The following is a 1,132,728-nucleotide window of genomic DNA, read 5'->3' as shown; positions in this document are numbered from 1 at the left end:
GTGGCACCAGTTTTTGAGAGCACTGTGGTTGCCACAGAAAGGACGAATCCTGCCCCAGGGCCCATGGGTTGCTGACTATTTTTAGGTTATGAGCTGCACGGCACGAGGCTGCCCCCAACGTGCCCCTTCCCATGGTATCACGGGCTGGGGGCTGCAGTGTCCCCCTGGTGTGTGTCCCCCAAAGCAGGAGCATTCCCTGAGATGGGCTCTTCCCTGCAAAGAAGCATCCTGCAGCCGAGCATCCCCCAGGACAGGGGTGGGGGTTCGTCCAGGACAGGGTGTTCCCCCAGAGGAAGCATTCCCTAGAATGGGGTGTCCCCTGCCCAGGGATGTGCCCTACGGTGGCAGCCTGGCAGTGAAGGCAGCCAGGTGCCCCACATGCCCGAAATCCCCGTCTGGGCACAGGTGTGTCCTGGCCAGGTGAAGGCTTTACCTCTCCCTGTCTGTAAGTCGGGGGATCCGAGCCGAGTTGTGCTGCTGCTCACCGTGTGCCGGCAGGAATGAGACCGATGCCGAGGCGACAAGGCCCGGCCGACCCTGTGACGTGGGGCCCCCTGGCACTGCCGATCGGCTGCCACGCCACGGCCCAAAAATAGCCCCGTGCGCTCCTCGGGGCCCTGCGGCGGGGACAGCCCTCGGCGTGTGGGAACACGGAACTGCGTAGCCTTCAGCCTGCGGGGACATGGGCATCTGCATGGCCTGGTGATTGCCCGCAGGAGGTGCGGGGCTCCCTCTGGGCACAGTGAGAGCCCCGGGGTGCGGGATCACCCAGTACACACCGAGGCTCCCCGCGGTGCTGGGTCACCCCGTGCGCAGTGAGGCTCCCCGGGGTGCGGGGATCACTCCATGCGCAGTGAGGCTCCCACAGTCAAGGGCAACTCCGTAAAAAGTGAGGAGCCAGAGTGCGGGGTCACTCCGTGCCCGGTGAGGTTCCCGGGGAGCGGAGGGGTCACTTCGTGCCCGGTGAGGTTCCCGGGGTACGGAGGGGTCACTCCGTGCCCGGTGAGGTTCCCGGGGTGCGGAGGGGTCACTCCGTGCCCGGTGAGGTTCCCGGGCTGCGAAGGGGTCACTCCGTGCCCAGTGAGGTTCCCGGGCTGCGAAGGGGTCACTCCATGCCCGGTGAGGTTCCCGGGGAGCGGAGGGGTCACTCCGTGCCCGGTGAGGTTCCCGGGGAGCGGAGGGGTCACTCCGTGCCCGGTGAGGTTCCCGGGGTGTGGAGGGGTCACTCCGTGCCCGGTGAGGTTCCCGGGGAGCGGAGGGGTCACTCCGTGCCCGGTGAGGTTCCCGGGGAGCGGGGGTCACTCCGTGCCCGATGAGGTTCCCGGGGAGCGGAGGGGTCACTCCGTGCCCGGTGAGGTTCCCGGGGAGCGGAGGGGTCACTCCGTGCCCGGTGAGGTTCCCGGGGAGCGGGGGTCACTCCGTGCCCGGTGAGGTTCCCGGGGAGCGGAGGGGTCACTCCGTGCCCGGTGAGGTTCCCGGGGAGCGGAGGGGTCACTCCGTGCCCGGTGAGGTTCCCGGGGAGCGGGGGTCACTCCGTGCCCGGTGCGGGGTGCAGGGCACGCGCACCGCACGTGCCGCCCCCCCCCCGCTCCCGGCCAGACCGGCCGCTCGTGTCCCCAGACCACGCCCCCGTCCGGCCCCGCCCCCGCCCGGCCCCCGCGCTCGCCCCGCCCCCCCAGGCATCACTGTCCGCTCGCAGCCGCCCTGCACGGGTGCGACCGGAAGCGATCGACGCCGTCGGCGCTCGGCTGGGACGGGCCGAGCGTGGTTGTGCGCAGGCGCGCGGCGCGCGCTCCCTTTCTGCCTCGCGCGGAGCCGCCATGGCGCCCGCGGTGAGTGAGCGCGGGACCGGCACCGGCCGCCACCTCCCCGAGCCTCCCCCCGCCGCCACCGAGACAGGCCCCGACCCGCCCCGACCCCCGGCATCCCCCGCAGGCCCGCCGCCTGTCCCAGCCGCGCCGCCTGCCTCCGCCCTCTCTTCTCCGCGTGGGGCCAGGCCCGGCCCGCGCCTTCCCGGGGCCCCACGCGACGCCCGCCGCCCATCCGGATCGTGGAAGCGGGCGGCGGGCGAGTCCCATTCCCACCGCGCTGTCCCTGATCTCGATCCATGCCTGGGCCCTTCCCCTCTCGGCCAGCCCGGAGCTCGGCCTCGGCCCCTCCCCGCTGCCCGGGGTCGGTCCCTCACGGCGCTCTCCCTCCCTTTCTTTCTCACTCTCTTTCACTCTTTCCCCCTACAGCAGAAGAAGCCTGCGGCGAAAGGTGGCAAGAAGAAAAAGCAGGTTCTGAAGTTCACGCTGGACTGCACGCACCCCGTCGAGGATGGCATCATGGACGCCGCCAACTTCGTGAGTGCGGGGCCTCCCTGGAGCCGTGATGGCTCCACCGCCCTCGGGGGCCTTCCCACGGTGATGCTCGGCTCCGATCATCCCCGGCTATCCCGCGGCTCTGCCCTGCTCCCTTGGGGCTGTCCCATGGGCAGAGGAGCAAGGCGTGCTGGGGTTGGGCATGAGGCTGGGTTTGGGACGCTTCGTAATTAAGCACAAACGTTGTCCCTGCTCATGTACAGTTTTCCTGTCCATCTCTGCTGGGTGAGTTTGTGTCGTGGCAGGGATGTAGTAAGGCCAGGGATGCTGAAGTCTGGTGTCATGAACCTATGCCCATCCAAGCCCCGCTCCAGCATGGATCTGGGCAAGGCTCGGGCTGAGGGGAGCTCAGACCCTGACCCCACTGTCCTGGCTGTCCCCTTGGAGGGCAGGAACATCCCCAACATGCCAATCCGATATGTTCATGCTTGAGCATCTCACCCAGGTGTGGCTCTGATGGTGTGGATTAGCCTGGCCTGAGGAAGGGGTTCTCCCCTGCTCTCCTGTGCTATGGGGGCACTGGTGTCTGTTCCCCAGCTCCAGAGCACCAGGCACAAGCCAGCCTGTGGGGGCTGTGTCTGGTGGGAGCTGTGGCCCCGGCTCACGGCTGTGTTCCTCCTGCAGGAGCAGTTCCTGCAGGAACGGATCAAGGTGAACGGCAAAGCGGGAAACCTGGGCGGGGGCGTGGTGACCATCGAGAGGAGCAAGAGCAAGATTACGGTCACATCAGAGGTGCCGTTCTCCAAGAGGTGAGGTGGGGTAGGCCCGAGTCCCGCCGGGTCCCCTTGGTCAGTGTGGCCGCAGGTGGTCCTTGGCAGGGGATGACCAGTGTATGCTGAGAGCCTGTGGGCAGGAGGAGCTGGCAGGGAAAAGGTCACAGTGCAGGAGTTGTGCTGGAATTTGTGCTACCTGGCACTCGCTGAGTGGCTGCTCTTCCCAAATGATATATGAGAGAGGAATGTGTTTGATATTCCAGCTGGGAAGGCTGCTGGGCTGGGCAGTGAGGGGACCTGCAGCCAAAAGATGCTGAATGGAGAATTTAGGAGTATCTGCAGCCAAGGTCTCCCACGTTGTTTCCCTCATCTTGTGGGGTTTTGGTCTTTCTTGGGCCGGCATCAGCAGAATGTGGTTGTGCCAAGGTGTCCCAGATTGTTCCCCTTCATCCTGTGGTGCACTGGCCCTCTGCCCACTTCTGGCTGCCTGTCCTTGTGCTGCCGTCGGCAGACCAGGGTTGTGCCACGGCAGAGGTGGCTCAGGAGCTGGCTGGGCATGCAGAATGGTGAGAAAAGCAGAGCTGTGTGGGCAGTGGGCGTGCCCTGCCCCGTGAGCACCCAACACTTTTGCTCCACGTCGGTGCCACACCTGGCACATCCCAGCCCTGGGTATTAACCATCCCAGTGGAGATTCCCTCTGGGGTGGGTACAAGGCACTGGGCTTGCAACCTTGTTGGGCCAAGAATGATTTCCCAGTATTCCTGGCAGGCCATTATGGTGTTATTTTCCTGGTTACAGTGTTTCCTGGCAGGAGCTTTGCTAGGAGGTGGCCAGTGGGATGTGTTGATCCTACTGGAGGTGGGAGCCTGCGGGAATAAGGATATTTTAGCCAAAATTGGGGGACTGGCAGAGGGCAGAGGGGCACCACTGTCAGCCATGCCTCTCCCACAGGTACCTCAAGTACCTGACGAAGAAGTACCTGAAGAAGAACAACCTGCGGGACTGGCTGCGCGTGGTGGCCAACAGCAAGGAGAGCTATGAGCTGCGCTACTTCCAGATCAACCAGGACGAGGAGGAGGAGGAGGAAGAGGATTGAGCCCCACCGCCGCTGACGGCCATTTTGTACAGTTTCGCTTTTCTGGAATAAACAGCAGCAGAGTTGTTCATAGCCCGTGCTCGGTGGCGGCTGCGGTTCCGCTGGGGGGATTTGGGGGGATTTGGGTGTTTTCGGGGAGCGGCGCTCGGGGGGCGTGGCCAGGCCCATGGGAGGCGTGGTCAGGGGCGTGTCCTCCGCAGGGGGCGGAGCCGGCTCTCGCCATCTTGGCGCGGAGCGGCCGCGCCCGGCTCGGCCCCGGCGCTCGGCCCGGGGCGGGCGCTGCCCCGCCCGGCATGCGGGGCCCGGCGGCCGCCCGGGAGCTGCTGGACGACGCGGACAACGAGGAGGACGTGTCGGGTAGGCGGCGGCGGGCGGGGGGCACGGGCGGGGCAGTGGCATCGCTCCCCGGGTCGGTCCGGCCGTGCCGCGGGCCATCCCCGCTATCCGGACCGGAGGGGTTTGTGCTGGGTCCTCCTCAGTAGCCGGTTCGCTCCCGGGCGGTGCCTGGCGGCCGGCTGGTTCCCCGGGCTGGGCTTGGTGCAGAGATGCCCACCCTGTCAGACCTAAACCAGCACAGCGTGAATCAGTGAATCACGGAATCGCAGGATGGTTTGGGTTGGGAAGGATCGTAAAGACCATCCAGTTCCACCCCCTGTCACGGGCAGGGACACCTTCCACTAGAGCAGGTTGCTCCAAGCCCCGTCCAACCTGGTCTTGAACACTTCCAGGGATGGAGCATCCATCCACAGCTTCTTTGGGCAACCTGTACCAGGGCCTCACAGAAGTCGAACAAGCAATATGTCCTGACTGCTCCGAAGTGATGTTGCTGTATGACCTCAGAAGTTAAAAATAAAGACATGGGTCTAAAGCCGTGTGGAGACTGGCTGGGATGCTGGGATGCATTGTCTTTGGGGACATAATGATGGGAAGGGGAGTGTGCACTAGCATCAGTGCCTCTGCCTAGGGCTGGGTCCCTGAACTGGTGTGAGCAGCTCAGAACAACCTGGCAGCTGTGGCATTGTGGCACCCATTTTCTTCATGAACCTTTCCGCTCCTCCACTGACTGTGTTTGTGAGCTCTGCCTGGGGATTGGAAAGGTAAAAGCCAAGTGCTGCCCCAGTGTCTGCAGGCCCAGGTCAGCAGGAGCAGCAGCACACGGGGTGTCCCCATGCCTCTCTCTGAGAGTGCAGTGTGAGCTGCCCACACCTCCGTGCTGGGTGTGAGTGGCAGGAGGATCTGGGCACGGGAAGAGCTGAGGCTGGTGCTGCTGGGCAGGACCCTTGAAGGGCAGCTGCTGGTGTGTGAGTTTGCAGGAGAGGCCACAGAGCTCTGTCTTGTGGCCTGAAGCTGCTGCTCAGGTGTGCTCCTCTGTCATGGTGAGCACAGTGTCTTATGCCTCTGCAGTCTGTCCATGTGAGCTGTCCCTTTTGTCCCCAGAAGAAGATGATGGGGTGCTGGAAGGATTGGATGAGTTTTTTGCAGAAGACCAAATTGTGGTACAGAAAAAGAAGAAATCCAAGAAGCTGAAAGATGGCAAGGCTGCCAAAATCAAGAGGAGGAAGAAGGAGGTAACACTGCATTTTCTCACACTGGGTTGGGGTTCCTCAGCTGTGGCACAGAAGCAGCAGCTCAGAGTGTTGCTGGCAAGCACCTCTTGCATCTCTGGATGGAAAAAAGGGTCATTATTGGGGTTTTCCTTCACTGAGCAGGTGCTCTCCCAGCCCTGGGAGGTGACCCTCTTGCCCCTGATGTCTCTTGCCCAGCCTGGTTGCTCAGGAGTGGCAATGTCCCCTGCAAGTGGTCTCTGGGGAGCAGCTGTGGGGAGAAGGGGCCTCCATGGTTTCTGGCAGCGATGCAGGCACCTACCCCACAGGAGCAGCTCAGCTCTCATTGGGTACATCGGTGTGTGCAGCGGTGCCGTCCTGCCCCATGTATTGAGTCCTCCCACCCACACCACAGTGCAGCATCCGGGGGCAGCAGTCAGTCTTGCTGATGTGTGCTGCACTAACTCGGTATCTGGGACTCAAGTTCCCAAGGAGGGAGAGGCAAACCACCATGTTGGGACATTGGCAGGGCTTGGAGGTTTCTGTGGATACTGGTGTGGGCTGCACTCATTCCAGCTGTTTGCAAGTGGGATGGTCCAGGGGCCTCTAGGATTTGGTACATGGAAAGACTTCTCTTGCCTTCTGCAGGAAAACAAAGGTGAGGATTTGTGTCCTCAAGGGTCAGGCCCTGCACTGGAGGTGTGCTGCTGGGTTGAGAAGGCTGGCTGTCTCTGCTCCCAGAGCCCTACTCACTGATGCTGTGCCACTCACTGTCCTGTCCCTAGACAGTGCTGGACACAAGGACAGGAGCAGACATCTTGTGTGCTGGCCCTTTTCCTGCCTAAATGTAGACAGGCTGCTGGGAAGAAAGGGAGCAGTGACAGTTCCTCAGCCCACTACTTCCCCTGCTGTGGCTGAGGAGAAATTGCTCACCCAGCACAGCCTTGCCAAGGCAGAGCTGGGTGTTGCTGATCTCCCCAAGGGAGCTGTAAACAGATCAGCTGGATGAGGTATCACGTTGAAGTGCTTGTGGTACGGGTAGAAGTGTGATGAGCTGCTGCGTTAAAGACAAGTGATCCCATCCTGTGCTGCCTCTTGCCATCGTGGCCCTGAGCAAGCTTGTTTCTGTTGTGGCCACGGTGACGTTCTCTTTCTGCAGACACCACACAAAGCAGGCTCAGGCCCTCTGCCCCCTCTACCTCTCCCATCATTAGGCTCAGTTTTTTCCCTATGCTGTTTTCTGAGAGGGGGAAAATAAAACACAACCCCAAGTTATTTTCACCTCTGCCCCTTTGCTTTTGCTGCTGACCTGCCTGAGCCCTGCAGCTGTGTGTGCTGAGCTTGGCTGCTGCTAAGCTGGGGGTGGGGAGGAAATAACGGGCTGAGAGCCGTCCTGTTTTTTAATTAATGTTTTGTGTGGGCAGCTCTAACCAGCTTCTGCCTTTGGGAGACTGTCCCCTCATCTGTCAAATCCAGGGAGAAGCTGGTGCTGGAGCTGTCAGTTGACATGAAGCACACAGGCTGCCCTCAGGGTCAGGGGGTACAAGATAGAGGACCTTGAATGAGGCTTCCTTTTCCTGAACTTCTCAAGAGTTTTGGGGGCAAATGAACCTTACCCCTGCTAGAGGCGGGTGGGAGTGAAGTGCAGGCCTTGGTGTGAGGCCAGTGCCTGTCCCCGCTGCAGTCCCTGGGCTTTTTTGGGGCTGCCGTGCTGCACTGCCGCGGGAATTCGCCGGCACCAGCCGCAGTGGAGCTCGAGGCGATGCACGAATCGGTGCTGCAGCCCCCCGGAAAAAATCCGCGCGGAACAGCCAGGCTGTGCTTGGAACCTCAGCGCAGGCAGATGAAGGTCCTTGGCAGGGAAGGCAGCGGAGAGGGAGATTCAACCTGTACTGCAGCAGTTCCCATGGAAACCAATTATCCTGTGCCCAATTCCAGCTGTTCCTAACCCCGCTGAAGGAGAGGCGCGGGCTGCTCCGAGCCCCGGCAGTCAGCGGCCGGGGCCGGGGAGGTGGCTCCGGCAGGAGGGGCACGGGGAACCGGGGTGGCTCCGGGAAGGGCTGGCGGGGCTGGGCGCTGTCCGCCGTGCTGGCAGGAGCCGGTCCCTCGGCTCTCCCCGAGCCCGGGTGCTTCTCGGTGCCCCCAGGGGACCCGATGGCTTCTGGAGGGAGCTGGAGAAGCTCGAGGAGGGGCCCGTGGGAACCTCGTGCAGTTCAACAAAACCAGGTGCAGGTGCTGCACCTGGATCACGGCAACCCCTGATACCAATCCAGACTGGGCAGTGATGAGATATCATCGAGATATCCATCGAGGGCAGCCCTGCTGGGAAGGACTTGGGTGTGCTGGTTGGTGAGAGGCTGGACATGCCCTGGCAGCCCAGGAAGTTACCTGAGTTCTCTGCCCATCAGGCATCCACATTCCTTGGGATGGTAATTCTGTTACCATCCACGTTGTGCAGTGGGTCACAATTTCTCCAGAAATAAACAAAAATATCCCTGGGCAGTCCCTACTCTGGCTCTTCCAGCACAGTGTAGCCGTGGAAGCTTGCTCCTTTCTGACTGTAGTGAAGCAGAGTGCATCCCTCTGCTGGAGACTGGAGGTTTCATGTGGGAGAAGAGTGAAGTGGGGATAGGCTTGTTCTTCGCTGTCCTTTTCTGTTTTAGGGGAGCAATGATGAAATGTCAGAAAATGAAGAGGAGATCGAGGAGAAATCAGAAAGTGAAGGGAGTGACTATTCTCCCAACAAAAAGAAGAAGAAAAAACTGAAAGACAAGAAGGAGAAAAAGCCAAAACGGAAGAAGAAGGATGAAGAGGAGGATGACAATGAGGATGGAGGTTTAAAGGTACAAAAGACTTCTCTGAGCTGGTGCTAGTGTCCGAAGCCAGACTTGGATAAGGGGAATTGAGGGTTTCATGAGGAGTTTGCCTTGGGTTTGGTAAGGATGAGGTTGCAGGTGAATGACTGGGACAGGAGAAGTTCTATTTCCTTGGTGTTTATCTTGAATGCAGGGAGAAGTTGAGTTTCTTGCAGCTGTGAAACCTGCCAAGGACTTATATAATGTTCCATGGTGGAGAGCATTTGCATGGTGCCATGTTAATTTGTTTTTGGGACTGCATGAAGCATTAATTTGTTAAGCACTTGCGTGTGCTGTTTCATAAATCCCAGAAACAAATCCCTGCATATCACTGACGAGGGAGATATGGAGCACATGACAGACCCAGCCTTGTGCTGCTCATCTGCAGAGCTGTGGCTGTTTGCATTAATGATGATTCTCTAAATCTCCAGGAGCCCAAGAGCTCAGCCCAGCTCATGGAGGAATGGGGTCTCGATGACGTAGATTACGTTTTCTCAGAAGAGGATTATCATACTTTGACGAATTACAAGGCTTTCAGCCAGTTCCTCAGGTAGGGACTGTCAACCTGGTGGTTGAGGTTTGGGCATTGCTCAGTCAGCAGATGAAGTTGTGAAGTCAGTTCTGCATTGCCAGCTCTTTGTCACTTCTTCCTCCCAGCTCCATCCTCAAAACTCCATTTATTTGCAGGATTAACTGGAAACAGCTGAAGCATTTGCCTCTCCTGCTCTCCAAAGCCCTATATTTTGTGTATGCTTATTTGAAGAGTTTCATGAGAAACACAGTTTTAATGAATTTCTGCTTGTACCATGAGCCTTTCAGAGCACAGCAGGTATTTCAGGGAACCGAGGTCTCTGAGGAGGTTTAGGTGTGCTCCCCTTGCATATATTTGCTTAAGGAAGCTCTGGGTTTCTGCTGCCTCCCCATGAAACTCCTGCTGGGAGGCACCACTGCCACGTCGTTTGGGCTGAAGCACCAGAACATGAGGGCAGGAGCAGACACAACACAGTGCTGCTGACACGTGGTTCTCCCTCTCCCCTGCCCTGCAGGCCCCTGATTGCCAAGAAGAACCCCAAGATCCCCATGTCCAAGATGATGACAGTGCTTGGTGCCAAGTGGCGAGAGTTCAGTGCCAACAACCCTTTCAAGGGCAGCTCGGCGGCGGCGGCTGCGGCAGCTGTTGCTGCAGCTGTGGAGACTGTCAGCATCGCCCCGGCGCTCCCCGCCAGCCCCCAGCACTCTGCCCTGCCCACCGTCATCAGGAAGGCCAAGACCAAGGAGGGGAAGGGTGGGTGCCACTTGTGGGGGGCTGCTCTTGCCAACAGAGCTGACATGGGGGCTGCAAAGCACAAGCTTCAGCAAACTGGGGAGCAAAAGAGGGTGCCAGAGGGGTGTATGCCCTTGCAGAGGTCCTTGAGAGGCATGTGGTTCTTGAACCATGGCAGATCGAGCCTCTGGGTCTGCTGGATGTTTGGCAGTTTGTGGCAATTAAGATGAGCAGTAGTGGGAAAGGGAGGGATCTCCCTTTGTGCTGTGCTCCTCCTTGGGAAGTTGCTGTTCCACTGTGCTGGGGGGTGATTTGGGTGACAGTTGTTTGCAGAGTACCAAACAAGTTTTCAACTTCTTCAGGTCCAGGTGTACGGAAGAAAATCAAGGGCTCCAAAGATGGGAAGAAAAAGGGGAAAGGGAAAAAGATGGGAGGCTTGAAATTCCGGTTTGGAGGAATCCCCAGCAAAAGGAAAAAGGGCTCCTCTGTAAGTTTGCAGGGCTTTGGGTCTGGGAGGGAAGTTCTGGGACAAGCCCTTATTGGGGATGGCACAGCCACCCCATGCCAGGGGTGTCACAGCCTCATTTCTGCCCCTCTGTGGGGCACCAGGCCCCAATCAGCACATCCACTTCCACCCATGTCCAGACTCAGATTTGTGAGACTTATGTGTTTTTTGCTAAAATCACATGACCCTGTTTACTTTCAGCAGTGCGGGTGATAATGCCATCATTTCAGATTTCATTTGCAAAGGAATTCTTCAGGGCTTGCACTGCAGCTGAACTGTGCATCACAGAGAATTCTGGGATGCTTTAATTGCACTAACAGGGCCTGCCCACGGCAGCTGGGATCCTGTGGCATTGCCTGAGCTGCTGGAGCTGCCCAGCCAGAGCGCACTGGGCTCTTCTCAGTGCACCAGTATCAGGCATGTTTCAAGGAATTAGCAGCATTTTAAAGACTAATTTCCTTAGTTAACTAGTGACTGGGGGTGGGGCCCTTCTAGGTGTTGATAATGTTGGATAACCCCCTCAGCTCACTGTGTTGCAGTTCTGGCTCCAGTTCCCATAACATGTCCTGTTTGCAAGCACATCCACGTGTTGAAGGTTGAAGAGCAGGAGCCACTCATTGCTGCAGATTTTCAATCATGTGTCACAAAAAATTCCTCCTCTGCTCTAGATTCACACATTCACCTTCCACAGAGTCACAAAGAGCTCAGGCTGCCTTCTGCAGCTGGAGCTTGAGCAGCTGGTTAGGAGTGTGCATGCTGGGGATTTTCATGCTTGAATCTCCCAAGTAAGAATTCAGATATCTTATGTTTTGACTCCTTTCATGCTGTGGGAATGCCAAGTGTGAATGCCTGAATTCATGGGAACAGGAGGGATGGCACAGCTGAAATGGGTGTCAAAAGAGAGAGAGGCTGCAAAGTTCTGCCAAGTACTGGAAAAAGGGGCCTTTGGATGCACAGGGTGGGAGTATAGGGTTGTTCTTATCCAGGAGAGCAGTGTCAGCAGTGGAATGACAGCTGGGATGCCAGCACTTGGACTGGGTGTGCTTTGCTTTTCCCTCTCTGCAGAGTGAAGAGGAGGAACGGGAAGAATCCGACTTTGACAGCGCCAGCATCAACAGCTCCTCCATGCGCTCCGAGTGCTCGGCTGGCCTGGGGAAGAGAGGGAAGAAGAGGAAAAAGAAAAAGAGGAGTAGGCCATCCTTTGTTCTTATTCTGGGTGAATTTCCCTGTTCAGATGGTGCTTCCCTGGCCTGTGCAGGTCCAGGCTACGTCTGGCACTGGCTCGGTGGGAGAGGATGTGCCTGTGCCTGTCTGTGTGCCTGTGCCCTGCTGCTGGGGGCTTGTTCCACCAAGGAAGTTTCAGAGTTTGTGGGGTTTCCAGGGAAGTGGTTTTCTGAGGAGCAGCCCCCGGAGAGCTGTGGCTTGTGGCAAGCTCCCAGCAGAGCAGGGCGGGCTGTGGGTGAGACTGTGTGAAGATGAAGGATGGTTTGTCTGTGTGAGGTGTGCAGTCAGGCAGGGGCAGGTAACAGAGCTGTGGTAGCAATGCAGGGACAGGGAGGCACGTGAACCATGGTGGGAAGTATCTGTCAGGATCTGCCAGTGGCTGTGTGACCACATTTGTGTGCATGTCCCTTTATCACTTCCCGGGTGGATGTTGTGCCATGGCACCTCTGTCCTCATGCTGCTCTGGAGAGCAGCCCCCTGTGCTGAGCACGTTGCCTTTCTGTCTTGTGTCCTTGTTTGGCATGAGATATTTCAGATCCAGGTGCATCCTTTGGCTTCTTAGCTTTTCTGATCATTTTTGCTTCCAAGAAATGGAAGGGTGGCTTCTGGGCTGGGGGTCATGTAGGGTGTGACACCAGCCAGCCTCCCCATTGGTCAGCGAGGCTGGGCTTGCCAGCTAGCCCTGTGTCTTGTGTGTGAAGGGCATTGCTTGTGGCGTTGTGAGGGCCCTGGTGCTGGAGGTAGGCAGCTCCTGCTGCGTGCTAGAGGAGTGGAAGGTTGGAGTTCCATACCAGGAGTTTGTGGCAGAGCTGGGAATTGAGATGAGCCATTCCGGCACTTGCAAGGCCTCGTTCCTCTCCTCCTTTTCCTGTCCATGCTGTGTTGAGAGTGCTCCTGCCTCTGTGCCGAGGAAGAGCAGAGTAGTCCCAGGAGAGGAGTCCTGTCCTTGGCCGTGTCACCCTTGCATGGTGCGTTTGCAGCTGGTGCTGGTGCCTGGGGAGGTTTCTCTGACCGGCCTCCCTTGCAACCTCTCCAGGTTCTGGCATTCTCCATTGAGAGCCTGAAGGAACCAAAGGATGATACAGTGTGGAGAGAGAGACAGAGGTGAGATGATGCTGTGTGCAAAGGTGAACTGTGGTGCTGAGGGACAGAGAGGTAGTGGGAATTAACAGGAGGGGTCTGAGGTGAAATGCTGTCCTTATTTCCTTAACTGTATGGTAGAGGAGCAAGTGTCCCATTCCCTCCGGGAGAGCTGGCTGCTCAGCCACCCCTCTGACTGTCACCTGTCCCTTGCTTGCAGTCGAAGAGGGGGACGGGTACGAGACGGACCACCAGGACTACTGTGAGGTGTGCCAGCAGGGCGGGGAGATCATCCTGTGCGACACCTGCCCCCGCGTCTACCACCTGGTCTGCCTGGACCCCGAGCTGGAGAAGGCCCCCGAGGGCAAGTGGAGCTGCCCCCACTGTGTGAGTGGGGTTGGGGCCCCGTGGGAGTGGGTGGGCTGCTAGTGGAAACCCTCGGTGTTACACTGGCTGTGCTTCCCCAGGAGAAGGAGGGCATCCAGTGGGAGCCGAAGGAGGAGGAGGAGGAGGAAGAGGATGGTGGTGAGGAGGAGGAGGATGACCACATGGAGTTCTGCCGGGTCTGTAAGGATGGAGGGGAGCTGCTGTGCTGTGACACCTGCCCGTCCTCCTACCACCTTCACTGCCTGAACCCACCGCTGCCGGAGATCCCAAACGGTGAATGGCTCTGCCCACGCTGTACAGTGAGTGTTACTAGCATTCCCATTCCTTACTTTGTCCCTGCTCCTGCACCTGCCTGGCCTGCAGTGGCTCTCATGGCTGCTGCTGCCCCTCACAGCCCTGCCCTCTGCCCCAAACCCCTCCCTGAGGAGTGTTGCTGGCAGGTGCATGTGCCTGAGGGGGCAGAGTGGTTCTGGAAGGCTCTGCTGCCTCTGTGATCTCCCTGTGGGAATTGCTGGCTGGCAACTTCCCAGCCTGGTTTCTGATGGGATGTCAAGCCTTGTTTGATATGTGGCCTTTTCATCCTGGTGGCAAGGCCCATCCCCATGGGGGATGCAGAAGTGTCACGAACACTTATCAGGCACCCTGTGCTGGCTGCTGTCCCCTTGGCATTAAGGGCCCCCTTCTGCCCCCCAGTTCCCTGCTCTAGCTCCCCATGGCCCCAGACAGGGTCTCACCTTAAACTCTGTACTCTTGTCTGTTCGCTTCTGTGTCCCCAGTGCCCTCCCTTGAAGGGCAAAGTCCAACGCATCCTGCACTGGGCCTGGAAGGAGCCGCCGGCCGCCGCGCTCCCGGCAGCGCTGCCCGCCCCGGACCCCGAGCTGGCTCTGCCCCCACCGAAGGTGCTGGAGGGAATCCCGGAGCGCGAGTTCTTTGTGAAGTGGGCAGGCCTCTCCTACTGGCACTGCTCCTGGGTCAAGGAGCTGCAGGTGAGCGCCCGTGGCATTGGTGTAGAGCCCCTGCCTGTCCCTCTGCCCCGCTGTCTGTGGGCTGAGCGTGGCTCCTCCTGCTGCAGCTGGAGCTCTACCACACCGTGATGTACCGCAACTACCAACGGAAGAACGACATGGATGAGCCACCAGCCTTCGACTACGGCTCTGGGGACGAGGACAGCCAGAGGGAGAAGCGGAAGAACAAGGACCCCCAGTATGCCAAGATGGAGGAGCGGTTCTACCGCTATGGCATCAAGCCTGAGTGGATGATGATCCACCGCATCCTGAACCACAGGTGAGGAGCCTGTAAGGGAAATTGTGCCATCCTTCCGCAAGGCCGAGTCCTTGGGCTGGTGGAATTTCAGCTTCTGGCCTGTGCTGAGGTCTCTGTTGCCTTGGAAGTTTGCTCCCAGGGTGAAGCTGAGCCTGGAAGGGGATCCATGCTGCCTTATTTTCATTTCTGCTATGTTGCACATTAAAAATAGACTTACAGCAAATTTTTCCTAAGGTGGATGCACAGTGTTGTTCCACTCTTCCCAGTCATGCTGTTTGGGTCCTGTTAGAGCCTGACCATTCTGTAAATTCCAGTGCTGAGGGAAGAGTTGGAGCATGTGGCTTCCTAACAGAGCTTTGACATTGATGTTTCTTTTCTGTAGAAGAAATTCCCTGTGAATGGAATGTGCTGTGCAGATGGGCTTTCTGCATCGAGTGGTTGGAGACATGTTTTTGTTGAATTTCTACATTTCAAGTGGCAGCTTGAGATATCAAGCAGTAGCAACAGCTCTGCTGGAAGGCTGCGTGGCAGGAAAGAACTACAGCTGGTTGTTTGATTTTCATGTGAGCTTTACCTTGTCCACTAACAAGGCAGCAGGTTTCCCTGTAGGCACAGAGTCAGACTTGGAAGTGTGTTTATTCTGTTTTTAGTGTAAGCAGAACTTCCTAGAGTGGTGAATGCTGCAGGTGAGAGGGGAAGCACTGGTATCAATCCAGGCCTGGTGAAACAGGGAAATGAGGTTGTTCAGTGGAATGGAAAGCAGCCTGTAAAGCTTAATGGTTTGACACACTTACAGATGAATAGGCATTTCTGCTGGAAGTGTTGATAATTTATGTTTTTCTACCTCAGCCTGGGTGTCCTAGTCTGTAGGTGAAGGCAGAGGATGAAGCATCCAGCTCTGTGGAAGTAGATCATGGTGAGCTGCTCCCAGGGGCTGGTGGCGTTCACTGATCAGCTTTCTGTTCCCGGTGTTACAGCTTTGATAAAAAGGGAGACATCCATTACCTGATCAAGTGGAAGGACCTGCCCTATGACCAGTGCACCTGGGAGATTGATGACATAGACATCCCTTACTATGAGAACCTCAAACTCCTCTACTGGAACCACAGGTATGAGCCCACAGCCAGGGGAGCTGGGCAGAGCCACGGCAGCCCGTGTGGGTGTTTGGGACAGGGGGGACACAGAGGTGCCCCCCTTTTGAACACACTGACACCTCTCCCAGTGACTTCTCTTCAAGAGCAGTGGCCCAGCACTGGTGAAGTCTGGCCCTCCTGATGTGCCGTTTCAGGGCTGCCGGGCAATACCACCTACTCTTTTCCAGCTTGTGTTCCCCTTCCCCTGTGTCTGCACTGCCATGACATTCATGGCCTCCATGGCCATGCTGCCTGTTTTGGGGGAAAACCACAGTACTCCGAGTTTGTTGTTCTTCATTCTGGAGACTGTTGTGTGGACTGTTGTGAGGGAAAAATCAATGCCCTGTGAGTGCCTGTGCTAGCTGGGCCAGAAGAGCTCCTGTGGGGAGAGGGGCAGTGGAGTGTGGGAGGTGTTTCTGTCCCTCAGCTCAGAGCTGAGAGAACAGTGACCCTCTGCCATCCCTGATGTGTCTGGCTGTCGCAGGGAGCTGATGCTGGGGGAGGACACGCGCCCTCTGAAGAAGCTGAACAAGAAAGGGAAAAAGCTGAAAGAGGAGAAGCTGGAAAAGCCTCCAGAAACACCTCTTGTGGATGTGAGTGAGAGTGGTGGGGATAGTATGGTGGCATGGGAATCTAGAGGGAGGGTGAGCTGTCTGTGCCCTTGTCCTGTGATGTTGTCCTCCTCTGGTCCTCCTTTGGGGACCCTGTTTTCATTGGAAATTCTGGAGTGGTGTTGCTGTGAAGTGCCTGGGTGCTGGGCTGTGCCAGGGACCATGTCTGTGTCCCCCTTGGAGCTGTTGGATGTTACAAACCTAAAGAGGGATGTGCTTGGCTGCAGGGGAAGGAGGGGCAGGTGGTTTTTACTGCTCTGTGCCATGGCTCTCTTTTCAGCCTACAGTGAAGTTTGACAAGCAGCCGTGGTACATTGATGCCACGGGAGGCACGCTGCACCCTTACCAGCTGGAAGGGCTGAACTGGCTGAGATTCTCCTGGGCACAAGGAACAGATACAATCCTAGCTGATGAAATGGGGCTAGGGAAGACAGTGCAGACTATTGTGTTCTTGTATTCCCTGTACAAGGAGGTGAGTGGAGCACCCAGCGGTCCTCAAGGTGGCTGAGAGCTGCTGAGTACGGGGAGAACAGCCTGGGCTCTGTCTCCCTGAGCAGGGCCACTCGAAAGGGCCATACCTAGTCAGTGCCCCCCTCTCCACCATCATCAACTGGGAGCGTGAGTTTGAGATGTGGGCACCTGATTTCTACGTTGTGACCTACACGGGGGACAAGGAGAGCCGGTCGGTCATCCGGGAAAATGAGTTTTCTTTTGAAGACAACGCCATCCGGAGCGGGAAGAAGGTCTTCCGGATGAAGGTGGGAGCTGAGTCTGTGCCTGCCCCATCGCTTTACCTGTCAGTAAGAAGGGGAGAGGAGAATTTGACCTGCAGAGGGAGGCTGGTTAGGTCTCTGATCAGCTATGTCCCACAGAGGGAAGCTGGCATTGTTTACAAACAGGAGATTTGTGATGAGCTTTACAGATTTCTGCCAAAGCTTTTCTATTTCTGTAGTCTCCTGCTTGGTTCTTGTGTTTGGATGTTCTGCTGGCATGACCCAGCCCTGCTGTGGGCTCTGTGCCAGGCAGTGCATCCCTTCTCATCTTGGATCACATGCAGCAGCTGCAGCGAAGTGAAGGCTGTCCTCTTTGCTGTTCCCTTATCCCAGCTTTTCTCTCCCTCTGCTCCTCCAGAAGGAAGCCCAGATCAAATTCCATGTCCTGCTCACATCCTATGAGCTGATCACCATTGACCAGGCAGTACTGGGCTCCATAGAGTGGGCTTGTCTGGTGGTGGATGAAGCACACAGGCTGAAGAACAACCAGTCCAAAGTAGGTGACAGGCATTTGTGAGTGCTTTTTCTTCAACATCCTCTAGCATTATTAATATTATTAATATATTAATATTATATATTAACATCCCTTCAGCAGCAGGAGAGGCAGCAGCCTGGCTGCCTGACAGTCCCTGGACAGGCTATTGTGGAAGGGAACTGATCCCTCTCCTTCCTCTCCCCTTTACCTGAGGATCAATGCAGTCTCCAGCTCCTGGGATGTTCAGTGTCCCTGGTGCAGGAGACAAGTGGTGTGACCCAAGGACACACAGGATTGCTGCCTGTGCTCAGTGGGAATGGCTGGGGGCAGGACATGCTGGCACCCTGCTCGTGCATCCTGAAGAGTCCCACATTGGTTCCTCGCAATCTTTGTCAGCCAAACTTATTTCTTTTCCAGTTCTTTAGAGTACTGAACAGCTACAAGATCGATTACAAGCTGCTTCTCACAGGGACTCCGCTCCAGAACAACTTGGAAGAGCTCTTCCACCTGCTCAATTTCCTGACTCCAGAGAGGTTTAAGTAAGTTGCACTTACCTGGGCCATTGGGCCAGCATTATCTCCTCATGTGCCTTGAGAGCTCTGCCCTGGATTTTAAGTCATAAAGCAGCAGATCCCTTCGCTTTCACCTGCCCCTGTTGCTTAGTGCCATGGGGGTCTGGCTGCTTCCACAGCAACCTGGAGGGGTTCCTGGAGGAGTTTGCAGACATCTCGAAGGAGGACCAGATCAAAAAGCTCCATGACCTGCTGGGTCCCCACATGCTGCGGCGGCTCAAGGCCGATGTGTTCAAGAACATGCCAGCCAAGACGGAGCTGATCGTGCGAGTGGAGCTGAGCCAGATGCAGAAGTGAGTGATTCTAGTGAATTCCCCAGGGGTGTCTGGCTTCTCCCAACAGGGTGAGGTGTCAGTGGGGCTTGAGGGGTCAGATGCACCCCACTGGCCTGGGGCCTGCTGCAGGAAGAGTGGGAGTACTTTGTGTGTCACCAAGGGGTGTGTTCCATGTGGTTGAACTGACTCTCTGCAGTCCTGGGGACATGGGAGGCTGGCAGTGTGGCTCTGCTGGATCTTGGGGCACAGAGAAAACACTGAGGCTGAATCCCCTTCTCCCATTCCTGGCACTAGGACATGGCCTGTACTGCTGGTGTGCCTGGGTCAGCCTGGAGCATTGCTGCTGCCCCAGCTCTGGTTCTGCAAGGCTGACCTCTCCAGTGGCATCTCTTGCAGCTCGGGACACCTGCAGGAAGGGCCTGTCACTTCTTCCCTGCCTGGTGGGCAGGAAGGCTTGTCTGGCACAGCAGAGGGGGGGTGGAGGTGCTGTGCCCCCCAGTCTATCCCACTGCCAGGGCTGTGATCCCCCCAGAGCAACTGGAAAGACACAGCCCTAGGTGCTGAATTAGTTTTGAAACCCTCCAGATCTCCTGTTTGCATCTCCAGTGACCCTAGGGAGGTTTAATTCAGTCCCCTCCTGTTTGTGCCAGTCCCACAGCTGCCCCAGCTAACAGTGTCTGTCCCGTCCCCCCTCCTCCAGGAAGTACTACAAATTCATACTGACAAGGAACTTTGAAGCCCTGAATTCGAAAGGTGGTGGGAACCAGGTCTCACTTCTCAACATCATGATGGACCTGAAGAAGTGCTGCAATCACCCATACCTGTTCCCTGTGGCGGCTGTGGTATGTCCCCTGCCTTTGCACCCTTGGGCATGTCTCAGAGTGTTGGGTGCCACCTGCTTCCATGATCCTGCTTTGTGGGTTTCCATGAGAGTGGTTTCACACAAGGACTTTTGTTTTTTGTTTTGGAAAAGCAAGTGAAGTTCTCCATGAGGTTAATGCAGGTTATCCTTGTGGGCACTGACCATGCTGCCTTCACAGGAGGCTCCAGTGCTGCCCAATGGATCTTATGATGGGAATTCTTTGGTCAAATCTTCTGGGAAACTGATGCTGCTCCAAAAGATGCTGAAGAAGTTACGGGATGGGGGTCACAGAGTTCTGATCTTCTCGCAGGTGAGAGCAGGGAGGGATAATAATAAATTTTTTAAGGAATTTTTAAAATTATGTATGGTGAATTTGTGCTGGGAACAGACAGAAATAGGTGGAATAGCTGGTGACAGCTTCTCCCCCAGGCAGCCATGGCAGTAATAGTGGAAGGTCTGTGTCCCAGCTCGCTCCTGCGGGAGCACCTGTCGTGTTTAAGAGCTCTGTTAGCTCGGGATAGAAAGGAGACAACAGTCACGAGGGTCCCCTTTGGGGAGGGACAGTCAGACACAATTCCTTCCTGCTGGCAGAGTTGTCTCTAGGAGATGAGATGTGAGTGTTCCTCCTCTGGCAGCTGCCTCTTGGCTGTGCTTGCTTTGCTGTGCTGCCACCACTGAGGCCTCTGGGCTGCGGGCAAAGACCATGCTGGGGCAGGGCAGGTCCCCAGGGGAGGCAGGAGTGTTTGGCCATGCAGACCCTCTCATGCCAGGGTCACCTTGCCCTGTAGATGACAAAGATGCTGGATTTGCTGGAGGATTTCCTGGAGTACGAAGGCTACAAGTACGAGCGGATTGACGGGGGCATCACCGGCGGCCTGCGCCAGGAGGCCATCGACAGGTTCAATGGTACTCACCTTCCCACCTTGCTGAGGGGTGGGCATGGGGGGGATGGCAGTGTGTGGCCAGCAGCAGGTTGTCTGCCAGTGCCCAGAGCTTGTGCCACGCTTGCAGGTCTGGCTTCCTGCGGCACGGGGGCTGCTCGTACCAAGCCTTTAAGCCCTTTAGTTGGTTCCCACAAGGAACCGTGAGTGTGCCAGCAGCTGTTCAGCTGGAAGGGCTCCTGCCTTTCCCTCCAAGACCTCAGCAGATGACAGAGCTTCCCCTTTGCTCTGGAGCTGGGTTCTGCAGTACCTGGTTCCCAGGGAGTGATGTGTTTTCAGTCCTTGTCACCCCTGCCTCTTGCTTGTTAGCTTTGGAAGCTGTTCTGTCCCTCCAAAATGGTGCTGCTCTTCTCTGTGAGCTGTGCTTCTTTCTGTCTCACCTGTTCCCACCTCTGGGTTTGTTGTTCTCAGCTCCTGGGGCTCAGCAGTTCTGCTTCCTCCTCTCCACCCGTGCCGGTGGTCTGGGCATAAACCTTGCTACGGCCGACACTGTCATTATTTATGATTCTGACTGGAATCCCCACAATGACATCCAGGTTTCTGACTTTCCCTTTTCCTTCCTGTATAGTAAGTACCTCTCTGGCTCTGCCCTCTCTTTGCACACCCGCACTGGGATTTCAGTATCTTCTCTTGAGAGCTCCTGTGTTTGTGGGTGTTTCTGCTCAGCGGTCCCCTTCCCGCATCCTCTGGCCTCATCCTGGTCTCTCTGCAGGAGAGACCTGACACATAAAACTGGCTCTCCCCTGTGGCATTCTCACTTCTTCCTCATACTTGTCCTCAACTGATTGCCTCTCATGCAGCTTGGAGGGTGAGAAGCATGGCCCTCTTGTCCAGCTGGCACCGTGCCACCCTCACCAGCTCCATCCTCTCCCTGCAGGCGTTCAGCAGAGCTCACCGCATCGGGCAGAACAAGAAGGTGATGATTTACCGCTTCGTGACCAGGGCCTCTGTGGAGGAGCGCATCACCCAGGTGGCCAAAAGGAAGATGATGCTCACCCACCTGGTGGTCCGCCCAGGGCTTGGCTCCAAGTCGGGCTCCATGACCAAGCAAGAGCTGGATGACATCCTCAAGTTTGGGACAGAAGAACTCTTCAAAGATGATGTGGAGGGTGAGGTGGGAATGCTCTGTGTGAGGCAGGGCCCTGTCTGAGCTGCTGGGGCTCACTCTCCTCTCCTTGTGCCACAGGCATGGTGTCTCAGGGACAGCGGATTGCCATGCCAGATGCTGTTACCCCTTTCTCCGACACACTGTCAACAAAAGGGGGTGCAGCAACCCCTGGCATGAAAAAAAAGCATGGTGGCACCCCACCAGGTGTGTATGCCCTCTTTGCTGGGGTGACTCATCCCCCTTCCTGTCCCCTCACCTGACCTGACCTTGCGTGGCTCAGGAGGGGACTGTCCCTGATCTGCGCTGCTGTTCCACTTGCTTTGCTCTCCAGGTGACAATAAGGATGTGGATGACAGCAGTGTGATCCACTATGATGATGCTGCCATCTCTAAGCTTTTGGACCGAAACCAAGATGCGACTGATGACACGGAGCTGCAGAACATGAATGAGTATCTCAGCTCCTTTAAAGTGGCTCAGTATGTTGTGAGAGAAGAGGATGGTGTGGTAATGTGATCAGTATCATGTCTTATAATCACCCCTTTGTACATCCCTCCGTGTTCCCTCTGCTCCCTGTCCTGTCCCTGCGAGTGCTTGGCATGGGGCAGGACCCTCCCTGCTCTCTCTCTGTGACTGCTTGAGCCCCTTGTCTCCGGCTCTGCAGGAGGAGGTGGAACGGGAGATCATCAAGCAAGAGGAGAATGTGGACCCTGACTACTGGGAGAAGCTGCTGCGGCACCACTATGAGCAGCAGCAGGAAGATCTGGCCAGGAACCTGGGAAAAGGGAAGAGAATCCGCAAGCAGGTCAACTACAATGACACCTCTCAGGAGGACCAAGGTACAGCCACAGGTGCTCGGCTGCTGGCTGAGCTCACGGGACAGACAGAGCTGTCACTTGGTGTCTCTCTGCAGTTGGTAGATTGCCTGGATCTGTACTTCCCAGATTCCTAAACTTTCCAGTGTAGAAATTTTCAAAGATTTTTTTTTTTTTTTCTTTTTATCAGTTGATCTGTAAACTCTGGTTTTGCTGGAAGAATCTAAGAAAGACATATCTGTGGGCAAAATATTTCAAACTGGGTTTTTGCTGTATAACAGAATGCTGATTCTGTAAAACCTGAGAACATGATTTCCTGGTGCTGTGTCCCCCTCTCCTGCTGCCTGGCAGTGAATGCCTGTCTTACCCTCAAGCAGGCTCTGACCTGTTTAGCACATCCCACCCAGGGAAGGTCTTCTAACCTGGCCTCCCTTGTGTTCTGCAGAGTGGCAGGACGAGCTCTCTGACAACCAGTCAGAGTATTCCATTGGCTCTGAGGATGAGGATGAAGACTTTGAAGAGAGGCCAGAAGGCCAGAGTGAGTTGGGATTTGGAATCATCAGGAATGTCTGGGTTGGAGGGACTGGTGTGTCCAGGGCTTCTGTTCAGGGGACTGTTTCCCTGCTTTCTGTCAGGTGAGGAGCTTTCCAGGGCAGGAAAGGCAGCCTACTTCTTCCTTGGCCTCTGCAGGACTGTAGTCTGGTCCACCATGAGGACCTGGCATTGTTCCCCTTTGCCTGGGAAGGGCAGAGGAGTGTCCTGGCCTGGGGAGTGGTGGCTGGAAGGGACCCTGCAGTCTGGGCAGATGCTCTGGTGGGTTCTGCTCCCATCAGGAGGAAGGGCGGGAAGCCTGGGGCACATGAGGTGTCTTTCCTGGCTGCCTGGCCCATCCATCACTGAGGCTGCTTGGCTCTAGGTGGCAGAAGACAATCCCGGAGACAGCTGAAGACTGACAGAGACAAACCTCTCCCTCCTTTGCTGGCAAGAGTTGGGGGGAACATCGAGGTGAGCCTCAGCTTCAGCCAGAGCATGGCCAATGCTGTTGTGCCCAGGCTGCCCGTGGGCTGCATCCCTCTGTATGGAATCACTGGCACATTAGTCCTGGTCCAGCAGTGCCTGTCACGGCTGTGAGGCTCCAGGATGCTGCTTGCTACTGAGGCCACTCTGTGATCCCAGCAATGCCTTTGCTTCCTGCAGGTTCTGGGCTTCAATGCCCGGCAGCGCAAGGCATTCCTGAATGCCATCATGCGCTGGGGAATGCCGCCCCAGGATGCCTTCAACTCCCACTGGCTGGTCCGGGATCTGCGAGGGAAGAGCGAGAAGGAGTTCAGGTACGGAGGTCCTGGCAGGCAGGCAAGGTAGGGAGCCTGCACCACTTTGCCCTGGGCTCTTTTTGGGGAGGCAGTGTCTGTTTCATTGAGATGGTGTCTCTTGTTCCTTTCCTGGGTGTGAGACTTCCCTCATCCATGGGTGGCTGGGGATCATGTATGTGCTGGGTTGAGGACTGAAGTCTGGCTCTCCTGGCAGGGCGTATGTCTCTCTCTTCATGAGACACCTGTGTGAGCCTGGGGCAGATGGTGCTGAAACCTTTGCGGATGGCGTTCCCCGGGAAGGGCTGTCACGCCAGCACGTGCTGACTCGCATCGGTGTCATGTCACTAGTAAGGAAGAAGGTGGGTGAGTAAAATGATGAATGAGCCTTTTCAGGAATGTTCTGGAGACTTTTCCCAATGGGGTAGGTGCAGCAATCCTGCCACTTGGTCACTCTGTGAGTGAGCAGCCTGGACACACTGACTTGACACCAGCTGGGAATGTCCCCCCTCTGTTTGACCTGATCATGTGTGTCTGTCCCAGGTCCAGGAGTTTGAGCATGTCAATGGGAAGTACAGCACCCCAGACCTGGTTCTTGAGGGCCCAGAGAGCAAGAGATCCAGTGAGGTTGTGTCTTCAGATCCAAACACACCTGTCCCGGCCAGTCCAGCGCACACACACACGGGACCAGGGGCCCTTACAGGTATCCAGGGGGTTGTGGCTGTGGTCTGACTTGGCAGGGAGGTGGGCCAAGACACCAGGAAGTTTTGCAGGTGCTTGACCCATCTTGCCCTGCTCAACAGCTTCCTGGCTTTGCTCTTCTTACAGACAAAACAGAAGCACAACTAGGGTTCCATGAGGAAAAGGACCCAGTGGAGCAGAAGCCCAGAAAGGTGTCTGACAGCCAGGTGAGGTGGCTTTGTTCAGCATCTCCTCCAGGAAGTTTCCCCTGCTCTGCCTGGGAACTTGGGGTACTCCCTAGGGAAGGGAGGGCTGGGCTGACCTGGAATGGGTGCTTGGCATTTAGGTGCCTGCAAGTGCTGAGGTGGAGAGCGAAGAGCACCCAGAAAGCTGCGACAGCAAGGAGAGGCCAAGGGAAGAGAAGCAAGAGGATTGTGAGAAGGCTGAGCCTTCTTCTGAGCCCCTGGTGAAAGGTGAGGCTGTGTATCTTCCCTGTATTGCTATGGGAAACCTGAATGTCAGAAAGTCCTGCAGAAATTCCTGAAATAACAAGTTGTAAATTGCATGAAATGGTCATTTTGGGGGGCATTTGTTCCTCCAGATGTCTCAGGGAAGAGGGAAAATGAAATACATTTATTTGATAATATGCAGAAGAATGTTCTGTTTAAAGTTCTTTGAGCATCTTGACTATACAAACCATATAGCTACTTTACCCTAAAAGGGAAAGTCTGTCTGGATAAGTAGGTTGTTCTCTGCAGAACATTTTCCATGTCAGGCATTTCTTGTAGGCCTATTTCCTCCTGCAGATGAGGGGATTCAAGAGCAAGAGAAGCCTTTGGAGAAGGCGGAGTTGAGCAGCAGCCCAGGGAAGGGGGAGGATAAAGAAGTCAAACCAGGTGAGGCATGAGACTTTGGAGAGAGAAGAGTGGGAAGAATTCCCAGAGTGAGGCCAGTGCCTGGCACAGTGACAGAGTGTGCCCACAGTGTGGTGGCAAAGCTGCCATCAGCACCAGCACCACTGGTGCTCAGCAGCCACGAGTGGGAACAAGACCCTGTTGGGGTGGGCTGTGCTAACAATGGGACCTGCTGGGAGGGACTGGGGGCTTTTGCAGCAGTGACTGGCTGTTGATGGGGCAGGGGTGGCACCAGTGGGTCCAGTGGTGGAGCACAATTAGGCCAATTCCTTGTATTTGCCAAGCAGAGGATGGCAAGGAGGAGGAGAAGGAGCCAAGTGATGCCCAGCAAAATGGTGACAAAGAAGAAGAGGAGGAAGGAAAGAAGGATGACAGAAGCATGAATTTCAGATTCATGTTCAACATTGCTGATGGTGGCTTCACAGGTGAGAGTGAGAGACGAGGTGTTAGCCTCGTGCAAAGCTGCTGCAGGGGCTCTGAACCTGTTCAGGGGATGTGACCCTTGTCATGGGCCATGCATGGGCTGGTGCTTTGCTGGCAGCAGCAGACCTGGGAATGTGCTGTGCCTGTGGTCCTGGGAGGTTCCATTGCTCGCCCTGCCCACATGCTGTGCATTGACTTGCAGTCCAGCTGCCCTGACCAGGCTGTCTCCCTTCTGCTTCCACAGAGCTGCACACGCTGTGGCAGAATGAGGAGAGGGCTGCCATGTCCTCTGGCAAGATCTACGACATCTGGCACCGCCGACATGACTACTGGCTGTTGGCAGGAATTGTCACGTACCCTTTGACCTGGCAGAGCAGGAGGCAGTGAGGCGAGAGAGGCCTCTGGGGGTGTGGGAGCTGGGCTGGCACTACAATGATGAGCAGGGAGAGGGTTTAGGGCCACAGTGTTGCTGTGGGGTGGTGGGCAGGCTGTTGGCTGGCTGATTCTGCCCTTGACACTTGCCCCACACCAGTCATGGCTATGCCCGCTGGCAGGACATCCAGAATGACCCACGTTACGTGATCCTGAACGAGCCCTTCAAGTCAGAGATACACAAGGGGAATTACCTTGAGATGAAGAACAAGTTCCTTGCCCGGCGGTTTAAGGTGAGTGGCAGGTCCAGGGCTGGTGAGTCCTTGCTGGTGGGAGGACCAGAGCAGCACGTTGAAGCCTGGAGGGAGGTTGCCAGCATCTTCTGTGAGTAAAGTGGGGAGTGGACTTTGCGAGGGGCACTGTGATTTACTGGTTTATAGTGGGGTGGGGTTTGGTCCTGAGTCCTTCCCCTCCTGCCCCTCCCAGTTGTTGGAGCAGGCCCTGGTGATCGAGGAGCAGCTGCGGAGGGCGGCGTATCTCAACATGACCCAAGACCCGAGTCACCCGGCCATGGCACTGAACGCACGGCTGGCAGAAGTGGAGTGCCTTGCCGAGAGCCACCAGCACCTCTCCAAAGAGTCCCTGGCTGGGAACAAGCCTGCCAACGCCGTCCTGCACAAGGGTGCGTGCCTGCAGGGCTGGGGGAGTCTGCTCTGAGGCTAGGAAGCATTCCCCACCCTCACCTGGGGAGCCAAGCAAGGAGGTGTCCCCATCTTGTTCTCTCAACCAGGAGCTGCCGGCTCCTCTCAGCTTGCTGGCTCTGGCAGGCATCCCCCCATGTACCTCCTGATTTACTTGTAGTGCTGAACCAGCTCGAGGAGCTGCTGAGTGACATGAAGGCTGATGTGACACGCTTGCCCTCCATGCTGTCCCGCATCCCGCCCGTGGCCGCCCGGCTGCAGATGTCAGAGCGGAGCATCCTCAGCCGCCTGGCCACCCGTGGAGGGGATCCAGCTGCCCAGGTCTGTGGGGACGGGCACAGACCCTTCTCTGTGAGGGTCACGGTCAGGTCAGGGCTGCAGGCCCGTGTCTTTTCTCCCTCCATGTCTCCCCAGGGCTCCTTTGGCTCAGCCCAGATCTTCAACAACAACTTTGGGCCAAATTTCCGTGGTCCTGGGCCGGGTGGGATTGTCAACTACAGCCAGATGCCTCTGGGACCCTATGTGACTGGTAGGTTGGGGTTTTGCTCTTGGGCAGAGAAATTCAGAGGGTGGATTTGGGCGTTCCAGGAGTGCTGCCAAAGGACAGTAGTGAGCAAGGTGTTTCCTCTGTCACCACAGATATTTAGCAGTTCCCATGATTTTCCCCTGCAGCTCCCACTCCTAGCCGAGGTAAGGTTGCGCTTCCCACCCTCTGTGCTCTGTTTGCTGGGGAACATGAAGGGGGTGGGGGGCTAAATGGAGACTTCATTTTGAGCTGCCCCCCCCCAGTGCCAGTATCTGGCAGTGGCCTGACTCAAGCAGCTGCAGTAGAGGTGGGAGCAGATCCTTCCTGCAGCCCCTCCCAGGTGGGGTTGGCATGTGGGGAGGGTCCAGATTTGGCTGGTGGGCAGCCCTCCCCTCTTCTCGCAGCAGCCCTGGGGGACAGTCCCCTGTCCCTGGCCATGAGCCGCTGTTGCCAGAGGTCAGCGGGGAAATTGTGCCAGCGTTGCCTGCGTGGAGGATGAGCTGCCGCCGGTGCTGCCGCGCTGTCCCGCTCCTGCTTCAAGTGTGCTTTGCCTGCTGCGGCCCCCGTGGGAGCGGCGGGGCTGGGGGTTTGTGTCCGTGTACATTTTTTGCACTTTCTTATTGAAGACTTGAAGAGTTTGTCTGGGCAAGGTGGGCTGAGGGGAGGGAGGGAGGGCTGGAGTTGCGGTGTTTGTCTGGTTGTGTTGGCAGGTGTGGGGGTGAGTGGAGGCCAGTGGTGCCATGTCCCAGCCGGCTGTGCTCCCCAGCTTCCCCCTAAGGGCCATCTCTTCATCCTCGTGGTGTTTGAGCAAGCCCACGCCTGCTGCTGCCCTGCTGGAATCCCTGGCACTGCTGTGGTGTGGCTGGAGTTCCACATGTGCCGGGCTTGGGGCAGGCAGATGGAGGGGATGTGGGTGGGACAGAGGGGACAGCTGGAACTGGGATGGGGATACCTCGAGCGTGGTGACACCGGCAGCCGTAAGCAACGCCCCTGCATCCGCTTCGTGCTCTGTGTGTCCCGGTTTCTGTTCTGTGTTTTAATAAATCCTTTGGGAAAGACGCAGTGGAGTCTGGCAGGGAAGGGATGGTGGTGCAGCCTTGGGTGGGGACTGGCCATGGTCTTGGTACCCCTGTTGTCCTGCACACATCTCCACACACACACACACGTGTCCACAGACACAGACAGATGTCTACACACACGTGCATGTACACAATGTGTGCACGTGGAGACACAGGAACATGCATACATGGACACTGAGAGACCTGAGAATGTCATGTGTATCTGCACAGATACTGTAACCTCTGCATGAATGCACATATATGTAGGTATGTCTACATCACCCCCACACGTGCCTCTTCATATACAGCATGTGTGGATCTGTGTACACACCCATGCAGATATACAGAAATGTAAATTTTAGATTTGTGTGTGCATATATATCTTTATGTAAGCATACAGAGCTAGAAATACTGATTTATTTAGGTACTGCTATGTGGGTGTGTATCTGTACATACACACCTGTATATTATACATGTCTATATAATGTATTTGTGGTTTTAATGCATGTGTATTTGTGTACATATACACTTGTGAGTGTGTGTAGACACAGGTATGGGTAGATAATGGATATATGTAGATAGATCTATACGTGGTATGGATGCATAGATCTATATTTAGATGTATATATACACATACATATACATCTGTATGTAAGAATACACATAAATGTGTGTTTTTGAGTATATGCACATGCATACACATACGTGTGTAAATGTATATATCTACACATCTCCATATCTGTATCTCTGTATGGCTATATAGGTGTATTGATCTTTGGGTATGGCTATACAGGTGTGTGTATGTGTACACAGACACATGTATTTGTAATTTTGATATATTTATACATAAGTGCAGGTAAATCCATGTACCTAAAGGTATAGGTGTGTGGCTGTAGGAGGTATTCACACTGACTCTCAACCATATATAGAGGGGAGCTGTGATGTCGTGAGTGGGGTCAAGAGACACCCTGTGTTTGTACACACACACACATTTATAGTGGGCTGTAGGTGCAGCCATGGCTACACAGCAGATAAACACACACATTGTGCACAGAGCTCTCATTGTGCAGAGCTCAGTGCACACATCTCACACACACTCCAGAGCTCACGTACACTGTACAAAGCTCATACACGTGCCCAGAGTGCACAGTTTACACAGTGCACAGAGCTCACACACACCGCACAGAGCTGAGGGTTTGCACATACATTTACAATTTTTGTATTTATGTGTGCACAGAGAGAGGAAACTGTATAAATGTATGTGGATATGGATACATATATATATAGGTATTGGCAAAATGTTTGTTCTGCACAGAGCACACAGAGAGCTATAAAGAGATACATGTAGCTATAGTTATATTGTTCTCTCTATAGCTTTATGTATCATCTATCTCTCTGTACCTATCATATATGTATCCATATATATATAGCTATAGCTAGACATACAGCTATATATATATAGCTATATCTAGATTACAAATATCTGTGCCCATGTGTATATATGGCATATGTTTATAGATGTATAGAGACGTGAGTGTATAGTTGAAGAGCTGGGTAGGGCTATAGAGATATCTACACTGATATCTGTATATACACATCTATCTGCATATACACACATTTAAGTACATACCAGTAATTTTCATGTGTGCATATATCCATACAAACATGGGTGCTGCTCTAGCAATATATTTATATGGATATGCATGCATCTATACATTACATATATCGATCAATACATGGAACCATGTATGTCTATATATGCAAGCACACGTGTCTACATGTGTATGCATATACATTATATATATAATTTTCAGAGGTGTGTGTACACATCTACATACAGGTATCTGTATATGTAAATAGGTATTGATCTCTCAGAGGCTGATATCAGGGAGAGAGGTGGAGGTAGGGCTACATCTGTATCTACACCTGTCCGCGTGTGACTGTGTGTGTGCGTGTTTGTGTCTGTAGACTCCTGTAATGGGAGTGTGTGGGTGCATGTGTAGAGGCTTTCAGTAGCTTTGTGCAGATACAGCCGAAGGCGTGTGTGGGCTGTGTTCACCTCCACAGCTGCTGTTTGCAAATCCACACGTCTGGACGTCCCCGCATGTCTGCACGTCCCTGCGTCTCCGCGTGTGTCCGTGCCCACACACACTCCCCCGGCCCGGCCCCTCCCGCGGCAGAGCCCTGCCCCGTGCTCGGCCGGAGCACCCTAGGCTCTTCCCGCAGAGATCTCCCTCCCTGCCGGCATCCCACGCACCCCTTCCCCGGGATCAGGCGCTCCGTCCCGCAGCCCCGCGGTGCCGGCGGCGCAGGGCAGAGGCGAGGCCGGGGCGCAGGCTGGGGAACAGCTTCGTGTTGTCGGCCTCGTGGGCGTACAGCACCCGCGTGCGCCCCGCGCCCGCCGCCAACGCGGAGGCAGAGGAGCCACGCATGCAACGGGTCCCCGCGGCGGCTCCGGCTGCGGGCAGGCCGGCCGGGCAGCTCGGGGCTCGCCTCCCGCCGGCCGTCCCTGCGCCGCAGAGCCGGGCCGGGCGGCCGCGGCGCCATGTCCGGGGCAGCGCGGGCGGGAGCGCTGGCTCTCGGCGCTCGCGGTGCAAACCACACTCTCCACTTTGCTCCAACAAAGCGTAAGCAAGCGAACGGGCGGCGAGGGCTGCGCGGCGGGCGGCGTGCTCGGGCGCGCTTAGGATCTGTAGTCCTTCTTGCTGTATGGTTTGTTGCCCAGGATGCTATCGATCTCGTGGACGATGGAAGACGACAGCTTTGGAAGGACCTGCGGGGGATGGGGACAATGCTGGGAGTTGGGATTGTGACCCCGGTGTGCGTGGCAGGATGCTCTCCGCCTCCACCCCACCACGTTCGTGCCACAAGGCCCAGCTTGCCGGCTGGGTGACCCACTTAGGCAGAGCCTGAGTCAGGCCCGACCCTGCCCCCTCAGCCCAGCAAAGCCTTGTCTCTGCTTCTCGCCTTCACGACAAGCAAAAGCTGTTATGGAGCCGGGTTTGCAACCCTCTTTTCCCACACAGTGCAGCAGAGCAATGAGTGCTGTGGACAAATGTTGCTCCTGGGAGCACTGACCTGTATTGCTCCAATATTCTCCATCAGCTGGTCGGCATTGGAGGCCCCCAGTAAGACGGAGCTGACACCCTCGTTGCGCAGGCACCAGGCTGGGACAGGAGGGAGAGCAGAGCTTGAACAAAGCCCAGATAACCCTGTTTTCACCCCCAGCTGTCCCACACCGTCCCCCATCTTCTTACCGATGGCGAGCTGGGGCAGGGTGCAGCCCAGGCGCTCAGCGATGGCCTGCAGCTCCTTCAGCTTTGCCTGCTGCCGCCGGCCCTCTTCACTCAGGATCTTGTCCTTCAGCCACTGGTATCCCTGGGGAATGGGAAGGGGTGTTGTGGTGGGATCAGGGTGCACCAGCACCTTTCACAGGCAGGGCATCCCCAAACTCCCTGGGTTGTGGCTCCTGGAGCTCATTTTCCTGTAGGGACTTCACAAGGCCCCCAGCCCTACTCCCCCAGCTCTGTCCATCCCTGTGTGCCCTCCCAGCCCTGGTGCAGCTCACCTTCAGCGAGGCACGGGAGTAGGGGGGGATGCCCCCATCGTACTTCCCCGAGACAATGCCACAGGCCAGTGGGGACCAGGTCATGGCTCCAACACCTGGGACAGAGCAGAATGGGGGGATGACACTGCTGCTCCCACCTCCCCCAGGGGCCTTGGCACCTGGCCTCAGCAGCACTGGGCTTGGGGAGCACTGTGCTTTGGGGGGCTGTGGAGAAATCCCCACTGTCATACCTATCTTGTGGAAGAGCTCAGGGAGCTGCACCTCCACCTTTTCCCGCTGAAACATGTGATACTCGGCCTGCTCACAGATCGGTGGAATCAGGTTGAACTGCCGGGCCACCGAGTACGCCTCCTGCAGAAGAGGAGCCAGGACCCTCAGCGCCCTGCCGCTCCCCCTGAGCCCCCTGCTGAACCCCCCCAGCCAAGTCCTGAGCGGCCGCCCCAAAAAATAATTAAGGCTTAAGTGCATCTGCACACGCTTGGCTCCCAACGGCTGCTGTCTAATTAAATCAATGTCAGCGGCATCGCTGGGGCTGCTCTGCTGCAGCCGCCCCGGTCCCCTGGGCCCCTACCATGATCTCCATGGAGCTCCAGCGCGAGGTCCCCCAGTACATGGCCATCCCCTGGTTGATGACATGGGTCATGGCTCGCACTGTCTCTGCCGGGAGGGAAGGAGAGAGTGGCAGGTGGGGTTTAGCAGGGGCTGCACTGGCAGAAGAGGGCTTGCACCGCGTTGATGGCTGGCGAGCATCCCACTGCCCAATGCTGCGATGGGAACTGGGTGGTGTCCAGGGGATGCTTTCAGAAAAGCAGGATGGGGACAGAGGGAGCAGCAGCCACTCAGGATGTGCCAGGGACCACAGCTGACCTGACATGCTCACACGGTGCCAGGCTCTCCCTGCATGGAGAGCAGCCTGAGGCTTCTGCCAGTGGTCCCATGCCCTGTGGGGTTACCAGCACTGGCACTGCTGCAGGGGGAGGGACTGATGCATCACCCACACACAGAGACCCACACAGAGCCTGAACCCTGTGTGAGCCACTCAGGGGTCTTGGGGGGAGCCAGCCCTGAGCCATGCGGGCTGGGGCCAAGCCAAGGTGTACTCCTGCAGCCAAAGGCGGGCAGCGGGGAGGGCAAGGGGCACGAGGCTCGCCCGGCTGGCACCGGGGCACACACCCCAGCATGCTCATAGCTGCCCTGGCAGGGAGGGACCCTGCTGCAGACCCCGGCATGTGCCAAGGGCACCCCATGGCAGGACCCTGGGGGTGAGAGCCTCTCTGCTTTTTGTCCTTTAAACTGCAGTACAGTCTGAAGGGCCAGGGGTGTGTCTGTGTTGTGCTGCCGCTGCCTCTGCATCTCATGGCGGGGTTTGCTTGAGAGGGTGGAACAAGGATGGGGGATCACAGAGGAGTGGGGGCTCTGTCCCAGGAAACACCGCTGGGACAGGCAGCGGCTGGCGGGCAGAGTGCGGGCAGGGAGTACCTTCTACGATGAAAGTCCTGGACTTGGAGGAACTAAATGGGTCCCCTGGTGATAAAAGAGAGATTTAGAGAAAGTGGAGTCACCGCTGCTGGGATGGGGGCAGTGACCTGCCACCGCACCGCCAACCCGCCCCGCCGCAGCCCGAGAGGGTCCTGGCACCGGGCAGGGGTGGCAGAAGTGTGGCACGGGCCGACCGTGGTGGCGGAGGAGCGGATTCTGCTCAGGAGGGAAAATGCCCTTGAAACACAAGCCTGGCGCAAACCAACCGCAACAGCGATGAAAGGCGGCGGGGAGGAGCGTGGCACCGCGGTGCACACCCACCTTCCATCGGCGTGTTGGGGTCAGGCCGGTTAGCAAACACCACATCCACGTACTCCAGCTGCAGCCGCTCCAATGATGCCTTCAGACCTGCAGCATGGATGGGGCTGTCAGGTGAGCTGAGCCCCATGCTGCCAGCAGTGAGGCAGACGGTGAGGCACAGCCTGGCTCCAGGGCCAGCAGCACTGGGCGAGTGCCCTCACCCCTCCCCCTACCTTCTATGATGTGTTTTCGGGACAGGCCCCTCTCTGTCTCAGCCCTGGAAAAGGAAAGGCAGGTGAGAGCCTGCGGTGAGAGCCTGACCAGTGCCAGCTGCTCTGCTAGAAGGTTGGTGTTACCTACTTTCCTCCCCAGAAGATTTTGGTGGTGATGACCAGGCTGGACCGTCTGCAAGGAGAAAGAGAATCACTGGTGGTGGCACTTGCAAAGTCTCGTGCACTTTGCCTGGGATAGCACACTCCTTCCCAATGCTTCTCCACCAGTTTTCCCCAGCCCATTGGGACTTTTGCCAAATAGGGGTGGTATCTGGCTTACCTCCACCCTTTCTTCTTGATGATGTTCCCCAGCACCACCTCAGCCCTACAAGGGAAGGGGATATCAGCCATTGGCACCTGTGGCCATGAGGAGTGGTGGCAATCAGCAGGGACAGCCCCAGACCCCAAGAGAATAAGAGGCAACTGCAGTTGGCTGTGGGGACACTGCCCCTTGCTGTGACACCCAGAGCTGAACTGCCCCCAGTGCATGAGCTTGCTAATTTCAACTGAATGCATGGGCACACGCCAATGCCCCTGCGCCAGCGTGCCCTGGGTACAGCTGTGCTGGGAGGGTGCATGGCTGCACCTACATGATACAGGCCACCACACAAAGCCACCAGTACCACAACTCGCCCCGTGAGCAAGAGCTCAGAGCCCTGTCCTGGAAGCTGCTTTGCAGCTGGCAAACCTGGGAGATTCCCAGTGCCACTGTGATTTGGTGGGAGTCAGGGTGTAGGGTGAGACCTCTTTGGCACTGCCAAAGCAGGATACCTACTTGCCAGCAGCATAGACTTCTGCCGTATCGAAGAGATTAATGCCGTTGTCATAAGCTAAAGTCATCAGCTGCTCCGCCATCTGCGAGGAGAGAGCGGGGTCGGTGAAGGGGGTGGCCGAGAGCCGGGGCACGGGCGCGTGCGCAGAGCGCTGGTGAGCTCCGGCATGCCTCGTGCACCCAGGCCACAGCCACAGCTGTGCTGGCCCCATCCCTGCCCCACTCACCAAGGAAAGGCTGGGGAGGGTTGGGGTGAAGGGATGCAGCCTTACCTCATCTGTGATCTGCCCTCCAAAAGTCACCCATGTTCCTGCAGGAGAGAGAGAGGTGTGTGCATGGTGAATGTGGTGAACAATGAGCGCCGCCACCTCAAGCCCCTGGCCACCCACCCTGGCTCCCTCAGCACAGCTGTGGCACGTGGTGGCCACAGCTGGCCCTGCCGCGTGCACTGTGGTGCTCCCAGCATGGCCCAGTCGCTTCCTATCGTGTCAGAAAAAGAGAAAATAATTTGACAATTTCTGGGCCGTGACTCAAAACAGCCGCAGGGCTGAGGAAAACCCTTTCCTTCCCTTTGCAAACATTGCCGGGGCAAGCAAGTGCTGCCCTGGCCCGGGAGTGCCGGCAGCTGCTGCGGAACTGAGGGGATGCCGAGGGGCTGTGGCAAACCCTGGCACTTACCCAGACCCAGGCAGGACACACGTAGCCCAGACTTCCCGAGGTTCCTGGAAGACAGAGACCATTAGGAAAGGTGCCAGAAAGCCCCAAAAGGCTGTCTCATGCATCCTGCATGCCACCAAACACACTGGGTGCGAGGACTGGGAGGTGTGGTGGTGGCCCCTGGTCCCCATCACCACCTGGGATGGTTCCATGGACTGGTGAGTCCCTTCTCAACTGATTAAGCAGCCATCCCAGGCTGGGCATCCCACAGCTCGGTAATGGCACTGCCTGCACCTGCGCAGCGATGCCGTGCCTGGCAGGGTTATAGGGAGAGCAGTGACCTCGTTAAAGCTGCTTCCTGTGATGAGGCTGGGGTGTCTGGCTGCTCTGAGAGTGCCGCTGGCACTGGGGAATGAGACTGGAGGAAGAGGAGCTGGCATGCTCATGGTCAAGACTGAAGCATCGCATACATGGCATGAGTTGTGCCTGCTCTCTGCATCGCACAGGGAAGCACAGGGCTCGCACCAGGCGAGGGTGCTCGGGAGTAGAGCAACATCCTGGAGAAATGGAGCACCCCAGAAAATCTGACCAGCACAAGGAACTGGAGAACAGCTTTCGGGAAGGGGGCCAGGCTGGCAGACGCCTTCGCCGTGGTGATGGAGAGCCAGTTACTTGTTAAAAATGACAAAGGCTCAAGAAATGAGCGTTAAAATAAATAAAGTGTAGGTGAGCCGCGGCAGCTCGCCCGCGCGGGTGTCGCATAGCAACCGGAGGCACCGCCACCGCCGGCACCGCCGACACGGGCACCGGCAGCCGGGCAGGGAGTGGCTGTGGCCCGGCCACGGGCAACTGTGGGCTGCACCGAGTCAGGGCAGCATCCCCCTGTGCTGCCAGTTATTGCCCAGCATCTGGAGGCAACAGCGCTCCCCCTGTCCTGCGGTGTTTTTAGAGCTTTTTGTGGCAGGGAGAGGTCATGGCCGTGGGCCAGTGGTGGTTCAAGCCCCCATGAAGGTGGGTTGCCATGTGGAGTAGAGAGCACCTGCCTCATCCTGGACATTCCAAGAGCTTTGCTGGGGTTCCCCATGGCAGGTGGCCATCACTGCTCTTGGCTTTACAGCCCAAAAGTGCTTCGACAGGCTGCCCAATAGAGATACTGGCAGACCTTGTGAAGGCCAAGCACTCCCCCACACTGTGCGCTATGGCCTTCCTATCCCATCCACTTGCTTGGAGAATCCCCCTGTGCCACTGTCCCTCCAGCAGTCACCAGTGGAGACTCCTGAGCTGATCACCCATTGCCTGGGAGAGGCTGTTGCTGGTATGCTCCTCCTCTGGATGAGGACATGACTGTGGGGCAGGAGCACTGAGCCCTGAGGATGCCACCACACATTGCCCCGGTACTGCTGTTACCACTGCAAGGGTTTGGTGTTTGAGAGCTGGACAGAACAGGACCAGCCCCCTCCCCAGTGCCCAGGTAAGGGGACTTGGCTGATTTGGATGACACTGGTGGGTGATGGCCAAGCTCACCCCAGCGCTCTGCTGGCCTGACACACTTTGTTGCCTAATGCTGGCACATCTGGGCTGCAGCGGAGGCACGCGGCCGCTGGCAGCTGGACCATGGCGTGCAGGCTCATCTGGGGGGGGGCTCTACCCTGTCCTGGGGTCCATGCTCATCCGGGGGAAGCCCCAGCCCCACACCTGGGTGCACACTCAGCCTCAATGGGGGAAACCCTCAGTGCTCTGCCCAGAGCCAGGACATGGGGTGTGCGAGCCCTGTGAGTGCTGGGCAGGGGAGCCCCACATACACACACTACCCCGTTTCCAGAACAACCATGGGCAGCCAGAGCCGCTTATGGCTCTGCACTGGCTTCTCAGGGTACTGAGTCTCCGGCAGCACCGAAAGGATGCCATGGCAGCCCGGATTAACGCTACCGTGACTCCCAGACCCCCCCGGCTCGGTAGCCAGCCCGGCTTGGCAGACACTGAGGATGCTACTAATCCTACCCTTAATTTTAGGGTCCCTTCTCTTCCCCCATCCTGAAGATTTTACGCGCGGCTGGATCAAAGCTGCCCTAAGGGGACAGGAGCAAACAGCGAGGAGGCGCACGGTCAGCACTTTTAGCGACGAGAAACCGACAGAGCTGGACGCAAACCGGCGATCAGGGGAGTGCGGCGCCCCCGGCTCCCTGTCCCCCCTCGCCACCCCGATCACAGTGAGGAACAGGGAAAGCCCCAGGAGTGCCCGTTTCCTACCGGTATTTCATCCCCGGCTGCTTGACGCTGGAGTCGCTGGAGGAGGGGGCGTTCTGCACCGAGAGCTGCCCCAGGCTGCGGGCCACCATGGCCACCGCGCGGAACTTGCCGCGGGTGCCGAGGCTGGGGCTGCCGGCATTCTGTCGGTTCAGGCGGTCCTCCGCGCTCCGGCTCTTGATGCTGTGCTCGGAGCACACAAAGGAGACCTGCATGCTGCTCCGGCGGGCAGCAGCGCCAGCTGCCTAAATTTAGCCGGCGCCCCGGGCGAGGCGGGGAGCTCCTCCCGCGCGCCGCCAACGTGACGGCGGGGGGCTGCGAGGCGGCGGGCGCGGAGCGCTCCCGTCAGCCCTCCTGCCCTCAATATTTGATGAGCTCAGGAAGCGAGCGAGCGAGCGGCACGCGGGCAGGTGGGGGCAGGAGGGACACAGCCGCTGCCGGTCCCCTCCGGAGTGGCCGTGGCGGGGCAGGACTCCCCTGCGCCCCGCTGGCCATCCTCCCGCGGGTACGGCTGCTGGCCCAGCCGCGGTTTAGGGCGCGGCGAGGGCTGAGGCTGCGGAGGGAAGAGGTCTTTCCTTGCCTCCCTCCGGCCACGCACAGTAAAGGTTTCCATACACGGGTCCGAAACCAAACCCTCTGGCAGCAACGCGTGTGCACCGCCAACCCCACGGCGGGGCGGCAGCGCAGGTGGCGGCGATGCCGATGGCTCCCGCGGCAGAGCCCAGCTGTTTGCCGAAGTTGTCGACCTCGGGGCCACAGCCCCAGCAGTACATTCCCCCTATTTTTCCCAGTGCAAGCGAAGTCGAGTGAGGTGAATCCCAGCCTAGCACCTCCTGCCGAAGCAGGGACACAAGTCAGCACACTACAGCACCGTCCTGCTGCCAGCAGCACCTGCCGTGCCCCTCAGGATGGAGCAAAATGCAGCGACGGGGCTTGCAGGAAATTATGCACATTTCCCCCAAACCAAATGAAAAATCTTGTAATCTTCTCCACTTCCCTCTCTCACAAAGCTCCTTAGCTGGTAATCCTACCAGCACCAGTGCCAGCTCCAGGGCGGGGGGGACCTGGCAGCAGTTGTCAGCCCCCAGAGGATGAGAAACCCCACAAATTTTGGTGGCAGCAGGGACATGCCCAAAGAAGGAGCACCTTTGGGGTGTCTGTGCCAGCTGCTCCCATCAATAAATAATGTCTCCATGAATATTAGATGGGCTCTTGCCACTGTGTAAATGTTATCGCGGTCATTGTGAGCGGAGGGGAACCTGACTCGCGGCGCGGCACGGCACGGCACAGTGCAGCATGGCAGGAGCTGGCAGAGCTGCCAGCTCCTGGGGGCTTCGCTGCAGCAGGGGACAAGGGCCACCCCCTGTCACTGGAGAACAGGCACTGTCCTCAGCCCTGGTGTCCCCCAAAGCTTGAGCTGGGTTGCTGGGGGTGCTGGGCCCTGCACCTCATTGCCCCACCCGCAATGCCAGGGGAGAGCAGGGAGGGGTGTGTTGGGCAGAGCAGCCCTATCCCTCTGAGGGGCTGTGGCCACCACTCCAGCTGCCTGGAGTGTCCTCCTGACAAGGACATTGGCTGAAATCCTGATACACCTTGCACCAGGACCCACATGCAAAATTAATGAGGCACCCGCTCTGTGATGCACACCCATCAGGCAGAGATGTACCTCTGTCAGACGGAGATTTACAGCCATCAGGTGGAGATGAACCCCTGTCAGCCGAGATGTACCCCCCCAGTCATGCAGAGATGTACCCACATCAGATGGAGATTTACACCTCTGAGGCAGAAACAACTCTTTGGCGGCTGTTTCCTCCAGGTGCCTAATCTTTAAAGCTCAGAGGATGTTTGCATCTGCAAATGCCCAAACAGCAAACAGGAATGTCAAGTGAGAAGCTCAAAGATCACCAAGTAGGAAAGTGCTAACGGCGCTGATCGGCTGCCGCCTCTCCGGCGCATGCCGTGCCAAGGGCATCGGCTCCTCCCAGCCTTGGCACGGCACAGGGGAGCCGAGGTGAGCTTAGGTGAGAGCCGTTCTCCTGACGAGGTGTCAAATCAGAACCAAGCAACGTCCCCTGTGTCATCCCCTCACCTTGGCCCTCGCCGCCCTCGCGGTGCAGCCTTACCTGTACTTCATGCCAGTGGCGCGGGCGGTACTGTCGGCCAGGGAGAGCCCGTGCATCCGCAGGAACTCCTCCAGAGTCTTCACCTGCGCCGCCGCCCGCACGTCCCGCAGCCGCCGCAGCTCCAGCCCGTCGGCCGCCCGGGGGGCTGGGGGCAGCCCCCACTCGGGGCTGGGCCGGCTGACCACGCTGCGCAGGCTCTCACTGTAGGTCATGGAGAGCATCCTGCCACCCGAGCGCGGGCTCTGCAGGCCAGCCACGCCACCAAACACTCTGTGGTGCTACGGAGAGAGCTGGGAAAGCACAACATGGGCTCCCTTGCCACTCAGGGCACAGCCCTGCCCGCATTGCCATGCTGGAGTGGTGGGACCCACCCTTGCCAGGACAAAGCCGGTCTCTTCAGCAGAGCAAAGCTTGGTGTGGGAGCTGAAGCACAACAGGAGAAGCAGCAGGACAGGGATGTGGCACAGTCCGTGTCTGAGGCTGCAGTGGAGCCTGCCACAGCTGCCCCAAGCCACGATGCAGCAGTGTGGCCCGCGGCCCGGCTGTGCTGGCTCCCAGCTTGCACTGTCTGGGCTGCACTGGTTTGCATCCCTGCAAGGGATGCAGTGGGCCCCAGGAACTGGCCAAGGCATGGTGAGCAGCTGGTGAGAATCTGTCACTGTGTGCCAGTGGGCAAGGAAATTCGGGATGGGAAACGGATCCCCGTAGGGCTCCCTGGAAAGGGTGGACATGGGCAGAGGGTCTGTGGGCACTGGGTGCTCACTGTGCCTGCGTCACGCTGCCGCAATGTGCGCCACCAGCCAACACCTTCCCCATCACCGCGGCAGCGACCTCCCAGCCGGTGCGGCTGCCGAAAATAGCCTGCCGCAGGGTGGGCTCCTCGCACACCCGAGTCCTTGCTGTCTCTATGGCTGGGACCTCACTGGCAGTGGCACCGGCATTGATTTCTGTGCCTCTCTGCAACTTCCCTTGTTTTCAGTGTCTGCAGGGAGCAGGGACTGGGGCCAAAGCTGTGGCATTGGTGCCGGAGTGGCCACTGGGGATGCACTGTGACAGATCTGCACCAGCATCAGGCTCCAGCCAGGCTCCCACTGGTGGTTTTTTCTTTCCCTGTGAAGCTCAAATGGACAGTTGCAGGAGCCAAAAGTGAAATGCTCTCTGCCACTGAGGTGTGACCACCAGAGGAAAGGAGAAGGAAACACAGAGGATATGGAGTAGCAGCTGGCCAGGTATGACCAAAACCCTGGGGGTCTCCTTTGGCATCCGGTGCTGCCAGAGACCACTCTGTGCACCTCCTGCTTTGTAGAGGGGCTTGGGCCTGGAAAGCCAGGAGACATGGAAAGGAAATCTTTTCCTCTGTTGTGGCAAAGCTAAACAGAATCCTGGTCATCAGCCTCTTCCTGCCACACCTCAAAGCTGAAGACTGGACCCAGCACCTCCAGCACCAGCCCTTCTCCGTAGCTGGTAGCTTCAATTAGGGCAGTGCCGGCGGCTCCTGCTGGGTATGGGCATCTCCTTGTTCCCAGTGGGATCTCCTTGCCCTGGTAGGATCCTCTCACCTGACAGCAGCAAGAAGAAACCTGAGCAGGCTGCATCACTGCTCTACAGCAGCAAAACGGCTGCAGCAAGCAGAGCTGGGGGTTTGATCTGTGCTGCTCTGAGGAACGGGGTGAGAATCTACTGGCTGCCCTATCTTGACACTTCCCTGATTTTTGGCAGAACAGAACTGGATGGCTGAGAGAGTGCAGAGGTGGTGGGTGCCTTCATGGCCATTCGATAGCAGAAATCCCAGCGCCCCTGGGATGAGGGGCAGCAGGGCTGCAGGATCTGCCAGGGATAAGCTGTGCCATGCCCAAGCAGGAGAGGCTGTTTTGCGAGGAAGGGGCAGGGATGGGGGACAGAGCGCAGGCTCTGCGGGATAACGGCACTGTTAGCAGCGTCAACAAGTGGGTGACAGGTGGGGCAGCTGCCCGGAGAGATGTCTGGCCAGCCTGGTTTGCCAAGCTGGGAAATTGGCAGCCACCAGCCTGCCTAAAGCCAGGAAAGACCCCAAACTCCGATAGAAAACCACCCTAAGCCATCAAATCCCAAGTCACCCTGCACGGAAAATCTTCCCTGCTGCCCGCAGCGGCTGCCCCATGACGGTGCCCGTCCCCGCTCATCGCCCACCGTGCCCAGCCCCGCTCGCCGCCCGCGCTGCCGGCTCCGACTCACCGCGGCGGGGAAGCTGCTCAGCAGCAGCGCAGCTCTGGGCGGCCGGGCTGCCCCGGGGCAGATATAAGAGCCGCGGTCGCCGCGTTGTTTTGCATTAGGGGAGTGTCGGAGCTTGGCGTCCAAAGCACTTGGCGGCTGCGCCGGGCCCCCAGCGCCCGGCTTCTCGCCGCGCTCCATTAGCCCTATTAGGGGATTTTCTTCCTTGCGAAGGGGAGTTAAATTATTCATGGCGCTTCACTAAAAGCCCGAGGATATGCCGCTGCTTTATCAATGCTGGCACCGCCGCCCCTCGCCCTGCGGTGACAGGTCCCCCGTCACCAGCACACAGGGCAGTGGGGACAGCTCCACACTGGGGTCATCAGGGAGCTGAGACAGTTCCCTGCAGCAGGCACAGCCCTCCTGTGGTCTCCGCGGCAGTGGAGTCAGAGCTGGGCTGAGACAGGACTGAAAGGCAGCCTCCGCCAGGCGGGAGCCCCGAAACGGAACTGAGTGATGAACACAGGTGGCTGCTGCCTGAAGGCAGCCTACAGACAAGCTCCTGCCTGCTGGCCTTGGGAGCCTTTTGCACCAGATGTGTCCAGTGGTTCAGGCCAGTTTGGCAGCCAAAACTTGCCCGTAGCCAGGGCTCAGCAGTGCTGGTGGCAGCACTAGGATGGATGCTGTCAGTGCCACTGAGCCATCTCATTGCTGGCTGGTCTCACCTCCTCCCGTCAAGTGTGGGATGGAGTGGGGAGGGGACATGGTTCCATCAAGGGGCAGCCCCTGGTCCCCCACCCCACAGCAGCCAGGCCAGACCCAGTCCCACACCACTGGGCTGCTGTGGCCCTGGGAGCACTGGAGCAGCTGCTGGCAGAGTGTGTGAGGAAGCGCCGCCCTCACTTCAGACGGTAAAAGGGTGATGGGGGCGATTGTTGCCTCCTGTACCACTTAATGAGACTGCTTCTAATAGCAGGAGCTGTGGAGAAGCTGGCTGGTTTCCCAGAGCTGCTCTTGGGAAAAGCCGGGGCTTCTCCAGGCACAGCACTGGCATGGGACGCTCCCCCCAAACTGAGCAGAGCCCCACACCCCACAGTAGCTGCCCCCCACAGCCATGTGGGCACACTCTGCTGCTTGGACAGACCATGAGGATGGCCCCCCCCACCCAGCCACACCTCAGGGTCCCCACATTGCACTCCCGAACCCACGAGCAGGTGATGAGATGCCACACCTGTGATGCCCATCCCACACAGAGGGACCCTGGCACACTGGGCAGGGCACGCTGTGCTGGCATTATCTGGGTATGGCACATAGCCACTTGCTGGGGGGATTTTGGGGTGGGGGAAGGGCCTGGTTACCTGTAGAACTGGAGCTGGCGCTTGGGGCTCCCGTATCTTGCGCTTCCGACAGCAAAGGGGAGAGAGAAGAAAGATGCTACAAACCCCGTTAGAAAGGAGGAGTGGGGGTAAGTGGCAGGGTCAGTGGCTGTGGGAAGGGTCAGTGGCACCCACCCATGTCACATCACAGTGGACACTGCAGCAGGCACTGGCATGACCCTGAAAGTGCCCCCTATGCCCATAACAGGCACCAGCGCCCAAAAAGCTGCTGCTGCTGCTGCTGTGTGGGGATTTTGTGCTGGAAGTTTTTGCATGAAGCATGCCGGGGCAGTTTAGGAGTAGCAGGGCAGTTTCAGGGAGTGTGGTGGTTCTGGGTTGCCACAGGCTTGGGTTTGAAGCCCCACAGAGTCGCCCCAGCACTGCTCTGCACCCTTACCTGTAAATCATCCCTGGGGAGCCCGTCTGCCGCAGCGAGAGTCGCGCTGGGGAGTCAGTGGTGGATTCGGGATACATGGAGCCAGCCTGGGCTCCCCGGAGCCACTCGCCGCCTCACCCCTGCCACAGGGGAAGAGGAAAAGAGGAAGAAGTGAGTTTTTTTTGGGGCACGCGCATGACAGCGCTTCCTGTTGCAGGAGATCTCGAGCTGAATGGGCATGTAGCATTGGCAGAGACATGGGCACAACAGCTCTGCCAGCCTCAGACCCTGGGGCTCACACCCTGACCCACTGATCCCAAAACCACCTTGCCTCAGGCCTGTCCCTCTGACTACCCAGCTTGGCTGCTCTCTCCAAACTTCTGGGGTTCCCAAGATCTCAGGAAATGGTGAGGAAATATGGGTCTGAAAAACAAAACATTCTGAAAACCCCGAAGCTATCCCTGAGGGTCCCTCTGAAAAGGAAAAGCTAAGGGGAGGAAAACAGTCTGGCTTTTCCTGCAGCCCACATGTGACTGTGTGCACAGGGGTGAGTGAACTCTAAGGGAAAGGAGGGCTCACCCCCAGGCACCCCTGACCCTCTTTGTCCCCGTCCCCATGCCAGGGGCATCCAGCATGACGCCCTGGGAGCTGTGCTCCTGCTCCTGCAACACTGTCAGCAGTTTCCAGTATCACAGAAAACAATGACACTTCCCTACAGAACTGGGGCTGGGATTTAAATTTATCTCATCTTTCTTTAGGCCACTGAGATGCCATCTTTACACTGCAGATCACAAGCTGCTCTGTTTCCCACATGGGGACTGAGAGATCTGTGGGCTCACTCCCGGCTGCCCTGGGCTCAGCAGGAGCATGGCCTTACAAAGTGTGCTCATGTCCTGGCACGCATCCCGCCTGCATCCTGGCACAGCATGCCTGCATCTTGCGTCCTTCCCGCATTCTGGCACAGCATGCCTGCATCCTGGCACGGTGTGCCTGCATATTGCATCCTGCCTGCATCCCAGCAGGACATTCTTGCATCCTGCATCTACATCCTGCATCCCTCCTGCATCTCAGCACAGTGTGCCAGCATCCTGCATCCCTCCCGCATCCTGCATCCCTCCGGCATCCCGGCCCGGCGTGCCTGAATCCCGGCGCAGCCCCTGCAGCCCACGCAGCCCAATGGCAGCAGCTGCGGCAGCCGAGCCCATCCCCGCGGAGCCGCCCACCGCAGCTCCCGGCCGGGCTGCAGCCCCCGGCACAGATCCCCATCGCCCTCCTCCCGAGCGCTGCAGGAGTGGGTCTCCCTTAGCCACAGCCGCGCTGGAGCCGGAGCCCAGGCAGCTTCAGTAAAGCCGGGTTTATCTTCGATAAGTCAGGAGGGAGCTGCTCTCTCCCGAATCCGCAGAGCTGACCTGAGCCCAGAGCAGGACCCTGCCGAACCCTACAACCAGGACCCAGCTGAGCCCCCCAAGCCCTTATGACACCCCGGCTTCTCCCGGGTGCTGCGAGTGTTGGCTCCGCAGCTCCCGCGGTCTCGCCTGGCAGTGGGCAGCTGCCTGCAGCAGCGCTGGGTCAGCAGCCACCACCGGCCGGGCACTGTCCTGCCCGCTCATGCCAGCTGCGCCAAACTTCGTTAGCCTCGGCAAAACAAAGCTAAGGGAAGCTGGGGGATGCCTGCAGGGGGGACAGCCGGACCCCCGTGTCCCAGTGCAGCCATGCAGCTCCTTGCTTGCACTGCCACAACCCTGGACTCCTGTGTGGCTCAGGACTGGCCGATTCTGTATCCCAGGGGGCTGCGGTGCCAGGAACTCAGATCTCTGCAATTTTCAGCACAACCTGATGCCTCTTCCCTGCTGCCTCTCAGCAATGCTGTGGGGACCAAGTGCAGTGGCTGGCAGTGCTAGAGGGACTTTGCTGGCAAGCATAGCTGGACCACGGGCACACGGGTCAGGGCTCTACACCCTGAAGAGCCAAAGTGTGACTTGGCCTTTGGGCCAATTCATCCCTCTGTGCTCTCTGAGCCAAAGGCATTGCCAAAAATCCAATGCCCTCTGTGTCAGCAGCTTGGTGCTTCCCTGAGACTGCTCCTGCACCTTCGGCTTCCTTATGGCACAACTCAGCTGTGAGTTTGCAACTGCAGGAGTTTTGGCAGTGGCCTGAGAGGGAAGAAAAGTGTTTGCTTCTACAGGATGCACCTCGGAGCCAGGTGAAGGAAACCGGCATGATTTGTGCTCCCACCAAGGTCCATTCCCATCCCTGGTAGCACAGTGTGGTACAGGAGTGTGGCTGCTGCGACATGCAGGGAAGCCCCCAGGAGCTGGGCCAGCTTGGGGAGGACTACATACTGCAGCCTGCCAGAGTAAGAGCGGGTGAAACTGGACATGGAATTAATGTGAATGTAGGGACATTGCTGCTTCTAGTGATCCTGATCCTCCAAGGGTGAAGCCCTGGGGCACAGAGAACTGGGGGACCCTTGCCCTGGGCACCCCAGCATCCTGCCCAAGTCAGGTGAGGGATGCAGGTAATGTCGCAGGGAGCAAGTGCCTGTCACCCTTATTTCTCCCCCTTTTCCACCGTGTTTGCAGCAAATGCCCCCCTCCACGCCACGGGGAAGGTGACTTTAGCTCAATGACTCACGCTGCCCTGCTCTGTCGCCTCGGCACCCCCTGCCACCTCCTACCGTCACCTCTGCGCTCATGCCCCGTGCTGGTCCCGTGCCCCCCCTCCCCGCACCGGCGCCGCAGGGATCCGCAGAGCAGCAGCCCTGCCCCTTCCTTTGGCCCGGGAGCCTCTGTTGCGGCGCAGCATCTCCCAGCCCACCGAGCCCCTCCGACCGGCCGGGTGGGCTCCCGCGCCTTGCGCAGCCCATCCTCACGACACCGCGGCAGGCGGGCGCTGGGGACTCAGCTGCGACACGTGAGGTCGCCCGTGACCGCCGAAGCGCCGGCACCGGCGCTGCTCAGCTGCCCGAGTCAATGACACAGCCCAAAAGCACACGCGGCATGTCGGCCGGGGTTATTCCGGCTTTGCCGTCATGCACACCAGAGCCAAAGTAACGGGGTCCATCGGGCTGCCCGCGGGTCCGTGATGTGCGACACTGCCCGTTCCCCGCTGCGCCGCGGCGGCGGTCCCGCCGGCACCCAGCACCGCACCTACCTGTCTCCGGTGCTCGGACGGAGGGCGATGAGCGGTCGGGAGACACAAGGCAACGAGTCTAACCCGGCTGCCGCCGGGCTGCGGGCTCTGCGGGTCTCGGGAAGTGGCGCCGGTGCCGGCGCAGAGCAGCTGCTACAGCCGGAGGCAAACGCAGCGGATGACGGTTCCTACCCCATTCCCGCTCAGTCCCCGGAAAAGGTGTCTGGCAGAGGGGGAAAGCGAGCCCTCCGCGCCTCGGGATGCGACAGCACCCAAGGATGCTGCAGAGCCTTCCCTGCCGCTCTCACATCCTGACTCGGCAAGTTTGGCTCCGCCGGTGGCTGCAGCCGGCTCCCGATCCCGCCGGTGCCTTAACCGTGTCGGCGCCGCAGCCCGGCACCGGCAGCGCGTGGGCGAGCAAGCGGCTGCCACCAGCCGCCCCTGCGCAGCTCAGGCGGGGGATGGCTCGTCCGGGGCCACGGGGAGCCTGGGCAGGAGCTGCATCATCGCTGCTTTAAATCGCGCCGGGTGCGCTTCTCTTAAAATAATCAAATACAGCGTCGGCAGTGATGCTGCGGGGCTGCCTCCAGCACCAGGGTCACCCGGCTGCCGCGTTCTGCCACTGGCCACCCATCCTCCTCGCGCCCATCACGCCTTCTCAGTGCCTTTGGCTTTTTGGCTATCTTGGGCAGAAAAACCACCCCGGAGCGTGCCACCTCAGTAACTGGAGCAGGCTGGTCCCTGTGGCAGCACAACTCAATGATCCCGCAGTGATAACAATACCAATGCAGCTGGATCTAACAGGAAAACTAGAGGCCAAGCCAAGCAAAAAGGGGTCAGGGTTTGGGACAGGCTGCTCATGCAGTGGTGCTCTGGCAGCTATAAATTAGGGAAACCTGGTTCCTCTCCCTCAGCCGAATCCTGTTCAGCTTCACGGCAGCATCTTGGCACTTCTTCTGCATTTCAGCATGGTCCTGGCAGCGATGGGGCCAATAAACACACTGCCTGCTCCAAACCATGCTGACACCGACAGGGACCACTCAGCACTGCCAGGGTGGGTGATCCCAGCAAGCTGTCTGCTTTCCATGCCACAGCATCTCCAGGAACAGCCAGTAATGGGCAGGGAAGGTCATATACCCCATCCCATTTGGGGACGCTCCCAGCACCAGCCCATCAGTGGCTTTGCTACCCCCACAGATGGTGGGAGCCATGTGCCAAGTTGATCTGCTCCCGCTCCATGATGCATCTGACCCACAGACCCGCAGGCCATGAGCGGGAGGTGACAGCTGGCCCTGCCACCCTCCTCATCAAAACAATAATAGTAATAACTAATAAAACCAGCAGCTCTCTTGAATACGCCATTGGCAGCTCCGTGTAGAGGCATTTTCTGCTCACCAGCTGGAAAATCACTGCATATATGCAACAGGCCTGTATAGGGGATGTGATAGAGACTGGATACATCTCGCCCAGCCTGCTCTGGCACTCACCCAGGGTGCTGTGCCGCGGCTCCCAGCAACGCTTGGGGAAGAAACCTGTGGTTTTGGGAAGCAGGCTAGGCGCCCTGCCCACACCTGCCAGCAGCACAGACCATGTCTCACCTGGATGAGAGCCTGCAGTGCCCGTGTGAGCAGTCCTGTGCTGACCGCAGGCTAAACAGGGCTGGGGGCCTAAGGGGATCCCCATAATGAGGAAAACAGCCCCCAAAAAATGGAGGCTGGCAAAAGAGAGGCTCGTGAGTTTCGGGCCTGGCAGAAGAAATGGTGAGGCAGCGGCAGCAGCATCTGGGCTGCGAGGGCTCGGGGCTCCTTCCATCCACAGCGCTGTGGTCACCGCACCAAAGCGAGACAAGGAACGGACTACGAAACGGCATCAAACTGAAGGAAGCTGAAGGAACTGCGACGTTTGACTCACTGTGCGCAAATCGGCTCGGGGGAAAATCCAATATTCCCACCCCCGTGTCACTGGGGCTTTGCCGGCAGCTGACACCGTGTCACTGGGGCTCCTACCCTGCCGCTCCCGGTGTACGGTGACAGGCCACAGGCCGCAGGCCACCGGAGCATCACGAAGTGTTCACCTGGCCTTGTTGTAGGATGAAGGGACTGCCGACCTCCCCCCGCCCCCCGGCACAGCCCAGCGTCCCACTGGGCCGAGAGCAGGCGGCGGCGCGAGAGCCCCTCTCTCCGCATCAGCGAGCGTCGGGAGGGGCGTGCGACGTGGTGGCCTCGCCCGTAGCCCTGCCCGCGGCCCTGCCCGGTTCCACCATCCCCACCATCTCCCGGCCCCGGCCCCGGCCCCGCTCCCCCCGCGCCCCCGCACCTGCCCCGCGTCCGCCGCTCCCGCCGCTCCGCCGCCCGCCCTCGTGGGGGGCGGCACCGCCCCGCCGCGCCTGGCCCCGCCCCTTCCACCGCCCATTGGCCGCGCCGCCCGCCTCTCGCGCCGCATGCAAATGACGAGGGCGCCGCGCCATCCCCATTGGCTGCAGAGCCGGCCGGGCCCAGCGCGAGGACCCGCCCCGCGCGGTGCGGCACCATCGCCCTAGTAACCCGATGTTGAGCCGGGCGCGACCACCAGCGATGGAGGGGGGAGGCTGCCGCTGCCGCCGCTGCTTCCGTCCTGTCGCCGCGCCCCGAGCCGGTGCAGAACCACTCCGGAATCGTCTCGCCTTTGACTGTCTCCGCTTTCAGCCGGCGATGGGCCGCGGGAGGTGGGCGGCGGGACGGCGAGCGGCAGCAGCGCGTCCATTTCCCCCCTAGGGCCGGCGCGCGTTTGGTTGGGCCCAAGAAGATGGCGTCGGGGCGCGGTGAGTGAGCGGGGGGGTGCGGGCGCTGAGGGACGGGGCCAGTCCCAATCCCAGTCCCAGTCCCGCTCCCGCTCCCCCGCACCGGCAGCCCGTGGGTGCGTGGGCGGGCCGCCACGGGCCGGCCCTGCCATGGCTGTACTCGTGCGCATCCCCAGGCGGGTGCGGGCCGGGCCGGGCGTGGGCAGCGGCCGTCCCCAGCCACGTGTGGTTGTTGCGCGGGGCTGTGTGTGCTGACTGTGCGGGGTCCGTGTGGCTGTGTTCCCGCAGGGTGCGCGTCCCCTGGTGTTCCAGCCCCGCGCCCGCCGTAGCCGGTGCCGGGAGGCAGCGGCGACCCCCGGGAGGCGATGGGCGAGTGGGACCGGGTGTTCCGGCAGTACCTGCCGCTGCCGCCGCACCCGCAGCGGGGCCGAGCCCGGCCCCCGCCCCGCTCCACCGCCTTCCGCTGCGTCCTCAAGTACCTGCACGGCGCTGCCCTCTCCCAGGTAGGGGCGATCGGCCCCGCGAGGGGACCCGGGCAATGTCTTGCTGCACCTGTTGTTTCTGCTGACTCTCACTATTCATAGAATCATGAAATAGTTTGGGTTGGAAGGGACCTTACAGATCATCTCCTTCCACCCTCCTGCCATGGGCTACCTTCCACTAGAGCAGGTTGCCCTTTCCAACCTGCTGGCTTTGAACGCTTCCAGGGATGGAGCAGCCGCAGCTTCTCTGGATGACCTGTGCCAGTGCCTCACCACCCTAACAAGAAAGAATTTCTCCCTAAGAGCAAACCTAAATTGCTCCTCTTTCAGTTTAGCCTCCCCTTCTCCTTATTCTGTCGCTTTCTGTGGGTGTACAAAGTCACTCCCCATCTTTTTCTAAGCCCCTTTCAGGATTCCTGTCCATGTGTGTGGGCCTGAGCTCCCAATGGTGGCTTTTAAAGCAAGGTGGTTTTGGGGAGAACTAACTGGAAATCTCCTGGAAGCACAAAGTTGTTTCAATCCCATGCCTTATTATCTGTAAATCTGAGTTGAATTAATTTTTCATTTAGCTTTTTGTTAGTTAGGTAAGTATATTTAAATTGAATTTTCTGGATAGCACTTTAACATCAATTGCTTCTTTGTTCTATGCTTAATGCTCAATTTTCCCACTTTTCCTTTGCTCTGTCAGCCTCTGGCTTGGCAGCAGGTTCTGCAGCAATGCATGAAGCTGTCTGTGACCATGTGCCTGAGTTAGGCATCCCTTAGAAAACAGGAATTGTATCTCATACTAAAGTGTATCCTGAGCTTTGGGGACGCAGAGCTGACCTGTCCCCGAGCATCCCCAAAGCCAGTTCGTTGTGCCTTGCAGGGAGCCGAGTACCAGCTGCGCCTCTCCCTTTTCGATGCCACCTACCACCACTTCTTTGGGAGGACGTGGAGGAGCAGCTGGCGAGTTGCCAGTGCTGTCCCGCCACGTTCGGCCAGGGCGACGTTCAGTGAGGTGAGGGCTACCAAGGGTCTGGGAAAACGCCCATCACTCATCCCAGTGCTTCCTGACTTTTTCCCCAGGGTGCATCCCAGACACTGCCCATTTATTAAGCTTTATGTATGGTTTATTGGGGAAACTGGGGTGCTGGGTTTCCTTTGAGGCTGGTGCCACCGTGGGAGCAGCGATGTGCCACCACCTGCCACCTGCTGTGTTCGGAGCTGGCGGCAGAGAGCAGTGTTTCCCCACAAGTGGGAAAGAAGGGAAGGAGCAGCTGCCCACCCTCCTGCACAGCGCTTCTCTCTGCTTATCTGGGAACTAAACTCTCCCAAAGCCGTGTTTCCATCCGCTGCTGATACCAGCAAATCAGGGTGTCCCTTAGTGGGGAGATTCCTGCTGCCCCATAGCATGACCCATGTTTCCCAATTCATAGCTCCTGTTTCCACTTCCTCAGTGCCGCAGGTGAAGTGAAGCACAGCTCGGCCTGGGCTCTTCCTTCCTTTGTACTGACAGTGACATTGAGGGGCGTTGATGTGTGTGTTTCTCTCCCAGGTGTTTCAGTACCGTCCCACCCTGGCTTGTTTTGAAGAGGGATGGATTAAAACTAGGGCAGAGAGTGCTGCAGAGAGAGCTGAATGCTGGGAGGAGCTGCCTTTCCAAATACATTCCCACGTCTGCAGGATTCCTGAGTGTTTGCCATGTAGTTGGGAGCAGTTGGCAGGAGTTTTGGGGTGTTGGGTGGCTGAATTGCCCTGCCTGTCCCTGCAGCTGCAGGGCTCAGGGTCTGACAGATGGGTGATCTGCATGCGGGGTGGGATCTTCCAGGTGTGGGAGAATCAGCAGCTCATTGTTAGGAACAGTTCAGGTGGAGCTGGAATTGATTTGTGACAGGTGAGAGAAGGCAGAAAGTCACGGCTCCCCTGCCTGTGTGTGCTGCGTGCATGCTTGCCAGCCTCACCAGAGCAGGAAGGTGTGAGGACAGGGATCAGAGTCTGTGTGGTGGGTTTTGTCCTCAGGGTCTAGGGGAGACGAATGCAGTGACAAACTGCTGTGTACATTGAGGAGAGGCCCTCGAGCTCAGTGGCACAGGGGATCTCCTGTCAGGGCTCCGTGTGCCTTTGCAGGGTGAGCCTTGCTCTGCAGGCACAGTGGTCAGGTCGTTAATCCAGCACCTTGCAATAAAGGCTAATGGAATAATGATTTATGTCGTGGGGTAGATGTGGGAATGTCTCTCTCTGTTATTCCTTCCTGATAGCCCATATTGTAGTAAACGTTTTCCCTGAAACACTGGGGTAATGAGTTTTTAATAGAAAGATTAACCTAGCTATAAATTCTGTTCTGGAGAGGTGACCTGTGTTTTGTCCCCTCCTGCCCTTAGGTCTAGGCTACTCCCATGTCCCTCCCCACTGCAGGAAGGTTTCCAACTCCTTTTTCGTGCTTTAATGCTGTAGGTCTGGGATTCATGGACGCCCCGCTTATTTGGGGTCTGCAGCCTGCAAGTTATTCTGGAAAATAGGTGTTGGCAACAAAAAGAGAGTTAAAAAACAAAAAGATGATGCTTGAGACTTAAGGGCTGAGATTTTGTAGCAGTGCCAAAAGTAATTTGCCTTTAGCTTCTGTCTGGAAGTTTTAATGGCTGTTCTGGTTGTGCCACTGAGTATCCCAGTACAAGAGGTATTGTTCTGCCTGCAGCTGCTGCTGCCAGCTCTGAAATAGCCCATCTCTCGCCTTTCCTGTCCCAGGTAATTTATTTCCACACCTCCTTGAACCACCCTGGCATTGCTGCTGTCGTGGAAGTGGTAATGATGGCTGGGAAAGGGGATGGAAGCTCTCCGCATCTTTCCTGTGGCTTTGGAATTATTCCCCTCTTCCACAGCGGATCAGAGGTGACAGACCCAGCCACTGAGGACAGAGCGTAGGTTCCCCTACTGCATGTGCCTGGTCACACTAGGAATTGAGGTGGCAATGTGCATGGCTGCTTTGAGGGGGGGAGAAAGGATGGTTTTGGGGCTGCAGAAACAGAGACAGCATTTAGAAACCTGGAATTCTTCACTCTGGGGAAGCAGTGATGGGTTTGGAAGGAATGCCTGTTCCTTCCCTAAAGGACAGGGCTTTTCCAGAGTGGTTTGGGCGGGTTTTGCTGCTGAGCAGGGGCTTTGTGGAAGATGGAGATGTAATGGAAGATGGAGATGAGCTTCAGGGTGGATTTACTGAATGCTGCACATGTGCTCCTTGCTTTCAGGCTGAAGCTGTACCATGGGACACCACGTGCCCTATTGCACCCGCGCTTCCAGAACCCCGTGGAAAGTAAGCAGCAGCCAGACATGGCATCTTGGTCCTTCTTGGTGGCTTCTCTTACCCAAATGTGTGTTGTATGTGTCTGCTTGATCTGAGACATGGTCAGTGTGCCCTGGTCCTGCTCAGTGGATGTGCCTTACTGCCAGCTGGGAGTGGCCTGGCTGGGCAAACATAGGTTTTCCTTAGCTCCTAGCATGTGTGTTTACAGATAATGATTCATTCAACATTGGGACTGTGAAGCTGTCTCCCCAGTTTTGGTCATTTTGGGATGTTTCCTTCAGAGAACAAATACATGACAGTGATGGAGAAGAGCTACCTGCAGTATGCCTTGAAGTCCCACCAGCCCCTGGAGGCGATATTTCACCTCCTTCCTGAAAACCTGCTGATATCTGGGCTACAGACTGTTCCTGGCTTGCTGCCGGCACGTGGAGACACAGGTAAGGGCTCTTTCCCTTTCCCTCTGCCTGTGCTGCTCCTGCTTTAAGGCAGTGGGTCCCTGGGAGGCTGTGGCAGGGCAGGCAGGGCACTGGGATGGGATTTGTGGGGGCACAGTGGTTTCTTTGCAGTGTCTCCCCTTGTCAAGAGCATCTCCCCTGTGTGGGGGCACAGCCCTCACACTCAGAGCTCGGTCTGGAATCGGTCAAAATGGCTCAGTCAGTTCCCTGTCCGTTAATTGCTTTGCTCCTGGGAAGCTGCTAGGGATAAGTGATGGCTGGTTTAATTACAGTCATTCAGCAGAATCTTAGAAACAGCTTTTGCGGCTTGTTTAAACTTCTCAGAGGCAGGTTCAGCATCGCTGGGGCCTGGCAGGTTTGGGGGGATGAGCTCTTGCCTGCTTGGCTTTTGTTAATCTCTCCCTATGGCACATTGCCCTTTGAGGTTCTGCAATTAAAATAACGTGAGATGAAGATTCAGAGGGTAAAAAATTCCTCAGAATTCTGCAGCTGAATTATTCTCCAGCTTCCTGCCTGGAAAACCTGATGGCTTTGGGGTAGTAAATGTTGGTACTGAAGCTGAGCAAGGTCTTGAAAGCAGCTGAGTCCCTGCAGGTGCCCAGGCCAGTGCTCAGAAGCTGAGTTGGCAGAGCCACTGCTGGCACTTCAGGGCACCCCATCACAGCAGTGGTGGCTTTCTGTTTGCTTGGGAAACCTGTGGCCACCACCTTGTCTTTCAGGCGACTGCTTGCAGAAACCCCGGCTGATGAGGACGGTCACCTGCTATCTGGAGCGGCTTTTCATCCAGTTGTACCCTTCCCTGGAGGAGTTTGAGGAGGAACTGCTGGATTTACTGAACGGTGATCGCTTACTTCAGGTAAGTAGAGTGCTATGAGGGTGGTGGAACCCTTGCACAGGTTGCCCAGAGAAACTGTGGACACTGGAAGTGTCCTAGGCCAGGTTGGACAGGGCTTGGAGCAGCCTGCTCTAGTAGAAGGTGTGCCATGGTAGGGGGTGGAACAAAATAATGCTTAAGGTCCCTTCCAACCCCAACCATTCTGTGATTCTAGGTACTGCCAATGTGGTTGGGGCAGGGGAAGGCACAGTGTCGAACAGTAATTCTAGTGTCTGGAATTATGGGTGGGGTGAAAAGTGTGATAGTCATGCATTTGTTTCTCTTGGAATCTCCAGTATTTTTTTTGCTGTGGAAGCCTTTAGCTTGTTTCCTTCTTGGATTAGTATGTGTGTGCTCTGTGTGGGCTTTGTTTTGAATATCCGGAGCTCATAAGCAGAATTTGGAATTGCTTTGCTATGGGAAATGCAGAGATGAGATGGAGTGAGTATTGAGTCCATCTCTTTGGAGTGGCAGCCACTGGCCAGGTCCTTTCTTGCCAGATTTTTACCAACTCTGCCATAAAGACAAAAGACTTTTGTACCTCTCATCTGCTGGGGGAATAGATCCTGCTTTTTGAGTTTCTGAAGGGTTGCCTGAATTCTTCTGGCTGTGGTCAGCACAGGGAGGGCTGCCCAAGGTGGAAAACATTCCTTTCACAGGCTAACACTGGGCCGGATGGTGAAGAGATGGTGGTTCGGGAGCGGCGGCTGCATGTTGGTGTCCACAATGGCCTGCACTTCGTCCAGGCACCGCAGGTCGCTGTGCTGGTGCCAGGGGCAGAACTGTCACCGAGTGGCTGCCAGAGGGTGCCCAGTTCTGGAGCCAGGTAAGGGGGAGCCCCTCTGCTGCCGGTGCTGCTTCCCCCCTGCCTTGGATGCTTCCCACAGCCACTTCTCCATCCCGCACAGGGATGCAGGTCAAGCCCTGGTGCTGAGGAGCCGCATCCAGCTGAGTGAAATGGTCCCTCACCCGGCATTTGGGGTCTGTTTCCAGCTGGAATATGTCTTCTGCAGCACGGGGAGAGCTGGTGGGAAGGTAGGGCTTGAGAGTGTGTGTGCCTTGTCTCTGCACCTTGTCTCTGTGCCTGTGAAAGAGCAGGGATCCATTCTGGAGGAGTGAGCCTTGCTGAGAAACTCCTTCCTCTGCCCCTGTTTCACCATCCTGCTCCTCCAGGTTGCTGTAGCTCCTTGTTGTGTGGCTGTGCTGTGTAAAGCAGGGCCCTACAAAGTGTGCGGGTGCCTTCCACTGCACCGCACAAAACAACCTGCATGGCTTGGTGAATTATTTTAATTACATGTGGTTGTATTTCTCCACTGTTTATATGTAGATGGGGGAATGTAGCCTGCAGCATTCCTACAGTGTTCTGGCAAGCTAATTTGGAGAATTTCAGCTTTTTTTGTAATATCAAAAAGGCTTTTCTTTAGAATTTGTCATTTATGCTGAAAAGAGGTTAACCCATCCCACTCCTTTTTTTTGTTTATTTTTGCCCTGAATGCTGAGGTTTTTCTGGGTGCTTCAGGCTGATGTTCTCAAACTGTAAAGGCAGGAGAAATCTCTGGGGGTGGTCTCTGCAGTCAATATACTCTCAGCTACTTACTGATAATTTACTCACATCTTAGTTTAACCTTTCTGCAGGTTAAACCCAGCTCAATTAGTACTGTGTATCCCCTCCAGAGACCTTGTGCTGTTGAGCCATCAGCTCCTTGCTGGCTGAGTCGATGGCCAGGCATTTGTTAGGAGGCTTTAATTGTCCTGCTAAGATGTTCATTGAAATTGTAGCAAATGCCTCTTATTAAGCCGTCCAGAGCCAAAGTAGGGGAAATGGGCATTTATAAAGCAGATGCAATTGCCAGACCAGAGGGATTTGTACTGAGAAGGGAGACACCGAGCTGTGCTGTTGGAAGTTGTTGTTGGGTCCAGCTCTGTTGGAAAGCTGAAGCCCAAGGTCCCACGGAGATTTGGGGTTCCAGAGGCAGATCTGTTTGGCTCTATGGGGAGCTGTCTGGGGCAGCAGTGGAGCCAGTCCCTGTGGTGCAGCCCTGGGGCAGAGTGCTTAATCCCAAAGCTGCTTGCAAAGCTGATCACCTTGTCCTTGTCCTTGGTGCCATAATTAGCTGTGAGGGGGATGGTGGGTGCTGGCAGAGCCCTCTCTTTTTTCTGTGTCTCTCCTTCAGTTTGAGGGAGGCTGTGGATGCGCTGGGTAAGTGGAAACCTTTCCCCTCTGCCAGGGATGGGGGTCCAACACGTATCCCTTTGTGCAGCTGCTTGAGGGAGGGGTTACAGAGGCATAAGGTCCTGGAAAGTGAAGTGTCTCCAGAACGAGATGAAGAGCAGTGGCTTCTGTGATGCCAGAGCCAGGTGTGAGGAGGCGCAGAGGGGGATGAGAGCCAGTGCCTGTCTGGCAGCACCCATTCCCGGCTCCTGGCAGTGGGGTGGGGCTGCCTGGTGCTCACTGCGCTCCCCCACCCCAGGCCCTGTCCGGCAGTGCCCGCAGCGAGGCGGCCGACATGCGCTCGGTGCGCTGGGCTGTCTGGAGCCCCGTCCTGGGCACCGGTGACACGGATGTTGTCCTGCCCCTGCGTGGCGGTGCCCGCCGTGGCCCCTGCCAAGCCTTGGTCTACCGGACCCCACCGAGCTCCCGGCAGGTAAGGGTGTGCTGGCCCCTGGCAGCTTTGCCTCCGGCGTCAGGGCGAGGGGGCCACTGTTGGAGGCACGAGGGAGGCTGCGTGTAACACACTGTCTGAAAGCATTTTCGTTGCTAACTTCAGGGGAAGCACGTGGAGTCTGGGACTGTCCAATTCCATGTTTCCACTGATTCGGAAGAACATCTTGTATCTGCTGCGGAGCTCCTATGTAAAGACAGGGACGAGTCGAAGCAGCCTCCTACGCCATCACTGAGTGAGTGTTTTCCAGATCGCTGACATTTAAAATATAGAGTGTGGCACTGGTGTCTGCTCGGGAGAGAAAACAAGACTTCAGTGAGTTTCAGTGAGCTAGTTATGAATTACTGGAGTGAAGCAAGTTTTTGTCAAGTTGAATTCAGCTCTTACTTTTTAAGTTGCAAAATTCCCATGTGATAGTATTGCTGAGCCATGTGCAAAATCCCCAGGGATTGGCAGCACTGCCCCAGCCGGCTCCAATTCCAGGTCACCCGGTGCAGTGGCCACACCAGCAACACATTCTCACTGCAGGTACTGCTGCTCCTCTCACTGGACTCAGAGTCTCTCCAGACATGAGACAAGAGAGATATCAGTCATAGGCTGGGGAAAAGTAATCTGGTTGTGCCACCATTGATGAATGGGTTGGGTTAAGTTTGCCCGGGTTGGGTTGATGTGTGCAGGATGTGCTGGTGTCTGGCTGAGGAAGAGCAGGCAGCATCTGTGCATCTGCACAGGTGCATCTGTCTATAGTTTTGGGGGCTGTGTGGTTGTGGTTCCAGCACCCCTCTGCTCTATTGGAGGTGGAAGGAAAAATGCTGTGGGCTTGGGTTTGGGCATGAGGTTGTGTCCATGCACTGTGCCCCTAAAAATCCTCTTTGGCTTGTTTATCTTTCATCCCTTTTTGTGATTTTTGGGAAGCAAACTCCCCTTTCTTTGCAGTGCTGCTCCTGCTGGGGTCCTAGGCGTGTCTTGGGGGTGATGCTTTGGTCACCAGGCAGTGTTTCAGTGTGTGTCCCACAGCTCTCTGATATCTCCCCAGCTCTCTGATGAGCCACTTGGTGCCAACCCACGGGCCAGGCAGTGCCCACTACGGTGGGTTGCTGTTCCCTGCTGGCTCCAGTGCTGTGGTGCCTTCCACGAGATGGCAGTGGCACCACGGCTTTGCTATGACAAATCCTGTGTTTCTGCTGGTGAGGAGCCAGGATTGTTCCTGGGAGGGGCTTTGGAGAGGAAAGCTTTAGGGGGAGATGAAGGGGTCTGGTGATGTCAGGGTATGTGGGGTTGATCTCCCTGCAACACACGCTGCATCATGACTGGTACCTTCCCGGTGCTGCTTGAAAAGTTTTTCCTGGTGCCTTTCAGCTGTAGGTGGCTGGGATGCTGATGGGAGTTGTGGTGTGGTGAGGGGAGAGGGAAGCAAGTGCTGACACTGAATTTCCAACCTGGTGATGGTCTGGAGTGCTCTGGCTTGGGCAAGTGTGCTGGACTGTGGGCTGTGTCCCTTGTGAGGGCCTATCCCCCCATCAAGGTGATTTTCAGGGACAAACTCCCTGGCATTTCCCAGCTTCAGGGGGCTGATGGCGCCAGGGAGAGCTTGCAAGTGCAGCAGTGGTCCCAGAGCTGTGCCCCTCCAGCCTGTGTCCCAAGGGCCTGAGGAGACTATTGGGTTAACTTTTTGTAGAGCTCTGTTGAGAAACATGCTGCTGCCTGGCCCAAGGAAGGCCAAGAGTTTCTTCTGTCAGCTCAAATGCTGGTGTTGCTGCTGTGTCTGTCCATCCTCTTCTTAACACCAGCCAAAGCCATCCTAATTGGAAGGAAACAAACAGTATTTTAGGCATGAGGGAGGCGGGGTGGTTTCCTTTACACAGCAGCCAGCATGGAATAGCTGGGATATATGTGGTGGGCGAAAGCAAATTAAGGTCTCAGCATCACGTGGATGCAGAGATGGAACATCTGTGCCCCTGCTCTGCTGTGAAGGACCCGCGGCTCCACGGCACAGTGAGCTCAGCTGTGCCGGCGCGAGAGAGCAGCCGAATATAAACACAATAAAGCTCCCACCGTTTCGGGGCACAAATGCTCGAGCAGATGAAGGGAGTGACAAAATATAACAGAGAAGCAATGAAAACCTTAAGTATCCTAAAACTTTCACGTCTCATTAAGCATCCCACTTAGGCAGCACCGTGTGGCCGTGGGGCACCGCGGAGCTGTCAGGGGATGGGGGAGCTGCTGTTTGTGGCAGAGTTAGCCTGATTCACGGCAAAATAACGTATGGGTCTGGAGATGTGCTGTGTTAACCCTGAAGCAGCAGTCTTATTGGCAGATAAGTCAAAAGAAATGTTTGGGTGATGGTAAGCTGCTTCACTGTGCTGCCTTTGCCCCTAAAATTGAAAAGGGCTGGTGGAAGGACAGGGCAGGTTTGGTGGCAGTGGGTGCAGCTGCAGTAATGGGGCCTGAGGGTGATGGCTCCTCTACTGCTTCTCTCCTGTCCCTCTCCACAGGAGTGCCAACCCCACGGCGAGTGCCAGTCTCCCCACGGGGACCAGGGGTAAGTGCCTCATGCACCAGTGGATGCGGGTGGTGGGCAGCAGCATTCCCCAGGGGATGACCCACGTGTAGGATGTGCTTCTGGACCCATCCCCTGCCTGTTTTCCTGTCTGCTGCAGCCAAGAGGCACTAAGTGTCCTCAACTCCACCTCCTCCAGGCAGTTCCTGCCAGTGATGTGCTGGGTGAGGTTCCCTGTGCTCTTTTCACACCCCAGGAGTGAGGGCAGCTCTGATTTTTGACAGCCCAGATTTGCTGGGTGCTGTTGTCCCTGGTATGTGCTGACAGTGACACACAGTTTGTTCATGCAGAGTTTCCAGGATTTAAGGAGAGCTGTGAATACTGAGAGCCCTCTTTATGCTGTTTTATATCTTGATGCAGGAATCAATGCACACAAATATTTTTGATGAAATGAAATGCTTCATAAGGCCACATTAAGCAGTTTGATCTTCCTGCTGCATGTGCTCATCCCTCCTCTTGCCAGGGAACGAGCACTGGGGAAATGGGAGCAGAGGTGCAAACCCTTCTGTGGCCAAGTTGTACCACTTCTTGGTGGAATGACCCCTGGGGCATGTGGTGGCCAAGCTCCTTTAGCACAGAGGGAGCTGCTGGCTCTGCTTGGCACAAGGGCTGCCTCAGGAGGCTGCCTTGGGGCTGTGGGTGCTCACGCTTGCGGCTCTCTCACCAGCTGTCGGTGTCCCAGCTCGTGGCCTCACCACGGGGCACAGACCAGACCCTGCAGCAGGATGGGGGCATCACCCACCTGGAGGCCAACCTGGGCTCACCGGACACAGAGCCCTGTGCCAGCGACCAGCTGCGGGCGCTGCCCTTCACCCCACTGCAGCTGCCCATGGCTGCTGTGGGGCTGCAGGCATGCAGGTGATGCTCGGCTGCCCCTCCCCAGGCTCCTGTGGCCCCATCACCTGGCCTGCTAGGGTCCCCATGGCCCCTTTTGTGGAGCTCACCCCTATTTCTCCATCAGTTTCCATGTGTCCCTCTCTCGTGCTGCACTGGCACGCCTGCACGCTGCCGGCTTTCCAGACATCCTGGACCGCAACCAGGAGCCAGTGGAAATCTCGGAGCCAGTGGAGCTGGGCAGTTTCAACCTGCAGCTGGAGGAAGCTGACCCTCTGCAAGGCAATGAAATTGTCCTGCAGTTCCTGGCTTTTGACAGGTGGGATAGCAGTTCATGGTCTTGTGTGGGCAGATCCCAAAGGCCTCCTGGACAGAGTCCTTTCCAAATTCCCCCAACCCTCTTCCCTGCTTGGGCAAGAGACATCTTTGCAGAGGTGTCTCCTCTTTTAGCACCTGCTTTTGTCCTTTCCGGACACTTTTAAGTCATAATCCATTTTTTTTAAATTGGATCCATGAGCTACAATATGATGTCAGAGCTCATTAATGCAGGGTTTCTCCAGAAATGCAAATGGAGTTGGCAAAGTTGGCACCCAAGGGGTGGCTTTGGCTGCATAAGGCCCCACTTCTGTTTCTTCCATGGCTGGCAGTGTGCTGTGGGAAGGTAACATGCTGCCTTTGCTGGGCGCCTCCATCACAGCATATGGCAGGAGACAGCTGGAATTACAAAGCTTTTTGGAAAGTTAAGGCAAACCGTATGGCCGCTGTCTTCAGAAAAGTCCAAATACTTGTGGTGCTGCCAATCTTCTCTTGTTCTTCTGCTTCTTGGCATGTGCCAAATGCATGAGGAGCTTGTGACAGGGTAGCAGTGCCGTGCTATAAGTGACCCAAACCCCTCTGTCTTCTCAAGGGATGCCCAGGGCAGTGTGGAGGGGCTGTGGCCAAGGACTGTCTTCCTCACCTTCCAGTTCTACCGTTTCCCACCGGTCACCACGCCCCGGCTGCAGCTGGTCAGCACAGACGGGGGTCTGGCAACTGGGCTGGCTGTGCCGGCACAGCTCCTTTTCCGTGTCAACGAGGATGGGACCCTAACCAGTAAGCTCTGGTTTTAGCATCCATGTATGGCTGCTCCTCTTCTGTTGGGTGGATGAGGGCTTGCTTCTGGCCCAAGGGATGGGCTGGTATCTGTTAATAGCAAACCTCTGCTGATTTGCACGTCATGAAAGACATTCAAATCGTCCAGTGTTTGAAGCAGAACACAGAATGTCAGTTGTGTGAGGTGCACATTGAGGCTTCTCACTAAGCCAAGTGCCACATCTGTGACGGTGTGGTGCCTTGCAGAACCACCAGGCTTGCAGCTGAAGTACATGGTGGATCCGGCTTTCCTGCGGCCTGGGGAGCAGCGCTGGTTCCTACGGTACCTGGCCGAGCACAGCCTCCAGATTGACGTCTGGGATGGAGACTCCCTGCTCCATGTTGGGTCTGCTGCCATTAAACTGGAGGTATTGATTAGATGGAAGGCCTTTTCCCATGGCTGGTAATGGTGAAGGTCCCCCTGCCCGTGTGGAGTGCTAGGGCAGAGCCCAGCTCTCATTTTGGTCCTGTGTGCAGATGCTATTGCATTGTCCTTGTGTCTTCAGTAATGGAGTAACTGTCAATCCCTCTGTGTAACCGAGTCTGGTGTCAGCTTGACAAGCCCCTAATCACAGGATTTGTTATCTTTTCCTCCAAAGTGATGACAAAGCATTAACTTTCTTCGCCTTTCCCTGGAACTCTGGCCATATTCTAGCACTAAGCTCTGCCGAGCCAGGACATCTAGTGTCATTCATACTCAGACCCTTTGACCCCTCTGGGCCAGATTCCCCAGTAACTCGTTACACCTTGTCTGTCCTTGCCTTGTCCCCAGCCCCTGCTGCGCCAGGGCCAGACGGCTGTCAGGACCTACCACGAGTTGGAGGTGGCCACGACTGAGTACGAGCCGGACGGGACGGTGATGGGCCGGGAGGCTCTGCGGCACGGCGCCCTGCGGCCCCTCGGTGTCCGTGTGGCTGTGAGGGGCCGCCTCCACCTCTGCCTGGCCAATGTTGGTGAGAACCCACTGCTCATGCGGCCCAAAGGCTCGGGTGGGGCACCCAGCATGTGCGGGGCTGTACCTGAGTGAGACCCAGGCTGGCGGGGACGTCATCCTTCCCAGAACCTACTGGTTGCTTTTATGTATTTAATTCTGTGTCCTATAAATGTTCAGTGACTCCAGGTTTTAAAATCTTATCTTCAGAGGGGAGATTAGCTCCATATAAGATATCTTAAATCATCATTTCCATACTTTGCCTGCAAAGGGCTGATAAGCTCCTGGGAAGGAGAATCTGAGATCCACAACCCAGGGAGTGGTTTAACTCACACCCTGACAAAGAAGAGGGAGGGAGGAAGTGGAGCCACTGTGCCAGGACAGCAGCTGCCCTTTGATTGGTGTTTTTCCCATCCTCTGTTTTTTTGAAATTTCAAAACACTGTTAGAAATAGGGTGGCAAAGCTTGGTACACTTTCCTGAAGGATGGGGATGGGATGTGTAGGCTGGGAAGATACCTGGTGGGTTTAGAGCCTTGTGTGGCTCCACTTGGCACAGCCTTTGTGGGAGTGGGGAGATGCAGCAGGCCATGCTGGGGGAGGCAGAACACAAAAATGAAAGCAGGAGCTGGTGAGTGGCTCAGGATGGTGTGTGCTCTTGGTGCTGCTCCACTCCTGGGCAGGTGACTGTGTGACAGAACAGGCTCCAGGGAGCGTGTGGGGCTTTTTGGGCATCACTGGTTTCCAGATATTCCCTCCTGCTTGTGTAAATTGGCTGAACAGAACAGCAGGGATGTAAAAATCGGCAGTAGATTTTTTAACAGTGAAAATAGATGGTTTCCACTCACTCCTGTCTCCACTTGTGGCAGGTCACCCGTGCGAGGGGGCCCCAGGTCAGCTGCCATTCCACTCCCGCATTGTCACTGCACCAGACAGCACTGTCACCACCCCAGGTGGTGGCTGGAGCTCCCTGAACACTCCTGGTGGTGAGTCCTGCTGTGGCCTGGCCTGTCCCGTGTGGGTTGAGGTGGGGAGAGTCTCTGTTGCTGCAGTGCCAGCTGTGGGTCAGCTGCCCCCTCTGGTGCTCCCCTTTCCAGCCCTGCAGTATTGCAGGGCTCTTGGGGGCTGCAGTTTTTGGGGTGTCCATCCTTGGTGCCACGGTGGTCTCTCCCCACAGGCAGGAGGACAGCGTGGGCCCGGAGGCTGGTGGATGTGGACAATGAGCTGGAGGCTGCACTGCGCAGTCGCCGGCCAGAAGTGAGCCTGGCCCCAGAGTCACCCTCAGTGAGGCCATGTCCACCCACTGGCTGCAGCAGCTGCTGGTGGTGTGGCTGCCCGTGGGGGCTGGTGGCAGGAGGCCTCATGTGGGGCCAGACTCCTGCGTGTCTCTGGGCTCACGGTTCCTTCTCTCCCGGCAGGGCTGGCCAAAGCAGCGTGCCTGGGACCTGCAGGTCATTGATGCCTACCGGGATCACATCAAGGGAGAGAGCATCTACCAGATGCTCAGCCAGGCCATCACAGCCACCCGCACTGTCCATGCGGTGCTGGGCACAGCCGAGTTCTTCGAGTTTGCCCTGAAGAACCCGTACAGTGTCCAGCACACCGTGACCATCGAGGTCAACGACCCTGAGCTCAGGTGGGGGCTCCCCTGTGTGTGTGGGGAGATGCCAGGGTGGTACCAGCTCCCTCCCAGTCCTCACCAGCACCTCTGCTGCTCACTGCCCCAGTGTCATACTGGACCCGAGGGAGTGGCGCCACTTCAAGGAGCTGACCAAGAGTGTTACACCGGTAGAGGAGGATATGTTCCATCTCCGTGATGACCTCAAGCCTCAGGTCTACCTGCGCCCCAGTGAGACTGTCCACATCCCCTTCAAATACCAGACCTTCTCTGCAGACCCTGCCGTGGTTGCAGCACAGGTAGGCACGGGCCCCTGTTTTGAGCTGTTCCAGTACGAAGTGTTCCCCTCGGCTGTGTTTGCCAGTGCAGAGCAGGCTGGAACAGCCATGGGGAGCAGCAGCAGCTGCAGCGATGCTGCACCCTTAGGGAACTCACTCTTTCACCCTGCAGGGGCCGGCTGGGCTGGGCACCGGTGCCAATGGGAACACTCACTCCCTTGGGAAGAGCGGGGCCAAACAGACAAAGCTCATCCAGGTTAGGGAACCAGGTGAAACGCTGCTTGAGGGGCTGTGCGGGAGGAGCAGGATCATTGGAAAACCCCATCCCTCTCCTGCTGGCCCCTGGGACAGGTCACCTTCCAGGTGAGCGGGGGGAAGCCCATTGCACTCCTGCGGGTGAAGGTGGAGCCGCAGCCCCATGTGGTGGACCAGACCTTTCGCTTCTACCACCCAGAGCTCACCTTCCTGAAGAAAACCATTCGTCTGCCTCCCTGGTACACCCTCCCTGGTGAGTCTGTGGTGTGCCTGGCAGGGCTTGGGCTCTTCCCTGTTAGTCATCATCCATACCTCGTGGAGCCTTTCTGAGGCACAGCAGCATCCAGAGAGCACATTGCTGCTTCCTCACCCCTTCATGGCCCTGGACTCCTGGCTTGCTCTCCATCCATCTTTCTCTGTTAACTTCAGTCCAAATTTCCTACACCCGCACACCCTTGTGGTTTGCTGGTCGTCTAGCATGAGGGGTTCTGTGTGCAGCTGTGTGAGGTGCAGGGGAGAGGCACAGGCAGAGGAGAATCTGAAGGTGTTTTCCACGGTCCCTTGTCCACAGGCACACCAGTGGGGGTGCCAGGCGGGCAGCCTGAGATGTTTGTTCGCTGCAGCGACCCCGACATCATTTGTGAAACCAAATCCTTGGTATGTTGCACTTTGGCATTGCTGTTCCTCATGTCCTTCTGCAGATTGTTTGGGTTGGCAGAGAGCTGCCAGTGTGGGTACAACCACAGAGCATCCCCGTGTACCAGCCCATGGCAGTGACACAGTGGCAGCGTTGAAGCTGGAATTGCTTTTTATTCCCAATTAAAAGGAGCTGCATTGTTTTGGTGGGGGAGGCTGAGCGTTGCCCCTTATCGCATCATGCAGCAGCCTGTGCTTGCTTGTTCTTTTGAGCAAGTACCAGATGATTCAGACGCTGGGGAAAAGCAGCCTTTTGTTGGGCTGGGATAGACCTTTCTGCTGCTTGGGGTATCCACAGCCGTTGGCAGCGCGTGGTGGGACGGTGTGTCCTTGGGGTGCACAGCAAAGCCCATCCCTGCTGAAGGATGCTGGGGTAGTGGGGCAGCTCCATGCCCAGCCCTGCACCATCCCACTCCCTCCCCAAGCAGGAGGCTCTCCTGGGCTGGCTCCACAGCAGGAAGGGGTGGAAGGGAAAAATAAGCTTAGGCATGTCCATGCAAATGGCGACGAGGGATAGTTGCTAATTGCTGTTGTGGAAATGCGTTAGTATGGTAATTGGATTAGGGCTTGTTAGAAAACTTGCAGAAAATTTGCCAAAATTTGATTACAGATACAGACCTGGAATGTGATAGTCATTTGTATCCTCTTTTGTAATTAAAAATACTGGGGGAGCTCAGCCAAGCTGTGTAATAACTTAATAACGTAGTTTAACGAGGTACCCAAAGCATCTGCTTTCATAAGGCCATTGCTGGTAGTTCCCCCGTTAATGGGAAGACACCCCTGGGCTCCTCATTAGCTGGTCAACTGCTGGGACAATATTCTGTTGTCTATGCAGGGGCCTGGTGAGCCACAGGACATCTTCCTCAAAGTAGCTGGAGGACCGAGCCCGCAGATCAAAAAGTTCTTTGTTGCTATTTATATGTAAGTAGCAGGACCCCAAAAGGGTGGGGTATGTTGATTCCCATGCTGTGTGGCAAGCCCTGTCTGTCCATGCACAGGGACACCTGGCTGGCAGCACCTGTCCAGATCTGGCAGTTCTACCTGCACTCGCTGCAGCGCCTGGACGTGGCCTGCACAGCCGGGCAGCTCACCCGCCTCTCCCTGCTGCTGCGTGGCACCGCGGCCCCGCGGAGGGTGCGGGCCTTCACCTCCCACCCCCAGGAGCTGGAGGTAACCCCCGTGGTGGGCTGGGGGCTGACTGGCCTGGGTCAATCCAGAGAAACCCCCTCCGGAAAGCAAAAGGCAACCCACGCGGAACTGTGAACAACTGAGAGCCGTAAAGCGTTTGTGATAATTATCTTTTGATTAGAGCTGTCATGTGTAGGATCATTGGCGCGAAACCCCGGAGGGCAAATTATCTGCGTTAATGAGACTGTCTGAAGACTCACAATTTCTTTAGAATTCGTTCGTCCGTAATTGGAAATGTGAATAATAAAAGGCAGAAAAACTCTGCTGCTGTCCTGTAAAGGAAAGGCAAAGGCTCCCCAGGCAAAGCCTGTGTGGAGAACCCCTGGGCTGGGGAGGCCCTGGGTGTTCCCGAGTGGCTCTTGTCCTTCCTGACATGAATTAGTCCCAGAGTATCCCTGGGGCTGGGAAGTACGGGGTTTAATAGTAGTGGAATAGGGGTACAGGTTTTTAAGAGCAATTAGGTCTAATTGATGCTCCAAGCTGGACTTTTCAGGGGTGTGATCAGCCGTTATGGGTGGCTGTAGCTCCAGGTGTTGTTCCACAGATGGATCCAAGCGGTGCCTTCCTCCTCCCCGCCAATGGCATTCAGGACCTGTATATCGGCGTGAGGCCACGGCGGGCTGGCAGCAAGTTCATCTACCTCAACTTGGTGGACGTGGAGTCCCACCAGCTGGTGTCCTCCTGGCTGCTCTGCCTGTCCTGCAGGCAGCCCCTCATCTCCAAGGTATGTCAGCTCTCACCACTGCGAAACGTGGTGATGGCACCGGATCAGTGGTCTCAGTTCAGCCAATAACCTGGGGCTGTCTCCTGCTTCTTCCTCTCTTTCCATCTGTGTTTTTTTTGGCGCTTGCCACCATAAACACACATTTAGCCCTTTGGGTACTTGAATAATCTCACTGAAGCCCCTGGTAAAATGTCTTTTAGGCTGTTTTGGAGGCAGCCCCACGCTGAGGAGCGGCAGCTCGGAAGTATTCCCAGTTGTGAAATTAGAGCTGCAGCATGCTGCTTTCGATTAGCGCTGTGCTGGCAGAGGCCTTGCCTCAAAGACAGAAAATTAGATTTCCTGGCTAATGTGTTCCTTCTAAAAATGTTTTCCTGAACCCCTCGGTACTGGGAAAGGTTCAGATTGGCATTTACACTGATGCCCCATTGTCCTGCCACATGCTGCTTGTGCTATGGGGTGTTAAGAGAATCAGAGTAGTTGGGGCTGGAAGAGGCTGTTCAGGGTCATCAAGTCCATCTAGTTATCTGAGCACCACAGCTCATTCTGGGAATGAGAAGGAACTGGCTAGTCTCTGCTACTGTCCCAGCCCTTTGTTCTTCACACTCGTAATTAATTGTTGCTGCTTTTGATCAGAGGTGGGTTCTTTCTGCTGGCTGGCAGAGCAGATGTGAATTGTGGGAGGGGAGGGCAGTGTGTGGGAGGCAATTCTCTGTAGTGGGTTTGGGGAGTGCCTGTTGTTGCTGCTGCCCACCCTGCCGTCTGTGCCATCTTGCCACGGCCCCTGCTTGCCCCACAGGCCTTTGAGATCTCGCTGCCTGTGGGAGGTGGGAAAGGCTGCAACAAGCGCATCACCTACACCAACCCCTACCCCTCGCCCCGGCTCTACTTCTTATGCACCAACCGCCCTGACCTGCTGCAGTTCAAGGAGGATTCCTTCGAGGTACGTCCTGCTGCCAGCACTCCCTCCTTGTCAGGCCCCTCATCTTGCCACACCAGGTGATGCTGGGGGGGTGCTGGCCGTGAGGGCCACCCTGGCTGGGGGAAGGTGGGCACATGAAGGGGCCTGGGCAGGTGCTGCTGCCTCCTCCAGCGCTCTCTCCTGCAGGTGGCTGGAGGGGAGGTGTACACCATCGGGCTGCACTTCGCCCCGAGCCAGACAGTGGGGGAGGAGGAGATCCTGATTCACATCAATGACCACGAGGACAAGAACGAGGAGACCTTCTGCGTGAAGGTCCTGTACCAGTGAGACTGCCTGCCCATCACTGTGAAGCTGCAGGTTCCTGTGCCAGCCCAGCAGCTTCATCAACACCACCTCGGGGGTGCCTGTGTCTGTCTGAGGGTGGTCATGACCCCCATCCCCTGGCTGCCACCTTGCCAGGTTGGGGGGTGTCTCTGTCACCAGCATTCCCAGACATTGCCCTGAGTGCCAGGCGGCTCCATCCGCACAAATTGAGACGAGTAGATGTGTTTGTTACAGCATTTTGTGACTGCAGGATCTGTATTTTTGTTAAGTGTGATGATATTTTAAGCACTTTGAATCTTTTTTTAACTTAAAAAGTTTGCAGATTTGATTCTGCAGAATATTTTTAAAGTATTTTATATTTGACAGTGAGTTTTGTACACACTAAGGCAGTTTTACTGGATTTTTGGTACTTTTTACTCATCCTTGATCCATAAAAATTACTGCACACAACCGTCAGAGTGTGGCAGCATTTTCTTCCTGGGGAGGTGGAAATCCTCAGCATCCCTGCCCTGTGGAGATGAGTCCTGGAGGTCTCCTGCATCACCCCTGTCCCCTGGACCATGCTAGGGGTCAGGGCAGGGACCATAAATGGGACTGGAAGCTTAGGGCAGCCCACTAGCTCTGGAAATGCTGCTTCACTCTCCACAGGCCTGAGGCTGGTGAATTAGTGGCCCCGATAAAGTCAGGTGCCGAGTTCCTCTGCCTCCCTCACACTGATGGGAAATGACAGCTCATATTTTAGAAATTATTATACTGTCTGCAGCACAGAGAGGCCCTGAAGTTGGGTTATTAAAGTAGATTAGCTGAATAATTTTTATTACATTTTCACAGAACGATATTTCTTGAGGCTTATGAATGAGCTGGTGCTGTACCTGCAGCACAGGCAGCTCGAGTGGTGAATGATGTGCCAGCATTCAGGGGACACCAGCGCAGGGACTCGAGCTGGTGCTTGAATGGTGCTGCCTGCTCCCCTGCAGCACACGTCTGTAGCCCAAAATCTACAGAACTGTAATTTTAAAAAGTTGATAAAACTTTCCCTGTAGGAAATGCAAATGCCTTGTGTCCCAGCTGCTTGGCATTATGGCCATGGCCCTTGGAGTTGCTGCTGCTGCCTCTCAAACTCAAGACAAGTCTAGGGACAGCTTCCTGGGTTCCCACTTGTTAATGAAGTCATCCCTGCTAATGACAATGAACTTGAGCACCCGTGCCTGGCATGCAGCTTGGTGTGCTCTACCCATTTGCATTCATGTCAGGAAGGAAGTGATTCCAGTAATGACAGAATTAATTTGGCCTAAAACTCTCAGTTTGCGTCTCATCACTGAGGTGTGCAGGGAGGGGAAGGATTGAAAAGCCCATCCCATGGGTTCAGTAACTCTTGGGGCTGTTGTCCCTCTTGGAGCAGATGCAGATGAGACCTTCAGGGGGCTGGAGTGTCACTGCCTTGGCAAAAGCATTGCTGGAATGGCAACAGAGGAATAAGGAGGGCAGGGAGACCTGGCCCCAGCAGCTGGGCTTGGGAGGGGCGACTAAAAATGGCTACTAGTAATGAGGAAATAAGGTAAAAAAAAAGAAAAACCAACATGGGAGTTGGGGGCAAAGCTCCTGCAGCAGCTGAAGGCCCTTGGGAAACTGGCCCTCAGGATGCCTGAGCCTCAGCAGGGTTTGTTGCCAGCCCAAACTTTTAAACCCAGCTTGTTTTCCCCATTATGAGGAGGAAATTGCGATTGCCTGAGAACCCTCTAATTAAACAAAGCCTCACCATAATATTTGCTGGGAGCTCGCCAGCCCTGTAATATGACATTACCAGGCATCTTTATTAGCTGAAATGAGTATTTAGCGCCTCTGCCAAACTGAAAGCTGATTGAGGCGCATGGAAGCAGCGTGGCAGCATCCAGCAAAGGCTCCTGTGACCTGCTGGTGAGGCAGCATCAACCTGGGGGGCTTTCCACTGAGACAAACCCTTTCTTGGTAATTTCCATGTCACCCAAATCTAGCCCAGCAGCCCCAGCATGGGTCTTTGGGAGGTTTATTCCCTGTTTCTTCCACTTGTCTCTCTGAAAGCGCGTCACCGACTTGATAAAACCTGATTTAATGGTTACAAAACCCAGAGATAAAGCTGCTCTTAATGGATTTCTTTAAGATCAAGGCTGTCAAATAGGAGGCTCAGAATCCTTTCTGCGGTGAGAGTGACTATATTAAGTGCACTCAATCACACCCAGGCGAAGGTTCCCTAAGTGAGACACTGGCTAGAGGAAATGCATTTTATTAGCATCTCCGGAGAAAGGAGTCTGGCAGGAGGGATGAGGAGCCTGTGAGCTGCAGTGGCTGTGCTCCTGTTCAGCTGCAATGGATGGGATGTGAAGGACTTTGCAAAGCACATTCTCACTCCCTGGTTGGTCCTGTGGGGAGGAGGGTGATGGCTGCCATGGTGACATTGCAGGAGCTTGCCTGGGGGAGAAGAAACCCCAGGGAACAATGCTCACCTGGAGATAATGCTCACAAAACACACCTCAAAATCCACCCTATGGAACTCAGCTCCTGCAGGGTATGATGGAGAGTGGGGCATCCAAGGGGGTGATGCTCAAAGGCTTTTGGGGGTGTCAGATGGGACTCACCCCAACTGAAGGCAGGGGTGGAAGGAGAGGGGCCTTGGCAGCTCTGGGCAGACCAAAGCTTAAAACACAGATTAGTTTTTCATCACAATTTGCAGCTCCATAATGAGAAATTTGCAGCAGTTCTAAACTGCCAGTTGCTTTTAAATCATTTCCCGTCTTTCTGTCTCAGGCTTGACATTTGATGATGAATTGAGTCTCTGTGTTCATTTACCCACTGATTTACTGTACGGAGGTGGGAAACCTCAGCCACCTTAGTGAAGGTCAACATGGAGCATTTGCCTGTAATTTCCAAATACTATTACGGTTTTTAAATAAACTGTGTGGGCGCTGTAGGCAACGAAGGCCCCTCTTGCAAGGCTGATGCTGCAGCAGATTCTTCTGGGTGGTGAGAGTGGGTTTGTGGGAGCAAGAGCAGATCACTTGGTTCGTCAGCATGAGGGTACATCAGACTGCACCCCAAATTCATGTTTAGCACTTGATTTTAGGGGCACAGCAATCTGGGCACTGACAGCAGCTCCTCACCTCCCAGCCCAGATTAGTATTGGGTTCTCATCCTGCTTTCCCATGCCTTGCTGAGCCCTGCACTCAGCCCTGGGAAGCTGGAGTTGCCCCACGGCTTCCCCTGAGATGCCGGCTTTGTCTCCTGCTGCAGGACGCGGTTGTTTGCGGCTGTCAGTCTGTTTGGCGGGGGAGAACAGGAGTTTCGGCTGCGCAAATGTCACACAGATCTTATCTCAGGGGAAACATCCTTCAGTAATTACACTAAATGAAAAGTCCTGGAAGCAAAGCCTTGGAGGCTGCAGCCTTCTGTTTATTTCCAAAGTCTGAAGTATGTGTGGAGGGAGCTGGGAGCAGGAGGTGCCAGTGGCTGCAGTCCCCGTGGTGTGGGGATGGTGTCAGGGTTTGCCTTCATGCAAGGGGCAGGCAGCAGGATGCTCTGAGCTCTGCCTGCATCAGCCATCTGCCCCCTTGCTGCAAATTAATAAGTAAATTTAGAAAAAAGAAAGAAAAACAAAGTCTCTCTATGGATAATTTGTGCACAGAAAAAGGGAAAAATGAATTAAATAAATCATTTGCTGCTACACTGGTCCCATTTGATTTCCTGCCTTTCGCAGCATCTTTTCAAGCCTAATGGTATCAGATACCCTTTTGGCACCCATTTTCAGAGCCACAGTCCCTTCCTGCTGCTCTTTAATGCAGCTCATCTCCTGCCTATGGCTCCCAGGGCCTCTGCCAAATCAGCACTTCAAATTAAAGTCTTCCCCACCTCTCCCTGGTTTCCATGGAGATCCAAGTGGATGCTCCCTTCCTTCTTCCTCTTGAGCTGATGGAGAGGACCCTCCCGGGGACAGCCCTTGTGGGGCCTGGGAGTCTCCGAGCATCCAGCAGTTCTGCAGCTGGCTTTGCCATGTGCAGCTGCTGGCAGGCCTGGTGGCTACAGTCCTGGTGTGCTGGTGACCCTCTCCCAGTGCCTCATTCCACAGTGGAGCATCCCAGGCATGCCAGGAATGGGTTTCCAGTATAAGTTTTCCTCCCATGTTCGAGCAGATCCCACCTGACTCCCCAGGGAGCTTGGCCAGCAGAAACTCTTCTCCTCTGGTGGGAATCACCTCTACAGCTGGATGAGAACCAGGCTGGTTTGTTTGCAGCACCTTTATGTAAACTATGTGTTGACTTCTGTAGTCTGCACACAGATTTCCCAAGCACTGCCTGGGGCTGTTTGGCCAAGGTGGTGGCAATGGTGACGGGAATGCCCTTGCACATGTGAGTGAATGGGCAAATAGCTGCGAGATCTAAGGAATGACAGTAATTATGGAACAAAATTATTATTAATGTACTAATTTACCTGGGAGCCAGGCTGGATGTAATTACACTCTGGGATCATGATAAGGTTAATGCATTTACCTTCCTAGGTATTTATAGACACTTGGAATGGTTCTCTCTGTCAGAACCACATGTGCATGTTCCTGGCCTATGTTAGTCTGGCAGCTGAAGGGGGCATGGGAGGTTTGTTGCTCTTTGCTAATACTGCTCACAGGGGGGTTTGGGGCAGCAGTGACCCCAGCTCAGTGGCTCTGGGGAATCCCAGGGGATGCTGACCAGAGGGGATGCATTCTGCTGCTTCCCAGAGCCTCTTGGTCACGGCCAAACAAATTTTCTGTGGGGTGTATATCTGAGGGAAACTGTCCTGGGGGCCACCAGCATCTGGCATTTGGCTGCCTGGAAATCCTCCTAACTTTTGGGCTCAGCAGTGCTGCAGCAGCTGCTCTGGCTGGCAGAGGGACTAGCAAACCCAACCTGTTCGTGCTTAACAAATCAGAACTTTGCAAACACCTTGGAAACTTACCAAGACTGGCAAAAAGTCTCTACCTGTGAGGATGCTGTTCGCCACGCCAGGTCCGCGTGTGTCCTTTTGGCAGTCACTGCTCAAACTGCAGTGGACACGGGTGCCCCAGAACTGCCAGGCTGGAGCAGGGCTGCTCACCCGCACGGCAGTGGGTGGGAGAGCCCAGGGGCTGCTGCCACGGTGCTGAGCATCGCTTTGGCACGGGTGTGAATAAGGAACAAGCAGAGCAGGATCAGACAGACCTCAGAGTCCTCCTCCTCAGGGATGTTCTGGCTTCTCCCCAGTGCCTCGGGAGCTCCCTGCCCTGCCCCAGCCCACCTTTATTAATGTCACACTGGGAAATGTCAGCCGGGTTTGCTGAGCATCCCACGGCGCTAAGCCCTCCCGGCTGCACCGGCTGCCGAGCCCGTGCACGTGGGGCCACTCACTCACAGGCCAGGCGCGCACGGCCACCAAGTGTCACCGGGGATATTTCTCCTGGTGTCACGTGGGGAGGACAGCAGCAAGATGCAGAAGGTCAACGCAGCCCTAAAAATATGTCTCTGCCAGGGCACAGCTGTATTTTTGGCTTCTGCAATATCCAACAGACACATTGCTAGTGAAAGGCCGGAGAGGCCAGGGCACAAGTGAGGGAAAGGCTTAATAAGGTTACGGGAGGCCTTGAGGACCCCTTGGCTTGGCCTTTTGCTGATTTACAGGGAAATAATGTGTGAGTGGTTCAGGTGAGCCCAAGGCTCCTTTTTCACTGCAGACCTCTGCAGCAGGCAGGTCAGAAAGGGAATTGCTGGAGAGGAGCTAACGAAGCCCAGCAACATCCCAAATATTTCTCCAGAAATCAATGCGAAGGTTTATTCCTCTCTTTAGAGAATGGGGAGGGGAAAAGAGAAGGAAAAGGGAGTGAGAAGGGAAAGGGGATAGGCAGAGGAAGGAGAAAGGGAAGGGGATTTTGAACTGCCTGTCAAGGCCTGTTTAATTGCATCATGTAACCCATTCTTACAACAAACATAAGTTTGAATTATGTGTGTTATTTTTGCAGACTGTTTGCACATGGCTGAATTTCATGATGACAGAACTGAGTTACTGCACAGAGTTATGCAAATGAAGTACTTAATTAAGTAGGAGTCATACAAAATAAATTACAGCTCCACCAAATGCCCTCTGTTCTTCCTCTGAGTCCAGGTCGCTTCCAAGAGATCGGCTCCTGACTGAGAAACTTCCCGGTCAGACAGTGCTGCTTCCCCACCTTTGCTTGAGAGGAGGAAGGAAGGAGGCATCACCATCCCTGGAGCATCCCCCAATGACCATCCCATCCCATCCCATCCCATCCCATCCCATCCCATCCCATCCCATCCCATCCCATCCCATCCCATCCCATCCCATCCCATCCCATCCCATCCCATCCCATCCCATCCCATCCCATCCCATCCCATCCCATCCCATCCCATCCCATCCCATCCCATCCCATCCCATCCCATCCCGTCCCGTCCCGTCCCGTCCTAACCCCACCAGCATGACTCTGTGCCATGCCACCCACCACTCTCCTTCCTCCAGCCCCATTAATCACCCTCGAGGGCTCCTGGTATGTTATCAGGCCCAGATGTTTCCTGCTGTTTGCTACAAATGTTAATTATCTCCTAATTACTTCTAAGCAGAGGCTGAGCTGGCAGAGAGCAGGGAGAGAGCCAGCCAAGGGCATTTACAGCCCAGGGCAGTGGGACATGGAGCAACAGCTGCTTCTAGCAGGGAGTTTGTTAGAATTCCTTATTATTCCTCCTAATTCCAAATACTTATTGACAAGTTACCTGGGCAGTGCCCCAGGATGGAGTTGCTCTGTGGGGATGCAGGATGTGATGGTGTGGAGCCCTCTCTGCCTCTCAAACCCTCAGGCACCAGCACTTTTGTCAGCCTGCAACATTTGGGTGCTGGTGGTGGCCACAGGACATATTCCTGGGGCTTCATGCTTGGCTGCAGAGATGGAAAGCTGAAGGGCTCAGGTGTTGTTGGAAAGCTCCTGTGAAGGTGGAGAATGGCTTCTTTGGGGGAGTTGCACCCCACATTCATCCATCTGTGACTCCATGCAGTTTCTTCCATCCGGCATGTCCCCAGACTGTCCCTAGTGCCATTCCATCTTGCCATGGCCACTGTGCTCGTGACAGTGCTGTGGTCCCACATGGGGACTGGGCAGAGCATCACTGGGATGGCCCCTGCATGACTGGAAAAGTCTCAGCCTTGCCAGCTTGGGCAACACGAGGCAAAAACAATTTAAAAAAACCCAGCCCAAGCCAAGAGAGAGCAGGAGAACAACTTTGTGGAAGGTTTATTTTTAGCTCTCTCCAGTGTAAAAAACAATTAAAGAAAGTGTCAAACCCCGCTCCCGAATGCGAAGAGCTGGAAGCCAAATGTCACCCCAGCTTTGATCCCCTTGGAGGCAGCAATGCTGCTATCAGTTTAGAAGCATTAATTTGCATATTCATGTCCCCTAATTTGCTCTTCGGGAGTTGGAGTCTAACAACTAATGAAGAAAGTCTTCCTGTGCATGCAGAGGAAACCTGGAGTCTGTCGCAGATGTGCTGGGAAAAATAATCAGACACAAGTAAGTGTCCATCCCAAGGGAAAAGGGTGTCCAAACCCAGAAACTTTGCAAAGGCCAAACTTTCTTGCCTGCATGTCCAGGGAATGGGGTCCAGGGCACATCCTGGCCACCGAGTCCCCAGTGCCAGGATGTGCCCTAATTCAGGTAATGCTGGGAGGGATGCTGGGAAGAGGATGAGGAGAATGTTGAAGCAGCTGGAGACCTGCTTCCCTGTACAGCAACAATTGAACCATGGAATGGGAGTGGGCTGGTTTTAGGGAGTATTGGGCACCCAGGGACATGCCAGGGCCATCAGGAGCTGTGTCAGGAATCAAAGCGCTGCTGGTGGCAGCTGGCCAAGCAGGCAGCATTATCAACCACACTGCCAAGCGATGTGTCCCTTCTGCTTACCCTTAATTCAATTTCTTTCAGCAACACAATAGCTCAGTTTTATGTCTGCCATTCATCAAGAATTAAACTTTTTGCCATCATTGTTGGCAGGGTATTGATTTTGAGATGGCACTGAGGCTTGCAGGAGGTGGCGACTGCTCCGCATCTGCAGCACGCCCGCTCCTCATCCCACAGATGGGAGCACAGGCCACCCCTGTGCCTGTGTCTGTTGGAACTGATGGGATGTGCAGGGATCCTGTGTGAACACAGGATGTCATATGAGTTTTCTGTGGATTTGGAAGGTCAGCACTGAGGAGGGGGCTGGGATTAGGGCCTAGATGGCCAAGAGCATCACTCTCTATCATGTGCCACTGTTGGAGCAGAGTTGCAGTTATATCAGGACAAGTCTTGGATCATGCAATGCCCTTTATTCCTCATGGTGCCTGGAGAGCTCCTTCTATCTGCTCTGCCGAGGGCTGCAATTACAGCTTTGTTGTCAGTAGCAGATAAAGAGGATATTGTCAAAAGGCTGGGTTAAGGCTGCTGCCCCTGGCAGGAGCTGTGTGGAGAGGGGGAGTTACTGGAGGGATGATGTGCCCCTGCTTTGGCCAGAGCTGGACTGTCAAAGCAGCTCTGCTAGCTCAGCATTGTGTGCCAGCAATGTGGCTGGAGAAAAGCAAGCCAGAGCACTGCTTCCTGAGGAGGCAAGGAGTCATGGAATCCCAGAACGTTTTGTGTAGGGAGGCACTTTAAGAATCGTCCAGTTCTACACCCCTGCCATAGGCAGGGGCACCTCCCAATAGACCAGGTTTTCACAAGTCACACCCAACCTGGCCTTGAACACTTCCAGGAATGAATATCCCAGGTTAATACTGTGTGACTCTGAGCTGAGAAAATGCTTCCCAGCATTTCGATGTGTCACATGGCTTGTTAGCCTCTGGTGCGGTTAACCTCTTGATGGTTTAGCATTACTAATTCCTTTGGTAATTACAGCAATAACAGTAATCCTGGGAAGCTTGTTGGGCTGCAGTGCATATATGTGCTGTGCTGTTCCATGCAAATTCCCCTCGGGAGTGTGGCAGTTAATGGGACCTCTCTGCCTGGCTGGGAAACTCCTGTGGGATAATGAGGGCTGGGCTGGCAAGGCACAGCGCTGTGATGGCACAGGGAGCAGAGCTGCCTGGTGGGTAGCTCCTCTCGTCCTGCCTGCTTCACTGGGGCTTACACTGGTGGACTTTTTCCAGGCATTTCCTGCCCCAGCTGAATCCCATATTTCACTGAAAGTCAGGAATTTCAGCCTGAGCTGCGGGACTCAGTTTGAGTGGTAACGTCAGAGGCGAGTTTGCTGCACTGCATTATCTGCCTCTTACATCAGCTCCCCCTAAGAAATCACAAAGAAAAAATCTTCCACATTCTTTTCTTTCAGCAAATGCATTTTAAATAAATTACAGGATTAAAAAAGTTAAAAGTTTAATCGGCTCCCCCATTGTGCGTGAGTTCAAAAGGAACATTTATCAGGCTTGAGGCTGGGCCTCAGTTCATCTGTGCTGCTGGAAGATTTTTAATTTGCTCAACTGGAAACGATGAGAAAAGTTGATTAGATGGGAACTGTAATTTATTCCCAGCTGTCAGGAGTTCCAGCACCCTCAGGGGTCTGGAACCTTGGGGCAGCCACAGCAGTTCTGTCCCCTCTGGGACTGGTCTGGGGTGCCCCTCACCAGACCTGAACGTGTTTGTGGTCATGGCTGATGGTGTGGCTCCTTGTGCTTCATGAATCACTTCCTGTCCAAGAAGCTGGATGAGGAAGCCTGTCACATCACGGATTCCAGGTCTGCAGCATGCCAGGGCAGGGATCAGGCTTCCTCCTGGATTGCTCAGCTGCCTCCCAACACATCTGGGTTCTGCCACCACTGTGTGCTGGAGGAGCAGCTCTCCAAATACATTTGGTGTCTCCAGCCCCTCAGACAAAGGATGCAGTGCACGAAGCCAAATCCACTTTATTAGCCTTATCAAGAAAGTGAAATCCTTTTCCATAAGTGGTTCTGTGTCATTAACAGCAAAATAAGCAACTGCTGACAGCCAGGCTGCTCTGGAGAGCAAGCCCACATCCATCCTAGAAACTGGGACATGCCAGCGTGGTGATGCCCCCTTTCATCTCCTTTTTCCTCTCCTGCCAGTCCACTGGGGACCCTGGGAACACTGACAGCAGCAGCAGGCAGCTGTGGAAGAGTTAAGGGTCTGTTTTCCACCGCCACTCTTCCTTCTCAGGGAAGACAAATGATTCATTATATTCCCCATCATTTTCGCTGATGCCTGGCTGCCTCCCGTCGAGATGTTGGGCTTGTGCCATGCAAGTCGTTAGCGTGATCCCCAAGAAGAGCCGTGGAGAGCCGTGTTCCCTATTTGTCTGTGGTGGCTCCTGCCAGGGGCAAACCAGCGTGATCAGCTCTAGTTTTCTTTCACATCTTCACAAAAATGCCAACACACAGCCATGTGGCATGAGAATATTACAGTGACTTCCAACTTTTCCTGGGCAAAGCAGAGGAAACTGTGGCTGCAAGAGGTTTTGCAAGCAGGTGGATGGGGAAGCTGCCCCTGCCTGCAGGCACGACTGGGACGGTCACAGCCTGCCCATGATGAGGGTGTGATGTGGGCACTGCCATTTCCAGCCTCCTTGAAGGTAATCATCTCAAGGAGATGCCTCCTCATCTCCTGGGCAGTATTTGCCTCTCAGATCCATGGATGATGGTACTCAATTTTTCCAGTCAGGCAGTTGCAGGCTGAGTGGTACAAACTGCATGCCCACTGTTGGAGCTGTCGTGCTCCTCACAGCAAGAGGCTGAGAGGGATCTGTCAGGAAACCATGGTCCGAGTGGACTAAAATTGTTCTGTTTTCACTCATCAGTGACCCACTGCTGAACTGCACATAGGACTGCGAGTAGGACTGTGAGTAGGACCACAAGTAGGACTGCACATAGATTGGAGGATGACAGTGATATTTGTAATGAGGCCTGTATCCAAATCCAGAAGTTTTTCAGATGACACAAGGAAGCTTCCTTTTGTACATGAGTCGGACAGATTCATGGAAGTTGTGGGAGTCTCCAGCACTGATGGGATCAGCAAAGGACCACTGTGCTGATTGAAGTCTGGGTGTGAATCATGGGATGATGAGGGTGCCAAGCAGCAAGAGGACTGATGTCCACAAAGATCCAAGACTCCAGTGCAGATCCTACAAGCCCATGTGCTCCTCAGCACACTCTGAAGCTCAGCCCTGCCTGGATGGAATGTGTTTCTGGCTGGGAGAGGCATGGCAATAACAGAGAATCAACAGGACCAATGAATACATAAAGAGCAATGTGTATTTTAGCTTCTTGCCAAGGGGATGTGTACTGTAACTCCTGTTACCATATTTTGGCCATTGTGTTATTCCTGTTAATATTTTTAATAATCGTGTCCTGCTCAGGGGCACTGGGGCTTGAAGGGAAGCAAAAATGGCTTGGCTTAAGGCACTGGGCAGAGTGAAAGTGGTTGTGACTGCTGGGGCAGAGAGGGAGGAATTAATGATGGAAATTAGGGACACTCTGCCTTTGGCGCTAGTGATGACCCTGGTACCAGCTGGGACAGCAGCCCCTCAGCAGGCCCTGGGGCATTTAGCTGCAAGCAGTGCCAGCTGCAAGTGTCAGGAAGGAGCCAGCTCCCTGCATGGCACTCACTGGTTTATTTTGATAGGCAGGAGCCATTCCTGTTCACAGCCGTTTAATGTAATGTGGGAATTGGTAATTTGGGATTGTGGCTGAAATCACTTTTGAATACATAAAACATAAATACAGCAAAAGCGGAGAAATGAGCCATAACTCTCTCTAATGGAGCCCCGGACTCTCTGCTTTCTGTGGCACAGGGAAAAATGGTCCCACTATTTTCGACCATTAATTCTGTCTCGGCCTGAGCCATGCTGCTCCTGGTTTCCTGAGCACTTTTTACAAAATAATGAGGCTATTTATTAGCAGCAACGAGGCTGCACAGAAAAAGGTGTTGAGATAGTTTCTATAGTAACTCCCTGTGAAAACATTTGGTGCTCAACCGTCCGAAGCTGCTCTGCTGCCCCGACTGCCGGGCGAGCAGAGGAGCCCCAGCTCAGGTCTTACCACAGAGCCTGAACTCCCCTTTCTCCATCCCTTACAAGACCCATATGATGGGCTCCATATGAGAGGATGCAGGAGCAGCATTTGTCATTTGGGGGTTTATTTGGCAACATTTCCCTGAGAAACCCCACTGAGCAGGTGGGACAGGAGGTGGGATCCTGCTGACCTGATGCTGAGTTGCTCAGTAAGGGTACCTGCAGCAGCCTCACGCACTGGCTGTCACCCTGGCGTGAAACCCAACAGCTCTTCTCTCTCCCTGCAGTGTTTTCTTATCTTCCTCAGCTGTAGGTCGCATTTTCACTGGGCATTTAGTCTGTCTTCTCAGCTCCCTCCTTGGAGCAGGAGAGGAGCAGGAGTGCGGTGGGATGGCCTAGCACAGGCTCGTGAGCATCCTGAAACTACTCAGGAGCAACAGCCTCTCTGGCTGGAAAGAACTCAGAGCTCAGGTTTCTCTCTGTATCACAGCAGAATTTCCAGGAGTAATTTGATTTGGCCATTCAGTTATTTCCTCAAATAACAGAAAATTCAATTGTTCACATTCGCCAGTTGGATGCCACAGGAACTAAGCACAAATTCCATTGTTCTTAAGCACAGTTCTCCGAATGGCTTGTATTGAGTAATACAAACAGTATTACAGTAATTCCCCAGCACTGCTCAATTCCTACATTCCAGCACATGCAGTGACGTGGCAGCCCTTTCGAGGGGAGTGTCTGAATACCCACATTTTCACGCCATACAGTTCTGTGTGAGTACTGAATAAATTCCAGGAAAGCAGGGGTACCTGAGGATTAAGAGGAGACTAAATTTACTGAGGAAACACTTACTTGGCCCTATCTGGCAGCTGGACAAGCAGGGCTCAGGAAAGGAGGATAAATCAGTCCCAACACATCAGTGAGTGCTGGAGGAACGGAGCATCCTCCAGCCCACGCTCCGGTTTGCCAGTATCTCCCATCCCCCATGAAATCGTTATTAAAGCTGGCAAGCCATCATGAGAAATAAAGATTTATCGTGGCGTAATTTCCCAGGAGGGACAGAGATTAATGCCGAGGAGAGGGGAACCAGCAGCCGTTTTCTGTTTGGGCAGCGGATGAGCTTTTTGCTCCCTGGGGCTCTGTGCTCCTGCTGGGAGCCGGCAGCAGTCCAGCCGGGGATGCAGCCTCAGGGCTCCATTCCATCCCTGCTGGTATCCAGCCCATCCTGGGGATACATCCCAGGACACCTCTGCCTTTTCCCTTATAAAATTTCTTAAATTTCCGTACTAAATTTCACCTTTTCAAGCCAGGCAGCCTCTGTCAAGGGGCTCTCTGTGCACCAGCAAGACCCTCTGCACAGGGTACACGGAGCACAGGGAGAGGAGGAACATGAGGAAAGCAACAAAGAAGAGGGACAGTGTAGTGCTGTAGTGTCTTTTGCAAAGATAAATATAAACTGTGGACTGAAGAAACTGAGTCATACAGAGACTCTCACAAAAGGCCCCTATTTTTGTTGCTGCTTTGCCTGGACGTGTCACGGGAGGAGGGAAGGGATACAGTAACACACTTTTCAATTTTGGCTGCAAAATTTTCATCATTATCATTTCAATTAAAATTGCTCTTTGAAGCAGTTTGTCTTCAGGCTCAGCCACACAAATCTTTGCTTTTAGGAACACAGAAAACTTGAAAAATAAAAATGACCCTATTTTATTCAGCCCTGGTTTCAAGGACAGGGCTTATGCTGGAGCACAGTGACAGGATGGGATGGAGTGGGATGTGGAGTGTGGTGTCCAGGCCCTGGAAGCATCCCCAGCTTGCTCCAGTGCAGGGAATTGCTCCTGGAACAAGGGGAATGCTTGCATGATGCTGAGTGAGGTGTACAGAGCCCCATCACTTCCCACCTTATGCAGAGTTAAATGAAGTGGAGCTGCCAGTGCCTCTTTGGATTCGAGCAGTGCCCAGTGTGCGACAGAGCAGCCATAAATTGATGGGAACCCTTGGGGATGGCAGAAGGACAAGTCCTTGCTGCCAGCACTCACCAGCCTCCCCTGCCTCTTCTGGAATCCTGGGATGGGCTATGAACACCTATGAGGCGGAGATTATGCAATGCTTCCGTAAAAACAACTGATGTTCAACACTAATTTATGGATATACTGAATTATCTAATGCAAATGTGAACAGGATTTACGAAGAGATATCAGAGAGGCACCTACAATCAAGTCAATCTTCTTTGCAGAAAAGCAGAAGACAGAACGTGGAAAAGGAGCCTGGTAATTTATGCATTTGCGTGTCCCATTCCGTCCTCAGGAACGTGGTTACCAGTTCCTGCGCCTGTCCTTCATAACTGCTCCCAATGTCATCTTTTTAATGAAAATTAAGTGCTTTGGTTGTACTCCACAGAAGCTGCGCGGACATGACTAATTGCAGCACTGGGAGATGGCAACCTCATTTGAAAGGAAGCGAGTCCCGGGAGGATTCAGCGCGGACTCTTCCAAACAACAGACGCCATAGACTTAGAAGGACTAAAAATATTTCCCCTGCATCTGTGCAAGCCGTTTCATTTCCTCTTCATTTTCTCTAATTTTCTTTGTCTTCAGCTTTAACTGATTTGATGCATCCTAATTACGAGCACATCTGTCTGCTCCTGTGGCATTCTGGCTGACCTGTGCCAGCATCCGGGCTGGTGAAGAGATGGAGAAGGGATGGACAGCAGGACTTGCTCTCCAAGGGCCTGTGGACATCCCTCAAGCCCCGGATGCTGTACAGACATCCCTGAGGAAAAACTTCTGCATGCCAACTTTCCTGTGCTGTAGTCATGTGTTGGGATGCCCAACTATTTTTCCACAAGTACAATTTCCCAGAGGTGTGCTCAGGATTGCACCGTCCCAGCTGGTTCTTGGGTCCTGTGAGTAGGACTGGGGCTTGCTTTTTCAGGTTAGCCATCGCTTAGGAAAATCCTGTGTAAATCCAGCACGCAGAAGTCGTTTATTCTGCTGCTAATTTATGACAGTGTTTTTCATCCTGATCTTAAAGAAAATCCATCCTCACATTGGGGCTAAAAGCAAATCCCTGGCAAGATTAGGTTAGCCTAGAAAAACTCAGCCCACAAGCAATTACCCAACGCTTCCGAGGTGTTTTGTCTCCTGTGCAAGGAAATCAAAATCCCCAACCAACGATTCGTGGGAAGAAGTGGCTCCAATACGAGAACAAGATGCGTGTTGTGTCCTTTCTTTAATCAAGCTAATGGTCATCATTTTACATGCTAATGTCTCCTCCGTGGTCCATCAGCCGTGCAGCTGCAGCCGCCTGCAATCCGCCGTGTTTTACCTAAGAGACCCAATTACTGCTCGGCTCGGCGCGGGCTGACGCGGAACGCTGCAGAGCGGCCACACCGGAGCCTCCTCTGGCATTGCCCGGGCCAGGAGAAACATCCTGAGGGTTCGGGTAGAAAAACAAGGAGCAGAACAGAAGAACAGCGTGTGTTCTGCTTCACTGGGTTACCCAGGAAAGCTTGGGAATGGGAGGAGGCTGTGGGGCACTGGGGTACTCTGAGTGAGGGGCCAAGATCACTCTCCAAGGGGTTGCCCCAAGAGCCAGAGGCTGTGCCAGTGGCAGCCTTGATGCCCCTAGACCACTGCCATTCTCATTTCCATCTAGTGGCATTCACTCACAGATGCTTTTATACTTAATTTTTCCACTCCAAAAGAATTGGTAATAAATAAAATAACCCAAATTATAAATATAACAAACATATTAAGAGATATATTAAGATATAATAGTATGATACAGTCATTAATTATTATTTATATTATTAATATATAATAAATATAAGAAATAAATATGTATTTGATAATAAATAAAATAACCAAATAACCAAACCCAAATGTTCCATATTTTTCCTCATAATCTTCACGCTTGATGGAGGCGCTGTGCTGGAAGATGCCAACAGAAGGCAAAGCAGAGGTGGGCAGTACCACGAGGGATGCACCAGTCCTCTGTATTTGTTACCAGGGACCACTTCCATCTTCCCCGAGGGCAGAGGCACCCACCCCCATGCGGGCAGCCTGGCTCGATCGCTGGCTGGAGCATCCTCCGGCAGGGCGGGGGGCAGAGCAGGAGCCGTGCCCCGGAACGCCCGATCCCGCCACGAGCGGATGGATGCAGCTCCCTGCCGGCTGCTCGCAATCTCCAAGGGCTGAGAGATAAGGGGGCTGTCAGGGAAAAGCCGGGCCAGAGAGATAAGAGAGCTTATTCCGTTCAATTATTGGGCAGATAAGGAAGCACAGGCAAGCCCGGCTCTCCTAATTCATCCCAGCCATCCTCAGAGTGCCGGGCCCTTCCCCTCGAGCAGCGCTGCCCAAGGGCTGGGAATGCTCCCTGCAGGCAGAGCCGGCTGCCCCGCTCAGCCCTCTGGAGATGGTACAAACTCAGGACTGCTCGGGCTTGTATTTCCTTTGAAATATGGCCCTGGCATTTCTCACAACCTTTGCACAAAGGTTAGGAGGCAGCGTGATGAGATTTGCTTGATGACAGGGAGTTGGGGTGTGCTGTCGGCAGGGATGATGGAGCACTCCCTGGGGAAGCAGTGGCCTGCCTGTGGTTTGTGGGGCTGGTGAAGAGATGCAGTGGGGGACTGACCCCAGCATGAGACACAACCCCCTCCCAGGAGGGCTGTGGGAAGGAGTCTGCAGCCCTCTGTGCTGTTCAGAGGGTGTTTGGAGAGCTGTGCATCCAAACAAGGATGGAAGTGGTGGACAAAGTGTGTGGACCAGCACAGGAGAATGCAGGATTCAAGGGGGGAAGTGATGCTGGGAAAGGTCACTCATACAGGGAAGCAGCATCAGCCTTTGGGGGCAAACACCAGTCCCTGACACCTTCCTTGGTGAGGGGACCAAGCTCTGCTGGAGCACCCTCACCTCCCAGGGTGGGCAGGGATGGGCCAGTACCAGGAAGGAGCAGTACACAGAAAATGGCCTCTGTCTGTGGTTTCACCTGGGAGCCTCTAATTTACTCGCACAATTAATTTGAACTGTAAATCTGCAGCTGCAGTTACTGTGCACACAGGACTGGAGATGGGTATTAAAGCCTTTCCTGTCTCCCTGACTGGTGGCCATTGCTGGTCCTGGCTCATGCAGGCAAGGGCAGAGCCAGACCCTGTCCTTGTCTTGGCTCTTCCTCCCCAGTTGGTGGCTGGTCATTCCTCATGGCACCTTCCCTGTGGCACATGGAGCCAACCACACATAGATCCCAAAATGGGTCCTGTGCTCCCTGGCACTGCCCTCCCTGCAATGATAGGATGGTGATGCAGTTTGCAGAAGGTGCCTTTTCAGTATCTCTGGTTGGGTCTTGGATCAAATTCTTCTGCCTCACTGTCAGCTGCAGGAGTGGGAGCAAATACACCCTTAAATTCCCCAAAGTGTGGCTGGGCTGATGGGGAGGCAGAGCTGTGGCTGGGCTGGGACAGCTCCGTGCTTTGGGGAAACTTCCTCAGATTTTTAATTATCACAGGCAATTAAGACTTTAAATCTGCCAGGCTCCAGCTGCCACAGCTGGCGCAGCTCCAGCGGCACCACCGTCCTCTCCGAAGGCAGTGGGGATGCTGGGCATGGGTGAGGAGCTCCAGGAGGGGGGCTTGTCACCAAAGCCAGCGACAGAACCAAGGTGATGCTGCCCATGGGGGCACAACAGCAGCACCCAGAGCTGGAGGAGCAGCTGGAGCCTGCTGGGATTCTCCCAAGAGCTGCTGGGACACCTGCGAGAGGAGTACCTGGAAAATGCTGACGATGCAGTGAAAAGTCAAGTGTTTCCCGGAAGGCAGATGAACGAGGAGTAAAACCCAGGGCTGCATTAAAAACACCTCAAGGTGCAGGGGTGAGAGAGGCGGCTGGGAAATGCGAGCCTGGCTGAGGAGAGGTGGGTACAAAGGAGAGGAAGATGGAGGGGGAACATTCAGCCAGGTGAGGATGGATAAACAAACTACCACAGCCCCCAGGGAACCACGAGGTTCTGCTGTCCCACAAAGCCATCTGGAGAGCCCTGGAGAAAATGTGGCAGCACAGAACCAAGCTCTTAATACACAGAAACATCATTAAGTACTCCAGGTCCCACTGCAGCAGCTTTTCTCTTTCCATGGTGGAAATTTATTCCACAGCTGATACAGGGAAAGCCGATGCAGCCATGACATGCTCACAGGGGAACATGTCCCCACAGCTGCCTTCTGCCTTATTACAAATAAATATTGCTGCAGAACATGGGGAAAGCGTGAGCTCGGCCTCACCTGGTGTCCCACTATGTAATTAGTGAGTGCAGATCAACTGGAGGCTGAAAGATGGGATAGAGGATCTCACTCAACGAAATAGAAAAAAGAGGAGCCTCACCCAATGAATGAGCTCTCTCTAAATATAACCAGGGCTGCAAAATTGTGTCAGGGAATAATTCATATGCAGAAATAGCTCTAAAACTAAATGGAAGCGTGAGAGCTGGATAGAGCAAACCCCAAGGAGCCGTAAGGAAACAGCACAAATTTGGCGGAAGTGTGGGAGCAATCCACGAGCTTCCATGATTCTAATCCATGATTAGAGGTATCCTGAGACAATTCCTGTATGCCCAACCTCCCTTTCTCCCCTGCTGAGCCCCGGGCTCTTCATGCCAGCAGCACAGAGGTGATTAATTCCCACAGCTCCTGACACTGGCTTGTGCCAGCACCAGCACCCTCAGCACTTTGGGGCTATCCTGGACACTTAATTTAATATGGTGTGATTGGATTTGATTAAAAGCTATTGATTGGGAGGACAGGGGCTGGTAAGATTGTGGCCATTTGTCAGTGGCTGGGCAGTGAAATCTCTGGGCTAATAAATCAGGGCTGGTGCTATTGGTGCACATTGATTGCAATGCAGGATGGGCTCCTTCCCCTGGCACCAGGGATGGACTAATCCCATTAAAAATTATGAATGTTTCCAACACGGAGGTGCCTCTGGGGAAGAGCCGTGGAGCTGGAGGGTGGGTGCTGAGGTACCCAAGGCAGGGGTGGCGTGTGCCACTCCAGGTTCAGGGAGGATGCCCAGTGCAAGGCAGCAGTTTCAGAGGCCAGCACAGCCCGTCTTCAGGGAAGCTCCTTGCTCCTTGCCTTTTCCTTCTCTTGGGCAAGAGGGGCAGCTCCAATACACTGCCTCTGGAAATGGCTGGGATGGAGGGAGCTGCTGCACCTCCCATAAGGTGCTCCAGCATCTCCCAGGGAATGTTGTTGCCACCTCCACACGCTGCTCCCAGACGTCGCTATGGCTGCCACTTTGATTTAGAGGCACTGTCCATGGGCAGCTCCTTCATCAGCTCTGACACACAGGAAAGTTATGGAATGACACTGGCCAGCTCTTTAGCAGAGTATTGACACAATGGAATGATGAGATGTGAGACTTCTGATGCATCTGTATTATTCCCAGCACGCTATCACAGCTCCCAGAATGGGGATGTCAAATGGCTTCCTCCGAGCATTTTGTATGTCTTTAAAAATGAAATGGGCTGTGCTGATGCCTTCAGATGTCTAATGGGTGATGCGAGTGTAAAAGCGCCACTTCATGCTTTGAGATGTCACTACAGTAAATCAATCCCATTTTTGCTGCTTTTATAAGCTGCAAATATTTTCTCAGGGCTGCTGAGGAGGGAGGGGCACAGGAACCCGAGACTGTCAGCAAAGACAAGTGTGGGCAGGTCAGCCTCATGGTCCAGTTTGGCTGGTCCCTCATCCCATGTGTGAGGGGCAGTGGCTGTGAGCTCCTGGCTCTTGCCTGGGCTGCTCGGCATCCTGCACCATTATCTCCTGCCTCGCCCGGCTTTCTGCACCACCCAGCAAGACCTCCCTCTGTGTATCTCTTCTAAGTCCTTTGTAAAAGCTGACACCAAGCCAGGGGAAGCTTGACAGGTCGGCACTGTATTAAAAATGATCTACGATAATAAAAGGGGAGGAAAAGAGGCCGCTGCCTTACAAGGAGTCTGAAGGATGGAAGATTAGCAGAGCTGCTGCATTGCACAGGCGCTGTTTGGCTTGGGGAGAAAACTTCTGTGCCTGGGATTCCTCTGTGCTGGTGGTCAGTGCTGCCAGGAGCTGCCAGGAGCTGGCACCTGCTGAGCTGAGCAGCAGGATGGTGATGCCCACGGGGTCCCTGATGTCACCGTGAGCGTTGGAGCTGTGGGACCCCTGGGGTCCCAGCAGCCGAGTCCAAAGGTTGAGGGAATGGGGAACTTCTGGAAGGGCTCAAGGAGGCCTGCCAAGGGGGAACCTGCAGGTGAGGCCAACGGCCTGGTCTGGATCACAGGAGTGCAGGAGGATCCCCCACTTCTTACCTCCTCAAGAGCCACACCCGTGGCCGCTCTGCGGTGATTTACGCATCTCGGTGACTAATGCAGTCATAATCAAAATGGACCATAATCATCACGGCAGCAAAACAATCCTTGCGTTCTCCTATTTACTAATCTTCAACTTCTCCTTGTGACCTTTACTTCAAAATGTTTCCATATAAATAATGCACTTCTGTGAATATATTCTTCTGATTATTTCCCAAAGCTCTGATTCTCCATGTGCGACGGTCCCTGAAGTGGTAATTTGTTCTCCTTCCTGGTAATTGCAATTTTAGAAATAGCTTTTCCAAATGCTCCCAGCCTGAGATCTTTTTTGATATCTTTCCTTCATTTTCCCCTCTGCAATAAAGCTGCTTCCTGGGATGGGGAGAGGGTCTATGTCAGGGGGTGCCCCAGGGCAGTGGGGGCTCTGTAGGTGCCTCTTACCACTGATCAAGAGGTTTGCGTTGCCAAGGGGAGATTTCGTCTTTCCATTAGGCCTCTGCTAATCTATTAGGGCATTAGTTAGGGGTCCATTCATTAATCTCAGATTAACTGTTACTAATTCCAGTTGCAACTAAAATTTGGCTACTGTGGGATGGAGTGGTACAGACAGAAAAGAGCCTGGCAAGAGAGATGGCAGTGGGAGAGCTGAGCAGGGACCTGCCCTTCCAGCAGCTCATCCCTGAAGCACCTGTTCCAGATACACATCAGTCTGGGAGTTAATCAAATGCTCATTCCCAAATCCAGAGATTTGGACTCTGGATCCAGGCAGAGTGGAGCAAGAGGGGAGTGGAACCTCTCAGGCAACCTCATGCTCAGGGGCCACCCCCCACCAGAAGGCAGCTCCCCAGCTTGGGCACATTGCCTGCAGATGAAGCACTTGCAGCAGCTGGGGTCTTCACTTTTGGAAGGACAGGGGGGCTGTGGCATGGGCTCCTTCTCCCAGGGGAGATGCCATGGCATGGCCAGCTCTCCTTTTGGCAAAGCCACAGCCCCCAGCTCTAACCTTGTGCAGCCAGTTCAGAGAAATTGTTCGTGATGAATTTAAGCTGAAGGTTAAGAGCCAACATAAGCTAGAAAGTCAATGACTAATCTATTAAGCTCCCCAGTAACTTAATTTACATGTTTTTAATGATTACTTCCTACCTGGGCACTCTGAAACCTAATTGGACTTGAATCGTTAAGTGCATTCAGAGGTGGACTCAAATTAATAAGCACCACTCATGTCTGCTTTTAGATGCAAGAGAGAATCAGAGCTGGCTCTGGGGGCTTTCAGACTCCTCCTTGCCATGCTGCCACAGCTGCATTCTCTGGTCTGGGGGTGTATTTGGGCTTTTCAAATAACCAGATCTGCTGCACCCACTGCCATTTAGGAACTAAAACCCCTGTTAAGGGCTTGATGCACTTTTTGGAAACTGAGTTTTTTTCATCCATTGAAAGATTCAGATTTCAAATGGGCCCTGGGCCAAGCATTGCTTCCAGTTAGTCAGTGGTGTTCTCAGAACTGAGGGGCTGGTGAAGCTGGCTCAGGGGTTTCTCCACTGCTGGGTCATCAGCTGGATTCCCTCCTCCTTTTTCTCCTCTTCACCTGCTCAACTGCAGATTTCATCAGCGCTGGTCCCAGTCTCACTGCTCCCTCACAGAAAATATGGATCTCAGCCTCAGCAAGTTAGTGGAACCCCAGCATCTGGCTCCTCTCTCTATCACTGCATTCCCAGAGGACAGAGTGGGCCAGGAGGCAGAGGGGACCTGGGCTCAGCAAGGGGTGCCCCAAGGAATGGGGTTGTTACAACACCCTGTCATGCTGAATTTGCCAGGAACCTGTACGAGAAAAACAGCTGAGATGTTTCTGCACAGGCAAGGGAGGCTCCTGCTCTAGGGAGAGCAGCCTGGCCAGAAGGGAAGGAATGTGGCTGGAATGAAAAGCACCTACTTAAGAGATAACCTGGAAGCCTTTTTAATATAATGTAATGGCAAAAGGCAAAATGAGGCTTCAAAAGGCAGTGCTGGCTCCCCACCTAAGGCAAGGATGAACACTTACCTTGGACCAGTCCACAAAAGGCAAAAAATACCATAGTGGTATTTATTTCCCTGAAAAGCTTCGCATTTTTGTTAGCGCTATGAGATACAAAACAAATTCACCCAGCATCAGTTGTGTAGGGCTGGTTTTGGGCAAAAAAGAGAGGCAGTTGTGGGGGACTTGGCCCCTATGGAATGGTTGGGGGTTGAAGCCAGCTCTCTCAGCACCACTCTTTGTGACATCCAGTGCTGTCACCTCTTGCTCCAGCAATGGACTGACTGCACCAAAGCATCAGCATCAGAATGAAACAGAGGATTTCACAGTTTGCCATCAGCTAATAGCTGAGGAAACAGAACACAGCGCTGGTACTGGGGAAGATGCTTCCCCCTGAAGAACAGTTCTTTTAATGAGGCTCATCATAATGCTCATTAATTTGTGTACATCTGGATGTTCAGGTTGGCAAATGCAGAGGCAAATAGCTTTGTATTGTGTTGAGTCACACACACAATTGCTTCGCTACTCCTTCTCAGCCTCATGTGGGTCAAGGAATATTTGCTTTACTGAGAAAAACTTGCTTGGAAAATGTCCCACAGCTGGCAGATCCTGGGGCCTCCTGGGCAGATACAGGGCTGTGGGGTCCTGCACCCCTCACAGCTGCCTCCCCTCCCCTCTCACCCCACTGAACACATCCCAATATTCCCTTTCTGAGCAGTGAGGTTTGCAGCTCAGCTCTGTGCAGTGGGAACACAGCTTTTCCCCTTTGTAGGAGCTGTCCTCTTCATCTGTGCCACAGGCAAGGTCCTTGGGGACAACCTGGCAATGCCCCCACTATGCTGTACCCCCCTGGGCCCTGGGTGCTCAGGGAAAGTGGATTTAGGGTGAATGGTTTCTCCCTGGCATGGAAAGCAGGGAGAAGCCTCACTCCAACCTGCCAGGCTTCCCTCCAACACAAACAGCGGCTCTGCTGGAGAGAGCTGGGTTCCCTCACTGTCCCTGGGGACTGAGCCTTTCATCCTGGGCTTTTTCATTAGTGTTCCATGCTGGAGTTACGCAGCTGCTGCCTGCTCCCCGCCAATGGCAAGGAAATTATGCACCTGGGCCAGCAGCCAGGATGCCGAGGATTTATGCTTTTCAAGGTCTTTTATTAACTTGGCAACATATGGCTCTATCCTCAGAGCATCTCCTCCACCCCCTCCTCCTCCTCCTCCTCCTCCTCCTCCTCCTCCTGCTCCTCCTGCTCTTCCTTCTCCTCCCCAGATTGCTGGGGCTGGACTGGGGCTCTCCCTGGCTCCCTGTGCCCTTCATGCTGGATTTGTTCATCCTTGGGGAGACAAGCCCTTTAGGATGGGTGAGATGGTAACAAAATGACAAGAAACAAGGTTCTTATTAAAAGTGTATTTCAATTCCTTTCTCTCTCACAGATCAGTCTTTAAAATTCCAGCACTGAATATTTAAGACATTGAAAGCTGTTTTCTTTTTGGCATGTACCTGGATTTGAGTAGAGACCCTAAGGAGCCAGGATTGCTGGATGCTACAGTTGCTGTGTGTATATGAGTGCTTGGAAAGGGCTCCCCTTTCCTCACTTGATTTTTGTCTTTAAGGCAGCAGCCCCCTTACCCCCAACTTCCCATCTAGTGAAACACAGGGATGCTCTTGGAAGTGCACCATGGGGGCAGTGGGGCCATGGGCAGGGAAAGCCATCCTCTCCTCTAAAGGTTTGGGTAACTCCAGGAGCAAAACCAGGGGCTGGGTTTGGGCAGGTGGAGGAGCAGGAAGGAGAACTGCCAGGGAAAGACCTCGCCAGAGGTTTCTGTGCATGATACATGTATGAGGAATGTCTAATGATGCTGAACTTCAACTGGCTGGAAGAATGTCTTGCTGCTGCCTGGCAAGAGCTGTGTCTCTTCCCTCTCCGGACTACTAAAGCATTGCTGGGCTGCATCCAGCTAAATCTCTCCTTGCCTGTGGACAAACCCAAACACCAGCAGCAATGCCAATCCTGCTGCAGGGTGAATTGGCATCCAGCAGGGCAGCACGCATCCCACGACATCCAGGGTGCTCTAGTGACAGGGCTGGAAATGCCATCAGGAATGGAGGGGAAGTTGGGAGCTACCGTTTACACGTTCATGAATGTGCCAAGTGCTGCAATACCTGGCACAGTCCAGTGTGGCATAGTCAGACCTGCTGCATCTCACCGAGCCACCAGATCTTCCATGCTCTCAGGAGAGCAGGTTCAGCTTTTTCCTTTGAACACCTGCACATTTTCCAACCATCCTTTCCTGAAGCCACAGCCTTGCACACTCAGACCTGCAGGATGAGTTTGTTTACTCGCGTGCAGCAAAGTGCGGAGCGTGAGGCTACAGTGGCATTCGAGTAGCGTCAAGTGCTTTCAAGAAGATTACACTCGCTGAAGTAGTAATTAATGTTTGTTTTATTATGTTCTGGGGAATGATCGTCCAACAAGATAATTCAAATAAAGCCGAGCATGTTCCGAGTGAACGCCGCTTAAAAGCTGATTCATTGCAAACTGGCCTGTGCAAAGGACCAATAATTAAGAGAAAAGGCACAAGTAGGAGCATACTTGCCATTTATCTGCCTTTTATGTAATTAAAATGATGGAAATTATGGCTTAATGAGTGGAAATTGGATGTGCTCTTGAGAGTTTTGCGTGTCTTATTTTCCTACAAGCATCAGTCTCCAACAGTGTCCCTCCAGCCCTGTCCCCAGCCTGGGGGCAGTGCAGGATTGCCAAGGGCCACTTGGGGACAGAAAGCTGGCAATGAAAGTGCTGACAGAGCTTCCACCTGCTGCACCCAAAGGTCTGCACCACCCTGGGTCAGGGAATGAGGGCTGGGAGTGAGGCTTCTTGTGCCAGACCATGGCCAAACACTCAGCATGAGCTCTGCTTCCCATGATTAACTCCTTCCTAAAGTCTCATTAAATTACATACAGTGAAACCACTGTGTCACATTATATGGTAAATAAACCTGACGAAGGCAGCACATCCAGCAGCCTGAAAACCGCCTGGTTTCATCCCATAGCTGAGAGGTACAACGGCAAAAGGCTGCTGTGATGGTGGGAGCTGGCGGTGACACTGCCAGCAGAGCCCTGGTGGCTCCACATCACAGCCCGAGGCTCTGCAAGCTGGTACGGCGCGGTGTGTCGGATAAATGATGAGAAGAAAATTGTCCTCCATCTGTTGAAATAAATTCCACCACATTTGCTCCTCTCATTAGCTGTACAGGGCCGGAACGTGGTATAAAGTCCATGGAGGCAGAGCGGGTTAATCGGGTGCCAGCAGGTGCCAGCACAGCCACCCTGTGAGGACTCCCACGCTGGCAGTGCCAAGTGGACCCCCACACATCGGCTCCCACGCCAGGGGGTGGCTTCCCACTTCAGCTCCTCGGGGGAGCATCTTCCACAAGATGGAGCCTGTGGGCAAACGATGTGCGGCCGGCAGGGCGCTGGACAGCGAGCGGCAGTCTGTCAGTCCGGCCGCTGTGACACACAGGGGTCTGTCCGTCCATCTGTCTCTCAGGTGATGCCTGCAGAGTGATGCAGAGTGGTCTGTCTGTCCATCTGTCCATCTCCCACGTGCTGCCCTGAGAGTGATGCAGAGCAGTCTGTCTGTCTGTCTGTCCATCTGTCTGTCTCCCATGTGGTGCCAGACAGTGATGGAGAGAGGGGACCAGGCAGCCCTAAGGCCAGGGATCCCATCTCAGGCATGGTGACTTCTGCGTGCACTCAGAGGGCACAGAAAGCTGCCCCTCGGGAGTTTTGAGCTTCCCATCCCTCTCATGGGATGCCAAAGTTGCCTCAGTTTCCCTCTCAGCCCATGGGCTGTGGCTGATGCAGGGGCTCTGGTTTGGGTGTGTTCACCCTTCTGTATCAACATCTTGCCACTTTGCCTGTTAATCCTGACAGGGAAGTGCAAACCCAAGATGGATCAAAATAAATGCCAGGGCCCAAGGAGAAATGTCAACATCTGCCAGGGGGTGTCAGGAGTTAGGGGCTGGGTGCCCCAGGGAGGGCTCCCACATCCCAGCTCACCTTTCCAAAGGAAACCCTCTCGGCATGTGTTGAGCTGGAGAGTCCTGGGAGAAAGGCTGGTGCTTGCTTGAGGGGGTTCCCAGTCACCCCTCCATTCCTGGGCTCTATCCTGCCTTCCCTTCTTGCTGGGAAACCTGAGGCAGAGGGGGGCAGCTCAGCTCAGCTCTCCACGCCATTTCCACATTATGATAATGCACAGCTGTTGAATCCTCCTTCCCAGCATGAATTCCAGCAGGTCCTTCCTCCTAAGTGGGAATTACTTCCATTGCTGTTTTTTTTTAATTATCCAGTGCTTAGGAAAGTATCTCAGTGCATGGGCTGAGGCAGCCTGGTGATGCTTGGCACAAGCAGGACCCCATGGCAGGTAGTGCCAGGGACCTTTTGTTGATGCCAAGGACTTTTTGGCGAGATGCTGAGGCCTGAGGAGCTGGTGAAGCTGACTGGAGCATGAGACAATTCTGGGTGGCTGAGGGGGTGGCGGTGCTAGGGGACAGCAGCAGTTCATTAATGTCAATAGAAATGGAAAGAGGATTTGGAGAGAGGGAAGGGACAGATCAGCAGTGACAGGGAATATGGAAACAGCTGACTTTTGTCAGCCTGACGAAATCAGTACAAAGGTACTGGAGATGCAAAGAAGAGGGCCATGATATGAGACACCCAGGCTGGGGACAGCAGTGCCAGCACCACACCAGGGTTGATGAGACCCAGACCTGCTCTCCTGCCCATCATCCCTGAAATCAACCTGACCACACATACTGAAATGGCAATAAATTTCAGGGATTATGTCTCTCTGCTGTTCTTTGGAGAGGTCTTTTGGTTGGATTTGAGGAGAATTCTTATTTGAACAATAGGTCAGATGTGAATCCACCTTGCTGCAGACACAGGAGCCCCAGTCTGGGAGTCTTTTAGCCCTCTTGCAGAAAGAGAAAAGGAAGAAAATCCTTGCTGTCTAATTACACTGGTTACAGGCAATCAGCCTCGCAGCCATATTCCGATGACTTTTATTTGACACTGATTGATCACACTTTAATCACCACCAGAGGCACAAGGAAAAACCCTTGTGAGCAGAGAAGTTTTGGAGAGTTACAGTGAGCAGAGGGACAGCTGCTGTGGGTCACAGCCAGTGTCTGAGCCTGGGAATTGCCTTCACAGAGCTTGGCTGAGAGCTGGGGATGTTCTGAAGGGAGTGGATCTCTGCCTGATCTGTGCCTGGCTCTGTGTCACAGCGCCTGCGGACAACAACCGCAGGCAACAACCCACTGGGAATGGAGCTTCGGAGGGGGAGAGGAGCAGCCAAACACACCTTTGAACGTGTTCCAGTATCTTTTACCGCACTGTAGCACTCCTCCAGCTGATAGTGGAGCAGCTCTCACACAGAGAAGCGTGATGCCACTGATAAAAACCGATTAGGATTTTTAAGATAGAAAAGTGCATCAATTCTGAATGCAGACGCTGGATTTATCGCTGCAGAGAAGTGTTATACTCACAGCCTGACCATCCTGTGCCTGCTCCCAGCATCTGCAGAGCTCAGCAGAGCCACAGCAGCATTTCATGGGTCTTCTCCACACTCCAGCCATGCCAGGCAGGAAAACCTCCCACTGCAAAAGGAATGGAAACGTGTGATGAGGAATTCTTATGTTCTGTGGAAATTCTGGTCTTTGTACACAGGGACAGTACAAACAGTTGAGGACCTGCTTCAGAAATGGGCAGTTCAGCCCCCTGAGCCTTGGGAGAGGTCTGCACATCCGAAGCTGTTTCCCACACACTGAGTGCTGAGGGTGATTCTCTCATGTGGCCTCTGGCCACTGGCAGGGCAGCACAGTGATGGGTTGAGGATCACCCTGGCACCCTGGCCTGAGTGAGATGTGTGGGCAGCACCCAGTAGGAGCAGGGTGTCTCAGTTCCACAGGATAAACTTCCTGCAGGGAGGAGCTCAGCTGACATCAGAGCAGGTAGGAAAGAGCACCAGGATCTCCCAATGTGAGTATGATAAAGGAAAATCCTTCCTCTCCCCCAGCTGAAACACCGCATTTTCAGATTTGTGTCATTCAAATGACAAAAGGAGACAACCCTGGCACCTTTCAGTAACTGTGCCTTTAAATCTTCATCCATAAATGCATTAAATATCTTTTAATGCAGCAATTGTTTGGGAAGAAGTCCAAACTTTTAAATATTGTGGCCAGGACATCACGGCTCAGACTCCTTGTGCCATGCTCCAGTGGAGGACTTGGAGCAGACAATCGCTTCCTTCCATGGGAAGTGTCAGCAGGGTCAGGGCTGATGCATTGTAAATCAGTGCCTTGACAGAACAGCACCTTGTTTTACTCAGCCTGCTCTCGTCAGGTTGAAACTCATGTATAATTCTACCACTCGCTGCTGGGGAAGCGGCTCTCTGGGTGATAAGAGTTTTCCTTTAGCATCCAAACATGAACAGCAAAGCAAACCACAGACTGCTGCTATGGCATCCCCACACTGGGAACCCAGTGATGTGGTGGAATAAAAGAGTTTTCTTCCTCTCCTGACCATGTGGCCAGCTCTGAGGACTTACAAAAAACATGTGTTCAGTGCTTTATCCTTGCCGTCCCTGCACTGGCACAGGGCTCCTTGCTGGCACAGGTGAGTTGGTGCCAGCACTGCCCTGTCCCTTCCTTGCTGTCCCTCCCTGTTCAGTGGCACAAGGTGATGTTTCAGGTATCAGACAAAAAAGCCAAGAGCCTGAAAAGCTCAGACCAGGCCACGATTATAAAATGAATATTCAGCATCAGCTTTCAACAGTCAATGTTCAGCATCTCACCTTGGTCTTGGTGCAGTCCTACCTGGCTGGGGCTGCCCCTGTTGCTGTGTCAGGATGAAGAGCTAAGGCAAAGCTAACCTAGAAAAAGGATAAAAAAAAAAGGGAAGATCTCAGCTTTGTATTTAACAAACAGCAGATGATATGGCTGTGTCTTGTTTGCTTGGAGCCAAGTGAAACCCTGCTGCTCTGGAGCAAAACGGCGAGTTATTGAGGTGAGAAAATGCGTGGGCTGGAAGCTGACCCGCGACATCCTTCCCCTCCCGCCCACGGCTGGGTCCAGCCACCACAGGGACAGACCAGCTCTGTAACGAGCTCACCAGAGCCATTCCTCAGCCTTAGGCAAGGGAAAAAGAGAGATGAAAAAAAAATAACCCAGAGAGAGAATTTAATTGTGAACTCCTGCTGGTGAAGGCGAAGCATAAACCAATAAATGGCAGAAATACGTCTGATAAGCTCTGCGAGGTGAAGATGAGAAATGTGTTGGCTGCATGTGGGAGTGTGTGGGATGATGAAAGGCTTTGGAAATACCTACAGCAGGAGGAAGCCCTTGGGGAGTAATAAACAGGGTGCTTAGCAAAGGTTTAGGGGAGCTTTAGGCATCGGTCGTGGTGATGCTCTCGTCTTTCCCTGTGGGGGAGAAGAGCCGGGAGAGACAGACTTTGCTTGCAGGGAAAACACAGCAAGAGGGATCCAAGAGTTCAGCATGGAGCTGGAGGTGTCCACAGAGGAGCCTTTGCTGATGCTGACTGCAGGCATTGCCTGCCAGCAATGGGTGTGCTGTATTTACTACAAGTCAGGCTGAGTCTCTGAAGCTCTGCTGCTGCCCTGGATCCACCTGGAGCACAGCAGGGACTCCAGCCCTGGCTCCATGAGGGGAAGCTGCTGGAGCTCTGCACCCCAGCATCCCTGGTGGCAGCCTCACCGGGACCAGAGAAGGAGACCTCATAATAACCAACCCACTTTAAAAGCAGTATCAAGTACTTTTGGTTATCTGCAGCTGGGAACACACCCAGCTTCAGATATTCCAGTCTATGTAATTGAATTATTTAGGGGCTGGCATGGCGTGATGAAATAGGCTTTCTTCCTATTTTTAGGTTTCCATCTACAGGGCTGGAAATTACAGCCATTAAAATGTTCTATTAGCAATGATATATAAAGGGGAAAAAACTGATCAGACTTTTCTTGTGCACATAGAGCATTAGGATATCATTAATTTTAATGATAGAGCCCAAAATTACAAAGCTATTACAGTCATACTTGAAGTTTCCGGAAAAAAAGAGAGAGAATCAGTCTAAATTGTTGTTAATGAGTAAAAAAATATTTAAATCATATTTAACAGACCTTACAATTATGGCTGATGTCTCTGTGGGCTGATGATGGCTTAGACTGGGGTTGTTCCCTGGTGCTGACAAAACAAATGTCTGGCACAAGGCAACAGCGAGGTGAGTCCAGGAGGATTTGCTGAAGTGTTCAGGAGGGGAATGGAGAGAGGCCACATTCCTTGAAAGGCTGCTTTTGGCCCTTTATTCCCATCTCTAAGCTCTTGTTACAGGATTCCTGCTGCCCTGGAGGAAGTTTCCAACTCCGTCAGATACTGAGCAAAAAAAAATAATTCCCAGCCCTGTGCACTGTGAAGTAGCAGCAATTAATGGCCCTTGGAGGACTGGAGATTTTAATCTTGGTTTTTCTTTAAAAAATAAATGACTGAGGAGGAAAGTCCTTTGGGAAAGTGGATGAGGGAAAAGAAGAAAGGTAGAAAGAGGAACCTTCAAGATGCTTTGTGCTCCCTGACCCTCTGGTGTGAGGGGAAAGGATGTGGCACCCAGAAAGCAGCTGGGATTTCCCTGACCTGCCAGTCCAGGCGAGGGGACAGTGTGCTGTGCTGATGGGAGCTGGATCCTGGATTTATTGAGGCATGCTTGCAATAATTCAACAAGCATCCCCTGGCCCAGGAGCAGCGACACAGCCAAGTCCCTCCGGAGCAGGGCTGTGACCGAGGGACAATTTACTGCCTTGTCCTTGACAGCTCCAGTCATCTCTAAGTCACCAAACCCTTGACTTCCTCATGGAAGGAAGGAAAAGCCTTTTTCCAAAGGAAAAGCCCTCTCTGCTGAACCTCCCACTGCTTCTGTTTGCTGGCAGCTCTCCCAAAGCCCCCTGAAACACCTGAGCAGAGCACCTGCAATAGCTGCACAGGCTCATAATGCTCTGTGTGACATTAGAGCTATTTTCCAGGTTCTTGCTACTTGAGACACTGCAACAGTAGGGTCAAAAACTTTTCAAATTCATTAGGCCTCAAAATAGCTGCCTCGTTAAGCACCGCGGAGACGGCCGATAACGGGAGGCGAAGCAGAGCGCCCCGGAGATTGGATGTGCACACCAGGCTGATAAATGGCTTCTCTGTGGCTATTCCAGAGCCGGCAAGGGGAAAAATGCCATCCCACGGATGAACAGGTCTGGAGTTTAGTACGACAACTCTTGGAGCTGCCTTGGCTGCTATGAAACATCTCTGCCCTTGGCTTGAGGCAGCAATGTGACCTTCGGGAGAGGGGCTGCAGGAAAGCAGCCAGAAGCCAGGAGGAATCTGCCTGGGATGCAGAGCCTCTCCATCCTGCCTCTGGTACATTAAAGCAGCACCTGCCCTCGTGCCTTTGCCTTGGACTGCTGTGATCTCTGCACAAGAGCTGTACCTGCATGCCTCCCATAGGTTTAAATAAACCTATGTGCCAATCTGACCTCTGCAGCACGTGGGGAGGAACAATGGCCTCGTGTCCTGCACCCCCAAAGGGTTTCCACTGAACTCAGCTTGGTCAGCAGAGGCTGCAGGTCTGGGATGTGCAGTACACCAGGGCAATGAACTGCTATCCCCTTCCTGATGGATCAGAGGGAGGATGAAGACAGACGGTTTTCTCTGACCAGGGTAATAGAGTCAGCAATTCCACTTGGATAAGCACATGGATTTTATGTCGTCCCTGCGCAGCGCTGAACAAAACACGCTGGTGGCAGAAGATGCACAGTGTTCTCTGCGGAACAGTATTCCCTACACGGCAGCTTGCTGTTTAGAAGAAAGCACTTGAACACTTTGGAAAATAGGAAGATCCCAAAGCTGAATTTTAGAGTGCTCATCTTGCAGCTCCCAAGTTCATTACCAGCAGCAGCGAGTGCTAGGTGGCACCGTTCCAAGCAGCGCTTAGCACACACATTACTTGGAGTGGACCCACAGTCCCAGAGTAGTTGGAGGTGTTACTCATGTCCTAAAAGTTCAGCATCTGTCAGAGTTTTTAGTGTTGGTGTTTCTTTCATTTTCTTTTTAAGCCCAAGACTGGCACCAGCTTCATTCTCAGACTCACCCTGTCCTTGAGAGGCAGCTGAGGCTGGAGGACCCATTGTCCCTTACAATCCTGAGACTCTTCCTTGGGTTCTGCCAACATGATTTCCCCACTTGTCCTCATTTCACAACACCAAGGTGTTTTCCAGCTTTTGGAAAGCAGAAACTGAAATAAACATCCCCCACCCATGCACGTCCTTCTTGTGATGCTTCTCCTGCTCCCACTGTTCAGTGGTTTGGGCATTTCCTTTGGTGAGTGCTTGGACAAAGAAATCATTTTAAATGAGAAGGCTGGGGGAAAAGATGATGTTTTGAGCGATGCACATGGGAGAGCTGCCTGTCTCTTGGGGGGAATAGGCTCCCCAGGCAGCCAGTGGGAGCAATCAGGGACAAAGCCTGCCCTCCTGGAGTGGCTGCAGTGGACAGGTGGGGAGGAGGGAATGGGAAGCCAGGGAGACTTTGGGGTTCTTGCAGCTGCACTGAGGCTTGCCTGGCTGCAGGCTGCCAAAGGGCATCTGCGACTGCTTGGATTGGAACCAGCCAGCAGCGAAGCTTTCTATCCAGTTTTCCCGAATTTTGCACAGCCCATGCTCCCGCTGTCTGCGGTCATCCCTCCAAGTCGGAACACCTCCCCCCAGCATCCTTCCCCGCGGTGCTGCGCGACCTCCTGACAGCGCCAGCGTCCTTGTCAGGGAGGGAAGTGTTAGTCTCCTCTTCCTGCCCTTGCCTCTGCTGAAATTCAGGTGGAAGCTGATTTTGGCATGCAGCAGGGCCACAGAGAACACCCTGGCTCTGCTGCCCTGTCCTGCCCTGCCTCTCTGGGAGCTGTGGGGCATCAGCCCGAGCAGCCACAGCCGAGCACACGGCTCAGGAGTTCAGCCCAAACCTCCTCTGGTTCACCATGCGAGCGCCACAATACCTGCAAATTCGGGCTGAGCTTCGCCAAATCTATTTGCTTGATCAGATTTATGTAGCAATTCCAGGACGAGGTGAATAATGAAAATGACTCATGAATATTTCATTCTTATAAATCACATAATTCATATCTATTCACAAATATTTGCTTTGCCTTATAAACTGGATGAATAATTTACAGAAATATGGAGCAACTATTTTAAAGGAAATATGAAATCCATTGACTACATTAATCAACAAATATTATTCAACTTTTACAGGTTCAGCTTGCTGACAGGCACATTCCCTGTTTATGAGAGGAGCTGGAACAGCAGATGACATTTCCCATACTAAAATATGTGGAGATGGAGCTCAGTTATTCCCATGTGAGGGTATTTCCACGCTTACCTGCTCAGTCTTGGCCACGGCAGTCAGGACAGGAGCCCTGAATTTGTGTTACCAGAGGGTCTGTTTGAGGGGAGAGAGGAGGGTGAAATAAGTACTTATTGATCCCACTTTTTCTTGGCTGGCAGCTCTGACAATAAGTAGTAAATAAACTGTTAATTTTTCTAATTTTTCCAGTAATTCCCTCAATTATTGAACTTTTTAAAAAACATTAGCTGCTTAAACAGAGTATTAAGTGACTGCATTAATCCACCTGTATTTGGATGATAAAGTGATTAATCTGACTCATTTAAATACTGTGATAGTTTGGTGATGAAATGTCCTGATGGCAAAAAGGGCTTGATGGCCAGGCAGGCATGGGGGATGCATGGGGACAGGCACAACCCCCATCCTGAAAAGGTCACCTTGACCACTCCAAATTCATCATCAAACAGCTCCATGGCGGTGGCTCGCGGCATTCCCATTCTCCTTCACCTTGGATGCTTGATCCTGGGAAACTCTCCTGGACTGGAAGCAGAGGGGATGGCCAGTGCTGGAGGCACCTCACATCAACACATCACATCCACGCTGGAGATGCTGTGGAGGAAGACAGTCCATCAGGGACAGTCCATCGGGGACAGGGCAGGAGCTGAGGGTACAAGGACGTTGTCACCTCATGTTTCTGCAATCCAGGCACCAAAGCATCCGGGGGATGCCAGCACCTGTGAACTTGCAAGGGAAGTCATGGGGAAACCTTGCAAAGGGAAGCCCCCTCTGCCCCCCGAAGGTGCCACTCACTGCTCCCTGGGGAGTCTGAGTGCCTGAGACACTTGGTGGGCATCCTGGTGTGGGGAAACTAGGCTTTCACATGGGAAAGTGGGAAAAGCAGAGAAAGAGCCTGGTCTGCTGCTTTCTCTTCTCCTTTGCAATGCAGTAACAGGGTGAGGAGGGATGGGGAAGCTTCATGATGCCTAAATTAAGCAGCTCCTAAGAGCCCCCCAGCCTGAGCTAAAGGAGGAATGGGGTTCAAATGTCTGTTTGAGCTGGGTCCCTGAGGAGTGGGGCCAAGGCCAACATGGATCCTGGCATTTCATGCTGGTTTCTGCACCCCAAAGCAAGCAAAACTCAACATCCTTTTTAGTATTCCTACCACTGGCAGCCTGTCTTCCAAACTACCCATCTGTAACATTTGTAGGGCTATTAAGAGGGAAATACAATTTCATAGTCACAGATAGCAGATTAGACAGATCAATTCCTCCCTGCCACGTGGGCTGGGAGAGAAAGCTCAATTCCAAATTGCAGTGGAGGTTTTTGTTCTCCTGCTTTATTGAGCTGTGGGTCCTGCCACCAACTTTCCCGGTTGTTTCCTCATTAAGAGCAACACGCTCATGACTGATAAGACAGGCAGACGTGAAGATGGGAGGGACCTGGCTGTGGGGAATCCTTTGGGATAAAGGAGGCTGAGCCCGCCTCGGCAGCCATCCATCTCCTGCTTTGAGGCAGCTGTGGCAGAGTGCCTTCTTCCCTTGCCCTCTTTCCCATCTCCAGGGTTCGAGCTGGGAATGATTCCCCCTGGGAGGGCTGTGGCTGCCCGATGGAGCCCGTTTCAGCACGGGGAGCACGCGGTGTGCTGGCACGAAGCACATGGTGTGCCGCGGCGGCGAGCCGAGGGGACTGTTACCGTACAACATGTCACACTGTGCTAGGCTGCGAGACAAGAGGCTGTCAAAATATTTAGCGGCAGAGAAACTGAAATCTCTCCATCCGAGGATGGGGAATTCCACACAAACAGCTCTCAGAAAAACCTCCAATGTTTGTGGAAAGGGCTGGCAGAGGCGGGCAGAGCCTGGCGTGACCCACAGCCAGGCAGGGACGGCTGCTCTCCAAGGTGCTCAGTTTGGATCTAGACTCCAGCTTTGGGGCAGAGCAGTTTATGCACAGCTCTTTGGAGGGTGATGGGCTCGGCTGGTTGGTTGTGTGGTCCCAGCACCCATGGAAAACCTCTGGCTTCTCCCAGCACCACTGGCAAAGGGTGCTGCCAATAGCTCCTGCAGCAGTCAGGGCAGTGGGTGATCCGGGTGCAAAGGGAGAAAACAGAGCCAGTCCAGAAAGGCTGGCAAAAGGACAGGGACACTGCTAGGAGAGCTGCAGGATGGTGAAAGGGCAGCAGTCTCCCAGGACCTGAGTCATGCCAAGGCTCCGTGTGCTCCTCACACCTGCACACGGCAGCTCTGTGCCGGAGAACCCTGAATTATTTATAGCTTGTTATCATCCCCCAGGTATTATTTGTGTAACCATTAGTTTCTGTAAAGTGTATGAAAGAAGCTGTAAAACATCAAGCATCTCCTCACTTCACCTGGGAGCTGATTATTTTCTTGCCTGATTTACCAAGCTTCAGCTCAACAACTTTAACCCTTTGTGACAGAGGCGTGCGAGCACTTCAGCATGCTGTCAGCCCTCAGCTGCTCCCCCAAGCAAAGCCTGGATCTCTGTCTCTGTCTCTGTCTCCATGCACAGGGCAGTGTGGGACACTGTTACCACTGCTGTCACTGGTGGAAGAGTTGAACCAAGCAGGAGTAGCTCTTGACTGAAAGGCTGTGGCTCTTCTCTGGATAAATACATTTTTTTAAATAATGATTTATTCAACAGTATAATGAATTCAGTGCCTTTTAAATGTGACAGTGGATAAAATACATCGGCCTTCTGCAGGCGTAAATGTCATCTGGAAAGATCAGGCTTTCTCTTCCCTCCCCCGCGCCCGTGGGCAGTCCTTTAATTCTCTGCTCGTTTTCCAGGTGCTGAGGGCAGAGCAGGACTGGTGTGGCTGTGGGGCACAGCATCTCCACATCCCTACATCCCTGAACCCCTGCACCCTCACATCCCCACACCCCACGGTGTCCCTGCCCAAGCCTGACAAAGGGGAACTGGGGGAGAAGGACTCGGGGGGTGAAAGGCAGACCCCACAAAGCTCAGGGGGCTGCCAGGGAGGTGAAAGCTTTGCAGGGGATTTCAGAATATGGCACCGTGTTTCTCTTCATGCTCAAGTCAGCAAAACCAAACACAATTACACTTCAGTGTACGTAGAGAGCAAACCAAAAAATAAAATAGAAATGACAAAGCTGACTAGCAAATAGCCCTGAAACTCACTTAGTACCGACGTGACAAGGGGCTTGGACAAGGCTTGAGAAATAACTCTATAAAGTGAGCACTTTAGAAACCAAATAAACTGTTCCAGAGACACAAAACAATTACCCCAAGCAAGATCATATCGATTTCAGGCACCAAGCCAAACTAGCAGCATGCAGGCCCTCATGCCAGCAGTGCCCACTCTGCACCCGCTGGCCCCAGCAGCTTCTCCACCACGTTCTGTCAGAGAGAGCAGGCTAAAATCTGAGGAGAAGACAGGTGACAGCAGCGGGAGACAGGGGCAAAAAAGAAACCACAGGAGAAAGCAGAGAGATACAGAAAATAAGGAGAAAACTGTAGAAGCAGCAGCATAAACATGATCAGGCACTGCCCAGTGATGCTGATAAGGCAGAGTCCCCACCTCTGACACCCCCATATATGATCTTTTGGGGTGTTATTTCTCATGCAGGCACCATTCCCACGAGGCTAGTACATTTTCCTCCTTCTCAAACTGTTTTTCTTCTCCTTTTGCTGCCAGGGCTGATGTTGGCATTTTTGCAAGGATGATTTTTCTGCCATCCGTGGTGATTCTTTTGCCATCATTTCCCACATCAATCCCCTCCTTGCTCTGCAAGGGGCTCTGCGTTCAACTTACCCACTGGAAATTGCTGAAAAACTGCTGGAAATAGAAAGCTCATCAAGAAATGTGGAAAAAATAACACTTTTTCTCTAATATAATTTAACTGATTGGATAAATAGCCATTGGCCATCCCAGGGCTGCAGGGCAGTCTGGCCATCCCAACCCATCACCCAGCTGGCCAGAAAGCTGCTCGTTCAGTCACAGCTCCACAAAGCAGCCTTTCCCTCCCTTGGAGAATTGAGGACCCTTTGGAAATGCACACCAAAGGCACAAAACCATGGGAAAAGTTCTCCAGCCTTCATGTGGGTGGGTTTGGGAGAGGGTAGCAAAGAGGGAAACAGCACGTTGGGCAGTGCTGCTGGCACTACAGACCTGGCTGAAAACAAAAATAGCATAAAGCCTCAATTTTCAGCTTTTAGTGCCAAGGGAGAGGGATGAAAAGTGGGATGTTCACAGGCATCTCAGCTGTTCCCCACCATGGCAGGGAGGGGATGCCCTTGGCACACTGGGCATCGCTCCCCGGGAAGCGCATCCGCACCGCCGGCCGCCCGCCGAGCAGCTGCCCTGCCAAAAGCAGCAGCTGGTACACGGTAAAGAACAAGGAAAAAAACCCACATTAAAATGTTTTTCTTTCAGATTATTGAAGCAACTGTAGCAAAAACTTCACATTTAATATGCGTGACCTGCTCCGTGCTCTCCGCTAGAATAAATTGGTGGAACATCCTGCACAGCCAAAGCATCAGGGGGTGGGGCCAACTGAAAATGCCAGGGGAAAAAACTCTGAGTAAAGTCAGCACATAAAACACGGACCAATATTCTCATCTTGGCCAATGGACTTTAGATGGGAAATCTGATCATGGAGAACAGAACATCTGGGAGTTGCTGTGGTCCAAGCCAGATCCATAAGGGAAGGGGGAAGTGTGGGGAGCACTCCCAGGAACACAGGCAAAAGCAGGAGCCTTGATCAGCTGTTCCATTGAAAATCTGCTGCCTAACATCGTGTTTTCCAGAGCTCCCATTTAAAGGTGTGTTGTAGCTTGCAGTTTCCTAATTACCTTGGATGTTCTGCATAATTTTTTTTTTTTAATTTCAGATGGGAAAAGACCATAAACTTGCTAATTAATTATGTTTTAGCCCTGGCGTATCAACTGAAGCACACACTTCACACAGAGCATCTCCTCTCGACAGTACTCCATGGGAAATCTCCTCTGTGCTGAGTGCTCCAGCAAGTGACTGTGTTTGCAGGGATTTTACCAAAAACCCTAGGAAATGAAGGAAGGAGAGAACAAGGAGCCTGTTTTTGGCTTTGGCAGCAGCTGTCCACCAAATGCAGCCCCTTGCACTGCTGCGCCCAGCTGTGGGGGAGGCTGCTCAGGGCAGGGACAGTGGCAGGGGGACATCAGCTGGTGATCAATGGACTTCACATTTCAAAAGCCTGTGAGCTGCCCAAGAAGAAATGTTTAGGGAATCTAAAGCAGCCGGAAGCAAGCCCAGGGTAAAAATAATAAACTCAAAAAACAAAAAGGCAGAAGAAGGAGTTGGCAGAAAGGATTGCCCGCTCCCAAACCCACCAGCCAGGACTTGTTCCTGAGGACTCCAGATGCCTCAGTAGATTTTGATACTCTGTACCTGCTGTTCCTAAGCTCTCTGACAACTCCTTTCTCCCTGAAAACCTCCAGCTTGGGTTCAGCTGATCCCATCATGGTCCATGTTCAATGACCTCTTAGTTAAAGGCCAGGCAGGATGATGAATCGAGGGGGGAATTCAAACTACCTGTGCAGGTGAGAGAGTGGCTGCTTGGCACACTGAGCTGGGGATTTTTTTTCCTTTGCTTTTTGGAATAGCTCATATTTTCAGCAACTTGAAAAGCAAACAGGAAAATATAAACAATGGGATTTTGAAATTATGCCAAAACAGATAAGGTTTAATTTCCTTTAATTCCTAATGAAGGGACTTAAATGAGAGGTGGGAGCTCCATGGCCAGAGCAGGGGTAACAGGAGACACGTCTGGATCACTGATGAGAAGGGAATCTGAGCCCAGTCCTGTGTGGGGATGCCTGGCAGTTGCTATCCCATCTCACTGCAGATGTGTGATATCTGGATTTGGACGGCGAGCAGGGCTGGGGAGAGCTCAGGGCTGTGAGTGAAGCATCTGTCAGGGAGCCCCTGGACCACAGCTAGTCCCTCCTGGCACCCCCTGCCCTGCCCCACGTGCTGCCTGAGCCCTGTAAGCTGTTTATGCCCTCGCCCCTCATCAATCATTTTTTCATACCTTTGGAAGATTAGAGCTTCTTATACACTACCTCCAGTCCAGCTTGTCACGGGAAAACTCTGGGGAGAAATTCACAGAGATGTATTAAAGCCATCCAACACTTTCTCCATGGCAACTGGGACCAGCACAAATCCCATCAGCCCTGCCTGGAGCAGGATGGAGCCTCTGCAGCTCTTCCAGCCTCCCAGATAGCGGCAGATACAGGGGGAACATCTTCATTAGTTGGAGAAGCCTCGCAACCCTCACACACAATAACCTTTGATTAACGCCAGAGCACTTACCGCTTATGGAATACATCTGTCTGAGGATCCCTGGCCTTTTCCCAGTGTGTCTGAAGGATCCTGTGTTCACAGGAAAAGCTCCGACAGCTCGAGCAGGCAGGGAGGGGGGAGAAGTGATGTAGGTGGGCAGGGTGTGCTCACAGGGGCTACTGACCTGCCTGGCAGAGACCTGGTGAGAGCATGAATATACCAACACACAATTAACACCTCTGTGATCAGTTTTCAGAGCCTTGCTCTCTTTGAGGTGCCATCCTCAGCATGGCCGGGAGCCCCTGGACCAAGTGGGAGTTCCTGTTGCAAGGAGAAGATTTTTAATGTTTCATACTAAAAGTAATGGCCACAGTGGGTGCTGAAAGGTCTTAAAAATAGCTCGAGGCCTGTGTGTACAGCGAGAGAGATGTCCTACATTTCCCAGCTCTCTTAATCCCTCTGCCTGATGACAAAATCCCTGCTCATCCTCCGGGCAGGTGAGCTCCCGGCTCTGAGTTGGAGAGGAACCTTCCTGTAATTCAGGGCACCACGGTTCCCAGTTAGTCATGGGTTTGGGGGTCTCACAGGGTACCCCAAGCAGGGCACATCTGGGGTGCTGGAGCTGGGTGGACCAGTGCTCTCTGGAGCTCTCAGCTCTCTGGAGCTGGGCTGGTCTCCACACACATGCCAGGTGTAACATTGCCATGCCACCACCTCCATCCTGCTGCTTGGGCAAAGACACTGGGACGAGGGGATGAAGAGGGAGGCTTGGCTGATGCTGCCCAGCCCAAATCCCTGCTCTTTGAGGGAAGGCGGCTGTTTGAACCACTGGAACGAACGTTCCTGTGACTCAACCCACACCAAACTGCGCGGGAGCCGAACCCTTTGAAGTCTGCCGTGTCCAATCCATTATTAATCACTGTAAATCTGGTATAATCTCTACAAGCATATTCTGCTCCCTACAAACAGCCTGGTGCCAAGTTGCTCCAATAAATCCTGCATCAGGGCAGCTATTGTGTCTGCTCCTCAGGCAGCATTTCCCAGCAGAAATATTTAAACAATAACACTCTCTATTTGGTGCAGTCACTTTTGTTTCAGAAGATTACGGTCTAACGTGTAACAGATTTAGAGTTTATGGAAACGCTGGGATTTACGGCATGCTTTCATTCCAATGCATTTTGTATCTAATAATCCCTGCGAGGCATTAAATGTCTCCATGTGGGTTCCTCACTTCATGCTGAAGCAAGAAAACTCTGTTCTCCCTACCTAAAACTTTGTGGTAATTTCTGATGAAAAGGAGCTTTGCTAAAGAAGCAATGACACCCTTGCCCATGGGCTAGGAATGAATTGCTGATGCCTCTGGAAGGCTGGGGTGGCCCATGGAGAAAGAGAGGAAGAGCACATGCACACAAGGAGCACTGGGCAAGACTGGGTGTATGGATCGAGCAGTTCCCCATCAGCAAGAGATGCCAACCTGCCAAAGCACCCCAAAGTGAGAACAAGCCCAAAATTCAATCCCAAAATAGTCACTGGCCAGAAAGAGTCAAACACAAGAAAATGGTGCCCCAGATTTTGCAAGAGGAAACAGTCATGTTTATACCAGGAGCTGCTCTATATAAACATGAACAGGAATTTACCATTTCCATCCCAGCCTCCTCACCCATGTGAGCACATGCCAGTGTCTGCTTTGAGCAAAGCTGGTGCTCCAGAGAAACAGAGAAACTCCAGGATTCAACAGACATCCTGATCCCACCCGAGTGAACCTTCTCCCACAGGTTTGTGGCTCAGTGTGCCAGCCTCCTGTTGCACCAGCAGCCCTGGTCTCAGTGCTGGCAAACATTGGCACTGACCAGCCCCTGGCAGCACAGCTTCCAGGGAGCGGGGAGAGAATGTGGGATGCTCCAGGGGATTTCTGGATCTGCTGCCTGGGGCACAGCAGCTGGCCTGGGCATGCTCAGCTGCTGTAACCCAAGGGCCAGCTCCAGATGGGTCTCTAGGGAAGGTTTAACTGTTGCTGCTGGCCACAGGGCCAGCACTCATCCTCATCTGGGAATGCCTGTGAGCTCAAGCAGCTGGAAGGACACTGTCAGTCCCAGCAACAGCTTGTTTGCTCTCACTAACAAATGAGTTGCAGATCCAAAAGCCGTTTAGTCTGGGCCCAAAGCATCGAGGACCTGTGGCTGGGGCCGAGGTGTTCCAGGGGCCGAGCAGAGGGCGGCTGTGGCAAACTTTGCTTCCAGGCACTTGGTTCTCACTTGACTTCCTCCTCTGGCAGCTCACAGCCAGCTTAACACTCTCCAAGAGAAGCGGTGAATTCCTGCCCGTGCCAAGGACTCTGGCCAGAAAAGGCTTTTTTCCTCCCCTGATGCTGCTCATTAATTTTGTTTGTTTTCTTTTTTTTTTTTTTTTTTTTTTTTAAAAGCTTTTGCTGGCTCCCCAATTAGGAGAGGATTAAAAAGCAAAAGAAGGAAAACTTGAGGCACAGAGAATTCAGCTGGATCCCTCATGGGGGCAGTGGGGATTGCTGAGACACCAAACCCTTTCTCGGTGACAGTGTGGGCAGCCAGGCCACCACATCCTCACCTCCCTCCTCCTTGTGCCAGCGTAACTCATGCTGTGCCTTGCCTGCATTGATAAATCAGCAATAAAATTGTGCAGGAACCCCAAGCTGGATCGATTTATTTCAATATTTCTGACACAGCTCCTGCAGGAGCCGTGGAACCAACAACACAATTTCCTACCAGAGCCAGTGAGATGTTGGGCATAAATTACCCTGAAATGCCATAGATAACAAGGCTGCACTCAGGAAGGTTCCTCTCTGTTTTACTCACATTGGAAAGACTCCAAGATGGCAAAGTGATGTAGGAGCATCATGGCAGAAGCTTTCCAACAGGATCAGAGGTGGTTCCTCCACTGATGCTGTGGGGATGGAACTGGGGTACCCAACCTCAGAGCTGTGTTTTCCTCCCTCACTCCCCATCTCTGCAGCTCTGAGGCCAAAGCACGTGTCTAACGACTGAAAATCAGAATATTAATGTTCACCTTTCAGGGAGTAGTTGGAGGTGCCACTTCCAATGAGGAAGGGTATTAATTTCAATGCTCGTAAGAGCCGTCTGAGACAGTTTCCATCATGATCACGGAGCTCTCTGCTGGCAGCCAAGACCAAAGAGTAGATTTTTCTTTCATCATTTGCAAAAAGACAAATACACCTCTTACTGCTGTTCCTGTGGAGCAGATTTCCAGCTGGAGATCATCACTTCTTCCCACTCCTCTACAGCTGGAATCCCTCTCAAATCCTGATTGGAGCAGTGATTTTGGTAAATAACCTGCCTGGGGTATTCCCTTCAGTTCAGCACGTGCAAAACCATTTCTAATGATTCAAATCAGGATTCCCTGTGGTGCAGCAATGACTAATTGCATCTCCTGACACTCCCCTGCTTCAACCCCGACTACCTGATTGCAAGCACCTCGTTAGCTTGCTCCCCCAGTCACACCTGATGGCCTGGGGAGCGAGTAAAACTGGCAAACAGGCTGCACATCCCATCAGGTGGGACAGGGACCCCAGCTCAGGAGTGCCAGGGTTCATCATCCAGGGGTGCCACCCTGCAAGGGCACACCCCCTCTCTTTCTTGGCACTTGACAAGATTTATGTGCAGAAGTAAACGAGGGGAAGGCTGGAGCAGGGGCTGCAGTAACGGCACGGATCGGCTGCAGTAACGAGCTTTTCCAAAAATATCTCTCCTCGGTCAGAGACGCTCTATTTTTAGAGCTCCAGAGTATCACAATGACAAGCAGTGGGGTCAACGTGTACCTTTTAACTTCCGAAATGCCTTTGCCCTTGCACAAGCACCTCGCTGTTCCAGCTGGATATCAGACATACCAACAGACACCTCTGGTGAGTGTGGCCAGGACACCTGGCTGTCACCTCCCCCAGAGCCACGTGGGCAGGGCAGCTCAGACATGACTGGACACCGTCTGTCCCATGGGTCACTGACACCTTTATCCTGAGCAGTTGACACAGGTCTGTGAAAAAAATATCTGTGATTGAAAACCCCACAATGAAATCTCCATGTGGGGAAATTGCCATTCTGTGATTTTTGTATCAAAGACATCAGCACTTGGGCCAAGAAGTGTCTCCCTGGGTGTCTGGATCCCTTCCCCTGCTCCAACAGATGCAGCAGAAAAGGGCAGGCCCATGAAATCACCATGGATCTGAGAGCTGCTCGACAGCAAAAGAAATAGGGAAGATGACAATCAGAGCTGTTGGACTCCTGTGTCTGCACAGTGAGCTGAGCACATAGGGTGTAAAATTAAAAATCCAACAGTTCTATTGTTAGGAGTGGAAAACTGTCATTTGCATGTTAAAACACCTCGACTTACAGCAGCAATTTCACTCTTTAACTTTCCTGGTTTACCCAGTTCCCAGGATGAATAATGCAATGGAACTCCTCAGCAGCCACACAAATGAAAAAATTCAATAGGATTCCTTTTTCCCCTCTAAACCTACAAATCTTCTGCAGGAAGCCTTTCCACTGAGATGTGGAAATCCCTGCTGCCAATGCCTCTGAAAGAGTTTTTTTTTAACAGAGAAGGCTGGGGAGGAGCTGCCAGCCCCAGTGATAAACCCTGTTTGCCCAAATCCCAGCACAGCCTCTGCAGAGTCATGTTAACCAGACCTTGCATCGCTTCCTTTAGGAATAAGCAAATTAGCTCATGGGGGAAAAAAGATTATCGTCAATGCAGGCCTGACATCTGGAAGCAGATTACATCAAATTTGAATAATCTAGGTGACATTTCAATTTAAATTGTCCTCACGTCTGAAGAGGAAAGGGAATTAAGTGCAAACTCATCGATCGGTGCCTCGCGGCCGAGCTGCTGCTGCAATGAGCATCCTTGGACCCAGCAGACAGGAGTGCCCACCCGGCTGCTGCACCCCCTGCATGCCCCCACACCTCACCTCTGCTTTGCTCAGCAGCTCTGCCCATTCCTCACCCACTCCTGCTTTTTCCCAAACTGCAGGAGCAGCTCAGCTGCCATCTGGGGGAAATGATGTCCCCAACAGGGAGATGCAAGGAGAAAGGCTGGTGCTCTTTGTGGGAGGGCAGGGATGTGGTGTGCCCAGAGCCCACCCCATTGTCACTCATTCTGGGAGATATCCTTGCCTTTTTCTCTACCACCAAATCACTGCAGACTCAGAGGGAAACACAGCTTTCCCTGGGCTTGGCGACTTGGTTTGGTGAGGAAGATGAAGGCCTTTTCACTCTGAAATGTAGAAAAAAAGGGCATGAAGGCACCAAGGAGCAGCTCAGACTCTGAGGAGGGGATTTAAAACCTCAGTCTCTGCCATCTGAGCAGCTTCCCCTGCAGCTGAGTTCAACTGCTGCACCCACTCACACAGTCCTGCTGATCCTGCTCCACAGCTGGGCTTTGTCACCTTCCCACTGCTGCATGATGGAGGCTGGGGCTGGGCAGGGTTTTTTCAATGTGGAAAGCGACCCACATATACAATTATATGGAATATTTTGGGTTCCATGACCATTAACCCACAAGTAAGTGATCTTTGTGTAGGTGTTAAGTATGTAACCTTCTCACCAGAGGTAACAATCCTCTTCTTGTTGGCATTTCCCAGCATTTAGTGCTTTTAACATTTATTATGCAAAAATCTTCCACCAACCTCAGTGAAAACACCTCACTGGCTTTAACCAACACCTATTTACAGAAGAATATTGTGATACTCATGGCTCAGAATGATGTGACAAACATTTTTGAAAGCAGCACCACACCAATATGGAGAAGCCACCTTATCATTGCTGTCACCTCCACAGAGACACCTCAAGGACACAGCAAGACCTGACCTGAGCCTTCCTGCAGCTGACAGTGTGAAACAGTTCACTATAACAGCACATCTCAGTGCCTGGGATGTTGGGAATTCCAGCAAAAGTGAGAAACTCCATTTGCAGGAGGTTGAGGACCCAAGGCCCTGGCTGCGCCGCACCCAGTGCTGCTCCAGGAACAGGCGTTTTCTATCAATGCAAATTTTTTGCTTGCATTAGAAAATAAAATAATTTCCATTTATACATGTTTAATGAGAATTTCAAAAGCATATAATGCAGCTTCCAGTCTGTGTTCAGGCATCTGGAGCTGGAGATGAGGGGGTCTGCTGCGTCGCTGGATGCCAGCCCACAGCTGGCCTCTCCTGTCCCCTCCTGGAGCGTGGCCTCCCAGGCTCATCACTTAAGATGTGAAAAGCATCTGGGTTCCTGAGCTCCCCCTGCCCAGCTGCCTGCAGCAGCAAAAGGGTGAGTTGGCTCAGCTATAAGACCAAAGCTCACTCATTAACAAGCTGTTAAATTATTAATAAGTTTATATGTAATTCCTTGTGTGTACATAATCTCACATTTTTCAGAAAACTATCATCGCTTTTCAGTTAGTTCCACTCGAGGAAGCAGTGGCTCCTGCTTTCACTTGAGCAGATGAATATTTATGTTGAGCTTGCTCTGTCTGGGGCTGAGGAAAACCAGATTATTTGGCTTCCCAGTGTGGGGAAGGTTGGTGGTGGGCATGGCACATGCTTGGCTATCACTGGTGCCCATTGGCCCCTCCAGACCTTCCACCCCAGATAATGTGTGCAACAAAGTGCCTGAAAATTTGGTCAGAGAAGCTGTTGATGTCCCATCTCTGGAAGTGTTCCAGGCCAGGTTGGATGGGGCTTGGAGCAAGCCAGTCTGGTAGATTTTCTGATGCCATTACCATAAATATATGAGACCTATATGAGATCAGGAGTGCTCATCTGTTCTACTTTGGAGGAGCATCCTTCACAAAGGCCCAGCTGCCCAGTGCTATCATCATTTATCCACATGCTGCTGAAATGAGCCACCAATGAAGGGCTTTATGGAGTATTTTAGGTGCAAAGAGTCAGAAAAAAGGAAGGTTTCAGAAAAGCTTTGTTCCCTTGGGAGTGGTGGACGTGGATGGTTCCCTCAGGGGGTGCAGATCCTTGCCTGTGGAATGATGTGACTTGATGCTGTGGCAGCTCAATGTCAAAGCAGCCCAAGCTGAACAAAAACCTTTTGATCTCAGAATATTCCTCCCTGTTTTAATGCCACAAATTTGTGGCTTGCTGCTCCTCAGCTTCCATGCCGTGACAAGTCCTTCGGCAGCCTCAGCTTGCTGCGGAAACCAAATATTTTGACTTTGTTGTTTATTCCCGGTTTTTAAAGTGTGTTTTGAGTGAATAACAAATATGTTTTGTGAGGCAGCTGGTGCTTCTTCCTGTAATGTACAAGGTAAGGGAGAAACAAACATATTTGCTTTTGCTCCATCTATTTATCCAACAATTGTAGCTGCTGTTTTAACGGCACAAAAATGTAATTACCTCACGCGTTCTCGCCAGCCCTAATTAGCAGCATGCTTAAGCATACGCTTAGAGACACTGCTGCTCCATGGCAGCATTCCTGTGGGATCGTCAGGGGCTGATGGGGCCTTGCCCCCATGGATCACCTTGTGCCGATCGAACACCGGCATTTGCACACCTTGAAATCCTGGGATTTATTTTTATCCCAACCAAGTGTGGCCATGGGAATCCCAGACTCGAAGAGTTGCACCTTCCCCAGAGACCATTGCGTGTTGGAGAACACCAAAGGGATCCAGAGCAACAGACAGTAATAGAGCTTTACAAAGGGTAGTGTCCCTCACTTGTATGTAATCGAGGATTTGCTAATCCAGGAGATTTTTTATCTTTTCTCCTTTTTTCCCTTTGTATTGGCAGTAACAGTAGCTCAGTGAAAGCATCATTAATGTAATTAAGTGAGCAATTTGCTTATTAACAGATTGCAACCTTTTCAACAAACTTTGCTGCATTTTCCCTTTTTAAATGCCAGCTTCTCGAGCTCAGGAAGGAAAGGTTCCTGTGAAGAGGGGGTTGAGCTGTGTACCCCAACCTCTGCTCTGCTCCATCAACAGGACTCATCTCAAGCTCAGTCCCCAAGGCTGAGCCTACTGCTGGTTCTGGAGCTGCCATCCCCTTGGCCCCAGATTCCTGGCTGGGGCTCCAGGAAGGCTGGTGTTGAGCAATGGGTAAGCTGCTCTCTCATTTCAGCCCTCAGGAATAAGGGCCACTGGGGCTGGTGAGGCAGGATGTGAACAGCTCTGACATCACTGGATAGAGAGTTAAAAACTCCTGGGAGAGTTTGCCACAATTTTTCACTGTGCATTCAGGAAAAACAGCTTGTGCCCAGGAGACCTATCTCTGCTCTGGAATCCATCCCACGTTGCCCTTTCCTGCTCTGAATGTAGACTAGTCTTTTATTTCTTCTTTCAGTTTTCTCAGTGTGTTCCAAAGTAGGTGTAAGAGAAGTCAGGAGTGGTTCCTTCATGCAGTGCAAAGCAGGTTGATGCTTATTCTGGAGCCTGTGCTCTCAACAGCTTATTCCAATGGGAAACTTCCACCGTTCTCACCAGAGAAAAGCTCTTCGTATTTTTCTGGGGTGGTTTTCCCTTCCACAGTTCTCAGTTGCCTGGATATCTTATACTGTGGTATTAAAAAACATAGATAATTATTACTGTTCACCAGCATAATAGTTTCAAGGATCAGTATCCCTACTTTTCACAAGGAACACATCCCCAGGCAGTCGCCTTTGCATATGAGCGCACAAAAAAAGTTCAAGTGAGAAAAAACCCCTATCAGCAAAGCACATTTATAGAGCTGAACTATTTGGAAAATTTCTGAGCATCCAAACTCTTTGCAGAGGATTTGAATTACAGAATTATAAGCAACAAGTTCATTTTGACCCTCTGGGCTACAAAGTTATAATTAGCTCAGGCACCATAAAACTGGCTTTTAATTAAATCAGCCTCGGAACAGAGGGAGTTCTGCAAGGTCCCTCCCTCGCTTACATAAGGCAGCCGGCCTGAGCGGTGGCCGTGGGGATGCTCTGGTGCTCCGAGCCTGGGAAGCCTTCTGCAGGATTTTTCAGAGAGGAAATGGGAAATGGGGCAAGTGGGGAGCCCATGGCCGGCCCCAGATCTCACGCAGCTTTGGGCCAAGGAGTGATCACCACCGCATGAGCTTCAAGGACGGTTTGTGTGGGTGAGTTGAGCGGCGTTTCTGGGTCTGCGGTGCCCCGGGTTATGGTGACAGCAGTTCAGGGGCAGCCCCAACACCCACAGCGTGGGGTGGTGTAGCCACAGGGCATCAGTGCCTCCCTGGTGGGAACCAATCCCACTCATGCTGGGAAGGGACAGCTCAGAGGCCACTGGTTGTACTTTAAAGCCTCCAGAACAGCCCAGCAATATGTCCTGCTACCGTTGCTGGTATGATAATGGGCTGAGTGTGTTCCCAAAAAGCATATGCTGCGGTGCTGAGCGTGGCGGTGCCAGTCTCACAGTTGTCTCCTTCTTCACACTTTCAAAAGGCTGTAGGAAATGATGACATATGGCACCCCAGCGTATGGTGGCTTAATCGACACAGGTAAGGCCAGGGAAAACAGAGCTGAGTGGCATTCCCCAGGGAGGACGCCTGTCCTGGTCCCACTGGGATGCTCCGGCTGCCTCCCATCCCCACAGGTGCCAGGTCTGGCAGGTGTGTGCGATGCCAGTGCCAGCCCAGTGAAGTTTCAGCCACACCGGGTGGATCAAATGAGGCAATTAACAGGTGCCTCCCCATCAACACCAAAGCTAAACTTCTGGTTCTGCAAACATATAATTAAAGCACAGTCTCACAATTATAGGATTCTCTTCCACTTGAGCGAAGGCGGAGGGCTGGCAGGTGCTGGAACCAATCCAATTGTTTCCACTCACTCTCCTTTCCTCTGACGTGTGGCACAGCCTGGGCATGGGGGTGAGGGAGGGCGGGTGGTGCCTCTGAGGGTAGAGCTGTGATGCCTGGTGGAGGCTGCACCAGTGCCCAGAGTGGGTGCTGATTCAGGCTCTGGATGTGGGAGTGCTGAAGGCAGAGCTCTGGTGCTGTCTCAGGGTGATTGAAGTCACGAGCAGTTTCAGGAGTCAGTGCTGGGAGTGGAGTCTGTGCTGGATCAGGAGGGACGGGGAAGGCTGTCAGCACAAATACCTTGTGTAGCTGGGAAAGAAAATGCTGCTACTTTCCCTTAATATCCAAAATTATCTGCAAATGCCATTGCTATCATGTTCTATAAATACTGGCTGTTCCCAAAACCTCCTGCTCTACAGTCCTCCCCAAGCTCACTTTCCCCTTCAGACCATGCACAGAATCGCACTGTTCCCTCCCCAGGGGCCATGAAGGTCCATCACAGGAACACCAACACCCAGCTCATCGTGTCAGACCTGGAGATGGAAAACTGGAAAAGTTCCAAACACGGGGAGGACATGAAGTTCCATGGACCATGAGAATGCATGTGTCTCTAGGAAAGCACCCAGGGGATGATGGACATCTCTTAATGCCTGCTTGGATAAAACAAAAAAAAGTTTTTCATCCCAGTGCTGAGCCAGAGAGAACTCTGAGAAGCTGGGTGGCAGTGGGAAGGCATCGGCACTGGAGCCAAACCTGGAGCAGCCACAATAGCAGCCAGCCAAGTGTGGGTGGGAAGCATCACCTCCGGAGACCAAACCCACTGCTGTCCCCCAAATAGCTTGAAGATCCAAGGGGAAGGGCACAGTGGGAATCCCTGCCCAAGCTGTTTTTTCCCCATGTGGTTTTGGGGGAAAATTGGAGTTAAGGCTCCGACCTACCTCCTCAGGCACAAACCCACCTCCATACCTGTGTGGGCTGCTCAAACTGTGATGCTGGAAAAGCCAATGGAAAAAATCTTAACCACGCCAACCTCTTTCCATGCCCTTGTCCCTTCTCCAGGGGAACAATCACTGCTGAGGATCTTTGCCAAAATTAGTTCCTTTAAGATCTGAGGGATCTTTCTGCTATTGCACCGAGCAGTGGGAGTGAGCCCATAAATCCAGTTAGTCACAGTCACTGGATTACATCGGACCTTGTCCTTCTGCCTTTAATAACATGATTGTTTGCTGCATAAGGAGCTTTATGTAACTGGGAATCAGGGGTGATCCGCAGGACTGCCCAGGCTGGAGCTGTCAACCCTCCCTTCTCTCTGTGTTCGTGTGAGTCTCCTGCTGCCAGGCTATATCTGAGAAATAAATAACCTCCTTGCTGTGGCAGTTAAAGGTCTGACTCTAGCCCGCTGCAGCAGTGCTCTTGGCACCAGATTTCAGTCTGATAACACATGGGTCAGTATCAGAGGTGATGCAGGGATGAAGCTGTTTCCCATCCCACTCTTCTCCCTTGAGGACAGCCCTCAGGTGCGAGGGGAGATATTTAGGCTCCCTCCTAGTGCCAAGCAGAAGACCACCAAGCCCCAAAGCCATTGAGACTGTCTGGGGACAGCAGTTACCAGCTCCTTCATCTATGAAGGGCAAGTACTTGGAGGCGAAGGCACCGGACCTGCAGCGTGCACTGCCCGTAGCGCACAGCTGTCTTGCCCAGCACCATTAAATCTCTGTTTTATTGCAACAGAGCAACCTCTGCACTCCCCACACGCTCTCTGCATCCCTTTTTCCTCTCCATCCTTTTAAGTGACTCCGCCAAACAGTGCCTGCATAGCCGAGGCCAAGCACTGGTGCTGGCAGATGGGCAGCATCATTAACGTCTCTAGCAGTGAGCGGCATCATTTTGGGTGAAGAGCTGCTCTTAAAGGACGAGTTGGGAGTTTTGACACAGCAGCACGAGTCTGAAATTCCTTTACAATTTCCCAGCCATGGCCCCATGCCACCACTGCATCATTGCAGAGGGCTCAGCTGGGTTCCTGTGGCTGTGTCCCTTCCCCAGGCAGCTGGGACACACCACCTGCACCACTCCCCTCACTGGACCAGACAAGCAAAAGCTCTGGCATGTGAGAACCTTTTCATTTGAGCATGCGCAGCCTTAATCCTCACACAGAGTTAATTTGTTTATTATCTTTTGGTTTACCTATCAAGTGCTAAAAAATGAATGTATAGCCTTGTTGCCATGCCACCACCCAGCCTAACTCTCAGGGCCAGCACGTCTGTCCGACAGCAGGGCAGCATTATTCATGCAATTAGGAAAAGGAAGGCAGGTGAAGCTGCCAGAGCATCTCCTGGCTGAAGGCAGCTTACAGGGAAAACATCGGAAAAACAGAGGAAAAGCACTGGCTCAACCTTATCCAGCTACTGGAGGAACTGCTGTCCCCCCAAGTCCGCCTGTCCCCGGGGGCTGCTGCCACCCGACGAGGCTTCGTGTCTGCCCCAAAACCTCACTGGTAGATCCAGCACTGGATTCTCTGGACAATGTTCACTGGCTTGTCCTGTGGCCAAGACACAAACTCTGAGCTCCTGGTGAGGTACCTGTGGGGGGACAGAGGAGCACTGCTGGTCCCCAAAACTTGGCAGGGTGAGAGCTGGTAGCTCCAGAGGTGGTCACCGGTGCCAGCTCCTGACAGTGCAGCACACCCTTGACAGTATCACAACTCCCCGAGTGAGACTTGCTGGATTTTTCATGAGTTCGTTCTGCTATTGGGAGCCGCACCCTTTAAGAAGATTGGATGCATCTGGAACAGAAGTCATTTTTATAGTGAATAATTTGTTTGAAAAGCTGACTCTGAATATCTCGGTGCAGAAAGCACATCTAGGCTCCCTGGAATGATTCTGCAGGGACACACTGAGAGTCAGGTGTGCCCCATGGCTCTGTCCAAGGAGAGCTGCTCTCCTGGCTGCAAAAACCAGCGATTCCTGAAGGAAAAACACACTGAAGTAGAAGTTTCATGTAGATTCTCTGAGTGTTTGGGGAAAGGCATGGACCCTTCCCAGCCCGGAGGCTGGCTTGAGTGACCCATTCAGTGCTGCCGGAGCTGGATCCATGTGGATACGCAGCAGGAACTTCAGGATCCTGGTGAAACAGCCAGCACAGTATTTACTTTTGTGCTGGGTTTCAACTATGGATTTAGATATTGATGGAGTCTGCTCCTCCAAGCAAAGAGCGCTAATTAGCACTCGCAACAGAGAGCCAGCTTTTAATTAAACACAGCTTAGCGAGGGGGACCTGTTAGAGACACTGTGCCACGTGCGACAGTGACGTGTGCAGGAGGATTTCGGAGCAGGGTTGAGCCTGGCAGGGCTCAAGGCACCGGGATGAGGGTCCCACAGGGTGTGAGATGGGCAGCTGCACTCAGAGCAGCCTCAGGGTTCCTGATGCCCACATTGTCTTCTCCACCAAGAACCATCCCATTCCTGTCACCGCAAATAACCAAACAAGCTGCACGGAGAAGAGAATAATATTAATATTAAAAAGGCATTTATAGTTTTAATCAAGCTGGGGGGGGGGGGGGGGAAAGACAGCTTAACACAGCACTTTACACAGTTGATAAAATGTTTGACATTTACTGGTGCCTGTAATGAATCTTGTCTCAATTTTCTCTTTTAAAATGCCACTCCAGATACTCTATCTATCTGTAGGGTTTAAAAAGCACTTATCCAACAAAGCGTTATCACGATGGAGAATATGAAAGGGCGTCTTGGCAGACTAGCACCAGCTCTAGGTTTTGCTGGCACCCAAGCAGGCCCTGCGTGGGATGGACAGAGGAGAGAAGATCAGTGTGGCTCCATGGCTGTGCTGCAGCCCAGCCCACCAAAACACCTCCATTTTCCCACTGGTCACAGCACAGAACACGAGGCTCAGCTGTCGACCAGTGTCAAGTGCCTGGGATACAGCAAACCCAAACACTTTGGAAGCAGAGGAGGCTGGAAGTTTGCTTTGTCCCAGAAGAACAGACCTTGGCTGCCAGTGCAGTGCATGGCAGGACAGTGCAGGGGCTCTGGGTGTTATCAGGGAACCACAGTTCTCCTGTGCAAACAGAGCTGCTGCTCCACAGGTGATGATCTGAGGAGCGTTCCTGCTCCTCCTCTGGAAGGACACTGCGGAGGGAAGTATCAGCAGTGAACACAGGCAGCTGCTGGCCTGGACTTCCCTTTGAACAACCACTCCAATGTCCTTTGCTTCTCCCTTTTTTCTTTGCTTTTTTCAGAGGAAGGAAATGAATTATTCTATGGAAGTTAGTGTCTGTCTCAGGAGCCTGGTATAGAAAATTAGGTTTTAATAGCTTTGAAATTGAAGCTCTTTGGGTCAATAGGACAAGATTCAGACAGTGAAATCACAGGCCCATAAAGGGAAAAAAAGCAAATATTTTGTTAGTCATCAGAGAGTCACAGTCCAAAGATAGCAGGCAGGAGCTTAAAATACTGCTGTGCTCGTCAGCTCCCAAAGTGTTTAGTCATAAGCTCCTTTTTTCTCTTGTTGTCTTTCTATATATTAGTTTTGGGAATGCAGAATTTGGCTTTCCGTCCTTGGACGTGCCTGGGAATTCCTCAAGTCACCGCTGGAATTGGAAAGTTTACTCTGAGCTAAAAGCACTGTAAAGTCTGTGAGGTAACGCAAAGAGAGAAGCCACTAACTCAGGCACCACTTCAGATCACACAGGATGGAGAACTTCAGAGAAGTTCTGCCAACAGGCACTGGAATTATTTGACTCATTATTAAAGGGATGAATGGGTTATAATTATTCCTAATTTCATATTCAGAGCTCATTACCACTCCTAAGAAGGGTAGGTAGGGAGCCCTTGAGATCTGGCAAGTTACTTTAAATATTCATACAGCTGAGAGAAATTTCTCATGGTTTGGAGCTGTGATGGGGAAAAGGGCCAAATGGGCCAGGAGTCTCCCCAACTATGGTCAATGCTCCCCAAGGGAGCCCACACTGACAGGAGCACCAGCCCAGCACTCAGAGCTAAGACACTGTTAAGGGATCATCCACTGGCAAGCAGGAGATGGACATCTCGGCATTTCATCCAGGTCACTCACTGCTTTGTGGCTATTCCAGGTTCTAGCTGCAGTGAGGTGAGGCAGTGAAAGGCCTTGGGAGCTGCACTCCTCCTCCGACCGTGGCTGATGGCACACGAGGCAGCACAGGCGGGGACTGGCGACGCGCACCCCGAATATCGCCCACGGCACACGCCCCTAACACATGGAAATGTCACATTGCTTCAAGTGGTGCACCCAACTTCTGTCCTCCAATCAGTGCCCAATTTCCTTCCAAGGATGAAGCCGTACGTTATTTTTGGCTGACCACTCCAGCTCAGGGCACTCTCGTTTTCCCCCGTGCACTCAGAGGACAGACGCTCCCCGTGATTGCCTCAGAGCAATGACAAAACAAGCACATTCCTAATGGCTGGCAGAGCACGTATGAAATATATTAAATGTATTAACTCTGGCACTTGCTGGGTCTCAGAAGGAGCTCTTGGAGCTGCTCCTGTGCTTCACCTCCACTCCCTCGGCTCCTTTATTCTCTCCCCTTCTGCTAAGAAAATTCCCTGTCCCCAAACTGCGGCTGCCTGGAGGTCACCCACATTTGCCAGCAGCTCGTCTGTGCCCCGCCGGGAGCGGCCCAGGCCTGCGAGGTGAGGCTGGCAGATGGCACTCAGCCATCCCATGCCACAGAGCAGCTGAGCCGGGCCAGCAGTGCCTGGGCTGGGAGATGCTCATTGCTCCCAGGGGCTCGCACGACCCCGGAGCCAACTCACGGGCAGAGCAGGGAGCACGGGAATGTGTCCAGGACAACACGACCAACTGCTCTGTTGGCTCAGGAACACCCAGACTCATAATGCCCAGATGCTTAAAGCCTGGCTGAGACTCACTGCGGGCTGTGCTGCCGGCAGCCAGGCTCTGGGAGGAGCAAGGTGAGGGACAAGGAAAGTGGGAAGACGCCTTCTTGTCCCCACACCGGGGTGAACCGCCCAGCTGCCGTGTGGGACAGACCACCCCAGGATGCCTGGCAGGAAAATATGAGAGGGCTCCTCTGCTGTGCCACCTGCCCAGGGTGGAACTGTGTCTGGCACTGGCCATGGGGCGGCCACCCACAGCAAACCCAGACAGCTCCACGTGGGAAGCGCTCCCGGGGGCTCACTCCCTGGCCACACACAGCATGGAATTTGATTATGTTTTCAATAAAAGAAGTGCTGGAAGATAACCCCCCTGAGTGGCATCTGCCATGTGGGCTGCTACTGCCAGGATGGGAAAATTGCCCTTTGTTCTTCTCAAATAAATCTGAGGGAAAGCCCGTTCTGAGCAGGCGGCGTTCTCTGGGGGCTGCTGAGGACTTTGCAGGCACTGCCATGAATAACAGTTTATCTAGAGCTTCGTTCAAAATGAAGCCTCAGACACAGCCTAAAATTATGGGGATGCTGTGAAAATGGCTTTATAAACTATTGCTTTTTCCTTTCTGAGCAGCAGCAAAGTACAGGCCAGACAAAAGCCAGCCGAGACTCTAACTGTCATAAATAAGTCAGCAGAGCTGATAAAAATAAAGGATGAAATATAATTCAGCCATTCAGTGACAGATCCCATCTTAGCTGTGATATAGGGTCTGTTGAGACTGTCATTGCTTCAGGAAATTAAAGAATGAGCCCATTAGTGAGGATATTTAAAGATGTTCATATTAAGATTACGACTTCCCAGACTCAGCCTGACCAGGGAACTCACTCAATTCCAAAGTAATTTCTCACAGTCCCTTTTCAGTGCTGCTCCAAAGGACCCAAAAGTGCCATGGGGGGTTGTGGGATGAGGGGGAAGTGGGGGCTGTGGGTGACAGCACCAGCTCAGCTTCTCTGTTGCTGTGGCAATGGGAATACCTGTCCAGAGCCTCAAGAGGCAGCACAGAGGGGACACCTGGTCCTGGGAGAGGGATTGTAACCATTCCTCAGCACCGCCGCTCCTTGCACGCACGTGTGAGCATCTCCACACTCCCTGGAGCTCCTCTTGGAGACAGGAGCAATCACTGCCGTTTGCTTCCTCTCCTGTCTGGCAAAGCAAACACAGATCGTGGCAACAACGGAGCAAATTGAATCATAAGAGTGGGTGCCCTGTGAGAAGAAGCCCCAGGGAAGAGGAGGAACAGGGAGCCACAGGTGCTCATGGATGCCGGTGCCTGAATTGATGTTGGGTAAAAGAGAAAAGCAATGCAAAAAAAGGTGAAGATTCCAGTCCCGGGATGTTGGGAAACTGATGGATAATTGTAATTAGCTTTCAGAATTTTTAATTATAGAAGGGGTGTAAATAATCACAAAGCACAGCTTCACTAATGAGAGTCCTTGTGCTCAGAAACACAGGGATGCATTTGTTAGGGAGACTTTGAAAGCTCTGCTGTTAATTAGGTGTCTCACAGCCAGCAGGGTTTCGGGAGAAGGAGAAACATGTATACATTTAAATCAGGCTCATTGTGAGAGGTACCCAACATCAATTATGGGATAGCAGGGTGCTAAAATGAACGAGCTTTGTAATTAGAGAGTGGATCTGAACGGCAGAGAAGAGCCTTTGCTTCCCCTTAGGTGTCTGCCAAAGGCGTTTAATGTTGGTCAGGACACAGGAGGAGGAGATGTGACCTGCCTACCTCACCCAGGAGATCATCCCATGGCAGTGACCTGGGTTCCACGTGCCCTGGAGGACAGTGACCTGCCCTCCTCATGCTGGAGATCATCCCAAGGTGGTAACCATGTAGTGCAGACATCCCAAGGCATCAGAGCTTCATCAGAGATCACTGCTGGGGCTCGTACAGCCCCATGTCACTGCTTTTATTGGAATAGAAGCAGAAGGGGAGGGGGAAGGCTATATTAGTTTAATTAAGCATGGGGGAACAGATTGCATTTCCCCACCCACAAAACCAAACAGGGCACCTCGGGAGCTGCTGGCCCTGCTCTAGCCTGTACCCAAGACTGGAGGGAGGTCCAGCCTTCCCGTGATTCCCCATGGGTGCATCAAGTAAAACAGCATCTAAAGAGAGCAAGTGAGGATGTTTTCTCCTTCCACTTCCTTTCTGGGGCCACCTGGTGTGTTTCTTGGTGGTTATAAACAAGCAGAGAAGGAGATGACAAAGACTGAGAGACACTTTTTGAAGCTGTGTCTGTTCTTGGCTGCTCTGAAAGCAGCAGTGAGCGCAGACCCCGAGGCCAATCTCCACTGTTCCTCCTTACATTTTCTCTTTTGGCTACAAATTTCAAGCTCTGCCACAGGAGTTTATGTAAGTAATTACGTTTAGTTGGTATTTGGCTAAATCTAATGAAGCAATGATAAACAGCTCAGCGTTTTCTTCCCTGATGGCTAATGAATATTAATTTATCTGTCAAAAAGGAACCTCTGCTCACTGCAAAAGATTAGATTCCCATGCTAAAACTTGGAGAAGGGGTAGAAGATCACTGGAAAGGATGGAGTTTTGGGAAAGCCTGCATCTGCTCCTGTATGGAGAGCAGCAGGCTGGATTCAGGTGCCTTCACAAGGAATGGCCATCAGCTCCTGTCTAACCCATCCATTTGTTTTGGCACAAACCTGTTCAAGCTTGAGCTGTGGGGATGTGTCAGGTGCTGACAGTCCCATGGCACAGGTAGCAGTGTCCCCAGGAATCCTCCTGCAGCCAGGGAGTGTCTTTGGCAGGAAAATGGCCCCAAAGTCTGCTACAGGTGATTTTCCTCACAGCCTGTGGCTCTCCCTTTCTGGAACTGTTAAGGTAGGTGTTAATCTGCCACTTGATGGTCATTTCTGGCAGTGTGGGAAATGTGGTGCTGCTGTCACCACGGGAACACTGGTCCTGCAGATGACTCTGCACTCCAGCATCCTGTGGGATGTTCCTGATGCTGGCCCCATGCCAGCCTGGCAGTCCCAAGGGTTTGGGGTGCTTACCCCAGCTCCCCATGCTGCTCCGTGCTGCCTGAAGTGACGACTCAGCGCCAGCATCGTGTTAAACTGTTCTAACTTTAATCAGCTCGTGGGCTGCAGTGAAACACAGCTCACACATGATGTGAGGGGAGCCATGTGGCAACTCCCAGGGAGGGGGCAGCGTGAAAATGGATCTACCCAGGTAGGCAAGGGGCAGCAAGACCCAGGTGGCCACTGTAGGCCCCTGGCAGGACCCCTGTGTGGTGATATTTGCCAAGCCATCTCCTTCCAGCACGCTGCTGGCTGGCATCCCTCCTCCAAGGAGGGAATTGTATCTTCTTCCCAGCAGCTGCCCTCAACAGCCCAGTAGGATGTGTTGAGTTTCTTGGCATTGCTCTTAAGCATCAGCACACTGTGCCTGAGGTGGTGCCAAGGGCTGGGGAAGCATCCTGGGTGCAATGGGGTTTGGGTCTGCCTGGTTTAAGTGCCACAGAGAGATCAGGGCATCTCCAGGGCACCTGCATCCTCCCTGTTGACATCTTGACGAGGTTCAAGGAAGCTCCTGCAGGAGCACACCCAAGCCAAGACACTGGAAAGGACTGGAGGAGCAGTGCAAGGTTTACTTAAAAGCAGATGCTAAATTTTGATCTTGACAAAAGGAACCAACTTCAGCATCTGCTTGAGGAGATGCCCAGGCTGGGGGATGTGGGAGTTCCCAGAGCCCAGCAGCTGCTTAACCAAGCTCATTTTTGCTATTCATTGTTGTGCAGCTCAGAGACAACAGGAAAATCACCGACAAGTTCACCCATTGGGAACATTCATCCCAGCATGGGCAGCTGGGGTAAGCACCCCAAGCCCAGCTTAAGGTGCTTCAATGTGTTAAAATGTTTGCCCAAATTGTGGAACTTTGTTCTCTGTGATCCAGTTTCCCAGTGGTGCTGCCACCCACCGTGCTCAGTACTGCAAACCTGCTCATCTCTCCAGAGCCAGGCTGGGAAAGGGATGCGAGTGGCAGCTGTTCTGCCACTGGCGGGTACAACTGAGTATTCCTTAGAACAAGAAAGAGGGGGAGAGGAAAGGGTGCCCTGTGCAAATACCATCTGCATTCAGATTCAAATAAAATTATAGCAAATCTGCAGCACTGGAGATAAAAATGGTAATGAGTTTTAATAGTTCCCTTTGATTTCTGCTATTGAAATTGACTCTGGGAGGCTGATATTGTATCGGGAGATGTTAGATCCCTGGCCACACATCAGGCAGCTGTACTGCTTCCAGGAGTGAGGGAGAGGGAGTGGAGCCACTCTGGAGCATTGTGGTCATGGCAGGAGCGGAGAGCTGTGAGAGGCAGCCATTGGAGCAGCCATGTAATTAGTCCAGCCATCGATCGTTAATACACTTTTAATCAATAATCTGGGCAAAGCCAGGAGCTGGATTGATATTGCAGGGGTGTGCAGTATCCATAAAACTGTCATCTGAGCACCCAGGGAGGTGAGTTGCTTCTCCACTGCTGATTAGCTGGAGGGGGCTGTAATTGGCTAGGGAAAGGCAGGAGGTGATACCAGATTATTCATTCCGAACTGCAAATCCCTGCCTGACACACACAATCCCGTCAGCACCAGCTCTACACCCCTATCCCTCTCTGCAGACCACCATTACAGCTAATTGTGTGTGCTCATGCATGCTCATCAATGTCAAAATCCAGGATTTGCCCCCGTTCTCTGATACTGAACTCATTACCTATGCTGCTGATCAATTAACGATCTCGCTGTCCTTCGTGAGCAGCCACAAATCCAGATGGAATGATGGACTTGGGGAGGAAGTGCCTCTGCATCCCTGCTGGTGAGAAGGGCCTGAACCCCAGTTTTACCAAAGGAGCCATGGCCTCACTCTGAGTCAGATCACGTCACCGCCACGAGCTGTGGCTGCGCCAGCAACTTCACTTCTGCCAAATGGAATTCTCTCCTGCCGTGGGGCTGTGGCTGCCGGGAGCTCGAGACTGGTGCCCTGGGCTCCGGATGAGCCCTGTGTGCTTTTGAGGAGCCATCTGGGTCAAATAGCAGGAGGAAAGCTCAAAATCTCTTTTTTTTTTTTCCTCCCTGAAAGCTCAAGGGCAAAATTTGAACATCAGAGGCAGGGACAAGTCTTCCTGGGCTGATTTGTGAACATCTTGGTAAGACATCCAGGATCAGATCCGAGAATATTTTAGTGATGCAGAGAGTGATTCAGAGTCATCCGGGTTATCCCCCCTCGCTGAGGATGCGATTGAAATGTTTGTGGCTGAATATCACCTGGGAAGAGCTGAGCACTCACACAGGCACACAGACTGTCATGTTTATATCCCAGGATCTCCTCAGCCTCCCAGCAAGGCTGAGAGGAGCATCCATCATTTTCATACCCGGGCTCTGCGCTGCAGGAGGGCTCCATCACTCAGTGCCACTCCTGGATCTGACCCAGCTGCTCTAGGAGGGTGGGCCACAGCCCCTTCTCTGGCTCCCCAGGTCCAGCCAGGAGGAACAAGATGCTTGTGGGAAAGGCGAGGGATATGCTGTGGCTCAGGAAAAGCTGATCCCTACAGTTTTTACACCAGAAGTTTCAAGTGCAGGAGATTAACTTTTGGAGCCTGTGGATGCAGCTCAGCCCGGGGGCTGCAGCAGTGGTCAGGGACCACAGGCTGTTTATGATGACCAGGTCTCCCCATCTCCCATCCCATGGCAGCATCCCCTCAGTGAGCCAGCTGCAGGAGCGCTGGCTCCGAGCGGGAGCAGCCATCCAAAGGAATCTCCAAGCACCTTTCCAGCGGGTGCCGATTGCTTCCCGGTGCGCGGATGAAACGTTGCCTTGTTTCTTCCCTCGGTGCTAGCCAGCTGCCCAAAGACAAACTGTCCTCCCTTGGGGGGTACATTAGAAATGCTTAAGCAAATTAGCCATAAATAGAAAATGTAACATATGGGGCTGTAGATAATGTTTCATTATAAATTATCATATTCTCCAGGGAGATACGCCTCTTCCCTTCACACCAAAGACTCTGGGTTTCTTCTTCTGTGCAGATTTTGAGTTTCTTCTTTCTTTTTTCTTTTTTTTTTTTTTTTTTTTTTGGTATGTGTTTCACAACGATTGGACTCAGTAGTTGATTTCCTGGGTGTGGAAATTGGGATCTGTAGCTCACTTCTGCAAATCCTCTCAGATTTAAAATTCCCTCATTAAAAAAATAAAAGAAGTGAATACAGTCCTGATGAAAGGTGCTTGAGTGAAGGCCCTGAAGATTAAATGGGGCTGTTTATCCACCACAGAGTCGCACCAAGGACAACAAGGCTGCTTTCCCCTGCTCTGTCCCAGTACTGCTGGCACTGCCAGACCACAGCCCCAGTTCTCAGCCACAGGAAATCAGGCAATTTCCAAAACAAGAATGCCCACAAATTATTCCCTTCTCCTGCTCAGGCTGAACAGCTCAAGAGAAAACAGCCCAGTGGCTAGAATCAGCTGATGGGCATCCTGGTGGGCAGCACCAAACTCCTCCCACCTTGAGTAAATATGAGAAAACTGGTACTATTCATCCAGCTACAGAGTCCTTGAGGGAACAGATTCCCCAGACAGCCCAAAATTCATCTTTAACAGCTTGAAAATTGATTGCTATGGGTTTTTTTCTGTTTTACTTATAATTTCATAAGTTTGTTCCCAGAGTGATCCAGAATTAAGTTCCAGTGGCCACTCAGAAGATCCCATCTTGCTCTGGGTAGGTATTTTTCTTGCTGAAACCTCCCTGAGCTGACCCCCACTGGAGTCTCAATCCTCACACAGATGGCAGCAGAAAAGAGATTTTTTTTCCCCCCAAAATATTATTGTGTATGCAAACACAGACTGTGCTGGCAGAAGTACAGGAAGTAGTTTTCTGCTGCACAGCTATAGGTGCATATGGATGTTGGTCTCCAAAATCCAGAAACTGAACCCATTAGAATCACTTCAAGTGAGATTATTGCAGATGCAGAGATTTACCTGCTGTAATTGCAGAAATCTTGGCGCTTGCATCCTGGAGCTAATGGATGTCATCAAAGCACTGAATGAGTCCTGATTTTGGTAGTTACAGTCCCACCTGGCACCTCCGCCTCTCCATAATAACCACAAACTTAAGGGAAAGGAAATGCAGAAAGGAACATCTGTTGCAATGCAAATATTTGGGAGGACAGTGGCAGCTCCTACCAGAGATAGTTTCCCTGCCTCGTTGCACATGCAACATGTCCATCCCTGGTTTGTCAGCATCCTCCTCACCTTCTGGTGGAATGTAGAGCACTGGAGCTCATGTACCAGTAGGATGCAGGGTGAGCAGCAGGCATGTTGGTGGGTTGGCGAGCTCTGAAGCATATGTACTGGTGGGATCCTGTCCTTCCCAGGACCAAACTGAACCTGGCAGGGTGGGATGTGGCTGTTGCAAGCAGCTGGTGGGATGCTTTTGTTGTTATCCCATCCCTGGTGTGCTGTCAGAGAGGATTTGCAGCGGTTCCCAGTGGCACAGAGGGGTTTAGCGGATATCTCGTTACGCTGGGGACAGGTGACTTAACTGGGTCAGCATGCTTTGCTCTGCAAAGGCTTAAACCTCTCCATTAGCTGCCTCTGTGTGTCTCCTGCAAACTTCAAACCAGAAGGAAAAATGCCTTCAAATTTAGGTGGAATTTCATTCTTGACGGAAGCCGGTGGAGATGCGCCCTTGCCTTGGCATTGCCAGACAGAGATGGGGTGGTCCTACCTTGCTCCTCACAGGATGCTCACATGGCACTGGGCTGGAGGAGACCCAGCAGTGCCCACATCCCTCTGCCTCACCATCATCACTCCCAGGAAGATGGAGGTGCCATCAGGAGACACAAACACTGGATTGTCTGGCTCTGGGATCACCCCTGTCCCCTGAGGCTTTCGTGCTGTATGGACCCTCACAAGGACCTCAGAGTGTGGTGACAGTGGTGGGGCCAGAGTCCCTGTTAAATTTCCTTTGAACATTTGAGCTGGAAGCAGTGGCTGTCATGGCTCACGAGGCTGGAGAAACCTTCTGCCCAAGGAAATATTGACCTTTCCTGCAGAGCAGCAGAGCGCAAGGATGAACAGAGCTGCGCCCTCAGCACCCGGCTGAGAGCCGAGCATCCCGCAGATCAGCCCCGTCAGTTAAAATAAACAACAACTCCAATGCATCCCTGCCAGGGCAGAGCTTCAGCTTATTGTTCCAGTCAAAATAGAATTATCACCCTGAGGCCTTGGAGATCAAAAAAGGGGGAATGAACAGTGAAGGCAGTGAGGGAATTGCTGGAGCAGTGATTTTCTCGCCAGTGTTGGGAGTTGATGCTGGATTCCTGTAGACGCAGGGAATGATGCACTGCTGAGGGCTGCAGTCGTATCCTTCTCGGGTGCTTGATCCTCTCTTTCACTCTTCACCAACCTCTGGCTTTCATAGCCTTCAACTTAGACTTCTGTTTTTTGAAAACACAGATCCATTGCTCATTTTCTTGTTGCGGCATGATGCACTCTGTGCAATAAGATGGACAAATGCAAGGGAGATCTTGAGTGTGGAACAGCACAAGCCCTTGCCAGCAAACCCTCCACAGTCAAAAACGTTGGAGTCCTAATCCTAGTTGGAACAGGAGAGGGAGTCAATGGTCTCTGGACATCTTGGTCTCCTCTGGAGGCTGTGACACGCTCTGGGGGAGGCAGTGATGCCCTGAGCACACAAAATTCCAACCAGGCGGGAAACTGAGGCAAAATCTGTCTGGTGTGCTCTGTGTGCTGGTGATGAATTATTCATCCCTTCCCAGCCAACACTTCCAAAAAGAGCCACCTTAACATGAAGGACAGAGGAGGAAGGTGGCAGGGCCGTGGGTCCTGCAGGAACACCGCGCACTTCCAGGAGCGGAGCGGGCGCGTCTCCCGCACGTCTGCGCAAAGCAAACACAGATTATGCCGTTTCTTCAGGCCTTTCATTTCACACGTCATTTTTTCTATCTAAGTATAGGTTTACACGAGAGGTAATTACCATCCTTTCACAGCTCTTAGTGCAGAGCAAAATGAGACGGAGTATTACATTCGTAATCTAATCGTAAATAAAAAGGGCCGTAATAACCTCCAATTAGCACATTAAAGTGTGTCGAGGACTTGTTTTACCACTCCGGTGTAAACAAGACCCCTGGGAACACCTCACACTGCTGAGGCAGAACTGGTGGGTCCCTCTTCTCCCTCTCGGAGCCAAGTTATGCAACACCCTGAACACCAGCTCTTAGTTGGAGTCAGACATGGATTTTTCATGAGGATAAATTAATTATGGGCAATTCTGTTCCCTCTGCTGACACATCTGGTGCCAGGCAGGGAGGAGAGGGTTGGAGTCTCCTCTTCAAAACTGTTGGGACAGCATTGCTCGTTCCCCTTGGAAGGCCGTGGGGAAGTAAATAGAGATGAAGCAAAAGGGTAGTATAAAGATGAAGGTCAAAAATGACCAGGAGCCCAGTGCTGCTCTTAGAATTAGGCACTGAACACAGAATTGGATGAAAAAATATTTTTCTCACACTCCAGGGTGGGCAACGGCTGAGGTGGGGCTGATGGGGCCTCCACCCCTGGGTCAGACCTGATGGAAGTGCATCAGCCATCCAACAGAAGATAGTATATTTTATCCCCTTCTGTAAATACACGTAAGGCAAATGGGCTCAGGCCTTTCCCAAAGCTGTGATTGCAATCCCCCAGGGAAACTCATTTTCAAATGATCTTGTTAGACATTGTTAGGAATTGATATATTTGCATAGCATGAATGTTAAAACTCAGAAAGAACTCAAATGCCAATTAGAACCATGGCGGTTTTTTTCCCCCCTCATTAATCAGTCATAAAAGAGCAGCTCCAGGTGTTTTTCCCTGACTAAATGCCGGCAGAACCTACCATTATTAATCTTGATGACCCAAGTGCCATCACCATACACAGATTTCAGCAAAGTGATGGAAGAGTGGGAACGACACAAGACGTGAGGCGTAAGTGCAGCCATGGATCACTCCCGGGGCCTGGGGACCAGCACTGGGATAACGGTGCTGGGATAATCCCGCTGGGATAACACAGGCTTGGAATGCAGCCTCAGGGATGCTGCTGGGATAGCAGCGTGGGGATGGCCTTACGCTCTGCATAAAATCAGCAACAAACCCTGGAATTTCGTTTCACAAACAGCGAGGAAGTGATGAGTCAAGCAAGACCAGGCTGAGAAATTCTTGTGCCAATGCTCCAAGAAGGAATACTGCACTCAGGTGAGGGAAATGCCATCTGGAAAGTAAAAGGCATCACAAATCAAACAAACATGCAGATGGGGTTTGTTATGGCAGCTGGCACTGCGGGGAGGATCTGTGGTGAGTCACCCACTTGGCAGCTGGGCACCCAGCGTTTGCTTGCTGGGTCCGAGTTCCTTCTTTTGTCATCACTTGTTTTCCTTGCTGGGCTTCGAATGGCACAGCCCGCCATGGGCTCACTGGGGCTCCACGGCGGCTCAGCCTCGGTGGGCACTGCTTATGGAGAGACGGACCTTGGAAGTGAGCGGGGAGGGGGGGGATTGAGGCACATCCCAGCCTTGTGGCCATCCCAGCCTAAGGCAGTCGGAAGGATGTCGCCAGGCTGTTCTGAGCCCTCCCAGGAGGAATTCAATCAGCTTCACCGTGATTAATTACCCGGCCATAGCCTCAGGTGCAGCGCTCCCCTGGGACAGGACAGGGCAGAGGCACAGCCCTGGCACAGACCCCCGCCTGGGAAAAAAACCTGCATGGGATCAGCTGTAATTAGCAGCACCCAATTATATATCCCACTACAAATGATGATGAAAAAGCAAAAACCCCGAACTAAAAATATCTCCCCTGGGAGAAGTGTGGCCAGTGTTTAAGCTGATAAGACAGAGCGAGGAGGAACATGAAGCAGCAAACTGTCCTTCCACATAAAAGGTAGGGCTTCAGATATGCAGATTTTCAATAAGCTTTTGAAATTCTCTAATAAAAATACTGTTAAATATTAATTATATTGCTATTTATAAATCTATACATAATTAATAGGAAAAAATTAATGGAGCAAGGATCGGTTAAGAACTGTCTTCTAAATATTTGAATAGTGAAACATAATTATGTTTTGATGTGAAAATGTCAGGAATACACTGAAGTGTTTTTATATTATTGAAATGAGTGAAACTTGCTGGGAACTGCAGCCCTGGGTAGGGGCTGTTTCACCTTGTTCCACTTCACCCGCAGAGTTTTTGTGCACTTTGCTGCCTCGGGATGGTGAACGCCACTGACAGTGAGAACTGTTGACACAAGAAATTGTGGTTCATCCCTATTTCGGGCTACAAACACCACCATGGCCCAGCTGGAGAGCCCCTGAGCGCTGGTGGGGAGCAGCACCCTCCCAGCAGAGTGGGGACAAAAGCACAGCAATGGCCAAGGACAGACCGCACGCGTTGTGGGAACCTTGTGGAGATATCCAAAATAGTTGGCTGCTTTGCCTCCTCTTGAGGATATTTCATGGGAAAGAGATGCCAGGCTGTTTCCTCAGGAATTTGTGAGCTCTGCCGCATTTCAAGTGAAAATGGGGTGGAACGACCAAGGAGGGGCAGGAGAGATGGAGGGAAGTGCTCAATGTGATCCCAGTCTTGGGCAGCTGCTGAGACCTGGAGCAGGGTTTCCTGGGCTCCCCAAGAAGCATTTTTGGGACTTTTTTGGCAGATGCAGCACTCACCACCCTGTGCTGCATCCCTGGGCAGGACGAGGGTGCAGCCACCCTTGGTGTCTGCAGAGCCCACCCACAGCCCTGCCCTGTAGGTTTGGGAGGGCTCTGCACTAAAAGCAATGCAAATCACATGTTTTTCTTTACAGAACACAGTACAAGCTTTTGCACTTAAGTCAAAAGGCTTTTTTACATTAAAAGTGTGATTTGCTGCAAGGGAACAATGAATTCCAAATAAGTTTTATTTCTAAATAGTCTTATATGCTGGCTTGCTTTGTCCTGAAAAACTTCTTCTCAGTTCTGTTCTCTGTTTTTGTGTTTGCTGATGAATAGGGTCATTGAGAGATGGCTGTGATGGAGGGCAAGCCCTTAGCCAGGCTCCCTGGCTTGCAGCAGGCGAACTCTGGCCAAGGAGGTGGATGCTTGGGACCTCCTGCTAGGGAAATGGCATCTGTGAAAATCAAATCCAGCTGAAGTCTGAGCATTCAGAACAAGTAACACTGCCTCCATCACAGTCTTGGATCTGTCGTGGTGCTGGGGTCTTTACCCTGTGTCTGCTCCCAGCCCCTGCCCCTCTGGCTGGTGATTTGGCTCCCTGGGGACTCCCAGAGCAGCACAGCAGCCGGAGCCTCCTGTGCTGTGGCACGAGGACAGAGCCATACATCACTTCCGTGGCACCAGGAGCTCCTCTGTAAATGTTCTAGAGGTGTTACACAACCCAACAAACCTAGCGCTGTGAAGAATGTGGAGCAAAACACAAGGAATTTAGTAGAGCATGTGAAAGACATTACAAACCCATAAATTTTCCCCTAATGAAATCCTTATGCAGATCTGGGCACAGGGCTGGGCCCTCTGTGCCATCACTCACCCTGACAAATGAAACTTTCCCAAACTTTTGCACATGAAGGAAATGTTCACAGTTTGGTTTCCCGGTTTGCTTGTTTTTAAATGCGTAACATGAGTGATTATGTCTCAAACCAAATGTTTCAAAGGCCTTCTAACTTTCTGGAAGATGCATGGCACAGCTTCCCCATGTTTTTTGAAGAGGAAAGTACATTTATTTATTGCACTTTAAGGGAGAGATAGTATCTCTCAGCCAATTCCCTAAAACAGCTCTGCTGTCCTAAGGCACTTACCGAGTATTGCTCTGCTCAGCTAATATATTACTATATAAAAAGGGAACAAATGACCTTAAAATTCGGACATCTGTCTCTGATGGGTTTCTCTGTGGTTCTCAGAAAGAAGTAACAGAGACAGACCTCCCTCAGGCCTGTGCAGAAAGCAGGAGCTATTCTGGCTGTCCTGCTGCTCCTGCCAAAAATCTTTGGCTGGAACAATGCCTGAGCATCTCTGTGTCAGCACAGGGAGAGGTGCCCTCTGCAAGGACCTGACCCAAAGGCATGTTCTTCTTCATGACTTTGTGGACTCAGGACTTGCCCCATCCCTGGGCTCTGCCCCCCATGAGGCTTTGGGACACAGTGACAGCACCTGGTGGGAGGCCAGCAATGGCTCCCAGGTACCCCTGTGCTCACACCCAGCTCACCTGGGTTTGAACACAGTGAGCACCCCCAGCTCCCTGCAGGCACTTCCCTTTTGGTGGGGGATGCTGAGGGCTCTGAGCCTGAGCGATGCACCAAGTTTCTGGCTCTTGGAGGTGGATGACATCAGTCCTGAGGCAGCACACTGGCTGTGTGTGGCTGTGCCTGGTCACCATGCTGTGCCACAGCTGGATCCTCCAGTCTCAGGCTGAGTGTCTGCCCAGTGTCATCCCCGTGGCAGGGCCCCGAGGCCAGTGGGTACATGCTGAGCCACACGCTGTGGCCCGAGCTGCTGGAGGCAGCAGTAACCCCTCTGTCCTTCTGATCTCCCCCAACTCTTCCTCCCCGTGCTGCAGGTGATCAAAAACGGGCAACAAACGAGCAGTCAGCATTTGTGCTTGAGATGTATTTAAAAAGGTTAAAGCAAAACAGATCAAAACATCCTTTATTCTACAGCCTTTTCCCCAAAGTAACACGTTAGCCCTAAGGTAAAAATCAATGTTCAAAGCCTGTACCAATTTTCAGAGAGATAAATGCTGTGTTTAACACTTTGCGTTCTCGGTGTGCGTGAGGTGCTGCCAGTGGTTCCCAGTTAATGTCTTTGTACTGGTGAGGAGGTTCTGCATATTGAGGAGAGAAAGAGCTAAACCAGGCACTTATGAGAACTCCTTTCACAGCATTTCACACTGAATGACTTTAGAGGATGCCGACACTCTGGGTTTGTCAGCCACATCTCCCCGGGACAAATGCAGGAATTGGGCTTCCATGCCAAATCAAGACAGCACGTCCCTGAGGATGTGCCAAGCATGCACAGCCCAGCCCCCACATCCCACTGGAAGAGCCTCACTGGGAGCAGCACGGTGCTGGGACATCGCCGAAACCAAGCACGTACCAGTTTTGACGACCTTCTCAAGTCTTTAAACTCAGGAAAAGAGGCAGCACCTCGCTCAGACTTGCAAGGAAAAGATTGGGTTTGTCCACAGGAGCCTTTCAGTGTTTATGAAAGGTCAGTGGGGGATGTGAAACTCGCCATGGAACCACAGTGGTTTGTTCAATTTACAAGCATCATTCGTTTCAGTGCAACCAGAAAGTTATTCAGGTCCCTGCCTGCAGCCCTGGCCGCTCTCACCAGAGGCTGGGGCTGGATCAGAGCATCAATGTCAGCCCTGCGCTGGTGGGTCGTGATGCCCCGGCACAAGATGAGAGATGCCAACAAGGCTTCTCATTATCCCACAGCAGTTTAATTGCTCGTCACATGGATATCTCCTCAGAGAGAGGACAAGGGGCATGGATTCTTGCTGCTTCTTTCTAAGCAAATACCAGGGATCTAATTCCTAAATTTTCAGACATTTTCCTGATTAGGGACTGCTCCAAGTGCCAGGGAAAAGCCAGCAGTGGAGCAGAGGTTCAGGTGCCTCGTTGACCCTTGCTCTCCACAGTGATCCTGGCAGCGATCCTTGCTTCCCATCCCTGCAGAGCCGCTGCCGCTCCTGCAGGCACTGGCTCCTTCCACACAGAAAGATGTGGCCGATCAAACATGAAGCAATAAAAAATTCCTTCAGCCCACTAACACCTTCCCCAGTCAACTGGGCATTTTCTGAGCTAAAAGGGCTTTTTTCTTCCTTGATGGATCCCTAGAACGATAATTGAACGATTTGCTGTAATAAAAAGTTAAATTGCATAAAATTAATATTGATCCAAATTAAACCATTTGTCTCCCTTCCCTTTTCGGCTCCACAAACACGATTATTGCTTTGGCTGTTACAAACCAAATACAATCACAAGTTGCAATCACAGCTTGTTTTCTGCCCTTTGCTCCCCCTCCCCAGCTCCCTTCTCTTGCAGGAGAGAAGGCAGCACCTGGGCCAGTATTTTTTTGGATCTTCCTGAGCACCAGGATGCCTTTTTGGCCCTGGCCAGGCTGTGGCACCTGCTCCAGCCTCTAATGTTTGCAGGAGGGACCACAGTGGACAAGGAAGGAGGAAATACCCCATTGACGGACTTCAGAGCCAGTTTCCTCCTGTTTTCTCTTCCCCTCCATCATTTTCTCATGGCACTAATTGGAAAGGAAGGAAGGAGCTATAAATACCTCTGGAAATTAAAAGGAGCATGTATAGTCTTGGCAGAGAGGGAGAATATCTGGAGGGTCTCAGCTCCTCTCCCCTACACCTACTGGAAAGTGTTTACTTTGAAATTTTTCATTTGTCTCCTCTGGGATTACAGGCAAAACAATATTTGACAGCCCAGGAAAACTGTGGTTTCTATGGAGCCAGGGATGAAAATCTGGCTCAGACTAAAGCAGGCACAGGAAAGCAAGGTCTTAAAAATGAGTGAGCCTCTGCAGTGAGGTGCAGGAAAAGATGCCCCCACTGCCTGCAGTGAACCTCAGAGCAGGGATATGGTAACCAAACCACGCCTGGTTGGAGCTGGTGAATGCAGCCAGATTCCCAATGTCCACCTGCAGGTGAACACAGCATCGGAATTCCCAGCATCCGCAGCACCACAGAGAATTCCCACAGCGCTGCCCAGACAAATTCTGGGTTTCCTGGAAAACCCCCTGGCTGCCATCCCCTTCCTCAGGAGCAGCTCAAGGCAGCAGCCTCGCCATAAACCTTCTCTCCACAGGCCAGGGAGCTGCTGTTCAGTGGTTCTGGGACATCACTGCTGGAAGCAGAATTTGCTGGGGCAGAGTGAAGCAAAAGGAAATCCAGGCTTGCCTGGGTAGGAAACACATTTTTGCTGCCTCTGGGTTTGTTCCAGAGCAAGTCCCTGAGTGCAGGGCTGCTTGCCAGGTCCAGACCCCAGCCTGGGAGGCAGAGAAAGTTCATGGGACTAAAGAGGTTTCAAACCAAACACTCCTGGCTCAGGGAAGCAGGGCTGTTCCTGCAGAGCCATTCCAAACCAGCTCCAGTGCCAAACAGGTTTATTCTATAAACTTTGCAGATGTCGAGGCAGGGCACAGTTACTGAAATAGCTCTCAGTGGGCAGGTTTGGGGCTAAGCTGCCATGTAAAACTCCAAGGAAATATTCGAGGTGAGCAGCTGGGGCCAAACTCTGCCAGAACTCAGCCCAGAGCATCACACAGGACCAGGGACAGCTCCCGACTACAGTTCCTGGTGTGCTGGATTTACCAGGACCAGGGAGGAAGGAAAGGAAAGGGAAAGGCAATTGCACATTCAGCTCAACCCTGGACTGTTCTTTCACCACGTTCAGCTGAGCTTTACAGTGCTTAATTTAAAGTGCTGTTCCATGTGGGAAACTTGTAAAACAACACGATCCATATTTATTAACTCTTGATGATTCTGACTGAAGTCTTCCCATTTTGTGAGATTAAGTGGAGGGAGAAAAGGCTTGTGCTGCCGTGCCAGCTCTGCCAGAGGGTTGCACATGGGTCTGCAAACTGACCATGCTTGCTGTTCTGCTTGTCCACCTGCACAAGGAAGAGTCTGCAGAAGACACTGCCCTTGCCAACATCAGCCTCCTGCCCCTTATCTCCCACTCCTTCCCCTCCAGGAAAACACAAACCAGCAACTCACAAAGCCTTGGAGAAAGGCTTTTGAGCTGCTAGGTAGAGCCCAGCAGCTTAATCAGTCCTGTTCCCTGGGAATCCACCATGAGCAGCTGCCCCAGTTGTCCCTGTGCCTCGCAGCCTCTCTCCAGCCGAGCTCTGCTCCTTCCTATTCTCTGATGCCTTGTTGTCCTCCAAAGTGAACATGAATTGCTGCCAGCTCAAATTAGCGTCTTCTCACACTTGGCCAACTGAGCTGTTGAAGGAGGAGAGGGAGTCGGGATCATCCAGCCTTTGGAGTGTGTTCATCTTCTGTTACACACTGCCTGATTGCCGAATGGCTGAGACAGCCTTTGGAAATTGGGTCTGTCCATCTCCTCTCAGGTGGGGACCCCGCTCTTCCCGGAGAAGCCATGGAGCAGACCTCTTGCACAGGGATCTCAGACAAGGCTCTGAGGAGATTAAACTTTGTACACAGGACAGAGAAGCAGCAGCAGTTGCACCAAAGGTACCAAGGGCAGGGTTTCAGCAGGAGATGCCGAGGATGGTTATAAAACTGCAAACCAACAAACCAAACCAATCTACAACAACGAACTGGCCCCAGAAACAGCTCAGTGATCTGGCTGCAGCAGCAGTCTCTGCAGAACATCCTGGAAATGCCTTGTGCAGGAGGTGGGGTAGGGGGGGATTCCCATTGCATTTCTTCAGAAATGTAAACTCCAAGGACTGAGCTGGATGAAGAAAACCAATGGCTGTCACTGTTGGACACGAAATGATTCACACAGATGCAGCTCAAAATGTGATGAAAGAAGAAGGAAGTTTATTTTGTTCTTTCTGTATTTATAGGTTTTCGACAACGACCAGGGATTGGATAGTCAGGTCACCACCTTCCCAATCACACTGGCCGTGAGAGATATCCATCAAAAGGCATATCTTTAATGGAATGTATAAACATCTATGTTTATAGTTATTTTCCTGGGAAAGTGGCTAGAAATTATGAAAATAGTATCAAAAAGCCTGATTCTCAAGGCAACAAATGGCCCTGGTGAAAGGTTATTTGACCGTGTGGGATTGATTGCTTTGGCTTCTAACTGCCACACATGACATCCCTCTGGAATGGCATTTGGCTTCTGCCAAAAAATGAACAGAAAAAAACCCAGCTCAATCCAGATACTTCTGCCTGGTTATTTTTGATTGTCCTCCCAGTCTGCTCGCAGACCCTGTGGAGGAGGGTAGGCTTTTTATTGACCAGATAGCTGTGGCTGTAATCTCTCTGAAAATGCACATTAAAGGAATTTTAAAATCGAGATTATCTCTGTGAGTAGTCCTTAATGACTTCTTTGCAGCTGTTACAATGCTTATGTAAATATTGCCAGTGAATATTTAAGGCTCTATTAAAGAGAAATTTACTGTGCTGTCCATAATTGAATCTCTACATAAATCCCACTGCACAGGTTGGCCCTCCAGAACACAACCACTGCCTCCCTCTTCAGCTCAGTGTCAGGATCCTCCCCTCCTGATGCCTGCAGCATCCTCAGAGAGACACAAGCCCCTGGAGGGGACCTGCCCCCCAACTCCAGCAACTTTAAAATCAAAATGTAGGAATAATGTTTAAGTAGGGAAAAAAGTTAAACTAGGAAGATGTAACAAAATGAATTCAGTATAAATTAATATTGCAGGTGGGAACAATACACGTGTATGTATGCACAACTGCCATCAGCTCTTTTGTTCTGAAGCTGGAGGAGCATGAAAACAGAAACTCGTCTCCTATCCGAGCTCAAACCTGCCAGAAGTAGCTGAGACATGAGAAGAGGCTTTAGTATTTCTCTGAGCTCATGAAGAGAAAGCCAAATGAATTCAGATTCATCTGCACTTGAAAAGCCACTTCTCTGCAGGACTGGAGCAGCAGATGGATGGAGAACAGGAGCACCACGATCTTCCAGAGCATCTCCCACCACCCAGCATCACAGTGCCCAGGGCAGGAGCTGAACCACAGAAATCCCAGCTTCCCCAGCAACACTGAGAGATCATTACAATAAACTGAGCAAGATGAAGTTCTCTGAACCAGATGGGCCTTTTCTTCTCCTTCTCCATTACCAGGTCTCAGTTTGCCCACACACACCTGCCCCTGTGGCAGAGGCATCCCCCGGTCTCAACCCACAGCCACACACCCCCGGGAGATAAACAAGAAGAGGAAATCAAAAATCACAACTAGCTGAACCTTATTCTTCTTAATAATTATTATTATTGAACATTTACAAGCAAATATAGCATCAGGATCTTAGGAAGATTTAATGGAAAAAAATTAATTTTCCTAAACTAATGAAGTACTTGAGCTCCAGGGCAACAACTGCTAATGGTGCTTCTATCTCAGCTGAAGAGGCAAAAAAAATTGTATTTAATAGTAATTTTAAATATAGATTTGAGGTTCTTTCCCATAAATCATGAAGTCAGATAAGGACTGTGCATAATAACTTGTCAGATTACATAAACAAAACTGATTTCAAATACTTTAAAAAACACTTTCATTCCATTTACAAGGCTGAACGCTTGCAAGGAGACTTCACATTTGCATGAGCCACCATACACTTAACCCTTCACTCATGGTAACTCTTCTCATTTAACAGCACCAAACGTAGTCATCACAAGCCTTTAAAAAAAGAATTAAGTTGTATGGACATGAATTTGTCCAGGGAGGGATCCTGGCAGGTGTGCTCAAGGAGGAGAGCTGCATCCCATGCAGGGGTATTGGGCACCTGTGAGGAGCCAGAGGGGACCTGGTATGACAGCAGCCCAGCCAGGCACCAGCCCAGGAGATCCTGGGGTCAAAAGCAGCCAAAACCTCTGTTGGTAGCTCAGGGTTGCTTCTCCTCAGGCTTCCAGCCCCAGCAGCCTCCCAGTGCCTGCTCACAGGAGCTTTGTCCCTCCACCAGGAGCCCTGCATGTCAGGGAAATGCAGCGTCCATCAGTTTTATTCCCCATGTGCTGCCCTGGGACACCTCTCAGCTGCTGCTGTGCTGAGCTATTACTCTGAATGCAAGTAATGGCCCACCCTGCTCCACTCCCTTGCAACAGGTATTTTTTTAATGCCTCCCTCCTTGAATCCCTCTTCCCCCAAGGACCACAGCACTGCAGGCTGCTGCCTTACTGCAGTGGGACCTCATCAGCAGAGCAACCCCTGCTGGCTCAGCACCTCCAGGTCTTTCACTGAGGGAGCAAACACTCCTCTCTGTTACACTGAAAACGTCAAGAGGATCATTAACATCCTCCCTGAACCTCTTCTCCCTTCAGTAATAGGATGCTAGGGGGAAAAATCCTCACTGACAAAACCTGAACTAGCACTTGAGGCTCTGTAGACAAATACTGGGGGATTTGTACCACAAGCCCTCCAACTTCACCATCTTCTGGTCTTGGACCATCCCTAAATCCCTGCTGCCAGGACACCCATCCATCCACTGCTTGAGGGCCTGTTGGTTACCATGAGTTACCACCAGTTTGTGTTGAACTGAACATTCCTATGAGGGAACGATGGGTTGAACCAGTGGCTTACACTGAACCCTCTGTCCCTGGCCAAGGAGCCCATGCATGGAGCACGGAGGGAGCAGGGCCACAGCTGCCAGCAGAACCACCTTCAGGTACCATTGGGAACTAGGACTCCTTGGGAAGCCCAAAAATGCTTCTCTTCTCTGGAACAACCAGAGGGACCAAATATCTCCATCCCAAATGCCCTACCCTTTTCAGTGCTTTATAAACTTTTTATCCAGCTGTAAAATTTCTAATTATCTGAGGTAACTAACCAACGTTGCATGAACTCAAACCGAGACTATTCCAGTCAAATACATAATTAAAAATTTCTGCTGTGCTGGTTCCTTCCCCCAGTTACATAAATTACTGTGCAGGGTACAGCACCACAGCAGGAACCCCAGCTTGGTGATCCTGCTAAATGCCAGGACCAGGAGGAATGAGCTGCACCCTGCCCTTGCCCCCCCACTGCAGTAGCACTGGCTCTCCTGGCCAGCATTCTCAACTCTCCCAGCCATCATCCCCTGCTCTCTTTGTCTGCACTCGCTTTGGAGAGCCACAGGCACTGGGAGCTCCAGGCTGCAGCCCAGGAGCAGGCTCAGCTGGCAGAGAGGGTGCCAGAATTAGAGCAAAGCACATCCTCAGCTCGCCCCTCCTCAGAATCCACTCTGGGAAACATTGCTCTGTGAGGAGCCAGCAGCAGCTGGAGACTGACAGTTTGGAAAGCCACAAAGAGCAGGGAGAAGCTGATGCTCCCAGCTTCTCCAGGCTACGCATGTCCCAGCTGCTGGGACTTCAGCGTTTGCATCTTACCGAGCATCGGGAAACTTCTGCGTCTCCTCAAGCTGTGCCAGAAAACCTGATATTCCTCCTAATGATTCACCTGCCTCCACACTGCATCAAAGACATCAAGTGGGTCTCATAGCAACTGCCAGATTAGCACTTCTCCATAAGCCAGGCTTATCACCAGGAGCGGGAGGGCTGGAAGGGAATGTGCACGATGCCAGCTGGGAAACAGGAGCAATTCCCCCCGGCTGCCACATACCTGCTAGGGATGAGCTGCCACTGAGTTCCTAGAATGGACGAGCAGGGACTGAGCCCCAGGCAGCACTGGCTCCTTACCTGGCTCTTAAATAACCTCTCCCCTGGCCTAATCAAGCCTGGGAGGCTCCTGCCCCACAGGCAGTTGCCTTCCTGCACACCTGCCTGTGAGAGGAGCTGACTTTCATAGGTCTGTTTTGGCTCAGCTGTCTCCAGCTGTAGCCTCTGGCACATCCATGTGTGCCGTGTTCAGGATTCCCTCGGCTTCTCACAGTCCATGTGAGCAGGGAGGGGGTCTGCAGCAGCCTCCTGTGCTTGTGTCCATGCTCCATGTGCACTTGTGTTTGATGTGGGAGTGCTGACAGCGGATGTCAGCCCCGTTCAGCTGCAGGAAGCATTTAGAGCCACAGAATCACAGAATGGTTTGGTTTGGGAGGGACCTTGAAGTTTATCTTGTTCCAACTCCTTGCCATGGGCAGGGACACCTTCCACTAAACCAGATTTTTCCACGGCTCCTTTTACTCCAAGGGTCCTACTGGAACAGCCCCAGCCCAGGCTGGCTGGCTGGAAGTGCTGGTGGCAGAGGGAGGCCAGCCATGCTAAGTGCTCCTGGCAGTGAAAACGCGGGTGGACAAGCACATCCAACTCCACTCCAAATCCATTTTAGATCAAAGGCGTTTGACTCTGCCTAATTGCAAAGGGCCATCCCGCCTCCCCAGTCCAACTGCAAGGCTTCCCAGGCTCAGCCCTAATCCTGCTGCTGCCCCAATGCTGAGTGTGAGCCCTGCCTGTGGGTGCCATGAGTCCCATCTCCTTGGCAGTACCGTGGCAAGAGGGGATGAGTCCAGAGCAGCCCAGACATTTCTGTGGCTTTTTCGGAAAGGACTATGGAAATTCTGTCCTTCGGTCTCACTGCTGCTGCTTTGCCCGAGCATTCTCAGCCTCTCCTTCATCTTTGGGATTTTCCCTGCTATCTGCAGCACTGATCAGCCGTGCCAGGCAGCATGGCAGGACCTTGTGACTCCTTGCCTATTGTGCCACAGCTCTGGGGATTTTGCTTGCCAGGGCAGCTGGATACAGAGACATCTCCAATGGAAGTGTTTAACAGCTCCTCACAACAGATATTGGAGGGTGTTTTAAACCCCAGGGCCATTATCTGAGCCTAATTTTCCGTTCGAGCCCCTAACATTTCAATTTCCCCCTTCACTGATCTCTGGCTTTAATGGCTCTCCCAAACTTTCCTCAAGTTGAGAAGTGCCCATTTGGTATAGTTCCTGGTGCATCCTACCAAAGCTTCATCTTCTTTCTTTCTCCTACCCCTTTCCCTTTTCTCATCCTTTTCACCTTGAAAACACAGCCTCAATGTCATCACTTCCCTGGGAATTGTGGCCCTGGCCCTGGCCCTGCTGGGGATGCTGCACTTCCCCTCTTGGCTCCCTCACAAGGGGCTGCAGCTGGACCCTGGGAAGGAATTTCATGGAGCTTGGGAACCTTCACTTCCCCTTTTCTTTCATCTCTTTGCACGCCAGGCTGGAGCTGACACTCCATGTCTCTCTGGCGGGACCGAGGGCGGCGCTTGGCCACCAAACCGCTCCAAATCCATTCAGTGGGACCCAGCAACACTCGGTGGTCTCCAGTGGCTCGGGGGGCCCTTGTCCCCCTGCTTTGTCTGCTCTGTCCATGTGCCCAGGGCTCTTGGCTGGCTGCCACTGTCCGGTCTCTTCCCAGCCCCCTGGGGATAGGATGCTGTGGGGCTTTGGCAGCTGCTGCTCGGTGTCACTCAGCTGCCACTGCCTTTGTCCCTGCCAGCAGGCTGTCTCCCCAGAGAGGGGCTTGCTCACCCACTCCCAGTCTGCTTGGCACTAAGCAGCGCTGTGGGCTCTGGAGAGAGTTTTCTTGGGCTCTTGGCTGCTTCTTTCCCCATCCTGCAGAGTCGTTCCTCAGGCAGAGCCGGCTCTGGGATGTGAGCACAGCCCAGCACTGCTCTGCCCTCCTCTCTGCTCAAGGAGAGGTGACCTCAGTGCCTTTGGGAGTCAGTTATTCAAAGCCAGACAATTCTAAAACCTGCCAACACTCAGGGAAAGGGTTTTATTGGCATTTAAGCTATTAGTCCTGCCACCTGGTTTTCAGCCACGCTTCCTGCCAGACTTGGAAAAAACTGGTGGGACAAGGGACACTGAGACAGTTTCTGCCCAGGTGATGTGGGACACACAGGCACAGCAGAGCTCCATTATGCCAGTGTCTGCCCAGGAGGGACAGGTTTTGAAGGCTCCTGTCTCCTTAACCCCTGGGAGAATGCCAGGGCAAATATACCAGCCCAACCATTAACAGCATCTAGGGATGCAGAATGGTTTTGGCCAAGAGGCTCTTGGGGCTGATTGAAAGCAAATTGGTGAATGTGGGGCTTTTTCTCTCCCAGGGGCTGAGCACGGCTAAGTGCTCTGACAGACAGCTTTATGGACTGTTACATGGATATGGCTCTTCCCATGGCTTCACAGACCCATTTCACAAATGGTGCTGGCTGCAATCCACTGATCTGTGCCGAGCTGCTGGTTGGGACATCGCCGCGGAGGCTGAAGCGACGAGAAGGAAAACACGGATGAGAAGTAGATGGGGAAAAACAAATGTCAAGCTGTGCTTTTTATAGTGCGAGGGCAGAGTACTGGCTGGGCTTTTAAGAAGAGAAGGATGTGCTGGTAATTGGAAAGGCACTGGGGGGAGGATGGCAGCCTGGCTCCTGTACCTGCAAGCACTCAGGACCCCTGGCCAGCCAGCCCTGGGCTGGGGTGCTGCACTCTGACTGCTCACATTGAGCCTGACTGAGACCAAAGGCACTGTGTCCCTCACAGTGCAGCCTAGGCATGGGCCAGTTCTGAGCACCCCAGCCATGGAGCCTGCAAGGTTAGAGAGAGGAGACTCAGAGGAAAGGACTGAGCTGTTTTCAGGCAGGGTTGGCCCCATGACACCACAAGCAGAACAGTCCTCTGGGTTAGCAGAGAGCTTGGAAACACTTACTGGCAGCCAAAGGCTGCATTGGTGCTGCTTAACTCTGGCTTTTTCTGGGAAACTAAACCCCCAAGGCCACATGTGGCCATACCTGCTAGTGCTGCCCATTGCACACATCAGGCGATGTGCTCCCGCCAGTGAATCCTGTGATCTATTCCTAAACACTGTGTTATTGAAGGCCAGAATGAGTATCAGGCAGAGAAATCAAGTGTTCCCTGATCTAAGCCGACTGGAATCAATTGCTGCAGGGGGAAAGTGCGGTCAGCCACCTTGGAGCCCTCTGACAGGTCAATAAATACACCTGAGAGGACACGCTTGCCTGCAGAGGTGGACGTGTTTCCCCTGGCATTGCTGCTTGAGTGATGCCCTGCTGTGGTCTGCTGCTGCTGACCTGGGTGTCACATGGACTTCACACTGGGATGTCACCTTGCCCCCAAGTGCCACCACGGCTTTTGCTCCCACCCCTCCTGTGCTGGTCCTGCTGTGGCAGAGGTGAGGACTTGCATCCCAGGACACTCACAACCAACTCCCGCCTCCGTCCTCTGTGCCAGTCACAGCACTTATTCATGCTTGAAAATTTGCAAGGGAAAGATAATAACCCCCCCAAGAAACTCTGTCCTGGTTTTGGCCTGACAAGGAACTAAGATAAATGTCAGTTTTCAGTTAAAATCATACTCGGAAGATGAGCAGGAACAATGGTGATTTAATTCTCCTACGTTTATTAAACACATAGAGACATGTCAGTGCTGACAGAGCCAAGCAGGTCCCACAGCCCTGGGGCTCAGTCCCTACCAGCATCAGAAATACCCGGGATTAGATCAAATACAAGCCTGACATTTGAAACCTGGGAACTGCATCCACATGCGCTTCCTGAGTCCTTAGAAGAAGTCCCACTGGAAAGCCAGTCCACAGCACAAGTCATGGGCAGCCACCTCCCTGCCCATCCCAGGTGGAGATGGTGGGCTGAGCCTACTCTGGACTGAGCCCCCCATGGACAAGCCCCACCACAGACTGAGCTCACCACGGGCTGCGCCTACATGTGCCATGCAGGTCTCCTCCACTGCGGCACCCTCAGGGCTCTCCTCTCCAAGCCCTCCTGCCATAACTCATCTCTGCTGAGAGGCGTCGCTGCCTCGAACTGCTTATTAGCACAAATTGCCTGGCAGAAACAAACTGCTCTCTCAGCGCTCGTCATTCATCGGGCGCGCGTGGCCGCGGCCAAAGTGCGGCGATGGAGCCGGGCACATCGACAGCTCACTCTGCTGCAGGGCACTTTGGGGCTCAGCACGACCCACGGGCTGCTCCAGTGATGACAGCAGTGATAAACCCTTGGTTATGCAACAGAACTTACTGATGGGTCAGTTAATTCCAACTCTAATAAGAGATTTTGTTCAGACGTGCTTGGGCCATGCCGTTCGCCGGGAGCTGGACGTGTGCTGGGGGTTGGTACCTGTCTGGGGAGGGGGAAGCAGGGAGTAGGGATGAGCTGCTGGGAAACCTGATCCATCACTGTTCCCTCTGCTCTACCACAGAGCCACTCTGCCTGCCAACACAGGCATGTGGCCCCCCATTCCTGTCCCCCATCCACTTGGGGACCTAAGGACACCCAGAGGGGTACACAGCATGGAGATCTTGGCTGTGAAACCTACCAGGTGGGATGATGTACTTACACTTTTAATAAGAAATAGCACTTGATATAGAACCGTTCCAGCATTTATTGAACCGAAGTGCCTTCCGCTGCTTCAGTGCAGAGCCCTGAAGCCTGTCCTGGATGATTTAAGAATGATCCATCTGGAAAATGATGCAGACAATTTGTTACATCCAGCCAGAGAGCCATAGAAACCACCATAACAAGCTTAAATGATTTCAGCATCACTACATCATCCAGCCCCAGCCAATCTTCCTCAGAGCCACCACTGAGCTGGGGCTGCCCATCCCGCATGGCTCCTCTTCCTGAAGCTGATGCTGCTCCTGCAGCCCATCCTGGTGCTGAATCCAGGCTTCTAGTCAATGCTTAATGGGACATGGGGACCCCTTTTCACCTTCCCACTGCTTGTCTCACCCTCTCAAATCCCTATTTTAAGACAGGAAGCTCCAAGCAGCTCACAAACCCTCCTGGTGGGCTCCTCTGGCTGCCAGCAGCATGGGTGCCTGTTGATGGTTACCACCTCGCCCTGGGTAAATCAGGGCTTCAGTTTTCAAAATAGCGTGTTGATTGAAGCTTAAAATATCCCCAGCAATTACTTCGCCCCGGTATAATTATAATAATTAAACTTGGATAATGCTTAGTCCTACTTTTTATCAGAACTGTGTGCTGCGGCACCAGTGTGTGGTGTTTTGTTTCCAGCCTCATTTTCCAGCCTCGCCCCGCCGAGCAGTGCTGGAAGGGACATGAGCTGGCAGTCTCCAGTGCTGACAAGGGGACGGTGACCCTGTCACGGTCCCTCCAGCCCTGGGGACCACTCATGGCACTGTTTAACCCAGGGCATTGTGTCTGGTGGCCGTGCCCTGGCCCTTGCTGCACGGCAGGATGAGCAGCAGGAGGGGATGCTCCCAGCTCCATGCTGGGGCAATGGGTGCTGGAGGGAGTAGGGATGCTGGTTCTTCCCCTTGGCTGCTTGCCTTGTCCCACCCCAATCCCTCTCCCACAGCTCAGCACAATATTTCTCCTCCACGCTCCCAGCAGCGACACTTGGAACAGCTCAGGCTGGTGAGTATGTTTCCGGCTGTGATAAATAGCAGGGAAAGGAATGAGAGCCTAACACTGTATTTCATGCCCTGAAATCCCACTTGCATCTGGAAATGAACAGAGTTCTCCGGCTGATATATGCAGCTCTAAGGCCATTCGCATCCTGTTCGCTTGTACACATTGTCTCAGTGATTTAAGCTGGCAATTTGGCCCTAAAATGAAGAGCAGCTCACTTTGTCCCTCCCCATTTTTCTATATATTTTCCTGCAGAATGGAGGTTTTGGAGATTTGGCTGGACTGGGCATCATCTCGCACAGAAAATTGTGGAGGGTCTTGCACAGAAAATTGTGGAGGGTCCTGGCACTGTGGGAAAGCTGCTGCCACAGGCTGGGAATGCAAGTGGCAGGTGGCTGTGCTGGTCTCTGCCTTCCCAGGCCATCCCTCTTCAAAGCCAACATGGACACCATTGAAGGCTTTTCCCCCTTTCCAGGTCACAATGCATTGTGAGGATGACAGCCGTGCTACCCCACAGTGTCCTGGGGAAGGGGGATGGCGGCTGTGGGAGCTGTCCTGCTGCCTGGCAAGAGCCCTCCTTGTGCTGCACAGTCTCCACACCTCTCTGTCCATCTCTCTGTCCATCTGTTGAGCAGCACAGCAGCAGGGTCAGCCTGAGTGTGATCCATCGTCACTCACTCCAAACACAAAGTGCAAACCAGAGCCACCACTTACCAGGGACCTGCTCACGACCAGGACTCCTCCTTGGGTAAAAGATGTAGTTGGGTGAAGTGATTTCATAGCAGAGCTGTTTTTTAAGGCATCATTAGTGATGTTTAATTAACTCCCCAACAGCCCTATTCAATGGCTTCCTTCTTCCAAGCAGCTGTCACAAGGCACACAGGGTCCCCTCAAAGTCCTGGGGGACACTGGGTGAGCCTGGGGACCTGGCACCCTCCTGCCTGTGCCACAGGGAGTGGAGGTGGTGCTGCTGTGCTGGGGACTCCAAGGGGATGCACAGGACCCTCTTCCCAGGACAAAGGCAGAGCTATTTCCCCACTGCTCACCTGAGGTGTGCACAGCTAGGAACAGGGGGATTTCTCCAGGGAAGCTCTGGACTCCTTGCTGAGACATGGATCCTCTGGACACCAAACCAACGCTGTCCCCTCCCCAGGGACCGTGTCCGCGCGCGGAGGAACCCAGTCACCACCGTCTGCGCGGTTCTCATATCAGTTTTAATAGCAACATCAGAGTACTAAATATACAGAGGGCAAGGGGACAGGGTGGCATTTACAGTGCTTCCAAATACACGGCTTCCACGGACAGAGACAAATTAAAAACCGCTCGGGAAGAAAAGGTCCTTTTGGCACTGTCCCAGCTCGCGCTGTGGGCGGGTGGGGCAGCCACAATGCCAAAAGGCGACAGCGCTTCCACCGGATGCCTCCTGGTGCAGGATTTTCCCAGGAAAAGAAAGAAGTACTCAGTGATGTAAAACCGGTTACAAAGTAAAACTGTCTCATGTTAGAAAACGGGTTTTGGCAAAATAAAAATAAAGTGTAAACTTCACTGTACATGTCCTATCAAACAAAAAAATAAACCCCTTGGAACCTAAAATAGAAGAATCTGGGTCAGAAATCTGTGCCCTTAGTGTGTATTTTTGTGCAACATATACTTTTTTCAAAGTAAATATTATCTCCACTTGTGACACTATTAAAAATGTACCTACAAATGTTGAGAGTAATTCTTAAAAATGTGTGAGAAGCGTTAGATGAGCTCGGGAGACCAAACCCACAGACTTGGAAATGGCAAGGGATTTCTTGCTGGTTTTGAAAAAATTGCGTACAGATTTAATATCTGGTTGAATGAAAATTCCAACCACATTCATCCTGAAATGGGCGGGCTGAGATAGGATAGATATATTTTTGTTCTATTTTATTTTTTAATTTTTTTTTTTACAAAATATATATTATGTGTAGAATATCTACTATTTAACTACCGTTTCAGCTGAACTACCTTCCTTCGCAACAAGCTGCCAGTGGAGAAGAGGTAACCTGAAATCTGTCCCCGCGCTGGCTCTGCCATCGCTACGGTGACCTCCTGGCAGGCTCGGTGCCCTTGACCCCACGGAACTCTGGAGCCCCATGGAGCACTGGTGTTCTCTGGAGCATGGCTCCTGCCACCACCACCGGCTGCCCTTTCTCCAGCTGGGAAGACAGAGTGAAGGTAAACGATCGGATCTGGAGAGACGGGCGGCTGCCCAGGACCGGCTCTGCCCGGGGTGCTGTGGGGTGAAGCTGCCCTCGGGGGACCCTGGCTTCCAAAGGTCAGGGGGTTGAGGACCAAACCCTGCTTGCCCTACCTGTTGGTGCCATGACATGAGAGCTCGGACCTGGAGCCCCAAACCAGCTCAGTTTGGGGCAGGATAGAGCACACTGGTGCTTTGACTCCCTGGCCCGGTGGGAGCGGCACATCCTGTGGCTCCTGCTCAGGGTTTGCAAGGAATGTGGAGGGAAGAGAATCCCAGACAGCCCTGGGAAGCCTGGGCTTGCTGCAGGGCCCAAGGAGAGACAACCTCTCCTTGCCATGGGTGGCTTGCCCTACACCACTTTCTCTAAGACAGAGCCACAAGTGACACACAGACACTCCATGACATGTCTGGGGAATGTGGCAGCCTCTTGGCTGCCATGGTGTGTCTCTCAGGGACTATTCAGGGGCTAAGGAATCTGGAAAATGAACTGAAAGGAAACAAGCAGCAGTGGGCTGAGGGCTTACAGCAAAGCAAGGAACAAAACTTTTCTTTTTTCAAGCTTCCAGGACCTCAGGGTGAGATGATGTGCCCAAAACATGAAAAAGCTCCCACAGGAGCGTGTCTGAGAACACCATGCTTCCCTGCTTTTCCACGGTGGGAAGATCTACTCAATAGACTATGCCATGGAAATGTGACTTTCTATTTTCATTTCTTTCTTGTTTTTTGGCTTTCATCAATAGGAGGGAATGAAATCACCACAGCTCATTTCTCTTCACTGTGCAAGACCCTGGCATGCCTGGATCCTGCCTTGTACATCACTGCATCAGTGGCTCCATCCCAGCCCTTCCTCCTCCTCCTCCTCTCCCTCCACCACAGTGGCCCAGCATGGATGGGGGGAGGTTTCCTCTGATAAAGTGCAAGTGCTGTTGGTCCTTATAAATAAGGGAAGATTGTGCATCTACTTTTGTTCCCTGGTTCACCGCTCAGCTCCGGGGAGACCAGGATATGTCCTGCTGCAGACTGGGGGGGAAGCTCATGCAAGTCCTGCCCTCTGGAACCTGTGCCCATCCTTGGGGTCACAGTGATTCACCTTCCTTCTCTCTCTCTCTCTCTCTCACACACACACACACACACACACACACACACACATACTCACACGCTTTCCCCTCCTCTTCCCCAGCTCCACAGGGAATTTCCTGCGAGCCAGGTGCCTCTCCATCACCACAGCCATCATCACCACTGCTTGCACCAGTGCTGCCTGTGCTGCCCTGGCATCTCCCAGCTCTGCCTGACAACTTCTCTGTGGGCAGCAGGTTCCATCCATGCAGAAACACAGAATGCTGCTTCAAATGCCCTGCAAAGAGTGAGCTGAGATATATTTGTCATACTGCTACCATGATTACACTGGAATACCTGTGGGAATTAAAGAAATAGGAAGATTAAGGGGAGAAGCACAAGGAACATGGCTCAAAGCTGGCGCAGATGGACTCCCATGAAGTCACAAAGGGAGGAGAGCCTGTGGGCAGGGGCTGACACCAGTGTCACAGGAAAGCCCCAGGACACGGAGATGACCCTGGAGCAGTAGCTCAGACTTCATGCTTCCCAAGGACAGACACTCCCCATGTTTCCCAGGGACAGCTAAAGCTTTGGGGGCCACTGCTCTAGCAGGGACACTGTCCCCTCTCCTCCCTGGAGGCATCCAATGCTCTGGAGAGCCGGACACGAGCCACCCAGGAGATGCTGCTCTGCCCAGGGGATGGTTGGCTCAAGTCCGCAGGTAATTGTCAGGGCTGGCAAGGAAGACTTCTGTCTGAGGCAGCGTCCAAAAATTCAGGACAAATAATCCAGACTGTGCAATTCCATGGGAAAAGGACAGAAAAGGACACGGGAACAAGAGACCACACGCGTGGCTATGCGCAACACCACAGGGTTCTACTTTTTTTTTTTGTTTTTAAACTGCACGTTCATTATCATAAAGAAAAGGAGCTGAGTAATCAGTGGGGGAGTAGAAACGTGGATCTGGACAATTCTAAAAAACCACTAGTATTTACCAAGGGCAGTTTACAAAAAGAACTGGAGGACTTTGGTCTGATCTCTGCTGTCGTTTCCACCCATTTAACATTGAAGGGACCCGAGCAAGACACATCCCAGTGTCTGATGTGCAGCACAGCATGGCAGCACCGGACTCCATGGAAAGACTTGGACAGAGGGTTTAGGGTCAGCACCCACAAACACCACCCACCCCAGCATGAGCTGGACGGGCATGGATGTGTTTCTAGAACACACCAAACTGGAGCCTGCAGAATCATGCTTCCCTGGCAAAAATTCCCTTAAAACACTATGAAGAGATCTCCAGGATTGTGGACAGCCAGCTGTGTCTTCTCCTGCTGCAGCAGAGCCAGCCAAGACAAGAACAAAGGAAGAAGCTCTCTCAATCCCACAGCCCCAGGCTGGGTCAGGGGGCAACCAGCTCCTTCCTCTTGTATCTCTCACAGGGCTGAGTAACCTTTGGTGCTGTGGCTGATTTAGGAGCCATTTTCCAAAAGCCTTCTCACACCCCACTCCTAAAATTTTCTTCTGTGCCAAGAGAGGCCCATCTTTTGGAAGTCCACCCCTAAAATCTGCCCCGTCCAGCCCCGAGGTATCATGCCTAGCAAGGTGTAGATCACAGCTCTGTGGACACGGGGCAGGCCCAGGCTTTACAGCTTCTTCCCATTGACCTTGATGGTGTACTGGGATACAGAAGCCTGGAAATACCTCCAGCACTGCCTTGAGCTGTGCTCTGGATGGTTTTGGGAAGCTTTTTCTCTGCTTCCCACTGGCAGCACAGCCCCAGCTGTCTCCCACCACGGTCACGTCGCGACGCTGGAGAAGCATTTCCAAAAAGAACCAAAATTATATATATATATGTATACATACATATATATGTCTATACATACACACACACACGTATATATATGTATATATGTCTACCTATATATACACATATAGGTTGACAGGCAAGCTGCCAAAGTAGAAAACATCAGATCACCCAGTTTGCATGATGCGTGTTAAAGAAATGAGACTTTTAGCCCATGACATCTTCTTTAAAAATGAGTATTTAAGATCTTCAAAAATTGCTACAGTACAAAAAGTGTTTGTGTGTGTATATATATATATATTTTCTCTCTACATATACCATATGTACGCGTATGGACCGGAATGGATGACCCCACCAGAAGAGATGCCCCACTCGTCCTCCACAACATTTCCAGGAGTTATTGACTCGGCTCTGCAAAGTCTTTGCATCGGTTCATGGCACATAATGGTATTATTGGCACAGGTTCAGAGTCACCGTCCATGGCCGGGCTCCAGGCGCTCATCCTTCCCCTTTCCATCCCTTGCTGGTTCCTCCTCCTCCTCCACGGGATTCTTTGCTTGCACACTTTCCTTTCTCTCCTCCCAAAAACGTGCTCCTTGACAACGCAGTTACCTATAGGCATGTTCATTTTTATAAAAATATATTTGGCCCATAGAACGCTGCTCTTTGAGTCTCCTACTGGTAAACAGAAATGGTAGGTACAGGTAACCCATTATTTTTTTATATTTTTTACAGGTTCACCAATGGAATCCTGTTGAGGACGAGAAGAAAAAGAAAGATTTAGTCATGACAGGGAATTTGCACTGCATCACTGCTTGGATGATCCCCCACAGCCTGGAGGTTTCCTCCTCCTTCCCCTCGGCTGTGGAGCTGTGGGATTCCTGGGGGAACAGAGCATGGAGGGAGCAGGGTATCAATGACCTCTTCCTCCTCCACAGCTGCTGGTCTGTGCTGGGGATTGGGATCACTACTTCCCTTCCTCGGAGCCTTTTCCAGAGTGGGATCATCCCTGCGTTCTGCAGCTTCTCATACTCGGGCCTCAAGCAGCGAGTGCTCTGGCGGACGAGTAGATGATGACAAGCACTAACAAGATTTTCTAAAGTTAAATCTAAAGAATCAATAGGGAATTGGTTAAGCACCAAACCAGAGATCCTATCAAAGTCCTTAAGCTATTTATTTACCATCTACTGGAAAATGTCTCCCTATGCAATCTTGGACCCTCAGTGTGAAGACAATCACTCCCCATCACTGGCGTGTGGCCACTTGCTCTACATGTCCGTGAGCTGTAGCATAGCTGGGTGTGCCAAAGACAGCTGCCAGCAGGTACCTACACCCTATACAGCAGTGCTCAGGATACACATTCCTAATCCACACATCCCTAATCTGTGCCCTCGGCTGGCTGGGATCAACATCCAGAACACAGTGTGCTTTTTGTCCCATGGTTCTTTCTCTAAAAACCCGCTATTTTTAAGCAAGATGCCCAATACACTATCTCCAAGAACAACCCTGATGTCTTAATTAGCGAGACAGATTTTCCAGAGTCCTTAATCTCCTGTGCCGGGGCTGTGCTGGGACTGTTGCTACTCCTCTGAAGACAAGGCGGGATCTTTTATGATGACTCATTATCTGTTAATGTTAACACAAACCATTTGCTGTTGTTAGGCAGAACGCAGCCAGCACAGCAGCTGCTGCCGTGTTTGAGCGCGGCATCACCGCACAACGCTGTCGGCTCTCACTGCCCTGTGCCAGGGCAGGGTCAGGCTGGTGCCACCGAGCCAGGCACAGCTGCTGGGCCCCAAACTGTCCCCTCCCTGCCAGCGGTGCCGAGTGTCCCGTGGCTCTGGGTGAGCTCTGGTTAACACACCGTGGCAGGATGTACAATTGGTATTGTATCCCAAATAGCCTCTTTGTGCAAAGTAGGTCAGCGCTTGATCAACCTTACAGATTTTTGTATAATCTCATTCCATGGGGTTTTTCAGTCAAAGAGAGTGGGATTAAGGACAAGAATAATGCAGAATCTCGAACTTCATTTCAGAAAGCCCCAAAGCCAGGATGAAATCAAGCCAAACCAGCCACCCTGTGCTGTGGTGCCACTCAAGTCTTTGGCACATGTCCCGTACTGGTCTGCAGAGCAGCAGTGCTCCTGCCTCTGTCTGGGTGCTCCTCTGGCACTACTGGCACCAGTCAAGAGAAGTTTTCCTTTTCATCCCTCACTTCTGACTCCTGAGAGCTTCCACTGACTGCTCCACTCTTCACCTACCCAGCCCAGGGCCACACTGAGGCTGCACTTCTGCACTGGGCTGCTGCAGACAGACAGATTTCTCTGCCTGCAGGAGAGCTGCCAGCAGCCGCTGCTGAGGTGTGACATCCACTGAGGTGTGACATCTACCAAGGAGCTGATGCTCCAGTGGGGCCCAGCACCGGCACAGGCAATCTGCTGGAAAGCTCCACCAGCTGCCTGCCATGGGCAGCATCACCTGCTGTGGGGAGGGACAGCGTCCTGGTGGGGACCACGCCTGCAGCACAGGAACCCTCCCCATGGCTCCTGCTAGCACAGGAGGAATCTGACCCCAGGAAATAGCTTCAACATCTGCTCCCCGTATATCTAGATGAGTTTCACCGGGTTTCCTGACACAACTGCAGTGCTGCCTGCAGCTCTCTGGGCTGGAGATGCTCTGCGGTGCTGTCCTTTATATCTGCTGCCTCAACTGCTCAGCCCAGCCTGGTGAGGTTGCTGACATCACCCAAGGCCTGGGTGCCAGCTGGGCAGCACTATGGTCAGTCTTCACAGCAGGCTGATGGACTGTCAAGTTCATATTAAATTCCACCTTGGTTCTCTGTGGTCATCTCAACAAAACACCTGCAGCACCTCTGTCGTGCTATTCCTGTCCTGGGACATGCCACCTGCCTTGTGCCTCCAGCTCTGGCCCCACACCACCAAGAGCACTAATGTGCCAATGAGACAGCTCAGAGCTGTCAATTAAAATTTGTAAAACACTAGGAGAAAGGGGCTGTGAGGAGAAAGCTGCATGTAGCCCCTCCAGCCAAAAAGCTGCACATGCTCCAGAGCATCCCTCTCCTCTGCTGTAGTGCAGTGGGTCAACAGCAACTGTCCCCTTCAGGTGACCTTGCTGTGGCTGTGGATGCCAGCCAGGAAACACTCATTCCCCCGGAAGCGGTGCAGCCCTAGCAGCTGCATCTCCTTTTCCACCAGCCTCTCCCCTAGAAACAAGAGCTGGAGAGGCATCCTCCATGCCTCCACTCCTCTGTTTCCCTCCATCCCACTGCTCCTCTGGCACTTGGCAGCTGGTGACAGCACAAGGCCACCACGGTGGCAGGGACAGCCTAGCAGGGAGCTCATCTCAATGCCATCTGCACCTTCCACAGTGACACATGAAACTTGGAATGCTCATTTCACCTGAGGGATTTCCCGTTGGCACCTGGTTTCCACTGGGACACCACCACTTATGCAAGTGTGTCCCAGAAACACGCTGGTGCAAACACACCTATGCAGAGTAAACATGCAGAGAACAGGTAGAACAGGTTTGGGATCAATCTCATTTTGTTATAGTTAATGAAACCAAACAGCAGCTTCCAGAATTGCATCTGTAATTGAAGTGCCATTACAGAGCTAATGCTCCAGGTACGAGCCGGATAGATTTTTCCAGAGCGCATCAATGTGCATTTTATGGATTCCATGAAAACGGGTCAATGAGAATTTCAAGGATTTAATAAGGCGTAATGGAACGGCTTCAGGCTATTTAAAGAAATCTATGGAGGTGACCAGGGCACAGTCTTTCACCCAGGGTTTCACAGGACCTGGGGCAGGAGCAGTGGGATCCACACAGGATTCCTACAATGCTTCAAGCTGCTCCTTCCTTCCCCCTACCTGAGGCATGGAGAGCTGTAGATGGCATTGAGTGTAGCTGGCTTGCTTTATGTGTTATTTCTTTTTCATTCACTTTAAGCCAATGGAAAGACATCTCAAACTACAAAACTGAGGGTGGAAAAGGCTCAGTGGGTTATTGCTGAGGCTAGTGTTCCCTGCAAATCCTCCATGATCATCCTCCTGCCTGTGTTCCTTTGCCCTCTGTCTCCTGAAACAGTGGCCACAACAATAGAGTCAGAGAAAAAACATGAGGCTATCAGTGGATGGGGAGTGAGAGCCTTTCACCTTCACCAGTGAAGCTGCTGCAGCCAGAAGAGACTCTGGGGGGGCAGTGGGGACATGCCAGATGAATCTCTGCTCTCTTCCCCACTGCGCTGGCACACACCTCACCTGCCCTGTCTAGACACCGCCAGCCCCAGCACGGCCGAGACCATTAACTTTTTATTCCCTTCCATTCTAATCTAATTATATTTCTGTGTTCAATAGCTGTGCATAATGTTAAACAGGCTATTCCAAGTGAGCTGCAGCCAGGGAAGGCTGGAAATTTCATTTACACTGAATATATGATTCATTACAGCAGGGACTTGGGACAGAGCAATTAATTCACCTGAGCACGTGCCTCAAGCGGGCATCGCTGCCCAGGATGAGCTGGCACACACAGACCTTTCCTGCCACTGCTATCAGCTGTACCACCTTCAAAAGCAACACAAGCAGGTGGAAATGGCTCAGACCATCTCAACAAAAGAGAAGAAAATCCCCAGATTGTACTCTTGCAACCAGAACATCACTGCACTCCTTCAGTCACAGCAACAACCCAGGTGTGACCGGCTGCTGGGAACTGTGCTCGAAGGGTTGGCTTTGCAGAGCAGCAGCAGGAGAAGGAGGGGAGGGGGGGGGAGGAGGAGGACCCCAGCGCCCTTGCAGTGAGAATGGAAGTGTTCATGACAGCAAACATCACCAAATGAGCTTTCAGATACTGGTGGAGCGTGCATGCTGGACGTGTGGCGCTCCGACGAGGCGGGCTGTCCATCATGCCACCAGAGGTTAATTACAGATCAGGACATTTCCCAGCACAGAAATTACTGTGGCTTGTTGAGGTTTTAGAGGTGGGCTGGAACCATGGGATCAGGCTGAAGTTCAAGGCTGCCCCAGGGACCCTTTGCTTTTGAGTCCTTGTCCATCCCAGTCCCTGCCTGTTCAAGTGGGCCTGTCTGCAATTAACCTCTCTGGAAAAGCCATTTGGCTCCCAATGCCCCATCCACGGCATGAATTATATCCAGTCACACTGAAGGAAGTGCAGACGGGAGGATGGCACCAGGCAGGGTAAGATGGGCACAGTGGGAGCACAGGATGGATGCGGGATGGACGCAGGGAGCGCGGTACGTACCAGAAAACAGCCCGCTGGCGTCTGCCCTGCCCCCAGAAGTCAAACAGGCTTCGGCCAGTCAGCAGGAGATTTCAAACCATTTCTCAGACACAAAGGCCACGGGAATAAGATGCCGGTCAGAAGAAGAGGGTCTGCGGTGAGCAGAAAGAGGGGCTTGTACACGCTGGTACGTAACACACACAGTGCAAGCCGGGGTGGCCTGCTGCACAATCAGCTTTTTTACATCTCTCTAGAGTGATGCTTTGAGTGGGCCTGGGTTCACCAGGCTGCCTGGAAGTGCTCTGAGATAGAGGGTCCCAAAAAGCATCCCTGGACGGTGGAAAAGCCATGATCTCTGCCAGCCAGAACACAGGCACACTCTATCACCTGTCTGGAGTTCATATCAAACCAAGGCTTATGGACACTCAAAAAAATGCTGTGACAATCCCTGCCAGTTCTTCACCTTCTGAGACGTGTAGAAACCCTGGAAAGTGCAGATGAGCAGAACCCTGCACACACTCAAGAGATGCTGACTGAACAGGCATCAATGAAGTTTTTGGCTCCAGGCCTGTCCTTGGGGCAGGCAGACATGGGCTGTGGCTGCCACACATGTTGTGATTCCTTGAGGCTGCCTGAAGCATCAGCTGCTCATTTTTTCCATCAAAACTCTCTACCTGGCTTCCCCTCTACCTTTGGTGGGGGCACACATTTACCATATGGTGAAACCACACCAGCACCAAGTGAAAGAGCTCTGGAGACAGCCTGTGGTGGGGGAAACATCGGTCCCAGCCCCATCGCTCCTGATCCCCTCCCTCTGGGCAGGCAAGGGGCTGGCAGAGCATGGCCATATCCCTTGGCTGCCAGTGATGATCCTTGTTAACGCTCTGCCGTTATTTCACAGCAGCCAAATGGTTCATTTGGCTCTAGCTGCCTGCTCCTCCATTAATCACCCGCTTGTTTGCAGCCCGGCAGCTTTGCCGATGCCACTGAGGAGACAGCACAGGCGCTGGAAAAATGGATCCAGTGGCATTTTATGTGCTGGCAGCAGCAGCAGCAGCAGCTGGGAACTGAACAGCGTGTGGTGCTGAGCTCGCCCAGTCCTGCAGGGCCAGGGGTGGCTGAGGCACCCACCCAGCCTCCCAACCAGGACTGGTGGCCCAGGGGGCCAGTCCCACACTGAAATACGAGTGGGTGAGCACCCAAGAGGAAGGCAGCTCTGCCAAATGCTCCCACAACATCACCCCTGAGCACCAGAGCCCCATCACCACAGCAGGATGGTGCTCCCCACCCACTGGGAAACCACGGTGCCCACCTCACCTGTTTCCATTGAAGGTCGTTTTATAATCCCCGGGCGAGTGCAACGTGTCCTCTGCATAGACGGGCACGGGGGTCCGGACGCACTCGTGGGAGCACTGCAGCGTCTCATTGTAGGCGGTGAAGATGTCGAGGGCGCTGGGCACGCGGGCGGGGGCGAAGTCAGTCAGGTTCTGGCAGCTCTCCTCCTGCTGGTCCAGCTTGCGTTGGTGGCTGTTGCGCCGCGGGCGTCCGCTCTGTGCGCAGCTGGGAGAGGGGGAGAGAGAATCAGACAATCATGGGATGGTCTGGGTTGGAAGGGACCTCAAAAACCCTACAGTTTCATCCCCCTGCCATGGGCACAGACACCTTCCACTAGATCAGGTTATTCCAAGCCCTGTCCAACTTGGCCATGGACACTTCCAGGGATGGGGCAGCCACAGCTTTTCTGGGCAGCCTGTGCCAGGGCCTCACCACCCTCACAGGGAAGAAATTTCCCCTAAGATCTAACCTAAGTCTTCCCTTTATTGAAAGCCACTCCCCTTGTCCCATCCCACTGTCAGTCTGTGTAAAAAGTTGCCCGCTGTGATTTTTATAAGTCTGTGACAGCCTGAAAGGCCAAAGCAGAAAGGATGGGAGGCACAGTGTATCCCTGAAACTTGGCAAGGGAACTCACCTGACTGACCAGTCATTACAGAGTGCTCAATACTAGATTAGCATTCAAAAATTCCAATTCCAATTCAGAATTGGAAAGATCAGCCACAAGCAGTCATTTGTCTCAGTGCTTTTTTTTAAGAATCAAATTAACATTTTAGACACAAGCTTTTTCCCATCAGAGGAATGACTTAATGAGTCACACATTTGTACCTGCAGGAAGCAAAAGCCTTTTCTTAAGTGAAAATATGTAGGTGAGAACAATGAAGTGAAACCCTTTCCATTTGGGAGACACCAACAGATTGGAACTTCTCAGGATAAATGAGCTCAGGACCTGGTGTGACACAGCAGAGGGATGGCTGGCAGGGCAGGCCTGCTCTCCAGGGGCTCCTCCAGCTCCGGAGGCTTCATCAGGATCTCGTGGCTGCACAACACTTCTGGCTCAGTACGTCAGAGATGAGGAGAACCCCAGCTCACAGGAGCCCTCAATCAGCCTGGTCCTATTTCAGGGTCTAGACACTGATTTAATTAAGATGCCTCTTTTTCCAGATGGGATTGACAGCGCCTTGCAGAATGCTGGAGTTTTGGGAGGTGGCAGCTCCGAGGGTGGTGGGAGCTGCGGATGCTGGCACTGTCTGTGCAGGGGCACCCCTGGGGACAGGAGCGTGGGGCTCTCCGGGAGCAGCGCTGGCCGGGCTGGCAGCATCTGCCAGCTGCAGGGCACTGCCAGCTCCGCTGGGTTGATGCAACTGAAAGAGACAGCCCTAAACCAACTGCTGTCTCCCCACGGCACGTGTGCAGGAGGAGCAGTGACAAGAAGGACGCTGGCTTGGCACGCAGCCATCGCTCACCCGTCCTGCTCGAGGGGGACAAACGCCAGCCGAAGGACAGGGACGGCGACTGTGTCCCTGCTGGGGACGGGGCCAGAGCGTGTGATGTGGGTCAGCCCTGCCACGGAGCACCCACATGTGGCCCAGGGTCACCCAATGAACCGAGGCAGTTTGGTTAGAGTTCAGCAAACTCCCAGGTACTGTTTCTTCCCCTGGGACAGACCTGGGTGCTGCCCACATTCCCCTGCCAAGGATTTTCTCTGGTGATTTCTCAATTTCACTTACTGTAACGCATTTCTATTCTACACCGATCACTGGATTTATTTTTTCCCCTTTTTGGCTTCAGCAGCAGTTACTGAGCTGTTCTGCCAAGCTGTGGTCAGCCGGATCAATGACTCGTACCGCTCACTGCTGCGACTGGAGACAAATCCCACAAGTGTTTTATAAACTATTTTCCCTGCTCTTTCACTGAAACAGCGTGGCAACCAGGGAAGTTTACTGAATTAAATCCCACTTGAGATACAGGAGGGAGTGTCACTGGCTGCTCCCCAAAGCAAGTTCAGTTGTGGGGCCAGAATCTCAGCACTTTTGGTCAGCTGCTATGCCACATAATGGCTTTGCCAAGATGAGGATGCCTCCATAGCCCTGCAAAGGGCTTCTCCTCTCATCCCAGTTAGCCAGCAGGCTCCTCATCAACCCGGTGTTGTAACTGCCTCCTGGCTGCAGGAATCAATTTGCTCGCAGAGCTCGGCCAGGCCAGAGGGAAGAGCCACCGGCAGAGCCCCGCGCTGCAGCCGTGTCGCTACGCCAGCAACGCTGACCTCAAAGTAGGCCAGTTTCCCTGGGAAAATAGGTAAAGTGAGGAGCGCCCGGAGCGAAAGCTAACCTATTTTGCCATACGCCCAGCCATGCTGAGAGAATAAACGGGAGCAAATGAAACTGGAGGAGCACAGCAGTGCCCTGGGGGTTGGGGCACACTTCAAACCATGGTGCCTGAGGGGCTTCAAAGGTGCCCTTCCGTCCCTGGGGTCCCAGGGAAGGGCAGGAGATGCAGCTGCTTCTTGCCAAGCCAGGCTGGGCGTTTTAGGAGCAGGATCAAAGCTCCTTAGGGAAAGCGGTGGAGGAGCTGCTGCTGTCACCACGCAGATCCTGGGGACACCCGCTGTGGCCCAACACACGGCTCTGACCTCTCCAGGTGGCACCGTGCTGAGGCACTCAGCCCCCGAATGGCAATGTGCACGTGTCCCACGAGACTTGTCCACCCAATCCCAGCCACGTGCTGGTCCCTAAAGCCACCAGCCAGGGGGTATGAGGTGGGGAAGCTGCAGGGTCACAGCTGGTGCACCAACCTCCTTTGGAGGTTTTGGTGAAAGTCCCCCATTTCCTCCTGCAATGCCTTTCCCAAACTATCCTGGCAGGTGCCACGGGCTTTGGCAGCTCTAGCGGGATGGGCACCTCTGTCCCCACCCTGTCCCCATCCCACACCACTCCCCAAGTCAAGCAGAGCAGGAGGGACCTTACCAATTTTTTAAGACAAGAGTTGTTATCAGCGCAGCTATGACCATGATGAGGGACACTGTAATAGTGATTATCTGATGAACTGCCAGACCTGCAGACAGAAGAAAAGAGACAGTGGGGATGGGAACTGAGGGGACCCCGGCAGAGCCCCCCTCCCCACACAGCCCCCCACCACCCACTCCCAGCCCTTCCCAGCGCAGGGCCACACACAGCCCCTGGCAGTGGTGCCGCAATCCTCTCTCCTGCCTTACACAAAATAATCTGTAAGCCAGGCTCCTCATTTCCTATCCTCTCAAGTATGTTCCTTGTCAGCCCGAATTAGGCACGAAGAACGGAAGAGAAGTGAAGACGTCTCCCCTCTGGGACAGAAAGGGAGACGAGCGCAGCCTTGCACCGGGTGTGGGATTCACCAGGGATAATAATTACGGCACTGACGGCTGCTCGCTTTGCAGGTCGGGTGGGCTCATTTCCCCCTCTTCACCTTCCACGGGGTATCATTTTGGCTCGTGGATCATTCCTAATGAGCAGTTTGGAAACAAAAGCAGCTCGCTGTACACTATGTTTGTGATTTTGTGCTGCCTTACAGTTGCAATTTCATAATGAAATGATTTTTCCTGGCTGCAGCCCAAGGATGTGCTATTTTTCACAAACAGATGTTGCAGCTCCTGATGGATGGTAGTTTTAATAAATAAATAAGTCTAAGAATGACAGGAAAATAAGCAGTTTTATATATATATGTGTCTGTGGCAAGGACGGTGTCAGTGCCAGGGCCACGGCTCAGCTGGAGCTGGGGGTGCCTAGGGGCCACTGAGCAGCACTGGGGCAGCCACTGCTCATGGGGAAGGATTCACTTGTGGCCCCCGTGCTGGCAGGGTGGACAGCAGCCAATTCCAGCCAGAGCCAGAGCTCACTCCTTGGCTGCTGCACCTCTGGGTTTCATCTCCCAGGGGAATTCACAGGGAAAATGCCACATGGGAGGCTCCCCACCTCCCGCTGGCACCCCACCTCCTGAAGGTGAGGCCTGGAGAAAGACTTCCGGCCCCATGCTATGAGCTCCCAGAGGGTGTGACGATGGGAGCATGTCCCGACGGGCGCGAGAAGTGCGGTGGCAGCTCGTGCCCACGCGTGCCAGGTCAGGAGTGACGCCCACCCTGGCAGCAGCCAGCCCGGCCGCATCCTGCATGGCAGTCTTGGAGCAGCTCCCAGTGGGACGCTGCTGAAAAAGATAAAAGGAAAGACTCTAAAAATAAAATCAAACCAGCCCAGTGCCCGATTCCTTTGAAAACAGAAGCGGAGTCGGGGACGAGACCTTCATCAACACTGGGAGCTGAGGCAGTGGCGGCAGGGCCGCGGGAGAACCTAATGATGCAATTAATCCTTGCATTTACGTAATGGGAAAGGCACAGGCAGAACAGATTGCAGGTGGCTGAGCACTGGGAAGGATGGCAGTTCCTTGGAGCAGGACACATGGATTTTAAGAAAGGCTGGATAATTTTAGACTCCATCACACACATAAGTTGCCATATGTACCGGCACAGCAAAGTTCCTTTGCATCATGTATTAATTCTGCACCAGAAGCCAGGGGGATTTCAAGAGGACGGCAGATCTTTGTTTCAATGGTGGTGATGAACACAGGGAAGGGACCCGACAGGTGTCCTGTGATGGTTCCCTGGGAAGCCCTATAGCCATACCTGCTGCAATAAACACTACCAGGTCTTTATTCCTGATTTACAAATACAGCAAATCTTTTCCTCTAGGCCTTCAAAGAATGTAGGGCCGTTAGGAGCAAGATCAAGCAAATATCCAATCTGTGAGGGGTGAGGTTAATGGGTGGGGCACCCCTTGAGAGGGGAATGTCCTGTAAGGGACATAAAGCATCCTGGGGAGTGAGTGGAGATGGAGAGAGATGATGCCAAGGGCAAAGCGGTATTTTAGGCACAGTCCTTGAAGCCCAATTGGATGGAGGAAGGGGATTTGGAAGATAAAACCAATAACTCATAGAGCAAAATCCTCCTCCTCCAGTGTAGGAAGCTGCCTGGCACAGGCATAATTCCCCCTGAGAGCCTGTGCCCCCAGAGAGAGACCGTGGGAGCAGGGATTGCAGTGTCTGGGTTTTGTTTGCTCATCTGCATGGCAAAAGCTCCGATCCCAGTAGGTCACAGAACACGGCAGGCACGTAATCACACGTTATTAACCATGGAAACAGGGAGCTGGAGGGAGGGCAGAGCAGGGAGGGACACCCAGCACCGGCCCCCGCACCTGCGAACGCCTCAGCCCTGTGAGGGCCCGGCGAGGGCTCCCCCTGCCAAGGCTTTTACCAGGCAATTTGACGCAGTGACCATTTAACTGGAGGGTAATTACAGGAGAAGTATTTAATGGAGCCGAAAGTGTGTCCAAGCCTCTGCGCTTCTGCTAGTGCAGCAGAATTCCACGTTGCCGCCTGCCAGGAGGGAAAGCTCTTCAAAGGCGCTCTCTGAACCCTCGGAAATGCTGAAATATCTCTGGGTTTTTCCACTCTCGTGCCATCCGTCTCTGCTCTCACTGGGGCCTCTAATCCCCCCGGTGGGGGGAGAGGGGCCACAGAATCCCAGCAGGCAGCACAACCCAGCTCCCGATTCCCCACATCCCGGGCAAAACCCCAATCTTCTCAGAGCAAGCCAATGCCAGGGCTTTTTTTTTAATCTGTTATTTTAAAGACCATATATTTGCTGCTGAGATGAAAGTGCTGAGGTTTGGCCTTTCTAGCCACCTTTTGAAACGGCTCCCGGACAGCTCTGCATCAATGGAATTAATTCCATGAGAAAATCCATTTGAGACTAATGTCTTGCTACTGCAGGAGCGTGCAATGGCAGAGAACAGGAGATATAAGCTCTTAATTAAAAACAAAGAGAACCTCTATCCCCCAAGGCCTGTATTTCAACAGCTCTGGTTAGGGAGCCTGTATTTTTCATTTTCCCAATAAAAACAGCTACGAGCTGCAACTCTTTGAAGACCCTCGTCAAGGCCTTGAAGCTGCATAAAATTAGAAAAAGGAGAAAACAACTCTATTTCATTTGAAAGGGAGAAAACTGGAGTTACTCTTATGGGCCAGATATGGCTACCCCCAGCCTCTTCCCACACAAATGCTGTGTGGATCTCCCTCTCCTCAGCATTCCATCCTCATCCCTGCCACGTTCTCCCTTCCTCTGTTCTCATGTGCCCTGAGCACCAGGATGTCAATGCCTCCTCCTGAGCATTGTGGAGAAGCTGGGGCAAAGCGGCTGGACTCAAGAGGCTTTACGACTTTCCCAGCCATCAGAAATCACATCTGAGCCCCAAAAGCCTCATCCCCTGATAAAGCTGCTTGCGGACAGAACAATTCAATCAGGAGCGTGGTGTGGCCTCCCTGCTGCCACCACTGGCCTTTCCCAGGGGGGATCAGCCAGATTTGGCCGTAACATGAACCTACTGCTGGTTAATAGCTTGTAAGGAAAATAATTTACAGAAGCCACAAGGGGCTGATACAGGGGAGGAGACATAGAAGAAGCCTTGTTGAAAAGCCTTGTTACAGTACACAGCCAGTTCCTGTGCTGCCCAATCCACCTCACCACAAACCGCCTCAGGTCTGCTCTTCTCAACACTTTCTTGCTGGCAAAGTTGGGGTCAGCAGAGCTGCCTGGTTTTCCACCTGGTAAATCAGTGATGTCTCTGAAACCCAGCCCAGAGGGTGTTAGTCAGCCTGAGGTGAAAAGGTAGCTTTTCAGCAACAAGCCCTTCAAGGTTCCTGGTGACTTCCTGGTATTTTGAGCTGGACTGATGAAAGCAGGAAAACATCCTCCCTCTGCTGTTGCTGCTGCAAAATGCTTTTGCCAAGAAGGAAGATCCTGGAGGCTTATGCTAAAGACACTGGGACTTATCTTCTCAGGTGTTACAGCAAGTATCACTGAGCAATAAATACTTGGAGAGCAGCATAGGAGAGTTTCTGGCTCACTGAGACGCACGTGGGAGGATGTGCTCAGGCACGTTCGCCATCCGCGCATCCCGGGAGTGTCCCGTCTCCCTCGCAGGGAGAGCTCAGCTGGTGGCCACGCTCCTTCCTTGCTTCCACTGTCATCCTCCACGCCCCAGGAGAACTGCAGCTGATGCACAGCCCTACAAGGGATCCTTTGGGCAGCTCCCAGGAAGGGTAACTGGTGGTGGCAGCCCAGGAGACACCAACCAGCTCCTTCACCTCCTCTCCATCCCCCAGCTGCGGCACCTCCCCACGCCTCGGCACGGCGGATCAAAGAGGCAGCTCCATCCTCACTGCCCAGGGTTTTCTTTTAAACACATTTTATCTTTAATTAATTCCTTTGAAGCCTTTTGCATCCACTATCTCCTTGCCTCCAGCACCCCCCTACTGCACCCTCTTTCTGGATGCAGGGTCATCATCAGGGGGAAGCAACGCCTCTGTTATTATTTATTCCCGACATGCTGCTGGCTGACAGTGGGGAGAGAGCAGTGAGTGGCTTGGGGCCACCACCAGCTCAGATCCAGCTGCCAACACCCACATGGCCCCCACCTTCCCTCCAGGAGAACCCCAGCCCTGGCAAAGGGATGTCCCTGAGCATCAGCTCTGCCACAAGCTCACAGAGTGCAGTGCCAAATGCACCGTGACTGGCCATCAAATACCACTAAGAGCAGCAGACAGCACATGGAGTTTTCTGCCTTATAAAGCACTTAAAGGTTTAATTAAAGACGGCTTTATCCTAAAGCTCTTGAAAGGAGCCTCGGACAAACCAGCAAGTGCAATTGCTGCCTTGCTCTGACAGCTCTGATTCATTCCACTCTTCTCTGCTTTGGCTGAGGCAGCGGGACCCAGGGATGCTGTGCCTTGGTGGAGGAGCCCAGCCCACGTGGAGAGTGCCCGGTGAAAGCTCCTCACAGCCCTCCCCACTTACAGCATGCTGGAATTTTAATTATTCCTCCTTCCCTGCTCCAGAGCAAAATGATTATGACAGCCCTGAAGAAGGAAGCACATTTTTGAAAAGCACAAGCATAAACTACGCCTGGGTGAACATCTTGCATGCCCAGCTGATGCCAGCAGCGCTGTGCTGTGCGGCAGGGGTGGCACCAGGACAGGAACACCTGAGCCGCAGGTCACCTGAACCCCTGCGGCAGCACACACCAGGCCAGGGCACGCGCCAGCCTCTGCTCTCATCCCAAGTGTTACCCTGCCATCACTCCTCTGCTGCCTCTCCTACCTGTGAGCCGAGTAATTCCTATTCCAGGGGAATTTTTTAAAGCTTGTTTTTGCTGTCAGCGACTCACGGAGGCATTGTTTCTGGCTTTTTTCTCTCGCTTCTCAGCGAGGAGGAAGGGGGGCGAGAGGAACATCTGACAGAGCAGAGCTGCTCCCATTGCTCATCTCAGTGAGCACTGCTGCCTCTGCTGAAGTGGTTCTTTTTACCACCCCATGTGCACCCCAAGGGCCCCACGGTCACACAGAATCACCAGGGAGCCAGAGGCAAAGCATGGAGGGGTACAAGGACGCAGCACAGGAGGGACATGGGGGCAGCAGCACAACAGCAGCCACCTGCTCCGATGGAATTGAGCACGGGGGACTCTGCGTGGCTCCAGGAGCCCTGGGACAGCTCTGCCAGCTCCCAGAGCGACCCCAGCTCCAGTGGGTGCCACACACAGGTGGTTCCACCCTGACCCTCCAGACATGTGCCAGGGACAGCCGAGGGATCACAGGCAGCAAGAGCAGCACTGTGTGCCTGCTGTGGGCTCCCGTCAAGGCACCTCACCAGAAAGGGACTGGCAATGCTTGCTGAGGCAAATAAACCGTACAGGCAAGTTACCTCATCCTCATTTGTAGCCATATGTTTTTCCCAGCAGAGAACAAACACTTCCAGCCGCTACAGCTTATATAACAGAGCGGAGCAGGGTTGGGAAGCTGCACGGCTTCGCACAGGCGCCACACCAGCAAAACTGGCACGGGCACAGACCCTGCTTTGAGACAGTGTCGGCTGCTCGCTCCCAAAATGCTGTCCCGAGGCACAGCAGGGGCATGGAGCTCCCACTGGGATCATACTGAGAGCTCTCTTGGGTGCTCTTCTTCCCCAGCACTGGAAGGAAAAGCGGATCTGGAGCTCAGGAGCTTTTCAACTGAGGGTGTACGAGCTGGGATCAAACAGGGCCTTTAGACCCGGGAAAGAGTTTATCACATTCACTGCTTGAAGAGAAGTTAATTAGCAAAAACTCCAATCCTGGAGAAAGCCCCTAATGAGAGCTAAAGCCTGCAGATTAAAGCAGTTGGCCCCCTGGGAGCTGCTGGGGCTGCAGCTCCCGTTGTTCCATGGCCATGCAGGACCGCAGTGGTGGCACCGGCGGGTGGGTGGCATCACTGTCAACTCAACTTCGCCTAATCAAGGCAGCCCACACCAGTAAGTCCCAGAGCCCCAACACATGCCAGGAGCCATCCTCCCACAGCTGGTGCAGGCAGAGGGGCTCCTGCAGCTGGCTGATGGCAACAAGTCAACTGGACCTCACCTGCCTGGACTGGATGATGCTACTCAGGCCAGAGGAACTGACCATGGCAGGCCTGGGGAGACCAGGCTGATGCTCTCATCGTGCAGAGAGCAGCAAAAGCCTCAGCCCTTATCGATACTCCTTCACGGATCTATACAGCCAATTCCAGCATTTTGTAAAAGGTGTGTAGGCTGGGAGTCATTTTTCGGCTATAAATAACTCCTGTAAGTCAGGAACAACATCCTGGTTGCATCGTCTCTTTCTGCCAAGAAAGGCAGGCTGGATAAATTAATTGGGATTAAGATTAGGCCGTAAAATTCCTTTTCATTTCGACTAGAAAATCACAGTGGGCTCAAAGCAGTCGATGCACAGTGAGTAAATTCTGTAAACTATCCACCGGTATCCCACGGTTTAATATCAGCAATAACAAATATAATTTGCAATAAATGGGAAGCAGCTTTCCCATCCATGTCCACGCAGCAGCCGGCACTGGGGGAAGGCATCGCTGCGCCGAGCGTGGTGCTCAGCGCGATTACGGGAGATGGGCTGTGGATAGAGGCTGTAATGGGAAAACACAGCAAGTGGCTGGAAAACGCCTCGGATAAAAGCGATAATCAGCACTGCGTTCTTCTCCGAGCGCTTTAATGTCACACTAACTCCTGTCCCAGGCAGCGCTGCCATCCGGACATTCGTGGCGTGGTGAATCCTCTGTTCCAGGACCCGCCAGGCCTCCCGATGTCCCCGCCACCCCCCTGGCCCCCGGCACACCCTACCTGTGCTGTCTCCCAGCCCACGGGGCGGGCGAGCGTCCTTGCCTCCGCTGCTGTGGCCGGCGGCCGGCTCGGCGGTGCTGGTGCGGCCGGGGCTGCTGCGGGGCACGTCCCCGGCGGGTGCGGGAGCCGCGGTGCTGGGAGGCAGGCGGGGCGGCGTGGCAGCCGTGACAGAAGTGGCAGCGGCGGCGGTGGTGGCGGCGGTGGTGGCGGCGGCGGTGGTGGTTGTGGTGGCGAAGGCGCTGGGCAGCGTGCTGCTCTCCAGGGAGTCCTCCTCGCCCGTGGGGCCCCAGACGATGACCTCGGGCAGCGCCGTGGGCCGCCCGTCCCGTGGGGCGAAGCCGCGGCCGCGCAGGTGCCGGCGGCCCCGGCGGGAGCGCGGCCGGCGCAGGGGGCGGCCGGCGGGCAGGGGGGCGGCGGGGGGCGGCCGGCGGGAGCGGGGTCTCTGCAGTGGGGGAGCGGGGGCGCAGGTCCAGGGGGGGCCGGGGCGTTGCAGCTCCTCCCCGCTCCCCGTGCCCCACAGCGAGCCACGGGACAGTCTGTGCCGGAGCGCCGGCCGTGGCGAGAGCCTCCCCGCAGCGCCGGTGGCTGGGGGCTGGCAGCTGGCAAGGTCCATGGCTAGGTGGAACATGGCTATTAAAATCCAAGCATGGCTTCCGAGCGGGCAACCTGACCTGTGGACAGACGGGGACCGTGTTAAGAAGGGCAATGGGGCAACCCCGCTCTCCCTCTCAGTATGGCACACCCTAGGTCTCCCAGCCCAGCCACCCAAAACATCCCCCAGCTCCACGGAGATCATTGTCCTCCCTGGTTCTCCAGCCAGAGTGTCCCAAAACGTCATCGTAGGGCACCCTACACCCCCTCCCCCTGAAAACTACCACCACCAACATGGCAAGCTGAAGATCTCCATTCACAATTGTGACTTTTCAGTTGGTCTGGGAATGATGGGAATCACCTGAGAATGGGTTTTACCCTGGAGGAGCGGCCAGTGTCTGCTTTGTCCAAACTCGGCCCTTCTGGATGAATTTTCCAAAGCAGACCGCACACTGGAGCTCCAGCAGCACAAGCTTTCACTCCAGGGACGCTGAGATGCAAGGGTATCAGAGATCCCATCCCTGGATTCCCAAGCCCACAGGCAGCATGATGAATCCCTCCAAGGACTGGAGCAGACGAGTCGCACGTGTAGCCCATCTCCCACTATGGCAGTCACCCATGCCGCAGCAGGAACATCCTCCCACGGAGCACGGCACGTCCCCTCCCACGGCATGGGGCAGCCAAGCTGAACATGACCCTGCAGCACAGGGAGGGCAGCAGGAGCAGTCACTTCTGCTGCCCTTTCTGACACAGAGCAGCTGGAACACCCCTGAGCTGCTGGCAGCTTCAGCAGTAACAATTTTGCTTTCATGTCACCATCACGTCACACCACGTCACAGCCCTCTCCCTTCCCCAGTGGCACCGCACTGAGGCTCTGCTCCCCTTATGTCTTCTCTACGATGCTGCCCCATGTAAAGTGGCAAGAAAATCTCTGATAGGCAAATTTTTGTTGCCTTTCTTTCTTCACCATGGAAAAAAAAAAAATCCTTAGGCCAAAGCCCAAAAATCTTTACTCCATTTTACTTAGCTTTTACACGAGAAAGACTTTTGTCGAACTCAGCAGGAGTTAATGAGAGCTTTACATGGCTAAACGGGCTAATCCTCTGCAGCGGCGCCGCACAGTCCTTGGGAGCACGACAGAATGTGCATCTGGTTGACAGAAGCATTTGTACACTCCCTCTGTGCGTGAGCAAGCGAAGCTAAAGGAGCTGACCTGGATACTCCCAGGCACAGGCTTTTTCTGCTCAGAGGATCTCTGCTTTTTTTTCCTAATTGGGTATTTTTTCAAAGCGTAACAACATTTATTTTGGGGAGGGAGAAGGCAACGCAAGGAAAGAGCGCAGAAGGAGAAAGGGAAGAGCCAGAAACAGACAACAGAAACCAAAATAGTTCAGGCTGGGGGAGGAAGGATTTCAAGGCTTCAGAAAACCACAAACCACCCAAACTGTCGTGGTGGTGGTGGGTTTTTTTAGAGGCCGACAGAGTGGTGGCAGCACGAAGAGTGTCCCCCACGTGCTGTAGGCAATGCCGTGTTTCCAGTGGTGAGGAGCCACAAGCTCATGCTCCAGCCGGATCATCAATCACTTTGCAATGCTCAGGATCACTCCCGTAGCATGTCAGGCTTGATTTCAGCCTCTGCCCAACTCTCCAACATCACCTGAAACATCTCCTTGCAAGGAAGGAAAGGTGCTGGGCACCTCCTGACATGTCACTCACTCCAGGTGCCACCTCTCACACCATCTGTGCCACCCCCAGACCTCGTCCCCTTCCCAGCTCTCTGTGTTGCTCACACTCAGAACTTTTATGAACAGCTGCTGAACAGAGCAAGGGAAGATGTACCCAGCCCAAACTTGGTGCTTGCTGCTTCCCAGCCACTGCCTGGAAACTTCTGAAAGACAAAATGCCTGTCCTTGATGCTTGGGATTGGCAGCCCACAGGAAAAACAGATATTTCCCCTGCTTCCATCTCCTCCTGTCTCCTTGTGGCACTTCAGGCTGCAGCGATGGCAGCATGAACTTGCAGGGGCTTGCTCCTGCAGAACCTGCCTGGCATGGCTGCATCGTTCATAGCAGCATCAGAAGGATGTGTGGGCAGAGGCAACATCCAGCCCTTGTCTTCCCCTGGGTCATGCTGGAAACTTGTGTCCCAGCATGGCCAGGCAGCACCAGTGACACCCAGCACCAGAGCGTCTCTCACTCCTGCCACCGCTCCCCAGGCCAGGGGCTCTGGGATGGGGGTGGGACACAGTAAGGGACACCCAGATGGGGCAGATCCCACTCTGTCCTCAGGACAGCTTGGGACACCCTCCCACCGACGTCCCGTCAAGTGATGCCACCCAAGGGGCTGTCACCCCAGGAGTGTCCTCCTGGCCACCACGCTAGCTGGCACGTCCCCAGGAGATGGCTTCAGGGACAGAAGCAGCGAGTCTGGTTACCTCGGAGGAATTTTGCGTGGCATGCGATCTTCTGAGGGCTTTGCAACAACAGATAAGAGCAAGTGTCCTTCAGAATAAATAGCAGCGTGTAGGAGTTGCCGTTGTCCTGGCAACGCAGCGTGATGTGCCTGGCGCGGCGGCGGGGATGGATGCGGCAGCGCGTGGCGCGGCCAGAGGCAGGACCACCCAGCCCTCCCCTGCCACCCCCGCCCCACACCAGCACCCTGACAAGGCTGGCAGCGCCAGCGACACGTCCCGAAGGACACCCAGAGAACGGAGATACATCCCGCCCGCATCTCCTGCCGCCTCGTCCTTGCCCCAGAAAACCTGGGCTGTCCCAGGAGAGCCCGCCGCAGCTGGCACAGCACGGCCCGGCCTGGCACAGCGCCCCGGGAGTCCCTGTGCCTCACAGGCAGGACAGCACCGCGCCTCTCCGGAGCACAAAGTCACCGCTGCTCGGAGGCCCGGAGGACGCTCCTGCTTTGCCGAGACATCAAACAGCTCAAACACCTCTCCAACGGCACGAGCTGCTCCTCAGGGACAGCAGGGCGAGGCGGAGGGCTCTGGCATAGGGGAAGGAACACATCATCCAGACCCACACATTGCATCCATCTGCCTCAGTTTGGGAGCACGGAGCCAGCCCTGGCTGGAGGTACACATCGGCCAGAGGGATGCATCAGGCAGAGCTGTGGTTACACTCCTCACTCGAGAATCAGGGCTTTGGTTCTTCCTCACCCCCCTACAAGCACACACAACCTATTTTGCAAGGAAATTTGAGGAGCGTGGGCAATTTTCACATTACTTCTTTTCCCATCTTGGAGGTGAATGGGAATGTTATCCCAAAATACTGTTCAAACTCCAGGAAAAACTCAATAAAACTCTGAAAGTGGGTTAGATAAAGAAACGCAGAGTGGATGTATTTGAGAAAATGAAATCCCGTCCTTGATCTCCTCATCCGAGGCCTTGGCTCCCACCAGCCACAAATCCGCTCCCTCGGCTGCATGGATGGTGAGGCGGCTGCGCTTGCACACAGGAAATGGAACTCCTATAAATATTTACCTGAAAGAAGCATGAGAGCAGATTTCAAGGAAACTGCTGGGCTAATGACATGGATCAGGCACTCCAGAACTATTTCCTGAGCCCATCCAAGCCCATCCTGGTTCCAAAGGTGATGGAACAGTGGGTGCTGCACTGGAGCCACCACAGCCTCCCTGCTCAACACACCTTTCAGGGTCCTCCCCTGTATGAAACCCCTTCCTGAATTTTTCCAGGTGCAGCCCTGTGCTTTGAAGAGGAGGACAGTTGGCACTTGAGGGAGAGATTAATTTCAAGGATGCTGAAGGAGCTCACCGTGGTCCTCGGCAGTGGGGAAACTTGGCTGCTCCCCCCAAACTCCACGTGCAGGGAGGGAAAGCAGGGGCATCCAGCATGGAGGGGACAGAACGACGCCTGCCCCAGTCCTGGGAACCCTGAGGGGTGGCAGCACCTCAGGCAACCCTGACACTGCCAACAGGACATGGATTAATCCAGTGCACCTGCTGTGCTCCCAGAACCACCCCCCCCCCCCCCCCCCCCCCCCGGCTCTGGTAATGTGTCTGAAAATTAACTGGGATCACAGCTCTGACAAACATCAAAACACCACCCGTCAGCACTAACCCACTTCCCCAAAGCCTCAAAGGCTCACTCAAGTGCAGTCCCTTTCATAAGGTCCTTTTTTGCTCTCCAGCATCAGCCCCTTTCTCCTGTGCCTGTGGAGACACTTCACAGGAGCATTAACTGTAGAATAGGCTGATTTTTAATGCAGAATTATACAAATGGAGCCATTCTTCCATTCTGTGCCCCCTGTTAGGTAATCTATTGGTATTGCACAGGGAATCAAGGTTATGTCCTTGTTGGGGTGATTTACGAACCCTGAGCATTCCATATCTCCGAACACCAAGTGAAGCAGAGACAGAAACATTCCTGTGAACGCCTGGAGCAGGAGCCGTGGTCAGACAGTTGGGGTGATGTTTCCTTGACCCAGGCAAGACAAAGCAGGAAAGCAGGCACCATGCTCTAGGAAAAGCATCCTTGGCAGCGGGTCTGTGTGTCCTACAAAGGCATTCGGAGCGGGGCAGGTTATGAGAGTACATGCAGGAACTCACTGGCTCCATACGAAATAGAACGAGGCCGCTGCATCCCAGTGGGTGACTTTCACACTGGAGCAGGAAGAAGAGGGGAAAACTTCAGTGGCAGATACTTGGCCCGCAATTGTGTGTCCTCGCTGAGGTGGGGACTGCAGCCGCCGCCGCAGCCGCTCTCCTCTCCATCCCGCTGTCCTGTGTGATGATCCCTGCAGTGCAGTGACTGTCCTTTGTTGTCACACTACCAACCATCACCATGGAAATGGAGCACTGCCGTTCTGCACTCTGGGCTGGACCAGGACTCTCCCCAGGGCTGGGCTGGGAGGAGATGAGTGTCCTCACCATCCCATGTGAGGACAGAATGGATGAGTGCCAAAAGGCACGTGGCGAGTTTTGACATAGGATCAGCAGGTGACCTTGGGGACCACTCCCACATGGTGTCCACTATGGGCTACCCCACACCCCAGGCATCAGCAGCACCATGGAGACCTCTCTCCTGAGCCATGTTCTGCCATGGGATGAGTTTTTCTGATCCCAGACCCAATGGGAATTGGAAACATACAACCCACTGCTCCATTCTGTAGCCCCAGCTTTTTTCCAGATAATTATAAATTTGTGAAAATATGGCTGCCAAGCTCTTTAAAGCCAGGACTGGGACTGAAGGCACAAAGGCTGACACACAGTAGCACCTAAGTAAATTAAATGTGCCACATCACTACCTATCTATATTACAGTCCTGAGCTTCAGGATTACCTGCTAATAAAAGTGATATTTAAAACAAGTCCTAAGTTCCTCCGCTGCCCCCTTCTCCCCACAAGTAATTAAACTGATGCCGCTTCCTGCAGCGGAGGGGATGGGATTTATCATGGAGGGAAATCAGCAGAGGGTGAAATAGGTTGAATCCTCCCCGCCACGCTGCTGCGGCCAGGCAGACAGCAAACATCCACTTCCCTGGGAAAACGGGGCAGAAAAGGGTTGGGTGGGGCTGGGAAGCCACGGGTCCCCCCAGGATGGAAATGTCAAGATGGAGGCAGCTGGATCCATCCCTGGCTGTGCTTGGGGAGTCGTGAGAGGGGGGGCAGGAGGGTGGCCATGGCAGGGGGGAGCCACTCACTCTTCTGCCTCTGCCTTGAGCTCACCCAGCTGCAAATAAACAATTTTACCATTTGAATAGCCGCGAGTGCGGAAGGCATAATTAATACCCAGCGGTACCATCAGCCAATGTGCTGATGCGGGAGGTGCAGCCCCTGCCAACGCCGTCAGCGCACAGCTTTGGCTCCGCAGCATGCAGCCCCGGCTGCTCTCGCCTCCAGGCCCGTCCTTCGCCAGAGGCAGAGGAAGGGCAAAGCCCCAGCGCAGGCACCTGGACCCCACCAGCGCAGGACCTCTCCGATGTACCCCGCACCCACACCACAGAAAGAGTCGGGACCTGTCAGGGCAGTGTGGGGAAGAGTAGAAAGGAGTGGGCAGAGAGCAGGCACATGTGGCATCACTGCCGAGGCAAGAGCTGTGCCTAGTTGCTGCCAAAGTTGAGCCAACCTTTAACTCTGAGTTTCAAGTTTGGTTATCTCATATTTTAAAATACACTGACAGGACAAAAGGCCCAGTGCCTCCAGCCAGCCTGAGGATGAGTGTGAGAGCTAACACAGTGAGCTGGCCAACACTGTCCATTACGGTCAGCCCGACTTAGCTTGCTCTAGAGAGAGCAAGGACATCTGCTTGAGAGAGTTCTCCCTGGTCTTCAGGGATTATTTCAAACAGGATTTGAAAATCCTAAAGAGTGGGAAGCCCAAAAGTTTGCATGCATCTTCAGACAAAAACATGTCTCTTGTAAATTTCTGTGCAATACCAGTGCCTGGTAGTTTACCTGCCACCACTTGGGCAGCAGGAGCTCTGAGCCCAGTCTGGCACCCCTGGGAAGACTCAGAGTGCTGCAGGTTCATCTGCATGGCATGGTGTGACATGTCCCAGCCAAGCCAGGGAATGAAACTGCCTTGAGTGCTCCCCAAGGGGGTCAACACAGAGCATCCCTCCCAGCAAACACAGTGTGGGTACCACTGGAGCATCCCTCCCAGCAAACACAGTGTGGGTACCACTGGAGCATCCCCCTCAGCGGGCACAGCACGGCTGTCGCTTCCCCCACCGCCGCCCGGCCGCCCCAGCCAGCAAACACTGCGTGCATTTAGTGTGGCAGGGCTGGACAGTGGGGTGTTTCATCAACCCAGCAGCGATAACACTCGGCTTTTGTCCCTCCCGGATAAAGGAGGTTTGTGAGCACTGGCTTTCCAGCCCAAACTGGCACCTGTCGCCAACTTACCCCATTCGTCCCCCCCTTGAGTTCCGCACCAGCGCTGGGACCAAGCAGCAGCAAGAGCTCCAGCTCAGGCACAACTTGCTGGGAAGTTTCAGATTTCCAGATCCACCAAAATCTTGTAGAAGAGCCACAGTCTCAAGCTCTGCTCTTGCTGATATTAAAAACAATCCATAAACCTAAGGAAATCAAGGCTTTCCCTCCTTATTTTAGCTTCTACCTAAACCTCCTCATGTATTCCATCTCCTCATGCACACCACAGAATTGCTGCCCAGGCTTTATATCCTGACAGTGACCAAGGATATGGCACACAAGACGGTTCTGCCTTCTCCCATCCCCATCACAGCAGTGGAAAACACTGTCCCATGTACCAAAATCAGTCTGCTGAGGGAACAGGGCTGTGACGTGTTAAAACCAGAGCTCAGAGATCATCCCTGGTGTTAATGCTGCCCACAATAAATAAGGCCACTGGCTGAGCTGAGTGGCTCCCTGCTGTGGACACAGGCACAGGCAGGACAGTGCACTTCCCCACAGCCACCATCCGAGGAATTCCTGCTTTTCCTGCTTTGCTCATGAATTTTCTTCCATTGCCACACATCTACCCCCTGTACAACCAACTGCAGGATGATCAGGCCTCCCCCTTGGATAAAAGGCCTGCAGTGGCATGTCCAAGCAGGATGCAATGCCCAGCACTGTTGGATGGGATGGGATGGAAGGGGATGGCATCCCCAGCAGGATGGCAATAGTCCTGCCAGATCTCAGACCAGAGCCGGAGCCTTATGAAGGGTTTTGTTCCTCTGAATGCATATCCACAAAGTGATTCTAAGTGATTGCAACTTAGTCAAGTCAGCCCTGGGCACTGAAGGACCTACAGAGAGGAGAACTGTGCCACAAAGCTACAGCTTATGCTGCCCTTTAACCCCACTGCTTTCCAGATAAATAACCCAGCACTGATCGTATTTTCTAAATTAATGTGCTCAAGGGTGTCATTACAATGAATGCAGGAAATGCTTTGATCTAAAAAAATAAGTTGGCTCAGTACATCTAAAGTAGCAGCTTAACAAGCTTTAAAACAAAACAATTAAAAGAGGTCTGTGGTGTCTTTGTAACACAATGTGTATTTGCAGGAGCTGCGCATCAGAGCCCACTGTGGTATCCGCATCAACGGGAAACACCTCCAACCATGGAACACACCCAGGGAGAAAATACCTCACAATGGGATTTTAAATTATGACCTCCCAAAGTGCTCCGCTTTCCCAGGAGCAAAGACAAGCATTGGATGCATCTGGATGACCAGCACAGGGCCCAGCCAACCCGTCCCCTTGGCAAAGGCTGGATGTCCACACAGGGAAGTCCAACTAACTCAGGTCTTCACTCCAGCACCACAGTCTCCGGATGGAGCTGCTCTCAATTCAGCCTGCAGTGACAGATCCAAATGTGTCTCTCTCCTGGGAAGTCCCCAGCAGCCCAGAGATGCACAGCCTGCCCAGAAACCTCAGCAGCCATCCTCAGGAATGAACACAGGGAACACGTCAATAATTTCAAAAGCTCCATAAACTCTAACAGAAATGGAGAAGATGAGAGGAATGAAGACTCTGAAAGCAGAAAGAGGAACAGATGGCTTTTATGGAGCAAAAAATACAATAGGAAAAAATGGAGCACCAGAGCTCTCTTTGAAGGTGTGAAACGTCAGTAGGGAAGCCTGGAGAAAGCCAAGGCGCAGGAGCTGGGAGCTCAGTGCAGGGCACTGCATTGCCCAGCCGAGGCTCTGGCTGGTGGTCCTGGGGAACCCCCAGCCCCCCTGGCTCCTGAGACAGCACCGGCTCTGCCCAGCCCCACCACAGGGACATCCTGCTGCCAGAGAAGGGTCAGCGTGACACTCAGCATGGAGAAAGAACAGCCCAAAAAGATGATGAAAAAGCCAAGCTAAAATAGAAAGCAAAGGCAGCGGGAATGAACTCTGGGGCAAAGACTCTTGATCCTGTCACAGAGTTTTAAATCCCTTTTAGCACCAAGCAATTTCTTTGCCATGGAGAAGAGCCTTTCTCCCTGGCATGGCCATCTCACTGTGCATACAGCAACCAGGCAGCTCACAGGCTCTCCCACTACAGCCATGGCAAAATCCTTGCGGACTGAAGTGACAGTGAGGATTTGCTTCCAGGACCTCAAAAACACTGTGCCATTGGGGGCACAGCAGCCCCTTGGAGCCCAACAGCCAGTGTGTCAGGGATCACTGTGCTCTGCATCTCATTTGAAAAAAAACAGTAATCCCCTTTTCAGGAGAGATTAAACTTTTGCAGCATTATCTCCAATGGGTTTGCAGCAGGGGTTGAGCTGCATCCCTCAGTATCTCAACTTCCTTCAAAGGCACCTGTGCCAGCAGCCTTACTTCCATCCTTGTCCCATCAAAATTAGCAAAATTGATTTTGCCAGAGGATATGTCAGTTTGACAGGAACCCAGAGAATGCCATGTCAGATGATGCTAAAGTAGAGCTTCTTACAAAGACAAAAAACAAGATGAATAACTCATCCTTATCCTTTCCATGAAAAACTTTGTAAGAAAACCCATGAATGACAGATACTTGTAGAAAAAAGCTTGATTCATTTTGGAAGTTCTTCCTAAAATAACACTTGCAGGCATCCGGAGTGGTCACACTTTCCCTACATAAACACCCCACTGCTGAGGACTCAGCCAAGCTTTGGCTCTGGCCGGGAAGAGGCAGAGCCAACCACGCTCCCGGAGGGATGTGCAGCTTCATCTCCTGGCATTCATCACCCACGTTCCAGTGGGTCCTTAAGTGGATGGCCTCGTCCATGTCAATTAACTGATGCTTCATTACTCAAGTCCTGCAAAGAGAGCAGAGATGCTATCGCAGGCAACGGGGCAGGGCTGGGGTCACACACGGGACTTGGGCAATTACGGAACATGTCCCTGAGGAAGCCGTGTGTGCTTGTGCTTGCTAGGCAGGCAATTCCCAAGGGGGACAACCAGGGCTGCCCCTGACTTTGTCACATCTTCAACCTGAATGGCGTGCAGTCAAGTGGCAACATCAATTAGCGGCGTTTGCTCTTACCGGCACCTTGAACGCTGCTGCTGAGCAGCGAGTCCCCAGCCTTCCCACGCTGAGCACAGCAGCTCTACACAGCTCCTCAGCTGGCATAATGCAGCCACATTCCCCATCTATAGGGCTATAAAACATAGCTGGAGTTTCTCCTGACCGTCCCAGGATGCTGCAGACAAGGCACAGCCAACACCCTCATGGACAGGAGCCATCAATTCTCACCAAGCTGTAGCTGAAAGCCACAAATCCGCTCTCCTGTGTGGCACAGCCCAGTTCCTCACGCGGCGTGTGCTGTGCTTGCCGGTGTCCTGCGGCACACGGTCACCCCTGTGCCAGCACGTCCCCATCTCCACGCTTCTCTTGTGCTAGGGCACGTGCCCTCGGGTGAGCTCCAGTTTTTCCACCTCAAGCATCCAGACTTGCCTCCTGAAGGAAGCGCCTTGCCGCTCCCAGGCTACGTGTTGTTTTTGAAGCAGCTTCTGCTCAGCCTTTATTTGGAAGTCAGTGGAGCTGGCAGTGCTGGCATCGCAGCCAGGCCAGCAAAGCTTCACCGCTCCCGCCTCACCACAGCTAAGCCTCATCCTGTGGATGCTTCAGCCAGGGTCTGGAGCAGCTCTGCAGCCAAGGCGCTGCTTCTCCTCCCTGCCAGCTTCTGCAGCAGGAGCTGAAGAGTCCTTTCCATACCCACAGAGATGCTGTGCCAGGGAACAGCTTCTGCTCCCAATGGCTCTGGCTCGTGGGGACACAGCAGCCATTGGCAGCGGGGACACAGTGCCCCTGGGATGCTCCAGCACTGCCAGGAAAGCGGAGCTGCCGAGAAAGACCTTCAGAGCAAACTTCAACAAAAATCATCGCATGTCAAAGCGCATCTCCTGCCTACGCATCATTTCCAAGTCACAAGGAGACATTTTGCAGATCGGAGTTGGAAATGAGCACTTTGTGAATGACTGGCTTTATTTATTTTTATAAGTCCTCAGGCGAGTCCAATTGGGTGCTCTGGCCTCCTGCCCCAGGCACCCAGTGCCTGCTGACCCCACCCCTGCTCATCTCCATGGAGTTGCTCATCCACCTCCAGCCAAGCTGGGCTGTTCGTCCTTTTCTCAGTGTTGCTTGGATCTATAAATGCCAAATCTCTCAGCACTGATGGGAGGACACTCCCACACAGCTGCACTTGGGCAGGTCTCCACCCTGCTCCCAGAGCATCACACCCAGCATCCCTGGCCCCACATGAGCACCGCACTACACAACACTCAGCCCTGCCACCACACCACAGGCAATGTGGGTGCTTTGCCTCCAGCTTGGGCAGAGTTAAAGGGGCACTGGGAGGTGATGGAGCCAAAATGCCCATCGGTCCACACTATGTCCCCAGTGAAGAAGCTCAGCACTGCACTGAACGGAGGCTTTAGTGCAGCTTCGCCTTGCAGAGCTGCTGAGGCCAGAGAAAGCAACTGATAAACCCAGAAAGCAGAAGAGATTCAGCAGAAGACAAAACCTCATTTCACAAGGAATCCTCATAAAACCAAATTAATGTTGAAGGATGAAGGCAGGTAAACCTCCCACGGTTAAGTTCAGGCCACTGAGACTCAGTTTAAATCTCTCAGCAGTTCTGATTTAATCAATGCATTTCCAAGTGAAATTAGATGAAGTACATCTCCATCACAGGAAATTATATAAGCTATCAAAGTCTGTAGGTGCAAGTCCCAGTAAGAAGAGCCACAGGAAATATTCATATCAACTCAAATTCCATTTTTAAGGAGTCACTTCAGGTCCAAAGTTTAATGTTCTTTTTAGTGGGAAAAAAAAACCAAACCAACCCACTCTGATGAAAACGGTGAGCCAAGGCAAGGAGGGGCCAAGCAAGCAGGTTCAGAACAGTCCCGCATAACCCATAGTGGCTGCTGGGATGCTGGCCTTGGCCAGGAACCCCCTCCCAGCAGCACCACCTAACGTGGGAGGAAAGGAAGATGGAAGGGAGGAAGGATGGAAGGAAGAACAGAAGTAAACCCCCTTTGTTTTAAAGGAGGGGGTGAAAGCACCGACAATGTCACACCATCCAGTGATCTCACCCAACACACTCAGCCTCCAGGAATCATCTTGCTAGAAGAGTGCTGCTGTCAAACCCAAACTCGGTTGGGCTTGAACTTCTGTTGCCCACTTGGACACCACCAGCCCTCAAGGAGAGCAACAGGTGCCACAGCCCAGAGCACCAGAGCACAGGAGCTCCTGCTCCTGCTGCTCAGCACAATGGGGTTCCTGTAATCCTGGTAGTCTTTCCTCCCAGTCCTTCTCCCGTTAGCTATATTCAAAGGCTTAGGCATAGATACATTTTCAAAACAAACCTCAGATCTGCTGGAAGTCCCGTGGCTTATTCACACCCTATGGAGCTGTCCTTGGGAGCTGCCTGCAGCACCCACCACTGTCCTGTATCCATACATACCTACAGACAATGAGGTAAATAAGGCATACTGGGAGAGCCTGAGATCAGATTGGGTGAGGGAAGTGGGAACAAGGTTGGAGAGCTGTTCTCTGCCTGGCTGCCCCTCCCTGTTACAGGCTGAACTCCGAAGGAACATTAGCAACTCCTTCTTTCCAGCAGATGACCATTACGTATGGCAGAGACAAGCTGTGGTGCTCTGGCCCCAGGGGCAGCTCACCCGTCCTGTGTCCCATCTGTGGAGGGCTGGCACAGAGCTACCACATAGGGCAGCCCCCAAGCATCCTGGCCAAGTGGCAGCACCACAACGACTCCCACTTGCCACCCCTCTGGACACACCACAATGACAAGGTGGTGTCTCTGGTGTTATTACAACAGTTATTCATGCTCTGGGATGCGGCTGCTGAAGCCCTGCGCCGCTCCCCTCGCCTCATCTGGGAAATTGCTGCCAGCATGGAGGTACGAACCGCTGCATAAAAGTGGGGTTTATTCAAGCATTATTGTGGCTGTTAAGTATCAAAGCCAGTGACACCAGATGAATTTCTGTGGCAATCAATCCACCCGAGAGCAGCCAGCTCAGCCCCTGTGTGGATGCAGGATGAGTAAGGACTCCTCAGTGGAGGCCATTAACTCCCACTGCTTACTGCTCTCATTACTTCCCAGACTGCAAGGCTTGCATCTTTGACGAGCGGCTGAATCTACATTTGACAGTGTGAACCTGATGAGTGAAATTCATGGAAAATGTTTGCTTTGGCAGTAACTACAGGGCCCATAAAGTTTCCACGGAGCCAATGTGCAGGGATGTATGCTTTTAATGAGTTGTTTTATACAATCGCCGAGAAATTGCAAACGGTGGTTTTACTCCTACTGCAAATCACTCCGGAGCTCAATGCTGTAAAAACTGTGGCATATTGTTTAAAACATTATATTCATAGCTATGGAGGGGAAGTCCTCGGCTGCGCTGGAAGCCTGGCACGCTGCAGAGAGCTGCCGTGCCCTCGCAGGCGGGCGCAGGCACTGACGCAGGCATGTGCACGCACACGAATGTCTGTGCACACTCAGAGAGTGACAGAGCCACTGCCACCTCCCCAAAGAACAGATTTTGCCCCGCAGCACCCACACCTGCCAAGAGCAGAGCGAGGCTGGAGCATCCCTGGGACTTCACAGGGGCTTTCAGGGCAGCGCTGCTCGCTGAGCCCCGCTCCGAACCGGGGAGCGGCAGCTCCCCTTCACAGGAAGCGAATAATTCCGAGCAGTGCATTGCACAGGTCCTGCCCTCTCCGGCAGAGGAGCGCAACTCACTGCGAGGTCAGGCACTGCCACCGCCCCGGGCAAAAGGGATCCGACTTGAAAGGAGCAGCACGGTAGCATCTCCCCGCCGCAGGCAGCCGCTCCAGGCAGAGGCTGCGCGGGGTGAAACGGGCGCTGCAAAGCTCCAGTGCTTCTCCTGGAGCTATTTTTCTAGTAGTCTTCGAGAAAATGAGGAGAAATGACATGGGAAATGTCAGAAATAAAGCCAGAAGCAATTAGAGTAAGAGAGAAGGGAGAGCAGCAGGCAAGGTTAGCAGTAAAGTTATCTCTTATTAAAAATAAAACACGGAGGGACTGGCAGCTGATGAGGTGGCAGAAAGGACAGCCTGGTGCTGGGGATCCAGGATGCACAGCACAGAAATTCACAAGGCGAATGAATCGAGGAGGGAAGCAAGCAGAGGGCTCCTGTTTCCATTGCTAAACTCTCCTCAAAAATAACAAAGCAGAGGGCGTCCTCTGTTCCCAGCATTACAGCCTTCTGCCGCGCCAGCCTTGGGAAACGGCCCTCCAGTTCCACTGGGCTTTTCACCTGACACGAAATAAATCCAAACGCGTGGCACCCTGAGAAAACCCTCAGGTGCTTTCACCGGGAGGAATTCCTAAGGTCACTACATCACCACAGACTCTGTCCTTCCCACACGCAGCAGCGCATCCTCGGCTGAAGGATGGACAGACATCTCCAGCAGCAGCGTGAAGGTGCTCGTGTGCCCGGGCTGTCGGGGTGCAGCACTCAGAGGCACGGGACAAGGACGGGGGGCATTGGAAGCCGGCTCGCCACGTGCCTCTGGAATCTGCGGCGCGGCGCGGGAGTGTAACAGAGAGGCCAAGGGCCTCCCCCAGCTGCTCAGCACAGACAAAACCTCAGTTCAGGTTTCACCCTTCAGGACTCCATCCACAGCCCGGGCAGAGGGACAAAGCCTGCAGCGATTCCCACGGGGGGCGGACAAAGGCTCCTCGCATCACCACTCGCTGTCCGTGGTTTCGGGGGGCCGTGCCCGCCTCCCTCCGTGCCCCCAAGCTGCAGCCATGTTCTGCCAGAGCGCAGGACGCGGGGGGCGGCGCGGGTTGATGGGCTCCCCGAGGTGCTGCGTGGGGTAGGGCTGGCGGTGGGGGCTGCACCCACCCATCCGCTCACCCCGCAGCTCCCCTGCCCACCCAGTCCTGCTCCCCGGGGAGCAGCCACAGGGCCCGCTGCGAGCTGCGGGAGTGGGGTGGCCGCTCGGGACTCCTCGCCTTGGGACCCCTCTCCCCAGCAGCAGGTGATGCGCCGGAACCACCGTCCCGCTCGGTTGGAGGGACGTTTAGGTCTGACCCCTGCCCAACACCACCGCTCAAACCCAGGACTTTCCAAATACAAAACCGGGTCGGGGAGAACGAAACAGATCGTGGATTTCACTTCTCCTTAGGGTCTCACTTGTTTTACCCACTGCTGCTTTCACTCGATTCCACTGAGATGGGCTCAAACCACTGAAACCCAGGTAACACTCTGCTCCGGGGCTGCACACAGGCAGGGGCCGGGGCCAGGGCTCTCCAGCCACAGCACCATGGAAATAACAAGATTTCGGCTCAGATGACTTCGCAGCGGTAATGAAAATGTGTTACGTAACACTTTGCCTCCGTCTCCTCTGCTTTGCAATTCTCGATTAATCTCCCAAACACATCCATCCATCTATCCGTCCATCCATTCATCCATCCGTCTATCCATCCATCTGCCCGCGTCCCTGACGCCCCCCCAGCCCCTTCCCCCGAGCGGCCCCCGCCGGGGCGTCCAGGGGGGAGCGAGCAGCCGGCGAGGGGACCCTGACCGCGGATCCATCTCCTGGGCAGGGCGGGCGAGCGGGGCGGAGGGAACCGGGTGGGGGGAGCCCGGCACCGCGCGGAGCGCGGACCGGCCGCCTCCCCGGGCGCCGGCAGCCGGCGGCTGCACCGCGCGCTCCCCGCTCCGCTCCCCATCCCGCACCCCGCTCCGCTCCTCAGCCCTCTCCCCACTCCCCGCTCCAAGTTCATGGTTTAACTCCGCCGGTCCCCGAGCGCGCCCGGCGGCGGGATGCCCCAAGCGCTGCCCCGCGGGGCCATCGCTCCCCGGTCCTACCTGCTTCCCGGGAGCCGTCGCATCCACATCGTCACGTCTCGGCCCGGCCCGGCCCGGCGGGGCTCAGCGCCTCAGCGCTCCATCCGGGCGCGCCGCCCCGCGCCCGCGGCGGCGCTCAGCGGCGGGGCAGGCGGCGGCCGGCGGGGCGGGCATGCCCGGCGGCGGCGGCGAGGACGGGGCTCTGTGCTCCGGTGCTCCGGCCCCTCAGCGCCGGCGGGGCAGCTGCGCTCCCGCGGAGGCTGCGCGCCCCATGCGCGGCTCGGTGCGGCTCGGCGCGGTTCAGCGGGGCTCGGCGCGGTGCGGTTCAGCGGGGCTCGGCTCGGCGCGGCTCGGCGCGGCGGGGCTGGGTGCGCGCGTCTCTGCGCGCACCCGCGGGGCGGGGGCGGGGGGCCGCGGCGCGGGGAAGTTGCGCGGGGCGGAGGCGGGGGCGGAGCGCGGCCCCTCCGCGCCGCGGCCGAGCGGGGGTGGACCCGGCTCGGCACCCGGACCCCGTTCCGACTCCGTCTCCGTGGGGATCGCCGGGCAGTGCCGGGACCCCGGCGGAGAACGGCCCGTCCCTCCCTGGGACGCCGACTCCGGCAGCCGTTTCCCCCGCTGGAGAGCTTCTTTCCCCGGACCCCGCGAGCAGCCGCTCGTCGGCGGCCCCGGGGATCGAAGCCCCCGCTCCGCCGGTGGGCACTGGCCCAGCAGCTCCGCGGTATCGCCGCGCGGAGCCCCGGTGTCCCGTACGGCCCGTCCCTGCCCAGCGGGCAGCAGGGGAGTGCGGGTTCAATCCGTGCTTTGCGGGCGGGGCGAGGGGTACCCCGCAGTTCTGCAGCCCCCGGGAGCCCCGGCCCGCTGCCCGGTGGAGCGGGCCCGGCTGCTTCTGCAGCGGGCTCCACCAGCCGGCCGAGCGGGCATCCTGCTCCCGGAGCGGGCATCCTGCTCCCGAGCCAACCCTGGGAGAGTTTCCATCCCGGTCTGCACAGCTGGCCCGCAGGTACAATGTCGGGCCAGCGGGAGCGCGGATCCGCCACCGCCGCCTGGGGCCCCCGCACCGAAAGATACGCAGCCACCACCGAATTCCCTTCGGCTGGAAGTGCCTTTCGTGCTCCGTGCTCGCCCAAAGACAGCCGAGCACAAAGGGGAGCGTGCGGGGAGAGGCGCTGGTTATTTTGGGAGGTGTTTCATCAGAGCCTGATGCGTTTTCTCTCTTTCCGGGGGTGCTGCCAGTAAGGAGCGACATTATTCCTGGTGTACTGTAAGAAAAGTGTGTCTCTCAAAAGCCGAGCTGCCTTTCTGTTCAGTTGCTGCAATAAAATAAGTTTTTGTGTGCATTTGGGGATAGATTCTTCAAAGCTGCTCCCGGCTACAAGCGAGGAGCAGAGCCGTTGTGCACAGAGCCAGCACTGCCGGGCGTCCCTTCACAGGGACAAACCACCTGCAAGGAAGGGGCATGTCAGTATCCACGGCTTGTTTGGCTCTGAACAGTCACAGCAGAAAGCAAGGCTTGTGTAGAGATGAGTCTCTCTGCTACCTTTCTGACTCACCGGGTTTCTTTTCTGCCTCCAGAGAAACTTACTCCTCAGAGGGAAGAAGCCTCCTATGAGCAGGGCAGCTGGATGGGAGGTCAGCGCTGTCCCTTGGACACTGTGCCAGCCCCTGCTCCTCCTGTGTGCCCCTGCTGGATCGGCTCCAGCTGCTGCTAGAAGTGCTGTAGTTCAGCATCCAAATCCCCACGTTCCTCAGAGCTGGATTCCTGGTCAGAAGGAACCTCATGTGGGAAGGATGAAATGCTGGAGGCTGAACTGTGGACCAGCTTGTCCTAGGAGGTGGCAGCTGGCTGGGGAACAGATGTCTCCCACCCCAGCCCAGGCAGAACCAACCCTACAAAAGTACCTAAATAATGGCCGGGCAGTGTTTGGTTTTCACTAAGCACAATCCTCACCTGTCAGAGTGGTTAGGGCTTGGTTCCCTCATAGCCACGGGTGAATCCCACCTTTGGTGGCGCCTCAAAGCCGACTGTCCCCTCCTCACCTCCTGAGCAAGGCCAGTTACAGACTGGCTGTGACTCTGTCAAGTCTGCCTCTGGGGAGGAAGGAGCCTCGAGCCCCAGGGTGTTCATTACAAAAAATCCCATTATTACAATGCTCACAGCTGCTGATTAAGGCAGCTTCGGCACAGAGAGGTAACAAAACTCAGGGTTCACCTGGGCACACCTTTCTGGGGGCTGCATATGCAGGGACTTGAAAGAGAAAGCTCAGCTTTACTGCAAACCCATGGACTTTATCAGCCATTAAACCCAGCTCACTAACATGAAAGATCCCGAGCGAGAAAAAGGGAAGAGTGTGTGATTGTCTCTTAAGAGGCTGAGAGAGATACTGGAATGCAGTTAAGTAAAAGACAATCAATTAAGGCTTAAATAAACCCAAACGAGCAAACGTTAATGAGAGCTATCTTGTATCACAAACAAATCCTCTTAACTCAGCCCCACTTAAAAAAATATTATTTCCCCATTTGTGCCAAACGCGTGGAGCTGGTGGGCGATTGCAGGGAGGACCATGCTGGGGATCTGGGGCCTGGCAGTGCGGGATGAGCTTCTGAATTTTTTTGCTATAAATATCTGTTATAGTCTATACACCTTGGTCAGACAAGTGACTGCAAGCATGGAAAGGCCCCGTGCCCTCATCATCAGCCTTCCTCTGGCCCTAAGCCTCTTCTCAAGCTTCTGGCTTCAATTCCACATTGCATCATCACTGGCCAGAAGCTTCCAGAAACAAAAGAGATCAAAGGAGAGCTGAGGTTTTCGACAGTATCAAAGCAGGTGTGCAGGCCAAGCTTTAAATGCAGGCAATTATTTGGGTTCAGGGCTAGTTTGTGAGGTTTGGAGCGGAAAGCTCACAGGGAAGGAGATACCTGGCCGGAGTGTGGGCATCACTGCTGGCCTCCGGAGAGCCCTGCCTGTCCCTGGCCCAGCCACACGTGCAGCATTCACTGTGCCTCCCGAAAGCAGCCAGCACAGCTTTTTTCGTGGTGTTTGAAAAGGCGGGCGGTGCCACTCGGCAATCTTGGCCCCCTTTGTCTCGCTCATCTCCTCAGCAGCGCTGCCGGGGCCGCCTGCCACGGGCAGGCGATGGAGCAGCCCGCTGCGGGAACCATGAATTATCCCCCCATTTAAGTAGGAGGGAAGGAAGTCATTAGCGAATTCATTTGTCTAACTTGTTCTTCTCAGTCATGGCTCCGATAAAGTTCCTGATGCTGGTGCAAAGCTGCAGGCGCTGACTGGGGCTGGCTGCTGTGCTGTGGGGCACAGATGCTCACACAGACCTGTGTTCGGGGAGAAAAGAGGGTTTTTCCCTGCAATCGGGTCTGCACTTCCCAGGTTGTCCCTAAGAGCCCTTGTGTGTTCACCTGAGCTGGGCCAGGTGTGGGCACCCCAAGGGTGCTGTGAACCACAGCAGGGGAGCGTTGCCAGCTGTGCTGCACTTCACCACCGTGTTCTGTGCAAAATCTGTTAATTTGCCTCTGAGTGGAGAGAAAGACGCTGCCCCAGCTACACTTGCCAAGGAGGAGTGAAAATTGTCTCTTCAGTAGAAGTAGGTTGTCATTACCCATTTTCCTTTCATACGGGAGAAGCAGAAGTGTTACTTGGAGCTTGTGAAGCACAGAGGAGTATAATGCAATTTCTGCCTCCTTGTAGCATCGTCCTTTCGTTTTTCAGACCAGTGCTGACAGGGAATAGGTCACCCCAGGGATTTTATACACTGAGCAGCTCTCTTGAGACTCGTATTCCCTTCAGAAAGCATCCCCCACAGCCCCAAACTCCTCTAATGGGCTAAGATCGACTAGCAAGGCAGAGGTCCTACCTGGCATGCTGGACTCCCTGAAAGAGAATCAAAGGACCCCTGGAAAGAGGCACGAGAGTGGGAGGGGAGGGCTGAAATGGGGAAAAGCTGGATGGGATTCCATCCTGCAAGCCCAGAAGAGTCATCCAAACCCCCAGAGCCTCCCAGCTGTGGGGACTGCCTGCCTGGAGGTGTCAGCCGGCTCTCCAGCCACAGCTCACTTTTCCAGGGAGGTGTGCTGCCTCTGTCCCCAGAGTCCTTCCCCAAGGAGGGGAGGCAGAGCCCACCTCACATCCCCAGCTTCAGGAGCCCAGAGGTCTCAGGCTGGGGCCCAGTGAGGGAGGGAGGGAGTTGAAAATGGGGCAATAGAGGTTCTTGTTAACAGGCCCCTTGGGACAAATCAGAGTGAAATAACACTGAATGACCAGTGTTTTTATATGTATATATGTATGAGAGGTTTATTTTAAAACACTTGGTTGCAATGGAAAGGGGATATGAACCCGTTTTGGTTATCATTAATAAAAATATAGCAATATGAAAGCATAAAGATATCACTTAAGAAAATATATAAGGAAAAGAAAGAGAGAGCAAGAAGGGATAAGAGTAGATAGTGGAAAGGTTCAGCACCTGGGGATCCAGTGACAAGACTTGATTGTTGCTGTTTAGATGTCTGTTGTTTGAAGGGGTGGTCTCAGTCTTGATCTGCTGGGGATGGGGAAAGCCCACAAATCCCAGAGTTCAATGTGTTAATATAGGCTCAGGTTCAGGTGGGAATGCCCAGGTACCTCCCCCGATGGAAGTTTTATGCTGAGTGCTGCAACACTGTGGGTCTTGCGCAGTCCTCTGGTGGAAGACCCCAGGAATGAGTCTGTGGGGGACTTTGGAATGGGGACTTTGGGGGTCTTTGATGATTTATTTCTCTTTTTAAGACACAACAGCTGCTTCTCATGCACCTGTAGCTAAGCCCCCAGAGTAGGAATGAAGACCCTCAGGCCTATGTGTGGATATCCTGATACTTCCCCTGGGGAGGCAGAATTCTACACCTGAGCCTCATGCAAGGGAGGACATTACCCTGATAAAAAAAACATTATCACACCTCGTAGGATCTGCTTCTTACCAGCCTTTTCCTTTTTCTGGCTCCAAACCCAGCTTGTTGCCAAACAAAGATTGGTTTGGCGTGGTCATCATCCTGTGGTGACCCCCTCTGAACCTGGGCTGCTCTTAATGCATATCAGAAGTTTAGCTACCACACTCCCAAAACCTTCCCTTCTTCCCTTTCGGCTGTGGGCTGCAAACCTGGCACCTGATGCTTTGAAAATGGTGCATTGTTTAAGTCAATAACCTTCAACATTTGAGTCTCTCACAGAGCTGCTCCCCAAAACTCACATCTTGTGTAGTAATTGTCTGGCCAGGCTGCTCTCATGCAGTTTCTTTCCTTTTCAAGCTAAACATCGCTAATCAGCTTCTTCAAGCTCCAACATATGTCCTATAAATATCCCTTGTGGAAGCAAAATCTGTCTCGTGTGTGTATGCAAGACAAAAGAAAAAATTAGAAAGCGTGAAGCCCTGACTTAGCAGCCCGGCAGCAGAACTGCGCTAAAGCCTTGGGACCTAATGACAGCAGGGAACATGCCTGCCCCTGCATCCCCCTCCTCCAGCCCCAGAGTGAGCCGAATCCCCAAAAGCTCTGGCTCTGACAGCCCCAGAGCTTGCCCAGGTTCTGGTCCTCACCCTTAACTGCCTGCAGGTCCCTTAGGAGCCAGCCACAGGCTGCTGGATGGGAATGGAGCTGGGGAATGCTTTGTCCTTGGAGCTGAGCAGGGAGCTCAGTGCTTCCTCTTCTTGGTATTCAGGAGCAGCCCTGAGGTTCTCCTACACTCCTATTTCCAGCTCAGGCTTAAGAAATTTATGAGCCCCTGGTTGAGCTGAGGGCAGTGTGGGATGCCACGATCCTCAGCATGCCTGTGTGTGGGGTGCGGACACACTCCTCCTGTGAGATATCTCCAGGTACAAGAATCCTGAAGGCAGGTCCAGGACTGTGTTGATGGAACTATTCAGGCTCTGCCACTCTTCCAGCATGGGTGATGTGAGCTGATAGGAGTGAGGGCTGATAGGAATGAGCTCAAATCAGTCATCTGTCACTCACTGGCTTCCTTGGCCAGGCTGCAAAGCCTTGGCTGAATCAAGACCCCGAGGACAGATGAGTGAGCATCCTAATCACCTTCAGCACAGGCAGCAGGAATCCACCTGCCCACCCTGCACACTGTCCTCGGGTACCTTTTATTTTGATAGAGACACAGGCAGTGCTAGGCTGGATTCATCTCTGGCACGTGAGCTGCAGAGCCAGGGTTGTCAGGCAGGGAATTGAGAGCCCAGGGGGGCCAAGCACGGTCTGGAGAGCCTAGGAGGATGAGAGAGGGGATGGAGAGACCGGGAGCACTGTCTGGGGTCAAAAACAGGTGCCTAAGAAACAGCACTTGCAGGAACCTGGGAGCGGTGCTTTCACCAGCAGGAGAGGTACCTGCCTTTGTTACCTCTGCTGAAAAATCCTTGGCGTCATTAGAAGGGTGACACTGGCCTCAGCATTGCCATGGTTTCCCCAGGTTTTCCATTGAGCTGCTGCAAGTTGGAGCGAGGCATCTCTCCTTCACAGTGGCTGCCGGCTGGGAGATGTTAACAGCCTGGAGAAGTGAAGCTGAAGCAAAGGTTTCCTTTGCCCTGTGAAGGAGAGGAGCTATCACAGGGAAAGGAAAACTAATCCCCTCCTGGTGTGCTACACAGGCTGAAGTAAAGAAACCTATCCTGCCTCCTAGGACCCTTATCTGTGCTGAATTTTGGGGTTTCACCTCGATGGGGTGCACAGTACCCACAGGTTGAGCCCTGCAGTTCCCATGCAAAGAGGTTTTTGTAAGAGCAGAGGTCTGACACTGATCTCAGCTTATCTCCAGCCCCAGCACCAGTGTCCTCATCCTGCCCTCCTGGCTGATGAACTTTCCCAGCTCCCCATTGCTGGGAGGTGGCTTGGAGGGGGATGAAATTATAGCACTGGGTTTCATGAACAGTGTGTGGCTCTTAAACCCTGCAAGCATCTCTAGCAGGGCTGTTATAGATTCCCTTTGCTTTGGCTGTATTTGTCTCATCAATCTCAGTGATGCTGACAATTGGGCACGGTTTAATTCTGCAAATCTGAGGAATGATCAGGCCAATTTAGTTCACATTTAAAGCATTTGTGTTCACATGCTGGAAAGCCTTTTTTCTTCCTTGCTCCTTGCCCAAGGCCCTTATTATCTGCTGGTGCTATTTATCAATGCACAGCAGGTATATTACAAGAAGGTCTCTTTTGTAAAGCGATACAAAATAATCATTCCTGTTCCTCGTCTGCTCAGCAAGAAAAGTGAGCCTGGCTCTCCCGCCTGTCAGCATTCCCGAGTTGCAGCATTTTTATATTACTGCAGGAGAAGTGATTTAACTCAATAAGCTTCCCTCATAAATAGCAATAGTTTGATAAAATAAAAGGAGCGTGTCAGTGAACACGGTGTTCCCCTTCAGCTGAGTGGCTTTGCGTCCTGCCCTGTGTGTGGGACACTGCAGGACACCCCAGCAGCCGCAGAGCTCAGCCCTTCTCCAGCTCTGATCTTGCAGTGGGATGCGCCTGGGACTGGGAAAACTTCTATCAAACAGGAGATATCTTACTGGGGCAGAAAACTTCCATTTTTGCTCCTGAAGTGAATGAGATGGAGGATCACTCTTTAATAATGGCTCATGCTTGTGAAAATCTCCCTCCTCCTCCCCCTGCCCCACCATGTAGTGTGTCTCCTCACCCCCTCCCCAGTACCGATTTGTCTGGGTTTAACCGGTTTTATCCCATTTCACTGACACAATTGCACGGATTTGCACTGGATGCTGATGCTTCACAGCAGCGACTGGAGCTGTCTGAGCCGGGTGCCTCTTCGTCTGGCATGTAATTAAATCCCTGGTGAAGTGGCTGGGGATGCCTGCACACCTGGAAAGCACTATGGAAAGCACAGTTAGGAAGGAGGATCAGGTGGTCCTAGGAGCTGGAGAGAAGCAAATTATATGGAGAGCAGAGAATGCCAACCTGTGCGCCCTGGAACCTCAGGATGGGGTCTGTGGGAACCCTGGAGGAGCCAGAGCCCAGCTCTGCCCTTGGAACAATGGCCTCTGCAGAGCAAAGGGGTGATTTAACATGCTGCCATTCCTTGAGCGCTGGGACTGTGTGTTTGTTTGGCTTTCTCCTCCCCCAGGGACTCAGGTGTAATATCACCTTCCCATTAATTTATATGAGAACATTTCCAAATAGTAAACTGCCAATAAATTAGTAATGCTGATCTATAAAAGGGAAAAAATGGCCTGTTGTGAGTTTATAGCCGTGTGGAAAAGACATTAAACAGAGGCTTCCTAAGCATGAGCACTGGGAGGAGCTGGGGGGGAGAGCTCTGGGCTGAGACCCGTCTGCATGTGTTTTGTCTGGCTGCTTTTTAAACCTGTTCCCCACAGCATCCCTTTGCGAGACCCAGTCAGGGAAAAAAGCACTAAAAGATTCCCAATGACCAATCCTAAGGTGATGAAAAATGAATGAGAGGATGGTGCAGCATGGAGAGAACAAACAAACTACCTGGAGCAAATAGTTTATTTTAAGATGCTAACAAATTTGCTCCAGAGGCCTGTGGAAAAAAGTCTGGTACCACACAGCCAACCTTTCCTTTATTTATAGAATAATTGTGATGATTGATTAGCTGGGATCAGAACTATATTTACGGCATGGAAGTTTTCAGCAATATTTCAAGTAATTTACCTCCTCACACAACTCCCTGGCGCTGTCATCCCAGCTTCACTTTTTCTCCCTGTGAAGCCTGCTTGCACCAGGATTTATGGCTTTGTTTGTGGGAAGAGAAGGTGTCTTGCTCCAGAGAACAACAGAAAAACAAGAGCTCAAGGGTAAAACCCCAGCACTGCAGCCCCCCCAGCAGCTCCCTGTGCCAGCGAGGGTGGCCCTGCCTGGGTCCCAGGGTGGGCAATGTCCCCTGGCGCATCACTGCTTGTGCTGGCACTGTCCTCTGGCAGAAGAACACGGCTTCTCCTCAGTCCCCCACTGCTCTCCCCAGAGCACTCCCAGGCACCAGCTGTTCCAGCAGCATCCTGACCATCCCACGAGGCTCCTGGGCTCCTCTGCCCCTGCACCCGCTGGGCAGGGTGGATGGAGAGGTGACAGCCAACATCCCACCCTCTGCAGGGCTCTGGGGAGCCAGAACAGCCAGGGAAAAGCTCTGCATGTCCTCCTGTTCCTCATCCACCCTGCTCCTGCTGCTGGATACACTTGCTGATTTCAGCGCAGAGAGGAAACACTCCCAGGAGAATAACAAATGAAATGAGTTTAGGAGAAGAGCCTAAATATTAGGGCTATTCCACAAACAAAGCACTTAACACTTTTTTTTTTACTTTTTTTCTTTCTTTTTTTTTTTTTTTTTTCTTTTTTTTCTTTTTTCTTTTTTTCCCCCAGGGGAGCAGCAATGAGGGAAGGAAAGCAGTGGGGAGGACAGGGCAGGACAGGGGGCTCAGGTTCCTCATGTTTGCCTCCAAAAGGATGCCCACTTGCTCCTGGAGTCAGTGCCAGAGGCTTTGAGGTGCTGGCAGCATGGGCTAAGGCTGCAGACAGACAGACAGACAGACAGATGGGTAGGAACTGTTCACCAGCCTGGAGATGCCTATGGCATCTCCTGCCTCTTCCCTGCTGCTTTCCACTGCCTCCAGCCTGAGATGCACAGTTTTATTTAAGCCCTTCTCCACTCCCGCCTTGTCTCCATTTCTTTATCTCACAATAAAAGTAAGCTGTTATTTCCCTTGTGTTCCAACTGCCCTCATTCATCCCCCGGTACCCGCAGGGCCAGCAGCCAGAGACTGTGCCAGCACTTGAATACTGAGGGGAAAAAAGACATCCTACAGGCTGGAGGCCCTCAGAAGTGAGGGAAGCTCGATGCTGCTGGAAATAGAATGTGCTGCAGCCAAGGTCCTGCTGCAAACCAACTGATCCCCATTAGGTCATGTTTGCTTCCCTGCACGGCCTCAGGACTGCCTTATGGCACAAACATCCCCTCCTGCTGCCTGGCTTCTCTGGGCTTTTCTCCCGCCAGGACCTGCCATGACCTGTCTAGGGAGGTTTAACGCTGCTTTTAAAAGGCAGTGGCATTTCACCTCCTGAAACACTGGATTTACTACAAAGCTGGGATCTCAAACTTCATAAAAGGGGATTAACCCACCCCCCCAACAGCTCAGCCACCACCGGGCAGTGCCAGCTCCCTCCTCCTGAGGGCATGAACCTGGGCAAGGAGGCAAGAGGCAATTAGCCATCATTAATTGGTCCCTGAGCCTCTCTTCTGCCCCTTTAAAAACCTGCTGTGGGAAATGGCTTCCAAGGGGTTTTACTTTGCACCTTGTCAGAAGAATGTGAATTTCATGTGCCCAGGACCAGACACAGAGGCTGACACCATCAGCATTAGTGACCCAGGACCAGGAACAGCTCCATTATAGTTTGGGAATTAGATGTACCTGGGAGCAGCCAGAATATCACTTGGCTCATTTGTTAACACAACATCTATAAACAGAAGCCTCAAGCAAGCCCATTCTCAAAGCCCCAGAAGACAGAAAGAAGGATGGCCCTTGTCCCAGCAGCATTTGTTTTCATTAAGTGGGTGGAAGGGCCCTGATGAAGCCAGGGAGCCTGATTGTCAGGTGACCTTGCTGACTCTGGAAAAGTCGGAAGCTTTCAAACCGGAATTAGCAAACCATCTTGATTAAAAAGAAATAAAACCCGACCTAAGTCTATGCTTCCGTATGCCTCAGCATCTGTCCAAACTCTGGCTTTCCCCCAAAGCCCACCCACAGAAGAAGTATTGGTGTGGTGTGAAAAAGGCCTTGCCAAGCCAGGGAACTTTTGGAAGTCCTTGCACAGATGGAGACCTGGACATTGGAATTTTCTTCATTAGGGGCAGCCATGGAGAGAAATGTTTCATTCCTTAGGCTTCTTTGCTTTGTGTTTGGTCCCAAGGCACCAAAACTAAAGGAATTTGCTCACTAAAATGATTTAGAAATTTATGACTTTTTATATGATGCTTTCTCACAGCATTTCTTTGACATCCACTTTCCATCTACTTTTCCCAGAAGCAGAACGTTCCAGTCTCTTTTTGGAATGACACATCTTTCCTCAGCCCTAAACCACCCAGAAATGTTTGCTGCACAGACTCTAGCCCTGCAAAGGGAGCTGTTGGATGCTCCTGTTCCTTGGCAGGCTGATGGGGACATCTCAGGAACTGTTTGGGATCTGAGTGTCCATCCCTGGCTGGTGGCAGGAGCAGCCTGAGGAGGACTGGGGGTGGGTGCAGCAGAGAGTGGCCTTGCTGCCAGCCCGCTGTGCTCCTCACTCACTCATCTCTGCTAGAGTTTGTCAGCACATCCTCCAAAACTTCTTGGCAATGAAGCTGTTCAAGGCAGTTTAAACCACTTTTCAGAACAGGTAAAGCTGCCCCCAGCCCTTTTGCCTCCTTGTTATCAGTCCTCTTCCCTGATATGTTCAAGGTCGTGGCTTCTGTCCCCCTGTCCCCGTTAGACCTGTCTAATTATGACTCCCAGCTTATGTGCTCTTTGACTAGTCTGGCTTATCCACCCATGCTTGCTGTGCTGTGGCTCCTAATCGTTACCTCAAGCGGCTGCTGCAGGAGCCTGGAATGCCCTGCTGTGGTTGCAGGCAGGATCCTCATCCAGGCAGGAGACAGGGAGCAGGGAGAAGCTTTTCTTAGAACCAGAGAAACATTTAAGTTGGAAAAGACCTCTTAGGATCATTGAGTCCATCCAGTTTTGCTCAGGCTGAGAGGATGTGCACAGTGCAGAGGGATCAGTGACCTCCAAAGATCTACATGCAGGGCATGGGGTGATGGGAGCACAGAGCCTGCTGCTTGTCCTCTCCCTGTATCTCTGGGACACTTCCCTCCTTCTCTGAGAAACATTCCCTTTTCCCCATTTCTGTGGGTCCAGGCTGCAGCACTGGCCCTGAGCATCCTCTCAGAGTGGCTGCTCCTCCTGCTCTGGCTCCTGCGGGATCCATCCCCTTTGTCACAGGCAGCAGCTGCCCATGAAAGTGGCCCTGAGCTGCTCAGAGCCCTGTCCTTCCTCACAGCAGGGCTGTTCACAGTGAGAGAAAAGGTGCCTCACTGCAGGCTCTGCCATCTCGTCCCTCTGATGCTGGAGATTGTTTTGATAAGCTCCTTGTTTCCCAGGTACAGAGCACAAAACTGTTTTTCTTGCACTGAGCAGACAAGATGTTGAAATGTTTTTTCCTGTGATAACTGAAAGTGGAAGGAATCCTGCCTGCGATTCTTGTCAAGTCGAGGAATCTCTTTGTAGTTCAGTGAATCATTTCATCCCCAATGTTAATTTAAAAGCAAACAAACAGAGCTGAATGCATTTGATAGTAGAATTATTTCCAGTACATTTCAGGTTTTGTTGCTGTGTGTTGTAAAACACCACGGCACGAGCACTGCATGGTGGAACCGGGGGACTGGAGGCTCGGCTGTGCCCCACTGAGCCCCACTGCCCCCCACTGAGCCCCACTGCCCCCCACTGTACCCCACTGCACCCCACTGTACCCCACTGAATCCCACTGCATCTGCATCATGCCCGTGCTGGGAGAGCGGAGCACCCACTGCTCCCCAGGAGCATCCCAGGTGCATCCTCTGGGAAAGGCTCTCATCCCTGGCACAGCCACAACAGCAAACCAGGAGTTAAAAACTCCCCTTGAAAACAGGAGCTGCAAAACATCAGCCTCGTTCCACCTCAAAAGAGCAAGAATGAATTGGAAAAGGGCAAAGTGCGTGAAAGGCTGAATTGTAATAAAAACGGTGTTTAAATGTGCCACCGAGAATTAATCGCTCCTTTCTTTGGAGCGTCCCCTTTGAGGGCTATTCCTAGGAATTTGTGGGAGGAAGCAGGAACAAGGAATCAGTTTTATTTTGCATGTAGGCTATATCAGGTGGGGAACTGCCCTGGTTTTAGAGGCACATGATTGCGGAGGGGCAGCCGGGGTGCTCAGCCCTGCACCACCAGCTTAGGGGCTCTCAGAAGGGACAGGTAGTCCTGGAGGGCAATTTTGGCTCTCTTGGAGGCTGGTGGCCCCAGTGACTCCCTGGCAGTGGTGGAGGCTTTCCCACCTGTTTCCATGGTGGCACTGGGAGAGCAGGAGGTGGCTGCAGTGCCAGCCCAGCTCTGCGGGGACCCGGCTGCCCTCCAGGCTCAGTAACTGCCTGGACCTGGGAATGCTTATCCCTGTTGAGTCAATGACCGGCAGTAACGCTTCCCAGTGAGAGGCAAAGTGCTCCATCTGCTCCACTCATCCTGAAGGAGTCAGTGGTGGCTTTTTGGCTGCCTGGAGGAGCAGCGGGCACAGAGAGGCTCATGGTGCCACGCTGGGTCCCAGCCAACCCCTGGCAGAGCTGCAGGGTGGGCAGTGAGGTGAGTAACAGCAGAGAGCCCAGGGACCTGGTGCTTTTCTTCCTCCTCATCACTTCACCTCCCCTTCCCACTCTGTTCCCTGAGTTTTCCACAGTGCCCGCTGGCCACTAGCTGTGTGTGGCAGCGGCACACATGGGATCAGTGGGACGATCAGCACCAGCAGATCTTTGTCACCAAGCTCCCGCTCCCTGCAAGCCCAGGGAGCGTCACCTTTTCAGACACACAAAATCAATGCTGTCCTACATCCCAAAACCTTTCAACATCAGACAGGCAATTTGTCTTTGCTGATGGTGGTTGAGCATTGAAAGGAGCCTGGCCAGATTAAATAAACCAGCAATAGCAATTTGAGGTCATTTTCATCATATTAATGGGTTTCCTGCCTATGGTAAAAAGGGAGTCAAGGAGATGGCCTTGGATCAGCTCCACAATGGCATTGCTCTTCTGTTGAGAAGCAGGTTTTGGTGGTCACTTGAATAGACTGGAAATGATGGGAGAAGAATCAGCGATGGGTCTGGGCACACACAGAATTGCTGGGTCCTGCCAGGGATGGCACAGCTGGGTGAGGATATGATGTGGCCTCTGTGGCCTGTTCCTCTCCTCAGCCAACGAGCCAAAGGGAGGAGAAGCATTTGACACTTGGCTTTTTTTCCCCCTTTTAATCAAGAAGTAAACAGAGTCAGACCTTTATGAGTCTGTTTGAGTGTTTCAGTGCCAAGATGCAGCTCAGTATTTTCTGAGAGGTTTGGGTAAGGAGCTCTGTGATTATGCACACAGCACACCTCCCTCCTCCTCCTCTGAACTGGGGGGGAAGGGTGGGGAGGAGCTGAAAGTCTGAGTGTTCCTTAGAAACAGAAAGGAAATTTGAGATAACATGAAAAACATCATTTGACATATCTGAAAGCCTTTTGTAAGCACTTTCCAGGAATATTTTATGGCCTCAGCTTCATTAGTAGCAATACCTGCAGGAAGGCACCTCTCAGCGTGAGCGCTCAGTGTTCAGCGCTTGCAAATGTTGTATTACAGATTCCGCTGTAAAACACACAACGTGCACTGTGAGATAACTCCCATCAAGAGTGGGAAGAGCTGTGTGTGGCTTGTGGGATTCCCCAGCTTCACCAGGCTGAGAAACCCCTCAAAACTCCCTGCCAAGGGCAGCCTCAGAACTGGGTTTGTTTGCAGAAAGGATGTTGGTGTAGCTCTGCAGAGTGGCATTTACACGGCGCAAAGGGCAGCTCATGGGTTCTGGGGGAGGAAAAGGTGCTCTCCTGTGTCACCAATCCTGTGCATGCAGTATGGTTCACAATTTCCTGCAGAAATTCGGGAATAACTGTGGCTCCATCTGATAACATCACTGGCTTCTCACCAGTGACTCATGAAGACCAAGAGAAACAGAAGTTACCAAATATTCGACTGCTTGCAGGGGTTGAATTGAAGCCATGTACCAGCAGAGGCTGCCTGGGGCTGTGTGGCATGACAATGGGAGGCTGATGCCCAGTGAGGATCTGGGTCCCAGCCCTTCCCCAGCTCCCTGGGCAATTTGTCCTCAAGGTTTCCCTGCTTCAGCACATTGCTGAGAGAGACAGTGACAGATACAGGAGAAGAGCTCCACATAACCTCGATTACCCAAGGATAATGAGGCCCAGTGCACCCACATGCTATCAGTAATATTTGTATCTATTCAGCTTTTTCAGCGCTAAAGATAACCATTTATATCCATTAAAAGCAGACAACTGGATGGCAAGCGGGGCTCAGCTCTGGCTGCCTCTTGATGGGCAGCATCTATCACACCTTGTGTCCTCAGAGATCTCCTCCACAGCTCCCGGTGCCGCTGGGCCCTGCCGATGTCACGACACCCTGGAGAGCTGCAGTGACACACCGGCTTTGAGGCCATCCCACTGCCCGTTTGTGAGCATCCCCGTCCTGCCCAGCTCATGCCCTGTGTGGTGCCCAGCGGAGTCATCACTGTCCCACCCGGCTGTGATTGCCACAATAAATTCCCTTCATCCCTCAGAAGACAATGCCAGGACGATCCCTGCCCAATGCTGTCCCCACAGTGGCCATCACTTCTCTGTCACCTCCTCCCAAGTGCTCTCACTGTGCAGTCACAGCCAGACCCGTGGCTCTCACTGGGCCGTGTCCCCATGGATGCTGTGTGGTGCTGGTCCTGCTTAGCACCTTTCCAGCTGCTTCCTGTGGAGGTATTCTGACATGGAACCAGGCAATCCTTTCCTTTGTCTTCACAGTTTCTAACCCAGCACTATAACCCTTGATATGCTACTTTCAATAAGAGGGGAAACATCGTTAAGTCAGGTAATCTTCCCAACAAACTCCTGTTTGATGGCTGTATCACACTGAATGGGGTGAGATGGTTTGTAGTCACACCCCTCCAACACCTGTCCAGAGTGGGCCTGGCTAGAAAAAAATACTGGACTTCCTCCCATATTCATTTAACTGGATGAAGAAGTAACATTTTTTTTAGCCTATGAAAATAGAAAATTACATGTATTGGTGCTAATTCCTTTTGTTAATTGAAGATGGTGTAAGAAATAATAATCAGAACTCAAACAATGCAGAATGCTCCAGTTTCCTCAACAAATAGAGAACTTGGTGATGAAAACAGACCATGAAATCACCAGCCTAGGTACATGCTATCACTTTTGTTTTTTCCTGGAGGTCACATAATGTTTGATCAGCCCTTGTGGACTGTCCTTCGGATGCGATACACAACCTCCCTCAGGTAAATATTTGGCCAGTGGATGGGGTTATCTTCCTCTTTGCAAGTCTCTTATCTGTCCCGGTGCAGCCCGGGCCGCTGGCTCCCGCATCCCACCCCGATTGCTATTCCACCGGCGGCGGAAACGCTGGCAGCGGCGGAGCTGGAGGATGGCAATAACAGCCATACGCCTGAAAGTGATATTGCTTTCCTCACGGAGAAGGTAATTGCTTCAGCAGAAGAAATTAAGCATTATAATGAAACGACCATAAAAAGAGGCCCCTCGCTCACTCCCCGGATCGCAAACACCGCAGATGTTGCACCCAGCCCAGCTGGGCACGAGCAGCAGCGACTCTGCCAACACCATTGTGGCTCTAGGGCACCCGTGGAGGGTTCGGATGGAACCACGCCATAAACTTGCCTCTTTCTGCCTTCACTTGCTTCTCAGCTTTCTCCTAATTCCCAGTGTCTTGGCTGCCTTTTTCTTGGCTTTGTTTCCATGCTTTGAAAGCGAGTGAGGGCCTCAGCAGCCCTGTGTGCAGCTTTAAAGCCTGTGCTGAGTCTCCCAAACCTGGGAAGGGAGGAGACATCCTTTTCCAGAAAAGCCACACATACCCGAGCCTCGGTTTTGACAGATCACTTTACTGAAATGGGCAAAAGCACAAAAGAGGTATGAAGGCTGTTTTATCAGCTGGAGTCTTGCAGCAGTCCGAACTGGGACAGGGCTGGCTGTGGCTTCCTCTTTTCGCCTTTCTCTCCAAGGTGCACAAAGTTCTGCCCAAAGTGTCCTCCTATTATTTCCAGCCTGCATTTTCTTCCTCAACCTGTCATTCCTGCTGGGATGTTGCTGTAACCATCGCCAATGCATCAGCTCCCACCTCACCAGCTCTGAGGAAATGAGTTTTGTTCACTCCAGAGGTGCCCTCGAGGAAGGGCCAGCAGCCCCTTCACTGCAGGGAATCCACTCCAGCATCACCTCGCCCATTCATCATCTCCTTGGACATTACAAGAGAATATGTCCACTTAAAACAGGATTATTTCTGGGTGGCAAACTGCAAAGTTAATTTGGCTCTAATCCCTTTAAACAGAACCAGTAATTGGAGTGATAATGACTCTCCTGGAGGGCTCTCCTTACCAGGGCATGGGAAGGTCTGTGGGCAGATGAGCCTGACCTCCTGCCTGGCACAGCAGGGACAGCATGGGCACGGCACTGGTGAGGGCACCAGGATGAGCAATTCTCCTTCACAAGGGGTCACAGCACTGGGGCAGGACCCCCACTCACCCCCAGAGCAGCAGGACCCTCCTGCCTGCCCTGTGTCCCTCACTGCCTGCTTCCAGAGAAAGAGCCTGAGAATAAACAGCTTTAATCATACAATCCCCACTTCCTCTTACTAATAATATTATCATCATGATATTAAGCCAGTTAATTCTTTCTCTCAATTTATTTGCTTTTGTTTTTGTACTCCCATGTTGTAATTTTCAATTTAATTAGTTTCAGTGTTTCTGAGGGCAATAGGTCTTGGTTTATCTTTGCAGCTAATAGTCCTAATTGTTTACCCTTTCTTTGGCAATATCTCATTAACTTTATGGGCCATCATTTCCATGGCACCTCCAGAATTAATTCCCTCACTCTTTGAACCATCTTCCTAAAATCTTCATGGCTTTTTGCTTCCCTAATCCTGCCTGACCTTGCCCATCCTTGCTGGCTGCTCTTGTGGCTCAGCACTGCTGAGTCCCACCAAGCCCCAGGGCAGCAGGTGGAGGATGGACCTCTCCTCTTTACAGGGAAACCTCTGGCTCTTACTCTGTCCTTGGGCAGAGCCCTTCATCTGCCACCTGGTCACTGTGGTCAACTCTCCTCTCTTTGTGTCCTCCCACAAGGGCTTCTGTTCCTCTAGACTGGTTTTGGTCATTGTTTGTATCTTTAGTTCTTGAGTCACTTATCCTGCTGAGGAGGGGACTGGATATTCCCCTCAGCTTCAGTCACTGCAAAATTTCATCCTTCTCTTAAGCAAAGGAAAAGCTGCTGGGAAACCAAGGCATTCCGTCACTCTGAGGCAGCTGATGAGGTGCAGGTTCATTAGCCCTGCACTGGCCCCTCCAGAAAGCTTGATGTTGGGATTTGGGAGAGGTGGCCGTGCTGTTGGGCACCCCTTGCTCTGGGCAGAGATCACAGACAGCTTCCCTGCCCCAGCTCCTGCCTTCAGACCCCATTAATCACACTCCTAATGACTTTGTGTTCACAGATGAGATGCTTTTGGCTGGAGAGGCAAACTGCAGATGATATCTCCCATTGATTGTTCCACCTCGCTTGAATGATGTGTACCAGGAAATGAGTCTGAATTTTCAGCTCAAATCATGTTTGGAGGGTGGGCTTGGAACCTGGAGGGGCCCATTTGGCTGTAGTGATTGCAATGCCATGGGAACATTCCCTGTTCCACAGTCAGCTTCACCCTCGGGTCTGGTCTCACCGGTGTCAGAGGGTGGTACCACTCCTGGCTGCCCACCCTGCTGGGGGGGCAGAGCAACACAGGCTTTCCTGGCTGTGGGAGAATGCCAGCAATCTCTCTGGGTTGCAGCTGCCTGCTCAGCACCAGAACATGATTTCCCATTAAGCAGACAGGGAGGGATCTGCTGGTGGCCGCTGCGAGGGCACCTGAATTATTGATTGGAACACAGCTCCAGCAGAGGCACTGAAGGCAGCAAGAGCAGCTCCTTCTCCGCAAACCTCACCCAGCTTGCGGCAAATTCACTGACCAAGCCCCCCAGGTGCTGCCTGCGCAGCCCAGGCTTCACGGGGAGAGTTCATGGAGGGCAAAGGTCATGGCAGGGAAAAGATGGCTGGAAATGTCCCTGATGGTCACAGACATTTGGATAAATGGCTCTGAGGAGCAGCCGAGGGAAGGAGAGCATTCCTAAAGCTCCTCAGTCTGCTACAAGAGGATTTTGCTGGGGCTGAGGCTGGCACTGGCGTGCAAAGTGCACGGGGGCGAACAAACACACATTCGTGCAACATATGGACAGACACACACACAAAGTACAAACCAGCCATATGGGCACAAGCTGCTGCCAAATTCACTCCATGCTTTCCTTTGGTTATTTTTGATCTTCCATGGGCTGCTCCAAAAGTGCTGGGTCTCCATCCTGCAGATCCCAGGCCCAGCACTAACTCCCACCTCGCTTGCTGTAGGCCAATCTGAGCATTTTCTGGATGCTTCCATTCCTTAAATTTCGTTGTGTTTGCCTGCCAGCTTGCACAGGGTTTCAAAAAAGGTTTCTCTAGGGTTGGTGGGTGGGCAGGCAGACCTGATCCAAACTGGGAGAGGTGGCAGTGCCAGGGAGGCGTATGGAGAACGAGCCAGATGTGGCAGCAGAGGATTCTGGAAGGGAGCCCATGGCAAGTGGCAGCATTTCTCTAACCCCATATTGACTTTGGCATCCAGAATCAATTTTCTTTATTAGCTGATGAATCTCCTCAAAAGACTTTCTGTACTGAATCTAGATAAATTATTTAACCAGTAAATTCTTTCTGCTCTAGCACTGCTCCAGCACTGGGATTTCATGGGGAAGAGTAGCAGAGAGGGGTGAAGGGCCAAGGTCACTGCCAGCAGAACAGCAGAGCAGGAATGGGTTTGCTAATAAGTGACCAGCTGAGAGCAACTGTAAAACAAGCCATTAATAAGAAACAGGTTTTTGACAAAATGCTGGGATTAGCAGTGAATACAAGGAGCAAGTCATGGGAGACTGTAGCCTTAATTATTCATGCAAGCAAATTGCTGCGGATGGAGGGAGAGCACAGTGCTGATGTGGGCAGGAGCAGGCAGCGGACGTGAGGCGGGTTGTCACCTGCTCTGGATGAGCTGCAACCATGGGAAGAGATGCTCCAGCCTCCACAGGGATACAGGGATGGGCAATGCCACGTGGTGTCAGGGGTGCTGCATGTGGGAGGACGAGCTCCATGGATTTTGGGACCTTGACTGCCCACTCGAGCATTCTGGTTGCAGCACTGTGAGCACCTGGATAACCACCTGGAGAGCACTGGTGAGGGCTGGCACGGGTAGGGTGCTCCACCCTGTTGCCCTGCCTTCCCCAAGGCCTGCTGTGAGTATCTCATTTGCTGTGTAAAATCGGGCTTCACGTGCTTGTCAGGGCCAGGCAGCTTCAAGGCCAACACTAACTGATGAGCCACAGAGCAAGAAATAATTCTGCCTCCAAGAATAATGCTGGCTCACGAGGTCAGAGTATTCCAACATATTTATAGCCAGTAAAGAAAACGATTGTGTTAAACGGCAGCTGAAGTACACGGAGACCCAGCCAGAGCTGCTGTCTGTGGCCATTCGTTATCCTACTGGGAGCACAACCATGCAGCTCCCTCACATCCCGAGGACTTCACAGCAATCCCTCTGGGCAGCCACTTTGGGGATCAAAAGGTGGATGTGTATTTCCTGCAGAATGAAAGGAGGCTTCACCTCCCAGGCTGCCCTGGGGCTTGTGGGGATTGGCAGGTGTGGGGCAGTGATGGTGCTGAGCAGAGGAGTGGGGGGGTCCTGCAGGTGTGCAACTCTTCTGTGTACATCCCCCCATTTTCCATCACCACTGTGTTTATACACAGCGCCCGGGACAGGCAGAGGGACTCAGAGTTCCTCACCGCCTGTCTCCTTATGGAAACCACACTGAGATGAGTTCGACCTGGTTCCAATAATCAGCTATAAATAGCAAGCTCAATTAAGCCAACCAAACAAAGGCAATGATGGATACCTGCTGGGGAGCCTCTGGGGGATGGGGGGCAGGGAGCCTGGGCTTTGCTTGTGCAAACACCATGTTTTTATGTAAAGCTACCAGCAGTGGGTTAGGCACAAGACACCAACCACACACACACAAAGCAAACTGCAAAACATCCATCCCAATGGGGCTAAAGTGGTGCAGTGCCTGGCCCTGAGCATCACCCACTGGGTCACAGCCCAAGTCCAGCTCATCTTCAAAGCCCCTCTCTCACTGCTGGCAGTGGCTGTTGTCCCAGCCTGTGGATCACTTGGGATCAGAGCTTTGCTGTCTATGTAAGCAGCCTGGCAGCCCAGCTAAGGAGCACACAGGTATCAGTTCTTTGGTCTGCAGGGAGCAGAGGTGCAGTGGTGAGTGGCTGCAGAGATGGGTGCTTGGCTGGGTCCCTCTCATCCCACCAGCATGCCCTGGCCACTCTTAAGGGAGCTCATCAGTGTTCCTATTTTCACCACAGCAGCCAGAGTTTGGAAGCACCAGGAACTGAGCAGATAAATTTGAAGTACACACAACTCACAGTGTGTACACCAACCCCAATTTATTCAGAATGAGCAGCTCAGACATGCTTGTAGCAGCTTCGAGAGCATGTTTATCAGCCAGGCTACTTGGGAGATCATTGCCATTGATTGCCATGTCATTGTCACTCCTGGGGCACAACGGGAGGCCAGGGGAGTGAGATGACATTGTTGGCAGGAACCAGCGAGGTGGGGAGCTGAGGTTTCCTAGAAGGGCACGTGTGCTCAGTCAGGCACAGCTGTGATGCTCCTTGGTGCTCTGAGCTGCCTCATAGGGAGTGGAGACCCCAAAAGATTCTGAGCTCTGGAGACCCAGAAATGACAGCATGCCTGGCCAAAAGCATTTGTTTTCTATTTCTATTTGTGTATGGATTGCTGTAGTGCCACCTGTGAGGACAACACAGGGGGGTTTAATAAGGAGAGAAGAAAATCCCACCTGATGGCAGCAGAAACAAAAAACGCTCTGCAGAAAGGAGTCAGACAAAGGTGAGCTGAGGACTGGAAAAATCTCTCCCCGAAGGGAATTAAAGAGCTCAGTCTGTGAGATTATTAGAAAGAGCAGGAGCAAGAATTTGCCCCGGGCATGGAAGTCACAACCCTGCAGGGCTGCCAGGGACAGGGGAGCATGAAAAAACCCAAAGGATGGGACTCCCCAATTCAAAAGCGAGGCCTTTTCTTCCAGTAGCACCAACGGGCTGTTACTGATGCTGAGAGGAGTGATGGTCAGTGCCAGCCCGAGGAGGACTCTTTCAGCTCTCCTGACAGCCGAGCTGGCAGGGAGGGCTCAGCCAGGAAGCAGGGAAGGCACTGGTCAGAACAAGAGGCTGTGGGTGCTGCTTATAGCCAGAAAGGATCAGCCACAGAGCCCTTTAATCTTTACTCAGACTCCTCATTCCTAATCCCGACCTTCTGGGTGCAGCTGTGGATGGGCAGGTCTCCAAGGATTGGATCACGCAGGTTACTCTTGCTGTCCCCTTTTTGGGAGACCAGCAGGTTGAAGGCAGTGCTCAGCTATCCAAAAATTAGGCTCTAAATAACCTGGCAAGCAGGGACATGGGGGGGCAGGGTGTCATGACCCGAGTGTGATTGTGGCCAGGGCAGCCTGGCAGCAATTCCTCACTGGTGGAGCAGCAGGAGAGACTCCTGGGAAAGGAACGGAGCCGCAATTCCTCTTGGTGAAACTCGCACCAAAATGACTCGGTTTGTAGTCACCATGGGCTCTGGCTTGTTTGCCTGTTTGCTCTCTGCTCATTGCATTTCCAGCTGCTCTTGTGTGTATTTGCACTTCGCAGGCTTTAATTGGGATGGCTGAACAAAGCCCGTCCGCAGCCGGCAATGCTGCGGTGATAAGTAACAGGAGGCACAAATTAGAACAAATAAATCTGAATCCAATTCAATTCCTTGTGCAATCAGGAAGATCAACACGTCAAATTGTGGGCACTATAAATTAAAAGCCGCCAAGAAGACAGTGGAAGGCGCTGCCTGGCTGCTGTGGCTGGCGTTCAAAAGGCTTTTCTTCCTTGCAGAGTGAGTGAGAGCCTGTGAGATGAACAGCGGGATCTTCCCTCCACCACCAGGAAGGCTTTTCACCACCAGAAAATTTCTTTCAGCAGATATGAAAAGCCTCTGCTGCGGGTCACGGCGAAGGTGGGTTTGTGCTGCTGAGGGAGGCACAGGGCGGGCCGCGTCGGGTGAGTGTGGCACTGGTCTCCTTCCTGCATCATCACTAGCTGGTTTTAGTCCATTCTCCTGCAATAAACAGGTGTGCACAGGTCAGATCTGCAGTGCATCTCCAGAGGTTGTTTTTTCCCCGAGCGTCGCATCCCAGGGCCTCCTGCACAGAGAAGAGCGGATGAGGCGGGGATCTCACCCCTGATTCAGAAGTTAAGGCTTTTCTGGTTGATTAGTGCACTTCAAAGGGTGAAAATGTTCCAAAATACTGTGAAAAAAATTCAAATCAGTGTATTGCAAAGGACACACAGGCAGATAAACACCCAGGAGGCTCGCAGGCGTGCTTGGTGCTGCAGCATTTTTCATGTCCCTTTGGCTGTTACCTGGCTCTGTTTGATCCATGAAACTGTCTCTGCCGCAGGGCCCAAAACACGTGGCACATGGGGAGGAGGGGTAGAACACACCTAGAGCATAAGCAGAGCTGTCATCTGCTGAGAGCTGTGCCCACCTCCAAGCTATGAGCACTTCCCTGGTCATTGCTTCCGTGCCCGCCATGTGCCGTTGGCTTTTTCACCTCTCAGCTGCCATCTGAGTTTTACTGGATTCTTGTGTTTAAAATTACAAGCAGGTCCTTGGAATTGGCATTGGCTGTTTTAAAGATGTGCTGCATCTTCGTGTGTCACGCCAGCACGAGCCAAGCACATTAGAAGCTGCTGGATAATAGGCAATTACTGCTCTTAAACAGACGAGGCATTCACGAGCGGAATGGGCTGCATCTTAAATCATCCATAAATCCTCTAATAGTGCTTCTATTAATACCTGGTTTCTGGCACATTCCTAATGATTGCATTCCTTATCAAAGCACTGCTTTTCCTTGGTTTCTGGGGAGAGGAGGTGAAGGCAGGAGCCAGTGTGGAGCTCCATGAGGGAAGCCCAGGCAGCCCAGGCTGGCGCTGGCTGCATCATCACAGGCAATGGCATAGCTGTGCCACACTGGAGGGATGCCCCCAGACCAGGGGGCTGCAGGAGTGGACAGGCAGGGTGAGGGAAGCTCTGCCTCCACCCCACGGGCATCATCCTCCTTCCACAGCATTGCTGGGGTCTCTGTTTCACAAGGCTTTCTGATGTAGGGCACCTCAGCTCTGGCTTCCCCATGGTGCCACTGCACAGGCAGCACCTTTGGGATGGGGATGAGGCTTTAGAGCCAACACAATCTCCCTGGTGTTCTGGCTGGTGTCAGAGGAGCCCAGAGGGCACCCTGAAGTTTGGATTCTCCGTGGACACAGCTGCACTTGGCGTGTGGGACTGGTTGTAAACAGCGCTCGTCCTCCCTGCTGAACCATTACACACTCCAGAGGACGAGCGTGTACAATTCACGTCTCATTAAAGTTTTTTGAAATATTATCTTTTTCTTCTTCCCTGCGTTTTCCCCCTATTAAGCTGAAATTGTGCTTCCTTTGGAGAATACGAGTCATTTGTTACCATAACAACTCTTCATCCTGAGCGTGGCAACGCTCCCCTCCCTGAAAAACACATTGGCCCTGGTGCAGGCAGGACCCCTGGTGTGGGCAGGACCCCCAGCACTGCTGCAGATCCATCGTTGCCAGGCTTCCACATGGTCATTTATGACCTGGCTCTGAGTGTTGGAGGATTTGAGCTGCCCCTGGCATTGCTGGCACAGAGCCCCATGTGCAGCATGTCCTTGGCAGAAGCAGGTCAGCATCTTCACCTGCCAGCCCTGCCCCAATCACTCTGGTCCCACAGCATGAGACTCTTCATTTCTGGTGGTTCAAATTATTTTTTCCCTTGTCCCAAAAGCTGACCTGACCCCAAAGGAAAAGCATGGCTCTAAGAACCTTCTCCAGGTGCTGCCTTTTGGAAAGTCCCCATCCTGTTTCTGGATCTTTGCTGTGCCGGGGTATAACTCTGCCATGTTCATGTGAAAATTAAACATGAGAGATGAAGCCATTAAATTTGATTCACTTCCATACATCAAAATAGCCCCTGGAAGCTCAGTCCATGGAAAAAGTAGGATTTTTCAGAAATGAGAGTGGTGCACAGTGTTAATGCCCCACCTTTCTGAATCTTCCTGACACCATTCAGCTTTACTAGGTCCATAAAAGAAATTAAAATACAGTTAAAATGGATTTCTTAAATGGGCTTGTAAAAGCTTTTGATGGAAGAACCACTTTATCCTTCTAACTTTTTTATGACATCTATTCCCACTTTTCCTTTCACTATGAACTTTTAATGACTTTGGATTTTTTTTACAAACCAACTCATTTGTAACTCCCTGCAGACACCTTTACACTGTGGTGTAAATCCTGTAGCAAAGCCAGGTCTCAGAGACACAGTTAGGACAGATCCCTCAGGATCCTGTGCCAGGATGTCCAGGGACTGGCTCTTCAGGCTGCTCCTTCCAGGAGAGCTTGGGATCGACCACCAGACACCTTCAAAAGTGCTAAATATTATTATTATGATATTACCAAACTACACTGTGTGTTTCTAAACTTATCCTAATGTCGATATGACAAAGGTGGTGATGATGATGATGATGATGATGATGATGATGATGATGATGATGATGATGATGGTGATGGTGATGATGATGAGGATGTTGGCTGTTGCATCTCTTCAGCTGTGCCTCGGTAGAGCATCAAGGAGGTGATAGGTCCTCAGTGGTGCCAGGGGACAGGAAGGGTTCAGGGCTGGGGTGCCACCCATCATCTCTCCCATCCAGGCAGGAGACATAGTCCAGCTGCTCAGTGCCACAGTGCTGAAATAAAGATGATTAAGGAGATATTCCAGCCTCTTCTTTTCTCCCTCTCCTCAGTAAATGTCATGCTTCAGGGGAGTATAGCCAAGAAAAGTTCAAAGTAATAATATCAGAAATCTGCTTCTCTTTTCCTTTTGACATTTTATTGTGATATGAAATAGCAGGGGATAAAAGCTCTAATGGGGATATTTGGTTCTTTCTTTCGGAGAGCATTTGAAGCACTGGCTGGTTATGACTCACATGGATTATGATATATGCAAATCTTTAAGGGCCTCATTCACAAAGCTGAGGCAACCACGCCGCTCTTCCAGAGGATTTACTCAACGGGAGATAAAGCCTGGGTGACTGATGCCCAGGGTCCCCACTCTTCACCAGGCCTCTTCCACAGGTCTCCAGCTCTTTGTCCCAGCTGGGAAGGCTGATCCCGAGGATGGTGGGGCTGTGACTGAGCTCATTAGCACAGCAGTGCCCATGGAGAGGATGGATGGCTCCGTGGGGAAAACCAGCCATCTCCCACCCTGCCTTCCATGGGAGAGAGCTGCACCCAGCACCCACTTTCTCCAATTAAGGCACAAGCTGTTTCTCCATGGACCGCTTTGATGATATTTCTGTGTCAGCTTTAAACCAGATATTTCACACTCATAAACACTGGCGAGTAACCAGGCTGTAAAATACAACTTTAATAATGTTAACTGGGAATGTGCAGGCAGTCTTGTTGATTGGTGTAGGGGAAACCGGGTTGATTTAAAAAATATAATAACCCCCTCGTTCCACATTGAATCCTCTCGTAATTAGAAGCTGTTATTGCTCTCCAACAAATAATCTTCCGAATGAAGTCCATTCCACAGAGAGTGATCAAAGGGTGATTTAATTAAATTTTCATGTTTAATTTTCCTTTTTCATTCCTGACTTTTTCGTTTTATTCTCTTGCAACTGCTGTTGGAGGAGAGAGAGGGGCAGGTGGGAGCATGGGTCCTGCCCTGCTCTGGATGGGGCATCCTCCCTCTGGGTGTGCCCGGGTGCTGACATTCAGTTGGGACCTCATGGTATGAACCACCAGAGCGCAGGTTTCCTCTTCGTGGTGTCTTGGTTTTAGTTATCTGGTCCACAGCCAGCTTAAATGTAATACTTAATTTAGAGCAATAACACTTAAATTATGAATTGTCTGCTGTAAGTATAAATTATACATTTTGGAGATGAATATTCAGGTCCTAATTCAAAGCAGCAGATGTGGCATGGAAATGTTTGCATGCAGACATGATTCCAAGCCATGATTGGGTTTGATTTTCCCCGGGAATCCTTGGCAGATCCTCCCTGGCAGAACTGGGAGTCCATTTGGCGCCTCCAGGACTACCCCTCGTGACCCCAGGTTTGTTTGCTCAGTGCCTTTGGAGGGGGGGATTGGTTTGGGGGGCAGCACGGCCGGACACGGTGGGAGGTCGGTGGCTGTCCATGCGTGGTGATGAACCGATGCTATCGGGGACATGACTGTCACGGGGCTGAACAGCACCAGGTAATGTAACACCTGAGCTGAACTTGGCCATGGACATCCAGGAGGGACCTTTGCCAGCTCTGAAGGGGCCATTTCTGGGAGAAGCTCAGCCGTGCACCAGCGCTCCTCCCATCAGCACGTTCCGTCTCCAGTTTGTGCTCACGAGGAAACAGGAGATTGCAGATTAAGGCAATACACACAGGCTCTTCTCTGGGATAAGACTCCTCCGACCCAGCCTGTGCTGCTGCTCTGGCTGAGCCAGAGCCTCCCTGCGCTGCCACTGATGTTGCTAAAGAATTCATCAAAGTGACAAGGCTACAAAAGCCGCGCGTTACCGCTCCTCCGTTCCCTTGCCACTCACCGGAAAATAAGGCCCCTGCTGAGCTGCATATGATCCGTTTCAATTATTTTTTAATTTTCAACGTGTTAGTCAAACTCCGACACGCAGAGAAAAAGGAAAAATTCATGCAAAGTACCCTCGAAAACTCCTGTTCGGGTAAAAAGCTCTTCTGCTATGAATACGCAATGGCTCCTGGAGCTACTGGTGAGTTAGTGTGCATTTACAGAAACTGCATTTACATACAAATATGATTTCAGCCAGCATTTGGAGGTGGAGAGGGATCTCCTTTCTTCCCCCAGCCACGGACTGATTCTGCTCTCACTGGTTTAGATGCTTGCATTAAGACATCTGCTGACACGCATCTGTTTCATAAGAGCACGGATAAGGAGCGTGCTTTGCAGCCTGCAGCGTTCCTCCCCCTTTTTTCTAATCATGCAAATAATCTTTCCTCAGGGACTAACTGCTGTGTCCGTGGGCACCGGGATGTGGGTGGGAAGGAGCTGTGGGTGGGATGGGGATGCAGGAGGAATGGAAACGTGCGTGGGATGGAGATGCAGGTGGGATGGGGATGCGGATGGGGATGTGGGATGGGGATATGGGCAGCAGCTGCTCCTGGGCCTCGAGGAACATCTGTGCCAGCCAGTTACGCAGAGCTGGACTGGTGCTGTGTGAACTTCAGGGGTTTGCATTCAGCTCTGGGGCTGGAAACAGCCTCATTCTACTGGTGCCAGAGATGGGCAGGAGAGAGCGTGGCAGCTCCTCATCCCCAGGCTGAGCCCAGCTGTGGCTTTCTCCAGTGGTCACACTGGCAATGCTCAGCTGCTGGAACACAGAGCAACGGAATCCCAGTCCAGCCTGACGTTTGCTCACAATGCTGGAGCTGCTCTGCCCAGCCCCTACATGGCCTCTGTGAGCCAGAGCACCCTCTGCTCTGCCTCTATCCCCAAATTTAGCAGACACTGAAGGGAGGTCCCAGCTTCCCAGCACATCTCCACAGTATACGGTTCTGAGCTACCTGTGGAACCATCCTGTGGCAGGGAGATTGCCCTTTCTCCACCACTCTGCACTGGGTTTTCCAGATCAGACTGTGTCAGTGTTAATGCCAGTGCCAGCCTGCCTCCCAGCCATGGCTCTGGGGCTTTGCCACGTGCTGAAGGACACTGGGTGTTCATTGTGCTCATCTCACACCACACCCTGCCTGCTCCTTCTCCCTTTCCTGGTCAGTTCCCACCAACCACTCACAAGATACATTCCTGCCCTCATGCTCCCCACAGTCTCAGCTTCTTCACAAATACTTTGCTGATAAATAAAGGAAAAACCTTTATTTTTAGCTTTGCTTTTTCACTGAAATACAGAGAATTCCCCTCAGACCTCTCAGTAATGAATAGCAGAGAAAGTTTCTCTCCAGTTCATCTGAACGATGCTCAACTGAGGGGGTGGAAAATTACTGAAAAACTTTAATAGTAAGTAAGAAAAAAATCTTAAATTCATCCTTTATGGCATTTTTAATCACATTGGGCATGATTCATTTCACATGCAAATCCAGCCCTGCGCTCTCTGTGCCGCTAAAGCATCTGACTTCAAAATATCGCAGCACAAAACCGCTTCAGCAGATTCAGATCTTCACCAAAAAGCAGCCGGAATTCTAATTTGACTTTGAAATTGGGGATTCCTTTTGCGAGGGGGAAATAGTGGGCGTATCAGACCCTGACATGGCACCTCTCCCTCTCCAGCAGTGGGTCAGGACAGCTCTCATCACTGCAGGGGTTTGTGTCTCCTGTTGCAGCAGCAGCTTGCTCTGTCTGGGCCTCCCCAGGTGCTCTGCAGGTATCTTTCATCTCAACATTGGGCAATCCAGCAGCTGCCTCTCTCCATTCACCTCTCAAGTATAAATAAATAGGTCACCCTGGGACGGGTGGGAGCAGGGTTCTGTGCCGGGGATGGGCTCCCTGAGGCAGCGTTGGCACCATGCTCACTGCCTGTGCTACCTCCCAGCCCTGCCTCATCCCAGGGCTGGATCTGCCCATCAGTCCATCCCCAGGTCCTGGGTGCAGGGGGATGACTGCCTGCCTGGGCATGAAAGCCCAGAGCTCCACAAAGCTCTGCTGTGCTCAGGCTCCCCTCCCCTGGAAGCACAGACCTTCCTTTCCTCACTGCTCATCACATGTGCCAACACCGAAACTTTGGCCAAGAAGGATTTTTATCAATTTCTTTTTGATTAAGAAAAAAAACCACTCAAACTCTCTCAAGGCTCCTCTGATGGGGAAGCTGGGTGTAGCAAGGCTTTTATCAGCTCATTTTTCTTCCTTAGATTTTAGTCCAACCTGATTGCTCTTTGCTCCTGCAATGCTCCTTCCTGTCTGTGGGATAAATAAGGCATGAAGCGTTTAATTGATCAATAGGGACATAATGAAGTGGCCACCGTGCCCTGACAGAGGCTCGGTCAGAGGGGACCACGGGCTCTGCACAGTCCAGTGTCCGTGAGGGACGCGGCTCCAGTGTCCACTGCGGCTGGAGGCTCATCAAACACTTAGTGAGGCGCTCTCAAACAGACCTGAGGTAGAAAAGGGAAATGGTGACCTGCATCTGAGCTGCCCCACAGCACTGATGTAAAAAAACCCAAATCCTTCAACTCCAGCAGCACCACGGCTGGAAGGATGAGGGGAAAACCAGCCCCTTGCTGTGAAAGGTGTGGATAAAGCCACTGACAGCTTTCTTCAGCTGAAGGGAGGTGGGGATGTTTCCAAGTGTCAGATTTTCTGTCTTACTTGTTCTCTTACTGCATTTCCCACCTCTTTCTTCTGGAAAAATACCATGAAAGGAAGAAGATTTGTTCAATGTTCAGATTTGCATTGAAACCCCAAGAAGAGGTGACAGGCCGGGCTGCACCCAGCTGGGAGCTCGCCTGAGGGTGAAGGTGTTTCTCTGTGCGAAGATGAAAATGGCATTTTTTACATCGGTTTCGGCTCTGATTTGGACACAGTTTCCCATAAGGAGATAAAATATTTAAAAACAAGTATATGAAAGAGAAAGTCAGCCTTTATTAAAATGACTTCATCATTTGAGACTGATGCTTTCAAGTACTCTTGTAATTCATCCTTATAGATATAAAATTATCATCTGAAGGAAGATTGTTAATAAAACTGACACTTCCCCATCAGTCAACTTAATTCACAATATCACATTTTCCAAATCCAATTATGCCTGTCTGATGACTGACGTTTGCTTCAGTGTTATTGTTCATGTGGAAAAGTGGATACAGAAGTCACATGCAAGGAATCTGGGAAACGCTGGGACAGCTCTCTCTGGATAACTTCAACCACCCCAGTGTGAGCTCTCCAGGACCTTTGTCTGCCCAGCGGTGACAGATGAAGGTTCTGAGCAGCCAGCACGGGTTTCTCAAGCTTTTTTGACACTGGCTTGATAATTTTCCATGAGTGATCAAATACTTTACCCAAGCCACTGGTTTCCTACCAGCTTCTTGTGGTAATGGAATTTTTAATTTTTACATTTGGATCTAAAATGAGGAACTTACATTCCTATAAAGGACTTTTTGTTCAAACCAGAAGAGTTGGTTATCTCACAGAGTAACTCTGATCCTTCACAGGGGGACAGAAGGCATTTCTGTGAAATTGTTACTCCATCAACTCCAGGAGCACTGAGACACAGTGACCGACTGCATCCTGGGCATCGACCAGGAAAGGTCCAGTAGCCACTGAAAAACAGGTTATAGATATCTTCCAGGCCATGTTATGTGTGGAAAACTGCATTCTCTGCAGGGCTCTGTCTGACAGCTGTGTTCTTCAGTGGGATGGGATTCTGGGAAGGACCCTGCCAGCAGTTTGGGGAGTGTGGGCTTCATTTCTGTGCAGCATCTGCTTCCCATATTCATTGCAGACTGGGGCAGCTCCATTGTCAGGTTCAGACCTCCAGGTTGCTCCCTCTTCATTCCCTCTCCCCATCAGCGGGAGCCCATCCATCCTGTCCTCCTTGGGGACCCCAACACAAGCGCATCCCCTTGGGAAGAGCACGCTTGACTGAAGTCAGGCGGATGCAGCACCACAGAAGCGATCGCATGGCAACAATTGCCAGGGAGACCGAGCTCGGCTCTGCAGCTCCGTCAGCAACTTCACTGAGGCCAGGATGGTCCCAAATCTCCCCGCTCTGTGAGCCCCAAATCTCCCTGCTCTCTGTGCTTTGTGCACCTTCCCGCTCGGTGCAAAACCCACGAAAAACAAGATAACAGAGGAGCATCAGGCATCTGCAGAGTCCCAGGATTGGCAGGAAAGGTGTAACTCACCTTTCCCTACCCTTCAGCTCCAAGCATAAATAATTCCAATTGGCACAGCCGGGTACCACCTGCCATGGGAGCAGGGAGTACATTTGGGGTCACAGCTGCTCAGCTTGAGTTTTTCTCTCAGTGTCAACCAAGAGTGATTGGAAAATGACAGGGAGCCTCATACACGGGGAGACTGCTTTTGGAACTGTCCTGGGGCTGTATTTTATCAGTCTCATCCCCCTCATGTCCTTACCCCACCTGCAGCATCCCAGCAGGCCTGGGGTGAGGGTGGCAGTAACTGTGCTGCTGGCACTGCTCAGGGACCCTGGGCAGCCACAGACACCACAGAGCCACAGTCTGCCCTGAGCACCCAGCCGAGCTGCCTCTGCTTAAGGCAGGGGATAAAACCCTAAATTCTTGCCTCAAGGACAGCATCAGAGAAAGCTGAATTCACAGGAGTCATGGCTATGTCTGCCCTGTGCAGGAGAAACTAGGGATGGGCATTTCCCAACAGCAAACCCCATGGCCTTGCAGCAGGAGAGCAAACGGGGCCTGGCACAGGACTCAATTTACTTGGAAAGGCTGTGGGGCCCAGAACACACGAAGCAGATGGATGGCTGGAAGAGCTGAGCTCGTTTGTCTTGCTGCCCTGCTAAAAATATCCATGTGTGCTTCTCTGGAGGGTGGAAGAGCTCCCTTCCTGCACAGTGGTTCTGAAATTAACCCCTTGCAGCTGGGTCTGGCCATGCATGGTCCTGTGGGCAGCTCCAGCTCATGCTACCCACTTCCTGAAGGAAGCAGGGAAAGCTGGCGATGCTGTGGTGTGCACCAGCTCCATATTTGGCATTCTGCAGTTGCCATGGAAACCAAAGATGCTGCTGACAGCACTGCCAGGGCCAGGGGTCAGCATGGGGCCTGTCCCAGCGGAGGTCTGTGATGGCCGGAGAGCACAGGGCTACAGGAGGGACAGACAGTCCTTAAGGCTGAGGGGAGCTGAAAGACCTTTCCTATGGGTGTTTTCAGGGCGTGTGTAATTAGGACAAAAAAATCCTGGGGTGTTTCCCAGCCACTGGCCAGCAGTGCATCCAGGGCTGAGAGCTCCCCTGAAGCCTGGCAAAGCAGCTGTGGGCACTCATTAAATATCATCTTCCCTGGGATTTCAACTGTCCTGTTCTGAAACCACATTATTCTCTTCTTTTTATCCCTCCTCAAGAAAATACCGGGATCAATGAATTTCAGCAGCACAGGCACCAAGATCCCTTTCGTGCACTCAGCGACAAGCCTTGGGGACCACTTACTCAGATTATTGAAAGAACTTGCTCTAGGCAAATATTAGGACCCAGACACCCAGCTGATTAGGAATAGGAGAGCTTAAAAAAAGAATTAAAATTCCCTTTTCATCCAGATGCTGCATTCAGGGCTTGAAGTGACAGCTTGCCTGCTGATGGGAAGGTTTGGTTCTGCTGATGTCAGAGGGGAGCAGGCACAGCAGCACACACTGTTTATGCCTGTGCGATGTTTAACTGACAGAATCAATCTTCACTGCTTAGCACTTCCACAGTACGTATCAGTTTCCTATTTGGTCCTTGGAGAAATCCCAAGCAGCATCTGCGAGCTGCCTTAAAGCACCATTAGACCTAAATAAAAGGCAGAAGAACCCCAGTCCTTCACAGATTTACAAAGCTATAAGCAATGAACAAGTGATGCCCCATTTTCCAAAGCCCCTTGCACCGGCTCCAAGTCAGGAACCAGACGCTGATAACTCATATGGCATGGATGTGACAAACAGGAGGGAAGCAGCCATCTATCATGGCAGCTCCCGAAGCCTCCCAATAAAACAAAATGCCAAATGGAATTCTAAACCACCGCTGGTGCTTTCGTGCCGCTGGGAAGCCACAGCATAAATAACAGAGCTGAAGGGCTCTGATCTGGGTGCACGCAGGCCGGTCTGTGCTGCTGCAGAGAGGAGCTGCTCGAGCCTTCAGGGATCCTCCACAGCAGAGCTCCGTCTGTTGCTGGAAGGATGCTCGAGTTTGAGGAGGGACCATTTCAGCTTTTCAGAAGAGCCTGAGTGCCACTGAATCACCACAATCTTGTTTTTTCTTCTCTTGTTTGGCTTTTATTCAAATGTTACCATTCCCTTTGCTATTAAGGCTAAAGCGGGGATCGATGAGGCCCATATGCTCCCAGCTCTGTTGCAGGAGCCCAGGACTAATTCCGATCTTGAGCCTGTCTTTGGGCCATCTGTTCGCAGCATCATACACGACAACGTCTCATTATGGCCAGGAATTTGCATAACCACTGTGGAGGAATTGTGTCCAACTCCATTCACACCAGCCACAATGGGTTTTCTCACACTGTAGGAAGAGGCTGGAAAAATGAGAAGCCAATGAGCATCACATCCACATTTCCAGGAGGGGCCCAGCCAAAGAGCAGATTGAGGATCCAAGGCATCCCTTTGAGCTGCTTGGGCATCAGCAGTGCCATCGTCCTCCACCTGTCCATCCTCTCATCCCACTTCCAGCCGTGATCTGACACGCAGCAGCAAAGCTGTGCTGCAGGGCAGAGTGCCGGCGCCTCCAGCCTGCCTGCACACCACATTCTCCACGAGGTTAACACATTAATTCTCCCAACTATGACATCAAAGGCTTAAATAACAGCTCACGCTGTAGAAGGCTTGGAGCTATGCGGTGCTCGCTGCAGCCCTGGGCCCTCTCCTGTTTGTGCTGCAGAGGAAGAGATGCCAGCAAGAGAGAGAGAGGGGGCTGCAATCCTCCAGCAGGCAGAGATCTCCTTGCTGGACAGCAACCCTGGCTGGGGAGCCTTCCTTCGACAACCCATTTGCAGTTTCTTATGCCGCCTACCACTGCTGATATTTGGACAACATCATCACAGTGGTGTGCCAGGACCTTCCCTGTTGCCAGAGCGGGCACGGGAAGGGAGCAGGCAGGCTTCAGCCCCAGCCCCACTCATCGTCCCCTTGGCAAGCAGGGAACCAGCCTGGAAAGCCTCACCCACTGCCTTCATCAGCGCCAGGAGCACAATAGTCCTTTAACGATAATTACAGGCTTGCAGCAGCTCTGCTGGTGCGCGGGGCTGGGGCTCTCTGGTACTGAGAGGTGCTGTTTAAGTACTCGAAAGAATGGCACTTAGCAGATGTCTTGGGGTAAATGGTAGGTTAATCGACACCGAGAGCACTGGTGGAACGAGTGCTAATTTGCACTCACATGATTCAATTTGCATGGTTAATTCTATTTAAAGCAAACATCCAGCACCCGCTGGAGCTCCGGAAGGACCATGGTTCTCATTTTGTCTTCTCTGCAATGCTTCGGAGAACAAAATGGTTGGATAATAAATCCAGCCAACACGGATGTGCCACGGAAGAAGTTTCCTGAAGGTGTTTCCCCTGAAGAGCATCATGTCTCTCTGCTAATGTCACTGTGCAGCCACTGCCCACTGCAGAAGGTGCACTGCCACAACTTGATGAGATCCAGCATGTGTCCTTCAGCCATAGCAATCGTTGAGATCCAACCTATTGCCCACACCAAACGTTCTCTCAGGATATGAAACTACCCACCAGGATGGGCCCAAAGCCCAGCAGCAGTGCCAGGGAGAGATGCCAGAGATGCCCGTAGGAGGAAGAAGTGTAGAGCATTTTAGTAATAATTTAATTACATGGGTCATATTATGTGTGGAATTGGAATATCTTTAATTTTTTCCTAATTAAGATTCTTCACAACTTACCATAGCACTATGGCTCTTTGCCACCTGGATTCTACTGTCCCTATCTTGCCCCACACAGCCTTTTCCTTGAGGCTTTTCCCCTCCAGTCTGACACTGGAAGAATGGAAAACACTGATTCTGGTTGGTTCTTGGCAATCAATATTGCTTCTTAACTGAACAATAGCAGCTCCTCATCACAACACTTGGAGTTCAGCAGAGAACAGAAGGCCTGTAAACGTCCTGGATGAGCAGAAAAGCATAAATTACCTTGGAGATAATAAGCCAAATACAAACAGTATTTACGGCTGGTTAGAGCAGCGATGCAGAGCGTGCAGGGGAACACACGGGAGCAGAAGGGGAAGGCGTTCAAACGTTATTTCTTTTCAACTTGAGAAATGTGAAAGCAAAACATCAAAAGAGGTTTCCCAGCACTGTCCTACAGAACATCCATATCAGCACATGCCGTGGTTTTCCCTTCCTTTCACAAGGCAGAGGAAAAGCTTTGCTGCACGCCGGCAGCCGAGCCCAGGCGTGATGGGGGAATCACAGGCGGTGAGTGCTCAAAAGCAACGATCAGAAGAAATATTTCACACACAAGCAACGGGGCTGAAATCTGTCCAACCGAGAACAAATTTGTAAGATTCCAAGCTGGCACCTGGGCTATTTGTGAGCAGCAGAAGGAACCAAAGGCAGCAACTGAATTGCTCGCTGCAGAGCAGCTCGTGTGGTTTGAGTAGTTCCCCAGTATCACCAAGCCTCCTGCAAATTGCTAGGTAACTACGCTGAACAGAGCCAAAAATAATCCCTCCCGTGACTTGCTCTGACAGTGTTTGGAAGAGTGAAATAACAGTGTTTCTGCACAGAACAGCATGATACCAGCTCTGCAGGGCAGCACCAAAGTGGCTCCATCCATGGCACATAAGTCATGTGCTGGCAATGGAGGTGGCCAGGATGTCCAGGTTATGCAAGGGGCCTGGGCTCCTCCATGGTGGGAGGAGGGAGAAGGCAGCACATGGACTTTTCAGACAATGGCAAAACAAAGGCCAAAAAATGGGGTTTTCCAGTTCCTCCCCAGGAGCAGAATCAAATGATGCTGGGAACAACCCGCATCTTCTGACCACCAGTGACTCACGGGAAGTCCTTCCGAAATACTGTGTGCACCAGGGCTGTAAATAATGCCTAGCCAGCTCCCAGGTACTGCTTGAAAAATGTCTTGTTATTGCCACGGAAGTTGAGGAAATTTCCTGATTAAATCAAAAAGGCGCCATAAATTGACAAAGTTAGAATTCTCTGGGATGAAAAAAGAAGCAATTTTGTCCCCTGTCAGCAGAATGGAAATGAACGGGCTGAATGAATTAGTGCACGATAAACTTTTTAAAAGCCAAGTTACAATTTAAAGCAGCAGCGAGAGCTGGGGAATGATTTAAGAGTTATAAAAAAACCTAAGTACTGCTCTATCGCTGTTCCATCCCAGTCTGCACAGCGCCCAGAGCAGCTGGGACACCTTCTGGGCAACACATCGTTGTTGGGTGACATGGTAATGCCTCTGGCTGGTTCTGGCCACGAGGATGATGACACCACTCAAGGTGCCTGTGTGGGAATCCGTCCCAAAGCCCCAAAACTGCTTTGCTTCTGGAGAAGGTACTGGCAGACCATGCATCAACATTGACATGGGAGAAGACGCCTGGAGGTGAGGAAAAGCACCCACCTGGCCTTGCCAAAAGGCTGTCTGTGGGGGCAGGCAGGACATGCTCAGCTGGGGACAGCCCTGCCTGGCCCCCAGGAGGGGCCGAGCCCCCAGCACAGCCCCACGGTCTCACCGTAATTGCTTTGTGCAGCTGCCGGGCGCTTTATCAGCACCGTGAGATTTCCCCGGCGCCTCGCTGCTGCGCGTAACGAGATTAGCCACAGCCCCCCGACAAGGGAGGAATAATAATTGCCTTTGTTTTGTTTTCTGTAAGCCACAATGACTTTGCTGATCCGAGCGATTAATTCTGCTCCGCCGTGATAAACGGGTCGATGGCCATGTCAGCCGGGCCCCCCAGCCTGTCCTTCCCCGCCTGGTGAGGCAGGAACGCTGCGTGCTGGCGGGAGCCTTCCCAGCACCCAGCATGGGCTGCTCTGGCAGCGAGGATCCGCAAGGATTAATCCAGCCTTGGGTACGATGCTATTTTGGGGAGCTGGCAGAGTGCTGCGCATCGCCTGTCTAGCGCCTGGTCCAGCCTGGCACCACGGAGCCTCTCGTGGAGGCTGGGAAACTTCAAGGCTGAGGATGCACAGGAGGTTCCACTCCAGCCCCAGGGGGAGAGGGAACACAGCCCGTGCCTTTCCTCTGGAGAAAGGCACCACGTCTTCTACAGCCATACTGCCCAAAGAGCTCAGCAGCACCTCCACTGGAATGGGATGAGCTTTAAGGCCCCTGCCGACCCAATCCTATGAGTTTATGAAGAGCTGCCCAACCCTGCTCTGCTCCTCCTAGCTCAGCCTCAGGCCTGCAAGTCTACAAAAAAGCAAAGCCCTGTTCCCCTGTGACGCCCTGCCAGGGTCTGAGCATTGCCCTGGCAAAGCCCCACTGAATCACTGAACTGCAGCCCCCAGCCTTCTCTGAGGAGCCCAGGAGCTGCCCCCTAGGGCACTGGTGGGGAGGATGAGCGCTGCCTCCAGCCTCCCTGCCAAACACAGGCGCTGGCATGAGTCAGTAATTGCAGAGCTCATTTTTAGACAGCGCTGCAAATGTGCCTATTAACATCCGCTCCCATCTCCTCTGAGTGATTTACCTGGTTCATTTTATTCAGTGAATTAAACACAAAAATAACGGTGGTCTGCAGCGATCCCGCTATCGACCTGCTGGAAATGGGCAGCATCCATCACTCCCCCGCACAGCAGAGCAGTCTGCCCTCGGAGAAAAAGCAGGCAGGGCAGGGGCTGCATAGGGGCTGCTCAGCTCCACGGTGCCCATCTGCCTCCCCAGCAGCCAGGCATCAGCCCCGAGTGATTGTTTGGAGAATGAGATGTTTTATTGTCCAATTCTTGACATCTCTCGCAGCATGCCTGAGACATTAATGTTCGTCTAAATCATTGCTGAGTGTAGTATTTTGCCACTGATACCACACATAATCTTCACGTTTGATATTCCTCTGTTATCTAATGGCACTTTGCAGAATTACAGTGATGCTAATGCTCACCACCCTTACTGAAGGGAAAAATCAAATTAAAGATGAAGTATCATTGACTTTGTTGGGGGCTCCGAGGGAGTCAATTGAGCTTTCCCAAAAAAGCCAAGAAGGTAGAAATGTTTTTGTTAGTTTTTTTTATCCCCTTCCTCATATTTAGTGTAGTTTGTTTCAGTAGGATTTTTACCCCTTGCTGGCTTTCCTGTAGTAGATTTGTTTCAGTAGAAGTGTAACGTGAACAAAGCAACACGGCTTTTTGCAGGTAAAATAGGGAAAATTTCCCAAACAGGTGAAGACAGAGATGGCAAGAACAGTCCACCAGCACTATCCACACAATTGGGGATGGAAAAATATCCCAGCAGGCACCATGGGTCTTGCTCCAGAGACCCCAGTCTCTGCCCCACCCGCAGTATCAAGGGAACCTCTGCATTTTATCCCTTTAAATCAAACCCACCTATCCTGGACTTCCATAGGGGCAGGCTTTATGAAGCTGGAGAGGTGTTGGCATCCCTATGCCCTGCAATTGGAAGCTGCTGCCACCATTTATAGAGCCTGAAAACCTCTCCTTCGTGCATCATTACTTTGTTGAGAGCATTCTCAAGAAACTCATAGCAAAACGCAACAAGAAAGAATAACTTCATTATCTGGCTTTGCACCCCTTGACAGCCAAACCTTCCTCTTATTACAGATGGAAAACACTTTTTCTCCATGAATGGCCTGAGGCTCTACAAATTTGATTAACCACAGGACTGCTGAAGGATTCATGTTTACCAAGAGCTGTTGCATCATTTCCTTCAGCCCAGAGCCAGCCCCAAGCACGTGCTCCCCCAGCATGTGGGCATGGGGTGGGCAGAGCCTGCAGCTGAAGCCATGTGCCAGCACCCCAGCACAGCTGGAGCTCCAGTGAGGAAATCCAGCTTCACCTGAGCAACCAGAGCCCACACTCTCCACTGCAAGAGTCGTGCAACCCTGGGAAACCATGCAGACCACCTGCACCCTCCTACCTGTGTCCATCCCTCCTGGCCTTCTGACACTGCAGCACATCTTGCTTCTCAATCAGAGCATCTGGAGAGGAGGTGAAACACTTGCTGGTGCCTCCCATTATTCCTGCAGCACAAAGGGTCACCCTGAATCTGGTGGTGTCACTGGTAACATCATAAGTACCCAGGTTGTGGTTTCTTTCTTCCTGCTGCCTTCCACAGCACCCACAACAAAGCTGATCCCTCATTACATGGAGAGCAGCTTTATCGCTGCTGATTGCATTAACCTAATAACACCTGCACAAAGCAATCACAAAAGAGACTGGAAGGTTTTGTGTTTGTTTGGGTTTTTAAACAAAGACCCTGTCCATGAAGTATTGATTAAATTAGAGGGTTAGATTAAGCAGTGATTGAACCGAGTGCCAGGGCTTACGAGAGAGTCTATATACAGAACACTGATGCTGAAGACCTCGAGGGAACAGGAAGGGTTTAGGAACCCAGTCTGGATGAGAGGAGCACAGGATGTTCTTCAGAGGACAGCAGGACAGGCAGGAGCAGCTCAGCTGAGGCAGAGGACACATCCCTCAATCATAGCTACATCCATACACAGCTCAGTCACCCACCCTTGCATTTGCAAGCTTCATCTCCCTAGGAAAAAGGAACCCTACAGGCTTTCCTTGATTTCAGCAGCTGGCAGGGGTTAGGGTTAGGCACATTTCTGCAGGGGATGCTCACCAGCTCTCTGTGGCACCTGGCTTCCAGCTGGGCACAACTGTGGCACGTGGCACCTGCAGCTCACAAACTCTGTAATTGCCACAGGGCAGGAGCTCCTGTGCACCTTCCACGAGTGCCATTAGAAGGTGTTAAAGTGCTTTGTCAGCCACGACCCTGAGAAATTGCTGCTTCTGTTTTTATCTGTCCTTGAGAAAATTCTGATCCCACATCAGAGATGGAAGTTGCATCATCTGGGTTTGCAGTGAACTGTTTGTTATGGTTATCAGCGTCTCCTTTGCTCAGGCAGGGCCAGCCCTACTTCGATAAGATTGTCACCAGAAGACAAAAAAAAAAAAAGAGCATCTTTTCAGCTGATACAAGTTGGCAGATCCCAATTGAAGTCAATGGATTGATTTTACCTTCCATTATCCAAGTACCTCACTGGAAACTGTAGCATCCAGACTAAGAAATTCTCTAAGAATTTATCATTTCTGATAAAGCGAAAAATCAAGGGAGGTTTTGTGCTTTATGATGAAATTAATATTGACACCTCTGTGCTTTACAGAAGGCTTCAAAGGCAGCAGCACAGGCTCTCCTGTTCTTCCCACCCTGCTCAAGGCTCATGTATAGCTCTCCTGCGATAGTGCTCCTGGAAGGGGAGGATTTAGAAAATCCCTTGGGCTAACCAGCAGCTTTGCCATTAATCCCATGAGACCCAGGAAAACATGTAATGTAACATTAGCACTTGTAATTCTGCAAAAACAAGCACTGACCCGACCTTGGCTGGAGGGACAGGGTAGCTCCTGCCCACAGCACTGCTCGGGAAGGTGCAGCTCCAGCTCAGGCTCTCTTCTCCTCCTCCAGCCAGAGCTCCTAGTGCTCCTGCCACCCCTGCCACCCAGCCAGGACAGGCACAATAGGGAGGCAGAGCCCAAGGCTGCCCATGGAGCTACTCCACACCTGGGATTACATCCCTGCATCCTCCAGGCAGATCTGCCCACCCATCCCAGGAAATTCTGGCTGACTGATCCGCTGGGCTGCCACAGCCCAAACAGGACAGGAAGGTGGATACATCTGCCCAGGTAAATCACGGCAGCCTGGCAAAGGGAATGAACTGCTTCCTTAAGGAGAGGAGCAGCGAGTGAGCTCAGGACTGGTCAAGTCTAGATGCTGCTGTTGGAGTGTAAATGTATCTGACAGGCAGCAGGCGGTGCCAGCTGAGGCTGGAGTGCCCGGGATTCCCCATCCAACAAATTAAAGTCAGAATAGGCCAGAGGCTGACATGGCACTGCCTGCGGCCAGCGCTGCCCTGCAGGCGATGGGGGTGAGTGCTCCAACCCAGTGGTGATCTGTGCCTTGCTCCTGCCCCCCGTGCACAGCTGGATTTTCTCCAGAAAGACACAAGAAGGGACAGACAGGGATTCTCCAAAGCCGGATCTTCCTTGCAGCCCCTCTCCGTGGTACTGAGGTCCAGAGCCACTTCCAAGTGCTGGTGGCACCGTTCCTGCAGCACCACTGAGTGAAGTGTCTAACAAAGATCTGGGGAGCACACAGAGCTCCGGTGCCACCTCCAGCCACTGAGGCCCACACCTGTCATTAGGAAGCTGCTTTCCTTGCCAGTGCAGTAACTGATAAGTTGCCTGGAGCAAAGAATCTGCTCCCTGTGTTGGTGAGGATGGCAGGTGAAATATTCAGAGACAAGGAGCCAAGAGCTTTCCTCAGAAATGGTCCTCATGGGCCAGACTGGAGACAGCTGGTGACATGGAAAAACCTGTGTTACATCCCTCTTTCTGTGGCTCATTAAAGGGCCTCTTCCAGCCTGGCACTGATACCAGCACTTCATTCCCATTTTAACACAGATGCCAGTTTGTAATCTTGCTGCCTGGCCTGGAACCACACTCCTCTTCTCTGTGCTTTGAAGGGAGAATAGTGTTTTATACCAACTTCCCATTTTTGTTTCAAGGGTATAAAGAAATGAAACATTGATGGAATGTAGACAATGAGCCGAGCTACTATTCACCAAATTGTTCCTGTTCATCCCTGGGAAAGGAGGGAAAAATAGGAGCAGGAATGAAACTGTGCCTAGAAACATCCCATTTCTCCAATGCATGCATGGCTGACAGCCACTAAGCACAAATGAATAAATATTTTATGTGCTTTAATTTCCTCATCTACGAGCTGATGTTCTGAGCCTTTCTTTGCTTTATTTTGCTACTTCATAAATGTTAAAAACGTTTATCCTCTTATTCTTTCCAACAAAAGTAAGACTTTTTCCAGTCTCTGCTCCTGTTCCAGTTGCTTTCATCTCTTTATTAGCATAGCAAAATAGCACATCTCCTGCAGGTTTCTCCCTCCAGTAATTTCTCCTTTCTATTTTTTCCCACCTTCCTTCCTTCCTTTGGTCGCCTTATCATCACCTGCTCTCCCATCTCTATTATTCAGGAACCACGGTGTTTGCAGGTTGTTTTTTTTTTTGTCCCAGCTGCTCATTGAACCCTACAGTCTATTGAGATAGAGCTTGGATTTCTCTTGTATTTATTTCATTTCCCTTTTTATTATTATTATCTCCTCTTCCTTACTCTGCCACCCCACATTGCTCTCCTCCCTGCTCCCCAGTTCCCTGCATGCCATGGCCAGGGATGCTGGGATGTCTCAGGGCTGCCACCCTTCTTCCCTTGGTATTTTCCATCTTTACCCTTCTCTCAAAAACCCTCAGTTTCTGGAAAATTCCTACTTCCATATTCCTTAAGAGCCCAAAACTGCCACCCTCACCATTTTCTGTTTGGGGTCTGGACCAAATCCTGTTCTCCTGGAAGGGAGCTTCCATCTGCAGCATCCCACCTGTCCTCTGGGAAGACTTTGAGCTGTCCCAGAAGCCTCAAAGAGCTGGCAAGCAGCTCTGTGATGATGCAGTGATGAAGCAAAAAAACTCCCTGCAATTAAAAGCTTAATCCCTCTGAAATGGAGCAGCCACAGGAAAAGGGGCAGGCAGGTGAGGATGGATGTCACTGCACAGGAAAGCGATAATGGAGAACAGAGAAAAGTGAGCAAGAACAAAGATTAATCACAGGCAGAGTTCAATAGGAAGGTTTTAAGGTGAGGTAAGATAAGTGGAAGTGTCTCCTGAAATGGATAATTGTCAGGAATTTGGAGAATTACCAGTGCTGGCTGTGTGCTGGAGCGCCAGGGCTGCATTAGCCTTTCCTGGTGATTTGCTAAATTTATTCTTCTGTGATTCCTAACAAAATTCAAAGCTCATCAACACCCGGTGGGTTATTTCCATTTATCTGCTTTAGAAGTGGTTTTAAAAAACCGCAGATACTTTTAATTAGCTTTAAATTCCTCTGTTCTTTCCCTCAACCTGTGATTACTGTTTAACCCAACTCTATTGTCTTCCCTCCCTCCTCGGGGCAAAGAAATTCCTGTTTCCTTCAAACCAGCCACTGCTGCTGAAAGCTCTGCAGTTGGGAGTTGAGCTCTGGGAAGAGCCTTGGCTTTGTCTGTCACGACGGACCCGGAGCTCACGATGTGAGATATCCTCGGCTCCTCCCAGAGCGGAGCCTGTTCCCGCAGCAGCCGAGGACGCTGTTTCGGGAGACCCTTCTCTCATCGGAATGAGCAGCAGCGCTTTGCCGAGTGTTACCCCGCAGCTGTGCAATCTGCAGAGGTGTCACCAGAGGCAGGGCTGCTCCTGCAGCCGGGGCAGTGCCCGATGTGCCGGGCTGCTCCTGCCCACCGAGCCCCAGCGGGACCCTCAGCCCTTCACCACCTCAGCCTCCAGCTGCTGCTTCGCATGGATGACTCACTGGAAGTGAACCCACTCATTTTGACAGGATATGGAATTTCGGGTCCCTCTGAGACCTCAGCCTCGATCCCCAGCCCGAAATTGGATGGTTTCTGTCACGCTGCAGAGGCGCAGGCACTCGGGATGCTCAGCAGCCTCTGTACACAGAATCCTACCCATGGCCTGTGTGCCTGAGCTGGAAAACCATCACGGACTGCATGGGATTGAGATCAAAGCTGCCCAGCGGTGCCGATTACTGACTATTTTTAATTCCAGGAGTGGCGTGTGCCTGTGTGCCAACCTGCGAGCGCTGTCAGTTTGCGGGGAAGTCAAATCCGATTAGCACGGAAAATATGCAGGGAGGGTAACATGGTGTGAACTGACATAACACGTGTTGGTTAAGGTGCTATCCTGTCTGTTTTCTGGATGTTATAAATCCCACAGCAGCAAAGAGACACACACATCCGACAGTGATTATTTGCCATAAGCCCCTTGAAACACATTTTCCAGGAGAGTCCTAGATAGGAAGTTTCCTTATGAATGTGCCTTTTCCCAGGTGGGGTTTGCACCCTGTCTCTCCTGTGGGAGCAGTTAAAGCTGTGCCAGCTCCACTGAGGATTGCACAGGGAGACCTCCTGCACACACACGCCGGGATCAAGTCCCTCTCCATTGCCAGGGAGCTGTGGTGGCACTGGGTGCTGACACCCACAGAAACAGTCCAGGAGCAGGGCATGGCCACACCAGGGTGGGATAGGCAGAGGGGAGGGCAAAGGGCTTCACCCCGGTGTTTAAAAGCCACGGGAGAGAGGCAGGGAAAAGGCACAGAGCCAGCAGCTGCTGCCAGGAGCCGCAGGCCGGAGGCTCAGCAGGCTGAGCTGAGATCTGCCTATGGAGGCACCTCGGAGCCCTGCGGCCCCACCGCTCACACAGCCAGGCCAATTAATGATCCCAATCAATAATCCTGACCCAGAAATTTCAGACAGGAGCTACAATCAGAGCAAGGTCTCCCCAGAGGAAGCCTTGCAGGCAGGATCTCACAGCATGCGAGGGGCGAGACTCTCAGCCAATTTTCCCGGGTCCTCCCCTGGACTGTGGGTTGCGGGATCAGCAGTTTAAAGAGCTCCTCTGGGGTAAGTTACATCATTGACATGTTTGATAATCACCGGTAATTGCCCCTGCATTGCACTGGGCAGCTGGAGGTGGCACACGCACGCTGAGCTGGAAAGCACACGCAGTTCTCCGGGACTCGCTTTTAAATACGGATGGAAAGCAGAGGAGACGAGCGATGCCGGGCTCAGCGCAGAAGGGAGCAGCTCCCTCCCCCTCCGAAGGGCCTCGGGTGCTGCTGTCAAAGCATTAGCGGCAACAGCAGCGCAATTTGCGATCCCAGAACAAATGATACCTGCTAATGCAGAGGCATCTCACTCCCCCTCTGAGTAATTACCTTACTGGTGCTCGGAAAAGGCTGCGGATGACATGTTTATCCAGCAGGGCAAACAGCCTGGTTCCCAGCATACTGACAGCCAGGAGAGAGACAGATCTCGCCGGAGAGAGAGCCTAGCTCTCACCTGGGGATGATCACCAGAGCGGGAAAGCCCGGTGCCATCGGGTGTGTTTCACTACACCCCCAGATGTTGATGTGGGCTCAAGCGGTGTTACTGAACCCGGGATGAGCCATGTGGGGGGAACAGACGAGATGGGAAGTGGAAGATGAGCTTTGTGTTGGAGGGTGTACGGGTGAACACAATAAAATCCATCTTTTAGTGTGGAAAAATAGTGGTAAAATGTAAAAAATGAGAGGTCTGTAGGAAAAAAGATCAGCTAAGGAAGCTGCTGCAGGGAAAGGGGAAGGGGCAGGTGGCTGAGGCCAGGGTGAGGGCAGGGGATGAGCTGTGCAGTGGTTTTGAGAGACCTCCTCAGCAGCTGCATGAGGGCATTTCTGTCCACCAAATCTGTGCTTTGTTCTGAAAATTTAAAATCTTTTCAACACGAGAGAAGCACTCCCTCCTTAGAGAAGGCTTTTATTGACCCAGCAGATCCAAAGCAGAATGCGTTATAATGTCAGAAGTACTTTCATCCTCACGGTCAGTCCCTGGGCAGGGCTGTGGCTCTGTCCATGTCCTGCACAGCTGCTCTCACTCCTGGGACCTGCAGCATCCTTGGAGATGCTCCACACGTCAGAGGGGTGGGGGACCAGGGCTAAGGGTGGGCTCTCTGTGAGGAGCAGCCAGGAGAGAAGGGGTTAAGTGCCTCCCTCCCATGACCACACCTGGGAGGAATTTGTTCCTTCTGAAAGGTTGAGGACAGGGAGGGAGATCTTCAAAGTTTCTCCACAAGCCACTGAAGCTGAATTTTAATGGTGAAGAAAACAAAAATATGAAAGTGAACAGAACAAACAAGAATAAATTATTTATGAGGATGAAAGTGAAGAAAGGGAAGTTAAGCGAAACAAAGGGAACCACGCATTTCCCACAGCTGAGGTAGCATGATCAAAGCTCTCACGAAACCAAAGCCGATCGCTGGCACCCGCCGTGGCGATAACACCGCGGCTTTGATAGCGCTCTGTGAACAGCACACGGCACAGCCAGGCACCCAGCCCGGCACCGTGTGCTTCCTGGGAGCTTGGAGAGCTCCTCTGCCACCTGTACCCAAAAGGGGACACCTGTCACCTCCTGGGAACAGACTGGAGCAGAGGAAGGGACCGTAAAGCTCATCTTGTTCCATCCCCCTGCTATGGGCAGGGACACCTTCCACAGGCCAGCTTGCTCCAAGCCTGGGGCTGGAGGGAGTTGTGCCTCCCTATGACTTTGCTGCTCAAATAATCTCTTTTGGGTAAATGAAAGACAAACTGTGGTGTGCCCAGGCAAACATCTTCTCCTTAAATATTTCAGAGCTGTTACCCTCTCCCCACACTCATCGTCATCTAGCAGGTAATTGAAATGGCTTTGCCTAAGCAGAATTTTTGGGAAATCAATTATTTACTTCCAGCAGAAGGGTCTGGTTTCAGGCTTGTTTACGATGCAGCTGTTGCTACCGCTGGTTCCTCAGCCTTGTTTATCCCTAAGCAGATAAAAGCTGGCTGATTGGAGATAGAGTTCTTGATTTTCCCAAAGTGCCTGATGGATCTTGTTGGCCACACTTGGAAATTGGGATGCAATGCCTTCATTACGCTGTTGTCTTCCCTCAATTGCTGTTCTGCAAATAAGCAACAGGACGGTGGAACAAGAGAAGAAGAGCTGGTGTGGAGACAGGAAAATCCACTTTGATGTCTCACCCTGAATAGGAGCAGCCATGGATGCACAAGGACGTGCTTCTCCTCCCTGGGAAGTCTCCCTGCCCTGGATTTGCCTTAACTTTTGCTGCCCCAAAGGCAAACAGGGAACGTGGGAAGTCTGCTTGGGAGGGAGGGTGAAGTGCGAGCAGATCTTTCACTCCATGAATAATGTAATTACCAAGCAAGGCCAGTATGGGGAGGGTGAACGTGCATCGACACCAGGGAACAGCACAGGGTTTGAGGAGGGGGCTGGAGGTGTGGGAGAGGCTGTGGCGGCTCTTCTTATGGGCTTGCTGTGCTGCAAACAAGCTGTATTTGACCATAAAAATGGTCTTATTCAAAGAGGAGAATTAAGGTAATAACAGTTCTCCAGAAAGGAAAAGGAATTCAATTTCAAAGCCAAATTAAACAAAGCTTCCAATTAGAGCAGATAATGTTTGCAGTGAGCTGAATGGCCTTTCTTCCAGCTCAGCCTGAGTTTAATTTTTCTAATCGGCTCTATTTTGCACCTCAGTTACTTCAAGGTGGCCAATTTCTTAGGAATTGGCAGGTATTGACTGAGGATGCTGGGCTCAGAACTGGGTTTTTTCCTCCAGCACCGAAGTCTTTGATCGCTCGCACGCTGCTGGCACCCAGCTGGGCTTCTAGCACCAAAGCCAGGCTGGGATCCCAGCACCATCCCCCAGCTGGGATCCCAACACCGGCACCCAGCTGGGCTTCCAACACCAAACCCAGGCTGGGATCCCAGTGCTGGCACCAGCTGGGACCCTGGATGGGATCCCAACACCAGACCCTGGACAGAATCCAGTGCTGGAACCTAGCTGGGCTTCCAACACCAGCCTGCAGCTGGGATCCCAATGATGGCTCCCAGATGGGCTTCCAACACCAAATCCTGGCTGGGCTTCCAAAACCAGACTCAGACTGGGATCCTGATGATGGCAGCCAGCTGGGATCCCAATGCCAGCATGGTCCCGATCCCTGTGGCACAGCTCTGATCCCTGTAGCACAGCTCTGATCCCTATGGCACAGCTCTGATCCCTGTGGCACAGCTCTGATCCCTGTAGCACAGCTCTGATCCCTATGGCACAGCTCTGATCCCCGTGGCACAGCTCTGATCCATATGGCACAGCTCTGATCCCCATGGCACAGCTCTGATCCCTGTGGCACAGCTCTGATCCCCATGGCACAGCTCTGATCCCCATGGCACAGCTCTGATTCCTGTGGCACAGCTCTGATCCCCGTGGCACAGCTCTGATCCCCGTGGCACAGCTCTGATCCCTGTGGCACAGCTCTGATCCCCGTGGCACAGCTCTGATGCCCGTGGCACAGCTCTGATCCATATGGCACAGCTCTGATCCCCGTGGCACAGCTCTGATCCCCGTGGCACAGCTCTGATCCATACGGCACAGCTCTGATCCCTGTGGCACAGCTCTGATCCCTGTGGCACAGTTCTGATCCCTGTGGCACAGCTCTGATCCCTGTGGCACAGCTCTGATCCCCGTGGCACAGCTCTGATCCCTGTGGCACAGCTCTGATCCCCGTGGCACAGCCCCGATCCCCGTGGCACAGCTCTGATCCCCCTGGCACAGCTCTGATCCCCGTGGCACAGCTCTGATCCATATGGCACAGCTCTGATCCCCATGGCACAGCTCTGATCCCCGTGGCACAGCTCTGATCCCTGTGGCACAGCTCTGATCCCCATGGCACAACTCTGATCCATATGGCACAGCTCTGATCCCCATGGCACAGCTCTGATCCCCGTGGCACAGCTCTGATCCCCGTGGCACAGCTCTGATCTCTGTGGCACAGCTCTGATCCATATGGCACAGCTCTGATCCCCGTGGCACAGCTCTGATCTCTGTGGCACAGCTCTGATCCCCGTGGCACAGCTCTGATCCCTGTGGCACAGCTCTGATTCCTGTGGCACAGCTCTGATGCCCGTGGCACAGCTCTGATTCCTGTGGCACAGCTCTGATCCCCGTGGCACAGCTCTGATCCCTGTGGCACAGCTCTGATGCCCGTGGCACAGCTCTGATCCCTGTGGCACAGCTCTGATCCATATGGCACAGCTCTGATCCCTGTGGCACAGCTCTGATCCCTGTGGCACAGCTCTGATCCCCGTGGCACAGCTCTGATCCCTGTGGCACAGCTCTGATCCCTGTGGCACAGTTCTGATCCCTGTGGCACAGCTCTGATCCCCGTGGCACCGCTCTGATCCCTGTGGCACAGCTCTGATTCCTGTGGCACAGCTCTGATCCATATGGCACAGCTCTGATCCATACGGCACAGTCCCTATCCCCGTGGCACAGCTCTGATCCCCGTGGCACAGCTCTGATCCCCGTGGCACAGCTCTGATCCCTGTGGCACAGCTCTGATCCCTGTGGCACAGCACAGCATCTCCCTGCACAGGGCAGTTTTAACCCCAGCCGTGGGTCCCAGGGCTGCAGCAGGCAGCTGCCCTCACTCCTCCAGTCCCCACATACAAGCCCCAGATTTGTGTCATTACAAGTGACCCAAAGAGCTTGCTGGGTTCATGTAGATGAAAATATCGATTTTTTCCTTTCAGGAAAAAGCCCAATTAAGAAGATCTAATGGAAATGCGACCCTTTATCCCCTCTTTGTCTTATCTACCAGGAGCCAATATTACACTGTTTCAATGAAGGAGAAAATCTGATCATTTTTCCTCTATTTCCCTCTTGCTGCTTGTGGCAAGAAAGACTTGCTGAGCATGAAGGAATTCACCCCAAGGACACCTGACCTGCTGACTGCTGTGCTGTGCTCCCAGGGGAGCTGCTGTCTGAGAAACACAGGTGGGATGGGGAAAAGCAGCCCCAGTACCACAGGGCAGCTCCAGTCACCCCACAACCATTACTCCTGTTTGCACAAACCAAAGTGTAACAGGAAAGAGTCATCAGCCTCGTCCACTGATCCCCGACTCGTGTTCTCATTGATTTCTCTCTGGACTACACGACAGAGATGCCACTTCCCAGTAAAGAAGGGCTCTCCTGAGAGCTCATCCACACTCCTGACGTGATTAGAGCTTCCCGCTCTGGCCGTGCCGGGGGAAGCTGTCACGGGAGCAGGGCAGAGCAGACAACATGATTGCCTTAATACGCGTCTTTAAGCAACTCCGCTCGCTGGGGAATTGCGTGGGGCTGACAGCAGAAAGCATGATCAGCTGCACTGGCTCTCCCACTCCTGCCAGTGGGAACCTGTGGCTAGGAACCTCATCCCAAATCCAAACATCTTGCAGGGCTCCTGTTCATCAGCTTCCAAATCTTCCTGTGTTACACCGGCACTGGAGGGGTCATCCCAGACTCGCTTGGTGTGAAGCTCTGCCCACCACAGCTTCTCTAAGGAGCAGTTTTGGGGGGGTTGCTGCATCCAAGGCTCTTCTTCCTGCTTCTGCTGCCTTGGGAAAGGCGTGATGGAGCAACGCCAGAAGGAGGGCAGGACCCAGGGCCCCCTTCCTGCCCCTTGATTAGGAAGAGGAAAGCTTGAGGCTGCAGTCCCAGCACCCGTTCTCAGCCCTCAGACTGCAGTGCTTAAACCATCCGGGGCCAATCTCTTCACTGGTTAATTATGTTGGAGGATTACACTTATTAAAACTTCCCACTTTGGCAGCTCATCTGAGATGAAATCCTCCGGCTTTGCAAAAATAATTCACATCGGATCTGCTGCCTCATATTCCGAGCTCGCTTGTTAACAGCGAGCTGGGCGGGTGCCAGCAGCCGTCATCCCGGAGTCTCTGGGAAACGGATGATTTCCTGAGAATAAGCTGGTTTAATTTCTCCTGAACTGCTAAAGCACACACGCTCTGGGATTTTCGTGCCACCTTCAGCGGAGGCAAGGGAAGGTTGGTTTTCAGATGGATCTGCCTCCAGTGGGAGCGCTGGCAGCAGGAGCTGTGTGAGCGGGGGACTGTCCTGTCCTGCTTCCCACTCCCAGGGCATCTCCCCAGCCCACCGGGCAGGAGCCCTCCCTGCAGGGTGGCCGCAGTGTGTGTGGCATTGCCCTCTCCTGGGAGGAAACAGAATTCCCTGCAGGAATTATCCACAAGAGCGACAGTAAGCGCCAGGAACAGCCCAGCTCCTGGAGGCACGGGCTCACTCCTTTTCCTCTCTTGGTCAGGTGGCCATGGCTGGCACATGGATTGATTTCTGCCTGGGGATTCTGCCAGACACGGGGCGGTGATAACGGGGGTCCCAACACAAGCAGGACCTGAGAGGCCCCGGCTCCTCCTGCAGCTCACAAGCCACTTGCCCACAGGTCAGATTCCTGGAGGGATTTGGCTGGGATGCCAGCAGGGAGCCAGGCTCCAAACTGTAGCTGCTGGACCACCTGCCCAACTTCCACATCCCTCCTCTTTTTTTTTTTTTTCTTTTTTTTTTTTTTTTTTTTTTTCCTTTTTCCCCCCGATCTTTTGCAGCTCCAGCGCTGGTTCCTTGGAGCGCGGCTTTGTCAGGACGGAAGGGCTGAGCAGCTGCACGGCGCATCCCAGCAAAGCTCTCCCCGAGGAAAGGCAGAGCTCCGTGAGCCCCGTGGCAGGCACCTGCCTCCTCCCCAGCACCGGCACCGTGCGGGAGCCGTGCCGGGAGAGGCGCCGGCACCTGGAGCAGCAGCTGCCGATGCCTCCAGACGAGACATCCCGTGGACCGGAGGATCTGCTCGGCTTTGCTTCCAAAGGATGGCACGGAGCCTCCTCCTTCCTATAGGAGGGAAAGCCAGGGGCGAGGAGCTTCTGCTGCTGCGCATGGGGTGAGGGCAGGAGTCGAAGGGCTCAGCCCCGGGGTTATGCTGAGCTCTCTCCCTCCTGGGTGAGTTTCTCGGCACGTTCAGAGCCTCTGCCTAAACGCGCTGTTGTTCCAGCGAAGCCGCCCTCGCACGGCTGCTCCGCCAGGAAAAGTGATTTGCAATTAGTTCAAACGCAGGTTTATCTCCTTCCTGCACAAAGGGGGCTCGCACAGGGCTTTGAAATAAATATTGGAGAGAATAACCAGAGGCTGATAGAATAGAGCCGTCTACTCTGTATTTTACCTCTTTCAGGAGAAGAGTGTGAAATATGTTTATAGTCCCAACTCCCAGCCATCCCTAGGAGTGGCTCCGTTGGGCAAATGGAGCTGATGAGCAGCGGGGATAAATCACACTTTCCCACTGCAGTCAATAAAGCTCCATCTCAGGCTGCTTAAAGCCTAACGGGGGATGGAGCCCGGCTTAAATCCAATCTGGATCCGGCGGCTGGGAAAGCTGAAGGGATGTGAGCTGTATTGATTCTCAGGCTCTGCACTGGAAACACTGGGAACCTCAAAAAGACAAATGTCTGTCGGGAGCAGATTTGGAAAGTGGAGGCCTGAAAACAATAAATATGCCTCATAAAAAAGGTTAAATGTGTTACTCATATCTGTGTGAGGCAAACCAGGTTAGAGCCTGCTCAGAAGGGATGGCTGGCAGAGCAGAGCACGGCTGGAATATGGAAATTCCTGCTAAGAGGGACGGTGATGGATAGACCTGAAAGTGAAATGGAAGAAATTGGTGAAATATGCAGTTCCTGAAGTCCTCAGGAGCAGTTTAGCTCCCAGGTGTGAAAGTTTTGAGAATGCAGCCAGCACGGCTGGTGCCAAGGCCTGGGCTGGGCTGGAATGGGAAAAAGCATCCCCAGTACTGCAGGAAGATGGGATGAGATGAGATGAGACAAGATGAGATGAGACAAGATGAGATGAGATGACAGAAGATGATGAGATGTGACATATGAGATGCTCCTCATGTGCTGGAACAGAGGCAAGAACAAAAAATGGTGGCCTGGTGGCCTTGGGGTCAAGGTGTGACTCGCTGTGGCAGCTCAGGCAGCGCATTCTGCCTGTCACACGTCACTGCCATGAGATGAAGCTGTCTGGATGTTCTGAGGTCTCTCCTGTGCTCCATCATCCTCTCCTCCTCTGAAATGCTAATGACATTAACATATTTATCATTAACAAACCTTTTAAGTCCCAGAACTGGATCAAACTGCTGAGTCGTAACACCTCATTTATAATTTTCATCCCTGAGGATGCCTTTGGATTATAAATACCCTCCCTGTTCCTAAAAGCACATGGAACAGATCTGGGCTCTCAGGAACACAGTGGTGGCTTTGGGGAGTGGGGGGAGCTCGGAGTGCCCCAAGTGGAGCAGCAAAGCCTGGTACTGTGGTGGGATGAGGCTTCAGGCTGTGATGGATGAGTGACATGTTGGGGTTGAATTAGAAAGCAGGTAGGAATGAGAGCAGCTCAGCACAGTCATCCCAGATGTGCTGGTGGCACGAGAGGTCTGGGATTTCCTCTTTTTGGGGGTTTGCAGAGCAGCAAGAGACCTCTTCCAGGGCTTGACCCCTTGAGGGTGGTCAGGTGATGCTCTTGGGATCACTGGGGTGGCTGGTGTGGCCTCTGGGATAGGGCTGCTTCCATCACACAGCTCATGGGAAGAGGATTCCCTGCCACCAGCAGCCTATCCCAGTAGGGATGCTGCTGGCACTGCAACATCACCTCCTCCTTCTCCTCTCAGGATGCAGCTGGGTCACAGGGCTAGAGATGGGCTACAGCTCTCGGGAAGGGTTATCAGGATAATTATCACTGCTCAGAATTATTGAGACAATGAGGAATAAACACCAGATCTATTTATAGAAATTACAGGGAAATCTCGCTCTAGCCACAAACCCCCTCAATTGCGAATCTGCACAGATGTTTCCTTTGAATTTGAAAAGTGATAAATAAATAAATGAGAGTAATGCTTGTTTTGGCTGAAATAGAGTAATAAATAATGTCTGCAGCACTTCTTTACCAAAACATCCCCAGCACCAGGTGAAGGATCTGACCTGGGGCAAACAGCGAGAGCTGACAAGAGGGAAACAATTAACACCAGGCTCAAGCCAGGAATAAACTCAAGTTTATTCAACCACAAGTGGCTGTGCAGGAGTGCCCAGGGCATAGGTAGGACATGGCACCTGGATCCTGGCACCCCATGGCTTCACTCTGCCTCTGATTTCCACACCACAGGAACCTCCCCTGCACTCCCCGCTTTGATCCCCCCTCTTCAAACCCCTGGCAAAGCCAGTGTGTTTACTGTGCCGCTCGTGTTGACTTTTTTTAATTCATGCATAATTCAGGCTATATCTGTAATTCCTGGGTAAACACAGACATAACTTTTCTGTTGACTATTCCTTGACCCACTTACTGAACAAACATGCCTTGGAATGGAGCAGCACTGGAAAGGAGAGACCTTCAGAGGCATTAAGGGCTCCCAGGGGGCCGGGAGAGCGTGGCCATGCAGTGCCAGTGCTGTGTCAGTGCTGTGCCAGTGCTGTGCCAGTGCTGTGTCAGTGCTGCTGTGTTGGTGCCCGGAATCTGCCCACAGTGCTGCTCCATCCCTGTCAAAGCCAAGGCATTCCCAGGGCTGAGGGAATGACCAACCAGCTTGGCAACTTGCAAAACTGCTGTCAAATCCCTTCGGGTTTCCACTGAAATCGGAGCTTTTGTATTAATTTGTATTGTGATGAAAGCATGTACCAGCACGTATCGCAAACACAAACAGGGCAATCTTATAAAAATTTCATCTTTATCTATTTTGGGGAGAAATAGCCGTGTCTGCCTAATTGAAGCATCTGTCATTCTGACATTAAATAGTGCATCCATGGCTCTTTTATTGTATTCCCTTGCATTTCCCATACACTGTTAAATTGAAATAACACCGGTGGCTCAGAGATAAAGGGAGATAATAGGTATTTTATAATGAGCAAAGAGAAGGATTCATCTTCAGTCAAAGCCGAGAATTGCTTTAGGTTCTTTTTTTTGTGTTGTTATTTTTGTTTGATGTTATTTTGCCACCCTAAAGTGGGGATTCTGCCACTCAGCTTTCCCAGTGCAAGGAGGAGCAGTTATCCACATGGGAAGGGATGCGAGCGCCAGCAGCTGCTCATCAGCATCTGAAGTGACACCGTTTTGACTGTGCACAAAATTAAGTTTAGTGAGTACCACTCCTGTCAAGGAGAAGCTGGGGCAAACCAATACAGCCTCAGCTTTGCACGGAATAAGTAAAAGTGGATCCAAAGATCCTCACACTGTCTGCTCCGTTCTCTGCACCAACACCTGTCAGGTCCCCTCTGGGACAGGACTGCCCCAAGGACAGGGACACCCGGGCCAGACTTCCCCAGCTGCAGCTTCCCTCTGATGCAAACGAGCCCCAGAAAATTGAACCGTGTGGTGCTTTCCCCATGTGGATTCTGTAATTAAATCCCATGAAAAACGAAGCAATTACCAAAAAAAAGGCACTGTGTGAGTACAGATAATTATCAGCATGGAGGCTCCCCAGGTAGCTGGCACAGAGGCTGTGACAGCTGCTTGCCCTGCCTGGTACCCACCCACAGGGATGCTCCTGCTGCCAGGGAGGGGTGGCATGGCCAGGTCACCTCATTGGCTTTGGGTGGTCCCCACTTCCAGAGCTCCCTGTGCATCCCCATGGCTCCAGCTGGATCCACCAGTGGGCACAGGGAACTGTAGGGAAGGAAACGGTGCTTGGGGAAGTGAAGGAATAGCCACAGCTCAGAGTAAAAGCACAGATATCTAATTGGGATTTCCTTGAAACCCACTGGAAATAATTAAAATTGACTTCTAATACTTTGCAAACTAATTAGGAGTATTGGACTGGATAACTACATTGAAGTATAAGTGGCATTTAATTGGGATAAACTGAATCATAATTGGAAATAAATGCAGCCCAAAACAATAAACAGCTTGGTAGGAGAGGTTATGGGCAGCTTGTTTCAGTACAGGGAGTGTGGTTCTGGCTCAGAGGCTGTCCAAGGCTCTGGGACATCTCTCATCAAATCACAGAATCTGCTGAGATAGAAGGGACCCACGAAGATCCCCAGAGTTTAACCCCAAGCCCTGCACAGACCCCCCAACAACCCCACCCTGGGCATCCCTGGCAGCTCTGTCCAAACACTCCTGGAGCTCTGGCAGCCTCAGGGTTGTGCCCATTCCCTGGGGAGCCTGGGCAGTGCCAGCACCCTCTGGGGGAAGAACTTTTCCCAAAATCCAACCTAAACCTGCCCTGGTACAGCTCCAGCCATTCCCTGGGTCCTGTCCCTGTCACAGGAAGCAGAGGTTGGAGCTGCAGAGCCTGATGAGGTCTGACCTCAGTCTCCTCCAGATGAACACAGCAAGCACCCTCAACTCCTCATGTGGCCCCTCCAGGCCCTTCCCCATCTTCGTAACCTCCCATGGATATTCCTAAATGTGATCTCTGCTGGCATCTCTCTGGCACACCTCTGCCAGCACAGGCACATCTCTCCTGGCGCATCCTGAGCAGAGCACAGAGCCAGGGACCCCCATGCCAGGGCTGCCAGAGGCACCGGCTGCAGTCAGATCCATCACAACCCCAGAGATGCTGATCCCTCTCCAGAAACCCCAAGCTCCATTTCCGGAGCCCGGTGTGTGTGAGCAGCCCCCAGCCCATGCCTGCTGGGTTATTTATCTGAGCTTTAATAACACCACCCTTTCAGTGGTATCAAACAGCCGTCGCTGCCTCGAGCTTCTCATTCCCCTCAATGAGCTGGGAACAAATGAAGTGGGTGCAGAGCTGCCGGCCCTTTGTTCTCCCTCATCTGCTCCACTCATTACTTTGAGGAGTCCTATTTTCCTCTTCTTTACTGCTTTCTTCTCTCGAACAATGGGCTCTGAATGTATTCAAGTAACTCTTTTATCATTCACTTCTGCGGAGATCTTTAAGTTCTCCACCTGAACAGTTGGTATTTCTATTTATGAAAACTTTCTTGCTGACTGCTGAAATTGGGATTTTACTCTTGAAACTACTGGTTTGTTCAATTATGGCCTGTTTTGTTCCCCCCATTTAGATTTAATAGCTACAATTTATAAATGCCAGCCTTCCCCCTCGTTTCCTCACCCCCCACTCACTGTCAGCAAAGCCAGGAGCCTTCTGATCTCCCTCTGATGGGGATCCAAGGTGGCCAGGACATTTTTTGTACATTTTTTGCCCTACTCAAAGAAAACAAAACAAATTCAGAAAACTCTCAATGCATTCCCTCCCTTTTCATCATTTTGCCAGCAGCAGACCTCACAAAGTGCTTTATGGGATGCAGGAAAGCCCTCACTTGCCTGGGAGCCCCTCGGTTCCCTGGTAATTCAGAGGATCTCCTTTTCACACGGTTGTTTGTTCTTCCATGCCTGGCGCAAAATATTAAAAAGCTGAATGGCTTTTTCTTCTCTCATTCAATTGGACAGCTCCTCTGAAGATTGTTCTGCTTCTTCCTCGTTCCTGGGAGTTTTCCCTCACTGGTAATTGCTGTTTGCACTTGTGGCTGGACAGCGCCTGAGTACAAAACCTCCTGCCCTGCTTTTCGAATATCAGCTTTTTACAGGCTGTGCTGACAGCAGGTGCTGGGTGCTCTGGGTGCAGTGACAGTGCTGGGTGTCCTGGGTGCAGTGACAGTGCTGGGTGTCTTGGGGGTAGTGACAGCAGGTGCTGGGTGCCCTGGGGACAGTGACAGTGGGTGCTGGGTGTCCTGGGGACAGTGACAGTGGGTGCTGGGTGTCCTGGGGGCAGTGACAGTGCTGGGTGCCCTGGGTGCAGTGACAGTGCTGGGTGTCCTGGGGGCAGTGACAGTGCTGGGTGTCCTGGGTGCAGTGACAGTGCTGGGTGCCCTGGGTGCTGGTGGCAGGAGTTACTGGGTGCCCTGCATGCCCAGGGTAGCAGTGGTCACCATGGGTGACATTTCCAGAGCATGGTGTGTGCTCTGGGCACTCTGGGTGGTGATCACAGGGGGTACAGGGTGTTCCACGTGCCCTGACTGGCAGTGGCAGTGATGATGGCAGTGCTCAGTGGCTGCACTGGGTTTGCCCAGAGAAGGGGCATGTGGAGCCACGGCTGGAGTCCATCACAGCATTCCCACCTTGGGGCCCCTGCAGCACTGAGAGGAGCTCCAGGGCTGCTCATACTGGCTCGTGGGCCAACCCAGCTGCTCAGCTGGAAATTATGTCCTGGTTAACTCCAGCCCATCTGTTATCCCTCTCCTTTGCTAACAGAGCCAAGGCTCTTTATGGTTTATTAATATTTATTTAGTCTGTTTGAAACCTAAGCCTGTTGCAGGAGACTTGGGATACATCTACAAAGATTTTATCTCCCAGCTCAGGTGCTGCTGCACCATCAGAGGGCAAACAGGGTGTGGCAAAGGGATTCCCCTTGGAGGTGGTGGCTGGTGCTGAAACCTAAGTCCTCGTGCTCCTGCACTGAGGTCACACACCACACCCCACCTGTCCCCAGCGTCTTCTCAGCACAGGTCTGCTTCCCACCATCCATGCCCTTCCATCTTTAAGCATCCACTCTGGATAAAACCTCAGGGGCAGCAGGGGGCTTGTGCCAGGACACAGAGGGAGCAGCATGTGGCAGGGTGATGAAACTCTGACCCACAGCAGGGTGAGCCCACAGCACCAGCTCCTTTAGAAAGAGCTTGTCAGTGCCCTGGAAAAGTCAGGGATGGGAAAGGAGATTAATAAAGGAGATTTTCCATGAGTTTGATAAGCACTAACACGCTGCAGGCTCGAGGTGAGCCGTGCAGACGCTGGCTATAACGAGCTGAGCGGCCTCTCAGGAGGCTACAGGAAATCAAGTTTAACATCAATTTTTAACTCTTGCTCTGCATTATTTAATAAGTGGTTTGAAACCTGCCTGGCATCACGAGAGGTTGAAACTCATTCCTGCACTGAAAGGAGAGAAAAAAAAATTGTTTTGCAATTAAAAGAGCGTCCCCTTGGCCGCAGAGGCGGCATTGATCGGCTCAGCAGCCCGGGGTTTATAAAGAGCCCCCGGCAAAGCTTTTCTGCTCCTTTAATGAGATCAAGCAAAGGTGGAAGATTCAGGAACTAATCTGAACCAGGGCACCCTGTGCCTGTGCCCTTGGCTCAGGCACACACTTGGAGAGGTTTGGAATGGCCAAAAAATGAGTGTCCTGTCCTGCCTGGTGCCCAGTGAACAGAAGCAGCCCTTGCTCTGTGCTTCGCCTTCACATGCACTGGGACTAATCACACACCCTCGATAATTTACTTCTGCCAAGTTGTTACAATGTCACCCAAAACTGCTCTCTGAATCATTGTACTGGGGTGTTTGATCTGTATTTTCCCTGGCTGGTGGCTCCTCCCAGGAAGGAATGCCTGGCTCTTTGCTGTCTGCAGCTTGTCATTGCCAAAACCCCATGTGGAGAGTGCAGCAGTTCACAGAGCTGCTGAGTTGACCCCAAAACAGGATGTTTTTGGCAAAGGGGTATCTTCCTGCTGGATCAGACCAGGGATGGTGAGAGGAATAATGTGCAGCATCTCTCCTGCCCCCAGAAAGCTGGGGTGTCCACGTCTCCCCATCACCAGGCAGGACACAGGCTCCTCTCCAACTCCTGCATGTGAAGAGTTTGACTTTTCAAAGATCTCCAGGTACTTCCCAGTTGAAATAAAACTCACCTTTAACATTTTATGGAGGCATCAAGCCATTCAAGCTTTTCTATCCCTGTTTTAAGGGAAGTTTTATTAGGTTGGTCCATGGATTTTTCAGTTAGAATAATTGGTGTTTTACACCATGAGCATCAGTACAAGTGTAAACACAAGCGGGAACAGCAGCGGCAGCAATGTGTGTCCTGGGTTTGGCTCCCTGGGCTGGGCTGGTCTCAGGTTCTCTAAGGAGTGATAAAGGAGTGTAGAATGGGGCTGACCAGCTCTCTGTGGGTCTTCACCCCAAAGCCCACCCTGTGCTGATCCTGGAGTTCTCCTGTCCCTGCTGGGACCTGCGAGGTGTGACAGGACCCGTGCTGGTGGCAGGAGTTCTGCTCTGAACTGAGGGGACAGGGATGGGTACAGCAACCACTCTCAGGTTGGGAGGGCTGAGCAGCTCTTCCATCCTCAGGAAAGAGCTGGATAATAGCTTCCAGCAGCTTCTGGAAGCACAATTCCAGTTGGAATGTCACACCAGGACATGGCATTCACAAGTACCAGTGCATCTCTCCCTACCTGGGCAAGTGAACTCACACTGGGCTCTCTGGCAGAGGGGGAGGGAGGCTCTGTATGCTATTCCATACTTCCTCCTCCATTTAGATGGATTAATTGACCTTTAAAAATGTGCCCAGAAAATAAATGACCTAATAAAATGAATTATCCTCTTCCACAGTGCTTGAAATCCACTGTAACTTGAGAAGAGACTAATGAAACATTGAAAGCATTGAAGAAACGACTAATGAAAGAAATAACCCTAATAAAGAATAATTGATTACTCATTTGAAAGCACTGCAAAGCATGGGGTGAAGGCTCAGCTGGGCCACAGGCCCAGGGTGGTGTGGACTGGCTGGCAGACCCATTTTCTCCCCATTTCTGTTTCTCTGATGGCAGGCAGGAAGGTGGGAGCTGCTGCGGAGGCTCGTGTGGGACCTGACTGCCACAGCATGTGCTCATCTCAAATTATCCTTCCTTGCAAAAAACTGAGGGTTAAAGAAAAGCTGGATGAGACTTCTGGAACTGCTGCCACTTCTTTAATTGTGGTTTCCAAGAATTCAGCAAACTGAACAGGGAAGAGGGAAGCTGGCACTGCTGCCATAGTCTCCTTGGGCTGGAGTGTCTTTGTGCTTGGTTTTTGGCACCACAGAGCCCTTATCTCACTGACCAAAGCTTTAATTTTTATGAGCTCCTTGGCGAGGCTGGTGGAGCAGAACCACAGCAGTATATCCCAGCTCAGTGAGGGGATATTGTTCCCAGGATGGGAAATAAAGGTGGAAGCGTCCGCAGTGAATTTACAGCTGGCCATAAGCAGGTTTTCACCAACAGTCCCCCAGCAAATTCTGTTTATTGTCAGCTTCTCACTGCCTGGAGCTGCATCCAGGACAGAACAATTCAGTGACACTGCAATTGTCTCCCATCGACCTGTCCTGTGCTGCCTGGGAATGCTCCTGCTGCTCCCCCCAGCCTCCCTGGCAAAAGATGCTCATCCCAATGCTCATCCCTCTGGAGCAGTGACAGGACCAGGGAGCCTCTCCCTGAATGCCTTCTCTCATCTTGCTAACCCCGCTGAGCCGGGTGAAGAGGAACATCTCTGTCCTGAGTGGTATGGTGCTGGAGCTCCCTGTGAGTGACACCTGACACCGCGTTCTCCTCGCACAGGATATTCCAGAACTGTGTGTGGCACCGGTTGGGTACGGGGCTGCAGCCTCTGGCTTGGACTTAAACAATCCCATTGGTCCTGGCAGAGCCACCCCTGCAGCGCTGCCACGGGCAGAGCACTCGGCGTTACCAGCACAGGCTGCCAAAGCACGGACACATATTTACATATTTTTTTAAGCAGTCATTAGAAATTCTGCAAAAGAAGGTCCTGATGAAGTGCTCATTAATAATCCCCCGGCCCGCAGGTTGGCGATGCAGTTGTTTGCACAAGCAGCCATGTTCCACAATCCCAGTAGGATGTTCTCCCGCGATGGTGCCATCCATAACTCTGTATTAAAAGTGTCACACGCAGCGTGCTCTCGTTCCTCAAACCTGCGCCTTCTGTTTGTTTATTTGTTCTTTCAGCACAAAACAATTCAACCTCCACAGTTATTTTAAGCAAATCAGGTTTCGCTCAGCGTTTCATTTCCATTTTAAAATATGTCCTTGCAGGAGCAGCGGGAGGTGCGGGCGTTTCCAGCAAATCCATCCATCCTGGTTGAACCGTTTTTGTAAGGGTGTTATTAGCACTGGCAGCCAGAAATGGGCTCGACGGGATGCCAGCCCGCTCTCCCACAAGATGCCAAATGTGGCAGAAAGTGGGGGCACGGGAGCAGCCAAGCCAGGGAATGGAGCCCTCACTGGAACACAGCTCCAGGCACGGCACTCATCATTTCCCCAGCCTGATTTTCTCCTTGTCCCAATCACCACTGCCAGATTAGCTGGAGGTGAAAGGAATATTAAAACTTTAATAAAGTCGTCAAGACTGAGCCACGTCTGGGCTCTGCCCTTGTCTGAGTGTTACCTTTGGTTAGGATTTAAATTTTTATAAAAGATGTCAGATCCAGATGGAGCTGGGAGGAAGAAATCAGGCTCTCATGTAGTTACAGGTATCCCAAAAGGGAAGTGCAGCAGCACGAGTGAACTCTGTACTGGGGGTGGGAATGCAGCTGAGTCTATCCAGGGATGCTTCTATGTGAGAAAAGGCTTTGCCCTCTGCCCTAAAGTGTCCACAAATCCCTGTAAATCTATACTTTTCATCAGTCAGGGCATCTGCTGGGAAGATCCATGGCCTGTCTGCACAAGGCCCCTGAGAATTGGCTATAGAAGGCTCTGGGAAGCAGCTCCAGCTGCCAGATCAGTGTCCATAACTTCAGTCCTTGCCATTGATTTTCCTCCCGCCTGCTTGGCACATGATGTATCTGGCTAATAAAAGCTAAGTGGGAGCTACTGCTCATTCCACAGAGCCCCAGCGCTGGTATCCCTCAACATCCTTATTCCCAGCTCCTGGTATCTCCAAAGTGACTCCATTGACATCTCCTGCATCTCTCCCCACGGCTGGTGAGAGGCATCACAGTGCCAGTGATGCTGACTCTGGGGTCTCATGAGGTGCAGAAATTCCTCAAAGCTGTTATTAGACCTGAAGATCCTCAAGCCTGTTTGGAACTAAATCCCGGCCTTCCCCAGAGGGAAGGGAGCCATCCTTCTGCAGGTCTGGGATGTGCTGGCAGGGTTTGGGATGCAGCAGCTCCAGGTGCTCGAGATGCTGAGCTGTGCACCCAAACACCCTTCCCTAATTCCCCTCCACATCCATTTGTGCAGCCCTGGATGTTCCAGGCTGGTGATTAATCATGTGCTGAGTCTCAAATCACAACAAGCAAAAACTGAACCGTAGTTCAAAACCAGCACTGAGGTCATGGTTGGAGGTATTGAAGAATTGTCTGTGAGGCACCATAAATCCTAATCTGGGTTTGTTAGGGCTTTATTAGGAGGGGACCCTCTTGGCTGGGGTGTTGTGGCTTTACTGCTGCCCATGTGCCTGCTCTAGGCTCCCTAGGGAGTGGGAGAATTCCCTAGCCCTTCAGAGCAAGCACCAAGCCCTCTCCATGTGGCCTCAAGTGGAGACTCCTTTTATTTCACACAGCAACTCATCTTAAAATCTCAGCATGACGAGGGCACTTGGCACTAATGAAATGAAAAATGTTTCTGTTAAGCAGAGAAATGGTTAGGACAGCTTGAAGTATTGTGCTCCTCTGTCAACTCCAAAGTGGACCAATTTTCCACGAGGTTCTTATATATATTTGTTCTTAACCTTAAGAATATGATTGCAGGGATAATAACTCAATCCTGTGAGCAGGAGGGAGAGCAAACAGAAAGCTGTCCCGCTGTTTGCCTTGGGAAGGAAGAGCCCAGAGCTGCAGCTGCCTTTGCCCTGGGCATCTCCTGAATGCAGAGCTGGAGACCTGAGACAGCCTCTTTGGGGGTCCCTGGCTGCTGCCCCCCTTGGCTGATTCTCTGGGGAGAAATGAGTGTGTTCTCTGTCCTGGGGTGAGTAATGCCATGAATGTAGGCACAGTGACAGAGCCTCACTAGAAATGAATCGAGATCATCCACCAGGTAGAGCGTAGGTAGGGAGCTCCTATTCATCATGATGGAAATGACATTCCAATGCAAATTTCCCAGCTCTGTTGGCAATTCTTAATTGGCCAGTCTATCAAAACAGGGATTCCTGTTCCATCCCAGGGATATGATACTTCCCTCCAGCTCTCAGAAGTGGCTTTATGTGTTTTCCAAATTGTTCTTCAGCTTTGAAAAACCTAATGTAGCCTGAACAGCTGAAATGAAGGGCTGCGAAAAAGAGTGCTGGCTCCGTGCAGGATCCAAATCCCCAAGCAGCAGCATCCTGGTGGCTGGGGAGTGATAGCACAGAGCAAGGGTTATAAATTACCCAGGATGTCCTGCTTCTATTTTTTTCCCCCCCTTTTTAGCAAAATGTGAATTTATGAACACGGACTTTGAATTATTACCCCAAAAAGGCACATTAGGTATTTTACAGCATGTTTCATGTAGTTTCTCATCTAAAAAAGGCAGACAGGCAGAGGAGTGTAAAGAACAAACTGTTCTTCACTAATAAAGTGTCGCCAAAGATAATCGGCAATTTCCTTTCACTGTAGAGCCTGTACATGGGCTGGATATTTATAGTTCCTTGTTCTAAGGTGGTCCCCTCTGTGCTCCCCCAGTTCCAGCCACCAGCAGCCCCCTAAGTCCGCTGGCTTCACTTGTGGGGGGAAGTTTTCCTTTCTCCCAAGCTTCTCCAGGGTGACAAAAATCTCTATTAAGCCCTTCAGCAGAGCCTAAAGCCTGTGGATCTGCCTGACATTATGATATAGCTCGGAACAGCTCAAAATCCACCCTCGCAAAGTCCACGGGAGTAAGAGGATTAGAAGTGATGGGAAATTAAATGCCAGTTTCTCCAGAAGATGAGCGGAGGAGTCTCTGCTGGTGCCCTCCTGGCCATGGGCTCGGTGCTGAGAGATGCTGGTTAACAAAAATGTCCTTCCTGGGAGAAGGAGCCAGCATTGATTCCCTGAACTGTCCCTTCCCTCTTGCCCTTGGGTCTGTCCCAGCTGAGCCTGGCTGGGTTTTGCCTCTCCCAGACATGCGGCCCTGGCATTTGGCTTTGCCTGCCCTGCCCAAGCTGCTCCTTCAATGTGAGGGGACAAGGTTTGTCTAAATATGTGTGGCTGAGGAGCAAATGTAAATTGGATGTATCCATCTGCCATGAACTACTTGACCTGGAGAAGAGTTATGGTGGCTTTGGGAGCTCCTGGGGAGAGGAGAAACATTGGGTAGAATGGTTGGAGCAAATGGTAACGAGGATTTATGGGGTCTTCTGGTGGCAGGAGTTTATCTGGGCTCCTACAAAGTGCTCCTAAGAGAGGGGTATGGATGTGTAACAGGATGGCAGAAGCCACCAGAAGCGATGCTCAGCCCATCATGGACACAAGCCTGAACTGGCCTCAACAAGAAATTAATGAAGGTACAAGGCTCACGGTGTCTTCTCCACAGGAAAGCTGCTCACTTTGGGGTCCTTTAGAGCACACACAGCACACAAGCACCAACTGGGCTGGCTGCAGCTGCCAGCACTGGCATTTCCTTCTGCTCCTCCGAATCATGGCCACTGGAATCCGCCTCCCCATATGTGGCAGCTTCCCAAAACTGTGCAATTAAACAAGTGGCTGGAAATGAAGCAGGAGAAGGGGCAGCTCTGCTGTGGATGTGGGAAAGGAAACAAATGTTTTCATATAAAGGGAGTTTACACTGCATGTAAATCTGAATGCCAGAAGCTTAATACATTGTGGACAGAAGCTGTTCCATCATTCCAGGGCTATTAAATTTTTTAATCAAACGCTTTAGCTATTAAACTGCTGGGGGTTGGCAAGGGCTGGCTCTTCCTGTGGGTTAAACCCAGTGTGGCCCAAACAAATACAGAATTAATTCCAGGTGCCAAAGGAATGGAGGAGTCAATATAAGAGCAATATCTCTGGGGCCTGGCTGGTCCCATCCCACCTGCTGTGAGGTGACCTGAGGTTTGGGGGCCTGTCTGTCTGTCCACCCAGGGAGCATGTGGCAAATCTTTGCAAGGACTGGGACTCTCCTGCCCTGCCCTGCCCTGTCCTGCCTCCTCCCAGCGGGAGCACCTGGGCACTCTCAGGGGGATGCTGACCACGGCTGTGGCTGACTCCATGCTGTGACCCCAGTGTCACATCTGGGAGGTCTCACACGAGGAGGAGAAGAGCTTTTCCTGGATTGTCCCAGCCCAGGGGAGGAGCTGCTGCTGCTGGGGGCTGCTCTCATCTGCAGCTCTGCCCTTGTCAGCTGTGCTGCACAGCTGGATGCCCTGCTAACCAAAACATGCCTGTGAAAGTCCAGCTCCCCTGTCCAGCAGAGCTCCAGCAGGGCCGGTGCCTCAGGAGAGCCTGTGCTGAGCCCGTCTGTCTGGCAGCTCTGCCGGCAGCCGGGGGCTCGCTCTTCCATCCGCTGAGGAGCCGCGAGCTGAGGGCACTGACATCCTGTCATGGAAACAACCAACACAGAGGAAGCACTGGGAGGAAAATATCTGCAGCCTGGTGGTTAAAGCTGGTTTTAAGTATACACACAAAATTCGTGGTGGGTGAGAAATGTAGAAGTTCACCTTGATTAAGTCACCTGAAACACAGTGGCTTGCTGCACTCCTGCTCTGGCAGCCGGGCTGGTCATTACTCCTCATGACACTTCCCACATTTCCTGAGCTGAAAAGATGCTGGGAACAGCTCTCCCACCTTGAGATGTGCCTGCCTGGCCTCTCTGCTGCATGGCCGAGGCAGGAGCGTGCCCATCATCTCAGTGCCTTCTCTCCCAGAATAACCCCTAACTGATGGTGCAGCAAAGTTTCAGGGAAGGAGGCAGCAGGTAATTATGAATTCCTGCCTGGACCTCGGCTTCTTCCCTCACATACTGATACCCTTGCAGGTTTTCCCTCAGGCAGAAGTGTAGCTGTGGATTTGCTCTTTATCCCTCTAAACACATAATCCACCCCAAACCCCGCTGGTCCCTTGCAGCTCATCCCGACAAGGCAGCACTGCATGTGCTTAATAACCCATTCTTTAAAAAAACATTTGATTTTATCCTTTCTAATTGTTTTTCCCTGCAATCTTGGGGGGAAAAAACCATGTAAAGCTGCCAGCTTTCAAGCCTAAGAAGCTGGATCTTTGAGCTCCTCGAGTTCAGGAGGGAGGTCAGGTGTGGGATGGATGGGTGGACAGACAGATGGACATGAACAGAGCTGAGCTGTGGGGCACGCTGCCCCATCTCCTGATGTTTCCATGGGCTCCAAGCCCGTCCGGGTGCCCCAGCAGCCCCAGCAGTGCTGGTGTGGTGCAGCAAAGACACATCTGGGATGTCACTGGTGATGGCCAAAGTCACTTGTTCACTACAGCTGCAGGTAAAGCAGGAGGCTGGGGCTGGCTCCAGAGCCAGCTGCACACCACTCCTGTCAGACTGCTGACTTCTTTTTTCCTTGCTGACACCAAAATGTATGTCATTCTGTGTCTTTTCACACACACACACACACACACACACACATACACACACACACACAAAAAAAAAAACTCAAAACTTTTTGTCCTAGATTTTGAGGCACTGAAATAAGTGTGGAAAAGATTAAACCTCATTTCAAGGTCTCCTGGGTGGAGGAGTTGCTTTCTTTGCCCTGAACCTTTCTGCGAGTGCTCAGCTGTTAAGTTTTAAGTTGTGATCCTGTGGATCCAACGCTTCCCTTGGCCATGCTGGAGAGCCCTGCAGTTGCTGTCACATCCCGATGGTGCCACATGGCACCTTCCCATCCAGATCCCATCCCCCATCCCTGCCCCTTTGGCGCTGACGTGTTCACCGCTTTCATTACATCCTGTACAATTAAGCTTAAAAAATGTAGAATGTTATCAAATTAGAATAACAGCCAAGAATAGACAGAGGCACTTAGCTGGGAAATGGAAGTGTGAGTGTTACGGCGGCGCGGAGCAGAGACAGGCCCTGCAGGAAATTGAGCTGAGTTTCAATCACTGTAATGACACCTTGTCCAGCCACACAGGGAGAGCGGGAGATGGAGCAGCCAGTGCACAGAGAACAGCTCTGAAAAACGGCTCTTGGTTATGGGCAAATGGAGGGATTACCTGGGGAATGCAGGCAAGGGAGTTGAGGATCTTGGACTGGGAGCAGATTTCCTTGTCCTTCCTCTGGCATGCAGAGACCTTGCCAGTGCTCAGCACCCCCCGAAAGAAAGGTCACTCAAGCATCAACGTTTTACCCTTTATGGACCAGCCTGGTGAGCATGGACCACCTCGAGAACCAGGCTAATTCCTGGAGGAAATGTCTTGGGAGCCCTGAGATGGGTGAGAACAAAGATGGTGGCTGTGTGCTTATCCCTGGAGTGGGAACATCCAGGGGTCTTCTGGATCATGCAGCTCTTGGGTCTGAGTAGCTGCAGCAGCAGAAGGGGTGATGCCCTCAGCTCTGGGGATCAAATGAGGGAAGGTTCAGAGCACCTTGAGCTGGTGTCACCATTTTACAGGTGACACTGGCTGCTGTTCATGGCTCAGGAAAACAGGGCACTGTGTAACTAGTGTGTGCAAGGAGGGTGATATGGTTGCTGCTTATCAGAGATCTCTGGCTGAGGTGATACACATGGCTTTAGGGACAGGGGAATATTTGTCTTTTAAATAGCAGCACCTACATGTTTAATTTAGGTAGTACAATAACCATAAACCCTAGAATGCAATTCTTCATTTTAATAATTCATCTCCCCAAGTTTTATTGTGATTGATCAAAGATATTAAATTTAATAAGAGAATTTATCAAGGTTATCTGATGTCAAAATAAAAGGGTGTCAGGGCTGTGTTCCCTGGCCAGGGGATGCTGTTTGTTTGTGTGTGTCCACATTGTATATCCAGGCATCACATGGGGGAGAAGGAAAAGTGAGGTTAAACTGCTGCAGCTTCTTGGGAGAATCCTTCAGGAATGTCTCCTTGGTAGAATCCTTCAGCTCTGGCTCCAGCTTCTCACCCAGTTCCCAGTGGAGGGGCTGAACCATGTCACCTCTGGCTGCAGGCTCTGGTCCTGGTGCTAATTTTGCATTAAGGGCGGACCCCTGCAGATCCAGTGTGAGGGTGTCTGCAGATCCAGCAAGGAAAGGAATATCTCAGGAAATGATTGGGAGAAAGGGCTGGCAGCGCTGGGGATGCTCACAGGGGCAAGGGCAGCAAGGTGCAGTCAGGAGCTTTCAGGGGGCAGAGCCCAAGCTCTCCCCTGGCACTCAGAACTGGAAGAGGAGGAGAGCAGGAGCAGAAATCAGGATCCCTAATTAATTGCCCCAAGCACTGGCATTGACACCAGGAGTTTGCATCCATCACCCAGCACTGGTGGTGATTACCATCATTTTGCCTTCAATGCTGTAGGTGTGACTCGATTACGGAAGGGAAACCCCGCAACTTTAATGCAGTTATCAATCTGAATTACATCAGGCATTTTTAATCATATAGCTCATTCCAGGAGACTTTCCATGCTGGCTTTGGCATCATCATCCTTCCTGTAGTTCTAAAAACAGCCCAAAAGGAAGAAACAAGCAGAGCCTGTGTTTGCCTGCACAGCAGCCCAAGGCAGGAGGGGCCAGGTTGGGTGACATCAGTGATGCCCCTATGCTGGGCAGAGCAGCTCCCTGCCGTGCTCCTGCCTGCACACTCAGCCCTGACCAGGAATTATTCTGGTCATGAAAAGGCCAAATTACATTTTATATTTCTTGTTAATGCTTCATCGTCTCCTTGAGCTGAAGGATAAGCTCCCTTTATGAACGAGGTTCAAGACCCATCAAGAATTGTTCAGACAGGTCAAGTGGGAACTGATGTATTCAAATAATGACTGTAAAAAATGTCCATTATCTGTAAATTAAAGCCAGGATGGACACAGCTCCCTTCACCCCTCTGCCCAGGAGCAATTCCGTTTTGGAAAGTCACATCTTCCAGCCCAGGAGTGAAAAAACCCCCTTAATTTGCCTTTCTACAATATTGAATTACCATTACACCGCTGAATAAATAAAGAATGTGGTTTCTGGAAATTCCCATAGATCACCATAAAATGCCTCATTATTGTCGATGTGGCTTATGACAGGGGCTATTAGCAGGGAATGGATTCAACAATGAGAGGAAGTGTAGGGAATGGGCTGTGATGGGAACCACACAGAGAAAGGTGGGTTTTAGGGTCAGGCAGGGGGCGGTGGGTGGATGGGTGGCTTCCCTGCTCTGCCACCCTGCACCCTCCAGTCCCTAAAACCCCACAGACAGAACCGTGCATTGCTGGCAAGTGTCAGGTGACAGCAGGCTCCAGGCAAAGCTGCTTTTCCAGATGCAGGAGGGGGAATTTGGGGGGACACCCTGGGCACCTTTGCCAGTTCACCCAGACAAAGGCAGAGCATGGCCCAAGGCTTCCCAGATGCAGGATGTTTTCCAAGGAAGTAGGACCGCTGGCCAGAGAGGTGGAATCATTCATTTCAAAGACTAAAGTACATTCTGCTAATCAGGATTACAAAGAACAGGGATAAAGAAGGCAGCAACAACTCTGTCCTCTAAGTGCTGCATTTGCCCTTGGACACAAAGAACAAATTGATAATTATTGTTCTAATTCTTTTCCCTGAAGGCCTGTCTAGAGAATTAAAGCCTTGAGCTTTCTAGAGACTGAATACCCCAATTTATAATTTGCTGCTTTCCAAAGCACATTGTCCTGCTTGCTCCAACCTTGGCTCCATCAGCTCCTGCCACACTCATGCCTGTTAAGGGGTCACAAGGAGCCCCTTCTAATATTTTCTGTGTTATAATGAGTAAATAAACTCAGCTGGTGATCCAGAACATGTGGAGACGAGGGTGAGCACAAAACCTGGCCACAGCATCAGGAGAGGAGCTGGGAGAGGCACTGCAAGGGCAGGATGCTGGTGACACCGGGGAAGGGCTGACCTCAGCGTGTCACCAACAGGCAACATTCCTGTTCTACTCCTTAAAAATCTTACTTTGAGAGTCATTCCCAGACCCACCACTCTTGCAGAGTGGGGAACCAGGTGCATTAATCTCACCCAACCCAGAGGGGCTCAACGCTCCCTGGGTGCTAACAGCACCTCAGGATGCTTGGATGTATGGCACTCCCTTCCCCTGCCCAGGACACTTCTTACACCAGCAGAGGAAAGTGCTGCTGAAATCCAGTTGCTTTTCATATTAAAATAGCATCTCCAAAGTGTGAATTAAGACTGGCTTAAAACCCCTGGAACACAAATGCTGAGGTGGCAAAGCACCCATGGCTGAGTGACGGTGAGGACAGCCCCATCCATCTCCAGGCTCAGCCCCTAAAACCCGATTGGGGGTGTTAAAAGACAGTAGATTTGAATGATATGCAGAGCTCAGTATTATTTAAAGCCTCATAAGTCAGTAATAACACTTTAAAATCCTTCCTAAATCTTGCCAGCAGCTGGAGCAGGTTGGTTTAAGGCTGGGAGAGGATGATCTGCTTTTGTTGTGCTGTGAACAGGGATGGAAAGGAGTAGAGAGCATGGTCAGTGACTGGAAGCACCGGGGTGGGGAAGAGAGAGGAGTCTGAGAGTCTGTGGCCAGCTCCTGGTCTGTGTGGGACAGGCTGTGCTGGCAGCAGATGCTGATGTGTGGTCCCAGCTCCTCGGCACCCTCTGCCAGAAGAGTGTCCAGCTCGGTGTTCCCAGCGGCTGTGACTGTGCCCTTGTGCTGAGCACAGACTCACGGGGACAAACTCATTTTCCTCTGGGCTTCGGAGCGCTGCCACCGCCGGGCCCATCACCGCGGTGACCCGGCTATTTATAGCCTGCAAAGGATGTCAAGAGCCTCAGAGACAAGGGACAACGTCTGGGGATGGAAACAATACGAGTGCATTATGTGGCCTCTCTGGCAGCCAAAGCTGTTTTTTCTCCAGGGGACCGAGGGCAGCAGCTCCTCGTGCTGTGCCCGCGGGCGCTGCGGTGCCGCCGAGGACCGGCACGCGCGGCACAGGACACGGCACGGAGCCAGGCGGCTGTCAGGATCCTCACCGCCGCGACTCGCTCGTCACAACGTGGGCTGGAGATGGGAGATCTGTTTTTCCTGGTTAATAAGGTTTATTTTTGTTCTGAATGAATAATACATGATTAGTGTCAAAATAAATTACAGTCCTTCCATTATAAACCACTTTGCTGTTCTGTATCTTCTCCTCTCCCTGTCGTTCTGTTTCTTTCAACTATCTTTCTTTCTCTTTGGATTCTTCTCTCTCTTTAAAGCTCCCTCTTCCTCTTGTCACCGTCACACCATTCATTTCACAGCAGCAGAACAGAATATAAATGCACTGCCTTAGGGCTCGTCGAAGTTAAGCGCATGTTGCGTGAGGAAGCGCTGATTGGCCTAAATTATGTAAGAGCAACCCAAAGCAGCTGGGAATTCTCTTCTTTGATAGAAACAATAACAATTTCAAGATTTAAATGCCTGCATTTTCCAGCCACACTGGGGTCCCAGGCTGAGGGAGGGAGCAGGGCTGGGTGCTCTTTCCCACATGGAGCCCACCCAAGGGCTGAGTCCCCCAGGGTTGGAAGCTCAAGTGCACATGTGGCTCTGGTGGCATCCTTGAAGCATCCCTGGATCTGCCCTTTGATAGAATAATGAAATCCCAGGATGGTTTGGGTTGGAATGGACCTTAAAGATCACCCACCTCCCTGCCATGGGCAGGGACACCTTCCACTATCCCAGGCTGCTCCAAGCCCTATCCAACCTGGCCTTGGGCACTTCAAGGCTGGGGCAGCCACAGCTTCTCTGGGCACCCTGTGCCAGGGTCTCCCTATCCTCACAGGGAAGAATTTCATCAATTTCTTCCCCCACTTCAGTCTGAAGCAATTCCCCCTTGTTCTGTGACTCCAGGCTCCTCTAAATAGTGTCTCTCTGTCTTTCCTGTAGTTTCCCACCAGGCACTGGCAGCACTGCTGCACTTGTGTCCCCACAGCCCTTCTCACGATCTGGGGTGCAGAAAGTCTGTCTGGAGCTGAGGGGACACACTTCCTCTCCCTGGAGCACACCATCATCCACCAGGAAAGAGATCCTAATGCTGTTTGGCCACTTTTGCCAAGGTCATTACCTGCCTGTGCACCAGGACCACTGAGGCAGGAGGGAGCCAGGACATGGAAGACTTCAATCAGAGTCTGATCACTTGGGCAGCTCCGAGATGTATAATTTAACAGAGGATATTCTGTTGCGGACTCCTTGGTAGAATGCCTGGAGAAGGTGACTCAGGTACTGCAGGCTCCAAGGTGGGATTGTTGCATTTCCCACCTGTCACTGAAGGGCCAAGTGGCCGTATTTTTCTTTATTCCACCATTACAAAAAGAAGCAGCTTCATAAAATATTTATATTTCTAAAAATAATTGATTTCCTTTTAAGATCCTTGAAGTGAAACCTTAGGGTGGTATAGGAGCTGTCCAGGTCACATTCCAAAGAGAACAAACCATAATGAAACTGCTGGCACAGCCACTTCAGAGGGAGGACTGACGGCTTTATTTAATTACTTTATTCAATCCAGGCTCTACTTCTCAGCCTCAAACAATGAGAAATGATCAGAATCTCTGCAGGGACCCACAGCTCAAGGCTGGTGTAGTTCCTGATTGAGCTGCTGGAGTACATGGGGCTTCAGCAGCTCAGGTAGGGTGGAAGAAGGGGAAAGACAGCTTGAGAATTTGGGAGTCTGAGGGGAGCTGGGAACCTCTGCCTGGCCAGGGGGAGCAATGAGGTGGAAACACTCATGTATTGATTTGCTCCAGGAAAGAAAAAAAAAAAAAAAAAAAAAAAAAAAAAAAGAGAAAAAAAAAGGGAAAAAAAAATTTCCTTTGGGTGATCTGAAGTTTCTTCAAGTTTCTCAGTTTTCCCACCTTTGGGGGCTGACTGGCACATGGCTGGCAGCAGGTGCTGAGCACACCTTCTGTGAGAGGAGCACAACACACAGACACTGCGTTAGAGACTTTCTCTGCAAAAAGTGGGCTTACATGACTTGGCCTCACCTAGCTTTGCCCACACCAACTTGCCCAGAACAGCCCTGTCCCGGTGAGGGCAATCCATGCCTGCTGTATGTAGAAAACCATGGGATTCACAAGGCTGCCACGGTAAAATGGCATGGGAGCAGGTTCTCTGTAAGGCTGAGGCCCAGCCTCACTCTCCATCATTTTACCATGAATTTCCTTTTACCTAAAGGTTTTCCAAACAAACACTCTCTCAAACCCCAGGGCAGCCACCCTTGGTCTTTTGTTCTCCATAAAATGAGGCACACTGTGACCTTTCCCTAAGGGGAAAGAATCTCCGTTTGATAAATTCCTGGGAACAATGCGCATCTCATTCCGGTTTATTACCCTTGTCAGAAGGTTACAGAAACGCTCGCTCAGATTATGGTGCTTAACCCACTGCCAGCCCCAGCCATAAATCCCAGCCGCTGCCTGTGCTGGTACCTGGGGCAGGGTTTGGGCATCAGATGGATCTTCGGAGCATTGGGAAGCCTGAGCCAGTGAGTCAGAAACCTACTGCTGCTTTAACCTCACTCATCCCAGTAAATCTCCTTTAGGGCATGAGGACACCAGAGCTGAGTGGTTTTTTTACAGGCATGGTATTTCTGCCTTCCTGAGGTACAAACCCAGCCAGGGAAACATCTCCCAGGTTGATTTGTGCCAACAGCTGAGTCATTTAACTGGTGGGATTTATACAGGCAGGGACAAATTGGACACCTGCGCTGAGAAAGCGGAGTTCAAGCCAAAATAAAAATCAGCCCCCGATTGTTCGGAGGTGGCTCTGCTATTATCCATCAAGGGCATTGTCTTCAGGGAGACAATTCCTGCTCTGAGTTCGTCCCCACATCATCTGTCACAAATTCATGTCCATTGTTCGAGATGACGACATGTACATAATAATCCTGTAAATTCCAGCGCGTTTCAGCTTTGCTGTTTAAGCATCAGCAGCCGGTGAGGGATGAAGGTTTAACACACGGGTGTTATCTAATGTAGAGCTCTTGCTGCCATGCAGTTGGGAGGCAGATGGTTCCCAAGCTGCAGACGGCTGTGGACTCGGCTGTGCTCCTGAATGGCTTTTTTTGAGGATGGCTGCACTGCGGTGTTGGGCAGGAGATGAAAGGTGCCAATGACTGAGTCTTGTTCAGAAAAAATAAAATATCAAGGCAGAGAGTGGTGGCCCCAGGCTCTGATTTCCCCTGCAGCCGCACAATGGGCTGAGCAGGCTGGAGGATCCTGTGTGGGGCACAAGGTGCTGGTGCTGGGTGAGTCGGGGTCTCTGGGGTCTTGTGTTTCCAACGCACAATGGCTCCAGCCTGGACTCCCCACACCAGGGCTCCTTGCTTCCCTTTTAATCAAACTTCAAACCCAGGGTAACGACTTAAAAATCCGCAAAGGAAGCAGCCAAGGGAGACATAAGGGCTTGTTTGATCTTTTTCTGAAAGGATAGTAGGAATCAATTCCTAACAGAAAATGCATAAAGACAGTGCTGGAAGGAAAAGCCAGAACAGAGCTGGGACCAGTCACACAGGGTGGGTTTGTGCTCCCAGGACACGTTTGGCACCTTGAGGGCAGCAGCCAAGCAGGTGGCATGATGAGGATGTGAGTTCAGCATTCATTTCTCCTTGGATTGCATGTGCAGGCAGGGGAAGCTGTGAGGGTGAGGCCAAGTCCCCCTGCTGGAGTGGGGACCCTACCTGCTGGCAGGCATGTTCATGCCACAGCCTTCCAAAAGCTGCTTCAGCAGGAGCTGGGGCTGTGTGGAGGAGGAGGAGGAGAAGGAACAGGAGGAGGAGGAGAAGGTGGAGGAGAGTAAAGCCCACAAAATGTTGATTCTCACTGGTAGAGAAGCAGTGCCAGTTCCCGCGGCTGTCCTGAACACATCCCCTGGGAGCTCCTCGCCGGCACTCCTGTCTCCACCAGCGCGAGCCTCCAGTGCTGCCTGGGGTGGTGCTTTTCAGTGCCAGGATTTAAAAGAATGAAATCTAAAAGCTGGCAAGAGACATGAAGGGAAGTCGCTGCCTCCAACAATAACAGCATATTTCAGTAGCTGAATTGAGTGTGACCCTTCCTATGCAGCAGGTCAGCAAACAAAGCAGGGGATTAATTGCTGCTGTCGATACATATCTCAGCAGCATCCAAACATTTATAACTGTGAGTTAGCGCTGTGGTCACACGGCTGGAGCTGGCGTGTCCAGGCCTGGCACCAGCAGCTTCTCCTGCTGCTCTCAGGGACGTCGTCTGGGTCACTCCACTCTGCTTCTAGCCCCACGCTGCACTGTGCTCTGGTCTACTTCCAGAGCCAGACATGCTCAAGACAGGGTTTTCCCAAGCTGTTTTTGGCCCTGGATGGTCCTCTCTGCTCACTGCATGCCCACAGCCCACAGCACCTCGGTGGCTGTCCCTGTGTCACCCTGCTAATGACAAGGCTTTCAGAAGGGGGTGGATAATAACCACAGCACGCTGTTTCTCACGTTCTCCTTGGCTGGCAATCTCTGCCAGCAGCCTCAGCCGCTACGTCAGAAGCAGGAAAAGAGCAGAGATGGCTCGGCTGTGTGCTCCGAGTGGAGCTGTGGGCTGGGGAACAAGGACACTCCGGAGAGCACGGAGGGGAGCCGGGGGCTGAGCTGGCAGTGCCAGGCTCTGCTCCACTGGCAGCCCACCTCCATCCCTGTCCCCATCCCTGTGAGCTGGCCTCTGCAGGGACAGGGACAGTAGGGAGCCCTGGCATGGCTCTGCCTCCTGGAGAGGGGCTGCAGGCTACAGGAAGACAGTACTGCTTGCCTTCATTATTTTAATTCTGCACCTTAGATTGTATCGCTAATAAAGCCAAACAGTATTGAACTGGAAACACTGTTTAATTATTTTTCAAAAATAGACCAGGGAAGGGCACTAAATGGAAATACCAGTGAACATGGAGCACGGTGCCAGTCTCACAGCAACAAATGGGGCCCCGGTCTCAGGGCAAGTCAGCTGTGACTCCATCGAGCCACTCGACTGCAAATTATTCCTGTCCTCTGGTGACCGTCGTCAAGAAATCACAAGTCCTTCTGCTCCTGAAAGAGCTCATAGGCAGCTAGAATGACCTGTTTGTATTCATATATTCAACATGGGGATTATTAATTAATATGCTTTATTGGTTTTGTTAAAATCACCTGGGCTAATTTTAGGGGGGATTTCGGCAATATCATTGCATTAAGGGCAAATAACCTGGAACTAAGGGATTGTATTTGTGAATGTGGATATTAATGCCTCTCCTGGAGCAGTGCTGTGGTGGGGATGGGAGGCATTAATGGTCCCATTATGCTGTGTTACACAAATGGCATGTTGCCCTCGTGGAGGGGATTTAATGGCTTGGTGCAAAAACAGGCTAAAAGCTGGTCAGAGTAAGATAATGAACTGTAAAAAATAGATGTTTATTGACACTTTTCCTCATTGTTTGGATTTCTGCAAGGTGAGTCTCCTCAGTGTGCCACACGATGCTGTGTGGGAAGTTGCCAGCACAGGATAAGACTCCTCCAGTGGCTGGAGCAGGTGGGAAGGGCCCTGGCACGTGGCCCCTCTGAGCTGCACTTGCCAGGCATGATCCAGCTGGGAAGCTATGGCAAACTCCTCCATGTAGCACTGAGAGGTGCAATGAGCCCCTGACTAAGATCAGATGGATGCAGTCCACTAACTGCGGGGCACAGCTCAGGCCCTTGCACTTTCACACAAGGGATGATTGTCCATCTCCAAAGGAAGAACAGGTCCTGATCCAGTTTTCCTTCCCTCTGCACACCCAGGGAGGTGGGAAGCAGCCCCAGCCCTGTTGGCAGCCAAGATCTGGCCAGCTCCTCCTGCAAGCACCAGCTGACACTGAGGAGAGGCAGCCTGGGGAACTTGTGAGATGAGTATTCCAGCACAGGCTTTAAACACCAACTTAGTGAAGAGCTGTGACACCACTGGCTCCAGGTCCTCAGAGCCACTTGATCATCTCCTTGCCAAAACACAGAGCCTCCCAAATCACACCACTGTGGGCGAGGAGATAAAATCCCTGCTAAAGATTCAAAACTGTCAAATCTCTCCTGCACAAGGAGATGTCACCACTTGGCCTCCGAAGCCCAAGATGCATTTTCCAGACTTATCCAGAATGAAATTTTGTTTAAAGTCCCAGTTCCTGGGCTGCACTCCTACAGCATATTTCCTAACCCATCCATAGAGTCTTCCACCACTGAGGTCCAACTGCAGACAAGGGTGTGTTTGTCTTCACCTTCTGAACATGGGGTTACGAAGGAAAGAAGTCACTTGGCTGCTTCCCCAAGCAAGAAAGTGCTCTCCCAGGGCTCCCCTGGTCCTGACAGCTCTGGTCCCAAGCCTGGAATCTGTGGTGGAGCATTGGAGATGTCTGTAGCTGTGCAGTGTGACACAAGCCAAGGGGTGGGAGATGTCTGTGGAGACCTAGACAGTCAGTGATACGGCACTTGTGATGATTGTTCTGCCTAGAATCTCATGCATGGGTAATTATTACTCTCCTAATTCCATTATTCACAGTTGTGATAGGTGGTTTCACCTCTATTTCTCTCTCACACACAAAACTCCTTATTAGCATTCCCTGCAGCGAGAGTATTCCCCACCCTGCAGCCACAACAAGCCAGGAGCAGGCTGGTGCATAAGATCACCGTGTCACTGTTGCCCTTCTGTGGCTCCCTTCTCCCATCCCTGCTCTGGGGTCAAAAGTGGTGTCCTTGGAGGGTGATGCAGGGCCATGGTACAGATGTGGGACACGTGTACCTTCCCAGGGAACCAGCAGCTCCCCTCCACCTGTCACTGTTCCCTGCTCCAGACCACACCAAGCCATTCAATTTGGAGTGTTTGATCTGCTTCCAAAAAAATATAAAAATGGGAAAACTTCCACTTAGCCTTTCTTATGATCCATAAAACCCTGCTGGAGGCTGAGACAGCTGCTGATATTAAAAAGTTACATTAGGGAAGGAGAACTTATTGCAGCTGCATGGGATGCCTGGGACTATGGATGTCTGGGACTGTGCATGTGCTGGGCTGCTACTGCTGGAATAGAACACTGCTGCTGCTGCTGCTGCCATCCCCAGATGTGCTCCCAGAATGTCATGTGCCAGCAGGGCTGGGTGTCTTGGGACTGCAATGGCATTCATGTGTTTCTGCCTCCCTGGCTGGCATGTCCAGTGCAGTCAGCACAGTCACTGCAGAATCACAGACTCAAAGAATAATTTATTTTGGAGAAAGCCTCCAAGACCATCTCCATTCCCACCCCAGCTGGAAGGGGGAAATAGTGGCTGTGTGGAGGCTGAAGGAGAATCCTGCCACCCACCTGAGTGGGCTGGAGGTGAGGCTGGGCAGGCTACATGCAGCTCAAGAAAAGTCTCTGCAACCATCCCCATTCAAATCGGGGAAGTCAGTCGTCCCCAAACTCACATCCATGATCACTTTGTTTTGCCTTCTGGAAACTGCAGAGGGGGAGGTATAAGGTGGGAGGAAGGGGTGAGTGGAAGACTAATTGCAGCTACACCTGGGGGCCTTGGGCACTGCAGGTATTTCAGATGGAAAAAAGTAATTTTCAACAGCAAATTGGTATCTGGCTCCTTAATGTCAGCCTTCAGCTCCAGAAAGAACAGCGACCTGTGGTGAAGCCTCAGTATGCTGTGCCAGGCACGGAGCAGTACAAGCCCCTGCAGCAGGGCAGGACCAGGACCAGGACCAGGACCAGGACCAGGACCAGGACCAGGACCAGGACCAGGACCAGGACCAGGACCGGGACCGGGACCGGGACCGGGACCGGGACCGGGACCAGGACCGGGACCAGGGCCAGGACCGGGTCCTGTCATTACTGAAGCTCGCAGGGGGCTCGCGATGCTGGCGGAGGCCTCGATGCAACAGTTTAACAGCAGCGTTTAAGGAGAGGAGTTGCCATGGCAACTGCTACCCGGGATTTTGTGTCCTGGTACAGGAGGTGCTGGCGCTCCGAGGGCCCGGCAGTCGCCCTTTCCCTGCCGGCGGTGCCGCTGCGCTCCGGGCACAGCCGCGGGGCTGCTCCTGGGCTCTGCGCTCCGCGGGCTCAGCGCACAGCGACGCTGCCAAAGCTCCGAGCACGCCGGGCTCTTCTCCGAGCTCCGGTTTCCTCTATAAACACTTCCCTGCCCTCCCAGCTTCCCAGCTGAGCACAGCGGGGAGAAGTTTGCACTCTTCAGGACACGGTTTTTTCCCCCTAAAGCAGCGTGTGTGCGTGTGCGGGTCCCCAGCCGCTGCCCTCAGCACGTGGTGACACGAAGGCAACGGGTTATTCCCCATTTGGAATTACCTTGTGAGCTGCGTTAACAGTTTAGCTGCTAACTAAGAGTAGATCTCTGGTAGTAATAAAAGCAGTCCCTTGGTGGGTGGTTTTTGGCATTTCATCTCGATTCCAAAATGAATAATTTATACAAGGCTTTACTGGAGCCCAGAGTTATACAATAAATGTTCCATGCAAACACGCTCACATATTTCAATGTTAGTATCTCTCCAGTGAATTTGCCTGGCAGGCCAAGCCAGGCTGGGATTGCCACATTGCTTATTTACGTAAAATATCATAATCTCACTTTTATTTGCATTTCTGAAGTGCCATTAGGGTGATTTGGAACATATGAGCCCAGCCAGTCGATTGCAGCTGCAGCTCCTGGGCCAGGGTAGGAATGACTCCATGGCCAAGAGTAGGAGTGGGTTTTGGCAAGCTGGTGCTGCAGGGAGGCAGAACCCACGGGGTGAATGTCAGGGTACAGGGGATGAGCATTTGGGGGTTTTTAGGGGTGGTGTGTTTGCATGGGCTGAGCAGATGGAGATGGGAACAGTGTGTGTCACTGGGGGCTGCTGCCTGAGCCTCCTCCTGTCCCGCTTTGGGGAACGAATCCTTACACACAGGTTAAATCAAAAGCAGTTCTTGAAAGAGAAGGGCGGCAGCTTTTGGCAGCAATGGGTTGCAATCCACCCCTCCCGAAACCAACTCTTGAGGGATTTCTTCCTTTCTCAGTGAGGTGAAATAGAACCCATCCCCAGTGATTTTGTTGCTTAAAACCTTGTTGTAGCCTCCAGAGACTAATTACTTTCTCCCTGCATTTGCATCGTTTACATTCAAGTCATTTTAAGGGATGTGTCATGTTTTGGAAGGAGATGAGAAACTCAGAGGCAAAAATCTTCACAGAAGCAAAGGGCTCGGGAGGAGGATGTGGGAACAGGCGTGCTGTGAGTGCAGCCATTCCGTGAGGGCTTCCACCCTCCCTCCTGTCAGGACAGGGCCAGGGGAGCTGGAGGAGGATGAGTGTCCCTCAGACGAGCCCTTGCACTGTTCCAGCCGCAGAGGAGGATTCTCCAGCGGGAGCGGAGGCGTGCGGCGTGTGCTCCCCCACATTCCCCGGCAGGAGCTGACAAGCACCAGCCTGGCGGTGCGGTGCCTGTCTGATCCCAGCTGTCTGGCTCCCGCATGGAGCTGCTCTCACAGCACAGAGGCAGCTTTGAGACAGACAGAGATGATTTCCAAGTTGCTGCTCTGGGCTCTGCTGCCCTCAGCCATGCTGGCTGCTGCTGCTGGGGCTCTCTGACATTCTCTGTGAGACGGCGGTTTCATCTGAGCTCAGGGACATGCAGCCACAGGTGATGGGGAGGAGGGGACGGTCCCTCCCAGCCAGGACAGCTATGAACATGACCTCTATTCCATTCTGCTCCAAAGCAGGATGCGGCAAGGATTCTCCAGGTGTCTGTGCCTGCCATCCAAACCTCCAAACTTCCTCCGTTATCATCTGTTTTCCTTCTGTCTCTACAAATTCTGCGTGGAGACGATGATCCAGCTCAGAGCTTTCCTTGCTCATGGAGTGAAGGCTCTGCAGAGTGAAAGTGGCAGAACTGTCCCCTACTGTGCCCAGCTGGGTGACCAGCAGCCCCCTGGGACACTGCAGCTCCGCTCCTCCTGGCTATTGTGGCTCTGGGGAATGGGAACTTCAAATGTCATGGGTGAACTCCATAGGATAGATTCCAGTAAAAAGCAGAAATGGTTGTTTGAGAAAAATAATTGAATTTATTTGACAAATACTTGCAGATCCAGGGAGTAAGTGCACACATACCTGGAAGAATTGCTTCAAAGAAAGCCTATTGTGCTGCTGCTGCTTGTTCTACTCCTTTTTCTTTTTTTTTTTCTTTTTTTTTTTTTCTCTTGGAACTGCTCTGAGCCAGAGAGCTGGTGACAGAGGAGTGCATTTCATCCACAGCCAACCCAGCAGCACACGGCCTATTCCGGAGGATCTCCACAGGCCATCATTGTCTGGCCCTGCCGCTGTCTGGGCAAATTTAGCACATAGCCAGTGGGCTGCTTTAATAGGAGTTCTGCGATTTCAGGAGAGCTGAAAATTTATATTCCCCTGTAATTGCCACAGCACACCTTAGTGCTGCTGCTGTAGCAGGAAAATGGTTCTCCCTGGTGCACTGGGGACTCAGCCGAGATGCTGGCACAAACAGGATAATGAATGCTAAGGTACCTCGCGTGTCGCACAGGCTGAGCTTAAATATTGAACGAGCAGCATTCCTGAAAGAGCCACATCTTCTCCTTGGAGAGGGGCAGAATGTTATCTTAAACCTAGGGAACGTTTTGCCCTCTGCACACTGGGATTTGCACTGGGACCTCACTTCAGTGATAATGAGATTTGAGAGTTTGGAAAACATCTTAATGCACTGCGTCCCTCATATCTCTTGTCTAAGTAAAATGAGTTTGAATTTTTCATTTTAATTGCAGACTTGTGATCTGGAATAGAGATTCTTGTACTGAAAAGCATCCGCTTTTAGATCCACTCCTCGGGGCATATAACGACACAGGCACCCCCTGTCAGGCACTGTCTGTCAGAGCACAGCTGGATCCTCGAGGTGGGCATGGCTCCACAGGCACTCCAGCCAGGCGGAACAGCTCAGGAAAGCCTCGTGGCTCGGGAATGGCTCCCCTTCTCTGGACAGGCAGATTCAAGCAGGGTTTTTTGTGCCATGATTGACTGCTGAGCTTGGAACAGCATTCTCAGTGCTCAACCAACCCCAGTTCAGATGAATGACAGAATCCCAGGATGGTTTGGATTGGAAGTTCATCTTGCTCCAACAGTCTGATGTAGGCAGGGGCACTTTTCACAGTCCCAAGTTGCTCCAAGCCCCATTAAATCTGGCCTTGGACACCTCCAGGGATCCAGGGGCAGCCACAGCTTCTCTGGGCAGCCTGTGCCAGGACCTCACCACCCTCACAGGGAAGAATTTTTCCTAATATCCCATCTAACTCTGCTCTCTAACAATGTGAAACCATTCCCCCCTTGTCCTGTCACTCTGGGCCCTTGTAAATAATGTCTCTCCATCTTTCTTGTCAACTCCCTTCAGGTACTGGAAAGCCACAATTAGGTCATCCCAAAACCTTTTACAGGCTGAACAATCCCAGTTCTCTCAGCCTTTCCTCAGAGGAGAGGTGTTCCTTCCCCAGCGGGGAGCAGCAGAACTGTTGCATGGTGAATGGCACCAAGCTTGGGGATTCCCCATCCTAGGCCAGCCCCTGGCCAGCTGTACTGTGTTGGTCAGTTCCTCATATCCCTTGGGATCACACTTCTCTGTCCTCAAAAGCGAGCTCAGGGACTTGGCTGTTGCTTCTGCCCTGTGAGAGTCCTTAAAGTTGCTACTCTACTGGAATAAGAAGTTATCTCTAACTCTGTGGGGATTTGGCAAAGATGCTGGCACGAAAATAGTTTGTAATGAGCTTTAAGACATATTAATGAAGAGAAGTATAATTATTATTACCGAGTTCAATTACAGCCCTTGGATTACAAATATTCTCCCACAATCCCTCAGGAAAGCAATGCATCTTGTCTCCGCAATTAAATAAACTGCGTACCAAGGGGAGGGAAGAGGATTAAACTACAGAAGAAAGAATTGCTTCAGCTTGACTGTGGTGGCCCCTCTCCTCCTCCTGCCCAGCTCTCCCTGCTTTGAGGAGAAGAATCCTCACTCAGCACAGCCCAATGGTGATAAAATATTCCTTGAGAAACTGGTGGTTGGCTTCCTTCCAAAGTCTCCAGCATCTGTAATGCAGCAGTTGCCATGCGAGTGGAATCTAATAAACTCCTGTCTGCAATACTTACAAAGTGCACACCTGTACAGTTCTGCTGCCCAAAGATGCAACCTAGGCACTCCTTAAGGGTTTTTTCCTTCCGCAGTTACTGAGCGTGGAGATAAAACCAAGGGATGTGCCTGTTCCCTGTGCAGGAGTGTGACAAAAAGCACGAAGCCCTGAGAACTGCAGAGCTGCAAACGCAGAGATCGCCGCGGGTCAAGTGCGGGGAAGCTGCACACAGAGCGAGGGAAGCTCGACCTTGGCAACACAGCAAGAACGTCAGCAGTGGTAAAAACACTGCTGTCCCCAGGGAATAGCACAATCCAGGGGCTGCCCCAGCCTCCTGACTTCTTGGCTGGAGCAGTTTGTCTCTGGAGAGCTTAGAGGGGAGGAGAAGCTGGTGTTCAGCTGTGTGAGAGCAACAAGGGGCACTGCACTGCTTTCCCTTGCTGGAAGAAATCCATTACAGAGAGGATCACCCTGCCATGGATGCTGGCTGGCACAGGGCCAGCCTCACTTCCAGGGCCAGAGCAGCTCTCCTGGCTCTGATGCTGGTGGAGAAGAGCCTGATAACGTCTGGAATGTGGAACGGTCAGTCTCTAGGTGGGACGGAAGTCTGGGAGGCGGGACAGGGAGTCTGCAGGTGGGACAGGAGGTCTGCAGGTGGGACAGGAGGTCTGTGAGGAGGGACAGGAGGTCTGGGAGGTGGAACAGGAGGTACATAGTTGACAGCGCTGCTGCCTCTGGCCCCTGGAGCAGTGCAGGATGCTCCAAACTGGCCAGAGCAGAGGTTAGTGCTTTCTCTCTCTCCCGCCACTAAAATCTATCCTGAAACACTTCTGATACCAAAATGCACCAAGTTAAGCACAGGAGCAGAAGTCTCTGGTGATGTGGCTGGGTTTTGGCAGGACATAGACAAGCAATGACAAACCTTGGCATGTGGATGGGCATGGAAACCATGCCAGTTGTGCACAGGTAAGTTACCTACCACCTCCCTGGGCACTGCCTAGGAACTTGGTTTACTTATTTTCCTATTTAAAAGGATAACAAAAGCACAGACACACAGTGTAGGAGTTTCTCCTTAAACAGTGCTATTGTCTGCAGATGAAGCAGGGCCAACGCTTGTTTCAATTCCCTCAGAACCCTCTCTCTGAATGGGTTTCTTGTGCACCTGATTGTTGTTCAATCTCTCCTGCCCAACCTGGTGTACACACAGTTCCGGGGCTCGCTTTTGATCGTGCTGGCTGCAGGACACTTGTTCCTCCTGTGAACCCTGCTCTTTTGTTCCTGACAGTGTGCCACCCACGGGGAAACCTTTGTCCAAATAATCTCAGATTCCCTGAAGAGAGAGAGCTGCCAGCTTTGCTTTCTAGTTGATGTGACAGCAAGGAACATATAGATTTATTCTTCTATTCACTGGTGGCTTTCTATTCGTGTGTCCTCGCATCAAATCAAAGTGTCAAAACAACATCCCTGGTACTCCAGCGGCAGCTCCCGCCCACCAGACGGACATGTGAGGAGCAGGTATTTTTAGCTGAAAAGGATAACCAGCAAGGGTCATGTAGTGAAGAAAATGACCCAAGACAATGGCAAGAAGAAACCAAGGCACTTCTGGAACCTGTGGAATTGGTATTACACCAGTCACCCCTCTGCCCTGGGAAGAAGTACAGAAAGGGACAGGAAGATGTGGCAGTCAAGTTTCTGGCTCTGTGACAGTGTTATTACAATGCCCTGAGCCCTAAACCCTCCTTCAGAGTGGTTTTTAATTCTGACTCTGTGTTAAGCATTAAGCACTATCAGTGCATGCAGAAAAGAGCCCTAGAAATGCACTGCTTGAGCAGGAGTGCCTGGCTGAAGTCTTTCTCTGCTTACATGATTAATCTGTCTCTGAAGAGCAGCTATTACACACTGGGACAGTGTCTGGACAGTTGTGTGACATCTTCTGTGCAGGATGTGAGCAGTGCGGATGACAAAGGCACGCAGCTGGCCCTGTGGAGAGGTAGGAGATGACTCAGAGCTGTGGCATCGTGTAATGGAGCTGCTCCTGGAAAACCTGCTTCAAAAGAGTCGGGACACAGGAGATCAGCAGCAATGCTTGATGGAGGCAATACCTGATGTAGGAAGTACTTAAGCAGATTGTAATGAGGATGTGGGTGCATTACCAGAGCCTCCCAGGGCTGATAACAGAACCGCTCCTGTTGCACTGCAGTCCCCAGTTGGAAGGAATGCGTAAGAGCGCAGCGCTCCGGGCCACTGGAGCCGCTGTCCTAGCGTGATTCCTACCAATGGAACAATATTGCTTGCTGTTGCATGAACAGAACATGTCTCCTCTGATTGTTTTTTCCTGCTCTTTTGAAGACAGATGCTGTCTGAGGATCCCCACTGGTAGAAGGTCCTCTCTGAGGTGCAGTTACAGCTCTTTACATGTAACCTCTGGCACTGGGAACCAGCGGTAAAAAGAAATAAATCCAAGTGGGGATCTTTAGGCACAGAGCTTGCTCTGGTTCTGAAAGAAGTCATAAGAGTGGACAAGAGAATGACCTCAATAGCCTGTTCCATGGCCCTCCTCCAGGGTGTTTCATCTGTAATTATCCTTTTTAATTCAGGGAGCTACTGAACTGTGATGAGATTCCTGGAGTGGCTTAAACTCCCCCTCTTGTAAGATACCAGGGAAAGAGACACCTCTTCAGGAAAATGCTGATGGCTTCTTGCTCTGCTAAGAAAATGCCACCTGGCCCAGCTGCCTTCTCCATCTCAGGTGCTCATCCAGGGGAACATGCCTTTGCTTGGACCAGCTTTGTCCTGGGAGATTTCATCTGCCCAGAAATTGGCAACTCTTAAATTCCAAGAATTAAATTGTTGAGGGGTTTTAAACTTCATGTATTGAATTATCGCAAGACAAGTGACAGAAAGTGAGCAAGAGTTAATTATGTGACAGGGAGAGAAAGTGCCACTGTGCAACAATCCTTTCAAAGGCAAACAGAAATATTTATAGACTCAGGACTGCACAACTTGCTGCGCTCTGACTCGAGATGTGCTACTGATTCATGGGGCAGCACTTTCGGATGGGGCTCTGGTGTGGGCCACAGCTCTGCTGAAAGGTAGGTCTCACCTCAAGCCGTGTTCAGAGGCAAGTGCTAATGAGAGAAAATCTGGTAGGATTTTGTCAAATCAGAGTTTAAAAACATCCTGGTGATGTCCTCTTTTCAGTGCCTCGGTGGATTTCCTTTCTGCATGGCTTGCAGAGCGGCTCTGAGCGCTCGCTGAGGTGACCCCAGTCCACACCACAGCACCAGCTCTGTGGGGACAGTGCCCTGGCCCCTCCAGATCTGGGGCACACGCACAGCTTGTGCAGGTGCTCATTTCTCAGGTGATTTCCCACCACACCACAATACTCCTGTTCCATTCTGCCTTCCAAGCAGAGCTGCAAAGTGCAGAAGCTGGGAGAAGAGACAAACACGAGCCTGAGATCAAACGCAATCAACATCTGCAAGCAGCCAGCCTGCAGTCACCCTCCTGTGGGACACTCCCTGCCCTCCCACGCTGCTCCCAAGGGTTATCCTGTGCAGAGCCACCCTTGCCGGGCACAGTCTCAGCTGTGTGCCCTTCCACAGCTCTGGGCCAGGCCTGGGCTACTGTCACTATTTTCAGGAACTGACTAATCCTGACGAGAGTGGGAAGAATCTGCTGTTACCTGCAGAGGACAGAGGGAAGGAGATAATTCATTCCCATCCCCAAAGCAATCCCTGCAGGCAGGTTTTGAGTCAGATTTCCAATCATCTGCCTTTGGAGACCACCAAGCAGATTTTAAAGAAATCTTTATCTTTTTAGCAGTAACATAATAGTGGTGGAAATTCAATAAAATTCACCATCAAATATTTATCCCATTACATTGGCTTAAGTAATTTAGGATGCTGAAATCAACATGGTGGGTTTATATTTAATGAGCCTTGTGTAAAACAGCCACTTCCATCCTTGTCAGGTGTGTAGAGAAGACACTTGCATTCACTCAAAGAATTTTTATCTCCCCAAAGATATGGTGTTAAATAATGTACAACACTCACCAAAATGTTACCTGTCACTGGTGGAAAATCAGGCTGGGGCTCGGTGAGCCTGATGCTCACTGGCATGTAGGACAGAGGAAGGGCATTTTAAAATTATTATTATTTTAAATCTAACGAAGCAAATTATGCTGAGAGCAGCCTGGGCTCAGCTTTTGGATGAAGTTCAGCCTTGCTGAGTGTGGTGTTCCCAACCTGTCCCTCTGACAGCTGGGAAGGGTGGCAATGCCAGGACCAGGCTCAGCTGTCTGAAGGCAAGGGGGGGCTGGAGGAAACAGGGAGAAGCTGTTTGTTCCTAAGATCCCCTGTGCCAGCTGGGAGCAGCACACTCAGAGCTGCAGAACACAACTGCCCCAGCTCCCTGGGGTGCCCAGCAAAGCAACTAGGCAAAATCTGGACATCTGTCCCATGGAGAAATGCTGGGAGAACTGAGGGTATCCAGCCTGGAGAACAGGAGGTTCTGGGGAGAGCTTAGAACCCCTTCCAGAGACTAAAAGGGATCCAGGAGAGTTGTAGAGGACAATGGACAAGGGCATGGACTGACAGGACAAGGGGGCATGGCTTTAAACTAAAAGAAGGGAAATATAGTTCGATTTTAGAGAGAAATTCTTTTCTGTGAGGGTGGTGAGGGGCTGGCACAGGCTGCCCAGAGAAGCTGTGGCTGTCCCAGCCCTGGAAGTGTCCAAGGCCAGGTTGGGCTTGTAGCAGAGTGATCTAGTGTCTGGTGTCCCTGCCCACGGCAGGGGGTCGGAACGGGACAAGCCTTAACGTCCCTCCATCTCCAACCATCCTGTGCCTCCCTGATTTGGTTCTCCCGGCAGGAGGGCGGATAGACTTGGTGGGGGCTGAGCCTCTCCCACGAGAACCGGAGAGAACTCTTTGTCTCTCCTTTATCTCGTGTCCTTTATCTCGCCATGTCCCCCCGTATCTCCCCGTGTCGCCCATCCTGCGTGTCCCCCGTGTCCCCCGTGTCCCCCGTGTCCACGAGCGGCGCGGCCACACCGCCGGTCTCACACTGACCCCCAGCGTCGGGCGGCGGCTGAGCCCGAGCTGCTGCCCCGGCCGGGGACTTCGATGGGAATTAAACCCTAATTAAACCCTAATTGAAGCCTGTAGCAAAGCGACGCGACAAAGCGGGAAATGGAGGGGCGGGAGCGCCTGTTCCCACGGCTACAGTTACTGCAGCCGTTAAATTGAGCCAGAAAAAGGTTTCTGTAGCTGATGCTTTTTAACAGCCAGGCCAAGTTGCCAGTAAATCATTAAAATCCAAGTAATCAGTCTCCTGAAGCAAAGGTAAGGATTTGGACCCAGTGAGATGCTTTGTGTTGGGAGAGATTTACTTGTGGTTTGTGAAACACTTTAAAAATCAATATGCCAGGAGCAAGAGGAGTTTAGGGAGGGCAGGAAACCTGGGGCAGGTGGAATTCACTGGGCAGTGTTCGGAGGTGCCTTGGGAAGGATTTGCCAGGTGAACACCAGAGATTGTTACAAGAAGTGCATCAATAACAGGGAGACAAGACCATGAGCAGCAGGGCTTCAGGCAAGGGTTTGGGGAAGAGTCCTGGCAGGGTTCCAGTGTCTCCAGATGTACCCATCACAGGAAGCCTGGTGCCAAACAGCCCCTCAGACAGGTACTGCATCCCCCCAGCCTGGGCTGGGTTCTCTGCACTCACTGTTCTCCGATGTTCCTTATGGTTTATCATTAACGAATGTCACAGGTTTCCTCTTTGTTGCTCTTTCTCACAAAGCCCACGTACAGCTCTGTCGTGTTAATTAATTTCTTCACATACTGCCTTTCCACATTTGGTCCTTGATAAAACACTTGCAAGAAATCCAAAATAAGACTCAAAGAGATTTCTCACATGGCAAGCATAAAGTTTCATTATGTACCGTAAATTCCCTGTGATTTCTGAGTCAAGGTTCACCAGCTCCTGATGTGAGCACTCCTCTGTGATGGAAATGAGGGGTTTATTCCATATAAGTGGTGCAAAGGTCTTCAGGTCAGCAGTGCTCAGGGCAGCTGCATCAGAGGGCTGAAGAATCTTGTGAACGTTCAGTTTTAGGTGGGGTGTCAAATCCCAGAGAATTTCCCAGGACAGTGCCTCTGTGAGCCCAAAACTTGCAGTTCATAGAATCATGGAATCACAGAATGGTTTGGCTTAGAAGGACCTTAAAGATCATCCAATTCTAACTCCCTGCCATGGGCAGGGATACCTTCCTTAGACCAGGTTACTCAGAGCCCCATCCAGTCTCAGTGCTCACCAACATTACCTGAGCTGGCACGACAACACCACGTGATGGAAGGGAAACATTTTTAAACAGTTAAACATTTTTTCTTCAAATCTTCAACACAAGACCAACTCTTCCTGCTGAGGAGGCAGAGGAGGCAGCCAGAAGGATGTAGCAGGGAGCAAGGCTCCTGGTACTGGTTATTGGGAAATGGGTTCTCCTCCTGCTTTCTCCCCTGAAGAATTCAGCCACTTGAACTCAACCCACCTTTCCCATGGCAGGAAAAGGACAGCCAGCACTCCTGACGGATGGCTGTTCAGTATGATAGACCTCACATTCAACAGTTAACAGCCAGCATGTTTACAGGCAACATTTTTTTTGGCTGCTGTCCCTGGCATGTCAGTCATGTTTAGCCAAATGAACTGGGAGGATTATAACAGACAGGGACACTGGTGCAAGTGACAGGCGCGGAGACAAGTGCTGCAAGAAGCTCATTTGCACATCGAGTTTCACAGCCCGGCTCTCCCTTCCTGCTCCATAAGCTCATCAGCTGCTGCTGCAGAGCCGCCAGTTTTCACAGGAATGATGGAGCTCACAAAACCCTCTTTTTATTTTTTCTTCCCTGTTGGCTTAGACAACAGATTCTAAAATAACCCATTTTTTAAAATATTGAGAATAGGCCCCCTTTTATGTGGAAATGCGGGTTTAATGTAAATAGCTCGTGCTTCTCTGATTCTCTCTGAGGGCTGTTGGCTGTTGGCAGTCCCCCTGTCGCCTTTCAAGTCACTTGGGAGTCAGTGCTGCTGAGATGGGGATGGATCTCAGAGGGATTCACAGTCTCTCCCGGGTGCTTCCTGCGCTATGTGACAGTTTTTATCTCAGCCGTATTTCAGAATATGCAGCAACATCTGCAGCTGTGAAATTGTCACCACCTACCCCCAAAATGATGGGGGAAATAGGATGAGTGTGACATGAGAGTTCTGGAGAGAGCCCTGCCATCCCAGCTCCATCTAAGCTGCTGTGTCCCTTGTGAATATCCAAGGCCACCCCACAGAGCCTCCTTGTTGTGTACCTCACCCCACATCAGGCCACCAAAGGTTATAGGACTGCTCAGGGCTTTGCCACCCCGTTCTCAGTGCTCAGTCACATCAGCTTTCCAAAGCAGCATAAAACGCAAGCAACATACAGTGTTGTGAAAAGTATTTATTAGAATTGTCAACATTAAATTTTCCTCACAATTTTCAGTTTGTTGTGGAAATTAAAACAAGAACCACGTTTTCCAGCTGCAGAAATGCTCTTTTCAGCCAGTTTTAGTCTGCGGCTGTTTACAAGACAGTATAAGTTTTCACTGCCTAATAAAAACAATCATCTGTATTCCATGGCTGCAAGCAACAACACTGTGAGAGAGTGGAGCAAGGAGGTTTTGGAGAAGAATATGAATTATCTCACCCAGAGAACAAAGCACAGACGGACCCTGAGCACGGAGGGAAATTGCACAACAACGTGCAGACTAGTCTCCAAACCTGCATGGTTTAACTGGGGGATTTTATACTTTTGAGAAAAAAATGTATTTCTTGAATATCCCCATAGGTACAGTCTTGCTACTTATTTCTGCGATTTAAATTGTTGCTTCTGTTTTTTAAGGCCAAGCTGAACGGACAAGCATTTAATCAGCCAAGTTGGATGGAGGAGCACAGGTACCACTGAGACTCGTGGGACGACTCTGCAATGAGCAAGAACATTAAAGGCTGCTATAAAGAAACAAGCTCCTGTGCCCTCAGATGGACAGAATTATAAAAATCCTCACAACATCCCCAAAGCACTGAATTAACTGGAGAAGGAGCTGTGTTTAATATGATGGATGGAGCCCATGGGCCCCATCGTGGGGATGTGGCCGTCAGGGCACCAGTACCTGCCATTGCTCCCCGCAGCACCTCCCTGGGAACATCAGACAGGATAATTACGTACTTAAATCTGGGTGCTTTACTACACAGAAATTCATCTGCTACCCTCAGAGTCCTTGAAGTTAAAGAGGGATTTGAGTTACTGACATAATTTGTTCCCCGAGGGCTGTGGAAAGCAGAGAGAAGCACATCTGAATAATAACTCTCCAACCACGTCTTGAATGGGAGCAAGTGCTGCTCCAGAGTGAGACACAATGGGAAGCAAATGATTTCAAATGTTTATAAGCTGCATAGTTCTCAGGCAGGATGGGGTTGGGTTTTTCCCCAAGCAGCAGCTGGGAGGGAGGTCAGTAAGTTCCCTTCAGAAACTGTAATTGCAGCCTTCCAAAACTTGAAGGAAACTTATAGGAAAGATAAAGCAAGACTGTTTACTGAAGCATGTAGTGACAGAAAAAGAAAGAATGGGTTCAAACTGATAGAGAGTAGGTTTAGATTGGATATTGAGAAGAAATTCTTGGCTGTGAGGCTGGGATGACCCTGGCACAGGTTGCCCAGAGAAGCTGTGGCTGCCCCATCCCTGGAAGTGCCCCTGGCTAAGTTGGATGGCACTTGGAGAAAACTGAGAGAATGAAGCCCATGGCAGAGGGTGGAACTGGATGATCTTCAAGGTCTCTTCCAACCCACCCCATTCTGTGACCTGTGATGAGCTGCTTTGTGCTCACATTGCCAAGACTTCCGTTAGAGTGACGCTGTCTGTGGTCCAAGCTAGGGGCTGCTGTGTGAGGGGCTGCTGTGTATGAGGGCTCCCCGCCCTCACTAGGTGGAATGAGGCTGCCCTTTGCCCGGAGCCCTTTCCGCGGTGCCCGGAGCCCTTTCCGCGGTGCCCGGTGCCCTTTCCGCGGTGCCCGGTGCCCTTTCCGCGGTGCCCGGTGCCCTTTCCGCGGTGCCCGGAGCCCTTTCCGCGCTGCCCGCACTCGCCCCGGGGCTCCTGAACCGAGCTCCACAAGATGGCGAGCGCGGGCCCACGCGCGGCCCAAGATGGCGGCGGGCGGCGCGGCGCGGGGCCGGAGGCGCTCGGACACTCGCGGCTCCGCTCGCCCGGCCCGGCCACGGCACCGGCACCGGCACCGGCACCGGGCCCGACGCTCCGCGAAGGCGGCCCCGGCAGCCGACCCCGCACAGCCCGCGGGGGAAACAGCCGACACGGCGAGCCCGGTACGGGGGACGGGGCCGGGTGGGATGATGTGGGGGGAGAGAATGGTCGCGGGGCCGGGCTATCGCAGAGTGCGGGATCGCAGGTAATTATTAACAGCTGTAATCTGAGCATCACCATGTGGGAATTATCAGGAGAATTGAAATAAATTTATCGCCGTTCCTGCTCCTCCCACGTCGTTGTGCCAGTGCAGAAATACGGAGCAGCGGATTTAGCCGCTGGGTGATGACAGGCCTGGCGCAGTAATTCCCATTAGCATCATCCTTAAGAAAATAAGGACATGGTGGTTGACCTCGTACGGTGCTAGTTTATTCTCTAAGCAAAGTATTTTTTGCTTGCTGGTGATGGACTGTACATTGTAGTTTATGTAAGCTGTCTGCTTCTCTTTTTCTCTCTTTACATGCACTTTCTGCTAATTACTTTTGGATCAAAATGCCACTCGTGTGATGGGGCCCTTCTGTTCTAAAGCAAGCTTTGCAACTAAAGAGATAAGGTGATTTTATTCTTTTTTTCAAGCGGGTTTTAGGATCTTGTCTTTTTTTCTAACAGTGTTCATCACATGAAGCTGCTGAAGGACAACCTGCGAAGAGGATGAAATGCGAAGAAAGCAGTCTAAAATCAGAGATAGAGGGAGTCATGTGTGAAAGTGGAAACCTTGCTGCACTGGGGGAAACACCCAAAACATCTGATGGGGATGGAGGTGTAGAAGATCCAGGAGACAGCAGTATAATCCAACAGGAAAAAGATGAAAGCATTCCAGAGACTGATGGAGGGAAGCAGGAAAAGGAGCATGGTGTTTCCCTGGAGCCACACACAGTGAAACCCAGTGATGCTCCATTAAAAATAGGGGGGTATCTGCACCACTATCACGTGTTCAGCGAAGAGGAGAGCAGCTGTGGGAGCTTCGATGGGGCCACCTCGGAGGATGCAGATCGCCCGCGGAGGCCGATGCTCCTGGAGCACAGCAGCGGCCTCTCGGATGAGGACAGCAACCAGCCCATGCCAGTGCACAGGTTCTTTGGAGATGTTGAGCTGGTGAGATGATAAGTCTGTTCCTGCTTTAGGCCCAGCCCTGGTCTGCTTAAAATTTGTCTCAAAACTCTTGGTGAATTTGACCAGTGTTGTTGGGCCCTGTACCCCAGATAAAATTGTCTCCATCAGAGATGAAATTACTTGCCCAGCTAAATTAATTTAGGTGTAAAATCTTTCTTATTTAGACTTTTTAGTCCAATTCCATGAGATAGGTATTTTTACTGATAGTGACATTACGGAGACACAATATTGTTGGCAAAATAGATTTTTGGTGGTCTTTGGTTCTTAACAAAATCATAGAACAGCTTGGGTTGGAGGGATATTAGAAATCACCCAGTTCCAGCCCTGCTGCATTGGGATTGTTTGGAATGGAAACTGGTTTCTGTCTACCTCAGCTTTTGAACTGATCCAAGGGCCAGAGCTTTAAATTTGGATCCCTTTAACAATCATAATTTTGGAGCAAGTGATGCTGCCATCTTTTAGGTGTTTTTTGTGGTCTCTAGGGAGCAGTGAGGATTTGGTTAGGGAGCCCTTCACTGTCTGCCAGTTCTCTTCACAGCAGTGGAAGGAATGCCGGCCCTGAGCCTGTCCATGAATTTGGTTTGGGCAGACTTCCCTCAAAGCTCCACACTTTAGCTTTGGGTTTGTGCCAGTGCTCCCAAGTTGTGTCACCTGAGGGAGGATGAGTGCTGGTGGAGGTAGGAGTTCTGCCATTTCCCACCACAGACTTTCCTTGTTGATTTGATCTTTTCCCTCCAGCATCTCCCAGCAGTTGTGCTCCCGAGTGTGACAAGGAGCAGGCGAGAAGCCAGGAAGCTCCATTTCATTGCAAAGGAAGATGATGAGGAGGAGGAAGAAGAGGATGTTGTCTAACAACAAACTGTAAACAAATGAAACCATTCTTTTCTTTGCAACCACATGGCAATGGCTGTGTCAGTAACATGAGGTCCTTTTCTCAGGGAGAGAACTGGGAGAGTTTGTTTTGCTGGAATTGGCAGATACAGTATTCCAGTGATTATGTGGGGCAAATACTGAATTTTCAGTGATTTGGAAATAAAGTATAATTTAGCACTTTACCACTGATATTTAGGAAAAAAAAAACCAGGGAAAATAGAAGTTCATATTGTTTTTTTGTAAATTTGAGCCTCTGTCTTGAAGTATTTGATTTCATTCCATTTTTTTTTATAAAATGGTCAAGAAAAGGATGTTAGAGCAAGGTTCTTTTTCATTTAATTCTGTGATGTCCCTGGCATCCAGGTAATAAAGGAGAAAACTGACTCCGTGGTACAAAGAAGGTCAAGGGTCTCCCCTTATGTGGGTTGTTTACACCTAACCCAGGACCAATTAAACCTCTAAAATGCAGTTCTGCTGGCAAAATGAAATGCAGGATGTCAGAGTGAGTTCAGTGTGCTCATCTTTGGGAGTTCAGCACGTTTTCATTGCACATCAGCTCCCCAAACACCCACCCCATGGTGCTGCCTCCTCCTTCCACCTGCTGCTCTAAGTTGTCCTTTATTGATTTTCAGCTTGTTTCCAGCAGGAATTTTGGAAACAAATGCTTTGGTGGTGATACACAAGGAATACCATCCCTTGGATTTGATGGACAGAGGAAGATTGCTAAGGCTGTGGGGCAACCCCCTCTGCATGTTTAAAAAAAAAGGAGCAACCTCAGCCACTTCTAGGAACTGTTAATTCACCCAGTGTTTGTGGGAATATTTCTTTGAAAGTGTGATTATGCAATAAGATTCTAGATATTTATTGTTATAATTCCTATGTTTCTAAAAATAGAGAGAAAATGTTATCAGCAGATGGTTTAAATAAATATTAATTTCTGCAGCTAGAGCCTGTTAAACATTCAAAAGTTGTAAGGCAAACAAATTGCATATGTATGGCATGGTAATGCATTCCCATTTCCACTCCAGCTGATGCATTGTTTCTGTCAAAGATATTTCTTGGCTCCTTTTCACTCTAATTCTGTAACACGGAAAAATCCAGATTTTTTAATTGCATATTCATAGTTCCAGCCCAGCTCTGTGTTGCAGCAGCTCCTCCCAGCATGCCTTCAGTGCTGCGTTTGCTGCTGGCTCTTTCTAGCAAACACAGTTTCACACACAGACATTCATTTCACTGTGCAAAATGCATTTTCAGTTTGGGAGACACGTGCCACACAGGTGACACTGGGTTTGTCAGTAAATCCTCCAAGTGCTGCCCTCCCCCGTGTCAAACAATGCAGGAAGGGAAGCTGGAAGGACTGATTGCATGCAGTGGAATTAGAAATCCTGTGTTTAAAATGCACCTCTTTGCTTTTCTGCTTGCAGTGTTTGGGAGGGGACTGAGTTTGTTGTTTAAAGTAAATCAATACTCTGTAGCAAAGCTTCCAAGACCCAGTAATTTGGGGCTCAGACAGAAATACCATATCCACACAATTCCATGTGGAGTAACTGATCCAGAACCAACAATATGAGGGAAAATAGAGTATTCCCTAGTTATTTACAGAGCAATAAAATAGCTGGTGCTCAATTCATAAACACATTTCCCTTCGTGCTCCATCACACCTGATTAATCTCTTGGTGCTCCTCCATGTACTCACACACACACAGATGTGGGGGCACTTTTTTATTTAAAAAGTTCACACCATTTACATTGACAATCCCAAAAGTTCAGTTGCTATCAGCTGGCATAAAAAAAAATCAAGTAAAAAATTGAACTATTCCTGATTTGTTGCTGCCTGAGGTAGGAAATGTTTTACCAAAGCAATATTCTCCAAGGCAGTGGGTAAACATTACTGTAAACATGATCATTGTAGCTGTCCTTGCTGGTGGTGTGTCAAGCAAACTCAAGCTGAAAAGGCAGAAAGGGTAATTGGGGAAATCAGCAAATTTGGGGAAGATGGCAAACAAAGGTTGGAAAAGCTGAAATGTGAAGAAATGCCATGGCCTTGCTCTTCTTTCTGGGAGATAGACATCTGAAGCAAAGGCAAAGGGGCACGTGGGCATGAGGGTGGGAGTTTGGCACAGATGAGGTGGCAGCTCTGCTGCTGAATCACCTTTGGCACTCCTGAAATACAGTGGTTGCTGCCTGTGAAAGATAGAGGAAAATATGATCCTAAATCCTTCTTAGTTTGGCTTAATCTCCAAAGGAATAGGTATCTGTGAGCCCATGCAGGTTAGTCTGTAAGAAATGTTTTGTCCAAATTTCATTTCCATGTACTATGAGTTTTGGGCCAATGCTGGCCAGAGATGACATGGTAGAATCAGTATCAGCCTTTGGCTCATTTTGTACCTTTATCACACTTGATTTGAGCTGAGGGAAGCTTGTAAGGAGTAGGAAGGCAGGAGAGGAGAATTAAATGGGATATTGGAGTGTGCTTTGTGAGGCTCTGGCTGGATTACCCAGCCAGTCTTGTGCCAGGGACTCTCAAATAGTTCTTATTTAAGAAATTGGAGCTATTTAAAAACAACAGACTGACATGATTGAAAAAAAGCAGAGACAGCACTAGGAAATCTCATGGGTTTGCTTCCTCTTTCTGTAAATTCTGGTTTTGTCACAGCTGAGGTTATGATTGGTTTTCTTATGGCAAGCAATATGTACGAGTTTTAAATTATCCAGGGTAAACAGCAGCTGATAGAAGTATTCCCAGTTCACTTCTCTCCCATCTCGTGTTTTGACAGCTTCTGCCAGTTCTGGGACAACAGCACGTTTCTTCTCAATTCTTGGGGACACAAAAGAGAAGACAATATTGCTATCAGGAGTCTTTTCAGAATAATCAAGCCTCCATCTTTCTTTCAGAGCCAGGCAGAACTGGAATTCTTTCTCCATAACTAGGCATATGACTTTTCCCCCCCCCAAGGAAATTAGTTTAGCAAATCTTGTTTGCTTCACACCAGCATTTGAAATGGGTCAGAGGGGGCTTTGCCAGAGAGGAGAATTCACACAGATAGTGCAGTTTGCTTCTATAAAAAAATCTGCACAGAAGCAAAGCAGCTAATGAGAGGCAGCATTTCATCTGTCTTCGGGGTTTTGTTCTCAGAACAGCTGCAGCATCCCAGCACTTTTTCTCACAACATATTCACAGCAGAGCTGACTGCACAGCGGGGTGAAAGGACTAAGGCTAAACCTTTCTGATGAAGCTGAAGGCCACAAAGCAAGTAGGTCTGGATTAATACTTGGTACATACATGTGGTCAAGATTCCAGGTGCTGAAGAGGATCCTGCTTTCCCTGTTGCTGTAGGGGTTGATGGAATGCTTACACGAGCAAGCATCTCTGTCAAAAGGTCCCTGTGAAAGGTGTTACGCTTGTCACCCCAGCATGGTATGCTAGTGAACCAGAGAGATCCTGCACCCCACATCCCCCCCAGCCCGACACTGCACCCAGAAAGCTGTTTCCTTCCTCTGATGTTGAGGAGGGAATGGGATCAAACTTAAACAAGGGGAAGTTTAAGTCAGGTATACAGAAGAAATTCTTCCTTGTGAGGCTCGTGAGGCCCTGGCACAGATTCCCCAGAGAAGCTGTGGCTGCCCCAGGATCCCTGGAAGTGTCCAAGGCCAGGTTGGATGGGGCTGTGAGCAAACTGGGCTAGTGAAAGGTGTCCCTGCCCATGGCAGGGGTGGAATGAGATGATCTTTAAGGTCCCTTCCAGCCCAAATGATTCCATGATTCATCAGGAAGGCTGCAGGTACCTGACAGGAGAACCACCCCTCTGCAGTGCACAGGCGTGCTGCCTCTTCCTTCTCCCTTCTGTCAAAGTAGCACCCATTGTATTTCACAGATTTCAGTTTATCTGCCATTAGGTCGATTATCCCTCTGTAGGCATCTTGTGCTGTAGGATGAACGTTTGAAATAAAACCAGTAACCTAGAGGGGGGAAAACAGAACAATCATTCCTCGGTTCCTGAGGCAGCCTGAGGCTCTTTTCTACAATCACAATATTACACTGTAGAATTACTTTATATTAATATAATAGTATAATTACTTATACTGCAGCCACAGAATTACTGTAGCAGCTTGACATAAGTTACTTCAACAGAAACTTTTACCTCTCTCAAGTAACCGCGCATTCTGCTCTCACAGCTGTGCCGCAGGTAGCTGGATTTGTTCTTGAACCGAGACTCCAGCCCTGGAGGAAATGAGATTATTTTGTACCTTAGCACAGCTTCTGCCCAACTGGGAGTTCATCCTGACTTTCCACTAACTCAGGTTGCAAAGGCTTTTTAGTTTCCCATTTTTATTTTACTGTTTCAGGACTACCCTGCTCTTAAGCACTTAAAAGGATGCTGTAGAGGATCTGCTCAGAGAGCACTTGTGGTATTGTTATACGTTTCTTGTTACTGTGTATATGCGGAACACCAAGAAATTGTGAAAGGAAAACAGAATTGTTGGGGAAGAACTGCAGTAATGGCTTTGGAATGGGAAAGGAGACTTGCAGAGTGTAAAGAGAACATAACACTCAGCTGTCAGAGATGTCCAAGTTATCCATATACTATTAGCAAATCATTAAAACATCATAAATGCAGATTGTATTAATGGGAGGAAATGTATTCCAGAGCTATCTTTATTAAAGCAATAGGGAACACCATTTAAAAAAAAACATCATCTGATGGTAAATGTGCATATACTTTAAAGAAACCTAAACACACGTGCTAAATGGAAGGGATAACTAAACTCCTGACCAAGTACCCAATCCCACCAGCCAGAAGAGCTCCCAAACTTTGCTTTAAGAGCAACAAAACTGACAGAAGTGACTTTTCAGAGCAGAGATGACCTGGGAGTCCCGTAGCAGCTTCCTACGGCAACAAAACACACCTTCAAACCATTTCTTGTCGTCTTCCTTGTCCTCGGCCAGGATGTTTTCGCTCAGGTTGTGGATGAGATCCGCCAGCAGCTTCTGCCTGTGAGGAGCCCGCTCGTCCGTCAGCAGCCTCCGCGCAGCCTCCACCACAGCGCCCTGCTGGCTGCAGAACGCGGCCAGGAGCCGCTCGATGTCGCTGGCACCTGGGGCAGGTGAGGGGGCACCGGCTGAGCCCCCGGGGCCGGCGCTGCCCCCGCGCCCCCCGCCCGGCCCCGCACTCACAGCCCCGCCAGCTCTCCCCGGGGCCCAGCAGCACCAGCTCCGTCTGCGGCGGCAGCGCTCGGAAGTAGCTCTCGGTCAGCTCCGTGCCGTCCTCGTAGAGGCAGAGGCGACTGCCTGCCAAGGGAAGCTGCCCCACGGGCGGGTGAGATGCGGGCGGGACCCCGGCTCCGGGCAACCCCGGCCGCAGCGGCTGCAGCTCCGCACGCGTCAGCTCCAGCCCTGGCCCGGAGCTGCGGCACCCGGCAGTCCCGCTCCCGTCCAGCATCGGCAGATCCGCCCCGCATACGTGAGTAGCATCCCAGTCTGGTATGGTATCGTCCCGTCCCGTCCCGTCCCGTTCCTCTAGCCCCCGGCAGCCCCCCGCCCGTCCCGCACCATCCGCAACCCGGCAGTGCTCGGTCCGGGCCGGTCCGGTCCGCACCTGCAGCAGCCGGCAGCCCTTCCTCAGCAACCCGCGCAGGCTCCCGGCCGCCACCCCGAACTTCTGCGGGCCGCCGCACCCGCGCAGGCGGAAGGGCCGCAGCGGCTCCGCCATGGCCGGGGCCGGGGCCGGGGCCGGTGTCGGTATCGGAGCTGGAGCCGGGGCCGGGGCCGGGGCCGGGGCCGCCCCGCGCAGGCGCTCCGGGGCCGGCGGGGCGGTCGCGCCTGCGCGGCGGGGCCGCGTTGCCATGAGAGCGGCGATGGGGCCGCGCTGAGGCAGGTGGGGCCCGACCCGGCCCGGCCCGGCCCGGCCCGGCCCGGCCCGGCCCGGCCCGGCCCGGCGCGGCGCTTCCCCCCGCCCGCCGCTCTCCCTCCGGTCCGGGGATCCCTCGAGGTCCCGGAAGGCCCTCGCGTGCTTTGTCCGCCGCTTGTCCTCGCTGTTCCCCCGGAACCGTGCGGTCGTAACCCTTCCGGGCCTGCGCCTCCTGCGGGGTTGGGGCCGGCACGGGGAGGGAGGGACGGGGCCGGTGTTGGTGCCGTAACACCGGCACGGCCCGGGGTGGGAAGCGGTGTCCCCAGCAGCAGCCGCAGTGGATGCGTGGCTTTCCCAAAGAGACTTAATCTGACAAAGAGACTAATTGTGCTTTTCTTTTTGTTCCTCTGACGCCAACACATAGCATGGTGCAGGTACAGGTTGCTTCTGTATGCATTTGGAACTTTTAGTTTTCGAGGTCCATCTTGGATTAGCAGTTTTACTTTATTGGCAGACTGCTCTGCAAGGGATCTAAATCCTCGTTTTGCTCAGCACTAATCAAAGCTGCACCAAAAGAACATTCGTGGTGCCAATGTTAATTAAAGGGAATATGTATTTGCTCTCATAATTTACTCACTTGACAGACCACAGAATGCAATTCTTTAACAGTAGTGCCTTAGTGGATTTTTGTCATCCTTCCAGGCATGAGTTTAAGCTTGAAGGCTGTGGCTGTGACCAGCTCAGCTCCCCAGGATGCCACACAAGATTGGTTTCACTGTGGTCAGTTCGTCGGGACACGAGGATGGGTTCAGTGCTCGGGAGCTGATGGTTCACGCACCGACGGTGAATGGGTGGCGTTCGCCCAGGTACTGTGAGGGGATGGTCTTGGAGCACTAAATTTCTGAAGCGCCAAGTTTAAAACGAGTGTACCACGCATGTACCGTGCATGGTCAGAGCAGTTTGCAGTATCCTAAACCAAAAAAACAAACTGATAAAGCAAAAAAAGTTACTTTAATCCCATGAAACCCTCATCTGGGGGAAAAAAACACCTTGGTTAATGCCTAAAGGCACTGCGTTGTATTTAAATAAAGTCCAGGAAAATGAAGATGAAAACTGGTTTTGTTCTTGTCAGTTTTGGAGTTTGCAATTGCTCTGGCTCTTAGTATGAAAAGTCCATTTGACTCAGCACATCTTCTAAACGTGTGCAGGACATACCTGAACCCATGCATGCTGTAAAGGGAAGGGAAAGGAAAAGTGTTTCCACTCTACTCCTGGGATTCTTACAATATTTGTAATGTTTGCTTAAAATTAATAACTTGAAAGTTCCATAATTAAATGTTGCTCAAGTTGGAAGTGAAGTCTGCATTAAAAAGATGATTGAATTCAGAAACTGTGTCTCTTTCAGGCTCTGTCAGTACCCCCAGGAAATCATCCTGCAGTTGGTGGAGAGGTGTCGGATCCGGAAGCTGCAGCTGCTTGCTCACCAGTACATGATTGCAAGCAAAATTGAATTCTACATCAGTGAAAGTCTGCCTGAATACTTTGCTCCATATCAGTCAGAGAGGTTTCAGAGACTTGGGTGAGACAGAAAATTCTGGATCAGTTTATTGTCTTAACCAGAAAAGCTTCAGGGAAAATAATACTGACTATGGGTTGTGTGTGATGTGGACATGCTGTGTGAGCAGCTGAGAGATCCTGATTTGTGTAGATCTGTGACAAAGCTGGAGATGCAGGTGAATTGCCTTGCCAGCTGACAGCACTTTTTGTTTCAGTTATGAGGGAGTTTTAAACCTGAGGGTCAGAAATCCACCTGTGTGTTTGGATGTATCATCTGCCCATGTGTTATGTTTTCCTTCCCAGTTATGTCCCGCTCTCAGACAATGAGAAGACTGATTTCAGAGCTCGAGAGTTGAAATCTGTGTACATGGATGCAGTTGGCCAGTACCTCAAGCTGATTTTCCATAAAAATTATGTCAATAAATACAACTTGTATGGGCAGGTGAGTTAGAAGTCCTTACCTGGTAACCTAGGTGACACTTCTGTAGTAAAGAGCAGGCACAGAAATCTGCTCCCTTGATTTGTAGAAGCAAAAAATGTTGGTTGAAAGCCTCTGTGTTTATTTTAGTTTATTTTAAAGCACAAAAACACTAATAACAGACTAGAAGTGAGTTTGGATCACGTGGGTGCACCTCATCCAGAGCAGAGTCAAGGGCACATTCTGTCACTCTTGCTGTGGTTTAGCCCACACAGCAGGGTCTGTGTTGAGGACAAAGAGCTCCCTCTGAGAGCAGCTTTGGGGTCCCAAGGCACTCTGAGTGTTTTGGACCTGTTGTGGCATTAAGTGAAGATGTTGCACAGCCACCATGGTACAGACACACAAACACCTGCCTCAGTTCTGCTGGCACTCATTTCAGCAAAATGGGGTTGTAGGTTTGGTGATCCATTTTCAATGGAGCAGGGAAGCACATTTAGCACTCTGCTTCTCTCTGCTTCCATATCGCACTCCTGACCACAGGCCCTGTCGTTTTTGTTCCAAGAAAAGAGGAATGATCTTACACATTTAATTTTCTATGAATTTCTGCAGGTTGCCCTGGTAGCTGTCAACATCATCGGGGATCCAGAAGACTATGACAATGACAGCATGAGCAGTGTAAGTCCAAAGCATCCCTGTCCTTTTACTGATGCTCCATTTCTTCAAGTACAGAAAAAGTACAAGTTACTTCCTGGAGTAATGGGATTAACTTTTTTTGTGCCAGTTCTGTGCTTTAGCAGACCTGTGTAGTACTAATTTATTTTTAATGTTATCTTGAAGCAAGAAAGTCGAGCCTAATATGGGAATAGAAAAAATAAAATAAAATTAGTTGGGATGTTTCATTTTCAGTATCTCCAGGTTCTCTTGCTTCAATGTGCCCCAAAACACAAGTGCTCTGTGTTGCAGAGCTGATGTCAGAATTCTGTCTTGAACACACACCTGCTGTTGTGGCATGTGCATTAAGATGTTTTTCCCCCACCTTTCCAAAGCCTTCCAGAGAGAAGCTGATAGATCACTACTTGGGAATTAAATTGGATGACCCTGCCTTAGATGGAACTTACCTTGGGTAAGGATGTTCTTTGCATATACCCTGGCAAAACTTCTGCTTGGTGTAAAGTAGTTGTTGATCTGTGTTTTGTTGATTCCCTGCTAATGAAAAGAGAAACCTTCCTTACTGTGGTTTGCTTTATTCATTTTATGCCTTCAGGAAACGTGACTCCATTTCACCTCTGGATGATCTGGCCTTTGACATGTACCAGGACCCAGAAGTGGCTCAGATAATCCGGAGGCTGGATGAGAAGAAACGGGAAGCTGTGTGTCTCGAGTGCTACGACCATGCCAAGAAGCTCAAACAGGCTATTGCAGACTTGCAGAAGGTGTTGTTGGAATATCTTTGATACTGAAGTGCAGCAGAGCTCCAGTGGCCCATCAGGGCCTTGCTGTTTGCGTGGAATTGTAATGATTTTCCATATATTTCCCAAAAGAATAATTTTAAAATCAGATAGCTTGATTGAGTAATTTGGCTAGAAGCAATGAAACAAGTAGAGTAAGATGATTCCAAGAAATGCTCAGTAAAGTGATTCCAAGAAGTGTTCAGTAAGATGATTTCAAGGTGATTATACCAATCCTAGGTGGGGGAGAGACTTGGCCGGTACGAGGTGGAGAAGCGTTACGCTGTAGAAAAGGAGGATTATGACCTTGCCAAGAAAAAGAAGGAGCAGATGGATGAGTACAGGCTAAAGGTGTACCAGCAGCTGGACCTGCACGACCTCCTGGATGCAAAGCTGCTGGTGGGTGCTGTTAGTCCAGCAGGGTGTTCTAAATAGAAATGGCAGAGCAACCAAACTTCATTCACAGGTTAATGGAAATTTCGAGATTTACTGAAGATTTCAGTTTGTATTGTGGATTTCTCCAACCTAAGACTCTCAGTGTGTTGTTTTATGAACGTGTTTAGTTCTCCATAAATCCTGTTACACTGTTGAGGTCTCAAGAAAATGGCATTAGAATTTTGAATGTTTTGCATATTTCAAGACTACCTGATGCAGATGAATAAGGTACTTTCTCGTATTTTGGAGGGTTAGGGGAGGCTTAGGCTGGTATCAAGGCTAATAATACAGAATCCATGTGATTTTTTATATACATACAGTCATGTAATGTTCTCAGAACATGAGGTTTTATAGTCTCTCCCCACACAGAATTATTTTCTGACTGTTTCATAAAGCTGCATCCAGTGGGAATGATGACACACCTGTGAGCCAGGTTCAATATTTACTTGAAATCCCCAGAAGCCCATTGACAGGGCTGTAGATGTACTGACTGATTTTAGCACACATTTTTAGCCTTGCTGTAAAAATCTTTTTCCCTTTCTCAGATCCAAAAGACACCTGAGTTGCCTTTGGGATCTGTGAGTAGCACTGAGATCCCCCAGAGCTCCCCTCCTGAGCCTGGAGACCCACCCCAAGGAGAGCCCCGGAGGGCAGAGCCTGTGCTGGAAGAGCAGTTGGTGGATCCCGCTTCTTCTGAGCATGTTGTTCCCTCCCAGTCCCCTCTTTCTCCTCGGACTCAGCCCACAACCTCCAAGGAGGTGTTTTCCAAGGAAAATGTGAGTAGTGTTCCCTCTGTTACTACAGAAACCTGTCAGAGCAAACAATCTGATGTCCAGCCTTCCAAATAATGTGGTTATTCTCATGGTTAACTGGGGAGTGATGCTGCTTTGATGGGAGAAAATTGCACTGAGGTGAATCCAATTAGTGATAAAACCACTTTACATCTAAGACATTTCCAGAACAACAAATTTTATCTTTTCTGCTAGGCTGAATTTTTACCTTATGATGAGAGACCTCTCCCAGCCATCTGCAGGCAGGTGGATGAAGCTGTTACCTACCTTGAGCCAGAGGTGACTGAAGAGGGCATGGGTGATACTCCAAGGACTGGCAATACTGAGGAGCCTGAACTGCTCACAAAAAAGGCACTGAGAGAAGCCAGCCCTGTTGTGGAAGTTTTTGGAGAGACTTTGGTAAGAGCCCAAAACCCAGTAAAACAAACCTATGAGTTATTGTGCTCTGTGTTGAGAGGATTTTTATGTGCTCAGAGCTGCTGTTTTGAAACCTGAGCTTAAAATTTGACCTTGGCTCTATGGATGCCTGTTTACAGCATTTCAGCAAATCTGTAGCTTTGATGATCGATTACGTGATGTGCTGATAAACAGACAGGATCCAGCAGACTGCTTTAGGGTGTGAACTTAGAATACCCATAACTTGCCACTTTCTTTTGCAGGGAGAGAAATCCTCACTGTGCCTGGAAGGGCTCCACGAGCCTGACCTGTTAATCCCATTTCACCCATCACACTTCAAAATGTGTGCTTTTAATAAAGCCAGATTCCTGTGGGGAACACCTGGGGATTTCATGCTTCAGTTCATGTTCTTTGAGGCTGGTTCTCTATGTAACTGTTAAATATGTATTGAAATACCTGTAGGGATCTTTTAAGAGATAGACTTGTTCTGTGCTCAGGTTTCAGGAGCGTATTCCAGAACTTGGTCGTGTCGAGAAGAGGCTTTACTGACTGTGTACAAGAAGCTGATGGAAGTGTCAGTGGACACTCCAAAGGAGGATTTAAGGAACATGCTGAGGGCTGCTGTTTTCCTTGTGAGGAGGGCCATCAAAGACACTGTGTCTTCAGTAAGTTGGGATAGGTTTGATGCTCCAGTGGACTGGCAGCCGAAATTGCAGAACTGAGAGTTAGATCAAATAGTTTATAAATCTACTGTTAAATAAATCCAAAATGAAAACAAATCCCCTCATAACTCCCAAAACAATTAGGCAATGTCTGGCATTGAACAGATGGAAAAACGCTGCCCTGGGCTGAGCCATGAGCTGATGCAGTAAATGTGCAGTGAGGTTGATTCTTTTTCTTTGTTAAAGCTGAAATACAGCAATGAATTAACTTCTAGTTTCCAGCTCAAGGGACTGCACTTAGCTGAAGGATGCTTATATAAGAAGAAGAAAACTGAGCTGTTACTCTTTATGAAACAATTTCTGAAGCTTTTTACCAAAGTCCTAGCAACAGGTTTTCTGGAAAACAGTTGTCTGAAGAAGCTTCCATTAAAGGGTGTTACTGTTATTCCTGACTAAGAATAGATTTTACTCTATTGTCTGAAAACAGGGGTCTTTGTGTTATTTTTTCTCAGTGCTTCCTTTTTCTTTTTAACTTAGGTTTTTCAGGCTTCCCTGAAACTTCTAAAAATGATTATTACCCAATATGTACCAAAACACAAACTAGGAAAGCTAGAAACTTCTCATTGTGTGGAAAAAACCCTGCCACATTTGCTCTCTAGAACAGGAGACTCTTCATCCCGTCTTCGTCTTCTGGCTTCAACCTTCATCCAGGTGGGTGTTTCCCTTCAAATCAGGGAGCTCATAGGTGAGAAACACCTGATCATAGTGGACTGTGAGACCAGGCTCGGCTGCTGTGAAGCGTTACAGCTTATCACAGAATCTTATCACAACTTATCACAGAATAGGTGGGGTTGGAAGGGCCCTCTGGAGATCATCCAGTCCAACCCCCTGCCAAATCAGGGTCACCTGGAGCAGTCTGGGGGTACCTGCTGCTGCTGCAGGTGTGACTCTCGTGTTCTCTGCTTCAAGTGACCTACAGAGATAAGAAAACTCTTCTTTGCAGAGACAGGTCATTGTCCTCATCCAGCATCTGTGTACTCACTGAATCTGTGTGTTTCTAGGAAATGGCACTGTGCCCTGAAGTAAAACCTCTCCAGATTGTTCCAGTCCACCTGGTTAAAACATTAAAACCAAACTCCCCAACACACCTGGCAATGAGTCATGTGGAATTGGTGGAATCTCTCTTGCGAGCCATGGGGACTGAAAACTCTGGGTTTACCGTCAACAACGTCATGAAGGTAAGAGGTTGAGGTTACAGCACATACAGGATCTTCTGATGGTTTTCTGGGGGCTTGCCTGGCTTTTTTGGTGTGCTTGAGAATTCCTGTAAAGGTGTATTCCCCTAATCAACAGTGCTGGTAATTTTAGACCAGGTTGGACAGGTCTTGGAGCAAGTAGGAAGGTCTAGTAGGAAGCGTCCCTGCCCATGGTATGGGGTGGAATGAGATGGACTTCAAGATCCCTTTCAACCCAAACCATTCTGGGATTCTATGAGGCGAGATGTTAATATCTGGAAAAAAGAGCCAATGGGTTAATAAGTGTTTGCAAAAGCGTGTCTTGTAGGAAGATTTCTTTTGCTGCAGGAGAGTCTTGGACTAATAATATCTAATAAAACTAATAAATCCTTAAAAATGCAAGAAAATAGAGACATAATTTTTTTATAATTATTTCCAGTTTGCCACGGGAGCTCTGGAGCACAGGGCTCATGAGGTGCGTGAGGTGGTACTGCGGATCATCTTTGCCATGTACAGGGAGCACAGGGCAGCTGTGCTGGAATATCTCCCACATGACGATGCCAACGCCCGCAAGACCATGCGCTACAAAACGCTCTTTGAGGGGTTTGCCAAAATCGATGGGAAATCTTCTGAAACTGAACTGAGGGTAGGTAATGAGAGGCAGAACATACAGGGCCACTTAAGACATGGCATTTGGCTGAGTGGCATCCTGATTTCATGGCTGGATTGGACACTGCACAGGTAGCAGAGTGTCTTCAGGTGTGTGGTTAATGTTCCTTAGCGTGGAATGCTGAGTGTGTTCCCTATACTCACTCTTGGGAATAAAGCCAGCAAGGAATACTGAGATGGACAAGCAGTTTGGAAAACACAAATGCTATTTTCTGCTGTCAGTCCTTAGGAACAATAAGCCAAATGGCTTTGCTGTGTGTTCCTTTCAGGTAGTGCAGAGGAATTCGGGAAGAGGGAGGTGTCACTGTATCACACCCATCACTTAACCAAGCAGGACATTTCCTGTTCTGTATGAACCATGAGTTCTGTGCTGATGTGTTTTGCAATCTCTTGTGTATGAGGGATGGTTCCAAAGCTTTTGGAACTGACAGAGTATTTCCTGCTAGGCACAGAGAAAAGCAGCAACAGAAGCAGAGAAACAGAAAAAGGAAGAAATGAAAGTTCTAAAAGGCAACCCAGCAGCTTTAAAGTTAGAGTTACAAGCAGAGGTTGAAGCTGAAGAGGTGAGCATGTTTCAGTTTAAGGTTGTTTTAATCCTTTGCTTCTTGGATATCATAGACTTAGATAATGAACATTGGTGTTGTCTCATTTAAAAGAGTGAGAAACTCCAGACATACACTGGGTGACTTTTCTCCTCAGCAGTCCAGCTTAAAATCTGGGTGTTGTTTTTCCTAACATAACGTTAAATTTGGATTCTTTATTATAATATAACAATATAATAATACTTTTATAATATAAAATAATACCTTAATACAAGAGATTTGCCATAGAACCAGAAGCACAAATGTTGTAGTGTGTTGGCTCTGCTTCTAAATTTTAAATTCCACACAGAAGTCAGAATGTAGTGTGTGCTCTTTCTCTCTGGAAGGCAAATTTCTGAGTTAAATTTCTTTGTTCAATAGGAGAAAGAATCCGATTTTCAGAAGACAGAGGGTCAAGGTAGGTAGTTTCAAATAAGAGTTAAGAAATGTAGATGAGTTAAAATGTGATCTTGGTTTAATAGTTCTCTTTTTACAGGTTACCAGGAATACGAAGGCCCCCGGGTTACAGCAGCAAAGATTCAGGAGGAACTTTCCTCTGTTGCAAATTACCTAGATAAGTAAGTGAGATGAGCCTCTAATCACCTTAAGCCCTTGGTGTCACCTGTGAGCTCCTAACAGTAATAACGTTTTTCCAGTAAATCAAAGCTAGTACCCTCAGCAGTGAAACAGTAAAGACTAAAATCTCTTCTAACAGATTTGGAATTATCACCAGGCAATCCTAGGTGCCTTTTTTTTAAGTTCTTGGATGGTGTGACTTTGTACTTTTTTTTCTGAGTATTTGCTTGTGGGATAAGAAATAGCCATAGTTTAATGTTCAGCTGCCAGTGTGAAATAAGGGGAAAATACGGTGTGGCTTTGCTGGATGTCAGAGGAGGAGGGCATAGAAGAGGCCCTTGGAAATTCTGGAGCCAGGTAAGTCAGTTTTGGTGGGCTGCTCTCAGAGCTTCTGTGGAATTAATTATTCTATAAGAAAAAATGTTCTATAATTGTATTTACCCTACAGTTAATACCCTACAATCCATCCTCATCCTAAGCTCATCTCTACACAGGGAAAAGAAACTTTTCAAGATACTGTCTGTTCTTGAGAACAGCTTAGAACAGAAGGAACAGGACTCATCCATTTCTCTGTGATGTCACTGATACTTGCTTTTTTTTTTCCCAGCTTGTGTATTTTTTGTGGTGAAAGGAATGAGTCCTTCACAGAGGAAGGGTTGGATCTGCATTACTGGAAGCATTGCCCCATGTTAACCCGATGTGAGCACTGCAAACAGGTCAGCCTGAACTTCCCAGAGCTACTAAGTCATGGACTGTTGTTATTCTGGTTTAGAGGTGTTGCAAGATATTTAACACTTGGGCAGGTAAATTCTGAATACACCTGTGTGATTTGGGTGGTGCTTTTGGAAAAGAGCGGCATTAGAAAATGAGTTAATAAGGGGACTGCAATTGAATTTTCCCTTTGTCATTTTGGAAGCTGAGGCTAAACTGATGGTTTTTTAATCCCATCCCTGTTTGCTCAGCGCAAACCTTGCTGGCTGTGTTGCAGATGCTGGAGATCTCCAGCCTGACGGAGCACCTGCTGATCGACTGTGACCAAAGGGACAGCTTTGGGAGGTGCCCACGCTGCAGAGAGGCAGTGCCCAGGGACACGCTGCCCAGACACATAAAGAGCAGGGTTTGCAATCGTGAGTAGCTCCAAACAGGAAGGTGGAGTATCAGAAGTTCAGACTTTTAAACACCAGGGATCTTTGGCAATTCTGGCTGCTTGTGCTTTGGACTTAGGGATCTAAGTAAATTCTCAGAAGGGAATAAATTTGGGATACATACCTGAGTTTTCCAGTGCTTGGCCTCTGTGAATGTGTGTGGGGAGGGTGAGTGAAAAGACTGCAAAGTCTCTTCCATATCCTTGTAGATTAAGCAGTATCCCAGCACAGAAAGGACATGGACCTGTTGAAATAGGTTCAGAGGAGGCACCAAGTTGATCAGAGGGATGGGTCGCCTTTGCTATGGGGAAAGGCCGAGAGGGCTGGGATTGCCTGGAGAAGAAAAGACTTTGGGGTGACCTAATTGTGGCCTTCCATTAGGGACTGAAGGGACTACAAGTGGAGAGAGGCTATTTGCAAGAGTCTGGATTGACAGGATAAGGGGGAACTGGGTGATCTTTAAGGTTCCTTCCAGTCCATGTGATTCTGGATTCTGAGACTCCTTTTGATCTTGTTTTGATGAAGATGATTAAACACAGGACTTCTTTGGGAGCAGTTAATGATAACAGGGTGGGAACTGGGTTAGACATGGGGTAGTTTTATGCACTTGCTATGCAAATTCTCTTCTTGTGTCTGAAATTAGTCTCTCTTTGCAATTCTTACATTATTTCAGCTGCCAGACCAGAAAATACGGCAAACCACTGCCCTTTGTGCCATGACAACTTTCCCCCTGGAGAGGAGGTGAGGCCACCCTTCACATTGGGCAGATGTTGTTGCAGGTTGTTTTAAAGTGATAGACCTTTCAAGGTATATTAAAATAATGGAGATACTAATTTGCATTTCATAGCAATTTTTTTTTAAAAAAAGCAGATTAAAGTGCTGTTGATATAAAGTCTGTACACAATTATCATTTTGCCCATGTGATATTGACTAATTTTGCTGGAGTTGTATTATCCCTTCTTTGTAATTCACTTCAGGCCTGGAGATGTCACCTGATGGGCAAAGATGGCTGTAAAATGAACCAGCGAAGGACATCCCCCATGAACAAAACCATTGTGGTGCAGCCTGGTAAGACATTAATTAATGATAATAACATTTATGCTTTTTACCGTGTTGCCTTTGCGTAAGGAGAGTGTTTAATCTCCCAAGATCTGAGTCTGTGCAACTGGTGGTTTACATTGGGGTGATCTAAGTGACAGTTCTTGGGCTGGAGCAGTTTGCCTGGGGAGCAAATTCCTAAAATCATGCAATAACGATCATGTTAAAAGGAGGACACAAGCTCAGCTGGTGTGGAAAACTGGCAGATTTGATAAGTTGATCAGTTCAGGGTTTTTTTTTAGTGGAACAAGGTGACCATGAATAGAACAATCAGCTGAACAGTGTTCTGGAAAGCTCCTGAACGCTGACACAGGGAACCAGAGCCTGATTGAGCTTTTAGCATCCAATCAAAGGTTGCTAATCTGATCCTAATTACAGGGTAAACTGAACAGTGAGTGCTGTGCACTGCTTTTCTCTTCCAGTCCAGACTCAGGAACCTGACAGATTTATCATTGTGCAGCTTTTTCACCATCAGAGAGACATTGATGATGTCAGGTGGTGGTTTTTTTCAACAGTTGCCTTATGAGGAACATGGAAAATCTTTTTATTTCCAGAACACAGAAGTTAAACAAACTGCCTACAGCACCGGAACTTTTGGTCTGTAACACCCAAACTTTTCCTCCTTCTGACTCTTTGTAGTTTTTTAGTCAGCTGTGTATTCAGGGTTCACCTGCTCTGAGCTGTGCTCTGCTCATATCTGCATGTCACTATTCCAGGATCCTGGAATGAGCTGTGGAATTTGCCATTCCAGCTGACCTAAGTGAATCATAGGGTTAAACTCAGCATTATTTGTGTTAAACTGGATCCACAGTCCTGTCTGTCCTCAGCTTTGCTGTTTGTACTGGCTAACGAGATGCCAGTCAGTTGTTAATTTATTGCTGCTTAGAATTGAAACCAAAAGAAAATCCTGCCTGGATAAGCTCTGATTCGAGAGCTATTTCCTAGAGATAGGAAAGAAGCCCTGACCATTCAATCTGAGCACTGCTGGTGTGGAACATGATGAGGCTCAATGCCTGCCAGCTTCTGGTTGCTTCAGTCATTCAGACTTAGCAAATCTTGGAAATCAAAATGGTGGATTAAATTTATTCCTGGGACTAGATGCGTTTGCAATAATGATCTGTTTTTGTCTTTGCAGCCAAAGTGGGTGGCCACTATTTAAGGAAACCAGGTCCTTCAGGAGCAAAAATTCAACCTCCTTCAATAGGAAGCAAGATCAGAACCCGAGAGGGCCCAAATAAAAGCAGTGGCAAAACATACTCAAAGCGATGACAGGACAAGTATTTCTTCCTTTGTCTGAGTAACTGGGCTGTTCAGAGCTATTTAAAAATTGTGTGCTACTTGTATCATCTTTTGTGTGGACTGTTTTTAGCCTTGAGCAGTGCCTGGTGTGATCCCCACAGCTGTCACTGCAGCACTGGGCTTTGCTCCTAGGAATGCTCATGTTGGAAATACAAAATGTTTTAAGACAAAACCATTATTTTTACAGATAACTGTGCTCTCTTTTCCAATCCCACATCTGTAATTTAATTAAATTCAAGCACATTAATTATGTCAGGGGAGAGAAGTCTCTTCCCTGGGTCCCATAAGGTGCTTGAGGAACAGGAGCCACTCCTGGAGGAAGCCTGGCCTCATGTGTATGTCAGATTTAGGGTTCTAAAGGCAGCAGAGCTATACCCAAAGCGCTGCTCAATCCCAGGAATTGGCACCAAATGGAAAAGCCAGAGGGCTGGTTGGATGTTTTCCTGTGCTGTGCCACTCTGCAGGAGGTAACAGTTCATTGTTGCCTCTCTCACTGTGCACCAAGTGCCTTATGAGCCCACTTGGCAGGAGGGTTAAACTAAACCCTCCAAGTCTGTATCCCCAACAAATGGCCCCTTACAGAAATGAAAAAAATAATCTTGGTTGGGCCTTGAAGAGCTTGAATTAGTAAATTTAGACCTTTTTGCCTGCTTTAGTGCACTTTCAGCTCAAATACTGAGCTTCTCTATGTAGATATTGATTAAAATTACCATCTACAGACTGGAGTACATCTTTAACAACTTCAGAGAGACAAAGTCTGTTAAGGCCCAAGGCAAGAAGCTTTGTACCAAAGCAGCAATTCTCACATCTCTACCTGTAATGTTCCAGCTGTTGCTTTCCAGTGTGGAATTGGTACCATGGGCACAAGAATGAGTGATCATGATAATATGAGGGGAAATTTGGGGGTTTTTGCTCCCATGGAGTGACTTTGTGGTGTTGTTTTGTATATACAGAGCTGATTTTGTAATACAGTTTTTCTAGTTTGCCTGCAGTCTGCCTACCAGCTTATGGGTTTTCCCACATCAGTGTGCTTGGATTTCAAAAATATTTGTGTAAATTGTTTCTCTAACTCTTCCAAATACATATCTCAATAATTACACACACATTAGGAGCATATATATAGGTATTTTTGTTTTCCCTTTGGTGACATGGGTTCCTATTTGAGAACCTGATTCTGTATGCTGAATAAATAGTAAACATCTCAAAATAACCATTAATCTTGCTCAGAGGTGTAAGGATGAAAACTGCTCTCTGGTACAATAAGGAAATAACCTAGCAATAATAAAATGGCAATTTTTTAGAATGTGAAAGGACCCTTTTGGAGTACAGTAGTACCCACCAGTGTCATGTTTAAAGGTGGATTTACTGAGGTTGCTCCTTAATTAACAACCTGGGTTTGCTGCAATGGCAAAATAAACACTTGAATGAAGAACACTGTGAGGTTTGGTGCTGTGCCACCAAGTCTTGAGCAAAATATTCCAGAGAAAATCCATTGCACAGGTGTGGATCTGGGCACTGAAAGAAGGTCTGCAAAGTGTTGGACTGGATCCTGGATTTGGCAATAATGTGGCCTCAGTGGGAAAGCAAGGAAAGAGTGTGATCCCTGTCCATTTGAGCTGTGCCTGAGTGTCAGCTGAGGTGTTTTCATGTGTCACTGCAGAGATGATTCCAGAGCAGCCCCTGTCCAGGCATGCGGGAGTTGATCTCATCCCAAAAGACCTCTTGGTGTTCCACTACCCCAAGAGAGCAATTTATAGCGATTGGATGTTCCTAAGTGCTAGATGAACAAATCAGATATTGAAATCTGGGAAATTTTATCAAGAAAAGGAGTCACTTGTGTTAAATGTAAGTTATTTTTATTGCACATATTTAATAAATTACTTTAGCCAGTCTGGAGAGTACATCTGCATTTTCCACCTGCTACAAATTGGTAGAGGTGGAGTGAGGCTGTGGCTCCTGCAGCACCTGTGGGTACCTGCGAATGAGCCCTGCCTGTGGGACCTGGACCAGTGTGTGCTGTATGTGTGTGAGCTGTGCCTGGACCTGTGTGTGCTGTACCAGTGTGTGCTGTACCTGTGTGTGCTGTGCCTGTACCAGTGTGTGCTGTACCTGTGTGTGCTGGACCTGTACCAGTGTGTGCTGGACCTGTGTGAGCTGGACCTGTACCAGTGTGTGCTGTATGTGTGTGAGCTGTGCCTGTACCAGTGTGTGCTGGACCTGTGTGTGCTGTACCTGTGTGTGCTGTACCTGTGTGTGCTGTGCCTGTACCAGTGTGTGCTGGACCTGTGTGTGCTGTACCTGTGTGTGCTGGACCTGTACCAGTGTGTGCTGGACCTGTGTGTGCTGTGCCTGTACCAGTGTGTGCTGGACCTGTGTGTGCTGGACCTGGACCTGTGTGAGCTGGACCAGTGTGAGCTGGACCAGTGTGTGCTGTACCTGTGTGTGCTGTGCCTGGACCTGTGTGTGCTGTAGCTGTGTGTGCTGTAGCTGGACCTGTGTGTGCTGTGCCTGTACCAGTGTGTGCTGGACCTGTGTGTGCTGGACCTGGACCTGTGTGAGCTGGACCAGTGTGAGCTGGACCAGTGTGTGCTGTACCTGTGTGTGCTGTGCCTGGACCTGTGTGTGCTGTAGCTGTGTGTGCTGTAGCTGGACCTGTGTGTGCTGTGCCTGGACCTGTGTGTGCTGTACCTGTGTGTGCTGTACCTGGACCTGTGTGTGCTGTGCCTGGACCTGTGTGAGCTGGACCTGGACGTGTGCGGCACCGCTGGGGCAGACCCCCGGCTCAGCAGCGATGCGGTCCCGCGGTTTGCCCTTGTTTAAGGCATCACTGCATCCAGGAGCAGCGCCCAGCCCCGTCCCGGCGGGATGGTGTCGCCGCGCTCCCGCTGCTGAGCGGCCGCAGCGGGCTCAGGTCGGGCCGGACCCTCCCCGAGGGCGGGTCCCTCCGAGGGCGGCCCTTGGGCGGCGGCGGCGGCTGCGGGCGGGGCTCTGGGCGCGATGGCGGCGGCGGCGGAGCCGTGGCCGGAGCTGGAGGCGGCGGCTCGGGAGCGGCGGCGGGAGCTGTCGCTGGCGGGCGCGGCGGTGGCCGAGCGGGTGGCGGCGGGCGGCGGGCGGCTGCCGGAGGCGCTGCTGGCGCTGCCGCTGCTGCAGTCGCTGGAGCTGAGCGGCTGCGCGGCGCTGCGGGAGCTCGGCCCGGGCGTGGCGGCCGCGCTGCCCGCGCTCCACACGCTGGTGCTGAGCCGCAACGCGCTGGGCCCGGCCGGGCTGGGCGCGGGGCTGGGCGGGCCCCTGCCCGCGCTCCGCCTGCTCGACCTGTCCGGGAACGGGCTGGAGGCGCTGCCCGCCGCGCTCGGCGGGACGGGGGACGGCGCAGGGGACGCGGCCCCGGCCTTCCCGCAGCTGCGCAGCCTCAACCTGAGCGCGAACCGGCTGCGGGAGCTGGGCCCGGGGCTCGCCCGCGCTGCGCCGCAGCTGCAGGAGCTGCTGCTGGCCGGGAACCGGCTGCGGGCGCTGCCCGGCGGGCTCCTGCCCCCCGCGGGACCCCCCGCGCCCTTCCCGCTGCTCAGCCGCCTGGACGCGGCCGACAACGAGGTGGCTGAGCTGGGCGCGGACATCGCGGCGCTGCCGGCGCTCAAGGTGGGAGCCGACCCCGCCACCTTGCCCGGGTCCCCGTCGCGCAGCCCTGACCGAACCATCTCTGTCTCCTCCAGAGCCTGGACGTGGCCAACAACCAGCTGCGGGAGCTGCCCGCCGCTCTGGCCGACTGCCCCCGGCTGAAGGAGGCCAACTTCAGGGGCAACCAGCTGAGGGACAAGCGGCTGGAGAAGATGGTCAATGGGTGCCAGACGAAGGCCATTCTGGAGTACCTACGGGCCGGGGGCCGTGGGAAGGGGAAGGCCGAGGGTGCCAGAGAGGACGTCAGGAAGAAGAAGAGGGAGAAGCAGAAGAAGGACAGTGGGGATGGGGAGCAGGATGAGGTGGAAGAGGCGAGCAAGCTGCTGGTGAAGGTTCTGCACGTCTCTGAGAACCCTGCGCCTTTGGTGGTTAAAGTGAGCCCAGGTGTCAAAGATGTTCGAGCCTTCATCGTGTGCTGTGTGCTGAAAGGAGTGAACTTAAAGCCGGGAAATGCTCTCAAGAGGTTCCTGACCATGCAGGTAACAGCTGCAGCCTCATGATACTCGTTTGGAACAGGAATATTGCTGGCAGAGTTGGAAATAAACTGTTCTAGGCCCCTTCCAGCAGATGTGTTTGTGAAACTTAAGGTGAGCTCCTCACCCAGCAGGTATGAGGGTACAGGGTGAGTGGTCCCTGCCAGCAGCACATGCCCAGTCAGTCTGAAATCAGCAGAACTGGTTTTTAGGAAAGACCCATCAGAGCTCAGGTATTGCCATGAGGGCAATGGACGCACTCACATTTGTGTTGGGACTGTAACAGCAGCTTGTTAGTGCTGTGGAACCTGTTAAAAGCTAAAAATAACCCCGTGTCCATGTGTAGAGATCCCCTGGATTGGCTCCAGCTTCCATGATATATGTTAAAACCACGTTACACACCCAGCTTTGTGACTGAGGTATCCTGCCCACAGACCTATCCCTGGGCCTGCTGTTCACCTCTCCCTTAGGTGGCAGATAGGAGCTGCTTTCAGTTTACCAGATTTGAGTATTTGGGATTGCTTTCTGACAGGAAACTTGGTTTCCTTGTGGAGAAATGTGTCACATGTTGTTAGGCTTAGCTGCCTTTGCATTTGGGCTGTAATGGAGATACAGGTGATGGGAAGGGCTGTGTTTCAGCCACCTGGCTGGTAGTGCTGCCAACATCAACTATAGAAGAATCTGCACATAGGAGGGATAAATCACATTGACTTTTTGATCTATTTCAATGGCATCCTGTATGTTTCAGACTAAGCTGCATGAGGACATCTGTGAGAAGCGCACAGTGGCCACCATTGCCACCCACGACTTGCAGCTGGTCAAAGCTCCTCTGACATATGATGTTCAGCCTCCTGATGAGCTCAAGGTAGGGCTTAAGGGTACTTTTTTACCCCATAGAGCCTAGAAAACAAACTCCAGGAACTTTAGCAGTTGTACTGATTTCCTTGATGTCCTGCTGTACCTGGTGCCTGGTTTAGTACTAGCGACTGAGCCTGTTTTTCAAGTGGGTGTTACAGCAGTCCATGTGAAATGGAAAGTATTTCCATGCTGAAAAGGGCATGACAACATGCAGGAACATTGTTTAATTATTGAGTTGCTTACAGGGGAGTGTTGTAACCCTGGTGTTTGAGAGAAATTGAATTCAAATGTTTTGTTTTCCTGTGTGGTGCAGATCATGCCCCTGGGTCGGAAGGAGATCAAGGCAAAGGACCTTCTCCGCCAGCTGCAGCTGGAGGCTGAGGAGCAGCGGAAGCAGAAGAAGCGTCAGAACGTCTCTGGGCTGCACAAGTCAGTACCTTGTGGTTTTCTCATACATTTAAGTGACTGCACTGGGGATGTGGCAGATTTAGAACAGCAGATAGAAGGGAAGCAGAGAGGATTGAAAGGTGTGTGGTGCACATGCTGAGAGCTAAGGGAATCAGACATGAGGTAAACTTGACATAGTAGCAAATGGGGTGTAAAGCAGCATGTGGCCCTGCCCTGTGCTGTTCACTGCTTGTGTAGAGATCACACACTAATTCATTTTTGTCACTATTTCTTGTCATTGTGTCCAGCAGGTTTCTCTGTTGCTCACTTCTTACTGCTTTGTTTCTCATGGCAGGTACCTGCAGCTGCTGGATGGTAAAGACAACTACCCGTGCCTGCTGGATGCTGAAGGTGCTGTGATTTCCTTCCCACCAATAACCAATAGTGAGAAAACAAAGGTACTTCCCATTCATGGAAATACATTAATAGCTAAGCAGTGTTTCTTTATATTGAGAGACTCAGAGACATACACAGTTCTGTGAAACTTGTGCTTGTAGTCCAAGTATAAACCCTTAAAGCCTGCATCATATGGGCTCTACTCTCAGACTGAGAGGGATCTGGGAGTTACACTTTTACTTCTGGAAATCTCATCCAAAGCACCAGCCTGCCCGTGCAAAGGATTTGTCGAAGGACAAGAATATTGTTTTTGACTTGTGAAGAACAGCAGAGCTTTGCCCCTGAATTAAACCGAGTGAAAGCCTTCAGCTCTCTGTACTGGGAGGTGTCCAGGGGGCTGTGGGGCTCTTATCTGACTTGCTTCATCTCTGAAACTCTTGCAGATTAGAAAAGAGACACAGGACCTGTTTCTGGAAGTGACAAGTGATACCAGTTTACAGATCTGCAAAGATGTGATGGACACCCTTATCCTGGTAGGGAGTTCAGGAAAATATCTTTCTGTTCTTGGGGGGGCTCCTACCAAACGTGTCATTGCTCACATGCATTGAGAAGCTGATTTGTGTTTTAGTAGTATTGTTACTCCCTCTCATTTGATCTGTGCCACAGAATTGATGTTCTCTGTATTTTGCTTCTAACAGAAAATTGCAGAGCTGAACAGATCCACCTTGCAGAACAAGGAAGGCTCTGGTTCAGATACGGAGTTGGATGCTCTCTGTGGACCAGGGAATTTGAACCTGCCCTTGGTAGTGGAGCAGGTGCGAGTGGTGGACACGGATGGGAACTTGAAAGTACTTTATCCTTCAAAAACTGACCTGGCTACAGTTTCCTCTCTGCTGACTGTGATCCGTTAGCAGCTGCCTGAGCTGAAAGAGGATTCCATTTCCTTTTTTTTTTGGTTTTTTTTCCACATATTCAACAATGCATCTGGTGCACAGTGAGATGGTTTGGGTTTTTAAAGAAAACATGTGGAACATCTTTTACTGGGAAGGCAATGGCTTCAGAGTTTGATGAGCTACAGCAAGGAGAATTGGGATCTTTCATGCTTAAAAGAGATCATCCATGTTAGGCCTGAGCAGAAAGAGCAGTATCTTCAAACATGGACTGAAGGCAGAGAAGGTGTAGGATGTCAGAATGCAGTAGAGAAAATCATTACGATGTTTAAAACAAGCACAATCACATATTTCTGCAAGATCACTTTTTCCTCCTGGTGTTTCATCTGGATCATTATTTTGGCAGCAAAGAAATGCAGTAATTGACAGTGTGGAACTGAGGTCCTCTGCTGGGTACAACCTGGAGTCAGAATGCCAAAGCACTTTGCTGACGTCTCGTTCTGCAGAATTTTATTTTTATCTGGAGTAACTGTGAACATTTATTTGCTGTCAGAAGCATTTAATTGCTGTCAGAACTTGAGGGATGCGTTTTAAAGTGACGGTTTCTGTGTTTAGGCATGAGTACAGCTTCCATTTTTAAGGGATTTGTTGAGTCAACTGCAGGGTTTGTGTGTCCCAGTGCATTTCAGGGCCATCCTCCATCCCTGTGGGAATTGTGACTTTGTGTGTGCTCAGAGAGTTACTGTGATTGAGCACTGGCTTTGTTCTTGCTGAGGAGGTTCAGAGCTATTTGGAGCTGCCTCCAGCTGACACTGCTGACCTCCTCATCCCCCCAGAATACAGGCACTGATGCCCAGAGTGACCCTCCTGGAGCTTTTTTGCCCCACCCACATATTTTTACCTTCCAAAATACAGGCAGTTGGAGCAGTTCTCATTGAGCAGTCTGTGGGTGACCTATATATGTAGGTGAGCACACATGTGGACTCACTCCTTTCCCTAAAGTGACCCCCAGATTGACTCTCTTCTGGTAAAAATGATATCTCAGAGCTCTAACTGAATGCTGCTGTGTCAAATACATGCCCATGTTGGCACTTGCACATGGAATGGAAAAATAAAACAGCTTTTGCAGTCCTGGCACTGTCCCTTGTTTTGGCATTGGTGGATGTTGAGTTGTGTCACTTAAAAAAACTTCCCAAAGCAAAAATGGGAATTTATACACTTCTAGGCAAGCCATCCTTGTGCTTCAGGCTTCTCTGGGAAGTCAAGTGTTACTACAGACCAAGGAATTAAAGTGACTTGTGCTCTGAGTTGGCTGAAACAATTGAATCAGATACTCCCACAGAACATGGTGTCAGTAAAATGAGTTTAATTCACTGTAAGGCACCAGCTCTGAGCCCAGAACCCAGAGCCTGAGGCTGGTGATGGGTTCTGGCTCAGCCATCAGAGCCTTTCTATCCTGGAGGAGGTCCTTCTCCTTGCAGGTGATGATGTGCGGCTGTCGCTGCTGAGCAGTGACATCTTGCTACCCTTGTTCTTCAGCATCTGCTGGAACTCCGTCCGCTCATTAATGATTTTCTGAAAATCAGCAACATGTAAAGAGGTGGGAAGGCTGAGAGAAGCACTGCAAAGTGTTCTCTTACCTCAGCAGTCCCTTCCTGGCTGCTGTAAGCTGTTTGGTAGAGCCACATACCTGCATTGCCTCCAGCACCTCATTGTCTGTGAGCTCGGCCGAGGGGCTCTGGATGCCCTCCACGCTGAACGTAGCCTGGATTATTTTGTTTCGATACCTTTCAAACTTAGGGTAAAAGAGGAGAGCAGGTGTGTTCAGTCTTTATGTGCAATTCCTTGGCATTTGCATGGACTTATGGAGACTGTGCTGTCAGGCTTGGACAAAGGACTAGTGAATGGTGATGTGGAAAGTGTTTAATGTGAAATTACAGGCAGTTTGGGCTTCACTGAAAGTGCTGTGGTAATTATGTGGGTCTAGATGGGCCAAGGCTCTTCCCCTGGCAGCAGGCACATCTGCCTGCAAGAGATGACTTTAAGGTGGTTCTTGTTACCTTGGGTCTGGAAGGATGTTAGAAATCTGGTGATGTAACTCAACTGAACTCATTTCTCAAGGGTTTCTGGTATCTGAGGTCTGTTTTCTTTTTAAGTGGCACAAGAGCTGCTTGCTCCACAGCTAGAAAGCAAAGGGACTGAGATTCCTAAGTGTGCCATGAGGGGGACAGGGCTCTGAGCTGAAAGAGGCTACACTTACCTTGCTGCTGATGTGCTCCAGTGCCACTCTAGTTTGCAGCTCCTTGTGCTGCAGTGCCTCAGCCTGGCTCTGGATCTCCTTCTGGGCCTGTTTCTGCTCCAGGAGGTGAAGGTGGGTGCTCACAACCTCGGCCTGCAGCTGGCTGATTTTCCCGTGTAACTCACTGATGATCTTGTTCTGCTCAGCCAGCTGGGATTCCTGTTCTCTAACAACCTGAGCAGATACAGAAATCCAGCTGTCACTGGGGAGAAGAAAGTGAACAAGTTTTGGCCTCATTTTCCCACTATTTGGTCCAAATGCTTTCTGGGCAGAATCTATGGACTAACAATCTCACTTGTACTGGTAGCTGTTATTATTTGGTGTTTTCTCTAAAACTACTTGGATTGAGTAGGAGTTTTGTATGCCAAACTCCACCAGCCCTAAAACCAGCCCAGTGAAGCAGAAATCATCACTTTTCTGTGGAGGCTTTACACTAATTTACCTGTTTAAGATTACGGTTCTCCTCCTCCATCATCACCATGATTTCTTCTTGCCTCTGTTCTTCTGTCAGGCTGCAAAACTGGAAGGAAAATATTCTACACTTCAGTTTTGCAGCTACAGGTGCCCTGTGCCTGTGAGAGAGGGACGTGTTGCAAAAATCCCAAATTCCCAGCTGCTATGTATCCTGCTAGCCATGGCCACCATGCTCTTGGGCTATACCTTGTCAGACAAAGCTTGGAGCTGGACTTCTCGCTCTCTGAGCTGCTTCTGGAGAAATTCCTTTTCAGATCTGATTCTCCGAAGCTCGGATTCTTGGATCTCCATCTGTCTTTGCAAGGAAGAGATAGCACCTGTAAAGTGGGAGAGTACTCTGTTAGCAAAGGAGATCCCTGCTGAATGTTCTGTGGCTGCTTTTTTCAGATAAGCATAAGCAAAGCCACTGTGGGAACAGTCTGGGAACAGACTTGGGTCACATTAATGCTGCAGCCATAGTGATTCTGGGTGATAATGTGGTTTGTGGTGCTTTGCTGGGATGAGGATTTGTACAGCCTGAAAAAGAAAAGGTTGTTTCACTTCAGGGTGACCTAATTGTGGCCTTCCAGTACCACAAGGAGCTGACAACAAAGTTGGAGAGAGACTGTTTGCAAGGACCTGGAGTGACAGGACAAGGGGGGATAGCTTCACACTGATAGAGAGCAGAGTTAGGTGGGATATTAGAAAAAATTCTTCCCTGGGAGGGTGGGGGGGCCCTGGCACAGACTGCCCAGAGAAGCTGTGGCTGCCCCTGGATCCCTGGAAGTGTGCAAGGCCACGTTGGATGGGGCATGGAATAACCTGGGATAGGGGAATGTGTCCCTGCCCATGGCAGGGGGTGGGATTGGGTGATTTTAAGGTCCCTCCAACCCAAATAATTTTGTGATTCCATGTGTATTAAACAACCCGACTTTGTGTGAGGATAGGCAGTGTCACTCTGCTCAGGGCTTTCTCTGCTGGGTTTTCTCATGTTCTTCACTTCCAAGGGGAGAAAAAAAAGTGTTTTCAGAACAAATGGCTTTTCAGCTTGTGAGCAACACCCTACGATGTTTTCAATGTCAAAGGAGCCGAACTGAATGAGACCCAGGCAGGTAAAGGTGTGCGCTGGTCACCTCCCACGGTACCTATGGCCATGTTGTGGTCATCCTTGGCTTTCCGCAGCTCCTGCTGGAGTTGTCCCATGATTTCGGTGGGCGCCGGTCCCTGCGAGCCGCCACAGGCTTCCATCGCCCGGGGCTGGGGCCGGGCCGGGGCCTCTCCCGGCGCCGCGGGGCTCGGAGCGGGGCCGCTGCCGGGCAACGGCGTGAGGCGGGCGGGCCTTCCGCTTCCGAGTCAGCGGGGCCGGGCCATGGGGCGGAGGAGGAAGACGCTGCACGACTACGCGGCCGAGTTCTCGGAGCTGTCGGTGCGGCGGGAGCCGGCGGGGCCGAGCGCGCCGGGCCCGGCCGTTGCCGTGGAGACGCTGTTCTGCACCCCGTGCCAGCTGCCCCTGAGGGTGCGCCGCGACCGCATCCTGGAGCACCTCAGCTCGGGCCGCCACTGCCGCAACCGCCGCCTGCTCCGGCAGCTCGGGCTGCGCGCCCCGGGGCTCCGGTGAGGGACCGACCGCTGCTCGGGCTCAGCCGGCCTTTCTCTGCCTCACCCGCCTCCTCTCAGTCTCACCCGACCGACCGCTGCTCGGGTTCATCAGGCCCTTTCTCCCTCACCCGAGCCCAGAACTGTGTCCCCAGCTGGATCGGAGCAGTGGCCGTCCCCCTGTGCTGGGCACTGCTGAGGCCCAGCGAGTGCCGTGTCCAGTTCTGTCCCTCACTGCAAAAGAGACATGAGGAGCTGGAGTGTTCCCCATGGAGCTGGGGAAGGCTCTGGGAATCACTCCTGTGAGGAGTGACTGAGGGAGCTGTGTGTGGCACTTAGTGCTGTGGTTTAGTTGACAAGGAGGTGTTCAGACAAAGGTTTACTCTGATGATCTTAGAGGTCCTGTCCAACCTTAATGATTCTTTAATTATCTGTCTTATCTGACCCCACTCAAGAAACACTTGGACAACATCTTCAGACGTATGGTGATCTTCTTGGGGTGTTCTTATGCAGGGTGTTCCATTCAAGAGTTGGATTTGATGATCTTTGTGGGTCCCTTCCAGCTCAGGATATTCTCTTATTCTCTGATCTCTGTCTCCCCAGCTCTGCAGGTCCTGACTCCAGCCTGAGCCTGAGCCTGCCCCTGCCACTCGACGTGCCCTCCTTGCTCTCCCATCCCTCCTTCCTCATCACCACTGGATCCAGCACCGGCTACAGCATGGTCCCATCCCCGCCCTCCTACCACAAACTGCTGATTCCCCACCACCCCATTCCCACCACACACAGGGACGACCCAACGCCCTCCACCTCTCGCAGCCACCCCTCACTGCTGGCCACCTTCCACACGAGGATTGAACCTCTTGGCCAAAGTGGGCCCACACCTGATGCCTCCAACAGCCCAATGCCCCCCTCATGTCACGGTAGCAGTGGCATCGGCCTCGTGCTCTTCGGTGCGGGGCTTGTGAGCAAAGCCTTGTTGCAAAGCCTGGTGGAGGAGACGGGCTGCTGCCTGCTGTACGTGGTGGAGGATCGGCCAGAGGAGGTGGAACGTGCCTTCGGCACCAAGGTCCCAGCCAGCACCAGGGTGCTGCGGCAGCAGGACGCCGCCATCGCGCTCGGTGATCCGCGGTACTGACCGCCATGAGCTCCCGTGTGGGGCTCTGCTCAGGGCAGGGGGTTCCATACAAGCCTTGCCTTCTCGTCTGGGAAACTCTGTAGCAGCCCCAGACTGTGCCTCTGGCCATCCGTGTGGGATTGAGGGGCCCTTTTGTCACCTACCCACGGAGTCTCTGAGAAGCTTAACTGGACTTACATGCCCAAATTAATGGAAACTTGGAGGTGTTCAGTTACAGGGAGTTTTGTTAAATATAAAAAGACCATTTTCCTCCATTCCCACAGAATAATAAATGATGCTTCCCTGCTGCCTGCCAGTTTTCCTGTCTCAGAGCAGTCAGCTGAGTTTGGTGACTCTTGGAACTCTGAGATAAGCAAGGGTTGGTGTCAATAGGAAAGGTTGCAGCCTTTTTACTGCACAGTTGAACTGAACAACTGTAACATCACTAAAGTGCTGTTTAGACATGATTTAGACCATCAGGTCTAAAATATTGCAAGAGGAAAACGCAGAGGTTTTAGGAAAGGCTGATTTGATACTAGGAAGTAAAGAATCACAGGAAGCTAAGATGCATTGATCAGCAGCTCTACCACATAAATACTTCGGATTTCACTGTGTGTGTTAACTGACAGGATTTAAATCCTTTTTGAAGGAAACCTTTAAAAGACTTTCTCCTTGAAGATGCAGGAAAAGCAGTGCAATTCTTTTGTGCCACTTGTAATTTTAATCTATGTCTGTCACTTTATATATCATCTTTGAAGCTGGCACTGAGTTCCTTCTATAACCCAGCTGGCTCTTCCAGAGCAATGGGGTTTTAGGGTTTTTTAACTGTAACCAAATTGAGCTTTTGAGCATTGCTTGATCTAGTGAAAACCTCATCCTCACTGAAGATCTCTCGATTCCTGCAGAGTCTCTGGAGCCATTATTTGTTCCCCACCTGATGAAGCCTCTGAGATGGTAAGAGATGCCTTACGAGCAGGTAAGAGGAGCAGCTGCACATTCAACTTTTCCCTGTGCCCGTTGATGTGCACTTGTGAGTGTGTTTGTGTTTCAGCAGCAGCCCTGGAGCTGTGCAGGCTCTCTAATTGTGTCATTGCAGTGACTGAGATCACTGCTGATGTGAGTGGCTGGACACCAGTGGGGTTTGTACTGTGCTGGTCCTAGTATGACTGAGCAGTGTCTCATCCTAAAATCCCACCAAGCCTCACAGAAAAGCTGTCACCAAAACAGTCCCACTCCTGGGGTCTGGGACAGATGAAACCACAGCAGGCAGGCAGAAGGGGGTAAATGCCATCAAAACCAGAAATGTAACAAGCTGTGTACATTACTGCAAGATCAAGGGTTTTGTGCAGCTGTGTCTCCTCTGAGCCCTGTGTGTGTCCTGTTTTGCACAGGTAAAGGTGTGTTCTGCGAGGGGCTGCCCAGCTTGGACAGACAGACAGCAGAAGCCTGTTTTGATGAGGCCAGCAGGTGTGGGAGGCCACTTGTATGTGGATTCTACAAGTAAGACCAATGGTTTTCCTGTGATTAATTCTTGATAAAATCACGTGTCTGGAAGCAGCACTGATTCCTCAGGCTTTCCTGACTTTGTCCTTAAATCAGCTTGGTTTCACCTCATTCCTTGTTTCCCTTGTAAGGCGCTTTGACCCAGCCCTGCAGTTCTTGTACAAGAAGGTGCGGGACAGCCAGGCGCTGGGCAGGATCCACCGGATATCCACCATCAGCAGCCTCTATCCAGCAGCCTCTCTGAGCCTGCTGAAAGCCTCAGGTACCCAGCAGGTTCCTGCTGAAGAGTCTAGGTTTGACTCAGAGTCATAGAATGGTTTGGGGGGGGAAAGGACCTTTAAGCTCATTTGTTCCACCCCCTGCCTTAACCAGACCAGGTTGATCCAAAACCTGTCCTGCCTGCCCTGGAAATGTTTCTGTGTTCTGTGGGAATTCCCCTGAGTTTGTATAGCCTTAAGATCCATGGGGAGGGGTGTTTTTTGAGGAGTGTTTTCTTTACCAAACTTAATTTCTTTGCATGTTTTTGTCCCTTTAGTATTAGTTTCTTCACTGTGGGGGCTTTTTGTATCATCTCTGTGCAGTTCAGAAATGTTCATTGGCTGTGGGTTTCAATATGGAGACCTTAACACTCAGTTTTGGTTCTTCCAGGTGGCATTTTTTACAACGCTGCTGTGCATGACATAGATATTATCAGTTTGTTGTTGGGAGAGAGTGTGCCAGATACAGTATTTTCCCTGGGCCATGCCTTCTGTGCAGGTAAGAATGAGTCTTTTGATGGTTTATTGGGTACCTCTGGACTTCAGTGTTAAAACTGGGAAGAAAGAAGGAACGAGAGCATGTTAGCCATGACATAGTTGTTCCATCATGGAGCAGTTGAGTAAACAGGCTGGTGAAACAGAAGGCAGGTTCCTTGGGGGTACTTGAAGATCTCTGAATCTGGTGAATCTCCTGCTGATGTGAAGCAGGACATCATTGAACATTACTCTGCAGGACAGCAGGTTTGGCGCCAGAGTGCAGAAAATACTGAGCAAAGGTTTGAGCTCACAAGAATGTCGATGAAATGTTAATCCTCTGCTTTCTCTGGCCCTTCCCTGTGGATCCCAGCACAAAGCTGTGTGTTTGCTCTGGGTCATGTTGGGCTGACATGCATGCTCTGGGTTACCACACTCATTTAAACAAACCATAAAAGGTGGAAGCTGCCATTTTTTAAATGGAAATGCAGAGTTTTAATTAAGGTAATTGCAGCAGCTGCCAAGCTTGGCTGGCTGGGGTGAGGAGGGGCAGGATGCAGCGCTCAGTGGCACAGCATTGAAATGCAGCAAACAAGAGCCCTCCAGGTAGGTTCTGTACCCTCTGCCTTGCTCCAGGAACGTGCTGGAAGTTGCCTGATCCTGGAAGCAGAGGTGGGTGCCCTCATTAGGGAGAGCTGCAGGCTGGGAAGGTGGAGTTGGGCCTGGGGCTGTGTGTTCCTGCAGAACTGCCTGTTCTTCATCAGGAGTGCTGGTGAAGCAGCTGGAGTGCTGTCATCAGGATGTCCTGTGGGAAGGTGTCATGAAGCCAGTGTCAGCTCCCGAAGGAAGAAGAGCAGTTTGTAGCTGTAGAATGTGCTGGTTTGCTGTTCCTGGGGTGAGCCAGGCCTGTTTTGTTCCCAGACACGAGCTGCCTGAGGGATGTGGACACGGTTGCCATCAGCATGAAGTTCCCCAGCGGGGCCATTGTCACTCTGGATGTCAGCCAGCACTGCACCAGGAGCTGTGACCAGCGGCTGGAGGTGGGGTCCTGCTGCTCAGTCAAGTCTGTTTTGGCTCCACAGCCCAGCACAAGTTTTCCCCTCTGAGTGTGCCTGCAGCACATTTCCCAAAACCTCTCTATAACAGAATCATAGAATCACTGAGGTTGGAAAAGATCTCCAGGATCATCAAATCCAACCTGTGACAAATCCCCACCTTGTCACCCAGAGCAGAGCTCTGAGTGCCCCATCTATTTGTTGGGCTGTTGCCTCAGCAGCGGCTTCTTCTCCTTATTCCATCTACAACCTATTTTCTCTTTTCTCACTCAAATTTTCCCTCTCTTCCATGCATTCTGTGGTGTTATGAGCTGCATGAATCATACCAGAGCAGGATCTGGTGCCAGCTCTCCTGAGGCTGAAAGCAGATTTCTTTTGTCCTTTCCAGAGTAGTTTCAGGTGTGTAGCAAGAGTTCAGCATATTGAAGGGGAAGAAGAGTATAAATTCCTGCAGTCATGAATAATTACAGCTGTGGGGGCTGGTCTTGGGGAGGAATTTCTGTTAAACACTTAGAAAAGGGGCTTTGCTCAGGTGAGGTACCACACAAGTGGAAGCCACTGTACTGCAGCACATCCATGGTGTTCCTGCTGTGTCTGAGCCAAACCATGTCTGGCTGGGGCAAGTGTGACTCCTCATTTCAGACCTTTTGTCTTGATTTTACAAACCAGGGCTTCTCTAACCTGGCCAGGCGTGCGAGATTGAAAATGTGATAACTTAAAAATGTTCTTTCTTCCCTGTTTTGCTCCTTCCCTCAGGTTCATGGGTCTCAAGGGACATTAAGGGTGGACAACCAGAACCCCCTGGGCATCACAGAGCATGGGACTTCTGTGTCCATCTGTCCCCAGACCCAAGCTGAGCGCTACAGAGATGCATACAGGGAGCTCTTCCGGCACTTCCTGAGAACCCTGAAAGGTGGGACAAGGCTTAAATTGATGGCTGGTGTTGCTTTGGATTGGGTTTGTTGGGGGATGCACTGTGTCAGGTGATTGGGAAGGGTGGGGGATGATCTGAAACTCTGTGCTGGGAAGAAATGAGAGTTGGGAGGGGAAATTGCCTTGGACCTTACTCTCTTTTGTGATGAAAGCAGCTGTTTGTGACAGCCAGGAGACCCTTGTCTGGGGTAAAAATCACAGAATCATGGAGTGGGTTGGGTAGGAAGAGGCTTTGAAGATCATCTAGTCCAAGTAATTTTGTTCAACAGTATTTTAGTTGTGGCTACTTTGACAGGGCAGGAGGAGGGGGCTGAAATGTTTTAAATCCTGCGGCTGCAGCACCAGGAGCTGCTGTGGTGGGATCTGTGCTCACAAGGGACCATGGGTTCCATGCAGGGCTTTGTTCCTGTCCCACAGGTCAGGAGCACCCCATGGTCACCAAGGAGCAGTTCCTCTGGACGATCCAGGTCACTGCAGCGGCTGAGCAGTCCTGGAGGAACAAATCTGCTGTGGATTTGCACAGTAGTGCTACGGATCCAGCTGGAGTCAAGGCTGAGCTCGTGTGACAGCCACTCAGCTGGATCACAGGGAGAACTTCTCACCCAGTGCCTCAACAGAAGCCTGGATGGCAGTTTTGATGTTCCCACTGGGAATGTCCAGCAGACAGAGGCACTTCTGAACCAGGAGCACTTGGTGCTGGGGCAGTGCAGGGCTCCTACCACATCAGCCAGAGCCTGCAAGAAATTCTGTGTGGTTTCATCCAGGTGGCTTTTCCTCCTAGAGAGTGCTGCTGGCCATGGAGCTCTGTTTTCCTGGGAGAAGAATGATGTTCCTTGGGCAAGGCAAGGTGGTGTAGGACCACCGATAGCTGGGATGAGGGAGAAGTCTCCCTTTGGAGAGGGAACAGCCACTGCCTGCCTGGAGAAGTCACAAGCAGGCGCCTTCCCAGCAGTGTCACAAGTGAGGTGATGTAATGCTCAAAAAACCACAAGAGCATCTGGTCTGTGAATATGGATATATGGAAGAAATTCTTCCCTTTGAGGGTGGTGAGGGGCTGGAGTGGATTTCTCTGAGAAACTGTGGCTGCCCCATTCCTGGAAGTGTTCAAGGCCACTTTGGACTGGGCTTGGAGCAAGATGGGATAGTGGAAGGTGTCCCTGCCCATGGCAGGGGGTGGGATGGGACGAGCTTTAAGGTTCCTTCCAAACAAACCAGTCGGGATTCCATGATCCTGTTTAGGACACAGGCCCCAGCAGAAGGCAGAGCCACAGGCCAGTCAGTGTTTCTGCCAGGAGCTTTGGACTTTTGTCATGTGTGGAGCTCACTGCAGGTGTGTGGCTCTGACTGTTCCTGTATGCCTGTCACATGGCAGTTTTCAAGATCTTTTGAAACCTTTTTTTTTTTGTATTTTTACTGAATTACAACATTCTTGATGTCTTCCATTTCAAGGCATTAGTTTATAAACTTCTTGCAAGGACCTTTAGTTCAATCAATTTCCAGTTCCTACCTATGCAATATATTCTCCTAACTAGAAATAGTGGTGAATTTGTGTTCTCTTTGGGAAATTGTTTTTAACAGTGTAATTTTTCAAGCTCAGAAAAATTGTGTCTTAATGCTTTCTCCATTTAATTCACTATTTCTTAGCCATTTATTGAAAAAAAAAAAAGTTTTATATATCTGGAAGCTGCTTTTTGCCTCTCTGTACTCACTGTAGAAGTTTAGTACTCAATGGTGGGTTTCTTTTTCATTTCAGTAGCTTCAGGTCCTTTGATGCCCTACAGGTGAAGGTTTACTCTGGGTTAGGAAGGCACTTTCTGTCCAGTTTTAATTTCCAGATGCAGCAATTGCCACATGTGCTTTTATTGTGTTAAAAACAAACAAACAAAAAAAACCCCAAAACAAAACAGAAGAGAAACCACAGCTATAAAAATAACACAATTTCCAAAGATAACATTACAAAAAATACAATTCCTACCACAGAGTGATCCATTAATACTGCCGGGAACAATCCCAGGAATGCTGGAAATGTGAGTGGTTGTTGCAAAAGCTTTAAAGCATTAAAGTGCTTTACTGAGCCATTTCTTGGGGACACAGATTCACTGTCAGCCATGCCAGGGGAGTTCCCAATCCCAGAGATTCCCAATCCCTGTGTTGTGAGGGGTGGGATGGCCTCAGGGATTGTGACTGCACCTGCAGCTCACCAGCACCTGAGGAAGAGGAGGGACAGGAGGTCACCTCTGTGTGCTGAAGGCTCGGAGCTGCTGTGGGACACCCAGAGAGGGCCCTGGGGGAGGGTGCTGGGCCCAGGGCTGTGAGTGCAGCACGTCCAGTGGTCACACTTCTGTCACCCTTGGAGAGGGAACAGCCACTGCCTGCCTGGAGGAGAAATCACATCTCAGGTGAGCCCTAGTGGGACTTGAGCTCTTCTGCTCTTGCTTAGAGGGTCCAGGGCTTTGGGAAGGGCACCCAGCCCCCTCCCCAGCCTGGGGGTTCAGGTGCAGGGCTGTCTTTGGAGGCCTCCAGAGGGAGAGTGCAGCAGTGGGAATGTGCTGGGTGGCGTCATCTGTGCAGGTTTCCTCAGGCTGCCCAAAATCTCAAGTGACTCAGGGCTGAGGGGGAAGATGCAGCAGCTCCCTGCCCTCCCTCTCACAGCAACAGCTCCTGTGACTTCCAGTGCCTTTCCAAGACCTGGTGTGGGACACTGCCTTCCCAAATGCGTAGGGAATAAACATTCAGGGAGGGAACACACCTATTTGTGTCCTTGCTTTCTGTAAAGGCTTTTTTCCCCTGTCTGAATCAACAGAGAAATTACAGCTGGGAGAAATGACCAGGGACAGAAGAGAATTGGGCAGCCAGTCCATGCTGTCCTCCTGAAAGATGGAATTTACACCATGGCATTCCAGCTTGTCAGGTCTGACCTGTCAACAAAACTCCCCAAAGGAGCAAGGAGGGATTATTCAGACCTCTGACTTCTCAGGACAATCACTGGCTTTCCCCCTCCTCTACAACTGCATGCAAGAGATTCAGAGGAGGAAAAAAAATGAGTTTTGAATAGATAAGACTGGAGACAGGCTTCTCTGCATGTTTACATGCTACAACATGAAATTAATTTAGTTGACACTGCAGTATCTCAGGAGTCAGTATCAATTTTTATAGCTTACATGAAAATAAATCTTTCTCCTTACAGCACAATGAGCTTACTGTATATACATTCTGTTTATATACACCAACCTTTAAGTACAGGAACACATTGGTAATGGACAAACAGGGCTTTTCTGGCTCTACAGAGGGCTGAGGGAAGGGGTGTGTTTGGCAGTCCATGGAAAAGCAGGATGTCTGCTTCGCACCAGTCCCTGGCAATGCCTGCACAGGTCAGGGCTGAGTCTGTGTTGCAGTGACAAAGCCCTCTCAGTTTGGGACACCACAGAGAACATGGACAATGAGCAGGGATGAGAAAATGTGCTGTCCTTACATGGCTGGATGCAGGGATGCTCCAGGAAAACACAAACCAGACAGTGCCTCCTGTGCCACGGGCAGGCAGCAATCCTGCTCCGGCTGCTGAGCTGGCTCGGCTGCCCTCCTCCTTTTCTTCGTCCTCCTCCTCACCTCCAGTTTCCTCCCCAGGGCAGGCACCTCCTGCCTGGCTCAGGGCCTGCAGTTCCCCTGGATAACAAAATTAAACTTCTCCAGGTGCCCAAGGCTGCAAATAGATTTCAGGGGAGCGCGGTTTGTCACCCCACCGGTGTCTCGCTGCCACCTCTGGAGCCCCTCAGTTGATCTCTCCCTCCGTGAACTCCTCCTTTATGGACTGTTTGCGGGATTTGCAGTCCGGGAGGTCGAAGCCGAAGTCGGCCCAGTCGTCGGCCGCGCCGCGGTTGGGGATGGTGATGGTGTGGCGCACGCGGAAGTGCACGGCCTCCATCACCCGCTGCCGCTGCAGCTCGCCCGAGCTGCCGATGGAGATGGTGGAGGCGTTGCTGCTGGAGCGGATCAGCTGCTGGGCCCCGTAGTCGTGGCTCTGCTTGAGCTCCTGCAGACCCCGCCAGATGATCATCCGGTACTGCTCCGGGATCTTCAATGCTCCGAGATCCTGCAAGGACAACATGGCTGAGGCATAGCTGGCAGAGATGTGCCTGTACCAGCAGGAGAGAGCCCTGGACCCCCAGGTCACGCTTTTGGGGGGGACACATGGGCACGATGCCCAACGGAGCGGGGCTGGACCTCCTGCCGTGGCCATGGGTGCATCATCCCCTGGGTTATTTCTTGTTTGTAACCCAGTCACTCAACCGCATCTCTGCAGGTTGGAGACTTTTTGTTATTGTTTTGGGAGGGGTTCACATCAAACTGATGTGGAAATAGAAGGGAAGGAAGGGATCATTCCCCTCGGACACAGGTTGCAGAGCAGCGTGTGGAGCATCCTTGTGCCTGTGCACTTGAGATGGCCTCTGCTCTGGCCCTGGCCCAGGAGGCTGGAGCAGCACCAGCATCGAGCATTGAGGTGGGTGACACCAGGAGAGGTGGGTGACCTCAGACTGGGGACACACACCAGCACAGGGGGGAGCTGCTAGGGATCCATGTTAATGCCAACACAGAGACTCACGGGAGCGTTAACTGGAGCAGACAGTGAGTATGCAATTAGTAGCTACAAATGCCGACTCAGACACACAACTCTGCCCTGACACAAGTTTTGGCGATTCCTAAACATTTCCTTGGACAGCTGACACACGGCCATGGAGTTAGTTCAGCAAATGGTGCAAAACCAGGCTCAGGTTACACAACTGGCCCCAGCCACCAGTGACAAATCATCATCTCTCCCGCAGGATGTTGTAGCTGGCAGGTAGAGACACTGCTACAATTGCCTGGGGCAAAACGGGGTCAAAACAGGGTTGGGCAGGAGTTCTGTCTCAGCCAAAACACAGACTCCAGGATTTACAGGGCTTGCCACAGCTCAAAGAGTTCAGGATTATTTTTTGTTTTCCCTTTTCTTGTTCCTCTGATGGGCTGTGGAAGCCCTGGCTCCAGTGCTGCCCCTGTTACCAGCACCACAGTGTGGTAGCCGCAGAGACTGATGCTCTGGGCACACACAGGTATTTCCAGCATCCCTTCCATGCTTTTTCTGACAGCTTTTGCCTGACCTGGGCTATTTTGTTCCAGAGTTCCCTTAATAAAAATGCCCTGGGCTCAACTCCCTTGTTTCAGCCTTTTTCATCTTAAAGATTAGCAGGGAAAGAGGTGAGACCAGATTAAATCTCCCTGAAGTGCAGTGGGGTTCCCTGCTGGCTCCGTGGGATTTGGGGTGTTCCACTGAGCACCTCAACAGTGTTCTCTGTGTTAGGTGGAAAATGTCCCTGAGCTCTGGCCTGGGAATCTTTGATCTCTCTTGTTTCTGAGAGTCTGGAGGAAGCAGCTGAGGCTGGCTGTGGTTTTTTGGGACTGGCTGTGATTTTTACCAAGGCCTGAGCTATAGCCTCTGAAGGACCATCAAGGGGACAAGAATGACAGGTGTTGATCCTGGGAACACATGTTCTGTGTGAGGGGTTGGGGCACAGGTTTCCCTTCCTCCAAAGCAGTTTGGTTTTGCTTTTCAGACCAACAGCTGCTGGAAACAAGTGGTAAGAACAGATCTCCCCAAAGCATTTACCTCTATGGACAGGTTCTGCAGGTGGTAAATATTCTGTAACCCTTGTGAGGTGAAATAGTCGATGCAGTTTGGACACCCCAATCCTGTTAAAAAACTGCAGAGAAAGTTCGGAAAATAAAGTGGCATTAAGTTCTCATGAACAACAGCTGTGTCCCACCTCTGTGGGACAGATGATGTCACATGGGGGATGTAGACAGCTCCACTGCCACTAAGGTCAAAGCAAAATGTGGGGCTATGTTCATTCCTAAAACTACAGATGTTTTCTCCTGATTGTCTGATATTTTGGCTCAGAACTCATATAATATGAGGGAGCTCAATCTTCTGGGGAGGGGGATCAGGGCATGCTCTGGGCTCTGCCCTGTGTGGATGCTGGCCCAAGGTCTGTCAAAGCATCCATGGTCTTTTTAAAGGCCAAAACATTAACAATCTGCAGAGCTGTTAATGCATTTCTGATTGAAATAATCCACATGGACCCATTTCCAGGTGTTGCTTGAAGGGGAAGGGGAAGCTCATAGAGTCACATGCCATTGGACATGTAGGACAAGACCCTCTTTTGGATGTATTTAAATTTCTAATTGATCAGGGACAGATTCCAGAGAGGTTTATGAGGGCAGTGGGGGTTTCTGACTGATTGGTAGCTGGGTTTTGGTTGCTGAGGTGAGAGGAACAGCAGTGATTTCTCAGTTGGGGCCAGTGGCCAGTTGACCAGTTGCCAGACAGATGGGAAGGTTAGAGCGGGGGACACAGCAAGGAACAGAGGACAAGACAGCCAGGACAGCGGGTGCCTGCCCTACCTGACAAGGCTGGGGTCAGGGTTGTAGGGTGGTGGGGGTGTGCAGTGTGAGCCGGACACCATGGACTGGGATGAGTGGCCCCCGTTCATTTCTCCATTGGTCTGCATGGGGTGGCTGTTCAGCATTCCGGGTCCTGGGCAGTGGCAACAAACACACCCATCAGACACCACCCAGACCCAATTACCCCCACTCCTGGGCAGGGAGAGCCCTGTGCTTGGCCTGGTGACGCAGGACGTACCCATGGGGCCCAGGCTGGGTGCAGAACTGGAGCTGTGCTGGGCAGGCTGCCCCACCAGCTGGTTCACAGAGGGCAGCTTGTTGATTCCTCCGCCATGGACTTTATTCATGGGGGAAAGGACGGGGCCGTAGGAGGATGGTGTCTGCAGCTGGCTCCTGTTTGGGAGGGGAACACACTGGTCAGACTGGGGTGAGTGGAATGGAGCTGCCCTGTTCTGGCCTGGAGGGAGCTCCAGTCCATCAGGCCTCCCTACCAAAGGTGCTCAGGGGCTGTGGGGTTCTCGAGGGGCTGCAGAGGTCTGGGGGGGCTGTAGGGCTCTGGGGCACTGGGGGGATCTTAGGGACCATGGGGGTCTTGGTGATGGCAGAGTTCTTAGAACTGTGGGGGTCTCAGGAGGCTGCAGGGGCCTGGAGGACTGGGGGGTTCTTGGGGACTGTGGGGGTCTCAGGGGTTGTGGGGGGGTCTCTGGGACTGTTAGGGTCTCTGAGACTTTGGGGGTCTCATGTGCTCTGATGGTCTCAGGGGCTGTGAGGATCTCAGGGGCTGTGGCAGGACTCACTGCCTCTGCAGGAGCTGCTGCTGCTGCTGCCGGTAGGAATCCACCAGCTGCTGTGGGACCAGCTCCACCAGCTCCAGGCTCTCCTTTATCTTCATCAGGATCTCAAAGTTCTCCCGGCCTCGAACCTGCAGGAGAGAACAAGACCAGGATTTTGCTTTATTCCTGTCCCACCTGGCCAATTCCCCATGCTCCCTTTTTTCCACCCAGACAGACTGTCACTGTGGCCAGGGACTGTGTGGGATGCCGGAATCCCTTGGACATGTGTCCATGGATGCTTTTGCTCCTATTGCCAAGGCCCCTGATGTCCTACAAGAGCCTGTGCAGCCCCAACCTGCCCAACATCCCCTCCCCGAGGTGCTTCTGGCAGAGGGGATGGTGCCACTGCTGTCCCAAGCCAATTTCTGACCTAGTTGCAGCACACCCACACTTACAGGCACGTAGTACATCTCCTCCTCCCCGTGCCTCCGTTTCTTAATGCCAGTGCCCAGCGCTGGGATGCCCTGGGGGCTCTGCTTGAAGGCTGGAAAGGAGAGGGGAAGAGAGTTGGTGGAGTCGTGGGAGATAGGACATGGCAGGGAGCACTTCAAGCTGTGCAGGACGCTAAAACCATTCTCTTGGGGAGAGTCCCTTTGCTATTGTCAATAATGAATAAAAGTATCTGGCCACAAGAGGCATGCACAGGTATCTTTGGGCTCTGTGGAGAGAGGGGCGGGATCCAACTTATGAGGTTTAGTGGAGAAAGGTCAAAACATCATCCCTGAGTGTGGATTTGAGCCCCAAGGTCAGGAGTGCAGGGATTTCGGGTGCCCTGAGCCCCCCACCCGCTGACAGGGGACTCACTGCGCTTGTTGGCATTGCCGTTCTTGGCCGTGCTCTCGTTCAGGGCTTGCTGCTCTCGGAAATGATCCTCGTCGGCTTTCCGGTCCCTGCCGGGACAGGCACAGATCCGCCCCTCGAAGGATCTCCTCCCCAGGACCTGGCCGCTGGGAGAACAGAGCAATCAGTGACCCTCCTTCCCCTTGGGAAGGGCACCGGGACTCAGTCCAGGCAGAAACCAGATCCGCGACCCTCAGGGAGCAATGGAGCCCCTCAGCAGCTGGCTCCTGGGGAAGAGGCGCTCCTGGGGCAGAGGAAGGCTCCAGCTGCTGGGCTGGGTCCCTGGTCCCTCCGTCCAGCCCTTTTCCAAGCTGGCAGAGGGGAGCATTCCTGTGCCACGAGCTGGAGCTGCCCTGTCCGGTTCCCTGGGGGTGCTCCCTGCAGGGGAAGGTTACTTCCCCAGCCCTCCCGCAGTGGGATGCCCATCCCTGCTCCCGCAGCCACTCACTCTCTCGTCTCCAGGGTGATGATGATGAGTATGGGCCTCCTGTTCATCCCTCCCACGCAGCTGCTGTTGCACATGAAGTTGTACAGGATGGTGGTGAACTCGGTCCCCACCTGCCCAGGAGGGGAGAGCAGGTGCTGAGCGGGGAGTGTGAGGAGAGACAGGCTGGGATCCCCGGGGAGTGGAAAAGAGGAGGGGAGGCAGGCTGGGGTTCCCCAGGAGTGAAGAATCAGGGCTGGACCCTCTGGCACAGGGCTGGTGCTTCGGCAGGATGAGCAGGGGAACACTGGGGATGGTGTGGGGAAGGTCCCAGCTGGAAAGAGGGGACTGTACAAGGGCTGTGGGGGCACCCGGGGCAGGACTGCAGGGGATATCCCATTACACTCCACTTTCCAAGATCAGGCTGCTCTGGGATGCTTCACAGGGCTGGGAACTGCAGGTTCTGGAGTGTAGCTGCCACCACTTGGGGGCGAGCACAGAGATATGCCAGGGCGAGGGGGACATTGGGCCAAGCAGCCCAAACCAGGGAGGCAGGGGCTGGTCCTTCTCCCTGCCTCCAGCAGCCGGGTACCTGTGGTGGCTCATAGGGCACCATCACGCTCTGCCGCCCCGTCACCGGGTCATCCACGTACTGGGACAGGTTGTTGCCTTCCACCCGGATGAGGTGGCTGGCAGGGGCTGACTGGCCTGCAGGGCAAACCTCCAGTTAGAGCCAGGGCTGCTGCCCAGGGCACTCATCCCGTGTGCACAAGGGCTGTGACACAAGGGACGTGTGTCCGTGGGCACAGATTAGAGCCCTCACCATCATTGAAGTCGCGGCCGAGCTCGTGGTTGGGGCAGCGCTTCACCACCTCGGTGACGTGTTCTGCCTTCTTGTAGACAGGCATGGCCCGGATGATGGTGCCTGGGGGCGGCGAGGTGGACACCTTGATCTGGATGGGGCATGTCTTGGCAATCTGACAGTAGAGCTTCTTCAGCAGCGGGGAGTACTGGAAAAGAGGAGACATCCCTCAGGTGAGCATCACCGGTGGGGTGGAGGGTGCTCCCCTGGCCAGCCTCAGCTTCCTGTGCTGCTCTGGTGTAAAGGTGTTTCCTTTCCCCTGGAAATGTTGAAAACTGATTATTTCACCCACATTATGTGGTTTCTGCTTTCCACATAAATCAGACACAGCCACCTCCTGGGGCAGGGAAGGGTTTCCCAGATGGGCAAAGGCTCTGGCAGAGCAGGGCACAACTGCACTGAGACAGAGGGAATCTCACTGAAAATCAACAAAACCATCATTCGTGCATCACTCAGCCTGTTTTGGAAACATTCCCAAGTCTGTTCTCACACAGGGCTCCTGACCAAGGGTGACACACCGCAGCCTGAGGAAATCGTGCTTGATGCCATTAGCAGTGTCACAGCTGATTAGGCAGGACCTGGGAAACAAACCCACAGACGGGTTTGTCCTGATCCTGACTCAATCTTTTGCAGCAGCAGTGGTTCAGGGAGAGGACGGGGTAGGGACATGATGGGCACCGCTGCCTGAGCTGGCTGTGGGAGGAGGATGCTCTGTGGCAGCTAGAGGCAGTACCAACCGTAACTCCTGACTAGCAAATGGTTTGTGGCCACCAAATTCCTCCCTGTGAGGGCACAGTGGGGTTTTCTCAGAGGCAAACTCCTCTCAAAAGGCCCTTGGATGGGGGAAGCTCTGGGGTCTGCAGTGTGTGTGCCTCCAGAGCAGGGCTGGGGAAGGAGAGCCTGTCCTTCACCTTCCAGGAACTGCCCAGGTGTGGGGATGTGCAATTCCCTTCCACCTCAGCCATGCCATGCTGTTTTCCATCTCGCAAGGAATGTGTTTGCTATACACCAGCCCACCCCTGTGCTCAGAGCAGCCCGTCCCTGCATGGCAGGGCATGTTCCCGCTCCAGGTATTTTATCTCATCCCCACAACACAGCACCCGCTGCCAAAAAAATACCACCGTGCAGAGCATTTGTGGGGATGTTAAAGCTTGTCCTGAGCCATCCAAATACAGGTGTGCCGAGGGGAGGCTCTGCTCTCCCCATGCCAGGCGGCTGCTGAGTGGGGGCTGCCCAAAATGGGGGCTCCGCACAGAGCTGGAGGCTGTTCAGGGGCTGACAGTGATGGCTCAGTCCCCACTTTTCCTGGCCATGAGTGTGTCCCAGTACAGCTGTGGATCAGGCAGAAGGATTTGTGTCTCCCAGTCCTGCTGCCCTGGCTGCAGGAGATCTGCCTGTGGCTGAGCGAGGTGCTCCCACCACCAGGACTGGTAAATGGCAAACAAGAGAAATATTTCCAGGTTTGTCTCATTTAGGTGGTCTCTGGGGAAGTTCTGGGGAGACATAAAGGGCAGAGGCTCTGCCAAGCAGCTCCTGCAGCACTGGACTGGTTGTAGCCAGCAGCAGGTACCAGCTCCTGGAGGTTCAATGGGGTGTCCTCAGTGTCCCAAGTTCAGAATCTGCTCAGGACTGGGGAGAGCAGGAAGATGCTGTGGTTACTGGAGGATGGTGAATGAGCTGTGTAACACACACTTGAACCCGACAACAAGAATTAATCCTTATTTTTGTAGGCAGTTTGACTCGCCCAACAAGAGAGGATACTTGGAAACATCCACTAAAACCCCCAAATTTGCACTCATACCGGATGATGCTGACTACACCTTGACTCCATGGCCAGGTTAGCTTCCTGGGCGTGATCCTGCATCCCCAGCAGGGATTCTCAGGGATCAGGCCTGAGCTGGAAGCGTGGGCTGCACTCACAGTGTGGTGACCCTGCTCTGCCTGGCCAAAACTCCCATGTGGCTACAGACCATGGGACTCACCCACCACGATGGGGTTTAACACCCTCGTTTAGAGGAGCCACCATGGCAAAACAAGGGTTATTTGGAGGGGGCTCTTCCTTGCCAGGTGTTAAAATACTGACAACTCCTGTCAAAGGATCTTTTCATGTAGACATTCCCGGGCAGCCCTCAACATGCCTGGGAACTATAACTGCTCTGGAGGAGCAGAGGTGCATTATGGCAAGTTCTTTGGTAACAAATTCTCTCATTATACCATGTTATGACATGGATAAATCTCTGTTAAATAGCAGAGTGATGCCCCGCAGGGGGAAGGCGGCCGCTCCGTGCAGACTTGCCTCCGCTGATAACCTTATCGTGTCCCAACAGCTCCAGGATCGCCTTCAAAGATCTCTCCACAATAACAAACTATTCTTTTAAGGAACTCCCTGCTGATAATTCTGGGCAAGAAAAGCCCAGGCTGTGTCCTGGGCAGCTGCACTCCTGATTCCTCTCTGTGTAGAGCCATCCTGTGCTGTGTCTCCAGCCACAGCCAGGGCTGAGCGCTCCCAGCCCTGCAGACCCACACTGCTCAGGGCCACCAGGACAGCCAGCATCATCTTTTTGAGATCCCAGGAGGTTCTGCATCCCCAGCTTGGCAGTACACTGTACGAGATAGCAAAACCTGTGCTGAGTAGAATGTCCCTGGGCAGACACCCCTCTCCTCCATTATCTGTATTTGATAATTTGATAATTATCTGGCCCATGCACATCTCTGCCAGCCTGTGCTGCATCACCTGAGGCCCAGGTACCTCCCAGCACAGCCATACCCTGCACAGCACCCTGCAGGGACCACAGGCACCATGGGCTCTTCAAGTGTGACATGAGGCAGTGGCAGAGCAGAACTCAGAGATCAAAACGCTGGGATTTAATCGCAGACCAGCGCCGCCGCATTGCTGCTTCGGCTCCCTGTGTGTCATGGCTGTGTTCCTGTCACCTGCACTGGGGGAACCTCAGTCTATTCACCCACATCCTTCCCATTCTGCAGTGTTTGGACAAACTGACCTCTCAGGACATGTGGCAGCTGGGTCACAGCCAAAGCTCAGGTCACTAGAGCTGTGGCCAGCTTGCTGTCAGCACAGGAACAACATCTTGGGGCACCTGAACCCCTTCCTGGCATGTCCAGACCTCAGCTCCAGGATTTCTTTCCCATGTACAAAGAAGCCAGGCTCCTGCCTTTGTCTCCACACCCTGCTCTGCCCTGGGGACCACTGGTGTCTATCTCCACACTTACATTAGGACTCAGGTCATCTCTGTTCCTGTAGGACATCGGAGAGTGTCTGTTATTGTGTGCTACCATGTGTGTGAGGAACACAATGGTTTCTGTGGCTTGTGGGTGCTGGGTTGCTTGAGTCAGCACAGAGCAGCAGCAGCACTGACAGTCTCCCCTGGAGCCTATGGAAACACAGAAGCTCTATTTCTCTGAGATTTCCTGCAGCTGCCAGTGTCACCCTCAGCTTCTGAGCTGACACTGTGATGCCAGCTCTGTCTCTGTCCCTCCCCTGCTACTGCTGTCTGTCCAGAGTGAAGAGATCCTTCCTTAGCGACAGAGGGGTCCCATCGGGGAGAAGGAGTGCAACACCAGAGCACTAGGAATAAGCCAAAAAACGGAGAAGACAAATTATTTAACTCCTAGCAGCCTATCCGCTCTAAGCTCTATTTTCCCAAGAGCTTGGTACCACAAAGAGTCCTTGGATGCCTTTGAAACGCAGCTGCTTTTCAGTGAGATGAGATCACTGTGGGGCTTCACCATGGTTATCCTGGTGCTGCTGCCCCAAGGAAGTGTTCTGGACACCAAGATTCCACTGAGTGAATGTCCCACAATGGCTCATGGATGCAGCAGTGATGTGGAGTCTCAGCATCCATCACTGCCCACCCTGAGAGAGGATCAGGAGATGGCTCCAGAGGCCATCACTGCTCCAGGGCTGCCTCCCCACGCAGGAAATCAGCAGGGAGAGGTGGTTTTCCCTTGATCAAAAAATAACCTAAATCCTCTGCCTGGAAAGATCTCCTGGCGAAGTCCATCTTGCCCGGCTGTCCCTGGGCAGCAGAACCGCTAGGAGGATGTGTCCCAACAGATTTGGAGCTGATAAAATCTTATTTATCTTCAACTGTTGACACTGAAGCGTCTAGACTTGCCTGTTGGGGAAGGCGCAGCCAAGGCCTCCTTTCCCTCTAGAAGGAAATGATTTGCTCAACAATTGCTTTTTCCACAAATCCTCCCCCCGTCCCTACCAGCTACCTCCTCCTCTTCTCCTACATTCCAGGCTTCTCATTAGCTTTACTCAAGACGTGTCCAGGACTGCAGTCAATGGATCCCCAATAAAGCCACTGGTCTGGCAAGGCAGAGAGAAGAAAAGTGCTGCCTCCGGCTGCTAATTTCCTTGCACTCCCCGGCAAGCAGCTGCGGAGCTGCATCCTGGGACAGGTTGGGGCAGATCGCAGCCGAGAGGTGATAATAACGTGTCTGTCATCTTCCCCAGACATGTAGCATCTTGCAAACCGCAAATACCGTTAACCGGCTCGGACGAATCTGTTACGACAGATCCTGGAAGACGTGCCGGCGGCACAGCTAATTTTTTTTCTCCGTCTAATTTTTTTTTAATAACCATTTTTTAATCACCGGCCTGTAAACTCCTCACTGAGCTGGAAATTCTTCCCCAAGCTACTTTGTTGCTCATTTACTATGAGCCAGGTTTGAGTATGGCTGGTGCCTGAGAGAGGAGTGTCCAGTGGGGCCTGAGGTACCTGCCCAGCACACAGGTGGGCTGGACAGTGGGGATATTGCCCTGGGGATGGCTGTAGGAGGTACCCTGGTACCCTGTGCCTCCAGTCCCTGCATCACAGCAGTGATGGATCAGGGTCATAAGGGACGCCCCAAAGCCCATCTCCCCATGTTCCCAGTCCCTGCACCACAATAATGATGGGTTGGGATGATGGTCATAAGGGATGCCCCAACACTCACCTCCCTGTGCCTGTGGTCTCAGTACCACGGCAGTGATGCCTTGGGGTGACTCCGGCCACCACCAGCTGTGCCCAGGACAGGGGGTCTCAAGGCACTCAGCAGAGCTCCCTGATCACCCCAGCCATCATCAGCTGCTGGGGGCCTCTGTCCCCCACAGGTCCCCCAGCCCTACAGACCACTGAGGTCTTGGGGCCTCACAGTAGAGCAGCACAGGGAGGCTCCCTGTGCTCCAGCTCGTGTTCTTCTACCTTAATTAGCATGCTATTACTGCTAATTAAAATTCCTTGGTTTGCCCCCAAAGGACTCCTCTCCCAGCCTTCCCCAGTGAGCACATCCTTAAAATAACTTCCAGCTGGGACCTCTCTCACTGCTGATCCAGCACTGGCACTCTGGGGGTTTAATCTCTTCTTGTGGATCTGTGTGGTGGATACTCAGATCCCCTCAGAGCCCAGAGCTCCCTCCCTCCCAAAAAGTGAAGCCACAAATCCGGCAAGGAGGTTACTTCACACCGCCAAGGATGCAGGGAGCAGGCTGGGAGGAGAGGGAAGGGAAGAGGAGGCTGAGCTGGCCTTGGGAATTGCTGCTGGGGAGGAAATATGAAAACCAGCACAGCAAGAGCAAGATTTAGGGGGGCTGGCTCTGGAGCATCCCAGGAGGGCTGTGCCATGCAGGCGGGGCTGCTCCTCTGCTCTCTCAGCCACTGCCTGCAGTGGGCACGGGCAGTGAGTGGGTTTGCCAAGGGCACACCAGCATCCTTTCCCCCTGCCATACACTGGAAATCAGGGCTCCCAACCCTCTCCCACCTCTCCTGCCAGGGAGCTTTGCCTTCCTGATGGAGCAGCATTGCCAGGAAGCCATTCCCTTGACCTGTGCATACCAGACACGTTCAAGATAGTGGAGCTGATAGCGGGATCGTGTTGGAACATCACACACCAAATTCCTTTGCCTTTTTTCTTAATTCCATTGTGTCTGGAGCTCCTGGAGCCTCATCCACACCCTGAGAGAGCTGGTGGAAAGCCTCCAGTGGGTTTGCTTCCATGGGCTCTGGAGCAGGCAGGTGCTGGGGTTGATTTCCAACTTCTGGCACACCAAAATATCCACTGTGCTCATCTGCACAGCTATTCAGTGTTTTCAGCTGTGTGAGGCCCAAATCATCTCCAGGCCATGGCTGTTGGACAGCAACCTCCCTGGGATATGGAAAGGTGCCACCTTTTCACCTCCAGAGAGTTTGCAGAGGGGGTTCTTGGTACAGAGATGCTCCTGAAGAATTTTCGCTCCTCTTCGTATCTGCCTCTACCCCAAAAAGCCATGGACAGCAACCGGCAAGGAAGAACCTGCCTCACAGCACACCAATCACCCCCATCCTCCTCATTCAGTCAGGACCAGAGAAAGCATTTCAGCTCCCCAGTGCCCATGCTCCAGCTGCAAGATCTATCAAGCAAGAGGAACCAGTCCCACGCTGCCATTTCCACTGGCCGAGCACTGGGATGCAGGCTGGTTTGCTGTTTGCCATCTACGGGAGCAGGAGCAGCTCCCCTCGGCTGCGGACCTGTCCAGCCTTTCCCTCGCAGGCTGTCTGCTGCCCCAAACAGCATCAACACCCTGGGTGTGGTTCAGACCCTCCACGCCTGTGTCAGAGACCCCCCCTGCCTGCCTGCTCGGCGGTTTGTCCATCTCCCCCCGGCTCCAGGGGCTCCGTGTGAGCCCAGGCAGCTCCCCCACACCACGGCCTCGATCCCCCACGCCCCTCCGCAGCCCGGCCGCGGGAGGCCAAAGACCCCATTAACGCCTCTGCAGCTCCGGCACCTGCGACAGCGTCCGGCCGGGAGGGAGCCCCGTTCCGCCGCCAACCCGACTTGAGAAAAATCCTAATTATCCGTCAGTTACCAGCTGGCTGGCGTGGCGAGGGGCTGCGGCGAGAAAAGCGGCGCGATGGGCTGCGGCTGCAGCGTGCCCGGGCAGCGGCGGGCAGCGGGGCCGCGGTGGCTCCGGGATGCCGGCGAGCCCCGGCTTGCAGCTCCCGGCCCGCCCCGCCCAGGGCCTGCCCGCCACAGGGGGGCTTCCAACCCGCAGGGAAAACCTGATTTTCGGCATCTGGCCGGTGCTCTCTGCGATAAGAAGGCCATTAAAAATGAAAAGGGAGGTGGCAGCAGCCTGGAGGGCTTCCCACAGCACGGGCAGGCGCGGCTGCTTCTGTCCGGAGCTGGGGATGACACTCAGAGCTCAGCCCGGGGGTCGGGACAGGGTCACCCACAATGTCACCCAGCACTGCCCAGAGTCCCTGCGAGGACAGAGCTGGGTAATGTCAGCCCCAAGGCTTCACCCTTTTCCATTCACATCTTTCCTAAATTAGAAAATCAGCATTTTGAAGCAAGAGAGAGCAGCTGATGATGTTCTGGTCCCATTGTCCACACTGCTACCCTCAGACCCCTTCCTCCTCCTCCTGCACTGAGTCAAGGGTATCTGCTAAAGCACATATTATCTCTGGAGAGATATGCAGACTCCTCATTTGAATCCTTCAGGAGCTGGGAGAATCCACCACATTCCTTGGTAAATTGTTCCTATGGTTAATTATCCTCACTGCTAAAAAAAAATAAAATAAATATTCCTCCTTGTTTCTAGTCTGAATTTGCCTGGCTTCGGCTTCCAAGTGCTGGATCTCATTATGTCTTTTGCTATTAGATTAAAGAGCTGGCTGCTATCAGGAACTATCTCCTGGGCATACCATGATCGAGCCCCCTTGCTCTTCTTGGGGAGAACTTCCATGCAGAATATTTCTCTCGTATTGCTCTACAAGGAATCTATTCCATACTGTTCGTCTTCTTCACATCTCCCTCCCAGGCCATGTCTGTTTTGTCAATAGAGGGTTTGAAGTGTGGACAGGAGCACTGTGTGTGGGCAGGGCTTGGGGACACTTAGCTCCCCTGCCCGGGTGACACTGATTTGCCCAGCCCTGCAGAGCAAGCACTTGTCCAGGATTATAGAGGGGCCAGCTCATCTGGTGCTTAGGAGCCTCCTTTTCTAAGTGAGGGAAAATAGGAAATGCCACATCTCCCAGAGGGATTCTAGTCAAAACCCTTCAAAACCAGGAGGCCATTGAGCTACACGCTTCCATCAACCACAGCTTGTGATTATATCAAAATATGATGCCAAATCTTTTGACAAGATGACTCACACAAACCATTTGTTTTGGCATTGCCTGCTCACCAGCTGTCCTTTCCTCTGTGGCCAGATTCTCCATGGTTCAACCCCAAACTGCAAGAGACCTTCAGCTGAGATTTCTTCCAGTGCAGTGGACCCCTCGTTGCTCCAAAATGCTGCATTGGCTCTGCCGAGCTTGTGGTCAATGCTTGTGGAAATTGATCAACAATCCTGGCATAAATTATTGGGTGCAGCAAAGCTCAGCATATCCAAAAGTCATGAGGCTTCCCCAGGGGGAACAGGCTGGGTTGGCTCTTCCTGAGTGCTGCCCCAAACCATGCAGGTCCTGCAGAGCACCAGGATGGTTGGTGCTGCTGTGCTTGGTGTGACCATCACTGCACTGTCAGACGTCCCTTTCTGTCCCCAGACCTACTGAACAGGCACTTCCCAAGTGCCTGCATTTCCCAGTGGCTTTTCCTTACATTACATGTGTGTTCCCAGCTCCTGTGGAGGCTCACAGTGTCCCATGCAGTGTTATTTGTGTGTTCATTCACAACATAGAACACATTTGTTTTGCTGAGCTCCTTCCCCTGTTAAACCAGGACAAACTCTCAGGTGTGGCACTGCAGAGCTCACAGTGAGTGGAAGGCAGTGACCTTATCTTCCAGCACCGACCATGCCTGTGACAGCCCCAGCCAGGAGGACAAGGGGTGACACCAGCTGTCACTGCAGCAGGACCATTCCTCATGTGGCACCTTGGAAAGCCGGACATGCTGCACCTGCCTTGACAATCCCACAGGAATCTCTGCTTCAAATGAAACATTCCCTGTGCTCTCCAGGGTGCCAGATTCTGGCAACCCACTGCTGCTCTCCATGAGGCTCAGCTCCAGTGTAGGTGGGCACTGGCCCTGCAGCCCCCCCAGCTCTGGGGGATGCAGCCACCCCAGCATCGTGGCTCAGAGGGTCACACACCTCTGACTGCCTTCCCTAGTGTTAAAGCCACTTCAGGCATTCAAGTCCTCACTCTGGACCTTTCCCAGGACCCATCCTTGCAGCCGTGGCTCCCTCCACAGAAGCTCCCAGCTCCCATCCCTGGAATGAACGCGTTCTCCTGGTGGCTCCTGGGTCCCGCTGCTCCCCCAAGGCTGGGAGGGCATCGTGTGGCACTGCCTGCCCTGATCTCCCACAAAGGCTTGGGAAAAACAGCCATATCCTGTCCTGGTGAGCTGAGCTGCCAGTGGGACACAGCTACAGGAGAACAGTCAGCTCAGGGTGATGCGAGATAGTCGAGCTCCCTTTAGTTAGAACCGTGGAAAGATCCCAGGGGAATGGGATGGCTTTCAGGAGGGGAGCCCTGCTGCGCTGTGTCTGCTCCACCCCAAAGCCATCCCACTGCACTCCTAGCTGGGGACAGTGGCAAGCGAGCATCAGACACGTTCTGGCCCCCATCCCTACGTGCTGGAACAAGCCACCCTCAGTGCCTTGTTTCGGTTTCCATTGGGACGCTTTAGCGGCACGGGAATGTGCAGCTTTCCCGTGTGACTGATAGGAGTTATCCATCCCCCAGCAGGGATAGGAGTGGGCTGGAATCACATCCTGCCCGAGGACCTCCGGTTTATTCAGTTCCTAATGAAATGCATCCCTGAGCAACAGCCCACAAGGCAAGACAGAGGAAAGAGTGGAGATCAACCACTCCTGTGAGGGCAAGTCGTGTTTAACCACGGCGCTGTCCCAAGTCCCCTGTCCGTGCGAAGCAGCAGCCACCGGCCGCGGGGAAGCTGCTGGACTGCACCAGCCGGGAATTCGGCTGCGTTCAAAGCCCGGATCGCTGCTGGCTGGCTGCTGCTTTCCCTCTCCACGCACCCCTAGCAGGACACAGCCCCAGCGCTGCGGCCGCTGCCGGAGCCCGTCCCCGCCCGCATCCTTCCCAGGGCAACCGAGAGCATCCCGCCGGGGTGTCCCTGCACGACAGCATCCGAGGATGTTTTCTGTCTCCCGCAGGAAGGACTGTCTTGGCAATTAAACACGTCACCTTCCGCAAACAAAGGTCATTATCACACACGGGGCTTAAATATCGCTGGGCTGCTCTGCCCGTTCCATGACAATGCCAAACCTCAGCCCCGGAGGAAACTCTGCTGCTCCTGCGGGGTGTCAGTCGTCCCATCTCAACCTTCCTGCTCTGCCAGTGCTTCCTGGAGGAGAAAACCCACCCGGCTCAAGCGTGGTGAGCTGTTCTCCCGGGCACTCCAGAGGTACCCGCTGTGGGATTGCCACTTGTGGCACTGGCAGCAATTGCTGGTTCTCCTTAAAAACGCTGGGCTGAGCCAGCAGCAGGGATGAGAATTTAGGACTTTTTGCCACAAAAAGCAAAGCAGCCCCGCTGCGCTGTGCCCGGCCCCCGGGTCCCTGCTCACAGAGCTCTCCTGTGCCGGGCAGCAGGAGGGTCGGAGCAGCCGTGGACCAAACCTGCATCCCAGCTCCCGAGCAGACAGCAGGACCTGTGCAGCCGTCCCTCTATGCATCAAAACCTACTGTGCTTAAAAACCTGCTCTGTTATTTGCTGTGTCTTGTAGGGATTAAGTTACTCCTCTAATACGGGATGGAGAAGGACTGTAAGTGACAAGCAGGCATTTACAGCACAGCTGGGAACGGCGCCGGGAGACACGAGCAAAGGTCCCTCTTGCCCACGGCCTCGTCTCTGACAGCACCCGCTGGCAAATACGCCGGGAAGCACCGTGAGAACAAGGCAGGTACTTCCCCAGGGCATTTATTTTTGGAGGACATTTACCAAAAATTTAGGGAATTGAGGTGAAAGAAGTGACATCCCAGCCGCTGTGCTTCACACCCCTTTGGGAGAAACCCCCTGGAAAGCAAGCACTGATGTTTCCAGTACTCTTTGCTTCTCAGGGCCACCACCTGTGCCGGTGAAGTCCCCATCAGTGGTGGCTGCATCCCGCAGCTGCCCCGTGCGAGCCTCCCCACCACCGCCGCATTGGGTGTTGGCCGTGAGGACGCGCTCAGCGGTGCTGAGCATCTCCCTAGCCGAGGTAGAAGAATGCAACTTACTGTCCAGGTGGCTGACTTGGCGGTGCTGGATTGCTGGAAGGTCACCTCGAAGTGGTGGGGACCAGGGTAGTCGGTGTTGGAGGGGATGACGGGAGCTGGGGACATGGCGTCGAAGGTAGAGCTGGGCTGCGAGTAGGGAGAATGCGTTGGGACATTGGAGGTGTGCTCGGAGCTGTAGGGGCTGGTGGAGGCTGCTCTGCTGCCGATGCTCTGATCCATGCTGTTGTTCAGCAAATTGAACTGGGACTGGAGGAAGGGAAAAGGGGAGGAGGGAAAAAAGAAAACACCAGCCAGTTTAGAGACAGGGAAACCTCAGCCACCTTTCTGCAGGGCTGGGGTGTCCTGTTACAGCCTCCTTAAAGGGCCAGCGTGCGGGAGGGGAGCCAAAAGAGCTGGTCTGGGTGGCTCGGGATTTCCGACAGGTCACCACTTGTGTGAGGGATGCACTCCGTATGCTTAAATCAGCCCCCTCGAGCTGCTCCATCCTCGCTGGAGGCAGCGCGGTGCCACAGTCCTGGATTCCTAGCGCACCTGCCTTGGGAAAGCCTTGCTTCTGACAGCGGAGAGAAGGCAGGGATGTTGCGGGGTTTGCTCAGGGTTGGGAGATGTCCCGCTGCAGGCAGGGAGAGACAGCCCTGTTCTGCACGCAGGGCTCTGCTCCCCGCTGTCCCTTCCAGCAGCCAGTGTCACCGCTCGGTGAAGCCACCCGGCCAAGGTGAGCAGCAGTCCCTGGTGATGGCATCGCTCTATCGCAACGGTGATACCGAGCGGCCGTCCTGTTTTCCAGCCTCTTTTCCAACCTGTCCCTCATGTGTTCACGGACACACACCCACACACCACTCCGGGCATGCTTCCCTGAGCCAGCCAGCCCCAAGCAGTGGTTTGTAGCTGGTTTCCCAGCGGAATGTTTGCTCCCAGTGCCTGGTGCAGCTCTAATTTGGGAAAACCTCAAACATACAAAGCATACGGCCGCGATGCAGACCACTGCAGGAAAGTCATGGGGCAAATGGACCCACTTAGGCAGGTCCTGGCTCTTATTCCAGACCCATTGGACCAAATAATGTCTTTTGTCATTTTTTTTCCTTATTCCTTTTCTGAGCAATTACTGTCAGATTCTTCCAATAAGAGCTGGCAGCTCCTTTACCCACAGACACAACCCAAGCACAGTGACATTCCCAGGAGCTGTATGGCTAAAACGACCTTAGTATTTCATTAGAAAATCAGACTCAAATGCAACCATTTCTCAGTTGTAGTGGGATTTTTTCCCCCCAGAAACCTGCAATTCCTGAGTTGCTCGGGGATTTCTCTCACCCTGCAGCCCCAGAGGCAGTGGCAGTGCTGGTGACCATGTGCAGTGTCCGGTGCATTGCTGTGTGTCATCCTGGCTCCCTGCACTGGAGCAGGGACACAGCCCCCCTCAACTGCCCTCATGCCTGGCAGGGACTGTCCCTGTCCCCAGCACCCACTGGGACAGCTCTGGGAAGCCAAGAGCTGTGCAAGCAGCCATGGGCACAGCCAGCAGGCTCAGCCTTCTCCAAAGGGCTGCAAGGCTCACGGCTCAGGAATCAGGAGACGTGTTTTAACTTGGGATCCCAACCTCACCCAACCCTCTTCGATGTGGAATGGTTTAAAGGCAATCATCCTTCTCCAGGGAAGTTCTCCTGTTGCCTACATCTCTCACAAGGTCGTTGGAGCCTGTGACTAACTGGAGGAATGCTGAACAAGATCTGGCTTGCTTTTACGCATCCAGCCATTTTCTCCCCTAAAATATTTGCCTAAATCCCTCTATTCCTCCTTGCCACTCTATAAATAGCCCAGCCAAAGACAAGCCAAGCTTTCCTTAATCCAGGCTTCACCTGGAGAAAATCTTACGAGAAACTCTGGCAAAACAGGCATGTTAAGAAAGCTCTTGCCATCCAACTGGGAAATGCAGCTGCTGCGGGGTCTGTGGGCAGGGCAGAGCCAGTGAGGTGGCACAGACAAAACTGAGGGATCAACCAGGAGAACAGCAGCAAGGGAAAAGGGATTGCTGCTGGATGGGGCTGCTTGCAGCCCAGCTGATCCAGGAATATCAGGACTGAGCTGTTTTGCTGCTGTGCTGAGAGACAGGATTGTTCGTGGCTGAAGCCTGTGGCTGTAAATGGGAAAGAGAATGGGGACCCACCACGGAACGGAACATCCCAAGCTCTGCATGGGAGAAGACTTTCCCTCGGGAAGAATACAGAGATACAAGACCCAGGGTATCACCTCTACCAGCCAGGCTGGCTGCCCCAAGCTGGGCTGCCTTAGTACAAAGCAAGAGGCAGCATCCTGAGTGCCCAGACTTTGGGAATCTGCTGGCAGAGAGACCTAGAGTCAGGTGACTGGGCAAAATGAAAGACTAAAGACTGTTCAAAATTGATGAAATTGTGGAAACATTTCCCTAAAAGACGAATCGAAGACAGGAGTGTTTGTGTGTGTGTATGTAAATATGTACATACACACACAGGGACAATTATTCACACAACTGCAGCACCGACCTCCCATGGAACAGCCCCAACAATGGACACACAGGCTTGGTACCAGTACACTTAAGGTAAAACCAGGAATGAAGCAATTTGCTTCTCTCTCTGACTCCCTCTGTGCCTGTGCTGGACTATTCTGAATGCCAGGGACAGACACAAATCCCTTTTCCCTAAGGAAACAACCTTGACACTTGATGACAGGGCTGGAAATGTATTACCTGCAGCACAGGTATTGTTTCACCTGCCCTGCCATCCCAGGGATTTCCACCAGGGAAGCCTGCCTGAGGAGGCAGGTGTGTGGTGTGGGCTCAGCTGAGGAGGTCCCCAGTGGATGACAAAGTGATGCTGGTGGTGTCCAGCACCTCCAGGTGTTCCTTGGATGGATGCTCTGGCTAATACCCTTCCCACCTGTGCACACACAGGTAAGGAACCCTGCACCCCTGGCACCTGAGGCTCAAATCACACCATGGGCTCTGCAAGCAGCAGATGGGGAAAAGCAAGAGGAAGAGGGACCGACTGCCGAGGCTGCAGCATCCTGCTCCAACACGGCTTGTGAGCAGGGCTGGACCAGCCCCAGTTCCCCCCTGCAGCCGCAGGATGGGCACAGGCGTGCACTGGGACAACCCCTGGAGCATCCTGAGCAGCAGCACTCAGGCTGGGCAGGCAGAGCCAGAGCAGGTGCCCCAGAAGAGGAGGATAATTCTAAGAAGAGCATCAAAGCAAACCCCGTCCATGGCAAGCAGCACCTACCGTGGTGTAATGCTGCATCGGGTCACTGATGTAGAGCATTTTAGTTGTCTCGGGGTTGACGGAGAGCAGGGAAGCCTCCTGCCACGGGAGTCATGGGGTCGGGGCAGCGGCCGGGGTGCGGTGGCGGGTGGGAGGAAGGAGCGCAGGAGCGGGGCCGGGCGGGCAGCGCCAGGGATGCTGCGCTGGCCACCCGTGTGCCGCCGTCTGTTGGCTTTTTTGCTTTTTTCATCTCCCTTAGTTCTGTCAACTCGCTGCATCCAACAACAAAACGGGGCCCACCCCTTCTGTCCCTCATGACTATTCATCAAAGCACAGGGCAGGCCCCAGCTTGCCCAGTGATGGACTGGGCGATACCAACCATTCCCACTGCAGGGAGAGCAGGGGTCCAGCTCCACCATCAAACCTGTCTGGATCCCACTCCCAAAAGCTTCTTCCAGCCACACAGGGCTGGAGACCTGCTGGGCTGATACCTGTCACCAGCACACTGAGGTGCCCACCCTCACACTGACCAGGCAGTGCAGTGACTCTGTGAGAGCTCCGTGTGTGGAAGATGAGGAATTATCTCTGTCTGGATGGACAGATGCACATGGGTGAGGATGAATGGAGGGAGGGAGGGAGGGATGGATGGATGGATGGATGGATGGATGGATGGATGGATGGATGATGGATGGATGATGGATGGATGGATGGATGGATGGATGGATGGATGATGGATGGGTGATGGATGGATGGATGGATGGGTGTGTGGAGGGATGGATGGATGGATGATGGATGGATGGATGGATGGATGGATGGATGGATGGATGATGGATGGATGGATGGATGGGTGTGTGGAGGGATGGATGGAGGGAGGGAGGGAGGGAGGGAGGGAGGGAGGGAGGGAGGGAGGGAGGGAGGGAGGGAGGGAGGGAGGGAGGGATGATGGATGGATGATGGATGGATGGATGGATGAATGAATGGATGGATGATGGATGATGGATGAATGGATGGATGGATGGATGGATGATGGATGGATGGATGGATGATGGATGGATGGATGGATGGATGGATGGATGGATGGATGGATGATGGATGATGGATGAATGGATGGATGGATGATGGATGGATGGATGGATGGATGGATGGATGGATGGATGGAGGATGGATGGATGGATGGATGATGGATGATGGATGGATGATGGATGGATGGATGAAGGATGAATGGATGGATGGATGATGGAGGATGGATGGACGGATGATGGATGGATGATGGATGGATGATGGATGGATGGATGGATGGATGGATGGATGGATGGATGGATGGATGGATGATGGATGGATGGGTGTGTGGAGGGATGGATGGCAGGATGGATGGATGGATGAGGAATAGATAGGCATAGTTAGCAGTAGATGCCTGACAGAGCAGGGTGACCTGCTCACTGCCACAGAGCATCAGCACCACTCTGGCATCAGTATGTGCCAAGAACATGGGAATCAGCACGGACTGAGTGGTCCCTCCACAGCCTCTCCCGTCTCCAGCCTTTCCCTCAGGCCACTGACATCCCGTTACCAGAGCACTTCTTGTTGTGCACCTCAGGCTGCTCCAGCCCCGCCAGGCTTGGCTTTGGTTACCGCAGGAGAGAGGGGAAAGGTGAGGGCTCACTCAGCGAGGGGCACAGCCCCAATTAGCAGCACTCTGCCCAGCTGTGAAAGGCCAGGGAAGGGAGGGAAAGCGAGTGGAAAGAGAGGGAAAAGGGGTTGGGGGAGGGGAGGCAAGCTGTCAGTGAGGGAAACGGTGCCTTTCTGGAGGGAAACAGGGACTTTCTGGAGGGAAACAGGGACTTGCTGGAGGGAAACAGGGACTTTCTGGAGGGAAGCAGCAGCTCTCCGCAGGAAGATACAGCAAACAGCCAGGGCAGCCTCAGGGACGCTCCTGGGCACCACTGAACACGCACAAGCAGCTGGGATGTCTTGCATGCCTGTGATGCTTTCCCAAGACTTTGCCTCAGACAGAAGCAAAGGTTTCTCTCAGGAAGGGCAGCGGCACGGACCTGGGGCTGTGGTGGGAGCAGAGCTGCGAGCACGGCGTGCCCCTCCAGCAGCTCTGCCTCCGCAGCAGCTCACAAATGGCTTTATTTCCACACTGTTTGTCACAGTGAGAATGACACTCTGCTGCTGTCCTGGTACTCCCCCAGAGCTCTGAGGCCCCACTGCTGCCTGCACTGATGTTATCTAACAATACGTAGCCACGGTTTTACTGCCCCTTGTGCCACTGATTACAGGTGACCAGACCCTGCACCACCCCAGTGCCTTCCCCAGAGCCCCCAGAGCCCCCAGCCCTGGGTTTCCTGCAGGGAAATCAACCCTGTGCTGGGTTCAGATCCTCATTCCTGCTTTCTGAGCACACTCACCATCACCGAGTCGGTCATGCCTCGCATCTGGAACACATCCATCGTGACCTCTGTGCGGTTGGAGACCTCATTGCTGCCGGTGGGGTTGGCTGGAGGGAGGTCGAAGTAGGTGCTGTCTGGCTCCCTGAGGAGAAGGTGAGGGCACAGTCATCTTCCCAGCTCTCCAACGAATCCTATGCCCCCCCAGCAACACACAATCCCCTCAAACCTTGCCCCTTTCCAATCTCTTCCTCCATCTCTGCTTTTATTTCCACATGGCAGAGCAGGCTTTACCTGGCAGGTAAAGCAAGCAAAGATGTAGGAAATTTTGCATCCACCCAGCTACTCCAGCATATCTGTCACCTGGGGATGCTCTTATGTGAGAAGACCAAGGAGGGAAGAAGATTAAGTGAAGCACAGTCCTTCTTCCTTGCTGGATTAGAGCATGAGGCCCAAAGGCCAGAAGACTTGCAAACATCTTGGTGGGGCTGGAAGATGTTTAATTTTAGAATTAAGGGTCCCAGTTTGAGGGGAGCTCTGCTCTGGCCCTGACACTGTCCCCATGCTGCCCTGGAGCACTGCAGCCAGGAAGGAGCCACCCATGAGACAGACAGTGCCATGTTGTTTGGCAAAGGGAATGCCCTGAGCAGAGTCTGAAACCAAGGAGCAAAGTTTGCCAGGTGGCAAAGGTGTCTGTGGAAAGCAGAGGATGCAAAAGATTTGTCTTTGGCTAAGAGCCACTGCTGCCTCCAAACACCCCCCGTGGGGATGATCCTACTCCACTTACAGTGTGCTCCAGAGGTGCTCGAACGTGGTGCCTTCATCAGCTGGGGATGACTGGGACATCTTCACAGCAGGGGAGTCTGACAGAGGGTAAATCACTCTGGGGGCAAAGGGAAACAGCAGGGTTAGCTCTGCCAGCGTGCTGTGCCATGCTGTGCTGTGTGTGCCATCTCACTCCAGCAAAGCAGCTGTCCAAGGGCAGCCATCCCCCAATCCCAACTCACTCCCAGCAGCATGGCAGGGACCACAGAGCCCCAGAGCCCATGGTAGGGGACAGAGAGGTCAGGGACCCCTTGTGGGGGACACACAGGACCAGAGAGCCCCAAACCATCGTGGGGGACACACAGGACACACAGCCCCTCAGAGCCCATCATGAGGGACCACAGCACTGGACACCCCCATGGCCCATTGTGGGGGACAATGCCCACACCCCCAGCAGTGCAGGCCCGCGCAGAAGGCAGAGATGACCCAAGCTCAGTGAATTAATCTGTTTTTCAGCCGAAGACTCCTGGATGCTGCTGCACGGTCATAACCAGATCCACACTCAGTCCAGTCCATTCCCCTCACCCTGCACAAGGATTCTTGGCCTCTCTCAGGCACGGGAGGAAAGCAGCCCAGCCCAGCTCTCCCTGTGTGCCCAGAGCCTCTTGGACCCAGCAGCTGGAGTCGGAGGTTTCCCAGAGCCATCCTGAGCCTGGTGCTGCCTTCCCCTATGAGAACCATCTTCCTCCTCCCTTACCCTTGCCCTGCAAGCAGCAGCACCTCTCCCCTGCCCTGGCTGACACCCCTAGGCACATCTGGCTGCCCCTTTTACCCACGCTGGTGTTAGCATCCCACCTCAGCTGCGACATCTCAGAGCGAAAACCCGACACTTCCTGCTTTTTGGGCGCCAGCTGCCAAGTTGAGGGCAGCTGCTCTCTGAGTGAGGGATGCTCGGGGTGGCCCTGGCACCTCTGACTCAGCTGGGGACCGGGAGGCTGCAGGGGAGGGAGGTAAAATGAAAGCAGGGAAGCTTTCCCTGTCAGTAGATCCCATGAGCTGCTTTCTACAAAACACAGCATCCGCAGCCACTCTGCCTGGAGGAATTCCCACGGCACAGGAGGGCACAGGAGGGTTCATCCCTCACGGGTCCCGTGTCAGGGACAGCTAACAGGCAGAGTCTGTCCTCCCGTCCGTCCCTCCACATCCCACGTTTGACACACAGGGAAATGAAAGGACCTACGGGCAGCTCTGAGAGGAAGAAAAGCCTAGAACAGATGCAGATGACAGAATAGGACTGGTGACGGCCTTACCCTTCTTCCATGCTGCTTTCCCTGGCCCAGAGCAGCTCCAGGAAGTAGTCAGGCCTTTTCCTCCAGAGGAGAAAGCACCTCCGCACCGCCCCGGCTGTGTGGTCATCATGGGTGACACCAGCTCTAACCACGTGGCTACTCTCGTTTTCAAAAGGCAAGAAACCTGACTATTTTAAGGCTGTTTTGGAAGTTCCCTTTCACTCTTTCAAAGCACAGCCTGGGTGTGCAAAGCCAGGCTAGTGTCTTCTCATGTTTGAGCTCTGAACTAAGGGGTACAAAGGGAAACTCGGGTGGTTGGTGTTGTTAAGGCACATCCCTGCTGCTCTGATCCCTGCTCATCCTGGGAAAGCACCTCTGCAGCAATAGTGACAGCCTGGTGCCAAGCACCTGGGTTGGTAAAGAATTTACCAATCAATTTACCTACAAATAGTTTCCCCCAAATTTGCCTGGTGCTGATCCAATTCCCTCTGGAAGGAGGTGCCGTTTAGAGCCCTGTTTCAGGGAATGCTGGAGGCTTTCGCATTTGGGAAGGTGGGAAAGTGCTGTGATGGTGAGGTCCTGCAGAAGGAAAAGTCACCCCGTGGGAAGCAGTGGGAGCTTTGTGCAACATCAAAATCAAAGGTAAATTGGGAAGAGCCTTGGAGCCTAATTATGCATTGCTCTGGAAGCATTCCTAGTGCCATGGATGCAATTCCCGTGCCCAAGGCTGAGGAAATGGCTCCTGCGGCTGAGTTCAGGACCAGACACAGCCCAGCTCAGCTCCCTGTCCCTTCCAGCTCCCCAGTTTTGAGCCTGTTCTGCCTGTGCCCTGACTGTGTCAGCTCCCTGCTGTCACCAGCTCCCCACACCAGAGGGAAGACCTGGGGTTTCATCCTGACTTCTTCCAGCAAGAATTCTCCAGCCACACTCCATCAGGAGGATTCTCACCTCCAGAGACCCCAATCTACTTATTAAAGTGGAGATTTGCTAGCCATGGGGAAAGGGTGCAGGAAGGAATTCTCCATCCCTTCTGCCTCGACGCGGCAGGAAGGCAGTAGGAGATGCTTGGCACGGCTGACACAGCTCGAGAGGGACCTGCACTGGATTTATTACAGGTTTCTAAGGGAAAAAAAGACCAAAATGTGCAAACCAGGGAGTTGGTGCTGGGATCCCGGGTTGCCGGTGGGATTTACCGGCGTTCATTGGGAGAGCTGCACTCCGAGCCGGCTCCAGCGTTCCCTGGATTGCTGCTTCCCTCTGTTGCTAGTCAGGGCATTGCAGGGAACCTGCACACGGGAAAAGAGCCCGGCAGGGGGGAGAGAAAGCCTGCGAACAGGTGATCCCCCACCTCTGCTCCCCGCAGGACCCGGTTCAGCCCGCGGCGGGGCTGCCATCCCCGGGATACGGGACCCGGCTCCTTCTCCCCATGAAGCTTCCCTGTGAACGGCCCCTGAAATGATTTCCAACGATCAGCATGGAACAGCTCCACATACTCAGTTTTCCACGGTGCAGTGGAAAACCCAGCCCCAGAGACAGAGGAAGAAGGAAAAGCACGGACCAAGGTCCCTACAGCCACCTCAATTTGGGAGAACAACTCCCTGGAGAAGCAGAGCAGATGAACCTCCGTCTATCGAGCCGTGCTTCACTCACGTGTTGTGACCACAGAGCCACAACAAATTATTAGAATGATTATAAAATCAACTTTTTTCATCACAATGAGGATGGTGAAGAGCACCGTGGGCTCTCAGCCCTGCTGGGAGCACTGTCTGCCCGCTGAGTTTCTGCACTCTCTGGAAAGAGCATCTTTATCTCACTATCAACTATCAACTCAGGTTTAGCTCCAGAAATGCTCAGTTTTTGTTGTCACTTGGTGATTCAATGCTATCCCGCCGCTCCAACAGCCCAGAACGAAACATGACAGCGTTTTGCAGCCACCTTAAAGGGAGATAAATGCACAAACCCTATGTAAAGGGTTATGACTAATTCCTAAGGGCTCTCTGGGAGAGCAGGACTTCTGAGAGCCGTTTCCACCTCTCACACGGAGCTGTTTCATGACTTGGGAACTGACCCTGGACCTTCTCTCCTCCGCACAACGAGACCCATCAGGCTCATCCAGCCCACAACAAACAACTTAATGTTTGCAAAAATGCCAGTCCCACGGTGCTAATGCCCTGTGCTATCATTCATTTGTCCCGGACTGTTAAATTCACACCTGCAAAATGAGGTTTGTAAAAGCAATAGGGAGCGAGTGAACTTTCATGCAGCACACTTGTGTACCCTGTGTGGAGTCCAGCAGCTTATCAACAATTTTCTTTCCGAGGCAGGTTGGACAGAAATCCTCTGGCTGCAGTCACTGACAGCAGCTCGTGATGGGGAGGAGGCTGAGGCCGCTGCTCCCCCTCCCTCCTTGGCAGCCCAGCCTCAGCCCTGCACAGGGGCAGCCAGCCAGCCCCTGCATCCCACCGGCATCCAGCCCCTCCGTTGCTTCCCCCGTTCAAGGCTCCTCCAAAAGTGCATTCACTCCAGAGTTAAGGCACTTGGGAACAAACTTTCCAAGACGCTTTAAATTGCGTCGGAAGCCCATTAAGTAAAGCGGCCGCAAATCATCTTCCAGCCGCTTTATCGAGCGCTCGGGGGAGGGTCGTGCCTAGAAACTCACACACACACAAAGCAAGCGGTTTCTTTTTATAGTTTGGTTTTTTTGGTTTTTTTCCTCCTACCTGCGTTTTGAGTTCCCCCGGAGGTCTCCCGCAGACAGGAGTGGCCTGGGATTGAGGATCTACGTTATTTACTGCACTACACTGGAGTAGCGTCCCGGTCGCCAAGGCAATGACATTGGAGCTGCTGAAAGCTGTGTGAAAAGTGAGGCAAAAGCTCTTGCGCTCCTTCCTGGAATAGGAGGCAGTTGCAAGGGGGTGGGGAGTGCTCAGCCAAGCGTGCCAGGGAATTAAAGCTGGTCACCACCGCCGAAGTGACGCCGGGGCAAGTTGGATGCGGGAGCTGCAACAGTGGCGGCCACCCGGGAGCACCGCTGGGCTTCAATCAGTCACAGAAACAGGGAATAACCGGGTTGTGCCGGAGGGGAGCTTAAAAATCGTCTCCTTCCACCCCTGCCATGGGCAGGGACACTTTTCACTATCCCAGGTTGCTCCAAATCCCGTCCAACCTGGCCTTGGACACTTCCAGGTTTGGGACACCCAGCAAAGGACGCTCAGCGTAGATCAAGGGGGTTCTTCCCCTCATCAGATTGGTGGACTGAGCAGTTTTTGTGTTTGCTTTCAGCCAGGTGACCGGATCATCTCTCCTGGGGTGGCCGGGACCCCCTGCGGGATAGGGAAGGGCTCCGGGATTCCCTGCGCTGCTTCCCCCGGGGAACAGCGACTTGCCAAGGCACACGGAGACGGGCAGTGGGTGAAGACTGAATATTTCTGATTAAAACTCATCACCCGCAAATTATGAACTCACAGACACCGTGTCACACTGACACCCCTCTCACAAAGTCCCGTGTCGCTGCTCACTGCCCTCGGTCACGCAGGAAGGCAGCGAGCACAGCTCATCCTTGGGCAGTCACTGCTTGTGCTCAGGTCCCCTGTCCCCACTCGGGGACCAACACACACCCCCTGCCCACAGGCACCCCCATATCACACGTGGGGCAGATGGTGACGGCAGAGCAGCTGTCAGGTCTGTCCTTCTGTTGTGGGGGCAGAAAATGCATTCACCCCCCAAAAAACATCGGTGGGGCTGGAACCAGCTTTTGGAACCCAAATAATCCGCAATGAAATCAAGTCTCGAATCCTCAAAACCTCTGATCGTGAGGCTTCTTTATAAGTGATGGCGATTGTGGCCCCCAAACTGGGAGGGAGGGGGTCCCATCCGGGCCGTGCTGTCACTGGGACAGAAGCCAGGCTGCCACAACCCAAAAATCCCGGGGGTACAGACCGTGGGGACAAAGGGAGGCAGTTGTGCAGCCCCCTGGCTGTTCAGCCCGCGGGACCAGAGGGTTCTGGGGACATTGTGTTTTGGGAACACAGACACCCCTGTCACCCTCCTCGTTCCCCCGTGCTCTTCTGCTCTTTGGCAGCCGGCTGCACGGGGAGGGGGCTGTTTCCCAAAGGAATATGTCCTCTGAGAGGGGTTATCTGGGATCTGCCCCTCCCCTGGTGTGCCTGTATTTATTTATTTATTGATCGACTGATTGATTCCAGTCAGTTCACATCCTTTTTGCTGGAGTATCTCTATTGCATTTTTAGTTCCTCTGTCCTGTTCGGGGAATCTAGCGGGATATCGCACCTGTGCTCCCATTACTGTCGGTAATTAGCCGGCAGTAGTGATTAGCCCGAAGGGCTGATTAATTAGCCAGAAGGGTTGATTAATTGCCCTGGGCTGTTCTGGGCGCGGGACGCTGCCCGCGGAAAGACGCCAGATAAGGGAGGCTTCCCTGAGATTAGGAAGAGGAGGGGGAAGGCGCTCCTCAGCTCATTAACCGCGTCATTACCCAGCTCATTAGCGGTACATTTGCATACCAATGCGGCTCACGCGGCGCCTTCCCGCGCTCTTCCCGCCGCCGGGCGCCCCCTGCCGGGCCTGCGCGGGGACCACAACTCCCGGCGTGCCCCGGGGCGGCCCCCCCCGCGCGGCCCCGCCCCTTCCGCCGGGCCCCGCAGGAGCGGAGCGGAGCCGAGCGGAGGGCGGCGGGTTCGAATCCCAGCGCCGCCGCGCCCGCCATGAACTTCTCGGAGCTGTTCAAGCTCTCGGGGCTCCTGGGCCGCTTCTCCCCCGACGGAAAATGCCTGGTGAGTGCCGGCCGCGGTCAGCGGGGCCGCGCGGCCCGGGACAGGGCGGTTGGCGGGGCCCGCCGGGTCGGGCCGGGCTGAGGGCGGACACGGAGCGGGCAGGGATGGAGCCCCGGAGCCTGCGGGCCTGAGCTCAGAGGCTGCTGCCGAGAGGCTTTGAGGCAGTAAGTGTCAATACCAGAGCCCTGAGTTAGGTTAAGTTAATCAGTAAATTAATTAGTACTTTAAATTAATTAGTACCTGAAGGGAGCCTACAGGAAAGATAGAGGGGGACTTTATACAACGGTTTGGAGAGGCGGGACAAGGGAGAAGAGCTTCAAACTGCCAAAGAGCAGGGTTAGATGGGATATTGGGAAGGAATTCTTCTTTGTGAGGGTCCTCAGGCCCTGGCACAGGGTGCCCAGAGAAGCCCCTGGGTTCCTGGAAGTGCCTTCTGGCCAGGTTGGACCGGGCTTGGAGCAGCCTAGGACAGTGGAAGGTGTCCCTACCCATGGCAAGGGGTGGCACTGGATGAACTTCAAGGTCCATCCCAACCCCAAACCATTCTGGGAGTCAATGAAATAAAATAAATTATAAGACAGAAATTTTTTAAAGACTGGCATTACTTACCCAGCAGTGATGGAATCAACAAGGATTATATTTATTACTGTAAAACTCCCTTTCCCACTGGGTTAGTTCTTACTGTACTTTGCAGTGGAGCTCAATGCATACAGAATCCTACACTGGTTTGGAGTGCAATTACTTTGAAGCTCATTTAGTTCAAAGCCTCTGCCACTGGCAGGAACACCTTCCACTATCCCCAGTTGCTCCAAGCCCCATCCAGTCTGACCTTGGACACTTCCAGGGATCCAGGAGCAGCCACAGCTTTTCTGGGCAACCTGTGCCAGTGGCTCACCACCCACAGGGAGGATTTTTTTGTTTTTAAACATGACATTGACCCTCTCTGAACTAAACCTGGGATCATAGTGAGCCTGGCAGGGACAGCCCTGGTGCTCCATCCAGGATCCTTCCCCAGCTGAGCCCTGTCTCCGTTCCCCCCAGGCCTCCTGTGTGCAGCACCGTTTGGTGGTTCGGGATGCGAGCTCCCTGCAGATCCGCCAGCTCTACACCTGCCTGGATCAGATCCAGTACATCGAATGGTCCTCAGACTCCCTGTTCGTCCTGTGTGCCATGTACAAGCGGGGCATTGTCCAGGTGAGGATGAAGGCAGGACAGGGCGTGTTTCCTGCTGGGATTTGGCTGTAATGTGAGAGGTTAATAGCCAGGACTAGTCTGAAGCTTTGCAGAAGCACCTGATGTTATTGATGACACAGTTTGAGGATAGCCCAGCATGCCAGGATTTTGGAAGCAAAATATCTTAGTCTGAAAAAGAATATTCAGGATAAAAATTTCTAGCAAAACAGATCAGAATTGGAGATTATCGTACCAGTTTCTTACTGCAGTAGGAAAGAAATAACATGCAAGCTTGTTAAATGGACTAAACCTATTTAAATGTTGGATATTCAGAATATTTTTCACTGAAAAAAAAAAACAAACCCGTCATCATTTGCCATTTCCATGATCACCCAGAGGTGTGGGACTCACTTTTGCAGCGGGATCCAGCGCCAGTCCTTCATGGCTGTGGGTGCTTGGGTGTTCCTGAGCTCCCTGAGGTGGGATGCAGGAGCCTGTTGTCAGCTGCAGGGAATCCTCCTGAGCAGAGGTTTGCATGAGCTGATGCTTCCTGCTGTGTCTGGTTGCTCCCTGCCCCAGGTCTGGTCCCTGGAGCAGCCGGACTGGCACTGTAAGATCGACGAGGGCTCCGCGGGATTGGTGGCTTCATGCTGGAGTCCGGACGGGCGTCACATCCTCAACACCACCGAGTTCCATGTGAGTGTGGAGGCAGGGTTGCTCCCCTTGGTGTCAGATGTTGCTGTCTGCCCTTTGCCTCCTAAAATAACCCAAAGCCCTTAAAGCTGCAGTGGTGGTGGAGAGCGCAGATGCAGCTCTGTACTCCTGTGTGTAGCTCAGGTTAATTCCAGGTTTGGTGTTTGTTATTCCACTAACATTTTGTCCTCTTGCTTCTGGTGATAAGATAGAAAATGAGCACTTAAATTTGAAGGTAAAATTGTGTGTTTTAGAACATTTCCTGATGTTTTTGATGTTGATGGCATTCATCTAAGCAGTCTTAGAAATCCAATATGTTGTTTGCACGGTGTGAAAAGCTCAGGATTTCTAGTGAACAAAACCCAAACCGTAAATGTTTCGGAGTGATTTTAAATTTAAACTTACAGGCTTATGTTTATTGACCTATCAGATGCGATTTAGATCCAGATCCTGAAAATATTTTCCCAGTTGTTTGATCTGACACACAGGACCCAGATTGCTGGTGGAACCACTTCTAAAATTAAAATTATGACACCTTTAATACTTATTAAGACCAATATTGGGGAATGCTACTAATGTAGAATCCAAACTGGTTTATGGATGATCAGTTTGTAGGAAGGCTTGTGGATTGTGACTCTTCCACCTTTTGGATTAGGGCTGATAATTCCTCTTATTTAGTACAACAATGAAGGGTCAGAAAATAGCCAAGAACAGCATATGAGACACTTTGCGTTTACTCTTTCCAAACCTGTGGAAGGGTTTTAGGTGACAGGATCTTGTGCCATAACTGGATAGCACAGAATTCACGTGCTTGCAGTGTAAGATTTCCCCCCTTTTTTGTGCAAATCCCAGTGTTAGTGGGATATGTCTGTGGACTCAGCCGTGTGTGTACAGACCCACTCCTCCATCCCTCTAGATAGGAGTGGTAAGTCTAGGCCTTGGTTTTCCCAGGTGTGAATTGCCCTGATAGCAGCAATAAAAATTAAAAACAAGCCCAGAATTCCAGCCTGGAGGCAGTGCAGCCATCTCTGCTGGTGGCAGGTGACAGGCAGCAGCGGAGGAGGCAGAACTGCAGGCTGGGGCTGTGTCAGGCTCCCAGAGAGGATCTCGTGGCACGTGCGTGTGGGGGTGGACCAGCGAGGATTTATTGCCTCCCAACAGAACTCGATTTGACCTTAGAGGATTTCATTAAGCCTTTGCCAAGTTGGCATCTGTGTTGGGATAAGTTTCCTTTCCAGCTGTAAACAGGTTGCTAAATTAGCTGTTGTCAGACAGCTGCCGAGGCTGTGCCGTGGTTGGAGCTGTGTTTACTCCCTCCCTGCTAAATCCACAGTCTGGGGGGATGGCTATGGGCAATGCTCAGGATATTTAATATCAGTGTGTTCTCAAATCCAGCAATTTCCTGGAGGGTTTGGGGGTTCCCTGTCAGCCAGCTCAGCTGGGCTTTGGTCATTTCCAAACAGCACCAAGTAACCACTCGTTATTCCTCAGGTCAATGTGTGAACTCCACTGAGAGCTCACAAGGAACTTTCTTATTCACTGAGTTTTTTAAATGTTATGGTTGTGCTAATTTCTTTCTAGCAATCTATACTTACCAGTGCCTCAGAAAAATCATTACAGAATCCCAGAATAGTTGGAGCTGGGAGGGGACTCTGGAGATAATCCAGTCCAACCCCCCGCCAAGGCAAGGTCACCTGGAGCAGGTGACACAGGAATGCATCCAGGTGGGTTTGGAATGTCTCCAGAGAGGGAGATTCCATGCCTTCCCTGGGAAGATGTTCCAGTGCTCTGCCTTCATCCATGGAAAGAAATTCTTCCTCATGTTGAGGTGGAGCTTGTTGTGTTTTACTTTATGGACATTACTCATTGTCCTGTCACTGGCACCTGAAAAAGGAGTCTGGCACCATCCTCTGACACTTGGAATTCATCAGCTAATTTGTAGGATTTCTTTGTGGTTAGTGTTCCTTCTGTACTGAAATCCTCCCTGGGAGGCAGTTTCACATTATCATTGTGTCCTATGGAAGGTGTTGGAACCCCATGTGACTCCTTCCAATGCCATCATGCCACCAGAATTTACAGGCACAGGTAAAGCTTAACCAGCAGCTGCAGGTGAAGAACTGAAGGAGAGAAAATGGATCCTCTTCACATTTCTGAAAGTGCTGAAAGCCAGGTTGGACAGGGCATAGAACAACCTGGTCTAGTGGAAGGTGTCCCTGCCCATGGCAGGGGATGGGATAAAATGAGCTTTAAGGTCCCTTTCAACCCAAGCCATCCTGGGATTCTGTGATTCTCTGCTTCCTCATGACCTGGGATAAATAGCGTGAAGACATTCTGGAGTGTTTCTCTTAAGAGCTGTGCTTATAAACTACATGCTTTATCTCATTCCATGTCAGGCCCTTAAGCATCAAGGAGCTTCTTTGGAACTCCAGCAGCAGGGAAAAGTGTGTGTTTCTGTGTGTATCCCAGCTAATCCTTAGTAACTGTGTGTGGCTGCATTGGCTGAAAAATGCTTCCTGGCGAGGAATGTACTCCGAATAATCTTCTGAAATCCGGTGCTGACAGACACTGCTATGTAAGGGGGCTGAGTGACCCAGTCAAGTCTGGGACAAGAGTTGACAGTCATTTGAGCTGTAGGTTGTTTAAAAGTGTGTTTTTGTCTGTTGAAAATCACCAGTTCTACACCTGCCTGGAGCTGTCAACATTGGGCCGTGGTTCTGGGCCTGGCGCTGGAGACTGTTTATCACGTTACCATCTAAATACGTTTTATTTCTCAGCTGTTTTTAGGCTATTCTAAAAATGTTTCTGCTTTTGGTTTGTTTTTCCACTGCAAAACAACAGCTGAAATCTTCTCAGACACCATTATTGTGAGGATTTGAGTGTGACAACTCCACTCAGTTGAGTCATCTATGCTGAAGAGAAAGTATCCCCCAGAAGGAGCAGTGGAGAAGGGCTTGCTGCAGGCTTAACTGACCATGGGCTGTTCTCCTTCTATAAAGCAATTGTCCCTTCTCCATGAATTCCCTAAAGGCAATGAGCAGCAATGGAAATTTCCTGTCATTTTTGAAGCGTTTAGTTTATTTTCTCACCCTCTGTGTTTGGTGTTTCTGTTGCTCCTGATCCTGTCTGCAAGCTGTGACATAATCCTTCTAATCTTCTTCATCTCATTTATGCTGGCAATTTAAATGAGATTGTGGAATGTTCCAGGTGGGAATATGAAGGTTTTCCCTTTCTGTCACAATTCAGTTGTAAACACAATATTAAGGGAAGGCAGTGTAAAATCCATACATTAAGCACATAATGTGAGTTTTTCTGTAGGAATGTCTGAGTGGGCACAAATGGAACAAGGGAAAAGGATCCTACTTTCAGGAATCAAAATGATTTGGTTTTGAATGTTCCTACCACTAGGCCAAACCATCAAGTTGTATGAATTGGGTGAGAGGTGACAATGGAATTATAGAATGCACCTGTGTGCTTCCCTCTGAGCCTGCAGCCCTTGCAGGGGAGAGAGTGGAGTTGAACGGACAGAGAATGACAGGATGAGAGGACACAGCCTCAAGCTCTCCCAGGGGAGGGTCAGGTTGGACATGAGGAAGAATTTATTCATGGAAAAGCTGGTCAGGCATTGGAAGGTACTGCCCAGGGAGGTGGTGGAGTCCCTATCCCTGGAGGTGACACTCGGTGCTCTAGGCTGAATAACAGGGTGGGGATGAGGCACAGGATGGATTGGACTCAATGATCTTGGTGGTCTTTTCCAACCTCAGTGAATCTGTGAACAGAGGATTTTAAACAAGATAATTTTTATGTGTGAAGGTCTCTTCCAACCCAAACCATGCTGTGATTCTATGATCTTATTAGATGTTAAAAGTGTGTTGTGTCTGATAGATGGAGTGAAGATGAAGGCTTTGCTTGTCAGACACGTAGAGGCATCTGATTTAGTTGTAGTCTGGGTTTTTGCAGGTGTATTTTTGTGTGTGTGACTGTGCCATGTGCTGGCTGTGCTCTGTGGGCTCTCCCCAGTGCTGCAGAGGCACTGGGGCAGTTTGGTGTCCATGTTTTGGGGCACACGGGGCAGGGCAGTGCCCCCTCAGCAGCATCAGGGTGTGATGGCAACAAAACATCCAATGCCAGGAGCACATGCTCAACAGTGAAGAACAGGAAAACCGTTATTGTCATCCTTGAGGAGTCACAAAGCTTGACCCTTTTGGAGAAGCTGCTGTTTTTACAGCAAAAGGAGGTTTAGATTGGATATTAGGGAAAATTTCTTCATGGAAAGGGTTGTCAAGCATTGGGACAGGCCCCTCAAGGGAGGGTTAGAGTCCCATCTCTTGAGGGATTTAAAAGACATTTAAATATAGCACTTTGGGATGTGGTCTAATGGTGGTCTTGGCAGTGCTGGGAAAATGGTTGGGCTCAGTGGTCTGAGGGATTTTCCATCCTATATGATTCTGTGCCTCCATGATGGAGAGGGATGTAAAAATATTTCAAAACAAAAATGGCCTTGCCTTTTCTTTAGCTGAGCCTCAGGCAGGGCAGAGGCGACAGTGGGAACTCAGCATGGGTTGTGCTGTGTCCCATCTCCAGAGATTTGTGTGCTCTTGAGATCAATGTGAGCAGCAAGGTGTTGCCTCCTGAGGCTTGGAGCAGCCAGTGTGGTCCAGGATGGAAGTGTTTGATGCCCAGCAGGCCAGGGGAGCTGTTCATGAGGCCATGTAGCAGCACTCAGATGCCTTTGTCAGGAAAAATGATGGTCCAGCCCTCAGCATTCGAAGCCTGCAGCTGCTAAGCTTGTATTAAGTGGCTGGAGAATGTATGCTGTGTGTTTTGCTCAGGGGAGGCAGGGCAGCCAGTGCATTTAGGGCTGCAATTAATAGTCCCCAGCAGTATTTCAATGCTGCAGTTGCTGCAGAAGAATGTGTGGAGGCATTGTGTTGGTATTTTTAAAGTAAATCTTGCCTGAGGAGCAGACTGACAACGCTGGGTTTGGGTGGCCGGAAGTGAGTGGCCCCAGGGATAAAAGTTGATGAATGGTCATCTTGTGGATTCCCCCAGGAGCTGCTGAACTTAGAGGAGGAGGTTCTGTCCCTCTGCCCTGGCCAGGTGAAACCCCACCTGCAGAGCTGTAAGGTCCCTGCAGAGCTGCCTCCAGCCCTGGGGCCCCAGCATAGGAAGGACCTGGAGCTCCTGGTCATGAGAGGGATGGAGCAGTTCTGCTGGGGGGAAAGCCTGGAAGAGTTGGGATTTTCCAGTCTGGAGAGGAGGAGCTTTGGGGTGACCTCATTGTGGCCTTGCAGTGCCTGAAGGAAACTTACAGGAAAGATGGAAAGAGACTGTTTCCAAGGGCCTGGAGTGACAGGACAAGGAGGAATGACACTGACAGAGGGCAGGGTTAGGTGAGATACTGGGAAGAAATCCTTCCCTGTGAGGGTGGACAGGGCTTGGAGCAACTTGGTCTACTGGAAAGTGTCTGCGTCCTTGGCAGGGGGTGGGGCAAGATGAGCTTTAAGGTCGCTTCCAGCCCAAATTATTCTATGATTCCATGGAAAAAGATTTCTGTGCTATTTCTTCAAATCTCAGAAGTTTGTCTGATGTGTAAGGCAGAAGGGACTGTTTGGGATTCCATGGATCTCTGATGGGGAGGCAGTGTTTACTGGAATTCTGAAGCTTGGTTTGAACCCTGTAAATCCCTGTATATGAATTGTGTTTCCCACCAAAACTGATCGTGTCAGCAAGGGAAAAACCTCCAACTTCTGTTGCAACACAGAGCCTGCAGTATTACCAGTGAAGCAGATCCACAGGCTGCTCCCTCAGGATCCTTTGTCACCATTGAACAGTGCCAGGTACTTCAGGGAAGGATAAGGTGTGTAAAGGACAAACCTGTAAAAAGGTGTCTGAGAACTTTCCTCCCGAGACTGCTGCAATGCTGCTGGGCTGTGTGGGATGTGGGAGGAGGGGGAAATGGGGACAATGCTGGTGTTTTACCTAACAGATCAGAATTAATTTTGGTATTCAGTAGTTGAGGGAAAGGCACCTTTGTGATAGAGGTGCTTCATTGCTAAAAGTCATACCTGTAGCTCTTCCTTGGTGCAGTAAAATGCAGGAAAACACAAGTTAAAAACCTGAGCCTGGAAACATTCCTTGCTCCAGCTCCAAATGCAAAGGTTCACATGCTATCCTGGTGAATGCCCATGTGGCTGGGGCTGTCGTTGCTAAGGGAGAGGGAGTATTTGTTTTTAATTGGGTAATGTGCAGATGGCAAGGCAGAGCCTGGAGTGCAGCTGTGACCTTGGGGAGCTGTGGGGTGGCTAGGTTTGCAGCTGCCTGCCCTTTCTGCAGCTCTTGGTGCTTGTGGAGGCACAGTTCTCCAGAAATCCCCCAAACACCAGTGTAAAGCCTTGCTTTGCATAGCAGGTTTTGGGTGTCTGAATTTTTCAGTAATTCTGTATGGGTGCCTCATTGTGCCTGAGGAGAGAAGAGCAAAACAAATCAGCCATCAAAGCTGAGGGTTTCTAAATGTTGTAAAATACAGCTCAGTGTTCACACTTGGTAACCTTTTCCCAAGGGATACAATGTTCTGAAGGGACTGTAACTTGTCATCTATTCATAAAAGCAGGAAACTCCCCACCTCTCCTCCAGATTCTGTGATGAATCTGTTTTCCCAACTGCAAAGTGACTCTGGGCAATAGATTGGGAAATATTTGTCCTAATGTCAGGAACTTCAGTGTTTGTGAAGAGTTTTTCTCCATATCAGTGATGTGAATTTTGTATCCTCATCTAGAGTACTCATGTAAGCTTGGGGTAAATTCCCTGCTAACTGCCAGAAATTGGGAAAGAATTCCTCTTAGCTGCTTCCCAGGACATTGTGTTGCACAAAATAGCTGCAGAGTTAATTAATCACAGAAGGTTTATTGATCCACTTTGTGTTGCTGAATTAGGTTGATATTTTCCTATTAATTACTATTTTTTCAATCTACAAAAATAACCAAAACCGTTCCCTGTCTCTGTTCTAGCTCCGAATCACGGTGTGGTCCTTGTGCACCAAGTCTGTGTCTTACATCAAGTACCCCAAAGCATGCCAGCAAGGTAAGTGTCACACACCTACCTGGGAATGGTCCTTTAATGTGACAGAAAGGGAAAATTAATGTGATGACCAACCCCATGTTTGGGAACAGGGTCTGGTCCTGTCCCTTCTGAACAGCACCTGCAGCCAGGCTGTGTGAGTGATGGATTCCAGCTGATCCACGTGCCTGCTCTTCACATGTGCATCTGTGTTGTGTTTGCTTCTGAGGGATCCTTTAAGGCATTAAATTATGCTGGATGTGCTTGTGATAAAAAACATTAATTCAAAGGGACTTTTGTCATCTTTTGCATATGGAAAGGCTGGAAAGGGATTGTGTCAGGGCTGTAAGACCACATGGCTGTGGTGTGCAGTTTCCTGCCCAAGGCTTGTATCCCAGAGATGACAAAGACAATTATGTATTCCATGTAAAATCCGAGAGGATGGGGAGCAATGCCTGGGAGTTGGTGGAGATCTGATGGTTGCATAACTGATCCATTTAGCCAGGCTAAATGAAGTGGTTGTTTAAAATCTGTTTGGTTTATATAACAACTGTCAGTGGTTAGATGTGTTTTGAAGCACGCTGGAGCTCTGCATCCTGAGAAATTGTACATTCTGAGCTTAAAAATCGCTGACACAGTAAATCAGTAGCACTGTGCTTTGCCTTGATTAATGTGACCTTCTGTGAAGAGATTCTGTCTCCTCTTTTATTTCTGCTTTGAATTGGGAGTAACTGTTCCTCGCTGAAGCCTCATCAGCTCTTCTGCCTTGTTGTGTGATTTCTATTTAAGCCAGGTTTAATTAATCTGTCCCGTGGCAGGGGTGGCTTTCACCAGGGACGGGCGCTACATGGCCGTGGCGGAGCGACGGGACTGCAAAGATTTCATCAGCATCTTCGTGTGCAGAAACTGGCAGCTCCTCAGGGTAAGCTCTGCCCCTCCTCCTACTCTGCTGTGGAAGTTACCTGCACGTACTGCACACTACTCCATTAGAAACAGTGGGAGTAGCAAGTGCTTGGTACTTGGGACGTGTGATTAAACTGTTCACACATGAGATCAGTCCATGGAGACTGCCATTGGCCACAGGCTGGATCTGAGCAATTAAACCTCACAAAAAAATTTGTCTGTATGTTGTGTCACCTCTAATTTGGGAATTCTGAGCCTCACCAGAAGCTGAGAGAAAATTTGGGAAATTCCACTTAATGTTTGTCATGTTCCTGAGCTCTTCCCTAATGAACCTTGTAGTGGAAGCTGAGGCTGCCCCATCCCTGGAAATGTCCATGGCCAGGTTGGATGGAGCTTGGAGCAACCTAGGATAGCGGAAGGTGTCCCTGCCCATAGGAGATGAGCTGTAAGGTCCCTTCCAGCTCAGACTATTCTGGGATTATGAGATCCTGTACTGGCTTTAAGACAAGGAATTCCTGAATTTTTGATTTATTCAGTGTGACTAATTTAATTTTCATATGAAATGTTGTTCATTTGAAGGTATAGAAACTTTTAGCTTTTCTGTAGAGGGGATCAAAGATCCGTTGAATGCAGCATGTGTTACAAGAGGAAATATTTTTGTTGCTACTCTGGCATACAAAAAGCTCATTTGTGTTTGTGGTAGCCCTTGAAAGGTTAAAACTGAACCTTCTGTCAGCTTAGGTGTAACAGGATTTGTTGACATATTTCAAATGGTTTTGTGGTTTCTCTTTTGTGGGCAGCATTTTGACACTGAAACCCAGGATCTGTTTGGGATTGAGTGGGCTCCCAATGGCTGTGTGCTGGCAGCATGGGACACGTGCCTGGAGGTAGGAGGAAAAGCAAATTCTTTTCTTAAAGAGTTCAAGTTGGTCTTTGGCCATCATGTATAAAGCAGTGACTAAAACAATTAGTACTTAAAATGTTTCTTTTAAACATAAAAGGGTGTGAGTCCAGCTTTTGTTAAATATTACACTTGTATTGGGGATGGGTGTCCTTGCAAGTGGATGTTACTGTTCTGTAAACCCTCAATGACAGCAAATTATTTCTAATTTATTTTGTAAAAAAATTGTAAACATTGTAGAAGATGGTACTGAAATAATGGAAGAATGTAAGAGTGTTCTACAGCTTTACTGACATTGCACTGCACAGTGATTTTACAGTTTACTCATCCAAAAAGAGAGCAATGAAGCCTCTTAACTCAGTGCTAAGAGACCATTTGTACCTTTGTATTGAACTTGCTGCATGTTAAACAGGCAATATTTGGCAGGGATGATTTGCCTGCCTGTGGTTTTTAGCACCATTGCTGGATTTTAGAGTGGCTCTGTCTGTGTTTCAGTACAAGGTCCTGCTGTACTCCCTCGATGGGCGGCTGCTCTCTTCCTACCGTGCCTATGAGTGGCCCCTGGGCATCAAATCAATTGCCTGGAGTCCCAGCAGCCAGTTCCTGGCCATTGGCAGCTTTGATGAAAAGGTAAGAAATGGTTTCTGCCTCTTTTATCTAAACCATTTGGAGAACTTTGCCCTAACCTTGCCATGCTTCCTGAGCCAGGTGCGTATCCTGAACCATGTGACGTGGAAGAAGATCACGGAGCTTGACCATCCAGCAACCATTGCCAGCAAGAAGACTGTAAGTGTGGGTCCTAAATTCATGGAGTCCTTAGCAGAGCTTGGATGCTGCTGTTTGTATCTCAAAGATGCTGATGAGTCCATTTCATTCTGGAGGCTTTGGTTTTTTTTTCCTGATGGGGCTTGGGAAATACAACCTGGGAATATAACAAAAATGTGGGAATCCTTTCAAATTTGATGGAATATGTCTGTGGTTGTCTCTCTTGAGCAGTAGTAGATTCTCAGATGCTCCTGTCACGTGCCAGTGTATTTTGGTGTAGGTGGTGGCTGCATTACACATTTGGGTGTGCAGCCGATAGCAAAATGGAAAGCTGAACAGGAGAGATTTGTCTCAGCTTTATACAATTCTTAACTTTAAACAGTGCTGGAACTGGATTGTGTTCAGATTTTTCATCCTGTGTGGACAGGCTCATCCAGCTCACTTAAAGGGCATTTCCTGGAACATCTGTCAGCATTGATTTTTATCCTTTATACCTGTACCTGCAAGGCCTGACAGATTCTGGGCTGTTGGCAGCAGGTGCAGAGCTGCTGTTCCCAAAATCCCGAGCTGATCTCATCCCTGGAGGTAACAAGAACAGTGTGTAGTGCTCTTTGCCATTGCAGAGGGACTGAACAGACCTGGAAGAGTTTGTGTGTGGATTGTAAGCCTGCAATATTCACATGACTCTGCCTCTTAACTAGAAGCAAGGCACGAGCCATTAAAGCACCTCAGCAAAGCTTCTCATGGCTGAAGAATGCCTTAACTTCCAGTTAGGTGTAAAATATGTCATGGAAAACAAATGGAAATAGCTCTGTTAATCTCCACTACACAGACAGGAATTGCAGTTGCTGTGTTTTATCCTGCTGCTTGTGTTTGGGAATATATTGCAGGCACACTAAAATATTTTTGCTATTTTCCTTCTGCGGCGGTAAACTTTGTGATAGAATCAGATTAAAGATTTTTGGTTGCAAAAATGAGATTCATGTTCCCACTGTAATTGGGGATGATTTAATTTGCTGTCAGAAATAATGGATGAGGTGCACTCCCTCAGACTTATTCTTTGGAGTGTTTCCCTTATCATGGTTCCAAATGGCCCATGATTTACTGGGAATACTGGATTCCAGATCTGCCTACTGAAGCCCTTTCCTCTGCTGATGAACCAGGGGATGCTGAGATCTACTAAATGTGCAAATGAGCCAGTGGGATGTGGGTATTTGGTAACAGTCCATGTTCAAACTCTCCGAGGTCCTTCTGTAGAGCTCTCACTTGTTTCTTTGTAGATTGTGTATAAAGAAGTGGAGAAATCCCCAACTGTTGACACAGAGAGACTTTCTTTCCCTCCAACAAGAGCATTGGCTAGTTCTCTCTTCAGCACAAAGAGTAAATGTAAGCCAAAGTTTACTCAAACCAGACACTTGAGTTTGCCTTGGGAAGTTTTTAAATAAACATTGTAGGTGAACTCTGCCCCTTGGATGGTAGAACAGATCCTCTGGATGTTCTTGAGGGCAGTAAAAATCAGTCTCAGTCTTTGTGGCACTATAAATCACCTTTGGTTAACAGTGTTTGAAATATTAGTTAAAAGGTAGTAAAAAAATTAATCTCTAATTTTCCTGATTTAATCTCAGGAATCTCAGGCTGAATTTTCAGCCTTTCCTTTTCTGTAGGAGGGCAAGAATAGTAGTAGGGTGGCTGTGAGGATGTGATATCTTAAAGCAATTGAAATTTTGAATGGAACATCTTGGAGAAGAATAAAATACGGTCCTATCACTTCAGAGATGAGGGGTTTTAACAGTTGGATGTGAATGCATTGTCCACCCAGGCTCACTTAGTGAAATACTTTTATTTCCCATTCCAGATGACATTTCCCAGGTGCCAGTTTCTTTACAGTACATCAAACCAGTTGCTGACAGGGCAAATCCCAAAGTGGGAGTTGGGATGTTGGCCTTCAGTGCAGATAACTGTTTCCTGGCAACCAAAAATGGTAGGTTCCAACTGCCCTGCCTTAGAGGGGAAACCATGTGGGGCATGTGGGGGGGATTCCTTAGCAGAAATGATCCTTTGCACTATAAAAAGAGTCATGGCCCTGTAAAATCAGCTCTGTTGTGAGATGTGTAACTACAGAACAATCCCTGCCTGTCTTCTAGTGTGTGTTAACTGTCGTGAACTGCCAGAACTGCTGATCAGGGCATGAACTCAGCCTTGGCTCTGTATTTAATGAAAATAGTGGGGTTTTAGGTTTCTTCAAGTTTGTGTGAGCTCACTGTATTGAAAATGAAACAAATCTTCCCACCTACAGCCTGAGTCTCTTAAGAGGCAGAATTCAGCTCAATCTATAGCAGGAGGAATTCTGACTTCCTGAATAGTGAAAGTCATGGAATTAATGTTCAGTTTTTCCCTTTGGTCCTGAGGGGCTGTTTGTGCCTGGGTGCCAAAGCTCTGGGTCAGGTGCAAAACCCATCAGACAGACTAATGTGATGAAAGCTAGAGACAGACTGGGAGATGAACTAGATCACTTTTATCTTTCTTTGCAATATTTCCAAGGCTGAGTATTTCCTGAAGGCTCTGCTTGGCAAAATTCAAGTGGTGCTAACCCTGGGCTGTTCTTAAAGGTTTGCATTGTATGAATTTGTTTGTTCCTGTGCATTTAGAAAAACCAAGCATGATCCTTTTATCCTCCAGCTATCACACACTTGCTGCTTCCTCTGCAGATAACATTCCCAACGCTGTGTGGATCTGGGACATCCGGAAGCTGAAGCTGTCTGTGGTGTTGGAGCAGCTGTGCACGATCCAGAGTTTCCAGTGGGACCCCTGCCAGCCCCGTCTGGCTGTGTGCACAGGCAGCAGCAGAGTGTACCTGTGGTCCCCAGCTGGCTGTGTTGTCGTGCAGGTGCCTGGGGAAGGTGAGCAGCAGCTGCCACAACCTCTCAGCAACTGCTCAGTGACAAAATATTATTCCATTTATAAACTGATCTGAGTGTTATCCTGGAAATAGCTCAGGTGTGTTCTTGGAGCTGCTTAAAAATGGGTGTTTTCACCCTTGGGAAAAGAGGAGTTCATAGTGAGACAGAGGAAATGTCTCAAGGACAGCACTGGGCCAGGAGGGATTTGCCTTTTCCTCCAGCAGGAGCATGGGCTGCCACCTCCTTGCTGACACACTCTGATTTCTTCCTGCAGGTGACTTCCAGATCACATCTCTCTCCTGGAATTCCAATGGGGACTCCATGCTGCTCCTGAGTAAGGACAACTTCTGTGTGTGTTACTTGGAAACAGAAGAGGTAAAATAAAAGAACTAAAATGCATTAAAAACGCTCCCAAGTCTGGGGAAGAAAAAGGAAAGGAGTCAAAACCTATTGCCCAGTCTGAAGTGTTTGTATTTATAAGTTATTTATTTGAAGGAGCTCCAAGCTCAGTGTGTGAAATACTGTGACTGCATTTGAATGAAGTGATGTAGCAAGTGAAATGTAAGGAATGAGTGTCTATTGCAAGAAAACATGAATATTGGTGGAGTTGAACATCTCTTTTTCAACACTGAACCCTTATTTTCTAAGACTGTAGCTCTGTGTGTATATAATGTATAGCTATTATTTAATTTTTCTATTTCCAATAAATATTTTGATAGTTACAAACTATAAACCTGGATCTCTTCACTTGAAAGTTTGTTTCAGTGTGATCAGTGATGTGATGTAGCAATTCATCCCAGCACAAGGAAACTGTTACTTGCACACAGATAATTTTGGGTGACAGTAACTGTACCTGGGCCACCATGGATTTATTACATAGAATCTTTGCCAGAAGGATCACAATTGACACTTCAAGATGCTGAATTATAGGTAACCGAAATGTGAGTTTTTGTCCCAACTCTGGTGCCAAATAGGAGTGGATGGTTTGGCAGGGAAGGAGCAGTTGCATATCCTTCCTTGTTTTCCTGTGTCCTTCTGAGGAGGGAGCGTCTTGTTTAGGAATTTACTGGATATTTTTTCTTTTGCTACCTAATTTCACAGCCTCAGTCTCCAGAAAATGAAGAGCAAATACCAAGTAAGAGTTAAATTTCAACTTTACTGCAAGGTTAATGAAAATTGAACAGGTAACTTAGAAAATGCATGGAAAAGCTTGGAAAGCTGGAGCCAGGATAGACTGCAACAGGAGTTTCACAAACACTCACCTACATTAAGGTCAAAAAACCTCACCAGTGCAGCACAGTGTTCATCTAGAAGATAAATGCTCTGATGAAAGGGCATGGAGAGAAGGTCATGCACAAGGAAAAAGCTTGTTAGAGTCACCTCCTGAGCAATTACAGCTGTAATCCCTTGGGCTGCTTCTGAATTTCATCCCTGGATGAGAGGTTCAGTGCAGGAATGTATGACCCAAGGCTGACACACAGTGCTGAAAGTTTTCTCTGTCTCCATTAAAAAGTCCTGGTCCAAACTAGAGTAGATTTAAGAAAAATGGCTAAGAGTATCAATCTAACCAAAATAGAATTCCTTTTCAGTTCTACAAAGAACAGCTTTGAAGGCAAACGTGTTTGTGAGGCTTTTGGCAATGTTCTCTCACAACAGTCTTTATTCTGTGACTGCAGCAAAGAAACAGAAGTAGAGAGGAAGTTCCAGTAGGTTCTTAGAGGGATTTTTACAAGAAGCTCAGAAATGCATATTGAGTTCACAAACTGCTGCTGAGCTGGTGGAACAGTGCAGCTTTAGCAAAAGCCAGCAAATACTGTTAAAGACTGACTGACAGCTTTGAAAATTCCTAACAGGCATTAATCAGAGCACTGAGATCATGGCGATTGGAGCAGCAATTCCTCTTAAACAACACAAAGCAGTCCCAAGCACACGACAGGATTTGACACCGTACACAGGGATACAGCAGGGCCGTGGCACAAAGGTTCTGCCGTGCACTGGGAGTTTCAGCAGATTCCAATGGCACTTCATGGACTGGGAAGAGCAGGCACAGGGACACAGAACACACCACTGCTCATTCACCCTGCACAAGGACCAGTGAGGGCTGTAAATCAAGTACAAAATACAAGACTGACACCACCCTGAGTCTGCTTCAAATCCAACCTGTGCATTCCCAAACAACCTGGGAAGTGTTCTACAACCTCCCCCTTTCCTTTCCTTCCCCTGGCAACTTTGCTTTATCAAGTGCTCTGCCCTCAGCACCCTCTCCCCAGGTTACCACCAGCAACTCACTTGCCCTTGAACAGGTGACTCGCAAGGGGGTTTAAAATCCAATTTTGCCTCTTGTCATGGAGTAGCCCAGCTTGGCCTCGTTGTTGATGAAGGACATCAGTCCCAGGTAGGTCTCGATGAGGATGGGCCGCTCCAGCACCAGCACCCCGTTAGCACTTCCTGGCACCGGGCCCTCCTTGTGGGCTTTCTTCACAGCCTGGATCAGCTGTGTTTGGAAGTTTTCCAGCTGGAAGAAAAGAAATCCCCTTGCTTTTGCATTGTTTTACAAACTCTTAAGACAAGCAGCTGCTGCTAGGGAATGGTGAAGGGTTAGCATTAAAGCTGTAGCTGTCAGGGCTCTATGGGCTGTGATAGTCACAGTCTGATATTTAACCTCAATGATTCTGTTAATTTCACACAGGACACTGCTGATGTGTGACTTAAACAGGGTAAAGATTCATCAGTGACCAGGTGTTTATTTCTGAATGTGGTTCTGCCCTGATCACTGATGTGTTACGCTTAATAATGTTCTAATTTTAGGCAGACCTTCAGAGGGAAGCACCTATTACAAAAAGAACTGAGAACCACCTTGATGAAGGTTTTCAGTGAGCAATTAAACCATCTGTTAATTAGCTGGCAGTCCTAGATGAAAAGTCCATCATCTGACAGGTAAGTAAAAGCAGAAGCAGCCCAAGATCCATTTGCTTTTTGGTTTTACAGGACTCTGCACCTTCAGAAGTTTTGGCTTCCTCTGTATTTCAGCCAGTTATGGGTGGCTGGCAAAAGTGGGCAGTGGGGTCACCCTGCAAGTCAAAATTTGGAGACTGGGAAGATGGAGCTCCCAGCTCTAAATTCTACCTTGATGTAACCAATTTTGTTTGATTAATTTATGCATTGCTTTTAAATAAAGCAAGTTATGCCCACTCTGAGCTCAGTGAGCTGCCTGGAGCAGCAGAGGCCGTTCCTTACCCGGCACAGGGATGAGATCTTCTCGTCAGCGTCTGCCATGGGGTGCTCGGTGAAGGTCATGTAGGGGATGTTGGTGGACCAGGGGTTCCACCTGTTGATGAAGGAGGCACGGCTTTGCTTGTCCCACTGAATGCGGATACCGACACCTTCCCTCCTGATAGCGCAGAATAAACAGGGTAAAATTTCCCAGTCTTGGAGCAAGGTTAACTAAAAATGTTCTGTCTGGAAAAGACCTACTTGAAACTAGAAGCTATCTTGAAATACAAGTGATGGTAAATTTTACTGTAGGCAAGAAATGCAGTAATCAGCCCCTGAAATGTGCAAAGGGACATTCTTATGAGCTGGGAGCAAGAAAGTGAAGCACCTGGGACACCATGGCCATCCTTCACAGCCTGTGACAGCCCCTGTGTACAGGACTCAGCTTTCTACTCATGCTAAGGTGGTGTTACTGCTACTTACTGTATTATGTAATGGTGATGAGTTCCTGCTCCCAGATCTACTCATCTTATCTTGAAAGTCCTTGAGCTGTTAGTGCAGCTATTCCACCACCCCAGCAAACCAGCAGCTACCCTCAGGTCTTCCAGTAAAGCTTCAGGAATTGTTTGCACAGTTAAGCAAGCAAAACAAGAATTCTCATTCCAGTGGCCAAGCTGACAGCTCAATCTGTTCCCAATAACTGTGGAAGACTTACATGTGACTGTATCTGCTTACTTGTTCAGAGATTTGGGTGGGAACTCAAACTCCCCCACGGAGATGGTGTCCACGGCACTGAGGGCAATCCTGGTCACATGCTGGCACTGCAGGCTGATGAAGTTATACTTGCAGACCAGGAGGGACCAGTCCGTGATGAGGACGAGCCGTTCCTTCTCATTATTCCAGTGATCGATTCTGGGGAGAGAACATGACTGAGCTTTAAGTGGTTTTGACTCCTGGCTAGAAACACTCATGGGCTTGGCAGACAGCAGAGTTGCTGAGGAGAAGAAATTTGAAGTCTTAGTGATGCTCTATTTTCTGTTACAGCCTCTGCTTTGCATCAGCAGGGCCAGTGCAGGGCTGAGGGTCTGTGCTTTGGGTTAGTTTGTTAAAGCTACACCCGCACTTTACTGCAAGAGTGGGTTCTCTGTGGGACTGGGTTTTATAAGGGGTTGACTGGGGAGGGTTGGTCTGGATCTGGAGAGCTGGCTTATAAAGAAATGATGAAATAATGATGGCTGCAGCCAGCCCGGGCCATTTCGGGCCTTGTGCGCGCGTTAATATTCACCAGGTTTAATACAGAAAAGCGCTGATGTGGGACGTGAGGCTCTGGAGCAAGCCCGCGGGGCCGGGGCTGCGCTGGCTCTCATCACCCCGCCCGGAGCGCCCGTGCCATCCCGCCGCGGAACTCACTCGGTGAGCAGCCACACGCTCTGCACCTCCCCGTCCTCGGCGGGCAGCACGACCACGCGGATCTCGCTCACCGCCTGCTCGATGGTGCCGGGCTGCGGGGGGAGAAGGCAGAGGTCAGGGCGTGCGGGCCGGGGCCGCGGCTGCCCCCGCGCCCCTCCCGGCGCGCACCCGGAACACGAAGTACTGGCGCAGGCGGCCGGCGCGGCCCGCGGTGCGGACACTCAGCGGCCGCAGCGTCTGCCGGGCCGGCGGCGCGGCCGGCTGGAAGGGCGGTCCGGCCCCACCCGGTACCAGCGTGGCGGCCCCGGGGCTGCCGGGGCTGCCGGGGCCGCCGGCCGGGCCGGACTCGTCCGCGTCCCGCAGCTGCAGCATCGCGGCGGCGCCGGGCGGGCGCTCGGAGCCTTCCGGGGCGGAGCGGGGCGGGCGGAGCGCCCGGGGCCGCCTCTCGCTCCGCGCCGGGCCGGGAGGCGGCACTGCAGCCCCGGACGGGATGCTCGGTCGCTACCCGGGCCCGGATGCGGGGCACGGCAGCGCTCCCCGCTCCGCCGGGCCTGCCTGCCGGGTGTTGTCATCGTCACGCACCGGCGGCTGCTGGGACCGTCACCATCGCACACCTGGGGCTGTACAAAGTGGTGGCTGCTGTCATTACCGCTTGCTCAGAGCTGATTAGGTACCAGGTACCATTACTGTCACATGGCCAGGGCTGTGTCAGGTGCTGTGAACATCGGACAGCTGGCTTGTACCTGTGTCAGGTATTGTCACCATCATACATCAGGGCTATGCCAGGCGGTGGGTGCTGTCACTATTGCCTGCTCAGAGCTGTGTTAGGTACCAGATGCCATCACTGTCACACACTGGGGCTGCACCAGGTACTGGGTATTGTCACCATCACAAACCTGGGGCTGTACCGGCTGCTGGCTGCTGTCACTGTCCCTCACCCAGAGCTGTATCAGGTACCAGGTGTCGATGCTGTCACACACCTGGGGCTGTATGAGGTCCCAGGTGCCACCATGGTTTCACACCCAGAGGTGTACAAGGCCTCTCTCAGCTCTGCTGATTTTCAGGGCAAAGACAACCCACACACATCACAGAATGAACAGTGGGAGGCTCTGAGCTCAGCCAAAACGATGCTCTGCTCTGCCCAGGTGGTCCAGGCAAGACTCATGTACCCACAAAGGAACAAGATTTGTGGGTCTGCAGGGGCCAAGCAGAGCTGCTGTGAAGCAGATCCGGGTCAGATATGCAAGATCCTTAAATATCATCTGGACAGAGCTCAGGAAGGTACCAGAGCAGTGTGAGATAGGGACAGGATTGTGCATGGAGAGCCCTGGCTCTCATATCACATCCAGCACTCTTGATAGCAAAGATTAAATAATGCTGGGGAATGAATGGCATGTTAATGTTTCAGTTTCTGTGGTCTCTGGCATGATTGCAGATATTATCATCAGTATTTATGGAACTGTATCATATCTTGGACCACTTTCAGGGCTGTTTTACCCGGAGCCAGAGGATGACATCCTCAGCAGGCGGCTGTGCTGGGAAATTATATAAAATTGAAAACATACTAAATTGACTTCACAGACAGGGTAGGCTTTCAGATATCTGTCTTTCACATGTATGCCATGAATTCTCTGCTGTTCTCTCCACAGCCCTTGCTCACATGGGCCTCTTTAGGTGGGAAGCCTCACTGCTGTTTCTAAAGGGACTTTAAAAGGACTGCAGAATTGACTTTGTGCTGGGTCACTCCTCAAAGTGCAGCTTTTCCCGTTGGACCTTCCCCTTCTCCCTGCAGGCAGCCTGGCCGGGGTGGCTGTGGCTGTGACAGTGGCCATGCCAGGCCAGCCAGGACCCCGCAGTGAGTTGTGTCCTGCCTGTGTGACAGCCAGGATTGTCACCTGGGACAGCGTGGGAGCTGTGGCTGGACAGATCAATCCCCATCCTTGGCCTCGAGCCGTGTCCTGGAGAGGGAGCCCGACTCCCGGCTCTGCCCGGTCCCTGCCCTTTGGGAGGAATCCCTGGAAGTCTAACTGGGAGCAGCCTGTTTCCTACTGTAAGAAACGTTTTAATCCCAGAGAGAAAAAGAGAAGCCTGGATTTATTGTATCCTGGAGCTCTCTCTGTTGTTATAAAACATCTTTATGTAGCTGCCTTTCTTCTCGAGGAAGAATGAAGGATGTTTTCTTCCCATCCGTTAGGCTTGGCTGATATTTTACTGCTAAGTGGAAGCATTAACACCCCTCACCTGCTCTTTTCTCTTTCTTGAGGATTTATGGCACTGCTGTGACCTTGGGAGGGTTCTGGTGTAAGGAGCAGCTGCTTCAGCTTTTTCCAAGAGCCAGCAGCTTTTGGGCATGGCCCTTGGGGACTTTAGTCTTGATTAATGGTTGTCCTTCAGCCGCAAAACATGTCCCTGAAACTATCCCAGCCTTCTTCCAAGCCTTCGTATCCTGCTTCTCTGATGGAAATCAGCACCTGCCCCAGTCCAAGTGAGCCCTGGAGTGCTCCGGGGCAGCTCAGAGGTGCCCGGCTGCTGCTCTTGTTCCTCCTGGCCCTTGGGGAAGGTTTGCTGGCAGGTGCTTGAGATGTTTAGTGCAGCATCCCTGCTCTGCTCTGCTCTCCTCCTCCTCATCCCACTGTGCCGGCTGCTGTGTGCAGTTGGAGGGAGGTGTCCCTGCCAGCAGAATTTCCTTGGGAAGCGATCAGTTTTGTTATCTGTTGGAGTGCATGGGGGAAGATTGAATCTCTGTGGGATGTTTTTCGAGCTTTTGGGAAAGGGATTTGGGGTGGTGTGTCCGCAGCTGGCCTTGGGTAGTGCAGAAGAGCTGCCTGTGGAGAAACAGCCCTGAAGCACCGCTGCTCCATCCCTGCGAGCAGGGCCTCCCCCTCCTCTGCTCGGGGCTGGGCACAGCTCGTGGGAGGGATTTCTGACTGACAGCGAGGAAAGAGGCAAGGGAGCATGTGAGGGAAAGGAGCTGGACCTGGGAAAGGCAGGGGGAAGTTTTGGTACTGCCCCGAACCGCAGGGAAGCGGCTCCGGTGCGGAGTTCCTCGCTCCCGGCTCCGGAGGAAGGCGCGGAGCTGCGGCAGGAGGATGCCTGCACCTCTGTGGATGGAGTGAAGGATCACCCTGCCTGCTTCGGGAAGAGCCCCTGCGAGGTGAGGTTCTCCTGCCAGAAGAGCACCTCTCCTTTTTCCTTCCCCTTACCAGGGGCTGGATTTCAAAGTGCCTTGGGAAGGGGATCGCAGCTCCGGAGAAGCTCAGCCCACACGGGGCTGCACTGCTGGGCATAACCCAGGTCTTGTGAGCACCCAGGTCCTCGAGCTTTGTCAGGAAGCAAATCCCAGAAGGAAAAGTCACTTCAGTGCATTTCACTGCCCGCAAACCAGCATGAGAAGCCAGGTTTGGTTTGGGGAAAATCCCAGCTGCAACCTGCGCTGTAACTTCCAGTGGAGTGAAGAAAGTCGCTGAGTGGAACCCGAGAGGGAGGAAGCATCCAGGAATAAATCCGCTCTCCCCCTGCGAGGACTCCCCTGTGCCCCGGTAGCTTTGTCCTTCGCAAGGAGAGACACCGGCAAGCTGGGAGCAGGAGGCGGCAGGAGCCTGTGGAGAGGAGGAAGCGGCGAGCTGTGCTGGAGGAGGCGCTGGGATTCCCGGGATAACTTCTGGAAGCACCTGGAGGGAGAGGAGCAGCGATGGAATTTCCTGCCGTGGCACTGTCACTCATCGTGGCGCTGCGAATGTCTCCGCTGGCTGCTGGGAGCAAACTGCAGCCCCACATGTGAGTAGGAAGAAAGAGTTCCGGAGGGGTTTTGTCAGGCAGGGAATGCAAAAAGGAGCCAAATGCAGTGTTTTCAAATCAAGGGTGAAGTGAGGAGCAGAGAGTGAGGGGGGTAGTGGGAGGAAGCTGTTGTGTGATTCTTTATTTACTACTAGATGTGCAGAAAGGGAAAGAGAAAACTGAAAACCTGTATAGTGAAAACCTGTATAGTCTTTTCTTGTAGGAGGGAACTCCTTGGTTTAGCTGGAAGTGTTGCCTGAGTGCAAGAAATGATTCCTGTGTGAATACTTTGCCCTTTCTTCCGAGACCTGCTGCTTTTATTTCACTTCACGAGTCTTTCTTATTCCACGTTCCTCCCCGCCCGCTGCTGTTACTCCAGCAGCACGTAGGCTGCTCTTTTTAATTACATTTTACAGTTACAGTTTGGTGTTAATCATTTGGCTGCTCTGGAAAACTTCCTTGAAAATTTGGCCTCCTGCCAGAAGATGGTCTCTCAGAGCCAGGGGATCACTGTAATTCCCTTTGTCTATGGAGCTGGTGTGGTGTGGGGTGCAGACTCCAAGCTGCCCTTCCCGAAGGGCTTAGTTCTTAAAAAAAAAAGGGTGTCCTTTAGAAGCTAAAGGTTTTGGAAGAAGCAGCTTTTTTTCCCCACCTCAGGGTTTTGTGCTCCTGCCCTGACAGTTACTTTCAGGACTTCTTGGACGAGGCACTGGAGCAGAGCCCTGTGCCAGCACTTTGGGGTTGGAATTGAGTGGCCTGAAGCAGTTGGATGCCAGCTGCGACCTCTAAGCTTCACCACATCCAAATTAGTAACTTTCACTTCTTTTATAGAAAGTATTTCTGTAAAAACTCTGTGTCCCCTTGGAAGCAGCAGAAGCAGCCCCAAATACCAAGTGGCTTGTGAAGTCAGGGACAAATGTCTCCCTCTTCATTCCTAGTTAAACCCACTGACATGTGCTTGGAGAAAGAGTTAGTATTAGAGAAGAAACAAAGTACATTACTTTGATTTATTGGAATTAGCCTTGCAGCCCTTAGCTTTGAATGAGCAAGAAACCACCCCTGTAGCTGGTCGGCCTGGCACCATTTCTTTTCCCTGCAGTGATTGAACTCATTGAGGAGGTGGATGTGAAGGGGTTGCCCAAGCTCTTCCTGCCCTGTCAGCAGGAAAATCAGGCAGTGGGAGCGCTGCAACCTTCACAGCTGCGACCCTCTGGATTCCCTACATCCCTCACATCCCTGCCTTTCTCTGTCCCAGGCCGAATGTGTGTGCGGAGCAGGAGCTGGGGGTCGTGGGGCTGCGGCAGCCGTGTGTGCAGGCGCTGACCCGCGCTGTCAAGGTGTGGAAACAGGACTGCGGGGGCCGCCGCTGGTGCACGGGCTACGAGCGGAGGTAGGTGCTCTTCCCTTCACCTTGGGCTGCTCCTTGTAGAAGGAAAAGTGATTCCTGCTGCTCAGCAGCAGCAGGGAAGTGAATTTGGTGCACACCGGCAGCGGCTGCGCAGTTGGTGAGGGATGGGCACAGCTGCTGTGTATCCATCCTGCTCCCCTGGCTGTGTTCTGGAATGGAAAACAGCCAGGGGAGTGCCTTGGTGCCCTCCAAGGAGTCTCAGTGATGAGACACTGGATGTCCCACAGCTCCCAAGGGAAAGAGGAGGAAATGCCTTGGAGGAAACTCTTGGTGCCTGGCATTTACCTGGCTGGTGGGAGGTGTCCTTGCCTGTGGCAAAAGATTGAAACTAGATGATGTTTAAGGTCCTTTCCAACATAAACTGTTCTGTGATTCTGTGACTCTGTGATTCTATGATTCCATGATTTTGTCATTAGGGGACAGAGCAGTTCTTTTACAGGTTGATATGAGCAGTCCCATGAGCAGAGATGTGGCCCTGACCCCACAAACTGCCAGTAAGGAATAGAGCTACCTCACAGGATATTTTTCTTGGCTAAAAGCAGGAGACCACAAGAGCTTGGCAAACCCTTTGGGCATTCTGCTGGATGGGCTTCTGGTTCAACCTGGCATTTTTGTGACGCTCAGAGTTTCTAAGCTTAGAAGGAATTCCCAAAGAGCTATCTGTTGTTTTCATTGTGAAGAAGCTTTGTCCTCGTGGTGGCTGTTTCCCATCTTCAGACAATGTATGACATCTGTTTCCTATGATCCAGCCACGTTAATGGAACGACTTATTCTCATCACGTGCACTATTCCTGTATCTCTAGATGTCTCCTCCTCAAAGCCCTTCAGTGCCTCTTGGCTGACAGAGCTGGTGGCAGGAGCTGGGGCCAAGTGAGGGCTATTGGCTGAATTAACAGTAAATGTGGCCATGGTGCAGGGGATGGGGTGGTGCAGGACCACCCGTGAGGGCAGGGACTGCTGGGGTGGTGGTCAGCAGGATTTGCTGCAGAGCCACAACCTTCCTCTCACTCCATGAGCTGGATCATGCTCAGGCCAGGAAAGCTTGAGCTGGGCTTGCACAGGTGAGCACGGGGTTGGAGCATAGCCTGAGTGTTGTCCACCTGATCATAGCATCCCCTGAGCTCCCAGCTGGCCAGGGATGGGAGCCTGGGCAGGAGGGCTCTGAACACGTGGAACAGCACAAAAAATGAACTTTTCTTACCTACCCAGCAGCCAAACTACAATGTGCCCAAGCTGCTTCCACCTGCTTTTCCGGCCTCATTAGGGAGTTACAAGCCTTTGCAGAATAAAAATGATAGTTGTCATTTCAAAGAAACATCTTGGACTCAAGACAGCTTTTAAGTCCTGACTTTGGGAATTCCTCCTAACCTGTAATTGCCAGTAATTACCCTGGTGATGAGATCTGTGTCCTGGTAACAAAGGAGCAAATGGCCTGACTCCTGGCTGTATTTTCAGCGAAGGCTTTGAAAGGACGGGTGCATTGTCTGCTTCCACTTCAAAGGCTGGGAGCTCTTCAGCCCCAGTGGTCCCTTCAGCTCTTTAAAGGGTGGTTTGACGTCACAAATCAAGAGACTGAAGTAAAATAACTTTTTGTTCTGCTTCATTGCAAATATCAGAACAGCCCAGTGCTAAAACTGCTCCTGATGGAAGCACAGAGGGGAAGCCAGTGAGGGATTTCACCCCAGGAGTTGTGAAATTCAGACGGGGAAAGGACTATCAGCAGAACATTCCTTGGGCAAGGTTTTGTCCCAGATCCCTTCTCTCTAGACTTTTGGGAGTTCCCATTGCAGGAAGCTTTTCCAAGAGCCGGGAGCTGTCCTGCCAAGCTCCCTTGTGCTGGGCAGCCGAGGCGATGGAGCGCGCAGTGTCGGCACTCGCAGGGATGCTGGAACTGCTCCAGTTGGACCCAGCTCTGGCAGCTTGGGGCTTAGGAAGTGTATTCACAGCTCCAGGATCTAGCCTGAAATTGGCCTCAGTGCCTTTGAGTTCCTGGGGGCGACTGGGAAAAGCAGCATCTGCTCAGCTGGAGCATCCTTGGGCTGCTCTGCTCCGTGTTCCTGGTGAAGGGATGGGTTTGTGCAGCTTCCCAGTGAGTAATGACAGCAGGTAGCTTTGCTCAGCCCTCCATAACCAAGCCTGAAGGAATCACAATGCTGTAAAAGAGGGGCTGGAAGGAGATTTTCCAGCAGCAGGACACAGCAGGATTCCCTGGGTTCCATTAGTTCTGGCTCATTCCCCATTTTCTTTGCCAGGGACTCCTTAAAACACAAAAGAAAAGAGAAACACTGAAGATAAAGTATCTCCTGTGTGGCTCTTTCCCGTCTGCAGCATCCAGATACCCAGAGGCACCGAGGCTGTCACAATATTTGCCTGTCTTTGAGAGCTGCCTGGAGTGGCTGAAGGGTCTGGAGCTGCCCAGGAGGGTGGGACTGAGGCTGCTCAGGGCACTGCTGGGGCACCAGGAGCCCTGAGCTGTCCTACATCACTATTTCGAGCTTTTCCTCCCCATCCCTGAGCCTCCTTGTCATGTTCACACCACCCTGCATCCACCATCTCTCCTTCTCCTTCCTGCTGAGCTGGAGAGAGCTGCTGGTGCCAGGAGGATCCTGGTGGGCTGGAGCTCGTGCCTGTGAATTGCTTTCTCAGCTGCTTCTGCAATACAACAATTTCCTTCATAATTTGTTAACAACTCATACAAAAAAAAAATAAAAATTGATATCTGCTTTTATTTCTCTCAGCTGTGCTTCCATGTGCTGGTTGGCACGCAGGAGTCTGAAGGTTTCCTTCCCGGGGATTAACAGTTCAGTTATTTGGTTTTTTTTTTGTAGGAACATTCAGACAAAATCAAACAAGTTGACTGAGTTAGGATAAATATTTTCAGTGGACATGCACAACATATCTGCTGTGCCAAATATTTGTTGTTGTTTGCCTGATTTGCTTTGGTGGAGCAGTTTCATGTTCTGCCAACGGAGCTTTTTAAAAATCAGCTTCAGAAGTATTATCTGTGTTTCAATTCTCACAAACACACAACACCAAATTTCCGGGGAAAAAATGTGTCGCTTTTATTTATTTACGCTTCAGATCAGTCCCTGCTTTGCTCCCCCAGCTCCCACTCTGGAGGGAACTACTGGGAGTAGTTAAAGGGACCCTCAGTGTTCCCTGCCAAGCTGTGGAGCCTTGCTGTGTCCAACATGATTCTTGGAGTAGCTTGGTGTTGTCATCAGGATTTGTCGATTTTTTAGCTCACCAGCCCCCTGGAGACACCTGCTCCTGCTCACTAAAGCAGAAATACCTGTTCTTAAAATATACATTTATTTTGTGAGCAAGTAGTGTAAAGGAGGAGCTTAGAGCTGTAAGTAGTCTAGAAACGGAGAAAAAAATAATCTGGGGTTATGAAGTTATGAAGACCTGGGTATTGTCTCTTGTGTTCCTAATTAGAATAAATTAGGAGTATTTTCTTAGCATCAGTGACCACTGCCAGGCTGTGTAAAACAAGGCAGCACATTTGCAAACCTGATTCCTCATTTTATTTGCACCCACAGCTACAAATTCTGTCCTTCACAGTCTCCCTGTCCTGCAGGAGCTGACTTTGGCTGGGTTTTTGTGTTTCAGGGTTGTGTATTACACAGGCTACAGGCAGGTGTACCAGGTGAGGTCCCAGACCACATACAGGTGCTGCCCAGGATGGTCCCAGCTTGCAGGGGATGCTGGCTGCCTGCACAGTAAGTGTTGCTCTACTTGGCTCAACTTCCTTGGTTTTGGTTCATTTTAAATCCTTTGCCTGCAGAAAATGCTCAAAAAATGTCTTTAAAAGTCTTTAAAAATGTGCTTAAAAATAACTGTCTTTTTTTTTTTCCTGGTGGTACTACTACTACTACTACAATTAGTAGTACTAGTATTAGTATTATTATTACTACTATTATTATGATGATTATTTCCTTGCATCAAAAGGATGGTGCTCTGGCTTCCTGGGAAGCATTGTGAGGTGCTTTCCATTTCTGGAGAACTTCTACATTCAGGGTCTCAGCCATTCATCCACTTGCCAAATGCTACTAAATGTTTAAAATCAAGGCAAATTTGATGTTTCAATGGTGCCACTGGCAGAAGCTCTGGAAGCTCCTCTGGAACCTTCCATCAGAAGGTTTGTCAGGTGCTGGGTTTGTTATTTTAAGACTGTTTGAGCTGCCCCTGTGAGAAGTTTGGGATCTCTGCACCCACCCTTTGCTTGCTCCCGTATCCAGAGGGTGAGCTGGGCTCAGGGAGGTGATTCTGCAGTGTCAGCCTGGAGGAGGGGACACAGCCACAGGGGAAGGGGTGCCACAGGTCAGTTCTGGAGTGGAGACACAGACCTTGAGGCTTTGGGATTCTGTGGCTGGATTCCTGCTCTCTTCAATTCCCTGCCAGACAGGCACGGAAGCGTGTCCTCCCCAGCTGTGGGGGAAGCTGCGAGATGTATTCAGGTTTGCACATGATGGGGATGTGCAAATATCAGCCTATAAGATGATTTTATGCTGTTGTTGCAGAAGACAGAGGCAGCTTTATCCCTGTGGGCCCCACATTCCCTATTTCTCTCCAGATTCTCTGCCTGACACAGGAGGCAGCTGCTGTGTCACTCCCGGCTCCTTCCCCTAAACCCTGCAGCCACATCCAGCTGGGGAAACATTTAACTGAAAACTGCTTCTGAGGTGTTGAGAGCAAGGAAAAACCTCTTGAACTGAACCAAACTTATGTGTAGAACCAAATATCACCTCGTGCAGAGCCCTGCACACTCCTTGTTCAGTGGGATCATTCCCTGCCTCAGTGCCTGATTCTTTTCTGATTTGGACCTTGGAGGTGCTCTCCACCTTCCCTATAGAAAAGCAGCTTTGGATTTAAGTGATAGGCAGGAGAACCAGAAGAGCATTTTGGGATCTGATATGCCCTGCCATCAGGGGAATGTTGTGGAGGCAGGCAGGGTTGGGATTGACCTCTGAGACAGGAAGATGTCTCCCACAGCTGCTCGCCTTTTGTTCTGTGGAGCGGCTGTCTCTGCCTTCCCAGGACTTTGATGCTTGTAGCAAAGGGTTTTTTTTTTAAAAAAGGGATAACAAGGTGTGTCAAACAACCAGTCTTTATTCTTCCTATTCCAAGCTGTGGCACAGGAGAACAACCCACTGGGGAGAGGAAGCTCCACGGGTGCCTCGTAACCCCTGTCAGTGAGCAGATAATAACCTCGGCTGAACTCAGAAAAGCACCTTCTGTAATGATTTTTCCTGCCAAGGAAATGAGTAATTCCATGCAGGAAGGAAGCAGAAAAAAGGAAGTAGAGCTGCTCAGGGCACGCTCTGAACTCATCCTTCTCATCACTGGGGCTGGGAATGGTCCTCAGGGACTGCTCACTGCAGGGTTGGGCTGGAGTGAAGAAGAGAGGGACAGCCAGTGCCAAAAGCAGAGTGACACCAGCCCAAAAACTCCTGCAGGAATTGCTGCTGAGCTGCTGGGGAGGTTGAGATGGATCCTGACCTGGAGATGGTGAACTCTGTCCCCATTCAACCCTTCAGACCCAACTGGATACCACTGGGTTCACACCCAGGACATACTGTAACCTTGTTTCTGGCTCAGAAAAATAGGTATTAATGTACCTCAAGTGCAACAGGCACAACAGGGAGCTCATCTCTGCTGGCCCTTAGCACAGGCAGGGGCACTTCCAGGGGCAGAAAATAAAATCACATTGCTCTGTGGATCATCTTCTGAGCCCCTGAGAGCAGCAGGAGAACAGCCACCAGGTTAGGGCTGAGGTGGGCAGCGGGAATTGTGTTCCCTGTCTCCAGACCCCCACAGGCAGCAGCTGGAGGAGCATCCCATGGGCAAATGGGACAGCTCTGCCTGGCCCCTGCAGGTGCCCCAAGCCAGGGTGTCTGTTCTGATCTTTGCACTGTCCTAGGGAATGTGTCTGGGCTCTGTGTAAGTAAATCCTCATCCTGAGGAGCTCCTGAGTGTTGGTTTGCAGGGGTGTGATGGCTTTTCCTGCTTTGGCCTCAGCACAAGAGTGTCCTTCTGGAGCAGAGGAGGTGTAGGAAGGTCTGGCAGGGAATTGTCAGTGCCCATCAGTGAGGTGCTGGGGCAGGGGAACATAGGAGGACATTCTTTATGGACATTGGAGCTTCCTCTGGTTGGTGTGGAGCAGTCTGGGGTCAGGCTGTGCTTGCTGCTGTAGCTCTGCTGAACGCCACAGAGCTGTGCCAGAACATGTCAGCGGGATCTGTGACCCTTCCTATCTGCCTCCAGAGATCATTGATCGTGTTCCAGGAGCGCTGAGCAGGGGAAGGGCATCTCTGCTGACAGTTTAATTAGGGCTGTTATGCAGTAGAATCTCTCCAGTGAGGACATCTTTCTCTTCCTTGGGGACTGGCATCTCCTCACTGTAGGGTTCTGTTTGCTCTTTGCTGGTCTGCATTTCTCCTTGAAAATAAAAAAAACCTCCAGCCTATGTGAAAGGAAATTTTCAGCACTGCAGGCTCTCAAAAAATCCACAAAATCACCCTAAATCAGGCTTTGGCATTCCTGAAATAGCCCTTAAAATTGCCTCAAGAATCACTACAAAATTGGCTTTGGCATTTCTGAAAGCCCTCAAAATCACCCCCAAAATACCCTGAAAATCACCTAAGAATTGCCTCAAAACTCCCCCAAAATCACTGGAATTCAATCCAAAATTGGCTTTGGCACCCCTAAAGTCACTCACAAAATTTTGTGAAATTGCCCAAGAATTGCCACAGGAAACCCCCAAAATCACCCAAAAAATTTGCTTCATCACCCATAAAATTTCCCTCAAAATCTCCTCTAAAATCACCTGAAAATCAGTTTTGGCACCCCAAAAGCCCCAAAATGGGCCCCAAAATTGCCCCTAAAATTGCCCACAAAATTGCTCTTAAATTCACCCCAGTATTGTCTTTGGGACTCCCAAAAGCCCACAACATCACCCAAAATCACCCAAGAAATGCAAAAAAAACCCCTCAAAATCCCCCTAAATTTGCTTTGGTACCCCCAAAATCCCACCGAATTGCCCTCAAAATCACCCTATTGCCCCCAAACATTCCCAAAATCACCCTCAAATTGGCTTTGGCACCCCCAAAATCACCCCCAAAACTGCTGCTGAAATCACCCCAGACTTGGCTTAGACACCTCTAATTTCCCCCAAATGCCCCCCAAACAATCCTAGAATTGCCCCAAAACACAGCCAAGGCCACTGCCACCTTCTTGTCTGAACGTGTCGATAGTGTCTGACGTGGATGGTGACCCTGAACACCGTGATGGGATGGGAGGTCCCAGCGCCCCCTCCCAGCTGGGGAGGTTGGTTTGGGCTCTCAGAGCTGTCCTGGTGCCTGGGAGAGGAGTTTGCCTTGTTGCAGCCACTGCACTGCACTGTTGGCATAGGTTGGAGGCTGGCTGTAACAAAACTGGAGTGTCCTCCCTGTCCTCAGGTGCAGGTTTGTGTCTCTGAGCCCCTACAGGTGAAGAAATGTCCTCTCTACAGGGTTGTAGGGACAGTACTGGGAGGGTGTGGGCTCTGCTAGGAGCAAATAGCTCAGAAAGAGATGGAAAATTTTGTAGGAACAGGGATCTCACTGGTCTTACAGGATGTTTGGATTTGTTCCCTCTGAAATTGTGACAGCTAACCTTGCTCCTGCCACCCTCAGGGCTGTCAGAGGTGAAGGCAGGGAGCCCTGACCCTGGCAGGGTTCTTTCTTTTGTCCCTTCCTTCTGGTGGTAGCAGAGGGTGAGGATTTGTTGCCTTCCACTGCCCTCTGTCCTGCACTGTTCATCTCTTTAGGGAGGAGGAAGGTCAGAAGTCAAGGCACCCTTTGCGTTTTTAGGATGGCATTTAGGTTCTTTCCCTGTATGATTGCTGATAGCTTAACTCTCAGACTGAGCTGCCTGGTTTCAAGTGGCCTCTGAGATGCTACTTAAACTCCACCTGGGTTCAGTAACACGGGTAAAGCCCTCAGTGATTAGGTGAGGGGCCTGCATGTCTGGTAATCTCTGAGATCTCCACTTTCAGCCAGAGATGTTGAAAAGCTGAGTCCCTCTGAGTCTGTAACTCTTGATGCACATAGAGGAGCTGCAGCTGAGCCACCCACAGCCTGTCTGTGCTCTTGGACCAGCCCCTGCCCCCTTCAGAAAGGACATGGTGAGGCAGAAAGGCACCAAGGAGAGCTGTAAAGAGGCTAAAGATGAGTCCATGTCTAGATTTAGTGTGGGTGACTGTCACTGTTGTGATGTGGCCTGGAGGAGCTCAGCCTGAGCTGCTGGTCTAAAGCCAGTCAAAGTTGTTCTGAACTCAAGTTTTTATCCAGGTGAGGTCCTGCTGTCGTCTGATTTTCAGCTCAGGTGGAGGTAAAGCCTGGTCCTAGGTAGGAAGGAGAATTGATGCTCGTTTAAGGGAGCATGAGACACGATGAAAACCCAAGGGATCATCCCTAGTGCTGAGCAGAAAACAGCTGAATAGCAATTGCCCCATTAAAATGAAAAATGTCATTTAGTCACAAATGGTCTATTTAAAGGCTGCCCCACACTGAACTGGTCTTCTTTCTGCCAACTCCACTGAGTTTTTACCCATCACCCGGCGAGAAGGAAAGGAGTGCTCAGGCGGACCTGCTGTCCTTGCTTCATGGCACAACCATGGAGCCTGGCACAGTCTTTGAACCTGGCACGACCATGGAGTCCAGCATAGCCCTGGAGCCCAGAACAGCCCTGGAGCCCGGCACAGCCCTGGAGCCTGGCATAGCCCTGGAGCCTGGCACAGCCCTGGAGCCCGGCACAGCCCTGGAGCCCAGCACAGCCCTGGAGCCCGGAACAGCCCTGGAGCCCAGAACAGCCCTGGAGTCCAGAACAGCCCTGGAGCCCAGCACAGCCCTGGAGTCCAGCACAGCCCTGGAGCCCAGCACAGCCCTGGAGTCCAGCATAGCCCTGGAGCCCAGCACAGCCCTGGAGTCCAGAATAGCCCTGGAGCCCAGCACAGCCCTGGAGCCTGGCATGGCCCTGGAGTCCAGCATAGCCCTGGAGTCCAGCACAGCCCTGGAGCCCGGAACAGCCCTGGAGCCAGGAACAGCCCTGGAGTCCAGAATAGCCCTGGAGCCCAGCACAGCCCTGGAGCCTGGAACAGCCCTGGAGTCCAGCACAGCCCTGGAGCCCAGCACAGCCCTGGAGCCCAGAATAGCCCTGGAGCCCAGAATAGCCCTGGAGCCCAGCATAGCCCTGGAGCCCAGCACAGCCCTGGAGCCCAGCACAGCCCTGGAGCCCAGCACAGCTCTGGAGCCCAGCACAGCCCCAGAGTCCCACCATGTGCAACATCACGGAGCAGGCAGCTCAGGCTTGTGATCCAGGCTGGAAGCCTCGGCAGGAAATGTGTCCGGCTGACAGTTTAATTTCCCTGAGAGGCGGCTTTGCTTTGTCCATCACCTCCTGGCTGCTGCAGCCTCATTGTTTAGTCAGCTGAAAAACTGTGACTGAACTCCTGAACCTCTGATGGAGCTCAGTGCTGGTTAAAGGTCCATCGTGGGCTCCCCTGGGAGCTCATCTCTGCCCAGGCAGGGGGCGGCCGGGCTGTACCTCAGGGAGCCCAAACGTTGCTTTTCTTCATGGCTCTTCCTCCTAAATCAGTCTCATATCTCCGACTTCCCGAGGATCCCGCCTCGCTGAACCCTCACAAAGGACACTGCCTGGCCTCTGAGCAGAAGGCGGTGATGCTTCCCATAATTTATTCTTTCTCTCCCGTTTCCCCTAACAGTGTCATTACCCTTTTCCCAAATTTCTTCGCATTAAACTCTGTCGCTCTGAATTAGGAGTTCGTTTGCAGGAGGCCTGGAGGGCACAGAGGGGGAGACCCGCAGCCCCCACCCGCCCCTGGGCTGGGAAGTAGGTTATTATGATTTCCACTCGCTATGTGCCAGCCTACAGCACAGAGCAGGGAATTGTCCAGCTCATTCAGGAAATCTGGGGCACTGCCAAGAATAACACCCCTGTCTTCTAACCCCTGATTTGTGTTGCTGAAATTGCTTCTAATATTTTCCATTGTTGTGCTCTGGGTCTCGCTGAGCTGCTCTGAGAGCTGAGTGCTGCTGTTGAGCTGGGCTCCCTGGAGCCAGGGCTTGGCTCTGCTGGGACCCTCATGAAAATGTGGGTTTTAGGTGTTTGAGGTGAAAGATTTAGGAAAAACCAAACCACCGTGTAATTTGGCCAGGCAACCATTCTCTCCGATGGTACTGAGGCCCGAAGGAAAGGACTGAAAGAAAAGACATCTCCTCTTGCATGATCAGAGCTGGAAAAAACTGGAGGCTGCAGCCCTAGGACACCTTGGCACACACCTGGAGATGGGAAGTTATTCCTGCCTCGCTGTGCAGGGAAGTATTTGCACTCCACAGGCGTCACAGCTCAGCTGAGCAGGATGCTTGGCAAAGAGCTTCCCAAGTTCCAGTGCTCTGCCAGCACGGGATTGATATGGGATCACTGCAGTCCCCAGGGATACGTGGCCATGGAAAGCGACTAAAGCGACTAAAGCGTTAGATGAGAAGATAACTGGCTTTGTGAAGCAGCATTTCATCACGGGTTCATTAGCTCGAGGAGACGAGTGTTTGGGCTTCAATGCTACCTTTGTGTTGTAAATAATCTTCTCTTCTGGAGGGAGGAGGTTTGAAAAATCATCAGGTCCTTAAAAGAGCCAATGCTGAGGCTCGAGGATTTTGGATCTAGTGCTTCGAAGGTGCAAAGTTTGTGGAGTCTGGCCTAGCCCAGGGTGTCCCTGTGTGGTAAAAGAATTGATAGAAGAAAGGCCCTTTAAGCAGGTACATAGCTCTGTCTGGCAAGAGGGTGTATTTTGATGGCAAATGTGAATATTTGGAGAATGGCACATTCACCTAAACCTTTACCAAACCTCCCTAATCACAAAACCTCCCTAATCACTAAACAAGGCAGTGCAGCCTTGGCAGAACATGTTGTGTGAGCCAGGAGCAGGATTTAGCACAGAGGAGAAATCAGGAAGTCAATTGTGTTCCTGTAGGAAAAAACAGAGCCAATATTTGATATATGGGAGATTCAATAGTGGGAATGCAGTAATGTGTTTGTTAGATTTCCATGTACAGTGGGTTAGAACTGATTTTTCAGACGTGACAAATTGACACCCACCAGCTTTGGGTTCCTTTTGGGAAGGTAATTCCTGCCCTTTCCCAGCTTGGATTTCGTGTGGCTGCCTCAGACTTCTGAGTCGTCTTTGACAATTGATAACTTTGCAGATTTATCTCCTGGTGTGCACAAGCTGTCCTGCCCCAAAACTGCAACCCCTGCCTTGCTCTGTTTCCATCTGTGATCCCTTTTTCTCTGAGTGCACAATTAGTGTTTTGGAGCCGGCACAGGGGGTTTTGTGCCAAGAATTTTGGAGCCATTTTGGAAGCCTGCACGGGGTGCCAGTTATAATGACACAAAATGAAATGTGTAATCACAGACCTGCTTTTTCTGTCACTAATTAGTTACAGCTTTAGCTGGAATAGGAAGAGAAGCCAGGGGGGCTCCCAACTTGCAAATAGGAGGGAGAAGCTGCAGCCAGCACAGCCCACGTGCGTGGGGGACCCTCGGTTCAGCGAGTGTGGCTGTAATTGTTACCAGGTGGCCCCAGATTGTACTAGGGGTTGTAATTTAATCACAGCTTTGTATGTTTAGTTGGTAACTGCCCTGAAGGCCCTGTGACACCATTGGTGGCTGCAGTGTGTTCCTTCCTGGGATGCATCAGCTGGAATAGATTGGTCCCCTTGGCTTCTCTTAGCCCAGGGCTCTGCTCAGTCCAGCCTGGGCTCAGCAGAGGGTTGGGCTACATGAGTGGGAGCTGCTGGACCAGGGGCCACCACTGTGTATCTTGCTCTGTGTCATCAGCTGATGCTCTTTGCTCCAGGTTTTTCAGGTTTTTGTGAGATATATTCCTACCAGTCCCATTGCTCTTGGAGTTTGGAGCAGTCTTGTTCAATGAAAAGTGGGAGGAAAAGAGGAGGTGAGGGAAGAAAAATGAAGAGAGGAGCTGGCTGTCACCACAGCTCTGTCCAGATCAGTGAACAGACAGAAAATTTCATTGTGCAGATCTTTAAACAGATTTAAAAAGGAAGATGGATGCTTGTTCTGCATCCTTACCCCCTGACAAAGCACCACACACATGACAGTGCCCCTGCTCACAACGTTTCTGCTTTTGAGATCAGCATTTCCCAGGGGGAAATATAAACCATGGGCTGTGTTTCATGACTTATGGGAAGTACACACTCCCCTGGAAAAACCATAACCTTGTTAGTGGATTTATGGGGATGATTTGGAAAGGTGGATTTCAGAAGCCTAATTGAGCATTCTGTGTCTCCGTGTCCATTTTACACTCCGCTGGGTGAGAACAGAGAAATGTGGCTGCTCAGGCTTACTTACAGTTTAGCTCCATTTCATCCCTTGGGCCGCCCGAAGGTGACGCCACGATGGGGTAGTCAGCTCCCAGGGAAGCTTGGTGCAGAGGTGGAAGCAGCTCTCAGTGGATAGTTCTAGAAAGATCCCTCCAAATTTCAACACAAGTAACTTGTATTTGTTGCCTCGAGATCTTGAATGAGTTGTTTTCTGACTGTTTTACCCTCTTGTTGGCTGGAAAAGCATCCTTTCACCACAGCCCTGGTGTTTTCCTGTCATTCACAAGGAAAGCCCTTAGACATTCCCTGAGGTAATTTCCTTCTACCCTAAATTTTGAGACTTTGTCCATTGAGCGCTGCACTCTCAAGCAGAAGAAAAAATCAGTTTTCCAAACTGGTTCAACAGTGGTTTTTTATGACTGTTCAAATGTTCTCTGGGGCTTTGGGCATGTCACCAGGAATGGGGTGTTTGCCCTTCTGATGGTGAATGTGCGTATCTTCCTCTTCCTCCTCCTTGCAGCCGCCGGTGGTTACGGTGTTTGTCTCAATGCTGGGTGTTGCAGAGAGGAATTCTCACAGCTCTGTCACTGCTCCTCTGCCTTCCAGGGCCCTCACTGCCAGCACGGTGAGCAGCCCTGCCAAATTCATCCTTTAATTTTGAGCTGGAAGAGGAGAGGCCTTGGAGCGAGGGATGCCCTGATTTATTTACGCTTTATTGTCACCGTTGTTTTATCTGTAAAACTCCAACAATCTCCTCTTGGCTTTCGTGGTGTTTGGGGAACTTGGATGTTTGGAAAGGAAATACTTATCATGACTTGCTGTGAAGAACAGCTCCATGCTGTACAATAGCCTTTATTCCTGGCTGCCATCCGCGGCGGGATTTGCTGGAATTGGAGAAGGAAGCTGATTAAAGTTGGGTCAAACAAAGGAACCCTGGGGTCACGGCCCGTGGGGCGAGCTGGGCCCGGGGCAGTGTGGCACTGAGTGCCACCTCAGAAAGGAATGTCCTCCTATCTTTGGCCAGGCTGCATTGTGGGGCTGCTAAGATTTATTTAACTAACCTTTGTGAGATATACGAACTCTCTCTTGAAGGTTATTGAGTTTCCTGTATTTTTAGATATATTCCTATATTTGGTGGCTCACAGATGTTCTGGTTGGGGATCACGATAGTCTGTAGCAAACAACCCCTAAAAGCTGGGATGTTCCTTGGGCTGAGAACACACTCCCTGGGCTGCAGGGTCACACGGTGGTCTCTCTCCTCCCTCTCACTGCTGAGTGTACAAGGTCCAGGGCAGTGGTGATTGCTCACATAATCTTCAGATGATGTTGACTTATAGCATCAAATTAAATAATGAGACTTTTATCTTTGCCATCCATGGTTGTGTCTGTTCCTTCTGAGACCCTCAGTTCTGTCTTCTTTTGAAACCAGACATCTCTGGTGTGGAGGGAGTGGAGCTGACCTGGAAGGGCTGGAGAGGAACATTTTACCAAAACCTTGGACCCCCTAACCCTGAGTAATCAGAACTAAGGGCAAAAGGGTGAAGTGTGGATCAATCAGTGCAGGGGACACGCACATCTTCTCTCATCCAAGCTGATGGGGTAAATGTTGGGTTTTTTCCTGTGCAGAACCTGAGAAGTAAAAAACATTTTCACACTTGGAAACGTTTAGCAATTCCCACAGTTATAATTTGTTGCAGCTTTGAAAATTGAACACACATTTTGGAGAGCCCCAATATTTTATTAAAAGGGTTGACTTGAGTTGGAGGAGAGGAAAATGCTGGAGTGGCACTGACATTACTCACCTTGCACAAGGGACCTGAAGTTGGAGCTTTGGGTCTAACATGCCTGTCATATTTTAAATAAATGTCTGAGATCATGGCTATCTGTTGGCAGATCCCACTGTCACCATTTTGGCAGAGTGCTGGGAATGGGCTGTGATTAAGGGATGGCCAAGAATACACAAGGACACAAATTATGGCTCCGCTACCTGAAGTTAAAGGAAGAAACCAGTCCAAACTCTGGTTTTGGAGTGAACTAATTACAAGGAACTGGGAAGAATGTGAAGTGGAGGGGATAAATCATTCTTTGTGCTGTTTGTCCTGAGTTTGTAAAGCATTAATTGCCCTCTTGCCTCCCAGCAGAGGAAAGCTCAGCTGAACCAGGAACATTCCTCTGCATTTGCAACCTCAAATTATTTTCATTCCTGGATGATTTATATTTCACACCCAGGGCAGAGATGACCCCCCGCCATCCCATTCCCTGCCATCCCCTTCTGCCTGACAACAATTTTCAGTTTCCCAGGCCCATAATTTGTAAAGATTTGAGCATTTTCATTACCTGCAGGTAAAGAACAGATACAGACACAGGGGACTGGGAACAGTTCATTTTGTGAGCATCTTCAGAAAGCTTTCCTGACTTTCCAGTTTCATTTTAACTTTGGTTTCCATCCTGCTTTTAAAGAGATGTTGCCCCTACAAAATTCCAAAAGACCAATGAGGCAGCTGTATTAGCCTTAGCTTGCAGAAATTTATATATTTTTTCTCTGTTTCTTGATGCCTTTTGTTATTTGTAGCATTTTTCAAAACTCACAGTGCTTGCAACAGTGTGCAGATTGAAGGCCCAGGAAGACCCCAGTCACAAGATCATCCTTCCCTTCATCTTAATTTCTTACTGACTGTGTCAATGGTTCTCTTTGGTAAATATTTTTTTTGGACAAATTTTAGGTGAAAAACCTTATTGTCTGGATTTTCATCTTCTCTTTCACTGTTAAAAGTGCTCTGAGTGCTTGGCTTTGCTCATCAGTCAACATTTGTGCTGGATTTTCCTAATAGGATGAGAGGCTGCTTTGGGGAGGGACACCTCATCAGTGACTCATTCTTTCCTTATCTGTCACCTGCCAGGGGAACTCTCCTGTTTTTGAGATGATGGTTCCTCCTTGAGAAAGGATGGAGCTTTGGAGTACTGGGCTGGAGTGGCTCTGGATATGGGCAAGACGAGGCTGTTAGGTGAAAAGAACATGAAAATAACGCAAGTGGGCGAAGCTGTGGTGTTCCATGTGTCATTCGTCTTCAAGAAGTCTGGGTCTGATCCGAATGGAACCGTTTTTTCTCGCCTGGAAAGAAATACAGATGTGTTTGCTTTAGAGGCAGGACGCTCCCTGTCCTGGCCAGACTCCTATCAGAGCTTTCAGCACGGGATATTTTTGCTGGCCAGCCCTGAGCAGCAGCAGCCGGGTGTTTACCCTGGCTGGGCAGCCGCCGGCTCCCCAGCGCTCGCCTTCCAGGGTGAGGTGCTGTCCTTCCTGCTCTCCTGAGCTGCTGACAGGGAGAACATTCACTCATTCCCTGAGTTAAATCACCTCGTGGTGAAGGCACAGCCCTCAGTGGGGCTGTGAGAGCTCTTGCAGGAAGCTCTGCAGAGCATCGTGTGTGCCCATCCAGGTTTCAGCACTTTTCTGTTGCCTCTGAGTGGCTTTTTGATCCTGTCAGATGCTGTCAGTGTAGAAACTGACTTTTTGTTTTCTCTGCTCTGCTTGTCCACCTGCCATCAGATGAGTTTTACTTTGCAGCAAACTGCAGCAGAGGTTGAGCTGGACAATATTAGTGACATTATCAGTGACCACAGAATGGTTTTGAGCTGAGGAAGCAACTGGGGTGCCCTGAACTCCTTTGGTATCTTCCATCCTTGGTAGATGAAAGGGCTGTAAATGGAGTATTCAAAGTTTGGGGTAAAGCTTCCTTTAGAGCTCCTTTTTGGGGGCTTGAATGTAAATGACCTTTCAGTGCAGTCTCGTTGCTGGGGGGAGGGGGTGTTGGAGAGCCTGGGCTCTGCTCCAAGCCTGCCCAGTCTTCCTGGGAATCCTTGGGCCACCCAAGGCTGGTGAGCCCATCAGACCCCAGCGAGTGCAGCAGAACGGGACCTGTGTGAGGGAGGTGAAGATGGGTGTTATTTGCATGTCCTGCTGTGAATCAGCTGCTCAGCTTCACCCTTCGCTTACTGAACCTCCCTGCAGAGTGGATCGTTTCAGCAACACTCAGGCTCTGGGGGCTCTGATGTGGGAACTGCGCCATGCCAGGGGGGCCAGCACCGTTCCTAATTAGCCCGGCTGTGTTTTGAAGCATGGGCCAGCCCAAACCTCCTTTGGCTCGGCACAAAGGAGAGGTCAGCTGTGTCGAGCAGGGCCATGATTAGTGTCTGAGCCTGGAGGCCAGCTCGGGTGGCTTTGTCACCCACCGCTTCAGGAGACCATTATTGTCTCCTTCTTTTATAGCACTGCCCTCATTTACCCAGCCTTTGAGGTGCCCTCCGCATTGTTTGATTGACTAAGGACCTGATTCCTCCTGCTAATCTCTCCCAAGATGTTCAGTTCTCTCTCCCAAGCTGTTCAGTTCAAAACCTTTGGATTTGTTAGGGCTGGGAGAGAGGGGTTTGCTGGAGGCCAGAGGAACATGGGAACTGCTAAACTCAGAGGTGCTGGAAGTCAAAATGGGAAAGGTTTAGTCTTTGGAAGAAAAGGAAAGCACAGGCAGTATTTTCTCAGATCCAGGAGCCAGATGCTCTTTCCAAGACAGAGAGACTCGCGTGACAGTGCCAGTTCAGACTCAGGTGACTTCCCCAGCCCAAGGAGAGCCTGGTGCAGACTTCAGAATGACGGTAGCAAGATACTGTGATCGATGCTTCCTGGGCTTGCAGTTCATGAGGCCAATTTAAAATCCGTTTTGTGGAATTAAATGGCTGCAATTGTTCTTCAGCTGTCAGTTCATTGGAGAGAATCCACAGTTAATAATACCAGGGCTAAATTAAGCAGAGCACTTCTCCAGCAGCCAAGAACTCCGAATACTTTTATTTATAAGCAGCCTCCTGATTCACAAGGTTAGCCTTCTGCTGGGAGGGGAGAGGAGCCGGAGGCCAGAGGAGATTCCTGCTGGGATTTTCTTGTATTTTGGCTCAGGAAGGCAGTGGAACAAGGGCGGCTTGTGCAAAGCTCGGCCGCGTCCTGTGCTATCGGCTTGTCCATCAGCCAAGCGTGGTATTTAGGAGCTGGCAAACAGGTAGGGCTGAGCTCTTTGAAGAAATCTGTGAGAGGAAACAAGCTAAGGCGGTGCAGGGGCTTATTCAGCTAAAAACCGTATTTTGTAAAGGGAGTTTGGAAGTAAAGAGAGAATGTGCTGGAGCCAGGGGAACACCTGTTGTTGTACCTGCAAAAGAAGTGTCCTGGGACTTGGACTTGTGGGGTGACCCCAAGCCCAGAGTCCCTGAGATGTGTTGGTCAAACACAGTGCCGTTCATCACACCCGGCACCACCTCCAGCCTCCACATAACTGCAGGGCAATAACTCTGTCAATAACTGAGTGGTTCACATGATTTGTGTTTGTAAAGGTGAACTGGAGTGCAGCAAACAGCCCTTTGGATGTGTATGATGTTGTCCTGCTCTGTCCAGCTCCGTCAGTGAGTGATGGAGCGCGTGCAGAGGCAAAAGTACTGCTGGCCATTTGTTTAAAGGAACATGATAGTGGGGGAAGCAGAGCTAAAATCTGATGGGCTTTGGTGGATTTGAAGTATGGCTGGCTTTGTTCTTTTCAGGCTTTTTTTGGGCTGAGCTCAAGAATTAAGGATTTCATGATAATTTAATAGAGATTATCATATTGGGTGGAAGAAAATATACGGCTCAAGTCCTTTGGATGAGTTGTAGCCCTCTGCTTAGGTTTTGGCAAATAAATCAGAGTGGAATCTTTTCACTGGCATTGCACTGATTTGAAACATCCACACAGATCTTTACTGCTCCCCGTGTTAAGATCTGCCAAAGGTAAAACTTGGAAGGAAATGATTCATTGAGCCACCTGAAGAAGACAAACACGCTGCTTTTTTGTGAGGGATGGGTACTTTGGGCCAAGTCATGTGAAGTTGCTGGATGGCATCTTCAAAGCGCTGCATCTCCATAAGTGAGGGCTGGAGCTCCCCAGCACCTCCTGTGATCCCTCCTCTGCCATGGCAGTGCCAGTCCCGTGGCGGAGCTCCCGCTGTAATCTCCCTGCAAAGGATTTCCTTGGAGCTTCCCAGCCAGCTGTGACCAATTAAACAGGGGCTGTGTATGCAAAACCGCAGCCACTCACAGAGCTGGGCGAGGGCTGTGCAGGGTTTATGGCTCTGAGAGCAGCAAACTCTGCCCGAGGTGTTTTCTTCCCGTAAACCACGTGGGAAAAGCCAGGCTTGTGAGCTCGGAGGTGAGTTAAGGGACATTTGTGGAGGAGAATGGATTATTTTCCAGGCAATGTGAAATGCTCCAGTGTAACTGGACCACTGGCATCCCATCGTGTGATTGGTAATAAGAAGGCTTTGCTGCACAAATGCAAAGGAGACTGAATTAAAGCTGAATTCTTGGATCATTTCTGGAGAGGATTGAGCCCATCCCTCTGGTCAGGTAGCCAAGAACCATTCCAAGCTCACAGTTCCTCACCAATTACTGGTTTCTGGCAATGAGAGAGAACATGATTGTGAGTAAAAGACTAAAACCTTCAGGTCTTCAGTGGATTCACAGAAGAGAAATGACAGGGAACAGCTTAACTCCCTGACTGTGACAGAATCATCGAATCCTTTCTGTTGGAAAAGACCTTTAAGACCATCAAGTCCAATAATTCACTGAATCTGCCCTTGTTTTCAAAGGATCTGCTGAAAATCAGTGGTGTGGGAGCCACACTAGCCATGGGCACAAGGGCCAGGTTCCAACCAAAACAGGAGAATTGGTGAGTGAGATGAGGAGTGAGCGCCACAGCAGGAATGAGAAGCATTGCTGCAAAGCTGCCTGGAACTTGTAGAATTAATTTATGCTTAAACACACAGCCCACTCTGCAATAAATCGTTGCTATGTTATGCTTTCCGTTTCTGGGTTTGGAAAGGTTGGAGAAAAAATTTTTTTAATTCATTAAGTGCTGCCTTCACTGAGGCATCGTTTTAAAGGCATATTCTCTGGCAGGTGATAACATCTTTCAAGCAGCCTGTGAAACGCCTGTTCCCCACCTCAGTAACAGGTTTGCCTTTCATTTTTTCCTTGTTTGTTGTGTTTCTGTTTCATCTCCCATGCTGCATGGGCTCAGCACAGCAGTATAATTGGTTTAATAATTGAGAAACAAACACATGTTGAGATTCCAGTCATTACAAATACCTTTTTTTTTTGGGAAGATACTCAGAGGGTTCCCTCCTCAGAGGTCTAATCCAGGTGAGTTATGTGAGGAAAGGAGGACACTTTCCACACATTCTTGATCCAATCAATGCGTGTGAGTTCCTGAAGTGTTTTTCCCTTGGGCTGGAGCTTGATATTCTGGGCAGCTTGGATCCAAACTAAGTTGTTTGATAGTGGAGAAAGAAGAAAATCTCCCACTAACAATCCCCATGGAGAAATCCAGGCGGCACCAGCCAGTGAAGGAGTCTTTTATGATCACTTCTTACTGTTTTACAAAGTTCAAATGGAAAATGTTACCTTGGAAAATGGGACTCCTCTTGCATCGGTGGCACCAGGATCAAAGCACCAGCTCAGGGAGTTTGTTCCTCTGCAGCTCCTTTATCATGGAATTATAGCATTATAGAGTATCCTGGGTTGGAAGGGACCCACAAGAACCATCAAAGCTGTGCCAGGGCTGGAGCTGTGGCCCTGGGTCTGGTTCTCCCTGCACATTCCTCAGCAGAGCAATCTCTAGACTGAAAGGAGAGTCCAGGGGACCCTCACCATTCTGGGCTGAGATTCCCCAGCCCCAGCGTGGCTGGTTTCCTCCCAGACACACTTAATTTTATGGGGGTGCAGTTTCCCGTGGCTCAGCTTGCAGACAGTGACACATGTGCTGTGTGTAACGGTGTGGCCGCTTTTCCCTCGCATGATTCAATGTTTGTGGGGCCTCTGCAGCCCCTCAGCGTTCCCGCTGGCCACTGGGGCACCTGTTGGACCCTCGCTCTCTGTAAACCAGCCAAAACCCAGTTCTGGAGGCCAACAGGTGTTTCTAGTTTGCGGTACATTAATGGGTACTGACTGCCTGTCTTCCTGCCTCTCCAAGCCAATAAACCCGTGGATCTGGAAAGCCTCCACTCCACGCTGGAGCAGCAGGGCTGCCGAGAGGCCAAGGGAGCTCCTTCTCCACGGCAGGAGTCCTCAGGCTCACGGGCCGGGCGCCGGGGCTGCTGGCCCCGAGCTGCACTCTGAAGTCATTCCTTTGTGTTTGACTTTCCATTCATCTCGGAATATTGGCTGGAAAGCCTGGCACACTGCAGATTTTTGGGCACTGCCGTTGCCGTTTGGTTTTGTCTTGCATGGGGCCATCGGCTGGTCCAGCCCCGTGAGTGGCCACCAGCCACTGGGCTGGTGCTGGAAGCAGGTGTTGGTGGTTTTCACCCCACTAAGGGAATCTGCCCTTCCCCTGTGCCTTCAATCATGGCATCTCCACGAGGTCTTGTAGGTGGCATGACCTTGGTTTGAGGTGGGACCCCCTGCAGATGGGCTCTGCTAACGCAAAAAGAAGTAGAATAACCGGTGTTTGCTGGTTAAAATAGGGATTCTTTTCCTTTAGAGATTTATGTGGCTCACTTAAAGACTGGCTAGACCACTCCCAGAGGTCCAATCCAGCTCTCCTTGCCAGGAGCTGTTTCAAATCACGGATAATGGAGTCAGTTCTGTGATTCATGGTCCTGATCTGACTATCAGAGATCAAAGGGCCAAAATAACCGAGCCCGGTGTAAGAAAGGCTGCGGCCAGCGGGGGCTGGGCTCCCCTGGCTGGGTTAAGTGGTGAAAGGGGCAGGAGGGCTCTTAGCAATTGAGGAGGATCCGAGGATGTTGTGCCTTTCCTTGGCATGCCGTTGTGTTGAGTGAGGGGTGTTGGGTTTCAGCCCCGCAGATGCCGAGGCGATGGATGCCAGATGTGTGTCATTAGAGGATACCTCTCCTTACCAGCTGCAAATTGTCCATCGCTTCCTCTGCTGTTTTCATCGGGAGAAGCTTGAATTCCCACTATTTCCTGCCATCTCAGATATTGTCAGGCTGCTTTTTAGCTGTCAAGTCATAGAATTGTGCAGCCCAAACCAGTCACGTGTGGCAAAGTCAGGCATTGTGCGTTGATTTGTATTTTTTCAGGAGCTCAGTTAGTATTTGCCTTGATAAACTTGCCCAGAAATTTCCATTTTGCATTTAACTTGCAAACTGAATCCCCAGAAAACTCCAAGGATTTTACTGGAAGAATGCTGGAGATGGTTTTGTACTTATGTGAGAAAACATGGCTTTTCACTTTGTGGTCTCTGGTGCAACAGGATATGCTCCTAAAAAATGTGTGTTTTTAAACTGAAGAAATGGTTAAAAAATAGGAATACAGAATGCTCATGGTTAGGGATAAATTCATTAGGAAAATGTTTACACTTTACCCAGGCTTTTCTTCAGGAGGAATCTGAGGTTTTGGTGAGGTTCCATGTGTTTGATTCCTCGCTGTAGGGCACTTGTTGAGTTCTGTGATTATACCATTTTCCAGGCCCTTGGAAGCTCATTCCTTCCTGCCTGTATCTCCCCAACAGAACGCTTTAGCAAGCTCCCTTCTAGAAATGGCCTGAAATGTCTTTTTTATTTTTTCAAACCTAAAAGAAAGGTTTATTATAAGGAGAACAAGGGCAGCAGCTCCCTTTCCTGAGCACTTCCCATGGCCTTGCCTTGGGGCTGTGTCTGGATGAGGAGGAGGAAGATGAGGAGCATTTCATGGGCTGCTGTGGCAGAGATGCAGGAAAAGAGAGGAAAAAGGACCTGGATCTCTTCTAAGGAATGTGTTTGGAGGTACCTGTCCCTTCCATGCTGCCCTCCTGCCATGTTCCATGGCTGGAAATGCAGTATTGGCTCTGACCTTTCAGTGGAGAGCGAAGGTGCTTGAAATGTGTAGGAAAACAGATGTAGAAAATGAGTTTTGGGAAGCAGCAGACCAGGTAATTTTTCTGGTTTAAAATGATTTAGGCATTATCCCCCTCCATACGGGCTGGGAACCTGCCCTGGATTGCACAGCAGAGTAGTGACTCCTGGCAAAAAAATACATTATTTCAGCCTGCTTTTTCCCCAGTTGCTCAGGATCTCACCTCATTAATAGTGGAGATTTTGGAATGTCAGATATTTGGCATATCTGGCTATTGGAGCTGTACAATAGGTCCCTGTGGCTGGCTGTCACTGAGCCCCATCTTACTGTGGGAGGTGTTTGATCTGCACCTGGTTGTGCTGGGAGTGTCCCTGCCCAGGAAACCTCTCCCACCTTAAACAACTGCTCCTTCGAGGAGGTGAATTTCCAGTTTAAAACATTACATTTATACTTTCTTATTTTTTAAACTGATGAATCTCCCCAGAAGCGAGTAGCCCTGACCCTTTCATTAGAGACAAAAGGGAGTGTGTATAAATGTCTTTTGTGGCTTGGCAGTAAACTTGCTGAGGACGACATAAAACGTGCTCATTAAATGCTCTTTACCCAGCATTGCTTTTTGTTTTCAGCAGCACTGTGATGTTTCATCCCACCATTAATTGCCTAATACCAATTATGGCATAAACAAGCCATTTGCTAGTGTAACTTTTTCCATTTATTTTCCAAGGTTCTTACTCTTGACACCTATTATGCATCTGGGAATATGAGGGGCAATATTTGTGGGGAAATATAAATAATGAGATCGGTGATCGATAGTTTTACACAGACCTTCCGGTGCTATAAATGCAACCGTGGTTCTTGAGAACCTTCCAAAACACTCCCCCCACTTGGATGCTTTGTTGTATTGAGCTTAATTATATGGAGACAAAGAGACTTGGAGAAGACTCTTTTTTCCCAGGGATGTGCCAGTTTTTCAGCGTAAGACACGGACTGTTGTTGTGTGCTGGCAGCCGAGCGAGCGGCCTCGAGGGAGAGGTGGGCATTGCCTGGGTGTCACAGACACCCCAAACGCTGCCAAGTGCCTCGAAAGACTGGGCACAGGCAGAGGGGCAGAGCTGACCCCTCCTTACAGCCCTTCTGCATGAGGTCATTGTCTTCTTTATGGCATTTCAGCTTCTGACTCTGTTCCAGCCAAAATCTGGGAGCTGGCGACACAAGCAGCAGTGCTGCAGCATTTTGAAAGGTACTGGTTTAGGATTCCCTTTGGGATAAAGAGTGTGGCTTCTGAAGCTTCCTATTCACATGAGTGAGTTTAAACCTGATACATCTGGATGTCACACTGACTCTTGCCATGCCTGTAGCTCTCATTTCTTGCTCTGATAGCAGAGATTTATCCTTTGTCACTGCTGCTCCTGGAAATACAGTGTCAAGCCTGGTCCCTCCAGTGCAGGGATGGGCACTGACAGGCTCCTTGTGTTAGAAATCATAGCTACAAGGACTCAGGAGGTAGAAGAGACTTTTGATGTTTATCTGGAGAAATGGTAATGAGCCAGGGTTGTGAGCCCTGGCTGTGGGAATGAGTCCAGCGATATGTCTGGAGCCCAGACCTGCAGCCTCGGGCATGTGTGGTGCTCAGAGCCATCCACTCCTCCAGCCCCTGTCTGAACCCTTTACAGCTCAGCCTGGTGCTACAGCATTTCTTCTGAACCCTCCAACTAGGTCTTGCTAATTTTCCCCCCTTAATTCTGTGTGAATCTCTTTGGCTGTATAAGTGATGAGAAGGATGCTCCATGCTTTTCTCTCTGCCATGCTGGCAGCAAGTCTTGGTCACTGCTGTCCATTCAGAAGCCACCTGCCATGGGAACACACCACTGAAGGTCACCAGCTGCCTGGTGGGCACAGAGCTTCACCCTGGCATGGATTTTGCTGTGAGAAACAGCTAAAAATGGGACAAACCTGCTGGAGACACTCAAACCTCTTGATGCTCAGCCTTGGCAAAGCCTCTGTGATCTCACAGAACTGAGGTTGCTTCAAAGGGTTGGAAACTTTGAATGACGTCTCTTCACCTTCTCTGTAAGAGGAATACAGGTTCTTTCCCAGGAGAGTCATCTTCCCGTCTTCCTTTTAAATACAGTTCTGGCCTACAGTGGAAAAAAATCATCAAAGGCCAGCCGGTGCACTGAGCTCCTGAAGGGAAGCCTTGGAAAGCCTCGGAAAGGCTGCCAGGCACAGTATATTTTTTATTGCATCCATTATATAATGTGTCAAAAAAGAATTCTCTCCACTATGGGGAGATATTTATAGTCCATGGGGTTTTATGGCTGAAGTGGAGTGTCTCAGGTTACCCTGGCTAAGCCAAGCCAGACTGCTGCCTCTGGCTCCAGGGGAGCAGGTCTGGGAGCCTGAGGGTGACCTGGGGAAAGGAGCAGCTTCTCTGGATGTCATGGCCTGTCCCACCTCTGCAGCTCCTGAGAGCTTGGGAGGACCAAGCAGAAATTCCCAAATTATCAACAAATTGGGCAAGGCAGCGGGTAAAAACCAGTGGCAAGATGTGGGAGTGGGCAGGAAGAGGAGGAAGAGGAGGTTCAGAGAAGTCCCTGGCGAGTCTGCCTGAGGCTCATATTGGTCAAGGAGCTGAGGAAACAACAAATGATGTGACATCCATAGGAAAAAATGTGTGATCTGAGTGGAGAGGGGACATTTGAGGGACATCTTTGCCTCGCCCATTAACAGAAACTGTGTGAAGGACACCTGGCACAGGTATGGGTATACTCTTGGATCCATGTCAGCTGGTTTCTCTTGGAATGTTCCCCCAGAACATCTGCACAGCCTAAAGCAGCACCTTGTGCTGGCCTGGCTCACACATTGATGGGATAGAGGCAGATGAAGAGGTCACAGATGTCTCCTTTAGGTCAGAAAGACCTAAAGTGACCCCAGTGGCAGTTTCACTGGAAGTGTGGTTACCTCGCCTTGGAGGAGGCAGCTGGAAAGGAGATGAGCAGAAATGTTTACCTGAACTGAACCACTGAAATATTTGAGCTCAATTTTCCTCTTCTTTAAAAACTAAATACCTTGAAGACCAGACAAAACCCTTCACAACTTTTCATGCCTTAACCTCTGTGTCAAGGAGTTGAGTTCCAAAAGACCTGCAAAGTTTACAGACAACTTTCTTATGCAACTTTTAAGCTCATGAGGATTGAAAGCCCTGACTGTGGTATTGATTAAACCTTATTTGGCCATCTGATATTTTTATGTTTGTGAGGAGTTTAGTGGGAGCCAAGCCTGATAATGCAATCACTCTAGGGAGGCTGGCTCACAAGAAAGAGGGGGTGTCAGATTGCACATGCACAGCTGGTATGTGTGGGAATGATACCACTGTGATAAAGTGAGCCTGTGATCCCTTCTCCATCTCTCCTGGGACTCCCCAAAACCCAGACAGAGCACGTACATGAGTGTGTTGGTGCATGTGGGATCTCTCCACGTGTGGTGCTGTTTTTCTACATCCACAAGGCTTAACAACATCCCAAAATTATCTCATGCTGCCCTTCCTGCCTCAGCAGGTACAGCTCTGGTCATGTATGAGGAAAACACCACAGAATCACAGAATTATTAATTTTGGAAAAGACTTTCAAGATCATCGAGTCCAACCTGTGCCCAATCCCCACCTTGTCACCAGCCCAGAGCCCCGAGTGCCACATCCAGAGACAGGGACACCACCACTTCCCTGGGCAGCCCCTTCCAAGGCCTGACCACCCTTTCCATGGAGAAATTCCTCCTGATGACCAGCCTGACCCTCTCCTGGGACAGCTTGAGGCATTTCCCCTTGTTCCCTGTGAGCAGAGCTTGACCCCCACCTGGCTGCACCCTCCTGTCAGGTTCAGTGGTAAACAAAAAAACTGGAAAGTGCCAGATACGTCAGCAGCATTTGATAAACTACACAAAGATGACAGATGACATCAGTTTGGATGGGAAATTTAAGAAGAAATAAGGGGTGAAGGAAAAAGCCTGTGGGAAGCAGTGCCCGTGGCACAGAGTCAGCATTATCTGAGCACCGCAGGAAGCTGCAGAGCTGTGACTGATAATCTGCTCCCTGCAGACCATGCAGCTCCCAGCAGGCACAGGCTCCTTTTATTCCCAAAAAAAGGAGATTTCCTGGAGGTGCTGTCTGTCACGGCTGTTTTATGATGTCTCTGTTATTGCAGGTCAGGAGGAGCCAGGCTGGGCTTGTCTCAGCATTTGATATAATCCATAGAAAGCCACTGGGTTCACAGAGTCTTAGATTAATAAGGAAGAGAATCTGGATAGGAATTCTGGAGATATGGGAAAATCTAAAATATATCCTTAGAGTTTCTCTTTTTCACAACTCTGGTTACACCTTTGTATCTTGCAACGTGTCTTTGCCACCCCTGCTGGTGGATCTCCTGGAGGTGTCATGGGAGACAGGGATTGAAATACCATGGTGCCAGATCCCAGAGGGTACTGAGCTGGAGAGAGGGGAAACGACACAAAAAGGAAGAAGGAAAACAACAAAGAAACAAAAACCCCACCGAGCCTGGATTTTGTGTGTAATCCCTGTGTGCTGGCAAACTTCAGCAGAGCCCCAACACTGGGAGGATTGTGCAGCCCGGCCCCGGCTCATCCCCCTGGCACAATTTCAGAGAAACATCGGACAGGCTCCTCTTTCATCCCAAATTCAGCCACGCAGAAGTGCCTGCAGGACCCACAGCATCCTGCCAGCCCTGTGCTCAACTCCTTGCATTTTAGTGCTGGAGAAAGTGAATTATCTGATTTCCTTTAGGTTATCAGGAGGGCTTGTCTTGAGGGAATACTGATGAGTTTTTAAGGGGTCAAATCCCCAGGACGTCACAACCTTTCTCCCAGCACAGCCGGGTTCAGGAAGATGTTCTACAGCAGCCTCATTTTTAGGGAATAATTCCCCAAATCTTCTCTCTGAGAGCCTGATGCAGCCGGAGTCTGTGAGGTGTCCTCTCGGCCAGAGGGAGGGGGTAGAGCATCTCCTCTGGGCTCTGGAGCTGCTCTCTTTGCAGTGCTCCCGTCCAAGAGCTGCAGGGTTATCCCTTTGCAATGAGAGAAAAACAGTTTTGCCCCGGTTTTAACCATTTTAGTCTGTATAAACTCTAGTTTTTGGTTTGCTTTTTTTTCTGTCAAGCAAAATGCAGAAACTTTTGTTTACTTTTTTGTCTTATGAAAAGTTACTTCCCTACAAGAAACCCAACAAAAAATCAACCAACCAACCAACCAGCCAATCAACCAAATAAGCCAACAAAAACAAATAAACAAAACCCCACAAAATCTCAAACAAAGAAACAACCTCCCTCCCACACCCCCAAAACCAACCAACCAGAGAAAAAAGCTTTTTAAAGATTATTGAAATTTTAAAAAACCCAAATATTGCAGATAAGAGTTACCTATATATATATATATATATATATATATGTATATCTACCTATAGATAAGAGTTGTATGTATGCAACACTGAAGATCTAAGTGCAGATTCTGTTGGAAAAACTGATTTTCACATGTTTTATTTCGTTCAGGACCATCCTTTTTAAGAAATTGATCTGGAAGGGCAGCCTCCAGCCTTGCTGGCTCCAGGTGTGTGCTGGCAGCTCAGGAGCCCTGACCTTTTTGGAACAATAATCCTGGGGATGAACACTTGGTTTTGGACTCCCAGAAGATCTTGGGGTATATTCCTATTTCACTATAAATCTGCCTTCATAGGATTGCTAATGGAAGAATCCCAGCAGCAAGGTGGCTTTCCCTGAATATCGGGAATTAATCCAATCTGCGTGCTCCATCCAAGGTGAGGAACCTGCTGGGATGGGGTCGAGGCAGGCACACTGGCATCAGAACTTGGACCCTGCTCCTCCTTTCCCAGGGAATTGGACCCTGATCCTCTTTCCCAGGGAATCGCGAGCATGTGGACGGTGGAGGTGCTTTGTGTGCTCTGGAGCTCTCTCCAGGATAATGCTCAGCCATTCCTTTTCCCGGGGCTCGGCTGCGGTGTGTGATCGCTGGCACTCTCTGGGAAAGCTGGGAACTCGTTCGAGGGAAAGCCAGATGCTTCCAAACTGGGGCCTCTGGCATTTCAGCTTCCTTCAGGCCTTTTTTAGCGGAGCTGTAAAATCACCTGACAATGGGCCATGAATATTAATGGCTCTTAGCCCGAAGGCAGAGGGAGAGTGGGGGTTTGTTATCGGGTTAAAAGTGGACGGCTGCTTTCATGTGGGAGTGTGTAACCTCCATAAATAAAACACCAGATGTGCCTGGATTCTGTTTTCCTTTAAACGACTAGGGAATTCTCATAAAGAGCAGGAATACCTACGGCTAGCAGGAGTTTATTTCAAACCTTTCCTTGAGCAGGGGGAGCTGGTGAATGCCCGGTCGGAGCAGCCAGGTCTGTGTAGGGTGGGTACCACCTCCAGGCGGGCCCTGAGGCTCTGAACCCCCCAGATTAAGCCAGGTTTACCTGTAAATCCTCCGAAACCGGGCCTGTCTGCTCACAGGAGCAGGATGTTGGTGCAGGTGTTCCTGCAGGAGGATGCTGGTGCATGGACCACGGGACAGCCCCAGGGAGGGAATGATGCTGTCAGTCCCTTCCTTGGGAGGGATTTGTACTCAGAATATATTTGAAACAAATCTTGAACAGGTGTGAGGCTGGAGGAGCAGGATGGGATTCTTCCAAAGAAGAATTTTTAATTTTTAAATGAGCACAGATTATCTGGAGAAAAATATGATGCTATATGGGTGAAAGTTCAGAGGAATGTTCTCTTTCCTAACTCTTCCTTGAAAATGAAAAAGCAAATGTAGGTATTTCATGAGCAGATTATTTGAAACAGTTTTGACAAAAATAACGGAGGAAGTTTTATACTGAATTTATGTTTCCATGGCATTTTGAATCAAACTAAGAAGCTTCCCAGGAGCTCCTTGACATCCACTGTGTGTGACCTTGGAAATCAAGTATTGGTGGAGCCTGTGGGGTGATTTGAGGTGACCCATACTTGGTTTCAAGGGTCTCTGGGAATCTCAAAGAAGAGTGAACAGTGCTCTGTGCCTGCTCCAGTTGCTGCACGAGTCCTTTGGTGTCTCACCACGATGAACATGTGAGCACAAGAAAAACCAACCCCTCACTGCTGAGGATTGAGGCGGTTTGGTAGCATTCTTGAATACTGGCTTGTTTTGTTTTGAAAAATCACCTGAAAAGTTATATTTCTGGGTGATGTGAAGGATAGGAGTGATCTGGACACAGCAGCTGCACCTGAGTCATCTGTGCCATGTCCAGGCCAGGCCAGGGTCAGCCCCTCAGCTTGGATTTGAACTGCAGAGTTTGTCCAAAGCTCACGGAACTCAGGATGGCCAAACAGCCCTAAAATCATGACAGGAAAGTCCTCACCCTCAGCCAGCAGTGATGCCGAGCCTGTGGCGAGCTGGGGGATGAGGAACACTCCTCGTTTTATTTATGGATTGTCTGTTTCGGTCACGGAGGAAGGAAGTTCCTTAATGCTTTGATAAATACAAGCTCTAGGGAGCTGCAGGAGTGTTTGCAGAGCCCAACCACAAAGCTTATTTTGACAAAATGTGGAGGCAAGGATCATTCTGGCTCTGGCTGTATCTGCTGGAGAAACTCAGGGCTTACGGGGAACCTGCTGAGACTGGGTCTGTTTGAAAGATTAAAGGGAATTTTATATGAAAGCTGCAGTTAAATGTAATAATAATAATAATAATAATAATAATAATAATACTTCAGGTATGCTGGGCTTCATCTGGATCCACACCTCCCCTCAAACAGACCCTACATTTAGGCACTTTCTCTGCACGAAAATCATTTAGGCACTTTCTCTGCACGAAAATGTAATTAGAATTTATGGATTTATGGAATCCATACTTTGAAGACCTGCAGAGTGCAAACTGCCCAGAGTGCTGGCCAGCTCTCCTCCAGCTCCCTGCCTGGACCCTGCCCTCTGGAGCCCTTGGAATGAGCTGCTGTCTCCCAGTGCCGGCAGGTCGCTGTGGAGAGGGGATTAAGCAAATATAAACCCTTGAGGATTTCGTTAAGCTCTAGCAGGTCTTAGGATTTCTGAAAAGTAAAACAAAACTTGCACGGTCTGGTGTTTCCGAGCAGCCAGGGCGCTCCGAGCCCAGACAGGACCGAATTAGAAGAGGCTGAGGGAATTAAACGCTGGGGCTCTTTGATCACATCAGCCTTGTTTTGATTGCTGTCCTTCTCCAACTCTGTTCTTGGCTGGGAATACATTTAATTCTTCATGACTTGACAGGTTTGTGCACTGCCCGCAGACACCTTTCACTGCTGTTATCCCAGGGCTGATCTGGGGCCTGCTTTATGCTGAATAAAAGTGTCACTTCCAGGGATGGCCCTGCAAGGCCCTTCCTGTCACCATCCGCGTCTCTGCCACCGTTCCCAGCCCCACGGATTGCACAGGATTCCCTCTGCAGCTGGCCCTGGAGGCAGCAGAGACCTGGGAGTGATGGGAATGGGGCTGGCTCTGGGTGAGCAAGGGAAAAACCAGGATTTATCTGCAGTAGCAGAAGGAAACCCGGAGCACGGTGTGGCTGGAGCACGCTCCTGGCACAGCTGCAGCCCATTCTTCTTCCATCCAGCCCAAGTGCCTTCAAACCCTATTTGTCTCCATTTTTCTGCTCTCGTGAGAAGGAAATGCTGCTTTACAGAGCAAAAAAACCCAACTTCTTAAGCACAGATACATTTTTGAAGTGCCTTGTTCAGTGCCAAATGTCAAAAATTTGCCAGCAACTGATAAATCTTTTTGAAACCTCCCCTTGTATTCCACACATCCAGCTGAAACTTGGAATTTCCTGATCTTGAGGTGATTTGGATCTGTATCCGAAAATATTGGAGTGGTCTAGCAGTGATGCAGGAGTGGAGAACACCTCTAGTGCTGGTTCATGACTTCCAGCGGGATTTTGGGGAGGATGGAGGATGCTTCAGGGGAGAAGCCTGGGTTTGAGCTCCTTCAGCTCCCCAGTGGAATCCGTGGGAGTCGCTGAGGAGGGGAGGGAGGGATCCGGTAACAAGGGGGTGGTGATTCCTCCCTTCTCACCTGGTGATTAGTCACTCCTCTAATAAAAGGTAATTTGAGAAAAGTGCTCTTTGTGCCTTCAAGGTCTGGCCCACACCCTGCTCAGGGGTAGGGAGATCTCTGGTTTCAGTGGGGTAACATGTCTCATTCTCGACTTGAGTTACAAAAGTTAGTAGAAAATGCATACAAAGTGTCTATTTTATGTTTTTCAACCTTTTAGCTTAGATTTCTGTGGATTAATGCTATCCAGGGTACTTGTGTGTTTTTATTTGAAGGAACTTTAGTGGAAAAGGATGACAGTTCTATGACAAGAACATAAAACTTCTAAAACAGGTCTATAATGCAGAGAAGTTTAATCTTCTCATTTTCATGAACAAGAGACAGTGAGCCAGAGAATTGGGATAAGAGGTGTGTTCTTATCCATTCCTCCAGCAATCTTTTGGGTAACATCTGGAGTGTTTGGGCAAGGAAGGAGGGGGAATGTTTTGTACCTGTTAATGTTGCTTTTTCTTATTGGCCCTGAAAGCTTAAAATGGGAAAAAGTGCTGCAGCAAAAGCAGTTTGGTTTGGCTTTGTGCAGCATCACAAACACATGGTGAGCAAGGCAGGGGATCATGGCCATGCCTTGTATTTTATTGCTCCAAAAGAGATGAGATTTCTCCTTCCTGGTCTGTGCCACTGTTCCCTGTTCTGCCTTAACCCTGCTCCTGAAATGGAAGAGAAGCCCCAGTGTTTGTCTGTAAATGGAAATGCTCAGTGGGGCTTGTGAGCCCAGTGCCAGCTGTGCTGCAGCTGGAATTCCCACAGCTGGAATGTGCCCTGCTGTGCTCCAGTGGGATCTCCCCAGCATTCCCCTCTCTGAGAGCGCTGCTGGTCCAGCTCAGAGTCAGAGAAATGCAAAAAGCTCTTTGCTCATCAGAGCCAAGAACAAGATGTCAGTTTTTGGATGGTGTCACAGCTCTGGGATTCCTGGGCAGGTCAGGGAAAGCACCTTCCCCAGGCTCCTTCAGAGCAGAGCCCCAAACCCCCAGATTACCTGAAGAGACATTGAAACACCCGCCCAGGGCTCACTGGGGGATGCTTTACATGGTCATGGCTTTGTGGCAGAGTTCTTGCATATTTTCAGCGCTGGTTTGCTTAGCAGAAGGCCAAAAGTATTTAAATAATTAACAAAGATTGCTGACGAACAGGGAAAGAGCTGTTTCTGTGGATATCGGTTCGGACATTAAAGAATTCCACAGAAAAATGTCACTTTCTTGCCAATTTGGTACATTCGTCTTGTTTTGTTGAAAATAACTGAAAAGTATTTCCTGGCTCTGTACCACTGTAGAGATGTGTGAAATAAACAGCTCTCCCCTTATCTTAGCCAAGCGAAAATATTTCCAGTTTCCCCAGAATTCCCCTGATGAGGATTAGCTTCTCTGATGATTAAGAGGTTCAGGATTTTGGTAGAAACAAGCAATCCTTTAAAAATTTTTTCTTTTCCCTTTTTTTTTTCTTTATTTCTTACGCTTTTAGGGAGGACATTGTGAATCCCTTTGCACATATTCTTGGAATAATTTGTAGCTCTTTGCTCCCTGTCTCTCCCTCGTTGCCTCTGACTCCGTGTCTGGGGGCAGAGGGTGCCCTGAGTGCTATCGTCCTCCTGGAGCCCCTCATCCATCCCGTGTGGATTTGCCCTGTCTGCAGGTCTCATCATGCCAAAACAGGACACTTAGGGAAGATTAAGCCCTGAATTAAGTGAGAGAAGATTTTGCACTGGGCTGCCTCACTCCTGCTTTGCTCGAATGTAAATCTTTTCACCCCAGCAAAGCGGGTGTTGAGTTATTCCCCCGTGGCTGCACTTCTCAAACAACCCCACTACTGTGTCAGCTGGGGGGATCCTGCTGTCCTCACCACTTTTAACATTAATGTCTATTTTTACATCAGATAAGAAGCTCTTTCCAGACTCCCCACATGCTCTCACATGCTTTCATGAGTGGATGGGATTGGATTTGTGTTTGTGCAGACGGGGAGAGTTTAAGGCACTGATTAATGTTTACAATTTACAAAAATATTCAGCTTGTGTTGGTCAGAGTCCTGATGGAGCCTGACTAAAGCTGCCTGAGCTCCAAACCACAGGGTCAGACATTTGGAGCCCAGTGTTGGCTGGGAGGGTTTGGAGCTCCCACCTCTCCTGAGGGTGGCCCAAGAAGAGGAGCTGTGGGTTCAGGAGGTCAGCAGTTAAAAGGCTTCATCTTGGGATTTGATTCCTGGCTCAGAGTGACATCAAGCTGGGACTTTCAGAGTTCTCTCTGAAGTGTCTGCTAAACAAACTGCTCTGCAATAGCATCAGCTTTGTGTGGGGAGGCAGGAAAATACCAGGGACCAGAGTGTGCTGCTAATTTAATAGAGATTTTGAAGGGAAAAATTTCATCTTGGCCACTCAAGAGTTTCCTAACCTTTGGTCAGAAGAAGGATGTTGTAGCTCAGTGCCACTTTTCCTGCCCAGAATTGCCTAAATTGTGTTGATTCACTCCCAGCAGCAGCAGGCAGTGGGTGGGGAACCATTGCAGGACCACAGGGCAAACCCAGGAGTTCCTTTTGTGCCAGGGTTGTGCTTGCTTGGCTGAAGTCTGGGACCTCAAAGGAAGGGTGAATCTGAGCCCTGTAAAGAAAGGCAAAAAACTCTGTGTTTGGCTGTGGGAGCTCAGCAGACTTGTCAGGAGAGGTGGGATGGCCACATATGACACCTTGTGAGCCACAGGGCCCCCTGGCTGGTCCCCACCACACAGGGCTGGGGTCCATGTCCATGTGGGTGTGCATTGCTGGTCATCCCTCACCTGGCACCTTGTTCTGCAGTGATTCCTGCCCTGGAACAGCCTGGCAGCAGCAGCCTTTGCCTTCCCAGTCTGTTTTCCCTTCTGAGCCAGAGGGATCACAGTTAGCAGGGATTTATCCAGTGCTGGGCTGCTTTGCTCAAGCCACCACGAGAGGAACTGGTCAGTGCTGTGCCATCAGGGTTTGGTCTGAGAACCGCCCTGAGTGCTGGCACCAGCTCCCATCTTTATTTACCAGCTTGGAGTTAGTGATCCAGAGAGGCAGAGAAAGGCAGTTTATGTGCTGATAATTCTCTTTTATGAATACCAATAGTATTCATAAAAGCTGATGAAGTGCTGGTTCACCCCGCAGAGAGGAACACTCTCAGAAGAATCACAAATGCAACAAGTTTGGGAGAAATTCTTAAATATTTGGTCTCTGCCCCAAACAAAGCACTTCATACCTTTTTATCTGCTGCTGTTTTCCAGGTGAGCAATGATGAGGGAAGAAAAACAGCTGGGGGAGGAGAGGACAGGCCTGGGGCTTGACAGCCCTTGTGGCTCCATCCAAAGGGATGCCCTGTTGCTCCTGGAATCAGTGCCAGGAGGAGCCACAGCATGGTCTGTATTTCTAATCTGATCTCCAAGAAAAACTGTCTGCAGAGCGATTTGGGGACGTCATATGTTGGGTTTTTCACAGGAAACAAACAGGTTTGCTGTGTTACAATGGTTTTTGAGGCAGGTTCTAGGGGAGCTCAGGTGTTGATGTGCTCTGGGCTGTGCCCCAGCAGCAGGCATGTTGGAGCGGCGCAGTGGAGAGCTCTTAGAAAACATCATAAACCAATCCCTAAACCACAATTCTCACAAGCTCTTGTTTATTTTATCCCTCTAAGCACCACTTGACATAGAGAAGTATATTTGTACTTCTCATGGCCTTCATAGGACTAGGGCATTAGCTCCAAAAGTAAATGAAAATTCACATTTTAGCTGGATTGTGCATAATAAACCTGATTGAGCATAGGAGGGTCTCAGTTTAGTTCCCAGCTAATATTACACATAGAGAAATTCAAAAACCTGTCTGGAATATATTTGAGCATGCAGCCCAGGACATGCTGGCTCCAAATCACAAACCTCATCCTTCAGCTTCTTCCTTTCCTCACCAATTCTATGTCCCATCTCCTGCATGTTTCTGCTTTCCAGGTCTCCATCTGGCCATTTATCTGAAGTCCTTTTTTTTCTTTTCAATGTCAGAAGAAACATGATTCAGGGTTTGGCTTGGGTTAGGACGAAGATTCCAGCACTCCAGTTTACCTGAGCAGGTTGACTGTGTCTGTGCAGGGATGAATTAATGCCAGGGCTTATGATGCTGTTGAGCTGGGAATCACCACATCACCAGCTTTGATTTGTTTGGGTCCTTACAAGAATTTTAAGACTGAATCCGAGTGAAATTCTGTGAGAGTCAGGGGTTTAGCCCATTTCAGTCCCTGTTAAAGGAAGTTGGTGCTCTCCCAGCAGCAGTAACAAGCTGCTGCTGATCCTCATGTGTTGCCATACTCCAAACAACTCTTGGTACTTAATCAGCTGAAGTAAATTAGGTGATGATGAACCGGCTCCAACCTGACCAAGCACAACTTATTACATAAGCAGGGCTCAGTTTGTATTCAAGCCTGATGTGCTTTTGCTGCCTGTGCTGTATCTCTGAACCGTCTGGAGGAGTGTGAGCCTCTTGCTGTGGTGAGGTTTTTATCACAGCCCAAGGAAATGGGACTGAGCAGGTTTGTCACAGAAGTCACACTAGTTTTGTGGGCTGAGGAGTGAGCACTCTTTGTTGGGAGCTGCAGGAGGAGTTCCAAGGTCACAAAGCCAGCAGGAAAGGTCCCTTTGGTGGCTGCCTGAAGAGTTAGGGAGTCCCTTGAAGAGCTGCTCACTGTGGCCCATCTGCATTCCAGGCAAGGATAATTTAAGCTAGACAAGTCTTGGTAACATTTCTGAGCAGAAGGAGCCGGCCTGGCCCATTTTTCACAGTTCTGTGGCAACGCTCATTTCTGCTTGTCAGCACCTCCAGAGACGTTCACGGGAGCGGTGTCAGTGCTCCCCATGGCAGTGCCTCGGGTTGGAGGCAGCGTTCCCAGGACCTGGGCTGGGCTGGCAAGGACAATCCACGTCTTGCCACGGGGTATTTTGGAATGGGTGAAGTATTGAAGAGGTTTGAGGCGGCTCCTGGCAGGGTGGCTCTGTGTCTGTGCACAGCGAGGGTTCTTGGAAGGCAGCGCAACAGGGCAGGGGCTTCGCTGTGGGACATGGGCAGTGCAGATGGAATTTCTGGTGGCTCTCAGCTACCCCTCTGATGTTTCCCCTTCTCCTGTCCCTCCTCTGCCTGTCTCTTTTCTCCCTTAGTGCTGAGCATCTCCCTGGGGACTCTGGTGGACCCACCAGGCAGCTTGAGCAAGGTGTGCATGTGCAACACATCAGGCTGGACTTCTCCAGACCATTTCCAAACATTCACAGCATCCTTCAGAGGTCACTTTTTTTTTTTTTTCCTCCACAGAGTAACTGACCCAAAAATTTGTCTGTTATTTTTCTTGAAATCAAAATATTAATGAGAAGCATGTGGGCTGTTGCCTTATGTAAACATTAACAAGAGCTGAAGTGGTCCCTGAAATGTTAGGAAGCTGCTCTTGGAAAAATCAGCGAAGGGTGCTCGTGACTGGAGTCCACCTTCCTCTGGAAATTGCTGCAGCAATAGCATGAAATCCCTATTTTCTTCCTGGATTCAGCTTGTTTCAAAATTTCTTTGTGGAATGCTATTCATTGCAGCCTAAACCACAAGTTTTAATTTGGAATTTTACTATGGCCAAATAATACTGTGAAAACGTCTCAAAGTAGCAGGGCCTGCTCCCCCCCAGCTCAGCCCTGTGAGCACATTGTTTCAAAACATTCCAGAAAGTTAAATGAGGCTTTTGAGCTTGCCTCTGGAAAATCCAATAAGCTATTCCTACTTCTTATTTAATGAAAAAGGTAAAATAAAATTCTCCATCTTGCAGGAAATGGGAATGAGCATTATGGTTTTCTTTGGAGCAGTTGCAGTGGCTGTTCCTCATTTCAGCTTAAATTTGGTGATTAAGGTTTACTTTTTGTCGTTATTTTAAGAACAGGCCAGCCCAGATTTAGTGCTGGGTGCTGTTTCAGCAGCTGGCGTTGTTCTGGGGGAGGTGTGACGGTAACGAGGCACTTTCACAGCGGAACACTCCCTGTTTGGTGTAACCCCGGAGCCCCCCACACCAGCCTGCTGCTCCAGGGGAGATCCTGATCACCCCTGTCCGCCTTCCATCCCTCCTCAGCCTGCTTCGGGGCAAATCCTCGGGTTTAAGGCAGGGTGGAGGATCAGCCCGAGCCAGGCGGATGCTGCCGTGGCTCACTCTGGTCGGGAGGGTCGCGTTGCTCCGGGCGTGGGCAGCTCCGGGGCCGTGCAGCCCGGTGTGTGCTGCAGCGCCCGGGGGAGCTCCCGTTCAGCCCGGGATGGTTCTGCCGTGCCGGGGGGGGTCCGGGGCGCTCCTGGGCCCGGCGGTACCTGAGGGGGCGGAGCGGGACCGCCCCCAGGGCTGAGCCGCCCCGCACCGCCCCGCGCATCCCTCTGCTCCGTCCCGCTGTGGCCGCGCTGTGCCCGCGTTCCGTCCTTTCCCCGTCCCGCTCCGTCCCGTTCCGTCCCCGCTCCGTCCCGTTCCATCCCACTCCGTTCCGTCCCGCTTCGTCCCTGCCCCGTCCCCGCTCCATCCCGCTCCGTCCCTGCCCTATCCCGCTCCGTTCCGTCCCGCTTCGTCCCTGCCCCGTCCCTGCCCCATCCCGCTCCGTCCCTCTTCATCCCGCTCCGTCCCTCTTCATCCCGCTCCGTCCCTCTTCATCCCGCTCCGTCCCTCTTCATCCCGCTCCGTCCCTCTTCATCCCGTTCCGTCCCGTTCCATCCCGCTCCGTCCCTCTTCATCCCTCTCCGTCCCGCTCTATTCCTGCCCCATCCCGCTCCGTCCCGCTCTATTCCTGCCCCATCCCGCTCCGTCCCGCTCTATTCCTGCCCCGTCCCGTTCCATCCCCGCTCTATTCCTGCCCCATCCCGCTCCAGCCCCGCTCTATTCCTGCCCCGTCCCGTTCCATCCCCGCTCTATTCCTGCCCCATCCCGCTCCGTCCCGCTCTATTCCTGCCCCATCCCGCTCCGTCCCGCTCTATTCCTGCCCCGTCCCGCTCCATCCCCGCTCTATTCCTGCTGCCCCGTCCCGTTCCATCCCCGCTCTATTTCTGCCCCATCCCGCTCCATCCCCGCTCTATTCCTGCCCCGTCCCGCTCCAGCCCCGTTCTGTCCCGCTCCGTTCCGCTCCGTGCCGCGGTCATGGGCCGGCCCTGGGCGCTGCTCTGGTGCCTGGGCTGCCTGGGCGGCATCCCGGGCTCCTCCGGGGAGCACTACCGCTACCTGTGGAGGAGCTGCTACCCCTGCTACCTGGGGCGAGCGGGGTACCCCGACCTGCGGCCAGGTACGTGGGGACCAGGTGGCCTGGGAAGGTCCCTTCAGAACCAGGCTCTTCTCGGATTCTTTGTAGCCGGGCTGGGGCTCCCTGCGGGGCTCTGCCTCGAGGGATTTGTCCCCAGATACCCCAGATCCTGCCGGGTGGAGATCTCAGGCTGGCGGCCACCCAAGTGACAGACTGGTGACCTGACTGTATATACTGTGCTTTGTATGTATGCATGTGCCTCTGCTTTGATGATTAGACTTCTTTTTATATTATTATTTTAATATTATAGATAATATATAGTATATTATTATCAATATTGTTATTATTATTGTTGTTATTATTATTATTCAGTGCATTTCTTACTCTGAAAAAATCAGTTCTGGCAGAGGGGGAGAGAAACAGGAGTTTCTTCACATCTGTTGCTGTCCAGCTGGGTTAAAGATAGCTCCTGTGCCACATTCCTTAAAAAGCCAAATGCATGTTTTTTGGTAGGGTAGGTAGATTTGGTTTTTTCCTCAGCTCCAAAGGATCTCACCCCAGTCAAGGGTAAAAAAAAGAAATTTGATAAGTTTTTAACGTGAAAAAGTGGTGCCTTTCTCTGTGGGTTGCTGGGGCTGTGCGAGCGCTGCTCAGTAGATTCTCATACAGGTCAGGGATCAGTTACTTGGGTTGGGTTTTGTGCACGGGGAATCCTCTGGCAGCAGTGCCCGGAGGCGGGAGCTGGGCACGGCTGGGGGATGCAGGCAGAGGAGCCGTGTCAGGGATCACTGCACTGGAACATTCAGCCTCAGTGTCTTTTGGAAGCCAATTCCCAGCCTGCTGCAGCGTGGGAAGCGCTTGGCCAGACTTCCCATGGAGCAGGTGGAGGGGATGGAGCCCTTGGTGCTCCCATTGCATGTGGCTTTCGTGGGGTGGGAGATGGGGACACAGAGCCTGGTGTGAGTTCTGCCACTGCACCCCCCTTCCCTCTGTGTGTGTGCTTGGCTGCCTCCACAGCAGGAAAAGCTTTGGAGATTTAGGAAATAATAGAGAATATGTGAAGATTGCTAAAGACTTGGGATGCTTGGGCGTAATGTAGACATCAAGGAATGCATTATCTCATCCTGAGATAATGCTAATAAATAAATGCCCCAAGCAGTCGGTTATAAAGTGATATCAGAATAGTTGTGAGATGTGCCAGACCTTCGGAAAGGGGTGAGTCGCTGCTTTGTTATTTATAGATCAGATGTTTGTCTCAAACTCAGATCGTGTTTGCTGTTTCCATCCAACTGTGTTGGCTCAAAGTGACTCTCCAAGACAAGCTTCTGAGATCCAGCTTTGTGCTGAATCCAACCTTCCCTAACGCAGAATTCATCAGATCCTGATCCTGGCTCTGCTTCTCTCAGTTCCATGGACAGGTAGCTCTGTGCATCCTTGGCTTTATCCTTGGTGTGAGGTACCTCTGAGGCTGAGGGGTTTTCTCACGTTTATCCATCTCGTGACTCATCCTAAACTGGTGTCACTGCAGGTTTGGTTAATTTGGTAAATTTTTCCTTCTCTGCCTGAGCTTCTCCTTGACAGGTAAGAGGAGTTCTCTTGGTGTGCTTTTAGAGTCTCAGACTTGTGTTGGTGTGTTTTTTAGGGTCTGTGTGCTGGTTTCCATGTTTCCATGCAGTCCCCACAGCCGTGTCCCCTCAGCAGGCAGCTGCCGCAGCACAAGGCTCTGCTGTGTGTGCGTCACCGGCAGCTTTGTGCATGACAGGAGAGTGAGGAGGTGCTTTGTGCAGTAATGTTGTGGCTTTCACAAGGGTCTCGGGTGCCTTGATGTGCCCCGTGTGCACAGCCAGGGCTCTGCTGGGTCCTGGTGTCAGTGTGATGACCGATGGCAGCGCTGGGTGTTGTGTTCTGACACAGCCACCCTTACAGGAGGAGCTTTGTGCTCTGCTGGGGACTTGCAATCCATCATCACAGTGATGTGGGCCTGGTGCTGTGATATCCTCTCTGTGAACCTCTAAAGCAGCCTGAAACCAGCAGAGCTGTTGTTTGATTATATTCCATTAGCTCCTTCAACAGCGACCTGGAGGTTTTGTTCCCAGGTCTGTGTCTGGGAATCCATTGGCTTCCACGGCATGGCACAGGGAGATCTTTCAGCCAGAGCGACAACCTGCACAGGGAACAGGGTAAAACAGTGATGAAAGGAGGCTGCAGAGGGTGAGAGCAGCAGCAAGTCCAGAGCAAGTCCAGGTGCTTGTTGCTGCGTGCACCTCTGCTCAGTGCTGACTAATTCCTAATTGCAGCCCCATCCCGAGGCAGATGGGAGCACAAGTGGGAGCTGGGAGACTCTTTCAGCCCTGGTGCTCGGGGGCAGGAAAAGGTGAGCTGAGGACAGAGCCAGGGACTGAGGCAATGCAGTGTTTTCACTCCATCAGATTGTTGTAAAGCTGATGCATCCATTCCCCAGGTGCCTTTGGAATCTGCTGCTGACGATGGCAGAGGTGGTGTGGGAAAGCCCTGGGCATCTCCCACCTGCACTGGCCTCAATAACTCCCTGCATCTCATTGAGTGCTTTTGGGGCTTTCTCAAATGCCTGGTTTAGGATGAGATGAAAGCTGAGTGCTCTGACTGCCCCAAATGGCCTTTTTCTTCCCTCCAGTGAGTCACTCACCCTCCCAGCCATCCTTCCCCAGCCTAGGGAAGGAAAAAACATTCAGGGTAGCAGAGAGGGGATGAAGCATTGTCCTCTCCCATGGCCTCCTTGCACTGTTGGACCTTGCCATGCCTGTTTTGTCTGCACACAGGGGGTGTGGAATAACAGGGCATTCAAATTCCTCAGGTTATTCATGTTGGGACTGTGTGAAACATGCAAGAAATTAAGTAATGCAGAGGGTTTTTTCATTCTAATCTGTCCATAGTGTGGGATGGCTGTGCTCCCCTGCCCAGGAGCAGAGACTGTTGGGTCCTCTCCATTCAGCCTTTTTACTTCTTGAAATTGCTGAATTGTCTTCAACAAACTGGTACTGGAAAGATAAACTCAGTAAATCCCACACATGCTCATCTCAATGGATTTTAATTAGCCTTTTCCCTGCAGCCCTGCTCTGTAATCCAGGCTAATTGCTGCAGGGATTAAAGCCTGGCACTGATGCTTGGCCAGACAGAGCAAACCTCTGCAATGTTCCTCCTGCCTGTGCTTCCAGCTGGGATCCATCGCCTCCTCCTCAGCCCTGCAAGGAGATAAACTGCCTCTGTACCAAATATCTAATACTTTGTAGAGCTGCTATTGCCACTTTCTTCCCCCTGACATGTAGCTCTTGTTGGAGATAAATCAGTATTCCTTTTGGAAGGACCTGTGTCTGTTCAGGGATCCAAAGCCATCTCCTCACTCTGTGCCCCTTTTTTTTTATTTTGGTTTTGTGTTCATCTTCCCTATGTTTGATTGCTGTATTACCTATGTTAGTCCATGTCGGTATCTGAGGTTCCAGGGAGTGTTTCTGCTCAGAGAAGAGGCTGGGATGAGCCTTCCTTACAGAAGACATGAATCCCAGTTTCTTTACACAGCAGAGATATTTCCCTGCCCGTTGATTCCAGCCCTACTCGCCAGCCCTTGCTGCATTGGGCTCCTGCCTCAGTTGGCTTTGCCTGGTACCCACTGCCCTGTGCATGCAGAGCAGGGCTTGGCAAACTCTGTCCTGGCACGGCTCTGGCTTGCTCAGAGTCAGCTGAAGAGAAGCCTGTATGCTTCTCATTTTCTTTCCTTTGGTAATTCTAATTTCAAGCAGATTTTGTCAGCTCTCCAGTAGGAAAATTACCCCGCCGTGCCACGAACCGCAGCGCACGCAGTGTCACGTAGGGCTCTGGCTCCTGCTGCCAGGACCTGTACCAGGGGCAACGTGACCCTTCACAGAGCTGCTCCTCGTGGCCCTGGGAGCAGCTTCTGCTGCTTCCCAGTCCATGTTCCCGGCTGAGTCGCTCGCTGGTGAGCCTCAGGCGCGCCTGGAGATGCTGCCGCTGCCAGGGTTGGCTGGTGGATCTGCCCCCTGCCTGCCCCTGGGCACAGTTTTGTTTTGGTCACACCACTGTGCAGGGTGTCCCAAAATCTCCCTGGTGCTGCAGAGAAGATCAGAAGGACTCCGGGAGGGGGTGCGTTACGTGGAGCCAGGGGAGGTGATGGGTGATTCTACGGCCACGGCACAAGGAAGGACTGGCTGCTCTCCCAGAGCAGGAGGGGGTTGGGGTGGGGACAGTTCTGGAATCATGGAGATTTAGAGGGTGAAAAGTACAAAGGGGGAAGAGGAGACATGGAGAGAGGAGATGTAAAATTACTGAGTATGAGTAATGGGGTGAAAGTAAGAAGTTTACTCAACACATCACTAAATTTCTTGGACAGTAAATTCTCTATGGTTTCAGATTAGAGTAGAAGGGAAGCAGTGGAATAGTCATTTAAATTCAGACCAAAAAACTTTATTATGCTATGTAAAACCTTCCCAAACCCCAGTTTTCCTGTTCTTGAGCTGAATAGAGCCAGTTCTGTGTATTAATAGCTAATCCTGCCTGCTGCCTGGCCACAGAGATGAGTAGGGAGTGCCTCAGGGCCTCTAGGGCTCTGCAGTATCCCAAATGTGTGCAGAGGAAAATGATTTAATCAGAATTAGGTTGCTTTCACCAGCATCTCAGACTCATGCCATCACATTTTTCTCCTTGAAAAGCTGCTTTGGCTCACTCTTCAGAGAGCATCACTCAAAGCTTATGTTTCACCTCAAAAATCTATTCATTTTCCTTTCTTTCATTGCTAAGTGTCTGTCTTGGAAAAAACAGGAAGAAAATACTAGAACCTCCTAAAAGGTTCAGTCCACTGAATAAAGGGCTGGCATTACAGAAATGAGCATGTTGCTGGAGACCACAGCTGCAGTGGGAGCTCTGCAGGAGGAGCCCAGCACGGCCAGTGTAGCAGGACACCCCAAGACAAGGTTGAGGGTTCTCTGGGAATCACTGGGACAGGAGGGCTTTTTATGATCTCTGAGCTTCAGGTTTTAATGTTTTAAGCCTTGCTAAGAAAAGTGTTCTGAGAAAAGAGTAATTCTGTATTATCACTGCAGAGCTCAGAAACACCAACTCAAAACAGGCGTCACCTTTCCCACTTCGCTTCCTATTCCGTCCCTGACCCAGACCTTCCCTTGCTGCTGGCTGATTTTCTTGGCAGTTAATCTGACGACCGTAAAAATTGGCTCAGCCAAGCCACGTTTCTCCTTTTCTGTGTGTCCTTTGCCTGCCCAGTGGGAGCTGTGGGTGAAGTGGGGCTGGGTTGGGGCACCGGGCGCAGGGCTGGGCACGTTCCTGCACCTCTGGCGTGCAAGGACACGGCCGGGCCCCCACCCTGCCATGATTCACTCAGGAAATGTTTCTTTATCTTCTTAGTAACAGTTGTGGATGGGACGGAGATGGGAACTCGGCTCGGCTCGGGGCAGTCCTCACTGGGAGGGGCATGGTGAACTGGAGGTGCAGAAAGTGCAAAGAGAAACACGAGAAGACCCAAAGTTGCTGGAGTTTTTCTCCAAAGGGAATGGCTGGTTACGTGCTGTGCTGTTCGTGTGGATCTGGATCCCCCCTGTGATCCTTTCCAGTCTCAAAGGTGGTGTAGGTGCACACCTGTGCACACCCACAAATGGCAGGAATTAAGGAACTGTGCAGCTCTGTCCACATCATCTCCAAATTTCTGATTATGGCACAGGAAGAAATCTGCCCCAGAAATTTCCTTTGACGAGCGAGGAAGTGTAAAATGTGAATTAATTCATTATTTTGGAGTCAGTGGGAAAGGTGACCCCTGTCAGGTGATCAGATGAGGATGGTTTGTGCTGACTGACAAGTAAGATGGGGTTTTTGTGGTTGTTGTTCACTAATTGCAGGTTTGTCCCTGGAATTCCACCAATAGCTTATCTGACTGAACATAACAAATTGGGGCCAACCTTGTTCCCTTTGCTTTCATTCCTCAGATCCGGAGCTCAGCAACAGAGGATAAATATTCCTGAGCTTAGACACCTTCCTGTCCACTCGCCTGAGTTTTTGACCACTCTTGCCTTGCTTTTTTTTTGCAGATGTTGACGAGTGCCAGGTGCACAATGGGGGCTGCCAGCACCGCTGTGTGAACACCCTGGGCTCCTACTACTGTGAGTGCCAGCCCGGCTTCCGCCTGCACACGGACGGCAGGACCTGCCTCGGTAAGGCTCCCCTGGGAATTCCTTGGGAACCTCTTGTTCTCTGCAGCCCTTTTCCTACCAGTAAATCCATGGCACTGTACAGAAATCCTTGATTTCCTCACTCCCACCCATCCTCTGCCTGGAATATGAAATGATGCTGGTGGGTTGTGTGTTGTTCTTGTCCCTGTGTTTTCCCTCACAGTTTCTCTCCCTGGGTTCAAAACATTTGCTGCTCTTCCATTGTAGTCATGTGCATCTGGGGCTGCTTTGCTGGCCCTGAGTTTATTCTGGTTCAGGAGAAGTAACTCCTAAGTGCTTTGGCGCCCCTGTTTTTGATACAGGGTAAGTCAAATACGACATTCTCAGAACAGATAAATAAATAAAATTATGAGAAATCTCAAGTCAGGCTTCATTTTGACCTCAGTATTTTCCCAGCCCATGCTGTGGGCAGCAGATGTGATGGACAAGTGATAATAAATGCGGCTGTGTGGGGAATTGAGGCCATAATAATCCAAAACCTTCTTCTCTGGGATGGTGGTCATGCATCCTCTTGGATGGTGCTTGTCCAACCGTCACCATCCAGGCACCAGGTTTGCCCTGCAGCTGATCCTGGGGCCAATTCCTTGAAATGTTGTTATCTGCCAGCCCCAAACTGGAGGCTCAGAGTAGAACTCAGATGCCTCCAGCATTTATGGCTGTTTTAATTAAACCATTTCTCCCCCACAGCTTAATTTGACACATTTTTCCATTATTTGAGGGTTATTTTCATGCAAGTGGAAAGAATTCCTGGGCGATGGTGTTTGCAGAGACCATTTGCTGGGTTTTCTCGGAACACAGTCACTCTCCAGAGTCTTCTGTGCGAGCCTGTGTGTTCCAGTTGGCAACGGCTATGTGAGCAGGAAAAATCCATCCAGGGAAGCTGTACCCACTGTGCCCAGCTCTGGACTGGCGCACATCTGGCCACAGCTGCCTCCAGCACATAATGACACCCAAACAAGTGAGATTTAAGGTGCAAGATCCCCAGGCACCCCATATTTCACTGGAAAAAAACAGAAGGAAAAGGATGGCAAATAAGGGACAAAGCCAGCCCTGGCAGCCCACAGCTGCTCCAGCCCTGAACTCGAGCGCTCATGTCGGGGTGATGTGCTGCTGCCGCTCACATGTAAGGAGCTGTGGTCTGTCATCTCCTAATTGGCAAATCTGGAATATGTTGCTCCCTTTCTTGTGGCATGCAGCAATCCTGCAGCCGCCTGCGCTTTGCAGAATAAAATGTGGGACAGACTGACACGGGGAGTTCCTGGCAGCACCAGCCCCAGAAGGAGGAACAGTTTTCAAGGAAAGCATAAAATGGGTCGCTATAGGGAGGAATCTCTTCTTTAAGAGGAATTTCCATCATTTTCTTTCACTCTCCAGGCTTCCCTGCTGGTGTAGCTGAGCATTCCCACAGGATCCAGGCAGGCAGGGCTGCCCTGCTCTGGCTGCCCGTGCCCAGTGCTGCAAACCTGCTTTGCATTAAACTTGTGAGCAAGTATTTGCCATAATGTGCAGTGCTGGAATTCATCTGCCAAAAGTAAGGGGTCTCTGTTCATGAAATCTGATCCATAGGAATGAGTGGGGCAGTTTCTGAAGCTGTGGGGAGCAGAGTCTGCAGGATCTGATCTGACCTGCAGTAACTTTGTGGTGCTGGTACCCTTGGGATCCAGAGCACCCAGGAAATCAGAGAAGACCAGGCAAGGCAAATAAAAACCTCTCATTGCCTAATTATCTAATAATGTTTCTAAAATATCAACAGAGCGAGATCTAAAATGGGGCTTTCTCATTTCAGGACTGGTGGCTTTTTCTCTTTATGCTTTTGTGCCTGCCCATGTGTATACGTCACACCTTCACAGAGCTCTGTACTAACCCATTAAACCAGATATGAGGAGGGGTGGAATATCTCTTCTTTCCAAGAGCTCAAAACAGAGCTCAGGCTCAGAGGTGACTCCTCTGCTGGTGTTTGTGGCTGTCCTGTGGTCCATTCTGAGGGATTTGGGGTAACTGCTCAGAGCTGCTTTTCTCTTCAAGCTGGGATGTCCTCTCATTTTCTGTAGAGATTCTGTGCTGTTAAAACACAAAATATTTCCACTACATATAGGGAATAGGCCAGGAATGAAAGGAACTGGAGAAAGTGACCATCCCATCCCATCCCATCCCATCCCATCCCATCCCATCCCATCCCATCCCATCCCATCCCATCCCATCCCATCCCATCCCATCCCATCCCATCCCATCCCATCCCATCCCATCCCATCCCATCCCATCCCATCCCATCCCATCCCATCCCATCCCATCCCATCCCATCCCATCCCATCCCATCCCATCCCATCCCATCCCATCCCATCCCATCCCATCCCATCCCTCCTCCATCCATGTCCTTCTGCTCAGGGAAGCTTGTAGCTCCACACTGGGACAAGCACAAATTTGGGCTGTAGGAAGCTCCTGACAGCCCCAGCGAGAGTGTTCTGGAGACAGAAAGAGGCCTTTGCAGTCAAGTTTCTAGTTAAGGGCTGTCAAATGACGGACCTAATTCTTTAAATGCTTTCTGGTGCCCACAAAACCCACAAAGGCTCTGATGATGGATTGGCAGTGCTGAGCTGGAGCTCCAGAATTCTCCCAAAATGCGCTGGCGTGGCCAAGGCAGCTCTCCAGGGTTAGCTGGTACCTGGGGCTGTGACTCAGGACAGCACAAAAAATGGCTTAAAATCCCCTTCCTGTGCCCAACTGTCAGCCTCTGCTGGAGCTCTGCAGCTCTGTTGTGCAGGATCCTTTTGTTGTGCCTTTGTTCAAATTGCTGCTGAGAGAGGGAGAAAAGGAGCAGCCGCTTCCATTGTGAGTGAAACAGAACAAAGAGAGGCCTTGGGCGTCCTGAAATTACCTCTTTCTTTATCAGAACCACATGGGCAGGAGGCAGGAAGCTGACATCTCCAGGTCCTTCTCCACTGTTTCAGCAGAGGGATGCAGGCCAGGCCAAGGAGTTTAATGGGAGCCAATTGCTTTTGTTGGCCCGTGGAGCAGAGAGATGGTCTGGATTAACACACAACATGTTTCTGGAAGTTGTCTGAGGTTAGGATAAATCAGTTTGGGATTACATGATGGATCCCTATTTATATTAGGAGAACTTCAAATGAAGAAATCTCAACGATAGGGATGATATAATGAACAGAAGGACCATGCCAGGAGGTTTGTGTGGGCTTGAACTGTGTGTGCAGGGAGTCAGTGACCACGTGTGCTTGCTGGGGCTTTTCATTTTGCAGACAACTCACACATTTTAGGGAATTTGACTTTTTCTTTGCCCAGTCACACATTTTTCAGCCTTTTCTTAGAATCGATGGGGTTTGTGTGATGCTGCAGAAGGAACATCCTGCTCAGTTCTGGTTACAGCTGCTCACAGTCACTCTCCTGCTTCTGGTGGAAAACTACTTGAATCTGAAGGAAAGGTGAGAAAGAGGAGAAGTGAGAAGAGAGAGGAAAAGTCAGAAGGGCAGCCGGAGGGTGCAGAGATCAGGTATTAAATCACCTCCTGTGTTAGGCTGCTGCTGCACAGATCCACTTCCTGGGTGCAGTCAGCAACAAACATCTCCTTCCCATCCCTCTTTATCCATTTCCCAGGCCTGAGAGGGTCAGAATCTGGGAGCAGCATCTTCCAGCAGCACTGCACTCCCCTCAGACAGCGGGGCTGGAAGGAACCTCCCTCTCGCAGACACTGAAATATCATCTGTGGAAAATCTGTCTGAGCTGTAATTACAAAAATCTGTGTGATGTACAGGATGACACTGAGCTTGGCAGCCTTGTCACAGAAATGTTAAGCTCGGCAGAGCATCTGGGAATGGAAATATTTTTAGAGTGGTTCTGTAAACAGAATAAAAATCCCGAGCAATAATTAAAACAAGGCCAGCAGCAAGATCTGCTGGCTGTGACTCTGCGAGGAGCCAGCTAAGGAGACCCAGCCTCACACAGGCTCTCTCTCCTGAAATCTCGTGTGGAAGAACCCAGACTTTCAATTTGTTTCATTTGTCTCATAGGAGTTTGTAAGCAGGCTGTTATTTAGATTTCAAATTCACCCGAATAACTGCATCCTGGGAGGTTGTTTTAGACCTAAGATCCATTGGCTTGTTCCATGTTGGCCCAGTGCTTTTCCTGGATGAAGGAATGTTTTGGCAGGCATCAGCATTGTTTGACTTCTTTTCTTTTTTATTTAAAAAAAAAAAGCTCTCAAACAAGCACATTATTTATGCCTATTTTTGAATATATGTTATTAAAGACTTAAATATATTGGAATATTTTTAAATGGCCACCCATCTCTGCTAGAGTTTGAGTAGTGTAACTCTGACCCAGAGCTTTTCAGGAACGTTGAGAATTTCTGTTGTTTCCTTGTAAATGGATTAAAGGAAACAATGCCAGCACAACTAACATAAACCCCAAGTTCTTGCTCCAGCCTTATGTTTTGTATGGCAAAATTTTGACCCTGTCAAGCTTCTATAATTCCCCCAAATGTTGTTTAGCCAGTTAGAGGCAAAAAATGAGAAGCTGAGTTTTTTTAACATTTGGAAGGAGGGTGACCCACAGCTCTGAGTTAAAGCATTTTTTTTTTTTTCAGGGGAATGGTGTGCAGAAAAAAATGAAAACATATATTTTTTTGCCTTTTTTTTTGTCCTGAGCCAAATATTTGTTTTCTCTAATGTACAAAAGCAAGGACCCAACTTGCCTTGGGATTCAGAGGTGTGCTATAAGCAGAGACTTCTGCTGGCAGCTGCTTTCCAGGCTCTCCTGCTTCCAAAGCTCTGGAGGTTGTGGAGGGCACTGTGATCACCTGAGGGATCAGCCTGGGGAAAGATGGTTTTCATTAGAGATATTTTTAGCTTTCCTATAAGATTCCTCTGAGCCAGCACATTAGTTTATTCTGGAGTATGAAAAATAGGTCAGAAACATGTGAGACCACAGCTCATCATTCTGCTCTGCTTATGGGAGCTAGGGCTGGGTTTCCATCCTGGACTGGAGCCAGCTTGAGCCATGTTCCACCAGCCCAGAGGCTTGTGACACTTTGGTGGCTTCTAAGAGACAGAACAGGGTTTAAAGGCCAATTTCCCAATTCTCATAAGAGACACCTCTCTTTGGAGAAGCTCAGTGCATAAAGAGTTGGGGGGGTTAACTCGGGAGACATCCCCCTCCAGGAGGGTACTTGGATGGCTTTGGAGGCAAGCCATTATCCCACAATGGCTTCTTTACCAGAGTCCATGAATCCAGCTCCAGAAAGTCCTCCCTTATATTGATTCCCAGCTCAAATTCCTCCTGGATCCAAGGCCGATGGTCCTGGAGAGCTGCAGTAAAAACAAAGCTTCTGACACATTCCCCTGGCTGCTCGCAAGGTGCTCACATCCCAGTTAAACATCCCGCTCCTCTGCTGATCTTGCAGAGACATCCCAGATTACAGGAACAGGAGGAAGCTGTTCCCAGGCTGATTAATGATAGCAGGCTTGTGAGGAGCCCACATGTTGGGTCACGGGGTCTGTTTTGTGCCGTAGCCCAGGCAAAACCTTCTGTTTCCCGGATCTTTGGAATCCGCTGGGCTCCTTGCGCAAGGCCACACAGAAATGCTGTGGCATGGCCAGGAACTCCAGTTTGGAAGCTCAGTTCCCAGTCCTGCCTGCACTGAGGGTGAAATCAGAGCTCCTGCTGCTGTATGTCTGTGTGCTCTGTCTGGGGGACGCTGCTGGTCACAGCATCAGGGACCCTGCGTGCCCCAGGTTCCACACAGAAATCTCCTGGTCAGAGCCCTGAGCTGGGGGTTGTTACACCTGGCCCAGGTATGGACACACAAGATGCATCTTAAAACATTTTTCCCAGAGTGTTCCCAGCACTGGCAGTGCCTGCTGGGCCTCGCCCTGTGTGATTGGTGACTTTTGCACATCATGGAGCCAGAAACTCAATTTTTGTAACAGGAAAACCTGAATGTGCCTGAGCACAGCTCTCTGAGCAGCAATGGCTTGAACCAGCTGTGCCACTGCACCTGCAGAGACTGTCCTGAAACAAAAGGATGGGAATTTCAGCAAGAGCACAGAAGCCTGGCTGCTGACACGGCACCCCTCAGAGAGGGCGGATGCCTGGGCAGGAAACCTGCTTCCCTCCCATGTAGTGCTGGACAGGACCTGACCCAGCTCTCTGTGTCCTGGAATCACCTTCAGGGAGGGTGCTGGGGCCTCTTATGGTGGGAAAGAACCATTTTAAGTTCCTACCCAACACTGTTGAGCTGATCTTGCCTTGAAAGAGCAGGGTGCCCACCGGGCGCGTGGTGGGTGGCCTCTCCTGCACTGCCCACAGGCTTTTGCAGCACCATCTCCCACTTCACACCCTCCTTGCTCATCAAATCAGCCATGGACTTGTCACTGAATGTGCTCCAGGCTTAAATTCTCACGAGTTTTAAGCATGTGCAGTCTGTCCTGGTCCTGTGCAAGGGGTGCCCTTTGCTCATGCAGGTGCCATCCTTTTGTGCCAAACCTTGTGTCCCTTTGCCCCGCAGCTCTGAACTCGTGTGCCCTGAACAACGGTGGCTGCGAGCACGACTGTGTGCAGGTGACCCTGGCCCAGCACCGCTGCCAGTGCCGGCACAACCACCAGCTGCACGAGGACGGCAGGCGCTGCGTCCGTGAGTCCCGGGGCGCGCCAGGGGGGCTGGGGAGCTTCCAGCTGGGAGCTGTGGGATGGGGATGCTCAGATGTCCAGCAGATCAGACCGGGGGATTTCCAGTAAAAACTCCGTGTGTTTTGTTGCCATGGACATATCCTGCAGCTTGTTCCAAGGGATGGGAAGAGCTGGAGGAGGGTAGCCAACAAAAATGAAATTGTATGGAGCCACAGGCTGCTGTGGGAGTGGAGGGACAGCAGAGTGTGGCAGCAGGGTGGGATCCTCTCCCTCCCTGGCTGACCTACTCCTGGCTCAGGAGGGAGAGAAGCTGAAGGGGACAGAACACAAGGTTTTTCTCATTCATAGCAGCTGGCATTCAAAAGGCAGGAAGGAGGGAAGTCCTGAGCTGTGAAGTTGCTACAGAAAAAGGAACCACTGGGATGTTACAAACGCAGCAGTCAGTGGGGTTTGGAGCATCTGTCCAGGTCCTGGGGAAGGTCAGAGACTGGCAAAACTCTGGGTAGGAGCACGTGGAGCAGATTGCCAGCACTTGCTCTGTAATCTCTGCAGAGGGACGTGCCCGTGCCAAGCCTCTGCTGGAAGGGTTTTATCTAGCTTAATGCCAGCCTTTTGCAGGATCTCACACCTTGTAAATCCTCCTGAATGGGTGGAGCAGGGACTCTGCCTGGTGCAGAAGAGGTTTTCACAGACCACAGGCTTTCCTGCTGCTCTGTGCCCCGCTCTCCCACAATGGCACAGGAGGCAGGAACCGTGTGGGATGAGCGGGCTCTCTCCTCTGGCTACAGTGAGGAACCCGTGTGCTGACAGGAACGGGGGCTGCATGCACCGCTGCCACAGCCACCGCGGCCGTGCCCGCTGTGACTGCCACCCCGGCTACCAACTGGCCCCTGATGGCAAGGCCTGCGAAGGTGAGTGCCCTGCAGAGCTCCTGTGGAGGGAAATCGCTGTGTCTCGTGGGTGAGGGAGTGCTCAGTGTGAGCAGAACAGAGGGAAGCACATGCCTTCCCTTGGATGTCTCGGGTGCTGTCTGTGCGAGAGCCCTGCTCGAGATTCTGCAACAACAGACAGCTGCTCCAGGGGAGGGGTAGGCTGGCCACTGGGGGGAAATTCTTCCCTGAAAGGGTGATCAGGCATTGGAATGGGGTGTCCAAGGAGGTGGTGGAGTCACTATCTTTTATTCTTTATTTAAGAATAAACTGGATGTGGCACTGACTGCCATGGTCTGGTGATAAGGTAGTTTTAGCTCATAGATTGGTCTTGATGATTTCAAAGGTCTTTTCCAGCCTAACTGATTCTGTGATTCTGTGACTGTCCCACTGTCATGTGATCCAATCTCCTGAGAAGCTTTACAACAATTCCAAATTCTTAACTTGGTGTCTTTTTTGGTCTGTACCCCAATGAAGGGTTTAGCATACAAAAAACCGGTGCAGAACTCAAATATCGTAACAATAGTCTCTTTGCAAGGATATTTAAGGTTCAGCCTACTTATCCTATGGCTTTGTCCCTCTCCCAGACATGAATGAGTGCCTGACGGGGCTGGCCATGTGTGCACACCAGTGCCTCAACACCCGGGGCTCCTTCAAGTGCACCTGTAACCCGGGCTACGAGCTGGGGGCGGATGGCAAGCAATGCTACCGTGAGTACCGCGGGCTCAGCCCTGCCCAGCAGGACAGGGCACAGCTGGGCTGCTGCAGGCACATGTTTGCCACTGCCCTCTGGGAATTGCCAGCTCCAAGCTGTGGCAATCTCTGCTGAAGGATTTCACAAGCAGTTTTGAGGCGGTTTACTCCCCCACCAAGATAAAAATCTTGGTCTAGTCTTTAAAGTCACCACAAAGCCACTTTAGCTGGTTAAGACAATTGATTTGGAGCCATTTGGCTTCAAATAAGCCAAGTTCTGCTCTTGGGGACTCTGCTGGACAAGCTCAGTCAGCTGCAGATGTGTCACTGGAGGAACTGAGCCAGTGGAGGGATCACATCAAGGAAAGAACTAAATTCTGTGATGCAAGAGTGAGCCAGACTGTCCTCATGGCTTTGTGCAGCTGGTGCACCCCAGCAGGGCCAGGCTGAGCCAGAGCCACCAGCCCCTCACAGATGACAGCCACCGTGGCATTCCCAGTGCTGGCAGCTGGTGTTACTGGGGGCTGTGAGAGTTCCCTTGCAGCTGCTGGAGCTTGGCAAGAATATGAGGACCAGGCTTTGCAGGCCATAAACGGGTCTTGAAAGGCATCAGACAGAGCGATTATAGGGCACCGGGATGATGACATGAGATTTAAGAGCCTAAGTATGTGCACAGCTTTCTTCTCAGAGACACAGGCAATCTCACACCATAACCACCGATGTTGCCCTGGGGTCAGCAAAGCAGCCTTTCCACATGAAAGGTGTTTCTCCCTGCCCTTCCTAGCATGTTTCTTTTAAGCATAACCCTGTTTGTGCTGCTTTAATGAGAAAAGGGAAGAGAGGGATGAGAATCATGTTGTGAAATCTGGAAAAAGTCTTGCACTGCACAGCTTTTGTTTTTGACAAGCACAGATCCATTGGGAAGCATCAAGCTCCCTTTCTTTCATCCTCCGTGGGTCTGAATGCACGAAAAACTCAGTGTTCTTGAAGGCAGAAATTGTTTTCCTGAGGTTCAGGATTGAGTCAAAGCTCCATGAAACAAGTTCCTTTTAGTTTAAGAAAGCTTAATTAACTAGACAAGTTTACAGAAACCTTGCCAAGCTCAGATGATCTATGGCTGCAATTGATGTTTGTGCCGACCACTTTTGACATGTCAGGAGCTAACGATTCTCGCTGTAGGCATCTGGATGTTTCCCTACTTAGCTGTGTTCTGCTGCTCCCATTTCTCCCTGGCACCAGAACAGCTCTGCTCTGAGGCTGAGCCAACTTTTGGTTGGCAGCACATGCTGCTGCTTGGCAGGAGTGGGAGCAGTTTTATCCACAGCCTGTTCATCCCAGAGATTGTCCAGAGCCTGCTCCATGACCCTGTCCCTATGAGGCTGCGTGAGATCCAGAGGTTTCTTTTTATACCCCACTTCCCAGCCCAGCAGTGGCCTCTGTGCTGAGCTATTTCCATCCTTTCCCACTGCAGATCCCCTCTTCAGCAGGGATGCAGTGCCAGGAGCTGGTGGGGGCACAGCACCGGGGGCAGGCAGGGGCCAGCGGTGTATGCAGATGTGTCCCACAGGATCCTAACCAGGCTGCCTTTTCCAGGGATAGAGATGGAGATTGTGAACAGCTGTGAAGTCAACAATGGGGGCTGTTCCCACATGTGCCATCACACCAGCTCTGGCCCAGTCTGCACCTGTAACTTTGGCTTTCGGCTGGAAGAGGACCAGAAGTCATGCACTGGTAAGGAACAGGAAAAAGCCAGACCTTGATTTCCAAACACATCCCAGGTAAGGGTGAGGATCCCTCTTGGGATCTTAGGTCAGGATCCCTCTTGACTACCGTGTATGTGCACTTCAAACAGGCTAAAGAGGATAGAAACTGATGGAAAGTGAGAGCAGATGAAATATTGCTCTGCTCAAAGATATCCCCAAACTTCTCTCAAGATATACTTGGACAGCACTTATGACTTGGACAGCAATTATGTCTTCCAAACTAATTGATTTTTCCTGGATGAAACTGCCCTAAGCAGGAGTCAGTCAGCTGGAATCACCCTGCTTGTAAGGACACAAAACCTGTAACCACAATCCCCAACTGGGAATCACAATGAACTTCCCGCAAGGACTCAGGATTCCTCCCTCGATGGGGAGCATGATCTGTTAACACAAAATTCCCTGATTTCAAGAGGAACTCGAGAATCCTGGCTCAGCATTTGGCAGCAGATCAGTAAAAGTTCACCAGAACTAGTCGGGGAGCAGTTTAACAGTTCCTGTCACCACTCTGCAGTGTATTAACATGCTTTGTTTCTCATTTAGATATCAGTGAGTGTGACACCGGTTCTCACTGTTGTCAGCAGGACTGTTACAATTACCCTGGGGGCTACGAGTGCTCCTGCCATGCTGGCTACAGGCTCAGCACAGACGGCTGTGGCTGTGATGGTGAGTGCCAACAGCTCACTGGGCTCCAGGCACACACAGGGAATAGGTCCCTCCACTTCTAATTTGCCTGTTGTCACTCTCCTCCGTTTGTTCAGGGTTGGGCACCTCAGTTCTAACCCCTACACTAAGCCCAGCCCAGCTGGAGAGGGGCAGTGGGATTTTTGAACATATCAAGGTCAGATTGGGCTAACTCAGAGCGAGCTGGCCCAGGCTTGACCCCATTAATTCACAAAAACCATTTGATGTTCAACCCCAGAGGGCAACACTGCCCATCACTTTCACCCAAGGGATAAAGATAAATAACAGTGTCTGTATAATACACAGCCAAGATGGTGACTAATGAAGCTTTTAATTAGAAGAACAAGAAATTGTCCTACCTGGTTGCCAACAGCAAGGCATTTCCTCCTAGTTCCTACCAGTTTTCCTGCCAGCTTTCTGATGAGCCACCTTCTCAACAAAAAGAATGTGGGGAAAAAAACCCCTAATAATTGTTCTCACTTCCAAAGCTCTCAACAACATTTCCCAGGGGAAGGAGCCAAACACACCCACCTGTTCCTACACAATTAATAATGGACGGGAACTGAAGCCCAGCACATTTTTTGTTGAAACCCAGGCATCCCTAATCTCTGAGGTGTTTTAACTCCATTTTTAGAGTCTATGCCTTTACGTATTTAGCAGAGGAGGCCACCAGCCTATTACTGCTGCATGGCCAGGCATGGCTGGGTCCCTGTCACTGCTCCTGTCCCACTGGAGTGTCCCATCCTTTGTAGATGTGGATGAGTGCTCTGCAAACAACGGTGGATGTGAACACACGTGCCAGAACCAGCCAGGGTCGTTCCAGTGTGGCTGTGACATTGGGCACAAGCTGGATGAAGACAGAAGGAGCTGCATTGGTAAGTGCCTCACCTGAGCTGCCTCAGCCCGGGCAGTGGGTCCCTCCTCTGCCTCCTGTCCCAGCCAGGAGCAGCTCCTTCGCCCTGCACCTCACCTCTTTCAAATCCTTCCCAGCACCTGAGCAGTGGCAGTGCCCCACCCCAGCCCTGGACATCTTTCCCAGACAGGACCAGTCCTGTTTCAGCCTCGTTCACAGCACTGTCCAAAGAAGTGTAGGGAGTTTTGGCACAGCTACACCTCCAATAGCTACACTGCCTGCAGTGATGGCTCCACGTTAAACACAGAGCCAGAGCCCTTTCCACAGTCACCAGCCTCTACAGCTTTTCCTTATAAGAAATAATGGATTGTTTATTTGTAGCACTACAGAGATCTTGAGGTCACCTATCTGCCCTGGGCCCACTCTAGGCTAAAAAGTCCCCTAACAAACAACCTGGGAAAGTTTTAGAGGTGTCAAAACAGGGTGGGATCAGTGCTGCAAACTGAGACCCACAGAGAATTCTGCTTTCCCTTTGCTGTTGCAGAGCTCCTGTCCCACTGTTCACCCCCCAGAGACCTTGTCTCCTTCCCCACTGTGATGCTGTCACCTCTGTCCCTGCTCCCCCAGCCACAGAGGACACGGTGGAGGCCCTGGATGGCCGGCGCCCCATCGTCCGCCCCATCCCTCACGTTGCCATCCTGCGAGATGAGTTCACCCAGCTCTTCAACGATGACTACGAGGAAGAAGAGGAAGAGATGGAAGCACGAGGGGAGCACACGCTGTCAGAGAAATTTGGTGAGCATTTTGCAGCAGCAGTCAGTGCCATACTTTGCTTGGAGCTCTTCAGGAATAATGGTGCAGGCTGGGTTTGTTTGTTTGGTGAACACACCGGGCCTGTTGAGTGTCTTTTCTGTGCTTATCTCTGCCACAGCCTCCACATGGGGCTTTCTCTGCCCAAACTCCCCAGGATGCTGCAGCAGCCTTGGGGAGGTTCTCACCTGTGGTGCCTCTCGTTGCAGTCTGCCTGGAGCACACGTTTGGCCCCGACTGCAGCCTGACCTGTGACGACTGCGAGAATGGAGCCACCTGCGGTGCCGAGGGCAGCGGCTGCCACTGCCCGCCCGGCTGGACCGGTGTGCTCTGCAACCAGAGTGAGTGGCAGCCCTGGCCTCTGCTCTGGGGCGTGCAGTGGATGCAGCCCTGCGAGGCTGTGGCCTGCCTGAGCCTCATCTCCCTCTCCCTCCCCAGCTTGCCCAGCCGGTACCTTCGGCGGCAACTGCAGCCAGAGCTGCCGGTGCCAGAACGGTGGCACCTGTGACCCTGCCACCGGCGCCTGTCGCTGCCCGCCCGGCGTGGCTGGAGAGCTCTGCCAGGACGGTGAGTCCGGTGTCCCCTCACCCTCCCTGCGATGCTGGGGGCCATCCCTGTCCTCCTCCTTCCTGGTGTCAATGTCTTAGCAGAGATTTGCCATCACTGGATAAATGGGTGTTCTGGCCATCGCTGATGCTGCTTTCAGATGTTCCAAATGTGCTTCTCTGAAGCCTGGAAGTGTTTGCTATGGGGTTCCTTACACTGGTCCTTTTGTAGCTGTTTGTTAGCCTCTTTCAGCTCTCTTGTTGAACCATCCCAGGGAGAGCAGCTCAAACACATTCCTGCTCCATCTGATTCCATCAGCCACTGGGTCTTTTGTGGAAAAATGTAATTTTAAAAAGCAAATGAAGTGGTAAATGGCACTCTTCCCCCATGAAACGGTGCTCCAGGTGTTCTGTCTTGTCTTTGCACTCAAAGACCTTTGCAGTCCCTGTTCACTGCTCATCCATGACTGGGGGCAGAGATCTCTATTTCGTGGGACATTCAGTGGCAGACACAGGAAAGACTGTCAAACCCACAATTTCAATGATTAATTTCCATGGAAACTGTGGAGGCATTTTCCACCCAAAGCATTGGAAAGCTGTGACTGCAATAGTTACCCAAAGTACCCAAAGGAGTGGTGGTGATGCTCATTTCTCTCCCAAAGGGTTAAAATTTGGAGGACATAATTTAAATACCAGAAAGAGGCAGACAATCAGATTCAGACAAAAGGACTTCAGTCACATGTTGGGAGCATATGGGAACTATTACTGAAGGAGGAGAGTGAAGCAGAATGCAAATGAACACAAGAGATACCTCGACCTTTTCTTTCTGTAGGAAGTAGGTGATTGAGTGGGACAGAGAGAAAACAGGAAGGTAAAATTAAAATAAGCAATACAGAATTGCTCCGTTGTCCCAGGGTGGCATTTCCTCTGCTCCTCTGTTCTTTGGGACAAGGCACGTGCTGCTGGGCAGCTGCTGACCTGAGCATTCTGCTGACACAGCCTGTCTGCCATGTGCTTCCAATATTGAGATCTTTAGCATAACAGAGAAAAAACAATAATTTTATTCACTTAATAGTGCAAATATCCCTGTGGCTTTTCAACAGGAGCAGCCTCATGGGTTTCTTCCTCACAGAGGATGGCCTTGACCTCTCGAAGCCCTGTGGGTGGGTTATTTCTCTCCCAACCAGCAGAGTTGCTAGTCACAGTGAGGGCAGAGCTGCTGGGTTCCCTGGAGCACCACGATGAGTGGCAGCAAGTGACACCCCGTGTGACACTACACAGCTGATTTGGAGCTGGTGCAGGGAATCTGATCGCTCTCCCCATGGCTGCATCACTTCCATCGGTGCATCCCTGGCCTCACACAGCTCTGGTTCCAGTGTGTTTCTCTCAATTTAAATGATCTGCTGAAACCGGCTCATGTTCCCAGGAAACCTCTCTCTGTTCCTAGGGTGCCCCAAGGGGTTTTTCGGGAAGCACTGCAGGAAAAAGTGCAACTGTGCCAACCGGGGTCATTGCCATCGGATTTACGGAGCCTGCCTGTGCGATCCCGGCTTGTACGGCCGCTTCTGCCACTTGGGTACGCTTGTCCCCATCCTCGCAGTTACCCTTGGGTTCCAGCCTCTCTGTGAAGGAGCTTTCTGCCCCTCACCCTGGGTGGCTGACCAGCTGTTCCCTGTCCCTGCAGCGTGCCCTAAGTGGGCGTTTGGGGCCGGCTGCTCGGAGGAGTGCCAGTGTCTGCAGCACAACTCGCGGGACTGCGACGCCAGGGACGGCTCCTGCCGCTGCAAACGCGGCTACCACGGCCAGCGCTGCGAGCACAGTGAGTGAGGCGCACGCTCACACACACCTTGCAGGTCATCAAACCCAACACCACCTCATCACCCTGACCACAGCACTAAGCACCACATCCAGGCTTTCCTTAAACATCTCCAGGGACCGTGACTCCACCACCTCCCTGGGCAGCCCATTCCAACACCTGACCACTCTTTGTGAAGAACTTCTTCCTAATGTCCAGCCTGAGCCTCCCCTGGGACAGCTACAGCCTGTGTCCTCTCCTTCTGTTGCTGCTCCCTGGGAGCAGAGCCCGATCCCCCCTGGCTGCCCCTCCTGTCAGGGAGCTGTGGGGAGTGATGGGGTCTCCTCTGAGCCTCCTCTTCTCCAGGATAAACACCCCCAGCTCCCTCAGCCGCTCCTCACAGGACTTGTGCTCCAGACCCCTCACCAGCCTTGCTGCCATTATCTGGGCACACTCCAGCCCCTCCATGTTCGTCCTAAATTGGGGGCCCAGAACTGGACACAGCACTCGAGGTGTGGCCTCAGCAGTGCTGAGCACAGGGGAAGAATCCCTGCCCTGCTCCTGCTGGCCACACTGTTCCTGATCCAGGCCAGGAGCCATTGGCTGTCTTGGCCACATGGACGCTGCTGGCTCATGCCCAGCCTGCTGTCCATCAGTGTCCCAGGTCCCTTTCTGCCTGGCTGCTGTCCAGCCACTCTGTCCCCAGCCTGTGGTGCTGCAGGGGCTGTTGTGGCCAAAGTGCAGGACCCAGCACTTGGTCTTGTTAAACCTCATATCCCTGGATTTGTCCCATCTATCCAGCCTGTCCAAGTCCCTCTGCAGAGCCCTCCCACCCTTCAGCAGATCCATATTCGCACCCACCTTGGTGCCATCTGGTGTCATTCTGTTCCCATGAAGCACCCTCAGAGCTTTCTCCTCCCATGACCTCTTTTCTCCATTAATTTTCTCGGGGGAAAGCTCTGCTTGCTTTCCAGCCTCCCAGATGTCTCACCTCTTGCTCACTCAGGAGCACACCGTGCGAGAAATTTCAGAGCTTCTTTCTCTCTAATTATGGTTGTTCACAGGCTGTGACCCTGGATATTACGGGGATGGCTGCAAGAAGAGGTGTAGCTGCCCTCCAGGCGTGCCCTGTGACCCTGTCACTGGGGAGTGTCACAAAGAGTGTCCCCCTGGCTACCACGGCGAGCACTGTGACCAAGGTAAGGCAGTGCAGCTCTGTGTGTGCTGGAAACTCACCAGTCCTCACAGTTTTGCTTTACAAAATGACACAAAAGCACTTCCAGAATCCCCTGAGAACCCCAGCCCACTGCAGATGATCTCATGTGTGGCCAGTAGAGACCTCAGGGGACACAGGAGCTGCCATCCACAGGTCTCTGAGACACTGCTGCCTCTTTAAAGTGGGAGAGAGAATTCCTTGTATAAAACGAGCCTGATTCAGAAAAGGAGAATAAGGTCTCACTTCACCCTTCCACTGGACATCTCTGTTAGTAGATGGAGGTGATTGGGGTCTAATTATCTTTCCCTGGCCTTGATGTCTTCTCCCTTCCAGGCAATCCCTGCCTAGCACAACAGTATCATATTTTCTACTCTGTTCTCCATTCCTTATTGAAACTCTGCTTCATCTGCAAGTGAAAATGAGTATTTTACATTTAATTTACATTAGGATTCAAACTTCTGCCTCTGTATGAACCTCCTAGAGCAGTTTTGTGCTCTTCCCATGAAGGGCCAGTTGATGGGATGGTGATTGAACTGCCCAGCTCTGTGAATGTCTAACTGTGTCCAATACTCAGGCTCTGAGGGTGCAGATTTCAAGATCCTGGGGTGGTTTGTGTGCCAGAGAATTTAACTTTGGGCAGACAAAGGTGCTTTGAGAGAACCTAAAGGCAGTGAGTCATTGGCATGAGGTGATGATTACAAAATATGAACACAGTGCTTGGAAAAGAGTAAGTTCTGCCAACCACAGAGCTGAATGGTGACTGAAAAATCAACCCACTCCTGCTCTTGTGAGGCTGGGGCCTCCTGAACCCACTTCAGCTGGTTGGGTCCTGCAGAAAATGCAAAAGGTTGGACACTTGAAGACAGATTGCAGCAGCAGAAGACACTACATGGAGAGGTTGGAAGTGGCCAGCATCTGGATTTGGACTGGAGCATCCAGGGAGTTTCTGCACTAACTGATGTTTATCCAAGAACTGCCTCACCCCAGCCCAGAAGTTGAAACCATCAGCCTCATTGATCTGCCAGCACAGGGTCATGGTGCAGAGCCCCATCTCTGACAGGGCTTGGTCTGAACAAGAGCTGCAGAAAGCAGCAAAAATCCCAATGCGAGCGCTGCCATAGTGCTGGCAGGAGAGATGAGAGCAGCTCCTGCAGGGCTGTGCTCCCTGGCAGGGTCTGCCAGCCCTGAGCCCCCATGCTGGGATGCTGTGGCCCCTGGAGCCCCTGGAGCCTTGTCAGGCTGGGTGCTCCCGCTCGGGTTATTTTTAAAAAGGGTAAGAAAGGAGCTGAAGGCTGTAGGGGGGAGTCACAGGAAATAACACAAATATTTGTATAGAAATAGTAGGCTCTTGGCTGTTGTTTGGATCTGGAAATTATTAAAGGGTGAAGACAAACATCTGCCATCAATTAGCAAAGAGGAGGAATAACAAAAACTCCACTGTGTCACTGGAAATCGAGGCGCTGCATTTCCTCTGCGGTTTGTCAGTGCTGGTGTGTTCGCCTCTGCTGAAGCTTTACAGAACCTTGGCTTTGGTGAGCATGGAGCTCTTGTGGGGGACTCAGAGAGGATTTAAGGATCTTTGGTCTGGGGCCCCCAGTTTGCATGTCACCAGCTGGTTGCTAAATTGTGGCAGTGGATACAAAGATCAAACTGAACTGGGATCAGCAGAGCCATGCTGGCATCCAGAGCAGGGAAGGAAAAGCATTTACCCCTCCTGTGGAGGAGGATTGCCTTTTTCCTGCTTTCCATCTGTGTCCTACTGCAAACCTGGCTGCTTCTTAAAATCCTGTGCTCAGATCCTGGAGGCATTCAGGCAGGGAGGTAAAAGCCCTCACAGTATCTTGGAAAAGCCAAGGGCTGGTTTGGTGTGGGGCTGTGACCCCGGTGTTCTGCACCCCAGCCCAGAGACAGCAGGGTGGCTTGGGCAGAGTCCTTGTCCAAAGACTGGAGACCAGTTTGGCCTCAGCTTTTGGGATGTGAGTGGTCACTCCTGCATGAAGAAATACTTGAAAGGACACACAAGAAGAGAGAAGTGTCAGGCAGACAGAGTAAGGCAATGCTGGGGATGGCCAGTGTGGCTCACGGAGTGGTCACACCCAGGCTCACAGAATCATTAATGTTGGAAAAGACCTTCAAGACGACCAAGTCCAACCTTTGGGCAAACACCACCAAGCCCACTAAACCATGAGCACAGGTGAGAACCTCTCACAGCTGGGCTATTCCCCACACACCCAGAGGCTCCTTTAGCCTGCAGGGCAAGCTTGGGAAAATGCTCTTGGGCAGCTTGGGGGGGGAAGTTCTGACCTGGCTCTTCTTCCACAGAGTGCCCTGAGGGGACATTTGGGCCAGGCTGTCGGCATCCCTGTGCCTGTGGAAAAGCATCCTGTGACAGGAGCACAGGGCAGTGCCACTGCCCACCTGGCCGGACAGGACATGACTGTGCCCAAGGTGAGCAGGGGCAGCAGAGCAAGCACTCAAGGATTCTGTTGTAGAGGGAGGGATTTAGGTGTAGACCTATTACTTTTCTTTTACTAAAATTCATTTTATAAACACCCAGTGCAGTTAGAATCATCTTAGTGGGAAATTAGAAAAAGTTGCAGCTTTTGATGGTGAGTCTTAAACAACATGATGAAAAAAGTGAAGATGTTTTTGGTTGTCACAGTCCTCAATGTAGGAGAGGAACCTTCCTTTATTGATGCATGTTTTTAATTGCCTTCACCAGATTACTCTTTAACTGCTAGAAAACTAGAGAGTCTAAAATTGAAAGCTTTTGCATGATTCTGCAGTATTGCAGCAGCTGGAAGGTATTAGTCACATAGAGATGTCCTACTCCTAAGAGTTTAGCTGAGCAACGAAACTATGTGTGCACAGTGCTCACCATACATTTCAAGCTGCCTTTTTTTCCAGGCCCTGGAGCAGCTTAGGACCAGTTGGAAAAGGATTCTTTCCCTGGTTTTAACAGTTTTAGCCTTTTGCTCCTTCTCTACAACTCCCAGGGGGTTCTGGAGCAGTGACTGATGTGCTGTCCATGGTGTGACGGCAGCTGTGGAGTCCCTGTGCCAGCAGCAGCATTTCCCACTCAGGAGACCTTGGAGCTCCCCACCAGTGGATGCAAATCCAAAATTGGCATGAAAATCCTGGAGTGAGCTCAGAATAGCACTTAGAGAGGGCTTGCACACTGCCTGTGGAACAGGCACGGCCGTGCTGTGCTCTCTGGCAGCCACATGCTGTGAACAAAAGTCCACGTCTTGCATGAGCACAGCAGTGAGGGCCAGAGGGAACCCCAAAGGTCAGACATTTCCCTCTGCCACCTCGGCTCTGATCCCGCTGCCCTGTGTTCTCTGTCTGCTCACTCTCCAGCTTGCCCTGAGGGTCTCTGGGGACTGGGCTGCCAGGAGATCTGCCCTGACTGCGCCAACAATGCCAGCTGTGACCCTGCCACTGGAGCCTGTCTGTGCCAGCCTGGCTACACTGGCCAGCGCTGCCAGGATGGTGAGTGCAGGCTGGGGTGGGTCCCTCAGCTGGGATGTCCATTTCCAGCTGGAATGGGGCTATTTCAGCTGAGCTGTAGCATCTGCTGCAGCAAGTGGAGCATCCAGTGACTGACCAGGCACTGCCACGTGCAGCAGGGCAGGCTGAGAACTGTGCACATCTCTGTTTCTTCATTCGTTGGAATGCAGACTGGGCACTTCAAAGTCTCTCTAGCCCCATTTCCACTGGGGTAACTTCTGCAGCAGGAGAAAGGGAGGCAAAATGCTGAGCCCTTCGTCCCATTCAGCACCTGCACTCGGGGTGTCAGAGCTGTGTCAGTGCTCACAGCTCTGCTGAAGCACTGTGGTACCCAGTGGCTTCTCTGAGGGCCAGGGTTCCACCAGCCACCTGCATTCCCTCCCTGTTTCCCTTGGCAGTGTGTCCACCCGGCTGGTTCGGCCCTGCCTGCCAGCTGAGCTGCAGCTGTGGGAACGAGGGGCATTGCCATCCAGTGACGGGGACGTGCAGCTGCCCGCCCGGCTGGACGGGGCACCACTGCCAGCGAGGTACGGCTCCTGTGCTCCTGGGCCACTCTGACCTGTGCCAAGCTATGCTGCCATTGCTCCATTCTCATCTTCATGCTGTGCCTCTGCCAGGGAAATCACTCAGAAATCCCTTTGGTTCCTTCACTCTGTCTGTCCGGTGCTGGCAGTGTCACTGGCCTCTCTGCAGCCATGTTTGTCCCTGTGCCCAAGGGATGTTGTGCCCAGTGGAAAAGGCAGCACTGTGCCCATGCTGTGCTCTCAGGTACACACCAGTGATGGGCTCCTCCTGTGCTTTTCCAGCCTGTGACCTGGGGCACTGGGGCCCCGACTGTGCCCACACCTGCAACTGCAGCAACAGCGACGGCAGCTGCAGCGCCGAGACCGGGCAGTGCCTGTGTGAGGCCGGGTACACGGGCCCCCGCTGCGAGCAGAGTGAGTGCTGCCCTGCCCTGCCCTGCCCTGCCCTGCCCTGCCCTGCCCTGCCCTGCACTGCCCTGCACTGCCCTGCCCTGCCCTGCCCTGCCCGCCTTCACACCCAGCCACGGCCTCAGGTGTTCCAGGGAAAGGCATTGCTCCAGCCCAGTCCCCTGCCTTGGCTGTGATGCTGATGCTGTGCCCAGGGTGGCTGGGTGATGTGGGTTCACACCTGTTAGTGGCAGGTTAGAACCAACCAGTTGTTATAAAAAAAACAGCTGCCAGACATTTTTATTCCATTCAGAATCCAAGCCCCTGCCTTAGGGTAGCTTCTGCGGAACCCAGGAAAGGACAGACTCCTCAGTCTCATCTCTTTCAGAGTGCCCAGAAGGGTGGTTTGGGCTGAGCTGTCGGCACCAGTGTCAGTGTGACAATGGAGCCACCTGTGACCATGTCAGTGGGGCCTGTACCTGCAGCCCAGGCTGGAGAGGAACCTTCTGTGAGCACGGTGAGTACCTGGCCCTGGGGACCAGGGCTCCATCCCAGAGGGTTTGTGTTCCTGTGTGAATTTGTTATCCCGTTACAGCAAAGAGAATTCCTCAGGATGGTCATGGGGGGGAACAACAAGTCTGCAAACTGCTGCCTCTGGAGGGAAAAGGTCTAGGGGGAAAAAAAAAAGGCTATGAAAATGTAAATAATGGGTGACCCAGTGGTTGCACAGCTGCCGTGGTCACCCAAGTGTGCACATGTTGCACACAGGGTCTTGGAGAAGCCTCTTGGAGGGGTCCCTGGATGCAGGGATCCAGCTCCCCCAGCAGCCTCTCTGTGGTCAGAAACCTCAAGCTGTCACTCTCTGATCCACCACTGCCCTCTCCTGCACCTGGAACGTCCATACTGGGCTCACATCCAATATCTGCTGCCTTTAGCAGTGGCTGTCACACTGGTGCAGCCTCACACCGGCCACAAAGGCCACCAAGGGGCAGGCACCTTTTCACACTGGGAGGTCCCCAGCTCTGCATTTTGTGTGGATTTCTCCTTTGTTTTCCACAGCCTGCCCTGATGGATTTTATGGACTGGAGTGTCGACAGGCCTGTGACTGCCTGAATGGTGCTCACTGTGACCCTGTGACAGGACAGTGCCAGTGTCCCCCGGGCTGGACCGGCCCTCGCTGTGCCCAGGGTAGGTGCCGGTGCCCAGGGTAGGCGTCTGTGGGAGGTGCCCACCCTGCCCTTCATGGGCACTCTAGAGCCAGGGCTGTCTCTGCTGCCAGGTCATAAGAAATGGAGGTCTGAGTTGTCCATTCCCCATTCACCATTTTCTCGGTGTGGAATGTAATTTGGGTTCAGACTGGGGGGCTCTGCCTGAGCAGGTTGTGGTTGGATGCAATGAGGGCTTGGGCATCCAGTAAAACTGCTTCCAGATAGATAAAGGATGTAACACTGATGGTAGCAGTGTCTGTGTTCAGATGTCAGGCCTCTAGGACACATTATTTCCCTGCAACACTACAAAACCCCTCACAGAGCAGCCAACCCCCACTGACAGATCCTCTCCCAGCCCTTGGGAGGGTTGGTAGGAGCCTGTCTGCTGTAATTCCCACCCATTGCCCACCATTGCTGCCTGCTCTGCTCCCCTGCAGCATGCCAGGAGAACAGGTACGGCCAGAACTGCAGCCAGACCTGCCACTGCTTCAACAATGCCACCTGCAGCCACGTCAGCGGCCGCTGCCTCTGCTCAGAGGGGTGGACTGGACCCTTGTGCCAGCAAGGTAACACTTCCCAGCCCAGCCTGCTTCCCCTGCCAGCACAGGAAGGAATGCCATTCCTCGGGGTGGGTGGAGTGCTGCTGCCTCTTATCTGAGCAGGTGAAATACCAAAAGTTGTTTTGTGGGCAGCTGAGAAGCCTTAGGGGTGTCATTGGCTCCTCTTGCATCAAAATCAGTGTTGCTCTGTATCAGACCATCCACCCATGGCTCTGGCAGCGTGTCACGAGCCTCCAGAGCTGTGTCCTGACTGAGATGTTTGTCCTGTTTCTCCCTCAGCCTGCCCAGAGGGTTTTTACGGGAAGAACTGCCAGCAGCGCTGCCTCTGCCAGAACGGCGGCACCTGTGACCTGGCCACGGGGGCCTGTGCTTGCCCTGCAGGCTGGACAGGGCTGGCCTGCGAGCTGGGTGAGGAAGCAGCCAGGGAAACGGCTCAGGGGCAAACAGATCCTGGCTTGCAATGGTTTTCCTGTGGAGGTTGGAGGTGGCGTGGAAGGGGTTGGGGTGCAAGGTCCTTCCTGTGCGTGTGTGGGGCGGTGGGAGCTGGGAGGGTGGGTGCCAGGACAGCAACTCACCCTGTGCCCCTGCCAGCCTGTGCCCAGGGGCAGCATGGCCTGGACTGCCAGCAGCGCTGTGAGTGCCAGCACGGGGGGCTGTGCGAGCGCCAGACCGGGCACTGCCTCTGCCAGCCCGGCTGGACCGGCCACAAGTGCGAGAGACGTAAGTGCTGCATGTGGGGGCGGCTCTGGGCATTGATGGCTCTGGCAGCAGCAGCTGCTGCACAGGGAGGGTCTGAGGGCTTAAGGAATGACAAAATTCAAATTTCAGCAAGCAGGGAGCTGTAAGTGCCATGGTTTTGGCTGTGCCCCAGTTCTGCCCGCTGCTGCACTTTCTCCTTCCATTGAATCACAGAGGAGTTTGGGGGGGAAGGGACCTTACAGATCATCCAGTTCCAGCCCCACCTGGTTCCTGTCGTCTGAGGGCTGTGCTGGTGCACATCCAGAGCAGCCTGTGGCAGTGCTGGTGGGAGGGAGGTGGGACTCCCAAAGGCACAGACCCCCAGGCATCAGTGCAAAACCACAGGCTCCAAGCAGGGATGAAGGCAGGGCAGCAGCCCTGCATGGTGAAACCAAAATGCCAAGGGAGGACCTTCCACTGCCACGATTATTTTAAGGGTAACAGTGGATCATCCCTTTTCCAGTCTTCCTTCTCTGTCCTTGCATCACACTGACCCTCAGGGCTGTCCCAAGCCCCATGGTATCTGTCCCTTGGTAACTCCACGTCTGCTGTATCCTTAGATGTGATGCTCACCCTGGCGATCTCCTTCCCATGAGGAAGGGTTTGAAATGGCTCTTGGCCTTCAGAGCAGTGACAGGGATCTCATCACCTCTCAGCACACCAAGCAGAGATCCACAAGCTTCTTCCCTTCTGGGGTCATGACTCCTCCGCTTGGCACATCCTTCAATCAGGGTGTTAAGTCCAGTGGCAGCACTTGCCAGCTGACTTCTGGCACAGGGGAGGTGCCATCAGAGCCTCAGCTGCCACCAGCCACTCTCAGGTTTCCTGCTGGGAATGTTTTTCCCTCCAGGAGGCTGTAAACAGCTCTGCTGGCAGCTGAAGCTTGGCCACACAAATCACCTCACTGGATCCTGCCACATCCTGAGGGACAGTGTCCCCTCCCAGCATTGTCCCATGCTCCCAGAACCCCCCACAGCCTCAGCAGCACCCAGCACCAGGCAGTCTTAAGCACTTCTATAATTTCTTACAATATAAATTAATGAAGAAACCCATCCAGAAGGTAGACATTATGTTGTTTCTTTAAAAAAGAACCAAGCTAGGATCCTGTCAGGTCCCAATGCCTGTATTTCAAGCTGCCTGTGTGCACAAGAGACAAAAAAACAAAGGAAAAAACCCCAAAAAGTCACTTTTTTTGTGCAAGTTGTCCTTTCTGCTGTGTTTTCGTCCCTGAAGCTTGTCCGGAGGGGCGGTTTGGGGCACTCTGTGAGGAGCTCTGTGACTGTGGGGACAACGTCTCGTGCCACCACATCACTGGTGCTTGTGACTGCCCCCGTGGCTGGAGGGGCCAGCGCTGCGAGAAAGGTGAGGAACCCCTGGGTAAGGGAAACTCAGGGAAACATTGGATGTTCCAGAGTCTGGGAAGAGGAAAACTTAATTTTTAATGAGAATTACAAGTAGTGGCAAAGTATTTTGAGGCTGTGACACAAGATGCTTCTGGGCTGGCTCGGCACTGGGGCAGGAGCCCCTTGGGTTCTGATGCCTTCCAGGCACTAGCAACAACTTAAAATCCAGGCAGGAGTCTCACATGCCACTGTTTGTTTTCCCACAGCCTGCCTGCCAGGTTTCTTTGGGAAGAACTGTGCCAGTCGCTGTGCCTGTCCCCTGGGAGTGCCCTGCCACCATGTCACCGGCCAGTGCGGCTGCCCGCCAGGACTGACTGGCTCTGGATGTGAAAAACGTATGGAGACGGGAATGATCCATGAAAGATACAGCTCTGCTGACAGGCTCTGGGAACGTGATGGGTCAAGCAATTCCTACAGAAAATAGAAGGGGGGAAAAAAAATATAAACAAGGAAAAACAGCCCAAGAGCAGAACTGTGCCAAGGAGCAACTCCCACTCTGGCAGCTGGGTGCATGCCTGCGGAATGTTAGCGGGGCAGAGGGAGCCAAGTGGGAAATCAGAGCTGGGTATTTATCCAGAGGATTAGCAATAAATCACTATTAAAATGAGCTCCTGTGGGTATGAGCAAGTCTGGAAGAGACAGAGGTGTGTGAGAACATTCCTTATGGAGAGGACAGTGCTGGGTTTGCCATCTCTGCGTGTGGAGCTTGCAGAAATGTGAGGGCAGGTAGGGCTGGCACAGGAAAAGCATTCAATGCCTTTATGTACTTGCCTTTCTTTTCAATCCAATTATTTCCTGGATTGAAGGAACCTTTTGCACGAGAGTCTCTTTGCTTTTTGGGTGGTGGAGAATTTTACTGCCATAAAAGGCTCTCTAAATCCTGGCTTAAAATAAAATATTAAAAAAGAAAGCCTTGCAGAGAGGGGTGGGATGGCTCCTGAGCCACCTTGGTGCCCTGTCTCCTCACAGCCTGCCTGCCAGGGACCTTCGGGGAGGGCTGTGCTCAGATCTGCCAGTGTTCCGGAGCCACCCAGGAATGTCACCCTGTCACCGGGGCCTGTGTCTGCCCCCCTGGCTTCCACGGCCCTGCCTGCCAGCTGGGTGAGTCCTGCTCTGGTGCCACTGTGTCCCCTTTGCAGGCTGTCCCATCTTGGGGTCCTGGTGCCATGAGGGATGTGTGTGTGTTGAATTCTGGGTGCTGTGGGGCTGCTCTGTGTGACAGAATGGATCAGAACCCCACTGATGGTGGCAGCTTGGCACATACTGCTCCTACCAGAGCTCTCTGCCTCCTCCCGAGTGAAACATCCATGCAAATCCACCTGATGGGTTTTCCCAGGATGTCTGGACCTTGTTCTCATATTTTTAGACACTGAGGCTGCTGTTTGTTGTCCCCTCAGAGTGCTCCCCGGGGTGGTACGGCCGTGACTGCGTGAGGCCGTGCCAGTGCAAGAACGGGGGCCGCTGTGACACTGCCACGGGGATGTGCCACTGCCCACCGGGCTTCATCGGTGCTGACTGCAGCATTGGTGAGCACTGCCTCAGCCACAGGGGCTGGGAAAGCAGGGGAGCCTCCTCAGGGGCATGTGAGGGGTGGGAGATGCAGACCCGGCCCACAGAAAGGCTGCTGACCCTGTGGTCGATAAGCAGCAGACCAAGGACTGACTCCTGAGGAGAGCTCCTTGTGTCCTTTGTCCACCTGGCCTGGCAGCAGTGTCCTCCTGCTGTGTCCCAGGGAATGAGCCTGCAGATGACCGTGTTTGCTGTCTGCCTTAGCCACGGAAACGTTTTTCTGCTCTGTTTATTTTATTATAAAGCGATTTCTCCTGTCACCGTGCCCTCGCTGTGTTGCTGTACAGCCACGGCTGGGCAGGGCTTGGAGCAACCTGGCTTAGCTGGAGGTGTCCCTGCCCACGGCAGAGGGATTGGAAACAGATAACCTTTAAGGTTTCTTCCAACCCAAACCATTCTGTGATTCTGTGGCACAGCAGGGCAGGGCTGGAGGCTCTTTCTGCCTCCCATCGCTCAGCTCCAGTGCTGTGCAAAACTTTCCCTCTCCCACCTCCCACCTCCCCAGCCCTGCTTTGGCCTGACCGAGGTTTTCCTCCCTCCAGGATGCCCCGCTGGCCGCTACGGCCAGGACTGTGCAGGGCTGTGCCCCTGTGGGGCCGGTGCTCCCTGTCACCCTGTCACCGGAGACTGTGTGTGCCCTCCCGGCAGAGCCGGCCCCACCTGTGAGCAAGGCAAGTGTGGGCCGTGCATCAGGACCGTGGGGCAGCACGCTGGGAAAGGTGCTGGAGCTGATTTCCCTGCTCTCAGCTCGCGGTCGCTGTGCCCACCGCCAATGCCTCTGGCCCCGCAGGTTGTGAGAGGCACCGCTACGGGCTGGGCTGCCAGCAGCCGTGCTCCTGCCGCAACGGGGGCCTCTGTGACCCGGCCGATGGCTCCTGCTCGTGCGCACCGGGCTGGACGGGGAAATCCTGCGAATCAGGTAACGCCGCTCCGCGGGGGCTGTCCCGCACCGAGCCGGGGACTGTGGAGCTGCTGTTATCCCTCTCTGCCAGCCCTGCCTGGGCGCAGCCCTCTGAAGCGCCGGTGTGGGGCTGCTGAGCAGCTCTGCCGCTCCCTCTCTCCCGCAGAATGCCCTCCGGGAATGTTCGGTGCCTCCTGCCAGCTGCGCTGCTCCTGCCTGCACAACGCCACCTGCCACCCGGCCACGGGGACCTGCCGCTGTCCCGCCGGCCACTACGGGCCCCTGTGCGAACACAGTGAGTGGTGGCGGCGGGGACAGCCTCGCCTGGGGGCATGGGGGCGTCTCTAAAGCTCGTCCGGAGAGCAGGACCGCGGGGCTCTCTCCTTTCCCAAGGGTTTCCCAGCGAGCACTTCCCAGGCAGCAGCGGCAGAGAGGTGATTTCTGGTCCCCGCAGCGGTTCTCTCCCAAGGCACACACGTGCCCGCTGCCCGGAGGTGTTGGGGACCGAGCAAATGCCGCGCAGCTGAACGCGGGGCTCTGCGACCGGCCCTCGGAGCGCCTGGGCATCCGCCGGGCAGAAAGGCTCTCTGCTTCTCCCTGCTGGGCTGGCCGAGGCTCTGCTGCACAGTTCCACCCACCCGTGCTCTAATGAGCTTTTCCCGTGCCAGGCTGTCCCCCGGGTTTCCATGGAGAGGGCTGTCGGGAGCGCTGTGACTGCGAGCACGGGGCTGGCTGTGACCCCGCCACCGGGCGCTGCCGCTGTCCCCCTGGGCTGCGGGGCGAGCGCTGTCACACAGGTACCGCCCGTCCTGCTCGCCCTTCCCGGGGATCCCGAGGGATGGGCACGCAGGGCAGGGCTGTATCCCGTGTCTCACACAGGCTGCAAGGAAGGGACGTACGGCGAGGGGTGCCAGCGGCTCTGTGACTGCCCCAGCGATGTGCCCTGCGACCCGACCACGGGGCGCTGCCTGTGCCCTCCGGGCAAAACCGGCCCCGCGTGTGCTGCAGGTGAGCTGAGCCCCAGCTGGGCAGGGGAGGAAGGAGGCTGTGTGACGGGGGTTTTGATCCCAGGAAGCTGGAAGGGGCTTTCTTCTGGTTTGTGGCACCTCCTAGAGAGAGAGGGGCAGCGGCACTCACCTTTCTGGACCCTGCTCCTAGTCAGATCAGAACAGAAATTCTCCCCCAGCCTCTAGAGCCCGTGTTTTCAGATTGACACAGTCAAAAAGCTGAGGATCAAAGACTGAAGGGAAGTCCTGGTGGCCTGGGGATGCCCTGATGTCCTGTGACACCACAGCAAACATCTCTGTACCTTATCCTGCACCCAGCACCCAGCTGCTCTGCCTGCAGCATCCCGGGAAAACTCTGAGCGTTCCTGCTCGGCTGCTGCCACAGGCAACAGCAGCCTGAGCAGCTCTGTGCCCTCCACAGACTGCCGGCCCACGCAGTTCGGCCCCGACTGCCGCCTGCCCTGCCAGTGTGCCCCCCGCAGCTCCTACTGCAACGCCAGGAACGGGCAGTGCCTCTGCCTGAACGGCCACACGGGACCCACCTGCCGGGAAGGTGAGGCCAGGGAAGGGACAAAGACAATGCTGCTGGTGGGGTATCCCGGGCCAGAAGCTGAGGGGAGGCTGTACCTGTGCTCAGGCTGTGGGTCCTGCCCCAGGGTTGGGTTTGGTAGCAGTAAATCAGCTCAGTCCGGTCACTTATGTAGCACCTGCCTCTTCCCAAGCCCCTCTGTTGGTCTGACCAGTTTGCTGTCGCTGCAGCCATGAGGGAGGCTTCTGAAGTCTCAGAAACAAACCTGACCCCAAATGTGCCCCTGGAAAAGCCAGGGCACTCATCCCACTCTCTAATGAGCATGCTGGAACAATGATCCTGTGCACCAACCGCAGTGGAAAGCCCCACACTCCTCACCTCTGCCCAAACCATCACTGAACCTGTTGGCTCAGAGTGACCCCTGTGGGTGCTGGGCAGGAGGGTCTGGCTCAGAGTGACCCCTGTGGGTGCTGGGCAGGAGGGTCTGACCCAAACCCACAGACTGGGACCAGTGCTCCCACTGGGGAGGGGAGTGGGGAGCAGGCTGTGCCCCCAGGCAGGGCAGCCGTGTGGAGGATACAGCCCTGCAGCAGGGGTGCAGACAGCAAGGACTGACCTGTCCTGTCTTTCCCTTCCAGCCATGCCATCCCTGCCACCCACCAGGCCACCACCACCCTCGGGGGGGCTCCGGCCGGCAGAGAAGTAGGTCCTGCTCCAGGAGCACTCCCTTGGTTCAACCAAGCAGCCACCTGAAGAAGCCAATGACCTGTAATGAACTCATTTATGAGCCACATGAGCAGCTCTCGTCTCCTAACAGCCCCAGCTGCTGCTTTTGGGGTGGTCTGAGTGAGGCTGAAGTGCCCAGTATAACCAGTTCACTGTGCCAGCGCGGGCTGGCCGTGAGGACATGTGTGCCCACACCAGTGCATGCCTTTGGCCAGAGACCAGGTGACCAGTTCAGAAGGGATCACTTCTGGTCAGGGGACAGTGGACTTTGACAGCTTGTGACACATTGCTGGCCTTCAACTTTTGGGTGCTGGGCTTGGGGAGGGGGCTGAAATCGTGGTCCAAATCAGGTATTTATGCATCAATATTTATGGGAAGCTGCACCACAGCATTGTCAGGACTGACGGCTCACAGTGCCCAGCTCTCCTGAGACTGGGCCTCCTGTGGATGCACCACCTCACTTGAATTTATTTTTTTTTTAAATTTGAACTTTCTGTGGTGTTTTACTGTAAATGACCATTTGCCAGGGGAAAACGTGAGGGCTCCAGCACTCACCTGCAGAGCTGCTGCCTCCTTGCCAACAGAACAGGCTGCGCTGGACAAGCTTGGGAGGGGCCTGGAGCCTGTTCTTCATGCCAGGAATTTGTCAGTCTATGGTGCTGCCCTGTCACTCACTCCAAGAAGAAGGAAGCCCAAATCAAGTGTGGCAATCAGAGATACTGCATGGATGGAGACAAAGTGCTTACACATCTGGTCAATGCAGATCCCAGCTGGAATGATCAGACCCAGACTTGAATCCTGTTATTTTGCCATTCCAGTCAGAGACAGCAGCTGGCCACCTGCAGCAGCAGGGAATGTCACCACTCCAATGTCACCACATCACCTGGCCAGGGCCCAGGGCCCCTTTGACTGTTTGCACAAAGCTCCTGGGCAGGTGAAGCCACTGCCAGAGGAACCCCAGCTCTGCAGAGAAGAGGGACAGCCCCATCCCCATCCCCATCCCCATCCCCATCCCCATCCCCATCCCCATCCCCATCCCCATCCCCATCCCCATCATCCCCATCCCCATCCCCATCCCCATCATCCCCATCCCCATCCCCATCCCCTGCAGCACAGCCCTGCCCAGGTGCTTGGCCTTTAAATTATTCCCACAGGGGCCAACTGAAAATAATAATTCTTTTCCTGATGGAATTTATTTTAATCTGTATATAACTTGGCATTTTGGGCTAATTCCTTTCTTATTTTATTTCTTCCTTAACAGTATTTTCTTATTACATTAGATATCATTCTTGTGAAGAAATCATGTTAATATAAGTATGTAGTGAAGGACCAAAATTGTGTTGTTGAGGTTGGATGTTGGGTAAACAGGGAGGAGGAAGATTTTGTCCATGTGCCAAATAACCCCAGTCAATGCTGCCAGTGGTGCTGCCAATTCTCCAGACAATCATCCCTCAGCTCCCCTTTGTCTTGAAGCTCCTAGAGCCTTGGAGGAAGGTTCCAGCACCTGGGAGCAGCACAGGAGGAGGAGGAGGCCGGTGGAGGTGCCCTGCCTCGATGGCCCTGCTCCAGGAGAACATGGAAATAGCCTTAAACCTGGGGATGGATCCATCCTGTCCCATTCCAGCAGCAGCTCAGTGACTCCTGGCAGCTGCTTGGAGCAAACCACGTGTCTGAGCATGGGACTGCAGCAGCCCTCTACCTGTGTTTTTATATAACGTTCTTTTCATGTTCATATTTCTTAATCCAGTTTGTTTGCTTCCTCTTTTCTTGTACTGCCTCTCTTTATGGATCATCTTTAATTTAGCACTGATGAAAAATGTTACTTTCTCCACAGATAAAAGAAATAAACAGAAAGCCTGGCTGAGTTTTTACTTAACTTGTCTGTCTCAGTCAAATGCACCTGACAGCTGCTCCAGGTGGCAGCAGGCTGGCAGGGGCTCTGCAGGGTGTTTCACAAGATGCACGTGTTTTGTGAGAACATGCGGAGGCCACAGCAATGCCACCAGCAGAATGAAGCTTCTTTTTAGGGCTCACAGTTGGGACAACCTGTCTCCTTGGAGCTGTCATGCTCAGGGACACTCACCACTAACAGAGAACACATGGTTCATTGGTATCCAAGAATTTATTGTTACCTTAATTTACAGTTTAACAGTTTGATCAGAACAGAAATCAATGCTGCCCCTGTGAATGTGAAGTTGGCAGTGTATGGGGCTGGCTCACCCCAAAATTGTAGCTGCCACATCCCCTGCACGAGGTGTGAAGGGATGAGCCCTGGGCAGAACACCCTCCCCAAGCTGGGAGGAGGGAAAGGCAGGTGGGAGCTGCAGCACTGCTCCTCATCCTGCCCCTGCTTCCCCCTCTGCCTGGAGCATATCTCCTTCCTGGCCCCAGAGCTGAGTCCATGGGAACAACTCTGGCATCAAGTATTTTATCAAGGGACTGAAAGGTGTCTGGCATCACCTCACCTGTGCAGGGCACGGCTCTGCCTGAAGGGCACAAGAATTATTGTTGGGGGGAGGGCCAGAAAAAAGAAACAGGAGCAAAAACTGGGTTGAGGAATAAGCCAAGCACACGGATTTCAGCTCCTAACAATCCCTGACTGGGGTGTGCTCTCCCCACACCAGGTGTGCAGCAGGTGCTGGCCCAGCTGCCAGCAGGGATGGAGACGGTGGCATGGGCACCTCAGAGCCCAGAACAGCTCCAGCCTTTCCAACCTGAGTCAAGCCCTCGGCTGCTCCCGGGGCCTGTTCCAGGTCACCGGTGCCAGCGCTGCCAGGAGTGCCCAGCGCCAGCTCTCACTGCAGCAGCTGCTGTGTCCCAGCTGCCACACAGACCTGTCCTGGCCGATGGGATCTGCCACCTGAGACAAACACAACTCAAGAAGAAAGGCTCTGCTGCTGCCTCCTCTCCGTGGGCTCAGTCTGCAGAGGTCTGGAGCTCCCTGAGGCAGAGGGGTCCCTCGGGGCTGTCCCTACACGTCGGTCTCGATGCGCAGCCGCTCCATGCGCCGCACGTTGCCCTCCGCGGCCACGCGGCTCGTGATGGGCCGGGCACAGGCCTGGGGGAACCAGCCCCGCTCCCCGTCCCGCAGCCGCTCCCCCCAGCACCAGCCTGCGAGAGAACAGAGCAGCTGACAGGGCCAGGAAGGGCCATGGATCCTGTGCGTGCACCACTCCCCTCCCTTGGAGGTGCTGGTTAGAGACATCCGGAGATGGCAGGGGAGGAGGTTTCTGATTTACTGCCTGTTCTGGGGGGTGTTTTCTCTCACTTCTGAGGCCTCTGCTGCTGGTGCCAGCCACATCCTGCACACAGGAGCCACCCCAAGGAACACAACAGCTGCCCATGGCAGTGCCACCTCCCTCAGCCCCCCAGGACCCACTGTCACCTGCTGAGACACAGCACCAGCCAGTGAGTGCCATGAGTCTCATCAGCAGCCAGGGCTTCCTGGAAGCTTCTGCAATTACTAAAATTCCCGGGGATCACTGAAGGTTGCCCCTGCCCCAGCCCCGTGCTTGCTGGCACTCACCATCCTCTCCCCCCAGCACCAGGACTACATCTGCTTGCTGCAGGGACAGCTCATCCGCCTCCTTGGCCAGGTAGGCACGGGTGATCTCCACCTGGCTCAGGTCTGCAGGACAGGGGACAGCAGGGACAGTGAGGCACAGCCCCTTGATCAGCCATGACCCCCCAGCCACCCACCCAGTGCTCCACCGCACAGCATGCTCCATTCCCTCCTGTCCCTGCCCCTTATCCCTCCAAGCTTGTCAAACCTCCTCTAACAACGGCTGAAAGCATTCCTGGAATTCCTGTGCCTCCCAGGAAATGTATTTAAAGTTAATTGTGACTGATAACTTCCTGGGAGGCAACTCCTAAGGAGCAAGGCTGGGGTTTTCCTCTCCATTGGCAGGAATAGAGGAGAACCAGCAGAAACCTGGCCCTGCAAATACTCCAGTGTAACAGGGAATGCCAGCAGAGCCAGGCTGCCCTCTGGCACACGGTACCTCCTTTGGGAGTGGTGTCGGGCTTTTCCTTCTCCCTGTGCATCAGCGCCGCGATCCACCGGGCCCGGTCACTCCTGCCAGAGGAAAACACCAAGAAAGCCTTGGGACAGCATCCCTGTGGCCAGCAGTAGCTGGGACATTCCCAGCAGGATGAAAGCTTTCCAGGGGAGTCAAATTGGACAAGCATTTGATCAGACTATTCAAGGTAAGGACACTTCCCAAGTGGCACACAAGGCCCAGCTGCTTCACTTCACTTGGACAGGGGAAGCTGATATGGGAATTATATGGGAAATGTAAGAGAGAGGAAGGAACAGAGCCTGGGAGAAGCCTGTGCACATCCCCATTTCTGGGAGAAGGAGCATGGGGATAAAGGGAGATTTGCAGAAGCCTCAGAAGACTCCCAGGGCACCAGTTCACCCCAGGAACCAGAGCAAAACCCCAGTGTAGCACTCACAGCGTCTCTGCTGACAGCACCACCTCTTCCCGCCGGCCCTCACTGTCCTTCTCCAGCACCACTCGGAGCAGGTGCCCACCGGCCTTGCCAGGAGGAGGGGAGGGTGGATCTGAGCTCTCCACCTTCTCCACGGTGACCTGGTCCAGCGTGGCGTAGTTCATGACTGTGTAACTCTCCTCGCTGTGGCACAGACGGGATCAGAGCCTCAGCTGTGGGGTCCAGGCCACTTCCCAGCTCCCAGCCTGGCACAGGAGGCTCAGCAGGCATTTCCAGAGCAGCCTGGAGTGATGCTCAGGGTGGGACATGGCTCTGGGGACTCGTTGGCCACCCACCCACCGAGGCAAAGCCACCAATGGGACTGGGCGCTACTCTTCTGGCTGACAAGGGTGTCACCAGGTGAAAACGGGAATCTCACGGATTTCTCTGGTACATGCTGCTCGGGAAATTGGGGTTTAATCCCCTAGCTGTCCTCCAGGGGAAGGCAGGGCCCTCCCTGCAGCCTCACCTCTTCTTCTTGGTGATGATCAGGACGTCATTGAACAGGAAGAGGTGGCAGAGGCGGCCGGCACCGCGGCGGAAGATCCCGGCCTCCTCCGAGAGCAGCAGGTGCAGCTCCCCCCGCTTCAGCAGCCACCGGGACACCGAGATCAGTGGGAAAGGCTGGAACAGCACCAGGAACAGCCTGAGTTACTGCCCTCCTCACCAGCAGCAGGCAAAATCAAGGCAAGAAGTGAACCTGCAGTGGCCCTGGGCTCAGTTGGAATGGACACAACACGTGTGTTTAAGTGTCTTTTTAAAAGGGTTTTCCAGGGGGCGGGTGGAAGGCAGAGCAACCATGCACCCTGCTCCAGTACACCCAGACCCTGGATCCCAACAGCAGGTGACACTGCCATGGCTTTACTACACCCTTTAAAAACTCCTGCATCCAACAGCCCGGTCCAGGCTTCCCAGAAAGATTCCCAGCATTGTTCTCACCTGACTAAACAGGCCTCAGAAGACTTCCCACCACCACTTCCACAGGACCTCACCTTCTTCTTCCCAAATTCCAGCTGTTTCTGCAAGGTGTACATCTGCTCTGTCCTCTCCATAGCCCGAGCTCCATCATTGCAGCTCTTGACCAGCTGGGAAGAGAAAAATATCCCAAGGGAAGCGGGGAAGAGTCAGACACTGAGCCCACCCATCTCCCACACCACCCCCAGCACTAGGGACTGTCCTGCTGCCCTGAGCAGGGCAGACAGACAAATCCTGGCACAGGCTTCATGCCAGGTTTGGGAAAAGACAGTGGGATGCTCTCCTGGACAGAGATGGCACATGGGCTCTGCTTGGAGAAGGACTCAAGTGAACCTGCACCAAAACTGAGGAGCAACAGGAAGAGGAAGAATTAATCATCTGAGAAGAGCTCAAGACAGGAGGGAGGACAATCATACAGAAGGGAGAACTCTGGATGTGAGAGCAGGACAGATTGGGAGCAGCAGGAATGTGCTGCCACAAGAGCTGCTCTTCAGGGGAATGAAAGGAAGAGTCACCACTGGCACGGTGGTGGCCGCAGTCTCTATGGCCCTTTGGCTCTTGTGACTGACCAGTAGATGGGAAAACACAGGGAGATGAGACTCAGGAGCATGGACACTGCTCGTGACTCCTGCACTCCACACTTCCCTCTGTGCTTCATTCCCCGCCCTTTGCCCAAATCCCCAAAAACAACGGTGAGAGTTGTCTCAGGAAGGACAAAGGTGGGCCAAAGAGGAAAGAAGAAAAGAGGATAAGAAAAAGGAACAAACCAAGATCAGGTGACAAAGGTGAGAAGGGGAAAGAAGTGTTCATCCGGCAGCTGTTTGGAGCAGAGGAGCCTCAAGTGAACTGATGCTTGGAGGGAAATGAGAGGCTGGAATGGCAGCATTGGATCAGTGCTCCCGAGGGCTGAGCTGGCAGGAGGAGAGTGGAGGGCTGGCAGCTGGGCCTCACCTTGCTGATGGCCTTCACAGCGCGGGTGGCAGCTCCGTACGCTGCGGTGCGTGCGTTTGTTTTTTGCTGGACGGTCTGGAATTCCAAGATAAGAAGCTTTAGTGACGTTGCAGCACAGAGAAGGGAGCATCAGCCACTGCCCCGGGATTTCAGGATGCTGCATGTTGATTGAGCTGCTCCCAATGGTCAAAGGAAGGTTTAGCAGTGCTGGGAGCCATGAATCTGGGGTTCCCAGATTATTCATGTCTGAAACGTGCCTGGCCCTCACCCCTGCAACCCACCACAGATTGGGAGCAGTTACTGGAAATCCCACATCCAGCAGCTTTGCCATTTAGAGCAGATTTCCATGAAGAATGCAAGACCTGCTTTCCATTCCATTCCATTCCATTCCATTCCATTCCATTCCATTCCATTCCATTCCATTCCATTCCATTCCATTCCATTCCATTCCATTCCATTCCATTCCATTCCATTCCATTCCATTCCATTCCATTCCATGATGGCTGCCTGACCACCCATCAATCAGGACACTTGTGCCACCCCACCCTGGGACCCAGATGGGTGGTACCAAGAAATGAAGTGTTATTCACAGAGCTTCAAGCTGCACACCTGAGACAGCCCCCAGAGAAGCAGATTGCTCTGGATATAAATCACAGAATCACAGAATATGCTGAGTTGGAAGGGACTCATTAGGATCTGCTGGCCCTGCACAGGACACCCCAAGAATCCACCATGTCCCTGAGAGTTATCCAAATGCTTCTCCTGAATACAGGAGCATCCAGGCTCAGCATTCAGGGCCCAGCTCCAGAGGGCTGGAAGTCCAAGCAGAAGCTGTCCTGGGCTCAGGAAATAAAGGGAATAGCAGAGTCACCTCTTCAGAGGGTCCAAGCAATGCCACTGTGTGACTACTTACATCTAAGAGCAGAGGAAGCCGTGTTACCCTCTGCATGGGCAAAATGAGAAATGAGATCATTGGCAGGCCTCCACACTCTGGTTTCCTTTCAATTTGTTTCAGGGTCTCTTTAAATAAGGGGTTTGTGGTTCTGGAACAGGACAAGAAAGCTCCATTAACTCTGTTCTTCAGTTGTCAGGATTTTCCAGCAGCTCTCCATGTATGGGAAATGCAGAGTAGTGATGGTGCTGCCTGGGATGTTCACTGTCACTCTGCCAGGCTCGGAGTGCCCAGCTGGGAAGAAATGGGACTGATCCCACAGCAGGTGGTGTAAAAGCATCCAGAGAGATGTTGAGCCCACCAAAAGGTGGGTAAAGCCACAGATGTACCAACAACAGACTCAGACTTGGCCTGGAGATGAACAAGGCCCATCTGTGTCCTTATGTGTTAGTGACCTCTGCAATCCCTGGAGCCCAAAGCCCCTCGGAGAAAATTCCATGGCCAGCGCAAGCCCTGTACTCACAGCAGCTTATCCAGTGTCCTCTGCTGATAGACTTCATTGGAGCAGTAGCTGATGTAGGGGTTGAAGTGTTTTGAGGCGTGTTCCTCCACGATGTCACTGATATCAGGGATCAGGAGGTGCTCCTGGTGTCGCTTCTCCAAGTCTTCAAAGAAGCTGAGGAGAGAATTAAAACAACCTCACCACATGACTCACTAGGGCTGGACAAACTGAATGTTCCCACTGCAGCTTTTCCCCAGTTTTCCCAGAGGAGATGGAGCCTGGATCCCTTCTGGCAGGGCAGCTCCAGCAGCTGAGACACCCACGCCTTCTCCAGAAGCACACACTTCCTCCATTACTGCATGGGATCCCTCCTCCACCTCAGCCCTCCATGAGGTTTCGTTTCTGCCCCATTGGGAAGCCACAACCCCTCAACGCCCCCACAGCCATTCCCAGGGCTGCTGCATCCTCCTGCTGCTGCTTTCCCACACGGACACAGCTCGCCCAGCACTGGCTTCCAAGGCATTTCCTCCCCATCTCCCAGCGTACCTTCAACAATCTAAGGGATGGTTGGTTTAGCACTACAAGTAAAAAGCTCGGGGTCCCCTCCCAGGCCTGCCTGCTTCCAGCCCCAGGCCCCACGTGCCTCGTGCTGACTGTCAGGATGTCCCCAATGTTGGAGAAGAGGTGGTGGTGCTCTGTCTGAGTCATGGTCTCCTTCAGCTCCTCTGACTTCATGAAGTGGCCCACCAGGATGCTCAGGCTGTGCATGTAGGAGTACTCAGAAGTGATGATCTCAAACATTGCCTGGAGAAAGAAGGGAAGATGCAACAGCATACACTGACAAAGCTGGAAATTAATTGTTAAATCTTATTTATACTCTCTTGGCAAAAAGCCACTGGAAATGACTTGCCTCCATGTTGGATTCTGTCACCTCATGCATGGCCTGGCCAATACCAATAATCCCAGTGTGTTTTAGGACATTCAGTTGTTAAAAAGCCATGAAGATGTTTTCCCTTCCCATCAGCATACAGCGGAGCTGCCTGTTTCCCCACCAATCTGTGCAGGTGAGCCCTCCCAGCACTGCCCAGTCCTGGAGCAGCTGGAAGCAGCAGCACCATGAGCTGAGCCGAGCCCAGCTCCACCCGGAGCCAGCCCTGACATAGGCACGTGTGTCCCACAGCCTTTGGTGCCTCCGCTGTGCTCCCAGGCACATCCCAGGCCTCTCTCACCTCCTGCCGCTTGCGCTCCTCGGGCGAGATCCTCTGCAGGATGCCTGACTCCAGAACCTGTGGATGAGCAGGAACAATGGTCCTTGCACGCCCTCTAGTGCGGTCTGGGGCTGTGTCAGCTGTCCCATTGCACATCCCACCACCACACACTGTCACAACCCATCACAAACCACTACAAACTATCAGAACCCATCAGAACCCACCCCACACCATCACTCACCGCCACCACTGCCCATCACCAGTCACTCCTGCATCACCCCCCCTGCAGCACCACCCGACCCCCAGCAGCTCCCTGGATGAAGACTGCTCTCCCCACAGTCCAGGGGAAGCCCAGCAAGGAGCACCCACCTTCCCTGCAGCTGTGGGTAAAGCCCAACCAGAGCAGCAGCACCTGCACCAACAGCCCTGGGCAGACCCTGCATGTGCCAGCCAGGGCTGGACAACCCAGACAACCCAGAACATACCAGTGCAAGGACTAATGATGTGGAATTATCCCCTGACAGCTCTCAGACCCCACCAGCTGCTGCCCCTACCTCTGGGAGCTGGCTCCAGGTCAGCTGGGCCGGGCGGTAGCTCTGCACCACAATCGTGGAGCCCAGAGAGGACGGCTCCTCTGGCAGGGACTCCTCCAGCAAGTCCTCGTCTGACTCATGGCTGACAGAGTTCAGACCTCTCTCACGGATCTCCTGATACAGCCGGGGCTCTGCGGAGGAGAAGACATGAGGTCAACACAGCAGCCTCTCCCAGCCCATGGCTTCCCTTCCTTCCCACCACAGCTGCCCGGCCCTGCTGGCTGCAAGCCACAAGTGCCAGTGAGCCCGGGCCAGAAACTCCCTGATGAGGTTGGACTTTGCACTGCACCGATTACCCAGCGGCTGCTGCTCCCAACAGCCTCCCACAGCTCTCCCATTTTCCCTGGGAACCATCTATCTGCGAGCATGGCAGCAACTGGAGCGTGATCAGCCCCAGGAGTCGGAAAGCAGGGCAGCAATGCTCCTGTTGCTTCGGGGAAACAGAGACAAAAGCCATGGCCCCAGGCCACGGGCAGGGAGCAGCACAGGGGGGAAGGGAAGGCAAGCAGGGATTTGCTTGGCTGAGGCAGAGGGGCCAGGAGCACTCACGGTCCTTGAAGGAGCCACCACGCTTCTGCACCCGCTTCCGTCCGAGGGTTCTCTGCAAGGGCAAGAGGAGAGCCTGCTGTGGTTACCACACTTCTGAGGCCCTGGGAAAACTTTCAGGAAAAGGGGGAGTTACCTGTGCCAGTCAGCCCACACCACCCTGTTCTTTCAGCCTGGCTTTGTCTGAGCTCTGTTTGCCTTACCCAGGTGACTCAGCTTTCACCTCCCGTACCCAGGGTCACGCTCAGAACCATTCTGTACCTGCTCTGCTGCTGTCAAATCTCTCTCTCTGGACTTTGCCTGCTCTGGAGTCTCCCTGTCCCCAGACGTGCTTCACCCACATCTGTGTACGACTGGAGCCGCGCGCCCGGCCAGCCCCACCCTGCAAACATCCCGCAGCCGCCTGCCAAGTGTCCAGCTCCACTCCCCACGAAAGCCATGTCAGCTGTTCCCAGGCTCTCCAGCGACCTGCAGCATCTGCTGGTGACACGGAGCTTCCCAAGGCACCAGTCATGACACCAGGCTCAGCAAACCATCTCCAGAGCTGACCAGAGCTGTGCGCCCTGCAGCTCCTCTGTCACCACCAGGAGAGCAGGACCTCATCCCTGCCTGACAGGGGTGACAGCGGGTGCTAAACCCACCTTGCTCCTGGCCGGGCTGTGGCTGGGCAGGGTGCTGCCATCCTCAGACACGGGTTTCAGCGAGGGAGCGGCCTTGGCTGGCTCCAGCTCGGTGTCCAGCCCGGTGTCCAGCCCCTTCATGGCCGCGCGGTAGGACATGTTCCTCAGGTTGCGCTTGAGGGCCCCTCCGCCATCATCCTCATCCTCTGCCTCCGGGGCCAGGATGGGGACGGCCGCCCGCTTCGGGTCGGGGCTCAGGGGTTCCCGTCTCGCCCCGAAGCTCTGGTGCCGGGAGGGGCTGTTCTTGGGCTTGGAGGAGACAGCCAAGCTTTTGGGGATGAGCTGCTGTGTTCCCACCTTCAGCGTGGCCGGGCTGTCCGTGCTGAGGATGATGCGACGCGGCTCAGCCGAGGTGGGGGAGGCCAGTGGTGACAGCGGGGTGGCATTGGGAGCCGTGGTGGAGCTGCGCTTCCCAGGGGCACAGGTTGGGCTGGGGGGCTCTGGCTGCACTGGGTGGCATCGGTACTCCAGGAGCAAGGTCTTGTCATCCACATAGGCAGGAGAGGGGCTCCGAGACATGGCGGAGGCCCAGGGGAGCAGCAAGCTGAGGACAGACAGACAGACAGACAGGTGGCTGAACACCTCCCAGTAAGGCAGCAGGAATTTATGCTGAGCCACGGGAACCTTGGGACAGCGCAGGACTCAGCCTCCGCCTTCCCAGGGTGCTCCACAGGCAGGGCCTGTATGGACACATTCGGGATGCTGCCACCGCCCGCGCTCCTCACGGGGCCACCGTGTGCCAGGGCCAGCCTGGGGACTCCAGGACCTGGTCAGGCACCGGGAGCAGCCAGGCCGTGCTGCAGGCTCCGGGCAGGCTCAGACCTGAGCCAGGCAGGGCTGGAGCCTCCCTGATCCCCACTGCTGCCACACCTCTGTATTCCCTCACTCCCCTTTGGGGTGCTGCCAGCCACCACAGCCTGTCTGTGTCCTCCTGAATGCCACTTGCCCCGGGCTGTGGAATCCCCAGCAGCGCCTGGCCATGAACCCTGTGCTCCTTCAAGCTCGTACCTGCCCCAAACCACGCCGAGGGGTGGCTCCACGCTGCCCACAAAAACACCTGCCCTAGTCCCTAGGGCTCCCCAGCCAGGGTTAAGGTCACTCATCCCCTCCTGTGCCACACACAGAACCACGTACCTTTCTACAGAACAGACAGAGTGTTTTATGCCCTCTGCCCATTACATAACTCCGGGAGAAGCAATGGTTTAGTTGTCCTCAACCGAGATCCCATTGTGTGCCAGTGCCATCTCCAAGCTGTTCCCTTTCAAAGACCAGGAAACAAACCAAGGCTGAGCGTGCTTTTCCCCTGCATGAATGACTGGCAGGAGGACAGCACAGACCCATCAACAACAGCTCATTTGACAGAGAAGCTGCTCGTTCCACTGTCCTCGGATGCAGGACATATGCTCTGTGTCCAGAGGTCTGCCAAGTGTCCCGCGGCCGAGCAAAGCGCCACATTCCGCTCTTAACCCCATCCTAGCTGGGGATGGAGCTTATCTTAAGCCCCGGTAACAATAAATATGCCTGAATCCAGAGGGTCTGGGGGCCACAGCATCCGCAGCTCTCGGTGCTGGGGTGGAGGGAGGCTCGGTGGCCACCCAGGGCATCGATCTCCCGTGTCGCTGCCCGCGGTGGCACACGGGCACAGGCACCGTCACTGCCTGCGGATTCCATCCCTGCGTGCCCAGGGCTGCGGTGCAGGGGGCAGGGCTCCAAAAGGGCCGGGAGCACGGCGGGATACAACCCTGGGAAGCACACAAACCCCTCTGCGATGGACCCAACCCCTCCCAGCACCGCTGGGCGCTGAGACCCTCGGGGACAGAGGGGACAGAGCCGCGGCAGGACGGGTCTCGGGAGGGACGGGACAGCCGGTCCCCGCCGTCCCCTCCCCGGAAGGCGCTCGGCAGCCGCTCGCCCGGGGCCGCCGCCCGCACGGCTGCCCCGGTGCCGGTCCCGATGCCGCTGCCGGTCCCTCCCCCGGGTCCCCGGTCCCTCCGCAGCGCCCCCGCCCCGACCCCACCGCGCCCGCACCTACCCGCGCCCCTCGGAGCCAGCGCGGCAGCGGCGGGCGGGGAAGGGCTGGGAGGGGCCGGGAAGGGCTGGGAGGGACCGGGGCGGAACCGGGGGAGGTGCCGGTCCCGCCCCCAAGGCCGTGCCGGGCTGGGGGTGCCGCTCGGAGCCCGGAGCCGCTGCCGGTGTCCCGTGCCGGCCCAGCCAGCGCTCTGCTCCCTGCCGCGCCCCGTCCCGGGGCCGCCGCGGCTTCCCAGGGCTGAAAATTTAATTAAGCTTCTCTAGGAACAGGGTTTTGCTGTTTCTTGATGAGTGTTAATCAGGTGTTTGGGCGGAGTCTCGGCATTCCCCATCCCCTAAAGCCGCCTCTGCAAGGTCACTGAAGGCGGGGGATTGCTCGGTGTCGTTCTCCTGTCGCGTTAACGGGTGACAAACGAGTGTGCCCGGGCTGTCCTCGGGGTCTGGCCGACACACACTCGGTACTTCAGCAGCCCAGCTGTCTCTTGCTGCAGGCATGTCTGATGCTCGCTTTAGCTGGGTCTTCAGTGGTCAAAGGTAACCTCGAGCGATCCCTCCGGATGCACAGAACATCAGTTTCAGCTGCTTTTGGACGCTGCAGCTACGGGAAAAGAGGATCTGAGGGTCAGGCTGCTGACAGCTTCCTAGTAAGGCTCAACAATGCTGTGTCTTTACTGGGAACAGACTTTTCCTTGACCTTCTCTTTTGCCCCCCTGTTCTGCTCCTCCCCATCCCCCAAATGGGGCCTTTTTCTCACTTGTTTGTGGTGAATCTCAAGCACTTTGTGCATGACAAAGTCCACTTGTCAGCAATATTCTTTTAAATGCCTCTGTTCTCTCCACTCCGGGGCTGCCTGACAATCGCCCCATTATCACAGCTTTCTTATCCCATAGGTTTTTTATCCTTTCCCTCCGGGGCTAATAAGGAGAAAGGCTCCAGAGAGTGGAGGGCTCCTACTCAAGGGTTCAGCTCCTACTGAAACCCTCCCGATCTCCGGGGAAGGGCCATTATCCCGAATGTGGGACACCATCATTTGATCACCATGAATGACTTTTTGAAGCGAGGCCATTCATCAGTTGTGTAATGGGGTTTTTAGCTCAAAGACCCGGCTTTCAAGTAATTTCTGCTCCCAGGGTCCCCTGGAGCTGAACCATCTGGCCGCTATCACTGGGCAGTTCATTGCTCTGCTCTCTGGTTGTGAAAGGAAATATGCTTGACATTTTCCATCAGCTCACCGATGCCCCATCCCAACACTTTCTCCCCCCTGGAATACTGTCACTCCTCCCTGTGCAAACATCCTATCCCTTCAGTGGGATGTGATGCACCTGCTTTGCTCTGGGGACGCCTCGAGTTCTCTGTCCAGCTCTGGGCCCCTCACAGCAAGAGAGATGTTTCGGGGCTGAAACATTTCCAGAGAAGGGCACAGGTCTGGGGGAAGGGCTGGAAAAATCTTGTGTGGAGTGGCTGAGGGAGCTGGCAGGGCTCAGCCTGGAGAAAGGAAGGCTCAGGGGGGACTTTCTGGCTCTGCACAACTCCATGACAGGAGGAAAACAAGGGACAGGATGAGAGGAAACAGCCTCAAGTTGTGCCAGGGGAGGTTTGAGTTGGATATGAGGAAGAATTTTTAAATGGAAAAGATGTCCAGGCATTGGAAGGGGCTGCCCAGGGAGGTTGGGAGTCCCCATCCTTGGAGGTGTCCAAGGAAAGCCTGGAGGTGGTGCTCAGGGCTCTGTTCTAAGTGACAAGGTGGGGATTGGGCACAGGATGGACTGGATGGTCTTGGAGACCTTTTCCAACCTTAATCACTGTGTGATTCCATGATGCTGATCTCAGAAGCAAGTGGGGTGGCCATAAGTTAATTTTTTGAGGCTCTTTTGAATATTACAAACCACACACAGGACATCAGACTCCACAGGCATTGCAGAGAGGCAAAGCCAGACAATGACACACCTACTGTCCCATTATTGGGGATGTTCTCCATGGTTATTCCATTAAATGAAGCTCACAGGACCATTGCTTATAAAAGCACACAGGTTTATTGCATATCAATCTCATGTATAAATTCATTGTAGCATTGGAAAGATTACATTTGGTATACATTCCTATTCTACAGCATTAACCTCAAAATCAGCTTTTTCTATTCATTATTTTAAAGGAATTTCTCTACACAAGTACTTTTGTCTTTTATCACAAGCATCAAAATGAAATTTGTAAAATTGCCTTTTTTTTTTTAATTATTTTCTACACTTCATATCTTTTATTTCATTATGCTCCCAACAAAGCGATTCCATATTAATTAATAACTGCCAACACTTTCTTTCTTCCTTGGCAGTTCGAGGCTTCGAGCCTCGGACGCAAAATCTAATCACATATACAATAAGTGCATCTACGGAATTTTTTTCTTTTTAATAAAAATTTCACAAACGGACACAATAATGACTGCTAAACACAAGTCATGCACAGTTTACTTATAAACATAACAGAAGCAATATACAATCAAGAATGATATGGAACAAGCACCATCCTCTTTCTCAATGTTTTTTAAACATTATATGAAAACCAGACATTTACAATTGATTTAAAAAAACACTATACAGGTCTAAAGGAAAAAAAATCCAACCTAAATCATATCTGTATTGTAACAATGGGAAAAGGAATGACATAGGATGCACAGATTTATGATTCTTGCAAGCACAATATATATATGTTTTAAATTACATCTTCTGCAGGCTGGAAATGACATCAGGGCAAAACATCTCTTGCTTTGAAGAGAGCAACGAGAATGTAAAATACACTGAGAATTACTTTCAGAATTACTTTGTTCACATGTGAATTGCACATTTGGAAAATCAAAGCTGCCTTTTTTTTCTTTTTCATTCTTTTTTTTTAATATTTTTTAAATTATTTTTAAATTTTTATTTATTTATTTTTTTTAATTTCTTCTTCCAAAGTGGTAATAAGAATTAACGACAGAAGAAAGAGAAAAAAAGAACCTCGGAATCATTCAAGAACGTTTTAGTCACAGTTTCACTCAACACTACGGAGAAGTTTCATGGCTTTGTGAGAACACTACTGACCACCGGCGAGGAGCAGAGGGTTTTGCCCTTGTGTTGCCAGCACTGACCCGAGCGACGCCGCTCCTGCCCTTGGGGACAGCGCTGCCACTGCGGGCAGGCTCCCAGCGCTGCCCCTCGCCCCCTGCCACACACACACACAGTACAGCACGGAAAAGCCGAGTGGAAAGTCAGCAGATTGACCTGGGCGGGGGCACGGGGGGCTCACGATCCAGTGCTTCGATGCTTAGAGTCAAACACGTTCACCTCATTGTGCAAGCGCTTTCGAAAGGCTCCGTCCGCGCCACAGCAGCGAGGAGCTGCTCCCAAGGGCGGCCACTGAGTGTCTAAGTGCTGATTGGGGATGGGGCAAAGCTTCCTCTGCACTGTCCGAGGGAGGACAGGACCCCAGCAGGTGTTTGTCCCGTGAGCACACCCAGCTGGTGTTCAGCCCCGTTTGGGTTTGGACTCCCGCGCAGCGATGTCCCCGAGGCGCCCAGCGAGGTAGGGCCTGGTGGCCTGGGACAGCTTGGAAAGGCACCAGCCCAGAGCAGCTGGAGCACCAAAGGGCCCATCCTAGGGAAGAAGCCAGCAGCCCAGCAGGAGAACTGGGTGCCTCAACATGTCCTGCAGGACCTGGCACCTCAGCACATCCCATGGGACAACCTCAGCCCACCCCACTGGAGAGCTCCCAGGTGTCTGCAGCAGCCACAGCGATCACGCCAGGACCAGCCACCAGCTCTCAGCTGGTGGGAAGCAGGGAAGCACAGACACGAGACCCACGTTCTCCTCCCTGAACACCTCAGGCAGGAAGGTCCAGCTGTGGCCAGAGAAAGGGCCCTTCATGGAGCACCAACGCTTCAACCCCGTGCAGCTCCCAGCCCCACCTGACCACTCCAAAAATCCCCAGGGCTTCTTCTTCTCTCCCCTGTGCTGTTGTGGCTGTGAAAATACTTTAAATAAATAGATCCTACACAAAGCTCTGGGTTTAAACCACACCTGCAGCAGTGCTCTGGCTACCAGACACACCACAGCCACTTTCCATCCCTGCCACCTTCACCTGGCCTGGATCCCAGTGTGTCCTTGGGGTTGGACACTACAGCTCCACGTCTCACCAAAGCTCCCAGAGCTTCCCCAGCATTGGGAAGGCAGCAGTGCTCCTATAGCAGAATGTCCTGGACACAAACCTCTCGGGAAGCAGCCTTGAAAAGACAAGATTCTCTGCTAAAGCAGCAAAATGGAACCTCCACACCTGCTGTGAGCTGCAGCATGTTCCAAGTGCAATCCAATGAAAGGTAGAGATTAACAGAGATTCAGTAAAGTCTTCCTGTTTCTTTATCTTAATGGGAAAAATTGAAACTTGTAATCAGTGCTAAATTAGAGGAATTGGGAGATCCTACAACATGAGCTAGAGGTAATGGGGAGAAAACTGGATTAGGAAATATGAAAAGAAAAAAATATAATTTCATTATTTTAAACCCTATATTTTTAATGTCCTCAATCCCTGGCTGGATAATACCTCCCTATCCTTGGCCAGGGGCCTTCAGGAGATCCATGGAGAGCCAGGATGAGCTGGGGAAGGGGGGCAGAGACAGTGCAAGCTCAGTCAGAGGAAGGACCTGACCAGCTGCTTCTGGAGAAATGACACAACTGGCAGCAGGGCTGAGAGAGGGGTGGGGAGACCACACATAACCCAAATAAATTGCCACAATAACACTTGCATTCCTTAGTATTGGCCCACATTTTAGTGTCCAGCTCACTGCCACTCCCTTGGCTGCTCTGTCACCTCCCTGTGCTGCGGAGTGCAATGCTGACCTGCCCTAAGGTTTCTTCCAGGGTGAACAAACCGTAGTCAGAGCACACAAACGCTCATTGCTGCCCACAGATCCTGTTCCAGCATGGCAGGTAGGGCCTGTGAGAGAGAGGCTCAGACATGTGGTTTGCTCCGAGCAGCTGCCAGGAGTCACTGAGCTGCTGCTGGAATGGGACAGGATGGATCCATCCCCAGGTTTAAGGCTATTTCCATGTTCTCCTGGAGCAGGGCCATCGAGGCAGGGCACCTCCACCGGCCTCCTCCTCCTCCTGTGCTGCTCCCAGGTGCTGGAACCTTCCTCCAAGGCTCCAGGAGCTTCAAGACAAAGGGGAGCTGAGGGATGATTGTCTGGAGAATTGGCAGCACCACTGGCAGCATTGACTGGGGTTATTTGGCACATGGACAAAATCTTCCTCCTCCCTGTTTACCCAACATCCAACCTCAACAACACAATTTTGGTCCTTCACTACATACTTATATTAACATGATTTCTTCACAAGAATGATATCTAATGTAATAAGAAAATACTGTTAAGGAAGAAATAAAATAAGAAAGGAATTAGCCCAAAATGCCAAGTTATATACAGATTAAAATAAATTCCATCAGGAAAAGAAACAATTCTTTTATTATTTTCAGTTGGCCCCTGTGGGAATAATTTAAAGGCCAAGCGCCTGGGCAGGGCTGTGCTGCAGCCTCTGGGATGGGACAGGATGGGACAGGAGGGGACAGGATGGGACAGGAGGGGACAGGGCTGTCCCCTCCTCTGCAGAGCCGGGATTCCTCCGGCAGGATCGGCTCTCGGGCTCTACCTACCCAGGAGCTTTGTGCAAATACATGAAGCAGCTCGGTCACACCTCCTGGTGCTCTCAGAGCTCAGGGCACTTTCACAGGTTGTTGTGGAAAACCAAAAAGGTAAGGGTAAATTTTCTTGGGAAACACACTGGCGCTGCTAGTTTACCTTTTGTTTCCTCCGTACTAAAGCCACCCTGGATTCTTCCTGTGGGGGCACTCTGAGACTCCCCAAAATCAGCCTCATGTGTGTTCTTGGGTGCAAAGCTGACTTGCAAAGGTGTCACACCCAGTTCTGACTCTGCTTTGCTCAGGGAGCTGATCCCGTTGTTTTGGCCTGCTGGAATGAAGCTTCCCACACTACACTGGCTTAGAACCCTCCATCTGCCCTTTTCCATGGCTTTTCCATGGCCTAACCATTCCATAAGGGAATGTCATCTCCAAATTCCCTGCTCCAACAGCAGATGGGAATTGCAGCCAAGAACAGCATAAAGTCCACAGCATTTGTGGAAGCTGCTGTATATCAGTAGAGAAGATGAAGTTTTGAAGTGATTGGAAATCACTCATAAAATCTCCATAAGAAATTTTAGAGTCAGAGAGACAACTGGATTCTCATCTCTTTGCTCTGCACCCCTCAGGCTGCTAGAGCATGGAAATGTTCATCTTTCTACTTAAATTACAGGCCAAGCAGCAGCAGGCGGTGCAGAGGGAAAACCAGGCCAAAGCAATGGTGTGGATCAGAGATCTGTGCCACAGGCACCACCAGCACGGGGTGATGGCACCCTGAAACCCCAGGAGGTGACACACGAGCAGATGGGTCCGAGCTGCCCTGGGTGAGGCGAGCCTTGCCCAGCACACGTTTCCTTACGCACATTTGGGGAGGGCTTTATCCCCTGACCTCTCTGCTTGGGGAAATCCAAGCATTTCCAGGAGCTCCACCACCCTGGCTCTCTCCTGGGCACTCCAGCCCATGCTGGGCTCACAGGAGGGGCAGGGAGCTCTCCCAGCCTTGCTCAGGGCACAGCCGACCGTCTGCGTCCATGTGACACATCTGTCACCCCAACCTCAGCATGTTCCAGGCTGGAGGTGTCTCAGCTGGGAGCTGCATGTGGCTCATGATGACTGCAGGCAAGGTGGCCTCACCGTGGAGCTTTGCTCAGTGCCAGTGTTTTGCTGGGAACAAAGGACACGATGGTGTTTCTGTGGGAGTGCAGAATTCTGAATTCTTTTTTTGGGGGGTCAGTTAAATAGGTTGATTTGCCTTTCCCTGGCATAACTCCAGTGGCTGTGTCAGAATTGCACCAGGGACAGGTCATACCTGGCTCTCTTCCCTTGATGCTTCACCAATTCAGCTGGATGGGAAGGAAATGCTGCCATGTGGTTCCAAGCTATCGTTCCTGCTCAGGCTGTGCTGGCTCAGTGACACCAGTTTGGAAGGTTGGAGGGGCCTGTCCTTGATTGCACTGTTGCAATTCATGTCTTGCTCATGCTATTCCTACAGGCTGTGAAATTCTGGGGCTGCTTCGGGGTTATCCAGTTTGGGAGAGGTTTGTTCTGATAAATTAGAAAGGAAAACTCTGGAGAGATAAAAATGCAGGACGTGTAGGTCGGATGCGACAGGTTTCCTTCTCAGCCCAAAGTCCAGACGACTCCCTGAGGCCCTCTCATCCATCTTCTGCTCGCTGGGATTTTGCTGGGATGGCTGCAGCACCACCGCCGCCTCGCCTGGGCTCCGGCCAGTGCCTTGTGGACCTCTCAGAGGTGGTTGATGGGGTTAAAGGTCCCCGACTCTGAAGCTGCTCCTGCCATGTCCAGCCAAGCCCCCAGAGAGTTCTGGGAGGACGTGTGGAGGGGAGCGTTCTCAGACAGGGACAGCATCATTGCATAAGCCTGGGGGAGAGAGGGATGCAAGGACAGGAGTGAGAACACAGGATGGAGGAACACTCTGTAAAACACAGCACCACCTCACCCTGCCCACCTGGGCCAACAGCATCCTCGGTGCTGGTCTAAACTCACATCCACTCTCTGGGGTGGCACCCACCACTCAAAATTCCAGATTTGTCATGATTTTTAGGGACAATCACAAGAGACCATCATTCTCACAGGTTTTCACATGACTGAACCCATCCTGCACTGCCTGTGCTCAGTCACAAACCTCCACATGATTCCAGGGGAAAATAGCTGTTACTGGGGCTTGTTTTTAAAAAAAGCACATCCCCAGAAAAGCCAGTGGCTCAGTGAGGCTGGGCTGGGGGAGCAGTGCCCTGGGACTGGGGCAGCAGTGCCCAGCGGGAAGTGGTGCTCATCCTGACTTGATGCCTGGCATGCACCGACTGGTGATGCCAGTGTGGATATTTAGGGATGTGGAATTCTCATTGGCATGATTGGGGTGCTCAGGGTGGGTTTATTGCCGCAGTGAAACCCTAAAAGGTGTCTACTGAGAGAAATGCAGCGAGACTTGTTTGTCTTCTAACAAACTGCTGGTTCCTTGGAAGACGGCTGCTCTCCTTCCAGCAGGACACAAGATTGGCCTCCCACACCTCTCTGTGCCCCCTCAGCCCACATGAGTGATGCAAGGGCTTAGGCAGATGATAACCTCATATAGCAGAGGGGAAAACCTATGTCATTGTCACCCATGGCCTGAAAATGAGGAGAACTTCCCACCCTCCTGGCCCAGGGAAGAGGTACAGTTTTGTGCTTTTGTGGGCACACACACTTCTAAAATTGCTTAAAACTAAGCAAAAAGAGTGCTGTGCTGCTCACACAAAGGTTTTATATTACCTGCCAAAAGATGGGTCAAATAATTTAAGTTGCTTACTGTGATTCAAGTGTAAAACAGAGTCCAAACCCAGAAATACTTTCCCCCATCCAAGCACAGGCTGTACCAGGGTGGTACACTGGAAAAGAGCAAGCTGCTCCCAAAGAGTTAGTGCATTTGGGATGTTAGTGACAGAAAGAGTTGCGCAAGTGTTTAAGTGAGTGTCACCTCAAAAAACTGCTGTGCTCTCTCTTCCAGCAGCCCCTCCCCAGCCTCACTGCTGGCACCCACTATGAAGAAGGAAAAAAATTTCCCAAGCTTTGGATGATGCTAATTCAAAAACCATGTTCTGCCTGGTGGCTGCACTGAGCTACTGCTCTGCTGGATATTTGAAATAGATTTTGGAATAAATTCTGTTGCTTGAGGGTCAGAAAGGGCCTCTGAGGTGAGAGCTGTATTCACCCCCCACCAGGGGCTGTGTTCTCTCTGCAGCCCAGCCTGCTGAGGTAACTTCACTGAACAATTCTTTTGTGAGAATCCTTGTGGAAGGATCAAGAGATAAACTCCATAAACCCAGACTGGGTATTTTGGCTAATGAAAAAGCAGAAAGCACACACAGACCTGTCCCAAACCTCCAGATTTCTTTCAGAACTCCAGTAATTCTGAGATGCCATTTTGATGGTTTTTGGTGGGTCTAAACTGGTCTGGCTCACAGGGTTGGGGTTTTTCTTTTCCATTTTCTAGTTTACTTTTAGAAATCAAGGAGATAAACAAAAATACCCTCTAGACATGCTGGGTTTCAAGTACCGGATATATTATTGTCTTTCACACCTGTTTTAATCAAACCCAAGGGCATGTCTACAGACCAGGCCCCAGTGGTTACTGACAGAACCACCTCAAAGCATAAATAAACAAGGAGTTATAAAAACATTTATACAGACAGATAAAAACACACAGATGCCTCTCTCTTCCTGTATAGCCCCATTTTCACTGTATAGGCTGAGATAAATCCATCTAAAGGTGATGCCCACTCTCTTCCTCCTCTATTTCAATTTGGTTGCAACAAGACACATCCATGTGTGTGTTAGAATTCCTGCTGGAAAAGGCGAATAACCTTCTGGAGGAGGAAAATAACCCGCTGGAAGGGGAACATAACCCTTGGCTGGAGGAGGCCAGCTGCTCCCTAATCCTGCTGTACATGCTGGTGGCAAGCTAGGAAAACATTCTGGATATACCCACCTGGTTTTTAGCCTGCCTGTACAGAGTCTGTTTTATTGCCTCAGAGTCTAAGGTGGAATTAAACACATCTTTAACTTCAAATGCTTCCTCGGCTGCTTTGCGGAGATCCAGCCCCTTCCCAAAATTCGGCATCTGCTCCAAATCTAACAGGCCGGCTTCGTCCTCCTCAATACACCTGTACCAATGACCAGGGGAAGGGGTGACCTGTGTTAGCTCGTCTGGCCCAGAGCCTGCATGCACCACCCACGGGGGCTCACGAGCCACATGCGTGAAGGGATGGACAGACAGACACAGAGACAACACGGGATGGATGGAGTGAGGAAGAAGTGGAAAGCAACAAGCAGCAGGTTCTGTCTGAGGTTCTGCACCAACACCAGTGGTGCTTTTAATCTGGGTAAGGCATCACTCAGTGTTGTGTGACTTGTGCTATAAATGCCCCCAGAAACTGGGGCAAACTGCAGCAAAAAGAGAGCTGAGCCTGTGCTGCGTGCAGCAATCTTTCATTCTGAAGGTGCTCACACATGGCTTGACCTTGGGATTAAAAATCCTTCACTTTTTATAAAATAATGGAATCTGGTTTGGGTTGGGAGGGACCTTAAAGATTATCTCATTTTACCCTCTGCCGTGGGCAGGGACACCTTCCACTATCCCAGGGTGCTCCAAGTGCCATCCAGCCCGGCCTTGGACACTTCCAGAGATCCAGGGGCAGTCACAGTTTCTCTGGGTACACTGTGCCAGGGCCTCTCCACCCTCACAGGGAAGGATTTTCCCTGAAGATCAAACCTATATTTCTCCCCTTTCAGTTTAAATCCACTCCCCCTTGTCCTGTCACTCCAGGCTCTTGGAAAGAGTCTCCATATTTCCTGCACCTTCCTTCAGGCACTGGAAGGTCACCTTGGAGCCTTCTCTCATGCATGCTGGACAATCCCAGTTCCCTCAGTCTTTCCTCACAGCAGAGCTGCTCCATCCCTCTGATCATCCTGGGGCCTGCTCTGGACTCTCTCCAGCATCTCCTCATCCTTCCTGTGCTGGAACCCCAGAGCTGGAGGCAGCTCTGCAGGTGGGTCTCATCAGGGCAGAGGGGCAGAATCCCCTTTTTCTCAGAGCTCTTAGAACTCCACTTGAAGTCAAGAATATTTTGCTACAACTCAAAGGGCCATAGCAGCACCAAAGGCATTGCACAGACCCCTCTTCTTTTGCCCTGACCAGAGTTTTGGAGAGAAAAACAACATCTTCTGAGTTGTGGTACCCTAAAACCTCTGGGTTTTGTGTCTATTCTGCTCCAGACTCCTCAAGCCTTGGGTATCATTCCAGACTCTCCTTGCAGTCCACTTGTCTTGTGTCCCCCACCATGGTGAAATGGAATCTGGAGTGAATCAAACCGGAGGCATGGCATGGCTTGGAGGACAAACCCACAGCACTCACGATGCACCACAGACACGGGCAGGGGGCTGAGCCCCCTGGAACGGCCCCCTCACCTTCGGGTGTGGTCAAAGCTCATGGTGAGAGATGTGGGCTCCTCATCCTCCTCATCCTCGAATGCTCCCTGGGGCTCCGCCGTGGGCGACGCCGTCTCGTCCTGGGACTTCCCAGTCAGGCTGTCGTCATCTTCCTCTTCCAGTTCTTCGTCCTCATCGTCCACATCTTCTGTCTTCTCATTTGCCAATCCGTGGCACTGGGAATTGCCATCAATATCCTGGATTTCTGGCCTGAAATGTTTGATTGAAGGACAGGGAGGAGGAGAAGAAGAAGAAAGAAAAGGAAAAAAAAAGAAGGCAAATGTTTAATGTTGCTGTAGGACACAGAATGATTCACATGGACACAGTTCAATTTATGATAAGGAAAAGGATGATTTCATTTTGTGACTCCAGTACTTATAGATTTTCGACAATGACCAGGGATTGGATAGTTAGGTTATCACCTTCCCAATCACACTGGCCGTGCAAAATGTCCATCAAAAGATGTTTCTTGGAAAGAATGTATACACATCTATGTTTATAGTTACTTTCCTGGGGAAGTGGCTAGAAACTATAAAAACAAGATCAGAAGGTTTAATTTTCAGGGTGACAATTTAAGTCATGTATTCCCACTGGAATGAAAGACTTGGATAATGTTATACACAGATATAAACACAGAGACACATTTATATTTAAAATGTAACAAAGAAGAAAACCCATGTGCTTCAGGCATTTAAAAATCACCCTTCACTGTTCCTAAGGGCCAATGAATACGTTGAGAATACACCAACCCCAAGGCTTTTTGAACTACAAATTTGTGTAGTCTGATTTAAATGCTGGGGTTTAATCTCTTAAAATTAACATGTGTGGGACAAGCAGCCTTCCTTCTTCTCTGAGCTCTGTCCTCCAACAATTTCTCTTTGAGCAATCAGCAAGAGAAAGCTTCTACCAGCCAGCCTGAATTCCCTCTTGTATTGCTCTGCTGTTCATGCCTGTCCTGTGAGCAGATAATTTTATTCCCTTGCCTACCTTTTATCCACTAAAGCCGACGCTTGATTCATCTCGCTATTTGCAATAAAATTTCTGATTTCCGAGAAATAGGAATCCTCTTTTTCGTCTAAAAGTGCATGGTTGTCTGATTCCGAGTTGGGGGAGGAGGCGCTGGTCCCGAGGTGGTTGGCGATGACTCCAGAGTGCTGACTCACTGCGGGGCAGGAGCACGGAGGGACAACAGGAGAGACAACAGGAGACTCCGTCAGGTGTTGGCAAGGCCATGGTTAGGAGGAAACATGAAGTAAGAATGCTCTTAACAGCCCTCTCACTTTGTGTTACTGATTTAGTACTCAAGAGGAAAGTCATGGAACAAAGATCCCAAAGGAAGATTGTGTTTTCCACACCAAAACACAGGTGATATTTAGTATTTATGGACAATTTACACAATTTGAGAACCATTGCAGAGTTGTTTGCCTACAATTTTCCATGATACTTTATTTCACTTGTGCTGGGAAATCACTTACTTGGCTCCATCACAGGAACTCCTTCCTTTCATTTTTTATGTTAAAACAAAGCCTTTTTATCTTGAACTTTTCGAAAACCCTACAAACAACCCTACAAACTCGTCCTTATGGGACAATGCTTTCCAGCAAGGCTTCCCAAGGGCCAGACCATGGAGTCTCCTGTCTCCAGTGATCCCCAGCAGTTCCACAGAGTCTTTCCCCACCTGGAACGTTCTCATGCTCGTGCTTCTTCAGGTGCCTGTCGAGGTTGGTCTGCTGCCCGAAGCACCTGTTGCACAGGTGGCACTTGAATGGCTTCTCCTTGTTGTGGATGTTCCGCACGTGCCGCTGCAGGTTGGAGGAAATGCTGAATGACCTGTCACAGTATTTACACCTGGAAAACAACAGCAAAATGCCAAAGAGTGCAATGTGAGGGGGAAAAAACCCAAGCCAACAAACCCCAAACAGCAACAACAACAAGCCAAAGAAGAAAAAAAAAAAGAGAAAAATCTGACTATCAAAACCCCAGGAAATGTTGGTCTATAAATCTTTACTCAGCTAAAGAAAGCACAAAGCATTAATCATCACAGACAAATCTGATATTATTGTTACTCAAGGAGCACAAAGAAAAGATTAGGATTAATTAGGAAGTGAGTCGCCCAAACAAATAAGAGTTTGAAGCAAAATAATTACTTTTCCATGCATGGATGTAGGAATGAGAGAGGTGGATTTATTCCTTCCACTTTTTTGAGGGGAATCAGGTGAAATATGGCTGCAGAGGGAGGACAAGGAAGATAGAAGAAGAAGGGAGGGAGGTGAAATGTATAAAGTAGTTATTAACTGGCAAATCCCTGCATGACAGTTAGCTGGACACACAGAAAATCCTGGCTTTATTTGTGAAATTCCTTGTGGTACTGGACATGAATGGACTACAGCATGGCTTTAAAGGTAATTATAACTATTCTTATAGCAAAACAGCTCCCAAGAAATCCACCATCCTTTTCAAACAGGGTAAGATTTACTCCTAGGAGTGAATATCTGGTTTATGATGAAAAGCTGGAATGCAAGGAGCCAAGCCAGGATATTCGGGAGAGCTGCTGAGTGAAGAAATGTTCCTTCTCTGAGCTCAGTCTCTGCAGGACCCACGGCAGATGGGCTGGGGGCTTGTTCAAAGCCATCACCCCCCCTTTTTTGCGTTTAGATTCCCTCTAAATAAATTGGAATTGCCCGGAGTGGTGTTGCAAGGCAGAGCGGCAGCCGCTGATGGACTGAAGGTGGCAGCTCCGAGCTGCGGTGGAGAGTTTGGGTCTAAAACTCCTGAAAACCTCGTTTCTTCCGTCGAATCCCTCATTACATCTCCCTTTAAACACATCACTTGTACCTTAGCAAAGCTGCTCCCCCACGGGGCTCTGCTTCCAAAACCCACGAGCAGCAGAATCTGTCTCTGCTGCAGAGCTGTGCAAAGCTTGGACACTTCCAAAGTTCAAACTCTTCCCAAACCCTTGTAATTCCAGAACAAATCCACTCCAGCAGGGCTGCTCTGAGCTCCTCTAACCCACGGCAACACCTGCCCCATGGACATGATCTACTCCTCAGTGGGAATCCTGGATTCCATAATGGTGTTGGGACTCTAAACCCCATCCAGTGCCACCCTCTGCTATGGACAGGGACACCTTCCAGAGTCCCAGGGTGCTCCAAGCCCCGTCCAACCTGGCTTTGGACACTCCCAGGCATGGGGCAACCTCTGCCAGGGCCTCTCTAGCACTCCAAGACACGGAGATGGAGGCTTTGGGAATATTAGTAGCTCCCAGTGTGCACAGACTAACCCCATGCCTGCCCCCCTCAAGGATGGAACTGGGTTTCCCTGAACACAGAGCACATGGGATTCTTCCCTACAGACACAACAGGTTCAACTGTGAGTGGAAAAGATCCCCGCTGTGAAACACACACACCCCATTTCCAGATGTGCTCCAGCTGTGATTTTTATTCGTCCTCTAAAAATAAATCGGTATTATTTTTGGAAAAAGCAGGGATACATTTATGAAACACTCTCTCTCACTGAATGTTTATGGATTCCATGTTCACCTCCGAATTTCCTACTGCTAAATCTCTAACAAGAATAAAGATATTTCAAATAATGGGCCTTTATTAGGATTAACCAAGGGAGAGAGCAAAGATCTTTTTTAAACCACAGCATTTCCAGACTTCTAAAGTCTTTTGTTTTCCTTTTTTTTTTTTCCCCAAAAAACCCCAAATAACTCTAGAAAACAAGAAGTTATTTGAACATCAGCAAGAACAATCACAGTTTCTATGTGGAGAGTTAAACACAGATTTCCAGTACCAAGGAATTTGCTCTCAGATTCCTGTTCAGCACTCCAGCAAGCTGCAATATCCAAACCTGCCAATATCCTTGCTATTCCATGGGATTTTCATGAATGGTTTTGTCCAGCTTAGACCAGGAGCCCCTTTCTCATCCTTGCTGATGCCAGGGGTTTTCTCTCCCTTCCTGTCCTCACCAGCTCCTAAAACCCACTTTTTTTTGTGTGTCCTGGTGCCTGGCACAGGGAATACCTGGCACAGGGAATACCTGGCACAGTGGGCATCAGGATAACCCATGTTCCCAGCCTGGCTGTCCCTGCCATCACCCCTAGGAGCAGCTCCAGGCATTCAAAGGCAGCTCTCACACGCCCAAGGCACGAACGACCCGGCCTCCTCCACGTCCATTTATTTAGATGTTCAGGAAGCCTTTGAAAAGTTCCCTGTGACAGGTCCTCGCCCTAACCATGAGCTATGTGGATCCAGGGTCGGGAATGGGGAGGGATAAAGAGCTTGTTAAAAAAATAAGAACCAGAGGGGCACTGGGAAGGAGCAGCGAATGCCTGGGAGCAAAGGGATGAGGGAGATGTCCGGTGTTATTTGTGGTCCCAGAGGGGTCGGTGCTGGGAGCTCTGCTGGTTTTAATCTAAATAAATGGCCCAGGCAGAGGAACCAGCTTAAATTCAGGGAAAGGGGTGAAGAGTGAGGGAGGAGCAGAATAAAACTCAAAGGCAGCGGTATTTGCTTTGCAAACAGCCCGACAAAGCTTCTCCCTTATCAGCTTCAAGGGCTGAAAACATCCCAAGTGGGAGGGAGGGACAGCAAGGAAGGAGCCTGGGCTGGAGCTGGGGAGCTCTGACAGGAAATCCTGGGAGCTGGAGGAGCTCCAGTACCTGGGATAACACGGGAGAAAGCAGGGAGCAAACGCTGGGAATGTGGGCAGGAATTCCTGAGTCCCTCTCACTCAGTTTTGCATTGATCAGTGTGAGCTGAAGAGACAGAATTGCAGGAAAAAACCAAAAAACCACATGGACAGCAACCCTCCCTCCGAGTGACTCCTCAACCTCAAGTACATTTATAGCAGGGGTGAGCTCAGGCTGCATTTTGAAAACCAGAAAATGAGAAATATCTTCAATATTTATTGAACTATACAATTTAAATGACATGGTAGATATCAACTGTGGCTGTGAGTTCCAGCTTAACGCAGATAACAGGACACGAGGCCTCCAAGGGGCTTTTTATCACTGAATTCTGAAATACATAGTCCCGAATTTTAGGTTTGGTGCAGGAAAAAACAAAAAAAGATTGAAAAGAAACATGTTGAATTTCACTGTACTGCACAGGGGCTCAGAGTGTTTTCAAATCACTTGATTTTTAAGAAATGCATCACCAGGTATTTATCGCTTTTCAGAAAACATGTCGCATTTTCCTTTTATAAAAAGAATCTGTCTCCTTATTGCTCATTTGCTATTAATTCCTACTTTATATATAATTACACACTAAAGAAGTTCAAATGACTTCATAGTCACACACAAAAAATCTCCAAAAAACCCATCACTTAATCAGTGACCATCAGGAATCAAACCCAAAACACCTTATTTTCTGGCCTGTTACCTTTAAGAACATAGTAATTAATATTTGGATTAATATTTGGATTCTTATTTAAATTATTGTCTATAAATATATTTTAATATAGGGAAGGGAAAAAAAAATAAATTAAACAATCAAAAGCAAAGTTGCAAAGGAGACAACAGTAAAACACTGAGAAGTCAGCAACCTCCTTTTACCTGCCTGAAGTCAGCACTTAAACCCCAAGCTTTCAAAACAAGCCTGGCTGCCAAAGCTACAAATCTCAGTTCTCAGAGAGGAAAAGCAAATCAATGATAATTAAAGCTCGTCTGTAAACGCAGCCCCGGCTCTCCGGAGTGCTGTTAGAATGCAACATTGTCCAGGAGTCAGACCTCTAAAAAACCCACGCAGGCTATTTTCTGGGAGAAGACCAGATCAAATAAATCTTTATTTTCCTAACCTTTGTTAAGTTGCAAGTCTCCTTTTTTGGAAGAAAACTGAACTAACGATCTTGGAATAATCGGGAGCGAGCGTTGCAGTGGACAGGGAACACACAGGGCCCTTTCAGGCATATCAAATAACACAACCCCAAACATCACAGCAGGGAATGGGTCCAAAATATATGTCTGCTTTGGTGGGGGGAGGGTGGTGTATTTTTAATTTACCTAATGTCTACACTAAAAATGCTGGATGGAAAATAAATGTGATTCTCAGCGTAGCAGGGATTACAATGTGGGAGAGTCAATTCTTAGGTTAAACTGAGCATAAAAATGTGATGTATTTGACCACATGGCCTTTTGCTGCTCATAAATTTGTGTTTCTCTTTATTTAATAACTGCTCTATTTGTTTTGCTGTGAACTTATGGCTGTGTACGAAATGCTGCAATATCAGCTACCCAAAATGAAATGGAATTGTTACCATTGTTTGACAACCTGCAAAACACTGCCTCACATCATGGCAAACACAAGGCTTGATTTGCAGCGAGCTCTCGATGCATCATTCCTTCAGGTTTGCTCATTTCTGGACCTCATTCTAACAAAAAAGGGCATTTTTCCCCCAAGTTTTCTGAAACTGCTTGTAACGCACTGGGAGAAAATGCTGGGGGGAAAGATTTCCATGAGAAATAGTTATTTATATACCTATATACCTAGGCACATATATTACATATATTTTCTGACAAGTTTTATTCACATTTAAAGCCCTGACTTGGGCAGGAGCCACAGAACGCACTGGGCTGGGACACTGTCCCCATGCACACTGAAGCATCAAAATCACATCACCTTGTCCCCTGCTAACAGAAAATAGCTCAGCCTTCTACCTTAAACACTTACAAATGTGTGAGACTCTGTGTGAATCCCCTCATCCCAGCTCTCCTTTTAAACTCTCTTATTTAAGCTCAGACACTACCAAAATTCATTTTTAAGGCAGGTAAATCGACAGGGTTTTTCTTGCCTTTGTATTTTTGATTTCCCTACCCCAGGCACCTCTGATGTGCATTAAGAAAAGAACCAACCAGACTAGTCCCAGATGTGAAGGTCCTGGCAAGCCCTTCTAACCAGCCTGAATTTCAGAGCCATTCAGCACCTTCAGCTGTCCTTGAGATGAATGGTTAACGTGAGTGTGAAACAACACTGCAAATCAGAGCCCTCATTTGCCAGCATACATCTAAATATAAGTTAAGTGTCTATCTTCGAGCTGCCAAGCCTGATTATTTTTGGCTGGTACACATAATATACAACCCTATGAATCACTCTGTGTAATGCTCCAGGCCTGTGGTATTCTGCTGGCACAGAATTTTAGAGAGAGGAGGGGAGGGATACCAGAGTGGTGAGTGAGGAGTGTTTGGGAAAGGGTTTTTTATGGGGGACAACATCACCTGTAAGGCTGCTCCCCAGTGTGTGTCCGCAGATGCCTCGTCAGGTTGGCTGAGCGTGGGAAGATCTTGCCACAGTACCTGGACAGGGAGAGTCAAAGGAAACCATCAGAAGAGCCCACAGATGCCACAGCACAACCTGCACCCCTCATTCTGACACCGCTCCCCAAATCCCTTCACGTGTCTGAGGGGGGCAGAGGGGAGGACAAACCTCCCACCCCAGGGTTGTAGGGGTTACTGTGCTGACATCAGAGCACCAGGAGCAGCTGTGGGAGCTGTGAGGGTTCAGCCTGGAGAAAAGGAAGCTCAGGAAGAATCTCCTCACTCCTACAACTCCCTGACAGGAGCGTGCAGGTGAGGTCAGGCTCTGGTCCCAAGGGACGAGGGACAGGACAATAGGAAACAGCCTCAAGTTGCACCAGAGGAGGTTTAGATTGGATGTTTGGAAACTTTTTCACAGAAAGGCTTGTCAGACGTTGGAATGGGATGCCCAGGGAGGTGGTGGAGTCACTATCCCTGGAAGTGTTCAAAAGAAGTGTGGACATGGCACTTGAAGACATGGTTTAACTACAGCATTCCTGCATCAGAGTACAGAGGGTTTAATCACTGCCTGGGCAGATTGGCACTTGAGATGTTTCTGCATCTCCTTTATAGCCCCGTTGATGTGCTCATCATATGGAATCTGCTCTCTCATCCTCGGAATTCACAGAATTTTCTCTAGATAAAGGCTGCAGCACTGTGCTATGGGCTGGGAGGCTGACAGGCTGCTTAGAGCAAGAATATGCAGCCATAGGAAATTAATAAAGGAAGGAATTGTGTTCCCCAATAAATCCAGTTCACAGTAAAATCAAAAAGGTATAAATAAAAAAACTAATTGGGAAATATAGACCTAAGGATGAGGGGCTGCACTCGGTGACTATGAAAACTGTTGTAGGAGGAAACTATGGCAGACTTTCCTTATTTCAGAGACGTTCAGCTGTCCTGAAGATGAACAGTTAATCTGAGTGTTTCCCAGCAATGGAAATCCAAATGTTAACTTGTGAGAGAGCATCTAAAATTTAAATTTAGTCCCTTTTGTAAGTAGAAACCTCAAATTTCTAAATACTCAACTGAAATCTGAGCCCACAGCTTTTGTGGCAAAGTTGAACATAAGAGACACATCAACCAAAGTTTGTACCCACTTTCTGCACCCAAAAAATCCCCTCAGCAGGAGCCACCACAAGAACCTTCAGGTAAAACAGCACACGGAGGTTTATTATTAAATACCCTCAATCTGCTCCAATTTGTATCTGGATAGGTATGTGAGCAGTTCTGTGGATAGAACTGTTTGAAAAAGTTGTTTCCTGCATGCCATTTTTTAAAATTCAAACATTTTTTCATAGCTGAGGTTGGATGTAGCTGGGACTGGCATTGGGAACAGTGTAATTCACCGCCGCACGCCAGAGACTTGGCCTGGGGAGTTGGGTTTGCTTGAGAATCTCCAGATCTGCTCCCAAAGTTATTAAAAATTACAAAGCAAACAGAAGATACTGATTTCCTACCAGACAAAACAAGCTATTTCAGAGGGAATTAGTCATCCCAGCTCTGCTCTAATTCCGCTGCTCCTTGTTTTCCCTCCTGGCAGAGATGTCGGTGTGGAGCTGCTCCTCTCTGTGCTGGTGCCCAGTGCAGCTCCCCAGCTGTGGATGGCACATCCTGAGGTATTTCCACAGCCCGGGATGTTTCCACACCCTGGGGCTCAGTGTGGATGCCATGGGATGCCCGGCTCACCTGCAGGTGTAGCGCTCCTTGCCCTTGCGCAGGATGGGGTCGGAGAGCGTGGGTGGCGGCGATCGGAAGTTGAAGGGGTGGTGGGGAAGGGGCTGCAGGGATGAGCCAGAGTCGGCCTTCATGGCTGCAAAGCTCTCCAGTTTCTCCGTCATCGTCTCGATGGCCGACATCTGCAAGGACAAGGAGATAGCTCCTGTCAGAAAAATCCCTGGGAAGGGCAAGATCTGATGCATGAAACAGTTTTGGTTGGGCAAAACCTCCTGCTGGTGCTGGTTTTCTTGGAAGTTGGAGTCACAGTGGGAAATGGAGCCACTGAATCCAGCCAGGAAAGACAGGAGTAGTGTATTGGTCATGGAGAAAGCAGGAAAGGCACAACTGGTAAAGCCAGGCATTTAGCTCCCTGAAATGAGCACTTGTTCACTTTCTGCAGTGTGCATGTGCTCACTTTCAGCACTTTGGATCAAAAATTATCTCAGAATACGCTGAGACATCCATTTTTACCAGGATAACACTGAAACTAAACACCACAGGCAGATGCCTGAGTTAGATCTCAGCACCCGAGACCAAACCAAAGTCTGGGAAGAGGGAGGTCTGATATCTCCTACGGCATCCTGGGGGCTTGGAGGAACAGGGCAGTGAGTGGTGGGTGGGCAGGCAGGGACACAACCCCAGGAGAGGGGAAACAGGGAAGTTTTGTGCCCAAAGCAGGAGAATCCTGGCCAGAGTGGAGTGGGAGAGATGTGCAGTGGATGCTCAGGGAGCTGAGAGAAGCTGAGGCTGAAGGGGTGAAGAGGGAGAAGCTGGGAAGAAGACAAATTTGGATCAGGCTCAGAATGGAGTGGGTCCACAGGAAGCTTGCCTGGTGAAGAGGTCAACACTTTAATTATGGGTAGGAAAGGTTCAGCAACTCCTAAAGGTGATAGAAGGATGGGTGGGAGATGGCTGAGTTTCCTGGAGTGAAAGGGAGCTCCAGCCAAACTCCTAGATGTGAGCAGTGGCTGGGTGAGTTACAGTCAGGAGGGGCAACACCTACACATCCCTCTGGGATGGGAGCAGCTGGCATGCAGGCCTCAAGCTGGGACACCAAGCAAAATGTCCCTGGATGCTTTATCAGATTTAGTTTGTGTGATTTGGCCATGTTCCCACAGACATGAGATTAAACACCACACCAGAAAGAGGGAGAAAGAGAAAACCGTGGAGAAACAGGAGAAGGGAAAAGCAAAAAAGGAAAAAATAAAGCTGGACTATGTGCAAAAAAGGAAAAAATACATCTGCATAAAAATCCTGCCTAAAAACCAGCACTTTTACTTTCATTACAGAACAACAGGAAATCCAAGTCCAAGGGAGCAATGCAGCTCAGAGGACGACGCCGACTTTTCTGACGTCCAGCTTTGTGCACTCCTGAGAGCACTTTGGAGATACCAGGGGCAGAAAAGAGGGATAAAACAAACAAGGCAGCAATAAAGCTGCCTCCTGGCTGCGCTGACATCACCGGGACAGGCAGGAGCTGCGGAGGCAGCCGGGGCAGCAGCGAGGAGCGGAAGGCAGTAGGAAGCCATACATCACCCTGAGATGCTCAATTGTACAGGAAGGGCTGACCTTTTGCACGTTTACACTTTATTAAACTGGGCTTTAGAAGTGGGGGGGTAGAGGGGGAAGAGAGCCAAGATATTGTTTAAAAATATACGGCTATGAAAAAAAAGTTGTCTTAATCACCCCTGAAGACATTGTGGAGGGCTGACAAGCACTCATAAGCTGTAAAAAAGAGGAGTAGTAACCCCCATTTCCCGATAATAGATCCACAGCCCCTTAGCTGGAGGCTCCCAGCCCATGATAAATAGTAAGTAATACTTAGCACCAGCCACTTGAAAAGGTTACTTGATCATTTACAGCACCAGCTCTGCCCCAGCTGCCAGTCATGCAACAAAACCATCACGTTAAAAAGCTCTCTGGACCTTTCAGAGCTGAGCTCTCAGCCCTTTGCCGAGGTACCTGGAGCTCTCCTTTGTTGTGCCCTGTTCTTTAGGCACTTAGTCAGAGATATTTACTGGCTTGAGAGCCGTAGGCTGGTTTTAAAATTCTAAACACTGGCCACGGCCTCTCCAGTGGCAAAGGCACTTTGCTATTTAGGGAACAACAGCCTGGTTATAATAAAACAGAAAGGGGGAAGAAAAGAAACTTAACAGGTGAGGAAAGGCTTTCCATTAAGTTATCAAAAAGTTACACTGGTTATTTATGTTGTCCGGAGTTTCATTTGGAATAGACAATGTAGGAAAACTCCCAGAGAGTAAAGGAACTTCTGCCAATGACTGGCTAAGAAGTAAGAGTTGCCTGAAATTAATTTTGAGAGAGGAAACATCTCTTGAATGCTTTTATCACATCTTCTGGCTTCATCACATCCCAGTGAGGGCACTCCAAGAGAGCTGGGGATTAGTCACAAAGGAAAAGGCTGAGACCAGACTCATGTTTGGAGTGAGAAAAGCCTAGGTAGAACGTGACTCTGACTGACCAGGCACAGGAACATTGGTCCTAATGAAGAAAGCAGAAGCAGGAACCCTGAAAATGTGATTTCTTAGGAAAAGATCCAATTCCTAGCAATGCTGGATCCAGGGAATGGTCACGGCCCCATGGCTGCCAGAGCTCTCAGACACAGGGTGGAATTGTTGGGGTGCCCTGTGCAGGGCACAGGTTGGACTGGATGATCCTTCCAGCTCAGGTTATTCTGTGATTCTATGATAATACTGGAAGGGGATCTGGTGGTACAATTCTCCCTTAATCTGGAACAAATAACCGTGTTCCTTTGCTGTGTCTGGAGTACCTGACTGACTGCAGCATGGGAACGGCGCCTCTCCAGATCAAGTGATCTGAATCCCGCACCCGCCTTATTAAAAATCAGTTATCAGGAAGCTTTGGGCTGGAGTGATTGTAAATTTGAGGCTATTCTGTGTGATAAGCTGTTAGAGATAACCAGACCTTCCAGATCTTTTCACTGCCATGGGAAGAGGACGTGGTCAGGATTTCAGGAACAATGTTAACAACCTTCCACCCAGAGCTTGCTCCTGCTTGGGGTCTGAATGTTTCTCATCGTCTCCTTGGGTTGCTTTGCCACTCTGGCTCCTCCCTGCTATCAGATTCTTTACAGGCAGATATCCCCACTATTCTAACTCACACAAACACAGGATGTTCCTGGCCAGCCTGTCACCATTATCCAGCCTGGATGAAGGAAAAATCAGGGGAAGTTATTAACCAAACTCTGAGGCTGGTGAGAAACAATGCGGGAACTAAGTTTAGCTGTGAAAGCAACCAGGACCCTGAAAGCAGGTTTCACAAACCTGCGAGTTATTTATCTAAGGTGGAAAACATTATCAGGGGAGAACAATGCTTGTGAATATAAAGGAGAGCACAATGAGGACCACAGAGCTGGGATCCCAGCCTGGGCACAGCAGGAGGGACAGGGATAGCTGGGGACTGTCACATGTCTTTGGAGCAGCATGGCTGAACCCACTGCCCAGCACTTCCACACACTCCTCATGATGTGGGAAATTCAGGAAGGTAGAAAATGCTTCTGCCTTGGGGCTGGGCAGTCCTTCTCCACTTTGTACCACTGCAAATGCCCCCCCCAGGTGTTCCCAAAGGAAGAACCATGCAGACATTCTGGGCTGTGGAAGGGGAGGTGGGCAGAGACTATGAGCTGCCCAGACCTCATCCCTGTTTTTCTGGTAATACAAAGGAAACAGCAAGACACAACTGCCATCATCCTCAGACTGTGAATTAAATGTGTCTGGAAGGAACTGGTGGAAAATAGTGGAGTTTCCAGTCAGGGGCTTGGATGAGGAGCAGTCTGATCCCAGTGATCCCAGTGTGTACCAGCTCCACCCCAGCATCCCATCAGCACACAACAGTGTCACTGCTTTTACCTGGGGGTGAAAAAGCAGCGGGGAGGGTCGCAGGTACTTCTCCTTGAGGGCACCCACGGGGTCTGTCACCTTCCGCTTCTCCACCCTGCTGGACAACAACACAGAGGGTTACATACCTCACAGGGAGCCCCACACAGCCACACTGTGCTTAAATTACACACAAGGTTATTCTCTTACACAAACCTCTTCCACCCCCTTCTCCAGGACACTACAGATTCTGATGTGCAATTGTGCCGCAGAAAGTGCTGGAAACAACATGAACACAAATCCCCTCCTTTGGGCAGTATTTTTTTAGCTTTCAGGCTGATGACTAGGAAAACATTTTGCTGCTGCTCTGCTGCAGTGGTTTATAAACCTTTATAAATGTCATGGAAAACCCTGCATTTAGAGCAAAACTGTCACAGGAGGAGAAGCTCTAGGGTCCACAGCAGGCAGCCCCCACATAGAAAAAAAAAAATTCTCTTTGAGAGTTTGCATTTATCTGAAGAGTTAACACTGGCCCAGACTCTGCAGCCCCAAGCGTGCTGAAATCATTAGGTGTTTCATATTTGTTTCCTCCCTCGCAGCTGAGACGTAATTTGCATTGAGTTTCTTTGGCAAGCCCATGTGGACAACGGTTTAAAAAGTTAGGGACTGGTGGGAGAATTCTGAAGTGTCTCAGAAACCCAAGTTCTTCTGATATCACTTTGGTCCAAACAAATACTTCATGTTTAAGCATCTGAGATGCATAAATGACCCTAAAGTGAGGTTCCTACTTTTTAAAATATTGGCTTTCCTTCCACAAAATACTCTACTTGCAGGGAAACAGAGGTGTGGAATCACCAAAAAGACAAACTGAGATGCTCTCTAAGGAAAAAAAAGTGTTGAGGAAGTAACTCCAACAAACACAGCTGCATCTTTAAATGGCTGGAATTGAGTCCATCCAGCTAAACCAGCAGAAATCCAAGAGTAAGAGTGATTTTAACTACATTAGTCCAGCAAAAATTGAGAGCAAATTATTTTAGCTACATTTCAGCTGATTGGTGTGTGGGTCAAATTACCAAAGAGTTTAAAGAAGAGCCTTGCTGAGTGCAGTCAGTGAACTGTGCTTAATCTGCATTTAATTCTTCTTGGGTAGAGGGAGAGACAAGAGCTGGATTGGAAACACAGTCAGAATTAGGGGGCTTTGGAAGGTACGTGCTTTTATGGGTCTGAGTTGCCAGAAAAACCAAAGAATAAGTAAAAAGTTGCTCCCTGGGCACCCCATGACCAGCACAACTTTTCTCTCCATGAGGCACTGAAATGCCCAAGGGAACATCCCTGATCCTAGCAGAGACATCTTGGGAGAGCCCTGCCTGCTCCACATGCGTAAAATCTGGTGAATTGACAGCATTTCCCCAGCTCTGCCATCTCCCAGCACCGGGAATGGAAACACAAGGTCCAAATATCCCCGTCAGAGCTGAACTCCGCAGTGCCTGGAGGATTAAGCCGATAGTTTCAGCCCAGTGCCTGAGAACGTCATCCCCACAGGCTGAGCTAAAAACTGCCCCCATTTCAGACTGTCTGGCCGCATTAAATTATATCACCAGGAGAAAATGTCAAGGATTTAAGTGGCCTTTGGGAGAAAAAAATGAAGGAGCCAAATGATGTGAGAGAGTCTGATAAAGGGAAGTTTAGAAACAAAATATTTCCATATTTTTCAAGCTGGGACTTGGAAGCTGGGCTGTTTCGTTCATTACATCAGAAGTCTGATTCGCCAGCAACACCACTGCTGACTTTCTATTTTAACACATGACTAAAACTATGTGCATCCCATGGAATGCAGCAAACGATGCCCCCATCCTTCACGTCCATCTGTCTTCTGGGCCTTTATGGTTTTCCCGAGGCCACTGTTTTAATTGGCAGCGGCTTTTCCAAGCCGTGTTATTTCAGCATTCCTGCTGAGAATGCCCAGAGGTGGCAGGACCCTACATGGATTCTTTTGCCTTTCTATCCCATTTATTGTATTTTGTTTTTTCCCCCCAGGAGTACTTTTTACAAACACCATTCACACCATGCCTGATTTCTCCAGGAGGAGATGGCCATGGCAGGACATGGCACCTTCTGATCCCCATCCCAGATGGCACGGTGTGGGCACGCAGTGGCACGTCACCCCTGTGAGCTAGCAGAGTCAGAGACACTTGTTTAGCCAGCACTGAGGGCTCACTAATCCTCATCCCAGCCGACAGCTCCTTGGCCTGGCCAGACACTGACATCACTTTTTCCCACAGTTATCAGCCCTGTGACAGCGGCTGGCGGTGACATCTGGGCTGTCGTGGTGCTCGCAGCCCTCTGAGCGCCCATCTCACCATCACACCACGGTAGCTCTGAGGCTTTCCAGTGCCAGGGACATGGCAGATCCTGCAGAAGAACAGCCATTAACCTTACAGCAGGCTGGGCACAGCAAGGATCACCACACATTCAGCACAAGGAGTGCAAGGACAAAGCATTCACCTCCACGCACTGAATCCAGGAGTGCTCCAGGCCAAGCACACCTATCCAGCTGGATGCTGTGGAGCATTTAGACATGGTAATGGCTAATTTAGATGTGTTAATGTTTAAATCAAACTAGTTCAGGACATGCCTTTTCACCTTTGTTAAAAACCAAATGTGCCATGTCCACCTCATCCAAAGGCAATGCCCAGATGGGTAACACAAATTTACTATTACCCTCACCACAAAGTTATAATAGTTTTCCTTTGGGAACAGGTTTTATAAAAAGCTCTCAAGCAACAAAAGACCAAAGTCTTCCCTTTTCACTTCCTCCTGAATTGATTCCTTCTGGAAGTTTAACTGACATTTGGATAACTTCACCCAGCCTGCTCTACACACGTCTTCCATGTTCAGCTCATTCTGACGTAACGCATCAAGCCCTCCTCAGAACCATCTGTTCAAGTGACACCAGAAAGGCCTTGTTATCTCCCAAGAAATAAAAATCTGTGAGAAAATGTATCTGGGAGAGATCTGGGTAGTAACACACTACCATGTGTTTACACAGTACTTGTTACTCCAAGAGTAACATGTTTCGGCAGGTTGGGTCTGCACCAGCAGCTCCTCCGAATGGAAAAATCCCAAGAAAAGGCATTAGAAAGGAAAAGGGAGGGAGGGAGAGAGGGAGGGAGGGAGAGAGGGAGGGAGGGAGGGAAGGAGGGAGGGAAGGAGGGAGGGAGAAAGGTGAAGTGGCTCACAAAAGGCCCTCAAGTCAGTCAGTGGGAGAGCTGCATTTCCAGGCTCCCAGGGCTCCTGACTCATTCCCAAGCCACGAGAGCTCAGGGCTCCAAGGCAATCTGAACTCTGCATTCTTATCAAATCAAACCTCTGGAATTTCGCCAGCAGAAGTGCCATCTTAGCATGGCTCGTGGGAGAGTCCTTAAATAGGTCAAGTTTCTTCTTTATCAAAACAAGGATGTGTTCTTTACACATTGATTATGAGGGCTCCTTGGAATTACTCAGCCCTTTCCATGCAGGAAACTCAATGTGTCAGAGAAGTACAAACAACAACAGGAGATGTTCACTGCTGTTCCCAACCAACCTGCATCCTCCCCTGCCTCAGGGTGTGGTGTCAGCTGGAAAAGGAGCTGGTTAGGGAAAGGCTTAAGGCAGGGTATGTTAATACCTGTAGATGGGGTCCATGAAAAAGGGTGATGGCTTAGCGTAGTGCAGGGAAGGTTGCTGAGGCAGCTGGGACTGGGAAATCTTAGGTAAGACCTCGCTTGCCATCAGCTTCCTCTCCCCATAAATGTGGTTTTTCCGTGGCTCTCTCCCTCCGTTCTGGCTGGCTCGGATGCGGTTGCCAATGCTCAGATCCAGTGGCTGCTCCTCCCCTGAGGACGGGGCTGGGAGGACCTTGGGGGGCGGCAGGATTGGCTTAATCTCTTTTGGCTTTGTGGTGAGATCAAAGGGGGACTCCGAGCTGGTGCTGCCGACTTTGTGGAGGTCCCTGGGTGACTTTGGTTCTGCCTTGACCAGCAAGTTGTGATTGAGGGTCCGCTCCGTGAAAGGGTAGAGGGAGTGGGGGAAATTGGGGAGGAACTGGAAAGGGAACATGGAATGATATGGGAGCGAACCCATCTTTTTCTCCTGCATCCCCATAAAGCCAGGCCCAAAATACTTCTCTGCGATGGAGGCAATAGCTTTAATAGAGTCATTGGCTGCCCCTGTGGTGGGAAGCAGGTGCTCCTCGGGGGGAGGAAAGAAGGAATGCTGAGAATAGAAGAGAGGGATGTCACTAGTGGTGTTGGTGGAACTCGCAGACACCGAGCTGCTGACAAAATCTGGCTTGGTCTCCATTTGTTTGCTCTTGTCTTTCGTTTTGTCCCTGTCACTCTCTGCGTCACTGTCCAGGTCAGAGCCAGTGCCAGTCGTGGTGTCCAGATCTGTGCCTGTGGTTGTATTGACATCCTCAAAGTCACTGCCATCGGACATGTCACTGTTCCTGGCTTTTAGCTTCTCCAGGTAGGAGTTTTCCAGGCTGCTTTCACATTTCTCCTCTCCTGAAGGGGCCTGGTTGCTGTTGCTCACTGCAGAGATCAGCGGCAGTGCCGGGTTCCCGAGGGGACTGGGGAGCTTCGTGTCCGGAGTGTGGTTGAGGGGACTTTTGAGCAGCTGCGTGGGTGGTAACAAGGGAGGCCTGGGGTACAGAGAAGGCGGAAAAATCCCCGGGAAACCCGGGGTGAGGGTGGGGAAGGCTGGGGGGGCTGGTGAGAACGGGAGCCCACCAGGGTGCGGGCGGGATGGGAAATACTCGTTAAAGCCCAGGCTGGCGTGGTTGAGATTGGGAGAGGGCTTGGATTTGTCCATCATGGAGGTGGGTGTAAGGGGGAGGCCAGGGGCGAAGATGCCGGCGGGGCTGTAATGGTTCTTGCCCTCGCAGAAGCGCCGGTGCTTGTTGAGGGAGGAGGTAGTGCTGAACATCTGCCCGCAGTCCTTGCACTTGATCTGGGTGCGGCAGTCCGCGTGCATCCGCTTGTGGCGGCACAGGTTGGAGAACTGTGTGTAGGATTTGTGACAGACCTCACCTAAAGCATCAACAGGAACCAACAACAAAAGCGATATGAAATTAACAGGAAAATAGCAGGGATTCGCCACGGGATTCACCAGCCCACCCCCACACCTCCCCGTCTGCTCCGTCCCTGGGATGTCCCTTCCCTGAAGGCAGAAGCAGGGAGAGCAGAGGAACATCACCACCTTTCCCTTTGGATTAAGCCCATCCTGGAGAATCTCTCAAGAAGCAGCTCCTCAGAAATCTGAGGAGATGTGCTACCTCTGCTCAAAGTTTGGGGGAATTTTCAGAATCATGGAATCACAGAATGGTTTGGTTAGGAGGGGCATAAAGCCCATCTCACCCCACCCCCTGCCATGGGCAGGGTCACCTTCCGCTATTCCAGGTTGTTCCAAGCCTCATCCAGCCTGGCCTTGGACACTTCCAGTGATCCAGGGGCAGCCACAGCTGCTCTGAGCACCCTGTGCCAGGGCCTCCCCACCATCACAGGGTGAACTTCTTCTGTATATCCATCTCAAATTCCTCCTCTTTCAGTCTGAATGTATTCACCCTTGTCCTGTCACTCCAAAGTCCCACTCCAGCTTCCCTGTAGCCGCTTAAGATCCTGGAAGGTCCTGTGAGAACTCCACATAACCTTCTCCAGGCTGAACAGCTTCAAATCTCTCAGCTCAGATCCACAGGGAAGATGTTCCAGTCCCCTCAGAATATCTCTGCCCTAATCATACTTTTTAAACGATAACATCTATTTATCCCAGCTCATCTGCTTCCCATTAGTCCTAGCATGGCAGGAAGAATGGAGGGCTGGAGGGAGAAGAACTTTGCCTCATTTAATCAAACCTGCCCTTCCTTAATGCCCTCAGTGGTACATAACCCCTCCAGGGGGATGTTCTATAAATCCCCTGCCCCCTTCTGCCAGGGCTGGGATCTATTTTTTTAATCCATTAAATCAGTCCAACACCCCTGCCCTGCTAACTGAAGCCACATCAGCGTTTTCTTTAATGACCTGTAAATACCAAGCTTTCAAAACATGGCTTTTTATGACCCCTTTTCACCTCCAGACTTTGCTGCTGTGGAAGAAACAGGGCAAATCGAGACAGAAATTCCACCTCAAACTTTTCCACACATCAAAACATTGTGAGTTTTTATTATCTGGTGCCTCTTTCAACATGGGAATAAATGTGGTAGTGAATTAACATACTCCTTCCCCCGGGGAACTGCTGTTATCACCCTTTTGTGAGCAGGGAAACCGAGACAAAGCAGGGGAAGGACATTGTTTGGGGTTGGACAGGCAAGGACACGAATGCAAGTTCTGACACTCCAGCTCAGGGACTGCTCAGCGCTCCTTCCTTCCTCCCAGCTTTACTGAGAGGTGCATGTGAGCACGATTTTCCCTGTATTTTCTCTGAAATCTTTCCTAAATCTTTAAGATTTACTTCAGTGCTTGAATATCAAATGACTGGTGGGACAGTATTTTATTAGCAGCTCTGAAAATATAATAATATAATAAATTCAGATTGAAATTCAAAGCAGAGATGAATAAATTTTAATGAATTTGACATGTTCAGATGGGCACCCCAAAATCCAAAAGAGTGTTACTGAAGGATCTGGTTTCTGACTGCAGTGTAAATTTAGGCTGCATTGTCTGTCCCCAGAGTATTTAATTGCTGGGCCTTGACACAACTCAGAGCTGCAGGGAAACACAAACAGGACAAGAAAGTCATCACAAGTGTTTGGATGTTTGAGCCAATCCTAATTTTTGGCAACCACGATTTAAAATTTCGGATCAGGTCTCCCAAACTGCTCTTAGTGCACACACAGAATTTTATGGCTGTTCTAAGTATTATTTCAGCTACCTTAGACTTGCAAAGAAAGGGTTTATTTGGCTTTTTTACTCCCTTTTAAAGTGTTTTCTTAAACAATATTGAAACAGAGTTCTTAAATTCAACACTACTGAGTTTATTTTCCATGAAGATTCAGCACTGCTGAATTTTATTTCCATTATAGTCTCTTAAATAAAGCAATCTCTGCTTTTTTTTCCGAGGGAATCAATAATCACCATCCCTGGAATTGCTCACAAAAACCTGTGGATGTGGCACTTAGGAATGTGGTTTAGTAGTGAACACAGCAGTGCTGGGTTAAGGGTCAGACTTGATGACTTCAGAGGGCTTTTCCAACTGTAACCATTCTATGATTCCAGGATTCTTCCATTTTTCACCCCAGGAATTTTTGCTAGGTATATTAATACTGCACAAAATCCCCTAAAGAAAAGTACTAGAGCTCTGAGAGCTCCCATCATCCTTCTAAAATAAGGAAAACTGGAAAATTTCTGTTAAATCTCCAGTTATCCAATGATTTAGTAATTCCATGTGGAACGGCCTCTCTTACCCTCCTGATTTCTGCAGTTATAAAGTTACAGGTCTGGGGTCTTTTGAAAGCCAAATATAATATTGTAAAAAAATTAAACATAAACACACACAGATCCTTTTCTTCCACTAAACAGGGAAAAAAAGAACCAACTTCCTGGTGAATCCTGCCATGTGGATTTGGAGTTGTTAATGGATTCCACATTGATGGACAAAACAACCTGACACGTCTGACCAGGCGGGATCCCTCTGCTGTTGTTCCAAATGCTGATTTGGTCTGACAGCTCCCTAATTCTGATGAGGTGAGAGTGAGGAGATTATGAAGAGAAATCCCTCATCTCCCTGCAGCAATCTTGGGAGTCAAATTATCCCTTTCATGTGCCCAGTGAAAGATTGCAGCAAAATGAGCAAGAGGAGCATTTCTTCTTCCTCTGCTGACACCCAGCTGATTATCTCAGGACTCTGGTTATCTTGGGACATTAATGAAATGAGTCTCCCAGGATATTCCTGCATGCTGTTCCCATTATTCCAACAGGGAGAAAAAGGCAGGAGTGGGTTCAGTGGCTTCCCTACCATAACATCAAAGCCTGGAATCAAACCCAGATCCCGGCCTGTGCCTGAGCGACACGTTCTGAAGTGTCAGGAAGTGATCCCTAAAGTTCCTGGAGCTTTGTTGTGACTCCATCCACCTCTCTGCACAGTTATCCAAACCCAATAGGTGCTGTGTCAATTAAAAAAATATACAGCCCTGGGAATGACAAAGACTGAGATGGGTGGCTCTCCAGGGAAAATGCCCTTCTGGAAATATCCCACCAAGGAGAGCACTGAGGACACAGTTCATCTGCTGTTTATTTGGCTCCCAGCATTATCTAGATGAAACATGCAGTAAATAAAGGAGAAAAAGCTTTCTTTTTTGAAAAAAAACACCTTCTCATCTCTGTGATTATTCCAAGTTCTTTACAATGGCTCCAGGATTTGAGGCACCCCTGTAAAACATTTCGATCAGGCTGTGCCAGCTATTTATTTATGTCACCAACAGGAACATTCAAAAGTAATTAAAGCAAAAAAAGACGAGAGAAAGAAAAGATATGAGAAAATGGCATCGCTATGACCGCTGAGAGACTCAGCTTTTAACTTGTCAAGAAAGTCAAAAACTGCTATGAATGTTTACTGAAAAAACAGGGAGCATGCAAAAAAAAAAAAAAAAAAAAAAAGGAAAAAAAATCATCTTGTGCTCTATAGCTCTTGAGCTATAAAATTACAGAGGCTGGGGATGGGAGGGCTGGGGGGCCCCTGCAGGATCCCTGCAATTACAGCCAGTGCAGGGCTGGTGATGGCCGTGACAACTTACATATGAAAGGTTTGACAGTGCTGTGGATGTGCTTGTGCTGCTTGAGGCCCGAGGAGGTGGCGAAGGTCTTGCCACAGTCAGGGCAGGCGTGGGCCCGTGCCCCCACGTGCTGTGAGCGGATGTGCCGCTGGAGGTTGCTGGGGTCCGTAAACACCTGCAGGGGAAAAACACCTTAGGATGGGGGCAAAAGCAGGAGGAGAAGAGCCTACATGTAAGAAACTTATTTTGTTAGATTGTTTTTCAGTGCTGCTCGTGGCTTGAGGAGCACGGGGTGGACAGGTGAGAAACAGGTCATGAAAGAACTCCGTTTGTGCCCTGCCGGGCTGTGGCACCTCCTTAAGTGTGTGGTGCTCGTGGTTTGACAGGTCTTTGCTCACCCACATCTGCCCAGTACAGTCCTTACCACTACCCCAGTACCCAGCTGGGAACTTCCAAAGAGGAGTGGGTCAGGAGAGGGTTGAGCTCCACACCCCCAGTGGGATGCCCAGGACAGCGAGGACACCTCTTCTCCCTGGAACAGGGACAGTGGAGTCACTTGTCCCTGTATCACCCTGCTCCTGGCCAGCATGGGCCACCCATCCCCTGCAGCCCTTACCCAAATCCCAGCACCCTCCCCCAGGTGAAGCCCCCCAGGGTGACCATGTCCTCACTGTACCTTAACACAATTTTCACATTCAAACCGTTTCCCACTGTCGTGAGACATTTGGTGACGAATCAGGTTGGATTTCCAGTTGAAAGCCTTGGGACACTGGTCACACTTGTACTCCCTCTCCTCGGTGTGGATCACCATGTGCTGCTCCAGGCTGGGAAAGAGAGACAGGCTGACTTTCGAACCACCAAGAGCAGGCACTGAGGCAGGTCTGAGACCCAGAGAGGTGACAGAGATGGTGACAGAGAACCAGCTGTGGGGTCTGGGGTGTTTCCAGTTACCTGGTGCCTCAGAGCAGGAGGGGAGCAGCTCATTGACTGTAAGAAGGGCATCCCAACTGTAAGAAGTGACACCTAACACCATTTGAGGTTTTTGACATTTGTTTCACTGATGGAAGATGTCCTGCTCTGCCTCAAAATGATGCTGTGTTTTATGCTATTCCTTATTAATACCCAAGTCCATTCTTAAGGGCAAAAAGAAAAGTAAACTCGGCTCTGATCCTGCAGGCTCCTGAGGGGAAAAATGGGCACTTTGTGACCAGAACTTCTGTGGCATCCCCCCGGGGGAAGAAAAGATATTTGCTGCTGCTGAGACTCTCACGTGTCCATTTTCACAGGCGCCCGGCCCACGGCTTCCCAGAACACAGGGACTCACCGTTGGGAAGAAACATGATAAGGTGCAAACACGTTTCACTTCTAAATGTCAGACATCTTTGATTACTTCACTCAGCAATTTCTCCTTCTGCCAACTGGCAGCGTCTCCAGACTGGGAGGATGATGGCAATCCCGAGTGGCTGTTGGCACAGGCCACGGCAGGGGTGGCACATGGTGCTCCAGTGCCCTGTGCCATGGGAAACCTGCACTTCCCTGCCCAGGAATCCTGCACCTCTCATGCTGGGAATCCTGCACCTCTCAGGCCTTAAATCCTGCATCTCTCATGCCAGGAATCCTGTACATCCCAGGATGGGAATCCTGCTCCTCTCAGACAAAAATCCTGCATCTCTCATGTTGGGAATCCTGCATATCTGATGCTAGGAATCCTGCTTCTGTCTGGCTGGAAATCCTGTTCCTCTCAGGCCAGGAATCCTGCACCTCTCAGACCAGGAATCCAGTTCCTTTTAGGATGGTAATCCAGCACCTCTCAGACTGAAATCCTGCTCCTTTCAGCCCTTAAATCCTGCATATCTGATGCCAAGAATCCCACTCCTCTTAGCCAGGAATCCTGCACCTCTCATGTTGGGAATCCTGCATCTCTGAGGCCAGGAATCCTGCACATCTCAGGTCAAGAATCCTGTTCCTCTCAGCCAGAAATCCTGCACATTTCAGGCCTTAAATCCTGCACCTCTCAGGCCAGAAATCGTGTTTCTTTCAGGCCAGGAATCCTGCTCCTCTTAGGCAAGGAATTCACATATCTCAGCCAGAAAACCAGCTCAATTCAGGCCTTAAATCCTGCACCTCTAGCCAACAAATCCTGCATCTCTCAGGCCAGGAACCCTGCACATCTCAGGCCAGGAATCCAGTTCCTTTCGGGCCAGGAATCCTCCATATCTACTGGCAGGAATCTTGCACCTCTCTGGCCAGAAATCCTGCTCCTCTTGGACCAGGAATCCTGCACATCTCAGGCCAAGAATCCTGTTCCTCTCAGGCTGGGAATCCTGCACCTCTCAGCCATTAAATCCTGCACCTCTCAGGCCAGGAATCCTGTACATCTCACGCCAGCCCCAAGAAGCAAGGGAAGGAAATCTGCATCCTCTGCTTCCTTTGGGGCAGGTTAACAGGAGTTACAAACAGTACTCTTACTGTGAGTTCTAAAAAAACCTAAACAGCTCACATGGAATCTGCTCCTGCCTGACACCCCTACACATGGATATTAAACCATTCCTACAGAACTTTAAAGCATGGCTGTATTTTTATGGAAACATTAAAGCTAAACACTACTGGAAAATCCTTCCAGTTGTCATTTAATAACACAGGGAAGATACTCCCTGGGCATTTCTAGTGAGCTGAGGGGCTCAGGATCCCAGGAATTGTGTCAGCCTTGGTCATTCAACATCCAAAACTCCTCCCTTGGAGCACCAGCCCTGGTCCCAGCCAGATAATTCATATTCATGGGCATGCCCCTCATAAACTGCCAACCCACTCTGAAAGCAGCAATATTCATTTTGCTTCAGAAATGGTTCTCTTAAAATGACCAGATTTTTAACACAAAGTAACACAAACCTTTCATATGCTCATCCAAAAATACGCTCCTGTTAACTGTGATTTATGAGTTTATTTCGAGCAAATATAGACAAGCTAATATGCTGCTTAGAGGCAAGTACCTTCTGGGATTAGCAAAACATTTATTTATTTAGTCAGCTGCTAAATGCTCAATTTCAGGTCCCCAGTGGCATCTGTGATTTCATCTGTATTAACTTTGAAAAATTCTAAGACCATCGAGGCACTCTGAGCGGGTTTATTTTGTGTTTTAGTGACTTTAAACTTGGCAGATTGATGGAGGAGAGACTGATGTGGACATTTTCTCCCCACCCCACCGATCCACTAGTGTGTCAAAGGCTGAATGGTGATGCTGCTGACTCTTTTTTCCCTTGTCAAAAAAAATGAACTTTATATTACTTATCCCTAAATATTGGGTCTAAAAGGCAAAAAAACAAGGACACAGTGCCAGCTCAGACCCCTAGGGAGCCAGGAATACACAGAGGGTACAAATAGGATACAATACATACTTTTCAAAAGTTAATTTCCTAGTTAACATTAAAATTAGAGAGTGCTGGCAGCTGAAGAGGAGAGAGCTCCTGACACTGATAGATAAAATAATTGGAATTTTTACTAAAATCCATAATATTGAAAACATTTGAATGAAATTCTCTTTGTCTCGTCAAGTAAAAAACTAAGAAAATTCCAGCCTCTTATTTCTAATGAGAGACATTTCTAATGAGGTGATGGGGTAAAGATGCCACACTGGGCTAAGAGGGTCTCACACAGGTATCCCAGGATCCATCCCAGATTCTACAACTCCCAGATTATTCTGTAGGCTTTACCTTTCTCTGCATTTTTTAAAATAGAATTTTTCCCCCCTCACTTCCTCACGCAGATGAAAGAGCTGAAAGTATCAATGTAATTAAGTTCGAAGTGACAAACACAGGTTTTTAAATGTTAAAGTGAAATGAGACAGGCCTTACACGGGCTTTAACCTCGAGGTTTTTGCTCTGTTCAGGCAGAGCCTGACAGGGGATTGCCAGTTCTCACAGTTTTATAGCAAATATTGTGGTGCATGGGGCTTGTTCACCCAAGAAGGCAAAAGAAATGAGTATGTGAGAACTTCAGCCTCCGGTAAACACAGAAAACTCTGCTTTTATAGAATTTTATAAAGGCTTTTATCAAGGCTTAGGATGCAAATAAACACAATCTTAAAATGATTAAAAAACCCCTCAACTTTTAAAGCTGGCTCCTAATATTTAATTATTTGAGTCTCACTTTGCCAATGAATTAGAGAGCTCAAAGATTGCTATGTTAAAGCTGCATTTCATTACTACCATATTCTGCTAAAAAAAATTCAGATTTTCAGTTAAAACTTGTGTTAAAATATTTTCACTTTTAAAGAGAAGTTTAATTCTTGCTTAGAGTTGCAGTATAATCATAATAATAACTGAATAATTGTTGCAAATGAAAAAATGAGCCAAAGAATATTCAATCTTCTTTTTTTTTCTTTTTCACATTGCTGTCACAATAATGCTTGGTGGACACATAGAAAATTAAAAATTTGATTGGAATAGAATTTTTTAATTGTTCCTGCCAGATCAAATAGGAGCTTGTGGCCATATTACAAGTTCTTAGGGCATTGACACCTCTTTAAACCCACTCATCTCAAATCACTAAGAATTAAATTTAAAAGAAGCCTTCATGCACATTTTGACTGAACTCATATTGGTGTTTCTTTCCTTCAGAACCAGAACACAAGAGAGCAGATGGTGGAAAGATCCCACCCACATCTCTCAGAAAAGAACCCCTTAAACTTCCCACCACCAGCCCTTGGGTGCTTCTACCAACGGGCAAAGAAAAGCCTCAGCCTATGAAATCAAGGTGGAATAAAACACCGCCCAACACCTACAGATGGTGAACATTCCTAAACCTTGTAGGGAAAGAAAAGGTTACTGGGGAGAAAGGAAAGGTTGATCCCAAAAGGAGCTTTCCTAAAGCCTGAGGAGGAAGGAAAGGTTTATATGGAGAAAGGAAAGGTTGATCCCAAAAGAATATTCCTAAGGCCTATGGAGGAAGGAAGGGTTTATACCAAAAGGAGCATTCCTAAAGCCTACGGAGGAAGGAAAGGTTGATCCCAAAAGGAACATTCCTAAAGCCTGTGGAGGAAGGGAAGGTTTCTATGGAGAAAGGAAAGGTTTATTCCAGAAAGAACATTCTGAAATGCTATGGGGAAAGGAAAGGTTCATCCCAAATAGAGCATTCCTAAAGCCTATGGAGGAAGGAAAGGTTTCTATGGAGGAAGGAAAGGTTTCTATGGAGGAAGGAAAGGTTGATCCCTTCCGTCCTCCCCAGAATCCCATCATCCCCCTTTGGCCAGGACAGAGAGGGGAGGCCAGAGGAGGGTCTGGCTCTCTGTGGGTACCTGTATTTATTGGGGAACATCCTCTCACAGTCCTTGCACTCGTAGACCTGTCCATCTCCGAGGCCTTCCTGCTTGATCTCCTCGCTGAGGCTCTCATACAGGGCCCCCACAGCACTGCAGCCGTACTTCTTGTGGCGCCGCAGGTCCAGCTTGGACTGGAACAGCTCATCACAGTCCTCACAGCGGAATGAGGGCTCCTCTGCAACACACACAGCAGCCCATGCTCAGCCCTGCCCCAGGAAACACAACCAGCCCAGGCTGCTGGACCCAGAGAGGAGGCAAAGATCCCCGAGTCCAGCAAACAAACAAAGAGCGACTTTGCAAGTGAGAGGGGAGAGAACCCAAGGGAGGCTGTGCCAGCAGCTGCTTTCACTTTAAGCATTAAGAGGAAAAAAAAAAATAGATCACACAACCAGAGGAGATCTTGTTTTCTTTGTGTCTTGGCCTTTGCTGATGATGGAGAGACCTACAAGGACTGGGAGACACACAAAATTCTGGGCTCACTCTGGAGTGCTGCGCTTGTCTGCAAGGAGAGGGTCTGAAATTATGAACGAGTTTTCCTCAGAAGGGGCTGCCAGGGAAAAAAGAACAAGCCAGGCTCATATAAACACAGATAGCGAGAAAAGCAAACTGCCACAGCACAAACCTAAAGAAGCTTCTTTCTAAGAAATTGTCTGTCTAATGCTCTTCTCTTAATTTTCCACTGCAGGAGCTCAGGGCTCCATCAGCCTGAGGAATCCCAGCCCAGTGCACCATGGAAGGAAGAGAAGGGAGCCAAAGGTTTTGTTGCTGTGCTCTTTGCTTTTTTTCTTTTTCTTTCTTTATTTTTTTTTTTTAAGTTCTAATGCACATAATAAATTACTGTAGTCAAGGTCAAACAAATTAAAAAGAGGGCAGCTATTATTGAGTTTACAAGGCAGCATCCTGACCGTGGTGCCAAGCCAAACAATCAGTTCAGAGCTGTAAATTTTCCAGGAGAACAAGCTCTGCGAGGGAGTCGGGATAGCTCTGGGTTTCTCCACCCTGGAACAGAAGCTTTCCAGCCCCCTCTGAGTCACTGGAGCCGCGTTTCCCTGTCCTCCCCTACCCTCTTCCTCCACGCTCCACCGCTCTGCCTGGTTCTCTTTTTCTGATAACTTCAGTCCCAGAAGGGGCAGCCTGTGGTGAGTGCATTATCTCAGAGGGAGGAGTGGGAATATTCTGAGAGCTGAAGGAGATGCTGTGATGGAGCTGATCCATTCCCTGCTCTGGGGAAAGGGGATCTTGGGGTGGGATGTGGCCACACTCACATTCTCAGGGCAAAATCTTCAACCCCTGAGCAAACCTTTGCTTTAAAGTCCCCCCCCACCTTGCACCTGTTTAAGCCAAATTTTGCACAACTGCAAACACTTAGGTTGAGCTTTAAGGCCTGGAATGGTGTTTTATATAAATCAGGGTTAATTTTGTTGTGAGTGTGGCAGGAGTGGAAGCATGGGTAGTGTCACACTCAGAGACCTCCGTGCTCCCACCTGGGCACTCACCTCCCACCTCCCTTTCTCTGCTAAAACCTGAGTTTAAAACTGAGCAAGGCAAGGTCCCAGAGGCTGCAGCAGCAGCAATGTGGGCAGAGGAAACCCTCTGCACACCTACACGGAAAGTATTGACATGGGGAAACTCAAACCCAGCTGAAAAAGAAAGTATCACCAAAACTCAGCCAGCACAGCCTTGCTGGGCATCTCAGCAGCCTGCCCAGGGCTCCCAGAGCCACCCACAGCAGGCATGGGTGATCCCACAGCACCCACAGGGCTGCAGCAGCATCTCCTCAGCTGCACAGAGGTGTGTGAAAAACAAAAAAAGTCCAGAGGGTCAACAAAGGGATTTTGACTAAAAAAGAGGACCCGAGGGAAGAAAATACCCAATCGTTCTCATTTCAGCTCATTTTGAGGGCTTATACACTCTGAAATTGCTGGCAGCAGCCTCACCATGAGGTGGGTCAGGCCCTACTCTGCTCCTCAGAGAAATTCTCTTTACTGCATTTTGTAGAATAGGAGCAATGTGTATCTCATGTGTTTTATGTCCCTGGAGAGGGAAACCTGGAAATCAGGACACCAATAACAACAGTGTGGAGAGACTCTGCATCACCCACCATTAAAATAATCCAAACTACTTTTTATGAGTAAAAAGAAGAAAAAAAAAAAGAAGAAAAAAGTGCAGCATCAAACTCCAGAGACATGGAACTGCTCTGGTGAGGTGTTTGCCCCAGAGCAAACATCTCCCCTCTTTGCCCTCCTGTAAATGCAGCAGTGGCTTAATCAGGAAGGAATTTTTGGAGGAAGGACTGAAATCCTCCAGGCTGGGAAGCCCCAGGTCTCTTCACCTCTTAACAAGCTCCTACCAAACTCCCTGTACCCCTCAAGCTCCACCTGGCAAATCCCCAGACCTGAAAACATTTGGAATGGAGGAAACAGATTTTTTTTTTCCTTCTTTTGGCTTCATAGAAAATACAACAAAATTCCTTCCACAAATCCAGGTGGAATTCTTCCTGCTTCAGTTTGGGATTTACATGATTTATTGCAGTTTATTTCATCCAAACTCACCTCTAGGAAACAGAAATCCTCTCTGGGTTTGGAAAAGCATCCATGGAGAGTCATTTCCTCCATACCTGGCTGAAGCTGGATCACTGACTCCCCTCCCACAGCACACCCTGACACTGCCCTGCCTGCTCTCACCAATGACAATGACACATTTTTGTCCTTTCTGTGAGCTTACAGAGCAGGGGAGTGGGTGAAACACACTAATAGCCTCAGGAATATTTTGGAGAAGAGGTTTTCCTTCTAATTCACCTCATCCTTTGCCAGATCTCACACAAATCACACACAGCACGAGGACATCAGACACAGTAGCTTTTCCACAGGTGGAAAGATGGAGGATAGGAAAAGCAGTTCCTGTGCTTCAGAGTATCTGGGTTTGGAAAAAGAAATTTGTACTGAAAGGAGACTTAGAGAGCTGACAAAAATACGATTAAAAACCTTGTAGCCACATGTTATTCATGTTGCCATTCAGGTTGTAAATCCTGTTTTGATGCTCAGACAGGCTAAAGAGGGGAAAAACTGATCAGGTGGGAGAGCAGCTGAGGGTGGGAGGCTCTGGGAGAGCTGCTCTGGGAGAGCAGCTGTAGCTGCCCCAGGATCCCTGGAAGTGTCCAAGGCCAGGCTGGAGGGGGATTGGAGCAGCCTGGGGTAGTGGAACGTGTTGCTGCCCAGAGCAGGGGGTTGGATAAGATCATCCTTCAGGTCCAAATCACTCCATGCTAACACATCCATATCCATATCCATATCCATATCCATATCCATATCCATATCCATATCCATATCCATATCCATATCCATATCCATATCCATATCCATATCCATATCCATATCCATATCCATATCCATATCCAACCCCTGCTCCTCTGGCATTCCCAGTTCTGAGCTCCAGCAGATCCCAGACCAGACTCCTCAACAAATACCCTACAGGGGAAGGACTCGACCCTGGCTTAGGACCAGACCATCCCCTGCAAAACTGAAACTAAATCAGCACGGAGGCTCAGGGCTGAACTGAGACCTGGTATTATGTTGTGACTTTGTCGACTCCAGGTTTGTTCAACTGTTCCTTTTTTTCTGCCTGTAAGTACCAAAAATAAAAAGGTCGCCCTTCAAAAAGAGTTCTCATTAAAGTTTTCCCCTTTCTTTAAGCATCACAAACGAAAATACTGCCCTTCACAAAGGTAACTGCCTCGGTGTGTGACAGGGAGAAGGGGCTGCAAAGAAAAGAACAACCCCAGTTACACCGAAATTGCTGCCTGTTCTCTGTGTCACGTTTGTCAAATCTATGGTTATATGTGCCTATCTGAAGTTCCATCAGTAACACTCAGGACAAAGCAGGAATGTAACAGAAAAATAAATCAGTGCCTAATAGCTTTCAGAGAAACCAAGGGGAACACAATTATGTGGCATCTACATGCTAATCTACCAGACTCGAATCTCAAAGGAGTTCAAGTGCCCTACTCAAAATTCCTGCAGTGATAAGGGGTCTGCTGTGTTTGGCTGGGGTTGGGAGGAAAGATTTTTATGATAATTATCTTTGTGTGGAACAATTTTGCATTTTCTCTCCTGTTAATTCCGAAGTGAGCTGGGGGTGCGAGGCAGCAGGAAGATAGCCCTCCTGAAAGTAAAAAGTATTAAGGAGTCAAATATTTAATGTTGGCCTGGCATAATTTGACAGCAATTATGCAGGAAAAGCACTAGACGTTACCAGGAAGATCCAGATAAATGTTCCATAATGACAGAGATGGAAAACAAGGAGCACTTTTTGCTTGTTCACATAAAAGCCTGTTAGAAACTGAAATGTGGAACAGCGGTGAGTTTTCATTCAGATTTCTCCCTGACATCAAAAACAAAAAAAAAGATGCAAAAATTATTCCCTCTGTGTGTTGTTCTTGAGAAAATCATTAACATTTTTTGGGGGGCATAGCAGTGGAAAAATAGTCCCAAACTTGATATGAGAGGGGCAGCAAATACCACATTTTACTCCCAGCCCTTCAGAAAATGAACTTCCAGAGGACAAATCCTCAAACTATCCCATTTTCCTGAAATACTGGAAACTAATTGTCCAAGATTTTACTGCAAATTTGCATCAGAAATTATACTTATGGACAGGTAAACAAAAATAAATGTATTGTGGGATGCCCAGAGAGAACACTACTTTCATAAATTAATTTTATAGAGCATACTAGTTTAAAAACACCTGGTAAATGAGAAAGTATTTATAGAAATAAATCATTGAATAATGATGTTGGGCACATCCTTCCTCAGAGATCACTTCCTTGCACAGCATCTGTAGTGTCAGAGTCTTGGATGAATGTGGAAAAAGGCATCTTAAGAGAGGAAAATCAGTGCTGGGAGCACTCTTACATTTCCAGAACACTCCATGTGTGTGTCCTGCTACCTGCTCACAGCTGCTGCAGAGAAAGATGAGGTGTCTTTATTCCAGCAATAATAATTTCAGTGATGACTCTTCCCTCCCTGGCTGGATCCCCATTTTTCAGATTCCCTAAACCTCTGCAGGCTGGTATTTTCCAAGCCTTGGGACAGTTTGGCCATTTTTATTACACCCAAAGGCAGCTGGTGACCCTGGGGATGGAAAAGGCACCTCTGATCATATCCAAACCCACAAAGAGAAGGAAATGAAGCTACTTGAGGCTGATAAAAACTCGGTATTGTGGACTGAACCTCTCTCACCAGGGAAAGAGTGAAAATGAACACAAAATCCAGAAAGTGACAGAAAGAGCAAGTCCTGGCTCAGGTTTTGTCCCAGTCCTGCCCTGGCTGAGGGCCCCAGCAGTGCCAGGGGTGCTGCAGAGAGGAGCAGAAGCTCCTGGGGAGGCCTTACCTTCCATGCTGGGTGCCATGTTCCCAAGGGAATAACCTCCTTCCTTCAGACACACCAGGAGCTCTTCTCCCGGCTCAATCTCTTTAATAACTTTATAATAGACCTGGGAATCACAAACAGAACAGACACATTAAATATGCAAAGGCCTGTGTTTTATATTTTAACCAATAACTCAAATTACTCCGGCTAATAGGGGAGGCTGTCCCTTGATTTGGGATAATTGCTACTCAGAGCTCGTTTTCCTGCCTTTATTTGACTCCTTGGGTGTCAGAGTTTCACAGGGTTTGGACAATAAAAAAACGTTTTGGGAACAGCCTCTCTCCCTCAAATTACAACAAATCTTCCCATTTTTCTTCCTGTCTTCCTATAAACTCGGTGTGTTTGTCACAGTGAAGGGAAGATTAAACTGATGGAATTGTCACGTTTAAGGCTCTGCTCTCTGAGCCAAAACTGGCCTCATGATTAGAGCCGAATTATCCCATCTCCACAGAATTATTTTGTTGATTTTTTTCCCCAACAGCCCAGACCTGACCCCTAAACAAAGACACCCACTCCAGGTGAGCAGTTTACCCATGTTCTGAGCTCCTGTCTGAGCACAGACCCTGGACCTTCCAAAATGTCCTGAACACAGCACTGTTCATCTCCTGGACCTTTGTCATTGCACCAGGAGAAAACCCCAAACAGAAACAGGATTCAGACAAGGGCAGAGCCCATGCACTTCATCTTCACTGTTCTACCTCCAAACCCCACAGAAACCAGGGCAGTGGGTCCAGTGACAGCCGTGTCACATCTGAGTGGATCCCTGGGCCTCATTCCCTCCCCTGCACCTGCTCCAGGAGCTCCATATCTTTTGTCCTGAGGAGATTCAGTGTCCTCCATATGTTTTGGGGTACACTGGGGTACACTGGACCCTGTCCTAAAACAATACCCTGAGAATTCACCTGATAGCAGTTATTAACTTCCAGCATTTAACAGCAATCCAAGAAATTATTTTTCAGGGTAAAAACCACATTTCACCCAGAGCAATTCCCTAAATTTGCTGCCACTCTGCCTCTGCCAGTCTGTGTTAATGGGGAAGGAACACACACAGCTCCTAAATTCCTGCCTGGGTTGCATTAATTGTGTCACCACGATGCATTTATCCTTCAAGAGTCCCTTTCCCTCCCTCCCTGGCCGGAACACGAAGCTTTGGCAGATTCGTGGCCCCAGGCCCGGCGGGAGCAGCAGCTGCCAGGGATGCTCCCGAAATTGTCCTCTCCGTCCCGGAGCTGTGGCTGCAGGGAGATGTGAACTCAGAGGGAGGGATGCAATTCCAGGGACAGGCGGCCGCAGGGACACGGGGCACCGCTCCTAGAACTGCAGGGACAGAGGACATCCCTCCCAGAGCTGCAGGGACAGGGAACATCCCTCCCAGAGTTGCAGGGACAGGGAACATCCCTCCCAGAGCTGCAGGGACAGGGAATATCCCTCCCAGAGCTGTAGGGACAGGGAACATCCCTCCCAGAGCTGCAGGGACAGGGAACATCCCTCCCAGAGCCGCCACGCGGTGCGGCGGGGACAGGGGAGCGCGGTTACCGCTCCGAACTTTCCCTCCACACCGAGGTCAGGAAACTCCGGACCGATCCCGCGTTGCGCCCCAGTCACCGCACTGGTCCCCAGTCACCGTACTGCGCCCCAGTCACCGCACTGGTTACGCCAGGAGCGCCCGCAGTTCCACGAGCGGAGCCGTTCCCATCCCGCGGGATAATTACGAGCAGAGCCGTTCCCATCCCACGGGATAATTACGAGCAGAGCTGTTCCCATCCCGCGGGATAATTCCCGAGTTCCGCCGCCCCTGCCGCTGCCCGGCGCTTCCCGATCCCGCTCCGGCGGGGAAGGGCGAGGGCTCTCAGCAGCCGTACCGGGGCTCCCACCTCTCCCCGGGACACAGAGAGGAAAAGTTGCCGGTGGGGCGCATTCCCGCAGGAGCGGGATGGGGATGGGAATAGGGATTGGGATGGGGCCGGGAGCGCGGCCCCTGCCCGCCCCAGCAGGTGGCAGACGCCGCCCGCCACCGGCCCCGCCACCGCCGCGGGGGCCCCGCCGGTCCCTCGGAGACGGTCCCGGGCAATGCGAACGGAGCGGGCCGAGCCGGGCCGGGCCGGGCCGGGCCAGGCTCCCCTGACCTTTTCGCTCCTGTCCCGCGGCCGCTGCGCTCCTCCGGTGCCGGCGGCCGGGCCGGTCGGGGGGAGGGAAGGGAAGAGGAGGGAAAGGGAGGGGAGGGAAAGGAAGGAGGGCAGCCGGGTCGTGTCTGTGCAGCAGCTCCAAGGCCGGGGCAGACGGAGTCACAGCCGCTCCCATGAACGGGGTGTTTTGGTCCTCGCGTGCTGCGGGGCGTCCCTTACCGGGAGCTCCGGTACCGAGTGCTGTGACACAGCCCCTACCGGGGCTACAGCCCTTAGCGAGCACCCGGTACAGCCCTTTTCGCGAGCCCCGGTGCATCCCTCAGCGAGCACCCGGTACAGCCCTTTTCGGGAGCCCCGGTGCATCCCTCAGCGAGCACCCGGTACAGCCCTTTTCGGGAGCCCCGGTGCATCCCTCAGCGAGCACCCGGTACAGCCCTTTTCGGGAGCCCCGGTGCATCCCAGCGCTCAATGACTGTTTGCCGGCTCTGCCCCCTCTGTCCCCCCGGCCTCAGCACAGCCGCCGCCTCCCCTCAGCCCCACCGCGAACTCACCCAAATATCGCTGCCCGGGCACCCAGCACTGCCCGGGCATCTCTCACTGGGAGTTTCAAAGCAGGGATGGTCACAAACACCAAGATTTGGGATGGGAAATGAAACCCCACTGTTGGCCGCTGACAAAATATCCCAAACTGCGCAGACACCCATCCCTGTGCCTGCCAGAATCCTTGGTGTAATCCCAAAACCGTTTTCCACCGGTTTGCAAACGGTTCTCCCAGTGCAGACATCTAAAGTCATCTAAAATTTTCCTTTTTCTCACTATCTTTTTAATTTGCACTTCAGTGCTCCTCCATGCTTGCTCTACAAGAAAAACTTTTCCCAGGACCAAACCACACTGAGCTTAATGGGAAAAGTGCCTGAAAAATCCCCAAAAGGCAGCCTAGGAGTGATCCCAGAGCTCAGGGCTGACCCGGAAAAACAGAAATCAAGATGGGCCAATCCAAGAGGAATAAAATAAAATAAAATAAAATAAAATAAAATAAAATAAAATAAAATAAAATAAAATAAAATAAAATAAAATAAAATAAAATAAAATAAAATAAAATAAAATAAAATAAAATAAAATAAAATAAAATAAAATAAAATAGCTATTAACAGACATTTCTCATTGCAGCTGGTAACCCAAACCTGCTAGCACTAAAATACCAGCTGTGGTCTTAAAGGTCCATCTAGTTCAGAGAGAGCCACAAATTTTACAGGGGAAATATCCTTCAGAATTCCCTGCTAAGGGCTAACACTGCCCTGGTCTCACCCTTTAGCTCCTTTTCCTCTCCTGTTTGTTCTCAGAACAAAGTAGCTCCTTGTTTTTCAAAACGTCTCCTGCAGTCCTTCCAGAAATATAGGACAGGCTCCTTTAACGATCAGGGAAAGTTGGATTCTGCTGGAGTCACATTAATTTCATCAAACATTTCATTATGATAATTAACTTCATCTTTCAGTCATGCTACTGATGGTCTCGGCTCATCAAAGCCTTTTTTATTTGTCGTGCACTGAAAAAACTCAGATCTACTAATCCAGCAGAAGATTTACATTCATAAATCAATTCTGTTTGTTTATAGAAAAGTTCCACACTTGATCATTTTGTATTTCCCACCACAGCATGGGCAGCTCTCCAAATTACCAGCTTTGTTTTACACTAAATAGTTAACAGAATAAGTAGGGTTTGGTGGTACTGAGAATACTCCTTTTCTTGATTTTTATCAAAATTATTCTGGGCACGGGGTGTTGAAGAAAGAAAAAATAAAAGGGAAGGAAAACTAAACCAAAACAAAAACCAAACAAAAAACCAAAACCACCCAAAAAATCCCAACACCCCAAAAAAGAAACCAACAACCAAAACAAATAAACAAACACATAAACAAATAAAAAGGGAAAGTGGAGGTAACCCAGAGGAATCCTGTTCCAGCCTGGGTTGATGTAGGGATCTGTTGTGGATGTGAACTCAGGGCAGCAGAAATCAGGCTCTGGCTGTCTAATTTTGCTGCTAAAACAGAACATTTTGGTACAACCACCAAAATATCTGCCCTGCAGAACCACAACAACCACACTCTGGGGCTTGTCTTGCTCAGAGCCCAGCACCTCCTTATCTTTCCACTGAGAAAAAGAGCTCTGGAGCAGACAGAGCCTGGGAATGAGGTTTAACCATTGCCAGCCACGGCAAGGGATGGAGATGGAACACACTGAGTGGGAAAAGTCCATCCCAGAATTACCTCATTAATTAGGGCCCTTCCTAAGAACCAGCCCCATTTCTCTGCTGCAGGGATTTATCTGAGCTTCCACATGTTTGTACTTCAGGGGGAAAAAAGGGGAGAGAGCGGCTGCTGTGTTCCCCTAAAGATCAAAAACACACCCACAAATGCACCAGCTGCAGCAGAGGAGCTCAAAAACTCAAAACCAGCCTGAAAAAGGGTTCTTTGTGTCCTTGTCTCACCAATAATTCACTCCATGGGCATCCCAGTGAGGATTTGTCCCTCCTGCTTCCTCAGACCTGTCTATGTGTCCCGCTCTGGACACAGAAAATTTGGCCTTGAGAATGTCCAGCCAGGACAGGGCTGCACATTTCGCTTTTGTTCCTGAGTTTTCCTCCTTTGGAAATGCCTCCCCTTTGTTTCTACTCAGTCACATTGCTTCTGATTTCCTCTTTTTAAGGCTCTTTGTGATGTACTTGGGAATCCTGACTGGAGCTACCAAACCTCTGTAAAATACACCCAAAATCTTTGCATTGCACACACTTCTCACACTGGCTGATTAAACAGAGGCCTGATTTTTTTCTGTCTCTTGTTACTCCTTCTTTTCCCCGCCAATATCTGCACCCCAACTAAAAGCAGCAGCTGTCACCCTGATTTTTATTAATATATAATAATTGCAATATTGGCCAGATCATGGCCATGAATATAATTATTATATATTATAAATATATTATTATGTAGATTTTGTTTAGTATTTCAGATTCTTGAACTGTTCAAGTATTTTCCTTTTTGAGGCAGGAGTAACAACAGGAAAAAGTAAACCATTTCCCTTTTAGTAAATTATACAATTTATCTACCATTCTTCCAGTCCTCCTTCAGAATCACAATTATCTCCAACAATCAAGGATCTTCTTTTCAAATACCTCTCCAGCCCCAATAAATATAAGGAAAAGTAGCTAAATGTTATCCTGCATGTGAAAATTTGCTTCGTAATTGAAAAATGGTGAATGAAACATCTCTTCCAAAATAGAGAAATAAATACACTTTGTATATATTATAATCTGTTAATGGTGGGTGGGGGGGAAATAATTAAGTGGTCCAGATTTTGCTGTCAGTTTCCTCACAAAAATCCAGGAAAATTCTCTGTGCATTCCTGGGACTGTTCCCAGGTTACAGGACTATAGAAAAACAGAAGGAGACACACACACTCTGATCTCCCCATGTAAAAATGCTTTTCTCCCCTGAAAATAAAATTATTTTGATGAAAATCTTGCCCTGGCCCTTATCACCACAGTGCTCTTTGGTTATTTAGAGGACAATAATTTATTGCAAAAGTTTTCATTTTCTGTGTGTGCTTACAAGCAACCCCAAACCTTTTCCTGCTGCCTGAAGGGGAAAGATCAAACTTTTGTCCTGCTTTTTGTTCAGGAAAAATGTGTTCCCTGGTGAAATAAATGAAGTTAAAGCCAGGAGCACCAGGAGACAGCATGAGGTAGGAATCAGCACAGCTTGGTCACTCTGAAAATGGCTTTGGGATTTACTCTGGGAAGGGTTTGGGATGTCCCCTGAGAACTCTCCCTTTGGGGATCTCTCCCTTTGGAGCTCTCCCTGCTTGGATTCTTCCCCTCTGACCTGCAGGATTCCCCCAGCACCAGCCCCCAGCAGAATTTCCCCTAAAATGAGCAGCCTGTGGGGTTTGGTGCACGGGAAATAATGTTGGAAGCCAACAGAAATTTTCTAAATTTATCTCAGCAGGAAAATGAGAGGATTGATTTTTAAAGCCCAGGGTGGCCCTATCCAGGAACACACCTGGGTGTGAGAAGCCCAGCTCAGCTTGAGCTGCTCAGGCTAGGAAGAACCTGAACTATCCTTCTTTTATTGTCAAACAAGTCCCGGTGACACCAGCTAAATCAAAACTAATAAAGTCTGAAAGCACTTTGTACCCTCCAACTCTTCTAACTTCAGTATCTTTGACACTGTGTAACACACTTGCTGTGGGATTCAGCAGTCCAGCATTTCCAAGGACAGTTTTCCTAGGACAAGGATGAAAAACTTAAATTTTGCAGGTTAGAAGTTCTATTTTGAGTCTCCAAGAGTTCAAATGCTCTTCTGTTGCAGGTTTGTATCCAAAAAGCACCTTGGCCACTTGGGAATTATGAATTCCCATTGGGTTTGGTGAAAGCCCAGAGCAGCTGGAAACATCCCCAAAAGCCCCTCACAGCCCCAAATCTGCCTCCTTCCTCCTTAAACAATATTTCTCATTTAGATTAGGTCTGAACAGTAACTTCTATTTGAGTTGTACTCAATTGCAGGTTTGTGAAGCTCACAGTGTGAATTGCTCATCTTCAATCCATTTTTGGGTCTAAGCCTTAAGGAACTTTGCAAACATCATCAAAATCCTGTTAATTCCATAAAAACCCCACCCAGGGACTCCTTCACCAGCATTGCTATAACCTGTCTAGGAGATTTCAACTTTCTCCTCAGCAGACTCCAAGCTGTCTCCCACTCTCACTCTCCTCCTAAAAACAGACAACTGAATTTCCACCCCAGGATCACCCTCCCCACCCTCCCTGGCCACAGTTTCCATGGTTCCCATTTCCAGTGCTGGTTTCCAGCTGTCCCAGAGGAGTTTGGTGCCATAACCTGGGTTTCACAGGATTTTCTCCACCACCAGCAGTCAGGGACTGAATCATGAATCAGGGACAGGATCACAAGCCAGGGACAGGACCATAAATCTGGAGGTCTGAGCTTATCCCAGGGCTGATCCATCCCTGGTCACCTCCCCAGGATGCTGCCCCTGCCCAGCACCCCCTGGCAAGCCCCCCAGCCCGTGCTGGGGGCGAGGGGAGCCCAGCAGCCCCGCAGGGAGGTTACCTGCTCGTTGATGTGGCACACAGCCAGGTTCTGCTCGTCGCAGGAGCAGGACACTCGGATGTACTTCAGCCAGTTCCCAGCCCCTCCCTGGCCAGCATCACCACAGAACTTCTCACTGCCCAGGGCATCAGGAATCTGCAGGAGAATGGGACAGAAAAGGGGTCAGCTGGGGTCAAATGGCAGCTACAGAGGGGAGATAGGGAGGAAAAGGGTTTGCAGGGCACAACTCCAAGCAAGAAATAGAAAGGAGAAATGTGGGTGATAGATATAATTGATAAAGAGACTTATGACAAGAATAAAATCAGCTCTCAGCCATTATCTAAAGGTCCTGGCTGGCAGAACCTCCCAGGACACACCTCAGAGTGGTCCATGAGTAAAAGGTTCAGGACTGCAAATATTCTGGAAAACACAGCTCTGGCACCACAGCTCAAGTAATCAAAGCAGGGAACTCCTCCAAACTGCACTGATTTTAATGACAAGGTCCTTAACTGGTCTATCTTCACGTCATCTGTTTCATCCTTTCATGCAGGATAATTTTTAATTACAAATCTTTCAATAAACTCTCAAATCAAGTCTCTTTCCACAGGGCTGTGAGGTTCTATTTTAAAAAAATGCTTTACCCAATGCACTACTTTCATTTATCTGAGTACAGCCTGAGAAATTCATCGACCACATCTATGTGGCTGAAGCTGAGATACAATTTGGCTGCTGTGAAAAAGAGGAATCCTTCAAACTAAAACCCCTCAGATATTTAAAGTTCAGGTGTGAGGGGGAAAAAAAAGAGTTAATTAAGGAGTTGCAGTCCAAAGAAAGTCGCTGCTTTGCCAGGAAGAGACTTTTCCTCTCTTAAGGCAGTGGCGTTTGGTGACAGAAGCAGAGGAGATGCTCAGCATTCCAGAACAACCTTTGGGATGATCCAGTTTGTAATTCACTCAAAAAAGCATGTTTTAAAAATGACACAGGACAGTCTGAAAACAAGGAGAAGCCCTGTGAATCCCAGCATAGCAAGGCTCTGCTCTGCTCCTAAGTGGGCCTCCCTGCTCCAGAAACTCCTTTTTTCCTGAGATTCAGATTTCCCTCTATGCCGACCAGCCCCTGTGTCAGTGCAAATTACTTCAGTCATCAAAAGCTCTTAACATGCTTTTACTAGCAATTAATTCTCTCAGAATCTCATGGGATATGATTATATTTTCCCATCTATTTCAAGACACAGAAAAAAGAGAAAGGTGGGAAAACAAAGGAGAGAAAAAATTAAAGCCCAGCGATGACAGCAACAAGTCGAGCCCAAGGCTGGGCTGAGAGACCTCAGGGGGAAAGGTCCAGTTCAGACTCTGGCTTCCAGCTCTGTATTCCTGGGAGGACCAGGACTTGTCAGAACCACCAGGACAGCTCCTAGCTCCCTGAGTTGGACACAGCAGACATTTCCTGGTCTCATCCCCACCACCACCCTCTCTTCTCCAGCTCCCGGGCTGAAAAGGGATGAGGGAAAATCCCACAATTAGTACTGAGCTTCTTCCTTCCTAGTCAGAACATGGCACTGGGAGTCACTGGAATGCTGCATTTTCTCCCAGAATATGTTTGGGACTGAACTGGTGTGAGAAAAAACCTGTCTGTGCTAAGTTTCTTCATCCTGTGCCTGGGAACACTCAGAGTCATTCACTCACCCCTAACTAGACCCTGGAACTTTCTAGACACTCTTGGTCACCTACTGGCAGCACTAAGGGTCTGAGGTGGGCATTGATTGCACAGGAAGCAAATTCTGTGTTGACTGGAAGTTTTAATAAAAATAATAAAAAAACCACCCCAACAATAAAACCTGTTCTTAACGTGGCTGCAACACTACTGAATTTACTCAAGCTGAAATATCAATAACTTCTGTTTTATCTCATGGAGCTCCAAGGACACTGAGGCTGCCTAAAGCTGGTGAGATAAAGAGCTTCTCTTGGCTTTTTTGATCCCAAATTGAGTGTTCCAGCCAAGACAGACCCTTGAGTGGGGACAAACCCAGACACCAAGTGACAGCAGCTTCCAGGAAAACTGGGAAACCAAATGAGATGAATCATCCGTGCTCAGCTGGTCTGAAGCCACTGAAGAGTTTGGGCAGAGTTTGTAGTGGTTTGAGGAACTAGCAGCCCACAAATCTCCCAGTGCCAGTAACTGATGACATTCAGTAGCCCTGGGAACACAGGATGGCAAATCCAGGACGCACAAATAATTTTTTTAACTTCACAGCTCTATCTTACAGATGGTCTCTTTCATTTTCTGAGATCATTTGAGAGGACACTTAGGGCCATTGAATGGAAGGGACCTTAAGGATCATTTAGTTCCAACCCCCTGCCCTGGGCAGAGAGTTCGGGGAAAGCCCAGAATTCAGCTCAAATTCATTTTGCTGGGTCGTGTTCACCAGTTGTGCCTCAGGAGGAGGTTCTGCCGTAGCTCGAAATCACCTGAAACTCTGTGGTTTTATCTGTGTGGTGCATTAAAACCCAAGCTGGGGCTGTGAAATCTGACAGATCAAAACGAGAGAAAAAGAGGTGCTGTGAGAGCCTGAGAGCCTGAGCTGCTGTTCTCACACACACTCACTGCCCTCCGTAAATAGAACCTGGCACCACGGCGGGGACTGCACCCAGCCAGCCCTCATCCCTCTGCTGGCACCGACCAGGACCCTCTGAAAATGGAACAAATGGGGTGATCAGCTGGTCTCAGAGTGCTGCAGGACCAGCTCCAGAGCCAGGGCAGCTCCTGGGCCAGCTCAGCCCCTGGGCCAGCTCAGCCCACCGTGGCCAACAGCTCTAATTAAAGATCAGATTCACACGATCCCGCTTGTCGCCGATGGTCTCTATCAAAGTTATTTCACAGCTTAAAAGCACCAAAGAACACAGCAGCAGTCACCCAGCACTATCTGCAGTATCTTTTCTTTCTTCTGTCAAATGTTCACACAGAATAATATTTTAAGTCTCTCTTCCCACTCCCCCACCTGAGAAAACTCCGGAAAAACAAAGTGAAACCTTTTACCACATCTTCTTCCAGTTCAGACCAGAAGGAAATCAGAAATTTCCTCTGGTGAAATTCTGCAAACCAACTGTTCAAAGTCTCTGTCAGTAAGTAAAAAAATTTCCAGTTTGAAAATGCTCCTGGGATGCTCATGGAGAATTGGTTTTTCTGGGTTCTTTTGAAGAACCAAGAGACATCCTTTGCTCTAGGAGTGGAGAAAGGAAACGGAGGCAAAAAGTTTTGGGAATGGACAAATTAAAGATCCCAGATGAAAGCACAGCTTCCACCCCACTCCTAGGAGGCTCAGCTCCCCACAGCCACCCACCTGGGGATGCTCTCACCACAACAGGCATCTTCAGTTCTATTAAATCTGTTTATTCACAGTTAAAACCAGAACTACGTCCCTCCCTATCCAGAACTCAGAGGCAGCTTTAATCCAAAACCATCCACTCCTGTTTTCCTGGGCAGGTAAAGGCTGACATCAGATATTTAGCACCAACAGCAAAAAACCCCAGAGATGCCACAGGAAGAAAAATCCCATCAGAAAATCCAGTGTAATTATTAGCAGGATTCTGACTTGGTGGAACTGACATGGAATTTCTGCCTGTGCTCTCTGCTAAGGCTGGCTCTGTATCAGTGGAGATGTCTCTCCTGAGAGTAATTTGGCTTAGACATCAAAAGAAGTTGTCAGAGGGAAAGGAGAGGTGAAAAAAAGGTGGGAAGATACTGGAGAGGAGAAAACAAAATAAAATCAGTTTATAATTAGTAGGTGGTGCTGATTTTGCAAGTCTATAACCATCACATGCTGTTATTCCAGTCAGTTTTGGGGAATGTATTTCACCTCCTTGATCCCTTTGGCTCTGAGGCCCAGCATCCTTGCCCCAGCTGGGCTCCCTGCAGGAACAAGATTTGTCCCTTTTTCTTTGTCCCCATATTAAATCCCAGCAGTGTGGGACAGCCCCTTCTGTGGAGATGTGCTGGAAAAGCAGACTTTCATCTGGCCTGCAGCCTGTGGACATGCTCAGAAAGTTAATTATTGAGGGAGTACTTCCTCTGGCCGCTCTTCCATTTTATCCCTCTCACCCCATCATGGATTTCTCCCCGCTTCTTTTTTCATCACTGAACACACCAAAACTTCAGTTCATCTTTTCTCCTTCTGCTGCAGATGGTGAGTTCAGTCTTTGTTTATTAACCCACAGCACCTCCTAGCATTTTTGTCCTCAAATCCAACAGCTCATCTAAGAATTCCCAATTCCCCTTCCCTTCTCTGCCAGTAACAGTGCCATGATTTTGTCTTGTGGTGTTCTCTGGGTTTCACAGAACTCTCCTTGCTCTGAAGTCCCCCAGCCTCCTTCTCTCCAGTCTATCCCCTCCAAACAAATGCACCTTCATGTTCCCTGGGATTACAGGGCTTTGACTGGCCCTCTTGAAAGACACGGATTTGGGATGCAGAGCCAGAGCTCTGGCTGTGGCTGTGCTTCAGACCCATCCCCAGGCAGCCAAAAGGAAATTGTTGTCATGTTCCAGGGCTCACTTTGCAGCTTCATCTGCCGTCTGCTGAGCAGGGCTCAGGGTTTGGATCCAAAAGGCTCCTTGATCTTGCAGAGGCTCTGCTCCGTAATTTATTAACATCAGAAATGCTGAGTTATGGGGCAGAAGTTATGGAAAAATCCTCTCGAACGTTTACAATTTTTTTTGCACATCATTTGAGGTTTCCTGCCCCTCTAATTTGTGGGCTCTCTGTTGGGTTGTTTCTTTCACATTTTAATGGGCAGCGTCCAAGGTTTGGCCCCGGCAGAGGTGTGCCGGGGGGCTGGAATGCCTGCAGATCTGTCGTCAGTTGGCTTAATGGATTCCTAGTGTGCATGGAGAAACGGAGCAACCAGGAGTTTGCCATCACTGACCCAGCGTCCTGTTGCTATAACATCCCTCCCCAGAAGCCCAGAGTGTAATAAACCTTCTCATCCCATGGTCGCAGAATCTGCCTCTGACAGCTTGGCTGATGTGCACATTTTATTTGGCAGGAGTTGGAGATTTTTCCTTTTTTTTCCCCCCTTTTTTTGCTTTAATGACCCACGAGCTGATTTAGAGCAATAAACTGTTGCCATGAAGTTTTGTTGTGTTTCTTTTAAATAAAGGGAAGGGAGGGACTGCTGCAATTTATGACTTTCAGAAGTAACTGAAACAGAAAGTCCATTCTTGCCACGAAATGAAGAGAAAAGACTTCATCCAGAGAAACACCTCTGTCAATGTGTAGACATGAAGCCTAGATGAACTCATAAATTCAGCACTCTGCCTGCAATTAAGCAGGCTTCCTGGTGATTTGACAAAGAGTTAATGAGAAACGTGTCAGACAAAAACAGGTCATAGCACTGGAAAGCACTGGGAAGAGCAGCTGAGCCAAACCCAACTTGTCTGCTCAGGGCCACAGGAAAAGCTTGGAGTGTACTCAGTACTACTTTGAGTGATGTACAGTAAACTTCGTGTGCAAATGGAAGGTCCTGGAAGGCGCTCCCAGATCCAAACCTGCCAGATAAAAAGAGGCTGCAGAGCTCTCACCACCACCCTGTGTGAGATGGTCACACCCTCATCCTCAGCATGACCCCCCGGGACACGGGCAGTGCAAGTTCTAAGGGTTGCTAAATGGCTGCAGGATCACAGAGCACAGTTCATCTCCCTGGCTCTGGCAGCAGGATCCTGTCCTCAGGAGTCTCCTCACCACCCCATCCCATCCCATCCCCTCTGGGGCAGACCCTGGGGTTTCCAGCAGCACAGCTCAGGACCCACTGTCTCTGCGACAAAACCCCAGCGTATCCAAACACAGGGAATGCTCAGAGGGGAGGAACACAAACCTTTACGACTCTCCTCCTGCCAAACAAGCACGTTTCTGCTTCCTCCAAACTGAGCCAAGAGCTGGGAGAACCATGAACACGAGTCGCAATCAGCTGGATTGCAGTGGGGCCAGTGGGATAGGTGATGCCAGGCAGAGGCTGCTGAGCCCCATAACAGTGTGGAGACAGGTGACACCGCCAAGCATGGTGACATTGCTGAACCCACTGACATTGTGCAGCCCAGTGACACTGCTGAGCTTGGTAACACTGCTGGCTTTGCTGACAGTGTTGAGTTTGGAGCTGCTGCCGGCTCGTGGGAGGCAGAGCACTGCTGTAGCCGATGAGAGAGAGACCAACTCAGGTTTTTAAAAGGCTGGATGTTTTTGAACTTCCACTCCCACCCAAGCCACATGTCTGGAGTGGGAATTTTCCACTGGTGTGTGCATTTCTGAGTTGCTGCTGGGCTGCTGCATCCTCTGGCTTCACAAAGGGTCTGGAGGAAAAACATCCCAAGGAAGGCTGGTGCTGGGACATATTTCTGTCACAAGAAATAACCTTCTCATTCTTTTTTCCCCACCACATCCAAAGCACATGAGGAATCACATGACAAAAGGCTGTTTTCTTCCCCAAGTCCCTGTCCAGGTTCCAAGCAGAGGGGCCTGGATGGCTCACACGAACTTGGGAAGCAAGGCTGGGTTCCTGGAGAGCGTTTGAATCCAGCGGAGCCTTTTGAAGGGCTGCCCACTATTAATGGCTCTCCTCTTACACACTAGCACAGTAAGTATTTCCCAAGTGCCTGCTCTGCATCAGGATAAAAAGGGCAGAAAAAAGCTGCTGTGTCCTTCAGGCACCACAGACTCACTCCAGCTGAAGGGACCTGACCCTACACTCAAAGCCTCAGAATGAACCAACAGCAGCAAAAATAATCCAGGACATCATTTACATTAAATTTACATTTGCACCCAGGAAATTCACAGATCTTCAGGGAAGTATCTCCTGCTCTCCACAGCAGAAAGGCACCATGGATACATGGCAGAGCAATAGGGCAAAGAGGAGAAATCAAGAAATCTTGAGAAAAATCCACCCTGTTATGCTTTCCCTCCCCTGTACCTATAATTCCTTCTATTCCCATCTTGGAGATGCAGTTTTTCTTCCCAGAAGACACCCTGAATGACACAGGATGCCACAGAAGGTGCTGCCAATCCCAATTCCTATTGATGCACAAAATCAATCCCACCCCCTCGTTTCTCTCCCCCACTCTTCTCCTCTTTGAGGGCAATCAGCTCCCCTTGCACAGCAACATCTCATCACCACGCAGAAAAACACCGAGTAAAGATGTCAAAACAGAAGACGACTTCCAAGCTGATGGCAGGCATTTATCTCAACAAAAGCTCATTTTTCACCAGTAACGTAATTCATACCACACTGATTTAAATTAAACAGTAAACCATAAAAAACTGCTCGAATCAAATCCCAGGGCTGCATCAGATATTGTACACATGAGGCGAGGAAGGGATTTCCAGTTTTTTGTAATATACACACACAAAAACTTTAAAGTTTTCCTCCACACTGAAAGAGTTCAGGTCATCCCATTTTTGTATCCTACAGCATTTTGGCTCATTCCAAAAGAATTGTACTTGTAAAGTTCTAAATAGATGAGAAAAAAGGGAACTCGGGAGAAATCTTCCTCTGATTAAAAAAAGGACAGACGCTACCACAGACAGGGGAGGGTTTGGAGTCTCAGGACATTTCACTGCATTGGGGAGAAGGAGCAGCAGCAGGAGGTGCAGCAGTGCTGAGCTCCCAGGGCTGTTCCAAGGGGTTAAAAAGGACATAAATCAGTTGCATCCCAGAGCTTTTGTGGTGATCCAAAATGCTTTAGGGTCTGATTCCTCTGCTGCTATTTCCAAAGGATGATTCGGGCTAAAATGGCTCACTAATGACTGGATGCCAATTAGCCCAGGGGGAGGAAGAGCAGGGCAGCTCTCCTGGCAGAAGGGAGCAGAAGCTGAACAGAACTTTATTGTATGAAGATGGGAACATTTTCTGATGGTAATTTGTCCGAGAGTCCTCTTAGCACTGAGGCACAGCTGCTTCCCTTATCCATACTCAAAAGGTACTTAATTCTGCCATAAGGAAAATCTCAAAAATAAATTCTGATCATCTTCTTGAGGTGCATCCTGGGAGTTCCACTGGATCAGGACAGACAAAGGGAGCCACTACTTGCTTTAAATAATTTCTTATTACTCCAGCTTGGTTTTAGCAATGTTTTGGGAACAGAGCTGTGGAACACCTCAAGCATGGAGGCCTCTCCAGGATGATTTATGGGCAGCACTCAGTGCCAAACCCATCTGCTGCATTTCACCCTCTGGCCAGAAAAGTAGCAGAGCCTTCAACTGCCCATTCCTGGTGCTGATATCAGCTCCAAAGCATCAGCCTGGCAAAGGTCACTGGAGATCCCAGCAGATCCCCATGAAATGACAATGTCTTATGGTCTCTTCTGAGCCTCTTCCTTGAGAAGAATCTGGACTGCCAACAGCCCTGGCAAATCCACTGCCCCCCCCTGCAAATGCTCTGGGATTACACTGGATCGTTAATAACACATGAAACAAATTCCAACAACACTGATCCAGGTACCCCACGGAGAGATGAATGAATTCAAAGACCTGAGGGGCTTGAAATAGCACCCATTTTCCCTTTAATTAATAGACTTGGGGATATATGGCCCAAGTTCAAGTAAGAGGGGGACACAGATAAGGCAGCCTGTGCCCTGGGGTGTATTTGATGGACACATCTGAGTGTTTCACTCCTGAAAATTAGGAGTGTTATTCTTAAAGTTTGATACCTGGAGTTACCCTGCAGCCTGGTTCTGGTGGTTGGGCCATGTTTGAACATCTCAGCACAGCACAAATCAAACTTTCTTCCAGGAATGAAAATTACTTGGAATCAGAAGTGAAGGGAACTAAAGTTACCCAACAGGAAAGGATGTAAGCAGTTCAACAAGGGCAAGGTGTTGAATGCCTAGAGAGGCTGGAAAGAATGTAGACTTTTTTTCCATGTGTGACTGGTGCCAATTGTACCCATGCAATGACAACCACTGTGTTGGTCTCACTTCTGTCTTCTCCCAGAGCTTCTGCACCCTGCTTTAGGTGCTGCTCAAACAAGGACTGACTGGTACCACCACACAGCAGTGAGATACAACCATGGGAAGAAGGGAATCCCCATCAAAAACCTGCCAGAAGTGTGTTTCAGAGTGGCAAGGCAAGCCTCAAGACACACAGGACACTCTTCTAGCACTAATTTTAGAAGATTAATAGCAGATGATTATCCCTCCTTACTTTCCCCATCATCATGGATAACAACAACCCAGCAATCCAGGAACACTCACCTGGACCTGCACACCTCTCCTCCTGTTGCCTTTAAAAGCCTTGAATTTACAGGCCCAAAGGCTATGTATTCCCATGGTTTAACCATGACCCGACACTTTCAGAAAAAGAGATTTACCATAAAAAAAAAAAAAGAGGAAAAATAAAGAAAAAAAAATTATAAAAAGGAGGAAAAAACCCGCAGCAAAAAGCAGCCCAAGCAGGGCTGTGCCTTCCCCCACGAGCACAGCTGCACCCTGGCTCCCCTCACACAGGAAACCCCCCCAAAGGGCCACGCTGGGACGGGGAAGCCGAGTCCTCGTAACCTTTCTTATCAGCAGCTGTTCGGCAGCCCTGCTCTTGTGCTCTTTAAAAGGTGTGAAACAGAAGAGTTTGTGAGCTGGGCTGACACCGAGAAAGAGAACGAAAGGATATTCGAGGTTCCCCCACCGGCAGTGGACTGAAAACAGGGCCAGCAGCCCCCTCTCTGAGGAGCTCAGGAAACAAAGCAGCCCGAGAGAGATTTTCTCTCACAAGGTGCTGCTCACCCCTCAGGGAGCTGAGATGTGTGATCTCTTTAGAGCGATATTTACCGAAAGCATGACCCAGAGAAGGTGCGAAATGAGGCGCTGAGGCCTGTGGGCCTGTCCCAGCGCTGCCCTACACCCTGCACGGCAGCTGCCCGCTGGTTTATCTTATAAATATCACCAAACGTGAGGGCGAGAGGCCTTCCCAGCACAAGGAAAGGGCTGCCCCGTCCTGGGAGGGAATTTGGGGTGCTCAGTGTGGGCAGGGCAGAGGGGCACAGCCCAGGGACTCAGAGGACCAGCTGCTCCCCTTGCCTCGGGCTGCTGGAAGGACAGTAAGGACCTGGGATGAGGGAGCTGTTGCACAGTTAAAATTTCCTCTCTGCTGAGGGTTTTTAAAGCACCCAGGCTTATCCCAGCCCTTTGCTTTTGGATATTGGCTGAAGAGTGAGAGTGAGGACAAAGAAGCAGATCTTCAGGGCACTTCCAGGAAAAATCTGCTCCCAGAAAATCTGCTCCAGTGCCAGTTTGCCTCCTGAGGGACATGAAGATTATTCACATGACCTAAATCTTGAGCAAGAACTTCTTCAGTATGTAACCATTACACTCAGTTTGTCTTCAATGTGAGCATCACTGAAATCAGAACTGGGGTCACCAGGGTGGACATTTTGCCTCAAGTTTGCTTCTACGTGAGAAAACAGGTTTTGGAGTCAGTTCTCACCTAAAGATATGAAAGTTTTTTACAGAAGGGGAGTCCCCCCCACCCCAGCCTGACAACAGCCTGTGGGTTTAGCAACCATCTCACTCATAGATACACAAAGAAAGTGTGCAAAGTGTTCTACCCTCGGATTTATGCAGTGAGTATATATATATTCAATACTGTGAATCACACTTGTAAAGAAGTTCTAGGGTGCTCATTTTCCACCAAAATCTCTGAACCAATAATTTTCTGCTGGTTGGTTGATGAGACATCTATGAGATATTCACAAACTTTCAAGTCAACCCTTGTTCCTTCTTTCCAAATTCTGACAAGGAGAGACTGATTTAATTATTTTCCCCTGCAGCTCTGCCCCCTCTGCAGCTGAAAGCAAAGCAGTATCTTGTCTGACATCACCAAAAGAGCTGAAATCTCAGCCATAAGGAAGTACAAGGGTAAAACTGCACAGTCCCAAGTGCCGCTGGGATGAACTTTACCCCGAGCCAATTCACCTACTTATGAAACGATACATCCCAGGGAATTGATTCTAATGATAAATCTGCCCTTTGAATATGCTGAGAAACAACATTTCAAAATCTCCAGCTCAGATCTGATCCCATCTCTGGGTCAAAAGACAGCTGAGCAGAGTGCTGGAGTCGAGGTAAGGGCTCGGCTAGAACTACAGGAGAGCGTCGAGTGAGAGGGACCCCGATGCCTCTGCTCAGGTTGTTTTACTGAGGCAATGCCAGCACATCTGGTTCTCTGACAGCAGGCCTCAAAACAAACCTGATCTGACACTCCAGATAGCTCACACTGCCCCAGCAGGGGCAGGTTTGAGTTAAGGAGATGCTGATAACCTCCACTCAGAATTCCTTATCTTCCACAGACACCTGTGCCCAGCCCAAGAGACAGCAGCCAGCAGCTCCATCCTCCCCCTGCCCTCCCTGAGCCACGTCCTGACCTGGCAGGAGGCCTCTGCTCCTTTGAATTTGGGCTGTTTTAAACCAGTTGGGAGGGACAAAATTTATATCAGCATCTGCCTTTAGAGCTAATTTCTCATCTCTCAGAAAGCCAGACTTCCACTCAAAGGTGGAGTTGAGGATGAGAAATATTTTCTTTATATGTCAGGATTCCCTGGGCAGGAAAAAGGAACCCTCCTCCTTTCTGGGGCACTCTGATCTTTAAGGTCTCTTCCAACCCAGGCCAATCTAGGATTATTTTCTCAGTCAACTCTCAGTTACAATAAATGTGAGGATAGTTTTGTCTCTTAAAATTAAATGCTCTTGGGAAAAAGAAAATCAGACTTGAGGTATTTAGAAGGTTCACCTGATAATGATCTCAAAGATTTCCTCATTAATAAATGGAAAAACTTTTTTTTTTTGTGACAGATTCCTTCTTATTTTAAAATTTAAAATCCTCAATTATAGAACACAAGACTTAAAACCCTCTCAACCCTATTAAAAAGCATTAATTTAATGCTAAGTAGAAATTATCACATTTTTAAGCAGTGCTTCAGCATCCAAAACAAACAAACATGGTGAGGACATTATTGTCTCCATTCCCTTCACAGACTCTCACACAAAATTTGAAGCAACTGCTCAAGCCTTGAAATGGTGCTGAAACAGTTTCTTGTGCTCTAATCCTGCAGCTTTTAAACAAACTCATGGTATAAATGATTCCTGCCTGTATTTTGCAGCCCTGGAAGTTCTCTGAGGATGAACATAAATTCAGTTATACCAAATTAAATGGGAACATACATAAGCCACATAACATTTTAATTGGGGCTGATTGTTCACTTTTTTTAGAAGAACTGTGCAATAGCTGAGTCCACAAAGATGATATGACACATCTGCTTTCTCCCTGAAGCTGCCTGCTTTTATTAATTACCCTGCAGAGATATATTTATATTGATGTAGTCAGTGTGTGAACAAAACCTCATGGACGAAAAATGGTTTAATTAAGGGAGGAAAATGTGGTTTATGGGTGCTGAGAAAATCTGGACTTTTTAGTTAGTAAAAGTTTCATAAGTAATTAGATAAAAATAAATCCTAGGCAAATATTTGCACCAAATATGTCTTTGACATTTCATGCTGGACAATCGCATGAAAAAAAGTTCCTGGCTCAATAATCCATTGGCTGCACCTGGAGGTGAGTTCAGACCACTCCAACTCTCTCATTCACTTTTCCTCTGCTCCGATTAACAAATCTGCATCTGCTGCCCCAAACTGCTTCCTCCCTACACTCCTGTGTCAGTGTTAACTTCTCAAAATCAGGCAGAGGCAGGCCCAAGCTGTGCACTGTGCCACTCTGCCTTGTGATGCCCAGCACCAGCAGTTACTGCTGGGCTGGAGAAGGAGCAAATGGGAGCAGAGGCTCTGCCAGAGCTTTTCTCTGTCTGTTTCAAGAGCCAAAAGAAGATCCTGCCTGTAAATGGCACAGAAATGTTGGCAAACCACTTTGCAGAGGAACAAACACCACAGCTGGTGACAGTCAGCTGTGTACAAAGCACACCTGGCTGTGCCGTCCCGGGCCTTGCTCCGTGGCCAACAGCAGACACTGAACACAGTGCTGAAGGGAAGAGTTTCACCCTGTCCCCATCCTAGGGAGGCAGAAAACAAGGCAGGAAAGCCCAGAGCACCTGGAGGGCCCCTGGAGCTGCCCTGCATGCTGCACAACGCACTCTTTGTGGCGGATGATGCTCCTGCGAGAGACGCTGCCTCAGCCCAAAGCCCAGCCAGAGATGGAGATCTCACACACTAATAAATAAAAATAAATATCTGACCTCAAGTAAAAGATCCTTCGTTTGACACTCCTGATAATTTCTTATGCTTCAAGCTCAGTTTTTACTGGATGGGATCCAACCATCCTATGGAAATGGAACAGTCTTTTTCTTTAGGTGAACAAAAGTCCTTTTCTAGTCCTGAGGGCTGGCGAGTTTATCCAAATATTCTCAGTTTACTACTAGCCCCTTTTTAAGCCGATACACTCAATACAAGCACACTTTGTACCTGTGGGGCAGCGCCAGGGCAGAACTGAGCCCGGCGCGGGACCGGAGACGCCTGGCTGGGAAGGACCATGGGCTGCCCCACAGAGCCCCTGCCCTCCTCATCCTCTCCCTTATTGTCTTCATCCTCCCCCTGCCCTCCTCATCCTCCCCCCGTCCTCCTCGTCCTCCCCTTTGTTGTCTTTGTCCTCTCCCATCCCCCTCATCCTCCCCCTTTTCCTCTTCCTCCCCCCTTGCTCTCCTCATCCTTTCCCTTGTCCTTTTCATCTTTGCCCCTGCCCTCCTCATCCTCCTCCTTGTTGTCTTCATCCTCCCCCCTCTCTCTTCCTCCTCCCCCATTTCCTCTTCATCCTTCTCTTGTTCTCCTCATTCTTTCCCCATTGTCTTCCTCATCTTTTCCCCTGCCCTCCTCATCTTCCTCCTGCCCTCTTCACCTTTCCCCTGTCCTCCTCATCCTCCCCGTCCTCCTCATCCACCTCCTGTCCTTCTCATCCTCCCCCTGCTCTCCTAATCCTACCCCTGTTCTCATCCTCCTCCCCCCTTCTCCTCTTCATCCTCCCCCCATCCTCTTCCTCCTCCCTGGCATGGCTGCCCATATCTGATAGCTCCGCAGAAAGAAACCACAGAGACAGTGCAGCGCCTCCTCCCCTCCTGCCATCTCCCCGGGAAGAATGTTTGGAGATGCTAAACGGGCTTTTCCATGTTTCTCCGTCAGTTCTTATTTCTCGTCCAGCCAAGTGAGCAGCTGCCAAGTGCATGAAGTAATGAGAAAGCTTCGGGAGAGGGGCTGACTTCACTCCAGCGGAGCTGCAGAAACACACCCAGCGTGTCCCGGCCTGTCAACACGGCGCTGGACAGGACCTCATTAGCGGATTTTGACTTTCCCAGCCGGAGGAGACGCGTTCCTGGGTTCCACCGTCCCCCTGCCCTGCCTTCCCTTCCCTGCCACACCTTCCCGCATCCTTCCCTGCCACACCTTCCCACATTCTGCCCTGCCCTTCCCTGCCACACCTTCCCGCATCCTTCCCTGCCCTTCCCTGCCACACCTTCCCACATCCTTCCCTGCCCTTCCCTGCCACACCTTCCCACATCCTGCCCCGCCCTTCCCTGCCACACCTTCCCACATCCTGCCCTGCCCTTCCCTGCCACACCTTCCCGCATCCTGCCCTGCCCTTCCCTGCCACACCTTCCCACATTCTGCCCTGCCCTTCCCTGCCACACCTTCCCACATTCTGCCCTGCGCAGCTGGGAAGGTCCCAGCAGAGCACTCTTTGCCCCCAGCTGTGACCTGGGGCTGGTGACAATGACCTCAGCAGCCCCGGAGGCTGCCAGGGATGTGAAGAGGAGGAACAGGCAGGACACAAACCCTCACCTGAAGCTCTGTGGCTGCGTGGGGATGTGACTCCAGTGCCCAGAGCACAAAGGCTGTGCTAGGTGAGGTCTGTCATAACCTGCCCCCTCCATCCAGGGAAACGCTTCCCTGGCAGGATGAAAACTCCTCTGTGGAATTACATCCTGGTGAGGGACACAAAGGGACCAGAGCCCTCAGGAGAGGGAAGCACTTGCACATGAAACATGTTGGAACACAGCTGATGGGGCAGTGCTTCCCCAGGGAAGAGGCAGAAACTGGAGACAGAGAAGGGAATGAGGGTATGGAAACTGGGATAACTGGAGTTGTCACACCTTGAGAAGACTGAGGGATGGGGTATAAAGACATTCAGCTCAGACACTGAGACATTAACAGCCAAGAGTGATGAGAGGAACAACAACCAGCAGAGATCACAGAGCTTCTGTCTGTAAACACAGGTCAGATAAACACCCAGACAAACATCTGGAGGTCCTGCACTGGTCTGAGTGGGATTTGAACTGGAAATGGGAGGATTTGTGTGCAGCAGTGAGCAGACGGATAACACCAAGTTGTTACCTAGTGCCCTCTGGAAAGAGCTGTGAACTGCTCTCAGCACTTTGCAAGTGCTATTTGAGGGGGAAAATATTCAATGGAAATTCCTTCTCTCACTGAATCAGCAGAGGAATCCAACACAGCACATCCAATCCCTTCAACATGTGCTGCCCAGGGATACATTTAAAAAATAATATATTAGGAAGGGTGATTTTATTCGTACAAGCCTTGCCCATGCAGTGACACCAAAATTTTGGCAGATAAGAGTCCACAAATCTCTTTGCCTTATTAGAATGACTCCTAGTTGAGGAAAGTGAGCCCAGCTTATCCCTGGAGCATGTGCTGCTTTTTGGACAAGAGCTTTGCAATAACACAAGAGAACACAAGAGATCAGGGCTGAGCCCGGTGCTGTAATTTCCATGGGGCTGAGTGCCACAGGTGCACTAATATAGGCATTAGTGAATGATTAGGCCCCATAAAATATATGAATGCTGTTTCTTTAAGAAGCCATAAAATTTTATTGAGGAAAAAATCCATGTGCAAGGCTTTTGGTGTGTTTCATGCGGTCATTCAGAATTTCACTCATTTCTGACAGGACTATGATAATTAAAACTGCGGCCTGGGTCTGGTTTCTATAAAGCCCATCTGGCCTTCCGCGATGGAGACTTTTGGAAGGATGTAATTGCCTGGGCAGCAAATAACTATTTTGCCATCCGCAGTAGTTTAATTTTGTCCCTGCAGCAGGGGAGCGAAGTCACAGGGGCAAAAGATCATTAAGGTCTGTGGGGGAAGAGGGGCTCCCAGAGCCGGGGCTGGCCCGAATTTGTTGAAACGCTTGACACCAATGGGCCCCATTAATGCATGGGTTAGATACAATCTGTGGAAAAGGGTCTATTATAAAGGGATTATTTGGAAGTGTTCTGTAGTTGGGGGTGGGTGTGATTGAAGGACTTAAAACTGTTACATTAACCCTTAGGGCACTCCAGGCAGTAACAAACCTGGCATTAAAGCGCTGGTGTTTGTCACAATTTCTCCACTTCCCTCCTTCCCCGCCACAAGGTCAAAGAGATTAAAAACATCCATAATGCACTCTTCAGAGCTACAAAGATGAAGCTTGTTTTCTGTCCACTTTATGGCTGCTGCAGCCCCTCCACCTCTCCTGCTCCCACCCCGAACACAATCATTAAACAGCAAAACAAATGGCAAAGGACAGAGAGTGGTGATTATTTTATACATACACGGAATATAGGCATGTATTTACTTACACATCAAAAGAAAGCCAGCACAGATGGAGTGGTGACAAGAGAAGCTCTAGAGCTCTGCTTTAAACACCCAAAATATGCCTGTTCGTATTTTGCTTGACTTGAAAACAGAGCTGGAAATTTCAGGCTTGTGAGTCAATACCTTTCCTGGGAAGCTGACTTGTTCTGCCACGTTCCTTTGAATGTCACAGCTCAACAAAACTACTCAGGGACTTGATAGACTCTCAAATACTTTCCAGAAATCCAGCTTCATCTGCATTTTAAGCATTTTAGGCATTTTGTGTTTTTTTCTGTCTTGTCAGCTGTGTATGTGTGACTCCTCTGGGAGACCAAAATGCAAATTGGGACTTTGTGGGGCTGAAGCTCATGAAGGGATCAAAAATCTGCACCACCAAGGACGTCCACTTTAACCAGCACCCAGAACTGCTCAGGTTTGCAGTTTTTACACTTATGCACATCCTTGAACTTCCCCCATGTTCCACACAGAGGGATTTCAGCCTTTTATGCGGCAAGTCCAACAGCAAATCCAACCAAAATATGTCTCTGTTTTACCTGAGGATGAGCTTTGTTGATCATTTAAAAAGGAGGGTCTCAATTAGCTGAATTTGGACATTCTGAGAGATTTGAAAATTAATTTGTGGGATAAGAGGTGGAAAGTGTCACAAAAAATTATGGAAAGATCAACACACAAGGAAATGAAATATAGCTCAACGTGGAAAACCCACTGCTGCTACAACGGGCTGGAATCCTGGAATGCTTGAGCATCACCTCGTGATTCTTGTGTTCTCTTCCGGGCCAAGGTGAGGGATAAGGGAGGAAAGGCCAGAGGAAGCAGACCCAGTCCAGCAGAACCCAGGGATCCATCCTGTCCCTCTGGCTGCAGCTTGTCATTGTGACAAATTATTTACACAGTTGTGTGCCCTAATAACCCCAAAGCCTTTGACCATCGGCCATTGCCAGAGCAATTTTCTCTGGAATAAGTGACTTCAGTTTTTCTTTCTTTTCCAAGGGTTCATCCATTTTATCTGATCTTGTACAGTGCCCAAATCAATCACCAGATTCATGGGCTGCTTGCAAGAATATTGAGAATGTGGGGAAAGCCCCAAGGGCCAGTGAATGTCCCATTTCCCTGGAGTGTGTGCCACACTGCTGCAGGGATGCTTATGACTGGCTTCCCTTCTCTGGGCAGCTCTGGGAACTCTGAGGGGAAACATGTGCATAGGAAGTGTTCTCCAGACCCCACTCAGAACAACAACAGATATGGCAGTGGAGAACACACTCTGGAGACAATTATTGAAATTGTGACTCTTCCAGTACAGTAGAAATGTCTGTTTGCTTTGGCATGTCCAGCTCTGCTCACCACAGCAATCAGCACAGTCAGAAACAATTGATAGCTAAAATGTTTGCTTGGAAGAGCAGAAAGGATTATTAAACCCCATAAATTAGAGGAAAAAAAGGTGTTTAAAACCTTTGTATGAGCCCAACCTACAAAGGTTTATCCAGACCAAGTAGTCATGAAGGCAAACCTCTTAATTAACAAACTCTTACAGCTGCTAATTCTGGTTGGTTTCTTCATCTGCTGCTCCAGTGCTGGGACCTGTTTGATGTGGCAAAGCTGCCCCAGCAGCCCTGAGCCTGCAGGCACAGCACCAAAGGCAGGAACCAGCTGCCTCCCTTGAGCAAAACACTGAAATCAAAGCCTCAGAGCCACTCTGACCTCTAACCAAGCTGTGTTTGGGTATTTGGCAGGAAGACAGCACCTCTGAGATGATGACGCCTTGTAGGATGCACAGCCAGGAGGAACCTTCTGCAAGGTGAGCTGCCCACAAATCAACCCCAACTCAAACTTGGTTAACATCACCAGTAAAAGGACAGAACTCCTGAACTGATATTGGTGCTGACACAGTACCAGAGGAAAGTTTAAATGGGTTAAAACCCAGCTCCTGTATTTTCATCCGGCTCCCGAGGCTTCTGGTGCTTCTCTGGGGAGCCCTGTCTGGCACTCACCACACTGGGTGTTGCAAAAATCTCTTTATTCATGGTTTTATTGGGATAAACCAAAGGTAAGTGGAATTTCAGCCAGGCTGTGCAACCACCCCTCATTCCCATCCTTTTTACTGCCAGAGCACCACCCTGTCCTGTCCCATCCAGCCCATGTGCACTGAGCCCACCAAGGCTTGTGATCTTCATCATCTTTATCCTCAAACTAAATATATCTGAATTAATCCACCTCTAAAATTTGTTAGAATCCCCTTTATGCAGTTACTTAGAGCATGAACAGAGCTATTTATCCACATTAAAAAAAAGTAATCTTCTGCTGTGAGTTTGCAGACACCTCCCCCGAAGATTTTTTTTTCCTATTTTTTACTGAAATCATAACTAGCAACTGGGCTGCTTTTTCTTGGAAATCACATTAAAAATATTTTGTTCTGAAGATACTGTAGATTCATGAAGCCTGCATCTTTTCTAAATCAAGGAGAGTGAAATTCTGCCAGGCGAAGTAGGCGGAAGAGTGCCAAAAACCCTGAAAAGGTCTCTCAGAAAGGGGAAAAAAAAGAACCAGAATAAAAGAAGCTGTGAAAGTTTATGAGGATAAACACTGATGACAGGTGGAGTAGAAGCTGAAATCTGAACTCCAAAGTAACTGCAAATAAAGATTTGTTACAGATGGTTTTAATATGACCTAACACTGGGATGCCAGCTACAGCATCACTTTTTCCTGTAGGCTGGACAAAACCAATAATGGAGTTATGGAGACAGGGATGCAGCAGCACAGCCAGTGAGGGCACACGGCCTGCAGGACATCCCCTGTCCCCTCCAGAGGGTGAGATACGGTCAGGAAATAGGTGAGAAAGAGACACAGAGCTGGAAACAGGAACATGTATTTTAAAGAGGGAAAATCACAGAATCCCAAACTGAGGCTGGAAAAGCCCTCCAAGGCCATGGAGTCACAGCTCTGCCCGATGCTCACCTTGTCCCCAGCCCGGAGCTCTGAGTGCCACCTCCAAGAATTCCTTGGACACCTCCAGGGATGGGCACACCAAACCTCCCTGGGCAGCCCCTGCCAAGGCCTGACCACCCTTTCCATGGGGAAATACCTCCTGAGCTTCCCCTGGCCCAGCCTGAGGCTGTTCCCTCTCCTCCTGTCCCTGTTCCCTGGGAGAAATCCCAATCCCCTCAGCTGTCCCCTCCTGTCAGGGAGTTGTGCAGAGCCAGAAGGTTCCCCCTGAGCCTCCTGTGCTCCAGGCTGAGACCCTTTCCCAGCTCCCTCAGCCCCTCCTGGGTCTGCAGCCCCTTCCCAGCTCCGTTCCCTTCCATGGGCATGCTCCAGCCCCTCGGTGTCCCTCTTGTCTTGAGGAGTCCAGAGCTGGCCACAGTGCCTGAGGTGCCTCAGAAGCACCAGGGGGACAATCCGTGCCCTGGCCCTGCTGGACATTCAGCTTTTGGCACCAGCTGCCAGTGGTCACCCACATCCCTGATAACCCGTGCTGCCGTGACTGCGCTGGCACCTGGAGCAGCCTCCCTGGAAGCTGCCAAGAGAGCTGGGGCAGCACAACCTGCCCAGCTCCTCCTGAGCTCCAAATCTTGACAATGCTTCTGGGACAGTGCAAAGAGCTCCCTTTCTCACTCCTCCAGCACCCAGCAGCATCACCCGGAGATGACGGATGAGGGGAAAGAAGCCCCTCCTCTTATTTCCCCCATAAATTCATTATATTGGCAGCTGGGCCCTGTCAGATAAGAAAACAAAACCAGACCTTCTTCCGGAGAGCTGTGAAGTTCTTGTGTCTGAGCACTGACCTCCAGCCCCGTTTCTGCAATCCCTGCATCATTCCAAAAGCAAAATCCAGCTGGAACACGCATGGTTGCTACATCTCTGTCTAGACTTCAAGCATGTAACACACTTGGCAGGTTGGAGCATTCTTGCTGAGATCAATGGCCACTAACCTGCTGCACCACAATTCCAGGAGGATTTGGGGTTTGTATTTTTCATTGCATGGTAAATCTGAAATGCAAGTCAGGGTAGGAAATGCTGCTCTGCTGCTATAACTTCCAGTATCAGCTTCTTAATTAAACTGTCATTGTTGCTCCAGTCAGATTTTAGAATGCAAAATAATATTAAAGGAAGAAAAACACTTAGCAAGATTTTCAGAAGTGTCATATGCTGTGATATTTTCAGCCATGTTTATCAGACAGAACTTAATGGGGAAAAAAAAGAACTTCAAACCATTACTACCCTGAAATAAATGTATGAACCATTAATGATCACAATAGCCGATTAGCCACTCCAACCAATTAACACAGCTAATGACAGGCCCAAAATGCAAGGAATTTATTCACTTTGCACACTGCAGAGTGTGCAGATATTCTGTTTTACTTTCCCTGGGTTTCTGTGTTCTTCTGATGGGGCAGGATGAGTGCAGACCACATGAAGAGTGCATGAAAAACAAGTGAAAAACGCTGTATGGAGAAGTTGAAACATCCTGAGCACTGAGACAGGACGAAGGACTCTTCACCCTCATCCCTCCCTCTCAGGATTCTTGCTCAGAATGCCCCAGGATGGATATTTAGGTAAGTTAGCTTGGGAAAATTCCATGCTGGGGGAGAAGAGCCACTAGCAACGGGTGTGTGGCTGCCTTGTCCCACTCCAGCTGCCACTCAGGGCACACATGGAGCCCTGGCCTGGCTGCAAGAACCAGCAGCTCCTCCCATTAGCCAGTAAAGCATCCCACATTTACCTAAGAATATGTTAACTGGGAGCTGGAGAGCTTTCCCCATAAATTCCTGGGGCACATGTGAGGGTGCTGGGCTCTTTCCCACATGGAGGTGCCTGTGGAGCACAGGCTGGCAGGGACATGCAGTGGGCTTGGTGGGATGCCATAGCTCATAACAGCCAGTGCAGTCATCAATAAACCCAACATCAGCAATCATAAAGTTTTACCACTCACCTTATGTAACTTTTATTTTACACTCGATTAACTTTTATTGCCAGCTCCAAAGAATAAAGGCATTCTTACAGGGGAGAATTAGAAACAGCTTTTTGGGTTAAAAAAAAAAAAAAAAAAAGGTGTATTCTAATATAAGGGGCTGCATTCCCAGGCAGCTTAGGAATATCAGGGGTAAGTGTGGTGTAAAACATGCATGTCTAATTCCCAGCTAACAGAGACAGCCTTACCTTCCTCCAGCCTTGGGCAGTAACCCCATGCCTTCCCAGCACGCTGTGCCCTGTACTTCCCAGGATCAGATTCAAGGGACACACTGAAGCAAGAACTCCCCGGGCTGTCTGTGCAATAACTCAGTGTGGCAGCAGCTGATTTAGCAATTCCTGTTTGCCATGGCAGCCAGGGAAGACCCAAACGTTTATTCAGATCCTCAAGGTGGGAGCATCTGAGCTACACACACAGAGCTACTTCCCAGGAATTTGGAGTAGCAAATGCACGAGGAAGACACTCCTTTCTCTATTTCCTTTAACTCATTATGCCCATTTTCTGGCACTTTCATGAGCGTCAATCACCAGCAGCCCGTGCTGAATACACCATTGTTTGTTAAACTGGACAGTGCCTGGGCCATCATGCCTGAGAAGTCAGGGGAGTGTCTAATGTCTGCTTTTAATATGGGCCAAGTCCTTTTCCCCCCCCTGTTTAGTATGATTTTATACTGGGTGGACACATTTAGGGCCTGAATGGTTTGACAGTAATGATTAATACCCTGCATTAGGAGATTCCAGTGAAAGTATTCAGGAGCACGCTGTGCAGTTTGGTTCTCATCAGATGGTCAGGTCTACAGGCCTATTAAAAACAGCAGGAGAGCTGCAGACTTAATCACAGAGGCTGGGCCCGTGGAGGGAGGAAGAGTGAGACACAAAAAAAGGAGAGAATGAATAGAAGGACAGAGAAGAGGTGCAGGAGAGCTCAGACTAACTCATGCTCACACCAGCCACGAAACCAGGTGAGGGTTTCTTTAAAAGCTCTGTCCAAAAATGTTTCAAGTGTAAAAATCTCTTTTCAAAACCAAAGCAAGGAAGGGTGGAAGACTTCACGAGGCAGGAACAGAGTGGAAGGTGAGAATTACTTATGGTTTAATGGCAAAAAATTCCAGAAAGACAAAATAAGACCCAAAGCAGAACAGGTAACACTGGTGCTGCACATGGCAGCAGGTCCTGAAAAAAGGCATCAAAATTGTTTTTAGAGTGAAATCAGAGAGAACAAACCACTCAGAGAAGACATCACAAGTCTTTGCTGCTGCTTTGTACCTGGTTATTAGTTCATGGAGCCAGAGTCATCTCCAGATAACTGGACACCTCAAACAAACACAGGCCCAAACGAGATCCCCGGTGACACAGCAGGAATGGGGCTCAGAGGGCTGATCCTGACCCTGCACTGCAGGTCAGCCCCTGTCCTGAGTGGACAAAAACCTGCAGGTGACATCTCCATCAAGGTATTTTCAACTGAGTAATCAGATATTGGCCATCCTCCATGTGAATGAACAGGGGCAGGGGACACTAAAGGATACCCCTGGGTCTGAAGAACCCCCAACAACATGCTTAGCAAACTCAGTGTTTTGGGAATATTATTTCTATTTCTCTCTTAGGATAAAAGCACAGAGGAAACCCAGAGATGCTGAGGTGTGCACGACAGCTCACCTGGGGGAAGGTGCTCTGTGCAGAGGGTGGGGAGGAGAGGCTGCTACAGCTGTGCTTGGCTTAACTCAGTCCTGGTTTTTGCCCAGATGATGTTCTAAGGCATGTTTTTGCCCAAATGTTGCTCTTTAGGGGGTGAGGAAGCATTGGGGGCAGGCCAAAAACACTTCAGGTGGTGCTGGAGCCCATCTGAGCCCTGGTTCCACTTGCAATTTTTTCCCTCTCACCTTTTCCTGCCATGTTCAGAGGTTTCAAACATTAACAACCCTCAAAACATTCCCTTAAACTACCATTTTCCCAGCTCTGAGCAGGGAGCTTACAAAACACTCTCCACCACAGAAAAACACCAACCCAACCCCATGGAGATGGTAAATCCACCTCACTGGGAAGTCTGGAACTTCAGCAAGGTATTTATTTATTCCTTCACCCAGCAAACAGCCCCATGGAGTACTAAGCAGCAGACTACATTTTTCACTGTTTCACAAGAAGCATAATACTCCCAATAAAATAAAGCCATCAACACCGACCAAAATCCCAGGACATTCCATCCAGTCTAATCCCACCCACGCCATCAGTCTCTAATTTCCACGAATTTTCATAAAGTCAATATTTGTTTGCGAGAGGTTTGCACAGCACTGCATAAAATGCTGGAGAGGGACATTGTGTTCTTGTTTCCTGATGGCCACGCACAGCCTTTCTGCCACCACCACCTGCTTGTGGCACCAAAAATAAGTTGGATTTTTCACTAAAGTAACACAGCCAAGATCACATAAATGTGTTACTGATTGTGCCGTGAATCCACATGAAAATGCCCCAAAAGCGCTATCAGAAAATTGGATAAAGGAACTCCATGGAAGCGTTGAACAACAGACAAAGGTTCTTAAGAAGGCTTTTTATTACCCAGCTTTTTATTATTGAACATAACCAAGAACTTGAAATTGTGGTGACTTCAGCTGTTTCAAGCATTTGGTGGAAGTTCAGCTCCTAAAGGCCCAGCCTTGGGGGGATTTCTGGGGCCTCACTGCTGCTCCTGAGGTTGCAGTGGTTTTGTGGGTAACCCAGGGCTGCTCTGGGCAGGGCTGTCACCTTTCAACAGGCCTGAATTTATATTAAAGCCCAAATCATCATTAAAACCCCAACAACACACAAGTGGCCTATAACAAAGCCCCTGAGGTGTTCAAAGTCTGTAAATCCCCCTTTTTTTGAACGTCTGAATAACAACAAACCCAAAACAATAATTAATTCTTCTCCAATGCACAGACCCAGTTCAGTAACAAGCGCTAAAAATACATCTGAACCTTAGAAACAAAAGAGGAGGCATGGAGCACTTTGAAAGTTTGCTCCAATGATTAAATAAATTAGACCTGAGCTGCTAAGAAGGGAAGGACAGAAAGTTCACTACCAGCACGACAAGACGTTGCCAGCTCTTGACTTGTTTACCAAGAGAAAAAAGGGCAAAATCCAGCATATTTCAACAGATTTCCAAATTCCGTGCATTTTTTATATTTAAGTGACAATATGATTTCCAGCTCTGTGAGATCTTACTTGATTTTTGACACAACACACAGGGCTCTGGCAGCTGCCACACTACCACTGCTGAGGAGGGAAGGGGCTCAGCCACACTTCTTCTGTGTGCAGAGGGCCAGTGACAATCCCAACAGAACTCTCATTCCCAAGCGTCCTAAAAATCTGCTTTTCTCTGCTCCTCTTTGAGGCCTCCAGGTCATCTCCTGTGCCACCACCTGGCGATGGTGCTCCCACACTGTCACTGGGATGCACTGGGACCCTCGGGCCAGCCCTTCTCATCCCCACGGGGGCTGCAGGGAAACTCCATCTCCTCCCCACTAAAAATGCTGCTCTGGAAACCCAACACTTCTTTTGTGACACACAAGGAATGTCCCCATCATGTTTAGAGGCATCAGTGCCAAAGGTCATTGTCCGCGGACAACAACTATTCCCAAATCCGTGCAGTGGCAACAAGGATTTCACTTTTCAGCTGGAGGAGATTTACTCTGAGCTTCCCACTCCCGACAACATGCACACAAAGCTCCCGAAGCCCCACTTTTCCATCTGGTCCAGAGCTATTAATTCAGCATAAGAATTCTCTTTTTAGACACCAAAAGAATTCAGGGCTCCCTGTGACAGCACTTCACTAAACCCATGAGGAAATTTCATTAATCCCACTGCTTTCCTATAGCTTGGGTCAGTTCAAGGAGCTGCAGAAGGAATGAGTGGTCCCCTTCTGGAAGCATCATCTTTTTTTTCTTTTTCCCTTTGATTGGGCCCTTGCCTGTGATGGACAGTGAGAGAACACGGGGACAGGACTTCTGAACACCCCACTGCTATCTGCACATTATTTGGATTTGCAGGTTATCAGTGGGGCAGCAACTTCGGCTATGACCTCATTAACTAATGTGGCCACATCAGCACCTCTCCACAGCCTTTATCACTCATCATGTGTCATAAAGCAGCCCGCTGACACCTCCCGGGGAATGCTGGTTGTATCTTATCTCCCGCAGGGGGAGGACCCTCGCTGGGAGACAGAGAGCACGTCTAGGAATGCGCCGAGGAGACACGGCCGCCAGCGGCAGCTGACAGGGGATGATTTCTCAAACAAACACCGAGGGGGAAATTAATGGGCTTTGGTTTGCCACTGACAATGCCGAGCAGAAATACATTAACTCCCGGCTGCTATAATTTAAGAATTATGAGTGTAATTTCAGCCCAAAGCTACTGGGACACTTCCATCAGCATCCAGCGCGCAGCTGCTCTGAGCTCCTATCATCACCGGCACATGAGCGAGGGCCAGGAGCTTTCATTTACAGCCCTATTCCTGGTGGCTGGGTGCTGGAACTCCCTTACCACATCTGAAAACCACAACAGCGTTTTCTCTTAATTTCTTCCCGTAAAAATCCTTTGGCATCTCCCAGACTTGGATAGTGGGAGGAAAAGCAGCTCTCTCAGAACAGTGCCCAGCCGGCAGGCAGAGATTGGGGTGATGCCAGGACACCTAACCCTGATTTACCTTGTTAAAGGTGGCTTATGAAAGGTGGCTTTTGCCAGGAAAATGCCACCTCTCCCTGGCAGAAACTGCATGTTCTCTTGATGCCCAAGGAGTACTGGGCACAGCAAGGAGGGAATGGTTTCACATCCCCAGCAAACACCTTTGGGAGGGTCCCGGGGAACCCTCTCCACACTGCTCTGTTGTTACAACAAAATGCAATGGGTGTGAATGTTTTAAAGTATGCAAAATCCCCTTAAAAAAATTAAAGTGATATTTTAAATGAAAAAAAACCCCAACAAACTAAATAAACAACCAACCCAACTGGAATGGAAAAATTCCTTGGGCTGCAATCGAGGTGAACAGAACATAACACACACTGGGAGTGAGTTGGTCACTGCTGGCTGAATTGGGAGGCGTCAGGCAACTGAAAGAGGTGATGGGCACAGCAAAGCTGATGCATCCTGCCCGCCCTCCCTGGAAACGATCCTGGCATGGGAATGATCCCTGCATGGGAATGATCCCTGCATGGGAATGATTCTGCATGGGAATGATCCCTGCATGGGAATGATCCTGCATGGGAACGATCCTGCATGGGAACAATTCTGCATTGGAAAAATCCTGCATAGGAACAATCCCTGCATGGGAACAATTCTGCATGGGAACAATCCTGCATGGGAAAAATCCTTCATGGGAATGATTGCATCTATTTGATTGGATCTATTGCATGGGAACAATTCTTCATGGGAATGATCCCTGCATGGGAACAATCCCTGCATGGGAACAATCCTGCATGGGAACGATCCTGCATGGGAACAATGCTTCATGGGAATGATCCCTGCATGGGAGCAATCCCTGTGGGGGAATGATCCTGCATGGGAACTATCCCTATGTTCTTCCTGTCCTGGCAGGCGGCTGGCAATCCCACTCTGCTGAGGGCCAGGAAAAGAAAAGAGCTTCTGCTGCTCACCAGTATAGGGATGGCAAAGCCCCTGGGCACCTGCCCTGACAGGGAATTGATGCTCTGCCCAACATTGAGAAAGTTCTGGAATGTTTTTTCTTTAATGCCTCACCTGTAGAGTTAGAGTTAATCATCTCTCTGACTGGATTTAGAGCCGTCAGAAGCAGGCAGTGAGGAATAAGCACAGGAGGTGGGTAAGAGCTGAAATTCCCATTCTCAGGACTGAAAACTGAACAGGCAGTGCCAGTATGGAACAAATACGGAATAAATCCTTCACTGCACTCCGAGGACAACTCCAGCCACAGCAGGCCTCACACTGTGGCACACGTTGCACCAGACAAATGCCACATTTTCCTAAATTAATGCCCTGCCTAGAATTCAAAGCAAGCAAGCAAACAAACAAACAAGGAAAACCACCCTCCCTGAAATCTGGAATCTTGAATGCTGATGTTGCCAATGCCTTGCAGGGAGCTAAAGGGAAAAGCTGATCACACTGTTGCTGCATAGGGCTGCTGAGATCCACCTGGGGAGCATCTCCTACCAGTGGATATCCTGCCAAAATATCATGGATGTTTCTCTTCCAACTGTAAGAACTCTGGGATATTCCAAAGTACTTTTCATCCTGACCCAAATGTTCTCATTTTTTCCGATTGTCTTCTTTTTTTTTCTGCTTTTTAAAAGAGTGTCTTGTTCTCAGTGGCATTTTCCCTTTTGTAAATGATCTATTGGAGTAACTTGGAAAGATCAGCTTGTGGGACCTGAGAAACCCACAACTCCGACAGCCTGGTCCCACCAGCCAAACTCTGAAAAATCACCGTGCCTTCTGTTCTATTTCCTTGTATCCCCAACCTGTTATTGAGTCTGGAGACTAACACAGCCCTCACCATCAACACTGGGATAAAGACTCTTCTCTATGCCTTTTCCAGACTTAAACCCACATCTTTTATTAAACCACATTAACCTAAACATCCTCCCTTTATTCCTCCCCTGCTGGGTAACACCGTGTCAGAACACAAGCTGCCAGGAACACGCCGGGTGCTGCTGGAAGCTGTAAAAGAGGCCGATGAAACACACAGAGCAGAAAACATAAACACATCAGGCTGACGTGTTCTGCGTGGATTAAACTGACCAGGGACATCGTAATGACTTTTCTCAATTGTTATAAACAAAAGCAGAGCCTGATAAACATTTTCCATGCCTGGGCGCTCCAGGAAAAGTCGGTTTTGAAAGCGAAAATGAAATCGCAGCACTCTGAGGAGGTTCCACTTGGGCAGGAACAGCTCAGCTTGTCACAAAGCCCAGATTGTTTCAATCTGCACGTGCTCGATGCTCTGATGGGCTCTAGAGGCAGCATTGGCTCATGGATAGGACACAGGAAGCAGGACAGGCGCCAGCTGCCCCAGCATCTACAACTGCTTGTGGTTTCTGGAAGTGGCCACTGATCCCTGTCCTTTGGCTGTGTCACCATTTCCAGCAGTGGCCACTGATCCCTGTCCTTTGGCTGTGTCACCATTTCCAGCAGTGGCCACTGATCTCTGTCCTTTGGCTTTGTCACCATTTCCAGCAGTGGCCACTGATCTCTGTCCTTTGGCTTTGTCACCATTTCCAGCAGTGGCCACTGATCCCTGTCCTTTGGCTGTGTCACCATTTCCAGCAGTGGCCACTGATCCCTGTCCTTTGGCTGTGTCACCATTTCCAGCAGTGGCCACTGATCCCTGTCCTTTGGCTGTGTCACCATTTCCAGCAGTGGCCACTGATCTCTGTCCTTTGGCTGTGTCACCATTTCCAGCAGTGGCCACTGATCTCTGTCCTTTGGCTTTGTCACCATCAACGGCTCCTTTTTGGGAAGCGCTCTGGAACCCCAAGAGATGACACCCACACATGTGAATGTCCTCGGGAGCTCTTTGCTGTGATGCTGAGGTGACAGCTCCAGGACACCTGGGTGTCACACACTTGTGACAGCTTTGGGGGTTTATCTGCCCTGGCTCACCCCTGGCAGTGACTCTCCAAGGAGGAATCAGTGGGAAAGGCAGCTCTCTCTTCTGGCCACATCTCCACCATGAAAACCCAAGGCCTAAATCACTGTTTGGTTCAGAACAAACTCATATTTGTATTCCAGCTCCTTTTAACTTGAGCTTTTCTTCCAAAAAAACCAACAACAAACCAACCCAAAAGACTAAAAGAAGGATTTCTGATAATTGGTAGTGTGGCCTCAGAATTCCAAGTATTGTGCAGGTACTGCCTTCACGTGGAAGTATTTTTCCTTTCTCTTGTCCCCTCCATTGCCACTGAAGGTATCTGACCCTTGAAATAGTCAGGGAATTTTTTTACATCATATTTTTCAAAACATCTCCAGGGTCTGACACAGCCTTGGTTAGAGTCAAAATTTGTAATTTCCTGAGAGCCAGGCACAGGGTTGTGAGTCAGAGCCAGGGGCCAATTCAGCAAACTCTCAGCTGGTTGTGCCATGAAGCTTTGCCCTCACCTCAAATTCAATGTGACCCACAGGGACAGGTCTGACCACACCCCTTCCCACCCACAGACAAAGACATTGCCCCAGTTTCCTCTTTTTCCCTACAATTATCTGGAATTTAACACCCATTGCCACTTGTTCTCATGGCTGGAGTTCTCCTCATCAGCCAAGGATTTTCCTTTGTGTAGGAAGTGCAAAGGAGCGTTTGGTCTTTCGGAAGGCCACCCAAAAGCCCGGGTCCCCCGTGAATGATGACGTGGAGTTAATAATTTATCACAGTGCTGCCTGCTGAATTCTCTGAATCAAAATATGATCAATGAAAAACAGTTGGTTTATTGAGTTTCCTGTCAGTTTTATTTCCTGAAGACATGGGAGGGAGCGCAGGGGATGCCTGCTGTGCAGAGAATGCTGCAGCAAAGTTACACTGGATCAATGCAAGTTTAGCCAAAATAATTATTCTCTTAGGGAATGTTCAAGACACTCTGTGACACACCAAACTCTTATGGCTGAAGCTTGGTGAGTTCAAAGCTTTTTGCCTGTGTCACTGTTTTCTTAGAAACTTGAAAGACTTTGGAAATAAATCTCCATGCTTTAAAAGCCTGCTATTAATTTTATATAATCTGTTTTATTTTTGTATTGTCTTTATGAAAAGGATGTGGCTGGAAGGCAGAATATGGATAAAAGAAGTCAGCAAGGACACTGCTAGTGGAGGCAGAGTGCTCCAGCACCTCTCCTCCTCTCTGGCAAATGAATTCAAAGCATTTACTCCCTGCTGCATCTGCCTGTAGATAAACTCTGCAACAACAACAGGACCCCTGTGCACCAAGAGTCTCTCAGTACCACACAAGGAACCCAGACTGAGACAATGCTCCCATGCAGGTCAAGTGTTCCAACATTTTCCTAAAGGGGGAAACAAGTGAAAAGGAGGGTTTAGGTTGGCTGCTAGGAAGAAATTCTTTACTATAAGGGTGGGAAGGCCCTGGCACAGGGTGTCCAGAGAAGGTGTGGCTGCCCCTGGATCCCTGGAAATGCCCAAGGCCAGGATGGGCATCCTGGGCAATCTGGGCAGCAAGCTGGGATAGTAGAAGGTATTCCTGCCATGGCAGAGTGGGATGGGATGATACTTAAGGTCCCTTCCAATCCAAACCAGTCAGAGATTCTGGAATTCTCTGAGTGTTCAGCACACAGGTGAGCTTGGCATGGCCACAGGGACTGGGAAGCAGGACAGGCGTGATGCTCACTCACCTCCCAGAGCAATTCTGGCCACACAGACACTTCCCTTGGATATCAGAGCCCTTCCCCCTAAAGCCACAAACACAGCAACATTTGGGTGTCCCCATGGTGCTGTTTCCCACCTCTGTGACTGCCTCGGAGCTGAGCTCTTTGGGAATCAGCAAACCCCAGCCTCCAGTCCCAGCAACAAGAACTGTCCAGGAAAAGGGCCTGCAGAGGTGGACTGGATTGTTTACCCTCACACACTGAGAGCTGGGGTCTGAGCTGAGCACAGAAAGCCCCCAGTGTTTGCCTAAGATGGGATCTTACTTTCTCTGTCCCTTTCAAGTGCCCGGACCCTCGCAGGTGTGCGCTGCTTCGTTTTCCCTCTTTTTCTTTCTTCCCTTTTTTTTTTTTTTTTTGGGAAAGATTGATTACAGGCTAAGCAGGGCTCCTTTAGCCAGCACTCCCATCTCTAATTATTAGCACTGCCAACTTTTCCAGCACAATGCTCAGTGTCAGATAAATGAAATCTGTTCCTGTCTGTTCTGTAACTGATATCAGCTCCATAGTGACCGTCCCTGACCTCAGGACCCCGGGCTTTGTTTGCTGCTACATCTTTACTCTGCTGAGAATGGAGTCCACACACATCAAAAAAATCACCAATATTAATTAAACCCCAGATACTGTTATCAACTTCAGTGAATAATGGGCTTTGTCGAGCTGCACTGAGTGGCCTCAGTGAGACTTTGCTACTGACAACATTCAAAATATTAGATTTCCAATACTTCTTTCATCTTGCCCACAACCTCTTTGAATTAGTGGCTGTTGCACTGCAGCAGTCAGAAATCTGTTAAAAATCTGTCTGTACACAGCACAATATTATAGAGACACACATTTAGATCCTGAATCACCCTTTTTCTAATGGCAAAAATAATTAACCATGTTATTAAATATGAAAATACCCACACTCTTCTGCAGAATGGATACTGTGGCAGTGTGGATATTGGGGTGATGTCCAGCACAACAAGCTCAAAGTAACAGAATTTGGGATTTATAAGTGTATATGATGGGAATTACAGCATCATCTGGGACCAGTGTCAATTTTTATAGGATTCCTCAGCACAGCAGAAATATTCAATCCTGGCATTTACCAAAACTCTGTGACAAAAGGAATTGAGGTAATTCACAGGTGCTGCAAGGCAGGACAGGATCCATCCCCAGAATCTGGGGATCCTGCTTTATTTCTGAGTGACTTTTTTAGGCTTTATATCAGAATTAGGCACCTGCAAGAGCCATTTGGGGCACTCCTAAGCCACTAGAGCTAAGGGGGAACACATTTACAAGGGAATTTTTTTAAGCTTATGTATGAAACCTTTGTTTTTAATGTTCAGATCTAGAGAATATTCAGAATGTAGACATTTTCTTCTAAAACTTCACAGCCAAGCCTGGCTGTCACAACAGTGAACTGGCTCCCTTTCCACTGCTGACTGCGATGGGAATTATGTAATTGTGCCTAAGAGGGCTGGTCCCAGCTCCAGACACTTTTGTCAGACACAGAGAGAGGGTGGGAGACAAAACAACAGCAAATGGGTTGATAAAAATAGTAGTAATAATAATAGTAGTAATAATAATAGTAGTAGTAATAATAATAATAATAATAATAATAATAATAACAACAACAACAAACTCAACAAGGATGCTGCTAAAGAAGTGAGGCTGCCTTTCCCACTTGAGCTCTAAAATCAAAAGCAATGAAAAGGAATTTTTTCAACTCTGCAGAGTTTCTAAGGCCAGAACAATGTGTGAGTGAATCCAGTCCCAGTCCGACATTTCTTCAACACATCCCAAACCATGACAATCCCTGAGTTGGAAGAAGTTTAACCCATTTTCCCTCTGCAGCCATGAAGGCACTGCTGTTTCATTGAGCTGTGACACCCCCTTTGAAGCAGCAGCTCCTCACACCTGGGATCCCAGTTTTCCTGAGGCAGGAATTCTCTGCTCCAGCATGGACCAACATTCCCAGGGCTTCCTGAGAACAATGAAAGTTGCAGCTGCTGCTGTAGCCAAGAATCGATTTTAAAATATTCATTACAAACTCACATCTCTAATCAACATGAAAATATCTACTGTAATAATTTCAATGATCCTCCTGTTAATTATTTCATTAGCTCTATTGGTTTGATAAGTTTCTGATTTTCCAGTCCTTCGGATTTCCATATGGATTGGAAGCAAGGGCAAAGCTGAGATGTTTTCTGTCTGGGGAGGGATGTCTGACTGTGCTTTGGTACCATTTATTTGAGTCCAATAAATTTGATATCAAGAAGAAATTCTTCCCCATGAGGGTGGGCAGGCCCTGGCACAGGGTGCCCAGAGCAGCTGTGGCTGCCCCTGGATCCCTGGAAGTGCCCAAGGTTGGATGGGGCTTGGGACAACCTGGGACAGTGGGAGGTGTCCCTGCCATGGGGACTGCCAGGTGGGACTGGACGGGCTTTAAAGTCCCTTCCAATCCAACCCATCCCATAATCCTGTGACTTTCTGGTTGTTTCCTTGCAGGCTGTGAAGACACTTGACAAGAAACTGGGAACTTGTGTTTTCTATAAAATAAATATAATCACCCTTCACAGGTGGTGAGAGAATGTATTTTATGTTAATTACTGATCAGTAACTAAATTTGGTTTTCAGCCCCCCAATCCTCTGCCTCCTCACCACATCTGCCCTGTTCAGTTTGGTGATTTCCCTGTCTTGAAAATCCAGCTGAATGATAAATCAGCACAAATGGCATTTTTTTACATCCTCAATGTTGTCCTTCCTTCCTAAAGTCTTTTCCCCCAACTTCTTTCCATGCCTGCTCCTAAAGGCCCGTTGATTACCTGGATAATTGACTGGTGCTGCCACAACAGCACCACGGACTAATTGAAATGTATGGGAAACAATTACGGGTAATTGGAATCAATTAATTGACAATTTTCTGCAGAACCACTGCTTTATGCCTGCAAATCCTAATTACATTTCCACAGCCTGGAAAAAACCTGAAAAAGCAGAAATTGCAGTGTGGATTTTGAAGTAAGAAAAGTTTGAAACAGGACAGTTTCTGTTTGAGCAAAGGGGGAAGGGAAGGGAAGGGAAGGGAAGGGAAGGGAAGGGAAGGGAAGGGAAGGGAAGGGAAGGGAAGGGAAGGGAAGGGAAGGGAAGGGAAGGGAAGGGAAGGGAAGGGAAGGGAAGGGAAGGGAAGGGAAGGGAGTTGGCATACCTTTGGGCTGCAGTTTCTCCCCAGCCCTCCCCAAGGCAGGATGGGTTGGACACCTAGAGCAGTATTGCTGCTCCACTGACACTCACAGGTTTTTCCTCAGGAATAACTAATGTCCCAAAACCTCCCTCAGAATTCTGCATGGAGCACCAGAGGTTTTGCTTCCCTTCACACTCAAAAGGTTCCTAGAAAGTGAAAAATGTGGTGAGAGGGAGGCTGGGAAGTGCCCTCATGTGAGGAGGCCAGAGAGGGAAAGCACGAGGGGGACAGGGGTGGGCATCATCCATGTCCCTGTCCCCAAACACCACCTGATGGCATGGCCAGGATTGTTAGTGCCCCAAACAGCCCCTGAGGCTGCCTGGCTGTGAGCAGAGCCTCCCGTCAGGGTTAAGTTTAGTGTCTGTTCCTTATCAGATGAGAGCAGGCTGGAGTTTCAGCATCCTGACTCCTGCCATTCTCCTGCATTCATTCCCACTTCCTGCTCGCTGAAAGTCAAGCTGCCGTTCACAAAAGAGGGGCCTTATCTCCTTACCTCTTGACCCTGAATCATGGCTGCAAACACAGGGTTTTCTTTCTGCCAGCACCAAACAGGTGGCAAAGTCCTTTGGCTCTGGGTCTTGAGAGAATAAAAGAAAACATCATCTTCTGGTTCGTTTTTGGGGTGTTGAAGATGGCAAATCTCAAGCTGCAAAACCCCTTTAAAATGTACCCTTTATAAAGCAAGCTGCCCTCTACAAACAGATCTGAGAAATTAGGATCTTATCTGCACTCAAATCAGAATTGCCTTGAATTATGAGGAATTTCAGCAATAAAAATGGGTGGGTTTGGGGGAATGTTCTCTGTCACTGAAGTCAAAAATTCAACTGGCTCCTTCCCTGAGGATGCCCTGCACAGCAGCTCTTATCAGAGCTCCCTCTCAGCCCCAGGCTGGCTGTGGAGGAGCTTTATCACGTCTCACAGCCAGACCACTTGAGCTGAGGAGCTTCGGTGGGGAAAGGACTCGAGACAATTAAGGGAACTACAACATGAGTGCCCCTGAAAACTTCAAGTGGCAGAAATAGATGTGCCTTGTTAAGGATTTGGGAGAAAAACCATTTGTTGGTGAGACAACATTTAAGCTTCTTCCCACTGTCAACCTTCAGAAAGCCAAGGATTTTTGGGTTTGGGTTTGTTTTGTTTTGTTTTTTTTTTTGACAAAACCATGTTTAAAGAATAAGTTACACCTGTGGGCTGAGGCTCTGCTCAGTGGCTGAGCACTGTCCTGGTGTGTGAGCAGATCCTCAGCCTGCAGTTTTACTTCATAATTTGCAAATTAAAGCCACACAAATACTCCAAGCCTGATAACAAAACTTCTTTTTACATCTATGGTTACTGAATTTTTTCTACAATTTCTTCCAAGCTGTATTTTAATGTTGAAGTGCTGGAACTCCTCGATGTTCCTTCGGCAATTCCAGGAGGGAGAGGCTGGTCCTGATACCAGTACCTGGCTGGTGCCTGTGGGAGGTATCCTTAAATCCCCATCCTGCCCTCCCCAGAGCCCCTGAATAATGGGAGGAGAATATTCCTCAAGGAAATCATCCCCCAGGCTGGGATGGGGCAGCTCCTGAGGAAAACCATCCAAGATCCCACAACTATTTATTAAAAAGAGCCCAGTGCTACCTCTGTCCCCTTGGCTCAGGCGTCCAGGGTTAGATAAAAGTGACATGAAAGCATTTCTGCTGCCTGTGCCCCAGCGGGACAGTGCGAGCTGACAGTGCACAGTTGTCCCCAAATTGTTGGGCAAACTATGTCATATCCCAGATAGCAGCAAGAGCCTGCCCTGAACAACGTGTCTGGGGCCCTTTGAACTCGTGATGAGCTCTGGGTGTTCTCTCCTCTTTATTTTTGTCACTGCTCCAGACCCCGGCGCAGGTGGTGGGGAAGGAGCAGGAGCAGCAAAGCCGCGGAGTGAGGGGCAGGGGATGGACAGCCCAGGGCTGGGGCAGGAATGATCCCAGGACACAGGAATTTTCAGGATGCACAGCAGTTTTCTTTGGTATGAAAGGAGGAAAACAAATACTACCCCAAAAATATCTCCCTTTCCCTGAAATCCTGTACCCACCCCTAAACATCCTCAGAGAACAGGGAAAACCTCCTTGGCTTCCTGCAAGAGCCAGGCTCCTCCTGCTCCTCCTTCCAAAGGAACTGAGAATTGCCATCCTTTTTACATTAAATATTTGGGAAGAATCTTCTGAAGGAAGAGTTGGGAAGGATGTTTCTGGTGAGATTTCCCATTTTCCAAAGTGCTGCTGTAATTAAAGCATCCCGGTTCAACTTCTGAATGTTCGACTGCATTAACAGGTGAACAGACGAACTTTGAGCTTCACTCTCATCCCCTCTTAATTGGTTTATCAACTTTCCAAGCAGCCTGAACAAACAGGTTGATCTGGAATGAATTATTTAGGAGACCTTTCTCCCCTGCCAGGAGAAAGAAAAATGTCCTCATTTCCCAACATTTTTATTAGAGGACATAAAGGTGAGAAATTCTTCCTCAGTATCTTTTCCCTGCTTTTAAACAGCCCAGCTGCAGCATCCCAGGGGTCAGTGCAATGGATTTCACATGATCAGCAGGTGAGGGAGCTGGAATATTCCGTATCAGAAACATTAATAGCCTGAAGGTCAAATAAATAACTTATTGTCAGCACAAACAGAATTACTGCAATAAACGCATCTGATGCTGCCCTAATTGTGGTTGGATCTGTGGAAAATGATTCCTGGTGCACAAAAAGGTGTCTGGGGAAGGGGTCTGTGAAATGGGGACAGCAGCTGAGTCCTTTCATACCAGGTGTGTAGGTTAAAAAAAAAATAGGGTTGATCCTAGAGCAAATGTAAGAAGAACTGGCCCAAAGTTGTCTATCACAAGATGACAATTCACCACTGATCCTGCAGAAGGCACAGAAAGTTTTCCTTTGTGTGCTATGGTTAAGGGGTTTTTTTCAGAATGTTTGGATATTTTGCATGCCTGAGGTGAAACATGAAAGGCTGAGGTTGTCAGTGGGGCTGTGCACACCATGTGTGAGAAGGGAGAGAGGGAGATGTCCCTGTGCAGTGCCCAGAGCACAGGATTTACAGGACAGAAACTCCACAGAACTAAGATACTTCTGAAAGGGTGCTCCTGCCTTGTCCTGTCTCTGTTAGCCATTAATTCTCATTTCAGTGCAGTGCTCTGAAGGTAAACCCCTGCTTTAGAGAACCCTGAGCCACTGAGGAACTTCTTAGAATCACAGAGCCATGGAATCTTGGAAAAGACCTCCAAGACCATCGAGTCCCACCCAGCTGTGCCCAATCCCCACCTTGTCCCCAGCCCAGAGCCCTGAGTGCCATGTCCAACCCTTCCTTGGACATCTTCAGGGACAGGGACTCCAAATATCCCTGGGCAGCCCCTGCCAAGGCCTGGCCACCCTTTCCATGATAAAATTTCCTGTTACAATCATGTATGGCCATGTTATAACCAGAAAAATGTCCAGCTCCAAACAACCACCTCCCACCCCACAAAGCTCATTCCAAGGCAGCAATTCCCATTCCAACAACCTCGGAACACACGAGATCAGCTCTGTCCCAGCCACAGCAAGGGGCAGATGGAAACATCCCGAGCCACAGGCAGGTTCTGTGCACCCACCCAGGGCACTGCCTTCCTTCCACTTCCATTTTTTCCCACGTGGACAAATTCCAAAGATGATATTTTCTCTTTTTCCCCCAGCACCTGTGGGAGCATGCAGTGATCGAGCTGCACATTCAGCCTGCCCTGATAACAGGTTATCTCCATCACAGCTTATCTCTATCATAGCTTATCTCCATCACAGTTATCTCCATCCCAGGTTATCTCCATCACAGCCCACAGCTCAGGCCTCCCAGCAGGACAGATGCCTGGCAGTTGACTGAAAGCTGATTCCTGTCAGGAGCTATTTTCTCCCCGAGACAGAGAAGACATTGTGCCCCTTGGTGTTCGAGTGTGGCCTTGGCTACTGCCAAAAGACCACCTTTTTGTTTTTTTCTTTCCTTCCCTGAGACAAAACAGAATCCCCCTGCTGTCAGCTCTATCTAGAGCTGCTGAAAGGGGATGTATAAGCCCAGTAATGCTGCTGGGGAGATAACTGTCAAACAGCATGAAAACCCCTGCCTGTCTGCCCACGGAGGGGCTGAAGCTCCATGGAGGCTACAACTCAATGCTCAACAGCTCCTGGCATCTGTGAGGTCTCTTTCTTAGCTACTTTTTAATGCCCTGCTGAAAGGAAACACTGTGGGATTCAGAACCTGCCTCTGCTCACCCAACTGGGCCACTGGGTGGTTGCTGGAGATGTGGAAACAGGCATTGTTCCCCTTGGAAGGGGAAATGGGAGGTAAACAGGGAGCTCTGCTGCACACAGCAGGGTTGTGAACCAGATTTTCAACCTGCTTTAGAGTGCTGGGCCAGGAAAACTGATAAAAATAATAGTAAATGTGTACCAGAGGCAGTGAGAACAACACTGAGTTGCTGAGACTCACCAAAGGCTTGTGCTGTGCAGTCATGCACAAAACCACACAAAATGCAGTTTGCACCCACATCAGAATAGAAACTGTGATGGAAGTATATAAAAAAGTTATAGAGATACTTTAAAAAGGATTAAATATGGGATTAATGAACATACCCCCCCCCCCCCCCCAATTACCCTATTTGTAATTTTACTGTAGAAACAAGCAAACTAAAGTTTCCCTCTGAAAACCACAGGGATCAGGAGCCAATCCCCACATTATTTCACCCAAAAGCACCTCCTGGGCAGTGGCTCACTGGGATGAGCTCCCAAAGCTCCTTTAAATGGTGTCAGGATCTCAGAACCCCTCTGTGATCCCCAGCTCTGGTTCAGAGGCTGCAGCTGTCAGCCAGGGGGTTCAGTCACCACCATGTCTGACAAGCCCTGCAGGCTTCAATTTGCAAGACACAAAACAATCCCTTGCACAAGCAAGCATGTTGGGAAGAGCAGGCAATGGGAAAGAAGTATAAAAAAAGACAAAAAAAAGTAAATTCTAATTGAAAAAACCTCCAAACCCCATCAATTTCACAACACTGCAAATATGAAGTTACATAATACAAATGGAGAACGCTCCTCATTTTTATGCAGTATTTTGGAATGAAGAGAAAGAAAATTTCATCAGCATAAGGAAAAGACTTTAATGTCCAGACCTTAAACTCCTGAATATCAGAGTAAGCTGAACTAGTCCAGATTTGAGGAACTTTGCCCTCCTAAAAGTCTCTCTGCAAAATCAAAGCCATTAGAGCAACCCAAAGTCAAGTTCAAAATTACTGGTTGGTAGCAACTTCCACAAATCATCCATATCCCTGTAAATACAGGTATTTTATATATGTGTGTGTATATATATACATCAATTCAATGTAAAGTTTCCGGATAAGCATGTCTTCATGTCTATGGGCATCCTCCTGGAATAAGAGTTTCATCAGGCTCAAAGGTCTGGGGAGGGAAACATCTCCCAGCTGTTCTAACCCAGCCATGGAGTTCTTTGGAAACTCCTAAAAGGAAAGTGCAAATTGGAATCAGGACCCAGCACACAACAAAACTGCTGCTGCAACTGTCCCTGTGCAGCCCTCAATCCACCCAGTGATTCATCAGATACCTTCTTTTTGTTTTCATAAATGATAAGTAAATCCAATTAGTTTGTGTGAGTTGTGCCTGCAGGGATTCCCTCTTCCTCACCCTTGTGCTGGGGTGGCAGAGAGCCAGCACGAGCCAAGCTGCATTTCCCAGCTTGTCTGTTTATTTCTTTTCTTGGGGGGCAAAAAAAGAAAATCAGTCTAGAAGGAATTGCTGGTTTCATTGTTTAGTTCTGCTTTTCCTGCACTTAACCACAATATCAGCATCAAAGCATCCCCTGATAGGGAAATACAAACTCCCATCTCCAGTTCAGCCAAGAGCAGCAAGCACCACTCTCCCTGAAGGAAAAGAATAATCTTCACTCACATTTCACGCATAAGAAAGTAGTTTAAATTACAGATTTTTATATATTTACAGATCTAATAATATAGAAGCCACTTTAGAGCATATCAGCTACAATAACGAAAGCAGAACTTTGGAGATTTGGTGTGAAAATTCAGATTTGGCCACTGGAAAGCTTGAATTGGGCTGAGAAGTGTGTTTTGGACATCACTGGGTGTCACATTGCTGCACAGCTGGCAAAGGGCTGCAAACACACTGGGAAAAGCCCCTGATGTTTCCTCAGGGTACCCTGAGACTCTGGAACTGTTTTTTCACTGCCACTGATTAAGGCATGAGGCCCCACTCAGCTTTAGAACTCCAGTCCTTGCTCCATAAGCACCACATCCGCACATGGCAATTAGAAAAATTGTCCTGGAGACCTGGCTGCTGACATTAGGAGCGATAAAATCCCGGTTCAGAGGATTTCTGAGTTCCTAGCTCAGAGGAGAGAAGTGGCCCAAAGCTCCTCACCTGGGGCACTGCCACCTTCAAATATTCAGTGATCCATTGTTTCAACCCCCAGACACTGGTCTCCACCCCAGAACACGAGCCCAGGGTGCTGCAGCAATCTGTGTCACACCAGTCATGAAAAAACACCAAAACACAAATCCCTGTTGAATTTAAAAATCTCTTCAGCCATGAGACTGAAAGCAAAACTAAAGAGTGCCACAGCCACCTCAACAACCCATCATTTTTCTTAAAATACAAAGCCTCAAGGCCAAGAGGCCATAAATTGTGCAATAATCAGAAGAATCCACTTTTTAACAGAGGCACCTCTGCCAGCCTTGGTGCCTTTGATCATAAATATTCGTGGGGAGAGGAGAAACCCAAACGTGTGAATTAATGACTCGGCGCTCCGTGGCCAGGCCAGGAAGCTGCTATTTGGCTCCAGTCCGGCCCTGTGTATGGGGAGAGTGTTATCTAAACCACTAGGATGACTATAAAATATCTTAACAGCTTCTGCTGCTTAGCTGGGAGCAGGGCTCCCAGTATCTAATATGAAACAAGTGGGCCAGGCTGTGAAAGGCAGCTCTATATTCGGAGGCTGCAGCGGCTGGAAGCGATGGGGTCGTCTCAGAAGCTCTCAATTGTTTTTAAATTCTGTTTTTACAAGGAGCGTGAGATTTATAGGCTCTTGAGGGGAAGAAAATGATGTAACTTGAGTAAATCAACAGGCCATTTATTCCTGGCCCTGTTTCCTCTCTGTCACTGAGCTCTGGAACGAGCCCCCAAGCACTCCCTCTTCAAAACAAGAGCGGCCCAGGCTGCAGAGACCTTGCAGGGATGGTTAAAGGCACAGCTCCTTCCTTCCCTCTCCGGCTGAATGGGGGCCAGCCCAGGCACCCCCAGGGTGAGGACACCCCGGGTACAATGTGCTCCCACCCCCCAGAAACACTGGGGACCTGCAGCAGCTCCTTGGAGCTGGCATGAGCGGGGTCAGGGCTGCTCCATCGGGGATGAGATCCCACGGATCTGCAGCTGTGAGAGGGGTGAACCCCAACATTTGAGTGTTTGATGAGAGCATTCCCCAAAGCAGAGTGTGGGAAACAGGACAAGCCCAGCAATGGGGAGAGAAGGGGAGGTGGATTATTTTCCCCTGTTTTTCCCTCTCACATCCTGGCTCGTGGTTGATGATAGATCAGTTCATTATCAGCATTTTCCGAACTGCTTCTAAACCTTCATTGCTGTTCAGTGACCCCCCAGCTCATGGAGTGAGATCTCCTGACCAGCAACCCAGCACTGGAAGTGGGGCAGAGAGGCATGATTCTCCTTACAGGGAGTTTCAAGAGGTGATTCCCACCCAAGGGCCTGCTGTGATGGCCCCAGGTTTCTTCCCAGATGAAAATGTGACACAAAAAGTGAGAAGCCTGGGCACTCAGGAATTCCCACTGGAAGCAGTGGAAGCACTGGAAGCCACTCCTGGGCTGGGGCTGGCCCAGCTCAGTGCTGAGGGGCCTCAGGGTGTCTGAGCATCCTCACTCAAGGGAGAATGGCTTCAAACTGACAGAGAGTAGGGCTTGATGGGATATTGGGAAGGAATTGTTCCCTGGGAGGGTGGGGAGGCCCTGGCACAGGGTGCCCAGAGAAGCTGTGGCTGTCCCTGGATCCCTAGAAGGGTCCAACGCCAGGTTGGACAGGGCTTGGAGTGGCCTGGGACAGTGGAAGGCCTTGGCAGGGATGGCACTGAATGGTTTTTAAGGTCCCTCTCAACCCAGCCCATCCCCTGATTCTCTGATTTTAACCTTGCACTCTGCAAATTTCAACCCCTGTTTCCACCCCCTCACCTGTTCCCCTTGACCAGAGAGGGAAATTTTGGGTTGAAAATCCCCCATTTGCTGGAGCTCTGGTGCCAACAGAGACCTCCACTCACCCCCCTCTCCTTTCCCAGTGCTCTGCCTATTCACAGAGCCCCAAACTTTTGTTTCCTGCTGACACCCAGCTGCCTCTGAGGCTCTGCTGCAGCAAGAGGGGCAATTTCAGTGCTCAGGTCAGGCAGCCAGGCTGACCCCTCACCTTTGACAGTGATCTTTATCTAGACTCCATCTTAATTATTTATCTCAGGAAGGTCAGAAAGAAAATGCCTCTCTCAGGACCCCCACTGCTCCAAGCCTGCAGAACTTGTTAAAATGCAAGTTCTTTGAGGACGGTAATTCAAGCAAGAAGTGGAGAAACTGCTGCATCACTTTTATACCCGTTAGGAAATGTTTAGGAAATTGCTCTCAGCTCACAATTATCATTTTCAATCCCAGCAATTGAGGAGCTTTCCCCATAAAAACGAGACTCAGAAGGGCCACAAGAGCTTTGCTAACGAGACGTGAAAGATTTTACATCGTTAATGTGGTTTTGCCTGGAAGTTTAGCAAACACAAAAACCTCAGAGACAATAAACTTTAAAACTTCTTGGAAAACACAGGTAACATGTACATAAAGAATCCTTCAGGATTTCAGCAGTGTTAAAGCTTCAAGCATTTTAAGAAAAGTTTTAATAAAGTTATTAAAAATGCAACACTTTGTCCCCCTCGCAATAGTGTTTCCCAGCATAATTTAAGAAAAGCCACGCACACAATAAAAGGAAGAAAAAGAGGGGAAAAGGCCTGTAGTAAAAAACTGGGGTATAATTTTCTTCAATCAACTCCAGCTCATGACTGCAATTACCCCAAATCTTTCCGAACCTTGCTGTGATACACCAGGGACAGGTCTTGGAGCCTCTGTGGGTGGCAACCTTTCATCTGCCTCTCAAACTGTTCTTTATTGTAAGGTTTCAAATTAGTGCTAGCAGCAATGAGCAAATTTGATAATTCGATCTCAAATTAGTTAATGTAATGTGCCAGGAACCACTAACTAAGACTCTGCAAAGATGAAAATCTATCTCTGCCGGCTCGGGATGCAAAGTTAACCAGCCTGACAGTTCGGATTTGAAAAGTTGCTTTTAATTTTAATTAAAACGAAATTCTGCTTTAAAACGCCGCCCCCGCCCCTTTTCTCTCCCCGCGGTGTGTTTGCCTCATTCTGCAGGGAAAAGCACGCTATAAACACACGAGGCACACATTCTTCTATGATCCACAAACTGCCTGACCCAGATAGCTGTGAATTGGGTGGAAATCATTAGGATCGTGTGTTCCGATGGAGCCTTTGTAGATAACAAAGTTACCCGGGGATCTGTTTCCATGGCAGCTTTCAACGAAACGAGCCCGTGATTCACATTGCAGATCCTTATCTCCAGTTTAGCCAAACTCATTTGTTCTGGGAATCACGCTGAAATATGTAACAAAAAACCCACCCAGACATTGAGTTTTCCAGTGATTTTTGGGTTTGGAAGGTTGGGACTCTGAGGGAATTTCGCTACACATTTGTCTGTCTTTAAAATGAAGCCAAAAAGACCAAGTTTGATCTTTAAGTAATTTTATGCTGGGAGAAGTCCTCTCCCACCTCTGCACCCACTTTTTCTTTTCAGGGCAATTAAAGGAGCCCCAGGGCTCACACCATTCCTGGAGCATTTGCCCCCTGCTTCAGTGCCCTTTTCCACTGATCCCCTTCAGATTTCCATTCCCTGGAAAAGCTGTTATCCCCCTTCACCAAATAAAAACGTCATTATTCAGACAAAGTGAGATATTAAACAAGGCAGTCGGTGGGAGCCCCAGGTGGGAGTGTCTCAAAGCCACTGGGAAGTAAAAGTATGGGAGATTCATGTTCTGTTTGAAATGGATTTCTGACTTTTAAAAATACATTTTTCATTCATTAAAAAATATTCATTAGAATTTAGCAAATTTGTGATCAGCTTCAGCCTCCTGAACAGAACTTTTTGGTGAATAAACAGCTATTAACATTAAAAAAAGGCATCACCACCTGCAGGACCAGCCAGTCTGCCTGGACTGGATGAGCACAAGCAGTATAAAAACTGTGCAAAACCTTCCAAAATCACAGACACTGTGGTTGGGCTGACGTGTGAAGATTTAGTTCTTCCCCAGAGGTTATTCTAAGTTAGAGCACAGGTCCCTACCTGCACTGGACTGGTATTAACTGGCACATTTACTCAATTACACTTATTCTAACACTAAAAATTACATCTGAACCCGGACAAAATTTGAAACAACACAGATGAGTGAGGATCTACTGCAGGGAATGAACTCCCCATGCAAAGTCTCCTTCAGTTTGGGGTTTGGTCAGGATAGAAAGACCCTTGATGGAGGGGAAAAAGTGAAGGAACTATAAATTCCTAACCCAGCAGTACTGCAGGGCTTAGGGGTGACCCAGCCCAGCCTTCCCCAAGGAATTGGTGCCTGCAGGGGAATTACTGCAGCTTTCCTTCGCTGGGCAATTTGCTTTAAACTACAAGGAGCAAATTCTGGAGGTTCCAGTGGAATGAAGGACTGGGAAGGGTTTGAAAAGCGTCCCTGTTGCAGCGGCCTCTGCACCTCAGTGGGAGCCGAGAGGCCTCAGCCCGGAGCCAAGTGACAGATGATTCTCCCCTGAAATGTTTTCAGACGGAACAGAAGACGTTCTTTATCTGTGTGGTCTGAGCTCATTTACTCCAGGAGAAATCTCCAGCTCCTGCCCGACTGAAAGCCAGGTCTTGTTCTCCCATCTGATGGATGAATGGAATTCAGAAGTTTGATACTGTCCCCTGAGATGTCATTTAAATCCACAGATACATTCAGCCAGCAGGTAAAGTTAGAATGTCATTCCACAGGCTCATCTCTCCCTCCCCACCCCCTCCCCTCACATAGGAGCCTGTCTTCACTTTTTCTTGCTGCCATGAATCCCAGCACCTTTAAAAGGAGATGCCAGGAGCAGGGAAATGGCTCCAAACTGACAGAGAGCAAGGTTACATCAGATAGTATGAAAAAATTCTTCCCCATCAGGGCGTTGAGACCCTGGCACAGATTGCCCAGAGAAATTTGGCAGAATGGTTTGGGTTGGAAGGGACCATCTTGTTCCAATTCCCCTGCCATGGGCAGGGACACCTCCCACTGTCCCAGAATGCTCCAAGCCCCATCCAACCTGGCCTTGGGCACTTCCAGGGATCCAGGGGCAGCCACAGCTTCTCTGGGCACCCTGTGCCAGGGCCTCACCACCCTCACAGGGAATGATTTCCTCTTAACATCCAACCTGAATTCCCCCTCTTTCAGTTTAACAGACAAACTGGCTCCCTTCCTAATAAACTTACCCATCTCCTTGAGATCCAAACACAAATCCCAAGATTCATCCTAATCTTTGGCACAGTATTTCTGGCACTTTGATTTATTTTGCCTGTTCTGTTGCTGCTGCTGCTGTAGAGTAAAAACTTTGAAATCAGAAGAATGCAGTGAAGCAGCAGCTGAACAGAAGGAAGTTTTTTCTTTTTTTTTTGAAGCAAATGACTCATTTGCTGTATTGACATCCCCATGGATTCTTCCCCAGAACAGACTGTGCTCTGGAGGAGCTGCTGAACTTGATATAAAAGAAATTCTTCCCAGTACAGCAACACAGAGACCATGAGGGGCTTTTGCATCTGATTACCCACCAAAAATGTGCCCATTCAGCCCAGCCCCAGCCTGCACATTTCCCTGTGTCTCTGAGGTTACTTCTGTTTATCACAAAAAGGGCTCCAAGACAGTCAGAGCTGCTACTGTTGTAATCCATCCAAGATGGATCGTGGAAAAGGCTGAAATAAAAGCCAAGCTTCCTGCCCCATGTGTCTGCCAGACTGCTGCAGAAAGGTCAGGGGCATCCTCACTGCAGACTGGTAATTGCAAAAAATGAAGGAGGTGAACCCTAACCAGGAGATCAAAGGAGGAGAGGGTTTTACAGGGAACAGACTGACTACAGGGGCAAGACATTAGGGGGAAAGAAATATCTTGTACTAGAAAAAAAAGGCAGTGTAATTAGCATTGCCTCCATGAATCAGCCAGATCCTGAGTAAAACTCAGCAGATAACGAGACATAATGGTCACTGGGCAGCTGCTTGTTCCCACTGAAATAGAACATGGCCATGTTTTATTTAAGTAGACATTTTCTCTGAGTTGCAAGAGAAAAGTGCTGGAAAACTGGAGCTTGATTTTCTGGGAGAAAATGGAACTGCAGCAAGTTCAGGATCTTCAGAGTAATTGGAATATTTTGAGCACAAACATTGGCGAGAACAACATTGTATTGGGACATCCTGGGTAATTGTGGCAGCACCAGCCCTAAACCAGCTCTGCCTGATCCCAGTCCTGCCTGATCTCAACTCTGCCTGATCCCAGCCCTGCCTGATCCCAGTCCTGCCTGATCCCAGCCCTGCCTGATCCCAGTCCTGCCTGATCCCAGTCCTGCCTGATCTCAACTCTGCCTGAACCCATCTCTGCCTGAGCCCAGCCCTGCCTGATCCCAGTCCTGCCTGATCCCAGTCCTGCCTGATCCCAGTCCTGCCTGATCTCAGCTCTGCCTGAACCCATCTCTGCCTGAGCCCAGCCCTGCCTGATCCCAGCCCTGCCTGATCCCATCCTTCCCTGTCACTCCCACCCCAGCAGCCTCGTTCTTTTCTGGAGCCAGGGAAATAATCCAGTTTCACCCACCCCATGCCCAGAAGAATAAACCAGAATTTGCCACGAGCAAAAAGTCCCCCAAAGATTGGCACTGTCCCTCCAGCCCCTCCCTGCTCCCACCCAGGCAGTGCCAGCCCCTGCGCTGCTGCTCTGGTGATGCACATGCCCAGCATCCCTCAGCCCAAACTCTTCTGCTTTCAATCCTCTTAGAAAGCTCAGAAACTCCTTCTAGCAGAAAATGCTCCCCTCTCCCAAAGCAAGTCCAGCAGGGACTGCAGACAGTGACTGCCTGCTCTGGCTGGGAGTTTAAGGAATTCCCTCACTTGCAGTCTGTGTATTTAATAAACTAATCCATTGATGACATTTCCTATTTAAATGAATAAGATTATGCAGCTAAACAATATTTTGCAACCAAAATGGCCAATAAATCATGGCCTTTGGAAGTGCTAATGGTGCTCACATTTATTCCTATTAATGCTTCCTGGTTTTGAAAGCTGGGCCAATTCCAGAGATAATGTATTACAAACTTTCCTGCTGAAGGATTTGGGTTCCTCTAGGCTCCATTCCAGTTATAACTGGCAGCTAATACTTTCACACATTCACAAATCCCCAACCCCTCCCCACGAGCAGAAGGGAGAGGAGAGGTTTTGGCTTGGGTCAGCACATTTGGGAGTGTTGCAGAAATGAATGGGAAGTGATGCAGCTCTCTTTGAACACTGGGCTCTTCATGAATGCATGTTCAGCACCTTCTCCCCTCAGCCAGACAGGCCTACACATCTGCACACCTATGGGATGCCCCCAAAAAACCAGAAAATTGATGCACAGGCATGCAGCCCTGCAGGTTTTCTTGCAGCCCCACAGAAGTGCCACTTTGTGCCTGCAAAGGAGGGGCTGCTGTGCAAAGCAACTGAGCTGCTCCCAGCAGAGCAGCCCTGCACGAAGGACCTGGGGGCGATTCCTGATGAAAAACCCAAGGTGAGCCAGCACTGTTGCCTGGCAGCCCAGAACACGCCCGAGTCCTGATCCCAGTGTGGGCAGCAGGTCCAGGGGGGGCAATTCTGCTCTGCTCTCCTGAGATCCCACCTGGAATACAGCAAACACTCCTGGTGACTCCAGCTATGCACAGGGAGCTGGAGAAAGGTCAGAGGAGGCCATTAAGTCAGCAAGGGCACTGGAGCATCTTCCCTATGGAAGCAGGCTAGGAGAGTTGGGAATGTTCATCTTGTTTGTGTGGTGAGCTCACAGCACCCTCAGGATCAGGGGCTACAGAGAACTGGAGAGAGGCTCTGCATCAGGAACTGGAGTGCCAGGACATGGAGGAATGGGTTCAAACTGAAAAAAGGGAAGTTTAGATGAGGTATTGGGAAGGAATTCTTCCCTGTGAGGGTGGTGAAGCCCTGGCACAGGATGCCCAGAGAAGCTGTGGCTGCCTCTGGATGCCTGGAAGTGTCCAAGGCCAGGTTGGATGGGGATGGGAGTCACCTGAGATAGTGGGAGGTGTCCCTGCCCATGGCAGGGGTGGAACTGGATGAGCTTTTAGATCCATTCCAACCCAAATAATTCCATGATTCTATGATTTTATGATCCTAAAAGTTATAACTTCCCAGCATTCAGGAAATATCTGCAACAGGCAGAGGTGTGAGTGGGAAATGGGCACAATTGCATTTTCCTGAGCCCAAACCACCTGGCTGCAGGCAAACCAGAGCAAGGAATGTTGGCACTTGGGGTTTGCTGAAGGGTAATTTGGGAATTAGCTTGAAAATGGAAAGAGACAAACAGGCTTTTAAGTTGAGGACAGCAAATAATCTGTTGATTCCTGATTTTAGTCAATTAAATATTACTCAGTACCTTCAATCTCCCCCCAAAATAAAGCCTTAGAAATCATTCCATGTAGGCTGCTGAGCCCATTCAGAAGAGACTTCAAACCCAAAACATCGGTGAGAGATCATCAGATGCACCCAGTAATCTCTCCACAGTGAATTTAGGGGATAACAGCTCTGTAGTGTGCAGGAAAGGATGTTATTTCCTAATGACTCGCAACAAATTGCTTGGAAAAGCTACTCCAGTTTCCCAACCCAGCTCCTTCCTTCTCAAAATCAGACTTAGCACACACTGTGCATTGTAAAAGCCTTCCATGCTCTGTCTGACAACACCTATACCCCAGACCCTCAGCATCTTTCAGAAGTTATTTCTGGAAATGTTGAATCTCATAACAGCAATAAAAGGAAAATATTGTTGCAGCCAACATAAATGTCTCTTTGGACCCTGTTTAAAAAGCACAGGGGTATTTGTGTGAGTTGAAGTGCTTGCCTTCACAGAGAACAGCTCGGCTGTTGGGAGATATCAAGGGGCAGGGTAAATTTATAAAGAGCTCACAGTTGATTTGTCTGCTCAAGGGAAATGCTCTGGGAGATAGAAGTCTGAATCCTGCTTCTTTTGCAGTCAAATCAGAATCCTGTTCTCTCCTCAACCAAAGCATGAAATCCAAACCAACAGCTGAAGAAAAGCCTCAGCACTGCGTTGTTTTGATCAGGTTGTTAAAGGCTGAGCCGATGTTGCTCACGAGGGCAGTCAGTGAAAGGTCTCAGCAGAATTCCTGTGGCACCCCAGAAACATGGGCACAGAGATGTGACACCCAACAAGGATGTGCAAAAATATTCACAGTGCAAGCAAAAGTGTCTGAGAAAACCGTATTTCCCAAGGTTCCGCTAAAAATAGACTGGGTTTCCAAAAAATATCTGTCACTTTTTGTCACTCTGAGGCTGCCTAAAGAGATCCAAAACAGGATTCTGGTCTGTGAAGGGCCAGTGAGATCCACTCTGGAAAAATCCCAATCTCATCCCAAATCCAACAGCCCAGTTTTGCACCATAAAATCAATCCTTCTCAGGTTGAGTCTCCCTTTTGGTATGGAAGGGGAGCTCCCGGGCAGAGGTGGATGGAGTGATAGAGGGAAACAAGGTCTGGTTACCAAAATGGAATTAATGCTCTCTCTAAACAGCTTTTTTACCTGTCCCCCACTCTGAAAGAATAAAAAAAGAGGGATGCAAGAAACATTTAAGACTTTAACTAGTGCAATTTCAGTTATTTTTCTGAATTAATTCCCACTCAGATCCAGACCGACAGCACTGCAAACTCCCTCCCTTTCCCTTTTGTTCAGTAGGCTCAGCATATAGACCTGGAAAACAAAATTAACTTTATTTTTTCCTTAGCCAGATGAAAAAATTGATTACCCCTAGAAATAGAACATAGGGGTTTGGGTTTGGGGATTTTTTAATTTTTTATTTTTATTTTTAGGAGAAACAACACTCCCGTCCCTCTGCAGGGAGGGCCGTGCCGGAACAGTGGGATGATTGTTGGAGGAGTGAATCTGGTTTTCATTAGAGGGAAGTGATGGGTCCGGTTTCTGCCCGGGACTGTTTGCTCGCATCTCTGTTTGTGTTCTGCGTTAGCAGTTAACCCTTTCCCTGTGGGAGCAGAGCCTGCCCCGCTGATCCCACCCACCTGGCGCAGGCAGGGACAATGGGATCCCTCCAGGGACAGTGGGATCACTCCAGGGACAGTGGGATCCCTCCAGGGACAGTGGGATCCCTCCAGGGACAATGGGATCCATCCAGGGACAGTGGGATCCCTCCAGGGACAATGGGATCCCTCCAGGGACAGTGGGATCACTCCAGGGACAGTGGGATCACTCCAGGGACAATGGGAACCCTCCAGGGACAGTGGGATCCGTCCAGGGACAGTGGGATCACTCCAGGGACAGTGGGATCCCTCCAGGGACAATGGGATCCCTCCAGGGACAGTGGGATCACTCCAGGGACAATGGGATCCCTCCAGGGACAGTGGGATCACTCCAGGGACAGTGGGATCCCTCCAGGGACAGTGGGATCACTCCAGGGACAGTGGGGTCACTCCAGGGACAGTGGGATCGCTCCAGGGACAGTGGGATCCCTCCAGGGACAGTGGGATCACTCCAGGGACAGTGGGATCACTCCAGGGACAATGGGATCACTCCAGGGACAGTGGGATTGCTCCAGGGACAGTGGGATCCCTCCAGGGACAGTGGGATCCCTCCAGGGACAGTGGGATTGCTCCAGGCTGGGCAGAGCACTATGGAATTACTGCAAGTACTGCTGGCAGCCAAGCTGAGTGGAGAGGGGACCTTTTGTCTTCAGTCTTCAAGCTGGAAGGAAGTCAGAATTTGTTTATTAGGGGCTGTTTTACCCCATCAAAAAAAACCCCAGGCCCTGTATTTTTATATCTATAAATTGGCTAAAAACTCAATATACAGATGAATTCCTGCAGGACCAGCTGTCCCTCCAGGTGAGTTCAGCACCTGGGGAGGCTGCCAGGACATGACCCAGCCAGCACAGCCAGGAGGGGACATGAGGGATGTGACCTGTGCTGCTTCCACATCCCAAAAATCCTCACACACTCTGTGGCAGGGAGACACCTACTCCAAGCCAGCAGTGAAAACTTGTGCATTGTTAACTTCTATTTTAACACACTAATTTAAATTATACATTTGCTGATTTTATATGAACATAATATAAGTATTATTTTTCTGTTTATACAGAAGTAAACTGTTATTCTGCGTTCAGTCCAAGCCTCACACTCTCCAGAAACAACAAAATCCTACAGTTACACAATGGCAATGAACCACTGGATTTTTTCACTCCTTTTTTTTTTTTTTTTATTCACAGGTTTCTGTGTATTACCTGGTAAACTTTGGAATGTGTTCACTACTCAGAGCTACTGGCTTCATTTGGGAATATTTCTGGATTTACAGATGCTTTGCTCTTGGCAAGGGAAGACCTCATTTATCCATTCCAAGCACTGCCCAAACACATTTCCAAGGCAAAAAGGGGTTTTAAAGCATTGCAGAGCATGGAATGAAGTTTTTTGCCTTGTTCATAATTCCTTAAAAGTCAGACTGCCAATGGAATCGTGGCCTGGAAAATCCATCCTGAACAGGCCAAGGAGGTGCTGCACCCACCAGGCCCTGGAGGGAGGGATAAAATCTTGTTAAAAATGGTAATTGGTAACCAGCACACTTCCAGCCTCTGCATTTTTCAAACTGCATCCATTCTGCAGGAGCAGCCAAAAGGAATATGAATTTATTTGGACTTTTATTTATAAGGAATATATATTTACTTCCATGTGCCTTGGAGCTTCCAGGATAATGTCAGCAAGGCAGATCACCTGGAGCTGGGTACAAAGCCCAAAAAATTTCTTTATGGAAGGAATAACATCCCACGTTTCCCCAGCCCTGCTCACAGCAGGCCCCACAAGGCCAGGGCAAAATCTGTGTTTTGAAACATGAAACTCATGGTTTGATTTCCCTCAGAGACCCCGGATCCAGTGCCAGTCACTGGGAGGTGTGGGAGCTCTGAGGACAGCAAGGAGTGTGAATCCCAGGGATGATTCCTACAGCTCCTCACTGTGCCTGGGCAGCTCTGGGCACAGACCCCACTGCTCTGGGCACTCTGCATAGACAAAGCAGGTCCAGACTCTGCCAAGGGAAATTTAGAGTTCAATCCCCTTTTCTGCAGGAAATTCACTGCACACCAACTGCAGGGGGGTGGAAATTGTGGTTGGGCTGCATGGAGCTGCTGGAGCAAGTCCAAAGGGGGCACCAAGGTGATGAGAGGGATGGAAGCAGCTCTGCTGTGAGGAGATGCTGAGATTTGGGATTGCTCAGCCTGGAGAAGAGAAACTTCAGGGTGATCTAACTGTGGCCTTCCAGTGCCTGAAGGAGCCAACAAGAAATACGGAGGGAGACTATTTACAGGAGCCTGGAGGACAAGGGACAATGGATTCAAGTGCAAAGAGGGGAAGTCTAGGTTGGATATTGGGAAGAAATTATTCTCTGGAAGGGTGGGGAGGCCCTGGCACAGGCTGCCCAGAGAAGCTGTGGCTGCCCCTGGATCCCTGGAAACGTCCCAGGCCAGGCTGGACAGGGCTTGGAGCATCCTGGGCCAGTGGGAGGTGTCCCTGCCATGTCAGGGGTGGGACTGGGTGAGTTTTAAAGTCCCTCCCAACCCAGCTGATCTGTGATTCTGTGATTCCATGAAATGAGGAAACCAGGTGAAGTTATCAATGACAGCCTGCAGGCATGACACAGATTTTGTGCCCATAACATGAGAGACCCAAAAGAAAACTGCAGTTGGTGTCTGGCCTGAACACCGACTGTACACAATCTGCACATACTGCCCAGGCTTTGGTTAGGTTTGATTCATCTCCAGAATGCACTAGGATAAAAGGTTTGCCTGAAATGAGATTTCCTTGCCTCTTCTCATTGTCTTCTGCCAGTCCCAACCCCCTGAACTGGGAAGGCATCATGGAGCAAACTCCTCTCAAAGTAGATTTTAGATATAAACACAATCTCACCCAGTTCAACACCTTCCCTAACCCCCAACCTGCTCTGAGCAGATCTTCCCCGTTGCATTACCTTTAACTCTATTCCTGACCAGGGAAAACAGAGGAAACCCCTCCAATCCCCTGACTCCTCTAAGGGCAGCACCAGCACATCCAGACCACAGATCTTACCAAATAAATAGATGGAAAAATGTCACTGTCAAAAGGCTTCCTGGTTAGATGAAGCCACAGATATGGTTAGGCAGCCACTAGACTGAGACTTCGGAATATAAAGGAGATTAAAAGAAACTGTCACCACCTATTGCTAAAATTGTCTTCCACCTCCTGTTTCAGCCAGTCTGCATGTCACTGCTTCTTTGGAGGGAATTATCTCGGAAAGAAAATCCTGCTCTTCCTTTTATTGGAGGGAAACCTCTCAGACACTCTCCCCCTTTTTATGTTCTTGCAGACATTTGGCACAAAAGGGCACCAAGAACACAGCAGCAAAAGGGACTTTATTTGTGTCCTTGCCCTCAGCCTCATGCCCAGCTCATGCTGAGCACAAACACGCATGCCAGGGCATAAAGAATTCCTGGTGGCACCTCCAAGGTGGCATTTCCCCTGCTCTGGCCTGTGCCAGCACTTCCCAACCTCTCCAGAGCAACGCATGAAAAGTCTTTTTCTGTTTGGATAATTCCTCATTTCACCCCAAAGACCTCGTGCCGCACCCTATACATTTATTATAAACTTGGTGTCTTAAGCCAAAACATTAATTGCATCTTCTAGCCAGGGGAAAAAACCCACAAGCTCGTTTAGGAATGTATTCATTAAGGGCCTGATTGACACGGTCAGAACCAGGGGGTTAAATTGAAGCCGGAGCGGAGGCCGGAGCACTGGGAGCTGTGAGCATTGAGCTGCAGCAATCTCACCTCTCTGTGGTTTATCTCTGCAAGTCGGATAATTTATCCTCCTAACAGCAAGACAAAAAGGCAACTTGGCAGAGGGGGTAAGACAAAAGTAGACATTTTGTAACTGCTAAGTGCTAACGTTTCTGAAGATAATTTTTGCAAAAGGTTTCTAAACAGCCCCTGTCAGCCAAGTTGTATTTTGTTATTTCAAAGTGACTGTGGGAGTCTAATCCAGTTCAATTCCAGTAAATTTTAATGGAAATGCTCATACACAAAGGACAAAAAAAATGTTTAGCTGCTGTTAGATATTCAGGAAATCTAAATCTAATTTGCCCTCCTAATCAGCGCTTCGATCTCAGCAGTGCCTGTTGTTTCTCTGTTTCCTTATTGCAATTTCAACTGCAGCATCTATTTTCTATCAAAATACAGTTCTGTATAGACAATTCCATATAGAGCTTAAAATACAGCTTTAACCACAGGGGACAAAAGGGGATTTTCTTGAAAAACAAACTCATGGCAATATTGCTTTGACTTAAAAGTGTGTGTGGAAGCATGGAATAATAATAAAAAAGTATTATATCCATCAACAACAAAGTGGCCTTTTGTTTCTACACTTAGGGAAGATGATAAACATCTCAGGCAGATCCAGCCACAGCCTCCCTGAAACAGGTGTGCAAAGGACCTTTTTCAGTGGAAAAGGAGGAATGAGAGCTGGTGGCTTCTGCCCAGGAAGGACAAGGACATGGGAGCTGGGACAGAGCTCCCCTGAGAGGACATCACTGTCCCATCCATGGAACAGCAGCTAGCCAGGAGCAGAAGAAATCCCAGGAGAGAAATGTGAATGCTTCAATGGAATAAATGCTCAGAGGTACAAACTAAACACAATTCCTATGCCAAAAACCAGGCAGAAGCTGCTGGGCCCACAGAGCTGAGGGGAAGGGCAGACAGGGCCTGCTGGGGTCAGGAACAGGAGAGTCTCACCCTACAATCCTCTGCTCCCACTGCCTAACTCAGGGCTGCAGAAATTTTGAGCCTCACTAATTATGGATAATCCTACAAAAAATGAAGCTGATCAGGAAAACAGACAGAGGACCTCCTTCATCGCCCAGCTTGGAAGGCTCAGCAGACTGCAAGGTGTATGAGAGACACAGCATGAGGTGTTCTGTCCACTCCCTGGTTTAATCCAGAGCTTTAGCCACCACAGTTATTTCTAAAGTTTGCCAGCAACACAGCAAACTTAAGCAGTAGATGTAACATTAAAATTGCAAGTTATTAAAATAATCCCACAGCAGGAAAGCAAGCTGAGGGATGAGGCCACAGCTGAAGGTATCTTTGGTTTTAGTTTGGGTTAGGAGCTAAGGTTTCACAGCAAAAAAATCAAAGCTCTTAAAGGAAGCAGATGAGGAAAAAGGATGGACAACCTACAGCCATTGGTATTCTGGATTGCCATATACAGAGAATTCTTCACAAAACTGTGCAACAAACTCTGGAAACAAGCCCATGATTTGGCTTTAGAGATTTTTTCCCCAAAGCAAACACCATTCATTTACCTAAAGTGCATTCCCAAGCAATCACCAGCCCACAGACCTTAACCTATTTCCAAGGCAATAATGGAATTAGATTTAAATCAAAGTTCAGAGCTTTTGATAAGTCTGTGCTCTCACTTTGCCCTGGGCAATATTTGCCTCTTATTAAAGCCTTGTCCTGGTTCTGAGTCAATGAATCACTGCACAGATAACAGTGGGCTTTAGCCAGACACTGGCATCAAACCCAGTGTCCACAGGCAGCTTTCATTCTAACCCCCTGTGCCCCAACTCCAGTCCTGACCCTGGAGGAGGAATGAACCCCCAAAGTGTCCCCAGGAGCACCCTGGATACATCAGGGTTTCTGTGTTAAACATTCTGCCAAGCTCGAGGTGGTACTGCTGGCTTTTTGATGCAGGTTTTTGCAATTTTTTAATGATCCTTAAAAAAAGAATCTTAAAAATGCACTTATAAAAGTCTGAAAAATTTCCTCAAAAACTCTGCAATAGGAAAAAGAAGCAAATACCCTGAGCTTGTTCACTGCATAAACACAACCACATGCTGGGGGTTGTTGCAATTAAACAGAAAATTTTTAAAGGAGTGAAAAAACCTTAGAAAATCTTTTGAATGTGTCTAACAATATTATAGAACACAGAATGGTTTGGGTTGGAAGGGACAAACAGCTCATCTCATTCCATCCCCTGCCATGGGCAGGGGCATCTTCCCCTATCCCAGGATGCTCCGAGCCCCATCCAACCAGGTCTTGGACACTCCGAGGGATCCAGGGGCAGCCACAGCTTCTCTGGGCACTCTGTGCCAAGGCCTCCCCATCCTTTCAGGGAAGGATTTCTTTCCAATATCCAATCCAAATTTCCCACTTTTCAGCCTGAAAAATGATGAAACTCCTTCTAAGAATACATAACTGATAAATTTAATTAATATCTTTCAGCTGCTAATATTAAACTATTTCAATGTACTGCTGTGTAGGATCTTTCTTACTCTTAAATTCTACTTGATACATTTACCCTCAAGAGAAGACATTTCATTAAAAAAATTACAAACACTTTCTTTGAAAAAAAATTATTCTTTCAAGCTGTCTCATGAAAAGACAACTCTCTCCTGCCTTCAGCTGAGGGTGCAGGATCAGATTATTAAATACTGGGATTCCCAAATGGCCCTTTGAGAAGAGTCAGGGCCTCCCAGTGCCACTTCCTTGCTGGAGGAAGCACAGCTTGGTTGGGTGACAAAAGTCAGGAAAAAGGACCCCACGACACAGAAAGCAACACCCCCACAGGCCACTCGCTGTGACACAGAACTGCAGGGCCACAAACCCGACCATGTGACAAACTACCCCAGGACAAGTGAGGAGGGAGCACTCCTTCACTTCCCCATCTCTGATATAATGAGAAAATGTCATATAAAGTGACTCTTGTTCGTGTCCTTTATCCTCAAATTTATAACCATCTCTAACAGTGCAGTCAAGGGTGAAGGTTATTTGTGTCATACTTGCCAAGAAAGTGCCCCTTTCAACACTTAAGGAACACAGTCAAACTACAGATAAAGGAGCAGACAAAAAAGATTCTGTCTTTCCCAAGTATTATTTATCTCCTCTATGTTCTTTGTTTCCCTAATGGTGGAGATACCAGCCAGAGTGGTATTCACAGACATAAATCCTTGAGCCCAAGTGTGTAATTTAATTTTATTTCATTTGGAGCTAACATCAGATGGGGATCCTGAGGGTCAGAGTCAAAGCTCACCCTTCTGAAATACTCTGGTGTTATTTTTTCTGAGAAATGGGTCTCAAATTCATACTCAGAAAATAAAATCAAAATAAAATGCAATTAAGGAAGAGTTTATGGTAAAATTCTCTATGAGAAGGTCAGCTGGACCAGATATTATTGGGTTTTCCCTTATTCAGGTAAAGTTTGTCAATACGAAAAAGTTCTTACAATCCCAGTGTGTTAAATATAATATTTAGACACTAACTGCTTCCAAGGCACTTCCCATTTCCAGCCATGGCCATTCAAAGCCAGGTACAGAAATTACTTTAGCCACTGGTACAGTCACCCAGGACCCTCTCCTGGTTGTCTCCCTTTTGTTATTCCCATGCCAGCCCTGTCTGGGTGGAGGGACAGGCAGGAGTCCTGTGGTGCTCAGGGAAGAGTGCAGAGGAGCTCAGAGTCACAGTTCACCTCCTCCAGGGAATCATGGAATGGTTTTGGGTGGAAGGGACCATAAAATCACCCAGCTCCACCCCCTGCCATGGCAGGGACACCTTCCACTGCCCCAGGTTGCTCCAAGCCCTGTCCAACCTTGGGCACTTCCAGGAACCCAGGGGCAGCCACAGCTGCTCTGGGCACCAGTGCCAGGGCCTCCCCACCCTCACAGCCAGGAATTCCTTCCCAATATCCCATCTTTCCCTACCCTCTGGCAGAGGGAATCCATTCCCTCTGTCCTTTCTCTCCATTCTTTGTCCCCAGTTCCTCTCCAGCTCTCCTGGAGCCCCTTCAGGCCCTGGAAGGAGCTCTAAGATCACCCTCAAGCTTTCTCTTCTCCAGAGGAACACCCCCAGCTCTCCCAGCCTCGCTGTACAACAGAGCTATGCAGGAGGTGTTTCTCTCTGCATCACACTCCCTGGCACAACAAGGCATTTACATGAAGATTAGATCATTTTTTCCCCTGTGCCACGGCCGTTTATGAAGCGATTCCCGGTGTTTGTGAGGGCTGGGCCGCGGGAGGGCCGGGACGCAGGGAGCCATCCCTGTGCCCGTGCCTGCGCGGGGGCCGGGCCCTCTGCTAATAACACGGCTAAGACAGTTAATAAGGCTCCCGATGAATGATTAGGATGGATTTCTGCACTGCTAATTTCCGTAACTATCACTCTCTGAAAGACAGCTCCAGGGATTTCGGGCCCGGGGTGCCTCTGTCTGTGCGAACACAGAGCCGCTTTATCCACCCGCGCTTCAAATTGGCGGATCCCCTTTCACTGACCTAATGTGCACTGCACTTTAAAATGATACAATATTTTGAAACATGCAACTGCTTTGCTGATACTGTCTGTGCCTAAAAGCCTCGGCGCAGTCCAACAATGCCTCGGATCTCCTGCTTTGGGAGGTAACACAAAGCCTTGGCATGTGCTCTGTGGGCTCTTTTTTTGGCTGCCGTTTTGGGCCTTTGGGTGGGGATCCGCTTTCGTTGGGAGAGCTCCCACCCCAAAGACACATTCTCATGGCCTCTAGAGCGGGATCCATCATTGCCATGTGGCTGTCACAGCTGGGTTGTGTCCCCATGTCACACTGGGACAACACCAACCCCTTTCTGCCACTCTGCACAATGGGCTCGCGGCCTGTTGGCTCTGATATGGCACAGAGGGGCCCTGAGCTGTGCTCAGCATCACCCACACACCTGAACGAGGAGCAGAACAGGTGTGGCTGTGGAAATTACTCTGCACAAAGCAAAGGCAGGTGGGGTGGCAAATTCCACACACATTGGTCAGGCAGGGAACAGAGGCTGTGTCAGTGAAAAGCAGCAGAGAGGTCCATGTTCTTTCACACACACACACTTGTGCCAGGCCCCCTCCTCACTAAAAAGGCTCAATATAGGCCAAAACAGGCTTTTTGACACAGTCCAATTTTGTGAACAACTTGTTAGACAGGTTTGTTGCTCACTCCATTGTAAGCCAAACAAATGAATTCATTTTTCATCTCCATTCAACCCACATGTGCAGACACCTTCACTCAGCCCTGATTTTAGAAGAACCTAAGCTGAACACATCCCATAAATTTTCCTTTTTGAAGATCTTTCCTATCTTACTGACCTCTCTGAAGCAGAATTCTCTGTAGTCATCAACCTCAGAATTATTATTAGGAATTCTGGGATTCTGGAGGCAAACCAAGAAAAAAACATCCCAAAGCCAATGACTGCATTAATTATTCCAAGTGCTACTGCTAGGTTTAAGCTGTCCTCCTGAATCCCAGGAAGAATTCAAGATTAAAACACCAAGTCATACTTGAAGGGATGTTTATACACACAGATGACACTACGTGCAAGCTACTGATGTATTATATTAAACAGTGTATTTTCATATATTACTTATTGTCATTTTCCCACTCTGAGTTGGGATGTGGCAGTGAAAATACCTGAGAGCTTGAGACAATGTCCAAGTTTCTGTCAGAACGGAATGTAATTAGTGCAAATTAAGCAGCATCCTGAGAAGGAGGAGGTCAGGGAGAACTGGCAGGGTCGAACTGGGTCATTACAAAGCATTTTTATAGCCAGGCAAGCAGGAGGGATCCCAAGTTACCTATTGCTGCTGTGGTCTGAACTCCCCCTGCATCCCAGACCCTGCTTTTCCACACAGATCAGGAGCGGAATCCATTGATTTTATTGGCAACAACCAAAGAGCTGCAAATTAAAACTGTAAAAAATCAGCACAGTTGTTCTTTTCTCCTTTTAAATTTTGGGGTTTAAAATAGGGAGAAATAACGTGGGCCCATCAAAGCCCCATGGGCTGTTACATTTCTGTGCTGGGTTTTGTGGCACTTGATGACTCAGGAGGAAAAGCCTTAAAGCTTATTTATCCACAAATGAAAATGTCCAAGTAAGGCAGCACAAATTTACCCCCAAACCTCCACCATTTTTATCGTCTGAAGGCTTGAAAATGATGACACTCCTAAGGAGGCCTCGATTGGCCTTCAGAGAGTTCCAGAGCTTTGTTTCAGAGATGCCATCTGAATATTTAGACCAGAATTATTGATTTTATAGATGTCCATGTGCACACACACGTGCCTGTCTGTCACGTGTGTGTCTGGGTGTGCACACACAGGTGTGCAGGGATGACACTGCAGGTACCAGCTGTTGGCCATCCCAATTTTCTGGGTTAGGATTTCCATAAGAACAGGCTCTGTCCTGCTACTTTTCTGTTAGAGGGATATTTCCCAAAATACTTTGCAGCCACACAAATTTTTTGGTACCCCAAAAAATCTCTGTTACAATAATCCAGTCTTTAATAGGTTACAGCCACAACATGCTGGTTTTATAGGATTGTCCTCTTGAGCATTTTGCACCATGCCAAGGTCTAAGGAAACTACTCCAAATTTCACACTACACTGTAGTGCACTGCAGAAACTCCCAATTTGGTGTGTTCAGTGAACAGAGACCTTCCCACCTGCAGGGTAGTATCTCCCACAGCCTCCCTGCAGATGGAATGGTGTTGGACCTTCCGTGGAACAACTGCCCCAGGGAAAAGGTCACCAGTGCATCAGACATCCAGCCCATGGAATCGCAGAACCACTGAGATTGGAAAAGATGTTTCCAAAAGACCATTGAGTCCAACCTGTGCCCCATCCTCACCTTGTTACCCAGCCCACAGCGCTGAGTGCCACATCCAGTCACTTCTTGAACTTCTCCGAGGATGAGGACTCCAGCACCTCCCTGGGCAGCCCCTTCCAAAGCCTGACAACCTTTGCCATGAAGAAATTTCTCCTGAAAAGCATGGGCCAAAGTCAGTGGGATTTGGAGAGCATCGTTGTTCCAGGCCCATGTGAAATCTCTGGAAGGGGTGTTGCACTGGTTGGACTGGAAGCTGTTTTGAAGGCAACTGAAATAATTTTGATGTGTGATGCTGGAAAGGCCCTTCATGGTGGATAATGGCCCTGCCTGTTTTCCATAGAAGGCCACCAGCACCAGGCTCTTCCCACAGGGCAACGACAGCTTCTGAAAATTCTCTCTTTCTGTCTTGGAACTTTACATCTCAGAAAAGTTCCAGGTGGGAGGGATGGAGATGAGGAAGGGAACCCTGAGCAACTTGTGCTTCCCATACCGTCCTCCCCAGCAGCTGCTCAGCCCAAGATCTCTGTGCTATAGACTTTTTCCTGCCTCTGACAAAACACTAAAAACCCCTCCAGCATGACAACAAAAAATAAATATCAAAAGAACATTTGAAGAGCTCAATAAATTGATCATATTCTGCTGAACCTTCACCCTTGTAACGATAGTACCATTTAAATGCTAATGTCATTTTTAAAAAAGTCAATTACAGGAGTTTTAAAGTAATGGAGTCAGCAGTCTCGATGTAAATCTGTTATATTAATCTGCTCCCTACACTGTATCCATGGGCACTGATGCATTCACCCCCTTTCCCCTGGAGGAATGTTCCCTCGCAGTGGTACCAGTAATTGAATCAAGTTGATACAGACACCAAAAATATTGTAAGTCTTGTAGGTAATGAAAAGCATATGTTGATAAAGCCAGTTGCTGTAATTTTGGATAGAAGAGCACTGACATTTGGGAAGTTCAAAATTAGAATTAACCCTTTGATGATGAAGTGACCTGAAATCATCTTTACATGTTAATTTCACAAAGAAAAACTGCTCGAACTCTGCCATGAGACAGCTGAGATCCTCTACCTCCCATTTTCTCTGTTTATCCCAAATTAAATTCACATCCATAAAGACTTTTGCAAATTTTTTTTTTCAAACTGGTTTAGATAAAACATAACAAGATCAGAAAACAAACATTACTCAAGTCCAAATTCATTTCTGCACCTTTCACAGGCCTAAAGAAGCAAGAGATATTTTGGCTTAGGGAGATAAATGTATGCAGCAGAAATCTCCAGGTGCCAGTCCCTACTCAGCAGATTTTGGGAGTTGTTCCAAACTGAACAGAATCACAGAATCACAGAATTACAACATCATTTAGGTTGGAAAAGATCTCCAAGATTATCAAGTCCAACCTTTGATTGATCTCCAATATCTGGTACATACAAATAGTGTTTGGAAGTACCAAACCCATACAAATTGTCATTTGAGGTGGGACTTTTAGTTGTGAACGAACTTGGATAAACCCCAACATTTTGCAGTTCCTCTGATTATGTTGGCCTATAACGGACCATTCAAGTTATTATTGCAGTGGGCTTCAAACAGATCCACAGCCTTCCCTACTCCCACAGCTCATGAAATGTTTGTCACATTAAACAGGATTCATTTTGGTTCAGGGAAACAGGGGATAATGAACCCTACGAGTGAGGCTGAACTCCCTGACTGGGGTAAAATCACAAATACCTGCACATACACAAGAGTCCTCCCACATACAAAGAGGTGTCATCATTTATGACAGAAGAAAAAACCTGCTGAGAACTTCCAGACAGTCGGAGCTATCAGAAATAAAAGACTAAACAAACATATATTTCTAAGTAGTAATAGCAAGGGAATTGCATTCAGCACTGCTCTGAGGCAGAAAGAGAACCTCCAGATAAAATTGTCATGGAATCCATCCCACTTGTCACATAAACACTGCGCTGGTAAGAAGGGCTGATTAATGGTTCACCAAGATTTTCCTGCTTCTGCCTTTTGTGAATTGATTCTCAAGTATACATCTAATAAAATTCCAGCCGATGTCACACACACACCACAGAAATATTTCCAGTGCCATCATAAATCCGAACAGTTTGGAACAGGGCGTTCTCAGGGATTTTGTTAACTCGGTGCCTTCCTCTGCCACAGCTCAGGGGTTAAAGGGACCCACAAACATTAAAACAACATTGGAGATGAGCACAGAACTCAGAACATGCCTGGCAGCATTTCCACATTCTCTGAGCCTGGAACTTCTCCTGAAATGCTGGAGATGAGTCTTTAGAGAAATCAATCCCAAATTTTGGAGTTTTCTTAGTACCAAAGCAGCCGATATCCCTTCCCTCAGCATTCCCATTTCACATGGAGCACCCGGGGTAGCTTGGGGATTATTTGCATGATTTTTTTTAACAAATGAACTCCAAAGCTGGATCCCATTCCTACCAAATCTTCCCACACAACTCCACTCAGAATGCTTGGAAGTCCAGGCAGAGTTTATTCCATTGGAATAATAATATCCAGAAATTTCCTGTCATTTTTGGTGTAGACCCACCATGGGGAGCAGAACCACAGCCCTTATAGACTCAATAGAGACACAAACACCTACGGGCTCCTTTGAAACCAAAGCGTCCTGGAAGTTGAGACTTTGGAAAAAACGGAAAAGAAGGAAATTCTTCCAAGAGTCATGTGAAAGGGAATGATCCTTCCAATGAAAGATTTGCCTGAAAGAAAGCCTGGATTCAGGCTCGGCACTGATGAGAAATTAATAATATAAGTTAAAAAATGGGATTTTCCCTGTTCCAGAGGCAGGAGTGGGATGGGGGGACTGAACCTTAAGGCAGTTCCGCGGCAGCGCCGAGAGGGGGAACCCTCGCCCAGGCCGAGCGCCGGGGGCGGACGGGGATAACGGGAATAACGGGGGGATAACGGGAATAACGGGGGGATAACGGGAATAACGGGGGGATAACGGGAATAACGGGAATAACGGGAAATAACGGGGGATAACGGGGGGATAACGGGAATAACGGGGGGATAACGGGAATAACGGGGGGATAACGGGGGATAACAGAGGATAACGGGAATAACGGGAAATAACGGGGGAATAACGGGGAATAACGGGAATAACGGGAATAACGGGGGGGATAACAGGGGATAACAGGGGATAACGGGAATAACGGGGGATAACGGGAATAACGGGAATAACGGGGGATAACTGGGGATAACGTGGGGATAATGGGAATAACGGGAATAACGGGGGCATAACGGGGGATAACGGGAATAACGGGGGGATAACGGGGGATAACGGGGGATAACGGGAATAACGGGAATAACGGGGGGATAACGGGAATAACGGGGATAATGGGGGGATAACGGGGGATAACGGGAATAACGGGGGGATAACGGGGGATAACGGGAATAACGGGGATAACGGTGATAACGGGGGGATAAGGGGGGGATAATGGGAATAACGGGGGGATAAGGGGGGGGATAATGGGAATAACGGGAATAATGGGGGGATAACGGGGGATAACGGGGGGATAACTGGAATAATGGGGAATTAGTGGGGGATAACGGGGGAATAACGGTGGGTTAACTGGAATAACAGAGATAATGGGGGATAATGGGGGATAACGGGAATAATGGGGGGACAATGGGGGATAGTGGGAATAATGGGGGATAACGGGGATAACGGGGTAAAGGGGGATAATGGGGGATAACAGGGATAAAGGGGGATAATGGAGAATAATGGGAATAACAGCGAGTAATGGGAATAACGAGAATAACGGGGGGATAACGGGGGGAATCATGAGGGATAATGGGGGTAATAGGGGAATAATGGGGGACAACAAGGAAGAAGGGAGGATAACAGGAATAAGGAGGGACAGAGGGAATAACGGTAGCATAATGGGGTAGTGGGAATAACAAGAATAACAGGGGGTAAAGGGGAATAAGAGGAATAGTGGGGGTTAATGGGGGAATAATGGGAGTAATGGGAATAGTGGAGGGTAACAGGGAGATAACGGGGGACAACGTGGGGGTAATGGGAATAATGGGACATAACAGGAATAACGGGGGATAATGGGGGGTAATGGGGCTCTCCCAAGCATGCTGCTGTGGTGGGCACAGGGATGAGGAGAAGTGGAAGTAGGGAATGCCCCTTGGCAATGCAGCCCTGGCCCATCCATCGCAGCCACCAGCAGTTCCTTGGCCAGCGGTGCTCCAGGAGGAGTAAGGGACACATGGGAGCAGGACAGGTAGGGTTAACATGGGAAATTATGGGGAATTATGGAAATTAATCTACAGTTCAGTAATATTTAATAATGATGTATTTTGTGGAAAGATGCTCTCTGTGTCCCTCATCCATGGGAATTCCCCATCCTGGACACTGCACTGAGAACTGCTTAGGTTGTCACAGCACAGGGATTGCCTGGGTTTGGGAAAACTTTTGGTTAAGCCCCAAATGAAGCCCCTGTATCCTGAATGGTTCCTCCAGGAATACCAAAGGCCAGGCTGGTTCACTGCCCATCAGCTGGAGCAGCACTGAGACACAGGGACACTCCCAGGGGATGCTCTCCAGAGGATGCTCTTCCAAGGGTTTTCCCTCCTGAGGGGCTGGGGTAGGTGGGGATAGGGCCAAGAGGTGACATCAAAATGCCCCAGGCCCATGGGACACCTCACCCTGTCCTTCCACAGATCTCCCCTGATGTCTCCTCAAACAGCCTCCTGTAGCAGGAATCCTCCACAAGGACAGCTCAGACCCAAAAAACCGATTTCAAGCAGTGTTAAAAGACAATGAACTCCAAAGTATTCCTGAATAAATGGGGTGCAGTGGGGACAACCCCACAGTCTCCCCCAGCCCATGGTTCCAGCAACACCCTGCACACAAACATCAGCCAAAGTGAAGCACCAGCTGAAGAAATAGTGGAAGGAACAGTCTGGAACCAGTCTGAACCAAACAAACAGAGAGCGGAGACTTTTTGTTTGTTTACAATCCCTCTTTTCCCTCCTTTTCAGTTCATAAAGTAACAAGGAAAAGCAAATGCAGCCCAAGCTGTCCTGCAACCTGGTATATCTTGATGGACTGGAAGAGCTTGGATGTCTTTTCCAAAATAAATGATGCTGTGATCTTCTGCCCCAGGTCTGCAAATTCCCAGCTGGGAATGGTTTTCCAATCATTCCAACTGTTTTGCCTGGCATAGCAATGTTCATCTTTCAGCAGCAGAAACCAACATTAAACTGGGGGTTAAGAAATCGGGAAATCAGACCTGGGCAAAGGGGTGACGACTTGAATCTTTCCAACTCAAAGAAACCCAAAACTCAGGAGTTGCCTTGAATTCCTACCACAGCCCCAAACCAATTTAACATTTAAAAAGTAACAGTGAGTTTTGATTTCTACACCTTTTATTTCCTAGTTTTGCTATGAAACCAAGGGCACTAAAATATTCCTGAAATACCTGCATAGACCAGGGTAGAGAAAAGTTGGGAAGCAGGAGAATCATCCCTGAGCCAGCCCAGCCTGTCACACAGCCACAGCCATCACTGTGCTCACCTGAACTTGCTGATGCTCAGGGGTTCTACAGCTCTTTGCTGAGTAATTTACAACCTAACTGCAATTACTCTGCTCTCAATTAGTTATTTTTGTGGTTTTCAGTGGCTCCACATGCAAACAGCCCAAGAAATGTGGGAAGAACACCCAGTCCCATGGTGGTTTTGTCAGCACTGTGTGTGCTTGTGCAAAGGCTTCCCCCTGAGACGGATGCTGGATTAACAATCCCAATCCCCCTGAAATCCATGGGAAAACTCCTCCTTGCTCTGCATGGGCCACAATTCTGCATCTGAATTTTTGTATCCAAGTACAACAAGTTCTTTAGCTCCGTGTCCATATTTCAGGTGCAGCAACATGGCTTGGTGGTTATTTAAAATTAAGCTATAGCTGTTTCTAGAGGACAAAGTGCTCTGAGTTTCCTTGCAAACGTGAAGATTTTTAACCCTTCTCATCCAAAAATCAAACTCCTCTCATCTTCCAATTGAAACTTGGACATAGTTTCTTGTAGGAGCACATTTTCCAGTTAGAAAATTCTAAAAACAAACGGTTCAGACGTTTTTATAGGCATAAAAACTCAAGCCAAGTTGGTTAGTGGTTTCAGATGCTTTTTATTTGCAAATCAGAAAGGGCTTCATTTATAAATTGAAATTGTACTGGCTGCTAATCCTGAAGGCAGACTTAGGCCTTTGGCTCTGCTTGGAGAAGGAGAAATAATGCATTTTAAAGACAAATTATTTCATTTGGACTAATGAGTGCTGTGGTTGGACGGGACATTTATTTTATAGCAAAACTCATAGAAGAGGTCCTTTACATTGGGAGTTACACTGTTTTAAGGGGACACTGCCCTCCCTCCACTGTGGATCTGCATCACAGTCCTGCTCCCAGATGTGGAACTTGGGAATTTTAGGGATAATTCCTGGTCCTCTGGGAAGCACAGGCTCTTTACACAAGGTGCTGCACCACCAGACTGCTGAAGAGCTCCCAGTCCACCCCATTCAGAGACAGAATCGAGTTTCCCCTGTTTGGAAGCTGGCTCTGATGAACTGAGGTGATGAAGTTGCTCAAGCATCCCCACAAGTTTTTGCTGGGACATGCTCATCCCAAATCCCTGAAAGCATGGGCTGCCTCTCTCAAATTTCTACCCAAATTTCGGCAACTCTCCCCTTCATGATTTTGATTACAGAATCACAGAATCACAGAATCAATGAAGTTGGAAAACACCTCCAAGACCAACCTGTGACCAATCCCTACCTTGTCACCAGTCCAGAGTTCTGAGTGCCATGTCCAGGAGTTCCTTGGACACCTTCAGGGATGTGGACTCCAAACCTCCCCTGCTAAAGCCTCAAAGCCTGACCACCCTTTCCATGGAGAAATTCCTCCTGATGTCCGACCTGAACCTCCACTGGCACAGCTTGAGGCTGTTTCCTTTCACCCTGTCACTAGTTGCTGAGAGAAGAGAATAATTAAGAGATTGTTCTTCTCATTGAGTAAGGCACTCAAGATGGGAGAGCTGTGTCTGAGCTGTGAGTCTGCACCACAGTTTAATATTGTAGCTTTGAAAATGTCCATGTTTTGGTGTCTTGTTTCTGAACAAGATGTACAAAGCAGGAAATATTTTAAAAAGCTCTGTTCAGAAGGCAGAGATTAATGCACCAGAGCTGGGTTACCTTTCTACACCTAAGGCAAGGCTGGAAAGGAGTTTCTCCATTCCTTCCTGTCCTAATTTCCCTCCTGCAAGACAAGTCTGCAACATTTGCTGATCTCAGCTCACCCATTTCTCATCCACCAGAGAGTGTGAAAACCAGCAGCTACAATGGCAGTTTTGCACCAGCTGCTCACACCCTTGAAAGGCTTCCCCAAAAACCACTGGAACCCTTTCACAGAACACCTTGTTTCTGTCCTCAGCACATCACACCTGCCTCACTAAAAACAATGGGGAGAAGCTCCTCCAGCATCCCTGAGTACACTGTCAGAGCACCCAGGAAAATCCAGCCTGAATTGGCGCCTTGGAGGAAGTGCCAAGTAGCCAAGTGACAAAGAAAACAGGGCCTGTTTCAAGGAATTCATAAGTCAGGAGTGAAGCAAGACATAAAAGAAACAGGACAGAGCACGAGGAGGGAAGAGCTGAGCCAGGTTTGCTGTTTGCTTCCCAAGCTCCTCATGTGCAGTTCCATGGCTGGGGATCACACCTGGGGGATTCCCAGGGATCAAGGTGAACTCACAGCCCAGAGATCAGAGAAAATTCCAATGGCTGCAAGGACGAAGGTGGCACAAAAACAACAGCAGTGGGAAACTATGGGCAAAACTTAAGCCTCCTGTAGGAACAGTTTAATAGTTACATGAAACAGGTACAAAACAGTTTCTGATGGGTTCCCCAACCCAGCCCAGAACAAATCCTGAAATTAACCCCATTAATTCCCTGAAATAATTCCTGGCACTCTCTCTGGTCTGTGGCCTTCTTTTTTTTTCTCTCCCTAATGGAAAGGAAAATCCCTGGTGCTGAGGGGCTGCTGCCCCTCTGCTTCCCCAGCTCAGGGCTCGTTATCACACCCGGGCAGCCTCTGCGCTGTCTCCTGCAATTGTTCCTGCTTGAGCCACTTTTTTTTTTTTTTTTTTTTTTCTGGAAGGCTGCTGGTGGTGTTTTGTAATTTATAGCAAAATAAGAAATGACTCCTTAGAACAAAAACCATTCTGTTGTTGCAGAGGCCTTATTTAGCTGCGTTTGAAGAGCTGAGGAAAAGCTGTTCCGTCGCTTGCCATCGAACCACGCAGCTTCTTCTTCCTAACACCTCCCACAGGCCACATATCAAATCTGCACTTCCTACAAATGATAAGTAGCATTCATTTTGATCATTCACAGTTGTTTTGGGGGTTGGTAGGTGATAGGCTTTTCTCTCAGTCTCTCACCTCCTCCCCAAACTGTCTGTGGCTCCCCTGTGCCAGCCCTGCCAGTGGAACCAGAGGGTTTCCTGCTCAGGGGACAGCACAAACACAAAGCTGGGGTGTTCTGAGCCCTCTCCACCACAGTCCCAGCCCCCAGGGATAACAAACAGTGCCCTGCCCGACTCCCAGGAGGTCCAGCTCAGTGTCTGGAAGCCACAGCTATACCAGACAGGTCACCAGGCATTGGGATCTGCACCAGCACTGCAGAGACTCACCTGGCTCTTAACACCTCCAAAATTAATCCTGAAATTTCATTTCCAGGCTTACAGAGGATTCCCTTTGCCACTCCAGGCCATCCCAGAAACAGATGAGATTTCAGCTATGCTCGGCCAGCACCAGGTGCCCTCTCCCTGCTCCCTCCCAGGAACAGGCTAGTGTTTCACTTGGATTTTCTCCTCCTGTACTGGGAAAAATCCCTGCTCAGGCCTAACTTCTTTTGGACAATCCTGGGATCTGGTGTCTCCCAGGAGGGGCTTATCTGGCTGTCAGATATATGTCAGAGCACAGAGCATCCCAATGTTCCCTGTGGGAGTCCTGGACCTTGGGAACGAACCTGGGGAACACTGTCCCTGTTCCTCCCCACATGCCCTAGCTGAACACTCCCATTCTTCCCAACCACTTTGATCTGATCACTGTTACCCATAAAACAACCGCTTCTTGGAGGCCCCAGCCTCAGGCTTTGTCAGGATCCCAGAACTGTGGTTTATCTGCTTCCATGTCCCATAAAAGTGTGAATTTTAATGTTCATACTCCAGGAGTAGAGCTTTAGGCACCTCAGCAGGACCAACACCACCCAGTGCAGCCAATCTCTGCCTGTGGATCCATGGGATCCATTCCTTCTCACCCCAATCCTCCTATCAAGCTGCCCAGCAAAAGTTCCCAGAATGGCTCATATTTTTTAAAAAATACTCCCCAGTTCATAAGTAGCCACACTTGGTGAAAATTGTATTTTTAGGATTTAAAAGAAGCTTTTCTGAGAGTTTTCCAGCTTCTAACCATCCCCAAGGATGTTTTTAATGTTCCAGTAAATAAGGGAATAAAGAAGAATTCTTGATTAAACAGAAGAAAACCTGAACTGTTTTAAATCCACAAAACCTGAATATTTTTTAAATCCTTGAAAGTGCATTAATGGGCTTAGTGGTCTGTTAATGATTTTACTTTTACGCCGTTTTCTTAGGACCACACATTTGTTTTCCACAGATATCGAAGTGCCAAGGAAACCTAAAAAGGTGCTCAGGAGGTACTTTGTGTTCACTTCTGACTATGAGGGACGAGCACTTGAACAAGTTTGGAGTGTTTGCAGCCTCTTCAGTGTTTCAAAACCACCTCGGAGTCCTCAGCACTGCACAGGAGGAGGTTCTTGGCCTGAAATCTGATGGGATTTGATTTATTTGTAAGGGTATTTCAGATGCAAACACTGCCCTGGTGGAAGCCTCTGCTGCCTGTTGTATTCAACAAAGCAATTTGTGCCAAAATACAAAATCTGTCCCCCACAAATACCTGGGCAATGCTTTATTCTGGGGGCTCCTTCCCACACGTGCAGTGTTTGCTCCCTCCCAGCTGAGTGTCCTAAGCCACAGAACAACCCATGAATCTCACAGGATTCTTGTAATGGCTTTTAAACCCTGCATTGTGGGCTGTTTATGGCGCAGTTGCATTTGCTTTAGAGATTTGTTTTAATGCTGTTGGTGTTATTTAGAGAGATATTAAATTCAAACAGCTTTATGGTTGCTAATAAACATCTATTACCATTACAGACATTCTGATATAAAAGCCTCATACAGGTGCTTTCTCTCAACTATGCAGATTTGATTGATTAGGCCACAGTAGTTTATTTTACACTTCAGTGGTCACTAAATCTATCATTAAGATTAAAAATTGCAGTTTGTGCAGACTGGGAATAACTACACATTTAAGCTGTAAAATAAAAGTCACTTTACCAAAATTCAGGGAAAGGGGAGGAGGGTTGGGGGGAACACAACACAGAGCAGGTTAAAACAGTTTTGTAACACCTTATTCAGTTCTTCAGAAGATGAATTTCATGGAATCACAGACTGGTTTGGGTTGGAAAGGACCTTAAAAATAATTTTGTTCCACCCCCTGCAATGGGCAGGGACATCTTCCACTATCCCAGGTGGCTCCAAGCCCCATCCAACCTGGCCTTGGGCACTTCCAGGGATCCAGGGGCAGCCATAGCTTCTCTGGGCACCCTGTGCCAGGGCCTCCCTACCCTCACAGGGAAGGATTTTTTCCATATTTCCATATATCCACCCTGAACTTCCCCTCTGTGTGACACTGTTCCTCCTTGTCCTGTCACTCCAGGCCCTTGTAAAAACTCCATCTTTGTTGGATGTTTGTCGGCTCCTTCAGGAACTGGAAAGCTACATTTAGGTCACCCCAAACCTTCTCTTGTCCATGCTGAGCATTCCCAACTCCCTCAGCCCTTCCTTGTGGGAGATGCTCTCCAGCCTCCCCACTAACACAGACTCTGTGAACTCCTGGGCTGCAAAGATGGAGATGATTCTGCTCCATCCGTATTTTGGCCAGCACTGAGCCCCGTCCCCTCGGGGCGCAGTAAAGCCCCCCAGCATTCCCTGTGGAGCAGTCCCATGGCATTTTGCCCCGCTGGCACCCGGAGCAGCCGCCGGAGCCGCGCTCCGAGGAGGGACTTGGCCGACTCCAGGCGTGACATTTGCACTCCCAATCGCGCCTGCCGCGCCGTGTCATTTGTTACTGTCTCCTGCATGAGCTGCAGCACGGTGCCCACCAGCCCCTGGTCCATCCCCCCGTAGCTCCGTGGAAGCCCAGGCTGCCGAGCTGTGCTCCGACAGTGACCACCTGGGAGCAGCTTGATAAATGGCCAGTTTATAATGCTGTCATGCCAGCTTTGTCCTGGGGGAAATGTGTGTCTCTCTCAAAACAGCTTATTACCAACCTGTGGCTGGGGCCATGATCAATCACGCTGATCAGATATGGCAAACATGGTAACTGATATAAAGAAGATTTCTCACTACACAGTTTGAGGTTAACGTGACAAATGATGGAGTGAGAAAGAATAACTTAGAGGGAAAAGGCAACCCATTAAAGGCTGAACTTAGAAGTGGTTTTGGGAAACAGAGTTAACAACACGTCCTTGTGACATGAATTCCCTGCTCATTGAGGTAACCCTGAATACATTCCCTTGCAAATTCCTTGTATAATCCAGAAGGAATGATTTTTTTAAACATGCAGTCTGATTGCAAAGGGAAATTTAACCCCCCTACACCCATCCTCAGTACTCGGGTGTGATGAGTTACGGTGCAGGAACTGCAAGATTCCAGGTGAAAAGCCTAGGGCAGAGATATACCACATCTTGCCAAAATCCCAAAATAGTTTGAGGGATTCTATTGTCAGCCAGAGCAGAGCTATCTGAAAATGATGCTCTTCCCAGAACTAAATCTATTTGCCTCCAAAATCATGGAGGAAAAACAGTGGAACCCTGGGCACACATAACCCACCGGTGACAATTTCCTAAAGCATGCCCATAAAACACACCCTGTAAAACCTGACCCAAGGGTGCCTCCAGTTGGTCCCTTCCACACTCCCAGTATTTCTCTGAATGCTCTGAGCATTAAAGCCCTTTAATTTCCCTGCTCACACAGTTCTGAGCCCAAACCGGGAGAGCTGGGTGCCAAATCTGTCCTGTTATCCTTTTGGTCTGGAGCAGGGTGCATCCCTCCAGGATCAGCACACAGAGCTGCAGCTCTTGGAGACCCTCTGGCAAGCATCTGATATTATTCACTTGGCTGAGTTTGTGAAAACGAAGCCTTATTTGCTGGCAAAATTAATGAGAAAAGAGTCTTCAATGAGACAATAATTTATGGCTTCCTTCGCCTGACAGGGAAACTTGTCCAACTCAATTCCTCACAGGAAAGGCAGATATTTTTGGGGAAAAGTGTGGATTTCTTTCCAGAAGCATGGTCTGTCATTTCAAAATCGGGTTCTTAGCTGGGTATTTTTTATTTTATGAAACCCTTCCAGAACTGATGAAGGTTGAAATAAATGGCCCTTTGTTCCCCTTCCCGTACCAGTGCATTTAATGACGGCGAAATAAAATTCTGCTCCGTGGCTGCCCGCCAGAGATCCGATGATACAACCAACTCACAACATATTTCAAATTTTGTGCTACATGAAAAGCGAGATGCATTCAGATAGGTTTGGGGCTGCACACGTCCAGCATTATCTCCCGTTAGTGCATGGAAAAGTGAGAGCTGCAAATCATATCTTTCTCCCTGAGACTCCCATCTCTAATCCGGCCATAAACACCAACTCTCTGCCTTTCAAACGCAGCAAACTGCCACGAGAAAAGCCAGAAATGCATCAGACAATAAAAAGAGGGATAATGGCCACCAAACTCCACTCTTCTCCCCCCTCTTTTTTGAACAGATAGGTTTTAGACTCTATAATAATCACGCAGCTAAGATACAAGGTCTCTTGTTGGCAATAACCTACATGACATGACTTAGAAGGCAGGTGTTACTGTAATTAGCTATTGTTTGACTATCAAAAGTCAGAGCTGATTAAAGCCACTAAGTACAAGTGCACTATTTTATTTCAAAGAATATTATGAACTGCATGCTGGGACTCTTTCACTGCGGCCCTACCTTCCGGAGTCTGCTAAGAGCCCATGCCAGCAGTAATCAAAACTAAAATCTGCATAAACCTTCAGGGTTTTAATTCAAGCAGAGCCCTTTCATTAGAAATATGTTACTTTATGAAATCTGGTCGCCAGCAAGGGGAGAAAAATGTGACTTCTTAAGAAAAGTGAATGGCATCTCTTTAGTGATTAACCCAAGATTAATGGAGGCTCCTACTGCTCGGCCTAAGTCCATTTTATTGCTAATTCATTTAGGTACTATTTCAGATGTACTTGATGAAAGTCACCTGCTAAGAAGTCATGTTTTGGCAAGCAAGGATAGCCATTATGGTCAAATCCCAAATAGAATTTTTATTAAAGAAGCTTTGAAAAGTGTCTTGTATTAGTCTTTCACAGACATACCATTTAATGTGCTCAATTAGTTAAAAATTTGGGGCCCAAGTCACTAATCAAACATTCATAATGCTTTTTTAAAATATTTTTTTAGTCCACATGCATCTCTTAATGTCCCAGGTAGGATGAACACTGCACTGAACAGAGACATTTATATTCAGACAAAAGCAGCAGTGCTGAGACTCACCAAGAAGTGGGTGGGATTTGGGTAAGTGCTCGGTGGGATCCCTGAAATGTTGGCTTGGCAGAGCATCTCTTTGTTCCCCAGGATGCTGTGGGGAGTGGGGACTTATGCAAATCACATGTTCCTCAAACTGTACCTAATCATCCAGCTTTGGCTTGTGTGCACGCTTGGAGTGTGAGGTTTGATCCCCTAAACACAAATCATTTTGGTTTTCGACTTTTCTGCAGTTTGTTCTTTCAATAAATGAGAGTTAAGGGGATTTAATGATTAGAGAGCCCAGAACCCTGGTCCTGTGTGCACCCTGAGACCTTTCCTAGCCAGGCAAAGCACCTCCATAGCCCATGCAAAGTTCCTCCCCATTTTGGGTAAGATTAAGCCCGATCCCATGGCAATTCCATAAGCATGGACATCCCTGTTAGGCGTTGCTACCCTTCCCAAATCACTGAGCAACCCACCACGCTCCATCAGAGACTCTCTTGGTCTGAGCATTGCTTCCTTGCACTGAACAGGGAAATCCTGACAGCCAGCCCAGGACCACTCTCTCTACAGAGATAAAAACCCTATTGCAGAGGTAGGTCTGGCCATCACAGAGCTTTAATTGTGCCCTTCTCTTTCAAAAATGGAAAAAACCCCAAATGTGGTGCTGGGGGAATGATCCCAGGTGAGGAAGATGCCCAGACACTGCTGCTCTGCTGAGCCCCTCACCTGCCAGGCACCAAAAACCCTATGCTGGTGAATTATTGATAACATTACTGATAACCATCACTCATCCCAGTGCTCACACTGGTTTGGGTGCTTGTGTACAAAGCCAGAGCCTGAGAACCCCCCCTTCACAAGCTGCACTGCTTGGTACCTGGCAAGGATGAGACAGTTTTGGTGACAGAAAAAGGGAAATCAATCAAAAAATGTCTGCTTTGGGTATTCTGTTTAGAGCTCTCTCCTCATTGGGGATGATGATTGACTTTGTAACCCAACAGCACACATGACCCAAACTCTGCTCTGAGAAGGGAAACAATCTGGTTCTCAAATGGATTTTTTTTTATTTGTTAATGGCTGATCCTGTTTCCAAAATGCTGGCTGGAGTTGTCAGGATTAGTGAGAGCCACAAAACCAGGACTGCAGATGCAGGGTGCCCCAAAACAGACAAACAGCTCCCTGATGGGTGTCAATGTCCCAAGGGGAGCAAAGTTTCCAACACTCTCGTGGCAAAATTCAGAATTATCAGGAATTGCAACACATCCTAGGGTGGAATTCTGTTCCTGGGAGACTCCACAAAACCCAGCCTGGACTTAAAGCCCTTGGCTGGGGGAATGTGGCACTAAAGGAGCCGCCTGGGTGTGATAACAAAGTTATCCTAATCTGTCCCTCTTGTGTACTGGGGCACTCACACATGCAAATCTTGTCTTGTTCCACCGTGTTTGTTCACCTCCAGAGTCCTTCGGTGATTCAAATCTGTGTCTTACTATCCTATAATACCCTTGTCTAACAGTTCTTTTTAAATGCATGTGTTAATTATCTTGCCACCGCTGTAATTTCTCCCTGTAGTCCATTAATTAAGAGGTCACAATCTAAGAGCATGTTTACCCAATAAGCTTTCTTTTTTAATTATCCTAATTGCTTGGATACTGACAAAGACTCCATCCCTCCCCTTCCTCCGAGTGGATTAGAAAACGACATTTCAAAGCCCCACACAATGATGGGTCTGTAAAACACACATATATTTATATCTGTTTTTATAACACCGCGATGTTCAAACATCAAAGGTCAATGAGACACAAGGCACTGCATTTGCATGGCTGTATAAAATGTAGAGACAAACTGCCCTCCATTAATTGATCCATTAGCCTAGAATGTTCTATCGGTCAGGAAAAATATAAGCAAAATCTTCAGAATAGGAACGAGATGGTTGTTCACAGCTTGGTGTGTCCTGGAGACTACCAGAGTGTCCTATCTTTGCCTGCTCCTGCAGGGACAGCTTTGGATAAAAGCAGGCAGAAATATAAATAAAGAAGGAAAAAGGCACTCAGCTTTCACTGCAGCAAAGATCAGTTTTATTCTCCCTGTCCCCAGCATTCCCTTCACATAGGTCACATCTTGGCAAGCTGGTCCTAATACCTTTTTACTGACTTTGCAGAACTCAAGAGACAAAATCTCTACCACTTAAAAAAATTTAAATCTTTCCTTTTGTGAAGTTTTTAAAAGGGAAAAGCAGTTATTTGAATTCCAGATAGGATTTTAACACAACAATTAGCAGAAATCATGCCCAGAAAAATTACTACTATGACAGAATGTGGAATAACATTTGATATGTCAAGGAAAGTGATTTTTTTGTTTGTTTGTTTGTTTTAATAAAGCCTACATCTCATTCAGACCAGTCATCTCAGGAACTATATAACAGAAGTATAATTACTTAGAAATTGCTTAGGTAAGCGTGATTGATGCATGGTAAATAGATGTTTCCAGCACTTATTGTTTCTTCCTGATAGATTAGGAAAAGTTGTTTAACAGTTCATTTGACCAGTCTCTCCTGGTGTTTCTCGAGTCTGGCTGTGCCAGTCAGCACCAGCAGCTCCTGGTAGTTTAAGTCTCTTTAATAAAGATTAAGATGTCAGAGGTCCTGCATTGCACAAAATCCCGATTTTATTAACTTCTCATTATCAGCTGAAATATGAAGTGCATTTCTTTTCATCTGGAGAGCAGCACTTTCTCAAGGGAAAGGACACAGATACATCAGCCACATTTAGGGTGGTTTAGAGCAGGTTTGCCACAGCCTAGGCTGATGCTGGAAGCTTTTTCTCACCCAAGGGCATTCCATATGTGGATGTTTCTCCCCAGAAAGTTTGGGTACCACGGCTGTGGACAGGTTGCTGAGCTGGCAGTGGAGCTGAGCACTCACACTCCAGCACTTCAGTCAATCCATGAAAGAGCAGAAAAAGTGTTGGCTAGGAAGACTGAAACCTCAAAAGTCAGGACTCAGCCAACATTTCCCTCCTCACACCCAGCAGATGTTGAGGAGTAACAGTAGCAAGACCACACAAAACTTCTTGAAAGGGATCCCAGAGGTGTCCAAAGCGCACCCTGACCAGCAGGCAGATAAATTGTGATGCCACCGAAGTGAACTTGGGCAGCACCTGATAAAGTGAAACTGCAGCAGCCCGAATGTGGCACTTGCAAATGTTCCTGTTCAATCCTGTGTGTTTTATCACCACTCTCACCCCAAAATCCTGCAGGTTTTGCACGAACAGATGCTGCAGCAGGATCACACTCCCAGTCATGCTCTCAAGGGATTTCTGAAAGCTGACAAATTGATGTATTTTGCATATTTTAAAAGCGAGTCTTTGTAGAACTTCTCATTTTTGCAGGCTGCTGATTGCAGGGAGGGCAGAGCTGGCTCTGTGTGTGTTTGAACAGGCTGGCTCTTGCTGGGAAGCTCTCCATGGAAAGAGTTAAGAGGGAAAAACAGTTGTTGTGGTGTAACCCGGGCCCTGCAGCACGGGATCCCAGCCCCAGCAGCCTCCCGGGAGGGTTAAGCTCTATTACTTCTGGTCCCTGACACTGCTAATGGCACTCTCTAACTAATTGCATTTCTATACCTCCACATACGGCTGGGCAACAAATAAGCCCTTTAATCAAACAGCTTCATCTACTTCTAATTAATTCAATTTCTATGCCTTTTTAAGAGCACAGGAACATACAAAGATAGAGATGATGGAGCACGTTCCGTGCCCGGCTGCCGACAACTGCTCTGCTCAAGATGTGTCCCCACCTCACACCTTTCGTGTCCCACCTGCCTGGATCAGGTTTTTGACTTTTCTGCAGTTTGTTCTTTTGATAAGTGAGAGTTTAGGGGATGTGGTGATTCAAGAGCCCGGAACCCAGGCCCTGTGTGCACCCTGAGATCTTTTCTACCCACACAACGCACCTCCACCAAAGCCCACAGGTGGCTGTGTGGAATCATCCATGTTTCCCTCAGCGAGTTGCTTTTGCGTTTGTCACCGGGTTTAATCGCTTTTTGTTCCATCAGAAGCAGCGCTGGCCTTGCCCTGCGGGCGCTGAGGGACGACTGTGGCATCAGCTGAGCAAACAGAGGGGGGTGTTTGCACACCCAGACCCAACGCAAAGCCTTCAGTTCCAGGGCCACCAACTTGGAAGGAAAAGCCGATTCCTCCCCGACATTTACTTCTTTGATAAAACGGGTCGATGTAGCAGGAAAAACAAAACCAAAAATATATATCCCCCCTCTCGGTATAAAGGCTAGAGAGGCACATCTGCCGGGAGCTGCCTGTTGCAAAGGTATGTATGTACAAAAGGCACGATAAGTGGGTGCTGAGCAGCGAGGAGTGGCAATTATCAGTTGCACATATCATTAGAGTCTCTCAGCTTTTCAATGGCACGGAGCTCCCGACGCCGTGTTTGCTGGGCCAGGTAAAAGGGGACTCTTAATACTGTGCAAATATGACTTACCAAAGGACTTTGCTTTCTCACCTATTCTCGGGCTTTTCAAATCAACATTATTAATTGGTGGCTTATCGGTAAGTGCTGTCTGGCAGTTAAAGGATGTTTCCACCCAGTGCAACGATACATAGAAACTCAGCAATGTCAGCCACAAGGACAAAGAACTTCCATGTTGAAACAGAAAAATGCTTTGACACCTTAAATCTTCTTTATAAAAGCACTGAACATTCCAGCATTCACTTGCAGCTGTTATTCGATATTCTATCATCCTTGTTTTAACTTAATATATTAATTCAGAACTCTAGCTTACAGTTTAAACTATTAGACAGACCTTCCTCCCTTCCCTTTCCCCTTCCCCTTCCCTTTCTCTTTCCTCTCATTCTCCTTCTCTCTCCTTCTTTTTTTCTCTTTCTCTCTCTCTTTCTCAGTTTCTTTCCTTTCCCTCTGCTTTTCTGTTATCCAGGTATAACCACATGTTTTAGAATCTGGATCAACTGGTTTCCATGCTGGATAACTCAGCTACGTGGGACTTTAGGACTTTCAGCCCCTCAGATCGCCTTGCTCTCCACCTGCCCGCTCTCCTGAGCACCAAATCCACTTGAAAACGGAGAAAAATGTTCGGCTGATAAGGAAAAGCGAACACAAAGAGCACGACACTTCCCAGGCACCATTAAAGGGAGACAAAAAGAGCCTAGAAGGAGAAGAAAAGCTTTCAGTGGCCGCAGCTCGCATTTTCCCCGCACGTGCGGAATGAAAGGGCAGCGGGGCTGTGCCTCCCTCGCTGCCTCTGACAGCGATGAACAAGATAACGGTGAGCACCATGAGAGCTGCGCCCGGGAGCGAGCTGGGGAAGCGATCCCGGCTCATTCTCATTCTCATTCTCATGCAGGACTGCGGAGATGCAGGCCAGCCTGGCAGCTGTTCGTCTGAACTCTCAGGAGCCTGCAGTGGCAGGGATTTTATCTCCTCCCCAGAGAGCCCCCGGGTACTCAGCTATCCCAGGGGCTCGTTTTTCTCAGCATCCAACCCAAACCTTTCTTGCTGCAGGACTGGTTCCTCCTGGACCTGTTCTGACAGGTGTGTGACACAAATGAGCCTTAATGACCCTTAATGCAAAATATGTATTTCAGCTGCTTTTTTTACAGCATGACTACTGCTTATGTTAGAGAATTTCACCTGTACAAGCACAAAATCGGATTGAATTAATTTCTTTAAAGGGTTTCTCTGCTTCTGAAGACCGTGTCCCTCTGCCACCACTCTGGTTTTGCAGTTTTACGGCATCAGACCTGCGAACTGAGATGCCCAGCAGTTTTTTTTGTTTTTTTTTTGGTTTTTTTTTTAAGGAAGTCATTATTCATTGATATTTAAAGAAAAAGCAAACAAATATTTGATGTGGTGTGTTAGCATGAAAGGGGGACTCCTGTGCAAGCACAGAAAGCACAGGTGAGCTATTTTATAGGAGTGAAAACAACCTGGGGGGATGGAAATGGGGCTACTACAAAGGTAAATCCCGGCTGTGTAAATACAGAGAGAGAAGTTTGGTTATCCTCAAAGGGGAGACAGAGGTACCAAACACATGGCTTTATAATTCAGAGTTTGACATCTGTAAGCATCACAGAAAGATAGCACAAAAAGCACAAGACTGAGGGAAGAGCAGAGATACAGGAGGTCAGTGAGATCAGCAGAGAGTCTGTCCTACCCAAAGAGAGTCCAGCAGGTTTTCTGTCTGACACTAGATGTTAATTTAACCACAGAGCTGAGAAATGTAGCTGGAAAATCCCCTCTCCCTCTTTAAAGCCTAAAATCTGCTTATTATGCCAATCAATTTGTGATTGTGCTTTGTGGAGACCCAATCCATGTAGATATATTAAAAAAAAGTAATTTTCTTGAGTTCTACTCCTCTGCAAGAAGCAAAACACACTCAAAGCCTTGTCCAGCTCTAAAGGATTTCTGAACTTTTAGAGAAAATCGAAAGTCCATTAGTTTCTTTTCTCATCATTTATGTGCATAAGCTTCCAACACTTCCAGGCTTTCCCTGGCATTACAAACAGAACAGAGAAAATGCAACAAGAAAATCTATTCCTTGGTTATTTCCAGCCCAGTTAGTTTGAGGAATTAGAAGAAATCTATGAAAGAATAAAAAAATAAAGTCATGTGCAAGGTTTTCGTGGATATTTTTCAGACCAAAGAGGTTCTGATGGATTTCAAAGATGCATCCAAACTTCAGAGTGAGTTTCCAAACCAAACATGGCTGCAAACCCTGACATCCATTAGCTGCTAGCTTGCCAACCTTCCTATCATGAAGCAAAAAAGGACCATTTAAGATCATCTCAGAATATTCTGCTTTCATGGCCATTTTGCTCTGTAACACTTTGGAGTCACCAGAACACAAATATTCATGTTGCAAATGGTTAAAGCCTTGCTCCGGGCCCAGCAGTAAAATAGACATACACCAGGATTAAATAATAAATCTCATTTTTCTGACTTCTTCACTCTGAGAAAATTGTGCTATCAGGATAATAATAATTAAAATGTCCACAACTGACCATTATGACTTTTTTTCTTGGAGTTAAATACTTGAAATAGCAAAATGAATCATTAGGCTGTGTGAAGAGCAGCTGGACACGAAGTGTTTTGCCTAAAGCCAACCCAGCTCCTGGATGAGGATGGGATTTGCTGGATGGTTGAACATCTCTGATATAGCAATGCCTTGGAAAAATGAGAGTGATTTAAATCTCACATTTCCTACTCCAGGATTGCCCAGTTTGTACCTGTTTTTAGCAGGAGATGCTCTGGAGTCTGCAGGAAAGGCCATCAGAGCAAAGAGCAAAGGAGCATCTGGTGAGCAGCAGACCTGGAATGGAGGGTGGGACACTATTCCAATCCGAAGTTTTTATTGGCAAAAGGACTGGCAAATACAAACTGCCAGGAATAAATTGCTGCTGGAACTCAATGGACATGTTCGAGTCATCAGCAGACACAAAGCCTGAGAGGAAGGATCTTACTCAGGGACAGCACGACCTCCTTAGGAAAAACTACACATCCTTCCTGCTTGGTATTGCAGGAAACCAGGAAAATAACCCTCCAGTGTATCTCTGGTCCCAACAGGAATTTAGGGGGAAAAGAGACACCCAGGCAGAAAAAATGGAATGAGGTCACTGTGAGGGGCATCCCAAGCCCAGACAGAGCTGAGTGTCCAGCTGAGGCTGTTTTCCTGTGGGTGGATTTACATGGCAACCCTGGCCCCAGCACAGAGGTTTTCCAGGATTTACCTTTTTTAAGATTCCCATGACAAGGAAAGTGATTAATCTCCATTTCATGGCAGCAGGAGCTGAGCAAGAGACTGCTTGGGTTTGCCAAGATAACCAGGAGAAAAGTCCAGCTCATTTCTGGGCAGTACTACAGAAAGAGGGAAAAAACTGAACCAGGTATTAAGGGAAGAGATGAACAATGAAAGTCAAGACTATCCTAGTTTTACATATAAATATAAGAAATTGGAAGGGCAAACATTGAAAAAATTAAAGTTCCTCTTGACTAGTTTTTCAATTGAGTATTTCAGGAAAGAAGAATTTAACACTGTCCTAAAAACTACCTTGAGGCAGCAGCACTGATACAAATTTCCAGAGTTCTCCCAGACTTTCTGTGAGGAAGAACCAACATTCTGGGGCAGAGGAGCTGAAGCTTAAGACTGCAATTCCAGTGGAAACTCAGAGAAGCAGTTCCTTTAGGAGCTGCGATTTATTCTTCTGGAACAGAAGGAATTATTGCACCAAACAGGGGCTAAGATGTCCTGACAGCAGCAGTGCAGAACTATCTCTTCAGCAGTTATTAATGAGCTGGAAAAATGCTGTGAAGCAAATGCACCTCCCCTCCCCAAGGCCAGAATTCATGGCAACAAATCCCTAAAATAATCAGCTAACTCTGGAAGATTAGGAGAAGGGATGCCTCCAGATGACAGAAGATTTCTTAATTTCAGTTACTTATAAGGTCACATTAAGCAGGAGAAAAACTTCCTCTGAAGTTTATAAATTAGTTTCTAATCTATTCCACAGCTTTCAGTATTTCTGGTCTACATTCTGTGTTACAGTCTAAAATAAGAAGGGGAAAAATGTAATAAAAAAATTGAATCACTTGGGTTAGCCAAGAAAGGATTTAAGCACTTAATTTAGACTCCTGCTGCTACTATCATTATTATATCTATAGTTTTATATATATTGATGTACATGTTTGCAGAGTGTTGCTGAAATTTCCAGAGGGAAGGCACCACTGAACATCACAGAGGAGCTGACTTCTGGCAATTACTTTTCTTTATTTTTCTCCCCAAACTGTCCTGTGAAAAATAAATTTGGTTGCGTTGTTTTTTCTTTCCAGAACATGTATTTTATCATCTCATAGAAATCTTGCAGGATATAAAATCAAAATACATCAAAATATATTGTGCTCCTGCAATGCCTGTGGGACAACAGTCCCACCTTCACTGCTCTGCAGATCCTTGATTTATTTCTAGAACAATATATAAAAACAAAACCCAAACCAAAAAGCATTTTTTTGGTTTTATGTATATTTATATTCAATTATTGTTCACTGGCACCCAGTTTTCTGTGTTCTGGCTTTCATTTTTTCAGCAGCACTATCGGGGTTGAACCCAATTTCTAGTCACTCTGGTAGTTACTCACCCCCACACTCTCCCCTTGCCTCCCTCCCCAGCTGCTGTCCAGGTTTTTTGCTTATCCAGGGAGCTCCAAGAGGCTCCTACCTGACCCAAATTCTCCTTCCAGTGGGATTAACCCAATCCTGCATCCCCCTCAGAATCCCAGGTGACACTCATGGAACCATCTCTAAGGTATGGAACCACACAATAAATCCCGATTCCAGATCCTCCACCAGAACAGAAGTCTGTCCTGGAAGTGATCCTTCCTCCCACACTGAGAAATATTCCCTGTTCCACATAAAAATCTGGAGCAGGTCCCTCCTCTGCTGCTGTATCAGCTCCCACCCCACCCAGAGGTGATTCTGAATCCACACCTGATTCCAGAGCCTGATTCCAGCAAAACCCTGGTGGCACACCCAGCTCAGCATCCGAGGAGGAACTGCAGAGCAGAGGGAGGGGAGGGGGCTGTGTGTGAGTTACCTTCCAAGTCAGCACACAGCCCCGAAATCCCACAGGCTATCATTCCAAAATTTGTGATGTTTTGTCTACTCTGGTGATTTAAGGTTTGTCAGAAAATGTCAGAAAGGCCACGGGGCCAAGGGCTTCCTGATGACTGAGGATTTTCTTTCACATGACCTTCCTGAAGTTGATTTTGGGCTCCAGACAGTGCTGCCTTCAGCTCTGACAGGGGCCGGCTGGCAGCAGATTCATGGGGATCTCTGGGGCATTCTGGCATTTTCAAACTGAGCCGGGGCTGTAATGCCTCCTAATCATCCAGAATATTGTTTTACTGGAGGGATGGAAATGCCAGCTCCTCACTTTGGTTAGCAGGGAAAAGGAGCCCGTGCTCCTGATGCAAACAATTAAAACCACATCAGATGTGAGGGGATAAACACCAATGCTGAGTATTGGCATTGCATGTATGATACTGCATTGGCTTTTAACAGAGGAGCACTGAAATTAATTTTATTGACACAGAGAGAAAAGGAGGATTGGGAGAGAAGTGTTAAAACAGTTGTGTTCAACTCCTAATTTGCTTTGAAACTGTTAATTTGAGTTAAAACTGTTAAATATGTGTTTGTGAGCATTCCCACAAACCCCAAGCAAAGGGAGCGGGGAACAGCACATGAGGGTTTCACATTATTTTGGAAACTCTTTGATTATAAAAAAGTTTATGAATCTTGAGTTTGCATGTGTTATTAGCATAACTGATTACTTGGTCAAAATCTCTTAATGAGTCATGGAATGGTTTGTGTTGGAGGTTAAAAATCACCCAATCCCACCCCCTGCCATGGACAGGGACACCTTCCACTATCCCAGGCTGCTCCAAGCCCTGTCCAACCTTGGGCACTTCCAGGGATCCAGGGGCAGCCACAGCTGCTCTGGGCACCCTGTGCCAGGGCCTGACCACCCTCACAGGGAAGGATTCTAAATGATTTATTTTGCCAAGGGAGCAGCCACCTGCCTTCTCATCACCACAGAAATGCAGTTTCTAACTCAAACTCAGCCCAAAATCTGTGTGTCTGTGCTTGAGATGCATCAAGACTACAAGGTGACCTCTCCTAAATCTGCCTGCAGTTCAGGGACACTTTAATCTGAGGGGATGCTGCTCACTGCAGCCGTGTGTCATCTGAGCCATGAGTGTGAGCAGCTCAGCAGCACGTTTTGGACACCTCCTCAGCCCCAGCAATGCAGGGAAGTCAGACACAGGTTGTAAATCAGTGCTGGAGTACAGCTTGACATCACAGCTCTGGGGTTTACACTGGAGGGAGGAGGCGAAGAACCAACCTAACTCACAAAAAGATCTTACTTAGAACTGTGTGAGGCTTTCACACTGTGCCCAAATTATGTGCCACGTTATTTGCCACAGAGAAATGGGAAATTGGCATTAACCAGTTCACAGCCTGCAGCTGTGGGAGCCCTGGGGCAGCCACTGTTCCACCTTGTGCCGTGTGTGTGTGCCGGGGGCTGCCTCAACATTCTGCAGATATGGAGAGAGCAACTTAACCACTGCAAGTCCTCTTAACTTGGCCTGATTTATGGGCTCAAAACCCCCCGAGATCTTTTCATGGAGCCATTTCTCATACCCACACTCACTAAACAACCCAGCCCAAACATCTGTATCACAGAAATTCAACATACAATGTTATTCCTGCAGAATAATTTAACCATCACTTTCTTTGCCGACTTTTCCATGCCAGCCTTACACCTTTTTTTTACTTTACATGCTTCATTTCAGCAAAATCAAGGATGCAAACTTCTTAGAAGTACTTAGTTTCCATGGAAACCTAAGCTGACCGCAACATTATTGTTCTCAAGAGGGAACTGACTTTACTATATGTTCATTCACTGAATTAATGGACTCCTGGTTCTTTTATTAGCAGCTCTCTAACAATAGAAAGAGAGAAATGTTATAAAAAAGACTCTCAGACAACTGTCCACTCTTTTGTCCAGGGCTTATTGGAATGACGCAAGTCTATTCAGGAAAAGATTATAAAAATCAACTCAAAGCTGCCTCTGTTTGTAGCCGCTAAATATACCTTTATTTCATAAAGATACAACCTATAAAACAAGCAAATTAAAGCTCTTTCTGAAATAGTAACTGTGAAGCAGCAGCCCTGAAGAAACAACAGGGCTTTAGCTCCCAAATCTGGGGTTGTTCCCCCATCCCACAGGATTGCGGAGCATCTTTAACCCCCAGTTCTGTGTCAATTCTCAGCCAGGATGAGGACTGTGCACAAACTGGGGTGAGGTGATTCTTCAATACACAGAAAAGTGAAGAAAACTCACCGAAATCTGTGGGCTTAAATCTTCACTGAGAGTTTTAGAACCCCTTCCACGAGCTGGGGCTAATGCACCCCTGCTAAGTGCAGAAATGCATGTGCAATTTGTGCTGCAAGGGCAGCAATTGGAGCAGGCTGGGTCCAAACCTGCAGTTTGCTCTCTCAGGGTGCACAATGTGCTGCCAGCCCCTGCTCAGGCCTGGGGGGGTTTGCCCTGCCCAATAATTGCTGCACAAAAGACAGTGAACAGCTCCCTTGCTCGTCCCTAACTACCTTCCTGACTGCTTATTGAGGTCTGATTTCTTACTCCTCTGGGTCATCATTCATCAGCCCCGCAGATCCCGCCGGGAGAGCCCGGCCAGACCTCTCCACATCCCTCCTTGCCAGAGGCCATTCCTGATATAGAAAATGTCTTCACAGCGACCCGGCGGGACGGGCTGCGGCCATAATACCCAAATAATCATTTTGCAAATTATCATAATTATCAATCAATCATCCCTGTGCGAACAATGTGCTCCTGAAGTATCAGATGGTTCCTGTGACCTGTAGCATTTTGGATATAATAATAAACCCAGGGAGATTTATGGCCCCATCCCGCTTCACATCTGCAGCAGCAAAGCACTCGTTGGGGTTTTGCTTCTGCTTTAGAGCTGAAAGCTTTCCTCATACCTGGGTTTCTTGTTCTTGATGGTTTTTTTAAAAGGCCAAAATTTCCAATCACACCCAGTTTTCTAAGATTCACTTTATTTCTTAAAATAATTCTGTGTGATTTGTGAGCACAGAATAATCATGCTGCTTAAATTGCTTTTACTCCACAACCTCATCAGCATTATATTTACAGCTTCTAATATTTGGCAATGTAGGAATGAGACCAGCCAGAGGAGGGGGGAAAATTGGTTTTGTCTTCAGTTTTTGTTGTGTTTTGCACAATACCAGATTGAATCCAACCCTTTTGAAGCCGATAGCATCTCCCGCTCCCTGTGCAGCACATTCTTGTTAATGGATAAATTCAACCTCTCCAGAAAGTCAAAGAATAAATTTAAAGCCTTTTGCCAAATGCCTATCCTATTGGATTTTGATAAGACGGCTATTGAGCTTTAATAATGTCTTCTATCCTTTTTCAGCTGGCCCTTAACATGTCTCTTTATTTGTCCCTAAAGCCTCTTCAGCGATGCCTTTTTATTACAAGTCTCTCAGCTTGCTCTCAGGGGAGACAGGGTCGACAAGAGTGATAGATAGATAACTCTATAGATTATCTCCCACAGATGTTTTCTCTCCAGTAGCCCCTCAGGCTATTCCCTCTAAGTAAACAGAAACTAAATAGAGAGTCTACTGAAGAGAGAAGTCCCTGAGGTCCCTTGTCACCATGGTCAGAAAAACAGCCCAGCCCGGGGAGGTTGGCTGGGAGCTCTGCACACACAGAGAATCCTTCCCCAGCATTCTGGAACCCTCATCCAAAGTGACCCTTGGAGGGGAGAGAAATGCATCTGCCTGGGATAAAAAAAGGTGGTGTGTAATGGGTACAGGCCTTGCTTCCTGCTGGAGGAAGTAGAAATCGTTCAGCTCAAAGTTAAAGCAAAATGACGACAGGGACAGCTACAATGACAACAAGATGTTTTTTCAATTTATTAAACGCAGTGGAGAAGCTTGGAAAATTCAGAGGGAGAGGACACTGAGCTGCTCTCTAAGGAAAATAAACAGAGTGCAGGGACATGGGCTGGGAAAAAGACATTTGGGAGCAGGGGACAATAAACCCACAGATATAACTCGTATTTTTATCTCTGTCCGTGTTCAGCTCACAAAAATAACTAAAATAAGCAACTTTCCTGTTTTAATATTGCTTTCATAACTGATGATTTAAAATTAAACAAACAGGATGAGGAGCTTGTGTGTATTTGTTGAACTAAATATCAGCAAGCAAAGGTGATACAAGGAAAGCTTGTTAGGTATACACCACATTTCAATCCATGGAGCAGCATAGGTAAAGAAAATGATCCAGGATATGAGTCCTTTAATGACATTGAATTATTCCTGTCAGACAACCACTAACAAAGAAATCAGCCTTGCGGTGTTAGCAGCACAGCAGTCCCAGCAGAAATAACAGTAACACGAACCAAAAAATACTGGATACGGTGGGAAATACTTAATCTTTGTGCTCCAAGCCAAAAAAAGAGCCTGTACTATTCTACTACAAAACAGGCTCTGCTGTGCTGCAACTTCAGACTTTTCCCTGGCTTTCAGTTCATTTAAGTTATGTAAAAGAGTGTATTTTTCCTGGGAGCTTAAGAGCAGAGAGAGTTCTGAGATCAGTTTTAAGGAGAGGTTGCTTGCTGTACATCTCGCTATACCTCTCGCTGCCATCACCTTCCCTTCCATGCTTTTTCCTGGTTTTATAGATTTTTTTCTCTGCATTCCAGATTTTTTTTTCTCTTTCTAGTCCTTGTTAGTGTCCAATTCTGAACCTGGGATGCAGCAGTCAAAGGAGCCACTGAAATTATGGTCTCTCCAGCTCCGATTTCCTCCCCTCCCAGTTTAAATCAGGCCACCCACTCCAGTTACATTTGTCTTCAGTCATCTTCTCGCCACCAACTCATCTCTGAAGGAATAGGAATAAATTGAAGTAAAATCTCAACTATTGTGTCCTCAGGGATATGACAACTGAATGATTTAGAGAGGCTGGAAAAGGAAATCTGCTCCCAAGAGGGTTTTGTGCCACTGGAGCCAAATGCCAGAGTGCTACTTCCAAACAATTGAGAGATCCTACAAAAATTGTCCGGAGTGATTTCTTATTCTTTAGTTTTCATTTTCTTCTGACTGAAAAGCTGTCTCGCGGTAGTCTTTTCACAAGCCATAAAGTTTAGACTTGAACTCTTTACCTTACTGCTCTGACCTCCTTTACCCCAGCTGTAAAACCCTACTGCCCATCCTTCAATAAATTTATCACCTCATAAACTCCCACTACTGCTTCTCTACAATGCATTTAAAAGACACAAGTGGAAGGCCAGGCCTTCCCCCCTTGTCAAATATCACAATTGTCCAGTTTTATACCTGCTGCACAGGGAAATATTTAAGGACATGGAATTTTTCAAAGACCTGCAGTTTTTGTAACAATCTCCCTTGAAATAAAAGCACAAAGTTTAAATATAAACCCATGGATTGAACATATAAAACTGCCAGTCTCGTGTTTCCCTGTTTCACACAACTCCTGCTCTCTTTGGGGTAATGCAGGTCCTGGAGGTATGGATGGAGAGTTCATTCATGATATCGTAATTAAAGACTGAATAAGAAATAGCTGAGCCATGGAGAATTCCCTCCATCCTTGTGGGAAGTGAGTGGGGATAATGAGAACCTGCCACCTTGTCACCATGTCTGTCCAGACAAAAGGATCCCACAGAGGCAGGGACAGACACCCCATGAGTTATGGGGGTGCCCAAGGTAAAAAGTTCAGCCCTGTTGCCACAGGTTCCTGGCAAGGTCACAGCATGCTCAGAGGATGCTTCCTCTTGGAAGCCTTGGAAATAAAACCTGATTTTTTATTTTTTAACATGGTAAGAATAGAACAGGCCATACTGGACAAGTGTCTAAATCCCTTTTCCCAGCATGACTCTGGAGCCTGGCAAGGATTGCATTTCACTCTGTTTGGCAGAGGGAAGCAAGGGATTCCTTTTAGTTTCAAGAGTGCAGAAGCAGCATCCTTCATCCTGAAGGACGAGCAGCAATGGCAGCTGTGGCAAGGTCCAGCCTCAGAGATTTCCCACTCTCAAAAACTTCATGTGAACATCCTTTATAAGACAATTGCACATGACTCCTCAGTCACAACCAGCTCCTTATTTCAGTGAGGACGCACAAGCTACAGCTGCTGAGAGGATCTAATCAAACCTGACTTGAAACACTTTAATCAACAAAGCTGTTAACCAACAGATCCACATAGAACAAAAGCTCATTTTAGAGCTTCTGACGGTAACCCCAACCCAAACAGCAGCCTGGCTACCAAATATGTCACGCTGAGGCTGCCTTCCAGCTCCAGTGGAGACATTTGTGCAGCTGGGCTGAGTGTGGAACACATTTTCTCTGGTCACTGTTACAGCTTGAGCCCCACAATGTGATGAACAGCACCACTAATACATGGGCTGAATTGTATCCTTTCACAGACCTACTTCTTTTCTCTTGCACTTCACATAAGCCACATTTACATGCTGAAATGACCTCCAAAAATTTAGCACTTTAAGCGAAGGACCAACATTTTCTTTTACGGGAAAAGAGGTAAATGAGGTTTCTCGCTTTGGCCCAGCAGCTGTTTGTGTTGTAGCTGAATCAAGGAATACCTCAAACTATTATTTTCTCTTTCATAATGACTGAAATCACAAAAAGACAGAAAAATAGGCCAACAGAACCACAACACTTAATCCAAAAAAGCAACAGCAAACACTGGAAAACTTCTACGACGTTATTGCCATCAACACCTTAGTTCAGAAGTGAGGGAAAGGTGTCTGGGTGTATTTCCAAGCCAGGAAATAAAGCAATTCCCAGAAGACTGAGCCATGTCCTACCTTTTTTATATTGCCCTCCTGGGAGGTCACCTCAGGGTCAGTCAGTATTTGCTAAGGAAAAAACAGAATAGAAACAAAATTTGAGTTGCAGCTAAGAATGTTATAAAATAATAGAGATTAATATTGCTGTTGTTTTGATGATGATGAGGAGAATGAATAAATATTATATTATTGATAATAATGGCCAAAACTCTCAACTGCACCGAGATGCTTTGGAAGTTCAATGGACGGTTTTCACCACAACTGTTATATATATTTTAAGGTTTTTGTCGCTTCTGTGAATAACTCCCTTAGGTTTGGCAGGCAAGCAGAGGTTTCTCTCCCACAATGCAGGTGTGGACAACACAGGCACCAAGGGTACAGGCACCCACGGGCTTTCTGGAATTGGGTCCCTCTGGAGCAGGGACAGATCCCGGGATGCTCCGGCCCCCCAGGGCTCCCGGCAGCTGCCCTTGGAGCTCTTTAATTCCCCCTCCAGCCGAGGTGTGGTGGAACAAGTCATTAAATCGCTGCTGTGCTCCACCTCAGATTAGCTCCAGGTCAGCGGGCATTCGGGGAGGTCAAGTACCTCAACTTTGCATCACCCTGGATACCCCACCAGGGTAAACACACCAGGAACGGACCTGATCGAGCAGCGCTGGCCAGGAATTCCAGCGGCTCCCAGTGCTCTGGGGGGATCTGGCATGGCTGAGGGCAAACAGACACCCAAGGGCAGGGTGGGACAGGGTGCTTGGGGCTCCCAGACACGGGGGAGGCGATTTGGCTGCCAAAGAGCAGGAAAAACCTCCAAGGAATGGAGATGAACATGCAAGGAAATGCAGGTTAAAATGGGGAAGGGGAAGGGGAAGGGGAAGGGGAAGGGGAAGGGGAAGGGGAAGGGGAAGGGGAAGGGGAAGGGGAAGGGGAAGGGGAAGGGGAAGGGGAAGGGGAAGGGAAGATCCATGGCGTTTTAGCAGCTGAGGGTTTGACACAAAATTCTGGGCCCCTTTGGCCATGCCCAGGTGAGATCGACTGATTTACACATTTCCAACCCATTGCCAAATCCCCAGCACAGCTGCACTAACAAGGGGCTGTGTTTCCATGGGAAGAACCCCAAACCATTCCGTGCTTTACACCAGCTCTAATGGACGTTGAAACTGCGGTTTCCAAGATAGCTGAGAGCAAATAGGATCAAGAGGCAAATCCCAGAGCAATAAAATTCTGTGTTCCTACCGTGGAACACCCTGACATCCCCAAGAATGACTGGAGTTAAACATCCATCCTGCCTGTTCTGGATGTCACCAAGCTTCCAGGGAATGCTGACTGCTCCCAGTGCACTCACCAGGAACCAGCAACCCCCAAAAGCTTGGGAGAATTAGGCCATGAAACTTTCACAGCTGAAACAGAAACACAAAACAACTCCAAAACATCCATGGGATGCAGCTGCCTCCAAATGAAGCTACTTCCCTGTAATTATTACATGCAAAAAGCCTTTGGATACAATCGAAGAAGTGCCATTAGAGTGTGTAATCCACCCGTGCAGCACCATAAACGTGGAGGGGAAAAAAAACTCCAATGAAGTGCAAATTGGGCTGTGGTGGAGCCCTGTATAAACAGGCTTAAGAGTCAGGAATTCCTGAGTCAGAATCGAGATGCCAACACAAGCTTCCTTTTGTTGGTTTGGACAGAGCTTTGCTCAAGGGGCAAGTTCCTTCTCTCAACCCCTTTTTTTTCCCTTTTCAATTCATAGCAGATCCTGAATTTCAAAGTTCTTAGGGAACAGAATTTCTGTGAAGATATTTCATCCATATTCAAAAGTGGCCATTTTGCAGAAAATCCTTTGTAGGATCTTGCTGCTTGTTCGGAGTATTTGAAAATGGCTGAGTTTTGATATTTGGTGAAATCCTTTTTCAGTTCCCACCTATAAAAAAACCACCAATAACATGAAGAATTTTAATTTTGATGGAACCATCTCTGCACTCAAACTACCAGAACATGGACAATTAGTGGTGCTGAACTGACTTGATGATTTTAAAGGTCTTTTCCAACTTCAACAATTCTGTGATTCTCTGGGTGACAAGGTGTTTTAGCAGTCGTGGGAGAGCAGGAACTGGTTTAGATTAAATATTTCATGCTTTCTTTACACTCGATTTTGAAAAAAGATGTTCAAGGTGTTATTGTGGGCCAAGCTCTACCATAGAGCATCTGCATTGGCTTGGACATGTCCCACAGCCCAGTGTCCTGAATGTCCCGTTTTCCCACTGCAGCTGAGCAGCTTGGCAGCTTGGGATGGTGTTGGCACTGGTGGCATGTCTGTGGAGGAGCAGAGGCCAGAATTCCAAACCTCCCTTTGCCCAGCCACTGCTAGGGCTCCAAATGAGCCTTCAGAAACCTTCCTGGGAGCTGGAGGGAACGTCACAATTGTCCTGCTGCATTCCCAGTGTGGAATAAACACCATCTGACAACACCTGTGTCAGCAGACAGCAATCCAACAGCCACACCAGGTGCCCTGGAGCCAAGCCCATCCTGGGATTCCACGGTACATGGGATGGGGGTGATGCAACACCGGGATGTCCATGGCTCCTCCTGGTTAGAGGGGAGAGGCAGAACCAGGCTAAGCAAGCCACAGATGTGATGTTTATTAAGAAGAACAACAGAAGATACTTTGAAAATCTGCTCATTGGGTAATTTTAGCTCCGGCTGGGCTTCATCTCATGCGAATGCCACGAGACTAAATATAGAGGTCGACGTGTGCAGTGGGCTGCACTCCTGCACTTAGCACAGATGTTCTTAAATGTGCTCAAAATTTACACCACATGCTTTTTCTATCAACTGATCTGTTGATTTTAGCCAGGGGAAAGACAACATGTCAGCAGCAGCCACGTCAGGAGAGCCTGTGCCTTGGGCTGGAGGTGGATTTGCCCAGCTGGAGAGGATTTCACTGCTTTTCCTTCCCTGGGCTCAGGGAATTGGTGGCACCGGCATCCTGCCTCAGTTACAGCAGTTAGGGATGTGCTAGAATTTTTGCAGAGCCCCCTGAATGTATACTAAACATGTCAAGGAACACCATGTGATTCTTTTTGAAAAACAGTTTACAAGCTGGCATTCTCCAGCTGCAGTTAACCCTAATTTGATTACATTAGTGAGACAGATCACAATGAGCTTATGTAAATAGTAACGTTATCCATTCATTCCCCCAGCTCAGATAACTGTCATTTAGGGGGGGAAAAACCCCCAACCCAAACTTCAATAGGCATGGCCTGATGCATTCAGCAAGACATGGTGCATTCAGCAAACTCTGAAGGTGAAGATGACAGACTGGAATCTGCCCCTGCTGGATTGCTGTGTATCTGGATTTTAAAGAGGTATTTCCACATCTGCTCCAAGCTGGAAGGAGAAGAGAATGCCCAGTAATTGCACAGAAGTCAGGAGGCAGATAACAGCACTGCTTTCAATAACTTGGTCTTTATTATCATCTGATTTTTCATCAAGAGCTCAGTACACCACTGATGACATCAGTGATGCTCTCAGCTAAGTGAGCACTTCAAGGGTTCACCCACTGCCTGGGCACCTGCCTTTGACATTGTCCCTTCCCAAACCCTCCTGCCTGGGTCAAGGCACTGGGGACATCACTTCCAGTTCTGCAACCTGGGCTGTGGCACCTGCAGCATCTCAAATCTGCCTTACCATGCAACTGGTTCAAAAAAAAGAATATAAAACACTTCTTTTGCCTTAAATTAGCCAAGAGCCTGTGATTTTTACTTGCACACAAGTTCACATGAATACTTCAGATGAAAGCAGAGGCTCTGGCCCTGCTGTGCCCAATTTGTGCTGTTCATAGATGGGTTAATGGCAGAGTTACTCTGCTTGTCTGTGATGGCACAGTTGTCTACATGGACACAGGAACAGCACCACCTGCAGAGCAAACAGCTCCTTCCAGCCAGTCTCTTGTGACTTTAAAAAATGTCTCAGGTCAGAAGATCACAGAATACCCTGGGCTGGAGGACCCACAAGGGTCATCCAATCCCAGCCTGTGGCCCTGCACAGGACACATGCTGTGCCTGGAGCTCTGACACTCACACACATCCAAGCTACTGAGCAACATCCAGAGCAGCACAGCACCGCTCTAACCTGGCAAAGGTCATTCCAGCCCCAAGCAGTACCCACCACCTCCAGGAAGTGGTTTCTGAGCAGGTTAAACCATTTGGACAGCACTGGAAACACCTCTCCTGTCCAGCACCTCGAGTGCTCACACACTTCACCTCTTCCCTGCAGCTCTGTTCCACCCCAGATTAGGAGAAAATGCTGTTATTAAGCTATAAATCTTGCTCTTCATAATTTCCATTAATTATTCCCTTAGAAGTTTTATCTTGCCAACTCCTGAGTGGGCTGGCCCTGGCCCAGTTGCATATTTAGGCAAGAAGTATCAGTGAAATGAGAAGAACCAGGAATGTCTCCACATGTAAGTGCTTTTCTGGCCATAGGCCAGGAGAACAAAGCACCTTGTGGGACCCAGGCACAAAGCACCAAAACCCATGGTGGGTATTCCATAGGGAAGAGATTCTTTATCATTCTATGTTGCAGCAAAAGAGGCCGATTCGGGCAGCGACAATTCTATATCTACTATCATATGATCCCAGACTGGTTTGGGTTGGAAGGGGCCTCAAAGGTAATTTTGTTCCACCCCCTGCCACTGCCAGGGACATTTTCCACTATCCCAGGTTGCTCCAAGCCCCATCCAGCCTCATCTGGGACACTTCCAGGGCAGCCAGGGCTTTCCTGGGCACCCTGTGCCAGGGTGTCCCCATCCTCACAGGGAGGAATTCCTTCCCAATATCCCACCTAAACTTCCCCTCTTGCAGTTTGAAGCCATTCCCCCTTGTCCCATCCATCCAGGCCCTTGTAAACAGCCTCTCTTCATCTTTCCTGTGGGATCCCTTCAGGTACTGTCAGACCCCAGTTAGGTCACCCCAAAGCTTCTCTTCTTCAAGATCTTCATATATATTTATATATATATCTATTCCAACACAGCAGCCCACATAGGCACACCACTGTGGATGTGCATCCATAGGAAAACCAGACGTGGAGGAAACCCACAGAAAAGTATTTCAGCACTTAAACATTTAGTCTTTCAGCCCTACTGTTAAAATAAAGGGATTTTATAGCATTTTCTGGCCAACAGTTTACCAAAATCTTCCATTTTTCTATAGTAAGCTAATCTGTGAGCCCTATTAACTCGAGGAAATTTTCAGTATCCTGCCTTGGGAATTTGTAGTGAATGTGCCTGGAATAAGAGGGAAGGGAGGAAAGCTCATCTCTGAGGGGAAGAATTCCCTCTCCCTGCTGGTGAGGGAAAGAGGATGAGGAGCACAGCTCTGACTGGCAAGGAACAAACCAGGGGCTGAAAAGAGTGGAAAGAATAAACCAACCATTCACTGCTAAGGGCAACCCCTGCACAGTTGGGAACACTGGGGAGCAGCCAAGCTGTGGTTTGTGGCCCAGGAAAAGCCTGCAAGGCCATGCCACTCCACAGACCATTTTATAACCATTTCTTTTTCAGCTGAAAGCCTGGGTAAAAAGGTAGGATGGTGCTGCTGGAAAATAGTGCAGAATTAGGAGGGATCCACGGCCCAAAATTTCTGGAAATCTGCTACAGGGAGCACCTCTGCACTTGCTCATGTCCTCCATGGCTTTACAGAGGAAACCTCCCTGTTCTCTAAATCCCAGGAGAACAAAATGCAGTTTGCAGAGGTGACTCAGGACAGGTTGTTCCAAATGGGGTTCAAAAGAAAGGAACATCCTAAATCATCCTTTAGTATGAAATAATGTGTTTGCACCCACAGACCGAACTTCAGGGAAATGTCAGGGGAGATCATGTGAAGAAAAATGGATGTTTAAGAACAAAGACTTTGAGAAAGAACACAAACCTATGATTTCCATCCATGGTATCACAACTTTTATCACTGATATTTAAAGACATAACTCCTCCGTGCCATTGGGATTGAGTTAATTGCAGCTACCAGGAAGTCAAACAGGATCTAATGGAGAGAATTTGCAGTGACTTCAATGAGCTGAGGACTCAAGACTTCCAGCCAAGACAAATACGAGAGGGGACTGATTAGGAAATGTCACCGTTTCTCCTGCCAAGCACTCAGGGCCTGGTGATAGGAGAGTATTAAATATAATCTCACAGTCTTTAGGGGCTCTTTGATTTTATATTGCATTCTTATCAGGTTCTTAAAGTCCAGTGTTAATGAGCATGAGAAACTCACTTGATAGTTTGGCAGTTTTGCTGAAATCAAATGGAGTTCATTCAGTCCTGGCCCGTGGATCCAGCTGGAGATGCCTTTCCCTTTCCTATGGCTCCACATGGAACCTCTGGCTGTTCATTTTCTCCATCCCAGCAATCCAGCAACACCTTTACAACCAGCTCTTCATGACCACCATTAGAAAAAAACAGGCTTTACCAATAATCAGAATTACCCCATCCCTGGAAGTGCTTAAGGATGAAGCTCTGATCAATCTGAGCTACAGGGAGGTGTCCCTGGCCATGGTGGGGGTGGAAAAAGAAGAGATTTAAGGTTCCTCCCAGTCCAAACCATCAGGCGATTCTATGAATGATGTTTTAAAGGACTCAGAAGCAGAGATGAAACATTTACACTGTAATCAGTAAACACTCCTTTTGGCAACAGACAGCAACCCTTGAAAGCAGAGCAAGTCCCAATTAATAACACAAACCTCCAAGTCAGGTATTTCGTTCACTTTCTCCCAGAAAATAAATGTGTAACAGTACACATGAGGGAAAAAAAAAAGGTTTAAATTAATTATGACTTTCTTTTTAAAATCCCCTTGCAACTCCCTTTCTCCTAAAGAGAAATTCAATTGTAAAACTGAATTCTGGAAAGAGACACTGCTCACACTGAGCAGTGTGTGCAGTCTGAGAATTAAAACACAACTTTCAAGGATTGAATTGTATCTGATTTACTCAGTTTGTTCATCTCCAACCTGAAACCTGCCTGGCACTGTTGTGCTAAATAAATTAAATAAAACATGAGATTTTTGGACACAAGGTGCTTTTAAACTGCAAAGCAGCCACATCTTCACTGTAAGCACAGAGAAAACAGCAGTAGAGTGGAAGTTTAAGGTCATCAGCTCTAAATCCTGTCTGCCATGGGCCCACATTGCACAATCACTTAATGTAGCCAGAGCTATTTATTATCCCAGCAAAAAATCATCTTGAGGAGTGAAGTGCAATGTTTTGGTTAACAGATAAAGCCAGGCTGTTCGTGGCCATGTAAATGGATTGGACGGTTAAATTCATCCACGAGCCATCCATCTTTTGTCCTCGACCCTTTTTAGTTATAAAAATGACCTTGATATTGACAGAATGATATAAACGAACTTCCCCTGTAGTTCATCTATTGATCCCCAGTTTGCTCAGCTGATCAGTAATAATCATAAGTAAATAAAGAGGGGCTGTGCATCATCCTGCGATGGCAGCGCTGACACACGCCGGGGCTGACGGATGGGCACCTCTGGGCTCTGCTCAGGAGCTCATAGCTCACCTTAAACTGCAGCTTTTCCACCCAGGACAGGCAGTGACAGATAAATCCATGGAAAGGCAGCTCAATGCACTTGGACCTGGGTGTCCAGGGTGTCTTAGGGAGCACCTCCACAGGAAGGAGTGCTGGGATGGATTCAGCAAAGACACAATCCATCCTTGGAATTGTTCATGATTTGACCCCCAGCCACTGACGCTTGCATTTGGGTGAGGTTCTGCTCATCACAGAATCATTTTGGTTGGAAAAGACCTCCATAATCATCCAAACTCTCATTCTTGATGTTTCTGTGGTGACTTTCAGTTCTGTTGGAATGTCTTTTCCAGAAACTCATTTCTCCCTTCAGAGAGGCAGAGGTTCATTACCTTCAACCCTTTGTGGCATCATCAACACTACTTATTTTTTCTCACAAAATTCCCTTCACCACAGACAAGGTCTTGCCACTGATGCATTGATTGGCACCAATATCAGGGAAGGAGGAAAACCTCCATCAAACAGGTGTCAAGGAGAAGGACTAGGATGAGATGTTCCTTAGAAAAATATTTTCACCTTCAGGTCTCAAAACACAGAGCAGCTGTCTCTGGCTTCTCCCACCACCCTGTGCTGAATGACAGCCTCCATCCCTACTTAAATGCAATCATTAGGCAGCTAAAAATTTGAGAAAGAACAGAGAAAAATTACTTCATTTATTCTCTTCCTACAGTCTACAAAGACTGGTAAGAATTATGAATTGTTTTACCACATCCAAAGGGTCAATAAGGAGTATCTTGGTTCAGAAACCAAGTCCTGCCTCTGCCCCAGCATTGCACAACTTCCCTGAGCTCACTCACGGTGTTCCAGTGCCCCGCATGTCAAATCACAAGCACAAACATAATAACCAACATGCAATTCGCTAAATTTCCACACAGAATTTGCCAGCCCCCAGGAAACAGCAGCTCTAGAGCTGCTCCCCAGCTCCATCCCAGTGCCAGCCCCGGTGTAACCCCACCCCAGCGCAATAACCGTGCTGGGACGCGGCAGGTGGTGTTATTAATCACACTTGGAGGGAAATCACTCCAGCCTGCAGCATTCCCAGCAATTCCCCAAGTCTGGAGTGGGAAATGCACTGTCTCATTTGGCAGCTTGGCTTCTCTGCCCGAGCTGGGAGAGGCAGGAGTGAAAGAGCCCGGCTGGGAATGCATCCCTGCCTGGCACCCTGACAGAAAGAATGGGAAATGTCAGCTTGATACCCATCAGCAGGATAACCTCACTGTCACTTTAACATGACAAGGTCATCAGCAGACAGGGTGAGGCAGGAAGAAAAATGGCCCATTAAGGCCGGGACACTGGAAGAGAAACCTGAGGCTGCCTTGGAGGTGCTGGAGTGCCTTGTTTTGGGGAAAGGTGTGAATATTCCGGGCTCCTTCACGAGGATGAGCTTTCCTGAAAGGAAAACAGCAACCCATGCAGCCAGGACAGGAGCTTCTCACAGGGACATTGAGGGAACTTTACATGACTTAACTCATTTAATTTAGCAAATAAACTAAAAACTGCAGACCTGAAGAGCCTGGGCTCTGAGCAGGAGGGGAATTCCCTGTGCTGGGGTGTTCCTTTTTCATGTCAACCACAAGGAACAGCTTTGTTGTTGTGTGTGCCACTCTCTGTCCCTTGTCCTGAAGCTGCTCAGAGATGGAGTAAGGACTTGCTCTGAGGTGGAAAGTGAATTTGAAGAGGAACTCCCTGTAGTTTCACTCTGTGCAAGCAAAGAGAACAAGAGAGGGACAGAGGAGCAAGCACTTTGCCTCCTTCTATTCAGAAGTGGTACTGAGCAAATGATGCTCTCTAGAAAGAAAAGTTAGTTGGGAATTATTCCATGGCCCAGCTTCAGACACCAGCACAATCAGCTTTTTATTGGGAAGGCACACAGAGTTGTTTTATCTGAATTGATAGGGCTGCCAGGTGAGCTCCCTTTTAAGAGCTGTAGAAACAGTCTCAGACAGGACTGGATAATATTATATTTGGAATGATAATATTGTGTTTGGAAAAGGTCAATATTTTATTTAATCAGACAGACTGAGAGTGGGTGGCAATTTCAAGACGTTTTCTTGAGACTGGAATTCAGGGAGTCCAAATGGAAATAAGGTTTTGCTTTTGTTTCCCATGGGTTTCTGGGTGACTGGAACCCCCTGATTAGAAGTGAAGGATGCTCTGAGCCAGCTGAGAACTGCTGAGATGAGAGGATGTGGAGACTTTAGCTCATTAGGATCCCTTACACTGCAGATGCCACAGGCACTTCTTCCACCCCTTTCCAGGCAGTGTATTCCTGACAGATGAGGTGGGAGACATCTACCTTGGAAACTCAGAAACTCAAACATGCTGCTTTCCTCTTCCAAAACAGCACCAGGGAAACACTAAACATGGATAAATCTTCCTCAGCTGTCCCCAGGGGCACCTCAACAGCTCCTCTGTGTCACCCACTGTCCTGGAGAGAAATCAGTTCTGGTCCTAGAACCTTTGCACAAGGATTTCCTGAAATGTGACAAAATGGCCAAGAGATTTTTTTAAAAAATCCATCATTATCCTTAATAACTATTATCCAATAGTTTGTAATAGTTATAATTGTTTGATAACTATTATCAAACAGTTAATAACTGTTACCCAAATAACAAAAGTTATTTGCTGTTGGAGTTAAACTGCGTTCTACATTTGGAGCTTCTTCAGAACAGCACCAGAAAAAAAAAAAAAAAAAAAGCCTTTTCTTTTTCATTAAAGGTTTTGAAGAGCACACACAGCCTGTATTGTTACCCAACACTCCAAGTAAGTTCTGAGGAAAATCTTGGGAGATTCAGCCCTGAGCATTGATTACAAGGAGTTTTTAATCTCTTGCCAAGAGGAACATTGAGGTTATAAGATGGCTCCACAACCATCTTGCCAAATAGCACAAATGTTTACATCTTCCAAACTACCACCAATAGATCATAGACAAAGAAATGTCCATAATGTACTCAGCTGCTGGAAACAAAATGTATTTAAGCCACTGAAGAGGGTTTAATGAAGTAAAGCATTTTTGTAACTGCCAGCTCAAAGTAAATAATCACCGATGTGAGCGGAGTTAAGAGATCCTGACTTACCAAATAATCTCAATGTGCCATCGAGGAAGCTGCTGCTTTGTGGGAATAACATAACAGCACTTGAACATTCTCATAAACTTGGGTCTTGTCTTCCTCAACACCCTGCACCTCCTGGGATTGGGAAGTGCAAAAAGAACTTTACAGTATGTGCAGAATCCACTGTGGGGTGAAAGTACTGAAGGATCAATTCACTCTGAAAGTCTGAGCTGTTTAAACCTCAAAACAACCAAAAAGAAAAGGTAAAATACCTGTGTTGACTGATGCATGATAAGCACCTGATTGAAACTAATACAGACAATTCTTCTGAGTCTTTTTTTTTTAAGCATTTGCTCTATAACTCTCCAATACTTTGGGGTTTTCACATTCCTGGAAGCCTTCCAGGATGGGTGAGCACAACTGGGGGCTTTCCCCACCCAGCACATACCCCCACTGCTTTGTTTTATCCAGGCACTGCCCTGGACATTCTGCAGGTATAGAAACATTTCTGCAGGAGAAAAGGAACATTTCCATCCTTTTTTCTTCTGTCCAGACAATCTGTTTAACTTCCACACTGTTTTCCACCTTTGAGGATGCACAATGACCTGACCATTGACTGTACCTTATGGTTTGAGCACAAACCATAAGGTACAGCCAAAGAAAGAACAATCCAGCCTCACTTTTGGTTTTTACTTCTGCGCATGTGAAAAAAACCCCAATATTCTGTATATTCTGTAGAGGGAGATCTGGCCCTATAGATTTTCTGTCCTAAATCACTTAAAAAGAACACACCCAGCAGCATTTGCAACATTATCTCACAAGCCATGACAGCCAAATTCAGGTTCCAGGGATGAGAGCTACTTGCACTTATTTCTCACAGATTTCCTGCAGTCTGCTTGAATATGAATTTGAATGCTTTTTTTTGTTGTTGTTGTTGTTGTTTTTGGTTTTGGGTTTTTTTTGGTTTTTTTTTGTTTTTCAGAATATAAAACCCCTTTTCCTTGCACCACATAATTATGTTCCATGGAAGAATTGGCATCCATCATTGCCCCGCTGTCCCCTGCCTAAAAGATAAAACATCCACAGGGTAATAAATGTCAAACTATGATTATTGATGCTTTCAATTAAATTGATTATCTATTTGAGGTGCAGAGCAGGGTGATTTATTGCTGTCTCTTTACGTCGCACTTGGCACAACAGCTTCCCTGCAAGGTGGGTGAGCCTTTGGATTGTTTCCATGGATTTTCTATTAAATCTGATTTTCCAGAAGTGGCTCACGACCACTCCAGTGCTGGGTGAACTGGAATGGCACCAGATCCAGGTGGGAATATCCTGGGTTTTGTTATCTCCTGGACTGTGGAGCTTGGGAAGCAAGAGAGGAAAATAGGAAATTAAAACTTTGAAGTGTGGAAGGATAGGAGACACCCTTGATTTACATCCCTCATTCCCAAACTTGTATTTACAGACTGCATCAGACAAAACCTGTGCATAATCTGGAGCTCTGCTGAGCACTCCCCACCTCAGCAGAGATGAGATGAGATGACCTTCGGCTCGTCACTGCATTGTGTTTTTATTAGTTTCAGATAACAGGAGCTATAAAATTCAAAGACATTTGCTCCCCAATGATAATCAGCAGCTGCTTCACAAACAAGGCTCTTTTTGTGGTGCCACGGGGTGACCTTTATCTGATCATTCCCTTAGAGAAATGTCTTTTGTGGCTGGACAAGCCAGGAGCACCTTCCACTGGTTTTCCAAAGCACAGCACACTTTGGCTCAGTCTGCTCCAAAAAGCAAATTTGGCTCAAACCCAGGTACAGCCTCAGCAAGAGAGGCTTGTTTTGGGAAGTGCCAGAAATTAGCACAAGAAAATGATAATTCTCTTCATGCGCTATTCTTCCAGCAGGTAGATTTAGGGAATCCCAATTACAAACCATACCAAAAGAAAGAGAAAAGAGAAAAGAACAGAAAAGAAGAAAGGAGAGGAAGGAGAGGAAGGAGAGGAAGGAGGAGAAGGAGAAGGAGAAGGAGAAGGAGAAGGAGAAGGAGAAGGAGAAGGAGAAGGAGAAGGAGAAGGAGAAGGAGAAGGAGAAGGAGAAGGAGAAGGAGAAGGAGAAGGAGAAGGAGAAGGAGAAGGAGAAGGAGAAGGAGAAGGAGAAGGAGAAGGAGAAGGAGAAGGAGAAGGAGAAGGAGGAGAAGGAGGAGAAGGAGGAGAAGAAGACCAGTGGGGAAATGAAAATTACTGATAATCCACTGACTGAATTTGAGACACTTGAATTTTCCCCGTAATTGCCCACATCTGACATTTCCAAGTTCTAGGGAAGCTTTGTGGCAGAAAACCTTGTGGCTGAACTTCCCAGGCAATGCCTAATCAAGTTTCCTACCTTTTTTTATTGGGAGCACCAGGACAAAAATCCAGCTGAGACATAAAACAGGAAGATGATTCTGCCTGAGACACCTTGTGAAATAAGTGAATGCAAGAGATAAACAGTCAGCATGGGAAAAGAGGATTTCTATCTCAATTTTACAGACCAGATATAAATGAGAAATTAGGCAAGGTGCCCAAATCACCCAGGCTCTGGCATTTAGAAATTGAATTTCAAGCTCCTTAGACCTAATCTTAACCACAAGGCTGTCAGTCCTGCTCAGATGCAAACACCTTTGACCCCAGTAAGCTCAGAATTACATCCACTCAGACTTTGAAGCCTGGCTTATCTCACAGCAGTGTAACTGTCCCCTCCACCAGAACAGGGCTAAAAACAAACAATCAAAGAGGAAAAAAAAGCAAAACAAAACTCCTGCAGCTCTGGCCAGAATTCACTATTTCACATTTCATAAAACCATAGAATTCCCTGAGCTGGGATAGACCCAGAGGGATCAGTGGAGTCCAGCTCCTGGCCCTACATTTGGTATTTCCCACCTCCATCCCGCTTTCTGAATGTGGGAGGAATCTGGGAAACACAGAAACGCGCCCATCTTCAGAGAGAAACCCCAGCGAGTGTCCAACGGCCCAGAGCAACAGTGGAAAGGGCAGATATTAAAGCAATATTTCTGTTTGACAGGGTTGGCTGTACTTGAGGGTGCAGAGTGCAATGGGCCAGGCTCAAACCTGGCCAAGTAGTCAGGAGTTTTAAAAGTCAACTCTCAAACAGCTTGGGGTCATCAGAACATCATTTTGGGCCATCAGCTCAGGAAAAAAAAAGCCCTTCTTGCAAGCCCTTCCCTTTTTTATTAAATGTCCACTTTGAGAGTGTCAGAGCCTGGCTGAGCAGGTAAGGACAATGCTCCTCACAGGGACAGCAACTGCACTGCCTGCCAAAGGTGAGGCTCCAGGGAAGGAGCTTGGACATTCCTGTTGGTGGAACATGTGGAATCCCCACAAAAGTGACACCTCAGGGCAGCCAGAGCTGGTTTATTAAACTGGGAATCTCCCTGATGGAAAAAAGAGTATGAGAAAAGACAAGCAACAGGGAATTAGGACAAATTATTTTTACAACTACAAATCAAAGGAAACTTGCTTTGGTGTTTCTGGATATCAGAATACTCTTTTCCATAAAAAAAATTTAAATATTTCCATAAGAAGATAAATCTATGTATGGTACACTTTCTGTGGCCAGCCACTAGCCCTGCAGCATAGGTTAGAAAATGGCACATCTGGTTTCCAAAGGATCTTTGCGTGGCCACACACAGCTGTAATTATGGCAGTGATTTGGGGAGAACCTGAATATATTTTTTTGGCTTGAAGGATGACACTAAAGGCCTGGAGGGAAAAAAAAAAATAAATAAATAGCAGGAAATCCCATAGGATGGAAGGCGCTGCCTTCCCTCCCTAGCCCACATCCTGGGCTTCTAGATGCAGGAAACAAATTCCAAATGACCCTCTGTGGTGGAGGTTACAGCATCGGGGACCGGCTGCCAGAATGTGCCCGTTGTGGAGGGAGCAGCAGCTCCAGGTGGAGGTGTTTGCTTATGTAAAGTGCCTGGCCAGCTTCCAGCCCCACAGATGCCCGGGAGAGGCACAGGGATGCAGGAGGAACTCGGTGTTCAGGCTCCTACCATGGGCTGTGTGTCCGTGGCTGCACCCCCACATTGCCCTCAGCTCCTGCCTGGAGCCTGACAATGAAATAAAACACGACAGAGTGACTCAAGGCAACTCGTGTTTTATTTCAGTGGCTTGAGAAATAAGAAAATTCCTTCATCCTGAACAAATTCTGAGCCATGAGTCCCCCTCCCTTCAGCACAAACTCTCTCCACCAAAGCCCTCACGCATGAGGCCGAGCTCAGCCCAGCCCTCACTCCTTGTTCCTTGGACAGCAGCACAATAATCAAAAAAAAAAAAAAAAAAAAAAGAAAAAAAGAAAAAATATTTATTGCTTCTTCCCATCCAAGTATCCAGGTTTCTGCATAAAACTCTTTTTCAAAATGCACAGGGCAGAGTTATTCCCTGGAACAGGCAAAGAAAAGGGAAACTGAACTGGAGGCAGCTGCAGTCACTTACTCATTCAAGCACGATGGCTCACACACCATCCCACCCAGCCCCAACAAAAACTTCCTAAATCATCCCCAAAGTTTGAATCATTCTCTCCCTTACTTTTCTTCCTGTACTAGAGACTCAAATGTGCCTCTCCAAAGGAAACTCACTCCTGGATTCACTGGTGAGCTGGATCTCCCTGCCCTGCCAGTAGCACTGTGACAGGCCCATTCAAAAAGGAAACACATATTTGGCTTTCCATCCTACAACATACAAACCTGGAACCCAAAATATACTGATTTTTTCTCTCTCCTTTCCTTCATATACACTAAGCAGCACCATTTCCATATCAGACCACAAATCCCTGCCTGCTGAGGTTTTCACACAAACGAAGAAGTCAGGAGCCGATTCCTTAGAACAGCATCTTCAATCTTGATAACAACAAACCATCCCTCTCGTACCTCAGAGTTATCTGGCTCAAGACAAGCTCCTTTTCCCCGTTTTTAATAGGGCCACATTGGAAATGTCACTGTGTTATCAGGGCAGCTGCTCAGCTATCAGCAGTGGCCGTGGCTGTGCCACGGAGGAGCCCAGCAGGCATCTGCTCTGTTTAACGCTCAGGAAGCGCAGGGCAGGTTTTAAGAAGGGTGCAGAGGATGTAATGGAGCCTCTAATGTGTTTGGGTTTCTCCAGTGGAATCCAGTTTTATCAGGAAACAGAGGTCCTGATGGGATTATCAGCAGAAAGAAACCCAGGACCTGTCTGGCTGGGAGGGGGGCTGTGGGGGTTGTTGTGCCAAGGTGCTTCCTCCCAGCAAAACCAGCAGCACTGGGCTCCTCCAACAAATCATGTGGAATTCTGTAAGATTTCCAGCACAAGGAAGTGCATGCTTGATGTTGATTCCTTGAAGAAAGGAAAGAGAAGTCACAAGTACACTGAAATACAGAAGAATCAGCAAAAATTAAATGTTATTTGCAAGTGGCTCATTAAGAAGTGAACCAAGCTCACCCCTGTTCCCCATCCAAGTGCTGCCACATGCTGCTCATCCCAAGGAATCAGTGTCCAAAGCTTTCACAGGCACCTCCTACCTTCAGCATCCCTGCTCCACCTCCAGCTCATCGCTCCTCACAACACACTCACAATGAGAGCAAGAGGAGCTAAAAGCACCAGAAACTTTGTCACATGAAGATAAGAAGATCGTAATTGAGAAACTAGTAATTATTTGTGAGCTTGATCCTTATCTTGTTGGTTTGGGTTTTTTTAATACCTGATAAATAAAAAAAAATTTATAATAGTTACTTAAATTCAAATACCAGGCTGTCTGTTATTCCAGACATCCTGGTCAAGGTATTTCAATCCACTCAAAACAGTGCTTGGGTTCAAGGGCTCATGAAATAAACATAACCCAGATGGCAGAAACAGGGAACAGCAACAATGCTGAAAACCACAGATTTTCTCTTTGCCTTCCAGACCACTGTCATCCTCCAGATCTCAGGGTTACACCTTTCAGGTGGTCAGAGGTGCCACACAAACCTGTGCCTGTCACAGCAGCCATGCACAGGCTGCCACTGCTGCTCCTGGGGGTGACACTGCGCTGCCTTCAGGATGTGGAGGGGCTGAACAGGAAAGATGGAGAGGAATTATTGATAGGGCTTGGAGTGCCAGAACAAGGGGAATGGTTTCAAACTGGCAGAGAGGAGGGTTAGATGGGGTATTAGGAAGGAAGACTTCCCTATGAGGGTGATGAGGGGCTGGGGTGGAATTCTCAGAGAAGCTGTGGCTGCCACTGGATCCCTGGAAGTGTCTAAGGCCAGGTTGGGTAGGGCTTGAAGCAACCTGAGATAGTGGAAGGTGTCCCTGCCCATGGTAAGGGTAGAACTGGATATTTTTTAAGGACCCTTCCCGCCCAAACCATTCCGGAATTCTTATTCTCGTCCTGAGCCTGTATCCCCAGCACAAGCTCCTCCGTGCCCAGCTCACACCTGGCTGCTGCAGTGAGGGCTGGGGGTGTCAGTGGGTTCCCTGGATGATCACAGAGGGATTGGGGGGTTCACCCCTTGTGCAGCTCTCGGGGCTCTGTGTGTCCCGAGAGAAGCAGAGGATGAGCTCAGGCCTCTCCTGAGCTCTGCCCTCCTCCCCTTCCTCTTCCGTGCCCCCCTCCCGCCGTCCCTACCACCCCCTCACCTCCTCCACAAGCACCAACTAAAAAAGGGAAAGAATGAGAAAGTGAGTACAGCGGGGCTGGCACTGCAGACAATGTCTGTCTTGTGTGAGTAATTTAGCACTATGGCCAGTCAATCTGGTTTCTGGGCCCGATGCCCTGACCCTCTTTAGAGCCGCTCTCTCTCTCCAGCACAGTGTGAAACGTTTCCTTTCACAGCACTGACACTTTGCAGATTGAGACGTCAGGCCTGTCCAACTGCAGCAAATTAGCAATTTTTCTTTTACTAATTGGAAATAAAAATGTTTGCTAAGGGAATAATTTGTAGGAATGCAGTGTTAGGTTTCCGGCTTTTTATAAGGATGCTTTAAACTTTATCCATGTGCACTTTCCTTCTGTTTTGATGCCTTGCACTGTAAATTTTAATAGCTTACTTGACTGTTAACTTTACAGTCTCAGCCTTCCAAAGGATTAAATGAAGTTTTTAATTTATCTTCCTCTCTAAGGCAGCAAGATCTTCTTAAAGCCGTGCCCAGCACTGCTCACACACTTCTCAGCGAGCAAAGAAAGGGGACACAACTTCAAAGGGTTAAAACCCTACACGGGGACGTGGCATCTGGATGAACCTCGGGCAGGCGATTTGTTTGCAGAGCCTTCAGCTCACAGCTCCCAAAGTTCCCTCGGAGAGTGGTGCAGAGAGATGGGCAGCAGATTCAGGAAGGCTTTCCAGCTTTAAGTCTGCCAGGAATGGGCAATTCTGTAATTGTGAATCCGTGTTTCAGGATGTGCTGGGCTCAGGCAGGGAGTGTCATCCCTTCTGTCCCTTCAGCTTTGCACTAATTCAGCTTTGCCCATTCCATGAGGAAATATCAATGCTTTGGGCAGGATTTTGGTGGTGACAGTGCTGTGATTTTTTAACTTTCACGTGCAAAAAAAAAAGGACTGGGAGCAGCTTGTTCTATTGGATCCTAAAATCCCCACAGTTCGCTTGGCATGCAAATAACAGCCAGGAAAGATTCTTCACATGCAAAAACCCCAAAAGTTCTTCAAGAGAGCAGGATCAGTAAAGAGCCTCCTGGAATCTAGAAAACCCAGATAAGGAACTAGAAGTGAAAACAAACACCCTTTTGCTGAAATCGAATATTTTAGCCTAATGCCCCTGCAATTCCTGAAGCATGTAATGTCTTCCTGCACGGCACTCCAGTGGTACATTAGCTCCTGTAACAATGCCAGCACATAAAGAGTTACTGTTCTTTCCCCCCTGCACCCCTCACCCCCCCATAAAGCATTTGACAGCCATGCCTAATAATTCTTTCTGGTGTGGTTTTTCTTTTTCTTGATGTCTTTATGTGAATATGAAGCCGGAGTGAAAGGCTTTGGGTGACCCCTGTGAGAGAGAAAAAGTATGAACTACAGAGCAAAAGAGTGAGATATAGACTCCCTGCCGAGCCCTCGGCATCTTCTCTGGCAGCTCACAACTTGGCTTCAGAGGGCCTTTGTGAGGGAAAAAGGACTCTTCTTCACTCAGGCTGTGACAATAGGTGTTTTGTCAGTGAGGGACAGGATAAAAAGCAGGGGGTGGGAGGCGAGATCATCATCGGCCAGGGGCTCGCCTTTGGGGCCTGCAGATGTTGGAAGGAGGATGATTTATTGCTCCAGTGTCCTCAGTGGCATTTGGCCACCTTCCCAGAGACCAGGCTTGGTGGCTGGGAGGGTGGGAGGCGGGAGAGCAGCACAACGAGGCATCTCCAAACCTTCTATGGGCAAAGTGTGCTGGGAGGGGGCACGGCCGGGGCTGGGACAGCCATGGAGGGAATGAGTGATAGAGCAGCCATTCCCAAAGTGATGTATTTTTAAATTATTATATATATATATATATATAGCTATTTTAAATATATATATATTTTAAATATATATATATATATATATATATATATATAGCTATTATATATTATAAATATATAGCTAGAAAGCCCAGCAAGGAGCAGTGCAGTGGTTACCTGGGCATGGACAATCAAATCCCAGGATGACTTTGTGCTGGGAAGAACCCAACCCAAATTCACCACCGTCGTCCCAAACCTCAAACTGAGAAGTCTGGGTGTAGTTCTGGGGTGTAGGCATGCAAGAATGACCCTTCCACAACTCCCAAGAGGTGTCACTGTATTTCTGCATAGCTGTGTTTGTTCCCTAATGAAGGAGTGAGAAGAGCCAAGGTGCAAAAATTCCTGTCTGGGCTCTGCCCTTGGCTGGCTGATCCCAAAGCCAATCTTGTTTGTGTGTGAATGGGAGGGAAGGAGGGATCTGGTGCCTCCTGCTCACTCAGGAACTCCAGAAAGGCTTGGAAGCAGCGAAGGAGGATTTATGCAAATCAGCTGAGAAAGGGAACCACTATTTTGGATGTCTCTCCATACCTAAAAAAAAAATAAAAAAATCCCAGATCCGTTTGAAGTCTGCCCACTGCTCCATATATCCAGTATATTGAAATGAATCCCAGATCACTGAGCCAGGAAATCCTGGATAATTTCCAAGAAGAAGGAATCACAGCCTAGCAAGAAATACACACCAAGACAGTGTATTGCCAGCAGTTTGATTTAGGACTTTTGCTCCAGCTCCTTCCTTTTTTTAATACACAGTTTTCCACCACACTTTCTGTATAAATATTCTATCCTATGGCTGACAGCCTCTCTTAGCAGATTTATCCATTAGTGGATTTACTAAAAATGTTTTCTACTGAAACAAGAGGAAATACTTCACCTCAGCAAAGGACAAATCCAGAGGCAGCATCAAAATCAAGCCCAGTAAATCCTAGACAAGATAGATGCAATGAAAAACTTTGAGAGTCAGCTTGGACAGAAATTCCAGGTAGAAAAATTATTAAAAAATTAGCAAACAAATTTCGAAAGTGGAAAGTGACTGAAAAAGGCACGAGAGAAAATGTATCAAACCCCTAAAGTGAGGCACAAAGATACTTAACAAACCCCTCTGTGAAGAGCCCCATTTGTCTCAGCTGCCAGGACCCACCAGCACCTCTTAGGAGTGAAATCTCAAAATGCTTTCCTAAGTTGCAGACACACTTTCCTGCATGTACTCAAAACTGTTATAGCCATTTACAGAAGGAAGTGAAGCATTCAGAGGATAAGTGACACGTCCAAGGTCACACACAGAGTCAACTGCAGAGTCAACAGAAGAGCAAGGAGAGCTTTGCCGAAAATCCCTTGGCTTTGACTGCCAGACAATGGCTCCCCCTCCCACGTAATCAACCAGTTATGGAAAGGCATAAATGCATATTTGCAGGGCTAAATATGTTCACTTGAGAATAAAAATGTTTGGATGGTTATCTATAAATTATCTGACATTCTCCAGACTGCTCCGGTTTGGAAGTTGGATCAAAATTTGATGAATTACAAGCACGACACAAATGTTAGAGGAGAAGCTTTGCTTTGACTGTTTCTCTGGGTCTCTGCAAAAAAAAAAAAACCCTAGAAGAATGGCAGGGATATACCAAAAAATACAATCCCCACAGAGCTGAGTTTCCAAAACCTCTCAAATTATTATTTCACTAATTTCAGATTGTTTATCACTCTTGGCATTTAATATTCCACTACTGATCTTGCCACAAAGTGACTTTTTTTTTTTTTTTTTTTTTTTAATTAAAGCAATAACCACAAAGTATGAGCAAATAGAAGTCAATCTTAGAGACAAAAAATATTTCCTCTGGACTTCCACAGGCTGTCAGGTCCCAAATATCTCCCATTTCCTGATGACATTATTAATGCTGGTCATAGTTTGGGAGCCATAATTAAAATAACTGAGCCACTTTTTTAATTTCCATTTTTTCAGGCTGTGTTTGTCCAGGTTCTTATACACCGAGATTCTCCTTATTTGTGGCAGCAAACCCTTTACTCTCCATGGTGTTGAAGTCTCCAGATCCTGAGGGATGTAATGGAACTGGAAGTAGAATTTATGTCAAACTCCCGTGCGCGAGAATGCGCTGCTAAAAGCTGGCTTTGTCTCGTTTGTATTTTTTTTTTTACTAGGCAGTGTTTGGGCTATAGACATGGATAATTCTGCATCTTGAATGCTTTGCACAAAATTGCCACATCAGCACTAAATACCTCCACTTAATTTTTCATTTGGACCCGATGAAACATTTTTTCCCATGGAAGGAAAAGTCTGGTCTTTGTGATTGTGGCACTGCCAGCCCAAGTTACAGTAAAGGTTAATCACAAACAAGAGACAAGTAAAGTAGACAAAGAGCATCATACACTTCACTTTTCAATGGATGTTTTCATAAATGTATGAATAATTTAAATTATCATTGCCGAGTATTTATTCGAGTGTTTCAGGGGAAAAAAATGCCTCCTCTTTTTTTTTTTTTTTTCCCCTCCTTGATTCTTTTCATTTCTGTCTCATCTCTTTTATGTGCTGCATCGGCTGTTTTCTTGCCATCTGAATCAGTTTTTTGGAACAATGGGATGTATGAGGGCTGAGGGGGCAGTGGAAGAATACAGCCCTTGTTGTACACTCTGTGACTTGACATTGATTAATGAGGGTGCGGACATGGGCAGAATTTGATAGAGAGAGAAGGGGAAATTGGAGGACCTGAGGGCACCAGAAGGAGGAGGGCAAGGAGATGACAGAGAGGACCAGAAGGATGCCAGGGACTGCACAGTGAGTGGCGGAAGTCACCCCACCCAGGGCCATTCTCCATCTAGAGATCTGGGATGGGGGAGAGACACTTCCGTGACAGGAGAGTGTCCCCTCACAGTGACAGGGGCATTTCAGGGAGCATCTCCCACCTCTCCAGGTTTATCCTGCACAGCAAGACCTGCTGTGCCAACATAACCCTTTCTCATGTGAGCATTTGCCCCAAAAACAACATTAGAAACACCTTCCTCTCTTCTTCCCCTCATTCTTTGGTCTCCACCCTATTGGTTTAACTCCAAAACCTGAACACACAGGGGTTACAACTTTCCTGCAGGAGCCTACAACCCTGTGCTGAAACAACTCTGAGATGCAGACCTTGTGGATGCAGGGGAGGGATGGATTTGTAGCACTTTGGAGAGAGAAAAGTCTCATTTGGCTTCATTTGGGTGTCTCTTATTTTCTTCTGTGAATAAGTCAGAAGAAGTGATCTGGTCAGAAAAGAGTTTGCACACTGATAAACCAGAGATGTTTCAGGAAAGTTGAGAGTTTGATGTGGTTTGTGACTGACATTTTTTTTAAAAACCCACCTTGCCCCATCAGAAGTAGAGGCCCAAAATGAGCTTAATCAGTTGGTGAAGTTGTAGAAGAGTAACGTGTTCCTTGCTGGGTGGTTCAGGTTTAATGAAGCCAACATGTTCTCTTTGCTTGTATTAAACTGAAAAAAAAGTTTGCTGTGAACTAAAAAAACTCAGAAAGAACAATAACAAGTGCTTGCAACCCTTTAGGGTTCCTGAAGTAAGCCAGGAAAAGATGGAGAGAAACTTTTTACAAGAACATGCAGTGACAGGACAAGAAAGGATGGTTTCAAACTGACAGAGAGTGAGTTTGGATTAGAGATGAGGAAGAAAATCTTCCCTGTGAGGGTGGTGAAGCCCTGGAACAGGGACATGGTGGCTGGCCTATCCCTGGAAGTGTCCAAAGCCAGGTTGGACTGGGCTTGGAGCCACCTGGGATAGTGGAAGGTGTCTCTGCCCATGGCAGGGGTGGAATGAGATGAGTTTTAATGACCCTTCAAACCATTCTGGGTCTTTCCCACCCTTCTCTAGGACTCACTGTGGTTCTTCCCTGCTGCTGGTTTGCTGAGCTGCAGGGGTGAAGCTCTGGGACACACAAGGTGAGCCACATTTCCCTTTCCATCATGTGGTGCACAGGTTGTGGGTGCTTCTGGTCCTTCGAGGTGCACTGAATGGCCCTGAACCAGGAACTCTTAGGTCTGGCTGGCAGGACCTGCTCTGTGTAGAGAAAGATCAAAGCTGCTGGCTCAGATAGGTCCCCAAAGTGCTCAAAAGCCACCTGAAAGCTTCAGACTGCCCTATGTGATGTGCTGGGAGCAGGGGAATCACCACAGCTGCTCTGGCAGGGAATTACAGCACGTTTGGTATCGCAGTAAAGACAGGACTAGGGTACAGTGTGGAATTATTGCTATTAAAAACATGACTATAATCCTCCTGGTCAGAAATCTTTACAAACCTCACTTTTGATGAAACTTGGAGACGAAGCTGTACTTTCAGAAATTTCAACCAAAAGGAGAGAGAGAATCCACCCAAACTAGCTCATTCTCAGACTCAAATTCAAATTGTTTTGTCTCTCTGCAGTGCCCCAGATAAATTCGATATTTGCCAGCCCATGGACTGTTCATGTGCTAATCCCCCTCAGACCCGCATTCAGGGCTGGTCTCTTTTGCATAAAACATTAAATGTTGGTTTGAGGGGACAGTTGTTCCTACCCCCTGTGCGGGATCTCTCCCCACCAGCCTCTGGCCACTCCAGCCCTGTCTCATTTTCCCAGAGTGAAGGATCCTGGGTCTGCTGTGTATGAATACAAAAAGAACACAGAAAAGTCTCACTGATGAGCCCAGAATCTGCTCCCTGTCTCCCCTCTGCCCTGACCACCACCAGCTTTAATTCCTCACCCGAAGAACATCACCAAAATCCTGCTCCTGGCTTAGGTTCATGCAACCTGTTTGGGATTTCTGGGTGCAGAGGCAAAAGCAGCGCCCTGTCCCCCAACATCTGGCTGAGAACGAGGTCTCAGACTTTTTCTCTGAGCAGACTCTTCCAGCCTTCCCCTTTCTCCCTCCTCTTTGCATCCAAGACAAGCGGCCCAGTGATCACCTGCAATGGCAGCCCCAGAGGGTGACCTGAGCCCTAGAGCTACTGCTGGAACAAATGAGAGAGCTTAACTAGAGCAAGACTGGCATAAAAAGGAAAGGGGAAAAAAGAGAGGAACAAAGATTCCGTCCAATTTGCTCTTTTGGGCATTGTAAAAACTGGCCTGTTTCCCAGTATATCACTCTGCCATTGAATAAGGTCAATTGCAGAGCAGTTCTTCAGTCATCCTGATGGGTTTTCATGAGAAAGTGAATGGAGTGCAAATTAGCCAAAGTCGTCACAAGCTTTTTTACTGTCACTCCAAGCCTGACAGTCCAAAGGAAAATGAGGATTAATAAATCTAACGAACTTTCTCCATTATCCAAGCCAGGTTAGGAAACTATTTATTGTCTCTCTTTTTCTGTGTTTCATCCATTTCGCCTACTGTGGTGAAGCATTTGGAGAAGAAAGGAACAACAGCCGCACGCACACACACGCTCACACAGCCCCAGAGCTCAGCCCCTCCAGAGCCCAGCACAGCCATGGCCACAGCACAAAATAAAGGCACTGCCAGCAAGAAAATCAAGTTTTTAAAATAACTCTGCCTCGTACGCATCACATACAGTTTTAGACAAATCCTCGTAATTGCTCATTCCCATTAATTAATATGTACTCAGTGTGTTGAACATAAATATTTTATGGGAGAAAGAAGGGCTGCTAGTAAGGCTTCAAAATTACCTTTTTTGGGGGCAGAAAATGAGTTTCAAGTGAAAGGATTAGTTTCAAGTGAAAGGAAAAGTTTTTTGACAATTATGTCCACGTGTGAAGTGGATTTTAGTGCAGCTTCAGTAATTTTTTTTCAGCAGCTACTGAATGGACACAAATCTTTCCTAATTTATAAAAAATAATTTGTATTTGAACAGCTTTTAAAACTTGCTTGACTCAGAGAACTGCCTGAAGCATTCCCAGAGAACAGGAGGTCACACAGAAGGGATGGAAAGGCCTCTAGGAGCCATTTAGGCTTTTTGGGTTGGAAGTTTAAGTCTGTCTGTCTGTTTATGCAGATATTTATGGATTTAAATCAGGATAATGAAAATCTGTCCAAGTTCACAGATGGACAGCATGTTACCCATGTAACTTCTATACACTGGGATTTCTACATAATTTTCCTTCAGCATTCCCAAAGTCCTTAAAAACTCCCCTGAACAAGGCCTTGTGATGCCTGAAAATAGTTGTTTGAGCTGTCAGAATTCTTGTTTTCAGCACCAATTAAAGCCATTTCCCATTTGCAGTAAAACAAGAGGAGAAAAGGAGACAAAGGGATCAGTCCCTTGCTCCTGTCCTGGGAATAAACACCTGAGAGGAGACCAGCCCAAATTCCAGGTTTCTACTGTAATTTCAGCCAAAAGTGATCAAACCCCCTGATTTCTGAGGATTGGGAATACAGTAATGGTGGGAGCAAGCAAAATGTACAATATGAAAAAATTGGCAACTGGATCCTCATTAAAACTCCTTTGATATTGTGAACAAGGACAAAGATGATGAGGGAACAGCTCGCACAAAACCAGCCATGGCTTTTTGAAACTAAAATGCTGAACTTCAACACTGGCAACAGTCAAAAATTATACCATTTCCCCTCTTTCTTCCAGTAACCGTGAAAACTTATTTCAAATTGTGCTTCATGCTGGTGCTGACAATGAGTTATTTCTATCCCAGCAAAATCTCCTCAACTTCCTTAATTAATAACCAGGAAAAAGTTCAACAGGCAAAGCACAAGTTTTCATTCTGGAAGCTACTCAAGAAAAAAAACAAAATAAAAAAGTTTTAATTTCTTCTATCTTTCTTTGACACAATAAAAATCATAGCAATAAAAATTAATCATTAAATACCTGCTTGGTATTTAATCCTCGTGGCTGCAGGGGGTGACAAACCAGGGGAAAGCCAACTCTGAGAGTTTGTTTCAACACTTTGTTTTCAGCTTTTCTGTGGAGACACTCACCAGAATAAATTCCACCTGAGGAAGCTCATGCTCCTGTCTGAGTAACCGAAGACAAATTGTTGAGCATTCAGAGCAATCTGGGCTTTGTTGAGATTTCCCTTCTCCTACTTTTACAGTCACTTGTCATTCCATTTAATAGGAGAGAAAACTTTCCTGACCAGCTAAATTATGCCATTCAAGACGTTAAGGAAAACACACATACCCTGAAGTAAAGGTAAAATTATGCTGCAATCATCAAATCAGCCTTCTCTTCTTTATCCCATCTGTATATTCTCCTTGGAAAAGCTGGAGCAGGGGCTCCACCAGCAGCACAGCCCTACCTGCCTGCCACTGCAATTGCTGGTATTTTAATCTCATCAAAGAATCTGAGTTTTTCTTCCTGCTGTTTTGACTTTGCTGTCTCTTAGCCCTGTCACATTCACTAGTTTTGAATAAGTGCAGAACTTGCATTTACAGAATTTGCAATCTGCGAGATTGTTTAAGTGATTTATCAAATACTTTGATTGAACACTTATTGCTGCTCCAGTTCTGAATCTCATTTAAATTGACTGGGCTTGACATAAGCCTTTGGAGTGAACACAGAAATGAGTCCAGGCTCTGGCAGGTACAGCACGAGGGGGGAAACGTTCCACCTTCAGGCCCAGCACTTCTGGAATTACACCCTGATAAAATCTGTGTTCTCTATTCTTTATTAAGCATTTTACGTCTGAGAAAACACCAGTCAGATGAACTTTATCTTATTGATGATGCAGCACAAGAGCTCTGAAAGCTGGTTCAGAAAACACAGAGCACCCCCAGGGTTCTAAACCAGAAAATTTGGATTTTATCTCAGTGGAGATGAAGGGCCCAGACCTTTGGCAGGCTCTGCTCAGCCACAACCACATCACTTAAATCCAAGTTAAAATCACTTTTCACTCACAGACAGCACTCAGAGCAGAGAAAAGCTGTAAGTTCTGAAACACCTAAAAAATTGAAAAAATGATGATTTTTTTGTCATCAGATGGAAGATGCACCTCTGAGGGATGCTAAACAAATTTGGGGCAAATGGATTTGAGGGACTAGAGAGACAACACCCAAAGGGATGCAGCAAAACTTTTCTAAATTAGAATTCAATGCACCCCACACAGACACCACTGGAAGGCTCAAGACCTTCTGCTCCATGGAGGCATTTCAGTTGAACTATTTGTGTTTCAAATTCGTGCAATTCCCTCTATTTTTCCTAGGTTTGTGTAGAACAAACACAGTCTCCAAGACCATGTGCTGCCTGCCACATCCCTTTCCATGGGAGAAGCACTTAGAAACAAAACTTAGCCATGATTGAAAACACAGGAATGCTGTAATAAATCACAAATAACACAGAGAGGAGGGCCAGAGCCAGGGTGGATTCCAAGCACCCGGGATCCCCAAGGTGATCAGGTACAGCGTTCACTGTGAATAACAAGCAAGCAGAGGTAGAAGGAATGAAGAGGATTTGTTTCAGCTCATCAGAGATTAAATGAAATCCTGCAGCACAACGGTCCTGAGGTTTTCTTGCTAAATCTGTTGTCTTTCAGGCTCATGGCATTTTCAATGCTTCCTCCAAACTCATGTGGGATAATGCACTCCCAAAAAGTAGGCTCTAGGTATGCACATTCTTAAAATCAACCACTCAACACGCATCCAAATAAAAGTGAGCTTTCCTCCCCATTTTCCCCAAGAAAGGAAGCTCAGAGCCCTTTTATGCATTGTGAATGGCCCACCTAATTTAGACTGAATTATACCCTAACCTTCATTTCCCCTTTACTTCTTTGCTCCATTCAGCAGTTTCTGACTTCAGCTAATTCACTAACAATCCCAGCTGGTCCTTCCCAGCTCCCAGTTCTTTAGCACATTGTCCAAGGAAACTATGTGCTCCCATCTACACTGGTATTCCACTCTCCAATTAACCTACTGCTGAGAGGCTTTACCCCTTTCCACCATCCATTCCTCTGCACAGACTTTTTTTTTTTTTTTAACCTTTTACTTCTTGAATTAAAGTGCAGGAGATCCCTTCCAGGTGAGAAGGTGTTATGTTTATTTGCTGAAGGTTACTCAGGAAGACAGGATGCAGGATGGGGGTGAGAGCTCTGAAAGAAAAACCTGCTTGATCTCCAGCGCTTTTCAAAGTGGAGTGCTAAGGCACAGATGTTTAAGGTAGAAGTAAACAAATAACAAAAGAATTTCCACACTTGCTCTGTGACAGGCGTGTGCTTGTTCTGAGCACTGAACCCTGGCAGAGGAGCCAGCTCAGCCAGAGGTGTGGCTGGGGCTTGATCCACACACAGATGGCACTGCTGGAGACACAGGCCTGGATTTGTGATCTCATTCTCTAAAAATAATCAGTCGAATTTTTTATCACACAGTTCTAACTTTGGTGGCAACAGAGGGAAGGCCTGTGAGCCTGGAGGGCTCCTCACTGTGGGAGTTTTTCCCTGTCTCCAAGCGAGAAGCCTTGATCCATGTTACAGACCTATTCCACTGATTATCTTATAAATAAATATATATTTATAGGTATAAAGCTTCAGTTTTGTCTGATCAGGAACACAGATGATCCCAGTCATTTGAGTGCCTGATCACATCACATTTGCACAAATAGAACAAACCAGCCAGAAACTGTTCTGCCATTTTGGGATAAAGCCAAGACTGACATTTTGGAGTCCCCTACCCAACAACATTTTACACCCAGAATTCCCACAGCAAATGTTAATAAACCTCTCTGGATTCAGACTAGAGGCTTGTTTCTCTTACAATGAGGGCCTGCACATCACCTCTGCTGATAAAGTGTCCCACTCTTCACCTCAACTCTAATGGTTATCCAAAAGACTCCTCCCTTATGTTGATTAAGACCGCATTTTAGAAGACCTGAACTTCCATGTTTGTTACCTGAAATCCATTTAACATGCCCCTCTCTCCCACCATGCCAAGTGCCTTCTTTCTGAGTAAATGGTCCAGATCTCATCACTGACAAGATCCCAGATGAAACAAAGACAGGCAAAAATGTAATTACTGGCTATTAAACACCCACCTCCCTCAGGTTCCTCCTTTTTGTGTACATTTGCTTAGAAGCAAGTGAGCATAACAAGAGCCCTGTGCTCAGAAAGTGGGGCTGGGAATCAGGCAGTGAGAAAGTCAATATGGAGCAGTGTGTCCATTTGTTTTGATTTATCTCACTAACTTCAATTGACAGTTAATTCATCAGAGGAGGAAAATGCCAGTCTAGTGAAAACACAACTCGTGAAGGAGAGAGAACCGAGTGGAAAACACAGGGTGTGGATAATACAGGTAATAAATTAAAGGATACAGTATCAGTATTTTATCATTCCCATTCTGGATTTGCTATATCCTGACTCTTGCCAATTACAATTTATAGTGAGAAGTAAATTTACACTGATTTATTTCACAAACACACACACACATCCCCTTTACAAAATTAGGTGACTTTGGAAAACAGGAAAAGACAGGGAAAGGAGTTGCTTTGGCTCAAATTCCTAAATCTGAAATTTCCAGCAGCAACTACAAACCCTTGTAACAAACCACAGGCGAGATGTGAATTTACACTGAGAGCGTTGGCTTGGATCTAAAATCCACAAAAACATTAAAGAGTTGAAAATAGGAGTTGCACCAGAGGCACCAGTGCAGGTGTGGGGATGCACTGGGAGCCTCACATCTTCCTGTGGGCTGATCCATGGTCTCATGGGACTGGGTATCCCCCCTTATCCAGGGAAATGCTCCAGGTATCCCCTGGTTTAGCCCCATGACCCCACAGCTCCTCCCTTGGAGTCTTTTGTTATCACCCAGCAACATTTCATTTCTCCCTGCTCAGGGGATTTTTGCCTTCAATTCCTCCCTCTCCCAAAGGATGTTTTTCAGGTTGGTCTTTGCCTTAGCAAACATCAGTGACAATAAAAGCTGGGAGTGGGATTTGGGGGAGCTGTGAGAGCCTGGCCCAGCTCCACTGTGTTCACCTCACACCCCCCCAGTGCCGAGAGCCATCAGGTGAGAGACATCAGACAGAATATCCTTGCTGCGGTGAATATATGAATCTATTTTACTCTCACCATCCCCATCCTCTCTGGACCTCCTGATCTCCTGTGTTCTGGAATTTGCCTTTCACTACAAAAAGCAGAACTTGCTTGTATTTAATTTCAACATTTTTCCCAGTGGTTTCATCAAATGCTCCTGTACAAGGATCCTGTTTGTTCTCAGACAACACTCCCAGTTTGAAGTTCAGCCTTGCATGGACACAACCTGGATTATTCTTCCCTGCATATTCTAAATTAAATGCTTCATGTTTATTTTAATGGAAGTTAATCTGTGGTCTTTTTGGCCCATTCATTGAGTTTTGCAGGGCTACTTGAACATTTTGGGCACCATCCCTGATGCTGAACTTCCATCTGGGAAGTGCTGCTCCCCACTCAGCAGCAAACCCCAGTTTCTGCTCCAAAGAACACAGACAGTTCAACAAGGAGCTGAACTTCCTGCCTTTTTTCTTTCTCCTTAAATCACCTTCTATGCTTATTAAACCCCAAGCACAGCTGCAGGAGACTAGAAGAAATTAAGCTTCTTTCTGTCCATTTCCCAGGAAACTGCACAAGAGGCAAAAATAATCTGTCCTGGTTGAAGCATCTGCATTTTGGCTCCAGGACTCTCCAGAAAGGCACCATCTCCATCTCCCTGCCATGCTGATGAAATTCATTTTGGAGATGATAAAACCACTTAGGAATAGCAAAAGATCCTTCCCTTCTGAGGGTGGGAGTGTCCATAAGTCAAGGTTTGGGACAATGGTTCAGTTGGTGTTTAAGAGATTAGCTGCCCTCTCTTTTGGTTTCAGCACAAATAAACTTGGTTCATTTTCTTAACTTCATTTTTTTGGAGCAAGTTGCCAACAGAGGAGCACTTCTGAATTGTTAAGCTAAGAAAGAGACTCAACACAACCACCAAGAAAACAATGGTATCAGCTCTGAAACACCTGCCATATTAGGCTGCAAAGGCATAAATACGAGGTAGGACACAGGAGAGAGAAAGGAATCACAGCCTGAGCTTTCACCCAAATACCTAAATCAAATCACAAATCTTGCAAAGGTTTAGAGAAGTCTGGATACTTCTGCTACGTTCACAAGGCACTGCTTTGGGGCGGTTATTGCTCAGAAAAGGAACTACCAATTATTGCAGTAGGGTTTATTGGTATGTATGGTCCCATAGGCCCAAATGCCAGGCTGGTCCAGTGAATGGGGTGAACTTCTTAAAATACATAAAAATTATGTATACTTTTTTATTATATAGCTACACAATTTTATACTATACAGGTATAACTCCTTAAAATATCTTAAAACCTTAAAATCACTCCAAAATGTTGATCTTTTATCTGCATCCATTTCTAAACACTCTGTGGCTGATGTTCAGAATCACCTGACAGTGCAACACCCATTTCACAAGCTGATCCCACAGCACATTTTCTCTTACTGTTGCCACACCCCCACCTGCAGCCCCACCTTCCAGCAAAAGCTGAAACATTCCAAAGTGTTCTGATATACCAAAAGTCCAAATAAAATGCTAGAGGTGCAAGCTCTGCTCCTTTCCACCAGGGTTCCCACCTGGGTGGTTCCCACCCTGCCTGAGGACACAAGGTGCCACCACAGCTCCAGAAACAACCAAAATCCCTGGGGCTGCACTGAATTCTCCCCCTGCAAGAACTTTTTAGTCACTCCAAGGAATGAAACACAATGATCCAAGTTTGTTGGATAAGGATTTCCCCCCCTCAGCTGAGCAGGCTGTGATTTAGCAGTAGAGTTAACAAGTAGTTAAATAACCTTTTCCTTCATTATATAAAAGATGAAGGAAACTAAAAAGTGTACGCAGGGAAACAGAATCTGATGTTTTATGGTGTTTAGGGGTGGAATTATCCAGTCCCACTAAAGCTGCATGGCACCGACAGGAAATTCACCTGAACTACAACTGACAACTCTCCCCTCCTTCAAGAAACAAATATTTATTCCCCTCCTCACAGCAATTCCTTTAGACTATGGCTGTTGTCAGCTACAAGAGAAACATGGGTTTCCTGTTGGGATCTTTGACACTTGTCAAATCCAATTCAAATAAATTTCCCCTCTTGCAGCATTAAAATCACACTCACAAGAAAATTTTGCTGCTCTGCTGCACCAAAACACTTTGGATGTAACACAGTTTTTTAAACTTGCTTTGAGTCAATAAATTGGATTTAAGTTTGCCTCATTAACAGTTCTGAAGGAGCTGAGCCTGTCCCCCTCCCTGCCCTGCTTGAGGACTGACACAGAGCCCTTGGAAAGGACTGGGGACACTGCTCAGTCCTGCTAGCCTCTGAGACAGGAGGTTTATCCAGCTCCTCACATCACTCTTCTTTCCCAAACATGTGGCTGTGGTGGCTCCCCCCCACCCCTTCCCTTCCCCTTCTCCAAGTTTAAGGCAGTTCACCACTTACGGTCATTTACAGCTTACATCCCAGCAAATCCAGAAGGTGTCTGATGAAAAAGAGGGACTAGCCAAGCATCTTAATCCCCCTGTTCATTCATGCTCTCTGTAATGTTCTTTCAGGCCTCTGCTGAGAGACTAGGCTGAAATGAAGGCTGATAAATTAGTCTGGAGGGAAACAAGGCAGATTCTGCTTGTAAAAGGTCATTCCAACTTTGTTCTGGGTGAGGGTTTATCTTGACTGCAGCTGCGACAGACAATGGCCGGGGCCTAAACGGCAGAAATCCAAGCTCTGCTCACGAAATTACTGTGCTGATAAGGGAGAATGGGCTTCAGGGAGATCTAAATGGGAAAAGGGAGGTGGGGGACAAGGGTGAGATGTAGGTATTTTTGAACAGGATTGAGCAGGGATGGCACAATGAGATGTACGATTACAGCGGGGCGCTGTCCGAAAGGGAAGGAGCACACGGCTGCCTGATCAGAGCCAAAGGGAGGAAAGAATCTCTTGTGTGTGCTGAGGGAAAGGTCTCGGTGCTACACAGGCACAAAGGGGCTGAACCTGGACCAGACAGGTTATAAAATACACCAAACACAGAGGTGGCTCTGAAAGGTCAGGGCTGCACCGCTCAGGCTCCAGGCATCGCTCCCAGGACATGCAGGGATTTATTTCCCCGGCAACACGTGGCCAAAAGCAGCCAAAATAAACCCCACCAAGGAGAGAGAGCAGGACACTGGGTGAGAACACTCCTCAGAGAAAACCTCTCTATTTTCTTTAATAACTTTTTGTGTCTTTCTGGGCAAAGAGAATAAATTATAGCAAGTTGTGACCAGCCACCCTCCAGTCTGTGCTTCTGACAGTCTCCTGAGAGATCCTGTCCTTTAGGGACACATCCCACTGGAACCTGCACATCCCTTCAGCTCAGACACACTTCATGCTCCAGGCCCACTGTCACCTCACTGGAACCTGATTCCAGCTGCACTCGGACCTGGAACTGAGACCCCCCTGCCTCCAGCCCTGGGATCCAGCATAGGAAGGACCTGGAGCTGCTGGAGGGAGTTCAAAGGAGGCTCCAGGATGATCAGAGGGATGGAGCAGCTCTGCTGGGAGAGAGTTGGGATTGTCCAGCCTGGAGAACAGAAGGTGACCTAATTGTGGCCTTCCAGCACCCTGGAGGGAGCTGACAAAAAAGATGAAGAAAAACTATTTACAAGGGCCTGGAGTGCCAGGACAAGGGGGAATGGCTTCAGACTGAGAGTAGGGTTAGATTAGAGATTAGGAAAAAAAATTCCTCTCTGGGAGGGTGGGGAAGCCCTGGATGAGGTGTCCAGAGAATCTGTGGCTGCCCCATCGCTGGAAGTGTCTATCCAGCTTGGACTGGGATTGGAGAAACCTGGGGTTGTGGAAGGTGTCCCTGCCCATGGCAGGGGGTGGGATGAGATGGGCTTTAAGGTCCCTTCCAGCCCTTCATAGGATTCCATGATTTTGTTGTCTGTTTGATTTGAGGACAGGGGGGACCAGGAATTCAGGAGAGCTGCACAACCCTGCCAAGGTGGAGATTTTACAGGGATGCCTCACAAAACAGCTGAACCTCAGAGACAACTTAAGAAAGAGAGCCCATGACTCGGAATAAGCCTTCCAAGGCACCCCCATGCTCTGGAAATGCTCCTCCCACCCCAAGGGACAATTCCCCACCTTGCCTGACCCCAGGCCCTCCTCCTGCAGATGTGATTCTTCCATTCATGTTTCTAAAAATGACTCAAACTCAGCTTCACACCTTGCCTGGACAGGCAGCCCTTGTTTTGCAAAGCTGAGCTCTCTCAGAACCCGGATGGCCCCGTTTTGTGCAGGTGCCAGCACTTTGCTGGGATGGAACACACAGAAAGAGGAATAGTGAACACACAGAAAGAGGAATAATGAACACGCAGAAAGAGAAAAGGGTGAATAATTAAGAGCTGTGTTAGCGAGTGAAGAACCAAGTCCACCCATGTCCTACTCCTTCAGAAAAAGCAGTAGATCCAACCTTCATTTCCACCCTAAATACAACAAAGCTCCATGGCATTTCCAGAGCCAAACAAGAAGCAACTGAAGTGCCAAAATGTGTGAAGCCCTAAATCCCAAACAAAGTTAGTCTTGCTACATTTACCAGCTCTCCAGATCTGTGGTGCTGCTCCGGATTTGCCATGAGAAGAGGAGAACGGTGCCAAATTATGCAGAGAATGTGATTTTCCCATTCTTTAAAAGTAATTAACACAACATTTTACTTGGGAAAATTCACTCTTGGTACTTCTTGCATTGCACAGATTGAGCTAAAGAGATTTAATTTAGAACTTTCAGACTTTAGGACTGATCAGAAGCTCCGATGGGGTTTACTGAGGGGTTTGATGGCCCTGAGCACATCCCTGGACCTCACCCTGGAGGCCCAAGTGCCACAATCCCACATGAATATCTCTGAGCAGTGAGGAGCATGAGGCTGATTCCCAAAAAACCAACAGCCTCCTGAGTGCCTCGTACCAGCAGCCTGAAAACCCCAAAATTAGTTATTTTGCATTGCTCCCACCTTCCCAAACTGCCTCTGAGAAAGTCCCCAGAGTGCTGCCTCCTTCAGAGCCCATGTATATTTATGGTTTCCCTTATTGATCATTTCCTTTACAAAAGCTCACTGTGTTCCAGGCTCCAACAGCCAGGCTTTGCTGGGAGCAGACAAAACCCAGGTTGGATTTCTCTGCAGGTTAAAATTCCAGAGGAAGAAGCAGTGCCCTGACTTCTGCAGGGCTTTTGACAATGAAAAAAGCAATTTTTCAAACCACTGTGGTCACCACTGAGCTGTTCATGGGATTTTTCTCTTTCTTTCTCCTTTTTGAATGTGTGGCTGATAAAATACTGCTTCAGGAGCTGGTATTCAGGGATGGCTCTCAAAGACGAAAGGAAAATATTTATTTCCTTTTTCTGCTTGTGAATCAGAATGTTCTATTTAAAGAAAGTGCCCTCTGCCGGATTGCTCATGAGTTATTACCCCTTAAGGAAATAAAGGAGAAATATCAGGAGGTATTCTTAGTCATTCCCTTCCCCTGTCTCTTCTTTTTTTCCCTTAATTCCTTATATACCCATGTTTTAGCCAATGCCTAAGATAGAGCAACTTATCTTGGCATTCTTGGGCCTAAAAAAGGCTTTACTTTCTTAACCCTGGCATGAAGCACTTGGGGAAATGTCAAAAAACGGGACCAATTTCAGTCACTTGGATATCATAAGGTGCATTTTTCACCTTTATCCAGGGTCGAAATTATTAAATTAAAGCCCCCCAAAAGGTGGAGCTGTAGACAATGGAGTTTCTCCTGTGATTCCTTCTTCCTCTCAGTCCCGAGCCAGTCCTTGTTTCTCCTGCCATGGTTTTAATTCCAGTCATAGGAAAAAGCTCAACAATTCCCAGCACCTGGATCTGACCCTTCCCCTTCCTCGTGGTGGTCCCCAGACACCAGAACAAAGCCTAGATCCTGCAGGAAAAATAAAAATGTTGATGGTCTCCCAGAGCTGCTTCCTGGGAAAGGGATGGAACTACGCATGTACAAAGCTGAGCAGCCTCCTCAGCCTAAAAATCTCATTTAAAAATTTAAATATTTAAAATAATTAAAATGAATAGAATAAAAATGAAATCTTTAAAATATTTAGAGGTCAGGAACTTATTTTTCTTCCTTGAGATTATTTTTTTTTTCTCACTTAAGCTCTGAGTTTTGGTCCAAAGCAGAAGTTTCTCTGCAGTTTTATATCCATGTGTAGAAAATTCTAACTGGGGACACTCTTAGCAAGTATTTGGGGCAGTCCCAGGGTGCTCTGACTTTCTGTTTTCCTCATGAAGCCACAGATTCTTTCATTTTCAGAGTTTCATTCCAGCCCAGCAGATCTGGGAAACTGGGAAGGACCCTTGCACGGGAGATGTTTGTTGTGCAGGTAACACACACAGAATTCCTCGGCAATTTCCCTGCAAGAACAAAGATGAGGGGTGAAAAAAGAGCAATTCAGGAGCTCTTTTCCCCAGAGAGGGGGAGGCTGCTGCTTTAACATCATTCCCCAGGCAAAGGGAGAGGCAGAGGAGGGGAAAATTAATGAACCAGGGAAGGAAAATGACCAGGAAATGGCATCACATCCACGCAGGGCCCAGCTGAGAGCCCGTCAAGAGACATGAGGAGCTTTGGGGTTTCTTTGCTCATTTAAAGGACTCACGGCCCTTTCAGCATCTCTGGCCAAGGCAGGACAGACAAGAACTCGCTGCTACAGCTGGATCAGCTTGTAAGGGGAAATGGAGGAATTCCTGTATGATCTGAGCTGGGAAACATGACTAAACCATCACCTTCCAAGCTGTGCTTAAAGGCTTCTCCCATTTTAATATTTTAAAGATAATTTTAAAATATATTTTAATTTTGAAGGTATTTTTAATATTTAAATATTTTTAATATTTATTGCATTAATGGAAACGGAATATAATTTTCCTCCCAGCATTTAATGCCAGTCACATAAAGTAAATTTCCCTTGGCACTTAGGAGAGTGCAAAAGCAGAGAAAATAAAAAAGACCCCCTGGTAAAAAATTTAATTTTGCTGGGATAGGGAGGTTGGACTGCTGTGAGTCAGTGACATTTTAAAGAGTGTACAAAACCCAGTAGTTTTCCCCAGCCCAGACGTGGAGCCAGAACTCTGCTGCATCTTCAGCTGCTGGATCCCATTTTCTCCCAGTTATTTGTCTTCTGTGGGACAGCCTCTACCTTCCCCCCCTAAGTGGAAATGAAAGAAGTTATTTATTTTTCCTATGTAAAGGAGCAGCCTGGCTCTGACACTTCAGCTGACAGAAGTCTTTGTGCTTCAGCAAATAACCTCTCTTAAAATATAAATTAAAATAAACTGCATTTATCAGTGGTGTTTACCCTGTGAAGCAAACTGAGCTGAAATCATAACTACTTCCAGATCTCCTACAATCCAGGTGCTAAATTTCCCCCCAGGATGAGATTCCCATTCTTCTCTCAATTAGGAAAATTAACAGCACCATGATAAATACCATTATTTATCCAAAGCGATCAAAATCATTATGTAATTATTTTATTTTCATTTTCCTTGGGCCCCGGAGGCCATAAAGCACAAGCACACGGTGATTTATTGGGGGTGCTGGCAGTGCTGTGCTCGGTGTCAGCAGGCAGGGGGGAGTGGGAGCAGGAGAAATGCAATCAGGTCACACTCAATAATCACAGGGCTTTTAGGTGGGGTGGTGTCCTTCAAGGCACACACAAAAAAAAGGTGGAATGACACGATCAGCATAGCGGTGTCAGGGAATGAGGGAAAGCACCCAACAGGTCCTGCAGGACCACTGAATCATCCCTGGGAGAGGCTGGGGGCCAGGATTGACGCATCTGATTTATTTTTATGGGATGAGCATGAATCACTCACTGCCATCCCGTGTCCAAAAAGCCCTTGAATGATAGGTGTGGTTTAATTCAAGGAATATTTTTTTAAACATACCCCACAAAGCAAAGCAGGAGGCCTGATACGAAGCTGTGCTGCAGATAAGGCAGGGCACATGTTCAAACCATCACCACCCAGCCCTCCTGTCTGCCTCCAAGGAAAAACACCTATAATAAAGATAATTACACATCTTTTTTCAAGGTATGGCTGATAAAACACAGCATTCTGCATTCCCATGGATGTTTTGGGCTACTAATGAGTGAAGCTGAAAGTTTCAGTGAGTAACACCAGGTCTGGAGCGAGGAGTTCAGATGGAAACAGGGCTGGCTCTGCCTCCAAACACAAACTGAATTTCCTGGGGACTTCGAGGTAAAATTCACTGCTCTGTTTCATTCTTGTTTTCACAAATCTGCCCTTACTGGAGTTTGAAAAGAGAAAGCTCTTTCTGTAGTGGTAATCCTTGGGCAGAAGAGAAAGATACATTCTCACATCAAAGCCCTCAACAGCAGGTTTTCCAACCCTCATAATGTTATTTGATTTTTTTTTTTTTTAATGCAGAAATCAGAAAGAACAAATATTAATTATAAAACACGTCCTGTATGACAACAAAATCAGCATTTTCTAGCAAAACTGAGATGGTGCTGAGGAATAGCCGCTTTGCAGCCAATTCCACTTCCAGTGAACTCCCAGTTTAGTCAAAGCGTGACAATAAATTTCCTGTGATGAAGGGCAAGAACTCCTTGTGCTAAAGGCAGAAGCACGGTTCAAATTAAGGAGCTGATGACTCCTAAAAACAAACAAATACAAGGATCAGGTTTTCCAAGTTTGTTGTGAGTTGAGGGAGTGAGTTGTACACAAAGTGGGATTATCAAGATTATAAACTACAGGAAATGAATTGAGAAATATGAATAGAGAAGAGGTGAAGAACAGGTATCATTCCTGAAGTAAATTCCTAATAGCAGAGGCAATTCACATGGAATATATTCAAATTGGCCATGACAAGGAGTTGTGTGGAAGTCTTACACCACAAGTCGCTGCAAGTCCAAACTACAAGTTCCAGAGAAATACTGACCAAAGAACCAGCGACAAACCAAAGAAGGAGCATTCCCCATTATCCTACAAATCCCAGATTTGTTGAACTTATCACCACTGAACGAAACAACACATGGAAGCAAAAGCCAACAAGTTACTAGGTGACAAAAAACTCCTTCCCTTTCCCTTTCTTTCACTCATTGCCCATTTCCTGCCTGCTCAATTTTATGAGTAGAGGGTGCAAACACATGCCAAGCTACCATTTCCCAATTTGCCATCAGGTAGAGCTGCCTAGAACATCTCCTCAGGCCTTTTCCAGCCTTCCAACCCCAAGGGAAAGGCTCAGGCACCAAGACCCAGCAGACAGAGCTTATTCCATGAACTCCTGTCCAGCACATGGAGGAATTCATGGATGTTGCTTCCAAATAAAATACTGAAGGCACTGAATGGAAACAGGACCCTGGAATGTCCTTAAACACTCTGGGAAATAGGAAAATTCAAGAGGTGCCTGCAAGGGCAAGCAGAGAGTGTTTGGGTGGGTTTGAGGACACCTGAGGGAGGACAAAGCTCTTCCTATGAGGTGTGAAATGTCCCTGCCACAGCAGGGGACGAACAGAAGTGCCCTGGAGAGGGAAAGTTTGCTCAATTACACTACAAAAACAAACAGTATCACAAAGTCAACGGGAATTGGTAAATGCAGCTCCTATCAGAGCACACAGAGCAGCGGGGATGTGAGGAACCTTTCTGAAAATCATGAGTGTAAATACCAACTTTTATCAGAATTATGAAACACACGGAAAATGTTTAGCCAAGGTCATAGAAAAAAAGGTTTGCACCATTTGAATTCTGCCAGCCAATGAGGATTGCACTTTGTTCCTAAAAATCAGCCTTGAAACAAAATAACAAAGATATAAATTGAAACAACAAATGTCACCTATCAATAATTGGGTTAGAAAAAGAGGATTCATCTTTCACATTGCAGCCTACAAATAATTAATATGGCATATTCCTAGAGGAAAATTATCCTTATTTTCAGAGACACCTGGAAGTGATCAATACCTTCCTCAGGAATCCCAAGCCCCTCACACCTACAGCCCCCCTGAACCAGACCGTGTATTGCCAGTAAAATAAAAGGGATTTTTCCCCCCCCAAAGCGCCAGGTTTTGATGCTCATACAGTAATACCAAGCAAATATTCTGCAATGATATTCACTATAGAAGCCAACACCAAGAGGAGTTTCTGAGGAATGTCATTGGAGGCGAGAGAGGGTATCAAAACTCAGCTAATTCCTCTCTTTACCCTGCACTATGATAGGAGGAAAAGGAAACTCTCCACTCAGTCCTTCAACCAAACTCTGATTTTAGCTCTACAGACACTTCCTACTGAACAAAACACAATTGAGTTTCGTTCTTAAAACAGGAGGTTTTTGCTGTTTCCTGCACTTCAGAGACATTAACAAAGTAAACAAAACAAAAACATGTGGACCTGCTTCTCTGGGTTTCACTGGGTCTCACTGCTCACTGACTTCTGACTTCACAATCAAGAGTGCAAATATAATCAGAGACAATTAAAATTGTTAATGCTTCAGCCTGGCCTTTCTGACCCCTCTTTCTGAGAAAACAGGGTTCTGCCACACTCGTGCCTTCTGGGAAAACCTTACAGTTGCAGCCCTCAGCTGCTTCCCACCTTGTAAATCCTCCAGGAATTTGTGAACCCGTTCACCCCAGTAGTGGCTGATGGAGAAAACGGAGCAAGTCACTGCTTCACCCAGGGAAAAATGAGGGAAAATTCAGCTCCCACTTTTTGGGACAGGCCTCACCTATCCTACAGCAAAATCCTTCCAGGAAACCTCTCTGCCCTCACTGCCCCAGACACAGCCTCTTCCTCAGGACAAGAGCCAGCAGCTCCCAATGCAGCAGGGGATGGAATGTTGGGATGGGCCCAGGGGCTAGAGAGAAGGAATTATATATTGGATAATGGGCACCGGGATAGGACTGTGAGCACAGAGCAGAAATCCCAGGAAACACTTCACTGTTCATTAATATTTCAGGATAATTATGGATCTAGCTATTCTCTAATCAAGAATATAGGAGCAGAAGAGGCTAAGATGATTTTTGGGACTAGCCCAGAAAAGCAGGGGGAAAGATAAGACGGGAGTTGTAGGACAGAGCTTTTTCCTGCTGAAGGCTGGGTTTTGTTCAGCTCTTGGGAAAAATGACTTTCACATTTCTCCATCTTTGCTGCAGCACAAGAAGTCGAGAACATCGGGGCTGTTAATGGGTACATGCTATTTTTCCCTGCCCAGTTAATAATGCCTGTACTGCTGACACGGGCTGGGAGTCAAAGGTAACACCCCCAACCACCAAACATGATGCGATTAATCCCATTCCCTCCACACGACAACTCCCGAACACAGTTTGGAAATGACAAGCACTTGATGAAGTGACCCGACATCATTCAAAAACAAACTTCCAAATCGGTGCTCGAGCAGTTTTGTGGCCCAAGAAGTGAACTTAAAAGGGATTTCTGCTGATTTTTAAATCCTTCAGGTAATAGGGGTGGAAAGTTACTCAGGGAAACATGGCATCAGCAAAGTCACCACCTCTGTCCCCAGGCCACCAGGCCTCAGTCCAGCTCCACAAATACTTGGCAGAGAAGACAAAGGAATGTGGTGTCCACATTCCACACGCTTACCTCCCATCCAAAGTTTGTTTCCTTTAATGTGCTCCTCTGTACTGCCATATAGGGTCCAAATCTTTCCCCAACTTCAATCTTCTTTTTGGCCCAAATCCCTAGCCCTGCCCCTGGGATCGAAGATTCTCTGAGTTCAAAATCTGGTGGGATTGGAATGTCATCAGGAATGTAGACAGGAGCTTCATAGGGTGAGCCCTCCTTGGGAGTGAAGTCCTCACTGGTGGGGAAGGGTGACGGAGGTCCCACAGGGATGGGGGACATTATACTGTCCTCAGTTTCCTCCTCTGCGCTTTCTCCAGCAAGGAGATCGGGGTCGGTCTCGTACATATTATTTACAATCTCGCTGTCACCTAAAAGGGGAAACAGCAGAACAAAACACACTGAGATACTCACGTGAACATTGGTTAACCTCTCCCTGGGACAAAGTTTCGCTAAGCCAAACTTGCACGCTTCTAAAGGATAAAACCCTCCCTGGAGGAGCTCAGGTGGAGCTGAGGCAAGGACACTGACACTCATGGGGTGCTGCAGAAGGGTGGGGTGAGGCTCACTGCAGCCAGGTGTGTTCTGAGGGATCAGGGGTCCTCTGCTGTTCGCACTTTGGTTTTGGAAAGGGGGAAGAAAACACAGAAGAGGTGGTTGAGGTTTTCTTTAGCCACTTCTTGCTTTAACTGGCTCAGTGTATTTTGTAAAAGGGAAAAAATAATTTTAAAAAATGAAATAAATTAGGGTAAAATCCAAGTTTGGAAAGAAATGTTTGCCTGGTGTTCGGGGTCCCTGCTCAGTGTGTCCCACACCAGCAGCTGTGGGTGTGAGCTCCCAGCTACACCTCAGCCACGCGCCCCTGCAGGTGTAACAGAACATCACTGCTTTGTAATCACTGAATCCCGGAGAAGTAGGGTTGGAAGGGACCTTAAAACCATTCAGTGCAACCGCCTGCCATGGGCAGGGACCCCTTCCACTGTCCCAGGCTGCTCCAAGCCCTGTCCAGCCTGGCCTTGGACATTTCCAGGGATCCAGGGGCACCCACAGCTTCTCTGGGCACCCTGTGCCAGGGCCTGCCCACCTTCACAGGAGGAATTCCTTGCTAATCACTAATCCAGCCCTACTGTCTATCACTCTGAAGCCAATTCCTCCTTGTCCTTGAGTGAAAACCCTGGACACACAGAGAGCAATAAAGTTTGGGGATTTTTCCAAGAGGAATCAATTTCTAAGCAACGCCATTCATGTAATGAAAATGGAGCTTTCTCATCCAAAAAGCGAAAAAGGGTGGTGGTGGGGGAGCAAAACATGAAAGGAGAAAAGAAAAACACAATTTGTCACCCAACAGAAGTGGCTGGAGTATTTTGGGAGCAGAGTTGCCCCGTCTCCAGGAGCCGTGAGGCAGCACGGGTGTGCTCAGCAGCTCCCACCACGATAACAAACCCAACAACCGCCGCTTTGTGGGCGCTCCCGTGGGGCACAGCTAATGCCCGAGCCCTGATCTCACCAGGGGGGAGCAGCACCCCATCAAAATGACACTTTTCACTGGCTCCCAGCTAGGAACCATCAAGGAAGAATAGCTGGAAAAGCACGGCTCGACTTGAGGTATTTATAATTCATCTCTTTACTAACCTCAGAATGCACCTTCTGTCTGCAAGACACATCTCCCCCTCTCTTTCTTTTTTTTTTATGCCTAATAAAGATTTTCCTGAGTTCATGCCTAAGAAACCTGGTGGCAGACTCAGCTAAAGAGGAGGATTTTGATTCCTCTGCCAACATTTTTTTGCTCCAGCTTTTGAAGAACAGGGAGCAGCCTGCTGCAGTTGACAAGGGTTTCCTCTGCTAGAAAGTGCCCTCCCTACTCAAACATGTCACCAGAACCAAGCTTTCATGGACATGAGATACTCCATCATCCTGAAAATATTTGTGGTTGCAGTAAATGTTTTCTTACCCAGTATTAGCAAGTCAAATTATTTTCTGCTCTATGATTAGCCTCTTTTGCACTTAAGGAACAGGAATTCCAACTGAGTTGAAGAGCAAAACTGGGTTTTATTGGAGCATGACCTGTGAAAATTTCCAGAGGATACCAGTAAAGTATAAAGATACCTTACTACTGAACACCATCAATTTAATTTCTTCTATGGAACAAGTTCTTCCGGGGCAGTTCTGATGAAATTTTAATTAACAGTGAAGCTGATCCTTCATCTGATTGACCTCATATTTTAAGAGGAATCATCAAAAGATAGGTAAATGTGTCTTTTCAATTGTTAAATGACCAGGCACTGGCAAGAGGCACAAAATGACAATGAAACAACAATTTCAGGTCACAATAGGTCTGATAGCAGAGATTCCAGGTGGCACCTGTGGGAGCATAATCCCAGCTGTGCAGATGTGGGAATGTTGGGTTCCTCAGCACAACCCAGTGCTGAGATCAACAAATTGTACCCAGCATTGATTAACAGCCAGGGCTGCCAGGGAAAATCCGAGCTGTGCCCAAACCTGGCCTTTTTTTTGTGCACTGCCAGGTGGATTTCACAGAACCCCAGAATCACTGAGGCTGGAAAAGACCTCAAGGATCATCAAATCCAAGATGTGACAGATTCCCACCTTGTCACCAGCCCAGAGCGCTGAGTGCCACCTCCAGGCATTCCTTGGACACCTCCAGTGATGGTGACACCAGCACCTCCCTGGGCAGCCCCTGCCAAGGCCTGACCACCCTTTCATGGGGCAATTCCTCTGATATCCACCCTGAGCCTGCTCTGGCACAGCCTGAGGCTGTTCCCTCTCCTCCTGTCCCTGTTCCCTGGGACCAGAGCCCATCCCCACCTGGCTACACCCTCTTGTCAGGGAACTGTGGAGAAAAAAGGTGCCCCCTGAGCCTCCTTTTCTCCAGGCTGTGCCCCACAGGTGAGGGAGCTGATCTTCTCCACAGGTTGTGTTTATTACAGGGATTTGGGGCAAATCTAACAGCTGGGGTTCAGTTTTGATTATTCCACAGAATTTTCTAGATTGTCCCCACTGAACCACTTCTCACCTGTGGGGCTCCTCTCAGCTTTACCCCAGATATTCTACAACCGGTTACATCAAAAAATACATTAAAAAAAAAAAAAAAGACCATCTCATTTTCCAGGAACAATCCCAATTTCTCCTGAGCTCCATCCCAACTCAGCTGGCTGCCATGGAGAGCCAGACATAGCCACTCCATGGTGACAACAGTGACAACCATGCTGTCCCACATCTGCCCCCCTGGAATGTCTGCCTGGGTGAAAAGCAGCACAGAAATACAACTTGACCTTATTGTTGTTGTCATGAAACTAAAATTAGTCCCTCAAAGCTCCCTGGTGAAATGACTCAATAAAAAGGCTCATTGAAAGGTTGTTTCCACAGATAATCAGATATGAGCAGACACTGAAAATCTGTGTGACACCAATGAGGGGCTGGCAACAATGAGAGGGATGGTTTAGTGGTGGTGAGAGACCTCATGAATAATCTATTTAGCAGCTGTAATGAAAGCAAAAGCTAGGCTGGTGTTAAAGGAAATGGTGGTAGACAAAATAATGCATTAGGTTTTGGGGTGGGTTTGTTGTATTTGGGTTTTAATATGTTTATTATTATTTTTATTATCATTATTGTCATTATTTTTGCTTTAATTATTATTGTTGTTGTTTCTGTTAGATATCTAATTCTGCTGTGGAAATACCCAATTATCTGAATTGACTGAGCATTTTTTATGCTCACAGATTGCAAAGAGCTTCTTTGACTTCTTCATTGGGAACATTTAAAGAAGATCCCAAGAATTAATTTCTATTGGGCAGGCAGTGCCTGATCACGAGCACAATCTTGAGCCTCACTGACCTGGATAATTCAACATTTATGTGAAACCCAGGTATTTTTATTTTCTAAGCAAGGAGGAGAATAAAATTGCAGCCACTGAACTCACACTTTACCTCAGAACCCGGAGCCTCAGGCCCAAAGGAAATATCCAAGCAGAAGAGTAGAAAATACAAATATTCACAGAGAACTTTGTAGAAGAATGGAACCACACAGGCACAGACCAAGAGGTACTTTTCCTTAGGGATTAACTGGGTGGTGGAAGGGTTTTTACGTTATTATCCAAACTTTGCAGCTCATTCCTAGCTGTGAGTTTAAAATCACATGGGAGTATTAAAACCTCAGTGCCGTCTAGAACTGCTTATTAAGTGGTTATTATAATATATAATGATAATAATAATAACAATACAATAATAATATAAATTATTATCAGGAAAATATTCATTAGTCCAGGACTTCCCTGGGATTTGTTTTCATTTTCTGGCTCTACAAGAGCAGTGAGGTGACCTCAAACATATTTTCCAGCCTGAAGAGGGACATCACCACCACTTTTACAGCTCCATGGATGTCCTGAGGTTCCTGCACTGTGTGTTTTTCCTTTAGAAACATTCCCCAGGGAAGAAACAGAACAACCAAACCAAATGATTCCTGATATAATGGCTGGTGAGGAAGAAGGAAGGTAATATTTGAGCACTTTGAGCAATATCTTGAGAGGCATTGAGCAATCCAGTCTAGTGGGAGCTGCTCATGGCAGTGAGGTTGGAATTGGATCATTTTTAAGGACACTCCAACCCAAGAAATTATCTGATTCCATGATTCTTTATTTCACAACCCCAGTAAACAAAATTACCTACATTTCTAGCCATGGGGTGACAGGATTCTGTCTCCATTTCTCTGGACTCAGACCAAAATAAAGTCATTTTTCTGACCCCTTTGCAGGCCAGCAGAGCTGGATCTGACCATCAAAACACAGCCCTGATCAGCCAAGAAGGAAATACTGCCATTAAGGGTGTGCTTAACTACTACTGATAGGGTTCATCACCTCGGGGCGTTGTGCTGCTCATCTCACCTTAATTCAGGTGAATTCAGAGGAATACCTGCCCTCCATCCTGCCTCAATCCATTGGGAATTCTGCAGGATCCTGGCTTCCCATCCCTCTGTGCACAGGGCAGGAGCTGACAGCAGGCACAGCCAGAGCTTAGTAGACACGACCCTAAATCACAAAGGACCTTGGAAAGCCCGAGGAGCACCCACCCCAAAATGCCTCCAGCACATAATGATCCCAGTGGTCAGATTGCCACCTGATGGCCACAGCTGAAATACAAGAGGAAATCCCAAATCTCTGCTCTGCTGCATCCGCCTGGCAGGACCAACCCAAAAATCCAGCTTTCCCTCAAGGCAGTGGGAACTGTTGGTGTCAGTCAGCTCTGGATCCAGTCCTGGCGTTCCTGAGCACTGTGACTCTCTAAGTCCTCTAAATCCCACATGAAATTAAAAGAAATGAGAATTCTCCCTAAACTTTCACCCTCCTCATGGATATACAACTTCCTTCCCAGACTTTTCTCCCTGCTGGGTGCAAACCTGAACCTGCGGACAGGGAAATGCTTGGATTCCCTGGGGGATCTCACTTCTGGGTGCTACAAACATGCTTTTCCTTAGCCTTGTGTGACAAGGGAAATGTACTTTTGTGGGTTGGATTGTGCAACACCCTTTCTAGAAGTTTGTGTGAAATACTTCTGCCAGAAAAGATGCAGATTAGTGAAAAAATGTCATGAGAGGAATTATTCCTCTTCCATTAAGGATGGGGCTGAAGAATTAAATGCTTCAAAGGTCTTACAAAAATGGCTTTCCCCCCATCCATGGGCAATATTAATGAGAATGCTGTAAGGAATGACAATAAACAATTAGTTGTTTAAGATTCTCAAGCCCACCACCCAATTTCTTTACCACACTCATTGCAAGAACCTTTATCCTCCACCTCCATCCAAGCTGTACTGGGATCTACAACATTTGCTGGTGGATACTGGTCTGAAATTAACACATTCAGCACCTAAACCAGAGCCTGGCCATGAGGAATCCCCTGGGACCAGGTCCTCAGACTACAGAGGATGCCCTGACAGCTTTTCCCATCACCTCTGACTGCTGCCAGAGTGAAAGGAAATTCTGCTTTAAATGACCATTGGGAAATGATTTTTATCTCTTTTGTTCACTCACAAAACACCTTCATTTTCACAAATTTAACAGTTGAAAAAAGGCTTGGGCAATAAATATCCAGGCAGGGAAGTGGCAATGAGTGGGAAGTGGTTTTGCCCCTGTGTCACTGTGCCAAGGGAATGTCACAGGGCCTGTTTTTACCTTTGAGAAATGGTGCTGTTCACACAAACCTTTATTTAATTTTTTACTTCATTGGGTACTTCTGCTACAACTTGCTGTGGTTTTGCCAACTTTTCTGAACATATCTAGTGACACCCAGCTTGGAATTCTAGTATTCTTCTCTTTGGATTCCTCCCGAATCTTGGACCTTTAACACCACATGACACTGACACACCAAGCACCTCAGATTATTTCTCAGTGGAACAATCCTTTTTCTTCCTTAGATCATATCCAGAGCTTCTCACAGCTCCCTGACACCTGAGAACACCCTAAATGTTATGAGTAAAAGGAAGTGGGGACAATCATAATGGCTGTGGGTGAGATCTGGTCTTCCCTATTCCCTGCTCAAGCTGGAATGGTGGCACTGTTGTGACAGAATAAGTCACAGGTCACTGGCTTTGTCCAGCTGACAAGTTAAATTCCACTAAGTAGGTGTGCATGGAAAATTCAGACCCTGCCAACCTTAAATCGTTGGATAGTCAGTCAGATCTGAGCTGATTCTACAACAAGCCCACCAGCCCAGCTCCAGCAGACACCCAAACTCCACTCTCAGCTTGTTCCCCTTAAAACACTATTTCTCTTCCTCACTACAAAGCACAGAATTTTGGGAATGCTCAAGAAGCAGGAAGATGCTGATGGGGTAAACAGGATTCTGGAGGTGGGTGATCAGGAAGCCATCCCTGAGGGACCCAGCTGCTCCAAACTCTGCTGGCCGAACTCCCTGTACCCCCACGACAGTCCCAAACACTCACATTCACCAGGCTACACACGTAAATGTTTATTTATTGCTGCCACTGAAGAAGCCACAAGTTTTAGCACATCCCTGTGTAAGATTCCAGACAAGAACAAGGTCTGAGCATTCCCAGCACACGAACCTGTCCCAAGTACTGCTGAGTCAGTCTCTGCTGCCCAAATCTTTGCAGCTGCAGTTTAAGGACAAAATACATGGAACTTCCCTGGCTCTGGATGATGCAGAACTGCTGCAGGACACATTAAAAACCCAATTTATTGCTGAAGAATACTCAGAACTGCAGAGACAGTGAGGCATGAGGCAGGAGGAGGAGACAGGACAAGTGAAAAGGAAGAAGGACTCCCATAAAAATTAAACACTTGCAAATGCAGCCCCTTTCCTGTGCTTACTTTGTATATTCATTTTTCAAGTCTCACATTTATGCCCCGCTTTGTCCTAGCTGGAACTGCACCTCTTGAAGCAGCTTCAAGTCCTTTTATTAAAAAAAAACAGAAAGCAGATCCAAAACGAGCAGTGAGAGCAGATGAGGGCTGAGCAGAGTTAATCGGGTGCATTTTTCAATAAACATTCTAAAAGCAGTTGCTGCAGAACTTGGCTGTGAGTAGAACAGGTATTAAGGATTTCAAGTGCCTTTGGTTTTAAGCAAAAAAAAAATTAAGTGTTTTCTTTTATTAAGGGATTTCTGCTGGCAGAAATGAAGAATAAAGCTCAAAACAGTATTTCAGTGTGTTCCTTAATACCCATTTTCCTCTAGTAAAACCAGCAGGGAAAGTGTCCAAATTACTCTGCTCTAAATGCCAGTATTATATTTCCAGTAAAAGTCTGGTTCAACCAGGCATCAAAAATATTTCCACATAAGATCCTTTTAGAACCAAACTCTTCAGAGAATGTTATTGTTGTTTGTTGTCCGTAACTTCGCTTCACCTGATCTCCCCGAATCCACAATTTTGTTTTATATTTGAATTCAAGCTGACATTTTTACAATTTGTGCTATGTCCAAATATTCATTTGATCCATATTTGGATGCAGTAGATAAAGTCGGTTAAGAAAAAAAAAAATTAAAAAATTAAAAAAAAAATAAAATAAAGCTCTGCTATCTTATTATTAAAGGCACTGGAAAAAATATCAGCCTTTGGGATTTTTGTCTCTGAACTATTTATGAGATAAAAGCTCCAGTGGAGTGTCACAAGATATGTACAGTGTATTACCAGAGTGGTAATAAACATTTAGGGAGAATCTATAGAAATAACACAACAGCAAAAAATTCAGGGAAGGAAGAGAGGAAAGCCTGGAGAAAAGCTCCACTCGGTGCAGAAAAACCGTCATTGCTTTGCAGTGGTTTGCTTATTTTTGCTCCAAAATCCCTCCCCTTTAAAAATCTATAGAAACACTCCGACCCCGCTGAAACGCAGCAAAGTGGAACTTTGGAAACAACCGGGAGAGAAAATTCTCCACTGGGAGAAACGCTCCCTAGTTAGAATAAATAAAGAAATGTGCTTGGGCCGGCTCTCCAAAAACTAACAGCCCGTGCTGGATATTTTTCTCGGTGCTGGATGTCAGGCCATGGAGTGAGAATAAAGCGTTTGTGAGCCTCCAAAAGGAGCCCTCGCGATTGGAATTCACGTCTCTGCCAAGCGGAGGCTTTGGGGCTGTTGTCACCGTCTCATTGTCATTCTGCTCACTGTGGCTTCCCCAGGGTCCCGAACAGGAGTCCTGGCATTATTAACACGGCAGATTAATAGCAGCGGGGAGAGGCATTTTCACAAACACGCCAAATATTAATATTAATCGATAACAATTTCCAGTTCCTGATGGGAGGCACGCAAATGTTGCGGGAGGAGAGGAGGGAGGGCAGAGTGGGGAAGGGGATGGTGCCCACGGAGTGGGGAATGAAAGGGGAGCAGTGAATCAATGCAGGACACAGGACTGAGCCGTGAGGTGGGTGTCAAAAGCAGGGCTCTATTTTCACAGGCACACATTTTAATGCCACCAGATAAGTTGGACTTGCCTTGTGCTGGCCAAAAAAAAAAATTCTCGGGAAGCTCACTGGTTTTATACTGGGGAAGAAACAGCAGAGCTCTGCAAAAACAGGGGGAAAATATCCTGCATCTTATTTTTGCCCTCCCGAGTAAGGCTGTACTCTGCAAATTGTATTTTCCTTAACACTCAGAACACCACACAGATATTTTTTAAATTCAGGCCTGTCCACATTTACCAGATTTCTGTGTTTGTATTTCAAGTTCTTTTCTACTACCCCTCGCTCCATTTTAAAGACAAAAAACTGTAAAACTTATTCCATCTTTTCTAATGGATCAGCTCTATTTTTTTTAATTCAGTCTTTGGAAGTCTCTATCATTATTGCACACACTCTTTAATTACAAATAGCACAAGTAGAATGCACTGGGATGTTGCCAAAGTGCTTCCCAAATGCTCCAACTCACACTATCAGTGAAACCAAATCCAACTATTCCAGCTCAAGACCTTTCAGCACAGGCCCCACTGGGTCACTGAGCTGGGTCCTCCCCGAGCTTTTGACAAACAAATTAGTTTTTCATTTAAAGACACATTTTTGCAGCAGCCTCAATGTTCTGTTGGACCCAGGAATATTTCTCCCAGACCTGGAAGTGAAGATCTTGGGTGAAAACCCCTCCTGGCCCAGAAGGGGCTGCCTGAGCTCTGCCCCACACAGGACACACAAAGGGCTCTCAAAGACTCACTGCAGCTTAGATCTTTGGGCTGGGCTGATTTCCTCCCAGAAAGGTGTGACCCACAAGGACAAAGATCCTTGGACTAAATCTGGGCTGGGAGCAAAGGACTGTGCTCAAAAATCTGCTGGAAATGGCTTTCCCACTCCTTATGGGTTCACTCCCAAATCCCGTGGAATGCTGTGGGGTTTACAGCCAGCTCCTAACTCATTTTGGGTTTCATTTTATGCTCCCACATATCCCAACCTGCCTAGAGTCACCAAGCCACAAAATATTTGTGTTTTCTCAGTGTTCTGGGCACCTCACTGACTGAATTTTCAGCCCTACCTTCACATCTACTCCAAGAAGGAATTACCAGCTGCTTTTACCTACCAGGGATGGCCCAGAAACTGATGATAGAGCTTTGGGAAGGGCAAAACATTGTGACAACCAGGGACTATGGCAGCAACTGAACCTCAAAATGTGCACCTGAACTTGGTGGCTGGGACACATCTGTAACTGTACCCATCCAGTTGTGTCCATCCAGCCAATTCACATTTCACATGTTACATTTTGACCATGAAAATAAGGAAAATTCTGAGATCTACCAAGTTATTTCCCACCACTGGGCTGAGAAGTCAGGCTCGTGATATTTTGGGACCAGAACTGAACTTCTTTCCTTGGCCAAACACCTTTCCTCTGGCTACCAGTGTCCTGATGATTGCAGAAATGTTTAATTACCAGGATAAATGGAATTTTTACAGGGCAAGAGATGTCAGTAAGAAACAACTGGGGGTATTAATGCTGTTCTCTGCAGAGATATCTCCATTTCTCCATCCCAGTTTCAATAAATGTTTGCACTGGGAGCACCTCCACAGAGCTGCTGTTTGGGGCACTTTTCTCCTGGCCACTCAAGTGCTCTTTTCTCTCTAAGAACAAGAACCTGACAAAGAACTGAGCGTGTGTTTAATCCCCCTGTTTTCCCCCATTGCAGTCTATTTACAACTCACTTCTGATGGAGAAAGTGCTCCCAGAGTTTGTCTGCAAAATGTAGGACAGGAGAGATGGGGAGTTCAACAAATGGCAGTGGGATGTAACACTCCATAAAGTCCTTCCCCAGCACTGTGAGCAAACACTGTTATAGGTGGGATTCCTGGGAGAATCCCAACCTCTCCAAAGGAACTTTGCCCAGTTCCAGAGAACTCCACAGTTGTTTTAGACCTACTTGTTTCATAGTCACACGACAATATCCTCCTGGCTTAGCCTGATGGATCCATTCACGTTCATTTTAGTCTGATTCCACCAGATTTTGGTTCAGCTGAACCTGGGATGCTGTGAAGCATGAGGATTTGGGGCTCTCCCCGTCATCTAGGCAGAGCTTCACTACCCCGCTTCCCTCTCCTCCTTCCAAAGTAATCCTGGGTGTTGCACCCACCACCTGGCCCTATTTAAAGCCACTACATTATTCTAAAAAGGATTATTTATACTAAAAACACTCCCGGGACTACTGTATTTGTATTTCAGGGCTGCTGCATCCCCTATTTCCTCACTGCTCTAATATGGCCCGAGGCAGAGCGGCTGAAATGACTTGCGATGCCACTGTAATTTTTATCAAGGCTTGTTCCTGGTAAAAAGCCTCTTTGTTTCAAAGAAATGTGATTTGGCCTTTTTCCTCCTCTGCTCTATTCCTTGGTTAATATACCACTTCCACTCACCCCGGGGCTAAGAAAGGTATTCCATGGAATTGGTCAAATCTCACTGTTTTTCTTCTAAATCACAACTGGCTTTTTTCCCTCGACCCTTGCTAAGCACTATCTAAGCTGACAGTCTGAACTTGAGATTTTATTTGTGCCTTAACTCTTCATCTCCTGGATTCGGAGCAGTCACATGGCCACATTAAAGAGATGCACCAAGGCTGCTCAAGCTGCTCTAGCAAGTGAGGGATTAAAGGCAAGGCAGGAGGAGCAGCTCTGGCTCATGCTATTTATTGCACAAGGCAAATTTGTCCATCTCTATAAAAGATGGTATATACCAGCCAGGTATTCATTATTATAAATCTGAACACACCTTATGTGTGACTTACGTGAAAGTCCACAAAGTAGAAATTTGGAGTTTTCAAAGTCTTTTTCAAAAATAAAAAAGGTTCTTCATTACTTATCTCCCACAAAGAATTTGGTTTTAAACACAGTAAAACTTAACCCAGATTTGGGATTGCCTAATCAAGTTTTAATTTAGTCTGTCTCATTGACAAATAGAGTGGATTTTCCTATGAAATATATACCAAGTGTTCATAAAATATCCCTAGAAAGCAGAAGCTGTAGCAGGAGCTGTTTGTTGACCTGCATTTATAAAATGCCCACAGCCTCTAATAAATTGAATAATTATAAATGAGGAAATCCAGTACTTTTTTATACATCTCTAAACTGGTCTTGTTTGGAATCCATTCCTCCTTTGCCATCCCAACCAGACAGCTGAGAGCATCACCTCAATGGAAAAAAATGCATCAGTATCTAAAATACTGGTACAGGAAACAGGAGTTAACACCCCAATGGGATCTTCAATAATTAATACAAATCAACACCTTGCCTTAATGTTTAGTCAGAGAACATCACCCTCACAATTAGCTGACAATAATCCTTTATGCAGGAAGTTTTCACTGCTGTTCAGAGATTTAAACACATTTCTAAACTTTGCTAGCCATAAAATTATACCCACGAAAAGTGGATTAAAATCACCAAGATGACATCCTGCTTTTTGGATCATCAGCAAATATATTTAAATTAAAATTAAATGCAGGAGAATTAGTTCACTGAAGGAAACAAAACCCAAAATAAGAGTCTTTATCTCCCAAGACAGCACTTATACCCAGTTGTGAAAAGTGAGGCATTTTTAAGTAGCACAAATATTTCTCTTCATGTTCACCAAGAGAGGCTCTGCCAGAGCAGCTCTACAGAACTCCAGCCTTCCCAAAAAATAAAGCTGCAGGATCTCTCTGTGCCCTGGCTGCAACAGGATCCTGGGCACTTCAACATTCCCTCCAGGAGTGCACTGAGGGCTTTTGTTTGTTTGTTTGTCTAAAGCTTCCCCGTGTTTTCCTTCTCTAATCCTTCTGTTTTTCTGCTCCCTCCACAGCCAAATCCATGGAAACTCAGAGAACCTTAAAGGTCCCTTGCAGGTCAAGTGCTATTTTTCTTCATATACCTGACTTTAACTGGTGGAATTGCTTGAAGATTTCCCTCATGAGTTTGATAAAAAAAAACCAAAAAAAACAAAAACCAGAAGACCTCAGAGCAGGGTTGTTTAACTCTTGTTTTCTACTCAATACCAGAATTTTCATCAGTCAGCCTGGAAAGAGTATAAAAACTACAGCTAAGGCAAGCCAGGAGTTGATCCAAGCTCCCTGAAAGGAATGCATCCATCTGCAGTTGTCCCAAAACCCAGCCCCAAAGGACTCGAGCGCTGTTCTCACCATTCTCCCTGAAATTCTGAGGTGCTGGTAGGCTGCACCCCAATCCTGTGAGTGAGTCACCTGCTCTAGGGATTGCACCTCAAACATCACCTCACTGACAGGACCCAGAGCTTCTATCAGCACATTCAGAGTCAAAACTCCTCACAAAACCAACCCAAACTCTTCTGTGATTACCTGTGAGCCAGAGCTCACTAATTAACAGGTAATAAAGTACCAGTTTGGGATAGAGAATCCCAAAATTCTGCTGACTTCTTCAGGGGTGTTGCCTCTGCCGTGCCAGTTCTTCCTCTCCCACCCATTCTCCCACCTGGGCTCGAAACACAGCAGGCACCAGACCAAACTCTCCCACAGGAACAGCCCCTGACTGGGCTTGGTGTTGACAATTATCTGAATCTTTGTGGAACTGGAGGCTGGGCAGGGAATTGATGGAAAGGCAGAACCACCAGCACTGGGCAAGCTCAGAGGTGGCTTTGCCAAAATTCTGTGCCTGAGAGCATCCAGGGCACTCCTTGAAAGAATGAAGGGAGGGATCCACCACCTCCTAATATTAAATATTCATCTTTTCTTCTCCAGAAGAAACCTCTTTGTTTCCTGTCTCCTCTCCCTCCTGACGCAAACACAGCCCCAAACTTTGAGAAAGCCTCAGTGCATCCGAGCAAACCCCTCCAGAGCACGAACAAAAGCCCCACCACCCCTTGCCACATCCCATCACCGCCATAATAAAGATGTTTATACTTTTAACCACCGAATAAAGCGCTCTAATTCCGCCGAGCTTGTCCCCTCCACTCCACTCCCTTCACTCCACGGCTTCATTTAGCAGGCCGGCGGTAAAAAAAATTCATTAATTTTTATTAACAGGGAGAGCCATTTGTTCCCTGTGACAATATTTGACTTGTCGAAATGATTTTCACCTCTGCCATGAGGTGCGCGCTCCCCACATACATCACCCGATTACTCCGGGAGCGGCCAGAGTTGCAGTCATTAGCCAGTGAATTAACGACAATCCACAGCGCTATTAATCACGCTGACAAAAGCGTGAGCTCGCTGCTGACCCGAGCACGGCTCTGGGACACGAGCACAGGCGAGGAGAGCACAGCCACGGGGCTGGGGAAGAAAGGAATTTTTTGTTGTGTTGTGGTTTTTGTTGTTTTTTTTTTTAATTTTTGTCTCGTGTTCTCTCACTAAGCTGCAGAGGCAGGGAGAAAAGGAGAGGGGAGAGAAATGAGGAGGGATGGTGGATAGAAGGTAAAGGCAGCTGTGGTCTGCAAGATGAGGGCAGCTCTTGCTGGTCCTTACATCCCTCCTGCAACTTCCAAGCAGGAGAGACTGCAGGAATTTGATCTTAAATCCACAGAGCTTCACCAGGGACAATTTGGGAAATTCTTGGAAGCATGGTTGGTTTGATCAAAGCTTGTTCTTCAAGGCCTCTCCTCTCTCTCCCTGCAAATTTCAAATATCATGGAATCACAGAGCTTGGAAAAGACCTCTAAGACTATCAAGTCCCAGCTGTGCCTGATGCCCACCTTGTCCTCAGCCCAGAGCCCTGAGAGCCACGTACAGGCCTTCCTTGGACACCTCCAGGGATGGGGACTCCAAACCTCCCTGGGCAGCCCCTGCCAAGGTGGGACCCACTCCTTCTATGGAGAAAGTCCTCCTGATGTTCAAGCTGAGCCTCCTCTGGCACAGCCTGACACTGTTTCCTCTCATCCTGAGAACACTTCACAGGGAACCAAATGGATCCTCCCATCCTACCTCCAAAATATTGATCCCTGAGAACGGCTGGCATCCAGATCCCAGAGCTCTGGCCATTAGTGCCTTGGAACACTTGGAAAGAAGCTATCAGTGAACATGTCAAGGAACCCCCATTGTTTTCTTGGAACGTGGCTTCTAATTTCAAGTTTCTGAACACTGCACAATGTTTAGAGAAGAAACACCCCAAACCCAAACACTACAATCCTTAGAAAACAGAATTTTTCCCAGTGGCACAGTCTTTATGTTCTTCAAGACAGTGCTGCAGCAGTCCAGGACTGCTGGATATAACTGGATATAGTGGATATAACTGCAAGTTTAAATTCAGAAGTCATCAGAAACAGCTGAAAAGGGGAATCTGAAGGAATGTAGTCCCATATGAATGCAGAAGGAAGGGGAACTCACACGAGCTATGGGAGAACAGGGCAAAGAATGAATCTTTGCAATGGTTTGAATGTTCCTGCTGTACTGGACAATCCATGGCAAGGAAAGCACATTCCTGCAGCCTTGCCCTGTCCCATCAGTCCCCAACTCCCACCACAGCAGCTCCAACAGTGATACCATTCAGCATTGGGAAGATGATAAAACCATGGTGAGAATTCCAAAAATCTCCTTCGAAACTTTTAACTGCTGTCTTGTTTTTTTTCCATTCATGACATAACAAGGGATTTAAGGGCAAATTTTCTGAAGTGCTCAGTGGATTCTTCCCCCCAGTTCTGAAACAGACATAGCCAAGTGCTTAGAGAGATGGTCATTCTCTCTTCAAAGCCAGATTTGTTTTCTCAAAAAAAAAAATCTCATAAAAATCAAATCAGGGATAAAGAACTCATCATAGATTTAAGAAAATTAATCTTTAAAAAGATAACTTCCTGGAACAATTTCCAATAACTCAGGACTGCTTTGATACAGCCCTGGTTTTTGGGATGTTTTTAGTGTATTCTCACCTCAAACAGATTTTATGCCTCCTTTGCAACCCAGCATCTTCTGATCAATTCTCTGCACTCTCCATTCCCTCAGCCACTTTCTCTTCTCCAAACCCCTTTCCTAAATGAGCTGCTACTCCTCAGGTCAATGCTGTTTCTCTCTTACCACACAGAATAACTCTAGAACCTGTTTCTTGTTACTCACTTTCACCAGTTTAATTCTCCTTTTGCAGCAAGGAATGTCGTAAGGAAAGCTGGGCTCGGAAATCCATGATTTCCTGCCAGTTAATTCATTTCAGCAAAACAGGAGGCAAGGTGATATTGCTGTTTAATGTTGCAGCCCCTCTGCAACACTCCCTGGGGGCTCTAAGGGATCCCATGTGCGCCCCTGTCCCTGCACCACTGCCAGCACCAAGTACCACCTTGGGCCAATTTAGGCTTTTCCACCCCCAAGTCATTTTGTCCCATTTGCAGCTTCTGTGAATTTAAACATCAAAGCAGGAACAAGAAACAGTGGAGGTGCAAATCGTGGGTCCTGCAGCCCTGGCAGAGGTTCCTGTGGCCTCACACACGACACAAGCGACTCCCTTTGAGAGCTTGGGTTGGGTGCAAAAGTAGCTTTAATGTTAAAAAGCAGAGTTCTGCTTAAAATTTGTGCCTGTCTGGAGGCACAGAATGTTTTGGGTTGGGAGGGGATCCTCGTTCCACCTCCCATCATCCAAGGTTGTTCCAAGCCCCATCCAACCTAGCCTGGAACACTTCCAGAAATGGGGCAGCTCTTTGGATGAGCTGTGCCTGTGTGTGTCACCCAACCCAGCCAGGTCTGGGGACAACAGCAACATCAGGGCTCCCTAGGGCAGCCTCAGCATCCCTGTGGCTCAGACAGGAGCTTTTCCTCCCAGTCCCATTCCCTGACACACAGAGAACACAACTGCTGCAGAAAGAGAAGAAAGTCTTATTCAGAGAAGAGATGAGGAAAGAACCCTCAGCCTTCCTGCAGACCTACCCTATGAGTATCCCAAATTTCCTCAGGGGTTCTACACTCAGCTTCCTGATCTCACTCATAGGAGGGAGATTATTGATTAGAATAATGAAATAAAGTGAATTTTCCCATTTAACAGCTGGTGGTTCCCACCTCATTCCACCCCATTTTCACCCACAGTCCACTCTCCACTGTAAATCATGAACATTTTCATTGCAACTTGATAGCTAAATCCAGAAGGATTCAATGTGCAATCCATACAACTACTTCATTCCTGGTGGGATCTCCACACACATCTCTTCCTCCTGTCTTACTCCTTCTAGAAATATTTTAGCTGGGTCATACACCAGGGCAAAATAATCCACATTCCAGCCTGGCCAGTAAAGCACTGAAATACAAGGTTTTCTCTTCCCCCCAGCTTGGCCTTGCCAGGCCACAGCATGCAGCAGTCAGCTGCAGTCCAACCAGCCATTTCTCTGCCTTTGAAGCTATTATTAAGAAAAATATTTAAGATAAAAATATTTTTACATTTTGCTTCTGCTGGCCAGCGATTGTCCCACAGTCTGAAATATTAACTGCTGGCGAGTGGGACTTGAAGCTTTCTTTCAGAAAAATTCTGATGCTGTCAACCATGTGTCTGAAGGGCTGCTGCTTTTCATGGCTGATTTTTCAGGAAGTAATGTGGATGCACTTAAAGGACAGCACTCAAAATTAACATTTTAGTTTGGTTTAGAGTTAAATTCTGCTCCTGTCAATGGCTACCCAGGGAAGCTGTGAGTGCCTCATCCCTGGCAGTGTCCAAGGCCAGGCTGGAACAACCTGGTCTATTCTCTTTTTGAGGTAATGCTTTAAAAACTACTTTACTTAAATCAGGGATGGGTTCTTTATCTTGGTTTTGATTTTTAGGAGGTTTTGCTTTGAGAACACAAATCTGCCTTTCAAAAGGAGAATGAGCATCTTTTACAGGCCTGGGGCAAGGGCCAGATCCAGAATCTGAAGTTTCACTACTCCTTATATCAGCAGGAAAATAAAAAGCTGAATTACTTTAAAAATAAATAATTTTTAAAAAAACAAGACAAACTTTCCCCCCCTTCCCCCCAAACAAACAAAAAAACGCTCACAACTTTTCCAACCCTGTTCCTGGATATGATCCTTGTTATTGGGGAACATGATTTTTTAAAGTTCATTTTTAAAAGAAAAAAATAAAAATTAGAGAGCTCAGTGCATGTTAAATGACAGGTTTTGTTCAACATTTTCAATTAACTGAAAATAACAATAATTTTTTTTTTTAATTAGATCATTCAATTTACAGTGGAATCTGTTTTGCTACATCTGGGACATCTTAGTCCTTTTGTGCTTACTCTTTTCTGGTATTAAAATCAGGTCAGTTCAGGTCAGAACTCAATTTTTCAGCTTTTCTGAAATAAAACACTAGAGAAAATATTCAAGTCTGGCTATTTTCACAATTTTCCATTTTCTGATGGAAGCTGCTTTCCAAATCCTACCTCCAGTGTTTTTTAGTTCTTTCAGAAAACAATTATCTGTTTAAAAAACACCCAACTCTAGTTCAACCTGAACAGAGAAGACAATTTGCCACTAATATAATCTCTTTTTTTGAATTTCAAAATCCATAAAAGCATTTGTAAAAATATGGACAACCAAGAGGATGAATCTGAGCTGGACGTCCCGATTTTCCACACCAACCAGGACTGTCTTGCCTTGGTGGACATGAATTGGTGACCCAGAGATGAGAAAAAAAGGTAAATCTGGCATTGATGGTTTTTTTGTGCCACTTTCTGGGTGCTTTATTCCTTCTTGTGAAATGCCTGCTGAACGAAAACATCCCATGGCTCACAGACTTTTCAACTTAGGGTCTTCAGCCCCACATATTTTTCATATTACTCATATTCCCCTGCTTGAGTTAAACTCAAACAGGCCTGGAACAACTTCATTAACATAAAACCACATGATAATGGGAAACAGAGCCTTTTAATGGTTTATTTTCTTATTATCTTGTGATATATTTCATCTTCTCCCCCTTCTCCGAGTGCTACTACATTCTGGTTTCACTCTGCTGCCTGGGCCTGGCAGGGATCGAGCATCCAGTACTGGATTCTGGGAATTCAGGAATTTTTAAACTCATGGGGTCAGTTTGGTACCAGGGCAATCACAAATGCTCCAGTAAAAGTTTTTTAAAAAGGTCTTATTTATTTTAAATGAATATATCTGATACTCTGTTCTACCCTGAATACCCCTGCAGTGTGTCACACTTCATCTGACGGAAAAAAAATTTGCTTTACCCTCAAAATTTGGTAAAAATTTCTAGGCTGGTATTCTCAGAGAATATGGAAATGGAAGCTCTTTTGCAATACCACATTTTCTTTTTGTAACAAGATCACCATTTCAAAATTTAGGAGTTGCAACATTTTTTAGGAAGGTTAAAAAATTCAGAAATTGCATCTGGTTCAGGGTGACTCGTCTAACCTATTTCAGACATTCTTGTAATAATGAACAAATAAATCTTTACAGGATTTCTACTTTAAAATAGTTGCTTTATTTCCCTGCCTTTTTAAAAATGTCTTAAATTTTTTTTCCCCGCAGTTTAAATGCTAAAGAATTGACACAGCTTCCTCAACTATTTTGTCCACATTAGGTTAAACCTTAATTAATCAAAAACCTCCAGGTAAGTGTATTATGTGTGACTCTAAAGTCCATTAACTTGGTATTTATTCTGTATTTACTCTGTTGCTTTAGAGGCCCAGGAGCAGCCTTAGACTCATCCCTAAAAAAGGATTGGCAGTTCCTGGGATTCACATTCAATCATAGCTCAAAGTGGAATAAATGGGAGATGGAAATCAGTGAGATATATTAGCACCACTCCTTATTTTTCATTCCCCTCTGTCTCTGCCTCCCGAAGAATATTGGTGATGAATTTGCAAATGGCTCTGGCTGATGACAGTTTTTTTTAAGCTTCATTATTTATCCCCCCCACTGCACACCTCGATCAGGGATTACAGTGACAAATGCAGGAATAAAAGGCAAAGACAATATTGCAGCAGTGCGGTGTAAATCTCCTTTTACGCATTATTAATTTAAAGAAATCCATTACCCCATCGGGCTCGGAGGGGAGGACAAGGTTACATAAGAGCTGGTAGAGGCAGCTGGGGGTCACCTGGAGACAGAGCCCCGCTGCCACCACCCCAGGTTGCTCAGTTTCCTGGGAAAATGGGATTTTCTTGTGTGTTCTTCCTCTTAATTCCTCTCTTTGGTTTGGTTTGGCAGAGGCAGGATGCTGCTGAGCCCTGCCCGCCTCAGAGTGGCACAGAGGTGTCACCAGAGTGTCTCAGTGTGGTTTATTCATGGGAGCAACCACACATCAAGGCTGAGAGAAGAATAAACCCTCCTTTGCCAGCCAGCACGTTCAACCTCTTGCTGGAATTGTGAAGAGAAGGGTGTGTGGCGATGGAAGAGGAAAGAGGGAGAAATTAGCACTGGTTGGAGAAGGTTTTTCTCTGTTGTGGGTCCCTAATTCACCATGACCTGGACAAGGGCCCAAACTTGTGTTGTGTGGGCCACCCACAAGCTCTTAGGTAGTAAAACTCCTGATCCTGCTCTGCCTCCAAGCCTTCCATGTGTCCTTTCTCCAAAGCCTTTGAATAAATGAACAAAAAATGTCTCCTTCTCCCCTCTTTCCCTGTTCTCTTTGCCCAGAGACAGGGATTAAATCCTGGGCAGCCTCCTCCAAGGCAGAGCTAAGGCAGGCTTAGCACAGGCTCGCTCTCCACTCCTCCAGCAGTGTCAGAAGGGGAGGAAATGCTGCTCCTATCAAGAGGAAGGAAAGAGGAAAACAGATGGAAAGTCCTCAGAATTGGAACAAGTGCCTCTCAAACAATACAACAGGTCCTTTTTACTCCAAAATAACAGAGCGTTTCTGTGGAAATCTAAATACAATCAAGGCATCGACAACAAAGATAACGGGGAAATAATTCTGTGAACCTGGACCTGGGGCCCATTTGGTGAGAGCCGCCAAGTGCAGGCCCTGTCCCCATCCAGCCCCCTCCAGGCCAAGCCAGGCTTTGATTTCACTTGATTTATTTATTGTTTAAACCTTGCAACAAAAGACTTGGGAATAAAATACCCCCAGCTTGCCCCCACCAGCCGCCCATGGGCAGGGATTTATCACCAGCTCAGTCCTTTTGCTGCAATTTCCCAGATTATTTAATCTACTCAGCAAATCTACTCTGGTTTTCTGCTTTTTCACTGACAGTTTTCTGAGAAAATCTATGGTACTCTGATTAAGCTCAGACCTAAAATGTTACTGGGGTTCTGTCTCTGTATGATTAAAAGATAAGGTGAGACTAAGGATGTTCAGCACTCTATAAAATATATATACACACACTATATATACATAAAAATAATACAGTGTATTGAGTTCTGCTTCTGCTCCTGATGATGCATCTCAATTGAATCCAAATAAACACATAAAAGGAGGAAAAAGATCAAATATAAAATTTCTCAAAACCTTAATAAGGGCTAAATTTCTCATTTGATCATCTTGTACACTCAGGAATGTTGGTAACTTCCCCCAGTCATCAATGTTTGAAAGAAATTTTAGGAAAATAGTTAGATTGATTTTACATTCTGAAGTACAACAAATTCCATCCCTTCAAAACTGGAAATAAATTATTATCAAAGATTCTGCTTTAAGCTTTCTATTCTAATTTAGGTGTCTCAGCATTTGCTTCCCAATGGAAACACCAGAAAGGAAATGTCTGCATGGAATGTGGGCACTTGCAGCTTTCTGAAAAATTTGTTTTCTTTAAGATGTCCAATATTGGAAACTTAAGCTCTCCTGTTCTATTTCAAAATGTAGACTATGGTTCATTGATTTCTTCCCTTCTAAACTAAGGGACTCAGTCAAGGGGCTAGAAAATAAGATACTTAATAGTAATTTTAAACCCCCTAATTTGTTTGCCCTCCCCCATGCTCCCTATACCTTCACAATAAATCCTTTGAAAAACTGGAAATGCTTTAGAGAAAAGACTGATGGGAAACGTTAAAAAATATCAGGCAAGCAACATCAAGTTATCTCTGTTATTTTAGGCCAAATGTGTTTCCTGCTTTTTTCCCCTTCAGACTCCCTCCAGGCCCGCAGTGGAGCCTGGGCCGTGTCCCATCCACAGCAGGTCCCTCGTGCTGGGGTTCCCTGGGGGAAAAGCCTCCTCCTGCAGCAGCACCTCCACCTGTGCTGAGCCCAGGAGCCACAGTCAGGTCCCAGCCCTGCTTGGGAAGAGTTTATCCCAACAAAATCCAAACCAGCTGCACATTCCATGGCTGCTACCACGGGTCCCACCAGGAAGCAGCCCTGTGATTTCTCAGCTCTGGGATGGGGGACACCTTGTGTGAAGACTTTTCCTCCATAGGGACCTCAGTTTTAAAGCATTAATATTTCATAAAATGCAGCACCTGAAAGCCCACTGTGCCACCAGTGTCTGAAAAACTGCCATGGGAACTACTGCAAGACACTAAAATTTATGGAGAAAGCATAAAAATATTTCCATAACCCCTTGCTGCAGTCAACAAAATGGATCATTATTGCACCTCACTGCTCCTGCCCTAATAAAACAGAAATTAGTGTGTTTAGTAACAGTGCAGAAGGAAGGCTGTGGAATACAGCAGTGGATAATTTGTCAGTGATTAGAAGGTCAATGGGTCAACTCAGGAACAAGCCAGTGGCCTCACCTGGGGGGAGCCCTGTCTGTAACAGGAGAAAGCCCCTCTTTTGTCCCAGCTACGTCACCATGGAGCCTTATCAAAACAGAGCTGGGACTTATCAGTCACGAGGGAGGCAGAGCCAGGTGACTGCAGAGTCCATCAGCAGAGCCTGCAATTCCCACATTATGCTTGAAATCCTTTTAAAAAACAAGAGTTATTTTTCCCCTAATGTAAACATCTCTCCCCTTTTTAAAAAAAGAAAAAAAGGCTTATTGCACTTTCAGCACAAACTTTTATGGGATTACATCACTTCTGCAGGGGTATTTTTTAATCACAGTCATCTCAGTTGGGAAATTCTACAGGACTGACAGTGGTTTTGCTCATTCCATTTTGTAATCGCAGCACCACTGACTGCTGACCCAATCCTAGATAACTCCAGGTCTGTTAAACACAGTGTTGGTCTCATCACTGAATAAATCCCTGCCAAAAAGATGCTTCTTAATAACCCAGAAAGGTGAATTGGTACCTGCCAACCCTTAAAATTCTCTGCTTTTCTGCACACCTTTGTCACTGACAAGGGGCAGCCATGCTCCCCACACTCTGCTGGGTTCTGGTGACAGCAGCTGTAACCAGGGAGGAAAATCCAGAGCTATGAACTGCAGACTCATGGAATTTCTGGGCATTTTCACATATTTGTATATCCATTGTAGTGTCCAGGTTTTGTGTGCATCCAGCCAATTCCAGCCATCCCTGCGTGTGTGCAGTAATGTAATTTACAGAGGCCACAACTCAGAGTAAACCCTGCTTGTACCAGAGGCCAGAGAGACAAAGACTGCACAGAATCCCAGGAAACTTTAGACCTGAACAGACAGAAAAAGACAGATGAGAAACAAAACCCTAAAAAGCCAAACCCTAGAGATGTGGTTTGGCCAAGGCGATGGAGCGAGGGCCATGGATCTGTCTGGTCTTTTACTAAATCCTATTTTAAAGCTTCTGATGCAAAACCCTCTCTGTTTTTCACTGCTGGGGCTCCCAGGAGCTGAGCCCAGTGCCAGGGATGCTGTGGTGGCCACTCAGGGCTACATGAGCACCAGTCCTTATCCTGACCCTTCTCAGGAATTCCACAGGGCAGGAGTGATCCTGCAAAGTGCTAAACACATTTCCTGGGAGCATCCCATCCTGACAGTGACTCCCACAGAGCTCCCCCTGCACTGAGCTCTCCACAAAGACCACAGGTGTCACCTTGGCAAAGGTTTTCCTAACAATGTGTTTAAGCTATCATGTGACCTGATATTCCTTTCAAAATTTAATTCACAAGTAGGCAGCAAAGACTAGTTCTAGTCTTTGAAAAGGCTGAAAGTTCACTTATGCATATAGTATTTATTATTTAAACATAAAATACTAATTTTAAAAATAGTGTAAGTATGTTCCATTTATTTTTAACACAGATTAAAGAAGGTTGAACATATTAACAACAATTTTCAGTGCACACGAGCACACACAGCAGCAGGTAAAGCAGCTCTGTTTCATCAGATCAGGTTCCATCCAGAATGAAGAGACAGAAAAGCTGAATTTGAATTGATAATAACATTGTGACTTGAGCTCCAAGGAATTCCCTCCTCCCCAACCCCCCACCATTTTTTTTTCCTCTTTGCTTAAAATAATTTAATTGGATGAGGCAAGATACCTGAGCAGTGAACTTTTCCATTCCTCCATTTCCAAGGAAATAAAATCTAGCAACAACTTTATGCAAAAGCTTGTGCTCTATGCCAGTGGGTCAGTGGCCAATTTAACCATAACAAATAATAGTCTAGGCTTTCAAAGTTTCAACTTTTTTTAAATTTTTTTTTTCTTTTTTTTTTTTTTTCTTTTTAGGGGAAAGAAGAATCTGAGTACTGGAAGACAGTTTGGATTTCCTCGGCATCCTCCCCCTGCCAAGTCGCGTTTTCCCTCTGGCTGGCGACCACATCTCCCTGTGAACATCTGCAAACTGCAGCTCCAGACAGCCCTGCTGCAGCAGCTCTGACAGCAATTCCAGGCAGCTATACTCTGGAATTATGTCATTCCCTAAATTCAGGGAATATCCACATTCAGTGCCCCTTCCCCACCTTTCCTGTTTCTACAACTCTGGTTGTGGATGAGTTAAAATATTTCAGTTCTGAGTTAAGAACAATATAAGTTCTAATCCAGAGACACTTTTTTCCCTCTTTCTGATAGTGATTGGCTTCCCCTGCACATCTTTTGTTTTGAGAATTTTGGAGTACGCAGACTTGTGTAATGCAGAGATTGCTTCCAATTTAATTTAGTTGTTTTGTCTTTTATCATAATGGAAATGAGCACAGGATCCTTCCCAGGCTTTCTGCCACAAAAGAGGAGGCAGATTTCACTGCTGTGGCTCCCCAGAACAACGGAGGAGGGAGAGCAGGGGGAGAAGGTGCTCATGGAAAGTCAGACAGCAACTTCTGCATGGCCAGCAAGCCCAAAACTCTGCTCTTGTACTCGGTGAATTAACAATTACCCAAGTACTGCATGGGATCTGCTGGGTGTCATCCCCTATGAGTCTAAAAACAGTTCTTGAGCCCTTTCTATGTTTTGGTCTGCTTTGGGTTGAGTGGTTGTGGTTTTTTTAGGAAGGAATTCGTTACTTCAGTAAAGGCCCTGGCACAGGGTGCCCAGAGCAGCCATGGCTGCCGCATTCCTGAAGTGTCCAAGGCCGGGTGGGACAGGGCTTGGAGCAACCTGGGTTAGAAGAAGGTGTCCCTGCCATGGTAGGGGGTGAAATGGGATGAGTTTAAGGTCCCTCCCAAACCATTCTGTGATTCCCTTGTTCCTGGAGAAGAAGGTGATAATGAGGGACCCAAGGAGTAACTCCTCTGCTTTTGGATCCAGAATTCAATGTGGATTCAGATAAAGACACCACACACTTTGTCCCTATTTCCAACAGGCTGGGTTTTCTCTGAACATGTTTGATTTTTTAGGCCTGTGCTGAATGGTTGGGTCAATTATACTCAGTGCTTCACGTTCTCAAACAGCTCATTTCAGATGTCGAGGTTCTTTCCTGCAGGTCCATGGCAAAAGTGCTACCAAAATACAGAGCTACACCTTCCAAAATTCCCTGCAGGAACCTGGGCTTGGTCACTGCAAACACCCCCACAAAACAGTGCCTGGGCTGGACCTTTTGAAACATGAAGATAACAAACAGTGGCTGATGACTTCTCACATAATCAATATTTGATCTAAAAATGATCATCCAGGAGAAATATGCAATGCTTTCAGGATTTACAAATGTTTCTCCCACTTAACAGATCTTCCTATGAAGCACAAAATCTAACTACAAGGTGCAAAGACAACCCTTGTGGGTTTCACTTCAGGTACACCAAACCTAACCATTTTTTGGACAGCATGGAGGTCACAAATCTCTGTGGAATAGCACATCAGACAGTAGGACACCTGATATTTGTAGCAAAGGTACTTCTGCTTTTGGGAGAAAATGGATTTCATCACATTCCCAGCAGCCATCCATCCATCCATCCACATGAAAAGATCCAAGAAATATCACCCTGAAAGGATGAAGCAAATCTTGAGGACCAGAAGATTTTTGTTGTTTGTGACTCTGCTTCTACTCTTACACCAGGAAAATTCAGGACTTCTGACACCATCTGCAAGGGATTATGAACCCCACAGGAAGGTTTTATCCTGCTGGACAAAATGTGGGTCAGGATCAAATCACCTAAGCCTGCTCTTTATATGTGAATAAACATCTCAGTCATTGTTGGTGGAGTGATTTCCACTGCTGTGCTTTGTCTTGCTTTTAATTATTTACAGTTTACAGTAAAGGAACTGAAATTTCTCTTGGAAAAGAGGAATAGGTACAGGAACTTTGAGACACAAAATCCATTGGGGAATAAAACTGAATTGTTAAGAGGACCCTTATACCAACAAGAATCAGAGAAAACCAGGTAGAGAATTCATCCCGTGGGAATTCAGTGGTGATGGTGGTGGTGGTGATGACAGGACACCACATCCAGCCTGCAATCCCATGGGCATTCCCTCCTTCACAGTGCACATTGGGTGTAAATCATCCCAATGTTTGCACAGCCCTAGGCAGACACAGCCAAGAGCCCCTGGAGGACTCTCCAGCTACGGATGCACCAGGTCATCAGTGCCTTATAATCATTCCTGAACAAAATGCCCAAGAATTTGAAGATACACAACACAAAATCAGCACATTCAGAAACTTCTCCAGAGGCATTTCCCAACAGGCTGCTTCAGGCACATGATCTGATAATCCCTCTCAAAAGGAGAGAGCAGATTACACGAAATCAGTTACTCCAAATTATGACACTCTACAAACATGGCAGGAAAGCCTCACTTGCTGATGTGTGGGATAAATCCAAATACCTGCTCCTCATTCCCTTGGCCAGCTGGTGAGCCAGAGCTCTCAGTGATTTGCTGGAAACCCCTGCAGAGCGCCAAGTTTCTGATTGCACTGCTAAACTCTTCCTAAACATGATGCAGCAAGACACAGCCTGCACCCCTGCAAGTGCAAGAGTTCCTCTGCTCCAGGGCTAAAGGGGTGGAGAGAGAGGAAGAAACCCACACACAACACAACACAAACAGAGCCAAACCCTGCTAAGGTATTTGTCCACCTGCTTGGACTGCACAGGACTGAAGCAAAGCAAACACAATCCCTGAGCTATCAGCAGATAGCACAGTTCATGGTTAACTTCAAGTAGCACAGAACACACCTCTTGAGAAACAGCAGCTCAAACAAATTCAGAACAAAACTGAAAACACACACACCCAGCACCTTCGGAAGGGTGGATGGCCCTGGCTCCCAAAACTCAGAACTGAAAGTACACGAGGTCACTGCTGCTGTACTTACACAGCAACATGAGGACAGGGAAAAAACTGAAATGCTCTCTGATCCCTCCCCAGCAGCATTTTTCAGGTGCCTCATTTTTACCATGTTAAGCCCCAAAAGATGCTTTCTGGCCTCTAGATCTCCACCCAGAACATAAATCTCTGAGCTCTCTATCTCTGATAAGGGTTTGCAGCATGTCTAATACAGTGTCTGTGGGTGGGCCATGCAGAAGCTGGGCCTCAGAAATTCTCCAGGATGAACAATCCCAATTCTTGTAGTTTTTCCCTGCAGCAGAGCTGCTCCATCCCTCTGATCCTCTTGGCCTCCTCTGGATCCATTCCAGCAGCTTCCTGTGCTGGGCAGCTGTTCCTGGGGGCAGCTCTGTAGGCGGGGTCTCACCTGAGTGGGGCACAGAGGCAGAACCCCCTTTTCCTGCTGCCCAGGCTGTGGGATCAGCCCAGGACTCAGGGACGTTCTTGGCTGGGGCATTTCCAGCCTCTCACCCACCAGCACTCCAGGTCCTTCTCCCTGGGGTGCTCCTGGATCTAGATTGATCTGGGGGTTGCTCTGAGCCAGAGTGAAGCTGGCAGCAGAGCTAATCTCAGGTAAAGCAATATTCCCCCACACAGCATGCATTAGAGCCTATTAATATCAGGATTACAGGTATTAATAACTCCTCCAGTGGATATTAATGTCATGGGTGCAACCCTTTGCTGTGGAACACCCACCCTGACAAATCCTTCTCCTCATACACACCAACCTTTTTTATTTATTTTTTTTCCCAATCCATCCTAAACAGAAGCTTATAAAATATCTGTACTAAAGTTTAGTCTGGGATTAGCAGGAGGGCAATAGCTCCACACCTCTCCATCCAGCACACACATTTCTCCCCCCACATGATAAAGGAAGGCAGAGGGAGGTGATGGCTCTTTCCACCCCCCTGATTTATAGCTGTCCCTGGCTATAGGTCAAAGGAATGAGCAGCACCTGGGGAGCGCTGCCGGAGCACAGCCGAGGAAGGAGAGCAACCCCAGAGTGCAGGGGAGATAACTACCCCGCCTGGGCAGACAAATTAGATAATTAAATGAAAACAGGCGAGATAAATTGCACTTTCTTAATTGGGTTATCAAGAAACAATAGTGGCTATGAATGACCTCACTGTCTGTGTAGTCTAACACTTCTCTCCGTAGGAACTAGGAGGGAGTTATTCGTCTAGGCCAGGGTTATTGTTGGCCTAGAAAATGAATGTTTAAGAACAACTGGGTTTTTTCCTCTCACCAGAAGCCATTACAGATAAAAATCTTAGGTCTGCTGATTTGGAAGTGGGAGTGTGCACAGGATGGCAGGAGAAGGATTGCACAAAACTGGAAGTAGATATCTCACCAAAGGGAGCTGAAGTGCAAGGTGTTGGTGATGAATTTGGGCTTGCTCACACCCACTGAATGGTTCAGGGAAAATGACTGTGTGCTCTGTGTGTGTGCAGAGAGAGACAAAAAGCCCTGCAGAGCTCCTGAGATGCTCCAGAGAACACAATGGGCAGGAGACTGGGAATGAGTCAGCCTCCAACCATGCAAAAAAGGACCCATAACTGGGACTTTATGGCTCAAACCTTCTCTTCATCACACAGTCATAAGTGTGGATCTTTGTGGAAGTCAGCACTGGGAGAGGGGAGGATGGGGAAGAGTGGGAAAGTTCTCAGTTTCTCCTTGAGCATGAGTGGTGGAGGTGAAAGGAATGAACAGACTCAGGACCACAAGATCCAAACCAAGCTGTGCTGGAAAATCAGGATATCCTGACCCAGACTCCTGATGCAAGGCCAGGATCAGACACTTTGTCACACTCACCTTGGCCCTCCTCACACCCTGGTTGCCCTTAAAGACATGGAAGAACTTGGCCCCTGGCTGAGCCTGGCTAAAAGACTGTCAAAAGCTCTAATGACAAATAAACTCTCTTCCTTATAGGGTCCTGCACTACAGAGGGTTGGTATTCAGTAAATAGATTTTCACAGGGATGAATAATTCACAAGAAAGGCTTCACATTCACCTGTACTGCCAGGCAAGGCAAGTTGGCCACTAATTTCATATTTTTACAGCCCTGGTGTAAACAGACCTAAGAAAACATTGCTCCAAAAATGAGCCTGTGTAGACTGAGCCAAGAAAATATTGAGCTGTGTCACCTCTTCAGCAAAAATTGAATTACACCCACTTCTTACTATGCTGCTACACAACAGAGCCTAAAGCCATCCAAATCCACTGTTTTAAAACATTTTGAATAATGTCAGAATCTTGATATTATCTGTGGAGCTATCACTCCATCAAGCTCAGATCCTGTTTGGAAAAAAAAAAAAATAAAAAAATAAAAATCATATCCAGAAGTCCTTTGGAGCAAACCATACCAAACAACTCCCATGCTCACAGGACACGGGGAGCAGGGGTGGAAAGCTGAACATGGACTTTCAAAGAACATTTGGAAGAAAGAACAAGCATATGGCTTATGTTTAAAAACCTCTCTTGATTCAACGACCCTGAGGCTACGGAGCTGCCTTGAAGCCCCTTGGTCTGGGTTGTCTGTGTGCTGTGTTTTGTTAAAACAGCCCCTTTTACCCTTCACTGAGTTAATGAACATTGTGATCTTGCTTGTGCTCAGTTATTAACATGCTGAAATGGATTCTAATTCCACACACACTTCCATGTACCTCTGGTCCCCATTTAGGACTCTCAAAGTTGCTGTACCCGACCAACTTCACAGCAGAAAATGCACTGCAGGATGTTTGCAGCTTGTTAGCTTGAACCTGAAGCACTTCCTCAAAGGCACTGCTACCTAAAGCTACTTTTATTCCAGGTTTCTATTAATATATTGCATTCTCCCTCCTCATTTTTATTCAAAATGACAGGAAACCAAAAACATCAAGTGTGGACCTTCTCTTTAAGCCTCCAAGAGATGTAATAAAAAACATAACTAAGGGCTGCATTCCAGCTCTGGAAAGGCCACTGACATCCTTCAGCTGGTTTCCCAGAATGGGACAACCTTGGACACTTTGAGACCCAAACAATATCAACGAAAAGAAAGGAAGTCTCTTCCATTTCTTTTGCACCTTGAGTTCAAAGATCTCAAGCACTTGGGCAATGTCCACACCCTCACTGCACCAGGGAAGGAGTGACATCCTCATTTTTAGCAATAAACAGCCTGAGGCACAGTGAATAACAGATCTTATGGTTCCTAGTCAATGCATAATTGGGGAAAAACATTAATATGAACAAAAAAGCCATGGAGTGGTTGACCAGTCACACACTCCGTGCACAGCCCAGGTCCCTTCCTGTGCCCCAAGCCATTAAATATTAACAGGATGGCTGCAAACTGAGTGCCTTCTGAAAGAAAAGATGACAGGACTTTCCACCTTGAGAAATAGCAGGAATTTACTCCATCAGACTCCAGTTCCTTCCAAACCCCCGAGGATACTGCCTGCCTGGTTGGATCTGCTGCAGAGAATAGGGGTCGAGAACATCCCATTTCTCCTTCTCTCACTCTCCCAGAGGGGGGAACCATCTCCCCCTTTTACTTTCCAGGGAATTCTGAAATAAGAAATTGTCCCCAGCATTTTTATGTAAATGGGTTTTTCTTGATTAGTGGATGGGAGACCCTCACACAAAAAATTCCCAAATTATCTGAAATCTGCTCTGTTAAATCAAGCACCTCTATAGGCTGAGGTTTAACAAGACAACTCTACAAGAATGACTATTAACATGGCAAAGCCTACTTTTATCTTGTTAACATCAGATGTGCAAATAAATCTTTCATCATTTACAACTTTAGATTTCCTGTGACTGACAGTTTGCAAGCTGAGTAGTGAAAGTCAGGTCATTTGACTGTCGCCCTGAAAACTCAGCTTCTGAGCTTGCTAACATAGTTTTCTAAAGACTTTCCCAGGACAGTAACTGTAAACATAGATATGTGTACATTCTTTCTGTTACACGTCTTGTGATGGACATCTCTCATGGCCAGTGCAGTGAGAAAGTGTTATCCTGACCATCCAATCTCTGGCCGTGGTCAGAAACCTATAAATCCTGGAGGGAAAAATAAACTTCTCTCTTCTCTTCACCACACCTCGACCTGTGTCCGTGTGATCTATTCATCTTCAGCGGTAACATTTGACTCCTAAATTTTTAAAAATTAATTAATTAAATCATCCCCCTAGTTGCTGCCAGACAACTAAAATTCACTTTTGAATCCATTCAGCCTCTTCTTAAAGGAACAAAGCCATGAATGTTCCCCCAAAAGCAGTATCTGTGATGGATAATTTCCCTTTATGTATGAGATCAATGGATATGGGTTCAACATAAAAATCACAGTTCTCATTTGGGAGATTTACATGAACCCTTTGCAGTCCTACTTTATAGTCAAGCAGAGGAGAGTTAATTATTTCTCCAGAATTTATCTTCTAAATGGATATTCAGTGGCTCTGTTATTCACCCTACTTTGCAATGAACTCTGCACTTCCCTACTTTCCTCCCAGGAAGAGGCAATCGAAGACAAAAGCCTGCAAATGATAGACAAGGGCAGAGGCCATGTCCAACTTTGATATCTTGTTGATAACGTATTGTACAATTAGATCAATTTGACAATTTCCATTATGGCTGATAAAATATTTATCGAGCCTTGGAGATGATGTCTGATCCCTGTGCCATTTGTTTCACTAATGGGGGAGATATTTACCAAATCAGGGGAAAGCATTCAAATTTCACATCCTCATAGCCTCCCCAACATTAGATTTGCAAATTACTGGCTGAAGCCATAAATTACAGCAGAGCACAGCCAGGCTGATGCCAGGCTGACAGGGTAGGTGGATGGCTGGCGATGACATTGTTTCACAGGAGCATTAATCATAGCAGCAAAGAAAATACTCTCAAATTGGTCCATAAGTCTAAATATTAAGGAATGAGAAGTGGGTTGCCGGGAGATAGCTTTAGCTGCAGCTGGAAAATTAGGAAATGAAAAACCCTTTCTATTATTTAACAAATCATCTTAATAATGTTTTATGCCGTGGTGCCAGCAAGCAAAGGAAATTCCTATTTTGCCCATTTGCTCTTTATCCTCATTGCTCTTTAATAGGAATATTAATAATCTGAGGATTGGTGCAGATGTAGCCCGAGCTGTATTTTTCTTCTGCTGTAGCTTAACTAAAACCAGTATAAATACTGAAGGAAAATAGAATTTTGATTTCCATGTTCAAACCGTTTGCTTTGTCAGCAACACCAATGGGGGCTTGAGCTCCTCTTCTGTTCTGCTCAAGGTCAAGCGCATGCTTACTTCTGTGCAGGCCAAACTTATTAAAATCCTACAAATCAGATAAACAGCAGAATCCAGTTTACCATGGATGAGAGAGAGGCCTGTAATCTCAAGGAGAAAAAAATACAGGTATCATTGTTGATTAAGTACGAGCCCTGCTGATTAATTTAAGAGCAAAGCACCACCTTTACAGGGGTGATTAGACAAGGAACAGGTTCAAATGCTCCATGCTCAGGGCACTGTCAGCCCTGTGCCTCCCAGCACCCTGGCCCAGGGTTGCTCAGACACCACTAAAATAAGTTGAAGGTGACATATTTGTCTGGCAGACGTAATTAAAGGTGTAGTGTTGGAGCTAGAGGTCAGAGTTGCAGAGTCCTAAGGCAAAAGCACTTGGAAGGAAAGAGCTCAGAAATAAGAATGAAGAATGAGGCTGCTCAAACACCTGACACCTCTCAGTGAGTCAGGGGAGGGGATTCTCTCTAGTCTGCTCTCATGAGATCCCATCTGGAATACTGAAAACACTTCTGGTGCCCGCAGGATAAGAGCATGGAATTGTTGGAGAAAGTCCAGACAGGACCATGAAGTTCCCAAGGGATCTGGAGCGCCTTCCCTATGGAGTCAGGCTGGGAGAGTTGGGAATCACTGGAGAGGAGAAGGTTGTATGGAGACCTCATAGCACCCTCAGGATCTGAGGCAGCTACAGAGAAGGAAGAAGGACTCTAGACCAGGAGCTGGAGTGGCAGGTCAAGGGGGAATGGGTTCAAACTGAAAGAAGGGAAGTTTAGGTGAGATATTAGGAAGGAATTCCTCCCTGTGAGGACACTCAGGCCCTGGCACAGGGTGCTCAGAGCAGCTGTGACTGTCCCTGGAATCCCTGGAAGTGTCCAAGGCCAGGTTGGACAGGTCTTGGAGCAACCTGTAATAGTGGAAGGTGTCCCTACCCATGGCAGGGGGCTGGAAAGAGATAAGAATTAAGGTCTCTTCCAACCCAAACTTTCTGTGATTCAAACTAAACTTGCAAAGCTTTATCTCTCAAGCCTGATGTTCAATTTTTTCTACCTTTCACCAGTAAAGCAGGTCACAGAATTCAGAATTCCCAACAGGGTCCCAGCTGCTCAAGGACTGTGCCTCGATGTTCCCACTGATGGCTGGATCAACAAACCCCCACATCCAGGGCATACCCACATCTTCAGGAAACTCCAGCTGTTATTCAGTGCCTAAATGGCATTTTGGGGTTTTGGGCACACCACTGGTGTTAGGCATGTATACTCACTTTAAAAATGCATTGGAAATTTAGAGGAGAGTTCATAAAGGACCTTGAGCAGGAAAGTGTCAAATGAAATGCTAAGAACTGTGTTTGCCTCTGTCAAAACCTTTAGCACTATCTCTGTCTGCTGGATTTGTGGGTTCCATCAAAGGACCAGTACAAGGTGACCATAATGGTCTTCTGTTGTGTAGCTGCTCCTCCCCTTCCCAAGGGAAGATGTAATTTCCTTTTTTCACTAGGGAAAAATGTCTTAATCACCAGGGCCTGCAGACTGTCAACCTTTCTTGCTGAAGCAGCTCCTCCTGCACAAAGAGAGACAGCAGGAAATTGTCCCCATCAGTTGAACTATTGCCTAAAGGTTTGAAGATGTTAATAGACTGTGAACAAGTAAAATCATAAATAATAGCTGTATTTCCTCAGCAGATTTTCTGAAATCCAAAGAACCTTTATTCAGTGTCACCAAAACAAATGACATGCTGACAGATGAACAGGAGATGCTTCACCCCTCAGGTCAGCACCTAATAGGGAGGGATTTTGCACAGAGGAGTTACACAGGCAGCACATCCCAAAACAGGGCCAACTTTTGGGGACATTCTGAGGATCCACATCTCTCCCTGCACACCTGGAGCACTGAACTGGATGGTGCTTTTTAACCTCCCCAGCTCCCACTGTCACCTACTTCCTCTGCTCCATGCCTGCTGAACGGTTCTTACTGGTTTATACTGCCCTAGGCCTATAAAATGCATTTCCCTTAGGCCCATAAGATGTATTTCTCCTAGGACTGTAAGATCTGTTTTCTTTAGGCCTGTAAGATGTGTGTTTTCCTTAGGCCTGTAGGATATATTTCCCTTAGGCCTGTGAGATTTATTTCTCTTAAGCCCATAAGATGTGTTTCTCTTAGGCCTGTGAGATGTATTTCTCCTAGACCCACAAGGTGTATTTCTCTTTGGCCCTTAAGATGTTTCTCTTAGGCCTGTAAGATTCATTTCTCAGCACAGGACACCTCTCACATAACCTCTCCTTTATGAGAGGTCACATTTCAGCACAGGAGAAAATTCACCTCTGAGCTCTCTGCCAAGCCTTTGTCACCCTTTAGATTTGTTATATAAAACAAGAGCTGGTGGTAGCTTCTCCCAGGATGTTCTGGGGCTCAGGAAAAAAGGAAAAACTCCTTATTGCTCAAAATCTGGCACAGCTTCCCAAAGGCACCTTCATGCTCATGATTCTGCATTTTGCCAGCCCACCACAGACCCAAAGCAGCAATAAATCCATTCCTTCCAGCCCCTGACACCCTCACCCAGCTATTCCCAGTGCCAGGAGAGAAGCTGCTACACCTTTAAGAGGGAAATCTGCAGGCAGTGCTGCCTGTTTGGTTTGAGATAGCAAACTTATTGTCCTTTGGGCTGTCTGGCAGCCCCTTGTGTCCCTTGGATTTATCTCACACACATGATGCAGCTTTGTGGAAGGGATCGGGAGGGACTTTGCATTCCTCTGGTGGGATGATATGAGTTTCTATCTAAATCTGTTCCATATGACCCACCTCACATGGTTGGTGTCTCGCCGATTCACTTGGAAAGGTCAAGGAAAGTGGTTCAGCTGAGGCTTCAAAGTCAAGGGGTTTGCTAATAACAAAGAAAACCCTACTGATAGAATTGGAACTTCATAAAGGTGCTGTGAACACTCCTTATTCTTTTGCATTGATACATTTTGGGGACAGAACAGGCACAGGTGAGGCTTCACCTGTGGAACTGCGGGTGCAGTGCTGAGGGTCTCACAACCTTCCTTTGGAGATGGAGCCTTAAAACAGTCTGGGATAAATAAAAACTTCTAAGTCCCACAAAATCTGCTATGTCAAGAGGGCTTCTCACCAGGTTTCTAGCAACTAACAGCACTTTCTGGACTAACTGAGACACTCTTGCTTTGCTCCTGGCCCAACAGAGCTCAAAGTTGTGCAGAAAAGTGGACCACAGCCTACAAAATGTAGAAATTGAACAAATTCAAAACCATTCCTAAAAGCTTCCCAGGTCACTTGTCTCAATAATGAGCTACTGGGAGCCAGTGACAGCAACTGGGGCCAGCAGCGACCCCAGGTTTGTTGAGCAGGTTGCCCTCCCCATGCCATAACCTTGATATTCAAATCAACACCTCCCAACAACAAACATCTCACAGGGGATTTATCTCTGGCAGAGCAGTTCTCCTTTCTCTGTACAGCACAGCTTCACACTGAGTGCCTCCACTCCCATTTATATTTTTGGGATATGATGGCAGACATCATACCCCAGGATCAGTAAAGCAGAAAACAGACAATATTTTTTCAAGGAAAGAATTTGAGGAAGGAATGTAAAGTACACCTAAATTTTTTTTTTTATTGTATGCAATGATTTCTAGAATTTAAATCTCCCCAAAGGGTTTAGATTTCAAATCATGAAAAACAAAGCAGAGAAAGAAACAAGCAGAGGACTAAGTTTTAGCCAGGGCTGCTGCATTTTCTTATTGCCAGGGTCTGAAGATCATCAACAGGGACAGAGCAGGGAGAGGTAAAATGCTTAGGGATATTTCTCTGAGCTTCTGATTTCAGGGAAAAGAAAATCAAGCTTATTATTAACCAGCAGGTAAAAAAAGGTTCAGGTAGCTGCTTTCTATCTTCTTGTTTCTGCTGAAATTGGAACAATAGCTGTGCTGCAGTTCTGTGCTTCACCTCTTCGGGGGAATTGTAGGGAACATGGAAATACCTGGTTCTCATCAGGCAATACAACCCCTCGGATTACCAGTGAGCCTCAGACAGTGATGCTGTTTAATGCCAGCCCTCAAAACACAAATCAACCCAAATAAATTTATGAAAACCACCATACTTAAAAAAACCCCATAAATCTATATTGCCATTGGCTGGGACGATTTGAGGCTCTTATGTCTGAGCACAGACAGGCAATAGAAAAATTCATTCAGAAGCACTATTAGAATATCTGATTATTTCTACCAGTTTGGATGGTAAAATCCATCCAACCTCTCTCAATCAGGTTTGACACTCCTACTTCATTCTTGGTCCACAGACCCAGCCAGGAAGAAGAGGGAAATTTTTAGGACAATGCCATGGGCTGAGAAATATAATCATTTGCAGTCCTCACGGTGTTGTGTATGCATGAGTAACTTTTGTCCCCTCAAATGAAACATTAATAGATTAACAACTGGCCATCTCCAGAATCAGCACCTTCACTTCCTTCCTGATGCAGACACTTTAAAAATTTCCCTCTTCCGTGTGCCTGCCATGAAGAATCACAGCAGGTTTGGGTCGGGAGGGACCTTAAAGCTCACCAAGTGCCATCCCTGCCATAGGCAGGGACCCTTTCCACTGTCCCAGGCTGCTCCAAGCCCTGTCCAACCCAGCCTGTCCAACCAACACTTCCAGGGGTCCAGGGGTCCAGGGGCAGCCACAGCTGCTCTGGCCACCCTGTGCCAGGGCGTCCCCACCCTCCCAAGGAAGAATTCCTCCCCAGTATCCAACCTGAATTCTTCCTCTTTCAGTTTGAACCATTCCCCCTTGTCCTGTCACTACCTGCCCGTATAAAAAACTCCTCTCCTTCATTTTTAAGCCATTCCAGGTACTGGAAGGCTGCAATAAGTTCTCCCTGAAGCCTTTTCTCCTCTGTGCTGAACATCATTGGCAGCCTCAGCCTGGCTGAAGCTCTCAGAACACCAAAGGTGAGATTTAGGAGGTAGAATTAATTTCAGAGGCCACATGAACATGCAGAAGCCAAAGTGGCCTCTGTCACCACACCTTTAGAGCAAGTAGTGCTGACACAACAAACTCAGGGCTCCTTCACACCAGCACTGAGGACATCGCCCCACTTTTTCCCCTTGTCTAGAGAAAGCTTTCATAAACTCCTCTATCCAGCAGGCCTGGTGGGTGGCCAGTGATTTCCCTGCTGCACTGGCAACTCCGACTCCTAATCCCCCTGCTAATTCCTGGGGCTGATTCGCTTTGCTGGCCATGGATAAGTCGTGTCCCCAGGTCCCGCACACGGTGACCGGACACCACCTCTCCCGGCTCGCGAGCGAGCTCTGGGCCTGAACAAAAGGCAGCCTGTTTGGTCACCCTTCCTTCAGAGAGGCTTAAGAACATTTTTGTCATTTTTGAACAGCTAATATCTTGCAGAGGGGGGCAAAAAAAAAAAAAATTAAAAATTGCCTAATCTCTTTAAATTTAATCTTTATTTCTTGAAAAATCTGAGTGCAGATGCTTAGCGCAGGACTATGTTCCGTTAGACTAATTATGTCAAGATTACCCACAATGGTATGACTCCACCAACTCAATTTAAATTCCCTCCCTCTTGTCCCTGAACTTGCACTGTTTGGAATTTTGCTCCCTTTTTCTCTTTCCTCCCGCAGACAGAACAAAGTGTGTGGGCAACTATTAAGAAAAAGAACCAATAAAGAAATAAAACACCTGAGTGAATGAACACCAGAGGGAATCACAGAATCCTGGAATGGTTTGGCTTAGAAGGGACCTGAAAACTCATGCAATTTCATCCTCTGCCACAGGCCACCTTCCGCTATCCCAGGTTGCTCCAAGCCCCATCCAACCTGGCCTTGGACACTTCCAGGGGTCCAGGGGCAGCCACAGCTTCTCTGGGCACCTGTGCCAGGGACTCACCAGCCTCACAGGGAAGAATTTATTCCCAATATCCCATCTAACCCTGTCCTCTGGCAGTGGGAAGCCATTCCCTGTGTCCTGTCCTTGTAAAGGACTTTCCATCTTTTCTGTCAGCTCCTTCAGGCACTGGAAGGCCACAATTAGACCACCCTGAATCTTCTCCCCTCCAGGCTGAAAAACCCCAATTCTCTCTGCCTTTCCTCCCAGCAGAACTGCTCCATCTCTCTGATCATCCTGGTGCTTCCTCTGGACTCTCTCCAGGAGCTCCAGGTCCTTCTGTGCCACTGAACCTAAGCTTTAACCTCACTGCCTGTCCATTTCCCCTCTAGACAGCCCCAGGAGCTGATTTCACTGTTTCTGTGAAATTATCCCCACAGAAATCACCAATTCAGCTGGAAGGACTCATTCTGCTGTGTCCTCGCAAGCCCTGGAGGTGCAGAGATGCAGGGAACAGCCAAAGTGTTGGTTCAGAGGCTCAGCCCCACATGGCAGGAGCAAGGACAGCTGAGGTCCAGCTGGGCAGGCAGAGCACAGCTGGGACAGTTCTGCTGGCCAGGTGACAGGAGCACAGGGGTGACAGCAGCACAGGGGTGACAGCAGCACAGGAGGTGACAGGAGCACAGGAGGTGACGGGGACATTGTCCCGAGTCCCTGCAGCAGCCCTGAGGTGCTGTGTGCCACCTCCTGCCATGCACAGCAAAACATTTCAAAGAAAAGCAGAAGCTGCAATGTCTGCTTTAAACGTTTCATAACAGATTTATGGAATCACAGAATATCCTGAGCTGGGAGGGACCCACAGGGATCATCCAGCCCAGCTCCTGACCCTGCACAGACATCCCAAGGTCCCACCCTGTGCCCGGGAGCGTTGTCCAAGCTCTCCTGGAGCTCTGGCAGCCTCGGGGCTGTGGCAGCTCCCGTTCCCCTTTGGAGAGGATGGTGCCTCAGTGAGGCAACACAACACCAACACAAGCACTGAGGCTGAAGTTTATTCCTGCTCACTAAACCAGCACTGCAAAGTGAGAAAGAATTAGGTGAATTGCTCATCTGTTATTATTTTTAATTTTTCTTTCCTCAAAATACAAATTTTAATGGTTGGGACGTTTTCACACTCTGTTAAAATGCCTGAAACAAGCTGGAATAATTAATTCCATGATAAACAACCACGGGAGGAAAAGGTGTGAAGTGCCTGGGGTGGCTCGGGTATCACTGGGCTGGGTGTTTGCTTCTCGTCACAGCCAACTCCTGATGACCAGAAACAACCCTCAGGAAAGCCTCTATCAGAAATTCCGGTTATCTTCAGGGTAAAGGCTTTGAGAAAGTCAAAGGTTCCCCAGGATTTAAGCAAGAGCAAACCCAGAGCAGCTCATTTTTCATCCCACAAATGTTTAAACACAAGCATAACTTTACACACTCATTCACCCAGTGATGCATATCAAATCTGGGCTTGTCATTTCCTTTCCTTAAAAATATGTTTTATCCGACTTAATGTGGAATTTATTTAAGACACAAGATCAGTTATTAATATGTTCTTTCAATTTTGGGAAGATATGAATATCTCCTTTGGCTGCACGGCATAATAGTCCATTTATCAGTGACGGAAGCCTCTGGAGGGATGAGAGTTTTTATTTCAAATACACTTTAGCAGTTATTGGAAAAGATTCAGCGTTTCTCTGGGAGAAATATGTCATGAAAGTAGAAAGATGAGGGAAATGCCTGTATGCAACACAGGCTTTTCTCTGATAGCAGCCTGGTGCCCGTCTGGACAGATCCCTGAAGACACAAGAAATCCCAATTAAATCATGAGTGCAGAGCTCTGCCTACATGGATCTGATGTCTGGATCAAGACCCTGGAATGTTAGCTTCGAAATTTCCCTGGCAATTGCATCACATGGCCTCCTGATATAAAAAACTTGAGCACAGGCAAGAATTTCCCTCCTCTTTCTATTTTAGGGACTTGTACCTCTAAAGGAAAAAAAATAAAAAAAGGCAAAGATGGCAACAACAGAAACCACCCAACTTTAAAAAAATCGAACAAACAAACAAAAAACTGCTGCATTTTGCAGGAAAATTATGAAAGAAGGGAATCTGAGGGGTCAGTGAGCCAAGGAGTAGCTGATTAACTTCAGTCTGGTAATATGCTCCAATATTTCAGTCAAATCTGTGGCATGAAATACAACATGAAATACAACACATATTTGATCTCTCTCACACTAACTTAGAGCAAGGCAATAAATATTTCCCTGCAGAATAATTTCCCTGTAAGCAGAGATTTACTGTAATCCAAATCACAATTTACTCATTTCAGAGCATTAAAAGCTCATCAGCCTCTCACTGGAACTTGAATCACTGGAAGAGGATCCCACAGCACAACTACCAGACAGTATCCATAGGGAAAAAAAACTGCTATAGATGTTTTATCCACTAATTTGGGGGCATGGGGCTGATTTTAGTTCTCTTTGTAACCACCTAGAAGACAGGAAAAAATAAGATTATTAAAAGGAAAACAATAAACAATGGTGGCTTTTTAGTGACTGGGTGGTTATGTTTAGAACTAACATTTCCAAACTCAAATTGACAGGAACTAAACACAATCAGGCTTGGGTCAAACAAAACTTCTGCAAGTAAAACAATGAAAACTCTACTGGCTCCAGCAGAATTCCCTGCCTTGGAAAGGTTAATTCTCTCTCCTCACTCTCACAAATCCATAAAAAATGATGTGTTCGCTGCATCAAGAAGTGGGGAAATAATATCTTCCCAATAAGCCAAAAATTATGTGCAGCAAAGAGGATATGAAAGAAAAAGTGTGCAAAAAAGAATTTGGGGAAGGTGGAATTCTGGCAAGTCCAAACACAGGTATTAATGGATTTTTTAATAACTCAGTGCCACACAGGAATAGGGAAGCACCTGCCAAAAGCACAGCAAGGTCAGGCAGGTGTCACATCCACGTTACAGCCCGAGAAATTCTGTGAGCGCTGGCTCTACTTCCCCAGCACCACCCCAGAAATGCTCTCAGTGCACCACTGAGGGGTTTATGACTTGCTTTTTCCTCTGGTCAGTTTTCTTTTCTCTAGATGTGTTTGTTTTGTTGCACACACCACCAAAAATAAACACAAGCGCTTTGGGATGCCCACGCTTCTCCCCTTCCCCACCAGCCTTCCCCTGCTCCCGCTCCGGCCGCGATGCCACAATTATTTGAGGGAGGAGAGTGTCAGAACACACTCGGAACGACTCAAATCCCTTGGCAGGCAGAGCAAACAATGAAGTGGGAACGTGTTTGTGTAAAAATCCCTCCCTGGGAGCTCCTCTGGCTGCCGGCAGCCGAGCCGGGAGCGTGGCCGGGCACCCCTGGGGGCTCAGTCCCCACCCGCCCCAGCTCAGTCCTGCGAGAATCCCGCTTTGACCAATCCGTTCCCTCTCATCCTCATCCCAAAACAGCCCCTTTCCCTGCCAGGGGGGTCCTGCCCGTGCCCAGACCCCTGGAACACTGGTGCACATGGGTGAGGGACGGCCCTGGTGGCAGTGACACGAGGGCTGGCCGCACACCATGGCCCAGGCACAGGGAAATACACAATGTCCTGAGCTGGAAAGGACCCACAAGGATCGTGGATCCAGCTCCTGGCCCTGCACAGGCGCCCCAAAATCGCACCCTGGGCATCCCTGACAGCTCCTGGAGCTCTTGGGGCTGTGCCCATTCCCTATGGAGCCTGGGCAGTGGCCAGCATTCCCGGGGGGAAGAACCTTTCCCAAAATCAAAGCTACACCTGCCCTGGCACAGCTCCAGCCATTCCCGGGTGCTGTCCCAGAGCAGAGCAGAGATCAGCGCTACCCTTCGTGGGGAAGCTGCAGCCCCTGAGCTCCGTCCTCAGCCTCCTCCAGCTGAGCACACCGAGTGCCCTCAGCCACTCCTCGTGCGTCCCCTCTGGATCCTTCCCCATTTTTGCATCTCCTTTTTAGACACTTTTCTGGTTCTTCTGGCTGCCCTGGCCGGTGCCCACAGCCCTGTGTGCTGACCCTCAGCCCCAGCCCCCCACCCAGCCTGGGACCCCCGGCCGCCCCCCCAGCCCCCCGAGCGCTGCTCCCCTCCAGCTCCCGGGGCAGGTCAGAATATTTAAACAGTTGTATATTCACAGCCCACAATGGAGGGACGAGAATTACCCAAGGACAGGGTTAGCCGTGCGATCAATGCATAATCAGATAACTGCTCCAGCTTTTTTACAAGTCTTTAAGCAAAGATCAGCCACTCAAATTCTAATTCCTTTTGCTAATTAAGCAGCCTGTTAATTGCTCTCGGGGTCTCTAATGCCATGTCATTATGCTTTTTAACAGCCTGCTTGACATCAATAGGGCTGCGAGCTCCACACAAACAAAGCGGGCACCCAGCACTTACTGAATTAGGCGGCCGCGGGCGCTGGCGCTGCGCCTCCCGCGGGCGGCACTTCGGTACCGCGGGACAGCACCGACCTAGCCCTGCCCAACCTGCCCAACCGGGCTGGACCCGCGGGCAGAGCTGCAGCATCCCCCGGCCCCACCGCCCGCAGCCCCGGCTCGCCTTCCCCGGGACAGCCCCAGCAGGGACGCGCCTGACTCCATCCCCATCCTCATATTCATCTTCGTCCTGATCCTCATCCTCGTCCTCATCCCCATCCCGATCCCCGTCCCCATCCCCATCCCCGTCCCCACCCCCTGGCCCCGGGATGCTCTCAGCACAACATGTGGCTGCAGCTGAGCGGCTCCGGTTTCCGCAGGAATGATCCCTCAGGAATTTCCCCGTGAGCCGCTGAGTGAGGGGCCGTGGCTGCCCCACACAGAGCAGGGGCCGGGAGGGGCGTGGGGGGTGCCCACATCACTCAGGTGACACTGATTCCACAGGGACACGCACCCAAAGACATGGTGCCACTTTCCAATCCCACTCCCGGGATGCTGCACCCAGCAGCCTGAAAGGCACAGAGCCCCTTCCCAGCAGGAGGAAGAGTGAGCGAGGAACTTCTGTGCCCAGAGCTGTGGCTGCCCCATCCCTGGAAGTGTCCAAGGCAAGGGTGGATGGGGCTTGGAGCAATCTGGGATAGTGGAAGGTGTCCATGTCCTGCCCATGGTTTAAAGTCCCTTCCAGCCCAAACCATTCCCTGATTCTTTAAATTGCTCTTGGGGTGTCCCCAGGCTCCCCACCAGCCCATGCCAAGCTGGGGGGATGCAGACCCTGAAGCTCCCAAATTGCTGGCTTGGGCACAAGGCCACCACCACAGGGGACTCCTGTCCCCTCAGGATGAAGGCAGAGGGAGGCCTGGATTGAGGAAGGAGCAGCTGTGGATCCAGCACCATCAGAAGGTTGTGACAAAGCAAAATCTGCACTCCCTGTCCTGGCACTGGGGACATCTGATCCCAGCCTCAGCCCTCGGGCACTGCAAAACAGAGCCCTGGAGCTTCAACCACCTCAGCTCACATCTTATGGCTGCTTTTATCCCTGTGTTTGATGTGGACAAACTGAATTCATCCTTTTTTAATGTCCCCACTTTATCTTGCAGCAAAAGGCCAGAGGTGCCCTGCTCAGGTGCAGGTTCCAGACAGCGGGATCACTCTGTTTAGCCCTGAGAGCAAAACATGACCATCAGTTATGAGAGGTCAAGTTAGAACTCTGCCCTACAAGCACTCCCAGAGCCTGAGAACTGCCCTTAGGAATTTCAAATTGATGTGAGATCACCCCAAATCACAGACATCTTCCCTGGGAGTGAGCAGCCATCGTTCATGTCACAAACAAGAAAGGAAGGAAAGCAAGAAAACACCCTTGATTTCCCTGCCTCTCAGGAATAATGTTACAGAGATTTTGGCATCCTGAACACGCCAAGCTCTGCATGACCCAACGCTGCAGCTGAAGAGTCGCTATTATAATGCATGGAAAATACTTTCAGTTCTACTCAGAATGCACAAACTGTCTTATGTTGCAAACCAGGGCAAGTCTGGGTAAAATATAAAGCCACGAACAAGTTGCTAGAGCAGACAGATCTGCACTGGAGCAGAGTCAGAGCAAAGTAACCAAACCAAGTGTGAGTCGTATTGGATCTGCCCAATCTCAGCTGTTACTTCAGTCGTTGTTTTTATATCATTTATAGAAATCACCAGTGAGCTGAGGGAGGAATCCTACATACAAAGATACATCAAAAAAAAAAAAAAAACAAACCCAAAAAACCAAAAAAAAACAAACAGGAACATGAACAAAAAAAAATCATGTCTTAGGAAAAAAAATAAGTGTAGAAAAACACCATCTCTTACAAACATTTCTTTCTTAAGAAAACTGAGGATACAATCTTGAAAATGCTTATTCATATTCCTAATTTTTTACCAGCCCAAATCATGTTCATTTAAGGGGATTTAATGTCCTCATATGGGAAAAGCTAAGCAGTGTTAAACCACAGGTACAGCACTTCCAGGTAAAAAGATTATGAAATAAGAGTTCTTCTAAACGAATTATTAAAGCATATTTTTGTATTTTGCAGCAGAAAACTGAAAATGCTTTAGCACTTGACAAAATATTCATTTGTAGGCAGTAGATTTTATAAAATGTTGAGCATCAGTTATAGGAAAAAGAAATAATTATTCTTAGAAGCTAAATTAGGGATGACTCTTTTCTCTTGAGGACCAGATGTTTGCTTTCCACTCTCAGGTTGTTACTGGCACTTGGTGCAGAAATTTGGTGTTTGAGCAAAACAAATTCTAGCTGGGAGCTGATGCCGCTGTTCTTGGGATCTCAGGGCCCAGGGCTGTGACAGAAGGGATCTTTCAGCACACAAAAAACAGCACTTGGGGAGCTCTCACAGGTAATGAGAGGGTAAGAGACTCAGGCTTGGAGATCTGAGTCTGGGATGCCCCTCTGCTCCTCCTCCTCCTCCCTCCCACCCAGGCTCCATAACAGACACACTGAGCTGACCCAGTGGGTGCTGCCTGTGGCCACTCATCATTTTTAAGCTCCAAGCAGACAGAGAAAGTGTCAGGTACACCTGGCAGGAATTTTGTCCAATTTTTCTCAGTTTTTCTCCCAAAAGGTGCACCTCAAAGCAGTTAAAAATGTGGTGGCAAGGGAACCTGGGCTAGTGAGAATGGGAATTTTAACCAAGGTCCCTCTCACTGGAGGTAAATCCTGTCTGGTTGGGAAACACCCTCCCCTGCTCTCCTGCTAGCAGGGAACTGGAGTTTGTTGCCCCAGGACCACTGCTCCTGCCTAGGTGGGGTTGTTTTCAGGTGGGTCACAGGTTGAGGGAGAGCCAGCTTTAAATGAAGTTAAAAAAAAATAAAACCCAGATTTTATTTGTCCAATTCATTGGGTATTTTGGAGATCAAATCTGTCTTGATTTTGGTGTAAATGCTGAAAGTTGTCCACTTTGTCCGTTGGCAAATTTAACCCAAATTCTGCTCTTTTTTCAGGCACAGTGATTTGTTCCCCACTGTGCAGCCAGCCCAGCTGCACTCACACAGCCCTTCCCCACTCCTTTTTCATCCTCTCCCCTTCTCTCCAATGCAATCCATCTTTCACTCGCCTCTTCCCCCTCTCTTTTCCCCCATTCCTTCCCCTGCCCGTTCTCCAGCGGCAGCAGCAGCAGTGCCCTCACTCGCACTGACAGTTTCCATCTGGCTGCTCTCTCCCTGTGCTAGCTGGGCTCTGGGAAGCTCTCCGTGCTGTCCCCTTCCCTTCAGCATTTCCTCCAGATTCTGCGATGGCTCATGCTCCTCCAAAATTCAGGATGAGCCCAGAGCTCTCCACAGCCTGGTTGTGTCCCAGTGCTACCAGCACAATTCCAGGCTGCTTCCCTTCACCCTCTGCCTTGTTTTATTGCTCTGCAGCTCGTACCAAACATGCTCAGTTATTACCTAAATTAGAGATCCATTTCAGTTTTATTTCCCGTTGGTTTTTGAGGAAATTTTGGTGCATCAGGATGAGACACAGAAATATTTAATGTGTGACCTTCTTCACTGAAGTGTTGTCTAAGGAACAGCAGCTCCTGGTATCACCCAGAATTAACCCTTTGCCTCTGACTTAATATCTAATTTAAAAATGAGGCAAATCAGCCAAAAAACTACACGTCTGCCATCTCAGATATGCTGCTGTCCCTAAGTGGAACTAATCTGAGGTCCCTGTGAATGCCTATTAATGCACAGATATTTATGTGACAGGTAAAAATGTGCGCACGCACACACACACACACACACACACACACAGAATAATTTTCTGCATCTCCCATGTCTGCTGCAGGATGGCAGCACAATTAAGTCACCGTGACGGAGACAATTATCCCCAGAGCCAGTAAAATGAGATGTCCACAGTGAGCTGCAGAGTTCTGAAACATGTGGGAATAGAGTACAGAAACTCTGTAGAGTCATGCAGCTAATGAGCAATAAATACACGCTGGCACACCCTCATCAATTTTAAAGTCTCGGTATGAAAAGAATGTAATTAATTAAGATATGTTGATTTATAAGAGGTGACATAACAAGATGGATAGAGAAATCTTTTCCCTCCAATCTGTCATGGTTTCTTTCTAGAAGACAGCCCAGCACGTGATGGTCTCTCCTTGGGCAGTCACAGAAATCCTGAGTTTGGGTTGAACTCCCCCCACCATCCTAAAGAACTCAAACTTCCTTTTCAACACTCATTTGCATTTGGCACAATTGCATTTAAAGCAAAACCATTTTTAAGACAGAAAAGGGGAAAAAAAAAAAGAGCTGAAAATAATTATATTTAGAAAAATCCTTTCCACTTTCCCCTGTCTTACGTTTCTGCACTTGGAAACACAGCTCCATTTCCCTTTCTCCCCTCCCAAGTCAGATGACTTTTTTTGTAACTTGGCACACAGACAGTCTGGTATAAGACAGGGCTGGAGCATTTGTTGAGTCAAGATGTTTAATTTTTTTTTCCCTCACATAATGATCCTTTTTTCCCTCCAGCCACTTGAGTTTTGTTTATGTTGCTTGAGCCCTAAACTAATACATGAATTCTCCTCCCTGCCAAGATGACAGCAACAGCACCGGGTGGGATGAGCCAGAGGAATACACTCATTTTTAAGGAGAGAAAGTATTTTAAAAGACTTTTTCTCCAGTTGTGACAAATTAAATGCATTAAAGGAAACAACTGCTGTTGTTACCAGGCTCCAAGGAGGAACTCTGTTTTCTTTGCAAGCACTTGACTTTTGCGAGGGGGCACTTTGCTCCTGTGCCAACTCTGGCTTAGATATTATTATTCTTAGAACAAAAGGTTGCAGTAATTAGAATTGGGGAAGTTGAGCTCAAAGAGACAGAGCCATCAGATAAATTTGATACCACGGAGTGGTTATGAAAGGTGGGATTTTTAAAAGCAAGAAGAACTGCTTCAGTATATTGGGTTTATCCTGTCAGAAGAAGATGAATGAGAAGTCCAGCTACTTTCACTCAGGCCAGACATGTAAACCTTGTACTTAATGACTGATGAGAGAAATTTTTTCTCTTCCAAATGCAGATGGGCAAATCCCTCACAATTAAAAAACACAAGAAAATCAAATTTTACCAGGAGAAAGCAGCACTGTCCAAATGTTTCCTAAGCAAGAGCTTTAGGTGCTTATTGAAGGCAAAAAAAAAAAAAGAAAAAAAGCCAAACAACATTTCTTCTAATGTGATCCATATTCTGCCACATGCACATTTAATATAAAAGTTATGTTTGATATATGCCGCTGTAGCATTTTTCTATTTTAACTGAAAGCCTTTTGTTCTGTCAAGATTATGGGAGGATTTGCTTTCATTTTTCATGATGTTTCACTCAATACATCACCAACATTAGCAGGGTTTAATAAGCACCCACCTTCTCTTTCCCCCTGCCCTGGCCTGGCCCTTTTGATGCCATTCCCCAAAACCCCCAGCTGTTCCCCACACTTTGGGATGTGGCCTCTCAGTACCCTCTCTGGGGAAAGGATGAGGATGAGGATGAGGATGAGGATGAGGATGAGGATGAGGATGAGGATGAGGATGAGGACGAGGACGAGGATGAGGATGAGGAGGATGAGCCCACCAAGTGTGGTGGCAGAACCACAGTAAGCAAAATGCTTTGCAGCTGTAAGCGCTGCCCGTGCTCTGGTGGCCGTGCTGGGCTCCCCTGGCTCCTTCTCCCTGCTGCAGATTCACATCTGTTTCTCTGCAGTTTGAAACTGTGTTCATTTTTCACTGCTGCCCTTTGTCCCACACTCGCTCGCTCCCGCCAAGGGCTTCATTTCACTTATTCAATAAGCGAGAGGCACTGCAGGCTGGGGAGAGCTTTAAGACAAAGCTCAAACTTCTATTAGGCCTCAACAAAAATGTTTTTGTTCCCTATCAAGGCACTTTTCCCCCACTGCTCGTCGTTGGCTTATTTTGTTTTTCAAGAACACTTGCAGCCTGCGATGGCCTGAGCAACACAGGGTTTCACAGCTTTAGGACAAATAAAAAAATAGATGCAGCAAAAAACTGTGTTATCATTAGCAGGAATACTTTGTAATAGGAAATCCCATTTGTCCCTTTTTCCTCTGCAGGCTGTGGCTGGGAATATCCACAAACCCCACTGCAGGCCCGTGGCACAGTTGCACTGCCGAGGGCCGGGTTTCTCACCATGTGCAAGCTGCAAACACACGCTGTGATGTCTTCCTGGCTTTCTACACTTGATATTGGGAATGAGGAGAGAACTCCCGACTGCCAGGCCATCCCAGGCTGCTCCTGATTCTTCCCTCCAGCCCATCCTGCCCTCTCAGCACTGATCACTGTCACACACCAAACTGAAAGGAAGAGATCACGTAGCTTTTTCCCAACAAGAGATTTTTGACACATTGGTGAGTTCATTATTTCCTGTTGCTGATCTAAATAGCAAAGAGCTGTTCTTTGGAGAGGGAACAGCAAGGATGACACTTCCAGCACTCACAGCTTAATGGCCACACATGAAATGATCAAACTCTTGTGACTGAGCTCATTTTGCCACAAGCCCATGACTCAAATGCAAGATTTTTCATACCAAATCACCCTCCCACTATGGTTCCAGGGTTATAAATCCTCTTGTAAAACTATGAGGTTTGGGAAATGTTTCCAAGTGTGTGTTCCTCAGGCTCAGGTTCCTGCCAGTCCCATTTTTCCCCTTGCTGTATTTCTTTAAAAGCACTCCACCTCCATCTGGCTGAAGCTCATCTGATGCTACAACCCAGAGTTACCTGCATGTGTCTCCTTAGGAATCACATCCTATTTTACAGCTTGAGGCTTTAAAAAGCACAGAATATGAAAATTCAACAACAAATGGATTTTTATAATTACAATATTTAAAGAGAAAGTAACAAATTACACCAAGTTATCTATGTTTGTTGGTTCAGTGCCTCTCCCCAACTTTCACCTAAATATTCTTTGGGCCAGGAGGAAAAGTCTTGCATGAAATCAGAAGTGCTGCTCTCTGAGCCTGGGGTGGGCTGTGCTGGTGCTTTCTCTGCTGGGGAAACACCCCCAGAAACACATCCCATCTAATCCATGGTGTTCCCCATCACCACCCTGTGTCTCACATCCTCCTGCCTCACTCTCCTGTTCCATGAGTGCTTTGTTAATGAGGAGTGGGCACCGTGTTCCTCAGCAGCAGCCACAGCGCTGCAAACACGAGTGAGGAGTGAGCACTGCTCCCACCTGCCCTGCTTCCCTTCGGAATTTCTCTATTTCTCCCATTCCTGCTCCATGTTACTGCAGCTGGACTGGTCACACTGTTCAGTCTGGGCTTTGCCTCATGACAAAGAGTTTTAGAAGGAGTTATCTCAATATCCAACCCACTTTGCAATCTCCTGACTATCTCAGCTCTTGTTTACCACCAAAGTTTGGAGTGTGGATGGGCTTCACAATGATATTTACACTTGTTCCAGGTTCTGGGAATTCCATAAGCCAAAGTGAGCAACTGGTGAGAGTAATGAGGCTTCAGAAGAATGAAATTGGTGGCAACTTGCATCCCATGGGAGGGGTGTTGATGATGGAAAAGGGAAACTTAATATTTGTGAAATTAAATAATGCTGAATAAACAAAAGGTCCAAACCAGACTGCATCCATCTTTTTAATTATTTTGGGTTTGGTATGTTGGCTTTTTTTTTTTTTTTTTTTTTTTGTAAACTAGAACCTGACTCTTAAAAGTATTTCTATTTTCCCCAGGCTCCTCTGGGACACAGAAGCCTGATATTAAAAGCCTGAACATTGCTCCTAGAGGCCCGGGAGGGGTTTGGTTGCACAAAGTACCTTTAGAGAGATGAATTAATGCCTTGGTCTTCAGACAGCACCTCCACAAACCTGCCAAGTTTCCATCTCAGGGGGATTTAGCATCTGTTGGAGAGGAGACCACAGGGCTACAAACGGTCAGAACTGGGAAGGGACCACCCGGGTTCATGGGTAAACTGGGAGAGAAGGGAAAGGCTTGAACAGAATTTGGGAGAAAAAAGCTGCAGGCTCACTCAGGAATCTTCTCTTGGTCACCAAAAATGGAAGATTTCCCAAAAACATCATCCAAGGCTTTAAAGAGTCACATATCATCTTCCTTAATAGAGTATAAAATATTCAGACCTATATTGGAAAACAGGGAGAAAAGAGAAGGGGGCAGGGGCAAAAAGGGGGAACTGGAGCAGCTGATTTTTGATTACAGGAACGTTTTTATAATCTGACAGCTTTCCCCAAGAGATCTTCACAGGCTTTCACTTGTTGAATCTGGTCAAATAGCTGTACTTCACTTTATGCTGCATTAAAAATAGTTAAAAGAAAGGAAGGAAAAAACTAACCATAAAACATGTCTTTGAGAAGAGGTGGCTTTCCGTTCTCTTTCTACCCCATCCAAGCTCTTAATATTTACACTTTAAATTGTCAGATTCTTCCCACTTCTTCCCATCCCCGACTGCTCAGCATCCCAACAAACCAGCGCATGAATATTTACAAAGAAATTTGATTGAAATATCATTCCGAGCTGGAATATGTGAAAGATAATTAAGAAGGCTTGCAAAGGGACAAGCCTATGCCCGGCTCTCCCGTCTGGCAGCACAATGGGCCACCACTGTGGGAGCTGGCCCGGTGGCACTTCATTCATTCATCGTTCCCCAGGCCTGGGGAAAGGACAAGCGCCGCTGACAGAGCCCGGCTGGAGCTGCTCGGGAAGAAGCGGCAGCCGGAGCAGGGCTCGTCCCGCTGGCCCGGCATGGAATCCACCCAGGAATCCAGCCAGGAATCCAGCCAGGAATCCAGCCAGGAATCCAGCGGGGGAGCTCGGAGGAGCGGTGGCAGCGGGGATGCGGTGCCGAGGCAGGAAGCGGCATCCCCGCGCCGGCTGGAACAGCATCCCGAGCTCTGCTCCCTGCCGGGTATCCCTGCCAAAAGAGCCGAGTTTTCCCATGCCGTGTCCTCCATCAGCCCATGTTCTCATTCGCATTCGGGCCACAAGGAACACAAATGAGAGCGGCGCGTTCGAGGCGTTTTCACTTGGCCAGCGCCACGCACAAACTTCCCTCGCTGCGAGAGCTCGCTGCCGCTGCCTGACGCCACCGAGAGCTCGCCATGTGAATCCTGCCTCTTTCCACAGCTCCTGTTTGAGACAAAATCCTCCTGAAAATGCCAAAATTCGTGCCACACACACACAAACACAAACAGACGGGACTGCGGATCCCCGGTGCTGCGCAGGTGAGGAATCCTTTGGTCACAGCCAAGTCCATGCTTTCTCGTTTTCCTAAAGAAAACTAAATCAGAGGATTCCTCTGAGCTACCTGAGCGGGCAGTTTGCTCGAATTTATTTTATACATCAACCGGCTTCAATTAATGCCTCCATGAAGCAATCCATTTGCTGCTGAGAGGAAGGGGGAAAGGGATTTCTTGGGATCCTCTGAGCTTGCCCCCACACCCCCACCCACATGAGGAGCATTTTCTCTGGCCCAAGCAACCCTGTTACAAGGGAAGAGAAGCCAAAATAAATGCGAAACTCTTCCTTCTCCTCCACTTTCCTCTAGCACACGTTATGCATAAATTACAGAGCGGGGTGGGGGGGGGGGGGGATGGTGGAAGAGAAAAGAGAGTTAGAGAGAGGTTTCTGTTTGTTGTTTGGGTTAAGTTGCTGGTGTTCAAGAAAATCCAGGAAAACTGAGGCGACATTTGAAATATTTGTGAAAAGGCTTCACTTTCTCAGTCTCAGCAAATCATCTCCATGATTTTAGTCCAGTCTGACAACCAGAAGCAGTGAGATCATGGCAGTAACCAAGCCAGCCAGACAATACCGAGACTAAACTTCTCTCTGCCTGCTCCCCCTCCCACAATTCACCTCCAGAACCTGATTTTAAGCCAGGTCAGCCCACTCAGAGCAGCAATCCTCAACTGGAAACCCTCTCTCCTCCAACCTCCCTGCATTCAGGAATGAAGGCAAGGTAGATGAGCATTCCCTCTTGTCCAACACTCTTAGAAAGAGGAGGAAGGATGTCAGTCAAAAAAGTATTTAAAGAGCAAATTCCAGCTCCATGATGACTCCCATGCCTGAGCAATTCCCTTTCAGCTTCCTCATTGCCCTCGGAATGTGTTATTGGTAGGAAATTATGGGGGCACCAGCAAGGTGGGTAGGCAGGGATAGGGAGCACAGGTTTGGGCAGGCTCTTCCTTTATGGAACGGCAAAGGTAGGAGTTGAAACCCAGCCCTCCCAATTCTCCATTTATCCTTCTGCATTGCACAAGGCAGCACAGGAATCACCCTCTCTCTGAGAGCCAATCTTAAATAAATGAATTTATTTTCAAATTATTTTATTTTACAAATCGTCCGCATTGGTTGTTACAACTCATGTACATTTTAACACCTCTGTGCCAAGTGAGAGTACTTGATTTTAATTAAATCCTACACTATGAAAAATATTTATGTTGTTCATAGCTAAATTTCTCCATGACTTATTTCTATATATTTTGCTTGGAATTTTATTTGGTTTTTTTATTATATAGCCTTCACATAAACTCCACCTTTCCATAGCATAGTTATACATATGTATATAATTTCTAAAATAGCAGCTTGTTAGGCTCTAATAAAAAATACTTGCTGGGCCTTCCAAGAAGTTCCTTCAGGTTAGATGCCTATTTATCTAAAATATCAAATGTGTAGAGAGAAACACCAACAGAAAGCGATAGGCACACCAGAGGCTTCTTTCCCTCCTCCTTCTGAAGAGACTTTAAAGCTGAATAAACACCTTGGAAAAGCACAAGCAATAGAGGGATCTCCTGGGTTCTGAACCTGACCTTTCCAAGTTAAAAATACACATTTTCCAGGCTGATCCTACAAACCCTCCCTCACAGGAGCCTTCCTGCTGATTCCATGTGCTGATTTCACATCAGCCCGTCCACAGGATCCATAGGATGGGATCTCTCAGGCCACACTGGAGTTTGTTAATTCTTCTGTTTTCTGGAGCAGGCAAAATCATTCTCTCCATGCCTCCTCAGCATTAATTCCCTGCTCCTGGTGATTAGCATATAAATCTAAAAGCATGTGTTGGGAATTTTTTTTTTTCCCCATATTCAGTACGACATTAATCTTATTAGCTCAGGTAAACAACTAACAGCTATTAAAGAGAGTGCAATTTATCAGGAAGACGTTAACCCTTCGGAGCAGGAGTGTGGATTTCACAGAATCCCAGAATTTCAGAGGTTGGAAAAGTCCTCCAAGATCATCAAGTACAACCTGTGACCCATCCACACCTTGTCACCCAGTTCCTCCAGGGATGGGGAATCAACCTCTTCCTTGAGAGGCCCATTCCTAATCCCTGACCACCCTTTCCTCTCTGAACACCTAAATGCTCATCAGGAAACTCTGATGACACCTCCCTGCTACGGTGCAATGAGTAAAATTGCACATTTAGGGCTCGTGTCCCTCTCCACGCAGTGCAGCCCCAGCCAAGCCCTGGGGTGGCTCAGGCTCCTTATCAGGCACAGGGAAGAGGCTGTGCAGTCCCTGGAAAGGAAGGAAAGAGAGGAAGGGTGCAGCCAGGCTGGAAAAAGCAGGACTCTGAACTCACTAATCGTGGGGAGGAGTCTCCAGAACCCCACTGGGAACGACGCAGATGAACCAAAGTATATGAGTATTTATTTAATAATTATTTAATATTCCAGTATGAAATGGAATAGCTGTGGCAGCTGGGGATGGCTTTGAGGCTTGTGCACCAGCACTTATCCAGGTGCCCTGCTCCTGGGAGAGCAATCTGGGCTTTTCCCTGTGTTCTGGGGAGATGGAGATCTGTACACCCTGCTCGGGAACTGGGGGTGACTCGCACATCCCTAGCTCCCGTCCTGCCCTCTCAGTGACATTGTGGTGATGCAAACGTGCACATGCTGTCACCGCTCCTCTTTCACTGCCATGAAACAGAGCCCTAAACTTCTTCTCACCTCATCCCCTGGGAGCTCCCTCTCCATCTGTGAGGATCATTCCCATTTAGAGAGTCCATAGACCATGTCCCCCCGTCCCCTGCACTCACCATTCGCACGCCACAGAAATTTTAGGTCCTCAGCACAGCCAGCAGCTGAAAAGAAAGAGCTGGGGAATACAAATCCTTATCCCTACACCTTTGGTGGCTCCTGATAGTGGAAATGTGGCCTTAGGTGAAATGGGAGTCAGCCCAGGTGGTGGGAATCCCCCCAGACAAGGAGAGAGTGCTTGTGGAATAGCCTGAGCATTCCTTGGACATCCCACTTGGCTGAACCTGGCATTGCTACCAGAGTCTGGAATCCAAGATCCAGACAGGAGGTGCCTATCCCAGACCACTGCCACCTATTTTTTCCCCATATGTATGAAAACACCTGTTTTTGCTGAAGAAGTGCCACATTTCTGCACCAGCTGCTAAATGGCACAGAAAACTCCTATCCCATCAGATTTTCTGAGCCCCAGAAAGTCAGTTCACATAGACTGAACCCAGCTGATACCAACTGGAAGTTTGGGGAACAGAAGTGAACAAAGACAGGAAAAAAATGTATTATTTTTATGTGCACAGCCTCCTTCAAAATCCTAGAAATAAACCTCTCTTTTCTGTCTCCATAACTCCTCAATTTCCTCAGGGAAGACCTTAATGAGTCACGTATCAGCTTCCTTAATAGAGTATAAAATATTAGGATCTATACTGGAAAACAGGGAGAAAAGCGAACAGGACAGGGACAAAAAGGAGAAAATAGAGGAGCTGGGAAAAAATAGAGCAGGTGGGGAAAAAATTCTGTGAAAGAAAAAGAAAAGAGAAGGTTTGGAGGAGAGGAGCAATGTGAACCCAGCGCTTGGCAGTGCCCAAACTCCACAAAGACTCAGACTCTGCCCCATGGCCATTTCCAGCAGTGAGGGAAAGGTGCAAAATGGAAATCCCAGCACCCAGAACTGCCCTTGCAGGCTCAGCCTGGGCTTTATAGCAGCACTATCAGAACATCTCCCTGCCTGGCCTTGCCATTCACAGGGGCTGCAGCTCTCTGGCCTGATGGAGTATCGATCTCCCGGAGTGCAAAGTCCAGCATGCCATTAGTCCAATCTGTTTCCAAGCTGACACAATCCCGTCATTTGTCATCTTCTCCTGTCCTGCTGTGTTTGTTTAGGAGCAGGATATTTGCTTTATCTGTCACTTCCCAATCCTCACTGTATTCTTTGCCTGAGACGGAGTTTATTGGGTCCACAGTTTTCTCAGAGTCATTAACAAGGGAGATTTGAGCACGCCAATGAAATAGTTGGAAAATGAAGATGCTGGAAGAGTCTGGAAAACATTTGTGAACTAAAATATGTCCGGAGTTTATGTTTGAAACTAGATTTCAGGGGAGAAATTCCTAAAAACATTTCACTTTCTACAGCAAACACATGAAAGAGGCCAGCAGAAGCCTGGCAGGTGACTTCATCAGTGAGAACACCTGAGAGAAACAGCCAGCTCAGAAACTGAGCCCACAATTTCTTAAAAGCAAGAATAGAAATTCCTGAAATTGTCAGTCATTAAAGCAGAGCTTGCAGGAAATGCTGAGACACAAACCCCACGTTATGAGTTTGTTGCACTGCACACTTGCAGTTTTCTTTTTTACCTTTCCTATTTAAGAGATGTTTGTAGTTCAGAGCAAAAATCTCTCAAACAAATCCACTGGAAGTTCTATTTTGTCACTTAAATCTATTTTACCACTCATTAGTAACTCTAGAAATGGGAGCTAGCACAGAAATTTTTATCATAACCATTGGTATTTTTATACTTACAGACATAAAAAGCACCATAAGAGCAGCATCTGTTTATTGCCAGCATTTATAGCTATTTTATAATGATTTTTTAATGCAGATAACCCTTCATTGCAGCAGCAGAGGCACTCGTGGCTCAAGTGCCTTTGACACAATGATGGGAATAGTGCCTAACCAATTCCCCAGGGCAAATATTCCTGTTACTAAAGCACTAAACCCCAAACTTTGGCTCAGTTTGGTGAATTCACATTTAGAAACTTGAATCACCTCTCAGAGAATCCACAAACAAAAACTGCAGAACTTAGTTTCCCCTCTACAAAATCTACATTTTCATGGAGAGGAATATGCACTTTTTAAATTTGCAGATTCCATTCTTCTCCAGACTTCCCCAGTCTTGTTATTGCAGGGGGTCTTAAAAATCAATGCAAGCAGGGCAGGTCTTCTTAGGAGTGTTTAATTACAAAGTGAGAGGCAGCCCTGGGAGCTGGAACTGCCAGCCAGGCACCTTTGCATTCCCAGGTAAACCAGGCCAACTCTTGTAAAAGCCTCCCAATATTGGTTATCCTTTCCCATTTCAGGGTGCCTCTGTGGGAGGGGAGTGAGTCCTCTGCATCCCACACTGCAGCTGGGGAGGTTTGAGGTTGTATTTAGTGGGCTGAGATCCACACTGAGCTCTGCACACTCGGAATATTTATCTGCATCAAAGACCAGCTTCATCTGAGCCTGGAAATGTCTCATTTTCAGCAGGACTGTCCCCACATCTCCCTCCATGCTGCAGCTGTAACAGCAGCACTTTGCAACTGCAGGTTCTGCTTTTGTCCTTCACCACTGTCTAATAATTTACCCAGTACCAGAGCCTTTCTGAAAGGCAAATGCTGCAACTGCTTACACTTCTTGCCTTTTCCAGTTTGTGTTTTAGAGCAGTGAAACCTCTGGGCTACAAAGGGGTTAAAGTTACACTGATCTCCTTTTCTATCTCCCAAATTTTCCAAAGTGGATTTTCCCCACTCTGGCACCCCTGGCTCTGCACATCCCCTCTCTGTGTGCCCTTAGCAGGGCCTTTCCATCATTTTTTTATAAAGCAAATTACCCAGTTTTCATATTGAAATATGTTCTGTGTGGTGGGAAAAGTAGTAAAAGGACATGGAGGAAATAAATGAGAAGCCTGGTAATTTAGGAGGTGGCATTTCTAGGGTCCTGGAAACCTCTCTGAGCCCAGCATCCCTCTGAGATTGGGATTAGGGAGGTTACAGATCACAGGATACACTCTTCCATAAAATTTTAACCATTCTCATTAGCCAGCAGAAGTCCCCACACATCTGTCCAGCTGTTGGGGTTGTCTGTGCTCCCTCTGAGCTGGAAAAGCAGCACAGGCAGCACTTCCAGGGGAGGGGGGAGTCTCCCTCCTCTCCAGGACAGGGAATTCACACCGGGCTCTGGATCGCTGTCACTCAGCCCCACAGATGTTCACAGAGTTTACTGCTCCTTGCTTGCAGGTTGCTGCAGTAATTGCTTGAAAAGGGGGGAAAAAAACCCAGCAAACTGCTGTTAATAATATCATAAAAACAAATTCTGGACAGCACTATAAAAATGGGAGGCAGTTTATGTTTTCTGGGTGAGCAGCTTGTGAGTTTATGGACAAACAGGCCTCTGCCTTCTCTCCCTTACACATATTTGGGATAAGGTTACATTTTATTTGTAGGGAATTTTATGGCAGCAAAGGCCATTCATTAAAGAAAGCAAAAGAGCAGAGAAAAAACAGATGATTGTTACCCAGAAATCCTCATCAGCTTCCCCCCCAGTTGTTTATCCTCTAAGTTTTTAAAGGAATTTTTAAACAAAGATGCTTTCTTTCCCCTCTGGAAAAGAAAAAGAAGTGGGGGGAAAACATACAGTTTCACCCAGGAGCCTTTCAGAGCTCTCTGGGCAGTGCCCTGAAAACAACTTTCCCTTTAATGAAGACCTTTCTGGAGCTCTCATCAATATTCACCGAAAAAAAAATAAAAAAATAAAATAAAAAAAAATTAAAACTTCACAAGTTCATAAGGACGGATCCCTGGGTAGGACTTTTATTAAGTCTTTTCTATTTACTTCCTACCTAGATAAGATCTTAATCACAGCCCCCAAATTATCCGCAATGACATTTATCAACTCCAGTCATCTTTTCTTTAGCATGCTCCGCCTGACCAGTCGGCTTTTCTTCCACCCCTTCCTTTCAATGGAAGTTAATTTCGAGTACATGATTTATCTTGCTGGGCTAACAGCACTGAGGCAGCCCACCTTTTCAAAGGGCTGGCCAGGGAGTGAATTATAGCCGAGTTGTCCGGTGATTGCGTTCCGTGGGGAAGGAGAATAGGCAGCCAGTGTGTTGCCCCGATGTGGCGCTGGGACCTTTTCAGAGAGGGAAGAAAAAAAGATTGGGCCTCTGACCGTGGGGCTGACAGGCAGGCGTTATATCAGCAGACAAAGGCTCGAATACCTGAAAGGATCAGAACTCCATGTACTCCGAGATGTGATGTTGTTTACAACACCATACGCTGACCCTATCCCGAATTTACATGATATCGGTGCAGCAGTCCTTTAACCTCTCCTCATTCTTCTTCCTGCATCCTCGCACAGCCATTAGCATAGGGAGAATTAGCCAGGGCCACATTAAATCCAGCAGCACTTTGAAATCCTTCGCACGCATTCTGCGGCGAGCGCCACTGCGATGTGTAATTTCCCTGCACGCCCTGGGTATATCCAGGGGCTCTGTTTGGTTTGGCAGTGGGTTTCATTCAGTATCTATTAACATTCAACTTCTATTTGTAAAGGGCATGTACAACCCACTCAAGTACATATTTGGCACAAGCCACAGTCATTTAGTGTTGGTCCAGGAGTACAGCTGGTGCCATCTGGGGCAGGATAATGGGAATCTTTCACAGAGCTGTGTTTTCATACTCCTTGTTCCTTCTCTGCCTCACACAAACGGGGGCGGTTATGAATATGCTGCATTTCAGAGTTAGGGGCTTGTCCAGAGCCACAAACTCCAACTGCATGAGGAGGGGATCTCTCCTGCAGCCTGGGAAGTGCCATTTTAAACAGGAACCCCAAATCTGCAGAGTCCTGGCTACCAACAGCTAAACAGCACGAAAACCCCACGGATTTGCAAGCACGGGGAAGATTTCCAGCACTTTCTGGTTTAATTCCAGAAAATGAGGCATTTCCTTGCTGATAATTCTGCTTTCCCTACCAACAAGGCTGGGGAATTGAGAAGCAGGGGCATGCCTGAGGAAGACGGAGAGGATTTCTCCAACATAACAGAAGATTCTGTGGGGTTTTAGTGCCAAAGTCTCAGCTGGTTCTTAACACACATCACTGCCCGAGTCGGCAGTGAAAGGAAATTTTGAACACACAGAATCACTTGACACTGTTGAAAAACCTTGGGGCCAGAGGACTGACAGGGTTCTGCATCCACTGGGCTGGGTTTTTTCCTGCTCAGGGAGTTATTCAAGATGGGATCCTGTGCAACTCCAGCACTGACTTGGAAGAAATAAAAGCCTTCCACATTCCAGTTGGTTCATCCACTGCCACCCTCCCTGGAGCAGCAACCTGCAGAGCAGGGACAGCTTGTCCCAGACCTGCCTGGGACCCTCAGATGGGTGTTCCAGTCCTTGGAGCCAGGTTCTGTTCCTGAATTGGACCAACACATTATGGGGATGAACCTCCACAGCAACTCTGAAAGGCAGAGGAGCAAGTGCAGCCACAAGAAATCCACAAATCCACTGAGGAAACTGTTCTTAGCATCAAATTATATTTGATATATAAACATACAGGGGTAGAATTCTAAGAAATAATTACATTTCTGGGCAGCACCAGAGTAGGGATCCTTTCTCAAAAGAGATTTAGATGCCATATCCCAACTGGATTTTTTTAATGCCATATCCCTGAAACCCCTGTACCCCAAAAAGCCAAGAGAACAGGAGCCATCCTCCACCATGACCACCTGGTCAAGCCAAGCACCTGCTTGCTCCTCTCTTTTAACCAGGTAGAATTTGTTTTCCCAATGGATTCGCCATGGAAAGATTCACTTTTCAATTTGGGATCTTTTGGGGTTTCAGGGGTGGGTGGTACTGCTTTGAAAAGACCAATGACATTTTGTAAGGTCCACGGCAGATTTGCCATGGAGGCAACACTCAGAATTTGCCACACAAACCCACCCAGCCCCCAAAACCCAGCATTGCCCTACTTGTCACCAATGCCAAACACAGGCAGCACCTCCCAGACGTTTCCATTTCCCAGCAGAATTTTTAAAATGCTTCTCCCCACTGCCCACGTTGCTGCAGCCTTTGTTGTGCTCCCATGGAAAGCACAGAATTCAGCAGCTGCATTCCTCCCGCTGCCACCAGCACGCCCTGGCTCATGGCCGGCCAGCGGTGACTCTCCGCAAAGCAAGGACCTTTGCTTCTTTCTGGTTCTGTTCAAATGCCTGATAACACATTCAATGGATAAAAACATTCTGATTTTTTTTGCCTGAATCATTATTTCCCCCCTGTCTATCCCATATCACGAGGCTGCAACTGTTAGAGATGACCCAGAGCAGAGCCACTCCATAATAATTCTCCATCTGAGCTGGCCTGGGAGTAGTGGGGCATTTTCTGGCCTTCTTTCACTCTCAACTTGCAGCAGGAGCAGCTTTCCAAGGAGAGCTGGCATGTGAGCTCCATTTTACTGCATGGTGTCATATCTATCCTGCAATTGGAGAGCACACAGAAGCTGAACACAAATTCTTAGGGATGGTTTTATGTCCAAATAGAAAATTAAGTTCTGTTACATCAGGGTACAAAATTCCCAAATGCTTCTCCACCTGCCAGGAGAGTTGTTAACATGGGAAAACAAAGGCTGAACGGGCAGAATGCAAAATATTTGTGAAAATCATCAGTACTAAATATGGAGTGATAATATAATTAAGTGCTCCACTAGAGAAAAATGAGTTGATAACCAAAACAAACATTCATCCCTTAGTCAGCCTTTGTTGGGTGTGGATATTTGGGTTCACCAGTAGCCATTGATAAGGGAATGATGAAATCACAAACTCCTACTGGGTTATTAAAAGATGTCCAGCTTCTTGAAACTTTGCAAATCCCAAATTAACAACTGAAGAAGACATCCCATGTAGACAAAAAAAGTATTTCCAGGTTTTGCTGGTAAAATTTGCCAACATTTTATGAAGAGGAAGAGTGTTGGCAATGAAACTGCATTTCTATTCTACAGATAAACACCATACCAGAATCCCTGAATCTCTGACTTTGGAAAAGCTCTCCAAGACCATCGAGTCCAACCTGTGACAAATCCCCACCTTGTCCCCAGCCAGAGTGCTGAGTGCCATGTCCAGTTCTTCCTTGGACGCCTCCAGGGATGGGGACTCCAAACCTCCCTGGGCAGCCCCTGCCAAGGCCTGACCACCCTTTCCATGGGGAAATTCCTCCTGAATGAAAGGTGAGGAAAATCACTGCTGCTTATAAGATAAACAGTTATTTTAGAAAGTTAAAACTGTGTGTACCAACACTTGAGCGCAAAATTTGGTCTCATTTCAATGAAGACCTTCTCACGACAAACTTGTGACACAAATTGTAAATACAGCTCCTATTTTTACTGAAAACTCCGTGACCGTGTGGTTCTCTCAAAGCACATCCAAGAAGGAAACTGTTCTGTTGGAGCCAGAGTACTCTGCTCTCATTATTCATACCCTTGGATTTCAACAATGTAAGAATAAACTGCAGAGGTGAAGAGGGGAAAAATAATTAGGAGTGCAACAAAATGCACGAGCACATTAAGGTGTTAAAAGGGCTCGAGGTGTGAAACCCAAAAATAAACATTCTGCTTAATATCTCAAGGTAATGTTTTGATGTGTGCTAAGCAAATCAATATTTGAAATCGTGGTAGGAGCTTGCATTTCCAGCTGGTGCAAAGGCATAAAAACAGAACAGATTGTATTTAGGGCAAACCCTACCACTGCAGACTCTGCAACAGCACAAGTTTGCATTTAGTGGCACATAAATGGTGTTATTCTTTGTTGACATTAGGATTAACTTTGTGGATTGACGCTAAAGAACTGTAAAAAGAGTTTTTAAACCTCTTCACTTTTGTGATCCCTCCTTAACCACAAAAGCTACTGTAAGCTACCCTGGCTGCCCATAAAGACAACTGGATTTTGAGAGGTTTTTGAGTAGGATCCTCCCAGGCTGCTGGAATGGACCTGCTGGGACTTTCCCTCATCTCAACTATTAGAATTAGAAAACTTGCCAACCCTCTAAAAATCAACCACATGCCTTTCCAAGAGCAATGAACCTGCTCTTCTCTTTGTTCTCCCTGGATTGGAAGTCACCACAAGGACCAGAAAAAAATGAAACATCTTGTTAGGGAAAAAAAATTGAAAGTAAACCAAGCAAACAGCTGATGGAATCCCCCAGTGAGTTTTAGTTTATCTTCTCTCTCACCAGAGTTACAATCCTGAAGCTCACAGGACATTCCTGATGGGAAGAACAACCCAGCAGCTAAACCTGCCTAAATCTGGCGCCATCCCCAGCTCTAGAAAACCCCTCCATCCTCAAATAAGAAACACCACAACTCCAGATTGGAATGGCTGGATGGTGTATGGCTGTCAGGAGCAAAAAATGGTATCCAGGGAAAGACCCTGAACGTGTTGTCCCAGAAAAAACAACCAGAGACTTTGTAAAACCACTGGAGAGGTGGAGGGCAGTGTCCAATGGGACAAGCATCCTTGATTTTGGTGCATTTCAGGAATGCGGGAAGCTCAGTTTCCTTCAGAACGTGTCCTTTGTGCCCAGGCTTAATTTATTCATTCATCCAACTTCCAAAGAGCTAAGTGGAGCTGAACGGAGCCAGGCCTGTTTCATCTGAAACAACACAACTTCCATGGCTAACTCCATTTAAATGTGCCAGTTGGTGCCTCAGTTGAAAAAAAACAAAACAACAGCTTTGATTAGAGCAGGTTAGGGCAAATTCCTCTTCCCTGTAAGGGTAGGGAGGCCCTGGCACAAGGTGCCCAGAGCAGCTGTAGCTGCCCCTGGATCCCTGGCAGTGCCCAAGGCCAGGTTGGATGGGACTTGGAGCAGCCTGGGATAGGGGAAGGTGTCTCTGCCCATGGCAGGGGCTGGAATGAGATGATCTTTAAGGACCCTACCCACCCAAACAATTCTAGGATTCTGTGATTCCAAGGAGAGGAGACGGGGAGAGAGCTCAGCCAAGCCACCTGGGTCCAGCCACACTCAGGGTGGGAGGACCCAGCCCACTCAGGAACAAAGTCACCGCTGAAGCAAACCTGGGACAGCCCTCAGCGACACTTGGAGCTCACCATCAGGACCAGCAGATGCCAGCCTAAGGCTCAGGCATTCCAGGGGGCCAAATTCCAAGGCAGCAGAGTCTCCGTGCCGAGGGTTTGTGGCTCTGCCAACGGGCCGGTCCCGCACAGGCCCAGCCCCGCCGCTGTGGAGGAGGTCCATCTTCATGGCCAATCTGACAAATGCCTTATGATTACTATTATTTTTTTTAAGTGGGCCTGTTCTCTCTGGGTCACTTTACTCCAGCCTGCCCAACCCTGGTAATAATGAGCTGAGGCTGGTTAAGCAGCTAATTAGCATGCCGTTTGTTAGACGAGTTAAGAACGTAATTATTGTGAGTAGGCAGAGCCTGCCGATGGAATGCATTTTGAAGGTTACCATAGGAATCCTTCCTCGCTCTATTCATTCCCAGTGTAATACTAATCACTATCATAAGGAAAGGATTGCTTGGATATAGACTGTAGGTTAACATCTGATTAGATTGCCAGGGAACAAAGCCATCTAGGCACTTTGTTTGTTAACCCTTTTGGGGCCTGCCCAAGTGTCCTGCCCTGTGGGAAGAGCTCCGTGCTGCTGAGTGCCCTCCCCTGCCCTGTTTGGAGTCCCAGCTGCAGGGCTCAGGCTGGGATGGAGGAGGGCAGGCTGACTGCTGCCTCCCAACAGGCTGCAGTGCGGGAGGGGTTCGCCCCAAGTGGCACAAAGAGCCATCCTTCCCTGCTTTTGTCACTTGTAGGTCTGTCAGGAGTAAGTTGAACTGGATAATTCCAAGATCTGTTTAAAACGGTAACTGGGGAAAACTAAAGAGCAGAATTCCAGCATTTTTATTTCCCTGAAAGCCACAGTTCCTCAACATTTCAGCGCAAGATCCCGAAAAAAAAAAAAATCCCCCTGGGCATGGACTGATCCCAGTGCTGTTACAGCTCAGCACTCGCAGGGAGCTCAGAGTGAAAAGCCAGCTACCACCAGCCTCCATCCCACCACCTGGAAAGCACCAGCACGTGCCCACATCCCAAATTATTCCAGGGAATCCACAGGCACACTGCCCTGGGCAAGCCTGTGCAGATACCACTTCCCCCAAGGGACACTGGTGGGATAGATCTCAGTGCCTCGGGGCACAGGAGCTCTCAGGCATTTCCATGTCCCTTCAATCCCATCAGCAGGAGAATTCCAAGATGCTGCAACTCCAAACTTCAATTCCACCCTCCCAAAGGAGTGCAGCATCCACGGCAGAGCTGCCCAGTGCCATTCCTGGTGGGTGAGGATCAGCTAGAGGCTGGGAAGTGCTCCCTTTTAGTCAGGCAGGAAACCCAGGAGCGTTTGTCCTTTGTTCCCCTGCCCCCGAAAGTCGCAGCCAGAGCTCGCAGCTCCACTCTAAAGAGCCCTGGATGTTCATTAAATCGCCTCTGCATATTTTGCTCCTTCTTTTTTTTCTTTTTTTTTTTTTTTCTATCCCCCCCTTGAGGCTGCCTACCAAAATCTCCCCATGGTGTTCCTTAGCTCTTATCCTAAAAGTGCTGCAAGAATGAAGTGGTGAATGCCCCAATCTGAGAGCATTCTGCGGCCAGCCCCACGCTGTTCACAGCTCACTGCCGAGGCCCGAGGCTCGCTGGGAATTTACAATTCATCGGCGACCAAACTCTTTGAATGTTATCAACACATCTTTCCCCTGGCACACGAGAGTGTGACTTACGAGGAGAGGAGCAATTTGTTTCATGAATTTCATCCTTTGTTATTGAAAGCTGCTGGATTTGGCTGTATAAAGACCTGCGCCATTAAGCCGCGGGGCAGAAGCATCCCATGGGCTGACAAGTTTGTTTGCTTGTTATTATTATTTTTAAATACAAATTACTTTGAAAGTAGCATTATGGAGGGCTCGGAAGGTGCTTTAAGGAAAGCTTGTGCCATTTTCCAAAAGATTGGAGAGTATGGAGGAAAATGCATGGAGGAGCCCATGACCTCGGTTCAGTAGGGAAATAGTTGCTGAATTTTAACCAAATTAATGAACATTTTTCACTGGTTTTACATTGCCCAATCCAGTGTACCTCTAAACAACTTGTTTAATAGAAAATGTAGATTTATTAAACCAGGAATCTGTCTGGTGTCTTTAAAATTTAAAATGGTGAAGGAGCATCAGTGTGAAAAGGCAGTTTGGTATTGACTAAACAGCTCCTTTTTTTTGCTTGAAAACTCTGTCTGCTCAAATTAAAGGCTTGATTTGTAAATAAAAGTCTTCAGAGTAAGGGAGAAATTGAAATTAATGTTTAAAGTTACTGAAATTATGAAATAATTTGTGCTCAAACCCAATCCAGAGTGTTTGGAACAGGGGGGTTCTGAGGGAGCCAGAGCAGGGTTTGGCTCTGAGTTCTGCTTCAAAGCTCCAATTCCCTTGGCCAACATTGGCCAGCCCTGCACAGGTGAGCAGCAGGCAAAAAACTATGCCAAGGCACTGACTCCAGCTCCAGGAATGTCCTCCCAATCCTTTTTGCATTCATGAATTAACACAAGTTTTGTGGAAGAGCAACTCTGGGTTTTCCTTGAGAACTGAGTCAATTTTAGGCAGCAAATGAATTGTATTACCTAAGACAGCAAGAAGCTAGATCAGTTCTTTAATGGAAGTTCGGAAAAATTTTGTTTGTATTATTCCAAATATAAAATGAAAACCCTCAAAACATTATTCTGACCATTTTTTTTCTCAAGTTTGTGTACTGGAACAAGAAGCCAGGAAGCTCAGAGAAACAATATCTCAACCCAGCTTCCCCAGATTACCAGAACCAACAAGAAATAGGGGAAAAAAAAAAAAAAAAAAAAAAAAGTGAGAACTTTGAGAACTATCGTTCTTCAGGCAGTTCTTTCACTCCATTTTGGGCTAATTAAATTAATCTGGTAAGCAGGTGTAAACCCACTTGTTTGGGTGGCTAAAAGGAGAGATTGGAGGTATTTGCACAGTGAGAGATTTGTACAGGGGAGCATTAAACCCTATCAACAAGAGGAAACTCCACTCAGGATGCAGAAAATCCTGTTTAGCACTTCCCAAATCGCACCAAGGCCCCTTTAATCCACCAGTCCAGCACTGAGATGAGGTTTAACCGTCTGCTTGGGAAGCTGCAAAGCTGTGTTGGGCATGTGTCACTTGGTTAATGTTTTATGTGGTAAATAGAAACAGCAATACCGATGGCTTCTGGCATTTGCATTGTGAATGCCCAGCCTGCAACATCCTCAGCTTTGATTCAGGACCAGTTCAAGGCCAACCTTTTATTGCAATAAGGAACTTCTTCCACATGCATTTATTTTGCAGAAGTAGAAACCAACCAGGCTACCAATAAACACAGCATCACACAGCCCAGACATCACCAGAAATAGGATAAAAAATAATACACTTCAGAGAGGGGAAAAAAATAGAAACAGTATTAGCAAAGAGGCAGAATTCAGTCTCAGCTCCATAGTTATAATGTTATCACCCCCAGTCTGCAGCTATTAAGGATTGGTTTGGTGCAATTGTTCTGATTTGGCACAAAGGAATAGCAGCTAACTTGAACAAATAAGAGGTTTCTTGCCCTTTCCCTGGGTTAAAACCATGCTGGAGAAGAATAAGAATACCACAGGAGTGCAAAGGGAGCTGGACCCAAACTCCAGCCCTTGGTACCCCACAGACAGCAGAACATCCGACATCCCAAGCTCGTTATGTGCCAACCAACCAGCTGCACGTGTCCCTCCTTGCTGCAACCCAAAAGTGTGGCTTTGAAACCCCAAAAAGAGGGGGACAACATCCATTCCCTCAAGGTGGGATGGCAGAACCAGCTGGGAATGCTCTGAGGTTGAGCTCAAGGGGAGGAGGAGGAGGAGGAGGAGGAGGGATCACAGTGACACAAATGTGACCGTGTGTCCCCTGTCCCCGCAGTGCTGGGACCCTGCCAACCCTCAGAGGAAACGTTCAGGGAGGCAGCAGGGCCCAAGGCATCGCCTTTGGGCTCCTGGAGGCTTTACACCTGCTCTCAACACTCCTGCTCTCCCAGCTCCCACCGCTGCTCGTCCCCTGAGGGCAGCTGAGCCACAATGTCACCAAACCCGCCCAAAACCCCCTCCCCAGCCCACCTGGGCGGTGCCAGCACCCCAAACCCCAGCGCTGGGATCACCCAAAGGCTGGTTCCGCCCTTGGGAACCCTGAAGAGCGTCGCTGTCCCTCTGAGACTCCCCGGGCTGTACAAGGACATGGCTTTGCCAGCACCAGCCGGGCACCGAGGGATGCTCGGGGCCGCTCCTCGCTGCTCCTGCCGCTGCTGGAGGAAGCGGCACAGCCCCGCCGAGCATCCGCCCCCTCCTCCGGCAATAACCACCTGCGACAGCAGTTAACATCCCTGCTCTCTTCCCCCGGCCCAGAGCTCTCCCCTGCCGTCCGCCCCTTCCAGATTTGCTCCTGTTTTTCGTCTATTTGTGAAGGTGCCCAAGACAGGAGCTCACTTAATACGTTCCCTTACGCTTGTGGCGCAACAGCCTATTCAGGACAGATAAGCCCCTTTAGAAATGAAGGGGAATTTAATTCAGTGCTTGAGTGACAGCAGGAAGATTTATCCCCTCAGTAGACAATACGGCTTTTGGGGCTTTAATCTTGCCCAGACAATGGGCTGTTTCTCGGCCCTCATCTTGTGCTTTTCCCACGATGTTCGGTGATTAACCGGGGCTCCATTGGATGGAAGCCACTATCTCTCATTTAAGAGTGTTTGCGCCTCTGTCAAGGACCAGGGAAGGGAGGGAGGGAGGTGGGAAGAAGATAAAGGAAGGGGAGGGGGAGAAAAGTTGAACTCATCTGGGAGAAATGCGGAGAGGCTGCGGGCCGGGGGATGCCAGCGCTATCTGCAGTGGGCAAGGCAGGGTGACAGAGCAGAGGGACAATGGCATTGTCACCTCCGGCCGAGGGCTGGGCACGGCACTCCCCGCTTATTTCAGCCGACGGAAGCTCCTCAGTTAATTTCCTGGTGGTTGTTTAGAACAGCCCCGGTCACGCACAAATCCGCCGGGTCCTTGGGTATGTGCTGCCTAAATTCATTTCCGGAAATTAATTCCGAAAATTAATGATTAAAAGCAACAGAAAAAAAACCAAAATTCAGGTAATTTTCGTTACCGGGAATTTGAGGTGAAAAGCTGGTGTTGTGTGCTCGCCCAGCAAAGATAACTGAGATGCTATGGCATTGGGCAATGAGAGCTGGCACAGCACAAATACCTGAGAAAGGCAGCAGGTGCCCCAAGACCTTCCCAGGAAGGTTTTACTGCCACACCTGTGCTGCACAAAGTGCTGTGGATTGATTGCTCCACTTTATTGGGGAAGATAATTTCTTCCTAAAATGTAAAATATGCCTCAAATGATGTAATCCTTCCCTGGGAGGGCAATGAGGCCCTGGCACAAGAAGCTGTGGCTGTCCCTGGATCCCTGGAAGTGCCCAAGGCCAGGCTGGATGGGGCTTGGAGCAGCCTGGGATGATGAAAGGTGTCCCTGCTCATGGCAGGGGGTGCAACAAAATTAGCTTTAAGGTTCCTTCTTGTTGCCGCTGAAGATGAACAGATCACACGGACACAGGTCGAGGTGTGGTGAAGAGAAGAGGAGAGAGGTTTATTTTTCCCCCCAGGATTTACTGTCCTGGGAAAGTCCTTAGAAAACCATGTCAGCAAGCTCAGAAGCTGAGTTTTCAGGGCGACATCTTCTCACCCAAACCATTCCAGGATTTTGAGATGATCAAAAAGTTCACCACTAGTGAGTTTCTCACCCCTAAGGAAAGGCAACCTTCACTCTCATCTACAAATTAGCCGTTGTGGCCAAAAAACAAACAAAAAAACGTGGTTTTTTTGTCCTTCCTCCTGTAATAAAACACTGTGGATACCAATGCTGCAATTTTGGTAAAGAGTGGAAACACAGATTTAGCCTCAAAGTGATGTCCCCCTATTCTGAGGGGATGTTTGCTGCAGTAACTCTGTCTGTTCAGTCCTAATGGGCCATTCCAAGCCAGGATACTCAGTGATTTTATATTCAGGTATTACAATGTCAGGATCCTAATTTGGAGTCCACTCTCAACTAAACACAGTAGCAAGAGGAACAGAACTGTATCCAAATGTCTGTAAAATGGGGGAAAAACCCCACATAAATAATTTTAATTTTGAAACCTCTAAATTTCTGAATTTTCAGCTTTCCATTATCAACAGCAAAAACTAAGAAGCTGACAAGATTTTTTAGGCAGGAATTGAACAGTGTGACAGGTGTGAGAGCACCACAAGTGACTGCAGAGTGCACATGATTACCCACGATGGCACTTTTCATAATTAAATCTGCCCACATTTAATTGGCAGATTTATTTTCTTACTACGTTGTTTTCTTGTTCCTGAAATTTAAGAAATTTGACATGGAAAATAACCAGAGTCTTTAGGCTTCAACACACATCAATGCGAGGATGTGGAAGGGAATAGTTTAAGATTTCCTCAACATCATATTTGGGACTTTTCAGCTCCTTCAACTACAAGTTCAAGTCCCTGAGGAGTCACTTAAGTTCTTCAGTCCCTTTAATGAGATCAGCTGGGTGAATGGGGGGTTTCTGAGTGGCCTTTAAATGTAAATGGCTTGAAAAGAAATGAAAAGAAAAGGTTTTATGGAGCATTTTAAGGCTTTCAGTTGGGCTTTTTAGTTGGTTGGGGTTTTTGTGGTTTGTTTTTTTTTTTTCTGTTGTTTTGTTGGGGGTTCTTGGCTGTTTTTTCGTGGGGGATGGGGGGGGAGTTGTTTGGGGTTTATTTAATTATTTGTTGTAATTTGACTCCAATCAGACCACATTTTGGAACAGACTGGGAACTTCCAGTCCAGCACTGCTCACCTGCCAGCATTTCTGTGAGCAAACCTCCAGGAACCTTCAGGGCAGTTAGGGGAAGAAAAAAAGTCTCTAAAGCAAATGAATTTGGACATCAGATCCAGCTCATCCCAGGAACTCCCTGTCTGCACCCTCTGCCCTCTTGATTTTGTCCTTGACTCTTCTGAACCCATCTCAGCCTCCTCAGAGGTTCCTGGCAACATTTTCAACACCTTGCCCCTGAGCTGAAGCAGTGTTGGACACTCCCAGCATCCCCACAAGGGCTTTGCTTTGCTGCCCCTCTGCTTACAGGATAAAATCCCTGCCTTCCCCATAAATCGATGTAACTCAGACCAGTGCCTCCCAGTAACCAACTGGGGCTGCCCAGAGCATGGTAAGGGTGGCCCCTTCCCTTCCCCACAAGGCACCAGCAATCCCCAGACCCCTGCAAAGGAATAACTCCAGGGGTATCCTGGAATATTTTCTCTATCTTGCCTTCCCAGCTGCTTCAAACAGCGTTTTTCTGTTCTATTTTAACTGGTGAGCACAGGGGGGGATGGAAGAACAGCAAAGGAACGAAAATAAGATTAAAATAAAAGGCCATATAGGGAGCCTGTAGAAAAAACAAATGTCACAACCCAATTCCCACATTGCCCCAACCACCATGAGCCCAGAGCTGCCCTATTTCACTTGGGGACATCAAACTGTGGCTTATAATTTTTATAGCACTTTTGTCTGGCACAACATTTACAGGAAGTGGGGAAAGTAGAAGGAAAATTATTCAGCACAGGCCTCCTAAAAGCTGAGAGGGACTTTTGTGGTAGGAGCAGCAGGGCAGGACAGCTCTGAGTTATAGAAATGCACTGTAAAAATCAAATTTATTAAATCAAGTTTATTAAATCAAACTTATTTTGTAATCCCTCTGATTACACTGGTGCCCACAGCCAGGCCAGCACCTGTAAGGAACACAGGATCTGAAGGGAAAATACACCTTGAATTGGGATTTGGGGCTTGGATTGCTGATCAGAGGGAGCACTGCAGTTTAACACAGGCTGTCCCATCCTTCTGAGGTTTCCTTAACTCATCTGGGGTGAATTTGTGCTGTAGGGATTCCCAGAGACCTCCAGTGGACACCGTGAATGATAGAATTTGTTAATAAGAGGGTTCTTTCCCCAAAGAATCAACAAATCCTTTCATTACAGATGAATTTTACATTGCAGAGAAAAGAGTAAACGTGGCCACACCAGGGGCATCCTGCAGGGTGGTGGCAGAGGCAGAAACCAAACCTTCCCGAACCCAAACCCTCCTTTCCTGAATCCAAATCTTGGACTTCTGCCTTCCCAAATCTGAGCTCTGCCTCCCCAAGCCAGATTAGCTAGGCACAGCTCATTGCAAACCACACCCAGCTGCCCTGAGCAGCAACAAGAAAGGTGTTCAATAACCCCAAATACAACCTCGGCACATCCTTCAGCACAGGGCACATTTCAAATCGAGCTGGTTGGGCTGTTTGCTTGCTGCCCAGGAGCACAAAGCACTTGGACAAGAAGCACAAACCCCTGTGCCCTTCAGCAGTCTTTGCCCAGAGCCACGGAGTGACACAGCCGTGATTAGACACCGAGGCTCAGCTTGTTTCTCTAATGGCTTTTTGTTCCAAGCGCCCGTAACTTCCCGAGCCCCAGGTCAGGCTAACATAAAAGTACAAGGATCCAGGAGGCTCCTTTGCTTTCAAACCACTGCATTTTGGCAGCAGCACTAACTCTTCAAGGAATTATTCCTTTTCCTCTAATAATCCACTTAAAAAATACAGAGGGAACTTGTCTGTCTGAGCTGCAGCCCCTGCAAAGCACAGCTACGGGGAGCAGGGGCAGACCGCTATTTACAGGCCTTGCAGGTGTGTGTTGGCTCCCAGATTCCTGCAGAGACCCTGTAAATTGTGTTTATCTCTCGCCATCAGCTGCTGGACAATCCAGGTGAACTTGGTTAGGGTTGGATGTCAGGAATCCCTTCTTCCCCAGAGGATTTTCCCCCAAATAAATCCCCCCAGGCACAGCCCTGCCCAGCCTACTCTGGCGGCTCCAGATGCCAGACTTCAGGGGAGCAGAATCCCTTTGTTGAGGGAAATATCCTGAGACTTTTGTCCTGGCCCAGCACATGAGGCACAACTGACAGGCCAAGGGATCAAAGTCTCCCCTTTATCACCATGCACTTGGCAGAAATGTAAACTTCCCCATATATGGCCCAGAAATGTGCTTGAACTCACTCAGACAGAGCCCAAAGGTGTCTCAAGGAGTGAAAACTCCCTGACCCTTTGTGAATGAGAACATAAGATTAAAATAAAAATGCAAATAAGAAAAATATATAAAATATATAGATTTATAAAATAAAAATATATGATAATATATTTTAATAAAAGATATATTTTTATAAAATAAAATATCTATAAAACTATTAATTTTAATGAAACAAATATTTTATAAAATAAAAGACAATGATATTATTTTTTGTAATAAAATAAAAATACATCCCCCAGGCATATTGTGCTGGGGAAGGAAAATTTTTCTTCCATCTTCTGTTTTTAAGTTTTTAGGGAAGAACTGTGTTAAGATTGGTGTATTTGGTATCTTTCGGTAACACCTGAGGGGCAAAAATAAAAGTATCAAAGGATATTTTTTCATAAAATCATAACTGGTTTGAAGGTGAAATGATTATTTACAGAAAGAATCAACTGGTGTGCAATTCCAAAGGAAAAGTTTGTGCACATAAAATCCACCTCCCATCCTATCCCAGCTGCAACGAGTGAGGGAGGGAAGAGCAGAGAAGCCAGGCAAGAAAGAAAGAAGGAAATTAAGAATAACCTTATCAGGAGGTATAATGAACAGCAAGACAGACAACCAGCAGTTCCCAAGTGGAGATCACCAAGAGCTAACCAGGCTCTGGAGAGGACAACTCCTGGTTTCACACAGCTCTGCAATTCCAGAAGGAGGATTATTCCAGAAGTTTGATTTAAAAATTCCCTTGTACCATAAAAAAAAAGCATTCTGGTGAAAGAAAATGTCAATTGTTTGAAGCTACTCTATGAAATACTTTGAAGTTTCCTTTTTTCCCAGTTTCTGCAGCCATCCTTGGAGTGACACTGCAGGGCAGGAGTGCTGGGGGAGCTGGAAGTGTTGAGTGGGTGACAGTGATCTCTGGGAAAGGGGTGACCAAAGCTCCCAGGCTGGGTTTCAGCCCAGCAAGCCCACCCCAGTCCAGAGGAACCCATCCAAAACCCTAGAGTGTCCCAGGCTGAGGCTCTGACAGAGCCTAAAGACAAAGTGAGGGGTTGCCAGGGGCTGTAAAAGCTCAGAGCCAACAACAACAGTTTAGGTGTGTGCTTAGATTTCATACCTGCAGAGAAGTGGGTTTCGTTTGGCAGCAGAAAGAGCCTTTAATATCCTCCTGCTGCAGGTCTGGGGCAGGCACGCTCAGACACAAACACCCAGCACCACTCACAGCTGGAAATGAGAGGGAACTGTGAGGAATCCTGAAGACGTGGCTGATAGCATCACAGGGATAGAACTGGGGGAAAGTTTAGGATAAATTCAAGCAGACTCATGCAAAAACATTTCTTTTTCTCTGAATAAAGGGACTTTCAAAGCAAAGTCATCAGTAAATAGAAGCACCTACCCGAAATCTGCCAGCAGCCAGCCTGATCCAGCACTCCCCACGTTCCAGATGGGAATCTTGTGTGAGTGACTCTGCTGAGAAGCCTGGGCTGCTCCTCAGAACTCAGACAGCCCTCAGCTAAAGCAAATACCCAAGACTTTTCCTTTCCTAAGGGACTGGTGAAATGTCTTTACCTGAGCAGTTTCAAAGAGGAGGAATTTGAGATGTGGGTTTTGTTTGTAAAAAAACAGGGCAAGACAGCAGCCAGAGAGAGAAAAGGGAAGGAAAGAGGGGAAGAACCAAGAAGGAAGTGCCAGTTCTTTGACACCTTTGTGATGGAGTTTGATTTGTAAAGCAGAACAGAGCCCCTTCCCTTTCCCTCGCCTGCCCTCTCTAATCTGATTTAGGAGAACTCTCTGAAATGAATCATCCCTGCCTGCCCCAGAAGTTCTGCCTTGGAGGGCTCCTGCAGGTCACCTCTGCCCTGCCCTCTCCATGCACTACCCAGCACCCACAGGCTGCAGCAGGAGCTGCTGGGACCCCAGGACTTGGCCAAACCTGGGTGTTCCCAAAATGCCACCACGAGGGACACCCAGGGCAGCTGCCTCTCATCTGGGGTGGTCCTTGGAGAGCAATGGTTCCAGAGCAGGCCAGAATCCAGGGCTGAATTCCCCCCCGATGGGGATGGAAGTGCCTCAGTTTGGCTTCCACAGCTCCTTACAATTTGCCAGCAAACTTATTGGATGTGCCTGATTTCTCTCCTTGATCCTACCAAAACACTCAGGGGTTTTGTTTTTATGAGGTGCTGATCAGCCACAGCTCCTGTTCTCCGTGCTGAGGCTGGAGGAGCAGGAGATGGATGCTCTCAGCATCCCTGAGAGCAGAGCCCAGGGAAGGACATCCCTGAGGAATGCTCAGACTGAGGACCCACAGCTGGAAGCCTCAGCCCCACACAGCAGGAAACCCCTGGGCTGTGCCTTCGGGCTGTCACCTCCTCTCTGCCATGGAGAGAGTGAAGGGACAAGCTGTGGAGAGAGGTTTCTTGTGGCATGGAGCTCTCCACAGATTTGTGTGAGCAGAGGAGCTCCCTGCTCTGAACTCCTCATGGCCACAAGATTTAATTCTGGGGCTGAAGACACTCTCCAGCAGCTGTGCTCAGCAAAACCTCTCCTACCTGCTCTAAAAGCACAGAAATCATCCAATTGCTGTGTTTCCCTGCATTTGAAATCCCAAATCTCTCATTTTTCCTTGGATTCTGCTCACTTTGTGCTCTCCAGGACATTGCAGAGCAGGAATCACTCAGTGCCTGGGACACCCAGCCCTTGCTGTGTATCATTTACACCTTCCAAACTCCCAGAATCTAAGGCAAATGCTTTTATGGGCACCTCAGGAAAAAGAAATCATGTCAAAGCAGGCCAAATCTATTTTTGATGCCTGGAAGTTTGTGAGACCCAGCTACAACTGAGAGAGCAGCTGTTCCTGTGCCAAGTCACACAGCCTGGGCAGGAGGGAGGGATGGGGAAAAGACCCCCAAGGGTGCACAGGGGGTTCAGAACAAGACCAGGAACAGATCCCAGCTGTCCCAAATCCCAGCCCTCCTTGGAAGATGCGAGAGGCTTCATTTCCTTCCTTAGTTCCTCTTGAATGTGATGGATTTCACGGGGGTACAGCAGTGGCACTGCCTCTTGCCAGGTGCCAGCCTGAGGTTTGTGAGGAGGTGATGGAAACAGGAGGTATTTCCATGCCCAAAGGACCAGGAAAGGATTCCACAGCTAAACCTGACAAGTCCCCGTTGGCAGCGCTGCATTCTCTGGATGGATGGAGGGGTAATTATTCCATGGACAGCACAGTGCAAAGGGTTGGAACAAAATCATCTCTAAGGTGCCTTCCTACTCAAACCAGATCCTATAACCCAATTTTTTTCCAACACTGTCCTGAGCTGATTAATTAAATAAAATTTAAACAAATTAAATAAGCCACTCATATTATGTTTAAACAGTGTCCTGAGCTGAAATTAATAAACATTAAAAAAATTAAATAAACCAATTATATTTGACCTTTATATTCAACCAGCACTGAATAAAGGCTGCAGGCTGATCTCCACTGCCATGAGATGTTCTCTGTGCTGATATTTGGTCACTTCTCCTCACTTTTAGTTTGTTCAGTTCCCTGAGCAGGTCCTGCACAGAGGGAGCAGTGAGACTGAGTGAGCAGGGCACGGACACTGTCGAGTTCTCAGAGCCACAGACCCGTGTGTGACCAGAGCCCAGTTCCTCCTCTCTCCACCACTGTTCCTTTTTTTTCACCTCTTTCTCCTGAGGTTAAGATCAAGACAGGATTTGTGACCTCCTGGTTTGACAGATGTCACCCATCTAAAGTCTTTTCAAAGCACTGCTTATTTCCCTGAGCATCTCCACAGCACCTGCCTGTTGGGGCAGTGATTTCAGCTGGCACAAACCCCAAAAAACACATTTTTAATTCATTTAATTAAGAAATCCCCTTCAAATAATTATTTCTGTTCATTTCTGTGTCATCACTAGAAAAGCAACACAGTAAACTGATTCAAAATGTCGATTACTAAACCAAACCAAAATTGTGCAGCAACCCTAGGAAGAAAAAATTCCACAGTGCCAAAATTTAAATTGAAAAAAAATAGGTGTTTGCCCTGGTAAGGCTGCAGCTTTTCCCTCTGAACTTTGTAAAACTTCATTCCCAAATGGATTGACTTCTACATTATCTGACATTTCCTCATTAGCTTCTTTCCTTTCTCCTTTCCCCTGCAAAAAGGCCCTTGAGTCTAACGATGTCAGAAGTCTCTGAAATTTGACAGATCTTACATTTCCAGCTCATTTTCTAATGAGTTTGTACATCAGGACTGATTAGTGTAATAAAGAATTCATGAAGCAAATAAATGTAACATGAAGACACCTTGAAGAGAGGAAAGAAAGAGCAAGTCAAATATGTTGAGAAAAGGTCTGGCTTTTTTAACCTTCGTTTAATCGTTCTGACAAAGACACTTCATCAAAGAGCCTTGGCAGGTATTTGGACTTTGTGCACAGAAAAACCAGGCTTTGAACTTCTCCTGCCCGGCATTACCCAGGAGAACCCATCATTAGCCTCATTTTAGGCAACTCCTTATCAAGGCAGGGCTTTGCCAAGCATCCCTGAGCTGGGGAGGGGGAGAGGGCTGGCCCCGACCCCTCCTCACCCTCCGGAGTCACATTTCCCAGCCAGAGCCGCGGGCACCTTCCCTCTGTTTGGAAAGCCACGGGAAAACTTCCTCCCGTTTTCCTGTGGCCCCCTGCCCTCTGAGAAGCCTCGGGTAATTGGGGTGGTCTCGCTGGGGGAGAGCTTCAGGCTGCCAAGCAGAGGTTTTTCCACCGCTTCCCCACATTAAAATAAATTTTAAAACCAGAAGTACAGCACATTGATTCCTGGGATCCTGTTCCTGGATTCACCCACATTTTATTTGCACTGTATTCACTCTGTCACCTTTTCCTCGGCTTCCCACAGAGCTTCACCCCCACCTCCACAGCTAAATCAGTTTTGTTCTCCTTCTTAACTCCAAGTTTTTCAGGGGAGAACTGGCAAAACACAACCACCCAGATGTCCTGATCCTATGGGAAGGAAATGCCAGCATGTTGTATTCTTATTTATTTTTATCTACAGCATTAAAAATAGGCTTTGTTTAAAATAGGAGCAGCCTTAATATCTTCACTGAGGAAGCTATACATTTGAGATGTTTATGTGGAAAACATGCCAGAGGGCTTCTGACCAGCTTTAACTTGGGATCTTTCCCACTCTGGACATGACTTTTGGCATCAGGGGCCTCAGGCTGAGCGGGAATTGCACGTTCTCTGATGATAGAAAGCGCAGCAATAACGAACATTAAGGAAGAATAATTCTATTACACATGTCCAGCAGAATGAACATGATGAGAATTTCAGTGTTCAGATCTGTTTCTCCACTGGGCACGGAACAGAGCAGAGGAATCCTGCCCCTTTTCCCTCAGGAATGCCTCAGTGTGCTCTGCCCAGTTGTAATCCTGTTCTCCCCATGTCTTTCCCCAAATGGAACATTGTCAGGGCTCCTCAGGAAGCTGCAAGAAGATTCTTTTGAATAGGGACAGTATGGAAAATAGTTCAAAAGAGTCCTTGTCCCACACAGGCCAGATCTGCATGGGAAGTTACTTTTTTGTTCTTCAGAAGAAAGCAAAAACCCACAAGGAGAAAAAAAAAAAAAAAAAAAAAAAAAAAAAAAAAAAAGGAGAAAAAGAAAGGAACCAAAGAAACCTCAGAGGGTTCAAAGAGTGTTTCATCAGCAGCTCAGGCCTCGAGAGCAAGGCTCCCTTTGTCATCTTTGGGTGAGTGACTTCTCCCCTCAACTGGATGTGCAGGGAGCATCTGATGGGTGGCTACAGCCAGACCCTTGTCCCTGAGCCACACTGAGGGTCCCCTGCCCTCAGCAAAGCCCCTGACTCCTTCAAATCCCAGCAGGATTAATACCCAGAGCCCCTTCTGACCAAACATTCTCTGCTTCTGCAATGATGAAACTCTTACATTCAAGTGTTCAAGGGGAAAAATTTCACTAAACATATAAAAAAATAAAATTCCATCTAAATCATTTTGTCCTTGGAATTATAAAATTTTATCATTTCTGAGGTTTGTTCTGCTAATGTTTTAAACTGATGTCTGTCTTTATCTCACAAAAACTGCAGCATGGAAACTCTCCCCCCTCTGCTCCACTTCTTATTTTCTGTGCCCTTTTGACCCCTTTTGTCCCAGCTACCTTTTTCCCCTTATTCTCCTTTTGCATCTGATCACACTCTGCATCCTCTTTATTCTTATCTCCTATCACTCCAGCTCTTGTCCCTCCCAGTCCTGGAACTCCAAACCCCCTCCTTTGCCTCCATCCACCTCTTCACTGAACATCACAGCAGAAAAATCCCTTTTTCCCTTCATGGTGCAGCTGCCCTTTGCAAGATTTCCAGGCACAGAAAACCTCGTGTGACTTCTGAAAGGGCAAACACCTCCTGCAGGTCCATGCAGGCACAGAGGGATGCACTGCAGAGCGTGTTGGCATCATGGTGCGCTTCAGTCACCATTTTTTTCCCTTCCTTACCTATTTTTAGGGAATTTGCCCAAGCAGCAGTACTGTGGCACAAGGTCACAACCAAGATTTTTTTTTCCAGAAACTGGAAAACTCAACGAAAAATTAGAAGATGGCCAGAAACCTCAACTGGCAACAGGATACTGGGAGAAAAGCTGAGTCCAGACGTTTTGGCACAAGAAATCGTTTGTAACATGGATGATAAAAACAAGATACAATATAATTAGCACAGCCTTGGCAAAGCTCCAGAGTGCTGAGCTAAATAAATTATTCTGTACTTGTTTTAAAGCATCCAGAGCTATTTATACTGTCAGCCCAGTGCCTGAGGGATCGCTCTTTCCTGGAGTCACTCTCCTCACCATGCTGGTGCAATATTGGCCCTCTATTTCGCATTCAGCCTTCCAAACCGAGCCTTGAATTCGGCTCCTTCCCTGCTTTTGCACCTCTCACTTGTGCAAAATCACAGAAATACTCCCCAGAAATGCCCAGGTGAGCTGGAATTTCCTGTCCCAGCTCCCACAGATTTAAGGCTCAGCCTGGCAGAGCTGGACAGAGGCTTTCAGCAAGGGCTTTGCTGGGAAAAGACACTTCCCAGTTCTCTTTGTGACCCAAATTGGCCAGGAAAAAACATTGAAGCTTTTTCCATCTTTCCCCCTCCCCACTTTTCCAGTAGCCAAGTGGAAAAGGGAAACTCCACAGTGTTCATTGAAACAAAAGTTTCCATAAGTTTTCCTGAAGAGTGTCCAACACCTCACCCTCCTCAAAGACATAAAAACTTCTTTTCAAAACCTTATTTTTTAACCTTCAAAACTGCTCAGTTTTGCAGGGAAAATCTTTTAGGTGCTTGCCTTGGATCTCCATCACCCACCCTGGTCCCAAGGGTGTTCATGCCCCTCTCTGGGCTCTGGCAGCTCCTGCAGGTCCCCAGCTGTGTGACACCAGCCCAGGAAAGCTTCCAGGTAATTCCACCACCTCACCACTTCTGTTAACAAACTTCTTGATTTGGACTGACCACATGAAGCAGCTTCACCACAGCAGCAGAAACTTTCCTTATCACCCAGGAGAGAGACCGGGGACACCTTTTTCCCATGGAGGGGAGAGTTCGTGTGAAAGTGTCGCTTTCATGAGGCAGAGTTGGCTGTGGAGTCACTCAAAAGCTGCCAGGGATAAAACCCACAAAGATTGGAGCCTCATCATCCTCATGGGCTGACTGTGACCTCCACGTGCTCATCGACCCCATTTAAATCCCAGCAGGACCAAGCTTAAATCCAGGGTTTGGAACAGTCACGGATGAAGCAAAGCCAGGATTTTTCATAAAATTTGCTGCAATGAGGTGGAAAATAGAAATACCTGCCCTCTGCTTTAATTAGCTGTCATTTCAGCAGGGGCAAAAGGACACTTATACCTTCTAAAGTGTAAAATATTTATGAAAACTAATTCCAGCTCAGAGCTCGAAATCCAAGGTAATGGTGCCAGTGGCCTCACCGAGGGCAAGGTCAAGAGGGACCGTGCTGAAGTTCTCCAGGTGACCTCCTGCTCAGCAAGTCTTCCCAAATGAATTTTCCTGTTTGTTGCAAGCAGAGCTGTCAGGAGGCTCCAACCTCAGCACTCAGATTCTCAGCCATGAACTTGGAGTGTCTGCAGAATTCTCCAAGCAGGGAAATGTTGTAGTTTTGAGGAACACGCTTCTGGCAGACCCAACAAGGTGAGGTTTACCTTGCTGGTGTTTATGGGATGTGGGAGCTGCTCTTCCAACCCCTTTTTCCTCAGTTCCTACTTTTTTCTTTTTTTTAGTAAAGGTGTTGTTACACCTTAACCCCATTGACTCAAATTTTGCTGTAGGTAAGTGCTTCAAGGTGGCATTTCTGTCACCTTTCCACTTTCTCCTTATTAAACTAAGCAGATTAAGCTTCTGGGATAAGAAGAAAATTGTTTATTTTGAGGTTTATAGCTGCATTTTTCATTAGAAATTATTTATGAGGGTACCCAAACACATTTTGTGTTATTCTTCTTTTAAAATCCCATTTCATAATGAAATCCAAGGGAGAATCACAAAATGTATTCCAATTTTTTTTTTTTTTTTTTTTAATATTATAATGAAATTGAATTTGGAGATACTGCAGTAGGGCCTTCCTCACTGCTCCCAGCTGAAAGAGGGAAGGAATTAACTGACTTTAAAATGAAACAGGTTTCTCCTCTGTCTGACTGAAAGTTACAGGATGTTGGTAGTGAACCAATTAAAACACATCTTAAATCGATAAATATAAACCAAATGTACATTATCAGCATGTTCAGCCTTTTGTTTCTTGGTTCTATTTTGTATCAGCTTATTGCAATCAGATGTGCTGGGAAGGAGGGGGAAAATCAAATCATTTTAGGAAATAATAAATAAAGAATTCAGCAGAGGAAACAAAGGAGGGCTGCGTTTGTTCAAACATAAAGTAAACCATGTTTCAGAGAGAACGCTAACAGAGAAGCCACAACATTCATGGATCAGTGGAGCTCAGAAACATCTAGAAAATGTAAAAAATAATATTAAAAATCTGATTCAGCTGAAGATGGGCATGAGGCTGTTCTGGATCAGGATGCTCCCATTTTGCTTCCTCTGAAAACATCAATTTCCTCATACACCTCTTGTCCATCTCTGCTATTTTGTCACCTGAAATATTTGTGGCCCACACAATGTCCCTCTTCAAGCCAGGATTCAGGCTGTACTGCATCACGAATCCTGGAATAACTGAGGGTGGAAAATCCATCCAAGGCCAGAAAATCCAACCTGTGCCCAATCCCCACCTTTTCTCCAGCTTAGGGCACTGAGTGCCACCTGCAATCCTTCCCTGGGGACTCCAAACCTCCCTGTCCAATTTCTGACAACCCTTTCCATGAAGAAGTTCTTCCTGAATTTATTCTTTCATTTATTTTCGCTCACAAACACTGACAGATTCTGAATGAAAATTGCCATTTCTCTCAAGCAGCAGAGTTTTCTGCAGTTGCAATGAGTGGAATTTAGTCTCTGTGTATAAATATATATAAAAATTCACCCAGTACAGGCATTCACTCTTTTCACAGTAAAAGAAATGTAAACTTTTAAAGTGAAAATATTTCACTTTTTACAAGTCCCAGAAAAACTGATTTTTTTCCCCTTACGTTTCTCCCCCCCCAGTTTTTGTTTTCCCAAGACAGGATTTTTTCTTCTATTGATCTGTTCCCAACCCCACACATCGAGTGGATTCTTCTTAATGAAAGACTGTAGCAAGTTTGCACAATTTTGCCATTCTTTGGGGCTGCAGGTAAGTAGCTGTGCTTAGGGGAAGGAAGTATTGAAAATCTCCTTTGCTATTCCTCATTTCACGCTTTATAACGTGATACTTACAAATACTTTGGTAGCAGATTAAGCTCCAGAGAAATGAAAACATTTCAGAAAGAGCACAAAGCCTGCAAGTGTCCAAATGAGGGAGCAGAAACTCGGCTTTAAGCTGCAGGAGGGGGTTTATGGGATGTAGTGCCATGTGCCATACAATACAAGATAAACATCTGTTGTTATTTCAGCAAACCTAAATCAGATGTTCAGCTTTTTCTTCAGAGGAAGAGTGGCACAAAGAGAGATTTTATGATTTTATTTTTTTTTTTCCCTCTCTCTTTACCAAGGTGGCTGTTCCTGTGCCAGGAAGAGCAGGAGAAGATTCTGGAGGGGACTTAAGCACCTTTAAAGTAATCCAGCAGTTATAAGGGGACCTTTTGTCACCTCCATTGTGCCAGAGACCTTCAGCCTCGGATCTCTGCCCAGGAAGATATTTATTAATAAGGCAAATAGTGCCAGGGAGGAGTTGTTCCGTTCACACACACTGAGGAACAAATGTAAAACTGGGTGAATCAAAGTTCTCAGGCTGAGAATGCTGGGATTGCTCATCCTGGAGAAGGGAAGGTGGCCTGAAGAGGTCACAGGGCAGTCAGAAAGGGGTTCTGCATCAGGAACTGGAGAGACAGGACATGGAGGAATGGGTTCAAGCTGAAAGAAGGGAAGTTTAGGTGGATATTGGGAAGAAAGTCTTCCCCATGAGGGAGGTCAGGCCCTGGCACAGGCTGCCTTTGTATCCCTGGAAGTGTCCAAGGCCAAGCTGGATGGGACTTGGAGAAGTCTGGGATAGGGGAAGATGTCCCTGCCCATGGCAGGGGCTGGAATGAGATGAGCTTTAACATCCCTTCCAGCCCGAACAAGCCTGTGATTCCATGATTCCATGAATCCAATGGAAAGATTTTCATAGCTCCTGGTGGGCTGTGGATTAAACCCTCCAAAGATGCCAAGAGCTGCTCTGGGACCCTGAATGGATGAAGGGAAATACTGGGAACTCCATGGTCACCTCAAGGTGTCACAAATTTCCTGCTCAAGGAGCAGCTTTTGCTTTGCTCCCAACTCCAGCCTGTTCCCATCCTGATTCTCCATGAGAAATCATCCTCCCACTTTGCAGGTGGAAGTTGCCCAGTTCCTAAAATGGGTGGCATCATGCTGTGCCCTGTGCAGGGGACCTGTTCTGGCAAAGGTTTAGGAGTTCAGTGCTAGGAATTGCCAGAGGCATTCCAGGTGTGTGCTCCATCCTGGAGGGGAACGCCCAAGGTGGGGGGCACCTCCTGCAGCTCTGGAGGGGACAGTCCCACCGTCCCAGGGCCACCTAAAGGGCTCCAGGAGCCTAAGGGAGGTCACACACTAAATTCAAAACCCTTTTTTGCTGATTTGCCTGGTTGGTTCCCTGTCAGCACCCCCCTTGGATGGAACTACACCAAATAACCCAGGTTTAAATGTGATATTCCACATTTTAAACTGCACAGGGTTGGTCTTAATCGCTTGACAGCTCATCCCCTTCCCTCATTACGCACGGAGGCACAGCCCAGTTAATATTCCAGGCTGGCTCTGGTCTGCAGTGGTTAAAAGGGCCCAGATATCCCAGGCAGCAGCATCTGGAGTTCAGCCTTGGGCTAAAGCTGCCAGGGGTGGTGCTGGCCACAGGAGGGGCTGGAAAAGGGGAGGTTGTGAGGTGGCATTCCAGGAGTTCTCCCCACACAGCAATTCCTGGCAAATAAAGCAAGGCCCCAATGCAGAACTCAGAATTTCGTGCCCCACTCCAGATGTGTTCCTGTTCAGCTTTTAATTCGGAAATTTTGGGGCACACAGAGGTTTAACAATGCACTTTTAATGACCTAACATGTATAGATATATATACACACACCTTTTGTCTCATTTTTATTTACCTTAGCAGCACACCCAGACCTGCTGCAGGTTTTTACATTATATTTTAATTAGTGTTTTTATAGATGAAAGACAAAGACACCACTGAGCACAAACACACACATCTACTGTGCTGCATTTCCCAAGGCACACATTTTAATACCCAGAACACCAAGGCTCTCTCCATCAAAATTTATATTCCCTTGCTGGGTGCTGGGTCCATCTGGTAGCTGGGTTTGGGAGCTGTGTGAGGAGGGAACAATGTTTGTTGTTCTTGTCGAAGTAGTTAATGTTTTATAAACTCATGAAACTCCACAGAATTAGGATCACTGGGAAAGGAACCCAGGGCAAGAAGATGTGCTCCTCAATTAATTCATTTTAGACAGGGTGGGGTTTTTTTGTTGTTGTTTTCTTTCTTTTTAATAGTCTCAACAGGGAAAATGTGAGAGAAGAGATGAGGAATTTTCCCAAAATGAGCAGGGCGTTCAGCCCTCCTCAGCATTCTGTTGCTTATTCACCTCCATCTGTGAATTTTCCTATGGATTTTTGGGATGGAAACCTTTCCATCACCAGAGGGACCATCCCTGACTCTGACCAAGGTGCCACATCCCAAACCCTGGTGCTGAAGGTGCTCAGAACCAATTTGGGGGTGCAGCACCTAGAAAAGCTGCTGGAGACAGCGGGGATTCAACGTGGAAACAACCAAGGCAAAACCCCCACATCCACACAAAATCCCCCATTAATGTCCCACTGCCCAGCACCCCTGAGAGCTCTTTGCTTCCCCATCCTCCCCCAGCTCTGACAGCATCATCCCACACCCCATTTGGACTGGAAAAGCCTGGGAGAAGGAAAGAGAAGGAAGGAGAAGGGAGAAGGAAGCGCAGACGCTTCTCAAAGGCAAACTGTGGCTGATGCTTCCTCCAGGCTCTGAGTCTCCATCTTTTAATCCTGTGCAACATTTATGGAACATTCCTTCCCTCCTCCTCTGGAGCAAGTGCAAATACGAGTTTGGCAAAGAGGAGCTGCCCACAAGGAAGGAACTCCTTGGAGCAGTTGCACCAGAACTTGAGCTAAACCATAACATCACACGTCTGAATTGTGCTGCGAAAAATATATAAAACCTGTTATGGCATTAAAAGTTTAAACCCCATAAATCTTCAGCATGCTATTTACTGGGCTGAGAAGGTGACAGAAACAACATTCTGAAGTGGAATGGGAGAAGAAAAGAAAATGGAGAGTGGGGAGCAGAGGAAACCCCCAGTACATGACCAAAAACTGGAACAGGCAGGGCTGGGCCTGGCAGAGTGACCCTCAGTTCTGTGCACACACACACACCCCCCCCCCAGCAAACTGTTTCATTAATGCTCTGGAAAAAGCGATTTCCCAAAATATAGAAGAACTTAGAAGGGGGAAAAAAAAGTCATATCAGGATTAGCAGGGAAGGTAACATGGAGCAAGTAAAATTTGCTTTTTGGAAGGTGCCATTGAGAGCCCTCATTCATTTCATCCTCCTGATGCTCCCACTGTCTGGGAGGGGATGATGCTATAGAAAACAGGGACTGAACTTGCCAGCTAAAAGGTTTGCTCCATGATTTGCCAAATTTCGGTACAAACTGGAAGTTCAAGTTGAAATAAACCCCCACATTTTGTCAGTTTTCAAGCTGGAGCTTTGCTGTAGCATCAGTCTGGTCTGAGCTGCTTCCCACAGACACAAACCCTGAGTTGTGGCTCTCAGCTCTGTGTTACAGCACAAAAAATTAGAATATTTCAGTAGTTGCTATGACAAAGATTTAAACAACCCACTGCAAATTCTGCAACCTGTCAGCCCGAACTGTGGGGAAGTTATCTGGGGGCTCCAGCTGGAGCCTATCCCTCATTCAAACCAACTTTCTTTCACTTATAATTGAGAACAAATTCCATTTTCATCTGTGACTGAACTTTTTGCGCCTTTGTAGCTTCAAGTCAGCTCATTAACATTACTTAGACATCGGTTTTATAGTTGAATTATACCATGTTTATACTGTGGAATTCCATTACTTAATTGCTTCACTACTGGAAATTTCAGTGGGGTTCTCATTTTTCGCATAAATCTCGAGAATAAACATGTTTCTGTATTTCTCTTACTTAATTAAGTGCATGTTTCATAAAAAAAAAAAAAATAGCCAACATAGACAAATTAGGCAAAGAATCATTTGTTTAATCAAAAGGGAAACTCACGCCGCAAGTGAAGGGGGAAACTCCCGAAGCTTCGGCTCTTGCTTCTGGTGAGTGCTGAGGGCTCAGACTCCTCCAAATTATCCAAATGTGTTCATCCTACAGAAAGTCTGTGATGGGGATTACTCCCACAGTGCTCTTGCAGCAAAGGAAAAAATTGGGAAGCAGGTCCCTGTGGAATAACGAGGTTGGGCTGACCCAGGGTGGCTGCAGGGATGGAGGGAAAGGAGCTGTGCCAGCCTCTGCACCCCACACCAAGGACAATCAAATCATGGGATCATTAAGGCTGAGAAAGGCCTCCAAGGTCATCAATCCCAACCCTTGACCCAACACCAGCCTGCCCACCAAACCACATCCCACCCAACTGTCCTGACGTAAAACAGCAGCACTTCCTCTCCCCTATCCCAGGAAATCTGCCCTGGCTACTCCTGGGTTTGGTTTTCTTAGGGTTTTTATCCAGGTAAAGTGTAGAGGAACCCTTTGGATCAAGACAGTGGTTGATTTGGGTGGGGGGAGTGGGTTGTGGATTTTTCTCTGTATGTAGCCAAGGCTTTAATAAAAACCCCTTCAGCAGCACTTTCATTTCCTTCCGTCTCCCAGTGTGGGAACACCAAAGTTGTTCCTGCTCCTGTTTTGAAGGAGAGAAACAAAAAATGAAACCACAAAATACCAGGAATAAATGTCTGAATTTTAGGTCCTTAGTGGGATCATTTTGTCTTTTCACAAATTTGCTTCCCTCTCCATACAAAAGTTTGCACATCTGAATAGGTTTGGGGTTTAACAAGGGATAAAATAATGCCTAAAAATTAACGATGGATAGATTTAAAGTAATTAATGTCTTAACAACTATTTTCTAAGATATGAACTAAGGAAAAGAAGAATACACTTTAAAAAAAAAAAGATGAATTTGTTGCCAGCAAAGTGTGAAAGATGTCATTTCAGCCACTTATTCTTTTTAATTCTCATTTCTGTTATAATGGATCTTTATGATGATTAAGTCAAGGTACAGGGATAGAACTGGGCTTTTCCTGCAACTGCAAAACAAATCTCAGAGTTCTTTTCCCTTGCTAGGAGTTTTGTTTTTTACATCTGGAGGCTCCCACCACTCCACCTGTCCCCTCCTGCAAAGCCAGTCAGACACTTGCTATTTGTCCCATGGTGCAAAATTCCAGCACTTGGCTCCCAACAACTCCTCTTGTCAAAAGCTGCTCCTACAATAATTGTGGAGATAAAATTCATTCAGAAAAAATCCCCAGTTTTAGATATTCTCTCCTGTTACCCTTTAGAGGTGGCACCATCTGTCCCCTCTGCCCTTTCCTTCCAGGCGTTTGCCCTGGGACACAGCTCTGTGTGTTTATGACCCAAAAATACTGAAAAATCCTATTTGGGGCAAACTTTTATTTAAATATTTTAGGAATTATCACCTAGCAGCAGCAATAATCCATGGGAGCATCAGGACTCTGTGTCAGCCCCTCAGTGCTGAAACACAGCCAGGCCTGTACTTCCCAAATGAAATCTGCCTGCATAGCCACGTCCCCTCCATCCCACAGCAATCAGGGCATTTACAGCCACCACTTCATCACATCTGAAATAATAATCAATAATTTAACAATAGTTTTCATATGATGTTATGGGCTCCAATTTTCCTCCTGCTGAGACATCTGGGGTGCTGTAAATGATGTTCCTGTGACACAAGGGGAAGGTTTGTCCACAGGAGTGACCTCTGGCAGGACCATCTGTGCCACCTGCCCCTGGGAGCTGCAGCCCCTCAGGAGCAGCAGGAAAACACCACTGCAAAAGCTGCAGTGAGGAAAATGTTTCCACTGGACAGGTCCAGGTATGGATAAAAATCCAAGGTATGTTTTTCAAACCAAAAGAAAGGAAATTTATGTTAGATATACAGAAGGAATTGTTGCCTGTGAGGGTGGTGGGACTGGCACAGAGAAGTTGCAGCTGCCCCTGGATCCCTGGAAGTGCCCAAGGATGGAACTTTGAGTACCCTGGGAGAGTACTCCAAGGAAAGTGTCCCTGCCCTTGTCAAAGATTTGGAACTAGAAGATCTTTAAGGTCCCTTCCAACCCAAATCATTCTGATTTTATGATTTTTGATCTGAGTGCCCCAACTCACATTTCAAGCAGCAAGTCTGGGGTTTAGAGTGGTAGATGCTTCCAAATTTAGCTCACACATTCCCACTGATATCTACAGACCTAGATATCTACAAAACCTTCTCTTAAATCCAAAACCAAGTGGGATCCCACTGCCCAGGGAGTTCTCTGCAGCTGGAAGTGTTTTAGGGCAGGGCACCTGAAAGATAAAAGACTTCACTTGGCTGCCCAGGAACAGCTCTTCCCTGTACCTGGAGCAGCCCCCAAGCCAGCTGCACCCAAAGGACAGCCCGGGCACTCTGGGGGGAGCCTGGCACAGCGGAAGGTTTGGGTTTCCAGCAGCTGGGTTCTCCTGCCCATCCCTGCAGTGCAGGAGGGTTACCCCGGGCTGGAACCTTTGATTCTTCTGGCAAGGCCCAAAATCTTTCAGGTGTTTGCACAGAGAGGCCTTTTAATCTCATTTCACATACAAAGTCCTCTCCCCTGGCAGACAGCTCTGTCCCAGGCCAGAGCCCTCTGGGCGTGAAGCTGCCCGTGGCTTTGGGAGCAAACCCAGCAGCTTTATTCCATTTTCCACTGAACAAAAGTATTGAGGTCTCTTTGTCAGGGAAAAGCCGGGCTGGATTCCTTTATCCCCCTGCCCTTTGCGCTCACAATGCCAGACTCTGTCTGCTGGGCCGAGGAGGCGAGTCTCCCGAGAGATCCCAACAGGATTCAGTCCTCTGGTAATGGACTGGTCGTAGCAAGTGGAAGCAGCAGCCTCCTCCACGCTTCTCTTTGAACGAGGGTAGTCTGTCAGGGGTGGGAGCAATTTAAAACCGTGGGGAAAGGGAGAGCTTAGGTAGAGAAGAATGATTTCTTATCAAAGCTGCCAATAGAGGAGACCCAGGTGGTCGGGCAGAGGGGGATCCCAAAGCCTGGAATGAGCAGATGAGGTTCAGGAACAAACGGCAGCTTTTAGCAGCTCAGCCCAGCCTCGGGAGGGGACAATCAACACCTCTGGCAGGGACAGGCCAGGGAGGCAGGAGCCTGGTGTCCTCCTGGGGGGTGGCAATGCTGAAATTTCCTCCTAGGAAACTCAAGACCCACAGGTACGAGCGGCATTCCGGAGGGGGCTGGGATCCAGGGGCCGATCTGGAATTCCATGAAATATTTTATACACATCCACGTGTGGGAGAGATGGGCAATGGGAAGCCACAAGATGGTTAGACACGATGGTTAACAGAGCTCTGCAAACCTGCTGGGGCTGATTTTGGAGTGCAGAGGAAGGACACAGAGATTTTGCAGAGATTTAGGTGATTTTTCAGTTTGTCTCTCATTTTGGGCCCTGTCAGAGGTGGGTCATTCCCATTCTGTTCCATTCCTCATCTCAAATGAAACAGAATTCTCATTTCTGTCTGTTTTCTGGAAAGAATAAAAGCAGTTTGTCTAAGAAACAGTGCTGGAATAAAGTTGTTCTCAGGCAAGGAAACTCTGCAACTGCTGTCACCAAACAATTGGGGCTTAAAAACATCTAAAAACCTGTATTGAAATGCTGTGCACAGGAAACATCCCAGACTTCGGTGAAGACATTGAGAATCCATCTAATACCTTGAAGAGTGTGGAGGGAAGCCTAATCTGTTTTGATAATTCCTGACATTAAACAGTGATAAATAATTAAATCTGTTTAACTGTTTCATTAACTAAAGATAGATGGAGAGAGCTCCACAGATAGAATATAGATCAAAAAGATTGAGGCTGGCTCTAAATTCCCCTGATGTTTTATGACACCATTTGTATTCTGTCACTCACTAGCTTTATGTATAGTCCAAGCTGTGAACTGAATACCCCATTCAGAAAGCCACTCACTCTGCATGTTATTGCAATTTAATATTTTCACACACAGACACATCATTATCTTGGAACCCGACACTGCAAGGAGAATTCAGTAATTTTTCAAGAGTGCTGGTTTTTGTTTTTTTTTTTTTTTTTTTGTTCTAATGCAAGCACCGAGGCACAAGGATCTAAATGGCCACTCTGCCAATATTTAACTTTTACATAGTTAAAACAGCATGTTGGTGCTGGGCTGTTTTAGAGGCTTTTTCTCATTTTAAATGTGTCACGTTGTTGAAAGAATTAAAAAGGAAAATTAAGGATATGCAACTGTATACAAGAAAAAAACTCCTTGCAGAGTCATAACTTGTGACTCTGAACTAGAAATAGAAATATAAAATATGTATGTTGACATGGAAGTCTTCCAGGCTGTCTCTTCAGTTACCAAAACATTGCCTTGGAATGGGATCATCACACTTATCATGGGATTCTGAGGGGGCAGAAATACATATTGCTCTGGGATATATGAATCAGGCACAGAACTCTACAAATTGCAAATTAAAAAAAAAAAAAAAAAAAATTAAAAAAACCAACAACAAATATTTAAAAGCTAAATCACACCAGAAGAACTTTAGAAGTGGAGACAAAGGCAGAGCTGATTTTTTTCCATGGAGATAAATCCATCTTACCCCAGCCCCTTGGTGGTTAATCATTAACCAGAGCTACACAGGGACTCAGACAGAAGGAAAAACTCTATATGGAAACACTACGGATGTCCCAACGATTCCAGGGTCTGCAGGACCTGCTCCAAAGTCCTGCAAAGTCCATGGGAAGACCACCAGGAACCACCAAGGCCCTCAGCACGTTTGGGGCTCCCAGCAGTGAGATTTTGATGCTGCCCAAGGCCAGCCCAGCCATGGGGAAGGTTCCCTCAAGGCCCTACAGAGCTGTACAGGAGGAAAGGCAAAATTCCATCCTGGAATTCCCAGTTCCTGCTGTTGAGTTGGACAGGAGCCCTAGTTTTCCCTGTTACACCCTTGGGATTTTCACAGAGAGAGAAAAGAGGGCTCAAACCAAACAGGGCTCCAGGGATCTCCCTGTATTTCACTTTCCCCCCACCTCATTTATCAAAGCTCTGGATTCTGCAGTGAATAACCAGGAAATCTCAGTCAGGGAGGGTGGGGAAGGCCATTTCTCTGTGCTTTTTCTCCAGGTGTGGGATTGGGGCTGAGCCACTGACCCACCAGAACCTCAGCTCCCCAAGCCCAGCCTGCAGGTCCTTACTCCTGGCTTGAAAAGCTAAACCCCCAATGTAACACAAAAATAACACAAATATAACACAAATCCCTTGGATATCATAGCCATAGGAACACCGAGGAGGTGCTGAGTAGAATTAATTCTGCATCAGGGCTTTCTCTGGTTAATGCCTCCAGACTTATTTCTCAAATTGCTAAACCATGATACTTAATAAAAAAAACAACTGTTTGGTTACTGTCCATGGAGTAAAAATAGATTTATAGATGGGTGTTAAACTCTGGCTTCTTCCCCTGATCTACTGCAACAGATAATGCTGTTCCAAAAATCAGTATTTAGCTGGGAATTGACTCCTGGTCATGGGAGAAACTCTGTCTGTAGCTGGAGATGATGTTGGTGACACCAACCTTGGGGACACCCACTCTCCTTCCAGAGCCACTCAAAAATGCTTCTTGATCTGAAAATGGGACTTAAAAAGCTAAGAGTGAGTTAGGAGAGGAAATGAAAAACACACTTGGAAACATGGAACATCTGCATTATCCACCTGCTGCTCGGAGCAGCTGGGGAGTCCAGCAGGGATTCTCTGGGGGTATTTCACAGGTTGGTGTCTCTTTGCTTCACAGGTGGACCCATTTTTTATATAAATAATCATAAACCCCAGACAATAAATTATCTCAGGAAGCACTAGAATCCTAAAAGGTCTCAACTGCCCAAATACTGTATCTGTGTGGAAAACCAGGAATGTCTGAACGTTTGAGGGAGCATCAGTAGCTCCTCAGGAATTTCCTTGAGGACACCAGTGAAGATAACTTGGATTTCCTGCAGGCTCACCTGAGAAAATCCCTCCCTGATAAGCACTATCAGGAACAGAGGACAAAAGAACAAATTCTGTCCTGAACTTTCCCTGGATAAAGACTTGCAGGGGATTCTAGCAGGAAATGTTTAAGAACTCCCAAAGTAACCAAGATCTGGTTTTATTCTCCTATATGGGATACATGAGCAGAACTGTTGCTGAGCAAAGGGCTTTTCAAAGTTCTCCATGAGGCATCAACTCCTTTTAAATCTGCCTATTGTGCTATGTAGGGATTGAAATTTATGTTATCCCTATGTGATAATTCTGAAATAAAATATATGATCACTCGCAAGTTGTTCAGGTTCTTTATTTCACATTGAGGCAATAAAATATAAAATGAAAACAGTCCTTTTCTATAAACAGAAAAAATAAATGGTGGAGCGATTTTATACTACATGAACTCGCAGCACAGCCATTTAAAAATTCATTTACATGATTGAGCCCAAAAGGTCCATTTGCCATGAAATAAAAAACACTAAACACTGTCCTGAAAGAAAAGAAAATGCCAGACTACAAGTAAACAAAAGCCTTTTTTTTATTAGTGCCTGAGATGGAATGAAAGATTTTAAGCCAAATATGAAACTTGGGGGAAAAAAAAGAAAAGGGGGAGAAATCCGGTGCAGCAAATTCAACAAAATCATCCCAAGGACCTTGGTGGGAACTGGACCAACCCAAAGGTGATTAATGAGACACTGCTGGTCCAGAAATCACAGTGAGTGCATCCCTCCCATTTCACAGACGGAGCAGCTGAGGGTAAATTATTTTTTAAGCTGGGAAAGTTACTTTGTCAGCTCAGTGAACTGCCAAATTCCTGCTTTTCCTGCATCCTGGAGCAGGTAATGTTGTTTCAGTGTGCTCCAAGTTGGTTTTGTTGTAATAACAGGGCACAGGAGCTTCCCCCATTCCAACACTGCTCCATTCTGCAACTTTTCCATGTTCAGAGCAAAACTTCGAGTCAGACTTCCTGCATTTCTTTCAAGCCAACAAATCCTGACCCCAAAGAAAGAGAAGAAACACTTCTGCTAACACGGCCCTGGAGCTGGGGGCCAGTCCTTGCCTGGAGCTGGTCCCAGCCCAATCCTGCGCCTAAACTCAGGTAAAGCTGCTCTGTGGCAATGATGGAAAAGTCTTTTTCCCCCCTCATCCTCCAGCTTTCCTGACACCCCACAGAGCCCAGGCAACCAACAGAGAGCAGTGATCCCAATCCCAACCCGCCACAGTCACTGGCACAGCTCTGTGCCCTCCAGACCCAGGAGAGAAACTGCCCTGGGCTTCTTTAGTCCCCCTGAAGTGATTTCATACCGAGTAGGAAATAAAGCTGATTTTTCCCCCTGCCCTGCCACACCAATAAAACAATAAATTGGTATCACTTCCAACAAGGTGCCGCTGCTGTAAAGTTAAAGATAGGGAAAGAAAATGAACTACTGGTTATGACAGCAGGGGAAGGGAGAAGAAATAAATAAAGCTGAGTGCGTGCAAGGGAGCAGATGGCTCATGTCCAGTGTGGCCCATCCTCTGTGGATTACTCCCCTGGAAAGGAAGTCCTTGCCACTTCAGAAAACAACAATCTGTCTAAAAAATGCTGAGGTTATAGAATTGATCTTTCCTTAAGTTAAGGAGAAAAACCAACCCGAGCCAAACTGCATTTCTGCATCAGATATTGATCTGCAGCCGCTGAAAGTGAACCCCCTTAAAGCAGTTATAGACCCATATTTGTACATTTTATTATGCACGTGCACACAAATCTCTGGGGCTGTGTCCTCAGCTGGTGAAAATTAGGTTCACTGATGTTGATGCTGATTTACATGAGTCAGGGATCTGGCCTCTCATTTAAAAAAGAAACTCTGAGTTTTACCATCTTAGGCTCAGATCAGGCATGGGTGCTATACCTGGCCTTGGTCACGGGTTACACATCTCTCAAACCAGCCTTGGGTGCTCTTACACAGGGAAAAGATTCATTTAAAAATCAAAAAGAGCAGTTTTGTGGCTGGACTGTGGCTGTATCCGAAAAATACCCAGGTGGAGTGAGGGGGATACAGTGTGAACCCAAGTACCATGATGTGAGTGTGTGGAGTTTTTGGGTTCGGATGGGCTGTGCTGGGCTGAACCTCACAGAATCAGGACTGAGGGCTGATTTTGGAACACAGCGTGGGATGGGCGCAGCAACAGCTCTTCCCTCTCACCTCAGAGCCCAAAGGAACACCCAGAGCTGGTTTAGGATGTTCCCCACTGGGTCTCATGGAAAGAAAAGCTGTAGGAGGGGAGGTGGTGGTGGAAATGATGCTGAATTTTAGAATATTCCTCATCTGCACTGCTGACAAAACTGCTCCTTGCACTTGCCCTCCCAAAACTGGGGTTACAACTGGAGTAACACCAATTTGATTCAAAAAAATCCTGAGTGCTGAGAGTCCATCTCCAAACCAGGGAGCTTGAGGCAGACAAGAGGGGATTTTCTGCTAGGGAAGCAATCCATGAATCATTCGATAAAGCCTCCACGCGATAATGAATAGCCAACCTTCTCTGGTGGTGATAAGATATTTTAACTGAAAACATCAGGCCATGTTTAAAAAATGATTACAAATTATTTTAACAGTGTATTTGCAGAGGGTTATAAAAACAGCTATAATATTTTTGTCTTGGATTCTAGAATTACCAGGGTGACAGCTAATGCAGTAATGATTTGTTTCAAATGCCAGTGTTTAAGCTGTATAAAGCTGATTTTATACATTTTTCCAGTAGGCCGCATTGTAGTTAATGAAATTAAACACACCAATCGCATTTGTCCCCAGGGGATGAGGAACTGAACACGCCACTGGTTTATTTTTTTATTAAAATAAATTGCAGCCAGCAAGATGGACTAATTGCCTACAGAATTGAAAAAGAAACATTCCATTGATATAATTAAGCCAATTTTCATGGACAAAAATAGTTATAGTGGATATAAAATAAGCAGAGCATTCAGGGCAGTTTGACTTCTCCCCACCCCTCTGTATTTTGTCCAGAACATTAACTATTAAACGAATATGGACCTCAAACGGGCTGACAGCGTTATCTGGTAATGATGGCTAAATTGATCCCAATAGCTAAGGCTGGGGCATTGTGTCTCAGGGCTCTGCTGGGAGAGTTCCCAAGCCAAGAATAACAGAGCAGAAAAAAATAAAAATAAAATAAAAAATCCCACCACCTCCCAAACCGGACCTTAAAGCAAAACACCTGAAAGATGTAAAACTATTGAGGCAAAAATAAATCAGCACCTGGTTTCTCTTGGGCTGACGCTTCAGTGCCTGTGCCTGTGCAGCCCCTGCTTTGGGGAGGGCTGTGGTGCAGCCAGCCCCACTCTTGTCCCTAATATAATTACAAAAAGGGAATGGTGGAGAGAAGATAAAATCTTTCCACACCAGCTTGGTGCAGACCAAGATTTACCGTGATGGGAGCATTATTCTGTGGCCTACTGGAAATAATTTGGCTGTCTCAGTCCATTTTCACCTGGTAAATGTCTCCCCAAGAAGACCAGTGGCCTCATTTGCAGCACAAAAATGGGTTCAGTCGTACAGAAAACCCCACCTTATTAGTTATTTTTTATAAATTTGAGTAAAACACCTCTTTTAGGACATATGATGAAAGTTCAGTCACCATCTGAATAGAAATTTTCCTTCCTCCCACTGTCCTGCACACCTCTGCACAGAGAAGCACTTAAATCCATGGAAAAGAAGTTCATTTTCCACACCTATCCACCAGGACATCCCTTGCTGCAGGGAAATTTATTCCCAATTACAGAAGAAAAAACAAACAAAAAACTCAGATAAAAAATCTCCTTATTCAGGGTATGAGCATTGAGAAGCATGATGCACACTTAGTGCAGGAATGAAAGCCATATTTCATTTTTATGACCAAAGAAGGTGCCATCACTCAGGGAAGGAAGAGGAGGAAGAAATCCTCCTTGGGACAGGGACACCCCGTTACGGATTTGGACGCTGCACAACTCAAACCCAACTGCAATAAAAATGAAAATAAACAGCCGTGAGGAGGTAGCGCTGATGCATGAAAATCCATTAGGAAAATAAAAGAAATAATAAGGTCGTAGATCTTTTCCACTCCAACATCCATGACCTGAAATTCCTCCAGAAAAAAAAAAAAAAAAAAAAAAAAAAAAAAAAAAAAAAGAAGGAACGAGGGAAAAAAAAGGGGTGTATTTAAGATCAGAAAGCCCAGCAGGAATTTTAGAGGGGGATGCCATATCAACAGGCTGTTACCCAGAGTGAAACAAATGTGTTTGCACATCTCCTTCAGATGTGTCCATCCCCAGCTGCAGACAGACACTGTGGACATGCATTTATTGATGTGCTAGGCTCTCGCCCCCCTGGGATGAATGATATCTTTTGGGAAACAGGCATGAAAAAATCATTATTCAGCCAAGATTTGGATGTTTCCCGTTAATGTTCGGAGTCGCTCAAGATTGTCATTTAAATAATCTCTAACTGTGGGGAAAAATAAACACATCCAGTAATAAGGGAGAGCTAGCAAGTTGTGGAAACAAACCCTGAGCTTGTCCTGGCCCACGGAGGGCACAAACAATCCCAGGTGCCATCAGCCCTGTGCCACAGAAAGGATCTGGGTTGGAAATGCAGGTTTTTCTTCTGCTAAACAATTTCACACAACAGAAGTTTAAATGCAACAAGAGGGGGAAATAATGATAAACATAGAGAATGTAAATTTTACAGTTAGAAGGGCAAAAGCAGCCCTGAGAAATATAGATTCTCCTCCTCATCCTGTCACCGGGAGCAGGCAGGGATCCTGCACCACTGCACACACCTCCTCCCTTCCCCAGCCCTGCCGGAGGATAACAACTCGTTCCCCACCATCCAGGTGGCTCCTGAGCCTCACCTCCTTCATGTTTGCAAACTTCTCAGGCCTTTGTCTTTAAAGCACCGTATTAAATAGCACAGAGCTTTTATAAAACACATAAGCCGTAATAATCATAGCCATAATCACAATAATAACACTTCTCACTCAACAGGGCCTTTCCTTGCGAGAATCTCCGGCTGCTTTGCAAACATGAATGAGCGCAGCCGCGCCTGGCGAGGCGATTTCCCTGCGGCACGGGAGATTCCCGTGGCACTCCCTTCGGGGATCGGAACCCATTGCCCGGCGAGCAGGTGGAACCCGGCGCAGCGGGGCCGGAGAATTCCGGCAGAATTCCCCGCTCGTGGAACGCTCTCAGCCGCCCGAGGAGCCAGCCTATCATTCCAGCGAGCGGCCGCGATGAATTACAGCGCTGCCGTGGTGTGAAATCCAAGCTCCGGCCTTGCCTTTTGCCTGCGAGGGAGCGGGGATTGTGCGCGCTTCAGGTGCGCTGCGCTTCGTCCCGGCCGGCCCTTCCCCATCCTGCTCCTTTCGGGGCTCTCTGGTCCCGCTAACCCGTGGCTGAACATCGGACAGAAGGGCAGTTCTGTGCTCTTCCCGGTCTCAATGTCTTCCCCAGGTATTTTTAATAGCAGCCCTCAGGAAAATGCTGGTTTTATTTTCATCCCTCCAGCTCATTAAAGACCTCTTCTATCCCTGAACCCACACAGCCGTCCCAGTGCAAAGCCTAAAAATGAAGCAGGTTTAGGTGTTGGAGGAAGAGTTTTAAAATACAGATTCAGTGCGATTTCTGCACAGAACATTCTGGTTCGTGACCATACAGTAGCTGTGATTTTATTGCGTGTTGCGAGACCTTTGTATGTGCGCTGCCAGCCCGACAGACAAACGCTTCTGCACAGACACGTCTTGCACCGGCACAGAGGTTTTACAGGAAACGGGAATTCAGTGAAATCGGGAATTCGGTGAAATTGGATTAACGTGCCTTTCTCTGACGCACTTTATAAACTTGTATTTCTCTGCAGACATGCCAGTGCCCCGTGATGCGAACACACGTGGATGGACATCACACGCACCTTATCCGAGCTGCTCGGACACCCACGAGCGCTGCCGGGAGCGAGGGCCAGACCCGGACCACCGATCCCTGCGTCTCCTGCAGCACTTTAGCACCTCGGACCTGCTGCTCTGCGGGTGAGAGCAGCCAGTGCCCCGCGTCACAGCCCCAGCTCGGTGCCCCCGTTTGCCAAGTCCCTGCCCAGGCCAAGGAGAGGATGTGCCCTGCAGTTGTTCCCTCTATGCTTTTTCCCAAATAACCCACGCGGGACGAGTGGGGGAATTGATACATTGTATTTGTAGAATTTAATGGGGAAAGAAATGGAAATTAAGAATAAAGTGATCTCAAATCCTCGGCGATTTTTGTTGAAGCGCTAATTACGCACCACCTTAATTAGCGGATCACACCCCCCCCCCCCCCTTCCCTGCCCAGCATACCTAATTTGCTAATTGAACAGATCCGGGGCAGGACAGAGGGGACCCAGGCACAGCGGGGACCCGGCGGTGGCGGCCCCGCACCTGCGCGGGTTTCCGCGGCCGCGGCTCGGGAGAGCTTTGAGGACGTCCCGGTCACCGAGGGCAGGACGGCCGCTCGCTGCCTCCCTCCGCTCCCCTCGGGGCTCGGGGGTCTGGGTAGGGACAGGGCAGAAGGAGAGCTTTGGAGATGGGGAAAAAAATCTAAACGCCCGGAAGCGCCATAAATTTTATCCTTCGTGCGTTGCAGCTTTGGAAGCGTCTGTGCGAGCACAAACGGAGCCATGCGCCGGGAAGTGGCGCTTAGGCTCCAGCTCTGTGTTCTCTCCTCTCCCTCTCCCTTTTCCCTTCACTGTCTCATCAGTCTTAATTAAAATAAAGTTAATAAAATATCAGTAAACGGGGAGCCTGTTCTCTCCTAGAAGGCGAAGCCTAAAACGGAGGAACCGGCGCTGGGCACGGCAGGGCTGGATTCACAACCGTTTTCCTGTCAATCCAGCCTGCCCGGAGGATGCACCCAGCTCTGCCTGAAAACTCCGGCTCCAAAGTGTGCCTCGGTCCTGTTCCTAACAGTGAAAAGGAAAGGGGGCTGCAGAAATATCAACCACCGTTTGCCAGCACGAGCATTTATTTAAGAGCCTGCGAAACTGCCCAGCCGTGTGTAGCTTGGTGTTGTATCTGTACTCAGAAATTCAAGGATTTCGAAAGGAAACGAATGTGCTTTAAGCGTGAAGCGCCCAGGTCCTGTGTTTTTCACCTCCTCTTCATCCTCTCTCTGCCAACAGCAGCGAGACCCCCGGCTGCTGCAGAACCTTCTCCCCACTCACACAGATTTTATTTTCTCTCGGAAGGACGAGACCCTTGGAGCCGGGGACACTGCGTGGCCTTCTACCTGCCCGTCCCGCTGATCCCCTTCGGGGCTGCGGGTGGCCGAGCCCCCGGAGCGGCGGGCAGCCCGGCCCTGCGGGGGATGGGGGGCAGCGCTCACCTGGGTGCCGATACCCCCGGGGCTGCGCCTCCCAGCACCCTGAGAGAGCCTCGTCTTTTGATTTACAGCCATTTCTAAAGGCTCCCAGCCCGGCCGAGAGTCACAAAGCGAGCGATAACCATTCCCGGCTCCGGCTCAACTCCGCTGCCCCCAGTACCTGCCGCTCTCCCGGTGTGAGTGGGACTGAAATTGCCGAGAATTCCGCTCCCACCCCAGCGAATACGCGTTCGCCCCCTTTCCCAGGCAGGTAATACAGTCGAATTCCCAGCGGAGTCTCACATCTGCTTAAAATATTGTCCAATGAAATTAAATTCTCCAGCACAGCGCGTTTTTAAAGCCCCGCATGCCACTGCCTCGCACGGCACAGCGGCCGCGCTCCGGGGCCGTGCGGGCTTTCCCAGCACCCGCAGCAGACCCCGGGGCTGGAGCACGACCTGGAAAAGGACCTGCGGGGGCCCGTGCGGTGAAAGAAATTGTCGCTACCTCGCCGCGGAAAATACAGAGAGATCCCACACTCGTGTCCGTGTTTAATCTGTTTGGCAAATAAATACTCCTGGGATATTGAAACCTTAGCTCTGGACTACTGTTTTGAACTGTGATCCCTAAAAAATCCTCGGCTGAAACCCCATAAACCGTTGGGCCTTGTATTGTATTAAACACCTGATTTTAATCAGGGCTCAGCCTCCGAGCAGGCGCTTCCGGGCGTGCTCGCAGCCGCTCCGCGGCCGCTGCCGCAGCTCCGGCCGCCGGGAAGGGCTTGCTCCCGGCCGCGGAGCTCCCAGCTCTTCCCCGAGCTCTTGAGATATCCAGGCACGGAAAACCTTTTAGCCCTTAAGCTGCAGGAGCTCGCTGAGAGCTCATGGGGGGAGTGTGGAGGGTCCCACTCGCGGATCCGCATCGCACTCACCGGGGACACATCTGTAAAAACCCGCAGTGAACCCGCTGGGAAACATTTGCAAAAAACCTGGGACTTTTTCAAGAAGCAAAAAGAAAAGAAAAGGAGAGGCCAGGGGAAAAAAAAAAAAAAAAAAAAAAAAAAAAAAAAAAAGGAATATAAAAGTAAAAGGTAAAAGTGAAATATTCCACCTTATTTAACCATTGAACTTTGCTTTTCCAGCCAAGAGAGCTCTGAAAATCATTCCTCACTTTAACAATTGAAAACAATAAGTGGCGACTTTTAAAAAAGTTATTATTTGAACAGGAACGCTCAAAACGAGTGTTTATTGAAAAAATAAAATAAAGTAAAATAAAATCCTTGGATTAATTCAAAGAACTTCCCGAATAACGCCCCAGCCATGGGGTGACAATGTTGACAACGTAAAGAGTGACCCATCCCGCCCTGAGAAGCGCTGGTGCTCGCAGGGCCGAGGGAGGTGCTCGGGGGACACAGGGACACACTTTGGGGACAGGGGGACCTTTCTGGAGCGCGGTGGGAAATGTCGCGACACCAAGGTAAACCGTGGGGCCTGGGGCTGCTTGCGTGGCGGCCGCAAAACAAGAACGGCGGCCGGAGTTCGGGGCCGGCGACAAACCCGGCGGCAAAGCGACTTTGTGAGGAAAACTGGCCCCAGGAGCCGCGCTGGGTCTGGAGAAGGGTCTCCAGGAACGGGGGTGTCCTCCCCGGGAAGGGGCGACTGCGGCTCATCGCAGGGCGCCAGCCCTGCCAGCTGACCTTGGCGGTGTGGAAAGGCTCCGAAACAACGAACTTGAATGACAAAAACCAACCTCGGAGCCCGCGTGTGGGAGCGCTGGAGCGCCCGCGACCCCTCGGCGGCCGCTGGGAGAAGCTGAACCCCGAAGGGGTTTCTAGGGGGCTGCCTCCATCACCTGGGGGGGTCCCCTCACCTGGGGGGATCCTCCCGCCCCACGCCCGGCTCTGAACGACCCCAGGTCCCCCGGGAGGCTCCCGTGGAATCCCACGCGAGGGAGCAGGACCGGGAGCCGCTGCTCGCCCGAGCCTCCTCCGAGCGCTACGAGCGGAGTTTCCAGCAGGGCACAGACTGCGCTGGAACTTCTGCAGCTCCAGATATTTCGCACAGAGACAGAGCGAAACAGAAACTAAATAATAGTAGTAGTATTAGTAGTCGTAGTAGTAGTAATAATAATAATAATAATAATAATAATAATAATAATAATAATAATAATAGTAGGGCAGATAGGCTGCCCGGGCTCCGGGATCCTGCGCTGCCACCGGAACCTAACAGGGAATCACCGAGGAACCATCCCGAGCCTTTGCAGCGGGACTCTGCGGGAGCGGGGGCAGAGAGGACCCGCTCTTCCCTACAAAAGCCACACTCTCTTCTTCGGAAAATCCAGCCTAAAAATTACTCGAAAGAAAGAAAGAAAGAAAGAAAGAAAAAAAGAACGGGAGAGGGTCCGCTGGAAGACGGAGGGAAAAAGCTGCGCGAGACTTACGAGCTTCAATTCCACCCCCAAGTAAATTTTAAAAAATTAAAAATTAAAGACACTCCCCCACACTCCCCTCCCCCAGACCTTCTTAACCCCCAGCTGGGACACCCGAGCTGCCTTCAGAATCTTCCCTCTGGACCTGCGACTCCAAAGCCCCTCACTGAGAGCGGATCCATTTTTGCTACAAATTCTCTTCCTTTCCTCTCCTCGATAATTGTTCCCGAGACCAGAAGGGTTTCTCCCACTCCCCCCCCTCCCGCGGTCTCTGCCTGTCTCTCTCCCCCCTCCAGCGCTCCGTCTCTCGGCTCCCGCCGGCAGATGCCAAACGCAGACCTCTAGCGCCCACTATTTCAGGACCCGGGAATATTATTTCACAAGACTTGGAACGACTCAATAAAAAAAAAAAAAAAAAAAAAAAAAAAAAAAAAAAAAGTTGCTCGCTATCCCCTTTCGTCAACTTCCAGCTAACTTTCGCTTTTCTCCCCCGGCCCCGCACCGCCCGCCGTGCCCGCCGTAGCGCGGAGCGGCGCGGGGCAGCGCGGAGCGGCGCGGGGCAGCGCGGGGGGACGCGCGCCCAGGGGCGGGCGGGCTGCGGGGCTGCGGCCGCCGCGGGGAGGGCGAGAGGGGCTCAGCCCCGCGCAGCCCCCGGCCCGGCTCCGTGCCCCCGGCCCCGCCGCCGGTACGCGGAAGAAAGGAGAGAAAGGACCTACTTTTGGGCAGTTTTCTCGCCCTCGCCTTGGATCTCATCGTGTCGGCGTGTGGATTCCTCTCCTCCTCCTTGAGCCCAGAAGCAGCTACACACTATCTTCATCTCCCCAGCATTGTCAGTTTGGACACCTTCGCACATGCGCACAGAGCATTCAATCTGACACCCTCACCAGGGCCAAAAAAACTTTCCAATGTATTCATCATCATCGTGCTGGTTTGGTGGGTTTTTTTTTTCCCCCTTTTTTTTTTTTTTTTTTTTTTTTTTGTCCTATCCTCTTCCTCAGACCACTTATCTCTGCCCCCTCCTCTCTGCCGGCACCATCACAGCCTTCCCCTGATCTGCCCCTTTAAGAAAAATCAGCCCTCTCCGCTCCTAACCCTCCGCACACTGACCTTACACACTGGACAATATTTAAGGATCAAGGTGCCATCCTATAAAGAGGTGATTATTATTATATTATTATTATTACTACTAAATAGCAATGCTGTAGAGGAAGTTTGTTAACAGTTGTCATCTTGTAAACGTTCCTAGTTTGGACAGGCTTTTGTTTTTAATCTGAAAAATGTTTATTTACGTAACTTTTCAACCAGTGTCTGTCTTTATTTTCTTCTTCCCCCCCCCCCCCCTTCTTTTTTTTCTCCTTCCTCTCCCCTTTCGGCTCGGGAGGGGTTGTCTAACTTTAAAAGTAATAACTTTTAAAATAGCAGAACTTGCGCTGTTGTGTTTTGTCGGTATTTCTCGTATTTCTACCACAATTTTTCCATGGTTCGGCAGCTTCGCTCCTCATTCCCGGCTCGGGTTTGTCGGTGTTTGCGGCGGTTTTACCCTCGGTTTGTCGCGGCAGCCCCGCCGGGAGGGCCCCGGGCCCCGCGGGAGGGGTCGGGAAGGGAGGGCGGCCGCTCTGCTCTGCCTTTCAGGTGGAAGGCAGCGCGCTGGGGCAGCGCTCCCCAGGGACGGGGGAAGCCACCAGACACCTGAGAAAAGGGGGGAGAGGAAGGAGAGACACCCCCGGAGCGCCGGGGAGCCCCCCAGGACCTGGCCGGCCCCCCGAGCGGAGGTAGCGAGCGCTGGGGCAGAGCCGCTTTGAAGAGAGGAGCGAAGTGTAAATAGCCGGTGATTGATGTGCTGGCTTTGACTGCGGAGAAAGCACTATTTTAATTCAAGTGGCCAGGTCAGATGGTCACAGAAGAAGGTTGAAAGGTAGGATTTAATGAGATTAATATGGAGAGAGGGAGAAACGCGCGTCGTCTTAAACATTCCAAAAAATAATGGGGTGAGGGCAGCGCGGCGCTCCGCGCTGGAGGTGCGGACCCATCCCGGGGAGCCCTCGCACCGAAGGGCACCGCAAAAAAAAACAAAGCAAAACTTGTGTGGGTGCGTCAGGTCCCTGCTGGAAGCCATTCCGCCAGCTGCACTCCTGCCCTGCAGGTGGAACTGGGGAGGGGGGGGGAATATTCCTGCTAATTACCGGTTTTCCCCTCCTCAATAAACTCTTTAATTGCAAATGGGACCAGAGGCCTTTCAGATGCTACCGAGGAGCCGGCGTTCGAGGGAAGGGTGGGGGAGCAGGAGGCCAAATAAAATAAATCCGTTTGAAGGGAACTCGGAGCCACGTGTCGCCTAAAATGCCGAAGCGGTGCCTGTGAATTCCTGCCTCGAGGACGCCGTTCCACGGCGCGCCGGGCACCCCGAGGTTGGAAAAACAAGCTCTTCCCAGCCTCACCGGTGAAACAGCAGCTCGAGTGTTTCCAACTCATTGAAATATTTCTTCCAGCCATCCTGGACGCTCGCTGTCCCCACATCTCTCGCCGAGGTGTTCCCGGGACGGGCGGATTTCAGTTTGAAAACGGGTCTTTTGAACGTCCCTGGTTATTTCTCGCTGTTATTGCAGCGGTCTTCTGGCAGAAGACCGGATAGAGCCGGGAGACCCGCGGCTGGCGAGGCGAGGATGCCCCGGTCGCCGCGTCCCCGGCCCCGAGCCGGGGAACGAAGGTCGCGGAGGACTCGGAGCACCGGGCGGGCACCGCGGCCGTGCCCCCCCGCAGCCCGAGCCCCGCAAAACCCTGGCTTTTGTTTTCTTGCCAAAACCCCCCGTATCTCCATCACCCAGACTCCCCCAGGAAGCAGCTCCTGCGGGAAACAGCCACACTGCAGCGGAGCCGCTCGCGCATATTTGGGGAAAGGCAAAACGCTTTCGGGGGTGCACTGTTGGGGTGAGTGTGGGGGGACCACGGTTTAGATGATGCTTCTGCAAACGAAGCCACCGAGAAGGGATCGAAAGCCGTCGTGCTGGGGCTGCCCCGGTTTTCTCCGGCACGCCGGGTCTGCCCGTGCCACTTCCCCGGCTCCGGCCGAGTTCCTGCCGGGCCGAGGCGGCAGCGGCCGGGTTGCAGCAGGGCTCCCGCAGCCGCCGGCGGGCATGGAGCGGGGCGGCAAGGCCGGGCTATGGCGCTTTGCCGACCCAGGAAAGGGGGGAAAGAGGAGGAAAAAAAAAACCTTAAAATAATAATAATAATAATAATAATAATAATAATAATAATAATAATAATAATAATATGGATGAAAAGAAGGTGGGGAGGGAAAAAAAAAAAAAAAAAAGAACGAATTTGGAAGGGTCGGTGCCGGGGTGTGCTGGCCGCGGGCCGCGGTGAGTGTGGGGAAGGACACGCTGTCATCCCCGACACCAGTGGGTTCCCTTCCCGCAGCGGGCACGCGCGGGCGGTTGCGGTTCCGCCCCGGGAGCCCCAGCTCGCTTGAAGCCCAAACAGCTCGGGGAGCGGCGGGGCTGGTGGCGAGGGCAGCGGCCCAGGAGCTCCGGGGACAGCGTGTCCGGGACACGCTCCTGCTCCCACCGAGGCTCGTCCCCGGCTCCACGGGTGCCTCTCTGCTTCCCGGCTCTGAGCCCCCCGTGGAAGGAGAAGGGGTCCTGGGGCTCAGCAAAGCCCCTGAGCGAGGTGTGCTGCCCGGCAGGGAGAGCTTCGCAGCCCCCCCGGAATCCTCGAAGCTCCCCCGTGTCCCGCCGGGCGAGCATCCCGCGGCGGCCACCAGCTTTTCCAGCCTGCACCTGTTTGAGTGTGTGCCGCTTCAACGGGGAACGGCAAATTAATGACCGTGGAGGAAAGGAGAAACGCCAGGAAGCTTCTCGGCGCTGCCGGGTCAAGCCGGGCGGCTGCCAAGGAGCCGGCTCAGGGAGCCGGAGCCCTGCCCGGCCTGGAGCCACTCCGTGCTCCGCCACTTCCCCAGGAACTCTGTCCACGGCCAGCCTGGGGCACCCCGGCGACGGCTGAAGGGGAAAACCACTCTACCGGAGGCGGCCAGTTTTCTCCCGAGAATTAATAACCGTCTCCTGTAGGGAAAGAAGCAGCCAAGCCTCTCAGCACCACACGCCTGCCAGGGGACAGGGACCCATGGGGCTGCATGGCTGGGCCGAGGGGCATCTGCGGGGTCTGTGGCCACAGGGAAGCGGGAGGTAACGAAAAGAGCCTAGTCGGGGTTGATTCCCTCCGCCCTCGCCCCTCTTTGCTCCTCCACCTTCACCCCGCTAACAGAGATTTCAGCGCGCAGCCCCCGCGGCGTGCGGGCGTCCCCGCAGCTCTGGGGAGGGGGCGCTGGACTGGCAGGAATTTACAGGTGGGTTCCTTGGCATCTCCAGCACAAGCCATACGATCCCAGGTATTTTACAAGGTGGGCTTGGAATACACGCTCCAGGTGAAGCTCTGCGTGGGAGCTGCCCGACTCCTCTCTCCGCGGGGCCCTCCCGGGAGCCCCGGGCTCCGGTGGGCACCCACGGGGGCACGGGAGAGGGGAAAGGCGCTTGGCCAGCTGGTTTGCACAAGTATTTTCAAGCAGTAAAGGAGATTAAAATGGTTGAGCCTGTCCAGCTTGTCCGGGCGCTGCCGCACGCCCCGAGTAACCCCTTCCCGAGGATTTTCGCATCAATCACTCCTTGTTTCTGCGCACGGTTGCGGCGGGATTAAACCGGGAATTAATATTTTAAACTACGCAAGAGCCCGGTGGCACAGGACGGGGCTGCGCTCCGCGGGGTCGCAAATCAGGCGCTGAGAATGTCACACGCTTCCCTGGGGATTTTCCCTACTAATCTGCCTGTAATTAGCGGCGGGAGCGCACCCACGGGGTGATGAGGAGTTGCCTCGTACCCACGCAATGGAGCAGCGCGCCTCGCATCCCCCGCTGACAAGGAATTCCAACACCTCTGGGACGCGCTCCCGAGCCCCGGTCCCTGCGAGGAGCCGGCGCAAGGGGGCGGTTAAGGACAGCCGGGAGCCCCGGGCCACCCCCGGGGCTGCGGGGACAACGGGGGGAGCCCCCGCCGAGCATCCTTCGTCCCGGCCAGGCGGCGGGGACAGTTCGCGTTCCCAGCAGCGGCTCTGCTGGCGGCCGGGGAAAAGCGAAAAACAGAAAAATAACTAAAATTAAACTCTTCTAAGGTGGCTGCGCCCCCCCCCCCCCCCCCTGTTAAGGAGGTGGCGAGACGCCAGCCGGGGTCCTCCCCCCAGTGCCAGTGCCACCCGGAACCGCTCGGGGTGGCTCAGAGCTGCTCTGCACGCAGGTAGAGGGTGATGGAGCTTCAGTGAGGGTGTCACATCCTCCAACCGCCAGACCCTTTCCTGAAGTGACCTATTTACACTCTTATTGGTAAATTTATTTATTTTATTATAATTTATTTTATTTTATTTTTATTTTATTATTATTTTTATGATTTTTTTTTTTACCCGAAAACCTTTGAGAAGTGCCGGAACAAGCATCAGCGAGAAAGGCAGAAATGGCTGCATTTTGTACAGGGGAAAAAAAAAATAAATTATGTCACTCTTTCTGGTCCCCTTAGCGATGAAATTACGGGGGGAAAATTAATATTGCTGCATAACCTGTGCCTGCATTCACTGTCCTGAACCTCTTCCCTGATATTCCAGCTGCATTGAAACCCGTCTGTGCATCAAAATGAGGTGATCAGCCTATTTTTTTTACTTATTTCGAGAAGAAAACACTGGCCCCTCTGGCCATAAAAAAACACCGTGTAAATTGTCATTTCAGATTTTTCAAAAAACACGTTCAGCTCTAAGAATTCCTCTGAATTCGTTACACTCCACCGCGCGAGGCTGTGCCTTGCTGGTCCTGGCGAAGGTAAAATTCACATCCTAAAATAAGAAGTAGAAAAAAAAAAAAAAAAAAGAAAAGGGGGGGGGGAAAGAAAAGCACCATTTACATTTGAATGTTCACAGACATTTAAATATCTAACTTGAACACGATTATAATTACAATCGTCAGACATCGAGCAGTGTTGTCTCCCATGAACAGACAGTTTTGGGGGTGTAAACACAGCAGTTTTAATCGTGACGGTCTCTGGGAATGAAGGGAAATTAAGGAGTTATAGCAATTTTTTTAGACGTTTGATCAAAATATTTTTGCCCGGAGATTGCTTGCCAAATGAAAGCAAAATGGAACGATGGGCGCTGTAACTCAGCAGAGTTTTGTCATGGAAAGAGCCCAAACCCCCGGTCTTTCATGGCTGTGGTTTCTCGTTCCCCCGGGGCTTTTGGGGAGGCTTTTTTTCCCACTCCTGCGGGAAGTGGCCCTGCGAAACAGGTATCGGTGAGGCGATTTTCAGCAGAAATGCTGAATTCTGAAGGCACTACAACGACCTGCGTCGCCTTTTCCTTCGGAATTAATAGTACTGCCCCCGATTTAAAGCTCGCAGGGAGATGCAGCAGCTGCCGGGGCCGGGGTGCGTTCCCCCTCCCGCAGCACCTGTTCTGGGGTCCCTTGGCCGGGGTACCCCCACTCCTCCCCGGCAGCCCCGAGCCAGGCCCGCAGCCCCGCACGGCTCCGGCCAGGGAGGGATCGGCTTTAGTGAAATGCTGTGGGGGTGGCAAAGGGCTGAACCCCAAAACGCCATTTCCTGCCCGGACGGAATTGGGAGCTTTCCCCGCACCTGCTCTGGGGGTGACTCCCCTCCCCTGGGGCTCCCTCGGGGGGTGTCCCCTCACTGCCCCCTCCCTCCGCTGCCCCTGGCTGTGCGGGACTGGGGTTCAGCCCCCAAAGAGCAGCCGGAGTCCCCAAGGGGACACCCAAGGACGCCTCCGCTACCCTCGCAGTCCCCACTGGGAAGGAGCCGCGGAGTCCCCGCAGGTTCCGCGCCCTCTTTACTTGCGCTCCCCCCGCTAAGGACGGCTGTGGCGGGGCTGGCTGGATAATTATTAGCTATTAATTGAGTTCAAGACCTTTTATGGCTGTGGGAAATGAGGAGCCAGAGCACTGATCCCGAGGAGGTGCTGCGCGCAGCCAAGAGCCGCGGACGCGCCGTCCAGGCCTGACAGAGTCCCGGGGTGGCGGGGGGGGGGTAGGGGCGACAAAAATTCATTAGGTGAAAATTATAGAAACTTCAGGGCGAGGGATTTATTTCCGAGACACCTTTGGGAGCTGAGCGGGGAGCGGGGGGAGAGGGGCGATGCCCGACGGGGCGGGCCGGGGGCTGCGGTCTTCGGGCAAGGTGAGGAGCTGGGCCCGGCCTCCCCCCGGACCCCCAGCGAGCAGCGGGGCTGCTCCTACCGATCCCACGTCCCTATCTTTCCACGCTTCCACCTTCCAATTAAACTTCCCCAAATTGCCAAAAGGCTGATTTACATGCAAGGGACCCCGCTCAAAGATGCTAACTTATTGTCTCCTCCCAGAACTTAACATTTCTCTCTTCAGTTCCCACTTGAAAGAAGTTTTAGAACAGTATTCAAAGACTGTCCAAACGAACAAAACCTTCCCCTTCGCTCGGGAGAGAAATCCGGTGTATTCAATACGAGGGCATATTCTCAGAAGTTTGCAGATTTGGGTTTAAAGGCGGTATTGTTCGTGCCTTTTTCCTGAAACTTATTTTTTTTTTTTTCTCCCTCAGACCACGGCTCACATGCCTGCAAAGGATTATTAAAATAAAACATCATAGAACATTTTTCCTCTTCTTTTTTTTTTTTAATTTTTTTATTTTTTCTTCACTGTTTAGAATTACATTTCTGGAGATTTCCAAGATTCCCCCCAACTCCGAGAGCCATAATTAAGAACATTTTTTTTTCCCCTGACAAACAGGAAAAGTAAAGACTCAAACCCTTCTCCGAATGCTCCTTTTTCTTTAAACACTAACAGCGTTCTAAAATCGGAAACATTTATCCGTTCCCAGACACCTGAAAACATTCTCGGGGCTGGACAGATGCTGTTCTTCTACAGCTGAACAAATTAAAGCTGCGAGATTTTGATACCACAAGCCTCTGTGAGAGCATAAAATAAACGCAAACCTAAATTCTTTCTGGATTTGGAAAAAAAACAATCTGTTTACAAGGCGCCGAGATCTCTGCGTTCAAACACCCCCATACACAGGCAGTTTTCTTTTCAGGATTAAAAGATGATGATCCAATGGGCTGAGGATGTAAAACTCCTTTGGGGAATACGATAAACTGCAAAAAGCCAGTGGCAACTCATTCCTGATTAACTCCTTTTTATAAAGGGGTGGAATGGAAGCGAACAGGGACCCGACGGGACACGAACATATTTTATTCATTTAATACAAAGCAACTAAAAAAAAAAAAAATCTTTAAAAAGGCAGTTCAGAACATAACTCATGGGCCGGGGGGAGAAGGCAAAAACCTGATGGGGTGTGAGGTGATGTCGCCGTCATCCTTCGCTCCCGAGGGAGCGGGGAAAGCAACGGGCAGCGGGAGGGACGCGCTCCCCAGGCTGCTGCAGCGCTGCCCGGGCGGGGGGACCGGCCCGGCCCCCCCAGGACCCCCGGTCCGCCCCACGGGGGACAGCCCCGATGCTGGGGACCCCCCCAACCCTCCGGCAGGAGCCGGCTCTCCCCCCTGACCTTAAAGGCGGAATCAATGAAATGGTGTAAGTGCAGAGAGCACAAAGAGCTCCTGTACTCGGCTCTGCAGATCATAACCAGAGATGGGAAAGTATTTACGGGACTCTCGGAGTGACTGGTCCATCACTACCGAAAAAATAATATTTTTAACCGCAGGGAACCAAGAGTTCACGTAGATTTACAAACGAGGACTTGCTGGAGAAAGTAACTGTAAGAACATGTGTTAAAAATGCAGCAGAAAGAATTCCATCGATTTCCATGAGAGGTGGACCGCATCCAGGAAGAATGAGTCAACTTCATTCCTTGGGCAAAACTCACCAAGCTGAGGAGAATTACACCAGGCATGCCTCCATGATCACCTTGTGTCCCCCCTCTTCGTGTACTGCTGTCCCACTAATAACCTCTAAAATGTGCTTATGGCTTAGGACAAGGTGGGAATTCTTCTAAAAATGGCTTTTAATCCCCAGGAAATAATGTTTTGGGAAATAAATTCTCCCCCCAGTGTCACATCAGTTGCAGATAACTGTATGAGCCTGAAAGCCTCTCACACACAGGACAGCACTATCCAAGGCAGGACAGCTCAGAGCTGTCAAGCTGGTGAAAGACAAAATTTACCCATCACAGGGATCCATTCCTCTGTTCTGGCTGCTAAACACCATTTTTCCCTTCCCCACAATTCTGGTGTAGAACCAAGCAAGGTTTTTGTTTCATTTGTACAGAGGAGGTGAAAACTTTTGAAGCTGCTGCAGTATTTCCTCCCCAGCTCCCTTCTCTCAGGCCAGGGTGACTCTGCTCACCACCCCCCAGGAATGAGCAGAAGGTTGAATTGAGAGAGAAACCTTTCTCCACTCAGAAATGCACATTTATTGTGGGTTTTTTTTTACAGGTGGAAGAATAAACTACTCATTCCTTTCAGAGATTTGTGTTGAAAGAGCAATGGACAAGTACTGTCAGAGTTCTGCTCTTTGCATTCAGACACCCCAAGCTTCACACAGACCCTCCTGTACTTTATTAACACAAAAATGACACATCAAACATCTAGCAGGGAGCTCATCAGGCTTCTCCACCTTGCTGGTGGCTTTTTAGCCTAGAAATTGGCCAAATGAGAGCTTGTTGCAGCCCCACAGGGATGCCACAATTTTGTTGTGAGGTGCAGACCATGATAAGCTCATCAATGAATAGTTAAAAACCAAGCTCCAAAAGTGTGGTTAGAAAATGAAATGCAAATATATACAAAATAGCCAATGGTTCCTGTGGATATAAATGCTTGCCTACCTCATGAGTGCTATTTTCCAGCCAGCTTTCCAAGCAGAGCAGCCCTTGCACTCCTGTATCTACAATTGTGCCATTTATAAGCCAGGAGCCCACCTCGCCCAAGCACTGGTTCCTGCAGTGACTCCACTGGGTTTTTCCTGGGAAGATTTGTGCTAAAACAGAGGAAAGAGCAGAATTTTGGGGAAGTAATGGCCCAGTTGGGAAAGCACCAGACACTCTCACTGTTCCTTGTCAAAAAACCTGAAAACACCGCTTTACAGCCTGTGTGAGAGAAAGGTTTTTACAATTGGTATTAAAATAAAATATTACACTGACACCTGGGTTAAACAAAAGTCTGGATGAATAGTTCTGGCTCAGGATGTGGATGCTCCATCTCTGGAAGTGTCCAAGGCCAGGTTGGATGGAGCTCTGAGCAAACTGGGACAGTGGAAGGTGTCCCTGCACTGTTCATGGAAAGGGATGCGTTTTAAGGTCCCTTCCAACCCAAACCAGTCTGGGATTCCATGCTGGTAGAAGGAAATAAAGTTTCTGAATAAAGGATGAAGTTATTTATAAAAAAGCAGCACAGCAAGCTGCAAACTTGAAGCCAATTTGATAAGAAGAGACATCTTGTTTTATTAGGCCTTTCCCCTAAAATCCTGTTTCATTCATTTACTGTGCCCAAGTTGCCCACTCTGTTGCTGGAAAAGCAACTTCCAGACTCCCTGGTGAAAGAATACAGGAGTAAAACATATTATAGGTGTAAGTAGGTGACTTTTATCCTCTCTACAATAACAAAGAGGTGCAGGATGCTTGGGCAGAGCTCCTGCTTGGAGAACAAACCCTCTTTAAACAGCAGCAAAGGCCCAGGCAGGCACATCCCACCCACACAAACTCAGTTGTCCTGACAGACACTTCTAGTCCTCCTCATGTTCTCATTTTGTATGGATGCTAAATGTGAGCAGCAAGCAGGGAGCTCAGTGCCTGTGGAATAGCAGGCTGCATAACTTTCTCAGTCTCACCTGAGAAAGTGGCCTGGGAAATCATAAGGAGGAATTAAAACAATCCTCGGAGATAGAAGACAGCCTTGCAGGTGCTGTTTGTCTGTTCCTTGTTTTCTTGCAAGAGAAGGTCGAGGGGTGGTGTACCCCACTGACCAATGATGGTGATGTGTTATTTTACTAACTAGTAAGAGTTTTACTTTTCTGTACTTTCACATATTGGTCTATAAAAGAAGATCTGAGGTAATAAACCCTGCTCTCCGGTTCAACTCACAAGAGAGTCCGTGTTGTACTGCCTTGCCATTCCCGATAGTGCAACAATTTTGGATCCTTCCAGTGTCCTGACACACATCAGGAGTTGCTTCACTGCCACTCAGCTGCGGTTTTGCTCCCTTGGCATGGGTGAGATGGGAAAATGGTTTAATTTCTCTAAATTATAAAGTTAAATAGAGTGAACTGAAAAGCTCTGTGAAAAATAATGGAGAGAGATCATCCATACAATGACTTAAATACTCTAAGGGAACTTCTCTGTCTGACCTGGAGCCCCTCTGGCAGTCACACCCTCACCACAGGGGTCACTGCTGGGGCTGAAGCCTTGTCCCAGGGGTGGCTTCAGTGACCTTACACACTCCCCACATGCCCCATTTCCACCAGGTTTCCTCCCCAGCTCCACCCCAAGCTCCCCATGGCAGAGTCTCAGATCTCTCATTCTATAAAGCCGTGGATTCCACAATAAATGGCTCAAATATGAGCAGCATTTAGCATCTGCCCATTCACACAAGCCCAGACTGGTGTGGGTTGGAAGGGAACTTAAATCCCAGCTCATCCCAGCCCTGCCACAGGCAGGGACACCTTCCACTATCCCAGGTTTCTCCAAACCCTGTCCAACCTCTCCTTGGACACTTCCAGGTGCTCAGGTGCATTATAAGGGACAGCACTGCTTCATATGGGGAAGGTATTTTCTATAAAATTATTACTGAAAGCTCTTTAACTTCTCTGTTAAGCAGCCCAGAATGTAACTCAATTATAGGTCACAAAGACACTGGACATTTGGAAGGGAAATTGAGTCATGATCAGTGATTTTGTCACAAAGCTTAGCGGAGGGAGCAATTCAGGCAGTGAAACATTTGATTCTGAAGTGTGTCAGCCACTAAATATGGGCTGACAGGGCACCACAAGGGTTAAAGAATGACTGGGAAACTGTAAAAAGGAAAAATTTTAAAATTTCAGCAAGGAAATAAGCTCCCATTATCCCCAGCTTCTCTTTTAAACAGTTAAGAGTTGCAGCTCTTTTTGAGCTGACGCTGAGCTCTGTGAAAGCCCTCCCGGCAAAGCAGGTCAGAATCCTGCTCAATAACCACCTCATCCTTTAATGTTAATGTTAATTTTAATTTTAATTTTAATTGTAATCTTAATTTTAATAATAGTTGTAATTTTAATTTAATTTTAATCCAGATAGATGTGGTTATCACCACCCACCTTCACCAGAAAAGGGAAAACCATCACTTTAAAGAAAGACACCCAAAATTCTGTACTTTAATATGAATAAATAGAAATCAAAACATATTGGCATCCTTGTCATTTACCAAACAAATCAGTTTATCATTTCCCCTTTCCATTAAACACAAACTGATATGAAATTTTTCATTTTATCACTCAGGTTGTTGGAAAGGCCACAATTCTGACCATTTCTCCATTTAGCAATTTTCTCACTGCTCCTACAAGCAGACATTCCACAAGGAAATTCTGGATGCCTCTATATTGATAAAAGTCACAAATTTATCATACATCTGGTACAGATCTCTGAGAAATACAACCTTAGGTATATAAACTCTCCCAAAGTCACAGAAGTAAGAGATGGTCAATTAAAGAATAACCAAAATCCAGCTCATGTCACCCAAGAACAGAATCACAACTCACAAAATCATTCAAAGGGTAAATCCAGTATTTGTTTGTCATTCATTCAAGTGGCTGCATTTTAGCAAGGGGAAAAAAAATCTCAATAAAAAAATTTTATTCTGGTAGGATGAGAAAAATGCTAAACATATTTTTATGGGAGAAACAGAGATAGAGTACTGGCTTGAACACTGAAAATCTCTCATGCCCTGATCTATAAATAAAACTGGTTGGGCTTTTCTTTTGTACTAAATTTAAAGGAAAGTCTTTTCCATGGAGAGTTTTCTTTAAAGCAAACTCTGCCCCAGAAGGACTTTAACGATGGTGTTTCCAACAAGCAGCATGAATGAATTAAACAATAAATGCAGGCAGAGAGCAGCTGTGTGTTTCTTTAACAGAAGCAGACGAATGTGCAACTCAAACACAGCTGAGTTCTCCAGAAAGGACAATTTCTGATGGTTCTCACCCAGTCTGCAACCAGTTTTCCTCCACCTTGTTCTCCAGGACCTTGGCTCAGGTGCCATTTCCCCTCCAGCATCATAAAAAGCTTCCAGGTTGGTGGCAGTGGCCATCAAGCAGAAATTACAAATTTTTTTGCACACACAATATGAAATTATTCAGCTTTTCTGTGAGTTATCTACAGGGAAAAAGGGATCAAAGGCACTTGGCTGTCCTTGGCATCTCCATCAGCACCACAGAGTGCCCAGGGCCTCTCTGCTTGTCTGGGCGCAGCATCTTCCCTTCCCCTCGAGGGCATTACTGTTCTTGCTCAGGCTGGAAATCACCAAGGCCTCTCTCTTCTCCTCCTCACAGAGCTCTCCCAAGATCCTACCTGGAGCCACAAGTTCCCAAATAACTCCCTCAGAGGGCACCAGCAGTTTCAGCAGCAATCCCATGGCACAAAACCTCTGTCAAACTGGAGCCACTCAGGGGACATTGGGGCACCACAGGAGAACCTGCTGCGCTTTCCAATGCTCGTTAGCCTGGTACTAATTATTATCTGTTATAGTATCAACCACTAATTACTGTCACCTGACTTTTCAGATATCATCACCTTCATTTCCTGACCAAACTGGTGCCCAAAAGTGCTGCACGTGCAACACATTTCACCCCAAACCCAGCAGCATTCCTGTAGCAATCCAGGTTTCCCAAATCACTTTCTGTATCAGTTCTGGAGTTCCACTTCCTCATACTTTTCCTTCAATTTTCTTCCAGTCCTGACAATTTGTGTGGATTTTCTCTTCCTTTCAAGGGCTGTGCCTGTTCTCTCCTCCTTCCTCTGCAGAGATTTCTCCTGACACAGGAATTGGGCACCCACACCAGGCCCCAGCAAACCTGTGGGAGATGAATGAATTTGAAGCAAACCTCTCCCCCAAGCCCATCCCAGCCTGACCTCTGTGCTACCAGAGCAGGGACTCTGAAACTCCTGAGTTTTGTCTTAACACAGCAAAAAACTACAAACATTGCAAAGGTTCCTGCTAGAACCACTACAGCCTTTGCTGGTGCTCATCACCCACAAGTGATTTCTCCAGTATAAATCTCAGAGATGCAGTGCAGATGCACAAACCAGGGGTATAAATCAGGATTTGGGTGTGAGAATGTTGATTTTCTTCCCTGGAGCTGTGAACCAGCCTTCAGTTCACCACCCCAAACCAGCTAAAGATCCCAGAGAGGATGGGGAGCTCCCAGCTCAGAGAGGGTGCAAGGACGAGTCCACTGACAGAAAACTTCTCCTGACAAAGAAAAGAGCAAGAAAAAATCCTCTCACTGTCCAGGGCAGCACCACAAGTGGTTGCTGCTCCACCTGGGGTGGCTCCTTTGTTCATGCAGAGAATTTTTCCATAGATTTGTCAGTGGCTGAGAACAGGAAAGAAAAATTCTGCCTGAGAAACCTGAGGCAGTGGAAGTTGTCCCTACCCGTGGCAGGGGGATGGAATGAGATAGTCTTTAAGCTCCCTTTCAATCCAAACCATTCCATGATTCCATGATTCTCCAAACACACTGACTGACTGGAGATATCCCTGTTGTGTGTCCTGAGAAACTGAGATTTATTCCATGACAGAGAGAGAAAAAACCCACATGTTGTAGCAACTCAGCTCACCAAGACCAAAGACAGACAACAGATTTTAGCTGGGCTGCCAATGATCCTGGGGATAGGTAAAGCTCATCCTGGGTCACTCAAACCACAGCTCCTCCTCCCCTCTGTATGCTTGTGGTGACTTAAGAAAGGGAATCATGGCAGCCTTGGGGACTCTGGGACAGCTGAGTTAATGGTTATGGATTTAAAAGGGTCTCTATTTCATACTCATTAATGCTCATTATATTTCCAAAGGCTGAACTTCCTCCTGCCTTACCCTGGAAATACATAAACCCTCAGGTCATTTGACCTGCTGATGTTTCTATTTTCAGGAGAGAGCAGGAACAGTGAAAATAAATTTTAAAAAACCCACCAAAACAACAAAACCAAGTCTTTCCCAGCTAATTCTGATGTAGAGGATGTGACATAATGGCGCAAAAACTTTTTGCAAAAAACCCCAGGGATTTTAAATTGCTCTGCTCAGGTATTGCTGTGGTAGGAGGTTTAATGGGTTGCACTTGGCTTGGGAACACAAAAGCACAGACAGTCACCTCCAGAGTGGCACAGGAATGGGAAAAACAATTTCCAGGGCAAAAATATATTGAGGTGCTCAAGGCAGGCCTGGACACAGCATGCAGAGCTCTGGGCTGGGGACAAGGTGGGGACTGGCCAAAGGTTGGACTCAGTGGTCTTGGAGATGTTTTCCAATTTCAAATGGTTTTGTGAATATTTGATTCCAGGATTTCTAAGCAGTAGTGTGGGTTTTAATGCAGGATCTTTTTTATCCCATGCTCCTCCTTGCACTTCCTTTCTTCTTCTCTTCCCTCTCCCTTTTCCTAATGAAATCTTTCCATATATTAATGGCTGGGGTGGATCTCCAGAATGTGTTCCTTCCAGGATTATTCTTGTTTGCTGTAGTCTTCAGATTCTTCCAGTTCATTTCCAATTTTCCTGCTCTAAACCTCACTGCCAAAAAGAATCCCCAAAGCAGACTCTAGTAGTGGAACAGAAAATCCTGTTTTTTGAGAATGGACATTTGATCCAGACTCTTGTTAATCAGCAGCAATTCACCCCTCAAATGTGAACCACATCCAGCAGTGGCTTACAGTTCTTCCAGGTGAGTTTTTATCCCAGGCAGAAGCATTTCAGTTGCTGAAATGGGGAACACTGAGTCACGTAATTTATGTGGAATTAGTAATCCAAGGGCATTCAGCCAAAAATACAAAGACTGGATTTACAATGGGCTGTTCCATCAGCTTTCTTTAAGAATTTAATTATTAGAAATGAAATTAATGAAATGGATTTATGTCTAGATAAGATAGTTGTCCGTCATAACTAAGGAAGGGACAGACACCCAAGAAAAAGTTCCTCACTCCTGGATTGGAATGTTTGAAACCAGAGTGGCTCTGTAATCCCTCATGGAAATAATTATTTGGATTTAAAGTAATCCCTCACCAGAAAAATTGTAACCATCACAGACTCCACTGATACTGGAGCTCAAGTGTAGGATGGTGCCAGTTGGAACGGGTTTGGAATTGGAGAATTCCTTAGGACATGCGAGGAGAAAAAGAAATCTGATGTAATTTCATGGATTATTGTTAGGTTTAATCACTTCTGTGGCTTCTGAAGGAACAACGTCACACATTCAGTTGCTCATGGCATGGACACTTCCTGGTAAATATAAACTAGGATTAAAAACCTTTGGAGGTGGGTCAGGCTGATGGAAATGCTGTTAAATACTCTGGCAGCCTGATGGTGGGACTGGAGATTTTGGGAGGCTGACACCAGGAATTAGGGCTGAATTAATTCTGTTGACTTCTGGGATCTTTGACCACATCAATTTTCACTTTTAAATGTCCTCAGTAATATTTTTGTTTGTTCACTTCTTCCAACTTTCAGGTACAACCTTCTAATTACAAAAATAATCTCATTCTCAAGGTGGATTTCATCTCTTCCACAGAATTTCAGCATCATCAGTTCCACTGATGTCCATAAAGAGGAGAATTAAATCAGGAACCCAATCCCAAAAGCTTTTCTTTTCAGTAAACTGAGATGATAAAAGCTCATGTGCAGGTGAAATCTGTCTCTCTCCCTTATCTTAATCAGGGTTTAATGTTTTTTGGTTTAGTTATAGATGTCAGATGGGATGAACCCAGATGTTGGTGGATTGCCCTGGAAAGCCTGTGATGGGTCTGGAAATGTAACTTCCGAGCCTGCAAGCTGGAGGTTATCCAGGCATTCTGGGTATGTAGGGATGCATCCCTTCCTTCACAGAGGAGCAATGATCTCTGCAGTAAAAACCCTACAGTTCTGCGTCCGTCCACTGAAGGCAGTGGCTTTACAGCAGCAGAGCTGGAATCAGCATCTGGGCTGTTGTCTTGGATACCTTCAAAATCCATTATCTCTTCCTCTGGGGGGATATGCTTCCAGGAAATCCATATTATTTTGGCTGGAAGTCCTTCAGAGGGTGTCATCAGACCACCAGCATGGCTCCCCTGCTCTGCTGTGCTGAAAATGCTGCTTTCCATAGGAATCTGGGAATGAAACAACTTTGGCAGCGCCTGTATTTCCACTTGGATTTGTCAAGGTAGCAAAGGATTTGAGGGGCTGAATCTTTCCACATCTCCTCAGCTTCTCTGCATTACAAGGACCGAGGGGCTCCTGGGTTAGAGAAAGGTTCTGGCATCAGCAGGGTCACACTTGATCCAAGCTGTCTGGGGACCTGAGCAGGAGAAATGCTTCCAACACCACTGAGTTTCCCTCTCTGTTATCAGGGAGAAATTCCTGGAAAAAGCAAGCAGGAAATTCCCAGAGGCTGCAGGAGCCTGGAAGGATAGGGGATGGAGATGAATGTACTGAACTGGAATAAGGAGACTGGGATGTTACTCAAAGCCACTGAGGGCACTTCATCCTCCCAACCCCCTTTCCTTCATCCTCCCAATTCACTTCCCTTCATCCTCCCAATCCCCTTCCCTTCATCCTCCCAGTTCCCCCCATTTCATCCTCCCAATTCACTTCCCTTCACCCTCCCAATTCACTTCCCTTCATCCTCCCAGTTCCCTCCCTTTTATCCTCCCAATTCACTTCCCTTCATCCTCCCAATCCCCTTCCCTTCATCCTCCCAGTTCCCTTCAAGGCATCCTAGTGCTGTGGCTCAAATCTGACACCCAACATAACAGAGAAAGAACAATTTCAGCTCCCTTTTTTCCCACCAAAAAATCTCAGCCATGACTAATGGCTGTCTCATCATGGCACTTTTTATTATTTCCATACTGTTACTTGTGGTCACAGCTTTCCCAGCTTCTGATTTTTCTGAGTTTTCTTCCTCTCCTTCCTTCTCCTTGTTTATAAATTTCAGACTGAGGACACAGAATAAACCACCTTGCTGGGAATGGTTCTTAAAGACACTGACAATATCCATGCTCTTTGTCCCACATGCTTTTCCATTTAAAATATTTGGCCTGAAAACATGGGAGGTAAAGAAATTCTATTTGGAAGCCTTTTTAAAACATCTCTTCCATCCCCTGATTTACACTCTTTGGGACTCATTCTGTGTAAAATGTTGAACTTGTTGTACTTTAGATAAAAGAAACATCTCAGGCATTGTTTTCTTGGAGTTTCTCATTCTTTTCTCCCATATATCTTCATAAAATTTAAGTGCCAGAGCCTTTTCCTGTTCCTTTTTTTTTTTTTTTTTAGCAACGTTCAAAATAACACTTTAATATTCCCCTTCAATTCTGGGCTCCTGAGTCCCACTTAGTGGTTTTAATGGCATAAAAACAGCTCAGGGCACCTGAGGTGGTTTAGTTCCAGTCCCAGGTGATGCTGCTCAGTCTCTCCAGTCCTATGCTGTCCTTCTGTGTCACCCCCTGAGACACATGCACTGAGGCAGCTCCAGCAGTAGGTGGGGATGCAGAAAAATCTGAATTAAATCATAGAGTCATAGAGCCAGAATATGCCAAACTGGGAGGGACCTACAGGATCACTGATCCAGCTCCTGGTTCTGCCCAGACATCCCAACAATCGCACCCTGGGCATCCCTGGGAACTTTGTCCAAAGGCTCCTGGAGCTCTGGCAGCCTCCAGGCTGTGCCCATTCCTTGGGGAGCCTGGGCAGTGCCAGTACCCTCTGGGGGAAGAACTTTTCCCAAAATCCAAACTAAACTTCCCCTGGCACAGCTTCAGCCATTCCCTGGGTCTGTCCCTGCTCCCAGGGAGCAGAGAAGGAGGGAATTTTTGAGAGTACCTCTGGCTCTGCTGAAACCTTTAGCCATGTGGTTCTTTCCACCTGTCTGTGCCTCCCTTTGGCACAGCCGGATCATTTCATTCCTTCTTCCCTGTGAGAGCTCCACAGGAGGTTCTGCAGGGCAAGAGAGACAGAGACACCTCAGGGTGTTCCCAACGTGCTCCCTCTTCCCTGGGGAGCTGCTCAGCCCCATAAGCCCCTGGGAATCTGCTAATTAAGACAGAGGGGTAATGAGGGCATGCAAACCCTGCTGGAAGAGCTCTCCCGGCTGTGTCCATGCCCAGTGTGGCACTGGGTGCCCAGATATGCCACCAGCATGGGGACAGCCCTGCCACACAGACCCTGCTCTGAGCAATGCCAGCTCCTGCCAGCTGTTCCTGCAGCCATGGATCCAGTGCCCTCAGAGAAACCAGAATCAATTTAGGCACCTAGTCCCAGGATGTCTGCGGGTGAGTTTGTTTGGAATTAATCGAGTCCAACAAGGCAGTGAAAACCCCTGGAACGTGTTGGGTTGGAAAGGGCTGCAGCCCTGGGGATGGGAGGACAATGCATATTTTACACTGTGAATTTTTTATTAAGGGCTGGCGTTTTTATTTTTTTATTATTGAATATGAATATTTTACACGTCCGAGTTCAGAACAATGCTTTTTTTGGCTGGCTCTGCACTTTTCATGGTTGTGTACCCTTGCATTGCATAACTGAGAGAGATCCATTTACACACAGGGGGAAAGGGGACTAATGAATCTCAGCAAAGCTAACTTTACTGTGTGTGAAAAAACAGCACTCTGAAGTTTTCCAAATAAAAAAAAAAATATACATACATAAAGTCCTTGCATGGAATGTCTTAATAAAATCAGTGTGTGTGTGTTTGGGTGCACGTGTGGGTCTGGGGTAATGACTGCATAGCCTCTCTCACCCTGAGGAGCTGCAGCCTGCTCCAGGCAGGGACATCTCCACCTGGAAAAGCTCTGGGTTGTTCTCCTATTCTTCATTTCAACCCTCTCACACTTAGGGACTCACCTGGATGTTTCCAAAGTGGGAGAAACGGAGCCAGACCTGCAAATAGCTCAGTAAATCATAGGATTGAAGTGCTCAAGCTCAGTGCTGGGCTGGTGTTTTCCTGCCTCTTATCCTTCCTGGACACTTCCAAGTGTTCCAGATGTTGTTTCACACCAGATCTACAAGATACCTCTCTACTGCTCCTGACACATCCCTGGGAACATCCAAGGCCAGGCTGGATGGGGCTCTGAGCCCTGGTCTGGTTGAAGATGTCCCTACTTATTGCAGGGAGGTTGGACTAGATGTGCTAGAGGTCCCTTCCAAGCCAAACCATTCCATGACTCAATGATTCTTAGGTATTCCTGGTTTTTGGGACAGCTACTGCTGCATTTCCAAAGAGCTTTCACCACTGCCACACTCCCACAAGAAGCTGCTGGATTTGCCAGGGCCAGGCTGCCTGGAATCCCTTCATTCTGACCATGGGTGGGGAAGAAACACCTGATATATCCAGATAATTCAGCCCTGATGTTCCCTGCTGGGCCTGTTCAAGCTCTCTGAGCATCATTCAGGAAACAAAGGTGCTCCTTTCCCAATTTTCTCTGTGTCCCTTTGGAAGAGCCACCCTTGGAGTCTGCATCCAGCTGATTTGGGGACAAATTGTCCATCACCATCTTCTTTGGGACCTGTAGGGCAGGGCAAGAGCACCTTTCAGCATGGATGAAGGATGGGAGACTGGAATAATAAAGATGAGAACTGTCCAGCATGTGTTTGAATCCAGGGGTTTTATTGTAAGTGTGATAACAGGGACAGAGACAGAGCTCTCTTGGAGCTTTCCAGAGTCCGCAACCAAAACCAGGCAGGGTGACAAGAGGGCAGGGGACAATTGTTTGGGGTAAATCACTGAACATTGTCTTGGGCTGACATCACAGAGTTCCAATAAAGCCTTCAAGTTCATGGGGAACAAGAAAAGTGCAAAATGATGAATCGTTTGACATTTAAAAGAAAATAAAGACCTGCTGCTGGATTGAAATTTGAATGAGAATTTGTGAGGGAGGGAAAATATTACTGGTTTTGCTGGGATAAAGGTAATTTTTTATTCTGGTAGCTGGTGTGGGGGCTATTTGGGATTTGTGCTGGAAGCAATGTGGATAACAATGGGATATTTTCATTAATGTTTGCACAGAGCCAAGGCCTTCTTTGCTCCTCACCCACCAGGAGTGGATTGGGATGCACAAGGAGCTGGGAGGGGACACAGCCAGGACAGGTGGCCCAAGGGATGTTCCAGACCTAGTGGCATCATGGGCAGCATAGAACACTGGGGGAGAAAGAGGAAAATTGGCAGATTTGGAGTGATGATATTTGGCTCCCACTCTTTACTCCTCATAACCAGTGCTCTGCTCACCAGACTGGTGATGCTTTCCTGGGACAGATTCCAGGAGTTTACAGAATCCTAGGATAGCTGGGGTTGGAGGGGGCCTCTGGAGATCCTCCAAGGCAGGGTCGCCTGGAGCAGGTGGCACAGGAACATATCCAGGTGGGTTTGGAATGTTTCCCAGAGAGGGACACCCACACCCTGCCTGGACAAATTCACAATTTAAATCCTCCATGTATCCACAGCACAGATGGGAATACATCAGAGGAAGGACTCCTGCAACTCCTTTCCTGTGGTATGGGAGCTGAGGGAATCAAGTCCCAAGTGACTGAGACCTCAGCCTGTTCAAACCAAAACTGAAATAAAAGTGAGGGAGTGAATTCCCAGTGCCCTGTGAAGCCATGGCAACACAAGGTGACCAGGATGCTGAAACGAGTCTGGAGTCAGGGAACATGTGCCAAGTTCTGTTATCTCATGGTGTGCCCTTGAGCAAAGTTGTGCCTGAGAGGGGAATGGAAACAACCAGGCCAACCCAGTCCCGGGAGTGCTGCAGACCAGTAATGATGGGTTGTTGAAGGATTTTCATATGGGAGGAGCTGACCTGAGTCCCTGAATGTAAAATGAGTTTGGTATCAATGGATCCATCTCAGATTACACCAGCAATGCCCTGTGAGGGTGAAATCTCATTAAAAGCACTCACAGAGTTCTCTGGGTGTCACTCTATGAACACCCCTTCCCTTCCCTTCCCTTCCCTTCCCTTCCCTTCCCTTCCCTTCCCTTCCCTTCCCTTCCCTTCCCTTCCCTTCCCTTCCCTTCCCTTCCCTTCCCTTCCCTTCCCTTCCCTTCCCTTCCCTTCCCTTCCCTTCCCTTCCCTTCCCTTCCCTTCCCTTCCCTTCCCTTCCCTTCCCTTCCCTTCCCTTCCCTTCCCTTCCCTTCCCTTCCCTTCCCTTCCCTTCCCTTCCCTTCCCTTCCCTTCCCTTCCCTTCCCCCATTTTCACACAGGTTCCCTCTGTTTTCCAGAAAATTTTTTTATTATTTTTATTTCACATCAGATTTTTTTTGGTGCTTTCTAAAAAATTTTATTTGCCTTACATTAAACACTTCAGCCACTACAAATCCCTCCCCATACAAAACCCAGGGAGCTGTGAAATATTTAAACTATTCCCAGCTCTCCCTCATTTGTCCACCCTTTTCCAGTGGACTGCTAAAAGGTGACACCCCAGACTGGAGGAGAGATACAAGATTGCTGATCCTGATTTCAAAACAGCTCCAGAGTGCTCTGAATTCTTGCATGAACTCGGTGGGATAACATGGATCTCAGCTTTGGGAAGCCTCTGGAGCAGGAAAGCCTTGAGGTTTTCCCTAAGTCTTTGCTTTATTCTTGATCAGGGAGAAAATGAGATTTGGTGAGATTTGTGGAGCTGTCCTAAATCCACTACCCATGTCCTTCCAGCCCATTTGGTTTTTCCCTGTGCCCTGCCGAGGCTGGCTGAGCCCAGGGGTGGCTGTGCCTACTTCAGAGCCCTGGAAATGTCCTGCAGTAAAGGAAAAGGGTCCAGCAGGGAAGGAAAAGAGCCCTGTAATCCTTGCCAGGGCTGTGGGAGGAGGTGGCAGGTGTCTGCTCAGTCCCAAGGCAGCTGAGGGCATCCGTGAGTTTGGAGATTCATCCCTGGAGCTGCAGGAGCACAGGTGGGCCCTGGAACTGAGTGATGAACAAGGCAGATTTCAGCTCTTTTCCTGTCACTACTGAGTAGATTCACCATGTTCTCCAGTGTATCTTCAGGGGATTTTCCCCAGTCATTCCTGAACAATTTATAAATCACAGAGCCAAGCAGAAATTCAGATGTGATTTCTCTTGCCTGCCTGGAAGCAGTGCACAGATGTGGCAGGTGTGGATAAAGATCTCTGCAAACACATAACTTTCAAATTATTGAACTGAATTTAAATTTAATTGCTGAAAATTCACACCTTTCCTAGGAATTCCTTAGTTCCCTTAGCCAGGATATTTACACCAGTGGAATTACTTAGAAACACTGAGCATAGCAGGGCGTATTTGTTTAATAATTCCAGCTAAACTTCTCTGGATCAACATTTTTCCCAGCACTTGGTGATAAGGCAGAGAGATATCGTTTCCTCCAATATATTCAGCTTTTCCCAAAGAAGATTGATGCCAGCTTAGGATTGATCCATCAGATCCCTGACATTAAATATCTCTAGAGGAGACCTCTAAGAAGAACCCCAAATGAGGTATCTCTCACCTTGTGCTCTCTAATTTATTAATGAACATTATTATCTAAATTTAGCCTCACACGGTTCTGATGTTGGATTTTTGGTGAAACTCCCAGAGATGGACAAACAGAGGCGATGTTTTATGGGATGTGCCACAGCAAATCCCACAGGAAGGCTGCCAAGAGCACGGAGATGTGAGAACATCCCACAGGTGTGAGAGCTCTGCTTTAACAACCACTCCAACTCATTCTGTGAGCAAAAGCAACATGGAAGTCCAGTGCCCTCTGAGCTCCTGCAGGAGACCCCCAGGGCCCTGGGGAAGGGTCACAGCCCCCCTGAGTCCCCTGGTTCCCCTTCTCTTTCAGTCCCTGGCAGTTTACAGGGCGTGGCACGGAGCCAGTCCCTCCACGGTGTGGAGGGGGCTCATTCCCGAGTGTTTAAAAGTCTGACAAACTGTTTGCAGTTCTAGCAGGGATCAACACATTTCTAGAATTAAACCAAACATCTTGGATGGCAATAATGCTCTGAACAAGGACTCTTTCTTCAGGCCAATGCACAAGAGACCTTTCTTTAGTAAGCTATAAAATCACTTACTATAAATCAATTATTTTTGTACTGATTTATTAACTGCTCTCCAGCTGGTCAGATTGGCACTTAAAAAACCCCAAAAACCTCCTGGATGGTCCTACTGACATTTTCAAGAGGATTTTTCTCTGGAGCACTGCTGGTCCAACCTCATTATGGTCTCCCCATATTCCTAAATGCTCTTAAGCTGCCAAGCATGGAAGCACCAACCCACATGGAGCACATCCAGCCTCAGGGTGAAACAGCCCCCACATGAGCTGTGTTGGAAACTCCTGACTGGAGCTCCATCAGAAGCCTCTCTGAAAACTTGGAAGGGATTGAACCTGCCCAACAGGAGCACATTTCTGAGGATGTTGGGCTGGACATGCTCCCAACACTTGGTGGTGCTTCTGAGGACCATCCTCCCAACCCCTGGCTCTGGGATTTCTGCCTCTGTGGGTGTTTCAGGAGCTTGGAATAGCTGCTCTCCTGCCTTGACAGCCCATCCATCAAGGAGAATGTCCTCACAACTCAGTTTTTCTAGCTTTCCCTTCATATTTTGGCAGGGATCTGAAGCAACATAACAGTTTCTGGTGCATATCCCTGGCAATCTCCCTCTGTTTTGCTGATGCAGTTCCCGTTGTTTGGGCACTCACCAAGTGTTTGGTGACACCTCTGCCTGAAATCCAGGCTGGCAGTGCCACCTGGCAGGTGATGACCTTGGCAGGGACTGTACGGTGGCCCAGGACCAGCCTGGCTTGGATGATTTCAAATTTCATCATTTCTTCAGGGCACAAAGAATTGATGACCCCAGTCGGCGCTTCCTTGTTCACACAGACACATCCAAATCTTCTCCATGCCCGTCCCAGGATGCAACTGCCCCAATTTCCATCAGGAAGGGAAAAGACAAAATCTCCCTTTAGGCCTGGGTTCCTTTCCCAGTCCAGCCATCCTTATAGCTTGCTCTAAACATGACAGGTTTGCATTTGGAGAATCCCAAACCAGCAGAAAAAACCCATGAGAGAGACCAGCTGACCATACAGTGTCCAGAGCCAGTGGCTGAGCTCACAAGGCAGATTCCTGACCCCATGGAGCTGAACATCCTGGGTGGGAATGGTGGTGGCCCACAGTGGCTCCTGGTGGAGAGCTAAGCCAGAACCTTCCAGATCCTCCAGTCAAAAATAGGAATCATTCCACTGAGCTCCCAGTATCCTGTGATCTCCGTCCCTTGTGCTCCCAACACTCTGTGACCCCAGTCCTCCAAAACCCCAGTCTCCTGTGATCCCAGTTTCCATTATTCCAGTCTCCAAGATCCCAATCCTCTGTGATCCAAGACCTCTGTGCTCCCATTCCTTTGTGACCCTAGTCACCTAAGACCCCACTGCCGTGTGCTTCTAATCCTCCAAGATTCCAATCCTCTGTGATTCCAGCCTTCCAAGTTCCCAGTTTCCCATGCTCCCAGTCCTCCATGATTCCAATCTCTAAGATCCCAGTTCCCCACGATCCCAGTCCCCTGTGCTTCCAGTCCTCTATATTCTCAGTTCCCCGTGATCCCAGTCCTCCAAAATATCAGTCCTCCAAAATATCAGTCTCCCGAGCTCCCAGTCACCTGCAGCTGCACTGGCAGTGCTGCCTCCTCCAGGGATCCAGCCAGTCCAGAGCCTTTGATTCAGGGCTGGTACTTGGAATTGAGGTGGGGTGTTCCTACTTCCAAGATAAATTACAGCAGAGAATCGATGGATTTTTCCATTTCCCAAGGCACAGAGGAGGGGGAGGGTTTGCAGTAATTGCATTTGCATTGATTTATATTTGGACTCTCTTTGGGGTTTTGCTGGGTTTTGAAAGGAAATGGTTTTAATGAGGTCAAAAATGATGTTCAGAATTCAAACCCTGCATATTCCAGAGACCTCAAAGGGAAGGATCCCCCAGCGGAGAAGGTGCTGCTCCCATAGGACTCAGGTCTTGCATCCCTGCACACCTGGGTACTCTGTGAGGGGAAGAGAGATGAAAACCAATGAGATTTTTCACTTGTGCCTCTGGCTGAGCTGAGGTTCTTCAAATATTTCCAAGAGTTGGTGAAGTTTAGGACTATTTTTTCTCCTTCTAAATATTAACTGAGTTAGTAGTTTGCTTTTCTGAATAATGCCTGTGTCAGAATCAGACCTTTTCCAACTGATCCTTTATGGGAAACTCCCAAAAATTATTTTTAAATAATTAGAAGTAACTTTGGCACCGATTACAGCATTCTAGAATATTTTTCCCTTTCCTTGTTACCTCATTTAAACACTTATTTTTGATAAAATCATGAAATTGTGAAATCATTTCATTTTGCTTCAAGAGAAACAAAACTCCCAAAGAAGGAAATCTCTATAGCTTTAAGATCTAATCAGATCTGACAATTCAAGTCCGTTTACTGAGGAAATTTCCTTTTAAAAAAATAAATAAATTACTCTCTACCTTCAGCTTAAATGGCTGCTGGAATTTAATTGCTTCTCCTTGTGGCCCTAAAACCAGGGCAGCTTCAAAGCAAGGGTGGCTTCTATTAAATTTAATAACCCTTTCCTGCAGCTCATATGGCAAAGGTGCTACAGTAACTCCAGGAAGGTGCTGATGAACCAGGGGCAGATTCCAAACAAAAATATGGATTGAACAGCAATTTCAATTCAAGCAAAGGCTGCCTGTGTGCAGAGATGTTTGTACCCCAGGCAAATTCCTAGAACACGGAACCAGGGGTCTTCTCTGTGGGTGTTATTTCCATTCTGTTTCAACTCCTACACATGTTAAGTGTCAGCAATGTCCCCTGTCCCCTCCACAGTTGTGTACATCCAGCCTGGATTTCCCCCCTGCTCCCACACACACTGCTTATTAACGCCAACAGGTGCCCTCAACATTTCAAAGGTTGCTCCAAACATCCCCCAAGAAGCCACATTTAATCCTGCCTGGCCTGCACATGGAGCACTCCACTGTCAACATGAGGTTCAGGATTAAAACAAGAGAATCTTGACTGGGATGATTAAACCTGGACACAGGAATGCTCATCTGTTCCCTCAGATTGGTTGTGTCACCTTAAAAAAGGACATGTGTGAATTAATTTGGGCACTGTGGGCTTTGCAATAAGGGGAATGGCTGTTTGTGTTTAGCTCAAGTGCAGCAAATTGAATTTGTGGATGAGACAATGTGAGACATCAAACCCACCCTGTGCTCACCTCTTGCTCTGGCTCGTGCTGATGTGACAGGATCTCATTTGGGTATGGAGAGGTAGCTCATTTTCTGAGAGCTCTGGAGAGTCTTAAGAGGACACAGACTTAAGACTGTGCCTAGGGAAAATTAGGTTGGATCTTAGGAAGAAGTTTTTTACTGAAATTGTGATAAAGTACAGAAATTATCTGCCGAGGAGGTGGTGGTGTTTTTAAAACACATCCCTAGACGTATTTAAAAAAAGATTGGATGTGGCACTCGGTGCCATGGTTTAGTGGAGGTGGTGTTAGGGCATGGGTTGGACTCAATGATCTTAAAAGTCTCTTCCAACCTGGGGGTTCTGTGATTCTGTGAGACACTGGAGGAACAGGACTGAGAGGAGCAAATCCTCTCTGCATGAGCCACTGACTCCTCTGCATCTCCTCCTGAGGGACAGCTCTGATCTCTGCTCTGTGACAGGGCCCTGGGAACAGCTGGAGCTAAGCCAGGGAAGATTTAGGTTGGATTTTGGGAAAGGTTTTTTCCCCTGAGGGTTCTGGGCACTGCCCAGGCTCCTCAGGGAATGGGCACAGCCCCAAGAGCTCCAGGAGCCTTTGGACACAGCTTCCAGGTTATGCCTGGAGATGCCCAGGGTGGGACTATAGGGGTGTCTGTGCAGGGCCAGGAGCTGGACTGGATGATCCTGTGGGTCCCTCCCAGCTCAGGATATTCCATGATTCCATAATGCCTTGCCTAGCTGGTTCCCACTGTCGGGGTGGAACATGAGCTCAAAGCTGAGAGGCACCTTGGAAATGTAGGAATAACACAACTCCCACAATATCCCACGCATGGTTGAGCCCTGTCCCCAGTCAGTCCATGGGGACAACCCTCAGGCTGTGCCACCTGCTCCAGATACAGCCTGAATTTGGGATTCCTGCTGGGACTGTGCCTGAGAATCAGTCAGGCTGTCCCTGTCTGGAGAAGCAACCCCTGCTCCGAAGGATTCAGCCTGGGAAGTGAGACCCAGCAGGTGGGAGAGCTAAAGCAGCAGGTCAGGGTGGGAGGGGAGGGGAGGCAGACAGAAAGAAATCAGGGGCTGGGAGCTGCTCCTAGCCGTACGCAGCAATAATCACCCTCACAGATGCTTAGCTCTAACAGCTGGACAAGATCCCTTTCTTCACAGAGGAGCTGTTTGATTGTTCCCATACTTGTTTTCATCCCAAATCCCTGGGTTGCAATGTCTTTGTGACACTCCAAACATCCACAGAGTTCTTTGAAGTAGAATTTTAATGTGTTTATTGACACTAGTTATGATATTTCAAAACACATGGGCTACAAATTGTTACCATGCACTGTGAGTGTTTACAGTAATCCCTGTATTAAAACAAACTCAGCCTTTCCTGATGATTTTATATCTTCTAACTGACTCACTTGCCTGTGTTTATTTAAACTTCTGTTGAGCGTTTTTTTTTTAATATTCAACACTTTTGAAACATTATAAGAAACCATGACCCTATCTACAAATCTCAGATACTTGTGAAAGGTTTTGCCTTCATTTTTATGGGCGGCACATGGCCCAAATCCCCCTTTTGAATTTTCACTGCATGAAAGAGAAATGGTTTAAAACTCTCTGGTTTTTGTGTCTACTGCTAAGACTAATGTCTTAGAGGAATCCTACAGAGCACAAGGCTCCTCATCCTTCTCCATATTTCTTGGAGCACCAAAGTTCCTCAGAGGGAGCAGGACCCACTCCCATGACTGCCCCCAGCCATTCCCTCTGCAAAACAAACCAAAAAACCCCATTAATTGTGGCAGGAACAACAGCACTGGGAAAAAGAGCAAAATCAATGTTTGCTAAATGAAAAAACACCTAAATTAGGGGGAAATATATTTTCTTAATAACTCCTAAAAGAGAGCAAGGAAGGGAGGAAGGGACATGAAATTTGCAAACAAATTATAGAATAGAAATAAGGTTACAGGCTCTGTTCTTTAAAAGGAAACTTAAATTTCTGCCTGGCTAAATTGGAGCAGCTCTGGGGACTCCTCCATGCTCTCCTTGTCTTTAGGCTCCCAAAGTCCAATCAGGATCTCTGGGAGTGGCTGGATTTAATGGTATCCTCTAAATGTAATAAAACCTGCAAGTGATGAACAACTGGGGAAGTGCAGAACCACTGGGATTCAAACTAAATTCATTGATTTGAAATTCAGCATCTGAGAACTCCTCAGAGATCACAGGTTATTTTTTTCCATGCTGGAGAAAAGCAGGCAGGATCTAGACAGAGGAAGTGATGCAAAGTGTGCCTAAACAAAAATCTTAGAGGAAAATTTATGTATTTAGGGTAATAGTCTTGATTATTTGAAAAGGAGTCCTGGAATATACTTAGAATATGCTGAATCAGGTTAAATGACTTCACTAACCTGGGATCCAAGCACTTACCCACAAATTAACAAATTTCCTGGGAAATGGAAAAATTGAGGCCTTGGGAAATAACTCTGCAGCTCTGTGATGCTGCAGGGACTACCCCAAAACCTCTGGAATCACCTCCCAAATCATCTCTTGCATCTCCAAAGGGGAATTCCAGGTTACACCTGGTCCCTCTCAGCAAAAGAACTGACATGTGACAGGAAAACTAAAGGAAAGCAGCACTTTTTGTCATCCTGCAAGGAGCACTCTGGGATGCACAAGTGGCACAAAGATGTCCCAAACATCTTCATCCAGCTGTGCCAGGCCCTTCCTGCCACACACACAGCTCAGGGGCTCTGCAGGTAAAAGAAATCAGAGCTCCTGGGAGTTTTAAGGCTGTGTGATTGTGAAGCAAGGAAAAGCAGGGCTCTCTCACCCTTAATTCAGCATTAAACAGGCTCCGAGCTGCTCAGGAATCTCATTGTTGCTTTCCTCAGCCCAGCTCCAAGCGTGTTCCAAGCACTGCAGGGCTGGGGTTCATGTACAGATGGCTCAGAGCTGGGGGTGAGGTAGGGAAGGGACAAAAGGAGAGCATTCCCACATTCCCACATTCCCATGGAGTGTGCAGGGTCCTCTGGAGCAGGGCCAGTAGCTCAGGCCAAAGCACAGCCACATGTCCCACGAGCTGCTCAGGAACATCCCTCAAACCCAGCTAAGCAAACAACCCCGAGATCCCAGTGCCAGCTCCAGCTGGCATCCCGGGGCGTTCTCTCCTGCAGTTGTGGCAGTTTTTGGAGGTTATGAAAAGTTTACTGACAAGAAACATTTCGGGACATGGGGCCAACAGGCTCAGTCTGGAGGAAGAGCTGTAAATGACACGAGAATGTAAAACTGGGGTGGAAAATCTGGGGCAGTGGCTCCACACCCTGAGAAGAGCTGGCTGTTTGTATATCCCAACAATTTTGGGCACCAGGGGAACTGTCTGCCTGCTCTGAAGGTGTTAATGCTGCACTTTCTAAATATTTAAAGCCATTAATGACATTAAAGGCAACTTGTGCTCCTCAGTGATTTTTTCACTTCCGTTTGTGAGACCAGCTCTTCTTTTATAAATGGGAATTTGATCCCGCAAAGGGCTGGGAGAGCCCTGATCAGCCAGGGATCCTCAGCAAACAACTTTGGTGACTCTCTTTAACTCATCTTAGCAAATTTCTATTGGGAAATAATACCTAGTTTTGATTTCTGTGTAAGAAACACTTGCAAACAATACTTTTTCCCCAGCACAGGCTTCCCAGTGATCAACTCCAAACACACACTCTGAGGCAGAAATCAGCACCAAAATTGAACTGACAAATAAGAAAGCAGCAAACCTCAAGGGAAGTTTCCTCCCTGGTTGGTTTGCTGGGAGCAATTCCATGAAGCTCTGCCAGGGCTGGATACCCATCCTCACTGGGAGGCAATATTTGGGTGCAGCAGGAGACCAGGGCAGTGTTTATCTGTCTCCCAGTGCTATCCATCACTGTGTTTACCATATTTTCCTTTTCTTTCCGTAACTCCTGGCTTCACTCATGTCTGGGTGTTTTCTAACCAGCCTTGAGGTAATAAATCAAAGCTGTCAGTGTTGGAAGAAAATTAATGTGAGAAGTTGTTCCAAAGGCCACCAACCTTTTCCCTACTCCCTGTGTGCTGGGTGTGTTAATCCAGGATTCCTCAACAGCTTTCAAAGTTTTCATAATTTCACAAAGTTTTGAGGCTCCAGATGTCTTTTTTTTTTGGTTGTTTGTTTTTGTTTGGTTGTTTTTTTGTTTGTTTTTTGGTTTTTTTTCTGTTTTGCAGGGTTGCTTTGTACCCTGCAATAGCCCAAATTCCTGGAGTTTCTTCAGGTTTCAGAGAGAAATGAGGGTGCTTAGCACAGCTTCAAACCTGACCCTGGGCTATCTCCAGCCAAGCCACAAGCAATACCCAGACCCTGAGCTGGAACACGTCAGGGGCTGAATCTGGGTTGAAATTTACAGAGGAAAAGGCCAAATAATTAGAAACCAATCCTGCTCCTGTGCCCTGTAGTGATGACGCCAGTTGAATTATTCATCGGGAGTTATTTATCCCAGGAATGTGGCTGGCATTTCTGCTGAATACATTACTTGCAAGTTTTGATTTCTGGTTTCATTACTCACCCTGCTCCAACTCCAACCTCCTAATTTCTGAAAGTCTCTTTTCCAAGGCTGAGAAAAGAAACACTTGGGACACAACCTTCAGCTGATGTGGTCCAGCAAAACGCCTCCCTGGGAACGGGCAGCCTGGCAGCTCCAGCATTTTCCCTAGAACTCTGGAAAAAGCAATGTTCTTACCCCATTCAGCTGCAGATGAACTCCGTAACCCCGGGCAAATCACTTTGTTCCCCCTCACCTCTGGCTGCACATTTATAAAATGGACAGAGTATTTCACTGTAAGATACTGTAAGGCCAGATATGTTAAATTGCCCAGTTACTATGGAAACCGGGAAAGCTCCTAATGCAGATGGATAAGTGAAGAGCAGATGCACCTGACTGAAAAATCATGAGCAGTTGGGAACTTCATTAGGTAAAATCATGGTGTAATCAAAAGGATTGGGGGAGCCACCAAAAATTCAATTAATAGAAAGCAGCTGCTTATTAAATTTGGCTCTGGGCAGACACTGAAGGTTTTCCCTCAAACATTTTCAAACTCTCAATTTTAATTGTTCTGTTGAAATTTCTTCTGAGATGTTTAGGTAGCAACTAAAATTCTGTCCTACTAAACAAAGATTATTAAAACCAGAAGAGTAATTGCAAAATCAGCCAGAAGTCTGAAGACTGAAATATATTGAGAAAGAAGTTTAATTCCAAAACTAAAAATCTTATGAGCCACTTAAGGAGAAAGTACCAAGCAACTGCTGAAGGCAACTATGGCAGTTTTCCCTCCACTGAGACACTGCTGTTTTAATTAAATATCCACAAACATTGCTGCTCCCTGCTTTTGGATCAGAATTCAGCTGTCAGCTGCCCAGCTGGACATCTAAAGGTAGCTCAGAACTTTTCCAAGCACAAATGGAGCAAAGACTTCAACACCCAGGCCAGTGTGTGCCTGTTAATCCCTGCAGCAGAAACAGCAGAGAGAACCTCACTTGTTTCCTCTGATAATGTCATAAATAAACATGAAATTTGCTTTCTTAGTCCTCAAAATCTGAGTGGTGGATTTGGTCTTCAAAAAGGTGTTTTAGATAAGGAGGTTCCCTCCCTCCTTCAACACATCCAATTACAACACTTTTGAGGCATTTCAAACTTAAGACCTCAAGCTACTCCCTGTTGTCCTATCAAATTATCTGGGTTTTTAAGATGAGAAATCATGAGAAATCCTGGAAGCAGCATTTACTGAAATGAGGCTGATAAGTTTTGGGGGTTTAAAAATGGGCTTGCCACAGCCAGTGGCTTCTGGAGTGACAGCCAGGTCTCGCTGGGGCAGAGCACTCAAGGCTTTCAAGTCCTTCAGGGAATGAAAGCCATGGAGCTGCTGCCAAGGGAAATGCTTGTAATTAAAGCAGTGATTGTGGCTCTGGGGCAAGGAATAAATGCCCACAGGGTGAGGAGAGATTGGGTAAACAAACCAAATCAGAGCTTCACACTGCACCATGCCATGGATGGGGATTCCGACTGGCAGCATCACCCCTGGACCACTCAGGGATCACTTGGGTACCATTTGTTAGGATCCAGCAGCCAAGAGCTGTCGCCCTGAAAACTCAGCTTCTGAGCTTGCTGACATGGTTTTCTAAAGACTTTCCCAGGAGAGTAACTGTAAACATAGATATGTGTACATTCTTTCTGTTACACGTCTTGTGATGGGCATCTCTCATGGCCAGTGCAGTGAGAAAGTGTTATCCTGACCATCCAATCCCTGGCCATGGTCAGAAGCCTATAAATCCTGGGAGGGAAAATAAACTTTCTCTTTCTTTCACCACACCTCGACCTGTGTCCGTGTGATCTATCCATCTTCAGCGGTAACAAAGAGCCACAGGTACCACCCAGCAAGGTCTCCCCAAAGCCAGGGCTCACCAGAACTCTGCACCACACTCATCACAGAGGGAAAGTCCTCACCCAGACCCTGCCAAATCAAGAATTTTCCTCCTTGCCCCTGGAGGCAAAGTCCTCCTTTGTTCAGTGCAGATGCTTCCCTTGGGTCATGGGCTTGGCAGATCCTTGCTGATGTTCAAATCAAGGCCTCAAACAACAGGTGCAGCTTTTTGGATAGAGGTTTGTGCCATGAATTATTTTGAAGGTGTTATTATTGAAATAGAAATGTTTTGAAATTATGGTGGCAGCAGTGCAGTAATGGTAACTCTGACCTGGCACCACACATCATAACCAAAATCCTCAAAATTATTTCCAAACTATCTCCTCCTCTCTGCTACAAGAGGATTGTCAGCTGCTTAATTATAATGAAAAGCAATTAATAATGCAAATAGTTTGCTGATAAACACTCTCTGCACAAGTCCCCATGGCACTGGTGGACAATACTCTTCAATGGGATACTGTGTGCAACAGTGAGAGAATCCAGCCACATCCAGTTTGGAATGGGGCAGAACTGTTCCCTGCTTAATTTTAGGCTACACCAAGACACCTGAAGACTTCAGCTGTGTATGAAAGGCATTCTGAGATTCCATGGATCAGTTCCCAGTGAGGAACACAGTATAACCCAGGGCAGGTGAAGTTCCAAATGCCTCCAAGGAAGCAGAACTCCAAGGATGAGGGCAGCCAGTGCACAAGGACAAAACTCCCAAACAACTCCAGACATGTGTCACCTGGCCCCTCCAGCAGACAGGGAATCCATCCTGTGTCATTCAGGTGTCACCTGGCCCCTCCAGCAGACAGGGAATCCGTCCTGTGTCATTCAGGTGTCACCTGGCCCCTCCAGCAGACAGGGAATCCGTCCTGTGTCATTCAGGTGTCACCTGGCCCCTCCAGCAGACAGGGAATCCGTCCTGTGTCATTCAGGTGTCACCTGGCCCCTCCAGCAGACAGGGAATCCGTCCTGTGTCATTCAGGTGTCACCTGGCCCCTCCAGCAGACAGGGAATCCGTCCTGTGTCATTCAGGTGTCACCTGGCCCCTCCAGCAGACAGGGAATCCGTCCTGTGTCATTCAGGTGTCACCTGGCCCCTCCAGCAGACAGGGAATCCGTCCTGTGTCATTCAGGTGTCAGCTTTCATCTCGCTGCTCACCGAGGGAAAGGCGATCCCGCCGTGTCTGTCCTGCACAGGGCACTGAGCGAAGTCATTTGCGAAAATAAACAAATGAAAGGAGGCTTTAGGGACATCAAAGGGCAAAACGTGGCACATCGCAGGGGGCTGCCCCCGGCAGGGCTGGCACTGCCCCAGGGCCACGGTTCAGCAGCACTTTGCTCCTGCTTGTTATCCTCGCTGCTTATTAGCCTGCATTTTCAATGCTTAAAACTCGTAAGAGCTGAATCTCCCCAGGCCAGGGACTCTCCTTCCTAAGGAATGGATTTTACCCCTTACCCTGAGATTGACAGTAGGGCGTTAATAAATGGGAAATCCTTGGTGGGAAGGCACTTAATGTCAGGAATACAGAGAACTGGGAAGGAAATCTGGTCTGGGATTTTAGGAGTGGGAAATAAAATCTGATGTTACACCTTTACAGGGCGGCAGACTTCTCATCAGAAAGACTGGGAGGTCTTCATTCAATGCACATTCAAACCTCCCTTTATTTATTATTACTATTATTATTATTAATGTTATTGCTGTTGTTGTTATTGTTGTTGTTGTTGTTATTATTTGGTTTATTTCTCTCTAACAATCTGGCCTAATGATGGGAGTTAATTACACTGCAATGCCCACACTGTGGTTTGAGCTAGGCACACCCTCCCATGTCCCAGTGCCAGCAGCAGCCAGGGAGCAGCTGCAACAATGGGGAGGATTTTCCAGCTCACTGTGATTTGATCTCTCTAAACCCCCCATAATACCGACTGTAAATCATTCACAACTTTATTATCCACAGAGTGCAACCACTAAGACAATCTGAGGATCCCAGGCTCCTTTCAGCACCCGGGGAAAGGAGCCTCATGGGTGGGATTGGATGAATTCAGCAATTCCACTGCTCCATCCTGCTCCTGCAGCAGGGACAGCGCTTCCCACTGGCTGCGTCCTGCACTCTTCCCACCAACCAGGGGCGTTTATTCTCTTTATTTTCACTCCTATACCAAAATGGTGACGGCTGGAGTGTGGTTGGGCAGTGAAGGTCCAGCTGCCAGTAGAACAGGGAAGTGGTTTCAGAGGAAAATCCCATGTTTTCCAAGACTCAGTGAAAGGCCTTCTGCACCCTCCTCTTGCAAAAGCCTCCTGGAGCAGGAAAATGCTGAGTTAATGTCTCTAAGCTGAGACAGGGCACATTTAAATTAAATACTGGGATGAAATCCATCCCTGTGAGGGTGGTGGGGTCCTGGCACAGGTTTCCCAGAGAAGCTGTGGCTGCCCCATCCCTGGAAGTGTCCCAGGCCAGGCTGGATGGAGCTTGGAGCCACTCAAGTCACTGGCCATGGTATGAAGAGCTCGTGCACCTGGTAACCCAAAATTTTCTGTGATTTTCAACATAAAAATCAGTCTAATGAAAGCTCAGGCATGACAGTGAACCATCAGCAAACAGCTTATAATCAGGTTATTTTTTTACTTTTTTACACACATCTACAGGAGTATTAAAGTTAAATAAAAATAACAGAGCTCACCAAGTCTATTCAAATTTTATTTATTTTAGAGCCTCTGAATAATTTTCTGCAGGCTTCATCAATTCATATACTCTCACATTAATTATCCAAATCAGTTGTCTAAATCTCAGCCAGTTCTTTGGCTCCAAGCCAACATGTTTTTCACATGTTCTTAATGTAAAAAGGAAGAAATGTATAAATGAGAAATTAACTACTTTTGTACTGCTTTTAATACAAAAATGTATCAAGAAAGACCTGACTTTCAAACCCCTACACACTGCCTTTAATTATGTGCTGCAATTAATTTTTTTTTTGAGCAGCCCTATGAGAGAAGATTCTTTTTTGATACAAAACCAGAATTTTCTTGGGGTAACCATTCACAATTCCTTCCATTTTGTTCCAAAGCTGGAGATGACTGACAAATCCTTTTCCCAAGGAGGCCAAATTCAATCCAAGTCACTTTTGGGATGCCTCTCCTGACTCCCATCCACATGTCCCCTGCCCACCCTGTCCATGAGTTCTGCCAATTGATGGGGGTGATTTAAAGATGCAGACACCAACGGAAAGAATGGTTTTATTTACTATGAATACAAAGACAACACAAAAATAAAATTATACATCCAATAAAACTGCTTGCTTGGCTTTAGCAATGAGCAAAAATAAGCAAGGTAATGCACCTAATCATTATATGAAAGGATAGGGACTGAGAAAGATACATCACCAATTATTTAAATAATTTACCATCATCCAGAGTGTGCAGTTTTGCAGTGCAGATCTGGAGAACCCTTCCCAGCAATTAGGAAAATCCTACGCGGTGCCTCCACCAGTAGCTGAGGTCCCCAAATTCACCCCAAAAGGTTATAGGCCCAAAATTTATAGGCCCAAATCAGCAAGTCAAAGTGACTGGATTATAATTTTAGCATAAAACATCCTGGATCTGATGGCACACTCCCCAGCCAGCCATGGCCCAGGCCTCAGCTGAGGGGGTTTTCCCCTAAAATACCTACAAACCGGCCTCTAGTCATGCCAGTTGGGAAAGTTTCTTAAAAGAACACATTTCTTGCCGATAACTACCCAAGATTAGAGTGTATTTGTCATCCCTTTTTAACTAAACTGCATTGATGGTGTTAATCCCACAGTGCCCAGGATTCACCCTGCAAGTCAGCTCTGGCCTGCTGCTCAGGCCTCAGCACATCCCCGTGCTGTGGAAGGCAGAGTGAAGCCTTTTCTCCATCATCACCTGCACCCCCAGCCCTCCTCAGATGTCACAATTTTCAGCACACATGAGGGACAGAGCCTGCCCTGTGCCCAGGCTGGGAGGCTTTGCTGGGAGCTGTGGATTTATTCTGTTTAGGAGCCCTCTGGACACACCTGCGCAGGTGGGATTCCCTCTGGTCCCCTCATAATAACAGGGATAAATCATCACTGGGATTGTGTGGGATCAATGGAGCAGCTCAGGAGTGTGGCCTGCCTCCCACTGCCTGAAATCTGAGTGCTCCAACTCCCCAGCCCTGGATCCCAATAACCTGTACCTGTGGATATCCTGGTGTCCCTGATGCCTTTTCAGGGCTGCCTAAAAACAGAGGCCAGACAAAATTAAGAGATTAAAAAGTGTTTATATTTACTGAAGGCCCTTTGGGTACATTTCAGGCAGATGAAGCCTCCCCAGGGGCTCCACCCAAAATGGACCATGGGTCACAGGTTTTCCCACTTCCATAAATTTGATCCATTTGCATACTGGGGGTTAATCTCCCAATTCCAGCTTCAAGTAGTGAAGGAATTTACCCCAATTTTGGTGCCCCCAACTTACTTTTGTTTTACATTTCCTGTGGCCTGAGCTAGTGAGGTGTCCTTGATTCCCAGGCCTGGAGAGGAATTGTTTTGTCTGACCAAAATGGGAAAGCCATAGCTCACATTCTGTGTGGGGTTTAGAGTTATACACTAAAGAACTGCAGGATTACAAATGTATGAAAAATATAAAAGCTATAACCCTACGGCATAACCCTAGCCCCCCTTCCCATTCTCCCTGTGCCGTCCCCACATCTTCAGCTGAGACACCCTCAGGCAGCACAGAACACACCCCCATGTCTAAAAAGCCTCTTCATTCTCTTGCAAAGCCCAAAATGAGAGCAAGTTCTCCAAAGAAAAGCCAACATGAGTGCACAGGTTTGAAAACCGGCCCAGAGCCACCTCCTGTTCTTTTCCTGCTTGCAATGCCTCTTGATTTTGACTGAAATAGCATCTTATCCCTGCAGTCAGCTTCAAATATCTGTGTCTATACACAAAAATATAAACATATAAATATTTTCCAATTCCAAGTAGCAGCTACTGAGGGAATATTTGCCTACACAGACCAATAAACTAATCCTGAGTGCCAGGTGTGCCATAATAAATTTCTCTCTGCTCCAAGTGGTTTTGATATTCTTGCTGCTATCAAATAGCTCACACATCCTTAAAACAAAACCGATTTGTTCCAGAAAAATCACAGAGCAGTTTTATTCTTAGCATAAAAAATATTGTATTCTTTATATCTCAGTCTTCCCCAGGCCAAGCACTGCCACAAAAAAAAAAAAAAAAAGTCCATGGCTGGGAATGGCTGAGTTCTGCTATAGCAGGTTCCAAAAGCAAGGAAATTCCCATCTCACATACACATACTTACCAGGATTGTGGCTTTATTTATCCTAATCTAACCTGAATGCCTGTTTGTAATGTAAGTGAATATCTAAACAGATTATTATATGTAACAGCAACAGCTTTCTCCAAAAATCACCGGGATTATTCAAACCCTAGAAGGGAAGAAAGTAGAGAGGAGCTTTTGAGTAATGTGATCTGCCAAAACAGGACGGAAACTCTTTAATAGCACCTTGCCAGAAACAATGCAGGGCTGAGTCTGCTTTAAACAAGATGATTTTTCAGAATATTGTTACTGACTTTTTGTATAGTGTTAGTGAGGTTTGTGTACACTAATAAAAAATGAAAGCTGCTATTAAAAACAAATCAATGGGCTGGGCCTGGTTTTGATCACACCAGAGCTGGCCATTTGCATCGGTATTTGCAGCATCTGTTCCAATTAAGACTTGTTTTCTAGTTTAAAGATATTAGTGCAATCACTAGAGTTCTGTTGAGAACATGAATAGAGCATTGTTCTGGCAGAATGCAGTTAAACAGACTCCACAGACTCTATTAAACAGCTTTGCTGCCCAATTAGAATGGGAAGGAGTCAGGCAGACAGGGCTGCACTGAGTACCCTCTGTTCCACATGGATTTTTATGGATTCATAGTCAATGAAAACGGCTAACGTGGAACATGTGTGGGGAAAGCACGGGCTGCAGGATAGCTTGGGGCAGGGCAAGTGGAGCATCCAGCCCTTTATCCAGATTTAATGGACACCAAATTTAGTGACCACTGGGTGTAAAACAATGCCCTGAGATGGCACCTTTTGCAGGGAGGTAAAATGGGTTAACGTGAGAATGATGCACCAGGGGCAGAAATCACTCCAAAGGCTGGGCATGGAGGATCCTCAATCCCAAGAAATGAATCCATCATCACCTCAAACCACACTGTGCTCCGGGGATGTGCCTTCTTAGCAGCAGTTAAGAAGTCAAGGCTGTGGTCAGAGCTGGGTGAAGGCAATGCCATGAGCACTACCCAAAACATTTTGGGTTCAGCCTCCAATCCCACAGCTGTTTTCCCATCCACAGGAGTGCTCATCCATCCTGATGTGCCAGCTCCATGTCAGCAGGGATTCCCTCAGGGATCCTGTGAGTCAGGATTGCCAAAGCCAGCAGTTCTGGATGCCCAAGCCGCGTGGGCAGCTTTTAAGGGAAATGTTCCCTGCATCCCTGCTGCAGTTTCCTAAGGTATTTCACAGCAGAGCATGTATCCAAGCCTGGCTGCACTGACTCCAGCTAATTAGCTCCTGGAGCTTTGATGGATGGATTGATTCCACGGTTAAACAGAGATAAATTAACTGTCTGTCCAAACAGAGTTTGAGGGAGGGGGGGAATTCTGATTAGAAAGTTATTTTATGCAGTGCTGCTCTTCCTTCTCAGCCAGTGCTGAAAAACTCTTGCTTCCCTTGCAGAGGACACTCATAGAGCCAACCCAGACCTGCACAGCTCCCCAGGAATTCAGCAAAATCAGACTTTCAGAGCTTCCTCCAAAATCAGCACACTCAGAACTGCAGAGTTCCCCAGGAATTCAGCAAATTCAGTTCTGCAGAGCCCCCCAGGAACTCAGCACGTCAGACCTTCAGAATTCCCCCAAAATTCACCACACCCAGACCTGCAGAACTCCCCAGGTATTCAGAATTTGTTTGTTCATCAAACCCACAGGGAACACCTTTGGCTTCAGCTGTGCATTGTTAAAACCACTGATTCTGCACTGATCTCTGCAGGTTGAAGAACTCGCCTCTGGAATTTAGTTTCCCCACACTTTCAGGAGCATCTAAAATGTGTTTTATTGTGAAACCCATCAAAACACCTAAATTACAGCAAAAAGTATGATTTTCTCCACACTCTAAAGGACTTTTATGTTAAAATATTGCTTTTTTTGTCCTGAAATGAGAAATACCCAAACATGTTTATAAAAGGTGCAATTATAGAACTATTGAAAAAGTCTTTAACAACTGTGATAAGGGCTTAGAGAAAGATGGAGATTGTTAGAATTTAAGTACTTTAATGTTCAAATAGTTAAAAAAACAAATGCAGCCATCACCTAAATATGTTAAACAAACAGGCATTGAGCAAGATGAATTGGAGATCATTTCATGTAAATATTAACTTTTAAAGCTTTCCAACTGACACAATTTAGGCAACAGAGAATGTCCCTTTACTTGCATCCTCGTACACTCAGCAGTCCTGGAAGGGAACCAGGAGGGGAAAAGAAACAAAAACAAGCAAATGCAAGGTGAAAAATAGAACTTAAGGTTTCTGCAGATGTGGCGAACGAAAGCTGGCACAGGACTGGACTTCCCTGGATACCTCACCTCCTCAGAAAGGCTCTGGGAATGTTGGCCAAGTCTTAAACTCCCCCTCAGCCAACCCCGTTGTCTCTTCTCTTGAGTGTTAGAACAAGCGGCCACAGCAAGCAGAGAAAAGTGCCTTGTTTTATGTGAAAAAAAAACTTTAAAAAGATTGATGAAGAAATAATCAGTCTTTAGGCAGAACAAAATAAAGGTTTTTCTGGTATTTTCCTAAAACACTATGACTTTTTTTAGCCACTGTACCTGAAAAGTCTTGAAGATGCTGGTAAGGTCTGAAGAATAAGATCTTTTCATGGTAAAAACAGGAGTCAGACCCCATTGTCCAGGTCCAGGCCTCACACAGATGGTGTTGAGCCACCTTTTCCTGGTCACCCATTTTCAATCCAGCACAAAATTCACTCATTCAAGGGCCAGAGCTCACCAGCCTGTCTAGTTCAGGCACCAGGAGCCGAGGCTTTGTGCTAGCGAGTGCAAAAGGCAGCTAAAGACACCTTCTCCCAACTCCACAGGCCTCTTTTCTATCTCTTTCCCCCATCTCCAGAAGTCTTTTTCCATCTCTTTCCCCACAGCTCCACAAGCCTTTTTTCCCCATATTTTTCCCCTGAGCCCCATAGGCCTTTTTTGCTCTCTTGCCCCCTAACTCCACAAGGCTTTTCCCCTTCTTTTCCCCCAACTCCACAAGCATTTTTATCCATCTTTTCCTCCTCAACTCCACAAACCTTTCCTCCACCATCTCCCAGGACAAATCCCTGACACTCAGTGACTGTTGTGATGCCTCTGCTCTGCAAATCAACCCCAGCTTTGCTCTGCATCATTGGTGTTCTGAAGGAAGAACTGCTCAGAGGGACCAAAATGCCCCCCAAAAAGAGAAAAATGATAAAAACAGGTAAAAATAAAGCAGAAAGGGAATTCTCACCCTCATACTTTTCTCATATATTTTTCTTGGTTTGTTTTTTGGTTTTGTTGGTTTTTTTTTTAACTTCAAGGATCTTAATGAGGCTTAGTCCCACCAAGGAGAACCAAGGGTATGAGATTTTTCTTCTCTGTTGAAGAGGCTTTAGATACAGTAAAACTAATTACTCCTTGTTTTATGCTCCAGTAGGATGAGAAATTCCCTTGAAGCTGGGATGGGAATTAATGCCAGAGGGCAAATTTTTACTGTGTGAGAAAAAAGAAGCAGGCAGCATCCAGTGGAGAGCTCTCTCCACACGTTTTTTGAACAATCCCAGGGATGGTGACTCCAGAGCTTCACTGCAGAGGCTGATCCAGTGTTCAACCACTCTTAAAGTGAAGAAATTTTTCCCAAAATCCAACCTGAAACTCCCCTGGCCAAATTCAAGGCTGTTTTTCCTTCTCCCATCAGTACCTTGGGGAGCAAAGACAAGGCTGAGCATCATCCAGAGGGAATTATTTTCATTCCTAGGGAGCCTTAAAAGAGAGATTTTGGCTTTGCCAAGTATTTCCAAGGTCTGAATGCAAATTATTAGTATTAATAGGATAGTTTAGCCTGTCTGGATAAACTGTGCAAACAGCAGCAACATTACCAGGGCTTCTCATGTTTGTGCACTTCAAGCAGATCACCTTTCTCTCTGCAAGCAAGGAACTCTGTCTTTATATCACATTTGGCCTCTTTTTTTGGTCTTCCAAAGCTGTTTAGCCTTTTGTTATTATTTTAACTGTTTATTTCTTTAACAGCTCATTATTTTCAGTGGGCTCCTGTGTCTCATTACACACAGTTCAGCTTTAAGGGGAAATGTGTCCTTTATACAGGTTTATTCTGCCTAAAAAAATAATCAGAAGTGTTTCCTCCTCTGATAGTCATCTCTGTAAAGACTGTTCTGTGCTTTATGTTGGATTCCTTTTGTAGGAAGTGTTTTACCTGCTTGAAGAGAACCAGAGAAAGTCACAAAAACGTCCAGGAGACATCCTTGATCTGTTTTGTTTGAATCTATGGGCAAGAATTTTCATTCAAGGCTGATTTGGGGGGACAAAAAGAATTCTTTCCTTGCTTTTATTACTGCTGTTATTTCTACGGGGTAGAAGAACTTGGATGAAGGGATGTGATTCCACCCTGACTGCAGGTGGTGGGGCAGGCCGGGAATCTGGGCTGACATGGAGCACCTTAGGCACTTCAAAAAATCAGGAAAAAAGGGAGAGGATGCAAATAAGGCTGGGAGGGGGGATTCTGGCTTCTGCCTGAGGCTCTGCTTTCTTCCAGGTGCCCAAAGATGGGTGTCCCACCTGCACAGCCCCTCACGTGTGTCACCCTGAGAGAAGCTCAGCTCCCAGCACATCCCCAGCCAAGAACAGAGCCCTGGTGCAGAATTTAAAAAACCTTCTGCCCCAGAGCTGCCAGAAGAGGAAAGAGGCATCAAACCTCAGATTCCTCCATAAAAAAATTGGAATGAGACATCACTGAGGAGCAGCCCCAGGGTGAGGCCAGCACTGACCTACACAGGGATGGGAGAAAGGCTCCAATCATGGGAAGGTTCAACCTTCATCCCCATCCTCTGGAACCTGGTGACCGCAGCGTGAACAGAACTGTCCAGAACTCTGTCACCTCCTCTAGTCTGGGTTAGGGAAACCCCTAAAGACCCCCGCTAAAGCAAAGGGGAAGCATCTGACAAATTCTTCTGCATTTGGGTATTTCTGTTCAGAAGAAGTTCTTAAACTAAAATTCAGAGGCTGTTTTTTCTTCAGCACCTCAGGGTTTAGTATGCTACTGAAGACACTCAAATCAGGGTTTTGTAGGGGTAGGGCCTCACATTTGGGGTCTCTGAGCCAGATGTGCACCAGCAGGTACCAAATAATCAGTGAACTCCTATGAAGCTGAGGTTTTGAGGAATTGAGAGGAGAAGATGCCTCTGCAGTGTTCTCACCTGCAGAAACTATATTTAGAGATAACTGGGGTGCCATTTATTAAGGCACTTGGACCAAGTGAAAGGCTGAGGGACAATTCCAATTTTAGGGTATTTCCAAGTTTAACAGCCCCTTAAATCCAGAATTTTTTTGGAGGGGAGGGTGTGATTTGCTTTACAAAATAACAGCTTTTATTATCTAATAGGTGACAGCAACACTCACATACTCTCAGAAGGCACAGGATTTTCACCACTCATGTCTGTCCCTCAGTCAGTGGTGTCTCTGAGCACCCCCACAAAGCAGAGGTGTCCCCAGAGTCACAGCCAGTGTCACACAGCATCACCAGGGACGAGTTCTTTGGCCTTCCCCACTCCTCTTCCTTCCCAAACAGCTCCCACAGCTGTGGGGTGCTTGGCACAGGCCTTGAGTAAAACCCCAGCTCAGCCAAGACACTCCTGCAAAAGCAAACTGGTTAAAAAAGAAAAACAGCCCTTAAAGAATTTGGGAAGCTGATTTTCAGCCCAAACAAATTACAGGGAGAAAGAGGGGCTGGGGAGGGCACGAAGGAGAAAAAGAAGCCAAGCTCTGGAACCACTGAATTACCCTCAATCCTCAGAGCCTGGCCAACGCAGCATACGAAGGATTGCCCAGACAGTTCCAAAAATGACGCATCACCCTCTTCCTGCCTCATTCATGGCAAACCCACAGTAAGCTTTTGGAGCTGTTTTTTTTTTTCCTTGTAATGCCCCAGAATTGTCATGAAAGCAGTGAAAGGAGCCAAAGCAAGAGGAGCTGAGGTGCTCAAACATCACAGTAGCGCCCCATATTTAAATACCTCTCCCAATCCTCCATTCCCAAACGTGATCCCAGCCAGAGACAGCCCTTTGCCCAATGCCTTCTTTCAAAATAGAAGCCCAGCAAAGGCTCAGCCCCACTAATCATTAATTTATTTTTTTTTAAATCTAACCGAGCTCTCCAATACTCAGCCCCTCACAAAAGGGGTAAGTCTCTGCCTGGCATTTTTTTGGAAGGAAAATGTGGCATGCACCTATTTTGTTTCATTCTGTGCCAGGACCTATAAAGTTACTGTGGGCTGCAGCTCCTGCCAAGTTCTAAAGGTGACAGGGCAATGGGCACCCAAAGGACGCTTCTATCAATGCCCTTTTATTTCCCTCTCTTTCCCCTTCCACCGAACCTTTTTTTTTCTAATAGATTTACTCTTATCTGCAAGTGATTTAAACTCGAAGGTTTACAGAAGATTTAAAGAGTGCGAACACAGTTGGAATGTTTTAAACTAACAGTACAAGTTGCATTTTAAGAAAATAATTAACTCCCAGGGGAGGTGTGGTTCTTGGAGTAATGACAGATTCAAGGCTGGCTTTCCCTATATGGAGTTTCCAAATAATAAAATATCTTTGGTTCCCTACTGGTGTCAGATGAGAACCTGTTAGTGTGCTAGTTGCTGGTGGACTGTCATGGGTTTGGGGGGGGGTGGGGGAGGGGCGGGTTGTTGTTTTTTTTCTTTTTTCAGTGGGCCCATTAGTGTTTTAAAGACACAGAGCACAGTAGGTAACCTCCCATGCAAAGCTGCAGCACAAAGCATTGTAAATGCAGAGTTTGTGTATTTACAGCCTTTCCCCATCCCTTCTTCTGGCTAAAAAAAAAAATAAAAATCCAATATTTTAATATTTTCTTCTGTTTTTGCAGCCTTAATGTATCTGTTCTTGCTGGGGACTTCTCACAGCCACAGACAAGAAACAGCCCAGTGTAAGTCTCAGTCTCCCTTCTGCCCACTGGGAGGGGTGGCAGGGCACAGCCACCTGTCAGGGCACAAGAACGGACGCAAACTCTCTTATTTCTAAAAGGTGAGTGCTCATTGTTGGAGGAAAGCCTCCAAAGAAGATCCAACAATGAATAACTTCTACTCAAAGCACCACTCAGATAATTCAACAGCGTGTCAGCCAGCAAAGATCCCTTGTAGGACTCTGCCAGGAGCTGAGATGTTGGGCAGAATTTAAAGTTGATTTTATTTTATCTGTGACGTCTCCTTTTGAACTGTGGCCACAATAATGGAAGGGCTCCAGAAGGATGGCACAAAAGCTTAGATAGAGAGGCGAAAAATTTCACAAAAAGCAGAATGATTGCAAGATAACAAGAAGATTCTCTATGACTTCTGCACAAATCCTAAAACAATGCACGCATTCACATTTTAAGAGTGCCCTACAATATACATGTGGTCCATGCCTTTTCTTTGTAAAGTGTGAGTAATTTAATGGATAATTTACACATGAGATTCCCCACCTGAAATTTAAACGCGAAATTCCCAACCCAAAAATTAAACTATTTTCTGTGATATGAATTATATCTCATCTCTTTTGTACTCATGGCATTTATTTTGCCCAAAGAAAAAAAACCTCAAAGAGTTATATTCATAATTTCATAAAATTTTGTTAGTAAATTCATGAAACAACCACAGCAGTGTGTGTAAGTCATGATGCAGATTAAAAGAGCCACCTGGACTGATGAGTCTCAGCCCCATCCCCATTCCTCACAGTTCTTCTACACAAGTTTAAGACTCCAGCACTGCACAGGCACCAGCCTGTTCTCAGGAACACTTCCAGCCTCTCAGGGACAGCTCTTTCCACAAATTTAATTACTTGCAAAACCTTTGGTCATTAACACCCAACCTAAATTCTATTGCAGGTCACAGGCTATTAAAAAAATGAAGTGTCCATGCTCCCCAAACAATGATTTGTTTAACTGGAGCTTGGATTAAACCTGAAGCCACAACAGCACAGGAATCCCATTGCCAATGTCCTCAGCCTGTTCCAATACCTGCTGAGAGTCTTAGGAGGGAATTATTTCTTCCTGAACCTTTCCTTGATGCTCCACAATTCCTTCTCCAAGGCCAGGCTGGGCTTGGAGCAACCTGGGGTAGTGGAAGGTGTCCCTGACCATGGCAGGGGGTGGAACAGGTGAGATTTTAAGGCCCCTTCCAACCCAAACCATCCCAGGATTCCATGATTCCACACTGTTTTCCATCCCTCAGGCCACCGACTGTCTGTCTGGGTGGATAAATGGGCCAAAACATTTAATTCCCAGGAGGAAACAACGTGAGCCACATGCCCATTGCTAATGATGGAGCATCACAGAGCTCAGAGGACACCTTTGCTCCCTGAAAGTTTATTCACCATCCTGGCACAAGGCTCCGCAGTGCTGGAACAGCTTTAGAAGCCTAGGACAAGCTCCATGGATGGAGAGAGGTGCTTGTCACCTCCCTCGGGGTGGCACAGCCTCCATCAGGGATACCCAGCCCTGCTGCTTCTCACCTTCTTTGCTGAGCCCAGGTCTGGCTCTCCTAGAATGAGGCTGGAGAGTGACACGTAACTAAATCCGAGTGTGTGTACTCACAGAGGCACAGCCCCTGCAGCAGGGATAGTTTATTGCTTTCATAATATTTCCCAGGTTTTGAAACACAAACCACATGTTTTTTGGATTTTTTTCCAAAATTTACACATTGCACTTGCTTGAGAGATTTTATTCTGGTACCCACAGCCCCAGACCCTTCAAAAATTAGGAGAGGGAAGAGAAAGAGACTTCAAAACCTGCTGCCAGAGTTCTGGAACAGCCCAAAATCCCTGGGTGTGTTCCTCCCCTACCTTGATTTTACAGGGCAATAAAGAGGTAATTTGGATTATCTTGTCATCAAGGAAATCATTGACATCCAAACAAAGGAGAGAAGTTTGACAGCTTGGTGCACATGTAAGGGGAGAGAGCAAAGAGTCAGGAAATGCTCTCAGCCAAGTCCACCTGGGGTGTAAAACCCTTAAAATTCCTGCAGTTCCACTACAGATCAGATTGACCACAGACAGAATAAGCCCCTCTTAGTGGGAGTACTTGAGCACTTGAGTCAAGCCCTAAACTTTTGAATATTGCTGCAGAAAACAATGGGAGGATTCACAAATTTTTGAAGCTATCCATTAAAAAATAATGCAAGAATTTTTCAAAGCTGAGCTATCCCTTGGACCATCCCTTCAGTAAGACTGAGTTTGCTGATGTTGTGGGTGTTGTAAAAACAAAGGAATGATCGAGAATCATGTCCTGTAAGTGGAGGCCAATTCCCTCATGTAAAATCAATGGGAATTAGACACACAAGTGCTTTGGAAAATCCTGTTAAGTAGCTTTGGCATCAGTAGGTTCCCTTTAAAATCTATCACTCACCACTTGAGCCTAAGATATGTGGAATCAAGCTCTGGATGTGAGAAGTGCAGGAAAAGTCCCAAACCAACTTGTGAACACCCACACAAACAGGATCCATGCTTCAGAATCCAAAGGGATAAAGGATCATGGGGTAACATGGGGTGTTCCGTGCAGGGACAGGCTGGGAATGCTCCTGGAACATTTTGTGAGAGTCGGTCCCTGATGCCTCTTTATTGGTGATAAATAAATCCCTAAAGACAGCCACATATTCATTGTAGAAAATGGTGATATTGGGCATGCAGTGGTCAATCAAAGCATCAGGGAGTTCAGTCTGTTGGGACACATTTTAAAGAGCAGGAGCTCCCTGTTCCCCAGGTAGGCCTAGGCCACACTGTGCCCTGAGTTGCCTTCATTAGGACTCATTTTAATGGGACAAAAGGTTAAAAATACACATAAAACTCCCTTAAAGGGCCTATATTTGTGTGTCGGGGCCACTCCAATGCGACGCTTTCACAGCCACCTCTCTTCACTCTCATTTCCTTGCACAACAAAATGTAATTGGCAGTTTTGACTGAACTCCTGCCACACTGCAGCATCCCCAAAACACTGCAGCTGTTGTCAGAGGCACACTTGGACCCTGCCGTGGGAGAAGGCTCCCTGACAGATGAACAGCATCATCTAGGGGCCAGAGATGAGCATTGGGAATCACACACATGGCCAGGAAACCCAGGGGATCTGCTCCTCACCAGGCAGGGCACTCATCAGTTGAGAGGCCACTGCTTTATTCCTATTTCAAACAACACCCTGTGCAACACCACAAAACCAAAATGCAGCTGAGCCGGTTTAGTGTTACAAATCATCTTTGTTTTGGTAGGTTTCCAGCAGAGTGAAATCACCCTGGACCAAAGGAAGCAGCCCAGAGCTCTGCCTTCAGAGTTGGAGGGATGCACAACACTTTTTCAGGTTGAAAAATTACATTACCATCACTGAACTTGCTGAAAAAGCCTCTAGACATGTGGCCAGGGTAAGTATAAGACACCCAAATTGGAGTTGGCACAACTTGTGCCTACTGAGTCCCTGTGCCACCAACTTTGTCCCTAAAGGGGACACCAAAATCACCAAGCAAAGGCCTGTCTGGGCCTAAAGGCATCCACAGACATAAATATGACATAAATATAAATATAATATATATAAATATAAATAACAGGCACTGAAATCAGTACAAAAATTCCTCTCCTGGGGTCAGCAAGCTCAGTAAATGAGGCAGAGCAGGTTATGGCCACCAGCCATGACTCAGTCGCCCTTTGAAATCCTCACCTCCTCCAAGCTGGAGTTGGACTCTCAAACCAACACATTTCTGTAAAAAAGCAAAATACCCTTAAAAATGGTGATCCTGAACCACATCATGGCCAGAGGGCAGTGATGTTCAATGAAAATTGCAAAAACAAATAAATGAACGAGTCCATTTCCAGGGGAAGATTCCTGTTTTGTGCCCTTGTACTCACACCCCATTCCCTGCCAAGGAATTTGGGCTATCAGGAATTATGAGTGGAATAATCCCTGTGAGGCAGGGATGTCCTAAATAATGGCCAATTTTATTGTATGAAATTGTGATTTGTACCTGGAATTCTCACCCTGAGACCAGGAACTTATGCGAACTTCTGCTGACAGGGATCCCATTGTCACAAGTGTGAATTGAGCCACTTGTCTGCCATCACCAATTTGAGATATTTTATGAGTGAGCGCTTTTATCACAATAACATGATGAAAAATGTGATTTCCTTGTCATGTCACAGAAGGGACAAAGGATTTTTCTGGGTAGGTGATCACACTTTTGGAGAACAAAAGACTCTCAAACGTGGTTAATTGACATGTCATGAAATGTAGTGTCCAAGAAGTGCAGAAACAGAGTAAGCCAATGTCAAAAGTTACTTTTAGAGGCTTAAAAATGAGCATTTTCTGTGAAGTGCTGTCAGCTAGAAGTAAAAAAGGCAAGAAACCATACAAAAGAGGAGCCCGGGCTCTTGAAAAACCCATCCTAACTATAAATTATTTGCTAAACTGGGACTTAACAGAAGAGAAGTTGCTAGAAGGTGACACCCCCCCCCCCCCCAAAAAAAAAAAAAACAACAACCAAAACAACAAAAAACACAAAAACAATGAAGCAATGGAATGGGCAAACTTTGACAAGGTTCTTTCCTTCAGATTCCCAGCTTGGCCATGGAGAGGATGAAGGGGGCACTTGAGCTGCTCCAGGAGGACAGCTTCAGACTACAAAGACACCCTGAGCACAAAGGAAACTGCACCACAAGAGTGTTTAATGTCCCTAAACCCACCCCAATAGAAAACAAATGAATGATGAAATAACAGAGGGCCCAACAGGCCCTACTCCCAAATGTGGAGTTTGGGGCAATCCCTGGCTATTATTTTCACAATACCTTGCATTCATTACTTTATTTAAAAATGGTGTACTGTGTCTGGAAAACAGGAAGTAAGCCATAAATCTCTAGTTTAAAAGCCATCTGAAGCCTGTGGACCAGATATGTTCTCAATCAGTAGTCAGGCAGTAAATAAACATTTATATACAGCAACTGCTCTCAAGCAGCCTGACCTCCGGCTATTACAGGGCACATAAAGAGGAAATTTGTTTAGTCCCATAAAAGCCCAGGCAATATATCAATAGATTATTAAAAATGGAAACAATGTAGGCTAATGGATTATATTGATTTTAATAAACATAAGTATATGGGATTCAAAGATAAGAGTCAGATATGACATCCTTCCAAGCTCACCTTTTGAGATATCTCCTAAAATCAGCCAAACTACAGCTGTCAAGGATAGCAGGGGCTGCTATTTTTTGCTTTGAAAATTGACATATTTTTGGCTGAAGGACTTAAATTGGAGGGTTTGCATTTTTTTTTTGTTTGTGAGCGATGAATGCAGTCAAAAAATAAAACTTGCGCATCTTTTAATGTCATTGCCATGAAGAAAAGAAAATTCAAGCAATTGCAGGCTCTCCTCAGGCATCTTTTGCTACAGCAAATATTGGTGCAGACACTGAAAGCAGAACCTGTGATGCTCTGGAAGCCTCCAGGATATTCAGGTATCCCCAGCACATCCCTCTGACTTCTTCCAAGCCTAAAAATTTATCTTTATGTTTAAAATAGTTGTTGTGCACCCTGAACACATGGCTGGTGGTCACAATCCCAATATTTGTCCACTGCTAGAGTCTCTTTTCCCTCTTCTCCTCTGGCTTGGAGAGATCCCTTCATTCCCCATGAGCTCAGAATCATTGTGAAAAACTAACCCTTGTTTTTAACTTCAGGAGAAGGTTTGTGGGAGAGTCAAACTCCCCAGACAGGAGTTCTCAGGGATGAGAGAACAAAGAGGGAAAACCAGGCCAGGGCAGATCAAATCACATCAGTGACTGTGACACAACTGTCACAACTGGAGGGAGCTACACAGTCATTGAACAGTTCCAAATGTCAGAGGAAGGAAGCTGGGTTCTGAATGATAATTGGGTAAATGTGATTATGAGTTTAATTTACCTCAGCAATCAGGCTACATTAAAGCAACTCTTGGAGCTAAAGAATGGAACAACAGTCAAAAATCTAAGCTGGTTTTCCATTGTTTTTTCCCTTTCTTTTCCATCAGCACCAAGTGCACACCCCCCAATTCTTTACCTAAATTCACCCCTCTCAAAGATCCTATGAAGTAAATTCAAATCCTTAATTATGAACTTCCTTGAAACTTGGACTAACTCAGCTGTAATCTCTGTGGAAGGTTAGGACACTTCCCTGGTTTAGGGTAAGAACCTGTGCCCTGCCTTTTATCCCACCAACTGAATGCTGCTTGAAAGCAAACGAGCTCAGGGCTGAGCTAAGACATTCTCAGACACTCTGGATGCACCTCCAAAATGAACACTGATTCCAGAGCTCTCTGCACTGCCCAGGTTTGGCAACATCAAAGAATGGTTCTAAGAAGTTATTTATTAAGAAAGTATTTGTTATGTAAAAAATGGAAAATCAAGGAACCAAATTAGTTCCTTTTACTAAATTGCCAGAGATGAGCAGGAAGTTCTGGTCCAAAGGACAGACCTGTCCTACTCTGGTCATCACCTGCTTTTGGCATTACCTGAAAATCCTGAAGGAAGAAGCCTCATTCTTATCCTCCATGTGTTTTTAATTAAAACAAGCAAATCCTCAGGAAGGGTTTGGAGCACAAGTCTTTGAGGAGCAGCTGAGGGAGCTGGGAAAGGGGTTCAGCCTGGAGAAAAGGAGATTCAGGTGGAATCTTCTAGCTCTGCACAAATCTCTGACAGGAGGGGACAGCCAGGGGGAACTGAGCTCTGCTCCCAGGGAACAGGGACAGGAGGAGAGGGAACAGGCTCTGGCTGGGCCAGGGGAGGCTCAGATTGAATATTAGGACAGATTTTCTCATTGAAAGAGTTGTAAAGCATTAGCACATACTGCACCCAGGGCAGTGGTGCAGTCACCATCCCTGAAGTGTTCAGAAAACATGTGAATATGGCACTTGGGATTGTGGGGAACATGGTGGTGGCACTGGTTTGACAACCGGGCATGATAATCTTGCAGGTCTTTTCCAAACTTAATGATTTCATGATTCTATGATTCTTTTCCTTGCAAGAGGAGGGACTGAAAATAGGACCTAGAAAGTTCTGGATTCCCCCAAGCTAAATTTATTTGCTGTTTATTGGGATGGCTTTTCTTATCACAAACCAAAGGCTGAAGTCTTCACTTGGTGTCAATTGGTTGCTGAAGAAGAAGAAATTACTAAACTTACATAAATTTCTCCCACCACTCACTAGCCCCCAACAGCAGAAATAACATCCTTGCTAAATCCCGAATCCACCACAAATTACAGTAATCTGCAATTATAAACTCCAGTGTTAATGAGGTTTGATTGCCCCTTCTTTGTGATGCCACCTCCAAATGCCACTTACATTTCACAGCACATTGGGGTTAACAATCTGCCTGGGGAAGATCGCTAAGAGAACTTAAATGGACTTTTAGGAACACCTTTGGTGATGGCAATCTGTTACCTGGAAACCGAACACAGCCATGAGGGCCTCACCATCCCCAGGGACCCACAGCCCCTCCATCCTCCCACCCTGGATTTGGGGCTAATATCAATCTTTATGCAGGAGGGCTGGGCTCTCTTCATTAACTAGAGCAGCATCTAAATTTTTCTGCTTGACCTTTAATCATCTGTGTTTTGGGAAGTCTCTGAGAGGCCTAATTGTGGCATTCGTACACTTTGGGGATCACGCACCTCACAGAGCAGCACTGAGGGCAATAAACAGCTTTTACAAGAGATTAAACACCCAAGCAGAGCCAAAGCATTTAGATAACTGCAAAAGCCATTTATTGACACTGCTCTGATGCCCAAACCCACCTGTCTCAGACAGAAAAAACAGCAAATCCCTCCCACAGTCATTCCTTGTCTTCCCTTCCTAAGAGTTCTCTGTGCTTTTGCCTCAGTTGTATTTCTTCAGCAAATCCAAATAATTTTTTGGGGGTAGATTGCTTAAGACAGAAAAGCAAAGATCTGAGGATGACTGAGAAATGTTCTTTTCAGAGACTGGATTCAATTTTCATAACACAGAAAATATGTGACCAAAATCAAAGCTGGATTTGTTCTTCCTTGCTCAGCAGCAGCACTGATCCAATACATCAGAAGAGACCTGGAATGTCCAAACCAAGAAGTGACAGCAATATTTGGGATGCTTGGGGAGCCAGTGAACCCAATTATCCATGGATTTGGGGAGTAGTGTTAAAAAAATGTCTGGGAAAACACAAAGAGAAGCTGCTGTAGAAAAGAGGGAGTAGAAGAGCAGGAAAACCTGAAGTTTGATTTAATTTCTATATTTTGCCAGGCTGGACTCCCAGCAGTTGTGGGCAGCAGCTGGGGATCCCTCAGAACTCCACATTCCCTTGGGATCATTTAATGCTGTAGGAATGGGACAAGGTCAGGGAAGTTGCTCAAAGAACTTCAGCACCTGCAGTGTCACACCCATGGAGGGTGGCCCTACAAGATCTGGGTCCAGTTCCTTTGGGTGTCATGAATCAAGTTTAAAACAGATGGGAAAACTGAATTTCCTCCCTCTCCCAAGAGTTCTAGGGAAAAAAAAAAAAAGGCTTTTTTTCTTTTTTCTCCTTTTTTCTCATATTTTTTCTCCTTTTTTCTTTTCCTCTTTTTTCTTTTCTTTTTTCTCCTGCAGAGTTTAAAACTGACAACTAAAAAGTCTGGACAGCCATGAGAGCTCATCATAAAATGTTCCCAGTGTCATCTCTCCTGGAGCTTTTCTCTAAATCAAAGGGAACTTTTCCTGATTGGAATAAGAAGACCCAAGGCATGCAAATATGTCGAGGGTGTTTGAAGCTCAGAGGGAAGAAAGAAAAATAAACTATTTGCGCCGTGTGTTATTATCTCTGCCATGACAGATAATTCCCAATAAACACCGACACAGGCAATCTAAACCTAGCACTGCTCCTAGGAGCAGAGGATTCCCAGAGATGTCCAGAGCAGACAGTCTGGAGAAGAGTCAGGAATTGCCTGCATCCTGCTTCCCATTGAGATGTTCCCTGTGTTGCTAAAGACCTAAAGAACAAGAGAAAGGGCTCTGGCACTTCAATTTTATGAAGATATATGGGAGAAATGAGAATGAGAATGAGAATGAGAAACTCAAAAAAACCAGCACCTGAGATGTTTCTTTTACGTAAAGTACATCCAGTTAACCCCAAGGTGGGTTTGTTGCGGTGTCTGTGCAGGGCCAGGATTTGGTCTGGAGGATCTTTGTGGGTCCCTTCCACCTCAGGATATTCCATAATTCCTTCTCCACCAACACCTGATGTCCCTCCAGCTACCAATGTACTGAGAAAACCAGGACATCGATGAGTCCCTCAGAGGAAAATATCTCCTGTACATCACAGAGGGAATGAGATGCTCAAGTAAATGCATTTCTTAATTTTCCTCCCACAAACCCCATCTGCATTTACCCTCCAGAACTCTGGGAAATTCATCTTCTCACAGGTTCCTGCCAGTCCATCACAGCCAGGAGAGGAGAATTAATGTGTCTCCCACACGAGTTAAGTACATAAACTGTCACAAAATATTAACACAGATATGAAGCTATTAGAATAAACCCCACTCCATAAACGGGCTCCAGATAGGGGCAACCAAGATAACAGCCGAATAAAAGGACGCATTAAAGTTATATCCCTTTAAAAAATTAAACAAATCACTTTGATAGTGATAGGCACTTCAGAAAGCTTAGCTGGGGAGTCTGAGGGCAGTCAATAAGGCAGAGCTAATTGGAGAACAAATTGACATTCATAAACTGGCATTGAACAGGGCCACAGTAAACAAGGTAATAGAGAGTTAATGCAGGGAACAAGGGTGGGGAGCAGGAGCCACCCAGCCCAATAATGGAAAGGGCCCAATTGAGCAAATTCAAAGTGCAAACATTCTGATCTCAGCCTGCTTAGCAGGGCTGGCCCAGCAGCTCCCAGCCCTAATAGACTCATTTGGGTTGTTGTCTTTACAGAATGAGTGTGTCAACTGAAAACAGCCACCAAATCTCCATAATGGCAAACGAATCCGGGTTACCGAGAGCAAGCACTGATAAGCCTCAGGTGGGTAAATACTGAGGGCTGCTTGGCACTGAGGGCTGGCTGAAATGACAGCAAGCAATCAGCCACTGCTGGAATAATGGGGCATTAGCTTCATATGACAATTGCAAGGAGTCAAACCCAAAGGAGTCACTGGAATTAAGCTCGTCCTTCCACAGAGACCTCTTGCTCCCTAAAGGGAGATGCTCTCTGCAGGACAAGATGAATCTGGGAGGATTCAGGACCTCTTCCTCAGCCAGCCACAGATATGAACACTGAAAGGTTTAGTAGAAATGTGTGATTTAATATTTCACCATGTCCTGAACTCTCCTAATGCTTCCTGCCAACATCATTCCCTCTGGATGCATCAATGCCTAAATCTCAGCATCATAACCAAACTCCTGAAAAGTTGTTTTGTGGGCCAGGGGCTTACCTCAAGTTATTGTGACACTGCTGTTGCACAAAAATGGCACAGTCTGACCCTTAGGAGTTCTTTAGAGCCTTTTCTTTCAAGTGCTGGGAAGATTTGAGAACACTGAATGGAACAAGCAGAGAATTTTCTCAATTTTCACCTGCCTGGTGGCACAGCTTTAGGTCTAGGATAGGACAGGAGACAAAGAATAGGGAAAGCCAAGGCTGGAGCTCCAGAGACGAGTTTAACTCTGACTACAGGCCTTCAGATATAGAGACTGTGTTCATTCTAATCAGTTATAAATAAAAAATAATTTGGTAATCAGAAAGTTTTTGATGTCTCAGCAAGGATCATCTCTCCCACATCTCACCAGAAAATCAAGGCCTGATTTGAGAAGTAGAATTGAAATATTTTCTGTTAGTTTCCATCAGGTTTCATGTTCAAGAAGACAACCAGCTTACAGAGTGGTTCCAAAAGGGGCTATTACCTGCTCATGTACAGCCAATTTTGGGTACCTTCATGGATTGCACATCAATCAAACATCTTCCTTCCAGCATTATTCAGTTAATAGCTGGGAATTCCACTGCCCCCCTCCCCAGGAGTGCTGCCTAAAGTCTTCACACAGCCTACCTGGAAGGAGCAGATCCCCACCCAGAAGGGGTGTGCATGGATTTACCACCCAGCAGCTACTACTGGGTTACTCCTCTAGCCAAACTTCCCCATCCTCAGCCCTGATTTCAGCCACTCCTGCAACAATTAACAGGGACATTTCCATGGTGTCTCAGGCACTTGGGCTAAAATTAATGAAGTCCAGCCAGCATCACTTGTGCTTTTTACTCCTTTTTAATCCACCAGTGTTCCCCCAGCTTTTAAAATCTCCCCTGGCCTATGAGTGATTCCCTCTGCCATCCCAGTCTGGATCAAAAGGACAGCTGATCCTGGTTGTACAGCTTCCAGGTGTTTTTCTGGCTTTACTGGGGGCTTGCAGAGCGAAGACACTTCGCAGGAGTTGATGATGATCCCCAAGTGCCCCCTGATAAGGTCATGGTCTCCAATTCCCTTTGATACATCGGTTCCTCTTGAAACCGGGAGAGCCTTGGAGCCCTCAAGGAGTGATTTCTTTGGCTTTGCTTCATCCATTGATTAATCCAGAACTGCCAATATTGCGCTGCACAGGATTTTCTACAGTGTTACCTTCTGTTACCTTCACCCACAGAAACACCTTTGTGGAACCTCTCTCGATTTTCTCTCAACTCCAAATTCTACACCCAGAATTCAAGGTGTAACACAAATAAGCAACTCTGCTGCTCATTTTAAGTATCATTATCACTTTTAGTATATTCCTATGCTTCAGATGTTCAACCTGGTTTTTATTCCCATTACTCTGATTTCAATTACCATCTTCAGTAGTGTTTTCCTTGTTTCCACCCCAGGTTTTTTGTTGTTGTTGGATTTTTCGTTATGTTTTTTTTTTCAAACCTGACATATTTCCTCATTGCCCTCCCTGCTACACATTGTACAAACTGTCTTCCCCAATGCCTTTGCTCTGCAGAATCCTGGCTCCCATCCAATCCCAGTTTAGCCCTTGAAGACTCTCAAATATACCAACAAGCCACTTTTTTGTCATCAACGAAATATTTATGCTCAGACAGCTTTCAAAATAGATCTGGGAAGATTTTTTGCAATGTCTATATTAGGGGGCACCAAACCAGAAGGGATATAACAAGCTGCAGCTTTTTGCATGTGAATAGGCAGCTTTTTTTTTCCCCTTCACACAATTCAGAGCTGGATTTGGGATATGGGATGAACAGCCACATCCATAATAAAAATACTTTTCCAGTGGTGGAGATGCATTTCTTCAATGTGAGGAGAACCTCCAGCACTGAGAGCTTTCCAACAGACTCCACTGTAAATCCATGATAACCTCATTTATTTTTGCTGCCATCTAAGGTGCTTGCAAGGCTGATATTTATCATTGTCTGAGTCTCTTAAAGGTTGCAAGTGAACTGACTGCACATGACTAAACCTCGGCAGCCCACCTGTGAAGGATGTTTCCTCCGAAGCATTGACTCATGTAATTGATGGCAAGAGTTTCCCTTTTCACCTGGCTGCTGCTCCATGGAGTGGGAGCAGCAGGAATTGTGTGTCCTCCATTGCTAAGTGACAGCCAAGGCTCAGCAGGTGCTCACTGGGGTTTGATCCCTTCTGCAAACAATGGATAATTTCCTTTAGAAGCGACCTGACTAGGAAGGAATTGTGTGAGCCGTCCATTCTGAGTTTCTTTCCTCACCAGACAGGACACCCAGAGCCCTCTGTGGAAGTCAAGGTGACAGTCTGGCCTGTGTGGAGTAGTTGAAATGAGAGGTAGTTCCATTAAATCAGGTGCTACAAGTGGGATACACCCTGTAGTAGAGCACCAGAGGAAGAGCAGTTTGTAATTGGAGTTCACAGAATCATCAAGGTTGGAAAGAAACTCCCATATTATCAGGTCTGAGTGTCAGCCCGCCCCCATGTTCACCATTAAACAATGTCCCCAAGTGTCACATCCATATGTTTTTTGGACACTTAGAATCTCCTGAGCTGGAAGGGACCCACAAGGATCATCCTGATGCCTTAGGATTTTAGCTTTTACATTTTTCATATATTTGTAATCCTGCAGTTCTTTAGTGTATAACTCTAAACTCCACATAGAGTACGAGCTACAGCTTTCCCATTTTGGTCAGACACAGCAGTTCCTCTCCACACCTGGGAATAATGGACACCTCACTGCCCCAGGCCCTGAGAAATGTAAATAAAAGTGAGTTGAGGGGAGCAAACTTGGGGTAAATGACTTCATTACCTGAAGCTGTAATTGGAAGATTAACCCCCATCTGCAAATGGACCAAACTTATAAAAGTGTGAAAAGCGTGGCCGGTGGTCCATTTTGGGTGGAGCCCCTGGGGAGCTTTGTCTGTTCTAAATGTACCTGAAGGCCCTTCAATAAATAGAACTGCTTTTTATTCTTTACTCATTTCTATTCTCTTAATTTTGTCAAGCCTCTGCTTTCAGGTAGTCCCAAAAGGCATCAATCCAGTCCAACTCCTGGCCCTGCACAGACCCCCAGGAATCCTGCCCTGTGCCTGGGAGCATTGTCCAGGGACAGGGATCCACCACTTCCCTGGCAAGCTTCTTCCAGGGCTTGACAGGCCTTTCTGTGAAGACACTTTTTTCCTGATATGTCATCACCATCCCATTGCAACCTCAGGTGGCTGATCAGCCCTAGCTTTGTAAGAGGCTTCTCTCTCACCCCAAACCTGAGGAATGAAATCCTCCCAATGGTCACCCTCAGCCCATTGCAAAGATGGGACCAACACAGCTCCTGCTATCTGTGCCATGCCTGCCTCTGCACCTTAAAATGGGGAAAAAATTCCCAGTATTGTCAATGTGAGCAGGGACTCTCTTTCCTCAGAGCCTGGACTGTGACAAAAGGGTTTTACCCCAAATAATTTTCAATTTAGCAGACTTCCAGATGGGCTTGTGCCTGTGCACAGACATCCTACCCCGGTTCGAGGCATTAACGACTTTCTGAAGACAGTTGCACACAACAGACCTGGCACTTAATGAGCCTGTTTGCTCTGTGGTGGGGGAGCAGCAAAGAGGCAACTGCTGGGAAAGAAAGAAATGCACAGGGATATAAAAGATGTTGAGGTTTATTTTAGCCAGAGTTGGAGTCAGGGCTGCATAGGGGCAGCTCATTGTTCTGTTTTCATAAAGTCATTTAAGTAGCAAATGGCCCCTGAAACTGATACTCTGATTTGAGTCATGTTGGAAGACATATTGAATTAATGATGCAGGTGTGGGTTGTTGTTCCAAAAAACTTTTTTATAGCAACGGTGGGAGAGAAGAAGGTGGAGAAAGGGGGGAGGAGAAGTTAAATGAAAAGATTTGGTCTATGTTATGTTTTTCTAATATTTGAATTTTAGCTAAGATTACTCTTTCTCCTCTCTTTAATATATTGTTTTAAATAAAAAATGCTAATAAATCTTGAGAGAAATATGTCATAGCAGAGTTTAAAAACTGTAGTGCAATATATAACAGTTCATAAAATATTCTATTCAAATAGCCAAAATTGTAGTGCATTTGGACCAGAAGTAGTTAACTGCAGGAACAGCATTTTATTAGCTACTAAAATTAAGAAAGAGTACTGCTGTTTCACAGCCAGATAATTAAGTACCGTTTTCTCTTTTTTAATACTATAAAATTAAACTTCCTGTTTAAATGGCCTGGTGGGGACTGTAGGCAAAGGGTCGTCTGATGAGCCCTCCGGGCAAATCCAGAAACATAACATAGCACTTATTCACACAAGACTTTAACAGGGTGGAAAACACTGATTGAGGGGGGAAAAAAATGCTGCAGTAAGCGAAAAATTGCAGGTCATAAATCAGAGATCCATTTTTTCACATAATTTTGGCTAATCCATTAAATCTCAGTGCAAAGGAATCTATCAGAAACAGAAGCCACGGCCTTGGGTTCCCTGTCTCCAGATGTTATTAAAAGTGTATGAGCAGTGAAAGAACTCAATTAAAGCCAGAGCACTGATGAGATGTTCCAGCCACTCTGGGCCCACCAACCTTTGCTGGCTCTCCTTTTGTCAGGGACAGTGGTGTTAAACCCCTTTTTCCAAAGGGATTTCACTCCCCGCTTCATCAGGGGACAAGGTTTGCTCTGTGTTAATCTAAAATTCCAATTTTGTACTCAGACTCTGAAGTTCCACATGAAATTATTGTCAGTAGCAGAATAACACATAGGTTAACAGCCTGGAGTAGCTGCATCTCCAGCATCCAACAATCTTATCCTGCTGTGGATCTGAGAGCTGAAAAATTATTCCTGTTTCAGCTGAGGAGCACAAATACGGCAGAGAATCATCCCAACTTTGCAAACATTAGCCCAAATCCTGCCAACTCTAATCCCACAGGGAATTTACAGGGTGTAAATGAAGGATTTCTGAACAAAGCAGGTGAGACTTTACCCATGAACCCCCCAGCCGCTGTTCCTGGAGGTTGTAGGGTGGGGTTTATTGTCAGATCTGATGTGAAACCTGCATTTCCCAAGGAGCAGAGGCCCTTCATCCCCAGAGCCACTTTTCTGTCCCTCACACCAGGTATCTCCACACACAGCAAGTTCTGATGCACAAAAAAAATCCAGCACACTGCCAGATACCTTGTTCCAGCTGCAAGTTGCTTTCTGTTTTAGAGTGGAGGCTGAAACTGCCTGTAAAGTCTTCTTAAATCAGAAAATACTGTCTTTGGTTCCCCCAAACACAAGTGCAGCTGCTGCTGCTCTGTTCAGTTCATTATTAATTACAGTAAAATGCTTCCAAACACCACCAAAATTAATAATAATGTTGTGGTGGAGGCACTTCATTAGGATTTTGGAGATTCGGGATCATTCCTTCCTTTGCAGATGAGTCCTTTGGACCTGACACAAAATTCTTGGGAATTCTTTCCCATCACAGGCAAGTACCCAGGTGAGCAAGTACCTGGTTTAAAACACTGAACTACTTAAAGACTTCTGCACTACCTCACAGGAAGGGAAAATCATGTCTGTGCAGAAAACGGGGTTCTAATTCATAAAGAATTCTAGGATTTTTAAATTTGTAGGGTTTTAGGCAAGAGCAAAATTCCAAAATCAATTTCATAATTTAAAACCTGAATATATGGAAATATTCTATTACATCCAAACTTCACTCCAGTTTCAAATTTCTAATGGAGTTATGTTCAATCTACAGAAAAATTTTTTGAAGAAATCCCTGAAAATCCAGAGTGAAACTTGATAACAGCATGACCAGGATTTACTTTATTCTGCTACAGCTTGTTTTTTCCTTCTGAAATAAAAATTCAGGAAAATCTGACTGAGCTCTGTGAAGCATTTGGATTCCGTGTGGTTTTGGCAACATTTCTGTGTCACACCAGAGCATCACATTTGGGTGGCAAAAAAATTCTGAGCGGCATGTGGGATTTGCTTTGCTCAGATTCCCCCACTGGAGGGAATTTAGGATCCACTGTCTCCCTGGAATCATGGCAGTGCAGAAACCTCCAGAGCCTATAGAAATGGGTTGATTGAGGTTTTTTTTTCTCCCAAGGCAGAAGAAAACAGGACATAGTTTGTGCCAATTTTGTTGTTTCCCTGTGGATCCCTGAGATTTAGGTAGAGTTCACCTGGCCAAGTATCACTTAATTCCCTCAGGAGATCCAACAGAAAATTTGCATGGCATTTTTCTTCAGAGAAGGTGAAAATTAAGAAAGACACCCATCATTCACCAGCTCTGCCACAACCAAAACAACACTTAGATCCCAGGGAATGCATCCCATTGGCAAGCAGCAATTCCTGCTGGAAAGAACCAGTTTTGAGTTTCCCAAACAGACAAAGCAGAAACAAAACAAAACCTCCTTCTTGCAGAGCCTCATCCCACACATTGAGCACACACAGTGCCGGGGATGCCCGAAGAGCTCAGCCAAGTGTCATTGCCAGGGAAGCTTTAACATTACCCAAACTTCTTTTCCTGCTTTTTAGGTGGATGTTTTTGGCCCTTCTCAAGCATCCCAACTCCCCAACGGGAGCTGTGGAACATTACTGGGGGCTTTGCTTGCAAAATCCTTTTGGTGAATGCTGGTAATACAACACCACATCTTCATCGGGAAATCCATCTCGGCCCTTAAAGGGGAAAAATCAAGTCTTTTATGTCGCTATTAAGTCTGAGCAAAGCCCAGTTATCAGGTTTCACCCCTCAGTTCTGCTGGGGCCGTGCATCAGATCACTCTGGAGATAAGCCCCGAAATTCCAGGATCCCCTCGGAGCATCCCAAGCACAGCTCCTGGGGAGAGACTAAACACTGCAAAGTCTCTCCAGCAAGGCAGTGCTTTGCATTAGGGCAATATTAAACCACTGGGAGAAGGGAAAATCACCCTCTGTAGTGTTTAGTCTCATTTAATCTAATATTGGTGGCTAACGGGCTCTGATCTCGTGTGTGTACGCAAGGAATTCCTTCCAACGGGGCTGGGGGTGAGCTCAGCTTTTGCATTTCATTTGGAGCACTCAGCACTTGATACTCGAGGAGGTCACTGAGGGCTGCTTTTAAATCAAATATCCAGAGCGGGAAATACACAGGTTATAAACCAACAGTCTGAGATTTTATTTATTTCCTGTTGACCTTAAAAATTATGGGAAGCATGAAAAGACGGACACAATAAAGAAGGGGTAAATGTTTAGGAAAAGGCATATTTAAGTTCTTCTGGACTTTCTATTTATTTATTTTTAGAAAGTCTCAGGACACAGCGTAAATATAAACCCTGTGTTAAGAAGGTCTGTGAGAATTAGTAAGTAGCAGAACACCTTCCAGGGTTTTTTCCTGAATTTCAAGAGTTTTAGACAACACTAAAAAACACTTATGTATGGAAAAATAAATTATTTAGGCTCTCTACTAAAGGTCACAACTGCTTTTATCCATGGGAGCATCCTCCCATCACAAGTTCAAATGAGACCAACAAATGACACTCTCTCAGATTTTCCTCTCCCACAGTTTCACATATTTATTTCACTCTGCACTCAGATATTCCCCCCCATCCCAGTTTAATTCCCAAAGTTCTCAGCTGTATTTAACTTTGTCAAATTGCAACGCTGCACAGAGTGTTGAAAATCTAAGCTGGTGATATTCATCATGTTTATAATACTTAGGGCAGCCTCTTGGATGTAACAGGTCACGTGGAACACTGGAAATGCAGGATTGAGAAATTATTGCTGAAATTGCCACAAAGATCAAAGACCAAAAATATAATAGAAGTAGAATAAAGTGATTCAAGGAATCATGTTTTATATCACCCTGATTTTGAATGAGTTTATCTAGATTTGTGACCAATTTTATTTAAACAATGGATTAACAGCAGGAGGAAATATCTAACCCAAGGCTGGCTGTACCTTAAAATACTGGAAATGTTTGTATCTCTTCCTCTCCCCTCTCCATAGCTGTAAGCGGTGCTGTTTTCATCCAAGAATTCTCTGAAAAACATTTTCTCTCACCATTTCCCAAATGGTTTCAGAAACCAAACCCTCCCAGGGCTGCTGCCCCAGACAGAAGGGCTGAGCTGAAGCTCGGGGGCTACTGAAAATTCAAAGTTTCTTTCCAATACAGGAAAGTTCAGACAGACATCCAGTGAACCCCAGAAAAATTTGAAGCCCCCAAACCACATGGGCTGGGTGAGTTTCAGTGTAGAACTTTGGGGTTCATTAAAGACCCAAGAAATGGGCTGAAATCCCTGAAATCTGGCCCAACCTCCTCCCACACTGCTGAAGCTCCTACCTGCCCAGGTGAAACCCATTTCCCGTCTTTTTAAACTCCATTTTTATGGTGTGGCCCCACTCCCCTCATCCTCATGCTCTCCTCAGTGCCAGGCAAACAGAGCAAGAATCTCTGCATGAGACGCTCTAATTGGCAGCAGAGCCCTGGCCCAGCCAACATCTGCAGCTGGTTTTGGTGATAATAAATCAGGGCTGGGGGGTTTCAGTGTGGCAAGCTTCCAGGGAGCTTTCCTTCCCCCAGTTAGCCAAGAAATGGGAAGACAGCAGCAAGGACTGGTGCAGCTCTGGGTGGTTAGAGAAGAGGAAAAAAACCAATTTCATATTATCCATAACCAGCCATGAGCCTCCAGTCTGAGCTTTCCAGGAAACAGACTGGACCAGACAGCTAATGCCTTTCTTCCTCACTAAGCAGCAACTTGTCCAGGAAACCTCAAAAACATCATTAAAACAAGGCCACAAATGCTGCAACAATTCTGCTTCCGAGGAATGAAGGTTCCTGCCCCAACCCTGGGAGGGTTTGGGAGCTGCCCGAGCTCTGTGTGTGCTGTGATCACCCAACACTCACTGCAAACACCTCCACAGGTACGTTTGCAATCAGTAGGTTGGATGCTCGAAGGCTGGGTCTCTCCAAATGCCTGCAGCACTGACAGCTCAGCCGAAATACTGGTCAGACAGAAACCCTGGATGTGAGGTAATCCCCGCTCTGAACAGGGAAATTCAGACTGGGGAAAGAAATCATAATCAAAGGCTGGAAGAGTTGACTGAAACCACTAAGAGCAAAATTTGTAGCTGACAGAACTGTTAATTTAAATGTTGCTGAGTCTTTCCTGCTGAGCCTGGCAGCAGAGTTTAGTGCTATGTTTTGGGGGGAGCTTTTCTAAAATCAGATTGCTATGGCATGAGGATGAAGCAGAGGCCAAGGCACTGAACTCTGCTTGTGGCACATCCACACCAACCAAGGAGCAGAAATTGCAGGCCCTGCCCTCTGAGGCAGCTGGTCCTGTATCAGTTCAGTTTGGCAGATCATTTCCAATATTTCCGTCCCCAGAGTGAGCCAAAGCCCTGCCTCTCCAGGCTGCCTCCACTCCAACCTTCTCTTTGCACTGGAGCATCTCTGCACCCTCAAATATTTAGGTAATTTTTGGCTCTCCATTCACCCATCACATCCAGGTCCCTCCCAGTCCTTTCTTCACCCTTTCCCACCTCACAGTGCTGTCTCCTGTTGTTAAAAATTCCCTTTCCAACTACAGCTCCTCCCCACAGCCTCAACTGCTCCAGGAGTTGTCTTCCCTAGGAAATATCCACCTCATTTACAAGGTCACAGTTATTTTTGCCTGAATCCAGTTATGCAAGAAACCACCCCCTCTCCAGTGCCAAATCCCCAAAGAATGGTGACAAGTGATTATCTTGTGTGGGGCTTCAGTCCTTTAAAGACAACAATAATTATTAACAATTAAGAATGTCTCTAATGCCACTTTCAACAACCATAGGCAGGTATTGCACTGTTAGGAAGTGGTGACCCACATTTGCCTACAGAGTATCTGGCAGCAAGGATTTCTGGAGTTTATTTAAGCTTTAAAGCCTATGGAAGGAGCTGTGCACAATATCCTGTTTGAAGGCATTTCTAATTTAAATTAATGACCTGAAGGCTATCTCGAGGCAATAATGATCTTATTGTACCAAATCCCACCATAGCTGAGGTGAATTATAAATTCCTCAGGCTGATTCTGTGGTTAACATTCCAAATCCCAGCTATCCACCATGGTGGTGGCAGTTCCAGGAGCAGATTAGATGAAACCACACAGGCTGTCTTCAGCCTCCCTGCCTGGCTTGGAACAGGAAGGGAAAAAATGTTCTCCTCAGTCAGTGGCAAGCAGAGAAGCCCTGGGGGTGATGAGTTTGGAGTTCTCATTTTCTCCAGGTATTTTATTCCCAAAATTTTTGCTTGGAAGAGATGCCAGACCATCCAGGTACCAGGTAGGAAGGTAAACTCACCACCAAGGTGAGAGCTGCTTCCCCGAAGGACACCTCGGGTGTTGGCACTGACTTTATAACAGTCACTGGGTGAAATGAGCAAAATGCCCATTTTCCTCCTGAAACTCCCCCAGAACACACCTTCCACACAGCACTGCTAACGGGCAGGGTCACTCTGGCCCTGGTGATGAGTTGCACATTTGTAAATACATCTGTCACCTGTAAACAGAACCCAGGAAAAATCAGGTGGTGGATGAAATTTCCCTTTGAAAAGGCAGGGAACCAAATTTCTCCCTAAAAAGAAGTTTTCAGCAGCTGAGGAAAGCAGGCTGTAATTTCACTCATGGACCCAAGTGCACGTGAAGCCACAGGGCAGGATTTGTATTTCAGACACAGATCTTCTCCATTGAACGATCCAAGGGATTTCTGCACAGAAATTTCATCCATCATCTGCATTTTCTCAGATTTTGCCATTTTTCAGTTCATCCAGGATGCCATAAGCAAAGCATTCAGGCCAAACAGCCCAGTTTTAAGCTCTAAATATAGGTTTTGTACTCTGCTGTGATGTTAAGTGACATGGCAAGCTGTAAAATGGGACGCAGTAAAAGTATTAGCAAATCCAGAATCCATTTCCAAGTGAAATCTCCTCAGGTTTATTGTTGGGATACCTGAGTGGGAGGAAGTCAATGTTTCCTTTTGCTTTGTTTGAGCCCCTGATTCAAATCACAGCTTGAACTTTTTCAGTCCATGTGGCAAAAAAAACCCCAAAAAAACCAAAAACAAATAAAACCAAAACCCCAAAGAAACAAACAAAACACACAAAAAACAAACAAGACCAAAAAATTCCCAAAACCCCAAACACACAACAAAAACTCAACCCACTGATGCATGTGTAAGTAAATCACCAGATATTGATTATTAATTATTAAGAAGGACCTTGAAGAAGAGGAGTGGCTGAGCTGTAGATTCTGGGTATCATCCTACAGGATATTCCAAATTCAAGTAGAAACCTCATACCCAACACTCTCCAGCATAGAATAAAGTCAATATTTAGGGACACTGGTCCTACTGGTATTGTCCTGCTGTTAACGGGCAATTTATTCCCCTCACCCCTCTCCTTCCCAGGGCACACTTTACTATTTTAAGTCCCTTTTCTCAGGGACAGACTTTGCCTCCCATTATTTCTAGCTTGTACATGGTGTTGAAAGCCCCCCCAAAAAATGATAAATTAAATGAGAAGGAAATGTTTAAGGGTTCCTATTCATAACAAAAATACTTAAATGCAGCTTGGGCCATGAATCTTCCCCCAGCAAGTTGAGGGCATAAAGGCCCTGATTCAGAGGAGAAGCTGGTGGATGTCTGCTGCTCAGGGGATTTATGGGGTAGAAGCTGGGATGGGGGAGAGCCCAGGTGAGTAATTAGTTCCTTGCAGAGCTCGAGATAGAGGTGGCTTTTCCCAGTTGTTCAAAGGCTTTTCCCCCAAGCCATGAGGCAGCACGAGGCAGGGCTGCTCCACGTGGGTTGGGGGCTGCTCTCCACCCGTTGCCGCTGGAGTGTGAAGATTAATGAGGGACCAAGCCCCCTTTTCTGTCAGCACATACACGTGCATCCAATTAAAGCATCAAGAAACCTGGCACAGAAGTCCCAAGGTGTTTTCCAAAGCCACCCAAAGTTTTTTTGCTGGCTTTAATTTCCCAGTTCTTCCCAGTTAATAGGGATTAACATGCAAAACTCATTTGCCTTTTTCTGTGTGTGTCAGCTCTGGAGTGAACGTGGTGGGGAAAGCACTGGGTCCATAAATCCTGAGGATTTGAATCCTGTGTTTACCCCCAGGGAACAGGAATAGGCCTGGACTGTGGCAGAGAGGTGCCCCTGTCATCGTGTCTCAGTGACATACAGGGCCACCTTTTGGGTGAAATCCCCATCCTCTGCCCTCCCAGCTCCAGGAATTTTCAGTAAATATCAATTCCTGCCCACAAACTGAAGTTCTGGGGCTTTTTTAGCCATGAACTGAACCAGGATCACCCATTTTTTGCAATAACAAAAAAAACCAAACAAATTCCTTAAGAGCTGGTGGGATGTGGACAGAAATGCCTAAATTTGGTTTTACAGGCTGGTGATGACTCAGCAGTTTCTTTCCACAGGTGCATCTTCATAGATCAGCAAGGCTCTTGCTGCCAGCTCTTCCCAAAAGAGGGAAGCTCCCTTCCCTCAGCAGAATTCCTTCCATGACAATGGAATAACATTTTCATGGATTGTTTATCCTGAACTGCAGCAAAATTAAGCCTGAGAAGCCAAACTGCTGCTCAAGAGAGCAGAGCAGAGCTGTGGGTGACAGCCTGGGAGTGCTGGAAATGAAATAAGCACAAGTTAATCAGCCACGTCTGGGGAATAAAACAAATCCTCAAACCTTGCATTAAATGCTGAAATATATTCATATATTCATTCTTAATTTGAGACACCTCAACACTTGTGAGCTCCAATACCTTCTTGTGCAGTGTCTCCCAGCATCCAAATTTGCCTGGACTTTCAATTATCCAGACAATAATGAAAACATGTTGGCCAGGCGAGTGCTCGGGTTACAATCACAAATTCTTACTTCAATAACAGCCATAAAACAGAGACCTAAAGCATGTTTTTTGCTTTTTTTCCAAACATTAGCAACTCATCTGATACTTAGGCCAAGGATCCAGTTTCCTGCAAGCTGATGACATGTGAGACCACAACCCTGAGGCTGATATTAAATTATACATATATACATATATAAATATACAGAGAGAAAACCTGTGAAATTACAGACACAGATGTGTTATTGGTGTCATAATTTTTTTCCATTAAACACCGTATTAGGTTTATCCCCTCTCTATACTCGAAAATCTTCACATATAAAAGATGAATGGCAACTTCTCCAGGGGATCCCTGTGGTTTAACCTTGTTACAGGAGGTCAGACATGACACACAAACTCTGTTGGTATGAGGATGGCTGGAAAATGGGATTATTCCTTGGCTCGCCCTTCCAATGGAGAGCAAGGCAACTCTCCCAGCCCTGAGCTACCCCTCCTCCAGCACCCCAAAAAGGACTTGTGGCACTCAGAGAAGCATGAGGAGAACATTTGGTAGAGGAAGAACCAACCAAAGCCTGCCTGACAGCACAGACACTACTGAAATGCTGACCCATGATGATTTGGGGGTGAATTAGCCCAGATTCTCACCTGTTTTCACTGCTGACCCCCAGTTTAAATCCCTCCCTGCTCCTCTCACCTAGCCAGACTGAGCTATTTGACTGACGGGGGTACGAGCCCTCCTGACAGCTCTCTGCTCTGCTGGGTGGAAAAAGATAAGTCCTTTAAGTCTGAAAAGAAATAAATAAATCACCATAATAAGCAAAGGTGCTCAGGAAGGGTATTAGAAAATAACTCTGCCCTTCTTGGCCACTCTGACAGCTCTGTTTTGTCCCCAAACAAAAGTCCAAAATGTAGAATCTCTCTTTTCACCCACCTCATCTTCTAAAACTCCTGCTCTGAGCCTGTGTTCCAGCTCTTACATCTCTACCATGACCCCATGAATTAATAAAAAGGGATTTGATGAACACAACAAAATAATTCTAACACCATCTGGGGTGCTTTTTTGGACCCAAACCCTTGTAGGAATACACATCCCTTTGACAGGAGGGTTTAGCTGCTGCCTGCTCCTGGAGAGGAGCCCCAGAAATGCCCAATTTCCAGTAGAATTCTTTCATATTCAGAGTTTCTTCTTGCAGGAGCTGGGTCAGAGGCTTGGGAAGAACACCTAAAATGTTCCCTCTCACTTTTCCACCTTCCCAAATCTCCCTGTGCACAGGGCTCAGGCAGCAAAAATCACAATTCCCAGCTCCAGAAAAGGAAAACTCTCCACAGAAACCACTGGACACAGAGCAAACCCCCCAAAACATCTCTCCTTAGAGGGGCAGCAGTTAAGGGAGCCAAGGGAGCTCTTCAAATCACAGAGGAAAGGCCTGGATACACCAGGAAGGAAGAAACCAGCAAGATCCCAGCAGTGAGGAGTAATTTGGCACAATCTGAATTTACAAATTTATTTCTCATCTCTGTTTAAACAACACTGATAATTCTCTGTTATGGTATGTGGGATTTTATATAAGTGGAGGGAAGCACTACTGTGTAATTTGGGATATTATTGATGCTCTAAAACATCTTATCCCAGGAGTTCAGGGTGAACCTGAGCTCCAGGTTTTGAGCAGGTTTTCCCAGGGGTTTTTGTGTCTGCTGGCAGATGTTGCAAACCAGGATCAAACCCTTTAGCAAGGAGGTCTCAGCAGCCAGGCACAGGAGGCAAATCCCACCACTGTAATCAACACCCCCAGATATGAAAGATAAAGGGAAATATCAAGTCCTTTTTTCTCACAGAGCCCTTGGTGCTGGATCCACTGGGATTCCACAAGGAAAAGCCTCCTTCTCCCCCAGCTGCTCGGCAGGCAGAACATCTGCAGCCCTTGTGAATCCCACACAAAGCATCCCAACTTCCAAAGGAAGACACCACCAACAGCAGCAGCAGCACAATAAAGATCTTCATGATTTCTCCCTGACGTTTTCATGACAGAATTCATGTAGAACATAAAGAAAACACAAGGCATGTTTACTGGAGGTTTTGTAGTTCCATCAAACATAAATAAACGGCTTTTTAGATCAAAGCTGCAGGAATAAAGAAGCACTGTGGCTTCTGAGGCCTGACCAATTATCACATCATCTGAAGCTGAAAGGAGCACTCCTGGCACTCCTGTTTTCCTCTGGAGCAATCCCACCTTAAAGGCACAGTGCCCAACACACAAGGACAGCTGAGGTGCTTTGGCTTCCAGAACAGCCCACCTGTCTGGTGGAGCCTTTTGGGATGAGATTTTTGAGTTTCTAAAAATAAACTCATGAAAAAGGAGCAAACAGGAGGACTTCCAGGCAGGCTCAGGGTTGATTTTCCAGGTATACAGCTCTGCAGCTCATCCCACGCCATCAGGATCAATAAAAAATTCCACCTTTCCTTGAAGGTGCTGGAAATTCTTGGTATCCATCAGCTCTGGATCTGGTCCTGGAATTCCTGAGCAGTATGAGTCCCTCCAAACCCCACATGAAATGAGAAGAAATGAACTTTTAGCCTCCTCATGGATCCACACCTTCCTTCCCAGCCTTTTCTCCCTGCTGGGTGCAAACCTGAACCTGCAGACAGGGAAATGCCTGGATTCCCAGGGGGATCTCCCTGGTTTTATTCATTCTGCTCATCACACACCTGTGAGGATGTGTTGGATTGTGATTCCATGTGATGCCATCAACCCAAGGAAATATTTAGGGACCAAAATCCAGCTCAGTCATCTCCAAACCTAAAGCCTGAGGTAGTTTGGTCACTATCCTAAAAAACCTTTTCCCATGCCAGTTCAAGCAAACAGCAATGATTCCAGACATGTGGAATTCTGCAAACTCAGTGTTTACCTGCACATATTCCAGGACCTTCCATGGTTTGCTTTTCCATTCCTTCCAGAAAATGTATGGAAATGAAAATTACTTTTGAGCATTCTGGATGCTCCTGCCTGGCTCTGCTTCCTGCTCTGCAGTTTCCAGTGGGTTATTTGCAGGGCTATGGGCACTTGCAGTTATTTTGGAACTGCATCTCCTAATATGGGAGGTGGGAACCAAAAATCCCACATGCAACAGTCCAGCTCGGGATGTATTTATTAGTGTGATACCAGGCCACTCCTAAAAATACTCATGTGCCCATCAAGGCACCCCTTAAAGAGAAGAAAACCAAAGAAAAATCTCCACCTTCAACCTGCTGAGCCCAGGACCTGTTCCAGCGTCAAAGATTCCCAGGTCACACTGGCTCCCAGGGACCAATGGAAAGAGCGTTCTCCTGCCCCTGTGCTGACTGTGCCCAGCACCTGAAGGCCAGGCTGGGCTTTTTCTGCCTCACACATCATCACCCCGGGCCTGAATGAACTGGCAAGGCTGGTGATGATGCGTGAGGCCAAACAGAATCCAGCCCAAGCTGCCAGGGATGCCTTGGCTGCAGGTGCTGACAGGGCTGGAAAAAAACTGCAGGCCAGGCTGGGAAAGCTGGATCCTGAATCCCTGCAGTCAGTCTGAGCTGCAGGAGCAGATCCAGGATAGCACTAGACCTGAGGCAGGACTAGAGATGGAGCAGGACCTGAGATGGAGCAGGACCAGCGCTGCACAGGAGGTGCTGGGAGCACAGGGGATGCACCAGCCGTGTCCTGGCAGTGTCAGTCATTGGTGGGGCTTTTTCTGCAGCTTTCCTTGGTGTGAGGGGACAGGCAAGTCCCTCACCTGCCTGGACACCTCTTTCTCAGCCCCTTTCCCTGCCATGGTTGTGTCAGGGTGTGTTTGTGCTCAGTCCTGCCCATTTTGCCAGGGCAAACTCTGCTCTGCTCAGTGCTGGGATGAGCAGAGGTTCTCCCCTGAACCTGCCTGTGGGAATGTACCCTGACACAGAGGAGACAGTGTCTGACATAATGCAGGAGCAGGAGAAGGCTTTCACCCTCTCCTCAGTGCTGGAGCAGCATCCATGCAAGGAGGGGCATTCCCCTGCCATCCCCAGTGCCACAGACACACCAGGTTGTCCCTGAGCACTCCATAGTGGGTAATTTTATCCCAAATGTGCCTGTCTAAAAATATCTCACTTCTGTGTTTTTTGACCATATGCCCAGAACCATGAAATTTTTTCCGTAGGAAAAAAAGCTGAAAAAAACCCTTAAACCCATAACATCTTGGAATGATTTGACCACTTTCTTCTCAGGACATTCTCTCCTTTTTTATGCCATGATGGGGTTTCTCCTGAATTTAAAACATTAATTTGGCCTAACATGAGGAGAGTGTTCATTCTTCCAAATCATAAAGATCAGAGCCTATAAACTGTTGTTCCTTAAATGTTTCATGGCAAAAGGCATTCAAAGCGTAACATTAACACAAAGTTTTCCTGTAAAACAATCTGGGAAGTTTAATCTCTGTAAGAGGTTTTTTATGCACCATGGCTAATTGTTCCTGACAGTATGATTTTACATCAGGCATTTTTTGTAAATTCAACACCATTCAAACTTTATGGCAGGTAATATTCCTTACAACTCTTCAAATCCTGCCCATGTCTAAATTATTGTTGCAGAGTGATGTTTGGGGGCTTTTTCTTTTTTTTCTTTAGCTGCCAAATATTGGGAGCAAATTCTCTCTTGTCTCATGGTTGTGGCACCGGGAACAACTTTATGGAATTCTTCCACTCTTCTCTGTGGAGTCAGAAGGTGTTTTCACACCTTTAGCACACATCAAAGTGCACCATGGTGGGCAAAGGGTTTGTGCCTGAAGGTACAGCAGGCTTATGGTCACCTCTGGATTGAGGAGGATGGAGATGTTCCCAGCCTGGGAAGCTGAACCAGTGACTCCTTAAAATTCAGATTCTAAAGCTGTTTGAAATGCCAGGGTTTTACAGAGCCTGGATCAAGGTTACCTCACCTGGTGTTTGCCTGAGGCTGTCAGCAGGACCAGGTGCTGGCATTTCATAGAACCATGGAATCTTTTGGGTCACAAAGGACCTTAGAGACCAACTCAATCCAGCCCCTGCTGTGGGCAGGGACAACTTCCACTAGCCCAGGTTGCTCCAAGTCCTGCCCAGAGTGGTTTTGCACACTCCTGGTGTCTCTCTAAGCAATGCTGTGCCATTCTCAAGAGTTCTTCCTCTCATCCACACCTTTGGATGATGTTATAAATACAATGAGATTTCCACATCCACTGGGCCTGTGGTCCAGCTGACTTTGCCAGGCTGACTGACCTGTGCGTGAGTCTGATTCATGTGCACACACACATGAAAAAACTCTTTTTGACCAGTTAATTCTACCTTATAAAATATGGGTTATAAAAAGTTTATGGAGCCTGTTCCTACAAGGGGCTCATTCCAAAGCCCACTACACAAAACCCAGCTCTTTAATGGCATGGCAGGAAAGGCGGTCAGTCTGTGCCCTCACAGGATTCAGAGATGGGGTTGGCCTTCCAAAGGGACCACACAGCCTTGCCCAAGTTGCTCTGAGGGCAGCAAACGAATTTTTGCCTGGGTTTCATTGACAAGTGAGGAAACACTGGTTCTTTCTGCTGGAAATTCCCACTCACCCCACCCATGAGGAGCTCCACAGGAAAAGGAGGTGATGGAATAGAGTGTGGGCCTTCGGCAGGCACCACAGAGGCATAGAAATCCCAGAAAAACCAAGCTAGAGCTGCTTTTGCCAGGGACAAAGGTCCTTCCTGAGGTGGCTTCACCCAGCTCAGATCACTCAAAGGAGGGAAGAAAACTCCAGACAATTGTTAGGAGCACATGGACTGATTTCCTCCTAAAAATGGGAATTTGATTCCTAGCAGTTCCTGTACCCAAGCACAGTGAAGGCAAGAATAAATGCCCAGAGTGTGACATTTATGAAAATTTGAGAGTAAATCAGGGGTCAATGCTGTGAACGTATAAAACACTTTATGTGGAGGCTCAGACTAAATTAAAATAGTTTTCAGTCCACCCATCCCCTAAACACTTTAACTAGGGTTCCATCTCCTGCCCTACTCTTTGTTCTCCCTGGAACTCCCCCACCTGGTGCCCTTTGATCCTGTCTGAGGATGACCCTGACCTGCTGGAGAGACCCTTCTGCCCTCCCTGCTTTCAAGTTTTTGCCTCAGCCATTGAACTCCACTCCTGGTTAGAAGATCTAACAAGGAGCTGTTTCTGCAGGTGCAGCTGCTTCCAAAATGCCACTGATTGATTATGAAATAATTTATTTAATTAAATTTTATTTCATTCACAGTATTATCTGCACAGTGTAACAGAGACTCACTACTGGCTCAACTGTCTTGGGGTTATTCTGGGATAACTGAGGCATTTCTTTCTGAAGAGAACAAATTTGGGCCCTGTCCTACATCAAAGCTCTCCTGGCAGAGGATTTAATTTCTCCACTTTTCATGGGGCTGCAGTTCACACCTGGCTTTGAGGAAGGCTGCAGCAGCCACTGGGGGACGAATTTCTATCTCTGAACTGTGACAGAAACAAAAGACCACCAGCCTCTTCTCCAGGGCCACCTGACTGTGCTCTCTCCAAAGATTAAATAATCTTATTGAAAATTCTTTAGATTAATATGGACACAGAGTTCCAAAAGCTGCTGAATTCTGGGGCTGTTCTGGTGAGTTTCACTAGCTGTTTATTTTTTTAACTGGACGTTGATGTGAACCTGCTGTAGGACCCTCCCTGTTTGACCATGTCTCATCACCTCAGAGCTGCCAGCCCATGAGTGATGCTCCCTCCTGGCCCATCTCCTGAATAAACAGACTGGAAATGTTAAAAACTTTCCTCTGGTGAGTTCCCAAAGAACTCACAATTAGCAGCATGCTCAGGATCCTGTGGCACCATGATCCTAAATAATATTCGTAATAACAAAGAACACCACTCACAACAATATTAGAGAGACCCTCATGCTTTACTCTCATCATTCCTGCTCCAAACTCTTAATTTAAGTGATCTGGACCAGTTCACCCCCAGATTTATTCCACATGTTCAGCAAATCAGTTTCCTTGGTGCAGGGCTGAATTATTCATTATACTTTTTTCTTCCTAGGAGGCAGAAGTTACTAAAAGGTTCCTTTCTTGTATAAAGCATTTTCATGTTTGAGTATTAATTTTTAAAATCTTCTTCAAACCCACAGTACCTTGCAGTTGTTTGCTTTAGCCCTTTCCAAATTTGTCATTAAGGCCAGTGGGTGTGCATGCACAGGCACACACGGATAAACTTATACAGGCAGATGGTCACAAATTTAATGATGTTTTTTTTTTCTTCCTCTGGTTCACTTGCAACCTGAGTTTGGATCTGTCCTTGTTGAGAAACCCAAAGCCTGCTGAGCTGAAGGTGGACAAGAACTGTAATTTAAGTGCTGGACAAATGCCCAATGGAGGACAAAGTCCTTCACAAGCCCCAAGGTCCATCCCTCACCATCAGATGAGTATATCCATCCAGAACAGCGTCCCTGGCACCTCCTTTCTGAAGGAGATAACCCTGTTTTCAGTGATGCAATAGCAAAACCCATCAAATATTGTGTGCAGCGTGAAGCCCATTCTGATTTTGTGGTCAATCCTCCTGCTTCTACTTGCTCCTTCTGCTTTGTGTGCCCACTTCTGCTGGGAAGTGGAGTATTTTAAAAGCTTCAGCAGCTCCATGAGGTCACTGCAGCTACAGAAAGCTATAAAAACTGCCTGGTTTGATGGCTGAAGCAGCCACAGGTCTTTTTCATTACAGAACAGATATAAGTCTATGAAATTATTATAATAATAACATCATTTATTTCAACAGGACTGAAGCAAAAAAGCTTTATGATGGTGTTTTATATGCAACATGTGCACCATAAATATTTCCATAAAAACATGCATTAAAATATAAAGTTGGCAGAAAGAAATCAAAAGTCAGGAGGAAAAAAAAAAAAACCGCTTTAAACCATAAGCCAGTAAGCAGGGAGCCCCTGCCAGTCAGGGCAACAGGCTGCTCCTTCTCTGGTTTCAGCTACTTCCCAGCACAAAGGAAAGAGCCAACTGGCCCTGGAGAAGGTCCCTGATAAACCCACACTCACTTCCCCAACCTGTCAGTCCTCCCTCCTGGGAAGGTCAGCACAGACATCCCAGAATCCCAGAATGTTTTGGCTTGGAAGGGGCCTTAAAGATCATCCTGCTCCACCCCCTGCCAGGGGCAGGAACACCTCCCACTGTCCCAGGCTGCTCCAAGCCCCGGTCAGCCTGGTCTGGGACACTGCCAGGGATGGGGACTCTCAGGGAGGGGCAGGAGGCTGAAGTTGTACCCAGAGCTCACAGAGCCCCAGGAGACCCTGCAGGGCTCCCTTTGCACTCCCCTGCCTCGGGACTCTGGGGCTGGGGACAGGGCTCTGCTCCTCACACAGGACCTGTGGCCATTCCTGTTACCTTGGAGGGGATACTCTGATTTTATGGCCCTGAGCAGGCAGAGAGCCTGGCACTGCACCAGGGCTCTCGCCAGCTCTCCCAGCTTCTCTTCAAACACCAGTTTAAGGGGTCAGAGTTACCAGCTTCAAATTTAGAGTCACAGAATGTACTGAGCTGGAGGGGACCCTCAGGGTCATTGATCCAGCTCCTGGCCCTGCACAGACCCCAAAATCCCACCTTGGGCATCCCTGACAGTTCCTGGAGCTCTTGGGGCTGTGCCCATTCCCTGGGGAGCCTGGGCAGTGCCCAGCACCCTCAGGGGAAAGAACCTTTCCCAAAATCCAACCTAAACCTGCCCTGGCACAGCTCCAGCTCTTCCCAGGGTCCTGTCCCAGAGCAGAGATCGGAGCTGTCCCTCAGGAGGAGCTGCAGATCCTGAGGTCCCCCTCAGTCTCCTCCTGGATCACCAAGCTCCTGAACATGAGTAACACAGATAAACCCAGCAAAGGGATGAAAAGCAGCCATGGATCCTCTGAGCAAACCCAGGAGCTCTCAGGTACCACCCCAGCCCCAGCTCCCAGCCTTGCTGCCAGCCCCAGGCACTGTTTACACCACGAGCACCCACACGACAAAATTCTGCTTCCCAGGCCAATTCTGCTGTAATCCATCATCCCCCAGCAGACTTGTCAGATTAGTTTGTCTACAAATATGTTCACACTTGGAAATATCTCCCTTCTGTGAGCAGCAAGCCATTAAACATGCATTTCTCTGGTTTTCCCATCTTGCTCTCTGTACATAAAATCAGTTCTCTGCTTTTGTCCCCAGTAAATGCCTATTCCACATTTTGCATGTTTTAAATATTCACGCATATGAAAGAAACTGTAAAAAACATTGCATGGCTTATTTATTATTTAGTGCACACACTTTTTGCTGCAGAATACCAAAATAAAAAGACATTCTACTCTTTTTTTTTTTTTCTCATTTCCTTTGCATTTCATTTCCATTACTCTGCTCGTTAAAGTTTAAAAACTACTTTGTTTCCTGACAGTGGGGGTTTACTGAGTTGGGGAATACATTTCTACCTGCTGGCGGGGATGGTGGGGAGAAGCTCAGGAAGCTTTTGGTTTATCATCTCAGAGTCAAATAGGTATCAGGGAAGCTCCAGTCATGACTGCTGGAAGTAGAGAATTCACCCCATACCTCAGGACACAACCCCAGTTTTAAACTATCTCCATCCTTAGGCACCTGCACTCCAGTTTCTTTTATTTTTGCAACTGCTTCAAACTCCACAAATGCCTCATTCACTGATTCATGAATCACTCCTTCAGAAAACCCCTGCGTGGCTGGGCCTGACTCTGGCATCAGGGAGTGGATGTAGCTTTTCCAAGTGTCTCAAACTTCTCTTTCTCTAGAAGGGGATGGATCTTGTTGCTGGTGCCTTAAAAACTGTCTCATTTTTTAGAGAATTTTAGAGATTCCTTGATTCTGGATCCGGTGCCTGTTCAGCACTGCAGTGAGACATGGAGAAAGGCAGACAATACAGTAAGTTTTTAGCATATTTATGTGCTATTTTATAATACAGAAGTTCAGCAGGACATTGTAAAACCCCCTAAACGTGCTACAGAAACACTACATTATTGTGTATGGTGGGATATAATCTTGTATTGTAAGGGAGCTGTACTGGTGTCCTGGGGTGACATAAAATACACTTTATGTTGGTTTTTTTCCTGGGTTTTTTGACCATTTCTTCCAAAGATTTTGAATATCCTTTCTATTTCTGGCTTTGAGGTGGACACACATCCCTCTGGAACTGTAAATATTCAGTCTCCTTTTCCCCTCTCCCAGAAATAAGCAAATTAATTTTCCTCACCTTCTTGCTACAAGGAAACAGCATCATGTCAAGCAATTCAGATGGACTGATAGGAGAGAACTCACTGCAGCTTCCCAGGCTGGAAGGGGACATAAACAACTCCACTGATTCCAAGGAATGCCATTATGAAACCCAGGGAGCTGAGCCTGGAACAAGGGAGAGTTTTCCCTCTGGCCACATTCCCTGTTCAGAGAACAATAGGCATTTTCTGGGGGATATCCCTCACTTCTTTGGAATTTCCTGGAGGGTTCAGGAGTCCTCACACTGTTGTCCCCTAACTGTGGGGACAGAATCCTGCACAGCTCTAATTGTTGATGGTAATCACATCACTCATTAGCCAGGGATGGTGTAATTGCATATTAATTAATGCTCTGGGGTGTTTAGAAGGTGGGATGTCGGGGATTCCAGGCACTCTTGCTGCCAGATACCCCCCAGGCACCCAGCTCTCACCCATGGGTGGAAAGAGACTCTTCTTTCAACACCCTTGTAACTCAGGGGTTACACTGAGGTTACTACAGATCAAAGCAGGAGTAAGTGACTGTCCCGGAGCCTGGTAGCTCCCCTCAGCCCTTGTTTATCAGGTCAGAAGCACACACAGACCTTGCTGACCACTCTGGGATGCAGAATTTAGGGATTTGTGGCAGGGCTTGTTCCTAATTATGGGTTTGTGGTGGTCGACACAGTGCAAAAACCATTAAAAAAAAAAAAAAGCAGCTAAAATATTGTATATTGTTGTGTGCAAGTGTGCTTGGAGCCCTAAAGGATCAGGTAATCCTGGAAGACAGAAAAAATAGAACAACACACCAGGATTCTGGAACATTTCAGTGTCCTGTTGACTCACAAGATTGGAGCAGACAGGTACAGGCCAAAGACAGCATGATCTAAATGTGGGCAGAGCTCTAACACACAGCAGGAATGTCTAATTTTAGTCTGTCCAGTTTTGGCAATGTCACCTTTAATTGCATGGCTCATTTGAATTGTAAAACACCTTTAAAAGCTAACTAGTAAAAGGAAATAGGCCATATTTTCTAGACTAACAGTCATATTCAATTTTAACTGCAACGAAATTGGCTTTAAACAGTTAATGCACGTTAGGACTTGAGTTACCAGAGGGAAACCATGGCCTGCTAACACACAGGCAAAAGTTTCAGGAGTCTGACTGGGGCTGCAACTTTGCTCTGCAAACTCTTTTTGCGACACACAATTCCCTGGGATGGATTTTTTGTAGCTAAAAAGTTGCAGATTTCCACACTGTGTGCTGGAGTGAACTGCATTTCAGCTTTTCTCACACAGGTCAAAAATCATCCTCATATGCTGAGGAGCAGGAGAGCCAGGCCAGTTCCACCTATTCCCCAGGTACAGGATGTATGGATGTGACACAGCAGTGAGCAGTGTCCTGCATGAGCCTAATATTCAATAAATTAGTTTTAATAATGCACAATGTTTCAACAGGCATGCAAATACATTAAAAAGCTGGATATTAATTAAAATCTATTTACTAACTGGGTTGTTGTGACAGTTTAAAAATAACACAACCAAAAATGTTGCAGAAGAGATTTCCTGCAAGCTTCGGCTGAAGATCATCAGCTCCAGCAAGGCTGGATTTTATCTCACATTGAACACAGGTGGCAACTCCCAAAATTTATGATTCTGTGGGTGAAGCCCAAGAAAGCACCTGATGGAATCACTGAGTCCATGTGGGAAGACACTCACAGCCAACTGCTCCTGGTCAGCAGAGGAAGGAGAAATACCGAGGAGAGCATTTCAATAATCCTCACACGTGTGATATAATTATGCCCCATCCTGGGATCCCAGATGTGAGCACTGGCACCACTTTGTTATGACTTTCAGTCCTGATTAGCCCAAAATTCAGCACCAGCTTCCCAAAGCACCCCCTGGTCCTGCCCTCCAAGGGCTGCAATTGGGGAGCTGCAATCGCAGGGAAAGTGCTGGGCTGCAAAATCATGCTGAGCCAGTGATGGAGGTGAATATTTAAGGACTTTGCCACTGGCATAACCTGTGCTGCCACCTGAAACACACTTGACAAAGAGCTTTTTCCTTTTCGTTGCTGCTGATTGTGCTGCTCACACAATCCAGGAATGATTCCTAGAGCAGCGGCGCTCTACCTCCCTCTAGAGCGGCTGCGATGGTACTCACAGTGTAAACTCCTTTTTCTGCCTCTGTAGCAGTGAGATTTTACTCACTCTTTAGAGTTCTCTGAAAATCTTTAAGCGGTACAGGGCTGGTAGTGCCGCAGCTGAGCTCTGCCGGTATATGTGGGGACATGTCCTGAGCAGGGACAAACTTGGTGTCTTCATAGAAGGCCCAGCACAGCCAAATCCCAGTCCCCAAACAAATAATGTCTATAAATATTAAGGGGTTTAATTGCGTATCACCAGCAGATTTCCTACTTTCTTAAATATTCTGAAATTTATTCTGCGCTATATTCGTGGTTTTTATCAGTTTTTGTTATCCAGTTTTCCGCCTGAAATCTGCTCCTCTAGCCCCACTCACTCATGGTATCTTGGATTACCTGTCATTCCTGGGATGAGCAGCACTCTGGGATTTTCTATCCCTCCTGGGATGACCAGCACCCTGGGATTTTCTGTCATTCCTGGGGTAGCAGTACCCTAGGATTAACTGTCACTCCCCACTTCAGTAGAAACCTGGGATCAGCTTTGAAATCTGTGTAAAATGGAAGCAGAAACTCTGATTTGGACAGCAGAATAAAGAACCCAGCTGCCTGCAAGGCCTCCTGCAGCACTGGGAAAGCTTGAACTGGGAGAGCCAAGGCAGCACTGGGAATTTAAGAGCTGGATATTCTTCCCTGGAAGCATCCAAGACAAACAGGGACAGGAGGAATTCCACAGGCTAGGCTAAGGCTGGGCAGAGCCTCACCAGGAACAAGCTGAGCAGGATGATGAGGCAGTTGGGAAAGGGACTCCCCAGCTTCCTAAACCCTCTCCTGGCTTCTCCAGCGCCAAATGCAGGGAAGAGGGTGCTGGAATCTGCCTGTTAACCACTGAAATGCTCCAGAAAAGGAGAATCCATGACAATGAGTGCCCTTAAAATGCATGACCAGTTGAAAAATTCCATCAAGGTGAAGGAAGGGAATAAGGAAGGTTCCCCAGGACAACATCCTGACCAAATTTAAGCAGGAACCTGTGGAATTATGTGGTGTATGGGGGTTTGTGCAGGAGTGTGAAATGGGCACAGGCTGTGAGGCAGGGAGAGCATCACTCGAGACCTGATCCAAGCAGACCAGTTCTCTAGGAGCATCTAAAAAACTGCTTTATACAGCTGGAATTGTGGCTAAAATTTTACTCGGGGTTCACATCTCTCCAATACCTAAACCCAACGCCAAAGCTCATATCCCTGTGTAAGTTTGGGCATTTTACATCCAGAATTGAAAACCCATCCCTGGCACAAAGGCATTTTCACAGATGGAATTTGCTGACAGAGATCCCATGGCAGCACCCTTGGAGCCCATTTCTGGCAGTGCTGGAATAGGCAGTGGGTTCAGGAAACCCCAAATGGACAGTGGGTTTAGGAAACCCCAAATAGGCAGTGGGCTCAATAAAGTTAAAATAGGCAGTGGGTTAAGCAAACTTAAAACGGACAGTGGGTCCAGCAAACCCCAAAAAGGCAGTGGGTTCAGGAAGCCACAAATGGGCAGCATTCCCTTTTATTCCAGAGCAGAGACCAGTAGGTGCCCTCACATGACCCAATAAACACAGTCACAAAAAGAATTTGTAACCCAAAGCATCACCTTTTTATTCCCTCCAGTCCTGATTTCACAAGGTTTTTAAGGACACATCTAAATTTAATCTTCAGAACTCTGAAATGATCCCAGGAGGTCCATTTATGCATTAAAGGTCATGCATGCATCTACATCCTACAAAAACCAAAAAGACATCTTGATGCATTTCTCATTAGAGATAATTATTCAAATAATTAATAAACAATACCTGGCCTGCATATTTCTTAAAATTTTTTTGTTTGTTTTGCTTTGAATATACTCAGCCTTTGAAATCTGAAGTCTTCTCTCAGATTTTGTGTCTCTTAATGTATCACTTTCCTTTTGAAGTGTCCAAAACTTGATGCAAGATCTTTCTTGGACTAAATTCTGTTCTTTCCCCTTAAGCCTAATGAGTCATTAATAAAGGCAAGTGGGAAATCGCCTGGCAATTAAAAACAGAATATAAAGGGGAAAAATTAAAGTAATGCATCCTTGGACTGTAATTTAGAGAATTTATTAGTCATAAAACCTTGATGAGTTATTCTCATGGCAAAACCTGTAATAATAACAAGAAAAAAACGATAAAAATAATGAACACATTTATATGACAGAAATTGTGGCAAGTGTAGGAAATGACAGAAGCCTCTTTGGGTAGGGTTTAGCTCCATAATTGCAATCATATGGATATATCTTCGTGCCATTATTTCAGTAATATATTGTCAATTTTGTCTTGGAAACCTCTTCCACTCAAAGTACTCGATTTTACCTTTCAAAAATAAACACATCTTGTCTTGAAGCAAACTTCTGAGAGCTGTGCAAGAACATTCCTTGACAAAACTGGAGAGTGGTGATATTTGCTGAGAGATTTGGGGAGACCCCTGCCTGTGGATGGACCTGGCAGACACCTGCAAATGTGGTTTATAAACTTGGGTGCAAAATCAGGGTGGGGAGAGCATTGTGAGGGTGTCTCAACAAAAGCAGGAGATGGAAGTCACTGTGAAATAGAACCCCTGGGGTTCAGCCACCAAATGCCACCTATGCTGTCCTGTTACAGCCCCACAGGAGCACCAGGGTGTGGTGCTTGCTGTGCCCAGGACACATTTGCACATCAGCAATGTCACAGCCCAGGCACTGTCCCAGTCCCCAGCACAGGGGTGAGAGGTGCAAACCCCTAGACTGGGCTCACCAAGCACATTCTGAGCCTGATTTCCATGTCCTGGTGCCAGTCCCCCCACCTAGGCTCAGGGGTTGTCCTGCGCAAAGGGACCTGGCTGAGCCTGGGAACGCACCTGGGGAGAACCTGCACAGCTCTTGTGGTCCCTTCACTTCAAACACTGCAAGAAGCAGGAAAAGAAAGATTTGGATTAAACCCTGAGGGCTGAATTTTAGAATTAGCCACCAGATCCCCCCAAAATCCCACCTGCAAAGCAACCCTGAGCTGTGAGGCTCAGATATAATATGTGGCTTTCCCCCAGACTCCTTTCTCCCCATGACATCTCTTCGTGCATCTCCTCAGGAATCAGGCTCAGAGTCTGAGCTTCTCCAACAAGGAAAAAAGCCCATGAGCAAAGAAAAAATAGCTGGCAATAAAGAGAGGGAGCCAACAACAGGGCCAGTGTCTGTGTCAAGGCTCATTTCATTCCCCACACAGGCAGTGTCCTGACAGGAGGCTGAGTAACACCTATGAGGTGCTTGATGTATTTAATGGGAGCCTCTGAGCTGTGAGGTCCTCCCCTCACCATGTGATCTCTTCCAGAAATAACCATCACTTGGAATGGAAGGGCTGTGATAGGCACAATCTGTTAGCAGCAAATTGAGCTGTCACCCTTGTATGTCATGTTCATTTGGCTGATTAAGGAGATATTAATCTACTGCCATTGTTACAGTATCTGTCATCTCAGGGAGGAAAAAACCAACAAGGATATGCAGGCAGCTTTTCTGGAGGTATATTTATACACCCAGGGAGAGAGGAGAAAGTAGAGGTGTGCAGAATACAAATGAAACACTAATTTGCTACAAATATTGAACCAACTGCAATTGATTACAGATGCACAGGTAGAGGGAACAGCTGATCCTGCTACAGGTGATGCTTAGACTGGGTTTGGGCTGGTCCTGAGAGCCCTGAAGGGCAGTGAGACCATCCTGAGCAGTCAGGCTCTGGCTCCTTGGGACACAAACCACTTTATAATGGTTGCAGGGTATAGTAATGAGGAGTTTCTGACACCACATTTCATTGTTTCTTTATTTCAGGAGGCAACATCAAATGCATTCATTGCTGGCTTTGGAACAGGAGTGGAGACTCCCCTGTTATTATTGCTGAGTGGTTTCAAGGCAGGAAGTTCCTGAAATACTGAATAAGCCTTGGGTTAAGGTCCAAACTTGATGGTTGGACTTGATGATCTTAGAGGTCTTTTCCAATCTTAATAATTCCATGATTCTATGACCAAAGCCCTTTTTGTTCCTCAAATATCAGGACCTGTTTCTAGAATCTGCAGCACTGAATGCCCATTGAATACCTCCAGAGTGAATTTACCTGGAATTCAGCCACAGTGCAAAATCAATCCCAGCTCCTCTGCCAGACAGTCCCTCCCTTCCTTCCTTCCTTCCTTCCTTCCTTCCTTCCTTCCTTCCTTCCTTCCTTCCTTCCTTCCTTCCTTCCTTCCTTCCTTCCTTCCTTCCTTCCTTCCTTCCTTCCTTCCTTCCTTCCTTCCTTCCTTCCTTCCTTCCTTCCTTCCTTCCTTCCTTCCTTCCTTCCTTCCTTCCTTCCTTCCTTCCTTCCTTCCTTCCTTCCTTCCTTCCTTCCTTCCTTCCTTCCTTCCTTCCTTCCTTCCTTCCTTCCTTCCTTCCTTCCTTCCTTCCTTCCTTCCTTCCTTCCTTCCTTCCTTCCTTCCTTCCTTCCTTCCTTCCTTCCTTCCTTCCTTCCTTCCTTCCTTCCTTCCTTCCTTCCTTCCTTCCTTCCTTCCTTCCTTCCTTCCTTCCTTCCTTCCTTCCTTCCTTCCTTCCTTCCTTCCTTCCTTCCTTCCTTCCTTCCTTCCTTCCTTCCTTCCTTCCTTCCTTCCTTCCTTCCTTCCTTCCTTCCTTCCTTCCTTCCTTCCTTCCTTCCTTCCTTCCTTCCTTCCTTCCTTCCTTCCTTCCTTCCTTCCTTCCTTCCTTCCTTCCTTCCTTCCTTCCTTCCTTCCTTCCTTCCTTCCCACCCCTCACTGGAGCAGCTCCTTCACGCTGTTCTCAGCACCATCCTCTCCCCATTTAGCCTGGAAGGAGATGAGCACTGAGCTCATTTGTTATTTGGGAAGCCAAGGTGGGGCTGCAGCAGATGTGAAGTTGCCACCTCTGCTGTGGAATAAGAGTGCTGGATGTGATCTGAGGATTATGCACAAAACGCCCTCAATTAAGGGTAATTAAGGGAAGTGTTGAGTTACAGCAGCACATATTTGATAAGTGAACACTGACTACAGACCCTAAAGAACAAATTCCGGTCTGGTGTCCATAGGTTCAACTCCCACTATCTTTCACCTGAAAAACCTGGTAAATAAATACAAACGTTGGGCAGTTTCCAGTGGAGATGGTTCATGGTGCCCCTGTCAGTGCTGCTTACAGCACCCTTTAACCAGAGCCAGGCTGCCCCAGCCTTTATTTCAGAGCACAGCTGTCATTAAACCAGAATTTTAATGAATATACATGTGTGAAATCTTGTCTGTATAGGGTCTTTCTCATTTTTGTAGTGGGAGAATTAATACAATCTGAAAACCCCAGAATCCATCATTAAAAATAAACTGTTGGCTTCACATTTTCTTGGATGGGGAAATGTATTCTAAGCCACTCCAGCCCCCCCCGACTTTTGCCAGAGTCTTCATAGTTTATGTTTGAATCAATAACTATTTTAATACAGGGAGTTTAGAAAAGTTTGATTCAAATTCCTTTGACACAGTTCCATCAACATCCAGTTATAGAGCCATTCTGCATATGACTCATTAAATATTTAAAAGATTCCTATTATTGAATTAACTATTTATTGATTTATAATTTAAAAGATTTATGCTCGGCCATTAAAAAAAATTCTGAGCTGACTTTCACTTAAAGAGATGTCAGCTGCCATTTGCTGCTGGTGAATGTCTAATGTACCCTTTTCACCCCCAGAGTGAAGAAAGGACAATTACTCAAGGACCTCTGGTTCAATATTCGGGCTGCCTGGATGCTGAGGTCGGTGGTTGCTGATTTTTCCTGCGGCGTTAGGTCATGCTCAGCAGCCTCCATCCATCCCACAGAACCTCCCTGGAAATGCACAGCTTGTGGTTTCTCTCCTTCTCCATTTATTGATTTGCATTTTGTCCTGGTTCCCATATTCCTGTGGCTTTCCCGTGGCAAGGATGCTGTGGCTGAGGTCACACGTACAGAGGGATGGACACACAGACACGCACAGATCCTCCTCTTCTACCTCTGCTCTTCCAGGGCCTGGCTCAAACAGCTCCTCAGATTGGGAGCCCTCAGCTGTGGGGAAAAAAATCGGCATTGCAAAATTAAAAATGGATTTCAGAGCTCTGCTGAATTTGGAGAATGGAAATTAAAATACACTATGAGGCTCACAGCAACTCCCAGCTTTAAAGCAACACTTCCCACGCTGATGCTTTGCTTTATCTGGAGTAAAAAATATGGATTTAATGCCTTTATTTAGCACCTTTAATCTGAGGCTCACCAAGTGCTTTAGCCCCATTAATTATTGAAACCTAGGAGAGCCCCTAGGGGCATCTATTATTATAATATTCCTTTTACAAATTACTAAACTGATGCACAAGAAGGTTAAGTCACTCTGAAGGCCACACAAAGTCCAGCTAGAGCCTTCCAAAGAGGAGGAAAATGGGCTAGAGCAGGATAAATGCACCATCTACCCCAACTATAGAAAATTTGGGTTTTTCCAAATACAGGCAGGAATATTACTTGGATCTAAAGGAGGAGAAGAAAGAAGCACAAAACATCAGAATGGCTTTTTTTCTGTACATGGCAAGCAAGGCTCTGTCTCAGATAATGATCTCTCCCTATTTGTTTTACTTTTGACTTCAGGGACCTGAGTTTTAGTGATTCACATTTTTCTACAACCCATTTTTGGCTCTCCATCAAACCCACACAGAGTAATTAGCACAGGTCTGTCAGACACAACTACAGCAGAGTCATGCATTATACCCGAAAATTAGTGATCCAGCTTCTCCAATCCGTGAATTATAAATAAAGACTTGAAAAGGCTGCTTGCTCCAAGTAGTAACTATTTCAAGCCTGCCATACAGCTCTCCCAGTGGTATTGCTGGGGGTTAGGGATTAACCCTAGAAAAATAATTTTTGGAATATCAGACAGAAAACTGTAATAAACTGAGTTGGAATTTATATAGGAAAGGGAAAAGGGGGTATTATGGAGCCAGAGACAGGGAAGCTCCATAAGTGGGATATGATACTTAAACAAATAGAGATACACACACATATGGGTATTTTGTTTGTCTTGCCTTTATACCTCGTAAATGGGCATTGGGAAGCAGCACTGGGGCTCTGGCAAAGGTACAGAAGGCCAGCTCAGATTGGGCAGTGAAAAGGTGGAGGTGTGAACAGCACACACATTTATTAGCAGTGAAATCCAAATATGTTATTGCTGCTGTAGTAGTTCGGATCGATGCCTTGAGATGCAAACCCACCCCAGTTCATCCCTGCTCTGCTGCAGAATCCCTGTGGCCACAGCCAGGTCACTTTGCCACCCAGATCCCCTTGGATTATCCTGGCAGGTCCCCCCTGACTGCAGACAGGTCCTATGCAGAGCTCCCTTTCCTTTCTCTGCTGCAGGAGTTCCCAGCAGCAGTGCAGCCTGACTTTGGCTGGGTTATAAATGTGCATTTCTGTAAATGAAAGAGCTGTAAATGCTCCACATGTGGCAGCACAAAATAACTCCCCGCTGGCCCCAGCTGTCAGGGATTTGCTTCCATTTTTCCTTCCTGGGTGATGGATCCAGGGCAATCTTTGCCGGGCTGTTGGGGATCTTTCCCCAAGCAGTGGGCAGAGCTGTTCGCAACACAATTCTTCTTTGGACCCACTCAGAAAATGATGGGCAGGGATTTCTTTGGAGCACCAAGCACTTGGGAAAAGGTTTGTCCTAGAGCAGTGCCAGGAGAGGGAGTGTGGGGCAGGGATTGGCAGGGCTGTAAAGCTGTGATCCAGCTGTGATCCAGCTCCCAGGGGAGCTCCCCCTCTCCTGGTGAACAATCTGAGAAGCATGGGCAGAGGCTGTGTGTGAGCACGGGGGGAAATGAAGATTCTCCCCCTGGGGATGATGGTGACAGACAGGCTCCTCATCGGCTCTGTCACCTGTAATGGACTGGAAAGGGAAAAGCCTCTGAGAAGAAGCCCAAAGGAGCATCAGCCTCTCTCTGCAGAGCAGGAGCTCCCAGGCAGACAAAGATAACCTCCTGCCCTGGGAGCCCTCATTAGCAGCTGCATCCTCACAACTTGTTGGCCGTCCGAGGCAGGAGAATGCTCTGAGAGCAGATTCCCACTGGAATTTCCATAAAGCCTTGCCCATTCAGCCACTTCCACTGGCTGGCATGTTACCCTGTCCTACAGAGCCACAATCTGAGCAGCCTGACCAATTAATCCAACACCCAGGAGTGGCTTTAAATGTGTGTGGCACCAATTCTAGAGCCAGAGCCGAGCCATGGGGGCTTTGGACACCCACTGAAACTTCAGAGGCTCCTCAGAACCCCTCAGACAAACCCAATCCCATCAGGCTCCTTCTGTTCAGCTGAACAAAATATTCACAGTCACAGAATGGGTCAGGGAGGAAGGGACTACACTGGGTCATCTGTTCCCACCTCTCTGCCGAAGCAGGATTGTGTCCAGATGGTTCTGGAATATCTCTAGTGAAGGAGACTTTGTACCCTCCACGAAGCTCTCTGGAGCTGCAGGCAGGTTCTCAGTGATCCCCAGGCAGTTCCAGTGCTGCCCACACCCCTCAGGAGTGCCATCCATACAGGCAGGTCCTTCCTCCTGCTCACAAGCTTTGCTTGACCGAAAATACAGAGGGCACTGCCGAGCTGTGAGGGTGCAATCTGATTTTTGGTGATATACATAGCTGCAGAAAACTGGCACCTGAGCATGGAATAACCCCAAATAATTTTTCTTTCATTTATAGCCAGGCCAAAACATCTACCCTCATTTGCAAGTTTTTTGTTATTAATCCCAGATAGCCATCACAGCCACAAATAGTGTGTCGTGTTTCACCTGAAAATCAAACCCTGGGTTTTATGGGACAGCACACAACGCTCGGCTATCCATGTGCAATCCCCCAGAGTGGTCAGGAACACACGCAGGGAGCAGCAGCTTTGATATTTAAGTACCTGCGAATTACGACGTTGCTATGTAAATCGAGGGAGCCGGGCGGGCTGGCAAGGATGCACCCATGAGTAGGTTAGCTCAAAACGATTGCGGGCAAAATGATTTGTTCACTGGAGTTTTTTTATCTGCATTATTCACAGGATGCACTGGAACACAATTACCACTTCGGCAGTAGACCTCTGCCCAAAGTTTACTTCGCCGAAGAGACAAAAAAAAAAAAAAATTAGGTTCACAAATTGAGGCTTAGGCCAGCTCTGCGTTTAGCAGGAATCACTGCACACCAAGATTAATAGAACATCATTCAGTGTCTGAGAAAGCGAGTTATGATGAAGAAGCTGTTGAAACAGGAAAGAGTTGATTTCCCAGGAGCCCTGTAAATCCGCCTCTGATGTCCTTTCAAATTCTCTGTTATTGCTGCAAAAATTTTAAACACCAGTAAGGGGGTGAAGCAGCTGCCACACTCATTAACTGGGAGAAGAATTGTGCTGTGGGTCTGCCTGTGCAAACTGGTTCAGCGTGCTGGGCAGATACATAAAAAAACAGTGACATCCTCCTCCTCCTCTTCCTCACACCCAGGATTGCCACAATTCAGCATCTCCCTGCCTTTGTTTTGCCCTCCTGCTGCCTCTCAGCACCCTCTAGCTCTCCTGCAGCATTTTTTCCCTTCAACATCTTATTTTTGGGGTCTCCAAACTCTCACAGGCCTGCAACATGGGAGAATCCTGCTCTGACTGGGCTGGACATTCCTTTTGATGCCCGTGCCATAAATCTTGGTAAGGCATGGGCTGATCCAGCCAAAAGGACTTTAATGCCATAGGATTTATTTTATTTTATTCTGTTTATTTTAAGTTGGCTCATTTTATTCTAAATTAGGGCTGTCCTGGGTGTTCTGCCAACTTTTAAACTGAGCCATGCAAGGAGAGAAGGGCCGGTACCATCCCACAGTGAGCTCTGAGCTGTGAGTGGATGAAGGCAGCTCCAGAAACAGGAGATAACACCAGAGTTATAATTTTTATTTCAAAATCCACCAACTTTCCCCATTTCATGATCCATAATAATGCCACTGCAGCCTCCAGCAGCACTGTAGCCCATCAAAACCCTCCAGAAAACAGGGTTTTCCCACTTCAGATCCTCAGAGTGGGGGATTTGGGTTCAATTTCCAGTTCTGTCCCAGCTGTAGCTCATCTCTGAAGAAAAGTCACCCTCTCCTTGACTCTGCTAATGAGTGCACAGCTCCTTACTGGCCACGTACCCCATTTAGGCTTCAAGGTAACACCACAGGAAGGATTTTCCACCCTAAGAATCCCTTGACAGAAATGTCTCACCAGGACATTGAAAATGACTGCGTTGAGAAGCTGATAACCAGCATGTGACACAGAGCATGGTGCCCACACGTGGAATTTGTTTGCTGTTGTGCTGAGAAACCAATTTTTCAATATCAAAAAGTCCCCCTTTTCTTCATGTGCTTAAGTGCTATTAATTTCTAACTGCCTTCTTTAATTTTTTTCACTAAAGATTTAAATCCACAATTGCTCAAGATTTTTTTTTCTGTGACTTCCTCCCTGTTTGTCACTCCTGAAAATCATTTTCTGTATAAAAAGTGCTGCTTCAGAACAGTATCAGCAAGTCTGAAGAACCTCTGCTTCTCCAGTAATAAATTCCCTTTCCAAGCATCAGATTAATATTCTTCCCAACAAGGTAAATTTTAGCATCTACACCACCAGCACATATAACACTTCTGTGCTTGGGACAGAGGTAATTAAAACCCATCTTTCTCAAATTTAGGAACCCCAAGAACAAAAAAAAAATTGCTTCTTGCCCTTTCCATGTCCCTGCTGCTCCATGGTGATGCCATCCCTGCATCCAGTGCTCCTGGAACCAGCTGCTCCTGCCATCCTACATCCCCAGTTTAGGAACACAAACCACAATTTAACCAGCAGGTCCCATTTCCCAAATCCCAGCCATGCATGACTTCTCTGTGTGAGCAGCCGAGTCTTATGTTTCTTCATCAAGGAGTTTTTCTTCCTGCTTTCTCAGCTGTACAGTGTTTCTAGATATTTTTTGATTTTTTTTTTTTTTTTTTTTTTTTTTGGCTTGAGGTCTCTGCCTAATTATCTGTAACCTTCTGTTCGAAGATCGCTGTCCTGGCCTGATAAAAACCAGTAACTTTGAAAACAAACTGGGCCTTAATTTTCCTTGACAGCCCTTCTTTAAACATGTGGGCAAAGCCCTGGCTTAATTAAATGCACATTCGTATTCCAAACAAATTAAGTACAATTAAGGACTCTGAGTTATGGGTATCTATCACTCGGCGATGTTTTTGTAAAAATTACCACATTTAGATCAAACACAGAGGACCCTTTGCTTAATTGCTTCATTAGGGCCCTATGCAATAGGCTTCATAAATACAGGGTCTGATGTCTCTCTGGGAATTGCCCAAAAGACGGCTCTTAAAGTAATTGCTTCCACATTTCTGCCCGCTCAGCGTTCCTGTGCTCAGTGATGGCACCCAGGGTTCTCAGGCGTGGCAGGGACTGGGGTCCCGCCAAGTCCCCCAGCTCAGGGACTCCTGGTGGCTTTGGGGCTCTGCTGAGCTCTGTTCCAGGAAGGGTCTGGCAATTCCTGGCTACAGCAGGCTGGGAGCACATCCATCATCTCTAAGTCCCACAAATGGGATGTTTTGGGGATTCCTTTTTCCAGAAGTTGCGCTGAAACAATAACAAACCCCCAGAAAATATCAGATAGCTCCATCCTGGGGATTTCATGAATTTTATCCTTTTAGCTCCTACAAACGTAGTTGGCTTGGCCTTGCAAAGAGAGATTTGATTTACAGCTATTGCTTTAGCTGAACACACCCTCATTTCAATTAAATTAAATAAATCTTCCTTCAAACACACCTGGAGTGAGGAATCCAGTGATGAGTGAGCCCTTAATGCCCCTCAGTGCCTGTGGATAATGTGGGTGCACAAAGGGACCAGGGCACAGGGGTTTTTCTGATGAGATGTCAAAAGAGCAGCAGCAGCAGCAATGCCATTCCCTCCCTTTTGCATTTGTTCCTGGCTTAGTGACAGGCTCAGGAGTTCTGCTTTTTTGCTGTGGAAGCCAAAACAACCGGTGTGCACCCAGAAGCAACTAAAGTGATTGCAGCAGAGCTCGGAGGGGTGGGAGCTACCGTGACAGGGCAGTGAGAAATGGCATGTCACTTCCAAGTGAAAGGTTTGCAGCATTTCTGGATTGCTGTTCAAATATTCCTGTTCCTTACCAAGGAAAAAAGTGTAACTAAAATGCTTTCAATTTCTTTTTTTTCCCACTTCCTTTGTATCTTCTTTTTATTTTTATTTTTTTTCTTGCCCTTGAAAACAGACAAATGGAAAAATATAAGGAAATCCATCCATCTTCTCCAAAGAAAATGCTTCCAAGTTTGTATCTCACGCTAAAAATACCCAGAAAGATGTTGCTTCTTTGATGAAATATTTGAGTTTCCTGAAAAATGCACTTTTAACCATGGAGATCATCACTGGCTGCAGAGAACTTTAAGCAATTTAAATCCATGCTGGTGACAATGTTTGTACAGAGGTTGAACTGTTTCATTTATGAATAACATTATTTCAACATGTAAATGTAAATTCATCCTGACATGATCAGTGTTGACAAATCTGGACACAGATTCAGCAGAAAAAAGTAGAAAAGAGGTGACAAAATTATTGTCACTACTGGTGTGGGGTTGGGAGATTCCCAGACGTAGCTTTCCATGCCTCAATCAGCTGACGGACTTTGAGGCTGGAATTCTCCCCCTGGAATTTGTCACCCTTCCCCTGCCTTTCCATGGAGCATCCAGGGTTCAGCTTCTGCCAGCACCAACCCAACCTCAACACGAGGCCTGACCACCAAGGCTGGGAGCCCCAGCAGCCCCTGGACCTGCAGATCTGCAGATTTATCCTGAAGATAAACAGGGGGATACAGAATTTAGCAGCGAAGGAATATGCTGAGGGCACACAAACAGAAGCCAGCCTGATTTCCAGTGGCCAGAGAAACAGAACTGCTTATTTTCCAGTTGCTTTATTCTCCAGACCAATTTTCCTCAATGTTAAAGCCAAAAAAAAAAAAAAAAAAAAAAAAAAAATAAAGGGGAAAAAAAAAACAACCAAAAAAAACACAGCAGATTGTCCAGTTCATGACTGGATGGCTGGCAACAGAAATCCTATTTCCAAACTGACCCCTGCTTTCCTGCATGGCATTCATTAATTCCACAGGCTCACATTTCTAGGAAGATGTCAGTCATGTCTGTGATTTTTCTATCAGCTATTAATGCCAGATCACAAGGTGAGAAAGCAGGGGTTTTAATCTCAAGACCCTCAGGAGATGGAGCTGCATACATTTGGTGTGAGCCATGTGTCTGGAAATGTCAAGGACAAATATTTTTAAAGTAAGGAGTGAGTGTTCATATCCATGTGCAGTCTGAAGTCCTACACAAGAGATCCAAACCAGCCTTTTTCTCCCTCCTGAAGTCAGGAATTGAGTTCAGATGCTCTAACTGGGTACCTATGCATTTAAAAATTTATATTTTTATACTAAGTGACATTTTTGGCCTCTCCTAAAGGCATTGCCTGTGGCACTGTTCACCATTCTACTCAGAGAAGTTTCTCTGTAGGAAGAGCAAAAGTTTCCTATCTCCAGAAACTTTGTCTCTTCATTCTAAATGTGTGGTTGGTTCCTCAACTCTCATCTCTTTTTTCATTACCCATTAGATTATTTTTCAAAAATTTCCACTGATTGTGCCAAATCAGGTACTGAATTTGCTACAAAATGCATGAATTTAGACCTAATGACTTATCCCACCTGAGAAATGCACAAAATCTCCTTTTCTTCCCATCTTTAGCACAATTAAATGATAACTTTGAGTCCCGTCATATTCCAGGTGTCACCACATAAATCCACTGCTCTGCTGGATCAGAAGTAACCACATTACTGAAATATACACAGAAACCCCATTAAAATGACATTTAGGCACATATATTTCTAACTTCCCTTACAAAGGACTAACACTGGGCTTTTCTTTTTCTCCTACAACTTCCACAATAGAAGCCTAACACTGTGAAAGGTTACCTCAAAACTGTGCTCTCAGAAAAGTGAAAAAAGAGACAAAAATTCTCCTCTTTTTTTGGTAAATAATGCACTTGCTCAAGACATGCCACACTGGAGGGCGGGAACAGAACAGATGCTCATCCCTAGGAGTACTCTTGGCCCTGAATTGCTGGGAATTTTAGTGGGAACACAAGTGGAGTGGGAGAAACAGGAGTTACATCCAACCACTGCCTACCCAGCTGGGGAAAACCATGGCATGACACTTATTTCACAGCCCACTGCCTGCTGCTTCCAACCAGGAATGTTATTTAACTCCCAAAGAGTCACGAATAGTTACTCATTTGCCCTTCACATGCTGCCACCTATTTTCTTTCCGTGGCCCCTCAAGTTCTAGCCTAAAGGGTGTAAAAAGTCTCGGCCTCGCTGGTGATGTGAACCAGGAGAGGGAGAAAAAAAGAGAAATCTCTGAAGGAACCCGGATTGTTCCCATCCTTTTGTTGAAGCATGGATCTGCCCCTCCTTTCAGCTGCTAACAGCCACCTAACATATTATCCTAACATATTATCCTAACTTATTATCCTCCTTATTGCACCCAGCTCCAAACATCTTGGATCTGCGAGCGACAAAGGAGAAGGCTCCTTTATCAAGTCAATCTCCAAGCCCCATTATGTTCCCCTATAACAGTTTCCGTAAACATTCAGCAATTTTCAGTGTCTGGGCTGTGCAGCTGAAGAGGTGCATAAACAGGCTCCACTGAAATGTGAAGATGACTGATAATGTACTAACATTGAGACCCCTTGCTGGGATTATTACCCCCTGAGTGCTCCTTACAGAATGTGCCTCTTATCTCGCAGTGACAACGCTAATAGAATATGCATAGCCCTATTAGCATACAAGATAATAGCACCCTGGAGGGGACAGAGCCATAAAACTTTAAGTAGAAATCAAAACAGAAGGAGGAAGAAAAAGGGAACATTGTCACAAGCCAAAAAGAAAGGGGAAAAAAAAAAAAAAAAAAAAAAAAGAGCCCGAGGGCAAATTTTGCTGCGGAAAACACACATAGTCATAATTCTTGTGCTAGTCACCATGCAAATGGTAATAGTCTTTAGTCCCATGAATACTATCAGTGCCATGTTTGCTGTGAAACATTAATTGAGATAATGTGCCCCTTTCGGATGCAGCGGGGAGCCGTATGTCAAATTGTACCACAACAAAATTACGGCAACATCTGCAAGAAATACACAACAGCCATTGGGATACCTCGCCTTGGATGAGTCCAACTGGGGCTTCGCCTGTGCAGATGGAGCCTGGGGAAGAGCAGGAGCGGGGAGCAGCTGTCCCCGCACGTGTGGACCTGTGGCTCAGCCCTGGCCGGGATGCAAAGCCCTGCGGTGTTATCTCCTGACCCCGCTCCAGCCGCTGCATGGAAGCTCCAGCAGCCCTGAGTGCCAAAGCCCCTCTTCAGTCACGTCTGGGCGCTGCATTCATGTTTGTTCCCTGTAACCCCCCATTGTCCCGGGGCTTTCAGAGCTCACCCACAGCTGGCAGCCAGCCACGCATTCATATGCTTTCCATCTTCCCGCAAGAGCCAAAGTAAATCTTTCAGTGCTTGGCACAAGAGTGTGAATTCAATAAAAAGGGCTTCAAACAAGTTTGAGATGGCTTGTCTCTAAACAAACAGGGAGCAGCCAGCCCTCTGAATGCTCATTGTGGTTCAGTTCCTGCCTGCAGCTAAATTCAGATAACCCCCAGCAGCACTGACAGCCTCGTCTGAGGAGCAGTCACCTGTCAAGCGGCTACAGAAATACCTCCAGATCCCTGCTCCGAGGGGCTGCAGGCAGTGACCTGCTGCTTTTCCAAGGAGCTTCCACGGGGCACCCAAAGCTCCTTGTGTTCCTCTTTGTGGGAAACTCCGCGGTGCTCGGAGCGCCCAGGAGCGGGGTGAGCCGCGGCGCAGAGCCCTGGGTGTCTTTCCGGTGTCGGGAGGTAACGAGCTCGGCATCCCCGGGGAGCATTTGGAAGCATCGTGCGAAGTTTTCCGGGATTCCTCCTGGCATTCACTGGGGTTTTCTATAGAGCCGAACGCTTTGTGCCGGTGGCTTTGTCTTGCAAAATTTTCCAGCTTGTGTGAGTCTTTCTCACTTCATTTTGGCTGATGGCACTTTGTGCCGAGGGTTTCAGCAATTAGGACACAGCCGGGAAAGGCTCTGGTAAAGAAAATTAGAGGAATTTTGGAAAGGGAAAGTAGGGGGGAATTAGAGGAATGATTCCTGAATGTACCTCCACACGTGTCTCCTGTGGGTGTTTATGCATGAATTCATCCTCCCATCAATGTCATCACAGGGAAAACAGCTCATATCAAAATATAGGGATTTTAGAGATTGCTGAGGCATTCCGTTTAATGTCCTTCTGTGGCCAGTTCAAACTCTGGGACAATTTCTCCTTTCTTCCTGGAAAGATAACAAAACCCTTGTGCGCATACCGTGGTAACTAAAGTCAACTCATGTGAATCGCAGCTGTACAACATCCACAGGTTACTTCCACCCGAATTTTTTACACTCTGACTCTCTGAGCAGTCTCCTTAGCAGGGATTTAAGAAGGAAATGCTACTTCCGCAGAAAGATGTCCCGGCATTGGCTAAAGGAATGCCTGGACACCTACACCTGAAGAAACAGGATTTTATGAACACTTTCACTGGGAACAAACAGAACATGAGGGGAGTTCTCTGCCCAGGACAGGGTTCTGCAATGAGTTGATCTTTAAGGCCCCTTCCAACCCAAAACATTCTAGGACACAGAATGATGATTCAGCTGGAAAACTTCACTGGATGCTTGCTTGGCATGTTTGGGGGGAATATTTTGTCCATTGAATGGTAAGAAATTACCCAGGTTAAATTACTTTCTGTACACACAAAAAAAATACTAAAGCTGCTAAAATTTTGAAAAAATGTTAGAAATGTTAAACTATGAGAGCAGAGAAGGTTTGTGCACTTCAGGTGAAAGTGAGATGCCTCCATGGCAGGAGGATCTGCCTGAACCCGGGATCTCTCCATCTATCTGTGCCTTTTTGCTCTCTCCTCTTTCATGTCTCAGTGAGGCCCAACCCCTGGATTTATTCTCTATGTGTTCACTGAATCCCCTCAGTTCAGTGGGCACCTCACACTGACTTCTCCATAAAGTCTGGCCTAATAAAGCTGGACTAAATGTGGACATTTCCTGGCTGCAGCAGCAGACAACAGCAGACAAGTGAAAAAATGTTGTATTCCTCACATATTTATCCCGAGGAGTTTGGTGCTCCAACACAACCATGCTCAGGGAGAAGGAAACAGAGCAAACAGGGAGAGGCAGGATTATCAGCCATTAATTATTGCAGGATAAATATCTGTTTTCCTTACAGGAAGGCTTCACTTTCATTTAGCAGCCATTATCTCCAAGGTTCCCAAGGAGCCCAGGACACAGCAGTGCCGTGCAGGCTGGATGTTGTTATATATTTATTAAGTTGTATCAGAGCCCATTTAGCAGCAGCTCTGCAGTTTATCACGTAAATATCGAGTGCCAAATACAAAAGAGAAGAAAATAGCAACATAAAAAATTTATCTTTGGGGGGAGGAGAGGGAGAAGGGGAGAGAGAATGGTGCTGATAATGTGATTGTGCCTTCAGCAATAGTGGCTAATATCCTTCTGCGAGGGGAACGGTGTGAAAATATTCCAGGGCTGGGGGAGGAGGAGGAGGAGGAGAGGAGAGCTGAGCTGGTGTTTGTTTGTTTTAAAGTGTATTCTGGTTGTAGGCTAGGTCAGCGGGTGGCCAGACTGAGAAAATGAGTCCCCCGGGCTGTAATAATTGTAACTGTCAGGGAAAAAAAGTCAAGGTCTTAGATAGCAGTGGTCTGCTCTGACTTCTGACCATGGAGAAATATAGATGAAAACTATTGCCTGGGGCACCCAGCAAAGAAACCAAGAGGTTTTTAACTCACGGTGGCTTGCGCTTATGAATTGGAAAGCCCATATTGCACCTTGGTGGTTTGTGTCTGTAGGATTATTTTCATTTGCAGTGTAAATGAAGATCTGGGTGTTCCTTCTCCTGATGCCCAAATTTGTGATGCAGTGCATGTCTATTGCCTGAGCAGCTTTGCACTTCTGAGCCCCAGACAGCACAGGGGTCTACCAGGGATCTTTTAGCAGCAGCTATTCACAAGGAGAGCCGGAATTGGATTCTCTCTTGTACTCCCCATTTATCCGAGTGGTCCAAAGCTGCCTACCATGGATTATTCTGGAATTACACAGAGGTAACTCCAGCGACTTCCACAAAAATATTCCAAGGATAAAAGCAGTGTGAGAGAGGGGTTGAAGAATTTAAACCAAACAAGATTAAACCTTGCAAAAAGGGAGAGGAGGGGGAAAAAACCCCAATAAACCTTATTTCTTTTTTTTTTGTAATTACACAGCCAAGGACCAGCACCTAACAGGTCAGGTTTTTGTGAATCATCCATTTGGCCTTTATTTAAGGTAGAGTGGGAGCTCTGCTGAAAACTTGCTGAAAATCTGAGCCCAAAGAGTACTATTTTGGTTATCTTTTAGGAAACGTCAGGCACATTCCCGGCTCCAGCTGGGTGGGAGGTGCCAACGCAGCCCAACCACTTCCCTTCCTTAGGCAGGGCTCAGCTGAGCACAGCAGCAACTGAAAACAAACCTCTGAGCCAGCACTGCCAGGTTTGGAGACCTTGGACATTTGCATGGGGTGAGAACAAAATCATCCATGCAGTGGCAAACCTCACTTGTGTCCAGTCACCTCTTCCTTCAGTGCCCCTTTGTCTTTGGCTGGAGAAAACACTCTGATGCCCAGAAGCTTCCTCATCAAAATGTGTCCTTCTGCAAAATGTTCTGGCTGCAGTGAAATACTATTTATTTTTCACTGCAAAATGCTTTGTTCAAACACTGCAGCTTCTCTGACAGCCTTCTAATAGGAATTAATTAGTAAATGTAATGTCTTTAATTTTAATTAATAAGAGGAAATGAAAATATTTATATAGAGACACCCAAAAAAACTACACAAACAGCAACTAATCCCAGTTTGTGGGTGACAGCAGCATGTAAGGTTTTGCTGGTAAAGGTGGATAATTATTGCTGGGATGTGATTTTCTTGTTGAATGTCACCATAATAGTGAATTGGGTAATGTTTATAGGCCACATTTGTACTTTTCTCACCTTCCTCACAGCCCATATGAGTGACCTGTAAAGAAAGCAGAGCATGTGGAAATGAGAAATGGTGGTTGGATGCTGGTACTAAGGAGCCAAGTCCAGTGGAGCAAAGAGGAACATGTCAGAGGAGAGTGGTGGTGTTTGTGTTTCATCATCACATAAAGAGCTTCCCTGCTCTGCCTCCCAGCAGCCCCAAATCTCAGAAATTCCCATTGTCTGTTGTACTTTGTGGAGACGCAGCAGAAAGAAGAGACAGAGATTACTTTGGGACCCTCTTCAAAGCTGCTTTTTCTCTGGCCCCAGGAAATGCTGACAAAAGCAGAGACAAAACCCAGAAAGAAGCACCAGCTCCTCTGGCCTGGCTGAAACAGCAGGGCCCAGACATTTCCACTCTTACCCTGCACTAGACCTGCTGAATCTTGTTTGGAGAAAGGTTTTTTCCATAATGACATACAGTCTCCATGGCACAGGAAACCACTTCCATGTGAGAGTTGCTCCAGCAGCTCAAGACATCCAGTGAGAACCATGATTTACCTTAGTTGAATTTGCTTTCTCCCAACCAGTGGGTTTTTTGGCTAATGAGAGGACTTCTGCAGGAATTCGCAGCTTATGAAGATGCTGATGTATATGGTACCAGTATTACCCCACAATCTTTGTTTTAGCCATAAATGTTGGTTCATAGAGGCCCGTCACAAAGCCCTGGAATGAGGAATGTGCTCACTGGCTAAGCAAAGTTCACTTGAAACACCTGCAAGCCCTAAAGCTTCCAGATTTGACAAAAGGAGAAGGAAGCCAGAGTGGAAATCTCAGTTCTGAGGGACTTCCATTACTTTGAACCTCACTGAGCCTTCACTTAGGGGTTAGCTCAGCCTGGAGCCAGGCACAGCAACCCACAGGGCTCCCTCTTCCCAGGTTTTCAGCAATTCCAGCTGGCTGCACTGTCACCTGTCCAGAAAGGAGACAAAAGCACAGGTCTACGTGCCCAGGGCTCACAGCTGATACCTGTGGCTCACCAATGCAGCACTCCCAGGGATTTTGTATTTTAAGGTGAAGGTAGAACACAGAGAAGACCTCAATGTCACTGCAGAGCTGGAAGGGAGGGCTGCAAGGAGGAGGAGGAGGAGGAAGGCAGGAACCTTCACAACTAATGTCAATTTTCTGCATCAAATATTTTGATAATTAAACAAAGCTGATCAAGAGAGGAAAACAGCATGTCTCCAGAGCTCCGGAAGCAGAGGCCCATTAAATAGAAGAGTCAGAAAGTGCCAGAGGCGGCAGCCTCAGATTAATGGCACTCCAGTAATAGATTTTCCCAGGCACAGTCACACAGGAGACAACTACTGTGCAGCCAGAGCAGCGATGAGGCCGTTAAAGCAACAGTAACATTAAATCACCTGGTTCCAGGGGGCCAGCAGATAGACGGGAGCGCATCAGCGCTGCCACTGAAGGTGGAGAGCACAATCTGCTCTCAGGCACAGGGGCTGCATCCCTGCAGTCATTTCCAGCAGGGGAAGCTGGCATCTGGGGTGGAGGATGCATATAAAAACAGACGAGCAGTGGTTGCAGAAGGAGCACAAATATCTCTTCCTGGGATAGAGAAATGAAGATTAAACATTGCAGCATTTGGGTTTGTGGGCGCCAGCCACAGTTGTTTTCGTTGAGTTGCTTTTCTCAGGGAATTCTCAAGTACAAATTTTATCTCCAGTATTCCTCTCCTGACTTTCAGGGTCAGAAAATAACATTTTGAACTTGTTTAGATGCAGCCAAAGTCCAGGGAGAGGATGGGAGAGCGGGAAGTCAGCCCTGTGCTCTTATTCACAAGTCAGTTTTATCAGTGCCTGAGCTGATTTTCCTTGAAACGTTCAACCTGTCTAAAGCATTTCTATCCATTTTTATAATACAATAACAGAAATGAGGGGTTCTTCCAAGCCAAGGCTGGCATGGATTAGAGTCCACCACAAGAGGACTTTGCTCCCAGCTGGGGTGGATGTAAACCAGATGAAGTGGCTGAAAATCGGAAACAACTTTGAGACGTTCCTAAATCCTGATACGATCACATCACAGGGATGGGTTAAATTTATGATCTTATCTAGGATTTTTGTTTGTAATCAATCCCAGACCCACTGGATATCATTCACTATAAGCTTATGATTTCCTGGTGCTAACAAGGAAAAGTTGGGACATCAAACTCCAAGGGAGTGAAGCCAAGCTAGGATATTAACAGATAGGATCAGAACTGGAATGCAGCAACAACAACAAAAACCCCAAAAAACTAACTCCACATTACAAAAGGAAAGTGACAGCTTCCTGCAGCCTCTGCATTTCAGTCTTTGTCTCTTTTGGCCTGTGTTTCAGGTGTGTGCATAAACCCCATTTCTCAGGCGAAAAGATTTGGAGATAAAAGCTAAAAACACCAGAAATTAAACAGGAATACCCTGAGATCAAAACAGAGCTTCAGCATGGAGTACGTTTCATCCTTCATCCTGGATATGCAGTGGGAAATACAGCAAGATGCACTGATTTCCTAAGTTTTCTCTGAATTAATATGGATAGGAAAACTGCAGGAGTTTTTGGCATCTTCTCTTATCTTGATTCAAAGACAGGCTTGTTTGGATAAAATAATAGGGCCAGTCTAAGGACAGAAGGACTGCCTTTCCCTGATCACTGTTTTCCCAGCTGATCACTGCTCAACAAGGTTTGGGTCTCTTGCACATTTACCCACAGCACCTCAAACTTTGGGGGTCTTCAGCTGTGACAAAGGCACAGCAAAATTCGGATATTTCAGCCCAATTCTGTCATACAGACTTGTTGGGACAAGACCCCGCAGGAATGGAAAGGCACAGGGAACACACATCCACGTGCACCTGCATTGTTTCAAGTGTTCCCCTTTCTTAGGGTCTTCAGACCCATTAACAGCCCTTCCCACACCTTTTCCTGGGGTATATCCAGGATCTCCATATATCTGTGATGAAGAGAAATGGATTTACATGTCCAAGTTAACATACTCCACAACAGTTTTTTTTTATATAAGATGCAGCAAATTCCCCTGCCAGGTGATTTCCAGGTGCAAATCAGGGTTTTGGTGTTTAGGAGGCTTTGGGAACATCCCTCGCCTACACTCTGGAAAACCCTTCCCACAGCTCCCAAATCCACCCTAAATTACTTTCTTCCCAGCTTTGCATGGCTTAGCTGGGACAAACAGTGTGACAAATCTGTTAATGTTCCAACAGGCAAGCCCTAATTTCATCCATACCCTTCAGTCATTTTCCATATGGACATGGAAACTTCTTTCTTTCTTTCTTTCACAAACAGGTTGTTAATATTTTCAATATAGGCATGAAAAGATGGTTTAGAGTGAAAAAGTTTCAATAGGAGGTATTCAGAGTGTTTCAAAAATGAGAATTCTTGAGTATACCTAAGGGTTTTGTACAAAAAACAAAGATATGTGCAATATAAGTAAAATATAAAAGTTTAGAGAAGAGGTTTAGCAGAGGGTGAACTGTAACCTATGGACCCAAGCTCCAAATCCAACCTAAAGGGTTTTTTTTTCATAACTACTTGAGCATATTCAAAACTGCATTTGGTTCAGGAGCTCACAGCCAGCCCTGCCAAGCTACAGCCAGCAGGATAATTCATCCCCCAAAGCAAATGGAACTGTCCCAGGGAAACCAGCAGGGCCAGGCTCTTTATCATGGATAAATCACCTCCATAAATCAGGAGTGGCCCAGCTGAAGTCACTGGTGCTGCTCTCCTTAAGAAGGAATGGATCAGAACCACCCACTCCTTGCAGTTCTGAAAATCAAAGTTTGTGACACTTTCAGTAGCCTGGAATTTCTCCTAATTAACCCCACATGTGAAACAGTTAATTACCTGGGCAAGACAATAAGCAAGAGATGACAGAAATAAAGTACTTGGAAAAACATGAACAGCAAACAAGTTCCACACACAGACAGGGACTAAGGTGTAATAGGCATTAAATAATAGCTATAAACTTTTATGCCTGGACATGAATCATAATATTATTTCTTCCCAATTGATGTTCATAGTAGAGGTGTGTGATGTTTACCACTCTCAGTGATGTAAAAATTACTCCTAAAATTAGCATGGAACAGGTTTTGTGTTGAGTAAATACCCTGCAAATTTCTGCTAGTGCAAATTTGGGACACAGATTTATGAATCTTTTGAACCTACTTGGCTGCAATGGCTTTAAAACCAGCTGAAGAAACATTGTGAAACCCATGAGCTGAGGAACTCACCAAAGGTGCTCACTTCAGGGTCAATGTCCCTCCTGCCACCTAAAAAAAGATAAGATTTGGGATCTGTGAATGTATTTGAGGATAAAGACACCCATAAAGTCCTGAAATCACAGTGTCAGGTAACCAGGTTCCTTGTTAATCCTCAGAAGAAAAATGGTTGAGGATTCTGCTGTTTATTCAAGCAAGCAAACTTAATAAATCCTGTTAAAGTGTTACCAAATGTTTTGCTGCTCTATTTGAGATTCATCCCCTCCAGTTGGAATGCTGGCTGAGGAGAGGAAGTGCCATTAACTAATGCAGAAAATAAATCCTGCATTATTCCCAACAAATTACTCCTCGACATTCCCAACAACAACAAACCATAAGTTTGAATGATGCTGTAACAACAAGGCCAACACAGAGACATTACACTTGATGATCCTTGTGTGTCCTTTCTAACTCAGGATATTCAGGATATTCTATGAAAGTTTCTACTGGCAAAATGCAGCAATTAAATGGTAATAATTACCTGGATACATCTTCCTTCCTGAATTATCTAGAGGCTTTGAAAAAGCACATCCTGAGATTAATTACATGGCTAATTAATGTGTCTGACACACAGGTCAGGCCCTGGCACAGGGTGCCCAGAGAAGCTGTGGCTGCCCTTGGATCCCTGGAAGTGTCCAAGGCCAGACTGGACAGGGCTTTGGAGCACCCTGGGGTAGTGGAAGGTGTCCCTGCCCATGGCAGGGGATGGAATGAAATGATCTTTAATGTCATCACTCTGATAAGAGGGAAACTCTGAACACTTGTAGCTACTGGAGTGTCCCTAATTTGAAATTATGCTGAAATATTTCAATTATCACTGCTGAAAAGGGTCAATTTGTGCTTCTAGAGGTGCTGTTCTATTTTTCCCCAATTCCATCAGTGTTTCAGAAACTCATTTCTTGAGGAAATTCTTAGTCAAAATTCACAGCACAACCTGAGCCTGGAAGCTTCCTGTGCTGAAAGACAACATCTCTGCATTGCCTCAGGTTTTCCCCATGCCAGTGGCTGTGCACACTGAAAATTTCTGTTGTATGCCAGAAAGTCACCCTTCAGTCAGCTGGGACCAGCCAAAACCCCAGTTCTCCTCCACATGCTGGTTCTCACCCTCAGCAAGCTCTGCCCAGGGAGAATGCCACAGCCTGGCCCCAGCTGGCCCCCATTCCCCAGGCCGTGTCAGGAATTCGAGCTGCCACACAAAATCCTGGGCTTTCCCTTCCCCTTCCATGCCTTTTGGAGCCTCTATTTCCAGAGGGGTGGAAGGGAACTGCCTTTCCCTCCCAGTGCATGGGAGCAGCTCCCACTTGAGCTTGGAGTCACTCCCCCTTGCTCTCAGGAAGGGAATTCCTGAGCTCCAGCTACTGTGCTGACGTCTCAGATCACAGAGCTGTGTCACAGGTTGAATTTCAGGATGAGGTTCTTCTCCCAGAGGGTGCTGGGGCACTGACCAGGCTCCCCAGGGAATGGACATGGCCCCAAGCAGCTCCAGGACATTTGGACAACATTCTCAGGGTGGGATTTTTGGGGTCTCCATGCAGCACCAGGGGTCGGATTGATGATCCTTGTGGCTCCCTTCCCACTCAGGAGATTCTGCGTATCTCCTTGTCATGCCCATCCCAACACTGGGATGGCATTGAAGGAATTCATTCTGAAAGCCAGGCCTCACCCTGCTAATGCAGCAATGTCCTGAGCTTCTGCAGATGGGCAAACTGAGGTCCAAAGAGAGCAGAATGGTCCTTTTCCCTGAGATAATTCACATAAAAACAGCAGAGAGTGGGGTCCCAAGAGCTCCATTCACAATACCCAGTTTGTTCCCCTCAGGATTTCCAGGCCTGTGCCTGGCTGGGAGCCTCCTCATGAATAAACTGAGCCCAGGGAGAATCACAACTTAAAGGGAGAAAAATCCTCTAAGCAGGCACTTTGCCTCTGGAAATGGGCAGCCCTGCTTCAGGGGGAAAACTACTGTGTGAATTGGCCCTAAAATTTCATTTTTCCTTTAAAACAAATCCCTGTGTTGGCATTTTAAGCAGGTCCTGTAGTGATTTACAACACAGTGACATTTTAGAAAAAAGATAACGTGGGTAATGAATTATTTTCTGATCCAAACAAACAATTGGACATACCTACTTTTTATGGATTTAATCTTTGCTGAGGAGTCAGCTGGCAAGCATAAAATATCACTTTTTGGGGGCATTCTGGTACATTTATGCAGAGTACAATTACATGAGGCAGCTTTATGACATAATGACTCGGCCAAGTGTGATGCAATGTAATACAACCAAAGTAATACGAGCTTTTAAATGCAACATGATGGTAAAAAAAATCCATCTTGGATCTGATCTTTGTTTCATTTCAGATGCCAACTGTCATAATTCACTGGGAGCCAAGCCCTGCTGGTTCTGCTCACATGAGCAGCTCTGTCAAAGCCAGTGGGATGTGCCCTTATCAGGGAGGAAACATCACTCAAAGAGGGGTGAAAACAAGGGGCTGAATTAGTTGTAATAACCAGGGTGCATCCTCTGGGCCACAAAGAAATGAGCTGCAGTTCACAGGGGGTTACATAGTGCCATGTTCAGAGCTGGCACAAAAGGTGCTGCACTTCTGGGCTCTGTTTTAAAGGCAGGAGTTTGCTCCTCTTTCTGCCTTTTGCCTGCACTGAGGAGGGATTTGGGATGTGCTGACTTTCCCTGATCTATTCCTGCTCAACAAGTTCATGAGAGAAGATTTTACCCTACCCCTGATAACAAGGAACACCTGATAACACATTTCAGCGCTTTCCTATCAGCACTGCCCTGGGTCCGAGTAGGAATGGTCAAAGCCAAGGCAGATACAGGGAGAGGAGATAAATTTGTTCCTTTTTCCTGTCTCCCTGCATTTGTTTCCCCTCCTGTGAGGTATTTCATCTCTGCACTCCTGTCCATCAGGGCCGGACAGTAGACAGAAATGTGTCCCTTCCAATTCTGATCCTGGGATATTTCCAACCCTTCTCCATATCCTTGATAGATAATGGTTTAATAAGCGATCTGTTTTTTATTTAAAGGGTCGGTAGTAAAACCCAGATCACATTTCTCACTTGGTGGGTTAAAAAACCGCTTACGCTCATTTCTGCAATGTAAAACGACACTATATCAAATCAAACATTTCCAGATGTGGCCAGCTTGTGGATGGAAGTACAAGAGAAGCGAGCAGTCGTGGACAAGGTTTCCCAGGGTTTTTTAACAGGATTGGAACCCCACCTACTGGCAGAGAGGGTTATTGTGATGGCAAGGCAAGAACTCACACTAAAAACTACACGCTTGCAGTGAAGTCCTAAATATTTGTTGATTTCCATACAGGCTGAGCATCAGTCAAGTCAATATGGGCACCTCAGTGCTTGAAACCTATAAAATTAATACCTTAAGAATTTCCTAAATTCCAGCTGCAGTGACAGACACAAGAAAAACCACAAATATCATTTTAAAGCTGATAGGTGCTGTCAACGCTTATGGTACTTCAGAAAAGTTCAGTGTTAGTAAACAATCTTGGTTTTAATTTGGCTAATGTGGGACTAATCAGCTTTACACAGATCTTGTTTAGTTAATGATCCCAACAGTCTGTAGTTTCATATTCTAGTTTTATATTCTAGGAAGGTAGACAGATGAAATAAATTATATCACTTTATGTTATGCCTCCCATGGCCGAGCAAAAATTAAGACAGAAATTAGACAGGATGGAGAAATATCATTCTAAGTGCCCACTCTTGAATGCAACTTAGAAAGGTATAGTACTTATATTTCACTTAGAATTAACTAAAAAACACCCCATCATTTCCTGTGCTACAACTTTCCATAAAAACAAAAATGAACAAACCTATTCCTGAAGATCATTTCTGCAATCTTAGGTCTTGTTAAAACAGCTCAATTAGCAGCCTAAAAATTTACATTTTAACACATTTCAAAGCCAGGTAAGTTTAAAGAAAAGAAGAAATTTACAGAAAGCAATTTTCTAGCACTAGAAACCAATGTTTTAGCATTCCCAAATGAGACAATTTCTACTTGCAGCCGGAACAACAGAGCCATTCCAAGGCAGAAAGTCATCACCTCATGTTGCTCCATGGCTGCTATTTTATTTGCATCAATGCTGAATGTCCCAGGTTTGATTTCACCACACAACGAAGTGTTGCAACAATTTCTCTCTGGAAATCACAAGCAAAGACTGAGGAGAGAGCAGGGAGAGGGTGATACAGAAAAAAAAAAAATCACCCATTTCCAAAGGGAGTCATAGAAAACCACTCTGGCTCTCCAGGGTGTAATCAAACTACTCCACTTGTTCAGGGGGAGCAGAATAGTAAAAAACTTTTAAGAGTTGCAAGCATGCTTGGAGATGTGCACTTTTATCCTTGGTATGGGCTTAAGTGTGTAAAGGAGTTCCTCTAAAGTTTACCCCTAAATCCCCATTGAAAACATACAAAGGTGCCCACTTCTGAGCAAATTATGGAGTGGGACCTGCTCCCTGACAGCTCCTTCTGTTACCTCTGTAGAGAGAATCCAGATCTGTCTGCCACTGGAATGACACTGAAGGAAAAAGCCCTGATGAAAGAAGAGAAATTGGGCTATTTGTGGTGGCTGGAATAAGAACCAAGCATATCCAAAAGTGAAGAAAAACAAGTCTCTGTCCTGGGACAAAGTGCTGAGAAGGAGAAGAGGTTTCCACAAATCAGAAAAACCTGGAAAGGTTTTTCTTGCTGAATTGAAAACAAAAGGATAAATTAAAGCATCAGCTGTTTGGATGGTGCTGAGGTAGAGCCACCCTTCCCCTCCATGAAAAGGAAAGGAGATGTTCGAGCTCAGAGGGAGGTGTCAGCCCCTGAGAGTTTCTGCTGCATTTGGAGAAAATAATCCTTTGAAAAATTGCATTTGCAGCACACTTAGAATGGAATGGCAAAACAGGGAATAGTTACACCTGGCTAGAGAGAGGACACAGAAGGTATCATCTGCCATGGTGCCACTATACCAACCCTCCCCTGCCCCTCCTGGGAGTCCAAGCAGCTGGACTGAGCTTAACAGAGCTTGTCCTGAATTAAAAAGGAGTTTGCATCAGCACTGGGTGTGCTTGTCCTGCTATCTGCTGTGATCAAAGAATGGAAACAGCTGCATGTCTCAGCTCCCTGGCAATAAAAGCTGCAGCAGCTCTGCTGTGTCCCCAGCCTGGGGAAAGAGCAGCCACAAACTGGGAGAGGGAAAAGCCAGCGAACACCCAGGCTGTGTTTTGCCACACTCCACGTCCTCCTAAACTGCAATCTCTTAAGTGCCACTTACTCAATTAATCCAAGCTCTTCTACTTTAAAAGCCAAGCTGTAACATATTTAAACAGCTCGGAAACCCTACCCAACAAGCGCTGCTCCCTATCTGATCCATCAGCTGCAGCAGTGACTGTGCATTAACTAAGAAAGCCCAAGGTTTCATTAACACTTCTGCTGCCACTTTGCTGCTGCTGCTCTCATTCCTGATGAAATCCTGCTAAGGCTGCAATTTCTCAGCTTTTTTTAGTAGGGTGGATCTCATCTCAGTAGGGACTCTCTTTTGGACCAGCTCCTAGAACATCCTTGCAGCAGCTATAGTAACTATTTTTATAGGCAAGTTTTATTAGGAAAGTATTTTAAATGCCCTTTGAATGCAATTTAGCAGCTGGAAATGAGGCAGTTTGCCAGCATCATGTGAGCAGACAAGCTGTGGAGCACTAACAAGTGCTACCAGAGATCCTCAGTCCTCTCCAGGCAGGGCAAGAAAACCCACGAGAGTTCACTGAGCCAGAAGGTGCCCTTAAACTGCAAATACCTGGAAGGCTGAGCTCTGCTGTTCCCAGGTGCCTCACTAGAAAAGGCCCTACTTTTGAAGGCCTAAATGTGACATATTTAGAGCTAAAATAGGTCTGGAAGTGGTGGTTTCATTATGCAGTGGATGTCAGCTCATCATAAATACATGTAAGGACATCAGCAGCACAACTTGGATTTCTCATGAGTATGGAAAAGGAGCATGAGTTCAGTGCTTGGTCCTCAACAAACAATCCAGGATATAAAATGAAGTGGCCCAAACACACAGGGCCCAACATATTCACCTTCTGCCACATGAAGAAGCAGGGAAAGGTCTGGATTTGGAAAAGTGCTGAGCAGACACGAGGCCCTGGTGCTGCAGCCAGATGCCTGTGAGTGGCCACAGCAAAGAACCAGACTGGCATCACTGGGAGCAATCAGATGACTGAGAAAGCAAAAACAAAGCTTGAAAGAGCTGGAGACCCAGTTCCAATCTCAAGCCATACTGGCGCAGTCATGTGGGGAGTTACTATGGTTTCAACCCATGCAAATAAGAGTGGAAAGTGGCCTCCAGTATGAGCACACTCTGAGGGAAAAGGCAGCTTTGCTTTTAGACATGACTCCAATTGTACAGTCTGAGAGTCAATTAAGCTTCGCTTTCTTGATATCTCCTTCCAAATAAAGGCTCAGCTTGTGTGCTAGGCATTTTTAAAAATAAAATCAAACAAAATCATACATTTTGGCAGGTTCTGGGCATTCCTGCTACTAAATTGTTCTGTACTTTATGCAAAATCTCAGTATATTAAATAAAGAGAAGCGGAGTAGTCCCTTTGACCAGTGTCCAAGTGTTTAGAACTGTTAAATGTGAGTTTCACCCGTGTTTACATGTGGAATGGAACACAGCCACTCAACCACAAAATGTTCCCAAAGCAAACATCCAAAACCTGGTTGCTGGCAAGGGACACTGACAGACTCGCCTGAAACCAGTCATTCACAGGATGCCAAAACAACAGATTACCACCGGGAAGGAGTGAGCCAGGTTATTTTCTTACCTCCAGGGAAGAGGCCATGGCAAGTGACAGGAAACAGTGACTGCAAAGCAGAGTGTGGGCTCAGGGGATTTCAACTGGATGGAGAAAGAAGGTTGGTGTTATTCCAGATGTGCAGAAGAGTGACCATGGACACAGGAAAGTCCCCATGTGCCAAAGGTGTGTGTGAACCTCCTGAAGTGGGGTGAATATTCTGTTAAGTCAAGGCTGGCTAAGCAAGATAATCACAGAATGGGTTGGGCTGGATAGAAGCTTAAAGTTCATCCAGTCCCTGCCAGGGGCAGGGACACCTTCCACTACCCCAGGGTGCTTGAAGCCCCATCCAACCTGGCCTTGGACATATCCAGGGATCCAGGGGCAGGCTCTCTGGGCACCCTGTTCCAGGTGTTGTCTTACTCCAGTTCCTGGTGAACAGTCCCTCCCCACCTTCCCTGTAGCCCTTTCAGGTCCTGGAAGGTTCAAAGAGGTCTCCACAAAGTCTTCTCTTATCCAATCTGAGCAGCCCCAACATTCCCAGCCTGGACAAAGAAATAAAGCAACAGAGGGAAAAGCAAACAGAAAGAAACTCCATCAGGACACAGCATCTCCAGATGTTTGTTAGAGGGGAAGGTGGGAACAGGAGGTGACCTGTGCTCCTTCAAACACAGGCCCATATTTTTTGTGACAGCCCATATTTGTCTGCCCCTAGATTGTGTCACTGTGGGTCTGTGTTTATTCAGATAAATAAAAATACACCCTTGAAGGTGGAACACAATGGAGAAAACATAACAACGTGCTGAGATCACTCTCTGGGATGTTGCAAGAAGGGAGAAATCTATGAAATAGGGCAAGAAATCACATCCTTGTAAAATATGTAAGCAATAGCTCAAGACACAGCTGGGAACGATCCTTCTGAGGTCCTTCCAGGATCCTTCCAACATCCTTCAAGGACCCTTCAAGTAACACCACAAGTTTTAGGGTGACTTCAGTAGACTCTGCTCTGTGCTGAGAGATCCACCTGCCCCTCTTGCATGTTCCAAACTTTTCCTAGACCTGCATAACCCACGTGCCACAGGAGCTCTCTCCTGCCTCTTAAAACAAGGTCAAGGCCAATTTCTGCCATCTCCAAATTCAAGCCCTGCTCCCATCATCACATCTGAGCCTTGCAGCTGGCAGCAGCAGCTCGAGGTGTGCCCTGTGCCATGTTCCACCCCTCACCCTGCCTCTCTCCCGTCTGAGAGCTGGGCCATTGTTAACAAAGCACCAAATACCAGCGAGGTTTCCTTTCCTCCCGTATGTTAACACCTCCCCACCAGCTGAGTAATCCCTGCACACACCAAATTTGTGTTTTTATTCTGCCTGTGCATTGACACCTTGTTGCCTGAGCCGTGTTGATGGCTTGCAGGTGCCCCTCGCTATGAAACCAGCCAACAACCCACTCACAAATTTGCTCCACTTCTTAATATTAAAATCATATGGCCAGTGCCTCCCCTAAATTGGTTCAGGCTTGAGGTACTGCTGCTTCACAGTAGGAAGAGTGTTCCAACAGGCTTTTCTGCAGGCCCTGCTATTTATGGTAAACACTCCACTTTGTTGAAATAACATAAAATTTTGAGATAAACCCATTCTAGCTAAGGAAACATTAAAGTGCCACCATCTCTGCTTTGCAGCTTTGCAATAACTTGTGTTTGCATCTGCCTCATGGGGCTGGGGAAGACCTGAACACCACACGTTCTCTGCTTAGCACTTGGAATCCAAGGAAATTTCTTTATTTTCTGGCTTTACCCGGTTACAAGGTTGTCTGGGCAATGTCAGGCAGGCTTTTGCCTCTGATGTTTGGGACAATGTAAGCTCTGTGGGATCAAGACTGCAAAGAGTGGTGGAAATTTTGCAATGTAAACTAGCTTAGGTTCTGGAGATTCACTGTTTGCTGCACCTGGAAAGGTGGAGGGGAATATTTGCTGGTGCCTTTTCATTTATTTAGCAGAAGAGAGAGGGAAACTCTCTTCAAACTGTATTTTTGGGCTGAATTTTTATATGGATTAACTAAAGAAAGAGTGATTATTCCATTCTCCAGCACTGATTTACAGGTCCCAGTTATGATCTCTGGGGAGTTCAGCTACCATCAAAATAAAACCAAAGCACCTTAGAAGCCCTCAAAGACAGCACATTATCCCAAACAATCCTGATATGCTTGTACTCATTTCATACTTTGTTGTCTGCAAAATATTTTAACAGGTGGACTAGCAATGGTGTCAGAAGTGATTTGAACCCAGAATTGTTTAGGTATTTCAGGAGATAAGCACCAAGCTGGGCTCCATTACCCCACAGTGACACAGAGGGCTGGAGTTGTTATAGAAACTGAGTCACTTGCCAGACTGCAGGCAGGAAACATGGTCACTGTAAGAGCCAGAGCATCCAGCCAGGCCTGAGGAATTTGCCTATTTTCTGCCAACTCCTCGCATGGAACAGAAAAACAAAATAACATGAAACACAGCCCTCAGTGCTGGCACGGGCCTAGAAAGGAGGCCTTACCAGCCAAGGCTATTTCCTTCCCCTAAAAAGGTGAGCACCCTATGTTCTGATCATTAAATTATGTGCCTTTCTTGTACAGACTGATTTGCAGGTTTGTGGCCATCCCAATTATGCTCAGAGAAGCAAATAAAATCATGGAATTACCCCTGTTCTCTAACAATAATTCCAAAGAGCAAACGTTTAGGGAAATAACCTGTGGAACAGAGCTTAACTGGCCCCAGAACATCATTTATGACATGCATGGCTACTGTAAATCCAACTGGAGCCACGCACTGGTTGTGGGTGTCAGTGAAAGGCATCCAAAATCTGAGATTTTCCTGGAAATCCTATTTACGTGTCAAAAATTAATTAAAAAAAAATAGGAAGTGTGTGTGATTCTGCAACTAATAGATACTTAAAAAGAGAAGTTTACATGGCATCTTTATCTGCTTATTAAAATAATTCCTTGGAATGTGTTCCAAAGAATGAGTGACAGTGACTGCTCCAGGATATCCTGTTAATCCCTCTCAGAAGAACCTGTGGCTTCCCTCCACAAGCATATTCTTCAAAGCTTTGACTGAGATGCCTTCCATCTACATTTTAGATATTCAGATTAGGAGCAGATACATTTAAATTTACTCTTTGTTGGCAGCAGAGTTGGGCATCTCATTTGGGATGAGTTCAGGGAGTTGTTTGACCTCTAAATGCCAGGCAGGAAACCAAAGGGAGAATTTGAGGAGCAGAATCGTTATCAGAACAAATCAGCTCAATGCTGAACTGCTAATAATGTGGTAAAATAAATGTGGGCATCTTCCAGGGGGATTTTCCCAGAATAATGGCATGTTTTGGCCTTGCACTGCTCACGAAGGCCACCCCAGAAGTTGATGGTTTATGGTAGTTGAAGTGGGATTAGCCCTCATGAAAGACTGAGGAGTACTTTTTCTCAGTGAAAGTTTACAATAATATTTTAAAGACTCTCAACCAACACCCACACTTAAGCTTTGAAAACAGATAATGCATTTTTAATGGGATTGCACATCTGACAAGGAATTTGACTAATTCCTCTGATAGCAGACAGCTTCCTCCCCATAATTCATCTCAAAAGGATCAAAAATCAAAACACTCCCTGCCATCTTTGGAATGGCCTCCTCCGCCCCAGCCGCCTGGAAAGGATCAGATCAATTCCAGCAATTCAATGGCAGGAGAATGGAGCCACAGATACCTGACCTCCCTTTGGTCTGTTCTACCAAAATAAGGGCTGGAGTTGAGCAGGGGAAGAGGGAAAAGCCTGGAGGACAAGGGGATGTTGAGTTGCTGACACTCAGCCCATTGTTCCCATTTGGCCACCAGTGTTTTGTCTCTCCCAGTGTTGGTGAAGTTTCCAAAACCTTCAGAGCTGTTTGAATCCCACCACGTCTTTGGGGAACTACCCGGGGTGAAGCACTGGGAGGTGGCTGAGTTTGAGGTGTTTTAGAAGGAAAAGCATGAGAGCTTTCTTCAGTTTTTTTATTATTTGCCCAAATGAGGATTTCCTACTCATGACCATGTGTTTTGCCCTTCTCCAGAGGAGGGGACCAGCCAGCACTGGCCACAATCACATGGCTGTGCCTTTAACACCACTCAGAGCATAATCCACTGTAGATGCTTCACAGCACCAACCCCAGCCAGGTCTGTCAAGGCGTTTTTAGCATTTGTTCTGTTAAAAAACAGGGAAAAAAACCCTGAGGTATTAGGGTGCACTAATCTTTAGAAAGGTTAATTTATTCATAGGGATTTTGACAGAGATGTATGGCTAGGCTGGAGTCCCAGGCACTTCTTCCCAAGGGGAACTGCTTGTGCACAGCCTGACAGAAGGCAAAAGAGGCTTCAGAACAGCCTCAAACCACATCAGCAAGGGGCTCCCAAGAGTTCTGAGCATTGCACCCACTGTGAGCAGCCCCTGCTGCTCCCCCTGCTCCCACCAAACCTCAGCTGCCTGTTGATGCAGCAGAGACACCCTGGAGACCATGACCATAGGAGCTCCAGACAGCAAAAGCATCTCTATCTCTCCCAAAACTCATAGAAAATGAACATCCTTCTCCTTTTACAGCAGGTGAAAAGGCAGCTCAGGGTGGTGTGAGCTGTGTCAGCAGAGGTTGGATAGCACACAACGTTGCCTTGGGAAAAAACCTCTTCTTCCAGACTTCTCAGCTCAGCCTCTGTTTGATTCTCCACAATCATGTTTTGGATTTCCAGACCAAATTTTCCATCTTGGATGCTCATTCTCAGAATGATGTTAGCAAGACTAAATGAAATGTAGTTTTTTGGATATTTGGGGATCTCTTCTCCAAAAACATCAGAATATAAATCTGTGGATGCTCCAACAGGAGACATCTGTTAAAATAAACTGTATCCTTTAAATAAACATATTAGAAAGGCAGGGGGGCATCACTCTAAGGTATCTGATTATGTCCTATTTTTTTCACTGGGAACAGAGTCTACTCCACAAAAAGATCTCTTACAGATTAGAATCTCTTTACCATTTTAAATTTAGGCAGAGAGGATGTAGCAGAAACCAGTCTAACCTTGTCTCTGCAGAGGCCTTTGGGACCTGTCAGGACACTGCAGGAAGCCAGCCTGATAACTGATTTGGCTGCTTCTTTTTAATTTGTTTGGAGTACATGCAATTAAAACTAAAGTTTCCATGGGCTGTAGAAGGACAGAGCCAATTTGTGGCTGCCTTCCTCTTTCTGCAGCAATTCTTCAATGTCATACACCTGAGCTGATTCTTTCAGGCTCTTGACCCACAAAGCATCTTAATCCTGCTGCTAGGTGGGAAGGGGAACCACATCCCAGGCTGTCCTGCTGAGGATGCAGCCAGCAGAGCTGGGGAAATGATCCTTTCCTTCTTTTCTCATTGGGTTTGGAGCACTGTCCAGTTTGGGGCTCACCAAAGGACTACAGGACGAAAGGGGCTGGAGTGTGACTCAGAGGGAACACTGGACAGAGGTGACTCTTTTTGGTGCACAGAGAAAGCAAAGGGGAGACCTCAGCACTGGTTCTGAGCAGAGGATGCAGAAATGGGACCAGGCTGTCCTTGGAGGAGAGGGGCAATAGGGGCACTGGGAACCAGCTGGAAGGTGGAATTTCCAAATACACATCAGGACAGCAATTGAATACCAGAACAGGTTGCCCAGAGAGGTTCTGCAGGCTCTGCCCTTGTGGGTGTTCAAGCCACAGCCCAGAGCAACCCAACCTAAATGGAGCTGCTTGACCGGGAGGTTGGAACAGAGGATCTCCAGAGCTCCATTTGAACCAGGGCTCTGGAATTCCATTATTTCATTCAGTGGCTATCCCTGATACACTGGACACATGAAATGCCTCCCCAGACAAAGCCAAGCACTGCTAAGTGTTGTGCATATTTGAACTGTGCTGCAGCAAAGCAACCTCTTATTCCCACAAAAAAAGAGGGTTTTGCTGAGCTGCCTGTGCAGAGCCCTTAGCTGGATCAGGATCTCAAACCAGCAAAGCACAAACTCTTAGTGAAGAGCTCACCCCAGAGCTCCCAACTCCCTCCTCTCAAATAGTTTTTCCATCAGTCTTTTATTTGCACTCCAAACACTTCCCAACATCTCCTCCAGCACCAAAATCAGAAATGGCTCATCTGCAGCTCACCTGTTTGGTCTCCACCTGCATTTCTGGCACTGCAAAGAACAAGGGACCAGCTCAGCTCGCCTGAGCCAAAAGTAATAATGCTCTGCTGACTAGAGCTAGTTAACTGCTAGTTTAGATTATTAACCTCTTGAACTTAATGAGAGTCCTGAGGCTGCTTAAGCCACAAGACTGAATTTCCCCTAACCACAAATATGGAATCCTCATCAATATGAATCCAAGACACTTTCCCAGGAAGAAATAATTTCTAGAATGTAGAATCTACCCAGAAGCAAACAATGCTGGATTTAGAAGTATGTTTGAAACTTCTGCAGTTCAGTTTAATTTGTCCCTAAGGACAAGGAGGAAGGTCTGGATCACGAAATGGATTTTTATTTTTAATTGCCAGGTGTCACCAGGCCTTAGCAGGAAAGATTTCTGATGTTTTCCCCAACAATCCCAAATATTTGAAATTATTTTCTGGGGAATTTCACTTGAAAAACGATCCATTTCTAACTGAATTTAAGCCTGTGTTATGCAAACAGTAAACCAGCTTGTTTGAAAGTAATCTGTACCCAAGGGCTAGCAGAGGAATAAAAATAAATAAAGTATGAGAGTTTTTACAAAACCACAGACACCACCAGGTTTTCCAGGTCTAAAGGAAGAAAATCTCTTTCTGCAGGCTTCCTTTAACATCTTAGCAAGTGGAAGTTTTTAAGATGCCTTACAATTGATCCTGGGTCGAATTTTGCAGCCATCAGCACTTGCTCCCTCTGAAGTGGAATGTGGCCGTGGCCAGCAGCAAAGCAGCCAGGACAGAAAGTCAAATTCATTGCACTAATTTGAAACTAAAGCAGGGAAGGGGTTGGCTGCACAGGGCCACTCCTTGTCACTCAGTTCTGGGTGTCACCACTGCTCAGTGCAACGCCAAGGCTCTGGGATCTCCTTTATGGCCACTGGTGGTCAAAGCTCCTCTGTTTCCCTGGATGCCCAAAGTGACTTGGTTTGAACACAGCTCTGGTGATATCAGGACCATCAGCCCCATCCTCCTGAGCTCCTGTAGTGGTTCCTGAGCCAAACCTGGGTGCAGAGCAGGACCTGGGCAGGGCCGAAGAGAGGCACATCCCTGCGAGGTACTTTGATCTCCTCAGGTGTTCTGGCGTGCCCTAGCTTTGCAGTGCAAGCCAGCCTTTCCCCGGGTGGGATTAAGCTGTAACAGGACCAGGGGGTCGCTTTCCCCATTGTTCTGCCCATTGTCTGAAATCCAGCTTTCTCCTGGAACTTCAAAGGGCAGCGGCGCCGGGTGAAACCTGAGCTTCGCCGGAAGGTGGGGGGATTTCTCTGAACCAAGGCGGGATCTTGAACCTGCATTGCCACGACGGGAAACTGTGCTTGGGGAATGCATCCTCCCGACGGAATCAGCAGCACAACTGCCACGGAATCTGGTGGAATCCACATCCTGGAAAGAATCAGCGCGTAATGCATTATCCCCTGGTGTCTGAGCTACTGTTCTGGCAAAAGCTTTCCTAATGACAATCACATCCCCCCATCCCCTCACACACACTGGTTTGCATTACAGAAAACATGGAACAACAGAAAGCAAATTTCTCCGGGCTGCAACTGGGTTTGGATTTATTCCAAGCTGTCACTGTCTCACAATCTCCTTCCAGGAGTTCCCACCCGCTCCTCCCCTATCAGTCGACTTTTATGTTGGTATCTTGTTTTAATCTCTGCTGTCACATGGATGCAAGTGCAGCAGCAGGAGCAGATGGGGCTCAGTTTTGTGTATCACAAGGCTGGACCATAATGCAGTTAAAGAATTCTCTCAGGTATGTTTGGCTCCCACAACATACACAGTGCTTTTCATCAGATCTATTTCTGATTTGGTTGAAATTTGAAGGATCAGTGGTGCAACTCTTCCTCTCTCTAATTTGACATTATTTTTTTCATACTTAGTAGCAAAGTCAGGTATACAACATTCACATTTTTTTGCTGTAAGAAATGGCTTTTGGATATTTTAATTCACAAAATAATCATTTAATTATTGCTTGGGATGGGGATGTGTTGAATTCCCCAAAATGTAGGAACACCAAATTACTGCCAGCTCTACCCATGGGGTTTGTTCTTATGAGTAGGTCAGACCTGAGCCAAGGAAAGGCTGCTGCCATCCCTGATGTACAGCCACTTCTGTGCATATAAATAAATATTATTCCAATATAATTCCATAAACTGTGAATAAGGAGAATTCATGAAGTTCATGTTAAACCACTCATGGTGCAGCAGAAAACTTAGATGGGAGCCCACCACACAACAGCAAGGAATAATGGACTCTGCAGGTTTCATTCCTGGTGGTCATCCCCAGCTCAAGTGACAAATAAATTCCTCAGGCTTCCACCTCTTCCTGAAATCCAAGAGCTTTCAGGGATCAGCAGGGATCAGGACAAACCATCGAGTGCTGCCCAGGCATCCCAGCAATCTCAGCTTTCCCTCCCTGTTGGGGACACAAAGTGGTGTCACCCGGGCAGTGCCCTCCCTTGGACTCCCTCTCACGTTTGAAATGTGATTTTGGTGTGAGTTCACCTCCCAGAGTGGAATTCTGTCAGACTTCCCCTCGTTTATTGGATGGTAAAAGCAACTTCCCAGCATCATTTAAAATCAGCAGTTTTCACCAGCAAGGTGTAAAATCCCTTTAGTGCCATTTAGAATCTACAAGAGCTTAATATGCACATAATCACAGCCCCTTTTCCGCCTGTTCAGATATCACTTGGTACAAACCTGATTTTTTTTACAGTATTTTTCCTTCATTTTAACCTTCTCTTGCTGATGTAGCTGATCCAATACATTGGGGTAAACCTGTCTTTATTTTCTCGTAAACAAACCCCTTTTATAAGCATGAAACAACCATTTCCTCCTCTACCTGGGCACAGTATTCGTGGGGTCATGGAATATCCTGAGTTGGAAGGATCCACCTGGATAATCAAAGTCCAGCTCCTGACCCTGCACCCCAAAATCCCACTCTGTGTCTGAGAGCATTGTCCAAACACTTCTGGAACTGTCACTACTCCCAGCACTTAACAAATTCCATGGAACACTCTATGGCCTGACACAGGGACATAGACCTTCACCCACACCTCTGATACATCCTTCTGACCTTTTTTCTATTCTGAATAATGCAGAAAATAATTTTGGAGGCTCATTTTACCATGTGTGGCTAAATAACAACTCTGATACCTCTATGATTTCCACCAAATTTCCTTTTCTTCCCTTTTTTTCTTTTTTTTTTTTTTTTTTTTGACATTTTACACAGGACAGATGTTGTCACCACAGCTGCTCTTGTAAACAAGATATGGAGATGGTCTGGATTGGGTTACCTTGCTAAAATAGGCTAAAATAAATAAAAGGATGGTTGGTCTCTCTCGGATGAATTAGCTTGATTGGAAATGTCAGATTAAAAAGGCCTAAATAAACATAGTTGGGCATCCACTCTTAATAGATCCAAGGGCCCAGGACAAGTAGTCAAGGTACAGAAAATAAAACGCTGGATCACGGAATTATCCCTGCACAGACACAGCTGATAAGAAGGAAAGTATCTCCTAAACCCCAGCCTGAGTAGGGTCCTGGATTTACAGACACCACAGATTTATCTAAAACCTGTGCTGATTCTTCTTCCCTGCTAATAAATAATTTCACAGCAACATAAAAACATGAGTCAAAGGCACCTGGAGGTGACAGAGACTGTCACTGCCTGAAGGGTAAGGTGGGATGCTCTTCCAAGAACTCTGTTTTGAGTGAGTTAAGCCTTTAAAAATCAAATTTATTGCACTGATGTCTCCTTCCACAGGATTACCCACATTCTAGGATACTTACAGGGTTTTTGTGCTTGTTTCTGTGCCATCACAAATCCTTCTGACTGCTCTGAACTGCTGAGCCGTCTTTGATATCATTTGATAATTTGATATTATCCTCCAGCTCCTACTTAATACATTTAAAAGCCCCATAGAAACTGTTTATGTAAAACACTGATAACTAAAGACTGGCTCATTTTACATTATATATTTTTTACATTTAACACCTTGACCTGTTCAGGCTGAAATTTTCCAAATCTGTCTCAGACCAAGGTTTTCCCCCAAAAAACCAAGTCTGGGTTGGTTAGTTTGTACACAAATAAAACACAAAGAAAAGCATATTGTTTTGCCATGCTAAATATCTTCTATAAATGGCATGGCCTGAAACATCCAGGAGGTTTAGATTTCAAGCTATTAGAAATTCCTGGATCTTATGACTCTCCCCCAGTTAAAGCTCTGAACACAGAACTACCTACACAAAGAATTTGGCCCACAGCAAACATATATTATTGTAAAGTTGTCTAGAAAATAGATGCTGTTCAGACCAGAAATTACCTTAAATGACTGTGGAGTTGACTGGGTTACAATATTTTAAGGATCATAAAAATAAATATAGTTGTCCAAACAGCAAGGAGCAGGGCTTTGCCAAGGAAAACACGCGGCATGGAGGGTGCTTACCCTGGGTAGCACTGCACTGCCTCGACACTCCGAGGCCCAGGATGAAGTGGCTCTTTGTTCGGGCTCTGTGTTTAAAAATTGACGAGTGCTCCGTGGTATCAATCACGCCTGTCAGCCAGCACAAGTGCAGATCTGTTACACTTAAAGGCTTGTCAAACCAGACATGATTTAATTTGTCATTTTTCTCTCCCTCTCTCTGCGCGCAGCGTGCACGTGCTCTTCATTACTCTTCATCATCAGCAAAATGAATGCATTTTTTGTATAATTTTTTTTTCCTTTGCTCCAAGAGGGTGGAGGGATGGTTGTTTACCAATGACCCAGTACTTGTGAAGAGATCATAAGCAGCTGTTCCCTACATGCCCTCACGATCTGAGAATTTAACTGAAGCTGTGGGAGGAGTGGGAGACGAGAAGGGGATTTTGGGGCCATTTTTTTCAATAGACAAAGGCCTCAGTCCCACACAGCTCTGCAGGAACAGAGTCTCTGGAGCTTGTCCTGCTCTCTTTTCCTCCATTAAATTTTCCTCTTCAAACTTCTGTAAAAAGAATGTTTTAATGTGGTGCCTTCATGGTGTAGTTTTGGGAGTACAATTGTCAGAGTTTTGTCCACTTCAGGACAGAGATTTAAAAACTCTCTGCTTTCTCTGTGACCATGTCTTATTTTGTTCTTGGGAAAACATTTACCTGTTGCCATAATCTAGAGAGAAAAGGAGATATACAAAATATCAGAATGATATTAGGGAAAAGATTAACTCTTTTGTTTCACAGTTCATGTGGGTTTTGTTTATTTTTCATTTAAGATAAAGAATGAATGATAAAGGAGAAAACAACATAAAGTGAAATATATTACAATTGGAGAAAGAAACATTGCCTATTGATAAACATAATTTTGAAATTTATGAGAAACCTGAAGCTACATCCCCTAAAAAACTTTGAGATACCTGTCAGTGCTGTTACATCTTTTCCCTTCAAAACAAGACTAAACCAATAAAAAGGTTCCTAACTCACTCTGGACAGAATTCCAAATACGTTTTCAAACAGGAAAATCCCCTCTGCTGCCAGTGAGAGAGGATGCCCCAGCGTTGTCTAAGGATGCCACAGTTTGGCATAACTTTTTTTAATAATAACAATAGTAATAGTAATAATAATACTAATGCTAATACTAATAAGATTTGTTTGTTTGTTTATTTATTTATTTATTTATTTGATAAAATAAAGTTTAACTTGAGATCTTTCTAAAGAGCTCTCACCAGAGCCAAGGCTGTGTGGGGCTTGTCTTCAGCACTTCATAGAAATGGATATTTCCTCTGTTTATAGAGGAGAAAACCAGAACATCTCTAGAAGGAAGGAATGTCACAGGTCACCCATCAGCAAAAAAATGGAATAAAAATTCTGGAACATTGCAGGAAAAACAAATCTGCTCCAAATGGGACTGAACACCCTGATCCTGAGTTAAAGCCATTGCACTCAGGAATGCAGGAATTTAGATGCATCTTTCAATTAACATTTCATTCCCCGTGAGATGTTTGATAGGAAAGCCTAAAACACAGAGTTTTTTAATTTTACCAGCACCCAGCTTTCTGTGCCATAAAGAAGCTCTCTGCCTTCTGCAAACACCTTCCCTCTGCAGCCAGGACCAGCCCAGCTTAGGAGGAGATGTCATGAGAAACTCCTTCCAAGCACAACAGTGGCAATCCTGTCTTCCATGAAGAAAAGTCAAACCCAAGCATCACTTATTCCCACATTACCTATGGAAAGATTTCACAGGTCCCCATTGCAAGGGAGCTTGAATTAAGCTCTGTGTAAATGAGGAAACTCTGCCATGGTCCATCAGCAAGGTCAGATCAGCAAGGCCCATCAACAAAGTGCGAAATTTTTAAAGATAGACATCTCAATAACTGCATTGAAACAATTTATTAAACAAATTATTCTGGCCATCCATGGTCCAGAGCGATTTTTGTGCTCTGAGCAAGAGGAATCCTTTCTGCAGAGCACACAAAAAAGTTTCAGGCCTTTTCTCTCTCCAAATAATTCCTGTGTCAGAGACAGATTTATCCAAGGATTAGGTCCTGTAAGTGTTACTCAGGCTGAATTTCTGTTGGTGGTGCATTAAGTTCCCAATATCTAAGAAAGAGAAGGTACCAACATGGCAAATTGTGCTCCTCACTGAAAAATAATTTATATAACCTACATTAAGAGCAAGCAAGTCAAATAATAGCAATCCCAAGTAGTTTTTCCATGTTTTCCCATGGCACAAGGCACAGCCAGCCCCCAGTGCCCAGGGACTAGCTTGTCTTCCTGAAGGACCAGTTCTGAGAGAGCAGGAAACCCCCCAGGAGACCCTTCCAGACAGCAGGGAATTCTCCTGGGGACTGTTCCCAGTTACAGGTCACTGATCATGGAGACAAAAACCAAAACAGGGGCTAAGCACTTAGCCACAGCCTTGGGTTTGGCCTGGAGCCCATTTCCAATCATCCCATCTGCAGGAGAGCAGATACAGGGCTCCAGGAAGTTCCAGCCTCATAAAGCATCTCAGGACTGATGTTCCTGGGGCAGCCAAGAGCAGCAGTGGGGAGCCCAAAGGCCACTGAGCCCCCAGCACATGCTCCAGGGGCTTTCTTAACCCAGTCCCAAATCCTGCTTTCCCTATTAATGTGAATGGCCCTATTGAATTCACTTGGACTGCTTGTGGGAATATGGATAGAAAAGTTTGGCTTTGCTTTGGTAAACTAAACTTCAGGAAGTCTGAGTATACCATAACAAAGCCCCTAAATCCAGCAGGCATCATGAAAGGAGCTTATTTCATTACTAAATCAATTTATGAGTATAAACATGGAGTTATCTGACTAAAATATGAATATTGCGCACTTGAAATACTGCACCTCAACCCCACTAAATGTCACCAACAGGCATCCCTGAAGGAACCAGGCAGCATGCTGCCTTTGGATGCCCCAACTATAAATCAAGAGATTTCCTGAAGTCTGCCTGGAATAGTGGAGAGTAGCCAAAAGTGCATGAAGTACTATTTGTGTCCTATTTGTTGTGGGGTGGGAGCAGGGAGGAGTGTGGGAAGGAGAAACGGGAAGAAGGAAAACCACTTTCTTAATAGTTCCTACAATGTTTAGAAAACATTCATTCACAGCATCCATTTATCAGGCTTCCATGTAATAACTCCAGGCCAAAGAAAAAAACCCAAAAAAAGAGGCTGGAGGGAGGTAGGTGGGGGAGAGGGAAACAGGGACAGCAGGTTTTAATGGGGAAACATTGGAATGTTGTCAATGTTTCCATGTGAAAGAAATCCTGTTATTACAAAGTGCTGTTTGTGCCCAGGTGCCACTCAGAGGTAGCAGATGATGTCAATTGGTTCTGCTCAGTGCTCTCACATCTGAACAATAGCCCATTCTTAGAACTCTTCAGATTTTTACACCCCTCAGCCAACTGTAGCCTCTCACACCCCAGATGGGCCCAAATCCACTTCAGGAATATCCATGGTGTCATTTCCATGGCTGGAAAAACCTGACAGGTCTTGGAGTCTCAGAGACCCCCATGAGCTTCAGCTGGAGCATTCCTGTGCTAAGAAAGGGATTCTGTGATATCTTTGATGCCTTGGAGTGGCTACCTAAAACAGAGGCTAGACAAAACTAAAATAAAAGTGGGTATTTACTAAAGGCCTTCAATTGGTACAGCTTGGGCACTCAAAAGCCTCCAACGGGCTACACCCATAATGGACAACAGTCACAAGTTTTTCACACTTTTATAAGCTTGGTGCATTTACATATCAGGGGTTAATCCTCCAGTTAAAGTTTCAGGTAATGAAGTAATTTTCTCCAAGTTTGTTCCCCACAATTCACAGTTGTTTACATCTTTTAGAGTCTGAGACAATAAAGTGTCCTTGAGTTTCAGGCCTAGAGAGGAATTGTTTTGTCTGAATAAAACAGGAGAACAGCAGCTGACAGGCCATGGAGTTTTAGAGTTATACACTAAAGTTGTACAGGATCTGAAAAACATAAAATTAAATCCTAATGCATCACCTTGAGGTGATGTGTGGATTGAAAAGAGATATTTATGGAAGAAAATATCCCCACTGCACACACAGGGCTCCACTCCAAGGGTCAGCCCTGCAGTTTGTCCTTTTCCCTCACTGAAACATCCCACAGCCATCCCATGGGCAGGTGGGATCCCACAGGGAGAGTTGGCCTTTCCCAAGATGAAAAATGAAAAGGTACCAAGCAATCAGCCCCAGGATCTGATTTCATTGTGAATCTGAACAATGCAGCAGGAGCCAGGACACAGAAATCCAACAACATGCACGTGTGGAGCTGAGAACAGGGGATGGGAGCGAGGTGTGAGCAGACACCGGGGCTGCCAGGAGGGACCTCCCCTGCCCCAAGAGCAGCTCAGAGGCAAAAATCCTGCAACAACTGAGAAAGACAGATCCCCCTGCAGCTCCAGCTCCCATTCTTGTCCTCATATATTAGCTGAACATGCTCGTGGTTGCCTTTTGATGTTTCTAGCTGAGAGAACATTTTCATAAAGCACAACAAAACAGAAAAATCTCTTTGGGAATCCCTGTTGGTGCGATGGTTTTGATTAGTGCTAATGTTTTTCTGGCTGGCTGTGAAAAGGCATTTAACTCTAATTGACTGGGCATTGTAATTCCAAAGCTTTCTGCAACAAAATCCCACCAAGTGACAATCTGATACAGAAATCTGGCAAAAGATGATGTCTCTTGCTCCTCAGAGACAAGTTTAATGGAATAAAAATATTGATCTAATATAGAAAGATTGGATAAAATTTTCCTATAAATTTCAGTATTGTCAAGGGGCTAAGGGAGAAAATTCTTAACATGGAAACCTTTTCATATTTGGAATAGTTTCCTCTTCAAGGAAATGGTGTAATTGTAATTTCAGCACTGTAAACCAGACAGAGCACCAAGGGCTGTGCCAGAGAGAGGCTTTGCACCCACTGACTCCAGCCCATCTTCCCCAGTTCCAGTTTCTGTGATTCTATTATTTCCTTTTTCACTGAAACTAGAAAAGTGGTGGGGAGGGAGGAAGGAGGAAGAAAGCAGCAGAATTTCCTCCCTGGGATTACAGTTACACCAGCACTGGATTCAGCCAGGCAGAGATGAACTCAAACACCATTTCCTATTTCCTGAAGAGCTCCTTTTCATGGGAGCCATGAGGAAACCACGTGTTTGCCCAACTCAACCTCAGAACTGAAAAAAAACCACAAGCCTGAGTGATTCTCACACTGTAAATTTCAGCGGGGACTTTTAAATAATGCCCTAAATTGGATCTTCATGTGGAAAAAATAAATATGTCAAAAGAAGAGGCTTTTTAATTTGTGAAACCAGGAGCTCAGCTGTGCAACAGCAATAGTGACAGCATCAATTTGGTTCTGGTAGTTGATGCTAAACTGGGAGGGGTTCAGGGAGATGGAAACAGCACTGACTGGATGGCACCAGAGATTGTTCCCTGCTCTCCAGTTCTAGGGCTGGGGTATCTACAACTTCTCTTCATTTTAACCACAACAAAAGTTGAGGATGGTTTTGAAAGGGAAAAGGGAAAAAAATATAAGAAAAAAAAAGAACAACTTAAAAGAACACTGTGGATAAGGGGGAAAAAAATCACAGCATCGAATCAATTAATGCGTGTTCTTCCGAACTTCCATGCAAGCTTTGCCTTCAATTAGCATGATCTCACTGAACCCTCTTGTGTAGGCCTGGAGCAAAAGCAATGGAAACTTTCTCCCTTCTTGTTTTAATCTTTCACCAAGTCCTGACTTTCGCCTCCAGCCCGTCTAATTGAAACTAATCTTCGCGGGCGAGGCCTGTCTCTTTCCCTTAATCCCTCTCTAAGGAAGCTCACATGGTCCCAATTACAGCCACACCGGCCCCTTTTATTCCCCTCCTCGGCTCCTTCTGCCAGTTTCATTTTTTGAAAGTTTGCATTATTAACTCCATGCTTGCGAGTTCCTGTCTGTCACGGGGGCCTCGAGATGTTATCACCGCTTGCTGCTGTCTAAGGTTACCATGAAAGCATTTTATGGATTACATTCTGCAAGGAGGCGATAGAGGCCACGATAGCCCAGCACAGTGGCGAGCTTCAGAGCAGCCCAGGGCCGCAATAAATGGGAGGCCAAGGAAGTGTTTATCTTGGATTGAAGTGTATACCTGCTCAGTTATCTGCGAGCATGGACAATAAGAGCTAAGAAGGGAACGCCAGCGTTCCCCACGAGGAGCTCACAGAGATGCTTTTGATATGGGCGCTCCTGCCCTGGGAGGAAGGCACAGAGAGGAGCCTGGCTCGAGAACGTGTTTAACACTACAGAGTTAATGAGGTTAGAGGAAGGCAAAGAGCCCTCGCTGGTTCCCAAGCTGGCTCCTAATCCCAAGGCAAAGCCTGGTCCACTAACACTGAAGTTCAAGCAATTTATTAAAAATAGACAATTTTCTTTCTCTTCCTTCTTTTTTTTCTCCCTCTTCCCTTCCTTCTCATAACTTGCAGACTCCCAGGGAATAACTCCTGTGTTCCAGGATTTCTTTCTTTTCAGCTTCAAGGTCATGGATCCATGGTGGTGTTTGCCCCACTGAACACATTTAAACTTCTCAGCACCACCACAGTGACCTCCTTCCTTCCTATCCCCAAAGGCACCTCTGGATTTCTTGTAGATTTTCAAGAATGATCTTCCCAACCTCACATTCCTTTTCAAGAAGTCACACAAGAGAAGAAAGTTTTCCACCACAGCAGAGCAGATGAATCAGTGCTGAGCCAACTGGTGACAGGAAAATGAAGGGAACACATGTGGTCACATTAAATTGTAGGTGTGGTCTTCATAATCACCAGTGGTTCTACAATTTGGGCTGCAAACAACCAAAACTACCAAACCACTGCCAGAAACCAGATGTTACTGCCAGAGACAGATGTTCCCATCATCAAAACAAACACAGCTCAACTCTGGAACCATCAACCTGCCCATGTTTTGTTCAGGTGAAACATCTCTATGGTCACAAACACCAAGGATATTTAGTTGCCTAAAGAAAGCAGTGTTTTCTCATATTGTTTCCTTTCACTGTGGAGAAAAACTCATTTTTGAACATTTTTAAGTATCTTTACTTCAGTTCAATAAAGTTCAAAAGCAAAAAGTCATTTAAACCAGGAAGATGACAACTGCACCCCTTAAAATTTCAAAACAACACATCTTGACAAACTCAAAAGCATTTTTGCAGAACACAATTTAAGTCAAGAATTGGTGAGAAACCATTCTCAAGAGGAAAAAATGGCATTTTTAGGAAAAATAATAACTTGCACATCTGGATAATGAATTTTTGGGCAAGGCTGACTCATGGACTGAGGTCTAGTAAGCAGCAGCTCCACCTGTAGCAGAGTCATAGCTGGATTCTCAAGGAATCAGCCATGAGCAGAACTGTGGCTACTTCAGCTACTCCTGGATGAAGTCTGCTCACATGTTAGCTTTTAGTCCTACTAATCTTCCCTTATAATGTAAATACAACACAGGCTTTTCTCTAGAGTTTTTTTTCAGTATGGAAATCCTCATGACTCATTATTTCCCTCTCTTTCAGAAGACACTTTCAATAAATTCCTGAAAATGTCTCCCTTCAATAACAAAAGTGGTTTTGCATTCTGCAGTTGAGAGTCAACCTTAAAAACCCCTCCCACCTCCAAATTTTTGAATTTAAAAATGCTGCAGTTTGCTGCAGCATTTTCTTAAGTTTGCACCACCAATATAGATTTTAAAAAGAGAAAACACATCAATGCACACTTACATGTGATCCTAGCTGTCTCTGTTCTCTCTCCTGGGAGACTATGTGGTCTCTGAACACATTTATTCTACCTCCTTTTGACCTAGGAAGCAGAGTCAGCAAGAAACTCCCACACTACAACCTCTGGTTTGCTGCTGAATTTCTCACCTGTGAGCTGAGGAGTAAAAAGTCATACCAAAACACCAGCCATTTATGTCATGGCAAGAATAGGTCGTTCTTTTCCTTTGCCCAGGATATTTATGAGGACTTGGAGAATGATTAACTGCGGGGAAAGGTGGAAATGAATCCTAAACAGCGAAGCTTTGGAATCTCCAACCAAATTAATGGCTCTTGCTCCAGATTTACAACCTTCCCACAGCCTGGCTGGGATGAGAGATAGCCTATCTTCATCCTATTAAACAATTTATGATGACTATTTATCACCAAAGTAATGTCACAAGGCTTGAGGAGGTTGGGAATAATGGGAGGAGTGCAGCCAACATTGTCCCAGCTGCTCACTTGCCCAAATACTGAAGAGCTGAAGTGAGGGTGGCACCTGCTCAGAGGGAAAAGTGTCCCAGGAGAGTGGCTAGGTGGGAGAAAGTCCAGAGTCCAAAGGTGGGCATAGGAAGGGAATAGCTCCGAGGGAAAGAAGTACAGAGGATCTATCAGTGTGCACTTGCACCTCTGGTTTTCCTTCTTTTTCCCCAGACTTGATGTTGGGGAGGGAAATAGATTTGCAAAAGGGTATTTAGGTGGACTAATGAGGGATTTCCCCACAGAGAACAGATCCCTATAATGGTAATTAAGTGTAACTAAGTCAGACCCTGGAGACACCCCATCTCTGGAAGTGTCCCAGGCCAGGCTGGATGGGGCTTGGAGCAACTTGGGCTAGTGGAAGGTGTCCCTGCCCATGGCAGGGGGGTGGAGATGAGCTTTAAGGTCCCTTCCAACCCAAACCATTCCAGGATCCCATGTTGCCCACAGCAGAAAGAATGCTAAGAAAACGAACAGCAATGATGAGTGAGCAGTGAGTGCTCTGGATCTGAAGGGAGCTCCCCAAGGATGTCCTAGGAGCAATACAATATTCTACACTCTGCTGACTGGATTTTCTCCAGTTTTCAGCTGTGGAACTGTCTGAATTACAGCTGCCTTTGAGACTTTTCAGGATGAGAATGAGGCTTAACCTAGGGCATGAGGAGTTTCAAAATTCACTGCATCATTTGAGCTGAAAATATCCCTCCTGAAAGAAACATCCACATCTCCGTACAAGAGACTGCTGCTAGATGAGTTTTCCTCTTTGCAGAGGTTCCATCCTGACGGCAGCTTCAACCCAGGGAATCAGGAGCAATCATGGATTGGCTCCAGAGCCTCCGCATGTAACTGAGATCAGCCCGTTCCACTTTGGAAGCAGGCTGTCAGTAAATGTCATATTTTATTTCACTTCTGAAAGACAAATATGGGAACACACACTCTGCTAGCAGGCCAAAAAGAATTCTAACTGCATTTTGCTGAGAGAAATGTTGATTTGGATTTAGCCTAACACCACTTGTAAAACTGAATTACACTGAATTTGTTCTAAGCAGCAGTGACATGAAGATCTTTACACACACACACACACACACACAGACGCTTTCTTCTGGCTGGAGTGAAACTGCAGCTGATGCTCAGGGGGAAGGCAGCTCCTCTCCAAAGCACAGGAAGCCTCTGTCCACTCTCTCCAGGCCTCAAGAGCCAGTGAAGTGAGAAGAGAAAATTCCTGGACAGTTGTAGGTGATCTGGTACCAGGCTGGTCTCAGGGAGCAGAACCTGCATGGGTACTGGGAATCTCAGTCAGTCTCCAGCCAACAGACCCCAAAACCAAAACAGTGAGCTCCACAGCACTTCAACTCCCTTGGCACAAGCACTTGCTGTTCCAGCCCAACCCACAGGCTGAGGGCACCAGGCCAATTTGAGGTGAGAAATTTGTCAGAGGGGGCAAAGCCCAAAGACAGTGGGCACCACTGCAGCAAATGCAGGGGCTGGAATTGAAAGAGGGAATTAGCAGGGCTGGGCTGGACTCAAACATCTGGCACAGCTGTAGAGGCATCCATAGCCTCACGGCTCACACACCTTCCCAGTGGGGTGTGGCTGAACAGAATGGCAGGAGGCAGATGTGGGATGTGTGTGAGAGCCATCCAAACCACCTGAGCTATTCTGGGTTTCTACTGCTCTGCAGAGACCTGACAGCTGGGGAAAAAGGATGGGAAGATTCCCTGAGCAAAGGAGAAGGCTGTTCCCTTCTTCATAGGTAGAACAGTGAGAAACAGATCTTCCCTGGAGATCCAGGTTTTGATGGGAACTTCCTCCCTCTATGGAGAGCTCTGCCATGGAAAAGTTGTGTTTTAAGGGCTCAGTCTGAACACTGCCTACAGCTCATGACATTCTGATGGGATTTAGGTCAGGTCTAACATCTCTGGGGCAGCAGTTCCTCTCTTTCCACAACACATTTTTGTCCCATAGTCCAAAGAGTTCCAGGAAACTTCATGGGGTTATGCCCCACTCTGAGCCAGAGTCTGCTCCCAGAATAGGATCCCAGGTCTGCCAGCTTTGGGCTCCCTCAGCTGTGGTGTGTCCACAGCTCTCACTGAATGGCTGTGTTGATCCCCGACACCTTTTCCTTCAGGAGAAACAAGTTACAAGTCACCAGAGCCTGCTCAATGCAGCTGGTTCTGGTTTAGGCACAAGGGTGGATGAGAAGGGTCACTAATATGACAATGATAGTTTCTGTGTTCCCAGAACACAATCTCCAACCCAACTCACCAATGCCAGGGCTCTGAGTTCTCAAACTCCATCTGCAGCAATCACTAAATAAACTCTTAACTATGTCTTCTGTAGCTTTTAATAGACTAGAGTACTTATACTGTCAGTTTTTACTGGACAAGATGTAATTTTCCAATAAACACGACCTCTTCCAAAAAGCAGCCCTTTCTGAACTTTTTCCAGAACCCAAAGGTTTTGGCTGCAGCTGCAGCAATGGGAATCAAATTAGAAAAACAAAAATCCCTCCTTTCACTTCATGCTTCCAAATGTTTTTCCAGGGCTAAGATGAGAGGTGCGCTCACTGTTTGTTTCTGCTTCTGTTGGCTTTTAAAAGCCCAGGAGGGTGAAGGAGCTGGGTGGCTGGGACTGGAACTTTCACAGCTTGCTTATGTACACAGAACCATAACCTTTGTGTCTGGCTGGGAGCAGCTGTGCTGCCATTGTGCTCCTCTGCCCGACTGTAAACTGTGGGTGAATATGGAAAACAGATTGTGAGTGATGGTGACTAATTGGAGAACATCTTGGTGGGACACCCTGAATGTGTGGGAAATGTCAGCCAGCTGGAGGCTGCCTTGGAGCCCTCTGGGTTAGCAGCGCCCCCCAGGAACTTTACAGATAAATTACATGAGAAGTACCCCTTGTTACAGCCTCCTCCACCTTTAGTAACTGATAATTAATCAGTTATTTAGTTATTAAAGTTATCAGTTAACTGATGAGTTACTGATCAGTTATTCTGACAATTAATCAGAAATTTAGGTATAAACCTCTGATTTCTTCCAGGCCATTCAGAGCATCCCTGGCTAGAGAAGCCTCTGCCAGTGGTGGATAAATCAGCTGCCCTACAAAAAAAAACCAAACAAAAACAAAAAAAAAAAAAAAAACCAAAAAATGAACAAACAACAAAAAAAACAAGTAGTAAAAAATATAAACATCCACAGAAAAAAATCCTAAAAACACCCCCTTGATATTCTAAAATCTTTTCCCTGGTTCTGATGCTCTCACAGAGGGACAGACTTCTCCCAGAAAACCATGGTACTCCTGGTTTGGCATCACTGCCAGTGCCAGAGATACAAGGTGGGAGCCCCTGCTTCAAAATTCTAGCAGATCCTACATCCCAAAGGGAAAATTTACCCATTGGAAGGAGGGTTCCTCTTACAGGAACCAAGACTTGCACTGGATGAAATATTAGATTTAATTGTCAGACCACTGGCCAGTCATTCTGGTGTTCCTGAAAGATTCTCTTCCAGCTCATGTGGACAAGATGGTGCTTCCACCTCAGAAAGCAGCTCAGAATTTATCTGTCAAAGCCTTTCACTGCAGGTGATAAAGCCAAATAAATTCTGCAGGGAACTTCAAATGAAATCTCTAAAATTTCTTTAAAATTTCAGCTCTCCTACATAAAACATTAATAGATATGTAGCAGCAAAATGTACTTTTTAATGAACCTGGAAAGTGGATCAGCTCTTTTCTTAAATACCATTACACAACGTATTTTAAAGGAAAGATCTTACACTTAAAAATAACAGATTATTAAGAGTGGCCCAGAACATCCAGTTTTAATAAAAATTACGTGTATAAATATAATGCTAATAGTGCTGGCCTGTGGAATAGGCCCACAGCAACTGCCATGCAACATACCCATGACTGGGGTCCACAGCAGGTAAAATATCGCAAAATATGATAATTAAAGAGCTGCAGCTTTTGTCCAGAGAAGCCTCTAGAGCTGAGAACACGCAGGATTCCGTAGGGAATGGGAAGTCAAAACAAAGGGATTTGTGTGAAGGCACCTCCTCAGGCCTGTGCAGTAACATCTCCATAGTCACTGCAGACGCTCTGAGCCCTGACAGCACAACACACCTTCAAAAACCTCCAGCAGCAGAGCCCCACAATGTGTCCCATTGTTCTCTGCAGCTCCCCCTGGACCAGAATAATGGCCTGGTTGTTGTCCCAAGGGACATATCTGCTGTCTCTGAGCAGAGAGGGGAACTGGGGGAAACCCTGCTGTCCTTCTTGGTGCTTAAAAGCCTTTAATTTTCTCTGATATCCAGGGCCCTCAGTTAACCACGGACCAGCTCTGAGCACATCTCCCTGGCATGGTGGTATGGCATTTCAGCTGTGTGGCCTGATGTGCCCGTTCTGAATTTAAACACCACCAGGATGACTGGGAGGTGACCAGGGCTCAGAACCAGCTCCTCCACAGAGCTCTTGGAGATAATCAGCAGCAGGGTTGGGTCTTCCAGCACAGCCCAGGGGCTAAGCAGGGCCTGGAGGAGCTCTGGAGAAGCTCTATGTGCTCCTCAGGTGGGGCACAGGAGCCCAGCCATGCCCATGACCAGGGCTTCACCCCCGGTGCTCCAACAGAGCCATTCTGTTCCCCCAGTGTGGAGGGTGTCCAAACACCAGCGTTCAGCATGGGCAGGAAGAGCATTTGAAGCAAATTCTTGCAGAAATAAATGTGAATTTACTTAACTTACCATGTCTCCTGCTTTTCCCCTCAGCCCTCCCTTTTCCTTCCTACTGCTGTTCCTCAATAGCATCCCTCTCCTTTCCAAGTCATCACTCACACTCAGTGCTGTGTCCCCCACTCCCTCTTGCCACCCACCACCTACTGCTTTATTTTCTTTTTCCAATTTCTTTCCCCTCCCTCCACCTTAGCACAGACTTCTTTCCAGGTGAGAATATTTTACGTAGTGACTGTTAAAATATGCAGTAAAAAAGCCCTGACTCTCACCATTTTTAGCCCCTCAGAAGCACTTGGACAAAGCCACTCCTGCAAAAAGGGACCACAGAACCAAACCTGCACAGAAATATTTGTTTCCTGTGTTCTTTCCTCTGAGTGGATCTGAGGTTTTATGGCTTTGTCAGCCACACAGATTTTTGTTCTGAGTTCCAGCACTTTGCATCAAGCCAGAGCTTTTGCCTGGCTGTGTTTACAAGTTAACTGAGTTTTTCTGTACAGCAAGTTGTGGACCATAGGTCGAACATTAGAAATACAAACCTTCTAAACCCCAGATTTTAAAACAGGAATCTTATGGGTTGAAGGCAATGTCATCATTTGGAGGCTGATTCCCTTTTTAAGGCTCCTTGGTGAGGCTGGGCCATCTTCAGGAAGAGCAAAGCACAAGATCTTGAGAATCTGCTCCCTGGAGAAGCGCATGGAGAAAGGACACAAGGAGAAAGTGCTTTTTCACACTTCAGAGTCCTGCATGGAGACCCCACTCCCCCAGACACAGCCCAGGGGCTGTGGGGACAGGTAACAGCCACCCTGCTGTGTGGGACAGTAAAATTTCCTTTTTTATTCTTCAGTTATTTCTTTTTAGGCATGTCCAAACTTCTACATCCTCCACCCTACCACAACTGAACACAGACACCTCTGTAACAGTCCCCACAACAGCTGCACCCTCTTTCTCTTGTCATCTACATTCTCTACAAAAATGGGCTTAGAAAGAACATTTTCCAGAAAAGAAATTATACCAGCAGACAAAGTAAGAGGACACATTCCCTGCTTGCCACCTGCCAACAGAATTCCCAGCACTGCTCTGTATGGCAGCAACAAAAACACCCTTGCTACTCCCACGAGCCTGGGAAGAGTTAAATCCTCTCCTGTTCAGCCTCCTGGAGTTCTTAGAGTGCAGATATGTCCAGAATAATATTCAGGTTGCCATTAAGTATGTTATAGTAATACTCTGTATTAAATTTTAATATAGTGATTATAAAGGAAAAAAAATGTCTTTCAGATTAGGAAGGTATTAAAGAGTTGGGGGGAAAAAACCATTCTTTTGAAAGAAGCATTCATCAAGCAGTTCTCAGGACACTGGTTTTTCCTCAGAGCACTTTACTGGGATGTTCAGAACCAGGGGGAGCCTCCCCATTAATAAAAATGGGAGACTCAGCAGCACCTCTTCATTTTAGTTCACCTAACACGGACTGGATGTGTCTCCCCAAACTTAAAAATGCACCTAATTTGAAGGGCCTGGTGATGGTTCCTCTCAGTTTTAATTATCAGTAAAGCACAGTGAGCCCATTGACTAGGGATTTTCTTTACCTGACCCCAACCTTTCAGATACTGAGGAAAAATAAACAAGCAGAAAAAAAACTCCAACAGCCTTCTTTTGGCAAGTCCTCTACAAATCACACTCAACCCAGAGTTCAGCTAGATCCCAAAATCCCAGCTCCTTTGCCTCCATGGGGATTTTTATGGTGTCCAGCTCTGCTCCAGACTACCTGGAAGGCTTCATATTTTCCAAAGGGAGGAAAATGCTTGTGCTGGGACAGCACTGGAACCATTGATCCCAGAGGCCCAGATCCTCCAGCCGCAGAAGGAAACAAAGGAGGCAGTGTTTTCTGGGAATGAGATGGAAGAAAAATAATTTTGGCTGAACCAGCACTTAGCAATGAAACCCCTTTTTGTCAGAAAATTCCTTGCTGAATCTGCTGGTGGGAAAAATATAAATATCTTGTCCCATTGCTCTGAATCATCCTGATCCAAGACACAGCTGATCTGGGGGTATCACAGGGAAGTTCTTTCCCTTGGAAAGCCTCATGGCACCACCAACAGAATAGTTTGTAAGGAAAAGCTCTTCTCAGTTACAAACAGTATTCCTTAGAAATATTTCAGGAGAAGAGCAGATTTCAATTTTCTTTTGAAATTACTTCTTGAGTTTTGTATTACCAGCATGAAGATGAAACTGGAATGAAACAGATTTTTCAGTCTCAGAGGATCACAGGAAGATACAGGAGGCATCTGGGTACTGAGCTTTGTTTCATGGAAAGTTTCACTTCTTTATCCTATTTTCAAACAGAAAAGACTGAACATTTCCCAAAGTGATAATTCCAGGTACTACCCTGGTTTCCTTATATGCACAGGCATTGACAAAAGGCAGAAAATAATGTTCAGTGCTAATTGCCAAGAGTTGCCTTAACTTCTCGTTTCCTTCAGGTGCACCTTGAAGACATATCAAACACACCCAGAGCCAGCAGAGAGCCTGAATGAGTTCAGTGTCTCTGCACTTTCATTAGCAGAAAACCCACAGTTCATTTCCTAAAGGGGAAAAAAAAAGCAAATTGAAGGGTTGGTTTTAATCTTGTCCCGGTCTGAGTGAATCCAAGAGCTGGAGCAAATGGGATCCCCGTAAATCTAACGGCAGCCCTGGTGAAACCCTATCCCAGGGCTTTTTTAGGAAGTGCTTAGTGTAAGAAGTAGCAGAACTGGTTAGTGGAAACAGACCCTCTCCTCCTGCTGCAGCCAGGCCCTGCTGCTGTGACCCTGCCAGATGTGGCACCAGGGCCAGGGAGGGACCCTCGCCATGGAATTAATCAGTTCCCATTGATTTAACCCCTCCCGTGCCCCTGCTGGGCAACTCTGCACAAGCCTGAGGTTTCTACAGCCACTCAAGCCTGAGAAAGGCATAGGGAAACCTTTCCTGCCCACTGAGAGAACAGAAATCCAAGCAACCCATGAGATTTTGAGAAATCCCAGGTGCCCTTGGAACCCAAGGTTGGAGCTGAGGAAAGGAAGGAGAAGGAGAAGGAGAAGGAGAAGGAGAAGGAGAAGGAGAAGGAGAAGGAGAAGGAGAAGGAGAAGGAGAAGGAGAAGGAGAAGGAGAAGGAGAAGGAGAAGGAGAAGGAGAAGGAGAAGGAGAAGGAGAAGGAGAAGGAGAAGGAGAAGGAGAAGGAGAAGGAGAAGGAGAAGGAGAAGGAGAAGGAGAAGGAGAAGGAGAAGGAGAAGGAGAAGGAGAAGGAGAAGGAGAAGGAGAAGGAGAAGGAGAAGGAGAAGGAGAAGGAGAAGGAGAAGGAGAAGGAGAAGGGAAATCCTGGGCTGTACCTTCACCTGGGCAGTGTTTGCAGAGCCCTGTTGAAGTTCCCAGCCCCGGGACCCCTCCTAGATGTGGCTTCAGACCCTGGAACTCATCCTTACACAGATCCACCCCCCGCTCTGCCCCTGGAATAACTCCTGGAGTGGCTCTAATTTCCTCTCCAAGCTGAATTCCTTACGTGACTTCTCCCAGACTCACACACTGTGATCTCAGGGCTTGGGCAGCACAGCCCTGCCCTTTCCTGGGCTGCTCCCCACATCCCCTCTTCACATCCCACCCATGCCTGCTGATCCCAGTGATGCCAGTGCCTGAACTGGCCAGGAATCTCTGGCATACAGGATGCTGCCATCCATGGTGGGAGAGGGGAAATCTAACCCTGCAAAGGGCTGAGCTTCCTTAGTCAACATGGTGGATTGAGAACTGGAAAACAACGGGATGCCCTGGAAATGGGAAGATGCAAGGAAAGCTTAGGGAGCAAAAATGCACTTTTTGGGTGTAAGAGGAAACTCTGGTATCTGCACTAATAACAAGCAGGAAAACTGCTGTGCTCCCTCTTCCCACCTGTGCCTGAGCAGCATTAATTCAAGCTTCCTCATGTTGTGTTTTTTATTTAATTTTCCAGCGAACGCACTCTTTTATCATCCAGAACCATGAAAGTAAATTAAGAAGAAATGGTTTTCTTTCAATTAGACTCACAGTTGCTTTGAGTAACTGCCTATAATTCTATTTAATGAAAAAATAAAATCATTATTCCAGCTCTCTCTGTGCCCTGACAAGCACACAGACGGGCCCCATTAGCAAGCACTGTAGATTTACTTAATTAGAAAAATATTTTGTTTTCTATAATTCTTAAAAAAGGAGAAAGAGACGGGGGGGAAAAAAGGATGCAAAAAAGAAACCTCCAGGCACAATATTAATCTAACCTGTTACCTGGTGCTTAATAACTTATAAAGTAAAGGCATCTATCAATCTATAATTTAGTTTTGCCTTTGATCTGCTCCAGCCCTTGGCTCCCAGTCTGGCAGCTGCTGCTGTCTTATCCTTCCTGCTTCGCTTCCAAGCACAAGGTCTCACACCCTGCCTGGGCTTTAATGGGATTTTTGGACACAGAACCCTGAGGTTGGAAGAGCAGAACTTACACCTTGAGCTTGAGGAAATAACAGAACAACAGGAGGGAGCCCAGTGCCCACCCTGGACCAACCACCCACTCTCTGTGCCCTTCCCCTGGGGTGATGCTCCCATCCTATTCTTGGCTGAGGGGTGGAAGACTTTCAGGACATGGTCTGCAGCTGTCAGTGACTGCCTGGACTGATTTCAACACTTTGAGAACAAATATTCTGCCTTTGGTGAGTGTTTCCACAGCAGAAGAGCCAAATATCAACAGGACAATGAAATGACACAATCACGACTTGGGCCTGGCTATGCACAGCTCTGGTGCTCCCCAGGCAGTGACAGTGCAAACAAGGGCATTCTCCAGGAGAAAAACACCAAACACCACATTTCTGACAACAAATCTCATAGAGCTTCTACTGCACTGCTGGTAAAATCCAAGAGAAAGTCCAGTGGGGATCCTTGAGCATGGCCCTGTGCTGGGTGCCGTGTGCTGGGCACCGGCTGCCTTAGTTTTCCTGGCATTTATGGGCTCCTGGGAACAATGCCCTCCCATTTTATCTGCTTCTCCCTTTCTTTCCAAGTGATTATTATTCCTCTGCAGCAGAATGAATGCCTCCAAGAAGAGGAAGTTTCAATTAGGATGCCGAAACCCTAAGCTGTAGTTTTATGGCTTTAAATTAACATATAGAGATTCGCTCCAGGTACCGTAACAAAATCAACATCCAGCCACGCTCTCTGATTACAGAGCTGATAAAGAATTTATGGAACATAGCACAGGAAGCTAGCTGCTAGCTGCTTTGCTAGCTGCCATTCCAGGGGCACTGCCCCTCACTAGGAAATGATGGGGGCAGTGGCAGAGCAGACAAACACACGGGGCTGCCCCTCAGCTGCTGTTAATCACCCCCTTTGCCCTCTTCCTGAGCCATGCAGGGCTCTGGGGCTGTTTGCAGCACTCCACCCTTGTCTCATGAATTCTTCCCCTTTCAGCATTCACTGTCTTTTCTTTGCTAAAATTACACATAAACCTCCAAGGACTTCATTTTTTTACTGAACCCTTCATAGCCACTCTCTGCCTACCTGAGCTGGAATCTTTCAGATTTTCACCCATCCTTACACACTCCCTTGAATTAATAATGGTCAGTGATGTGCCAGCAGGTAAATTCAAATGTCAAAAATCAAAATATTTCTGTCTGTGGAAAAAATAAATAAATAAAATAAAGGGAAGAAGCAAAGACGCTTAAAGTCATTTGAGCCCCCAAAATTAACTCCTTCATTCTGGATTGAAAAGTCAGGATTTTGCAATAAGCCTTTTGGGGCGAGTTCCGTGCGCTGAACCCACATGGCAGAGGCAGCTTCCTGCTTCTGTGCTAATAAAAAATAAAAATAAATAATAATTTAAGGGAATATTCCCAAACGGGCCCATTCCTGCCCTTTCCGGCGGTGCACTGCCCCCCCCTGCTGGCGAGGACCCGGCACGGCAGGGGTGGCACTGCGGGACCAGGGCGACAATCGAGGCTGTGCCACCCCCTCAGCCGAATTTGGGGACAAACCCAAATTTCTTTACGCATCAAAACCACGAAAATCTTCACCTTGATGAAGAGAATCTCTGGATTCCAGTGGAATGGGGAATTCAGCCCTGATTTTTAGTCAAAGCTGCGGTGAAAGGGGTTTTGTTGGATCCCAAATGTCCCAATGGAATACCAGGGGAGCTCTGCAGCCACATCCCAGGAGCTGTCTGGTGCCAGGCTCAGGTCTGCCCTGCTGTCTTGAATCAGCATCAAGAATGCCCAAACCCTCTCTTACAGATGTAAGAAAATCCCTTGTGACTGATCCCACAACCTCCTCGGACAATGTGTTCCCATCTTAGGACAAAATTCCTGCTGCTTTCCATCAAATGATTGACTTCGGATTCAGCAAGAAGCGCTCTTGGCAGGGTAATGAAGTATAATTCCCAGAATGACGTTTTATCCAAGGGATAAGAACAGGGTGAGCCTCATCTAGAGGTTTTACCCATCCAGGATCTTGGAAAAATCTCCTAAATGCAAATCCACACAGGTCACTCACTGCACCCACCGTCAGACAGAGTGGTCAGTAACAGCTGCAAACTATAGCTTGTGTTTCTCTTACTTACTTGGATTTGCCTTCCTTTAATTGTTATGTCCTTAAGATCTAATTCCAGCTCTCTGTTTATCTTCTGTGTGTAATTAAAAAAAACTTAAAAAGAGGAAAAAAAATTCTTCTAAATGCATGTGAGCTGGCTGTTATTTATATTAGAATATAGATAATATAATTATTATTTACAGTGTAGTTGGGGGAAGGAAGTATAACCACCTGCAAAAAGAAATCCAAACAAGCAAAAAAACCCAAAAAACAACAAAATACAACCAAGTAATCAAATTATATCTAAATAATCAAACTATATTTAAATTTTCCATTAAATCAACAGAAAATTTCTGCCAAAAAGGAAATAAAATGGGGGTAAAACTAAAGTAAATTAGTTTGTATTAGGAAATTCAGAATTTTCTAAGTAGATACCAATCAGGTAGGCTGAGAGAGCCTTGTGCAAGGGTGCCCAGAGCCTGAGTGTGCACAATGGTGTGCAAGGGCACATCTGGGAGCCCCAAATTGCCCAAAACAAACCCAAAACAAGCCCAGCACTGCAGCAGGACCAGCACAGGGAGAACTCCCACGTCTGACTTCATTAATCCAATTCTTGCTCGTGTATCAAAGTGCAGCACGTTTTCTTGTAAAAATGATTAAGCTGCTAATTAAGCTGTTTATAACTTGTTTCCCTGGTTGCTAATGATAATTAACATGCAAATTAGCTGAGGGAAGAAAGGCACTGGGGACCTCAGTTCATTACCAAGTTAATTACTGTTTGCATACTTAAACATAACAGTTATAAATGGTGGCATTTAATGTAATGGCCAAGATGATAATTATACCAACGACATTTTGAAAAGTCATTTCACTCTGTGCTATTTTTCTGGGTGATTGATGTTGCCATGGCTGGTTGATAAACTTACTGCAGGCCCAGATGACTTGGAAACAGCAGAACCAAACACGTTATCCCTTAACAACATCCCCTTATCCCTGTTTGTTTGGAAAGCAGGGAAGGAATGAGGGGAAATAAGAGCAGAGAGCTTCAATATTAACAGAGGAGGAATAAAGCGGGCTGGTTAACAGTGTTTAATTTCAGCTGGCAACATTAACAGCTTCCCTTTTTTATGCCTCACGGTCTGTTATTCCAAGTTGCAGCAGTGCTGGGAGTCCCTTCTGAGGCTCAGCCTATCGAACTCATCACTGTCCTCAGCCTCAAATGCTTCTATCCTAAATAAACATAGAAAATAACACAGCACACCACAGAAATGTGATTGCTTTGCCACTTTGCACTGGGAAGAACAGAAGCAGAGGGCACAGCTATTTTTTTTAATGCCCCTCAGTTCGCATATTGAGGAATTTGTTCAAACAGACCTGTTCCAATGTCCCTCACTGGACACAGAGGTGCTGAGCCAGATGAAAAATCAGCCTAACTATGAGGGTGGGAAGACTGGGATGTTGGAATGTTTGGCTATCCAGAGGTTGGTCTTGGTCCCCAGTCATACATGGTCCAGCTGTTCCTGATTTCAGCACTTTCCATCTAGAAAATCTTAGACTTGCAAAGACAGGCTGGGAAATGCCAGTGGAATAACTCAGAGCAGGAAAGGACAAGATTAGAGGGGGTGAGCTTTGTAATACTCAGCTAGATCCTGACTGACTGGGTCAGATTATAAAATGACCAGGCTAAAACTTCTCTGGCCTGGGCCACCTTCCACCCACACAATTGAGAGCTCTCTTAAACACCAATTTAATGACCTGGATGTGGCACTCAGGGCTCTGGTCTGGGTGCCAAGGTGGTGACTGGTCAAAGGTTTGATTTGATGATCTTGGAAGCCTTTTCCAACCTCATAATTATGTGATTTCAGCTGGAAATTTCTACCCTTGAGCCTTTGTATCAGAGCATGCAGCATCAGAGGGGAAGACAGGTGCATGAACATCCTAAGAGAAAAGCATGAACATCAAAAGGGAACCTTCTTCATTCACCCCACAGATTTTTACTCCAAATCAAGCATATCTTTTTGCCTGTGGAATAGGCAGAGCCACTTCCCTGCCTCACATGGAGCCACTGCAGAACTCCCAGCACAAGGAGAATGGATTAAATTCTGTAATTGCACAGCTGAATCCCAGAATCACAGGTCAGACAGCCACTGAGACAGCAAATCTGTGTGTGGTGACCTCCAGGTGCTTTCTGCTGTCACTGCTTTAATCTCCAGATCACAAACAAAGGGATTATTCCTTTTTCTAATGGAACAACCATGCTTTTCTTGTAATCTCACTCAAGTGCATCTTAATCCTGCTCCTTATCGAAGATCCCTGCAATCCTTTGCATTGCCATTCTTATTGGGTGAGCAGAGATGAAAAGAGTCCAGTGCATGGAGAGATCATTTTGGCTTTCTGTGCCCATATACCTTCATACACCCAGGGAGCTCCAGGAGCTTGTGATTATCTGGTTAGAACAGAAGTTTGACCAAAGAGCTGTCTAACATATTCTACAATCAGATTTTAAGTCCTAGGGAAAAGAAGCCTCAGGGGCAATCTTCTGGTTCTACACAACTCCCTGACAGGAGGGTGAAGCCGAGGGGTGTCAGGCTCTGCTCCCAGGGAACAACAACTGTTGCAGTCTGCAACCTCAGGATCTCGTCCAGGGAAGCCGCAGGGTTCTAGGGACCAGCATGGAACACCAACAAGACGGGCTCCCAGTACATGAAACCATTTATTCAGCATGAGAACAAACTCAGATCCAGAACAGAGAGCCCAGAAAAAAGGCAGAGCCAGGGTTTTTGAGGGACAGAACTCCAAAGGGTCTCCACCCTTGAGGGTGTAGTTCAGGGTCAGGGACCACTAGAAACACAGCAAGGGAGAAATCCCCCAGGGACTCAAACCCAATCAGAACTCCTGGGCTGCCCTTCACAAGGGGTTTGGGGTGGGACAACGTAACTCTTTGTCTCCCCCGAGGCACATCGCAACTGCAACAAGCCCCAAACTGTGCCAGGGGAGGGTCAGGTTGGACATCAGCAGGAATTTCTCCATGGAAAGGGTGGTCAGGCCTTGGAAGAGGCTCCCTGGGGAGGTTTGGAGTCCTCATCCCTGGAGGTATCTGAGGAAGGCCTGAACGTGACACTCAGTGCCCTGGTCTGGTGACAGGGTCGGGATTGGGCACAGCTTGGACTCCGATCCAGGAGATTTTTTCCAACCTCAGTGATGCTGTGATAATAACAGCACTTAAAAGACTGCAAACATCCTGAAAATGAGTACCAGACTGCATTAGGAAGCAGATCTGTCACCAACAATGCTTAGAGGTCTCTTTGAACTCTGCTGGGACCCAAAGGAACAGCAGTAGTTCTGGGGACATGGGGACATGGTGCCAGGGCTGCAAATTCCCTCCACAGGAGAAGGAGATCCTGCCTCAGGCTGACAACAGAGCTCCCAGCAGCCCAGCTCTCCTAACAGACTGAGGGCGAGGAACTAAAGATGCCTCGGGATGAAATTTCATCATGTGGCTTCACACACCAGCAGAACTCCTTGGCTTCAGTGGGGAGGGCACCCAGCGACCCAGTCTGAATCATTTAGGACAAACATCTTCATTCTCCAGCTTGAATGTTTACACCAGCCTAAAGAGAGCAGAATTTGGGGTCTGGTCTCCAGCCCAGGTACAGCTCAGAGTGAAAAACAGTCATCAAATAAATCAAAGATTTTTTTACATTAATACCCCACCCCATTATGCTCCTTTCTGTCAAAGAATGGTCATGCTCCTTTTAAGCCAAATTTTCAAGCCCAAAATGCTGATTCCTCAGCCTCAGCCCTAGCTACATGTGGCATTTAACAGCCACAAGAGAAGGGACTTGTTACATTGCAAGAACTGAGAGCCTTTAAAAGAAAGAAGTGTAAGATTTCTCAGCCCTGTCTCTGGGAAGGGCTGTTGCAGATGTGTTTGTGCTCTGTAAAGCAGGAAATACAAAGTTTGCAAACTTGTTCTGTATGTACTCCCTCCCCGCCCACCTCCCTTTAAAAATTCATCAGTAATCAGAGACATCCTGAGGAGCTGTTGTAGTAGAGTTACTATTTAATGAGTGTGTAACAGATTTAATATTTAATGTTTAGATAGATATTTCCACAATTTTCACCTCCTCCCCTGCGTTTTTATTATCCTTTTACGAAAGGAGCTGATCTTATATACCCCACAGGACACAGCAAATCATATGGGGGCTTGACAAGAATCTTTAAGAGACATTGTTGGTTCCACGTCTTACAACATCAGGTTTAAACACTCACACTCTCAGAGATCACCAGAGCACAGAGAAATACTCTCTTTTTCCACTGTGCTCCTTAGATGTTGCTCCTCTTACTCCTTCAAGATCCAAAGTTAGGAACCTAAATTGATTAAAGTTTGATACACAACATAAAATTGGTTGTGTTTTTCTCACCTTAAGTCAACAAAATAACATTTCATAAGGCTGCTGACTTTTTGGCCAAGCACAGCATCCCCTAAACCACCTGGGTACAGCAGGGAGCACATGGGATCCTTATCCAAACCAGCCTTTTTCAGCTGGAAATGATGGATGGAGGACAATACCATCCTCACGTTCTCTGTATCTACGGGGCAAAACGTGGCTGGAAGAAACTTCCAGCCCACTCAGTCATGCAGCAAAGTCAGATGATGGGTAATGATTTTTGCAGCTTGGACCAGGCTCTGTCAGAGGCACCAGCCCCAATTTTATTCCCACAAGCTCTGCCTGAGCCTCCAAGGAGGAACAGAGGCATTTGATCAGCTCAGCTCCCCTTAATGTGATTTCTATTTCAGAGCTGCTTCTGTCGTGCCCTTGAGTCTTTTTCTGGCAATATCACCTGCGGACCAGTGTGACAGCAATGCTAAATTATATCTTGATGGCTAATTAGGGTAATTAAAGTGAAAGTAATCAAATCAACTTAATGGGCGAGCTCTTAATAAAATGTCAAAAAATCTCTATCCATCATAGAGGGATTTTTTACTCTTTTGAATGTCAAAAATGTGGAGAAAGAAAGAGTTGGACCTCTCAGTGGCCCTGGCTTAAAAGGACATCATTGTGCTAAACACTCCTAAAAACAGAGTTGATCTACTGCTAAAAACACTCTACTTGTTATAAAATAAGAGTTTTGATTTAAAAATAAAGGTTATCATTTAAAAGATAAGGGTTACTATTTAAAAAGTAAGAGTGGATTTTCAAAAATGAGGATTACTATTAAAAATAATGTTTATGATTAAAAAATAAGGCTTATTAATAAAAAATAAGGTTAAAAGTTTAGGCTACATCACAGAGTTTGCTGATTTGTGTAAGTAATTCACTGTATCTTGTCCTGCTGAGGGTCATGACCTGGGTTAGTTTCCTGAAGGTGATGGGGATCACTTCTCCAAAGTGAGGGGAAACCTATCCCCGAAGTGAGGGGGATCCTTTCCCCCAGGTGACGATGATTCTTTCCCCAGAGTGAGTGGGATCCCATCATCAAAGTGAGTGGGATCCTTTCCCCAAGGTGAGGGGAATCCTTCCCCCAAAGCGGTGGGAATTATTTCCCCAAGGTGAGGGATCATTTCTGTCAGATGAGGGGGATCCTTGCCGTGGCCATGCCCTGAGCATCCCGCCCGGTCTCACGGGATAAGGAGGGAAAAGCACAGGCACGGTCCCAGTGCCCGCCCCGCAGGACAGCCGGACCGTGCTGTGTTTGCGGTCTCCAGGCAACACAGCGCCCGCTCCTGCCCTGTTCTCCCTCCCTCCTTTTCTCCTGCCTTTCCTCCATCCCTCCCGTCCCATCCGCCCCAGCCCGCGGCTCGTGTCCTCTCAGGTATCCGCGCTCCACCCGCACCTGCAGGGCCGGGCCCAGGTGTGCGGGATGAGGGGCAGCAGCCTCGTCCTTTCCACTGGAAAAGTGGATTTTCTCCTTTCTCCAGGGAAAAGGTAAGGGATGGGTGAGGCATCGAAGTGTGGCTCTGACTCCTCCATGTCCCCCACCAGCAGCGACACTGATGATTAAAGATTCATCAGATGGGTGTCCCAGCCTCATTCCATGGCCAGGGAACGCTGACCACGGGGTGTGGATGCTTTCCAACCTGCCTGAGCACTGTGAACCTCTGTGATGTTTCTCCTCATGTCTTTACTCTCCCAGAAACCTGGCAGTGACCAAACCCTGGCTTTTCACAAGCAAGTGGGCTTGATGACATCTGGCGTTTTAAAAGCTGCTCCCTCCAAGCAGAAAAACTTGTGTTCCAGAGCTCCTCGTGGCTGATTTTCTGCTAAAACTCTGCTCCATGGTCCCCCATTGCTGATTTTCTCCCAAGCCTGTTCTCTGCAGCCCCTCATGGCTGATTTTCTGTGAAAGCTCTTTTCCACAGCCCTTCACTGCTGATTTTCTGTCAAAACTCAGCTCCACAGCACTTCATTGCTGTTTTTCTGCTGAAACTCTTCTCCACAGCCCCTCACTGCTGATTTTCTGCTAAAACTCTTTTCCACAGCTTCTCCTTGCTGATTTTCTGCTAAATCTCACCTCCACAGCCCTTCATTGCTGATTTTCTGTCAAACCTGTGCTCCACAGCCCCACACTGCTGATTTTCTGCTAAAACCCTGCTCCACAGCCCCTCATTTCTGTTTCACAGGCCCCATCTGCATTCTGCCCCTGATGCCGCTCGGTGAAGGCCCAAGCACAGGAAATGTTACCCGAGGACCTTGCCACCCTGCTCTGTGGGGAAGGGGATGAGCGTCTCTCCCAGCAGGAATTTCCAGCAGCCACCGCTTTTTACCTGGCTGCCTTCAGCTGCTGTGGCCCCACAGCAGTGCAGAGAGTGAGCTCCATGGCCCGTGGGCTGTGGGAGCAAGTGGTGGCCACCCTGGAGGCCTGGTGCAAAGGCAAGTGTCAGATCCCCAAGATCCAGAGCAGGAACCTGGCTGTGGTGTCCCTCAGCGTGGGAATAGCTGCAATTTTCCTCTCCACCCTGATCCCAAACAATGTGGTGGCCTTGGTGTACAAGCTGGAGGCCCTGCTCCAGCGAGGGTGCTCAGAGGAGGTGGTGAGCAAATGCAATCTGCTGCTGGAAGCTAATCCAAGGGATTCCATGGAACTGCTGCTGCTGAGAGCGCTGGCACGGGTGCTCTCAGGGACACAGGTTAGGAAGGGAATCGGGGATTATGTCCAAGCCTTTGTGCTGCATCAAACTGAGGCAGTGGCCTACGTGTATGAAAGGCAAAGGGAGCACCTGCCCCAGGTCATCCAGGCTTTCTCTGATCACCTCTCCACATGCCAGGAGGAAAGCCCAGGCTGCAGGTCCTCAGAGCAGTGGCTGGGTGACTGCTACAGCTTCCTGGCTGCGGTAGCACCAGGGCACACCTGGGTGTGCAGGGCGCAAGCAGCTCACCTCCTAAAAACAGGCGAATTTCAGGAGTGCGTGGCTGTTTGCACCAAGGCCCTTGAGGGATTCTCAGCTGAGAATCTCAGAGGTGAGGATGTTCTGGCTCTGCTCCTGGAACGAGCTGCTGCGTATTTCTTCCTGAGTGGATGCATGCAGGAAATGATGCAGGATTTAGCAGCAGCCTTTGCAGCAGACCCTGCCCAGGCAATGAAATGCTTTGAAGAGCTTTTCTCACCCTGTGAGGTTGAGAAGATCGAGAAGCAGGCCAGAGCTGCCCTGGAGGGGAAGTTTGCAGCATACAGGAAGGCTGTGCGTGCTCGGGCTGAGGTCAGGGGCAGTCATGGCACTGAGCTGCTCCCTCCTGTCATCCAGACAATCCAGCTGCTCCTGCACATCTGCCCAGGGTCCAGTCGGGAGCTCAGTGTCCGGCTGGTAGACTGTCACCTCCTGCAGGGATATCCCAGAGCTGCCCTGGACATGTGTGAGCAGCTGCTGGCAGCAGAACAGAACACTTACCACAGCACCCTGCTGGCACTGCGAGGCTTCTGCTCCCTCCATGTTCAGGACCACCACAGAGCCCTGCAGGACTTCCAGAGGGTCATTGAGCACGATTCCCCACATCCCAACAGCTGCATCAAAGCCCTGTGTGGGCGTGGGCTGATCCGAATTTCTGGTGGCAGTAATTACTTGACAGCCCTGGATTATATCACAGCTTGCCAGTTAAAGCTGGAAGAAACCATCTTCACCATCAAGTCCTATGTGCCATGGAACCAGAGGGGATTGCTGCTGAAGGTCCTCCAGGAGGAAGGACAGATGATGCTCCAGAAGAAGAGGTACCGAGGAGGCGGCTCAATTTCCCTTCAGAAAAAGCAAACAGGGCTGTCCACATTCCTAACCTTGAAAGTGTTTTGTTTTGTTGGTTTTTTTCCCCTCCAGAGATGCCCCTGGGGTTTTCCAGCTGGCTTCTCTCTTGGTGGAGCTGGACAGCTCTGATGAGGCATCCCGGATCCTGTGTGCTGATGCCTTGTACCAGATGGGCCGTGGGGAAGAAGCCCACAAGATGCTCTCACTGTCCCTCTCCAGGAACCCCCAGAGAGCTCCTGTGTTGGCCAGGCTGGCCCTGCTGCAGCTCAAGAGGGGCTTTGTGTACAATGGCAACCAGGTAAGGAGCACCTGGAAAGCCTCATCCTCGGGATCATTCCCTCCTCAACAGCTAATTTGCCAGGTTTGCCCAAGACCGCAGTAAAATTACAGATTAATCCCTGTGTTCAGTGGTTTTGGTGCATTTCCCTTTAGAATAAGCTTTGCTGTTAGGAGCTCCCTGAATAGCAACAGGGAGAGCTATGACAGTGAAACTTGGAGCCCACATGCAGAACCTCTAGCAGAACTTTGGAGGTGTAAATACAGGGCTGGTATTGCCATAAAATCATAGATTCACAGGAATTTGTGTCCAAAAAGGCCACACAAGGACTCACAGCTAAATCCAGCTCATTCCTCACATGCTTTTTGATGGCATTTCTCAGCATTTTAACCAGGCAGAGCATCCTATCCCTGGGGACAAAAGTATGGGATTGGGAATGTTCCCTTAGAGAAAAGAAGGCAAAAATGCCCTCCCCCCCCCCCCCCAGTTATCCTAATGAAGCATTGGAGAAAAAAGACACAAACACAGAAACTCCAATATCAGCCTGCAGTTTTCTTTCTCCAATGCTGATAAATTGTGCTTGAAACCCTGAAAGCCATTCCAGCAAGTTGGTTCTCCTACCCAGGATTACATAACTGAATTCCCAGGCTCTGCCATCAGAGGGAACTGTTGTATTTTTTTTTTTTTAAATGCCATATAAATTCTGCTAACTGATAAGAAGAAAGGTTTTATTGTCATCACATCACTACTCCCTTGAAAAATAAGTTTACCATAATTTGCTGCCTTTGGGAAGGCTGTTATTGAAGGGTATGGCTTCATTAGAGTGCTGCCCTTGGAAGCTGGATCACCATCTGCAGCTTCTGCTGCAAGTTCTACAAAGAACAGCTGAAAATTTCTCTTCAAAATGTTTTATCCCATCTGCCTGTCAGATGCCAATCACTTTTATATATTAATAAAACAGAGAAATTTATGAGTCCAGGGGATCTGTCTGGTACATCAGGATAACTTTGTTCTTGTCCAGGCTTCTCTGGCACAGATTTGAATATCCAGCCCCTCCTGAGCACTGTAAAAAACCTCTTTTGATTAATTTTCATTGGAAATGCAGTTTAAAAAGTGTTTGTTGAGGCAAAGATACCAGACAGGGTTCTTTTCCACAGGGACAGTTTTTGGGTTCGAATCCATGTTTTTCCCAGATTCCCAATAACGGTACTAAAAATAAGTTATAGCACTTACTTAATTTTCCATTAATTCACTGGTTTTGATTTTGCAGTCAAAACGGTCGCTGGTATCCTTGTGTTCCACAGGAACATTCTCTTTTTTGGGCAATCATCCTGTATTTATAAAAACACTCCACTGCCATGGAGTAGATGCTACCCAAAACAAAGCAGGCAGCACCAGGTATTTGCCCAGAATTATTTCCACCGCTGCAGTGGTGGTGAGGAAAGATAAGAATTCCTGTTTTCTCCAACCTGCATTCACACCAGGGCCAGTTGAAGAGATAAATCAGGGAGACTTGTGGTCTTGAGCTGGCTGAAGCCCCAGGGAGAGATGGGGAAGCTGGGGAAGGGCACAATGGTCTCACACACAATCTCACATCTCATTCAGCTTTCTCCACTGTCTTTTCCTCTCCCACCCTTAAGCTGCTAAAGAGACTGATCAGAATTGGAGACTCCTCCTGCCTCCTGCCAATCCTGGACATTTTCCAGGATGAGGACAGAAAGCTGCTGCAGAGCCACTGCCACTGGCGAGCCCAGGCCATCCTGAAGGGCAAACAGGAGGGTGCTGCCATCAAAGAGGCCATTGCCCACCTGTCCTTTGCCATCCTTGCTGCAGGTAGGACACCAGGATGCCCTTGGGGATTTGCTCCTAAGGGAAATCCCGTGGATGGGACGGGATGTCCAGATCTTCTCTGTCACCTCCCTCGTGAGAGCTGACACAGCAGGTTCACCTGGGCCATGAAGTGGTGTAGTTAAACAATAAGGAAATAAAATTTGAATTTCTTGAAATGGGTTCAACTCAGTTCTACAGGGACATTGGCCCCTTTTCCTCACCCAGTGCAAAGAAACAAATGCAGCCCCTCACACATTTCATTATCTCAGCTTTCCCTCAGGAGACGGACCAGGCTGACATGGAAATGCTTCTGGTGTGTTCCAAGTGAAACCATGTTTGTATGAAAATCTGCCTTTCACTCTGAGCAAATGTTATGACAGCAGCACTGAGAAGAAGAGAGATTGGCTCGTGGAAATGGAATAAAAATCCTGTTAATTGCTTGGAGATGGCTCTATTTCACAGCCCATGCATTCCAGCTTATCAGCTCCCCACCTGCTAAAACAGATGCTTGTTAAGAAATAGATATTGTCTTTAGAGGAGCCAACTGGTAGAGCTCCAGAGTGATAATAACCTTTGGTACAGAAGTTTTGGAGGAAATCAGGAGGGAGAAAAAGCCTCATTACTGCAGAGGAATTGCTTGGAGCCTGTCTGCTGGCTGATCCCTGCAGGAAGCTGCATTTTCTGACCTCCCTATGAAAACATATTTCCAGTGGCACTGATGATTTATCATCCAATATTGGATGCCACAGTTATTGATTGCAACCCATGGCATGTTAAGATCCTTATTGAAATTGCCTTGGAAGGAAGTGATACGTGAATGGCAGGGAGAGAAATGTTCTGTAGGCAGGGAGTGGAGGGACCAGGATTTTCACTGACAACTCTATGTGTTTATTTGGGCAGCACTTGTGTGAAAGCAGAGGGGGAAAAAAGCAGCTCAGTATCACAAATCCCAGTGCATATTAATTCTGGCAGGGAATTGGTCAGTTCCATCTGGATAACTCATTTATCCAAAACAATGTGTACCTTCCCTGCCTGTGGCAGGGGGTTGGGGTCTCTTTAAGGTCCCTTCTAACCCAAACTATTCTGTGATTCTGACCCTACTTTATAAAAACAGCCAAATGGCTTCATGCCTCCACTCTCACATAGTCACAAATCTCCCTCTTCATGCTTTCTCCTCTCATTCGTGCTGCTCCTACTCCAACCTGACACAGATTCTTTTTTCTTTTCAACTCATGGCTGATCACACATAGTAGGAATTCCACTTGTAACAAAAATAATGGAAACTTCCACTTAAGCAAACTCTCATTGTACTTCATCCTGAGGTATCCTCAGGCCAAGTGGAGCTTTTTTGTAGCTTCCTGTAGGTATCCTTGCAGTAACCATGGCTGCATCCCTGTCTTCCAGGTGGTTATGCTGAGGATTGCCTCCTCACCAGGGCCCGATGCTATGGGTGCCTGGGGCAGATGAAAACTGCAATTTTTGATTTTAATGCAGTCCTGAAGGAGGAGCCCAGGAATGTGCAAGCTCTGAGTGGCCGAGGGTTCATTCACCTTGCTCTGAGGCAGCAGAAGGTACTGTCCATGTGGAGCTCTGCTGATTTTCCTGAGGGTATTGAAAAATATGAGTGTAAAGTATCACAGAATTTGTTGTGGAATCAGTGGAATCAGAAGTTTCTCACAGAATTTGGGCAGTGAAAGGCTCTGGGTTTGCCCAGAGTGTACAAGCAGCCCACCTGAGGTTACTGACTTTCTTTTCCAAGCCTAGAGACAGGAAGACTAAACCTTGGCCATTATTTTCTGTGATAACCCAAGGCATTTAAAACACTTAGCAAACACTCAGCAAACACTCATTCAAACCTGCCTTTATTATCTCCTATCAGCTTTGAAAATGGAAAAACTACAGCATAAGGACAGGGAAGAGCAGAGTTTTTCCATGGTTCAGCAGAGAACAGAAAGCAGCTGAAAGAACAAATGACCAATACTTAATTATTGCTTCCATTTCTTTCAATTGTGTTTTTTTTCTACAGGAGGCAGTGCAAGATCTGATCTCAGCGCTGAAGGTGGAGGCAGGAGCAGTGATCCCAGCAATCCTATCCTTGAAGCCTGAAGCCCAAGGGTTGGTCACTGAGTGGCTCCTCCAGCATGGCAGGGCCACTCTCACCAAGGTTGTGGCCACCAAAGACCTTTCAGGAGAAGAAACTCTCAGGGACCTTCTCACGATAGCAAAAGCACTGACCAAAATCTGCAGGACTGCACATCACATCTTCTACACTGATGTTTTGATGGCAAATGGTGAGTTCCAGTCCTTCAACACAGCTGGTCAGGCCTGGTGAACAAGCAGAAAATGGGTAGAAGTGAATATTAAATGTCAGGGGTGTTGCTGGATGGTGCTGGGTGGTGCTGGATAATGCTGGATAATGCTGGATGGTATTTCTCAAGAGAAGTTTGAAAACATTTTGGTTCAGGGTATGACATAATTAACACCTTTAGATGTGGACTGGCTGCCTTGAACCCTGCCTTGCTGAGGTTTCCTGGTGTCTTTCTCCCCATGGGATCAATAATAGAGTTTGTGCTGGTGTTCCTCAACAGGAAGGCACCAAGAGGCCCTCAAGCATCTGCAGGAAGCCTTTGGCCACTGTCCTGCTGAGGACTTTGCCAGGGCTCGCTTGGCTGTGCTGCAGCTGCAGAACAGGAATGTGGCAGGGGCAGCTGCCCCACTCAGTGACCTGGCAAGGAGAGATGAAAAGGACTTGGCCTTTCTCCTGAACTTTGTAGACACCAAGCAACAGCAGCATCTCGCTCAGGTACCACCCCTTTTTTTGATCCCACATCCGTAGATTCAGTGGGGAAAGATTTGGGAAGCAAAACGGGGACTGCAGGGATTTTTCCCTGCCTTGAGAAGTGTGCGGGAAGAGTTTTATCAGATGGATGGGGCACAAATTGGCTTTTCCTCCAGCCAGGTCAGGGAGTTGGAGCCAAACTTCTTTCACTGCAGTGACTTTGATCAGTCTCTAATAATCCATCATTGTCACATCTGAGCACTTGAGATTCCTTTTTGGTTTCCCTGGTACAAGACCTGGTGATGCCCACACTGAAATTCAGGGGGTGTAAGGGGCATCAGGTAGGAATTTAACAGATATTGCTAATTGTTGTAGCCTGGGGGGATACATGGGGCTCATGGATGGCTCCTGGCAAAAGAGGATTCATGTTTTGTTCATTTTCTTGGTAAAATTATACTGAATATTTCAATTCAGTGACATTAAATGCTTCCATCCTTCTTGCTCCTTTGTGCAATATTTAGGATTTTTAATATGTTCATATTCTTATAAAATGAAAGGCTTTGAGCCTCGTTTTCTTAGATAAAACTGACACAATAGTGTCACATAGCTCTGGTCTCCCCACAAGTATTTATTATTCAGCATTTTTTCAAGTTTCTCCCCCAAAGTACATGCAGAAAGTATCTTCAGTAATAAGACAGGAGAAGGTCAGATTGATGGCAAAGAGTTTTAACACTCAGCCAAGCATCTGCAATTCTGATTACCCAGAAGCTTTGTGTTCTGAGAATCAGTTTGCTTCCTTTTATTCAATTTGTTGCTGGTGTGCACCCTGGTGAGAAGCTATATTGTTATGCTCTCTCCCAGGTTATAGAACAAACAACATGCTGCTATCCTTAATGCAGAAAGAGGAGCCCTTGGAATGTATTTGAACGGAACAGCAGGAGGATATAAGCAAACAAGTATTAATTTACCAGTCCCCCAACATGCCCCATTACAGAGAAAAGAGCCCCTCTCTTCTAAATGTAAAAAGTTCAGTCTTAGGGGGAAGAGTTAGAAGATTTCAGAAGCAATTTGCAATCTTCCACTTTAGGAAGCTGATAAAGGAACAATTGAGACTGTGCCTAGGGGGCCCCTAAGCACAGTCTCCTGCGCCACATCACTCCTTCTGTGGGGGTCTCACAGCCCAGTCCATCCATGCTGCTTCCCAAGTCAACACAGGAGGGATTTTCTTTGCTGTCAATAAGAAAAATAAGAAGAAAAAAACAAACTAACATTTGTATCACTTACACTGCACTGATGTGTGAGAACCCACTGATGCCACAGGTGAGTGAAGCCTTTAAGATGAGAGAGAAACTTATTTTTGTCTCTCTTTGGCAGCTGTGTCTGAAATAAAACCCCTTACTGTGGCTTATTTATCATGAGAGATTCCTCTGGTTGAGACAAGAGGTGTGACCAGGCTGATTTCAAAACTGAACCCAATACCAGTATTGGAAGTTTAAAAAGAAAACATTGCTCTCATTCATCTTGTGCTTTTGTTCAACTAGTAAACGTTCAAAGTCAAGTACCTGGGGGGTTTTAGATATATTTTGTGACCAGGGGAGGAGTGTGTGCTCTCTTGGGTGGGGAATTGTTTCATCCACCTGTCCAGCATCTCAAAGGATTTCCCAACAGTACTTCCTTTTGCCTGCAAGGTTATTCTGGTTTGTGAAAAGAAGATCTCAGTAAAAACAAAGTTTAAAAAGCTTACAGACAGAATTAGTGCTAAAATTTCCAATGATGGCCTGGCTTTGCCAGGGTTCCTACCCTGGGAGGAGTTTGCTGTGTTCCTGAATTTCCCAGGTAGAAAAAGGAGAGTTCAGAGTTCACACCCAGTCTCAGCACTTCAGCACAAAAGCATTTCTTCCACATTTTTTTTTTTGAGTATTTAGAATTATAGGCATCTTAAAAATGTGTCATCATTATCCCGGAGCCAGGTCTGAAGAGCTAAAAATAGCTCTCCATAAGCTGAATAGGAAAGGGTGGAGGAAGGAGAGAGCTCCTTGATGTACTCTTTTTTTTTCATGGAAAACAAAGCAATAAAATTCTCCCATTATTTATAGTTGAAGGGGTCCCATGCTGAGAAATCTGTAAACAACTGGGAGAGCCCCGTGGGAATAGGAATCTGAAAGATTTATTAAGCTCCAAAAGGTCAGAGGAAGGGAGTTTGCCTGCTGCTCATGCAGCTTCAACCCTTGGCTTTCCTAAGTCAGGGGTAAATGCATGACTGATTCCCAACCCCTCGCACAGATCCTCAGGACTGCAGCTTCTGTGGATATCCAGAGTCCTACAAAAAAGGTCTCCAAAATTACATGGTCTGTGCCAGAATTAGGTGAAGTTGCCATTCCACATGCCCTTCATGGCACATGCAGATGGAGAAGGAAACACTTGCTGGAAACCCTTCTGGAAACACCAAACCCTCTCTCAAAGCTCAGAGTTTATCTTTGCATCTGCTGGGATTTACTGCTCAGGGACTAACCCTTGGCCACAATTCCATGTCCAGAAAACTCCTCACTCCTTCTTTCTAAGGAATTAAGTTGTAGACATATCATAAGATTGGTCCCTAGGGACTGGAACCAAAAATGCCACAAAAATACGTGTATATTCAGTCCTTTACACTCAGTGAGGTGAATAGATGGAAAAAAGGGTCACAGAGACCTAATCCAGGAACCCACTTATGGCCCTTCCCAGGTGGCACATGATTTCAATCTGGAAGCCAAAATCAAACTTTTAGTGACAATTTGGACTCAAGTTCCCCTGGAATGCACTCCACAGATTTTCCTGCCCTTCCAGGTCACCTGCAATGAGGCTGATGACAAAAACGCTCCTCCAAGGCCACATGCAGGGAGCAGCTGAACTCAGCTGCGTCATGTCCTTCTGGCTTTTTTTGCCTTCTTTCCCTGAGCCTGGTTTTCACCTTTATCTCTCTTAGGAGATAATGTTAAAGTTGCTGATTAATCCTGTCCTGTTATACACCAAAAATGTCCCAGCTCAGGTCCCTTAAGTCAGAGCTGAAAGAGAATCCAGAATCCATCTACCCAACCTTGCTCCACCAGCAAGGGTGAAAGGGAATCCTTTACTTTCAGATGGGATTTTTTCCTCCAAGTGGGGCAGGAAAGGCAGAATCGCGTGGCTTGATTTAGGGGACTCTCAGGGAAATGTGAAGGAGTCAAAGCAGTGGCTCAGTGAATAAATGCAATATTGCTTGTGGTGCAACAACCCCAAATGCCCCTGATTAGAGCACTGAAACCTCCAGCATCAGATTCAGCATTCAGCACCACAACAACAATTGTGTTTTCTTCTGCCTCTGAGAAAACAAATGCACCTTAGAGGGTGAAAATGACAATTTAACTACACAAACACAAGCTATCTTGAGGAACTGCACTGCGTTCCTTGGAACAATGTGATCCAGAACTCTGGAATTTCTAGGGGAAAAAAAACCAACTTCTTTTCCCAGGATGTTCCTCACACAGCTGCAATTCCACCTGGATCCCTTGTTAAATTCCTGCCACTGAGGGGACACTTGCATTGAGGAGCTGTCTTAAAACATTTCAAAGGACAAAGTAAATGTGCTGCTCTTTAAATACACACAAGACATCTGAGATGGGTTTGGACAGGTTGCCTGAAAATTTATGGCCAGAATTGTTAAAGTGAGGGGTTGACACAATTTGGGGAGAGGTCCTACTGCTATTTCTCTGTGTGGAAGCTGAGACACTCCTTAATAAATATGACTATGTCAAGCAAAATAGCAAATATATATATATATATATAATGTGCATAATGAAATAACTGGGGCAGAATTCTTCATAATCCATGAGGAGAGGGTAAATTATTTCATGCCACTGCTCTCAGATGAGGTGCTGGGACTTGCCCTGCAGTATTGATCCTCTTCCTGCAGAACCTGTTTTCCTCAGTCCTGGCAGACAGCAATCAATTCTAACCTCAGTCAGCCAAAATAAAAGGGGCACACAAAGAGACTGGAGGACCTGACCTGGCTGCCAAGTGAGGCTACTGAGACAGTGGCTGGGCTAACTAGATTTCTGCATCCACAAGCAAGAGTTTCCCCATGAAATGAGGAGGGTGGAAACATTTATCCTTTGCTTGAAGCCTCAGCTAGTTTGGCCCAGCCTTTTGTAAGCCCTCAGCTGCTGATGGCAGCCTTGTTTATAACTTGAATATTCACTCAGCTGCAGCATGTTAAAAGCTTTATTTATTGCCAATAAAGGGGAATAATGAGAAATCCATTTAAGGCAAATAGCTCTAATGGAGTTTTCTTTATTGACCTCCATGAACCTAAAAATTATGTGGCTCTTTTGGCTTTCTCTATTTTCTTGTTGATTTTTCCTTTCAGATGAGGGCAGAGAGTTCAAATTGCACTCAGGGTTAACAATTAGCAGAGCCATCAGTTGGTCTTTTTTTTTTTTTTTCCCTACAGCTTAGGTAAGCTCCAGTAGAGCAAAAAAAAATCATTTTTGATCCTTGCATTTGTGGGCCAGCACCTGGGACGTTGGTCCAGGCAGCTTTTTTGTTCATCATTCCTAAGGAATGTAAACAAATTCAGAAGAAATTCTGGCAGACATGCAGAAACAAAGGACTTCAGACATAACAGCAAGTACCCAGTGAGCCAAGAGTTTTATATCTTATCTGTATGTAAAAATACATCAGTTACTAGTTCTCCAGCTAGATGCAATTCCAACATTTGATAAAATAACTAAGATTTCTTAGTGTTTGTGTCTCTGACCAGTCCAGACTAGATATTCCCCTATTTTTTTCCCTTTATTAACTAATATGGATTACCTCTGTCCCCACAGGCAGCAGCCCAGGAAGGGAAGGTGCTGATGAAAGGCCATCACCATGAGCAGGCTCTGGGCTACCACAGCCTGGCTGTGCTGGCCAGCCAGGACAGCCCCAGGTACCTGCGGCGCAGAGCTGCCTGCCTCATGCACCTGAAAAAATATGAAAAAGCTCTGAAAGACATGGAAAAAGTGACCCAGGGACACGGCTGTAACAGCCCAAAAACACGGGCTGGGGACCACTGCTGCCAGGGCTTCCTGCTGCTGGCCCTGGCTCAGGAGGAGGCAGCAGTGCAGCACTACATAGAGGCTCTGCAGCTGGACGAGCCCCTGGCCCTGGACACCATCACTGACTGCCCTGGCAGGGAATCTTTAACCAAAACATTTCACAAAATTGCACAATTTAACTTTGAAAAGCAGTGTTACGAAGAGGCCTGGAAAATCACAGACTATGGGCTTAAAATTGATAAAAGTGCTGAGCTCCGGAAGCTGAAAGCAAGACTCAAAATAGAGGCATCAAGCTGTAGCATACATTGATTTCTCTGTTTGGGGATTTTCCACTCTGATTGCTTTCTGGGAGGCTGCAAGAATGAAGAAAAGATGAGAAAGATAAGAATGATGAGAAGCTCATGATAAATATGCAACAGACATGACACTGAACATGGGTCAGCAGAATCAGGAGTAGAAAGTTTGAGGCAGAAAAACAAAACTGACCAAGAGAGCAATGAGGAAAATAAGCAAATTGCAGCATTCCTTAAAATTATTGTGGATTATGTAAACTCCCCATTGTGAAAAAAGTATTTTTTTCTGGTTAAACAATGAATTCTAACACAGGAGTTCCAGTCCTACTGAAGGAAAACAGTCAAATCACTTGCAGCTCATGAATAATAATCACACATTTCCTAGCTGGTATTTGATGAGCTCTAACACGTACTGGTCAATCAATTGGCCTTATTTTTATGGGCCAGTCAAAACTAACTCCTGTTACATTTTTGTGAAGGCCCATTTGTGTTACACTCCTCTCCTGCCCCACTCCTGGATGAAGGATCTGCCCTGGTGGGAATGCAGTGCATTTGCCAGGATCAGCACCAATATCAGGGATGGGGCAGCACAAACACCAAACTGTTCTACTGCCCCAGGGAACAGTGAAATAGCAGATAAGGTGAAGGGTGAGACTCAACAGAGATCAAACATCCACTCCATGTGATATCCTGATAGCCAGGGCACATGAGCAGCTTCATTCCAGGCTTCACCTTGGATTCCCAGATCCAATGTCTCCCTTTGACAGGGCAGATATCAGGGATCATCTCTCCATCGGGGTGTCTGCCAGAGCTGCTGGCTCCTATCCCTCATACTCCCGGGTGTTCAAGCCCCAGAGCCAGCCCTGTAGCTCATCCAGAAGTGGTGATGCACAAGCAGGAGGCCAAAGGCAGCATCCAAGATGGGATTGCTCCCACTGCTGCAGCATTCCTTCCTCCTCCTCCCTGCTGGACAGCATGGAGTCAGCCCAGGAGGGCTTGTCCTGCTGTCATGTGCCTGTTTTCCAGCTTTCAGGTGGACTTGGGGCACCCCAGAGGCAGTGCTGGGACATCCCTAGGGATTCACCTGTGTGATGGGAGCCCTCAGCTCAGTCCAGAAGCAGAAAGAACCATAGATGGGGCCCAGGGCAGCAGCTCCTTTTTTTGTTTTGGCTGCTCCAAAGGACTAGTCCCGATGTTTTTGGGGTGTGATAATATAATGGTGGAGAAAAACAGAAACTACTGCTGAAAACAAAGATTAAAGCAAAGCTGAGAACTGCTCTGCTTCTTTGATTAGGATAAAAGGGAAGAGGGAGCAGTTTCTTTTTTGTTCTGTTGCTGTTGTCTCAAAGGCAACATTCCAGGGTAGAACTTCATTCAGCAGCCATGGGATCAACCATAGCAATGATACCACCTGGAACTTTCCATCTTTTCCTTTTCTCTGCATGCTACTTTTTTCTGCCCTAAGAGCGCAGGTAAGACTGGACTTCTTGCCCTTCAAATTTGATTTTAATCTTAGTGACACTGATGAGGATTTTTTCCCCCTAATGGGCATCAAGATGCTGCAGGAGAGCTTCTTTCCAAGAATGAAATTATATCCTTAAACAATTGTTGACTCCATTTGCAAGCTGGAAAAAAAAAAAAAATTGGTAATGTTTTCCTTCAAGTAATAACCAACAGACTGGAAATTCTCTGTGTCTTGAAAAATTTTTGAGAAGTTGATGTTTAGGGATTTGGAATTTTTTCTGGGAGTCTTTCCATTATGTAAAAACATGATATCTCACTTTTTTCAGACCATGGAAAGCACTGGGAAGACAATCTATTTGTCCTGCTCCCAGGGTAATATTCCCTCCATTAGTCTGGAAGTTTGGGGTATTTTGGCCTGTTCTTTTTGTTAAGCAATGTATTCTCCTGGACAGAATGCATTTATTGCTCCCAAAGAAATATTTTTCTTTAAAAATAAGCACGGCAGGCAACCCTGCAAGACTGCTAGAGAGTTATTCGGAAAAAAAATTCCATTTCAGGTAACTGCTTATTCCTCATAGCCTTGAGGAATGGCTGCTTCTCCCAGCAGCTCCTGACTCTTCTCATCAGCATTTTCATTGGTTTCTTTTACTTTCATTGTCCTCTGTCTGCCCACTAAAGTCCTTTGTCTGTGCTAAACCTTCTGATTTATTCTTTAATTCTCTGTTTTGTTTTTACTCTTCCAACCAACTTCTAGGAGAGGGCTTGTAGCAAGCTGGGATAGTGGGAGGTGTCCCTGCCCATGGCAGGAGTGAAACCAGGTGAGCTTTAAGGTCCCTCCCAACCCAAACCACTCCATAATTGTACAGTATATAAAAGCCATCTTTGAATTAATTAATTAATTAATTCAGTTCTACTTCTGGTTTGAAGAATCTGGCTGGAAATCCTGCAGTGATCATTTCTGTACCTTTCTTTAATGTTAAGCTGTAATTCATGGGGATTGTGGAGCTGTTTCCCACTGCTTTGAAACCCTTTCCTCACTGTGTGAGCAGCCCAAGGCTGAATACTTAGAAAAGGAACTTTATTGCTCCTTGTACAATGTGCCGTAGGACATACCCTCAAGGAATTCTGCTCCAAATGTCACACAAGAAGAATTCAAATATATTCAATTCAAATATATTTACATTAATCAAGATTAATGTAATCAAGAAGAAAATAAGGCCTAATAAAAGATGAAACTGGATACCTGTTTGTAATCCAGCTCAAAGCTGCAGTCATTAATTAATTACAGCTTAAATATCTACAGTTTATTCACCTATACAGACACTACCAACCATTTATTTGCTCTCCATAATTTTTGTTCCTTTAAAGTATTCTGCAACCTTAATAACTATGTTGCACATCATCACTAAGTAATGAACAATGAAAGAAAACTTAAATCATGGTTGAGAGTGTTCCTGCACAGTGTCCTGCCAGGCTTGCCCCTCTAAAGTATTCAACATTCCTTCTAAGTATGTGAAAGGAAAATCAGATGTGAGAATATTTGCATCACAAATAGAGTTAGACAAGGGAAGTTTCCTGACCTCATGTTCTGTAGTCCAGCAGGCAAAGAACAGCTTAGAAATAATGGCAGTGTTTGAAATTAAATATTCCACTGGAAACTTTCGCTCAGAGTTCAGGCAGAGCTCAACTTTGAGCTTTTGTCATCTTAGAAGGTTTAATTTCCTTTTAAACCCCATCACTCCCATTAATTTTTCCTATTTCACTTCGCTGTGTGCTCCCAGGTACTAAGGGAATCTAAACACATGAACCAACTTCTGCAGCTGCTTTGGAAGCTGACACATCTCCAGGGAATTCATCTTCCTTCCTTTTAGCTCAAGTCATTGTGCTTCCCAGCTTCAGAGTGTGGTGGAAGTGTGGCTCTGGATCAGAGCTGTGCAAACCCAGGAATTTAATGAGCTTCTTTGTGCCCAAGTGAGGACAGTCCCCTTGGCTTGCAGGGGTAGATGTTTCACTCTAATGAAAGCTAATCTAAAAGCCATTTCTTTTACCATCATGCCCCTGCAGAAGTTTAACTGTTATCCTTGTGCTGCTGCTGCACCCAGCAGTTTCCAATTTGCCAGGGCTCCAAGGAGTCGCTGTCACCAGAAATTTAATGTGATACATGAAATTATCACTGGCATTGGGGCCTGCCTTTGGAGCCTTGGCTGCTTCAGTTGGATTTCAGCCACACTGGTCTGTGCTGGGATCTGCTGCTTCACTCAGCCATTACTCAGCGTCACCTCAAGAAAAGCGGTTCATTATCTAGGAGGCACAGCATTCCAAAGCTGTGGGATTCAGTAAGCTCTTTCCCCTCCTCCTCCTGCTGCAGATTTCAGGAATGATTTTTCCATATCCATTTGTTCTGTAAATGCTGTAGAGACTGCACCTGCCCACAGATGTGCACAGACAACCCTGAGCACAGGAGCTGTGGTTTATTGGCTCCCAGAAGTGCCTGGAGGGCAGAAAACAAACACAGTTAATATTGATGGTTGCAGTTCTCATCAGCTGAGGATGTTTGAGGACGAGTGGGGAACAAATTTCCACCCCAAATGGGAGGCTGGAGAACATGAGCCAGTCCTAAAGATGTCAGCAGAGAGTGGAAACCACTCATGTTCACAGTGATGCTGGTTTTAGTTCCTTACTAATGAACCAGCAGTTGGGAAAAGTGAGAAAACAGCTTCTATCCTGGCCCTCCCTGAAGTCACAGCCTGGTGCCACCAACCCTCTTGGCCCCACAGCTCAATACAGGTGTGGAACCTTCACCTCTAAGATGTGTGTAATCAGGTAATTTTCAATTAATTCACTTCCAAAATCTATCTTGAGTGCAAGATGCATGGCCAAGACCAGCTCTAAACGATGGCAAGGCTCCCTTGTGTCCCTGAGAACCACTGGGGACTTGTTCTGTGCCAGAGCAGCTGTGGCTTTAGGTGTGTCACCACTCAACCTGATCATTTTTGTGTTTGTATGTTCCCAACACAACCCCAAAAAGTCAGGAGTTGTAGAAAATAAATGAGAATAGGAATTTCCCCCTGGACTATAAAGGAAATTAAGAGCAGTAGGTGATAATCAGTATGCATACCTCATTCCTGAATTGCACCAGTAAATGAAAAAATTTAGCTGTAAAGCTGGTGGGGGAGATTGTAGGAGGGAGCAGGAAGCACAGGGGGGTGGTAATGATTCCATTCCACCCTGGTTTGCATTTAGTTACGCCCTTCAGTTGTGCTTTCATCTCCAGATGGGTGCAGCCACACCAAAATCACTTCCTTGGGAGTCACCCAGAGTGAAGGACCTGGAGCGCCCATGTAATCCCAGTCTCAGATCAAGATCAGTAGTGGATGAAATGGAAAACTGTCAGGGATTAGCATTTCCCCACCTGAAATTACCGTCTCAGAGAGCTTCTTGATTGCTTAGAAACCTCAGATGTGCCATTATAAGACTTTCCAGCACTGGTAATGTGCTCAGTCAGTTCTCTGGAAGTCACATTCAAATCTGAAATCATTTCAAACACCTCTGAGTACCTGTCATGGTATAGGGTTTGTTTTCTAACTGTAGACTTTAACAATGGAAACAATTATACCTTGCCATGTGCTAATTTTTGCAGCCTTGCCAACAGGATTTTTGCAGTGTTGTTTCTTTTCTTCTCAAGCATCATTTGGCCATTCTTGATCTGCTTCCTGAAGTAAACAGGTAATTAGCCATCTATATAAATTGCCCTGTGTCCACACCATTAATGTGTTTGGATGTTTTAATTGATTGCATTCTCAAATGGCTTGGATGGCTTAAATGCCAGTTAATGCAATCCAATTAAGTCTCCTAATAAACCTGCCTGATGAACTGCAGGATAATCACACATCAAGCACAGATGTAGAGGAAAATGCCATGGAACTGACAGTTCAGAATAGACTGTGTCATTTGGAAAGATCCAAATCATTCTCAGCAGGGAAGCTGGGAACATTCACTCTCACTGGTGCTGGATTTGGTCCCCAAGACCTTTTTAGGTCCCCAAGACAACTTTTAAGCACACACATCAGTTCCAATATACAAAACCTTTTCACAGGATCATAGAACAGCCCAGGTTGGAAGGGACATCGAAAGGTCATGTGAGCCAAACTTCCATGGGAAAGGGGTCCTAGATAAGATTATCCAGCACCCTGTCCAGACTGGGAAATCAGCTGAGGCAGTAGAAAGAAATATACTGGGATATGATATGAACTTCCAGTAGTGCCCCACAAGCCACTCTCTTGAAGATGGTGCAGTGTCTTTGTGTCAGCTCTGGAGGTCTTTTCCTCAGCCCAAACAGAAATTAGGGATTTAATGGAGAAATCTGTGTGAAATTCTCCACTCTGTTCTGCCAGATGCCAGACAAGACATAATAGCTGCTCTGGCATCAATGTCTATTAATCCAATCCTGACTTTCTGTGTGACTCCCTTTCATTTGTAAAATGGGGATAATTCTCTCTTTAAGATGCTTGTCAGCACCTCTTAGTTCCAGGTACACGGAACTTTGAAGATGACATTATTTGTACATTTTCCATTCTTGTAAGGGAGCTGCACGTTGTCCCTAGCCCCTGTCCCTGTCCCCATCCCCAGCACCTGTCCCCAGCCGGTGCTGCTGCTGGAGGCCACCTCCTGCTCTGTGCCCGACACCCACCTGGCTGTTGGCACAGTTGCCCTGGCACAGACCCTCAGCAGGGACAAGGAAATCTCCCGGGCATCCCGTGGGGGATCCAGCCTCAGTGCAGGCTCAGTGCTTTTGACAAGGCTTGAGAAATTATAAAGACATTCAGATACCATGTGCAGGCCTGACCCTGCCTGACTGTGAGCCCCAGAGGCTTTGCTGCACAAGGAACCACCCAGAGCTGGTCATTCCAAAGGGAACTGACTGTCCCTGATGGGAAATTCCAACCAGAGGTACACCTGGAACCCAAACCCTACTCTGAGGGCACCCATGCACCTCTCTGCAACCAAAGAGCCAGGGCCCATTCCTAATCCTAAATTCAAGGAGTGATGGCCATAAACTAAAACACAAGTTCCACCTCAGGAAAAAAAAACAAAAAACTTTTCCATGGAGGTGACAGAGCTCTGGAAAAGCTTCCCAGAGAGGGTGTGGAGTCTCCCTCTCTGGAGAATTCCAAACCCACCTGGATGCTCTCCTGTGTCACCTGCTCTAGATGACCCTGCCTTGGCAGGGGGTAGGACTGGGTGATGTCCAGAGGGCCCTTCCAACCCAAACCATCCTGGGATTCTGGGATTTGGGGCACCTTCAGCAGCTGCTACATGAAAGAGCTGACCAGACTCTGCCTCCTCTAGTCCTTCAGCTCCTGCTCCTGCCACAACCACCCCTCACACTCCAATTGTCCATTCAGGGTGCAAGTTCAGCTGTCAGGCTGAAGGATGCCGAGCCCCTGATTTCCTTCACAGCATCCTAATTGCCAGTGGGAATTCAAGAAAAGGATACGGGCTGGGTGAAAATGGGAAGTTTGCTGAAAGTTGAGCATATTTACAAACATTCTAATAATCCAGGATTTCACAGTCTTGCTGAAACCAAGTGTAAAAATTTATTGAAGAGGATTTTATGGCTTAGACTTCTGTGTTGTATGAAATATCATCTGTCTGGTGTTTAAATACAGGACTAGGATTATATACTCTAATTTCTCAACTGGTCTGAACAGCTTTCCTTGGAAACAAGGATTATATCCTTGTCATTTTTAAAAAAAGTACACTGGAACAGCTGAAACTTGAAAATAATTCAAGGTCAAATATCTGAGATTTATTTTGTTTGGAATCTGTCTTCCTATACAGCAAAGCAATGCCAAAATATACCTTTATACTTCTCAACTCACGTACATATAATTTTGAAGACTTATATTCATTAAGGATATAATTGAAATACTGAAATAATTACAATACTGAAATTAAGTGTGAGACTGAGGCACTGCATTCCAGAAGTCTCAAAAAACATCTTGAGGAAAAAGGTAACGCACCTCATGGAAAATGAGAACTTTCCTAAGGATTAATTACTGGAATAGAAGTGAATTCTCCAAATGCTAAGAAGCCAGGAAATCACCTTGTCCTCTTAAAGACAGCCCTGCTACACAACCTATTTTCCAGTCTAGACATAAAACCAAGTGATTTCAGACATGTTGGAAGGGGTTAATCCCTGAGAAGTCTCAGAGCAGAGCATTTAATTCATTGGGCATTGGGAGCCACCTACATGTGAGAGAGGGGGAGAGAGGGAGATTTGGTCATAGAACTTTACAAAGACCATTCCTGGGGAGAGCCTGGAAGGGGATCAGTGCTGGGAACATGGATAAACATTGATTTCTGACTGACAGAAAACACAAACTGTCCAGTTCCACCCCAAAAACTGCTTGAGGGACTTCTGCAGCTGAAAAACCTCCTCCACAAGAGCCAGGTAAGACACCTTCACCTTTTTACCTGCTTGTCTCTGCACTGAATGCATCCAGAAACTCAGGGAAGGAGCTACTGTACCTTTCCTGCATAATAACACTGCTGTCTGGTAGTTTTTAATTCTGAGGGTGCTCCAAAGATGTTCATGTCTAAAGGGACAGGAAGAGAAGAGTTTTGAAACATAGCCTAAACTTTGAGGTTTTCCCAATTCTAAACTGTTTCAGCTGTGCCTCTACCAGGACTTATTTTCACCACATACAGCTGGCAGCCAACCTGTTCCAAGAAGATATTTCAATGCTGAGCTTTATTTCTTTTCTGCTGGCTGACAGATGACAGGGTTCTGCTGGCTCTCAGAGACAAACCCATTATTTTTGAGCACAATGAGTTCTCCTCTGTGGGCACCATCCCTGCCACAATAAATCACAAGCTACATCCAGCCATTGTCCTGGAGCCAGGCATCTGCTGATTCACTGGGGAGAGGCTGCTGGGTTGGGCTTTTTGCTTTAATGTCACCCTATAGCTTCAGACTTTCTTCTGTATTTAAGTCAAAAGAGTATACTAATCCCATTTGCTGACATTTTGACTGGAATACTGGACACTGTTCTTGTTACTAAACTATTTTACTCATGCATTATAAATCCTGGTTCAGGTCAGTTTTCCTGTTTAGATTAATTTATATACACAGAAGAAACAGATCTTTGTATCTGTGTAACCTGAACATTGAAACCCAGATAACCACAGGTAGCATCTCTCTTTCCAGACCTATGATTCCTTATTGTACTAATACCAAAAAAGTAAAAAAATATAAGAAATTTTAAGTAGATTTGGAGTTTTGGAGCTGCTCCCCACACCTCTGCCCCTCACACAGAGGAGCTGCTCATTTCTAACCTGCAGTTCACACACCAGTGATTCCAGATCTGGAATTGCACTTTCACTGACACAGGACTGCCTCAAAAAAAATATTTTTTTGCATAGGCAAAGGATTCAGGGCAAACTAAAAAACTCTGTCACCCAGAGGTAAGAGAATTTCCCTCACATCTCACTATTGATATCTATAAGGATGTACCAGACAGAGATGGAGATCTTGTTTCCATGGCAACAACTCTTAAGACAAATCACACTAAAGATGCTGCCACATCCTGCTTGTCTCAGATTGCTTTAGGACATGGAGTTGTTTTTACATTTGGTGGTCCTGTTTAATTCCTGCAGGAGAACCCCAGAGCTCCAGCTGGGGTTCAGCAGTAGGGATGTGCCTACTGGCATCACTGGATTTCTGAGAGCATACAGGGAGCAGCAACCATGGGATCATCTATTCAGGTGACTCAGAGCATTCAATCACATTGATATTAAGACTAAAAACTGTGCGGAAATCAGGCAGGCAACTAAAGTAAGTAATATATTCATAGAATAATATCAGGTGCATATATATATATATATAATTTTAAGTTATGTATTCTCATAAGCACAAAGTTTTTGAGGTTCACATCGCCAGTGGCAAAACAAACACAGGCAGAGAGGAAAAAATAATGCACAACTCCTGACAATTTCTATTTCAGAATCAATTCCTTCTAAAGCACGAGCAGAAGGTCAACTTGATATTGTGGCAACTATGACACAGCAACCAAACTTCCGAGCAAGGTAAAAATATCCTTGGGTAGTCTCATCCCAGCTCAGTGTCCCAGGTATAGCCATGGATATTCCAGATTCTCCGGAGGAAATACAAAGACGAAAATATTCAAGTGCTGTCTCCCAGACAAGTGAGGCACTAGCTCAAATATTTGCTGTCCAGGGCTGGAACTCCTGACCTAAATTCCCCCCAGACCTGAGAATTTTCCCCAAGAAGAAAAGCACCACAGAAAACCCCAGAGCTACTCCCTCTCTGTATTCAGTAGTTCTGTGCAGTTCGGGATGCCTTGTGCCTGAGGAAGCACCTTTTGAGTAAATATTCACATGTATGGTCTCTGAGTTCCCAGTAAACACATCCCACAGAGGCGGTCATCCAGCTTGGCTGCTCAAGCCCCATCCCTGCAGGATCCAAGGGTAAAAATCCCTAATATAAGGTGTTTTTCAAGCTGTAACCCTGCCACTGTGAGCTCTTTACACTTCCAAATTCTGGTAAGGGGAGAACCTCCTCTGCAAAGTTACAAAGTAAGCAAAAACGGAAAATTCCTTTCAAAGTGGTCCAACCCAAACAGCAAATGCCTCATTGTTTCATATGTTTTGCATCTACATTGCTTTGGGGAGAGAGAATGTTTACCAAGAACCAAAAACCCCCACCGTTCCTCACTCTCCAGAAGAAATCCCCAGACCAGTGTTCACCTTCACAGGTTTTCAAAGAGGCATTAAGCTTTTAAAGGTCTTTTGTAAAATAAGGGACTAATGGATAGTGGAGTGGACCAGCAGATGAGAATTTCTGCAGGCAGTGATTAAATTATGCATAAGTTAATTGAATGTGAGATTTAGGGGAAAATAAGTAACAAAGCAAACCCATTCCACTTCACAGCATCGAGTTGCCTTTGCCAGAGAGGCTCCAAGGTGGGAGTGAGACTGTCAGAAATCAAAGCAGGTCTGTCCCCTTGGAAGCAATGACCATAACAGGGACCTTGCTGCTCTGTCAGGATGATGAATTGCTCCATTCCATTCAAAGTTGCCCAAGACAATCAAAATTAATGATTCTGCAAATATGTCCTTTACAGTTGCTGCTGCTTCTCAACCAGAAAATAAGGGGTTTCTTGTGTTCCGTTGGGTTGTTTGTTCGAGTTGGGTTGGGTTTTTTTCACTTAGCACAGCAGAAGGAATAAAGCTCTTGGATTCTTGGCATCTTGAGTCTCCACCTCCAAAAAGGGCAAAATAATACCCTGAAGTGTCTTATAGCCATGGTGTAAGAATAAATACATTAAATCTATGAGAACAACTACATTAAATGTACAAGAATAACCACATTAAATCTACAAAAATAATTACTTTAAATCTACAAAAATTGCCGCATTAAGTCCTCTGAGACACCTGCCTATTGCAGTTTTATGGATGTCAACCAGGTAGATCCCACTTGGAGCCAACTATGCTGTAAAATAAGTATAAAACTGCTCAACAACAAGGAAGATTCCCATAAATGCAGGAAACCAATCTTCGTTAGCTGTAGAAACTACTGCAAACAAAAATGAGAGATCATTTAAGTCCTAATTAAATGTATAGCTTTGTCCTTAGAAGTGACCTTGCCTTCTGCAGCTCTGTTTCCCATATGGACACCCAGAATCTGCTGAAGCGCATGTGCATTTCCCACCCCTGTGTTCTCCTGCTCCACCTCAGCTGGTGGGATGAGAATTGCTGCCTTTACACTTGCCATGAGCCTGAGTTAGCATGGAGAAAAAGAAATAAAAGTGAAACTCCCAGGGATTTTGAGGCAGAATACTGACTGGGAGAGGAGACTGGCTCCTGGCAGAAGGAACTGGCGTTCATTGTTCCCCATTCTTGGAACACTGTGTCCATTCCCAGCAAACAGCCACAAAGGAATCCTTGCTCTGCCCCCAGCACCTCCTCCTGAACTCATACAAAACTTGGAGTGCATAGGCACAACCTGAACATTCCTCCCGTGTGAGTTCTTGCAGCAAGTTACCCCAAACATGCCCTAGCAGCAGCCTGCTTCTTCCTCCTCCGAGTCCGTTCTGGAGCAGGGTGAAACAAACCCCAAGGGAAACCAGACGCTCATCCTGCCCTTGCTTTTACTGCTTTTCCCAGTTGTTCCCAGACAGATTTCCACGAAGGAATTGTGTGCATTGCCTGCAACAATCCATAAATCAGCCTGTTTGCACACACTTCTCCCATTCATCCCACCCCAAAGCTGCCGGTGCTCTGGGAAGCCAGAGAGCTTCAGCAGATTCCCACCTCCCCTGCGAGCAGCGCTGCCGAATAGCCGAGTGGCATTCCAGGGATAACAGAATCTCGGGGAGCCGGAGGGAGCTCGGGAGAAGCCGCAGCGGCGCGGAGCGCCTCCGTCCCATCCCATGACATCCCATCCCACCCCATCCCACCCCCTCCTCCCCCGGAGCATCTCCCTGGAGCTGGGAAGGACTCGGGGCTGAGCTCCCAACCTGAGCATGGCTCGGAGAAGCCTCGCAGAGTCGCAGCCTCCCGCAGCCCCCGGAGCTGCCCCATATCCCCGGAGCCTCCCGCTGTCCCCATCCCGAATCGCCGCTGCCCACGGAGCCGCTCCAGGGCGCTCGCACCTGGAAGGATCCCAGCTTGGATTCCCTGGCTGTTAACAGAGCCCTGCAGACCTGCCCAGCTCCACGGAGGGAATTCTTCACGGCAGTGTGAATACTTTGGAAGAGGGCAGTGGAAGGCGGCAATTTGCACCCCTCCTTCTCTGCTTGAGAGAAAGGAGTTGCCCAACCTGGTCATGAGACTTTTCCATACTTCCCAAAGAGGCTCCTGAAGTTCTGACACTGAATCACGGAGAGCCTGGGGCAGCACAGTCCCCAGCCCCCTCCCCCAACCGAGAGTAGACACGCAGGCACAGGAGATGGAGAATGAGGTCGGCAAATCTGTGGACAATCAAATGGACAAATACATGTAATTATCTGGAAGTTTTCTTTCTCTCTTTGCTTTTAATCTGCTTACTTTTTTTCTCATGCATTTCTTCTCCCTATCCTGATGTAGCTGTGCTGTTAACCGTTTCTCACCCTCCCCTCCCCAATTTAGAGTTACAATAATGGGGAAATCAGAAAGCCAAATGGATATTGTGGAAAAATCTACCAAATCCGGGAAGAAGCCCTGGAGCTTTGTGGCCATCGGGCTGGCTGTCCTGCTGCTCCTCATGACTTGTGCGGCTGTTGCCCTGGTGATCCTCTATGCCAGCAGCAGAGGTAAGAACCTGGGAATAATCCTCCCCTTCCTTCTGCAAACAGCAGAAATGTCCTTTTTTTGCAGAGCTAAATGAACACAAAAATACAAGGAGACCATGAGGTCACCTCTGTGAAGTACTGGGCTCTCTCTACCTTGCTCTCAGCTTGTGCACAGAAATTATGTTGGCTTTTACTTAAATTTTGAATTATGCTCTGTAAGATTCTATGCTTTTATTTAACTCCATGCAATGTGTTGAATTCAGAGCTGTTTTGACAAAGCTGATGTGCTGTTTTAGAGGGAAGGTGTGTGTCTGTGTGTGAGGACTGACATTTTCTTATTTTATCCAAGCACAAGCTAAGATTCATTATTGTTAGGGTTTTTTAAGCAACAGCTGCTTTAAAACACTTCTATAAACAATCTCTCTGAAAGGAAAATTGCTTATTACAATGGGAAAGCTTAAAAAAAAACAAAAAAAAAAACGCTGCTGAGGAAAAGGAGACTTTTTAAATATTCCATCAGGCAGTTGGATCGCGAAGTGTGATTTGCTTCAGCGACTTGAATGCAAATATCTTGCCAGAAACCTGACACTGAGGCACGTTATTTTGAAGTGTTTTGCCTAAATATTTTAACTGCAGAGCACACTCGGTAAAACCAAAGTTTTCCCACTGGCACAGCAAGTGCAAAGTCCCACTATAAAACCCTGTGAAGCATCAGATGCTCAGGAGCATCTGCCTCATGTTTGTCACTTCCATTAAAGTCTTTTGGTTAGGGAGCTTTGTTAAAACACTGAAGAATGAAATCAAAGTGGGAACAGCAAAACTGGAGCAAGGCTTTGCTGTCTCCTTACACTGCCTCCCCTGCTGCAGGGAGCTGCATTTTCAGAACTTGTGAGTGAAACTCTGCACAATCCTGAGCAATAATTAATGAAAAAAGCCTTGTTATTGGTCACTCCTTTTGCTACCAGTGGCTGAACTCTAGGCAAAATCCAAGTATTACGTATTCATAAAGTTCATCAGAAAGTTTATTCTCAGGAGATGAGAGGAAAGAAATTCCCCAGAGCCATGTCCTGGGGGAGAAGTTTCTGTATCAATCATTGAGCTAGGTAGGGTTTTGCTGACTGCATGCATAAAGAATTTGAGAAATCTGCCCTGCATCATTTGCTGGGTCCAGACAACCCAGAATTCAGGTGTTAGTAATATTTGCCCAAGTGTTGGTCTCACCCAAATCTGGAGGCAGGGTCTGTTCTCACTATATGTGTTTAAGGAAGGCTTATCTGTGAGGAAAAAAGGTCTAAAACCTAATTTTTGCAAGCTCATATCAGCACTTAAACTTTCCCTGGAAGTGTTGTCCAGACTGAGCCCTGAGTTCAGGGCTGATGTTCTGCTTGCCCTGTGCTCCTCACAACCCACCAGGTGTGTTCAGCTCTGCCCTGGAGCCACTTTGTTACTCTGTCCCCATCTGAGTTCACAGCTGGAACAGCCACGACCTTTAGGTAATTCCAGGTGGGAAATGAGCAGTAGAAGTTTCATCCTCATAGAGCAGTGTCAATATGCACTGCCTGGATCTAGAACTGAGACAGTAAGAGCTCTTCAGACTCTTCCTGCAGCAGAAACAGTTGGTTTTTGTCTTGAAAAGCTTTGTCCCAATGCCCCCCTTAGCTCTGTTTTGCTGTCACATTTCAGCCCATTCCCAATGCTCAGCCAAAAGCTTTGAGTCTCAGGTTCCCCATGGAAAAAGTACCTTTGGTTCAAAGCTGTGCCACATAAATCCCACAGAACAACAGGAACAAAACAATGTGAGCACCATTCATGCGATACAACCAACAATGTTATCCTGGGATTCTTCTATTGCTGATTTCACTGAAATGTTAATTTTGGGATGTGTATGGGACACTGGATTGTTCACTAAAAGCAGATTCAGATTTCTCATTTCACCTTGATACATCCAGAATGACACTATCCAGCCTTCTAAAATAATTCTGTTTAGCTTGTAATTAGAAATTAAATTAGAAAATGAAAGCTTTGCTTGTCCTGCTTTGCATTAACTTTTTGGGTTTTATTTTTTTTTATTTCTAAAGGCACATTTAGGCTTTGTGGTACAGGGAGAATATTTTTCTGCTTGTATATATCTTGCAGAAGAGCACTGTGGTGCATGAAATAGGCCTGTAGGCACAGCAATAATTCCTGGAGTTCTGTTAATGCTGACTGGGATTTTTATCTCTACTCCCAGCCAACAAAAACACTCAAGCTCTCACAGCAGTGCAGTTACAGAGTTCTGGACATAATGTGGGGATTTTTGACATCCAAGGAAGTTTTTAGACCCAAAAAACCTCCTCATCCAAATAAGCTGAAAGGAAACATAGGAAGAATAGAGCAATATTTGGGTGATCCTAGCAAGGGAAGCAGGGCTGGTTTTGGATCTGAACACACCACACTCTCAATCCTTCCCTTACAACCACACCCCATCTCAGCAGCCTTTTCACAGCTCCCTCTCAGTATTTACTGAACTCCAAACTTCATCCCTTGCTGGAAAGGTCGCAGCCTGAGGAACATCTCAAGCCTCTCTGTAGCTGACACATCAAACCACTCAGCAGCTCAGCTCCAAACAACTTCCAGTCTCACTTAATTGCTGCTCCTGTAATTCTGGTTATTTGATTTACTTTCTAGTTCCCAAGTTGCCTTCTCAGGAGGAAAATTCAGAGATATTTTTGTGTCTGCATCCCCACACGTTGTCACTGCTGGCTGTTAGGAAGCCCAAGGTCACAGCCCTCTGTTCTCTTCTTAAACAGGCTCCAAACAAACAGAAACACAAACCAAGCAGCACCTTGCTCTGGGGATGGATTTTTTTAAAAAATCCAGGGTTTTTCCCTCCATTTTCTGCACTGAATGTGATTGTTGTGCACTTAAATAACAGATTTACACAAGCCTGCTGAGCAGGAGCAGTATATAAACTAAAAACTGAGACAAGGTTGTGGCTGAGCTCTGGCTCCTATCCTTCACTGGCACCCAAATGTCCTTTGACATCAGTAACCTTCATTAACAAGGCAGCTATTCAGGGGAGATGCAGAATTTCAAGAAGTGGCAGCTAACGCACAAAACATGATGACATTTGGATGGCAAGACTCTCAGTCATAGTCAGATGGAGCTACATGTATGCTGAGCAGTAATGGGGAGTGACAGGCCACACAAGGCTGTAAAACAGGAAAATGAACACTCAATTTACTGATTCTCACATAAAATTCTGTCTCAGCCATGATTATAAGTAAGAAATCCTAGGAAAGGTGGAATAAAACCAAATACCTGTGTTCTGCACTCCTTCTGAAGACGCTGACACCTGGCACAGGCAGCCCTCCCTGACAAAGAAAACCTTAATTTGGAAATTCCATTGTTTATTGCGAGCAAATTTAAATTTTAACAGCAACAAGGGCAGCTTGCAGTGCCAACAGCACTTCTGCAGAGGAGATCTGAGAAAAGGAAAGGTGCTGAGGGGTAAAAGCTCCCACATGAGCGCCTGATGACAACTGTGGCTCTAATTGTCTCCACGTGTGCCATCCCCAGCCATCTGTGCTCCTCCAAACGCACAGTGGGGAGACATTAAACACAAACTTGTCCTCCAGAGCCCTTGGCTTGGCTTTTGTTCTCTAAAAAGGAGCTGCAATAAGGCCCTGGAAAAGCACCTTGGGTTTGAAAAGCACCATCATTCCAAAGGTGAGCTGCTGAAGGGGACTGCAGCCACCCAGAGATTCCACAAGTCATTCCTGGCTCCTGCTGCTGGCCAGGAAATGTGACAGGGCTCAGCAGCTCCTTGTGAAACCAAACCAAGACAATAAAATCCTCTACAGTGACTCCAGGGGGTCTGGAGCATATCCCAGCTCTGCCATCTCTCAGGTGAGCACTTCACCTCTGAAGTAGCATATGGAGTGCTTAATTTCCCTCATTTTCTTCCATTTGGAGTAGTCCCACAGCTCAAGTCATCTCATTTATCTCCATTAAAGCTTCTCTTCCCTGATCAGTTCTCTACTGCTGCTGTATCAGACTGAAATGGATGTCAAAACAGGAGCCTTTTTATCACTGTAACACAACCTTTCAGCAATGCTTAACCAGGGAGGAAAATAAATACCTGTGTTTCTACTGAAAACTTAGGTTTTCTAGATTGTTCTAGAAAAGTAATTGAGAAAACAAAATGTTGAGAATTCAGAAGGTGCATTTTAAGTTCATTTCTAGTTTTTAGAAGGTGCAGGTGACAAAGCTCCATTTGAGTGAGCAAAGACCTGAGATTGTAAAGCCAAAAAGGGCAGAGTTGGTGATACCAGAGCCTGTGGCAGGAAAGGTACTGAGGAATAAAAGAAAATAATTGATAGAGAAACAAAAGAGACACTTTTGGAGGTAAACTGAGTTCTCTTCCCCAGCCATTTCCCATGATCTGGTTTTGGGGCAGAGTTTCAGAGCCCTGAGTGTGCCCTTGAATTCCAAAACCATCTCTGGCTCCCCCTCATCCTGCTCAGTTACAGCATCACAATCACAAGGGCCTGGGGAAGGGAGGGGAGTTCAAGCCTCATTCAAAGCAGTTGGTTTCAGAAACTGAAGTGAGATATTGTCAAGCTATAGTAAAGAGACAAGCTTTGATTTTGAAATAAAATATATTAATAAATAAATAAATGAAAGAAAAAAGGATCCATTTCAGTCCTGCCTGGTACCTGGGAAACAATGAGAGATCCACAAAATTCTTGTAGTACAATTATTTCTTCCTCGCATTCCTCTTTGCAATTGCTTCTTTCCTTTTGCCCATGAAGTACTCATTTCTTTTCCTCCAAGTATTTTATTTTCCCCTTGGAGATACCCTGGGCTTTTAGTTTTGATTTTGCCAGTGGTTTAATTATGAGAGAGTTTAAGAAACTCCAAAAATTTGGCTTAGCTTCATCCAGCACACAAAAAAATCCCAACAAATGCTGGAACAAGTACCAAAAAAATAAAAAAAGAAAAAAACAAAACAAAACAAAACAAAAAACAAAAAAAAACCAAAAAACCCCACAAAAAACTATCTCGGTGAAGCTTCCCATTGTTCCACACATTTTGCTCCTCCCCTGTTCAGGCTGCCAGACAACAGCCAGGGCAGGATACAGTTTTTCTCATGCAGATCTGCTCCCACCCAGCATGGCCATGCTCAGCTGAACCCTGAACATTCCCCAGCACAGTGGGGGCTTTTTATGTCACTTCCACTGACGAACTTCAAAGACCTCTTTTCTCCCCCACTGTTTTATTTCTCTCTGAATTATTGTAATCTTGTTTTCTCCCATGTAAAGCACTTACTTGCATTGGAAGTGATTTTTTTTTAGTAACTCATTTCTGCAAACATGGATCAAAAACAAAGCTTAAAAATGGCTAAATCTGCTGGAAAGTACCAAAATTTTGTTTTTCAGAGTGGAACCACATAGCTGCCTATTTGATATAAGTAGGTAGTAAACCAAGACATCCAGTTTCTCAAATGGGAAATTAAACCAGGAAAATTAATTTCCTTCTCCCAGGGCAAGGCACTCGGGCTCAGATCTCTCCCACTGCAGCTCTGCAGGGAACAGTACATGGGAGGAACCTGACACCTGCCCAGCATCACAAGCACTTCACTTGAATACTCAGCATCAAAAATGATGTGAGGCTTTGGGGGGATCTTCTGCACTGCGAGAACTTCACAAGCCAAGACTAAGCACTCAAAAAGAGAAAATGAATAGCCAAGAGCAGGACTTCAGTGGTGTTTTCCATGCTTAAGGCAGAACAAATTTGAACACAGGTCCACAGTGTCCTTATACCTACACTATTCCATCAGCCCTGAAAATTCCACATTAGGGACAACCTCTCAGGTGAGCAACAAGGACCAGCCTTAGAGACCAGATGAAACTGTGGCCAAACAAGTCTGTGACAGGCTCCCCAGCACACAAGTACCTGAAGAAATAAGTAATTTCTTTTCCTAAATTTGATCCTGGTAACTCAAAGCAGTGTGGCAGCAGTAATCCAGCTCTGGGCTTTTTGCCCCTGTTTAAACCTCTCAGTCTAGTGATTTTGAAGATGCTCAGAGCATCTTATTAGATTGTCTAAAAATGGATCCCATATTTTCAGAGTAGACTGTGGAGGCAGTTAGCAGGTAGAAAAGATGGTCTTATTCTCCTTCCAGTAGAGATAAAACTCACTGTCAAGACTGTTGTAATGCTGCTGCCAATAAATTTTCCTCAAAAATCCCCAGATTTTTTCATGGTTGCCATCTGATGTCTTTGACTGGCATCAACATTCAGTCGCTTTCTCTCAAACCAAGCAAAGCTGTCACTGAGATTGGTTTCTGGGGAGTAACTTTGGGAACAATTTCCTTCCAAAACAAGTAATTCCATCTGCTTCCCTCTTCTCTCCCTGCAGGCTCCTACTATGGCACCAACTCGGGCAACATCTGTACCACCCCTGGGTGTGTGACAGCAGGTAATGGGTTATTGTGAATTACTGCTGCAGAGGGGAGGCTTTAGGTGTTGTTACTGAACCTGAATAGGAGATGATTCACAGTTTAAGGCTGCAGTAGATGAAAAGGAATAAGATTTCCCCTTGGGTAAGGAATATCATTCATAAGTAGCACAGGAAAATTGCCAGTGTGGCCAAGAACTCTGGCTCTGAGCCACAAGGCCATAGACTGACCAACACAATCTGTATCTATAAGCATAATAAAATTCCCGTTAGACTGAATTTTCTTTCATGGGGTATTTACCTTCTTATTTTTGGTATCTACATCTCAAGAAAGGTGAGACTCCAGCACAGATGTTTCCAATAGCCCCCTGGAAGCACTGATTTCTTGGGCCAGTACCTAAAATGGAGCACTGGGCACTCTTCCCTGCAAGGCCTTGTGCTCTGGGACTGCTCTTCTGCAATTCAGATCCATTTTTAAACAGAAAACAGGATTCCTCAAGTCATAATATGTGGGAATGAGCTTTGCCAAGCAGCTCCTTGAGAGTCTTCAGTAGTCCCAGAGATTCCAGGGCAGACTGTAGAATTCAGCTCTCCAATTTTGCTGCCCAGCTGCCAGAATAATCCAGAACATGGATCCCACAGCTGACCCATGCAAGGATTTCTACCAGTATGCCTGCGGGGGTTGGCTGAACCGGCATGTGATCCCAGAGACCAGCTCCAGATACAGCATCTTTGATATCCTGAGAGACGAGCTGGAGATCATCCTGAAAGGTAGGGATGAGGCTGCTCCATCCCCAGGCACCTGTGTTTATTTCAGAGGTTACCAACTGCACATCACACAGAGAAATAAACTTGCAAAAAAATGTTGGTCCTGTAATCTCTACCTATCTTACTACATCCATTTTGAGGGAACATCCTGTTCCCACTAAAAATTAGCCAGAGGTGATTGAGTACTAACTCAAAAAGGAGCAGGATAAGCTGTCTGCAGGTCCTTCCTTCTGACACTTTTCTCATTAATAGCATTAAGAGCTCTCTAGTTTGACAGTAATTGCAGCTTACAAATGCTTCTCACAGCCCTGAATCCTCAGGGGTTTCTGTAAAATGGACAAAGCTCTCCAGGGCAAACATCTCATGGCAATGGTTCCTTCCCTAGGTGTGCTGGAGACTTCAGATCAAGGGGACAGAGAAGCATTTCAGAAAGCTAAAATCCTTTACAAGTCCTGCATGAATGAGAGTGAGTGTCTTCTTGTTCCATTGATTGCCCTGTTCAAAACCAGGCATACAGAAAAACCGAAGTCCTGTTAAGCAAAATCCAGTCAATATCTGTCTAATCCATGTGGCCGTGCCTGGAAAATTCATCTTCAGACGGATGAATATGCCTTGGTATTTCATTAAACCTCAATATACCCATCTGGGATGTGGAAAGGATGGATGTTGGGTACCCACCCCTGGTATGGATGCAAAGCCTTTCATTCAGAAGGCACAAACCTGTCCCAGCTTATCTTTAACAAACCAATCCAGTCTAAATCAGCACTGGAGCCACAGAAGTATTTTCATTCCTTTTCTGAAGACTAATATAGAATGGTTTCATGATATCTCTTATTTTTTGCTATGACAAGTTCAGTTGCAAATTGAAGCTGTTAGGCCCATTACCTATTTTTCCTAATTTTATTTTTGTATGAAAACAATACATTAGAATTATACAAATACATAGAATTTGTCTTTCCTCCCTCAGGTCTTATAGAGCAACGAGATTCCCTGCCTCTGCTGGAGGCCTTGAGGATAGTTGGAGATTGGCCAGTGGCTTCTGCAGACTGGAGTAAGACCAAAGGTAATGCTGGGCCTGGAAGGGTTCAGTCAGAATTATCTACTGAATCAGGGAGGCCACTGCCACCAAATTAAATCCTCCATTTTCAGTTTCTCTTCCCAAAGAGAAGTCAGGGTAACACACATTTAACACCCATTGATCCATTTAAATAGATCTCCAAAATTTCAGCAGCCAGTTTGTGAACTGTACAACTTCAATGAGTCTGACACAGATTGACAAATAAAGTCTTTTTTCCTTTTTATCTCCCAGAGCCAAGCTGGAGCATGGAGGAAAACCTTTCCATAATGAACTCCAGGTTTAACAAACGTGTCCTCATTGACATGTTCGTGTGGAATGACGACCGGGATTCCAGCAGACACATAATTTATGTAAGAAAAAACTGACAGGGGACTATTTATATGCCAGAATCATAATGGATAGTTATTTACACTGCAGATGGATGAGCTTCCCATAGAACAACAGTGGAAAAATGTAGGCAACAGTTCTGTACCCCAAGTGTCAGATCTATTTCAAAGACATATTGGGAAATGCTTTATGGCAGCATAATTTTTGCTCCAGCAAAAGAAATAAGAATCAATGGAACTTCGCTGATTTACAGCATTTAAGGCCTGCAAATTCTTGTGACTTACAAAAATTATGATGAAGTTTAATATATAGTAGGAAACCATGGGTCTAAAATACACAGAGAGTATTTCAGAGTTTGTTCATTAATGGTTGTGCAAGAAGTCCAGCCCTAAAGCAAAGCAGAAGTTTACTTAAATTTGTTCTTGGGTCTCCAAGATTACTGAAAGATTTTGCTTTATAATCCACACTAAGTTCCACCCTGTCCTTAACTGGAAACCTAGAGATAGAGTTGTACTTTCCACCTGTCATGGTTTTAAAGCAGTAACTAAAAAATCACTAGAAAACTTATTTATTTCTTGCTGCGAGATATGGATTAGAACAAGAGCAAAACAGGCTTAAAACTTAAAAGGAACAAAGAAAGTTTATTAACAAAAACTGTAAGAACAAGAAACCAGAATAAAACTTCCAGAAACCCCTTTTTCCTCCTACTACCCAACCATTCCCTTGTTCACATGACAACATAGAGACAAAAAAAAAAAAAAACTTTGGTGGTTAAAATAGTCCCAATTCTCGCTATAGTCTTTTCATCAGCCTTTGTAGAGAAAAAGAAGTCTTCTGCTAATCTATGGAGCTTCTCACAAGAAAACTATTTCTGTTATAGCTTTCTATTTCTCTGATGTCAGCTGCCCGGAAATCCTGTCATCAGTTCATTCCTCCCATTTCACATCACTCTGAAGTGTGTATGGGTCAATGAGCCTTGGGATGTCATTTTTAAGGATGAGTTATTCAAAGGCAAAAGTTCTCTTCATCTGTCTCTGTGAGCCTCTCTGGAAACAGAAGTTTTCTCTTTGCCTCTTAAAGGCCCCAAATCTTCAACTATTACTTCTCCCCCTCTGTTCCAGCACCTCACAGGACCACAACCACTTCACCATTTGCTCAAAATCCACGCTTTGAAACACTCCATTCCTCCCAATATACTCTGTCATGAATTAAAGGAGTTTTTTTCAGAACACTACTGTCCATCTCCATAGCTTTAACAGAAAAATATTTCAGCTTAATTAAAGCATCTCCTTATTTTCTCTTCCCCCTCTAAAACTTAGTTCTTTTCTTCACTGTGTTTGATGGTTTTATGGTGTCTCCTTACATGTTGATCACTCTCTTTCTCTCTTCCCCTCTCTCTGGGAGAAAAAGGATTAATCTATAAGTCTCAGCCAGGTAGTAAAAGAGTTAAAGTCTTGGAAAGCTGCAGATGTTCATGGTGTCAGGTTTCAGTTCGTTGGCAGAAACTGCAGACCAACTCAGGCCGGCCGGCTCCACTTTTCTCCCCCCACTCTCCATGGCCTTGTCCAGCCTGGTGAAGGGGGGGAGGAGGAGGCTGAGCCGGAGCCCTGTTACCTCATCAGATGCCAGAAACCAAAGAGAGCAAGAAATTCCCGGTCTTAAGCCTTAAGGTGGTGTTCACAGGTTAATCTCACTTTTCAGTGGTTAAAACCACTGACAATTCTCAGAAATGGTTAGTTATTGGTCAGGAGAAAAAAACTCCCATCAGCCTCCAGCAGTTTCAACTTCCTTAGCTCCCAAAGCTAATCTTACAGGTGCAGAACTTAATATATATAAAGCAGGTGATTGGGAATACCAGTATCATAAAGTCACCCCAGGACACCACCTAATCCAGATCCAGGAGAGCCCAAATTGTCTGGGTGCTTAGCAGTGGTGTCATCCCAACCCTGACAGGGTGGCACACACAGCATTTCCTGCTGCCTTTCAAGGATTTCAAGGATTCCTTTGGACAGCCTCAGTTCCTGTTCACCACTAACCAGAGAAATGCATTTTCTTTCAGATTGACCAGCCAAGCTTGGGAATGCCATCCAGGGACTACTACTTTAATGGGGACAACTATCAAAGAGTAAGTATCCCTTGTACTGATTTACTCTGTGCCACTAAAACAACTTTATTCCTCATCCCTGTGCTTTCAAAAACCCCAATACATGAATCTCCATGCTATGCAACAATCAGAATTAGACTGTGACATTCATTGCTGTATTTTTTCCTAATTAAGCCAACATTTTTTTAAGTTTATATACTTTAACTGTATAAATATATTTTGTTATTATATGTATTATACAACTGCATAAATGTCAAGCCTCCCCAGAACTGGCTGCCGCGGTGGGGTGGATGTCAGGGGTGCCGCAACCTTCCTGAAAAAGTGTCCTGAGAAGGACGGCTCTCAGTGGCACAGGCACGTCCCTATCTTGCCCTGGCGAGTGGTGACCGGCTCAGCAGCAGCTCCTTCCCAGGCAACACTGGGAGAAAAAGGACTAGAGCTCTGGCTAGTGATTCCACAGAGAAATCAGCCCTAATTAGTGCAGGGCTCTCTGCAAAGGGGGCTAGCACAGAAGCTCCACTCAACCGGGGGAAAAAAAACCAGGGTTTATATAGGGAAGGAGAGGGCCGGGGGAAACTTGGATACAAGTAATAGGGTGGAATGGCAGAGAAGAAAACCAATGGAATACAATAAATCAACATATAACTTGCAAGGGTCTCTGGGAGGGACACTTTTCTCAGTATGACAGAAAGTGCCTGGCCTATGGAGAAGCTCTCCAGGGTAGCACCACAGTCCTTCTGCTGGCCTATTCTTCAGCCCCCACAGCTCCGCCTTCTTTATTTATTAAAAAGGCCTCTCCCAAGACTTTGCAATCAAACTTCTAAAACAGCTGAACATGCATAAAAAAATAATGATGATTAAAAGAATCCAGAAAATGTTCTTTAGGAGGGAGGCAACCCATCCCTTGAGTCCCCAACTTCCAAAAAGGTCCTCAAACCATCAGGGCTCTTTCTCTTTTTCGAGTTCCTGGACCATGTTGCTGATTTTCTGGATGCACATGTGGATGCTCTCACCATGGTTGGACAGGTTGAAACAGCACAACCCGTCTAATTCCTCGCAGCTGTGTCCATGGGCAACGAGCAAGAATTCTATTGCAGCACAGTTTTGGAGCGCTGTATGCCGAACCATCTCTTCATCAGCCAAAAGGTGACTTAGCACAGAAGAGGTCAAGTTGGCCTGCTTACCAAGCCAACACTCCAGGTGAGGAAGCTCACCGAGGTCTTTAGTAGCACCTACCCTAGGTAAAAATGCTAACATTACCACCCTCTTTGTATAGGACCAGTCTTCAATTTAGCTATCACAATTTTCATCTAATTGAGTAAATTCTCTCTTTTGATGGGCCAATTCATTCTTTTTCTGCCAATCGTACATCAGGGTTGAGTTTGGAGTGAGAATGTGTCGTGGTTTTGAACCAGTAATTAACAAAAAGGGGGAAAAAAAAAAAAGAATTATTTATTTTTTGCTGTGAGATATGGATTAAAACAAGAGCAAACTAGGCATAAAACTTAAAAGGAATAAAGAAAGTTTATTGACAAACTACAAGAATAAGATCACCAGAATAAACTTTTAGAAAAAAAACCTTTTCATTTCTCACTGCCCACTATTCTTTTGTTCACATGACAACAGAGACAAAAACTTTATGATTTTAATGGTTTAAACAATCTCAATTCTTTCTACAGTCTTTTTATCAGTTTCTGTAAAGAAACAGAAGTTCCTTTCTGTTAATTTATGGAGTTTTTCACAAGAAAGCTATTTTTGTTATAGTTTTCTGTTTCCTTGATATCAGCTGCCCAGAGCTGCTGTTATCAAAGCTCACTCCTCCCATTCTACATCACTCTGAAAATGTGTTATGGGTCATGATGTTTAGGGATAGTATTTTTAAGGATAAGTTAGTCAAAGGTAAAAAGTATTCTTCATCTGTTTCTGTGAGCTCTACTAGAAAACAGTTTTCTCATTGCCTCTCAAGGCTTTAAATCTCCCAGCACTTCACTATACCACAATTACTCTACTTTTTACTCAAATTTACACTTTGAACACTTTATTCTTCCCCATACTTCATCATGAATTAAAGGAGTTCTTTTCAGGACTTCATTGTCCATCCCCATAGTTTTAACAGAAAGATATTTCAGCTTAATTAAAGCATCTTCTTAATTCTCTACCTTTCTTGAAGTTTCTTTTCTTTCTTGCCACTAGTAGTTTATAAAGTCTCTTTTCATGTTGATCACTCTCTTTTTCTCTCTCTGGATAAAAAGATTAATCCGCAAGTTTCATCTGGATAAGAAAGAGTTAAAATCTTGCCCAAGCTTTTGTAGATGGTTCGGTGATTTCTGCTGAACAGGAGCTGGAGCTGTCTGCGATGAAAAGTTCCTCACAGCTGCTCTGGAAAGCATAGTCACTGTCTCTGCTTGCAGCAGGCTTAGAGCTCTTCTCCTTCTTTACTCGACCGTTTTCTGGTAAATTCTATCACAGCAAAACCTGCAGCCAAGCCAGGAACCGGCCTGGCCTAGCTTGGCTCGGAGCAAGCTCCCGCAGGCCCCATCTCCCGGCCGGGAGAACGGCAGGCCCAGCCCGGCCCCCGCCCGGCCGCATGGCCTGGGCAGGGAACCAGAGGCCAGCCGGAGCTCTGCTACCTTTCACAGCCAGAAAACAAAGAGAACCACAGAGTTCTGGTTGTACACTTTAAGGTGGGGTTCACAAGTTGATCTCACTTTTCAATGGCTAAAACTGCTGTCAATTCTCAGCAATGACCGATAATTGGTCACGAGAAAGACTGCAGGCAGTCTCCAGCAACTCCAACTTTCCTTAAAGGTAAAGTAACTCCATGACAGAATGGTAAGCTGGCCAAGTGTGCAAGGACTTCCCTGGAGTCGGGAAGGGATTCGTGCCCACACTCTATCCCCACAGATTAAGAACACTCCCCAGGGTAGCATTTTTGGATGACAAGAGGAGGTGGACTGTGTACTGCTGGTGTAATTGCACCACTTGAATTGATTGTAAATTTTACTGTTTGGTGAGACATTTTTCTTTGTCTGGATCGCCCTATAATATTCGGAGGCAGGCCACACTTGCCTACTGGGAGGGCGTCAAAATTTACACAGTAAGTGGCCTTGGAGGACCCCAAAATCTCCAATTCTTGGGGTTCCTCTGGTGCATGAGGCAAGATCCTTGTCTACTCATCCCAGGTGTCTACCAGGTTGCGTTCTTTCCCTGTGAAAGGATATTCTTGGGGCTTCAAAGGAACCCCTACCAGGCATGATGACAGAGGGTTGGTGGCGCTGCCCATGGACAAGCACATATGGTCTTGCTTGAGGGTCTTTGCGAGGGTGATCCACACATCTTCTTTGGCTGTGCTACCAGCCAGGCATCCACGACCGATGTTTCCAGGAGCATTCAGAGAGTCAGGAACTTGAGGATGGTTTTGCTTTCCATTTTCTATAACAGAATATAAAAAGATTAACTGATTTTGGAGGAGGGTTATTTTCCTTTTCCCCTTTCTTCTCTTGTCTCCCCCCTTTTCTAAAAGAAAAACTATATAAGAGGAATAGATATTGGGGATGAGGTAGTTGACTGCTGGTGGGGTCATTTTGCGTGGAGGGGACACATGATCAGTCACCAGCAGCAGCAGTATTAAGGTGCATTGTAGTGCAAACGTGCAAGGGGTTATCATTTGGGTAGGTGTTTAGGGGAAAAAGAAGGATAGGGAACAGGAAGGGAAAGGGGAAAGGAGTTTCAGGGGCTTTGCTTATCCAGCATGTTTTCGGCAGTGATCTGTTGTTGAACTTGATCTCACTTGAGATCTGGCAGCGATCGGAGCAATTCTCTCTGGCAACCTCTTTCGGCTACATCTCTGTCTCCAGGCAGTGGTGGCTTGTTGTTTTTTAGAACCTGTATGGGTCTCAGAAGATTCTGATTGATCTGGTTCTGGTGCAGGGTTTGCAGGGTCTAGGTATGGTTTGATATTTTTCCCTGGGAGCCACTTAGGACCCATGGTGTGGACACACAAGCATACCCTCTCCCCCAGGTAATCAATGGGAAAGGTCCTGATGTCTGTTGTGATTCAGGGTCCTTGATCAGCACCGGCAGCTTCTCTGTTTCTTTGCCTTGGGTCGAATTGGAGAAGTGCCTTATTACAGGGGGGTCAGGCTGTGTAGGTGAACAATTCAGAAAATTCATGATGTTCAAAGCCTTACAGAGCCTCTCAGTGGGAGGGATGATCTCTGTTCCTCCCCGCTGCTGATCAAGAACTCTCTTGAAGTTCTGATGTGTCCTTTCTACAATTGATTGCCCTGTGGGAGAGTGAGGTATGCCTGTGGTGTGCTTCACCCCCCACTGGTTGAAAAAGTCCCTCAGTCTGTGAGAGGTGTCTGTTTTAATCTGTTGTGGAACTCTGAGGGTAGCAAACGTGAGGACAAAATGTTGGATGGTATGTTTGGCATTTTCTCCTGCATGGGCTGAGGTGAACACTGCACCAGAAAATGATTCCACCGAAACATGAACATATTTGACTCTCCCAAAGGACGGGATGTGGGTGACATCAGTGTGCCAGATTTGGCAGCTGTTGAGTCCTCGGGGGATAACCCCAGAACTCATCGCTGGGATTTGAAAAGATTGACAATTGGGACAGGTGGCAACGATTGCCCTGGCCTGATCCCTGGGTAGAGCAGTGATGTTCTGGTAGTAAAATTGATGGGACAATTTCTCCTGGGCAAAAATGTCTGGAACAATGGCTGCTCCAGCAGGCATGGCTAATGTGTCCGCCCTCTGATTACCTTCCACAACAGCACCTGGGAGGTCAGTGTGTGACCTCACATGCATAATACAGTAGATTGCTTCCTGTGGGAGATAAGGTATATTAACTCAGAAAGCAACTTATACAAATTTGGGTTAGAGACTTCTTTTAGAAAGGCATGTTCTGCTCTCATAGCTATTCCAGCCACATACACTGAATCAGTTATCAAATTAAAAGGTTCTCATAATTTTTCAAAAGCTCTGACAATGGCTGCTAATTCAGCAATCTGTGGTGATCCTTCGATCACTTGGACATCAGACTCCCACTTCTGTGTCCTGGGGTCCTTCCAAGTCATGACTGACTTGTGGGATTTCCCCAAGCCGTCAGTAAAAACTGTCAGAGCCTTCAGTGGTGTTTTGCTGAGTAATGATTTGGGCACCAGATTGAATGTGGACTTGAATAATTTGTGGCCAGGTGGGTGTATGGAAATTTGGCCTGAGTAGCTATCGAGATCGAACTGAAGGCTCTCATTCGTTTGGAGTAAAGGCTCCAAATCCCCAGTTGTCTATGGAAAGAAAATGCATGTGAACTCACACCCTGCAAGACTGCGGAGACTGGTTCTAGCTCTTTTAATGAGTTCAGCCATGATTTCCTGCAGAGTGGTGATAGTTTTGGTGGGCTGATTGTGTGTGAAGACCCACTCGATGATAAGGAGTCCCATTGAAATATAAGCACATGTAAGCACGGGGCCTTACCCAGGACAATTAGTTGGAAGGGCAGGCCGGGCTCATAGCGGTGGGCTTGTCACAAAGACAGGGCCTCCTGGACCTTAATGATGGCATCCCAGGCTTCTGGTGTGAGGGTGAGTGGTGAGTTGAGGTCCTCACTGCTGCGGAGCAGATTGAAGAGGAGCACAAGGACATCCATCGTAATCCCAAGCAGAGGACATACCCAATGGATGGACCTGGAGAGTTGGCATAGATCTCACAGGGTTTTGGGTTCATCCCCATGGTCAGCTTCTGGGGTACGACAGTCCGCTCACAAATCCAGAGTCTCAGACAGGTCCAAGGGCAGGTGTACTGGATTTTGTCCTCGCAGATTTCAAACCCAGCATCCTCAATTGTCTTTATAGGGTTATGTAAAGTCTGTTGTAGACAGTCCTTGTCAGAGGTACAAACTAAAATATGGTCCATGTAATGCAATATTATTGCATTTGGGAACAGGACCCTCACTGGGGACAGGATGCAGGCTACGTACCATTGGCAAATGGTAGGAGAGTTCTTCATTCCTTGCGGGAGAACAAGCCAATGGTACCTCTTTAGAAGTGCCTGTCTGTTTTGGGAGGGTACAGAAAATGCAAACCAGGGGGCATCTCGAGGATGGAGGGAGATGTTAAAAAAGCAGTCTTTTATATCTATGAATGCAAGCTTCCAGTCCCAAGGAAGCATAGAAGGTGAAGGCATGCCGGGCTGGAGGAGACCCATATCCTCAAGGACTCATTTATTTTTTGAAGATGGTGGAGCAGCCTCCACCTGTCTTTGCCTTGTTTTCATAGGACAAAGACAGGGGAATTCCAAGGGCTGTTGGTTTCTGTGATGTGGCCCTTGGCAAGCTGCTCCTCCACGAGGGCTTCTAGCGCACGCAGTTTGGTGTCAGAAAGGGGCCACTGATCAACCCACACTGGATGGTGCTGTTTCCAGGTGTGTCGCATCTCACCGGAGCTGATCTGGCTCTATCACTTCGGCCTGCGACAGGAGTGGGTCACACCCCAGGAGCAGGATGACCCGAGGAGCGACTAGAGTACTCACTCTATGGCTTTTTGGCTGCCAGTCGGCGCTCTGAGGAGACAAGGACAAGAGAGAGGTCTTTTGCATGGGATAATAGAGGATTTATTGCTCTGGGGAATCTAGGGGGCAAAAGACAGAAAATGCGAGCGTGCAACAGCTGAAATAGGGAGGCGGTTCAAAGGGAGGGTACAAAACATCAGCTAATCAGAGATATCCTGGGGAGAGTAAAAGGCAGGCTTCACAAAATCATCATCCAATGAGGGAGGTGGGGGGGAAAGTTGGGTCACATGGACTAATTAAGCATCGAAGTTTAGGGGATTTCCGAAGTGGAATTCCAAACATGCTGTGGGCTTAAGACAGATTGACAGGAGACTCAGAGTAGATTGACAACGTGGGGTGGGAGGGTCTCATTTGGACCAAACCATCAACTTAGGTAATAACCAGACATATCATTAACAAGAAACACACTGCAACATCTCCCCATTTTCTGTTTAAGAAGGAGAGTTTTGGCATTGAGGAATAGATTCTGATCGGGAGAACACATTTCTCCACCAGGACTGCTGTGTGGATACTGCTACATGATTGACTTCAACATGGTAAACATTAACTAAAAACATCTGACATCATTGGGAAACAGAACAGTCAGGGATAATCTGACACAATTAGCTAGGGGATTGGGTTTTCCATTTCCTTGGCGCCAGTGCCTTTAGAGGGAAGCAGTTACATCTTTGGTGGACTGGCCTGATCGTGGTATGGGCTTGGGGTTGTGTGGTTTGACCCACTTTTGAGGGACCCATCTCAACCCAGAGAGCGTGGACACACAAGCATATCCCCGACCTCAAGTGGTTAACTCAAATGGACCCTCTACTTTTGCTGTCTCAGGACTCTTTATTAAAACTGGAGGGTGTTCTCTCAATTCAGCTGTGTGTTACTGCTGAAATGCTGAACAACAGGTGGGTTAAGGTGTTCAAATGAGCAGTTTAGAAAATTTATGATAAACAGTGCTTTACAGAGTTTAACCTGTGGTGGATCACTGGTGGTATTGCTCTGCTGCTGCTCTAGGACTCTCTTGAGCGACTGATGTGTTCGCTCAATGATGGCTTGACCTGTGGGTGAGTAAGGGATGCATGTTTTATGGTTTACACCCCATTTTTGCAGGAACTCCTGGAAGGCCTTGGAGGTATATGTGGGACCATTATCTGTTTTAATCTCTTTAGGGATCCCCAACACAGAGAAGGCCTGCACTAAGTGTTTTTGTGCATCTGTGGTCTTCTACCCTGTGTGGGCAGAAGCATAGACTGCTCCGGAGAAAGCATCCACTGAAACGTGAACATACCTCAGCCTGCCGAATTGTGGGACGTGAGTCACGTCCATTCTGCCACACCTCACAGCTGTTGAGGCCTCTTGGATTTACACCAGCACTTAAGGTTGGTACTGCGTACCTTTGGCAACTGGGACATGTAGCTATGATGGCCTTGGCCTGGTCCCGCTTTAGATGGAATTGGTGTACCAGGTCAGGTCATGGCTTAGCTTTGCCTGCTGAAAGATGTCTGGTAGGTTGACTATCTCAGCCGGAGCAGCCAGGGCATGTGCTCTTCTGTTCCCCTCTCCAATGAAACCTGGAAGGTCAGTGTGTGACCTGACATGCATCACATAGAAAGGTTGCTCTCAGTGGGAAACAAGATAAACTAATTTTGAGAGTAACTCAAACAGCTTAGGGTTAGAGACCTCCTTTAAAACAGCATTTTCGGCTCTAGATACTACTCCTGCAACATAGACCGAATCAGTAAATAGATTAAAAGCTTCAGAAAACCTCTTGAAGGCTCTGACAACCAAGTCTAACTCAATAATTTGAGGGGACCCCTCAACCTCTTTTACATCTGTCTCCCATTTCTGAGTCTGAGGATCCTTCCAAGTCATCACTGACTTGTGGGATGCTCCAGATGCAGCTGTGAAAACTGTCACAGAATTGAGTGGCCTCTGACTTTGTTTTTCCTTGGGCACTAATTTAAATGCTGAATTAAATAATTTATGTCCAGGATTATGAATTGAAATTTGTCCTAGGTAGCTATCTAGAGCAAATTGGAGTGTCTCATTTTCCCTAAGTAACTGCTCCAGAACCACTTTTGTCAACTTACCTGATGTTAGGGTAAGTGGTAGATGGAGGCATGCGAAGTCACACCCCTCCAGTTCTCGCATTCTTGCCCTGGCCTTCCGGATCAATTGAGCCATTAACTCTTGTGGCCTGGTAATACTTTGGGACCACTGGTGACTGAGGAATACCCACTCTATGATCAAGAGTGGATCCCTCTGACCTTGATCCCACTGGAAAATCAAGCCATGGAGGTGTGGCAGTCTTCCCAAAACAATAAATTTAAATGGCAAGTCTGGCAGGCAGCAATGAGCTTGTTTTGTTGCCATCGCCTCTTGAGCTTTCTCCAGAGCTAGCTTGGCCTCTTGGGTTAGGACCCTAGGAGAACTCAGCTCCTCTCCCCCTTTCAATAAATTGAAAAGGGGGGCTAGGTCTTCTGCTGTCAAGCCCAGCCAAGTTCTGACCCAATTTAAGGACCCACTCAGCTGGTGGAGATCAGCTAAGGTTTTTGGGTTGTTTCTGATCATCAGTTTTTGAGGAGTAATGGTCCTCTTGCTAATTTGGAGCCCCAGATACCTCCAAGGGGGCACCCGTTGAACTTTGTCCTTTTGGAGTTCAAATCCTGCAGCAATCAAAACATTGACAACTAGGTCAAGTGCTGTAGTATATCGTCATCGGGGACACACATGAGCACATCATCCATATAGTGCAGGATGATGGTTTCTCTCGCTTTGGCATGCACTGGGGACAGCAATGAAGCAATGTACCACTGGCAGATGCTGGGACTGTTTTTCATACCTTGAGGAAAGGTTTGCCAATGGTAGTGGTTCATTGGAGCTTCTCGATTGATGGAGAGAACTGAGAAGGCAAACCATGGGACATCAGCAGGGTCAAGGGGAATCTGGAAGAAACAGTCTTTTATATCAATAACTACCAAATTCCAATTTTGGGGGAGCATCGAGGGGGGAGGGCATTCCTGATTGAAGAGACCCCATGTCTTCAACGACTTTGTTAATTTCTCTAAGGTCCTGGATGAGTCGCCACTTGTCCTTTCCTGGCTTCTTAATTACAAAGACTGGGGAATTCCAAGGGCTGGTGGTTGGCACAATGTTGCCTTTTGCTAACTGCTCTTCTACAAGTTCATTGAGCGCCTTCAATTTTTGTTTATTCAGCAGCCACTGATCTACCCATACTGGGTGGTCTCTTTTCAGCTTCTGGGCAGGGCGCTCATCAGCGGCCGCTATGAAAAATCCTGAGGGGTTTTTGGGATTTCAATTTTCACTCCCCACTGGGACATGGCGTCTCTCCCCCACAGGGGAACTTTATAGTCTAAAATGAATGGGCGTAAGCTGGCCAATTGCCCATCTGGCCCTTCAATTTGGACGATGCTCTTAGATTGTTTGGTTAATTGGGCACCCCCAAAGCCCTGTACTTTACCTGTCACGGGTTGCAATTCCCAATGTGACGTCCATCTGGTGGTTGGGATGATCGTCACATCTGCCCCTGTGTCCAACACTCCATCGAGGTGAAGGTAATCTTCACCTTGCTGGAGTCCACACCCCATTCAAGGCTTGTCTTCTCCAATGACTTCTGCCCAGTAGATGCCTGGTGAAGAATCGTCCACTGGCATCTCATTTGGCATCGGAATCGCCTGGGTGATGATTTGGCCCTGTGGCATAAAGAAGGGTGGGTGGACACAACGCACCATGAGAATGAGTGCCTCCGGCTCTGATGTTATGATTGCCGGAGAGATTTCAATCTCCTGGGGTGTGTGCTTGGTGTCCCCGCTAATGACATACTTACAGTCCAGTCCAGCAAATAAGTCTTTGTCAAGTGGGTCAACTGACACAACCTGCCAGTTGTCTGTATTAAAGAATCTGTTTTGTGTCACAACTAGCTTAAAGGGAGCTTGTGGCTTCCAAACCTCTGGGTCCCTATTCTGACCTGCTTCATTTTTGTCTACACACAAAGCAGGCCCATGCTTCCCATCTAGTTTTTTGGAATCGGTTGTCCCCCTCCCCCCTGAGAACTTATTGGTTTATTTTGCAGAAGCTGCCTCTTTGGGCAAACTTTTGCTATATGTCCCTCTTGCCCAGAGTTAAAACACCAATAAGGCTTTGGTGTATTTTCGGAGTAGCAGCAGCTGTTTTCTCCATTCTGTCTCCTTTTCCTCGAGGCTCTGGGATGATGGCTGTCTTTGTGCAGGCTTCAATGATCAAGTCAAGGGTCGGTGGTGGCTCAAAGGGCAGGCCTAGGATGATCTTCTTGCAGACATCATTAGCATTTGCTTGGGCTACTTCCATTATGTTCCTGTAGTTGCCGACTTTCAACCTGCCTCTCCAACTCGGAGCCTTTCAACAAAATCTATAAAAGCCTCAGAGAGAAACTGTTTAATATTCACATAACTTTGCTTAGGTTCTTTTGTGGGCATAAGGGTAAAGCCTTCTCTGCAGTTCTCTTTACCTGTTCCAACACAGGCTGTGGTATTTTTTCAGCCTGCATTCTAGCTTGTGACCAATCCCCTTCACCACACAAGTGGTCCATTAAGATATTGTTGTTATCTGCATCAATGGCACAGTCAAGGCTTTGCAAGAGCTCAGGAAGGAGTTCCCGTAATAATCTCTTCCATGTCCTCTCCCACAACAGATATTCTATTTGGGTTAGGAGACATGCAAACAAATCCCTGATATCATCAGGAACTAGTGTGTTTGAGGAAAAGGTGGCTTTTAAAAGACCTTTAAAATATTCACTTTTTCTCCCAAACTCCTTCTGAGCCTTGCAAAGCTCCTTTTTATGCTGATAATCAAAAGGTTGCCACTTAGGGGTTCCTCTTGCTCGGGTATAGGTAACAGGTGCAGGGAAGGGGATGATCTGCTGTTCCAGGTTCTGTTTTTCAGTCTCATGGCTTCCAGTTCCCATGCCATCGTGGGAAGTTGAAGCTGGGAGACGATGAGAGCTGCTAGAGAAGGAGGAGGGAGCAGGGGTGGGACAGCAATTGGAATGGGAGTTGCTGTTCACAGGTGACATCATGGGAACAGATGATATAATGGGGATGGGAGGCAGAGCCAGTGGAAAGGAAGGGGGGTAACCCGGGGAAGGGGTGGAGTTTGGGGAGAGGGGAGGAGAAGGAGGGGCATGGGTAGGGGTGGGGGCAGGGGATAGGAAGGGGTTGGAAGGAACAGGGTGAAAGGGATTGTGGGAAGAAGAAGCACAAGGTGGGGGCTGAGCCATGTGGCTTCCACCATCTTGTGTCTCTTCGGGATCATTCGGAGAGGCAGGGGAGGACTCAGGGAAAACTTGGGAATCTCCTTTAGGGGCATTCACTTGAACTGGAGAATTAACAACTGGGAAAGAGGGGTTTAGGAAAGGATCCTTGACAGCGTGCCCATCGCTCTCAAAGCAAGGGTGCCGAGAAGTCTGTGGGAGGCCAGGGAGTCGGTAGCTCTCCTGCGCTTCATCGCGGTTTGCCTGGCACAGACTTCCCGATGCAAGGGACAAGGATTTTGGATCAGGGGACGGGGGAGGCGGGGGCGTTAGTTTGAGCTTTTCCTCCACTTTCTTTTCCTCAACTATCACTGATCAAATTAGCTCAAACAATGATAAGAATTTAGCAACCGATGCATCACCTTTATTTGTCAAAGCTGTTAATTTGCTTCCAACTACATCCCAGAAGGGGATGGTTGGTATTTCCTCTGGGGATACCCTTGGAAAGTGGAAGAAAAGCCACTGAACAAACTTTTTTAACAACCCTTTTGAAAAATTTCTTTTCCCACCCTCCAGAGTACCCAAAATTTGAAAATAGATCCCTCTCTGCTGTGCTGAAAATTTTGCACCCATTTTCCTTGATGTTAAGCTGTGGGCACAGCAAAGATCCACCCTCCCCTGCAGCAAAAGAAACAACAAACTAAAGATAAAAGTTCCAGGGCCAGTCTCAGGGACAGGGTGCTTTCCTCAGCCAACTCTTGTTGCCTGTAGGTTTGTGGCCCCCCCTCCACCACTCCCAGGGAGCAATACACCCTTCCCACAACTTGTGAGTACCCTCAGCCTAACTTCGGGTGTACTCACCCTCCTTTGGTCCACTGGACAAGGGCTGCAGGGAAGTCCTCCTCAGGGAAGTAGTCCTCTGGATGCTAGAGAGTTATCACTTCCTCCCCCCAAGAGCCACTGGAGAAGAACTGATCTGCTGCACTTGGAGGCAGCTGACAGCCAGAACTTCTTGGATAAAATCCACAGTTTGTCCGTGGGGTCCGTTCACAGGGCCCCACATTGGGTGCCAGCTCTCGCATCTCGCCGGAGCTGATCTGGCTCTATCACTTCGGCCTGCGACAGGAGTGGGTCACACCCCAGGAGTAGGATGACCCGAGGAGTGACTAGAGTATGTAGAGGAGTGACTCTATGGCTTTTTGGCTGTCAGTCTGCACTCTGAGGAGACAAGGATGAGAGGGAGGCCTTTTGCATGGGATAATAGAGGATTTATTGCTCTGGGGAATCTAGGGGGCAAAAGACAGAAAATGCGAGCGTGCAACAGCTGAAATAGGGAGGCGGTTCAAAGGGAGGGTACAAAACATCAGCTAATCAGAGATATCCTGGGGAGAGTAAAAGGCAGGCTTCACAAAATCATCATCCAGTGAGGGAGGTGGGGGGGAAAGTTGGGTCACATGGACTAATCAAGCATTGAAGTTTAGGGGATTTCCAAAGTGGAATTCCAAACATGCTGTGGGCTTAAGACAGATTGACAGGAGACTCAGAGTAGATTGACAACGTGGGGTGGGAGGGTCTCATTTGGACCAAACCATCAACTTAGGTAATAACCAGACATATCATTAACAAGAAACACACTGCAACACAGGTGAGCTGAGGGATGGTAGGTTTAGCATGCTCTTCAGTGACCCCCACTAAAAATCCCTACTGGGAATGCACAGAGAAGCCCCCCATTGGGACAGGAGATCCCGTCCCCAGAGGGTGATTGGTGCCCTCACAACAAATGGCCTGATGGTTGCCATTTTTCCCTCAGGACCTTCTACAATGACATTCTGCTTACTTCTTATGGAAACTGCCACTCCTCCAATCCCTGTGTAGTGGTTTAGATTTGTCAATTTCGTTTCCAGGCCAATGCACCAAATAAATGTTTAAATGGTTTTAAAGCAGTAACTAAAAAATTACTAGAAAACTTACTTATTTCTTGCTGTGAGATATGGATTAGAACAAGAGCAAAACAGGCTTAAAACTTAAAAGAAACAAAGAAAGTTTATTAACAAAACTACAAGAATAAGAACACCAGAACTTCCAGCAAACCCTTTTATCCCCCACTACTCAACTATTCCCTTGTTCACATGACAACATAGAGACAAAAAACTTTGGAACTTTGGTGGTTAAAACAGTCCCAATTCCTGCTAGAGTCTGTTCATCAGCCTTTGTAGAGAAAAAGAAGTCTTCTCCTGCTAATCTATGGAGTTTCTCACAAGAAAACTATTTCTGTTATAGCTTTCTATTTCTCTGATGTCAGCTGCCCGGAAATCCTGTCATCAGTTCATTCCTCCCATTTCACATCACTCTGAAGTGTGTATGGGTCAATGAGCCTTGGGATGTCATTTTTAAGGATGAGTTATTCAAAGGCAAAAGTTCTCTTCATCTGTCTCTGTGAGCCTCTCTGGAAACAGAAGTTTTCTCTTTGCCTCTTAAAGGCCCCAAATCTTCAACTATTACTTCTCCCCCTCTGTTCCAGCACCTCACTGTATCATAATTACTCCACGTTTTGCTCTAAATCCAAACTTTGGACACTCCATTCCTCCCCATATACTCTGTCATGAATTAAAGGAGTTTTTTTCAGAACACTACTGTCCATCTCCATAGCTTTAACAGAAAAATATTTCAGCTTAATTAAAGAATCTCCTTATTCTCTACCTTTTCTGAAGCTTAATTCTTTTCTTTACTGTCTCTACTAGTTTATACAGTCTCTTTACATGTTGATCACTCTCTTTTTCTTTCTCTGGAAAAAAGGATTAATCTGCAAGTCTCATCTGGGTAATGAAAAGGTTAAAATCTTGCCCAGGCTTTGTAGATGGTTCTGTGATCTCTGCCAGAGCAGCAGCTAGAGTTGTCTGCGATGGAAGATTCTTCATGGCTGCTCTGGAGAGTGTGGTCTCTGTCTCAGCCTGCCGCAGGTCAAAAGCTTTTTTTCTTTCTTTACTCGGCAGTGTCTGGCGACTGAATTCAGTCACAGCAAAAAAACTGCTACCAAGCCCGGGACCGGCCTGACCCGGCCAGAGCCCGGGGCAAGCCCCGCAGGTGGCCAGGAGCCGTGGCAGGCTCAGCCCAGCCCCTGCACGGGCTGCATGGCCTGGGCAGGGGACGGAAGGCCAGCTGAAGCTCAGTTACCTTTCACAGCCAGGAAAACAAAGAGACAAAGAAATTCCCAGGCTTAGGTCTTAAGGTGGTGTTCACAGGTTGATCTCACTTTTCAATGGTTAAAACTGCTGTCAATTCTTAGAAATGGCCAGCAGTTGGCTAGGAGACAAACTCCCATCAGCCTCCAGTGGTTTTAACTTCCTTAGGTGTTTTTCTTTTTTTTCTTAAATGCCAATCTGTCACACCCCGAGATCATCCCCACCACAGGCTGCAATTCCCAGTTGGCTGGCCACTTCAAGAGGGCAATGATGGTAACATCTGCTCCAGTGTCAAGCATGCCTGGGCAATGGATCTTTTCTCCCTTACACAACAGACTACACTCTATGGTAGGCTTGTTGGAACCCACAACCTGAGCCTACATGGTGGTAGGGTTGAGGAGAACCTCTTCCAGACAGTCAGATGGTAACAGAAAGGCTTGGGCCACTGGAGTCTGTTTTATAAATAATAAGGTGGGTCTATGCAAGTCAAGGAGACAAAAATCTTGTCTCCGGGGTGCACAGTTTGGACTTTCAGAATGATGTGTATCTGTCCTGGTGAGCTGGACAGGTCCCCAAGGATTAGTATTTCAGAGAGACCACCCAGTGGTCTGTGCTTCCCTGCAGGGAGTTTATAAACACAGTCACCCTTTAACTGCATGGAAAGTCTGGTTACCAGCTGACGCCTGGTTCCCACCCAAATCGCTCGCTGTGCTGGTTCTTCTGGACGTGGCCAGGGACTTGTGATGAGGGTCCCCACGGAGGCAGGATGGAGGGCTTTGCTGATGGGATGGGGCGGTGAGGCATTTGATTTGCTGTTGAAGCGCAGGGCTGTCCCGCACTCTGATTGGAGTTTCCCGAACGTCAACTCGATCTTGGTAACCGTTGGTGGTTGGGTGGTTGATATTGGTCATGTAAGTAATGTCTTTCTGGGCAGTCTTTAAGGAAATGTCCAGGTACACCGCAATTGAAACAGCGGCTCATGTCTTTAATCATTTCTGTTGCATAAGCAGTGGATATCCTTTCTGCCACCCCTTTGGAAACCACAAGGGCCACAGTGTTCTTGGTGGAAGTGGAGATGTGCTAGGTGCAGGCTTCAGCCATTTGATCGATGGTCAGTTCGGGGTCAAGTGGGACAGCCCTTAAAACTGCTTTGCATTCTGTATTAGCATTGGCCATTGCTATTTTTACCAACAGGTTTTTTTGTGCCTGCAGGCACTCAATTTGTTTTTTGATGGCAAATTTCAACTTGTCTATGTATTTAATGAAAGATTCACTTGCCCCTGTTTGATGTTGGTGAAGCACTGCGTTGGCAGTTTATCATCTGGGGTGGTAGAAAGAGATACCTTCTTAGCGTTTGCAATATCATGGAGAGCTGCCTAAGGCAGGTCTCAGGCTTGATCATGAGGTTTTTGGAAGTCACCTTCCCCCGCCAACTGCTCTAATGTTAAATTTGGTTTATTGGCATCTTTCGAAAATGCTTCTGCCAATTCCTTAAGATGTTTTTTCCACTGTCTTTCCCACAGCGTGTATTCCACCGGGGAAAGAAGGCAGTTCATAATGTTTTTGATGTCATGGGGCACCACGACATGGGCGGTGAAGGTGGCTTCTAGTTAATTTTTGAAAAAATGAGATCCTCGACCATGCTCCTCAGCGGCTTTGCACAGCTCCTGTAACTCCCTATAGTGTAGGGACTCCCATACATTAATGAGTGCCCCTGCCCTGTCTTTCCTGTGTGCCACAGGAAAGGCTAGTATCTTTTTTGACAGGACTGAGTCTCCGGACCGAGTGGCTTCCCTTTGGACTTCGGCCCAGTGGTCCTCATACTCATAATCTGAGCATGAGGACAACTGGTTGCATCCTCTCTGGGGGATGGGGGGCAGTTAATAACAGCAGCCAGCCGTCTCGAGCAACCGGTAGTTGCTTGCCTTTGAGTGGTTGAAGAAGCCAAAATGGCTTCCTTCCGGTTGCTGTTATTACAACTTCCAGTCCCAATGTTGCAGGGACCAAGAATGGGAGTGCCATCAGGGGAGGAGCTCAAGTTGGAAGGGGCATGACTGGGGTCCGTGACAGGGAGGAGTTTCCCAGTGGACAGGGAGGACCCCATGCAGTTACACCCAATGACACGGTGGGAGGGGAGGAGGAGCAGGGCACGGCAGGAAGAGAAGGGGTAGAGGTGGAAAAGAGGCCATTTTGGGATGTAAGGGCGGGAAAACCTGGGTGGAAAGGAGACAAGATGGCAGGGCTGACCATGAGACCAGAACCATCTTGAGTTTTAATGTTAACTGGGGGGGATGCAACTGTGTAAGTGGGCATGGGGAGGAGGGTAGAGGAAGGGTCTGGGGCATCATGGGCAGTGCCGCCCTGGCAAGGGTAGAGAGGCGGTGGGGGGGTGTCAGGGAGACGGCAGCAACCCTGTGCCTAGTGCCTACGTCCACTCGCCAACTGCGCCTCAGATAGGGAAGAAGGGTTAGGGACACTTGGAGAGGTTCACGGGGATGCGGGTTTTAACTGGGGACCCGAAACACCCTCAAAACCTTTTTCTTCCTTCTCAAGTGAACAAATAATAGCTTGAAATAAAGAAAAAAACTTTGCAACAGAAAGATCCCCACTTGCTTGAACCGTATATAACTTCCTCCCCACATTATCCCAAAATTCCCCTAAATAAACAGAATTGAATTGACTTTAAAGTGTTTGAAAACCCAATGAACAAATCTCTTCAATTCCCCCTTAGAAAACATAAAATTTCCGACAACAAGGGTGCCCACAACCTGGATATAAAAGTCCTTCTCAGGAGGGCTTAGCTTAGGCCTACTGAGCTTATTGGCCATCCTGGTCCCTTTCCCCACCCAACAATAAAAGAAGAAAGAAAAGCGAAAAGGCCCCAAAAATATGAAACTATTTTTCTTCAGGCCGATGCCTGCTGGGCTAACGGAAAACCGGTGGGCAGGTGGTCACCTGACAGCCGGTCCTCAAGGGCTCTTCTTCCTTCTCCCCAGATGGTTGGTGAGGGTCCCGGTCATTACCCTTCGGACTGCCCCTTACTAAAATGCAAGGGGTTCTCCTCAGGGGGTGGCAGTCCCAACAGCGGCACACACCGCAGTGAGAACTGCAGGCGGACGCTTCTTCAGAGGCTCTTTGAGTGCCGCACATTGGGCGACACTTGCAACAGAGGGGTGGATGTCAGGGGTGCTGCAACCTTCCTGAAAAAGTGTCCTGAGAAGGACGGCTCTCAGTGGCACAGGCACGTCCCTATCTTGGCCTGGCGAGTGGTGACCGGCTCAGCAGCAGCTCCTTCCCAGGCAACACTGGGAGAAAAAGGACTAGAGCTCTGGCTAGTGATTCCACAGAGAAATCAGCCCTAATTAGTGCAGGGCTCTCTGCAAAGGGGGCTAGCACAGAAGCTCCACTCAACCGGGGGAAAAAAAAACAGGGTTTATATAGGGAAGGAGAGGGGCGGGGGAAACTTGGATACAAGTAATAGGGTGGAATGGCAGAGAAGAAAACCAATGGGATACAATAAATCAATATATAACTTGCAAGGGTCTCTGGGAGGGACACTTTTCTCAGTATGACAGAAAGTGCCTGGCCTATGGAGAAGCTCTCCAGGGTAGCACCACAGTCCTTCTGCTGGCCTATTCTTCAGCCCCCACAACTGGCCAACTCATGAAGAAGGTTATGGGAAAGTAAAATCATGTTTTATAACTTTGAGAGTCTCTCATTTTGAAGGACAGCTTCACATTTTCAATGCAGGTGATTTGTTTGTATCTTCCTCTGAATCCCTGATGCTCAGCAAGTAAGAATCTGCTGCCATTTATTGTCCCCTTCCCCCAAAATTACATGAAATTGGGAGAGATTATTTTCTAGCTGCTTTCCTCTGCCAATGCTCAGGGCAAAAACACTGATTCTGCAAAAACACTGTTTCTGTAAATACACAGAAAGCTGTTGCAAATAGAGCCAGATAATTTGTCTGTTTCCAGGATGAAAATACTGCTTTAGTACATTTTATTTTCCTCTATTATGCCTTGCTAACAAAGCGTATTTGCAACCCAACATCAAACCAATTTTCCTAACAAGAATGGAAGGGAATACAGAGGGACAACATTCAGCATTTGAGACTCATCTCATGGTTCTAAAGGCAGATGAAAACATCAGTGGGAAGAGTTTTCTTTCTCACTTCAGTCTGTTTGACTACACTTTATATAGAATATAGCTAAAATATAGTCCTGGGAGGTTTATGGGGGATTGTCCCCACACCTTCTGGGCACCTCTAGGAGCTGCCAGCTCCTGAGAGAAAACAATCTCCTGGAAGCTGGGAAATGAGGAGAGCTGCTGACCTGGGAATCTCCCTTGCAAGTGTCACCTCCACAGCAGCACTCACAGCAGAAAAGAGGGATATTTATGCATTGGGGTAAGAAGGTCAGACATAGATTGACTTAGAAGAGGTAGGAAATCAGGTACAGTGTAGAGACAATCCTAAATTAGAGAAAGAAAATCAGTTCTGCTCAATACAGCTTTAATTTGAAGGCACAAAGCAAGGGGGCTGATGCTGTGCTTTTAATCCTAATGACCAAGGAGGAGACTCAACCCCTTTTTATTTCTATTTACCAGCTCACTGCCCCCAGACAATGAGCCCAACTCTGATGACCCAAAGTCCCCCTGAGCTTAGTCCAGCATCTTTTGGCAAAGCTCCTCCTGAGGCTTGGGGGAGTCTGGCCTGATTAAGGCTCAGCATTCAGCCTAAAACCACAAATCATTATTTGTATATATTATATGTATCATTATGGTATTATATATATCATTATGTAAGTGCCCAGACTCAATTTCACCGCAGTCACTGTGTTTATCTGGCTTCCAGGGTCTACAGAGGAAGAAAAGTATGTGAGAAGAACAGGTAGCATCAAGTTTTCCTGTATCAGGTGCATCAGGGATCAGCACTCAGCAGTCAAATGTCTTTTCAAGGCCCATTCTGAGGCATAAATCAGTCAGAGCCTTCCATCAGGAATAAAGCAAAGGTGTTACTGTGCACTGTCTGAAACAGAGCTTTTCTTTCAGACACTAAAACCAGACCTGAGAAGATTTATGGTATTACTTTCAGAGAACTCAAACCTTCCCTGTTCACCCTGGAATTTTGGATCACTGTTCCCATAGTGTAACTCGAAGTACAGAGCCTCCTCTTTGCCCAAGCAGTAATTCTAACTCAGAATGCTGGGGTTGGATGGCATAGAGAAGCAGAAATTGTGTTTTGAGGCTGGCAAGTGCCCTGTAAGGTATTCATGTCAAAGAGAATGCTTTGCTGAATGAGAAATGTGAAGATGAACTATAGAAATAGTGAAGAGAGACTGTTTACAAGGGCCTGTAAGACAAGGCGGAATGGGTTCAAACTGACAGAGGGCAGGGTTAGATGGGATATTGGGAAGAAATTCTTCCATGTGAGGGTGGTGAAGCCCTGGCACAGGGTGCCCAGAGAAGCTGTGGCTGCCCCTGGATCCCTGGAAGTGTCCAAAGCCAGGTTAGATGTGGCTTGGAGCCCCCTGGGATAATGAAAGGTGTCCCTGCCCATGGCAGGGCGTGGCACTGGATAGGGTTCAAAGTCCTTCCAACCCTAACCATTCTGTGATTCTAGGAAATGATGGACAGCAAACCTTTTCTACACGTTCTGTGTCTGAGTGCAGGTGAGAGAAGCTTATCTGCAGTTCATGATCACCATCGCCAAAATGATAAGGGAAGACAAGAACATGTCCAAAGATGACTCCTTTGTCCAAGAGGAAATGGCAAAGGTCATGGAGTTTGAAACAGAGATTGCAAATGTGAGTAGAGAGATCATCCTGAGTTCCTTGGGAAACTGTGAGGGGCAAGGGGTGAGGGGGAAGAGTCACTTGCTGGTTTGTGCTGCAGTTCTCAATGCAGCAGAAAACCCACAGCACCGACAAAAGCAGGGGAAGAAGACTTTTTGTGCTTTGAGCAGTCCAAAAAACAGAGCCTCTGTGTCTCTAATTCTGCCTGCTGTGTACACTGCTGCTGTGCTGATCCAGTCCCAGATTTATTTCTATTTGGAACTCTTCTAAACAGGATAAGGCACCTTCTGCTAACCACGCACTTGGGATAACACCAGGGCAGGCTCCCTTGCATCTTTTAATTACTTACAGCACCCTAAAAATCCCCCAGAGGAGGCTTCCATTCTAAAGAGGACAGAAGGAACTGCTTGGCTCAACATATCCCTGAAACATTATTGAATAGGGGAGGGACTCAGGTTCCTGTACTGAATTTTTGGAAGCAGCACTGGGCCCAATCAAATTATTTTCCTATTCCCAAACAAACCGGTTAATCTGAATATTATTGGAGTGTGTATTTGTGCACCTACATGTGACTTCAGCCATTGATATTTCTGTCAGTTGATTCCAGTAATAACCTTGTGAATGTCTTCAGGCCACGACCCCAGCAGAGGAAAGGCACGATGTAACCTTGTTGTACAACAAAATGACCTTAGCAGAGCTACAGGAAGAGTTTTCATTCAATGTAAGTGTTTCATGAGCAGTCTCATATTTCAGGTCTCTTAATTCCATGCCAGTTGGAAATGGCTTTGTGAATTTATCAGTGCTTCAACAAAGAGGTATAAAATTATTCCCATTCCTAATTTTGTCTTCAGAATATCCTTAAAAGCTTTCTCCTACTGAACAGCTGCATTCAAGGTCATAAGACTGTCAAAAGTCCAGTTACTGAAGTATTTAATCATCCAACATTGGAATGTCTCTATGTCTGCCTAGGAATTTAATTGGACCTTCTTCATCCAACATGTCATGTCTTCAGTAAGTGTTCAGGTGGATCCAGAGGAAGAGGTGGTTGTGTATGGGATGCCTTACCTACAAGAGCTGAAAGCAATTATCTCCAAGTACTCAGCCAGGTAAAGAAACTGCAGGATAGCTAGGAAAAAAGTCACAGAATTGCTGAAATGTCAGTTATTGGACCCCTTGCTAGTTCTGAGCTTTTGAGGAAAACTGGCACGCCTATAAAATACAGGAAATGCCTTTGGAGATTTCAAAGTCCAAATACTGCAGTACAAGGTGTCTCGCTGCTTGCTTAGAAGAGGTTCAATGGGAAGAAAAAAATACATGACAGGCTTAGCTCTTGTTACATTCTAGAAGGAAGAAAAATAAGAAATTAATCCCGGAACAGACATGAGACCAGCTCTCAGGCTGGATGACTCTGCAGTTCAATGAGATGCTGTAAAACCCAGGACTTGCAGCAATTATTTCCTTCCTTGTTTCCACCCAAAACTGAGATTCCCCTCTGACTGCCTGCGCTAGTGCTGGTTTTTACAGGGGATTAAGCTCAGCTTTGCTTTCCCACACAGCACCATCCAGAACTACCTCATCTGGCGGCTGGTGATCGACAGGATCAGCAGCTTGAGCCGGCGCTTCAAGGATGCTCGGGCCAGCTACAGGAAGGTATTTCCTCTCTTCAAAAACAAGAGAGCACAGCTGCCACCAAATCCAGCCTGGTCAACACAATTACACTGTGAGGGGTTTGGAAAGAGATGAACTTTAAGCTGCCTCCCAGCCCAAACCATTCTAGATTCTGTGATTATATCATGGAATCCTCAAACAAACCCAATCCCAGCAGTGGAAACCTTTGTGTTGATTTAGGCAATGGTTTGGAAGAGCTGCAGGGGCAGGGTTAATGCTGGGCTGTGGTGCTGCAGGCCCTGTATGGGACGACCCTGGAGGAGGCGCGCTGGAGGGAGTGCGTGAGCTATGTCAACAACAACATGGAGAACGCGGTGGGAGCGATGTATGTCCGGGAGACTTTTGCTGGTGAGAGCAAGAGGATGGTATGTAGTTTACCCTTCATACTACTGTACATCCACAATGCCTATTCCCTCTGGTGTGAGGTCCCTATTTTTTGCCTGAGAGAGTTATCCACCAGTCAAGAAGGTGAAAGAACTCATTTGTGATGCTCTTTTAGATGCTCAGTACTGTGGTTTAGAGTGCAGAATTTGGATACATCACCTTCCATCAGGAAGCTTTTCATGCCTCCTTAGCTGTGCCTGGGAATAGGGCATGTGAATGATGAGTGTCTTCCTGGATCTCTTTCAGGTCCGAGATTTAATAGAGAAGATCCGTGAAGTGTTTGTAGAGACTTTGGATGAGCTACAGTGGATGGATAAGGCATCCAAGGAAAAAGCTCGTGAGAAGGTCAGAGATAAAAAAGAACTTCAGTATTGCCTTATGAACATGAAATATTTGAAATATTTGGAATTATGTAGTATCACCATTTCCAGTTTCTCCACAAACAAGAGGAAAATAGGACATTATTACCCTGTTCCATTGTCCTTTCCTTTCAATCCTTTGTTTCCCCACAACAATAAGAATGCCAACTGGATACAATGCAATTCCCCAAAAAAAAACCATTTCCAACTTTTAATTGACCCCAGGACCATCAGCACCAACCCAAAGCCAAGAAAAAATCCAAACATTAAACTATTCTTTGTATCAAAATTTTAGTAAAAACAACCAAACAACAACACTTAAAAAAAAAAAAAAAAATACAATTAGGAGGAAATATTCAACTCTTTTCTTCCAGGCAATGGCAATCAAAGAACAAATTGGCTACCCAGATTATATTTTGGAAGATCAGAATGAGAAATTGGACCTGGAATATGCCAATGTAAGTGTTTTGTGCACATCTCACTAAATACCTCAAAATAAACACCTGCATTTGCTTTATTGCCACTGGAATATCTGTACCTGTGTAACTGTCCTTTCCAAGGACATTAAAATTAATCTATTAAAAAATAATTGGTGCAAAGAACAAACTATTCAGTGAAACCATGCAACCAAAACATTCTTTAGAGGACATTCAGTGGGATGTGGAGTTCCTCTTCGTGCTCAGCTGACCAATGTACTTGGATCCCTATTTGTGTAGTTAAACTTCAGTGAACACAACTACTTTGAAAACATCCTGGAAAACCTGCGAGCTGGAGCCCAAAAGAGCCTGAAAAAGCTTCGAGAGAGAGTTGACCAAGATATGTGAGTTTTCAGACAGAGTCACAGACAAAATCTAAATTCTGTGTTAATGGTGGGGGTGTTTAACTCATGTTGTGGGTACCTGGGAGTACCTGTGGCTGAGATAATCAAGGAATTAGAGACTTCTAAGGTCAAGTGAGAAGTGCTTTTCCCCTTGAATGTTGTGTGTTTGGAATGAAAGCTGCCCATAAACAAGCTACCATTTCCTGGTGTTCTAGAATTCTTTACAGCTGTGATCAATGCACCCCTTTCCCTACATAAATCTTTTCTTTATATGATCTCCTTATAAGGATTTTCCTTCTTGTTACAAGGTTCTTCCTTCTCCTAACAAGAAAATTATATTTCTTTATGTATCTATATATACATTCTTGATAATATATGTATATATTACACATATATATTACATATATATACATATATATGTATACATGTATATGTATTTTTATATTTATATTATATATATATATAAATAATCCATGAAAATATTATATCCTTATGATCCTTTCCTATATACCATGCATTTTTTAACCAGACTTAAATTTCAAAAAAGTCTGGGGAAAAAAACCCATCATAACTAACTGTGTGCAACATTTATTTTTAGATGGATAATTGGAGCTGCAGTGGTCAATGCATTCTATTCCCCCAACAGGAACCAGATAGGTAGGTTTAAACACTTTTAACCAGCTAATTTTATCCACACAACAGTACAGGTCTGCATCCAGAGGCAAATCTGCCTGTGCCCATCCAGGAATTCCGGGCAAGGCTGCCAGGCTGTTCACCTCAAGCACTTTGTTGTTGAATATTCAGTTCCCCCTCCTTGGCAGGTGTAGTTTGTACCCTGACACTGAACAGCCTTGGCTTTGAAAGCCTGGGACAGCACCAGTGCCAGCGCCCAGAGAATGCTTCCAGTGTGTCCTGGGCTGCTCCTGCTCCTACATTCTGACAGCACATGGAGCAGCTCTCCAGTTTGTTCTATGCACATGGCATTGGAATTACACTAAGAGCCACCCCAGACTGCAAAAAGTGCCTCTGCTCCCAGAGCATCAGCTGTGTGAGTTCTGCAGAGCTGCTGGGCTGCCCTTCCTTTTTCTTAGCACAGGAGACCTTCAGACCCTGCCTAGCTCCCTGTGCTCCCTGAGCTCAGACTTCATGCAGGAGCTCAGGTTAAAACTGTCGAGTCTCTGCTGAATTCAGAGCACCCCCAGCAGGAGACACAATAGATAATTCCCTCCAGAAGTGCTTATTCAAATTCCCAGACTTCCAAGAAGATCTGCTACTCAGCTACTGATACCACAGAAGGACAAATCCATGGGGTCTTAGGCCAGACAGTAACTGCATCCTGCTCCCAGGGCAAAGACCAGGAGTGGAAACAACCCAATCTACCAACAGTCACAACAGAAAACTTCTATAATTGCTGAAAGCAGAAACATCTAAATTGATGATAATTTAGCCCTCTGACCTCACCCAAAACCTGTTTTCCTTTGTGCAGCTTCTGCTCACCTCCATCCTGCAGGTACAGCAGCACCAGGACCTTCAGCCACAGCAGGGCCCTTCTGGGGGCTTTACTGGTGGCCAACCTCAGCTCCCAGTTTATCTCCCACAGTTTTACACAGATTGAAATCAGCTTTCCAGGCAGGGGACTCAGGTCCTAAAGCCACCTGATTCCTCTACAGTTTTGTCTTTATAAATCATACAAAAGTAACTAATCTAAGCAACTTGGAGATGAATATGCCTGTATAAAAATCCAAGCACAACCACCCACAATAGTGTGCATGTCAGTTAAATTTTGTTTCTTCGTGTCTCTAGCTTGAGAAAACAATTTTCCACACTGCTTTGTCTTACTGAAGTCTGGCTTATGCATTTCTTCACTAAACTGTATAGATAAAACCTGTGTAGCCAAAAAGGCTTTGTCTCCGAATTAACTACTTGCAACATAATTTCAATATCTCCCTTCATAGAAATATCTCATTGAACTACTGCCAGTCTGAATTCTTCTAGAAGCATTTATGCTTTTCAGCTTGTGTAGAAGGGGTGAAAAGCAAATCCCATGGTTCTGGATAAGGTTTTTGCCAGCAGACTGAGGCAGAACAGATTTCACATTGCCCTCCGAAACTGGCATCAAGTGCCCTTGGTGGTCTGTAGGAATCACTCCTGTGCATGTTTTACACTCCAATTATTAGTGGTATCAGCAGATGATTGCTAATCTCTCCTTAACCCAAATAAAAGCATTAAAACCTCCATTAGTTCCCCTATAAAATGGCTCTGGCACACTAACTGCCTGTGTCCAAAGGATAGCTCGTAAACATTCTGCTCTTGACTCACTACAGCAAACATGGACCAAATTAGGCTAAGCTTAATGTAAATGCTGCTTCAGTCTCAAACAGGGAGATATTAATTAGCTTAATTAATAATTAATTGATTAATTTAGCTGCAGATGTGCTAAATTAAACCTTTATTAACTTGTCATTTTCCATTTTTCAACAAAGAAACAATTTCACATGAGGCATGAGCTTGTTTCTTATCATTTTATATTTTCTGTTCCTTCCTGACCCTTACACCAACCAAACAATCTGTCTGCCAAGGATGCAAAAACAAAGCCACCTTATAGTGTTTCCCTCTTTCTCCCTGTCTTTGCAGTTTTTCCTGCTGGGATTCTCCAGCCCCCCTTCTTCAGCAAACACCAGCCCCAGGCCCTGAACTTTGGAGGGATTGGGATGGTTATTGGGCATGAGATCACTCATGGGTTCGATGACAACGGTGAGATGACTGAAAAAATGTTATATTTCAGCTAAAACTCATGGCATGGCAGGAATTAAAATGCACTGGGACTGAAGATCCCTGCACAGTCCCATCCACCTCAGCAGCAATAGAAGCAGACTGTGAACACTCTCTGGAAGATTTTGCAGGGAATGCTTCCTGAAAAGAGGACAAGAAATAAGCAGAGGTTAAAAATAAAATTAAGGCAATGACAATTCTCAGGAAAACAATGTTATTGTTACAGCACCATCAGATCAGAAACACAAAGCAAGCAGATCCATGGGCTCCTGAATACAGTGAAATATGTGAACAACTTTTTTGGGATAGAACAAATGTCAGTAATGTCATGAAATCCCCAAAGACTTTGTTTTTCAGCACAAATGCTTGAAATAAATTGACTTTTTTAACCTTCTCAAATGCCTTGTAAAAGAATTTTGGGGAAAAGCTTACTTCTGACTCTACTACTCAGGAGTTTCTTCCACATAGGTTTTTTTCAAGCTGTTTTTTTTTATGCTCATTAAGTTAGTGCCAATGACACATAAACACACAACACAGCATCAGAAACTAAGTTCTAGAGCAAATAAAAGCCTTGTTCTAGCCGGAGGGCTAAGAACACAAACTTCAGAACTGCAATTCCAGCTTTTGATTCTCTATAAACCTCAGTTCTGTCATGTGACTACACAGAACCAGCACCTCAGACACCTCAGAGGTGGTAAAGTTTTGTTACACAATATCTGCAAAATCCACTTGGAAATAAAACCAGGCCTTGGAGCTACACCTGAAATCAGGGCTGCTGACTAAACAGGAAATGAAGGAATAAAAAAGACCACAATTCCATTCCCTTGTGACAAAGAGAATAAACTGTGCCCAAAATATTTCTGAGCATCTAAATTCAAGGAGAAAAGAAAAGGGAGTGCAGCTCCAACATCCCGGGTGCTACACTGGAGGAGTGGCAGCTTTAAAATCTTGCTCAAAACCTTCTTTTTATCCCTGGGTTTTCCTGCAGGTAGGAATTTTGACAAAGATGGGAACATGCTGGACTGGTGGAGCAACTTCTCAGCACTGCATTTCAAGGAGCAGTCCCTGTGCATGGTGCACCAGTATGGAAACTACACCTGGGAGCTGGCTGGGGGACAGAATGTGAGTAACAGCCACAACAACCATGGCCACAGCTCTGGGTTAGTACAAATAATGACTTTAACAGGGGATCCCTATGGGGGATAAGCACAAACCACAGCTACTACAGGTAACTGTTCTGGGAACAAGGCACAAGGCTTGTGATAAACTGGGGACATTGGTGTGGCCCAGAAAGCCCAGGGTCTGTGTGCAGTGATGTTCTGTCCAGCAGCAGCCCAAATTCTGTCCATGTTATGTTTGTACACACACAGAACAGAACACACTTCTGTTCCAGTGTGTTAGAGCTCTTACACTCGTAACCCTCGTAACAATGTCTGTTACAGCTCATACCCTATGATTTGTTTAATTTCATTCCTTTCTTGTCCCAGCACAAAGTCACAGCTTCCCTTTGCTCCAGGCATGTCAGGCTGTTGTATGACTGACCTGTGGTTCTTAGAGTTGCTGATTTTACTGCCAATAGAGTAAATAAATGATTATTTTTACAGGTCAGTGGCATAAGCACCTTAGGAGAAAATATTGCAGATAACGGAGGAGTCCGACAGGCTTATAAGGTAATCCTCAAGCACCCTGTGAGTTAACTTTACCTGGCATCCAGGAATGGGGGGGGGGGCTATTCTGTGGTAAAAAAAAATTACAATTAATGTGTTATTACCATATTCCAGAAGCTAAAGCCTCACTGTACACCTGGAAGCTCACGTACCCATGGCTTGCTGCCATTCTTGCACCCAAGAGCAGCCCAAAGGTGGAGCTCAGGTGTGAGCAGGGAATGTTCTTCCCTACAAAGAACCCTAACAGATGTCACAGCAAAACATTTTATCTATGGTGTTTTGAGTATGGTATTAAGGGTGTTTATATAACGTCGTGAATTTTCAGAAATCTGAATTCCAACCCTAAGGGACACCATTCCAATTAATTACTTCATGAGGATTGTTCTAAAAGCCATTACAGACAAGGAGAAGCAATGTGGGGATGTTCTGCCTCGATGTTCTGTGATACTGGATCTCTTTTTACCCTCATCTCTCCCTTTTGTTTCATGCTTTGGGACTGTCTCGGCATCTGAGAGGCTGCAGAAACAGAATGTTGGGAATTAACTAGCATGAGGGCACATTAATTTGTCTCCATCATGTCACTATACCTAAAAAAAGCAAATTGGCCAATTAATGTGTAATAATAACAGGTAGTGGATTTAACATTGAGCAAGGCTGTTAACTGCTTTTTAATCAGCAGTTACCTGAAGAGAGGAAAATTATCACTCTAGAGAAGCAGAGGAGACTTTACACTTTATTTCCAGATACAAATTCCTGTAGAAATAGTTTATGAAGTCAACAGTGCTTATGCTGACAGCTTCTTCATAAAATTCTCTCTACTGTTTTTATTAGAAAGAGAAAATTTATACAAATACAGAAGGGAAGCGCACTGGTAAATGCAGGTGGTACTAAAATCCTTCCTCCCAAAAACAACATTCAAAATACTCCTGCTGCTCCTCTAAGCTGATCTGTGATCATTTCCAGGCCTACTTGAAGTGGCTGGAACAGGAAGGGAAGGAGCCAAAGCTGCCTGGACTGAACCTGTCCCACAAACAGCTTTTCTTCCTCAACTTCGCCCAGGTGAGAACACACAGGGTTGTGCCTCAGGCCCTTGGACTTTGTTGGAGGAAACACATGGATGAAATCAAGTGCAGATAGATCTGTCCCAGAGCACCAGATCTTGATCCAAGACCTTGATAAAACAAAAGCTAAGTAGTAAATAATTGCATCTATTCTGCCTCTCTATAAAATACACCCCAATGACATCATACAAATGTGATGGCTTTTAAGAAAGCCAGTGAGAAGGTTCACAACATGAATTCCCTGCAATACTGACCCACTAATGATAAATCTCCCTGTCCAGGTTTGGTGTGGTTCCTACAGACCAGAATATGCCAGTCAGTCCATAAAGACAGACGTTCACAGCCCTCTGAAATACAGGTGGGTTTTACTCATTTACTAACTCACAACTCACTTCATTCAACCCCTTGCACCACGACAGCAAAGAAGAGTCTGACAACACACAAGATAATGCCAGACTGACTTCCAGATTTTCTGCTATGGCTTGTAGGACACTCCTGGAGTGCACGTACCTATTCCTGACTTGGTGAATTTGCCAGTCCATAGGGGATGGAGGAGGACCAAACCCACTTTGTTCTGCCATTTCATTGCTCATATTACCTATATTTCCTAAAGTATCCTGTATTCTGAACTGTAATCAAGTTCTGAGGCTCCAATCCACTTTCTGTTCCCCAGAATAGCAATTTCCATGTAAATGAGTCCCTTCTTTTTGTTTAGGGTGATGGGCTCGTTGCAGAACTTTGAAGCCTTCTCCGAGGTGTTCCACTGTAAGAAGGGCATGGCTATGCATCCTGCAGGGAAGTGCCGGGTGTGGTAATCAGGGATGGGACACTCTGGTGACACCACAAACAGCTCATGGCAGGAATGTACTCGGTGTTCTGCTGCTCAGCCACTGCCAGGGCAGCTGCTGCAGTGAGAGCCAAGGAAGCACTCAGCTCTCCCAGTGCCACTGGGAAGCACACAGGGATCACAGGGATCATGGGAATGGATCCCGGGATTGGCAGTCTGTGCTAGAGGCCACGCTGTGTTCCTGGGCACAAGGACTGTTTCCAATGACATTCTGACTGTTACTAAGACACTGCATCAGGGTTACAAGGACTAACTCTTACACGAAAACAAAACCAACAAGCAGCCACATATCTATCTTTCAGAAAGGAGTAATAATTATAAAATGTCAGCTCTACTTCCTTAGGCTCAGCAATGCTAAGATGTTCCACTGCTCCATTGCCAGTGTTCTGATCCTGTTTCTGGTGCATTCTTCCCCAGATCAGGTTAGAGCTGGTGTAAACTCTCATGCTGTCTGTGCCTCTGCACTTCGATCACTGCTTTGTTGTCATGGATTGCTATTTGTCGTGACATGTCACACAGTGAGCTCTATGTCAAGATGCCTGTCACAATCTTCTCCTGCACTTGAGTTCCTCTAGTTCAAAGAACCCTCTTCAAGTGAGGCATCACTACAATTATCACATTTTAGGAGTAACAAATTCTGTCTTTATGGTTAAATTACAGGATCCTACCCTTCAGAGATACATTTAAAATTATGCTTCTTCTTGTAGAAAGTGTATAAGGTTTTTGCCAAATTGCAGACATGCATCCATGGAAACAATTAAGCTGGTTTTAACCCTGTGCTTTTTCATTTTTGCCATAGGCTATTTTTCAGTATTTACACTTGAAAATGTAACATGTATTAATTTTTAATAAAATTTAAAAGAAAGAAATAATGGTGGCAAATTCAGCAAGGATTTCCCTGTGGAGAGGTATGGCGGGCTTTCCTTATTAAGCATCCTACTATAATGAGAATATTTTAAATTTCCAGCATTAAATAGTGAGTCTTCAATATTATTCCAGCAATTTATTTTTTTTTTTTCTAGCACAGGAATCATTTGACAGCAAGGCAGTAACTGACTGCGTGACTCTGCAAAATCACTGAGCCCTGGAGATGGGCCATTAAAGGTTCTGGCACATTCAGCTGTTAAAGGGACAATTAAAATGTACCTGGAGGGTTAATGCCAAATAACCATCACAGCACATGGAAGTTATTCTATTTTTTTCGTGTAAGTTCATCCCATCTCCCACCTGCGGGACACTTCCCAGCTTCCAGTTTGTGTCAGCGCGAAGTGCATAAGTTCCAACCTCCCCTTACAGCCCCCGATCACAGTGCTGTGCCCACACACAAACTGGAGATAAGAGACAGGCTCCAAATCCCCAGGAAATGGCCCTGAATTCCTACTGACCACTGTCTTACCTTTCCACAATCATAAAATGCTTCATGCCTATGGGAAGTTCTGTACCAGAAGTGTTTTGCTGCACTTTAGATTCCGAGACACTGAAGCCTCAGAGAAGCTTTACTATGTACTTAGGAAAAGAAGGAAGATCCTGATGTTTCTCAGACAGAATCCGAAGCCTTTCCTTCTCCTACGCTGCCACCTGGTGACAAATCCCACTCCAGCTCCTAAAAGACCAAAACTCACATCCAACAGGAGCAACTTTCAGACTCCATCAAACCACAGCTGGTGCAGACATCAAACCCCGCAAAAAAAAATCATTTTTTAGTTGGTAGATTGCTGATCCTGGTTGATGTTGCACCTCTCTCTCTGACTGTGCAAAGCTACCAGCTCACTTTCAGCAGCTTCCACCAGGAAGTGAGCTCACTGGAAGTCATAATTATGGGGCTGAAAGACAGGTATTTCTTTACATAAACATCTTTGGAGAAACTGCTGCCTACAAATTAATAAATCTCTCCTCTTAATTACAACACTTACTGAACAACAGTAATATTTAACTCCTTTCCCTCCTTAAGAGCTGCTTTCACCTCTGTTTATTTAAAAGTTCACCCCAGTAAAACACTAACACTGAGTATCTCAAGATCCAGTTGCCTTCAACAACAAGTCCTTAGCAGATTAAAAGAAGTCCGAAACAGAATTTACCAGAAAACTGTTGCAGCACAGAGATTGCTGAAGGTGCCTTGTCACCATTCTCTGAATTTTCTCCATTTGGGTGTTTGGTTTTATCTTGAAAGTTTTTCACTCAACAATTATAGCGACCCCACTTGAGAATTGTGGAGGGATGAACACTGGTTGACATTTAGCAGCTTCCACAGTTGGGGGTGTTGGAAAACATCCAACCCCCCAATGAAAAATTAACCAGCTACCAAGAAAAAAAAATTGGCAAAACAAAATTGTATTTTCCCATTTTCTGTCTTTACTGCTCACTGTGACACAGTCAGGAAGCCAGACCAGCCACAAAAGCAGCAAGCACAAAACCAGCAGTGAATTTGCTGGGTGGTCATGGTATTTTCAGAAAGAAATGTCAGAAAATGCTTTACTGACTTGACACTTATTTGATGACCAAAAGTAAACCCAGTTGTCAGCAGACAGGCAATCAACCTCTTTTTAGGTTCAGATCCTTCCCAAACTTTGGAATTGTGGCACTCCTTTTTGTACAAAAAGATCTGGTGGTGGCAGAAACTGGAGGCAGTTCACCCTTCCAAGATTACTGCAATGCACAGGTTTTCAGAAAATGAGAATGGGACTCAAATATTTTCAAGTATTTGCGCTTGAAAACCAAATCCCACCCTAAAAATCACAATGTTTTCATTCTTCGGACTCTAACAGAAAGTGTTTCTTTATGGACAGATCTGCCTGTGTGCAGCAGAGATTTTTAAAGTTATTTTAAAGCATTCCCTAAACCCTTCCACTTCGCATTGTCTGTATCTTTGGACCCATCAGAGCTGTGATTTTGCACAGCCATTCTTATAAACCACAGAGTTTCTGAAACATCACCTTACTCTCCAAAAACACCCAGAACTAATTCTGCTAAAAAAACTAACACAGTTTTTAAAAAAAAAATAAAAAAAAAAAAAAAATAAGAACTTGTCTATCATATTTTCCCTAAGGAAAAAGCCAACATTTCCCATTTTTTCCATTCCTCATGGTCATATGGATGTCACCTCCCAGATGTCCCAGCACACCCATCCAGGACCTTCTCTGGATTCACATCTTATTTCATAGAAAATTCTGATAACTAAAGCATTTCAACCCTCACCAAATCCTTCCTTAAAAAACATTCACAGGGATGCTCTTCTGTGGACAGGATTTCTGAGCCTGAGAGAGTTTCAGCCTGTCAGGGGCTCATCTGTTCCCAGGGAATAGTTCCTGGGAACAGTTTCTGTCCAGAATTGTGTTATGGTAAAGAGATACTATTTCCCAAAACAATATTGAGCAGATGTCCTTGGTGTGTTTTCTCTGGTCCCACCAATGGGTGTTGTTCTTTCCACCAATCAGGGTAACCTGGTTGGAAAAGCTACATAATGTTAGAAAACCTCGCAATAAAAAGGCTTTTGCCTGATGAAAGCGCCTGCGCTGTGGATGATTTCTAGAGACCCTTGCTCAATACTTCGTGTCCTCTAGCGACATCTGGTGGCCCAACGTGAGTTCAGCATAGGCACCACGACTGCAGAAGGTCGTAGTCTTCCATCCCTTCTCCCACCCACCTGCCCGGGAAAACCGAGTTTTTTTCAGTTGAGACTGTGGGGTTTTTGCCTGCCGTTTTTCTTTTTGCAGGAGACGTTTTCCCAGTGAGTTGACAGCATGATAATCACGGTGTTAGCTTGTGAGGAAGAACTTGTGTTAGAGCTTTGGTTTGATATCCTGCACAGGCATGATTTGGACATTCCTGAAGCAGATATTAATACTTTGTATTTATGAGGGAAGAAACATGGATTTTTTCCAACTGCTGTGGATGCACTGCTGAAGGACCACTGGTGAAGTGTAGGTGATGCATTGTATCAGCTGGTGCTGTCTAGCGGTGGGGAAGAGGCAAAACTCCTCCTCCTGTGGAAAAAATGAATGTGATAGAAACCACGAGCTCCAAAGCGTCTTCTCAAGACGCCTCAGACACAGGCTCTGACAGGGGAGACTGGTCTGATCCGGAAGACATTCTCCTGGACCGTGACACACGGGAAACCACAGTGGAGATGGTCCAGGGCTGTTAAGAAGTGTAATAAATGGAATTGATTCATGCTAACTAAATTGTAACTATTTGGAAAGTTATTTTTAGAAGCAATCAAAAGAATCAGTGTTACAAGGCAGATGTAGGCCTTTACAGATGTTACATGTTAAAATTGAGGTACAGGATCTAGTTTGGAAGATAAGCGATGTCTCAAGATGAAAAAGGCCTTGAGATGGACAAAATTAGAATGGCTTTAGGCATGAGGCCTAAAAAACAGTAAATATAAGACTAATTAGTAGGTTTACATAACACAACACTCAGTACGCACATGCAAACCTGTAAGGTTATCCGAAAGACAATAAGGAAGAGGAGAAGACCCCCCCCCCCCAAAGAAGACTGAAGACCCCCTAACAACAAGTGAGGCATGCACCGTGAAGAATAGTGATGTAAAAGTCAGAAAAATCAGAAATAGGAGGAAACTTACAGGAAACATTACTGAATATGTATAAGAATACAGTATGTAAGTTAACTTTAAGTGTTTTGTTTTGATCATGAGGCAGGGTGGGAAGCCTCCATACCCCGCTCAGTTTTGTACATGAGGTGGGGTGATAACCCCTCCCGTACCCTGGTCGGTTTTGCTTATGCTTTAATCATACTTAATTACTGGCAAATTATATATATAAATTGTAATTTTTACCAAATTGTATTTTTTTATTAAATTGCATTATTTTATACCAAATTACTATTCAATTCACTAAACTGTATTTTTATTTTTAATTAAACTGTTATTAACTCAAGGGACATAGTTGTCAAAATTCTAATTTCATTTATAATAGAAGGGATCTTTTCCCCAGCTCTTGCAGTGTGTTGCTTGTTAATGGTATGTTCGGTTATTACCTAAGTTGATGGTTTAGTCCAAATGAGACCCTCCAACCTCACGCTGTCAATCTACCCTGAGTCTCCTGTCAATCTGTCTTAAGCCCACAGCATGTTTGGAATTCCACTTCGGAAATCCCCTAAACTTCGATGCTTGATTAGTCCATGTGACCCAACTTTCCCCCCCACCTCCCTCATTGGATGATGATTTTGTGAAGCCTGCCTTTTACCCTCCCCAGGATATCTCTGATTAGCTGATGCTTTGTACCCCACCTTTGAACCGCCTCCCTATTTCAGCTGTTGCACGTTCGCATTTTCTGTCTTTTGCCCCCAAGATTCCCCAGAGCAATAAATCCTCTATTATCCCATGCAAAAGACCTCTCTCTCGTCCTTGTCTCCTCAGAGTACAGACTGACAGCCAAAAAGCTGTAGAGTGAGTACGCTAGTCACATCTCCGGTCATCCTGCTTCTGGGGTGTTGTCACTCTATTGGGAACAGCAAGAAGAACGACACAGACTCTCTTGTTTGTTGAGCAGGAGAGCAAAGTTTGTTATTCTTGATCTTCTCTTATAGACATGTTTGAGAAAGTCCCAGAGGTAAAACTCTCATTGGTCATTAACACATCTGCCATCATCGGTTAAGTGTAACATCACCCCTTGACTGTTTCCCTAAACACCACCTGCAAAGATTGTTGTCCTTTACCAAGGACTGTTTGGATTCTTTCTTATGCTTTCTCAGGCCAGAATGAGAAGCCTGTGACTTAGTTTCACACAGGCTCTGTTCCCTTTTTGCCTTTAGCATCCACAGGGTGTGACCCACTCCTGGCGCAGGTCGAAGTGACAGAGCCAGATAAGCTCCGGCGACATGCGATACCCAGCCCTATCCCTTAGTGGCTGGAGTCCGGGGGTGGGTGCCCTTTATCCGAGTCACCCAGGGCGAGTGACCACGGGGAGGGGGATGCGGGAGATTCAGACTGCGGCGGCCCCTCCCCTCCCGCTAGGCGGGAGTCGCCCCGCCCGGGGCTCGGGACACCGCAGGAAGAAGGTGAACAAAGCATTCCTCTGGCATTTCCTGCAGTGCAGGGGGCAAAACAGCTCCCCGCCCACCCCGGCCGGCGGCGCCGACGGAGCTGTTTCGACCCGTTTCCGTGGTGTGTATGAATTGCGGAGTGGCGGCACTAATTCCCTTCCCACAGACAGACGCCGCGGGCGGAGGGACAGGTCCCGTCCACTCCGCAGGGCCCCAGTGGGAGCGGGCGCCCTGGGCGTGCCCCGGCTCCGTCCGGCGCCGTTGGTCCGCTGATAGATTTAACGACCGAACAGGACGGGTTCGGCCAAGCTCTTGGCACGGCCGGTGGCGCGAACTTCGCCATCGCCGCGCTCGCGGGCAGTGGTCCCGGCGGCTCCATGCCACGAGCAGACGGAGGCGCGGGATCCTTCCCCGCTACCACCGCAGCGAGGACTGGTGGGATCGGCCCCGCTCACACGGGGCACGTGCAGAAAACGCTGCACTGACTCCGCCTCCTTCACTGCGAAAACCCGTGAATCCCACCCCCCGCCCCGCCTTGGGTGGGGGCAGACAGCTGCCTCGCCGCGGCGGGGCACACAAGCGGAGCAAGCCACGGCGGGGAGCTGCGCCACCTCCCCAGCCAGCGCGGAGGTGGCGGGGACTGCGATAGCTGGCGCCGCCCACGGAGGTGGTGCCACGGCTTCTGAGAGCCCTGGCGGGACCGTGTCGGTGCTGGGAACGGCGCCAAGTGGGGACAGGGGTGCCTCTCGGGCGACACCGCCTTCTCCCCCCGGCGGGCAAGGCTCGCCTGCCAGGCCTGTTTCGGGGCCGGCAGGGAACGTCTCCCTGGCTGCCGCCGGTGCCGGGGCAGTAGCAAACGAGTCTCCCTTGTTTACCATAGGGACTCGCAGTGACTCTGGATTTTCAGGGCGAGTGTCTGCTCGGAGTGGAGGACACAGAGAAGGCCCCCACTCGAGTACTCACTGGACTCTTCCCTCTTGCCAAGTCCAGTACACCCCAGAGATCCCAGGAGGTTTTGGGACGAAGGAAAGCCATGGAAATGGGAGACTGGGAACTTCCGGAAAGATTCCGGAATCGTTTCCTTGATTTTTCAGATTCTGCCAATAATAGACAGTCTGGTACAGGAGAGGCAAGCTCCAGCTGGGTGCCTGTCTCTGCTCCTGTGATGGCTAAGGGGGAGGATCACAGAGACACTATGACCTCACAGGGCGGTCTTCAGGTTTTCCCTGTAATTAAGGGAAATCCTGGAACAGGACTGCCCAACACACACCAAGTCCTGTCCACAAAAACTGTGATGGGTATTAGGGACAAGGTTGCCACAGTATGGCCTGGGGTTTCAGGAGGTAATACAGATGATTTGCGTTGTTAATTCTGAGCCACTGGTACCATATGACATTAGGGACCTTGTTCAGGTGTTGTTTCAGCCTGTTAAATTTGAGGCCTTTGAAGTCAATTGGAGTAAGCTGGCCACAAAAGTAGCCAGACAAAATAATCAATTGCCTCAACAGGACCCTAGATAAGGGGTTGGACCTGATCTGTTGACAGGGATTGGGAATTTTTCTAACCCTGATTTCCAGGTTACATTCCACCCGCTGATGTTAGATCGATGCCAAAAGACTGGCTTTGCAGCTCTGATGAAAATAATTGAGCTGTCTGCTCCAAAGCAAAAGTTTGCTACCATAGTCCAAGAGGCTAAGGACTCATATGCAGTTTGTTGAGAAATTCTCTGCATCTTTGGAGAAGCAGATGGATGACCTGGAATTGAGGCGGCTACTGCTTACACAGTTGGCAAGAAGCAATGCCAGTGCTGACTGTAGGAGGATAATAGAGGGCCTCCCAGGTGATCCATCTATAGCAGAGATGGCTCAGTCTTGTGCAAGCATAGGCACCTCAGATTGCAAGATAGCTGCCTTGGTTACTGCTTTACCAGCATCCTCAAAATGGCCAAAAGGTAAGCAGCAGAAGCAAGAGACAGCACAAGCCACCAAGAAGCAGGGGAAACAGAAGGAGAAAGGGAAAGCTACCTCCTTTCTGTGTGCTCGGTGTGGAAAGCCAAACCACATTGCAGAGGTTTGCATGGCAAAATATGATGCCAAGGGCCAGCCTATGCCAGATCAGGGAAATGCAAAGCTGAGCGCATCAGGGAAATGCACCCAGACATAAGCTTTTCCCCAGGTCCTGAAGCTGATGCAGGCTTACTCAGCCAGCTTGTGACCAGCACCTCTGGCACAGCTGGACTTGATGTCTGCACAGCAGCAACAGTAGTCCTGAACTCTTGCAAAGTGCATGGAGTTCCTTTGGATGCCTATGGACTCCTGGGGGAGCGTAAAAGTGCTTTCCTAATGAGAAGATCAAGTGCCGCTCTCCAGGATATCGTGCATCTGGGGCTTATAGATGCTGATTATTTGGGACAGATTTGTGCTATGGTTTCCACGCCTACCCCTCCCCTCACCATCCCCAAGAAAACACACATTGCTCAATTTGTGCCTTTCAAGTCCTCAGTTTCTAGGGCTGCGAGCTGGTGTTGAGGGGAAGGTTCCTTTGGATCAACTAGACCACCTCAGGTGTACTGGACTGCAACCCTGACTGACAAAAGGCCTGAGATATGTTGTACCCTGTGCCTCCCTGGTGCCATCCTGGCAGAGATCCACCTGCAAGGTCTGATCGGCACGGGTGCTGACATCACCATCCTAGCCTCCTCTGTATGGCCCCCACAGTGGCCTCTGGATCCTGTGGAATCGTCTGTCACAGGATTGGGTGGAATGGCCAAATGTTTCATCAGCCAGCGGCCTGTGCAGATCATGAACTCAGAGGGACAATCAGCTATGGTTTAGATTTATGTCACCATGGCTATTGCGAGCCTCTGGGGGCGGGATGTACTGGCGGTTTAGGGGGGGTCGGATCGGGATAGATTTTTAATGGGGACCACTGCGACGAAGGCCACACCGTGCCCCACACCTCCCTTAAGGGGGTGTGGGGACAAACCCATCTGGGAAAACCAATGGTCCCTACAAAGAGAAAATGTAGTCACCCTTCCAGATTTGGTTCAAGAGCAAGGTACAAGCTATGTCAATCTGCCAAGCTCCATAGCAGAAGGTAATGCCAGGGCAGAAATGTGGGCTAGCCCTGCATGGGTAGCACCTCAGCCTCATCTACTAGCACAGGCCAGAGCATTGCATGAATTCTTTCATCAAAATGCACATACATTGCAAAAGCACTTTCAGTTGACTCCAACTGAGGCTAGTGACGTTGTCAATTCCTGTGACAACTGTCACACACTTGCATCGCCTTTACCAGCGGGCATAAACCCTAGAGGTCTCAAGGCCTTGGAAATTTGGCAAACAGATGTTGCCCAAATTGCCAAATTTGGAAGGGTCAAGTATGTGCATGTGTCTATTGACACTTTCTCTGCAATGTGGGCTTCTGCTCACACTAGGGAAAAACCGCACAATGTCATTGCCCATTGAGGGTAGGCCTTTGCCGTGCTAGAGGCACCATCTACTGTGAAAACTGATAATGGCCCTGCATACTCCTCACAGAAAGTGTGGCAGTTTATGCAGTTGTGGGGTGTCTCACACAAATTCGGCATTTCCGCATTATCCAACTGGCCAAGCCATAGTTGAACGTGCTCATGGTACTCTGAGGCAGGTTCTTCAAAAACAAAAATGGGGAATGCAGGGTGATACCCCGCAAAGTCAATTGGCAAAAGTTTTGTAAACAGTAATTCACCTTACGGTGCTGCAGAATTCAAATAACCCTGTCATGTTGAACCATCACCTTTCTTTGCAGGCTTCAGGCGAGACTAATCAGCCCCGAGCGAAGGTTTGGGTGTGAAATTTAACCACCAAGCAGTGAGAAGGCCCTTTCAGACTTAGCACTTTGCGTTGTGGGTATGCATGTGTATCCACAGATACTGGGGTGCACCGAGTACCTACAAAGTGTGTCCTCCCTGACCTGCAATCACAAAGGCAAAACCGAGCCAACAGGCAAACCACAGGCCATGACCAGGAGGAAGGTCATCAAGTGGATGAACCTCTGAGTTATGATACAGATGCAGAAGATGCGAGTGATCACTCAGATGGTCCCTCTAAAGGCAGATGGTGAAACATCTTGCTCATTTTTTTCTTTTTTTTAATAAAAAGGACAGGGTGAGAGGTGCACACGATTTCTGAGCCTGAGAGAGTTTCAGCCTGTCAGGGGCTCACGTGTTCCCAGGGAATAGTTCCTGGGAACAGTTTCTGTCCAGAATTGTGTTATGGTAAAGAGATACTATTTCCCAAAACAATATTGAGCAGATGTCCTTGGTGTGTTTTCTCTGGTCCCACCAATGGGACAAAAGGGGGTGTTATTCTTTCCACCAATCGGGGTAACCTGGTTGGAAAAGCTACATAAGGTTAGAAAACCTCACAATAAAAAAAAGGCTTTTGCCTGATGAAAGCGCCTGCGCTGTGGATGATTTCTAGAGACCCTTGCTCAATACTTCATGTCCTCTAGCGACACTTCCAGAATAATCCTTTTCCTTAAGGTAAAGCAAATGGCCACGTAACTCACAGTTTTCCCTTCTGCAGGTACCAGGAAAGTTCTTTCATGGAGAGAATGTGTTTTCCTTAGTAAAAACTTTCTTTTTAGACACAGTGAACACAGAGGATATTAATTTGCTTTACTAAAAGCTACATTGTTCTTATTTTCTCCTAAAAACTGAAAAATCTGTACAAAAATGCATTTGGAAAATGCATTGTGTATTATGCAGAATGTTTAAAATGAAAATAAAAGCCAGTTTTTTCCCACCAACAAGCAACAGTGGAATAATTAATGCATACCAAGTGACAACGGTCCATGAGGGAAGAAGAAAAGTCCAGGCATTCCACACAGCCCACTGCTCCTGAAGGGGGTGTAAAAGGGAAGAGCTTTCCAGCCCCGGATGACACTCCCAGTGCCTTGATCACTCAGCTATTGCAAACTTTGATGCTTCACAAGATGCCACTGAGCTATTTCATTAACTCCTTTGCAAACCCTGCTTTTCATTTTCAAGCTGCCTTTCTCTTCATGACGATTTAGAAAAAGAAAAGGGTTTGCTCAAGTTTTTTAACCATCCCCATTGTCTGTCACAGTTCAAACAATGTCCAATTCAGACCTGGTTTCTTCAGGGTCGGCACTAATTTCCTGCACAGGAGCAGTTGTTTGATCCCTTTTCTCCTCATTAACATCAAGACCTGCCTGTGCTGTTCATGCTTTATGACACATCAAAGGAAAACACAGAGTATGAACAGGCAGCTTTTATCAGCAAATCCTACTTTTTCCACTCTAACACCCAAGCTTCTCCATTTCTCTTAAGAGCAAGAACCAGTGTTGGGTCACTCAAATCAGATTTTAATGTATTGCCCAAAAAGAGAGATACCTCTGACTCCTGTACTGCTGCAAAGGAAAGGAAACAGTCCCACAAACAAGCAGTGAAGGGAATTTTCAGCTGAAGTATTAAGACCATTCTTCAGGATATTATTACAAAACTACCCTTTTACAATCATGTTCTTCATACTTACAGGGCACATAACTTTTCCTCTGTCAGGAAAATTAATCCACAAACACCAGAGGTGTATGTCCAAAAAGGAGACAGAGGAGTCCTTTTACTTTATTTGAATAAAGGGAGAGACCATGGGGCATTCCCCTGGGGTCCCTCAAATTTTTGGACATTGCATCCTCCTTTTTATCCTAATTTCCCAGCCGCATGTCCCTCTCTCTTTCCCCATAGGCTGAGGTACTTGAGAGGTACAGACTTCCCAGAATGACTGATACCTAAGATTCCCCTCTAATGTATAACTCCCCTCTTAATTCTTAACTCTTGTGGAATTTATGGTGTTTCCCCAGTGTCCCTTTCATCTTTCACTCAATCAGTGGAATCCATCCCATTGATTCTTTTATCTCTCAGTGATAGTTTCATCTTATCAGCAGACCCACAGCTTGTTTGTAAAGACAAAACCCTCCTTTGCTGTGAGGGCAGCTGCACCAGCGAGAACAACCACAGAGACAAGGACTGCTATTATTGCAGTCAGAGATAGAGCTGGTGAAGTGTTTTGCAGATGTGATGTGAGAAAATAAGTAACCGAGGTGTTAGAACCTGCCAGTGGAACTGCTGCCCTGTTTTCCACATCACACCTTCCAAAGGTCTTCCTCACTTGGTGGATAATCCAGGTGGGAGCTGGCTCTTACTTCTTTCCTTTAATGCTTGTAAGTGCCATATTATTCTCCTCAGAAGCAGACCGTCAGCTGTTCTACTCTAGATAAAAGATGTGCCACCTAAAACCCAGGTACCAGGAGTGTGCTACTCTCCATGGCTTCAGATCCAGCTCTGCTGGAGCCACCAAGAGCCTCTCATGCAGTGACAAATTTGGATGAGAGGCTGAAAGCTAAATCTGTTATGTCAATGAGCTTATAAAGAGAGGAGTTCAGCTGTTTCCAAGAGTAGGAACAGGATTCCACACTCAGAGCCTTACTGGAAGGAGGATGCTGCTGTTTGGAAGAGACCAAAATGCAGACCCAAGAGCTTCACTCACTCAAAAGGAACCCAAGCTGCTTCTCTGGGCAGTGGAGTGCAGGTCTCAGACATGCAGGCTGTGGTGGAGGTGCCAAGAGGACAAACTTCACACATGTTCTCCTTGTGTTTTGTGCCTAGAATTGAGAAGCACACAGGATTTTTCTCTGTGCCTCTGCCTAAGAGGAGTTCAGCATAGTCATTGTGACCCAGCTATTCCTGCAGAGACCCTTCACTACAGGCAGGAGCTCACACAATTCTGCCTTTCATGCAGGGAAAAAATCATAGTGTTCTTGGTCGCTTCACACCCGATGCCCATGGGGCACAGCCAGCACTCCAATGGTGTGACTTGACGCCACGGCAAGGACCTCAGGGCAACACAAGGACCGGGTTACACTGCAAGAACCGGGCCCCTGAGGTGGTTTCCCCTCACAGCAACCAAGGTTGTTTGGCTCGTGGTCCGTGAGGCAAGACACTCATGGCCCCTCAGGCGGTTCCTTCACGGCCACTGAGGCTGTTGCCTCACAGTCCCTGACCTCCCCACTCACCATCCTCATAGTGCCCCGGCAGGGGTCCCCGCAGGACGCCAAAGCGAAAGAAGGCATGGAGGAAGGGGACGGGAAGGGAATTGGAAAGTGATGGGAAAGGAACTGGAAGCCACTGGGCTGTGCGGCTCTGATTCCCTCAACACCTCCCGCCCTTCTGGCCAGGCACAGCAGAGAAGGCTTTGGCAGGGAGAGAGCTATGCCCAAAGTCAGTAAAATACCCCTAATTGTGCTAAAGCGGCCCCTCAAAGCCTGAGATATCCCTGAGATCCTAGCAAACTAATCCCTCAAAGCCCAACAAACCCCTCAAAATCACATCAAGCCCCAAAAATTTGACAAATCCTTCAAAGCCTGACAAACTTCTCAAATCCTGTCAAACCCCTCAAAACCTGACAAATTCTTCAAAGCCTGACAAACCCCCCAAATTATGGCAAACCCTTCAAAGCCTGACAAACCCCTCAAATTATGACAACCCCCTCAAAACCTGACAAACCCCTAGAATCCTGGAAGCCAACCCCTCAAAACCTGGCACAAACCCACCCCTCAAAACTCGCCTTAGGGTGCTAAGTTTGTGAATAAATGGTGTGGAAGGAAGACTCAGGTTCCAGGCAGGTGCAGGACATTGCTGCTCAGGTGAGGGGTTTAGGGACAGGAGGGGTAGTGACTGAGGAAATGATCAGTAGGATTCTGCACGAATCTGTGTGACAGGAGCACTCTTTAAGGTTCAGGGTGATTCACATGGTGGGATTCATGAGAATATACAGAGTAAACATGAATGGGAGTTCCTTGAGCTTTATGAAAATCTTCAGAATGACATTAACCTTTCTCAGGAGTGCAAGCAGCTGTGCATCCTTCAGATGGAGAGACCCATACAGAAGTTGCATACAAATGCATTTTATTTCTCTCTACACACACAGAGATGCATACACAGTATGCAGGTGAGCCATAGGGCAGTCCCAGCACTGGGAGAAACACCATCCACCAGGAATTCAACCACACAATACAGATAAAAATCATTATTATAATGAAAATGCTAAAAAAGCATAGCTTACACCCAAAATGTATAACATTGACAAATAAAGCCTGTTACCTACTACTTTTCTTTAACATGAAGCAATAGCATACTCTTTTTCTAAATTGAAAAAAGCATCAAATAGTAGAAATATTCCACATAGTTTCCCAACTCCTGGTTATCCTTCACACTGTATATACAGGACTATGAAAGGGCCGTGGGGGAGAAATCCAAACCAAAACCAAACCCATTTTTGATGCTGCACAACTGATAAGCAAACAGAGGAAAATACTTTAACCAAGTGTGCATGAACCAAAGGGAATAAATTTATCCTCCAGAGTGACTGAACCAACCAGAGTTGTCAGTCAAGCCAGAGCAAAGCTGATGGCTCTTACTGGGAATATTAGAGAAAATCTCCTACAGCAATTCCTGTCCATCACAACTGTAACATTTACAAACACCCTCCTTCATTCTGAAGACGTTGCCCCTGCCTGGGAAGCACTGCACCAGTGCCTACACAGCTTTGACACTAAACAGAACACCTCAACTTTTGCCAGAAGATCCCAAGAAAGTCAAAAGCATGGCATTCTCTCATACATAAATAAAACATGGGGGGAAGCAAAATTCCCTACAGGAGAGAGGATCAGAACTGGACTATCAGATGCAGTCAGATCCTTCCTCTGGACTGTCACAGGTCCATGCAGTGAAGACTCTCCCGACTACCAGGGCCTCCAGAGAGGGCTGCTGTCCTTTGAAGACACTTGTTTCGGGGCACCAGCATTCCCACGGGAGGAGACCTCTGGAGCAGCTGGCTGGCTCTTCTGGAAGTGACTTAAAAGTTTGGTCTGTGTTTCAGTTCGGACTTTGTGGAGAGATAGGAAATAGAAAGCTTCTTGCAAACACCTGGAATAGCCCTCTCTGAAGTCAAACTGGGAGCTTTTATGGAAGGATCCTGCAGCTAGAGAAGGGAAGAAAAGAGGGAGAGGGAGGAAAGAATAATTTAGAACAGTTGTTCATGGCTCGAGATTCATACAACAGTCACAGATTTGCAGTAAAATAGAGACTGAACTCAATACTTACTCTTCATCTGCAGCTGGCTCTGCTGCTTCAGGTAGCTGACAGTCATCTCCAGGATGTCAGCTTTCTCCAGCTTGGAGTTGGGCTGGTGCCTCTGGAACTCCTTCTCCAGGAGCAGTTTCAGCTGCTCAATGCTGCTGTTAATCCGGTCCCGGCGCATTTTCTCCACCACCGGCTTCCTCAGCTGTAAAAAGCAAAGGAAAAGAGACCTGTTATTAAAGGATCCTCTCCCTGACACTCCTCAGGACTGTTTGCTGCCCACCACCGCTCCTAAACAGAGTGAGGCAAAGTCTCAGCTGGTGCAAACTACTCTGCTGTGCCTGCACTTACTTTGTTTTTCTCCTTTGGTGTCAGCAGATTGTCGGGCTCCAAGAAAACGGTGCTGGGAGCCATCTGTCCTGAGCAGAGAGTTATTGGAGTGGAATCCAGGAGAAACGTGTTGCTGGAAGCTGCCTATGCCCGGTATTTATACTGTCCGATCTAGGGGCCGGTGTGTGGGTCTGCGGCTCGGCGGCGTTTCCCACACTCGCCAGCCAATCCGCGCCACGGGCAGCACAATGGGAGAAGCGGCTATTCTTGCATGCTCCAGTGGGAGTGAATAGCCCGCGGATAATGACCTTCTCCCAGATGAGCAGGTGGGGAGTGTGTGCTCCCTGAAAGGCTGGGATCAGAGTTATGTGTCAGGAGATGGGAAAGAGCTGCCCTTCAACGAGAAAGGCTGCTGACTAATGCCGCGGATCAATAGCGTTCCAGGGGCAGCCCGGGGTTCGCATGCGGGAGGAGGAAGGAGGAGGAGGTCAGCTGCCCATGGCGGGAATTTTGCTCCCGGGAGCGCGCCCAGGCACACGCTGCAGCAGCCACAAGGCACACGCACAGCAGCTCCTGGCGACCAGAAATTCCTCAAATCCACTGACCTGCTTTCCACAGTGAGCCACCTGTGGTTCTTTCACAGGTGATCCTTGCACCAGCTTTGCCCACGGACACCAGCTTTCCCGCTTTGACTCGTTGGAAATAAAAACATTTAATTTTAAGTGCACACAATTATTGAAAACATTTTCTGGTTTGATCCTTGTTCCCTTCCCTCAGTACTTTATGCAGCCCTTTAGAAAACTCTCAAGCCAAGTCATAAGCACTTTATGTTTCTGTTTCCAAATACCTGCAAGACAAATACTTGTGGAAGAAGGGTCTTGGGATTGTTTCAGGATTAGTTCAGTATCATATGCTGCCTCTTACTTCCTCCCCAAAACATATTTTACTGTAATTATTTTAATTTAGTCTGTAAACAAAGGAAAACTGGGTGCAGCAGATATTTATATCCTCATAAATTTACTAGAAATCAAATTCATGGTTCCTCATTTTTCTCCCCTGGGCCAGTTGCTGTGCTTGATGCACAGCCTGTGCTCAGGAGGTGCCTGCACCTGGGAGAGCTGACAGTCTCTGATAAAAGCATAGCCAGGGATTCCTGCTGGAAAACTTGAACCAGATCTGCCAGCAATTTATCCATCAAGTGATTTCAGGGCTTATGTTTGTGGAGCTTTTACTGCAGTGAGTAAATACCAGTTGTATTCGCATTCATATGTGTGTAGGTGTGTTCACCTTTACATTAATGAGTGTGTGTGGTCACACAGGGTCTTTTAATGTGAACACACACATTCCGGGCACAGGGACACATTTCTCTCTCACTCTGCAGCTCATTATTGGTGCACCAGGTAAGGCTTCAATGACCTCTTCCAGGCTCTGCGCTTCCATCCCTATTGTGCTGCCCTGAATGGACTCCCTTCTATCGGCACAGAGCAGCAGCTGTTGAGCTTTGGGTCTTTTATGTCAAGTTGTGGGAAAGCTTTTGTGACACTGTTTCACATGTTCTCCTCAAAGCCTGTGGATTATCTCTGAGCCCATATAATGCCACCTCTGAAACCAATCTTGTCCCCTGTGCATCCCTCTCGGGGAGGTTTCCTGAAACAGAAACTCTGGAGCTGAGTCTCATTTTTCCAGTTCATTAATTGAGCACATGAAGAAGTGCCAGTCCTGTGATGGGCAGGGTAGTTTTGCTAGAGACAATTGCTGTTTCTCTCTTGCTGCTTTCCTCTGATTCTCAACACCCAGATAAAAACTACATTAATTTCATGGGAACAGTCATGCCAACCTCACCCTCCTTGCGCTTGGGAGAGGTTGTGCACTGGCATAGTCAAGGGGTCAGTGCTCAGAATTTCCTCTCCATCAGCATCCAAACTAACCCAGAGCCTGCACCTGAGGAGACTGAATGCAAAATAATTTTCTGTGGTGTTCCACTTTTGCTGGAGAGGCTGGAAGCCCTAGATACTTAAACTGGGTGTGATAATAAGAATTACAATATTCAATGTATTCCTGGGAGGTGAACTTACCAAAATCTCACCTGGGTGGGAAATCCATTGAGATTCCTACATCCCCACTCTGTGTCACACACAATTTTTAAAGAATTGGAAATAAAAACATGTATTTAAAAAATCTTTTTATTTTCTCTTTGGTTGCACAAGTTCTGAGGGGAAAAAATAGCCAATTACTGACCGATGTAGATGCTTAATTACCCAAAATAGATGCTCTGCTTTGGCTGGAAATCCTAAAGAAAACGGTAACAAAAATTCCTCCCTGTTATAAAGTTTGCAGAGTCTATGGACTTTACATGAGGAAGAATGAATTTGGAATTACACATCAATTCCAAACACACACACTACTGGACTTAAAGCTCATTAGGATCCCAAAATACTGGATCTGGGTGTTTGAAACAGGACATCAACAACAGCCTTGCCCCAGATTCCCTGCCAGATGTTAACCCTTTAGAAAGCCTTAAGGATGCTGCTGCTTTCCCAAGTCTGGAGAGATGCTTCCTGCTCCCAGTCCATGCTACCCAGATGGCCTTTTGGGAGCAGGGGTTTCCCACTGAACACAAAGCAGAGCCAAGCACCGTTGCTAATGTGGTTTGTAGTCAGGCACACTTCTTTTGTGATAGGAGGGAATATAGTTAAGGAATGATGTGGGAAACTCTGGAGTATGCAGACTTCCACAGCTGCATGTTAGTTAGCCACAAGTAATTCAGAAGGGAGCAGGGGCAGAGATGAACTGGGAACAGGAAAGACAGCAAAATGTGGGCTATTTAGTTAGTGCCAAGTCCTGCAGAGCATCTGAGGGAAAATAAAATTGGTCCAGTCCCAAGGGCCTTACTAGGATCCCCACTGAGGCCAAGAGATAATTCAGTCTCCAAGATTTGCTCTGCAGATTTTGTACCTCTGAAGCTGTTTCCTGATCTCTGTAAACTTGTAAATACAAATCACCTCCACACCTACCTCAGAATTTATCTAAAGCTAATCAAAAATTGCATTTTTTCCTGCCAAATACCTAAACAAGAATTGGGTCTGTTGTTTCCCATTTCTTTCCTCTGCCTGGTATTGCTAGTATAAAACCTGACTGAGCTTTCTTAAAAGCCAGGCTCAGCTCCCATAGCTCCATATGGGTCATACAAAACTCTCACAATACTCTCATGGTCCACAGGAATTGCTGTGTTTCCTTGGACATATTGAACAGACTGGGGAGTTAAAAAGGCAAACAGAGGATGTGGCTGAGAATTCTCTGTGCAATCTAACCCACCTCTGCCACTTCCAGTGGGACAGTTGGCTTTGGCCTGACTGGTGGATGAGCAAGATTCTGCTGTGCAGCTCCTTTCCCTTTCATTTCCTCACAGCCCCTCCCTGTTTTTCCTCCTAACCCTTCTCTGCATTCCCTCCCTGTCCTTCCCTGTTCTGCTGCTTGGCTGGTGCAATTTCTGTCTGCCTGCACAGCTTCCTTCCCATTTTTTCCTTTTTCCTTATGGTTTACTTTCCCTCCATGCAGGTTTTATAATCTGATTTTTCAATCTGTCACTCCTTTCCCCCTGCCTGTCACAGGCAGATGTGGTTTGAGGACAGGGGTGTCTCAGAGCCCCGCAGCCATGGTGAGTGTGGAGTTTCCTCCAGTTTCCCACACCGCTCTCCCATTCAGGGCATTCAGGCGCAGGATAAAGGAAGTGTGCCATGCTACAAGCTGAATTAGAAATGGTGTTTGACTTCCCTTTGTACTCCACAGAAACCTTGCTCTGGGCAGACCATCTGTATAGCCCTCACTGTGGAGAAAACCATTGATCAAGGCCTGTCAGCCCAGCTGGGGGAACTTGGGAAAGTAATTCCTTGTGCCACTTCAGTTCTTTAGGGCTTAACATCTGGCTGCAGGGGGAGGTGACTGGTTGATGGTTTAACAGTCTTGCTTCCTTTCAAGTTTGGGATGCTGTTTTGATCCCAGATAAGCCTTTCTGAAATCCTGATTTTAATAACATGGAAAGCATCCAGAAGAGTAGGAATAATGCACTGGCTTTGCATTTTCAAAGTGCTTTACAAATACCAGTTAATGAATTCTCAGCGACCTCTTCCATGGGTGAGGATGTATTATTAGCAGTGTTTTACAAAGGCGGGAAAATGAGACTGAGAGGAGAAAAATCAAGATTTCAAACAGGCTACAGGTTGCAGGCTTCTATGGCCAAGAGACTGTTTGAGACATCTGGTTTACAAAAATGCTCAGCACCCACTTTTGTTTTAATTACCTTTGGCATGTCTGAATGGGGCCAGCCCCCCTGCCTGTGGGAGGACTTGGATTTCTAGGCTGGACCACACTCACAGCCATACACCAGCCAGATAAGCAGATACCAAAGTTCTCCTTTGCCCTCAAGTTCAGCAGCGGTGTTTGAAAATGTTGCTTAGTATAATTTTTCTAAGCCCATGAAACGGCTGGAAAGGAAGATAAACTCAAATCCCCAATCAGGAAATACTTATTGTTGTGTTCAACAGAAAATAACTCCATCTCTCCAGAAAGTAAACTAAGTTTTAATTTGCTCATTCTTACTCCTGCAGACCTGCAGCTGTGCTTAGTCCATGGGCAAGTCTGTCTGTTGGCACCATAGAATTCTGCTCAGCTGCTTCCCAGCAGGTATGGTTATCCTGGGATTGGAGTTCCTCAGGGAGGGAATGCAATGTGCCCTGAAATATATGGACTCCTGAGGAAATATGAGTAAATCTGACAACATGCCTTCCCCTGTGCATGGAGATGAGTGCACCCAACCCTGCCCATGGCCGGGCAACTCTTGTGTGTTCCCCTCTGCCAGTCCTTTGCCTGGCTCAGGGCCAGGCTACCCACCTCCTGAAAAACCCTTCTTGCTTTTATCAGACACCATCTCTTCATTCTGCTGCTAGCTGAGAGTGGCAAAGATGTCTCCAAAACCCCCCTGCCTGGCAGGGCAGGGCCTCACAGGAGCCTCAGGACACTTTCCCCAGTCCATTGTGCTCTGCAGCTGGTGACTGACGGATGCCAAGCACAAGAAAATGGGTTCCAGTGGGAGTTTATACCCCAAAACTCATCCCAAAATGGAGACTGAGCTCAAGGGAAGGGGAACAGTCCACTGGGGCATAAGGGAGAGTCAGCTTCAGATTATGAACTTGTTCCCAAGGCAGGGACAATCAAACGAGGTTTAGGGGACACCCAAGAAGCCTGTGGCTCTTATCTCCCACCAGTGCCCCCTCTGGCCTCCGAGTGATTAAATATCTGCCCCATGCAGATGGGATAAATTGCTGCTTCTGTCAGGGGAGAGGTGCCTGCTCTCCTGTCTGGCACAGACATGTGAATCCTCTCTCATTAATGACAGTAAGTAGTTGCTGGGGCCAGACTTCAGGAGCCACATTCCCTATTCCCAACCTGCTCTGCTGAAATATCCTCTCTGCAGGATATCTGCTCACTGCCAAAAGCTTGGCAGCACTGTTTGCTGAGTCTTGTGACTTTTACCAGGAGACTCATAATACTTGGGGCCTTCAGCAGGACTTCACATCCAAGCTTCATAATTCTATAAGGAGAGAAAATTAATTCCATTAATACAAAGTCCAAATGCTCAGTTTAAAAAAAAAAAATCCATAAAAATGCTTTTATTTTTATTGGAAATATCAGATTGTTTTTGTTAAACCTCTGTGATGTTTAGCCTATTTCTTGGTTCCTCAAAGCTTTTTGACATTTGAAAGGCTGGCAGCACTGCTAGACCTACAGAGGTGGGGAGCCCATTGTAAGGGCTGAATGCCACCATCTCCCAAAAAACCCACCCAAAACCAAATAATGACAGAAGTGCATGAACCCAGCAGCTTCTGTTTGCTGCCCCCACTGCATTGTCAGTGACAGGCTGTTCCCTTCCTTGGCCAGAACAGGAGAGGTGACTGATGGGGAGTTCCAGAGGACTTTCAGGGAGCTCTAGGAAACTCAGCACTGTCCAGGATGACTGGGAGAAACCTCAAACCCAGCTGGCAGCATGTGGGAAATCCCTCAGCCCCACTCCAGAGATGGGGAACAGCAGCATTTCCAAAATCCCCGGTAATTCAGCACTGAGCACCGTGAGCCCTGGGAAGGAGAGGATACATCCAGGGCCTGTTTTATCCAGGTTTGGAAGGAGGAGGGTGGTAAACACAGAACATGGTGGCTCCCGCCAAGCATGCTCCCAGGGCAATGTGTTCCTTTGAGACATAATTGATTCCTGCCATCAGGCACCAGCCTGCTCTCCCCCAGGGTCAGCGCTTTCCCACATCCAACCCCATTATCCCACAGACCATGCCTTTTGTACAACACACTCCAGCTATTCATGTGCAAAGTAGTTGTAATCCCCAGACCTTTCAGAGTCAATATACCAGGAAATAATAAATCCCTCTTGTGCACTCTTGAATATGCCGAGAAGTGACTTGTGGGAATTTCAGCTGGGCAGAAAAATAATAAATTCTCCTTAATTTTTAATTATTTGTGATGTTCACTGTAGAAGGACTATGTCATTGAGGCATGACTACTTGGGGGTCACCACACAAGCAGCTATAGAAATTGCTTTTGCCTCTAACAACCCTAAAAATACAGATCAAGTTGTCTCAGATGTTTCTTAATGATCAAAGTCCACTTTCCTTCACTCAAGCACCTGGGAATGGCAGTATATTAAACATTCTGGATCTGAAGAAAAACTAATTTAAAAAAGTTAAATCTGTGAAGAATGTATTTTACAGTATTAAGACCCTTTTTTTAGTGGGTTCTGATGTCTCAAGAAGGCAAGATAATGCCATGCTAATGACGTTTAATGGAATATTTCATACAATAGTTCTAATAAAAACATAACCTTTTCCCCTGGAAGAGGCAGATTTCCCTCAACTCCCATTCCATTGGTTCACATGCAGAGTTATGATTTCCCTGTGAGAACAGAAGCAAGTCCTGAACAGTAAGTTTTACATGGTTATTTTTTTATATATTGCCTTCCAGACAAACAATTTTTATACTATTTTCTGTGTAGCATGTCATGTCACTGAAAGACCCTGAGCAGAGTATGATAGGCAGGATTAGGGTTAGGGTTGGGGTTAGGGGCAGGGGAAGGGTTAGGGGCCTGGGAAAAAGGATCTTCTTCTGAGACACCAAAGGAAGAAGTGACTCCTCAATTCAGGACTGTCACAGCATCATTAGGGGTCACCTCAAACAGGTCTTTTCACACCAAGAGCGTCCAGAGAAGCTGTGAGAACATGAGGGTGTTGAAGGGATGTGCTAACACTGCAGGGATTTCTGGTGCTGAAATGTGCAAATCTTAACCTTTAAGACCGGGTCCACCCATCAGTGACATACAGACCCTGTAGTTTACCAGAGTTCATCATTTGGAATAGCATTCAAAGATAGTATTTCCCACTCAGGTGTGTCTGCCCAGGACACTGGCAGTGTTATCACTGCTGTGTTCCTCAGTGGTGCTGCCACCAGCGCATTTGCCATTAAACTGAGATCAGAGCTGGTTTGATCCTGATCTCCCTCAATTTCCCTAGGTAAAAAAGCTTTCCCAGCACTGCTCCAAACAGACAGGGACAAAACAAACCCTTCTGCAAGACAGGGAGAAGAGGCCCTCTCAGCATCCCTAGCACTGCTGCTCCTCCACTCTGCTCCCTGAGGTGTGATGCCAGAAAAGCACAAGGGCCACATGAGCCCCATCCCCACCTTTCACTACAGGCACAGGTCAGCTCCCAGTTCCAGGACAACTCTGTGGAAGAGCTCAGCACCCCTTGGCCATTTCCCAGAAGAGCAAACTGGGTCACAGTAGAACAAACCAGAACCCCAGGATTGCCTGAGCTGCAGCTCAGCTCAGCATTCCTGCAGCCACCTCTACATGAACTGGTGTTCCTGCCCCTTGTAACTCCTTTCTCCCCATGCACATGGTTCCCGGAGAAGCCCCTGGATGGTGAAATGTGCCTATTTCAGCCTTCCCGGGTGAAAAAGCCACAGAGTTCATGGTGCCCCAACAGAAGCACTGCTCCACAAAGGAGTTGTTAGCACCAGGCTGTGTGGGTTTGGATTTCTCTGCCTTTCCCATACTCCTCCCCCATTGATAACATTTCTCACTGGGACAATAGAAGTGTGCCTTGCAACTACTCCCGACATTAGTGACGGTGCTTGAGCGTGAATGATTTAAAGGGAAAGAATCCAACTCCCAAAAGACCATCTGGCTATCAGTTCTAATACAGCAATAAAGGTCAGGGCTTCTCAGGAGTTGGGAAAAAGATGTTTTTTGACGCTGAAGAGTCTTCAACCAGCTTGGTCCATGCCTACCTGTCAGCTCCTGCAACGTCTGCCAGCATGGCTCCCCTGCTAGGAAAGGGATACCAGCCCCTGGAGGAGGGCCAGTTAGAGAACACAGGAAAACAGGCGACACTTCATTAAAGCTGGCAGAAGCTGGGGCATGGTCTCTGAGCTGTGTCTTATTTTGTATCATAATCCTTTGACTGCTTCAAAGTGTTCATGAGATGTCTTCCCTCCTGGCTTTCCCACAACGCAGGGAATAAAGGGCTCCAAGGCCAACATCTGCCCTTTACAAAGAACAGAGTCCATTCAGGCCGCTACAATGAGTCCCACGTCGCTGCCTATTGCAGTGACACCTCCCTCCTTCCTGTCAACTGCCCCATTACCCTCAGGCTTCATTGCAGCATTTCCAAGCAAGAAATTATTTGGTTTTCTTACCTCACTGCACAATTGCCCCCTCCCTTGCCACTGTCCAAATGCTCGGAGGAGGAGCACACCTCTGCCTGGGGCACCCCGGGCTGGACCCACACATGGCAGGATGCAGCACAGCTTTCCCCAGGTAGCTTCTGGCTTATTTTTCGTGCTGCCTCGAGGGCTGTACCCCATCAGATATTTTACAACACAAAATCAGAACTGACCTCCAGTGCCCTCACGGCTTCGATCTTTCTCTTGCCTTTATCACAAAATAAATGGTTGCTTAATTCATCCCAGCATTTCCACTCAGATAAAAGAAAGCAGCAAATTTTCCTAATAAAAAAATGGAGTGAGGATGATGTGCTGAGGGTTACACAGCAGGGCAGGTACATGGTGTCTGAGACCTGACATTCAGAACACTCACACTCACTGCAGCAAGGTCAGATCAGAACCAAGCACACCCTGAAACCTCAGCAAGAAGCAGAACCAACCTCCTTGCTGAGGGCCAAAGATGGGCCTGGGCTGCTAAAGCCCATTCATGGCCCACCTCTGGTTTCCCAAGACTTCCCAAGATTCTGAGTTGAGCCTCATGCTATCCTTTAGCCCATCTTAACCATCATTCCTGAAATTGTCTATATGGAGGAGATAGATGAGAAAAAGGAAAAGCAAGAGCTACAGGGATGACTGCATGGCCCAGCTCTGCTGGGAGGTGTGGGCTGTCCTTGGTGGGAACAGTGGTGCAACAGGCTCACAGACCCTGGTGTGTTATGAGGAAGTGAGAAAGTGGGGTTACAATTCCCTAGTTATTCTTGCTGTTGATCCAACAACCATTTTGAAAAATCCTGCAAAGAAATCTGTGGTCACACTTCAGGTCACCCATTAAAGTGCAGTGACTGGATGGACACACAAACACATACACACAGCTCCCCCAGGCTCTGGGAAGGCAAGAGATGTCCCTGGAGATGTTGATCTGAACCCTAGCAGGGCTGCCCTCCCTTTCCCACCTTCCCTGAAAAGTGTGTCTCCTCTGCGCCAGGACTGTGCTTGGCACATGCGGGGCCTCAGGAATACCATTGATCCCAGCCCAACCAGCTGGAGGCTCGGTGCTTTCCCAGCTCCCCACGCTGCACAGTCCACCAGCAGCGTGGGCAGAAGGTTATTCTCCCCGGGGCATTGGCAATCAATGTACCATACACTAATGGATGCTTCCTCTATTGTCCCACTGCAGGCCTGGATTGGCTGCGGGGTTGTGGGAAACATCGGCGGTCCCGTCACTCACGTATCTGCCCAGGCTCCCCGGGTATAAATAGAGGCAGTTGGGAGCTGCCAAAGCATCGCCTGACGCTCGGCACAGCAGCTGGCTGGGGTCTGTGCCCAGGGCTGAGCGCTCGGAATGGCTCCCAGCAATGCTCTCATCATCCACATGGAAGAGAAGCTGCTGCCAAAGGAAAAGAATAAAGTAAGTAGACCCGGAGGGTATTGGAAAGGCTGGCCTGCCCTTAGCTAATAAATATAACATGAGAGAAGAGGGGGAAGTGGTCTGGGAGAAAGCAAATATGTTAAAGAGAGATAAGGAGGATGTTTAAAAATTAAAATGAGTGGGGAATGGGTGGGCAGCATCACACAGCTCTCCTGCCAAAAAAAATCATCTATGAACATGGGTGTATCAGGGCATCAGAGGGGAAATTGGGTCAGGTCTCACAAAATCCCTATCTGCTCTGTCCCTCACAGCTGAGGAAGCCGGTGGTGGAGAAAATGCGCCGGGACCGGATTAACAGCAGCATTGAGCAGCTGAAACTGCTCCTGGAGAAGGAGTTCCACAGGCATCAGCCCAACTCCAAACTGGAGAAAGCTGACATCCTGGAAGTGGCTGTCAGCTACCTGAAGCAGCAGAGCCAGCTGCAGGACCAAAAAAGTGAGTGCAGACCAGGTATTGCACACCTGGACCTGCTTCCAGGGCTGTGCCCTCCCAGATACCCCGAGGCAAGCAGGGGCTGGAACATCCCAACCCCAGGCATATGAAAGTCACTGCACAAATCACTGCCCCATGTTTTGGTCATGATTTTAAGTGCTGCATTTGCTTTTCTTTCTCTTTCAGCATTCATCCACAAGAACCCAGAGCAGGACTTTAACAGCGGGTACCTGCAATGCCTCAAGGAAGCAATGCACTTTCTGTCCTACTACGAGCCCAAGAAGGAGACCCAGGTCCAGCTCATCAAGCACTTCTGCAAGGCTCAGCTGGGTGCAGATGCCTCATACTCTCCAGCTCTGTGTGGCTCCCCCCTGTCTCCCTGTGTGTTTCCCAGAAAACAGCCTGCCCAGAAGAGCGTGGCTGCTGCTCCAACTATCTGGAGACCCTGGTAGACCTGCTGAACTTTATTCCTACATTTTGCTACTAAAACTAGAGGGACCTGTGGTTTATTAGTTCCTCTTTAAAGTAAGAAGCATTGCTTTCCAAAAGTGGGTGGAGGGAGCAGTTACTGTTTTTCTGTCACCAGAAATGAGGGTCACTAGGTGTTTTCCCTTCATAGTGAAGGACTGTGGGTGTATCTTGCAGCAAATTTGTTGCTTTAATTGGTGGCTCCTGGCCGAAGACAGGACTAAGTTCTGTGGTGATTTAGAGAGCAAATACCCTTTGGTTTCCATCACAGGCTGCTGAGTCTGTGGCTGTCAGTGGAAATCTTTCTGCTGAGTGCCTGGGTCATAAGTTCAAGTGCTCCATTGTCTCTAATGTATTGACATTCCTCAAGAAGGAGCTCATTGGAGAATGTATTTTGTATTATAAAGAGAGGACTGAGCTTTTCCCTTTTGAGTGAAAGATGTTAAGAAATGCTGGTTCTTCTGAACCTCCTCTGCTATCTTTAGTATCCTTCTTACAGAAAGTTGTGATGATCACAGAGAGCTCGAGGAACAATTCTCTTCATGTTACTTTGTGCTGCTCTCATTTGAGGTATAATTGGTGCCTTTTGTAAAGGAAATACCTTAAGGAAAAGGGGGAGGAAGGGAGGAAATAAGTACATTATAATCATTAACTGAGCATGCTAAGGAGTTTAAAAAGCTTTTATAAAGTTGTGATGCATTCATCCTATGTGATGTTCAACTTGCATGTCTTCACTGTACAATACAATAAAAATTGTTTTAGTCGTTAATGCTTTGCTTTGGAATGATTAAAACAGCTGTCACTGCTGGGCTGAGTGCATGCAGACTCTCCTGCGGTGGGGAAGCCATCTGGAAGTGTCAGTTCTGAACCCTTCACTCCAATACATGAAATATATCTATGAAATTCCTTTGGCAGAACAGGATTTCAGATCCTGTGTAAGGAAGCAACCTCTGGAAAAGTCATCAAAAATCAAAATGGAAGTGAAATTGAAGTGAGGTGCTAAGAAGTGTCAACCTTTCAGATTTAACAGCAACCTATTCAGCCTCCAACAAATCACTCATTCCACAGTTGCTTCATTTCCCCCACTAATTTTTCCACCAAGCTGAGATCAGCCATCTGCTTTCTGCCTGTTTGGGAAGGAGTATTGTGCAAATTTCCCAACAACTTCCAAAGAGTTTGGCACCTGCCTCAGCATAGAGATCTTTGAAACTACCTGCAATAGGTTTAACTAATTTTTGCTTCATTTTAATTTTTAATCTTAATTTTATGATGCAAATTGTGTTAGGCTACCTTTGCTAAAGTGAAATTAGCCCATATATGACTAAAAGTATAATTAAATAGGAGAGACTGAGGAAGCATTTCCACTCCTAAATTATTTCCTTTTATTTTACCTGTTTTTAAAAATAAATCTGCACAAATAATCGTTTCACAAAACTATTCTCTAACCACAGAAATTCACTGATTCAGGTTTATGACAGTGAACGCTCTCCTTCGTCCAGAGATGAACAGCACAAAACACATTTGGTCAGCAATCCAAGTTTCCTCAGATTTCCTGGGAGAGATGCCCTTGAAAAGCTGCATTTCAAGCCCTCAGGGTTTTCTCCCAAACAAAAGGAAATACTGAATACCTGATCTTGTCAAAAGCACTGAGCAACCTGAGCTTTGCTCAGCTGACAGATCAGCCTGCATCCAACACTGAACCTTCCCAGTCCTTGTTCAGTTTGTGGTGAAATCCTCTGTTAACCACACAGAAAGGCCCCAAAAGCCAAACAAGCCAAAAGCCTGCTGTTCTGCCTCATTTTGGGCCATGGGTCATTTTGGCTCTTATTTGTGCACAGGCTCGTTGAGTGCTCTTCACCTCTCTGCCGGTGTAGTGCAAGGCAGGGTTTGATACAGGTCTCTACCAGTGCTCCAAATTTGTTCTTTCTAATGAACTGCTAAATAATTCACAAGAGATATTTTTAGGTTTCATAGTTGCTTAGTGAGCTTGAAGAAGTCACTTCAATCTTGCTGCGCTCATCTTGTCCTTGTCAATTAGCACAGGCTTCTGAATCCCAGCAAAATTCCAGCTGTTGTCCATGCCTGTGGGGTTTTAAATCAAACCTAATTAGGGTGGTTTGGGGGAGTTCAGGCTCAACTGGAGTGCCATGTGCCCCAAAGCTCACCCCAGCCTGATGTGTACTGCTGGGAACAGAGCCATACACTGCACAGAACAGGCTGCTGCTCTTCTGGGGATGGGTTTCCACCCCAGGAACCATGTTGGAGGGTCACAGCTGACAACACCTCTGCAGGTTGTGTAAAAACAATGTAAGGGAGAGAAACAGTAAAGCTTCCTCCCTGGGCAGTGGGAAGGGACTAAACCCCACTGGAAAAGCTGCTTTTTGTGGTCCAAGGGCTCAGATTCACCATGGTGCAAGTGCTCTGCTTCTGCTTTTCATCAAGCACAGACTTGCCTCTCTGGGCTTTAATTTACCAATTACCCCAGAGTTAAAAGCCAGACCTCCAAGCTTGCTTGGCCCCCGCACAGCAAAGGTTATGTTTACAATTTATTAATTATTATCACTTCCCATAATTGACCGCAAAGCTTCTTACTGCTCCTCCAGCCCCTGGGCTGACTCTCCCATGCTCCCAACACATTCCCACCCTTAGGGAAGATGTTGTTTATTATGCTGATCCCACAGCTCAGGAATACTCTCCTGACAAAGCCCCTATTAACCTCAGAGTGTGGGCCTGAGTTTCTCAGAGTTTCCCACACTTTCTTCCCTATTTAGGGCATTCAGAGGTCCACAAAGGAAGCGTGCCTCACAACAGCCCACATTAGTGACGCTTTTTGGCTCCGCATTGTGAGGACCAGCAATTCCTGTCCCGATGGACCATCTGGAGAGCTATTTTCCCAAGGAGCACATTGATCGATCAGTATTATGCGAAGGCCCTTTTAAAACTTGGGAACGTTATGCTCTTTGACACTAAATAGGTGTCTCAAGAGGGGTTGTCAGAAAGATTTTAAACCATTTAAGGAAGATAGGGAAGAAAAAACATTTAAAATCGTAATTAGTTCTTTAAAAACGCTATCAATGGCATCTGGGAGACAGGCTGGCATGAATGTAGGAAATGGCCTAAAATAAAAATGCCCTAAAATTGGTGCACGCCATCAAGTTGTGTGCTGAAAGCACAGCCACAGAGGTACAGGGCACTACTTTTTAAATCTGCATGACAGACAAGGAAATTCTGGATTTCCACACTCTTTGCTGGTAGTCCACCCTCCTCCAGACCTGTTGCTCCATTGCAGCACACTGAGTGGGGAACTCAGTGTGCTGCAATGGGGAAAATTGTGGGGAAAATTATGGATCAGGTGGGCTAAGAAATCTGCCAATTGGTATTACAAGCAGTAGCAGCTTTTGTGCAAACTATGTAGAGTAAATCTACATACGAAATACTAAATATTAAAATATTAAAGCAATTATATTATTAATACGACAATACCTATTATTATTAATATTTTATTAATTAACATTATTAATACTGAGAGGAATGACAGGTTTGTCTTTACAAACAAGCTGTGGGTCAGTTGATAAGATGTAGCTATCAGTGAGAGACGACAGAAACAATGGGATAGATTCCAGTAGAAGATCAAAGGGGCACTAAAAGAACACTATGAATTCTATAAAAGTTAAGAAGGGATTATGCATGGGGGGGGGGGGGAAGATATCGCAGGTATCAGGCGTTCCGGGAAGTCTGTACCTCTCAAGTACCTCAGCCTATGGGGAAAGAGAGAAGGGACAAGCGGCCGGGAATTAGGATAAAAAGGAGGCTGCGCCCTCCAAGAATTTGAGAGACCCCAGGGGAATGCCCCATGGCCTCTCCCTTTATTCGAATAAAGTAAAAGGACTCCTCTGTCTCCTTTTTGGACATAAACCTCTGGTGTTTGTGGATTAATTTTCCTGACAATACTAAAATACTAAATACTGTGTAAAATCTAGAGTAAATCTACACCTAGGCTGAAACCACCACCCATAAACCAGGAGCAGAAAGGCACAGTAGCAATTCCTCAGGGTGGAGGTCCTCCAGCTGTTCTGATTTATAGATTATCATGGACACCAACCTATAATGACAGTCTTGGGGTGTCTGGATCCTTTCCTGGATCCCCTGTGGCTGATCCTCAACTCACAGCAATCCCACAGGTTCCCACCACAGCTCAGGGTCACCAGGGAGCAGCTCCAGTTGGAGATTATGAACATGGGAAAAGCCAGGGCTCCTGCCTGGCATTGCAGGGCTGTAAAGACAGACAGGGACAGCCCCTGGCAGGTTGCGATTTTGGAAACAGCATCTTCATGATGCAACTCAGGATTTAATGGGATTTACAGAGGAGCAGCCTCTGCCCACAGCACCTCCAGATCTCACATCCCCTTTCAAAAAAGGGAATTATTGTATCCCGTTTTTCAGTCAACTCCATGTTTGGCAAGTTTGGGAATTTGTCTCCTTTGTTCCCAAATCAGAGAAAATTGTATCTCTGAGCTTCAGACAGCGCAAATTTCTGGCTCTGTAGCAACAGTCCAAGGCACAAACTCATCCCACGGACATGGAGCAAGCACAGGGACAAGGATGAGGATCATAAACACGTTTCAAGAGGACAGACTGCTGCACTGTAATAAATGTAGTTATGAATAAAAATTCGTAAAGACCTAAATAAATCTGTAGTTATAATAACGTGAGAAAATATAAAATATAGTGTGGCCAAGGATTCCTCCCTAGGTCCAGCCGCAAACATCCATTCTAGAGATAACAATTCTAGCCGGCACCTGGATAACGATCCTAGCCGGCGCCCATCAACCTGTTGAGGGTTAGGTGGGAATTTTTACCCATTATGTGCTGGGAAACCTAACTACCGGTACTTAGGGGTGCTCACAAAGGACAAAGAGTGGCCGGGCCCAGGGTGGCTGGGGAAGGGGGCAGAAAAAGGAGGGTGGGGACAGTTTTTAGCTGTTTTTTTCCTCGGCTTCGGGGAAGAAGGACGTTCGTGCGCTGGGTCGCGGAGCTGCTTCTTCTCCTTCTCCCCTCTTGGTTGGTGGCCTCGCACCCCCTGTCCTGCCAGGCATCGCCGTGGAGCTGCTGATACACCTCATCCACCAGCCCAGGACCTCAGCTCATCCCTGCTGTTCCAGCTGACTGTTTCCTCGGAGCCCTGCAGGAGCACCGGGACTGACTGCCCGAGGGGTTTGTGAAAACAAAGCCTCTCCTCCATCCCGTCTCAGCCGAGAAAGCTGTCCCGGGGTCCCTGGTTCTGTTTTCTTGTTACTGCTGTAGTTATTGTTTGTTTGTTTACCTGGTTATACTAGTAAAGAACTGTTATTCCTATCCCCAGATCTCTGCCTGAAAGCCCCTTGATTTCAAAATTATAATAATTCGGAGGGAGGGGGTCTACATTCTTTCATCCCAAGGGAGGCTCCTGCTCTCCCTAGCAGACACCTGTCTTCTAGAACCAAGACACAACCTAAAAGAATAAGCAGGACACGGGCCATCAGGCTGGACAAAGAAACAAGCCCGGACGAGATACTCATCACCGGACCTGAACACCCCGCCTTGCAAGCTACAGTTGGGGAGCAATCAAACTAGACAGAGAAAGAAGCCCAGCCGAGATATTCATCGGCTCCAACACCAGAGCCAACCACTCCGTCCTGATGGCCCAAACCAGGATGAAATCAAGGAACACCCAGGACCTTTTTACATATGAGGAGACTCTGCCCCACTGTCTATTGATTCAGTTCGCCGGTTCCAGGAAATCCATTCAACCAACCATCAAGACACTTTGTTGAACAGTGACTGCTCGGAGTTTTGGCCTCAGGGCACAAAACCCCTATAAGAACCCCGGACTGCAGCTCATACAGCGTGGATTTAGGAACACCTATACCTTTGGGTATAGACCCCTGTCCACCCAGCGCTGCGCTGATCTATTTATTGTGGTTTTTCTCTTTCATTGCAGGTGCTTAAATTGTTTTATAATAAATTGCTTTTTATTGACCTTATTTTGCCATTGCATTTATAACAGCACTAACTGTGGGATTTTTAAAAAGACCAAACTGAGCAAACTAATTACAGACTTTTAACAAAGACTAAATGGACTTTCTACAGCAGAGGAGAATTTTTCCTTACTGAAATCCTTGCAGAAGTGCACTCTGCACTCCATAAGGAATATACTGTAGGGACAGTCCAAGTCTAGACAATTTATTATTCACAACCATCAGTTGAGAAGTGCTGTTGCCATTAAGTTTTCAGGTCTTAATAACCAAACCAACCAGGAGGAATATTTGCTTCTCTCACCCTGCACCAGCACAAGAGGGCGGATGAGGCAGGCACGGGGGAATGGAAGATTTGTGATCCCTTTCCAAGGGACAGGGAGCCGGGGGTTTGGGAGCAGAGGGCTGTTACGTGCTCTGGCAGCGGGGCAGGGTGCCTGGTTCATCATTCCCATCAGATGATGCGAGCCCGCAGCTCCCAGGATTTCCCATTCACGGTGTTAAACTGCCGACAAAAGAAGTGTGCCTGGGAGGGTCTCAGGGAGAGCCCACGCCTGCGGCACTATCTGCCCGGCCCTTCAAGGAAGGGATCAGACTTTAATCAGTGGGTGCTGGTTTAGCCCTTTGGAGGCCAGGGCATTGTGCTGCGGACAGCGTGGCATTCTTTAAAACCGCGCATTTCATATTTCCAGGGATGAAAATTGGGTCAGAGCTTCCCTCCCCTCGCCCCATGTCCGTGGCTGCTGCCTGCATCCTCCTTCCCATACGATGCGTGGCCGGACCTGCTTTCCCTTCATCCCACGTGATCCCGGGAGTGATCCAGAAAATCCCGTGCTTCACTTACCTCTGCAGTAACAGCACAAGCACATGCCGCCAGGGATAGCCCCAGCTCCAAGGAATAGTGCAGATTACAAACAGACAAAATAATTCAGCGAGCTGATTTTGAATGGGACTCATGGTCCATGTTCAGTTATAATTCTTGACAACCATCAAGAAGTAAAATTGTTGTACCCTAAGTAATCCATCTAAACTGAAGTGTCTTTGGGCTGGGAAGGGAATACACCTGGCTTATGGAAATCCACGAGTCAGTGAAAAGAGCTTTAAAATCTTCAGGTTAATAACGGGTTAGAGGATCATCTTTTGCAGAATTATATCCTTTTATTCACCAGCCCTCTGTGTGCTGGGATACTTTGCTATCCAGGTATCCACAGACACAGGTTTGGCCCTGAGAGGGGATGCTGAGGGCAGGTGGAACTGGCTACCTGCAACTGACAGGTAAATTAGAGGTTTCCTGTCTGATTTTGAAAGGCAGACACAAGAAATAAGCAAGCTTTTCATCAATGTGGTAGTAGTTGTAAGAAACAGGTGTTCAAAAACTGCATGAGGCCTCCCATGCCTGACTGACAGATCCTAAACATGACTGGGTTTGTACTGGGTTGTGCTGGGAGGCGGCAGCAGACCTGAGCTGGCAGCTTAAAACAGCCTGGCAAAAAAATATTGCTACAAGGCAACTCCAGTCCAGGATCTTGTCTAGTTTTTTCCCCTTCATTACCTGTGGCACAGGTAATGTTTTCTTGGGAGAAATCCCAAGACTGAGCAAAGTCACAAGAGGGCCTCACATCTTTGGTACATCTTGCAAAGGGGATAATATAACAATATAATAGGCAAGAATTGACTTGTCACTCCCTCTCAGTTGTCTGTAAATGGGAAATACATTTAGGTGGAGAATCAGGAACAGTGAGGCATTTACAAAGTGGCATGAAATTAAACAGGACATGTTTGGGAAAGACATCACAATCATTACATGTCACAAGCTGCCATAAGAAAGCCCAGATTATCTGAACAACAGCAAGGAAGAGCTCTGGGTATAATTTACAGAGGGACTTTAAACATTAGGGAGGAAAATATTTCAAACTAACTGTTTGAAGGGCTCTGCCCTCGATTTTAGTCTCTCGTTGCCTGAAAATTTTCTGCTACTGTATTCATCTAAGCACGGTTTAATGTCCATTAAAGGGTTTAGTCCCTCTAATTCTGCATATTTCCCTTTTCAACCTCTCTTCGGGGCGCAGAGTATTATCTCTTCCTGGGACCAGTCTTCTGTGCTTAATTTCATCACAGCCTGGGAAAAGGCAGCACGTTGAGATGTTGACGTTCCCAACATCAGTCAGAAGCTGGATGATAATGACGGCGAACGCTTTCCCACGTTCCCTGCCCAGCGCCGCGATGCCAAACCCTATTGTGTTCCACACTCCCCAGCCCACCTGCTCCTTTGGGAGCGAGGTATTATCCCCAGGCAATTCACAGTCAATTTGCCATGCTGTAATGGATGCTTTCCCATTGTTCTTGGCACTCATGGATTGGCTGGCGACTGTGGGAAACTCCGAGTCGCTCCGGACCCAGACTTTTGTAATGAGGCTCCTGCCTATAAATAGGGAAGATCCCGTCTCCCTTCTCCACTCCGAGCTGAGATCAGCCCTTGGCATAACGGTGCTCTCTCCCTGGACATCCCATCGCCCGGAGGGAAGCACAGAGTGAGTATCTGCCGGAGAGCCGGGAAGGGCGGCACCCTTTGGGATGTTGAGAGCTGGGGAGGGGAAACATCGCTGCTCACCTTCCCTTCTCTTCCCCTTCTGTGTTACAGCTCTGGATTGGATTTACAGCAGCTGCACTGCTCCTGGAGAAGGCATTTCAGAGGCACCAGCCCAACTCTGAGCTGGGGAAAGGCGAAATCCTGTGGGGGATGGCTATGAGCGACCTGGGATACGGGCGAGGTGAGTGCTCCCCATCACATCACCCATTCCTCTCACTGCCTTTTCCTTTGGGAAAAACTCCAGCCGGCGCCTCCCCGTGTAACACTTTTCTCCTCTCCTGCTCTTTCAGCCTTTGCAGCCCCTGCCCAGAGTCCGCAGCAGGATGATCCTGACGGGTAGTGTCCCAGAGCGGCTCTGTAATTCCCGTCACTCCGTTCCATGGGCGCAGGAACGAGGAGGAACCTGAGCTGCCACTCCCGGGAGTCACAGGTGGCACCTGGGGACTCTGGTTCTTCCTCCGCACCCACCTCCAGCCACCAGCGTCCTGCAAAACCTGCAGCACCGAAGCGATTCCAAAGCCCCCGGAGACACTGGCAATTCCGTGATTTTTGGACGTTTCCCGTATTCCAGAGGAGACCGTGACTTGCTGTACAAGTCGCCCCCATTCCTCTCATGAGTAGGGAAGAATGTTTCCCCTTTGCAGGTCATTGCTCTGCTTGGATGTGAGCTCCCCTTCTCCCAGAAGGACTGCAACGATCCCACCGCGTGGAGAGGAAGTTGTTCTGAGGGATTGTGAGCTGTATCCTCCTGCTGGGAGGGCTGGAGGGGTCGTTCAGAGCGGAACAACGGCTGTTCTTAACCTCTGCGAGGTTGCCCATGTACCTCTGTTGAGAAAGCTGTAACCCCTGGGGCGCTTAGAATTCCCAGAAGTGTCCCTGCGGTAGGAGCCTTTTCCTCTGACTCCTCGGGGTCCCAGGGCATCCACACCTGGAATGTCCCCGGGTCTCACTGGACACATTTGGGAATCTGGCCTTCCCGCGGTGACATGAGGGGTTCTATAATATTTATAGTCTGTACTGAGCACCCTCTGAGAATGGTTAAACCATATCCCAAACTATGTAGAGGAAATTCCTCGGGATGTCTTGCTCACGAGCCAAGGCTCTTCTGAGCTTCAGGATGCGTGTGTGCCTTTTGTAAAGGCTGGAGGTCGTTTTTATGTCCTTATAGGACTGAAAGTTACAGCTGTGCTGTCGATTATAAAAGCATTATTTATCAAGGTCTTTCATGAAAGGCAGGTGTTTAAATTATATTTACTTTTGGTACCCTTTTGCCAAGGGAAAATGGGAATTTGTTATTGTCCTTGGAGGATGTTACGATGCGTTCTGTGCAAGCTGCACCAATGTATGACCTGTGCCTGAGTTATCTTAAATGTCAGAAGTTGCAGAAACTTTTAACCATCAAAAATAAATACAAATCTGGTCAATCAATCCAAAGTTGTTCTTTTTTTGAAGTAGTTTTTACAGCTACCTTCCCTGTGGTCAACAGACATGAGAGAGATTTCAGTGAAAGCAGAGATATTCAGATTTTACACTGAATTTCCCCACCAGTTCTGTGTGCATTGGGACCCCTGCAATGCTGTTTTCCATAGCTTGGGAATATCAAGCCCTAGCTCTCAGTGTGAGACAAAAATAACAGCATACCCAAGCAGCCAATTCTCTGGGAATTCAGAGCCAAGAAAGGTCACTGCAAGGGTGAAAAAAATCAAGGAATGGTTTGGTTGGGAGAGATCATAAATATCTTCTATTTCCAACCCCTTGTCACAGGTAGGGACACCAAACACAGGAAGTATTTTTGATTAAGAAATAAAGTTTTCCAAGGCACCTCACGGCACAATTCACATTCCTGGGGATGTGTCCGGGTCACAAAACACTTGGAAACACTCAGGGGGTTAAAATTCAGGGGTTTGGCTACAGTGAACACGCGGGGGGGCTGCTCCGTGGCTGTGTGGGTGTATCGGTGTCCTCGACCCCGGCCCCCGTGAGCTACCGGGGATCCCCCGCACTACCCCCGGCGGCCTCTCCTCCCATTCCTCTCCATGTTTCACCGAAGGGCTCTCTGCCCTCCCTCTCCATCCCCTCCAAGTGCCTCCCACAGTGTCTCATCGACCCCACTACGGGTCTGTCCTTATCCACCTCCTCGCTCCTCCCGAGGTCTCTGCTCCGGGCTCTCTCTCCGTTCTCCCACGCTGTCCCCGGAGGTCTCATCTCACCCTCCCTGGGGTAACCCCTCTTCAATTTCCCCCGAGGGTCTCTCTACTCGTTTCTCCCTCCCCACCCCCGTTTTCCCGGGGATCTCTCTGCCGTTCCCGAGGATTTATCTCCTCATTCCCCCTCTCCAATCCGCCCCCCTCCGGGCTCTCACCGACCCCTCCCGCTCCCCCCGCGGTCTCTCCGCCCCCCCATCGCGGACTCCCTCAGGCCCCGCTCCCGGAGGTGGGTGGGGCCGGCGCGTGCTCCCCGCCCAATCCCCGCGCCCCCACCTCGTTCCCATGCAGATTTATGCGCATATATTTGTATGCTGATGAGACGGGGGTGAGGGAGGGAGCGGGTTGTGTTCAAAATGGCGGAGCGGGGCGGGCGCGGCAGCGGTCACGGCAGCCTGGACAAAAGCATCACCCTCCCGCCCGACGAGATCTTCCGCAACCTGGAGAACGCCAAGCGCTTCGCCATAGACATCGGTAACCGGGCGGGGTGGGGGCTGCGGGGAGGGGGCAGCGGCGGTGGGGAACGGGCGGTGGCTTCGGCCCAGTTGAGGGGACCCGCGGGGGGTCGGCGCGGGCGCGCGCGAGGCACGCTAGGAAGTGTAGTCCTCCGCGACTCGCACGCCAGCGCTGGTGGACTCGGGCTCACTACAGCTCCCGTCGGGCTGTGCGGCGTGGAGGGCGGCGCGGGATTCCACGGGAGTCGTAGTCCCGCCGCCAGGTGCCGCTGCGGCGCGGGCAGGGAGCGGCACTACAGGTCCCGGCGGGCTGCGCGTGGGTAACGGGCCGCGGGGAGCCGGGCGGGGCGGCCTGGCCGGGGCTGCCCTTGGCAGCCAAAGGGGGGACGTGGGAGAGCCCATGGGGCTCGGCCGGACCGACGGGGGGGCGGAGGGGCTGGGTACATCAGCTCCACCTCCTCAGAGCGGCACGGGCCCTGCCCCCGTGCACCAGGCCCGAGTGCGGAGCCCCTCGGCCGCCCCAGGCCGCGGATGCTGCGGGCGCTCCTCCGGCTTACGAAAACGGCCAGGAAGAAGCAAAAAGGGCCGGGGCCGGCGTCTGTAGCACTGCCCAGGCAGGGCGGCTGCGGGACTTGGCGTGGGTTGGGGTCTGTCACTGCTGCCTTAGTCACTCCCAAAAACACCCGCTGCCCTATGCATACGCCCCAGTACGTGACATTCCCGATTTCCCACATCCTAAACTGAGGGACAGGGTGACACACGTTAGGGTGACACCTGCGTGCCACAGCCGGGAATTGTGCAGGGACAGGCTAAGCCTGTTCTCAATTCCTCCGGTGCATGGATTAGCAGTTGTTCTGTGGACAGACACTAAGCCAAAAGTGCCATTTTACACGCTTTCCTTCCGTTTTACCATCCCGAGATCAGTGTAAGTTTTTAGGATAAAAGCTAGGGAGAAGTAAACCAAGCTATTACTCCTCAGGTGAACACTGTTCTGTGTGGTGGAGACTCAGGGACAGTGGGAAGAAAACCTGCACCATAATAGAAAATCTTGTTGTGTCACCAGTTACTTCAGCCCCTCAGGAACTGCTGGCTTCGTGCCTGTGAAAATAACAGCCAGAACCAGCCCTTTGTGCGGGTCAGCTCAGAATTAGAGTAATGGGATTAGTTATAAAACCTAGTTACATGTCTCGGTGTTCTGAATGGATTTAAGTCCTTAAAAACTGGGAGAGGAAGGAGATAATGCACAAAGTGTCATGGCTCTGTGTACCATGGATCTCATCATGAGTTCCTGCAGCACTTGTGTCATTGTTAGTGTAAAGAACATGACATTCCAACATGGGCTTCGTAATCCTCAGTTTGGAGGTGGGAAGTTTTTCCATAAACAGCTGTGCAATCCCTCACCTCTAACCACCAAGCCCTCACCTTTTAGCAGAACAGACCGTGGGTTTTGTTTATCAGAAGCTTTAAAGCCCTGGCTGGGACACTGAAATCAGATCCAAGGTCAGGGAAGCTTTATTGCTTTTGTTACTATAAGTGTCTGTCTCTGGTCATTCTACGTTTACTTAAATTTTCCTGGAGTAAACTGCCTGTTTTTCTCCTACAGGTTGCTAATATTTTCCTAACAAAAATATTTGAGCACTGTGGAAGAGCTGACAGTGCGGTTATGAAGGCAAAGCCACACGCTGTAGGGATTATCTTTCACCTCTTCTGCTTCATTTCTTGGTTATTCTTAGGCAGCAGAGTGCAGTGCCACTAAATCTAGCCATTATTTAGGATCTAACATTGCCAGGTTTTTATTTACTTTCAGGACTTTAATGTTAACTCAGTGGTGGATCACAGTTACCCTCAGACCTGGAGCACTGTGGTGGAAAACATTCAGTGTAACCCCAGCAATCCACTTTTGCAGGTCAGATACAAAGACAGGGCAAGGGGTTGAATTCTATTTCAAGGGGAGAGTTCAAAGTTTTATTGTCATGAGCAGACTGGAGGCGTGAAGGGGGTGATGAGGCTGCTTCTGCTCAGACTTGCACATTGGTAATGTCTCCAACTGCTGTGTGCTTGAGAAACATCATTCTGAGCATTCTTTACCCCAAAGCCAAGACCAATATTGCAAAATAATTACTCAGTACAGAGGGTAATTTTCTAACCAGCCCTGAGTTTGCAGACTTGTCCCTAAAAGCAGGGTAAGAAAATTATTTAAGTGTTGCTGCTGAAACACTCTGTGCACATGGTGGGCGTTGCTCAATGGTGGCAAACCAGCTGAGAAAATCCTGGTACTAATTTGGGAGTTCATTAAGCTTCCAAACAAGGTAAATAACAGCAGTACACATACTGGCCTGGCTAATTTCCACTGCTCATCCTCATCCCACATCAGCTGGGCACAAACTGAGTTTGTAAAGCTTTTCCCTCCCATGATGCTCTGTTAGTGGGGTTAACAAGGCCAAGCAGTTCTTCAAAAAAGGTTCTTTCTACATCTTCATTAATTCTCTCTGGCTTCAGCTGAGGAAACCTGGAGAACGAAGAGTTGACATAAACATAAGTTCTATTGTTTGCTCTTAAGGTGAGGCATTAATCATAACTTTATTAATATTAGTTATCTCTTTATGAACAGGTGGTTCATTAACCAAGTTGGCTTATTACTCAACTGTACAGCACAAAGTGGCAAGAGTGAGATCCTTTGATCATTCTGGAAAGGTGAGAATTCCATCAGGGATCAGCTGCATGGGATTGACTCACAGGAGTGAGGTTCTGGACTGGGCAGAACAGAAATTGTATCCAAACCCATCTATTAACTTGTTCTATATAAAACTTTTTGCAAAGTCTTTGTATTGTCAGGTACGGTTTGAAATATTTATTTTCCAGACAGTAAGTGTGATACTTTTGTAAAAAAACGCTGCTCCTGTGCAGACATAACTTCCCTCATGCAGAGAGATTTGCTGTATGTCAGCTGCATGGGAGAATTGATTATCTCAGCTTAAGGAGAATTACGACCTGTGAAACTCTATTCTTCTTTGACATAGCTTGAGGTGTTATGTTTAATGGCATTAACATGGTTTCAAGGGCAAAATAAGCATAAGTATTGATCTTTAGTAGTTCAGTATTTAACCTTGTTTCTGCAAGAATATTCTCTAAGAAATCCTTTCCTCTTTTAAAGGACATAGACAATGAACCTTTGTATGAAATATCTGTTCAGGAGGAGATTACAGCACGACTTCACTTCATTAAATTTGAAAACACTTACATTGAAACCTGCCTAGATTTCATTAAAGACCATCTTGTCAATACAGAGACAAAAGTCATCAAAGCCACAGGTGGTGGTGCCTATAAATTCAAAGACCTTATTGAGAAGAAACTGGGATTGAAGTAAGTGGAACTGCTTTATCTTCTGTAAAGAATTAATTCACATCTACTCCAAAAGTTTTTATAATTTTCCTGTGCATGCTCAGAGGTAATTAATGTGACAGTCATTTGTTGTATAGCTCCTACCTAAACTTCATGCAGAGGCTTGCAGAATATAGGGCAGCCCCATGAATTTACAGCCTCATAAATTTACTGTTCAAAGACCATTATCAAACACCAAATAATAAAAAGCTTGCACTGAAACCTGCCTAGTTTTCATCAAAGGCCGTCTTATCAATACAGGGACAAAAGCCATCAAAGCCACAGATGGTGGTGCCTATAAATTCACACTGCCTATGCTGTAAGTGTAGAAAAATAGTAATTTACCCTAATATTAAACATCACTGGGGAGAGTTTCAAGGCACCTCTCCTGCTTGATTTGTGTAGGAATGCCTGATTTGTGTAGTGTGCATTCCTCAATCCTGAGGGCCTGTGCTCATCTTTTACACTGTCTTTGCAAATTACTTATTTCTCCTGATAAGATGGACTCATTATCTGTTTATTTCACACTGGCCCCCTTTAGCACCTTATAGGCTGTTACTAATTATCAATAGATCAAGACAAGGAGGCAGTTTCCCCTCTTATCCCATGTGTACACCTGGTTTTGGTTTTTATTTGGTCCTGATGTACCCAGTTGGTCCCCAGATCCAAACCAGATCCCCAGTTTCTCCATCGTGGAACACACAAATCATTCTGTAGTAGTTGAGATGAGTTTGTGCCTTGTTTATGTGTTTCCAATAAGCCTCAGGATATTTCCTATAAAAATTTCCATAAATCAGTAACAGTATAGAGACCCAGAAGTTCACAGAAGTCCGCATGTGTTAGCTGGCTTATCAGTCATCTTCTCTTTTGCATCACATTCCCAGACTCCACACTGGGGATACATCCTGTTATGAATCCCACTACTCTTGTGAGAAGTGTCTTCTGTTTTTGCTAATCCCAGTTGTAGGCTCCTCCCAGTCTCTTGAATCGGTCATAAACACGTGCTGAATGCCGTGGGGGCCTTTTGTGCTTTATTAGGAGGCAGGGGAAGAGCAACAATTATTCCATGTTAAGAAATTGTTTTCTGAGATTAATTTCCAGCTAAGCTTCCTGACCTACTTTATGGCAGGGGTGCACAGACCATGAAAAGAGCAGGGCAGGAAGGAGCAGTGTAAACAAGCAAACAGGATTATTTGTAATGACAACATGATTGAAGTTACTGTGTAACAGAACCCCAGCCTGGGGTTCTGACATGGGTGGGGAGCACCAGACTAAGTGCAGATGGAAGTTTCATGTTTCCACGGATCTGGGTTTGTGCCACGTGGTGTGAAAATTCCAGTCTGCAAACTGCTGCTCCAAAAGCAAGCTGCCTTATCAGGAGGGCTGGGACATTTAAGGCTTTTTCCTCCCCCTCAGAGTTGATAAGGAAGATGTAATGACCTGCCTAATTAAGGGGTGCAACTTCGTGCTGAGGAACATCCCCCATGAGGTGTTTGCTTACCAGAAGGATTCAGACACGGAATTCCGGTTCCAGACAAACCACCCCAACATTTTTCCTTATTTGCTGGTGAACATTGGCTCAGGAGTCTCCATAGTGAAGGTGAGAGGTGGCCAAAATGCTTTGTTGGAGATTGGATAAAGGCAATCTGAAACCTCTCACTGGTTCAGATTGGTCCTTGTTTCTTTTTGGATAATGCAAGGTTTGAAAAAAAAGTTAGTGCTTTTGAAAAGTTTATTAATTGCAGAGATATGAATGTTTTTATATTCGCTATTTTTTTTTTAATTACATTTAATTTAATAGTTAGAGAAGTGGTTACACCACCTGATGAAGACAAAGGTTGTCAGATCAAAGTGATTTTTGATGTTTGTGTTGTCACACTGTTGAAGAGACCTTCAACGCTGTTGAAGTTTAATATCTATATTTAGCATTGTTTGCCAAGAGTTAAATACAAAGATTTCCAAAACTGCTTATGGTGTATGTGCAGTGTGCCCTTCTCACCTGCCACTTCCACAATGGAAGGATTCCATCTCCACTGAATCCACTGTTCCAAAACCCTGCACACACAGTTAAATCTGTGTTAAACATTATAAAACTACTTTCTAAATAAATCTGCCTTGTTTAATTCACAGGTAGAAACAGAAGACAAATTTGAATGGATTGGGGGCAGCTCAATTGGAGGTGGAACCTTCTGGGGTCTTGGAGCTCTGCTCACCAAAACAAAGGTATCAAAGTGTCTCTTTTAAGGGGGCTGGGATTAAATTAAATCCTGGGAGATAGGCTGAAATGGTGGAATATTAGGTAATAAGGCTGAGTCCTGGACTTGTGTTCATATTTTTGACACTTCTGAAGTGTCAAAAAAGGAAGCTTTACATGGAAAAATATACTGGTGGAATATAGGGACAAGAATTAGAAGATGCTTATTTTGACCAAAAGCAATCCTGCTTTGGGGCTCAGGGACAAGTGATGGAAAAGAGCCTCCTCTAAGTGGCCTGGTAATTTTTTGTCTTTTCAACTTGAAATGCCAGCCCAGTTCCTACAATACTGTCTGCAGAGGAAAGCAGGGAGCACACAATTGCTGCAAGAAGTCTGGAAGCTGAGAGGAGAAATTTTGCCTCGTGGTTGGTTCCTTGTTTGCCAACATGAGTTTAAGTCCTGGGCTGATGAACAAGGCCTGACTTAGTCCTGCTCAGTTCAGCCCAGCTCTGACATCCCTGGATGGGATTCCCAAAGGGCCATGTGGCTTAAATGAGTGCCCTAAATGTCAGGAGTGTAGGAAAAGTTACAGTTACATATGCACTAGGTAAAATGTTGAAGGGAGGGTACAGTGCTTTTTGTTTGATGCTCCTAAAGAAGAAATCTTAGAACATGAAAGTGCCTGCTCTTAATTCTCTCTTGGTTTTGTAGAAGAAATTCAAGTTAGCAGGGTTATAAATTAAGTATTGGGATAATGGAGCTTGCCTGCAAGTTTCATTTCAGGGACAGAGACACATCCTGCACTAGTAAAGGCACACTGAGACTTTTTTCTCAAACTTCTATTTTATTTTGCTTCAGGAAGACAAAATTCTGTTTCCTCTTAGTTCCTGTGTTTCTGACTTCCAAGATAAGAGATGCCATGAGGCTTCTGACTGTTTCATATGTGCTGACCCACCCTAGTTTTCAGTGGAAATTCAACAAAATATCTGCAGATAAGAAAGAGGTTGACTGTAGTGTTTATCTTTAAAGGAGCTCCACTTAAGATCTGTCTGTTTGATCAGATAGGGACTCTGAATACATCCTTGTGATTAGAAATAGCCTGTCTTTGGCTGGCAGAGTTAATTCAATGACTGGTTTTGGTCAGTAAAGGTGCTGCAGAACTCTGGCTCAGGTCAGCTGTAGTAACTGTGCTTCTCACCCTCAGAAATTTGATGAGTTGCTGCAGCTGGCCTCAAAGGGCCAGCACACCAACGTTGACATGCTGGTGAAGGATGTGTATGGAGGTGCCTACCAGACCCTGGGGCTCAGTGGGAATCTCATTGCCAGCAGCTTTGGGAAGTCCACCACAGCAGATAAAGGTACTGGGATAAAAAAGATCTGTCCAAACATCTCTTCTGGCTCTTGGGAATCAACTTTATAACTGAAAATAATCATCAGCTACTGTCACGATCTTGTGTTTTGCCTGTACAATATTGATTAGAAATATTATCCAGTACTGCTTTATAAGCAGACATTTAAATTTTCAGTTTGGGATTGCTTAAGCCAAGAGAAAATTAAAAAACAGCTGTCTGGTTAGCCTGGGGTTAATTCATTCCTGTGGGAAATAGATACAGCTTTCTGGGCTCCAGAAAGGCCCTTTGGCAGTGATTTACTACAATTTGCAGTTTATTTGCAGTATCTTAATTAAATACTTGCAATGCATCTCTGGCCAAGAGGGATGGATGAACCCTCATTGATGGTTCCTAGAGAGAAGAAATGGATTCCTGCCATCCAGGAAGTTTTTTTTTTTTCAAGAAATGTTTCACATAGAGTTAGTGAGGTTTTTTTTTTGTTTTGCTTTTTTTTCCTGTTATCTTCAATCAAATCATACTTCTCCTTGTTAGAAGTACATTTTATATATGAGGGTTTTCTAGAGGGTAGCACATTTCTTCTCCACACATAAGGAAATCTGCTTCAACCCTGGATTTTCCTTGCCTCAACTGCAGATTCAGTTAGAAAAGCATAGTCCACTGGAGCTTCTTCAGTTTGTGTGTAATTTGCTTTACTCTTCCTTCCCTTCCAGAGTTTTCCAAAGAAGATATGGCCAAAAGTTTGCTCCACATGATCAGCAATGACATTGGTCAGCTGGCCTGCCTCTATGCCAAACTGCACAACCTGGATAAAATCTATTTTGGAGGGTTCTTTATCCGAGGCCACCCCGTCACCATGCGCACAATAACCTACAGCATCAACTTCTTCTCCAAGGTAAGGAAAACACAGGGTTCCCTACAGCAAAGTCACATTTTAGGTATTTTTCTAGGCTGTTGGGATACCTTAATAAATTGAATTTGCACATGAAGTAAGCTTAGAAGGCTGCTCCTTAGGTAGGTAAGGCAGGGATGTGTTGTGGGAGGGGTGAAATCAATGTGAAATGCCTGGGAGTTGTCTGGCCCTTTTTATCTCCCTACCTCCTTCTCTCTCTTTTTATTATTATTTTTTTGATTGACAGTCTGTCTTGTAGCTCCAAGTAATGAGTTTTCACTGTGTTCTTAAATAGTCACCATCATTATTCAATTCCTCTTGCTGATTTGCATCTTTCCACTCCCAGGCCATGCAATGTGGGGTTGTTCTGCTGAGACAGTTGGCATCAGTGGGGTTTTATTATTAAAGAGAAAATCAAGCCCCAAATCAACCAAACTGAAGTTCTTTGCAGACTCTGAAGCTTTGGAAAATACTGAAGATTTTTGACTAGGAAAAAGGTCCAATCCACAAGCTCATTAATGGTTGTTACAGGTAGATTAGTCCTGCACTTTGGGAATTTTATAGAGTGGATGACACCATTTTTTTCTTATCTCAATGCTTCATGCAAGAGACTCCTGTGTGTTGCATTTTCCCCTCTTCATTTCACCATTATTGTCCCTTTCTGTAAAACTTGCTGAGTTCCAAGAAAGTTATTGCAAAACTGCAGCTTTTGGTTGTTCTATGAGACACTTCGCTAGGGATTCAAATCCAAATCTCCCTGTGAGCTGGAGCTGCTGCTTCCCTGTAGCTTCCCTCATGGAGAGCTGTTCGCACAGTCACTGCTGAATTCCTTGGAAAAGGCCATGTTTCACCTGGCCTAGGAAAGCTGAGGGGCCCTGCTGTGAGGATGGAGGGTTCTTCTCTCCAGCATTCCTGGAATTTACATTAATAATTGAATTATTTGAATGGGGGGAATGCTTGCCTGTGGGTGATGCACAGTGTCTGTGTGGCATTGAAGAGCAGTGCAATGAAATAAAGATAGTGAGCAGTGTCCCAAACTTGTTGCCTGCAGTGGCATACGCTCACCTTGGCAATCACATGACCTTGCATTTCCACCCTGTTGAAGCAAGAGGAGTTGAATATTCATGGAATGATGCAGTGGTGTTTTCCAGGGAAGGCCATAGAGCATGTACCACTGGTGCATGGGTGTTTTCCAGCTGTGTGATAACTGGGGAATGATGTGTGTGAGCAGTTCTTCCCTGAGCTGCTCCAGAGGCACCATGAAACTTGATGAATGTGTGAGAATGTAGCACAAATTACTATTACCATCTTCTAGTTGTTTCTGTTAAAGTGTGAAACTAGTGACAAAGAAGTGCCTGTTAGCCCTCAGGGACCATCCAATTGCAATGTTTCATATTGTGGCAGGGAGAGGTTCAGGCATTGTTCCTGAGACATGAAGGCTACCTGGGAGCCATTGGGGCATTTTTAAAAGGAGCTGAACAAGACAGTAAGTACAGCACTGCTCTGTTCTGTATATGCTGTGTTCTGAAATGTCAGTGTACTGTCCAAGTTTCTCTTAAGAGGCTGCATGTAAGCTGTTGCCTAAATAAATCCATTTGGCACTAATAAACACAGATGCTGGGCTTTGGTTTTATACATTCTGGCAGGGACATCTTAATTTCTCACTGGATTTCCTGCTCACCTTTGAGAAGGCAGTAGGACTGGACTCTTCTCTTCTCTGCACTTCTGCGAAGAGCAGTCACAGCTCTAAATCCAGCTGGGGAAATGTGGGTTTGGAGAGCTTCACCCTCTATAAGAGGCTACTTCTGAATTCCTTTCATGTACTGAGGAAGACCAGCATCTCCAAACTGTGTTTGAGAGTGAAAAGCTTCACAGAGGAGACCCTTCTGTCCAGATACCTTGGATCCAGGGTGCTTTAGTGGAATTCTGCCTGTTTAGTTTTCCTTTTCCCCACTGATGTACTGGCAAGCCAGGCAGTACATTGGTTACAGTGGCACAGCCACAGGCTGCTAATGGTACTTAGCTCAGTAAGTATCAAATACACTTCCAAGAAATGGATGTGAATTCTTTTCCTGACCATTTGATAGAGATGGGCAAGGAACCAGCTACTGAAGAATTAAAGATATTGCTTCTGCAGCATGTACTGTACATATGAGCTCGTTAAACTTTTCTCAAATAAAGCAAATCTAGAAATAACTTTAGTGTTTCTCTGAACTTATATTGTGCTTCGAGAGTTCTGTAATACTATTTTGTTAATAATGGATCTAGATTTAGAAATGCTCAGTGATAGTGCTTTGGAGGCATGCTGATTAATGACAAGGAAATGGGGTTAAAATAATGATTTTAGAATTGAAATTGTCTCTTGTCTCATTCAGGTTGGAAGCTCTTTGGAGCAGGTAATTCACTGAGTGGTTGAAACATGTCTTTTGGGGGTTAGAGGGAAAAATTCTGTTTGCTTTTAAAGACAAGGGGAACTGGCTTGTATAGTGAAGCAACTGCTCAGAGGGATGCTGGCTCTAGACTCACTCACAGGAGTATTCTCAGTTTTATTTTCAGATTATGTGTGTCTGTGTCTTTCTCTTTTCTAGATCCAAACCAGTACAGCTGGGGAGAGAATTATGCTGGGAGTTCTGGGCTTATGAGCACATCCCCGGATGTTTACCCCATGCAGAGAACACGGAGTGGTACAGTATGTGCTGTCTTTTCTAGACCTGTGTGTGTTCTCTTAGCAGTGCTGACCTGGACATAAGTGATTATTCTCCAGCTGGTTGCTTCTTGCCACTGGGACTCCTGCTTCCCAGAGAAGTGACCAGTCTGGTGTGGTGTTGTCTTGTGTCCTATGTGGTGTTGAACGGAATGTTTCATAAAACAGACTGGCTACTACTTTTATCTTACTCTCCTTCACCAAAGTGGGGGGAGTGTTTGTTTCTTACCCTTTCTCTGGAGCAGCTGGATTTTGCTGCAGCTAAAGTACCTCAGAATTTGGAACTTCATGTTCCGCCATCTTTAAACAGCATTAATTTGCTTCCTATGAGAAGAAAAATACAGAATTGGACAGAAGAGCACAAGCTCAGTCATCTCTTTCACACTGGATAATTTCTCTCTATAGGGTGGGCATGGATAAAATAATCCACAGAGAGAACTGAATTATTTTTGATGACCTATAATTGTCTGCAAATCTGTCAGTCTTAACTGGCTGGACTTCTGCAGCCCTTGTGCTAATTTAATTCATCATGAATTAATTTCTGAGTGAGTTCTAATCCATCTCTTTCCTTTCTCCCCTAGTTTGACATGCTGGAAATGGACAGATTGGAGAGACCACTTGTTAATCTGCCACTGCTGAAAGACCCCTCCACCTACATCCCAGATACTGTTGACCTCACAGATGATGCCATGGCCAGAAAATACTGGCTCACCTGCTTTGAGGAGGCACTGGATGGGGTAAGTGTCACAAAACAATCTTGTGTGAGTGATGCAGGTATTTAGAAAACAAATCTTCTGAGAAGCAGCATGTTTGTCTTGTAAAATATTCCTGCTGTGTCAAAGGCAGAAATGCTCTTCTGTGGTGCTTTTTTTTTTTTTTTTTTGGCTTCTGAAAGATGTTTTCAAAGCATTTTCCCTCTTCAATGGCACTTGGACATTTCTGTAGAGAGCTGCAAGCAGGACAGTTACACAACCAAACAACAGAGATCCTTGGGTTGCTCCTCCTCTGGGAGCAGTCTTGCTGCCTCACAGACACTTTTCCATGGGAAGAGCACAATTGAACCAGACACAAGTTACTGTTTTCTGCACTGAAGCTGATTCAGGCAGTTCACTGGAGTAAACAAAAAGAGAACACAAGGGGTCAATGTGCACCATTACATTTCTGCCTGCTTCTCCTTTAGTGTATGCGCATTGTTATTTTTTTCCTCTCCTCTAAGTAGTTAGAACTTGTGCTTAATTTATGACAGTACAATCTAGAAAACAAACTTTAAATCTTTTGGGATGAAAAGAGACATTAAAATTGTTGTTTACTGTTTGGAATGAAGGGAGGCTGGGACGTGCTGTGTGGGAGGGAGCAGCCAGGCTGCAGGCACAGAACAGGGAGGCAGATGGAGGGGTTGTTGCTCACACTGAGCTTCACATCAGGAAGGAAGAGGTAATTTGGTAACTCCAGTATTGCCTCATTTCTCTGCCAGGTGGCAAAGCGAGCTGCAGCCAGTCAGCCAGACTCTCTAGATGCACAGGAGAGAGCTGAGAAATTCCGGCAGAAATACTGGAATAAGCTCCAGACGCTCAGGCAGCAGCCTTTGTAAGTGATTTTATTTTCTGTTTTGCATCATTTGCGTCTTCTGTTGAGCCCACCAAAAGCTAACCAGGTTGTGAAGCAGATCAAGCAAAGCCAAGTAGGCTGAAGGCTTGGGCAAGTTTCTGTGCCAAACATCAGATCCTCTGCACAGAGATTTTGGATTTCATGTGTTGGAGTTGAGCAGAGAAAATATGTTATTAATATATTATGGTAGAAAATATTTTATTAAAAATTTGTACATGGTTATTAAAAATAGCAGCAAGTGCATTCTGAACATTTTCCCCTCCTTGTATTTAAATAATCTTATTGTAGAGCCAGGATTTAGCACCTGTGACTTTCAGCTTCAGTGCTCATGTGAGGGGCTGTGACTTACAGAGGAAACAGAGGGAAAAATTACTTTTTCTGTTTGAAATAATTGATTTGTTTTTTCCCCCCTTCTCACTTTTTAAAGTGCATATGGTACCTTAACAGTCAGAAGTCTCTTGGATACGAGGGAACACTGTTTGAATGAGTTCAATTTTCCAGATCCCTATTCCAAGGTGAGTTGAAGACAGTTTTCCAATACTCTGGAACTGTACAAGTGATGGATGGCTCAGAGGGGAGGGATTAGGATCCAGTTCCTGCACTGGTTGTGAGCAGGGGAGGAGAAACAGCACTGGGGAATGGGTCATAAACCCCTTCACCTGAGCAAGCTCCTGGTGAGGATAATGATAACCAAAAATATCACCAGCTTCAGTTGCCTGACAGCCCTGAGAAGCCAGTCTTGGTGCCAGCCCTGCTCCTGAGCAGTGTGGTGGCTGTTACCGGACACTGCTCTAATTCATTCCTCTGAGGCTGCTTTTGTCACTTTTGAGATGCTCAGCCCTGGATTGGAGTGGACACAATGCACAGCCTCCTGCTCTTAAAAGTATTTGTTGCCACTGTGCAGCTATTTTCTCTCTGTTTTGTTCTGTGACATGACATGACTGGGGAGAGGACATTCAAGTCAGTATTTCTTCAAAACAACTTTCTGTATGTCCATTCCTCACCACTTATTTGTGTGACATATAAATAAAAACAGTGCTAGTGGCTGATCCGAGACTTTTTTCCTGACTGTTGACATATTTCTGCAAAATACAGAGAGAGTTCTCCCTGTCTGTACTGTTATGTGGTACCTTCGCTGTGAGAAAGGGCTAAAACACATGTGAGGTGGCTTTTGCTTATGTTTGTTTCCTGTAATACAGACAAGTTTACCGCCAAGACAAAATTTTGATACCCAGAATCACATTACATTTTCTGAGAACTCACCCTGTAACACTGATCTCACTGGAGACAGAGAAGAGAAAAAAACACCTGAGAGCTGCTGAGAATTTGGGACGATGAAAAAAACCCCAAAAAAACCAACAAAACCACCACACTTCTGATTCTGTGGGACTGCTGTTAGTGATTTCATGGGGTTTATGCATGGTGTTAGTGCTACAAGGTTTTTGTGTGTCCACTCACCCATTCCCCACCCCACCTTGCTCAAGATCCATTTCCCAATCTGCTCAAGATCTATTGCACCTCTAACTTGCTCAGAAAAGTAATTCTTGGGCTATAGATCATATTCTGGCACTCATGACACTTTGTGAGAATCCAGGAAAGTTTTTTCTTGGTCCTAAGCACACTCACAACAGTTATTGGTTAGTCCATGAGAGGCCATGAACACAGAGGAGGTGCTTGAACATGGCCTTAGACAGCCAAGGCTGGGTAAGAAATGTTGGTCTGTAAATCCAGTGTTTCCTGTCTGTCTTACAGGTAAAGCAGAAAGAAAATGGAATAGCCTTAAAGTGTTTCCAGAGTGTGATTGAGTCCCTGGATTCCCTCGGCTGGGAGGAGAGGCAGTTTGCTCTGGTGAAAGGACTTCTGGCGGGGAATGTCTTTGACTGGGGAGCAAAGGCAGTCTCAGAGTAGGTGTTACATCCTTTAACAGCACGCTTTAAGCTACAGAATGTCCAGTTGTGGGTTTTTTCCTAAAAAATAAAGTTCCTCAGTCTCCCCATCAACCTTTGTACAGCACTGTTACACCCTGCAGCTTCTTTAAGTCATTAATTTCATGGTGGTTTGCAGACCCAGAAATGTCTTTTTTGCCTGTAGTAGCCTACTGTCTGCAAACATCTGTACATTTCAGCATCAGGACTCTGATTTAATGTCTTCATGAGCCTTTTGTTTTTAACATGATTACAAAATACATTTCTCAGTCCTGGGACCGACAGACACCCCCAGTATAAGCAGTGCAGTAAAATTGCTGCGCACCAGCTAAAGAAATGTTTGAATTCCACTGATGTGAGATGGAGGTGTTGAACTGCGTGCCATCTGGTTCTCTCCTGTTTCAGTGTTCTGGAGTCTGAGCCACAGTTTGGGTTTGAAGAAGCCAAGTCAAAGCTCCAAGGTAAGGGGAGATCCATGCTGGTGGTTGGAGCTGGATGTTACTGAGGGAGTGGAGTGGGAATGTTTGTGGGGGTTCTGCTGCCCACATGACAAAGAATCATTAGGACTTACTAGAGTTATCTAAATGCAGACCCAGAGTTTGGGTAGTGCTCCAAAGGAATTAAATCTGCAAAGGAATTAAACCTCTCTCTCCTTAAACACTGGTCACTCACTGTTGTGTCCCTCCCAGGGAACAGTGTCCTGGGGGGTCCAGCACCCCCAGGCCAGGGCCCAGCTCCCACCACTCCAAAGCTTTAGTGTGAAAATTCCACTTCACGCCTACTCTCATGGAGCCACTCGCATAACAGAGAGCTCAGGAACTCTGTGAACCTACACATTTAACATTCCAAACCTGAGCTCAAATGCTTCAATGCTTCAGTAAGTGCAGTGTGAACCTCCTGCTGTACCATGACTGCTGATAAGAGTTAATGGCTGCTGATAAATACTGACACTGTTCTCTCTGTGCCATAGAACGTCCCTGGTTGGAAGATTCCTACAGCCAGTGGCTGGAGCGACTGAAGGTATGACCCTGGGTGGCCCTAAAGCCACTAATTTAACACCTTAATCATCAAATCACCTTGGTAATTGTGTGGTTTGAACAGACAGCCCAAAAATTCACCATAAAGCAAGGAGTAAAGGAATTAGTCTTAAACATAGTTCCTTCCCTGAATTCCCACTGGAGCCCAGCTGCTCCAGAGCCTCCCCTCCTTATCAGGGCTCTTATTTCCATACACCCAGACCCCTGAATTTAAAATCCTGGGGCCAAAGGTAGTGTTTGAGTTGTTCATCCCCCTGGGCAGCCAACCTAAAACTGGCATTAATGTAGAAGCTTGCTAGAAGTAATGAATTTATAAATTAGTAAAGCTTTTTTTATTTTTTCTTTTTTCCCCCCCATGTGATCTCTTACCATTTAATTAAGGTTAATTAAAAAGCTTTTGTGCCTGTGTAAATCTTTCTATTGGAAATGGCAAACTTAAGGTTGGGGATGAGCAGAATATAGCAAATCATTACATGCTCTATCCTAAAGCAAAGCACCAGCTAATCTTGTGTAACAGGGATAATTGGGGAGATACAGGCACTGTCCTGACAGTTTTTATTAGGAATTAAGCATTTTTCAGTTCTGCTGATATGAACTGGAGTGAACTAAGTTTCATAACACCAGGCTGAGAACAATGAAGAGGTTAATGGAGAATAGGCACTATCTTTTCATTTTAGGATGTCACTGCCCCCACAGTCCATCCTGCCCTTTTCTGGCAGAAGGGAATCCTGTTCAGCCAGCACCAGGCTAGTTTAAAACATACCCTCCAAGGTAGGTCCAGCTGGCACCCAGCGTGTTCAGGATCACAGCCTGACTCTGGCCTGGCTTGAGTTGGCAGGTGGAAGTTTTATTGCAGCAGTTTGAGAACCCTGTCTCAAACATAGCACAGCTGTTTTAAACCCCTGTGCGAAGACACCATCAGGGAGCCCCGTTCCTTCTGTTTGTCACTGGTGTGTGCTGGGAGTTTGCTGCAATCCAGACCTCAGGTGTTTGAGGGTATAAAATGTGGGGATTTGGAGGAGTAGCTGTGAATAACAAACTTCCCTGTGGTGAGTGGTGCTCCATCCTGAATGCATTGGTTTTCTCTTGCAGGAGGGTCCCCCTCATAAATGTGCCTTAATTTTCGCAGATAACAGTGGGATAGACATAATTTTAGGAGTCTTTCCTTTTGTCCGAGAGCTCCTTTCTAGAGGGACAGAGGTGAGTGGCTTTCCTTACAAATTCCTATGGACTTTTGGTAACTGCTGGAAGGTGTCACTGCCCACCAGCAGGACACTCCTCTGCCAAACTGGAAATAATCCAAGCACCTGAAATGCCAGAGCCTGTGTGACCTCTCCTGGCACCTTCCTCCCAGGTGATTTTGGCCTGTAACTCTGGCCCTGCTCTCAATGACGTCACCTACAGCGAGTCCCTGATCGTGACCGAACGCATCGCAGCCATGGACCCCGTGATCCAGTAAGCACCATGTCTGTCACACCTCCCTGGAGAAAGCAGATCCTGGGCACAACCTGGGTTTGCATTACACTGTTCAGTAGCATCTGTAATCTGCAGCCTCAGCCCAAGGTGCAGAGAATTTGCTTTCATTAAAGAGATAAACTTGGACATTGGGTCTTTCTGGCACACCCATAGTTACATGTCTTGTGTTTTCCCTGACAGGCACTCCAGGTGCTCTACCAGGAATTTTCTATGTTAATAGAGAGAAATCCATGTATGTCACACATACAGTGTCCCCAGGAGAGGATGCAGGGCTGACTGAGCAATCCTTGTGCTCAAGGAAACATTGTGTTTCCTGGTGAAGTCCCTGCAGCAAAGGAAGCCTTTGCAGAAGAGGCTTCAATATTCCTGCTTCTCTGGCTTATTCCCAGAAGTGCAAGGCCCTGCTGAAGCAGCTGTTAAATATTTTTGTCTTTTTAAACAGCTCTGCACTGAGGGATGAGAAGCTGCTGTTGGTTCAGACGGGCTCCAGTTCTCCATGCCTGGATCTGAGGTATGTAGGCAAGGTGGCACTGTGTGGTTTGTGTCACACAGCTGCAGCATGGCCAAAGGTTTGGCTGTGGAGCATCCCAGCCACCCTTCACACTGGCAATTGCTTCTGCACTCCCATTAGGAGGTGCTTAGTGTGGATTTATAGACCTGTGACACTGCTCAGGTCTCACAGCTTTTGGCCTTTTTTTGTGGCCTTTTGTGTTCAGGACACAGCTGGGTCAGAAGCAGGTCAGGTTATGGCTGATGTCAGGTCCTGCAGGTGGCCAAAACCCCCTGGGATTGAAGCCTCATTTCACCTTGTTTAACTGATTTCCTTCTGATCAGTTCCACTTGTGTCAAAATCCTAAGCTGGGTCTATTTAAACATTTCAATCGATCCCCTTGGCTTTCAGGTGCCGCTGTTTGTGGGCACCAGTAACTCCATGCAGAATCCCAGCGGGCAGCTTGGGGTAGCTCTGGGGTGCAGCTGCATGTGGGGCCAAGGTGTGACTGAAATGGGGCCGAGGTGTGGCTGCTCTGACCACGCTGTGTTGCAGCCGCCTGGACCAGGGCCTGGCCATGCTGGTGCGGGAGCGGCAGACCGACCTGGTAGTCATTGAGGGCATGGGCAGGGCCATCCACACCAACTACTACGCTGTGCTCAGGTGTGAGAGCCTCAAGCTTGCTGTCATCAAGAACTCATGGCTTGCCGACCGCCTCGGGGGCAAAATCTTCAGCGTCATCTTCAAGTATGAAGTGCCCTGTAAATGATGAAGCTGGCACAGCCGATGGACTTGCACTAGTTTTACTTCAACTGTAAAGAATGTATTTTTATTACAACAGGGACAAGAGTTCACAGGAAATTCCGTATTTATATTGTGCTTTTGTGACTTAAAAAGCAACAATATGATTCACTCTATAGTCTACACACTCAAATATATATATGTATATCACTCATTGTTTATTTTGGTAAGTGTTTATTTTAATGCTGCAGTATTTGTGATGAAAAGACTTTATTTTTTTGTTCTGTGAGACATTCATATAGAAATATATTTAAATGTCAATGAAACCTTTTTTATACATCTCTGCCTACTCTGCCAGCAGTGACAGCACTTACCAAATAGTTTCTAACTGCTAAATGAACCTGATGTTGCATTTTCAGCTGTTAGACTTGCCTAAATCTCTCCTGCTCTGTGCAGCTCAGCTCATTGAAGGGCTGATCTACTTTCTCACCCCACAAACGTTGCTCAGGCTGTGACTGAGTAAGGGCTGTTGATCTGAGTTAAGGATCAGCCCTAGTTTCCCAACACTTGTTTATTCCTATTAGCAGGAGGGACAGGGGAGGGAGTCCTGCAGCTACACTGAATTCCTTCACAGCAGCTGGAAGCTGAGTCTCACTAAGTTCCCCTCACAGAGAATATGCAGTGATGGAGTCAGGATCACCCAGCCCCCTTGCTTTCTACTGCCTTCAGTTCTCCTGCTGGGACTGACAAGGATCAGTGTCTGTTCCTGCAGTGCAATTAGAGCCATTCCCAAGGAACCCAATTTGCTTTTTCCCTCCTTCAGCTGTGCAGTTCATAAATTGAGTGATTTCACCACCAATTTGCCCTAACACTTACATGCCTCAGGCATCCCAGTGCTGAAAAACAGTTTAATGAGGAAAGTGTTTAACATGCAGCTGAGAAACCTGTTCCCCTGAACCTCAGAATTCTTTGAGAGCAGGAGAGTGATGCAAAACACCCTACATATCTCCTTGCAGGGGCTCTGGGGCTGTGCTGTGTTTGACTCATCCCCACACCTTCCCTGCTCTGGTACTCATGGATTTCCACTGTCACTCCTCAATTCTTGGACAATGAGAACAAAACATAGTGTCACCCAACAGTGGCCCTTAACCTGTGATGGAAAAGGACAAAGGACAAGCCCTGCCTGTCATTTCTTAGCTCCAGTGGTTCCTTGGTGCCAGGGGCTCCCTTTCTGGGGTTTGGGGTGCAGGGAAGGCCTGTTTGGGGTTACACGGCAGCACAGTAAGTTCTGATTCAGGAATTACCTTCCCAGGGACCAGCACCTCCTGCTCAGGCAGGGCAGGGTGAGGCTATTTATAGTGCAGTGCTTAAGTTGCTGTTCCTGATTACAACAGATGGATGCTCATGCATCATGACTGTTCCTCACACAGGAATTAGTAGCAGAGGCTTTATATTAACCTGTCCCCAGTCACTTCCTCCTACAGGCTCTCATGGACTTACAGGGTGAACTTCAAACGTAAACATGGATCTGCCATCCTGGCCAGCTCAGCCCCAGTTTATCAATTTGTCACAGTTCCACTTTACCTCTCATCAATCTAAATTCTTCCAAGCCACTTAATTTCCTTGTGTCTGCAGCTCCACCACCACTCCAGAAGTGCTCTGTGTGTATGTAATTAGCAAACTAACACTCTAGACTAGCAGAAAAACACCTTCCTACACTGAGATACAGCTCCTAGGATGTGGTACAACCCTAACACAGGCCCATTGCTGCAGCAAAACATCCTTAAGCATTTGCCTTCCCTGATGTCTCCTGGCTTTGTCTGGAGGTTCCTTTTATGCGTAGACGAGTGCAGATTTCTTCTGTGAAAACAGAGCAACAAGATTTCTGAAAGAGAAAGGGGAAGAGAAGGCTGTGGGTGGGTTGTTCTGTGGATCTGTATTTTCCAGGGAGGGCTGGAGAGCAGGAGCACCAAGGGCCACACTTGGACACTGGTGCAGTTTCACTCTGTGTGTTTTCCTTGTTGAACGACTAAAGAACAGCCACCACTGAGAATAAACTTGTTGTGGATCATTTGCTGTCTTCTCTAAAACTCAGTGTAGTGGAATGCAGTTTGGTTGCCTTGGAATTTCAGGGAATGGGGGGTCAGGGGAGGAAGGAGTGCTAGGGGGTTATTTTGTTTTTATTATATTTATGCTGTTCAGGCTACAAACCCATCCCACAACCCAGGCTGTGAAATTCTGGCACTTTGAGGAGTAACTGCACAGCTTCCCCTCATCCTTTCCCCACTGCATAGCTTTCCTTAGAAAACCAAGGTCAGTGTGGAATGCTGGGGCCTCGCTGGTGCAGGAGGGACAGGGGGAGGCAGGACAAGGTGCAGGGCTCACCTTGGCCAAAGGAGGGACACAGGGAGGCAGGATGGGGCTCAGTGCAGGAACCAGGGCTCACCTTGGTGTGTGCGGCTGTGCGGCGGCTGCTGCTGGAGAGCTCAGCTAGGGCAGCAAGGATACCGACAGCGAGGCCAATGCCCAGGGTGAGGAAGAGCCCCCCCAGTGCCGGTGGCTCCAGGGGCCCCCAGCGGTCCCGGCTCTGGCGCAGGCAGCTGCTCTCCCACCACTTGTTCCGCAGGTAGTCCAGGTCACCTGATTCACGCAGCTTGAGCACGGCAATGGACAGAGGCTTGGTCCAGGGGGATGCTGGGCAGTGGGACAGGGAGAGACAGGAGGATGGGAGAGCTCCCAGCCATGGTTTAGTTAAACATGGTTAATGGGTGTGGGGTCAGAGGTGTCACTGACCACAACACCCCCAGCCAAAGGCTTTTCCTGGCTAACAGTCATCCTACCCTGGCCACAGAGGGGTAGTAACACCTGTGAGATAAGGGCAGAGCAAAGGTGCTTTGGGAAAAGCAGGAGCAGACTGTCCCCTGCTCATTGCGTTAGGGGATCTGCATTCCTGGGGCCAAGGACACCCTTGGAGATGGAATATTTGTGGACTGGAGTTCAAAGTGAGAGCCAGTGAGTGCCAGTATTAATTCCCCACAGAGCAGTGACCCTGCTGTGCAGCATTTTCACTCTGGTCACCCTCAACACTGGCACTGGCTCTGGCCTGTTGCTGTCCCTGCTCCTGCAGCCCCCTGCCATCCCAGGGAGGAGTGGGGCAGCGGAGGGGCACAGACTCACCCTGGGTGGTGGCAATGCCGAAGCCACGGGCCCCAATGACCTCAGGGGCTCTGATGAGGTTACAGTGCCGGGCGGCCGCCAGGTCCTGCGAGATGGACTCGCCAATGAAGGCATAGTTGGAATCCATCACACGCTGCACAGCCTCCTGGTAGGTCTTGACCAGGACGTGCTCCCGCCTCTTCTCCATGTACTCATAGATCATCTGGTGGATGGGGTTCTTGGAGTTCTGCAGCCCAAAAATCCAAGAGTCAAACTCAAGTGTGAGACAACCACCAAATAATTAAAAATCTGCCTGTATGTGCAAGGGTTGTAAAATAATTTGGAGAAGAAGAGTACTTATAGCATGTGTGAACTCCTGCAAGCACAGATTGTCGCCAACACCGGGGACGAGCGTCACACAAGCATATAAGTGTCATAGATGGCACCTGCTGCCCCAGCTAAACAAGGGCAGGCCCAGTAGAGATATTTTTAAAGGAGAATACAGAATAAGAGTTCTGTGCCTTCTTTCCTATGAGAAGAGGTGGAAGAAGGGTTGAACAGAACAGGAATCGTATTATTTGAAGTATTACAGTAAAACTGAGAGAGTCAACAGTGATGAGGGTGTTGTAGGGGTTATAAAGTCTCAACTGTGTGACTCAGGCCCAGCTCGGCAGTCCTACAGCCCCTGTGTATGGGCACCATGAGATTCTCTGCACCTTGAAGTAGTAGAAAGTCGAGGAGCCCTCCAGCGTCCCAAACTCCAGATTCCTTTGCTTGACCAGGTCCTCAAAGGTCTGGATGGGGAGCTGCTCACTGCCAGAGCTCAGCAGGGCCGTGAAGTTGGCGATGTAGGCAGCCAGCAGGGCCAGGGTGAAGAGCCACCAGACCACGGCAATGACCCTCACTGAGAGTGCCTGGGGCCGGGGGCTGGCACCTGCACCACAGGGAACCAAGAACTCACCATAAATCACACAGGAGGGGACGTGGGGCCAGAGACACACCAAGAACTGCAGATCCACCAGCCTGAGTTAGAGACTTCGTTTGAAATAAAGGCAAACTGCAGACCATGATCTGCAGCTACACACAGCCTGAACCTGGAAGGCCCCACTGTGCTGGTCTGAGGCAGCACCAAGGCTGCAGTGAAGGGCTGGAGCAGCAGCAGTGGCCCAGAGCTCCACAAACTCCTCTGTACAAAGCAGCCATGCCATACTCAGCTGGGAATTGCCCAGAGCAAAGGTTACCCAGAGCAGAAAATATTCTCCAGCCAGATGCAATTACCTGTACAATCCCAGTAGGTCTCACACCTCCCCAAACTGGTTCAATGCTCCAAGTGTCCCTGCTAAGATACCTTTTCACCCCAGTGTCATGGAAGGAGCTGGGTGCACCATCATCTTAAAAACCCCACTGCTCCCAGAGCTGCTCTGGCACATCCTCCCAGCTCACCTTGCAGGGCCAGTGCTCCTGCTCCAAACCAGAGGCTGTTCAGAAAGGTGAAGTGGTTCTCTTCATTCTTTGGCTCATTCCATTCACAGGGGCTCAGTCTGTGGGAAAATGACAGGATAAAACCAGACATTGAGAGGGAAAAAATAAAAATAATCCCCATCAAGAGATCTGGTATTCCTCATGAGGAGTTCCCACTCGTAATTCTGGCTTAATCTGACAGGGTTTTAGCTTTCTTAGCCATTGTACTAGAGCTGTACAGGAGGCTCCACAAAGCAAAAGGCTCCCTGGGACTTTCTAATCTTTTCATAGGTGAGAAAGCCACTGACTTGAATACAAACTGTGAAACAAATCTTGTACCTGGCGACAAGAAAGAGGCAGAAGCACGTGAGCAGGTAAGCAAATAAAAGGGCTGTCCAGGTCTCCTTGCTGAAAGGAGACAGGAAGTGGAAGAAAGACATGTCCTGGGAGGCTGTGTCCTTGCGGAGCAAGATCCCAATCCCAGTCTGCAGGAAGGGCGTGGTGAAGGACACCACCTCTTCCCTGGCTGAGGTGACAGTCAGTGGAGCCACTGCAATGTCAGCTTCCTGCCAAGGAGATAAAAACCAATCAGCCACCCAGCCCAGGGAACATTTCTGTCCCTCAAGCAGGTGCTTCCCTGGCTGAGTGGGCAGCTGTTGAAATGGCATCACTTCTCCACATCAACAGCCTTGGGATGGGAGCCCCAAGGAACAAGAGGGGTTTCCCATGGAAATCATTGGAATGGAATTACACCCAGTAGAACCATTCACAGTGAGGTGCTGGTTGGTATCTGGGGCTTCTGGTTTCCGTCTGTAGCAGGAGCTAGGCTGGATTTGCTCACCCAGAACAAAAGGCTGTTCCTGTCTGACTCAGACTGAGCTCAGAGGGGCAAAGAGCTTTAACTGAAGTGTTCCCCACAGATGACAGAACATCAGCCCCAGAGAATGCATCTGATGGGGTGAAATGTGCATTCAAGCATCTCTTGAAGAGTCTGGGCATTGCCATTCTGAATGAAACTAATCTCACCCAGGGGTTAAGCTTAGGCTAAGTTTTGCCAAGGTGTCTGCACAGTCTCACAGGCTACAGAGAAACACTGAGACAGACAAGTGCTGCCCTGCGAGTGCCTGGCTGGTTTCCTGCTGTGGCCACCATCTCCTTTTGCCTTATTTCCATCTCTGTAGGCCAAACCCAGTGCCAAGTCTTGCTGCCCATCAGTTCTACACTCCAGGCAGGAGAACCCCGAGTTCCTCAGCCCCTGAACAGATCCTAAGGAGGCCTAAGAGCTGCAGGGTGGGTGAGAAACACAAGCTGGCCTTACCCTTCTGAGGATCTCCCCGATCATGCCGGTCCAGTTGCCGCTGGCAGCCACGGCTCCATACTGGCCATCCCCCACCACCTTGACACGGTACTGGAAGCGCAACATCCCTGCCAGGGCTCTCAGCAGGTCCATGCAGTATCCCTCCAGCTCCGCACCCCGCACCATCACATACGGATCCTCCTGGGAGGGAGGGACATATGCACAGCTGCGGCCTCCCAAGGGGCAGAGACACCCAGGGGAGTAAAACCTTGGCAAACCTTCTCTCTTACTCCTTATTCCTCTGCACGTTCATGCAAGGACATTTCCAGGCTGGGAAGATAGTCCCTGGAGATATGAACCATCACCGGAATAAGTGAACTTATTAAATTCCGGTACCAAAGGAATAAGTGAAAATCTTTTCTCAGCCTAAAAGCCAAATATTTTCATTTTGGCCCATCAAAGCCTCAGGCAAGGGGCACAGGCTGACGGCAAGATCAAAAAATTCACTGCTGCAGCTTCTCCTGAAAGTCCTGCTTATCTGGAGCACCTGGGGATGCATTTGGGGGATTTTATCACCTGGTTTCATCCCTGTGTGACCTTTACATTGCTCCTTCCTCAGGCCAGAAACAACACACAGGGGACTGAGCCCCTCAGGTATAGCTCAGCAGAGAAGCCTGGCTGCCCCCACCCTGAGCACTGACACAGCGCTGTGCCCCAGGGACAACTTCCAAATTTTCCCTGTGCCCACTACAGACAGCTGGCACCTCTACACTCAAGCCAGGCCCCAAAGCACTGTGAGGAGCAGGGACATCACTGTCAAAGCAGTCCAAAGCACCAGCTGCACACAAATGGATGGGATATAAAAGGCAAAGTGCAGTTCCAGCACTTCCCTGCCACTGTCATGGACTTACCAGGATCGTTGTGACAGTCAGGGTTGGAAGACCCTCACCTGCTCCCCGGGACTCTGTGCCCTGCAAAGCAGAAATTGAGGAACTGTTGTATTTCAAAGTCCCAGGCTGGGCCTTACCTTGGGCTGACCTGGGAGGGATAGGGGGTGTGCCCAAGTTAAACCAGCCCCAAACCTATCCCGTGAGCTGCAGTGACTGCTGCTGTTTCCAAACTAATTAATAAATCACAGCGTTTCACTACATTGCCTGGTGCCAACAAAAATCACTGCAAATGTTGCAGACACATCTTCAGATGGTGTGTACAGCCTTCCCAAGAGACCAATGCGTGCTGCAGACAAAAGAATTAGCAGCCAATTAAGGTCTCGTTAGAGAGTAATTCCAGGAGATACAGAACAGTTGGAAGCCTGAGAGGAGGAGGAAAAGAAAAGTGGATTCACTTCTGTGAGTTAAAGATACATCTTCCAATTTTATAGTCACCCAGCTCTAGTGGATTCCTCATCAAAGCCACTTCAGGGCAATTTAAGCTTTTTCTAGTGAAGTGTCAGTTTCTATGAGGTTTGTTGGTCTTTAAAGCATCTGCTTATTTTAAACTTACAGGGTTATTTTTCTAGACAAAGAGAGAGGATGTGTATAATGTGTGTGAATAAATAAATAAATAAAAATATATAAATATATAAATACATAAATATATATTCAGTACAAGATATGCAAAGGAAACCTCAGTCCTTCCAGGACCCAAATGATCTTGTTTTAATTCTCTCTGTGCAATGGAAGGGTTTGAGGGATGAGCTTTGTCTTGGAAGCTGTGATCACAAGTTCCCCAGCTCTGCCAGCCATGAAGACAGGGCTACTGGCAGGTTCTTCCCCAGGGCATGACTGAATTTTGAGCTCTGGACAAAAAATTTCAGTCAAAAAACTCCTCAGAAACAAACAAAAACAGCACAGAGACACAACCAGCCATGAATAATGTACTTAAAATAATACCTCCTCACAGATCAAAGTCTTTAATTTACTCTGACCACTATTTCTGAATTAAATATGTAAGATCATCTGCCCTATGCCTTCATTGGTAGCTCTGCACTAATGAACTCAAACATACCTTACTCACAGCATCGTCATTCCTCCCAGCTCCTGGAAAAATACAACAAAATCAGATTTGTTTGGGGCTTGTATTTACAGCTTCTCATTTCACAGTGCACTGAAATAATCGGAATGATCACCCTCAACTCCTAAACTCCCTTTGTTTCCTCCCCCAGGGCACAGAAGAAGGCAGAGACAGGCATGAGGTGGGGCTGCAGGAGGTTCTAATTCACTAAATGAAGTCACTTCATGTTCCTCACCCTCTGAGGGATGGATCCTGCACAGCCAATGGATGCCTGAACAGGGGCAGCACCAGCTCTTCTGCTTCCTCACACAGCCCAGGTTCGCCCCCATTCCTGCCAAGCCGTATTTTCCCCTCAGCAGAAGCCAAAAGTTCCTCGTGTTATAAATCCATATTGTGATATTGGCTTTCGCAAGCATTAGGATGAATGTTATATGCTTTTGCTGTGTCTTTCCTTTCTCTCTTGCTAGGAAGTTTTAGGCGTAGAAGAATTTTGAATGTTAGAGCTATGTCCCTCTGTACAAAGCAAGATAACCCCTGATGGCAAGACAGTGGAGCCCAGGCTGTTATCAGCGGAAGGACAATGGAGCCCAGACTGTTATCAGCACTGACCACTTGCAGAGAAAGGAACCCCAGCTCAAATAAGATGATGATCAGAAGAAATCAAACCTTTATAGCGCATGTTCTAAAAAGGTGGAACCAGGGAGTGGCCATGCAAAATACTTCTTGGAAAAGTTGGAATATGCATTAAACCCTCACAGCAGGATGGGATAAAAAGAGTGTTCCAAAGATACCAGGTGTGTTCCTGGCAACCCGACAGGGCACCCGGCCGTTTTAACCCTTTGCTTTATCTTTATCTCCTAATGGTCTTTTTGTTTATATTAAACCTTTTATAATTTATTAATCGAATGAACCTTGTTTTTCACACTCACCACTCATTTCCAGACACTTTTTTCTCACTCTTCCTTTCCCCTACTGCTGCCATGTTCTGCATCTGAGATGCAGAATTAAAACAATGATTTTGTCAATGTACTGCTTATTAATGTATTGCTCGAGATGATTTTTCTAGAATCTGCTTAGCATTGTTCTTTGAACTCAGAGAATTTATGGCACAAAAGCCAAAAATCCCTCAAGATAAACCAAAAAATGTAGGGTGTTCTCACTCCTTCAAGCAAAAGCTGTGAGTTTTTCTCTAAATATAAAAGCATATTCATTATGTATTTATTTTTTCTTCTTTGGTGTTGCATTTTCTGACCTTGTGCTGAACTCCACACTACTGTAAAACAAAACCTGTTTTTTCCCTCTCCACTACAGTTCTCCATGGGGGCTGGAAATCTTCACAAAGGAGTTCTCTTGTCTCCCTTTAGAAACCCATTTAAGCCAGCAGCAGCTTTTGGAGGCCCCTTTCTGAAGGCCTGTGGGGTTCCCCCTTTCTGAAGGCCTGTGGGGTTCCTTGGAAGCCAGCAGAGCATTCTGAGGGCTCCAGATCCCAGCTCAAAGGCCCTTTGTGAGCCCTCCTGAAAGGCCCAGGGGCGATGGGGCTGCAGCACCAATCCCAGATCATGGCAGTGACACTTCCCAGCATCAAGCCTTCTGTCCTGGAAATCCTCCAGGGAGGCTGCAGCAGCACAGGACAAAGAGAAGGGCTCATCCTTCCCTTCCCCGTGGGTTGGTGGCTGCAGAAAGTGACTGTGGCTGCAAAAAGTCAGCTTTTTCTTTGCTCCTACTCCTGCCACTTTTCCTGTTCCAGTCCAGCCTCCCAAAGGGAGGCTCCTGCTGGACTCCTGGGGAAAAGGCTCCTGGCACTGGTCAGGACTGGCCACCTCACCTCAGTTTTCTCCCCCATCCTCAGCGCATCTTGCTGCAGCTCAAAGGATCATAAACTCACAGAAGTGCAGCTTTAACCACAATAACCACCCTTTTCCTTGGCTTTTTTCATCTTCCTCCATCTCTTACCATCTGGTTTTCAACTGTAGCAGCAAAGACACTCGGGGACAGCAATCACAAAGTCACAGCCACAAGGTGAGCCCTGAAGAATCTCTTAATAACCCATTTGTAAAGAAATTCCGAGATTAAGACAAAATCCTGCAAGCACTGGCAGGTAAAAACTGAAGGAATTAATGCTCTGAAGAAGAACAAAACCAGGTTTGGGTGCAGACAATACTTCTGAATCCTTTTCCTCACCTGCCTGGCTTGATTCCCTCAGGAGCAGCATGGTTGTAACCACACAGATTGTGAAGTGAAGACCTTTATCCATTGGATCAGAAATTCTTGCTGTTCTAAAGGAACCTTCCTGCTGGAGGTGAAAGGCAAGCAGTTAAAGCTGGTTCTACAGTTCCTCATCACTGGGTGAGATCAGTTTGTCCTGGATTTTCTGCTCCTATTGGAGTGTAAAAAACGCTCGCTCGCGGTGAGAGACTTCTCCAGGGTCAAGCTGTTCAAGTATAAGCAATTTATTATAAGGGTAAAAGGAGGGGAGACCCGTGTCCGCCACCAGCCTCGGCGTCCACGTGGTCCGGGGGAGGGGAGAGAGAACAGGTAGAGCAGTGGAGTAGAGGTTGGATGGGGGAAGGAGGGAGTAAGAGAGCGAGGCTACTGTTACAATCGATTATATGCTTTCCTATAGTGAATATTCTAATTCTTAGTAACCAATCACCATGAGACACACCCACTAAAGAATTTACATACAGCCTATGCCCTTCCCTATTTTAACATACAGTGTTGCATTTTACACTTTACAGAGCTTTACAAGTTCTATTCTTGTTTCTTTTACCTCTGGAGTTTCCTATCAGCAGGACATTGGTTAGTCAGCAGGGATTCTCCTTCTACTGGCTAGGCTATTGTTCTTTGGTCATATAGTAACCAGTACTCAGTATCTTATGACTCAAAGCAGGCTTTCATTTCTATCTCAATTCTAGGCCTCATGCCTTCAGAATCTTTTGTTAAACAAACACATTCAGGTTTCCCTGCTTCATCCTCCCCAACATGCTCCTTTTCCTGTAGAACCACAATTCCAAACCAAGCCTCCAGCTGAAAACAGTCATTACTGGGCTCAGCCAGAGCAAATACTAAAGAAAGGCTCTAGTGAAGTCCCCACTGCAGCAAAAAGGATGTGACAAACCAAAAAAAAGGGGATTACCCACTGGTGGTTCTCTCCCTGTCGGTTCCCCCCCAGCGAAAGGGCAGGAGAGGAAGCAGCAATATTTTTAACAGTGTTTGTTGTCCAACAAGATACAGGACACCATTACACCAGAAATGATAAAAAATAAATTTAAAATGCCCAAGAAAACTTACCATTTATGAGTGTGTAGGCAAAAGCATACTGCATGTGACATAACTTGCTGCTGACTGATGTTCAGAAAACACTGGATTTAGTGATCTTACCTCATCAGTTTTTAGGAAATGCCCCCAATCCTGCATCCTATGACAACTCTTAGCATTACAGCTCAGTGCTTTCCCTCACTCATTTTCCCCATACTTTTCAACTAATGAGAGGAATAATTAAAACCTCCACAGAAGGTTCTTTTAAATTTCAATTCTGATTTTGTTGTTGCTACTGTTAAGAAATGCTGCCAAATGGAATATGTTGATCTTTGTGAAAGGACCAGATGAGAGGGCTGAGATCTCAGCTGTACATCAGCCAACACTGACTTTATTATACAACTAGTTTTTAGACAAAGTAGCTGCTGCTCTTGGCTGTTGCCAGAGCAGCACAAAAACTGAGCAGCTGCATCAACCATGGGGGTAAAAAAAAAAAAGGAAAAGAAGCAGCAGCCTTCAGGCTGAGCCAGGGAGGAGCTGTACTCTTCCCAGTAGGTTTAACCTCTACATGCAACAAAATCATCTTTGTTTCAAACGGCCTCCTCTAAGAAAACCCAAATTAATCAGAGCTGGTAACATATTGCTGGCATCACCTTGAAAAGAAAGTTGTTAAACACGCTGCTTACCGATTATCTAAGAGCACAAATAGGGTGTAAATATGGATTAAAAAGCCAGGAAGGAGCCTGTGGCACAAGGCTTTGCCCCTTGCCAGAACCAGAGCACGAATTGAAGGCAGTTTCTCACTTACAGCGACTCCCTTGGCCCGTCTGTCTGTCCGTCCGTGCGGGAGCAGCTCAGGATGCCCGACAGAGTAGGAGAGGGGATGTCGCAGGCTCGAGCATCCCATGCTGGGTTAAATACCCACGAGAGGAGGAGGAGGAGGAGGAGGAGGAGGAGGTGGTGGAGGAGTGGCCTCTAAACGGGCCAGCTGGACCAGGGGACACCTGGGGCTTTGGGGAAGGAGGAGACCACACCAAAGGACTGCAGCTCAGTCCAGCAGCTGGATGCTGCACCAAGACTCACAAAATTCTATTACTGGCCTGTGGTGATCCTGTAAAATTCCTCCCTTTGGAACTGTCTCCAGCAGCTGTGCCCATTTTTCCTGCACAATCAGCTTTGAAAGACACAATAGAATGTTCATTATCAGTGTTCCTGAAGGCCAAGCTGGAGGAATAGAGACCATAAATCCCATGTTTAGCAACATCCAATACACTGCTTGGGATCTGGAGACTGGATTTCGGATCATACAGTCTAATGTCTGAAATCCACATCCAGGAGTCTCAGGATGCACAGGAAGAACATAAGAATGAAGAGCAAAACTATGACCTTCTGCTGACTTAAATTGCAAATAATTCTTAAATGCTGGAATAAATTTCATTATAGGAATAAATAAATAAATACATGATGAATGGTTGGTCTTATGTAGTGTCACAAAACAGCTGTAAAAGTGGTTGCTACTAATTTGGAAGCAAGAGGGCAAATTTCACATGTAGCCTAATGAGTTAAATCCAGACACTGTTGGTTAAAATTCTGAACAAAGGTAAATGTTTTGATGTGATACATGATGATGCTTTCTGTGAGGTGTATTAATATAACAAGTATTGTTTAATCAATTAAAGATGAAAATAATCTGATCATGGGACTTACTCTTTGAGAAGACACAAACAGGCCTTTTAAACATTAACTTTCCAAAGCTGTCAAGTTGCATGTACTTGACATTAAAGCTACAAAAGCATTAAAGTTACAAAAGCAGTGACTTCCTGCAGCTTTTCAGCCCAAAATTAAAGTATTACAAGAATGATTTTTCGTCCAGAGAATTTTAATGAAATTTTCTTTGTGCTAGGACACAATGGGAGGCTCCTCTTGGCAGATCACACATTCTGCTGCAGCCTCACCTCCTTTCCTTCAGAGCCTGCAGCGATTCTGTGGGGTCACCTCAGTGCACATCCCAAACCTTTGCTGCACAAAGCTCTCCTGGGATCTGCAGGATCTGAGTCCCGCAGACAAGCTATGAAGACCTGAGCCAGGCTGGAAAACTGAGGGAATATTTTCACACAAAACATGCTGAAGAGCACTTGAAAAGATTTAATCAGAAAATTTAACCCCTCCAAACTTACATTTTGATATCTCAGAGTTTAAATTTTGTTACTGTTTTGGTATCTCAGAGTTTAAATTCTTGTGGCCAAGTGATACTAAAATTAGAACCAAGAGCCCCTTTCCAGCTCCACAAGTGACAACCCTTCCAGGAGGAGTGTGAAGGAAGTAAAATGTACTTTCACTGTGCACTTTGTTGGGACAGGAATAGAAGTGATTTTTCAATCAAGTGACAGGTGAAGAGCAAAATTGTACTGCAGCATTTTCAGCCAGACTTTAAACCCCCTCAGTGATAAAACAGGGCCATCTGTGTTACTTGTACAGCTGCTCCAGGATGGATCAGCTCCTTCTGTCTGTTTGGCTACTAATTCCACCAGTTCCCCCAGAATTTTCATCCTCACAGCCAGGGCTCTGCCCCAGCCCCTGTGTGTCTCACACCACAGAATGTCAGTCTCTGTCAATCCTTGCACATGTTCTGGAGAACCTGAGAAAATCTGAGTTAGGTCTGCACTGGCCACCACTCTGAAAAAAAGAGTAAAATTAATGTTATCCACAAAGGAAGTTGAAAAACAAAGCAGATAGAATAACCATGTTTGTGTATCACAAACCCCAGTGCTGTGTTATAGCTAAAGAGTCACCAGCTGGAAGGTTGAATATGTTTATTTTAGTAGTGTAAGGTGGTTTTACAAACAAATTCTTAAATTTTGCAATATACACAAAAGAATCATTAGAAAGGCAAAATCCTTTCAATAATAAGGACTCTGTGCAGTCTGAAATAAAATTAAACCTCTGTTTCTCTTTAAAATTCATCTCAGTAAATATTCTTGTATATCACTGATAAAATGTACATCTATAATAAATGACATCATAATTGGGGACTGGAGGGACACATGACAACATCTCTAAAAATAAAAAGTAAAAAAAAAAGGGGGAGGAAAAATTATTACTCTGCTTAGGTTGTTATTTAATTCTAAATATGTCCATCTGAAAAAATTAAATATCTCTCTTTTTTAAACATATCATTAAAAATTTTGCATGGCAGTGCAATACAGAAATAGTCAAATTAATCCAAAAGGTGCTATGTACAGCAGCATTGTTAAAATACCGTAAGAGACAGTGCTGTTTCAAGAAAAGACTAACATGCTTCGTAGCCATTTCTGAAGTAAAGTCAGAAGATATTTCCTGTCTATTTTTAGCTATTCCCTTCTCTCTCCTGTCTCAATTCCCTCAGACAATGCCTTGAGATAAGGAACAGTCACAGATCAGTTTCAGAGTGTTCATGTGTACATACATGTGCAGACATATCTTTGCATACACACAGCTGTATATATAGAGATATAGGTATATTTATAAAGAGATATATAAACAGGCTGGGTTTGTAAAAGCATTGCTTTGGAACAAGAGAGCTCTTCAAAGAGGAAATATGGATTTTCACCAAGATAAGCAGGTCCACGATGGAAGATGGACTGTATCTACTACATTATTAATTCACACCCTCAGAGGCCTCAAACTCTTACAGAAAATAAAATGTGATTCTAAGTCCAGCCTCCTTACATGGATCCATGATTTGTAAGAGCAAAATTTACCTTAGCTGTTGTTAGCATCACATTTAGCTATTAAACATCAAGGTTACTTATTGTCAGAAGAATTATTGAAATTAGTAAAGACCAAGAGCAAACTGCAAACACAAAAAGTGGTCACACACAAAGGAGGCCAACTTGGAGGCTGGGCAAAGTGCAATTAAAAATGAATCCTCATCTATTCTTTTGGAGTCGTGACATTAAGGGCTCAAGGGGAGGCCAGGAAGAACCAAGCCGTGGCAGGATGTTTTGGGCCTCTCAGGACACTGTGTTTTGCAGTGACAGGAGTGTAAACAGTGCCCAGTGCTGCCAGGGTCACAGTCTGAGCATGAAGAACACCTCGGTGTCTGCCCCACTGTCAGGCTGGGCTTTGGGCAAGGATGGCAGGGTGGTGTGGGCAGCAGGGTCGGTGCAGCCAGCCCTACCCACGCTACAGGCACCCTCAGGGTTGCCCCTCTCCTCAATGGGGCTCCCCCCAAGCTGTGCCCGGCCCTGTAGGCGCTGCCGCTCCTGGGCCTGCCGCGCTCTGTTGGCGATGTAGCGCACACGGCTCTGGCTGCGCGATGACGACCGGCGCAGCAGCCCAACACTCTCCCCCTCCTCCTCCGACTCAGTGGGCTCAAGGCTGATCGGGGAGGTGATGTCGTTTTCCTGTTGAAAGGCTGTCAGCTTCTTCAGCTGCTCAGTCAGTTTGTCCTGGGATTTGGCTGAGGGCCACAGGCCCGAGGAGCGGCGCTGCTCTCGCATGGAGCGGGTGACGAAGCTCCTGCTGATGCTGTGGTATTTGCTCTCAAAAGTGCATACAATGTCGTCAGACGTAAGGTCCCCAAGGCTTTTGGACTTTGTCTGGTTATTCCCAACCGTGTCATGCACTTTGGATTTGTTAGAGGACTGCCTGAGACTCTCCATGTAGAGTCTACTCCAGGTGTGCCTTCTAGGAATGGACGAGAACGTGTTCTGAGGGCTCCTGGCCAGGGGCCGGGGGCACAGCTCATCAGTTGGCGGCTGACCAGACCTCAGGTTGGGGTTGGACTTGCTCTTGCCTACCATCGGCATCTCGTTGCTGCAGGCGGTGGCGGAGCGTGGGCGCATCCCCTTCCTGATGGCCAGGGGCTCCAGGCTGTCATGGCGGATGCCCAGGTCCGGGAGGCTTTTGCGAGCCAGGCTGGGGAGAGAGAGGTCAATGACAGTGTCACTGGAGGACATGCTGGACGAGGAGGACATGCTGTCACGGTGGCTGCCGCAGTCTAGCTTGCTCCAGATCCGGTCATTGACAGTGGCATCGAAGTACACTTCTGCTGCTGGAGACAGGCTGCTTGTAATTTTTATTAAGGCTGAGGAGTCTGATGTCTTCAGTCCTTCACTCTTTGCCCTTCTTGCCAATGTGTAAGAGCTCATGTGAGAAATAGAGACAGGGAGAGCCTGTGCAGCCTGGGCTTTCTGGGGAGAATCTGCCTGTGTGCTGTTAATGACATTGCTTTGCTGGGGTGGAACAGCTGCCGCACCCAGGTTTTGCCCTTTGGATTCAGGGGTGCTTTTCATGTCTGCTAATACCTGACCTGGTTGGTTGTTTTGCTTTTGGCAGTTTCCTACAGGTTGGCCAGCACTGTGACCTGCTGCCTGTACCAGTCTGGCTTTTTGGGGATGTGCTGCTGATCCACCCCAATCTTCAGCCTCGCTGCACTGTGTCCAGCCATTTCCTTCTGTGGGACATTCTGCCACACTTGTCCTCTCACCCTCTGGGGCTACTAAACTTGTGTCAGCTGCTCTTGGGGCATCCTGCCCTTGGTCTTCTGCAGCCAGATTTGTTCCTTGTTCTCTGGAGGGTAGGAGCTCCTGAGGCTGCTTGGGTGTGCTGCTTCCCTCTGATGGAGCTTCAGTGGAATGATCAGACCCAGATCCTTCCTCAGAATCACTGTAAGGGGTAACGGGCAGAGGGAAGAGAAGGCTGCAGTGATGCCTCTCATTGGCAAGGACAGGCTCTTCTGTGATCGTTTCTAGGCTGCATAAAGAAGTGACTGACCTCTGGATTGAGAAGTAGCAGATGTCTGCTTGGGAGGCATGAAAAGAAAAAGAAACAAGAACAACAGAGATACAGGGTTAGTTATCTCTTACAAATGACAGCTTAGACTAAGATTCATTCCTTATGTGTTGCCATTTTGTTTTTAAGGTACTAGTTGTCTATGTTAATCATGATTTTAAAAATAACTTGTGATTTCAAATGCCTGGCCAAAGGCAGCAAAACATTTTGCACATTCAGTTTAAGCTGCACAAATCCCTCAGAAGAAATCTCAGTCCATGCACAGCAGCACCATGTGACTGTTCTGGTTTTCTTATCAAACAACAACAGTACCCAGAATTTTTTGCCCTTTGTGTCCCCTTTTGTAAGCCAACTTTGCTTCCTCCACCATCCAGCACCACTTGCTTCGCAGTTTTCCTTCTTTCCAGCACTCAAACAGGTCAGGGTATCAGAGCACAGTTGGATCATGTACAATAATCAAAACACCAGTTTGACCAGCAGATGTGATCCCAATAACCAACCACTCAGAAGAGAAGCAGCACAGGACTTGTGGAGCAGATTATAAATGATCTACACACAGTGGAATGTTGGCAATGGGACTTTTAAAAACAAAATAAAAGCTTTAAACAGACTTTATTCTTCTTAAAAAAACTTGGTAATTCCTATTTAAAAAAAACTCTGCAGACAGATGGGTCATGAACAGCAAGCTGAGAGTGCAGCCCTGGAGAATCCCTACAGCCACCAATTACCTGGGAGCCAAAGCAATCATGCCAAAAAGATTATTTCCCGTATCTCCAAAGCACAGTGCAGACATGCATTCCAGAACTAATAAAGCACCACCAAGCCAGACCACAATCTTAAGGATACACAAGCAGGTAATTATTGGGTAGCAAACAAACAGAAGCCAGGACTACAGGCAACAGGGTGCTCAAATCAGGGACACTCAGCAGACATTACCTTTGACTTGCTTGTCCTTTCAGTTCTTAACTAGAGAGAGAGTGTGCATGTAGAATAATAGGACAGAACAGAGGAAAAATCCAGTTAATGTAGGGAAGGCAGGTGCAGATAACAGGATAAATTAGTGCTGTGGGAGGGAAAGGAGACATACAGGAATATTCACACATGGTTGTAGGATCCTAAGAATTTCTGACCAACCAGAGCACTCAATGGAATCCACACATGGACAGACATTAAGTTAATTTTTTTTTATCACACAAGAATGAAAATATTTATTAGTGTTGAAGAAACACACTCCACTGGACAAGGGAATGGAATCACAGAATCACGGAATCACAAAGTGGTTTGTGGCAGAAAGGACCCTAAAAATCAAGTTTCAAGTACCCTGACATAGGAAATGACACTTTCCAGGCTGCTTAGAGGAAGTTGGACTCCTCTTCTCCAAAGCCCTCTCCTAATGGAAAACATCACCTGCACTCCCAGAACCTGCCCAGGGAATACCAGGCCTTTCCTTTGGCATGAGGATTTCCAGCCCAGGGCAGGAACTCAGGGATGGGAGCAGCTCTTTCCTGGCCTGTCCTGCATTAGCTGGTAGTGTTGGAAGGGAATCAGGCATGTGTGCCCATAATCCAAATCCAACATTCCAGACTCTCAGTGTCTGGAGGAGTGTCCAGAAGGGCCCAGAGCTGATCAGACTTATGAACTCTCCTTCTCCCTATCCACCAGCAAAGACTGGGGCACGCTTGGAAGGGAAATCACTGAAAAATGTAACCCTGGTGCCATAATGGGCCAGCTATAGTTTCCTGCCTTATCCCGGGGGCACACTTCCCCCAGCAGAATACCAATTCCCAAGTGCAGCCTTGGAGCTGGTTTCCCTGGTTTCCTGGCCCAAGGCACAGCCTTGCAGGAGGATGGGAAAGGGAGCTGTTTGTGAAAACAGAGGGGCTGTCATTGGACCAGCAGCAGCCAGTCCAAGGCACCATTTCATCATTTTAAGGGTTTGCTGATTCCATGCTTGGGAAGTCAGATGGATTTAATCAAATTTCAAGCATATCACAATATTTGTTTAGTGACTTGGGGGGCTGATGGGGGAGCTGGCACTGATAATGGGAAATGGTTTCATATGTCACAGTACTCAGAGTTTGTGAAAAGCCCAATGCCAATAATTTAGGCATAGAAAGAGTTCTGCTGCTTTGGATTAACTGCAAGACACAGGAACCAGCAAACTTCTCCCCTCCCATTGTCCTGGTATTTTCCTAAAAGCCCAAAGCAGATATTGGAAAAATATGTTAAAAAAATAGAAGGTACATTGCAGACACCCAACCAGATTAAACTGGTCAAATAAATAAAATATCTCAAATTTCTGTCTGAGGCTTTCAAAGAAGCCCACTATAGGAGGGCAGTCAGAATCTGTTACTAAAAAGCGGATTACATCTTAGGAAAGGCACCAAAGTCACTTCACGGTTCCTGAAAATGTAATCATCAGTGTCCAAATTTCTTGGACAATTAATGAGGAAGGTGAGGGATTTGAAGAGGAGCTCTTGCAGCCACAGCCAAAAGCTGTACTTCTTACTTTCTCCTTACAATTCTGTAAAGCAGCAAATTCTTATCAAAATCTCTTTCCTACTCTCCCATGCCAGCCAAATTAAGAGGAAAAATGCCATTTTTCTTACTAAAAGATATCCTTTGATCTCCCATCTTTACAAACCCCCAGTTCATGGTACAGGTGCAGTCACACAGTCCCAGTGATGACACTCCTGTTTCTGGCATGAAACAACCACAAAATACTGCAGCTTTAGGAATTTTCTTCTAAGTGGGCACATTTTGGTTTGCAGTGGGGAATGCCAGGAGTGGCCCAGCCTGGCATATCACACACTCTGCTGCTCTGTGCTGCGCAGCTCTGCCTTCAGAGCCAGGGAATGTGTCAAACAGTACAGCAGAAATGTTTGCATACAAATTTAGGACTAGAATGGGCTACTGTGCTTATAAAATATGGTCTCCTGAACACTCCAGAGCAGAGAATTCCATCCAGTAATTCCAGGACTGACAGCAGTGATTTTGCAAGATCTTTGAGGAGGGAATAGGTTTATTGTTAAAAGAGAGCACATTAGACATCATCCCTGATGTGGTTATCCCTCAGTGGAACACAAAGGCTGATAAATGGAAATATTGTTTGTTGATATGGGTTTTCCGTATTCAATCTCATTTAATGCTCTGGTTTGGATCTTAAAATTTACTTAGTATCATACCACATTCACTAAGGAAACCAAGGAAACAAAAACCCTGAACAAACAACCCCAACATTTATGGACTACTGACAGTGTCACTACCGCAGATGGTTAACTAGGCATGGTAAGGACTAATCTAAACCAGACACATCTACAAAAAAGAAAATAAAAATATTTATGCAGATTTGTTTTTTGTTATTGACAAAATTAAAAAAAAAGACCTCTTGACAGCCAAACAACATAGAGGAGCTTCTAAGTAAGAATGCTATGCAGAAGCTGAGACAATGATGTAATCTACAGTGGAGAAGGGTGAAGAAAATCTGGTCTTACCAGTAAAGAATATGGGGGATTTACTTCGAATTTCCTCCAGTTTTTGAACGAACAAGGCATTCATTTCCCTCTGTAGGGTGCCCACTTGCCTTCGAGAAGGTTCAGACCAGTGCTTGGGGAATTCTGGGCTTCCAAGGCTTTCTAGACTGCTGGAGTTTGAGGATATAGAGCCATTGCTGGCTGCAACCAAGTTGACAGTGCTTCCATACTTGCCACCTGATGGGCACTGCCACCACTGCCGGGAATGAGCCTTTATTCCGTGACACTTAGAATCACCACTTGTCTTCCCTGGGGTCACAAAATACTGAGTGCTCCTTGTCAGATCATCTGCAGTTCCAGGGCTGCTGCAAGCCTGCAAATCTGAGTGTGGCCTGGGCTGCCCTCTGACAACCCAGGTCCTGAGCTCTACCCTCTCCTCTGCACTGCTGGTCTGCCCAGGGTGGAGGGGGTCTCTAGCAATGGGCCTGCCAGTGTGGTCACTCCATGGCCCCTCTGGGTCAGGGCTCTCTTTGGAACCAATCATGCATTTCATGCAGTTGGTGGCCACTCCAATCCTGCCCGAGCTGTTGATGGCACAGCGGGCGAAGACGCTTTGCTTCTCGCCCTGGGGCTCCTGCAGCCTCACCCTGTGTGCCCTGGGCAAGGGCTCACTGAAAGGAGCCCCGGGGTGGGCACAGCTCTGCCCTGGCCCTTTGGGAGAGCCCTGGGCCTTACCTTTCAAGCCCTTGCCAGGTGCCTCCCCACTGGCACCGTCTCGGGGAGCTGGGGACAGGGAAGTACTCTCTGGCTCTTGCACAAAGCGAGGCTGGGAGGCAGCTTCCACTTCCCGCCCTTCTCCAGCCCCTGCAGAGCTGCTGTCCTTTGTATCAAAAGCAATTTCGGGAAAGCCCTTCTTGTTCTTCTTCTGGCTCTTGGTGGGTGCACTGGCTGTCCGTCGCAGGATGTGGCTGCTAAAGGAATGTTTGCGATGGAGCTGCCCAGCAGCATGACTGTCCAGAGAGGCCTGCTTTGGATTTCTGAGAAATAGCCCTTTTAGACCTAGAGCTTGTTTGGCCTACAAAAGAAATAAGGAAAGATTAAAAATATAAAAAGTCCCTTATAAAAAATGCAAGGCTCTTCCTCTGGGCATAGGAACTCATGAGCAAATGATCATTCACATACAGAGTCTCCTGCTATATTCCTACCATCAGCATGAGAACTGACCCGGAAATAGGACAGGCATTAAAAATGAAAAAAAATCACTAACAGCAGCTTTCCAAAATAACACATTTCTTTTTTTTCTTTTTCTCAGCTATGTTTTTAGATAACATTTTCCAGCCACACTTATCTCTGTATTTGTCATCATTTTCTTTCTAGCATGTAACTACTTACAACATCTACATAAACATTAGAGCTATCGAGAAGACAAAAAAAAAAAGAAATACTTCTGTCTACAAGAATTTCATTCTGAAAGCTGAAGAGTTTCTCAGTTTCACCCAAAGCAGGTGTATTTAATGTTCTTGTTGTAAATGCATTTTCTAGGAACTGCTGGGAAATAAACACTGACCATAAAATAGAATAATTTTTCAGTATAAATGAGATTTACACTTCAATTGAATTGAGCATGGTCACGAACAGCAGTTAACCATACACACACAAAAGATCATTGAATATTTCAATTTCTACCTGTGTGATTACATTTTGGTAATTTTTCCTACCATACAACACTTATCCCAAGACACTCGTGTATGTTTTCAGCACTGAGGAAACACACTATAAACAAGGGAAGTTAGTCAGTGTCATAATACAGTTCTCCATAGTCATCAGTAGTTATTTAAGCATTAAACACATAAATTCACCATCATAAATTTCCCACCACCATACAACTGATTTACATTTCAATGAAACAGAGTTCCAGCATTCCTGCAGACATTCCAGGTGTACTTGCCAACTTTTCAAGCAGCAGGCTGATGCCTGAAACAGTGTTGGTTTGCTCAGAGATCACTTAAAGCACAGAAAGATATTTCTCTTTTAATCTATTTCTCCCCATTTGTTCTCTTTATTTCCCAGTTAGATCAGACTTTTGAGCATCAAGAACAAATAAACCCAGAGTACATCATGATGGAAGTGCATTTTAAGAAGCCCATGATGGAACCTGACCCGCAACCATGCTTGCTGGCACTCACAGCACTGTTCCAGTTTTGCCCTGTGATGTCACATGAGGTCACATTTCTGCAGTGCCAAACAACGGCACAGAAGTGTCTCATTTAAATTACAATGGTATTTCACCCCCAAATAAACATTTAAGTGCATGCTCATGCATTTCCAATTCTGCTGTGCAGGACTTAATGGACAGATATTGGCTGCCCTGTGCACTGAGCCTGGGCTAAGAACTGCTTTTAGCCTGAGCGTCCTCCCCAAGCTGCCATGAGTGACCAAGGTTTATTTGGCTGACACAAGGACCAATAAAAGTGTTCATAATATTACTTTATAAAATAATATTTAGTGAATTATAATTGTCAGAAGTTTAGTTATCATATGCCAATTTCCGGTGTGAGTAGAACATTATCAAAAATTTAGTATAAGATAAAGATGATAAAGGGATTGATTTTTCCCATGCAAGGCAAATATTAAATACTGGAAGATCTGTGAGAGCCAGACTATTGAACAGTCTGCTTGGATTACTGGGAGACAAGCTGGAAAGTACACAATTTTTTTCTATAACAATTAGACAATATAAATATTTGCAAAACCCAGGAAAAAACTGTCATACAAACAACACAGACAAATAATATCCACCAAAAAGAAAAGGGAAGCACTGATGGAATGGGTGACACGCAGTGCAGGGTCCCAGGTGTTATTCTGGTTTGCTTGGTGCAGCTTTGTTAAGCTGGACACTATTGCTTGAATCAATGGAGCGATTCAAGAACCCAAAGGCAGATTTGGTTAACTTGGGGGGAAAAAAAGCTTTTAAAAGAAGGAAAAAAATAAAAGAGAGCAATTTTGAGGGAGATCCAGGACATCGTGCTTTCAGCTTCCAGCCCAGCTTTTACAGGGCTGTTTCACTCTCTAAAGAAGACTTGAAAAACAGCATACAGGCTTTCCCACAATTTAGCAAATGATTCACTGTCAATGCTCTTTTCGTGTGAAGGAAGGGGTTTGAATTATTGTCCTCAAGAGAAAAGACAGGAGAGGGAGAGGCTGAGAGAAGGGGGAGCATGGCAGGACTTTTATCCTGGATCTGCTTCACACAGGGAGGGCTCTCTGGCTGTCAATGACCCCACAGGAGTGACCCAGTCAAATGTCACAATTCATGTTCCATGAGTTGGAGAGCTCGAAAAATGCTAAGAAGGAAACATTGATGCTAATGAAGCTACCAGCTCAAGGCATGCAGGTGTGTGGTGGTGTCTGCACCTCCCTGAGACAGGAGGGGTACCTTCAAGGCGTCTAAAAATGCTCTGCTTCTAAAAGGAGACTTTTTTGACATAGAGAAGCCCACTGAAATCACAAACAGACAGAGTAAAGGCAGAGTAACAGTGAGGGAGGATCTCAGATATAGGCACATCTAGAATAACCACAAGAAATTCTGCAGTACATGAGCACACCACAGAAGAGACAGAAACAAAGAACAGCCTTTCCAGGAAACAGAGCAATCTGAAAGAGATTTCAGACACAAGTTAAGATGAAAAAAAAACCATCTAAGACTGTTTTAGAAATACCAAGCTACTGAGCGGGTGGAAAATCTCCATTTATAAAAAAGTCTCAAAATGTAAATGTTTGCATTAGAATCTCTGGATTAATAAAGAATGGGTAAAATCAGGCTGATAATTGGGGTGATTTTTCTGCCCATAAATAAGAGATGAGAAAAGAAAAAAATCTAATTTGGACAGCACTCTGTTAACCGAAAATCAAAGCAAAAAGTGATTCAGACAAACTAAACCAGAAAGAGATGTGTAATATATGTTCCACATTTTCAGTAGTTTTTATTAAAAATTATAAATTACAAAAAAAACAAAAAAAACCAAAACCACAACACATACAGGCTTTCCTTCCAAATCCTTGTATTTTGTCAGTGCACAGAATCACTTCTTAACACCAGCAAACCCAGAGAGACTGCAGTGACAATGAGAAGCAACCAAGGAACACCAGAAAAAAATCTATGTCCCAAAAATACTGCCAAAGTTTAAATGGACAGGTTGCCCTTCTGCAAACTACCACCAGCCAGTCACTCATGAAGAAGTCAGTAAGAGCAAATAATTATGAAACACTAGGAAATTTGGGCTAAACAGAGAATTTGCCAAAGGAGATCGGAATTGAAAATACTTCAAACATTCACAGAGGATGAACACGGTCCTTTCCATTAAACACTGCTGGCAAGGGCAGCAACTTGGGAGCTGATGGAGTTCAGGAACTAGGAGGTGATTAAAGTCTAGCAGTTAAAAAAAGTTGTTTTCCTGTTCAGGAATTGCTCGAATTGCCCTTTGGAGGAGGACCTGGGCATTCCCAGGCCGTTGGATGCCTCCTCCTGCTGTCGTGATGCTGACATTGCACCTTGCTGCTGCGGGACCAAGATCCTCAAGGCCTTGCAAGGTGCTTTGTACCTGAATTTCATTGACATTAACAGCACAGAACACTGCACTGAGAGGACAGGAGCTGTCACATTTTTATCTGGTCTAGGAAAAGTCTAAAATTAGGGCTTTACTTTTGTGGGAATTGAGATGTGGCTCCTTGAGAGTTATTAATTTCCTGCATGCGAAGCAAATGAACCCTTAATAACAGAAAAGGAGTGTAAATATGTCCAACTATTACTAGAATCACCTTTCCTCTGCATTTTAAGAGTTATTATGGTAAAAAAAATCGAAAGCAAATAAGCTTGAAGAATTTAATTAAATTTAAAATGCCAAAACATCAGACAGAGCCTTTATAGCATCAGTTTTGCAGGGAACAAGTGCTCAGGGTTAAGGTGTGTAACCTTTGGTTCAGCAAGGTGCACTCACAGGATTGGACAAAATCACATTATTTATATAAATGTGTGTGCTGCAATGAAATAACTTTCCCTTATGGCTTCCTCAAAAAGGTACTGCAAGAATATCTTTTATAAATTCCCTACGATTTGCCTTTATCTCCATGGATATTCAGAAAGATCTCAGGCTACCATGACAAGCACAGAGATAAATTTTACTCTAAGTGAACAAAAATGTCAGCCTGGACCTTCACCCACTGAGCTTCCCTGGTGTGATATGAGATCCTAGCAGCTCCTGTGAGGGTGTTGCACACTGCAGAGACACTCACCTTACCACAGATGTCATTTATAGCCACATGCACAAAGATGGAAGCCTCTTCTATGCCTTCCAGGTACACGTGTCTGTAACCTGAAACAGAGGGAGCAGAGCTGGCTCAGGGTTGGGACAGGTCACAGGAGGAGCAGCTGGAGACTTTCCTTTTGTGAGCAGCAGAAGAGATCAAGCAGATTTCTCCCAACTCCTTCTCACAGTGAGGATCCAAGCTCAAGCATCACCTTGTCACACTCAGGTACCTGAGCCACACCACTTTCAAACTTCACCCCCATTTTTTGTCATGATTTCATAAAACAGCCCTGCCCTGTTTCATCCAGGGTCCATTATTGCTGCTGTCAAGCCACAATTTAAACTTGGCCACATTATCTCCTCTGGACTTCCAGTCCATTATTAAGACTGCAAACCTTTCATCCAAGGTCAGTTTACTGAGACTGGATTTTTTTTTAATCTTAAACACAAACTTCTTCTTTACTTTGAAAGGAAAGAAAAATACACAATAAGCTTTAATGTGAAAGAGGACTGAACTTAAAACAGAAAGAGGAAATTGTCAGAAAATTGCATTTAATAACATGGATTTCATCATTAGAATAGGTAACTTTCTGTTCTGTGTTAAACTACTACACATAGTCATAAATCCAAGCAAAACACTAGAGTTTTTTCAAAAACTGGTGTAAAGAAAGAGGGGAAAAAGCACTAAAGGAGTAAGGATTCTGTACAGCAGTCTGCCAAGCTCACAGTATTTACCCATGCTGCTTAACAATCTTACCCATTTTTTCAAAATCTAGTCCCAAAAGTCTAGAGTTAATTGATTTAATCTTCATCACCATATCAGTCAGTAGCTGACTAAGGCAGAGAACTCAGGGCCCAAACTCCAGTCTCTTGTTCTAGCTAGAAATTTCTGCAGCAGATACATTAATTTTCATTTTTCACAGGAAAAATCCCAGCCCATTAATTTGGGATGTCACCTTTCTCTTACCTGGCATCATACTGCTGAAGGCTATTGTCCTCTGCCCGATGAAATCCCTCCCAATGGGGTCGTGATCCCACACGAGGAACCGGATCAGGGCAATCTCTGGCATGTGGACTGTGAACACCAATGTCTCCTCCCACATGGGGTTAAAACCTTGCAAGGGGGAAATCGGCATTCAGGTATCTCATTCACAAGAAACAAGAAGTCTGCCTACCCAAGGAATACCTCAGCTGCAGTGTCATTCTAGTTTTCCTGACAGATTGATTGTTGTTCTTGGAAAATCCAGTACTCCCATAAAGAACAGCACAAGGATTTGCAAGGAACAAGTATTGGGTCTTACCTAAATTTGGCCCTGCTTCCAGCAGGGGTTTGGCCAACCTGTCTTTTGACCACAGCAAGTTCAAAATACGCTTCTCTCACACATAATGAGAAAACAAATGTCTTGTTTCACAACAAGATCTTCAGCACATTTATACCAATTCTAACAAGTCAAAATCCAAGTCTAATTAACATTAAAAATGCTAAAATCCGATTTTCAGTGCTTTGTCATAATAGGCACCAAATCTTATCTACTCCTCATGAAAAAGATTTGCCTGAAAGAGGATGTTTCAGTCATAAAAAACCTAAATCCCAGATAATCTTACCGTTATCATCAACTACTCTGGTTTGTTCTTTGAAGCAATCAACAGGTAAGCCTATAACTTCTACTTCAACAAATGGATCTATGATCTGAAAAACAAAGAGCAGCAAATATTGAAAAGAAAGAGTAACGAAGATGAAACCCAAGCAAATCGCTTTTATAGTATGGGCACGGTACACAAATGTCTGGGTAATTACTGGTCCTGAGCCCTATGGAGTGGATTATTAAATTGATAAGATCTCACTTTTTTCTGCTTCTCCTGGAAGTACTGTGTTGGCAATTAGAGGAAAACTATCAAACCACTGCTGTGATGCTTAAAAGTGAAGAAAACCACCTGAAGATGTAGGATGTTCATGGCCTAATTTATTGTGTCTCCTGACAATAACTGTAGGATGTGAAATCCTCATCCTTAGCTCAGCCAGTATGGAAATAAACCTGCATCACAAAGTAACAATCACCAGCTGTCCCATACCTCTCCTCTATCTCCCAGCATGGAATCACGTGGTTTGGGAAGTTGTTGACCACTGATAATTCTTAGAACTAGCTGTTTCTTCAATTGACCAGGCAGTGGGTCTTCAGAATTTGGATTAAAGACACCTGTAAGAATGAAGAGTCCCATAGTGTGAAAGTGCAACATGACTTTAATGACAGATACCTTCTGGCTCGTTTGCTTATAGCAGAAATACATCTTTAAACAAACTGTAACGAGGCCTCACACTCAATCCTGTCATGCAATCAGTGATCCACTGGTTTTGCTGGTTTTCCTTACCTTGACACATGCAGTTTGGTTTGAGGACATAGCCACAGTTCCCATTGGCACTAAACTTGGCCCGGTTCAGCTGCAGCATCCTCCCCTCTGACTGGTAGTTTAGTGCAACTATTTAAAAAAAGAAATCAGATTCAAATTTGACTTCTTAGATGCAAAAAATAATAAGGAAAATTATTCTCTTATATTACAGCTTCAGGGAGAGAAGCTCTCCAGAAGAGCTAAACTCTGAAGCCCTCTTTCATTTGAGAAGTTAATTTATTTCCATTTACCAGACACCTCCTTGCATGTAAGACATGTTCAAAGTAATCAATCCAGGGACAGTAACAAGGAGGATTCAATGGTCAACAAAGCTGGACAGAGAACTCAGTGTCCTAAGGGGTGATTCCAGCTCTCCTATTAAAACAACCCTCCCAAAATAGAACAAAAAATAAATAAGTTTTCTTTCTGCTCACCAAGTTGGCAGCCAGCATTCCAGAAAGGCTGGGGATTGTAGTTGCTGGAGTCCACTCGGTAGGAGGAGGGGTAGATGCGGGACAGCTGGTGCTGGTTGAAACGTAGGTACTGTGCTGGTTTCTGCTGCAGGATCTGGTGGGCTTTAGTCTCACTGAAAGATGAAACCTGCCAGCTGGAAGAGACTGCAGAGGAGATGAGAGGTAGTCTCCTAATTCATTTATTTATTATCTAGATAAAGTTTTCAAAAGAACATAGCACTAGTTCCTTAACTATCAAGCATCATTTCAGTGCATGCCACTCAGAGGGAACTCTGTTTTCCTCAAATTAGCAGATACTGTGTTTATTGGAGCAATTATGGTTGGGAAGATGAAGGTGAATATGATGATGATCTGAATCTTCATTAAGAAGACTGCATCTAATGAAAATATATGTAAGAACATAAACCTTTCAATTTCTTTGTGTAGCAATTACTTTCACCAAACTTCTCGTTCAACTTACTTTCAGTTTCAACATCATGGATGCCAACAGACTTTGTGTATTTCACCAGGTCAGACAGGGCCCTGGACAGCTTCATTGTCTTCTTCTGTCGGTTTACCCTAGAAAGACAAAACAAATTAACTTCCCACATATTAAGGGGTATGTGTTATCTTTCATATTTAAAAATAAATCAGGGTAAAGAAATGAGTCAGTAAGGGCTCAAAAAACATAAAAGGTCCACTGCGCTTTGCTAATTAGTCTGAACAGCACCAAGAGATCAGTCTGGTGATTTGGTGGCAGACATTGCATCTCCCCACTTTCCTGTCACATAGCTGCAGCCACCAACAAGCTGACATCTAGACCACAAACAAACTTATTTAGTGGGTGCATTTATGCAGGCATATTTTACCAAAAAAGTTGTCCAATCACTTGTTAACAGACCTGCTGCAATGTACAGAGCTCCTGGCTAAATTCCCTTGAGAATCCAAATCGTCTTCACCCTCTTCCAGACTTGATGCCTTTTTCAATTTGCTTCCTTTTTTCTGTACCAGAAGGAAATAAAACCATAATATCATAACTGTGTCATCAAAGTTTGAGCAGCTGGCTACAATTCTGCTTTGTTATACCAATGAGCGTGTTACTTAGAGAAAATGGAAAATGACAGCTTTCGTGACACTCAGCTCTACAGCAAAATTTGCAAATGGGGAAAAACTCAGCCCAAGGTCTGAGCCTTGTTATAAAGAAAGCACAAATCCAAAAAAGGTGTGAATTAATTTTTGTGGTTCTCAGTTAGATCTTACACACCCTCAGACCTTCATATAAATCAAATCTGTATCATTATGCACAATGATAAGCAGCTCTGCAGCCTGTCTGTTCAGTGAACAGCCTCAGAGCAAGGTGCTGCAGATGTTGCAGCTATGAAATTCCTCTCCACTGCACGCAAAAATAAAAAACCTTCCAAGAATCCAAGATCTGGTACAGACTTCACCCTGCCAGGGGCTCACCTTGCGTTTGGAAAAGCTGCCCATGAGTGACCGGCTGTGCCTTTTGCTGGCACTAAAATCTTCCCCGGATTCCACATCATCCTCAAGTTTACTCTGAAGCAGCCAAAGAGAGAACACAGGAGGCTCAAACAGAGTGCTCAGACAGTCTGTATATCAGCACAAACAGGAGGAGATTTTAGCACTGACTGTTCTGGGTAACACCTCTGCTAAAGCGTTTGTCAAGCCTTGGCCTTGTAGTGGCTCTCACAAGAACTCTCTGATACTTCGTGTAAAGAATTGGGTTTAAAGTACATCCAAAACTCACCCCACAGAATGTTTTGGGAAGCTGATTTTCAGTTCTCATCCCTAGTTTAGTTTTAATCCCTGGTTATTACACCTGCTTATTATTGGCAGATCTCCACTGTTTTTCATTTGTGTGGAACAATCTTCCCAAACTTTTTGTGGCTTAATACAAAGTCTAAAATGAAAACGCCTCAACTTCATGAAGTGTAGTCTGCAGGCTGAGTACATTTTTATAAATTAGAGTTAGTATAAAATTAAAATATACTGAAAATGCATAGAACATAGAGAACTGAAGAACAAAAAGAGCCAAACTTTCATAAGCAGTTTTTATAATGGAAAATCCAATTCTTTCTGTTGAAGTAATTTCAGAGTACATTTCATGCTCCAGTTCCTGTGTGAGCAAGAAAAATAGTTTGTGTACCTGACAGCGATGTTCACCTGGTATCATCATTTAACTGCATGAATTCTGCTACAAAGCTGAAGTCAGTAAGATAAGATATATTTAGTAAATTAATGAAACACAAGTACAATTAAACATAAATTCACCTTCTTACTGTCAAACTTCAGCCCAGCCTTTCCTGAGGATGGTAGAGTGGAAACTGTAAAATTGTTTGGATCTTCACAGTCACGGATTTTGGATTCTTTTATCAGTGAGTCAAGTTTTTTTTTTGCTATATTCTCCACTCTTTTCCTGTTAGCAGATGCCTGGAAACAAAACATTAAATCATTAAACAAAGCAGTTGTGGTAGTTTGGCATTTAGGAAAAAAAGTGGAAAACACCACAGAAGTGATTTCTCTGAGCGAGGCTGCTGGAAGTTTCCTTCTCTTCCTGAGATCGGGCCAATAGCTGGCCAGGTCTGAGAACCGACAGCACTGAAAAGTTAAGATCACCTTTCTGAATACCACCTTTTAAAAACCCAAAGCCCGAGAACTTTTTTCTTTTTGTTTCCAGCTTTGAAAGGTATCGGAGCTCTGGTGCAGCTGACCCACTCCCCCGCAGCCTGTGCGGCCTGGGACGGGGGGGACTGGGCCAGACTCCAGCAGCTCCCAGGCAGGGAGGGGAAGGAGGCTGCGGGGCTTCCCCTGGCCCCCGGCCGGGCTGGGCTCTGCTGTCGCCCCTCCCGGGAAACCCTCCCAGGAAACCCACCGGGTCCCGTTCCAGTGGGGTGGCTGGGGGGCCCCCGGCCCTAAGCTGGGCCGGGGCACAGCTGCTGACATCTCGCCGATACGGCGCACAGAAGTCTCCAGGTCGAAAACCATCCGCTGCCTTCCAGCGGCAGTCGAGCTGAGAGAGGCACCTGAACTCCGACACCATGAATACCTGCCGTGGCCTGGGCCAGATTTAACCCTTTCACTACACAGATAAGACCTTCAGACTTAATCCCCTCTCCAGAGAGAGGAAAGTATGAGTGATTGACACATAAAAGACAACATGAAACATCAATGTCAGTAAGAGAGAGTCAAGCCTCAGATGGAAGGAGAATGAGGAGATGCTTTAATAAGCTGAAATGTTCTTGGTAGGACCATGGAGATGGACAATACTGTTCTGAAAAACTCCTTTAATTCATGAAAGAGTAATGGGGAAATGAAGTATTCAAAGTGTAGATCTGAGCAAAGGTATCCATTGATGAAACCAAGCAGATGGTGGAGCAGTTGTGATCCCATGAGATGCTTGAACAGAGAGAGAAGTGAGAGCTGGTGAAGACCCTTTGCCCCAAGGGAGAGAAGGAAAAAACCTCTGTTCCCAGAGATGATCACAGAGACAGATAAAAGAACCTTTGCTTCTGAATAACTCATCCTTAAAATAATACCCCTTGAGTTCATAGCCCATGAACACACCTCTGAGTGGTGTGAAAATGGGAGGAGGAAATGGCAGAGTTTTTGCCCGGGCGGCTGCCAATCGTAGAAATGAAAAGTAATGAGACAACTGTTTCTTGTGGAGAATTCTCCATGGAATGACAAGAGAAAACTCCTCTCCCTACAGAGACTGATGAAAAGACTATTGTATAGTCGGTACTACTTTACCATCCCAGGTTTTGTCTCTATGGTGTTGGGAAAGCAAAAAGGTTAAGAGGGGGGAGAAAAAGTTTCTGGAGATTTTATTCTGGTTTCTTATTCTTGTAGTCTTATTAATAAAGTTTCTTTATTCCTTTTAAGTTTTAAGCCTGTTTTGCCGTTCTCACAGTAGAAATGAGTAAGTACCTTGGTGATTTTAGCTAGTGCTAAAACCCACCACATTATCTGGTGCGTTGGCCGGGAAAAGAAAAATTGGTGAATCTAAACTATTACAGCAGTGATGAAAAAAGCATCATGTGAGTCCTATGCCATGTTCAGGCTGATCCTGCAGCTACAATACGTGCAAGATCTAATTTGGATCTAATAGGTGGAATGGATGGGAGATGCTTTAGAATCCTCTTTTCAGCAGATCCAAGGCAAAACGGAAGAGAGCTCTGGTTCCCTGCTCTCTGTGCACCATGGCCCATGTGGGGAAGTGGGGAAATACAACTAAAAATAAAAAGGGTTTTCTTTTTTGCTCAGGTCTTTTAAGGGGTGACAGATTGTGTTCTCTCAGTAGGCCTCAAGAATTTCCAGTAACATTTATCATGAAACAAGCTCTGATTTTCTGAACTCTTCAAAAATTCATTTTCAAAAGCAAACCAGGTGTAGCACATCTCAGATTCAAAGCATCAGTAAACCTCAGCAAAGGGAACTGTTAATAACAAAGATGGTGCTGTAAAATATTGTGATATTCTAACATGTAATAACTTCCAAAAAGGTAAGAAATTATTTTTCTCCTTTGGTAGTCTTATTCACAAAGAAGTTTCTTTTGCAGATGAAAAGGATCAGATCCATAATACAAAATTATGAAATAGCCTGAGGGAGAGAGGATTGAAAATGCAAACTCTCTCCAAGACAATCTGGTTTATGTCACTAAATGGTTTTGCTGTGTTTTGTATTGTTTCTGCAAGGTGCAGTGGAACTTGCCAGAAGATTAAAGTGACAAAAAACAGAACTTTTGAAAAGGATGAAGAAATAAGGGATTTTCAGATCGAAGCCAGCAGAGATTTTCCTTGCAGTAAAAATCAACCAAGCCCAGCATTCAGCAAAGCAAAGGGATGCTCTGTAAAAATGACCACAATTTGACATAAGTAAAATATTTTCTTTTTGGGTTTTTTTTTGCATTTTAGGGGAAGCAGACTGTGATGCACTGAAGAATTATATTACTCTTTAAAATTCTAAACTTGAAACAACCCCTAGAACAGGTGCTGCTTTCTATGCACTTCTGTCAATCTGCCCCCATGAAGGTTTAGAACCTGAACCACTTCTGATGAATCTCAAAGATCAGACCACACCTGCAGTCCAGAGAACTACAAGGTTTCCTCTCACTGGGTTGGGAAGCCTTGAAAGACATTTATATTCAAATGGGCACTTCACTTACATCTCCATTCATTAGTTTACAGTCATCATCAATCTCATCAGCACTGTCCTCATCAGAAACTTCTCCTTCCTCTGCATCATCGCTGATGTTGGCTGGAAGTTTCTTGCCCTAGAAGATAAATTCATTACAGAGTCAGAGGAGCATGCCACTCTTGCTATGACATATTCAAAAAAAAAAAAACCAAAATTATTCAAAGGATGTTCTTTCCAGGTTCTTACTGGCTGAGAAGACATTTGTTCTGAACCTTTTCCCAGACCCAGTTTCCTAAGGTCTGCTTTTTATGAAATTATTTAAGTTAGGTGTTTACCTTAACCAGGATCTTCCCTTTAAGACTTGCTGGTGAAGGGAGCTTTGTGGAGTCATCGTTGTGCACAGAAGACAGATCCAGTTTGTCTCCCAGGATTTCTGTAAGATACTGAGCCATCTTCTTTTGCTGCATGATGCTGCAGTGGTTCTCAATTGACAGTATCACAGGGTACCTGCAGAGACAAGCACCAACTGCAAATTTGGCTTTGACAGCGTGAAGACTTTTCCCACTAAAAACAGAGCAGTGCCATACAGATAAACCTGCAGACAAAGGCTCTTTTACAAAGACAGCAACTGTTGTTTCTAGTTCTAGTTTTACTGTTCTCATTTATTGTTGATTATCCAGGCTGAGGCCAAGGAACAACAATGCCTGGTTCGTTGAAGGTAAGATTTGTGGAATTATCTGCTCCAGTGTGGTCAATGCCATGCAAAATCACACTGAAGGTGGATTTCTCTTTAGAGATCATGCTTTTTTAAGATCAGCACAACAGTCAGTCTATAAAGGAGTTTTGCAGAACTGAACTATCAGGGATTCATTAATTAAAAATCAATTATTTCAATCCTGACATCTGGACTTCATTAGCTCCTCATCAGGAAAAATAAGGCTTTCAGCCACACCAGGCATGACTTCAGGCAAACTGCAAAAAATCTCAGGCTCACAAGGTTTACCTGGTCTGAAAATTTAGTGCTAGATCAGCTCTATTTGTAAAGGCAGATGGGCTGCTTTGAGAGAGCTACTGGAAAATTTTTACAGCAATAAAGTAATTTCTCTTTAAAAAAATCACACAAGTTGGCACACACATTTTGACTTTGTGGAGGAGGAGAACAGTAATTGCCAAGGTATATGAAACTTCCCATGAATAATACTGATTTTCTGAGCAATTTACCTGTAGGGAAAATAACCTCTTTCTGATGAACACTGCTTTGTCCACAATCGGGCTACTGTCTCTTTGGATTCTTTATTCCCTGACTTGTTTCCTATCCCTGAAGCACCCAGGTGTAGACTTGGTAGCACCAGAGTGCACATCCAGAGAGACAAAGTGGTTCAACAGTCAGCCCTTCACTAAAAACATTCACTGGCAAAACCTGTTTTGCCTCAGGTGTTGTACAAGCTCAATAAAGCCAGCTCCACACCTTTGTGCAGAACATCCCTACTCAGCTTTGCCTTGGTGTTTTCTTCTGAAGGATCTGAAGGATTTCCCCCCAGAAAACAACTCCAAATTCTATCTGGAAATCTGGAACAGGTCAGATCTTCACTCCCTGTACAAGGATGCCATGGAACACTCCCATTCATAGCCCTGAGACTCAAAGGATAGAAGGCTGGATACATACTCATTCTTGATAAAGGCATATTTGTTGATAGTTTCAATCACATCTTTGAAGAGGATTTTGGAAGTCAAGGTGTATCCATGGTGGACAATTGGTTCCCCATCTGGCCCATCCCAGCAGTCAACTGTAGGACAGAAACAATGACACTCATCAGAGCAGGAACACCTGGGCCATGGTCTGGGGGAGACCATAAGACCCTGAAATTCCCTTCAGCAGCCCAGCCTGCTGTGTCCCCAAAACAGGGCACAGGTGCATTCCTACCCTGCATGTCCCTCCTCACTGTGCTGAACATCCTTCCTGGGAAGGAACTTTCTAGCCTTGACTTCATGCTGGGAACAGGTGACTGTTCCCACTGTTTGAGAAAGCCCCAACAAAGAAACTCTTTTAACAAGTGCTGAGGAGTTTATGACAAAGGAGAGAAGACTGAGCAAAGTATGGCTTTCATTGTGCTCCTGCTGAACCTGAAAAGGAAAGCAGAGACTCTCAGCCAAGCTGCTCACACCACAGGCCAAGCCCAGACCTGGTCATTCCTAGTCCACCCTGGATTTTGTCTGATTTTATACTATTATCATATTTCCATGAAATGTTTAACTCCTCTGAAGCACCCAATGGCACATCCACAGTCCAACCTGAGCAAACCACATTTGCCTTCTGAAAAACTCTGAAAACACTTTGATGGTCAGAACATAAAAGATGATTATGAAACAGGCAATGTCTCAGAAAGGCAGCACAAGCATCAGAAAGGATTGCACAAAAAGGCTTCCTGGTCACTGCAGAGACTGTCACCATTTCACAGAATGCTTCCCTGAGCAGAAATATCCACTTTCCTCTTAGGTGTGGCAGAAGCTCTGCCATATTTGCCAGTCTGGTTGTCACACACTTGGCTAGGTAGGACATACACCAGTGCATTCTGCCCAGCATCAGCATCCTCTCTACAACAGGAGTTTTACCATTTTTCTCCTCACTACCGATACCACCACTCCTCAAATGTCTGTCTTATTTCCATGCTCAAGAAAATTTGTCCATCCTATCACAACATCATTTTGTTGCTCTTTATGAAAAGAAGACAGCATTTTCCCATGCTTTTTCCTCTTCTCCATTACCATGCCTTCTGCAGAAGTCACAATTTTTTTTCTCAGAGAACAGAAACAAGACTACAGAGCCCACTGACAGCTCCTTTTTGCTCTTTACCTTCCACGCAGCGACAGCCAGACTGTAGCACCCATGCATACATGTCCACCCTGGACTGGGACATCAGCTGATCTCCCATGAGGTAGGTGTTGTGTGAAGAGGTAATGAAATAGTGACTCAGAGGGTAGCTCATGTCCTGGTTCACTTGGTAATGTTCTGGATTGAATATGTCCCCCGATGGACTCCGCATGTAATTGGTGAAACCTGTCAACAAACAACACTATAAATAATGCAGTTTCATAATTTTTGTTGTCGTAACCTTCCTAAAACCAGCCTAAAATGCATCCCTATATTCACCAGCACATTAAAGATAAAGAAATAACACCACTACACCCAAACTGTCATCATGACCAAGTGCAATTATTGCTTTTCTCATTGCTTTGTACGTTTTCTTGTTCTGCCTTTCCTGAAATATGTCATATACAAAAATATGTCTATTTAATCCAAACCTCTTAGGCATATAACTTGTGTCAAAAGATTCTGCTAGGACATTGGGTCACATGACATATAAAAGCCTCCAGAGATCTGCGGTCCTGGAGTTGCTCCTCAGTGAAATCTTGTAAGATTTACAGTATTGGGCTGCATAGAGACAGTTTTTGATGATTCAACAGGAGATACTCTCCTCTCCTCTTTCAGTATTTTCCCAAAAAATACCAGAATAATGACAGTACACATTGGCTTGTATAAGCTGCAGTCTCTAATTTGGATATGACACCACAGACCTGCCCAAGGAGTAGGGAGCTCAGCAGTACTGCACTAATGTCACTTCAGAAGACTAAAGTTCACTCCAGACTTGACACTGAAATATCAATTATCTATTGGGCTTTCAGTGATGCTACCGGAAGAATTTATTTTCTGGAGCAGTGGGATGCTTGTAAATCCTGCAAACATCATCACCTGTACCCTTAGTGTATTGCAATCATTACTCTTGTTCACAAGCAAAGTTTTTAGCAAGTTATGATTTTATCTTTGTGTGAAATTGCTGCTCTCAGACCTCCAGCAGACATTTGTGCATATATCACAGACACATTCACAATTCAGACTGACATGAAACACTGTAACTTCCACTTCAAATCTCCCCAAAAAGCTTTTCTTTCACCACCAAGGAAAGACTCAGATTCCCATTCACACCCCGGCTTTGCTGACAGGAACAATGCCTTTGGTCAATAGGATTTTGCTTCACAATTTCTAATTCTCCGGACATTTCACTCATTCTATAAATGAATGTGCCCATGTAAAAATCCTGCCAAACTTGCAAAAGTCTTAACACACTTTGACTGAGACAAGATAAAATGCTACCTTTATGATGGTCCTTTTAAGCTGTACATTTTGTGTTGATGAAAGTTTTATTAAAGGAAAAGAGCTGAAAAACACAAATAGCAGCCAAAACTTTTTGAACAATACACTTGGACACAGTGCCAGGGAATTCAACTCAGCCCAGCTGAATATGGAAGTCTCCTTGAGACCATGAGCAATGAGCAAATCAGTACTAGAGCCAAGGTGAAAACAAAAGATAAGCCAAGGCAGAACAGCCACTGTGGAAAATAGAGCACAGTGTGTCAGCAAACACACAGCCAGCCACTCATGGCAGGTAATCAGTTCTTCCTGCAAACCAATCAGCTGCTGCAAGATTAATTCCACACAGCACTGGGAGGGCAGCTGCTGCAACAACACTATTGTTTGCTTTAAGCTCTTGTTAAAATATGATGTCATGATGGTTGTAATGAGTTCAGACTAATTGGATTTATCAGTCCTACAAGGAAGGAACAGGAATGAAGGAAGGTCCTGGCAGCGGTCCCACAGTATTGCAGTGGTCCCACTCAGGGAAGCTGCACTGGCACGGTGTCTCTGATCAGCAGACAAAGGTAAAGGGTTTCTTTGGAAGACTGTGAATGAGCCCATTGTCACAGGCCAGCCCAAGGTGCTCCATGACAAAAGCCAGCACTAATGAGGACACAAGGCAGTACAGGCACATGAATGAATACGAAAAGACAAAGAACACTGTACTGTTATTTACCTACTATTGGAATGCAGCCAAGTGTGGGCAGGATGCTCCTGTCTGGGCTGTATCAATTTAAGGAATAAACAGGCAGCTTCAGCTTCCGTGGCTGTTGCATTTCAGTCCCCAGGGCAACACTGGACTTGTCTTCTGGGAGTCAGGAGACATCTAATGTCTCAACTCCACACAAAGACAAGAGACGAATAACTCCTCTGTGTGTGTGCACATACATGTTCATACATGATGTACATGCAGACACAGATTTATGATTTTTAAGCAGCTCTTCCTCATTCGTCAGCACCAGCCCAGCAGTGTGCCCGTCAGCTCCTCAGTCACCTCTGTTTGGATGTTACCAGAAATCTCCTGCATTAATTAAGTTCTAGATCAGGTCTGTTCTGTTCTGCTGCACTTCCAGCAAGTTACTGGAGGGGTTAAGGTCACAAAGCTTTTTCCAGTTGTCTCCAAAGGACCTCACTTGCTGCTTCCCCCTGATCAGGAGCTCTGTAGCAGACACCAGCAAAATGTCACCATGCTGGACTCTCTCTTATCCTAACCCGTAAAGTCTGTAATCAGACTTTATCATCCATTCTGAGGCAAAGCAATTGTGTGTGTGTGTATATATATACACAATTATATAATATATACAATTATATATATTATATATAATGTATATTATATTATTATTAATATATTATTATTAATATATTATTATATATAATATATAATTATATAATTATAATATATATAATTGTGTGTATATATACATATTATTATTATTATTGGCATTACTTTTTGTTGGTTTTTGTTTGTTATTATTTGTTGTTATTGTTTTGTTGGTTTTTTTGTTGGTTCTTTGTGGATGCTAACTCTGAAACAGAGAGCATGTGAAACTGCAGGCCACATAGCTTTCTCAGTCTTGCCTGAGAAAGTGGCCTGGGAAATCATAAGGAGGAATTAAAACAATCCTCAGAGACAGAAAACAGCCTTGCAGGTGCTGTTTGTCTGTCCCTTGTTTTCTTTGCAGGAGAAGGTCGAGGGGTGGTGTACCCCACTGACCAATGATGGTGATGTAGTAGTTTGCTAACCAATAAGAGTTTCCTTTCTGTACTTTCCACGTATAAGACCTGAAGTAATAAACTAAGAGAAATTCTCCTGATCAACTCCTAGAGAGTCTGTGTCGTTCATTCTTGCCATTCCTAATAGAGCGACAGTTCTTTATTATTATTGTTTTTCTCTATGGAAACTTCCAATAGTTCGAAAATCCTACTCTTACTTTTGCAGATATGAGGAAGGCAAGATAATGAACTTGCTTATTCATTATTAATGTGATTGCAACTGCCTGTAAAGACCAGAAAATTAAAAGAATGTCATCTGCTCCCTCACTGGCATTAGCATAAGCTTTAAAATAAATTGAAAATTTAGCCTGGAAGTAGAACAGACCTTGACCCATCCTAAGCAGACACCTTACACACTGTACCCACTTCTTCCTGCAGGAAACCAAACAACTTCTGCCACTTTTCAGGATGACAACATGCCCACAGAAATGGACAAGACTGATTTTCTAAAGGTCCAAGAACTTCTGCACAGAACCTAATTCCTGAGGAATGTACTCCCTTCTTGGAGTCAATAGGATCTGCCTGAAGATTTACTGTTTAGGGGAAAGGACTTACAGTCCCCAAAATAACAGCTACCAGCCTGGTGGTACAGCATTGATATATTTAGAGAGAAGGCTTCAACAGCAAAGGTCAGGAAGGCAGGACCAATTTCATTTATCATCCCACTCAGACATTTACTCTGGATCACACCACTCCTCTTATATTAAGACTTAAATGATTTCCAAAAATACCAGCAAGGAATGATGCAACTAAATTCAACTATGTTTTCCAAAAGCACAAATAGAGACACCTCCAGTTCCAGCTGACTTTCAATGACTGCTGCTTCATCATGATATGTACCTTTCAAAACTCCTTCAAAGAGATCTGATTTCCCGTTAGGTTCCTCAGTAAATGGTAGATATTAAAAAAGAAATCAAAATTACTGGAAACATACTCTATACAACATGATAAAATTCTACAGCAATATATTCTGCAAGCAGCAGCAATATTCTCCTGAGCATTGAGATAGTTCCCTTTTCCCCACAAAAGCTGCACCAGACAGCTTACCATCAATTCCCAGGGCTCCCTCCTTCTTGTTCTCTGGGCATGGTTCAAACTTGCTGATGATTTCCAGGCAATATTCTTTAGTCACATTTGTCATCTGTAAAAGCAGCAAAAATGCAGTGTAGACTATTAATCACAGCTTCTCTGAGCTCTCTCCTCTGTCTCCAGTCCAACAATTGGGCAGATTACCCATAGTGGGACTCAGGAATTTCCAGTTCCCAAGTGGGATTCTCACTCCTGTCAATCAGTGTCAGGTCAGATCAGAAGGGGAGTGCTCTGTGTAAAGTTTCTGTGCTATTGGCAGCTGCCTGATGGCAGAGTTCTGCTTTGTAGGTCAGATCTTTTGTTAGGCACAACAGAGCATCCAAACACAATGAGCTTTGTCACAAACCAATGTGATTTCTTCTCTTGTAGGATTAGAGGATTAGTTTGCATTATCAAAGGGTTTTTTACTTTAAAATAAAACAAGAAAATGGCTCATCTTTATGCAGCAGTCAGAAAAATCTGTTAGTACCAGGGAAACAGAGAATCAGGACATAATGTTCTCAGGAAATCTGCTAACTTCAAGGTTGCTTTGCATTCTCAACTAAAAAAGAAAAGAGTACAAAGGTAAATATATGTCTGTAAATGTTGTCATTTATGAAACCAGGGCCATGTTGAGCTGTAACTTTTTTTACATAATGCAATGTTTTAGTAACTTAATTTTAACACAATTAATACTCCTGCTATTAACTGTTGTTGTATTTTCTATTATCCTGATATTATTTAACATTCCTGTCCTGAATGATCCAGCAAATCCTTTCTATTAGATGCTGTACATGGCATGAAAACACAGCCCTTGTCATCAGTGTGCAATAAAGTGACCATCAATTTAGCAACACAGAATCTTTGCCTGGGAGAAAATGAAACCACCAGCACATCTGCTACAAGATCAATGCCTTTTCTGAGCGTAATTTAAAACCTAATAAATAAAAGTAAAAGAAGAAGACGAAAACCTCTAACTCTGGATTTGAACATTAATGATACTGGGTTCTAAAGATAAAGCTCTGGAACACCAGGTTTTCCTGGAATGGAGTAAAGATGTTTTCTCTGTCCATGTTGTATGAGAAAGGCTGGCAAGGGAGAGAAGCCCTGCAGACAGGATTTGGCCATATCAGTAATTAGCTGAGTTGATTTGTGTGCTGTGGTGAGTGTTCATTTTTCCCTCACCATCTGGAGGATCACTTGACCATTGAAATGGAAACACACCCCATTTATCTAAGAAGATAACTGCCAGAGTGGTGAATTTTTTATTCCTTTCATGGACGATGACTGAAACTGCTCAGGGACATTTATGACTTACAGGCATGAAACTTCAGAGGAGACCATGAGAGGGAAAGGGCAAAGATAAATCAAAGCATTTGTTCCTGAAGCACTGGACTTACATCACTCAAAGAAATATTCTTAGGTACTACAATGTGTTTCAAAAACTCTCCTATACATTAATCATCCTCTCAACTGCTCTTTGAAAGATAATCTTCCAGTTTACACACTAAAATAGTGTGACAAAGTAATTCAGAGTTTCATCATGGGCTATGTACTAGGTCACAAGCAGAGCCAGGAACACCAGCTTTGCTCCGAGGTACTGAATTCTGGGAACAGACAGATGCTGATGGGATTGTTCAAGGGAAACACATGAAAAAATAAAGCAATTCTAGACATTATATTTCGGGGAACACTGAAATAGCCTACAGGAAAAAAAAAAAGTTCTGGGAGCAAGAAGATTCAAGAAATAGTCCTGCCAGCCTACAGATGAAAACAAAGAGACATCTGTCTGTTTTTCACACACACTGCACCGAAGTCCCCACCCCTTTTAAAAGAGAATTCATTCCCAATGGCAAGCAGGAAGGCACACAGCTGGAATTCTGCTCCTGGCTTGGGCTTACCTTCTGTTCAGTCTCCAAGAAACGTTTCAGGTCATCTGTGTCCAGGTAGTCTTTGTGGTTGCTGTAGGTAAGCATCAGCAGGTACAGATCACGCCGCGTCGACATCATCTTGTAGAAGGCAGAGAACTCCTCAAAGTCCAGTGTGCCCTGGTTGTCATCTGTGTCAGCCTCCTGCAGCACACAGCAATGAGACAGTCAGGAACCCAACTGCCTGCACCAATTTTAAATAAACAAACCCCTGCATGAGAATGAAGCACTCAAATTAAATGCAGGTTGAAGCTGCCTGATGTGGCTGCTAGAACCGATCGATCTATCAGCCTTGTCACAGGAATCCTCTGCACAGCTTTGAGTCTCTCCCATGGATACATCAGTGCAGGAGCCAAAAAACAAATTTGAAGGTTTTAATTTTTCTATAGGGAACCCTGCAGAAGGATTTCTTCTCTCTATGGCAATCAAGACAAGATACCGTCCAACAACATGTGTGTGTCTGGCAGAATTATCCACTCACATCTTCAGAAAGCCACTGGAGCCCAAGTCATCTTGAAATTAATTTTATATCCAGGATTTGAGAGGATATATGTTAAATCCATGGCAATAAACTAATATGATCTGGAAGAATACTAATTTTGCAAATACAGAAAAGTCATCAGGGATTTCACATAAAGGCTTTTGATAACAAAATCCACGCATCTCCATTGTTGCTCACTAAATTGGGCCAAGATCAGCAAAATGCAATGTCAAACAAACAGCTCTTAGCAGTACAAAAATCTGACAGATATGGAAGTTTGCAGGCTGGATATTTTATTACTACCAGCTATCATAGGATATTGGATACTTTATTAGATAATATTTATTAGAGAGAACATAATTGGAGGAGGAAATATGACTGAGTTTCTGATCAAAAAGGTATAGCAAAAGAGTAATCTTGGTACTGTGTGTTTTCATGTTATGTAACACCGGAAGGTACCTGGTGTGTTTCCTTTTTCTGTGCATAACAATTTATCCAGACGTGTTTCTGGAGCTCTTTCCAGTTTACCAAATGGACTGTGTAGTATCTCTCAGTAGAGTGGAAACAAGCCAGCTGCTGAAGTATTTGCAATCTCTCCTACTCAGTTTTGTGTTTAATCCTTGCTTTTTCAGGAAAAAAAAAATTCTTTTCTTACCTTAAACATTTGCTTGACTTTCTGCCGGGGTAGGTTCACATTTAGTTTGTGCATGAGCTGGAGCACTTCACTAATACTCAGGCTGCCATCCCCATTTTTATCTGCCTCATCAAATGTCTGCTTCAACCACATTGAACAGGAGTTAAGGAACAGCAGGGAGTATTGAAGGCTATTACTGAACATCATGGATATGTGATTTTTTTCACATTAGGAAACACTGCAAATGAGACTGGGAATGAAAGGTCAAGCTAATATCTAACTCTACTCACGTTAGCTCAGTAACAGCTTCTAGACTTACTGTGTTCAACGTGCCACATGTACTCTGTGCCTATTTGACAACACAGAAGAAAAACTTCTCAGTGAATGTCAGTGTTACATCACCAAATTAAAGGGATGGATGGTTTTACACTGGGACTGAGACTAAGAATATACCTGTGTGATTTTCAGTCCACTGCAGTCACTCATCTCCAAATATTGCCCAGAACAATCCTCTTCAGGAACTCTGTCTCTGGTAACAGGGAATACAATGGGAACTCTTTTGAAGCTCTAAGCCTAGTGTTTACTTGTAGCAAAGCAAATAGTGTAAGGAATCCTGAGTTTATCCATAGCTCCCTGCTGCTGGGAAAGCTCCCTGGCATCACAGGAAGGATATTGGTCTCTGGTCCTTTGGCGTTTGGAGAGGCTGTCCTCATCACTGATCCCTGCCATCAGGTACTTCAGCCCTGTGATCCAGGTCCGTGCTTCCTCAGCACTGGAGGACACCAGATCCAGGGATTCCATGTGGTCCCCGTAGTAGATGCTGAAGCAGCAATTGGGATCAAAGCTGCCGTCAGCATAGCGCTGGAAGATTTCTGACTGCTTCCCCTCACACACCTCCTGGATGGAGTCAATGGAAACTGCAGTGACAGAAGTACATCTCATTAATGGCTGTGAGAATGCCCTGGGCTGGGCAGATGCATTCATCTCACAGACAAATCCCAGGAAGGCAGAGCCCAAAGCTCACACTGCATGGACCAGTTGACACAGGGGTTGCCTCCAACTCATTTACAATGGACTACACCCCTGCAACCTAAACAGTCAACCACAGCAACTTCAACTTCATAAATTACCCATCATAAAATCATTTACTGCCCTTTAAAGTCAAGTACAACACCTCTCATTGAGCCAGACCCTTCATTCTCATTTGTTTACAAGAGGGCAAGGCCCCAGGAAGGATTGGAGGGGATGTTCTGTGGCTGACACTCACTTTTGGCTTTCTCATTCTTCCGAGAGGGTCTCCAGCGAATGCATGACCTATGGTCATCCAAGTAGTAGAAGCGGACCAGCCCCTTGGAGCCACCTCGGAGTTTGATCATCTGGGTGCCTGCTTGCATGGAGCTCATACATCTTTCCACTGAGGAGAGGAATGAAGAGAGAGCAGTGAATCAGACCTTGCTCCCTTTGGAATCACCTTTACAGGAAGAAAACACACCAAGCAGCTGCCAAATGAACAGTTCAAGTCAAAGGACAAGCTTTCCTGTAGTGTCTGATATAAGAGGTCAGGTATTAAGATAAAAAAGTCAGAAAGATTCTTGGTGACTGTGGATTTACCTGTAAATGTGAAAATTTCTATTCTCATATTAATTTATATAGAATGGTCATATGTTGGAACCAGCACAAGGTACCTTTCTCAAGACCATCTCAAATCTGAGCTCCTACAACATGTAAACCTTGTGCTGGACAGAGGATGAAATTTCAGCTGGAAACTGGAATCCTTGGCCCGTAAGGTCCCGCTGCTTCTATGAATTAAGTCACTGATCCTATAGATTTGCTTAGCAAGAACGTCACGGATTTTTCATCTTTCAAAACCCTCAACCCCACATTTTCCTAGCAGGAGACCCCTCACCTGTGTTGTACTTTGCCTCTGGGCCTCAGGACCCGTTCCATTCCTGTGGGCTTAGCAGCATCCCAGGCCGTGCAGACAGTGGCCTTAAAAGCCACAAGTGTTAGGAAAGGCTTTCTCCAAGGGTCTGCTCTGCCTCTGCAGGGATCCTGCCCTTCCCTGGAGAGCTGCTGCCAAACCAGGGTTCTGGCACTGGAAGCCCCTGGGAGTCAGGTTGGGATCTTGTTCTGAAATCCAGCTGCTGCAAGGACTAAGCTCAACAATTTCAATCCAACTGTCAGCGGCTGGCTCTGTCCCAGGAATAAACGCAGACTCACATTTTCTGCCAAGTCTCCCATTTATTTCCCCTGAAATGACAGAGCAGAGCCGGTGACCTGATTTTCCTCTGACTTTCTGCCTGAGCTGTTTAAGTAAAATGAAAACTATTACCATGTTCAGCATTTTTTTTCAGACCTAGAGATGAGAAGGGAAAATTACTATTGAGACTCTGGATTGAAGAATGAAAATTAATAAATGCAATACACATTCTAGTTCATAAATAAATGCAAGGAGATTCTGAGGTCAGGTGCCTTTTATCAATCTTTTGCCATCAAGATTAAAGATGACAAAGTGCCCAAATGAAAACACTGATTCCATGTATTCCAAAATTCATCAACACCAACAAAATTCTTTGGGGTGATTCAAGTCCATCTTTCAGGCAAAAGCAAAAGCAAAGTAAGTAAAAAGAAATGGGGAAAAGCTTTGATGTCCCTATGCTTTAGAGCTCATGTTCAAAAAAGTCAATTAATTCACTCTGGAAAAGGTTCAGCAAAATAGATTAATTTGAAAGCAGACCACTATAGTACAAGAAAATTTTAATTTAAAGGTACAGTTCTGTATAGCTCATTGTCCATGTTAATAAAATGTCCATGGAGAGGTATGGAATTGAGAGCTAGATAATCCGTCGTGTAACATTTTACTTCTTAAAGCTGGACCCATGGCTTCAGTCACAGATACCTTTAGAGAAAATCAATATTCAGCAGATATCAGCCATAAAGGCAAGTGCTGTGCCAGAAACAGCGCTGGAATCCACTGCAACATCAGATCCAAACTCAGCCCAGCCCTCTCTCAGACACTAAATCTTTTCAATATCTGCTTTCATTCCAATTCAGAAGAAGATAAATATTTCTCAGATTTACTAAGATAAGAATTATGAGAATCTTGAACTTATTTTAATTTCACAAGGTTTATAGGGTTTTTTTTAAAAAAAAAAATCTGTCAAAACAGCTATAAAAGAGTTTCTCTGAACACTAATCACACACACTTCAAATCACATTAAATTTCCAACTTCCTTCTTGGGAATTATACAGTAAATAATCTTACTGGAAGAAATGAGAAGAGTAGAAATGGAAGAGTATCAAAGATCACGCCTGTTACAAAGCAGAACATAATGAAAAAGCATCAAAATAAAATGACACTTTCTGCAACACACATTTACTTTGCTTTTGCATGAAGTAGGAATATGTTCACTGCTGTTAAAATTTTAATGAGCATCCTTGGATTGCTTTTTCAATGCTGCTGTTTATTTTGTTGCAGAATTTCTCACCCAAAGCCACCCTCAGCACCTCACATCTGCCTGCTGCAGTTCCAGCTCATCTGCACTGAGCTCTGGTGATGCGTAACCAGCCCCAGGACTACAGTGTTGCCATTTTTCTGGGGCTGGTGACACAGGGAAAGGAGGGCACAAGAAATCTCTTTCTTCCTGTGTCAGAGCAGCAGCTTTTCTGGATCCTGACAATGGAGTAGGAAGGAAAATTCCAAGGGAACGCAGAGGTGTTTGATGGGGGCACCAGGCAAGATGGAGCAGGAACACCTCCACATCTGTCCCTGTGTGTGGCACTCACACATACACCCCTCTGTGGGACTGAAAGTTTAGAGCACTACAGAGCTTGGAAGGAAAAAAAAACCAACAAAAACTAAATTCTAGTGGTACTTATATCAAACAGAAAATGAAACGTTTTTCCTCTGAAGTCTTTCATAGCATGTGAACAGGGCACACTGCTGAGAAGTAGAACTGCTTCTCTTGCCACTGTTCACATTCCTTCTTTAAGGATTCATTTCTATACTTCAAATAAAAATCCCCCAGTCTTGCAATGAATCGGGTTTTTGAAGAAATGGCTCTTAACTATCTTCAATTAAGTCTGAATTACAGCTTATCTGTTTTGCACTTCATTAGTTCCTTTTTTTTTTTCAGAATTCAGCTTATGTTCAGCTCTCTTCTAATGAGTTGCCTCCATTTGCATCTGGACAAAAAAATCATGGAGAGAAGATGGATCTCTGTACTGCAGCACAAAGCACTGTCAGAGTAGAGCAGAGCAGGGAATAGAAACATGGAACATCCAGTTCCACACTGGACTGATGCAGCAAAAAGACTCATGCTAATTTTTCATGCTTCTTAATAACATTTATATTTACAAAGTGTTAAAGTAACAATAAATAGCAAAACTACACAAACCATAAACCCTACAATTTGTCCTGAAACAAGGGGGAAAAAAGGAGACCAATTTCATGCCTATTGTTAGAAAGATGTTCTAGTGTCTGCAAATTAATTATTTATGGTTCAGTAGCATTATTATCTTTTAGAAGTCTCTGATTTTGATATAAATGTGTGAAGGAGTGGGAGTATTTTAGCATGTGGTGATGAAATGAAGTCAGGAGATTGAGTCATTGAGTATTTTTGTACACGGATCAGCTTTGTCAAAAGATTCACATCCCTGGGTTCAAGGCAGCCCCAGGTTGTGTCACACACCTTTGCCCCAGCCAGGCTTAGAGACAGTGAGAAGGGAGCATCAAAGCCCTTTGCTGAGTTCTGCCCCATGAACAGATCCTGGAGGGATGAATCCTAATTGTGTGCCACAACAACCACCCTCCTAAACAACACCAGGACAGGAAAACAGATTTCAGCAGCTCATTTCTCTCCAGGGCATCCAGAAGATGTTTGTGAGCCCAGAGAAACCACCCAGTACATGTGCAGCAGAAGGGCAAGCTGTTTCCTTAAAATATCACCAAACAAAAACAGCTTTCCCACACACAGAGGACTCCTACACTTGTCACACATTCAGCACTGCCAACCCATTGAAGACATAATGACTGCCCCATTTTTTTAAAGTCTCACTGGAAATGGTTTTGCAGCTATAAGTGGCTCATCGATACATAAACCAAAGAGTTGACTGGCTCCAACTATTCCTGCCAGGAATATCACTTTCTTTCTAGACAGAAGGCATAAAATATTTTTTAAAATCAATACAATAATATAATGATATAAAATATGTAATATATCCAAATACATAATATATCCAGCAGAGTGTGTTGGGAGTTCTGTCCAGCTGAACAGTCCAGAAGATGTTTTGCCAATCCTGCCTACGAACTGTCTGTGGTTCCTGGCCAAGATACACCAGGCTCACTCACATCACTACACTGGATCCAGTTAAAAAAACAAATCACATCTAAACTCATTAATCCTAATTTGTTTCATTTTGCAACCCTCCAGCCTAATGAACAGGTCTCTCTCACCTTTTAAACCAGCCATCTTATTCCTAGCACAGCTTTCTCTCCCTTGTTGGCTCTCAGTGGCTCAAGCTTCACTGAAGTCCAGGACTATCTACTGTTCTGCTCATTGGCCAAAAACATCTGGAAGTGTCTTTGGAATTTCTCTATAATTCTGCCAGCAATGGCTGAGACAGTGTTTACTGTGTACAGGAGATGATGGAAGACTGAACCCATCCTTAAAGCACATAATCCCTAATAAATGAGGTGTTAATGGGAGAAGAGATGCTCTTAACCCTGTGGAAATTAGGGGCTTGACTCGAGGTCATTTTGTCAGCTCTCCATCCCTCCACCAGCCACCTGCACCCAGAGAAATGAAGAAGCAGAGTTGGATGGTGTTTCTCAACCTCTGCAAAAATTCCCAGTACTTTCTAAGCTATCTGTGTGCCCAACTTTCTTGCTAAAAAAAGTCTTTGATCGATTAAGCTGACAGACAAATAGAACAAAAAAGTGCTCCAAGGGAACAGGTGGTTCTGGTCAAAACTGCAGATGTCCTCAGTGGACATGTAGAAGTGGCTCAAGAAGATTGTTACTAAAGTGCTTTTACTAGAACATCTGTTTTCTCTGGCCATCTCTAATTAGGTTTGCTGGGTCTATTAGCTATTTAAACAAAAGGTTGCTATGAGCACGCAAAGGGGATCCTTCTCAGAGCCAGTGAAGCTTGAGAGTTTTGTGTATCAGTATTCAGAAAATAACCTCTAAACAGTCCAGTGGCCTGGTGTGGGTGAAGACAGCAGAGATACTTCCAAATGCTCATTTTTAAAACTCTAAACTACAAATAAAAGAGTTAGGAGGTGTACAATACTGGCAGATAGCAAACCTGTCTTGCTGTGGGTAAGGAGAAAGAGACAGTCTATGCAACAGAATATTTAAAAAGGTCAGCACATGTCAAAATGTACAACTTTGCTCTACCTTGTCCTGAAGAACATAAATCAATTATGAAATTTTAACTGGGGGCTTGCTGAAGACAAAAAGAACTGCACTACCAACCAAGCAACATCACATCTGACCAGGGCTGCCTCAAGTCCTTCCTTCTTTTCTGCTCCCAACACTGCTGCTACACAAAGGTGCTACTAACTAAGATATCAACATAAAAGATTTAAAGATGTCACCATTTCATTCAATGCAAGGATTCAGCATCTTACCAAAGTGGCCAATTTTCCATTTTGGAGAAGCAACGATGCTGCCACCAACCCAGAAGAAGTCTTCAGCCAGACGGGCCACTGAGAACTTATTTTGAAGCAAGGGAGATTTTGAGATATCCATATCTGAGCTGGACTGAAAACAAGCACTGATGGCCTTAGGCGGTATCAAGATTCTGTAGTACACATTTTCCATGTAATAGAATATTTTCAAAAAAATAGAAAATAGCTGTTGATTTCCAAAATCCAGTGGTATTTTTCAGATTGTTTCAGAACAGTTTCTCAGCAAATTTAGGCTTCTTTCACAGTCCAGATTGAGAACATTAAAATCCCAATCAAATCCTTTTTATTGTGATGTACCTGGGACTACTTTGGAGAATTGGGTGGGCTTCAGTTCAAGATTTTAAAGAAGACACATGATGGACCATAAGGCAATTTGGCATGTAGATGAAACCATTTCTGGACAGCAAGACCTCCTGATGATATTCCTTTCCTCCTGCTGTTTCTCTTTTCCCTTTGGTTCTTTATCAACTGCTCAGCATCATCAAGACATTACAGCAGTTTATAGTTGTTGGCTCCTCCACTGCTTCCTCCTCCTGACAGCAATTCCCACAAAGAGAAAACCCTTTCCTTTCTTTGGTTACAAACAGATTTGTAGGTCCCACTCTTTCTGGGCCTCTACCTGCTCTTCAAAAACAACTAACAACGTCCTCTGCAGTAAATAATGCACAGTTAACAGCACAATCCATTCCCCTCTCTGCCCTCCTGAGCCACTCTTGCCTTTCACTGTGGATCTGCCCAGGTGCATAAGCTCTTCAGTTCCAGGGCTGGAAAAAAAAGGATAATCACATTTTCTTCTCATACAGCTTTTCAAAATATCATTGTGCCAGTCTTTTTTTCTTCTCCGAAGGCTCTCCTCACTATTTTAATGGACATTTCTGATAAAAGAAAGCATATTTTTCTCTAGGCAGAAAAAACTGGATACGAGGGAAACACAGCAACACATGTTTGCTTCAAATCCTAAATCCATCATACGCTCTAATCCTAAAGCCGTGCTCCTGCCCTATCCAGTCAAGGGATTTAGGTGACACATTACAGCTGAAAAAAAAAAAAGGTTTCAAAAAACTGCAGTCTTCTTCTCCTCCTTCTTCTGCTTCTCTTCTTCATCTTCATCTCCTTTTCTTCCTCCTCTTCCTTCTTCTCCTTCTTCACCAGTATCTTTCCATCTCACAATCTATTTATGGATGTCTTTGCAAGCTGACACAGCCATAGCAGATCTTGCTTAGGGCACAACCAGGAAGCTCCTGTGCCCAGAACTGCTGTAACAGAACAAGGAGCACTGAAAGAGCTCCAAGAGTGACAGATAAAACCAGGTGAGGATTAATTTTTAAAAAGCAGTAAGTCGCTACCTCATCCCATTTGAAATGCACCCATTGAACTCCAAATACAGTCACTTAGGTTATCACAACCACTTAAGCTACATTACATTTTAAGTACAATAGACAATCTCTCTTGCCATCTGTGATCTGTACAAGGAGCCTCATATACTTCTGCCCTGATGAACTAAACACAAATTGCTCGTTTAAAAACACATTCATTAAGTGCTTCCTACTCTTCCTTTCACAGTTTGAAAAAAGATTTGGAGTGGCCAATTCTGGAGATGATTCACTTGCAATTACAAGTTGTTTATTTCACCACCTATGCCCAGAGTTCTTATTCTGGGCTTGACTCAGAGTTTAACCACAGATTAATTCCAAACTAGAACCAAACTGGGTCTGCAGCACGGGAGGCAGTGGTGCTATGTACGCTCTTGCCACTATTTATTCAAACACTTCAACCACAGCCTTCCACCCTCCTAAGATGTCTTTCAAGAGCAATTTAGTGAGATAACTGCAAACTATCATCAGGGAAAGAGCAACTTCTCACGTAAAATGCTCAGAAGGATATATGCATCCCACATAAAACTCTGCCCTGAAGGGAAGAACAAAGGAAACTTTGTTCAAAAGATCCTAATCCTTTCTTCACGTGAAGTGTGAGCCAGTATGAGAGATGGGACCTATGAGTTTCATTGCCTTCTCTAACACCTGATTCTCTGAATTACTTAAATAAGCCCATAAACATCTTTGTGTAATGTCCATGCTTAAGAAATAACACCTTAAATGGCAGGAATGTCACTGCTGTACCTCACAGGGAAGGAGAGAGAACTAAACTTTGAGGCTGTCAATTACAAGGAGACAGAGTTAAGGCAAACTTTTGCATAAACCTAAAGTATTGCAGCTGTTTACCTCCCTTTTTTCCCTCTTGCAGTACTCATCAGGTATTCTTGCAGTTTTCCAGGCTGTATATGCAACAAAACCAGTGGCTGGCACAGAATGCTAAAGGTATTCCCTTCAAAATTCAAATACCAATTCTGCCAGGATATCCTAGAGTCTGCATTCACCATTTATATGTTATCAACCTGGGGACAAAGGGAAAGGAGGAGAAGAGTGAAATGTAACTCCCATTGCAGCATTGCTCAAGATATTGGTTTAATGGCTCAGAATTAGAATTCTGCACAAGCAGGGCTTCAAATGTGGATTTGGTTTTATTTGAGTAGAGAGAAATGCCAATGATTTATAGCACTGGAAAAGAACTATTACAATATTCAAGTTCAAGTTAGATTTTTAATCCTAACAGCACACAGAGAAGGTTAATTTAAATAATTTCAGTTGACACTTCTACCCCTTCAGGCCTCCTAAGAAAGTCATCATGGAAACAGAAAAATTAAATCTTTCAGAAGGCTCCTCCATTTATTATGCTGGGTACTGGATAACAGCATGGAAAAACAACAGGGCATAACAAAGGGTTAAACTGGACACAATCCCTCTCCCAACCCTTAAGCACACTGAGCTGAGGACTTAGGATCTAAGCCTACTGAAACAGGTTTCTATTCTTGCCTCGCTTGACATCCTTAGAGAAATCTTGTTCACCTGACACAACAGGGAGATTAAAGACTTCTTTCCACAGCACTTCAGGAACTTATCATTGTCTGAGTGTAACAAAGGCTTTTCATGCCATGAAACAGATTTTAAAATCAGCAATGTCTGAGTCTCCAGGCTGGCCTGTGACTTAGCTAAAAATGGAACTCGGAACACTTGAACAATGCTGGAATGTCAAAGTCTTGCAGAGGAAGAAATTCACTTTGAGAGTGCCAGAGGAGCTAGACTCCATCCCACAGAAAAAACATCTGAGGAAGACTCAGGAGCACAACACACATATGGACTTGGAAGACGGAGAAAAGGGAATGGGATGAAGATCCTCCTGAGGCAAATGGGTTTATCATTAATGCAATTCTTAAGGATGGAGGGATTCCTTTGACTGCTAAGGGATAGGAAAAGTGTGAACAGTTATGTAATACATAGGGAAACAGCTGTAGCTCTCAAAGTAGAAAAAACACAACTAGAAATTTCAATATCCTGACTGCCAAAGACATTAAATGTTACAGAGCTGGCAGTGTATTTGACCTGCAAATCCACCAGGATTAGAGCTGTGACTTCCCAGCCATGCACTCTGTTTACCTTTGCATGGACACTCTACAGACCCAGTTTACCAGATTAACAAACTGACCTCATCACAAGAGGCTGATTCTAAAAGAGTGAGCCACTCATGGGTAGCTATTAGTTATTAGATACACAGAAGAACTTTGATACAGGTATTCCCATTTCCCACTTCCCACCCAGGGAAATCTTGCTTCTCATGGCTGTAGAATCAAAAGAAAATGATTGCCAACCAACAACACAGTCATAAAATACAAGGAGGAAACGGAAGATATCAGTGCCTTCTGACACACCTCTCTCATTTACTTTTACCCTTCCCATTGCACTTTCAGCTCTAAACCCCAGGCAAAACACCCTGTAAAAACTGCAAAAATTCTATTTACAGCTACATCTTAGCTATCCCAGCCCAAGACCTTCCTTGGAGTTAGTCAGACTGTTAGTGCCTTCTGAAGCACTAAATACCAAGATATTTCTGAAATACCAAAAGCAAATATGTCTCATTAAAGTGCACATCACTAAATACAAGTCAGGAACACTCTCAGTTATGGTAAAGGTTCAAAACCCCACATACATGGGCACAAACACAAGCAGCAGGAGATGACTTGATGAACCAAAGGTGAATGATGCTCATTCACTACTACTAAACACGTGATTTATATTTCTTCCCTTTTCCCCAGAAATGCTGCTTCCAAGAGGTCTAAAGCAGCATGAACTGGGCAGCCAGACCAGCCAGCTCAGTTGTAGTTTCTCTTCTCTCTGCTGGAGTAATTTGCCTTTGTGTTTCCAATGCACCATCTGTTTTTTCACAGCTGTGTCTGTGTACAACAGCTGCCCACATTTTTAGTGTGGGCTCTTCCCAAGAAGAGGGATTTGGGGAGCAAATGATGATGGAGAAAAGACATTCACTGTTACATTTACTGGTTTTGTCTTTCAACTAAAAACTTCTGGTTTAGTTCTATTAAGAATTGACTAGATCAATCACTCTCAGATGGTTTTGGCTCAGAAAGGCCAAAGCACCTGCTGGACCACAACCTTATCCCAACTGTGTATAAGCTGCCTTTTCCCTAATTCTAGCCCAGCTCCACCCTGCCGACCTCTGCCATGGGCATAGGCAGAGCCTGCCTGACCATCTGGACAGCACCTCTAAGCACAGTAATCCCCCTTCGAGATTAGCACCGCACATCTTGTCCGGATTGAGTGGAATTCAGGTTATTCTATGGCCACTGTGTCTCACCCACCAGGCCTCCAAGTGTAACATTTGTACACTGGCTCAGAGTATATTCATCAAGTTATTTAGCTTGCCTGCATTACATCTGTCTTCAGTATCCATCCACTGACAAGGCACTGATTCCACTGGGAGAGACTGTAACATCACATTTTCCTGGTGCTCCTTTCCGTGCTGGAATTCACATTAGGCAAGCCCTGGGACAGACACTTCAGGCAACCACAACCATGAACATTCCTAGAGCTCCCCAAAACTGTTTAGAAAGTCCCATTATTAAAATGAACCAGTTGTGAAATCCCTTAAACTACTTCATTCACTTGAAGGAGTGTTTGTGGAATGGGGACCCATTAGCAACAACAGCACTAATTTAATGACAATTACATGGCCTTCTGCCATGATGTTTAGTTCTTTTGGGCTCATCTGGAAAAAAATGATGCAATTCTTTCAATTAGGTGAGAACAGGCTTTGTGACCTGAGTTGTTGAAGTCTTTTCCTTGCAAAGCTGTTATAAACAAATTTTGTCAGTTGTAAAAAAATGTCAGCATAAAATGAAGATGTTAAGACTATAAACAGTGCTCTAAGGTCACCTTGTCTCCAACCACCAACTCATATAAGAAAATGTCCCTACACACTTAATTAAATAAGATCATAAACCCTTTACATTTAAGGGTCTTCCAGTGTTTGACCATCTGTTCAGTGCCACGGGCCATAAACACAGAGAGGGAGATTAAGGCAGGTTGGGAGGAGGGCAATCCATCAATATGACTACTCCTTCTAGGAAAACCTCTTTAAGAATTCAAGAATCCAAGGGAAAATGGGCACAAGAATGCAAGACAGCTTGAAAGATGTTCAGAAAAGACACCTGATACTGAAATGCATCACCATAAAGTGATTTTAACTCACAAATTTTACTTCTGTATTTGGGATGAATTTTAATGTATTTTATGTGTATAAATTCAGAACTCTTCTAGACCTTCCTTTTGTGCCATGTACATTTTGAAATGTGTGACTGCCTCCCTATTTCTTCAAATATAGACCAGTTTCATGAAAGATGGAAAAAAAAGGAGCTGCAATGGCTCTAGGAATAACTCAGTCTCTGTCTTCATTCAGTGCTTTTCTCAGCTTCTGACATCCAGGAGACAGCCTTATGAGAATGTTCTTTAAATATACCTTTCAAAAACTTATCACTCAACAGAACCCAGTGTTGCCCTCAAACTTAACGCCTTCTGATAATGTTTTCGTAGTTTTAGTTATTTTCCCATGAAAGTTCTATAAACATAAGTCATTTATCACATTCCTCCTAAGAAATATCTTTTGATGGATGTTTTGCATGACCAGTGTGCTTGGGAAGGTGGTAACTTAATCATCCAATCCCTGGTCATTGTCAAGAATCTATAAATACTGGAGTCAGAGAATAAAGTGCTTTTTTTCCCAGTTCTAACACTGAGAGATGATCGTGCAAATCATTTCATGTCCTTTAGCAACAACCCAGCATCTGTAAATCTAAGAAACCAATAGCAGGTTTTTATGGAAGCTTGAAAGATGACCACAATTGTGGTTTCCTTTGAGCAGGAACCACCTGCTGTAAATCTCTGAGGGGAAGATTACCAGCAGAACGTAGCACAGAGAGTGCAGGGTGCCGAGCTGGAGCCCACAGCAAGGTCAGGGACTGCAGTTTCACAGCTGATCGCCCAATTTCATTTGGTCCAGGATTCAGTAGGGGTCATGTAAATGTTCAGGAAGTAAAGTAATTGCTCCTGGGCTCTTACAGGAAATGTGTTTCTATCTTTTACTATGGTTTCCAATATCCAGGTACCTCAGTTTGAAACAAAGCATCCTGACAGATTCATTTCTCCCCAGGGCTTAGAGCCAAAAGATAAGCAGGCATTTGAAGGCTGATGAAAGTGTCAGTTCACTGGCTAAACTGGAAAAATGGGCTTTCAGGAAAATATTTTACAGAGAGCCACATTTAACAGTGGTCCTGGACTTTGTTCAGTACCGACTGATCCACATTCACTCCATGTCCAATCACATCATGCCAGAAAATTTAGTTGCTCTCTGCCACATAATGTCTTTAGACCTCCAGAGGCCAATGTTGACTATCCCTCTGTAATTTCCTGAAATGGGAAAGCTTTCCCATGTAGCCCAACTGGATTTACATTCCCCACACAAATGATTGTCAGGGACAGAAGGGATATGAATCACAGCAGTCTGCATGTATGGTCCCAGTTAATTTGAAGTTGTCCATTTAACATTAACGTGACATTTTCTTTGCAATTTTTCCCTATTTTTTTTTTTTAATCAAATTGAAGATGAGGCATCTGAAAACCATCTCTAATTGAGGGTTAGACCAGCAGAAACAACATCTTCAGCAAAAGGCAAAATCAGGAGCAATGATGCTGGAGAACCAGAGAACTGGAGTATTGATCTTTCCCAGTGAGAGACATTGTGCAAATGCTGTTCCTGGGAGGCTGTAGCAGTTTGGAGGCTGGAATTCTGCAGCCACATCTCATGAGCTGTTCCACTGGAAGATGTTTGCCAACTGTCACATTTTTGAAGGATTTTCCCAGACAAGATGCTTCTTTCAGGACATAGCCCATTCTTCTCCCAATAGCACTAACAGTATCAGTTGTTTCTTTAGTGATAGCTGAACATTTCAGAATTACTGGGAGCAAGGAATAGTTTGGATCATCATCAGTGACTCCTCAGCTTCTAGTCAGCCAGAACCTGTGAAAAAAGGAACTCGCTTTTCCCTTTTCCAGCAAGTCACTGGAACATCAAAGCCTTGAGAGCCTGGATGTTGGTGCCTCTCACTTTGTTTGAATAGACATACGAAGGTTCCTGGAGGCTTCCATACACTTGGATGGCTGACTTCAGTTGCATCACGGCTTCTTTCATACCTAAGTGGCAGGAGAATCCCATTTCTTTTTAATGCTAGAGATGCCAGCAAGAAGGTGGAGCCATTTAAAAAGAACCTTCATGTAACCCCCTGCCTGTGGCTTCAGCCCATGGAATCTCTGCTCTTTTCAGTTACCCCATTTGTTTTCCAGGTGTTTCTACTCACTGGCTTAGAACGACACCATCTGGCAAAAACACCAAGCCGGTTTAATCACATACACTGATTCATTCAATCTCAGCCTCAGCAGTTTCCTACTGCAAGCAAGGAATAAACCTGGTAACTGCTACCTGGATGATCTCCAGGGAGATAGATCCTCAGGTGACAGCTTCTCTCTCTCATTCCTGTTTCCAGAACTTGGAAACTGAACCCAGTAGGAAGAAGCCAAAAGGACTTTGGGTGACACAGTTCCTGCTCCATCACATCTTCCCTGAGGATCCTCTCTGTTTAAAGTACAAATGCACACTGGTCCATCAGGTTTCAGAGAACAATAACTGGATCAGGAATACTCAGGCTGTCCCATTATGACATTTTTGAACTAGTCTGGTTTTCAGTCCTGAAACATTTCTGTTAGAAAATGCAATCATTGAAAATATGTTAAGGCTCCCCACTGCTGATGGGCAGGGTGACGTGGGATATTGGGAAAGGATTGTTCCCTGTGAGTGTGGTAAGGCCCTGGCACAGGGTGCCCAGAGAAGCTGTGGCTGCCCCATCCCTGGAAATGTCCAAGGCCAGGTTGGACAGGGCTTGGACCTGGATTAGCAGAAGGTGTCCCTGCCATGGCAGGGGGATGAAACAAGACAATATTTTAGGTCCCTTCCAACCCAAACCATTCCACAATTCTATAATAAATGTACCACTTCAGACAACTCAATCAAAAACTTGAGGATTTACAGGTTCTGAAGATTTAAGAAAACCACATTCTTTCCTTGGAATGAGAAAAGTTCTTGCAGAAACCAGGAAATAGTTTCTCCCTATTTAGCACATTTTTCAATTAAAGCTTCCATGGTCCCAAATCTCCAGCCTCTATGCCAGCAATATGGTACAGGTAAATAAATTCTTATGCCAAGTTTTAAAATCTGGTTTTTTGCTTTTTAAATAAATATTGACAATGCCCAAATGCATCTCATCATCTCTGCTTTATTCTTAACAAATCTCCAAGGAAATATTGGTTAACATTTGTCTGTTGCTGTGATGCATGCACATGGAGACTCTCTCATTATTTACCTGAATAGTTTGCATACTTCTCAGATTCCTTAAATCTGTCACAGCCTAGAAGTATTCTTAGATTTGATATTAATTTCATCAATAAATAAAAAAAAATCCCCAAATGGTCATAAAACCATGGAAAAAACAATTGCCACTTATATGTACAATAGAAGCTTTTCCTATGTGATATTCTATGGTCACCCTCTTCTTTTTTTAATTACAGTTCTGCTATAGAATGGGACCTTTTAAAGTCAATTTGCTGTAATTTTCACATCCACATCCTTCTTCAGTTACTGGAGTAGTATTTGCTGCAGTGATGAATGACTGCACAGGTACAGCCACACCTTTCTGAGTTACCTGTAGTCCTCTTCTCAGTGAATGGCATTGCTGGAGCTCATTTGTGGTATTTTAATAACAAAGACATGGCAAAGCCAAAACAGTGCCCACAGGTACAAGATTTGGTTCTGACACCTAAACACCAAGTTAGAGCCAAGCATTTTTCCACTTTGGTAAAGTTTTCATCTAGAAATGATTTTTAGAAAAGAAGAGAGAACTTTAAGGAGTGCTTCCTTCAAAAGGGATTGAGGAACGTGGCACTAAGCATTGATTAGTTGAAAACACAGGGACTGAGGGATGCTGCTCTGCCTTCCCAAAGACACCAAGGTGTGAGATCAGTGTCCAGAGCAGCTTTTCTGCCCAAACACATCCTTTCTTACTTGTTGCATAACTCCTGTAAAACCACAAGCCTAACAGGCATACAATACAGAATGCATAGAGACAAGCAACCAGGCACTGGAGTCAATTAAAATACATCACAGGGAAGGGTTTCTCTCTCTGGGCTTTTCCTGAGTAAATCAACGAGGAAATAAAGCTTTTAAAAATAAAAACTGAGAATTTTTTTGGCTTTTGAGAATTGGTCTCAAGTTCACAGATTCCTTCAGCAGCTATCAGTACAGGGGGGATGAGCTCCAAGTTCAGCATGCAGGACACTGCAGTACACTTTTCCCAGCTCAAGGCACTTCCCTGACTTCACCCCTGGTTTAATCCCACCAGGGACAACTTCAGCCCCAACTGATTCTGTGCACTCTTCTTGTTGGAAGGGTGTAAAGAAACTACATCTAATGAGTAGCAAGTTATCTGTTTTAAAAAAATTTAAAAATACAGCTGACTCACAACAGTACTGGAGTCTTTTTCTCTCTTCTAATGTGAGTAGCAGAAGGTCTCTGGTTAAAAATAGAAAGCCTTTCTTGTGGTGACAGCAGCTAGTTAAGCGAGCAGAAAAGGAACATGAACATACCTGGTGCACTCCTTCATTGCACACTTTATGCAGGAGGAAACAGCCATTAGAGATACATTCATTATTTAAGCTTTAGTGATAGTAGGAAGCAAAGGTATAGCAAAAGCTCCCTTAAGAACCTGCTTAAAGCAGGGTTTGTTTAAAGCATTTAAGTTTGAATTAACAGAAAAGAAGTGTCCAAGGAAGCTTTGTAAACTACACTTTACAGTAAAACTAATTTCCCTCAGAAAGGTGGCTAAAATAAACATTTTCCCCTTACCTTTTTCTGGGCTGAGGCATTTAATTGTGCTTGCATCATCCATATTCCAGTGAGAGATTCAAGTGAAAACAGCAGAAGAAGCAGCAAAGACCATATGCGCATCCCTGATCTTTCAAAAGACTCTTTTAAAGAATGAGGAAAAGAACATTGCCCATTGGTTTCACTGCAGCATCCGAAGGCTCCTAGAGATGCCTGCTGCCTGTGCTCTGAGCAGGCTCATCCTTCATTCCCTGTGCAGGAGTGCATCAGGAGCTGCTGGCAGGTAGAAACCAGCACAGGAGCTCAATGAATGTTCCCAGCCTTTCCCTTCGACTCAAGTGTTCAGCCACCTGGGATAACTGTTTGTTAACTCTTTGCCTCCCTGCTCTCAGACAGGACGTGGGGATGTCTTTTGCTTTACTCCCTCAGAAAAGAACTGAAAGAAAAAATTGTCAATTTCAGCAAAGAAGCACAGAGGATAATTCACTTTTAATTCCTCTGGGATGTATTGCAGTAGGAAGCAAATGTCAGTGAGGTGCCACTTCATTTAAGAAGGGAAAAAAACCCAACATCTTTTTTATGTTAATGCCTCCCCTGTGTCCATTCAGCATCCTACACATTGTTATAGGATCCTCCCAGACTTGCTTCAGTTTAGAAAGCAAGACTACAGCTACTGATAAAAATAGGCAAGCTCTTCTCTTTGGATTTCTTTCTAATTCCTTTTCTTGGCAAAGATGATATATTTCCCACCTTTTTAACTTGCAAGGAAATATTAATGCAGAATTAATGGGATATGGATAGGAAACACTGCACATTATTGTAGTCTGTGTCCCAAATCACAATGCAGGAGAAGATAGACACAGACCTTTGAATTCTGTCTAAATCCTGGAGAAGAATTTCAACATCTTTGTATGAGGCTGTTGCCTAAAAATTCCAACCAGGAATAGTTCCTGGCCCTCCTATATGCCACTGAAATACACAGGATAAAACAATTTGTTCCTTTGAGGACCTGAAATCTAATTAAACAGGAATGATAAAGGATTGGAAAAAAGTCAGTCTCCTTCAGGAAAGAAACTGATGCTGGGGGGGGTGGGGGTGGTAAGCAGGATCACAGTATCCTGCCCAACACCCAGGGAATATCTGCCATGGAGCCCTGCAGGCAGTGACCCCTCATAGCTTCATCAGGCAGTGCTGCTCTGGATCCTCTCCCCACCCAACTGCAGGAACTGAAGCCAATCTGTTTGTGCTGTTTGACGTTGCCCTCTTGCCTTGTACCTCCTCATCCTGACCTACTTCAGCACATGAGGTGCTTTGTAATGCTCACAAAGTCACCTTTCTCCCACCCCACTCAGGCTCTCCACACTGGGAATGCTGACTCTCATCCATAGCTCACAGCTGCTGCAGCTGGATTGTCCTGCTATTTCCATCCTACATCATCTTTGCATTTTAGGTATCCGTTGCCATTGCAGAAAGATCAAGATCTGACACAACCCTCTACAGTTTTAATTTAATTTAGGCACGAATCCCATGGTTCTTGCCATCTAAGGAATGAATCCAGGATTTGGCTCAAGTTTACTTTCAATAAAATATTATCCTATTTGCTTAGTGGCTTTCAGCTCTAGCTGTGTTCCCTGAGGTCTCAGCTCCTGAGCAACCCATCCAGGAGGAGCACTTACTGCAGGAGCCTCTGAAGCCTCATGTATTTTCATCACATTACATTTGGGTAATTCCTCTTGCAGCCACTGTGTTTTAACACAGGCTTATCAGGGTGAACACTGTGGAGAATGTGCCAGGTTTATCCTAAAAGTAATTCTTATTTCTGTTCTTATTTCCTGTTGGCAGGTGCAGGTTATCAACACATCTTTGTCTCATATCAGAAGGGAGAAGAAGATGGGCAAGTGCTGAGGCCCAGAAAATGCCTATCAGACAACTTCTCTGGGGAATCCCATGGCAGGAAATCTTCACACTGCAGGGTAGGCTCAATTCATTGCTAGGAACAAGTCTCCCATTTAACACCACCTATTCCTCACAACCTAATCAAGAGACAGAGCAAATTTAAAGATAACAGCTAAGGATGTTCAACTAATTCACGAATTACCCCATCAAACTGAGCAAAGCTTGTTGCTTTACCAGGCTATGCTTTCTTTAGACAGAAAATATACTCCTATCTGAGACCATTAGAGATTAGAATCAGTACCTAATTACTGTATGATATCAGTTTCATAAATGAAATTTTTTGTTTCTCTGGGATTTTTTTTTTTAATATATACTGTTAGAACAGGGTCACAGAACAAATGTCAGAGAAACATTTGAATGCCTTCACAACATATGCAAATTTTTTGAAATAAAGAGAACACAGACTGTGCTATCATTGAGACCAAAGCATTTTACAGTAAAAGATTCTCTTATTCCAAGTAATGTCTAGTCTAAACCAGGATTTTTTTCTATGCAAAGACAATCTGCTGACTCTTGAGATCAATGGCGAACTTTTATCTGGCTTTCATGTACTCTGATTCGCACCAGAAGTTTGTATGACTGGGAAAGGTCACCAGGACTCCAGTTTGGAGAGGACAGTGCTGTCATGGAGCAAACCTACACTGTTGTCAGTTCCATATTACACAAAGCATAGTATGCCCTAATTCCTTCATCCTCCATTCCCAGCACTCCAGCTCTAACAACCAGAGCAGAAGAGTGTGGTGTGGTGCTGTCGCATCACAAAGGTTTAAATCCTAAGAAGGGACTAAAAGGGGCCAGGAATTCTTTCAATTCCTGCTTTCCAAAATATGCAGAGGAAGCCCAAAGCGATGCTACTGAGCAGCTGACCCTGGTTAGAAGAGCTGAGCCATGACCTGGCAAAGATCTGCCCTTGCTGTGTGGCTGCACTGTCCATACAGGAACCTGAGCTATCCCAGACCTCTACAACAGCCACAGCACCATCCTGGCTGCCTGGGAAAGGAACGGGGTAATTCCAGAGAAACAGCACAAACCACCCAAGCTTCAACTGACAGCTCAGCTTTGTCAGGTCACAGTAGCACACACTATCAGGCTACATTATGATTTACTACACATTCACCTACACATACATCCTTCATCCCAAGGCCCCAGCTGACACATTTTATCACATTCTAAGATCTATTTCCTGACAGAAATAACAGAGATCTTGTTTCCCAGTACAGAGGAGGAGTGTTAGCACTGCTGGGGACAGAATGAGCCAGATGGGAAATGAAGCACCACCATATTACACCATGGTTAAGTGGAGAATGGAGCATCGGCAATGCCAGGGATGTTCTAAATAACTTCTGAAAGTTGAACACTGTGCCCTTGTTGAAAGCCATCAAACTCCATCCAGAGAGTTTCATCTCTCACAATCCATGGCATCACTTCAAGACCTTCCATAAATCAACTTCAACACATGTGGGTGTCTGTTCTTAAGTTTTTGTTCCCATGGTTACCAATGTACTTTACCACAGAAGAGAACAGCAGGTGGCAAGACATAGAACAAAATCACCATTCTTTGAACATATGAAGAGTTGGGAAGTTTCAAATTAAGGTTTTATTGTGAAATGTTTACAGACAGTAACCAAGATGAACACTATCAGATTAGAAAACTATAAAATACTGAGTCAACAATAAATTCAACATCTAATAGCATGATAAATTTCCAGCCCTGCATCAGATGATGCCATGGGATTGCACAATCTAGTGCAGCAGTAGTTTTGTCTTTGCAATTTGAAATTCTCCCTAAGTCCCCTTGATACCTTCCCATGTACTTTCTACAGAGAAAAGGTGAAGAGCCCAGCACACTGTGTATAAGACAGATTTCTCCAAACAAAATTATCTTTGTGGGGTAGAAACAGCAAAAACAACCACCAACAGTCTGTTCAACTAAAACAACAATTGATTTGAAGACTGCTATCAAAACTTTCACAGCTTGCAAGTAATAACTTCTCCATTGTCAACTCAAATAGAGGGCAAAATGACTGGCATTGAATGTGCTTTAAATACCAAGGGGATGCTTTGCATAAATAAATTTTGTGACTTTTTCTATAATAAAATCAGACACAGTAGTAGTCTGTTCTGTCCATTGCCTTCTGCTTCTTCTCAGGCAGAGGAACAAAGGTAATGTCCTTCTCATGTCCAGCGCTACAGGCTCACATCCTGACACATGTGCCTAACAGCAGGACAGGAATCACAACTTCACAGCTAAATTGTACCTGCTCCTGAAACCCTCTGCCACTGACCAGCTCACCACCCTGGGGCTCACCAGCCTGTTTATAACACAGAGATAACAACCATTCCTTTGACTCTCAGAGATATCAACCATTCCTTGGGCCCTCCCTTGTTGCCCTGAGGCCTTTCAATATTGTTTTCATAATTTCTAGCCACTTTCCCAGGAAAGTAACTATAAACATACATGTTTATACATTCCATTAAAGATATGCCTTTTGATGGATGTCTCTCACAGCCAGTGTGATTGGGAAGGTGGTGACCTAACTATGCAATCCCTGGTCATTGTCAAAAATCTATAAATACTGAAAGGACAGAATAAAGCTTCTTCTTTCATCACACTTCGAGCAGTGTCTATATGAATCATTTCATGTCCAACAGTGACACTCCCTTTCATTCCCCTCCTCCCAAACTTCTATTCAACACCAGAAGGAAAGAGAACACTGAGAAAGTTGTTCAGAGTTAACCTGGCTTAACCTGTTCTTTTCACCACATGGTTTCAGAATAAACAACATTTACAATCTTTATTATTTCAGTCTTAGATCTTTTTCTCATTTGGAGATTGGAAGAACTGAAGGGTTTTGGTGGCCTATTTTCTTATAGACCATAAATCATCTTGGCTGTTTTAGGTTTTTGGGAAACACACATTCTTCCAAGAAAATCTGTTTTACATAAGATGGGAAGATGCTTGTGTCTAGCAGAGAAGGGGGAAAGGCAGTAATGAAAGAAGGCAAAACCAATTTCAGATAGATCTTGGGGTCTTAGAAAGCCTTTAGAAGTGAAGCTGAGCTTCCGCCAGACTGAACTAGTTCTGAGTTCTCAACCACTTCAGCGACAAGAGTAGTCCACAGCAACACAACCCCAGCCCCACACACACCATGAGCCTCTCTGCTGCATTTCTATTTTCTGCAGTGTTTTAAAAACAAGTTTTCAACATTTTTTCAAACTTCTAACAATCTGACAATGAGGGAAAGATCATTGGCTGAACCGATTTGTTTAAACAAAAGCACTTCAGTAAGTAGCTTACATTGTGTGCAGGTGATAAAATCTGGAGGTGCTGCAGTGACAGCTGTAGACAGACGGATGTGTTTGCTGCTGGAATTCCTGCTACTTCTTTTCAGATCACTAAGAGGAAAATGTAAAAATCCTTTGGTTTGCTGGTCCTCTTTGTCCCTCCAAGCTTTATAACTGAAAAGTCAAACTGTGTTATATCTTGCTGCACAATTGCTCTCATTGTGGTTTCATTAAATATCTGACAAACTACAAGCAGCCCACGGGCACCAGTGAAAGCTTGCAGAGTGAGTGCATGGCTCTGGCAGTGCCTCGCCTGCAGCCAGAGCTTTCCCAAATGTAGGAATTCTGTACAGCTGGAGCTGACAGGCAAACACCTACCTGCCCTTGGGAACTGGACACCTTAGGACAGGCAGATCTTCCAGGTATCCTAGGAAGGAGCTGTGTTTGAAGTATGATCCTAGAGATTATGTCCCCTCCCTGTGACTGTAGTTCCTCCCTCACAATACTTTCCCTGTCTTTTCTAGTTTTGTCAACTCCTCCCATGAGGTGCTAAAGCTCAGTTACTCCAGCGGGTCAGGTTATCCCAGATGCATCCAAACAACAGAGACACAGCTCACAAAGATTAATGTTAAATTACCTCAGATCCCTTTCTGTTTCCCCACACAATCGTTTTCTCCCATTAAAAATAGAAATGCATTAATATTCTTGCTTGAATGCAGCCCAGCACAGCTACTTATTCCATGTTTCTGCTGTTAGTAGTGGAGTGAACCTGCTCACAGCTCCCTGGTCCTGGTGCTGTTACTGCTTTTGACATATTTCCACCCTGCAGCCCATCATCTGTAAATCTGTGCTGCCTCTGAGAATCCAGTGTCAGCACTGTGGGAGAGCTGTGGAAAAGGCACAAAACAACCACAACCAGAAGAGAATCATGGCTGCCTGAACAACATGGATTGTCCATGTATGAACAGATAATAACCTGCTTCACGGTAAATCACATCTTTGGTGTGTGCTGGGGACAAGATATGAGATACTCAAGACAGGACTGGAGCAAAGAAATAAATTAATCATTTAATTTTTCAGCAGACAGCACTCTGACACATATGACAAAATCTCCTGAGCTAATTCTCTTCCGAAAATCAAAACTTGCAATTCATCCAGTCACAACTGTGACATGGATTTCTGAGCACAGACACAGTTCTCAGACAGTTGAGCCATGAAAAACGCACGGTGGGGTGGAATTGATTACTAATTAGTAATAGAAGACACATATGCTTGCATCCATAGAAAACAGCTGTGCTGCACTCTGCTCCATTGTCCCAAATAAATTGGAAATGATAAATGCATTGCTCTGTGCAGGCACAAAGTAGATGAGGCATTCATGCCATGTTAAACTTTCCAGACACTTAAGGGTGTTTGAAATTATAATGCATGTTAAATTTAAGCAGATTTTTTATCCACGTGTTCCAAATGTAATGAACACTTCACTGCCTCACATTCCCTACTTTAGAAATAGCAGATTTTCTAGACTGAGCACACACATTTATCTTGTGTAGGTCTAATACAAAACTTTTAGGAATACAGATGCTCTGAAGCAGCAATTAATGCCTAATTTCAAACATTTTCCTATATATTTATGTACACACAACTTCAAGTGCCCACGTGAGCAGGTACAATAAAACACTTCCATAATAATAGTGGAGAAGTGCTGAGTCTTTTTAAGCCAAAGGAATTTTGAGTACTTTGCATCAGAAGTTCTTAAATCAAAAAATTTCATAATGAAAATTCTACCTAACACACTCAGGTCACTCTACCTGTTGCCAAAATGAGGACAAAAAATTTGCAGTCTAAGGCCTGATAATTAGATGGTTGCAACCCTAATACATCTGGGTTTGGATAAACATTGTCCAAACTTTGTTTGCCCACACAAGATTGAAGCAGAGGATGAAGATACAGCAATACAAGAAGATCAGTATAGAGTGTGGAAATTATCGTTCACTATCTGCACTAATTAGGACTCTGGGTACACATTAAGAGGAACTAACTCACCTTTCTGCACAGTAAAAAGGTATCTCAAATCAGACCTTTTTGTAGTGTACTTTGTATTTTGTAATTAGAACAAAGTCCCATAGCAGATACATGAGATTTCTGTGTCAGGTTTTCGGTATGTAGAGAAACCAAAAATGAGATATTCACGTTCTACATGAAATTTTCAGGCTTGTTCCTTTACTTCCCAGCACTCTCCTTATGCAATGCTTTAATTTAGACTATCCTGAGTACTGGTGCAGAATTAATCAGGTCAGCAAAGGGGCTGCCAGCCACGATTATTGCACCTTTAAATACTTCTTTTCACTGTCAGTTCAACTGTTACTCTTCTATTTTTAAATCCGTTTCAAACTCAAGACCCATGGGCAGGGGGAAAATCCTTCTCCAAAAATGCCATGGACAAGAGGCCAACAACAACCTCAGCTCTTGAGGTTATTCCCCTTTTTCCTATAGCTTGTTTACTGGATTGTTAAGCATTCTGGCAGCAAATGGAAGGGGGTGGGGAAGAAGAGGAGCTGCCACATTTCTAAAATTAGCATCTACTGTCTCTGAGAAGCCTGTGGAGATTTAAAAAAATTAGGTTTCTCTGCAAGATGCAGAGAGATGTGGAATTTAAACTGCATTACACAGCTAGAATCCTGAGCTCTGTTTCATACCTGCAAGCCAGTTCACTTCCCTTTCATTCCCCTTCTCCCAGCTGTCAGTCAGAGACTATTACAAAATACCTAATACCTAATTTTATGGTCAAAAGCAATTGCATTCATGCACCTTCTCATCCCCAGGCAGCTCCACGACATCTTCTGCCCAAGCTGCTCCCTGGAGCTGCAGACTCGTTCCCTGTTCCAGGTCATTCCTGCTGGGCTCTCACACAACCCGGGGGGGGGGGGGGGGGGGGGGGGGGGCGGGCTGCTTCCCTGCTCACTGATTTTGCCCCTCAGCTGTGTTTTTTTTTTTTTTGCTCAGGTACCAGGTAATGCCATGCTCAGGGAATGTGTTGTGTCCTTCTCCAGTCTGGGGTTTAAACATTCCTCGCAGAGCCTGCTGCAGGGAGCTACTGTGCCATATACTGTGTGTGGTTAGAGCCAAGATTGCTCCAATCCAGAGCTGAATTGTACAGAAATGTTGGTTTTAACACACACACTGCCTGAGAACACCATTAAAAGTGACATTTTGATCTTTGCTGCTTATTAATAAAACCCAATAGTGAAAGAATTGACTGTGCCTCAGTTCCTTCAATGACACCATTGCCATTTATTCTGCACAAAAATATCAGAATATTATAATAGACCTATGCTGAAAAATCCTAACCCAGAATACTGGGCTTTCACAGATGGGCTTTAAGTTAGAAATGGAAGAGACTCAAGAATAAAACTCAAGTTTCTTTCCAAGAACAACTAAGGGTGCAAAAGTCTTCCTTTGGATCACCTCGCAAAGGAACCAAAGACTCAGCCATGACACAAATGCAGACTGGCACCAGCAGAATTAAAACATATGGGACTGTAGCAGTTTGTTCCAAAAGTCCCTTTTCTTCTTTTAGCAATTATATTTATTCTATTCCTATTACAAGTGTTATAAATGCAATGGCAAAATAAGGTTAATAAAAAGCGATTTATTATAAAACAATTTAAGCACCTGCAACGAGAGAGAAAAACCACAATAAATAGATCAGCGCAGCGCTGGGTGGACAGGGATCTGTATCCAGAGGTACCAGCTCCCAAATCCACGCTGTATGTGCTGCAGTCCGGGGTTCTTATAGGGGTTTTGTGCCTTGAGGCCAAAACTCCGAGCAGTCACTGTTCAACAAAGGGTCTTGATGGTTGGTTGAATGGATTTCCTGGAACCTGCGAACTGAATCAATAGACAGCTGGGCAGAGTCCTCTTGCAAGTAAAAGGTTCTGAGTGCTTCCTGATTGTATCTTAGGGTGGGCTCTCAGGTTGGAGTGTCCAGGTCCTGTGCGGAGCCGATGGGTGTCTCGGCTGGGCTCCTATCATTGTTTTAGCCTGATTGCACCTTTGGTCGAGGCCTGCAGGGTGGAGTGTTTACAACTGTCAGTTTGGGTGCGGAGCAGATGGATATCTCGACTGAGCAGAGTCCTTTTCATATGTGGAATAGCTCCTGATTGCACCCACCGGGGTGGAATGGCCAGTTTGGGTGCGGAGCCACTCTCATTGTCTGATTTGATGGCTTGTGTCCTGCCTTTTGTTCTGTGTTGGTAAGCGTTGCTGTGATCGTTGCTGCCCGACTCGGGAAGAAATCTCTGGGTTATTTTAAATTTTGTATCTTTACAGTATTACAAATATAACATATAATTCTTTATTCTCTTTCACGAATTTTTATCCAATGTTATATTTATCACACAAGTCACAGTTCATGTCTTATGACAACTATAGTTGCTTAGACTTCTTACAGGTATTGGAAGCATCAGTGGGCAGCACTGCAGCAGAGAATTGTGAAAAGGAATGGGAAGGTTTTCTTTCAGGATTTCTACAAAGGAAAGTTCCCAAACTAATTAATATATTTTGAATCAACATATTTTGGTTCATCAAAATAGTTATTGGCTTAAAAGCACATGAGATACTATATAGTATATGTTACTTAAATATAAATAAATATATATATATTATAGATTAGATGTACCTGGTAGTATGTAGTATAGATTAGCTATATATAAATTCAAATGAGATGAGATGAGATTGTGATAAATATAACATTGGATAAAAATTCGTGAAAGAGAATAAAGAATTATATGTTATATTTGTAATACTGTAAAGATACAAAATGTAAAATAATCCAGAGATACCTTCCCGAGTCGGGCAGTAACAATCGACAGCAACGCTTATCAACACAAAATAAAGAGCAGGACACGAGCAATCAAACCAGACAATGAGAGTGGCCCGGTCGAGATATCCATCTCCTCCGCACCCAAACTGGCCACTCCACCCCGGTAGGTGCAATCAGAAAAACACTCGGAGCCATTTCGCATGTGAAAGGGACTCTGCTTCGTTGAGATATCCATCTGCTCCCGCACCCAAACTGGACACTCCATTCCGGGAGATGCAATTGGAGGACACTCAGAGCCTCTTGCATGTGAAAGGACTCTGCTCCGCCGACCATTGACTCAGCTCAACGGATCCGGGAAGTCTATTCAAACACTTTGTTGGACGGTGCTTACTCCGGATTTTGCCCCAGGATACGAAAACCCCTATAAGAACCCCGGACTGCAGTTCCTACTGTAATAAATTATGTGTAAATAAAAATTCGTAAAGAGATAAATAAGATGTATATGTATTGAAATAATAAAAAAACCCAAAGATGTGTATATAAAAAGGAAAAAAAACCCTCCTTCCAAGCCTGGCTGGGAATCTTTCTCCGAAGGCAAAGGATTGCAGCCAACACCCAGATAACGAACATTAACTCGGAAAATATACAGGATGAGAGCCATCAAGGACAACAAAAGGACTAGCTCGGAGGAGGAACCCAACTCCGGACCTGACCAACGTCCCTGCAGATCTCGGTTGTGAAACAATCAAAGTTGACAAAGACGAGCCTCAGAAAAGTATCCACCGCTAGTCCTGAATCGCCCACCTGTCAGACCAGTGTTGGAGATACAATCACTGGAAACAAAGGGGGAGACTCCGCCGAGATTTCCATCGGCACCAACCCCGGATCACACCACTTCTGCCTTGATAACCCAAAATTAAAATACATACAGAGTCTCTTTACATATGAGGAGACTCTGTCCGGACACTGGTTAGATCTATTTTTCCAAGCCAGGAAATCCATTCACCGAACAATCAAGAACACTTGGTGAATGGAGCCTGCTTGGAATTTTAGCCTGAGGACTTAAAAATCCTATAAAACCCCAATCCTGAGAGCGCTCAGACGTGGATTTGGGAACCCTACACCTCGGGTGTAGACCCTGTCCACCCAGCGCTGCGCTGACCATTTTTATTGTGGTTTTTTTCTCTCATTGTTATTCTTTGCTGTTTATTAATAAATTTCTCTCTTTGATTTTATCCCAAATTTGCCTTTGCATTTATAACACTACTTCGTGGATTTGGGAACTCGGTAGCTCTGGGTACAGACCCCTGTCCAGCCGGCGCTGCGCTGATCTATTTATTGTGGTTTTTTTCTCTCGTTGCTGGTGCTTGAAATTATTTTATAATAAATCGCTATTTTGCCATTGCATTTATAACAAGATGATGAGATAGTTTAAAAAATGAAAAAAATTGCAGACTTTGTTCTAAAACTGAAAAAATAGGTTTATTTGGACCTTCAGTGAAATACTTTTTTCTTTTTAATCTGTCATGAGAAACAAATCCAAAAAAATTCTTTTCTACAAAGCATTTCCCATTTGGTGGAACTCAAAGAGCCAAAGTAGGTGATTTCATTCAAGTTCCTCAAGCCACCTCTAGTTAAGATGTTTAGTATAAATTTTTTCTGGACCTGAGTCTTGCAGATAAAAGATGGGCTTTTCAAGTACTTCCTGACTTGTGAAAAACGAAGTTCACTCCTGTAAAATTTTAAAAAGGTTTAATAAAGACAATAAGAGACATAAAGTAAAGCAAAGAGTTACGGCCGGGTGCCTTGGCGCGCTGCCAAGAGCACACCTGGTATCTCAGGAATACCCTTTTTATCCCATCCTTGCTGAGATATTCAAGCATGTCCCCTCCCTGGTTCCGCCTTCGTGGATCATGCTTTTGCACAATTTTTATTTTCTGCTGGTCAGCATATTTTTTTGCTGGTCATCATTATTCTAGCTGGTCAGCATTATTTTGGAGTTTGGTTTCCTTTCTTCTGCAAATGGTCACTAGTCGATAAGAGTCCGGGCCCGTCATCCTTCCTCTGAGGGCAGCTGGGCTTCATATCTTTCCCCCCTGCCAACGTCCTGGTACCGGCTTTTTGATAACAGTTTGCTCTCCATTTCCTGCTGCTGATAATAGCCTGTTTTCGACAGCTTGATCCTCCCATTGTCTTGCCTGTTTATCTTGCCTTGTCCAGATGAAACATATCCTTACCATTCAGAATTCCTATCTAAGCCTATAACTTGCTAAGAGAGAAAAGAATATAGTGAAAGCATATTATATATATATTTATCAGAATAATTGTGAAAAGCCAATATTTACAACATGAATTCGCAACAGACTGGAGACAGAAAAATCACATAAACTGACCCAAAATCCAGCAGACCAAATAAGAGGGTTCAAGAGACACAAGTTTAGGTCTTGTCACATCCCAGGGCTGTCCTACAAACAGCACAGAGATGTAGGCATTCCTGCCTTAGCGCAGGAGCTTGCTGCAAGTCAATTCTCTGCACATATCTCTGCCTGTCACTGCTAAATTACACTTACAGTCACCCCTTTTAGCTATTTGCCACTGATTAAATGAAAGCACAGAACTCAGTTTATCTGATTAGCCAGTCTGAGCAGCAGAAAATTAACCTGCAAGCAGCAGCTTCACTGTTGTTGGGGGTTAGGTGTCCTTTTTTTTTATTTTTTTTTTTTTTTTTGTTGCTGTTCTGGCTTGCCCGTGGAATTTTTACCCATTAGTTGCAGGGACAACCTAACTGTGGGTACTTAGTGGGTGCTCGACAAAGGACAAACAGTGGCTGGGCGCGGGGGGGGGGGGGGGGCCGCGGGGGAAGGGGGCGGGGGGGGCAGGAAAAAAGGAGGGTGGAGACAGTTTTTAGCTGGCTTTCTTCAGCTTTGGGGAGAGACATTCTGTTTTTTTAGGGCGCGGAGCTGCTGCGGTAGAGAGAAGGGAATTTCGCCATCACCCAGATGGAGCTGCTGCTTCTTCTTCTTCCCTCTTCTTTGGTTGGCCTCGCACCCCCTGTCCTGCCAGGACGTGTGGCAGTGCCAGGCACCGATGCGGAACTCCTGATACACCTCATCCACCGGCCCAGGATCTCAGCTCATCCCTGCTGTTCCAGCCGACTGTTCCTCAGGGCCCTGCAGGAGCACCGGGACTGACTGCCCGAGGGGGTTTGTGAAACAAAGCCTCTCCTCCATCCCGTCTCAGCCGAGAAAGCTGTCACAGGGTCCCTGGTTCTGTTTTCTTGCTAATGCTGTAGTTATTGTTGTTTGTGTGCCTGGTTATACTAGTAAAGAACTGTTATTCCTATCCCCAGATCTCTGCCTGAAAGCCCCTTGATTTCAAAATTATAATAATTCGGAGGGAGGGGGTCTACATTCTTTCATCCCAAGGGAAGCTCCTGCTCTCCCTAGCAGACACCTGTCTTCTAGAACCAAGACAACTGTTCTTAGTGATACCCTGCACCCACTTTATGTTTGCTCTGCCCTCTCAGGCACAGCCCTTGGAAATATCCAGGATCAGAATTTTCACTCAAAGCTGATCTTACTCCCAGGTGCCCAAAGACCCCAGTACATGAAACCCTCCTGTCTCTCTTTAAGGAAAACCCCTGCCCCCACCAGCACGGGTGATTCAGCCTGTCCTCACTGTCCACAGGCCACAGTTTGTTCATCTTTGTAATAAATTATGGATGCCCCCCCATACGCATCTGTTACTCAAATCACTAGTTAATAATGAATGAATAAATGAAGAGACTGCTCTGAGGGGAGAGAACTGTGGGGGACTAAACTTTGAATTCTCTGCTACAGCAGCAAGCATCAAAGCTGTACTGCCAGGCTTGACCTCAGCTGGGTTTTATTTTTTAAGAGGGTTAGAACTAGCCTTTTATGAACATGAATGGCTGAACAGCAGGGGCATGACATGAAAGCTGGCCCAGAAACATGGGGAAAGAACAAAACACCAAATGAAAAACTTGGCAGAAGCACATGGGTATCAAAGGTCTTCACTATCTTGTGTCAGTCTGAATTGGGAGTGAAGGTCACAAGTGAATTGACAGTTCTCACTAACAGAGTTCTCAGTCAGGGGAACTGATGCCATTTGAAAATACAAAGCCTGCGAATAAGAAAAAAGGTATAGAAGGGCTGCTGAAGAAGTTTCTAAGTTTCTGAGAAGCTTGCGCATCACATGCTATAGAACTGTAACTTGGGACCACGCACTGCTGGATCTCAAGTTGCAAACCACCAGCGTGTTGAGGAGCCCTAGCTGGAAACAGCGCTCGGTGTGGCCTCAGAAGCGGCGCTCAGGAGGGGACAGTCGCCTCCCCATGGCCGCGCTTGTCCCTCGCTGGCAGCGGGATGCGCTGCGGGCGCACAGAGCGCCCTCCGCGGCATACAAAGCTCTCCGTCCGGTGCGGCAGCGCCGGCATCACCCCCGAGCAGCACAACCACTGCCTGGGGCAGGAGGGGAAACTGAGAGCAGCACAGCCACCGGTTGTTCGATCCCCAGAGAAACTGCAAACAAACCTGCAAATATCCCACCGGGTAGAAGGGCACAATAATTCAGTGTACAGTGCACGGCATGAGCTACAAGTCTTAGACACAAAAAGCTGTGCCAATTCAGGTAGTGTCATCCAGAGACTTGACCGAGCCTCCTCACTTCCCACAAGTAAGTGCATCTCATCCATCGAGATAAGCAGCACCTGTTCAGGTGCTAAAGACTGACAGAACAGTTATTTCTCCACTATAAAAATAAGTGACACAGTCTGTCACTGCATTGTCTCTTGTCCCTAAATTACCTGCTTATGCTGCACCTTTCACAACAAAAAGGAAGCATGGAATCTTCACAACTCCCCCCCAATTCTAACTTTTATTATTGCTTTAAACTTTATGCTGACCAAGGTATGAAATCTGCACATCTTGGGTGGTACTTGCAGTCAGTTCACAGCTTTGCTGAGGCAAATAGCAAAGTGCTCTGCACACAGCCTGTCCAGTCTCCTGAACTCAGGGCAGGAAAGCAAATCAGGTTCTGAACCAGACCATGAAGAACTCAGAGACTCTCTGGTGACAGTCATTGCAGAGTCTCTCTGATACCACAGCCACATTTACAGGACATCACAACCACGATACGCTGTGCAGACAATTCAGATTTCATCCCTACACTGTGTAAGAGGCTTGAGTCTAATATCTGGTACCTGTACTATTAAAAAAAGCTCTTCCAGCTGAGGATTAATCATCTCAGTAGGACTATGCAAATGCATGTGAAATGAGTGGGGAAAGTTACATAAAGCCCAGAGAGAAGGAAAATGCAGAATAGAACTGAGAACCTGGCTTGCACAGCACCTGAATACCTGCAGGTGCTTCTAAACAGTGAGATGCATTCTGAGTGCTGGCTGTAATTTACTTGTCAGTCATTTACTTGATTAATTATCTCCTGCAAATGGCTCATCACCCAGGGTACCTGAAGTGTTACAACCATCATTAGAGATGCAGTAGCGTGATCCTCCAGCAGACACAGACTGAGGAACAGCCCCCTCTGCACAAACACATTTTGCCATGAGACATGCAGCTGACAAATGCATGTACAGAGCACCAGGAACACAAAACACTGCAGTACCATCTGAGAACTGTATATAGGAATGGCTTTAATGAACTATGTACCATAAGTAAAGATAAGATGACTGCACAATCTGATCTGATCAGCATAATCTACACCAGCAGAACTCCCGTATAATCACTGAGAGAATGCAGGAACATCAGCATTGTGTGGCAGAAGAAATCACTCCACACACACAGCAGTGAGTAATGACATTATGAAATGATGGGCAGAGCTTAGCACAGTGCATTGTGGTGGAGTTTCTGTTGTTTAAAAGCCAGCCTTCCCTTCCTCCATCAGTAAACTTTGCAAGGCACACTCAAATGCAATGTCTACCGAAACTGCTCTGGAGTAAACAATTAATTCAGAGAACTGGCAATTGCTCTGTCCTTAGCATTATGGTTTCTCTGAAGCAATACATGTTTCATTTGCTGTAAGTGGAATGGATTTTCAATTACTTAGCAGTCTTTGTATTTATCTAGATGCTATGGCAGTAATTAATAAAACATGCCTTCTTAAAGATAAAAGATCTTTTGAAACGACAGTGAGCTGATGTGATCTAAAAAATACTATCCTCTAACAAACAGGGTCAAATGGCTGAATATCTCTGAGGAAGTGAGGAAAAGGAAGAGTAATGTCATGTTATGAAAGTACTACTGAACAACAACTGAGCCCATAAGCACAAGTACAATTTATCTTCTAGAAAAATTCTAGTGGATGCAGTAAAAAGAATAATCCACCTACTGTGTTTCTGTGATGGGCTTCCTAAATCCATTGTCTTCTAGAGATAAGAGGGTTTTTCTCAATTGCCTATGTTAGGAAGTAAGAATACTCTGCATTTTCCCTCTGTCTTGCTCCCTCTTCTGCAAGTCTCTCTCTGTGTCTGTGTGAGAAGGCAGTTTGAATTTCATCCCGTTTATTAGCTCAGGCACTGAGGAATCACTGTCAGTTTTGTGATTTTCAAGCTCCTTTCCTCTACACAACACCGAGGAATTGGGGGAAAGAGGAGAGGTAGGATTTTATCAAAACTACTTTTTGCTGGAACAATTAACTCTTCGCTGACTGACAGCTCCTTTCTGGCGTATCTCATGTCAGTTGACACTGAAATGCCTGCTGCTCTCAGGTAACAGGGGATTCTCTCTGACAGCTGTTTAATGCTCATGTTCCTTCTTTTAAGGTTTCCTCTGCTTTTCTCTTCCACTGCTTAACTGGGAATTAATTACAGACACCATCACAGCCATGATTTCCTACAACCACATGAGGTGACCCTGTTCAAGTATGCCAGAGGGACAAAGGGTCACAAATCCTATACACTTTTTAAGTTTACATTGTTCCCCAGTCCCTACAGCTTCTAAAACTTACAGAGGTCTCTAATAGGGATATATTCTTCACCAACTAATGCTTGCTGCTTCTTCAGGTAGAGCATTTAACACCTCTAACTCTGAACATCCAAAACTGAACAGAATTATTTGCAATGAAACCAAATTCACTGCTGCTGAAAGAATGAAATATGGATGCACCTTCATCCCCAAACACTTAAATTTTCAAGGTAACAGAACAAAATCCTGTTCATTCCTCTGTAATGAATTTTCAGTGAGTAAGAGCAAATGATCTTGCTTCACTTTCTCAACCACCTGTTCTAAAAAAGAAACACAGTTTAGTAACACCGTCCCATAGCCAGTTCCACACTCGACCAGGTCTGCAAAGGTTTCCCCAAGTTTAATGTTTTCCTGGGAGAACTATTATACATATATAAATATATGAATATATGTATATATGTATGTATGTATATATAAAACTCAGTAGATATTTGCATCTCTTGAGAGAGTTTTAACTTTTTAATCCCTGCCCACAGTAAAACCTCTCTGATGCAAATTTTTACTTAGAGCTCATGAGAAAAAGCAGTCAAATTAACTAGATTTTCCTCACTAACCATTTTCCTCCAGAGAACAGCATGCAGGATTAAGCACAAACCTTTTTCCCCTCTACTTCAAAGAGAACTTTGTAGTCCATCTATTCCTTTTTTCTGCTGGTAAATGAGGACAAAACCTGTTCTTCAATCATGGATCTGAATGTTATTGCTTCTGACATATTTCTATTTTCATATTTAATTCTAGCAAATGAGCATTTTGAACTTTCATTAAGCTTCATTTCTTGATTTTTGAGCATTCTCTTGACAGCAGCCCAACTCCTGCATCTGCCACTATTCCAAAGACTTGCCTGATGTTGGAGCACACTTTCTTGGAATGGCTTTCCTCTGACTTTAACTGATGGTTTGACTCATTCCAAGAACCTGCATATGTCAACACATAGTTCATTCACTGTGACACAAACCTCAAGCTTTTTCTTCTCTAGATCCAATCACAAATCATGCTGGCCTACTGGGAATCAGCATGCCTCCTTTCAGTTCAGTAGAGAGAGACATCAGTTAATGGGATGAGAATAGTCTCTGAACAGGTTTAAGATCTTTCATCATCTTCACTGAGCCAGTTGTCTGGAACTTCAGCATTTCAGCAGGGAAAAGGATTATTACTTCAGGGAAATATCAGTGGTCCTGATATTGTCAAAAATAGTCCCACTCACTCTTCTCTAAACTCTTCACAGCTCTTCTATTTTGTGGAAAGCATTTTCAGTAGAAAAGGGCCATAATATAACAGCTTCTCTTCACAGTGGCTACACAGGTTTAACTCGTGGTTTGTACTTCTGAGATCATGAGTTCAAGAATATTCTTGTTTCTTCAAGCCAGCAATGCAGCTGAAGGATCCTGACTTTGCCTGGGAGATGACAGCAACCACACATCAAGTGGTTCCTCATAGTTTGATAACTATAGAAAACCACTATGGTTTGCTTCAGAAGACAACCGGAGTTATTTGTTCTCTCAAGAAACAAAGCATTCCTCTCTCTGATGAAGCATTTAACCTCAGATCAAACTGACAGATAAGATTCTGATGCAAAGATAAATAGAAAACTGCTTGGAGATGAAGGGCACTGAAATGTTTCGGGAGGTAATACCAAAAGCCAGGGAGGCTCACAGTATCATAGTCAGGGACTGCTTGGATTTTCAAAAATGATTTTCCAAACTCCAAATGCAAACCAAAGTCAGTCACGCTGTTAGACATGGGCTAGTAGTCACTTGGCTGTACGTGCATTCAGTGGCTTTGAGGAGGGTTAAGTTTACCAGAACTCTCAGCAGATACAAATAATTTGCTTATGAGAAAGTGTAAGAGGGAGAGTCTCAGCTCTTGTTTACAGAGCCTCCCAGATCAGCACACCCATGAGTGGCTTTGATTGACAGGCTTATTCACAGCTAATGGCAGCATCTCCAGAACTTCCCACAGATAATGCCAATATCGCTACACTTTGTTAAAGAATATTGGATTTCCTCCCCTCCCATCTCTGACAACACACAGGCTGAGTGCTCATGAATGAATGAAAGGAACATATTTTTCTTCTCGAAGCATTAAAAAGACCTTATTTTTAATTGCTCCAGCACTGATTCAGTCAATCTAGTGGTTTTAGTGGTTTACTACTTCTAAACATACTGGACTTATTCTAACCGTCTGACTGAGCATGATTTTTACCTATTTCACTGTTATTAGGATCAAACCAGGGGAACTTCCCTGCTACCATACATACATATATCAAGAGCTTTTATTCTGCCTTGCAAGGAGCAGTGGTTATAAGCAGTGGTTACCCTGGTTAATAACCCTCAAGGGATGCCAGGTACAAAAGCTCCAGGAGCAGTGGCACTCAGCTGGTCCTGAGGCAGCTGAAACTTCTCAGCCCTAGGTTCTGGCAGGATGGAGGCCGTGTGACCACGAGCACACGTTCACCCAGTAGATGGCAGCCGCGATACAGCCCATTGTTTGAGCGATGTCCTGAATCGGGAATGGGGTGGTGGTGTTTATTCTGCTGGATTTGTCCCATTTCCCGATACACAAGTCCAAAATCTTTACAGGTAGCAGCAGATACATGATATAGGGCAGGAACACTTGAGGGGGCAGAGGAAAAGAAAGAAGAAACAGATGGTAACATACAGGTGATTAAGTTTCTAATCCAGAAAAAAACCCCACCGATTCTGCAACAGAGTTCAGTCAGTGCTTTTTATCTTGTTCCTCCCAGTTAACTTTTACAGGAGAAGCAGAGCTGCCACATAATTGAGTATCCAGGTAACACTCCCCTTTTTATTACGGTCTCATGATTCACTAGCACAGAGCAAAGAAAGGTGAGGCCAAAATGCCATATTCCTACGGAGAAGGACCAACAAAGCAGAGCTCTATTGGAAACACCTTTGTGGTGCCCATTGCTTTTCATGTCTGATTTACAACCTCCTAAACATTTATCCTGAGAACAAAGACAGGTGGTTATTAGTATTTCCTGATTCTAAACCAAAATCACTTCCAAGGTCAGAGGCTGTGTGAGCTGGAGACAAAGCAGATACCTTCCTGCTCCATAGCAGGTGTCAATTCATTGGAAATTAGGCTCCTGCCTTCCAAGAGATTGCAGCAGGAATGTCTGAGCCTGAATAGGAGTTAGGAGACTGAACACCTGTAGGCATCTTGGCACAGAGCCTCCAAAAACTACATTACAATGCACTTTACCAAAAACAACAGGCAAACAAAAATTCCAAACCAAAAGAAATTAAGAAAGAAGTTAATCTAGAAAGCCTTAGAGATTTTCATTACCTGTTGAATCTATTTGGGCTAAATGGCAAGGCTTGAAAAGTTCACTTGCTTCAAAATAAAATCATTGAGGAAACAAATATACTTTCCTCAAAGACAGGAAAAAGGAATCTGAGTCACATCAGCTGAAAAACAAGATGCTTAAGCACAGTCATAATGAAGTTCAAGGTCCTGGGCTCCAGTGGTTCATTCTGGACTCCTAAGCCTGAGCCTTGTGCTCAGCCCTTTGCTGGCAGCAAGAAGCCAGACATCCTCTGGGTACCTTGCACCATATATGATTCCCAAATCCCTGCCCTCCAACAGGTGCAGGAGATGTATTTACAGAGTGTGAATGAATGGACACAGATGAGAGCTGCCCTTGTGTGCTGAGCCCCAGCCAAGGTTACCTGTGCCTGCACTGACCTCAAGACACTTCCTCATCCTTTACAATGCACTCTGCTTCACAGAAAGGGACAATTTCTCATAATTTTGTCATCTCTTAATGTGATATAAAAATACTCAAAGACTGAACACTTTCAAACAGTTTTCCTTCTAAGACTTGAACAGTATTAAAGAATTCTACATGAGCCTGGACATCCGAAACCAGACTTTGTCACAAACTGAAAATTGATTCAATTTCACTGTTCTGTCAGTCCTCAGATCTACTCCAGGCCACCACCACCCAAGATTAAAAAGTTTCAGGGTTCAGACTCCTTTGTGGTCTACAGATTGAATGTTGCAGAACAGCTCCCAAGCAGCTAGTATCAGCTCCCACTATTGTCACTCTCTAGATCTTACCAGAGTTATTTCAGTTCTGAATTGCTGAGGTTGGACATTATTATTATTTGTATTTCAGAACACGTAAAAAAGACCTAAACATGACTGAAAAGTGCCTGTTGTACAGAAATAGCAGTTCCCATTTATAATCAGAGACAACATAAGGATGAAATGAAGTTATAAAAAGAGCCAAACAAGAAGGCAGTAACAGAATCAAAACTAGAATCTGGAACTGCTGAGCAGTCCAGTATTGTGTCCTTAGATTCATAGCTTCATCACAACAGTCTGTGGACTCACTAACATAAATTAGTATAAGCTAACATTGCCAGCAAAGGAAACAATTGTGCATTCTGCAAACCTCACCTGTGCACTTCTGCCTCTGCAGCAAAAGGGAGGACAAACAACAGCTCTCAGTGTTCATTACACTACAGCCTTGTCCTCCATTAAGGAAGGAAAAAAGGTGTTGAAAACATAACTCTCTTGTCTCTTTAGCTGAGACAAAACCTTCAGGATTTGGTGCCACAATTTTGTAGCACCATCATCTGTGTCATAACAAATTGAGGAGAACAACATGTTTGAGTTCAATCATTAAAGGGATACAGTCTGTTCAGATTGGTTTCAAATTGCACCAACAAAACCCAAGCCCAAACCATTCTTCCCCAACTCCCTTGTACATGCAGAACAAGCAGAACCAGGTCATATTTTATTTTCAGCTGATGGGCAGTTTCACAGAAATCTAACTTTAATTGAAGTTCCTGTCAGACAGCTGGTGCCAATTCACAAAATATCACCTGCATGTCTGTTCTTCAGCTCAGCTTGTGCCATGGAGTGGTTTGGGTTGGAAGGGACTTCTGGAGATGCCCCAGCCTAAGCCCTGCCATGACAGCAGCTGCTCACAGCCAGGCAGATGTTAGAGCCCCAGCTGAAGGCCAGCTCAAATGCTTCTCCAGGCTAATCTGATCTACCACATATCTCAGCAAACAGGATTTTGCATGTCTATACACAACATTCCATCAGCAGATTATAAAGGAAAAGTGAGTCTAGACATGCCAGAGCATGTTTGAAAAATAGAGTATTACTGAATTTGCCATATCCTTCCTGGATTTTGGACTCTCCCAATGCTGCTGTAATAAGGACTAATGACATTATATATAACCAAATTATGTAAAAATTAATTGCATTTCACTCAGATTTCCTTTTTACATAGCAATCTATTTCCTCATCCATATACAGCCTACACAAAAGAAGTGGAGATTTTACTGCAAAAAAGCAACAGGTTTTGAAAAGTGTCTCAGTTGATGAAACATCAGAAAGCTTCACAGGAGTGCCAAGAGTTCCAAGCCACTGAAGATGAGTAAGCACAGAAGGAGATTGCAGGTAACTATAATACTTTGGGGCCAAATGATCAGTTGAGGACCACATAATTAACTTCATGAAGTTGCAACCAGTGGTTTAACTTTCAAGCTCCATCCTTTCCTAAGTTTCTGGCAGATAAACTCACCCAAATATGAAAAGAGAAGTGTTCCATTTGGCAGCCTGGGCCTGACAAAGCTGAAATGTTATTTCTGAAGGCACAGGCTGCTCCAGGCAGCAGCTCAGCAGTGTCACTGTCATGTCTGTGCAGGTGGCTCAGTGTCTATCACAGTGCAGAGGCAAAATCAGATCAGAGCTGCAATTCAACAGTGCGATGGAAAGAGTTAATGAGGGAGGCAAGGCCAAGCTCAAGAGGGTGTTCTGAACCAGCATGCAAAGGCATTTCTGAGACCAGACCAGCTTTTGTTTAGGTTCAGACCCACTTGCATTGGAATTCTGGAAGTGCTGCCCTGGCACAATGCAGACTTTCTCTCCTTCCAGCTATTTCTGCCTTTTCTTTGCACTTTGTCCTATGTTTGCACACTAACAGAGCTTCATGTTCAGGGATATGTAATGCACATCCAGAAGTCATCACCCTATAAATAAAAAATGAGTTCCCTAACAGTCAGTTTGTGTGATATAGCAATAACTGGAATAGATCACCTCACTTCTGAGTACCAGAACACAAATGATGCAACCCATTTCACATGTAAATTTCTTTTTTCTTACTTTTTCAAACTCCTTGTAAATCAATGTAAGGAAAGAAGCACACTTAGACAATGATAATGGCTTGATGGCCCTACTAGGAAACATAACATCAATAAATGTGTAAGAAAGATAAGAACTAGGATAATGACAATCAATCATGGATTAATTATTTAATTGACAGGCTATTTTTAATATATCTGCAATATAAATATATTCAGCTAGTAAAAAATATACTTATCAGCACAAACTATAAGCCAACAGAAAGTGAAATTGATCTCACAATTGCTGGATATTTGACCAAAATTACAAAATTAAGTCCTGTGAAAACTCAGCCAGAATTTTAGTGCTGTCTACTTCATGATTGTAGGCAGTATATTAAATGCATTTCAAGCAAAAGAGTCCTGTGTTGAATAAATTAAGTTTTTGATTTAAATATTAAGCTAAATAATATTTTTTAAAATTTATTTTAAATGCAAAAAAATAAAACCCAGCTCCTCCTCCCTCAGATGTCTCCCATAGCACAAATTCATCTGTCACAGACATCAGTTACACAATTGCCTCCCTCCTACCCAATCTCCAGTCTACACTTGATGTGCACTATCACATCTGTAATCTCCAGAGCTTCCTAAGAGAAGAGCTCATATTCCCCTGCACAAGCAGTCAACACTGAAAACAGAGCAACAGCCAACAATAATTATTCTTTGAGTTCTGCATCTCCCAGCTCAGTTCAGACAACTCCATGGCATAGAAACACAACCTGAGGCACTATAAATCCCAGTCTCATCAGCTTCAAGAAAAATTTTCCAGAAGCACTCTAAAGAATCAAGGAGAAATATGGCAATCTGTTGACAGTCTTATACAGGACATTAATTTACTTTTTTTACAAGTTTTACAAATTCTACACATGAAGGTCCCTTCACATGACTGAAACCTCACAGAGCAAGCAAGGACAGAAGCAAGATTGATTCAAAGTTATCCTCAGTGTACAGAGAAATGGCTGTTTTGGGGATTTTTAATACACTTTACCCAAACTCTAGTCACAATACCAACTACACAGGAAAAAGGGACTGAGGAATATACAAGCATAGTTCCTTCAAATTTAAGGAAAACTAGCAGTCCCATATGAAATATCAATACAATAAAAGTAAATTTAAGAAGAAAAAAAGAGTGCATGTTTAATACCAAACTATGAGATGAAAGAATGACACCTTCCACTCACCTACTGTGAGGATGTTTGCAGAGAGGAAATGGCAGCAGTTTCCCTCATGGAGAATAGATTCTTCTCTTTCTGTCAAATCCCCTGCTAGAGATTTTGGAGAAGTCAGAGCCATCTCAAGCTTTCAGAGCAGACTAGCAACAGTGTTTGCTCCAAGTCAAACAAAGCACTTCAGTGTAGATATCTGCAGAAAGTTTCAGTCAAGCAATGAAAATATTTGAGAAAAAGCAACAATTTCAGGATGTTGCTGCTTTGCTTGCTTTTGAAGTACCAGTGAGTGCCTTCTCTGGAATTCCACATTCATGAGAACATCCTGGTTTAATTCTTTTGACACATATTCCACACATTGAACAACAGAATTTGCAGCATCAGTGTGGAGAAAGAACCATGGAGCTCAGTCTTGACAGGATGGATGTGAGGGCCCTTCCCAGAGGCACAAGAGTCACAAACATTCCATGTATCTTCCCAGTGTTTCTTGCATGTGGCTACCCTGGAGAAGACATTTTATTTTTAAATAGTGGAAGTTACTTTAACTGTGAGATATTTACTACTTAAGTGATACTAACATACTTAGGTGACGTACAATGGGCTGACCTCAGCAGATAGAAGGCACCAACTCTTCCTTCCCTCACCCCAAGCTTTTCCACAGACAATTTTGCCAGCAGCAACTTCTCCAGAAGCCAAAGTACTCATGCTGGAATTAATTATTTTATACACACAAACACACAGATATAATATGTACACATACACTTAACTCAGTCATTCTGAAAAAATGAATGTATTTGGTACATTCCCAAAGGACTCTGCCTGATGATGGCTCCCTTATTCACTTCCATTTCTAACCCTTAAAGCTCTTTGCTCCTCTTACCTGTTGTCAGCTGTCTCCATTCTGTATCTCTGTCATTGTCTGGCATTCCCTTTCCCTTTTCTTACCCATCTTCTGTCCACTGGATACAGAAGACTCACCTTTCCAAAAATGTTCAATGGGTATCTTCCTCAGAGAAAGAAGGTCAAAGAAGGCTCCCTCTAAAACAGCAATCATACCAGACAGAAACCTGGGATCCTACTTTGTGCTGGTAACTGTTTGAATCTCTGGGAGTCTCCTTCAGTTTGTAATTACAAGTTGAGCTCTGAAACATTGCCCTAACATGTTTTGTTGTGAAAGCACAGATCCAGTTTGACATTATTTTAAAGAAGAGGGCAATGAAGCTCACTATTAATTACAGTGATTAGAAATAGAGGAGGGGGTTTGAGACACTTGTAGCAAAAATAAGGAAGAGAATGTCCTGCCAGAACATCTGCCTGTTTGAAGCTGTAGCTCTCTCCTTGTCTTTGGTCCCTCATTCAGCTTCTTCGGGAAGTCACTTCCTCCCGGCCATTATCTTTTCACCAAGCCCCACCTTCTGCATTCGTGCTGTTAAAAACTCTGTTCAGAGGAAGCATCAGTCAGTGAACACCCTTATGTGGAGCCAAATGCATGGAAACTTCATCTAAGGGACAGCAGTGCTTGTCAATATTTATCCTGTAAAAAAAAATCAATATTACAATCATTTGTTTCCACATTTAAATGGGAAATGTCTCATAGGGCATCCTGTGGCTCTGCAATAGAAATGGGCATCTCAGAGAGTGACATTCATTTGGCAAATAATATCTCTATTACAGAGCACAGTTGGAGTAATCAAAACCCAAATTATAAACTTAGGGCAGATTTCAAAAGCTGACTGGATTGAGAGGGGAGGAAGACAATAGATTATCAAAGATAGATACTGTGCCCCCCTCTTGATCTGAAATCTGGTCATGCTGTCACCTATCCCTGTAATCATATCCCTTCATCATTCCCTGACATATACATAATTAGGAAAAAGAATATAGAGCAAACATTCTGCTTTAGACTGAGCAAAATCAGTTCATACATTTCCATGTATTCATTTAATACATTTAATGTATTCATTTTGTGCATCCCAAAATAAATGTTTTTTCCTTTAGGTCAATCCTTGAATTGATACCAAAAATACACTTACATACACAGAGCTGACTTGTTTTATTTAGAATGGAACCCAAAGTAGATTTTAGAAGGCATGTCAGGATTTAAATCAACTCGTCCAGTGAAAAAGCCAAAACTACACCAAACAGCATTTCTGGAGCTGCTCAATTGCATGCTCTGGGCAGGTAATTCCACAGATGAAAGGCACTGCCTCAGTTATAATCTGCTTTGGTCATTTGGGCAACTCCTGACCACAATTTTATAACCACTAGCCACAAAGTGCCATTTCTGGTACCTGTGCACTGAATGTTTAACCCTGGGATTAATGCAGGAATCATAGGCTCATAGGACAGATGAAACTGTTTTAACATCAAGATAAGATCAGCTCGTTTCCTTTGCAGAAAACTGAACTGGTGGGTAGTTACTTTGCAGACTCTTTCACCTCTCTGCTTCAGGGCTCTTTTGAAAGGTCATTTCCTTTGTAGGAAGTTCGATCACTGTGACTCATTAGACACCAAAGAACATATCCATGACGGTAGGTAAGACTGAATGGGCACGGGTGTTCCTGCTGGTGCCAGAGCAGCATCATTCCAGTGAAAGCAGATGAGCTTTACATTGATGTGGCTTGTTAAATATCTTATTGTCTCAAGTTATGTCAAATATCATGTTCTCTATGCTTTGTTATAATCTGAAAGTGAAGCTACTTTGAGACAACTGATCTCTGAATGTCTTCACTTTCCATGCAAAAGATGTTCTTCCTGCACCCAGTCCCATCTTTTACAGTTTCCTACAGATCCTCAGAGTTCACTTCCTCCACTCCCTCTCTTCAGCATACCTGTGTTGGTAAAAAATAAAAGCTGAGCCTCTCTTCCCAAACCAATCCCTATAAATCCTACACAGCCAATGGAAAAGTACACAATGAATCCTTAAAAATACAGATTAATATCTCAGAACAACATTCAGGGGCCAGATTTCCTATTAAAGTAAATGGAAGAAGCTCAGTTGTCTATCCTGGAAAAATTGTTGCGAAGGTTGTATGATGGAAAATATCAGTTGCACTGTCTGGAAATACCTCACCTCTGTTACTCAGCTCTGGTGCCTCTGAGACAGCATTGCTTATTGACAGAAGATATCAAACAGCCAAAAGAGAGCAACAGTATCTGTTCAGACCACATGAACAAGATTTAAACTGTCTGCTCAGGCTAAGAGCCCTACCTGAGATTATTGTGTGAGGTTCTGTATTCCCTTGGAAGAAAGGACTTAAAACTCTAGAGGCAGGATCCATATCACTTCCAGACAATAAAAGCTGTGTACACCATTAGTAATTCTCTAGCCATTTTTATATCTCTGTAGTATTTAAAGCTTAATACCACAAGACCTGCTTTTGTTCGGGGTGGTTTTGTGATGCATCCACAGAACTCAGACAAGCTCTGATATCCTCCCAGGACAGATACACTGATACCATGGATGAAACACACAAAAACAAAGTCATCGCTTAAACCTGAATAGTTTGATCAGGAAGCAGATCAATGGATAAAAGATCAAAGTTCCATCAAATGGGAGAAAAAAAAAAACAACTTTAAAGCAGGCTGGGATTTGCTTTTAAGCTGCAGTGTGGCTGCCTCTGACACGCTGCTCATTTTAAGGAATGCACCTCCATTCAGGAGAGAATTGCACGGAGATAACCTGCACGCCCAGGCACGTCAGTGCACAGTCAGGGCTGCTCCAGAGGAGAGGAGTCTGCTCCAGCCCTGTGGAACAAGGGGTGAGCCCACACCTTAGGGTGTGATCCCACATTCTTCTTCCCAAAGGAAGCAGCACATTAACAACACTGGCGTGCAATAGAGTCCTATGGCAAACAACTCGGTTAAAAAGGAGAAAGTGAAGAAAAGGCAGTCGAGAGGACATCGGAATACCTTTCTGGTAGGCTGGTGTGTTCACCTTCACCCGGAACAGAGTCATCCCACTTAAAAGAACACTTAACATTTGTCAGCTTTTCCTCATTACAGCCTGAGCTGGAGCTGCACATGCAGGAGCCCTGCATTTTTGTTGAATGATGTAACTGAATATTCCTTATGCAAGTAAGCAGACTTATTATTACCACCAAATTATTTATTTCAGGTTTGTATGGACCATGTCATGACTTTAGCTTTCACTTTATGAAACAAAATGTGAAATTTGTAGCAATATCTATCTATAGGGATAGACTTGGTTGTAATCCCCTGCCCTATTTATCCTGAGTTGCCAAAACTCCTCTCAGTTTCACCATCATTCCTTGTCACCAGCCAGTTCCCAGACCTATCTGAAGTGACAGTGGAAACACAGCAGCCTCTTGCTTCTGAAGAACATTTGCATTTTGTATTAGCAAGGGAGAACTGGCAATTTCTATTAGGAGGCAAAATGAAGTAATTAAGCAAAGCTCTAAATCTCATCCAATAGCTTGAGAGCTTTTATTTTGAAAATAAAAGTTTCATGTTCTAGACCACAAAAAACAAAAAGCCTCAGAGAAGAAATGAGGGGAGGAAGATCTTGTTAGCAGACAGAAGGAAAGTGAGGAGTGCTGGAAAAGGTTCTGCTGCACTTGGGAATTTGTGAGTCATGCTGAGGAGAGAGAGACTGTGAGCTCCAATGCCACTTGTAATCAGATCTATAATTCTAATAATGTTCATGCTGTCAGTTATGCTGTCAGTCTTGGTCACTCTGATTTTTTTATTTTTTTTTAATTTTTTCTACAATTTCATGTAAATGAGCAGGAATTTCTTTTAAGAAGAATGTCTTTAATCAAACTGCCACTTATTGCTGCACTGATTAATCTCTTGGATATTAAGGACTAATTTATACTGTGGGAGTTAGAAAAAAGGTGGCAACTTGTGCTCCCCTTTCACAAGTCAGTGGCAAATACCAGCTTTCTCCTGAGGATGCCTGGTAGGGCCAAACACAAGAGCCCAAGCACAGGCAGAAAGACACTAAGAGAATATTGCAAACAAGAAAAACATGCTTGTGCTTGACAACTTCAAGAGAATGCTGTAGTTTTAATTATTTTTTTTTTCCCAAATACCCAAACCAATTTCTAAAATTATGAATCTCCTTCTCTATTAGCAAGAATGGGTCTGGGAACCACTCAATCTATCCTCATTTTGTTAAACAGAGGGCAGTGATGTGCACACATGGGAATTACTAGGCAGCAAGTCTTTAGGGCCTGATCCAATAAATATCAAAGTACAGCTCTGCTTTGCTCTCCACCTTATCATGGACTTTAGTACTTGGTTAGTCAATAAATAACACTACCTCAATAACCTCATCTCACTCAGTCTAAACTCACAGGATGGGAAGAAGTGGAATAGGTCACTTTATACTGTAGGAGACAAAAACCTCTTAAGTTGTTTAAATAGAAAATATTTCACGTTGTCCCTGTAGCAATACCAATAAATAACGCCATTATAACTCATCCCAAAGTTGCATTTTTGAGGTTCTCCTCTGCAGGCTATAGAACTTCTTCCAGGCACCTTGCAGCTGCCATTGTTTCCTCAGGCTCCATTTCTTACCTTTTTTTTTTTTCTTTTTTTTTTTAATTAAATAAAACACAAATTACATGTTTTCAGTTAAGGGCAGAGAAAACTTCCGAGAATCCATTCCAGCATCTAAGGTCAGTAGGAAATCTGGAATAACAAGCTGTAGGGGTGGGGGGGAGTGGTAGGTTGAAGGCGAGAAGAGGCAGGGAGGAGCTTCTTTTAAGTCATCTTACAGTAATTAATCCTTCAAGGAGAGCTGAGAGGAGACATCCTATGAACACCAGACTGAACACAAAAAGTGCTATTGCAAGTTTCTGCATAACGTCCCTTGGCAAACACCTCAGGGAACTACAGAGCTTGTGCAGTACTTTCAATCTTTCCCAGGAATGTTAACATAGAAGGATCCCTCACCTTCCCACCTGATTTCCCTTGTCATATCTGAGGCAAAGCAGAGCTCCCTGACAACTATTAAGATGTCAGAAGATTCTACATAAGGCATTCCCTAACTAAATAGAAACAAGTGAGGCTGTGATGAACAATAAAAAATGCAGGCTAAGATCAGAACCAGGTACACCAAAATCAGTCTCTTAAGTTTCATGCTGTTATTTGTGATGCAAATGGATCTGAAATCCTCACTCAGGTCATGCTTGTCTTGGTGTCTTGCACCCAAAATTTCCCTCAGGACTTCACAGTCTCATGTGCAGTCTGCCAAATAGCAGAGAGCAGGAAGGAAGCTGAGAACTTTGTCTCAGCATGTGTAAAGTTTGTCACAGCCTGCATTGTGCAGGTACCTATCCAATGACTGCTCTGTGCTAAGGGGAAGCGCTCCACCCCTACAAAATGAAGATAGATTAAACAATGAATAAAAAGTTTGGAAATTCCCTACAGATTTAGACTCTGTGCCCTAAGCAGTAATGTGGAGACCAGAATTCCAGTGACTTGAAACAAAAACTGGGCTGAGGAGTTGCACACATGGGTAGCTGTCCCCTCGGAACAAGGCTTGGCTCATGTCACACAAGGCTTTCTTTCTCTGCCAGCTGAACCTGGACGCATGGTCAGTACCTACTGCTCGTGTCACAGCTGCCACCAGGAATTGTTACAAGTGAGGGACACAAAGTTTGACATCATCCAGCAAGGCCAGAAGTAACAATGGAAGCAGAGGTGAATTCACAAACGAGGTCAAGATAGTGGAAGTGAAAGAAGATTCAGGTATAACACTGGAGAACCTATTTCAATATTAAGATCAGATCAATTTAAGCTTATCATGGGAAGAAGTGGGTAATTTTAAAGATAACTAATGCATAACTGAGATATCTGGATGCATGAAAATTGTATTGCAGTAAATTCAAATTGTCCTTAGTAACTGCAAGACTATCTTTGTTGAAAAATCTCTTCAGCCTCATCCTCTAACCTACACAAATTCATTTATACAGTAATTTTCTCTTGTTACAAAGTAACAAGAACAAATTCCAGTGATATTCACAAGTATGTTGTCCCCTTTGAGCTATATTTAGGAACTGAGGGCTCTGTACCATTTATTTCAAAACCAAAGTGAGATTGTGTTGTTTTGAAACTGTGAGTACAGGATTTTAGAAGAGCATTGCACATCATATATTTTATTGCTCTGTTGTTCCTGCAGGACCATTGACTAAGATGCTCTCAGCCACTCTGAGTTAAGTATGGAGTAGTTTTTAATTCAGAAAAAATACAGAAATGATAAAAACAAAAGCCTTTTCAGAGAATGTAGAAGGAGCTTGGCTATAAATCGGAATGTTATCATCCTTTTTTGCAAAGCCAGAATAAACTTGTTCTTTGGCTGAGAATAATCAAAATATGCTGCATTATAGGAACTCACCTTGCCAACAGAGTAATTAAATATCAGTGAGCCCTGAGTGTTTCAAGATTCAGTCATACAGGTATATATGATAAAACTGGGTATGACAGAAGCAGTTCTGGTAAAATAGTGCTTATTAAAGCCCAATAAATAAAAAAGCCCACTGTTAACGGCTCTGCCATGACAAATATTTCTGTACCTGGTCATGGCCTCTAGTTTCTGTAATAAACCCCTGGTGCCCAAAGCAAAGAGCCTGTAACAAGCAGTGCTCCTGCTGAAGAGCTCAGAGCCAAGTTAACGTTTCTCCCTGTCCCCACAGCCAGTCCTGAGGCCACCAGAACACAGTGACTGGCACCATTCAGCCTTGCCCTCGGCACTCACCCTCCTCCCCTAACTTGCACTGAACAGTTTCTCACAGTTAATCTCACTGGGCAAAAGGAATTCTCCCCAGCATGGTTTTTGCACCCTCAGTAAGGACAGAAAAAGCTGTCTTAGTAGACAAAACTTTCACCACATTCTTTTGAACAATACGTTAACTTTGAGCTCCATTCTGAGCATAGCATCAATTTCCTACCTCAAACCAACCATAGTCAGCAGTGACTCTTACTCCTGTTTTATTTTATAACAGGCAACCTACCTCTAGATGAAACAGAACATGATTCTAGAAATTATCACCCTGAGGATTCAGGGTATATTTAAGAGCTACATCTGAACCCTGAAGCTTGAGGCATTTGGAATATGCACAGCCCCAGCAATCCAACCATCCTTATTATTTGCCACATCTTTGCAATCATTACCCACATTTTTATTCCAGGAATGAACTTTAAATTATTTCTCCATAGCCAAAATGAATGAGCAAATTTTAAAAAAAAAATTAAAAAATTTCAAAAATAAAAACAGGTATACCTTTTCAAAGTGTCATGCACGTCTTTCCTCCCAAGTTAAAACTTGGCTGTTCAGTCACAGAATCAGCCACGTTTTATTGCTAAACTGGTATTTTTTTAAAATACCAGAAGTTTATTTTATATCCAACCTCTCTTATCCAAGTCAGTTTTCATTTTGGCTCCATACACCTGGGAAAGCTCAAGGCTCAGGTTATCAGTTCAGAATGAATTCAGTAGTCTTTCATAAAAAAAACAGTTGTCCAGTTAAAAAAGTCTGAGCTTTTGCTAATTTTGCTAATGCAGTTTACTTCATCCCTACAAGCTCAGAGAATATAAAACTTTAAGACTAACAAAATTCCAAGGTTCCTGAACATTTTCATGAACAAGAGAAAGTATGATAAAATAAAACAAGCATTAGACATGATGCTCTTTCCATTTTCCCTCTTCCTTCAAAAAGACGAGAGCAAAAGTAGCAGCAAATTCGTTTACAGCTATAAAGCTGCGCATGCTTCTGGGGTAGCGTATTGTAAACTTTGTTTCTAACGCCCAAGAGTGAGCAAAAGTGTTAAAACTACACCAAAATGATCGCTGCAAGAGAAAGTAGCAAAGCAAGCCGAAAGGAAACGTCGCACACACCTTTGTCTCTCCCACCCGGGCAGTGCAGGTGGGCTGTCCCGGCTTCTCTGCGCGGAGCGTCCGACTTTCATACCCGGGACAAAACCGGCAGGAGGGAGGGAAGGACCTGCGGAGTCTGGAGCGAAATCCCGCCCCGTTTTCACATGTTGAGGGCTCTCAGCTCTCTGATCACAAAGCAGCTTTATAGCCCCTGTTCAAACAGTTCAGCTCCAGGGTAACAAGTTCAAAGTGGGAGGAGGCAAAAGGAATCGGAGGGTGGTAACAATGCCAAACAGACGTTTCGTTCCTTTTGCATCCGCAGAACCTGTTCTTCAGGTTGGAAACTGAAACATCTGCTCCGTGCCCTGTTTGAAAGCTGCGCTCCGAACCTCTTGCCTCCTAACAGGTCTGCAGAGGCAAAATCAGATTTCATGATGCACAGACAAGTAGCCTGTGGGAGGAAAAGTTAATCATTGCTAATCACCGAGTTTTTTTACATTTTGGACTTCCTTGTGGTAATGTTAGTGAAGCAGCTCGTTCCTGTCAGCTCTGTTAGAAGGAAAAGCAGAGAAGCATGGCATGGAAATCAAGAAACTTGACTTCCAAAAACTAAATCAAAAACACAGCAGCTAAGCTTTAAGAGATAATGGCGGTTTTCTGAAGTAACCAGTATCAATCAGAATACAAAGGAGAAGAATCAGATTTTCCTGGCAGATCATTGTGTGACAACTAACATTTTATGCATGTGTGTGTTTATATATATGAATGAATATATATATATGAAAGTATGTCACAAAATGAGAAGGTTACTTGGCATGTTGCACCTTCAAAACATCACAAAACAACTTTTATAATATAATAAAACCCATATAATAAGTAATAATGGACATATACACAGAACTGACACACTTCTAATGTTTTAACATCTGTTGGCAGAGTCTGACCTTCAGCTTTATAAATTTTCCAATCTAATAATTAGTGATCATTAGTCAGGATTTCAGCTTCGCAAAAAAGAAAAAAAAAAAAAAACGAAAAAAAAAACGAAAAAAGAAAAAAACACCCCAAAAACCAACTCTCGAGCTCTTCTTTGGTTTCTTGACCCATAAAATAAGAAAATCATATTTTCCCACTACAGTAAAAGGGCAACAAATTGGTTTGGTATTTTTCTTAACAATTGAGCTGTTGGACATGTGAGATACAGCTCTACCTTTAAACAAAAATCAAAACATGAGAGATTGGACTGGAATTCTGAAAAAAATTATCCAAGGATTAGTCAATTAGTTTTAATTTTGTATATTTAAAAATTTCTATAATTTAAGGCGGCAGCTTCGATTTTCTTATTTAATAGCACATCCCCAAGATTTAAATGTGAAAACCTCCCATTCCAGACCCCATTTCCCGTGGGACATTTCCTTGGGCAGGTGCGCCACCTATTGTCGAATGACGGGAAATGTTCCAATGGTTTTTTCCCTAATTTCATTAATTTTACAGCTACAGAGGGAACAATCCGCGATTCCACTGTTGCGATACACCCTAACAAAAATTGAGCAGTGCCTGGAGCACGGAGGGAGAGATTTTTCTTATTGTTTTGCTTATTTGTAAGATTCATCACAGCTTTACTTACCACGTTCAACTTCTGGTGCACTTTAATTAGAACTTCGATGCAACAATCTGTGCTCTAATAGGCTACTGAAAGGATTACAAATATCCAATTTATTTGTGGTTATGCTTGGCCACAGGGTGCCTTTCTTTGCTTCTCAGTAAAAAGAAAGGAAAAAAACCACCAAGCTCCTGCCCTCCCAGAACTTTCCAGTGAGTTCCTGCCATATCCATCTGTAAATTCTTCAGGAAAACACCTACTTTAATTCCAGTGAAAGTAGTTTTGTCAAATAAATTAATTAAATGTGGAAGTGTTTGACTGCTCCTTCACAAAACTGAAATTATAACAATGTGACATTAAAATCTGCTAGGAAAAAAACCAAACGTGTTTTAGCAAAAATGAATGTGCCAGACCTCAGAGTGTAAATACACACACACACACACACATACAGGTTGTAAACATTTACAGGATGCTGCTACCTTTGTTAATATATGATAATTGTTTTTTAAGAAATGGCGTGGTTGATTTTTTTTTTTCAAACTTACAAAAATATTAGCATTATTTTTAAACATCAGGCACAGCTGCAAGAGCTTCATGGCAGGTAGCAGGAGTGGCTCTCTCCATCGAGAGGTCAGTAATATTTATGACTAGAGTCATCAGACGGAAGTCCAGTTCATTCCCTAAATAAACTAGGAAATTACCAGGAATTCTGATAAAACTCCAAATACCCCCTGTTCCCAATGGCTTAGCCACAAAGGCACCGCCGGCAGGGACTGAGGGACTGATCATGGGGACCCTGGCACTGAAAAACTCGCCACTTCTGTCACACCATGGCAGCTTACAGCCTTTATCCCCCTGATACCAGGATTTTGGAGATGGATGCACTGACATGTTGATGTGCTTGGAGCTTTGTCGTGTGGAGGCGGTGTTTGTTGTTTGCGTCATGTACAGCTCGCTATAAAACAAAGGGCAGCTTCTTCAGTCTTATATAAATATAAAGTAATATAAATAGCTCGTCTTTGACGGGATGCAGGGACGCTTTCGCAGCTGCTAAAAAAGCAACAGCGGGACACTTGAACACTTACTTCTTTCTGAATTATCCCTGGCCTGCGGAAGGGCTGGAGCATTTGTACAAGATCGTGGAGTGCTGCCCCTTCCTGGGGAGCGATGGGTTCCTTGTGAACTATGTACTGAAACATCCATGACCTCACTCCTGTTCCTACGACGTCAGCTGCGATCGCGGTGCTCCGCCCCGTTCCTTTTCCCACTCCTTTTACCACGCTTTCCCCCGCCCCTCACAGCCTCTTCCTCCCTTTTCCACGCCCCTTCCCGCCCCTTTCTACGCCCCTCACCGTCCGTTTCCCACCCCTCACACGCCCTTCCCTCTCCTTGCGCTCTTCTCGCCTCTTTTCCCGCCCCTCATGACGCCTTTTCCCACCCTTTTCCCCATTCTTCCCACCCTTTTCCCACTCTTCCCGCCCTTCTCCGCACTCGTCCCGCCCCTTTTCCCGCCCTTTTCGCCCCCTCAGGGCAGGAAAGGCGTTTCCTATCCCCTCGACCAGTCCTGATCCCTTTCCCGCCCCGCACTGACGGGATATCCCTGCGCGGTCGGCGGGTGCGAGGCCGCTCCCAGAGTCGCGGTGCCGCATCAGGCCCCGTGTCCCTCCGCCCGCCATGGCGGCGGCGGCGGGCCCGGCGCGGCTGGTGCGGTGCGGGCAGAAGGACGAGCTGTACCGGGCCGCTCTGCGCAGTGGGGCCGGCACGGCGCTGCGGGGGCTGGCGGGTAATGCCTGTGGGGGGTTGGTTCCACCCCGAGCCCCACCAGGTGTTGCGGGATCCGCCGGCACAGCGGATCCACACACCCCCCGCCCCCCTCGCCCCGGGACTCTGGATGGGGATCGGAGGGGTTACGGGGCTGATGGCGAGTCCAGGAGGAATTCCCCGGGAAGGGCTCGGATAAGCACAGATTTGGTGCAAAGTGACAGCTGCGACCCCGTCCCGCAGGTGCCCGGCCGTGGCTGGAGTGGAGGAGGGAGGTGGAGCTGCTCTCCGACGTGGCGTATTTCGTGCTGACCACGTTGTCAGGTAACCTTCTCTGTCAGTTATCACTTTTTATCATTTCTCCCAACATCTGAAAGCTGAGGGGCTAGTGCCGGGGCTGCTGTGCTGGTGTTCACCATCTGAGACTGTCCAACAGTAGCTCTTTTCCGCGTGGGGGTTGGTTTGGATAAATGCCTTCTTGTAAACATGAAACCATGAAATTGTCGGGGTTGGCTTTAAATGCACTTTATCAACACAGATAGATGTTCTCCTAAAAGCAATTTTTTAAAAAAGCAGGAATAGATGGCAGCAGGAAAAATATCCTGCTTTAAGCCTAAAACTGCAGATACTGGATGTCACCATGATGCTTATCTGAATTCAACAGAAAAAAAATTAACTATTTCCAAATTCCACAGCCTGAGTTGTGGCCTAAATAGCCTGTCCCCACTGCTCACCACAGCCAGAATGATCTTGCAGTTGCCCTCTCACCCTGTTTTCTATTGCACACATTGTTTAGGTTATCAGACCCTGGGAGAAGAGTATGTGAACATCATTCAGGTTGACCCAAGCAAGAAGAAGGTGCCTTCTTTCCTTTCTCGGGCCCTCTTTATTTCCCTGCACACCGTGGTACCCTACTGCCTGGAAAAGGCACTGCTGCACCTGGAACATGAGCTGCAGATGGAGGCTGAGGAATCCAGGACCCCAGAAAACCCCCCAGCAATTTGCTTTCCCAGGAGGACCTTAATTCGCACCTGGATTCAGAAGCAGGTTGGGGAGCTCACAGAGCAGCAGAAGAAAACAGCCTCCCAAGTTGTGTCTGTCCTTAAACAATCTATCCCTCTGCTGCACCGGCTCCACCTAGCAGTGTTCTACATCCAGGGCACCTTCAATCACATGTCCAAAAGGATCACAGGAATCTCATACGTAAGTGGTTTTGGTTGAAGATGTGTCCACTGCAGAATTTCGGCCTTTTCTGGGGTGTCTTATGCATAAAAGGGGTAAGGAATTTGGCTGTGGTTGATTATACAGACAGAGCAGAGGAGTGAGAGGGAAAGTTTTGCTTTATGGGGGGGTGATGAGTCCCGGGAGTTAAGAGGTTACAGGTAATAAACATGAATGCAGTGTCCCAAGTTAATACCTGTGTAACTTCAGTCTGTCTGCCACAAGTAGGCTGGAAATGAGAGCTGACTTGATAAATCCACGGGAAATACGGTTTTGAACAACACACAGTACACATTTTAGGTAGCATTGTCCTATATAATTTTCTATCTTTACAAAAAAAGTCAGCCATCTTGGCCCAGAAATGTGTATAGACAAAAGAATTCTCAACAATTCCCAGCATCAGTGCAAGAAAGAGGTGTCTGTTTAGTCAGAGATACATAAGAAAACCAAACCAATTAAAGCTGCAATTTTTATGGGCAGACAGCAGCTAAGTCCAGCCTGACTGAAGGTGATTATACCTCCTGAGAAACAGCTGGATGAGAAGTCCTAAAATGTCAATTTTTTCCACACGAGAATCCCAAATCAAGTTTATTGCAGATAGGGAGAAGGGGAACAGTTTCATAAAACTATAGTAACAAATACCTCTTTCTGCAAATTCTGTAGCTGCATTTTGGAGGACTGCAAGGAGAAGATCAGAGTATCCGATCAGGTTACCGGTTTCTTGGAATAATTTCACTCTTCCACCTTCTGCTGACCGTTGGAGTTCAGATGTACAGCTTCAAACAGAAGCAGAGAGCAAGGCAGGAGTGGAGGCTATACCGCAACCTCACTCACCAGAAGTAAGAGGTGGTTCTTACTTCCTAGGAAAGAAGTGGGAGTGTCACAGCTATCATGAATGGGGACAGAACAGGAGTGACAGCCCAATTTGCATTACAATCTGATGTAACAATTAATTAGCAAAACTAATTCCTTGCTGTTTTGTGCATGTCTTAAACTTCATGCTTTGTTGGTTTTGAGACCTTCATGAAAAGGGTTAATACTTGAGCACGGGGTTTATTTCAGGATGGTGGTATCCAGTATTTCTGACAAGCAGGGTAAGTGCAATTAACTGCCTATGTTAATTAGAAGCACAAGCAAGGAGGTGGCTGCCGGGCGCCAGTCACGCTGCACACTGTGCTTGGAGGAGCGGAGGCACAGCACAGCCACCCCCTGCGGGCACCTCTTCTGCTGGGAGTGCATCACTGCCTGGTGCAACACTAGGGTGAGTACACAACACATCCACACTGCAAGGTGCCCCCCAGCCTGGCTGCTAATGCCCTGTCCCTCACTAGGGCACCCAGAGCTGATCAGCACCTCTAGAGTTGTTGAAATACAATGGCAGTTACATAGGTGAGGTCAGTAAGGTGAGCACATTAAACTGGGTCAGCTCAGGGGAGCTTGTACCACAGTTGAGACTGAAAAATTATTTTCTAAAAGTAGCTAAGAAGTTCTATTCAGATTTTTTTAAAATAGCTCTATTCAGTATGTCCATCTACTGTCTTTTCTTTCTGCAGGCAGAATGTCCACTGTGCAGAGAGAAATTCCACCCTCAGAAACTGATTTACCTACGGCACTACCAAATGTAAAGGGAACCTCTTCTGTCTCCTGACAAGGGCTCCAGCCCATGTTCTTATACTTGTCATACAACTTGGGTTGGTCCAAGGAAAGGCTTTACTAAACTGGAAACTGCCTGTGCAAGGTGGTACTATCTTCCCATGTGACAGAGTAAAGCTATTTGTGCTTCTACCCTTCTATATCTTCTGATGCAGCTCTTGACCATATTAAAAATGGGTTTCTAAAATATGCTTAACACAAGTTTAATAGTATTCTTCATTTTGGACAATGGAAAACTTAAATTCTCATTCTCAAAATACAAGTGTAGACAACAAGTCCTCCACTCTTCCATAGCATCCTTAAGGCATTAATAAAATTCTATTATTTAATCTTAAGACTCCCTTCCTCCTGTAATATCATAATGTCCAGGCCATGGACCTCAGGGGCAAGGAACAGAAGTACTACACAAAGCCTTAGTTTAAGTGCAGTAGAAGTTCTGGTTATAAATGCCATGTACCACTGTGTTTGCAATAAAGCAGAGTTCTGTGATTTGACAAACTAAAATCAGCTTAGATCAACAGAAAGAAGAAATGCAATGCCCCAGTAATGCGGACTGATCTCTTAACATTCAGTTACCAAACTCAGGTTTTTCCATTGCTATTAGCAATGGAGACGTTTCAGCAAGTATTTCAGACACTGAGGCTATAGCAATATAACAAGGGGTGTTTTCCAAAGGCCAGGGGTGTTACCAATATTCCTGAAGCACAGGGAAAAAGATTGTTAGTTGTTAACATATGTTGCCATTCTTGCATGATAGAAGATGCAGAAGATCAATTTATTTGTATTTTTCAAATACAGGTAGGGAAAAGAACCCAGGTGATCCAGCATGTGCATCATGAGTTACAGTTTCAATAAATCTTTCAAAAATGGCACTGAATGTGGACTCAGAGGCAGGGCCACGTGTGCTACACTAAAAGTACTTTTAAGATGGATATTTGTGCTGCAGAGATCCTGGTAATCCAGCTAATAATTAAATCTCCAAGTGTTATCAAAATAACCTAGCAAATTTAGTTTAACTTTTCATCGTATCTATACATGGAATATAAAATAGTTGCTGGTAACTATATGAACACTTTATCATCACTACAAAAGTGATACCATTCTTTCTCACACCAGTAAAATTTGTAGCATTCCTCACCTATTTAACTGTCAAGGCAACAGTGGAAGAAGAATAATCCTTATCACAAATAAGAACAGACTACCTAAGGAAATCACTGTCTCAGCTCCTTCCTGAAATAGTAAGGAAAAATATTTTGTTGCACATGAAAACAAACAGGAATTGATGACTGGGAAGTGTCTCTGAAGCTGTCCAACCAAGTTTTTCATACATTCTTTAAGGGGAATTATTTTTTAACATTTTTAAAATGTTAAAAAGCAGCAGAGCAAAGTTTAACAAAATGCCATCAGACTTGCCTGGCCATGGGAGGCTGAGATGCAGCTGGGGAACTGCACTGTTGGCCAAACAGCTCCTACAATCCATGTTTGAAAACTTAATCCCACTGGATGCAATGCATCTGCCTTCCCAAAAGGAAGGCACCAATCTAAACTTGCTTAAACTAAATTTCAAAATAAAGTTTAGGTTAAAATGTCACATTTGCAATAGATGTCAACACTCTTGTTCAGTAGGAATCATACCAGTTGGTATGAGTTTAGTACTAATGTTGTATTTTTCTCCTTGATTCATCCATATTCAGAAACTCTAGCAAGCCTGAAAACAGCTTCTTCAAGTCAAGCCTTTCAGATTTTCAGGCAACAAAACATGAGCATCCACAACTGGTACTTTTATAATACCCATTCTGGGTGCTGTCTCCCTAATTTTAAGTGCTTACATTCCTGGTTTCCACACTGCTAATAAAACAAACATGCAAACCAACAAAAAGCCACAGGTCAATATGAGCTAAAACTACCTGTCACCTTCCCAGGATTACTGAATTCCACAGCTTCACAAAGCCTTCATTTGACAAGATCAGAGGAAAAGGTGCCTTCACACATTTTCCAACTAATTGTCTGCAGAAGCTGCTTAATTCCATTCAGAATCTTCCAAGAGCTAATCTTTTCCTACCTTCTGCAAGTGAATGGTCCCTGAAGAGCTGATAAAGGCATTGCATGAAGGTAAACTGAGGGCAACCATTATTGAAAAGAAGTCATAAATAGTGTTAGATCAAGAGATGTATATAAATATAGAGAACAAGTAAAGGGGAACACTGTCTTTTAATAAATTTTGGAATTAAAAAGTCACTTAATAAAACTGCAGTTTTATCACATGAAAAAGTTTACATGCAGGTCATTTATCTTTCATTCTTTTTCCCCCCATAAAAAAAGAAAATCTGTGTTAAAACCCCCACCACTGTGTTCTGGCCAGTTTGGGTATTTCCTGTGGGGCTGGATGAAGTTAACTTCAATTATTCAAGAAACCACTAATTATGAAAGAAATTCCAAATAATAATAATTAAAATATATATTTTTATAATTCCAGGTCCTCAAAGGAAATTGTGATAGAGTTTGAACAAAGTTCTAAGTCATCATGAAAGAGCCAAATTTTAGCATCTGCTGGGAGATGGAACAGTGAAACTGGCATTAAAACCCAATACAAACAAGTTGCTTTAGAAGCTAAATGAGTATTTTTGCCCTACTGCAAACCCAATAATTTAGTAATTTCTTATTCCTACCTATACTTTTTTGGTTATAACTCAGTAATACCATGCATTTAAGAAACTGTTTTAAGTTCTGCATCTAATTTAGGTCTACTGAATTTTTCTATGAAAACAGCACACGGCCATGAAGCAGAAAACAGCATCACGTGTGCCAGCTTACACTTTCCTCCACAGATGTGCACAGCACTTCAGGGTGATGTTGAGCAGGAGAACTATGTAAAAATATCCAACTCTAGGCCATTAACCTCTCCAGTGCAACGGATCTTGAAAGAAATGCATCATCCCAAATCCATGGGATTATCCAAAGTTTCTCCAACTTCTTACAAAAGAGAATAAACGCAATACAATTTGGTTAGAATGCCAGTTTCCTTGAGAAACTGATGTTTCAGATAAAAATAGCAAGATCCTCATAAAATGAAAATTCAACTGCTTTGTCACCACTCTGTTAATCACTTTTATGAAGAAAAAAGGCATTGTTACAATGGCTCAAAATCGTTCCTTTAGTGAGCAGTAGAATTGGTCAACAGGTTGATTGCGTCTTCCTAGCTAGCAAAGGTCTTCCCCACATCCTCTTTCCCTTTGTATTTCCTCTTGCCATGTGTGAAGGGTATATATCTGTACTTTATCATGTGCTGCAAAGAGAAAACAGCAGTTGTTGAAGCAAGAAAGTTACGTGATATTTAGAAAAAATGGTTTATAATACACACTGTAAATTACTGAAAGAGAGTTCTTAGTAAAGGTAATGAAATAGCTAATCCTACAGCAGTTTAAACCTAAATAGGAGCATGAGAGCAGTTTTATAAATCTCAGATTTTGGGTTACCCAGAAAATTGTACACTACAGTGAAGATTACTGATTGGGGGACAATGGAAAACAGGAAACAGCACAGAAGTACTAATTTTTTAATACCCTTTCATCTTTAATTTACTATTTTGAATCACAGTACCTATCCAAAATTCTGAATATCTAGGAAAAAAGTTTCTTTTTTAAAGCACTAACAAACCATAAACAATTTGTTAAAATGGTCTGAATCGCTTGCCTTATGTTCTTTCCCTTTCCACAATCTACTTTCTCACACCTTGTGAGAACTTCCTTTTTCACCCACCAGAGATGGTTCAACACCTCTGCATCCAAAACAGCTAAAGGAAGTGGATGAGAATCTGTATAAAACCCTGACACTGCACTCCAAAATCAAAACCTTCTTGTTTGAAAACAAGAATAAAGTTTTGTAAAATCTGCTCAAACAGTAAACATGTCCCACCTGAATAATTAATGTTCAAGTATTAGCTATTGAAGTTCATCCAGTAAAGTAAGCATATGCAGCATACTTAACCTCTGAAGGGCTCCAGTGAATGGCCAATCTGGAGCAATGCTGTAAATCCTGACATCACAAATTCTCTATTCTTTCCAAGTTACCTTGATTTGCCTCTTCATAGTGATACAAAATAGCATAATGAAGTACATCACAAGGATTGGCCAAAACACAGGAACATTGAAAGCCTCAAAGAATGTACAAGCCATAGCAACCAGGATTCCTTTAGTGGCAGAGTGCCTAAAAAATAACAGTAACAATTAATCCTTCAAGCCCAGTTACCACTAATGTAATGCAGGTATTTGTATTTTTCAAAAACAGAACACAGGCAAATGGATCCACTCACCAGAATTTGAATTCTGGGAGCCTTCTAATGAAAGGCCGAAATTCTTCATTTTGCCTTGTAGGTAAAGAAGGACCATCATCTAAAAATAACAGAAAAAAAATCAAACCACAGACCTACTCACAGTAGTTTTTTACACCATTCAGACTCCAGTTTTTCTTTTACTTTCTATCTTAAGAAAAAAAAAAAATCACAAAACAAAACCACACCACATTTCCATTGCTATATGTAGATTCCAGTTAAGAGTCAATGGTTTAATGTAAGTTCACATAGATTCCTTAAAATAAATTTAACATAGATTCCTTTAAAGAAAAGGGGGAACAGGAATGCCAAGACACTCAAGTTACCACGGGGATAGCTTAAGTCACTTAAACCTCCTTTCAAAATGCAGGAAATTAGTACAATATATATAGTACAGTATATATATTGTATTTACACAATATAGTACAAGTGGAATATATTCAAGTCCCATGAAAAAGGACAAATTTTATAGAAATTCCTGATGTTAAGTTGTATAGATTTTTTCAGGTCTAAAAAATAAAATGTAGTGCTAAAATTGCATTATCTTTACTGTATCAGACAAAAGGAGCTGAAGTTCAACCAAGTTTAAACAAGGAATTTTTCCTCATACCTGAATCTTCCATTAGAGATGGGTCTACCTTTGGTGACAGGAAAGCTATGAAGAGGTTGAGATGGTAGATTCCCAAGGCATATGTCACAATGTACCAGCCCTGCACAGGGAGGAAGAGACAAGGGTAAAATCCTGAAAATCATTTTCTGATACTGATTTTTTAACAAGATTAACCGGGGTTTTTTGATTCCTTGAGAAGCTTTTCTATGTCCTCATAATAAGTGAAGGGTTTCTGGGCTTGTAAAAATACCAAGAATTCCAGTGATCGAAACAAGTTTTAGAGCAAATCTCTCATGTAGCGACAGACCGAACATGAAACTTTGGTCTGGCATCCAGGTTCTCCATGTTCAAGATGTGGACTTCAAAAGTAGTGAAGAGCATAAAACCATCCCTTTTTAAATCATCTTTGCAACCTTCAGTGTCTGAAATGTTCCTACTACTATGACCTGTAAAGGTTTCGCATGCTGTAATCTTCGGTTTTTGGGAATAACAGTTCCCAGGTTCCTCACTGAACTGCACACTGGCATGAAACAGAAATATCTGATTAGTGGGGAACAGCCTGCCCCTGGCCTGCTGGGAGAGAAATGCTGACAAAGCCATTCCTTATGGTTTTCATGACAAAAACAAACCCCCGGCTCTGAGCATGTTGTTACACAGCTTTAATATAAAAGCAAAAAACTCAATTACAACAATTTTCAGAGATTTATTTTGTGATTTCAAATTGCCATCAGAAGAATATCTTCAACTATTCACACATCTTTTGTCTCTGCAGCAGCAACTTCCACACCCAGAGGATGTGTTCCTTCTTCAGAATACACAATTTACCTTCTGCCACATGCTTGAAGAATACCACACATGATTCTAAAGTAACAGCACACTTCAAAAACACTCTTAGAATCAAAATTATATCAGCAATAATATCTGGAACTACTTCAGCATCAAATCCATCTTACCTGCAGTAAATAAACTCTAATCATGTAGATAAAGCTCAGCCCCAATGTGACAATCCATCGCACTGCGGTGTAGGGGGTGGATTTGTCTAACCAGGACTGGTAGATCTGGAGCAAACACAAAGTGCACAGTAAGTAATAAATATTGTAAAATACTCAATTCACAATGGATAAAGCTTATTTGAGGGTAGTATGGATAAAAGAAAGCATTTGTGAGGAGTATTTTGGGAAAGAGAATAATATGAAGCACTTGTACTCTTTACTACAAATAACACAGAACTGTGCTTACAAGTGTCTGTATTTTTACAAAGGCAAAAAAAAATTCCTAATGCTTAGAATTGTAAAGCAATTTAGGTTTTCTGTATTTTATGCAAGTTGCTTTCCTGAAGATAAATTTGAAACAAAATCTGAACTCACTTGTCATTTCTGACAGTAACAACATATTTTCACTGTGTAATGTCACACAATATTCCAGGAAACAATTTATTATAGATATTTATCTATTTTAAAAGGATTCAAAAGAAATCTTTTGTAAAGATTGTAGCATTTCAACAAGTCAGCCAACAAGCAGTGAGTTCAAGAAGCTGCAGTGAGATCTGCTTCTAAAGGAGTCAGAAAAATTCTTCACAAAACCAACCTGGCCAAGTCTTGAGAAAAATCTATAGACCACTGAAGGTTTTCCATGCACAGACTCGCCAATGCTGTCCCCTTCTGACATGGTGGCTGTGGAAACAAAACATGAGACAAGGGAACATTAAAATCCAAAATCTGAGCTCAGGGAGGTTTACAGCACATTCTCTGAACCTGTATTTACATACAAAACTCTCCTGGCTTGTACTGTTTGAAACAACTTATTCTAACTGAAGTATTCTTAAAGAGAGGACCAAAACAAATTAAAATTCCTTATCCAAAAAAGCAAAGAATAGGGTATTTTACAAAGGCAAGAGAGGATCCAGTGTGTTTGGGGGAAGGAAATAAAGAAGCCCATAAAGAAATTCAGGAAGTGCCCAGTTGGACATTATCACCTTGCCAAGGCACAACCCCCTAAGCAGTGAGACATGAACTGCAGCACCTCCCTCCTGCCACCTCAGGCTCCAAAGGCAAAGAACACAACCAGAGTAAGTAGATATTTTTTTCAAAAAAAAGCTGCTTTGGATTTTACATACTGAGTAACTACATAATGAAGAAGTAAATTGAGGACTGCACACCAGTAGTTTCAGACTCTACCAGAGCACCAAAGCCAAAATGCTGTCCACACTGGAATCATTCAATGAGTTTCTCTGTCTCTTGAACACCAAGAGCTGAGCAGTGACAGAAGTTTTATACAAAAGTAAAACTGTACAGTCAGTGGGCAAAGAGCCTGAACTCAAATGAAAAAAAAAAACTACACAAGGGAATTATTTTTCAGTCCATGCTTCTGCTACTAATTGAAGAGCTTTATTTTTCGTATCAGTGAGTTTTACAGCTCATTTCAAGATAGAAGCCAAATAAAGTGGATCCTAAGCAGAAACATTTTGCCACATCATGAAGAGCAATCACTGGCATTACTTCCTGGAATGCTCATCTGTGGGTGAGACTATGTAACCCAGGATACTGGGAGTACATTCAGCCCTACTCAAGAGCCTCAGAGAGTAACAAGTCTGTATGAAACATTCATAAATTAAAAAAAAATAAAATAAAAATAAGTAAATTGTCTTTGATGCTGCAATACAGTGACTGCTGCAGAAAATTTAAGATCAAGGACAATCTGAGGAGGCATAAAAACTTAAAGCTGTTTATTTTTTCTGTAAACATCTGAAAATTACATTCTATGGAATAATTAGAAAGTAGAAAAAAAGAAGCCCTGTTACACCTCAAAAGCTAAGGGGACTCATTAGGAGGCTTCAAGAGCTGAGTCCACTTTAATTCAAGCTATAGCTAAAAGAAAAGAACCTAGTAGATAGTCATACAATATACACACTTTTCCATAACAGGCAAAAAGAAGTAATTATCCTTCTCCCCACCCTCTGAACAATTTCTGCAGGGCAGAAATTGTTCAGCAGTCTCAGCTGAACATGATTTATTTTGGGGTATTTTTTAATGTGCTGAAGCATAAAGCTGTATCAAAAAGTTATTCAACTAATTAGAATCACAGAATAATTTATCAGAGACCAATGAAAACTCTAATAGTCTCAAAATTAATTCTTCAGATACACTCACAGCAAATATGGACTAAAAGCAGACCATACAAGACTATCTTGTAAATGTTACCCTGTGCATAGCAAGTGGAAAATCGTGTGACGCTTCTGAAGGCTTTATGCTGGAGAAAGGATCTTGCTTGGTGTAAAATATTACATTATATGTGATTATGCATGATTTCCTATCATGCATACAGTTCTTCCAGAGCAGACAAAGAAATACAACAGTCCTACTGAGGAGAAACCTCTCTGGGGCTTAGTTTCACCACAAGACACAGACTAGAATTTAAGGTAATATTTCTTGTCACATTAAAACTGTGCTGGAACGACACCTGCAATTAACAATTATCAATAGCAGGAGCACTTGGCACTACTCTGAGGGCAGTTTACAGTTAAGAGCACTGGACAGTGTTGGTTTAAGGGAATGATTAAACCTAGACAGCTTCAATTTCTCCTTCATAATCATGGAACCATAGAAAGATTTGGGTCCTTAAAGGTCATCCCATTCCAGCCCCTGCCATGAGCAGGGACACCTTCCACTGCCCCAGGTTGCTCCAAGCCCTGTCGAACCTGGCCTTGGACACTTCCAGGGATCCACAGCAGCCACAGCTTCTCTGGGCACCCTGTGCCAGGGCCTCACCACCCTCACATAGAGTTTCTTCCTAACCCATCTAACCCTGCCCTCTGGAAGTTTTAAGCCACCCTCCACTGCCCTGTCAGTCCAGGCCCTTGTGAAAAGCCTCTCTCCATCTGTCTTGTAAATGTAACATCAGATTCGCTTCCCAGCACAAGGAACTGTGACCGCCTTCCAGCCACTCTAGGACAGCTAACACTCAGCCAGACACACACAGAGATTAACGAGGGAATAGTTTGCTACTAGTAAAACTGAGACTGCTACTAAAACAAGACTGTATTACAGCAGTTTTCTCTGCTGAAAACACCACGTAAGCAAAGGTACAGCCTGAACAATTATGCTTTTCCCCACAATCGTGATGGTAATTCAATTACAAACACCACTGAGCACTGAGTTCTGAAAAGCAGAACCTCTGGCTGTAATAATATTTACTTTAAGCCTCACACCATCATTTACTTTAAGCCTCACAGAGCTACAGAATTTGAGCATAACTCTGCTCATGTTATAGATTTTTCTTAAATTTAAAATGTAAGTTAAGCAGATACTAGCAAAAACACGTTACACATTCAAGTTACCTTGTAGGGGAAACGTCTTTGAAGAACAACACACTAAGTTAATTTATTAAAGAACTGGGTGAATGGACAACCACGGGGAAACAGCCCATTGGTCCCTCAGATTGGTTCTTCACACTAAAAAAAGGCATTGTTTAATTTTATCCATTGCAACAGCAGCTGAGAAGCACCTGCGCTTCTCGCCTGTGCCCGCAAGAGGGGATTTCCCCTTCCCCGGACACTGCTCAGCCCCTGCGCGACGGGACACTCGGTACAATGAACGGGGAGGAGCTGCGCTGCCTCGGCACGGGGCGGGGCGGGGCCCGCAGAGGGGGACACGAGACCCGGGAGGCCCCAGCCGGAGCGCCGAGCCCGCAGTAGCCCCCGCGCTCCCGAAGGGACCGCTCGCTCCAGGCCTCAGGCCCGCCCACCCACCCGCCCGCCCGCGGATGTCAGCGCCGCAGAGGCACACTGCCCGCTCCCACTCCGCTCCGGCCCCAGTACTCACAGGCTACCGGGCCGGTCCTACCTTCCGCTCCCGCCCCTCCACACACCAATATGGCGGCAGCACCGGAACGTACTTCCGCTTCCGGGGTTTAGGGGCGGGACACAGCCCCGATGCTGCCCCGCTATTGGCCTCCGGGGGAGCGGGCGGGGCCGCAGTGTCGGGCGGATCGACGGGAGGCGTGCGGGGTCCGTGAGGGAGGACGGAGAGTGGGCGGAGCGGTACCGGCGGAGAGGTGGGAGGTGTGGGAGACGTGTGTGTAGCCTGTGACGCAGGGCAGGATCGGGCGGTACCGGCACGGACCAAGCGCAGGACAGGCCCGCCCTGCTATCCTGAAGGGAGCACTGGGCCCCGCCTCCCGCGCTCGCGCAGCCAATGGGAACAGCTGCTGGGGCGGGAGCGGACGCGTGGCCAATGGCGGGACGGCGGCAGGCGGGGCCGGGGCCGAACCGAGCCTAGCCGAACTCAGCCGAGCCTGAACCGATCTCTACCGAGATGGGACGAGTCATGCCCGAGCCGAACCCAACCCAGCCGGATTTGGCCGAGCTCAAACCGAGCTCTACCTTTATGGGCCGAGCCTAGCCCGAGTCGAACCGAACCGAGCCGAGCGGAGCCCCCTCACAGGATGAGGCCAAAACTGTTAAAGGATTTAAAGTTTTAAGGAGTTCCGTGTAAAGTTTTAAGGAGTTCAGTGTATTTTATTTCAGAGTATGTGAACGTTTGGGAATCAAAATCAGCAGGAGAAGACAAGAAATACTCGTTATTTGGAAAAAGAGGTGACAAACATCCCTACACGTGCTGAGGTGCGTTTGTTCCCGTGGAACAGAAACACTGATAAACAAACCCTGGGGATCATAATTTATTTTCCCTGGATCCGCTGCCACGAGGCTGTTCCGAACAGTTCTGTACCGCCTTTGGGCACCACTGGGCGTCTCTCCAGCATCTGTTTTGGGGCTGAATCAGTAAATTCTTCAGGCCCTATGGCTGCAGCATTTAGTATGAAAGTTTACACTCACTATGTGCTCAAAAGTGACAAGATGCCAAAAAAATAGTCCTGACACTTCTGAAAATCTATTGATATAGTACTTACAGTATGCAACTATATAAGTATGCTTATTTATTTCATACATATAATAAATAGGTGAAAACTGAAATATATTCATATATGAGTGGTACAATATATTGATATAAATAACTATTTTATATATTTACACATATACATATATATAATTATATATTACTGTATAACTTTAAAGAGACAAGTGATCCCTCAGCATATTCTGCTTTCAAATTATAAAGCTTTACATGAAACAATAAAAACATAAATACCCTTTTTTCAAGCAAAATAATAGCTTAGAGTCTGGGGTTTTTTAAGCTGTTTAGAATTAGATATTTATTTACTTGCCATAAATTATTGATTTATGGAATTGCTAAGCAGCCTTCTGTAAAATAAACAAGAAATATGGGAAAGAATCAGAATTCTGGAACAATCTGGGTTGGAAAGGACCTTAAAGATCATCAGTGGAGTGATTATGGCTGGGCATCCCAGGGGACACAAACCTGGTTGTAACATAAGTGGCAAAACTTGGTTCAGTGCCCCAAAAAGGGCAAATCTTTAAGTTAAGGATCTGGGAATTCTGTCTGTGCACATAAGGTTTTGCACATGAGAGTCCGAAGTTTGTTTCCTTGGTCAGATTATCTCAGTGACACCAAACGTTATTGGTGATCAATCAGTGCACCCGGACATCTCACAGATAGTTATGCCTGAAAACTGTGTAAAACTGTAGGGATCTGGAAAAAATCTGGGTTTCTTTTCCCTCTCTTGAAATAGTACTGTGGACATCCTGAAGTAATCTGCTGGAGCAAGAAAATGTAGGCAAATATTTTAAGCTCTAGGGTATCCCAGCATTACTTCTGTGGGGTATAAAATGGATTGAATCATGAC

General features: G+C 48.1%; 27 protein-coding genes and 1 long non-coding RNA gene across 63 annotated transcripts in view; 15 read left to right on the top strand and 13 right to left on the bottom strand.

The window, feature by feature from the left end:
• The window catches only part of RNF207 (ring finger protein 207), a 5,211-nt gene extending 4,619 nt beyond the window's left edge, over positions 1-592 (bottom strand). Inside the window, exon 1 of the mRNA XM_058855262.1 lies at positions 434-592. The gene's annotated coding sequence lies outside the window, so the exon portion shown is untranslated. The remainder of the gene's footprint in view (positions 1-433) is intronic.
• A 1,106-nt stretch (positions 593-1,698) lies between these two features.
• Positions 1,699-4,244, top strand: RPL22 (ribosomal protein L22). Its single transcript, XM_058855023.1, has 4 exons — positions 1,699-1,832; positions 2,238-2,345; positions 2,988-3,112; positions 4,028-4,244. Exons 1-4 carry the CDS (start codon positions 1,821-1,823, stop codon positions 4,170-4,172), a joined length of 390 nt encoding a protein of 129 aa, XP_058711006.1. The 5' UTR covers positions 1,699-1,820; the 3' UTR covers positions 4,173-4,244.
• A 26-nt stretch (positions 4,245-4,270) lies between these two features.
• On the top strand, positions 4,271-27,838 carry CHD5 (chromodomain helicase DNA binding protein 5). Of its 10 annotated transcripts, none has more exons than XM_058855015.1 (42): positions 4,271-4,529; positions 5,613-5,740; positions 8,380-8,559; positions 9,003-9,121; positions 9,618-9,856; positions 10,198-10,322; positions 11,406-11,529; positions 12,865-13,031; positions 13,112-13,330; positions 13,808-14,017; positions 14,104-14,315; positions 15,272-15,403; positions 15,912-16,020; positions 16,319-16,510; positions 16,596-16,796; positions 17,170-17,307; positions 17,704-17,825; positions 17,978-18,151; positions 18,834-18,975; positions 19,174-19,305; positions 19,784-19,901; positions 20,348-20,472; positions 20,814-21,045; positions 21,123-21,248; positions 21,376-21,548; positions 21,706-21,880; positions 22,302-22,394; positions 22,773-22,861; positions 23,054-23,187; positions 23,384-23,528; positions 23,710-23,869; positions 23,995-24,074; positions 24,194-24,320; positions 24,636-24,743; positions 25,049-25,186; positions 25,429-25,537; positions 25,717-25,849; positions 26,043-26,238; positions 26,418-26,578; positions 26,672-26,786; positions 26,897-26,947; positions 27,188-27,838. In XM_058855015.1, the coding sequence occupies exons 1-41, from the start codon at positions 4,466-4,468 to the stop codon at positions 26,902-26,904; spliced, it is 5,874 nt and encodes a 1,957-aa protein (XP_058710998.1). In that variant the 5' UTR covers positions 4,271-4,465; the 3' UTR covers positions 26,905-26,947; positions 27,188-27,838. The 10 variants fall into 10 exon arrangements, with proteins under 10 accessions (XP_058710998.1, XP_058710999.1, XP_058711000.1 ...); XM_058855016.1 differs by having other exon boundaries at positions 5,610-5,740; positions 17,173-17,307; XM_058855017.1 differs by having other exon boundaries at positions 5,610-5,740; positions 24,654-24,743.
• A 2,319-nt stretch (positions 27,839-30,157) lies between these two features.
• KCNAB2 (potassium voltage-gated channel subfamily A regulatory beta subunit 2) lies at positions 30,158-48,726 on the bottom strand. 3 transcript variants are annotated; one of them, XM_058855332.1, is made up of 16 exons: positions 48,650-48,726; positions 43,223-43,341; positions 42,808-42,849; positions 34,911-34,954; positions 34,505-34,542; positions 34,236-34,315; positions 33,741-33,785; positions 33,549-33,593; positions 33,422-33,465; positions 33,210-33,296; positions 31,981-32,066; positions 31,640-31,760; positions 31,410-31,504; positions 31,099-31,219; positions 30,920-31,008; positions 30,158-30,614 (listed from the first exon to the last, which is right to left on the bottom strand). In XM_058855332.1, the coding sequence occupies exons 2-16, from the start codon at positions 43,297-43,299 to the stop codon at positions 30,525-30,527; spliced, it is 1,104 nt and encodes a 367-aa protein (XP_058711315.1). In that variant the 5' UTR covers positions 43,300-43,341; positions 48,650-48,726; the 3' UTR covers positions 30,158-30,524. The 3 variants fall into 3 exon arrangements, with proteins under 3 accessions (XP_058711315.1, XP_058711316.1, XP_058711317.1); XM_058855333.1 differs by lacking the exon at positions 42,808-42,849 and having other exon boundaries at positions 30,159-30,614; XM_058855334.1 differs by lacking the exons at positions 42,808-42,849; positions 43,223-43,341; positions 48,650-48,726 and adding an exon at positions 37,140-38,267 and having other exon boundaries at positions 30,478-30,614.
• Positions 48,727-49,031: 305 nt separating this feature from the next.
• Positions 49,032-72,145, top strand: NPHP4 (nephrocystin 4). Of its 4 annotated transcripts, none has more exons than XM_058855325.1 (29): positions 49,032-49,133; positions 49,401-49,615; positions 50,463-50,594; positions 52,322-52,494; positions 52,822-52,886; positions 53,159-53,314; positions 54,052-54,188; positions 54,866-55,032; positions 55,115-55,241; positions 56,678-56,851; positions 56,975-57,104; positions 59,365-59,411; positions 60,112-60,287; positions 60,391-60,582; positions 61,171-61,355; positions 61,602-61,762; positions 62,167-62,347; positions 63,193-63,309; positions 63,501-63,580; positions 63,742-63,959; positions 64,051-64,240; positions 64,392-64,475; positions 64,571-64,727; positions 65,046-65,131; positions 66,006-66,091; positions 66,169-66,340; positions 66,903-67,082; positions 67,879-68,022; positions 68,188-72,145. In XM_058855325.1, exons 2-29 carry the CDS (start codon positions 49,478-49,480, stop codon positions 68,326-68,328), a joined length of 3,996 nt encoding a protein of 1,331 aa, XP_058711308.1. In that variant the 5' UTR covers positions 49,032-49,133; positions 49,401-49,477; the 3' UTR covers positions 68,329-72,145. The 4 variants fall into 4 exon arrangements, 3 of the variants coding, with proteins under 3 accessions (XP_058711308.1, XP_058711307.1, XP_058711309.1); XM_058855324.1 differs by having other exon boundaries at positions 60,097-60,287; XR_009279357.1 differs by lacking the exons at positions 66,169-66,340; positions 68,188-72,145 and having other exon boundaries at positions 60,097-60,287; positions 67,879-68,016.
• An 89,464-nt stretch (positions 72,146-161,609) lies between these two features.
• Positions 161,610-189,530, bottom strand: AJAP1 (adherens junctions associated protein 1). Its single transcript, XM_058855291.1, has 5 exons — positions 189,449-189,530; positions 173,091-173,761; positions 165,829-165,916; positions 162,848-163,090; positions 161,610-161,682 (listed from the first exon to the last, which is right to left on the bottom strand). Exons 1-5 carry the CDS (start codon positions 189,475-189,477, stop codon positions 161,610-161,612), a joined length of 1,104 nt encoding a protein of 367 aa, XP_058711274.1. The 5' UTR covers positions 189,478-189,530.
• A 93,413-nt stretch (positions 189,531-282,943) lies between these two features.
• Positions 282,944-286,008, top strand: C22H1orf174 (chromosome 22 C1orf174 homolog). Its single transcript, XM_058854890.1, has 3 exons — positions 282,944-283,143; positions 283,691-284,176; positions 284,933-286,008. Exons 1-3 carry the CDS (start codon positions 282,967-282,969, stop codon positions 285,044-285,046), a joined length of 777 nt encoding a protein of 258 aa, XP_058710873.1. The 5' UTR covers positions 282,944-282,966; the 3' UTR covers positions 285,047-286,008.
• Positions 286,009-286,782: 774 nt separating this feature from the next.
• Positions 286,783-290,843, bottom strand: DFFB (DNA fragmentation factor subunit beta). Its single transcript, XM_058854889.1, has 7 exons — positions 290,665-290,843; positions 290,244-290,370; positions 289,976-290,164; positions 289,210-289,289; positions 288,854-289,027; positions 288,351-288,451; positions 286,783-287,885 (listed from the first exon to the last, which is right to left on the bottom strand). The coding sequence occupies exons 1-7, from the start codon at positions 290,776-290,778 to the stop codon at positions 287,669-287,671; spliced, it is 1,002 nt and encodes a 333-aa protein (XP_058710872.1). The 5' UTR covers positions 290,779-290,843; the 3' UTR covers positions 286,783-287,668.
• A 28-nt stretch (positions 290,844-290,871) lies between these two features.
• On the top strand, positions 290,872-305,118 carry CEP104 (centrosomal protein 104). 3 transcript variants are annotated; one of them, XM_058854885.1, is made up of 22 exons: positions 290,872-290,943; positions 291,619-291,782; positions 292,322-292,495; positions 292,777-292,915; positions 293,501-293,566; positions 293,938-294,014; positions 294,156-294,324; positions 294,580-294,738; positions 295,320-295,550; positions 295,761-295,964; positions 296,459-296,626; positions 297,161-297,334; positions 297,685-297,861; positions 298,298-298,504; positions 298,974-299,090; positions 299,490-299,526; positions 299,605-299,686; positions 300,292-300,400; positions 300,673-300,811; positions 301,503-301,570; positions 301,807-301,897; positions 303,063-305,118. In XM_058854885.1, the coding sequence occupies exons 2-22, from the start codon at positions 291,670-291,672 to the stop codon at positions 303,194-303,196; spliced, it is 2,835 nt and encodes a 944-aa protein (XP_058710868.1). In that variant the 5' UTR covers positions 290,872-290,943; positions 291,619-291,669; the 3' UTR covers positions 303,197-305,118. The 3 variants fall into 3 exon arrangements, with proteins under 3 accessions (XP_058710868.1, XP_058710870.1, XP_058710867.1); XM_058854887.1 differs by lacking the exon at positions 290,872-290,943 and adding an exon at positions 291,135-291,155; XM_058854884.1 differs by lacking the exon at positions 290,872-290,943 and adding an exon at positions 291,205-291,350.
• A 1,079-nt stretch (positions 305,119-306,197) lies between these two features.
• On the top strand, positions 306,198-311,040 carry LRRC47 (leucine rich repeat containing 47). The gene is made up of 7 exons (XM_058854888.1): positions 306,198-306,862; positions 306,937-307,380; positions 308,123-308,239; positions 308,546-308,661; positions 308,975-309,077; positions 309,459-309,548; positions 309,714-311,040. The coding sequence occupies exons 1-7, from the start codon at positions 306,224-306,226 to the stop codon at positions 309,924-309,926; spliced, it is 1,722 nt and encodes a 573-aa protein (XP_058710871.1). The 5' UTR covers positions 306,198-306,223; the 3' UTR covers positions 309,927-311,040.
• Positions 311,041-311,264: 224 nt separating this feature from the next.
• Positions 311,265-313,922, bottom strand: CCDC27 (coiled-coil domain containing 27). 2 transcript variants are annotated; one of them, XM_058855264.1, is made up of 6 exons: positions 313,803-313,922; positions 312,865-312,995; positions 312,647-312,724; positions 312,166-312,378; positions 311,596-311,700; positions 311,265-311,480 (listed from the first exon to the last, which is right to left on the bottom strand). In XM_058855264.1, exons 1-6 carry the CDS (start codon positions 313,903-313,905, stop codon positions 311,346-311,348), a joined length of 765 nt encoding a protein of 254 aa, XP_058711247.1. In that variant the 5' UTR covers positions 313,906-313,922; the 3' UTR covers positions 311,265-311,345. The 2 variants fall into 2 exon arrangements, with proteins under 2 accessions (XP_058711247.1, XP_058711248.1); XM_058855265.1 differs by lacking the exon at positions 312,647-312,724.
• A 103-nt stretch (positions 313,923-314,025) lies between these two features.
• Positions 314,026-319,536, top strand: LOC131587282 (inositol 2-dehydrogenase-like). The gene is made up of 8 exons (XM_058854949.1): positions 314,026-314,271; positions 314,857-315,381; positions 316,273-316,343; positions 316,759-316,867; positions 317,002-317,132; positions 317,519-317,626; positions 318,523-319,055; positions 319,413-319,536. Exons 1-7 carry the CDS (start codon positions 314,027-314,029, stop codon positions 318,705-318,707), a joined length of 1,374 nt encoding a protein of 457 aa, XP_058710932.1. The 5' UTR covers position 314,026; the 3' UTR covers positions 318,708-319,055; positions 319,413-319,536.
• Positions 319,537-321,425: 1,889 nt separating this feature from the next.
• Positions 321,426-354,362, bottom strand: TP73 (tumor protein p73). 4 transcript variants are annotated; one of them, XM_058854944.1, is made up of 14 exons: positions 354,207-354,362; positions 346,563-346,658; positions 345,797-345,920; positions 340,153-340,398; positions 328,945-329,131; positions 328,714-328,829; positions 328,146-328,255; positions 327,662-327,804; positions 327,253-327,341; positions 326,822-326,946; positions 326,263-326,417; positions 326,025-326,157; positions 325,231-325,324; positions 321,426-323,679 (listed from the first exon to the last, which is right to left on the bottom strand). In XM_058854944.1, the coding sequence occupies exons 1-14, from the start codon at positions 354,236-354,238 to the stop codon at positions 323,359-323,361; spliced, it is 1,971 nt and encodes a 656-aa protein (XP_058710927.1). In that variant the 5' UTR covers positions 354,239-354,362; the 3' UTR covers positions 321,426-323,358. The 4 variants fall into 4 exon arrangements, with proteins under 4 accessions (XP_058710927.1, XP_058710930.1, XP_058710928.1 ...); XM_058854947.1 differs by lacking the exon at positions 354,207-354,362 and adding an exon at positions 350,550-350,607; XM_058854945.1 differs by lacking the exon at positions 354,207-354,362 and adding an exon at positions 347,851-347,881.
• WRAP73 (WD repeat containing, antisense to TP73) lies at positions 352,476-368,005 on the top strand. The gene is made up of 12 exons (XM_058854950.1): positions 352,476-352,622; positions 353,664-353,816; positions 354,375-354,491; positions 361,496-361,568; positions 362,363-362,466; positions 363,248-363,334; positions 363,844-363,978; positions 364,057-364,134; positions 365,394-365,499; positions 365,969-366,094; positions 366,822-367,013; positions 367,288-368,005. The coding sequence occupies exons 1-12, from the start codon at positions 352,554-352,556 to the stop codon at positions 367,395-367,397; spliced, it is 1,350 nt and encodes a 449-aa protein (XP_058710933.1). The 5' UTR covers positions 352,476-352,553; the 3' UTR covers positions 367,398-368,005.
• Positions 368,006-368,149: 144 nt separating this feature from the next.
• On the bottom strand, positions 368,150-372,046 carry TPRG1L (tumor protein p63 regulated 1 like). 2 transcript variants are annotated; one of them, XM_058854953.1, is made up of 6 exons: positions 371,805-372,046; positions 371,637-371,728; positions 370,962-371,138; positions 370,251-370,404; positions 369,303-369,528; positions 368,150-369,093 (listed from the first exon to the last, which is right to left on the bottom strand). In XM_058854953.1, exons 1-5 carry the CDS (start codon positions 372,006-372,008, stop codon positions 369,334-369,336), a joined length of 822 nt encoding a protein of 273 aa, XP_058710936.1. In that variant the 5' UTR covers positions 372,009-372,046; the 3' UTR covers positions 368,150-369,093; positions 369,303-369,333. The 2 variants fall into 2 exon arrangements, with proteins under 2 accessions (XP_058710936.1, XP_058710935.1); XM_058854952.1 differs by having other exon boundaries at positions 368,150-369,528.
• A 2,417-nt stretch (positions 372,047-374,463) lies between these two features.
• Positions 374,464-451,682, top strand: MEGF6 (multiple EGF like domains 6). Of its 2 annotated transcripts, XM_058855414.1 has the most exons (36): positions 374,464-375,413; positions 376,669-376,803; positions 380,434-380,543; positions 421,540-421,662; positions 428,198-428,323; positions 429,108-429,230; positions 429,836-429,958; positions 431,535-431,672; positions 432,245-432,367; positions 433,138-433,260; positions 433,866-434,033; positions 434,258-434,389; positions 434,487-434,615; positions 436,041-436,169; positions 436,278-436,412; positions 437,453-437,587; positions 439,927-440,052; positions 440,965-441,096; positions 441,513-441,641; positions 441,921-442,052; positions 442,414-442,542; positions 443,085-443,213; positions 443,671-443,799; positions 444,073-444,201; positions 444,385-444,513; positions 445,765-445,893; positions 446,141-446,269; positions 446,904-447,035; positions 447,332-447,460; positions 448,046-448,174; positions 448,294-448,422; positions 448,571-448,699; positions 449,073-449,201; positions 449,284-449,412; positions 449,833-449,964; positions 450,579-451,682. In XM_058855414.1, the coding sequence occupies exons 1-36, from the start codon at positions 375,328-375,330 to the stop codon at positions 450,644-450,646; spliced, it is 4,566 nt and encodes a 1,521-aa protein (XP_058711397.1). In that variant the 5' UTR covers positions 374,464-375,327; the 3' UTR covers positions 450,647-451,682. The 2 variants fall into 2 exon arrangements, with proteins under 2 accessions (XP_058711397.1, XP_058711398.1); XM_058855415.1 differs by lacking the exons at positions 374,464-375,413; positions 376,669-376,803; positions 380,434-380,543 and adding an exon at positions 415,248-415,492.
• Positions 451,683-451,834: 152 nt separating this feature from the next.
• Positions 451,835-463,585, bottom strand: ARHGEF16 (Rho guanine nucleotide exchange factor 16). 2 transcript variants are annotated; one of them, XM_058855310.1, is made up of 16 exons: positions 463,537-463,585; positions 462,639-462,762; positions 461,466-462,048; positions 460,828-460,879; positions 460,240-460,409; positions 459,707-459,763; positions 459,121-459,281; positions 458,499-458,651; positions 457,997-458,126; positions 457,084-457,158; positions 456,150-456,242; positions 455,627-455,781; positions 455,122-455,301; positions 454,668-454,741; positions 454,193-454,294; positions 451,836-453,777 (listed from the first exon to the last, which is right to left on the bottom strand). In XM_058855310.1, exons 3-16 carry the CDS (start codon positions 462,021-462,023, stop codon positions 453,638-453,640), a joined length of 2,100 nt encoding a protein of 699 aa, XP_058711293.1. In that variant the 5' UTR covers positions 462,024-462,048; positions 462,639-462,762; positions 463,537-463,585; the 3' UTR covers positions 451,836-453,637. The 2 variants fall into 2 exon arrangements, with proteins under 2 accessions (XP_058711295.1, XP_058711293.1); XM_058855312.1 differs by lacking the exon at positions 462,639-462,762 and having other exon boundaries at positions 451,835-453,777; positions 463,537-463,579.
• A 3,667-nt stretch (positions 463,586-467,252) lies between these two features.
• Positions 467,253-751,526, bottom strand: PRDM16 (PR/SET domain 16). Of its 3 annotated transcripts, XM_058855066.1 has the most exons (18): positions 750,960-751,526; positions 647,372-647,721; positions 605,685-605,735; positions 575,546-575,677; positions 514,283-514,417; positions 506,999-507,101; positions 501,587-501,785; positions 496,970-497,117; positions 496,315-496,468; positions 491,215-492,616; positions 487,581-487,668; positions 483,664-483,833; positions 481,897-481,974; positions 476,359-476,528; positions 475,668-475,842; positions 474,660-474,890; positions 473,182-473,356; positions 467,253-471,074 (listed from the first exon to the last, which is right to left on the bottom strand). In XM_058855066.1, exons 1-18 carry the CDS (start codon positions 750,994-750,996, stop codon positions 470,940-470,942), a joined length of 3,933 nt encoding a protein of 1,310 aa, XP_058711049.1. In that variant the 5' UTR covers positions 750,997-751,526; the 3' UTR covers positions 467,253-470,939. The 3 variants fall into 3 exon arrangements, with proteins under 3 accessions (XP_058711049.1, XP_058711050.1, XP_058711051.1); XM_058855067.1 differs by lacking the exon at positions 575,546-575,677; XM_058855068.1 differs by lacking the exon at positions 575,546-575,677 and having other exon boundaries at positions 487,581-487,665.
• A 147,900-nt stretch (positions 751,527-899,426) lies between these two features.
• Positions 899,427-911,235, top strand: TTC34 (tetratricopeptide repeat domain 34). The gene is made up of 7 exons (XM_058855449.1): positions 899,427-901,027; positions 901,059-901,284; positions 902,904-903,096; positions 904,498-904,664; positions 905,120-905,384; positions 905,682-905,896; positions 910,717-911,235. The coding sequence occupies exons 1-7, from the start codon at positions 899,427-899,429 to the stop codon at positions 911,233-911,235; spliced, it is 3,186 nt and encodes a 1,061-aa protein (XP_058711432.1).
• Positions 911,236-922,970: 11,735 nt separating this feature from the next.
• On the top strand, positions 922,971-969,852 carry MMEL1 (membrane metalloendopeptidase like 1). Of its 4 annotated transcripts, XR_009279343.1 has the most exons (25): positions 922,973-923,705; positions 923,835-923,998; positions 930,380-930,439; positions 931,028-931,189; positions 931,572-931,652; positions 932,154-932,249; positions 932,496-932,614; positions 934,651-934,716; positions 942,429-942,638; positions 955,362-955,496; positions 956,116-956,205; positions 956,454-956,590; positions 957,041-957,134; positions 957,389-957,517; positions 957,783-957,881; positions 958,270-958,353; positions 958,612-958,715; positions 959,314-959,372; positions 961,350-961,469; positions 962,476-962,609; positions 963,092-963,157; positions 964,118-964,213; positions 964,497-964,573; positions 964,931-966,267; positions 966,359-969,852. XR_009279343.1 is itself a non-coding variant. In XM_058854992.1 (24 exons), the coding sequence occupies exons 1-24, from the start codon at positions 923,656-923,658 to the stop codon at positions 965,028-965,030; spliced, it is 2,499 nt and encodes an 832-aa protein (XP_058710975.1). In that variant the 5' UTR covers positions 922,971-923,655; the 3' UTR covers positions 965,031-969,852. The 4 variants fall into 4 exon arrangements, 3 of the variants coding, with proteins under 3 accessions (XP_058710975.1, XP_058710974.1, XP_058710976.1); XM_058854992.1 differs by having other exon boundaries at positions 922,971-923,705; positions 931,061-931,189; positions 964,931-969,852; XM_058854991.1 differs by having other exon boundaries at positions 964,931-969,852.
• A 9,168-nt stretch (positions 969,853-979,020) lies between these two features.
• LOC131587395 (transcription factor HES-5-like) lies at positions 979,021-980,694 on the bottom strand. The gene is made up of 3 exons (XM_058855240.1): positions 980,562-980,694; positions 980,235-980,415; positions 979,021-980,112 (listed from the first exon to the last, which is right to left on the bottom strand). The coding sequence occupies exons 1-3, from the start codon at positions 980,622-980,624 to the stop codon at positions 979,874-979,876; spliced, it is 483 nt and encodes a 160-aa protein (XP_058711223.1). The 5' UTR covers positions 980,625-980,694; the 3' UTR covers positions 979,021-979,873.
• A 9,972-nt stretch (positions 980,695-990,666) lies between these two features.
• Positions 990,667-992,422, top strand: LOC131587407 (transcription factor HES-5-like). The gene is made up of 3 exons (XM_058855266.1): positions 990,667-990,732; positions 991,005-991,203; positions 991,372-992,422. Exons 1-3 carry the CDS (start codon positions 990,667-990,669, stop codon positions 991,635-991,637), a joined length of 531 nt encoding a protein of 176 aa, XP_058711249.1. The 3' UTR covers positions 991,638-992,422.
• Positions 992,423-999,407: 6,985 nt separating this feature from the next.
• Positions 999,408-1,002,551, top strand: LOC131587334 (uncharacterized). The gene is made up of 3 exons (XR_009279349.1): positions 999,408-1,000,198; positions 1,000,309-1,000,438; positions 1,000,548-1,002,551. It is a non-coding gene; the product is annotated as an uncharacterized LOC131587334 (long non-coding RNA).
• A 167-nt stretch (positions 1,002,552-1,002,718) lies between these two features.
• PANK4 (pantothenate kinase 4 (inactive)) lies at positions 1,002,719-1,020,923 on the top strand. Of its 2 annotated transcripts, none has more exons than XM_058854939.1 (19): positions 1,002,719-1,002,935; positions 1,005,528-1,005,610; positions 1,006,071-1,006,279; positions 1,007,714-1,007,897; positions 1,008,428-1,008,520; positions 1,009,696-1,009,849; positions 1,010,554-1,010,735; positions 1,012,137-1,012,218; positions 1,013,321-1,013,421; positions 1,014,018-1,014,173; positions 1,014,911-1,015,023; positions 1,015,472-1,015,559; positions 1,016,797-1,016,948; positions 1,017,375-1,017,430; positions 1,017,940-1,017,989; positions 1,019,099-1,019,206; positions 1,019,361-1,019,461; positions 1,019,925-1,019,993; positions 1,020,636-1,020,923. In XM_058854939.1, exons 1-19 carry the CDS (start codon positions 1,002,818-1,002,820, stop codon positions 1,020,739-1,020,741), a joined length of 2,205 nt encoding a protein of 734 aa, XP_058710922.1. In that variant the 5' UTR covers positions 1,002,719-1,002,817; the 3' UTR covers positions 1,020,742-1,020,923. The 2 variants fall into 2 exon arrangements, with proteins under 2 accessions (XP_058710922.1, XP_058710920.1); XM_058854937.1 differs by having other exon boundaries at positions 1,020,528-1,020,923.
• Positions 1,020,924-1,021,199: 276 nt separating this feature from the next.
• LOC131587277 (probable glutamate receptor) lies at positions 1,021,200-1,032,826 on the bottom strand. 2 transcript variants are annotated; one of them, XM_058854940.1, is made up of 11 exons: positions 1,032,707-1,032,826; positions 1,030,822-1,030,930; positions 1,028,635-1,028,666; positions 1,027,539-1,027,598; positions 1,026,649-1,026,828; positions 1,025,670-1,025,896; positions 1,025,313-1,025,410; positions 1,024,586-1,024,803; positions 1,023,891-1,024,116; positions 1,023,160-1,023,407; positions 1,021,200-1,022,598 (listed from the first exon to the last, which is right to left on the bottom strand). In XM_058854940.1, the coding sequence occupies exons 1-11, from the start codon at positions 1,032,803-1,032,805 to the stop codon at positions 1,022,497-1,022,499; spliced, it is 1,599 nt and encodes a 532-aa protein (XP_058710923.1). In that variant the 5' UTR covers positions 1,032,806-1,032,826; the 3' UTR covers positions 1,021,200-1,022,496. The 2 variants fall into 2 exon arrangements, with proteins under 2 accessions (XP_058710923.1, XP_058710924.1); XM_058854941.1 differs by lacking the exon at positions 1,032,707-1,032,826 and adding an exon at positions 1,031,623-1,032,355 and having other exon boundaries at positions 1,030,822-1,031,011.
• Positions 1,032,827-1,033,894: 1,068 nt separating this feature from the next.
• PLCH2 (phospholipase C eta 2) lies at positions 1,033,895-1,114,956 on the bottom strand. Its single transcript, XM_058854900.1, has 23 exons — positions 1,114,813-1,114,956; positions 1,105,966-1,106,452; positions 1,065,796-1,065,942; positions 1,065,202-1,065,445; positions 1,064,550-1,064,679; positions 1,063,387-1,063,557; positions 1,061,465-1,061,558; positions 1,057,304-1,057,507; positions 1,056,116-1,056,236; positions 1,054,785-1,054,956; positions 1,054,478-1,054,585; positions 1,051,585-1,051,743; positions 1,050,757-1,050,849; positions 1,050,194-1,050,294; positions 1,049,774-1,049,871; positions 1,049,275-1,049,457; positions 1,048,823-1,048,930; positions 1,048,526-1,048,650; positions 1,048,058-1,048,142; positions 1,047,420-1,047,566; positions 1,046,439-1,046,518; positions 1,041,882-1,042,221; positions 1,033,895-1,037,683 (listed from the first exon to the last, which is right to left on the bottom strand). Exons 2-23 carry the CDS (start codon positions 1,106,075-1,106,077, stop codon positions 1,035,948-1,035,950), a joined length of 4,758 nt encoding a protein of 1,585 aa, XP_058710883.1. The 5' UTR covers positions 1,106,078-1,106,452; positions 1,114,813-1,114,956; the 3' UTR covers positions 1,033,895-1,035,947.
• Positions 1,114,957-1,117,852: 2,896 nt separating this feature from the next.
• On the top strand, positions 1,117,853-1,121,222 carry PEX10 (peroxisomal biogenesis factor 10). 5 transcript variants are annotated; one of them, XR_009279327.1, is made up of 7 exons: positions 1,117,854-1,118,174; positions 1,118,396-1,118,476; positions 1,118,949-1,119,355; positions 1,120,037-1,120,212; positions 1,120,499-1,120,634; positions 1,120,705-1,120,776; positions 1,120,927-1,121,222. XR_009279327.1 is itself a non-coding variant. In XM_058854896.1 (7 exons), the coding sequence occupies exons 1-6, from the start codon at positions 1,118,066-1,118,068 to the stop codon at positions 1,120,717-1,120,719; spliced, it is 924 nt and encodes a 307-aa protein (XP_058710879.1). In that variant the 5' UTR covers positions 1,117,854-1,118,065; the 3' UTR covers positions 1,120,720-1,120,762; positions 1,120,927-1,121,222. The 5 variants fall into 5 exon arrangements, 4 of the variants coding, with proteins under 4 accessions (XP_058710878.1, XP_058710879.1, XP_058710880.1 ...); XM_058854896.1 differs by having other exon boundaries at positions 1,120,705-1,120,762; XM_058854897.1 differs by having other exon boundaries at positions 1,120,705-1,120,767.
• A 1,996-nt stretch (positions 1,121,223-1,123,218) lies between these two features.
• On the bottom strand, positions 1,123,219-1,130,918 carry RER1 (retention in endoplasmic reticulum sorting receptor 1). Of its 2 annotated transcripts, XM_058854899.1 has the most exons (8): positions 1,130,787-1,130,843; positions 1,130,303-1,130,416; positions 1,127,554-1,127,639; positions 1,126,920-1,127,024; positions 1,125,967-1,126,066; positions 1,125,339-1,125,417; positions 1,125,097-1,125,232; positions 1,123,219-1,124,312 (listed from the first exon to the last, which is right to left on the bottom strand). In XM_058854899.1, the coding sequence occupies exons 3-8, from the start codon at positions 1,127,632-1,127,634 to the stop codon at positions 1,124,223-1,124,225; spliced, it is 591 nt and encodes a 196-aa protein (XP_058710882.1). In that variant the 5' UTR covers positions 1,127,635-1,127,639; positions 1,130,303-1,130,416; positions 1,130,787-1,130,843; the 3' UTR covers positions 1,123,219-1,124,222. The 2 variants fall into 2 exon arrangements, with proteins under 2 accessions (XP_058710882.1, XP_058710881.1); XM_058854898.1 differs by lacking the exon at positions 1,130,303-1,130,416 and having other exon boundaries at positions 1,130,787-1,130,918.
• Positions 1,130,919-1,132,728: the final 1,810 nt, after the last annotated feature.

Source organism: Poecile atricapillus, chromosome 22 (assembly GCF_030490865.1).
Source record: "Poecile atricapillus isolate bPoeAtr1 chromosome 22, bPoeAtr1.hap1, whole genome shotgun sequence".
Taxonomy (NCBI): Eukaryota; Metazoa; Chordata; class Aves; order Passeriformes; family Paridae; genus Poecile; species Poecile atricapillus.
This window is presented reverse-complemented; position numbering and strand designations above follow the sequence as displayed.

What these genes read in the sequence shown, in the direction of transcription:
- RPL22 (XM_058855023.1), top strand. An exon ending in TCATGGACGCCGCCAACTTC is followed by an intron (nt 2,346 to 2,987) that starts GTGAGTGCGGGG and finishes TTCCTCCTGCAG; the next exon opens with GAGCAGTTCCTGCAGGAACG. An exon ending in GAGGTGCCGTTCTCCAAGAG is followed by an intron (nt 3,113 to 4,027) that starts GTGAGGTGGGGT and finishes CCTCTCCCACAG; the next exon opens with GTACCTCAAGTACCTGACGA.
- CHD5 (XM_058855014.1), top strand. Translation starts at nt 4,466, where the DNA reads ATGCGGGGCCCGGCGGCCGCCCGGGAGCTGCTGGACGACGCGGACAAC. An exon ending in TGTATTCCCTGTACAAGGAG is followed by an intron (nt 16,511 to 16,595) that starts GTGAGTGGAGCA and finishes CTCCCTGAGCAG; the next exon opens with GGCCACTCGAAAGGGCCATA. An exon ending in GAGTTCTGATCTTCTCGCAG is followed by an intron (nt 19,306 to 19,783) that starts GTGAGAGCAGGG and finishes CTTGCCCTGTAG; the next exon opens with ATGACAAAGATGCTGGATTT.
- KCNAB2 (XM_058855334.1), bottom strand. Translation starts at nt 37,351, where the DNA reads ATGCAGGTCTCCTTTGTGTGCTCCGAGCACAGCATCAAGAGCCGGAGC. An exon ending in GGAGCTCCATGGAGATCATG is followed by an intron (nt 31,761 to 31,980) that starts GTAGGGGCCCAG and finishes CCTCTTCTGCAG; the next exon opens with GAGGCGTACTCGGTGGCCCG. An exon ending in ACTCCCGTGCCTCGCTGAAG is followed by an intron (nt 31,220 to 31,409) that starts GTGAGCTGCACC and finishes CCCATTCCCCAG; the next exon opens with GGATACCAGTGGCTGAAGGA.
- NPHP4 (XM_058855324.1), top strand. Translation starts at nt 49,478, where the DNA reads ATGGGCGAGTGGGACCGGGTGTTCCGGCAGTACCTGCCGCTGCCGCCG. An exon ending in GCCGGCACGTGGAGACACAG is followed by an intron (nt 53,315 to 54,051) that starts GTAAGGGCTCTT and finishes CTTGTCTTTCAG; the next exon opens with GCGACTGCTTGCAGAAACCC. An exon ending in GTCAACGACCCTGAGCTCAG is followed by an intron (nt 63,960 to 64,050) that starts GTGGGGGCTCCC and finishes TCACTGCCCCAG; the next exon opens with TGTCATACTGGACCCGAGGG.
- AJAP1 (XM_058855291.1), bottom strand. Translation starts at nt 189,477, where the DNA reads ATGTGGATGCGACGGCTCCCGGGAAGCAG. An exon ending in ACTCTTGTCTTAAAAAATTG is followed by an intron (nt 163,091 to 165,828) that starts GTAAGGTCCCTC and finishes CCCCTCTCCCAG; the next exon opens with CTGCGCACAGAGCGGACGCC. An exon ending in ACGACCTTCAATGGAAACAG is followed by an intron (nt 161,683 to 162,847) that starts GTGAGGTGGGCA and finishes TGCTCACCGCAG; the next exon opens with ACCCTCTTCTTCTGACCGGC.
- C22H1orf174 (XM_058854890.1), top strand. Translation starts at nt 282,967, where the DNA reads ATGGCGGCGGGCGGCGCGGCGCGGGGCCGGAGGCGCTCGGACACTCGC. An exon ending in CAGCCGACACGGCGAGCCCG is followed by an intron (nt 283,144 to 283,690) that starts GTACGGGGGACG and finishes TTTTTCTAACAG; the next exon opens with TGTTCATCACATGAAGCTGC. An exon ending in TCTTTGGAGATGTTGAGCTG is followed by an intron (nt 284,177 to 284,932) that starts GTGAGATGATAA and finishes TTTTCCCTCCAG; the next exon opens with CATCTCCCAGCAGTTGTGCT.
- DFFB (XM_058854889.1), bottom strand. Translation starts at nt 290,778, where the DNA reads ATGGCGGAGCCGCTGCGGCCCTTCCGCCTGCGCGGGTGCGGCGGCCCG. An exon ending in AGGGCTGCCGGCTGCTGCAG is followed by an intron (nt 290,371 to 290,664) that starts GTGCGGACCGGA and finishes CCCGTGGGGCAG; the next exon opens with CTTCCCTTGGCAGGCAGTCG. An exon ending in CGGGGAGAGCTGGCGGGGCT is followed by an intron (nt 290,165 to 290,243) that starts GTGAGTGCGGGG and finishes CACCTGCCCCAG; the next exon opens with GTGCCAGCGACATCGAGCGG.
- CEP104 (XM_058854885.1), top strand. Translation starts at nt 291,670, where the DNA reads ATGCCACACAAGATTGGTTTCACTGTGGTCAGTTCGTCGGGACACGAG. An exon ending in CTATTGCAGACTTGCAGAAG is followed by an intron (nt 294,325 to 294,579) that starts GTGTTGTTGGAA and finishes TACCAATCCTAG; the next exon opens with GTGGGGGAGAGACTTGGCCG. An exon ending in TCCTGGATGCAAAGCTGCTG is followed by an intron (nt 294,739 to 295,319) that starts GTGGGTGCTGTT and finishes TCCCTTTCTCAG; the next exon opens with ATCCAAAAGACACCTGAGTT.
- LRRC47 (XM_058854888.1), top strand. Translation starts at nt 306,224, where the DNA reads ATGGCGGCGGCGGCGGAGCCGTGGCCGGAGCTGGAGGCGGCGGCTCGG. An exon ending in AGAGGTTCCTGACCATGCAG is followed by an intron (nt 307,381 to 308,122) that starts GTAACAGCTGCA and finishes TGTATGTTTCAG; the next exon opens with ACTAAGCTGCATGAGGACAT. An exon ending in CCAATAGTGAGAAAACAAAG is followed by an intron (nt 309,078 to 309,458) that starts GTACTTCCCATT and finishes AAACTCTTGCAG; the next exon opens with ATTAGAAAAGAGACACAGGA.
- CCDC27 (XM_058855264.1), bottom strand. Translation starts at nt 313,905, where the DNA reads ATGGAAGCCTGTGGCGGCTCGCAGGGACCGGCGCCCACCGAAATCATG. An exon ending in TCCAAGCTTTGTCTGACAAG is followed by an intron (nt 312,725 to 312,864) that starts GTATAGCCCAAG and finishes TTTTCCTTCCAG; the next exon opens with TTTTGCAGCCTGACAGAAGA. An exon ending in AGGTGCTGGAGGCAATGCAG is followed by an intron (nt 311,481 to 311,595) that starts GTATGTGGCTCT and finishes GCTGATTTTCAG; the next exon opens with AAAATCATTAATGAGCGGAC.
- LOC131587282 (XM_058854949.1), top strand. Translation starts at nt 314,027, where the DNA reads ATGGGGCGGAGGAGGAAGACGCTGCACGACTACGCGGCCGAGTTCTCG. An exon ending in ATCGCGCTCGGTGATCCGCG is followed by an intron (nt 315,382 to 316,272) that starts GTACTGACCGCC and finishes CGATTCCTGCAG; the next exon opens with AGTCTCTGGAGCCATTATTT. An exon ending in AAGAGATGCCTTACGAGCAG is followed by an intron (nt 316,344 to 316,758) that starts GTAAGAGGAGCA and finishes TGTTTTGCACAG; the next exon opens with GTAAAGGTGTGTTCTGCGAG.
- WRAP73 (XM_058854950.1), top strand. Translation starts at nt 352,554, where the DNA reads ATGAACTTCTCGGAGCTGTTCAAGCTCTCGGGGCTCCTGGGCCGCTTC. An exon ending in ACAAGCGGGGCATTGTCCAG is followed by an intron (nt 353,817 to 354,374) that starts GTGAGGATGAAG and finishes TCCCTGCCCCAG; the next exon opens with GTCTGGTCCCTGGAGCAGCC. An exon ending in CATGGGACACGTGCCTGGAG is followed by an intron (nt 363,335 to 363,843) that starts GTAGGAGGAAAA and finishes TCTGTGTTTCAG; the next exon opens with TACAAGGTCCTGCTGTACTC.
- TP73 (XM_058854944.1), bottom strand. Translation starts at nt 354,238, where the DNA reads ATGAAGGACTGGCGCTGGATCCCGCTGCAAAA. An exon ending in GCATGACCGACTCGGTGATG is followed by an intron (nt 340,399 to 345,796) that starts GTGAGTGTGCTC and finishes CCCTTCCTCCAG; the next exon opens with TCCCAGTTCAATTTGCTGAA. An exon ending in CAGCAGCTCCTGCAGAGGCA is followed by an intron (nt 326,418 to 326,821) that starts GTGAGTCCTGCC and finishes CCTCCCAAACAG; the next exon opens with GAGCCAGCTGCAGACACCAT.
- TPRG1L (XM_058854952.1), bottom strand. Translation starts at nt 372,008, where the DNA reads ATGCTGCAGCTGCGGGACGCGGACGAGTCCGGCCCGGCCGGCGGCCCC. An exon ending in GCCAGTACTTCGTGTTCCGG is followed by an intron (nt 371,729 to 371,804) that starts GTGCGCGCCGGG and finishes CTCCCCCCGCAG; the next exon opens with CCCGGCACCATCGAGCAGGC. An exon ending in AGATCTCATCCCTGTGCCGG is followed by an intron (nt 369,529 to 370,250) that starts GTAAGGAACGGC and finishes CTTTTCTTCCAG; the next exon opens with CTGGAAAACTTCCAAACACA.
- MEGF6 (XM_058855414.1), top strand. Translation starts at nt 375,328, where the DNA reads ATGGAATTTCCTGCCGTGGCACTGTCACTCATCGTGGCGCTGCGAATG. An exon ending in TGCACGGGCTACGAGCGGAG is followed by an intron (nt 376,804 to 380,433) that starts GTAGGTGCTCTT and finishes TTTGTGTTTCAG; the next exon opens with GGTTGTGTATTACACAGGCT. An exon ending in GGGGCACCACTGCCAGCGAG is followed by an intron (nt 441,642 to 441,920) that starts GTACGGCTCCTG and finishes GTGCTTTTCCAG; the next exon opens with CCTGTGACCTGGGGCACTGG.
- ARHGEF16 (XM_058855310.1), bottom strand. Translation starts at nt 462,023, where the DNA reads ATGTCTCGGAGCCCCTCTCCTGCCTATGTGGATGACAAGACCTTGCTC. An exon ending in AGGAGCGCAAGCGGCAGGAG is followed by an intron (nt 459,282 to 459,706) that starts GTGAGAGAGGCC and finishes TTCTTTCTCCAG; the next exon opens with GCAATGTTTGAGATCATCAC. An exon ending in ATCCTGACAGTCAGCACGAG is followed by an intron (nt 458,652 to 459,120) that starts GCACGTGGGGCC and finishes TTCTCTCCTCAG; the next exon opens with CTTCTTTGAAGACTTGGAGA.
- PRDM16 (XM_058855066.1), bottom strand. Translation starts at nt 750,996, where the DNA reads ATGAGATCCAAGGCGAGGGCGAGAAAACTGCCCAAAA. An exon ending in AATGTGAAAATTGTGTTAAG is followed by an intron (nt 496,469 to 496,969) that starts GTACAGTGAGGA and finishes TTTCCCCTGCAG; the next exon opens with GTGTTTACGGACCCCAGCAA. An exon ending in ACTGGGGAGCAGCCTTACAG is followed by an intron (nt 476,529 to 481,896) that starts GTGATGTTGTCC and finishes GTTGTTTTCCAG; the next exon opens with GTGTAAATACTGTGACAGGT.
- TTC34 (XM_058855449.1), top strand. Translation starts at nt 899,427, where the DNA reads ATGTTACCCGAGGACCTTGCCACCCTGCTCTGTGGGGAAGGGGATGAG. An exon ending in ACATTCCTAACCTTGAAAGT is followed by an intron (nt 901,028 to 901,058) that starts GTTTTGTTTTGT and finishes TTTCCCCTCCAG; the next exon opens with AGATGCCCCTGGGGTTTTCC. An exon ending in AACAGCAGCATCTCGCTCAG is followed by an intron (nt 905,897 to 910,716) that starts GTACCACCCCTT and finishes CTGTCCCCACAG; the next exon opens with GCAGCAGCCCAGGAAGGGAA.
- MMEL1 (XM_058854991.1), top strand. Translation starts at nt 923,656, where the DNA reads ATGGAGAATGAGGTCGGCAAATCTGTGGACAATCAAATGGACAAATAC. An exon ending in AGGAAAAAGCTCGTGAGAAG is followed by an intron (nt 957,882 to 958,269) that starts GTCAGAGATAAA and finishes CTTTTCTTCCAG; the next exon opens with GCAATGGCAATCAAAGAACA. An exon ending in CCCCAACAGGAACCAGATAG is followed by an intron (nt 959,373 to 961,349) that starts GTAGGTTTAAAC and finishes CTGTCTTTGCAG; the next exon opens with TTTTTCCTGCTGGGATTCTC.
- LOC131587395 (XM_058855240.1), bottom strand. Translation starts at nt 980,624, where the DNA reads ATGGCTCCCAGCACCGTTTTCTTGGAGCCCGACAATCTGCTGACACCA. An exon ending in CACCAAAGGAGAAAAACAAA is followed by an intron (nt 980,416 to 980,561) that starts GTAAGTGCAGGC and finishes TGCTTTTTACAG; the next exon opens with CTGAGGAAGCCGGTGGTGGA. An exon ending in GAGCCAGCTGCAGATGAAGA is followed by an intron (nt 980,113 to 980,234) that starts GTAAGTATTGAG and finishes TCCCTTCTCTAG; the next exon opens with CTGCAGGATCCTTCCATAAA.
- LOC131587407 (XM_058855266.1), top strand. Translation starts at nt 990,667, where the DNA reads ATGGCTCCCAGCAATGCTCTCATCATCCACATGGAAGAGAAGCTGCTG. An exon ending in TGCCAAAGGAAAAGAATAAA is followed by an intron (nt 990,733 to 991,004) that starts GTAAGTAGACCC and finishes TGTCCCTCACAG; the next exon opens with CTGAGGAAGCCGGTGGTGGA. An exon ending in AAAAAGTGAGTGCAGACCAG is followed by an intron (nt 991,204 to 991,371) that starts GTATTGCACACC and finishes TTTCTCTTTCAG; the next exon opens with CATTCATCCACAAGAACCCA.
- PANK4 (XM_058854937.1), top strand. Translation starts at nt 1,002,818, where the DNA reads ATGGCGGAGCGGGGCGGGCGCGGCAGCGGTCACGGCAGCCTGGACAAA. An exon ending in GCGCTTCGCCATAGACATCG is followed by an intron (nt 1,002,936 to 1,005,527) that starts GTAACCGGGCGG and finishes CTTTATGAACAG; the next exon opens with GTGGTTCATTAACCAAGTTG. An exon ending in GGAGCAAAGGCAGTCTCAGA is followed by an intron (nt 1,016,949 to 1,017,374) that starts GTAGGTGTTACA and finishes CTCCTGTTTCAG; the next exon opens with TGTTCTGGAGTCTGAGCCAC.
- LOC131587277 (XM_058854940.1), bottom strand. Translation starts at nt 1,032,805, where the DNA reads ATGGGATGCTCGAGCCTGCGACATCCCCTCTCCTACTCTGTCGGGCAT. An exon ending in ATGACGATGCTGTGAGTAAG is followed by an intron (nt 1,027,599 to 1,028,634) that starts GTATGTTTGAGT and finishes TCTGCTTTGCAG; the next exon opens with GGCACAGAGTCCCGGGGAGC. An exon ending in TGACTGTCACAACGATCCTG is followed by an intron (nt 1,026,829 to 1,027,538) that starts GTAAGTCCATGA and finishes CCTCCCTCCCAG; the next exon opens with GAGGATCCGTATGTGATGGT.
- PLCH2 (XM_058854900.1), bottom strand. Translation starts at nt 1,106,077, where the DNA reads ATGGCTCTGACTTCTCCAAAATCTCTAGCAGGGGATTTGACAGAAAGA. An exon ending in GAAGAATGAGAAAGCCAAAA is followed by an intron (nt 1,065,446 to 1,065,795) that starts GTGAGTGTCAGC and finishes CTGTCACTGCAG; the next exon opens with TTTCCATTGACTCCATCCAG. An exon ending in TAAATGACATCTGTGGTAAG is followed by an intron (nt 1,042,222 to 1,046,438) that starts GTGAGTGTCTCT and finishes TTTCTTTTGTAG; the next exon opens with GCCAAACAAGCTCTAGGTCT.
- PEX10 (XM_058854894.1), top strand. Translation starts at nt 1,118,066, where the DNA reads ATGGCGGCGGCGGCGGGCCCGGCGCGGCTGGTGCGGTGCGGGCAGAAG. An exon ending in GGCGCTGCGGGGGCTGGCGG is followed by an intron (nt 1,118,175 to 1,118,395) that starts GTAATGCCTGTG and finishes CCCGTCCCGCAG; the next exon opens with GTGCCCGGCCGTGGCTGGAG. An exon ending in CGTGCTGACCACGTTGTCAG is followed by an intron (nt 1,118,477 to 1,118,948) that starts GTAACCTTCTCT and finishes CACATTGTTTAG; the next exon opens with GTTATCAGACCCTGGGAGAA.
- RER1 (XM_058854898.1), bottom strand. Translation starts at nt 1,127,634, where the DNA reads ATGTCAGAAGGGGACAGCATTGGCGAGTCTGTGCATGGAAAACCTTCA. An exon ending in TTAGAGTTTATTTACTGCAG is followed by an intron (nt 1,126,067 to 1,126,919) that starts GTAAGATGGATT and finishes CTCCCTGTGCAG; the next exon opens with GGCTGGTACATTGTGACATA. An exon ending in CTCCCAGAATTCAAATTCTG is followed by an intron (nt 1,125,233 to 1,125,338) that starts GTGAGTGGATCC and finishes GTTATTTTTTAG; the next exon opens with GCACTCTGCCACTAAAGGAA.